Source organism: Sus scrofa, chromosome 12 (assembly GCF_054392235.1).
Source record: "Sus scrofa isolate SSC_HxYL_T2T_F1_AM1 chromosome 12, Sscrofa_HxYL_maternal_Yorkshire_Landrace_v2.0, whole genome shotgun sequence".
In the NCBI taxonomy this organism is placed as follows: Eukaryota; Metazoa; Chordata; class Mammalia; order Artiodactyla; family Suidae; genus Sus; species Sus scrofa.
Window position 1 is genome coordinate 48,924,057 of NC_139394.1, and position 1,130,026 is coordinate 50,054,082.

At 47.4% G+C, this 1,130,026-nt stretch overlaps 37 protein-coding genes, 10 long non-coding RNA genes, 9 other non-coding genes and 2 pseudogenes across 240 annotated transcripts; 27 read left to right on the top strand and 31 right to left on the bottom strand.

The window, feature by feature from the left end:
• The first annotated feature begins 12,122 nt into the window (after positions 1-12,122).
• LOC100737720 (heterogeneous nuclear ribonucleoprotein K pseudogene) lies at positions 12,123-13,634 on the top strand (annotated as a pseudogene).
• Positions 13,635-32,666: 19,032 nt separating this feature from the next.
• TMEM97 (transmembrane protein 97) lies at positions 32,667-38,114 on the top strand. The gene is made up of 3 exons (XM_021067476.2): positions 32,667-32,934; positions 35,972-36,116; positions 36,771-38,114. Exons 1-3 carry the CDS (start codon positions 32,806-32,808, stop codon positions 37,028-37,030), a joined length of 534 nt encoding a protein of 177 aa, XP_020923135.1. The 5' UTR covers positions 32,667-32,805; the 3' UTR covers positions 37,031-38,114.
• A 96-nt stretch (positions 38,115-38,210) lies between these two features.
• On the bottom strand, positions 38,211-45,355 carry IFT20 (intraflagellar transport 20). Of its 10 annotated transcripts, none has more exons than XM_084985735.1 (7): positions 45,219-45,355; positions 42,243-42,327; positions 41,604-41,639; positions 41,316-41,444; positions 40,236-40,321; positions 39,128-39,231; positions 38,211-38,482 (listed from the first exon to the last, which is right to left on the bottom strand). In XM_084985735.1, exons 4-7 carry the CDS (start codon positions 41,440-41,442, stop codon positions 38,440-38,442), a joined length of 360 nt encoding a protein of 119 aa, XP_084841861.1. In that variant the 5' UTR covers positions 41,443-41,444; positions 41,604-41,639; positions 42,243-42,327; positions 45,219-45,355; the 3' UTR covers positions 38,211-38,439. The 10 variants fall into 10 exon arrangements, with proteins under 10 accessions (XP_084841861.1, XP_005669147.1, XP_003358216.2 ...); XM_005669090.4 differs by having other exon boundaries at positions 38,211-38,669; XM_003358168.6 differs by having other exon boundaries at positions 38,211-38,669; positions 41,604-41,818.
• A 289-nt stretch (positions 45,356-45,644) lies between these two features.
• Positions 45,645-54,961, top strand: TNFAIP1 (TNF alpha induced protein 1). The gene is made up of 7 exons (XM_003483067.5): positions 45,645-45,714; positions 48,515-48,832; positions 49,396-49,565; positions 49,987-50,076; positions 50,162-50,214; positions 50,983-51,178; positions 52,281-54,961. The coding sequence occupies exons 2-7, from the start codon at positions 48,628-48,630 to the stop codon at positions 52,515-52,517; spliced, it is 951 nt and encodes a 316-aa protein (XP_003483115.1). The 5' UTR covers positions 45,645-45,714; positions 48,515-48,627; the 3' UTR covers positions 52,518-54,961.
• A 175-nt stretch (positions 54,962-55,136) lies between these two features.
• Positions 55,137-65,028, bottom strand: POLDIP2 (DNA polymerase delta interacting protein 2). Its single transcript, XM_003358174.6, has 11 exons — positions 64,789-65,028; positions 63,158-63,239; positions 61,468-61,565; positions 60,683-60,779; positions 60,463-60,538; positions 60,018-60,125; positions 59,211-59,347; positions 58,082-58,108; positions 57,755-57,880; positions 56,671-56,750; positions 55,137-56,182 (listed from the first exon to the last, which is right to left on the bottom strand). The coding sequence occupies exons 1-11, from the start codon at positions 64,947-64,949 to the stop codon at positions 56,068-56,070; spliced, it is 1,107 nt and encodes a 368-aa protein (XP_003358222.2). The 5' UTR covers positions 64,950-65,028; the 3' UTR covers positions 55,137-56,067.
• Positions 65,029-65,136: 108 nt separating this feature from the next.
• On the top strand, positions 65,137-70,272 carry TMEM199 (transmembrane protein 199). Its single transcript, XM_003358166.5, has 6 exons — positions 65,137-65,361; positions 67,163-67,236; positions 67,692-67,781; positions 68,276-68,318; positions 68,528-68,640; positions 68,927-70,272. The coding sequence occupies exons 1-6, from the start codon at positions 65,151-65,153 to the stop codon at positions 69,020-69,022; spliced, it is 627 nt and encodes a 208-aa protein (XP_003358214.2). The 5' UTR covers positions 65,137-65,150; the 3' UTR covers positions 69,023-70,272.
• A 5,011-nt stretch (positions 70,273-75,283) lies between these two features.
• Positions 75,284-77,120, bottom strand: SEBOX (SEBOX homeobox). Its single transcript, XM_005669098.4, has 3 exons — positions 76,939-77,120; positions 76,611-76,771; positions 75,284-76,439 (listed from the first exon to the last, which is right to left on the bottom strand). Exons 1-3 carry the CDS (start codon positions 76,967-76,969, stop codon positions 76,053-76,055), a joined length of 579 nt encoding a protein of 192 aa, XP_005669155.3. The 5' UTR covers positions 76,970-77,120; the 3' UTR covers positions 75,284-76,052.
• A 1,189-nt stretch (positions 77,121-78,309) lies between these two features.
• Positions 78,310-78,398, bottom strand: TRNAY-GUA (transfer RNA tyrosine (anticodon GUA)). Its single transcript is given in 2 exon segments — positions 78,310-78,345; positions 78,362-78,398. It is a non-coding gene; the product is annotated as a tRNA-Tyr (tRNA).
• An 877-nt stretch (positions 78,399-79,275) lies between these two features.
• On the bottom strand, positions 79,276-82,660 carry VTN (vitronectin). The gene is given in 8 exon segments (NM_214104.1): positions 79,276-79,478; positions 79,996-80,352; positions 81,061-81,213; positions 81,352-81,508; positions 81,763-81,902; positions 81,979-82,254; positions 82,331-82,450; positions 82,552-82,660. Coding segments are annotated over 8 exon segments (1,380 nt in total). The 5' UTR covers positions 82,616-82,660; the 3' UTR covers positions 79,276-79,365.
• A 1,510-nt stretch (positions 82,661-84,170) lies between these two features.
• On the top strand, positions 84,171-106,704 carry SARM1 (sterile alpha and TIR motif containing 1). The gene is given in 9 exon segments (NM_001444943.1): positions 84,171-85,029; positions 90,039-90,657; positions 94,747-94,959; positions 95,267-95,358; positions 95,456-95,691; positions 98,350-98,452; positions 98,530-98,719; positions 104,657-104,778; positions 104,869-106,704. Coding segments are annotated over 9 exon segments (2,175 nt in total). The 5' UTR covers positions 84,171-84,559; the 3' UTR covers positions 104,999-106,704.
• Positions 106,705-107,240: 536 nt separating this feature from the next.
• Positions 107,241-166,303, bottom strand: SLC46A1 (solute carrier family 46 member 1). Of its 11 annotated transcripts, none has more exons than XR_014820273.1 (8): positions 117,343-117,686; positions 116,898-117,162; positions 115,776-115,886; positions 113,443-114,295; positions 111,722-111,805; positions 109,391-109,547; positions 107,899-108,868; positions 107,245-107,817 (listed from the first exon to the last, which is right to left on the bottom strand). XR_014820273.1 is itself a non-coding variant. In XM_084982843.1 (8 exons), exons 5-8 carry the CDS (start codon positions 114,257-114,259, stop codon positions 108,811-108,813), a joined length of 1,116 nt encoding a protein of 371 aa, XP_084838969.1. In that variant the 5' UTR covers positions 114,260-114,295; positions 115,776-115,886; positions 116,898-117,162; positions 118,142-118,337; positions 166,195-166,280; the 3' UTR covers positions 107,245-108,810.
• Positions 160,664-184,382, top strand: SLC13A2 (solute carrier family 13 member 2). Of its 2 annotated transcripts, XM_084982683.1 has the most exons (14): positions 160,664-161,206; positions 162,307-162,392; positions 163,024-163,333; positions 175,041-175,169; positions 176,304-176,440; positions 176,565-176,779; positions 177,577-177,757; positions 177,863-177,985; positions 179,925-180,143; positions 180,355-180,443; positions 180,721-180,842; positions 182,209-182,370; positions 183,008-183,145; positions 183,631-184,382. In XM_084982683.1, the coding sequence occupies exons 3-14, from the start codon at positions 163,232-163,234 to the stop codon at positions 183,796-183,798; spliced, it is 1,785 nt and encodes a 594-aa protein (XP_084838809.1). In that variant the 5' UTR covers positions 160,664-161,206; positions 162,307-162,392; positions 163,024-163,231; the 3' UTR covers positions 183,799-184,382.
• A 622-nt stretch (positions 184,383-185,004) lies between these two features.
• LOC106505483 (uncharacterized) lies at positions 185,005-186,375 on the bottom strand. The gene is made up of 3 exons (XR_001299948.3): positions 186,242-186,375; positions 185,569-185,668; positions 185,005-185,157 (listed from the first exon to the last, which is right to left on the bottom strand). It is a non-coding gene; the product is annotated as an uncharacterized LOC106505483 (long non-coding RNA).
• An 8,863-nt stretch (positions 186,376-195,238) lies between these two features.
• On the top strand, positions 195,239-226,107 carry FOXN1 (forkhead box N1). 6 transcript variants are annotated; one of them, XM_084985519.1, is made up of 9 exons: positions 195,239-195,444; positions 209,915-210,066; positions 210,461-210,919; positions 213,649-213,762; positions 215,433-215,563; positions 217,718-217,814; positions 221,305-221,512; positions 221,661-222,152; positions 224,323-226,107. In XM_084985519.1, exons 2-9 carry the CDS (start codon positions 209,944-209,946, stop codon positions 224,640-224,642), a joined length of 1,944 nt encoding a protein of 647 aa, XP_084841645.1. In that variant the 5' UTR covers positions 195,239-195,444; positions 209,915-209,943; the 3' UTR covers positions 224,643-226,107. The 6 variants fall into 6 exon arrangements, with proteins under 6 accessions (XP_084841645.1, XP_020923136.2, XP_084841647.1 ...); XM_021067477.2 differs by having other exon boundaries at positions 213,652-213,762; XM_084985521.1 differs by having other exon boundaries at positions 210,464-210,919; positions 213,652-213,762.
• A 5,176-nt stretch (positions 226,108-231,283) lies between these two features.
• Positions 231,284-237,299, bottom strand: UNC119 (unc-119 lipid binding chaperone). The gene is made up of 5 exons (XM_003131761.6): positions 237,007-237,299; positions 233,161-233,274; positions 232,575-232,677; positions 232,234-232,406; positions 231,284-231,985 (listed from the first exon to the last, which is right to left on the bottom strand). The coding sequence occupies exons 1-5, from the start codon at positions 237,224-237,226 to the stop codon at positions 231,873-231,875; spliced, it is 723 nt and encodes a 240-aa protein (XP_003131809.2). The 5' UTR covers positions 237,227-237,299; the 3' UTR covers positions 231,284-231,872.
• Positions 237,300-238,318: 1,019 nt separating this feature from the next.
• Positions 238,319-251,053, bottom strand: PIGS (phosphatidylinositol glycan anchor biosynthesis class S). 5 transcript variants are annotated; one of them, XR_014820249.1, is made up of 12 exons: positions 250,994-251,053; positions 250,597-250,736; positions 250,400-250,511; positions 247,157-247,246; positions 246,796-246,887; positions 245,321-245,528; positions 244,887-245,029; positions 242,540-243,780; positions 242,303-242,448; positions 241,394-241,494; positions 240,000-240,210; positions 238,319-239,400 (listed from the first exon to the last, which is right to left on the bottom strand). XR_014820249.1 is itself a non-coding variant. In XM_013989970.3 (12 exons), exons 3-12 carry the CDS (start codon positions 250,500-250,502, stop codon positions 239,125-239,127), a joined length of 1,485 nt encoding a protein of 494 aa, XP_013845424.1. In that variant the 5' UTR covers positions 250,503-250,511; positions 250,597-250,852; positions 250,994-251,053; the 3' UTR covers positions 238,319-239,124.
• A 2,341-nt stretch (positions 251,054-253,394) lies between these two features.
• ALDOC (aldolase, fructose-bisphosphate C) lies at positions 253,395-257,291 on the bottom strand. Of its 2 annotated transcripts, none has more exon segments than NM_001243928.1 (9): positions 253,395-253,895; positions 254,031-254,230; positions 254,367-254,541; positions 254,745-254,828; positions 254,964-255,124; positions 255,218-255,272; positions 255,384-255,595; positions 255,682-255,803; positions 257,170-257,291. In NM_001243928.1, coding segments are annotated over 8 exon segments (1,095 nt in total). In that variant the 5' UTR covers positions 255,794-255,803; positions 257,170-257,291; the 3' UTR covers positions 253,395-253,799.
• Positions 257,292-257,969: 678 nt separating this feature from the next.
• On the bottom strand, positions 257,970-279,177 carry SPAG5 (sperm associated antigen 5). Of its 2 annotated transcripts, NM_001159311.1 has the most exon segments (24): positions 257,970-258,166; positions 258,405-258,485; positions 258,616-258,690; positions 258,771-258,926; positions 259,094-259,174; positions 259,563-259,674; positions 259,796-259,916; positions 260,176-260,262; positions 260,430-260,541; positions 263,218-263,356; positions 263,562-263,695; positions 263,885-263,987; positions 264,067-264,214; positions 264,556-264,649; positions 265,290-265,403; positions 265,503-265,595; positions 265,714-265,833; positions 266,038-266,172; positions 266,267-266,359; positions 266,606-266,680; positions 271,557-271,731; positions 271,836-272,926; positions 278,662-278,787; positions 279,049-279,177. In NM_001159311.1, coding segments are annotated over 24 exon segments (3,588 nt in total). In that variant the 5' UTR covers positions 279,100-279,177; the 3' UTR covers positions 257,970-258,094.
• A 150-nt stretch (positions 279,178-279,327) lies between these two features.
• LOC102158363 (uncharacterized) lies at positions 279,328-311,681 on the top strand. 5 transcript variants are annotated; one of them, XR_014821653.1, is made up of 5 exons: positions 279,328-279,575; positions 280,176-280,303; positions 281,415-281,462; positions 287,845-287,904; positions 288,377-289,333. It is a non-coding gene; the product is annotated as an uncharacterized LOC102158363 (long non-coding RNA). The 5 variants fall into 5 exon arrangements; XR_014821652.1 differs by lacking the exon at positions 281,415-281,462 and having other exon boundaries at positions 287,497-287,904; XR_299253.4 differs by lacking the exon at positions 281,415-281,462.
• KIAA0100 lies at positions 284,480-324,498 on the bottom strand. The gene is given in 50 exon segments (XM_084985758.1): positions 284,480-286,816; positions 287,264-287,374; positions 287,489-287,577; positions 287,663-287,752; positions 287,863-287,890; positions 288,148-288,188; positions 288,373-288,477; positions 288,713-288,782; positions 289,089-289,126; positions 289,129-289,204; positions 289,337-289,465; positions 289,467-289,763; positions 291,846-291,980; positions 292,256-292,357; positions 292,542-292,672; positions 292,777-292,912; positions 293,051-293,161; positions 293,612-293,698; positions 295,039-295,219; positions 296,332-296,453; positions 296,535-296,690; positions 297,176-297,297; positions 297,922-298,104; positions 298,343-298,442; positions 303,219-303,425; positions 303,710-303,867; positions 308,030-308,324; positions 309,195-309,397; positions 309,530-309,629; positions 309,749-309,939; positions 310,537-310,757; positions 310,880-310,998; positions 311,145-311,347; positions 311,489-311,680; positions 312,109-313,201; positions 315,655-315,860; positions 316,620-316,878; positions 317,021-317,184; positions 317,300-317,418; positions 318,524-318,669; positions 318,772-318,839; positions 319,090-319,214; positions 319,376-319,499; positions 320,953-321,142; positions 321,326-321,386; positions 321,852-321,970; positions 322,149-322,296; positions 322,595-322,644; positions 323,429-323,552; positions 324,394-324,498. Coding segments are annotated over 50 exon segments (7,818 nt in total). The 5' UTR covers positions 324,462-324,498; the 3' UTR covers positions 284,480-286,591.
• Positions 324,499-328,014: 3,516 nt separating this feature from the next.
• Positions 328,015-337,929, bottom strand: SDF2 (stromal cell derived factor 2). The gene is made up of 3 exons (XM_003358183.5): positions 337,750-337,929; positions 332,916-333,112; positions 328,015-328,933 (listed from the first exon to the last, which is right to left on the bottom strand). The coding sequence occupies exons 1-3, from the start codon at positions 337,898-337,900 to the stop codon at positions 328,646-328,648; spliced, it is 636 nt and encodes a 211-aa protein (XP_003358231.1). The 5' UTR covers positions 337,901-337,929; the 3' UTR covers positions 328,015-328,645.
• A 326-nt stretch (positions 337,930-338,255) lies between these two features.
• SUPT6H (SPT6 homolog, histone chaperone and transcription elongation factor) lies at positions 338,256-371,864 on the top strand. The gene is made up of 37 exons (XM_021067480.2): positions 338,256-338,378; positions 347,895-348,036; positions 348,817-348,975; positions 349,072-349,148; positions 349,468-349,660; positions 349,889-349,973; positions 350,891-351,164; positions 351,523-351,624; positions 352,094-352,210; positions 352,544-352,633; positions 352,826-352,968; positions 353,626-353,774; positions 353,924-354,022; positions 354,676-354,805; positions 354,891-355,041; positions 355,213-355,367; positions 355,569-355,764; positions 356,111-356,250; positions 356,371-356,488; positions 357,318-357,394; positions 357,650-357,785; positions 358,050-358,187; positions 358,263-358,430; positions 359,611-359,738; positions 360,856-361,063; positions 361,562-361,709; positions 362,152-362,294; positions 364,116-364,256; positions 365,762-365,957; positions 366,345-366,583; positions 367,145-367,258; positions 367,429-367,553; positions 369,190-369,302; positions 369,822-369,899; positions 369,994-370,160; positions 370,624-370,811; positions 371,079-371,864. The coding sequence occupies exons 2-37, from the start codon at positions 347,928-347,930 to the stop codon at positions 371,263-371,265; spliced, it is 5,181 nt and encodes a 1,726-aa protein (XP_020923139.2). The 5' UTR covers positions 338,256-338,378; positions 347,895-347,927; the 3' UTR covers positions 371,266-371,864.
• A 152-nt stretch (positions 371,865-372,016) lies between these two features.
• On the top strand, positions 372,017-383,554 carry LOC146398272 (uncharacterized). Of its 3 annotated transcripts, none has more exons than XR_014821664.1 (5): positions 372,582-372,697; positions 373,514-373,590; positions 375,381-375,571; positions 377,293-377,429; positions 381,290-381,712. It is a non-coding gene; the product is annotated as an uncharacterized LOC146398272 (long non-coding RNA). The 3 variants fall into 3 exon arrangements; XR_014821663.1 differs by lacking the exon at positions 373,514-373,590 and adding an exon at positions 373,916-374,807 and having other exon boundaries at positions 372,597-372,697; positions 375,351-375,571; positions 381,290-383,554; XR_014821662.1 differs by lacking the exon at positions 373,514-373,590 and having other exon boundaries at positions 372,017-372,697; positions 381,290-383,554.
• PROCA1 (protein interacting with cyclin A1) lies at positions 373,279-380,263 on the bottom strand. 5 transcript variants are annotated; one of them, XM_084985656.1, is made up of 6 exons: positions 379,842-380,263; positions 376,707-376,793; positions 375,325-375,398; positions 374,510-374,658; positions 374,080-374,235; positions 373,279-373,988 (listed from the first exon to the last, which is right to left on the bottom strand). In XM_084985656.1, exons 1-6 carry the CDS (start codon positions 379,927-379,929, stop codon positions 373,322-373,324), a joined length of 1,221 nt encoding a protein of 406 aa, XP_084841782.1. In that variant the 5' UTR covers positions 379,930-380,263; the 3' UTR covers positions 373,279-373,321. The 5 variants fall into 5 exon arrangements, with proteins under 5 accessions (XP_084841782.1, XP_003131819.4, XP_005657051.3 ...); XM_003131771.6 differs by lacking the exon at positions 375,325-375,398 and having other exon boundaries at positions 374,510-374,642; XM_005656994.4 differs by lacking the exons at positions 375,325-375,398; positions 376,707-376,793 and having other exon boundaries at positions 374,510-374,642.
• Positions 382,326-389,086, bottom strand: RAB34 (RAB34, member RAS oncogene family). 12 transcript variants are annotated; one of them, XR_014820170.1, is made up of 11 exons: positions 387,116-389,086; positions 386,007-386,219; positions 385,698-385,789; positions 384,835-384,900; positions 384,630-384,731; positions 384,450-384,514; positions 384,290-384,341; positions 384,019-384,100; positions 383,849-383,939; positions 383,605-383,773; positions 382,326-383,523 (listed from the first exon to the last, which is right to left on the bottom strand). XR_014820170.1 is itself a non-coding variant. In XM_013989967.3 (11 exons), exons 2-11 carry the CDS (start codon positions 386,058-386,060, stop codon positions 383,456-383,458), a joined length of 780 nt encoding a protein of 259 aa, XP_013845421.1. In that variant the 5' UTR covers positions 386,061-386,219; positions 387,116-387,290; the 3' UTR covers positions 382,326-383,455.
• On the top strand, positions 388,283-391,862 carry RPL23A (ribosomal protein L23a). Its single transcript, XM_003131772.4, has 5 exons — positions 388,283-388,319; positions 388,939-389,122; positions 390,821-390,997; positions 391,500-391,569; positions 391,799-391,862. The coding sequence occupies exons 1-5, from the start codon at positions 388,295-388,297 to the stop codon at positions 391,811-391,813; spliced, it is 471 nt and encodes a 156-aa protein (XP_003131820.1). The 5' UTR covers positions 388,283-388,294; the 3' UTR covers positions 391,814-391,862.
• LOC146398273 (small nucleolar RNA SNORD42) lies at positions 388,781-388,847 on the top strand. The gene has a single exon (XR_014822119.1). It is a non-coding gene; the product is annotated as a small nucleolar RNA SNORD42 (small nucleolar RNA).
• Positions 390,573-394,093, bottom strand: TLCD1 (TLC domain containing 1). 2 transcript variants are annotated; one of them, XM_003131768.5, is made up of 4 exons: positions 393,755-394,093; positions 393,363-393,445; positions 393,190-393,272; positions 390,573-392,816 (listed from the first exon to the last, which is right to left on the bottom strand). In XM_003131768.5, exons 1-4 carry the CDS (start codon positions 393,946-393,948, stop codon positions 392,433-392,435), a joined length of 744 nt encoding a protein of 247 aa, XP_003131816.1. In that variant the 5' UTR covers positions 393,949-394,093; the 3' UTR covers positions 390,573-392,432. The 2 variants fall into 2 exon arrangements, with proteins under 2 accessions (XP_003131816.1, XP_084841852.1); XM_084985726.1 differs by lacking the exon at positions 393,190-393,272.
• LOC146398274 (small nucleolar RNA Z17) lies at positions 390,677-390,748 on the top strand. The gene has a single exon (XR_014822127.1). It is a non-coding gene; the product is annotated as a small nucleolar RNA Z17 (small nucleolar RNA).
• LOC146398275 (small nucleolar RNA SNORD42) lies at positions 391,351-391,424 on the top strand. Its single transcript, XR_014822120.1, has one exon. It is a non-coding gene; the product is annotated as a small nucleolar RNA SNORD42 (small nucleolar RNA).
• LOC146398276 (small nucleolar RNA Z17) lies at positions 391,613-391,689 on the top strand. The gene has a single exon (XR_014822128.1). It is a non-coding gene; the product is annotated as a small nucleolar RNA Z17 (small nucleolar RNA).
• LOC146398277 (uncharacterized) lies at positions 393,397-394,971 on the top strand. Its single transcript, XM_084985742.1, has 3 exons — positions 393,397-393,480; positions 393,595-393,661; positions 394,566-394,971. The coding sequence occupies exons 1-3, from the start codon at positions 393,402-393,404 to the stop codon at positions 394,846-394,848; spliced, it is 429 nt and encodes a 142-aa protein (XP_084841868.1). The 5' UTR covers positions 393,397-393,401; the 3' UTR covers positions 394,849-394,971.
• Positions 394,972-396,278: 1,307 nt separating this feature from the next.
• On the top strand, positions 396,279-406,213 carry NEK8 (NIMA related kinase 8). Of its 8 annotated transcripts, none has more exons than XM_021067482.2 (15): positions 396,279-396,358; positions 399,679-399,884; positions 400,104-400,336; positions 400,573-400,704; positions 401,211-401,419; positions 401,577-401,656; positions 401,731-401,912; positions 402,017-402,167; positions 402,588-402,664; positions 403,002-403,119; positions 403,978-404,128; positions 404,361-404,524; positions 404,627-404,785; positions 404,935-405,093; positions 405,463-406,213. In XM_021067482.2, the coding sequence occupies exons 1-15, from the start codon at positions 396,312-396,314 to the stop codon at positions 405,489-405,491; spliced, it is 2,097 nt and encodes a 698-aa protein (XP_020923141.2). In that variant the 5' UTR covers positions 396,279-396,311; the 3' UTR covers positions 405,492-406,213. The 8 variants fall into 8 exon arrangements, 3 of the variants coding, with proteins under 3 accessions (XP_020923141.2, XP_084841642.1, XP_084841643.1); XM_084985516.1 differs by having other exon boundaries at positions 399,679-399,790; XR_014821565.1 differs by lacking the exon at positions 403,002-403,119.
• Positions 406,214-406,783: 570 nt separating this feature from the next.
• TRAF4 (TNF receptor associated factor 4) lies at positions 406,784-412,769 on the top strand. Of its 2 annotated transcripts, XM_084985578.1 has the most exons (8): positions 409,273-409,402; positions 409,775-409,841; positions 409,951-410,002; positions 410,559-410,663; positions 410,740-410,901; positions 410,994-411,155; positions 411,242-411,397; positions 411,652-412,769. In XM_084985578.1, the coding sequence occupies exons 1-8, from the start codon at positions 409,369-409,371 to the stop codon at positions 412,282-412,284; spliced, it is 1,371 nt and encodes a 456-aa protein (XP_084841704.1). In that variant the 5' UTR covers positions 409,273-409,368; the 3' UTR covers positions 412,285-412,769. The 2 variants fall into 2 exon arrangements, with proteins under 2 accessions (XP_020923144.1, XP_084841704.1); XM_021067485.2 differs by lacking the exons at positions 409,273-409,402; positions 409,775-409,841 and adding an exon at positions 406,784-407,028.
• A 4,486-nt stretch (positions 412,770-417,255) lies between these two features.
• Positions 417,256-506,473, bottom strand: FAM222B (family with sequence similarity 222 member B). 10 transcript variants are annotated; one of them, XM_084985551.1, is made up of 4 exons: positions 478,244-478,399; positions 476,544-476,665; positions 445,737-445,858; positions 417,256-421,085 (listed from the first exon to the last, which is right to left on the bottom strand). In XM_084985551.1, exon 4 carries the CDS (start codon positions 420,893-420,895, stop codon positions 419,582-419,584), a length of 1,314 nt encoding a protein of 437 aa, XP_084841677.1. In that variant the 5' UTR covers positions 420,896-421,085; positions 445,737-445,858; positions 476,544-476,665; positions 478,244-478,399; the 3' UTR covers positions 417,256-419,581. The 10 variants fall into 10 exon arrangements, with proteins under 10 accessions (XP_084841677.1, XP_013845440.3, XP_020923148.2 ...); XM_013989986.3 differs by lacking the exons at positions 476,544-476,665; positions 478,244-478,399 and adding an exon at positions 506,372-506,473; XM_021067489.2 differs by lacking the exons at positions 476,544-476,665; positions 478,244-478,399 and adding an exon at positions 506,372-506,473 and having other exon boundaries at positions 417,256-421,197.
• Positions 498,523-498,631, bottom strand: LOC146398278 (U6 spliceosomal RNA). Its single transcript, XR_014822163.1, has one exon. It is a non-coding gene; the product is annotated as a U6 spliceosomal RNA (small nuclear RNA).
• Positions 506,474-509,019: 2,546 nt separating the features above from the next.
• Positions 509,020-519,730, bottom strand: LOC146398279 (uncharacterized). Of its 3 annotated transcripts, none has more exons than XR_014821639.1 (3): positions 519,667-519,730; positions 510,886-513,839; positions 509,020-510,297 (listed from the first exon to the last, which is right to left on the bottom strand). It is a non-coding gene; the product is annotated as an uncharacterized LOC146398279 (long non-coding RNA). The 3 variants fall into 3 exon arrangements; XR_014821638.1 differs by having other exon boundaries at positions 509,020-510,290; positions 510,872-513,839; XR_014821637.1 differs by lacking the exon at positions 509,020-510,297 and having other exon boundaries at positions 510,702-513,839.
• On the top strand, positions 513,312-519,011 carry ERAL1 (Era like 12S mitochondrial rRNA chaperone 1). The gene is made up of 10 exons (XM_003131792.6): positions 513,312-513,620; positions 515,948-516,075; positions 516,190-516,267; positions 516,676-516,722; positions 517,154-517,215; positions 517,379-517,491; positions 517,577-517,825; positions 517,982-518,131; positions 518,252-518,332; positions 518,418-519,011. Exons 1-10 carry the CDS (start codon positions 513,338-513,340, stop codon positions 518,538-518,540), a joined length of 1,314 nt encoding a protein of 437 aa, XP_003131840.4. The 5' UTR covers positions 513,312-513,337; the 3' UTR covers positions 518,541-519,011.
• Positions 519,145-519,209, bottom strand: MIR451 (microRNA mir-451). Its single transcript, NR_038598.1, has one exon. It is a non-coding gene; the product is annotated as a microRNA mir-451 (primary transcript).
• MIR144 (microRNA mir-144) lies at positions 519,295-519,370 on the bottom strand. Its single transcript, NR_128419.1, has one exon. It is a non-coding gene; the product is annotated as a microRNA mir-144 (primary transcript).
• Positions 519,731-532,592: 12,862 nt separating the features above from the next.
• FLOT2 (flotillin 2) lies at positions 532,593-550,661 on the bottom strand. Of its 11 annotated transcripts, XM_084985628.1 has the most exons (13): positions 550,492-550,661; positions 542,700-542,781; positions 539,769-539,859; positions 537,686-537,776; positions 536,910-537,071; positions 536,522-536,645; positions 535,762-535,880; positions 535,550-535,663; positions 535,329-535,448; positions 535,025-535,239; positions 534,427-534,610; positions 533,988-534,137; positions 532,593-533,865 (listed from the first exon to the last, which is right to left on the bottom strand). In XM_084985628.1, exons 6-13 carry the CDS (start codon positions 536,634-536,636, stop codon positions 533,827-533,829), a joined length of 1,056 nt encoding a protein of 351 aa, XP_084841754.1. In that variant the 5' UTR covers positions 536,637-536,645; positions 536,910-537,071; positions 537,686-537,776; positions 539,769-539,859; positions 542,700-542,781; positions 550,492-550,661; the 3' UTR covers positions 532,593-533,826. The 11 variants fall into 11 exon arrangements, with proteins under 11 accessions (XP_084841754.1, XP_084841753.1, XP_020923157.1 ...); XM_084985627.1 differs by lacking the exon at positions 539,769-539,859; XM_021067498.2 differs by lacking the exon at positions 536,910-537,071.
• Positions 550,662-551,332: 671 nt separating this feature from the next.
• On the bottom strand, positions 551,333-557,402 carry DHRS13 (dehydrogenase/reductase 13). The gene is made up of 5 exons (XM_021067495.2): positions 557,030-557,402; positions 556,816-556,934; positions 555,304-555,427; positions 554,799-555,110; positions 551,333-551,982 (listed from the first exon to the last, which is right to left on the bottom strand). The coding sequence occupies exons 1-5, from the start codon at positions 557,385-557,387 to the stop codon at positions 551,531-551,533; spliced, it is 1,365 nt and encodes a 454-aa protein (XP_020923154.2). The 5' UTR covers positions 557,388-557,402; the 3' UTR covers positions 551,333-551,530.
• A 2,362-nt stretch (positions 557,403-559,764) lies between these two features.
• PHF12 (PHD finger protein 12) lies at positions 559,765-605,031 on the bottom strand. Of its 24 annotated transcripts, none has more exons than XR_014821506.1 (16): positions 603,640-604,288; positions 602,810-602,991; positions 580,558-580,630; positions 580,347-580,438; positions 577,445-577,838; positions 575,209-575,329; positions 573,572-573,704; positions 571,571-571,735; positions 568,113-568,271; positions 566,721-567,516; positions 565,363-565,488; positions 564,558-564,701; positions 563,480-563,578; positions 562,075-562,157; positions 561,379-561,569; positions 559,765-561,031 (listed from the first exon to the last, which is right to left on the bottom strand). XR_014821506.1 is itself a non-coding variant. In XM_084985459.1 (16 exons), exons 5-16 carry the CDS (start codon positions 577,506-577,508, stop codon positions 560,697-560,699), a joined length of 2,364 nt encoding a protein of 787 aa, XP_084841585.1. In that variant the 5' UTR covers positions 577,509-577,838; positions 580,347-580,438; positions 580,558-580,630; positions 602,810-602,991; positions 604,215-604,288; the 3' UTR covers positions 559,765-560,696. The 24 variants fall into 24 exon arrangements, 17 of the variants coding, with proteins under 17 accessions (XP_084841585.1, XP_005657054.3, XP_084841583.1 ...); XM_084985459.1 differs by having other exon boundaries at positions 561,379-561,517; positions 604,215-604,288; XM_005656997.4 differs by lacking the exon at positions 580,347-580,438 and having other exon boundaries at positions 561,379-561,517; positions 603,640-604,063; positions 604,215-604,288.
• On the top strand, positions 583,302-590,340 carry LOC146398280 (uncharacterized). Of its 2 annotated transcripts, none has more exons than XR_014821676.1 (2): positions 583,302-585,439; positions 586,367-590,340. It is a non-coding gene; the product is annotated as an uncharacterized LOC146398280 (long non-coding RNA). The 2 variants fall into 2 exon arrangements; XR_014821677.1 differs by having other exon boundaries at positions 583,549-585,439; positions 586,583-590,340.
• LOC146398281 (uncharacterized) lies at positions 604,244-612,052 on the top strand. The gene is made up of 3 exons (XR_014821675.1): positions 604,244-605,906; positions 607,284-611,389; positions 611,973-612,052. It is a non-coding gene; the product is annotated as an uncharacterized LOC146398281 (long non-coding RNA).
• Positions 607,837-709,600, bottom strand: SEZ6 (seizure related 6 homolog). 18 transcript variants are annotated; one of them, XR_014821513.1, is made up of 18 exons: positions 709,348-709,600; positions 707,112-707,249; positions 632,033-632,695; positions 631,440-631,573; positions 620,950-621,145; positions 616,517-616,702; positions 613,920-614,088; positions 613,621-613,787; positions 612,845-613,039; positions 612,452-612,590; positions 612,144-612,340; positions 610,817-611,011; positions 610,250-610,386; positions 609,966-610,163; positions 609,663-609,701; positions 609,298-609,415; positions 609,111-609,213; positions 607,837-608,930 (listed from the first exon to the last, which is right to left on the bottom strand). XR_014821513.1 is itself a non-coding variant. In XM_084985472.1 (18 exons), the coding sequence occupies exons 3-18, from the start codon at positions 632,637-632,639 to the stop codon at positions 608,901-608,903; spliced, it is 2,865 nt and encodes a 954-aa protein (XP_084841598.1). In that variant the 5' UTR covers positions 632,640-632,695; positions 707,112-707,249; positions 709,369-709,600; the 3' UTR covers positions 607,837-608,900. The 18 variants fall into 18 exon arrangements, 13 of the variants coding, with proteins under 13 accessions (XP_084841598.1, XP_084841596.1, XP_084841597.1 ...); XR_014821514.1 differs by having other exon boundaries at positions 607,837-608,946; XM_084985472.1 differs by having other exon boundaries at positions 610,250-610,441; positions 709,369-709,600.
• Positions 687,130-701,431, top strand: PIPOX (pipecolic acid and sarcosine oxidase). 10 transcript variants are annotated; one of them, XM_084985643.1, is made up of 8 exons: positions 687,130-687,253; positions 687,804-687,907; positions 689,031-689,179; positions 696,780-696,962; positions 697,975-698,127; positions 698,493-698,651; positions 699,226-699,301; positions 699,578-701,431. In XM_084985643.1, the coding sequence occupies exons 4-8, from the start codon at positions 696,828-696,830 to the stop codon at positions 699,706-699,708; spliced, it is 654 nt and encodes a 217-aa protein (XP_084841769.1). In that variant the 5' UTR covers positions 687,130-687,253; positions 687,804-687,907; positions 689,031-689,179; positions 696,780-696,827; the 3' UTR covers positions 699,709-701,431. The 10 variants fall into 10 exon arrangements, with proteins under 10 accessions (XP_084841769.1, XP_084841762.1, XP_020923165.2 ...); XM_084985636.1 differs by lacking the exon at positions 687,804-687,907 and adding an exon at positions 696,284-696,497 and having other exon boundaries at positions 698,487-698,651; XM_021067506.2 differs by lacking the exon at positions 687,804-687,907 and adding an exon at positions 696,284-696,497.
• Positions 709,601-713,287: 3,687 nt separating the features above from the next.
• MYO18A (myosin XVIIIA) lies at positions 713,288-810,564 on the bottom strand. 50 transcript variants are annotated; one of them, XM_084985312.1, is made up of 47 exons: positions 777,354-777,432; positions 771,071-771,197; positions 768,663-768,721; positions 765,713-766,318; positions 763,581-763,658; positions 762,218-762,361; positions 759,990-760,077; positions 759,677-759,783; positions 759,407-759,583; positions 758,879-759,092; positions 758,480-758,622; positions 757,830-757,930; positions 756,950-757,013; positions 756,623-756,767; positions 756,276-756,296; positions 754,229-754,405; positions 753,933-754,023; positions 753,500-753,692; positions 752,611-752,697; positions 749,634-749,775; positions 749,347-749,506; positions 748,929-749,115; positions 748,369-748,612; positions 745,191-745,300; positions 741,794-741,859; positions 738,761-738,889; positions 737,909-738,052; positions 737,440-737,529; positions 737,190-737,309; positions 736,946-737,057; positions 736,116-736,243; positions 735,647-735,801; positions 733,581-733,704; positions 733,287-733,487; positions 732,615-732,725; positions 732,047-732,151; positions 731,646-731,792; positions 731,174-731,287; positions 729,692-729,808; positions 729,427-729,510; positions 728,856-728,993; positions 726,610-726,795; positions 726,081-726,220; positions 725,312-725,356; positions 722,179-722,301; positions 719,576-720,855; positions 713,288-714,658 (listed from the first exon to the last, which is right to left on the bottom strand). In XM_084985312.1, exons 2-46 carry the CDS (start codon positions 771,108-771,110, stop codon positions 719,580-719,582), a joined length of 7,233 nt encoding a protein of 2,410 aa, XP_084841438.1. In that variant the 5' UTR covers positions 771,111-771,197; positions 777,354-777,432; the 3' UTR covers positions 713,288-714,658; positions 719,576-719,579. The 50 variants fall into 50 exon arrangements, 46 of the variants coding, with proteins under 46 accessions (XP_084841438.1, XP_084841428.1, XP_084841423.1 ...); XM_084985302.1 differs by having other exon boundaries at positions 765,713-766,393; XM_084985297.1 differs by lacking the exons at positions 763,581-763,658; positions 765,713-766,318; positions 768,663-768,721; positions 771,071-771,197; positions 777,354-777,432 and adding exons at positions 799,122-800,197; positions 810,457-810,564 and having other exon boundaries at positions 762,326-762,361.
• Positions 777,484-782,125, top strand: LOC146398282 (uncharacterized). Its single transcript, XR_014821656.1, has 2 exons — positions 777,484-777,550; positions 781,891-782,125. It is a non-coding gene; the product is annotated as an uncharacterized LOC146398282 (long non-coding RNA).
• Positions 810,565-816,549: 5,985 nt separating the features above from the next.
• LOC146398283 (small nucleolar RNA SNORA72) lies at positions 816,550-816,681 on the bottom strand. The gene has a single exon (XR_014822095.1). It is a non-coding gene; the product is annotated as a small nucleolar RNA SNORA72 (small nucleolar RNA).
• A 31,096-nt stretch (positions 816,682-847,777) lies between these two features.
• CRYBA1 (crystallin beta A1) lies at positions 847,778-854,372 on the top strand. The gene is made up of 6 exons (XM_084985731.1): positions 847,778-847,808; positions 849,179-849,243; positions 850,531-850,649; positions 851,919-852,060; positions 853,516-853,658; positions 854,087-854,372. The coding sequence occupies exons 1-6, from the start codon at positions 847,778-847,780 to the stop codon at positions 854,232-854,234; spliced, it is 648 nt and encodes a 215-aa protein (XP_084841857.1). The 3' UTR covers positions 854,235-854,372.
• A 547-nt stretch (positions 854,373-854,919) lies between these two features.
• On the bottom strand, positions 854,920-887,880 carry NUFIP2 (nuclear FMR1 interacting protein 2). The gene is made up of 4 exons (XM_021067508.2): positions 887,503-887,880; positions 880,344-882,074; positions 865,673-865,705; positions 854,920-863,352 (listed from the first exon to the last, which is right to left on the bottom strand). Exons 1-4 carry the CDS (start codon positions 887,789-887,791, stop codon positions 863,300-863,302), a joined length of 2,106 nt encoding a protein of 701 aa, XP_020923167.1. The 5' UTR covers positions 887,792-887,880; the 3' UTR covers positions 854,920-863,299.
• LOC102161554 (uncharacterized) lies at positions 883,837-974,990 on the top strand. Of its 4 annotated transcripts, XR_014821614.1 has the most exons (7): positions 883,837-886,996; positions 888,629-888,710; positions 915,593-915,706; positions 923,167-923,341; positions 930,633-930,711; positions 949,842-949,950; positions 973,474-974,990. XR_014821614.1 is itself a non-coding variant. In XM_084985727.1 (2 exons), the coding sequence occupies exons 1-2, from the start codon at positions 886,324-886,326 to the stop codon at positions 888,667-888,669; spliced, it is 714 nt and encodes a 237-aa protein (XP_084841853.1). In that variant the 5' UTR covers positions 883,837-886,323; the 3' UTR covers positions 888,670-889,237. The 4 variants fall into 4 exon arrangements, 2 of the variants coding, with proteins under 2 accessions (XP_084841853.1, XP_020923168.1); XR_002337284.2 differs by lacking the exons at positions 883,837-886,996; positions 888,629-888,710; positions 915,593-915,706 and adding exons at positions 916,712-916,823; positions 927,186-927,286; XM_084985727.1 differs by lacking the exons at positions 915,593-915,706; positions 923,167-923,341; positions 930,633-930,711; positions 949,842-949,950; positions 973,474-974,990 and having other exon boundaries at positions 888,629-889,237.
• Positions 894,278-895,112, top strand: LOC100519797 (small ribosomal subunit protein eS1 pseudogene; annotated as a pseudogene).
• Positions 912,271-916,411, bottom strand: LOC146398284 (uncharacterized). The gene is made up of 2 exons (XR_014821671.1): positions 916,221-916,411; positions 912,271-914,714 (listed from the first exon to the last, which is right to left on the bottom strand). It is a non-coding gene; the product is annotated as an uncharacterized LOC146398284 (long non-coding RNA).
• Positions 974,991-978,377: 3,387 nt separating the features above from the next.
• Positions 978,378-1,129,223, top strand: TAOK1 (TAO kinase 1). The gene is made up of 20 exons (XM_003483075.5): positions 978,378-979,053; positions 1,028,062-1,028,283; positions 1,061,052-1,061,123; positions 1,067,515-1,067,616; positions 1,069,594-1,069,639; positions 1,070,155-1,070,251; positions 1,072,661-1,072,774; positions 1,073,541-1,073,632; positions 1,081,890-1,081,983; positions 1,083,924-1,084,005; positions 1,087,149-1,087,316; positions 1,089,735-1,089,938; positions 1,091,626-1,091,760; positions 1,097,146-1,097,382; positions 1,098,952-1,099,080; positions 1,103,151-1,103,354; positions 1,107,208-1,107,447; positions 1,110,591-1,110,803; positions 1,112,804-1,112,986; positions 1,119,926-1,129,223. Exons 2-20 carry the CDS (start codon positions 1,028,152-1,028,154, stop codon positions 1,120,385-1,120,387), a joined length of 3,006 nt encoding a protein of 1,001 aa, XP_003483123.1. The 5' UTR covers positions 978,378-979,053; positions 1,028,062-1,028,151; the 3' UTR covers positions 1,120,388-1,129,223.
• On the bottom strand, positions 988,617-993,057 carry LOC146398285 (uncharacterized). The gene is made up of 2 exons (XR_014821698.1): positions 992,378-993,057; positions 988,617-991,847 (listed from the first exon to the last, which is right to left on the bottom strand). It is a non-coding gene; the product is annotated as an uncharacterized LOC146398285 (long non-coding RNA).
• On the bottom strand, positions 1,106,185-1,110,600 carry LOC146398286 (uncharacterized). The gene is made up of 2 exons (XR_014821697.1): positions 1,110,470-1,110,600; positions 1,106,185-1,106,384 (listed from the first exon to the last, which is right to left on the bottom strand). It is a non-coding gene; the product is annotated as an uncharacterized LOC146398286 (long non-coding RNA).
• Positions 1,129,224-1,130,026: the final 803 nt, after the last annotated feature.

Below are 1,130,026 nucleotides of genomic sequence, written 5' to 3' on the forward strand. Positions count from 1 at the left end.
GGCAAAACATTCTCTGACATAAATCATACCGATTTTTTTTTTTTTTGTCTTTTTGCTATTTCTTGGGCTGCTCCCACGGCATATGGAGGTTCCCAGGCTAGGGGTCGAATTAGAGCTATAGCCCCCGGCCTACGCAAGAGCCACAGCAACGCTGGATCCAAGCCTCGTCTGTAACCTACACCACAGCTCACAGCAACGCCGGATCCTTAACCCACTGAGCAAGGGCAGGGACCGAACCGGCAACCTCATGGTTCCTAGTCGGATTCGTTAACTACTGCGCCACGACGGGAACTCCCATACCTATGTTTTCTTAGGTCAGTCTCTCAAGCAATAGAAATAAAAGCAAAAATAAACAAATGGAACCTAATCCCACTTAGAAGCTTTTACTCAGCAAAGGAAACCATAAACAAAATGAAAAGACAACGTACAGACTGGGAGAAAATATTTACAAATGATGCAACTGACCAGGACTTAATTTCTAAAATACACAAACAGTTCATACAACCAACAACAACAAAACACCTCAATCAAAAAAATGCACAAGGAGGGAGTTCCTGCTATGGCACAACAGGATCAGCAGCATCGCTAGAGCACTGGAAAGCAAGTTTGATCCCCAGCCTGGCACAATGGGTTAGAGATCTGGTGTTGTCCCAGCTGTGATTTAGCTCATAACTGCAGCTCAGATCTGATCCCTGGCCAGGGAACTCCCTATGCCACTGGGCGGCCAAAAAGAAAAATAAAAATGCACAAGGAGTTCCCACTGTGGTACAGCAGGTTCAGAATCTGACTGCAGCAGCTTGGGTCACTGTGGAGACATGAGTTCAATCCCTGGCCTGGCACAGTGGGTTGAATGATAAGGTGTTGCCACAGCTGTGGTATAGGTTGCAGCTGTGGTTCAGATTCAGTCTCTGGCCCAAGAACTTCCATATGCCATGGGTGAAGCCATTCCAAAAAAAAAAAAAAAAAAGAGAAAGAGGAAAGAAAAATGGGTAGAAGCTCTAAATAACCATTTCTCCAAAGTAGACATACTGCTGGCCAATAGGCACATGAATAGATGTTCAACATTGCTAATTATTAGAGAAAGGCAAACTAAAACTACAGTGAGGTAGCACCTCACATCAGACAGAATGGCTGTCACTAGAAAGTCTATAAACATAAATGTTGGAGAGGATGTAGAGAAAAGGGAACTCTCCTACACTGTTGGTGGGAGTATAAGCTGATGCAGCCACTGCAGGAAACAGTATGGAAGTTCCTCAAAAAACTACAAATATAGTTGCCATATGATCCAGCAATCCCATTCCTAGGCATATACCCAGACAAAGCTATAATTCAAAAATATACATCCACACCAATATTCATTGCAGCACTATTCACAATAGCCAAGACGTGGAACTGAAATGTCCGTCAGCAAATGAATGGATAAAGATGTAGTGTGTACACACACACACGATGGAATATTATTCAGCCTTTTAAAAATATAACACCATTCACAGCTGCTTGGATGGGCCTAGAGATGATCATACTGAGTGAAGCCAGAAGGAGAAAGACACCCCGCAAGGGCAGATGCTGCTTTTGCGTGGAGTAGGCCAAGCCTGGAAGCCATCCCGCCCTTCCAACCCAAAGCCAAGCATCAGCATCTGAAGGGCCCGCAGGAGGACTTTGACCACTGAGCCAACCATCCCTCTTCGGAACAGATACTTAGCTCTGCGGACTTCAGTGGTATTTGTGACAAAATGGGAAGAAGAGAGATAGGGATTAAGGCCAAGTTGGTGGGTTAGCTAAAGCGAGAAAGAGAACTTTTCCCAGGGGAAGGCCTGGGGCTCGGTCAGAATCCGCAGTCCTCACACAGCTGTCCCTCACGGAGACCTCTTGCTGCAGACTTTGCTGGGCCTCTTGCTTAAAGCCAAGGCAGCTCTTTGGAGTTTCTGTAAAGCCACTCATGACCAATTCAGTGGTGGAAAGCACCACACAAATTAGGGGAACAAGGGGTAGACTTACGGCAGGGCTGTATTAGGGGTATGTTATGAAGAACCTCTCTCTGTGCAATCAACGTTTAAGTATATAATGTGAGAGAGATGGACACTGATCCTTGTAACACAATCTGTTACTCTCCCTCTAAATTATACACGTTGAGGAAGTTTTCTCTCATTTGCCATGTTGGGGATCAGGGCTCCAGGTTCAGAGACAACTCTGGCTTTGACATCAGCTGGAGCGGTTGCTTTTCCACAGGCCTGCTGGTTCCGCAACACAAGCGAGGCAAGGCAATTCTGAAAGCTTCTTAAAACACACGTGGACCCAAACCTAAGAACAGATCCTTAGGTGAAAGGTGCTATGTAATTGTCAAGTATTAAGCATATCAGATGTCAGTCACAACAAGAACAGAGTGTCTATATTCCCAGGAAAAGAAAATTTCCATGAGAGAAATACAAATAATAGGTGATGGGCAGATACTTTCCTTAAGAAAAAAGAAATCTAAAAACTCTTGTGGTACAGATGGTAATTGAGCTTGTCGGTTACCGCAGGAGAATTTCTATATACGACGGAGAAGTATATAGTGTGGTATTCCTGGTTAAGTAGGCATTGCTCTGGCCTGGCGCAGCTATTTTAAGCCATCTCAGATTCTGCCTGAAGGGTTTTTATTTTTATTTTTGGTGGAAGACATTGCCTTTACCAATCTGAGAAGATCTGCCCTAGGGAGAATCTGAGACATCTTGCCTTCTTTCCTTCTCCTAGCTCCCTCTGCATCTTATTTCTTATATATTTTCCTTTTGGGGAGTTGTTATGCCACACTTGCTGGTATTTATGTAAAAGGATTATTACTAAGTACATTTCTTTAGGTTCATTCTGGTGAAGGGGATGTTGAGGGTGGGCCACCAAATTTTCTGGGCTGAGGATAATGCAGTTGGCAAGCAAACACCATGGAATGATGAGCTTTTCAGTTATGACTGAATGGTCACATGAGTATAGAAAGCTGTTTCTGAGTGCTGAAACAGGCTTACATATCAGATAGATCCAAAAGAGATTCTAGCATTATGTTAAAAAGTCAAACTATGACTGGAGTGAACCATGTATTCCCCTTGTCTTTTACTTTGTTTCTGTGACATTTATGTTTCATGTAATTTGCATCACGTGGGTTCTTCTAGTACTGTATTTGGCTTCTTCTTTAATAGGTTGATATTTCATATACTATAATTGTAAATATTTTGATACAGATGTTTATAACTTTAGGCATATAAAAACAGATTCTGATTCAAAAAAAAAAAAGCAGAAGGAGAAAGACAAATACCATGTGATATCACTTATATGTGGAATCTAAAATATGACACAAAGGAACCTACCTACAAAAGAAAAATAGGAGTTCCCGTCGTGGTGCAGCAAAAACGAATCCAACTAGGAACCATGAGGTTGCAGGTTTGATCCCTGGCCTCATTCAGTGGGTTAAGAATCCAGAGTTGCCGTGAGCTGTGGTGTAGGTTGCAGCTGAAGCTTGGATCCCAAGTTGCCGTATGCTGTGGCATAGGCCAGCAGCCGAAGCTCCAATTGGACCCCTAGCCTGGGAACCTCTATATGCTGCAAGTGCAGCCCTAAAAAGCAAAAAAAAAAAAAAAAAAAAAGACAGAAAAAAGCAAAGAAAAAGAAAAATAGACTTACAGACATAGAAAACAGACTCGTGGTCACCAAGGGGGAGGGAAAGCAGGGGAGGGTTGGGATTCACATATGCAAGCACTGTATACAGGATGCGTAAACACAAAGGTCCTATTACATAGCACAGGAAACTATATTCAATATCCTGTAATAAAGGAAAAGAATATAAAAAGAATATACATATAACTGAATCACTTTCCTGTACACCAGAAACTAACACAGCACTGTAAATCAGCTACACATAAGTTGGAAGGGAGGAGGGAGGAAGAAAAAGGAATCCAGGATTTCCTTCTGTGGCATAGCACGTTGGGGATCTGGCATTGTCTCTATGGCGATGCAGGTTTGATCCCCAGCCACAGTTATAGCGGATCAGATCCCACTCCTGGCCCAGGAACTTCCATGTGCCATGGGTGTGGCCAAAAAATAAAAATAAATAAGAAGAATCCAATGGCAGAGGAAAAAGTAAAACTGTCACTGTTTGTAGATGACATGATTCTCTGTAGAGAAAATCCTGTGGACAACCTGCCCACAACCAAATAGAAACTATCTGAAAATTCAATTAAGTTGCAGGATTAAAAAAAGCTACAGGGGAGGACAAGATGGCAGAGGAGTAGGGAGACACACTCGCCCTCTCCCACAAACACAACAAAAAAAGCACATCTACAGAATAAATGACTCGCACAGAACAGCAACCAATCGCTGGCAGAGGAACCTAAACTCCAATAACGGCAAGAAGTTCGTGACATTATTGGGCAGAACGGGAGAAAAGAGGAGAGTGAGAGAAGGTGAATCCGAGCGGGACCGGCACTCCCAAAAGGGAACTGCGGAGGAGAAAGAGTTCTCGCACCCTGGAAAGTCACCTACCGGGGGAAAGATCAAACAAACTGGAGAAATCTCCAGATGCAAAGAAGAGTGTAGCAGTAAGTTGCAGTACGGAAAAGCCGATCAAGAACCCAACGGACCATCTGAACTACAGGCACAGTCACCAAAAATTGAGACGCCTGGGTGGGGGCTGGGCACCGAGACCTCGGCCCAAGAGATTAGTCCCCGGGCTGGGGGGGGGCGGGGCGGAGCCGAAACTGCTTGGGAGGTCTAGAAACTATTTGACGGGGCAGAGACTGCCTGGGAGACTAGAAAACAAAGCTGTCGCAGAGGAAGGGAGCAATACTCTAGGGGCAGGGAAGTGGAAAGCCGCATCAGAGGGAACCTGGGAGAAGAGCCTGGTCTGCGCCCATGCTGGGAAGGGGAGAGAAGAAGGGGTGGGTCCCCATAGAATACCCCCCACGCCACAGCAAGCTTACAGGCCCGCTAGCTAGCAGAAAGCTGTGCTTCCCAGTGCATTCCCTCCCCCCACCCCCGCCACCCCCTACGCTCTCACCAAACCTGGGGCTGCCTGCCACCCAGGAGGGCTGGCCTCAACAATTGCCTGAAGCCTACCACCGCAGGGGCTGTCCCTGTACAGGCCTGCTTGCCCTTTGGAGGGGCTACACTTCTGCAGAGCAGCACCAAACACCACCAGCCCCCGAGAAAAGGCCTGCAGCCCAGAAAAGCTAGAACAAGCCTAGCCAGGCCGTGAATAGATCGGCCTAATTCTTGGACAGTTTTTCTGAGTCGGGCTGCCCCGGGGAGGAGCCTCTTGGGTCTCCAACGGCCCTGCTACCTGCCCAAGCCCCCAGGGGGTGCTGAGACCTAGTGGACCAGCTGCATAGGACTGCCAGCTCCAGGCAGGACCCCCTGCAGTCCAGAAAAGCTGCAACAAGCCTGGCCGAGTCGGGAAAAGATCTCAGACGGTTTTTCTGAGTCGGGCTGCCCCGGGGAGGAGCCTCTTGGGTCTCCAACGGCCCTGCTACCCGCCCAAGCCCCCAGGGGGTGCCCCACTCCCGTGAAATAACTGCTCAGCACCACCAGCCCCCTGGAAGAGCCCCTGCAGCCCGGAAAAGCTGCAACAAGCTTGGCCGGACTGTGAAAAGATCCGCCTACATTCTCAGGCTGTCCTTCTGAGTTGGGCTGCCCTAGGGAAGAGCCTCTTAGGTTCTCAGTGACCCAGATAGCTGCTCCAGCCCCCAGGGGGTGCTGCACTCCTGAGGAACAGCTGCCCAACACCGCCAACCCCCTGCACGAACCCCACAGCCTAAAAACACCAGAGCAAGCTCTGCATGACCAAGTGAAATCTGCTACCATCGTGGTGTGGACCTCCCAGTCCTGTCTGCCCTCAGGAAGCCCTCCTTTGCTTCAAAGAAACACTGTTAGCCCCATCAACACTCCAGAAAAGCCACACTGCCTCAAAAAAGATTGACCAACAACACCAGCCCTCAGGAAATAATCCACGGCAGTGACAAGGCAAACACTGCCCGATAACGGAGAGTACAACTCCCTCAGGAGAAAGAAAACAACAAGCAAGATGAAGAAGCTGAGAAACCACCCCCAGTCAAACCAACAGGAGAACTCACCTAAAACAGTCAGCAATGAAACAGATCTCTGCAGTCAGACAGACCTGTAGTTCAAAAGAGAAATAGTGAAAATACTGAAGGAATTAAGAGAAGATATGGACAGTAATGCAGATACCCTCAGAAAGGAACTAGAAAATATAAGGAGGAGCCAAGAAAAACTAGAACATTCATTTGCAGAGATGCAAACTGAACTAGGGACAGTAAAAACCAGAATGAATAATGCAGAAGAACGAATCAGTGATATGGAAGATAGAATAATGGAAATCACTCAATCCAGTCAACAGAGAGAAAACCGAATCAAAAAACTGGAAAGCAATATAAGAGACCTATGGGATAATATAAAGCAGGCCAATCTACGCATAATAGGAATTCTGGAAGGAGTAGAAAAAGATAGGGAAATATATTTGAAGAAATTATCGATGGAAACTTCCCAAATCTAAAGGATACTGGGTTCAAGATACAAGAAGCACAGAGGGCCCCAAACAAACTGAACCCAAATAGACCCACACCAAGACACATCATAATAAAAATGGCAAAAGTTAGTGATAAAGAGAGGATCCTAAAGGCAGCAAGAGAAAAACAGAATGTTACCTACAAGGGAACCCCCATAAGAATATCAGCTGATTTCTCTACAGAAACACTACAGGCCAGGAGGGAATGGCAAGAGATATTTAAAGTGCTAAAAGGAAACAATATGCAACCTAGAATACTCTATCCAGCAAGAATATTATTTAAAATAGAAGGGGAAATAAAATTTTTTTCCAGCCAACAAAAACTTAAAGAATACAGCAACACAAAACCCAGGTTAAAGGAAATATTGAAAGGGCTTCTCTAAACCAAAAAGAAAGGAAGGAAAGGGAAGAAAAAAGAAAAGAAAAAAAAAAAGAAGAAGAAGAAGAAAAGGAAGAACTAGGACTGAGGAAACTGCAATCAGAGAGCAGTCACTCAAATAAGCCAGCATACAGATTTAATCATGAACATGCTTCAAACAAAATAAAATTAAAAAGAAAAAAATAAAAAAGAGTCATCAAAACCATAAAATGTGGGCAAGGGATATTAGGAAGTAAATAACCCTTTTTGTTTGTTTGTATGTTTCTCTTCTTAATTTTAATATAGTAATGAAGTGTTTGAACTTACAGGATCATCAGGCTAAAACACACAATTATGGGAAGGGGTTAGCATATTTAAAAAACAGGGCAACCACAAGCCAAAACCAAATATTGCATTTGCAAAAAATGAAAAAAAAAATACACTCAAGCAGATAATAACAGGAGACCATCCAACCAAAAAAAAAAAAAAAAAAAAAGAAAGGAAGAATGGAGAACCATAGAATCAACTGGAACACGAGGTTCAAATGGCAATAAATAATCATCTATCAATTATCACCTTAAATGTCAATGGACTGAATGCCCCAATCAAAAGACACAGAGTGGCTGAGTGGATAAAAAGGCAAAAACCTTCAATATGCTGCCTACAAGAAACTCACCTTAGGACAAAAGATACATATAGACTGAAAGTGAAAGGGTGGGGAAAAATATTTCACGCCAATAGACAAGACAGAAAAGCAGGAGTCGCAACACTCATATCAGACAAAATAGACTTTAAAACAAAAGACATAAAGAAAGACAAAGAAGGACACTATTTAATGATTAAGGGATCCATCCAAGGAGAGGATGTTACTATCATCAACATATATGCCCCAAATATAGGAGCACCCAGATACATACAACAAATATTAACAGACATAAAGGGAGATATTGATGAGAATACAATCATAGTAGGAGACCTTAATACCCCCTCACATCAATGGACAGATCCTCTAGACAGAAAACCAATAAAGCAACAGAGATCCTAAAGGAAACAATAGAAAAGTTAGACTTAATTGATATCTTCAGGACACTACATCCAAAAAAAGCAGAATACACATTCTTCTCAAATGCTCATGGAACATTCTCAAGAATCGACCACATATTGGGACACAAAGCGAATCTCAATAAATTTAGGAGCATAGAAATTATCTCAAGTATCTTCTCTGACCACAATGCCATGAAATTAGAAATCAACCATGGGAAAAGGAAAGAGAAAAAACCTACTACATGGAGACTAAACAACATGCTACTAAAAAACCAATGGGTCAATGAGGAAATCAAGAAGGAAATTAAAAACTACCTTGAAACAAATGATAATGAAGACACAACCTCTCAAAATCTATGGGATGCTGCGAAAGCAGTGCTCAGAGGGAAATTTATAGCAATACAGGCCTTTCTCAAAAAAGAAGAAAGATCCCAAATTGACAACTTAACCCTCCACCTAAACGAATTAGAAAAAGAAGAACAAAAAAGTCCTAAAGTCAGCAGAAGGAAGGAAATTATAAAGATCAAAGAAGAAATCAATAAAATAGAGACTCAAAAAACAATAGAGAAAATTAATAAAACCAAGAGCTGGTTCTTTGAAAAGGTGAACAAAATTGACAAACCCCTGGCCAGACTCACTAAAAAGAGGAGAGAAAGAACCCAAATAACCAAAATTATAAATGAAAAAGGAGAAATCACAACGGATACAGCAGAAATACAAAAAACCATAAGAGAATACTATGAACAACTGTATGGCAACAAGTTTGACAATCTGGAAGAAATGGACAATTTTCTAGAATCTTACAGCCTGCCAAAACTGAATCAAGCAGAAACAGACCAACTGAAGAGACCGATCACTAGAAATGAAATTGAAGAGGTCATAAAATCACTCCCTACAAATAAAAGTCCAGGACCAGATGGCTTCACAGGTGAATTTTATCAAACATATAAAGAGGAATTGGTGCCCATCCTCCTTAAACTCTTTCAAAAGGTTGAAGAAGGAATACTCCCAAAGACATTCTACGAGGCCACCATCACCCTCATTCCAAAACCAGACAGAGATACCACCAAAAAAGAAAACTATCGCCCAATATCATTGATGAATATAGATGCAAAAATTCTCAACAAAATCTTAGCCAACCAAATCCAACATACCAAAAAAATTATACACCATGACCAGGTTGGGTTCATCCCAGGTTCACAAGGATGGTTCAACATACGCAAATCAATCAGCATCACATACCACATTAACAAAAAAAAAGTCAAAAATCATATGATCATCTCAATAGACGCAGAAAAAGCATTTGACAAAGTTCAACATCCATTCATCATCAAAACCCTCGCCAAAGTGGGTATAGAGGGAACATTCCTGAATATAATCAAAGCCATTTATGATAAACCCACAGCAAATATAATACTCAATGGGGAAAAACTGAAAGCCTTCTCACTCAAATCTGCAACAAGACAGGGATGCCCACTCTCACCACTGCTCTTCAACATAGTTTTGGAAGTCTTAGCCACAGCAGTTAGACAAACAAAAGAAATAAAAGGCATCCATATAGGAAGAGAAGAGATAAAACTGTCACTGTATGCAGATGACATGATACTATACATAGAAAACCCTAAGGACTCAACCCCAAAACTACTTGAACTGATTAATAAATTCTGCAAAGTAGCAGGATATAAGATTAACATTCAGAAGTCAGTTGCATTTCTGTATACCAGCAATGAAACATTAGAAAAGGAATATAAAAATACGATACCTTTTAAAATTGTACCTCACAAAATCAAATACCTCAGAATACACCTGACCAAGGAGGTAAAGGACCTATATGCCGAGAGCTATAAAACTTTAATCAAAGAAATCAAAGAAGATGTAAAGAAATGGAAAGATATTCCATGTTCCTGGATTGGGAAAATCAATATTGTAAAAATGGCCATACTACCCAAAGCAATCTACAGATTCAATGCAATCCCTATCAAATTACCCATGACATTTTTCACAGAACTAGAACAAACAATCCAAACATTTATATGGAACAACAAAAGACCCAGAATCGCCAAAGCAATCCTGAGAAACAAAAACCAAGCAGGAGGCATCACTCTCCCAGACTTCAAGAAATACTACAAAGCCACAGTCATCAATACAGTGTGGTACTGGTACCAAAACAGACAGACAGACCAATGGAACAGAATAGAGAATCCGGAAATAAACCCTGACACCTATGGTCAATTAATCTTTGACAAGGGAGGCAAGAACATAAAATGGGAAAAAGAAAGTCTATTCAGCAAGCATTGCTGGGAAACCTGGACAGCAACATGCAAAGCAATGAAACTAGAACACACCCTCACACCATGCACAAAAATAAACTCAAAATGGCTGAAAGACTTACGACAGGACACCATCAAACTCCTAGAAGAAAACATAGGCAAAACACTCTCTGACATCAACATCATGAATATTTTCTCAGGTCAGTCTCCCAAAGCAATAGAAACTAGAGCAAAAATAAACCCATGGGACCTCATCAAACTGAAAAGCTTTTGCACAGCAAAGGAAACCCAAAAGAAAACAAAAAGACAACTTACAGAATGGGAGAAAATAGTTTCAAATGATGCAACCGACAAGGGCTTAATCTCTAGAATATATAAACAACGTATACAACCCAACAGCAAAAAAACCAATCAATCAATGGAAAAATGGGCAAAAGACCTGAATAGACATTTCTCCAAAGAAGATATACAGATGGCCAACAAACACATGAAAAAATGCTCAACATCGCTGATTATAAGAGAAATGCAAATCAAAACTACCATGAGATACCACCTCACATCAGTCAGAATGGCCATCATTAATAAATCGACAAATAACAAGTGCTGGAGGGGCTGTGGAGAAAAGGGAACCCTCCTGCACTGTTGGTGGGAATGTAAACTGGTACAGCCACTATGGAGAACAGTTTGGAGATACCTTAGAAATCTATACATAGAACTTCCATATGACCCCGCAATCCCACTCCTGGGCATCTATCCAGACAAAACTCTACTTAAAAGAGACACGTGCACCCGCATGTTCATTGCAGCACTATTCACAATAGCCAAGACATGGAAACAACCCAAATGTCCATCGACAGATGATTGGATTCGGAAGATGTGGTATATATACACAATGGAATACTACTCAGCCATAAAAAGGAACGACATAATGCCATTTGCAGCAACATGGATGGAACTAGAGACTCTCATACTGAGTGAAATGAGCCAGAAAGACAAAGACAAATACTATATGATATCACTTATAACTGGAATCTAATATCCAGCACAAATGAACATCTCCTCAGAAAAGAAAATCATGGACTTGGAGAAGAGACTTGTGGCTGCCTGATGGGAGGGGGAGGGGGAGGGAGTGGGAGGGATCGGGAGCTTGGGCTTATCAGACACAACTTAGAATAGATTTACAAGGAGATCCTGCTGAATAGCATTGAGAACTATGTCTAGATACTCATGTTGCAACAGAACAAAGGGTGGGGGAAAAATGTAATTGTAATGTATACATGTAAGGATAACCTGACCCCCTTGCTGTACAGTGGGAAAATAAAAAATAAATAAATAAATAAATCCAAAAAACTGAAGGAAAAAAAAAAAAGCTACAGAAATCAGCTGCATTTCCATACACCCACAACAAACTACCAAAATGAGACGTCAGGAAAACCCCATTGACAGTGACAGTAACAAAAATACAATACCTATGGACACGGCTAACCCAGGAGGTAAAAGATCTGTACCTGGAAAACTAGAAGACGCTGATCAAAGAAACTGAGAGGACACAAACAAATGGAAGGATGTGCCATACTCATGATTTGAAGAATCCGTAGTGTTCAAGGGATTCCATACTCCAAGGCCATCTAGAGATTTGACGCCATTCTTATCAAAATACCAGTGGGATTATTTGGAGAAAGAGCAGAGAATTCAAAAAGAGGTACAGGGGCCTTCCAGGGCGAAGGCGCTGCAGACGCCACCACCCTCTGCTGCTTCGCTGCCCCGACCTCCAAGTCTTGCCTACAATTTGTGACCTCGAGGCTACTGCAGCACCAGAGTGTCAGCTGGTCCCGCCCAGAACACCTCAGTTCTGCTCTGCAAGGATAAATAACTGACTGCTGTGTCCATTTAACATAAGAAAATGGAAACTGAACAACCAGAGGAAACCTTTCCCAACACTGAAACCCATGGTGAATTTGATAAACGCCCTGATGAAAATATGGAAGCGGAACAAGGTTTTGAAAGATCTAGAAACACTGATGAGATGGTTGAATTGCGCATCCTGCTTCAGAGCAGGCAAGCCGGCGCAGTGATATTAAGGCTCTCCGTACAGACCACAAGGCCAGTGTTTCAGTCCCAGGCAGCAGTGGCCCCGAGCGCATATGGAGTATCAGTGCTGATATTGAAACAATTGGAGAAATTCTGAAGAAAATCATCCCTGCCTTAGGAGAGGGCCTGCAGGTGCTGCCGCCCTCTGCTACCAGCCAGCCCCCGCCCGAATCGGGGCTGTGGAATGCTTCAATCACCAGCACAATAAAGGAAGCAATTCTGACTGCGAGTTGAGATTATTGACTCCTCAGAGTCTGGCAGGAGGAATTATTGGGGTCAAAGCTGCTAAAATCAAAGAACTTGGAGAGAACACTCAGACAACAATCCAGCTTTTCCAGGACTGTTGTCCTCAGTCCACTGACAGAGTTGTTCTCGTTGGAGGAAAACCTGATAGGTTGCAGAGCGTACAGAGATCATCCTTGATCTCATATCAGAGTCGCCCATCAAAGGACGTGCTCAGTCTTAGGATCCCAATTTTTACGATGAAACCTATGATTATGGTGGCTTTAGAATGATGTTTGATGGTCGCCGTGGATGTCCTGTGGGATTTCCCATGCGGGGAAGAGGTGGTTCTGACCGAATGCCTCCTAGTCAAGGAGGGCGTCCCATGCCTTAACCCTAACCCCCTAACCCTAACCCTAACCCGAAGAAATGATGATGTGAGCCCCCGTTGAGGACCTCCTCCCCCTCCTCCTGGACGAGGTGGCCGGGGTGGTAGCAGAGCTCGGAATCTTCCTCTTTCACCACCACCACCTCCTAGAGGAGGAGATCTAGTGGCTTATGACAAGAGGAAGACCTGGAGACCACGAGGATGGCATGGCTGGTTTCGGTGCTGAGGAAACCTGGGACTCTGCAGTAGATACATGGAGCCCGTCAGCGTGGCACATGGCTTATGAACCACCGGTGGCTCTGGATGGGATTATTCCTATGCAGGGGGCTGGGGCTCACATGGTGATTTTGGCGGACCTCTTATTACCACACAAGTAACTATTCCCAAAGATTTGGCTGGATCTAATATTCACAAAGGTGAAATTAAATTAAAGCGGATTACACAAATCTGTCATAAATCAGGAGCTTCGATCAAAATTGACTAGGCTTTAGAAGGGTCCAAAGATCGGATCATTACCATTCCAGGAACACAGGACCAGATACAGAATGCGCAGTATTTGCTGCAGGACAGTGTGAAGCAGTACTCTGGAAAGTTTTGCTAAGACTAGTGAGGAACTGAAGGAGTCCTGCATCTTTTTTGTCTTTTTATCTGCTTCTGTTTAAAAAGCCAACAGTCCTCTGCTTCATAGGTGTTCTGCACTTGAGGTGTAGTGAAATCTTTGCTCTTCACCGGATGTAATGTTTTAGTTCTTACAAACAGGGTTGGGGGTGGGGGAGGGCGTGCATAAACTAACACTGAAATTTTGAAACTGCAGCAGAATGAGTGAATTTTAATTTTTGTTCATTATTGGTGGTTTTTAAAAAATTCCCTGCATGTAATTATTGTGCACACTTTGCTTTGTGGTCACTATAACATTGGGCGTGGGCGGCAGGGTGGGGGTGGGGAAGAACAGGGAAAAAAAGTAGCAATAGTCCATATGTCCCTGGGTGGAGAATGTAATGCTCTCTTGTAAGAAACCTATTATGATTTTTAAAATAAATTTAGTGAACCTATTTTTGGTGGTCATTTCAGAGCAGGGTGCAGAATGTAATGTTCTTTTGTAAGAAACCTTTTATGATTTTTAAAATAAGTTTAGTGAACCTATTTTTGGTGGTCATTTTTCAGATGGTTGAATTCCCCCCAACTTGCCCCCAAACTAAACACTAAGTTTAATTTTAAGTCCTCTGTTGAATATAAATAAATACATCTCCTCTAGGACATATGCAAAATATCTTGACACATTTAGTTCTGGTCATCTCTTAATGGTTTGAATGTCCATTGCTTGGGAGAAAATTCCACCGTACATTCATCCTTACAGTAAGAGGGGATTTCTGTTTGTTTTTGCAAATGCTTGCCCCTACTTTGCAACAATTTTGTTAGTAATTATGAAGAAAAGCCAAAGTAGGGAGCAATACAGCAGATGGAGTAGTGGTTTAAGTATATACCAGAAGCCTAATGGCAACAATTTTATTAATCAGAATGTTTGGTTATGGAAGTGACTGATGCTAAATAACTTCTGATTATTTTTCAGTAGCTAATTTCTCACCTTTAAACTTAAACTGTCAGCTTGGTAGTGTCTATTAGTTAAATTTTGTAAATATACATATTCTTGTTTTTCCACTGTATGCAAATTGAAAGAAAAAGATGTACCATTTCTCTGTCATATGTTGGATTATGTAGGAAATGTTTGTGAACAATTCAAAAAACATGAAAAAAGTTCCTGTGGCTGTTTTGTGTAGTATCTTGGCATTTGTATTGATAGTTAAAAGTTGACTTCCAAAAAAGTAAAACTCCCGTAATGTTAGATTTGATGTGTGCCCAATCTGAACGAGGGTTGATTGACACCTGTAAAATTTGTTAAAACGTTCCTCTTGTTCTGACGTCAACCTCATGAATATTTTCTCAGGCCAGTCTCCCAAAGCAACAGAAATAAGAGCAAAAATAAACGAATGGGACCTAATCAAACTGACAATCTTTTGCACAGCAAAGGAAACCAAAAAGAAAACAAAAAGACAACTTACAGAATGGAAGAAAATTGTTTCAAATGATGCAACTGACAAGGGCTTAATCTCTAGAATATACAAGCAACTTATACAACTCAACAGCAAAAAAGCCAACAACCCAATGGAAAAATGCTCAAATGACCTAAAGAGACCTTTCTCCAAGGAAGATGTACCAATGGCCAACGAGCACATGAAAAAATGCTCAATATCACTGATTAGAGAAATGCAAATCAAAACTACCACGAGATGCCACCTCACACCAGTCAGAATGGCCATTATTAGTAAGTCCACGAATAACAAATGCTGGAGGGGGTGTGGAGAAAAGGGAACCCTCCTGCACTGTTGGTGGGAATGTAAGCTGGTACAACCACTACGGAGAACACTGTGGAGGTACCTAGAAATCTACATAGAACTACCATATGACCCAGCAATCCCACTCGTGGGCATATATCCGGACAAAACTCTGCTTAAAGACACATGCACCCACGTGTTCATTGCAGCTCTATTTACAGTAGCCAAGACAAGGAAACAACCCAAATGTCCATCGACAGACCATTGGATTGGGAAGATGTGGTATATATACACAATGGAATACTACTCAACTATAAAAAAGAATGAAATAGGAGTTCCTGTCGTGGCGCAGTGGTTAACAAATCTGACTAGGAACCATGAGGTTGCGGGTTCAGTCCCTGGCCTTGCTCAGTGGGTTAAGGATCCAGCGTTGCCATGAGCTGTGGTGTAGGTGGCAGACGCGGCTCGGATCCTATGTCGCTGCGGCTCTGGCGTAGGCCGGTGGCTACAGCTCCGATTCGACCCCTAGCCTGGGAAACTCCATATGCTATGGGAGTGGCCCTAGAAATGGCAAAAAGACAAAAAAAAAAATAAAACAATGAAATAATGCCATTTGCAGCAACATGGATGTAACTAGAGACTCTCATCCTGAGTGAAATAAGTCAGAAAGAGAAAGACAAATATTATATGATATCACTTATATCTAGAATCTAATATAAGGCACAATTGAACCTTTCCACAGAAAAGAAAATCATGGACTGGCAGAACAGACTTGTGGTTGCCAAGAGGGAGAGGGAGGGAGTGGGGTGGTTGAGGAGCTTGGGGTTAATAGATACAAACTATTGCCTTTGGAATGGATTAGCAATGAGATCCTGCTGCGTAGCACTGGGACTTCTGTCTAGTCACTTATGATGGAGCGTGATAATGTGTGCAAACAGAATGTGTACTGGGTCACCATGCTGTACAGTTGAAAAAAAGATTGTATTGGGGAAATAACCATTAAATTTTTTTTTGAAAAAAAATCCTCTTGTAAGGAAATAGAGTGATCTTAAATTATAAATAAATAAATGTGTATAGAAACACAAAAAACTGAATAGTCAATACGCTCTTAAGAAAGAAGCACAAAACTGGACATATCACACTCCCTGATTCCAAACTATATTATAAACCTAGAAGCCATATACTACAGAACCATCAAGATAGTCTGGTATTGGCACAAAAGTAATACATCTAGATCCATGGAACAGAACTGAGAGGCCAGAAATAAACCCATGTTTATATGGTCAACTTATCCATGGAAAAGGAGGTAAGAATATACAGTGGGGAAAAGATAACCTCTTCAATAAAGGATGTTGGGAAAACTGGACAGAAACATGTCCAAGAATCAATTTGGAATCCTTTCTCACACCATCTACAAAAATAACCTCAAAATGAATCAAATATTCCAAGTTATGATCTGAAGCTATAAACCCTTAGAAGAAGGCACAGGCAATATGCTCTTTGACATCAATCTGAGCAGTATTTTTTGCATCTGTCTCCTTAAGGGAAACAAGCAAAATGAATCAGTGGGACCCCATCCAAATGAAAAGCTTTAAAACGGCAAAGAAATCATCCACAAAGTGAAAAGGCAGCCTACCGAACACGAGGAAAAAACTGCAAACAATATATCTGAAAAGGGGTTTACATCCAAAATGGACAAAGAGCTCATGCAACTAAACCACCCAAAGACAACCCCCCCCAAAAAAATAATTGGCAGAAGACCAAACATTTTCCCAAAGAATATACACAGATGGCCAATGTCACTCGTCATCAGGGAAATGCACAGCAGAGCCACAGTGAAGTAACCACCTCACACCTGGACGAACGGGTTTCCTCCAAAAGAAGTATGGAAGTATTTTCAAGGATGTGGAGAAAGGGGCCCTCATGCATTTTTGAGAATGTTCTTTGGAACAGCCACTATGGAAAACAGTATGGAGGATCCTCGAGAAATTACACGTAGAACTACCATATGATGCACGAGTTACAGGTGGGGGTATCTTTCTGAAGGAAACAAAAACACAAATTCAAAAAGATATACACACACACCCATGTTCGTGGCAGCTTTGCTGACAATAGCCAAGATATGGAAGCCACCAAAGTGTCCATTCGAAAGGTGAACAGATAAGGAAGATTTCATACATGTTTACACACACCCAGTGGAATATGACTTAGCCATAAAAGAGAATGAAACATTGCAACATAAATGAACCTATAGGGTATTATGCCAAGTGAAATATCTCAGAGCAAGAGCTAACTCACACTGTCACATCTGTGTAGACTCTATCAAACGAAACAAACACACACAGCAAAACAGAAATGGACTCACAGATCCCAAGAACATGTTGGCGGTTGCCAGAGGAGAAGGGGGGGCAAGAGTGCAATATGTGAGAAAGGTGAAGAGGTATCAACTTCCAGTTATAAAACAAATGGGGATGTACTGGGCAGCATAGGAAAGAGAGTCCACAACAGTGTGATAACACTGTACAGTGACAAACGGTATCTAGACTCATCTTGACCATTTTGTAATGTATACAAATGTCAAATCACTACGCTAAACCAGTATAATTTTGCACGTCAATTGTATGTCAAGAAATTGTACAATTCTCTTCCAAAGAAAAAGGAACAAAACGCTATCTTCAAACAAGAAAAGGGTCTAGTGAGATAAAATATGGGTGTCAGATGAAACTTTAAAAGGATGTGGGTTCAGAATGGTAGAAAATATGTGCAAATAAATCGACTGAAAAGAGATTAATCTCCAAAGTTTATAAACACCTCCTACCGCTCAATACCAAAAAAACAACCCCCCCCCCAAAAAAAACGGAGTTCCCGTCGTGGCGCAGTGGTTAACGAATCCGACTAGGAACCATGAGGTTGCAGGTTCAGTCCCTGCCCTTGCTCAGTGGGTTAACGATCCGGTGTTGCTGTGAGCTGTGAGCTGTGCCGAGCAGACGCGGCTCAGATCCCAAGTTGCTGTGGCTCTGGCGTAGGCTGGTGGCTATGGCTCCGATTCGACCCCTAGCCTGGGAACCTCCATATGCCGCAGGAGTGGCCCAAGAAATAGCTAAAAGACAAAAAAAAAAACAAAAACAAAAACAAAAAACAACCCCATCAAAAAATAGGCAGGAGATCTAAACAGACGATTCGCCAAAGAAGACATACAGATGGCCAAAAGACACATGAAAAGATGTTCAACATCACTCATTATCAGAGAAATGCAAATCAAAACCACTCTGAGGTACCACCTTACACCAACCAGAATGGCCATCATCCAAAAGTCTACAAACAGTAAGTGCTGGAGAGGGTGTGGAGAAAAAGGAACCCTATTACACTGTTGGTGGGATTGTAAATTGGTGCAACCACTGTGGAAAGCAGTATGGAGATTCCTCAGAAAACTAAACCTAGAACTACCATTTGATCCAGCAATCCCACTCCTGGGCATCTACCAGAGAAAACCATGACTCGTAAAGACACATGTTCTCCAATGTTCATTGCAGCACTCTGTGCAATAGCCAAGACATGGAAACAACCTAAATGTCCATCAACAGAGGAGTGGATCCAGAAGATCTGGTACATCTACACAATGGAGTATTATTCAGCCACTGAAAGTAATGAAATTACCGGCATTTTTAGCAACATGGATGGACCTAGAAACTGTCATGCTAAGTGAAGTCAGCTGTACAATGAGACACCAACATCAAATGTTTTCACTGACATGTGGAATCTGAAAAAAGGACACAATGAACTTCTTTGCAGAACAGATACCAACTCACAGACTTTGAAAAACTTATGGTTTCCAAAGGAGACGGTTCGGGGGGTAGGGGGATGCGCTGGGGTTGTGGGGTGGAAATCCTATAAAACTGGATTGTGATGACAATTGTCTAACTATAAATGTAATAAATTCATTGAGTAATAAAAATAAATTAAAAATAAATAAATAATAAATAAAAATAAAAGGATGTGGGTTGAAAGGACAAAGTCTGCTGAAATTCTACTCTTCAGTGGCCCAAACTGAGGACTCGAAAAGGAGCGGCCATGGATGCTACTGGAATGTTTGCTTCTTTGTTTAAAAAGACTTTTTTTTTTTTAAGAAGTTGGGAGTTCATAGTAAAATTGGGCCGAGTATGGACAGGTCCCAGATGCCCCTTGCTCTGCTGTTGCAGCTCCCCCATCCCAGCCTCCAAACACCCGGACGCCTAGAGCCTCCGCCATCCTATCACCATTCTTTGTGTCACGATCGATGAACCGCCATGGACACATCACGATCACCAGAGCCCAGAGATGACGTTAGGGCTCTCACTCCCAGTGTCGCACACTCTATGGGTTCTGACAAAAGCACCTCACCAGGAATGTATCACACTGAATAATTCTACTGCCTTAAAAATCCTCTGTGCTCAACCCACCTATCAGCCCCCACCCCTCAATTCTGCCACAACCCCCTGGAAAAGCACTGGTCGTTCCCCCGTTCATGGTTTGCCTTTTCCTGAAGGGCATATGCAGTTGGTACCCTAAGGTATGCCACCTTCCCAGAGTGGCTTCTTTCAGTGAGTAATAAGCATTTATGCTGCCCCTGCCTGTCTCCTATGGCTCCATCTCTCTCTCTCGCTCATGTCTTTTTATCAGCGAAGAACATTCTGTTGCATGGATATAGGTCAGTCTGTGTCCATTCATTTCCTGAAGGACGTATTACTTTGCTTCCAAGTTCTGGCAGTTATGAATAAATCTTCCCTAAACTTCCTGGCGTGGGTTTCTGTGTAAATGTGAGCAATCAATTTATTTGGGCCCATTGAAACCAAAACTTTCAAGGGCTGGATCATAGGGTAAGAAGGTGTTTCATTTTCACAATTTCTGAAGAGGGTAGCTGAGAGCAGGTCGGCACAATGAAGAATCGAGCCAAGAGAGGAGGCAGAATTCAAAGATGCTGGCAAGGAAGGTGTCACTGAGATAAAATCATACTGCCCAGCAGTCTGCAGATTCAGTGCAATCCCTACCCAACTACCAATGGTGTTTTCACTGAATTTGATCAAAAAAGTTTTAAATTTGACACAAAAAAACAACCCACAGAATGGGAGAAAATCTTTGCAAATGAATTGACTGACAAGGGATTAATCTCCAAAATTTATAAACAACTTCTGCAGCTCCATACCAAAAAAACAAACAACCCCATCCAAAAATGGGCAGAAGATCTAAACAGACAATTCTCCAAAAAAGACATACAGATGGCCGAGAAACACATGAAAAGATGTTCAACATCACTCATTATCAGAGAAATGCAAATCAAAACCACGATGAGGTACCACCTTACACCAACCAGAATGGCCATCATCCAAAAGTCTACAAACAATAAGTGCTGGAGAGGGTGTGGAGAAAGAGGAACCCTAGTACATTGTTGGGATTATAAATTGGTACAACCACTATGGAAAGCAGTATGGTGATTCCTCAGAAAACTAAACATAGGAGCTCCCGTCGTGATGCAGTGGTTAACGAATCCGACTAGGAACCATGAGGTTGCAGGTTCGGTCCCTGGCCTCGCTCAGTGGGTTAAGGATCCGGCGTTGCCATGAGCTGTGGTGTAGGTGGCAGATGCAGCTCGGATCCTATGTTGCTGTGGCTCTGGCATAGGCCAGTGGCTACAGCTCCGATTAGACCCCTAGCCTGGGAACCTCCATATGCTGCGGGAGTGGCCCTAGAAATGGCAAAAAGACAAAAAAAAAAAAAAAAAAGAAAGAAAAGAAAAAGAAAGAAAACTAAACATAGAACTACCATTTGATCCAGCAATCCCACTCCTGGGCATCTATCCAGAGAAAACCATGACTCGCAAAGACATGTGTACTCCAATGTTCATTGCAGTACTATTTACAATAGCCAAAACATGAAAGCAGCTTAAATGTCCATTGACAGAGGAGTGGATCCAGAAGATGTGCTACATATACACAATGGAATATTACTCAGCCATCAAAAAGAACGAAATACCAGCATTTTTAGCAACATGGATGGACCTAGAAACTATCATGCTAAGTGAAGTCAGCCATACAATGAGACACCAACATCAAACGCTTTCACTGACATGTGGAATCTGAAAAAAGGACAGACGGAACTTCTTTGCAGAACAGGTGCTGACTCACAAACTGAAAAACTTATGGTCTCCGGAGGAGACAGTTTGGGGGGTGGGGGGATGTACTTGGTCTGTGGGATGGAAATCCTGTGAAATCAGATTGTTATGATCATTATACAACTACAGATGTGATAAATTCATTTGAGTAATAAAAAAAATGGAAAAAAAAGTTTTAAATTTGTATGGAAACACAAAAGACCCCAAATAGCCAAAGCAATCCTGAGAAAGAAAAGTGAAGTGGGAGGAGTTAGGCTCCCTAACTTCAGACTATACTACAAAAAAATCATCATCAAAACAGTGTGGTACTGGCACCAACACAGAAACAGAGACAGAAAGCCCAGAAAGAAATCCACGCACCTCCAGTATCTAATCTATGACAAAGGAGCATGAATATACAATGGAGAAAAGACAGTCTTTTCAATAAGAGGTGGTGGGAAAACTGGACAGCTACATGCACAAGAATGAAATTAGAACATAGAACATTCTCTAACACCATACACAAAAATAAACTCAAAATGGATTAAAGATCTAAATGAAAAACCAGATACTATAAAACTCTTAGAGGAAAACATAGGCCGAACACTCTCCGACATAAACAGCAGCAATATCTTCTCAGATCCATCTCCTAGAGTGATGACAATAAAAACAAAAGTAAACAAATGGGGCCTAATTAAACTTCAAAGTTTTTGCACAGCCAAGAAACCATTAACAAAATGAAAAGACTACTTACAGATGGGAGAAAATATTTGCAGATAAAGGAACTGACAAGGGATTAATCTCCAAAATACACAAACACCTCATGCAGCTCAATATCAAAAAAAACAAACAACCCAATAAATGGGCAGAAGGGGTTCCTACTGTGGCTCAGCGGAAATTAACCGGCTCGTATCCATGAGACTGAGGGTTCGATTCCTGGTCCTGCTCAGTGAGTCGAGGATCCAGCGTTGCCACGAGCTGCGGCGTGGGTCACAGGCACAGCTAGGATCTGCGTTGCTGTGACGTAGGCCGGCAGCTGCAGCTCCATTTGCACCCTCAGCCTGGGAACTTAAATATGCTGCACCTGAGCCCCCCGCCCCCGCCAAAAAAAAAAAGAAGGGCAGAAGATCTAAACAGAACTTTCTCCAAAGCAGACATGTGGATGGCCAAAATACACAAGAAAGGATCAGCTTTGCAAAACCTTCCAGTCAGCGGCACTCCTTTTACACAACTATCTTTTCACAGGGTTCATCTTAGAGGCCTGTTTTGGGGGGGCCCCTTCCAGGCTTGTCACCTTGGAGGGCGTTTGGCTCCTGTGGCCCGGACAGCTTTCTTGGGTCACAGTCACCCCTGCTCCTTCCCTCCCAGCTCAGAGCCAGAAAGGCCCCCTCGGGCCCAGAGCCCCGAGGCTCCACCTGGGCGCCCGCTCCCCTCCTGCCTGGTCCCTCCTTCCCGTGTCCCCTGCAGGGTCACCGGGAACTCTCACGGGCCTGGAGCAGGCTGTCCCCGCTGGCCTGGGGCGGGGGTGGGGTGGAGCTCCGAGGCGTCAGGTAGAAGAAACAAGAGGTACCCACGGGGCCTCCCTCACAGCCCAGCAGCCGGCACCCACCTACTGACCTCGTCCCTCCAGGGGGTCCCGAAGCATCTGCTGGTCCTCATCTCAGCCCAGCGCTGCCCACAGGGGAGCCGCTGAGGAATCCTGAGCGGACTGCAGAGCGGACGCTGGGCCACACGCCCCTCCCAGGGCCCGGGGCTCTAGGGCAGGCCCCTCCCAGGATATAGAGCTCACCTGGGCAGGTAGGTACCCAGCAGCCCCTGGGGCTCACGTGGGCAGGCACATTCAAAAGCACAGGACTCACCTGGCAGCCCATGGGGTGCTTCTGGGCAGGCTCCTCCCAGGGCACGGGGCCCACATGCCCACCCCCTCTCAGGAGCCCCGCACACAGCCCTCAGTGCAGGGCCCCCCAACCCAATGTGTTAGTCAGAGCTGATCTCAGCACCTCAGAGCAGGACCTGAGCAAACGAGCAGCAGCTCCCGGAGTGTCTGTGACCCTGGACTTCACTATGTGAGGTCTCCTTCTGCTGGCTCTTCCAGAAGCTTCCACTGCATCCAGGGCCCCAGGGCCTCCGTCTGGGCCCACCACCCCTCCCCTCCTCCTAGATTCCTCTCATGAGGGGAAGGCCTTCTTATAACTGCCTCCCACGGGTGGGCCAGTTAAAGTGATTACAAAACAAGCCAGAGCTGCAGCCCCTGGACGATCCCGGCCCTCAGACCCACACCTGATCCTTGGGCCTGGCTGGGGCATCGAGGCCCATCTTCTGCAACTACAAGCCCCCGACAGGCGAGGATCAGCCGACCTGGGCGGCCTGACTGGGCCGGGCAGCCCTTCCCAGGGGTGCCAGCAAGGATGGAGGTCTGGGAACACACCTTCCAGGTGGCAGCAGCCGCTGCAGGGGCACCTCAGGCCTTACTCCCCTCCCTGTCAGGGGCTGCGGGGTGGGGCTGGCGGCCGGGACTGGGGGCCATGGCTGTGCAGGCGGCCCAGGCTGAGTGGGCCTCTGCTGAACCTTTGGCAGAAGCTGCTGGGTTGCCACCTGCTGAGGGGGAGGATGTGTCACCCACACCTGCTGTCAGTTCTCCCCAAGCAGAGGTGAAGAGCAAGAAAAAAGGCTGTGGGGGAGTTCCCATAGTGGCTCAATGGGTTAAGAACCAGACTAGTATACCCAAGGATGCAGGTTCAATCCCTGGCCTCGCTCAGTGGGTTGAGGATCCAGCATTGCCATGACCTGTGGTGTAGGTCGAAGACACGGCTTGGATGCTGCGTGGCTGTGGCTGTGGCGTAGGCTGGCAGCTGCAGCTCCAGTTCAACTTCTAGCCTGGAAACTTCCATATGTCGCCGGTGCGGCCCTAAAATGAAAAAATATAAAGGCAGGGGGCGGGCGGGAGAGGAGGGGTAGCTCGGGTAGGCAATGGAACATTTTCAGAAAAGCACCCAGGCCAGGACCACCCCGTGTGGCCCACAACAGCAGCCGTCCTGTCATGAGTGTGGCTCCGAGCCCCTTCCTCCAGCCCGCAAGCTTCTTGCTCAGTGTCAGCTGAATAAACCTCCGGAGCCGCTACCCCGGGGGTCGGCTACGTTTGCTCAGAGATGCTCTGCACGCTCCCCTGACTTTGCAGTGGGGACCCTCCCTGCGGGGTCTGCAGGGAGCTTGTGAGAAAGTCCCCCGCCTCTGACCAACTTCAGAACCGAGCTCAGCGGCGTAGCAGGTGTCCCATTTGGGTTTTCGTCTCTGGGAGTGGCTTCATTAGTGATGTGAGTGGTGACGTGGAGGGTCTCCAGGACACCGAAGCGTTTCCAGGACTCCTCAAGCCCCGCTCCCCTGCACGCAGAGGAGTGAGAGCCCGGGGGGCCGTGTGCAGCCGGCACCCGAGGGGACGGGCTCCAGACCCGACCCCTCCAGACGCTCGTGTCTGGCCACTGCTTTAGGATTTCTGGTGTCTGAGGCTGACTCTAAAGGTTCCTTAACCCAGCCTCTGCCTGCCTTTGAAGACACCCACACTCCCAGAGGCCTAGAGCACAGTGTCTGCCTTGTGGCTTTGGGGACAAATGACGCGCTGTTTTGGGGGGGTTATTTACTCATTTATCTAACAACAGGAACGCATCCTTCCTGGAGGCCAGAAGTCAAGGTGCGGACAAGGCCATGCTCCCCCCTGAGGTGCCAGGGGAGGCTCCTTCTTGCCTCTGTCACCTTCTGAGGGCTCTGGGCATCCTTCAACTTGTGGCCACGTCCCTCCTGTCTTTGTCTCCATCGTCATGTGGCTTCTTTCTGTGTCTCTTCTCATATAAAGACACTGTCACTGAATTTAGGGACATCTGTGTGTGTGTGTGTGTGTTTTAATTACTTAATACATTTTATCGCAATTGTAGGTGTACAGCAATCATCACAACCAAATTTTTCAGCGTTTCCACTGAATTTAGGGACAGCTTGATAAAGGAAGACCTCATCTCAGATCTTTCACTGCTTCTGCAAAGACTCTTTTTTCAGATAAGGTGCCTTCGTACATTCAGAGGGACATATCTTTTGGGGCCACCATTCAACCCACCATGTTTGTATAAAATAACCCCCTCATTTTAGGAGATGACTAAGGGCCTTATACAGACTGGTGCTGGCAGCGCCATCTGAGTGGGGTCTGGGAACAAGAACCCTGGATACACGACGGGCTGGGTCAAGGCCTTTGTGGGGTGAGAGGCCAGGCTACCTCCCAGCTTGCCTTTTATATTTTCACCTAGATTGTGCAGCAGCACCAGCCTCGCCACTGGGTTTTGTTTGTTTTTAAGAGGTCAGATTATCAGTCTTTCTGTGCGGCTTCTCGAATTCTGACATATTTGGAAAGGTCTTCCCTACACTGATCATATAAAAGTTTTGGGGAAAAAAAAAAGATGGAGTTCCCTGGTAGCTCAGCAGGTTAAGGATCCTGTGTTGTCCCTTCTGTGGCTGCTGTGGCGCAGGTCCGATCCCTGGCCTGGGAAGCTCCTCATGCCACAGGCATGGCCAAAAAAAAAAAAAGGTTATCCTTCAAGTTCTTCTATAGCTGTTACTTTTATTGGGGTTGTAGTTTCACATTTTTAGTCCAGCTGGAGTGTGTGTATGTGTGTGACTGTGTATCAGGTATGACACAAGAGGCATACTTCCTAGACAACTATCTTATTTTCTCCATACTCGTCAATGAGAGAGCCCTCTTTCCCCACCTACCTGCAATATTACTCTTCCCACTCAGATCACATATGTTTTAGGGTCTATGTCCAGCGTTTTAATTGTTTCATTTGTCTGAGAATCCATGCACCAAGGCCGTTCCAGGGCACACAGCTTTTCACACTTGTAAGATTTCTGAATCAGGAGGCAGCAAACCAGTTATAGGCTAACAGGCCGTGTTTTTCTTAGTGGCACAGGAAACACGGATGCGCCTTAAAACACACAGTGTCCTAGAGTCAATAAAATGCTAATAATTGTGGCTTTAAAATAGGATTTACTGGCAGTTCCCTGGTGGCTCAGAGGGTTAAGAACCAGGCATTGTCACTGCACTGCTGTGGCACGGGTTCAACCATGGCCCAGTAACTTCTGCATGCCACACAGGGCATGGCCAAAAAAGAAAGTCACCGTGCTAAAAAAAAAAAAAAAAAAAAAAAAGTAATCTATGAAGAAGGAATGTGAGAACACATCTTATTCCTCAGTAAATTTCATCCTGTGCCGTCCACTGATGATCTTTGCCCCAATTATTTATTACATTAGTGGTTGGATAAAAGTGATTTCCTAATTCTAGCATTCTGTTGATACTTGGCTTTTTCTTTTAAACCCTAAATGGATGCAGACATATGGTGAAGGACCCACCAAAAGTTCTGAGTATGTGAACAGACCTTCCATAAAGGTTCTGAAACTGGGAGTTCCTGTCGTGGCACAGCGGAAACGAATCCGACGAGGACTCATGAGGTTGTAGGTTCGATCCCTGGCCTTGCTCAGGGGGTTAAGGATCCAGCATTGCCATGAGCCGTGGGGTAGGTCAAGGATGCGGCTCAGATCTGGCATTGCTGTGGCTCTGGGATAGGCTGGCAGCTGTAGCTTCGATTCGACCTCTGGCCTGGGAACCTCCCTGTGCCGTGGCTACAGCCCTAAAAAAAAAAAAAAAAAGGTTCTGAAACTGCCCCTAAAGGAACTTGTGGTAAAGTCTGCTCATGGACACTGGAATCCACTTCCTTCCCCGGCACAAGGCTGGTCTACACTCCCCGAGCCCTGGTGGTAAGACACGGCTGCATTCTCTCCGATGCAATGTGACCCGAAGAGACGTGCCCCGCGGCCAGGCTTAGGCCTTAGGGTGACTGATCACCCCTCTGTGCTTGTTTCCATGACTCACCACAACCCATGGCCACCCGGCCTTGACCACGAAGACAACGCCTTACGGCCGGAGTCAGTGAACCTCACCTGTCGCAGGTCAAATCAGGCCCCATGTCGGGTTTGGTAAATGAGGTTTTACTGGAACACAGCCACGCTCGCTCATGGACGTACTGTCTACAACTGTTGTCACCCTACAAACGGCAGAGTTGAGCAGCCGGGACAGAGATGAGCCCCTAAGGCTAAAATACTGTGGGTCCAGTTTACTGTTCAGAGCAACAGTCTGCCAACCCCAGGGCCTAGTGGGCAGTTGGTAAGTGAGAAACACTAACTCCCATCAAACGGACCCCTTTACTTCTGCCACCAAATGTACCCGAGACACATGTATGGTGAAAAGAACCCGATGCCACGACTTTCAGCTCTTTCCTTTGTTAACTGCCAGACTTCTAGAAGCACAGGGTCCAGTCTACAAACTCCAACATACTGCTTCCAGCCTCCCGGGCCACACCATCCAGCTTGCACACCGGGGTCAGATCAGTCTTCCAAGAACACACTGGCATCCCCAACCGCCTTGCTAAACATCTCCCGCCGTCCCGCAACTGCCCTGATACCGAATCCACTGGGGCTCAGCCTCCCACCCCAGGAACCTGCCTCCTCCTCCCAGATCTAAGCCAGCTCCACTCCTACCTTCCGGCTGGGGCTGAGACAAGGCAGGCACCAAACTCAGGAGAACAGCAAAAAGGTCAGTAATCAGAATAACGAATATTTTCACATAATAGTTTTAAAAATCAAAATCAATACAGAAAGAGAAAAAAAAAAAAAAGGAGTTCCCGCTGTGGCTCAGTGGTTAATGAATCCAACTAGGAACCACGAGATTTCGGGTTCGATCTCTGGCCTTGCTCAGTGGGTTAAGGATCTGGCGTTGTCGTGAGCTGTGGTGCAGGTCACAGATGCAGCTCGGATCCCGCGTTGCTGTGGCTCTGGCGCAGGCGGGTGGCTACAGCTCCTATTGGACCCCTAGCCTGGGAACCTCCATATGCTGCAGGAGTGGCCCAAGAAGTGGCAAAAAGACAAAAAAAAAAAAAAAAAAATCTCTAAACAAAGTCAAAATTTACCCCCCCCCGCCCCCCGCTTCTGCCCCAGTTCCCAGGTTCTTGGATGTGAAAAGGAGGTCAGCACTCAGACCAGGGGGCCGGCTGCCCTCTGCTCTGGTGAAACCCAAAGATCCCGCCCCACCACACAAGCCTCCTCGCTACACCTCCAGCACGACAGACTCTTAGCTCCTGTTAATGACTACACAAGGTTCTGGCTTTGAGGTGCGAGGCCATCTGCTGATTCTAGAGCCTCAGCAGCTTTCCAGGTCTTATCACTTTCCATGAGCAGCAGAACCTCTTGAAATGTGCTGTCTGCATCTCGCCATTGGGTGGCCCTTCTTACACCCAGTGCGCCCTTTACAACTACCCCGGATGAGGGTCTCTGTGGGCAGAGGAGCTGAGCTTTCCTATTTAGTTCCGGCCCAGCTTTGCGTTAGTAAAATAAAGATGTTGGAGTTCCCACTGTGACACAACAGGATCGGTGGGTCTCTGCAGCGCCAGGATGCAGGTTCAAGCCCCAAGCCCAGCACAGTGGGTTAAAGGATTTGGCGCTGCCACAGCCGCAGCATAGGTTGACACTGTGGCTCAGGTCTGATCTCTGGCCTGGAAACTTCCATATGCCATGGGGCAGCCAAAAGGAAAAAAAATAAAGATGCCAAAGGCACAGTCTTTGCAGTCAAGGAACCTACAGTCTAGCAGGAGAGGTGTGCAGACAGGTACCCGGTTCAGTGTCGTTCAGAGGGAATGGGAGGGCCCCTGTGACAGCAGTGATCCAGCAGACGGGGGCAGGGGCAGGAGGCCTTTGGGCCTTAAAACACAGGTGGATGGAGGAGGTGGGCAGGGGTGGGGTGGGTCATTTTAAGGAGAAAGAAAAGGGAGAAGAAAGAGCTTTGAACAGCTGCGACCAAAGAGGAAGGTGGTAGGTCTAGGGCGGGCCTTCTCCGAGCATCTTTCGCCTGGGGTTACAAGGCTGGAATTGTGTGTCCACCGCTCTGGGGTCCACTGTGGGGTTAGTGGTGTTTGCCTCATCACAGGACAAATAATTCACAAAAGGTGCTCATTGCCACTTCTTTTCACTCAAAAGGACAGAAGCTGCTCAGGCCTTTTTTTGTTTTTTTGTTTTTGTCTTTTGTCTTTTAGGGCCACACCCACAGCATATGGAGGTCTAACAGGAACTGTTGCTGCCAGCCTACACCACAGCCACAGCAACGCCAGATCCTTAACCTACGGAGCGAGGCCAGGGATCGAACCCGCAACCTCATGGTTCCTAGTTGGATTCATCTCCACTGCGCCACGACTGGAACTCATTTTATTTTTTTTTAAGTCATTCTTTCACTCAGCACTTGTCCCGGGTGAGCATCTGCTGAGAAGCCTCATTCTCCTCCCCAAAGCCATTTATCTTCTGTCACTTATCTGGCTTGTCAAGCTTCGGTTCCCCCACTCAAGGAATTTCAAACATAAGACAGCAGCTGGACGGAGATCTGGATGGATGGTGGGCCTTCCAAAGCGCTTGGCCTTGAAAATCTTTATCTACAGATAACAAACTTGGATGGGTGAGCTGCTTTGGGAGGCAAAGTCACTTCAACAGCTGTACACTTATCACTGTCCCTGGGCAAATCCCAGCAAACAGTTACAATCAGCACCAAGCACAGCTTAAAAGGTTCACTGAGTCCTGAGAGCCATTGCGGGGGTTGCGGGGGCTCCATTGCCAGGCCCCCTCCTGAGTAGCGCGGTGCAGGGGCGCTCCAGCCTGCCCCCTAGAGGTCCCGGGACGCCAGAACTTTGTGTTCTGACCATGTCCAGCCACCCTCCATGCCTTGTTTGTTCACCGCCCCAGAAGGAAGCTGCACCTCCCTCTCCTGCTAGGCCCTCCCTCCACCTTGTCTGACTCCCAAATCAACACCCCCCTCCTCACCCTCACCCACTGCAGTAAGGTCTCTGCTCCCCCACAGAGCCCTCCCGTGCAGGCTGTTCATTTTCTCACACTCCAGCAGCTCACAGGGTCAGGAGGTGGGGTCCCCAGCCTCCCTGCTCTCTGCTCCTCCAGCCATTTCCACACCCTGTCCCCTCCACGCTCCAAGGCTTACCCCAGACCTCAGCCCACGCCCACCTCCCTCCCGGTCACACCCCCATATACACTGAAGACTTTGTCTTTTTTTTTGCCTTCTCTAGGGCTGCTCCCTCGGCATATGGAGGTTCCCAGGCTAGGGGTCCAATCGGAGCTGCAGCTCCCGGCCTTTGCCACAGCCACAGAGGATCCAAGCCGAGTCTGCAACCTACACCGCAGCTCATGGCAACATCAGATCCTTAACCCGCTGAGTGAGGCCAGGGATCGAACCCAAAACCTCATGGTTCCTAGTCGGATTCATTTCCACTGCACCACGACGGGAACTCCTACACTGAAGACTCTGGCAATGGGCTCACAGCCTTCTCTCCACTGGATTGCCGCCACCACCTGCGGTGGCCTTTGGGGTTGATCCATCCCACGCCTTGGGATCTCTGTCCCTTCACTTCATCTCCAAATACCATTTCAGCCGTGGCTTCTCATGGGCAGAACCTCCTCCTGATGCCTGGAACCCAACACTGTACCCCCGGGCGAACTCTCCCAAGCTTCTGGCCCATTCATCCAGTTACTCCCATCACGTTAAGGCTTATTCCTCAGCAAGGCCTCAAATTTGCTCACTTTTCCCGTCTCCCAGCCTCTTCTGGCTTCATGTCACGCACCCCTATCCGGCTTGAACGGCACGCTCTTCAATCACTGTCTTTCGAAGCCCCAGCCTGGATGGGTCCTACAGCCTTTTTCTGTGCAGACCTCACAATGGAGAAAAGCACACGGCCAAGGAGAGGGGGGCCTCCAGGTCAACAGCCACGCGTCTCACCTGCATCCTCTACAGGGACAACTTCTCTGTCACAGCACCACTGAGCCCACCCTGGGGAGCTCAGCGCTCCTCCGACCTAACCCTAATCCATTCTCTCCGGCTCCTCTGCGGTCTTGAGTCACATCTCCTGCCCTCTGCCCCCTGGATGGACGGCCTCTCCCCCGACCCTGAAACTTTTAGGATCATCTAAATAAGTGAAAGTGCTTCAGTCTCTCTCCTCTAAATAAATAAGCTCTCTCCGGAGCACATCCCCCCTCAGCTGCTGCTTCCTCCCCTTCATAATCAGACACCTACACGCCCTACCTTCTCGAGTTCCCCACCTCCTTACTCTCTGCCCTGCTGCCATCTGGCTCCTGCCTCCACCAGCCGTATAGCTGCTCACACAAGGCCATGGGGTACCATTCAGTGTTGCTCTGACACAGGTGACGGTCCCTCCTCCCCTGTGTTTCTGAGACATCACACCCCTGTTGTCCACCTGTACCGCAGCCCCCTCCTTCCGTGACCCCTGAGGTTGGAGGTGGTCTAAGGCCTCTGATAGGCCTTCTGCTCTCAAGACTTCAACTCCCAGCGAACGCTGATTCCTCACAAATCTACATCTTCAGACATTTCATCGGACTGCCTACTAGACAGTCTTTTTTGCGTAGCTGTTACAGAGGCTGCTCAGGGACAACCTGGCCAGAACCATATTACACTCTCTTCAACTCATCTCTCCTCTACCTCCCTCTTCTGAGCGAATGGCAGCCCCCCTTCCCCATCCTGTTCCAGGGCAGACCTGGAATAATTTAAGATCAATATTTACAGAATGAATAAACGAACCCTTGAGCCTCCCTCCTTCTCCCCAGCCTACCACCAATACTTGTCAATTTTACCTCCTGCTATATCCCTGTGCTTCTTTCTTAATCGAGGCTAGCTGCCCCCTAGGCATCCTCCGAAAGGCTTCCAGGACCCTCAACTCCTGCCAGAGCAGTATTCGTGCCCTCTGTCCCCACGGCCTGTGACTGCCGCCAAGGCACGGACTCAGTGTTGGCCGGCCCTGATGGGTGACACCCCACTGCACTGGGAACTCCATCCCCATAAAGCGCCCACAGCAGGGCACACCGGAGGCGCTCAGCAAGCACTACACGGATGGAGCAAAGTAACAGAGGAGTAATAAGCGAAAGGGCCACGCAGGGGATCCTCCGCGGAGCGCAGCGGACACGCGGTCGCGGGAAGAAGGCCAGAGGTCCCAGCAGCGTTCAAGGCCGCGCAGGGTACACTCCACGTACCCCTCCCGGTTCCACGCTGCGGCCAAGAAGCCCTGCCCCCACCTCACGCGGCTCTCCCGGCGACCAATAGAAAAGGTCCCCGGGCCCCCTCTGGGGGCGCTGCGGGCCCGCGCACGGCTTCTCAGCCAATGGGAACGGCCGGCTTCGTTCTCGCGGCGGGGCGGGGCGGGGCGCTGTCCCCGGACCGCGGGGGCGCCGGCGTGTACCCACGGAGTGTTTCTGTACCCACGGAGTGTTTCTGTACCCACAGAGCTTTCCTGCGAGCGTAGCCTCGGCTCCCATCGGGCGCAGCCGACGGATGATGGGGCGTCTGGGTGTCCGGCGCGGCCTGGAGTGGTTGCTGGGCTTCTACTTCCTCTCCCACATCCCCCTCACCCTGCTCGTGGATATGCAGGCATTGCTGCCGCCCGATCTCTACCCCGTCGAGGTGAGGGCGCCGTCGGTCCTGGCCGCCAGTCGCTGAAATTGGGGCCTCTCGGCGCAGTGGTTGCTCCGGCGTCTCCGTGGCCTCCACTGCTGGGGCCTCGCTGTCAGGGTTCCCTCCCGCATTTCTTGGGTCCCGCAGGCACTGCGGCCCTTCCTTACCCTTCGACTCGACTTCTTCCTCGGGGTTTTCTTTGTCTTCCAGCCGCTCTCCCCGAGGCTCCTGGGGGCAGACACCTTGCTCCTTTTAACTACGGTCCCCCTGGGTTTGTTGAGGCTCTCACACCCTAGCTCTGGTCAGTTGTCAATATTTGAGGGAAGTGGCCGAATTAACCAGTGTCTGAATCACACGCTGGATTTGTGTGTGTGGTTTTTTTGGGGTTTTTTTTTTGCTTTTCAGGGCCGCACACCCGGCATATGGAGTTTCCCAGGCTAGGGGTCCGATCGGAGCTGTAGCCGCTGGCCTACAACCACAGCCACAGCAACGCCAGATCTGAGCTGTGTCTGCGACCCACACCACAGCTCATGGCAATGCCAGATCCTTAACCCACTGAGCGAGGCCAGGGATTGAACCTGCATCCTCATGGTTCCTAGTGGGATTCCTTTCTGATGAGCCACAACAGGAACTTCTGGATTTGTTTTAAAGTTGTGTTTCTTGGGAGAGCTGTAAAAATGCAGGCTAATCCCAAAGAAATAATACAAGTAGAATTAGACCCGTTTAAAGGACATTCGCAGACCGTCCTTAGCAACTTCAAAAGCTTACCCTTTCATATTGGTCTTTAATTGGGTTTGAGGAAGAATGATCACCTGAGTAGAAATAGGCGGAAGCCCCATTTCCTGGTTGTTGGAGAACATTCTCCATCCCAAACTTTGCTTGAATGCTTTTTATTTCTTCACTTTTATTTTCATGTCTGGACCCTGTAACCTTCTATCACAGAATTCCAGTCCTCGGTTCCCTGCTTTTCCAATCTGTAGAATTGTGAGCAAGGGTGACTTGTCTACCAAAAGACTTGGTTTTGCCACCGATTCTCCCTAAATGCTTTTTCTCTGCAGAGCAGCGGTTCTTAACCTGACAGCCACAAACCTCTAAAGGGGTATGCAAAATTGTGTGCAGCTGGTGTTTTCTGTAGCTTCCATCAACTTTTCCAGGGGTCTGACCCTCCCAAAAAGTTACAGACATAGTGTGGTGTGTCTGTAGCTCCAACCCTAAACTGGGAAGATCTCTGACCGACCTTTTCCTGGGAAAAGTGTGGGTTGTGTGTGGCAAGAGCACTGGAACGCAGTCTGGGAACTTGGACCAAGAACCAGTTGAGTGTCTTGGGCAAGTCAGAGCTGTGTAGCTTCAGCTGTCAAGTAAGAGTTGAGTTAAATAACAAGCTCAGGAGTTCCCATTGTGGCGCAGTGGTTAACGAATCTGACTAGGAACCATGAGGTTGCGGGTTTGATCCCTGGCCTTGCTCAGTGGGTTAAGGATCGGGCATTGCCATGAGCTGTGGTGTAGGTCACAGACGCAGCTCAGATCCCGTGTTGCTGGCATAGGCTGGTGGCTACAGCTCCGATTAGACCTCTAGCCTGGAAACCTCCATATGCCGCCAGAGCGGCCCTAGAAAAGGCAAAAAGACAAAAATCAAGCTCAAACATACACAATGTGCATTAGTTTCCTATTGCTCCTGTAACATTACAAAAACTAAAATGGCTTGAAACAACATGAGCAGTTCCTGTTGTGGCTCAGCAGGGTATGAACCTGACTAGTATCGTGAGGATGCGGGTTCGATCCCTGGCCTCTCTTAGTGGGTTAAGAATCAGGCGTTGCTGTGATCTGTAATGTAGATCGTAGAGGAGACTTGGATCCTGTGTTTCTTTGGCTGTGGTGTAGGCCAGCAGCTGCAGCTCCAATTTGACCCCTAGCCTGGGAACTTGAACATGTTGCAGGTGCAGCCCTAAAAAACAAACAAAAAAAGCAGGGAAAGTATCTTTGGATTTTCCATTGTAATAGGAAGTTGTCTTATTTGTCATATTTGGCTTTGAAGGCACCATCTCTGAGTTAAACTCAACTACGTAGTGTGGAGAGCCCTTAGGCTTTGGGCTCTTTATTGAGCACAAAAAGGGCAGCCTTAACTCCCCTGCCCCCCTCCCCCCGCCATGGCAATGTCACCATGGATCCGTGTCTTTTTTGTGTGTCTTTTTAGGGCTACACCCACAGCACATGGAGGTTCCCAGGCTAGGGGTCAAGTCAGAGCTGTAGCCGCTGGCCTACACCACAGCCACAGCCAGGCCAGATATGAGCCGCAACTGCGACCTACCTCACGGCAGATCTGCATCTTTTGATTTGATGTGTACAAAGGTGGGGCCCAAGCTAGAGATGAGACCACTCACTCTTGACAGCCTAGAAGCTATATAGTTTGTGGTTTGGGGCAGTTTTTTCTACAAATATCCTCTCGTCTCCTAAAACGGGGAAATAAATACTTTAGAATGGGTTGGGGGGGGTTAAGAATGATCAGGAGCTTGAGATTTGGAGATTACCTAATTATCTAAAATTGCATCCTCACAGACGTTAGGTTTATTTCCTCCCCCCACCCCACCCCCAAAAAAGGAAATTCATTTCTGTGTTTGAGGAAATCTGGCCCTCGGAGCTTGCTGTGCTGTTGCTGGTGAAAGAACCAATGTCAGAATGGCTTTTACACGTGATTTCTTTACAAAGGTTATTGCTGGCAGATGTCAAGTCTGTGTGTTCATTCAGCAAACCAGGAGCCTACTAAGTGCCAGGTACTGTTGCTCTTGACAGTAGGCAGCACAACTGCACATGTGTTATCGCTGAGTCACAGGCAAATGCTTGGTAGCACACAGGCTGGAAGAGCTGAGCAGAACGAACACCTGAGTGAGAGCTAGTGAGTTTGTATCTAGGCTGCATCTCAAAAGCCAGCGGGGAGTGTGCCTGAAGCCAAGGGGGCTGGATACTGAGGGGCTCTTCCAGTGGGTTGGAGCTGCCGAGCCTGACCTGCCAGGTGGCTGCATTCATCGCGATCCCCATCTTTCCCCAGCTGAGAAACCTGTGCAAGTGGTATACCCAGGAGTTCAAAGACACTCTGCTCCAGAGCCCCCCAGCGTGGTTTAAGGCCTTCCTGTTTTGCGAGCTTGTGTTTCAGCTGCCTTTCTTTCCCTTTGCAACATATGCCTTTTTCAAAGGTTAGTAAATGGTGGGGAAATCCCATTTTTGCTCTGAAACCAGGTCCCAGGGATCTTTTGGGAAAGTTTCACCAACAGAGAGGGAGGAGTCTCTGTGTCGTGTGTGAGGCGATACAGGACCTGGTGGGCCGGGCTGGGAGAGATCTTGCCAGGAAACATTGATGTGGCCGAGCCTGGTGTCTGTGGTCGGCTGGACGTCCCTCGTACACAAGAAATCTGAGGCTGCTTTAAAGATTGGACTTGCTCCTTTCGGTTTCCCCCACAGAATTTTTGTGGGTTGCCTTTTGTTTTTCTGCTTTGGGTCGTGTCATAGTGGCTTATAAGCGGCAGCATCAAGCTGATTCCTGAAGCTTAACTTTCAAGTGCATTTTAGACCAGCCGGTTTAATGGGTAATGGCCATTTTACTGCCCTCGAGTTTTCCTGGATTAAGTTCCGCCCCCCCACCCTGCTCTTCAGCAGCCCCTGCGCTGGGGCTCCAGCTGTCATGTGCATGTGCACACTGGACACTGTTAATCACACCAAGTTTTCCATTTGTTTCCACCTGGGAAAGGAGGCAGAATGACTGAGCCAGAGGGAGCCCGCAGAGGGGGTGGAGGCTCTTGGGGAGCTCGGAGCAGATCTAACCCTTGTCTCTTTTCCTCCCCTGACCTCAGGAGGCTGCAAGTGGATCCGCACCCCTGCAATCATCTACTCAGTTCACACCATGACTACTCTGATTCCAATCGTCTCTACATTTCTGTTCGAGGATTTCTCCAAAGCCAGTTGTTTCAAAGGACAAGGACCTACGACTTTCCACGAACGACTACTCCTTCTGTCCGTTTACATCCCCTACTTTCTCATCCCTCTCATGCTTCTGCTTTTCATGTTGCGGAACCCCTACTACAAGTCTGAGGAGAAAAGAAAGAAAAAATGAGAGAAATAACCATGGGCCCAGTGGAAAAGTGCCCAGAGGGCGGTTTCCTGTTGGACCCAGTACCAGAAAACCTGTTCAGAACCCATGTTTTCAGTAGTATTTGAAACACACCAGCAGCAACACACATGAGCAGGACACTGGCGGGGGGGCACATCAAACCTTCACCTTCCAAGGGCGCTGGCACAGACTCATCACCTGAGGATGGGCAGAGGGCTGTGGGCTAGGGTATAGGGAAGTGCCAAAGCCCTCACCGTGTCCCTGCGCTCCACTGCAGGAATACTAAAAGCAGGAGAGACCAGAAACTAGATAAACTTCCAAGAAACATATTTGGCATCTTTGGCGTGTTCATGAGTCATGCGACCCACAGTACACGTGTGACTAATCCTTTGACTCATAATTTGTCTCAGCACAGCACTGATCAGCAAAATGAATAGTGGGACACCGCGGGCCATTTGTAGGTTTGAAATTATGGCTCCGTAATATTCACTAAAAACTTCCTTGCCCCCAGCCCTAGGTGGGGGGAGATATCCTATAAGCGGTTGAAACTTAGCTTTCCTTAAAGTTCATACCTGGCATGACTTTCAGAAGTGGGTCAAGCTGGAAGCTGTATTGTTTCTCTCTTAAACAGGTCGTCCCAGAAGAAGTTCTTGTAGTCTCCTAGTTTCTTCTCTTTCCATACCTTATTCTATTAGTTTTTACAGACCACCGAACATTAAGTTCCTTTATTTCTGGTGTCTCAGACCTGAGCTGGAGTTGTGCCTCGTACGGGGTAACTTGAGCTCACCTCATAGTTGAGTAGTTCCTTCCCGTCTTGTTCTCGAAGGGGATGGGGACGACGGCTGGGCATGGCAGGTGCAGCGCGTCCACACAGGTTCTCCTCACATGCCAGGACTGGGCATTCTGGTAGCTTGCTTTATGCTCGAGGCCAACTTAAAAGACTTGTGAACACACATGGGTAATGGTACACACTGGTCCTGGTGAGCTCCCCCTTTTTGCCTGTTTTGCTGACAAACCCTAATGGTCTGATTGTTGGGAGTATTGTCTGATTTGTGTGTCTGGTCCAAATAAAAGTAGGTGCTGACCACTGCCTGGTTTGTTTTGTGACAAGAGGCTAGAGAGTCCAGAGTTTTCTTAAAGAAAGGTTAAATGTACACCTCAGGGGCACTAGGAGATACATCAAGCCATTTGAAAACATTAATTTATTGCTTTGCCTTCCAAAGCTTTGCAAATTTACAAAAAAAACAACCCCCAAAATTTACAGGCTGCCAGGCTGCTCAGTTCAGACTGAAAATGCAAGAGGTGAGAACCTGGACCGCAATGGCTGCTGGGTGTTCACCTGCAGATACACACTGACATCTGGAAGAGGCTCCCCCAGATCTGTGCTACTGCCTTCAGAGATGCTGCATTCCTCACACCATCTCCCATGACACACTTGGGTCTTTAGTCAAGTCACTGGAATGGTACAAATGGTACAGAGGTCTTTTTGGTTTGGGTTGTGGAGTTTTTTTCCTTTTTTTTTTTTTTTTTTTGGTCCTCTTAGAAAATGAAATTTTTAGTTCATTTCTGAAAAATAAATTGGTCAATAAATTCATTTTGTTCTGCTTCTACTTTACACAAAGCTTCATATTCAACCCGATACCTGAAAAACAAAATTGTTAGAAGCCCTAAAAATGGATGAAATAAACCATGGGCTTAATTCTTCCAGAGAATACAGGTGATTTAGATGATTCCAAGAAATGGTGTGAGTTCAAAATGAAGTTAGTGAGGGCAAGAAAGAGAAATAAGAGGCAAAGCCCTACCAGGGGCCACTCATGAGAAGTCTCCAGCCCAGAGAGCCTGCCTTGCAGAGAGCCAGCCACCTCTGGACACTCGCTACCTGAACTTTCATGCTCTTAAACCACTATGGGGTGTTTGCTATTAATACATTTTCATCCCATCAAATGTAATTTTATTTTTATTTTTAAAATCCTTAAGTCAGGGTGACAAGACACTATTCCCGAGGGAACAATGATGAATAAGGACAAGAGGTGACCATTTAAGAAGGAAAAATAGAATGGCAGTTGAGTAAAGAACTTGCTTCACATCAAAACTTCTTACCTTTCAAGCTGCATTTTCTTTTCTGCTATTAGTGCCTGGAGTTGCTGCTGTTGGGCTTCTCTCTGCTTTGCTATAGATTTGAGCAAGTTCCGAGCACCAATGGCCTAGAAAAACACATTGCCAAAGAAGGTCCTGGCTTCATTAAAACCATCTTCAGGAGTTGCCGTTGTGGCTCAGAAGTCAACAAACCCGACTAGGAGCCATGAGGTTGTGGGTTTGATCCCTGGCCTCGCTCAGTGGGTTAAGGATCCAGCGTTGCCATGAGCTGTGGTGTAGGTCACAGACCTGGCTCGGATCCTGTGTTGGAGCTACAGCTCTGATTCGACCCCTAGCCTGGGAACCTCCATATGCCATGGGTGCCGCCCTAAAAAAAGCAAAAAACAAAAACAAAACAAACAAACAAACAAAAAAACCGTCTTCAGCATTAAGCCCTCAACTGGGGAAGGCATACCTGGGGACTATCCCAGTGCCCAGCAGGGGAAAAGTTGAGCCCCAGAGCTCTCAGAATAAGTCAGAAGAGGATTAACCTGATTCCAAAGTGTCCATGGAGGAGTTCCCTGGAGGCAGGGGGGTTAAGGATCTAGCATTGTCACTGCTGTGGCTGCAGGGTTCGATCCCTGGCCCAGGAACTTCCATATGCCATGGGTGAGGCTAAAATAAATTTAAAAAGATAAGCAATGACTAAAAGTATACTGGCATATAAGGATTCAACAGCAGGTTAACTGGATCAGAAACTTTTCAAAAAAATTTTATTGGAGTATAGTGGATTAGCTATATATATATATATATATATATATATACCTCCACTGTTTTTTTCTATACAAGTTGTTATAAACTATTGAGTTGATTTCCCTGAGCTCTACAGTAGGTTCCCATTAATCATTTATACAGAAGTGTGTATATGCTACTCTCATCAAGAATTTTTTTGAGGTATAAATAACATATTAGTTTCAGGTGTACAACATAATGTGATGTTTGTATAGGAATTGTTATTTAAAATCTTGTTTTAATTATAGAACGCCCCCCCCAAAAGTCAAGCGTGCAGAAGGATGAGAGGCTAGTGAGCCAGGGTTCCAGGACAAGATTAGACAAAACATGCTGATCTTACCTTCATCTTCTCATTTTCTGCTTCTTTTGCAAGTTGATCAACAAGCTCAATTAAACCACCAACTATTTTCTGAAACTGGCCGATTTCTTTGAGAGAAAGAACAAAAAAGTGTTTTATCTTCTCAGCATCACCACTCTCCCTCAGCATTCCACTGGTGTAGGAAGGCAGGGCTAATTGTCCCTTCTAATTTGTCAAAAAAAGTTTGATATCTGCCACCCTTGGTCTGAACCTAGAGAAGGGTGGCTAGGTTCCCAGAGCTGGACTGGGACATACTTGGATCTTGAGTCCCCACTGGCTCAGGACATGAACGCTGCCTCTAGACAAACCACAGATCAGACACCAGATCTCAGTTAACAGTCGGGTGGGGGCTTTCCTTCTGTGACAAGAACTATTAAAAAACTCAAAGCATTTAAGGACATAATCACCCATTTGCCTTTTTTCAAAGTCCCTGGGTGTGGTGGAACCCCATGTTATTTTAAGAATAAACTAAGGCCCAGAGGGTAGAACAACATGAAGCTATGAAAAGACTGGCCAGAGAACCCAAGCTACCTTCACCAGTCAAGCTCTCTGTATAGCCTATGGAGCCCCTGGGAGGCTCAGAAATCCCTGCCTAGCTCTGCTCCATATTCACTGCTACTGCATGTGCCTGGCTGCTGGGACAGGAGCCATTCTGGCTATCTCAAGCTAAAAAAAAAAAAGACTTCATTGAGCCTGTTGAACTGCCTTTAGAAACTCAGTTAATCAACTTTTACTCCAAATAATGGCAAGTCTGCCACCAAGAACACTATTTCTCCCAAGAAATCAAATCATAACTCCATTTCCCACCCCTAAGACACAGTTCTGAAGTTTTAAGGTTCTTGAGCTGGCAGATCTAAACAAACACCCTCCTCTCCCCATGGCAGTGTTTATTTTGATTGGTGCTCTGAGATTGCAGGAGAGCAGAAGAGGGCAGGCAGCCAAGGTGGGTAGCATATGGGATTCATAAAGGCCAGGGCCAAGAGCTGCAGTCAGGGGTGGGGGTGGGGCACAGTTGGAAGAGCTCCAAGCTAAAGGCACCGTGTCTCCCCACACGACACTCACTGTCGACAAAGTCCTTGCACTCTTCTTTGAGCTCTATGGTCTGCTGGGTAACCTCTGGGTCCAACACCCGCAGCTTGTTCAGTTCATCAAAGTGCAGCCCTGCTTCACCCAGGATATCCTTGGCCATAGCTGTAAAGAAACCAGCCCCAATCCCGATCATTGCCCAGCCACCCAAGGAAATGCCTGCTTCCAGCCCAGCCCCCAGTCCTGGCCCCGGACACCAGAGCGAGAAACCCAGAGGCTCCAAAGGCTTCCCCTTCCCTCTGCCTCCGCCTCTCTGAGTCTCACCTGTTTCCCTTCCGGCTTCCCTAGAGAAGTTCTGCTCTGAAGGGGTGACAGTAGCAGCCAGGAGGAGGAATGTCATAGGAGCAAGGGTCAGGAAAGAATAAAGTCCGGTTGCTTGTCACAGGCATCGTTCACTGAACACACATTTCTTGAGTGCCTACTACATGCCAACACTGCTAGATGCTTGGGGCAAAGATGAGTGCAACATGGTGCCCGCCCTGGAGGAGCACAGAGTTTAGCTGGAGGAAGACAGACATATGCACTGAAAAATCATACCATGTTAAGTGCATTTACAGGTACATCACTAAAGTGCTGGAGGAGACCAGAACAGCTAACTTGGGGTAAGGAAGTGATACATGAACTGAGTTGTGAGCCATAAGTATACTCATGTATCTCCAGTTATGAACCCAAAAGGACATAAAAGAGCTTTTCGAATGCAGTACTGGAACAATACGAAAAGCAAGTAAAAGAGAAAATCTGAGTGAATTAAAAATTAGGGGTAAAAAAAATAAGAAGCCAGGTGTAAGAATTTTGCCCCCAATGTATGCCACAGGTACAATGGCCTGAACTGGGACCTAAAGTTGAGTCAGTCTTTTTCCAGCAGAAAACACAAAAAGGAATGACGTATCCACAAGAACATACCAAGTACGGAGGTCAAGGAAAGGCATTCCGAGCAGAGAAAACAGCCTGGACAAGAGCATGAAGCCACTGGAAGGGCCTATCGGGCCTAGAAGATGAAAGGACAGAGGATGAAGCTGGAAAGCTTGATGGAACCAGATCAGAAAGACCCTCTATGCTAAGTAAAAGAGTTTGGGTTTTTTTTCCCGGAAGCAAGGGAACCAACAGAGATATCTTCTACCTTTCCAGGGCACCCTGAATTCCTGGTCCAAAAGATGCCTCAACTTTCTGGGTAGGAAACACTGATTTCCTTCTAATTCAAAAAGTTTAAGTAAGGGAGGGAAAAACACATCCAACACCGTGTGGTCCAACTTATACGCGTCTGGCTGTACACAACTGTGGTCCAGAGCCTTTAGCCTCACTGGAGTCCACTCAAGTAAGTAAGCTAGCATCTTCCTTTTAAAACATTTTAGTCATCCAAAGCTTCCTTATAATTGGGCTTTTTAAAAAGCACTGTCACCTTTTTTTTTTTTTTTTTTTTGTCTTTTTGCCTTTTCTAGGGCCGCTCCCGCGGCATATGGAAGTTCCCAGGCTAGGGGTCCAATCGGAGCTGTAGCCGCCAGCCTACGCCAGAGCCATGGCAACGCAGGATCCGAGCCACGTCTGCAACCTACACCACAGCTCACGGCAATGCTGGATCCTTAACCCACTGAGCAAGGGCAGGGATCGAACCCGCAACCTCATGGTTCCTAGTCAGATTCGTTAACCACTGCGCCACGCAACCTCATGGTTCCTAGTCGGATTTGTTAACCACTGCGCCACGACAGGAACTCCATTAGGAACTGTAAACTTATCTTAAATATGTAACAAAAGATGTTAGAATAGGAGGCTCAGTTTTGCTTATACCACAACACAAGTCAAGGTCTGGTGAAAGGCGCTGAGAGAAGCACATTAAAAAAATAAATAAAAATAAAAAGAACTGTCTCCCCATTTGTCCTAGTTACACATATAGTCTGAACACTAACACCTAACAGGTGATTTACCAGAACAGCTGCTCTAGAAAGCTTCAAGTAATCTGCGCGCACAAAGGTACTTCCACTTCCACTCCCTTCTAAGAGCGTGGATTTATTCACAAACATCTACTGAGTCCCTGCTCTGGGATAAAGGAGTGAAGAAAATGCCTTAATTCTTTAGTTTCTGACCTCTGGACAGACGGTCCAATCACAAACTGTGATCATGGTATGAGGAAAAGCACATGTTGCTATGTGAAGCCATAGCAGGAGGACATAATTCATATGTAAACAAAATTACATAAAAACTTATACACAAAATTCTTCTAAAATGTGACATTTGGGAGTTCCTGTTGTGGCTCAGCGGGTTAAGAACCTGACGTTGTCTCTGTGAGGATGCAGGTTCGACCCCTGGCCTTGCTCAGTGAGTTAAGGATCCCCAGCAATGGGATCACAGATGCAGCCTGGATCCCATGTTGCCATGGCTGCAGGCATAGGCCTCAGCTGCAGCTCGGATTCCACCCCTAGCTCTGGGAACTTCCATATGTCACAGGTGCAGCCATAGAAAGAAAAGAAGTGACACTTAAAATGAGACCTAAAGGATGTTCAAAAGCTTGCCAAGTGAAGCAAGGAGGAGGTATTCCAGGCAGAAGGGAAAGCTTGTGTGAAGACTGGAAGACTCTGAGGCTGTAAAAAATTTAACGTGTTCCAAAAGCTGAAAGGCTAGTATGGTTGAAACACTGAGCAAGGGGGAGAGAATGAGATGGGGCAAGATGGGGAGGCTAGCACTGGATGATGAAGGGCTCTGAAAGCTGCGGTAATGAGCCTACATTTTCTCATAAAGGTAGCCAGAGGATTCTAAGCAGAGTGGCATCATCAAATGTGGCTTTTGGAGATCAATGACCCAGGATGGAGAACGAGCTGGGGGGGAAAAGAGATGGGGCTTCTCCTATTTGTTCATCACTGCTACCCTAGCATCTAGCATAGTGCCTGCATAGAACTTGCACTCAGCAAATGTTTGTGGTATGAATGACTGCTAAAACAGAGCAGGCTAGGAGTTCCCATTGTGGCGCAGCAGAAACCAATCTGACTAGGAACCATGAGGTTGAGGGTTAGATCCCTGGCCCCTCTCATTGGGTTAAGGATCCCACGTGTTGAGGTGAGCTGTGGTGTAGGTGGCAGATCCGATCTGGTGTGGCTATGGCTGTGGCTGTGGTGTAGGCGGGCAGCTGTAGCTTCGATTCAGCCCCTAGCCTGGGAATCTCCATATGCGGCGAGTGCGGCCCTAAAAAGAGTCAAGAAAAACAAAAACACCAGAGCAGGCTATTACAGTAACCAAGGCTTGGAGCTGAAGGAAAGTGTTCCGAATTGTTTGGTAAAGTCGAGTTGATAGGACTTAGTAAAGGATGAATGAAAGTAGGGGTTTGGAGAGGAGTGAAGGAGAGTCAGGTAAGATTCCCATGCATCTGGCTTGAGCCAGATGTATGGTTGGAAGGGATGGTTGAATGAGATGGATCGGGCCTGAAGAAGTGGAGGGAGAGGGTTCGCAGCCGACTACCGGATTCTCTCCCAATTCCCACCGCACGCTCATCTGAGGAACACTGGGTATAAAGGCCGAATTGAGTTCCCTGAAGATGAGGAGGACGTCGCGCTCTCGTCCCCCCACCATCCCCACCACCACCCTGGCTCTGGCTCTACGCTGGCCGCTACCTCCACCCGCGCGGTGTGGAGAAAGTTAGGAAAAGCTGGGTGATGGGGCTGGTTGTCTTCACTACGTAAACTCCTTGAACTTATCTGAGCCGCAGTTTCCTCCTAGGAGAGTTGCGAGCGTCAGAGCGAAAAGCTCGAGGCCCAAGCCCGGGTAAAACCGCTCCCAGAGTCGGGAGGAATTCCCACATTTCTTTCGCCCTGGGACTGCTTTTCCTCGGGGCGCGGGCCTGTCAGGCTCTTCCTGCCCCGGGCCCATCCCCGACCCGAAGTCACAGCCTACCTGTCCACCCCGCAGCGGCAGCGCCTGCGGCTCAGGCTGAGGTCCGTAGGCAACTCCCCTCTCGCGTCAGGGCAGCCGGTACCCAGTCAGCCAGCTTGCCTCAGCCGCTGCCACGGCTACAAGACCTGTTTACGCCTAACGTCACTTCCGGGCACAGGAAGCACTTACGCCCACCCAGCTGGCAGAGCATGCTGGGAGACAGAGGCCTGGGAAGAGGGATGGCTGCCTACAAGACCCAGAGGTCTTTGCGCCGGAAAGTCGGCCTGAAGTAGGTGTACGCTCGCTGCGGAATACTCTTGGGGGCTCCTCCCTCCGCCCTGATTGGGTGCTATGCCTGCCCGGCCTCACAGTCTCAGGCCCTGGCCGCCTGGGGGCGGAGTCCGGGGGTGGTGAATGTGAGTTTACCGCCCGAGATTGCTGGAGGGCAAGCGGTGGTCTAGGGGCGGCGCGGTGTCGACTTGCAACCCAGCTGAGAGGAGAAGCGCCACCAGGGAGGGTGAGAGCCGAGTCTGCCCATGCCCTAGGGGAAGGGATGGACGGGTCCTGGGCTGAGCCAAGAGAACCCTACCCGGTCCTGGGGAAAAGGCGTGGGACGGCGAAGGGAGGTGGAGACCTCAAATCCTTTGGGTGGGTGTTAGAGCCGGTCTCGGTTTCTCGGTGGTGAGGCGGGGTACGGGTTGAGGAAGACTCTACAGTGGCCACAGAGAGGTTGAGTCTCGCTAAATTTCCCCAAACCCTTTGGCTGAAGCATGAGATTTACACGCTTGGATTTACACCCTTGGATTTCTGCTAGATTCCCCCCTCTGTAGGGGATCGGCTCCTCCTCTCGCCATGCTCCGTGTGATGGGTTTCTCGGACCTTCTTTCCTTAGGACCCCACTTCTATCACCGCCTTGTTTGTTTGGCCTTTATTCGGCTTGGGTTCCCATTAGCTTCACCGAGCGTGACACGGATACGCCCCTAGCATCCCCAAATACCCACACACAAAGTCCGGAAGGAAGAGCACTGAGGCTCTCAGTGGAAACTTCATTCTCACTGGAATTACTTTCTGGGGCGTCACCTGCCACAGGATTCCAGGAACCCATTGGCCTGGGCGGAATCTGAGCGGGTGGAATCTGGGCTGATGTCATCCATGGGCTCAAAGCAATTGCTTTGTAGGAAAAAGAAGAGATTAGCTTGGATTTGTCTTCCTCTGTTGGCAGCCGCTGTTAAGGGGTGGATTTATTCCTTTGGGGTGGGCGGAGGAAGGTAAGGTGACCTCATACCATTCAGGTTTACTTACGGATTGGGCAATCCGCTGGTGGGGGCTCATCTCATCCCTACTGAACCAGCCACCAGAGGAATTCGGCATTTCATACAGCACCTGCTCTGGCGCTTCCTTGGACTCTCTTCACAGGGACCTACCTAAATCTTTTCAGGGACAATTTCAGTCTAACACACTGACATATTAAATACTTCAGAATGTGCATAGCATTCTGCTAAGCACATTTCTGGGTTAGACGTAGAGGAGATGATGATGAAATGAAGTCATTTCACTTTTTTTTTTCTGACTCCATCACCACCACTGTAGTCCAGGTCTTCATCCTCTCTTGCCAACTCTTCCTCCGTCTGCACCCTTACAATCCATTCTCCTCACAGCAGCAGAATGATCGCAGATTCTGTCACTCCCCGGCTCTAAACCCTACACTCAATGCCACTGCAATTAGTATAAAACCCAAACTCTCCAATATGATCCAGCCCATTTGCCCCTTCTTGCTGTGCACCAGCCATCTTGCCCTTATTTCTGTTACTAAAACTTGTGTCTGAGGAGCTTTGCACTTACTATTCTGTAAGAGCATCTCTCTGGAATGCTCTTTCAGACCTCAGCTGGAACGTCACCTACCCTAAGATGCTTTCCCTGATTCCCCATCTAAATTCGTGCCTCTCTGTAGTCACTCTCTTATCTCTGTTTTATTGTCTTTATTACATTTCTCACCTTCTGGAATTACCTGCTCATTTATTTATTTTCTTGTTTGTTGCCTGTTTCTTCCCACTAGAACGTAAACTCCCAGAGGCTGTGACTTGTTTGTTCACTTCTGTATCCCAGGCACCCAGCACAAAGCAGGAGCATAATAAATGCTAATTCTTATTAGTTTTATTCTTGGTAACATTATCATGCTTCTTTGAACTTCCTGAAGGCAAGGACAATATCTTTTCATCTCTCTCTCCCCACTACTTAACCTCGAAGGCACACGATATTGTTTTATTGCCAAATGAATTAAATGAGCTGATATATATTAAATGCTTAGAATAGTACCTGGAACATAGTAAACACGCAGAGAATGTTGGCTGTTTTTTTTTCTTTCAGTGAATGAATTTTAGTGTTACTTTAGAAAACCAGGACATATGATGTAGAATCCAGATCGCGAGGGGTGACCTGGGTTTGCCCTCCTCTGCTTTCCTCCCGCCTCCCTCCTATGAACTCCTCTTAACATTTCAGTTTTCAAATCACCTACTGTATTTCAAGTTATCGTCTGGCCTTTTCTAGCCCTTTCTCCCCATTCTTGTTGGGCAGGAAGAGAGAGGGCTGGGGCCCCCCCCCTTAGGAAAAAGAACCAAAAATAGCTATCCTGTCGTTGTTCTAGCCTGAAAAATGGTTTCAATTTCAGGAACTGGGGACAGGGCTGATGCCAAAAAAAAAGGGGGGAAGATCAGGAAACCCCGACTGGAGCTCAGGTGACCTCTGCCAGGAACACTGGCTGGCTCCCTCCAGCCTGGCTCCATCCATGCTCTCCTAAAGCTGCTTTTACTTGCCTGCCCGAAGCCAGACTCTGGGTGATGTCAAAGGAAGCACTGGTGCGGGCTGTGCTGCTCTGGAATCGCTAGAGAGGAAGTGCATCCTGTCCCTCAGACTCCTGGGAAACTCCTAGGCTGGCTGGATTCCAGTAGGTTTGGCTTCAAGTCTTAGGTCTTGGGAACCTTGAGAAGAAAACAGCTGAATCTGACTGGTGGGTCCTGCCCAGCCTGTTTCTGGAGCTGTCTCTGACTAGCTCCAAGGGTGTGCTTGTCCTCCCTGCTGCCCAGAGCTGGTGAGGCAACCAGCCCTGGGTTCTGGAAGGCTGTGCTCCCAGACCTGATTCCTGGTGCCATGAAGAACAGCAGGAATGTCCTCTGCCATTACCTAGGGCCTTAGCCTCTGCCAGGGAGTCCTGGGCTCTTAAGGAGAGAATGACTAATGGTCAGTGTTTCTCTTCCTGTCCCCTCCTGGCTGAGGGACCCTCTACTGACTCCTGTCTCCTCTCCCTTCTCTGCTCACAGCGCTGAGAGTATGAGGCTCTGGCCTCCACTGGCCACTCACTCGTGACCCTTCCACCACGGCGGAGCCTTCTAAGCCAACCTCCTGCCGTGTGGTGATCTACCTGCAGCGGGAGATGTCAGGGGATACCTGTCTGTGCCCAGCCTCAGGGGCCAAGCCCAAGCTCAGTGGCTTCAAGGGTGGTGGCCTGGGCAACAAATACGTCCAGCTCAATGTGGGTGGCTCCCTGTACTACACCACCGTGCGGGCACTAACCCGGCACGACACCATGCTCAAGGCCATGTTCAGTGGGCGCATGGAGGTGCTGACCGACAAAGAAGGTGAGGCGCTGGGGCTCGTTGGGCAGGTGGGGAGGGAAAGCGTTCCTGAGGAAGCGACTTGAGGGCAAGGCTTAAGCCTGGCAGATCGAGACTCTAGATTCTTTTCTCCTGTTCACCTAGTGCAGGACTCCTTCACCTGGAGCTCTTAGAAGAGCTTCAGAATTCTTTGAAATTGTACACAGAATGTTGTGTGTTTACACGTCTCCCAGAGAGACAACCCATACTTTTAAAATATTCACAGAGGACTAGATTCTCATTGGAACTGTGGCCATAGTGACTTGGCAACGGGCAGAAGGCAAGCAGGGCCGGGTGGTTTCTGTGTTGCCAGGAGGTGGGCCTGAGGGGTCTTGAGCTTATACCTTTGGGTCCTCTGCAGAGCCTGCAGGGCCGGCGTCTGCCCAGTACGTGTGGTTCTTGGTTTCGGGGAGGAGGGTGAAGAGCAGCCATGGACCTAAGAGCTAGAGGTTACCTGTGGCTTCTGTTACCCTGTGCTGTGGGCTCTGTGCACCCCATCAGCTGCTCCCTGCTCTGAGGTACCCTCTGGGGCCCATCTGAATCCCTAGGCTGGATCCTCATAGACCGATGTGGGAAGCACTTCGGCACCATTTTGAATTACCTCCGGGATGACACCATCATCCTCCCTCAAAACCGGCAAGAGATCAAGGAACTGATGGCGGAAGCGAAATATTACCTCATTCAGGGGCTGGTGAACATGTGCCAGACCGCCCTGCAGGTATGGAGGCCGCGACAGGCCAGGCCGACGAGGTCAGGATCCCCCCCACCTTAGGGACCTAGGGTCCAGTTCCTGGAAGGCCACGTGGTGGGTGTGATTCACGGGTCCAAACCGAGTTAGACACACCAGGTGTCGCCCAGGCCGAGTAAGCTGGCAGCCAGTTTGTAAGGTGACGGACTCAGGCGGTATGACGAGGCCTGGCCTCTAGTTCATGTCTAAGTATCTGGCTTTTAGATTTTCTAGAAACGGGGGTCCGCTTTGCCAGCTGGGGCCTCCTGATCTCTGTCTGATGCCTCCTCAACAAGCAGAGGGTGGCCATGGCAGAGGGGCTCTGACGGCTCCTGGGGAAAGCCTGGCTAAGCCTGGCAAACAGACGATCTTAAGAAAGACTCTTGGCTGTGTGTGTCACTCTGTCACCCAGGACAAGAAGGAGTCCTACCAGCCTGTGTGCAACATCCCCATCATCACATCCCTGAAGGAGGAGGAGAGGCTCATCGAGTCATCCACCAAGGTACTGGGCCCTCTGAGGGGTCTCCCAGGGCTGCGGGCCGCGGATGTCGGGCCCCTGCCTGCCCTCACACTCTCTTCCCTCACAGCCGGTGGTGAAGCTGCTCTATAACAGAAGCAACAACAAGTATTCCTACACCAGGTAGGGGGGAGCGTCCTGGCAGGCAGGGTAGGCGGCAGTGCCCGGGGAAAGGCTGAGTGGACAGAGATTGGGCAGCAGACCCAAGGGAAGCCACCTGCGCACCTGGCACAGGTGGCACAGGGCTGGGTCTCAGGAGGAGAACAGAGAGTAGAGGGAGATGAGAGCTGAGGCATTTGGACCTCGGTGCAGGGCCCTGGCAGGGATGTGGAGGAGACAGAACACGTAACACCCCTTAACATGCGTCATGTAGGGCAGCCGGCTAGGTGTTGTCCCAGCATTCTCATATGGGGTGGAGGAAGGCTGGGCGCCAGGGGGCTGGGACTCTCCTAAGCCTTTACTCTTCACAGCTGGGCCAGTGTCCCCCTTGTCCCCCAGTGTCCTCTCAACAGGCCACAGTTAAGTATAAGCAAGAGGCTGCGGGCGTGGAGACTCAAGCCCTCTCAGTGACTCCCATGGGCAGACATGTGCCCAGTGTCACCCCCACAGCAAGGGAAGAGGTCCTCCTGCTGTGATGGCACGGGCCTCCTTTGTCCTGGGCCTGATGAGAGACCTCCCTCCCTCCCTCCGTTCTCTCTGCTTTAACTTAAAACCAACTCACTCCTTTTCCTCCCAGGCCTCCAACCCCAGAGGGGGCCCCAAGACCCTTTCCCTCCTTGTCCCTCTAGCATCCTGACTCATCCTCATCTCAGGAGCATGACAGGGGAGGGGAGGGGAGGGGAGAGCCTGGCCAGCACCCACCCCTGTGCGGGGGCCTCACCGGTTTTTCAGCAACTCTGACGACCACCTGCTGAAGAACATCGAGCTGTTCGACAAGCTCTCCCTGCGCTTCAACGGCCGAGTGCTCTTCATCAAGGACGTCATCGGCGACGAGATCTGCTGCTGGTCCTTCTACGGGCAGGGGCGGAAGCTGGCAGAGGTGTGCTGCACCTCCATCGTGTACGCCACGGAGAAGAAGCAGACCAAGGTATGGGCTTCCGCCTGCACGGGCGGGGCAGCCCCAACTGGCCCGCTCCCCACAGGGCGTGTGGTCTGCTCTTTCCTAAACTGGCTCAGATGGTGCTGGGCAGGGACAAAAGCCAACACACGGGGCTCAGGGAATGGCTCGGAACTCTGCTCTGGTCAGCTGAGAGGCAGGGCCTTCGACCAGCAGGGAACAGTCTGGTGCCACAGGAGGACCAGATCTTTGGAGTTGGACCAGTTCAGATTTGAATTCTGGTCCCACCATTTATCAGTTTTCTGACTTTGGATGAGCCATTTAAACCGTCTGGGCCTCAGTTTCCTCATTTGAAAACCTAGGAATGACAGTATGAATTTAACAGGGCTCTTTTGAAAATAAGACAGCTCTTAGGAGAAGCAGTGCAGGGCAGTAGAAACAGCCGTTCAGATCTCGTCTCTGGCCTCTGCGGGCTGGGCTTTCCGGCTCAGAGGGCTTAGCCTCTGCAGTGGCAACACAGTGCCAGGCTCACCTGAGGCATTTGATAGGAGGTATTTAACACAAACTTGGCTAAGTCACTTTCTCCAGGCTGCGAGCAGAGGGTGCCTCCCTGGAGAACAGCTGCCGGAGCAGGGGCTGGGAACCCATAAGCATGTTTTGGAGGCAGCAGAGCTTTGCTGGGAAGGGCAGCTCCTGGGGGGGAGAGGTGTGTGCACATGACGGGCTCAGAGAAGCCAAGCTTTTAAAGGTGTCAGGCTCTCTGGTAAGCATTTTACATCTTTCATGTAATGTGCACAGCAAGTCTCTGAGGTAGATTTTAACATGTGAAAACTGAGGCACAGCAAGGTTAAGCCCAGGGCTGCATCCGTACCTAGGCCTGACCACAGAGCCAAGGCCATAACCTCTACACATCCTAGTCCATTGGTCCGGGATGGAAGGGGAAGGGGGAGGGACTAGTCTCCTGCCTCTTTAAGGCCCTGGGTATCCCCACCCTCCCACCAGAGACAGAAAGCCATGTCTCTTGAGAGAGTTCTGGAGGCCTTATGGAGTCAGCACAGGACCATGGGGCCCTGACCTGCTTCTCCCTCTTTGGGATGAAACCTGATTCGGTCCCTTGTCCCCCTCTCCCCAGGTGGAATTCCCAGAGGCTCGGATCTATGAGGAAACACTCAACGTCCTACTCTACGAGACCCCCCGAGTCCCCGACAACTCCTTGTTGGAGGCCACAAGCCGAAGCCGCAGCCAGGCCTCCCCCAGTGAAGACGAGGAGACCTTTGAACTGCGGGACCGCGTCCGCCGCATCCACGTCAAGCGCTACAGCACTTATGATGACCGGCAGCTGGGCCACCAGTCTGCCCATCGCGACTGACAAGACCCTCTGGGAGTCAGGGCACAGGACGCCCTGTCTCCCCTCCTATGGAACCCTGTCCCTCAGGCCACCCCACGCTGCTGCTGGCTGGGTCTCTGCTCCAGCACCGGGAGGCATGACAGGCCCTGCCTGGGAGATCAGAGGGCCTGAGCAGGGGAGGGACCATATTTCTTCACCCTGCTCCCCTGAGCACTTCGGGATGACCGAGTCCTGGCCCCTCTGCTCAGCATCTCCCTTCCTGCCCCCCCACCCCCGGAGCCGCCGCCAGCCCTGGGCTGAATGGACTGACCTGCTCACCTCCCGCCGACAGCATTCCCCTTGGCCCTTTGCTGAGCCCCTCTGCTCTACTCAAGGGCTACTTTAGGCCTCAGCGGAGGCCCATGGGGAATGGGTTTGCTCTCTGGGGAAGGTGGCTTCTGGTGCTGTGGAGGCCCATTTCTTACAGGTGGGGCTCCTTTTTTCCTAAGCTGTTTAAGCACAGGCTTGATGAGTTTGGTTTTTTAAAAATAATCTAGGGAATGATTAGTTTTAAATCTAATAATGAGAGGACTGGGTATTTCTGCTATCCTTCCAGGGTTAAGACTCTGGATAAAGCAGACCCTTGGTCCTTTCGATACCTTTGGGATCTGCTTCTTTAAGCACTTTGTACTTCTACTCAGATTTGGATTCTACCCTGACCCACATTTTCTTTTTCTGAACCTAATTCCCTCTTCCCTATAGAATCAATCTGAGGGAGGGAAAGAAAGCAATAAAAAAAAAGCCTGGCTCTGGCTTTATCAGCCTGGCCAAGCAACCAGCCCAGAGAGCACGGAGGTGGGAAGGGTGTGTGAATTAGGACCTTTGGTGCTAATAACACCCCTATAAGAAAGCATGTTTTACCCCCACATCTTATACTGACATACTGACTCCTAGGGTCTCACATGACTGCTGTCTTTGGTCCTCTTGCCTTTGGCTCCAAGGCATGATGTCCTTACTTACTGTAAAGCTGAAGAGCTGTCACAGGGGCCAGGAGCAGGAGCTGCAGCAGGACAGCTGTGGAGCCTGTGGGCACTGCACCTGCACACCCACCAGCCAAGATCAGCAAATGCAGAGCCCAGGATTCCCCATAGCCCTGTGCAGAGGCGGCTGTGCTTGGCCGTGAGTCCCCCGACCCCCATTCATGCTGTTGGTTTTGTGTCCTTGCTGGGGATGGTGGCTCTGCCCAGTGGTGAGTCCCTGAACACAGGATGATGTGAGGAGCCTAAGCTCCTTGAAAGGTTTCTTCATGTCCTTCTTGTTGGATAACTTGGCTGTGAAGATGCCAGGCACCAGGTCTTGGCCAAGGGTGCAGGTTCCTCTTCAGGGCTTTGGTTTTCATTTCTTTCTGTTTGGCTTGGCCCTTGGGAGGCTGCTTATTTGAATTCTTTTCGAGAGGAATGCCAGGGAAGGAGCCATTCAGCCAGCCTAACAAAGCAGCAGAGCCACCTACTTGGTCAGGAAGGGACAAAGGTTATCAAGTTTGTATCTCTTGACTACTCTTAACTACAGCTCAGCGGCTGCTCAAGGCTGACCCCATAGAGCCCATGGGCAAATGCCAGGCTGGGGTTGGCAGACACTCACAAGGACCTGAAATGACATGATGGAGGGGTCAGGGAAATATGACTCTAATCAGGCATTTTACACCTGTCACAATCTTGAATGTCTAAATACCTTCAGGTGAGGCACCGTGGTGATCAGCTACGAACAGTTCTTCCAGCTTTCACCGAGGAACAAGATGAAGACAAATCCGTTCCTTTGGCCAGATTCCAGCTTTAGCTTTATGGCTTTCCCACAGAGACTGGAATGCTTCTGCCTGAGGCCACTGGCCTCTTTCCTCAGCCCTTTAATACTCAAAAGTCCCAGCTCCCCGTTGAGGTATTTTAATGCTTGGCCTCTGGCCTCCCCAGCCCTGTAGCCTCTCTTTACTGCTCTGACATCCAGATCCCAGTGGTGAGAAGTCTCTGAGAAAGCACAGTAGTCTGGGACTCTGGGCACTTACTTCCTTGAACTAAAAATATCTCCTTCGTCTTAAAATACTAACATTGAACTCACTGAAGTAATCTTTGCTTTTAAAATCAGACTGTGGGGTAAGGGTTTGGGGAATTTTCTTTTGAGTTTCTCCGCCCCACTCAGAAAGCAGCTCTTGGCTGTGTGAAATTTTCAGCTCCGAGCAGCCCAGGGGAGTGTAAACAAAGTGTGGATGAAGGTCAGACCTTCCTGTAAGTTTCTGAGAAAACCAGAAGCCTGCTAACCACACAGACCAGTACTTGGTTCTAATCAATCTGTCACCTGACTGAGGTCTGCCTGAGGGATGGCACAGGTTCTGGCAGGAGAGAACCTCTTTGTCATATAACTACAATTCTCTGTTGCTCAGCACAGAGATGGAAACAAACACTACTTTCTAATAAAATTTGTGTTACACTGCCGTGGTACAGAGCCGTGCTTACAGTAAGTACAGCCGGTCAGCTCACTGCTGTGGCCATAACTCTTGCATTTCTGTTCACTACCTGACCCTACGTTCTTGCTGCGTCCTGTGTCCCACTGCACGCAGTTGCCCTGCAACCCAGGCTCCCCCTGGCGGAGGATTAAGGACAACACTAATAAGGCCTCAAACTGAGATTTAATATCAAGTCAAGAAAACAACCTCTGTAAGGATCACTACGGTGGCAGGGGAGCAGGAAACCTAAGAATCGGGGCAAAAATGCAGCACATTTTATCTCTGGCTCTTGGAGAGCTGCAAGCAGCTCAAAAAGTAGCTTGGCTTAGTCACCGTCCATACTTAATGCTCCCTGGCTGGGTTTCTGCATTTGGAATCTAGAGGCTTAACACCCGTGGCTGGCAAGCCCACTGCTCCAGGAAACCCACAGACTTGCCTCACTCCTCTCCCAGGCCCAGAGAGGCCAATAGTTGGCCAGTGCTTAATGCTGAGCCACTCTTTTGACCCTGATGCTGGCCTCCAGCTCTGCACCTGGCAGGGGGTAAAGAAGAGGACAGGAGTCCAGTCCAGCCCCCACCTCACTGGCTGAGTGACCTGGGAGACATCGGTCAATCCCCAGCCTCAGGAAGGAAATGGATACCCCAGTAGAAGGGGCAGCCTCCTAGAAATGCAGTAAGGAAAGCAACCAAGGGCCCTCACCAGGTCAAAAAGGGAGCCTGAGACCCTGGGGGCAGAAATGGCGAGGGTGGCCAAGCGTGCACTGGTTTATTGACCAAACCTCACATTCTAAACAACTTGTGTAACAGGCTAGGAAACTCCCCAAGGCCTGTGGCAGCTGAACACAGAGTTCCTGATGGAAAGGTTTACGGGAACACAACATAGGCAGGGCTTACAGGGGAGGCCAATCTTGGAGGAGTCCTACGTGGGGCTGCTGGAGAAAACAGGTATGCTCCACCCACCAAAATTAGAACCCCACAATCAAATGGTGCATGTGATTAAGAGATCCCCTGTGGCCCGTGATGGAGAGAGGTCTGCAGCAGTTGTGGGATGAGAGCTGTTCTTCAGGGTCTGAGTCTGGGTGCTCAGGGTCTCGGCCTACCAGTGAAGGCCTGAAGGTGGTGTCTTCTCATCTTTATTGCTTTCGAGGGAGAAAGGAGGGATCCGAACATCAAAGTGGGAACCGTCAGGCCTCTCAAAGCGGAACGTGCCCCTGTGGGTCAGAGAGAAACTGGTTTAGAGGGGGGGCGGTTTAGAAGGCACCTAAGGCAAGCTGGGCTCTCTTCTGCCTGGCTCATGCCAGGATGACAGTTCCAGAGCCCCAAGAGCCTACCCTGGCCGTACATGAAAAGAAGAAACAAATGTCCTGATCATGGCCCGCAGATGCATCCTCCGTAAGCTACGCAACTACATTTTCAAGATAAGGGGTAAAGCACCAGGAAAAAAGCCAACTACGTGGGCAGCTCAGGGCAGAATCAAAGTCACCAGGCCACGTGACCCAAGTCCTCAGTCCACAAAATCACAAGGAACTGGAAAACAACAGTCAAAATCAGACAAGGCCCACATAACAGAATAGCAGATAAGGCTCCACCTCAGAACTTCACTTGGCCCAGGGGTAAGGGCAAGCTCTGAGCTCTCACTTCTCTAATGTGCAGTGTCCATGGAGTTGGGCTGCCCCTGCCCCAGCACGTGCTCACTCACCACATGTGCCCGCTGGAAGCCTGCAGGGAGACGTGGCTGCTGTACTGGAATGCGGGCTGCTCCTTGGATAACACTGGTTCCTGTGAGGGTTCAGGCAAAACAGGTCAGGCCAGACATGACCCCTGAACCCCAAGGCCACATGCTGTCTGCCTATTAGTCAGCCTGGATGCCCCTCAGGCCTCCTACCATAACTGCTGACCAGCTCCTCCTGCAGCACAGCCGCTAACCTGGGCCTTTTATTCTGACCCTGGGAAAGATCATCTAGACGTGCCTGAGGTCACTAAGCAAAGATGCTAAACCCAGGACCTACTCTGTAAATACCCCTTCTGGCATCCATTCACTGAGCGCCTAACTGCCGGGTGCCATGTGCTGCTCTGAAAACGTGTTGACTTAACTTTCCTGGTAATCATAAAGTAATGGGTGTGACCCCCAATTTAGCAGTATGAAACTGAGATTTGGGTTAAATAACTTCCCCAGAGTTATGCAGCCGCGAGTATACAACACAGCTGGCATTTGAAACCAGACTAACTCCAAAGCTTCGTTCTTTCTACACCGCTTCCCAAGTCCCTGCTAACATGGATAAATGCTCTTGGATGTGGCCCCTTCTCCTGACTTTATTTTTCAGGAGACAGGGTGGGATAGCACAAGAATTGCAAAATCAGATCTCTTCAAGGACCAGCAGAGGACTCACGAAGGTAAAGAGGCAGAGGAAGGACAAGGAGTGGGGGCTGGGGGGGGGGTGCGTGCCCCACCTAAGGACACTGGAATTCAGATTTTGTAAAAGGCACTGTGCCGGCAACCACAAGCTTTAATGTCAGACTTACTTGGATTTAAATCTGGGCCCTACCACTACTGGCTACAGGACCATGGGCTAGTTAGGTAACAGTCTGTCACTTCATCTGTGAAATGGGTTGTAAGAAACCTCTCTCACAGGGTAGTTATGAGGTTTCACCTTCAACAACTCGATGCTTTCATACACGGAGCCTCTGTCCCTAACTCCAGAGGAAGAGGAACCCATGCACCAAGCCTCTGGGCCTGCTGGGCAGGACCAGAAACTGGGCATTATTGGCCCCAAGATGCTCACCCTGCCCACCACCCCTCGGCCTCGCACTGTCTCCAAGGTGCCAGATAGACTGAATATCCTCCAGTGTCGCTCCCGGAGCTGTACCACGTCACTGTCGAGGTTCTCCAGGCGGATGCAGTAGCGCCACTGTGGGGGTAGGGAGAGTTCACATCTGAGGAGGAGCAAACCTGGGGCTAGCCTCCTTGGAATTCTAGGAGAGCAAAGGGTAACAAAGGCCGACACTGGCATTGCGCAGGCCCCACCTCCCACCCCGGAGCTACACCCCCCCCCCACCCAACCTGTCCCTGCAGGTACAGTTCCTGAGCTCCCTCTGAGAGAGACACTCACCCAGTAGACATGGGAATTCTGGGCCTCCTGGGGAAAAAGCACAAAGAATTTCAGTCCCAGAGGGCAGGACCAAGCCTACTTCAACCATCTCCAGTGGAGTAGATGTTTTCCAGGAAGGTTGCCAAGACAGAACAAAGCCACAGATATCTGTGGGTTGATGATGTCTGAACTATGGCCAACAAGCCCAGAAGGAGGCAGCCACCCCTGGGTCCATCGCTTTATCCTATCCAGATCACCGACAGCGGGACGCCAATGGAAAGCAGCCACAGGGCTCTTCCCTTTCTCACCACCTTGTCAGCAGCGCCCCCGCCCCCACCGCCCAATGCCCCCACCACCACTACTGCCAGCCCAGGCTGCTGTCCTCCTTCTTGGTCCTCCCAAACCCTGACCTTATTTCAATACTCGAGATGCGATACATTGGCCTCCCCAACTACCATGAGCTCCTGGAAGGCAGGTACAGTGTTGCACTTTTATCTGTATTCCTGGGACTCAGCTCATAGCCAAGCAAGAAACAGCTCAATAAATATCTCACTAATGCATAAAAGTGAAAAGATAAGCCTACAGTGATTTAAGTATCTGTATATTCTTTTTTTTTTTTTTTTGGTCTTTTTGCCATTTCTTTGGGCCGCTCCCTCAGCATATGGAGGTTCCCAGGCTAGGGGTCGAATCGGAGCTGTAGCCACTGGCCTACGCCAGAGCCACAGCAACACGGGATCAGAGCCGCGTCTGCAACCTACACCACAGCTCACGGCAACGCCGGATCCTTAACCCACTGAGCAAGGGCAGGGACCGAACCCGCAACCTCATGGTTCCTAGTCGGATTCGTTAACCACTGCGCCACGACGGGAACTCCCGTATATTCTTCATAATCATGGCTCCCTTTGAGCTGGAGGAGGAGGAAGAGTTGGCCTGGAGGACTCTTTCCTGGCACTGAGACCCTCCTTGCTCTAGTTCTTGGTGTAGGCCGTTGCCAAGAGGCTGCTCAACTCCAACCAATACCTGCACCACTTGAAAGCAGAACCACAGGCTCATGGTTCAAATTTGGAACCCACGGCAGCAGTCACACTGAGGACACCACATAGAACCTGGGGACCTAACCCCGCGGGAAGGTACCAGGCTGGGCACATACCCTCATGCCCATGTAGAAGGGGATGACGGTGACACGGATGTTCTCAGTTGTTTCACGGTGGACATCGGAGAGCTCCAGCCAGGGATGATTCTTCTCTTGCCAGGCCCGTAGTGTCTCCCGAGCCACAAAAGGGGGTGCTGGGGCAAGAGACAATTGGTTAGTCCAGGGCATTGCACCCGCTTTCAAACTGCCTCTCCTAGAAAACCCTTCCCAGGAGTTCCTGCTGTGGCGCAGTGGGCTAAAAATCCGACTGCAGGAGCCTGGGTCACTCTGAGGTGCGGGTTTGATCCCCGGCCTGGCGCAAGTGGTTTGCTAAAGGATCCGGCACAGGTCACAGCTGTGGCTCGGATTCAATCCCTGGCCCGGGAACTTTCATGTGCCACGGGTGCAACTATAAGATTTAAAAAGAAAAAAAAAAAAAAAAAAAAAAGGACAATCCTTCCCAGGGGTGGGCCAGGTAAACAAGACACCCAAACGTGAGCAACCACATAGGCTGGAAGAAGGCAGAGCCACCTGCCAAGAATGAGCCCTGAGGAGGCATGTGACATTAGGGGAAGAGGAATGGACTGGAAGTGAGAGCCCTGGTTTCTGGACCTCACTGTGCCACTACCGAGCAACCTTGAGTCCCTTCTCCTCACCCCTGAGCCCGTTTCATATCTGTGAGGAGGAACTAATAGCCAAATACCTGACAGGTCTAAACAGGAGGCTAAATAAGGTTGTGGAAACACAGCTTTGAAACTGCTTCTGTGATATCCTCTTTCAAGGGAGGACCCTCCCATTCCAGCTTGCAGTTATGACAGAGGTTACCTTTTGTCTGGTCATACAGCAGAAATCTTTCGAAGAGCTCGTGCTGGATGGGAACCTGATCAGTGGAGCTGTAGGGGAGGATGTCTTCATGGCTGACATAGTCCAGACCTGAAAGAGAGAGAGAGAGAGAGAGAGAGAGAGAGGGGGAGGGAGGGAGGGAGGGAGAGAGAGAGGGAGGGAGGGAGGGAGGGAGGGAGGGAGGGAGAGAGAGAGAGACGCTCAATGTGTGTGTTGAGGTCGGGGGTTGAGGGGTTGAAAAGAAACACCATTCCTGGCCTGTCCCAGTGTCGGACGACCCTGCACCATCGCTCTCAGCATCTACACTCCCTCCCAGCAGATTAAAGGACATCAGAAAAGCATTAAAATCCTTTCCCTGAGACACACCAGGCCCCTCATTGGTGGGTGCCCCTCATCGGTGGGCGCCCCTCAGACGCTCCTTACTCACCCGGGATGGCATAGAGGGCCCGGCTGTCATCATGGTTAGCCAAGAAAGTCACAGCTTCTGTCTGAGATCTCTGAGACTAAGGCAAGAAGTGAGTCAGAGACTTTTTAGGTCACCATCCAGAAGGGGGCCCAGTCTGACCCAGCTCCTTCCCTTAGTCCCCGTCGGGATTCAGGCCTTTCCCATGAAAGGAACCTCAGGCGCAGCTGCCCTGCTTACTTACTATATGTGGACAGTCTCGGGCATCAATCAGCACCTGATAGTAAGTGTGAGTTTTGCCTTTCACCTCCTTGGAGCCGTGGCCGGCAGGATTCTCTGCTCTATGGGGCAGGAAGAGAAGCCCAAGGTCACCTCCTGGGAACCAGAAGCAGTGCCTGCCCCAGCTGCCTACCACCTCCTTATCTAAACAGACTGGGGCCTGAACTGAAGGGGCTCGCCCTGGCCAGCCACTCCCCAGTCAGGGCCAAGCAATGGAGTATGGCATAGCTTACTCTCTAGATGCATATGTCATTTGTCTTACTCTCTAGAAGCATCTTAGAAGAAAGGGGCCATGATGAAAAAAACCAAACTGCTGCCAAAGTCCCGGGACACTAAGCATCCCATTCTTCTCACGTCCCAGGGGCTGACTGTGATCATTTAGCGGAGCTGGGCCTTTTTTTTTTTTTATGTACTCTAGTGATGATAAAGAGATTACCAGAAAGAGTCTAACTGAACATCAAGAAATCAAGAAGCCTAGTCCCCCAAATGCCCTCTGGGGTGCTTACAATGCAAACTGAGACTGCCTTAGGAGAAAAACCTGGGAGGCCTAAAGGAACCCTCTGCCTTAAGACTGTCCCTGGCACGCAGCACTTTTGTCTCCATGGGTATTAGTGCCAACAGAGTGTTTGGCTCTGTTCCTGAGGCCCAGAAGGATGCTGTCTTCACTGCTGCGAGGTCAATTACATTTGACTGCCATGAGTCAGGCTTCCTTCTGAGGCTACTGTGAGGCACAGTGATAGGAAGACTTACTTTTCTGGAGCTGCAGAAGCCACATCCCGGTCATACAGTCTGGCCTGCCAGGGAAACAGGACGACACCTCGGTAGCCAAAAACACTGTGTAGGAAAAGCTGGGAGGAAAGAGAGGCCTCAGTGAGCCTGTGGTCCAGCAGGTCCATCCAGGTGGGGCCCAGACCGCTAAGTGGCACAGGTGGCGGCAAACCCAGCACAAGGTCTTGCTACACTTTCCCTGGAACTCGGTGATCCACCCAGACTGACTTTGTAACATGCTCACTGCCTCCTCACTTCATCCTTCAGGCCACAGCTGAGGCTTCTAGGAAGCCTTTCCTCCACTGAGCACAAAGTCAGAAAATTGACCGTTTGCAGAGCATAATCCCTTTCTAGACTGTCTACTCCATAAAGGCACTTTTTTTTTTTTTTTAGGGCCACACATGCAGCATGCAGAAGTTCTCAGACTAGGGATCGAATTGTAGCTGCAGCTGCAGGCCTATGCCACAGCCACGCAGGATCCAGGCTATGTCTGCAACCTACACCACAGCTTATGGCAATGCCGGATCCTTAACCCACTGATTGAGGCCAGGGATCAAACCCACATCCTCATGGAGACTAGTCAGATTCGTTACTGCTGAGCCACAAAGGAACTCTGTCCCTTTTTTTTTTCCTTTTTTGTTTTCTAATTTAAGACTAATGCATTACACTCAGTCCATTGCAAGCATACAGGGAAAAAAGACTGAATAAACGAAGAGTCCTTCTTGGACTTCCCATTGTGGCTCAGGAGGTTAAGAATCCGACATTGTCTCTGTGAGAATGAGGGTTTGATCCTGGCCTCACTCAGTGGGTTAAGGATCTGGTGTTACCACAGGCTGTGGTAAAGGCCTGCAGCTGCAGCTCTGACTCGACCACTGGCCCAGAAACTTTGATATGCCACAGGTGCAGCTGTAAAAAGAAAAAAGAAAGGTCCTCCTTACCTACAAAGGGCCTAAATCCATCTCAGTGGATCTGGCAAAAAGCTGACACAGAAAAAGAGCCTCACATCCACAGCTTACTTCACTGCAATCATTTCAACTATGACAAAGCAACAAAACGCCAGGTTTGCTTTTCCAAAAGCTCCCTCCACTGGCTTCCCACAATCCACTACATTAGATGATTCTTCAGCAACTGGACTCTCTCCTCAATATAGTCCAAACCATCTCTGTCCAGACTTGGAAACAAAACCCACTGACATATGAAATGCATTCAAATCCAAGAAAACAGAAACCCCACCTTTAAGAAAATTTGTGATTCTGGTCTGGCACCAAACATCAAGGTAGAAAACCGTAATATTCAGGCCTGTGACCAAATCTGACCCTTTCCAAAGCAGAGCACACTGTGAAAACAAAAGAGGACCCAGGAATTCCTGTTGTGGCTCAATGGTTAACAAACCCGACTAGTATCCATGAAGAATTAGGTGCAATCCCAGGCCCTGCTCAGTGGGTTAAGGATCTGGCGTCACCATGAGCTGTGGTGTGGGTCACAGACATGACTCGGATCTGGTGATGCTGTGGCTGTGGCGTAGGCCAGCAGCTGTAGCTCCGATTTGACCCCTAGCCTGGGAAACCTCTATATGCTGCGGGTGTGGCCCTAAAAAGACAAAAAAAAAAAAAAAAAAAAAAAAAAAGAAAGAAAGAAAGATTTAAGAAAGAGGACCTAGCTCAGCACTCACCTGCCCAGTCTCATATTTTCCATTCTGTTTTGGCACCTCAAACACACCAACGGTCTCCAAAACTTTGCCTTCTGGTCGGTTTCTGATTCGGAAGGAAAAGAACAAGCAACTAAAAAGCTAAGAAGAGGAGAGTACTAATCCATCAGAAAAAGCCACTAGATACTTGAGGGGTCAGGGCAATGACAGCAGAGAAGGGCTGGGGCAGTGGGGCCGACTCAAGGAGGTAAGGGTCCTTCCTTCCCACTTTCTCCCTTTCCTCCTTTGAGGTCCAGCTACAGATGCCTCTCTGGTTTCCCAGACAACTTTCTTCTCTCTTGACTCTCAGAGTTCCTCATATCATGCCCTCAGACTCTGCTTAATTGTATCCCTTGCCTCCCTTTCTTCCCTGACCCACCTTCCTGATCTCCGAAGGCATTTTAACTGCCATTCCCACCTTGCATTTCAGTTATCTGTGTTCCTGTTTTATCTCCATTAGAAACTGTAACTTCCCCAGGAGCAACGCCTGTGTGATTAGCCTGTGCTCCCTTGCAAAGCCTGGTATAAAATGGGGTGCTCAAAAAAATACTTGTTTTGGAGTTCCTGTCAGTGGCTCAGTGGTTAACAAACCAGAGGAGTATCCATGAGGACATGGGTTTGATTCCTGGCCTCATGCAGTGCATTAAGGATCCGGCATTGCTGTGAGCTGTGGTGTAGGCCGGCAGCTGAGGCTCCCATTCGACCCCTAGCCTGGGAACCTCCATATGCTGCAGGTGCAGCCTTAAAAAGACAAATTAGGAAAAGAAAAAAACAAAACAAAACAAAAAACCTTGTTTTGTGTTACAAGTCCATGTCCATCTCCCTCCCTCTAAACCTGCCCATGAAGGGCTTCATCATCTCTAGATTTGCAAGTGTACTACTCCCTGCATTCCACCTAGATTTACTTTCTCAATCTAATTTTTGTTTAGATTTACATCAATTTTCACAGGGGTCTTAAACTGCAAATAGCTATCATCTCTCCCCAATACCAGCGTATAATCTCAGCCACTCGGCTCTCACAATGACCTCTCTGGACATTGCTTTTTCTAGGGGCCCTTCAAAGCCCTCTTTTCTATCGTGGCAATGTGAACTTCATGCTTCCTCCCACTTGATCCACCTGCTCAAATGTGATCTGCCTGGCCCATCCTTAGAGACACTTGCTCACACAACCCCACGCCTGGAAACCCCCTTCCCCAAGTCACATAAAGAGGAAAATGTGTCCCTAAGGTTACACTGAGCGCAGACTCGGGTCCAGTTTCCCACTTCTAGCATCTTTCTGAGGCAGGCCTTGACCCAGTCACGGGCTGGAGGTTCAAGTCAAAAGCCCTAGGACTTAATTAAAAGGCTGCCCACTAACAGCATTCGGGAAGGTAGGGTTCGTTCTGGGGGGGTTGCTGCTTCCCCCTCAGAGTCAGCCCTGCACAACCCAGCGCTCGGGGCCGCACTCCCGTCTCTGCTCTTGGCACGCGTCCAAGGCAGCGCAGGTCGCCTCCCGGCCCGCGCCCTCCCCCGGGTCGAACTTTCGTCACCCTCAGCTGGCCGGGCCCCCTGGCCTCCTCTCTGACCCGAGACACGCTCCCTGGGCTCCGGAAGGGCCCCCGCGCTCCGTCCCTCACCGGGACGAGAGGTGCCTCCGCGTCGTCGTGGTCGCCGCTGGTGTTAAGGCCCCAGCTCCACCCGCTGCACACAGCGGCCTCGGCCCACGAGCCCCGGTCAGCGACCGGGACCACCAGCGACCGCCCACGGTCAAGGCCCGCCGGGCCACACAACCCGCCATGTCCCGCCCGAGTGCCCGCTGGGCTGCTGACACACAGCCCGACCCGCGGCCGGGCGGCGTTCCGCCCCCGCCCCACACTGCCCCGCGCCGCGTCCCCGCCCCCTTGGCCCTCCGCCCCGCCCAACGAGCTCAGAGCTGCTTCCGGCGCAGGCGGACGGAAGTCCCTGCTCGGGGGTCACCTGACCCTACAGTCGCTTAGACATGGCGTCTTGCTTGCTGGCCGGGGAGCGGCTGGTACGCGCTTTGAGCCCCGGCGGGGAACTGGAGCCAGAGCAGCTGCCCAAGAAACTGCGAGCAGATCTTGAGGCCGCGTTGGGAAAGAAGCACAAGGGCGGCGATGGCCCTCCTGGCCCTGAACGCCTGGTTTCTTTCCGCCTGATCCGGGATCTACACCAGTACCTGAGAGAAAGGGGTGAGCCCCAGTCTCCAGTTCAGAGTCGCTTCCTTTTTTTTCCAGAGTTTTGTCCCCTTTGAGGTCTATTTCCACACCTCTAGCATTTTTCTGAAGGATGTATACGGTTGCGGAGCCAAATTGGCGTCTGCCTGCCCAACTCCAAGCAAATCCATTCTACTGACAGAGGCTTGTGATGAAGAAAAGTGCAGTGTTTATTGCAGGGTGCCAAACAAGGGAGTGGGAGACAAGCCTCAGATCTGCTTCAAATTGGCCTTTGAGTTAAGGGGTTTGCTTTTAAAGGAGTAGAACAAAGAGGATGGGAACAGTCATTGTCTTGCGATATTTCAGTGGCATTTCCAATTGGGAGTAGGCAAGTCTCTGGTTTACAGTTTTCGGGCCAGGTGGCCCATGGCTCGGGAGTCTATTAGTTCACCTCTGGCTCTGGAGAAACGCCTGAGTTTGCAGGTTAATGATCTCTGTAACAGATTTTAGCACCTTAAGTTTGCTAATGACAATAGCAGTTTTAGCCATCTAACTGGTGATTAGTGTTCCATTAGCACAGGATTGAGTTAGAGGGAAGAAAGAAGGGAAGAAAGTTTTGGCTAGAGAGGTTAATCACAAACTCAGAGAATTCAGTTTTAGGGGGACCCAGTTTCAAATCTAATACTCTCTTTCACCCACAGAATGGTCATCTAGCCAATCACCTCAGTCACCTCATAAACTCTGGGGAACCCACTCCCTTCACAACTTCCATAGGCATTCTTTGTGGATGACAAAATTTTATCTGTGCGGTTTCTGCTCTCTTGAATCTCTTCTTCACTTCCAGGCCCGCTTAGGCTCACCTGACCCTTGAAGAAATACATGTTTTAACGCATTACCACTGCATAGGTTCAGTTTCTTCCTTTTAAGCCACATTAGAAAACAGAACAATTGGAGTTTCCATCGTGGCTCAGTGGGTAACGAACCTGACTAGCATCCATGAGGACTCGGGTTCGATCCCTGGCCTTGATCAGTGGGTTAAGGATCCAGTGTTGCCATGACCTGTGGTGTAGGTTGCAGACGCTGCTCAGATCTGGTGTTGCTGGAACATCCATATACCGCGGGTGTGGCCCTTAAAAAAAAAAAAAAAAGTCGAAAGAAAGAAAACAGCATATCGAGCTTGTCCTGTTTGGGAATCCACATTTCTTTTCATCTCAAAAGCAAAAGTGGTCAGATCTGATATGTTTTTTTCTTTTTATGAGATAGGATGATGAAAAACTGTTGAAAGATCTGAATTGGAAGTAGTGTCTAGATTCTAGCCCTAATTCCGCCACTAACTCTTTTTGGAGGAGTCATTTCTTTTCCTTAGTGCTCAGTTCTCTTAGCAGGTAAAGGGAGTGGGGGCAGTAGGACAAACTGGCATGTAAGGTCTTTTGCCAGAATTTAACATAGCCTACCCAGAAGTGCAAAGGGTAGACTCTTTAATCATTGGAACTAAAAAGAACCTTAGAGATCATCTAGTACAGTGTCCTCTGAGTGTTCACCATCACCATGCTTAAACCTATTTAGGGCAAGTTCTGTCGTGACCACAGAAATGACATAAGTTAAAGGCTTATGTTTTGTTAGCGGTGATATTGGCCGACAAAGTCAGCTAGGAGCTACTTATGTGGGATTGTCCTGGTTTCTTCCCAATTGGAAATAATCCTGGAGATGAACTATTATAGGAATGTCCATATTTTATTTTGGTAGAAAGAATTGAAGGGCTAGACCCTTCTCTGATTTTAATCCTTTGACCTCAGCTCTGTGCGTTATTATGTTTGTGGAAATCTTTTCTTCCCAGATTCCACACTCTACCTTCATGAGCTCCTAGAAGGCAGTGAAATCTATCTTCCAGAGGTGGTGAAGCCTCCTCGGGTATGTAAGGGGAGTATTTGTGAGACTGAGTGGTGGCTGAGTTGGGTCTATTTATGATATATCCAAATTTATGAATTGACCTTTGGGCTCAAAAATTTGTCTTTTAGGAGTTTCTCTGTGGCTAAGGACCCAGCATTGTCACTTCAGCGGTTTGGGTAGCTGCTGTGGCTTGGGTTTGATCCCTGGCCCAGGAATTTCTGCATGCCAAGGGTTCAGGGGGAAAAAAAATTGTCCTTTAAGTCCTTGAGAGCTGGAGTGGGGGAACCAGGTATTGTCCTCCCTGTCTGACAGCTTGGAAAACTGAGATTAAAAAAAAAAAAAAATGTTTCTAGAGCACTGAAGGCACACCTGATGTGTGGGTCTCCTTAGCAGTACTTTGCCGCCTGAAACCAATGATTGTGACATGCTTTCTAGCATGTTGGGAATGTCATTCTTACTTGATTTTTCTGTCTCAGAACCCAGAGCTAGTTGCCCGACTGGAGAAGATTAAGATACAGCTTGCCAATGAGGAGTATAAGCGGATCACCCGCAATGTCACCTGTCAGGTAAAGGCCGGGTCTTCAGTACATGGACAGTGTAGCCCCTGAAAGCAGGACCCTGCATTGGGAAGAGCTGCAGATGAAAGAAACAACATGGAAACTTGGTTTGTGTACTATTAAGGGACCAGAGAAGCTCTGTGCTGCTGCATGCAAGCCAAATACAATTCCCAGCTCATTTACTGAGGGTTCAGAGGGTGACTGATTTTTAAAAGTTGTAGAGGTGGAGATGAGCCTGGAGCTGTTCTAACAGGACTTCCTACGCTATTCTCTGGCAGCTCCTGCCCCGTAGCATGAGAGGGGTATATGGGTACTGGGAGCCTAGGCCTCTTCTCTAAAATGCTTTATCTGTGGACCAGAAAAAAACCAACCAGTCCAGACAAAATCCATGGAGAAGGCAGAGCTCATGTGTTGGGTAACAAAGAGGGCTGAGCCCATACTGACAAATCAATATTCTGTGAGCTGCTTCCATCCTGGAATTACTTGCTTTTCCTTTTTCTCAGGATTCAAGGCATGGCGGAACGCTTAGTGACCTGGGAAAGCAAGGTGAGGTTCTGGGAAATCGGCTGCTAAAGCATCCCCCTGAGACTAGTTCGGTCATGGCCCTCCTTCCTACAGTGCTCTGGGCTTAGGTCTGAGCTATTGAGGCTTGCTGCTGGAGGGAAACCCAGTTGATGGGGGAGGCAGCCATGAGCTAAAAGGGCCTCTTGGAGGATGCTCCCCTAAAGGTTTCTTCCCTGCACTCCTCCCCAAAGTGAGGTCTGTGAAGGCTCTGGTCATCACCATCTTCAACTTCATTGTCACGGTGGCAGCTGCCTTTGTCTGCACTTACCTTGGAAGCCAATATATCTTCACAGAAATGACCTCGGTGAGTGGGTCCTGGGTGGGGCAAGGTGCCTGGGGTGGGAGTGTTAGTGGGAAAGGAGGATGTATGTGAAAATGCCTTGAACAGGTTAGGTGTTTATGTGATTAGACAAGGGGTGCATGTGCCCTGTCCAAAGTCGTGGGGGTAGATGATAACCTCAGGAGAATCCAGATCCCCTCTTTCCTTCCCCCCAGCTTATGGGCTGGGTTGAAGTCCTGTCCATCCTTATTAGGTGCTAGAGGCTGGAAGCTGGCCTGCATTCCTTAAGTCTGGTTCTCTCCCTTCCCAGCGGATACTGGCTGCATTGATTGTGGCGTCTGTGGTGGGCCTGGCCGAGCTGTACGTCATGGTGCGGGTGATGGAAGGCGAACTGGGAGAACTGTAACTGTGCTTCATCATCAGAGTCTGGAGACTCCAGGCTCCCGGCTGCCAATCACTGCTTCTCAGTCAACCCATCAGGCTTTTTGTATTCAGCTCCTGTTAGAGGGCTGAGCCAAGGCCACCTGCTGCTCCCATCCTCTGTCAGTTCACAGAGGGGTAGGTAGAGGAGACTCAGACAGCAGTTGGAAAGAACTGGTCTACCAGTACTTTCTCCTGAACCCAGTGCCCATCTGCCTCGTCCATTCCATTCTGGGCACTCCTGGCACTGTTTTTTTTTTTTTTTTTTCCCACTGGGAGTAAAGAGAATCCAGACCTTTCCAGAAGTAGACCGCACTGCCCTGAATGTGCCCAAGTGCACAAATCCATGATCATCCTTGCTCCACACACCCTGATGTAGACCTAATGTAGGTCAGAAGACGCCAAGAAAACAGGATTCCCTTTCTGCAGTTTGTGCTGGAAGAGGAAGTGATGAGAGGACATCAAATAAGAGAAAGAAGGTTGATACAGGATAGTGGAATCAGAAGCAAGGCAGCTACCTTTTTGGAATCTTAGATCCTGGCTTCATCTTTTTCCTCTGCTTGCCTTGTTCAGATTTTCTACATACTTCTGTCTGTCTCTACCACCCTTCTTAAACTTTCCACCTTCCCATCACCTTTTGCTGTGCTTCCAAAAGAAAACAGTTCAGATGGTGAAACAGAATGTCTGCTTTTAATTACAAAATATTTTTTACTTGTTTGTATTTGTGGGGGCAGTATGTGTACTGTGGATTATCTCAACTGGTAAAGGAAGACATTCTTTGTAGACAGGAGACTATTTTCAGATTTAACTGTATGTGTAAGTATGTGAGTGAGTATACACATCACAATATATGTGGGTATGCACTGCTATACATAAGCCTAATGCAGTCATTGTACGTGGATTCCTAAACATGTTTAGGTAAGCGCAGGAAATAGTATGTAAAACTTCAGTTGACTAATTGTTTTACATGATTGCTTGCGGTCTTCACAACATTCCTGGAGGCTGGGAAAGGAAATGGTTTTAGTCTCCTTTTCCAGACAAAACTGAGGCTGAGAGAGATCAAAGGACCAGCCGTGGTTCTTCCTGTTAAAGGAAGCCAAAGACTCCTAGGTTGTCTTGAAGTCCCCGCATAACGTTAAACTTCTAAGAACTTAAGATTAGTGGTGTGCTGATAGGATCTGTATAGGGCATTTAGGAATGATAGCATTATTATTTATCCAATAAATATTTATTGTATCCAGTGTGTTCTTATTTCAAATCTTGCAACAGCACAAAAGCCCAAAGATTTCCCAAGTTGTGAGAATTGGTCAGAATCTGCTCCTAATGGTGGACTCTCTGTTCAGTGTATGAGCTTCTATGGTCTTTTTTTGTTTTTTCCCCCAGGACACTCTTCTGTTGTTAGAAATTATAAACAAATAGGACCTAATCAAACTTACGAGTTTTTGCACAGCAAAGGAAACCATGAACAAAACAAAGAGACAACCTAGGGAATGGGAGAAAATATTTGCCAATGATGCTACTGACAAGGGCTTAATTTCCAAAGTAAACAAACAGTTCATACAACTCAATAACAAAACAACCCAATCAAAAAGTCCTAAACAGACATTTTTCCAAAGAAGACATACATACGGAGAGACAAGAGGCACATGAAAATATACTCAACATCCCTAAACATTAGAGAAATGCAAATCAAAACTACAATGAAGTGTCACCTCACACCAGTCTGAATGGCCAACATTAAAAAGTCTGCAAAGGAGTTCCCACCTGGCACAGCATGTTAAGGATCCAGCATTATCTCTGAGGTGGCACGGATTCAATCCCCGGGCTAGCACAGTGGGTTAAGGATCTGTCATTGCCTCAGCTGTGGCATAAGTTGCAACTATGGCTTGGATTCCATCCCTGGCCCAGGAACTGCCGTATGCCGTGGGATAGACAAAAAAGGGAAGCAAAAAAAAAAAAAAGTCTACAGAATCACAAATGCTGGAGAGGGTGGGGAGAAAATCGAACTCTCTCACACTGTTGGTGCGAATGTAAGTTGGAGCAGCCACTGTAGGAAACAGTAGGGAAGTTCCTCAAAAAACTGAAAATAGAGGCGTTCACAGCAATGATGAACCAGACTAATACCCGTGAGGATGCAGGTTCAATTCCTGGCCCCACTCTGGGTTAAGGATCTGGCGTTGCCATGAGCTGTGGAGTAGGTTGCAGATGCAGCTTGGATATGGCCTTGCTGTGGCTGTGGCGTAGGCCGACAGCTACAGCTCCAATTTGACCCCTAGCTTGGGAACCTCCATGTGCCGCAGATACGGCCCTAAAAAGGAAAAATAAATGGAAGTACCATATGATCCAGCAATCCTATTTCTGGGCATATATCCAGACAAAACTATAATTCAAAGATACACAAGCACCGCTGTGTTCATAGCAACACTATTCATCATGGTCAAGACAAGGAAGCAACCTCGATGTCTATTGATCTATCGATAGATGAGTGATTAAGGCGATGTGGTACATGCATACAATGGAATACCATCCAGCCGTAAAAGCACAAAAAAAATAGTATCATTTGTAGCAACGTGGATGGACCTAGAGATTCTCATGCTAAGTAAAGTAAGTGAGACAGATAAACACCATATAATATCACTTACATGTGGAATCTAAAATATGACACAAATGACCTTATTTACAAAACAAAAACAGGAGTTCCCGTTATAGCTCAGTGGTAACAAACACAACTAGTATCTGTGAGGTTCGATCCCTGGCCTCGTTCAGTGTGTTGATGGCATGGCTGTGGCTGTGACATAGGCCAGCAGTTGCAGTTCTAGCCTAAGAACTTGCATATGCCACACATGCAGCCCTAAAACAAAAACAAAAACAGGACCTCTAGCCTGGGAACCTCCATATGCCACGGATACGGCCCTAGAAAAGACAAAAAACAAAAAACAGAAACAGACCATCAGATATGGAGAGCAGACTTGTAGCTGCCAAGGGGGAGGGATGGACTGGGAGTCTGGGGTTAGCAGATGCAAACTATTACATATAGAATGGATAAGCAACAAGGTCCTACTGTGTAGCACAGGGAACTCTGTTCAATATCCTTAGATAAAACATATTGAAAAAGAATATTAAAAAGAATGTATATATAGGAGTTCCTGTCGTGGCTCAGCAGGTTAAGAATCTGACTAGTATCCATGAAGATGCAGTCCGATCCCCGGCTTTTCTCAGTGGTTAAGGATCTGGCACTGCTGTGAGCTATGATGTAGGTTAAAGACACAGCTTGGATCTAGCATTACTATGGCTGTGGCATAGGCCGGCAGCAACAGCTCCAATTAGACCCCTAGCCTGGGAACTTCCATATGCCGCAGGTGTGGCCCTATCAAGACAGAAAAAGATTTTTAAAATGTATATATATATATATATATATATATATATAGAGAGAGAGAGAGAGAGAGAGAGAGAGAGAGAGAGAGATCTGTGTGTATAACCAATCACTTTGCTGTACAGCCAAAATTAACACAACATTGTAAGTCGACTATACTTCAATAAAAAAGAGAAAATATAATAAAAATACCATAAATACCAATAAATATAAAAGAATATGTTGTTAAAAAAATACTGCATGAGAGAGCAGTTAGGCTTAGGCTTTTCTGTTTCAGATCACTTTGTTGAGAAATCTTAGGATGCCTATTGTTGGTCGGGAGAAATGTCAACCGCGAGAAAAAAATGCAGGTGGAATTTTACAGTTCTTTCTAGCAACTCAGACTGTTTAAGATTGAGGTGGGGGTTTTTTTGTTTGGTTGGTTTTTGTTTTGCTTCTTAGAGTCACACCTGCAGCATATGGAAGTTCCCAGTGTGGAAAGTAACATACGTCTTTTCTATCAAAAAACCAGAAATCTTTGTGACTCCATTTTGCTCCAGTTTCAGCTGAGACGCCCTCCTACAACCCCTTCCTCTTTCCCGCTTCTCCCAGCTAATTTGTTTCAATTAGCCAACTGAGAGGCATGTGCGCCCCGACCTGACCAATGGGAAGGGGACAGAGATACCACCTGCATTAGGGATAAATAAGGTCTTGTCTTCTTCACAAGCACTTTTTGAGTTCCCTCGACCTTCTGCAGAAGTAAAGAGCCTTGTCGAGATCTCCCTGTGTTCATGTGTCTCACTTTCCGACACTGACGATCCGAGCCAGAGTTATTTATTTATTTATTTATTTTTGGTCTTTTTTGCTATTTCTTTGGGCCGCTCCCTCGGCATATGGAGGTTCCCAGGCTAGGGGTCCAATCGGAGCTGCAGCCACCGGCCTACGCCAGAGCCACAGCAACGCAGGATGTGAGCCGCGTCTGCAACCTACACCACAGCTCACGGCAACGCCGGATCGTTAACCCACTGAGCAAGGGCAGGGACCGAACCCGCAACCTCATGGTTCCTAGTCGGATTCGTTAACCACTGCGCCACGACGGGTACTCCCCAGAGTTATTTTAATTCTCCAACACCACGGGGTCCAATCAGATCTGCAGCTGCCAGCCTACATTGCAGCCACAGTCACAGCCACAGCCACGCCAGATCCGAGCCATGTCTGTGACCTACACCACAGCTCAGGGCAATGCCGGAACCCCAACCCACTGAGCAAGACTGGGGATTGAACCTGAGTCCTCATGGATACTAGTCGGGTTTGTAACCACTGAGCCACAATGGGAACTCCTAAGATTGAGTTTAAAAGCTACACTGGGAGTTTACATTATGGCTCAGTGGGTTAAGGACACATTTTCTCTGTGAGGCCTGGTTCAGTGGGTTAAGGACCCCACATTGCTGTAAGCTGCGTGAGTCACAGAATGCAGCTCTGATTCGACCTGGCCCCCGTAGGTGTGAATACATACATACCTACACACTACACTGAACCTTTATGGAGATTTATGACCGTACTTACCTGTGCTACATTCTGTGGGCCAGGGTGTCCACATATCCTTAAGATCTCACAGCCTCCAGGTTCCTGGGTTTGGGTTGGAAGACCTCACATCTTCTTTTCTTTTTTTTTTTTTTAAAGGGCCGCACCTGCAGCATATGGAACTTCCCAGGCTAGGGGTCAAATCAGAGCTGCAGCTGCCGGCCTACACCACAGCCACAGCAACGCCAGATCCAAGCCATGTCTGCGACCTACACCACAGCTTACGGCAACGTGGGACCCTTAACCCACTCAGCAAGGCCAGGGATGGACCCCACGTCCTCACAGATACTAGTTGGAATCTTTACCTGCTGAGCCACAGTGAGAACACCCAGGGCTTCGCATCTTAGATAAAGAGCAGGCCTTCTTAAACACCTTCTGACCCAGGCCGTCATTCCCCACACCCTGCCCTTTCTTGGGAGGAGGTCTTTCACTGGTCCCAGCCCGCTACTCACAAGCCAATAGGCTTCTGTGGTACTGAGTAATTTAGAGCTCCATGGGCCAATCACTGTGCTCGCTTCTGGGGCTGGTGCAGCCAAAGCCTTGGCATCTGCTGAGGAAATGGCCTCGGGACAGGTGGCTTCCATCTGCAAGGGCAGCATTAGAAATAGGAATCAGGTGGCCTGTCCTCCAGTTCTCATCCCAGAGAGGGGAACTCTCGGCTCTCAGCCACAGCCACTTCATCTGGCTCACCATACAATGCTTCTTCCAGTGCAATCTGGGGCCAGGGAGTCCCAGGGAGAAAGGGAGGTCCTTGGTAGGAGGCCAGAGGAACAAGTTTGGGACCCTTTCTGTTTCTCAGGATCTGCCATAGGGAGAGGGAGGGAAAACTTAGCATGAATTGCAAAATTTTACAACGCATCACACACCACGTGAACCCTTCACCTACGTTGTTGTTGCCCGTTCCCCAAACAGAGAGAGATGAGTGTTATCACGCCCATCTTGCAGACAGAGGCGGATGGAGAGTTCCCAGACCACATAGCAGCCAGGATGGGAATTCAGTGCAGACTCCGAGCATTTGTCTCTGAAGCAGAGCAGCTCAAGAAGCGGCTCCAGAGGCGGTTCGAGTGTCCTGGAACCAGTGGGACCAGGAGCAGAGAGTGTGACCAAGGCTCCCCTCTCTCCAGGGTCTGTCAGCCAGAGCCCTGTGCCCTTCGATTAACAGTCCTTCTAATCCCAGCAGAAGCCTGGGTAATAACCTCCCACCCAGAATCTGCGTGGAACCTGGCCCTATTTAGGGATTAGGCGGTGGAGATATATTTCAAAAGCAAACGGCCCCCATCCCAATTCATTTGCAGCACACAACAATCCAGATTAAGGTACAGAGTTTGGGTTTTATTTGGAGATTAGTTGGTATTACAGATGACAGTGATACTAAAACCCAGTGCTGCCGTGCACAGCCCCCACCCCATCCTGAATCTGTCAGGGCATCTCCGCAGCCCCAGGTCAGAGGGCAGCCAATCTGATATTTGTGAAAATTACATCAACATAAGCCCCAGGTTCCGATTCCTATTTTATTACTTTAATATCACTCCTGCTTCAGATCCATAGTTCTGGTTAATTTGTCCAGGGGGTAGGAGGGCAGGAGAGGGGGCCCTGAACTGTAAAAGGATTGGTCCCTGCCATCTAGAATTAGGATCAGCACTCTTCCGGCTCACTTAACAGTAAGGTAATGGCCAAAAGGACCCTTGGGTGAGGGGTGGCTGCCCGCTCCCCTTTAGAGGAAGGAGGCGTTGTCAGCTGGAGTGAGATGAATTGGGGACCAGGTCTGGTAGGAGAAAGGGGAATCATGGGCCCGTACCCCATCTATCTGTAGGCACCTCCTGCTGAGATGATGGGCACATATCCCTGGAGGGGTAGGGCCCTGGGTAACAGAGCCAGGCCCCTGTCACTCCACAGAACCCACATCTAGGCTGGCCTGGAGGACCGTGGACGGGAGGGATCCCTGAACTAAACTTTCTTCCATAAGAGACCTCTGGTGTGTAAAGGAGGGGCCAGGAATCCTCTCCTGATGTGTTCAGCCCGAAGGAGCAGGGTGGGTGACAGGAGCCAGAGGAGGGGTCTTGCAAGTTCTAGCCCTAGATTAGGAGTGGTCCAGGTTGGTGACAACGGCCGAGGCATAGATGAGGTCAGACAGGCTGCCCAGTGAGGTCTGGGGAGTAGCTCGCTCTGAAGAGAGGTGGACCCCTGAAGCCCCAGCTGGTCCCCATGGGGCTGCAGCTTTGGCGCCCCCCCAGCCCTGCCCCGGACCCAAGCCAGGAGCTGGACAGAAGGCAGAGGCGTGTTGACACGCAGAGGCCCACTGAGTTGCGCTGTTGGAGGGTGGAGGCTGGCCCGGGGTTCGGGGCTCCCAGGGCTGCTGGACGGTGTCTGGAAGAGAATGGGATCTCTGGGGAGGCTCGGGCCTGGGACTTGGGCCTCCCGGCTCTCTATTCTTGATTCTCTTGGCTCTGCGGTTCTGGAACCACACCTGGTAAGGAAAGACGTGGTCTCTTCCGGCCCCCGCATCCCCTCCCCCGCCTCCCAGTCCAGGGAGAACAGAACCTGGAGGCATGGTGCCCAGAGAGAAGGAACAGCGGGTCAAGCTTAGAAATCAGGCTGTTTGAGAGCAACCCCACCCTGGGGGGAGGTCACGGCTCACCTGTATCTTGGCCTCAGGAAGGCTGGTGACCCGGGCCAGGTGCTCACGGGTGCCAATGTCGGGATAGGGTCGTGCTGCAAACACCCGCTCCAACTCCAGCAGCTGCCCTCTGCTGAAGGTGGTCCTCTTTCTCCGATGCGGACCCAACCCACTGGCATGGCCTGCAGGCCGGGGTTGGGGTCAAGCCAGGACTCCCCGCAAGAGTTTCCACCCCAGCCTCAAAGTCCCCAACAAACCCTGAAGCCCCTACTCCCCCACCCCTCTTCAACCTTCCCCATTACACCTGCCCCACATCCTCCTCCTGCCCCCCTTCTCCACACCAGATCACCTGCAGGAGGTGTATCCACCGGGCCGGCCATGGAGCTGGCAGACTGAGGAGCCAGATGGCCATGCCAAGGCTGTGCCCACACCACTCCCCTTCGCTTGGATTTTATCCTGTTCCGAGGGTTGGCCCCGCCTCCAGGAGGGGGGAGGGTTAGCCTCCCCGCTCCAGGAGGGCTGAGAAGTCCCCAGGGGAGACAGGAGAGGCTGGGGGCCGTGTTGGGGCTTGAGAGGATGCTGGCGAGGCAACGCTGCTCCTCCAGAGCAGCACAAAAGAAGCTGGCCCCGCCCACCCCACCCCCTACCCTCAAACTTTGGCAATCTGTGCCTGAAAGCCTGTACTTTGTGAAAGATCCCCCCCAGGGCTCCGTCCAGGATGCCAAGGGGACCCCTCCCTCCAATGCTCTCAGCACTTCAGCCGCCCCTACGGGAGCCCTCGGTGCCCAGCTGCCGGCTGCCTTCAGAGGAGAGTGGGTGGGGTTCTAAACCACAGCTGAGGATGGACCTGGCTGGGGATGCTGGACAGGATGAGGAGGATGATGGGACAGCAGATGAGCTCGAGGCACCCTCTCTTCAGCAGGGCTGGGAGCAGATGTCACGACCAGATCACCCTCAGGTCGGCCTTAGAGCTCTGCCTGCACCTGGCCCTTTCTCCCTGGCCCCCTGAGGGCCCAAATGAGCTTCCTGGAGTCCAGGAAGCAGAGGAGCTTCCACAGGTTCATTCAAGGGGTTTTGAGAAAGATGTTTGTTTTTAAAGTTTTTTTTGTTTTTTTTTTTTTTTGCTTTTTAGGGCCATACCCACAGCATATGGAAGTTCCCAGGCTAGGGGTCACATCCGAGCTACAGCTGCTGGGCTATGCCACAGCCACAGCAATGCAGGATCCGACCCATGTCTGTGATCTATACCACAGCTCACCGAAATGCCAGGTCCCTACCCCACTGAGCGAGGCTGGAGATCGAACCCACAACCTCATGGTTACTAGTCGGATTCCTTTACACTGCACCACAAAGGGAACTCCAGATGTTTGTTTTTACAGTGTACTCACTTGTCCTTGGAAGTCTTCTGGGCCATTTGTCTTTTTTCTTTTCTTTTCTTTTTTTTCTTATTAGGGTCGCACCCTCGGTATATGGAAGTTCCCAGGATAGCGGTCAAATTGGAGCTGCACTTGCTTGCCTACACCACAGCCATAGCAGTGCGGGACATGAGCTGCATCTGTGACCTACACCACAGCTCATGGCAACACCGGATCCTTAACCCAAGCAAGGCCAGGGATTGAACTTGCAACCTCATGGATATTAGTTGGGTTACTAGTCGTAACCCACTGGGCCCACAGTGAAAACTCCTGGGCCACTTTTCTTTTTTGGAAAATGTGCACTCTCCTTTGAGCCGGAATCGAACCAGCGACCTAAGGATGGCCACGGACACGTGCCTACCGTCCTCTGCTCTACCAGCTGAGCTATCAAAGGGAGCCCGGGCCACTTTTCTAAGAGGAGTGGGTGCATTTGAATTTCCCCTCAATTCCTACCCTTCTCTGTCTCTCCTGCCTCGGGGGCCTGCACCCCACACCCAAGACAGAGACTTCCAAGGCCTGTCATCAGAGGGGTGGGTTTGAGGGAACACAGAGACCAGTTCCCCAGGAACACAAGTATCTGAGTGAACAGCATTTCAGGTCCATGATGGGCAGAAAAGCTGGGTCTGAACCCACCACCTTCTGCCCCCACCCCTCTCTTCCAAGACCCTAGTCAAAGACAAGAGGCCAAATAGGCCCAGGGCTGGGTAGGCTGGCTTGGTGACTCCTCTCATCCTTTGAGGTGTTCAAGCTCCTGCTTATTATTATTATTATTATTATTATCATTATTATTATTAGGGTCGCACCTGCAGCACGTGGAAGTTCCCAGGCTAGGGGTCGAATCGGAGCTACAGCTGCCGGCCTACACCAGAGCCAGAGCAACTCAGGATCTGAGCTGCATCTGTGACCTACACCACAGCTCACGGCAACGCCAGATCCTTAACCCGCTGAGGGAGGCCAGGGATCAAACATGCATCCTCATAGTTCCTAGCCGGGTTTGTTAACCAGTGAGCCATGAAGGGAGCTCCTCAAGCTTCTGCTTAGCTGCTGATGGCTTGTTGGGGGCTTCTCAGTACAGGGGGAAGGCTGGCACTCACAAGGACCCCTCAACCCATAGCTTTTATGGCTCACAGAGGGGGCCTGAGGCCATCATGGGCTGGACGCAAGGAGGCTCTTCTCTGCCCCCTCCGCTAAGCCGCTCTGACAGCCCAGCTTCCTCTGCTTTACCCGGGCAGGGATCTGCCTGTCCACCCAGTCAGACAGTAGCCTTACAGTCAGGGCCAAGGACTCTTTATTGGGCTGGGAGGGGGAGGCTAGAGAGGGCAGCAGCAGAGACTCAGCTGTGTGGATTCAGACTCGGACTCTTACTTCTGGTCTGGAACTGGGCAGCCCAGCCAGTACTGGGCGATGGAGCGTGGGTAGGGAGGGGTCACAGTGTCCACTCGCTGCGTGCGCAGGTTCACTCGGTAGTACTCCTCTGAAAGAGAGGTCAGGAGAGGGTGCGTGAGACCCAGCCTGGCACCACCCACACCTGCCCTAAGAAGAGCTGGGTGTTTTCTGGAAGGGCAGGTGGCAGGTGAACATCCACAATGCACTGAAGGGTGTGGCCTGGCTCTTTGGTTTTTTTTTTTTTTTTTCGTTTTTTTTTTTTTCAGGGCTACATCTGTGGCTTATGGAAGTTCCCAGGCTAGGATTTGAATCAGAGCTGCAGCTGCTGGCTTATGCCAGAGCCACAGCAATGCCAGATCTGAGCCATGTCTGCGACCTACACCACAGCTCACTGCAATGCCAGATCCTTAACCCACTGAGCAAGGCCAGTGATCAAACCTGCATCCTCATGGATACTAGTTGGGTTCATTATCACTGAGCCACAATGGGAACTCCTGGCTTGGCTTTCTGGAGTCACCACTCATGGGCTATGTTCAGACCCTGGGGACCAGGGACAGCAGGGAAGTCCTGGCAAGGCCAGCTACAGGGCTGGCAGGGGTTCCCACCTCCTGAGAAGAAGTAGACGCTCTGGATGGGCTCACAGGTGGCAGGCACGAGCCAGTCCATCTTATAGTCATCATAGTTGTAGCCTCCTGGGCCAGTCTCCTCACTGGAGAACCAGGGCAGCCAGGTTGAACGAGACTGCCGGTGGGACTTCTGGCTGCGGCTGTGGCCTCGGCCACGGCCACGGCCACGGCGTGAGCGGTAGCGTTTACCACTGCGACGTGCAGACTTAGTCATCTTGGGCTGGGAGGGCTTGAGGGCTGAGCCTGAGATGTAAATTTGGCCAGCCATGGCCGCATCCACTTGTTCAGGCAAACCAAGCCAGTCCTGGCTGATGACCCGGGGCTCTATGGCACCACCTGTGGAAAGGAAGGGGGTTAACGGGGAGCCTCGGAGGTCAAGGATGGGCTATTCCTCGTCCAAGAACACACAGCAAGTTAGTGGCAGAGCCTAGAATCCCAGCCTTCCAACTCCCTGTTCAGGGCTCTTTCCCAGCCTTCCTCTGCCACATCTGTCCCTCACGGTCTCAGCCATATCCCCTCCTTCTTTTTTTTTTTTTTTTTTTTTTAAGAATCTCTAAGTTTGTTTGTTTGTTTGCTTTTTAAGGCAGCACTTGTGGCACATGGTAATTCCCAGGCTAGGGGCCTAATTAGAGCTACAGCTGCCGGCCGGCGCCACAGCCACAGCAACTCAGGATCCAAGCTGCAGCTCTGACCTACACCGTAGCTTGGGGCAACACTGGATCCTTAACCCACTGAGCAGGGCCAGGGATCGAACTTGCATCCTCATGGGTACTAGTTGGGTTATTACTGCTGAGCCACAGCGAGAACTCCCACAGCCCCCTCCTTCGGCTGGCTGTGCCCTTGGCTGCACTAGGCAAAGTCCAAGGTGTGGGGTCCGGGTGGAGGCAAGCCTCCCCCAGAAAGATCAACAGAAGCAAAGTCTGGCCTGAGCAAACAGCTTTTGATCAATAGCTCCATAATCACAGTCCCTCGGGCTGGCCCTCCCCCTTCCCAGGGGATCTCAGCCCCCAGCAGGAAAAGCAAGAACTGGCCAGCCCTCCATACCAAAGGAATGGCTCCAGAAGAGAAGTCTGAAGATGTCCTCCCAGCTGTCCCGCTGCATCAGGGCAAAGTGTGCAAAGACGTCCGACGGGGAGCTGCCTTCGCACTCCTCTCGACTGGGCTGCTGCTGGAACACATACTCCCAGTACTGTTTCCCTGGGGAGGGGTGGCCATGAGCAAGACTGGAAAGCCCAGAGGCTGTGGAAGTTAGGAGCTCCTGGTCCGGGGTGGGGCATAATCCAAGGCCTGTCCCCAGGGGAAGCAAACCAACCCTCCCACCCACCCACTGAGTACCTTTGAAGAAGTAGACCCGCTCCCGGCCACTGTAGCTATGAGCCGGCAGGGCCAAGGCTGCATCCACATCGTCCGGAATACCCTTGAAGCCTTCAGAGATCTCGCGGGGGTAATTGGGGTCCAGGACACCATCATCAAAGCGCCAGTACTGACTACCCTAGGCGCAGGGAAGAAGAGAGTCAGGAGGCAGCTGGCTGTGGCGGAGGCAGAGTCCTCCACCCAAGGCAGCAGCCCTATTCCCAGGCTTGTTGCCCAAGACCTGGAGCCTTGGGCTTCTATGTCCCACAGAGCTCCAGCCAGGGACCACAGGCTGGGATCCAGCCTTCTGGCCCACTCAGGTCCTGGGCATAGTCGCCCTCAAGCCCCTGCTGAGATAGCCTTGACCCTGACCCACAGCCCCTGGGCTGGTACCTTGAAGAGGTAGGTCTTCCCCTGACAGTTGATGCGGGTGAAGGCGGCATCAATGGGGCCCTTGATGCCCCAGACATCTTGGATGAGCTTGGGGTACCCAGGCCTCACTGCCTTTTCATCCAGCTCATAGCAGTACAGCCCTAGAGGAAGGGAGGCCGTGTGAGGCAGGATGCTCCTGCGGCAGACCCTAGTCCCAAGGTCTGCCATTCCAGTCACCTCGGAAGGCAAAGACGGAACCGTTCTTGAGGTTGGTGAAGGCATCAAAGGGTTTCCCACTGCACAGCTCTTCCTCAGGGACCCCTAGATCATCAGTCTGAGGCCCAGGTGGTGGGGCCTCTTCCTCAGGTTTCAGAACCGGAGTCTCTTCAGTCTTGGCCAGCAGGACAGGGATCCTCTGCTCTTCTTGGACGCTGGTGTTGTGTCTGGTCTCCTCGTGGTAGTCATAGGCCCTGTACTCATCATCTGGCTGAAGGAATACATCCCCGCGAGTCACTGCAGACAAAGAGGGGGGTGGTGAGTCTCCAGCTGCAGAGGGGACCCCAGGCCCGCCCAGCCCCTCTGAACGCACCTTGGGGCTTGCACTCGGCCACGTAGTCAGTGCAGCAGCTCTGGTAGTAAGAGCACAGCTCGTCACACTGACACTTCCTTTCGGCAATGAAGCCGTCTGTGCAGCGGCCCTTGCACGACTCTGTGGAGAGGGAGTATGACAGCTGGCACCGCCCAGGCCAGGCCACACTTACCCACCCTACATTGACCCAAATGGTCACCAATATCCATATCCTCCCGCACCTTGGTCAGCCAGAGCAACCCATGCCAGCAGGGCCAGCATCAGAAGGGGCCTCAGGGGTGCCATGGCAGCACCTCCGGCCTCACGTCTGGTAAACTAGGTTCTGATGCCTGAGGAAGGGACAGAGAGATGAGAGGTCATGGATGAGGGAACCAGAGAAGAGGAGTTGCCTTTTCTACTGCTCTGTTTGCTCAAGCTCCAGTCCAGCCCCCAGAGCCCTGACTCCAGAGGCTGCTGCAGCAAAGGATCACGGTCCTGGAACTCCAGGCCTGGGAGAGCTGTAAATAGAATCCTTGCCAGGCTCAAGGTCATCTCGGAAGAGGACTAGCTCAGTGAGTCTGAGGGACAGAAAGAAGTCCCACTCTGGCACTCACTGGCTGTGCCACCTTGGGCACAAAGCTTTAGTTGCCTTAGTTCTCTTTTTGGTAAAATGAGATTAATCACATTTGCCTCATGGGGTGTCAGGACCTAAAGCAAACAATCTGCCCAGTGCCTGGAGGAGCCCCAACTTCATTCTCCATAAATGGGTATTGATTCATGATCTGTTTGATCAGGCACAGCCCTCACAGGATGGTTCACCCACCCCTTGTGTATTTAGGGCATTGAAGGGGGGTGGGGGTAGGAGCTATGCTGGTAAACACCCTGGTGAAAATTTATTTTTATCATGAAAAGAACAAAGTTTCATTTCTGGGTTCAGGTCTCTAGAGCATTGATTTCCAGAGGCTGGTCTTCACAGCACAGTTAGTTGGTGAATATTAACCCTTCGGACTGGCTGTGATTCCTGAGTCTTCCACTGATTTACTGCTCCTCAGCTGGCTATTCCCTGTCTCCATCCTCATCTTCCCCATCCATGAAGGGTGGCCCAGTTCCCCACATTTATTTTCTTTTCTGGGCACCCCATGGGCATAAGGAGTTTCCCCAGGCCGGGGATCAGATCCAAGCTGCAGTTGCAATCTATGCTGCAGCTGCAGCAATCCTGGATCCTTTAACCAATGTGCCAGGCTGGGGATCGAACCTGTGTCCTGGTGCTGCAGAGATGCGAGCTGCTTGTGCCACAGCAGGCACTCTTCCCCACACTTTTAGACTCCAGTGAGTAGGATCCCCCTACTCAGAAAATGCTCACTGGCACAAAATGCCTGATTTGGGGCCCACTTTTCGGAGTCCAAGGCCTCCTGCAGTCCTCCTCCTACCTGGAGCAAGTGATCTTTGGCGATTCCGCTGATTGCTTTCTTTTCTATAATGAGAGGGGAGAGTGACTTTGGACAATCGCTTCTATATGGACCTCAGTCTGTTAAAAGGCAGCACAAATTCCTACCTCATAGGCGCGCTGTAAGTCTTAATTGAGAAACAGGCATAAAGGGTTTCAAGAATTGCTGTTATGATAGCATTAGCAGGACAAGAGCACACCCAACCGTGCTGCCCTCACATTCCAGTGTCATTCCAGTGTCTCCAGTGTAAAACCGAGGCAGTCCTCTCGCCCTCCTCCCTCTTCCTCTGCATCCAGTGGAGGGGGCCCGGGGACCGGGCTCCGGGAGCCGGGTCAGGGTGTGGGCACGGCTGGGGAAGTTTTAGCGTGAGGCTACGCCGGCGGCAGGGGAGGAGCCCCGCGTGACCGAGAGGCGGGGCGTGGGCTCCGGGTCCCTGGCTTCTCAGGGGCGGGGCTGCTGCAGAGCATCTCCGCGAACCCGGCCGGAACTGGAGCCGCTCTTTGTTTGGCTTGCTGCCTCCTAGACCCTCCGGCGCCTAGGTCCATTCCTCCCGCCTCTCTGCTCTCTCCTCCTGCTTGCCTCCTTCATCCGGGCCTGCAATTCCCTTCCCTAACCTCTTCGTTCCAGATCCTGCCCTCACATTTCTGGAGCAGCGCCCTTGCCTGGCACCCCTCTCTCCACCCTCCCTCCTGCATCTTCTTCCCTCGGGTCCCCTCTCGGGTCTTCTTTTTCCCAAGGTCTGGGTCGCTCCGCCCTCCGCCCCCCGCCCCAGGCCGGGGATGTGCCCTGCAGCCCCGCGCCCATGGTCCTGACGATACTGTTCTCTGCCTACAAGTTGTGCCGCTTCTTCGCTATGTCCAGCCCAAGACCAGGCGCTGAGCGGCTAGCGGTGCCCGGACCGGCCGGGGGCGGCGGCGCCGGCCCGTGGTGGACCGCGGGCGGTCGTGGGCCCCGCGAGGTGTCGCCCGGGGTGGGTGCCGAGGTGCAGGGCGCCCTGGAGCGCGCGCTGCCTGAGCTGCAGCAGGCGCTGTCGGCTCTGAAGCAGGCGGGCGGCGGGCGGGCGGTGGGCGCCGGCCTGGCTGAGGTCTTCCAGCTGGTGGAGGAAGCCTGGCTGCTGCCAGCCATGGGCCGCGAGGTAGCCCAGGGTCTGTGCGACGCCATCCGCCTGGAGGGCGGCTTGGACCTGCTGCTGAGGCTGCTCCAGGCGCCGGAGCTGGAGACGCGTGTGCAGGCCGCTCGCCTGCTGGAGCAGATCCTGGTGGCTGAGAACCGGTGAGAGGACCGGGCTGGGGGCGGGGGTGTGTGTGCGCGCTGCGTGATGTGTGGCAGCAAGGGTGTGCCTGGGTCTCCTGCGTGCCTCGCACTATCCCCTGTTAGGGACCAGCGTATCATTTTACAGATGAGGAAGCTGAGGCTTGGGAAAGTTTAGTGACTTGCCCAAGTGTCACACAATGAACTAGTGGGGCAGCCAGGATTCTCCCCAGTGAGGCGAGGAATGAGACAGGGAGGGGAGGAACGGAGCAGTAGAACAGGAATCTGTCCCTGGTTCTGAGGATGGAGATGGGATCCAGTTGTCAATGTCCTCTCAACCCAGAGCCCTCCTCCCCACAGGCTCCGGTGTGGGTCTGTGCTCCCTTCTCTCTGCCATGCCATCTCCCTCCTACTGAGGGAGGCTGAGAACACACTGCTCAGGAAACGGGAGGAGGGGGAACCCTCTTCTGTCTCCCCGGACAGAAATGCGTGCTGACCTGAGGGTTACTCCACCTTCACGCTACCCCCGATGCACTTCCTGCTTCCTCCTTTTTCATTCTGGTTCATGCAACACTAACAGGGCAGACATGATCTCGTTCTGTGGTTGCTAATAGGGAACAGGAGGTTTTCTCTTGGGTTGAACCAGTGGAGGAAGAGGAAACAGGAGCAGAGCTTGGCAGGGGCCGGGGTTGTGTTCTCTATGGCTTCCCCACACGGTGTTAAGATTCAGTGGGTGGGGTCCAGTTGAAGCCTGTTGCCACTCTTTCCTGCCTCTTGGGGTCTCCCCTGGAATATGAGCACCTCTGCCCCACTTTCTCTCCCCTCTGATGCTAGAACATCCAGGCTGTCACACTCCAGTCTCATGTTGAATTCTTGGGCCTCTCAGGTTTAGAAGGGTTTTGGGAAGGGTCACTTTCAGTGTATGCAGCTCTCACAAGTGTGATGGGTATGGATTAGGGATGCTTTCTTTTTCTTTTCTTTCTTTCTTTCTTTTTTTTTTTCTGGCTGCACCCATGGCATATGGAAGTTCCCAGGCCAGGGATCAAATCTGAGCCACAGCTATGACCTATGCCACAGCTGAGGCAATTCTGGGTCCTTAACCCACTGCGCCACAGTAGGAACTCCTTCCTTGCCATTTCCAAAAAGTAAAAATAACTTTGTGGATAGCGTAAATGATACAGTTGTCAAACGTGCAGGAGCGAAGCAATTTGAGTTGGGAGACCAAGTGAGGGTCCTGCTTGTTCAGCAAGTCATGAATCTCCCATCTAACGTCAGGCGTATCGATGGGGATGGGCTGTGAATGTGGAGAGCTAGCAAATGGAGCAGGTGCTCACTGGATGTGGTGGGCCCAGGTTGCCAAGTGTACCCTGTGGACTTCCTATGTGGATGGGCCGCTTTAACCTAACTCCTGAAGAATGGGTGCAGCCAACACCCTAAGAAGAGGAGGGCTCCAAGATGCAAACAGCACTGATATTTTTCAGGGCTGAAAATAACAATCCTCACGTGGTTCAGAATTACTGAGAAAGGAGTCACACTAACCAGTGTCCCTGGGTCCAAGAAATAACTCATTGGGCTGGCATCACTTCAGGACCAAGGACAGAGCCGGGGGGGGTTGGTTACCAGGTCCTGATCAAATTCCAAAAGCCTCCCTGGAAAGGGAGACTCTCCCCACACCTCCACACGGCACAGGGAGGAGGCTGGAAGAGTGAGGGTGTGGGGACACACTGAGAATTTGTGTGTTTGGAATATTTTCCTTCCTCCACCAACTTAGCTCTTCTTAAAGAAGTTTCTTCCGTCAGTGCATCCACTCCTTTTGCCATTCCCTTTCCTGCAGTTCCCTTCTTCCCAGGGTGCTGTCACCAGGAGAAGCCCAGCAGGGGAGAGCCCTCTGAGCCTGGTCTCACAACACCCAGTGAAGTTCCCATCCTACACCTAGCTCTCTAAATTCACAGCCTGCTCCCCCATCCAGGAACCATAATGAGGTTAAACGGCTTTCCCAAGAATACTCAGTGAGTAGAGGGAGGATACAAGTTTAAAAAAACAAAAACAGGAGTTCCCGTTGTGGCCCAATGGTTAACGAATCCGACTAGGAACCATGAGGTTGCGGTTTGATCCCTGGCCTTGCTCAGTGGGTTAACAATCCGGCGTTGCCGTGAGCTGTGGTGTAGGTCGCTGATGCGGCTCGGATCCCACGTTGCTGTGGCTCTGGCATAGGCTGGCAGCTACACTCCGATTGGACCCCTAGCCTCAGAACCTCCATATGCCACAGGAAGCGGCCCTAGAAAAGGCAAAAAGACAAAAAGACAAAAAAAAAAAAAAAAAAAAAAAAAAAAAAAAAAAAAAAGCAGACACCTACTGCACATAAATGCAAGTGCAAAGGTACCAAAAAAGGTATATCCTTACACCTTCTTTCCCTCCAGCCTCCCTCCTTGGAGACAAACAGGTGAAATAAGTTTCTTGTGTGTTTTTCCAGAGAGCGTCTATGCATATACAAGCACTTGCACATATGGGTATATTATATATACAGGTGTGCACATGTGTGTATATGTACCATTTGCTCCTCCTCTGCAGTGGGGATTTGAACCCAGACCCACAGCCTCTGAGGCTACAGAAGAATTGGGGATTGTGTGAATAATTCTCACAACAAGCAGAGTTCAACTCTCTAAAGGTGCCAAGTGCACAGGGAAAGGCGAGGGCTGAGGCTCAAGAAATGCAGAATAAGGTCCTTTCTCTGAACCGATGTTCCTGAACATGCCCTTTGCCACTGCAGTGACCGGCCTTGTTCCCATGCTCCTGTGCTTCTCTGTGACAATCTCTTTGGGATATAAACCTAGGAGCCCAAATTTCTGGTTCATAGAGTGTGTGTCTCCTTAATTTCCCTCACATGCCCCAGCTGAGCCTCCACTTACAGAGCTTCAGGGTTTCCACGACCTCACACCCCACAACCTTTCATATCACCCAGCTTTGGCTTTTTGCCCATTTAATAGGTGTAAAGGGATAGCTGTCTTTTTATTTCTCTGATTACTAATGCACTGGAGCATCTCTTTACTTACATGTTTCCCATCTATGTCCTTCACCCCTTTTCTGTTGGACCTCCTGCCTTTTTCTTGATTTAAAATTTTTTTTTTTTTGGTCTTTTTAGGGCCGCACCTGCAGCATATGGAGGTTCCCAGGCTCGGGGTCTAAGCAGAGCTACAGCCACCGGCCTACATCACAGCCACAGCAACGCTGGATCCGAGCCATGTCTGCAATCTACACCACAGCTCACGGCAGGACTGGATCCTTAACCCACTAAATGAGGTCAGAGGTCAAACCAGCAACCTCATGGTTCCTAGTCAGATCCATTTCCACTGTGCCACTACGGAAACTCCTTTTTCTTGTTGATTTGAATATTTATTTATATATTCTATCTATAAATGCCTTATTGATTTTATATTTTTCCCTGTTGGGTTTTTTGTTTTGGGATTTTTTTTTTCTTTTTTGGCCATGCCCACAGGATGCAGAGGTTCTGGGGCCAGGGATCAAACTTGCACCACAGCAGTAACCCGAGCCACAGTAGTGACAAGGCGTGATCCTTAACCCACTGTGCCACCAGGGAACTCCTCCTTGTTGGTTTTAAACATTGTAAATATATCTGGCCTTCTTTCTCTTCTTTGAATATGCCAAGCTCATTAGCCGTTGGGGCTTTTGTCCTTGCTATTCTCTGCCTGCTGTGCTCTTTTTCCAGATACTTGCAAGCAGGGATATCTGGACATTTAACTCTCAGATGTCACATCCTCAGATCTGTCCCTCCACCCAAGCACTCACCATTACATCGCCTGTTTTGGTTTTTCCTTTCCTTTTTTTTTTTTTTTTTTTTTTTGTCTATTTGCCATTTCTCGGGCCGTTCCCTCGGCATATGGAGGTTCCCAGGCTAGGGGTCCAATTGGAGCTGTAGCCACCAACCTATGCCAGAGCCACAGCAATGTGGGATCTGAGCCGCGTCTGCAACCTACACCACAGCTCCCGGCAATGCCGGATCCTTAACCCACTGAGCAAGGCCAGGGATTGAACCCGCAACCTCATGGTTCCTAGTCGGATTCGTTAACCACTGAGCCACGACAGGAACTCCTCCTTTTTTTTTTTTTTTTTTTTTTTTTTAAGGGTTGCATCTGTGGCATATGGCTAGGGGTTTTTCCCAGGCTAGGGGTCGAATCAGAGCTGCAGCTGCTGGCCTGTGCCACAGCTTTCGGCAATGCTGGATCCTTATTGAACCCGAATTCTCATGGATACTAGTCGGGTTCCTAAGCTGCTGAGCCACAATAAGAACGCCTTCATCACCTGGTTTCGCTATCTTCATGGTCATATACAAATCATCCTTTTCATTCACGGTTTACTTGCTTATTATAAGTCTCTCATATTAGCTGTGTATAAGCTCCAGTGACTCTTAGTAACTGTTGAACTTCAGCCCCTAGTGCAGTGCCTAACACAGGGTAAGTTCTCAATAAACGGCCTGTTGAATGAATGAATAAGTATACCCCAGTCACACAATACAGCTGCACCCGCAGCATATGGAAGGTCCCAGGCTAGGGGTTGAATCGGAGCTACAGACGCTGGCCTACACCACAGCCACAGCAATGCCAGATCCCAGCTGCATCTGCGACCTACACCACAGCTCACGGCAACAGAGGATCTCTGACCCACTGAGTGAAGCCAGGGAGCCAACCCAAGTTCTCATGGATACTAGTCGGGATTCATTTCTTCTGAGCCACAAGGGGAACTCCCCTGAGCTAGATTTCTTACCCATTACACTACTGCTTCTCCAGGGAAGGGTGTCCAGGAGGAAAGGGGTGTGCCAGGATGGAGCACCCTTATAATCCGAGAAGTCTGGTTTCCCCAAGAAAGGAGGTGAGGGAAGACGGGACTCATATCTATATGACACTAGTGAGGCCCAAAGAGGATACGTGAGGAAGCCGTGGCTCCCAGGGGGTTAGGATAAGCATCCTAGGCCACAGCGACGCCAATGCCTCCCTCCCACTTTCTCTCGGCAGGGACCGCGTGGCGCGCATCGGGCTGGGCGTGATCCTGAACCTGGCAAAGGAGCGCGAGCCAGTGGAGCTGGCGCGGAGCGTGGCGGGCATCTTGGAGCACATGTTCAAGCACTCGGAGGAGACATGCCAGCGGCTGGTGGCGGCTGGCGGCCTGGACGCCGTGCTGTACTGGTGCCGACGCACGGACCCGGCGCTGCTCCGCCACTGCGCGCTAGCGCTGGCCAACTGCGCTATGCACGGGGGGCAGGCAGCGCAGCGGCGCATGGTGGAGAAGCGCGCCGCCGAGTGGCTCTTCCCGCTCGCCTTCTCCAAGGAGGACGAGCTGCTGCGACTGCACGCCTGCCTCGCCGTGGCGGTGCTAGCCACCAACAAGGAGGTGGAGCGCGAGGTAGAGCGCTCGGGCACGCTGGCCCTGGTGGAGCCTCTTGTGGCCTCGCTGGACCCCGGCCGCTTCGCGCGCTGCCTGGTGGATGCCAGTGACACCAGCCAGGGCCGGGGGCCTGACGACCTGCAGCGCCTCGTGCCACTGCTCGACTCATCGCGCATGGAGGCGCAGTGCATCGGGGCTTTCTACCTTTGTGCGGAGGCTGCCATCAAGAGTCTGCAGGGCAAGACTAAGGTGGGTGCCCGTGAAGGGTAGGGTCGGGCGGGGCTTAGAGAGCATCTGGGAAGGCTTCCCAGGGGAAAGGACATTCAGCTGAGGCTTGAAGTACACAGGAGAGTTAGGTGAAGCAAGGAGAAACATGCCCGACGAGTCATTATGGTTTTGAAGGCAAGATCAAGGTTTTTCGCCCAGGAGACCTATAGTTTACAGAGGTCACCCTGGCTGCTGCATGGAGTTGGGGTTGGCAAGGGCGAGGGGGCCAGATAAGAGGCCATGGCAGGGGGCAGTTAGGTTGGTGGAGGTCAGGACCTGGGTGTGACAGCAGAGGCAGAGAAGCAGACAGATTTCTCCAGAGGTACTGGAGAGATAGAATTAGGACTTAGCAGGCAGCTGGGTGAAGGAGAGGGAGGAGTTGAAGGTGATTCCTGGCTTTGGACAGAGGCTACCGGGGGATGGTGGCACCTGGTACTAAAATAAGGTGAACTGAGTGAGACAGGTTGAGGGAGGGAAGAGAGTGAGTTCACGGGACAGACGGAGTTTGAAGTGCCTGAGATGACCAGCTGGGGTGTTCCAGTGGGCCATTTTGTCAGTTGGGTCTGGAGTCAAGAAAGGAGATGGAGTAGTCAGAGGCAGGACATCTACCTGTCAGCCAGGTATCTCCTACCCAAGGGGGTCCCAAGGGGTCCCCACTCTCAGGGCCTGATCTGCAATCTTTGCCCTCTGCTTTAACTTGCTGTGTGACCTTGGGTACCTGGCATCCCCTCTCTGGGCCTTTACAAGCCTCATTTTTGTCCTCTGGAAAACTGAAGGGGTAGACCACAGCAGCATTCTTACCCTGGATGTGGAGCTAGTAATAGTTAAATTATCAAAAGTTTTCAGTTTTTTGTTGTAAATATTACAGAATTAAGATTATCCTATAATGTCATTCTCCCTCCTTTTCATTTCTCTGGAGGTTCGAGGGGCGGGGCGTTAGTGACAGTTGGTGCACAGGGAGTAGCGCACACTGCATGGACGACCCTGTCTGTATGACAGTGGTCATCTGGGGCTCGACAGGGGTCATCAGAGGAGTGTGTCTCACAGGTGACTGTCATCCATGAGTGTCCCCATAGATCAAAACATGTTAGGTGGCCTCTGAAGCCTCTTCCAATGTCCATTGTTCTAGGAGCTTCCGAGTCTCCTCTCTGCACCCCAGAGCTGGGCCATGGGAGGACTGGCTTTACAAAGCAGGCCATTCTGCTTTTTTTTTTTTTTTTTTTTTTTTGCTTTCTAGGGCCACACCTGTGACATATGGTAGTTCCCTGGCTAGGGGGCAAATCCAAGCTACAGCTGCTGGCCTCTACCAATGCCAGATCCTTAACCCACTGAGCGAGGCCAGGGATCGAACCCACATCCTCATGGATATTAGTCAGGCTGACTACCGCTGAGCCACAATGGGAACTTTACCATTCTTCTTTAAAAGAAGGGACTTAAAGGGATGTAGGGAGTGAGGACCCCAAGGAGTAGGTCTGGGCAGCAGCTATGACCACCGGCTCTGGCATCTCTTTCTGAGCAAGAGCAAGTGACTGCAGTTCAGTGAAGACATAGTGAGCCCCCAGTCCATGCCCTGCAGCATGCCAGTTATGGGACTCCAGGAGTGGCTAAGACATGAGCTCAGCATACAGTCCATGGGAGTCGAATTATCAGTTAATGACAGTGGCATTCAGAGTATGGTACAAGGCCTAATTGGAGGTATGGGCCAGGCTGTGGGAGAATCAAAGCAAGCTGCATGCATGAAAAGATGCTCCTCACTGCTAATTATTAGAGAAATGCAAATCAAAACTACAAATGAGGTACCATCTCACACCAGTCAAAGTAGCCATCATTAAAAAGTCTACAAATAATAAAGGTTGGAGAGGGTGTGGAGAAAAGGGAATCCTCTTATATTATTGGTGAGAATGTAAATTGGTGCAGCCATTATAGAAAACAGTATGGAGGTCCCTCAAAATACTAAAAATAGAGTTGCAGTATGATCCAGCAATCCCACTCCAGGCATATATCCAGACAAAACTATAAATCAAAAAGATACATGCACCCCTATGTCCATAGCAACACTATTTACAATACCGAAGACACATAAACAACCTAAATATCTATAAACAGATGGTGGATAAAAAGGATATCCAAATACACACACACACACACACACACACACACACACACAGGAATATTACTCAGCCATAAAAAAGAATGAAATAATTCCGTTTGAAGCAACATGGATGGACCTAGAGATTATCATACTAAGCAAAGTAAGTCAGAGAGAGAAAAACACATGTGATATCACTTATATGTGGAATCTAAAATATGACAGAGGGAGTTCCCCATTGTGGCTCAGCAGTTAAAAACCAGACAAATATCCATGAGGATGAGGGTTTGATCTCTGGACTCAATCAGTGGGTTAACTATCCGGCTTTGCCACAAGCTGTGGCATAGGTCACAGATGTGGCTCAGATCTGGCATTGCTGTAGCTACAGTGTAGGCTGGCAGCTGCAGCTCTGATTCCACCCCTAGCCTGGGAACTTCCTTATGCCACAGGTTCAGCTCTTTAAAAAAAAAAAAGAAAGAAAGAAAAAAAGAAACAGAAGCAGACTCACACAGACTTATGGTTGCCAAGGAGCAGGGGGGATGGGAGAGGGAAGGACTGGGAGTTTGGGATTAGCAGGTACAAACTAGTATATACAGGAAGGAGAAAGAAAAAGGTCCTACTGTATAACACGGGAGCTATAGTGAACATACTGATATAAACCATAATAGAAAATTAACTGAATCACCTTGCTGTACAGTGTAAATTAACACAACACTGTAAATCAACTATACTTCAATAAAACTTTTTAAAAAAGATTACATTGGAGTTCCCGTCGTGGCACAGTGGTTAACGAATCCGACTAGGAACCATGAGGTTGCGGGTTCGGTCCCTGCCCTTGCTCAGTGGGTTAACGATCCGGCGTTGCCGTGAGCTGTGGTGTAGGTTGCAGACGCGGCTCGGATCCCGCGTTGCTGTGGCTCTGGCATAGGCCAGTGGCTGCAGCTCCGATTGGACCCCTAGCCTGGGAACCTCCATGTGCCACAGGAGCAGCCCAAGAAATAGCAACAATAACAACAACAACAAAAAAAGACAAAAAGACAAAAAAAAAAAAAAAAAAAAGATTACATTGGAGTTCCTGCTGTAGCTCAGCAGGTTAATACCTGACATAGTGTTCCCTGATGATGCGTTTCTATTTCTGGCCTTGGTCGGGTGGGTTAAGGATCCTGTGTTTCCACAAGCTGCGGCATAGGCCAATGAGGCTCCGATCTAGCATTGCTGTGTCTGTGGCGTGGGCTCCAGGTGTAGCTCTCTAGCTCAGGAATTTCCATATGCCACAGGTGTGGCCCTAAAAGAAAAAAAAAAAAAGATTCATTATGCACATTAAAAATAGAAATAAAGAGAAAGAAAGAAGAGTTCCTGCTATGGCACAGGGGGTTAAGAATATGACTACAGCAGTTCAGGTCAAGGCAGAAGGGCGGGTTCAATCCACACCCCACGCAGTGGGTTAAAGGATCCCCCCTACCCTGGGGTAACTTCCATATGCAGTACATGTGGCCATAAAAAGAAAAAAACAAAAACAAAGCAGGCTGCATGGAGGAGGTGCCAATCAATTTGGATCCAATGGAGGAGAAGGATTTGCACAAGCAGTGTGGAAGAACTGAGTCTGCAAACACTGCAAGTTGAAGCCCAGAGGTTGGAGAGCCTCCGTGGGTGGGTATCAGAGGAGTGTGGCTTGGAGAAAGGGGAGAAGAGCCCCCCAGAGTGGTGGGCAGGGCTGCACGGTGCCAGACCTGGCGGCCTTATCGAGAACTAGACTTTATCCCTGGGCAGATGGAAGCTGTAATGGGGAGGCAGGAGAGGGACCTACCTGATGGAGCTTCAGGAGGGTGAATCCATAGGACTTGGTGATTTATTGCATGAAGGCAAGGTTGGCTAGATGGTGGGACTTTCAGCGATGAGAAGAGGCGAGGAGAGGGACCAGGCACATTCGGGGGCGGCTGGAGGGTTGGTGGATCCAAGTCCTCTCCCCGACGCTTTCCCAGGTATTCAGCGACATAGGCGCCATCCAGAGCCTGAAACGCCTCGTCTCCTACTCCACTAATGGCACCACGTCGGCGCTGGCCAAGCGCGCGCTGCGCCTGCTGGGCGAGGAGGTGCCGCGGCCCATCTTGCCCTGCGTGGCCAGCTGGAAGGAGGCCGAGGTTCAGACGTGGCTTCAGCAGATCGGCTTCTCCCAGTACTGCGAGAGCTTCCGGGTAGAGCCGCGCGGGGTCTCCGGCCCGCGGTCCGAGCGGGCGCATCTTCGAGAGCCGCACAGCCGCTAGGGGCGCCCTGCACACCGGCAACGGTGCCCCATCCTGGCCTGCACACCCGCAGCACCAGGGTGGCCTTTTGGGGGTGGGGAGCCTGTACTCAGCCACTTTCGGGGTCATTCGGTCTCATCTGCGTCCCATCCGCCTCCTCCACCGCCATCTTCAGGTCCCTCCCCTTGGTGTTGCGCAGGGTGGGGTCCAAATGCTGAAGAGGGGGCCTTTCCTTACGTTTATCTGACTTCTCCTCCAGGAGCAGCAGGTAGATGGAGACCTGCTTCTTCGGCTCACGGAGGAAGAACTCCAGACTGACCTGGGCATGAAGTCCGGCATTACCCGCAAGAGGTACCGAGCCTCCAGCCCGCACGTTCCCCACCCCCCGCCCCAGCCTCAAGCCAGTCCCCCATCAAGGGGTCAGCATCCTGTCCCCTTTCGGGTGCAGATTTTTTAGGGAGCTCACGGAGCTCAAGACCTTCGCGAACTATGCCACGTGCGACCGCAGTAACCTGGCTGACTGGCTGGGCAGCCTGGACCCGCGCTTCCGCCAGTACACGTACGGCCTGGTCAGCTGCGGCCTGGACCGCTCCCTGCTGCATCGGGTGTCAGAGCAGCAGCTCCTGGAGGACTGCGGCATCCGCCTGGGCGTGCACCGCGTCCGCATCCTCACTGCGGCCAGAGGTCAGCCTGCCCACCTGGGCCCCTACCTCTGTCCTAGTCCCGCCCCAGCCCTGGAGGGGTGAGGGGAGACCTCTGGCGGGGCCTCAGAGTCTCACTGCGGACTAATGGAACACCTGCCAGACTGGGCTCTGAGGATGCAAAGATGAGTATGTGGCATTTTGCCCTCAAGAAGCTCCCAGTCCGGATTTCCCTTCTGGTTCAGTGGGTGAAGAACCGGACATAGTGAGGGTGAGGGCTTGAACCCTGGCCTTGCTCGGTGGGTAAATGATTTCACTTTGCTGCAAGCTGCAGCATAAGTCATAGATAGGGCTCTGATTGGCTCTGATCTGGTGTTGCTGTAGCTGTGGCGTAGGCCTGCAGTTGCACCTCCTATTCGACCCCTAGCCTGGAGTAGGGGGGTAGGAGTAAGGCAGATGTATAAACAGACACATGACCCCAGCAAGTAGCACGTGACCCCAGACTCCCTGCCTGCCCTGCCCTCTCAGGCTCAGGCTTTGGAGAGGCAAGGATGCCTTCCCAGGTCTTGAAGGATGTACTGGGGGTGGGGGAGAGAGTGGTGGCAGCAAAAAGAGCAGCCCTGGAAGAGGGAGCAGCATAGCAAGTGTGTCAGTAAGACAGAGCATGGGAGCGGGGCGTATAGAGGTGATATGGGTAGGAAGATGGGGGGCTTATTTTCTTGTGAGCCAACAGCTTACAAAGTACGCGTGCTTTGTGGAGGTCATGAGAGCAGAGTGGATTCTAGGGTTCTAGCAGCCCTCTTTACTTATTAGTTTAATTTACTATTTAGCTAATATTTATCATTAAGTACTATAGGCCACATCCTGATTAAATTTTAATAGATACTATCTCAATTTCTACATCTATTCTGCGCAGTAAGCATTAATTTTTTTCAAGTCAACTTTTACATTTAAAGAATAAAAGAGGTTCCAGTTTGAAGTTTTGAATGTATACTTCTGTGTCACCACCATCATAATCAAAGATAAAGAAAGTCCCATCATGGGTATTAATTATACAGACAATGAAACTAAGATTTTTTTTTTTTTTTGTCTTTTGTCTTTTGAGGGCCACACCTTCAGCATATGGAGGTTCCCAGGCTAGGGGTCTGATCCGAGCTATACTGCTGGAGTGTGCCAGAGCCACAGCAACGCCAGATCTAAGCCACACCTTCAACCTATACCACAGCTCATGGCAATGCCAGATCCTTAACCCACTGAGCGAGGCCAAGGATTGAACCCGCAACCTCATGGTTCCTAGTCGGATTCGTTTCCGCTGCACCACAACAGGAACTCCTGAGTTCTTAAGACTCTTCTCAAGGCCTGCTCCCTCCAGGAGCAGCTGTGCCACAACAGGAACTCCTGAAACTAAGATTTAAATACATTTTCCAAGGTATGAGTCAGTAAATGACAGAAGTGGGATTTCAGCCTCTGCCCTTCTACCTCATAAACAGACAAACGTTCTGAGTGTTGTCTGAACATTATGAGAAGATGGGTTCTTTTCATTCATTCATTCATTCGCTAAGTATATACTGAGCTCCCACAAGGGACAAGGGACTGGGCTTTGGCTCCATTTTTTTGTTTTTTTTGTTTTTTTTGTTTTTTTTTTTTTTTTTGCTTCAACCAAAGCAGATCAGCTTCTATCATTTTTACATTGTAGCTCCCAACAAACCCCCAAGATTTCATTTTTTAAAAACAAGCAGGTACTGCAGCAAAAATAGCTTGCCAACACCTTCTGTAGGGAGTAGGGAGCTATGCAGAGAAGTTGCTGTTTTTTTCTTTTTGGCCACCTGGAGGCATATTGAGTTCCTGGGCCAGGGATCAGATCTGAGATGTAGTTGTAACCTAAGCCACAGCTGCAGCCATACCGGATCCTTAACCCACTGTGCCAGGCCAGGGATCAAACCTGTGTCCTAAAGCTTCCAAGACACTGCCAATCCTGTTGTGCCACAGCAGGAACTCCATGCATGCACAGTTTTTAAGTGGGGGCAATGACACACTCAGGTTTGGATTTTAGACAGAGCCCTCTGGTGGCTGGGGCAAACAGATGAGACAGGGCAAGTGTGGATTTGGGAACACCGTGGAGGAGCTGGACACAGGGAGGGCCCTGGGGCTGGAGTCCAGGATGTTAGTAGGTGGAATCCACAGAGCACGGTGCCTGGCCCTGAGCACTTGAATGTCAGCTCCAGGAGGGCAGGGTTTGTTGTGTTCATTGCTGTATCCCAAGTACTCAGCATAGCATCTGGTGCATGGAAAGCACTTAGTAAATGTTTGTTGAATGAATGAATGAGAGGTGAGAGGCGGGAGTTGAAGCTGATATCCAGGTTTCTGGCTTTGTTGGGAGACTAGGAAGAAGGGGGTCTGGGGGGACTGGGGATGTGTTGGATTTGTGGTGCCTGTGGGCAGCTGACTGATCTGGAGCTCTAGAGAGAGGGCAGTGCTGGCGGTGACCCTAAAACACCATGCCTGCCTCCTGAGCAGGCCTCAGCAATAGTTAGCAGTCTGCCTTCCTGGAGGCCCCATCTCTCTACCTCGGTGCCCCTTTTTGGGGCAAGCCGCCCTGCCTGGGCTGGGCTGAAAGGCTGGGGTGTGCAGGGGATGACATGCTTCGGGGTGGATGATGGGGAAGGCGCACCCTCACCAAGCCGCCTCTTGTCTGCTTCAGAAATGCTGCACTCCCCGCTGCCCTGCACCGGCAGCAAGCCCAGTGGGGACGTTCCAGACGTCTTCATCAGCTACCGCCGGAACTCAGGCTCCCAGCTGGCCAGGTGAGGAGGGGTGAGCAGGCAGGCCGCCTGGGGACTTGAGGGGGAGGCCAGGGCAGTGACACAGGACCTCCTGACAGCCTCCTGAAGGTGCACCTGCAGCTGCATGGCTTCAGTGTCTTCATTGATGTGGAGAAGCTGGAGGCAGGCAAGTTCGAGGACAAGCTCATCCAGAGTATCATGAGTGCCCGCAACTTTGTGCTGGTTCTGTCGGCTGGGGCTCTGGACAAGTGCATGCAGGACCATGACTGCAAGGACTGGGTGCACAAGGTGAGTGCTGGTCTCTGTGGCCCCAATATTGACCTGTGGCCCAGGCGACAAGGTCCTCCTCCCATTCTTTCTTTTGTCTTTGCCTTTTTTTTTTTTTTTTTTTTTTTGTCTTTTTTTGCCATTTCTTGGGCTGCTCCCATGGCATATGGAGGTTCCCAGGCTAGGGGTCTAATTGGAGCTACAGCTGCCGGCTATGCCACAGCCACAGCAACATGGGATCCGAGCTGTGTCTGCAACCTACACCACAGCTCATTGCAACGCCGGATCCTTAGCCCACTGAGCAAGGCCAGGGATCAAACCCGCAACCTCATGGTTCCTAGTCGGATTCGTGAACCACTGAGCTGCGACGGGAACTCCCATCCTCCCGTTCTTTCTTTTTTTTTTTTTTTTTTTTCTTGTTTTTGTTTTCGTTTTTTTGCTGTTGTTGTTGTTGTTGCTATTTCTTGGGCCACTCCCGCGGCATATGGAGGTTCCCAGGCTAGGGGGTTGAATCGGAGCTGTAGCCACCGGCCTACGCCAGAGCCACAGCAACGCAGGATCCGAGCCGCGTCTGCAACCTACACCACAGCTCACGGCAACGCCGGATCGTTAACCCACTGAGCAAGGGCAGGGACCGAACCCGCAACCTCATGGTTCCTAGTCGGATTCGTTAACCACTGCGCCACGACGGGAACTCCCTCCCGTTCTTTCTTGTCTGCATACTCCAGCAAGCTCCCTGACCCGGCCTGAAGTCAGGATCCATGGCTCTGACTGTACGAGGACTTTAGCAACTTACTTAGGCTCTCTAAACCTCAGTTTTCTCATTTTGAAAATGGGCATGACTTGGGAGTTGTCGCCATAGCTCAGAGGGTTAAGAATCTGACTGCAGCAGCTTGAGTTGGTGCAGAAGTGCAGGTTTGATACTTGGCCTGGTGCATTGGGTTTAAGGATCAAAGAAGAATTTATGGGGCAAGTTTCTTAACCCCAGTGAGCTTTACGTTTATCACTGGGAAGTGGGGTAATTATACTACCTAACTCCCTAGGGTCCTGTTCTAAGGATAAAAGAGCTAGAATCTTAGCAGAACGCCTGACACATAACTGCTCTATAATGGCAGCAATTACTCTTATTAATAGAATTATTAGGAGAACTACCACTGTTTAATTCCCCATTGTATCCTCAGGGCCTCATGCATCGTAGAAACACTGAGTACTTGTAGAATGGATGGATGGATGGATGGAGCCATGTCACGTCTACAGGTTACTAACCATTAATCAGCAGGAATTGGGGCAGAGGCTGGCCTCGCTCAGTGGGTTAAGGCTGCGGCGCTGCCGTGAGCTGTGGTGTAGGTCACAGACTCGGCTTGGATCTGGCATTGCTGTAGCTCTGGCATAGGCTGGTGGCTACAGCTCTGATCAGACCCCTAGCCTGGGAACCTCCACGTGCCATGGGTATGGCCCTAAAAAAACCAAAAAAAAAAAAAAAAAGAAAAAAAAAAGAAAGAAAGAAGAATTTAGGTCAGTGGAAGAAAGGCATCCTAAGTAGAGGAATTGTATGAGCACAGAACAAAAGTGGGATGAGAAAGGTGCCAAAAATCTACGTGATCACTGGTATTGTTGTCTCCACTTTACAAATGAAGACACTGAGGCTCAGAGAAGTAGCATAATTTTTCCCATGGCCACACTGTTGGTAGAGAAATCAGAACTGGACTTTGAACTCTTGTCTCTGACTCCAAAGCTCATATTGTTTCTTAGGATCCAAATTTGTCCCATGGCTCAGATCTGAGGGGTGGGAGGGGAGGTGGTGGGATAGGACTGGATTCAGCTGACCCTGGATCTGCATCTCTTCCCAACTCCAAGTTCATCAGTATCATGTCAGCAGCTTGAAATTAGCTATGGTGGGAGTAGTTACACTAAGGAAATTGGTAAAAACTACAAATCAGGGTTTTATTTGGTTGGCTGTCCCCCCATGGAGAGTTAGTTGTTAACCGTGTACCAGCACACCACTGGCTGGGTGAGAACCAAGGAACCAGGTTGTGGGGCTCCTAAAGTCAGGGGGAAGACCTGTACTTAAAACACTGGGGGGAGTGCCCGTTGTGGCTGAGAGGTTAACTAACCTGACTAGTACCTATGAGGATACAGGTTCGATCCTTGGCCTCGATCAATGGGGTAAGGGTCTGGCATTGCTGTGAGCTACAGTGTTGGTTGCAGATACAGCTCAGATCTGGCATTGCTGTGGCTGTGGTGTAGGTTGGGAGCGTAGCTTTGATTTGACCTCTAGCCTGGGAACTTCTATATACCATGGTTGGAGCCCTAAAAATAAAAAAAAAAAAAAAAGAAAGAAAGAAAGAAACAAAAACACTGGGGAAAAGGATCCCATGAGGGCAGAGATGCCAGGCCAGTGGGTTTTAGGGAGAAGGCTCTGACACGAAGGTGTAGCCCAGATTGACAGTGGACAAGAGGGTCAGGCCCCAGAGGTCATGGAGGAGGGGCTGAGTGCTAGGTTTGGTTTGGGGAGGGGGTACTGGGTCAGAAAGACACCTCAGCTCATGAGACAGAGGCTCATGGCTGATGGCCTAGAGCAGATGGCAGGCCTCCTTTTGAGGGAAAGAGAGGAGTGCCTATGAGTTCCACAAAAGCCGTATTCCTGCTGCATCCCTGAGCTTAAAACCATGCATGGTACAAAGTAGGCTCTTGAAGAGTTTATGGAACAATTGAATCAATGATTAAACAGATGAGTCACTTTGACGAAGCTGAGATGACTGGGAGAACCATACACATTTACTAGGCTTACTAGGTAGGAAGACTCGACTCTAATCGAATTTTCATTCTTACCTGGCTGCAGGATCTTGAACAAGCCGTTTTCCCTCTCCTGGCCACCCTCATGAATCTGTACAGCGAGTAGTATGCTGTCTTTGCTTCTGTGTAATTCTGGATGACACAAATGTCTGAAGTTCCCAAATAAATTGCTGCAGGGTCAGAATGCATCCAGATGCTTGGCAGAGAGGCAGAAGGCTTGGTTGAAACAGCCCTGAACTTAGAATCTGAAGGCTTGAATCAGAGGCTTGGCCCTTCCTAGGTTGGGCATGTATGTGGGTTGAGAGCAAGTCTCTTCCTTGAACTGAGCTTCCTTCTTCTCAACTGTAAAAAGAAGAGGTTCCCTAGAAGCAAATCCAGGTTGAAGGTATTCAGATTCCTTCCCCAGGAAGGCTGTGCTTAGCACAAGCCCAAGGGTGCTTAGCATCCATCACTGTCCCAGCAGACTGCAAGGAGGGAGGAACAGGCGGCGTGGTGGTGGGAACCTTTGCCTTGGACCAGCTCCAAAGCCTCCATCATCCCTCCTTGGCTGTTTTAAGTGCTTAATTGCTTCTGGTTTTAAAAGTCCTTTCCCTGAAGCCACATTTAGTGAGTAATCAATACGGAAAACCGCAAGTGAACTGCACTCAGAAAGTCCAATCCCTGTGGCTCCCCCTTGAAAGGAAAGAAACATTCAATAAGCATTTACCAGAGTAGCCATTAATAGTAATATCCTCAGAACAGCCTGATGAGGTAGGTTTTATTACCCTCACTTCACTGGGTAATAATAACACACTTGTTTTTTTTATTAAGCATACACTGCATGCTAGTCGCTGTTCTTTTTTTTTTTTTTTTTTTGTCTTTTTTTTGTCTTTTTGTTGTTGTTGTTGTTGTTGCTGTTTCTTGGGCCACTCCCGCGGCATATGGAGGTTCCCAGGCTAGGGGTTGAATCGGAGCTGTAGCCACCGGCCTACGCCAGAGCCACAGCAACGCGGGATCCGAGCTGCATCTGCAACCTACACCACAGCTCACGGCAACGATGGATCGTTAACCCACTGAGCAAGGGCAGGGACCGAACCCGCAACCTCATGGTTCCTAGTCGGATTCGTTAACCACTGCGCCACGACGGGAACTCCACTAGTCGCTGTTCTAACCACTTGCTGTGGGATCACAGTTATTCCTTCCAACAATCCTACAAGGTACGCACTATCATTAACCCTAGTTTAGAAATTAGAAAACGGAGGCTTTGAGAGCCTGTTGTTTTCGTCTCACATGACAGAGCCTTGATGTGAGAGATCAGAGATTTGATGTGAACCCAGATTGGTGATTCCACAGTGTGACCCCTAAAGGCTATGCTGTCTCTCCCGCGTTCATTCAGCCAGTCAGCTGCTGAGTATTTAGCAAAGGCTGACTACGACCAGGGCTTTAGGAAAGATCCTGAGCTACAAGGTGAGTGAAAACCAGATGTGGTCCCCACCCTTATGTCTGGCAGGGAAGACAGATGTTAAATAAATGACTCAGTTCATTTTTTTCTTTTTGGCCACACCCACAGCATGCAGAAATTCCTGGGCTAGGGCTCGAACCTGAGCCACAGCAGTGACAGTGCTGAATCCTTAACTGCTAGGCCACCAGGGAACTCTTCATTATTTAACTTGTGGGCCACTGTAGCATATGCTGTGGAGCCTATGCCAGCCTATAACAGGGGGATCTGGCCTGGACAGAGAAGTGAGGGAAGACTTCCCGGGAAAGTTGGTTGAGCTCAGATCAGAAAAATGAGTTGGCATTAGCTAGGTGAAAGGGCAGGGAGAGTGTCCTAGACAGAGGAAATAGCATGTGTAAAGGCCCTGTGCAGGGAGAGAGGATGGCACATCTTAGGAGCTGGAAGGACAGCGCAGGTATAGAATTTGAGACATGAGCTGTGGCCAACCAGGCAGCGCCTTGAACTTTTTCTGAGAACCACGTAAAGCTGTGAAGTGTGTTAAGCAGAGTGTGACACTATCCATTTCCATTTTGCAAAGAGTAGCTAGGTGAAGGGGCAACGTGGAGCATGACTTAGAAGGTGCAAGAATGAGTAAGAAGGGACCTGGTGGGGGCTAATGGTAATATGGTGTGGGAGCAGGGCTGCAGTAGGGTGGGGGGAGCAGAGAAAAATGAGTGGATTTGAGAACTAAGTAAAGACTACAACTGGCGGGGCTCATGATGGGTCGGTGTGGACGCAGGGGGTCTGATGTTTTTCTTCTGACACCAAATTTGTGTGGGGTTTTCCCCACTCCAACAACCAGTTCTCCATTAAACTGAGGCCATTGCACCAGGGCCCCGCAATTCAGCTCAGTTCTGACACTAACTACCCACCTGGAGTGCGTGTCGGACTCCATGGTTTAAGGGATCAGTCCCCCCAAGTCTGTCCTCACTTCAGACCCAGTCCCAAGCCCCAGGCCCTCTGCCTTTCTGTCTGACTTGGCCACAAATCCAGGAGTTCCCATGACCACTCACTCGCCTCGGGTTCAATAACTTGCTAGGACAAAGTGCAGAATTCAGGGAAGCACTTGACTGTTACTGATGTGTTATAAAGGATCCAGCTCAGGAACATCCAAACAGAAGAGAGGCACAGGGCAAGGCATGGGGGGTGGGAGCGAAGGCAGGGCAGGCCCAGAGCTTCCGCATTCTCCCCGGGCCACCGTCCCAACCCCCCATCCAGTCTTTAGCAGGTTTATGGAGGTTTCATCGCACAGGCGCGATGAAGTCATTGGCTATTGATGACTGAACCCAATCTCCAGCCCCTCTCCCCTCCGGGAGGTGGTGGAGGGGGGGCTCTGGGGGAGCTGAAAGTTCCAACCTTCTAATCAGAGTTGAGTACTTTCAGCCACCAGCCCCCCATTCTGAAGCTACCTAGACGCAACCTCTTACCCATCCCCCGCCCCGGGTCAGGTCATCTGAGATTCTGAGGGTTTCAGGAATTCTATGCCAAGAACCCGGGAACAAAGATCAAAAAAATATATAAAATGATTATCACACCGCAGGGGGTAAAGGGAGAGGTCAAGGTGACTTCAGGGCCAGCATCCCACCTCTGGCTCAGCCTTGGGCCACCGGCTCTCCCAGGGCCTGCCTGACCCCAGACCCCGGCTGGGAGCCGGGATCTCCTCCTCTTCTCTCTTCTTTCTCCAGGAGATCGTGACTGCTTTGAGCTGTGGCAAGAACATCGTGCCTGTCATTGATGGCTTTGAGTGGCCAGAGCCCCACACCCTGCCTGAGGACATGCAGGCCGTGCTCACCTTCAATGGCATCAAGTGAGGAGTGGGCGGGGTGGGCTACGCAGGCCCCTGGCCGGCAGCTCCCTCTGCCCAGCCCTCTGACCCCACCAGCCTCTGTGCCCACAGGTGGTCCCACGAGTACCAGGAGGCCACCATTGAGAAGATCATCCGTTTCCTGCAGGGCCGCTCCTCCCGCGACTCGTCGGCAGGCTCCGACACCAGTTTGGAGGGTGCTGCACCCATGGGCCCAACTTAAGCAGTTCCAAGTTCCCAAGCCCTGGCGTGACCCCTGTTTCTATCATTCCCCACAATGGAGCAGCTCCTCGAACTGGCCTCCCTGGGCTGAGACAGCCTGGGCTCTTCTCAGGAATTGGGCTCAAACCCAATTTCCTTAGCCCAAGAAAGTGAGGGTGCGACCAACACCCAGGCCCTACCACCAGGTCCTGTCTCAGGCACGGGAGTGTCACTGCTCAGCTCTGGAGACCCTGGAGACTGAGGGTTCGCTGCACACTCCCTTCCTGCCCTGGCAGCCTGTGCAGGGTGAAGGCAGGTACCCTCCGATACAGATTAGTGCAATGCCCAGCCCTTGATGCCAAGGCAGAGTCTGAGCCCAGGAGCCAGCCAGGGATGAGAGTCCAGCCGTGGCTCTCCACCCAGACTGTCCCTGGCCCCTGGGCTCACCACTCCCTGCCGCCCTGTGGCCTTGCCCTGTAACCACTCAGTGTCCTTAGCTGGCCTGGTCCCCTCCCAGCCTTCCAGATGTGCAGGCTCCTTTGCTACATCTATGTCTGGGTCAGGGTCAGGATGAGCCGGCCCACACTCTCTGGTGGATGGGAGACCCCTGCTTGGATCTGGGCAGGGGAGGCTGTGCCTTGAAGGGCAGCTGGCCACCCGACCTGTGCCTTGGTGCTGCGCCCCAGGCCTCTGCCCCAGCCTGGCCCCATGGCCTTCCCCACCCCCCTCACTCACCTGCTCAGGGGAGGGGAGGTGAAGCAGCAGCCTGAGCAGAACTGCAGCTGCAGGGGAAGAGGCAAGATCCTGAAGCAGGGCCAGGGGTGCATTCGAATCACCTGGGAATTCTGCAAAGCGTCCATTCAGGAGACCCAGGGCGGGGCCCGAGTTTCAGCATTTCTCACAAACTCCCAGCTGAGCTGACACTCGCAACCAAGAAGTGACATCTCAGGAGCAAGGGTCTGAGACGCCCATGTCACCACGTTTGCCATTTCCCTGACACTGTGCTCCAGGGTCTCTAATCATCAGAGCCCCCCTACCTGGTATTATCTCCATCTTACAGACAAGGAACTAAAAGACGTGCCCAGCTTCTCGCCATCGGTGGCAGCATCAGGATGCAGACCCAGCCTCCAGGAGCTCAGTCCACCGCCGCCAGGGGGTGGGACTGCTCTCCTGAGAACCATCCTGGAGGCTGAAGCCTGGGCAGGGCTGTTGCTCCACAGGCGGCTGGCTTTCCTTTTGTCCCAAAGAATCTAGCTGCGGGGGACAGGTTTTTATAACAGAAGGCTGCCCCAGGGCTATACAGAAAGAACCGAGTAGGAGTGTCGCCCAGCCCCTTCCTCCACCAGGGTAGAACAGCAAGAAAGTATCCTCCTTCCACGGAAGCCAGGTCCCAGCTCCTGGGCTCAGCTGGCACCTGCCCTGCCTCTCACCTTCCAAGTGCAGTGAGTTCACACTTGAAGGCTGGCTCAGCCCCGAGATGCCTCCTGCAGGTGCTGGCCAGGTCACCCTGAGCTCTTGGCAGCAGCTGCAGGCTTGGGAATTCCTCCGTCCCAGTCCCTTCCCTGTCTTTAGCCAGTCCTCTGACTGCACCCGACCTCCTTCCTTCATGCCACACAAACACCCACCAGTGCCAGGCCTTGGATGCCATGGTGACGGAGGTAGGCTGGATGTTGCCCTCCGAGAGCTGAGACAATAATAATAATAATAATGTGTGATGAGTCTCCTCCAGCAGAAGTCTTGTCTTTTTGTCCCCAGCCAGTCCCACTCCCTCATGAGGTCCCTCACCGGCAGGACTCAGAGCGGTTCCCCCGCATTGCGTCTTTTTCTGTTTGGCACACCCTCCATTTGGCCGCCTGCCTCCTTCCTCCCTCGGGAATCACAGCCCAGCCTCCAGAGCAGCTGACGTGATGACCCCCCCACCCCGGGCCAGGCCGTTGCCTTCAGGGGCTGGCCTCCCACATCGCAACAGACACCGTCCAGATGGCAGCCAGGCGGGCACCTGGGCCCTCGCCTTCCACCTAGGCCTGGCCCCACAGGGCTGGTCCTGAGAGTCTGAGAAATAGCCTTTTCCCCACAGCCTGCGCTGACATGGGTCCGAGGGGTCAGGGTTTTCTGCTTGGCTGGGCTGTAGCTGCGGCCCCCAGGCTGGGGCTGAGTCAGCCCCAGGACCATGAACTGCTCAGGGGCCCTCAGAGGTCCAAAGTCCACCTCCGACCCATTCATCCTTCCCCCAGGCCCAAGAAGAGAGGCGTCACCTTCTAGAATGTCTGAGATAGGAAGGATCTTAGAACATTATTTAATGTAGTGTTTCCTGACTTGTCCCTCCAAGATCAGACAATTAGGGGCAAGGCTGATCTAGCCCCTGGCACAGAGGGCCTTGCTCGAGGCCCCACCCGAGCCTGAAGCAGAGTACAGCCTGAGCCTGAGGCTCGCCCAGCGCCTCTCCCCTGCCATCCGCACCACCAGGACAGTCAGCAGAGGGCATTCTCCTTGCTTTGGTCTCTTTGTGACAGAGGGCAGTGAGATGGGAATCTGGAAACACACCCAGGCTCAGAGGGCCACAGCAGACCCTGGTCTGCCCCAGGCCTCCCCCTTTACCTGTGTGATTTCTAGGCGGGAGGCTGGCTGGCAGGGCAGGTGAGAGAGAACGAGGGGAGAAAGACGAGCAAGGGGCCATGCTTGTGGCCAACTGTTTCGAGGAGTCAAAGACCACCTAATTTGCTTGGGGGCTTCTGGCCCTCATCGAAGCCAGTGCCTTAATACCAAATCCAATCTTGCCTTTCAACTTTAGGTCCAGGCTTGCCTACTGCCCGAGAAATGGGCCCCTTGTTCTCTGGGGAGCTGGGCCCATCTCCAGGTTCCCGCTGACCTACAGGTGCCTGAGGGAGGGTCAGCACATGGCCCCGCTGAAAGGCCCAGCACGAGGAGCTGCTCGAGGGCTGACTGGTACCAAAATCTGACTCTACTTGGGCTGGTGTAGCTGGAAGACCGGTACATCAGGCAGTGGACCTCTGACCCTGAGGAACGAGTGGCCAGGGCTCTGCCCGGAGCCGCTCTGCTGGCCTGAGGCAAGCATGGCAGCCTTTGCCTCCGAGCAGCTCAGGAGATGATAAAGGGTGGGCAGGTGAGATCTGGGCTGGCCATGCCCAGTACCAGTCCCATGGCAACTCAGGGGCTCCTGCCCATCCCAGCAGCAGCTGCTGCTGCCTGACCTATGATGGGCAAACTGGGAACAGGAAGACAAAGGGACCCCCCCCCCAGCAACCCAGGCCCAATGCCTTGGGGGCCAGAAGGTTCATTTGCCGGGCAGTTATACTGACTTCTTATTATGATTGGCACTGCAAAGCCCAGGAGATAGATTCTCAGCCAGAGACAGCAGCACCCTCTCCCCAGGGGGCACCAAGCCCCTCCCTGCACTGCCGACACTGACCGGGTACCATTTTCATCACCAAGCAGTGACTGGTGGCTGCTCGCCATGAACTGTGCAGTTGGGGTTGGAAGGGGAGGTGCCAGTCCCTCCAGGCCCTCCAGCCCGACCTCTCCTCCCCTCTTGGAGAGGTCTCTGTGGTTGACGGCCTAAAGGGTAAACAGATCCCTGTTCCAAATGGCTCCCCCCCTGCCTGCCCTGGAGCGGGACTGTCTGGGTTACAATTTCGATCCTAGTGGCACGGCTGTGGATGAGGTGGGGGCCGTGGTCTAGCTTGACCACCTGGTCCAAGGCGAACCCTGCCCTGCGGGGGGAGCTGCTGCTGCTGCTGCTGGGGGCTGGGATCCTTCCAGTTGGTTAGTGCTCACGTTGCTGCCTCTTGCCCTCTGTCCTCTGGTCCAGGCCGATCAGGGGCTCTGGGAAAACTGTTGGAATTCACGGCAATGATTAGCCCTTTCCAGGATCCTGCGAGAGACCAGAGACAGGGTTCAGATTGAACATGGGTGGGGGGGACCCTCAACTCCTGGAGAAGTGACGCAGGCTTTATTGGGTGGGCTGGTCCAGGTAGTGTCTCCCTCCCCATGCTGAGAGGTGGAGACAATGTCCAGAGACAGAAGAAGCAAGGGGTCCAGTTAGCCTGTGGCCCAGCCACCACCAGCCGCGGAAGCTCTCCGGGCTTCCCCTTAGCACATGTCTGCCACTGTAGGTCCATCGGTACAGTGGGGATGGAAGGGGATGAGGGGACCTGGGGGCGAGACCCCAGCCTCACCAAGAAGCACGGGCGAGCCTGACCCTTCCCCTCCCGGCCCTCGGCCGGGCCCCGGGGGAACCGCTCCCGGAGGATTAGGTAAGTCAAGCCGGGTCAGAGGCAGCCAGAGCAGACGGAAGAGCTCCAGGACGGGAGGGAGGAGGTGGAGGAGGAAGAGGACCCTGAGGCGACAGGGATCCATCCCCCATTCCCAAGCACGGGTCAGAGCCCTGCCTTACCCAATCAGGAGGGCGGGGATGAGGAGGAGGCCAGCGCCCAGGAGGAAGGGGAACCCCTTCATGAAGTTCAGGGTGGCCGGGTAGAGCGCGTTGAAGATGCCGGAGGCCAGCAGCATGGCCAAGCTATTCACACAGGCCACGGCGGAAAAGAGAGCACCTGGGAAGAAAGAAACCGCACACTCCGGAATCTGCAGGACCTCCCCGCACATCCTGACACCACAGCCCGTGTGACCTGGGGCAAGTCCCTTAACCTCTCGGCCTCTCACCTTACCCGCCTCTAAATCCCCTATCAGGTGTTGTCAGGAGGCTACCAGGAGAGCCCCGGGCACACAAGAGCAAACAAACACCCCGGGCAAACAAATGGCTGTGATTGAATCTACGTATTATAAGTACATGCGGTATCTTTGAGCCAGAGCCTGATACAACTGTTTCAGTTCATCCCCTTTGGAATTAGCTCCTGTTTAGGAGAAATTTCTGGGCTAATTCTCAGTTTCAGTACTTATTAGCTATATGCTCAGTGACTAAGTCACTCATCCTTCCAGGTTTCTGGCCCCTTTTTGTCAACTAAGGATAATACCTTTCATAGATTGTTGGTGATGTTAAATTCACATGTAAAGTACCTATCACAGGGCCAGGCCCCCTGGCAGCCAATTAGTAAGGGCTGCCTAATTTTTCCTGTTCCCCTTGGCACCTCTGGGCACAGGGAAGGTGCTAGAAAAAAGTTTATTGGAGTTCCCATTGTGGCGCAGTGGAAACAAATCCAGCTAGGAACCATGAGGTGGCGGGGTTCGATCCCTAGCCTCCCTCAGGGGGTTAAGGGTCTGGTGTTACCATGAGCTGTGGTGTAGGTCGCAGACATGGCTCAGATCCTGCATTGCTGTGGCTGTGGTGTAGGCTGGCAGCTGTCGCTCCTATTCAACCCTTTGCCTGGGAACCTCCGTATGCTGTGGGTGCAGCCTTAAAAAACAAAAAATAAATTTAAAAAGCTTATTCAGTGAATGAATGAAGGTACGTGGGTTCCGGGGATAACAGAAGCCACAGAAGACTGTATATGGTACCAGAATCTCTGCTATCATCGGATCCTCCTTCCAGGGTAGCTGGGGAAAACTGGATAAGCCAGATGTTTGCAGACTAGGGTCTAAAGACCCAGAGGCCTGAAAAGCTACTCCTTATAGATATACCCGCAGAATGTGAATTTTGCAAAATGAGCAACACATCAACAGAAGTTGATTTTAAACCGTCAGTCTCAGAGCTGGAAGGGCCTGCAGATACCCTCAAGAGCAATCCGATCAACTATAATAAAAAAATAAACAAACAAAAAAAGAGCAATTCATACTTGTTACAGATGAGGAAACAGGTCCAGAGAGGGAAGAGGACCTGCCCAGGATGCCATAGCCAGTGGGTGACAAAGCCAGGACTAAAACCCAGATCTTAGGAGTTCCCTGGTGGCTCAGTGGGCTAAGAACCTGGTGGTGTCACTGTGGTGGTACAGGTTTGATCTCTGGCCTGGGAACTTCCACATGCCACAGGTGCAGCCAAAAAAATAAATAAAGTAAAAGCTAGATCCTAAGACCTGCTGCTCTTCAAAACAGACCTGGTTGTGCATTCTAGCTCCATTACTTCCTGAGTGACCTTGAGTGAGTCAATTTAACCCTGCGGGCCTCTGCTTCATCGCCACGTGGGAGACATTGAAACCTATACCACAAAGTAGTTTGCCTCCTCTGAGCTTGGACACGTTGATCCCGGGGAAGCAGGGAACTCTGGCATGTCACATCCATTTTACAGATGGAAAAGCTGAGGTCTGGAAAGAGTAAATCCTCCACTTGGCTTATCCAAAAGGACCCTGGATAATTGTGCACTGCTGACCACAAATTCCAAACCTGTGGTCTGAAAATCCAAAGCACGGTGGTCCTGCCAGCTCTGGGCACTTTTTTTCTTTTTTTGCTTTTTAGGGCTGCTCCTGCAGCATATGGATGTTTCCAGGCCAGGGGTCAAATCGGAGCTGCAGCTGCCAGCCTACACCACAGCCACAGCCACACCAGATCTGAGCCCCATCTGAGACCTACACCACAGCTCATGGCAAAGCCGGATTCCTAATCCACTGTGTGGGGCCAGGGATCAACTCGTGGATACAAGTCAGGTTCGTTACCGCTGAGCCATGACAGCAACTCCAGCTCTGGGTGCGCGGACAGCCATGCCGTTGTCTTGGCTCCTTACTTCTCCAGGGTGCGAGAGAGGAAGGTAAGCTGCTTCCTGGCCATGTGTGTCCTCTGCCCAGTTCAGGCAACACTGGGCTTGAGACACCAGACACAGGCTAACCCGGACACTCACCCTGCTCAGACACGCTCACCAGCTTGGACAGCTTGGCCCGGATGACAGGAGTGATGACCAGCGACAGAAAGAGGAGCCCGTACCCTGCGGAGGAAGAAACAATCATCAAGAAAATGGGGTGTGGAGAGGGGAGCAGTGCTCCTGGACTGATCCCTACTCCCCCGCCCCATGAAGGACTCGAGTTAGACCCAGGAAGAACTTCCCTAATGAGCTACTGCACAGTAAGCACAGGGGAAATGCAAGTTCCTTTTCCCTTGACGCTTAGTTACTCCCAGACTTACACTGACTGTTTCCTTTGTAACTATTTCCTCTCCCTTGTGCAAGGGCTGTCTCCTCAGCAAAACCACAAGAGGACAGGGGAGCCTCCAAAGTGGCTACATCATGAGGTCCCCCGGGGTCCCTTCAGGCGACAGGCCCCCAAATCCCACTGCACTAGGGCTCCCCAGAGCAATGACAGCGTCTTCATCCTCTCTGCACCCCTGAGGGCGTGGAGCCCAATAACACCGAGTGGCAGGGGTGCTGCCGAGGGCAGGCGAGAATGGTACCTGGTCCCTGTCAGCCACCCTGTCCAAGCGAGCAGTCACATTAAGAGACTGTGATTACTGGGTGGCTGACTCTACACAAAAATATTTTAGGACTCTCTCAAAATACATCTGTCCCTTCAATGGAGTTCCTGCCGTGGCTCAGTGGAAACAAATCTGACTAGCATCCATGAGGACAGAGGTTTGGTCCCCGGCTTCGCTCAGTGGGTTAAGGAACTGGCATTGCTGTGAGCTGCAGTGTAGGTTGCAGACGTGGCTTCGATCTGCCGTTGTTGTGGCTGTGGGCATAGGCCAGTGGCTACAGCTCCAACTCGACCCCTAGCCTGGGAACCTCCACATGCCGCAGGCATGGCCCTAAAAAGACAAAATAAATAAATAAATAAATAAAACAAACCTGTCCCTTCAAAAAAGTTAACTTCCTCATTCCCAGTCACCCCCCCCCACCGCCCCAACCAAAGAAAGAACTACCACAGGCAGGAAATTGACATCTGTAGTCTGAGAAGACTGGCTTTTTAAAAAAAATCCAAACAAGGCGTTCCCGTTGTGGCGCAGCAGAAACGAATCCGACTAGGAACCATGAGGTTGCAGGTTCAATCCCCGGCTTCACCCAGTGAGTTAAGGATCTGGCATTGCCATGAGCCGTGTGGATCGAAGATACGGCTCGGATCCAGCATTGCTGTGGCTGTGGTGTAGGCCGGCAGCTGTAGCTCTGATTAGACCCCTAGCCTGGGAACCTCCAGATGCTGCAGGATCGCCCCTAAAAAGCAAAACACAGGAACAAAACCCAAAAAACCCAAACAAGCTGACCAAGGACATTTGCAATAGGTCTCGTGATTCTTATCGGAGAAGTGGCATGGACTTTGCTTAAGAGCACCACAAATATAGATTGTCGGAGCAATCAGTGTATGAGCCATATTTTTGTCTTTGGCCCTATCTCACTCATTAAGTGATAGCGTGAATGGATTCCTTTGGCTACGGAAGGTCTATATTTTCTATTTCACAAAGATGGCATTTTTATCAGGTTTCTTGGTTGTCTGTCCTCCAGCACAGGCCAGGGGCACGGAAACATTTCCAAAGACCCGGGCACGAACTATATGTGGGGGCAGCACATGGCTGCCCCCCAGTTTTCACCCAGCGCTTCTAAGATAAACAAACTGTCCCTGAACCCACACGCTTTACCTGTGAACATGAGGGGGGTGATGGTAGCAAAGGCAAAGACCACCAACCCCAGGATGTTGAAGGTCAGGCCGACCTCAGCCACCCAGCTGTCGGCCAGGCAGTGCTGCAGAAGCCGCAGGCCCAGCAGGCTGGTGAGGTAGGGGAGTTGCTGAGCCGCAGAGCCATAGCCGATCAGCCTAGAGTCCCAGCAGAGGGGTGAGCTCAGCTCATAGATGGTCAGGATGTCCTGGGCCCCCAGATGCACAGTGACCACCACGAAGATGGCCAAGGAGTACAGGGCTAAATGCTTCCTGGACTTCTCCGGAGCCTGGGTCACATAGAGCTGGACAATGGATCGGTGGTGACGGAGTGTGAAGAGCCGGGCAGGTGTGGGCTCCTTCACCGTCTCACCAAAGCAGAACGCTGCATAGACAGTCATGGCTATCAGTAAGGCCAAGGCCAGCCAGAAGGGGTTAGCAAAACCATGCGCCTGAAGCCAGTGGCCTCCGATAAGGCTTGCCAGCATCCCCGCCACCCCGATGCATGCTTCCAGCAGGGCCATTCGGATGGTACGGGTGCGGCTGGAGCTGACATCTGCCACGGAGGCAAAGCCAGCGGCCAGGAGGCCATTGAAATCGCCGAGGAGGGCACAAAGGATGCGGCCCAGCACAAAGTAGCCAACATGGAGCTGCAGCTGTACCACAAAGATGGACACCAGGGTCTGGAGCAGCAAGCCGAGGGAGGTCAGCACCAGCAGCGGGCGGCGGCCCACACAGTCACTCCAGGCGCCCAGCAGGGTGGAGGAGAAGAGTCCCACCAGGAAGCCGCCGACATTCATGTAGAGCGTCCAGTGGGAGGTAAGAGTCTCCACTTCCTGTGCAGGCAAGAGTCTTATTACCCAGGTGTTGCTCCTCGCTCTGGGCTGCCCACCCCCCACACCATCACCATCCTGGGATGAAGATTTTCTCTGCAGCCCTAAACCTCACAGAATTTCAGTACAACTCTTAAAAACTGACACTGGGAGTTCCCGTCGTGGCGCAGTGGTTAACGAATCCGACTAGGAACTATGAGGTTGCGGGTTTGATCCCTGTCCTTGCTCAGTGGGTTAAGGATCCGGCATTGCCGTGAGCTGTGGTGTAGGTTGCAGACACGGCTTGGATCCCGCATTGCTGTGGCTCTGGTGTAGGCTGGCAGCTACAGCTCTGATTAGACCCCTAGCCTGGGAACCTCCACATGCCGAAGGAGCGGCCCAAGAAATGGCAAAAAGACAAAAAAAAAAAAAAAAACTGACACTGGAGCCGGTATGGGAAACGGGCATGTTACATTCTCTGACTTTTCCCACCGTGAATGAAAAACGCCGCCTGCCACACCAGCCAACAAAGGATGCTGCGGCCATCAAGCCATCAGCCACCCCTATTGCCCCTGATGGTAAGCTCTGAAGGACAGAAACAAAGAGGGTGCCACTGCAAAGCTCTCAGCTGCTGCAGCCACCCCCCAAAGGTGCACCCTAAGGGGACCCAGGAAGGGCAAGAACAGGATACTGGTCCTTAGCCAGCTAAAGTGCACATCAAAGGAATGATTTCGGAGTTCCCGTTGTGGCTCAGTGGTTAACGAATCTGACTGGGAACGATGAAGTTGTGGGTTCGATCCCTGGCCTTGCTCAGTGGGTTAAGGATCTGGCATTGCCATGAGCTGTAGTGTAGGTCACAGACTGGCTGGGATCCCATGTTGCTGTTGCTGTGGCGTAGGCCAGTGGCTACAGCGTGGATGAGACCCCTAGCCTGGGAACCTCCATATGCCAGGAGTGCAGCCCTTCAAAAAAAAAAAAAGAGGAATGATTTCAATAAGCCCAGGCTCTCATATCTTCCCTTATGTAGCAAAGTACTAAATTCATTAACTTGAGATGTCTTTCTTTAATTAACAGTAGTATTTTGATGTTCCGACTGTCTGGTTTTTGTTGCAAAACTCCTATATAATCCTGGCTCCTTCCTTATCTCATAGGAGTAGTCTGCTGCTTTATCTGCGAAACTGCCTCCAGGGCCTGAGTTTTAGGGAAGTCCACCAAATAAAACATAGTTCTCAACTTTTAGGTTATGGATTTTTTTTTTTTTTCAGTCAACACCCCCTTTTTGTTTACCCTCAAGGCTCAGTTTATCGAGATCAACTTTATGCAACCCTACACCGCAGTTCTCAGGCCCCAACTTTGCTCTGGCCCGCCCACCACCCAATATCCGTATAAGCCCCTGGATGGCCCCAAACCTTCACGCAGGCCCCGCCCCCGCCGCTGCCCCACGCTCCAGTCCAGGGCCCGCCCCTGCCACGCCGCTCGCCTCTTCCCCCGCGCCCGCTCCTACCTGCGCGGTGGGATCCACGCTGTGGTTGCTGCAGCTGACCCTGTCGCGGGTGCCATTGTAGCCAAGGTCGGCACTGAAGCGGTGCCACAGGTACTGCGTAGTGACCGGGCCCTGCAAGACCAAGGCAAAGTTGGCGAGAAAGACGAGCGGCTCCACGCAGCCGCGGCACAGCACAGACTCCGGGGGCCCCTCGCAGCGTTGGTCCCGGGAGTTCGCGGGCGCCTCCATGCTCCTGCAGTTCTGAACGGGCGCCAGGCGGTCGGCTTTCTGCGCCTGCGCCCAGCGTCTCTCTCGCTGTGTTTTTTTTTTTTCCCCTGCAGTCTGGTGGGGCGGGATCAGGGCCGGTGGGCCTTTTCGCTCTTGGCCCCGCCCTCCCTGGGCTGGAGAGGGCAATCGAGGGGCCCTTCACCCCCGGCTCACTGAGTGACCTCACCTGCAAACCGTGCAAGGATACCGCCCTACACGTCTCCTTCCCAGCCCCAGAAACACCCATGATGATAACGAGACTATCCATATACCAATAATTAACACTTGTGGATCTCTTATCATACGCATTAATTACCCACCAACGCCATAGCCATTATTAATGATCCCAATGTACCCATAAAGAAACCAGGAGACTGGACATTCAAGGCCAAGCCAGAACACATGACTTCTGACATCTGTGCCCATATTCTGCACTGTAACAAAGGCCACTCAGTGGACAGCAGTGCAGTCTCCTGCTCTATGGCCTCAGTTCAATTACCTGTACTCTGCTACTGTCTTGGGCATGTCACTTACCTCTCTGTATCTCACTTTCTTTTCTTTTCTTTTTTTCTTTCTTTTTTTTTTTTTTTTTTTTTTGGCTTTTTGCCGTTTCTAGGGCCGCTCCCGCGGCATAGATTCCCAGGTTAGGAGTCTAATGGGAGTCGTAGTCACCCGCCTACGCCAGAGCCACAGCAATGGGGAATCCAAGCCACATCTGAAACCTACCCACAGCTCATGGCAACGCCTGATGCATAACCCACTGAGCAAGACCAGGGACCGAACCCGCAACCTCCTGGTTCCTAGTGGGATTCATTAACCACTGCGCCACGAGACAGGAACTCCTCAATTTCTTAATCTTTAAAAGAGTGGTGCTACCTCAAAGAGGGGCTGTGGAAGAACAGTGTCGGGTCCATTGTAAATACTGCTTTTGTTGTTAATAGACTGTCACCGGTCCTAGGATCTTTTCCTGGGGAACCAGTCTTCTGGCTGGGGCCGGGGCCTGGCTCTGCAGTGCCCTTGGAGGAGAAGATGGTGGAAGGCCTGGGAGGCCCCTGGGTGTGACGCTGTGCTTCTCGGTGCTCCTACTGTAGAAATCCGGGCAGAAGGCAATCACGTCTCCTGTCTGGGCCCATTTTATTGCCTGTAAAAGGGAATAGTATTACTTACTTGCATTTTTCCCTTATCGGCCCAATTAATGAGTGCCCTTTGTGTGTCAGGGACCATGTGGAGGGGCGGTCTGGGAAACAGCAGTGTAAAGGGAAAAAAAAGTGACCCCAGATTCTTGTATCTTCCCATACATGGAAATGTACCCAATCATTACCTTAAGCTGCCTGCCATTCCAGTTTCCACGAGGATCAGAGGATCAAGCCATTGGCCCCTGCAGTCGCCCATCACCTTCCCACTGACAGTGTGCCTGGGGGAAAGTCTGTCCTTTGGTTATTGCCCCTAGATCTTTAAGAGACACGTCTAAGGAATAATTTCAGAGACCCCAGATTCTTGTATCTTCCCATACATGGAAACGTGCCCAATCATTACCTTAAGATGTCTGTTCTTTGTAGTTAGCCGCAATCGTTTTATGTTGGACCAAGTGGGTTTTTTTGTTTTTTTTTTTATTTCCAATGGGTGGGCGATTGTAGTGGCTAATGGCTTGAGCCTTGTAGAACTGGAATGGCAGGTAACCTTGTTTTTCTTTACATTGCTGTGCTTCCAGAGCCCCTCCCACCCACCCCCAGCATGGTCCGGGACAATTCCTTTGTGATCTCTTCGGAACAGCTTCTCAGAGTTGAGTAAGAAACTGAGTAAACTCAGCTCACAGCTCATGTGTTGTGTGTGTGTGTCGGGGGGCTGGGGAGGGGTGCGGTGCTGTTCAGGGGGGTAACAGAGAGAGAGAAGAGGCTTTTACCAGGACCTGTAGTTTCTAGAATGGTGGGGAGAGGCATCAAAGAATCCTAATCCAAGTAAGATTTCAACTGTGGAAAGCGATTTGAAGGAGACGGGCTGTGGGGCTCTGAGGAGTCCCGGGCTGGGTGGGAAGGAGCAGAGCCAGGAAAGGCTGCCTTCCTGACAACAGGGCAGCTGAGTGGATTTCTGGAGGCAAGCCTGTGCCATGACCCACCTACCTGATTCTTGGTGTGATGGGGGCTCCATTTCTGACCATCGTGACTGTGTGTGTATTTGTTGCTGGTTTATGGACTATCCCCCGTCTCCCCTGAGCCAGAAGGAATCCCAGGCTCAGACTAGGCAGATGCTGGCTGGCTACTGGTGGACTGAAAGAGGCCTGCACCCCTACACGACCATCACCACCCAGTGGTCTTCCTAGAGATAGGAAGTTACACATTAAATGCACAAGCCCCTGGCTTGGCTTTCTCCCTTCCCAGCTACCTATGCAAAAGCTTTGCCCAGTCAGGTCAGCTCCAGTGAAGAAGGGATACCCACCTGAAATCTAGAGTTATTTCCTAGATAAAGAACCAAGACTGAGGGAGTGCCCGTCATGGCTCAGTGGTTAACAAATCTGACTAGGAACCATGAGATTGCGGGTTCGATCCCTGGCCTCGCTCAGTGGGTTAAGGATCCAGCGTTGCCATGAGCTGTGGTGTAGGTCGCAGACATGGCTTCAACCCCATGTTGCTGTGGCTGTGGCGTAGGCCGGCAGCTATAGCTCCCATTAGATCCCTAGCCAGGGAACCTCCATGTGCCTCAGGAGCGGCCCTAGAAAAGGCAAAAAAAAAAAAAAAAAAAAAAAAAAAAAGAACTAAGACTGAGGAGTTCCCATCGTGGCTCAGCCGTAATAAATTCGATAGTATCCATGAGGATATGGGTTCGATCCCTGGTCCTGCACAGTGAGTTAAGGATCTCATGTTGCAGTACAGCTCCAATTCAGCCCCTAGCCTGGGAACTTCCATGTGTCCATGTGCAACAGGTGTGGCCCTAAAAAGACAAAAAAAAAAAAAAAAAAAACAATTAAGACTGAGGGCAAAGTTCATCTCTGGGAGTGGGACAGGGTGTGGCTGATCCCAGAGCTGAAGCCTTCAGTGCCCACTAGGGGAGAGGCCTCTTCTAACTGATGAAATCAGATTATTTTTAAGGCAGAACAAGGACTTTTTTTTCTCCCCTTTTTAGGGCCGCACTTGTGGCATATGGAAGTTCCTGGGCTAGGAGTCTGAATCAGAGTTGCAGCTCATGGCAACTCTGGATCCTTAACCCACTGAGCGAGGCCAGGGATCAAATCAACAACCTCGTGGAGACAAGTCGGGTTTATTTCCGCTGAGCCACAGTGGGACCTCCAGGACAAGAACATTTTTATTTCTTTATTTTGTCTTTTCAGAGCTACACCCATGGCATATGGAAGTTCCCAGGTTAGGGGTCTAATCTGAGCTGCAGCTACCAGCCTACACCACAGCCACAGCAATGCAGGATCTGAGCCAAGTCTGTGACCCACACCGCAGTTCATGGCGATGCTAGATCCTTAACCCGCTGAGTGGGGCCAGGGATCAAACCTGCATCCTCATGGATACTAGTCAGGTTCTTAACCTGCTGAGCCACAATGGGAACTCTCTAAAGCATTTTTAAGCATAAAATTTTCTCTCTGCCCATTTGAGCCACTACCCCGTCCCCTTTAGTGTGCATTGGGCATCTGCATTACACATTAACTACATCTCCTTAGAGGACACAGCAGGGAGTTCCCTGATGGCCTAATGGTTAAAGGATCCATCCAGCGTTGTCATTGCTGTGGCTCAGCCAGAGGGTTCGATTAAGGGTTATAATCCTTAGGGTGGTTTGCATAAAAATTTCCGTTTCTTTCTTAGATTGTCTATTTTTTTATTTTTTATTTTTTTGCTTTTTAGGGCCAGACTTGCAGCATATGGAGGTTCCTAGGCTAGGGGTCAAATCGGAGCTACAGTGCTGGCCTACACCACAGCCAGAGCAACACCAGATCCTTAACCCACTGATTGAGGCCAGGGATCGAACCTGCATCCTCATGGTTCCTAGTTGGATTCATTTCCTCTGCGCCGCCACGGAAGCTCCAGATTGACTATTGATTACTTTTTTTGTCGACATAACTCCTTTAAAACTTAGCTACACTCAGGTCACTGCTCTGCTCAGAACCATCCAGTGGCTTCTGTTTCATCCAGTGAAAACCAAGGGCCTAAGGCCACGTCGTGCCCTGTGTCAAAATGTTCTCTATAAGAAGTTCTCTATCATGGACAATAGGAAAAAAATTGTGGACAAACTGCTTGCCCATCGGTGGGAAAATGGTTGAGTGAATGGCAATAGGTCCACTCAGTGGATATTAGCCAATAAAATGGTATATCCAAAGAGATGGCAATAATATGAAAACTGCTTGTCCCATTTTTATGTGAAGAAAATGGAGGACTTTTTGTTTATATGGTTTGGTCACAGGTCTAGAGAAGAATTGTGCTGGAGTTCACTTGCGGAGCAGCGGGTTAAGGATCCAGGATTGTCACTGCAATGGCTCAGGTCACTGCTGTGGCATAGGTCCAGTCCCTGGCCTGGGGAACTTCCACATGCCTCAGGTGTGACCAAAAAAGAGAGAGAGAGAGAACTGCGTTGAGTGAAGTCTGGAAGACACTGCACCAAAATATTGACAGAGGCTGTCTCGAGGTTGGTGTGGGTCGAGGGGAGGTAAGATTTTCTTCTTTCTCTTTTAAAAATATATACTGGAGTTCCCGTTGTGGCTTAGGGGTTAATGAATCCGAGTAGGAACCATGCGGTTTCAGGTTCCATCCCTGGCCTCGCTCAGTGGGTTCAGGATCCAGCGTTGCCGTGAGCTGTGGTGTAGGTCGAAGACATGGCTCGGGTGCCGTGTTACTGTGGCTGTGGCACAGGCCAGCAGCTACAGCGCCAATAGGAGCTTAGCCCACTGAGCGAGGCCAAGGATCGAACCTGCAACCTCATGGTTCCTAGTCGGATTCATTAACCCCTGAGCCACGACAGGAACTCTGCCCTTAAAAATATTTTTAACTCTTCTAATATGTACATATTTTTTGTCCAGGCTTGTGGCATGCAGAAATTCCCAGGCCAGGGATCAAACTCATACTATAGCAACCACCCACGTGACACCAGAGGCAACGCTGGATCCTTAACCCACTGAGCCACCAGGGAACCTCTAAACATGAATTTTAGTTATGGAAAACAGAACATTAAAAACAAAAATCTGATTGAATTCCTATTGTAGCTCAGATCCCTGGCTTTATCTGGTGTTGCCCTGGGCTGCGGTGTGGGTCACAGATGTGGCTCGGATCTGGCATTGCTGTGGCATAGGCTGGCAGCTGTAGCTCCGATTCAACCCCTAGCCTGGGAATCTCCATATGCTTGCAGGTGCAGCCCTAAAAGGCAAAAAAAAAAAAAAAAAAAAAAAAAAAAATCTGATGACGCTCCTCTACTTTAAGCTGAAGATCAACTTCATGCCCTTTGATATTCGGGAGAGATCCATTGGAGCTGACTTTCCTTCAACCAGGCTCAGCGTGAAGGTGTTAAACTTACTCTGTTCTCATCACAACCTTATCAGGTATGTACGATTATTTTTGCAGATGGCATATCTACGGCTTCGAGAGATGCAGGAAAAAGTCCTTCCCGCTCTTGGTATGGGTTTTCTTCTCCTTACATCTATTCCAGTGTTTTCTGGATCCCAAGCTTTACTACGTGTTGGTCCTTTGCCAGGAACACCCTTCCCATCTTGCTTTGCCTATTCAACTCCTATGCATCCTTTAAGAAGCCACCTCTGGACCACACTTCCAGGCAGAATTCGTGTGTGCTTGGCATGTGCTCCCACAATACTGTATTCATACCTTTAATCCTGCTTTTATACTTCACTTGGTGCTAAATATGTGTTCACGAATTTCTCTCCTCCCCACCCGGACCCACATCCTGTCTCCAGACTTGAGAGCAGAGATGTTTTATTCACCTCTGCAGCTCCTAGCACTGGGCCTGGCATGCAATAAGGTGAAATGTTAAATAAATGTCACAGTCGGAGTTCCTTCTGTGGCAAACAGGACTGATGGCATCTCTGGTGTGCCGGGAGGAAGGTTCAATCTCCAGCCCGGCATAGTGGGTTAAGGAGCTGGTGTTGCTGCAGCTGCAGCATGGGTTGCAGTTGTGGCTCAGATCTGATCCCTAGCCTGGGCACTCCATATGCCATGGGGCAGCCAAAAAAAGAGAAAAAAAAAAGTTGATGGCATCCACCAACCTCAGTCCATTGATTGCAGCTGTTTGGATTGCTACATCAAATCAGGATGCTTCTCTGGGTTGGTGGGAAGGAGTCATGTGATCCATTAGTTGTGTCTGCTGTGGCCTCAGAAATGAAAGAACTGCACTCATGACAGTGTGTTGGAACTCTGGGTTATGTGCTCAGTAAGTTTTGTTGAGACACTTTGGAGAAGCCCCTGGAAACTCTGATGGTTTCTTGGCTCCCACTTGGGCAATGCCTGTAGAGCGCTGTGGGACGGATGATGGCAACAAGCGTTCCTCATCCAAATGACAGTTTTGTCCCAGGTTCCACCCAAAGCCTGGGCTTCCTTTTAACAAGTGGCCAACCACAGCTTCTTAGAGAACAGGTCTTTTTTGTTTTTTGGGCTTCGTTTTCATTTTTATTTTTTGGCCGCTTCTGCCGTATGTCGAAGTTCCTAGGCCAGGGATCCAACCTGTGCCAGCAGCGACCCGAGCTGCTGCAGTGCCAGTGCCAGATCCTTTGCCCACTAAGCCACAAGAGAATTCCTGTTTTTGTTTTTAGATGTTACAAGAAAGGGAAGAGAGTGAATGAGGGTAAAGACACTTCCTGTTTCGAGCTGTTGCTTCTCACATGCCAGCTGTAAACTTTGTGTGACTATGTCCAGGCACCATGGATGGTGGTTGCTTGAAGTTGGGGAGGGATTTGACCAGAAGGAAGTCAGGCTGTCCCAGGTGAGGGGACCAGCTGAGCCTCAGAGAGCAAAGCTGTGCAGAGCCAAAGCGGCGCAGGGCCAAAGGCTCAGCTCCCCAAACACTTAATCCCTTAACCCTCTGGGGAGCTTCCCCAGACCACTTGCTGCTTGGGGCTCCTGCCCTTGGTCTCATTTTAAACACTTACTTTTTCTTCTTCTTTTTCTTTTTTTTTTTCTTTGTCTTTTTAGGGCCACACTTGGGCATAGCCAGAAAAAAAAAAAAAGTTTGGGAGAAGGTCAGGTACATGGAATTATCCTGTGAATAGCACAGTTAAATAGCATTATGTTGTGTATGTTAAAACGGGTCAGCTTGTTAAATGTAAATATTTAAATACACTATACAAACCTCTCGCGGCACGTGTTCATTCTTCTTTTCCCTGGATTCTCAAATAAGGTAAGTGACCCAGGGTTCTTGACCTCTGGGAGGCCCTGCAGGGGTTCCTCATGACTGACACAGTTTGGGGGTGACCATAAAGATAGCATCTAGGGGTTCAAAGGAAGGACACCTTTTAGGCAGGCCCCCTCTCAGTTCCGGGTTCAGAACTCTGGCTGTGATGGTCTGGAGCGCCTGGCATTTCTGAGGGCATCAGAAAACGAACTCACACAAGACTGGGGTGCCAACCCGAAGGCGGCTCACAGGCTGTATTGGCCACATGGTTCAACCAGGGCTGCCCATTTCTGGTAGAGGAATGGCGGAGAGGTTATGTGATTTTCTCAAAGACACACAGAGTGGCAGAGTTGATATCTGAGTTGGTATTTGACTCCGGAGCCTCTGGCATTCCGCTCGCTCCAGCTCAGACACAGCTGCTGGGCTGGATATGGCCCACAAGTGTATTTTGTTTGAGTCAAACCGTGTTTTTCTTTTTCCTTTCCTTTTTTGCTTCTTCCTTTCTTTCTTTCTTTCCCTCCCTCTCTCCCTCCTTCCTTTTTTTTCTTTTTCTTTTGTCTTTTTAGGGCCACACACGTGGCATATGGAGGTTCCCAGGCTAGGGGTCGAATCAGAGCTGCAGCTGCCAGCCTACACCACAGCAATGCCAGATCTGACCCAAGTCTGTGACCTGCACCACAGATCACAGCCATGCTGGGTCCTTTAACCCACTGAGCGAGGCCAGGGATCAAACCTGCATCCTCATGGATACTAGTCAGATTCATTTCCACGGAGCCACGGCAGAAGCTCCTTCCTTCCTTCCTTCCTTCCTTCCTTTCTTCCTTCCTTCCTTTTCTTTCTCTCTTTCCTTTTCCTTTCCTTTTCTCTCTCCTTCCTCCCTCCCTCTCTCTCTGTCTCCTTTTTTTTCTTCTTTCTTTCCCATGGTGTGCAGCAGCTTCATGTGGGATCTCAGTTCCCAAACCAGAGCCGCAGCAGTGAAAGTGCTAAATCCTAACCACTAGACCACCAGGGAACTCCCAGCCATGCAGTCTTTTCAAAAAACTAGTTGGCTCACATTGTATATTGTAAATTTTGAATTTGTTGCCAACATTTAACAACTGGAAGATTCACCTGAAGATCCAGATTTCTGGATTCTCTTGAAAACTCAAAATTATGGCAACATTCACACAAGCCTATTACCTAGTTGAAGTTAGGAAGGGACTCTCCGTTGTTTTGAGGTAGGGCATGTGCTCTCCAGTTCACTCCCCCACCCCCGTCACCTTCATTGGCATAAAGAACATCTGGCCTTGTAGGCCAGCAAGCTGGCAGCCCATTTACCAGGCTCTGCCATTGTATGGGATCCCAACGTTTCTTTCTTTTTTTTTTTCTTTTTCCTTTTTTTTTAGGGCCACACTCATGGCATATGGAAGTTCCCAGGCTTGGGGTGGAATCAGAACTTTAGCTGCCGGCCTCCACTACAGCTACAGCGACATAGGTTGCAAACTACACCACAGCTCATGGCAATGCCAGATCCTTAACCCACTGAGTAAAGCCAGGGATCAAACCCGCAACCTCACGGTTCCTAGTCAGGTTCGTTTCTGCTGCACCACAACAGGAACTCCGGGACCCCAACGTTTCTATAGGGCCTGTACTGATGTTTTCTGCGCATAGAGCAGATGGAATCACTGTGACACTATGCTTAGCTGCTACTCCAAGGGTCTGAAAAACATTGTTTCTTCCCACACTGTGTTGATTCAATTAGCTGTAGGGCCACCTTAGCATCCATCCCACCACAGTCTGCTAATGCTACACCTCACAGCAACGGGGAGGGAGTGCAAAGCCAGAGAAGTCAGCAGGGGGCTTCTGATGCCCCTGGGCAGTTCAGTTTGGATCTTACTGAGTTCAAAGTGCCTGTGCGACATCTCTGGTAGAGGGCCCACGGGCAGCTGTACTCAGAGCTCGTGAGGAAGGGCAGGGTCGGGAGCCATCTGCCTATGATAGAGCCTGGGGTGGAAGGATCTTCCCGAGAGGACAGGACAAGGGGCAAGGAGCCTGGAAAGGAGGCAGTGAGGAGACAGAGGAAGAAGGAGTGAGCAGAGAGGGAGGAGGAGAAGCAGAAGGGAGGGTTGAGGAGCCCAGAGAGGGGAATTTGCAGGTGACACTGGTGACATGCTAGATTCTAAAGAGAGCTCGACGGAGTTCTCTTTGTGGCTCAATGGTTAACGAACCCAACTAGGATCCATGAGGATGTGGGTTCGATTCTTGGCCTCGCTCAGTGGGTGAAGGATCCGTGTTGCCATGAGCTATGGTGTAGATCGCAGTTGCGGCTTGGATCCCAGTTGCTGTGGCTGTAGCTGGCAGCTGTAACTCTGATTTAACCCCTAACCTGGGAATTTCCATGTGCCCAGGGTGCAGCCCTTAAAAAAAAAAAAAAAAGCAAACACCAAAAGAGAGAGAGGTCGAAGCAATTACGGGTCAGTGCTGGCACCCGAGATGGACAAACGAAGGACAGAAATCCATTCACAATGGGTTAAAGCCCGATCAGCTGGACACTTAATACCGAGGAGCGACGCAAAGGTGCCCCTTGACAAGCTCACCCTTAGAGAATGGGACAAGCAAGATGCAACACATTTGAGGCCGGGATTAGCTCCTCTCCCAAGGATGGGGCTGAAGCTTTAGGGATGAGCAGGCCTGGTGTCAGAGAGTGATGGAATCTCAGGGAAGCATATCTGAGACTGACACTCAGTCACGGGGAGAGTGAAAGCAAAAGGCGCCACCTCAGCCCATCCTGCCGGCTCAGCCACAGACGCGCCCTCCCATCCTCCCGCGTCACCTGTCAAGGCAGCCAGCTGCCCCGACGGTCCAAGCGCTGCCTCTTTCAAACGTACATTCCAACTGTCAGAGGCTAAGCTGGGATAACTTTGCAGCCCTGCCAAACCAACCCTTCAGGACCTCCCACTAGCTTTCCCCATTTTTAGCTTTTCTATGCGTTTATTTTGACATTTGATTGACATTTGCCCTGATGAGTGGGAAAGGGAAAAACGCAGAGTTGCTTCCCTCCACCCTGTGCGGTACACTTCAGGTAAAGCTGGAACGTCACCAGGCATCTGAAAGCAATTGCCTTGGGCCACAGGTGAGCGCTATTGCCCTAAGAGTGGGTGACAGCATTTCAGCAGTGGAAAAAAAAAGGGGGGGGGGATTCAAAGACTTGTGGAAGTTCTCGTGTGCTGCATTGGGTTAAGGATCCGGGGTTGCCATAGCTGTGCACAGGTTGAAACTGCGGCATAGGTTCAATCCCTGACCCGGGAACTTCCATATGCCATGGGTGCAGCCAAAAAAAAAAAAAAGAAAAAAAGAAAAAAAAAATAGACATGTGACTCATACAACTCAACATCAAAACAAAAACAAACGAAAACAACCTGAGGCGTTCCCATCATGGCATAGAAGAAATGAATCCAACTAGGAACTATGAGGTTGAGGGTTTGATCCCTGGCCTCGCTCAGTGGGTTAGGGATCTGGCATTGCTGTGGCTGTGGTGTAGGCCAGCAGCTATCGCTCGGATTTGACCCCTAGCCTGGGAACCTCCAAATGCCTCGGGTGTGGTCCTAAAAAAAAACAAAAGGAAAAGAAAAATAGGCAGAAGCTCTGAATATTCACTTTCCCAAAGTAGACATACAGACAGCCAACAGGCAAATGGAAAGAGGTTCAAGATCAAGAAACACCAGGAAGATGCAAATAAACCACACTGAGCTATCACCTTACACCTGTCAGAATGGCTATTGTCAAAAAGACAACAAGAATCACGTGTCTGTGAGGATGTGCGCTGATGATGGGAATGCAAATTGGCGCAGCCACGATGGAAAACCTTACAAGATTCCTCAAAGAATTAAAAAGAGAACTACCAGGAGTTTCCATTGTGGTTCAGCAGTAGCAAATCCGACGAGTATCCACGAGGATGCAGGTTTGATCCCTGACCCTGCTCAGTAGGTTAAAGATCTGGCATTACTGTGAGCTGTAGTGTAGGTTGAAGATGCTACTTGGATCTGGCATTGCTGTGGCTGTGCTAGGTGGAACTTCCATATGCCACAGTCTTAAAAAAAAACAAAAAACAAACTACCATACAATTCATCAGTTCCACTCCTGAGTATTTATCCGAAGAACAAAAACACGAGTCAGAAAAGATATATGCAATAGCCAATATCTGGAAGTGACCTAAGTGCCTCTCAATAGATGAATAGATAGAGACACGGGAGATTCATGTATCGCCCACAACAGAAGCTTAGTCAGCCCTAAAATAAGAATGAAATGTTGCCATTTGCGACCACATGATGACCCTAGAAAGCATTATGCCAAATGAAATAAGTCAGACAGAGAAAGACAAATACCGCACGATCTCAGGTATATGTGGAATCTAAAAAAATACAACTGAAAACCTAAAACAGAAGCAGAGTTACGGATACAGGAAACGGTGGTTGCCAGAGGGAAGGAGGGGGTCAAGGGAGGAGAGGAATAGGTGAGGAGACTAAGAGGTCCAAGTGTCCAGCTGCCAAATAAATGTGAAATGTATGAGGGGGAACAGAGGCAATAGCTATGTCCTATCTTTGTATGGTGACATGCGGTCTCTAGATTTAGGGTGGCAGTCATTTTGAAATGTATAGAAATATCGAATCCCTCCCTTGTATGACAGCAACTAACGTAGTGTCGTAGGTCCATTATTCCTCAAAACCAAACAAACTCATAGAAAAAGAGATGAGATTTGCAGTTACCAAAAGTGGGAGGCAGGGGCAAGGGGAACTGGAAGAAGGCAGTCAAACGATACAAACTTCCAGTTACACGATAAATATGTTCTTGGAGTTTCCATCACGGCTCAGCAGAAAGGCATCTGACTAGTATCCCTGAGGACACAGGTTCGATCCCTGGCCTCGCTCAGTGGGTTAAGGATCTGGCATTGCTGTGAGCTGTGGCGCAGGTCCCAGATGCGGCTCAGATCCGGTGTTGCTATGGCTGTGCTGAAGGCCTGTGGCTCCAGCTCCAATTTGACCCCTAGCCTGGGAACTTCCATGCGCTGTGGGTGCAGCACAAGAAATGTCAGGAAAAAGACAAAAAAAAAAGACACACACACACACACACACACAAACTACATGGAGCACAGGCTAAATCACCTTAGGATCACAGGTATGAACGGGACCATAAATGATAACCCCAGCGTAGGGTTCTTGCAAGAAGTCCTGATTCCTCAGAGTAAATACTCTGACCCCCTTCTTTCTTTTTGAATATTTATCTGAATCTCCTTTCAGACAATGCTTTACTTGTGCATATAATCCCTCCTGTTCTCAAATTGTACACTTGAATACCTTTTTTTTTCTTTTTTTTCCCCTTTTGGGCCAAACCTGCAGCCTATGGAAGTTCCTGGGCCAGGGAATGAATCTGAGCTGCATTCGTGGCCTACACCACAGTTGGGACAACGCTGGATCCTTAATCTACGGCTCCAGGCTGGGGATCAAAACTGGCAACACCACAGAGACTAGCCAAATCACTAACCTGCTGCACCACAGCGGGAACTCCTGAATCTTTCTTTCTTTCTTTTTTTGGTGTTTGGTCTTTTTAGGGCCACGCTTGCGGCTATGGAGGTTCCCAGGCTAGGGGTCTAATCGGAGCTGTACCTGCCGGCCTACACCACAGCCACAGCAACACAGGATCCAAGCCTCGTCTGCGACCTACACTACAGCTCACAGCGACGCCAGATCCTTAACCCACTGAGCACGGCCAGGGAACGAACTCGCAACCTCCTGGTTCCTAGTCGGATTCATTTCTGCTGTGCCACGACAGGAACTCCATGAATCCCTTTTTAAGTTTATGTTTTCTTTACTTTTTTCCCATTTCCTCTGTTTTCAAAAGGTGGACTTGAACCACTTTCCACATATACTCGAAGTCTGTTCATTGTTAGTGCGAGGACGTCCCTCTGCTACGGATCCTAAAACAATTTCCAGAAAGGTGGCAGTGGTACAGAGAGATCCTGGGTGTTCCCTGTGAATTAAAGAGAACTTATCAAAACTGATGTGAGCAGGCGCCCAGCTTCGGAATAGTGGGATCTCCCCCACTCTTTCCTACATGCATGTTTTTTAGGAAACTACAGAAGTTGTCCTACAAAAAAAATTTAATAGCATGACCCAAATGCACCACACATAATAATAGTAGCTAAAGAATAATGAGTATTTACCACGTGCCAAGCACAGAAATATCTCAGCTGATCCTAGTAAAACCTTACGAGGTGGTTATCGTCGTTCTCATTTATAGAGGCAGAGACTGAGGCTTTTAGGGATTAATTTATCAAAGGTCCTATGTGGGACTTCCTGTCGTGGCTCGGCAGAGACGAATCTGACTAGCATCCATGAGGCTGCAGGTTTGATCCCTGGCCTTGCTCAGCGGGTTATGCATCCAGCATTGCTGTGAGCTGTGGTGTAGGTCGCAGATGTCGCTCTGATCTGGTGGTGCTGAGGCTGTGGCGTAGGCCAGTGGCAACAGCTCTAATTCGACCCCTAGCCTGGGAACTTCCATGTGACGCAGGTGGGGCCCTAAAGAAACAACAACAAAAAGTCTTATGTGATTAAGCGTCTAAGACATTAGTTGAAGCTTATCTGTCTGCTTCCAAAGCTAGACTGCTCACTCCTGCCCTCTGCTGCCTCCTGGGTCTGCAGAACGGTTGGCGGATATCCAGCTCATTACGGAGTCCTTTCTCAAGCAAAAAGCGAGTATTCAAAAAAAGTCCCAACCACACCCCTATCTCTAACTCAATCTTCTACAAAATCTCTGTTGAAAAATCACGGAGTTCCCATTGCTGCTCAGCGGGTAGAGGACTGGATGTTGTCTCCGTGAGGGTGCAGGTTCGATCCCTAGCCTCACCCAGTGGGTTCAGGATCCAGCATTGCTGTAAGCTGCGGTATAGATTGCAGATGCTGCTCAAATCTGGCGTTACCTTGGCTGTCTGCAGATGAAGCTCCGATTCAGCCCCTGGCCTGGAAAATTCCATATGCCACAGCTGTGAAAAGGAAAAAACAAACAAACAAACAGCATTAGCAAGCCCTCATACCCAACCTTAAAATGAATTTTCCCAGGAGTTCCCTGGTGGCCTAGTGCTTAGAACATGGCACTTTCATCACTGTGGCCTGGGTTCAATGCCTAATCAGGGAACTGAGATCCCACATAAAACTGCTGCATGACACAGCAACCCCGCCACTCCAGCCCCCCAATTTTTTTTTTACCTGTCTCTTAAGATGAGAAAATGAGGGAGTTCCCACTGTGGCTCAGCAGTAATGAATCCGACTAGGAACCATGAGGACTCGGGTTTGATCTCTGGCCTTGCTCAGTGGGTTAAGGATTTGGCATTGCTGTGAGCTGTGGTGTAGGCCAACAGCTCCAGCTTCAATTCGACCCCTAGCCTGGGGGATAAGAAATTACCCTAGAAACTTAATTTTTTTTTTTTTTTTTGGTCTTTTTGCCTTTTCTAGGGCTGCTTCCAGTGGCATATGGAGGTTCCCAGGCTAGGGGTTGAATTGGAGCTGTAGCCTCCAGCCTACGCCAGAGCCACAGCAACGCGGGATCCGCACCGTGTCTGCAACCTACACCACAGCTCACGGCAACGCCAGATCCTTAACCCACTGAGCAAGGTCAGGGATCAAATCTGCAACTTCATGGTTCCTAGTCAGATTCGTTAACCACTGTGCCACGACGGGAACGCCTAGAAACTTAATTTTTATTGCTGCTACTATTTAATGCATCTTTACCTTTTTTATGATTATGAAAATGTTCAAGTGGAGAAGGACAATGAACCCCCAGGTACTCCTCACTTAGATTCAACAATTATCAAAATCTTGCCACAAGTTCAGCCATTTTTGTCCTTTGCAGAATTTTTTTATTTTTAATTTTATTTTTTGTCTTTTTTAGGGCTGCACCCACGACATATGGAAGTTCCCAGGCTAGGAGTAGAACTGGAGCTACAGCTGCCAACCTACACCACAGCCACAGCAACGCGGGATCCAAGCTGCATCTGCGACTTACACCACAGCTCATGGCAAGGCAGGATCCTTAACCCACTGAGCAAGGCCGGGGATACTAGCCAGGGTCATTACCACTGAGCCACAAAGGGAACTCCCTGCAGAATTATTTTAAAACAAATTCCAGGCATTACTTTGTTTTGTCTTTTCATCCCATAATTTACTCCTCTAAAATGTATAGACATTCTCCCACTTAAACACAATGCTATTATCGTACCTTAAAATATAACGAGAATTCTTTGATATGATTTAATACTGGGTGTTCAGTAACTGTTTCCAAAAATGTCTTTTTATGACTGATGCATTTGAATCAGACTTCAAACAAGCCCACACAACGGATTTTAAGGGCATGTTATGGCTCTCAAACCTCTTTTGTTCTGGAACAGTTTTTCCATTCCCCATCGTCCCCCGCGTCTGCTTTTTTGTTCATGCCATTGACTTGTTGCAAAAACAATGTTTAAAGAAATTTTTTAAAATTATGGGAGTTCCCTTTGTGGCTCAATGGTTAACGAACCCAACTAGGATCCGTGAGGATGCAGTTTTTTTTTTTTTTTTTTTTGTCTTTTTTGTTGTTGTTGTTGCTATTTCTTGGGCCGCTCCCGCAGCATATGAAGGTTCCCAGGCTAGGGGTTGAATCGGAGCTGTAGCCACCGGCCTACGCCAGAGCCACAGCAACACGGGATCCGAGCCGCATCTGCAACCTACACCACAGCTCACGGCAACGCCGGATCGTTAACCCACTGAGCAAGGGGCAGGGACCGAACCCGCAACCTCATGGTTCCTAGTCGGATTCGTTAACCACTGCGCCACGACGGGAACTCCAGGATGCAGTTTTGATCCCTGGTCAGGGGTTCAGGATCCGGCATTGCCATGAGCTGTGGTAGAGGTCACAGATGTGGCTTGGATCTGGTGTGGCTGTGGCTTGGCTTAGGCTGGCAGCTGTAGCTCCAATTCGACCTCTAGCCTGGAAAGTTGCATATTCTGTGGGTGCAGAAAAAAAAATCTTAAATAGTCCCTTTGGCCTGACATCTGAGGCTCCTTCTGATCTGAGCTCCCTCCCACGCAGCCCCCACTCCATGGAGACACCGCCCATTTCCCTCAGAGCCCTGGCACCTGCTCCTGCCCTTGCCTAGAAAGCCCCGTCCCACACCCACCATCCTCCCCCCACCCCCAACCATTATTACCTGGAGTAACTCCTTCCTACACATCCCTCTCGATACACCTTAGCCATCCCCTCCTCCAGGGAAGGGAATAGGAAGCCCCCTCCCCGTCTGGAGCAGGTACCACCTCAGAGCACTACACTTCACCCAGTCAGAGCTCTAAGTTGTAAGTTATGTGTCTTCTTCTTCTTCTTTTTTTTTTTTTTGGTCTTTTGTCCTTTTAGCACCACACTTGCAGCCTATGGAGCTTCCCAGGCTAGGGGTCAAATCAGAGCAATAGCCGCCGGCCTACACCACAGCCACAGCAATGCGGGATCCAAGCTGTGTCTGCAACCTACACCACAGCTCATGGCAAGGCCGGATCCTTAACCCACTGAGCAAGGCCAGGGATCAAACCCGCAACCTCTTGGTTCCTAGTCGGTTCGTTAACCACTGCTCCACAACGGGAACTCCTATGTGTCTTCTCTTACCAGTGGTGTCTGCCCTGCCAGGGATAACTGCTGGATGAGTGAATAAGTGATATTTGCAGATAGCATGACTTCTTCTGCTCCAGGATGAGCAACGCTGCTCCTTCAATTACCACCCCCTTTGGTGGGATTTCCAGATTCCTCTCCATAGTGACCTGTCTTGCAAGTAAAGGTCACTGTGCAGGATGACGCGTGAGCATCACCTGGCTTGTCCTCATTACCTGCCCCATTAATTAAGCCATAATTGGGGGTGGGGGAAGGGTACCCTCACTGCCTTGCTGGCTCCTACTGTGTCAGTCCTGGGAATCCCTAAGCTTTCACCTCCCACTCTGCTCCTGGATCCGCCATCTGGCCCACATGCAAGTGGTTTTGGACCCATTTTCAGGCCCATACAAGTATCCCTTACATGCGATGTCACCTTATTAGATTCATCCCATCTATGTCATTTAGCATTTTCTAGTTGCAAAGAAAAGAAACAAATTGTGGCTGTCTTTTAAATTATTATTATTAGGAGTTCCCGTGGTGGAGAAGCAGAAACAAATCTGACTAGGAACCATGAGGTTGCAGTTTCAATTCCTGGCCTTGCTCAGTAAGTAAAGGATCCGGCATTGCCATGAGCTATGGTGTGGGTTGCCGACACAGCTTGGATCTTGGCGTTGCAGTGGCTGTGGTGTAGGCCGGTGGCTCCGGCTCCGATTAGACCCCTAGCCTGGGAACCTCCATATGCTGTGGGTGTGGCCCTAAAAGGCAAAAAAAAAAAAAAAAAAAAAAAAAAGAGAGAGAAAATATTATTATTATTATATTTGGCTGTACCTGTGGCATGCTGAAGTTCCTGGGCCAGGGATGGAACCCACACCATAGCAGTGACACTGCCAGATCCTTAACCTGCTGAGCCACCAGGGAACTCCCTGGCTATCTCTCTCTCTCTCTTTTTTTTTTTTTTCTTTTTTTTTTGCCTTTAGGGCCATACCCACAGCATATGGAAGTTCCCAGGGTAGGAGTTTAATCGGAGCTACAGATGCTGGCCTACACCACCGCCATAGCAAAGCCAGATCTGAGCCACATCTGTGACCTACCTCACAGCTCATGGCAATACCGGATCTTTAGCCCACTGAGCGAGGCCAGGGATTGAACCCAAATCCTCATGATTACTAGTCGGATTCGTTTCTGCTGCACAGCAATGGGAACTCCCCTGGCTGTCTTTTTTAAAAGGATTTGTTTAAAGGCCCTGGAAGGTAACTCAGAAAACAAAGAAGGCTGCAATTAGAACAAGAAGCAGGACAGTTCTAGGAATCCAGGCAGCAGGAGCCATCAGATCTACTTTATTGCTGTTAGAAGAAAGCAGCTGTAACCCTATTCTAGCCCTCTCAAGATTCCAGTTCCCAGGAAACAGAGAGGCTGGTGGGACAGGCTGGATGGCATGCCTACCCCTTGGCCTGAGAGAGGCATCCTGATTCTCCTAAGGCTGCACAAAGTGGGGCACACAGACAACATGCACTTATCAAGGTGGGTTGGAAGTTCTCGTGTGGCACAGTAGGTTAAAGATCTAGGGTTGCCACAGGGTACAAATTCGGCTTGGGTTCGATCCCGGGCCTGGGAACTTCCACATGCTTCGGGTGCTGCCAAAAAATAAAAAGAAGCTGAGCTGATTGCTAATCAGGAGAAAACACTGATCTCCATGCAATTGCAACTTGGACAGACTCTAGAGATAAAGGGAAGCCAGAGAGAGAAGGTTATGTGCAGTTTGCAAAGAGTAACCTTGGGTCCAGGTCCAGCAGGGTCCACCCAGGCCCCTCTTCTGTACAGCACTGCAGTGGGGCAGGTGATCCTAAAAGCAGCCAGGCAGCCTGTGTGGCTCTAGGGCACCCATCTGTTCAGGGCAGACCCCACTACGGGACAGACTAGGACTTAAAGAGTGTGCAGGGGCTCAGTGACCACCGCCCCACAGGTAACATCAGGGGCCAGACTTCAGAAGCAAGACTAATTTCAAGGTCCATGGCCTGGGAGATTCCCTGCTTTCCAGGGCCTGGGAGCCTTGGCTACCTCCTTCCTCCTTTTCTCCTTGGGTCCTTCTCCTTTTTTTTTTGCCTTTTTGCCTTTTCTAGGGCAGCTCCTGCAGCATATGGAGGTTCCCAGGCTAGGGGTTGAATCGGAGCTGTGGCCGCCGGCCTACGCCAGAGCCACAGCAACAGGGGATCCGAGTTGCATCTGCAACCTACACCACAGCTCATGGCAATGCCAGATCCTTAACCCACTGAGCAAGGCCAGGGATCAAACCCACAACCTCATGGTTCCTAGTCGGATTTGTTAACCACTGAGCCACAATGGGAACTCCCTGGGTCTTGCTCCTAATGGGCTTTCTCTCTAGACCCAGTGCAGGCTCTCTTGCCTACTTCCTGGTGGCCATGCCTCGTATGACTGCTCTCCAGTCTCCGGAAAAAATTCCCAACCTTCAGATTAGGGACCTCACTCTACATCTTGAAAGTGAACCCAGCAGACTAAGGCAGCATATTTTCCCAAGAAAAGAATTTTTTCCAAAGAAAAGAAACCAAACAGAATGGTGAAGAGAGAAGATTCTTTTCAGTCGGTTGATTTATGTAATGACCTATGAGGGGATGAATATGAAAAGATATAGGACGTATGTAAGGCCCTATAAAGGTGTGGATAGGAACATGACATCCAGCAAGCCGGTTCTAAGTCATCTCCATTCAAGAGTAGATGTACATGACCCCAGGACTCTCCTAGAGTCTAGCAAATGTCAGATGGCAGCAGCCGTGACCCTCCAAGAGACCAGCACTCTTGGTTCCGTGGAGCTTCACATTGTGGAGGCCAGTGCACACCTGAAATATTAGCCTGTCAACACAACACACACCCATAAGGAACTTCCTTCTCAGCACACACGCCCCATTTCCCTGGCTTCCCTGATCACAAGACCTCTCTCCTTCCAGCCTTGACTCCTGCCGTTTCTTCTCCATCAGCTGTCCACCCACCACCAGCTATTTTCAACCTCCATGTGATTGGCGTTCCTGTTCTCAAAGAAAAGAAGCAAGAGGACGTGAGGGAGGAGGAGGAGGAGGGAGGTATTGAGAGGACCTGATGGCCAGTCCACCTGCGGAATACGACCAGGGCGATTGGAAGCTTCTCACACCCTCCCCTGGACCTGGAATGCGCTGTCAGCAAGCCCCTACCCCCACCTCCCCAACCCCATCTAGAAACTGCCCCAAGGACACAGCCTTAAGACAATTGGTTTGTTTGTTTTTTTGTTTCTAGGGCAGCACCTGAGGCATATAGAAGTTCCCAGGCTAGGGGAATCAGACCTACAGCTGTTGGCCTACACCAAAGCCACAGCCACAGCCACGGCAATTTGGGATCTGAGACACATCTGTGACCTACGCGGCAGCTCGCACAGCAACACTGGATCCCTAACCCACTGAGTGAGGCCAGGGATCGAACCTATCTATCCTCATAGATACTAGTTGGGTGCATTACCTGAGCCACAACAGGAACTCCAAAAAGAGTTATTTTGAGACCATCTGAATGGTATGACTGAGCCCAGATAAGGCCTTAATATAAATTTAAAATTCTGGGGGATCCTGCTGTGGTGTGGTGGGTTAAGACCCCAACCGCAGCAGCTTGGGTCATATGGAGGCGAGGCTTCCATCCCCAGCCCAGGGCAGTGGGTTAAAAAGGATCCAGCGTTGCCCGCAGCTTTGGCTCAGATTCAATCCCTGGTCTGGGAACTTCCACACACTGTGGGTACAGCCAGAAAAAGAAAAAGATAAAAAAAGGTCTTGGGACTAAAAGAATAATCACTGAATGCATTCTCAATTTCTGAGGCTTAATTATTGAAACCATAATTCTATCAGTGAGAAATAAGATCAAAATTTTAAACATAGGAGTTCCCATGGTGGTGCAGTAGTTAACGAATCCGACTAGGAACAATGAGGTTGCGGGTTCGGTCCCTGCCCTTGCTCAGTGGGTTAACGGTCTGGCGTTGCCGTGAGCTGTGGTGTAGGTTGCAGACGCGGCTCGGATCCCGTGTTGCTGTGGCTCTGGCGTAGGCCGGCAGCTACAGCTCCGATTAGACCCCTAGCCTGGGAACCTCCATATGCCGCAGGAGCGGCCCAAGAAATAGCAAAAAGGACAAAGAAAAAAAAAATTTAAACATATATATTTAGTATTCTACCTAGAAATAAAGAATTGAAAAAAAATATGCTTTGGGACTGGCTCCACCTCGCCTCCTTTTGCAGCTCTATGGCCTCAAAGAATAGTTCAGCAACTAAAAGTTTTTAAAGTAATTCTAATATCAACTCATATTTTTCAGAGATCTCCTTCATAAACTATATACAATCTCTTGAAAACTCCTTTCCCAAGATGGTCTTTTTTTTTTTTTTTTTTTTTTTTTTGTCTTTTTGCCATTTCTTGGGCCGCTCCCGCGGCATATGGAGGTTCCCAGGCTAGGGGTCTAATCAGAACTGTAGCTGCCGGTCTACACCAGAGCCAGAGCAACACAGGATCCGAGCCGCGTCTGCGACCTACACCACAGCTCATGGCAACGCCGGATTGTTAACCCACTGAGAAAGGGCAGGGACCGAACCCTCAACCTCATGGTTCCTAGTCGGATTCGTTAACCACTGCGCCACGACGGGAACTCCCCAAGGTGGTCTTTTTAATAAACAGTGCTGGGTAATTCAAACTCCATATGGAAGAAAATATTATCCCCTACATTATACCTTACACAGAAACTCTAGATGTGTTATTATTGTTATTATTATTATTGTCTTTTTAGGGCCATACCCACGGCATATGGAGATTCCCAAGCCAGGGGTCCAATTGGAGCTGCAGCCGCCGGCCTACACCACAGCCACAGCAATGCCAGATCTGAGTCTGCAATCTACACCACTTCTCATGGATCCTTACAGCATCGCTGGATCCTTAACCCACTGAGCAGGCCAGGGATGGAACCCGCAACCTCATGGTTCCTAGTTGGATTTGTTTCTGCTGTGCCACGACGGGAACGCCTGTTGTTTTTATTTTTATTTTTTATCTCATTTTTAAAATTAATTTTTTATGGCCACACTTCTGGCATATGGAAGTTCCTGGGCCAGGGACTGAATCTGAGCTGCAGCTGCAGCTGTAGCAACACCAGATCCTTTAACCTAATGTGCCAGGCTGAGGATCAAACCTACGCCCCTGGAGCAACCCAAGCTTCTGCAGTCAGATTCATAACCCACTGCACCACTGCAGGAACTCTGATGAGCTGTTTTTAGAAGAAAATATAGGAGAATGCCTTAACAGCCTCAGAGTATGCAAAGATTTTTTTTTCAACAGGACACAAAAAGCACTAACTATAAAGGAAAGAATAGATAAATTAGACTATATTAAAAAATTAAACTTCTGTTTATCAAAAGATACCCTTAACAGAGTGAAAATGCAAACCATAGAATACAAGATATGTGTAATACATTTATCTGGCAAAGGACTCATATCCAGGATATATATATTTTAAAAACTCCTAAAAATCAATAAAAGATAAATAACTCAATTTTTTCAGATGAGCAAAAAATTGTAAAGATAGATCACAAAAGCGTATATTCAAATGGGCTGAGAAACATGAGAAATCACACAACTTCATTTATCACCAGGAAGTGCAAACTGAAACCACAATATAACATTACTACCTTCCTGAATAGCTAAAAGAAAATATCAAGCGTTTTTTTTTTTTTTTCTTTTTTTTTTTTTTTCTTTTTTGGCCACACCTGCCACATGAGGAAGTTCCCAGCCAGGGATCGAACCCGCACCACAGATGTGACCCAAGCAATAGCATTGACAACACTAGGTCCTTAACCCATTGCACCACCAGGGAACTCCCCAAATACCAAGTCTTGACAAGGTAGGGACATACCTGGAAACAACTCAGTTGTCCATCAGGAGCAGAACAGAGAAATTGTAGATATTTGGAAAAGTGAGTATTAAACAAGAATGAATGAACTATAACTACAGGCAATAATATGGGCGAATCTCAGAACACTGAGTGAAAGAAATCAGAGACAGATAAATATATATGTGTGAGTCCACTTCTATAAATTTGCTTTTTTCCCCCCCAAAAAAAATCTATTTGGGGGAAAAAAAAAAGAATCAACTGGACTACTGATAGCCCTGCTAGAAGGGCTGGGACTGGGACCAGTAGATATTTTCTTCTCCTGGATAATCTGCATATTCTATATTTTCATCAATGAATAAGCATTACCTTTGTGGAAGAAAAAATAATTTTTTAAATGTATCTTTTTACAAGCAGAAAAAAATCTATTTTGTTAACTGCAGACAGATATTGTTATTGACGGAAATAATCAATAAAAATTCTTGAAAGGTAAAGGGTTTTATTTGAACCAAAGTGAGGACTTTAGCCTGGAATATGGTCTCTCAGATAACTCTGAGGAAGTGAGCAGTTTTATATCTTGTCAGAACAAAGAACATCAAAGGTGACAGGGATAGGACACATCCCTTTAAGGTTAAAAAAAAAAAAAAAAAGCAAACGATCAGCATATACAAGTGACTCAATATGACCTTGGTGCCGTGGAAGGGAGTCTTATCATTGAAGAAGTACAAGCACTGGCATCTGCTTTCAAGATGAACATTTCTTTTTTTTTTTTTTTTTTTTTTTGGTCTTTTTAGGGCTACACTTAGGCATATAGAAGTTCCCAGGCTAAGGGGTCGAATGAGAGCTACAGCTGCTGGTCTACACCACACAGTCACAGCAACACGGGATACAAGCCACTTCTGCGACCTACACCACAGATCACAGTAATGCCAGATCCTTAACCCACTGAGCGAGGCCAGGGATCGAACCCAAATCCATGGATACTAGTGAGGCTCCTTTCCCTTGCACCACAACGGGAACTCCGGGAATACACACTTTTTAAAATTTTTACTATAAACTGTGGTCGATTTACAATATTAAATTAGTTTCAGGTGTACAGTCTAGTAATTCAGTATTTTTATGGATTATACTCCATTTAAAGTTATTACAAAATAATGGCTGTGTTTCCCTGTGCTGTACAATATATCCTTGTTCCTTATCTATCCTATTTTTTTAAGATTTATTCAAGTATAGTTGATTTACAATGTGTGATCATTGCTCCTGAAGGTAAGTATATTTTTTCAGTTTTAGTTTGGTTTGTTTTGTTTTTATGAAAGCATAGTTGACACAGAGTTCCTGCCGTGGCTCAGCAGTTAATGGCTCAGCAGTTAATGAACCCAATTATTATCCATGAGGATTCAGGTTCCATCCTTGGCCTCGTTCAGTGGGTTAAGGATCCAGCATTGCCCTGAGCTGCGGTGTAGGTCACAGATGCAGCTTGGATCTAGTGTGGCTGTGGTGCTAGGTCAGCAGCTGTAGCTCTGATTCAACCCCTAGCCTGGGAAACTCCATATGCCACAAGTGGCCCTGAAAAAAAATTGTACTTGACTTATAATGCTGTGCTGGTCTGGGTATGTACTTTTTTTTTTTTTTTATGGTTTTTTAGGGCCACACCCGCAGCATATGGAAGTTCCCAGGCTAGGGGTCGAACTGGAGCTGCAGCTGCCAGCCTACACCACAGCCAGAGCAATGCAGGATCCAAGTCAAAACAGCTCATGGCAATGCCGGATCCTTAACCCACTAAGCAAGGCCAGGGATCTAACCTGTGTCCTCATGGATGCTTGTCAGATTTGTTTCCTCTGAGTTATGGTGGAAACTCCTAGGTATATACATTTTTTAGACATAATGCTATAGCACATTTTGTAGACTACAGTATAGTGTAAACATAATTTTTATATGCACTGGGAAACCAAAAAATTCATGTGAGGAAGTTCCCCTGAAGCACAGCAGGTTAAGGATCCAGTATTGTCACAGCTGTGGTGCAGGTGGCAACTGTGGTGCGGGTTTAACCCCTGGTAAATCGAGCATTAGCTGTAAAACCAATATTATAATGACAATGTTTAGTTTGGAAGGGAGACTGTAAAAATAAAGCAGAAACGCAATAACGGAACACAATTACATGTACGACAGGAGGGGTGATTTGTGTTAAGGCGAATAACAGATACTGAATAATTTTAAATTTTGTATAAGCATGCTGTTAAATGGCTAACATTCTGAAAGGAGAAATAGGCTTTATAACATCCAGATTAAAGGGGGAGGGAGGAGTTGAATTTGAAAAGTGAGTTACTGGGAGTTCCCATGTGATGTAGGAGATTAAGGATTCTGTGTCGTCACTGCAGCAGCTTGGGTTGCTGCTTTGGCACAGGTTCAGTCCCTGGCCTGGGAACTTCCATATGCCATGAAAACAGCCCAAATGAAAGCAGACTAACGAACAACTTAACTCTCAAAGAGAAAAGAAAGAAAGTAACCTGAATTACTCCCAGGTTAAAACGAAGATTCAACACATCAACTAACTTTACTTCCATCGAAGTCCCATTAAAAGAACAGTAAACAGATTTTAAAGGATATTCACTTTTTAAAAGTAAGGAAAGGGAGAAGACTTGGAGAGGGGGGATAACAGCAGCATTTTGGAAGACGTTGCCCATATAGACCATGTGACTTAACAGAACAAAGCAGCAGAATTCTGAGATAACAGGAACCAACCACATTTTCACTAGAGAATTCTCAAAATACTCAATAATTGGAAATTACAAGTATGTAGATCCAGAATTGGAGATGGAGTGTGAGTAAAATTTAAAATAAAGAGGATTGGGGAGTTCCCGTCGTGGCGCAGTGGTTAACGAATCCGACTAGGAACCATGAGGTTGCGGGTTCGGTCCCTGCCCCTTGCTCAGTGGGTTAACGATCCGGCGTTGCCGTGAGCTGTGGTGTAGGTTGCAGACACGGCTCGGATCCTGCGTTGCTGTGGCTCTGGCGTAGGCCGGTGGCTACAGCTCCGATTCAACCCCTAGCCTGGGAACCTCCATATGCCGCGGGAGCGGCCCAAGAAATAGCAACAACAACAACAACAACAAAAGACAAAAAAAGACAAAAGACAAAAAAAAAATAAAAATAAAAAATAAAGAGGATTGGGAGTTCCCGCTGTGGCTCCGCAGGTTACGAGCCCTACTAGTATCCACGAGGATGCAGGTGCGGTCCCTGGCCTCGCTCAGTGGGTTAAGGAACTGGCATTGCCGTGAGCTGTGGTGTAGCTCGCAGATGTGGCTTGGGTCTGGCGTTGCTGGGGCTGTGGTGTAGGCCGGCAGCTGCAGCTCTGATTCCACTCCTAGCCTGGGAACTTCCTTATGCCGCAGGTATGGCTCAAAAAAAGCAAAAATAAAATAAATAAAATAAAAGAGATTGGGTGAAACCTGAGAAATAGTTGGACACCAAATCCCCTCTGCTATTCTACACAATGGGAGGACCGCCTTCAGACACCCAGCAGATGAGGGGAGGTTTATTCTTAAAAGAAGGAATAACAGAAGGTCTTTGCATGGGGGGAGGTTGACTGGCAGCGTGGAGGCCTACACCAAAAGGTGGAATTATACATTATGTGTACTAATTATTTACACATGCTGACAGTTCAGACTTTCATCCCTTTCCTCTTATTGGGCTCCCGGAATGCTAGAAGTAAAACCTATACCCCCTAGTTGGAAGATTTTTTTTTTTTTTTTTTTCATTTTATGGCCACACCTGTGGCATACGGAGGTTCCTGGGCCAGGAACTGGATCCAAGCCACAGATGTGGCCAGGCCGGATCCTTAACCCATTGTGCCAGGCCAGGGATCTCCTAGTTGGAAGATGTGAAGACTCTTTTCTGAGTCACCTAAACACCTAAAGAGGAAAGATCTCAAGATTGAGACACTTGGGGTTTCCGAGGAAATGACCAATCCAAGTTGTCAGAGTGAAACTCGTGGTTGACTCAGAGCATTTAATTTGCTTTTGTTTCCCCACCATTAATCACAACCCAAAGCATAGATTGCTCTCTTCTGAGGAAAGCCTTTAACACTGATGACAGAGAATAAAGCAAACAAACGGGGAAAAGACTCAGAAGAAATAGAAACTATGCAAGGAAAAAGAAAATTTCAAGAAGATCCCTCACATCAATGTTATCAGAAAGATAAGCTATTCTGTCCATGAAGCAAGAACAGGATTCTATCAGAAAAAGAACATTGGAGTTCCCTTGTGGGGCAGTGGGTTAAGGATCTGGCATTGTCAAGGCAGCGGCTGGGGTTGTTGCTGTGGTATGATGGGTTCAGTCCCTGGCCTGGAAACATTTTTATGCTGTGGTCACAGAACCAAAAAAAAAAAAAAAAAAAAAGCAGTAAGAGAACAACAACAACAAAACCCATAATAATAGAAATGAAAAGCTCCAGATATTTATCTGAGAAAATCAAATTTCCTCAAAGATGATAGAGCAAAAAGAACAATATGAAAGAAACAATAATAAGTTTAGAGTCTGCCTAGTGACCTGAAAAAAAATAATCCTAAAAGAGAAAACAAAAAAATAGAAAACAACACTGAAATTTTTCAAGAAAATGGCTCAGAATGGAAGGATGTGTGTTTGACAGAGGCTGCTGAATGTCCAGCACAGTTGTTCAAAAGAGACCCACTCCTGGAGTTCCCTGATGGCACAGTGGGTTAAGGATCCAGCGTTGTGTGGCTGCTGCGGCTCTGGTTACCGCTGTGGTGTGGGTTTGGATCCCTGTCCTAGGAACTTCTGCATGCCTCAGGCACAGCCAAAAACAAAGTAAAACGAAACAAAACAAAGGGGCTAACAAGCCAGGTCTTTTTTTTTTTTTAATTTCCTAATGAATTTTATTACATTTATAAGTGTACAACAGTCATCACATCCAAATTTAGGGGGGGGGGGGGGAAACAATGAAAAAATCCAGAGAAAGGGAGAAATTCTTCCACCAGGGAATGCAAGAATGAATTGGAAGCCGAGACTGCCAAATGGACTTTTTGGGCTTTTCTGCCACTGAACAAGCAGGCAAAACTTGAGATTGCAATACTGGCTCAAACAATTGATTCTGCTTTCCAAGGAGAAATAGGATTGTTGCTATAAAATAGGAGCAAAAAAGAGAGAGAGAGAGAGCTGTTTATCATGCAGAGGGATGTCTGGGAATCTGGGAGATTCCTCCTGATACAGCCATGCCTAGGGCTAAAGTCAATGGCAGCCCATAGCAACTTCATAAAGCAGAACCACTATCAAGGACTCAGATCCTTTAGACATAAAAATCGGGACCGCACTATCAGTTAAAGATCCCTGACTTTCTGAGTTGCTGGCTGTGAACTAAGGGAGCGTGGAGCGAGCGGAAGAAGGACGTCGTTAAATTGTCAGCTCTAACCTAGGGACTGGTCACATAAATAAGGACCATAGTCTTGCCTTTATTTTCCTTTTTGCTGTGTTCATATTTTTAATTAGTTTTTCTTATCTCTTTTCCCTATTTATAAAAGGTATATTTTTTGTTGTTTAAATTTATAATCTATATGGTGGAATACCAGGTTTATGACAGAAATAGAGGAAGAAAACGGACATCGGAGCCGGATGTGCTAAGTCCCCGGGCTTTTAAATGCTCTGCTTTTGGGGATAGGCTCATTTTCATCTGTATGCAGGATAAATGAGTTGTTAGGTAAGAAGAATGTTATTGTTATTATTTTGGGGTTTTGTTGTTTTTTTGTTTGTTTGTCTTTTTAGGGCTGCACCCACAGCATATGGAGATTCCCAGGCTAGGGGTCAAATCAGAGCTGTAGCTGCTGGCCTATGCCACAGCCACAGCAACGCCAGATCCAAACCATGTCTGTAACCTACACCACAGCTCACAGCAATGCCAGATCCTTAACCCACTGAATAAGGCCAGGGATCGAACCTGCAACCTCATGGTTCCTAGTCGGATTCGCTAACCACTGAGCCATGACGGGAACTCCTTATTGTTATTATTTTGGAAATATAAGTCTGAAAGATGTTGGGTGGCCAAGGAGAGGAATACATGTGTTTGTGCATTTTTAAAAAATAGCTTTCCTGGAGTTCCTGTTGTGGCTCAGTGGGTTAAGAACCTGACACAGTGTCCGTGAGGATGCAAGTTTGATCCCTGGCCTCACTCAGTGGGTTAAGGGTCTGGTGTTGCCACAGGCTATGGTGTAAGTCGAAGATGGCGGCTCGGACCTGGTGTTGCTGTGGCTGCGACCATAGCATGAGCCACCAGCTGCAGCTCCAATTGGAACCCTGGCCCAGGAACTTCCATGTGCTGCAGTTGCAGCCATAAAAAGAAAAAAAAAAAAAAGTTTTCCTATTTAGTCAAAAGCCAGGATATTCTGAATAGCTTTCCTACGCGGTGAAGGGATGGATTTCTCACATTATGAGGCGCACCTGACAAAAGAGGAGCTGGAATTTGTCTTCCCAGCTTCCCCTGTTGCTCAAGCTCAAGCACATGATCTGTTCTACTAGAGACAGTTTTGTGTGTTAACTCTAAAAAGAGAGCGACATGAGGAAGCAAGAGCAGTGTATTACCTACCTTTTAGCAGCTGTGGCCTCAGGAACAGTCGGCTCCTCAGGGGTAGCCGTAAAGGAAGTCCTGGTCACTACTGCTCAGGGTTCTTAGTGCAAACTGTGATGTCTGTGCCCAGAAATTTTGGCAGCATGGTCGCTGCTAGAAGATCCTTGTGGCCTGGTTTGAATGTTAATAGCGGCAAAGCATCTAAGCCTGCCCTCTGGCCATCCCAAGGATTTGATAACAAAAGCCTTTAATGAATGATTTTCTGTTAAAACCAGCTAAAGTAAAACACTATGTTTGCAATTAAGAATCCTGTTTGAGGGAGTTCTTGTCATGGCACAGTGGTTAACAAATCCAACTAGGAACCATGAGGTTGCAGGGTTCGTTCCCTGGCCTTGGTCAGTGGGTTAAGGATCCAGTGTTGCTGTGAGCTGTGGTATAGGTCACAGATGCAGCTCGGATCCCACATTGCTGTGGCTCTGGCATAGGCCAGAGGCTATAGCTCCAATGGCAAAAAGACAAAAAAAAAAAAAAAAAAAAAGAATCCTATTTGAACCACATTTAGAGTTTTTGTTGTTGTTTTTAATTACAAAAATAGAATCACTTTGCTTGGTTCATTTGATAGTATATGGCGAACATTTTTCCATGTCCATTCATAGAAAGCATTCTTTTTAACAGTTGCATGGTATTCTAGTACATGGATACTTCATAGTTTACATATGAAATCATGAACTACTGAAAACCAGATTTCAATGGTTGTCCTGTACAAATATGTTTGGGCATTTTTGTAGGACAGATTTCACGGAAGAAAGAGTTCTGAGTCAAAAGGATTTGCATTGAAAACTGGAATGATTACTGCTAAATTGCTTCCAGAAAAGTTGTACAAACTTTTACTACTCCCACCTAAAATTTAGCCCATTTCCCCTGATTCTTACCAGTTCTTTAAAGTTTATTTTAATCTGTTGGGCGAATAATGTTTTATTTGACTATTTGTTTGACTGTTGCTGAAATTTAGTAGTTTTTCATGTTTATTAGTCATTTGCTTTCTTCTGCCAACTGCTTATACAAATCTTTTTTTCCTATTGAACATTTGGCCTTTCTCTTAATGGTGTGTAGGAGTTTTAAATACTTTATGTACAGCAGCTTGTATCTGTTATAGCCGTTCCATATGTTTTTCTCCTCAGCTATAGACTGTGCCAATTTTGTTTATAGGGTCTTTTTTAGCCTTAGAGAATTTTTTTAAAGATTTTTTTGACTGCACCCACAGCATATAGAAATTCCCAGACCAAGGACTGAACCCGTGCCTCTGCAGTGACAATGCCAGATCCTTAACCTGCTGCACTACAAGGTAACACCTTAGTCATAGCAAATTTTAAATGTGTGTTATTATGTAAAGTTTCAATATTCATTGTTCAGAAAGAACTTGGAGGGCTTACAAAAATATATGTCATAGGTTGAAAATTGAGAATAAGATCCTGCTCAAGTGAGTTGGTTGATTCTATCAACAGGGGGGTGGGCTATCAGGAGCCCCAGCACCAGAGCCACTTTAAAAACCTCTTATGTTCAGCTGCTTGATATTCACTAATAAATAAGATGTCCATCCCACAGCAAATAAACTTTACATGTTCAGTTGCCCTGACAGGTTACTTTTAGTGAAAACTGTTATTGGGAGTTCCCATTGTGGCTCAGCGGAAACGAATCCGACTAGCAACCGTGAGGTTGTGGGTTCGATCCGTGGCCTCGCTCAGTGGGTTAAGGATCCAGCATTGCCGTGAGCTGTGGTGTAGGTCGAAGACATGGCTCAGATCCCACGTTGCTATGGCTCTGGTGTAGGCCAGCAGCTGTAGTTCCAATTAGACCCCTAGCATGGGAACCTCCATATGCTGTGGGTATGGCCCTAAAAAGACAAAAAGACCAACAACAACAAAAAAAGAAAACTATTATTAAGTTGTTGAATTTTCTTGGCCATGCCCACAGCATACAGAATTTCCTGGGCAGTGATCTGAGCTGCAGCAGTAACAATGCTGGATCCTTAACCCGCTGAGCCACAGAACTCCCTAGGTGGTTAATTTTAACTTGCAGTTTGGTTTTGGTGTTTTAATGCCACTATAAGTTTATTTTCAAGTCGCAAATTCTTTCACAGACTGTTGAAAACTTCCTGGGTCCCAGGCACCCTGGATAAGCTCTCCCACCTAGCTCGGCTTCCTCCCTCTTCCAATTTGGCCTTACCTTATCAGAGGCCCAGCTCCCAATCTCCAGCTGCTACCAGGACCTCCTCCTCCAGTCTGGGACTTACTCCCTGGGGCTTCGATGGACTCATTTAAGGGGAAAATGGAGAAATAGAAAACTTCCAGCTCTTTGTGCTTCCAACCCCAAATAGATCTTGGGGTGCAGATAGAATCTTGACCACCCAAGATGCTCTTTGGAAGGCTGGTAAATCCTTTCAAAGGACTAGGGTATCCAGAAAAATGAACAGGTGCTTCTTGGACTTCTTGGTAGGGCCGGGTTAGGCACTGTTAAATATCCCCGACCCACTAGATGTGGATTCTGGCACTTAGCATGCTTTTTTTTTCTTCTTCTTTTTAGTGCCAAACCAGTGGTATATGGAACTGGAGGAGAGTAGGAGCTATAGCCATCAGCTTACGCCACAGCCATGGCAAAGCTAGATCCAAGCCACATCCACAATCTCTGCTTCACATTTTAGCAACTCTGGATCCTTAACCCACTGAGCAAGACCGTAGACAAACCAGCATCCTCATGGATATTAGTTGGGTTCTTAACCTGCTGAACCACAACAGGAATTCCCTAGCATGGTTTTTAATTGCATATTTATCTTTGTCATTGTTGAATAGTTTACCTCCCTCACCAAACTCTAAACTCCTTGGGGACAAGGTTTGTCCTCGTTGCCCAAGCCACAGTAAGTGCTCGGAAGATATTTGTTAGGCAGATGAAAGTTGAATTGATTCACGCAGTGAATCTCACATGAGATTTTGCTAGATGCTAATTTAGTGATTAAGCTCGGAGCCTAAACACTACCAAGACCCCATCTGTAACCGAACTTAGGTTTATTAACTTGGCAGAAAAGGAGCACTCACACAATGGGGGACGATGGGGCATCTTGGAAAGAGACAGTTAGGATGGGCCTGTTACAGGATTTGGGATTGTGTTGGGCAGTTCTGGAGAGTACTTAGGGAAGCAAAACTGGAGCTTCCCAGTGGCTCCATGGGTTAAGGATCCAGTGTTATTACTGCTGTGGCTTAGGTTCAGTCCCCTGGTCCAGGAACTTCCATGCAACAGGCGAGGTCAAAAAAAAAAAGAAAAGAAACAAAATTGCTCTGAGTTGGGGGCTGACAAGAAGCAAGGACAACTTGATGATGTGGCATCTTAACTTTTGTGTAGGAGGTGAGAAGGACAAAGCAGGGATGGTGTTCTCACTGGTGATGAAGCGGTAGCCCCTCATGTTAGCTAGCAAGGGATATTTGGTCATTTTTGAGTTGCATGGTGTCCTCCCTTTTGTCTTGTCCTATCATGGCCTATCATCTGATGGTGAAATTGGTTTTGCTCAGCAGGGAACACTACGGCCTGTTGGCTGCCAGGCCAGGAGGGTGACCAACATCCTAACCTGCCTGGGGCTGAGGACTTACCCAGGATGCAGGACCTTCGGTGCTACAACTGGGCCAGTCCCTGGCAAACTGGGACAACTGGTTACCCTGCTGGCTGGCGAACAGCTGTCGATTTTTTTTTTCTTTTTCACTGAGTGCAATGATACATACTGTCATATATGGAATATCTATATACATGTAGACACGTGCATTCTACCATGCATCCCGCCATACACTAACATTTATAAATGCATTCACATCAACACACACGTTACAAATACATATGCACTATACTCACTGTGTGTGTATATCTACACACGTACACGTATCACAAACTCTACATACATATAAAGAAATGTATCTAAGCCCTCCTACCAATACACATCCACACACCCGAACACAAACACAAGCAGGTACCTGTAGGCCATTGGAGAGATGGGGAAATCAGAGAGAGGACCAGGGAGAGGGCCTGTGTGGATGAAGCTGGGATTAGAAAGGGAAGAGGCAGCAGATTATGGAGGGAGGACTCTGAATAGTAAGTAACAAGAGTGTGTTGATGCCCTGGAAAGGCTCTGAATCTGGAATTGGATAATCCCGAGGTTTCATCACAGCTCTGCTGTTCACCAGCTGTGTGACCTCGAGCAGCCAACTTGACTTCCCTGTGCTTCGGGTTGCCAGTCTGTGAAATGAGATGTCGTAAAGACGGAACGAAGTTCCAGGCTATTGTAGGTGCTTCATACCAGTCACAGCTGTTGGTATCATGAGGTGTGTGGGGCCTAAAGGTATTTGAATGGAGCCCTGACCTCCACGAAGTGGTTTCTAGGAGAAAAAACTTCTATATAGACCCTTACTCTTGCACCCCCACTTGAGACCAGGAAATCAAGGCCCAAGAAGGTAAAAGTACTAACCCGAGGGCTGAGTGGGGAGGGTGCTTGCATCGTAGGAGGCATCTGGCAGGATGCATGAGCCAGGCCCGGGCGGTGGGTGTGGGAAGCCTTGCTTGGCGGGCCTCTGCCCGCTCTCGGGGCTCCTGAGCCAGGGAGTGGTCATGCTGCATTCCTGAGAACTGTGAGCTTGCAGGTTACATAAGGCAGGGCCATATACTCCAAAAGGCCACTGTTTTGGCCCCATGCCATCATCCGTGCCACCCAGCGTCTCCAAAGGACCTTAACCCTTGCCCTTTCCTCTCAGCTGGACATGGGTGCCCGCTCCCACTTCGACCTTTCAGGATTGCCGAGGAGTTGACCACAGGCTTGGTGGGAAAGTGCTGAGCTGGCCCTTGAGGTTCTGGGTTCAAGTCCTGACTTGGCCACTCATTAGCCATGAGCTCTTGGGCCGGTCATCTCCCTTTTGCGAGGCTTGAGTTTGCCCCTCTGTCAGTGATGATAATAATAGTGACCTCAAGCAGTACGGTGAGATTTAAAGGTTGCAGTGAATGTGGAAAAGGGCTGGCCAGGCCTGGCCCACAGTGGGGATGCACTCATGTTGCCTAAATCCTTGGAATAAAATTAATAGAGGAAGAGACTTGCGTTCTAGTCCAGGATGTGCCCAATGCGTGTGAAAGTCTCTTAACGTCTCTGGGCCTCCGTTTCCTGAGCATGAAGTGAGAAAATGGGCCTCCAATATCCAGCCTCCTTTCCGGCACTATTATTCCCGAACTCAGTGATCTGAAGTGTCAGGGTGTCTTCCTCTGATCCCTTAAGGGCACCCATCTGGAGGAAGAAGGGTGCCATGGTTGGGGACAGAGAGCAAGGCCTCCCTCCACCTTAGAGATCCATATGCTTGGCAGATGAAATGGCAGGGGCTCTGCTTTGACATCGCATTTAATGAGGTCAGCATGTGTATGCGTGTCGGTTAATAGGTGAGGGAGAGTTCTGGATGCCTGATAGGTCCACCTGTCAGTCACGTGTTTTCTGTCTGTTGGCCATCACTGCCTTTCACACCTCTGTTCCCAGAAGAGAACTAGGCAGCACAGTCGGTTAAACTCACAACCAAAGGCAGGCAAATCAGATCCCCACCCCACTCCCCAGGCTCTTATAGTCTAGCAAGGATACGGCTGGAACGATTGTGACCACAGAAGGCACCGCTGTGCTAGGAAACCAGAGCATCTGGTATGTCCTAAAAAGGGTTCTAGGGACAGTGTAGTTGAGATGGGCCGTGATATCCGGCAAGGGTGGCAGGTGTGACCTACTCTTAATATGGGCAGCGTATTGCAGACATCAAGGCTCTATTCAGGCTGCTGGGGGTGTGGGGGTGTGGTGCCCTGAGGATGCTGAGTCAGAAGGAATGTGGAGGTCTGATAGCTGAGTCCATTGACAGATGAATGGATAAAGAACATATATATGCACAATGGAATAGTACTCAGCCATAAAAAAGAAGGAAACAATGCCATCTGCAGCAACACGGATGGACCTAGAGACTCTCACACTAAGTAAGCCAGACAGAGAAAGACACATATCATATGGTATCACTTATATGTGAAATCTAAAAAAAAAGAAAAAAGAAAAAAAGAAAATGAACTTACCTACAAACCAGAAATAGAACCACAGACGTAGAAAACAAATTTTTGGTTATCAAAAGGAAAAGGGGAAGGAGGGATAAATTACGAGTTTGGTATTAACACAGACACACTACTATACATAAAATAGATAACAAAGACCTACTGGGAACTGTACTCAATATTTTATAATAACCTATAAGGGAAAAGAATCTGAAAAATAATATATATATATACACATATATGTGTAAATATATATAACTGAATCACTTTGCTGTATACTTGAAACAAACACACCATTGTAAATCAGCTATACTTCAATCAAAAAAATTTTTTTTTAATTTTTTTTTGTCTTTTCCAGGGCCGCAGCCACAGCGTATGGAGGTTCCCAGGCTAGGGGTAGAATCAGAGTTGTGGTGCCGACCTATCCCGCAGCTCACAGCAACCCACTGAGTGAGGCCAGGGATCGAACCCACAACCTCATGGTTCCCAGTTGGACTCATTAACCACTGAGCCACAACAGGAATGCCTCAAAAAATGTTTAAATAAAAAAAGAGGAAAGGGAAAAGGAAGAAACCAACTTTGCCTCCGGACTCCTGCGTATATGCCATATCCTCACAGAAAGCCCACCCCAAGCCTTCCAGGTAGGTTTTTCTCCTGCTCATTTTACAAATGAGGCAACAGAGACCCAGAAAGCTCAAGCGCTGGTCCCAGGGCCACTGAGGGTCAGAGATCTGACTGGAATCTGAGTCCAGCCCCTCCTCCCTCCATGTCCTCTTTGAAGAGCAGAGGATTCTTCTGCCCAAGGGGAAATACTTAGAAAGCCCTCGAAGCCCTCCCTCCTCTTGCAGGCAGCCTTCTAGGGCTCTCCTAGGCAGAAAGTTCCAGAATCCAAACAAACTCTGCCGGTTCCATTAATGGTCTTATCAGTACTCCCCCACCCAGGACAATCTGATTAAATCCTGCTGCCCTCAGTGAAAGCCCTTTTATAAAAGGCTCCGCTCTCCACAAACAAGGCCTTCCTTGCCAGGCAGGGCCCACTCCCGGCTTCCCAGTCTTCAAGGTCAGGACATGTGACGGAAGGGAAACTTTGTCACTGTCACAGTGGGGAGAGGAGTGGTCAGAGTCCTGCTCAGATGCGGTAACAACTGAAGATTTCTCGAGGCTGCACCTGCTTGGTCTGGACACCAGGAAATAGCTATGGGGAGGGGGAATGAACAGAGGAGACCAGGTGCAGGTGCAGCCACACAACCCAGATGGGGACTTGAACCCACTGTCTTTTTTTTTTTTTTTTTAATTGGCCATACCTGCAGCATATAGAAGTTCCCGGGCTAGGAGATGAATCAGAGCTGCAGCTGCTGGCTTTACACCTCAGCTCACAGCAATGCCGGACCCCCTTTTTTTTAAAATCTTTTTAGGGCCACACCTGCAGCATATGGAAGTTCCCAGGCTAGGGATGGAATCCGAGCTGTAGCTGCCGGCTATAGCCACAGCAACTCAGGATCCGAGCCACATCTGTGACCTACCTGACAGCTCATGGCAACGCCAGATCTTTAATCCACTGAGTGAGGCCAGAGATCAAACCTGCGTCCTCGTGGATACTAGTCAGATTGGTTACTGCTGAGCCAAGACGAGAACTCCAAACCCACTGTTTTTTAATAAAAATCACACACCTGGTCTTAGGACTTACTGCAGTTCAGGTTCTTTATGTCTCAGCACAGAAGGAATTCAACACAAGGCAAAGTGACAGGTAAGAAGTAGATTTATTGAGAGAGATGGACAGAGATAGGTGAAATCAGATTAAAATAAACATAGAGCAGGAGTTCCCATCGTGATGCAGTGGTTAACGAATCCGACTAGGAACCAAGAGGTTGTGGGTTCGATCCCCGGCCTTGCTCAGTGGGTTAAGGATCCGGCATTGCCGTGAGCTGTGGTGTAGGTCGAAGACGCAGCTCGGATCCCGTGTTGCTGTGGCTGTGGTGTAGGCTAGTGGCTACAGCTCCAATTAGACCCCAAGCCTGGGAACTTCCGTCTGCTGCGGGAAGCGGCCGTAGAAAAGGCAAAAAGACGACAACAACAACAACAACAACAAACATAGAACGACAATCACTGTGGGAAAACAGTATGGAAATACCTCAGAAAACAAAATATAGAACTACCATATGAGCCAGCAATCCCACTCTTGGGCATATTTCCAGGCAAAACTATGATTCAAAAATATACATGCACCCGTATGTTCATAGCAGTACTAGTCACAATAGCTAAGACATGGAAACAACCTAAATGTCCACTGACAAATGAATGGATTAAGAAGATGTGGTATATACATACAATGGAATACTACTCAGCCACAGAAAAGAACAAAATAATGCCATTTGCAGCAACATGGATGGAACTAGAGACTCTCATACTAAGCAAAGTAAGTCAGAAGGAGAAAGACATATACCATATGATATCACTTGTACCTGGAATCTAACACATGGCACAAATGAAACTTTTCTCAGAAAAGGAACTCACGGACTTGGAGAATAGACTCGTGGTTGCCAAGGCGGAGGGGAAGGGAGTGGGATGGACTGGGAGTTTGGGGTTAGTAGATGTAAACTATTGCATTTGGAGTAGAAAAGCAATGAGATCCTGCTGTATAGCAGAGGGAACTCTATCTAGTCACCTCCGACAGAACATGATGGAGGATAATGTGAAAAAGAGAATACGTATATATGTACAACTGGGTCACTCTGCTGTACAGTAGAAATTGACAGAACACTCTAAATCAACTATAATGGAAAAATAAAAATCGTGAAAATAAAATAAACATAGAAGGAAATTTAAATGAGAAAGCAGAGCACCATCACAAGAGCAGGGCGTCAATACGTAAGGACACAATCAACAGAATGAAAGATAACCTATGAAATGGGAGAGAAATATTTGGAAATCCGATAAAGAGGGTTTTTTTTCCATTTTTTGTCTTTTCTAGGGCCGCACCCACGGCATATGCAGCTTCCCAGGCTAGGGGTCCAATCAGAGCTGTAGCCACCGGCCTACACCAGAGCCACAGCAACGCAGGGTTCCAGCCGCATCTGTGACCTACACCACAGCTCACGGCAACACCGATCCTTAACCCACTGAGCGAGGCCAGGGATCAAACCCGAAACCTCATGGTTCCTAGTTGGATTCATTAACCACTGAGCCATGACGGGAACTCCTGTTAAAGGGTTAATATCCAGACTGTATAAAGGACTCCTGCAACTCAACAAAACAACAACAAATTTGATTTTAAAAATGGGCAAAAAACACCTGAGGGGGTATGCAAATGGCCAACAAACATCAACAGTTGCTTAAGTCGCTAAGCATTAGGGAAATGCAAATCAAAACCACAACGAGGCATCACTTCACACTCATTAGGACGGCTGCTGTAAAAAGGAAAATGAAAAGAAAAATAACAAGCATTGTTGAGGATGTGGGGAAACTGGAAGCTTTGTTGGTGAGAATGTAAAATGCTGCAGCCCCTGTGCAAAACGGGCTTCTCAAAACTGAAGAGAGAATTATCATATGATCCAGAAATCCCACTTCCGGGCATGGCAATGGAATCCTCAAGGGCCAGTCTATCACATGAACAGTCTATAATAAGAACAGAAGTTGGAGTTCCTGCTGTGGCTCAGCGGGATGGACAGTGTCTCTGCAGAGGAAGGGAATGAGGGTTCGATCCCTGACCCAGTGCAGTGGGTTAAGGATCCAGCATTGCACAGCTGTGGCCTAGGTCTGTAGGTTGCAACTCTGACTCAGATTCGATCCCTGGCCCGGGGAACCCCATGTGCCTCCGGGAGGCCAGAAAGAAAAAGAATAGAAGAGAGTTTCATTCAGGCCAGACTGAGGACTACAGCCCTGGAGACAGGCTCTCAAAGAGCTCTGAGAACTGTTCCAAGGAAGCATGGACAATTTGGTTTGTTTTTGATAACTTTATTTTTATTTTTATGGCCACACCCACAGTATATGGAAGTTCCCAGGCCAGGGATTGAATCCAACCGACAGCTGTGGCAATGCTGGATCTTTTCACCCACTGTGCCAGGCTGGGGATCGAATCCTCACCTTCACAGTGACCAGAGCTGTTGTAGTCAGATTCTCAACCCATCGCCCACAGTGGGAACTCCCAGCACTGTTTTATAACTTGTCAGAGGTAAGACCATCAAACATGACAGTGGTATATTCCTTCGAGTTTTCAGAAAAGACAGATCAGAGCATCATAGCAGGTATGGCTTTGATGCCTGGGAAGAGAGCCTTATCATCGAAGAAATACCACCAGCATTGGTGTCCTGGGAAGGGAGGCATTACCTCTATATTTAAAAATGGACGTTCTTTTTTTTTTTTCTTTCTTTTTAGGGCCGCACCCACAGCACATGGAAGTTCCTGGGGTAGCCATCAAAAGCAGAGCTGCAGCTGCCGGCCTACGCCACAGCCATAGCAATGCCAGATCTGAGCCGCTTCTGTGACCTACACCACAGCTCATGGCAGCGCTGGATTCTTAACCCACTGAGTGAGGCCAGGGATCGAACCCACATCCTCATGGATGCTAGTTGGGTTCTTAACCCACTGAGCCACAATGGGAACTCCAAAAATGGAATTCTTTACTTCTGGACAGTGCACCTTTTGTTGTTGTTGTTGCTAATGGTTAAAGGAGATGTCCAATGTCTCTATAATGGGCCACAAAACAGGCAAGAAGTTTTATGTTAAATCATGTATAAGCCAAAATGACTGCTCCATACTTCAATAGATGGAAATTTCCTCCGTCAGGTGTATCCAAAAGAGTGGAAATCAGGGTCTCAGAGAGATACTTGCACAGTCAGACTCAAGGCAGCATCATTCACAACCACCAAAAGGTAGAAGCAATCCACGTGTCTATCCGTGGATGAATGGATAAGCAAAATGTGGCGCACACACACACAATAGAACGTTATTCAGCCTTTAAAAGGAAGACAATTCTGACACATGCCGTAACATGGATGAGCCCTGAGGACATTATGCTAAGTGAAATACTCCAGTCACGAGAAGACAAATACCGTATGATTCTGCTTTTATGAGGCATTTAGAGCCCTCAAGTGTCACAGAAACAGAAAGTAGAACGGCTGTTGCCAGTGGCTAGGGGCGGGGAGAACAGGGAGTTACTGCTTCATGGATATAGAGTTTTAGTTTTGCAAGATGAAAAAGCTTCTGGAAGTCAGCTCCACAACCATGTGATTAGATTTGATACAAAACTATAAAGTTAAAATGGTTAAGATGGTAAATTTTATGTTTTTTTGTTTGTTTTTTAGGGCTGCACCCGTGGCACGTGGAAGTGCCCAGGCTAGGGGTCAAATTGGAGCTACAGCTGTAGGCCTACACCACAGCCACAGCAACTTGGGATCCGAGCCACGTCTGTGACCTACACCACGGCTCACAGCAACGCCAGATCCTTAACCCACTAGAGTAAAGCCAAGGATTGAACCAGCGTCCTCATGGATACTAGTCAGATTCGTTTTCACTGAGCCCATGATGGGAACTCCCCCCCACCCTTTTTTTTTAATCATAATTTTTAACAAGAACTGGGCATGAAGATTTGGAAGAAGAGGGACCAGCCCGCTGCTTGGTAGTGCAAGGAGGGTCTTGCTGATTGTCTCTAACTGGGTCTCAGGTCCCTTTTGGTATCAGACCACTCCCTGGATCCCTGCTCAGCCTCCAGCAGCTGGAGCACATGGGCAGGGTCAGTTCTGGAAGGGTGACTCCCTATCTCCTCTTTATTAACTTCTTTTAAATTGAAGTATATGTGACTTACAAAATTATATTAGTTTCAGCTGTACAACATAGAGATTCAATATTTTTATAGATTGTATATATAAGCAATGAGATCCTGCTGTATAGCCCTGGGAACTATATCTAGTCACTTATGATGGCGCAGGATGGAGGATAATGTGAGAAAAAGAATGTATATATGTAGGCGTGACTGGGTCACTTTGCTGTACAGTGGAAAATTGGCAGAACCCTGTAAACCAGCCATAATGGAAAAAATAAAAATCATTAAAAAAAAACCCAAATATTGGCTATTTTCCCTGTGCTGTACATAGCTTCCTTGTGTCTTATTTATTTTATACCTGGTGTTGGTACCTCTTAATCCCTGTCCCCTATCTTGCCCCTTCCCCCACCCCTCGCCCCCCGGCTAAAAACTAGTTTGTTCTCTGTTTCTCTCTGTTTCTGTTTTATTATATTTGTTCATTTGCTTTATTTTTTTTTTAGATTCCACTTATAAGTGGACACACGCAATATTTGTCTTTCTCTGTTTAACTTACTTCGCTAAGCACAATACCTTCCAGTCCGGTCTGTACACATTCTCGAAAATGGCAAATTTTTTTTTTTGTTTTTTTTAGGGCCTCACCTGCAGCATGTGGAAGTCCCCAGGCTAGGGGTGGGATTGGCACTGTAGCCTCTGGCCTACACCACAGCCACAGCAACTCAGGATCCAAGCCGCATCTGAAACCTACACCGCATCGCATGGCAGCAATGGATCCTTAACCCACTGAGCGAGGCCAGAGATTGAACCTGCAACCTCATGGATGCCAGTCGGGTTCGTTACCACTGAGCCATGATGGAAACTCATTCTTTTTTATAGCTGAGTAATATTCCTGTGTGTGCACGTGTGCGTGTGTACGTGCACATACATACACAAATGTATCTTCTTTATTAATGACACTTGCTATTTGTTGTCTTTTGGACAATGGCCATTCTGACAGGTATGAGATGATACCGCATTGTGTTTTAATCTGCATTTCCCTGATAACTAGCAATGTCGAGCATCTTTTCATGTTTTTTGGGGTATTAACTTTTTATCTAATATATCATTGGTAAGTAGCTTCTCCCATTCCATAGTTGCTTTTTCCTTTTATTTATAGTTTCCTCTTCACAATCTTTTTTTTTCCTCCTTTTTTGGTCACATTTACAGCATATAGAAGTTCCCAGGGCAGGGATCGAGTCTGAGCTACAGCTGTAACCCATGCTGTAGCTGGGCAATGTCAGATCCCCAACCCATTGTCAGAGTCCCAGCCCAAGGCCAGGGATTGCACCCACACTGCTGCAGAGACAATGCCAGATTCCCTAATCTGCTGTGCCACAGAGGAAACTCCCCTCTTTACAATCTTTTTTTTTTTTTTTTTTTTTTATTACAGCCTCTTCTGCAGCATATGGAAATTCCCAGGCTACGGGTCAAATCAGAGTTGCAACTGCCAGCCTACACCACCGCCACAGGAAGGCAGGATCTGAGCCACATCTACAACCTACACCACAGCACATGGCAACATGGGATCCTTCACCCTCTGAGCAAGGCCAGGGATCGAACTTGCATCCTCATGGATACTAGCCAGGTTTTGTTACCACTGAGCCATGATGAGAACTCTCCCTTCTTTACAATTTTCATGATAGTGAAAACCCATTCACTTCTTTGCCTTGTGGCCTGACCAATGACCTCCTATCTGTCCTGTTTGAAGATCCAGGGACCAGCTTCAGAACATGCCGGAAGGAGGGCTCGGCTCTCTGGTATGGCACCTTGTAAGTTATCCTGTGGGCATCACATCCACCCAGCCATTCATCCACCCACCCATCTATTCACCCACCTACCCATCCAACGTACTTGTTGAGCAGCAGCTCAAGAGCTGAAGAGGTACACATGGATGGTCATACGGACAGACCTCAGCTTCATGGAACTTGTGGTGGGGGAAGTAGACAGGTTATCGGGAGAATGAAATGCAGTGTGATCTGTGCTGAAATAGAGTGAGTCTTCTAGCACTTAGCAGGGGACTTGTTCCAGTCTGTGAGAAGATTTCACAAAGGAAGTTTAGTCTTGGGCTGAGACTTGGAAAGTTAACAAGATGTAACCAATAAAGTGGGGAGCGAGACGCAGGGAGAATATGCCTGAGAGAAGCCGGGGCCCAGAGGACAGCTCCTTGGAGGTCTTAGAACGTGCAGTTGAGGATCTGAAAACAGTTGCATTAAGGCGGGAGTGGTGAGTGCCACGCAAAGGGGGACAGCAAGGCATGGATTCTGTGCTGCAAGGTGCTGAGGAGGGTGGTGTGAACAAAGTGAATAAGCGGGGGTGAGACAAAGTGAGTGGACTCTGTGAGTGGACCCCCGTGGAAGACGGGGGAGATCAGGGGCCCTGGAGTCAGATTCTGGGTGAATGAGATCCTTGGCCCCCTACTCAGTGTGGGACCCCTTCCACACCACCCTACTGTCTCCGGGCGAGCCGGCCACCCAGGAGGGGCACTTCCGGTGCTGGGGGAATGCAGCACCTTCCACCCAGCTCTGTTCTTTCTCTCGGGGAAAGGATTTCTTAAAAACAGCACCAGGGAGTTCCTGCTATGGCTCAGCGGTAATGAACCTGACTGGTATCCATGAGCATGTGGGTTCGATCCCTGGCCTCGCTCAGTGGGTTAAGGATCTGGCGTTGCCTTGAGCTGTGGTATAGGTCAAAGATGCAACTCAGATCTGGTGTTGCTGTGGCTGCGGCAGCTGCAGCTCCAATGTGACCCCTAGCATGGGAAATTCCACATGCTGCAGGTGCAGCCCTAAAAAAAGAAAAAACAAAACAAAACAAACAACAACAACAACAAAAAACAGCACCAATGCACCTCCCTAGCCCTGCTACCTGGTGTCCTCTCTGCATACTTGAGAACATCCCTGCCGTCTTCTTCAATCAAGGCTTTGACTAGATCACCCCACACCGGTCTTCCTTCCTCCAGGCAGGGCAGCCTCAGGTCTTACCAGTCGTTCCTGGTGCTCCCAGCTGTGTCCAGCCAGCCCCATCTTTCCAGGACCACTCGGGCCCAACCTGCTCAGCCCAGCTGCCTTGGGAGCTTCTGTCTGAATGCCTGGCCCCGTGTCCAGGTGTGAACTTCCTAAAAATCCCCTTTGGGTCACAGCCTCAGCTCCCTCTCCAGCTTATCTGCCACCTGCTCCTGAACTTAAACAGGCTCTTGTGAGCCAGAAACCAGCTCCTCTCCCCCTAGGGCCTCCTCAGCTGTTCCCAGATGACCTTCTCAAGAATGATCAATGGCCACAGCGCACTCCTCCCTGAGACGGTGCTGACACCTGTCATTCTCAAGCGCCCTGACAAGGACTGAAGGACAGCCGCAGCACCTGCCATGAGATGTTTGTTCATAGTCCATTAGGAGCCATGGAAACAAGAACAGCTATTTGCAGCATTAACTGAAGGAAAAGGGGCGGGGCAAACGAGAATTGGACCAAGCCTGGTCGGGGAGGGTCCTGCCTGTGATTGCCGGGCAAAGGAAATTCCTCGTAACTCTCGTGATGGCGGGAGACCTCCCGCCTTTGAGGTGAATTAATCACCGATGGGGCCTGGCCGCTGGGGATGCGATAGCCACCCCCCCACCCGGGTCCTCAAAAGAGAGTCAGCGGAGTCCCAGGAGTCTGTGGCTTTGAAGGGGGCTATGGGTGCAAAGCAGGGGGTCTCTGTGGAAGCGTAGCCATCTAATTTGGAAATGGTGAGCTTCCCCCCTGCCCCATCACAGGGGCCCAGGGCATGGAGGGCCCAGCAAAGAGCTTGGATGGTCTGGGATGTGCAATGGGTTCTCTCTCAGTTCCTCACAAGCTGCGTGGCCCTAGGTAAGTAACTTGGTGGCTCTGGGCTTCTATCACAGGGTTGGTGTGGAGAGCTGGGTAAACTGGGCTGCAGGTTACACACGTAGTGGATGCCATTCCCCCTTGCAATGCCTGAGCTGCGGGCCAAGGAAGAGGCCGCCTCCAAGGCGAGACAGAATTGTCTTGAGTCTCAGAAACCCTTTGTCCTTCCCCGGGCTGGCCCTGAGCCAGTGACAGGTTGGCTGCGGGGGAGCGGAGAGCCCCATGCATGGCCTGGATGGGGGAGGGGGTGGCCAGTCTGTCCTGTCTCGTAGGAGCTTCCCACCTGGCCTGGCCCCAGGAGTCCTGCGACCTGGATCCCCCTATAGCTCTCTGCCCACCTTGCAGAGGGCACTGCGGGCCAGGGGCTCTCCCACAGACCTCACTGGCTCCAAGGGCATCTCGCTGGCAGAGCCGCCTGGGCCATGCTGGAAGCATGGGCTCCAGCTCTCAGTCCGGCTCCCACACACCCACCTTCTACCCACTTGGAATGTTCTTTCTTTCACATCTTTGCCCAGCGTGTTTACTTCCTGAAACAATCTCCCCAAGGCACCCTGCCTTCTTGTCCGGGCACACCGATCATCACGCTTGAATAGTCCACAGACATATGGATTAAGCTCCGACTGTGGGCAGTTTAGGGTGAGGAAGGGAGGAGGGGAGCGAGGCCCTGGGTAGACAGAGCCACACACTCCCTCCTCCAGACCTGGGCTCACTCTTGCCTCTGCTTGCGATCCTTCCTCTGGCACCTTCGGGCCAAAGTAGACTCAATCTTCAAGCCTTTGCTGAAGTGTCACCTGCTCTGGGAGCCTTAGCTCAATGCTCCTACTGTTTTTCCTTTCACCCGGAGCTGCCGTACTGCTTTGGACCTCTCCAGGGCACTCCTAAGGCATGTTTGAATTCAGGCTGCCTCTGGGTCCTGGGGCCTTGGTTGCCCCCCCACACCCCCACCCCCGAAAATGGAAGAGTACCACCTCAATCATGGTGTGATTGTACAGAGTAAAGGAAATGGTACACTGACCAGCTTGCCCTAAATGCTGAACACGTTGTAACGATTACCAGCAGCATCTTGATCTCTGCATCCTTAGCACCGAGCCCAGGGCTGAAGATGCAATCAGTGCTAAATGCTTGTTTGGTGGATGATGCATCGATAGACGGTGATGGATAAATGGAGGTATGAAATGTGTTTCTAAAATATGAGATGATTCTTGCTGGTTTTCCATGATAGTTTGGGGTGGGGTGGGGGGGCCAGGGAGAACCTGCAACAATGAAGCTTTTCTTGTAAGCCTGCCACACACCCATGCTCAACACACCATAGGTTGTCTCATGTGAGCCTCATTATAGGAAGACATCACAGAGAACAAGGAAGCGGCTGTTCCAAAATCAAGTCACGGCATCAATAGCACACAGTCAATACTAGACAGTCAGGTCCAGTGGCTCTGGCAGTTTCCTTGATACCTGGCAGAAGGGCTTGCTCCAGTCCTTCCTCAATGCTAGACTGGAAACCCCCAGAGGGCAAGGTGTCTCTGGAGGCAGGGCTGCCCCACCCAGGGCCCTGTATAAACTGCTCCGGGAACCCAGCTTTGGAGAAGCAAGAGAGGCTGGGGACTGGGCTGGGGAGGGCGCTCTGGGTCTCGCCCTGTGGATGCCGGCTGTGGGACTCCCAGGCACTCTTCCCTCTCCTGTTCCTGCAGCCACAGCCCTTAGCAGCCTCCACACACAGAAGGAGTTAACGCTGGGCTTAATTTCTTGAAAGATCCTGAAGCTTTGACTCCTTGGCCTCGCCCTCCTCCCTTTCTTTGCAGAGTCTTCCTGATCTTTACACTTCCTGCAGCTCCCTCCTCCTCACTCTCACCTCCTGGACTCCAAAAACACTCTGATTGCCAGGGTGGGTCAATGGTTAACACTCCAGCGGCTTTATATAAGCCTGCCTAGCCGCCTACCTGCTACACCGTTGGTCCTGCTGGTGCCTGGATCCGGAGGGTGACCAGGCAGCCCTCGTGGGTCCACACCATGGCCACCTGCTGGCAGGGCCTGTGGGCCTATCGCAGGTACCTGATTGTCTTCTTCCTACCCATTTTCCTGCTGCCTCTGCCCATCCTCGTCCCGACTAAGGTAAGGATTTGGGGTTCTGGGCACAGAGACGCTCCAAGGGAGCAGGGGAGGGACGGTCTGCCCCGGGGCCAGGCATCCCTAGGACCAGCATAACCCACTCATCCCTCCCAACCTGGAGGGGAGGCTTTCACCTCCTGGTCCTCCTGAGGGCTGAGGGCGACGGGGTCAAGGGGGCTTTGGCTTGGCACCCCGTAGCAGGTGCCTAAGGGAACGGCTTAAGTGCACTTGACACCTACTGCCTTCGGGAGGCAGGAAGCCAGTTCTGCAGGGGAAGTACCGGTGGAGGCAGATGGGGTTGATCTGATGCTGTGTGTCCACCCCGCCCTGGATGGAGCTCAGAGGGCCGGAGCCGGGCTTGCTGCTGGAGAGGGAAGGATGGAGATGGGGAGGAAGCTGCCTCAGGCAGTTTGTGCCTTAAAGACTACAGACCGAAAGAGAAGACCCTTGCCTGTGATCCCAAGGGCGAAGTCTCTTGAGGAGGAGGGGTCGAACTGAACACCCTGCCTGGGGGCAACACTGATGTGGACCCTGAATGGAAGGGGAAATGCCACTGCTTCCTCTCTGCCCCCACCCACCCAGCGGGAGTCGTACCTCCCGCTCCCATTTCTTGGAGCCCCCACTGCATGTCCTGTACTCCCAGCAACCCTCTCCTTTATCTCGCGAGGCAGGTCTCACTCCCATTTTACAGATGGGGAAAGTGAAGTCATTTAGCCTCAATCCCGGAGCAGATCCTATTTTCTGGACCTCAGCTATTAGATACTTTGGGGACCTCCTTGGAAGTAAAAAAAAAAAAAAACACAAAATTGTGAAGCTAAAATTAATATGGGGCTTTGGGAGGTGGCCTTGGCATCCAAGCCTCACAGCGAAAATCCCTCTGGCAAGTCGCCTAGTTAGGAAGTGGCAGAGCTGGGGGGTGCAGTCTGCCTACAAAGCCTGTGCTGCTGCCTTAGACACGGAGACAGAATCCTGGCTCTGGCCTCACCCCACACACGCCCCCCACAACTGCCCAATGAGCCCTTTTCTTCCTCTTGTCACAGACCGGGAAATCGAGGCAGGCTTTTTGGTTGGGGTGTCCCAAAGGGGTAAGGAACTGGGAGGTAGAGGTACAGCCCCTGGGCCCCCGACACCTGGTAAGTGACAAGGCCCGGCTGACTTTTGAGCTCACCCCCATCCCAGGTGCAAGCCAGTGGCATCTCTGGCCCCATCAGGTGGCTTTCCAGACAGGTCGAGCCTAGTGTGTGCACCCTGGGAGGGTGGACAGACAGGAGCTGGGATGCCCATTTTACTCTCCAGGAAAATATGGCCCAGGAAGATTTAGTAACTTGCCCAAGGTCAGTAGGAGAAGCCAGACCTCCTGGGGGGAGTGCGGTGGGTCCGGAGCCCCCATCTTCCCTGGGCTGTACCCTGCCCTGCCGCCTGCAGGCACAGGCTCCCTGGTCCTGATGCAGATGAGCTGCCCGGGTTCCTCTGTGTGGCGGCCAGCCCCTCCACTGGGGCCCTGGTGGCCAGTCCCTCTCAAGGACTTTGCTCCTCTAATTATCCCCTCCTCTCCTGCGTCATCAACTTTTCCCTCCCTGCCTGATCTCTCCCGTCAGCTTACAAACGTGTGTTCTCCTATTACAAGAACAAACTCTCCTTTGGTCCCACATTCCCGCCCCAGACGCCTCCTATCTCTGCTCTCTCCCAGCAGAAGGCCTCAAAGACTGTCTACACTGCCCGTCTCTCCTTAGACAGCTCCAGCCTCCAAGATTCCACCCAACAAGGGGGCGCTCGTCAAGTCCCCATCGGCATCCGTGTCACCAAACCCCTGGGCCGTGCTCGCCTTCCTCAACCCCTCAGCAGCAGGTGTCATGGCTGGTCACTTCCTTTCTGCTGTGCTGTCTTCTTTTGGCTCTGGTGACACCTTTGCTGGTTCTCCTCTCCCCTTGCCCGCTTTTCTGGCTCCTTCTCCCTCACCGCCCTCTCCCCCGGGGGATCTTCCATGGTCTCCCGCTTTAGAAAGCATCCCTAGGCTGATGATCCCCCATCTGTAACCCCCGCCCTATCCTCTGAACCTGTCTTTTCTAACTAACCCTGGACGCCTCCGCCCAGCCCCCAACGTTTCCTTTTACGCAGCAGACGCGTCCACACGTCCCAGACACAACTCTAATTCCTCATCTCTCCACCTGCCTCTCCTTGGGGTCTTATCAAGATGTGGCTCAACCATCCACCACAGGGCCACTCCTGACGCCTCTCTTTCCTTCACTTCTACAGACACCAGCACGTCCTGCTGACTCGATTTCCCCCCAACACTCTGAAAGCAATGGCTCTCCACGTCTCCGCTTTCGTCCAGGCCACGTTTCTCTTCCATCCTTACCCCTCCCTAGACCCCTCCCTACCCACCCCTTCCCCAAAAGCCGGAATGGTCTTTGCCAAACATAAGACTACCCTGCTCAAAACCCCACATGGGGGGGTGCTCTCACGGTGGCACAGCGGCAACGAACCCAAATAGTATCCATGAGGACGTGGGGTCCATCCCTGGCCTCGCTCAGTGGGTGAAGGATCCAGCGTTGCCGTGAGCTGTGGTGTAGGTCTCGGACAGCTTGGATCTGGCGTTGCTGTGGCTGTGGCTGTGGCATAGGCCGGCAGCTGTAGCTCCAATTCGTCCCCTAGCCTGAGAGCTTCCATATATCGCAAGTGAGGCCCTAAAAAAAAACGGGGGGGGGTAAAAAACCCCAAAACATTTCCTCTTATGCAGCAGACGTGTAATGTGAATGTGAGCATTGGCTTCCCTTCAAACTTGAAACCCAAATCTCTCAGGGTAGCCCGTGTCTCTGGGCTCCACCCCTGCAGACCCTCTGTCTCCAGGACCCACATCCTACCTTTTGTTGGCTCTTCTCCAGCCTCACCAGCTTTCCCTCTGCTCCACCATCTTCCTGCCTGGAAGGTTCTTTTCCCAGATGCCTCTGTCTCAGTCCTTAGGTTTCAGCTGAAATCTATCTCCTCAGAAAAGCCTTCTGTCGAGCAGCCCCAATCACTCTTTACGACAAAAACCTGCTATTTAAAGGGCTTTCACTCTCTGAAACGATGTATTCCTTTATTTTCTATTTATTCTCTGAACCCCCCCAACCCCCACATTAGATGGTAGGCTCCCTGAAGGCAGGGACTTGGTTTCTTCCCAGGACCTGGCACATAGTAGGTGCTCAACAAATACTCAAATGAATGAGTGAATGTGGGCAAAGAGGGTCCCATCCTGAATTCCCGCTGAGGGCCTGCTCTCTGCTGTGACTCCCTTAGCTTCTCTCCACGCCCCCGGCCCCTGAATTGGGAAGGAGGAAGCCCAGACGGGCTCAGATCTGTGTCCATATAATACTTTACTGACATCTGTCGAGTATTGTTTTATGTGCTAGTCATTGTGCCAAGCACTTCAAAGCCCTGGCCCATGTATTTCTCACCACCACCTCCGAGTTACTGTGAGGTTGCTGCTGTTGTCACCCTTTTACAAATGTGGAAACTGAGGCCCGGCACAGTAAAGGAATTTGCCTCAAGTCTCAGCTAGGAAAAGGCTACGTCTGGCCTGGAACCTGGCCTTGGCGGAGGTTGTCTAGAGCATGCAGGGTTGTCCCCTGCTTGGGAGTCACCTCTTGAGCCACCTACCCTCACGGCCACCCCGCCATCAGCCAGTGCTTCCACCGTCATTGTCTGGGACGTCTGTCGAGCTCTGGCTCTGTGCTGGGGGTGACCAAAAGGGAATAAAGATGCTCTGTCCTCAAGCTGCTTTCAGTCTAGAGGACCATGTGTTCATGCTACATGGAGTCTAGCCCGAAGCCGGCAGGAGCTCAGGGGAGGGAGAAAATTCTTCCACGTGGGTGAGGGAGGATCTGCATTGAGCCTTGAAGGCTGAGTGAGATTTCAGCAGTCAGAGGCCTCCGTAGAGGGCAGGCCCGGTGAAGGGATCATCAGGAGCAAAGGCATGGGGACCAGAAATAGTAAGGTGTGTTTGAGGAATAGCAACAGATCCTAGAAATTCCCATCACCCCCTGGTGGTCCCACTGGGTGGGAAACAGTGGGGCCTGAGGCCTTCTCAGTGCCCCCCAACCCTCCAACCAGATTCTAAAGAAGTGCCATCGCTGTGCCAGACACCTTACATCTATCCATTCACTCATCCCTTCATTCATTTTTAGGGACCCGGTATTGTGTGACAGGTCCTGTTCCAGTGCAGGGAGTTGGGGGGTAGGATTCAGGGAAGATTAGGCTCCTGGGGGTGGGGGTGGGGGTGGGGACGGAGAGACACACAAAAAGCATATACAGTGAAAACCATGGAGCAGGCTGTGACCAGGGGTTGGGGCGGGTCTGCTCTAGATGGTGTGATCAGAGAAGGCCCCCTGGGAGGGTGACTCTTCCTCTAGAACGAGTAAGAGCCAGCCAAGCACAGCTCTGGGCAAAGAGCTTTCTAGGCAGAACACACAGTGCAAAGGCCCAAGGCCAGGAGTGAGCTTGGCAAGGTGGATGGATAAATGAAGCCATCGGGGCAGGGGCCCTGGGCAGCAGATGACTCAGGTTGAGTTCAGAAAGGTGGGGGGAGGTCAATCAATGTCACCCCTACAAGGTCAGGGGAAGGCCTGAGGATTTTATGCTAAGGGCCGTGAAGGATAAATACTTGATCAGAGGTCTAAGAGCAAGTAAGTTAGGGAGTTCACGCCGTGGTGCAAGGGGTAAATGATCTGGCTTGTTTGTCTCTGTGGCAGCGCCAGTCTGATCCCCAGTCTGGCTCGGTGGTTTAAGGATCTGGTGTTGTCTCTGCAGCTGTGGTATAGGTCACAGCTCTGGCTCAGATTCAGTTCCTGGCCCAGGAACTTCCATATGCCATAGGTCAGCCAAAAAAAAAAAAAAAGTAAGTTAGATTCAAAAATACTATTAAAATACCTCCAGGATCCAACAGGACCATCTGTGAAAACTGTCTCCCCATGGAGCCGTGTTTGCCGGGATAGAGCTTAGCTGAAAACCAGGCTATATTTACAGCAAGAGCTCAGAAGGCAGAATCTCTTCCTCTGAATCACCTGCACTCCTAGGATATAAGGAGAGTGCTTATGCTTGTACATGCATTTTTTTTAAGCGCCACACCTGCGGCATATGGAGGTTCCCAGGCTAGGGGTCGAATCGGAGCTACAGCTGCTGGCCTACACCACAACTCACAGCAATGCCAGATCCTTAACCCACTGGGCAAGGCCAGGGATCGAACCCGCAACTTCATGGTTCTTAGTCAGATTCGTTTCCGCTATACCACGACAGGAACTCCCTGTACATACACTTTAAAATCTGTGCGACTGAGATACCCATTGGAGTTCCTGTTATGGTGCAATGAGATCGGCAGCATCTCTGGAGCCCTGGGTCGCTGGTTTGATCCCTGGCCTGGCACAGAGGGTTAAGAATCCAGCGTTGCACGATGTAGGCCGCAACTGTGACTCCGATCTGATCCCTGGCCTGGAAACTCCATACGCCACAGGGGAGCCCAAAAAGGAAAAAAACACGTAAAAGAAATGCCCATGCTGCCAACTATTCTGGAACCTAAAAATGGACCAGGATCGTGGGCATGAACACCGTGCAAAGAATCTAGACCTTAGTTCTAGAACCTGCTTTTATTTATTTATTTATTTATTTATTTTTGTCTTTTTGCCATTTCTTTGGGCCGCTCCCGCGGCATATGGAGGTTCCCAGGCTAGGGGGTCGAATCGGAGCTGTAGCCACTGGCCTACACCACAGCCACAGCAACGTGGGATCCAAGCCTTGTCTGTGACCTACACCACAGCTCACGGCAATGCCAGATCGTTAACCCACTGAGCAAGGGCAGAGACCGAACCCGCAACCTCATGGCTCCTAGTCGGATTCGTTAACCACTGCACCATGACGGGAACTCCTGCTTTTATTTTTTGAGACATCCTGGCTTGGTTGAGAAGGAAGAGTCCAAGGAACAAATCAGGGATTTTGAAGTCTTGTAGATATGGGTCCAAATCCATTCTAAAGCGTGTACAGCCATGTGACCTTATCAAACCTCCCCGAGCCTTTCACCTCTAAGAGGCAGCTGTCGAGAGGAAATGCGATGACAGGTACATAGCGTGCCTGCCACCCAAGGCTCAGTAAACAATGGTTCCCCGTGCCCTCTGCCCCCGGTCTGAATTCCAGGCCCCTAGAAAACACAACACAATGTTTCAGGCACTGTGTAGTTGCTTGATTTATTTCCACAGATGACTTCTTCTGCTCACCAGGGCCTTGGTGTTCTCATCTATGAAACAGTAAGGCGAGGTGTGTCTGGTCAGCCCCCTCAGGGCAGTGAGGTGTGGTCCCTAAGTGTGGCCACAATCAGCACTGGACCGCATGGAGCCAGGTTCTCTGGCTTCTGGAGGTCCAGGGAGTAGGATTAGAAGACGGAGCCAGCCTGGACAGACCCTGGAGTAGAGAGAGAAGGTTCCCCAGCTGGAACGTGGCCCCCAGATTATCAAATCATGTCCGTGTTTTTAGCACCTGCTAATTGAAGGTCAGAAAAGGGAAATCGAGGGAGATTCTTCAGCAGTACAGTTTCCTGGACACCATCCAGCTGCAAGGCACAGGGCTGTCGTGGGCATCAGACACACGGAGGAGTGTGGGAATGCCTCCCTCATCCCTGATTCCCTCCTGCTGCTTTGCTCTTGAGTGGACACAGGCAGCCCTGGCCCCGGCCCAACTGAGATGTCAGGACTCTTCCCGCCACTTTTGTTTTCTCTGACACTCAGACCCATTGGTCTCCCCTTTGGCCTCTGAAAGCAGAAGATGATGCAACAAATGCATTCCCATTAAGGTGCAGAAATAAACAAAGTCACCAAATGAGATCGCACAGAGGATAGGAAGGGAGTCGGGTTCCAACGCTTGCTTTTGGCAGAGCCTCAGAGGCAGGCAGGGGGCGGAGACGCTTTAGAACAGAAAGAGGGAAGGCTTCATTCAGGTGTGCCCAGAATGAGGTTGTTGGCAGAGGGAAGCTGGAAGTTGGAAGGGAGGGCTAATTAGAAATGGGGCGTCCTTGGCCCCCATTGGCTAGGGAAGCATATTTGGCTTTCGCTGATTGGTCCTGAGTTGGAAGTGGAGGTAGAGAATGACGGTCAAAAATTAAAGAACCTGGCAGTCATTGAGCAAATCCTGACTGCCTGGGCCGGTTGCTGGGGTGAAGGCTGTAGTTTGGCTCTAGGGTTTTTTGTTGCAGAGATTGGAGGACCTGGATTTGCATATGGACTGGCCACTGCCCCCTTTGTATGTTTCGTCTCGCAAAGGTGTGCCATAGGCATTTGGAGGGGCCTGTTATTCCTGGAATGAATATCTCACACACACACACTCCCAGCCCACTCTGCACCTCCTTCCCTAAGTTCTGCCACCTGGCTCCTTCCCTCATGGTCACCCTTAACCTAGACACCCAGGACAGGCACCTGGGGAGGTTTCCTCCTCCCACTCAACAGCCATCACCCAAATCCTCTGTCTTCTCTCTCCTAACATCTCAGGAGTCCATCCTCTCTCGCCATGTCCACTGCCATGACCTTCTCTGAGGCCCTGTCATCTCCCTACTGGACATCCCAGCATGGCCTCCTGCGACCTCCCAGCTTCCGTGTCTGCCAAGCTCCCAGAGGGCCAGGGCCGGACCTTGGCTGCCTCAGATAGAGTGCCAGCTGTGCCCTGCACAACTCCCTCTGCCAATGGCTTATGGAGTCGTACAGGGCAGAAGCCGTAGGGAATAAGCCATTTGGGTCCCATGCCACAGCTCGCCAGCTGAGCTTGGCCAGCCCAAGGTGCACAGAACTGGGCAGCAAGGCAGAAGGTATAGGGTGGCTTTGGAGGACGTCTGATTCCTGACTTCCCACTTCCAAAGCTGGGGATATAGGCCTTGGAGTCAGGCACATTGTGGGGCCAAGGAGAAAGGATCCCCAGGATTCGGTTCCCACTTCTGAGCCATGAATGCCGCTGGCTGTCTGCCGCTGGTGAAAACTGTGGGCCCTTCTCAGAATATTGCCTTGAAATGTGCAGAATAAAATGCATAGGATGACAAAGGAAACCAACCTTTTTGGGGGGCCGCCCCCGTGGCATATGGAAGTTCCCAGGCCAGGGACTGAATCTGAGCTGCAGCTGTCACCCGAGCTGCTGCAGCTGGATTCTTAACTCGCTGCACCACAGCAGGGTCTCCAAACCGACCCTTTTGAAATACCCTTATAAAAATATGAAAAAAATAAATTGCAATTCGGAAATATAGGCAATTCCTTATTAAAGCATTAATTAAGATCTAGTGTTAGTATCCTAATGACCATACGTTCCAAAGAGTGATGGATATAAACAGTGTTTGGAGATCCATTCAGAGATCATTGCGACCACTGATCTGTCACGTGTCTAAGAGCCAAGAGCCACAATCAAACATTTGTGACAAAATTGCCAATAGTTCCATTCACAGCTATGTGGTCCTCCTGCCTCTGTTCATAACCTTAGTTATATGTTAGCTAAAGATGGAATAGTGTTCCCGTCCAACCTCACGGGTCCCTGGCATTCCACGCCCCAGTTAAGAGTTCCATGAACCAGGAAGGGTCAGTGAGTCATGCCACAGCCCGGGTAGTAGGATGGGGCCATGGGGCCAGAACCACCAGGGCCAGGGAAGACTTCTGAATGGAACTTCTAAGGTTTGGGGGTGTTCCCGTTGTGGCTTGAGCAGGTTAAGAGCCTGACTGGTATCTATGTGGACAGGGGTTCCATTCCTAGCCCCACTCAGAGGATTAAGGGATCCGGCATGGCCACAAGCTGCGGTGTAGGTCGCAGATGCGGCTTGAATCTGGCATAGCTGCAGCTGTGGTGTAGGCCAGCAGCTGTAGCTCTGATTAGACCCCTCGCCTGGGAGCTTCCATATGTCTTAGGTGAGGGTCGAAAAAAGAAAAAAGGAAAAAAAAAAAAAAGAAAGAAACTGGTTTTGGCTTTTGTTCCAGAGACAGGCAGGCAGACATGGAGAGAGGATGCAGGGAAGTCGTAAGCGGGGAGGGGAGCCATAGATACCACCCGCTGGAGCTCACAGCTCCCTGTGGAGGGTGGAAACAGAGCCCCAGAAGTGAAGGACCTTGCCCAGAGCTGGGTGGCAGGAAGCGGCAGGCCCCCATGAAGACAGCTCCATTTGGATTCAGAGCCCTGGCTCAGCCCCGTCTGCGACTGGAGGACACCCCCCCACACACACTGCCAAGGATCGAGTCAGGGGAGAAGGCAAAAAGCTGGGGCTCAAGAACCAGACGGGCTGGATTCTTCACTTATTTGTGTGACTTGGAGATATTTGCTTTCTTTGCACCTTTGTTTCTTCATCCAGGAAACGGGAACCATAGTCCTTCCCTCACAGAGAAACTAAATGCCATTAAAACCCACCTGCAGTGCGCAGAGCTCCAAGCCTGGCGTGGAGCAGTCCTCTGGGGAATTCAGCTGTCCTTATTAGTAGAACGATCTTCCTGAGTCAGCAGAGCCATACACCCCCCCCTCCTAGCCCCCATCCTTGTCTCTGGCCTGAGAATTCTGAGGGGTGGGGGCGTGGGATCACCCCAGGGTCCAGAGCGGCTGGCCTGCCCTTCGCCCCCCCCGCCGGGGGGGGGTGGCTTTCTAGCCATGCAATCACTGCAGGTGAGAAAATGGTTGAGGAAACAGCAGTTTCAGCAGAATCCACCTCTTGCTGGAAGAGGAGAAGGAGGGGCGGGTTTCTGCTCAAGGGTCAACGTGGCCCCACCCCTGGGGCACAGGAGTTCACGTCCACGGTGAGGAGAAGTGGTGGAGGGTTCATGGAAAGACTGTGAGCCTGGCATCAGACTGACTTGGCCATGCGGTCCGTGCGCCGCCCTGCTCCAGGGATGCCATTGGTGTAGACCATGCAGGCGGTTATGCAATCCCAGACACCTCGCCTGGGTTCCAGCCTGGCTCTGCCACTCCCTTGTTCTGTGACCTTGAGCCAGCCACTCACCCAGCTTACCCTCTAGAGCGCACGTATAACAGGAGACCATCACACCCACCTGAGGCTGTAACTACCAGCATGAAAACACTCAGATCCTAAGAGTTTCTCAATAAAAGCAGCTTCGTCTTGAAACCCTCCTTCAAGCTTAGGGTACCAAGGGCAGGAGGTGTAAGAGGGGAGCCCAGCCTGTACCAGGTGGACAGAACCAGAGGGGCAGGGCAGTTGAGACAGGTGAGAGAGGAGCCCCACTGTCCCAGCATGCAGCCCCTTCCTTTGGCAAACACAGAGTGGGCAGGTTCCCCCAGGAGGCTTGGACACCAGCAACCCCTCCCCTGGAGGCTTCCTTTTGGCTAACAATTCCCCCGCCCTCCCTTCACGGGGCCTGCTCTGTCTAGGAGGGTGGGCCCCTTGGACTTCCTGTCGTGGCTCAGCGGAAACAAACCTGACTAGTATCCACGAGGATGCAGGTTCAATCCCTGGCCTCACTCAGTGGGTTAAGGATCTGGCATGGCTGTGAACTGTGGTGTAGGTCACAGATGCGGCTTGGATCCAGCACTGCTGTGGCTGTGGTGTGGGCCAGCAGCTGTAGCTCTGATTTGACCCCTAGCCTGGGAACCTCCATATGCCGCAGGCGTGAGCCTAAAAAGACAAAAAATTTAACAAAAAAAAAAAAAAAAAAGGTGGGTGGGCCCCTGACTCTGGAATCGTCTGACTTCATTCCTGCTCCAGGTTCCCTCCCAGGCCTGCGGTCTCTAGCTTTGGGGGCCTCATGAGGGAAAGGGGGGAGACTCCTAAGACTATGATCAGGGTTTACTCCACAATTCTCCGCACAACATAGGGATGGGAGGAAACTTTCACATATTCTGTAAATGAGAATGACGCCTCCTGGAGTTGTGCAAAGCAGTGGTCATGCCAGGATCATTAGAAAGAAGACCCTCACCATTCCCGAAACTTTTCAGTGATTCATTCATTCAGGAAAAATTTGCTCTGAAACCTCAAGGGTCCTGAGCTCCAAGGATCCAGATACTACAAAACGGTCTCTGTCCTCATGGAACTCACCTCTCAGCAGAAGGAACAAATACTACTTATGATGTCACAAAAATGAATATATTTTTATGTGCTCTGATAAAGCCAGGGAAGGCCAGGGTGCCCGGCAGGGATTCACATTTCCCAGGGCCAGGTTTCACCTGGACAAGCTCCCATCTCATCTAGGGATCCTCACCTGAGCCCCCTGCAGTCCACAAGGGGTCTGGATTATAACGTCTAGGCTCCCCGAGGTCAAAGACAAGATAGTGAGTGCTTTGCTTTGTTTTTTATTTCCCTTTTTTTTTTTTTTTTTTCCGGTCTTTTTAGGGCCGCACCTGTGGCATATGGAGGTTCCCAGGCTGGGGGTCTAGTTGGAGCTACAGCTGCCGGCCTACACCACAGCAACATGGGATCTGAGCCACATCTGCGACCTACGCCACAGCTCACGGCAACGCCGGATCCTTGACCCACTGAGCGAGGCCAGGGATCGAACCCGCAACCTCATGGTTCCTAGTCGGATTCGTTCCCACTGCACCACAACGGGAACTCTTTTATTTCCCTTTTTATAGAGGACCTTGGACTTGGGAATCAATGACTGAGTGTCATGGGCTCTCCCCACACTGCCGCAAATGGCCTGTTTTCTCTGGGGAAAGGAGGAGACGTGACTCTGGGACGCAGGCCCCTCCCGCAGCTTCACTCTTTCCCTCCCGCCCTCAGGAAGCCTACTGCGCCTACACCATCATCCTCATGGCGCTCCTCTGGTGCACGGAGGCTCTGCCCCTGGCCGTCACCGCCTTCCTCCCTGTCATCCTGTTCCCCATGATGGGCATCATGGATGCCTCCAAGGTAAGCCTCCCATCCGCGGGAGGAAGGGCTCCCAGGGACGGGGGAGGGGGTCTGCCCTAGGAGGCTGGTGATGGAGGAAGCCTCGTCGTAGGCAGGGGCCATGGAAGAGGGCTCCCTGCTTCTGCTGGGCAGGTCAGGGGGCACTGAAGGTGGAGGCAGCTAGAAGATCAGGGGGAAGGCATTCTAGAAAGGCCAGGTGCATACCTGGTGTCGAGTTAACTCCAAGTGGGAGCAGGAGCTCCCGTCATGGCTCAGCGGTTAACAAACCTAACTAGTATCCACGAGGAAGTGAGTTCAATCCCTGGCCTCGCTCAGTGGGTTCAGGATCTGCCGTGGCCGTGAGCTGCGGTGTAGGTCGCAGACATGGCTCAGATCCTGTGTTGCTGTGGCTGTGGTGTAGGTCGGCAGCTGTAGCTCCAATTAGACCCCTAGCCTGGGAATCTCCATATGCCGCGGGTGCAACCCTAAAAAGACAAAATACAAAAAGAAAAAAAAGGGGGGAGGGGAGCAATTGGGCCTGGACCAGGGAGGTGGAAAAGCCTTTATCCAGGAAAGGGGGACTTGAGAGCCAACTAAAGAGCCTGTAAGAATAGATAGATAGATAGATAGATAGATAGATAAAAATTAGTTAATAGTAAACACACACACACACATATAAGCTTGTATCCTTCTAGTTCAGTGGCTCTGAAACTTGACCATGCACTGGGATCACCTGCAAGGCGAAACCACAGACGGCTGGGCCCTACCCCCGAGTTTCCGATTCAGTAGATCTGGTCAAGGTCTAAGCCCTTTCATTGCTAGCAAGTTCTAGTTGGGGATGATGGTGACCCAAGAACACTCTGAGCACTGTTTTTCTAGAAACAGCATTCAGTGATCTATCTCCCAGCCAGTGGCTTGACACACGAGTGGAGTCTGGCTCCATGATCGCTCCGTCACTCCTGAAGGGAGAAAGGATGAGTTTGGCAGGAAGAGAGGACACCGGTTAATATTAAAGGGCGCATGATCCAAAGACCATTTCCATGTGGGTCCGAGAGCCCAGGGGACCAGCCTCTGTGGGAATAGGAGCGTCGGCGCCCTGTGAGGCCAGAGGCGTGCGGGGACCCCTTCTGCTTCTCAACCGTCCCCGTCTGCCAGGTCAGCGTTGAGTACCTCAAGGACTCCAACATCCTATTCATCGGGGGGATGCTGGTGGCCATCGCCGTGGAGCACTGGAATCTGCACAAACGCATCGCCCTCCGCGTGCTCCTCATCATCGGCGTGCGGCCCGCCCTGTGAGTTCCCACGAGCCAAGACCAGAGCCCCTGGGCCGGGGGCGGCGGGGGCGGGGGGGTGTTCTGGGGATCCAGTCCCTGAAGGGATGCTGGAACACCAGTGTGTCTGTCCGTCCGCGCCTAGGCTGATCCTAGGCTTCATGGTGGTCACGGCCTTCCTGTCCATGTGGATCAGCAACACGGCCACCACTGCCATGATGGTGCCCATCGCCCACGCCGTTCTGGAGCAGCTGCACAAGATACCGGTGGGCAAGGATGTGGAGGAGGGCAGGGGCAACCCCGCCTTTGAACTCCAGGAACCGAGTCCCCAGCAGGAAGAGACCAAGCTTGATGAGAAAGGTGAGGCCAGGCCTTGCTCCCAACCCTCGGTTCCTGGGGAGGCTCTGAAGCCATGTCCATGATGGGAGGGGTCATCTTGGCAGCTTGAGGGACAGAAGAGGGAGGTGAGCAGTGCAGCGACCAGTTTGTCCTGGTTTGCCGGGATTTTCCTGGTTTTGAGATGAAAAGTCCCACAGGCTAGGAATTCCCTCCGTCCTGAGCAGACCAAGCTGTGGTTCTCCTTGGCAAGCAGGGAGCAGGAGCCTGGGTGGGCCGTCAGGGCTCCAGGCTCCATTCTTCCCTGTGATTTGGATCATCTTCTTTCTCTGTGCCTCAGTTTCCCTCTCTCAAGAGAGAGGTGGTAGAGTTCCCATCGTGGCTCAGTGGTAACGAACCTGACTAGTATCCATGAGGACGTGGGTTCGATCCCTGACCTCGCTCAGTGGGTTAAAGATCTGGCATTGCTGCAAGCTGCAGTGCAGGTGGCACACGCAGCTCGGATCTGGCATTGCTGTGGCTGTGGTGCGGGCTGGCAGCTGCAGCTCTGATGCAACCCCTAGCCTGGGAACTTCCATATGCCTTTAGGTTGGTCCTAAAAAGACCAAAAAAAAAGAGAGAGAGATGTGTCTGAGGGTCACTGCCACCTGAGACTCCAGAGGGTGCTGGCCCTTGCAGGCCTGAGGCAGCCTCTACCCTCCCCCAAGCCCAGGTCTAGGCTGCTGGCTCACAAGGTGCCCCAGAGGCCATGGAACCCCCTACTGTGCTCCCCGGAGCTGGCCATGCGTCCACCAGAGACCTGAGCCCTCCTTTGTTTCCAGACAACAAGCAGGATCTCCCTGTCCCAGCTGCCCCTTCGGAGTCCAAGACACAACAGAATGAGGAGCAGCTCCGCTTTACCCAGGGCATGAGCCTGTGTGTGTGCTACTCGGCCAGCATCGGGGGCATCGCCACCCTGACGGGCACCACACCCAACCTGGTGCTGCAGGGCCAAGTCAACTCGTGAGTGACTGAGGGGCAGGGGGTCTGCATTCTGACTGGGAGGGCAAATGGAGCTGGCTTGCTGCTGGGCAATGCCACACATCATCAGCCTGTACCCCTCTGCAGGATCTTCCCCCGAAACCCCAATGTGGTGAACTTCGCCTCCTGGTTTGGCTTTGCCTTCCCCACCATGGTCATCTTGCTGCTACTTTCCTGGCTGTGGCTGCAGATCCTCTTCTTAGGGTTCAAGTAAGTGGCAGCGTGGGTAAGCGATGCCCTGGTGCCTGCTCTTACCCTCTGGAGGCTTCCAGTTGGGTACCCAGTTAGCCCTATGGAAAAGGACTTGACCCCCATCCCAGTGAGAAGACCTCTCCTCCCAAGGCCTTTTCATACACTTGTCCCCACTCCCTGCCAACTTCAGGGGATTACTGGTTGGACAGTATTACCCCATTTATCTGATGAGCAAACTGAGGCTCAAGGCATGGTACACAACTATATGGGTCAGTGCTGGAGCTGAAAACCAGTTCTCGATGCCCAGGCCAGGTCCCAGTCTATAATGATCCATAGTCCTTTGGCAGGTGCTGAAGGAGCACATGCTATGAGTGCCGTCAGTTATAAAAGTACTTGTGCTCCTACTGTGTGCTGACCCTGCACTTGTGAATACTAGAAGCATTAGGCACAGCCCCTGTCCTTGGAGCTCACCATCTAATGGGTAATGATAAGGCGGAGGAAGATCACGTGCTGTAGAAGCACAGCCCGGGATAGTGGAGATTCTGGAAGGTCCCTGGCAGAGATAATGCCTGAACTGAATCTTGTGGAGTTAGAGTCAGCCAGCTAAGGAATGGGGTAAAGGCATTCCAGCGGCAGGAAGAGCTTGTACAAAGACACAGAGACAAGAAGGATGGGTTTGAAGGAACTCTAGTTCTGTGTGGTTGAAACATAAAGAGCAAAAAGGACCATCAGGATATGAAGCCAGAGAGGTAGGCAGAGGAAGATTACAGGGGCTCCTGTGTGCCACATAGAGTGTGGACCTTGTTCTTGAGGCCAAGAGTAGTAAATAGGTTTTATTCCTCCTATTTCCAGCCCTTGATTACTAGTAGTCACTAGAGATCTGGGTTGAAAATCATGTGAGACCTTGCTGGGGCTCAAGTGGAATCAAGTCTGGGATTGATTAGTGATGTCTGCTATGAATACAGGAGAAGAGTGGTGGTATGAGTATCATTGTGGTTCTTATTTGTCCTTCCTGCCCAGGCAGTGCCGAGCCATTGAAAGTTTTTGGTTTTTTGTATGGCTGCACCCGCGGCATGTGGAATTTCCTGAGCCAGGAATTGAATTTGAGCTACAGCTGCAGGCCACACCCCAGCTACAGCAATGCCAGATCCTTTAAACTGCTGCACTGGGCTGGGGATCAAACACACACCTCTACAGCAAACCAAGCCACTGCAGTTGGATTCTTAACCCATGGTGCCACGGCAAGAACTCCCATTGGAAGTTTTTAAGTACTGTTGCTATACTTTGGAACAATCACTTGGGCAGGTACAAGGAGGCTAGCTTGAGGTTGGGGGCTACCAAGCAAGGTGGTAGTCAAAGAGATTGGCACAGCGCCAGGCACCATGAAGGAATTCAAAGATGTGTGAAGCATGGCATTTGCCCTTGAGGAACTCACAATCCAGCACGGAAGTTGAGCTTCGCCCAAATGAAAGTTAAAAGTCAACGTGAGTTAAGCCAGTGGCACTTGGATGTGGGCTGCAAACTCCTGTGGGTAGGGTTCAGGCTGGCAGAGGATGCCCAGAAGCAGTTGGAGAGGGAGGAGAGGATTTCCTGAAAGGCTATTGGAGGAGAGAAGTGATGAGTCCAGGCCAGAAGGAGGCACGGGGTCCAGGCCGCTAGGGCCTCCTCACGCTGGGCAAGGGAGGGCTCCGCACAAGAGAACCCCTGGAGGGCTGAGGGGTTCCATGGGGCAGACGGAGCAGGACTAAGCATAGGGAAACCAGGCCCCCAGCCCCAGCCATCCCTCTGTTCAGTAGGAGCCATGACACCCCAAGGGTCTTCTGTTCTTCTTCCAGAATCTTGGGTGCATCAAGAACCTTAGGGCAGCAGCCCTGAGGTGGCCTCTGAAGGCCTCAGAGCCCCTTACCCCACTGCCTGGTGTGGTGCCCTCACGAGCTGTCCCCACCCCCACCTGCAGCTTCCCGAAGAACTTCGGCTTCGGGGACCAGATGAAGGAGAAAGAGCGAGCGGCCTTCGAGGTCATCCGGAGGGAACACAAGCAGCTGGGCCCCCTGAGCTTTGCAGAAAAGGCTGTCACTGTCCTCTTTGTCTTATTGGTGGTGCTCTGGTTCACTCGGGAGCCAGGCTTTTTCCAGGGCTGGGGCAACCTGGCTTTTTCTGATGAGGATGGGAAAAGGTGAGTGTTCTGTTGGGGGGAGGAATATTTCTGGGAGGAGGGAAGAGAGGAGGGCCCCCAACACAGAACAGGAAGTGACACTGGGTTGGGGGGGTGGATTTGCCAGGAGGGGTTGGCACATCTGTGGGAGGGGCTCCTTTCCACCGCCCCTCCACGCTGCAACCTGCGCAGCTCTGAGCCACTAAGCCTGCCCTCCCTGCACCGCCCACAGCATGGCATCCGATGGGACAGTGGCCTTATTAATCGCTGTAATTATGTTCATCGTGCCCTCCAAGATCCCAGGGCTGACTCAGGAACCAGGTAAGCACCTGGCCTGGGGCAGGGAAGGGCCTCTGGGCAGACCCTGCCTTCTGGCAGGCAATGTACCTTCAACCACCCTCGGCAGGAGTAGGCAAAGCCCAGAGAAGGTGGAGTGACTGGCCAAGAGCCCGGGGACTCAGGGACAAAGTCAGAACTGAGAGTCCATCTCTCACATGCATTAAGTTCTGATAGGGACCCAGTCAGACAGAGGCCCCAGGTGGAGGGGACAGAAGCCTGTCCGCTCTTGATGACGTCTCCTCCTCTGCTTGGGGAGTAGGAAACCCGGGAAAGCTGAAGCCACCTCCTGCCCTCCTCAGCTGGAACACAGTAAAAGAGAAGCTGCCTTGGAACATCGTGATCCTTCTGGGTGGTGGCTTTGCCCTGGCCAAGGGCAGTGAGGTGAGAGACCCCGCCCCCTCCCCAGCCCTGAGTACCCCCCTAGAGGGCAGAGCCTTTGCAGCCCCTGGAGAAACAGCTTAGAGCCCTGAGGGAGGGGGAGGAAAGACAAGCCATAGAGACATCTCCCCAGTCTTGTTTTCAAAGCCAAAGAGAAGGCAGGCTTCTCTGAGCAGGGACTGTTCTCAGGGACCACCCACTCCACCCCCTCCACCCCCTCACCTCCTGCCAGTCAGGGAGTGCAGTAGCTTTAGCACCGGGGAGTGCATAGCTGGCTGGCAGTGGATTGATGCAGTTTTGCCAGCTGGAGCCACCAGGGGGCGCCATAGCCACATACCCAGGCCGGCTCCCTGGGACCAGGTCACAATTTCCCCACAGCCTCCGTCCAAGCGAGAAATCCCTGAACCTGCACCCCCAAGCCTCAGTGTACCGGCTAAGCTCCTTCACTGCACAGACAAGAGCTTCCCTGGGTCAGGGATTAGTTAGTTCATCCCTTGGTCATTCACTGACCATGCCAAGTGCTGTGCTGGGTGTTGGGTGGGAAGCATTATAGAAGATAAAAAGTCCCCAAGTTCCGGTCGTGGCTCAGTGGGTAACGAACCCGACTAGTATCCATGAGGATGCGGGTTTGATCCCTGGCCTTGCTCAGTGGATTAAGGATCCAGCGTTGCCGTGAGCTGTGGTGTAGGCGGCAGATGCAGCTTGGATCCCACATTGCTGTGGCTGTGGTGTAGGCCAGCAGCTAGAGCTCCAATTCGAGCCCTAGCCTGGGAACCTCCATATGCCATGGGTGTGGCCCTAAAAAGACAAAAGCCAAAAAAAAAAAAAAAAAAAAAAGATAAAGTCCCAGCTCCCTGGGGCTCACAGGCTGGCATTACGTGGGCAAGGCAAGAGCTTGGAGATCTTCTGACCCTGTGGACTTCCTCATCCCCCTGTTGGGCCTTCCCAGCCTCTACCAGTGCCTTCCCCCTCTCCCCCTTGCCAGGAGTAAGGTTCCTTCTGTCCCAACCTGCTGGGCTGGAGGGGGCAGGGAGAGGGCTAAGGCTGGCCAGAGACCTCCTGAAGAGAGGCAGGAGTAAATGCGGGCCAAGTCTTTACTCCCACCGAGCCCCAGGTTGCCCAAGAAAGCCCTTTGGCCCCCTCTCCTCACTTCCCACCTGACCCTTCTCCCCACACCCAACTGTTCTTCAAGAGCAAGAGAGGGGGCCCCTTGGGTCTAACTGGGTCTCATCGTCCCCTCCAAGCTTCCCTTGATTCGGAAGACTCTAGAGAAGTAGGGGCAGGAGCAGGACCCTCCCAAAGCTTCAGCAGGGGACTCCGGGGCCCCGGGCAGCCGAGCCGTTCAAAGACCACTCTCCTCTGCCTACAGGAATCGGGCCTGTCAAAGTGGCTGGGGGACAGGCTGACCCCCTTGGAGAGCGTGCCACCTCCTGCCATTGCCTTCATCCTCTGCCTCCTGACTGCCATCTTCACCGAGTGCACCAGCAACGTGGCCACCACCACCCTCTTCCTGCCCATCCTGGCCTCCATGGTGAGCCGGCCCCGAAGACACACCTCCTCCAGAGGGCCCTTCTGCCCACCCCACCCAGGGGCCCTGCCTGCAGGTCACAGTGACCTGTCTGCACCTGCTCTCATCTCTGAGAAAGGACCCCTGAGCTTCTACCCTTCCCCGGGCTCTTCAGCAACCATGGGCCCCAAGGCTCTCTGGTTCCTGACTCACTCCATCCCTGGTGACATCACCCCTGGAGTATCCTGATGGGGCTCGCTGGTGGCCTCACCCACCTCCCTTGGCCCAGCCCCTGTTCTGGTCATTCCTGGAGTGACCAGGTGAAATTGCTTCCCAGAGCGTCCCCAGCCCCTTCTTCCCCAGGTGCGTTCCCGCAGCCTTTGATGATGACACCCCGAGCCCCTTTGAGATCCATTTTATGGGCCCCTCCCCTTACCATGCCCCACAGGCCCGGGCCGCACCCTCATCCCCTCCAGAGAGGTCAAGGGGCCCTTCCCAGGTCACCCAGTCCCTTCCTGCAGAAGCAGCAGGTTCACAGCCAGAGTGTGGATTGGGGTGGGGGTGGGGAGTCCCTCAGAGAGGGAAGAAGGAGAATTGGGGACCACGCCGTCCCCTCTGGGATGGGGACTAAGATCAGCTCTGCCACTGTCCCCTCCTCCAGTCGCAGGCCATCTGCATCCATCCTCTCTACGTCATGCTGCCCTGCACGCTTTCCAGCTCCCTGGCCTTCATGCTGCCTGTGGCCACCCCACCCAACGCCATCGCCTTCTCATTCGGAAGCCTCAAAGTGACTGACATGGTGAGCGGCAGGGGTCGCAGGTGCCTCGACACTCCTTGGTTTCTCTTTCCCACTTGGTGCCCCACAAAGTAGCTTCAGGCGACTGAGTTTTCTCAGAGTTGAGAGTGGCCCCTCTGGGGTGGGTGAGTGACAGCGGGGGAAGTTGGGACATGAGCCCTAGTTGGAGTAGCTTCCGGCCCTACCAGCCCAAGCCACATGAGAGGGAGAGAGGGGTGAGGAGTTTAGGGAAGGTGCCAAGATGCCAGGTGCCCACACGCAGGGAGATGGACTCAGAATAAGACCCAGGGCCCCCGAAGCTCCCTTTTCCCTCATTAGCACTGAAAGTAATGCCAGTGGCAGGGGCATCGCCTAGTGCTGCAGGTTAGACCCGAGGGGGGACTTCCCAGGGGGAGTTTTGCTGGTGAGCGAGCACCTGTGAACACCTGAGACACGGGTGCTGGCCCCGCTCAGCACCCACGCACTCACACTGGCTGTCCTCACCCCAGGCCCGAGCGGGACTCATGCTCAACATCGTTGGGGTCCTGGTCATCACGCTGGCCATCAACAGCTGGAGCATCCCCATGTTCAACCTGCACCACTATCCCTCCTGGGCCCGTTCCAACACCACGACCTGCGGGGTCAGCCAGGCAAACACCACAACACCTAGTCCCTAGACCCCGGGATCACCTGCCCAAACCAGGGAGACCGACCACCCCTTTCCTAGAGATGGGAGGGGCTCCATAGGCTCCAAGCCAGACCTGGAGAGGGAGGCGTGGGTAACCTCGTGTGAGGCTGCAAGGAAGATGAGCTCGATCCGGAAGGTCTGAGGAAAGCATGTGTATGTGTATGTATGCGTGCGTGTGTGTGTGTGTGTGTGTGTGTGTGTGTGTGCATGCGGCACGTGTTTGTGCACGCGTGCGTGTGTCTGAAGACGGTGTGTCATGTGAGGACGTCTGACAGGGGTCTGCGGGGGCCCATGATCCTAGGTGTGTATCCTTGATGGTGTGCATGTGTGAGGTGACAGACGCGACAGACAGTGTGCTGTGTCCGGCACTCCAGGTCTTTGTCTGCCCCGCTTGGTGGGCGACCAAAGCCCCTTTGCCCTCTATTTATTGAAACTCATGTTGGTGCCGCAAAGCTGCCCTGCGGCTGCCATGGCAACAGTCTCTGGGCCCCGCCCAGCACACGGAGTGCTCCCCAGCCTGTCGGGTTTGTGGGGAGGGTTCAAAGATCAGCCACATTAAAGTCTTTCAGTAGAGTCTGCGGTGGTTTTTCACGGCCCTTTCCAGGGCTGGTCCACAACACGGTTTGGGCCCCAGGTGGGGGAATATGCTGGGAGGGGACCTGGCATCTGTCCTGCAGGGGGGCCCCCTTGGCACCCCTCCCACCCAAGGGAGAAGGTAATGGCCAGGAACCTCTGCCAAGGCCAGTCGGAGTGGGCGCAGCCACCCAGGAAAGCAGCAGTGACATCACCCAGCCTGGCTAATTGGGAGCTGCCAGTCCCTGCGTGTCTTTGAGAAAACCAGCCTCCCTGTTCCCAGAGCACTCCCTGGGCATTTACATAAAACCCTCTGCCCCTGCCAACTCCTCACCGACCCCTCCACCAGCTAGAAAAACCAGTCCCACCAGACCAGGGGAGGCAGGCTGACCCATGCTACCTGCCTGAAAGACAGACCCTCACCCCAAACGTCGGCCTGCAGCAAGAAGGATGCCCGCGAGACTCCCAAGAACCGGTTCAAAACCATGGCCTTCACAGTCCAGGACCAGACCACACTCCGGACCATTCTGCCCTCCCCCGCCCCTGCCTCTCTGCCTTTATCAATTCCAGAGTTTTCATGTATCTGGCAAGGTCGGGTGGGGGTGGGGAAGGATGTTACCACCTCCGTCATCCACTCTGGGAGCTCAGCATCCTCTCCTGGCTGGAAGTTCGTCTAGATGGACGTTTCCAAGCGTCTCCTCCAGGTCGCTTCTCCCGCGGGGGCGAGGCGGGGAGAGAGAGTCACCATCGGTCTCATGCCCGATAAAACAGGGGGCTGAGTCGTGAAGAAAAGAAACCAGAAAGGCTTTAACCCTGGATTCCCCCTGGGCTGGGCCTGCATGCAGTGATCCCCTAGCTGGGAGGTTGAGGTTTGGGGGGAGGCGCAGATGGGAGGGGGCTGCTGCATGGGGGAGAACATGGCGGTCCCCCCGGGAAGGGGGATCCTGACAGGACATGCCAGACAGCCAGCAGAATGAGGAGTGTCTTGCGAGTGGCCCCACTCCCACCCCAGCCCCCTAGGCTGGCATTCCTCACTCATGAAACACAACCGTAAATCACAGCTCCCACCCAGGCCCACATCAGAACCCCCCCGCCCCCGCCAAGGCCCCGGGCGACAACCCTCACGCCCCCCCCCCCAATTGGAGTGGGCCAGCCCCAGAATGGTGGGACTTCTCCAGGGCCTTACCCATAAGGCCCTGGGTTCCAAAGGCGTCGCCGCGGCAAGGAGGACCGGCTGCTGCTATTTTCTTCGGGACCCTGGTTGGGTACCCACAGTGCAGCCCTGGCTGGGGAAGAGGTGGGTGGGCTTCCTTGGGGCACAGGCCCCGCCCACTGCCCTCAGCTCCGCGTCACTCCTCTCCACTCCCACCCCAGAGGCATGCTGAGAGAGGGGCAGGGGCGGACTGAGATCGCACAGCAGCCCCAGGGGAGGGAGACGGGACTGGCTCCGTCTTTTCAGGGGAGGAGGTGGATAAAAATGGTCTGAGCGTTGAGGGGTCGGCTAGGATGGGTGACCTGGCGGGAGCTCGGAGCAGGCTTCTTCCCGGTGCTTAGAAACCACCCTCTTCGCAGGAGGGAGGGCGCCCAGGAGGCAGGCGGCACCTGTTGGCCTAATCACCATCATTAGCTGGGCAATAAAGTAGCACGGACGGGCCAGCCTTTGAAGGAAGGGCCTGTCAACCCAGGTCAGGTTTGTGCAGGCAGCCTAGCAGCTCAGCCCCTCCTGGACACACACACTCCAGGCTGCAGGTGGATGGGGCACGGCCGGGACGAGGGTTTATGCCCTCCTTGCCTAAGCACCCACGCCCCTTCCCCCATGGCTTCCAGGAAGGTAGCAAGGGGTTTATGGTGTCTCCTACCATCTGGAGGTGTCCAGCGCTGAGACTCAAGAACTTCTGTGGTAGGAGTTCCCCTCGTGGCGCAGTGGTTCACGAATCCGACTGGGAACCATGAGGTTGCAGGTTCCATCCCTGGCCTTGCTCAGTGGGTTAACAATCCGGCGTTGCCATGAGCTGTGGTGTGAGTCGCAGATGCGGTTCAGATCCCGTATCGCTGTGGCTCTGGTGTAGGCAGGTGGCTACAGCTCTGATTAGACCCCTAGCCTGGGAACCTCCACATGCTGTGACAGCGGCCCAAGAAATAGCAGAAAGACAATTAAAAACAAACAAACAAAAAACTTCTGTGGTAGTGAGCTCTCTGTTGCTAGAGAAGATCAAATGAGGCCAAAAACAAGTTGAGGACAGTCGGCCTGATACAGCTTGGTTCCCAGTTCCCAGCACACGGCCTGGTGACTATTGTATGATTGAATGAATATATCAGCAGCACAGAGGGCTTCTTGCTTCTGGAGGGAGGTTGGACCCTGCCCCCAAGGCGTCTTTCCAGACTGCTGGAGTGGAGTGCTGTGTGACCTTGAGCCGATGTCACCTCTAGGCTCATCAGATAAGCCCAGATTTATGAGCCAACGCCTAGTTTTCCCCTGTCTCTGTCCCCTTGGGCCCTGGGAATGTCCCTGGTTCCCTTCCCCCCTCTTCCTATTGGCCAGCCCCAGTCCCAGAGGCAACTGAAGCAGCCGAGGGCCTAGGAAGGAGCTATCAAGCCAAGTTTTTTAAGGGGAGCACTGGCGGGGGGGGAAAGGGGGTGCTTGTTAGGGGGATGGAGAAGGTGGGAGCAGGGATACTGATCTTCCTCTGGGGGTTTACCTTGACGTGGGCCTTAGGTCAAGGGAAGCTTCAGGGATTAGGGTCCTCAAGCCCAGAATAGGCCCCTTGGGACTCCAGCCCTGACCTCCCTGCCTCCCCAAAGTCTCAGAGAGGAGGCTGTTCCTGAAACGGGAGGCATGAGCTGTGTAGGGGGGTGCATGGTGCAGCCAGGGGTGCAGGGTGAGGGGTGGGGGAGGACTGGAATGGGTGAGGTTCTGGTGGGTGCCAGCCTGGAGAGGGTGCCCCCTTGCAGCCTCCACCCAGTCTGAGCCCCATTAGTCATGATCAGCAGAGCTGAGAGGTTTTACTAGGGGCAGGGAGTCTGAGAGCCTCAAAAGGGTGAGCCTCAACCTCAGGGAGAGGAGAAGGGAGGAGGGGACATGGTTGGGGTGGATAGAGCAGTCTGATTGGAAAGAGTGTGACAGAGATTCAAAAGAACTACTCTTGGAGTTCCTGTCGTGGCGCAGCGGAAACGGATCCAACTAGGAACCATGAGGTCGTGGGTTCGATCCCTGGCCTCGCTCAGTGGGTTAAGGATCCAGCATTGCCGTGAGCTGTGGTGTAGGTTGCAGACCCACAGCAACCTACACCAGTCATACAGATATATATATATATATATATATATATATATATATATGTACAGCAGAATTTGACAGAACATTGTAAATCAACTATAATAGAAAAAATAAAAATCTTAAAAAAAGAAAAATATCTATGTTATACCCAAATCCATTTTCTGTACAGCAGAAATTAACACAGCATTGTAAATCAACTATCCTTCAATGAATTTTTTTTAAAAAGAGCTGCTCAGAGTTCCCTGGTGGCTCAGCAAGTTAAGGATCCAGAATTGTCACCACCGTGGCTCAGGTCACGGCTGTGGCACAAGTTCAATCCCTTGGGAACTTCCGCATGCCGTGGGAGTGGCCAAAAAAAAAAAGAGCTGTTGGAGTTCCCATCGTGGTGCAGTGGTTAATGAATCCAACTAGGAACCATGAGGTTGTGGGTTTGGTCCCTGGCCTTGCTCAGTGGGTTAAGGACCCGGCGTTGCCGTGAGCTGTGGTGTAGGTTGCAGAGGCAGCTCAGATCCCACGTTGCTGTGGCGGCTACAGCTCTAGTTAGACCTCCAGCCTGGGAACCTCCATAGGGAGCAGCCCTAGAAAAGGCAAAAAAAAAAAAGACCAAAAAAAAAAAAAGGGTGGGGAGACCCACAGACACCCCTACACAGAGTCACAGATGCCTGGTCACACACAGAACAGTGCACAGACACATGCACTAATACTTGCATATCAGGAGTTCCCGTTGTGGCGCAGTGGTTAACGAATCCGACTAGGAACCATGAGGTTGCGGGTTCGGTCCCTGCCCTTGCTCAGTGGGTTAACGATCTGGCGTTGCCGTGAGCTGTGGTGTAGGTTGCAGACACGGCTCAGATCCTGCGTTGCTGTGGCTCTGGCGTAGGCCAGGGGCTACAGCTCTGATTCAACCCCTAGCCTGGGAACCTCCATATGCCGTGAGAGCGGCCCAAAGAAATAGCAAAAAGAAAAAAAAAATACTTGCATATCATAGTTACACACTCACAGGCACTCACAGCCCTTCAGACACTCGGAGTCATTCAGAGACACACACAGTGTCTTATGTCACAGACACTGACACAAATGTGGATGCCCATGCACACAGTGTCAGACCTGAGTGTTCCCAGACGTACAGAGAAGCTCACGCACACGGAGGCACTGATTCTGAAATGGTCACACCCAGCGTCACATTATAGCTCCACGGATCTAGTTCACACCCGTGGTGGCACATGTGAGTGTGAGAACAGAAGTATATATGCTTGCACACCCAGTCACATACAGGTACCCATGTATTACACAGACACTGATGCCAGTGAAAACACACACACACACACACACACACACACACACATGCACACCCCAATATTACTCCTCCCTGCCTCCACAAAACGGCCTCCTGCAGCAGGAGAGATTAAAGTGTGACAGGAGAAGCCTGTCCTCCCCACCCAGCAGGACTCTAGCTACAGCCCTCGCCACTGGTCACCCCCCTCCCCGCCACCCCCAACCAAGCTCTCAGCTTGGAAACTCCCTGAATTTCCCAGCCGGTCAGCCAACCGGAACCAGCTCAGACCTCCCAGCCCAGCGCGCCTGTCACACGCCCTCCACGGCCCTGGCCAGTGCACCTCTGATCATCCACAGCCGCCATAGAGAGGCCTGCTCTCCCCCCAGGAAGCCCATCCTGACCAACTCCAGGCCTCTCCAACCCTCTGATACAAGGTCCTTGGGCTTCCAGGGTTGGGACAGCCATGCTCGGGCCCTGCTCCTCAGCAGATGTTCTAAAGCGTCTTCCAGGCCAGTGGAGTGAGGCTTGGAAGGCCAGGAAGTGGCAGGCTCAGCCTTGGGAACTCACTCTGGGAAGACAAGTTGGGCTCAAGTGGACAAATGAGCACAAGTGGACAGAAGATAAGATGGCCAGTCCTGGAGTTCCCATTGTGGCTCAGCAGAAACGAACCCAATAGTATCCATGAGGATGCGGGTTCAATCCCTGGCCTCGCTCAGTGGGTTGGGGATCTGGTGTTGCTGTGAGCTGCAGTGTTAAGTCCCAGATGCTGCTCAGATCCCTCATTGCTGTGGCTGTGGCGTAGGCTGGCAGCTGCGGCTCTGATTCGACCCCTAGCCTGGGAATTTCCATATGCCACCGGTGCAGCCCTTTAAAAAAAAAAAAAAAAATGGCCAGTCCTAATGTGGAGTGCGGGGAGGGGACCCCCCTCTTCCATCACACCAGGACGCCCAAGAGTGGGAACCTACTCTTCCTTTTTCCTGGAGATACCAGACTGCCTCTTGGCCGACATCAGCCAGAGAGATTTCCATCCCCGGTCAGAGCAGCCCAGCAATGGACAGTGAACCGGTTCTGACCTCTGGTCTCCAGAAAGACGGGACCTCCCCTGGCCCCGTCTGTTTAAACGCCCAGCTACCGCCCATCCAGCTACGTCTGCAGGTCCTGCAGTCAGGGTGCTGGAGTGTGTGGGACCACACCCCCAGATGGAAGCAGCTTCCAAGGGGGCAGAATTGAGGACAGACACCAGGACAGAATGTCTGGGTCTAGAGAGAACTCTGAGGGGCTGGAATGATGAGAAAAAGGAGAGGGTGGTCCTGTCTGGTGGCCAAAGGGGAGGAGAATGACCTCACAAATTCCCTTTCAGTCCCAGTTCTCTGGAATTTCCAAGGCTCCTGCTTCAACTCCCAGACTGCATGCAATGAGGAAGCAGTGCTTCCCAAAGGAAAGAGGGAGCCAGAGCCCGCACCCATTCCTGGGGCACAGGCGGATCCTGTTTCAGAAGGGAAAGAAGTTCATCTCACCCACGAGTCTCACCGCAGGAAGGTGAAAAACTGCAGTCTTTCCTGCCCTCCCATCAGAGCCTCCATGGTACCCTTGGCCCCTAAATCCATTTGCCTTTCCTTGATTTTTAATGAAGTGGAAAGCCTTTTCATTTGTTTATTAGCCATTTTTATTTTAGCTGTGAATTGCTTATTCATGTCCTTTGCCCATTTTTCTGTGAGATTGTCTTTCTTATTTATTTAGAGGAGCTCTTTATATATTATGGATATTAACCCTTTGTCATATGTTGCAACACTTTCTTCCCAGCTGTTTTTTGTCTTTCAACTTTGTTTATGGTATATTTTGTTCTAAGGAAATATTTAATTTTTACTTAATCAAGCAACATATTCCTTTATGGCTTCTGGATTTATGTCATAGTTTAAAAATACCTTCTCCTTTCCATAATTATAAAAATGTTTCTGGGGTTCCCATGGTGGCGCAGTGGTGACAAACCAGACTAGTGACCATGAGGACGCAGGTTCAATCCCTGGCTTTGCTCAGTGGGTTAAGAATCCAGCATTGCCATGAGCTGTGGTGTAGGTCACAGATGCAGCTCCGATCCCACATTGCTGTGGCTGTGGTATAGGCCAGCAGTTGTAGCTCCAATTTGACCTGTAGCCTGGGAACTTCCATATGCCGAGGGTGTGGCACTAAAAACCAAAAAGCAAAATACATACATACATATATATATATATATATATATATATATATATATATTTCTTATACTTTTCAATTTATGTTAGATCTTTAATCCAGCTGGATTTTTTTTTTTTGCTTTTTTTTAGGATTGGATTTTTTTTTTATGCATAGCATGAATTAGGATTTAAGTTTATTTCTTTCAAGTGGAAAGCCCATTATCTCAAGTCCATTTATTGAATTTTTTACACTTTATTGCTGCTTTAAAACATGTTTATTTATTTGTCTTTTCTAGGGCCTCACCCACGGCACATGGAAGTTCCCAGGCTAGGGGTCCAATTGGAGCTGTAGCCACTGGCCTACACCAGAGCCACAGCAATGCAGGATCCGAGCCGCATCTGCAACCTACACCACAGCTCACGGCAACACCAGATCCTTAACCCACTGAGCAGGGCCAGGGATCGAATCCACAACCTCGTGGTTTCTAGTCGGATTCATTTCCGCTGCGCCACAACAGGAACTCCAAAAACCTCTAAACTATTATCATGTAGTTACTCTTTCTCAAACTTTAAAATCAACTCATCGGAGTTCCCATCGTGGCTCAGCAGGGTTTCATCCCTGGCCTTGATCCATGGATTAAAGATCTGGCGTTGTCGTGAGCTCTGGTGTAGGTCGAAGACACGCCTCAGATCCCTCGTTGCTGTGGCTCTGGCGTAGACCGGCAGCTATAGCTCCCATTAGACCTCTAGCCTGGGAACCTCCCTATGCCAAGGGGACAGCTCTAAAAAGACAACATAAATAAACAAACAAATAAATAAATAAAATCAACTCATCAAGTTCAGGGGCATGGGAGATTAGACATTTGATTGGAATTACATTCAGTTTACAGATTATTTAGGAAAAATGTACATCTTTACAATATGATTTGAGCTCATGAACATGATATACATTTATAGTTGTTCAGGGTTTATTTTATGTCCGTCAGTAAAATTCTCTTGTTTTCTTCATGTAGATTTTATGTTTTTTTTTTAATTAAGTTCATTCCTGGGTATTTTGTAATATAATTTTGTTGTTATTGTGAGTTGGATCTTTTGTCTCCTTATATTTTCATATTGGTTGTTTTAGAAATGGTTTTGATTTTTCTATACTTAATATATGTATATTTGGCTACTTACTGAAGTTTCTCATTGGTTCTCAATTTTTCAGTTGATTCTCTTAAGTTTCCTAAGTGAACAATCACATCATTTGTAATTCTTGAAGATTTTGCCTCTTTCTTGCTTGTGTTTATGCCCCCTCTTTTTTTGTGCCCACAGCATGTGGAATTTCCTGGGCCAGGGATCGAACTCATGCTACAGAAGCAATTCAAGCCACTGCAGTGACAAAGCCAGATCCTTAACCTGCTGTGTCACAAGAGAACTCTTGTCCCTTATTTCTTCTTTTTTTCTTTTCTTTTCTTTTTTTTTTTAGGGCCGTACCTGCACAAAAGTTCCCAGTCTAGGGGTCAAAACAAAGCCATAGCCACTATGCCACAGCCACAGCAACACCAAACCTGAGCTGCATCTGCAACCTTCACCACAGCTCATAACACTGCAGCTCATGGCAACGGTGGATCCTTAACCCACTGAGTAAGACCAGGGATTGAACCTGCATCCTCATGGATACTAATTAGGTTGGTAACCCTCTGAGCCACAAAAGGAACTCCTTGTGGCTTTTTTTTTTTTTAATCTTTTTAGGGCCACACCTGCACCATATGGAGGTTCCCTGGCTAGGGGTCCAATCCAAGCTGTAGCTGTCAGCCTACGCCACAGCAATGCAGGATCTGAGCTGAGTCTGCGACCTACACCACAGCTCACAGATCCTTAACCCACTGAGCAAGGCCAGGGATCGAACCTGCATCCTCAAGGATGCTAGTCAGATTCATTTCTTCTGAGCCACGATGGGAAATCCTTTTTTTTTTTCCTGTCCCTTTTTTCTTTTTCTTATCTTCTTGCACTGGCTAGGGCCTTCAGAATAATGTGGATGCGAGAGCAATGATAGCAGCCTCCAATCTACAACTTTTCATGGTTCTCTGTACCCAGATTATCAGTAAGGAAACACCTGTGAGTCTAGAATAACACTTAGCGCTGTATACATCAGATAGGAGCAATTAGCAAACACGCTAGGTCCTGGCAGTTGCCCTTTCACTGTGAAACTCCATTGATTGCCAGGTGAAGGGAGCAGGGCTTCGATTGCTAATGGGAGTCCCAAGAAAGGTAGATTGAGTCAGGGCTCCTGTTCTTGGCCCCAGAACCCAATTCCTATACCCAACTGGGCAAAGCCAGTACATCTTCATTTTCCACCCAGCATCACTGGGCTTGATAACTAGAAAGGGGGCACATATCTATGAGCATCTACTATGTACCAGGGATTGTGTTAGAAACTTTAAACATAATGCTATTGAATCCACAACAAGTCTATGGGTGAATAATATTATTCCTTCGTTAGCAAAAGAGGAAACAGGCTTGGAGTGGTGAGGATGGAAGATGACACAGCCAACCGCGCTCACAGATGACGTCATTGTTATCCGCCTCGGCATCCTCTTTTTGAAATAGATAGTCCCCGCTTCGACGAAGAAGTCTCCAAACGTTTTAGTCTACCCCACACAGGTTCCAGATGAACCCCGTCATCCCCCAGCCAAGGCTGACTCTACCTCCCTCCTTGGAATGAGATAAAGTTGGGAGGAGCGGACCTGTCCGAACCCTCAAACTGAAGCCAAATCCCAGGCTTTGCTGGGTAGCAGCTCTGCCATCGGAGCCTTTAGTTCCAGGAAGGACAAGTGGGCTTGAAGGCGAGGACAAGGGGGAGATAAGGATGCAAAAAAACGGCCAGAGAGAGAAAACAGGGATGGGGCAAAGAAGATGAAAAAGGAACAGTGTGTAGGAGGTAGGGACAGGGTCTGGGCAGAGAGCCGGGGACTGGCCCCAGGCCTGAGTCCAGGTGGGAGAAGTAGGGACCAGGTTCCAGGGCTCACCAGGCATGCCACTGTCAATGTGGATTCTGAGGGGCCAGAACCAGGGCCACAACCGCATAAATTTCTTCTTCTTTCTAGGGCTGCGCCAGAGGCATGTGGAGGTTGCCAAGCTAGGGGTCGAATGAGAGCTGCAGCTGCCAGCCTACACCACAGCCGCAGCAATGCAGGATCTGAGCTGTATCTGAACCTACACCATAGCTCACAGCAATGCCGGCTCCTTAACCCACTGAGCGAGGCCAGGGATCGAACCCGCATCCCCATGGATACTAGTTGTGTTAGTTAACACTGAACCACGATGGGAACTCCAACCACATAAGTTTCTGTTTCCATCATCCAGACCATAAAGAGTGGCCATGGATAAGAACCAGGGGGTCCCCATCTCGACCTGCGTGGACGCAGATACACACACAGGATTGACCCAGACCACAGATGTCTGCACAGACACGAGGGTGTAAACACACAGATGACACACAAAAGGATACAGGCACAGGCCTGGAGACAGGGACACAGATCCACATACAGACATGAGAAAAGACACAGACACAGATGCACACCAACCCAGAAGACAAACGTGCAAACACATGGAGACACTCATATGCCCGCAGACACACAGAGGAAGTCACAGATACTGCACACATGGGTGCACACACCCACACCCACGAGGAGACACCCTGAAGGTGTCAGAGGGACTGCAGAGAGGCAGGCAGGTGGCTAGACCTCATGGACAGATAGTTTCTTGCTTATGCCTGGCCTTTGAGGGGTCACAACTATTGCCTGTGCACGGCAGGCTTGAGGATCCAGGGCCGCCACACAGAACTGCTCCCCAGAACCCCCTCACCAGCTTCACGAACACACACGCGATGGCCCAGATCTCCTGACACACATGTGCGTGTCCTGGCAGGCCTATGCCCCACCCATGGGGGCTGACATCCCATTCTGGGGCGCGGAGAGGGGCCACAAGACAGCCCCCTCCTCCACAGGCCACAGGCTGTGCCCGCTGGCAGAGACAAGGGGCCCAGGCTGGTCCAGGAGGAGGGAGGGGTTGGGGGGGGCCGGGGCGCGGCTGGGGCGGGCACAGGAGCCCGTACCTGTCAAACAAGAGCCAAGGAGCAAACTAGCTTCTTAGTCACCTTGCTCTTCTCCCCGCTTTGGCAGCAGCCCCTCAGGGCAAGGGGAAGCTGATATCATAATTATTGGCTCACCCAGCAGCTGCCTCCCCTCACCTGATGTCAGCACAGACCCAGGACGGCCGAGCTGACGGACTGACAGACAGACGGAGCTCCTGGCCCCCCAGACCCCGGCCCCCACGCCGACCTGCTTCACTGAGCAGGTAAGAGGAGACCCGGCCCAAGTCAGCCGTGGAGGCCAGCGGGGCTGGGCCAGGGTATGGGGGGGGTGGCCTTTTTAACAGGCCCTGGGAGTAACTGGGAGCACCTGGGTGCTCCCCGTCTTCTCATTGCAGCTCAAGGGAGAATCAGGAAGTGGGGTGAGTGCCTGGAGGTCAAGGAGGACCCCCTCCTCCATGCTCCTACCTCTTCTTCCTGTTCCACATCGTCTAACTTCAATCTTTCCTGCTGTAGTGTGGTTTCTCCTTCTGGTGCCTGGTGGATTTGGTGTGTGGGTCTCCTTGTGTTGGGAGGGTGGGCTTAGCCACACGGTACCAGGAGAAAATAAGGACTCTGAAGGGCTAGAATTGGAAAACGAGAGCCGAAAGACCAGGAGGCAGATTCCCAGTTTGGTGGCTTCTCCAAGTGGAGCAGGGAGAGCCTGGCTCTGGGGGGCTGAGTGGTGCTAAGGCTGTGTGTCGATCAAGGAATCACTCAGCATCTCTGAGCGGAGTTGGCTGGGATCTAGATACCTGGGCCTGGTTGCGGGGGAGGCCTGGGCTGCAGGAAGGAGATGGTGCAGCTGGTGGAGAAGGAGACAGATGGCAAACAGGTGTTGTGGCCAGAACCTGATGCTGAGCTGAAGGCAGAATCCCCCAGAGGCCTAGGACCATCTCTCTCCCTCCAGACCCCTGAAATCAAGAGGCCTGGTGAGCAGACCTGGGATATGCAGGGAGGTCTCAGACGCCTGGAGTTGGGGGTCTGGGGAGCAAAGGCCGTTCAGGAACTGGCTGGAGCAGCAGGAAGACCCCTCTGACTCCTATGGCTTCCCCCCTCCCCAACACCCAATCTGGGCGAGTAAGGTTCTGGCATTCCCCGTGGAGTCCCCAGGCCTCCCTAAATGTCCAAAGAAACAAGTTAGATTAAGAATAGACTCGATTAAGTGGGTGTGTTTGCCTCTTCTCTCTGCACCTATAGGTGTGGGAAGAGAGGTTTGTGTGTGTGTGTCACGGTCACGGCTGGTCCGCAGGAAAGGACCTGGGCGGAGAGGGCACATCCTCTTGAGAAATCATCTCCTCTGTGCCCCCTGCTTCTAGGGGGGCATTCCCCACGCTGGACAGGTCGCTCCCCGCCCCCCACTTTCCTGAGGGAGGAAACGTGGTCATTCCCTGCCCAGCCTGATGTGCTTCCTGGAGGCTGAAGTCTCTGCAGCCCAAGGATCTGGCTCTGCTTTGCCCCCACAGGCTTCTCCATTGCCTGCTGTTAAACCCAGGTCCTCTGGGCTGGTTGGTGAGATGCAGAGGGTGGCACGGCACTCCCGTCCTGTCCCCGCGGGCCCTTTTACCACCTTGGTCATTCTCTGACCCCCAGGATGCAGGCCGTAGAAAGGCACCCCCAACCGCCCGGGCAGTGCCTCCGTCCCAGACCCCCTCTGCTGCGGTGAAGCCAGGCAGGGCCAGAGGGGAGCTGGGTCCTGGGGAGGCTCGGGTCCCCAGGAACGAAGGTACCGTGGGGAGAGGTGCATGTCCTCCCAGCTCCCCACCCGGCCCCGCCCGACCTGCCTCTGCCGAGCTCAGCTCCGGGCTCCAGGGCCTGCCGAGGCACGCTGCCCGCCCCCCAGGCCCGGCGCCTCACTCACCTCCCAGAGCCAGGAACCTGTTCTCCCAGGAATGCCAGGGAGTTCTCAGAGGACTTTATTTCCCAGGGGCTCGGAGCCCCAAAAACCCTCTCGGTTCTGCTCCTGGGAAGGCAAGAGAAAGATTAAGGGAGTTGGGAACGCTCCCTGTTCCCCATGTTTGTCTCACCCATACACTGACCTCATACGGCCCCCAATCAACAGCTGTGCCTTCATTCATTGTGAGACGGGAGAAGGCTTGGGACAGTTAAAGACAAGAGGGAAAGCCCACCAGTGACACTTGGCTTCTGGGAAGCTCACCTTGGTCTAAGAGAGAGCCTTTTTTAGCCCCCAAGGAGAGTTCCATCCACCCTCTAAGAAAGGACCACTTCCAGCATTTCCTGTTGTGGTTCAGCAGGTTAAGAACCCAACCAGTATCCATGAGGATGCAGGTTCAATCCCTGGCCTTGCTCAGTGGATTAAAGGATCTGTCATTGCTGCGAGCTGTGGTGTAGGTAGCAGTGGTGGCTCAGGTTCCATGTGGCTGTGGCTGTGGCATAGGCTGGTAGCGCCAATTCGATCCCTAGCCTGGGAACTTCCATAGGCTTCAGGTGCAGCCATAAAGAAATGAAAAGGAAGTACCACTTCCCAGGGTCTCTCCATCCTTCTCAGCCAGGAAGTCCTTCCCACCATCTGACCTTCCTCCTTTCAGCTTGAGTCTTCATAGACCAGCAGAACCCCCACTGCCTGCCTCCCCAGGGTTCCAGCACCCAGCTAGAGACTAAGTCACACTGACATTTTCTAGGAGCTTGTGTACAGGAAGAAAGAGAAATAAGGCCTTGTGTGCACCGCCCCTTCTATTAGTCTCTCTGGCTCCACGCTCTAAAGAGACGGAGACTGGTGGGAGGCATTTCTGCCTGCCTTCCCTTATTCCCCTACATCAGAGGGACCCCCAGAAACAGAGGTCCTACAGATGTGCCCTCCCCTCTTTCTTCCCCAGTCCCAGCCCACCCTCCCTGCTGAAGCCCGAAGCAGGGAGCTTAGCAAGCTGAGATTGGCTTCTGCAGCAGGAGAGATTGACATTTGACTGCAGAGAGCTGCTTCAGCATTTTAAATTGAGTTTAGCCGGACTATGTGACCACGGAGGTGGTTTCCAGAGTGGAGAGGCAACCATTGATCTGTGATGGGTGTGGCTGGGCTGGTGACATGCCCAGGAGCTGGGGAATGACAAGATGACCTCTGCAGGAGTACATCACAGAAGCATCAATCAAAGGTCCCTGAGCAATTTTGGTCTTTCCAGTGTCATCATTCCTATCCTTTGCCCCTTCCTCCAACTCTGCACCCATCGCAACCTCCACCCCGCCACCCTCCCATCTCCTCTCACAACCCAGGTCTATCCCCCTCCCCATCTCCAACCCCAACCCAGCCCTCTTCCTATCCAATCCCCATCCCCAATTTCACCTCCACCTCCACAACCCCATTCCTCTCTTCCCTCTCTCCTTCGCCTCCTTAGTCCCACCTCCGACTTCATCCCGCCTCCACCCTCCCATCTGCACACCATTTTCAGCCCCCCAGAATAGATCTACCCATACCTCGGAGATCCACTTTGGAGTTCAACACCCTTCATCCATGCCCCTGCCAGGTCCTGGTATGTCCTTCACATTCTCCCAGTGTTCAAAAAAAGCCCAGGGCTTTTTTTTTTTTTTTTTTTTCCCCTCTTGGCTTATATTGGCCAATAAGCCAAAATGGATTGGCTAGGAGAAGCCGTTCAGCTTCCTAATCCTATCTGGTCCTTAAGGGCTGGATGTTGGCTAAATAGTAAAAGTGAGTTCATGCACAACAAGACAAGTTGAGGTCTGATGTCCACATGGACCTCTTGACACTGCAGGTGTGTGACAGGGGAAGTGGGGTGATGAAGAGACAAGCTCAGAGGGCCCCAAAGGGAGGCGGGGGGGCAGGGGAGGTGCTGGGAGCATAATCGGTCCTATTAGGCATGGCCAGGCCCAAGGCAAGGAGATGGACAAAAGCTCAGGCAAGGAAGCCTGCCAGGTTGTTTAGGAATGACTGCAGCCGTGAGCATCCCTGGGTCTCTACCCCGCCTGTGGCTCTTGCTTAGTCAGCTCAGATTAATGGGGCTTGGAGAGAATTAGCTGAATCGTGATCTCTCAGGGAACTTGACTCGAGAGCCAGCTGTGAGTCACAGGCAAAAGGAAACCTAGGCTCTCATGGCTACTCTGGAAGCTCCAGAGGATGGGCACCCCTCAAGACCCCCCAGACTGCGCCAGAGAGCTTCCCAGAGGTCTGACCCTAACCCTCCACCCTGTGCTCCTCAAGCCCTGCTCCCTCAGCCTGAAGCTGCTGCTTCTGACAAGCTTTCGCCAACCTAGGCTCCACACACAAACACACACACACACACACACACACACACACACACACACACACACTCCCAGAACGGGGCGTGGCCCTGGAACCGGATCGCCCGGAGACTGTTGGATATCCCACCTACACTTGTAAATTCCACAGCCATGTCCCAGACTACACCAGCCCATCAGCCGGTCTTGGAAGGCATAGGATGTGCATGAGGACACACATACACACACATCGCCATGATCAGAAAACCCAATTATCAGACTCTCCTCTTAGCAGAGGCAGAATGCCAGCAGTGTTCACTGTCAGAGGGGTCCCCACCTTGGACCCCAAGGAGCAAGTGGCTTTGGAGAAGAGGCCCTGCTCTCTGAGGCTTCTCACGATCACATCCAGTCTGCCCAAGGAGGGAAGGATTTGGGAGAGAATGTTTTTTGGGATGACAATGCCAAGCCCAGGAGGATCTGGAGGTAGTCAAGGGAAAAGTGGAAAATATAAGGATGGATCATACAACCTAGCGAATATAGCTAGTATTTTGTCACTAAAATGGAGTATAACCTGTAAAATTGTGAATCACTGTATTGTACATATAATATTGTACATCGACTATACCTAATTAAAAATTTTTTTCATGAATAAAAACAAAAAAGCAAAGGAGAAAGGTGGGGGCTGGATCCTAGCAGCTGGATGGGCTCAAGGAAACACCTCAGAACCTGCCACTTCTCCACATCCTTCTCCTTGGATGGGCAAGGGGGTGACCCTGCCGTCAGAGCAGGCTTCACCCAGCCCAGGTGCCTGGCAGAAGGGCCAGCGCACACGCACCTGCACAGCAGAGAAGAATCCCTTCCACAGTGTGGCGGGGGCCTGGGGCGGCAGGGGCTCGGTTCCCCATCTGTCGAGTGAGTGAAGAAGAGGCTGGATGGGAGGGCCTCCCAGAGCTCGTCTCACCCCGAAGTTTAGTTAAATCCGGGCAATGAACTTCCTGCCTCGTGTGTGTGTGTGTGTGTGTGTGTGTGTGTGTGTGTGTGTGTGCGTGCGCGTGTGTGTGCGTGTGCGTGTGCGCGCGCATGTGCATTCGTGCTCTAGATGGCATGGGGGGAGGGGCTCCACCAGTATGCATTTGTCTTGTGCTCCATCTGTATTATTAGCAGTGGTGGCAGAATTAATACCCCTAATAATAGATTGGTAATAATGAGCAGTCCTTCTGATAATGATATGTACAGAGCAGGAGAGGCTCCTGGCTCAAGGGGTGGTAGGATCCCGAGCCATTTCATGCCCCCACTGAGGTGAGCAGGCAGAGAGACGCCTGGGTCATCCCAGGGGTAGTCCCTGGGGAAGGGCAAATGCTCTAAGGGGCAAAGGTCTCAGGCCACATCTCGCTCCTGAAACCCCATGGGCCCGAGGCCCCAGGGGAGACAAACTGGTATCCGTTTATCATCCTCAGAGCATTTTGATATCCTGGTTCTTGTTCAGTCCCCAGGCCAGCCAGGGCGGTGTACAGGGCAAAGAAGACGTTCCCATTTTATATAGGAGGAAATGCGGTTCATTTCTGTGACTAGCCCATGCCGAAGGCAGAGCTGGGAGAGGAGTTTCTGGGGTCGTTGGTCAGAAGGATGCCCTATGAGGGAACGGGGCGCAGGTGCGGGAGCTTTGTAAGGCAGCCCAGGGCTTCTGAGATAATAAACGCCAGGCTAGGGGATAAGGCGAAACAAGGCCCCCTCCTGCCTGTTGGTCTCACAGCTCATATTCTCAGCCGCCAATCACTACCACAGTCAATCAAGTCTGTAGCCAGTTACCAAAGCAGCCCACAGGAGGTGGGACTGCCAGGCTCAGCCCTGAGAAACCACAGATCTAATGGGTGCTCAGAGGCTAAGAACTTCAGTCCATCTCCCAGCTCCTTCCTCTACCCTCGCGTCAGCCAGTGTGGTGGGAGCAGCTTGTCCTAAGGAAGGATGGAGGCCACACGGTATCATTTGTGAAAAATCCTCTTGCTCCTTCAGTCACGTCCCACCTCACCATCCACCCTTTCAACCCCTTCACCACAGGCAGACTGAGGATTAGAAGGAACTTTCTTTGGAGTTCCCACTGTGGCTCTGTGGACTAAGAATCCGACTCTAGCGACTCACGCAGCTGTGAAGTGGAGGCTTTCATCCCTGTCTTGATGCAGTGGGTTAAAGGATCCAACATTGCCGCAGCTGCCGCCTGTGGCTCAGATTCAGTCCCTGGCTGGGAACGTCCATAGGCCACAGGTGCAGCCGTAAAATTTAAAAAAAAAAAAAAAAGCCAACAAACAAAACAAATAAAAACGAAAACAAAGAAGGAACTTTCTTTGGAAATCAGACCACTGCTCTCTGCACACGGCCCCCTGGGAGAACTCATCAGGTCCCCAGGGGTTCTAGGTCACCTGGTCCACATACGAGTCCCTTGCCAGGCCTGTTCTCACCGTCAGACCCAGTCATGCCTTTAAAAGTCTCTGGGTAAGGTAGGGGGTGGGGCGCACCTACTCCCTTAATTGCCCGTGTAAGGGTCTCATGCTCTTAGAATTGAGAATTTTTTCTCCCACTCCCAAACCACCTGCTAACCTTGGTGGGCAAGCTGACTTTGCTTCTGGGAACAGGATCTGGAGGTGGCTCACAGCCTCAGAGCTTGAACTCCAGAGTAGGCGGAAGAGAGAACAAGAGATCCCTGGGGGTTGGAGGTGTTTCGGCGGGGCGTCTCTTAGTGTCATCTGAGGGGTAGGGAGACCCTGGTAGAGCCAGCCTCTCAGGCTAGGTGGTCATAGCAGAGGAGAAAAGAGGACCAGGCAGCTATGCCTCAGAAAGTGAGAGACGGGCGTTTTTTGAAGGATGGCCTTTCTTATTTCCTTGAAACCAAGCATCTCTTCCCTCCCATCTACCGAATGAGCATCCATAGGCAGTTCAAGAACACCCATTAATCTGCAACTGTCCATTCATTCATCTGCCTGTCCATCTGTCCATGCATCTGTCTTCCAGCTTTCCATCCAGTCATTTATCCACTCGTCAATCTGTCGGTCCATTGATCTGTCCATTTCATCCATCCATCCATCCTCCATTCCTCCTTCCATTCATTCATCCATCCATCCATCCATCCATCATGCATCCATCCAAAGAGGTCACGCCCCAGTTGGTCTCCCCAGGGCTGCTGGGAAGAGTCTGTGGTCCTGTGGCATTTATAGGGCATGTGACCTGCCTGCCTGGCCTGGGGAGGCAGTCCCGCCCCAGCCCTCAGGCAGGGGGCCGGTCCAGGCATGTGGGAGTATTTATACCTCGATGGAGGCTCCCGCGGAGCTGCTGGGCTGAATGACTCCCCGAAGCTGTGATGGTGGCCACGACCCAGAGCCCACTGTGAGTGCCTGGATTCAGCTCTTTTGGGGGCCAGGGCTGGGTGGCAGGGGCTGGAGACGGATGGAAGAGAAGGGAAGCTGCCCACGGGTGGCCAGGGATGGAGGAAGGGAAGGAGAATGGGAGAACAGGAAGGTGTCGGAGTCAAACATCCGCAGCAAGGCTGGGACCCACCCCAGAGGAGGGATGAGTCCATCGCCATGTCCTTGCCCTTGGTGAATGGCAGGAAGGATAGGGCAAGAGGACCAAGGTTATGAGAGAGACTAAGGTTAGACATCTGGAAGAACTTCCATGTCAGCCCCAGGCATGGAAGGTGGTTCAAGTGCTTTTTTAGGACTGACGTCCCCAGTGATGCTCCAAGACCAGCCTCCTTCCAGAGGCAGGGGAATGACTCAAGTGACTTCAGGAGAGCCCTGGTTTGGGGGATGGGAATGCCTCAGCTGCAGGCGTCGGTGGCTCAGACTTGAGGAAAACACCACAAGGACAGCTCTTCATCCTGTGTTCTTCCCCCCTCCACCTGCTGCCCTTTCCATTGGTAGCTGCTGTTCAGAGCACCTTACTCAGATCTCAAGGCAGGGGTGGCTGACCCACCTCCTGACCCTGAGCCAGAGCCAGAGGGGCCAGAATTTTGGCCTCAGAACCCCCAACCCTTGAGGAGCGCAGAGGAGCTAGAAACCTCCTCTTTCTTTGCACCCCTAGACCCCAGTTCCCTGGGTGCCCAACATTAGGAGTGGCCTGCAGGCCCTTCCTGTCACCCCTGCTAGGTAACTACCCAGCTGCTCCAGGGGACCCCTCCCAGCAGCCGGGCGGGCGGAGCCCTGGGTGGGACCACAGGCAGCACTGGGCATGGTCCCCACCCCTTGTAAAACATGCTGCTGCAGCCAGCAACAGAAACCATTAAGGCGGAACTGCACCGTCTCCACCTCTCATAAAGGGCGGGGAGGAGCAGGCCGGTGGGAGGGATTGTGGAGAGAGCCCAGAGAGGGCCCTTCGTGGCCTCTGTGACTCAGCTGCCCACAGGGGGTACAGGGACAGACCCTCCCAAGGAACCCTCCAACCTTGCCCCTCACCTGACACGCTGGCTTCCAGATGTGAGCAAGGAAGCCCAGGTGTTCCTGAGGCGGGGCGGTGCAGCGTAGTGGTTAAGCACCTTGGCTTTGAAGCCTGTGTCTGAATCCTGGGGAGCAATATTTACTAGCTGAGTGACCTTGGACACGTCAGGTTAACCTCTCTGAGCCTCAGTTTCCTCATCTATAAAATGGGAGTGATAATACAGTGCCTCCCTGCTGGGGTGGAATAGCTCACCCCGCTGTTCCTCGCGCCCTGGAGGATCTCCTCAGGGAGGCGGCTCCCGAGGGAAGAGCAGAGGCAAGGGCCCAGCTGACAGCTCTGTGGACCATACACTCATCCATAGGACCAGCTGCAGCATCTTGAGTTATTTATTTTTAACGAAGGTATAGTTGATTTACAGTGTTGTATCAATTTCTGCTGCACAGTAAAGTGACTCGGTCATATATATGTGTGTGTGTGTGTGTGTGTGTGTGTGTGTATACACACATTCTTTTTTTTAGTATTATTTTCCATCATGTTCTATCCCAGGAGATTGCAGCATCTTTAGATGCACATGGTCCCAGCTCATCCTTTTTCTTATAAGGAAACTGAGTACAGAAAGGGGAAGTGACTTGTCCAAGGTCACGCAGCCAGCCAATGGGGTATCCCCTGGTCCCCACCCCCAAATGCCCCCTGTGCCTTAGTCCTGGGATACAAGAAAAAGAGTCGGAGGGAGGGAGCACAAGGCCTCTGTCTGTGTTGGTAAGAAGGCCAGAGAGCAGAGATTTGGTAATGATGGTGGTTGATCCCGTGGTCATACATTCTGGGGAATTTCTTCCTTGTCATGATCCCTACTCAGGCTAGAGGGCCATTTCTTTCTTCCTTCTGCCTCAGGGAAGATCAAGTCTACTTCTTCCAGCCCCCACCCCTCCTCAAGGGTCATGGCAGAAAGGGAAGTTCGGAGAGCAGAGGGTAGACAGAATACTCAGATGCTAAGATGGTCTGCAGCTAATGTCTTGCCAGGATTGTCCCTCTGGAGTGTGTTTGGCGGTGTAGAGGGGGCTCCTGAGGCCTGAGACTCCGGAGATGTGGTTTTCAGTTTTAACTAGGTGGCTCTGAGCATGTCATTTCTCCCCTGAAAAATGGGATTAATGACCTTTCTCCCCTACCAGTGGTGTGCTGGTTTGGAGGGCTACCAACCAGCTCTCCCAGAAAAAAAGTGTGGGAGTTCCTGCTGTGGCACAGCAGAAACAAATCTGCCTAGTAACCATGAGGACGCAGGTTCGATCCCTGGCCTTGCTCAGTGGGTTAAGGATGCGGTGTTGCCATGAGCTGGGGCGTAGGTTGCAGATGCGGCTTGGATCTGACATTTCTGTGGCTGTGGCATAGGGAAGTTTACCGTAGGCCAGTGGCTACAGCTCCAATTCGACCCCTAACCTGGGAACCTCCCCATACCACGGGTGCTGCCCTAAAAAGCAAAAAAAAAAAAGAGTCTGATTTGTAGCATTCACTAATGTCCTTGGGTAAACCCTCCCACCATGGCTGATTTGGGAATTAGAAAGAGATGGGCACAATTGCCCTAACAAGTTCATAGCACCTGGCTCCGGGGCACCACTGCCTGCTCTCTCTGGGGCAAAGGGAGGATGCCATCCGATAATAAATACAAAAGTGCCTTGTAAACTTCAAAATGCTTTATAGATGGAAAGTTGGGATTAGAAAACTTTACAATCAAAGGACCCCCCCAGGGCACAGTCCACCATGGAGAGCCCTGGCCCAGCTCAGCCCAAAAAGGGGTCAGGCTGTAGCTCGTGGGAACCCACCCCAAGTGAAAGGGTCATGGGTGCCATCGGGAGTAGCTCCTGGGATCTGAGAAAGGAGGAGAATGGACTGGACCCCCAGACTGGTTCACTGATGCTCTTTGCACACACACTTCCCAATGCGCCCCCTGAAACTGAAGCAGGTAGGATAAAAAGGCTTCAGCTGCAGCCATCAGAGAAGCCCCCTGGGGAATGGCTTCAGCTGCAGCCATCAGAGAAGCCCCCTGGGGAATGCAAAGCATAAGTGCTCCTTCCCTGGGAGTTTCTGCAGCCATTCTCCCTCAGGGGAATGGCTAAAATGACTTCTGAGGCCAGAGGGTCAAGAGAAGGGACTTTAGCTTCTGCGGGGGGCGGGAGGGGGGGGATGATGTCAGGGAGATGGAAGTGGGAGGCAGGAAAGAGGAGTTTCCTCTGCTCTCCCTGACCCTACCCCCAGAGCTCATGCTTTAAAATAACTCTGTCCCACTGGTAATTATTAATAATAGCTATCATTTGTGGAGCCCATACTATGCATTAAGCTATTTACAAGCAATATTTCATCTAACCCACCAGAGAGGTATGTATTATTAGCCCCTTTTTACCGATGAGGAAACTGAGGCCCCAGGAAGGAAGTAAAGCAAGTCGCCCAACCAAAGTCCCCCAGCTACTGGCATTCAAACCCAGTTCCGACTCTAGAGTTTCTGAACCAGATCATCTGACTCCAGGAGCTCCACCAGTTACTCCAGAAAGGGATCAGGGGCTGAGGCAGCCTCATCCTTCTCTCCTCAGTGAACCTGCCTGGTGCTGGGCAGAAGCCCCCCCAATGTATCCCAACTGAAACCCCTCTACCCAGCCCCTGAGGCACAAGGACCCTTTGCAATGCAGTTGGTGAAGGATCGCCTCTTTCAGGAGCTGTGCAGTCTTCGGCAAGTCACTCAACCTCCTCTCCAAGTCAGTTTTCCTCATTTGTAGAAAAGCGCGTCCACTGAGGAAGCCAAGGGGATTTGTCACCAAATCAGGAGTCATCCTTTGTAAAACCGACGCACTGAGGTCCACTCAGGGACTCCTGTACCCTCGATGCAATCAAGAGGCGGGCCTCTGAGCTCTGCACAGCCTCCTTGCTTCTCATCCTGTCCCTGGGGGCCTGGAGGAGGTGGAGTGGTGGTTTGGCCAAGCCAGGATATGAAAAGCGTCAGCCTTGGGTGAAGGCCTGTGACATGCGGGCACTCAGCCGGGGCTACAGGTTATGTCCCAGGCCCTAGGGGCTGCGGCCAGGATGGGGGTCCTCCGCAGGAGGGGCGGCCCACGCTGAGTCTCAGAGGCCCCCTCAGGCTCACATCGCAGAGGAGCAGAGCTGTGGGTCTGAACCCCCCGGGTCAGGCTGAGCGAAGGCCAGACAGACAGGGCAGGGCTGCAAAGGCAGCTGCCACCTGGGCGCTGGGTCATTAGCTAATCTCCCCAGGCCCGAAGCGGTGAGACCAGCAGGAAAACCAGTCTGGGGTCCGAAGGCACAGCCACACTTGGTCAATGAGGAAGGTAATACAATATGCGTCCTCAAGCATTTTCTATGTGCCTTTTACTCATCAGGCCACTTAATATTCATGATGACCCTGTGAGGTGGGTCCCAAGCCCCATTATCAGAGAAGCAAAGGGAGAGACAGAGAATTGCACAGTCTTTTTCAAATCCACACAGCCAGCAAGGGGCACAGCTGGGACTCAAGCTCCGGTGGGCCCCAATCCCAAACCTTTGCTCTTAACCACGTGCTCTTCTGCCTCCAGAGAAGAGAGGGACCACCGGCCCACGTGTTCCAAAGCCTGAGACCTGGGGGCAGGAAGGGCCCCGGCCTTGCCTCTGGAGGGGCTGGAGAATGCCTTGGCAAAGTAGGTCTGGCCCGGAGCCAGGCGAGGCAGGCAGGCCCTAGCCGTCCAGGGGCTGTCCAGGGAACAGGGGCCGGGGCCGGCGGTCATGCGGAGCCAGAGATGGGCTGCCCTGCCCCTTGGGCCCCAGTCCTGCTCCACCGCGGTGTCCAGTTACAGGCACCTCGGCGCTTCCCTGGTCACGCCACATTTAGCATTGCCGAGTGAGCAGCACCAGGACATGGAGAAAGGGCGGTGGAGACTCTTGAAGGGGCGGGAGAGCCTCCACCAGGCGCCCTCCCTCCCCCCAGCCCCCTGCTACCGGCCCCCTCCGTCCCAGAGCGACTTTGGGCAAATGCCCTCCCTTCCTTGTCCCCAGCATCCCCCTTATCAAATAAAGGAGGGAGCTATTTAGCAAAGATGTACCAACGCCAGGCTGGGCACATGGGGACAGGGAGGCCACCCCTCCCTCCCAGAGACCCTAAGAGAGCAGGGCTCGGGCAGTGCAGTCATCCCACTCTGCCTGGGGGCGTCTTGGGTAAGCATAAACCTCTGCTTTTCTTGTCGCTTGTCCCCCTGCCCCAGCTCAAGCACCCCCACTCTGGCCCCTGCCACAGGAAGAATCTGTAAGAGGAGTGTGGCCTCCAGAGTTGGACAGTTCTGGCTTGGACTCTTCCCTCTATCAAGGATTAGCTGCGTGACGTGGGCAAGTCACTCAACCCCTCTGAGCCTCAGTCTCTTCATCTGGAGGGTGGGGTTAATAATGTGCCCCCCTCACAGGATCATTCTGCCAATAAACCCATGAGAAAATTCTCCTAATCCTGTGCACAGTGACCAGCCCAGAGCAGGCCCTCAGCAAATGGGAGCTTTTCTCAGAGGCCGCTTGGGCAAAAAAGAGTAAATTCTGGAGAGACTGCCCTTTGCAGGTGCTGAGGGAAAGCAGAGAGCTGAAGAGAGTAAGAGCCATACTCCTAATGATAAAATGAGAAAAGCTGGCATTTATTGGTCACTTACTACATGCCAGGCACTGGGCTAAATTCTTCGTGTGCCTAATTTCATTTAATCTGGCATCCCCCTGAGGGCAGGCCCCTCTCTTCCCTTTTTTTTTTTTTTTTTTGTTGTTGTTGTTGTTGTTGTCTTTTTGCTATTTCTTTGGGCCGCTCCCACAGCATATGGAGGTTCCCAGGCTAGGGGTCGAATCAGAGCTGTAGCCACTGGCCTACGCCAGAGCCACAGCAACGCGGGATCCGAGCCGCGTCTGCAACCTACACCACAGCTCACGGCAACGCCGGATCCTTAACCCACAGAGCAAGGCCAGGGACCGAACCTGCAACCTCATGGTTCCTAGTCGGATTCGTTAACCACTGTGCCACGACGGGAACTCTTTTTTTTTTTTTTTGTCTTCCCCTGTTTTGTTTGCTTTGTTTTGTTTTGTTTTGTTGGCCACATTCTGCATGTGGAAGTTCCCAGGCCCGGGATCAAACGCACGCCACAGTGGTAACCCAAACCCCTGCTGTGACAATGCCAGATCCTTAACCCACTAAGACACACGGGAACTCCTCTCTTTCCGTGTTTTTCAGACAACTGATGCGGAAGCTCAGAGAGCTTCGCAGACGCAGCTAGCAAGGAGAGGCAAAGGCTGCCTTTGAGCTGGGCCCCCTTAGCCACCCAGCTGTACAGAGTTCTCTTATTCCAGAAGGTCTGAGCAGAAAGAGCCCTCACATGTCACAGGCTCAAGCCCCAAGTTTTTCAAATAGTGAGACTCAGAAAGGGTAGTGGCCCACACAAAGTCACAGGTACGGGATGGCGCGTGGAGGACAAAGGAAAAAAAACACACGTTGGGAGTTCTCGTCGTGGCTCAGTGGTTAATGAATCCGACTAAGAACCATGAGGTTGCAGGTTCGATCCCTGGCCTTGCTCAGTGGGTTAAGGATCCGGCGATGCCATGACCTGTGGTGTGGGTTGCAGACACGGCTCGGATCCTGCGTTGCTGTGGCTCTGGCGTAGGCCGGTGGCTACAGCTCCGACTAGACCCCTAGCCTGGGAACCTCCATATGCCGCGGGAGCGGCCCAAGAAATGGCAAAAAGACAAAAAACAAAACAAAACAAAACAAAAAAACATGTGCCAGACATTCCACAGTGGGCCAGTGTCGTGCCAGGCTAACAGGGCCACCGGCATCCAAGTCCCCTTGAGTCCACCAGCCTTCTCTCTCTGTGTGTCTTTCATACTCTCTCAGGCTATTTAACTGCTTCCTTCTGTTTCTGATGTTTCGCTCCGTTTGTCTGTTTATCTGTCTGTCTCTATCTGTTTTTCTCTCTCTCATCGGCTCTCTGACTGGAGTCTGGGTCCCAGCCCAGGGATGAGGTGGGAAGGGAAGCGGTGGACTTGGGCTTGGTCAGCCCTGGACACCAGTCCTCGCTCTCATCCCAGCCGGCTTTCTTCGAGGCCAGGACCGGGTGATGGTGTCACTACTCCCGCCACAGTCTGACGTCACGCTGCCGAGCCCCACCAGACTGGAGGGCGAGCCCCAAGGGGACCTCATGCAGGCTCCGGGCCTCCCAGGCTCACCAGCCCCACAGAACGTAAGTACCTGGCAGCTGGGCCTGGGCTGAGCCAAGACCTGAGGGCTGGGCCGACCACCCCCACCCCTGGGGACCTCCCTGCACCTGCCTCATCCCTTCTACCGGAAAACAAGTTCCCACAGACTCCCAGATCCAGAAGTGTTCAGGTCTGGACCTCTGCTTGTCCCTTCAGTCCACGGTTTTCCCAGGGTGGGGCTGTGCCTCCATCCAACTGGGAGCGACCCCCTTTTAGGGGCAGTGTGACCTCATCGGATGGGGACTTCCAAGGGCAGGCTGTGTCTCCTCCATCAGCTGGGGGCTCCCCAGAGCCCAGCCACAGACCCTTTGCCCTGGCACAGAGTTGGGTCCTGGTCCAGCCTCTGCTCACAAGCTCTCTACCCTCTGTCCATGCCAGAAGCACGCCGGCTTCAGCTGCTCGTCGTTTGTGCCCGATGACCCTCCAGAGAGGGCACCCTCACTGCCCCCACACAGCCCCAGCATCGCGTCACCAGGTCCCGAGCAAGTCCACTGCCCCGCCGGCCCTGGCCCGGGCCCCTTCCAGCTCTCACCCTTGGACAAGTACCCCGGCTTCGGCTTTAAAGAGGGCCCAGCAAACAGCCCTGGGCGCTTCCTCAAGGGCAGCCACGTGCCTTTCCACCCATATAAGCGGCATTTCCAGGAGGATGTCTTCCCGGAGGCCCAGACCGCCCTGGCCCTCGATGGACACACCTTTAAGACCCCAGGGGCGCTGGAAACTTTCGAGGAGATCCCTGCGGATGTGGGGGAGGCTGAGGCCTTCCTGCCCAGCTTCCCAGCCGAGGCCTGGTGCAACGGGCTCCCCTACCCAAGCCAGGAGCACAGCCCCCAAATCCTGGTGAGTACCAGGGGCCAGTGGGCATCCGACCCACCCCCGTCCCAGTTCCCAGCAGCCCGGAACGAGGCTTCTGGGCTCAAACCCCCTGCGATCCCTTTCTGGACCTTTCCTCTCACTGTCAGTGTGCACCAGGGAAACAGCAAGCTCAGAGAGTCGGGGTCTCTCAGCTTCATGCTGGGCCTCCAGGTCAGCTGGGCGCGGGGATGCCAACCTGTCCAGCATGGAAGGGGCAAGGTAGGGAAGGCAGCTCAGACCAAAGAAGCTGGAATCTTCCCAGAGGCCCCTGAGTCAGGGTCCCAGTGTGCAACTTCTGTTTAAGTGTCAAGAATCCCCAGCCAGACCTACACGCCCATATGCAAATGTGAGAAGAAAAACACATTCCACAGGCCAAGAGAAAGGGCTTAGGGAGGAGCCACAGAGCACAATATTCTCCTCCCCAGCATCAGCATCCTGAGTTGAGAGAGGACTGAAGTCTTCTCAGAGGACACTTCCAGGTCCCATTCTTTGCCCAGAGCGGGCCTGGGTGTCCTCAAAGAAATACCTTGGAATCTCAATGTATCCTTCCACAGCCAGACCCACAGGCTGTGTGACCTTAGGCAAGTCAGTTAACCTCTCTGAACCTCATCAGAAAAGTATGGTTAACAGTACCTATCTCATAGGCTTGTTGCCTTAAGAAGAGGAAAGCCCAAGGGAGCTTGCTCCCCACTCTCAGCCTGGGCTGTGCTGCTCCAGACACCCATCAGCAATGCTTACCTCTTGCTTTCAGACAGGCCCCCCCCAAGCCACACCCAACAAAAGCCTGTTTCCAGGCTTAGAAGATAGAGAGGGGCTGGGCACCTACCAGTTGTGGCCAAGAAGGGATCTGGTTCTGGTTCTGGGGCCCTTTGATGGCTTCTCCTCAGGCCCACTGAACATGACAGCAGTGCACAGTGAGGATACCGTCACATAAGCTACTGCCCCTTAAATGACCACCCTGGTCACTGTGCCAGGTCTTTCTTTCAAGGGCCCTTTTGTGGTGGGTTTTGGGTTTTTTGGCCCTACTCACGGCATGTGGAAGTTCCCAGGCCAAGGACTGAACCCAGGCCACAGCTGTAACCAGAGACATACAGTGACAATGCCAGACTCAACCCAGTGAGCCATGAGGAAACTCCTCAAGTGCCCCAATTAGTCCTCTAAAGAGTTCCCACTATCCCCTTCAGAGGTCCCATCGTGGCACAGTGGAAAAGAATCCAACTAGGAACCAGGAGGTTGTGGGTTCGATCCCTGGCCACACTCAGTGGGTTGCAGACGCAGCTTGGATCCTGTGTTGTTGCTGTGGCTGTGGTGCAGGCCGACAGCTGTAGCTCCGATTTGACCCCTAGCCTGGGAACCTCTGTATGCCATGAGTGCAGCCCTAGAAAGAAAAAAAAAACCACACAAATAAACAAACAAAAAAAACTGTTTCCACTGTCCCCATTTTGCATATGATGAAACTGAGGTTCAACAGAGGTCAAATGACTTGCCCAAACTGTCTTGGCCTATAAGAGATGAGGCTGAGATTTGAGCCCACTTTCTTACACACACACACACACACACACACACACACACAAACATACACACACGGTAGAGAAGAGCTCCAGCCCAGAGACCCATAGCAGGCTGGCCATCTCACTGAATGACCCTGGGCACATCACGTCCCCTCTGTGGGCTCAGCCCCATCATCTACCAAATGATAGGGTTGGACATGGTGTTTGTGGCCCTTCTAGGCCTGAGATTCTATGATTATGGTTATCTCGGCATCGGCAACCCCAGGGCACACCCAGAAAGAGCTCACAGCTGATTGGACCCTCTGGGCCCAAATGCTGGTTCCAGAAGCCCCTGGTAACCCCAGGAAGGACTGTCCATCTGCTTTCGGCCTTGTCCACCTTCGGGTACCTACCTGCATGCTCTTTCTGGCCCTACTCGGGGTAGAGCACTACGCAAATCCCTGCAGGCTCCATGTGGGGCTCACAACCCATGAGAAGCCAGGCTCTGCCCACCCCCATCGGCAGCAGCAGCAGGCTCCTGTGCCAGAATGAGAGAGGCCACGGGGCTCCAGCAGACCAGCAACTGGGTAGACTCCCCAGAGCAGAGCAAAGCAAAGTAGACTCTGAGTGAGAGATGCCCAGAGCAGAGAGAAACTCACTAACCCCCTTCAGAGAGCCCACTGGAGCTCCCTTGAGCTTTCCCAAAGCAGTCGGGCCTTGGGGCCCCCAGCTGGACCAACCTGTCTGGCAACTTTCTGTTCTCGCCTCATCATGGCTCTTTGGTGGGAATTCTAGAGCAGTGGTCCTTTGCAGACCTGCTCTGAGAGGCTGGCAGCTCTGAATCAGCAAGCAGGCCCCAAGCCAGGCTTGGCAAGCAGGGTCAGGCAGTGCAACTTTGTGCCATTCCAGGGAGACTCCCAGTCCTACCCAACCTCAGTGTGACCGCTGACAGTGTGTCCTACCCCCCACTTCTCTGGACAACCCAGCCTCAGCCTCTCACCCGCAGTGGGGTCGGGGGTAGGGAGCACTGGAACTTCCGGCCCAGCTCCACCGCTAACTTACTGGGTTTCCTCGGGAAAATCCTTCTCTGTTCTCTGTTTGTTCTCCAGGAATAAGTTTGAGGGAAGCAAAGCAGGGGATGCTTTTGTGTAAGGCTCAAGACACAGAAGAGATGAAGGAAGGAAAATAAGGCCCAGCCTGGTCATCTGTTTGTTTTCCTTCTAGCAGGGGTCGGAAGTCAAGGTCAAGCCCCCAGCTCTGGAGAGTGGTCCGGGGATGTACTGTTACCAGCCTCCCTTGCAGCCCATGTACTGTCCCTCCCAGCCCCCCTTCCACCAGGTGGGTCTGGGGCAGGTGGGCAATTTCCCCCCGGATCTCAGGATATTGTGTGTGGGTGTGGTGTGTGGGTGTGTATGTGAGTGTCTACACCTGGATGGGCAGGTAGGGGCAGCAGGGCCGGGAACCCGGAGTGGGGAAGACGGGCTCGTGGGGAGGGAAGCACCTGCCCTTCTCTAGGGTGGGGCTTGTCCGGGACCTCAGCAGGACCCGAGATGTCTCAGGGGAGACGGTGGGGTTGAGGGTGGGGCAGGGCTGGATGTGAACCAAAAAGGGAGAGAGGAGGAGAGCTGGACAAGGACTGAGCAAAGAGGAGAGGAAGGAGCGGGGTGACACATAAGGCTGAGCAGGGCAGGGGTCAGCCACCATCTTGTTAGGTGGCCTTGGCCTTAAACATCCCTTTAGCCTAGACGGGGTAGGACCAGGAGTGAAGTCAGGGGGCCTTTGCAGCTGGAGGCTCCAAGTCCCTAGCATCGTTGGCCCTACCCCTGTCCCCACCCCACTGCCCAGCCTCAGCTCCTCCCGGGTGCACAGGATGCCAAGTAATTGCCCCACACTGGCATAGATGGAGGTTTTTAAAAAAAGAAAGAAGAGAGCCCCAGAGCAGCCAGGCAGCTCCCAGGAGTCACTGGGCAAGACAGAGCAAGTGGCTGCCCAGCGCCCAGCTCCATCCACCTGCAGCCTGGCACTGAGACAGGCCCTGCCTGTGGAGCAGGTTCTACTCCCAGCTCTTTGGCATTGGCCCTGATCTTGGCCAAGCCAGGGAGGCAGGCACGTGGGCGGGTGTGTGTGGGGGAGGTCAGACTGCTTGCTTTGTGGGGGGAAAGAAGAGAGGGAGGGGGACAGGGGGAACACGTGAGGGGTCATCCTCACTCCGGGAGGAGCCTGGCTGCAGTGACTGAGCCATCCTGCAGCTCTCGGGCTGGCCCAGGGAAGGGGTGTCCCTGAGGCAGCCTGACCCATCAGGGACTGAGCCACTGCAGGATTAAGGGGCTACCAGATCTTGGACGGCCTCGCCATGCCCAGCCCTGTCTCCGTGCCCTCTGTTTTCTGCACCCCCCTCCTCGAACAAGATGGCCGCACCCAGGACTTTATGGAGCCTGCAGCGTGGGTGACTCAGGCACTAAGTGTCTCTCGGGTGACCTGGAAAGAGCACTTCAGCCTGGAGCAGATGGGGGAGTCAGAGTCTCCTACCCCCCTCACCCCCATAAAACACCATCCCTGGCACCGAAGCCACTCCCTTTGCTGTAAAACCACCTCCTATCCTCACCTGCCCACCACCATGACCGGCCCTTTCAAAGAGCCACTGAAACTCATAAAAGGTGGCAGTGCCCAGCAAACGCCCAGGCTGGACACCCCACTTCCGGCCCCGCTCCAGGAGACGCAAGAGAGGCCTGGAGCACCTGCCCAGAAGAATACAGAAGCCAGGGCCACCCTCCACCCTCTCTAGCCCAGCTCCTGTCCTATCACCGTGGCAACCAGAGGACCTAGAGGCCTGAGAGGGAGTCACAGACCCTCAGATAGCTTTGCCTTTGGAGCCCATGACCATGGGTGGTAGAGCACACGACAGAAGAATCTAGCCTCTCTGGATGTATATGAATGGGGAGAGGGGAACCCCTTCCTTGGGAAGACTGGTTACCATGGCAACCACTCTGCCCCTTTGACCTCTACAGTACTCACCAGGTGGCAGCAGTTACCCTGTACCCTACCTGGGCTCCTCACACTATCCGTACCAGCGGATTGCACCCCAGGCCAGCACCGACGGGCACCAGCCTCTCTTCCCAAAACCCATTTACTCCTACAGGTGAGTTTCCCATCTCCCTGGCATAGAAGGGAGAGGGGTGAGAGCATCCTGGGGAACTGGGGCATGGAATCCTTGAGGTATAAAGGTAATGGCAGGGGTGGAAGTCATGCTCAGCGCACTTTCAGAGGATGCTAGAGAGAAGATTCCAGTATGGGAGCAGCGAGATAGACTAGCTCACCTCTGACCTCTGGTCTAACCCTGGGGAGCCATGTCTGTGGCTCAGCTCAGCAGATCCTGGTACCCTGGGGTGAGTCTGCTAAGTTCTAGCTTCCTGGGGCCCAGGGCCTGGGTCTGAGATTTTAGGGGATGCTCCCCCCTTCTCCTCTCTCCCCAGATAGAGAGGCCCCACCCCAAAGCTCTGCTAGAAATAAGTGAGGGCCTGTGAGATCAGCTCAGTTATCCAGCATTTGTCAGATCTGGCGCAGCTTCTCTGGGGCTGGGGTTTTAAGTGCTAGGCCAGCAGCACCCAGCCCATCTGGAAGACCTTCCATTTGAACTTTCATTCATCCGGAGTTCCCGTCGTGGCGCAGTGGTTAACGAATCCGACTAGGAACCATGAGGTTGCGGGTTCGGTCCCTGCCCTTGCTCAGTGGGTTAAAGATCCGGCGTTGCCGTGAGCTGTGGTGTAGGTTGCAGACGCGGCTCGGATCCCGCGTTGCTGTGGCTCTGGCGTAGGCCGGTGGCTACAGCTCCGATTGGACCCCTAGCCTGGGAACCTCCATATGCCGCGGGAGTGGCCCAAGAAATAGCAAAAAAAAAAAAAAAAAAAAAAAAAAAAAAAAAAGAAAGAAAGAAAAAAATGAACTTTCATTCATCCAATCAACATTGATGCTCGATGTCCTGTGTGCCAGGCCCCATCAGCCAGGGGGAGCCCAGGAGAAGAAAAGGGACTTAAATATCATCCAGGAGCTCAGAGAAAGGGTTTGTGGGAGTTCCTGTTGTGGCTTAGCAGGTTGAGAACCTGACATAGCGTCGATGAGGATGCGAGTTCAATCCCTGACCTCTCTCAGTGGGTTAAGAATCCCACATTGCTGCAACCTATGGCATAGATCGCGGATGTAGCTCGGATCTGGCATTGCTATGGCTGTGGCGTGGGCCTGCGGCTGCAGCTCCCATTCAACCCCTAGCCTAGAAACTTAAGCAGGTGCAGCCGTTGTTTTTTTTTTTTTTTTTTTTTGTCTTTTTAGGGCCGCACCCGTGGCATATGGAGGTTCCCAGGCTAGGGGTCTAATCGGAGCTGTTGCCGCCCCCACCCCCGCCAACGCCAGTGCCACAGCAACACCAGATCCGAGCCGCGTCTGCAACCTACACCACAGCTCACGGCAACGCCAGATCTTTAACCCACTGAGCAAGGCCAGGGATCGAACCTGCAACCTCATGGTTCCTAGTCGGATTCGTTTCCGCTATGCCATGACAGGAACTCCAGGTGCAGCCTTTTTAAAAAAAGGGAAAAAAAAGAGAGAAGGGGTTTGTGGCAGGCAGGATGATACAGAAATTCAGTCCTTGTAGTCCAGTAGAACTGGATTCAAGAATTCAGAACTGGGTTCTGAATTTACTGGCTGTGAAACCTCAGACAAGTTACTTAATCTCTCTGAGCCTCTGTTTATTTGTTTTTTTGGTTTTTTTTTAAGAATAGTAATATTCAAGCCTTTGGATGGATTAAGTGAGGGGAGGAATATGCTTGGCACACTGTAGGGGCTGGAAAAACCTTAGTTCCGTCCCTTTCCAGCCAACATTCACACGACTGGCTGAGGGCTGACTGGTAATGACAGCTTCCATTTAATGAGTGTCTCGTATGTGCTGGGCATCATCCTTAATCCTCATGACTCTGAGGTAGCTATTACTTTCTTCACTTCAAAGCTGAAGAAACCGAGGCTCAGAGAGGTTAAGGCACTCACCCAAGGTCACACAGCTAGTGAGTGGCTAAAGCCAGGACTGTAACCCAAGTCTCTCAGACCCCATGAGACCCTCATATATCAGTAATCCCCAAACTTAGTGGATACTTTCTCATCTCTTCTCTAGACCTCATAGGGCCTCTCACCCATGAATTCTGCCACAGGCTATTCTTCTTTGACTACGCCAGCTGGGGCGGGGGTGGGGTGGGGGGCGGGCCCCATCAGAAGTTCAAACTCTCAGAGCTTTCTCTGTCTTCAGCATCCTCATCTTCATGGCCCTTAAGAACAGTAAAACCGGGAGCCTTCCTGTCAGCGAGATCTACAATTTTATGACGGAGCACTTTCCTTACTTCAAGGTGAGCCCCAAATCCACCCCACCCCACCACCCCCAACTCCTGGTCAAGCCAGACCTCTCTGGACCAGAGGAGTCCATTGGGAGGCAGGAGATGAGTTTGAATGAAGGCCGGAAGAGGCCATGCCCTCCCCCGATGCTTCCCTTTGTCCCCACTTCAGAAGGACCGGTCTGTGTGGGAAACAGAGAACTCAAGCCATTCACCCAAGGTCACACAGCAGGCCTGAGTCAGATCTCATGCTGGGAGAAGGTGGGCATGGCAATCCCCCTAGGCTTCCAGGAACATTCCTCTACCCCAAATGGGGAGAGAGAGCTTGGGAAGAAATGAGAGGTTCTTCCCGCCCCTGACCCCAGGATGCTGTAGGGCTGGAGGAATTTGGATAGGAGCTGGCCAGCCAAGATGACACAGGATGCTGGGACTGAAGGACCCATTGCCTTCCCGGGAGAGATTAGGATCTGCCTCTGTGGGTGGCAGGCTCAGCTGCAGTTCTGCCAGAAAGCGGGGTGTGGGTTTCATGGACTTAGAGTATCCCAGGGAACCGGCTGGTTCACCCGACCTTCCCACGGACAGGATCTAGTTTCCGTCACCCACAGAAGGGGCTCCTGGGGCTCTATCAGACTCCCTCCTGGAGGAAGCACCAGATGCCCTTCTCTGCAGATGAGCAAATCCATCAGAGAGGGTGATCCATTTACTCGAGGCCAAACAGCAGGTGGGATCACTCGCTGGCTCAAGCGCTCTGGCTTCACGCACCACCTACTTGCCTTATCTGCATGCTCCCCAGGGTCTCCAACAACAAGAACAAAAAACCCTTCTCCTGGGGTGGGCGCAGGGGAGCTCAGAGCCTGTGTGTGAGGAGTGCCTCCTCCAAGGCCCACGCCCTGCTGGATGCAGTCTCGTCTGCTACCCAGGCAGAGGGCAGGAGCTGAGGCCCAGATAATCCGGCACTCAGCTCCACCTGCCAGTGGCTGAGTCCTAGCCCCAGCATCTTCCTGATTGTGCTGCCTGGGGATAATGTGAGGCTGATAGTCAAACAAGTTCGTACTTGCTGAGCAGCCAACAGCTGAGGCGTGGGGCAAGCTGGCCAGAGTACTGACCAAGAATGAAAATGTGTGGTCACCCATCAGAGGTTGTGGAAGGGAGAGGAGGGGGGAGGGAGGCTGTCACTGGGATTCGAGAAGCATCACAGCCGGTATCCAGGGCTGCCGCTCTGTACCCCAGCAGGTCAGGGGACCAAAGTCTCCCTGACCCCTAAAGCTTGCGGAGGGTCCCTTAGGGCTTCAAAGATCCAGGCCAGAGAGAGAGAAGTGAGGGCCCTGCTCCCTTCCTCTTAGCCTTTCCTCTCTGCCAACTCCCAGCCCGGCCCCCAGCCCCTCCCTGCATCTCATCTTCCTGGCTTAATTATTTTTCCTGGGAGCCATGTAATCCCTGTTTTATGGGGCTGAGGAGTGAAGAGGTCTGACTGCTTTTTTTTTTTTGGTTCTAGTTGTTGCTCTTAGCCAGTTGCATCATTCCCTTACTCCCGAGTTTACATTTGACTTCAGAGAAAAAGCATCTGTGACGATGGGAAGGGCCCCGGATGGTGAAGGCAGTCCCATGGGGTGACCTGGGCGGGGCCCTTAATGAGGGAACAGAGTTGGAGTCTAGGCTCTGTCACCCTCTTTGTGTGATCTAGGGCTAGACCCTTTCTTCTCTGGACCTCAGTTTCCCAATCTGTAAAATGGTCCGGTTGGACCAGTTGGCACCTAAGTTCCTTCCAACTCTGACCATTCCCCCCTGACCCAACGAAGGGACAAGGTAAAGGATCCCCTGCCCCCACCCCATTGAAGGTCACTTTTCTGGGCAAGGCCAGAGTGGACCCTGGGGTGGGCAGCCCTCATGCCCAAGGCAGCTGAGATGGGCGTCCTGCAGCCCCGTGAGTCAGGGACATGGGACTGGGGGAAATCCCAGCCACTGGACATAATTGCTGGTGCCGACCAGCCCTCTTCCAAACAGGAAGTGGTTGGGGTGGGGGCTTGGCATCCCAAAGTCACAGATTTATGGGGCCGTAAAAGGGGCCGGTGCCCATTAACTCTGCCCACCAGGCGACAACACAGCCTTAGACTCCCAGTGTAGGGTCTGTCGTGGGAGTTGAAGATGAATCCCAAGCTGGTGGGTCTGGTGGCTCAAGAATCCTCTCTCATGACCCTGGAAGCCTGGAGGGTCAACTCAACCAGCCCCCTGCCCCAGGCCAGTGGTCCCTGAGAAAGGCTCCAGCTGCTCCTGCCCGCAACTTGCAGTGGCGCTGGCATCAGGGCCTGGTTCTGCTGGACGTGATTCAGCCTGGCTGCTCCCTGGGGCAAGAGAGCTGGCGAGGAGGGAGTGGCTGCCCCTCATTAGGCAGAACCTGAGAGCTGGTGGTGGGGGGAACCTCACCGGCCAGAGCGGGCACTCCGCCCGCAGTTGGCCCTGGCTGGGCCCAGGACGGTCACAGAGCCTGGGACACCGCCGAGGGTGGGGGAACGGGGCGGGGGGAGTACCCACGGGCACCCCCGCCACTGCCTCTCACTCAACTGAGTCAGCCTAATGGTTTTTACCACCCTCCCTGGGCGCAATTACGGCACTGGTGGCATGACCAGGCCTCCTAATGGGTGTTTATTCTGTTGGCACGAGCACCCCCCGCCTGAGGGCTGGCCTCCCCACCAGGGCACGCCCCCCAGGCACATTCAGATGAGCACTCACGCCCACACACGTACCCAGAGAGACTTTCTCACACACACGCTCACCCTCGGGAACACGCACGTCCTCACACTCAGAGGACTTCACGGACCCAGACCCCGGAGACGGGCTCATAGCAGGGGGACACAGCGCCAAAGGCCTCCGCATAGTGAGTCCTTCTCCAGACAGGGGTCCCAGCACAGGCCCGAAGACCCAGCGGGGAGTGTTCCCCCCTCCCCCCCGTGTGGGGGAGGGGAGGGGCCCCTGTGGCATCCACCAGCCCTCCCTTTGTGAATCACCTTAAGACAGTCCTCTGGAGGGGGTGGGGGTAGGATGAAGGCAGATTTTAGCTGATAATAACCTTGATCAAGGAGTTCCCATTGTGGCTCAGTGGGTGAAGACCTGGACTAGTATCCATGAGGTTGCTGGTTTGATCCCTGGCCTCACTCAGTGGGTTAAGGCTCTGGCTTTGCCATGAGCTGTGGTGTAGGTCGCAGACATGGCTCAGAGCCTGTGTTGCTGTGGCTGTGGTGTAGGCCGGCAGCTGCAGCTCCCACTCAACCCCTAGCCTGGGAACCTCTGTAGGCCGCGGGAACAGCCATAAAAAAACAAAATAAAACAACGGTGATTAAGGTTCCTGCCCACCCCTGTCCCAGCACTGAAGGGGACCAAGTGTGGGCTGGGTGCAGAGGAGCACGATAAGCCCCAGAGTGGGTGGCAGCTCTGTGCCCAGATGATAAAAGGAGTTTTCTGAAACCCTGACCAGAGCCTGAACTCTTGTCTTGCTCTGCTCCGGCAGACGGCACCTGATGGCTGGAAGAATTCTGTCCGCCATAACCTGTCTCTTAACAAGTGCTTTGAGAAGGTAGAGAACAAATCGGGAAGTTCCTCTCGCAAGGGCTGCCTGTGGGCCCTCAATCCGGCCAAGATCGACAAGATGCAGGAGGAGCTGCAGAAGTGGAAGAGGAAAGACCCCATTGCCGTGCGCAAGAGCATGGCCAAGCCAGGTGAGGCCCAGAAAAGAGAGAGAGAGAGAGAGAAGCTGAGCAAAGAGAACCGATGAGTGGGGGAAGAGCCTGGGTTCAGTTCCAAGGATGGGAGTGTTTGTGGGGAAAGAAAGGTCTCACCTTGTCCCTCTCTCTTGGGCCTTTTCAGAAGAGCTGGACAGCCTCATTGGAGACAAGAGGGAGAAGCTGGGCTCCCCACTGCTCGGCTGCCCCCCACCTGGGATGACAGGGTCGGGCCCCATCCAGCCCCTGGCACCTCCAGCTGGGCTCTCCCAGCCGCTGCACTCCATCCACCCAGCTCCAGGCCCTATTCCTGGCAAGAATCCCCTGCAGGACCTACTTGGGGGGCCCGCGCCCTCCTGCTACGGGCAGACATATTCGCATCTCTCACCGGGCCTGGCCCCTCTCGGACCTCCGCAACCATTGTTCCCGCAGCCAGATGGGCACCTTGAGGTGCGGGCCCAGCCGGGCACCCCCCAGGACTCGCCTCTGCCTGCCCACACGCCACCCAGCCACAGCGCCAAGCTGCTGGCTGAACCTTCCCCCGCCAGGACCATGCATGACACCCTGCTGCCCGACGGAGACCTTGGCACTGACCTTGATGCCATCAACCCCTCTCTCACCGACTTTGACTTCCAGGGTGAGCTGGGGTGGGGTAAGCGGAGGTAGGGCAGGACTGGAGAGGGGCAGCTGGCAGTGCAGCCCATCCCCTCTAAGTCTCTGGGCTTCAGCCTGCTCACTGCCCAGTTGCAGGTCAAACTGGAGCAGAGAAGGCCTGAGCTGGGGGCGACGAGGGGTGGGGGTGTTAAGGGGTGAAGAGATATGTCCCTGCTCCCATCTCCCTCCTCCTGGCACTCTTGAACGTGTTCCATCTGACCCCATCATCAAACCACTCTCGCTTCTGGGTAGGCTGGAAAGGGCCCGAAGTTCCGCTCCATACTTGGTGGTGAGCGACTGAGTATGAACATTGAACGGAAGCAATTGCATGTTCTCAGAATTCATCTTCTAACGCAGAAGGAAGAGAGAGATCTTCCCCCTGGAAGAATGAAGTCCTCAGAGCTAGGCAGGTCCCAGGAAGAGGTTCTATCTCTTCCGTTCCATCCTGACTGCTCCATCTCTGCACGTGGCTGACCCCACCCATTCCCAGCTAACTCTAGTGCACCTCCGGGCCCTGGTCCTGGCCATACAGGGCTTGAAGAAAGGTGCAGATCCAGGCCTTCAGACCCTTTGCATACACTGGGGTAGGGGACATCCACAAGCAGGTGGGGACAGCCAACCCTTAGAGATCTCCCAGTTTGCCCAAGAGAGAGCCCAAGTCTCAGGAGGCTATTGCTAGAAAAGGGCAATGAGGAGTCCCCGTTGTGGCTCAGCGGTTAATGAACCCAACTAGGATCCATGAGGACATAGGTTCGATCTCTGGCCTCGCTCAGTGGGTTAAGGATCCGGTATTGCCATGACCTGTGGTGTAGGTCACAGTTGTGGCTCGGATCCTGCGTTGCTGTGGCTGTGGTGTAGGCCAGCAGCTGAGGTCCAATTTGACACCTAGCCTGGGAATCTCCATATGCCACAGGTGTGGCCCTAAAAAGACTGAAAGAAAGAAAGAAACGAAAAGGGCAATGAGAGCCTCATCCCTCTCCCAAAGAGGGGAATAGGGCTCAACAACAGCCTCAGGAGAAACTATAGATACCGTAAACATTTACACACACACACACACACACACACACACACACACCCTCGAACTGCCAGGCATTGTGTGAGGTGCTTTACATGTGCTCTCATATGGGCCTGTAGGATAGGAGGGATTACTGAACCCATTTCACAGATGTGCTCCAAGGTTAAGTAACTTATCCAAGGTCACTTAGCTAGAAAGAAGGAGAGTTTAGGATTGGCAGCCAAGGTCAGTCTAGGGTTTAGTTCCACCCCTCCTCCTCCAGACACTGCAGCTCTGATACCCAGGGAAGGAGCTCCAGGCCCTGGCCCACCATGATGCAGATCACACGACACACAAAGGAGGATCAGGCGACAGAACCGAGTCAGTGCTTCCTGCCTTTGCTCCTGTCCCTTGGGCCCCACAGTGGAGGAGGTCCAGGGAGCCGAGCCCAGCCACCTCGTTGGAGCCTACAGTGCATTGTTGGAAGATCCTTGGCCTGGGCTGCAGATCCACCTGCCTTGAGAGCCAGGGCAAGAACCAGGGTGAAGAAGGTCCCTCCCCACAGTAGCCTTGGAATGCACTGCAGCGGCAGCAACCTTTCCAATAGGCAGCTCTCAAATCCTTGCCCCTCCCCAACCCCTCAAAAAACGAGCCATGGGAAAAAAAAAATTTTTTTTAAAGGAGTTCCCATTGTGGCTCAGTGGTAACAAACCCAACTAGTATCCATGAGGATGTGGGTTCGATCCCTGGCCTCGTTCAGTGGGTTAAAGGATCCAGAGTTGCCATGAGCTGTGGTGTAGGTCACAGACGTGAGTCGGATCTGGGGTGGCTGTGGCTGTGGCGTAGGCTGGCAGCTGCAGCTCTGATTTGACCCCTAGCCTGGGAACTTCCAAATGCCGCAGGTGCAGCCCTGGAAAGAAAAGGAAAAAAAAAGCCGCAGAGCTCTGGGCTCTGGGCTCTGACATTCAAACTGTCCTATGTGGGAGGAGGAATCAGAGAGGTTCAGCAGCTCCCTGGGGTCACACATCTAGCGCCAAATGTCGGTTCCCCATTCAGCGTTACCCCAGTCCTGCTCTCTTTCGCACATGAGAGCCGTGGAGTAGGGGACACACAGGGCTCCTTGGTGCCTCCAGTGAAACCTGTTTTCTCCTCCAACCAGGAAACCTGTGGGAACAGCTGAAGGATGACAGCCTGGCCCTTGACCCCTTGATACTGGTGACCTCATCCCCGACATCCTCTTCAATGCCACCCCCCCCACCCCCACCCCACTGCCTTCCTCCTGGGCCCTGCCTGGCAGAGACAGGTAGTGGGGCAGCTGACTTGGCACCACCAGGCAATGGGGGCTCCGGGGCGCTGGGTGACCTGCATCTCACCACCCTCTACTCGGCCTTCATGGAGCTGGAGCCCCCGCCCCCCACGGCCCCTGCTGGCCCCTCCGTGTACCTCAGCTCCAGCTCCAAGCCCATGGCCCTCGCTTGAGCTGTGCCCCGCAGCAACTCCAGCCTTTGCCTGGCCTGGAAGTCCCAGCTGGCCGCCCATGCTGGGCCCACCTTGAAGGTCAAGGAAGGAACACACTCCCTGTCCCCTGTGCCACTAGGCCAACTTGTCTGTTCGCTGGCAGCCGGGAGTGTAGAAGACGCCACCCAGGTTCTGCCTCTCACACATTTCTGCCTCCTGGGACGCCAGCTCCTCACTCAGGGCCTCTGAAGAGCAATGTCTGGGCAAGAAGACCACGCACTGTCCTCAGCTCACGCTCACCCACACTTACGCCCTCGCGCACGTGTGCCTGCACGTACGTACACACAGATACACGGTCAAACCTACACTCACCCACCAGGAAACATTATATTCAAAGAAATCAGGATGTTCCCTTTGTGGCTCAGCGGATTATGAACCCAACTCGTATCCATGAGGACGCAGGTTCGATCCCCGGCTCTGCTCAGTGGGTTAAGGATACGGCATTGCCATGAGCTGTGGTGCAGATCACAGATGCGGCTCAGATGTGTGGCTGTGGCTGTCGCATAGGCACTCAACCCCTAGCCTGGGAATTTCCATATACTGCAGGTGTGGCCCTGAAAAAGCAAAAAAAAAAAAAGAATCAAAACTACATCCCAGAGCCTGACTACATTGGGGCAGCTGAGAACTGAGGGCTTTGGTTACCAAAACCCCAGGGGTCCCATTCCAGGTCTCAGACCACTCTGGGGCCCTATGTAGATGTCCACATTCTCCGCAGGACTGGCCCCCTCCAGGCATGATCTTTTCCAGAAGGCCCTGTATTTATTCTCCCATCTTCATCCCAGCCGCCCATCAAGAAGGAAGAGATATGGAGTCTCTCTCCCCGAAGTGTGTGTGGTCCCCAGGGCACCATGCCAGGCTTTACCTGTCCCCCACGTAAGCTGTCTGGCTTCCCCTGGGATGACACACAGGAGGGGCAACATCCAGCCCAGGATCAAACTGAGCCCAATTCCAGCACAAAGTGTTTGGAAAAACCCTTGCCCTTGGAAACTTGAAAGTATCCTTTCCTCCTAGGCCTGGGTGCAGGAAAAGTCCCTCCAGGCCACCAGTATCTCACATCTAAGAAGTTCATGTAGTTTATGTCCCAGCTTAGGAAATTCTTGCAGTTGTCTCAAGCAGCCTGGGCATTCGCAGAAGGGAAGCCTCATGCGGGCTGATGGGGCAGGAGGGCACCCACGCCCCCTCTTTTTGAGTGCTTGGCCAGCCCAGGATGTCCCTGGAGCTAGGGTTGTGACCCAGATGCCTGCCATGCCCTACCTGAGAGCCCAGCTCCTGCCACTTGGGAGCCTCATCATATCCTCGGCCCTGAGGGTGACAAGTACCCCCAGAGGTGGGCCACAGGCTCAGATGAGACACAAGCAGAACCCATGATGGCCTGCCATTGTCCCCTGTCCTGGAAAAATAAAGCAAGAGCCTTGTGTTTCGGCTACCAAGCCTTCCTTTTTGGACCGCTCCTCCCTGGAGCAGAAAGGTCGGGACTTACTGACTATAAATTCTCTGCGCCTATGATTCTACCCCAACCCTCACCCACGACTCTCTCCAAATCCAGAGCGAGGCATCGAGGAGGACTTCCTGACCAGCACAGGGAGGATGGGGGTCAGGTGGTCAGGGCCTCTTTCCAGAACCTCCAGTGAGACAGGAGGCAGTGGCTGCCCGCCCAGAGAAAAGGGAAGGACGCCCTCCCCCCACACCTCTCACCTCCCTCTCCTTCCACAAGAAAGGGGCCGTGCCAACCCGTCCCCATCTTTCCCTGGCTGGGCCCTGGCTTCCACAGATGACATGAAGGGAACCTAGCCTGGTGCTGTGTGCACTGCCAGCCCTGGAAGGTCAGGGGCCCACTCAGTCCCACTTCCAATCCCATCACCAGGTAGGCTGTTGTCACCAAACAGCACCTGAGAGGCCGCCCCACACGCTGCCTGAGCAGGGATGGGGCAGGCATGGGAGCCAAAAGCACACACATGGATCTTGAGTCTCAGAGCAGCCGCATGTGGGGCTGTGGTTTGTGTAGCCCAGTGGAGTTCTTCTAGGAGTTCCCACTGCAGTACAGTGGGCTAAGAATCCAACTGCAGTGACTTGGGTCATTGCAGAAACATGGGTTCAATCCTGGCCAGCACAGTGGGTTAAAGGATTCAGCATTGCCACAGCTGCAGTGTAGATGGCAGTGTAGCTCTGATTTAATCCCTGGCCTAGGAATTTTCATATGCCACAGGTGTGGCGGAAAAAAATTCTTCCAGGGGTGAGGCCTGGGGTCCAGCCTATACCACCTACCTTCCCCTAAGGAAGCTCTGCAGAAGATCCCATTCTAGAACCCCATCCTACATCAGCACCTTACTTCCCAGGGGCTTTAGAGCCTGGCCACGGGCAGGGCTAGAGGGACAGGGTGAGGTAGGGAATGGGGGAAGGCATGGCCCGGCCAGTGCACCCAAGAGGAAGACCCCCCCCTGCCCCACCGCTGCTGCAGGACAAAGGTTTCAGGGGAGAATTTTACTGGGACCCACTTCCTTGCCTCAGACCCTCAGACCTGCGGACTCAATCTGCTCTACACCAGCAGCCTGGGCAGTGAGTAGGGACATCTCCCCCAGGAACCCTCAGCCACATGGGCCCATTCAGCACACCTACGAGTGAGCTTGTTCACAGCAAATGAGACAGGTAGCAAGCCGATGAGACTTTGAGTCTCCTGTTTGTCGGTTTGTAACCAGACCGGCCCTTGGCCTTAAAACTGGGCAGCAGTTTCTCTCTGAACTGAGCCCCGCACTTCTGCTCATATGCTGCCCCCTGCTGGCCAAACCTCACCACGTGTTCAACCACAACTGAGGGTGAGCCGCAGTCTGGATGGATGCAGGGTCTGGAAGTGCCAGATCAGTGGCGAATTAACCATTTGGTTCAGGGGCTCTGAACCTCAGGGTTCTAAAAACTGGTGAGAATTCATAAGTCCACGAACTCGTATAAAGAAATTACACTTTTGTTTTCACTCGTCTCTACCTCAAATTGAGCACTTCCTTCAATTAAGGAATATCAGCAACCATACACAAAAATAAACTCAAAATGGATTAAAGACCCAGATATAAGACTAAACACTATAAAACTCTTAGAGGAAAACGTAGGCCAAACACTATCCGACATAAACGACAGCAACATCTTCTCAGATCCACCTCTTAGAGTAATGAGAGTAAAAACAAAAATAAACAAATGGGACCTAATCAAACTTAAAAGTTTCTGCACAGCAAAAGAAACCCTAAGCAAAACAAGAAGACAACCCACAGAATGGGAGAAAATCTTTGCAAATGAATCAACTGACAAGGGATTAATCTCCAAAATTTATATACACCTTCTGCAGCTCTATACCAAAAGAACAAACAACCCCATCAAAAATGGGCAGAAGATCTAAACAGACAGTTCTCCAAAGAAGACATACAGATGGCCAAAAAACACATGAAAAGATGTTCAACGTCACTCATTATTAGAGAAATGCAAATCAAAACCACTATGAGGTGCCACCTTACACCAGCCAGAATGGCCATCATCCAAAAGTCTACAAACCATAAGTGCTGGAGAGGGTGTGGAGAAAAAGGAACCCTATTACACTGTTGGTGGGATTGTAAATTGGTACAACCACTGTGGAAAACAGGATAGAGATTCCTCAGAAAACTAAACATAGAACTCCCATTTGATCCAGCAATCCCACTCCTGGGCATCTATCCAGAGAAAACCATGACTTGCAAAGACACATGTATTCAGATGTTCATTGCAGCACTCTGTGCAATAGCCAAGACATGGAAACAACCTAAATGTCCATTGACAGAGGAGTGGATCAAGAAGATGTGGTACATATACACAAGGGAATATTACTCAGCCATTAAAAGGAACAAAACATCAGCATTTTTAGCAACATGGATGGACCTAGAAACTATCATGCTAAGTGAAGTCAGCTGTACAATGAGACACCAACATCAAATGCTTTCACTGACATGTGGAATCTGAAAAAAGGACAGACTGAACTTCTTTGCAGAACAGATGCTGACTCACAGACATTGAAAAACTTATGGTCTCCGGAGGAGACATTTTTTGGGGTGGGGGATGTGCTTGGGTTGTGGGATGGAAATCCTGTGAAACTGGGTTGTGATGATCATTATACAACTACAGATGTGATAAATTCATTGAGTAATATAAATAAATAAATAAAATAGAAGAAAAACATTAACTTTGGCATTAATGAAGTGTAGTGTTAAAATGAGAAAAGGTGCTGAGAGAGAATTTAAGACCAATGTAAAATATAAGCCAAGTTATCTATATCAGCTTTTATATTTACAGCTAATGTAGAAAAATAAGTTATTGAATATGACTGTTTTCATCCTGGTTAAAGATTTCAGGCATGTATATAATTACAGCTGTCTTTACCTAAGAGCTGAATATTTAGATACTTATCAAAACTCAAAATTTTGAGTTGATTCTGTCTTAAATTTAGTTTTTCTATTGATACTGAAAAAAAAATCTTTTACCAATATGCCAGGTTATTCTGAAGATAATATACTTTGAATTCACTAGGTAGCATTGAAATGGAGAACTGTAATTTGTCATACTTGGAGGGATATGGTACTTAAAGAAAGATAGAATTCTGTGGCACAAAAAATGTCTAAAAGCAGGATAAATAATAAAGTATTACATGAAAAAAATAGAGATAAAATGTTGATATTTTGTTTAAGATTCCCAAAAAAAGCATACATATGCACACATTGCTCTTCTATTTAAAATATAAGTTTGAGACCTAGTATATTGAAATGTATAATTTGTTTACAGAGACAGTTGTATGTTAGTGAAAGTTGATTTCACATATGATCAAATCCTGAATCTGCATTTCAGTGTTGGCAGAGATCCCAATATATTCAATTAAAATGTTGAACAAACAAACAAAAAGAATATCAGCAACTGGGAGTTTCCTGGTGGCACCGCAGGTTAAGGATCTGGCCCTAGAAAAGGCAAAAAGCCAAAAAACAAACAACAAAAAAAACTCAACTTCACCTGCTTTCCAGTTCCTTTATCTCTCACTTAAATTCTTACAATACCCTCGTCAGTATACCTCTGCCACTAGTGTGATAGTACATGGACTATGGAGCCAAACTCCCTGGATTTGAATCCTGACACTGCCACTTAAGAGCTGCGCGATGTTGGTGCAGCAAGTTAACTTCTCGGGGCCTGCATTTTCTGCAAAAGAGGCATAATCCTCAGAACTGATGGTAAACATTCTAAGTTAATATATAAGAAGCATGCAGGCCTGGACCTAACATTAAATATATACTGGCTTTTTTTTTTTTTTCTTTTTTAATGGCACACCTGCAGCTTATGGACGCTCCCAGGCCAAGGGCAAAATCAGAGCTACAGCTGCAGGCCTGTGCCACAGGCACGGCTACACTAGATCTGAGCCACATCTATGACCTACACTGCAGCTGGCAGCATGCTGGCTCCTTAACCCTCTGAGAGAGGCCGGAGATCAAAGCTGCATCCTCACAGATACTATGTCAGGTTCTTAACCCACTGAGCCACAACAGGAACTCCACAGGCTGTTATTATTTGTCTCACTCTCTTCAGTCCACCCTTCACTCAGCTGCCAGAGATAATCTGATCAGGTCATTCCTGCCGAATCCTCCTCAGTGGCCCACCGGCTTCCTCAGGAGAAGCCCCGACCCTTGAACCACAAGGCTCCATAGCTTTGTCTTTTACATTGTAAATATTCACCTTCTCAAATGCAACTGATAAATCTTGCCTCCAAATCTTCACCTTAGGCTATTCCCTGTTCCGAAACGCCCTCTCTCCCCGTCTCTTCCCATCAAAGTCATCCTAAGTTTTCAAGCCCCTGGTCCAAACACCGTCTCCTCCAAGAATCCTCCCCAGAACAAGACTCTTGCTCCCCTGGATGCCCAGTTCATCTTACTCTGGGGACAGGTACCTGTTTCGTGTCTCACTCCTTTTGGCACCCGAGTTCAGCCTGGGTACTGGCTGTCAGCAAGGACTCCATAGAACACGGCTGAATTCCAGCGCTTCTAGGCCAATTAGGGTTAGATGAACGAACTCCTCAGCCTGCAAACTGGCACCAGGTGTAACCAAGTTCGTGCCTGGAACAGCAGGCAAGTTCTCCACTGACCTCAGTTGCTGAATTTCCTCCGTGAAGGAATGAAGACCTCCTCTGGGGCCGGGGTGGGGCTGGGGGCCTCTCCAAGGCAGCTGAGGGCAAGACGAGGCTCCAGGCCTCAGCCTCAGCTCCTCTCTCATGAATGAGGGCTAAAAGGACAAATGAATGGTCCCACGGCCTCTCGGGATCAGGGAAGGTAGGATAGAGGGTCAGGCCCCCTCCCCAACACCTTCCCTCCTAGCTTGTCACAGCCTGTTCTTCAGGGTTGGCCAGGACCTTGGGCCAAAGCCTTCCCTCTCGGGGCCTGAGTCTCCATTTTATCAAAGGAAAAAGCCATTCCATCTACAATACAGCCTAAATGCTGACTCTAGAGGCTGAGCGTGGTGTCAGGGTGCAGAGGATCCAGAGACAGAACCACATTGTCCTCCCCGCCCCTCAAAACCACCACCACACACACACATGCTGGCCCACGACCAGAGAGCAGCAAAGGAGAAAGAGTTTATTGAAAACTATATACAGTTGGTCCAGTCCCTCCCACGGGTTGCCCTCTGGCGCATCCCTCCCACACCTCGGGCAGTGTCTCAGCCCCTGATGGTGGAGGCGGGGCTGGGGTCAAGGCCCCAACTCCCTTGGGAAGCTTGGCTGCCAGACCCCACATGGATCTTTGTCTGTGACCTTACAACTCTAAATGGCCTGTCGGTGGTGGGCAGGGGACAGGGCATGGGCTCCTGCCCGACCTAGTCAAAGCCTGGATAGGGGAACACTATTCTGAAACTTGGGCCCAAGAGGCCCAGCTAGGCTGACCGGAAGTCGTGGCTACTCCACTTCCCACGGGAGGCCTTGCTGGACACGGAGGCAAACAGCCCCCCTACACCCACCCCACGTGCCAGGCCCCCTGGGCTTCACGGACTTGAACTGGGGACATCAGGCACCCTCCCTCCCAACACTGACTCAGGGTCCAGGGCTCCTGAAACACTCCCCAGGCAGAAGACCTGGGGTGGAGAGGTGAGTATCGGGGTGGGCACAGCTGGGGCCCGGGACCCTCCTGGGGTAGGGGCGGTTTGGGGTCAGGGCGTCCCGCTGTAGGAATAGTCTGCTTTGTTGTGCATCACCAGCCGGTCATCCACGAAGTAGAAGCTGTCAGACTGTGTTTCATACGGGTGACGGATCATCTCGTTGACTGCAAGAGAGGCCCAGCCAGTTGGGGCAAAAATCAGCAGGGGCTTCAGGACTAGGGCACTAGGACAAGCTGAACAAAGAGTTCCCCCAGGCTCTGGGAGCCTCAGTTTCCCTCTAGGTGACATACGAATGGTGGCCAGACACAGGAGACCTCAGGTGGAAAGAAAGGGGCTCAGGCCCCAGCGTGGTGTCTCTGAGCTTCCCGCCAGCCTTGCTCCCCCCCTACCCCCCAGGGCCCTGCACACGCACTCAGCTCCTCAGAGAGCGGGGGGAAGTCGTAGATGTGCTCGCAGGTGTTCTTGCTGCTGGGGATGCAGAAACCAAAGTGGAAGTCAAAGCTTTTGAGCAGCTGGTTGCGGAAGTAGTGCCTCTCAATCATGCGGAAGTTGTTGACAGGCTTGTCTCCCACTGTGAACTCCACCCTGAGTGACAGAGGGGGGCAGGGCTGAGCTGGGCCGCCCCAACAGCCAGCCTGGCTCGGGAGAGACCACCCCAAGAGAGGCTCGGTAAGAACTCAGGAAGGGTTCACTCCCGCCCTCACCCCCACCCTCACCCCCGCCCCCACCCCTCACCCCAGCCCCGTGACTCACGTGGCTCCCACCTGCCTCAGACGGAGGAAGGCAGGCGTGAACTGGTAGCGGACAAAGCGCCCAGCATTGGGGTCCAGGTCCCGTGGGTTGATGGGCAACCTCTCTGTAATGTATCCCAGCTGGGGCTCAGTGGGCTTCAAGCTGGGGCCCCCATCTGTCTGAATTTATCTAAACTCCCCAGGAGATCCTAACGCACACTGAAGGTTCAGACCAGTGGCCGAATGCTTTCACCTAAGGGTTCTAGGTCAGCAGGTCACCAATTTCAACTGAGGTCCCCAGAGCCACAAGAAATAAAAAGACCTGGAACCTCTGGGACTGCAGTTCCCAGGGAGGCCTGCAGAGGGCAGGCTGGCAAAGACTGAAGAGGCAGGGCAGCCCTCCCAGGATGTCCAACCCCATCAACCCAAGAAAAGGAAAAGAAGAGGCCCAGCCTCAGGCAGAGCGCCCCCTGCCTGGTGACTCCTGGGAAGGCTGGGGCCCACGTCCCAGCTCTGCTCTGACTTGGTGGCCTGAGGAGTCCCTGGGCAAGCCCACTTCATGGCCCCTGTCCACCTCCCTCTGTTGATGGCCCAGCCAATCCACTCACCTGAGGCTGGGGGCTTCTTGATTTCAAAAAGGACAGTGCCTGAATCCATGTCCCGAATCTTGAACCTGACAAAGTCGATCTTGTAGATATTCTCCTCGGGGGAGCACAGGTAGTCTAGGGGAGATGGGCAACTGAGCAAGGAGAGGGCCTGCCCAGAAGCCCCTGCTGCCCGCTCAGTTTTCATAGGACCCTGAACTAGTCACCAATTTCTCTGATGCCTAAGGTCACTGTCTTCCAGAGAGAATTGAGCCCCTGCCCTGGGGGAGCCCAGTGTGGGGGAGTCATAGTTCTGCAATCAGGATCTAATGGGGACAAATGGTTCTATTTGAGTAGCCTCTGGGATCAGGGAGAAGCAGGGTGGAGGTCAAAGCCACCTCCCCCACACTTCCCCTCCCACCGGGGAGTTGAGAGCCCTTATTTCAGCCTCTGCTTTGCCAGCCCTGGCTTGATGACTTTCAGTCAAATGAGTCTCTAATCTGATGGGGCAACACCCCCCACCACCACCCAGCATGAGAGGGAAGATACAGCCCTGCTTTGGGGTACCTCACTCTATGGCGGGAGACACAGCTCTACCCCAGGATAGGATACCGCCGTCCCCACCCCACAGCCGCCCCTGGCGCCACCTCTAAGTGTGTCAGGCAAGGACTTTCTCTGACCTGGGTAGTGCTAGGGCAGACGAACACCCCTTTCTCTGTTCCTCCTCATCCCCCGCCCCCCACGGGCCCCTCCTCTGCCCATAAGAGGCTTACACAAACCCAGCTCCCTTAAGCAGCTTAGCCAAAGCTCTGCTGACTCAAGCCCAGAGCCCGGACTACGGGGGGCGGGGGTGGGAATTGCTCCTATCCCCTGTTGATCTTCCAGCGGGAGGAGGTCTTAGAGAACACAGGGAGCCATGCAGCTCTGACTCGAGCCACCCCCACAAGGCCAGGAAGAGGGTGTGGCAGGTGCAGCAGGGTTGTGCACGGGGTAAGGGGAGTCCTCGGGCCCAGAAGAGGAAGCAGGAACAGTGGTGGGTCCACTTGAGGAAGCTCAGGAACAGCAGGGCCTGATCCAACCCTCACTGCTCTTGCAGCAACAACTGCAAGCACTCAGGGAGGTCCTGGGAGCAAATAGGAAGGAGCAGAGAGGTGCAGCAGGGGCTCTGATGCTGTCACCCTGCCCAGCATCACATCCTCCCCATAGAGGCCCGGAAATCACCCTCTAGGCCCCTGGGCCACCTCCCATTCCTCTGGGGCAGGAAGAGGAAGTGAATGTAAAATTATTCTCTCTTCCCCAAGCCTGCGACAGCCCCCTCCAGGAAGCCCTCCAGGTAGCCACCTGGCACGATGGGGTCCAGCAAAGACTAGAAGGCTTATGGAGGGGCCTGAGCAACAGCTTGTCCACCACAGCCCATGGTGGGGAGAGGATAGGGGGCAGAATGGAAGTAGGCAGCTCCTACCTACCTCACCCTGTACACACTTTATTTTCACAGAAAGTAAGCATTAATCCAGAGCTGCAGAAGGAAGCTGTAGGGCATAGGAAGAGGATATGACAAAAGTGGGAACGGCATCCTAGTGGCCCAAGTCCCAGCTCCCCATGAAGCCCTCCTTCGTCCCCCGTTTTCTAACTTCTGGGACCTCTCCTCTCATTTGAGAACGCCTTGCAGTCTGGCCTCAGTCTCTCCTGCTGCAAACTCAACCTTTCAACCCCTCTGTCCTTAGAGGAAGTGAGAAACAAGGATGCCCATGGTTCAGGACACCACATCCACTCCCTCCCTCTACCAGAGAAGGATAAGGCCAGGGACCCGGGGTCAGCCCAGATAAGGGGCAGCGTAGCCAAGGGTTCAGAACACGACTGCTCCCTTCCTCTCGGCCACAAATAGCTTCCTAAGCTGGATTCAGCGCTGGGTAATCCGGGCAGAGCAAACCTCAGACCTGTGTGATTAGGGTCAGAAGAGGCCGTGGGGGGAGAGTCCTGGAGCCCTGTTCTCAACTTCTGCAAAGGAAAGGGCTCCTGTGAAACCCTCTCCTCTACTCATCCCCCACAGGTGTCGCATCTCAAAGAGCTATGAATTTCTTCCCGATTCCGAGACAAATGTACATGGGTTGGAAGCCCCCATAGCTGCAAAATAACCTCTAAAGTTACCTAGGACCTGGACAAGTTAGACCCTCAGTAAAGAACTTCTGCCCCAGGAGTTCCCATTGTGGCATATTGGAGATGAATCTGACTAATATCCATGAGGATGCGGGCTCGATCCCTGGCCTCGCTCCGTGGGTTAAGGATCCAGCATGGCCATGAGCTGTGGTGCGTAGGTCGAAGACACGGCTCGGATCCTGCATTGCTGTGGCTCCAGCTCCGATTCGACCCCTAGCCTGGGAACTTCCATATGCTGTGGATGTGGCCATGAAAAGCAAAAAAAAAAAAAAAAAAAAAAGAAGTTCTGCCCCAGACTAACCTGAACCCTAAATGCTGCTGTTGCCAATGACAGCCCAACTGGCACCAACATCAGACTAGTCCAGGTACCTTCCCTCTACCAGCGCCGGCTCAGGCAAGGCAGCTCAGCGGCTCTGGGGGCCCAGCCAAGAATGGCTGCCTGGCTTAGCGAGGAGGAAGAGGCTGGTCCCCCAGGGACCCAGATGCACAAGCCTAGACCTGCTGTCAGGTCCCCTTCACAGCTCTGACTGGAAGCCCCGGGCTCTGCCGTTCCTGCAGCTCCAGAGCTAAGGTCCACTCCAGCATTTGCCCCCCACCCCCACCGAGAGGCCCCAAGAGCTACTGTCACAGAGGGAGCCAGGGTAGGGTTACTGATCAATGAGGTCGAGGTAGAAAGCCACTGCCTCTCCAAATGCTGTGTTCTTTGACGCTCAACCACTGCCTCTGCCATGAGACTTCCTGGTCCTTGTTGCCTGCCTCTGGTGACCCCCTCCCCTGCCCTGAATGCCCAGTTGTCTGCCTCTCAGCAGCAGCTATGAGCAGTCCTGTGGGGCCCTCAGTACTATTGATAAAAGAGCCCTATTTACAGGGCATGCACAACGCCAGGCACGGTGCAAAATCAGAGGATTTATTTTCACAATAGCTCTGTAAGGTAGGAGTTATTATCCCCATTTTACAGGTGAATATGTGCAGAGAGGTGAAGTTATGAGCCCAAGATCATACAGCCAATTACACGACAAAGCTGGAAGTTCAGCTTAGGCAGGTCGAGCTCAGAAACTCAGCCACAGTGGAGACTTGGCCTCCCAGAAGAGGTCAGGCCCTAGTCCAGGCTGCGTGGGGTGGCGGGGGGGGGGGCGCATTAACCCACTCCCTTGAGAGAGCCCAGAGCCAACCCACTGAAGTTTCCTCTTCAGGTTCTTTCCGGGGTAGGAGGATGGCTTCAGACTTCCTGGGGTGTCCAGGGTGAGGGCATTAACGATCAGGGAGACAGGAGGGTTTTGATACCACCCAAGTAACTCTGCCTCCACCAAGCCTCCAGGGTGGAGACTGAGGACAGACTGCCCTCAGCCCCCCTCCTCGTTATTGCAGAGAAAATCTTCACAGGGTTCTGAGGACTGTGGGGAAGGGGTCATAGTAGCAGCTGCTGCCCACCTCCACCCTTGGAAAAGGGGGATAGACTCTTCAAAAAGGAAAGAGTCGGGTGGAAAGAAATCTCTACAGAAAGAAGGGGGCACAGAGAGATATCAAAGGAAGGAGGTACATGGAGATCTCAGGCCCAGAGGCAGAAGGATAGGGGACACCGGCCAGGGAGACCCGGGTGGGGGAGGGGAGGCAGGGGAGGGCGGGAAAGGGGGCGGGGGCCCGGGCTCCGCGCGCCTCGAGGGCCCTCTCTAGCTCCCGCCTGCCGGCGGCGTTCCCTCGCTTGGTGCTCACCGCCCGTGATCCGCTGCAGCCCCAGCACGTCCTCCGGCCCGATCGGCTGCTTCCTCTGCAGCGGCCCCGGCCTGGGCCCCGAGCCTGCCTCCGGCTCCGACTCGGACCCGGACCCGGATTCCGCCTGCGGCTCCAGCTTGGGCTCCACGCTTGGGCCCGAGGCCCCTGAAGCGGGCTCCGCCGCCGTCCCGGCCCCGCCGCCGCCCTTCTTCACCTTCATGGCCTCGCGGGGCCGCGGCTCGCCTGCTGCCGCCGCGGCTGCCTGCGCCGGCTGGAGCAAAGGGGGAGCGTCCGCAGCCCCGCCCCCCGCCGGGGCCCCAGGTACCGCCCCGCCCCCGGGGTGGGCCCGGAACTGGCCCCGCCCACCGCCCGCCCACCTGAGCTACTCACGCGGGGCAGGGTTGAGGCTCGCTCCCAGGTTCTCTCATTTTTGTTCCCACTTTTATCTGTAGGAATTTTAAGGCTACCTTCTCCTTACTCGCTGTACTCCAGCCGCTCCGCCCTTCTCTCCGCCCCTCAAAAGAGTTCCCGCCTCAGGGTCTTTGCCTGGGATGCTCTTCCCCCAGAAGGCCTCCTCTTGTCCTTCTAGTCTCAGCTCAAATACCTCTGCTCAGAGGCCCTCTCAGACTCACAATCTCAAGTACCAATACCAACCCCCAGTCACTATCTGATCAGCCTATTTTTTCTTTCTAAAGCATTATCTGAAATTAGTTTCGTTTGTTCACTCTTTCCCCCTTAAAGACCAATTACTTAAAAGCAGAGGTCCTATCCGTTCTCTAAAATACCACTCAGCACCTTGCATAATGCCCACTGCAGCCTGTGCTCAATACAGCTGGCCCTTGAACGACATGAGTTTGAAGTGTGTAGGGCCACTTATATGTGCACTTTTTTCCAATAAAAACTACTACACAATGGAAGGTTGGGTGAAACTGCAGATGCGAAACTGCTAATACCCAGGGCCAATGATAAATTATACTCTGATTTCTGAATGCACCGGAAGGTGGGTGTCCCAACCCCTGCATTCTTAAAGGGTCAATTTTATTTTATTTTTGAATTTATGAATTAGTTAGTATCTGAGGGCTTACACCAGTAAAAGCTATTCTCTCCCAAACCCCCTGCTAGACAAGCCAGGACACACTGAGGGACAATAGCCTACAAGATTCTAGCCACCACAGGGCCCTCCAAGACAGGGAGGCAGGAAGGGCACATAGCCAGTAGAAGCAAAGTGGACCAGTGAGCCCAGGAGGACAGGCATCAGGAAATCATTACTTAAAACACAAATGAATGAAAGTTACACTCATACTTCATATAATTCCAATTCACATTCAACCAACGTTTATTGAGAGCCTAGAATATGCCAGACACTTTCACATGCTCATCCATTTAATACTCACAACCACCTTGTAAGGGAGGTATCAGTGCTATTTTTAAATGAAAAACTGAGGCTCAGGGAGGATTAAGTGGCCTACTCAAAGCTCCCCAGATGATAAGGGCAGAAGCAAGGGTTTGAATTCAGATGTGTTTGATCCCAAGTCCGGAATTTTCCCCACCGCACCATACTGCCTCTAGGTAAAGATAAAGGCAACCTCTGCCACACACAGCAATAGGCTGCACCCAACAGGTGTAGCCAGCCTGGAGCAAGGGGAGTAAGGGAGAAGGCCCCAGAGGTGACAGGAGCCCAGCCCTTTCCATGGGAGCAGTGCTAGGGCTCTCCCTGAGGGCCTGGAGGGCAGAGCCCTAGAATCCAACCCAGGGCTTTCCCCCAGTGCTCCCTCTCAGTGCAAGAGGACTGTGGGGAACAGGGCAGAGGCACAAGCTGCCCCTGCCCAGAGGGAGAGAGAAAAGGGCCCTCAAGTTCAAGACCGGTAAGGAGACACCAATGATGTGTCTTTTGAGGAGGGGGTTGGAGGGCTTGAAGAGTGGGAGAGCCCTGAGCCAGATGAATGGGAGGGAAAGGAGAGATGAAACCCTCTTGGAGTGTTAGACTTCAACCATTGCAGGGGCGACAGAGCAGGCTGGAGACAAGTCATTCGTGGCAGGCCCCACTTATCTGCCTCTCAGCCTAACAGCTCCCATGCTGGCCAAAAAGGAAGGCTTCCTACTGAGATGCTGCCCTGCTCAGTCTATCTTCTCAGGCTTCTTCCAGGACTTGCGAGTCTCCAGGAAGATCTTGAACAGGGACAAAAGGATGGGCACAGCCATAGGCAGGAAGAGCGGGATGTAGATGGCAAACTTCTGGTCGTCAGGGAAATAGAGGAGGTGGAGCAGCGAGGGATCAAAAAAGGCACGCTCTGAGGACGTCACAGCCTCCTGGCTGGCAGCAAAGGCAGAGGCCAGGTGTCCAGAAGCCAACTCCTCCGCCGCCTTCTGGACTGCAGCCACGGCCCTGTACACCTAGGAAGGGAGTAGGGGGTTACCAAAAAGTCCTAGGCAGCAGTTGGTGGGGAGGGCAGGGGAGGGCCTCACTGGGTCTTCCGTCTGCCTAGAGTTTGCCCAGGATATGCAGAGGCCAGTATAAAAAGGGTAAGGTGCGAGTTCCCGTCGCGGATCATCAGAAACAATCTGACTCGCATCCATGAGGATGCCAGTTCGATCCCTGGCCCTGCTCAGTGGGTTAAGGATCCGGCACTGCCGTGAGCTATGGTGCAGGTCACGGACACGGCTCGGATATGATGTTGCTGTGGCTGTGGCATAGGCCGGCAGTTACAGCTGATTCCGCCCCTGGCCTGGGAACTTCCACATGCCGTGGGTGTGGCCCTAAAATTAAAAAAAAAAAAAAGGGCAGGGTGTATTTTCTTACAGCCTGTTTAACTCCTTACACCCCATCTGGATTCCTACCAGGGAGTTGGCACTGCCCTCTAGAGGAAACCCCGGGCACTCAAGGATGGCATGCCCATACACTTCCTGAACCTCGATGGCTCTCTGGTTTCACCACACCCTGGTCCTGGTGGCTACTCGTCCTAGGTCACAGAATCCATCCCCTGCCTGCTTACCTCAGATGCCACATCGTCCTTGATGACAATATTGCTGATCTTGCCTAGAAGCTGGGCCAGAGAAGTCAGAGTGGTGGTGGCTGTGGCCAGGTTCTCCACGGACCGAGCCCAGAGCAGCCGGTCTAGCTCCCAGGTCATTATCCCTTCACTCTTAGGCCCTGAAAACAGGCATTTTGGAGGCACCTGGGGCTGAGCAATCCCAAAGAGCAACCTGTAGGAACAGCGAGCAAAGAAGGTCAAAGGGTCTGAGACTAGAAGGTGGAAAAAGACGGTTAAGATTCTGAGGATAGGAGTTCCCTCTGTGGCCCGTCTAGTGTCCATGAGGATGTGCGTTCAATCCCTGGTCCTGCTCAGTGGGTTAAGGATCCGGCACTGCCATGAGATGTGATGTAGGTTGCAGATGCAGCTGAAATCCTACATTGCTGTGGCTGTGGGTATAGGCTGGCAGCTGCAGCACTGATTCAACCCCTGGGAACTTCCATATGTTCTGGGTGCAGCCCTAAAAAAAAAGACACACACAAAAAAAGGTACTAAGAATTTCAGTCTTACCCAGAGCCACAGGACAGGGGTTGCAGCACTGCCTTGGGGTCTTAGGGTCCATGGCTAAAATATTTAATTTCACCCCCTCCCGTCTATCTCTCTTTGGACAAATGAGGCCCCTGCACCTTAGTTAAGGGATGATCCAGGACCACCTGACAAGGCATACGTGCCACGCCTCTCTATTCCTACACCCATGGCAGACATTGCTAATCAATCAGAATCCTCTTTCCTGATGAGCCCAGGCACAGCCTTAGAATCCTCAATGTAGGGTGTCAGGAAACCACTATTAATGATCTGTTAGCCCAAGAATTAACAGCTATTTTTCTTTTCTTTTTTTTCTTGTTTCTTTTTTTTAGGGCTGCACCTGTAGCATATGGAAGTTCCTGGGCTAGGAGTCCAATCGGGAGCTACAGCTGCCCACCTACATCATAGCCACAGCAACAGAAACACTGGATTCAAGCTGCACCTGTGACCTACACTGCAGCTGGTGGCAATGCTGGATCCTTAACCCACTGAGCAAGGCCAGGGATCAAACCCGCATCCTCATGGACCCTAGTCGAGTTCGTTAACTGCTGAGCCACAACAGGAACTCCTTAGTCAGATTCTTGACCCGCTGAGCCACAACGGAAAATTCAACAGCTATTTTCTTAAACATCCCTAATCACAGCCCAGGGACAGCTTATGTCGGCAACAAGCCCTTCTTAGGAGAAGGATGAAGCCATCAATCCTTGGAAGCCTTTCTTGGTTTCCTTGGGGCTCTAGGCAGAGTCAAGGTGAAGGTTCGTTCCAGTCAGCCCAGCAGACTGTGATCAGACTCAGGGGCCGCACCCCTAGGTGAACCCCCAGGACCTCACCGCAGCTGAGCCAGGAACACCTCCATCACTCGCACCATGTCCACCTCAACTCTCACCGGCAGCTCCGAGGCATTGTAGGCTTTGGGGTCCACATTGTATATCTGCAGGGGGAAAGGAGGTGGCCTCAGCATCACGCCAGGACCATGCATGGCTCTGCCCTAGACACTCTGGACGCCGTGAGCGAAAGGGAAGACATGTTCTGTGCCCTTCAGAAATTACAAACTTAATACGTTTGGAATACCTGCCAATGGGAGCTTTATCCAAATTACCTCCACTACCCCCTCAAAAATCTTGTTAGAGAAATATTTCTTAGTCATTTTTTTTCTTTCTTCTTTGGCTGCCCTGCGCATATGGAGTTCCCAGGCCAGGGATCAGATTCCGAGCCACAGTTGTGACCTGAGCCACCGTTGTGACCTAAGCCATAGCTGTGGCAATGCCGGATCCTTAACCTGCTGGGCTGAGCAAGGGACCGACCCTGCATCCCAGCGCTCACAAGATGTCACCAATCCTATTGTGCCACAGCGGGAACTCCTAAAGAGATGGTTTTTACCCCATTTCAGAATTCCTACCCATGAGAAATTCCCAGTCTAACAGGGGAGACAAAGTTCCCAACCTGTAAGACCCTTACAAATAGGACCAAGATCTAAGGTATACACAGGGGTCAAAGTTGGTGCAAATTGCAGGTGCAAAAGGGTCCTGTTATCGAAACACTGAGGGAAATGAGAAGCGGCGGGGGCGGGGGGTTGGCAGAGGAGGGGCACGAGCTCACAGCACCGTCACTTCCTTGGTGCCTGCACCCCCTAGGCTGGGCCACATGGGACACCAGAGGAACAACAGAAGGAACCATCTCAGGGAACACCTGTCTGTCCCTGAAGCTTGGGCTCAGGGGTCTGCACGGTTGACCATTACCATAATGCCACCCCAGCGGGGACTGTGGAAGGCGTTGGTGGCCACTGGAGCCCCATCCTTGTCCTGAATGTACAGGGGGGAGTGGGCAAGTTCAGGTACATAGAGGAGAAAGTTGAGCACAGGGTAAAGGGAGGCGGTGCTGGATCCTGTGGTACAAAGAGAAGGGGAGTCAGAATATCCAACATGTTAGTCCTGGATCTTAGTTCCAGGTCAGCCCCGAACTTGCTGCTCACTCACCCTGGGCCTCACTGCCCCCGGCCGATAAGCACTAGGATATCCTCCAGACCTGGGTTTCTGTGGTACGCAACTTCGACACTCTCCCACGATGTGCCACAAAGGCGGCGGACGTGCAGTCCTCAGCCCCAAATCGCCCCTGCAACCGCCCCTCCTCCAACAGGCCCCCCGTGACTTGTCTAAAAGACCACAGCTTTCTTGGCCAGGACCATACTGCACCCACAACCATAGAACCTCTTTCATGCCCAAGTATACATCTGATCTCAGGTCAGTTCCTGCTTAATATCCTTCAGTGGCCAGCCACTCATACGAGGTTAAAGCTCACACTCCTGCACGTGGTGGTGCCCCCCTGCTCTGCCAGGCTCATCCTGGTCACTCTCTCACAATTCAGCCACACTAAACGTCTCTGAGCTTCCAGAATGTCTATGCACTCTTCACTCTTCTGCATCTAAGCGCCTAGTTGCCTAGCCTGAAATCCTCTTCTATCTCTGTTGTCAGCGGTACCATAAAGCAGTCCCTCCGACTTGTTTGCTGGAGGGAGGGAGAGAAGGAGCAAGGGAGGATGGGAGGATGGATGGATGGAAGGGAGGGAGGAGGGAGAAAGGAATTCACCAAGGCCTCAGTGCTGCCCCTCCCATACCCCGCGGTCCATACTGGGCTAACCCTGGGGTCTGAAATTCCACAACTAGTGATAGACTCACTCTGGTTTGCCCGTGTGACAGTGCTTAGTCGCCTCTACTCTTCCGAGGTACTAGCCCCCAAATGAAAACCTGGAGTCCCAGCTACAAGGGTCCTCAGCCTCAATCAGCAGAAATGTCAACAACTCTGGCTGCTGTCTTTCCTACTTGAGCGGCCATGTCTTTGCTGGCTGGCTTGCAGGGAGGAGACTCAGCCCAGCCATTCGTTTATACAAAGTGCTGGAAATGTTTAACAAATGCTTTTGGATGTGACAGCGTGGAGGTGGAGGTGTCAACAGACTCTCATGAAAAAGGAGCCTACATGCTGGGTACTTCCTCAGACAAAGCCAACCTGGGAACCACCGCTATAAAACAGCCTGCCTCTCACCCCAGGCTGAGTCCCCAGGGCTCCTCCCCAGCCTAACAGAAGGCCTGCATCCTCGGGAGCTCACCCAGCCGAGACTCCACTGGGTTGATGACATGGGGGAGGCTGTGCGTGGCCAAGTAGTAGCTGGAGGAAGCCGGGTCGAAGCGGGGGTTTACCCCCAACATGGCATAGTAAAGGATCTGTAGAGCCAAGAAGGAAGACATTATTTGGTTTACCGATTTAAATTCCACTTTGTCTGTATGTATATAGGTATGACCGGGGCACTCTGCTGTACAGCAGAAATTGACAGAACATTGTATATCAACTGTAATGGAAAAATCGTTTTAATAAAAATTTTAAAATAAATTCCCTTTTGTCCCAAGAAAAGATCTAAGGTGCCTTAGAAAGATAACCATGAGGACAGGGCAAAATATAAGCGAAAAATCAGGGCTGAGAGAAAAGAGGAATAGGGAAAAAATTAACAAAGCTAAGGGTAACATTAACACACTAAAAGCCCATGCTTGGAAAATGACTTATTTTACCAGGCTTTCTATCAGCCTCAACAAAGAGGAGCACCATTCCATGTCCACAGAACAAGTCAAGTTATTCAGAAGTAGTTACTCCCACTACCAAGACCTGATAAAAATTTCTCCCACATTTGCCCCAAAAGGACACAGTGTGATTCAGAAAGCTGCATTCTTCACATCTTTAGTGATTAACACATTTCAGGAAGTTTTTCCATTTTTTTCTTTTTTTTTTTTTTTTTTTTTGCTTTTTTTTTTTTTTTTTTTTTGCTTTTTAGGGCCACACCTGTGCATATGGAATTTCTTAGGCCAGGGGTTGAATCGGAGCTGCAGCTGCCGGCCTGCACCACAGCCGCAGCAACGCAGGATCCGAGCCGGGTCTGCGACCTGTACCACCACTTACGACAATGCCAGATCCCCAACCCACCAAGCAAGGCCAGGGATTGAATCCGCCTCCTCATGGATACTAGTCGGATTTGTTTCCGCTGCTCCTTGAAAGGTACTTCCTCCGTTTGTTTTGTAATAAATTCCCTATGGGTGACGCGGCTGGTGAATGCAGTTCTAGAGGGAGCCATAGGAAACTAGCTTTTTAGGACATATTGACAAAACCCCCAAACTGGACACCAGGGAGGAAAAGTAAACCCTGGAACCCTATGTATGCACAGAAATTTCCTAGCAAATCAGCAGTCTCTAAGAGACCACACCTGTAAATGCGAAACACGGAGGGACTTGCAAAAGGATGGCACAACCCGGAAAAGGGCTCAACGTGCTCCCAGGCTCACCTGAGAGTCCACTGAGAAGTTGCCTGCAGCACTGAGGGCATTCAGGAAGGGCTGCACAAAGCGCCGGACAGCCCCCTCAATGTCCCAGTGGACGTCATGGGACTTGGGGTCAGGGTTGAGTAAACTGAAGGTGATTTCGTAGCCTGTAGAAACAGGAGTCAGGGAAGCCAGAGGCTTCTGAGCATCAAAGGAGGCAGCCTGTACCCCTGGCGGAGCTGCACTTGCTTCTCCTCTGGAATGGGAGTGGGGCTGGTGGCCATCATGAAACCAAAGGGAGGATAAAACTGGGATGAGGGACACGGAGTGCTTTCAGAAAAAGATGAAGCCACGGAAGACAGGAGTGAAGCGTCTGCATGCAGATTCCCCTCCTGTCCCCATGTCTCCACATCACTCACTTCCCTCTCCCTTCCCATGGCAGAGCCCGGTCACCCTACCCAAGCTGGACTTGAGGGGCCGCCTCTTATCAGAGCTCCACTTGTCCTCTGGAAGGTGGTCGGCCAGAGCCGCAGCGAGCACGTCCTCCGTCAGAGACATGGCCTGGGCGACCTGGATGATGCGGCGGCCGATGATGTTGAAGGCCTCCCGGTGCGTGATCCCCCGCACGACCGCGGTCCTCTTGGGCCCGATGTAGCTCATCATGTCCTGCGAGGGGCAAGCAGGGGCCAGGATGCCCACGGCTCAGGGAAGAAAGCAGAAGAGCACCCAGGCTCCTGTCTGAGAATCTGGCCTTCTGCCGCTGCCCAATAGGCCTGCACCTCTTTCTAGAGTCATAGTAAACCACCATCACAGCTTTTCTGAGCTCTGGGTATATCTGAGTGTTTTCCTTGATTTCAGTTGCCTCTCTTTCCCATCAACCCAGGTCCAGGCAATATCTACATCTTCCCAGGCTGGAAACTAAGAGACAGCATGCTGAGCAAGAAGAAACAAGCAGCAAGGAAGTTTGACACGTGGCAAAGAGGCAAGTACAGGAATTTTCACAGCAGCATTATTTTAGTTTAACACCAGAGACAACCCAAATGCCTGTCAGCAAGTGAATGGATAAACTGGGATATGTTTATACAATGAAACAGTAGACAGAATTTAAAATGAACCCATCAGGGCTTCCCTGGTGGCTTGGCAGGTAAAGGACCTGGCGTTGTCATTGCTGTGATGTGGGTTCAGTCCGTGGCCTGGGAACTCGCGCATGCCACAGGCGTGGCCCAAAATAATATGAATGCATTAGATGCAACTGCATATATTATCGTGGATGATTCAAGCGTAAATGTCGAGCAAAATGAAAAACCAAAGAACGTGTGCTATATTTTACCATTTATATAAACTTTAAAAACATGTAAAATTAAATATATTATTGATAGAGATACAACATACATGATAAAACTTGAAAGAAAAGTAAGAAAATCGCACATACAAAATATGGCCACCATGGGCTGAAAGGGAACAGGGTATAACCATGGAGCTGCATGAGTCTATATTGTAGTTTGCAAATTTGGGAGCGGGTGCATGGACAGTCATTAAAGTTTTCTTTCGGGAGTTGCCCTTGAGGTTCAGCAGTTACGAACCTGACTAGTATGCGTGAGGTTGCGGGTCTGATCCCTGGCCCGCCCAATGGGTTAAGGATCTGGGGTTGCCTTGAGCTGTGGTGTAGGTGGCACACGGGACTCGGATCTTGTGTTGCTGTAGCTGTGGCAAAGGCCGGCAGCTGCAGCTTTGATGTGACCCCTAGCCTGGGAACTTCTATATGCCACGGGTGCAGCCCTAAAATAAATAAATAAACAAATAAACAAATAAATTAAAAAAAAAAAAAAAAACTTCTACAGCAAATGGAAGGCAGCAATACTGCAAGGAGGAGACTTAGGAGAGGACGAGCTGAAAGGATACGGCAGGACCGCAGCCTCTCTGCTCATCTCACCTTGGGGAGAAGTGGGGAGTGCTCTGAGATCACATACACTGTCAGGGAGCCCTCGGCTTGCTCCAGCGGCTCAGCTAACATGGTTTCAGCCTCTGTGGACAAGAGCAGGTAGTGTACCAGGAGCAAAACCATCATCCTCTGGCCCCCACACAGCACCTAACCCATCACTCTACCTCCCGCTCACACCCAGCTGACACTGTGGCCAGGCTTGGCCCTCAGGGGCCCAGGCTGAGCCACAAGGTGTCTCATTCCCAGCTCTCCCAGAGAGAGTTTGGAGTTAAGACAAGGTATGGAAACTACACACTTCGAGATCAGAAGGGAAAAGAGGGGTTCCTATTAAAATGATTAGTCCTTTGGGTACCTTGTACACTGCCCGATGAGAGGGCCTCCTCCTCATGGTCCAAAGCCCTCCGATAGGCCTTCTGGAAACGGCATTTGATTTTCAGTTTGTCTGAGAGAAAAGGAAGAAGCATGTTGAGAAGAGCAAGCATCAGACCTCTGCCTACCTTTCCAGCCCTAACACTGCACGGTATCTAAAGACAGTAAGATAATTGTTTGCAGAGAAACACCAAGAAGCTACAGCCCATTCTAATGATTTCTGCATGGATGATATAAACACAGGACACTCCACCTCTTCCACCTGCCCAGCTCTTGCCTCTGCCTGTGTACACACTACCTTCAACCTCAAGTACCCTCCCACTGGGAAATCTATTACAATATTCATGACCTGAATAGGTAATAGGAGAAAAACCATATGATCATTTCAATAGGTGCCTCAATATAATTAACCTCAGTGAACATTCTTGATAAAAACAAGACAAAACACTAAATATAATTTCATTAAAATTAACGGAATTTCCCCAGTGGCTCAGTGGGTTAAGGATACGGCATTATCACTGCTGTGGCTTGGGTTGTTGCTGTGGCATGGGTTTGATCCCTAGCCACTTCCACATGCCTCAGGCACAGCGAAAAAAATATCCATAATAAAACAAAGATGCCTGCTAACTCCTCTCTTACTCAGTACTGCTCTTTCTGAAGTTCTTCACCAATGGAGTAAATGAAAAGAGAGTAACGTGAACATTTGAAAGAAAGGCAAAATGGACACTTTTGCAAAAGCCTAATAATTTTCTATGAGGATCAGAAAGAACTGGAGTTCCCTGGTGGCTCAGCAGATCAAGGATCCAGCTTTGTCACTGCTGTGGCTCATATTGCTGATGTGGCACAGGTCCATTCCCTGGCCTGGGAACTTCCGCATGGCATGGGAGTGCCACAAAAATTAAAAAATAATTAAAAAATAAACAAGTGAAATCAAAGACAACCAACTAAAAAATAATTGCAAGAATATGCAAGAACAACAGCTTTTTGATAAATATCAGCAAGAGCCAATTTATAAAGTATTTTTAAAAATACCAGTCACAGGAGTTCCCGTTGTGGCACAGTGGTTAACAAATCTGACTAGGAACCATGAGGTTGCGGGTTTGATCCCTGGCCTTGCTCAGTGGGTTAAGGATCCAGCATTGCTCTGAGCTGTGGTGTAGGTTGCAGACTCAGCTCAGATCTGTCGTTGCTGTGGCTGTGGCGTAGGCCAGCGGCTACAGCTTGGATTAGATCCCTAGCCTGGGAACCTTCATATGCCCCGGGTACGGCCCTGGAAAAGACAAAAACAGGACTTTACTCAATGACATAGAAGATCTAAATAAAATAGAAAACACATACAAAGCTCCTTGATGGCAAGAGTAAATAGTCTAAGGATGTCAATTCTCTTCATTAATCTAAATGTGTAAAGCAATCTCAAAGGATTTTTTTTTTCTTTGCTGCCTGGAATTTGATAAGCTGAACCTAAAATTTATTGGGAAAGTTCTTCTTTATAAAAAAAAAATTCCAGGTCATATATGCAGAAAAAAATGGCAGAATTTAAAAGTTGTCCTTTTGCTACATAATGAAATGGATTCCAGTATCAACAGATGCTAAAACCATCAGGTAAAAGGTTGACAGGGAACTAAAATATAGGGAAAAAAAAAAAAAATCACCTTTTTTTTTTTTTTTTTTAACAGCCACACCTGTGGTATATGGAAGTTCCCAGGTCAGGGGTCGTATCAGAGCTGCAGCTGAGGCCCATGCCACAGCCATGGCAACACGGGATCCAAGCCGCATGTGTAACTGATGCTGCAATGTGCAGCAACACCAGATCCTTAACACCTCAAGCGAGGCAGGGATTGAACCGCATCCTCATGGAGACCACGATAGGTCCTTAACATGCTGAGCCACAATGGGAACTCCTAAATCATTTTCATATCACCCAAAGTGAAACAACCAGCCATTACCTGATAACACGATAGAAACTATACTACACCAACTATAAGTATGCTTGCCTAAAAAATAGAACCTAATTTTGATCAAACTCTCAATCTAACTACTAGTTTGTAAGAAATATGGATAATAGAGGAATAAATTAAATGAAACCAGGAGGAAGCAATATGCCAAATCCAGAATATGAGATGTTCTATGAAACAAATGACTGGTTTCTCAAAAAAAAAAAAATCAATGAAAAGAAGGGTGGGGGAAGGGAAAGTGATATATAATAAAGGAGACAAAAGAGACTTAAGACGGGGATCATAACACTAGGATTAAAGAGGCAACACATGTAAAGCGCTTCACCTAGTTTCTGGTATATAATGAACAACTGACATTAGCTATCACTATTCCTGGCTAATACTAATTCCCTCCCTCCCCATCTTCATTTAACCTGACTTCCTACACATCCTTTAAAAATTGAGCTTAAAAATTACAGTCCTTGAAACTTGCCCTTCCTTTCTTTCCTCCCAGATAGTTATAGCCTCTTTTTTAAGTACAATCTGTTTCCTATATACTTACATACTTCTGCTGTGATTTAAGTGTCTCTCTCCCCTACCTATGAACTTCTTGAAACCAACATCAATTTCTTATTCATCCCCAAATCCCCGATACCTAAGAAAAGTACATAACACTCAGAAAGTGTTCAATGTTAAAATGAATAAATCCTGTATAACAGTCCAAACTGATTCCAAACTCTGAGATCATTCCACTATATCTCACTTCCTCCCCTATCCCCAAATAAGCATCAACTGCTTCTGATCAGGTAGCATAGCTATTTTATAAATAGAAGTTAATGATGAACACAATTCAAAGATGCTTTTCTTCTAACCCCAAATACTGTTCATTCAGAGAGGCATTTCAATAAGTTTCAACGAGTTGGGGTTTTTTGCTTTTTTGGGGGGGCCGCACCCACAGCATATAGGGGTTCCCAAGCTAGGGGTCTACTTGAAGCTGCAGCTGGAGCCTATGACACAGCCACAGCAACGTGGGATCCAAGCCGGATCTGTGACCTACACCACAGCTCATGACAATGCCGGATCCTTAACCCACTAAGTGAGGCCAGGGATCTTACACTCACCTTCATAGATACTAGTTAGATTCGTTTCAGGTGAGCCACAATGGGAACTCCTCAGTAAGTTTTTAATTACCTTTACGGGATACATACTCTCCTCCTATCCAACTTATCTGTGGCCTGAGCTCACACCAGAAAAGCTACCCTGACTCCGCAGTCCCCTCCCTGGGAACTCACACTTCAGAGGGATCTCTCTTTCATGCACAACGGTGAAGGGCAGCTTCTCCTGGTCGTCCAATGGCACTGACTCCTGGGTAAACACGACAGTGACGGGCACCATGAGCCGGAGCTGCAAGAAGAAGCAGCAAGGTCATCAGCTGAGTCTCTACCTTGCCGGTGGGCTGTCGCCTGACCCACCACCACCGAGGTTTTACCTGCAAGGAATTCAGCCCACTGATCTCAGAGTAAGGCAACGAGGCCCGATAGGTCTCCGTGGTCTTCCACCAGAGCGGCAGCCCCAGCACGATGGCCACCGCAGCGAAGAAGAGTGCGGCGCGCTTGCCGCGGACCACCTCTGGGAGTACGAGGAGATCCACTGAGGCGCCAGAAGTGGGCTCAGGTGCCGGCCCACACCCGACGCGGAGGAGCCCCAGGTACTCCGAGCCTCTCCACCTGCTTTCCCAGGGATTCCTGTGCGAGGGGCCGGGGCCCGTAGCTGATGAGATCCTGTCTGAGGCGAACCCCGACCCCCAGTCCGAGGGATCTCTGGCACACCACATTCCCCACCCCCGCATCCGCGAGCCACAGCCCCCCACCCGAACGCTACCGCACCTAAGTCCGTAGCCGCAGCCCCGGCGGCCGCCATGCCTCCTTCCGATTGCTCCGGCAGCCGAGGGGCGGTGCTGTGTAGGCCTCCCCCAGTCGGGAACCCGAGAGGAGGAGGCGTGCCCACGGCAGGATCGCGGCCAATCACGAGCGGCACTCCTTACGCGCAAGCGGGAGAAAACCCAGCGAGGGGTAGGCGGGGCCTACGCAGAGCCTTTTGCAGAGTTTGAAAGGTTGCTCCCGCGCCTAGGGGTGGCCGAGGAATTGTAAAGGTTTCAGCGTTGCTGGAAGACGCTTGATTTGTACCCCTTTTCCTTGTGGAACTCACTCCTAGCCCCAGGGATTAAAAGCGTAAACGCTGCAGTCGTTAAATAATAGCTGGGCAACCACGGGAAGCTCTAAGCCTGGGTTTTCCCTTTTGGAAAGTGAGGAAATACCCCTCCCGTGGCTCAGCGGAAACGAACCTGACTAGCATCCTTGAGGACTCAAATTCAATCCCTGGCCTCTGTCAGTGGGTTAAAGACCCCGCGTTGCCGTGAGCTGTGGTGTAGATCACAGATGCGGCTGGGATCTGACGTTGTGGCTGTAGTGCAGGCCGGCGGCTACAGCTGGGATTTGACCCCTAGCCTGGGAACTTCCATATGGGGCGAGGATAGCCCTAAAAAGAAAAAAAAAGAAAAATGGAGATACTAAAATGTGATCATTCATGTAAAGTGCCTGGCACAAGAAAGCACTCAAAAGTCACCTATCACGATCATTATAATCCCTATCATGGAGCTCCTCTAGCAACTTTTTAGCACATTTGGCTCATTCAACATTTTAAAATTCATTTGAATTCATTTCCAACTTGTTAAAGTCTGAATACTTCACTTAAAACCTTTGAAAATTCATGAGCACAGACTCAGTACTGATCACTTGGGTTCAAATCCTAGATTTACTTTACCTGGGTGAACTTGAGAAGTTAACCTCTCTGTGCCCGTTTCCCCATATTACAAGAGAGGTAGTAGGAGTTCCCACTGTGGACCAACAGGATCCTGGGGCATCTCTGCAGCACCAGGATGAGGATTCCATCCCTAGCCAGGCACAGTGGGTTAAAGGATCTGGCATTGCTGCAGCTGCTGCCTGTGGCGAAACTGCACAGCTCAGATCTGATCCCTGGCCTGGGAACTCTATGTGCAGCCAGATGGCCAAAAGAGAAAAAAAAAAAAAAAAAAAAAAAAAAAAGAAGAAGGAGTTCCTGTCGTGGCTCAGTGGTTAACAAATCCGACTAAGAACCATGAGGTTGCGGGTTCGATCCCTGGCCTCGCTCAGTGGGTTAAGGTTCTGGCATTGCCCTGAGCTGTGGTGTAGGTCGCAGATGTGGCTTGGATCCCGCATTCCCGCATTGCTATGGCTCTGGCGTAGGTCTGTGGCTACAGCTCGGATTAGACCCCTAGCCTGGGAACCTCCATATGCCACGGGTGCGGCCCAAGAAAATACAAAAAAAAAAAAAAAAAAAAAAGGAGAAATAAAAGTAGGGGTAGAAATAATATCTACTTTATATAGAATTGTTATATAAATGAGTTAACAAATGTAAAGTGATTAGAATAGGGCCTGGCAGGAGAGTGCTATGTGTTAGCTATTTTTGTTAATGTAAGATCAGGCCATTACTGGGCCTACATTTCCTTATTGCAAATAATTATCTGGGTGAAGCATTGGTTGTGCACTTTACATAGAGCATGACCTCCCCAGTTCACACAGAACACACTCAACTCAAAGCTTCTCATCTTTTCATCTGCTCAGATAGAGCCAGGTGCCGAACCTACTACACCCAAGCCCCAGCCAAGTTCAGCCTGAGACCTCACCAGGTCTGCTCTTGCCCACTGGCTCTTAAACTGGCCCCCTCGGTGCCTCCATCTATCACAAATAAGAGTGGACAATAGCCCTTGGCAACCTCTTAGATATCCTGCTGGGTCTGGCAGTGCTGAGCCTTGGAGATTTTCCCTGTTGGGCCTAAGCCCGGGTACTCCTCCTCCAGCGGCTCCCCTAGCACCCTGTGTCAAGCCCCAGCAGGGCTCAACACAGCAAGTGGGAGACTCCCATCCCCTTAACCCCATTTTGGGCCTTGCGCAAAAGCTGCTTTCAGAAGTTGCTTGAGTCTTGCCTCACTCCATCCTCCTGCGGCTGCAGCCAAGTGCCTCTGAAGTGGCAGGTTCTAAAAGCCTTGCAGCCCTCCATCCTGCCCTGGTCCAGCCCTGGACATCAAGAGGCAAGAGTCTGAGCTGGGAAGAGTGACTGGGTGAGCCCAGTAAAACTCAAAACCCACCATCTCCACCTCCACGGTCAGAGGGGGCTCAGAGACAGAGTTGGTGGAGATCAGAAACTGGGAGGTTGGGAACTGGATGTGTAAAACAGACAGACAAAGTAGCATGTTTTGCTACCATTTATTTGCTATATGGTATGTAGCCAAAGCATGAGTAAGCTCTGGTGTCCTACCCTCTGATCCCAGGAGAGGGGGTGGGCAAGGAGAGCCCAAGGATAAGCAACCCCACGGTGGGGAAATTGTGGGGGCTGGCAGAGGTGGGGGGAGACCCAGGCATTCTGCTCTGACATCTAGCAAGTTCTCCTGCCCTCAGTCAAGGGGCTCCCTATCCTCCCATCCAATGGTCCCAGGTGCAGCAATGGGAGAGGGGAGAGGGGGAGAAAAAAAGGAAGATGACTCAGTGCTGGATGGAGGCATCTCTGCTCTGCATGGATACTTGGCCCTGGCCCTAACTACAGGCAAGACCGGGAGCAGGTGGCCAGGCCCAGGGCTGTGGCGTGGAGTGGGTCCTCAGTAGGCGTGGTTAGCAATGTAGAGGGACTGTGCTGCCGCTCCACCATCTTCTCCACCGCCTTCATACTTGCCCTGGGCCGCAAGCCCATTCACCTGCAAAAGGAGGGGGGCGGTTAAGCAGGCTGACCCAGTCCAGAGGGGCCAAACCCCGCCCAGGCTATAGCGTCCAGGTCCCGCCCCCAGCCCCACTACACCCCACCTCCCCAACCACCGCCTCTAGCTCCCAACCTCGGCCCGCTTGATGAACTCCTCCGTGGCGGCCCCAGCGTTGTCCTGTTGCCCTCGCCACGCATTGAGTGCAGAGGCCTGCAGGGCACGCCCATAGGAGAAGGTGAGGGCCCAGGGCCGGGGAAGGGGACAACGGTTGATTGCATTGAGGTTGAGAGATGCCTCCTCTTCACTCTGACCCCCAGATAGGAAGGTCACTCCTAAGGTGGAGAAAAGAAGACAAACTGATTGGTCGCTCCTTTTTTTTTTTTGTCAGCGTAAGGAGACCCTAAAGGCCACAAGAAGAACCTGGAATGAATCTTAGGGAAAGGAACAGGTTTGGAAGCAGGCTGGTACCTGGGACAGCTGGGGGCACAGTGCGACGCAGGGCAGTGACAGTTGCCATGGCAATCTCCTCTGGGCTATACTTAATGGGACAGGCATGTCCAGGAGTCACCATGTTGGGCTTGAGCAAGGTCCCCTCCAGGTACACGTGATGGTCATTCAGGGCCTTGTACACCGCAGCCAGGACCTGCAGATCAGAGGTTTACTGAAGTCCTGGGCCCCTGCCACTTACTGTCTAGGGGTGGCCATGACTGTGAGGGTGGATACAGGTCAGACTCACAGGTATGTGCTGGGACCAAGTGAAAGAGTGCTTGAGGAAAGTGCCTGCATCTGAGCCAGGGACTGTCAGGCTGTCCCTGCGGTATAGGTCTGTGCCCGGCGTGGACTCACCTTCTCTGTAACATACTGGCAACGTTTGAGGTCATGGTCTCCATCAGGCAGGATTTCAGGTTCCACAATAGGCACAATCCCATTCTGCAGGTAAGAGCAGAGTAGTTTGGGAGGGGTGGTAGGTGGGATGGAAGAAAGCCATGTAACTGTCTCACCACCAGGCACAGAGCACCTATCTGACCCCCCCCCCCACATACACATACACGCATGCACACACACCTGCTGGCAGATGCTGGCATAGCGGGCCAGCACGTTGGCATTCTCCAGAATGGCAAGTGCTGACGGTGTGCGCTCACTGATTTTCAGCACGCAGCGCCACTTGGCAAAGTCGGCACCATCCTTCTTGTACTGGGCACAGCGTTCTGAGAGCCCATCCAGTCCTGCAGGCAAAGTGTCAGCCTCACTACCCTGCTTCTCTGTGCCACCATCGACCACCCAGCAACCTGGTATCCTGAAGCCCACCCATCCCGTACCTTGAGTGGTTGTTTCTCCATCAGTCCCGGCCAGAGGCACTACACCCTTGTCCACCTGAAGGGGAAACAGAGGCACAGGGCTGAACGCAGGCAGGATTCCCCTTGCCGCCCCTCACACACACACCTCCTTCCATGCTCAGCCCCTATCCAGGGCCAGTGGCTGCACCTTGATGCCCACAACAATGCCTTTATCCTGGATGGTACGGACGAAGGGGACCCCATTATCATCTTTCTGGTAGAGGGTCTCATGGAAGAAGATGACACCTCCAATGCACTTCTTCACACGGTCATCGGCACTAAACAGGACCTGGCGGTATAACCGGCGGTTCTCCTCTGTGTTCTCCACCCCAATTTGGCTCAGCCGCTTGGCCATGCTGCCTGGGGGTAAACAAAGTAGGGTGACAAGGTCATCTGCAGGGCTCCCCAGCCACCTCTTCCCCACCTGACCATAGGCCTCCACCTACCTACAGATTCATCTGCGGCCAGAATGCCCTTGCCTGGGGCTACAATCCGGAGGGCAATGTCAGACAGCTCCTTCTTCTGCTCAGCAGAAAGGGCTGGGTAGGAGTGGGGCATGGTGACAGTTCTGCAGGATGGAGACAAGACATAAAAGCTACTACCTGGAGTTCCCATCATGGCGCAGTGGTTAATAAATCTGACTAGGAACCATGAGGTTGCAGGTTCGATCCCTGGCCTTGCACAGTGGGTTAAGGATCCAGCGTTGCTGTGAGCTGTGGTGTAGGTTGCAGACGCAGCTTGGATCTGGCATTGCTGTAGCTCTGGCATAGGCCGGTGGCTACAGCTCCAATTAGACCCCTAGCCTGGGAACCTCCACATGCAGCGGGAGCGGCCCTAGAAAAGGCAAAAAAAAAAAAAAAAAAAAAAAAAAAAGCTACTACCTACCACCACCTACTACCTCTTCTGCTTCCTCTCCTTTCCACATAGGCCAAATGGCCTTTTCCTTCCACGCCAGCAAGCAGGGGCTGGGAACAGAGCAGGAGTCCCTGGCATGGGTCCTGGGCATCAAAGTGGCACCGATCCCTCTGACAGCTAGGAGGCTCAGAGCCCCAGTTCCCACATCTCCTTTTGTCCCTGGTGGGCACCCTTCCCAGATGCACCCCCCCCAGGGGGATGGGGGAGGAGTAAGCAGCCCCAAAACTATAGGTCTTCTTATGAAACTACTGCCCAAATAAAGATGCCAATCCTTCCTTCACTGAATTTGGCTCCTTCTTCAGGTGGGCATAAACCCTGGCCTTTCCAACTTGCCTCTTCTCATCCTCAGAAGGGCCTCGGGAAAGTGCACTTACTTCCCAGCCTTCAGAACGAGGCTAAAGTACCCATCACCCCTCTTCCCTCAGCTTCTGGAGGAAAAGGGTGGGGGCAGGGAGTAAGAGTGGCACAAAACAAAGCCAAGGGCTTCCATAACCTCTTCTCCACAGCCTGAATCTGACTGCCTAGGCAGTCAGGAGATGGGAGCAGAGGGTAAGGGGTGAAAGGAATGAGGAGAGCCTGAGAAAAGGAGGGTGAGATGCAGGAGAAGCAGGGAGGAGACTTGTCAGGAGGTGATGGTGAGACAAGCTAACTAGTCAGGAGGAATGACCTAGGACCAGGCGAACAGAAAAGGCAGGAAAATTGGAGAAGGAACTCAGCCTAAGAGAGGGAGCAGGCTGAGATTAAAATGGTCTAGGAGGGAGAGGCTGACCCCAAGGAAAAATCCAGTAGGCAGAGGAAGACTAGGGATTGGAAAAGCTGCATAAGATTTAAGGGGAAGGGGTGCTGTTGGAGAGGCTGAGTCACGGGGCTTCGGGTGAACAGAAAGGAGAGAGGATGTAGGGAGAGAGCTGAGAAGGCATATCCAGGAGCCGCGGGGCGCAGGGCAAGGATGGCAGGGGGGAGAGTCGGGGAGAGGAAGCGAAGACGTTGAGCAGCTCTCGCTTCACCTCGGGCCTCACCTGTGCGCAGCGGCTTCGCTGCGGCAGCCACAGGAATAGCTCCCAGCAGGTCAGGTTCAGATCCGCAACAGCTGCGGCTCCAGCCCCGGCTCCTCTAAATGAGGCTGCGGATGCCGCAGAGCTACGTGACTCCCCCGGAGGGCGGGGCCGGCACCTCCCCGCCCTGGCCACGCCCCCTCCCAGGACTGGAGTCGGCGGCCAGGCCTCGCCCACAGAGGCGGGGCGACGAGGTGGAGTGACCGCGCTGCCAGGTTCTCCGAGCTTCTGGGGGACTGCCCCCCGCCCACTTGGCGGAGTCCTGCTGCCGGGCCCCCAGGTGCAGGAAATGGCCTTGCCCTCATTTCTGCCACAACCACGTTTACCGTGTTAAGGGCACTGCGCTGGATGTTGGGGACCAAGCCCGGTGTGGTGAAGGAGCGTCATGTAAACAATCACAACGGGTGGGATGGGTGGGTCAGAGGCACCAGCAGTGTGGGAAGTCAAGGCAGGAGTTAGAAACTGAGTTTCTCTGTCCTGTCCTCACCCTCTTACTCACTAGGGTCTACCCCGAAGGGGATGGAGAAGGTAAGAGAATGAAGTCTTGTCTCTTCCCCACCAGGCCCTGAGCCAGGGAACAAGCAGTTCAGTGCCCAGAGTATTTAGGGAAGCAAGAAAGGGGGTGGGAGGGCAGCTGGCTTTGGCTCTGGATGCAATAGGAGGGGCAGGTGGAGGTTGCCCAGGCAGGAGGGCCAAGCTGCCTCTCCCCTGACTTCATCCACCCCCTCCCCCCCAAGAAATAAGATTCAGTGAGCCTGAGGAAATACATTAAATATACTTCATTTAAATAGCATTAAACAGAGCTAGCTCCATGCCAGTTGGTCCTGGTCTTGGGGTAAAGGAGTGTTGCAAGTAAAAAGGGGTAAAACAGATTCCAGCTTTCAGTTTCTTAGCTCAGAAATTCCAGCAATCCCTGTAGCTCCTTGCAGCCCTTCACAACCTCTGGGATGGACAGCAGAGTCTGGGAAGAGATGCAGAAAAGGCAGTGCAGGGTCACCAGCTGAAGGCCCAAGGCTCCCAGCCCTAAGAAGCACCCACTGAGCTAGAGGCAGGGGAGGTGGACGCCACAGAGAAGCCTGCAACAGGGAGTCAGGGCCAGCTGTCAGCACAGGCTGGGACCAGAGCCATGCTCATCAGTACCCCCCGGGCCAGGCCTTATGCCAAATGTCTTAGTTCCATCAACTCCCTCCATCCTTTACCTGATAAATATGCTGAACGATGTCATCTAGTTTCTTTAACTCCTTGTCAGAGCGCCGCAGATTCTCTTCCAGGATGTTTCTCTAAAAAGCAAATAGGGAGCAAAAGTCCTGTGCTTAGAAGAACAACAGAGCTTGTGGGAAAAAGAAAATAAGGCAGGGCACTTGCTAGTGGTGACAGGAAATGGCCCTGGAATGGCATGGAAATTCTTACATGGCTCTGGAACTTGACCGTAAGTTTCGCCTTCTCATTTTTCATCTCCAGGAACATCACCCTCAGCTTGTCCACCTGTAGATACATGCAGATCAGGAGGGGCACAGCCCAGGGTTCCCATCAGCCACCCAGCTCTTCTGTTAACTCTGAGTCACCTCCTGGGAGAGCCACACTTTCTCCTGGATCCAGTTAGTGGCCATGGGCTGACAGTCGGGGTTCAGCTGGCCTGCCAGGGTCTCTCGAAGCACCGCAGTCTCTGTCTCCGCACGCCGAAGTGAGCGCGTGAGCTGGGCCACCTCTTCTCTAAGCCTCTGGGGATGAGAATGGAGAGCTTCCACTAGCCCTCCAAGCTCCTCTCTATCTTTCTTATCCCATGTGGTGAGCGGAGGGGGGACACCAGAGGAACCAATGCCCACATTCAGGATCCTTGGCTACCAGTGACATAGAAGGCAGAGGCTGGGCATCATGAGGAACGTACTATGAGCTCGCCACTCTTGTCTATCTGTTCTAGGATCTTCTTGTTCTGCTGCTGTATCACTTCCTGGAGCTCCTTTTCATTCTGTGATAGAAAGGGAGGTAAGAAGGCAGTGGGAGAGCTAGCTTCTTTGCAGCCCTTGCCAGGAGATAGTATTTAGTGCCTGACCCATGCTCAGCCCAGATGCTATCAAGTGACAACACCCTCACTCTTCCTGTAGTGCTACATCAGGCCAGGCACATTTTGGTGTCAAGAGTTCTGCTGGAGTTCCTGACTTCTAGGTCAGCCTGGGAGATGGGTCAGACTGTAGCTGACTCCCAAACATGTGAATTGTCTGACCCCAGGAAGGGCAAAACTAGGGCAATGGTTGGAAAATCCCCACCACCCAGATTCCTGGAGAGCCAGCGGCTCCCAGTGGGCCTGCACAGCTGCCCCAGTTCTTCATCGCTTCACTTCCAGGCCCTTCCTCCACCTTGTAGCGCAAGCACAAGGCCTGGTTCAGCTTCTCTATGTCCGCTTCCTTTGCTCTCTGGGCTTCCTGATGCTGTTCTTCCTGGGACTGCAGCTCAGCCTGCAGATCACATCTAGGGGAGGAAAGAAGTCAGCATTATTTCTGTCCCCCCGCCCCAGGGGTTTCCTGGGCCCTTGACATAATGGGCTGCTCCCCTGACCTGCCGCCTGTCACCCAGACTACACTGCACTCACATCTTTCGCTGCAGAGTCCTGACAGCCTCCTCTTTAGACTCCTGCAACAGGGAACACAGGCTCTGAAGCTCCAGAATCAGAGTACTCATTTCTGCCAGGCTCTTCTCGATGCCTGGGGGTTCTGAAAGAGAAGGTATTGGCCAGAGGTGGAGCCCTGTAGCTCTGGAAGGAAGGCGTGTGGAGCCATCACCCCCACAACTTAGCCATGATCCTCACTCATAGGAGATGAATGTCCCGAACGTTACAGATCCCAAAAGGCAGAAATGAAATGAGCCCAAGTAGAATTGAGGTTTTTAGAGCAAATTACTTCTCACTGCTTTAGTCTTTATCATTACTACCAGATCTAGAAATGAGGCAGGGTCCCTGGAGCCCATCCTAACCTGTAGGCTGAAGGGAAACTATTGATGCTACTCTGGTGAAAGCACTCTTGTCACTTCCAAGCAAGGGCACAGGAGCTGATTCTGGCTCTAAAACAAAAACCAACCATGGTCAAGGACCCCTCTGGTAACCCAGGCAAGGGTCTGCCATCACAGATGCCAGGGAGAGACAGGACTGTTGGTGGGCATCTTCAACAGTCGAAGACATCAGGAGCAGGGTCACAACTTTCCCACCCCTCAATTCCAGGGCCTTTAACCTTCATCTGCCACAGCTGTCAGGATGCTTCCCAAGAAGGCACTGTCGGCGGGTGGAGGGTGCTCCTGGGACAGAGCATAGGCTGTGCTTATTGGGAGGGTCTCTGGTTCAGCCTAAGGGCAAAGGAGAAAAAAATGGCAGCTGCTGTGCAGGATTAGTGAATTCCACCTCCCCAGGAAGACTGTCCTATCTGTTACCTCTCTTCTCTATCCTTTACTTCTCCATCGGCTCCTTTTCCAGAACTGAATTCTCTGTCACTAAAACTATTGATTTTGGCTGTATCTGCAGCATATGAAAATTCCCAGGTCAGGGATCAAACCTGCACTGCAGCAGCAACCTGGGCCACTGCAATGACAATGCCAGGTCCTTAACCGGCTGTGCCACAAGGGAACTCCCATAGGTCCTTCTTTAATTGTGGGCTCCTTTTGGTTCCTCCTTGGCCCTCTTTATACTCTCATCCATTCCCCAGGTCGCCTCACCTCAGGCGTTCCAAGAAAACATCCACTTCAATGTGGGTTATCCTTCAATCTGACTCTCTTAACTAGATTTTTTTCCCCCAATCTCCCCAACCCAAAGTCTCAACTCTGCCTGTGGAAAATCCACCAGATTGCTCCCCAGTTCACCTGAAACTTAGGAGGTATACAGTTGAGCTCACCATTTTCTCTGTCCTGCCCCACCAAAAATCTGTTCCTCCACCTGTTTTTTGTAACTTCAGTTTTACGGCAACACTGCCACTTCCATTCACTTACACACACTCGATGGCTGACAAAGGCAGAGTAGGTGAGGCAGAGACCACATGGCTCGCAAAGCCAAAAATAGTTATCATATTGCATGTCATAGGAAACGTTTGCCAACCCCAGTTCTAGAGACTGTCGCCATCTTTCCAGCAATCTAGAGATCACCATTCACTCATTCACCTGACTCCTATATCAAACTGGTCACCACTTTTTTACTTTCACTTCGTAAAATATGTATTGAATTCATCCAACCCATCCCCTCCTCCATATCTTTTCTAATTGCTATTAGTTTAAGCCTTCAAAAATCTGGCCTCCTGCCTACTTCTCCAGCCATTTCTCCTTGTCATCCTTGCCCTACATAGCTCCTACAATCCAGTTATAAGGAGCTACTTCCCAGTCCCCAGGCCTGCCACATTCCACTTAAGCAGGGCCTTGCCGTGTTCACTGGTAGGCCCAGCACCTAACCCACATCTTGCCACAAAGTAGACACTACAAAAAGTACCCAGAGTGTCTCTGTGACTTTCATATACCATCCCCTCTGCCTATATAGGGCCTTCCTACCCCTGCCCTACAAACTTTTAACCTCAAGACTCTGCCCAAGAGTCACCTGCTCTGAGAAAAACATTCTAACTCTCAAAGGTAAAACTGATACTCCTTTCTCTGTGCTCCCACAGTGGTCATCCAGGCAAACCTCTATCACAATGACAAGTCAAGAAGACAAGTTTACATCTGCCTGTCTTCCTTGCAAGACTGGATTCTTCTGCATTTCCTGAGCTAAGTACATAATGGGGAATAGGGTCAGATCACAGGCACTTCCAGATGTCAGGATCCTGACTGTGTCTTTAACTGTTGAATTAGCTAATTAACTCTACATTCTGGATTTTTTCTTTTTGCATACAAAAGTTCCCAGACCGAGGATGGAACCTGAGCCACAGCAGTGGCAATGCCAGATCCTTAACCACTAGGCTGTCAGGGAACTCCTAACTCTGCATTCTGAAAGATATTCACCATTTTTTGTTCCGTCTGCACTGTGGGGAGGCCAAAGGAGCAAAGCTAAATATCTGCTTTCTTTAAAGACAATCTAGTTAAGAGACCAAACATCCAACAAGATTAAGACAAGGGCAAAGGGAGAGTAAGTTCACAAGGAATATAGCAGGAGATCACTGAGTCCACTGATGTTGCAGAACAGTCAAAGTCGAAGGTGAACTAAGGAAGATTTTAATAGGAGGGAAAAGATATTTCTAGTTTGAAGATATTAGAGAACAGATATCTTAACAGCCTGGGTCTGGGTGCAAATGGAGATGGGACATGTGTGTGGCATGTAGGCAGACTAGTGGGAGTAAAGGGTTCATAACAGGAGAGAGATGAAGAAAAGTTTGAGGGGTAGGCTGAAGATCTGCTCTAGGCAACTGAAAGTCACTGAAGGTCACAGAGATGGAACAAGAGTAGTATTTAAGGAAGACCATTCTATACAGTAAAGATACAACTGGAAAAACTTAGTAAACTAAGATTAGAGGGGAACTTCCTCAACTTGATAAAGAATAGCTACAAAAAACCTTCAGCGGGAGTTGCCACTGTGGCTCAGCAGAAACGAATCTGACTAGCATCCATGAGGAGGCTGGTTTGATCCCTGGCCTTGCTCAGTGGGTTAAGGATCTGGCATTGCTGTGAGCTGTGGTATAGGTCGCAGATGCGGCTCAGATCCCGTATTGCTGTGGCTCTGGTGTAGGCCAGGAGCTACAGCTCCGATTCAACCCCTAGTCTGGGAACCTCCATATGCTACAGGGGCGGCCCTAAAGAGAAAAAAAAAAAAAAAAAATCCCTACAGCTAACCTACTTAAAGGTGAGAAACTCAAAACTTTCCTTCTAAGATCAGGTCCAAAGCAAGGATGTCCCTTCTCATCACTCCTTTTCAACACTGTAGGGAAAGTTCTAGCCAGCGAAGTAAGATAAGAAAAAGAAATAAAAGGTGTACATATTGGGAATAAAGAAATAAAACTGTCTTTATTCAAAGATACAACTGGAGGGGAAGACAGGAACCCCTGACCCTACCGTCTCCTTTAATTTTGTCTGTAGGAAGAGGGTCAGGCTCTGGAGTTGCTCAGTCAGCACCCCGAGCTCCTGGGAACACTGGCACGCCTTCTCCAGGTCTTGCTGCTGCTTCTCTGCTATGATGCTGGCCAGTTCAGCCCTGAAATAAGGAAAGAAGAGAGAAGGTGGCCAAAGACCAGTTGAGCTTCTCTGAACACCTCTCCTAATCCCCACACAGAGCTGGACTCAAAGAGGGAAATAAGAGGCTCTCGACCGGTCACAATTCTTCTGGGAGAGTTCAGCTTCTAGAAGTGGGCAGGGAAAGATAAGCACGAGGCGGAAGCACAGAAAGGCGGAGATCTTGCCTCAGGTTCTCCACGGTGTCCTTGAGGTCCTCGCACTGCAGGCTGCGCTCCCGGAGCACTTCCAGCGTGGTTTTCAACTGACACTCCACCTGGCCCAGCTCCAAGTGAGCAACCTGATTCTCTTGTTCTGCAAACTGGGGAGACAGGAGAAGGAAGGAAGGCAAGGAGGGAGAGAGGGAGGGGGGAAGAGGGGCCTCCATGGGAAATTGTAGAGTCCTGGGAACAGACGCTTTTTCTGGTCAATAGTCTCAAACCTCACCTCAGTACCATCAGGGAAGAGTCATACTCCTGCCAGCCCCACTGCCCCAAGCCACCTTCCTTACCTCCAGGGTCTCCTTCAGGTCCTGCACCTCCTTGGCCAGCACAGCCTGTTGTTGCTGCAGCTCTGCCTGCGTGTGTTTTAGTGCCATCTCCTCCCTTTGCCACCTGCCAGAGACCTGACGTTAGATCCCAGTGGCCCTACATCCTGGGCGCCTACGGCCAAAATAACCTGACAGGAACTCACTGCACAGCGCGCTCCTCACTGCTCTGGGACAGCTGGCAGAGCAATTCATCCTTCGTGGCCAGGTCCTGGATACAATGGGCATGCTGACTCTGTAGCTCTTTTAGCTGACTCTCCATGCTGGCCAGAATCTGCAGCTGAGCCCGGAGATCTAGATCAAAAGTATCCTAAAGATGCCATGTGGTCACCAGGCCCAAACTTCCCCATTCCTCAGACTCCTGCTCCCAAACAAGTGCTCTAGAGAACTTTCTTCCTTTCTTTTTTTTCTTTTTTTTTTTTTTTTTTTGGTGGCACCTGCAGCATGTGAAAGTTCCCAGGCTAGGGGCTAAACCTGTGCCACAAGCAGAGACATGAGCCACAGCAGTGACAGCAATGACAGATCCTTAACTCGCTAAGCCACATGGTAACACCTCTAGAGCACTCTCGTGCTCTACTGCCACACCCCAAGCCTCAGCAGTGTACAACGGCTTGCACACATGCACACGTGTGCACCTGTTGCTAGGCGACTGTTTTCCAACTCCAGTTGTTCTCTCTGGCTTTTGTAGTCCTCTAAATGGGAAGAGACTTGTTCCAGCTCCCTGGAAACCTAGGAAGAAAAGATAGTTTTCCTCTCACAGTTCCTCCTGAATCAAGAATCCCAAGAATGGGGGGTTCCCATTATGGCTCAACAGTAACAAACCTAACCAGTGTCCATGAGGATGCAGGTTCGATCCCTGGCCCTGCTCAGTGGGTTAAGGATCCGGCTTTGCCATGAGCTGTGGCGTAGGTCAAAGACACAGCTCAGATCTGGCATTGCTGCGGCTTTGGTGGAGGCCGGCAGCTGCAGCTCCGATTTGACCCCTAACTGGGAACTTCCATATGCTGCGGGTGCAGCCCTAAAAAAAAAAAAAAAAAAAGAGTCCCAAGACTTAGTCCAGTTTCTCTTTCTGGAGAGGACAGCAAACCACCTTGTTCCTAGACAACAACACTGCAGAAAATAAGGCTGATCCTCAGAAAAATGTAGAAACAGGAGAAAAATTGCTGAAAAAAGTTGCTGATGGACAAAAGAAATAACTGGGGCCATGGCCATGTTACAGCAAAGACACTGGCTGGTGTAAAACAAGCCCACAGGTGCAAAGAAGGCAGGTTCCCGGGAAGAGGTTGATGATACTACTCATCAGAAAGGCCCTCTGGAGAGAAGGAGGAGGACGCCAGGCCTAAGCAGTCCCCCCACTTCTGGTTCGTACCTGCTCCTTTTCCTCAATCGCAGCATCACGTTTCTGCAGGGTCTGCTGGCTCTTGGCTGTGAATTTCTCTGCGAGTTGCTGAAACCGGCTCAGCAAAGCTGTCCATGTTACATACTACCGGGGGAAGCAAGCAGGTCAGTAGAGCACACTTGAGACAAGGCCAACAGGGCTGGCTGTGAGCAAAGGAGCAGTATGAAGGCTGCAAGTACGCACATCCAGTTGCATGGATATCCAGTCCTGATGCAAAGCTGAAGTAAGACTTGCTGTCTGCTGAGCCAACTCTTCTTGCTCAATATGAAGCCCTGCCTACATGAGAAGGATTGTCAATGGAGGGGGCCCCTTCCCTCAGGATACATCAAAGTGGGGGTACATCCCCACCTCCCCTTCTGTCAGCATGGATTCCAGGAAATACGCCTTCAATTACCAGTTGGGTCTGGGTCTCCTTCAAAAGGCCTCTGAATTGCCCCATGGAAGCCAAGTCCTGTTTCAGCTGGCTGATGCGCTGGCCAGCGTGTGCACAGAAAGCTTCTAGCACTGTCTCTGCCTGTTTAGAGAAGAGGGTGTGAGGACACTGTGGGCAGAAGAAGGAAAGAGCACAAAAAGCCATAACTCTCCATCACACCAGTTCATCACTGCCCAGGGCAGACAGTTCTCAGGCCACCCGTCTGTGTCTCAAGTCAATTTGTGTTCCTGCAGGAATCTTGGGAAGTGATCTCCCATATCCAGTAGCAAAAGCATGACACCTTACCACGTCTTTGCCTCTGAGGGCCAGTTCCTCTCTCTGCTTTGCCTCCTCCCTTTCTGCTTTGAGGTGCTGGAGCCTTGCCCTCAATTTCTTCAATACATCAAAACAGCAGGACACCAAGGTTTCTGCGCGCCGAGACTACAAGATAAGAAGCAGATACGGTGTCTGGTTCCCTTATTTGGCTGAATTTCAGTCCCACCAGAGGCTCTGCTTTTATCTTCGTGCTGCTTACCTCCTGACTCAGTGTAGTTTTATCTTCATCTAAGTGCAGCAGAGACAGGTGAAGCAAGGATATCAGCTCTTTAGAGACCAGCACACATGATTGCTGTGGAAGGAAAGATGGTTAGGCCAGATCAAATAAAGTCATGAAGCAGGAAGGAAGCAGGGACAGTGGGGAGGAAAGCCAGTGACCCCGATAACCAGCTCCCAATAAGGAAGAGATGTCCTTAACAAAAGGAAACCTCCCTTCACTAACCACGGCTGAGTACCAGCAGCTACTAACCACTCAGAAGCCTCCATTCTCGATCTTCACAGGAGACCCAGCAATGGTATAAGGTCAGTCAACACCTACCATGACATTCCTGGCCTGCTGCAGAGCCTGTCCAATCTCCTGGCTGTGCGGAAGATGCTGAGGTTGCTTACTCATCTGGCCAGAGAAACAGAGTTGTTCCTTTTGCATAGGCAACATGCACCACTAGCAGCTCATTCCCACGCCCACCCACTGAGATACAGCAGCTTTTCCTATTAAAAACAGGAGCAAGGCTCATAGCTTGATAAGGCCAAGTCAGAAGAAGATGCAGAGGTAGGCAAAAAAAATCCTTTTTAAAATAATTTTTTTTTCTGATTAGGTGTTTACTTGTAAAATTTTGAAAATAGAAAGGTAAATAAAATGGGGAAAGAATCATTAATAATTTCACCAGCTAGAGCAGTGATTTTTTTTTTTTTTTCCTGCCCACTCCTGAGGCATGCAGAAGTTCCCAGGCCTGGGACTGAACCCACAGCAGCAACACGAGCCACAGCAGTGACAACTCCAGATCCTTAACTCACTCAGCCACATGGGAACACCTAGAGCAGTGATTCTTAACCAGCAGTACAGCACCCACCCCAAAAGATTTTCCACCATACCAGATTGCCTTGCTACAGGGCTTTGCTGTAACTGATGAGCATATTACTTCCCTCAGGTGTCAGGGGGGAGAAAAAGTTGTAGACTACTGAGTTAGAAAGAAATGACCGTATTTAATATTAAATTCTAAGATCATTATCTTTTTACCTCTTAACACCAGTGACATTAGTAAGCATCTTGAGTGTCTTAGATTTGATGAAAGATAATGCTTAAGAAAAACCATGACTGGAGTTGCCGTCGTGGCAGTGGTTAACGAATCCGACAGGGAACCAAGAGGTTTCGGGTTCGATCCCTGGCCTTGCTCAGTGGGTTAAGGTTCTGGCATTGCAGTGAGCTGTGGTGTAGGTTGCAGACTTGCCTCAGATCCCGTGTTGCTGTGTCTGTGGCGTAGGCTGGTGGCTACAGCTCCGATTTGACCCCTAGCCTGGGAACCTCCATATGCCGTGGGAGCGGCCCTAGAAAAGGCAAAAAGCCAAAAAAAAAAAAAAAAAAAAGAAAGAAAGAAAAACCATGACTGAGATTACAATACGTAAATAAATGCAGGGTCTGGCTTTTGTTACTTAATTGTATTATACTAATGTTATTTAGTCTTGAGTTTATATTCACTCTCTCTCATTGAGAGCCTGAGACTAGGATACGTGCTTGACAGACTCCTGTCAAAGTGGAGCATCACCCTATTTTTTGTTTTTTTTGAAATCTTTAGGGCTGGACCCAAGACATATGGAGGTTCCCAGGCTAGGGGTTAAATAGGAGCTGTAGCCACTGGTCTATACCACAGCCACAGCAACATGGGATCTGAGCTGCGTCTGCAACCTACACCACAGTTCATGGTAACACTGGATCCTTAACCCACTGAGCAAGGCCGGGGACTGAACCTGTGTCCTCATGGATACTATTAGGGTTCATTAACCAATGAGCCACGATGGGAACTCCTATTCTTTTTTCATTCTTTAAAACAAATTATTATCTTTATGAAGAACTTTTTTTCCCATATTATATGTCCCTGAAAGTGGACTTACTGGGTCAAAAAATGTGAACTGCTTTAAGGGTCTGAAATTGCCTTTGAAAAATGTTGAACCAATTTATACCCTACTGACAACAGTACAGTACTTACCACCATTGTCTATTTTATTCCTTGCTATTTTGTCAGAAGAAAATAGCATCTCATGTTCCAATTTCTATTCCTCTGATCACCAGTAATGATAACCTTTCCAAATATTCACTAGCCAAATTTTTTTTTTGTCTTTTTAGGGCCACACCCACAGCATATGGAGATTCCCAGGCTTAGGGGTCCAATTGGAGCTGTAGCCACCAGCCTACACCACAGCCACAGCAGTGCCAGATCCGAGCCGCATCTGCGACCTACATCACAGCTCACGGCAATGCCAGATCCTTAACCCACTGAGCAAGGCCAGGGATCGAACCCGCAAACTCATGACTCCTAGTAGGATTCATTTCTGCTGCGCCATGATGGGAACTCCTTCGCTAGTCATTTTAATTTTCTTAATATCTAGTGGTCTGTTCATTATCTTGGGCAGATGAAAATCTTAGTGTGTAATGTGGGTGGATACATATGATCTCAAAGGCAGCAGAGCCAGAGAGAAACTTTAAAGTTGTGAGAGAAAAGTGGGGAGTGTTTATTACTGCTGCACAGCAGCCTGGTGCTGGAGCGGCAGGGCTGAGTGACAGTGTTGTGCAGCCTGGATTTAACTTCTCTTGGAGTTCACACCCCCCTTCCCTGGCAAAGCAATCACGGCTCCCCCTTCTGTGTCATGCAGTAAGGCACGGCGCCCCCCTGAACCCTGGACAGGGCACATGCTGCTTAGAGCTGGGCAGCCAGGCAGGTGATGAGATGAGTGTGAATGAGGCAGCCAAGCGGCAAGGACATGGCACTGTGATGGGGAATGGCTGAGGGTACTGTCATTTCTTCTCCTTGGTTCTGCTTCAGTGATCTCCAAAAGGATTTGGCAGGCTTTAAGGAAAGAGGGTACAAGGCCAACGCAGGGATGGGGAACCAGGTCAAGGACGAGAGGAAAGGATACAAAAATAAAAAAGCATAGGAGGGAAGTGGGCAGCTAGAAGAATGACGGACCTATGGCTTTCAAGATGTTGGCAAAAGGGAAAGTCATTATTTAGAGGCTACTTTCAACCCAAAGGAGGTCTCTGGGGTTTTGGAGAACATCTCTTCTTAGCAGCAGCCACTTATTATCTCAACAGCCACAACAGTGAGGCTCTCAATTCCTTTCCCAACACATTCCCCCAAATACTTCCTTAGCCTGAATCCTCTAGAACAATGGTCTTTACACTGTCTTCCTCCCACATCTACAATAGTTTTGAAAGATGGAGTACCCTTAAGTTTAAATTGTTACAAAGGCTGTAATCTCTACAATCTTACATATATCGACACGTTGAAGTAAAACTTTAAGTCACTCTTTTTTTTCTTTTTTCTTTTTTTCTTTTTTAGGGCCACCCATATGGCATATGGAAGTTCCCAGGCTAAGGGTCAAATCAGAACTGCAGCTGCCAGCTTACACCACAGCTACAGCAACACCAGATCTGAGCTGCACCTGGGACCTACACCACAGCTCATGGCAATGCCAGATCCTTAACCCACTGAGCGAGGCCAGGAATTGAACCCACATCCTCGTGGATACTAGTTGGGTTCATTACTGCTAGACCACAATGGGAACTCCTAAAACTGTTAAATCACTCTTAAATATACCTAAAGGTATAGATACTACATACACTATATAATGATTTAATACCCTTTTTTTTTTTCTTTTTTGGCTGCCCAGTGGCATATGGAGTTCCCAGGGCTAGTGATCAGATCTGAGCCACAATTGCAACCTATGCTGCAATTGTAGCAATGCCAGATCCTTAACCCACTGAGCGAGGCCAGAGATCGAACCTTCGTCATCATGGATACTAATTGGGTTCTTAAACTGCTGAGCCACAATGGGAACTCTGTATTTTTAAACTTCAAAGTTTGTAATTAATCAATACCCCGCAACAATAACAAAAGTTCATCTAAATTTAAATAAGTTAAAATTTCTTGGAGTTCCCATTGTGACTGAGCAGTAGCAAAACTGACTAGTATTCATGAGGATGCGGGTTCGATCCCTGACCTCGCTCAGTGGGGTTAAGAATCTGGTATTGCCATGAGCTGTGGTGTAGGTCACAGACACGGCTCGGATCTGGCCTTGCTGTGGCTGTGGCATAGGCTGGCAGCTGCAGCTCCAATCTGACCTCTAGCCTGGGAACTTCCATATGCCATAACGTGTGGCTCTAAAAAGCAAAAAAAAAAAAAAATTTTTAATTAAAAAATGTTTTGCTCAAGTAAAAAAAAGATTTATGTGAGAAAATTTCTTCACATAAACAATGGGGATAAGTAGAAATAAAAGGAAGGAAGAAGGGCATGTCACCCAATCCTAGGAGCTCCTTTGGAGACATATGCAAAAAAATCTCACAGTGAACTTCCATCAAAAATTTTTAATAATCCACTGCCAAAAGTAATATCTTCCTTCAACTTTGTTGAAAGCATGCAAAAATGGGGTGTTACATAATCATTACAGTCATTTTCTTTCTCAGCATGTATACAAATACTCTCTCTTTTTTTTTTTTTTTTGCTGCACCCACAGCATGTGGAAGTTCCTGGGCCAAGGATCGAACCTGCAGCACAGCAGGGACAACACAAGATCCCTAACCTGCTGAACCACCAGGGAACTCCCACAAATATTTTCTATTGTCCTTTGAATGCTATCACTTGACAACGTAAGATTCAGGACAGGTAGTAAATATGCTTTTCTTTAGTAAAGTCAGTAAAGTAGGAACAGATAATTGAGAATGGGGAAGTAGGAAAGAAAAAAATTAGTAAAGTAACCAACATAATGAAAAAAATAAAAATCATTTAAAAATTAAAAAAAGTTTTTAAAAGAAAAAAAATTAGCATTTGGAAGACGAAGATCTAGAAACAGATTCCTTTAAAACTCCCTGCTTGCAATCCCTTGGAACATCTTTTTTTTCTTTCTTCTAGGGCTGCACATGTAGCATATGCAAGTTCCCAGGCTAAGGGTCGAATAGGAGTTGCAGCTACCGGCCTATGCCACAGCCACACGGGACCTGAGCTGCATCTGCCACCTGTGTTGTGGCTTGCAGCAACGTAGAATGTTTAACCCTCTGTGTGAGGCCAGGGATCGAACGTGTCTCCTCACAGACACTATGCTGGGTTCTTAACCCACTAAGGCGCAACAGAAACACCCCCCCTTGGAATATCCTGACATACCCCAGGGATACAGGGAGTACCACAGTTCTAAGGGATTTTCCAGATCCTCAGCTTTTATACATATTCTGAGGAAAAGGGCCTGCTGGGTCCTCCATACTCTGGGAGGAACCTTCTTACCCCACAGGGGAAAGTGTCAGTCTGTGTGCTGCTGTCCCGGACTTCCGCGTGAGGGCCAGTCAGCTGGCTCTTCCAGTCCCGCAGTTGGCGGGAGAGAACCTCCAGGATGACAAGAGAGTTCAGCAGGTTATCTTCCAGGTCATGTCGAGATAAGGCAGCCAGATCCGGAGGACGGCTGCAGTAGGAAGAGAAGAGCATGAGAAGAAGAAGGGGAAAGGGACGTGAGCAGCAAGTCCAGGTGAATGAGGCCCAGGAGCACAAAGACACAGGGTCACTTACCCCCAGAGGAGGTGCTCTGTCTCAGAAGTACTGTCCTTGGTGCCCACCGGGCCTGTCTGGGATGTGTTTGTACTCTTTTCCTGTTGTACTGGGGGAGTAAACCAAGTCCCCACCGAGCAAGCAGAGAAAGGGGTAGTGCCAATGGCAGCATCCCGAAATGAGGAGGGAAGGGATAAGCTCTGGCGGAGATTTTCCAGGATGGCTGAGGTATTTACACCTTTTTCCAGCCAGGCCAGGGGGGACATCCAAGGCCCCATATCAGACATGGCAATCCTACCAGCCTCTTCTGCTGCCGCCCCCGGAGCTGCTTGGGATTCCATTTCTCCTAGATTTGGGGTCAGGCATGTAGACGGAATATCTTCCATATTTGAAATAAGTGCTTGATCTCCCAATTCAGCCTCCTCAGGGAGTGTGGGAAAGCTCATTTCTCTCTCCTCTACCGCTTTGTGCTCGACAGTTTCCTCCCCTGGGTCCTCATGACTGACGGGGAAATCTGCCGCTAAGGCAGTTGAAGGGGAAAGCCAGAGCCTGGAGGGAGGCAAGAAGGCGCTGCCTTCAGAAGGGACTAAGTCCTCAGGCACAGCCTCAGGCCTCCCGTCCTCCAGGCTTTCCTTGGAGCAGTGGAGCTGTGGCTCAGAAGAGGAATTGGGTGGGTACTCCAAGAGATGGGAAGGAGGATCCTGAGATGCAGGTTTCTCAGACATAGAAGGAACAGTTTCTGAAAAGTTGTCTTCCAGACAGGGTGCCACCCCCTTTGTCTGCAGATCTCCTGGCCTCAAAGGCTCATCTAGAGAGAAGCTATTTGTCTCTGCCATGGTATCTAGATGGGCCTCAAGGGTAATGTCTTGCTGCTGCCCCCCGGGAGAGGGTACAAGGACCATGGTTTTAACCACATTGTCATCCAGCGGGTTCACTGCCGCCTCAGATGTTTTGGGAGTAGAGTTGGTTTGGGGAATCAGATGTAGGGGCTGCTCATCTGATTCATGTTGACAAACTTCTAGCCACTTTGAGGGATGGCTGAATGGTTCTGAAGACGAGTCTGTCTCCTTAGCATTGACAAAATTCAGTGGCGAAGAACTGTTGCTGCCTTCCTGTCAAAGGAAACAGAAGTAGTTGCCTAAGACAATCAATTTCAGTTCCCAATGTACAATCATGCGGGCAGGATACTGCTCGAACGCAAAAAAGGAAAGAGTTCTCATTACCTTTGCTTAGGTAAGAACTTGGGTAAGCCTTGCTACTTACTCCCAAGACTCAGTAGAAAAGCTGGGAAGCCATTCTGGGTCCAAGTGAACCAGATGACAGTATAACCAAGAGTGAGATAATCTATCCATATCATAGCAAGATGGTAGCTTGAAAGTTAATTCCACTCTTCTCCAATCCTAAGTCCAACCCATTTCTAGGGGAACAGGTAGAAAGGGTCCCTGCTCAAGATCTACAGTTGTTATAAGATTTTCTTCCTTTTGAAATAGGTGAGAAACTGGGGACTAGAGTTAGAGAGTACTTGGCCCCACGGATCCATGAACCCTAGGGACAAAGGGCAACATCAACTAGTGACCTGGTCTCCTTGGTTGCAAGAGCTGAGGGTATCCTGAATAGTTGGGTTGAAGCCATTCAAGCCTTGGGATCTGAAGAGCCCTAGCCTTTGTAACAGAGGAGAATGAAGAGCAGAAAGACTTCTTCCTGGTACCCTTTTATTTTATTTATTTATTTATTTATTTTTGTCTTTTTGCTATTTCTTTGGGCCGCTCCCACGGCATGTGGAGGTTCCCAGGCTAGGAGTCGAATTGGAGCTGTAGCCACTGGCCTACACCACAGCCACAGCAACGTGGGATCCGAGCCGCGTCTGCAACCTACACCACAGCTCACGGCAACGCCGGATCGTTAACCCACTGAGCAAGGGCAGGGACCGAACCCGCAACCTCATGGTTCCTAGTCGGATTCGTTAACCACTGCGCCACGACGGGAACTCCTTTCCTGGTACCCTTTTAAAGGGCTGTCTCCTACTGCCAGTTCACAGGGACAAAGACCACTGCACTTTCTACCACTTGCAGGGTTGTTGGTCCTGAGAGTCAATGAACAAGAAAAGGAAACTATGAATGTACTTAAGTGAATCTAGTGGCCAGAGAAAGGACAAACCCTAAGATGGTTAGGAAAGGTAAACCCTACCAAAATACAGCTGATGGAAGAAACAGATGACAGTTTGAACCAAAGAAATATATGAACATGTAAGAAGATTTGAGTACAACTCACACACACAAAGACTTTCTGGAAATAATATTACTGTTATTTTATTTATTTATTTATTTATTTTTTATTTTTTGTCTTTTTTGTCTTTTTTGTTGTTGTTGTTGTTGCTATTTCTTGGGCCGCTCCCACGGCATATGGAGGTTCCCAGGCTAGGGGTTGATTCGGAGCTGTAGCCACCGGCCTACGCCAGAGCCACAGCAACGCGGGATCCGAGCCGCGTCTGCAACCTACATCACAGCTCACGGCAACGCCGGATCATTAACCCACTGAGCAAGGGCAGGGATCAAACCCGCAACCTCATGGTTCCTAGTCGGATTCGTTAACCACTGCGCCACGACGGGAACTCCCTATTTATTTATTTATTTATTTTTGGTCCCTTTAGGGCCGCACCTTCGGCATATGGAGGTTCCCAGGCTAGGGGTCGAATCAAGAGCTACAGTTGCCAGACTACACCACAGCCATAGCAATGCCAGATGCGAGCTGCGTCTGTGACCTACACCACAGCTCACAACAAGGCCAGATCCTTAACCCACTGAGCGAGGCCAGGATTGAACCTGCAACCTCATGATTCCTAGTCGGATTCATTTCTGCTGTGCCACGAGGGAAACTCCAAAAGAAGGAAAACTTGACACATGCTACAACGTGCATGAATCTCAAAGGCATTACGCTAAGTGAAATAAGCCAGTCACAAAAGGACAAATACTAAAAGATTCCACTTATATGAGGTACCTAGAGTAGTCAGATTCATAGAGACAGACAGTAGAAAGCTGACTGCCAGGGGTTGGAGGAGGGGAGAATGGGAAGTTGTTTAATGGGTATAGTTTCAGTTTTGTAAGATGGGAAGAATTCTGGAGAATGGCTGGACAACAATGTGAATACACTTAACACTACTGAACCATGCATTTAAAAATGGTTAAGATGGAATTCCCTTGTGGCACAGTGGGTTAAGGATCCAGCATTGTCACTGCCATGGCTCAGGTCACTGCTGTGATACAGGTTCCATCCCTGGCCCAGAAATTTTCTCATCCCACAAGTGCAGCCAAAAAAAAAAAAATTGTTGATGGAGCTCCCATTGTGGCACAATGGGATTGATGGGTCTCTGCATTTGTTGCAGGGATGCGAGTTTGATCCTGGTCCAGCACAGTGGGTTAAGGACCTGGCGTTGCCATAACTGTGGCATAGGTGGCAGCTCTCACTTGCGTTTGATCCCTGGTCCAGGAACTCCACATGCCACAGGGCGGCCAAAAAAGAAAAAAAACGTCAAGATGGTAGATTTTATGTTACATGTACTTTTTTTTTTTTTTTTTTGGTCTTTTTCAGGGCCACGCCCACAGCATATGGAGGTTCCCAGGCTAGGGGTCTAATCAGAGCTGTAGCCGCCAGCCTACGCCACAGCCACAGCAACACAGATCCGAGCCAAGCCTGCGACCTACACCACAGCTCACGGCAACACCGGATCCTTAACCCACTGAGCGAGGCCAGGGATCAAACCCACAACCTCACAGTTCCTAGTCAAATTCCTTAACCACTGAGCCACAATGGGAACTGCTTCACATGTACTTTGCCATATTTTTTTAAATCTTTTTTGCCCACCCCACCAAATAGGTATGTGGAGTTCCTGGGCCAGGGATCAGATCTGAGCTGCAGTTGTTACCTAAACCATAGCTGCAGCAATGCCAGATCCCTAACCCACTGTGCTGGATGAGGGATTGAACCTGTGTCCCAGTGCTCCCAAGACTCATCCCACTGCGCCACAGTGGGAACTCCTTACCACAATTTTTAAAAATCACTTTTGGAGTTCCCGTCATGGCGCAGTGGTTAACGAATCCGACTAGGAACCATGAGGTTGCGGGTTCGGTCCCTGCCCTTGCTCAGTGGGTTAACGATCCGGCGTTGCCGTGAGCTGTGGTGTAGGTTGCAGACGCGGCTCGGATCCCGCGTTGCTGTGGCTCTGGCGTAGGCCGGTGGCTACAGCTTCGATTCAACCCCTAGCCTGGGAACCTCCATATGCCGCGGGAGCGGCCCAAGAAATAGCAACAACAACAACAACAAAAAAAAAGACAAAAAAAAAAAAATCACTTTTATATATCTCTTTCAAAATTCAACACTATGAATAGCCGTGTGACAACAAAGTGAACAACCTAGAAGAAATAGATAAATTCTTAGAATCATACACCCCTCTAAGGCTGAATCATGAATAGAAAATCTGACTAGACCAATCACTAATAAGGAGATTGAAAAAGCTTTCCAAAAAACAAAAGTCAAGGCCAAGATCATTTCACAGGTTGAATTTTACCAAACATTTAAAGGAGATTTAATATTTATTTATCTCAAGCTCTTCCAAAAAATTCAAGTGAACACTTCTTAACTCCATTTAAAAGGCCAACCAAAATTAAACAAGGACAACACAAAACAGATCTGGCAGACAAAAAAACGTGCAGCAAAGACAGAGTAATTCACTATCTGTTGATGTATATAATAGAATGTGACACCCTTTGAATAGTAAATATGCTTTTTTTTCCATATGTTTATGAACACTCAGAAAAAAATCATCCTATGCTTGGCTACAAAAACAATACATTACGTCTGATTATAATGCGAGAAATAAATTTTTAAAGGTGACAAAAAATGGTTTTTAAGCATTTGGAAATTAAGAACCCCTCCTAGATAACCTCTGATTAAAGGTAAAAATCAAAAGAAAATTACAGATGAGTAGGGAATTCCTCTATGGCTCAACAGGTTAAGGACCAGGCATTGTCACTGCTGCAGCTTGGGTTGCTGCTGTGGCGTGGGTTCAGGCCAAGTTTCCTGCCCTAGGAACTTCCAAATGCCATGGGCAAGGCCAAAAAAAAAAAAAAAGAGAGAGAGTTATAACCCAATAGAAAAATGAGCAAATAAGGTAAATAAGCATTTCACAAAAGAGAAAATCCAAATAACCAACACGCATATAAGAGATATACTCACTAGTAGAAAAATGCAAATTAATGAGATACTACATCAGACTGGCTAAAATTTTAAAGCTCTCTAACAACTTCTGTAAGAGGTGATGTGGGAAAATGGATATGTTCATGTAATGCTAGAGAAAATATAAATTATAATAGCTATGTGTGTATATACGTGTGTGTATACCTGTGTGTGTGTATATACAAAATATATATTATTTTTTTGCCTGTGCCAGTGGCATGCAGAAGTTCCCAAGTCAGGGACTGAACCCATGCCACAGCAGTGACCTGAACTACAGCAATGAGAATACCAGATACTTAACCCACAGAGCCACCAGCAAACTCCTGTACAAGCTCTTTTAGACAGCAATCTGAAAAAAATTATTAAAATTTAAAATATCTTTCCTTCGGAGTTCCCTGGTGACCTAGGGGTTAAGGATCCAGTGTTGCCACTGCTGTGGTGTGGGTTTGATCCCTGGCCTGGGAACTTCTGCATGCCCTGGGCTTGGCCAAAAAGTATATACATATATCTTTCCTTGAAGTCAATAATCCTACTCCTGAAATTGTATCTTATTGAAATAAAAAAATTCAATATGCAAGGAGATTCTGCTGTATAGCACAGGGAACTACATCTGATCACTTATGATGGAACATGATAGAGGATAATGTGAAAAAAACAATTATATGGATATATAGCTGGGTCACTTTGCTGTGCAGCAGAAATTGACAGAACATTGTAAATCAAGTTAAAAATTTATTTAAAAAAGGAAAACAAAACAACAAAAATAAACATATGAACACAAAGATAATTATGTTAGCATTGTTTGCAGAAGCAAAAAAAATTGGAAACATAAATGACTATTTATGAATAAATTATAATTCATGCATATCATAGTATCTTTTTTATTGAAGTACAGTTGATTTACAATGTTCCTTCAATTTCTGCTGTACAGCCAAGTGACCCTGCCACATATACACACATTCACTTTTTTCCATGCTATTTCTACATAGTATCTTACGAATTAGTTCTACATCAGTTGACATGGATTTAAACCACATTGTTAAATGAGAAATGCAACTTGCAGAAAAATGTATACAGTCAATCCTCATTATTTAAACTGAAAAGCATTTTCTACATGGCTATATCTCTCAAGACCTTTCATAAAAGTGCCACTCAGTGAGGGCAATTCTACAAGGGGCTAGTTTAAACTAGGACAGTCCAAGTACCCTGCCTTCCAGTGGTGAAACCTGATCCCAGGGGAGTTTTGACTACCTCTTAGAATGAATGGACACTGCCTCATCCTTGCAACCGACTGACTTCTCCATAAGTGAGTCCCTATAGGAGGGAGACCACTAATCAAAGTGATTGTATTTCTCATACAATCATTTTGGTAAAGACTGAACAGGGGGAGGAGGTGGTAAAAACGAACAGCTGAATAGAGGTGAGGGTTCTCAGTGGATTTCCTTTAATCACCCTAGGGCACCTCTCTGTTGGCCTGAATAGCTGTAAATGGATGTCACCGAGGTAGAAAACTTCATTATCATTGTTAATTACGTTCCAGCCCTGGTCCTCTGTTCCTCTGAGCACTCGGCCTCGGCAATGAGCCCAGTCGAGAAGCTGTCCAGGGGAATCTCACCTGCAGCCCCGGCTTGCACAGCGACGGGGTCGGCGAGTGGCCTATCGGGGGCCCTTTTTCAGAACTGGTGAGGGCACCCGGCTGCAACGTAAGTTCTCGGAGAGGCGTTCTCATAGCTGGTTTTCCCTAAGAAAGAAGAGAGAATGTGAGAAAGCCTGGGTGCTATCAGCCCGCCCTAAGAAGTTCTCTTCCCTCCCCAAGAAGCTCACCGGCAGTAAGAGTAGACTCCAACCTCAATCTTCAACATCAGGACCAGCAGAAGACTCACGCCCCCCTACCCCAGCCTCCAGGCTCGACCAGGTTTCCAAGACGCTTGGCACTGCCAGCGCCGCCGCCGCCCCGAAACCCCAGCCCAGCTCTCTCTGTCCATGATGCCCTCCTGCTTACCGGTTGGGGCGAAGGCGATAGGCTAAGGCTCAATTTTTTCACCCGCCACATCTTCAACACAAAACGCAGGGCAATTACCTCTAAGAGGCTAGAGGCGACGCCATGATCACCCGCCGTCTTTATTTGAACCTGCTCTGCGCTTCCCGATTGGCTGCGAGGCCTCAGTGCGTCAGGCGGACGCGCCCGCTCCAAGCTCTAGCCCAGTGTGCGGGGGCGGGGTCTGCATTGGCCCCGCCCCACCGGCTCTCCGAGCTCGCGCACTCTGTGGGCGGAGCCCCCAAGTCCAGACGCGGGCAGTAGGAGCGAGGCACGTCAGGCGCTGGGTAGATCTTTCGGCCTCGCTGGAAGGAGGGTACCGAGGTAGCTGGCCAGTCAAAGACTCCATCCCTCTTGCTTCCAGTGGGCCACCCTCACACCCTGTCCGAAAAGTTGTCTCCGTGGCCTGGCCTTGGGAAGTCTCTCCTCAGCTTTACCTCAGTTACCTCAGTCTCCACCGGCAGGGACCGGCCTGGGGTCTAGAAGGGAAGGTGAGTGGAGCCTTTTTCACTGAGGCAGTGGGGTCCGCACATAGGCCCTGAGTCCGTGATGGCCTGAGACGTGGTTCTCAGCCAACGCTGTCATTTAACCTCTTCAGAATTTCTGGTGTTTTCTTGGGACTTAACTCAGGGCCTGCAACAAGTTGACTGGAACAATGATAGCTCGCGGTATTGAACATTTATTAGACACCTGCTACTCTTCCAAACGCCTTTTATTTTTTGTTTGCTTTTTTTGGTTTTAGGGCCGCATATGCAAGTTCGGTGGCATATGGAGGTTCCCAAGCTAGGGGTCAAATCGGAGCTACAGCTGCCAGCCTATACACCACAGCCACAGCCATGCAGGATCCGAGTGGCGTCTGCAACCTACACCACAGCTATGACAATGCCAGATCCTGAACCCAGGGATAGAACCTGTGTCCTCATGGATACTGTTTGGGTTCGTTAAGGCTGAGCCAGGACTGGAGCTCTGGACAAATGCCTTTTATATCTTAACTCCCCATAAAGGCTTATGAAGTAGTTACCGTAAATATCTCCATTTAGCAGAGGTGGAAACTGACTCACAGATAATGTCATTTGCCCAATGCTCCACAGGTAGTAAATGGCAGAGTCAAAATTGGAACCCACACTACGGACTACTACATTCTACAGTCAGCTCGAATTCCCCCCATATGGGAAATAAGCTACTGGAGGTGAGGTAGATGTTTGGAAACAGCCTAAAAGTAAGTATTCAGTTATAGTTTGTGGTAAAGTATGTTCCTTTGAACACTCATGGCACCTTATTTACACTCTGAAGTCATGAATTTGGAAAAGGCAATAACCCAGAAAAGAAAAACTACAATGCTTTGGACTGCAGGGCTTTCAGGGGATGGGCTTCTCTAGAACTGTGTTGTCTAATACCTTAGCCACTAGCCACATGTGGCTAAGTGAGCACTTCAAATGTGGCTAGTCAAATTGGGATGTGTTATAGGTATAAGATACAAACTGGATTTTGAAGACTTTGTATGAAAAAAAAAGTAAAATATTTTAAAATACTGATTGCATGTTGAAATGATATTTTAAATATATTGGGGTAAATAAAATACATTAAAATTAATATGTTTCTTTTTACCTAATTTTTAATGTGACTACTAGCAGGTTTTACTTAGGATGCTTACATTATTTCTATTGGACAACACTGCTCCAGAAATATGATAGTCCAGCCCAAAGGCAGTAGATAGCAGTTATTTGAATGGAAAACTGAGAAAAAGACAACATAGGAACACAAACATGATGATGGAGTTCCCACTGTGGAGCAACGGGATTGGCAGCCTCTTTGGAGCACTGGGTCACAGGTTTGATCCCCAGCCCAGCACAGCGTAAAGATCCAGTGTTGCTGCAGCTGTGGCATAGGTCAAAACTGTGGCTCAATCTAATCCCTGGCCCAGGAACTCCATATGCCAGGGGTGGCCAAAACAAAAAACGAAGAAAGCAAAAAACACAAACTTGAGCCTGGGATTCTGAAAAACTCAGCAGAGGGAATCCCATGGTATGTGTACTTCTGGTCAATCAAAAGATCCAGCAGGCGTTCCCGTTGTGGCTCGGTGGTTAACGAACCCGACTAGTAACCATGAGGTTGCAGGTTCAGTGGCTGTGGTGTAGGCCGGCGGCTACAGTTCTGATTATACCCTTAGCCTGGGAACCTCCATATGCTGTGGATGCGGCCCTAAAAAAGTCAAAAAGATAAAAAAAAAAAAAAAATCCAGCAAATAAAACAAGGGTGAAAATGGCAGTAAAAACAAGATAGAAAACTCTCAAGTTCTGGTAGTAAATTAGTAAATGCTTGTATTATAGGAAGTGTGACTTGGAATGCTTAGTCCTTGCTGGTATGTCAGATGCCAGGTGAGTAGCCAAAGGGAGATGGTGCTTCCAGCAGCAAATCAGGAGGGATATGGAGGGGTAGGAAGAGAGGGAAAATACTATTGTAAATAGGCAACATAAGCAGAATTAATTTGAGGTTGTTCTGCATTTTTAATTTGGTGTTTTTCAAATTATAAAAAAAAAAAAGAGATTCCTGTTGTAGCAAGTGAAACAATACAATGCAAAGACATACTAAAGTATTAATTTGTAAAAATCTAATTATTAATTCAAAGTAGTACCTCTGAGAAGTATCCACAAGGTGGTTCTGAGTGAACTCAAGAGTAAAACTGGAATTTTTAGCTTTGCTACTGTGTATGAGAAAGCAGTAGACAAAGGAGACAGTATGACAGCTGCTAATCAGTGGGGCTCCATAAATCAGCAAAACCCATGGAGAGGCCAATGGAATATGAAATAATGATGTATCTCAGAATTTAAGGAAAGCCAACCTACAGGGGAAAAGGTGGCATGCTTTTTTGTAAATAAAATAATCATTCCTGATTAATCTATTAGAACTCTTCATAGGGGCTGTATGTTTGCTAGGACTGCCATAACAAAGTACCACAGACTGGATGGCTTAAACAACAGAAATTTATTTCCTCAAAATTTTGGAAGCTAGAAGTTTAAGATCAAGATGTCAACAGGGTTAGTTTCTTCTGAGGCTGCTTTCATTGGCTTGTAGATGTCTATCTTCTCCCTGTATATTCACATGGTCCTCCCTCTATATGTCACTTCAGGTTGTATATAAAAAATTCTTTTTGGAGTTCCTGTTGTGGCTTAGTGGGTTAAGGATCCATTGTTGTCTCTGTGACAATGCATAGCCTTGCTTAGTGGGTTAAGGACCTGGTGTTGCCACAGCTGTGGTGAGGGTTACAGATGTAGCTTGGAGCTGGTGTTGCCATGGTTGTGTCACAGGCCAGCAGCTGAAGCTCAGATAAACCCCTGGCTCAGGAACAATCATGTGCTGCAGGGGCAGCCATTACAAAAAAAAAAAAAAAATGTTGGGAGTTCCCGTTGTGGCTCAGCAGTAATGAACACAGGTAATATCCATGAGGATTTGGGTTCAATCCCTGGCCTCACTCTGGATTAAGGATCCACCATTGCCCTGAGCTGTGGCGTAGGTTGCAGACACGTCTCAGATCCCTCATTGCTGTGGCTGTGGTGTAGGCCGGCAGCTGCAGCTCAGATTTGACTCCTAGCCTGGGAACTTCCATATGCCACAACAGTGGCCCTAAAACAAAAAACAAAAAAAATTTTTTTTTTGTAAGTGAATTTCATGTGAATAAGTCAAAGGTATTTATTTATAGATGAGTGTTTCTGAATGGGGGTGGAGGGTGGTGAGAAAACTGCCTTTCAGGGATGAGTATATCAAAACTAAGGGTAGGCATGGAGGCACTGCTTTTCTTTTTCTTTTTTTTTAGTTTTATCGAAGTATAATTTGTTGTTGTTGTTGTTGTTGTTGTTATTGTTGCTATTTCTTGGGCCGCTCCCGCGGCATATGGAGGTTCCCAGGCTAGGGGTTGAATCGGAACTGTAGCCATCGGCCTACGCCAGAGCCACAGCAACGCGGGATCCGAGCCGCGTCTGCAACCTACACCACAGCTCACGGCAACGCCGGATCGTTAACCCACTGAGCAAGGGCAGGGACCGAACCCGCAACCTCATGGTTCCTAGTCGGATTCGTTAACCACTGCACCACGACTGGAACTCCCGAAGTATAATTTTTTAAAAAAATTTTATAGAAGAATAGTTGATACTTTTTCAAGTTATGTTTTGTGAAACTTTGATTTTCTGTCACCACCTCCACTGTACCCTGAGAGTCACTGCTGTTATGTACCACTGATTGAAGAGAGTATGTTTAAAATGTCATTTGAGGAGTTCCCGTCGTGGCGCAGTGGTTAACGAATCCGACTAGGAACCATGAGGTTGCGGGTTCGGTCCCTGCCCTTGCTCAGTGGGTTAACGATCCGGCGTTGCTGTGAGCTGTGGTGTAGGTTGCAGACGCGGCTCGGATCCTGCGTTGCTGTGCCTCTGGCATAGGCCGGTGGCTACAGCTCCGATTAAACCCCTAGCCTGGGAACCTCCATATGCCTCGGGAGCGGCCCAAGAAATAGCAACAACAACAAAAGACAAAAAGACAAAAGACCAAAAAAAAAAAAAAATGTCATTTGATAAGAAATGTTTCAAGCTACACTTACATGATCATGATTTCTAAGCTATCTAACATGACCTAGGAAAAGGAGGAACCCTAGTGACATTATGTTAACCATGTCCTCAAGACCTTAACCCAATATGCTGCTGTGACCAGAGAAGCTATATAATGTGGGTGACCTAAACAGTACTTAGCACTGGGCCAAATACACAGTATCATAAAATCATCTTCATCTACCCTCTAAAAAAACCATCACAGAAATCTGAAACCCATCCCTCAGAATGAAGAGAATCTATGGTTAGGAGTTCCCCTTGTGGCTCAGCAGTAACTCAGCTAGTATCCATGAAGACTTGTTTCAATCCCTGGCCTTGGTAAATGGGTTAAGGATCTGGCATTGCCATGAGCTGTGGTATAGGTCGCAGACGTGGCTCAGATCCTGAGTTGCTGTGCCTGTGGCATAATAGGCTGGCAGCTGTAGCTCCAATTCGACCCCTAGCCTGGGAACGTCCATATCCCAAGGGTGCATCCCTGAAAGAAAAAGAAAAGGAAAAAAAAAAAAAGAGCCTGTGGTTATAATCCCCTCACTTTATATATTAGGAAACTAAGATCCAGGGAGTTAAAATGATTTGTATGAAGACAGTAAGATATTAATTGGTGGGCCAAGGCATCAGCTCTCCTAAATTCCAATCTAACATTCTTTACTATGTTATAAGACATTAATTCCTATTTCTAGTATTCAGGGTTTTTCAATCCAATATGCAGTTCTAGTCATTACACTTTAGAAAATATGTAATAAAGCTAAAAAAAAAAAGTATCTAAAGAGAAACAATTGAAATATTCAAAAGGATTAAGAATGCATTCTTTTATTTTTTTATATCCCAACCTCATTCTAAAAGGCATACAAAGATGAAGATAATCTAATAAGATAAATAAAAAAGACTAAAACAGAAAAATGAGAATAAGTAAAGGTAGAAAAGGAAGATGGAACCAAGAATGTGGCTAGCATACAAAACATAACAGGAGGTCCTAAGCGTTTGCTGGAGGTGGAGGTGGGCCACAAACTGGGCTCTAAGTGGTCTTGGCATCAATATGAAAAGAAAAATAGAATCAGTTGAATATTTACTATCTTTAAGGAAAAAAAAACAATTAGCAATTCAGGAAAAGCATAACTGAGTTCAGAGAAAATTTCTCCCATGCATCCTTAAATAGAACATTATGAATTATGATAAACACCCTTTACAGTATCCACAGCAATTAAATTTCATAGGGATTTTCGTATGGATTGCCAAAGTGTTATCCAGAAAAATCAGTTCTACAGAGGCCAGTAAAATGCCAGCTATGTACAGGGAAAATCTGGCCTAATCCAAGGACAAACTGATAGTACTCAGAGTACTTCCCAGACTCTCTTTGAGAGATCAGATAGAACTGAAGAATAATGAAAATTAAGTAACTTTTTAAGAACCTAGTCTAAAAAAAAATGAAAAGATCATAAAGGTCAGAAATGTATACAAATTTTTTTTTTTTTTTTGGTCTTTTTGCCTTTTCTTGAGCCACTCCCACGGCATATGGAGATTCCCAGGCTAGGGGTCGAATCGGAGCTGCAGCCTCTGGCCTACAACACAGCCACAGCAACGTGAGATCCCAGCCGCGTCTGCGACCTACACCACAGCTCACTTAAGGAAACGCCAGATCCTTAACCCACTGAGCAAGGCCAGGGACCAAACCCGCAACCTCATGGTTCCTAGTCAGATTCGTTAACCACTGAGCCACGACGGGAACTCCAGGAATGTATACAAATTTAAGGTCCAGATGATTTTTCTTACTAAAGAAAATGTCATGCCTCTTAATCCCTTGGTTTGCCCATCACAAAGAATCCTGGGCAGTCTAGGGAAATGATCAGTTTAAAGGTCATTTCGTTTTTCAGAGGTTTTATTCTGGAAAAAACATGGATAGCTATTCCAATTACCCCTAGAAAAGACATTTAACCCACTCATGTTTCATTTCTTTTTCTCTTCCTCATAGTAGGTTATTAGATTCACTTTTAATATTTTTTAAAATTAGTCTGGAGAGGTCCCATTGTGGCTCAGCAGGTTGAGGATCCAGTATTGTCTCAGAGGATACAGGTTTGATCCCTAGCCTCACTCAATGGGTTACGATCTGACATTGCAGCAATCTGCAGAGTAGGTTGCAGATGCAGCTGGGATCTGGTGTGGCTGTGGCATAGGCCACAGCTGCAGCTCCAATGTGACCCCTGGCCTGGTAACTTCTATTTGCCTCAGGTGCAGCCATAAAAAGAAAAAAAAAAATTAAACTGGCTTTGAGTCTCCAGATCATATGTTTTACCTGTATATTTAGGGGATGAATTAAATGCCAGATTTTGAGACCTCTGAAAAACATTCATACTGCTTATGACAAGCCTATTAAATACATAAATAGCACCTTGGGAACCCATAAGTATTGTTATTGCTCACGAAAGGAAACATGGTACAGAAACAAGGGGAAGGAAAAGTGGAATAAACTTGTGGCTAAAAACTGCAAAGTATAAATGCTGGAGAAATGAAGCAAAGGAAAGGTCCACACTCTAAAATGTTGAATTGAGAGATGGGTTGTATGATACGGTAAGGACCAGGGCATTATGGCTGCCAGTAGCAGAATGCCCAGTCTGAACTCTGGTCCAGCAGCTACAGAACAGAAATGATAAGAGGCTACAAAGTAAAAACAAACATCAAGTTCCTGCTGCAGTGGGTTAAGGATCTGGCATTGCCACAGCTATGGCATAGGTCTCAGCTGCAGCTTAGATTCAATCCATGGCCCAGAAACTTCCATATGCCATGGATGCAGCAAAAAAAGAAAAAAAAAAAAAAAAAAAAGAAAAACTGGATCATCAAAGGTGGTCATACTGAGTTGGCAGTGGAGGATGTCCTCAGGTTTTCAGATAGACCCAAACCTATTGTAGAGGAGCTCAAGCAAGGTTGGGGTGGACCAGGTAGGACTCCAGGTTACATTCAAAGTCCTTGAAGAATATGGACTCTGATGATGGACTGGACTGGGTAGCTTGTGTCTCCAAGACCAAGTTCACTGGATGCTTCTGTAGGAGCTCTGGGTCAAAGGCCACACCCCGAAAGAAAGGGTGGACCTGAAAGTGATGCAAATAACGTAGACGGTGGAGGGGATTCTGGCATAAGAGCTGAAGGGAAATAGAGCATGATGAATGAGAGACTGGGATAGGAAAAAGACTGGGATTAGGAAAGGGACTGAACACAGAAGCTGGAAAAGGAGAAAGTTCATGGATCTGTGGAGGGCAGGGAGAAGACCCTGAAAGAGCAGAGGATATGCAAAAGTGGGAGAAACAGGCTAGTCTGGGGGCAAAGGTAAGACTAAAGGTTCTGTATTGGCAAGAGAGCAGCACTGGCCCACTCTCAGAACTAAGGGTGGGGAGGAGCTCTGGAGGACCCGGAATAAAATCTGAAGTGCTGGTTAGAAGGCAGGTAGTGAAGTGGTCCTTGATCAAGTTGGAACCCCCACCACCACCACCACCAATAATTAATAAGAGAAATGGGGAAATATCATTTCAGTGACAGCGTGAGAAGTGAATGGTTTTGTAGCCAAGAAGGGAAGTCATGCTCACCCTTACCTCATGAAGCAGGAGAGAGAGCCCCTGGTTAAGAGAAGCTGGGATCTCAGAGTCACAGTGGGTCACACTTGCCAACATGGCCACATGATCTCTCTCTGCGGGTACTGGGAACTGTGTTAAGGGGTGAGAGGGTGTCATCGCTTAGTAAGAGTAAGACACACCTTATTCTTCCCAGCACAAGGCAACTCTTCTCTTCTCTGCCCAACATCACTACTATTCTCTCACCTTTCCAGTTGCCAGAGAGAAAAGCAAGACACCCAGGGACCACCAATCAGCGGCATGGTTGTAAGGCCCTCCACTCAGGACCTCTGGGGCTACAAATTTGAAAGATACTTGTCACTGACATCTGTTGGCTATCCTCCTGCCCAATGCTTACCCATCAGCTTTAGCCTCTCTCACCCATGTACTGAAGACTGCCACAGATAGTATAGGCTCGGGCTCCCTGGGGCAGGTGGCGAGACAGACCAAAGTCTGTCAGTTTCAGATGGCCTGTGAAAAACAAAGCACTAGCACCACTCTGTTCCAACCCTCATCAGCCGAGACTTATTCCCATACTGAGGTACCGCTCATTCTGGGTCTAGGAAAAGAAAAGGACTTACCTCGTTCATCCAGAAGGATATTCTCCATCTGAAAAATCACAGGTGAGACGTTATTATTCATCCTCTTCCTTTCAATGCTTTTTCATCATGTGTACCCCTCCAGCTGAAGAAGATGCCCTACTTAGCATTCAGGTCTGTATTTGGAAGGTCCTTGCCCAAATCCTTAACAAGCATGAGGGCCCCAAGTTCAGCTGTTCCTCAGCAACTCCTCCCTGCCTTCTTGGACTTGTTGAAACTCCTTACTAAAGTCCCTCCTCAAACGAAAAACAAAAAGCATTTAACTACCTTCACATCTCGATGGATGATACCCAAGTCATGGAGATAGCCTGTGGATGACAGCAAGCATAGGATGTGCTGAAGCTCTCTTGTCCTTTTCGGTTTCCCTGTTAGTTCCTGTCCCATTCCTATCCCCGTTCTTTGACCTTCAGCGTTAATATAAATTCTTTTCTCTCTACCTCCATCCCCCCTTAATTCTCCCCTCATTTCCATTACCACTCCTGTTTCACTTACACAGCACCAGGATCAGCTCAGCAGCAAAGAGGCGGATGGAAGCCTCAGCAAAGCAGCCAACAGTGGACCACAGGGAGTACAGATCTGTGCTGCAGTAACTGCACACTGCAAAGCACCAGAAGTCTAGGCAATATTTGGGGGCTACTATGCCTGGGCTCAAGGCATCGTATACCTCCTGCCCAAACTGATGCCACCTGCTGTTGCCTTTCCCTCTGGGAGAGAGAAGTGCTATAAGAAGAGGAACATAGCAAAAGCAGAACAAACCAAAAGGAGGGGTGATCTCAGGTGAGGCGTATGGGAGAAGGACCCCTGGGAAAGAAGAGAGAAGCCAATCACTCACTAAGGAAGAGGTGCCGTTTCCCCTGCCAGCTGTCCCCGAAACTGTGTACAAAAGGGTGGTTGATCTGTCGCTATGGATTAAGAAAACAGGAAGTTAGTAACACGGTCATTGAGGATCAAGACAGCCAAATCAGGATTCATCTAGTTGTACAGAAAGGAAGCTGCTGTCTCATCTCTCAGTTCAGGTGAACTAAATAGTCAGGATTGCCTCTGATAATCCCATTACTAAAGAACACACTGGGACATGTTGAGAGATTTCCCTGGCAGGACCTAGGATTACTGATAGCTACTTTTCCTGAGATTTACTGGTTGAAGCAGAGGGACAGGTCAGAATCAGGAAGAGCAGGACAGTTGGATAAAAAAGGTGCTTTTTCCACCTGTGGTTTAGTTCTTCCTATGATCCTTTCCAGGGCTTTGCGCATACCTGGATGCTAACTTCCTCTTTGCACTGCCTCAGGATGTCCCTCTGCAGGACCTTTGCCTTGGCCACCACCTATAAAGGGAGAGGAGTGATGACTCCTAGAGGGGAACAGTGCTATTTATTATATATTCCTCCCAGACTTTCTGGAATCGAGATCGGAGGTAGTGACTAGAGAATAAAGTGGAAGAGTACCTAGGTCCCTACCTTCACTGCAAATACTGCTTTCTGATCACAATCTAGCACCTTGAGGACTGTTCCAAAGGAGCCTTTAGCCACAAGGCCTAAAATCTGTACAGAGAAATGGAAAACAGAGCAATTGAGACTCTGGTTTTTAAATTTCTCCCCCAAAATGAGACCCCTTCCAAGGATTCCATTGACCTACCTTCAGCTGCTGATGCCCCCTAAGAGGCCTCATAGGAAACTCTGGCAGAAAGAGGTTGATGAACTGAGGCACTGGCCACTCAGGCAGAGGCTTCTCTACTAGTAGCGGGGCTGGCCCCAGGGGCTCCTGGTGTAGGCACCGATGCCCTCGTAGTCCCCACAGCTCTTCCAGACCTGACCTGGTGGTCCCCACACCTGACCAGAGGCTCTTCCAGCCTCGGACCCAGGGGCCCTGGATGTTGCCACCCTGCTGAGAACCAAGGAAGCCACTAAACCTTCTGCCCCCTGAGGCATTCCAGGTTCTGCCCATCTTAGCAGACTCTCCCTCAAATCTCAACCCTAGAGATGTAATTTTGAGCCCCGGGCAAAATTGCCATTGCTCTTGCTTTGGACCAAGGCTTAGATTTCCTGGATACAGGAGAATTCTCTAGGAAAGCAGTATTTGGACATATTCCCCATCAGGCATCAGAGATTGAGCCTGTGCCTCTCCATATGGGGCTGGGATACTTTCATGGTATAACCTCTTTGCCCCACTCCCACAGCAGACATCACCAGTCAGTTCCCAGGCCTCAAGCCCATGCCTCCTCTAAACAGACTGCCACAGCCCCACAGCCTACCTTACGAGGAGCAGCCATCTGGGCATGTTGCCCCTGCCGACAGTTCACTGTTCCCATCCCCAGTCTGTGCCTCCTCTCTCTTTCCACTAAATCTGCTGTCTCAGTTATGTAAGCAATTCCTCCCCCAATGCTGTATTGCGCATGAGCCCCACCTCTCTTCCTTGTTGTACATGATTAGAGATGCAAGTCATACAGCCAAATCTCACCCTTATCACCCAAACGTATCCCCACTGGTTGAGAAAAGGCTTACAGCCAGGACTAAAATGTGCACAGACCTATCAACATGGGACCAGTGTCACATCAGATCAGGAAAGTATCTGTGATACAGCTTCAGGCAGGAGGGGAGAGGCCACCCTCACTAGAGTGGCAGCTAGTGTGTCTTGGAATGATGGGGAGGAAAGGATACAGGTTGAAGCCATACACTCAATACAATTAAAAAAAAAAAAAAAACAGCATCAAATTTAAAATATATTTTTTCTCTTTAAATTTTTTTTTTTTTTTTTAACCATTCTTCAGGGGATACCCCAGGGAGAGGGACCCATGGCCAGCCCTGTCCCCTATTGCCATTCTCCCAAGTGAGCTTGGCACAGACTGGGGAGAGGCTGATTCTCCCCAGAACACTAATACCCCTTTCATACAAGGCAGTGGGTGAGAGACAGATCAGCCCCTCCCCTCCACTTTCTGGCACAGAGGGAGAGAAGTTATACTTAGAAATATATATATGTGCGTATATATATATACTTTATATATATATATATATGTCTGTTTATAAAAATTTATCACACTTGATCAGAACTGTGCCCCCACACTTTCAGGTGACCCCAAGGGAACCATATTCTAGCCATGGGGCCATTTCCTGGGTCTTGCTCTCTTGATGCCTCTCTGCCCTGGGCCTGCTGATCAGTGTGAGGTAGAACTCAGCATTATTAGCCACCATGTTCTGCAGGGAACAAGGCAGCTGCTAAAAAGCAGGGCCTCTCTCCACAGGACCCTGTGGCCTCCTGACCCCCACAAATCCTGATGGATGAAGGGAAGCACCTCCCACCCCCCAAGTCCCTGGGGCCTGAGCCAAAGTCAGATCCTGTACTGCAGCCTCTCGGATTGCCGGATCACTTGCGCCTGCCAAAGATGGACTTCTTCCCAGGGTTCTTGTTGCCCACACTTAAACCGATGAGGAGCCGGGCTTTCTCCTCCTCTTCCTGCTGTTGCATGTTGAGGTCCGACTTAGTTTCTAGCTTTCCCCGGACCTCAGCCCCTGTTGCAGGCTTCAGCCTTAGCTTCTCTTTGATTACCTGATAGGTTAGAAAGGAGTAAAAGGGAAGGTAAATATTAATGGGACAGGCAGAATAAATCAAGTAGACCAAGTTAATAAAGATTTATTAAACTTACATAGAGGCTCAATGGGGCAATTCAAATTATAAAATCTCTGCTTTCAAGAAGCTTACAGTCTATTAGAACCCATTCTAAACATGAAGTTGTGCCAGCCCTCAGTTTACTAAAAGTCAACAGTAGTTAACATATATAACACTCAGTAAACATCCAATTTAACCATCTGAGCAAAGTCATGGAGAGGACAGGGATAAAAGTCACTCATTTCATTCACGTGTCCCTTCCCAAAGCTGCTTGTTAATACATCTTAGAATGAAATGCTCCTGAGCAAAGGATCTGCCTGCCAGCCCCTGCTAACCAAACAGCCATGAACTCTGCTGGGATACCTGGGCAACCAGGGCTTTGCGGCTATCCCTCTTGACAGCCATGGCAAAGTCTAGCCATGTCCATGTGTTGTTGTGGTACTCCAGACAGGGCAGCACCAGTTTAAGATCACCCCAGTCCACACTGTTCTTCTCACCCTGCAAGAAAAAGAGGGGGAAGGGAAAGAAGAGAGGAAAAAAATACATCAGCTGCCATTTTTAGTCCAAGCCAGTACCTGAGTCTTAGCACCTTCCTAGATTTTCCCTTATCAAAGGCTGGTAATGGTACTGATTTCTGAGGGCCACAAAGGGAACAGCAGATTTATCACCCACAGACCAGTCTTCACAAGCTGAACCACCTCCCTATCTTTAATCTCTGATCTTATCTGGTACCCTCCCTATACTGTTCTAGAAAGTGCTGGGGAATAGCAGACCTTGTAGCTGACGCACAGTGGAACCTGTGGGATCTTAATGTAGATGAAGGAGTTGTTCATGGCAGCTCGCTCTTTCATCTTGTCAATATCATCCACAGGGTGCTAGGAAAGACAGGAAAAAAGACTGGGCTCCTGAAACCATCACAAGAAACTCAGGACCCCAAACATGTCCATCTCCTTTCACCCCTGGAGTAGACTGAAAGGAAATAGAAGAAACCCTCAGCCAGGCCAAACAAAGTACCCCAGGACTTTCCCATTTTGCTGTCGTCAGGGGCATGTCTGGTACCTCAGGTGCTTTGCGAAATGACCTTCTGACCCCAGAACTCCGATTCAAGCCCTGTGCCACACCCTTCCCAGGGCCCAGTGGTGCTGCATCATCTGTTGCAATCAGCTGCCGAGGCTTCACCACTGGTATTCCTATGAAAAAGCAAGTACAAGAGCATTTGTCCTCTTTCTGAGGCTTTGGCTATCTCTGGGGCTGCTACCCCAGTCTTCTGGAGCTCCACCATTAAAGTTCTCACCAGTAGTCACCAGTTTGGACTTATCTTCTTCATCACCAACCTCATCATCTTCCACACTTCGGCCAGGAAAGAAAAAGCCCATTATTCTATGGAAGAACTGGTGTGTCAGCTGGATGGTGAGAGGCACCACATTTACCTAAAGAGGAAAAAGGCTGAAGAAGCAATTAAGCTCAGACATCATCCCTCAGTTTACCTAACTAACCTTAAAATAACAATACATAGATAGCTTTTGACTGCCTTCTGTTCCTGGGTCCCCAAAGGACTGTTTACTAACCTCAAAGTGCTCCTTAACAGAAATACCCCCAACAGGGGGCCGGACTTTGCTGAAGAGGCGAAGTGCTAACTGTCGCCCAGACTGGCAGGAGCTCTGGGGCCGCAGGACTACCTGTAGAATAAAGAGTGATAAATCAGGGAGTTCCTGTTGTGGTTCAGCAGGTTAAGAACCCGACTAGGATCCATGAGGACGTGGATTCAATCCCTGGCCTCGCTCAGTGGGTAAAGGATCCATCTTTGCTGTGAGCTGTGGTGTAGGTCACAGATATGGCTCGGATCCTGCATTGCTGTGGCTGTGGTGTAGGCCAGCAGCTATAAGCTCCAATTCGACCCCTAGCCTGGCAACTCCGTTATGCCACAGGTGCAGCCCTTTAAAAAAGAAAGGGATAAATCAACCTGCAAATCCTCTGCAGACTGAGAAAAGAAGCAATGATCTTGCTAAGTTTGGACCATCTCAGATCACCACATTGTTTCCCAAAGTGGGTTTATGAGGAAGGGTCACCACAAATACTCAGTGTTAGGAAGCATATGAAAGGGCTAGGATTAGAGAAATAAAACTTGCCTTATAGACAGCATTGGGGAGGAGGTTATTCATAGTGAACCAGCCCAACTCCAGAAGATGTTCTGCTGTGTCATCAGACTTATTCACCTACAAAGACAGAGTCCCCCCATCCCCAATCCACTATAGTAAGCCTTTCTCAGGAGCTTGCAAGAGAATTGCTACACATCTCATCGGTTTTTCAGGTTCTACATATAACTTTGCTATCTCTTTCAATTTCATAATTAATGCACCCTCTAATCCAGTATTTCTCATGGAAACTAATGGCCAGGGCACTAAGTGCCAGTGGTACTTTCCTGTCACTGTGACATTCAAAAATGGTTCCAGCAAGTTCCCGTTGTGGCTCAGCAGTAACAAGCCCAACTAGTATCCATGAGGATGCGAGTGTGATCCCTGGCCTCACTCAGTGGTTCGGGAATCTGGCATTGCCATGAGCTATGGTGTAGGCCGTAGACACAGCTCAAATCCTGCATTGCTGTGGCTGTGGTGCAGGCCGGCAGCTGCAGCTCCAATTCAATCCCTGGCCTGGGAACTTCCATATGCCATAAGTATAGCCCTAAAAAGTGGGGGCAAAAAAAAAGTCTCAAATCATTTCCAGATGTTTCTGGGGGGTTTGAAAATAGTGAATAATGTCCTCTCCTCCATGCCATGGGTAATTGCAAGAAAGCTTATAGCATGGCAAGTTTTTGGCACTGCCATAGCTGTGGCGGAGGCTACAACTGAGGTACAGGTTCAGTCTCTGGCCCGGGGACTTCCACATGCCTCATGTGCAGCCAAAAAAAAAAAAAAAGAAAGTTGGAAAAAAATGTTAAATGTCATTTTAGAAGTAATGATTCTATTCTAAGGTGGACTTGGAAAAAAATAAAAATAAAAACAAATAAAATGGAGTTCCCGTCGTGACGCAGTGGAAATGAATCCAACTTGGAACCAGGAAGTTGCAGGTTCAATCCCCAGCCTCACTCAGTGGATTAAAGATCCGGCGTTGCCATGAGCTGTGGTGTGGGTTGCAGACGAGGCTCGGATCTGGCCTTGCTGTGGCTATGGGGTAGGCCAGCAGCTGTAGCTCCAATTAGACCCCTAACCTGGGGGCTTCCATATGCCACGAATGTGGCCCTAAAAAAGCAAAAAAAATTAAAAAATAAGCTGGACCTGGAAGATTACTTTACTCTGGGCCTCATTTCTAGGGATAATCTTATTCAATGAGGGGGGCATCTGATCAAATTCATCTATATCTGTATTATTTAATATTACAAACAAATGTGTATAAGGGGCACTCTGCTCATGTTTCTATCATTATTAATAGTCCTTAATATTATTGTTAATAATGACATAATAATCAATCCCTTTTATCTCTTTTTGTGAGTTAGACTCCTGAGAAAGGTCATGCCTCTCAACACAGCTACCTTTGTGCGACTGTATATAACCAATACCTTGCTGTAGAGGAAGCGCTGCAGCTCCAGTTCAGCAATTCCTAGCTGTCCATCTTCCTCTGTCAAACGCCATCTTGCCTGAGCAAAGTAGAACTCAGTGCGGCGGACCACACTCACATCTTCCTGCTGCTTTCGCAGCTCCATCTTGTTGGCCTGCTGTAACTGGAAATCCTTAAAACACCTATAAGTGGACAGGAGGGCCAAAGCTAATTAGTAAGGGCAACAGTATTTGGTTTTAGGGTTGGGGTGGTATGTCCTAGAATGATGCAGGAGGTAAACTCAGAAATAGATCTATTTTATTTTAATTTTATTTTTTGTCCTTTTGTCTTTTTAGGGCCATACCCGCAGCATAGGGAGGTTCCCAGGCTAGGGGTCTAATCGGAGCTACAGCAACGCCAGATCCGAGCCGCGTCTGCAACCCACACCACAGCTCATGGCGATGCCGGATCCTTAACCCACTGAGCGAGGCCAGGGATCGAACCCGCAACCTCATGGTTCCTGGTCGGATTCATTTCCAATGTGCTACGATGGGAACTCTGAGATAGACTTATTTTAGAACAGCTATTCCCTAAATATCTTCATTGGATTTATTGCTCCTCACACCGAGCCATGGGAGCACAAATCGCATCTTTCAGTTCTACAGCTTCTAAAAGTCATCTGTCCCTACTAATGACCCCTATGATTGTATCTGCAATTGTGTTCCTTACTGATCAACCAAGACATTTTAAGTTCAGCTGCACAGAATCAAGGCCACAAAAATGATCTTTCCAAACTACCTATTTTTATCCTTTCCCTGGAAGTACTCTAATGACAATTCTAAGAAAGGGCTCTCCTCTTCTCAACCTATTGACCAAGTCCAGCAAGGCTCACCAAGGAAGAGGTGCCTGAATCTACTACATCAGCCTTTGATGATATACGTAGACCTAAAGACTATCAGAACACAGGCACAAGAAATTGACTCCAACTGGGGCATTAGAAAATGGCACAGGAGTTCCCGTCGTGGCGCAGTGGTTAACGAATCTGACTAGGAACCATGAGGTTGCGGGTTCGGTCCCTGTGCTTGCTCGGTGGGTTAAGGATCTGGCGTTGCCGTGAGCTGTGGTGTAGGTTGCAGACGCGGCTTGGATCCTGCGTTGCTGTGGCTCTGGCGTAGGCCGGGGGCTGCAGCTCCAATTCGACCCCTAGCCTGGGAACCTCCATATGCCTCAGGAGCGGCCCAAAGAAATAGCAAAAAAGACAAAAAAAAAAAAAAAAAAAAAGAAAGAAAATGGCACAGAAAGAATGCTGTGGCACCTGATGAGGATATTCAGCTCTTCACTTTCTAGCTGCAGGTTGGCCTTCTCCTGGTTTAGCTGCAACTGAAGCTTTTGGTTCAGGTCAAGCAGGTTCTCGTTCTTGCTGTCATCCTGCAAAGACTAGGGAGCCAGAAATGGAGAAACTGAGAGATTTCCTTTGTCCTATGAGACCCCCTGTCCTCAGATTGGCTGGGTGACTACCTTCATGATAGAATACATCTGCTTTTCCAGCTGCCGGATCTGGGCCACATGCTGCCTCACAGCTTCCTGTAGATGTAATATGCTGCTGCGCTGCTCCTCAGGATTGCTAGAAATCTCAAGCTGGAACCTGACTCGCTGCTTCTTCTCACTATGCTCCTAAAGGAATGGAAAAGAAAATGAAGAAGACTTTTTAATAGTCCAGTCTTGTAGTAAAGGAAATAGAGAAAGGAATAAGAAATGATGATCTCTTCTGGAAAGCTCATCTTTATCTATCACCACTGGTGACAAGAGTAAGGGGCAGGCCAATGCAGAAGATTTGGCAATGTGGAATTCATAATAAGCCAGTCCCACAGGGTAGGGATAGAGGTGGAAGTAGGAAGAAGTAGTCTATTGTTTTTAGAGGTATTTAAGTAACTGAATAAAGAACTGATCAAGAAAAACAAGTAAACAACTCTACAGTTTGAGGGACACTCAGACCTTTTGTAGACAACTGAAATGTCAACTGCTGCTGCCTGAAAGGATATACCAACCACAAGGCTTTTTCAGTTTGAAGCATGGCTTTTCTTACTGGACCCCAAATAAAGCACAAAGTCTAGGTGTTCCTGTGAGGCTAATGGGTCCCGATAAGGGCCGATACTCACCTTCCGCTTGGGTTCTACATGGAGCAGCAGATTGTTGACAATGTCCAGGATCATGGCATACTGCGCCGGGTTGGTGGAGATTTCCAGCTCATGATGGATGAGGGTGAAGGTATCCACAGCCCCTAGGTAATTTTTAGCAACTAAATAAGAGACTCAGTTTCTCCCTAAATATCTACCCCATCTCCTAACCTGTATTTGGAACCACTTCTGTTAATTAACCCCCTGAAAGGGCTTGCTGCGAGATGCTCATGGGTAAAAATGACTGCTTATTTTAGAGTAAAAAAATACTCATTCATTCCAGTTCTCTCATAGCAGAATTTACAAAATGTAAAGCAAAGTGAAATGTTAATGCCCTATGCAGGCTGAAACTCTTTAATAACACTACTGACTCAAAATTACTAAGAAAATAACTACTTTCGGAGTTCCCGTCGTGGCACAGTGGTTAACAAATCCGACTAGGAACCATGAGGTTTCGGGTTCGATCCCTGGCCTTGCTCAGTGGGTTAAGGATCTGGTGTTGCCGTGAGCTGTGGCGTAGGTTGCAGACGCGGCTCGGATCCCATGTTGCTGTGGCTCTGGCGTAGGCCAGTGGCTACGGCTCCGATTAGACCCCTAGCCTGGGAATCTCCATATGCCATGGAAGCAGCCCAAGAAAAGGCAAAAAAACCAAAAAAAAGAAAGAAAGAAAATAACTATTTTCACAAGTTCCCTAGTCACTTTCTAAAAACCTTTCAAGCCCTGAATACCTTCCTGTTTCTTTAGGAGATCTTCCTTTTCCTGGTTCTCATGAACCTCAGGTGGCTTAATCTGTGTTGCCAGCTCGGGATCAATGTCATGGCTGTAACTGATATAGTACATTCGGCAGTTGCAACGGGAAATGATCCGCTGGACTTGCTGGGCTTGTTGTGCCTCAGCTGGCTGGTTCCAATCTAGGAAGAGGTAGGAAAGAAGAGATAAGAGAAAGACATTCTTAAAAAAAATATTGTGAGAGCCTCCCGCTAATGCGTGATGTCTAGGGAACTTCAGACACTTGCTTTTAACATAGCCTAACACAAAGTGGTCCTACTCCACACATATTAATCTTAAGAGTAGGTAAGGAAATGAGGCCCCTTCAGGACACACATCTGCCGCTCCTAACCACATGATGAGGACGAGGTTAGAACTGACCTGTGGTGGTAGTAACCATGCCTCCCACTGCCTGCCCGCTCTCCATCAGCTCCTGCACAGAGTCCAGACTACGCTGCCGGTGCTCCTCGATATTCTTTACCTGAAGACAGAGATACAGGCACCTTTAACTTCTAGAGGACCAGCAGCTTGTCCTGCCCAACTGGGTCACAGATTTCCATAATGCGAATATAACATTTACTATCTAGGAATTCCCGTCATGGCTCAGTCATGGCTCAGTGGTTAACGACTCCGACTAGGAACCGTGAGGTTGCAGGTTCGATCCCTGGCCTTGTTCAGTGGGTTAAGGATCCGGCGTTGCCGTGAGCTATGGTGTGTGTAGGTTGCAGACGCAGCTCGGATCCCACGTTGCTGTGGCTCTGGCTTAAGCCAGCGGCTACAGTTCCGATTAGACCCCTAGCCTGGGAACCTCCATATGCCTTGGGTGCAGCTGTAGATAAAGACAAAAAAAAAAAAAAAGAAAAAATTTACTATCTACACAGTCACTGCCTGGACTAACTTGAGGAAGTTCCCAGGGTAGAGGACATATGTCTTCTCTCCTGGCACAAACCACCCAAATTCTCCAAACCCAACTAAGTTACATGCACATTTTGCAGGCCTCAGGCCAGAAAAATACAGGTTATATTAAAACCATATCATGTCCCAATTGGTACAACAGTGTAAAGCAACTATAATTTTTAAAAATTAAATAAAAATAAAACTCATATCATATCCCACCTTACAGCTATCAGGAAGGCTACTGTCAAAAACAAAAAGAAGGAGTTCCCATTGTGGCTCAGCGATTAACAAACCCAACTAGGGACTTCCCATCATGGCTGAGTGGTTGGCAAATCTGATTAGGAACCATGAGGTTGCGGGTTTGATCCTTGGCCTCACTCAGTGGGTTAAGGATCCGGCGATGCCGTGAGCTGTGGCGTAGGTCGCAGACGTGGTTCAGACCCCCAGTTGCTGTGGCTCTAGCGTAGGCTGGCAGCAACAGCTCCAATTAGACCCCTAGCCTGGGAACCTCCATATGCCGTGGGTGCGGCCCTAAAAAGACAGAAGACAAACAAAAAAAAACAAACCCAACTAGCATCCACGAGGACTCAGGTTTGACTCCTGGCCTCACTCAGTGGGTTAAGGATCCAGAGTTGTCATGAGCTATGGTGTAGGTTGCAGACGTGGCTCGGATCTGGCATTGCTGTGGCTGTGGCATAGGCTAACAGCTATAGCTCCACTGTTGCTGTGGCTGTCGTGTAGGCCGGCAGCTACAGCTCCGATTTGACCTCTAGCCTGGGAACCTCAATATGGCGTGGGTGCAGCCCTAAAAAGACCAAAAAAAAAAAAGAAAGGAAAATAACAAGTGTTGACAAGGATGTACAGAACTGGAACCCTGCGTACTGTTGACGGGAATGTGAAATGGTACTATGGAAAATAGTAGGCAATTTCTCAAAACATTAACAAAAGAATCAGTATTATGATCCAGCAATTCCACTTCTGGATACATACCGAAAAGAATTAAAGGCAGGCTCTCGAAGAGAAGTTTGTACTCCAATATTCATAACAGTATTATTCACAACAGCTAAAATATGGAAGCAACCCAAGTGTCCATCAGTGGATGAATGGCTAAGCAAAATGTGGTATATACATACAGTGGAATTCAGGTTTAAAAGGAAGGAAATTCTAACACAGGCTACAACACAGATAAACCTTGAAGACATTATACTAAGTGAAATAAGCCACAAAAAAGACAAATATATCTGAGACATGTGTGTGTGTGTGTGTGTGTGTGTGTGTGTGTGTGTGTGTGTGTGTGGTCAAAATCAGAGAGACAGAAAATAGAATGGTGGCTGCCGGGAACTGGGGGAAGGGGAAAGTGGGGAGTTATCGTCTAATGGATGTATCTGCAGTTCTGCAAGATGAAAAGAGTTATGGAGAAGGATGATGGTGATAACTGTACAACATTATGAATGTACTTAATACCACTGAACTATATACCTAAAATGATAGAATGATAAATTTTATATTATGTATATTTAATCACAATTTTTTTAAATGGAAAAAAAATCAGATCATGTCTTGAGCAAAAAAATTCATCAGAACCAATGACCTCTGGGGTTCCCTTGTGCTGCAGTAGGTTAAGGATCCAGTGTTGGCAGCGGCTCAGGTCACTGCTATAGTATGGGTTCGATCCCTGGCCCAGGAGCTTCCACATGCCATGGGTGCCACCAAAAAAAAACCCCCCAAAAAATCCCCCAAAAAACAACTTCCCACCCACTTTTGTATTCAGGTTTGGTATTCTTTTTTTTTGGTCTTTTTGTCTTTTGTTGTTGTTGTTGCTATTTCTTGGGCCGCTCCCACGGCATATGGAGATTCCCTGGCTAGGGGTGGAATCGGAGCTGTAGCCACCAGCCTACGCCAGAGCCACCGCAACGCGGGATCCCAGCCGCGTCTGCAACCTACACCACAGCTCACGGCAACGCCAGATCGTTAACCCACTGAGCAAGGGCAGGGACCGAACCCGCAACCTCATGGTTCCTAGTCGGATTCGTTAACCACTGCGCCACGACGGGAACTCCAGGTTTGGTATTCTTGCTGTTTTCTGTCTTCAGATCACTCTAACAATGTTGCCATAGGGGATGGGAATTAAATTCATTTGACTCTGCCAAGCAGAAGTCAAAGTGAACAGAATGAGTAATATGAGAACAACATAAACAATCTGCTAAGTCACAAAAAATTCACATAGGAAGGCAAGATCAAAGTCCTTCCCATGTAAGCCAAGGACTTTCCACTTTAATGCTAATATCACAGCCTGAGGGAAAAAAGTTCACTTGCAAAAGAAGGCAAGCCTAGAAGCAGCAGAGGCCCAGAAAAAGCCAGATAGGGAGCTCCTGCATAGCTCATCCTGCCCACCTCTACATGAGCAGTTAACATCGTCTATGCCTGTCTCCTGAGACTGCTGGTATAGAGTACTACCTGCCTGAACAATATATCAGCATGGCCTTTGTTTCTTTGTTTGTTTCTTTCTTTTCTTTTCTTTTCTTTTTTGTCTTTTTTGCCATTTCTTGGATCGCTCCCACAGTATATGGAGGTTCCCAGGCTAGGGGTCTAATTGGAGCTGTAGCCACCAGCCTATGCCAGAGCCACAGCAACGGAGGATCCGAGCCATGTCTGTGACCTACACCACAGCTCATGGCAACGCTGGTGCCTTAACCCACTGAGCAAGGCCAGGGATTGAACCCGCAACCTCATGGTTCCTAGTCGGATTCGCTAACCACTGAGCCACAACAGGAACTCCAACATGGCCTTTCATATTACCAATAACCTGACCCTTACTTGCCTTGACATCTGGTTATAATTTATACTTTATATAATTTATACTTGGGGTTGCCTGGATTGAGCCTTAAGGTCCCTGGAGTAAGAAGCATCAGCCAGGGAGGAGGGATAAGCTTTATCCCCACTGAGTAGAATGAATAATGACATTATCACACTGGTCCTTATCAGATGTAGTTGGCTCCAATAACTCATTTGGATGTACCACGCCCAGCACAATGTAGACACTTAACACCTATGAAATTAGTAACCACGGGAGTTCCCGTCGTGGCGCAGTGGTTAACGAATCCGACTAGGAACCATGAGGTTGCGGGTTCGGTCCCTGCCCTCGCTCAGTGGGTTAACGATCCGGCGTTGCCGTGAGCTGTGGTGTAGGTTGCAGACGCGGCTCGGATCCCGAGTTGCTGTGGCTCTGGCGTAGGCCGGTGGCTCTGATTGGACCCCTAGCCAGGGAATCTCCATATGCCGTGGGAGCGGCCCAAGAAACAGCAAAAAGACAAAAAAAAAAAAAAAAAAAAAGAAATAAGTAACCATGATGCAGAATATTGGGCAGGTACATCTCATAACCATCCACTTTCCCAATAATTCTGATGATATTACATCCTAGAAATTATAGTGCAAATTCAGTTTTACCAAATGATGAAAATTTGTAGCATAGTCCCTGCCAACTGCTCACAGCCTCACTTAACAAAAACATTACCTTCACATATACTAAGACCTCCCCAGACAGACTTAAAGAAATGATAAGGAGTTCCCGTCGTGGCGCAGTGGTTAACGAATCCGACTAGGAACCATGAGGTTGCGGGTTCGGTCCCTGCCCTCGCTCAGTGGGTTAACAATCCGGCGTTGCCGTGAGCTGTGGTGTAGGTTGCAGACGCGGCTCGGATCCTGCGTTGCTGTGGCTCTGGTGTAGGCCGGTGGCTACAGCTCCGATTGGACCCCTAGCCTGGGAACCTCCATATGCCGCGGGAGCGGCCCAAGAAATAGCAAAAAAGACAAAAAAAAAAAAGAAAAAAAAAGAAATGATAAAACGAGAGTTCCCGTTGTGGCGCAGTGGTTAACAAATCCGACCAGGAACCATGAGGTTGCGGGTTCAGTCCCTGCCCTTGCTCAGTGGGTCAAGGTTCCAGCGTTGCCGTGAGCTGTGGTGTAGGTTGCAGATGCGGCTTGGATCCCGCGTTGCTGTGGCTCTGGCGTAGGCTGGCAGCTACAGTTCCGATTAGACCCCTAGCCTGGGAACCTCCATATGCCGCGGGAGCAGCCCAAGAAATGGCAAAAAAAGACAAAAAAAAAATGTTCCTAATTTTCCTGCTGGGAAAAAAGAATTTTACCTTGCAATGACATAGTATAGCATGAGATTAAAAAAAAAAAAAAAAAAAAAAAGGCACTGTGGGTTTTCACTCACAGGCCTTGAGCCCTCCTGCAGTTTTGCTAACCTGGTAGCAACAGGTTCTGTCTTGCAAGGATCTTGCAAGGTAGTTTGTTGAAAGGGTCCAACTATGGAAAACCAGGGATATATTGGGCCTTCCCAGCCCTGCTGACTAACCTCTAGCCAGAGCTGTCGGCCATCCTGCTCAGTGGGGCTGCTTTCAGTGGTGGCAAAGTATTGCATGCCATCCAACAGGCAAGTCCAGGATGTCTTTTGCTTCAACGTGTCACCATACCAGGCTGGATGGTGTTGGCACTGCAGCAGCTGGGCTTTGGCAGCTGACACAATGACACAGCCTTCTGTCTCTGCTCCACGAAGAACCATCTATGCCAGAGACAGAAACAAAGTCACAGCACCAGGGCCACCAAGAAGATGGGAAAGTTAGTGAAAGGATTTTACCAATGACTGCAACTGGGTCTAATTCTGGCTTACTGAGTGAACTCCACTGGTTTTTAATAATAGAAATGATCATCCATGATACCTGTTAGAAGGAATAACGTTTCGGAGTTCTATCCACCTATTCTTATTTAGAGGTGGGGGAAGGTAAACGCATATGATTATGATCTAGCTCAATGATGGGCAGGGGTGCTCTGGTAAAGAGAAGGTACCTGGCAGTTGACCAACTCAATAAGGCAGTTTCGGTTATATATGTCATCCGTTTGGCAGGCAGCAATGCCACACAACTGGTCACTCACACCTGACTCCTCTTCTGTGAACACGACAAACCTATCTGTCTCTTCAATCAGCTTCTGCAACATGTAGGTGCCTGGCAGAGAAATAGGAAGTGGGGGAAAAGTCAGAGTCAAAAGAGAACAAATCCAAGACCAAACGGATTTCCTTCGATCTCTCTAGAATGTATTCTCAACCTGCAACTCCAGCCCAGCCCACTCCACCCCTTGACCCCTGATATGGATTGTCATTTCATTTTCCTTCAATTTTAGTAAAAGTAAGATTCCCAAGAGAAACTCAGAAATGCTATGTAGTAGCATTTCTATATCACCTCTGAATTACTCTAGGATCTTTTTACCTGCCATTTTACTCCTATTTTTCATTTCACATAGTTTTAAATGCTATTTGTTTGCTGACCACCTTTCCACGTAAACCACTCCCTTGCCGTCAGTGCTACTGCTTTCTCTGATTATGCCTTTAGATCCTCTACCTTCTCCCAGGTTTTAGAGAGAAGTATTTCCTAAGGTTTATCCTTGGTCTGTTCCCTTTTCTTTCTTCTGTTTCCTTTTGCTGTTGTTGTTTGGTTGGTTGGTTTTGGCCACACCCACATCATGTGGAAGTTCCTGAGGCAGGGAATTGGGCCTGTACCACAGCTGCAGCAATGCCAGATCCTTAACCCACTATGCCACAAGGGAACTTCCTCCCTTTTCTTTCTTGCTCTTTCATCTAAAGAGTTTGTCAAACCAGTGTTATAGTTAAGAGCACTCTCCAGAATTAGACTAGTTGACCCTATTTCTGTCAGTTACTTGATTATAACCTTTAGCAGCCTGTTTGAACCTCTCTGTCTCAGTTTGCTTGTGTGTAAAATAACAGTAACTATATAATAAGGTTATTGAGATAATTTAATGGAATAATATATAAAGTATTTCGCAGGGGACCTGCCACACAGTGAGCAACTACTATTATCTCCTTGGCATTAATTCTTACCTCTATGCTGAAACTCCCTAGTCCTAAGCTTTTGGATCCTCATTTCCACCTAGATGTATTACTTGCACCACAAACTCAGCATGTCCAAATATGAACTCAACAACTCTATTCCCGCCTAAGACCTGCTTAGCCTCTGACTCTCCTATTTCTGACAGTACTGTTACCATCATGCTGCCTCCAGGCTCAAAGCCTCAATCACTATTGCTTTCTTCCTATTTTAACTCCTTCCAACCAGCTGCCAAACCTCTTATATAAACAATAGCAAAATCCCCGTTGTGGCGCAGCAGAAGCGAATCAGACTAGGAATCATGAGGTTGCGGGTTCGATCCCTGGCCTTGCTCAGTGGGTTAAGGATCCAGCGTTGCCGTGAGCTGTGGTGTAGGTCACAGATGCAGCTCAGATCTGGCGTTGCTGTAGCTGCGGTGTAGGCCGGCAGCTGTAGCTCCGATTTGACCCCTAGCCTGGGAACCTCCATATGCTGCAGGTGTGGCCCTACAAAGGAAAAACAACAAAAAAAAACAAACCCAATAATACTTCTGTCCATGCCCTCATCTCCATTCCCACTGCCTCTACCTAGTTCAAAGGACCTCCTTGCTGCTTGTTGAGATGCCATAATAGTTTCCTAATTTGTCTCCCTACCTTTCTTCCTCTCCAGTCCTGCTCCACACCATGGCCAGATTTATTTTCCTAAAAGTAAAATTCTAATGATGACATACCCCCTAATTCAAAAACCTTCCATAGTTCACCACTGTTTACTAAGGAACAAAAACTCCTTAGCCTTGTATGAAAGACCTTTGATGGTCTACCTGCAGCTTTCCTTTCCAGCACCTTCACCTTTAGCCAACCAAAACAGACTATTCACTGTCCTTTGTTTTTTGTTTTGTTCTTCTTTTTAGGGCCACACCTGTGGCATGTGGAAGTTTCCAGGTGCCATCCTATGCCACAGCCACAGCAAAATTAGCTGCATCTGCAACCTGTGCCACAGCTTGCAGCTATACCAGATTCCTAACCCACTGAGCGAGGCCAGGGATCAAACCTGCATCCTCATGGATATGACTCAGGTTCTTAACCTGCTGAGCCACAATGGGAACCCCGGTCCTTTGAACATATTGAGCTTGACCAACTCCATTCCTATTCCAGATATGGCCTTTGCCTTTAATGCCCTTTCTTCTCATTTCTACATGTTCAAACTATACTAAGCCCTCAAGGTCCAGCTCAAATGCTACTTCCTCAACAAACCCTTCCCTGTTCACAGTCCCCTCTTTCACTACAGTCAAGAACAACTCACATATTCTTTAACTGCTCTCCAGTGGAATTTATCAACTTTCATCCTGTTCTTAAATTCACCATGGAGAAAAAAAAAAAAAAGAAAGAAAGAAAGAAAAGGAATTCCCATCATGGCACAGCGGAAGTGAATCCAACTGGGAACCATGAGGTTGCAGGTTCGATCCCTGGCTTCGCTCAGTGGGTTAAGGATCTGGCGTTGTCTTGAGCTGTGGTGTAGGTTGCAGACACAGCTCGGATCTGGTATTGCTGTGGCTGTGGTGTAGGCCGGTAGCTACAGCTCGGATTAGACCCCTAGCCTGGGAACCTCCATATGCCAAGGGTGCAGCCCTAAAAAGAACAAAAAGACAAAAAAAAAAATAATAATTAAAAAAAAATAAATTCACCATGAACCTGCATTCCTCTGTACCTGTTATTCCTTCTCTCTAAAATGCCCTCTTTTCTTTGCTTATCAAACTCTTATTCATCTTTTTTTTTTTTTTTTTTTGTCTTTTTGTCTTTTGTTGTTGTTGTTGTTGTTGCTATTTCTTGGGCCGCTCCCGGGGCATATGGAGGTTCCCAGGCTAGGGGTTGAATCGGAGCTGTAGCCACCGGCCTACGCCAGAGCCACAGCAACGCGGGATCCGAGCCGCATCTGCAACCTACATCACAGCTCACGGCAATGCCGGATCGTTAACCCACTGAGCAAGGGCAGGGACCGAACCCGCGACCTCATGGTTCCTAGTCGGATTCGTTAACCACTGCGCCACGACGGGAACTCCTTATTCATCTTTTGAGACCCATCTCAATTATATCATCTCTGTGAAGCCTTTCTAGACTTCCCTATGCTGATTTAGATACTTTCTTCTTAAACATCTTTACAAAGTATTCTCATAATGAAATAATAATTTACATGACTCCATTCGTTTCTGAGCATCCCTACATCTTTACATTCCTAATGTCTAGGGTCATGTCTGATACATCACAAACCCTCAATAAAGCTAAAAAGTGAACCTACAAATGAATAAGTGATTAAATGAATGAATGAACTAATCATAGCTCATCCGGAGATGATAAAACTTGTGAGACAACTAGAATATCATATATTCTTTATCTCTCACTAAACCGAGAACAGTGCTCTGTGCCTATTAAGAACTAAGTAATTTTTTGTTGTAGCTGTTTTCGTGGGGTATTTTGTCTTTTTAGACATATGCACCTTCAGCACATGGAGGCTCCCAGGCTAGGAATCGAATAGGAGCTATAGCCGCTGGCCTACACCACAGCCAGAGCAACGCCAGATCGAAGCCACGTCTGCGACCTACAACACAGCTCACGGCAACACCAGATCCTTAACCCACTGAGCAAGGCCAGGGATACTAGTCATGCCGTCCTCATGGATACTAGTCAAGTTCTTTAACCACTGAGCTACGACGGGAATTCCCTCAATAAATTTGTTGGCTGAATAAATACATAAGAACAGAAAACAACTCTCTCATCCTTTGTTTCTTTCCTTTAGTCATCCTGTCCAGCCTTTTCACTCCTTCCTGATCCAGTTCTCCTAGGCATATGACTAGACCCTTCAATGCCCCCATATCATTGCTATGTAAATCTTAGGTGGCCTAAAACAGAAAAACAATAGTTTCATCTTGGAGTTCCCATTGTGGCACAGAAGAAACAAATCTGACTAGGAACCATGAGGTTGTAGGTTCGATCCCTGGCCTCGGTCAGTAGGTTAAGGATCCAGCATTGCTGCAGGCCACAGACGTGGCTCGGATCTGGCATTGCTATGGCTGTGGCGTAGGCCGGCAGCTATAGCTCCGATTCTATCCCTAGCCTGGGAACCTCCATATGCCGCGAGTGTGGCCCTAAAAAGACAAGAGACAAAAAAACCCAACAGTTTCATCTATACATATAGATGGAACCAGCCCTAATTTAGTCCTCTAACTCCTGTCCAAGGCCACATACATATTTAAACCTAACTCTATAGAGTCCCATCTCCCCCAGCTTACCTCCTGAAGACCCCTTATCAGGCTGTCCACTAAAGCTGGGAGTACTGACAGGAGGTGGGGCTGGGGCACTGGTCCCGGCATTCTGCTTTGGCTTTTTGGCTGGCATTTGGGGATCAATCTTTAAACCCTTCAGAGCCTCAGTAGAGAGATTACGTTTAAGTACAGCTGCCTTTTTATAACCATCATATAAACCAAAGGCAATGTCTCGATTGGTGGTTGTCCAGGAAGCCCGTAAATCTACCAAATGCAGTTGATGTGTGTGAAAGGCAGGATCCCCAACTCGAGTAGAGAGCTCCTGGGAAACAGAAAAAGGACATCAGGGTAACACAGAAATTCTCCACATTCTTCCTAGACCACAAATGCAGAGATAAAAAACAAACTTGTTTAATATTAAACCTATTCTGAGGGAGGTAAGATGACCCTGGAGAAAGAAACACTAAGTGGTCTTAGTGTGTGCATTAGATTATCTAACACTCTGACTACCCCCACTGCATTTTAAATGACTCGGAATGTCAACTTAAAATCCTCCCTTAACTGGGGGGAGAAAACACCAAATAAGGTGCCAGGAAAAAATGTTCACTCTATTTCATGAAGAACAAGAGACTCTGTTTAGAATGAGAGGGAAACAAGGAATTCTCAAAAAGAGGGATGGTAATACTAGTGAATACATGATAGAGTAATGATAGACGTGATTAGAATATAGTTAGGAACATTACCAGGAGCTTAGCCTGAAACGTACTGCTATGGACTCAGTTGTGTGTGTGCCCCCTGCCCACCACCAAATTCATATGGGAGGCCATGATCCCCAGCGGGGCGGTATTTGGAGATAGAACCTTTAAGGAGATAATTAGGTTTAGATGAGATGGTGAAGGTGGGGCCCTCATGAAGAGGATTAGTCGTCAGAAGAAGAGACACCAGAGAGCTTCCCTCCTTTCCTGCCAGGGGAGGACACAGTGAGAAGGCAGCCATCTGCAAGTCAGGAAGAGAGCCCTCACCAGAACCTGACCATGCTAGCCCCCTGATCTTGGACTTCTCAGCCTCCAGAACCATGAGAAATAAATTTCTGTTGTTTAAGCCAGTTTATGGTATTTTGTTATGGCAGCCTAAGCAGACTAAGACACCTGCTGATACAAAAAGGCAGTACAGAAAATGGGTCAGGCAGTACCTCCTCAGCTGTGCGATTGCTGTGCCGTTGGTAGGTGAGGGAGGAAAGGCTCAGTAGGTGGGTCTTTGTTACCAATGGATCAAGGCAGTGGTCAGCATTCTCTTCAGTGGGCGAGGCCATCAGGTAAACAGTGACCTGACTTAAGTCACTAACCATCTGGGTCACACTCCAGTCAGAGATGAGGCGCCGCATCACTGTGCCCGCTGAGAAAAGGAGGCATACAGAGCCCATGCAGAACAGTACAGAACAGTGTGGGACAGAGAGAGGAAGGGAAGGGAGCTGAGAAAGAGGACAAAGAATTGGCAAGGAGAAATGATGGGCGCCTCTGACCTTACCTTGAGGTATAAGCCGCTGAGTTCCCCGAGTGAAGACGTGGCCCTGACTGCACTCAATCTGAATGCCACGCTGCTGGGCAAATGAGGCCCAGTAATGCACCTGGCAACAAGAGGGCACAGCATTCAATGAAGGATGGTATCAGAGATGATTCAGAGCCCAGTTAAGAGAAAACAAGAAAACTAGAGAAAAGGAACAGAACCAAAGAGGTCAGAGCTGACCTGCAGCTGAGGGAAGAGTGCAGTATAGGAAAGCTGCTTGTAGTGCTGGCCAAGTTTCTTCTTGCTGGGTTTCAGGTTATTGAAGAGCTTTCCCCTACAGATAGGCCTTGTCACACTAGTCCAAGTTGCCCAGAAGTTCTGCATCCAGCGCAGAGTGCTACTATATAGCAGAATGCGGGGCTGGGATATTGCTACAAAGGAAAGGACAAACATCCTAGCTGTGGTTAAAACACAGAGATGAAGCTAAATCCTTCCCTGGCTCCAGGTTTTAGAGGTTTAAAAACCCAAATAGGGGAGTTCCCCTTGTGGCGTAGTGGTTAACGAATCCGACTAGGAACCATGAGGTTGCGGGTTCGGTCCCTGCCCTTGCTCAGTGGGTTAACGATCTGGCATTGCCGTGAGCTGTGGTGTAGGTTGGAGACGCGGCTCGGATCCCGAGTTGCTGTGGCTCTGGTGTAGGCCAGTGGCTACAGCTCCGATTGGACCCCTAGCCTGGGAACCTCCATATGCCGTGGGAGCTGCCCAAGAAATAGCAAAAAGACACACACACACAAAAAAAAAGTAAAAAAAACCCAAATAGCACTCAAGTATCATACTCAATATCCCCTACACGCTCTCCTTTCAAAGACCCAAGCTATTTTCACCAACCCTCTTCAAAAAAAGATCCTAACCCAAGCCTTCTCTTGCTTTTTCCCTATCCCCTCCCCATAGGGTCAAGCTTAAGTCCTCTGTGTCTAAGTTCATTCTCCCAAGCCCTCCCTCCACGTTGCCCCAGACCCCAGCCTCACTTCCACTATGCCGAGTCAGATCCATCTTGATGGAGAGATTGAGGTTCTCAGAACGAAAGGCCCGGTAGGAGTCATGGAGCTGACCCAAGGGAACCTCAGGCAGGAACTCGGGGGCCCGCAGAGTGACACCATGGTGATCGTGGGGGTTCCCGTGGCATAGCCACTGTAGGTCCAGTGTCATGCAGAGGTCAGGCAGGTGAAGGAAGCAGCAGTCGTCATACCTGGCTCACAACAGAGCCCTGGCCCTTAGTGCCCTTTGTCATTTGCAGACCCTCAGCTCTTCCCCACTCCCTCCACCCTGAGTCCCACACCCTGTTGAGGTCCCATCCATCACCCCACTCACTTAGAGGCTGTTCTCACGTTGACATCCAAGTCACCCTTGAACACAAACTGACCAGGTTTCCAATGGAAAGACAGGTGGTTCCACTCCCAGTGCATATTTTCAGTTGTGTTGTACGGATCCTATAATCACCCCAAGGACTTGGTGAGATGTGAATAAGAGGATCATTTTCACCTTCCAAATCAGTACCTTTCTCTTTTCCCCCAAGTGCTATACCAGCCCCAACCATACCATCCTAATAAGAAAACAGCTCCTCTGGACCCCTCACCTCAGTAGCCAGCTGGTGCAGGTTCGCCTGTTCAATGTCCATGTGCCAGTCCCCGTGGAATAGAAGACGGCTCTTGTCCCACCAGGGCAAGGGTGGGCTGGGGTCAGCTGAGGGCTTGGTCAAGAGGTCCACAGATTGGCCAATCAGTGTCCAAGCTGGATCCCAACATGGGCCCCATACCACTGTGTACTGGAAGATTTCCGCTGGGGCAGAGGAGCAAAGGGCACAGCTTGTTACACAACTTCATCCCTTTCTTCTGCTGTTACTCCAGAAAGGCCTCAGCTCATCTCCCAGCCTAACCATCACCACCATCTCAGCCAAATCTATCACCCTCCTCTACTTACAGTGGAAGTCGTGATAGAACTTGAGCGGAGGCATGTTTCTCTCTACTGCCACATCACCCCACGGGAGCCCCAGGTGCAGGATCTGACGCCGACGAGAGCAAGGCTGGCCACTCTGCTCGGTGCCCACAAGTCGACCCATCAGCCGCCAGTCACGGATCTCAAACAAGTACCGGGGATAGTCTCTTATCCGAACTGTTATTATAAGGAGGATATTCAGGAAACTGTCTCAGCACTCTCAGGCACTTTTTACTCCTGTCATGACTTTTACCCATTGATTTAACAAAGTCAGCTAAGAGAGTAAGAGCTGGCAGGTGGCAGCAAAGCTAGAAAAGGGCATGGAGACCCTGATGAGGCAGTGAGGAGAATAACACTGAGATCCAAGAGCCACACTAACCCCGAAGATGACTGTGTTAGTCACTGGTACCCTCATGTTTAGCTAAGTAATTTCAGGATGAAATTCGGGAACAAAGAAAGGGAAGAGGAGTCCACCCATCCCACTCCACCCATCCAAAAACAGCCCCAGCTCCCAATATAGCTGAGCTCCTCTGTAATCACTCAGAGAGCTCCATGGAGCATCAAGGGCAAACACTAAGCTCTGCAAATAAGAAAGTGCTACTCACCCAAAAAAGTCTTGACACTGCACTTCAGCATACGACACCACTGAATGACAAGATCCATTCCCTCAGCAGGAAAAGGGCTGCCTGGATCAAGTTCTCGAACCTGCTCTACCACACGCTCAGGCCCATGGAAGGAGGCATCTGCCAGAGCAACCAGCTCAAGCCCTGCCAGACTCCAAGTGAGCAGTGCCCGGCGCATGGGTGTGTTGCCGTAGAGACGACGAGAGCGCTGGATGTAGATTTCGATGTTTTTATGTTCCAAAGAAGCATAGAGCTCCTCGATCTTGCGAGCAGGCAATAACTCCCCATGCTGCTTCCGAAGAGCAGCCACTTTGGCATCCAGCAACTGAAGCCTCTTGGCACTCTCCTTACTTTCATCCTTCATCAGTTCATAGTTATCACGAAGTTTCACCTCAAAAATGTCATCCAGGAAAACCCAGGAGAAGTGCTGAACCTTCAAGAGTAGATCCGGTGGGAGTGGAGCAGGGCTTGGAGAAGCCTGAGCATGAGTTCCTCGATGCAGTCCCTTCAGCCATTTCTGAACTCCCACGGCCTCATCCAGAGTTCGAGAGAAATCATACTGATAAGGAAACTCCACTGAGACTGAACCCAGGGAGAGGAACCAAACACGGTTCCGGAGGGTCTGCAGCACAGGGAAGGGGTTCCTGTGGAGGATCATCTCCTCCAGCTCAGGTAGCAGCTGCACCTCCACCTCCTTGAAGTTGAAGATGCTATTGCCATCGAAGCCAGCAGCCAGCTCTGGGCAGTAGGCCTGCAGTGAACCTCCGTGCCGGCTCAGAGACACACTCTCTGCAGCCAGGGTAATGAACTTGTTCTCAGCCACAAAAGCTGTCAGCTTGGCTGTGCTCACCTCAAGTGTCAGGTTTAGTAGCCGCTTTGGGGGAGAGGATTCAGGGGGACAGCCTTCTGGCTCAGAGGCAGTGCCTGGAGTCTCTAATGCAAGGAGTGGAACAGTCTCAGGAAACAGTGTGGCTCTTAGTAGGTCTCGGCACTGCAGGGTGGCCAGGACATGCTGGTATAGGTACATGTGATCTGGGGGGCTCCAGAGTAAGGTCAGCCCTGCCCCACACTGAACCTTTAGACAGCAAGAGAAAAGGACCCATCAGTTACAATGTCCCAGAACAGGAGAGTTGCAGGAACTATTATATATGCATTGCTGGCTCAAGAACTATGTCCACTCAGAGGTCTTTGCTGAATAACTACATTAATTACTCTCTTGCTTTGCTCATGGATTTTAATTCTGCTATCTACCACAGTACATCCATTATATACACATGCACTCAATAAATCACTTGGCTTTATGTTTCTACTCATGAGTTATCTTTCCATAACAACCACACTCTGTATAATAATTTCTGCAACAATCAATCAGAAAATATTTCATGGGAGTTCCCACTGTGGCTCAGCAGGTTAAGAACCAAACTAGTATCCATGAGGAAGTGGGTTCGATCCCTGGCTTTGCTCAGTGGGCTAAGGATCCCATCTTGCCACAAGCTAGGGAGTAAGTCCCAGATGTGGCTTTCATCTGACATGGCTGTGGCTGAGGTGTAGGCCAGCAGCTGCAGCTCCAATTTGACCCCTAGCCTGGGAACTTCCATGGGCCACCCATGAGGCACTAAAAGGGGGGGGGGGATGTTTCATGTGTTGATTGCACTTTGACTTAATTCTTGAAAAGTATAAAAAGCACTAGCCATACAAGTCAATACAGCAATTGACTTATATAAGGGAAAGTATGCCTCAAAAAAGGAGTAGGAAAAAAAGGGGTGGTAGAGTCCTTTCAGCTTGAAAAACAAAGTCAATTCTCAATAGTGAAGCAGAGAGAAAATTTAAATTCTACGACGGAAATGTTCAAGTTTCCAACCTCTGAAAAGGAAACTTTTCAGTTTCCAAAGGAGGTTGAATTCTAAAAAACAGGAAAACATCCCACTCTCCTCCCAAGAGGGTCCCATGTCCAACCAATTCCTCTGAGGAAAAAGATACTGGGAAGCTTCTCAAAACTTCCCAGTGGCCACCATCTTCAGATCCCTTCCAGTCTTCTGATGAGCTGAGTGCTTCAGTAAAATGACACCAGATCCTGACCTTTAAAAGTCCTTCATTTTTCAGAATTACACACTGAAATTTTTTTTTTTCTTTCTTTCTCGCTTTTTTTTCTTACCACCACACCTGTTGAATATGGAGATTCCTGGGCTAGGGGTCCAATCGGAGCTACAGCTGCTGGCCTACACCACAGCCACAGCAACAGTGGATCCCAGCCACATCTGCAACCTATTCCAAAGCTTGTGGCAATGCTGAATCCTTAACCCACTGAGCAATGCCAGGGATCAAACCCACAACCTCACGGACACTATGTTGGGTTCTTAACCCACTGAGCTACAATGGGAATTCCTTTTATTTTTTTAACACTGAAATCTTTACCATAGAAAGTATACGTTTGATAACTGCTTAAAAATAACCCCAGTGCAGAAGACAGGGAAAACTGCTCAGAATTTAGCTAAATGAAGTTGGTCATAAGTTGGTAATAATTGAGGTTGGGTATAGACTCACCAAAGTTCATATATTTCCTTTAGTATTATATATATGTGTGTGCATATATATTTTTTGGGGGGAGGGTCTTTTTCTATGGCCACACCCAAGGCATATGGAGGTTCCCAGGCTAGGGGTCTAATCGAAGCTGTAGCTGCTGACCTACGCCAGAGCCACAACTACGCAGGATCTGAGCCACGTCTGCAACCTATACCACAGCTCACGGCAACACCGGATCCTTAACACACTGAGCGAGGCCAGAGATCAAACCGGAGTCCTCCTGGATGCTAGTCAGGTTCATTAACCACTGAGCCATGATGGGAACTCCTAGTTTGTTGGTGGTTTTTTTTTGTTTTTGTTTTTGTTTGCTTTTTAGGGTCGTACCCACAACATATGGAAATTCCAATCAGAGCTACAGCTGCTGGCCTATACCATAGCCACAGCAACACCAGATCCAAGCCACATCTGTGACTTAAACCACAGCTCACGGCAACACCAGATCCTTAACCCACTAAGCAAGGCCAAGGATTGAACCCGCAACCTAATAGTTCCTAGTTGGATTTGTTTCCGCTGTGCCATGATGGGAACTCCCCAAACTCCTAGTTTTATATATATTTTAAGTTCTACCTTAAAATGTAAAAATGTATAGGAGTTCCCACTGTAGCACAGTGGGTTAAGGACCTGACTGCAGAAGCTCAGTTTGCTGTGGAGGCACAAGTTAGATCCCTGGCCCAGCACAGGGTGTTAAGGATCTGGCATTGCCACAGCTGTGACAGAGGTTGCAACTGTGGCTCGGATTTAATTCCTGGCCCAGGAATTTCCATATGCCATGAATGCAGCCATTAAAACAAACAAAAAAGATGTATGGAAAAAGCCAAAAAAAAAAAGAACCACCACAAGTATTATATTTCCCATAGGTGTGTTTCACAACATGACTCAAGGCTGGAAAATACTCTAGGCCTAGGGAAAAACCAACCTGACCCTGCCTTCTCATAGAAGCATTACCTCTAGAGCGCGGATGCTGCTGTGGTAGGTGATGGAGAGCATGGAGAGGCTGAGCACTGGAGTGGGGATGTCAGGAGCCTTGCAACAAGGCTGCATCTTCTCTGTGACCGACTTCACCAGCGCAAGCACAAGTCCTTGAATACCCACAGTTGAAGTTTCTGCACTTCCCAAGACAGTCAATGTGTCCAGTCGGATCTCTGAAGCACCTAACATCCAGAAACCAAGTCAGGCTTGGTTCTCAACTCTCAAATGGCAACTTTAATCTTCACTCTCCTTCCTTCTTTATTCCCTTCGCTCTAGCTATCTGTATTCACACCTCTCTAACCTCATTCCTCATATTTAGAGTTTTTCCTTTCCCATCTTAACCTAACTAGAACTGGCAGGGCCAGAGATGTCCCCAAACTCCTACCAATTCCCCAGAGGTATCAGTTTCCTCTCTAGAACTAAGTACACAAAGAAATAAAAAAAAAAATACCTGATATCAGATATCAAAGCTGTCTTCTTCTTCTATATCTTGCTACTTATAAGCTCTTAATATCCAGAAGCCAAACAGTTATGCAAGACCTTCTAATATTTCATGCCTCTAATTAAGAAAATTTTCAGAGTTGGAGTTCCCGTCGTGGCGCAGTGGTTAATGAATACGACTAGGAACCATGAGGTTGTGGGTTCGGTCCCTGCCCTTGCTCAGTGGATTAAGGATCCGGCGTTGCCGTGAGCTGTGGTGTAGGTTGCAGACCCGGCTCGGATCCCGAGTTGCTGTGGCTGTGGCATAGGCCGGTGGCTGCAGCTCCGATTCAACCCCTAGCCTGGGAACCTCCATATGCCGCGAGAGCGGCCCAAGAAATAGCAAAAAAAAAAAAAAGAAAGAAAATTTTCAGAGTTGGCTTTATTAAATGAGAAAAAGCAGCATAATCTGCTTAGATTGCTAACAACCCACTCTAGTATAGACTTCCTGTCCCACTTACCAACCAGAGAAGAAAGGGTGAACAAGTTCATGTCTTCCACCTTCAAGTCTACTTTCCACAGTAATGAGACCAAGTCTCCAAATGAAGATTCCCTAGGGACAGCTGACTGCCCAGACTGTGGGCCCATCAAGGACAAGATCCGAGAAAGACACTGAGCACAGGTATCTGATGTTTCTACCTGCAGTCCTCGGATGGTACAATCAAGGAAGAGGGTATCTGACTGAGTGCTGGACAGACCCAGAGGCTGGTTATAGCTACCCTAGAAAAGAAGCAGAAGGACTCCATCAGAAGCATGCTGACACAGTTCTGTAATGTCTGCCACCAAAAAGGTACTCAGTGCTCTAAAGCAAGGCAGGATGAGGAAACTATATGGGCTACTATCCACCAAAGTTCCCACCTACCTGGAGTGTAAAGGAGTCCAGGACAAGCGCCTCACCCCAAACATGCATATTGGGTGGGTGGGGTGCCCGTTGAATGTGGGAGTCACTGCCCACCCGCCAGCAGAGGTGGTCCACAGTTAGGACTCCCCGCTGATGGATACTCTGTGGTCTCAGGTGCTGGTAATCTGAACAAAGAAGGTAGGAGAGAGGAGTTCTATGAAACCACAGTGGCCATCAATTGGGCCCAGCTCCACTAAGGAACAGATTCTTGTTCTTTCCTTTCCCATTGCATGGCCTTACCCAGAGAGATGGAATTGAATCCCAAGGCAAAGGGCGGTGTATCTCCAAGCTGAATGGAAACATTGACATTGGAGATGGAGGTGCTAAAGATGATAGGAGCCAGGATTTGAGGGAAGGTTCTGCATAGGAACAAGACATCATTGTTTGATAAAGAAAAAATAATTTCCTATCATGGAACAGATAGGCAAAAGGCAGAGTGAGAAGTTCCCTGCTGGCTCAGCAGGTTAAGGATCCAGTGTTGTCACTGCTGTGGCTTGGGTTGCCGTTGTGGCACAGGTTCAATCCCTGGCCTCAGAACTTTCACTTGCTGTGGGTACAGCCAAAAAATAAAAAAAAAGGCAGGGTGAGATTTGTTGTGATTACTAGGATGGGATGCAACTAGAAAAAAAAGACTGAACTCAGTAATCCACTCCTACTCCCAATGACAATCCACAGAAACATATTAGGTTAAACCATGTGTGTGAAACTGCCCTTTTTATAGATCAAATATGATGAACGTCAGTATGATTCAACCTAATACAACCAAGGATCATCACTTCCAAACCACTGGCCTTAATTTCTCCATGTGACACAATGCAAGTACTATAGAGAGAGTAAAACAGCACTGCTGACATGACCTGTCACCTTATAGTCTAAGGCATTATAGATACTGTGTATCCTCATAAACAACGGAGGAGTTCCCATTGTGGTGCAGCAGAAATTAATCCAACTAGAAACCATGAGGTTGTGGGTTCTATCCTGGCCTCGCTCAGTGGGTTAAGAATCTGGCATTGCCATGAGCTGTGGTGTAGGTTGCAGACACAGCTCGGATCCGGTGTTGCTGTGGCTGTGGCATAGGCTGGCAGCTACAGCTCAGATTTGACCCCTAGCTTGGGAACCTCCATGTGCCGTGGGTGAGGCCCTAAAAAGACAAAAAAAAAAAACACCCAAAAAACAAACAAAACAAAACTGAGTTCAATTTAACAAATGTTTATTTTCTATAATAAGGAACTGTGCTGGGCACTGAGGACATAAAAACAGAACATCATCCTACCGCCAGTGTCTAGTCTAATTGGAAAGATATATAAAATAGACACAAAATAGGATCGCTATTGAGTCTGGGCTACTGAGATGGAAATTTTAAAAGATCAAGGAATCAAATACATATTTAATACAAGATGCTACTTTAGACCACAAAAATCTGAGACTCCACCTGATAAGATGGTAGCTGGAGATTATACTGACCTTTTCTTCCTTTGCTTAAGAACAGATGAACTAGACTCTTGGGCCTCCGGTGTTAGCATGTGCAGCCAGTGAGAGAATTCTTGATGCCGGTAATGAATAATACAGGTGTTCAGAACTAAGGAGGCTGAGAGGTCAATGGTGGTCACCTGGAAATGAGACAAACAGAAATGGCTTGGGTTGATTTCATTAGCTCATGATGCAATATGTAGGGAGAGAGCAAGGAAAGGAATGATTTTTGGTCAACATACCTGCACACTAGCCTTGAGGGAGTTGAGGCAGACAATGCGCTGGCGGCTCTGGGACAGCAACAACCCATCTGTAAGCACAAAGGGCAGATCAGAAGAGAACACCAGGAGGGCAAAAAGACGAGGAGGGTCAGAGACAGGCAAGGGGATGACCAGATAATCACCAACCCTCCTCAGTAGGGGCTATTTTCTTTTGGTATGCTCCCTACTCCCCCGCCCTGATCACACTGATGGTAAATTAAGAAGATCAAGTGGGGCACAGGGGCAGAGTGTGTCTAGTCCTTGCATTCTCTCTCAGTACCAGTATCCCCACCCATGAACCTTTCAGAAGGAGCTCAGTGCTCATCTGTGCCAAATCAGAGTTTGCTGTGAAACTTCGAAGGGGCAGCTGATCCTCATCACGGTGGTACAGGAAATGCAGCAGTTTCAGTGTCCAATTCAGGTGCCTGAACCAGAGACAGTCTCTGCCTCAGAAATATGTGGAATGCTATTCTTACTCCCTCTCTCCCCTCAGACAAGCTCAGTGCAGCTACTAAGCTGGTTATGGAGACCCCAGTATGTAGCTCCAACTACACTCTCCACACTTCTGTGTCAGGAGAGATCTCACCTCTTTTGACTATTCATGGACAGCACCACACTTGTGATCTCCATCTTCACCTTGACCTGGTCTGGCAGCTGCTGAAGGAGGTACAGGCCAGGCAGAGTTGGCTCAGCCAAATTCTCTGTCACCTCTGAAAACATGAACGAATAATAGAAGGGCCATCAATCCTTGATACTCCTAAGTCTCCCAACATGCCGTGCCCTCTTTGGCCAAATCTCCCAAATAACGTAGGCTAAAACAAATGCCCAATTTTAGGCCACAAGGCAAATATCGCAGAGGTCCAGGCACCTGCTGTACTTCCTTCCCCAGAGATTAAAAAAATAGCGTGGAGGAGTTCCCGTCGTGGCGCAGTGGTTAACGAATCCGACTAGGAACCATGAGGTTTCGAGTTCGGTCCCTGCCCTTGCTCAGTGGGTTAACGATCCGGCGTTGCCGTGAGCTGTGGTGTAGGTTGCAGATGCGGCTCGGATCCTGCGTTGCTGTGGCTCTGGTGTAGGCCGGTGGCTACAGCTCCAATTCAACCCCTAGCCTGGGAACCTCCATATGCTGTGGGAGCGGCCCAAGAAATAGCAACAACAACAACAACAACAACAACAAAAGACAAAAAGACAAAAGACAAAAAAAAAAAAAAATAGCGTGGAGAGCAGATTGTTATAATGAAAAAAATATGGACTTCAGGGCCATATTATTTATTTATTTATTTATTTATTTATTTATTTATTGGGCCGCGTTTCTGGCATATGGAAGTTTCCAGGCTAGGGGTCGAACTGGAGTTGGAGCTGCAGCTGCTGGCCTATGCCAGAGACACAGCTATGTCAGATCTGAGCCATGTCTGTGACCTACACCACAGCTCACAGCAACACCAGATCCTGAACCCAATGAGCGAGGCCAGGGATTGAACTCATACCCTCTTGGATACTAGTCGGGTCCTTAACCTGCTGAGCCACAAAAGGAACTACTAGGGCCAAATAACTTAAACCCCATTTTTACTTTTGACTAGCTGTGTGAGCTCAATCAAGTTATCTATCTAATCTTCGTAGGCTTCAGTTTTCTCATTTGTTAAAATAATAACATTTTAGGAGTTCCCGTCGTGGCGCAGTGGTTAACGAATCCGACTAGGAACCATGAGGTTGCGGGTTCGGTCCCTGCCCTTGCTCAGTGGGTTAACGATCTGGCGTTGCCGTGAGCTGTGATGTAGGTCGAAGACACGGCTCGGATCCCGCGTTGCTGTGGCTGTGGCATAGGCCGGCGGCTACATCTCCGATTCGACCCCTAGCCTGGGAACCTCCATATGCTGCGGGAGTAGCCCAAGAAATAGCAAAAAAAGACAACAACAAAAAAAAAAGAAAAAAGAAATAACGTTTTAGTACAGCTCTAATTCATAATAATTAGGTATTAAATGTTAGTTCTTTCACTCACCGCAAGCAAATGCCTATTTCCTCCTGCTATCCTCAAAGGCTAGGGTCAAAGGCAATGGGAACTAATAAATTACACCTAAATAAGTAGTGAGACCACTGTTTTTTTCTACTTCCAAAATAACCCAAGAACAGGGAAGCTAAGAGGCTCGCTGAGTGGGGCTTTACCTGAACCAGGAACAGGCTTAGGTGCCAGGCCTGGGCCCTGGCGCAGCAGCTGACTATGGAAGAGGCCCTCGTGCAGTTCAGCATGGAGTGTCCACACATCCACAGTGATCGCCTTCAGCTGCCAGCTGCTGATACCCACCTCTAGACACAGCTCTAGGGCAAGTGAGAGCTCTGCTAGGCAGGTGTCCTCCTACAGGAAAGATAAGCCTCTAAGGTATGAATGTGTAGGGAGTTTGGGGTCAAAATGCAGTGATCTGGAACAGGTTCTTGAGGGAATCCCATAGGACACAGAATCTAGAATGGAAGCCCTAAGCTCCTTCATTTCTTATGCCCATTAGAAAAGAAGACATCTGAATGACCATGGCATACTCACCAACTGGCCACTCTTTAGAACTTTGCTGTTGATCTGACTTAGGCTCACCCCACATTTCAGCCTGGGAAAGGAAAAAAATTAAGAGCACTTGGTCCCTCTTCTCACCCTTTACCTTCAATCAAGGTTTGTTGGCTGGAGGGCACAAGGCAAGCAGAAATGCCTAATCTTAATTTCTCCTCAAATTACACAAAATGAGAACTTGATGCCTTGGTAAGAAAGCCCTGGAGTTCCTGCTGTGGTACAGCAGGTTAAGGATCCAGCGTTGTCTCTGTAGCACGGTGGGTCTGATTCCTGGCCCCGCACACTCAGTTAAGGATCCAGTGTTGCTGCAGTTGCAGCATAAGTTGCAGCTGCAGTCTGCACTCAATTCCCTGGCTTGGGAGCTTCCATAAGCTACAGGTGTGGCCAAAAAAAATGAGGGGGGGCAAACAAAAAAACCCAAAAAATCTCGCTCTGACATCTACCCACCCTGAAACAACTATAAGGCAAATACCAAACTTTCTTCTACCCTTCTACCCATACTTACCTCTTCCCATCACTATCCAAAAGAAAGCTGCAATCTCTGATCTGAATGTGCCACAATGACTCAGAAGTGGCCACCTTGAGAACCATGATGTTTACAGAATCTACGTGAATGGAAAATAGCTGGAAGGAAGATGCAAACACAAAAAATAATTAACAGTCAAGGCAATGCTCTTCTTTTACAGTGGAAAAAGAGTTAGGAAGCAGCTCTCACAGTAGAAAATACAGGAGAAAAATCCACCTACGACTTCAAAGCCAACCACCTCTACTTCAGTCCAGGAAAGTGGGAAAGTAGTCTCACCTGGCAAAAGATCTTCAGTAAGGATGGGCTGAAGGACAGCTCCTTTTGGTGTACCCCAGCATTCTGGGAGAATGGGGCAAACAGGCCAGAAACCTTCTGGAGGTCCGTTCTGATACGCACTTCTCCAAAGCACAAGGCCACATAGTGTCTGCCCAGAAGAGATGCCTCACTGCCATCAGATCCATCCCTTCCACAGCAGTGTCTTCCCTCCCTCACATTCACTTTCCCATCCCCCCTAAAAATGCAGCTCAAATCATGGACAATAAATAGTCTTACAGTAGCTTTCAATATCTTTCCCATAAAACAATAGCTTCCAGGCTAACCCAGAGAATAACCAAGAACCCACTACCCTCCTTGGGCTGTAAGACCTCTCTGAAACAATCTCGTTCTGCAAACCTCAATCCCAAAATATTCTCCAAAGGAGCATGAGGTGATAGGCTACTCACGGCAGATCATGGCTAAGGAGTTTGCTGGAAATCCGTAGACTATCAATTTCCTAAAACAGCAAGGGAGAAAGCTTTGTACACTAACTGCTGGGTAAGCCAAGAGCAGCCAAATTTCCTACTTTTCAAGATAGGAATTTTTTTTTTCTTTTCTTTTTAGGGCTGCCCCGGCGGCATATGGAGGTTCCCAGGCTAGGGGGTCGAATTGGAGCTACAGCTGCCGGCCTACACCACAGCCACAGCCACGTCAGATCCGAGCTGCGTCTGCAAGCTACACCACGGCTCACGGCAATGCCAGATCCTTAACTCACTGAGCGAGGCCAGGGATCAAACCCACCACCTCATGGTTCCTAGTCAGATTCATTTCTGTTGAGCCACAGCGGGAACTCGAGGAAATGTTTTAAGAACAGGAGGAAGTGCAATAGCTCTCCACTAAATACTCTCCATTACTATTTCTACCAGCTTCTCTCCTCAGTGTGATAGCCTGTTCCTCACAATGACATGGACTGAACTTGCTTAGTATTTCTCTTTTACGAATATGCTGCCCTGTTTCCACTCTTAAATTAAGCTCTTCTACTTCCCATTATCTTTGTTCTGTGCTTCTGTTATCTTTCTTACATGCCCTCGACACTCTGCGCCTTATAAGCATTTTTAACAGAACCACTTGCATCAATTCCAGTATTCCCAAACTAGCTCTAAGATCATCTTGGCAAAGGGGTGCAAGGCTGCGTTAACTAGGAGAGAGAGCCACTACAATTCTTAAAAAAGGAAATCAAAAGTTGAAATTCATTTGGATCAACCCCACATACTACCCAGGGAGTTTCCCAGGACTCTCACCACTGTTTGCTGGTGCTGCTGAAATTTAAGACTAACATTCTGTATCCAAAAAAAGGAGCCAATCTTTAGTTCCGCCTTCAGCTTCCGCTGACACCAACTGGTGGCCAACCGGACCACAAGCCACCTGCAGAAAAATCCTTATGAGTTCATAGGACCCTCTCCCAATTATGGCCTCCCTCACCCCCTGCTGGCCCTAGAACACCTTCCAAAGGACCATGATTTGTAGCTGAATCTTCTGGGCAGCTCTCCTGTCTTCCAAAACACCATTCTGTCATATACATTCATCCGCGCAGATCAGGACCCCAGCCCTGGAGTGTCCCCTCCACCCAGATGAAATCAGACGAACTAAACTCCACCTTCTAAGTTGGAGACAAAGAAAGCAATCCCTCAAATCCTTAGGAACCCCAGAGATAGAGAGAAGACTCCCAAGAGAAGTCGAAGGACAAGCACCCCTGCCAGATGTGCCCATCACATCACCCCCAAAGGGTCTCCTTCGCCTTCCAGACAGGTGTCCGCGAGAAGGCACTGTGGGGTCACACCCAGCCGACTCAAATGCCGCTCTCCCTGGGCAGCCAGACCTGTTCCTGCTCCCCAGGGCAGGTTGCAGGTGCCCTTCGCGCTCGCGGAAGAGGACGTTCAGAGGCGAGTGAATGGAAAAAGAAAAGCCAAGCCCCGTCCTCACTCACACCTCCATCCTCCTCCCAATCGTAGCATCTCCTCAGGCCTCGTCCGCTTGCTTGGTCTCCCCCCCACTCCCGGTTCTTCCGAGACAGCTCCGGTCGTACGCCCCCGCTCGATCCCTTTCCTAGTCGCTAGCCCCCTCCTCGGCCCCTCCCCCTCTCCATCTCCCCACTTCTAGCCCCTTCCCCCTCCCGCCCGCTTCTTTCCTGCGCGCGCCCCCTCCTCAGCCTCTCTTCCTTCCCTTCCCACTGTCCCCTCCCCCGCTGTAGCTGGGATCCCCTCACCGGCCTAGGAAGAGGGCGATGAGCGCAACCAACAGCAAGGCCAAGAGCGCGGAGAAGAACAGGGGCATTCCGGCCCCGGCCCGGCCCGGCTCTGGCCCCCGCCCTGCCGGGGCAGCCCCCGCCGGCTCCAAGCTGGGCCGCCACGGGCCGACCAGCAACAAGCGCAGGGACAGCGCGGGGGGAGGAAGCGTTGGCGCGAGTGCGCCCCGCCCCCTCCCGCAGCCAGCCAGCCTGCCAGCTGTCTTTCGGCCCCGCCCGCCCGGCGCCCGCGATCCAGTGGGGCCAACCGGCTGCTAGCGCGAAGTGTAGGCGTGGCTCCGGAAGGAGCGCACTGGGAGCGGCCCTCAAGCCGATTGACACACAGGCCCCGCCTCAGGCGCACCCTTCTGGACCCGGAAAAGCGGAACCGGGTTTACTCGCCAGGGCCTAGGCTCGCCCGGGCCTAGGCTCGCTCCCAGGATGTCAGAGGACCCGGATGGATCGCTTCACTGCGGGGAGATCCTCTCTCAAAGCAGTTTCCCAGAGTAGTTGTATAGAGTCTGCGTGGCCACTTAGGGCCTGGACTGAGGCTAATGCCCCAGTTATACCCCTGGGTCATACGAAGTAGTTATCCTGTCTTATTCCAGAGCCTTATCCGAACATCATTGAGGAAACCAAGGGGTAATTAAAAGGCCTCAAAAGTCCCACCTCATTCCATTCACAACAGAATGAATTTTTAACTCATTTACTGTTCAAATGTTCTAGTTAATATGTATTGTGCTGCTGTGTGGGCAGCACCATTCTGGACCTTTCCTTGCAGTTTTCAGTTTTCTACTGTCAATAGCAGTCAAAGCACTGCGCTGGAGTGGTATTACAGAAGTAAAGAATAGGAGTTCCCGTCGTGGCGCAGTGGTTAACGAATCCGACTAGGAACCATGAGGTTGTGGGTTCGGTCCCTGCCCTTGCTCAGTGGGTTAACGATCACGGCGTTGCCGTGAGCTGTAGTGTAGGTCGCAGACGCGGCTCGGATCCCGTGTTGCTGTGGCTCTGGCGTAGGCTGGTGGCTACAGCTCCAATTCGACCCCTAGCCTGGGAACCTCCATATGCCGCGGAAGCGGCCCAAAGAAATAACAAAAACACAAAAAACAAAGTAAAGAATATTGTACTTGGAATTCCTCTGTGGCACGGTGGGTTAAGGATCTGGTATTGTCACTGTAGCTGCCCAGGTCATTGCTGTGGCGTGGGTTTGATCCCTGACCCAGGAATTTCCTCCTGCTGCAGGTAAGACCAAAAAAAAAAAAAAAAAAAAAAAGCTTGTGTGTGTGTGTGTGTGTACATACATCTTCCACAAGAACTATCTATATATGTTCTTGCCCTTTGGGAACAATTTATCTGGAAAGCAAACATCATTATGTGAAATAGAGAATTCAGTCAACTTTATTTTACCTGTTTCTCTGTGAAATGCAACAGGACAAATGTTCCTTCCAACTCTAGTGCAGTGATGCTAACACAGTACAAGCTAAAGAAATTCTAAGGATTTAAAAATAAATACTTCATATCCCTTTGCTCTGACATCCTCATCTCCATAAACTCCTTCAGGATTTCACTTGGGGACTTTCTTTCCCACTCCTTCAGATAAAGCCCCATTTCAACTTTCACCTAGGTTACCCAGAGTTGCTTTTACCCTCCCAACAGGTTTCCTTCCTTACCAAGTCCTCTCATTGGTCATTTCACATTTCCCCAAGGGCTCTGCCACTGTTTTTTTCAAGTTCATACTTAACTCTCAACTATAGTTCCACGATCATCCTTGTAATCTGCAGCCTCAAGATATACGCTGTCTGTGAACTTTCAGGGAAGACGTAATAACTTAGTGAAAACTCTGACCAAGCTAGGAGGGGTAACTACAACACATCTCCCTACTGTCATTCATGTTGTGCAAGTTGTTCTCTTTACTCAGATGTTTCTATCACTTGCCTTCTTTCTCCCTAGGCTATTACCACCCAACTCCCAACTATCTCATTAGCATGAAATGTTGCTTTCATTATGTTTACATTCTGGAGTGATCTCAAGGGATCGATGCAACCGAAGTAGAATAAGGGGGAAGCGGGCAGAATGAGCTCAACTAGTTTGAGACCTCAGCTTACTAAGACACGTTCTTGTAAATGAGAGCGGGTCTTAAGAGTTCTCTAGTGATTTAGCAGGTTAAGGATCCAGCATTGTCCCTGAAGCAGCTTGAGTTGCTGGTTTGTTTTGGGGGGAGGGTGGCTTTTTAGGGCTGCACCCATGGCACATTAAGTTCCCAGGCTAGGGGTCAAATTGGAGCTGCAGCTGCCAGCCTAACCACAGCCACAACACCAGATCCTTAACCCACTGAACAAGACCAGGGATCGAACCTGAGTCCTCTTGGATACTAGTCAGATTCGTTTTGCTGAGCCCCAGTGAGAACTCCCTGGGTTGCTGCTGTGGTACAGGTTTGATCCCTGGCCTGGGAACTTCCACGTGTCATGGGTGTGGCAAAAAGAAAAAAGAGAGAGCAAGTCCTTTAATGTTATGGGGCCATGTGTGACACCGATCCAGTATCTCCAAATGTTCAGCATTATCTCCCTAAAGCAAATAAGGATTAAAAAAAAAAAAAGTCCAGTAGTTCCCTTCGAGGCGTAGCAGTTAACGAACCTGACTAGTATACATGAGGACATGGGTTCAATCCCTGGCCTTGCTCAGTGGGCTAAGGATCCGGGAGTGCCATGAGCTGTGGTGTAGGTCACAGATACAGCTCAGATCCCGCATTCCTGTGGCTGTGGCGCAGACCAGGAACTGTAGCCCCAATTTGACCCCTAGCCTGGAAACTTCCATATGCCGCAGGTTTGGCTCAAAAAAAAGAAAAAAAATCCAGGAGTTCCCATCGTGGCACAGTGATTAATGAATCCGACTAGGAACCATGAGGTTGCGGGTTCGGTCCCTGCCCTTGCTCAGTGGGTTAACGATCACGGCGTTGCCGTGAGCTGTGGTGTAGGTTGCAGACACGGCTCGGATCCCGCGTAGGCCGGTGGCTACAGCTCCGATTGGACCCCTAGCCTGGGAACCTCCATATGCCGCGGGAGCGGCCCAAGAAATGGCAAAAAGACAAAAAAAATAAAATAAAATCCAGACGTTTCTACAAAATAAAAAGGCCTGCTAGTCACTGAAATTCCAGCAGATGGCAGACACTTCTGTTCACCACTACCATCCTTGAAGGACATGGGAAGAAAGTTCCTGGAACTGACAAAGGAAAGGAAGAAATGAGGTGAGCAAAGGACAAAAAGCTTTCTAACCACCTTTTCAGAAAAAGATACCCCTACGTTATTCCAAAAATAGTTATCTCCCAAGAGCCAAACACAGTTGTAGTGCAGGAAAAAGAACATGCGCCAGACACAGCTAGATTCCTATTCTTGGATTATTTACTAGCTTTAAGAATTCAGGCAGTTACTCAACTTTTCTGTTTCTGCAATGGTAAAACTATAGTATCTACCCAGTAATATACCTATTATGATTAAACGAAGTAAGATCTATAATATGGTGCCTGGTATATAGCAGCAAGTAAATGTTGGTTCCTCTTTCTACCTCTACCCTTTTTTCTCAAGAACATTAATAGATCCAAAGTAAAACATTTCATTGGCTATTTATTAAGGATCTTTACCCACAATTAGTCAAAAGTCTAATAAGGATGAGGTGCTGAGGGAGGAGTGAAAGTAGAAACAAAGTTAGGATGCAAGTAAGGCTCTCAAAAGAGCCCACACCAAAGGTCCCCAGCATCTCAAAAGGGTGACAGCAATGACTCTTAGGACTCAAAGATGAATTAGATTATGAAATAGCACACCTCATAAATGACAACACAGTGACTAACAATGCAATTCTTTTATAATTTTGGAGAAAGAAAGTAGGAGAAAAGTCACATACATTAAATAATTCATAATGCCAAGATTCTGAGGAATAATAATTTCCCAGGTAGGAGGGATGTATCCCCATTTCTGTTTTATTAATAGGAATAAAAAGCATCTGATCCTTTAGTGGCAAGTCCTGTGCTCAGGAAGAACTGACCCAAGTCTGGGAGAACAACCAATTCAAGTATGAAGGGATGAAGCTTCCAAACACAGCCACAATTTTCTGTCATGCATCTTCATCTCAGAGGTGACATGGCCACGGACCAGGGAACCTGTAGCAGGGATCCAAAGGGTGAGGGAGCAGCAGTCGTCTATGAACACTGTGCGGTAACAGTGGCTCAGAGCCTCCAGACTCAGAGCTCTGAGTGGTGGGCTTCTGCCTTCAACAACTCATTGGGCTTCATGAAGATGCCTTCCATGGCTTTCCAGTAGTTGTTTTGGCTTGGCTGGGCCATGCCATGTACCTCTTTTTGCCCACTGATGGGTCGACCATATTGTTCTCCTGTGACAGACAGCAGCACTTCGGTGGAAGAATGCTTGAACCGCACCTCGCCATCCCTCACCCAGTAGGGCCCATTACAGAGCACTGTCCAGTCATCCAGATAATCACCTTCACCTTCCTCACCAAAAGCACTCACCTCCTGGAAGACACAGATAGGCAAAAACATTAGTATGGCTGACACATGGACTTGAAAAAGGAAAGGAGGAGTTTCCATTGTGGCTCAGGGGTAATGAACCTGACTAGGATCCAGGAGGACTCAGGTTCCATCCTTGACCCCGATCAATGGGTTAAGGATCCGGTGTTGCTGTAGGTTGCAGGTGTGGCTCAGATCTGGAATTGCTGTGGCATAGGGTGGCAGCCACAACTCTGATTCGACCCCTAGCCTGGGAACTTCCACATGCCTCAGGTGCAACCCTAAAGAAAAAAAAAAAAAAAAGGAAGGAAAGAAAGAAAAGGGGAGGGAGGCGATGGGAATAAAAATAAATTTGAAAGGTAAAAAATAAGAGATTTTCCCTTGTTGTTTAAAAATAAATAAACTGTGGAAAAAAGACACAAAAGACATGACATCAGTTGCCATAATACTATGGTCCATTTACTTTACAAGTAATCCTTTATTTGCCCTATTTTTTTCTTTTTTTTTTTTTGTCATTTTAGGGCTGCACCGTGGCATATGGAGGTTCCCAGGCTAGGGGCTGAATCGGAGCTATAGCCACTGGCCTACACCACAGCCACAGAACGCCAGATCCTTAACCCACTGAGCGAGGCCAGGGATCGAACCTGCATCCTTATGGATGCTAGTCAGATTCATTTCTGCTGAGCCACGACGGGAACTCCAGCCCTATATTTTCTATTATAGTCTTTTAAAATATTTCGATCTTGGAGTTCCTGTCGTGGCACAGTGGTTAACGAATCCGACTAGGAACCATGAGGTTGCAGGTTCAATCCCTGGCCTTGCTCAGTGGGTTAAGGATCCGGCATTGCCGTGAGTTGTGGTGTAGGTTGCAGATGTGGCTCAGATTCCACATTGCTGTGGCTCTGGCATAGGCTGGTGGCTACAGCTCCGATTCGACCCCTAGCCTGGCAACTTCCATGTGCCACGGGAGCGGCCCTAGAAAAGACAAAAAAAAAAAATTTATGTGATTTTAAATACTCCTGCCTCATTCCCTTAACTAGGTACTAACTGATCTGGTAAGAAACATAAGTTGGTTGAGAACTATGTCTAGATACTCATGTTGCAACAGAAGAAAGAGTGGGGGAAAAAAACTGTAATTGCAATGTATACATGTAAGGATAACCTGACCCCCTTGCTGTACACTGGGAAAAAAAAAAAAAAAGAAACATAAGTTGGAAAGCGGATGGACTCTGGAGACAGGCAACCTTGAATATCAGCTTTGTCCCTTCCTGTGTCACTCCTTTGGGCTTTCATTTTCTCCTCTACAAAATGATGACAATAATACCTTATAAAATAATTGTGAGAATTAAATGAAATAATAAATATTAATTGAGCAAAGTATAGCAGATTCTATCTTCCACTCGTACTCTAATCCCAATGCCTCTAAGGCCCAAAATTCAGAATTTCTATCACAATTTAAAGAGTTACTAATTATTTCAGGCATACATAATTTTTTTGTGTGTCTTTTTAGGACCACACCTGCGGCATATGGAGGTTCCCAGGCTAGGGGTCTAATCGGAGTTGTAGCCACAGGCCTATGGCAGAGCCACAGCAACGCGGGATCTGAGCTGCATCTGCAACCTACACCACAGCTCACGGCAATGCCAGATCGTTAACCCACTGAGCAAGGGCAGGGATCGAACCTGCAACCTCATGGTTCCTAGTCAGATTCGTTAACCACTGCACCATGATGGGAACTTCCTACATAATTTTTAAAAACTGAAGTATAACTGACCTACAACACTGTGTTAGTTCCAGCTACACAACATAGTGAGTCAATATTTCTATACATTACAAAATGACCACTACCAGACATATGTAATTTAAATATAAATTAGGGGTGCAGCCCTAATAAAAAGACAAAAGAAGTTGTAGACAGAGTTCCTATCGTGGCTCAGTGGTTAACGAATCCGATTAGGAACCATAAGGTTGTGGGCTCGATCCCTGGCGTTGCCATGAGCTGTAGTGTAGGTCACAGACTCAGCTCAGACCTGGCGTTGCTGTGGCTGTAGCGTAGGCCAGCAGCTGTAGCTCTGATAAGACCCCTAGCCTGGGAACCTCCATATGCCATGGGTAGAACAGACCAAAAAAAGACAAAAATAAATAAATAAAAAATAAAAATAAAAAGTTGTAGATGATAAAAACAGTCAATTGGAAATAGAGTCTATAAACTAAAGCCAAAAGAAACCACCTATAATTAACAATCCTACTACTGTACTTGTACACTGGAACTAAACAAGTAAATAAACGGGTGACAGTACTGGCAGCCAGGTAGCTCACTGTTAGAGTGGCAATTTACAAAGAGAGGAGGCTAAAATGATCTATGTGGCCATGGATTAGAGTTGGAGACAGGTAAGCAATATCAACAATCACAGGTCATGTAGATACTATGTACCCTTGATAGATATGATAAAAATGGCACTTCAGGAGTTCCAGTTGTGGCTTGGCAGGTTAAGCGCCCAATGTTGTCTCTGTGAGAATGCGGGTTCAATCCCTGGCCTCCTTAGTGGGTTAAGGACCAGGTTACCCTGCAGCTCCAATGTGACCTCTGGCTCCAATCTGAACTTCCATATTGTCACAGGTGCAGCTGAAGAAAGGGGAAAAAAAGGAAAAAAAAAAATGGCACTTTACCTCTGTGATCTTTTTTTTGTTTGTTTTTTCCCTCTTTAGGGCCACACCCAAGACATATGGAGATTCCCAGGCTAGGGGTCTAATCAGAGCTACAGCTGCCAGCCTACACCACAGCCACAGCAATGCCAGATCCAAGCTGCGTCTGCAACCTACACCACAGTTCATGGCAACGCTGGATCCTTAATCCACTGAGCGAGGCCAGGGATCGAACCTGCAACCTCACGGTGCCTAGTTGGATTTGTTTCTGCTGGGCCATGATGGGAACTCCTACCTCTGTGATCTTCCTCTCCAGAGCCATTATACAAATCTGGTCTAATCATAAGAAAAACATCAGACAAATTCCAATAGAAAAGCAGCCTATAATGTCCTGACTACTGCTCCCCAAAACTATCAAGGTCAACAAAAAGATGACTCTGAAAAATTGTCACAGCCAAGAGAAGCCTAAGGAGACATGACAACTAAATGCAACGTGAATGGGATCTTACAACCGAAAAAGGACACTAGGTAAAAACTAGGGCAATGGGAATGAACTATAGACTGGTTGAAAACAATGTACCAAATATTGCTTTATTAACTATAGTACATTTACTATACTAATGTTAAGGTGTTAATAGGGAAAACTCTGTACAGAGTCAGGGTAGAAAGAAAAGAGTGATTAAGGGGTCCACATTCTCTGAAATTACAAGGTTTAAAAAAAAAAGACACAATAGTTCCCTAATGGCCTAGGGAGTTAAGGATCTGGCATTGTCACTGCTGTGGCATGGGTTTGATCCCTGGCCCAGGAACAACTGTATGCCACAGGCTCTGCCAAAAAAAAAAAAAAAAAAAAGCTTCCCAACATGGTTATTTGGCATCATTAAAAAACAGTAACTTTTATTTTAAGTTTGGAAAACATTGCAAGATTTATCAAGATTTACTGCAAGATTTATTTAACTTTTTTTTCCCTTTGGCAACACTTGTGACATGCAGAAGTTCCTAGGCCAGGGACTGAACCCATGATACAGCAGCAACACAAGCCACTTCAGTGACAATGCCAGATATTTAACCCACTGAGCCACAAGTGAACTCCAGGATAACTTATGACATGCTAACCCACACCTATTTTTTCCTACTTGTTTTTTGATTTGATCTACATGTAGTTTCTCCATTTTGACCAGAAACAATTTCCTTCACACTTATGAGACAGAGGCAATTCTCCAGGTCTGCACAAAAGGGAACACTGACACCTGGAAAAAAAAAGGCTTAAGAACCAGGATTTCAAACAACTCAACTGAGTGATGTTCTGTAGAGCAGCCATGGCCCACAGGATGCACCTCACCTGGTTTCCAGAAAGAGGTGAGGTGAAGTGATGACTATGGAGGTTTCGGCCAGTATTGACATGTGTCAGCCGAATGGGCTGACCACATCTGATGGGGGTTCCCCTCTCACACACTGTGGCGGTCTTCCCCCGTATCCTCCAGTAACTGTTGCTGTCATCCACAGAGGTTACACCTGTTACCGACTGCTGTCCACTACCTGCGATCAAAAAAAAAAGAGTGAGCTCAACCTCACCTCTCTCTTCTTAATAATATGCCCTGTGTCATAAAACAGGTTTGGGGGGGATGGAAAGGAAACTCTATGCCTTGTAATATTTTTTTCTTCTATAACATTAAAATGAGAAATAGTAAATGTATTTATACAGTATTAGTTACCATATAATAAACTATTTAAGAGTGTACCATATCAGAAAAGTCCAAGAATTTGCATCAAAAGGCACTACATAAATGAAGATATATGGCTTTTTGAAGCACAGGCAGTATTTACCTGTATATATTAGCCTGGATAGCCCCTAGTATATGTTAAATACCTAATCATATTTTTAAATTTTTGTACTGTTATTCAATGTTATTTTTGCTACAATCAAAAATTTTAAATCACATTTCACGATTGAGACCAGTTTTTCTTTTCAACTTTAATCCAACAACCTATTACAGCTCCCCAATTCCTGTTAGTGATCTACCAATACATTATGAAAAGTATTAAGTCATTGAAATTTGCTTAATATTGCTTACAAATGTTGCAGTTCTACAGGTTAAAAGGTACTGGGTTAAACATGTAGCTACAGGCTTAAAAAAAAAAAAAAAAAAAAAAAAAAAGGAAAAAAAAGAGTTCCCTCCATAGTGCAGTGGATTGAGAATCCAACTGCACTGGCTTGGATTGCTGCAGAGGTTCAAGTTCAATCCCCAGCCAGGTATGGTAGGTTAGAGGATCCAGCGTTGCCACAGCAGACCACAGCTGTGGCTAGGATTCAATCCTAGGCCCAAGAATTTCCACATGCCAAGGGCGAGGCCATAATATTGAAAAAAAAAGGGGGGGGAATATACAAATAATGCTAACTAGCGAACGTGTACTTGAGCACTTATTAAGTTTCGGAAACCAACTCAGGCCTCTTGCTTGAATATTCTTATTTGATACATTCATCTATTCTCTGAGTTAGGCACTACTACTATTATCCTCATTTTACACTAGAGGGTTAAAAAGGCTGAATAATATGCCCAAGACCATACAACCCCAAGGGACAGTGCTGGGGTTTGAACCTAGGTGGCTTGACATTCTTAACCACCTGGCCTCCCTCAAAGCTTTTATCTTCTATCAAATTCCCCTGAACAGGCCACTCATATAAACTCCAGGAATATTCTCCTCCCTGGGCCTCATTCATCATTCTTTTTTTTTTTTTTTTTTTTTGGTCATTTCTTGGGCCGCTCCCGCAGCATATGGAGGTTCTCAGGCTAGGGGGAGAATCGGAGCCATAGCCGCTGGCCTATGCCAGAGCCACAGCAACGCAGGATCCGAGCCGCGTCTGCAACCTACACCACAGCTCACGGCAACGCCGGAACCTTGACCCACTGAGCAAGGGCAGGGATCGAACCCGCAACTTCATGGTTCCTAGTCAGATTCGTCAACCACTGCGCCATGATGGGAACTCCCATTCATCATTCTTTGAAAGCACTCCACGCTTCCCAGACACGTTCCTCAGTCACTCACTCTTGCCTATCCCTCCTAGATTCGCCTTTAGTCCCCGGCCCTGTCTGACCACAACCTTTTGATGACACTTCCCTTTCACTACTTAACACATTTTGTGTTGTACCACATTTGTGAATGTTTATCACTCTCTTGCTTCTTCTACTCAACTCACAATGATTTTGCTACATCTTTAAAAAAAAAAAAAAAAAAAAAAGGGCAAAGCAATCCTCTTTCTGGTTATTGCCTTACAGTTCTCTTGGTCCTCACTGCCATGCTTCACTTAGTCCTGGCCTATACTTTCTGTCTTCTACTTTCCCTTTCTATTCAACTCTCCTCTTCCTTTCCCATCCTTAAACTTTGGGATTACCCAGGGTTTTAGTTTTACCCTTTGGCCCTTATCCATTCTCCCCCTTCTTTATTTTTTAACGGCCACACCTGCAGCATATGGAAGTTCCCAGGTCAGGGCTCAAATCAGAGCCGCAGCTGAGGCCTATACCACAGTCACCAGACATAAGTAGCATCTGCAACCTACACCACAGCTTGCAGCAACGCCAGATCCTTAACCCACTAATCAAGGCCAGGGATCAAACCCACATCCTCACAGAGACGTCAGGTACTTAACCTGCTGAGCCACAATAGGAATTCCAGCCCTTTTCAATTCTTAAATATGGCTTCGGATCAGGACAAAAGCATTTACAAGTGCTTAAACAAGTTTTTCAAGTAATTCAAATTGATGCCAGATTGAGAACCACAATTCATCCTGGCCAAGCTCATTTAATCTCTCCACATCTTCAACCACCAACTGGACACCGATGTCGTTCTTAACGCTGTGTCTTAGGCTCAGCACAGATCTCTTTTCTGGGCACCAGACTGAACCTGGTTCTCAAATCTGGCTGCCCATCAGGAGCACCTGAAGAGCTTTTTTTTAAAAAAAATTATATTCTTTTTTTAAATCCTATTTAAGGCTGCACCTGCAACATATGGAAGTTTCCAGGCTAAGGGTCTAGTCGGAGCTGCAGCTGCTGGCCTACACCACAACCACAGCCATAGCCACAGCAACAGTAATAGCGACACCAGATCCAAGCCACATCTGCCACCTATGCCACACCTGCGGCAATGCCGATCCTTAACCCACTGAACCCACGGACTGAACCCGAATCCTCATGGCTACTAGTTGGGTTCTTAACCTGCTCAGCCATGATGGGAACTCCCTAAAGAGCTTTTTAAACCTATAGATTCCTACTGGCAGGCCCCTCTCTACCCCCATTCTGATGTAGTAGATTCAAGAGAGGAATATATATCAAATTAAAATACATTAAGCCTGGGAGTTCCCGTTGTGGCACAGCGGAAACGAATCTGACAAGAACCATAAGGTTGAGGGTTTGATCCCTGGCCTCGCTCAGTGGGTTAAGGATCCGGCCTTGTGGTGAGCTGTAGTGTAGGTCGAAGATGCGGTTCAGATCTGGTGTGGCTGTGGCGCAGGCCGGCACTGTGGCTCCAATTAGACCCCTAGCCTGGCAACCTCCATATACCACGGGTGCAGCCCTCAAAGAGGCAAAAAGACAAAAAAAAAAATTATATGTATGTATATATATATATATATATATATATACATACATATACACACACATATATATAAGCCTGAAAAAAATATTAATAAGCCGGACACATAGTAGGTATTCACTGAATGGCTGCTAGGATTATTAAAACATCCCAACAATGACAATTCAGTTCCTTTCCTAGTCTAACTGGTCAGACAGGCGTTGGGGCCTCACAAACCATAGACCAGTTCCCATCTAAGAGAACTCCTTCCTCTCCTAACTAATGGCATCATCAGTTATCTAACATAGAAATCTTTCAGTCATTTTTGATACCTCTCACATCTCACTGGCTAAACATCTCCTTTGTCTGTTTTTGTTTTCTTGTTACTTGCTTACTAGTTTACTTTTATTTCATGTATCTAGGATATTAGACACATAGTAGGAGCTCATTAAATTTATATTCAGTGGGTTAAGGATCCAGCAGTTGCCGCAGGCTGTGATGTAAGTCACAGATGCGGCTGGGATCCCACCTATTTGTGGCTATGGCTCGGCCATCAGCTCCAACTCCAATTCGACCCCTGCCGTGGGAATCTCCATATAACCCAGGTGTGCCCCTAAAAGGCAAAAAAAGAAAAAAAATCTGTACTGAATGAATGAACCCACAAATGATTGCTGAATTACAAATAAACCCACAAGCTAAGCATTTTAATTTCATACATTAGAACGCCCTCTAAATAGTTTCCTCTCCAATAACAGTGAGTGCTTTAGTTTTTCTTTAAAAAAAGCGTAGGGTATGAGTGAAAAATGGCTGAAGGAAGAGCAAGTGTAAGATGAAAAGGAGGTAGAACAGATGATTGTGGTCAAAGAGTGAGGTCTTGGACGACTTCAGAAATAACAGCACTGGAGTTCCCGTCGTGGCACGGTGGTTAACAAATCCGACTAGGAACCATGAGGTTGCGGGTTCGATCCCTGCCCTTGCTCAGCGGGTTAAGGATCCGGCATTGCCGTGAGTTGTGGTGTAGGTCGCAGACGTGGCTCGGATCCTGCGTTGCTGTGGCTCTGGCATAGGCCAGCGGCTATGGCTCCGATTCTACCCCTAGCCTGAGAACTTCCATGTGCTGCGGGAGCGGCCCAAGAAATGACCAAAAAAAAAGAAATAACAGCACTTACTGTAATTTTCTACATGTCTGCCTCTCTCGCACTGAGTAGTGCCAGCCTGCAATAGCTGAAAGCGGGCTGTGAACCTGGATAGGTTTGGATCCAACCCCGTCACTGTCCTTCAACTAGCTGCGAAGGCTTTGAACATACGATTTATTTGAGTCTGTTTCCTCATCTGTAAAATGAGGATAATAATAGTCTACACCTTGCAGGAACGTTAAGTTCTAAAAAGTAAAGACGTAATGTGCTTAACACGAAGCTCATCATAACTAAGATTACCATTAAGATGCTTTAGGACCAGCCAATTCGACTCTCCGCCTCCTAACCTAAGGAACCACCCCACAGGCTCCCCTAACCTTCTCAGACCACACCCCTCAGATTGCCTATAGGCCCCGCCTATTCCGGAGCCTAGGAGGCCTTCCCAGCCCACCCGAACCCGGGTGGCAGTACCTGACCCGTAGCGCACGTCGTGTGAGTGCAGTCGCACGTTGTGGCGCGTATTGAGCAGTTTCACCACAGAACCGCATGTAACGACACCCAGATTAGACGATCCCACAGCACTCCACAAACCCCCGAACAACAGAAGCGACACCACCGCCATCCCGACGCTAGCTCCGAGCCCCTACTTTTGGAAGAAAATTCGGCCCCTCCCCGGAACCGGAAGTTGCGGGCGGAACCATAGAGAGGAAGGGAAAGGAAGAAGCTTTAGTCGGGCCGTTACGGTTCCTTTGGTTAGAGCGGCCTGAGGAACTGGCTAGGCCTGGTTGCTTCCGACACCCTCATTCTGTTCCCAGGGCCCTGTGACAGCCCTCTTCACGAACTGCTTCGGCCAATTTTTGCGCCCCGCGCCCCCACAAAGCCCCGACAGCCGGTTGGGAGAAGAGAGCAAGAAGCATCCCGCCCACTTCCAGTGACAGGGAGCCGGAAGTGACGTAGCACGTTGACGCAGCGGCGGCGGCGGCGGCGGCGGCGGCGGAGGGGCCGTGTGGTGGGTCCGTACTATCCCTTCCCAGTCTCGGTTCGAAGACTCCATTTTCCTCGGTGGGGGCTTAGCGCACCGGAGAAGCGGCGGGACTGAGGTAGGTAAAGTTTGGACTGGAAAGCTTGTTCCTTAAATGGGTGAGGTGGGGAGCCAGGATTCTAGGGCCTGCTCCCGTAAGGGAAGAGTCACTGGGGAGACGTATGCGGGAAGAAGGGGGGGGCCTTCTGCCTTTCCTACTCTATGGGGGAGGAGGAGGAGGAAAGCGGGGTAGTTGCTCAGAGTCTCAAGGCTTTTCCCAACTCTGTGTCAGCCAGAACCCATGAATTGGGCGGCCTGTTGTATCAACAGGCTTCCTAGGATGCCGTCCTTCTCTCGCAGCTTCTGAAAACTGGGCCACGCGATAGAGGTGGGAATGGAAGGGACCTGGGGCTTCTGAGTCAGGATCAGGTGATGGGTTTGTTTGTTCTGGGGATGTGAAACCTACCGAGCTTTCAGCAACTAGGCCATTAGGCTAGAGGGCGATGCCAAATTCCGTCTTTTCCCGTATCGTTCAATAATATAATTAGAACTTTTTCGTAGATGGCTACATCCATCAAACGCCTACCACACACATCCCAATGGGCTATTAAGTCAAACCCTTGTATTTTTTCTAGTTTTTGCCTTTCAGTTCGGGTGAACCAGTTGGAGTGGTTCATTTTCTTTGGTTGTTTCAAGTACTGATACTTATTTTTCTGTTGGAGAAGGTCTAAACTCTGCGAAAATACTTACGTGGAAATTTACTGTAATATGAGTAGCAAAGGAATGTTACCTTACACTGCTGCTATTACTGAATATGGAGAGTGTAAAGAATTTTGAATTTGGTTAATTTCTCGGAGGGGGGAGCTTAGTTCAACCATTTTGAGTTTGACCGTTTATCTGAAAGTTACTGGTTTTTAAGTAATCTGAGTATTGATTACAAAAGTGTGATTTCTCTCCCATCAGCTGTGAATTTAGAGCCCTTTTCTGTGAATTATGTCTCTCCAGCCAGTTAAGTCTGCAGTGTCTGAAAGCTCATTGAGCTCATTTGGGTAGCTACTAGATTAGATTAGGGTGTGCCCCCACTCCCTAAAATGTTTAAATCTCATCATGGGATTAATCACATCAGGAGGTGATGCAGTCACATTTAACAGTTTTCTCTCAGACCTTCACAAGAAAGGAAGGCTATCCAGTATGCTGGAAACATGGGGTGTTTGGAGGCAAATAAATTTGCCCCTGCACCTATGTTGCCTGTGTTCTTTATGTAGCTAAAGGCACCACAGTCAGATTATACCACAGGATAATCCTTAGACTCTTCATCTTCCTTATTCCTCAATAAAATCAATTACCAAGTCTTCCCTCTCATAAAAGTTAATTCCCATCAGCATACAAATTGTGTTCTGGTATTTCTCATCCCTCTCCAGCTATCATCCTATTTTTTTATTTCCCTTCATAGCCAGATTTCTGTGTTAACTTTCTCACCTTTTATTCATTCTTCAGTCTACACTAGTACAGCTTCTCTTCTGACTACCCTATTGAAATCGCTTGTTAAGGCCACCAGTGACTTCTGTATTGCTAAATCCTGTGCATACTCTGTTCTCTTTCACAGTCTTAGGAATACTCAACACAGTTTATTGTTTTCATTTCTTCCTTTTTTCTTTCTTTCTTTTTTTTTTTTTTTTTTTGTTGTTGTTGTTGTTGTTTTTTATGGCCTCACCCTCAGCATATGGAAGTTCCCAGGCCTAGAGGTTGAATAGGGTCAAATGAGAGAGCTGCACCTGCCAGCCTGTGCCACAGCCATAGGAACACCAGATCTGAGCAGCGTCTGCAGCCTACACCGAAGCTCATGGCAATGGCACTGCCGGATCTTTAACCCACTGAGCAGGGCCAGGGATCCGAATCCATGGCTTCGTGAATACTAGTCATGTTCATTACAGCTTTCTTGAACCTTTCTCTCCTGTTGGCTTCATTGACACTTCACTCCTGGATTTTCTCTATTTCTCTGGCTGCTCCTTTTCAGTCTCCTTAGCCTCGTTTCCTCTACTTAGTGTCTAAATTTTTAACTTCCTTCAGATTTTAATCCTGAGTTTTTCTGCATGCTTCCTTTAGATGATCCAGTCCTGTGGCTTTCATTACCGTCTAAAAGCTAGCAACTCCCAAGTTTAGATCTTTAGCTCAGGCTTCTCTCCTCTGTGTTTGAAAATTACACAAAACACCTGTTTAACAGCTCCATTTCGATGACTCTTATACTATCCCAAGCATGACATAACACAAATTTTTTATTTTTTCCATCATTCCAAACTTGGTCTTCCCTACCTCTTATTAAGTGGTGCTCTCATCCATATTGATAACAAAGCCAGACCTCTGAGAATCATCTTGGATTCTTTCATACTATCCCCTTCCCCAAGTCTTTCAATAAGTCCTGTCAACAAAATGTGTGTCACCCAATTTCTCTTCTCTTCTTCTCCATTGCTACCACCCTGTTCCAAACCACCATCATCTTTTGCCTGAGCTGCCAAAATAGTATCTTCAGTTTTCCCTGCTTCCACCCAGAACCCCTCCAGTCCATTTTCCACATTAGCAGGATCAGGTCTGGTCTGATCATGTCATTTCCCTGCTTAAAACACTCCAGTGGCTTTCCATGGCCTTCACATCCCTGCTTGAGTAAGTCCCTCCTCTCTCACATCCTGCTGCCTTCACCATTCTCTGGTCACAGTAGCCCGTAGGACATCACCTACTATATGCCAAGTGCTTGCTCATCTTTTCTGCCAAGAACCTCTTCCCCTGGTTCTGCATACCACATCCTACCCATTCTTGACATCTCAGCCTAAGCTAACTTTCTCAGAGGTGAGGGTGTTTACTTCCTTCCTAGCACTTATGGCAAGCTTTATTTTTGTTCATGGTTTGTCTCCTGCCCCAGAATACAGGTATCATAGGGGTGGGGATTTTGTCTTGTATATGCATGTAGTAGGCACTTATTATTTAATAAGTATTTATCAAGTTAACAAGTAAACCAGTAAGTCAGTTTTTGGTTTAAAACCCTACAGAGTCTTCCTAGCACCTTTCAGGTAGAATCCAAAAATCATAAGTTATCCTAACAAGATCCTTGTGATCTCAGAGTTCCCATCTTAGTTCAGCAGTAGCAAACCTGATCATGCAGGTTCCATCCTTGGCCTCATTCATTGGGTTAAGGATCCGGCATTGCCTTGAGCTATGGTGTAGGTAGAAGATGCAGCTCGGATCCCCGAGTTGCTGTGGCTGTGGTGTAGGCCAGCAGCTACAGCTCCAATTCACCTCCTAGCTTGGGAACCTCCACAAGCACCCTAAAAAGACACACACAAAAAAGATCCTTGTGACCTCATCACCAACCCATTATGAACCCTTCTCCCCCTCTCATTCAAACTGTTCCTACTACAGCACATCCGGGGTCTTGTGCTGGGGCCATTTTCTCCAACACCACTCCTTGAACCACCTCCAAAGAAGCCAGCTCCTCCACTTAGTTAATTCCACCTCACTCTTAAGGTGTTTTTAGTCACTTCCTCACAACATTGTAAGTCACCTATACTCTAATCTCATTTTTAAAAAAATAATCACTTCCTCAAAACCAGGTTAGAGTCCTTTAGTACAGGCTCCCATGGTACCTTTGCCATCAATTTTTTTAGAGATCTAGTCCTTCTAGATAAGGGGTTACCACACTAGGGCTCCTGCATGAAATTAGACCACCCCCATTCAATTAGGTATTGTTTTTGTCTGCTTTTGTGTACAGTGACAGATCTGGCCCCCTGTGCTAGAGCAGGAGCTGTATGCGCCCCAGTGTGTGTTTCACAAGGCTCAGTAGCTATTACTTCCTCTCTGTATTGCAGAGATTCTGAACCTAGTTACGTATCTTGTTTCTGCTCCTCTTTTGCCCTTTCCTTGTTCCCTAAGAAAACATGGAAAGAAATGGGATAACGAATGTTTTTACTTTTTATGTTAACTGTTATTAACAATAGTGCTTTTTATGCCCTGTTATTGAAAAGATTCTAAGACTGTTACTTCTTAGAGTGCATGTTAAAATGATTTTAGGTAGAATTAACATTTTCTGTAATCTACCATCTTGATGTGATTAGGATTTTTCATAACAGAGCTCTGAATCCCAGATTTAAAAGAATTGTCTTATGTGGACTCTGAATGCCTCTGCTTATTAAATTCTTAGGTTTTGAGATTCCAAATTGGGGAGCCACTTGTGAATAGTCTTAGGCTCTTGCTCAAAATGCAGAATGTCTCGTGGTTTATACTCCACACCAGCCTTCTAGGGCTATTCTCCAGACCACTAGGCCCTGTCAAACCTAAGCCTTTACTCATGTTGCCTTTTTTCCAACTTTCTTCTTGACTCCTCTGAACTCAGGCATCACCTTTTCTGAGGCATTCTCTGACCTTTCTTTTCTTACTGCTTTTATAGTTCTTGTGAATAACTGCCATAAAACATTTATCATGCTTTGTCATAGCTTTATTTTACAAGTTTTTTGATACGCTTATGAACACCAGGGTCAAAAGCATGTTTAACTCATTTTTATATACCCAGGTCCCAGCACAGGCCTTGACCCAAGGAGGGGGGAAATTGATAGTAAATGTTAATTGAAGCTGCCAGTGGAGGGAATTAACTAACATTTCTTTTTTGTTATGGTCTCCTTTTAATTGCCTGCTACATTGTCTTGTTCAAAGGAAGGGACTGCAGAGGGACTCCCCTGTGGCAATCTGATCCCAGCTCCATTCCTCTTCCAGAGAATGTCATGGTAACCACCAGCCTCTCCCTCTGCGCCACATCTTGTACTGCAGCTGTGCTTCCTCCTGGAGAAACTTTCTCCTTTCATCATCCCACTCCCCTTCTAGACCTATTTCAGTAGTAATTTTAATTTACAATCTGAACATGGGGGAAATTCAAGACAAACTACATCAGGCTCATCTCAGAAACCATACATTAATATTAATCATATACCAATAAATGTGGTTTTGTTCTGGAATAGTTGTTCCTTGCCAGCCTTAGCCTGCAGTGCTGCTGCAGCGCCCTCTGCACATCTAGCTCCTCCAAGGTGCAGTAAGTCAGAATTGCTTCTGGCACAGCCTCTTTTAACTGGAAGTCTTGACAATGAGCTAGATTGGAGCCATTCCCCAGCAATAGCACAGCATGTGCTTTATGGCTAACCTAGTGAACTGAACAGGAGGAAAGCTACATGCAGCAGAGTACCAGCTGCCCCCAGAACAGAAGAAAGCTGTTGTTTTCATCAGGTAGGCTGTCCGTTTTTCTCTGCTAAGAGGCTGTAGGGCATCTGGTCTGGAGGAGCTGGCATTTAGTTTAAAGATGTTGAGCCCTTACAAGACTGAGTTTGTGAGTCTGATAGCCTAATTAAAGCCAGCTATGTGTGGGGGCTGCTGTACTCAAATCTATTTTTAATGGCTCAGTTCAGGCCTGAACAGGAGCAGTATTAAAATTAGAGCACCACATTTAATTGGGAGAAGTTTTAGATATTCACTCTTGGCCATACTCAAGCTAGATGACCTTAAGGATACAGATTTGGGGGGAAAGAGGCATTAATCTAACCCAAAGATTCCTGTATCACCACCCTGTGGGACCTATGCAATGGTGTAGTTTAGTGGTTCTCAGGATCCCTTTATACTCATAAAAATAATTTAGGATTTTGAAGACTTTCTGTTTGTGTGGATTATATCTACTAATGTTTATGAGATTATATATACATATACATGAGATTTATATATACATATACGTTTAATTTTAGAAATTAAAATCAATAGGTTTTAATTGATTTTAACTTAGTAATGCCATTTTCAGTACACAAGTACATCAACAACAAGGTGAAGTTACATGCCTTAACCTTACACAATGCTGTATAACAATTACAGTTGAACCTTGAACAATGCAGGGTTTGGGGTGCTGGCCCCCCTCTCCTCCCACAACCTGGGTACTGCCGTCTCTGCCTCAAAAACAAGGGACTTGATAAGTGATAAATTCTTCACCCAAGAGCAGGAAGCTGAAACAATTGGTTCTTTTGATTCCACATACTGTGATCTCAAATTGAACACAAACCTTTTCCTACTTTTAATTTAAAAATCTGTAAAATGAAAATGCGGGTACTATATTTATTTACTGGGAGAAAATACACACACAAGTGGACTTACACAGTTCAAATTCATGTTGTTTGAGGGTCAGTTTTATGTCTTAGTTAAACTGAGAAACAAAAAATAGGCCCTCTACATTTTAACATAAATACCACATTTTATGAAAAATAAGTATAATCTTAAAAAAAAAAAAGTAACGAGAAGAGTAGCATTGTTTTGCTTTTTGGGGGGTTGTTGTTGCAAATCCTTTTAATGTCTGCCTTAGTAGAGTAATACTAGATTCTCATATCTGCTTCTGCATTCAGTCTGTTGTGATACTACATGTCATATAACCTCTGGAAAACTCCTCTGGAGGGTGATCCCTGGACCAGACTTTGAGAACTACTGGTATAATAGAAACAGCTGTTTCTTTGGAGTCAGACAGACCTTAACCCAGATCTTAGCTCTTGCAATTGACAATTTTAGTGCCTTGAAGAAGGTGACTTCATCTCTGAGTCTATTTCCTCGTTTGTTGAATGGAGAGAGAAGTATGCTGTCACTCATAGACAGTGTAGAGGTCAATAGGTTATCAGGTGTCTGGAATTTGGTAGGTGTGCAATTAATATTATTTCTTGGGGCACTTTTTTTTTTCTTTTTTCTTTTTAGGGCCGCACCCGCAGCATATGGAGGTTCCCAGGCTGGGGGTCGAATCAGAGCTACAGCTGCCAGCCACAGCCACAGCAATGCCACATCCGAGCTGTGTCTGCAACCTACACCACAACTCACAACGCCAGATCCTTAACCCGTTGACGAGGCCAGGGATCGAACTGCCAACCTCATGGTTCCTAGTCAGATTTGTTTCCGCTGCACCACAACTGGAACTCCCAAGTGCACTTTTTAAAAAATTGCTTAACATACCCAGGAAAAGCCTATATTAGTTTTGGTTGGGTTTTGTGACTTGTTTTCCAGTTCTCTTCCTGTGTCTGCTCTGCTCATGTATCATAATACATAAAGTTATTTTATGTTCCTTATTTGCCCTCTACTGGAGTCAACTCCTTGAGAACATGCAATCCTGTTTCTTTTCTAATCCCCAGCTCCTAGCAGAGTGTTTGTAGTTGGTAGGCATTCAGTACAGTTTGAAAAGAATGGCATCTGAAACCTCAGCCTAAAATTGAACATAAAACCATACCATTGACCCTCCCTTTCCGCCAGAACCTTCAGGTTTTTTTCCTTGAGCACAGTTAATCCTAATTTGTTTTGGTATCAGTTGTTATCAATCAGTAAGGATAATTTTCAGGAGAATGAGAGCCACAGATTTTAAGGCTCCTTCTAGAGCATAAGCCATTTGAGATAGCCGTTAGCCACCTTCTCTCCAGTCCCACTGCCGTCTTTGACTGGGAAGACGTGGAACAGTAAGTAACTTATTTAATAGATTCTTAGCAGTTTCTCTTTTGCATAGAACACCTAGTGGGATGATACAGCTTATCTGGTACAAAATCATAAAGGGCACTTCAACTGGATGTGGTCTCCACCTTCCAAAAGCTTATAGTCTAAGTGGAGAAAATGGACCATAATTCAGGACAGGGTGAGGAATGGTCCTGAGTTCATCAGTAGCTAGCTTCAGAATTCCAGAGTGGAATCCTGATGATATGATTTGTGTGATGTGTGCCGTGCTTTTTTTTTTTTTGCCATTTCTTGGGCCGCTTCCGCGGCATATGGAGGTTCCCAGGCTAGGGGTCGAATCGGAGCTGTAGCCACCAGCCTACGCCAGAGCCACAGCAACGCAGGATCCGAGCCGAGTCTGCAATCTACACCACAGCTCACGGCAACACCGGATCGTTAACCCACTGAGCAAGGGCAGGGATCGAACCCTCAACCTCATGGTTCCTAGTCAGATTCGTTAACCACTGCGCCACGACGGGAACTCCTGCCGTGCTTTTAAAAGCACAGGGAATTCCATGTCGTGGTTCTTTGGTTCTCCACTGCCATTTCTGGGCTTTGGATGCATCTGACAGCAGGGAAATAGAAGACAAAGTTGGAATTGGTTGGTACAAAATTACAGACTGCTAAGGAAAATTAGGCTCAGGCTTCAAATTCAAGCTCCGTTGACATTTATTGAAACAGTAAAACTAGTTTTTTTTCCCCTATGTCATGTAATATTCTCAATTACCTTGTGAGGTAGGTAGTGCTGTTACTATTTTCCAGATGAAGAGATTGATATTCAAGCACATTCAATAATTTGCTTATGTGGAGTTCCCATCGTGGCGCAGCAGAAACAAATCCAACTAGGAACCATGCGGTTGCGGGTTCAATCCCTGGCCTCGCTCAGTGGGTTAAGGATCCGGCGTTGCTGTGAGCTGTGGTGTAGGTCACAGATGCGGCTTGGATCTGGCGTTGCTGTGGCTGTGGTATAGGCCAGCAGCTATAGCTCCTATTAGACCTCTAGCCCAAGAACCTCCATATGCTGTGGGTGCGGCCCTAAAAATACAAAAAAATAATAATAACAATTTGCTTGTGTTTATACATATTCACTATATGGCAGGACCAGGATTTGATCTCTACTCTACAGTAGAGATCAAATCCATAGTCTACAGCCCAGCAACCTTTGCCTTTTACTGTATTACCTCTTTTGTGTGTGTGTGTGTCTTTTTGCCTTTTCTGAGGCCGCTCCCTCGGCATGTGGAGGTTCCCAGGCTAGGGGTCTAATCGGAGCCGTAGCCACCAGCCTACGCCAGAGCCACAGCAACACAGGATCTGAGCTGCGTCTGCAACCTACACCAACAGCTCATGGCAACGCCAGATCCTTAACCCACTGAGCAAGGGCAGGGATCGAACCCGCAACCTCATGGTTCCTAGGCAGAATCGTTAACCACTGTGCCACGACGGGAACTCCTATATTACTTTTAATTTGTAGGCCAGGAAAGTCTCTTTCAAAATGTTTGTCTTTTGGGGGGGTAATTGGCACAATGGAGTTATGGTTCTAATGTTTCTAAAGAGGCCCCTTCTCCACCTCGATCCTCCCAACCAGCACTCACACAAGTGGGCTCAAGTTCATGAAATGTTGCTTAAGCTATTGAAAAAGATTTTCCTTTTGAAGCTGCCAGTAGCCAAGTATAGTGTTTATGAAAGTTCCTGCCGTTAAGCTGGCACCTAATTATTGTTTCCCAAACTTAGGAATGAGTCATGTCATCTCATTCCTACCATATCCTCACTTATATAATTATTCCTTCACGAATTTCTTTCCTTGTCTGCCCATTTCTGCCCCCAAATGGTAAGTGAGATAAAGCTCATTGGATAAGCAAGATGGTATATACACAGAAGTCCAGTATAATTGCAATTTTTAAAGTACATATGAGAGGAGCAACTGTGGGAGGCATGGGTAATGGAAGAGCTGGAGCCGTCTGAGTCTTCTCCCCTCCCAGGTGGAAATGACTGGGCAGAGTAGTGGCACGTAGCTGAAGTGGAAATGTTTAAGAACCCTCTGTCTCCCTTTCTTCCCTAGTCATCTCCAGGCAGGCCGTGAGAAGCTGCAGAAATGTCTGATTTTGTGGAAAGCGAGGCTGAAGAATCAGAGGAAGAATACAATGATGAAGGCGAGGTGGTGCCCCGGGTCACCAAGAAATTTGTAGAAGAGGAGGATGATGGTGAGGAAGCCCCAGCCTCAAGCTTCTCCCCACTATTGCTAAGCTTTGGATAGTTGGATTCTTGCTGATGAGAGGCTCAGGCTGAGCACAGAAGTTGTCACACATGAGGTACCGGCTTGAGAATTTTCAGTCATTCATAGAAAAAATATTTACTGTGCAACTGCCTGCTGTGTGCCAAGCACTGTGCCTAGAACTAGAACTACAAAATAAAGACCCAGCTAGCTCAGAGTTTACATTAGTGAGAAGGAACAGACAGTGAGCCAGTAAATAAATACGTAGGTGGTGTTCTGCTCTCTTAGAGACCTGGGAGTGTTGGTGTTTGCGCACCCAGTTTCCTGTTTCTCTGCCCAGTCCCAATCTTTAGGATCATCATCAGAGTAGGAACCATGAAATGACTCTAGAGGTGGAAAGGAAATGTAAGCTTTGTCAGAAACGTTATGGCTAAAAGAAGAAACATAGCTACTGAGTTTATAATCTGAGAGGAAAACGAAAGTTATTGGTGGCTGTAAAGCCTCTGGTAATCATTTTGAAGAGCCAGGTTAATTAGGAAGTTCATTTTGCCTAAAGATGGAAGATGAATGTGGAAAAGAGAAACTTTTCCAGAAGGTGCTGTTCGAAGTCAGTGGTCCTGTTTGTGCATCTTTAGATGAGGCAGAGAGTTAACACAGCATCCAGGTCATTAGGTTCAGGGCAGATGAGAAATAACAGTGAAGCAGGTGGCCCTGCCCCAGCCCCAGCCTGTTTCCCAAACTGCGTGCCTCAAACATGCATGTTTTCCAGATGAGGAGGAAGAGGAGGAGAACCTAGATGATCAGGATGAGCAAGGAAACTTGAAAGGCTTTATCAATGACGACGATGATGAAGACGAAGGGGAGGAGGATGAGGGTAGTGACTCCGGTGATTCAGAAGATGATGTTGGCCACAAGAAGAGAAAACGCAGTGAGTAGCCTCTCCTCAGGTCACGTGAGGCTGGGGTGGAAGCCGCAGCGGGAAGGAACCTCCGCGTCACTGTGGGTACCACTTTGTCTTCTCTAGCATCTTTTGATGACCGCCTGGAGGATGATGATTTTGATCTCATTGAGGAGAATTTGGGTGTCAAAGTCAAAAGAGGAGTAAGTGTCTTTCTTTGTCTCTATCCTTGGGGCAGAAAGAAGCCCCTAAAATTCAGTGACTCCGGGTGGGGAGGCGCATTGAGAACAGCTGGGGAATGGCAGAGAGAACATGGTTCCGTGTCATCGTACTGTGGAGCCCAGCTCTGGATGCCTGTTAAAGACTTGTCGAAGTTTCCAGGGTAGCCTTGGGGCATCACTTGTGTTCTTTGCCACCTCCCTCGTCATCGTAATTGTGGAAGGAAAACAGGAATGTGACTGGAGAGAGGTGTTACTAAGCCAGTCCCCTCAGACCCTGATGAGGCGGGTTTTCCACCCCTAGCAAAAATACCGACGTGTCAAAAAAATGTCAGACGATGAGGACGACGACGAGGAGGAATATGGCAAGGAGGAACATGAAAAAGAAGCTATTGCAGAGGAGATCTTCCAGGATGGGGAGGGGGAAGAAGGCCAGGAGGCCATTGAGGCCCCCATGGCTCCTCCAGAAGAGGAGGAGGAAGATGATGAAGAGTCAGGTATGTGGCATCAGGCAGGGAAGCCAATTTTGGGGAGGACGTTGGGGTTTCCTACCCCAAGGAACAGAATGGGAACTGATCTTCAGCTATAGGTCCCAGCCACACAGAAGTTTCTTTCCAGGAGCCTCTGTCTTCTCTCCTCAGTGGCCACTCCTAGTGGGAACTAAAGCCTTTCAGTCCTGGCCCGTCCCCGGCCTCTGGGCCCTGACCTCTCCCTTCTCTACCCAGACATTGACGACTTCATTGTGGACGATGATGGACAACCACTGAAAAAACCCAAGTGGCGCAAAAAGCTTCCTGGATACACAGATGCGTGAGTAGGGTTTGGTGCAAGGTTGCGATAAGGGCATCTCAGCGGACCCAGTCAGAATAGCTCTGCATTGTAGAGCCACTGGGATGAGGGTGGAGTCACACATGGGCAAGGCTCCAGCCTCTCTCTACTTTGTATATTAGTCTTCTAAATATAATTTTGATGGAAGAAAGCTTTTGCTCTGAGGGAATACTATAGTGTCTTAGGAGAAGATGGATTCACTGAGCATGATATGGACCCATCTGCCCTATTGCTGTTTGATCCTTGTCACTGGCTCATGTCAGAGATGGGCTTTTTGCCTTTTTTTTTTTTTTTTTGCCACACTCATGGCATGTGGAAGTTCCCAGACTAGGGATAGAACCAGTGCCACAGCAGTGACAATGCCAGATCTTTAACCTACTGAGCCACTGGGGAACTCCAAGATGAGGTGTGTTTTTTTGTTTGTTTGTTTGTTTGTTTGTTTTCCAGAGTTCCCCGTCGTGGCTCAGTGGTTAACAAATCCGATTAGGAACCATGAGGTTGCGGGTACGATCCCTGGCCTTGCTCAGTGGGTTAAGGATCTGGTATTGCTGTGAGCTGTGGTGTAGGTTGCAGACGCGGCTCGGATCCCGTGTTGCTGTGGCTCTGGAGTAGGCCGGCGGCTACAGCTCTGATCCGACCCCTAGCCTGGGAACTTCCATATGCTGTGGGAGCGGCCCAAGAAATGGCCAAAAGACAAAAAATAAAAAATAAAATAAAAGTAATAGTTTCCCCAGAAATATCCCCCAGCTAAGCCATTAGTCCATAGTGAATATGCTTTTTTTGCTTACCTTTCCCTTAACTTTCTTAGCTCTCTAGGGGAGGTAAAGGATCTCTGAGGAGGCTGCATTTCTCTCCTCTCACTGGAACCCGGGCCAACTGCCTTTTGGTCTCGTTCACAGGGCCCTGCAAGAAGCCCAGGAGATTTTCGGCGTGGACTTTGACTACGATGAGTTTGAGAAATACAATGAGTATGATGAAGAACTGGAGGAAGAATACGAGTATGAGGACGATGAGGCTGAGGGTGAGATCCGGGTACGTCCCAAGAAGACCACCAAGAAACGTGTGAGCCGCAGGAGCATCTTCGAGATGTACGAGCCCAGCGAGCTGGAAAGCAGCCATCTCACAGATCAGGACAATGAAATCCGAGCCACTGACCTGCCTGAGAGGTTCCAGGTAAGGAAGCACCAGCCTCTGTCCTGCTCACCCATCATCACCTGCCCTGACCCTCCTTGGTATGAGGATTATAGCAGAGGAATAATCTAGCAACAGCTGATAGCAGATGGTACATAGGAAGTTGGCTTTGAACCCCATCTGACCTGGAGTTGAAGGAGTCCAGCTCAACATACTCTCATGTAGCTTACGGTTCCTGAAACGGCACTCTTTAGCAAGTGTATGACAAGCCTACTTCTTGCCAGACATGCTCTTCCGGGTACTGGAAATGTGCACCTGTAGAGCACACAGTTTGACCAGAAGTAGTGTTTTTCCTGTGAGATATAAAGTCCGTCTCATGCTGTTGTCTTGTCCCTTACAGCTCCGTTCCATCCCAGTAAAGGGGGCTGAAGATGATGAACTGGAAGAAGAGGCTGACTGGATCTACAGGAATGCCTTTGCCACACCAACCATTTCTCTGCAGGTACCAAAAAAAAAAAGATCTTTATGTACATGTACGTGTGTGTGTGTGTAATATTTATGTATATATTTCATATTCACATAGAAATATACATATGTATATTTTTGGTCATGCCCACATTGTGTGGAAGGTCCCAGGCCAGGGATCAGACCCCTGCCACAGCAGCGACCCAAGTCTCTGCAGTGAGCAGTGACACCAGGTCCTTAACCCACTGCTCCACAGGGAACCACCAAAAAAAGATCCTGTGTTTTCCCATGAACCAGAAGCCACTTCATCTGGATGAGGAGCTGCTCCTCTCCTGCCCCAAACCGCTGTGGGCCTAGTCCAGAACAGCATGTGTGCATGAGGGTGTATGAAGGAGATTTTTCTAGATTTCATCTAAGAAGGTCATCCTGTGACAAGAAGCAGTGTCCTGTGTCGTCGGACAAAACAAGTAATGGAGTCATTGCTGTTCTTTATTTTCCAACTGTAGGAAAGCTGTGATTACCTAGACCGAGGGCAGCCAACCAGCAGCTTCAGTCGAAAAGGGCCCAGCACAATTCAGAAGATTAAAGAAGCCCTGGGCTTCATGCGAAATCAGCATTTTGAGGTAGCACCTCAAGCTCTGTTGGCCCGTTGGTTAGCACTTCAACTAGGGGGTGAGGAAAGGGTGGCTTCTGAGTCAGGTGGGGAGCCCCCTTCTCCTGTCCTTGGCAGTAGTCCCTTGAGTCCAGAGGTGTGAGGATCATAGACTAATGATCAGGAGAACAGTGCTACCGGTTTGCAACATTATCTTCCCCTGTCAGGGGACAGCATGTGGCCTTGATGGCCCTGTGAGGGAGGCCAAGACTGTTGAATTTCTTGAAGCTGTTTATGCCTCTAGCAAAGGGGATCCTTGCAGATCTTTCCTCTCTGGCTGACTGCTGTGTCCTTGCTACCCTAGGTGCCTTTCATTGCCTTCTACCGGAAGGAGTATGTGGAGCCCGAATTGCATATCAATGACCTGTGGAGGGTGTGGCAGTGGGATGAAAAGGTAATAGGGATCCATGCCCCTCCAAGGGACTGAGGACTGGACTTGGGAGCCAAGCTCTCCTGTCCTTGTCAGGTGGCAGCCTGAAACCCCAGGCCTGTCAAGCTTCCTCCAGGGTCTCCTGGTAAGGAACAGCATGGCCTTGGGTTTCCAGGGCTGAACTCCAGCTCTTATTGCTGCTCTGTCCTGTCCTAGTGGACCCAGCTGAGGATTCGTAAGGAGAACCTGACACGGCTGTTTGAGAAGATGCAAGCTTATCAGTATGAGCAAATCTCTGCTGATCCTGATAAGCCCCTTGCTGATGGCATCCGGGCTCTGGACACCACTGACATGGAGAGGTAAAATCTGCAGGGTCTATTCCACTAAAGGGAGCCCTCAAATCAAAGGCAGAGGACCCCACCCCCACCCCTCATCCTATTCCAGAGCAGCATAACCTTACAAAATTCTCAGCGTGGGGCCCATCTCTTAGGGACCCAGCTTACTAACATATCAGAAGTGATCTTTCAGGTAAATTCCTGTTTATTCATATTGGTATAAAAGGTTAAGAGGATCAGATCAGAGATCATGTTTGCTTATTTATATGTTTCCTATATGGAAAGCTACATGGGAAACAAACTACAACCAGAAAATAGCTTGGTAAGCTTGTAATCAGAGAGGAATGTGGGAAGGGAGCAGTTAATTCTAGTGGCCAGTGGCATGAAGCTGGGGAGGAGGGACAAGGACTGTCTCCAGGACTTTGAACTTTGCTAGAGAAATGCTGCCTCGTTTGCTTCTCTGCCTTTTTGTTGCCATTTCCAACAGCCTCCAGCCACCACTCATTTAACATATTCCTTCTTTAAGATAACTTGATTGCGATTTAGGTCGTAGTCTGAGGCTATCATGTGTCTCTAATTGGAGAACACAGGCACCCATCCTAGTTGGGATTGCCTCGTGAGAACTGGCCCTCTTGTAGCAAAACTAGGTGACAGTTGAAGTCTTATGTCTCTTCCCTCCAGGCTCAAGGATGTACAGTCAATGGATGAACTGAAAGATGTCTACAATCATTTTCTGCTTTATTATGGTCGTGACATCCCCAAGATGCAGAATGCCGCCAAGGCCAGCCGCAAGAAGCTAAAGCGTGTTAGGGAAGAGGGAGATGAGGAAGGTGAGTGCTAGAAAAGAAAACCCAGAGGCTTGGTGGCCATGGCCTTCTCAAGGATGCCCTTGACTGATTACACTTTGGGGCTTCTCTACATGCGTCAGATCCTTGGGAGTGACTGGAAACTAGAGCACTAACTCAGATCTTTTTCCCAGGTGACGGTGAGGAGGCAGAAGATGAGGAGCAGAGGGGACCAGAGCTCAAGCAGGCTTCCCGCCGAGATATGTACACCATCTGCCAGAGCGCTGGGCTAGGTGATGCCTAAGTTCCCTGCTAGTCACTGGTAATATAGGAAGAGGGCTGCACCCACCCTGCAGGCATGGTCCAGCCTCTCCCATGATACCTGAACACAGGCAGAGAAAGTTCATTCTTTCTTTGGGAGTTCTTTTTTTTTTAATTTTAATTTTTTTGCTTTTGGGGGCCACACCCTCAGCACATGGAAGCTCCCAGGCTAGGGCTCACATCGGAGCTACAGCTGCCCCTTCTGTGCCACAGCCACAGCAATGCTGGATTCAAGACAAGTCTGGGACTACACCACAGCTCACGGCAGTGCCAGATCCCCAACCCACTGAACGAGGCCAGGGATTGAACCCTCAACCTCATGGCTCTTTGTTGGGTTCCTTAACTGCTGAGCCATGAAGGGAACTCCTCTCTGGGAGTTCTTTAAACCGTGACTTCCACATTAGTTCTGAGCCCAGTAGTCACATAGAAAATTTCTGTTTTTTCTGCATCATGACAGTCTGTGAGGTGTTTACGGTCAGTGTTTTCAATGTTCATTGTAAGACATTCTGCTCTTGCTCATTTGGGATCCCTTTAAGGTCTAATACCCAGAATTGCTGCTCTAGACTGAAAGCCAAGGGGTTATTTGACCCACTCTTGCCTTATGTTTCATCCTCCTTTGCTTTAGACGGCCTAGCCAAAAAGTTTGGGCTTACTCCTGAGCAGTTTGGGGAAAACCTCCGGGATAGCTACCAGCGGCATGAGACAGAACAGTTTCCTGCAGAGCCTTTGGAGCTGGCCAAGGATTATGTTTGTAGGTAGGCATGCAGCAGGCAGCTGGCAGGAGGAGGGACCTGAGGGCAAGGATGCCTTCATCGTGCAGCTCCTCCATTTTCCCCACAGTCAGTTCCCTACACCTGAAGCTGTGCTGGAAGGTGCCCGCTACATGGTAGCCCTGCAGATTGCCCGGGAGCCCCTTGTCCGGCAGGTGCTGAGGCAGACTTTCCAGGAGAGAGCCAAGCTCAATATAACCCCCACCAAGAAAGGTAGAAAGGTAAGCCAGTCGAAGGGCTTTGATCCAGCATGTGATTCAGTTGTGTTTGAACTGACTCCTCTGCCTTCGTGCTTGGCTGAGCCGTCTGCCTGAGAGCAGAGAGGCAGTCTTTTTGCCCAGGGTCAAGCCCAGCCTATCCCGAGGCTGATGATTCCCTCTCGATGTGTACAGGATGTGGATGAGGCCCACTATGCTTACTCCTTCAAGTACTTAAAGAACAAGCCTGTTAAGGAACTGAGAGATGACCAGTTCCTCAAGATATGCCTGGCTGAAGATGAAGGGCTGCTCACCATTGACATCAGCATAGATATGAAGGGGGTAGAAGGGTAAGCAGAGCCCTGGGCTGGGGCCTCTTTGGGGGGGGGCTTGGTGAGGAGTCTGCTGAAGGGAGAAGTTCTTCAGGAACGTGAGCCACGCCTTCAGAATTGAGCAAGTCCCTGTCCCTGGCTCACTCGGTCACAGTGTTTGCGGGCATTTGGGCATCCCCTTTTCTCTGTCCCTGATCCTACAGTGTTGTTTCTCCTCAGCTATGGCAATGACCAGACGTATTTTGAAGAAATCAAACAGTTTTACTACCGAGATGAGTTCAGCCATCAGGTGCAGGAGTGGAACCGGCAGCGCACCATGGCCATTGAGCGAGCTTTGCAGCAGTTCCTCTATGTGCAGATGGCCAAAGAGCTCAAGAACAAGCTGCTGGCCGAAGCCAAAGAATATGTCATAAAGGTGAGGACAGGAACTCATGATCTTAGTCATGTGATTTCCCTAAACTAGAGCTGAGAGTAAGGAACTCTTAATGCTGTAGTTAATGGGGAAACCCTAGGGGCAGGAGGAGCAGAACCCGAGAGGGAGCCTCTTCCCTCTCTTCCATGTGTTTATCCTTTGTTTGTATAACTGGCCTCTGTGTGCTCGTCTGTTTCTAAGAGCAAGATACACCTTCAAGTTGTAAGCCTGCCAAGGGCTGGGAATGTGTGCCCATGTAAATATGACCTTTGCAAACATATGCTTGCATCTGTTTCCTTAACCCTCTTGGTGAGCCTGGTGGCCAGTGTCTGATGTGTCTCCTCCCCAGGCCTGTAGTCGAAAGCTCTACAACTGGTTGAGGGTGGCACCTTATCGGCCTGATCAACAAGTTGAGGAAGATGATGACTTCATGGATGAGAACCAAGGGAAGGGCATCCGGGTCCTGGGCATTGCTTTCTCCTCCGCCAGGTAACTCCCTTTTTCTGCCTGTCTGGCATCTCCCCTTACCTGTCTTCCTAGTTTCGTTCTTCTCTTACTCATCCTCATGTTGCTGATTATTGCTCGGTTATGTTTTTGTCCGGCTGGCAGAGATCACCCTGTTTTTTGCGCCTTGGTCAATGGTGAAGGAGAAGTGACAGACTTCCTCCGGCTGCCTCATTTTACTAAACGGCGAACTGCGTGGAGAGAGGAAGAACGGGAGAAGAAGGCAAGTGGCTGGGACAGGTTACCAGGTGTACATCTTGAGCACATCTTATACTTCAGTGGGGATAAGCGTTTACAGTCTAAGCAACATCCCATGCAGGACCCTGATTATCTCTGCGGTGGTGCCTGCGCTCTCCAGTCCTGGGATGAATCTTACTTTCACCGGCAGTAGATGGCACTCAGGTTCTGGTACAGAATTTACTTCTGGCTTGAAGTCAATTCCTAGGCCTTGTGTACTTCTGGGAGCTGCCATAACTGCCTCTGTGCTTACCAGCATCTGGGTCAGCCTGTTCCAGGAGCTGAAAGCCACTAAGGCATTAAGCCAACCTTTTCCCTGCTTTGGCCTTTTGGTGTTTCTTCCAAGGAAAGAGGAATTTGAATTCATCTCATGTATATGCTTCCCTCATGGCTCAGTGGATCATAGATCCAGCTTTGTCACGGCAGTGGCTCTGGTTACAGCTGTGGCACAGGTTCAGTCCCTGGCCTGGGAACTTCTGCATGCCATGGGCATGGCCAAAAAAAAAAGAGAGAGAGAAATCGTAAAGTGGATATTAGAATAGTCCTGACTGCCAGATGGTGGTTTATGTTTTAAAAAAAGCCACAAGTATGTTTACTTAACCACAATTTGAGTATAAGCCAGAAGTATAATATGTATACTAACAGATGTGTAATATTCAAATTAGAGGTCTTAGTCTCCCTTGTTTTGTGTTGAAGACATGTGATGCATCCATTTTTTGCTAGTCTTTTCAGGTCTCATTCTACTTAGGGAGAGGGAAGTGCTTGAAATCCCCCTATTCTCAGTGCCATTCCGTTCCAATTCTTTTTCAATCTAGGCGCAAGACATTGAAACTCTAAAGAAATTTCTTCTGAACAAAAAGCCTCATGTGGTGACAGTTGCAGGAGAGAACAGGTAGGGGCAGCAGGGCATTGGGCCAGGCCTGGCTTAAAGTCACTCATCCTTCATTGGTGAATCTGCCGCATGCCTCTCACAAAGTAGGCATCTGTCTGTGTAGAGCCTTGCTAATATCCTCATCCCCAGGAGTATCTCTGAGGATATTGTACCTCTGTCTGCAAAGCCCTCTCCACCCCCATCCCAGCCGTGAGGTTGTTCATCTCTGAGAAACTATCCAGAAATAGCCCTGACTGGCACCCCTCATCCCTCCAGGGACGCCCAGATGTTGATTGAGGACGTGAAACGCATTGTGCATGAGCTGGACCAGGGCCAACAGCTGTCCTCTATTGGGGTGGAGCTGATTGACAACGAATTAGCCATTCTCTATATGAACAGCAAGAAATCGGAGGTAATGCTAGAGCCCCACCTTTAAGCCCTGCACAGGCAAGAGCTGTCAATCCCAGGGAGACAGGGAAACAGGATGTCAGGAGCACAGGGTTACACCTGATCATTTACCTGTGCAGAGGATTTCCATTGTTCAGATTGGGAGTCCCAGCAAAAATGGTCCCACAGAAGAGAAAATGACTTAAAACCGGATGGTTTGAGTTCCCTCTTGCTGTTGGAGCTGAGGGGACTTAATGGCCCTCATTTGCTGACCCTCGTTTGACTCTAGGCGGAGTTCCGGGATTACCCTCCAGTGCTGAGACAGGCTGTCTCCCTGGCCCGGCGCATCCAGGACCCTCTGATTGAATTTGCCCAGGTGTGCAGCTCTGATGAAGACATCCTGTGCCTCAAGTTTCACCCCTTGCAGGTGAGTAGATTTGATAGGTAGGCCTAGGTGGGCTGAGTGGCACAGTAACCTTATCCCTGCCTGCTCTGTGTCCAGGAGCATGTGGTGAAAGAAGAGCTGCTTAATGCCTTATACTGTGAATTTATCAACCGAGTCAATGAGGTGGGGGTCGATGTCAACCGTGCCATTGCCCACCCCTACAGCCAGGCCTTAATCCAGTATGTTTGTGGACTGGGACCTCGAAAAGGGACCCATCTCCTGAAGGTAGGATTGGGTTGACTCAGAAAAAAAAGTTCCTATTTCCTTGAGCCTTTATGCTTATGCCAGTATGCTTTGATAGGAAGACCACGGTCTGCTGAGAGGTAAAGTCACTTGCCCAGAGTCATCCAGTTAGAGTCAGCTAGACTGCAGTGGCCACAGCCATGCTCTTCACTACTGTTCTGTGGTGGCTCATGTAAAAGATAGCCTACGCCACGATTTAAAACAGATAGAGGAGCACAAGCATGTACTAGACACAGGCCTCAGGATAGTGGTTTTTTCCCAGTGGAAAGAAAAAGGATCTCGATATCGGTGTTGGGGGTGGGGTATGTAGGTAGGCACCTTCAAAAGTATTTATTTCTTTTTTTTTTTTTCTTTTTTGGTCTTTTTAGGGCCGCACCTGCGGCATATGGGGGTTCCCAGGCCAGGAGTCGAGTTGGATCTGTTGCTAGAAGCCTACGCCAGAGCCACAGCAACGCCAGATCAGAGCTGCATCTGCGACCTACACCACAGGTCACAGCAATGCCGGATCCTTAACCCACTGAGTGCGGCCAGGGATCGAACCCACAACCTCATGGTTCCTAGTCAGATTCGTTTCCATTGTGCCACGACGGGAACTCTGAGTATTTATTTCTTAATTTTTTTTTTCTTAATATGTGATGGGTCCTTGAGTTTATATTGTATCATAAACTTTGAAGACATACATTAGCTCTATATTGTCCTTGGTCAGCATAATATAGTTGGTTTTGGGTTTTTGGTTTTTTTTCTGTCTTTCAGGGCTGCACCCGCAGCATATGGAGGTTCCCAGGCTAGGGGTCCAATTGGAGCTGTAGGCACTGGCCTACACCACAGCCACAGCAACACCAGATCCAAGCCGTGTCTGCGAGCTGCACTACAACTCACAGCAACGCCTGATTCGTAACCCACTGAGTGAGGCCAGGGATCGAACCTGCGTCCTCATGGATGCTAGTCAGATTCGTTTCTGCTGAGCCACGACAGGAACTCCATAATGTAGTTCTTTAAAATGATCTTTTTTTAGGAGCAGTTAGTATGGTGCACAGTGCCCAGTTAGATAATGGAGAGTGGAGACAAAGTTCCCATCATGGAGGCTTTCCCAGGGACCTGAAAGTAGGCTGGGAGGTGGGGCCTGCCTACTTCTCTGGCTCACTCTAGGCCTCTCCCCTAGATCCTGAAACAGAACAACACGAGGCTTGAGAGCCGGACCCAGCTGGTCACCATGTGCCACATGGGTCCCAAAGTCTTCATGAATTGTGCCGGCTTCCTCAAGATCGACACGGCCTCCCTAGGGGACAGGTGATACCCTCTGCCTGGGTGGGCCAAGAGGCATTCTCTTGGGCTTTGCTTTGGGAAATCAGGGGTTAGGGCTGTCAAAGGGCCACAAGCTATTTAAATTAGGAAATTGTTTTTTAAAGCAAAGTGAGGAAGCTTTATTCAGTCAAGAGCCTTTGACCTATGGAAAAGATCAGTTCAATTATGTGAAGCTTTTTAATGAGGGAAACATAAAAAGAACCAACTTAGTTTATATGTTAAGAACAGAAAAGACTTGGTTCGGTAAACACAGACTTGTTCTGTTGTGGTTTATCTTGGCTAGGTAAGGGTGGGAATAGCAGGGGCAGTGGGAAAGGAGTGTGGGGGTCTGAGGCGATAAGGAAGGGGGAGAGATCTGGTATGTTTTGAGATGATGTTATTGAGAGAAAATCTATTCACTTGGACTTTGGACTTCACTATTGACCTCTTCCTCTCCAGAAGTTATCAACTCAGTCTTTGGAGGATCTTTTCCACGGGCACATAGCTCCTCATTCAGTAATGGAAATCAGTGGGGAAATAGGCTTCAAGTTCTAAAACTTCATTTTCCACCCAGCTTTGCTGTAACACTCCACGAATAACATAGGTCCATGTGAGTGCACGGGCAAGACCAGCCTGGGAAGGCTTTATGGGGGAAAGTAGCTGTCAGCAAATTCTCAAAGGTCTTCTTCCCCCTTCTTGTTTTATCTTGTTATAAGACTTATCTGAGTTCATTATGTGAAATTCAACATATAGAAATATTATGCAGAAAGTGGAAGTCCCCCATAATCCCACCCCCCAGAGATAACTACCATAACAAGTTGATGTATACTTCAACTTTTCTAAATTTTATTTTTGCTATGCATTTACTAACTACCCATTTACTACAAAAATGGGATCATACGGTTCATAGTGTTTTGCAGTGCATTTTTCACGTATCAATATATTGTGGCCATCTTTCCATGTCAGCACACATAGATCTACCTCATTCTTTTTAATGACTGTATAGTATTCCATCGTATGGAGGTACCCTAATTTATTTAACCAGTTCCCCATTGGTGGACATTTGGGTTGCTACTTGAAGCTTCTCGTTACATATCCTGCCCCTTTTCTACCTTTCCTTCAGCACTGACTCATACATTGAAGTCCTTGATGGTTCTCGAGTCCACCCTGAGACCTACGAGTGGGCCAGGAAGATGGCAGTGGATGCTCTGGAATATGATGAATCAGCCGAGGATGCCAACCCTGCAGGAGCCCTTGAAGAGATCTTGGAAAACCCGGAGCGACTCAAGGACCTGGACCTTGATGCCTTTGCAGAAGAGCTAGAGAGGCAGGTGGGTGACAGTGTGGAAGGCCTGGCACAGAAACCATCCCAAGTGGCCTCATTGGGAGGAGACTCAGGCAGCAGGTCCTCAGAGAAATCCTAGTTTTAGGATTGTAGGAGACTTGATCGTCTCTTCTCTCTCCCTGTGCTCCCTGGAGGTTTTCAGTATGCTTATTAAGGAGCTGAGGAAGTCTCAGAGGCTGTGTAGTCATTGTGAGGGAGCTGCGAGTAGGGGAGTAGTAGAGTTTCCTTGTAGGCCCTCTTTCCTCTTTTCCCACAGTACAGCTTTGCATTGGTATACATCGGGGTTCCATGAGGCATTTTTATTGTAGAGTGGTGTTCCATGACTAAGAAAAAGTTTGAAAATCTCCTTTAGTAAATGTCGGGAGGTGGGAAGAGAAGAGAAACCCTGACAGGAGCCAACCAGCCTCCTCCTGTTCATCGGAACCCCTTGTGGCTCGGGTTGGGAAGTCGTTACAAGGCTCTGCCTGATGGGCTTCCTCCCCAGGGCTATGGTGACAAACACATCACTCTGTACGACATCCGGGCAGAGCTGAGCTGTCGATATAAGGACCTCCGGACAGCTTACCGCTCTCCCAACACAGAGGAAATCTTCAATATGTTAACCAAAGAAACACCGGAGACCTTCTACATTGGTAAATTCTGGGTCTGTTTTTTAGTTGGAGGAGGATATGGGGGCGGGGGGTGCATTTGCTGTATACATTCAAACCAAGCAGTGATTCCAGCAGAATGAGGCAGGTTTGTACTGTAGGTAGGAAAGACCAGGGGAGCTTTTAAGAAGATTATAAAGCCCTGAACTGGAAGTCGTAGTTGAGTACAAGGTCAAATTACTTGTCAAATTATGCTTTTAAAAACCTACTGCTATGCAGATTTGATGGGGTCAGTCTTATGGCCTCATTTTCCCATCGTCAAATGAGGGAAAGAGCTTCCTTTTCAAGAATGTGAAGGAAACAGTAGAGATGCTTTAAAACAGATGTTCTGTCACTAAGCCGTTGGTGGGGGAGGTGTCATCTCTCCAGTTCTCTTAGCCTGCGCCCTGTTGTCTCCCCTCCCTCCCCTCCTCTTCCCTTCCTCCAGGAAAGCTCATCATCTGCAACGTCACTGGCATTGCCCACAGGCGCCCACAGGGTGAGAGCTATGACCAGGCAATCCGGAACGATGAGACAGGGCTATGGCAGTGCCCCTTCTGTCAACAGGACAATTTCCCTGAACTAAGTGAGGTACATGCTGCGGTGTTACTGCGGTCACTGAATTTCCTTGACTGAATGATCTCAGTGCCTGAGAATGGGGATATTTTAGATCATGTTTTACCAGATGAATACACAAAGGGAGAGGGCCGGAATGCATGCACATCTAACATGCTAGTCAGAAGTGAACTGTTTGCTTTTCTCTCTTTTTTTTAGGACTGCACCTGTGGCATATGGAAGTTCCCTGGGTACAGGTTGAGTCAGAGCTACAGCTGCCGGCCTACACCACAGCCACAGCAACACAGGATCTGAGCCACGTCTACAGCCTCCACCACAGCTTATGGCAATGCTGGGTCCTTAGCCCACTGAGCAAGGCCAGGGATTGAGCCCACATCCTTATGGATACTAGTCGGGTTTGTTTCCACTCAGCCACCACAGGAACTCTATGCTTTTCTCTATTGACACTCAACCCTTAATCCTCGTTTCCCATTTTCTGAGGATCCAGCTCAGCCAGATTAGAGACATGAGGACAAGCATTTCTTACGTACAGGCAGTGTTCCTATGCTAGTTATAAGTTATCTGTATGCTCCTTTCAATTGTTGTTCTTTTTTGGCTTTTTGCTATTTCTTTGGGCCGCTCCTGCGGCATATGGAGGTTCCCAGGCTAGGGGTCGAATCAGAGCTGCAGCCACCGGCCTATGCCAGAGCCACAGCAACGCAGGATCCGAGCCGCGTCTGCAACCTACACCACAGCTCACGGCAACACCAGTTCCTTAACCCACTGAGCAAGGGCAGGGACCGAACCCGCAACCTCATGGTTCCTAGTCGGATTCATTAACCACTGCGCCACGATGGGAACTCCCCTTTCAATTGTTTTTATTCTCTACACACATTTTAATTTTTCCCACATTCTTCTTGATATCATCTGCTTTTCTCACGGTCAGAACTCATAAAAGCCACCCTGAGTTCCCTGGTGGCTTAGCAGATTAAGGATCTGACGTTATCACTGCACCGGCTTGGGTCACTGCTGTGGCGTAGGTTTGATCCCAGCCTGGAAACTTCTTGCAACAGATGTGCCCCCCACCAACCCTCCCAAAAAAAGCCATCCTGGAAGCTTTCCTTAGATCTTCAAATGTTATTAGATTATAAAATAGTTTCTCAACTTTACCCAATAAAAGGAGCTGGTGAGGTTTGTCCAAGATATAAAAGAGCTAAGATGTGCCTTGTTCACCGAAATGACTTGTTCTGAGGAGGCCGGCATAGATATTTTTTATGCCCAGTCGGTCAGAATAAAATGAGGGGCCTCAGTTGTAGCAGGAGGGACAAATAAATGAGATTAACGTAAAAGACTGATCTGTTGGCCAGTGGTGCCAAACCTAAGTTCCAAGTCAGGAAACATTGGGGATGTTTGGTTTCTGGGTTCCAGGGTGACGCAGTCATGTTCTCATATTATGATGCCAGTGTCAGTGGTACAGTTAGTTACAACACTCCTGGCAGCTTTTTTCTGTGTGATCTTCAGAATCTTTTTTTTTTTTTTTTTTTTTTTTTTTTTTTTGTCTTTTTCTTTTGCTATTTCTTGGGCTGCTCCCACGGCACATGGAGGTTCCCAGGCTAGGGGTTGAATGGGAGCTGCTGCCACCAGCATACGCCAGAGCCACAGCAATGCAGGATCCGAGCCGCGTCTGCAACCTACACCACAGCTCACGGCAACGCCGGATCATTAACCCACTGAGCAACAGGGACCGAATCTGCAACCTCATGGTTCCTAGTCGAATTCGTTAACCACTGGGCCACGACGGGAACTCCGATCTTCAGAATCTTAATGATCAGCCTCCTCTCCTCTTGCTCCTTTTAGGTCTGGAACCACTTTGACAGCGGTTCATGCCCAGGCCAGGCCATTGGTGTCAAAACACGGCTAGACAACGGTGTCACCGGCTTCATCCCCACCAAATTCCTCAGTGACAAAGTGGTAAAGCGGCCAGAGGAGCGAGTCAAGGTAGATGAATGATGGCTAAGGCAGCTTCCAGCTGCCCAAATCAGGCTAGCTTGGGGCTCTCCCCACCAGGACTTAGGCTCTGTTCCCAGTGCTACTGATGGGCAGAGTTTCAGGAGGATTTATAACTAGCTGGGGGAGGCCAGGGCAAGAAGCATGTGAATGAGGAGCAGCTTTTGTTCACTGCCTTTGTGAAATTTCGTCAAGTTGCCAGCCCTTGGGGAGAGGGCTCTCTCTTCCTGTGTGGGAAGCTGTGGTTTAGTCCGCTGGCCAGGAAGCTGGCCCAGCATTACATGCTGTGAAACAGAAAGGCTCAAGTCCCTTTCTGTTCTAGTATTCCCTTGCTGGAGCTGCCGTTTATTCACACGAGCTACCAGCCCTTGAGGGTTACGTATGTTGTTTAATCTCACAGTCTGACCAAAAAAAAAACCCTTTTTTCAGAGAAATTTGAGTGCCTTTCCCAGGATCACCCAGTCATGACATGGCTGGTAGCAGATCTCAGATGTATTTGTCACATCATCTGGTTCTAAGGGTTATGTGAACCCCTGAGAACTGTGAGAATTGTGACCTTAGGAAGGCTGGGGAAAAGCATTCTTAAAACAGGCATCTTCATTTTATTGCATTTCGCAGATGCTTTATTCTTTACAGATTTAAGGTTGGTAGTAACCCTGCATCAAGCAAGACTATCAGTGCCATTTTTCCAACAGTATTTGATCACTTCATGTCTCCGTGTCACACTTAGGTGTGATCATCCTTGTAATATTTCAGACTTTTCCATTATTTGTTACGGTGGTCTCTGATCAGTGATCTTGTGTTACTATTACCAAAAGATGAGGACTTCCTGAAGGCTTAGGTGGTGGTTCCCATTTTTTTTTTTAACAATAAAGTAACTTAATTAAGGAATATACATTTTTTAAAAACATATTTCACACATAATAGACTAGAATATAGTATAAGCATAACTTTTGTATGTACTGGGAAACCAAAAAATTCTTGTTACTCAACTTGATTGTGACATTCAATTTATCGCGGTGGGCTGAACCCACAATGTCTCCAAAGTATGCCTGTAAATGAAGCCATGCAGATTTTCAGAAGGAGAGCTCTGCAGATTGATTGGCTTTTGTCAATCTTTAGACAGAAGGGCTCAAGTCACAGGTAAAGTAGAGAAAGCAGCTCTTACTCTGCTTTCCCTCCAAAAAGGGCAGCAGACTTGGATCACACCCTTGGAGCAGTAAGTAGGCAAATTTATGGAAAAAGGGAACACTGCCAGTGACAGGATAGTTCCATTAGGCTCCCTTTGGTTTTTCTGCCTAGAGTGGGAGGCATCAGTCCCAGGCACAGCCTGCCACCTAAACCAAGCAACCCTAAACTCCTAATCTGCCAGGAGCTGGCTGGCTTTGGGAAGCTACTCTGTCTTTCTGCCTGGACTTTGGTTTTCTCACGTGTAAAATAGGGCATTGGGCTAGACCATCTTTGTCCCTTCCAGCTCTAATGTTCTGTGGATCTAGGTGGGAATGACTGTTCACTGCCGAATCATGAAGATTGACATCGAGAAGTTTAGTGCAGACCTGACCTGCCGCACCTCAGACCTCATGGACAGGAACAACGAGTGGAAGCTGCCCAAGGACACCTACTATGACTTTGACGCTGAAGCAGCAGACCACAAGCAGGAGGAGGACATGAAGCGGAAGCAGCAGCGGACTAGTGAGTGTGCCCCCGACCATATCTGTGCACCCTGAGTCTCTCCCTCTGCAGGGTGCACATGCTGACTGCCTGGCTTCCTGATGGGAGTGAATGCCCAGCTCTGAGGTGCTGAGGCCCAGAGGCCTCATGAAAGGGAGTCACTGGCAGGGCTGGAAGCCAGGGTCTTCTTGGGTCACAGTTTCTTAGCTAATGCACTGTGACTCTTAAAGCTTCATCCTCTCAGCACCCTAGGAACCCAGGTTAAGATATATCAGAGAAGCCAAGCCCAGAGAGCGTGAGAGAATCTCAGAATTCAGTAGTGGGTCAGAAATTAAATCGTGGCTTGTCCCGTCGCTGTTGACTTCCAGTCTCATCACCTGATCTGTACTTCTTTCCTGCCGTCTTTAGCATATATCAAGCGAGTGATTGCACACCCGTCCTTCCATAATATAAACTTTAAGCAAGCGGAAAAGATGATGGAGACCATGGACCAGGGAGACGTGATCATCCGACCGAGCAGCAAGGGTGAAAATCACCTGACAGTGACCTGGAAAGTCAGTGACGGCATCTATCAGCACGTGGACGTGCGGGAAGAGGGCAAGGAAAACGCCTTCAGCCTGGGAGCCACCCTGTGGATCAACAGTGAGGTGAGAGCCAGCCCCTGCTTACGTTAGTATTCCTACTTCTCCTTCCAGAAACAAGCCATTTCTGGTCTCTTTCACATAGTAACTTGTATACATTATATGTATTGGTACACAGCATTAAGACAGGAAGCTGGTCATGAAATGAGTAATTCAGTATGAGTTTTGTATATTTTGCCCCTCTTTCCCTGTCCTCCAAATTTTAAGTGACTATCTAGAGAGCCACCAGGAGGAAGAGGAGAAAATAACATGCACACCCAAACCTGCACACCAAATTTCTCTGTCCTGTTTTCAGTGGAGAGAAATTTTATAAAGCCCCCTGTTGTTCCAAGCACCAAGGGAGAACTAAAGTTATGATTTAAAGGATGTTGTGCCTTGTAAGCTGATAAATCTGAGCCCGAATTGAACAGGTGGATAAATGAAAGGGCCTTTGCAGCACAGTGAGGCTAAAAAGGGCTGGGAAGTTCCTCCCCTCCCATAGTGTTCTCTTCCAAAGGGATTTGATGAAAGACTGAGTCTCGCTCAGCTTTGGACATGATATGTGGGGCCTTTGCCTTCTTCCCACAGGAATTTGAAGACTTGGATGAGATTGTTGCCCGCTATGTTCAGCCCATGGCCTCCTTTGCCCGGGACCTTCTGAACCACAAGTATTATCAGGACTGCAGTGGTGGGGACCGTAAGGTGAGCCCAGGGCCCTGTGAGGGATGACGCCTCCCAGTCACTTAAGGATGTATGGTTTCCCTTCAGTGTAGGGGACGCTCAGCTGGTGAAGGAGGTGTGCATCATGTGTGAGCCAGACATGTGTACCAAGCATGCTGCTATCCCAACCTCTCCCCTCATTCTACCCCCAGAAATTAGAGGAGCTGCTCATCAAAACTAAGAAGGAGAAGCCCACCTTCATTCCCTATTTCATCTGTGCCTGCAAGGAACTGCCCGGCAAGTTCCTACTGGGATACCAGCCCCGGGGTAAACCCAGGTGAGCACTGGTGCTGAGAAGGTGCTGCCGTGGGGTCCACAGATAGGCTAGCAGGGGAGTTAGAGGCCCCGGAGTAGTCCTCTCTGGTTCTGCTTGACTGCCTTTCTCCTCTTACCTGTTTAGAGTGGAGGTGGAGGTTGGAGGTGGGGAAAGAGGGTGATGACTTAGAGGCAAAAGGCAAAGATTGAATAAGAGAGGTACTTTGATTGACCTTGAGAAAAGAGTTCCCTTTGCCTCTTCTCCCTCCCAGGGAGTGATGGAAATCACCAGACACTCTCTCCACCTGACTAGCAGAGCTGGAGGCCAGCCAACACACTGGTCACTCCTTTCCGCTCTCTGCTTCACCTTCACCAGGGTTTCAGCACATGGTGGCTCACTGTTTCTGTGGTGAGCCGGGGCTGAGGTGGGTAGGTCAGGAGAGCGTCTCTTCCAGCTCGCTCTGCTCCCTTCTGTGTACGACTGACAGGCGGGCCTTCCTGGGTGCTCCTTTGTCTGAGTGCCTCCAGTGCTCACCCTGCCTCGGACAGTCGGGTCTCCTTAGACCTGCCTTCTTGGCGTCTGTTACCTGGACTGACAGCCAGACTCGCCTTCTCTACTCCCTTCTCCTCCCTTTGGTTCTGCTCTTAGTCCTGTCCCGCCTGCACGCGATGCACACTGTGGACTCTGGACCCTGCACCATCATGGGCACTTCTGGAATACTGTGGAATATTATTTCTGAGAAGCCTTATCTGACCTACCAACATGCTTCCAGAAGATGGCACCCAGGGGCCCTGTGGGGGTTGGAAACTCCCATGAGGAACAACAGTTGAACAAATGGGACCTTTAACCAGGAGCAGAAGCAACGCCATTGTTTCCCATGGAAAAGGGCACAAAATCCTTGTGTTGTAGAATGAACAGCACTTGGGTAGAAGATCTAGGAAGCAGGTTTCAGCTTAGTGTGAATGAGACCATTGACTTGTGGCTGTCGACAGCTATCCTTAAGTGAGCACAGCCTGTTTGAAGTGTTAGGATAAGTGCTTCATGTGTTGTCTCATTCCTCACACCCACTCGATCAGTTTAAGTGCTCTTATACTTATTTTACAAGTGAAGCCGAGATTCAGGTGTAATAACTTGGTACAAAGTCATACAGGTGGCCTGGCAGAGCCAAAACTGGAACTAGAGCTGGGTCTGAACCCAGAGCCGTCCCCTTACCCACCCTCTGCTCTGGCCAAGTGTTAGATAAGAACAGCCACCTTCAAAAGGCACTTCCAGATGCCGGCTAGTGGGGAGCTGGGCTCTGCTGCCCTGGGAGGCCCCTCCCAACCCTGACCCTGTGTGATCTCAGTATCACCCTCACCTGCAGTGTGCCGCCATCACGCTGCAGCCCAGGATGGTGGCCCAGGCCCTGGCAAACCTTCCTCTGGCAGCATGTGCATAGCACACCCTGGGCCGCTGTCTCCTGGCCTTGCCTCTACTCTGCTGTGCATTCCTCACCTCGCCAGAGTGCAGCCTGCTTTTACAGGGTCAGGGACTGGCTCTTTTATCTCCTTTCCCCAGCACCTAATGTGGCTGCTTCACATGGTGGAGATCTGCTCTGGCCGCTCGCTCACAGCTTTCACAGGTGGTATCTGATGCATGTTTCCTTCCACAATCCCAGGATTGAATATGTAACAGTGACTCCAGAAGGATTCCGGTACCGGGGCCAAATCTTCCCCACTGTGAACGGCCTTTTCAGATGGTTTAAGGATCACTATCAGGATCCTGTACCAGGTGAGTTCCACTCTCTCTCTGACTTCTGGAGTGTGCTTAAAAGGGGCACCCAAGGAGTTCTCATTGTGGCTCAGTGGGTTAAGAACCCGACTAGTATCCATGAGGAGGGGGCTTCAATCTGTGGCCTCACTCAGTGGGTTAAGGATCTGGCATTGCCACAAGCTGCAGCCTAGGTTGCAGATGCAGCTTGGATCTGGCGTTGCCTTGGCTATGGCCTAGGCCAGCAGCTGCAGCTCCAATTCAACCCCTGGCTTGGGAACTTCCATATGCCACAGGTGTGGCCCTAAAAAGTTGTGGGGGCACCGAAGTGCTGACAATCACCAGCCTTCTGTAGGAGGGAGTGAGGCCTAAGCTATCATTGTAGCTCTCAACTCCTACTCCATCCTCCTGGCGTCAGGAATGTCCTCCATCCACTTTACCTGTGTACTCTCCCAACTCAGTACCTCCTCCAGCCCTCTAAAATTGTAAAATGAAAAGTACATCTGGCAAGATGTAACTAACTCGGGCCATTTCTTACAGGCATCACCCCCAGTAGCAGCAGCAGGACCCGGACACCTGCTTCTATCAATGCTACCCCAGCCAACATCAACCTTGCAGGTGAGGGGCTTGTGCTGGCACTAGGAGTCAGAAGGATGGAGCTAGAAGGACTTTCTACCTCTAACATGCTTGTCTCCCACCTCTGTGTTTGCAGATCTGACACGGGCTGTGAACGCCTTGCCCCAGAACATGACTTCACAGATGTTCAGTGCCATTGCTGCCGTGACGGGCCAAGGCCAGAACCCTAATGCCACCCCAGCCCAGTGGGCCTCCAGCCAGTATGGCTATGGCGGCAGTGGAGGGGGCAGCAGCGCTTACCACGTACGTGGCTTGGGGTGGAAGCTCCCTGCAAAGGGTGGGGAAGGGTAAAAAGGAACAGTCACCCTTTACCAGCCCGTGTCCGTAGTCTGGCCTCTGCAGTGCCTACCATGAGGGCCTTCAAATGCAAACGGGGCTGCCACAGCACCAGGTACTGTCTCCAACAGATGTTCCTTTTTCTAAGGCCCACTTGAGGGGAAAGGGAACAAGAGAAGTTCAGACCTTTCCACGGAGTCTTTGGGGATCTTTGGAATCCTCGAGCCACTAGAAACCTTAGGTGGTGGGGCCTGTTGTTGTGCCAGGTCCCATCCTGCTGGCCTGCGTCTGCCCCTCAGAACCACACTCTGCTCAGGAGAGGGTCAGCTGGAAAGCTCTGCAGAGTCTAAATTTTCAGCTTGCCAGAAATTCACAGGAAGGTCAAATAAGTAGAAAACCCATCCCAATTCAATTGTTCATCCTTCTCTAGGTGTTCCCGACGCCAGCCCAGCAGCCAGTGGCCACACCGCTAATGACCCCCAGCTACTCCTACACGACCCCAAGCCAGCCCATCACCACGCCGCAGTACCACCAGCTACAGGCCAGCACCACCCCACAGTCTGCCCAGGCCCAGCCCCAGCCCTCATCCAGCTCCCGGCAACGGCAGCAGCAGCCAAAGTAAGTACAGATGGTGGCACAGAACAGGTTATTAGTAGAGGCAGGTGCCCTGGACCTTCTGAGAGCCATGACCTAGGTGATATGCTCAGGAGGGCCTGCTGTCTGGGAGAAGACAGAATTAGCAGTGCCGCAGCTGGCCATGACTGCTGGCCATAGCTGCGAGGTCCATTTCTGCAAGAGTGGACACTCACCCATGATTGGTGGGAAGGCTTCCTTCTAGTGAGCCCCAGGGGAACCCCAGTCTCAAAGTCCCCTTCCTTCTCCCAGGTCCAACAGCCATGCAGCCATTGACTGGGGGAAGATGGCGGAGCAGTGGCTGCAGGAAAAGGAGGCAGAACGGCGGAAACAGAAGCAGAGGCTGACGCCCCGGCCCTCCCCCAGCCCTATGATCGAAAGCACCCCCATGTCTATTGCTGGCGATGCCACCCCGCTCCTGGACGAGATGGATCGGTAGGGGGCCTGCTCCTAGGACTCTGGTTACCTCCGAGGCTGGGGGAGGCCTGGCTGCCCATTGCCTCACTCCCTGCCCCTCCTTTTCTGTCCATAAAGTGGCGTGAATTGACGTTCTCTTTGGTGGTCAGCCTGGATGGGTGACAGGCTGTATGGCCTTGTGAACTTGAACTCATTGTACGCTAGGTGACAAGTCTCCCACTCCAGGCCCTCACTAACCGACCACCTGTCCTGGGACCAGCTGTGAGGGGAGTGTGGCAGGGAGGAAGAAGAGAGTGAGAGTGGAACAGTTTTGTATTCTACTCCCTACAAGCCATTTTGAGCTTCTGCCCTCACTGTGACCAGGGCACCAAGCTCAGCACATGAGTCTCCCCCTGATCTTGTGGGGAGAGGGATGCTATTTATTCAGTCTGGGACAGGAGGGAGAGGAGGGAAAGTATTTCTGACCCCAATGCAAACAGCTTGGGTGGCTCTCGTAGCAGGATCACAGGGGACATAGGGGAGCCGTGCTAACCTGCCCAGCCCCCACCTGGCTGCCCTCACCCACCTGCTGCTGCTGCCGCTTCCTGCCTGTCATTTGAATAAACAGTGTTTCTAAGAGCACTTGGCAAAGCCTCTCTCTCCAGCTCTCCAGTCTTGAAGAGTAGCTTTCAGAGCAGTGTTTGGAGCTCTGAGGGCCCCACCCCCGCCCCGACTCCCTCTTCCAGGTCATCAGGGAGGCAGTGACTCATAGAGGAGCAGGTGGCTTCTGCACAGACTGCCTGGGGTCACATGCATCCCTGCTCCACTTCGCAGCCCTGTGACCTTGAGTTCCTGTCATCTCCAAGCCAGCTTTTTTTTTTTTTTTCTTTCCCCACCTACTCCTGTGGCACGTAGCCAGAAATCAAACCACGGCAGGGCTCTGAGGATGGAGAATGTGTGAAGTGCTAGGCCCAGTCAATGCTTGGGGCCTCACAAGGCCTCAGTAAATGTTAGCTGCTGTCACTGCCCTCACAGACGCACCCTCTGCTGTGCCTCCTAGTCTTCTCTGGCACATGGGAGAGGCCGCAGTCAATCTGGATTTCTCCACTTGAGCCCTTGCACCTCTCCCCGCCCCCGTTTCTGCCAGCTGGGCCTTGGTCTCAATCGATATCTCTGCCAGAGTCAAGTGTGTCTGGCCCAGGATGGGCCCCACACTCACCTGGCTCCCCCACCCCGACAGCCCTGGCAAATGGAGCTGAAATATTGCAGAGGAGACCAGTCCCCTGGCCCCAGGCCTTTCCCCCAGCCCCACTGCCTCTTTTGTTCTGGACTCCTGATCTCCCCGTGTTTCTTCACAAGGGCTTCATCCCACAGCTTTGCCTATCAGTGCTGGGAGAGTGAAGCTTTTCCTCCTCCCTCTCCTCTGCTTGGGGCTCAACAGAGGAGTCAGAAAAGGCCACTGCCGCCCAAACCAGGTGAGTTCCCCACCTTGCTTTTTTTCATTGACAATCTCTTCGGCTGTTTATTGGCAGAAGTTAGGGGAAGGAGATGGCCTTCTGCCAGGAATTCAGTTCTTATCCCTTCAGCAATGAAGGTCTAGAAGGGCCTAGCAGGAGCAGGGTCATACCACCTGGGACGGTCATATGCCCTTTGATGCCACCAGCACCTTCCCAGGGCCACTCAGAGAAGGGAAAAGCCAGGCACAGTGGCAGAGTGGGTTAAAAGGTTCAGTTTATTAGGGCTACCACTGCAGACAGTACTGCCTGTCGCCAAGTGGATTTCACATAGACCCATCTCCCTCTAGGCAGGGCCTCCTTCCCACCCCACCCACCTGTGCTCTTCTCCTGCCCTGGGCCTAGGGTGTTACAGAGGAACAGGCTGTGCCTCTCCCCTGCCCTCCCCCCTACCCTCCCACCTACAGACTTCCTCTTGCAGGATGGACTGCCCTTCAGAAACCCCTGCAGCCCCTTAGCACCTTGGTTCCAGCCACGCCCAGAGCCCACCTCCTCCCCACAGAAGTAGCCAGGTTGGAGGAAGAGAGAAGCAGGGGATCAGCTAAGGCTTGATCGCATTTATTCTTCACCCTCGTCTCCCTGGCCTCAACTGAGATTGGGGTTGGATGCTGGGGGAGATTTCCTCTTGTTGACCTTCTTGACCGGCGAGGTCTTCGTCCCCAGCTTCTTAGCCTGGACTATGTTCTTCTCTCTCTTCCTGGGCGATGAAGACTCCACAGTATCCTCACTGGAGGGTTCCTCCCGCCCAGGGTCCTTGTAACTGTCCTCACTCTCCAGGTCTTGCCGGCTGTCCGGGCTGGACTCTGACATCCTGGCCGACTCTCTTGGGCTTAATGATCGGCTCAAGTTTGGAGGTGATTCCGATTTAACGGGGCTTTTCTTCTTAGTCAACTTGCCTTTCTTGACTTTTTTCTTCAGCTTTGCTTTTTCATCCGTCTCCTCCTCCTTGTCTTTCTCTTTTTCCTTTTTCTTCTTGACCTTCTTGATCACCTTGTTGCCCTGGGACTTGCCTGTGGGGCTTTCAGAGCGCCAGATGGTGATGGGAGCTGCTGAGTCCGGGGTACCCGTGACCATGACCATACCTGTGTCGGTGGCTGTGGTGGTGGGCCCCACCTGGGTTGGGATGGGAGGCTTGCTTTCTTCCTCCTCCTCCTCCTCCTCTTCCTCTTCTTCGTTTAGGTCATCTGCCCCACACTCATGGTGGATGGGATGATGGATCACAGCCACGGAGACAGGCCTGTAGCTTTTGCACCTGGGAGGGAGGAAGGGGACAGGGAAAGACAGTTGACGGAGAGTGGGGGCCAGTGCCCCAGAGTGCCCCCCATCAGCCTGCCAGCACTCACCAGCCATACCAAAACCGTTCCACACACTCGTCCTCTGGGATGAGCTCAAAGCAAGGGGACTGGATGATGTTGAAACAGGCTGAGCCCACATCACGGGAGCAGGTTGGGCCCACATCATTGGAGCTGCTACTTGTCTTCTCTGAGCAGTCCTTCAGCCTGCCACACAGAAGACTCAGCCTGGCTCCCATGCCTCCATGACTCCCCAGGGGCCCAGAGCAGGAAGCCTGAGGGACAGCAGGCTTCCCCTGGGCTCAGCTTAGGCTCCCAGAAGACCTCCCCATAGCTCTTGGAGCTGAGCCACGTTTACAAAGCTGGGACTGGACTGGCAGCGCCAGGTCAAAGCTGAAGGGGGAACCACAGTGAAAAGTTGGGCCTGGCTCTGCCCAGGAGTCTCCTGAGCTGTGTGCCTCCCAAGGAGGAGGGCCCTTACCGGGAATCACAGTCGCAGTGGCTGGCAGAATGCAGGTGCAGGTCCTGGTGGCTGTAGTCAGAGGTGAAGGGATGGATGATGTGCCCGGTGCACCTGTGTTTCCAGCAGCACCTCTCAGTGTCCTTGAATTCACCTGAGGGGGTGGGAATCTGGGTCTCACAGGGACAGCAGCAGCAACACACCTGGGTCTTCTCCCTCCCCACCCAGCCTCACAGCTCCGTCTAAAGTTGTCACCAAGTTCACCTGCTGCCACCATCCTCCCTCCCCGACAGCTGATTCTGCTGCTGAGTAGAACTAGGTCTCGGCACGCTCTCTCCCTGTCACTGTATCAATCTGCCTGCCCCTCCCAGACTCCCAGGAGAATGTCTCACCACGTCTCCCTTGCTGTCCGTCCTCTGACACCTGCCTCTTCCCCTCCCCTGCCTCCTGCAGGAGCCTTTCCTGCGCCCTCCACTGTCTCCCAGCTGCTCTCTGACCCGGGGGAGGGCCCTCTTGCTGTGGAGAGGGGAGTCCCACTTCAGAGTCCCCAGTGGTCTAAGCCGGCAGCATCCTCGTTCCCAGTCTGCCCAGCAAACGTCCAGGAAGCCCTCACCCCCTCTGAAGCCACCCCACTCCAGGGCCTGCTATGGCATCATGGCTCCAGCCTGGGGGGAGATAGGCCTGAGCCCCAGTGTGTCATGCTCCTTGGCTTTTCCCTCCTTTATTCTCCTAGCCCTTTCTCACTCACTTTCTCAGGCTCTCTATGGAGTCTTTCCCTGCTCTTTGCTCATCAAGTTCCCATTTCACTATCCATTCTCCTCAGTCCTGAGGGCAACAGACTTGAACAGTCCTCCTCTTGTAGGCAGCACAGATACCATGCCCCCTTTCTCAGGGCTCAAGGGCGAAGTGGCTGGGGAGAGGATTGGGGACTAGAGAAGAGCCCTGCAGGAAGGCACCCACCTCCACTGCTCAATGGAATGCAAGCCCTGGACACAGCGTCTCCTGGCCTCCACCCCCACTGCCTCACCTTTGACCTTGCCTAAAGTCTGCCAGTGGTTCTCCCCTCAGGCCACCATCTACAAGGTAAGCCCATGAAGTGACTCCCTGTGCCCAAAGTGGCACACACTAGGGCAGAGAGGACAGGGCGCCTTCCTGCAGGTTCCCCCTGGTCTCCAGCTCCACACACTCCCGGAGGAGGAAGGGACAGCCTGGTTTGCAGTGCAGTGGCTAGCTAACTCCCTCCAGACAGGCCAGGAGGATTGTGCCTTTATCCAGCCCCTGCAAGGGGTGGGAATAAGACAAGACCTCGTCCTGGCCATCAGGCAGAAGTTAACCCAGGTTGGGGGTGTACTAGTCCGAGGGAACTTAAAGTACTTGAGAGAGGCGTTCCCGTTGTGGCTCAGGGAGTGAATTTGACTAACATCCATGAGGACACAGGTTCGATCCCTGGCTCACTTAGTGAGTTAAGGATCCGGCGTTGCCGTGAGCTGTGGTATAGGTCACAGACATGGCTCAGATCTGGTGTTGCTGTGGCTGTGGTGTAGGCCAGTGGCTATGGCTCTGATTCAACCCCTAGCCTGGAAACCTCCATATGCTGCAGGTGCAGCCCTAAAAAAAGACCAAAAAATAATAATAATAATAAGTACCTGCGAGATAAGCAGCAGCTTGGTCTGAGCCTTCCCCACATTCCTCCTCCCTTCCCAACCCCCTTCTCTGCTCTGAGGGGCCCAGGTCCTCTATACACCCCTGACCCACTCAGTGGCCTCCCTTTCTGCTTCCTTTCCCAAGGCGGGTTTCTGTGGGAAAATAGGAGGCAGGGGGAATAAGAGTCCTGCATGCAGGGACCACCACCACCTCGGGGTTTCTTCGGCACTAAATTGGGGCAAAGGGCACCAGAGCAGCAAGTGCCCTGAACTTGTAGCCAGACAGGCCCGAGTCCAAGTCTAGCTGGGCGATTTACTTCTCTAGGCCTTGACTCCCTTATTCACAACATTGGGATGCTGGTAATACCTATTTTGTGGGGTTGTTGGGAAAACTCAGTTCACGTATGTCAAAGATGTTTGTGCACCATAAAGTGCTGTACAAAGCAGAAGGGTGATTGGGGCCTCCCTCTGAATTGTGCAAGAAGGGATACAGGTAGGATAGCTGGGTAACTGCTTCAGGACCAAACACTTCCCTCCTTCCTCCTGCCACCAGACGACGGGCAGTGGGGACCCACCTTCAGAGGAGAAGGTAGACGCATCAGTGCTAGACGCCACGCTAGCCAGCAGATGTCCTCTCTCCCAGCCGGGTAACCTGCTTATATCTGAGAGAGCACAGAACGGTAGCAGCAAACCCCCTTTCCCTTGCCATTCACTCAAAAAGCATTTCCTGAGAAGCTCCAGGTGCCAGGCCTCGGGAATGCGGAGAATAAAGAGCAGCACAATAGTCCTTGCTCACAAGGGGCTGGGGGCCGGGGGAAGAGGGGGCGCAGGAGAGGTGTGTGGGACAGTGTGTGATGCAGACGCTGATGGGGAAGGAAATGGGGGAGGGAGGAAGGCCTTCGTGACCACAGACAGGGACACCTGCTGAGATTGGAGGGGTGGGCTGGGAAGGACTTCTTGGAAGAAGCGTAATAGGAGCTACATCCAGAGCAATGAATAGGAGTGAGCCAGAATCTGGGCAAGGAGGAACAGTTTCAAGGATTGTCCCAAGGTATGTGGAGCCTGGTCAGAGGGTGTCTTCAATCAAAACTCCAACAGGACAGCAGCTCCATCAGCACCCATGGGTAGAGATGGCCACTTTCCTTTTTTTCCTACAATTAGCTTTGTCCTTTGGGATATTGGAGCTGAGTCCTGCTTCAGGAAGATAGCTGATTGCTTGCGGGCTTCAGCTGGGCCTTCACCCTTCACTTGGTCATCCCTCTACAGGTCCCTGGTCAGATTCTGTTTTCCACAGCACAGTAAGTACTCAAAACTAATGCCATGAGTGAAATGTCAAGCACCTCCCGGAAAACTCCTCCCCTGCTGCTGTTCCTCTCAGCACGTCATTTTACCAGCATTATCTGTGGCCACTCCTACTCTTATCAACCCCCCTCCAGCCAGGGGAAGTGTCCTTCCTCCTGCCCAGCACCTGAACTCTAGGTCCCAGCCAGAATTCTCGCCTTTTCCCTCTTTAACGTGTTTGTCTTTAAGGTGTTTAATGTGTGTGACAAGCTATGAACATCTTTAAATACTCTATGAACCCCCTTTCTCCCTCTGCCACTGCACATCCGCTCCGCGCCCCCCCCCCCGCTTCCATTTCAAAGAGCAACTGACACCTCAGCTAGAAATCGAAGGATCTCCCTTTCTCTCACCTCTCACCATCTTGATGAGCAAGTCTTGCCTACCTGCCCGCATATCTGTGCCGTCTCGGTCAGACCCTCATCATCTCTGACCCGGACAGCTGGAGTAGCCTCCTACCTGGTCTCCCTGACTTCTGTCTCACTGCCCACACACAGTCCTCACAATGCAGCCAAACTGGTCCACCACATTCCTCCTCTTTAATAGCATTCCGCTGCCTTCAAGACAAGGTGCAAACTCCGTACTCTGATATAACTGGCCCCCAGTTTCTTCCACAGTTGTAAATTCCTCTCATCCATCTGTCCCTCTCTCACTCCTCCCTTCGCCATTCCTTCTCTCCTGCTACCCACTTCCCAGGAACACCTGCTCATCTTGAAAAGAATGCCATACCTGTCTTTTGCCCCTTTACCCGGCACCGCAGCACTTCATGTTTTTATTCTGTAACAGCTTGAGAGCAAAGCCTATATTTCATCTGCCTCTGTATCGACAGATCCTAGGACATGGAAAGTGCCCCGTAAATGTTGGTCGATTGAATGAAGACATGAGTAGAATAGAATAAAAAGCCCCTGTTGGAGCCATAAAGAAGCTAGAGATTCTGCCCAGGGTTCAAACTTAGGAATTTATCTAGGGAAAGAGAATTGACCCTGGATGAGCATCTTGCCAACGTCAGGCACTCTGCTGGTCTTTTAGAATATGCCTTTGATTCTAAATCCTCACCACAGCCTGTTCTATGGCTGGGGACACAAAGACTCAGCATAAGTAAATTCTCCAGAGACACAAGTCAACAGATGACAGAGGTAGGATTCAAAGCCAGTTTTCCTCGCTCCATAGTCTTTGTTCTTTCAGCCCTGTCACCTTGCAGTTCCTATCTAAAACCTGTCCTGCCAGGTATAACTTTCCACTACACCTGCTTTCAACTCTAACAGCCAATTCCTCACCCTCTGGCTTTGAGATACTCAGTCCTGACTTCACAGCCTCCCTCATCCAGCCTGGACCCTAAGGTCAGGTCAGAGAGGCCTGAGCCAGGGTCAGTTTTCAGACACTCCAGAGTTAGCATGGAAGAAGCTTATATGCAGGGTCCACTGACTAACTCCTGTCACACCTGCAAGAAGCCTTGACAGTCATAACTCTGGTTGCCAAGGGGAGGGATTTAGTAACTCCTCAGATCTGAGGAAGGGAACCTGCTCTAGTTTCCCTCTGAAGCAGCAGTGCAGAGCTCCTGCAGCAGAGTGACTCAGGTTGGACACGGTGGAGGTGGGGAGGCACTTCATAATGAATGAGAGTTATGGCTTAAAAGGAAGAGAGAGGTTTGTGGTCTCTTTCTCAGTAGGACATTAATCGGGGCGCAGGGGCCTAACTCAGAACTCACAGGTGATGCTCATTGGTACAGACGTCTCCCAGTCTTGCCGGCTGAGGAGCTCCCCCCGCCCTTGCAGCACAGGGGGTAGTGTTCCAGGTTGGGCACCCAAGAAGCTGGACGGGGAGGAAGGGAGGGAGGGAGAAAGGAAGGGAGGGAGTAACCGAGGAAGGGAAGGAGAGAGGAGGAGGAGGAAGCCAGGCAGGGCAGCTCCCGCCTCCGTGGAAAGGCCACCTGGGCCCCGCCCACATCTGGGGGCGATTGTGATGTCATGCGTGGAACTTCCAGACCTTTTTCAGCCCCCAGAGTCAATGGAACGGCCTGCTCCAACCCTGGTGACTAGTTGGGCGCTGGACCATAGGTTCCAGCCAAGGCCTGCACTGGGGCAATGGCTCAGGCCCCCGGCTGCGGCACCTGGTGGTGGGGCTGCAGCTCTGGCTCCCATCCGACCTTTCCAGCCAAGCCCGCAGGCGATTCTCCAGGTCCTCAGGACCCTAGTCCTCAATCATTGGTCCACGGCTCTCCGTGAGCTGGTACCCACCCCACCCCTGTCAGCCCTTGGCCCCGCCTCCTTTGTCGGTCTCAGGTTCCACACCCTCCCTGGGTCCTCAAATCAGCCCTCTTGCCACGCCCCCAACTGGCAGCCCTCCCCTAATCTGCAACGCCCTCTCTTTACCAGTGCTGCTCTCGTCCCACGAGCTGGCATCGTCCTCAGTCTTTTCCTTAGTCCACCTTTCAATCCTCACTGTTGTTCTGACCCACATCGCTCTCAGCCCACTTTGTCTCTACAAGACTCCCTCGCAGAAGTCCAACACTGAACTTCAGCTTGGCTGAGACCATCCGTAAAACCCAGTCTCAGCTTCGCCCCAGTCCAGCCCTTAACTCCGCCTCATGCTTGCCCAGTCGCCCCTCTCCCCCCGCCGCTCTAGGCTGAGATGTCTTAGCCCAGGTCTGAGCTTCAGCCGCGCTCTTCATCCGGGGCCTCCCAGCTCCTCGCGGGCCCCTCCCTCTTTGTCCCACTTTAACCTTAGCACCTCCACTTTAGCTCGGCCGCTCAGGTCCAGCCCTCAGTCCCATCCCTAGTTCCTCTCCAGATCTGCTCCCAGTTTAGCCCTACCCCCAGACTCTAGCCCCGCCCCTAACCCCGTTCTTAGCCCCGCCCCAGCCATTCTCTCAACCTCACGCCTCGGTCGGCTCTGGGCCCCTCCCAATACTTCGGAACCAAGCCAGTGGTCTTAGCCCCGCCCCCAAGCTACACGCCAGCCCCTGCCCGCGGGTCTGGAGAGTGACTGCCACCAAACTCCAGCCCGACAACCAGGCTCTTCCAATGTGCCTAATGCCTTGGCAAGAGGCCGAGCTCGCTCTCCCCGCCCACAGGCCCCTCCACTGAAACCCGTGCGATAAGGACGCGATGTCGACTCCCAGCCCCCTTACGGAGCCCACCCCCAGCGCCTCCTCCTAGCCCCCATGGGGCATCCTGTCCCAGAGACAGTACTCCTCAGTAAAGACCTCAACATAGAGCCATAGAGTCTTGGTCACTCTTCCCCAAAATAGTTATTATAGTTAAGGTTTCTGAGCTCTTTCTATGTGGGTTAGAGCTTTATTTCCATTGATGCAACCTCCTGTCCTATCTCTATAGGCTTGTCCCATGCAGGGAAGGAACAGAACCAGCTGCATGCATAGTAACCTACTACACACACCGCACATGCATGTATCACACTTTTGGCGTGCACACACACAAAAATTTCACCACACATGGACCAGTGCAACAAGCACACATGCACATGCCCCTCACAGACACCACCCAGAACACAGACCCATACCCCTGCTCCCTACATGACTGCTAGCATAAACACTCCACAGCAGTACTGTGGTTCAGGACACACAAACACGCATGTATTGAGTTACAGACTGTGTAAGGCAAGGGTTGTGGAGAGCAGTCCTGGGAGGGAACAGAGATGGAAAAACAATTACAAAAGAATGTGAAAAATGTGTTAAAGCCACATCACTGACTAATCACACCCCACAACTTCTCTTGCCACTAGACTCCAAAGCCAGGATATGCCTCAAAGGATGGAAAAGGATGCTGTTTAAACAGTTTTTTTTTTTTTTTTTCTTTCCCAGAGTTATCAAGGGCCTCTCCTGCTGCTGCTCTGCATAGCCCAACCTTCACCTTCCTCCAGACCCAGCAGCCTGAGTGGGTAAGACCTCACCCAGGTCCTCCTACCCAGTGTAGCTTTAGAGAGATCTAGGAACAGCAGGGGAGGGGAAGCAAGGAAAAGGGAAATTGTGCAGAAAAGCCAGCCAAAAGCCAGCCCTTCCAGGATAGAGCAGTAGGTAAGAATGGAACCAAAAATCACAACATTGTAAATCAACTATACTTTGATTTCAAAGGCGGGGAGGTTTTTGTGGTGCAACAGGTTAAGGATCTAGCATTGTCACTGCAATGGCTTGAGTTGCTGCTATGGCATGGTTTTGATCCCTGGCCCAGGAACTTCCACATGCTATGGGCGAGGCCAAAAGTAAATAAATAAAAATGGAACCAAAGGACAGAGCATTTGCTAATGGGGAACAATTACTCCATGGCCTCCCAGGATGACACCAAGCCAACATGTCCCTCCATTGTTGGCCCAGATGTCTGAGATAGTTCCAGCCAATCTCTGGCTCTGCGTCAGTGTCAACAGTGAGCCAGGTTCTTGGTCATCCTTCCCTCAAATAGTTATTGTAATAGTTAAGGTTTATTTCACACATGACACCACATTTTACACTTTACACATGTGCCTCTGAACCTGAGGCACAGAGGATAAGTGATTTGACTGAATGTCCAGGACGAATAGCAAGGATTCTGCCTCAGGGCACTTTTTTTTTTTTTTTTTTGCTTTTTAGGGCTGCACATGTGGCATATGGAGGTTCCCAGGCTGGGGGGCGAATCAGAGCTACAGCTGCTGGCCTACATCACAGCCACAGCAATGCCAGATCTGAGCCATGTCTGCAACCTACACCACAGCTTATGGCAACACCGGATCCTTAACCTACTAAGCGAGGCTAGAAATCAAACCCAAATCCTCATGGATCCTAGTTGGATTCATCACCACTAAGCCACAACAGGAACTCCCCACACTTTTTTTTTTTTTTTTTGAGAGTGAAAAAACATGTCTTATTTTTTTATCCAATTTAGTTTTTAATTGTTTTAAGATATAAGAAGACATTACTCATAACTGTATCTTGTTGTTGTCTTTTAGGGCCACACTGGCAGTATATGGAGGTTCCCCGGCTAGGGGTCCAGTCAGAACTGTAGCCGCCGGCCTACTCCACAGCCACATCAACACGGGATCTGAGCCTCATCTGCGACCTATATCACAGCTCACAGCAACACCATATCCTTAGCCCACTAAGCGAGGCCAGGGATTGAACCCGTGTCCTCGTGGATGCTTGTTGGGTTCGTTAACCGCTGAGCCACCATGGGAATTCCCCATAACTGTATGTTTATACCACTAATGTATGTTATCAGATAGCACATCTTAGTAAGAGGCCCTGCCCCTAACCTTCCTAGGCCTTTTGGTCAACCCCCAAAGTACCCAAAATTCACTCACTTCTGTGTTCCTTTCAGAGAAGTATTTTTTAAAGGGAAGGCAGGAAGAAGGTTTTATATATATATATATCCAGTGGTGGACATTTGGGTATAAGCACCAAGTAGGAGGAGATATTTGGAGAAAAGAGACCAAAGGAAAGGACTCCCAAAAATCTCAAAGATCATTCAGATGTCACCTATTAAGTGTGCAGTGCATCCACCCAAATGTCATTCCTGAGTTCCCAGGCTGCCTGAGATCTGCCCAGAGGCCAGGAATGGCCAGAATCCCAGCAGAAGGCTCCAGGCCCCAGATCACCCTACAGCTCTACCCATTCCACATGCCTGATCCCCCACAAAGGACTCCAGCTCCCAGCCTGCTAGTAACAGATATTTTAATGCATAAGGCACAGTGTGAGGCTGGAACTGTTAAGCATCCTCATACCCAGAGGGCCCAGCAGGCTGAGCAAGAGCAGCAGGGCCCACCTCCCCACCACAGCAGCCTGCAGGGCCCCTGGAGGTGGGGCAAGGGAGGTCTTTGGCACGGTGCCTGAGGACAGGACTCGCCTGGTCCCAGCTACCAATCTGGGGATACTGCCAAGGGGCAGTTCTTTGGTCTGGAAAAACAGTCAGTGCAAATGTCCTGGAGAGTTAAGCTCTGGGAGAGTCAAGGTGGCACGGCGCCCTGAAGCTGGGCAGTCTCTGGACAGTCCCCTCACCCGTCATGGGCAGCACGCGGGCTTCTTCTTGCTAGCAGTTAGGTAGAGGTTGCTGTCATCACTGTTGAGACCTTAAGAAGAGTAATAAATACATGAAGCAGACCTGGAGGGTCCCTGTGCTCTCTGCCACCCTCACCCAGGCAGGCACTCACGGACAACGTCCCCAATGCGCCGGGACCCTGATTTCTCCAGCTCAGCCAGCACGTTGGCCTCAAAGGTCAGTGCCGCCACACGGAAGAAGAATTCCCGGACATTTTCACCTGACACAGGGAGCAGATGGGTGCTCAGGAGCAGTTCCAGGCCTGGGGTCAATGGGCACAGCTGGAGGTGGAGGAGTGAGAGGTAAAGTAGGCAGGGATGCCAGAGCAGAAGGAAGGCCAGAAGTCTGTGACTCACCCGTAAGAGAGGAGACTGCCCAGTACTCGGCCTTCATCTCGTGGGCCACCTTGAGTGCATCCTTCTCCATCAGCACGTACTGAGCAGGAGTCTGAGCAAAAGTCCGAGTCAGATGCTGGGGGTGGGGTTTCCCTCGTCATGGCGGGAAGTCCCCCCACTGGCACACTCACACTCAGGTCCTTCTTGGAGCCCACGAGAAAGAGAAGCACACTGGAAGGGTCATTCTCCTTGAGCGCATCTGCTAGCCACTGCCTGCCATGGACAGTGGACAGCAAGGGATGAGGGGGATAGGAAGGCTCCCCCCACTGATGCTCTTATGCCCCATTAGCCTCCCTCTGGTCCTGGATGCATTCTTCTCCTTCCCTACTGTGCCCCTGACCCCCCTCTTTTTTGAATCTTCTCTTCCCAGAGCCCCCAATCCAGTTGAGCATCCCCACATACTTGGTATGTTCCAGGGAGGCCACATCATTCAGGTTGAAGACAATGATGATGGCTGTAAGAGTGGTAGCAACAGCTGCAGATTGTGGCAGAAGCCACTACTGGCTCATTTCCAGCCCTAGGTGCACCCACCTGCCCCTACTTCACTCACCCAGGCCCTTACCTTGAGCGCCACGGTAGTAAGTTGATGCAATGCATTTGAACCTCTCCTGTCCAGCGGTATCCCAGCTGGGAGGAAGGAGGCAGGAAACACAGGTATGTGTGGGGCGGGGGAAGGGGTGGGTGAGGTGGGGTATAGGTGACAGGGGAAGGAATGGCGGGAAGGAGTGGAGGAAGAACTCACAGCTGCAAACTGAAGGGGACGCCCAGCACCTCAAATCGTTCCATCTCAAAGTCCACTCCAATGGTGGCCTTATAGTTCTTATCAAACGTGTCTTTGCAGAACCTGAGGGGGCACCAGATGCTCTGGTCCTGAGCCCAGCCCATGTGGCTAGACCTGGGCCCACCCTGCCCAGCACAACCCAGCTCAGCTAACACCCCCCTCTTACCTATTAATGAGACAAGTCTTCCCCACCGACAGGTCCCCCACCACAATGACCTTGGAGATCTTAAATCTGCTGGACATAAGAGTGGGCAGGAAGAGTGAGCACTAGCTCTTTCACTCAGAGGAGCCCCAGGGTTCCCTAGTAGGTCCACAAAGGTAGCTGCACCCAGGCTGAAGTTACCACGGACACCAGGGCTGGACAGATGCGCTGGGGAGGAGTGTTCTGTGCTTCAGTATTGGAGATATGAATTTGAATTCCAGTTCTCACACTTACCAACTGTGTGACTTAGGACAAGTTTCTTAGCTTCTCTGAACCTCAGTGTCAACATTTGTTAAGTGGAGATTTAGCACACATTTTATTGGGTTGTTGTGAAGGTTAAAATGAGCTAAATGTCCTATATTCTGAGATATACCCCCCCACACACACACATACATTCTAACATCTCTGAAATAAGGATACATCTTAAAAGTGTGATGGTGTTTTCCATTTAATTAAAGACAATAATGGTACCCAACACACTGCCTGGTATAACACACAGTAAGTGCACAACTAATGGTGACAACTGTCACTAGTTTTTTTTTTTTTTTACCCACAATGGGACTTATCCCTCTAGGACGGCCCCCTGCCCTGAGGGAAGCTGAGCTGGTGACCACGCCCTCATCATGGACACCATCTCTGTGTCCGGAATTAAACTGCCACCCTCCTACCCCACCCCATCTCACTGGACTTGCCACAAGCTTGCTGGAAGAAAAGGGAGCACATGAGGACATGAAAAGGCATAATCATATAGCCGGCAGAGGCTGAAATAGAGCCTTATGTACAGGTTTCCTAGGACTTCCCTTTTTTAAGGGGTGTCTCTAACTCACCCCACGGTGCCTGTCCGGTGCTCCTGGCAGGCGCAGGTGACGCGGGGGTGGAAGTCTTTGCGCACGTGCAAAGCGGCCTCCTTCCTCAGGCACTGAGAGGGATGGAAGAGCATGGGACTCACCCATTCCTGGCCCTCTTCCCGCAACTAAGCAGCCCGGGCGGGTGGGGTGGAAGGGTGGGGAAGGGACCACCCAGAAGCAGGTCTAGCAGGGCGGCAAGGCTGGGCCCAAACCTCTAACGGATCTGGTGCCGCCTCTCCCCGCCCACACCCACCACAGCCTGGAGCCCGACGTGGCCTTAGCGCCTACCTGGGGCAGCTCCGCCAGGACGCGGTCCCTCCGCACTGGCGCCAGGATGTTCATCTTGCCTGCGGCTTTGCGGGGCGCCTGGAGAAGGCGCAGAGGCCTGATCCGCCCCAGCGACTCGCGCCCGCGGAGACCCGACAATCACCCTCGACCGAGGGGTCCCGACTATAACTCGGGGCCACGGGGAGCCTAGGGGAGCCCGTGGCCTCGGGGACGCTACGACCACCGCAGGCCACGGGGATGAGACAATCACCCGGGGCCGGGGCGAACCCACAATCACCCGGGCCCGGGGCGTCCCGAGGACGACTCGGGGACGGGGAGACTCCTGGGCCACCAAGTGGGGTCGAGGAGTCCCGTCTGGGGGGACCCGGGCCCGCGCAGATCCTACAATAACTCGGGGCCGAATAGTTCCTACAATAACTCGAGGCCGTGGGGACCCGACGACAACTCGGGGTTGAGGCGGCCCTACCATAACAGAACGGCCCGGGGGCCCGGAGCGGCCCCGCCACACGGGGTCAGTGTAGGCAGGGACGGCGCGGGCGGGGGTCGGCTGGAGGAGGGGGCGAGGGGCCCAGTCCGCTGCAGGGCCTCTGGTCCCACTCTGCTCTCCCTCAGAGAGCGCTGTAACTTGATCCCCGGAAATTCCTGAGAAAGGGCCGCCCCCCGCCCCTCTCCCGGCAGCTCTCAGCCTCGCAGCCCGCCCTGGCCTCCCCCTCCTCTTCTCCCCCGACCGCTGCCCCAGCAGAGGCTCCCCCCGCCAGACGCCTCACGTGGCACCAGGCCTGCCCCCACCCAGGTTGGAATCTGTCCAGTTCGGGATCCCCCGGGTCTCTCTCCTCTGCACCTCCGGTGCTGGTCGGAGCCTCCGTGGGGACCCTTACCCAGCCGAATTGGTGATGGGGAATCGGTGATTGCTGCGCAGCATCTGGTTGTGCCAGGAACCAGCGGGAGGGGAAAGGGGGAGAGAAGGGGCCCTAGGAGAGGCGGCGCTTCCCTCCTCAACTCCAGGCCCAGGGCATGACTCATATTGTCTGCCCCCGCTCGCCCTTCTGCCCTGGGAGGTGATGGTGGGGAGCGCAGAGGGGGTGTCAGGGTCGGAGTCAGGTGCCCACCGAGGAGAGAGATGTCCGAAGTCTGGTGCCTTTTCCTCCAAGGCTGATCTGTAGATTGGGGGGTGGGGGCGAAGACCAAGCTGCCTCCCTCGATGGAGGGTAAAGGAGGGCTAGGAGAACCCAGGATTCCGCACTTTGGAGCGGTCACGGCTCTGGGCCAAAGGTACTCCTCTCTGGCATGGGCGTTCTTTGCTCTGACCCTATTTGAATCTTCCCCGCCCCCCTTTCCTTTTTACAGTCTGCAGTCTAGAAGAGGGGATAGCACATATCAATCTCACCTTCAAAGGGGGAACTCTGATTCCAAGAGGGGACGGGAGGGCAGAAAGGCTGTGTGAAGTGGGGTAAACACAGTCCCTCAAAGAAGCAAACCTGAGCATAACTAAACTGCTCTGTGTCAAGAACTGAATTTGAGGATGCAAAGATGACTGGAGCAAAGAGACTACTTGGGAAGGTACTGTGGAACGAAGTTATTCCCCCCCCCCCAAATGAGTGAATCCTGGAGAAATCTGAGCGCTAGGTGTTTGGAATATTGACAGTCTCTTAAAAGAGTATTATTGTGAAGATGCATGAAATCTGTCACAGGTAAAGGGGAAGATGTGGCCGCCTCCTACCCTCTCTTGACACTTAGCTCCTCCCTTCTGCCCCTCTGCTCCTCCCCTCTGCCTGACTCGACTTTTTCTGCCAAGGAATCACCGCGTTATAAATAAGCCATGTCCCCTCTGTCGACCTCAACTTCCACAGACGTTGTCTAAGGGAGTTGGACTGGACAAATTCTGCTCGAATGTTATAGAATTTTGCTTCACTCTCCCTAAGTCAATTTAACTACAATATATTAATTCCGTTTGCAGTGTTACAGTTCTTGGAACTGTAATTCTCTCCTCTAAAGTTGCTCAAGACGGGAAGCGTTCAGACCCTTGCAGCCGCGGGCTACACCATCCACCCGCCGCAGCAAACACGTGTCTCCAAAAAACTACAACCCCCATGAAGCTTTAGTGTCTGACATTAAAGAGGGGTGGTGCTAGTTTAGTCCCTCTCGCGAGGAAGTTAAATCTACCATTCCCGGCGGGCGCCGCGCTGCATATTATCCAATCAGCCTTAAGCAAAAAGAATCGCGAGTCTTCAGTGAGACTTGGCCCTATAAGCCCGTGGGAACAGGTCTTAGAAACCCTTTTCACGAAGATGGCGCCGAAGGCAAAGAAGGAAGGTGTGTGCTGGGGCTTGGGGTTCCACAGCTGACTGTCCTGGGATCCCCGTAAGCAGAGTGAACCGACTGGGCCGACTGGGAGGACGGTGGCAGGGCCAAGCCTTTGGGTGTCTGCTCCGGAGCGGCTCCTCACGTTTCGGCAATGCTGAGGAGCGCGTGGGCCCAGCCGCATGGGCTGGGTTCGGTGAAGGGGTTAGGGGAGGCAAGCCTGGCCGGCACCACCTGCCCAGGACAGCCAGACAGTCGGCCCTGGGGAGCTCCATGTCTCCAGGCCTGTAGAGAGTCTGTACCCTGAACTTGTTTTTCCTTTTTAACCCCCATGTTAAATGGAGCTGTATACCTTCCCAAGATGGCTGTGCGGTGGTATATATAAAACTATTAGTTCAGGTTCTGGCAGTTAGCAAGCGTTCGATCATTGCTAGTAAATTTTTTTCATCGTAACCCAAGTTCGCCCTAGTGTCGTGCATATGATGGAAAAACTTGAACTTCCTGAGGCTTGTGATGTCTTCAAAGGAACCACTGATGCACGTGTAGCCTGGGGCGCCCACTACTGGTCTTGAGGCCGGAAGCGATCGATTTCTGTATCTCTTGCACTCTTCATTTTCTTTATTTCTCTCAGCCCCTGCCCCTCCCAAAGCCGAAGCCAAGGCAAAGGCTTTGAAGGCCAAGAAAGCAGTGTTGAAAGGCGTCCACAGTCACAAAAAAAAGAAGATCCGGACGTCACCCACCTTCCGACGGCCCAAAACACTGCGACTCAGAAGGCAGCCCAAATATCCTCGGAAGAGTGCCCCTAGGAGAAACAAGTCAGTACTCCCCGGTACTTATGAAAAGATGTATGGGTGTTCTCTGTTGGTAGTTTGGATATTTACCAAACCTAGAGCATGGCTTCTCAGAATCATGTTGGTAATTTAGTGGGTTTCTGTAATGGGTGTGGGAGGAGATGATTTAAGAACAAAAGGTGTTTTGGGAATATTGGCAGGAATTGTTGTTTTAAACCCAGAGTCAGTGTCAAGGTTAGGTAATTTTTAGGTTAATAATTGCTTCCTGCGTGGTCTACTTTCTTGTGAGTGTAAAAGTGGGGCTTAAATGTTCTTTGTTCTGGGGTTCCAGGTTTAGGTTGTTCTTCATTGCACCTACTGCTGTAGGGAATAGTCCTTGAAGTTGAGGGTGTGGGGTTCTTTTTTTTTTTTTTTTTTTTTTTTTGTCTTTTTTCTTGGACCGCTCCGGAGGCATATGGAGGTTCCCAGGCTAGGGGTCCAATCGGAGCTGTAGCCATCGGCCTACGCCAGAGCCACAGCAACGGGGGATCCGAGCTGCGTCTGCAACCTACATCACAGCTCACGGCAACGCCGGATCCTTAACCCGCTGAGCAAGGGCAGGGACCAAACCCGAAAACTCATGGTTCCTAGTCGGATTCGTTAACCACTGTGCCACGACGGGAACTCCTGGGTTATTCTAGATTGATGAGATTCATTTGTCTCCACTGTGAAGGCCTGTAGCAGCTTTTTTCACTCACTTCTTTACACTCAAGGAATGGTCTGGCAGAGTGGGCAAAAGGTTAGGGTGCTTGATAGTTTTGGTGTCACACTGCTAGTAATGACTGGCCTTAAGGAGCACAGTTTAGAGTAGAGCCATGGTAGTAGTTAACCACCAGTGAGGACCCACTGCTTTCAAAGAAAAATAGTATGTTCTTGGAGAAAAGGACTTGATAAGGCTTTTTACCTCCACTTGAACCTAGATTTAGCAAGATGAGATGTTGAGATCTTACCTTTAGCTTCAAAACAGGACGATGTATCCAGGCAAATAGAGCCTTGCTTCTCTTTAAGTTTCAGGTGGAAAGATGTGTTGGGTGCGTTCAAGCTGCTGAATCTTTAACGTGAGCTAGCTGTAAATAAAAAGCTTTTAGAATTGATGGCCTGGGATTTCCTGCTGAGGTGCAGTGGTTGGTTTAAGGACCCTAATGCAGCGGCTCAGGTCACTGCTGGGGTACAGGTTTGAACCCTGGCCTGGGAACCTCCATGTGCTGCGGGCGTGGCCATAAAAAGAAGGAATCCATGGCCTGCAAGCCCTCGGAAGGGGCAAAATAATTGATTCTGCATCATGGTGAAGCATTAACATTCTTTGGAATCCTAGCCTGGGTTTCAAGATTCTGTGATATGTGTATTTTGGGGTTATCTAACCTCTTAAGTCTTGGGTTTCTTCTAGAAATTTGCCCTTCAGAAATGTTGAGGTCAGATAAAGAATGAAGACGTCTGGAACTCAGATCAGTGTTTAATCACTTAAAGGATGAAAGCCCTTCATAGGAAAGAGCACCAGGGTTCTGCCCCATGCTGAGCCTTCAGGTCCCCAGGCTTTGGGGTGCACATGATGACACCGTTAAGCGACCAAAGTCTGACAGAAATGATTGCTGCCTCGTTGTCTGATGCACTTGGGCTCCAGAAGAGGGCCCACCTTTTCTTTTACTGGGCCCAAGCCAGGTGACCCCTTTTTGCCTCTCCCAGGCTTGACCACTATGCCATCATCAAGTTCCCCCTCACCACTGAGTCAGCCATGAAGAAAATAGAAGACAACAACACACTTGTGTTCATTGTGGATGTCAAGGCCAACAAGCACCAGATTAAACAGGCTGTGAAGAAGCTCTATGACATTGATGTGGCTAAGGTCAACACTTTGATCAGGTGAGGGAGGTCCCACGGGGTGGGGAGGAGGCCAGCACCTCTGTCGGAAACCAGAAAACCTGAATGGAATGAAATTCTTTGATGCTGCTTTTGGGGTCAGAAGTAGGCTTTCCAGTGTGTAAGCCTTGAGAAGTGGGCAGTCCCTGCTACATTTACAGTCCCTTGTATGGAGTATGGATTTCGAACTGTCCTGCCTCTAGGGCTTGGGGGGATGGTGCTCATTTTCTTGATCCCTGTCTTTAGACAGAAGCAGGCCCGAGAGTAACATACAGTTAACATCAGAACACCTGCGGTGTTTCCCATAAAATGAAACTGGCTCCTTTTGTGGCTTAGTGGGGTCACTGATCCCCTCTGTGCAAATGATGGAAAAACTGCTGTGTGTGTGGGGGGGGGGGGAATGACATGAACAAAGGAACCACTGATGTGCCAGAAGACTGGGGAGGAAGAGAGTGTATAGGGGCAGGGAGGGCAGCAAGGACTAAGGCTTCCTTCTCCACCCTAGGCCTGATGGAGAGAAGAAGGCATATGTTCGACTAGCTCCTGACTATGATGCTTTGGATGTTGCTAACAAAGTAAGCTTCCTTTACTACAAACTCCTTAACACCCCCCTTCCTGGGTGCAAATGATGTATCTCTAAGCGACCAAAGCCTGAATCAAACTTCGGTGATTAGTCTCAACTGACTGACTGCACCCCTGTCTTACCCCTTATCTTGTGCCCTCATTTTGCATTTTAACTATGACATTCCCACTTTAATCTTCACATTTCAGCTCCCAGTAACAAAGCTCCCTTTTGTTTTTCAGATTGGGATCATCTAAACTGAGTCCAGCTGGCTAATTCTAAATATAAAAGTCATCACTAAATGCATGCTTTTTTGTCTGTATGTTGATTTCTGGTTGGGAGGCCTTACTGTGGTATATACACACCTGAGTAAGAGGGCTTGGGCAAGACTCTTGGTCTCAGTTACCTAACCCTGTTGGGACACTTGGCACTGTCACCTCACCATACTTATGTCAGTGACCAGACTGGGGTTGGTGTTTTTAGGACAACTACAGCTTGCCTCCATCACAGAGGTAAGAGACCAAGCAAGAAGCTTTACAAGAACCTTTTCCTTTATCTCTGGAAGAGGCTTTGTATAAAACCAATACTCAGTTTTCATTAGCACCCATTTTAGGGCAGTGCGAGTTGGCTGCTGGCTTTCCCGTAGCACCTTGTCCCCACACCCATCTACTCTGTCCAACCGGTCTGTCTGCTTCCCTCATCCCTTGCCCAAGAAAGGACAAGGACTTCAGAAGAGTACTTTCATTAGGGTTTTCAATAGTAGGTGCAGATGTGAAAGGTGGAGAGCATGGCCCCAGAGGACGCCTCAGGTGAGGGCTGAAGTCTCAGTTTATATGTGAGGCTGTTTTTTGTCACAAGTCCCTGGGTCTGTGCTTTTCACTCGGTCAAGAACTTGTCCTTGTGTTTCTGCCTGGGTATCTGCTCAGGGCAGAAGTCAGAGCGGAGGAGGCGGGAAAAATAGATGAGGATCATGACATCCAGCATGAGCAGGATGCTCAGCAGGAAGGTTCCCAGGGTCCTTTGGCCAGCATAACCCAGGAAGAGATAGGTGAGGTAGGCCTGAGGGGCTAGGCGGAAGAGAAGATACATGACCAAGTTGATGTATTTGTTGACCCGATAGAGGAGGAGATCTTGGGCGTTACTGATTTTCATCATCATGCGTATCGTGAGGAAGATGTTGCTGACCTCCACCAGCAGGGTTAGGACACCGCCACCAACAAATCTGCTCCAAAAGATGCCTGAAAAGAAGGCACCCATGGCCTACAAGGCAAGGGAGAGAATGGGTTAGGGAACTCAGATGCCAAAGCTTTTCTGGAAGTTGGTGGGAATATGAAGGCTACAAGATTGGGGGCTAGGAAATCCTCCCGTTTGCATCTTTTGGAAACACAGTGTATTCAATACAATTACATTTTGAACCCTATCCACAAGTTCTTGCTATGGGTGGAGTTTTCAGGCAAAGAAAATGAGGCCACGATTGCTGGCCTCAAGTAGTGAAGCAAGGGTACAGAGACTACCAACCCTCAGCATTCTAGCATTAGACCATAGGCCCCTGGGTGGGGTTATCTCCCAGATTCAAAAAGGCTTAGATTAGGTTGCTAGCACCAGGCCTATTCCACATCCCCTGCTCACTTACCATGACGTGATGGACAAGGTATTCCCAAGAAGCCCGTGATTGATGACTAACCACGATATCCACCGTGTCGTGGATGAAATACCCTAGCCGAGGGATGGGGAAGAGGTCATAAACGGGACTGAGCAAGAAACATTCCTGTCCCTCCCAACTACTTAATACGAAGCAAGACCTACCTGCAGAGAAACAAACGAGCAGATAGCCAGAAAGCGACCATGCTGTTTCAATCTCTACCAGCATCTCCGGGGTCTGCCATATACTGGATGGGAGGGAAGAAGGCAGGCGCTTCACTCGGTATCCCCAAGGACCCACAACCATGCCAGTGCCCGGGGAGTCTGGGCTGGTGCTATTGGCTGACCGGGAGCGAGGAGGGGCTTGGCTGAAACCCAGGTGTTCGCCGTTTCCCAGGTGAGAACCCCCCTCCCCTGGGGCTGCAGCCGCTCCTGGTTGGACAGCATTCTAAACCGGGAATCAGGTGAGACTGCCTGGGCCTCAGCCCGCCAATGAGTGATGGGAAGAGTAATGCGGGATCCCCTAGCCGCCTTCACTCCCCCAGTCCTTCACTCACCACAGCAGCGCCCAGGTCCCTGACACAATGGAATGGGCGAAGGAGACGAGCAGGTTGTGCCAGCGCCAGGTGCGCAGGGGGTCGGCGCGCACGTGCGCCGGTAGGGCCAGGCGACAGAGCGCGTGCCGGAGCGCCCGGAAGGTCAGCGTGGCGCCCAGGAGCAGCGGCAGGGCGGGGAGCAGCATTGGGGGCATGCTGACCCTCCCTGCCTTCTGTCTGTTCGCCCTCTAGGCCGCCTCCTCCGGCAGTTCGGGAAAGGGACTTTCTTTTGGGCTGGTCCACCCCCGACGCCTTTCCTGGCGGCCGCCAGCCTCACACACACTGTCTCCGCGGAGCCCTGTAGGCCCCCTTCGCTCCTCCCGTCCCTTCCCGTCCGGCCTCTGCCCCCGCCCCCAACCACCCGCGCCCCCGCCCCGCCCCGCCCTCCTGTCCCCGCCCCTCCGGCGCCTCCGCAGCGCGGAGGGCGAGAGCCCCATTTCCCCTCAGGCCCCCCAGGCCCCGCCAGGCTCCCGCGGACTTTGGGCAAAAGAGGCTGTCCTGGGGCCGCCACCGCCAAGCCACCCCTCGCTGGCGCCTCCCGACTGCCGACGGAGTCCCGCTTCGCTCGCCTGGCCTGGTTAACCCAAATCCCCTGGGGTCCCAGCTCCCCTGCCTGGGCGGGCCCTGAGAGAACTCTCTCCTCCCTTACCTCCTTTACCCGCAAAGCTGGGCGGGACCCGTCACGCACCCACGTCTTTTAAATCCCTAAACCTGGGGACCAGCCGGTGCCCCGTATCCGACGATGATCTCTCAGACCGTATTTTTCCGCTAGCATCTTCAGGCCAGAGTCGAACACGTTTACCTGCCTCTACCTCACCCCGCCCAAGTCACTGCCTAGAATCTGTCGACTAACCTATCACCACCCCTCCTCCCAGCCGGCTCTTGGGCTCCTGGGGCCGCGCGGCAGTCACAGTCCTCCCTCAGACAGTCCCAGCTCTCTTCTCCCCGCTTCCTGGAGGCCGGAGCGGGGAAGACGGCCGATGTGCCCAGGCCACCAGGGTGACCCTCACTTTGCCGGCCAGTGGCCTGGAGCAGTTGCAACTCACGACCGCTAGGTGACAGCCTGTCCTCACGCGGCGTGGGATCCCCTCCCGGCGTACAAGGAAGGAGGTGGTGTTTTTGCCCAAGAGTTAACCAGACTCAGCGAACGAAAGGGCGGAGGTAAAAGAGAAGGGAGTAGTTGGAGCGGGGGTGGGGGGCTGCTCTGAGAGTGAGGGAAAACCAGAAGCCTGAGGCGCCAAGAGGTTTGGGTGTTTGCTCTGCCTCCCCTGATGGCTCCAAGGTTACACATTAACCTCTCTGGGGCTCCGGGTCAACCAAGGCCTGATCAGTTTCTAGGTGAGAACACGGAGTGTCCCAGCTGAGTGGCTTTCCCCCTTGCCCTCCTCTGCTCACAGGGCAGCTTTGTCCGCCGGACACCCTGGCCTGAGCCAGCTACCAACAGGCCCTCATGGGGCCTTTCCAGTGGTCATTCCATGTGGGTAGTTTTGGGTACCCTTTCAAGGGCCAGGGTGGGAACAGAAGATAAACACCCCTTTCCTCACGTTCCTCACCCACTCAGAAATAGGGACGCTATCCCTTAGCTAATCATCGTCCTTCCTGCTACCTTAACTGAGATTTTATAGAGGTCATGAAGGGCAGAAGGCGGTGGGTAGACACCTGGAATTAAACTCACTTCCGGCCAAGATCTTAGACTATTGTACTACTAACCAGCCCCCCACCTCTGGGCAGAAGATTTGAACCCATATCAGGCGAATGATTCTTTCCTCCTCTCCCGCCTGGATGCCTTCAGGTGGTAGTCCCGTTCCCTCCCATTTTCCCCCAAGGAAGTTCTCCCTAGTTGAGTATTGAAGGCAGATTTCCCTGCGGCAGCGGCAGCGCTGTGTGTGTGCGTTGGGGAGTTGGTGTTGACAAGCGCAGGGCTCAGTCTTGACAGCAGTGTCACCTTCTGCCTAGTCGAATCAACTTGCACAGCTCGGGATTTCCCCGGTTCCTCCCTAGGCAAACACGAAACTAACCCTGCACCCTGCCCCACAGACCGAGAGCGCTGACTCTCTCGGTTCAATTTTGGTAGTGTCTATCGTTTGCATGCCAGTGAGAATCTGCCCTATCCTTCGAAGCAGTCACTAGTTTGCAAAGAGGGATGCGGAGCGAGATCGGTCCTCGCCTCCAACCCTCATTCGGCGTGCGCAGGGAACCCCTCCAGTCTAAGAAAGCTTTGCGAGGGCGAGATGCGTGTGTGGGAGGTGGCTGGTGCTGTGTTGGCCTTTGCGGAGCGCGCCCCCCAAAACAGCGTATTACTCCATTCCTTGGACCCTGGAAGGGCGACTGCGGATCCCGGCCACAGGAACCCTGCAAAACAGCCAAAGCAGATGAGAGGCTGAACCAACACCCAACTCCCCCGGCTCCGCCCCGTAATTATCTTGCAGAGCAGGAGGCGTGGCTCTAGAGAAGGCGGGTTCGCGCAAGCGCCGCGCCTGGGCTTGAGGATTCCGGAAATGTGACTCTGAAAAATGAGATGGAGAAGTACGAGCGGATCCGAGTGGTGGGGAGAGGTGCCTTCGGGTGAGCCAGGGCTCTGGGGGAGGAAATTGCTACGGGAGAGGGAAAATAAGCCCCGCGAAATCGCTAAGCGCGAAATCGTTGCCTGCTCAGCCCCGCCCCGAAGCGTTAGCGCCCTCTACGAGAAGCCCCGCCCAGGCTTCCGGTCCCGGTCCTGGATGGGAAACTCCGCCTCCAAGGAGGTCACGCCCCTGGCTCTTCTCTGCGCCCCCGCAGAGTTCTGTTGCTCTATCCTGATTCATTCATTCAACAAATATTGAGCGGCAACTATACACGTCAGGATCTTGGTGCTGTGCACACAGCTAAGCCCAAAAGAGGCGTGGTCTTTTCCCTCTCCGAGCTTACAGACTAACGGAAAATTAGAAAATAAACAGGACATTGTTAAAGCAGTGATCAACAAACTGCCTGTGAGAATAGAGTACACCACCAGGGAGTATTCCTTTGGGGTGGTGAAAGAAAATTTCTCGGATAGTTGAGATTTAATGCCAAGACTTGAGGAATGAGGACCAGAAGTCGGAAGAAGGTAGAGTTTCTCAAGCAGAGGAACCAGTTTATGCGAAGGTCCTCACGTGGGAACGAATGCAGAGTATTCAAGGAACTGAGAAAAAGACTAATGTAGTTGGAATGTAGTGAGCAAGGTAAAGATGGAATAAAATGTTATTGTCACAGAGGGCGGAAACCAGATTATGGCTGCTGTAGGCTGAGATTAAGAAGTTGAATATATTTGCAGTGTAAAGGAAAGAGGTTTAAGCAAAGGAATGGTCTTTGCATTTTAAAAAATGTCACTCTGGAAGTTCCCGTCTTGGCTCAGCGGTTAGCAAACCCGACTTGCATCCATGAGGACATGGGTTCCATCCCTGGCCTCACTCACTGGGTTAAGGATCCTGTGTTACCATGAGCTATGGTGTAGTTGCAGATACAGCTCAGATCCCACTTTGCAGTGGTGGTGGTGTAGGCTGGGGGCTACAGCTCCGATTGGACCACTAGCCTGGGAATTGCCACATGCCTCGGGTGTGGCCCTAAAAAGAAATTTTTTTTTTTAATTTAAAATTAAAAAAAATCCAAAAAAAAAAAAAAAAGATAAAAAGACAAAAAAAAAAAAAAAAAAAAGGGAGTTCCCGTCGTGGCGCAGTGGTTAACGAATCCGACTAGGAACCATGAGGTTGCAGGTTCAGTCCCTGCCCTTGCTCAGTGGGTTAACGATCCGGCGTTGCCGTGAGCTGTGGTGTAGGTTGCAGATGCGGCTCAGATCCCGAGTTGCTGTGGCTCTGGCGTAGGCCGGTGGCTACAGCTCCGATTCAACCCCTGGCCTGGGAACCTCCATATGCCGCGGGAGCGGCCCAAGAAATAGCAACAACGACAAAAAAAAAAAAAAAAAAAAGACAAAAAGACAAAAAAAAAAAAGTCACTCCAGCTGCTGTGTGGAATTTGAATTTGAGGGTGAAAAGTGTGAAAAGGACCATTCAAAATTCTAGTGCAGTATTTTAGGCAAGAAATGATGATTTGGCCAAGAGTATATAGCAGAAGGTACAGAGAAAAATGAATGAGTACACAGTGTTTTGGAGGTAGAAAAGGATTTACTGATGTGTTAGTGTCAGATGGAGGAAAGATTCTGGTATGATTTTTAGGTGTTTGACTTTAATAACAAGGGATGATGGTGTCATTGACTGAGATGGAAGAAACTGATGAAAGAAAGGCTTTGAGGGCAGAAATCAAGAGTTTTGTTTCGGGAGTTCCCGTCGTGGCGCAGTGGTTAACGAATCTGACTAGGAACCATGAGGTTGCAGGTTCGGTCCCTGCCCTTGCTCAGTGGGTTAACGATCACGGCGTTGCCGTGAGCTGTGGTGTAGGTTGCAGATGCGGCTCGGATCCCGCGTTGCTGTGGCTCTGGCGTAGGCTGGTGGCTATGGCTTCGATTTGACCCCCTAGCCTGGGAATCTCCACATGCTGCGGAAGCGGCCCAAAAAATAGCAAAAAAAAAAAAGAGTTTTGTTTCGAGGAGTTCCTGTCATGGCTCAGTGGAAATTAATCTGACTAATATCCATGAGGATGCAGGTTCAATCCCTGGCATCGCTCAGTGGGTTAAGGATCCAGCATTTCGTTGAGTTGTGGTGTAGGTTACAGACACGGCGAGGCTCTGGCATTGCTGTGGCTGTGGGGTGGGCCGGCAGCGACAACTCCGATTTGACCCCTAGCCTGGGAACCTCCATATGCCACAGGTGCAGCCCTAAAAAGACAAAAAAAAAAGAGTTTTGTCTTGAATTAGTTAAAATTTAGGATGCTTGTTAGCCACTTAGGTAGAGATGCAAAGCAGGTAGTTGAATATGTAAGTCTGAGGCTCAGAGGAGAGGTCTGAGCTGAAGAGAATACATTTGATACTTAGATGATCATCATTCAGCAGACACTTAGAGCTCCTGCTCAGTGCTCAGGTATGCACTAGACTATGCACGGGAGTTGTAGTGGTGAAGGAGAAAGAACAAAACCCTGTTTTTATGGACAGTGACAACAGAGTGGGGAGAAGATAATAAATAGAAAGAATGATTCCTACTCGTTGAGGGTTTTTTGTGCTTGTTTTTTTGTTTTTTGTTTTTCCTTTTTCAGCCATACCCACAGCATATGGAAGGTCCCAGGCCACGGAACGCCTCTCATTGTGGTTTTTTTTTTTTTTTTGTCTTTTTGTCTTTTTGCCTTTTCTAGGGCTGCTGCTGTGGCATGTGGATGTTCCCAGGCTAGGGTTCTAATCGGAGCTATAGCCACCGGCCTACGCCAGAGCCACAGCAATGCGGGATCTGAGCTGCGTCTGTGACCTACACCACAGCTCACGGCAACGCCGGATCGTTAACCACTAAGCCATGACGGGAACTCCTCACTGTGTGTCTTTGATGTGTCAGGCACCGTGTTAAGTGCAGTACATGCATTTTGTCATTTGATCCTCTCAACAACCTTGTGAGATCAGTTTTATTTTCCAGATCCTGATGTCACAGAATTTAAGACCAGATAACTAGTTAAGAGGAGGAGTCAGGATTTGAACTCAGGCAATTAACTCCAGAGTCTGAGGAAACTTACAGAGACCAAGACTAATTTGTCTTATTGTGGCCTTGGTGAAACTGAGTCCCAGATAAGTTAAATGACTTGCCCAAGGTCTGGCATAGTTTGTGGTCAGTTCCCATTACTGCACTGCATATTCTCTGCACTTGCTCAAATGACCTCTTACTCTAGGCGCCCATTCCCCATCCTAAGGAACACCCAGTCACCAGGTCTGCCCTGCCTGATATGTGGCTGGAGGCTCAGCTGGTACCCACGCCTGTGCTCTGTGTCCCCAGGATTGTTCATCTGTGCCTGCGCAAGGCTGACCAGAAGCTGGTGATCATCAAGCAGATCCCGGTGGAGCAGATGACCAAGGAAGAGCGGCAGGCAGCCCAGAATGAGTGCCAGGTCCTCAAGCTGCTCAACCACCCCAATGTCATTGAGTACTATGAGAACTTCCTGGAGGACAAGGCCCTCATGATCGCCATGGAATATGCACCAGGTGGGCCAGCCTCCTTGCACTGGCTTGGCTCCAGAGGCCTCTTACCTCTGGGACAGGCAGGCACACAGATGGCTTCCCTCCTTGGAACGGGCTTGACTGAGGGTCAGAGGTATAGGGTTGTGACCCCAGTTGTGTGACACCGGCAGGTCCTTAGTTTCATAAAAGGACAGTCACAGGCAGGGAAAAGCCTGGACCTTGACTAGTCCCTTGCGGCTGCAGGCGGCACGCTGGCTGAGTTCATCCAGAAGCGCTGCAACTCCCTGCTGGAGGAGGAGACCATCCTGCACTTCTTTGTGCAGATCCTGCTGGCGCTGCATCATGTGCACACCCACCTCATCCTGCACCGGGACCTCAAGACCCAAAACATCCTTCTAGACAAACACCGCATGGTCGTCAAGATCGGTGACTTTGGCATCTCCAAGATCCTTAGCAGCAAGAGCAAGGCCTACACGGTGCCTGGGCACAGAGGGGACCTCGAGGGTGCTGGAGGTCTTGTGGGCCAAGGCCCACCCCGCATTCCTGCCCCCACCCCCACCCGCCCAAGACCTTGACCCCTCAGTCCCAGGCTGGGTGGTCCTACAGGTGGAAGAACTTCTGCCTGCTTTGAGGAGAAGCTGTCTCTCAGTGGACTTTTGCAGAACCTTGGTCCACCCACCCCAGGGCTGTAATATCAGCTTCCCTCCTGCAGGTGGTGGGTACTCCATGCTACATCTCCCCCGAACTGTGTGAGGGCAAGCCCTACAACCAGAAGAGTGACATCTGGGCCCTGGGCTGTGTCCTCTATGAGCTGGCCAGCCTCAAGAGGGCCTTTGAGGCTGCGGTGAGTAAGCCCCTGCCCGGCCAAGGGGCCAGCTGGGAAACCCCTGCTTCTGTCTCCTTTTTCCCGAGGTCCTTGGCTCCGACCACTTCTGTGTGTTTCTTCTCTTGTGCCTCAGTTTTATCTCTCTTATCAGGCTGGTGGAGTACCCTGGGCCAGGGCCGCAGCTTCCCTCAGATTACGGGCAGGGCTTGGGTGTCCCCATTAAACTGAGGGCTCCTGACCACAGGGCTTTCCCATCTGATTAGGGACCTTCCCATGGGGAAGACTTGAGTTTTCCCAATAACCTGGGGTTTCTGAAGACCTGGCTGCAGTTCCCCTATCAGAGGTTCTTGAAAGCAGGGCTTGGCTCCCCTGTCATCCTGGGAGTCCCCTCACCAAAAGGAAGACTTCTGAGAGCAGGCCTGTGACCCCCTCACCAGGCCAGGGGCTGCGGCTGGAGCTGGGCCGCTGCTGTTTAGGAGCCTCACCTGAGGTTCTGGCCAACCCCACACTTGGTACCTTCACAGAACCTGCCAGCGCTGGTGCTGAAGATCATGAGTGGCACCTTTGCGCCCATCTCCGACCGGTACAGCCCTGAGCTGCGCCAGCTGGTTCTCAGTCTGCTCAGCCTGGAGCCCGCGCAGCGGCCGCCGCTCAGCCACATCATGGCACAGCCCCTCTGCATCCGCGCGCTGCTCAACCTCCACACGGACCTGGGCAGCGTCCGCATGCGCAGGCCGGTGCAGGGAGAGGGGCGGGGGCCCTGGGTAGCAGTGGGGGGACCCAGTGGGAGCACAGGAGGCCTGGCGCGGAGGGGCGCTTGGGACAAATCCTCCCTTCCTGCGTGTGGCAAGGGTCCTGGTCCTGAGGCCCCCGCCCCGTCTACCCCCCAGGGCAGAGAAGTCCGCGGCCGCCGGGCCACCCCTGGTCCCGGGCAGCACCGGGAGCAGGACCAGTAGCGCCCGTTGCAGAGGTAAGTCGGAGGGACCGCCGGGGTCCGCGCAGCACTCGCACCAGCTTAATAGGCCTGATGAGCTGTCCCCTCAGGCGTCCCCCGGGGACCTGCGCGGCCAGCCATTCCTCCGCCGCTGTCATCTGTGTACACGTGGGGCGGCGGGCTCAGCACGCCACTTCGGCTGCCAATGCTCAACACCGAAGTGGTCCAGGTGGCAGCTGGGCGCACCCAGAAGGCCGGCGTCACGCGCTCCGGGCGCCTCATCCTATGGGAGGTGAGGGGACTGGGGTGGGCCTGAACTGAGTGGGGCACCAGGGTCTGCCCCGAGCGCTCAGGTCCCACCATGCCCCACCCGCTCCCTCCCCTGTCCCCTCGCAGGCTCCGCCCCTAGGCGCCGGAGGGGGCGCCCTCCTCCCAGGTGCGATAGAGCAGCCCCAGCCCCAGTTCGTCTCCCGTTTCCTGGAGGGCCAGTCAGGTGTGACTATCAAGCACGTGGCCTGTGGGGACCTCTTCACGGCCTGCCTGACTGGTGAGCTGGTCAGGAGACTACCCTCTGGGGACTGGGCTATAAGTAGGCCCCCTAGAGCCGCTTCCTTCATTGCCTGTCCTTTGCAAACTGCTCACTTAATAATGCCTCTATCTTCCAGGGGGTTTTACTTCCACAATCTCCTTTATCTTCACAGCAGGCCTAGCAAGGCATCCCCCCCACTTGGTGATAGTTGTATCACCCCCATTTGACAGACCTAAAAACTAAGGCTCAGAGGCTCTCACTTGCCCAAAGTCTCACACTTGGGAAAAAAGACCCCAGTTCTTTTTCTCCCTCAATTCCATTCTTCCAGCCCCAGCCTCCAGCTAACTTTTTCTTGCTCCTCCAGTCCAAGGAGAGCACTGGTCTGGAAAAGCCGCCTAACCTCCCTCCTTTCCATCTCTTCATTGCCCTCCTCCCCAGACCGAGGCATCATCATGACTTTTGGCAGCGGCAGCAATGGGTGCCTAGGCCATGGCAGCCTCAATGACATCAGCCAGGTGCGTTTTGGGTGTACCCTGAGAAGGAGGAAGTGGGGAGATGGCAAGGAGCCCACATTTGAGAGCTGACACCCACATTAGAGGCAGGGGAATCCCAGCAGCCACAGGTCCCTCCAGCTCACAAGGCTGCACCTGTTATGCACAGCATCTGGGGAAGTACAGAAAGACCAGCCTTCCCCAGTGGTTTCCCTGTGTGTGTTCCTTTGTGCAGGGGGGGAATTAAAGAGACAGCCACCTCAGGAGAATTTGTAGCCTCCAACTACAGGGGATGCCAAGGCCAGATGGCTGGTTCAGGGCCCTTGCCCACAGACTGCCTTTGCTTCTTTTCTGTCTCTAGCCTACCATTGTGGAGGCCCTGCTGGGCTACGAGATGGTGCAGGTGGCCTGTGGGGCCTCTCATGTTCTGGCCTTGTCCACTGAGCGAGAACTATTTGCTTGGGGCCGTGGGGATGGTGGTAAGCTTGCACTCTGTCCCAGCCTCTGGAACCCTTTGAAATGATTTGTTCCCCTTCATAGCCATCTTCTATCCCATGGCCTATTCTCTGCTCCTTTTTCTCTGATTTCTGTTGATTTATTCACTCAAAAAGCCTTTACTGCACACTCACTATGTGCCTACGTCGTGCTGAGTGCTGAGACAAGATAAACAAGGTGTTGAGGATGTAATGAGATTTCATTGATTCAGCAATATTTGTTGTATAGGGATGACTTAGATGGGGTTCCTGTCCTCTTGGAGGACTTTTTAGGTGGGGAAGTGGTGAGGGCCCCAGCATGATAAAGGACAGACAGTATCAGGGCTGCATTCAAGGTCCACAGGAGTAGGAGCCGAAGAAAATGCAAGGGACTCCACCTGGAGGAGACAGACCTGGGATCTGATTAGGGCCTTAAAGGAGGAGTAGGATTTTGACCCACAGAGGGGCCAAGGATGGGCATTTCTGTCTGAGGAACAACCTTCACTCATGCTGTTACCTCCTCTCCGTGGGTCCTCTTTATCCTGGCATCAGCAACCCTAAAGCGAAAACTCGGAGTTCTTGTTGTGGCTCAGTGAGTTAAGAACCCGATTAATATCCATGAGGATGGGGGTTCGATCCCTGGCCTCGCTCAGTTGGTTAAGGATCTGGTGTTGCCACAAGTTGTGGTGGAGGTCACAGATGTGGCTTGGATCTTGTGTTGCTGTGGCTGTGGTGTAGGCTGGCAGCTGAATCTTCCATTTGACCCCTAGCCTGGGGACTTGCATATGCCCAAGGTGCAACCCTAAAAAAAAAAAGAAAAAAAAGAAAAGTGCAATCTAGCCCTGTTCTGGTTTCTCCTTGTAGGCCGCCTGGGACTAGGCACCAGGGAGTCCCACTGTTGCCCCCAGCTGGTACCCATGCCCCCAGGACAGGAAGCCCAGCGGGTTGTGTGTGGCATTGATTCCTCCATGATCCTCACTGTGCCTGGCCAAGCCCTGGCCTGTGGGAGCAACAGGTAAATAGGTGCACTAGGACTAGCCTGTTCCCTGCCTTCCCTGGCTGCCCGTGCTCCACCTGTCATCGCCCGTCTCCCACCAGGGATGAGAACTGAGGGCGGCTTCCAGATGCTGTGGGTTCGACCCAGGGTGGGGTCTGTCTGCTGGTACACCAGTTCCCACCCAGAGAGGTGGGGGAGGATGTCTCTATAAACTGTGTCAGTTGGACTTGATGTCTGGCTCTGCCCTCAGGTTCAACAAGCTGGGTCTGGACCCCCTTTCTCTGGGGGAAGAGCCTGCCCCACACCAACAAGTGGAGGAGGCCGTGACCTTCACACCACTAGGTTCTGCACCCCTGGACCAGGAACCCCTGCTGAGCGTGGACCTGGGCACTGCTCATTCAGCTGCTGTAACTGGTGAGGAGGACCTGGGCACAGGAGGCCAAACGTGGACCCTCCTGGCCTCCTTGACCCCCAGTTGAAGCACCCTTTTCTTCCTCTCCTCTTCCTCCCTAACAGCCTCGGGCGACTGCTACACTTTTGGCAGCAATCAGCATGGGCAGTTGGGTACCAACGCTCGCAGGGTCAGCCGAGCACCTTGTCGAGTCCAAGGCCTCCAGGGCATCAAGATATCGACGGTGGCTTGTGGGGATGCCTTCACTGTAGCCATCGGGGCAGGTGATTCATGGGCACTGTGGGGGCAGATGGGGCGCGGGCAGCGCCACAGGCAATGCAGGGTTATGCTCAGCCTCACACTGGGGCCAGTATGGCATTCTAGGATGATAGCTGCTAAGCTATGTCCTTCTCCCACTTCTCTCCTTTTGCAGAAGGCGAAGTGTTCTCTTGGGGCAAAGGGGCCCGAGGTCGACTGGGAAGAAAGGATGAGGATGCTGGACTCCCTAGGCCAGTGCAGCTGGATGAGACACACCCCTATACAGTGACTTCTGTGTCCTGCTGCCATGGAAACACTCTGCTGGCTGTTCGTCGTGAGTTCAGACTTCACCCTCATGGGCATAAAGGTTAACCTAGCTGGCCCCTGCCCACACCCCCATCCCTACTGGTCATAGCCCAAATTACTGAAAGCATCTTCAGCCCTCAGATAAGTGAAAGCAGAAGCTGCAGGGCAAAAGCGAGCCTCTGGGGTGGACAAGGATAAGTGCTTCTTGGGCCTCACTGAAGGGTTGCCTCCACTGCTCCCCAGGGCCCAAAGGCAGTCTTTCTCCTCCAACCCTCAAGTCCAGTTTAGTCTGAACCTCTCTGGCAGGCCCAGAGTGGGTGGGAGTAGAGGTGGTTGAGGCTTGCTGGAGGCACTGCCCTCGGGGAGGCTGCAGCGATTTCTCTTTTCTTCTCTGCAGCGGTCACAGATGAGCCAGTCCCCCCTTAAGGCACCTGGATCCTCCTCTGGACACCCTGATATTGCTTCTCTTCTGAATGTTCTTGAAAAATGCAGGTGCCTCAGGCATGACCAGCCCCCTGGATCGTGTCATCAGTGGGGTATAAGAACAAGTTAAGTCCCTGCTCTGCTTCTGGCCCTGGATATGTAAAACTCAACCCACCCTAATCCCCCACCATCCCTCTTTCCCCTCCCCAGCCCTCCCTTCTCTTTAGTCAGTAACTGGAGGGTCCAGCCTGGCTAGAGTTGGAGACCAGACCTAACCTTTGGAAGCATGGTGGTCTCTAGACCCTCTGCAGAAAAAGGCTGGAGGTGGCTGTGGCTCCACCCAGAACCTGCCCCTTCCCCCAGCCCAGTTAGGAAGTAAGCCCCTGGTGTCTACTGGGACGGGCCAGCTCCGTGCTTTGGAGTAGGGCAGGCGGCTGAGGCCTGCCTGGACTGGTCATTCCAGGGGCCTGGCCCCCGCATTGCTTGGGGCAGGGAGTCCCAGGAGTGCTGCCACTGGCCCCCACTCCCCTATCCTGAGGCAGGGAATTGCACAATTTCTGAGTGCCTCCCTTCCCGGAGGGAGTGCATGGGCTGCAGTGTACTGCAGAGGGGGATCTCTCACCCATGCCATTCCCCCAAAGCAGGTTGGGAGAAAGGGTAACTGGCTGGACCAGACTAGCTTCCCAGATGTCTGAGAAGTAGTGCCAATAAAAAAATCAGCTGCCTGCCTAGAGTGTGGTCTCTTTAGGGGTGGGGGTGGCGGCCACCCCAGGGCTGGGCTGGGCCTGATCTGGGCTGCAGAGCCACAGTCGAGGGAGGAATGTGGGCGCAGCCTGAGGCTGGGGCGAAGGTTCTGGCCCAGCGCCCAACCTGGCCTCTCCGCCCAGCCAGGCTCCCCGGATCTGGTTGCCAGGCTTCGGCTGCCTAGCACCTGGAAGCTGGAGCCCTGGGCCCCTAGGCGACACGTGGCCCCCGAGACCAAGCTGTGGACTCCGGAGAAGAGAATCTTTGCGGCGCGGCCCGGACTCATCCCCCGGGGCCCTCCGCCCCATGCAGTGTCTGGGGAGAAGCGGCCCCAGCTCTGGGGAGAAGCGGCGCGTCGATCACTCTTCCCGAGGGGAAAGAGGAGCCCGGGCTTCGCGGAGGGGGCGAGCCTGGCAGAGAGCCGACCCCGAAACCGCCCGCCGGTCGGGGGGGTGGGAAGCCCGGCGGGGCGGGCGCTAGGACCGCGCGGCGGCGGCCCCGCCCCCTCTTCCGGCGGGCGGGCTCAAGGGCTGGGCGCAGGCCGCGGCCGCGGCCGCCAGTTCGCCCCGCTCGGAGCCGGGAGCGCGGCCGGAGCGAGGCGCGGGCTGTGGGGCTGCCGCGTGCCCGGCCCCGCTGGCCCGTGCCCGCCCGCCATGCCCGGCTTCGACTACAAGTTTCTGGAGAAGCCCAAGCGGCGGCTGCTGTGCCCGCTGTGCGGGAAGCCCATGCGCGAGCCTGTGCAGGTTTCTACCTGCGGCCACCGCTTCTGCGACACCTGCCTACAGGAGTTCCTCAGGTGCGGCCCGGGGGGAGCGCGGGGAGGCAGGGGGTGGGGTGGACGCCTCCGGGGGAGGGCCCAGGCCCGAGGCCCGCCAGGCCTTTGTCTGCGCCGCGGCCCCATGACCTCAGGGGTGCCCACCGTGACGTCATGGGGCTGCGGTGACGTCAGGCTCGAGGGAGGCCCCCCACGCACTAATCCGTAGGGCCTTGCGTGCCGCTGGAACCTGCGCCAGGTGGCAGGAATTCCGGGCCTGCCCACCAGGTGGAGGTGGGAAAGGACGCCCTTCCCGACCGTGGCCGGCCCTTCCCCCTCACCTGAGAGCCCGAGCGGCCTCAGCCTTGAACTTTGATTCCTTCTGGGAAGAGGACAAAACCCTCTGTCCCGCGCGGCACCTTAAGACCCCCGGAGTTTTCACCCGTGTAAACTCTTCAGGTTTTTCAGACGCCCCGAGATGGGCGGCTAGTCTCCCATTTCCCAGATGAGGAAACGAGATTCGAATTCAAAGAAAGGCTGCGCTTTGCCGGTGGTCACACGATTACCTCAAGGCTTAATTGGGGTTTCAGCCCGGCCTGCCTGTGGTCGCACGATGGAGGGAGATCTGCGACGCTCCCGATCTCCCCTGAAGCACGAACCCTTTGGGGGGCCCTCCCTGCCGCTGGGGGTCTTGAGTACCGCAGGTGGTCTAGAAATTGTTAGGGAGGGGGTCGCGCCCCCGGGGAATGACTGAACCCCGCCCCGCCCCGCCCTCTCCCGACCCAGGTCATCCCTCGGCCCCCGGGCATCCGTTGAGCTCCGGGCGCCCGGCGGTGTCTTGCCTCTCCTGCCCACGCTGGGACCCCTGCTCAGCCTTGGGTGCGGGGCGACAAGAAGAGGGAGCTCCGTGCGCCGAGAGCACGGGGGAGGCTGGGTCCGCCCCGAGCGTGTGTCGGGAGGCTGTTGGCTGAGGGTTCGCGGGGCGCAGACCGGAGAGCACCTCTGGGGCTCCTGCCCTCAGTGCTCCGTCCTCCGCAGCCCCTAGGCTGGCGGAAATCTCAGCAGGCCCTTTGTTTTCTGTTCCCCGCAGCCCGGGCCGGCCCTGCCCTCACATATGCTCCTGCACGAGCTGCCGTGCCGCCCCCTCCCCCTTTTCCCTCCCCTCCCCCTCCCGTGTACACACGCTCCCCCACCGACACACAGTCCCATTGTCTTCTCGCTGCCCTTCCCCGGCCCTCTGGTTTCCAGATGAGGCCAGCTGAGCCTCCCTCCGCTCCTCAGCTGACCCACCCTGGCTGCCTCGGGGAAGGCACGGGGGAGGGGGCTGTCAGGCCCGGTTCCCCCGTCGGCCCCTCCCGCCGCTCTGCCCCTCCCCCTCCCGGAAATCCCCTCTTCCTCTCCCCCCCGCCCCCGCCCCCCATCCTGTCTGCTCCCCTGGGCCGGGGCCTCCGCCGCCGCCCGGCCTGGAGTGGTCTCTGCCCCTGCCTTCCCCCCTCCGCTGAGGCCCCGGAGGGAGGAGAGGAGGTGGTGGGGAGAGGCGCAGCCCCTCCCCACCCCTTCCATCCAACCAGCTAGGGTGTCCCTAGCCCTGGGGGAACCTTTGTCCTGGCTGGGCCCCAAGCTGCCCAGGCTAATCTTCTGCCTGAAGCCTGGGGACTTGCCTCAGTCCTCTCCCTAACTCCAGAACCACCAACTCAGCACATTCCTGAAGCTGCTAAGCAGACCCCACTCCCCTATGGCCCATTCCTCTTTCCCCACTCCTGCCAGGGCTATTAGTCAGGTTGGTCCAAGACGGCTGGTTGTCCTGTGGGCACAGGCACACCTCCTCAGTGCCTGGGCATGTATTATTCTTGGCATTGCAGCATGGCCAGTAGTAGTCTCCGGGACGGGGGAGGGGGGGGTTGCTGGAAATCCTTTGACTATCTGGGGCATGGACTGCAAAGCACCACCGTGGACAGGGCTGCCATGTAGCCTCTGCTTCCGCCTTGGTCCTTGCCTCCCTCCCAGCTACCTGACTCAGACGTGTCAGAAATGCCATGCCTGAGGGCCTTCAGTCCTGCTGGGGGAGTGCTTGCCCTGTCTAGGCCATGCCAGGCATGTATGACTGGTCCCAGCCAGGGTCAGCAAGGCCATGATGGGCAGAAGGAGGCACACCTGAGTGCTGACAGCCTGCGGTGGGATTGGTGGAGGAGAGGGAAGGCAGTGGACAGAGTCAGCAGGCTTCAGATGCTTGCTCTGCGGTGCCCAGATTCTTGGCTGTGCTCACCTCACACTTTGCCTTGGACTAGCCTCTCTTCTAGATATAGAGTGGTAGAAACTCTCTGAGCTGTGGAATCAGACACATCCAGTTCACCTGTGAGCCTCAGTTCTTTCACCTGCAAAATGGGGGCATTGAGCCTCTCCTCCGACACAGGTGGTGAGAACTGGGTGGGAGTGTAAACACAGTGCCTTTACTCCTCTTTGCTTTAGGAGACACACCCTCTCAGAAAGAGGGAAGGGTTGGGTGAATGAGGCCCCAAGCTGACCTTTGCCCTGGGTTCTTGGCTGGGCACCCTTACGGGGGGCTGGGCAGCCCTGGCACTTTATTTATTTCTGCCCATCCCTGTTCAATCCCACACCCCCCCCAACAGCTTTCAGCCAAGCCAATGAAAATTAACCTGGGGGAGGGGGTGGCCAGGCAGCCTGTTGCTTCCCCGGTCCAGCTGCCATCCTGGGGGGAGGAGTGCCAGCTGCCACCTGTTGGCTAAATTCTGTCTGAGGCAGCTGAGCTCAGATCTCCCCTCCCCAGGACAAGAGCTGGGATCTTCTGGGGGTCCTGGAGAAGTGGGTACCCTCAGGCCTCTACTTGCTCTCAGGTGGGGCTGCCTGGGAACCTGTCTGGTGAGGGATGGAGGCTGCCCTGGTTGAGGGGGTGGGGCCTTCGCACATCATGGAGCCTTGACCCTGTTCCTTCCCCTTTCACAGTGAAGGAGTCTTCAAATGCCCTGAGGACCAACTTCCTCTGGACTATGCCAAGGTGAGTCCACAGTGCCAGGTACAGGCTCTTGCCCTTGCTGGAGGCTGGAGCTGCTGCAGCCAGTGGCTCAGGGCCAATGTCAACCCAGTGCTGCAGAATCGTGCGCCCTTACAGAGGTGGCCTGTTCCCTCCCACCAGGCCAGTTTGCAAATGAGGCCCATGTTTGCCCTGGAGGGCAGGCACAATGCCCAGCCTGTGGGGGTGCACAGAGCTGCTCTGTGCCCACAAGAAGTGTTCCCCTCCCCTTTGGGTGGCCAGCCAGACCTGTGGCTGAGGGCCAGGACCCCTCTACCAGGGAGAAAGAAGCAAAGGGTGTGGGGGATGCCAGGGACTAAGCAGGCTGATTGACTGCCACTCCAAAGGGAGTGTCATGTGCCAGCGTGTTGGGGACCCTGGAATCTAGTGTTGGAGCAGATACCACCACTGCATTTTATCCCTGAGCACCGAGGGGGGAGTTAGCTCAAGAGAGGCTCTTAGCGGCTCTAGCCTATCTGGGGGTGGAGGAGGTGGGAATTGGGCTCTGACCCTGATCAGTTCCCCCCATCCTTGCCCCCAGATCTACCCAGACCCAGAGCTAGAGGTACAGGTCCTGGGCCTGCCTATCCGCTGCATCCACAGTGAGGAGGGCTGCCGCTGGAGTGGGCCACTTCGGCACCTGCAGGTGAGACTCTGGTTGGGGTGGCGAGGTGGGGGGACCCCCCTCCTTTGGCCGGCGCTGACTCAGCCCCTTCCATCAGGGCCACCTGAATACCTGCAGCTTCAATGTGGTTCCCTGCCCCAACCGCTGTCCCACCAAGCTGAGCCGCCGGGATCTGCCCGCACACCTGCAACACGACTGCCCCAAGCGGCGCCTCAAGTGCGAGTTCTGTGGCTGTGACTTCAGCGGGGAGGCCTTTGAGGTGGGTGGGGCCTGGCTGAGGGTCGGTCGGGGGAGAATGGGTACCTGGTGGCTCAGGGATTCCTTAACTCAGCCCCGCTGCCATTTCCACAGAGCCACGAGGGTGTGTGCCCCCAAGAGAGTGTGTACTGTGAGAACAAGTGCGGGGCCCGCATGATGCGGCGGCTGCTGGCCCAGCATGCCACCTCTGAGTGCCCCAAGCGCACCCAGCCTTGCACCTACTGCACCAAGGAGTTCGTCTTTGACACCATCCAGGTGAGGCCCTTCCTGAGCGGGGACCATGGGGCAGGGAGCGGGGAGTCAGGCTACTGACCTCTGCCTCTCTGCCTCTGCGGCCCCAGAGCCACCAGTACCAGTGCCCCAGGCTGCCTGTGCCCTGCCCCAACCAGTGTGGCGTGGGCACTGTGGCCCGGGAGGACCTGCCCGGCCATCTGAAGGACAGCTGCAGCACTGCCCTGGTGCTGTGCCCATTCAAAGACTCTGGCTGCAAGCACAGGGTGAGTCGCCCCTCCTCCCGTCAGCTCCCTTCTTGGTCCTTGAAGCCTCAGACCTCAGCCCTTAGTGATCCCTGCTCTGCTGCTCTGAAGCCTCCAGTCCTCCCGCTGCTGGCCAGCTCCAGCCTCCTAGTGCCCTCTGTCTTTCTCCTTCAGAGCTAGGTGCCCGCCACCCTGTACCCACTCCTCCCCTCTCCCCTGGACTTGTTCCTACTAACTCTCCTCCCTTCCCCCATGGCCTGGGGCTCTGCCAACAGTGCCCTAAGCTGGCAATGGCACGGCACGTGGAGGAGAGCGTGAAGCCACATCTGGCCATGATGTGCGCCCTGGTGAGCCGGCAGCGGCAGGAGCTGCAGGAGCTGCGGAGAGAGCTGGAGGAGCTGTCGGTGGGCAGTGACGGCGTGCTCATCTGGAAGATTGGCAGTTACGGGCGCCGGCTACAGGAGGCCAAAGCCAAGCCCAACCTCGAGTGCTTCAGCCCCGCCTTCTACACGCATAAGTATGGCTACAAGCTGCAGGTCTCTGCTTTCCTCAACGGCAACGGCAGCGGGGAGGGCACACACCTCTCGCTCTACATTCGCGTGCTGCCAGGTGCCTTTGACAATCTCCTTGAGTGGCCCTTTGCCCGCCGCGTCACCTTCTCCCTGCTGGATCAGAGCGAACCTGGGCTGGCTAAGCCACAGCATGTCACTGAGACCTTTCACCCTGACCCAAACTGGAAGAATTTCCAAAAACCAGGCACTTGGCGGGGCTCCCTGGATGAGAGTTCGCTGGGCTTTGGCTACCCCAAGTTCATCTCCCACCAGGATATCCGCAAGCGAAACTATGTGCGGGATGATGCAGTCTTCATCCGTGCCTCTGTTGAATTGCCCCGAAAGATCCTCAGCTGAGTGCAGACCCAGCTGCAGGAGAAAGGGGGTGGGAAGTGACCATCAGGCACTGGCTGAGGCTGGAGAGGGGGCCGGACCCCCTTACAGCTGTCTCTGCTGCCTAGGTTCTGTTCCCCCTCCCTCCTTCCCCACCACCCTCAGGTGCCTCCTATTGGTGCTTCAGCCCTGGCCTCTGGGGAGAGCAGGTCTTTGGGTCATCAAGGGCTTGGAAACAAGTGATCCCAGGGCCTGTCTCCTGGGCAGGGCAGACATGCCTTGGTGCCGGCCACACTCTACCCAGGACTGAGGTGCCTGCTGGTGCTATGTCCCAAGAGCCATAGGGGGGAGGGGGATTTGGGAAACTGAGGGGTAGTTAAAGAATCTGTCTTGAGATCTGATTTCCCCTTCCCCCAGCTGTGTCCCCTCTGGTTATTTATTTACTTAGTGCCAGGAGGGCACAGCAGGGGAGCCCTGATTTTTAATAAATCCTGAATTGTATTTATTAACTTGGTTCCAGCCTGACTCATCTGGGTTACTTAGGGTCCTTGAAGGCTGGGCCCAATTGCGAAGTCAAAGCACTGGTCAGAAAGGGGCTGCAGCCCCTCTGGCCTCAAAAGCCATTAGATTGCTGCCCTGTTGGGCCGCCCTCTGCTGGAGGACAGAAGGACTGCACTTGGCTTTGTGTGGACGACATTTGCCTGCTGCTGCCCTCTGGCGGTTAGATGGGGGAGGTGCAGGCTCTGGACGTTTTATAAGGTGAGCGTCTCTGATTATATACCCCACCAAAGACTAGTGTGCCTCAGCTGTACTCAGGTCTTGGACTGATAGTAGCTACCATCTGTTGAGTACTTTTCATGCGATTAACAACTGTTAAGCACTTTATATGCATTATTTCATTTAATACAACAATCAAGTGAAGTAGCTTTTAATAAAAGGACCTACCTTAGTGGGCTGTAGTGAACACTTAATGAGACAGCACAAGGGAATTCCCATCAAGGCTCAGAGGTAATAATCCAACTATATCCATGAGGATGCGGGTTCGATCCCTGGCCTCGCTCGGTGGGTTAAGGATCTGACGTTGCCCTCAGCTGTGGTGTAGGGTGCAGATGTGGCTTGGATCCCGAGTTGCTGTGGCTGTGGCATAGACTGGCAGCTACAGCTCTAATTTGGCCCCTAGCCTGGCAACTTCCATATGCAAAGCGTACAGCCCTAAAAAGACCAAAAAAAAAACCAAAAAACAAAAAAGCGCATGTTCCTAGCACAAAATAGCCTCTTTTTTTTTTTTTTTTTTTCTTGTCTTTTTGCCTTTTCTGGGGCTGATCCTGCAGCATGTGGAGATTCCCAGGATAGGGGTCTAATCGGAGCTGTAGCCACCGGCCTATGCCACAGCCACAGATGCAGGATCCAAGCCTCGTTTGCAACCTACACCACAGCTCACAGCAACGCTGGATCCTTAACTCACTGAGCACGGCCAGGGATCGAACCCGCAACCTCATAGTTCCTAGTTGTATTCGTTAACCACTGCGCCACGACGGGAGCTCCAAGTCAGCCCTTCTTATCTGCAGGTTCCACATGCTCAATTTCAATCAAAAGTGGTTTGGTAATATGTGGGTAAAGTTGCAAAAAGTTTTAAAAAAGCAAAACTTACTGGCCACTCATGGGCAAATTTGTATACTATTACATTCTGTTGAGTATCATTATGATTTAAAGTATACCAGAGAATGCGTGTAGGTTACATGCAAATGCTTTTTTTTTTTTTTTTTTTTTTTTTTCTCTTTAGGACCGAACCCATGGCATATGATTTCCAGGCAAGGGGTCTAATCAGAGCTACAGCTGCCGGCCTACATCACAGCCACAGCAACACCAGATCTGAGCTGTTGCTCTGTGACCTACACCACAGCTCATAGCAATGCCGAATTGTTAAGAGCAGGACAAGGGATCGAACCTGCAACCTCATGCTTCCTGTTCGTTTCCACTGTGCCACAACGGGAACTCCAATGTTATGCTAATTTTTTATCAGGGACTTGAGCATCTGTGGATTTTTGTGTCGCCGGGGGATCCTTGAACCAATTTCCTGTGGATACTGAGGGATGACTGTGAGTGCTTGAAGAACATTAATTAACTCAAAAGCCCAGCACATACACACACCTAGGGACTCATCTGAGCAAAGAGGCCTTTGATTTTCTTATCCATAGTTACTTCTCATACAGGCTTCAGGGGAATGGCTGTGATTATCCACATTTGACGAAATAGGGACAGGGGAGTGAATGGACTTGAGTGATTTTTTTTTTTTTTTTTTTTTAGCTAGTTTGGGACAGGGCCTTGATTCTATTTTAAGTGCTAGCAGTCCCCAAAGTAGAGCTTCTTTTAATTTTGGTGATAGATTTGGGTTTGAATCCTTGCTGTGCATAATTTTTGGTGAGTTACTAAGCTTCATGTGGCATCTGTTCTCTCATTGGTAAAATGAGAATAATTGGTAAAAGGAGAAAAATCCTAGATTTTTAAAGATTAACTTTATCAGGATAAAGTACCTTACTCTTGCCTGGGTCTGAGAAGAGGCCCAGTGTATGGGAACTATTGTTTGGTAAGGGGAAGGTTCAAGGGGTGTAGCTTCCCTTCTCCACTTTTTCAGTCAGAAGAGCCCTGGGAGTTCCTCTTGTGACTCAGTAGAAATGAACCTAATATCCATGAGGATGTGGGTTCGATCCCTGGCCTCATACAGTGGGTTAAGCATCCGGTGTTGTGAGCTGTGGTGTAGGTCACAGAGGTGTCTCAGATACCAAGTGGCTGTGGCGTAGACTGGCAGCTGTAACTCTGATTCGACCCCTAGCCTGGGAACTTACATATGCCATGAGCACAGCCCTAAAAAAAAAAAAAAGCCGTCCAAATGAGTCAGGAAAGGTCTAAGCTCGAGACATCCAGTCCAAGGAACTAAGTACTAGCTTAATCTTCAAAAGGTTAAATTCACTGACCTAGAGGGGAGATGAAGAAGCCCTTGCAGTCTTTGTCTTGCTGAGGAAGTAAAAATGGCCCTTTCATCAGTTGCACTGATGCCTGGAAGCTGGTAGGGAACACTATGGGCTCCAGCAAAGGAAATGCCTTCATATACAAATGGGCTTCAGGCAACAACAGGTGGGGAGCTGCCCTTCCTGAGCTTTCCAGAAGCCAGACACTCTGGATCAAGCACGGGCTCCCTCTGCCGGCAGGACTGTGCCACTGCACCATCCCAGACGGTCCGTTCACATAGGTGGGTGCTCCTTCCGGTCACTTGGTACCCAGGCCTAGCACTCATTCCAGTGCTATTGCAGGCTGTTGTACCTGCTTGTAGAACTCAGACCGGGTTTTGCCTCACGATGTGACCTTAGGCTGGCTAGGTCTCATGGGACACAGAAGAGGGCTTTGTTTCATAGGGGTGAGACTAGGCGTCAAGGAGACAAAGCACCTTCACAAAAGGGCACCCTATACAAAAGGGCATGCTCAGGAGGGTGCTTTCAACTCCATCAGTACTGAGAGCCACCTGCTTATCAAATGATTCTACTCTCACTGAATCTTTCCTTCCCTCCATCACATCTTAGACCAGACCTAAACTCAGCAGAAAAGGGGAGGAGAGGGACCTAAACAGCTCTTGGATTTTTTTTCCCCCATGTAGACAAAAAAGATAAAGTTCTCCAATCAAAACCCTTAAGATTTAAATCACCAAGAGGGCCACTTTTCATGTTACAGATTACAGCACCTATTCCACCTGTCAGAGGTCCTCAGACATTCCAAAATATTCGAGGTGGGAGAAAGGATTTAGTCCTTTTTTTTTTTTTTTAGGGCTGCACCCAGGGCCTCTGGAAGTTCCCAGGCTAGGCGTCCCAATTGGAGCTACAGCTGCTGGGATCCGAGATGCGTCTGTGACCTACACCACAGCTCACGGCAACACCGGGGACCTAACCCACGGGAGCGAGGTCAGGGATCCTAACCTGCATACTCACAGATGCTACCCCGGTTCGTTAACTGCTGAGCCACGACGGGAACTCCCAAGGGTCGTTTAGTCTTAAATTGGCTTATTAGCAAACCTGAGCCCCAGTTTTGCTTCAATCGTTACCTTGGTTTATTGGTCATTGCAGATGACCCTAATTCTAACTGATGGGACTTTAAATTAGGTTCCACTGGTATCTGCATGTTCATGTAACAAGGCTGTGATGTTAACTTTAACTTTTTTTTTTGTCTTTTTGCCTTTTCTGGTGCTGCTACTTTTTTTTTTGTCTTTTTGCCTTTTCTGGTGCTGCTCCCCCAGCATATGGAGGTTCCCAGGCTAGGGGTCGAATCAGAGCTGTAGCTGCTGGCCGACACCACAGCCACAGCAATGCGGGATCCAAGCCACGTCTGCGACCTACACCACAGCTCATGGCAACGCCGGATCGTTAACCCACTGAGCAAGGCCAGGGACCAAACCTGCAACCTCATGGTTCCTAGTCGGATTGGTTAACCACTGAGCCACGATGGGAACTCCAATTTTAACATTTTTTAATATCTGACAATGCAGATGTCTTTTTAAACATTTTGTTAATTATTCAGAAATATGGAGAGCTTCACAAATTTGTGTTGTCATCCCTGCTCAAGGGCCATGCTGCAGAAGTGAGCACTGAGCCCCATTTTTCAATGACTAATGGTCATTAAGTGGCAGCATACTGAACTGGACCTCCAGGGGAGGGGAACACACCATATGTACCCCTCCAATCCCACCAAGCCCTCAGCAGCTTTGTCTAGGGCAGGAGCCAACAGCTGGGTACCCTCCAGGGCTGACTGAACTATGTCCTCCATGCTTCACAGTCAGCACCTGGCCTGGGATAATGGACTCGGAGGGCTTGTGACTAGGATGAGTATCACGGGGGTCCCCTTAAAAATGAGACATTTCCCTTCTAGTAAATAAGACATGTTAGAAACCGTTAAGAAAAATTGCCTCAAACATTGACAGCATTAAACGAATAGGACGAGATCAAAAGGTGAGTTTTTTCTTTTTACTGGTTTATAATAATCTTAAAAACCCCATCACACCCATAAACCACCACAGGTGAGAAGATGAGGGAGATGGAGAATGAATGCTACAGTGTGTGGACGGCGGGGGATCCAGGTATTTTCTAGGGGCAGTGTGGGATGGAGGCAGGGGTGTGGATAGGAGGCCCCGGCTTGGACCCTTATTGCTGGTTGGGGGTTGGCTGGCAGAGGGGAAGAGGAGCTCGGGGTAAACTATAGGAAACATCTCACACCAAAGGCAAGGGTAGTTAGGGGGTAAGGGGTGGAGGTCACAGTACATTTTCCATGCAGACTAGGGGTGGGAGTGAGAGCTTCAGAGGCCTGCACCCCTACACAGGAAGAGAAAGGTTTGAGGTTTGATTTGAAGCCCCCAAGTTGGTGTCTGGCCCATTTTCCTAAAATGGCAGCTCACCTTTTGGGGAGAGGCATTGAAAAAATTACAGCAAAAATATCTGGCTTGGAGATCAAGCAAAGGGATGATGAGGGGAGACAACGGTGTTCTTTCAATTTAACTCAGAAGCAAGAACTGGAAGGGGGCCCTGGGTGAGATGACGGCCAACACACTGGGAGAAGGCGTTGCACCAGATGCCACAGGTGCTTCTGGGGGCTTGGGGTCAGGGAGGTACCAGTGTCCACAGACGGCAGGAAAATAACTAGGAACAATAAATTAGGACTTCACGTTGCTATCATTTGGCATAACACAATCAGGTGTTTTTTTCCTTTTTTTTCTTTAAATATAAGGCAACTTGCCAACACATAATTTAAAAACTGGTCTTCAGTGACATTGCTTCAGATCACTAGAGAATTTCTGGCTAAAGAACAGTGGATAGTAAACAGAACCCAAAACCTTAAATAAGTACATGAGCTCACATTCCTCAGAGACAAGAGGAAAGGGTAGGGCTTATTTGGTTTATATTAAAAAAAAAAAAAAAAAAAAAAAGCCCAACTATGCATCTTTAACAGAAGGGTGCAAAACATTACCACAAAACATAATCTAAAGTTACAGAAAAGTTTTAAATTTCTAGCCAACTAATTGTCACCTGGGAACGAGACACGCTGAGCATGGAGCAGGTGAAGAACAGGCAAAGGCTGGAGGGGCTGTTTCCAATAGAGGCCCATCTCCGGCTGTTAGAACCATGCTCATTTGGTAAAGGAAGAATTCAAAGAGCTTAAGGCTTTGTGTTTTTTGTTTTTTCTTCATTAAACTGAGGGGCAGCGAAAGGTGACTAGAGGGTGAATGCACCTGTGGGGCTGCTCACACACAATGCTACTCAAACCCACACTACATTCATACAGAAACAGGACGTTTAAAACTTACAGTGTAGAGCAATATTCTTAGCCAGTGTAGAGAGAACCAAATGCATTTTAACTTTTATCTTTTCAGTGTTTTTAACTCCGAACTCCAATGTGATCATCCCTTACCTACTACCTAATTCCTCAAGTAAGACTGCTTTTTTGTTGTTTGCTTTGCTTGCTGTTGTCAAGGTGGGGGTGGGGGATAAGGGCAGCAGGTGACGTAGAAACAACAGTGAGAAAGATCTTGGCTGTGCTGGACAGTCTCAGCGTTTTTCTAGGGATTAAAAGGAGTCAGGAATCAAGATACCAATACAAAGACAGGTTCCCCCCCATGTCTCAAGGCTCTGGCCAAGTGCCTGCAGGATGCCCTTGAGGAGTGTGGCAAGGACATGTCCAGCGGCTCTGGATCAGTGCAGATGGAAAACAAAGCCTTGAGGAATGGAGAAGGGCTAGGAGGAGATGCAGACTGGGGCAGTTTAGATTTGAGGTCTTTGGGTAAATAAGGAATTGGCTTCCAGAGCACTTGGGAAGTCTGGCTTCTTAGTCCCAAAAAGAGACAGATAGGGAGAGGCCAAGCTTAGGCGGCTAGACACCTACAGCTACCTCACTGAGGGCCCGTCCCTTAGCCCACACCTCAGTCCTAAGGGAAACAGTCAGAGGTGCAGGAAAAGACAAAAGGAGGCCGGTGGGAGACGGCCAGGGGTGGGGGGGCGGGGGGGCGGGGGTGGGACTTCACTGACAGGCAGGCATTGGAGAGAAAAGTCTGGCGTTGGGATTAGGTCCCAACAAAAACCCAGAAGTTCCTGGGGCTGGTGGAGGGGAAGAGGAGGGCAGAGGGCATCCACCTCTGTCCTTAGAGCCACCAAATCCCCGTCCTTAGCCATCCAAGAATGATCACATTGGAGCAGTGATACTTTGAAACTATCCAATGACTCAAAAGTAAGACTAAACCTAGGAGGGTGACGTATGATGTGTAGCTTGTGGAGGACGCCAGGGCCACCTATCTATACCCGGGGTGCTGAATATGAAGACTTCGACTATCTGTGGGATCGGGGGCTCGGCTGCCCGGGGCTCGGTGGGCCTTGCTCAGCAGGGCCAGGCTCTGTTCTCGGAAGCAGGCCTGCTGGAAATCCCCACTTAGGTAATCCACTGTCTGCACCAAGCTGTTGTGGCTCGCCACTGGACCGCCCCCGGTCCCTGCCCGGTAGTGGGCCCCAGCGGCCGCCGCCGCCGCCGCACAGTCGAGGGGTGCGCCCGCAGGCTGCCCACCGTGGAACGGCACGGCGAGGTCCTGAGACCCCGAGCTGTCGCTATTGGGAGTGGGCAGAATGTTGTTCCACAGGGGCTGGAAGTAGTGGCCATTGGGGTATGCCAGTGGGGCTGCCAGGCCGTTGACTGGTGGGGATGGGGTTGGCTTCTCCAGGGGTGGCTTCAGATGGAAGGACTGTGCCAGGCAGAGTTCCTGCGGGTAGGCAGGGGCCTTGCCCACAAAGCCAGGCCCTGCCAACTCGCGTCCTGCCGCATGCTTGCCTGTCAGGCCAGGGGCCGGCGTCCCACCGGCCTCACTGCACATCTGTTGTAGGTGGGCCAGCTGGTGCTGGTTCCAGGTGACTGGCTTGAGGTCGCTAGGGTAGCCAGTAGGGGCTCGAGAGATGCCCGTGGGCAGGTTGACAGGGCCTGCAGCGGGCAACGCGGCTGTGGCCGCGTGGGTGTGCTCCATGGGATTGACCACACACGAAGGCATTGGTGTGGGGACGCTGTGGGTCGACACCCGAGTGCTTGCATTGATGAGCAGACTGCGACTAATGGGGCTGGGGTTGGCGATCTGGCCCTCACACACTGAGGTAGTGCTGATGCCTGCCCTCGTCTGGCAAAACTGGTTGATCTGGTGCACGATGCTGCTCAGGTCCGGGGGCTGGCTGTGCTGCAGGGTGGCCGCCATTGAAAGGGGGATAGTTGAGGTAGACACGGTCACATTCGGGGGGGCATCTGAGTCTGGCATCTTCCGGCCTCCATGCAGCAAGGGATTGGGGGGGTGCTGGAGACCCTGGTGAGACAGGGCCTGAGGGTGGACCAAGCCCTGGGTTTGGGCCATGGGCTGAGGATGGCCCAGGCCCTGAGGCTGCTGGAGGCTCTGAGGGTGGGACAGCGCCTGGGGTGGCGGGATACCCTGAGGGTGCTGCAGCGTCTGGGGAGGGGCATGGGCCAGGGTCTGTGCATGCTGCAGGGCCTGCTGGCGGGCCAGAGCCTGGGCCTGGGGGTGGGCTAAAGTGCTGGGTGCCACAGTAGCATAGGGTGCCACTGGGGGGTTCATGATGGCCTCAGGGAGCAACCGGGCTCGGGTGCCGTCAAAGTCCTTGAGTATGCTTTTGGCTGGCACTTTGACAATGGCAAGCAGGCCTGCCTTGGCGGCAGCCTGAGTCGGGTAGGGGCTGTAGCGCTGGGCTGATGTGTCGAGGCCGTTCACAGTACGACGAACGTGTTTCCGCTGGGGAACCTTCACACTGTTGGGGAAGATTTTTATAGTCAGTGGGTTGTTTGCGACCTTCTTAGCATACGCGTCCAATTCGGCTGGGGTAGGATAGTGAGCAGTTCTCATTTTCTGTGTAGTGTCCCCTAGAGAGAGAGAAGGGGAAGGAGAGCAAAGAAGGAGAGGGAGCTCATCAGTGCCAAGCCAACCAGCCCTTCTGGATTTCCCGTTAGAGGGCCTGGGGGGCGGGGCGAAGTTGTCATCCCTCATCTTCGGTTCCAATCCAGCCTCAGGCCCCACAAAGACGAGCACCGCCAACATTTAGTTAGTACGTACAACGGGCCAGGTCTTGTGCTAAGTGACAAGCTATCTCAGTGACTCCTTGCTACTGCTTTAGAAGGCAGGGACTGTCGTGATCCCCATTTTATAAATGAAGTCCCTAAAGATCAGAAGAACAGAACAACTTTCAAAAGTCTCATATCTTGGAGAGCCAGAACTTGGCCAATTCTCGCATGAAATTCTCTGCAAGTTCCTCCCAGCCCATGCTGGCCTGGGGGTTGGAGGTTCTAAGCAGAGCTCTTGATCAGGGCCACTCAGTCCCTACCCCATGACACCCTGGGGAAGAGGGCACCCAGAACGACTCCTCTTCAGTCTGCACTGGCCAGTGAGGCAGCAGCTTTCTCTCTGCCTTGGCAGCTGGGGCACCATGCCCACTGGGTGGGCATCCTGGCACAGTAGACAGGATGCTTTTTCAGGAGCAGAGGAATAAGCTGCCAACATCCCTCCCCCATCCCTATGTCACAAGTTCACTTTTGTTTACAGCTTATTCTCTGCCTGACTGGGTGAAGATCAAAAGGCTTTATTTATTTCCTTGTGGGGGGTGACAATAATGACAGGGCATCAGGGACGGGACTGAGAAGAAAGGATTCAGAGAATCTTTAAGTCCTGAGAGCCAAAAATAGACTGTATTCGGCCCCTGTCAGCTGTCACTTTCTAAAATGAAAGAGGAAAAACCTGCCCTCCTTTGGAGACTGCGGAAACGCCACTCAATGGGCCTCATTAATGCTAACAGTCTCTTTGTTCCCATCTCCAGTCGCCTCCCATCAGGGGGCTCCAGCGGATGTCATGCTTCCAATCAAAAAGGAAAAGGTTCTGAGAACAAGAGCTCTTTAAGGATGCCAGGTTCCAGCAAGGGGTCTCTGCTCTGTTCTCCTTCTCCCTGAGGGAGGATCTCCCCTGAGTATACACAGAAGGTGCCTAATAAAGGCTTGCTGAGTAAGTACACAGACTGCCCAAGGCAGAAAAAAGGGGGGGGGGGGCTTGGCTGGGAGCCTCTGCTCAGCTAGCTGGCTGCCCCCTACTTCCTCCTTTTGCAGAAGGCAGCCAGGGCAGACCAAGGACTAAGCTGACCGATGCCTGGCTTGTGGCCTCAGTGGGCTTGGCCCGAAGGAGACACCATTCAAAGTCATGTCACTGGGCATCAACTGGTCTAGTGAGCGTGCCAGAAGGGAAAAGGGCACAGCTGCCTTTGTTAGGGGACACTGCTGGTTGGCTGGCAGCAACTGCTGAGAAACTGCTGCTCTTGGAAGCAGGAAAAGAAAGCTCAAGTCCAGGAGGGGCAGAGATTCGGACTCATGCTCAAGAAGGTAGAACGTAGCAAAAAAGGTACAGGAAGGAAAGGCTTGTGTTTTCAAACACTGGCACAAGGCCTTGAACTTAGTAGGCACTCCAACATATTTAAAGCTCTGCTGTATTTACTGTGTATGGAATAGCTGCTCCACCCATAAATGAAATGTTTATAAGATTACTAATTTGAAGAAAGCTTAGAAGGAATAAATGTGACAATGACAGCTGAAGGCAAGGAGAGGGAGGGAGGCCTGGAAGTCTTCTCCCACCTACTAGGTAGCACTGGCTGGTGAGGAGGGTCAAAGCCTGGAGAAGAGAGTCTGAGTTCTGCTGCTTCTTAGAGTAGAGCCACTGACCCTTAATGGGCTTCAATGTCCACAAAGTGGGGCCATTTTCCAACCATTTTTTCATCCTCCTGGACAAGAAGACGCCAAAAAGTCTGGGATCACTGGAAGACAGTCCCTACTCAAGGCACCAAAATTCCATTAGACGCTGCCCTGGCCAGCCACTGTACTTTGCTGTCCCACTGATCAAAACCATGTGATGCTCCTAGCTCTGTGCCCTCCTTACCCAGCACAGAGGTATAGTAAATACTTGGTAAGTGCCATCAGTAATAGGTACTGCCTGACTGAACAACTGGGACTCAGCCGAATAATGGGAGTCTGAAGCTGCTGGGTTTCAGTTCAGACAGGAAATGAAGGTTCTGTCCCTGGCTTTTTTCCATTTGATGGGCTTTTCTCTTTGAAGGCCAAGTAAGAGACTGGTACAGTGGCTCGATGAATAAGAGAGCTCCTTTGCCCCAAGTCAATACCAACTCTCAGGCTGGTTTTTTCCCAGCAGAGGCAGAAAGTAGCTTGGATTCTATCAGGAACATGGAGTGGGACACTTACACTGATTAGTTCTTCTGCTTCCACTCATGGGTTTTTCAGGGTTTTTGGGTTTTTGTGGGTTTTTTTTTTTTTTTATGTTTTTTCCCCTCTCAATGATTGTATTAAATTTATAGTTGTACAACCATCACCACAACCCACTTGTACATTTCCATCCCAAACCCCAGCCCATCCCCCCACCAACTGTCTCCTTTGGTAATCATAAGTTTTTCAAAGTCTGTGAGTCAGATTCTGTTCTGCAAATAAGTTCATTGTATCCTTTTTTAAAAGATTCCACATATTAGTGATAGCATACGACGTTTGTGTCTCACTATCTAACTTCACTTAGCATGATAATTTCTAGGTCCAGCCATGTTGCTGCAAATGGCACTGTTTCATTCCTTGTTATGCTGAGTGATGTTCCACTGTGTGTGTGTACCACCTCTTCTTTACCCACTCCTCCTCTGTAGATAGACATTTAGGTTGCTTCCATGCCTTGGCTATTGTATATACTCTGTGATGAACACTGTGGTACATGCATTTTTCGAGTCATGGTGTTCTCTGCATAGATGCCCAGGAGTGGGATTGCTAGATCATACGGTAATTCTATTTTTAGTTTTTTGAGGAATCTCCATATTTTTTTCCACGTTATGCCAATTTACATTCCCACAAACAGTGTAAGAGGGTTCCCTTTCCTCAACACCTTCTCCAGCATTTACTGTTTATAAAGGTTTTTTTTTTTGTCTTTTTGCCTTTTCCTCCCACGGCATATGGAGGTTCCCAGGCTAGGGGTCTAATCAGAGCTGTAGCCACCGGCCTACGCCAGAGCCACAGCAACTCGGGATCCGAGCCACGTCTGCAACCTACACCACAGCTCACGGCAACACCAGATCCTTAACCCACTGAGCAAGGCCAGGGATCGAACCCGCAACCTCATGGTTCCTAGTCGGATTCGTTAACCACTGTGCCACGACTGGAACTCCTATAAAGTTTTTGATGAAGGCCATTCTAGCTGGTTTAAGGCGGTAGGTAACTCATAGTTTTGGTTTGCATTTCTCTAATAATTAGTGATGCTGAACATCTTTTCATCTGTTTTTTGGCCATGTATAGGTCTTCTTTGGAGAAATGTTTAGATCCTCTGCCCATTTTTTTGTTGTTGTTTTGTTACTTTTTTAGGGCCACCCCCACAGCATATGGAGGCTCCCAGGCTAGCGATCGAATCAGAGCTACAGCTGCCAGCCTACGCTGGAGCTATAGCAATGCCAGATCTGAGCAGTGTCTGCAACCTACACCACAGCTCAGAGCAATGCCAGATCCTTAACCCACTGAGCGAGGCCAAGAAACCAACCTGCAACCTCATGGTTCCCAGTCGGATTCATTTCCACTGTGCCACGATGGGATCTCCCTCCTGTGCATATTTTGATGGGGTTGATTAGTTTTTTTTTTTCTGGTATTGAGCTGCAGGCGGTATTATACATATTTTGAGGATTAACCCCTTGTTAGTCACTTCATTTGCAAATACTTTCTCCCATTCTGCGGTTTGTCTCGTTTTGTTTACGGTTTCCTTTGCTGTGCAAAACCCTTTAAGTTTAATTAGGTCCCATTATTTATTTATTTATTTATTTTTGTCTTTTTGTCTTTTCTAGGGCTGCTCCCGTGGCATATGGAAGTTCCCAGGCTAGGGGTTGAATCGGAGCTGTAGCCGCTGTAGCCGCCGGTCTACACCAGAGCCACAGCAATGTGGGATCCAAGCTGCGTCTGCAACCTACACCACAGCTCACTGCAACACCGGATGCATAACCCACTGAGGAAGGCCAGGGACCAAACCTGCAACCTCATGGTTCCTAGTCGGACTTGTTAACCACTGCGCCACTACAGGAACTCCTTATTTTTGTTTTTATTGTCATCACTCTAGGAGAGGGATCTGAGACGATATTGCTGAGGTTTATGTCAGAGAGTGTTTGGCCCATGTTTTCCTCTAAGAGTTTTATAGTATCCAGTCTTATATTAATATTAAGGTCTTTAATCTACTTTTAATTCATTTTTGTATATTGTGTTAGTGTTCTAATTTCATTCTTTTACATGTAGCTGTCCAGTTTTCCCAGCACCATTTATTGAAGGAACAGTCTTTTTTCAATTGTTTATTTTTGCCTACTTTGTCATAGATTGACTGTAGGTGCATGGGTTTACTTCTGGGCTTTCTATCCTGTTCCGCTGATCTGTATTTGTTTTTGTGCCAGTACCATACTGTTTTGATAACTGAGGCTTTGTAGTATACTCTGAAGCCATGGGCCTGATTCCTCCAGGTCCACTCTTCTTTCTCAGGATGGCTTTGGTTATTCTGGGTCTTTTGTGCTTCCAAACAAACTTTACAATACTTTGTTTTAGTTTCGTGAAAAATGCCAATAATTCGATAGGGACTGCATTAAATCTATAGCAGTATAATCATTTTGACAATATTCATTCTTCTAATCCAAGAGCATGGTAAATCTTTCCATCTGTTTGTGTCATCTTTGATTTCTTTCATCAGTGTCTTCTACTTTTCAGAGGACAGACCTTTTTTTTTGGGGGGGGGGTGGCTACACCTACGTCATATGGAGATTCCCAGGGTAGGGGTTGAAACATAGCTGCAGCTGCTGGCCATTGTCACAGCCACAGTAACACCAGACCCAAGCTGTATCTTCGACCTGCACCATAGCTTATGGCAACTCCAGATCCTTAACAAACTGAGTGAAGCCAGGGATCGAACCCACATCCTTATGGATACTACTCAGATTCCTTATTAGTGAGCCACAATGGGAACTCTGTGATGTCGGTAGTAAGTGCTCCTTTTTCATTTCTAGTTTTATTGAGTTCTCTCTTTTTTTCTTGATGAGTTTAAGGATTTATCAATTTTGCCAATCATTTCAAAGAACTAGCTTTTAGTTTAATCCATCTTTTCCATGGTTTTCTTCCTATTTCATTTATTTCTCTTTGATCTTTATGATTTCTCTCCTTCTGCTAACTTTGGTTTTGTCTTTCTCTAGCTGCTTTAGGGGTAGCGTTAGCTTGTTATTTGAGATTTTTCTTCTTTCCTGAGGTAGGTGTGTATTCCTATAAACTTTCCTCCTTAGAACTGCTTTTGCAACAATTCCATAGGTTTTGGATTGTTGTGTCTTTGTGGTCATTTGCTTCGAGGTATTTTTAAATTTTCTTTGATGTCTTCAGTGATCCATTGGAAGTTTAGTAGTATATTGTTTAGTCTCCACGTTTTTGTGTCTTTTCCAGTTTTCTTCTTGTTGATTTCCATTTGTATAGCATTGTGGTTGGAAAAAATGCTTGATATGATTTGTTTTCTTAAATTTACCAAGGCTTGACTTGTGGCCCCTAATGAGATCTATCCTAAGGAATGTTCTGTGTGCACTTGAGAAGAATGTGTATTCTGCTGCTTTTGGATGGAATGTTCTATAAATATCTATTAAGTCCATCTGGCCTAATGCATCATTTAAGGCCTCTGTTTCCTTGTTCATTTTCTGTCTGGATGATCTATCCATTGCTATAAGTGGGATATTAAGGTCCCCCACTATTATTGCATTATTATTGTCAATTTCTCCCTTTAAGGTTATTAGCAGTTGCCTTATGTATTGAGGTGACCCCTACGTTGCGTGCATATATATTTACAATTTTATATCTTCTTGGATTGATCCTTTGATCATTATGTAATGTCCTTCTTTGTCTAATATTTTTTATTTTAAGGTATATTTTGTCTGATGTATTGCTACTACAGCTTTCTTTTGATTCCCGTTTGCATGGAATATTTTCTTCCATCCTCTCACTTTAGATTAGTATGTGTCCCTAGAACTGAAGTGGGTCGGTCGCTTGAAGAAAGTATGTATGTATGTGTATGTATGTGTGGGTGTGCGTATATTTATGTCTTGTTTTTGTATCTCTTTATCCAGTCTATATCGTTTGGTTGGGGCATTTAGTCCATTTACATTTAAGATAATTATTGATATGTATGTTCTTACTGCCATTTTATTAGTTGTTTTGGATTTTTTAACCATATTTTATTATTATTAATTTAAAATGTTCAATTTCTGCTGTACAGCAAAGTGACCCAGTTATACGTGTATATACATTCCTTTTCTCACATTATCCTACATGTTCCACAAGTGACTATATATAGTTCCCTGTCCTATAAGTAGGATCTCACTGCTTATCCACTCCAAATGCAATAGTTTACATCTACTAACCCCAAACTCCCAGTCCATCCCACTCCCATTCCCCTCCCCCTTGGCAACCACAAGTCTTGTTCTCCATGTCCTGCAACCTCACGGTTCCTAGTCAGATTCATATCCACTGTGCCATGGCGGGGACTCCACACCACATCTTCTTAATCTATGCATTTGTTAATGGACATATAAGTTGTTTTCACGTCTTGGCTATTGTGAATAGTGCTGCAATGTACACAGGGGTGCATGTATCTTTTTCAGTGAAAGTTTTGCCTGGATATATGCCCAGGAGTGGGATTGCTGGGTCATATGGTAGTTCTATATTTAGTTTTCTGAGGTACCTCCATACTGTTTTCCATAGTGGTTGTACCAACTTACCTTCCCACCAACAGTAGAGGAGGGTACCCTTTTCTGCACACCCTCTCCAGAATTTGCTATCTGTTAATGACGGCCATCCTGACTGATGTGAGGTGGTCCTATTGTAGTTCTGATTTGCATTTCTCTAAAAATTAGTGATGTTGAGCACTTTTTCATGTCCCTGCTGGCCATCTGTATACATTCTTTGGAAAAACAGCTATTCAGGAATTCTGCCCATTTTTCAATTGGGTTGTTGGTTTTTTTGCTTTGGGTTATATGAGTTTGTTTGTATATTTTGGAGACTAAGCCCTTGTCAAGTGTAACATTTGAAACTATTTTCTCTCATTCTGTAGGTTGTATTTCTGTTTTTTTAATTGTTTCCCTTGCTGTGCAAAAGCTTGTAAGTTTGATTAGGTGCCATTGGCTTATTTTTGTTTTTATTTCTATTGCCTTGTGAGACTAACCTAAGAAAACATTTGTGCAGTTGATGTCAGAGAATAGCTTGACTATGTTCTCTTCTAGGAATTTTATGGTGTCTTATGTTTAGGTCTTTAAGCCATTTTGAGTTTATTTTTATCCAGGTATGACGGTGTGTTCTAGTTTCACTAATTTACATGTAGCTGTCCAGTTTTCTCAACACCACTTGCTGAAGAGACTGTCTTTCTCCCATTTTATATTCTTGCCTCCTTGTCGAAGATTAATTGACTGTAGGTATCTGGGCTTATTTCTGGGTTCTCTATTCTCTTCCATTGGTCTGTATGTCTTTTTTTTTTTTAAAGCTTGTGGCATGCGTAAGTTCTTAGGCATGAGGAAGTTCTCAGGCTAGAGGTCAAATTGGAGCTGGAACTTTCCTGACCCACTGACGGAGGCCAGGGATCAAACCCATGTCCTCATGGATACTAGTCTGATTTGTTTCTGCTGAGCCACAACAGGAACTCCCTCCATATAAATTTTTGAATTGTTTGTTCTAACTCTGTAAAAAATGTCATGGGTAATTTGATAGGGATTGCATTGCATCTGTTGATTGCTTTGGGTAGTGTGGCCATTTTAACAATATTAATTCTTCCAATCAAGGGACATTGAATATCTATTTCTTTGAATCTTCTTTAATTTCCTTGATTAACGTTTTACATTTCTCAGCATATAAGTCTTTCACCTCCTTAGTCAGGTTTATTCCCAGGTATTTAATTTTTTGGGGTGCTATTTTAAAAGGTGTTTTATTTTTATATTCCTTTTCTGATAGCTCATTGTTAGCATGCAGAAACGCAAGTGATTTCTGAATGTTAATCTTGTATCCTGCTATCTTGCTGAATTCATTGATCAGTTCAAGTATTTTTTAAGCATTTTTTTAAATTACTCAAATGAATTTATCACATCTGTAGTTGTATAATGATCATAACAATCTGATTCCACAGGATTTCCATCCCACAGCCCAAGCACATCCCCCCCCCCCCCAAAACTGTCTCCTCTGGAGACCATAAGTTTTTCAATGTCTGTGAGTCAGCATCTGTTCTGCAAAGAAGTTCAGTCTGTCCTTTTTTCAGATTCCACATGTCAGTGAAAGCATTTGATGTTGGTGTCTCATTGTATGGCTGACTTCAAGTAGTTTTTATGTGGAGTCCTTAGGGTTTTCTATATGTTAAGTACCATGTCATCTGCATAGTGACAATTTTACATCTTCTTTTTCAATTTAGATACCTTTTATTTCTTTTGTCTGATTGCTGTGGCTAGGACTTGGCGGTAGTATATTATATTGAATAAAAGTGGTGAGAGTGGGAATCCTTGTTTTATTCCACATTTTAGTGGGAAGGCTTTCAGCCTCTCTCCCTTGAGTATTATAGTGGCTGTGGGTTTGTCATAAATGGCTTTTATTATGTTAAAGTTTATTATGTTAAAGTATGTTTGGTACACTTCATCCATAAAGCCATCTGGTCCTGGACTTTTGTCGGTAGAGAGTGTTTTTATTACATACTCAATTTCATTGCTATAACATACCCACTTGGTAAGAGTTATCATGAATGAATGTTGGATTTTGTCTAAAGTTTTTTCCACATCTATTTAGATGATCATGTGATCATCTTTTGTTAATGTGGTATATGATGTTGATAGATTTGCATATGTTGAACCATCTTTGTGGACCTGGGATGAATCCCACTTGGTCATAGTGTATGATCTTTTTAATATGCTGTTGGATTCAGCTAAAATGTTGTTGAGAATTTTTGCATCTATAGTCATCAAAGATACTGGCCTATAATTTTCTTTTCTTTTTTTGTCTTTTTTTTTGTTGTTGTTGTTGCTATTTCTTGGGCCGCTCCCTCGGCATATGGAGGTTCCCAGGCTAGGGGTTGAATCGGAGCTGTAGCCACCGGCCTACGCCAGAGCCACAGCAACGCGGGATCCGAGCCACGTCTGCAACCTACACCACAGCTCACAGCAACGCTGGAACGTTAACCCACTGAACAAGGGCAGGGACCGAACCCGCAACCTCATGGTTCCTAGTTGTATTCGTTAACCACTGCACCACGACGGGAACTCCTTATTTTCTTTTTTCGTGGTATCTATCTGGTTTTGGTATTAGTGTTGATGGTGGATGTCTTTGGGAGTGTTCCTTCTACTTCACTGTCTTGGAGAAGTTTAAGAAGGATGGGTGTAAGTTCTTCCATGAAGCCATCTGGTCCTGGACTTTTGTACACTTCATCCATGAAGCCATCTGGTCCTGGACTTTTGTTGGTAGGGAGTGTTTTTATTACATACTCAATTTCACTGCTAGTAATCAGTCTGTTCAGTTGATCAATTTCTTCCTGATTCAGTTTTGGCAAGCTGTATGTCTCTAAGAAACTGTCCATTTCTTATAGGTTTTCAAATTGGTTGGCATATAATTGTTCATAGTATTCTTTCATGGTTTTTTGTATTTCTGCAGTACCTGTTGTGATTTCCCCTTTTTCTTTTCTTTTTTTTTTTTTTTTTTTTTGTCTTTTGTCTTTTTGTCTTTTGTTGTTGTTGTTGTTGCTATTTCTTGGGCCGCTCCCGCGGCATATGGAGGTTCCCAGGCTAGGGGTCCAATCGGAGCTGTAGCCACCGGCCTACGCCAGAGCCACAGCAACGCAGGATCCGAGCCGCGTCTGCAACCTACACCACAGCTCACGGCAACGCCGGATCGTTAACCCACTGAGCAAGGGCAGGGACCGAACCTGCAACCTCATGGTTCCTAGTCGGATTCGTTAACCACTGCGCCACGACGGGAACTCCAATTTCCCCTTTTTCATTTCACCTTCCTTCCTCCCTCCCTCGCTCTGTATTTTTTATTTATTTTTTATTTTTTTGTCTTTCTAGGGCTGCAGTCTTGGCATATGGAAGTTCCCAGGCTAGGGGTTGAATTGGAGCTGTGGCCTACACCACAGCCACAGCAATGCCAGATCTGAGCTGCACCTGCGACCTACACCACAGGTCATGGAAATGCCAGATCCTTTAACCTGATGAGTGAGGCTAGGGGTCAAACCTGTGTCCTCATGGATACTAGTCAGGTTTGTTTCTGCTGAGCCTCAACAGGAACTCCTCTTATTTTGAGTTTTCTCTCCTTTTCTTGGTGAGTCTGGCCAAAGGTTTGTCAATTTTGTTTACCCTTACCAAGAACCAGCTCTTGATTTTAATGATTTTTTAATATTGTTTTGAATCTCTATTTTATTTCCTCTCTGATCTTTATGATTTCCTTCCTTCTACTGACTTTAGTTTTTGTTTGTTCTGCTTTTTCTAATGCTTTTAGGTGGTACATTAAGTTGTTAATTTGAGATTTTTCTTCTTTTCTGAGGAAGGCCTGTATCACTATGCACTTCCCTTTAAGAACTGCCTTTGCAGCATCCATAGATTTTGAATGGCTGTGTCTTCACTATCATTTGTCTAAAAGATTTTTGCGTGTGTGTCTTTTGAGGGCTGCAGCCGCAGCATGTGGAGGTTCCCAGGCTAGGTAGGGGTCTAATTGAAGCTACAGCTGCTGGCCTACACCACAGCCAGAGCAATGCCAGATCCAAGCCTCGTCTGCAATCTATGCCACAGCTCATGGCAATGCCAGATCCTTAATCCACTGAATGAAGCCAGGGATCAACCTCACAACCTCACGGTTCCTAGTCAGACTTGTTTCCACTGCGCCACAATGAGAACTCCTGCTTGAGGTATTTTTTAATTTCTGTTTTGATTTTTCTTCTTTTTTTTTTTTTTTTTTTGGCTTTTTAAGGCTGCACCCAAGGGATATGGAGGTTCCCAAACCAGGGGTCTAATCAGACCTACAGCTGCTGGCCTACGCCACAGCCATAGCCATGCCAGATCCGAGCTGCGTCTGCAACCTACACCACAGCTCATGGCAACACCAGATCCTTAACCCACTGAACAAGGCCAGGGAGTGAACCTTCAACCTCATGGTTACTAGTCAGATTCATTTCTGCTGTGCCACAACAGGAACACCCATTATTATTTTAATAACATATTGTTTCGTCCCCATGTAGTCAGGTTTTTTCTTTTCCTGTAGTTGATTCCTAGTTTCATGCCATTGTGGTCAGAGAAGATATTTGAAATAATTTCCATACTCTTAAAAATTTGTTGACGTTAGTTTTGTGCCCCACTATGCGGCCAATCCTTGAGAGTGGTTCCATGTGCACTTGAAAAGAATGTATATTCTGATTTTTTTGGATGTAATCCCCTAAAAATGTCAATTAAGTCTAACTTTTCTATTGTGTCATTTAGGACCTCTGTTGCCTTATTGATTCTCCATCCAGAAGATCTGTCCTTTGATGTGAGTAGGGTGCTAAAGTCTCCTACTAGTTTTGTATTCCCATCAATTTCTCTTTTAATGTCCGTTACTATTTGTTCTATATATTTGGGTCCCATATTAGAGGCATATATATTGATGACTGTAATATCCTCTTCTTGAATGGATCCTTTTATCGTTAAATAGTTCTTTCTTTGTCTGTCTTTATGGCCTTCGTTTTAAAGTCTATTTTGTCTGATATGAGTATTGAAATTCCTCCTTTCCTGTATTTTCCATTCACATGAAATATCTTTTTTCAGAGCTCCCATTGTGGCTCAGTGGTTAACGAATCCGACTAGAGACCATGAAGTTGAGGGTTGGATCCCTGACCTCACCCAGTGGCTTAAGGATACGGTGTTGCCACGAGTTATGGTGTAGGTTGCAGACGAAGCTCAGATCTGGCGTAGGCCAGAGGCCACAGCTCTGATTTGACCCCTAGCCTGGGAACCTCCATATGCTGAGGGAGTGGCCCTAGAAAAGACAAAAAGACAAAAACAAACAAACGAACCCAGAAATATCTTTTTCCATCCCCTCACTTTCAATTTACATGTGTCCTTTACCCTAAAGTGAGTCTCTGTAGGCAGCATGTTGTAGGCTTTTTTTTTTTTGTCTTTTTGCCATTTTCTTGGGCCACTCCTGTGGCATATGGAGGTTCCCAGACTAGGGGTCAAATCGGAGCTGTAGCTGCCAGCCTACACCAGAGCCACAGCAGCAAGGGATCCGAGCAGCGTCTGCAACCTACACTACAGCTCGCGGCAACGCCGGATCCTTAACCCACTGAGCAAGGCCAGGGGTTGAACCTGCAACCTCCTGGTTCCTAGTTGGATTCATTAACCGGGAACTCCTGTAGGCTCTTTTTTTTCATCCAGTCAGCCACACTGTCTTTTGATTGGAGCATTTAGTCCACTGATTTTTGAGGTGATTATCAATAAATATGTATTTATTGCCATTTTAAACCTTGTTTTCCAGTTGATTCTATGATCCTCCTTTGTTCTTTTATTTTGGTTGGATGATTACCTTTTACGCTTGTGTCCTCTTTTCAGTTTTTGTGCATGTACTGTCTGGTTATGATTTGTGGTTGCCCTGTTTTTCAAGTCTGTTAACCCCTTCCTATAGCTCCTTGCCTGACAGTCATATAGGCTCAATCACATTCTTTAAAAAAAAAAAAAAAAAAAAAAGATTTTCTCACTTTCTTTCCCTACGTTTTATAATTTTGAAGTCCTTTTCTAACATCTTCATATTTGTCCTTTTGCTGTTCCTTGTTTGTTGCTTCTACAATAGGGTTTTTGTTTTTGTTTTTTTTCCTTTTAGATCTATACAATGGCTTATTTAAATGACTGCTTTCCTATTGTGATTTCCTCCATTCTATTTCTTTTTTTTTTTTTTTTATAAATTTTTTTATTTTCCCACTGTACAGCAAGGGGGTCAGGTTATCCTTACATGTATACATTACAATTACATTTTTTCCCCTACCCTTTCTTCTGCTGCAACATGAGTATCTAGACAAAGTTCTCAATGCTATTCAGCAGGATCTCCTTGTAAATCTATTCTAAGTTGTGTCTGATAAGCCCAAGCTCCCGATCCCTCCCACTCCCTCCCCCTCCCATCAGGCAGCCACAAGTCTCTTCTCCAAGTCCATGATTTTCTTTTCTGAGGAGATGTTCATTTGTGCTGGATATAAGCTTCCAGTTATAAGTGATATCATATGGTATTTGTCTTTGTCTTTCTGGCTCATTTCACTCAGGATGAGATTCTCTAGTTCCATCCATGTTGCTGCAAATGGCATTATGTCATCTTTTTTTATGGCTGAGTAGTATTCCATTGTGTATATATACCACCTCTTCCGAATCCAAACATCTGTCGATGGACATTTGGGTTGTTTCCATGTCCTGGCTATTGTGAATAGTGCTGCAATGAACATGCGGGTGCACGTGTCTCTTTTAGGTAGAGTTTTGTCCGGATAGATGCCCAAGAGTGGGATTGCAGGGTCATATGGAAGTTCTATGTATAGATTTCTAAGGTATCTCCAAACTGTTCTCCATAGTGGCTGTACCAGTTTACATTCCCACCAACAGTGCAGGAGGGTTCCCTTTTCTCCACAGCCCCTCCAGCACTTGTTATTTGTGGATTAATGATGGCCATTCTGACTGGTGTGAGGTGATATCTCATGGTAGTTTTGATTTGCATTTCTCTCATAATCAGCGATGTTGAGCATTTTTTCATGTGTTTGTTGGCCATCTGTATATCATCTTTGGAGAAATGTCTATTTAGGTCTTTTGCCCATTTTTCCAATGATTGATTGGTTTTTTTGCTGTTGGGTTGTATAAGTTGTTTATATATTCTAGAGATTAAGCCCTTGTCAGTTGCATCATTTGAAACTGTTTTCTCCCATTCGGTAAGTTGTCTTTTTGTTTTCTTTTGGGTTTCCTTTGCTGTGCAAAAGCTTTTCAGTTTGATGAGGTCCCATGGGTTTATTTTTGCTCTAATTTCTATTGCTTTGGGAGACTGACCTGCATTCTATTTCTTACTTCTTTTTTAAAGGAGCCCTTTCAGTATTTCTTCTAGAATGGGTTTAGTATTTTTTTTGTTTTTGTTTGCTGGATAAATTCTTTATTTATTTATTTATTTATTTTAGGACAACACCCTCAGCATATGGAGGTTACCAGGCCAGGGGCTGAATCAGAGCTGTGGCCGCTGGCCTACACCACAGTGACAGCAACTCAAGATCTGAGCCATGTCTGTGATCTACACCACAGCTCACAGCAATGCTGGATCCTTAACTCACTGAGTGAGGCCAGGGATAGAACCTACATCCTCATGGATGCTAGTCAGATTTGTTTCCGCTAGGCCATAACGGGAACTCTGAGAATTCTTTATTTCTCCTTCTATTTTAAAAGATATTCTTGCTGGGTAGAGTATTCTAGGCTGCAGATTTTTTCCTTTTAAGACTCTGAATAAATCTTGCCACTCTCTTCTGGCCTGTAGTGTTTCTGTAGAGCAATCAGCTGATAGCCTTATGGGGGTTCCCTTATAATTATTTGTTTTTTCTCTTGCTGCCTTGAGAATCCTCTGTTTTAACTGCCATTTTTATTATGTCTTGGTGTGGGCCTGTTTGGATTCAACTTGTTTGTGGCCCTCTATGCTTCCTCTATCTTGATATCTGTTTCCCTGAGATTTGAAAAGTTTTCAGCCATAATTGCTTCATATATATTTTTAATCCCCTTTGCTTTTTCTTCTCCTTCTGGAATCCCTATTATGTGTTGACTGGCCTGCTTTATATTATTCCATAGACCTCTTATATTTGCTTTCAGATTTTTTCATTTTGTTTTGTCTTCTGCCCTGTTTCGCTGATTTCCATGATTCTATCTTCAAAGTCACTAATTCATTCCTCTGCATTATTCATTCTGCTCTTCAGTGCCTTTAACTCAGCTTGTGTCCCTGCAAATGATTTTTCTAACTTTCTTGGCTCCTCCTTATGTTTTCTAGTTCCTTTCTAAAGTAATCTGCATTATTGTTCATATCTGCTCTTAATTCCTTCATATCTGCTCTTAATTGCTTCAGTATTTTCACTATCTCCTTTTTGAACTTGGTGTCTGTTAGATCGCAGAGATGTGTTTCATTATTTGCTCCTTCAGGTGAATTCTCCTGTTCTTTTAATTGGGAATGGTTCCTGAGCTTCTTCATTTTGCTTGTATTTTTCTATTCTGTGAGTTTAGGATAAACGACTACTGTAGACTTGGAGGGTTATTTATATGTGAGAGCACTCCTGGGTATTTTGCGAGGGCTTACTATTTGTTTTTGGTGTGAGGGCTGCTTTGGTGTCTCTTTCCTCAGTGTGTGCAGGCTGTTATCGCCTTGATAGGGTGCTGTGTGCACTTCCAGGGAGACAGAGGCAATGGGCAGGGCCAGTAGCCAGTGCCTGGTTGCTGGGTCCTTGATAGGGGCAAGTACCTGCAGGGAGGTGGAGCCAGGCTGCTCCTAGTTGCAGGGCCCTGGGAAGTGGCAGTGATCTTCAGGTGGGGTAAGTTGCACCCACAGTGTTTGGCAGTAGCAGCAGGGCGTGTGCATTCTCAGGGGAGTGACAGCAACAATGGGTGGTGCTTGGTTGCAGTGCCCTCCTCTGTAATGACCTCTGAGGTAACTGGGGCCACAGGTGGTGTCTGTTCATGGACCCCTAGTGGTGGTGGGCCAGGCCCACCTCTGGTATCTGAGGTGACTGCCATGGTTCACCCCCGTCTGTAGATCATGCAAGAGGCACTGCACTGCAATTAGCCTGTGCAGGAGGCTCCCTGCCCTCTGAGAGTCTGCATGTTTGCAGGGAAAGATATTCCTATGGTGGTCCACCCCACCTCTCACTGTCCCCAACAATGGTGCCTTGCTTCTCCTGAGGGCCCAGACCTCCTCCCAGGTTCTCTTGGCTGTGGCATTCTAATCCCCAGCCTGTGGCACCCTGCTCCTGGCCCCTCAGGCTGTCTCGTCCTTTCCCCAGAACTGACTTCTAGACCTGAGTTGCAGCACCTAGCCCCCACCTGAGCGTCTCAGGCTGTGGTGTCTGGGGGCAGTGCTATCAATGGTCTGTGCGGCTCTCACTCTACTTCGCCCTCCTCAGTCCAGTTGCTGTGCTTTTCTCCAAGACTTTAAGGTCCCTCCATCTCAGATGATCTCCCCATTAGTTAGGTGACTTCCCAGAGTGTGGGTTCCTTTCCTCTTTCCCAGCTCCCTTGTGGAAGTGTTTAGTCCTGTTCTGATTCCTTTTCTTTTTTTCCTTTTCTACCCAGTTATAGGGAGGATTTCTTGCCCTTTTTGGAGGTTTAAGGTTTTCTGCCAGTGTTCAGTAGATGTTCTGTGCAAATTGTTCTATATATGGATAGAGTTGGGTTTTTTTTGTTTTTTTTTTTGTTTTTTTGTCTTTTGTTGTTGTTGTTATTGTTGTTGTTGCTGTTGTTGCTATTTCTTGGGCCGCTCCCGCGGCATATGGAGGTTCCCAGGCTAGGGGTTGAATCGGAGCTGTAGCCACCGGCCTACGCCAGAGCCACAGCAACACGGGATCCGAGCCGCGTCTGCAACCTACACCACAGCTCACGGCAACGCCGGATCATTAACCCACTGAGCAAGGGCAGGGACCGAACCCGCAACCTCATGGTTCCTAGTCGGATTCGTTAACCACTGCGCCACGACAGGAACTCCTGGATAGAGTTTTTTAATGTGTTTGCAGGAGAGGGTGAGTACCATATCCTAACTCCGCTGCCATCTTGATCCCTCTGGATTTGTTTTCGTTGTTTTTTTCTTCCCTTCTTCTCGTCTCTTGTAGTTTGACGACTATCTTTAGTGTTGTATTTGTTCGTTTTTTGTCTTTTTGCCTTTTCTAGGGCCGCTCCTGTGGCATATGGAGGTTCCCAGGATAGGGGTCGAATTGGAGCTGTAGCCACCGGCCTACACCAGAGCCACAGCAACACGGGATCTGAGCCGCATCTGCGACCTACACCACAGCTCACGGCAATGCCAGATCCTTAACCCACTGAACAAGGCCAGGGATCGAACCCGCAACCTCATGGTTCCTAGTTGGATTCATTAACCAATGAGCCATGACGGGAACTCTTTAGTGTTGTATTTGGATTGCTGTTTCTTATCTTTGTGTGTATCTATTGTAGATTTTTGGTTTGTAGTTACCATGAAGTTTTTTGATATATGAGTCTATCTATCTAGATATATATATAGAGATATAGATTATCTAGATAGATATAGATTAGATAGCTAGATAGATAGACAGACAGATAGATAGGTACAAGATTGTTTAACGCTGTTGATTTGTTAATTGAAAGTGTATCTCCAGTATCCTGCATTTGTATCCTCCTGTCATGATTTCTGGCTTTCGTAGCATATTTGTGTTTGGATCATATCCTACCCTTACTATATGTATGCCTTTACTGGTGAGTCTTGCCATTTGTAATATTTTAGTTTCTAGTTGTGGCCTTTTCTTTTCCAACCTAGAGAAGTTCCTTTAGTATTTGTTGTAAACCTGGTTTAGTGGGACTGAATTCTCTTAGCTTTTGCTTATCTATAAAACTTTTGATTTCTCCTTCAAATCTTAATGAGAACCCTGCTGGGTATTCTTGGTTGGAGATTTTTTCCTTTCATCACTAAGTATATTGTACCACTTTTTTTAACTACTTAATGAATTTTATTACATTTATAGGTGTACAGCAATCATCACAACCAAATTTTACAGCATTTCCATCCCAAACCCTCAGTGCACCCCCCAACGCTGTGACCTGTCTCATTTGGAAACCGTAAGTTTTTCAAAGTCTGTGAGTCAATATCTGTTCTACAAAGAAGTTCACTGTGTCCATGAAACTCCCTTCTGGCCTTCAGAGTTTCTGCTGAAAATCAGACGATAATCTTAGCAGGGTTCCCTTGTAGCTGTTTCTTTTCCCTAGCTGCTTTCAATATTTTCTTTTATTCAGTTTGTCTTTAATTTATTCAGTTTGATTAATATGTGCCTTGGGGTGTTCCTCCTTGGGTGTATTTTATATGGTATTCGTTGTGCTTCCTTAATTTGAGTGAGTGATTCCCATGTTAGAGAAGTTTTCGGCTACTGTGTCTACAAATATTTTCTTTGGCCCTTTCTCCATCTCTTCTCCTCCTGACACCTCTATAATACAGACGTTGGTGTGTTTAATGTAGTCCCAGAATTAGACTGTCTTCATTTCTTTTCAATCTTTTTTCTCTTTTCCATTCCACATCAGTGATTTCCACTAGTTTGTCATCCACTTCACTTATTTGTTCTTCTGCTTCATGTATTCTACTGTTGGTTTCTTCTAGTGAATTTATTTGTTATTGTATTTTGCATATCTGCTTGCTTAATCCTTAAATCTATTTCTTTGTTCAGTGTTTCTTGTAATTTATCAATCTTTGGTTCCAGTTTATTTCCAAGATCTTGAATCATCTTTGCTATCATTAACCTAAAGTCTTTTTCATGCAGGTTGGTAATGGAGGTTGGTGATCTCCAGATCAATTGGCTGTTTTTCTGGGGTTTTTTTTCTTGCTCCCTTATCTGAGTCATAATTCTCTGCCTTATCATTTGCTATAGACTTTTTGTGTCTCCTTTTTACAGACAATAGGGTGTAGCCTCTCTTGCCTCTTATGTCTGCTTCCCTTGTGGCTGAAGTTAGTACAGGGCTTGCTGCTGGCTTCCTGATGGGAGGGACTGGTGCCTGCCCACTGGTAGGTGGAACTGATTCTTATACCTCTGGTGGGTAGGGCTTTGTCTCTGGGTGTGAGGAGAGGTGGCTGTAGGCCTAGGGGGTGTTTTAGGCAGCCTGTTGGCTGATGGGTGGGGCCAGATTTTTCCAAAATGGCCACCTCTAGAGGAGTTCCCAGTGATGACTATTCCTGAGACCTTTGCCTCCAATGTCCTTTCCCCACAATAAGCCAGAGTCCTGCCCCGTTTTCCATAAGGTCCTCCAAGAACCACAGGCAGGGGTTGACCCAGAGATTCCTATGGAGTCTGCTTTGCCCTGGGACCCAGTGCACATGCAAGCCTGTGTGCGCCTTTCAAGAGTGGTCTCCATTTCCCCCAGTCCTGTGGACCTCCTGCACACAAGCCCTCAAAGCCAAATGCTCTGAGGGTTCCTCTCCCCAATGCCAGATCCCCAAGCATGGGGACCGGATGTGGGGCTCAGAACTCTCACTCCCATGCGTGAGCCTCTGCAATATAGTTACTTTTCCAGTTTGTGAGCTGCCCACCAGATGGGTATGGGGTTGCTTATATTTCACAATTGCCCCTCCTACCGTCTTGATGTGGCCTCCTCTTTGTCTTCTGGAGTAGGATTTTTTTTTTTTTTTGATAGTTTGCAGTCTATTTTGTTGAAGGTTGTTCAGCAGTTGGTTGTAATTTTGTCGCTTTTATGAGAGAAGGTGAACTCCAGTCCTTCTACTCCACCATCTTAATCCCATCCCTGCCTCCACTCATGCTGACAGCAGAGAGAAATCAGAATCAAAGCAAGGTGCAAGTGTGGACACAGGCTACAGTATGGTAAGGAAGAATCTCAAGGATGAGATGAACATATTGGACAAGACAGAGGCCACATTCTAGGAATCCAACATCACCCACTTCATATACCAGACTTAAGCCTTACAAATGAGCCAAGTCTGAGTTCCCATCGTGGCTCAGCAGTAACAAACCCAACTAGGATGCATGAGGATGCAGGTTCAATTCCTGGCCTCGCTTAGTGGGTTAAAGGATCCGGTGTTGCTGTGAGCTTGTGAGCTGTGGTGTAAGTTGCAGCCACAGCTCAGATCCCACATTGCTGTGGCTCTGATATAGGCTGATGGCTACAACTCCAATCCTACCCTCTAGCCTGGGAACTTCCATATGCCGCAAGTGCGGCCTTTTTTTTTTTTTTTTTTGTCTTTTTGCCTTTTCCGGAGCCGCTCCCGTGGCATATGGAGGTTCTCAGGCTAGGGGTCGAATCGGAGCTGTAGCCACTGGCTTATGCCACAGCCACAGCAATGTGGGATCGGAGCCGTGTCTGCAACCTACACCACAGCTCACAGCAACGCCAGATCCTTAACCCACTGAGCAAGGCCAGGGATCAAACCTGCAACCTCATGTTTTCTAGTCGGATTTGTTAACCACTGTGCCACGACGGGAACTCCAATGTAGCTCTAAAAAGACCTTTAAAAAAAAAAAAAAAGCCAAGTTTTGGAGTTCTGCTGTGGCACAGGGGGTTAAGGACCTAGCCTTATTGCTATGGCACCACGGGTTCAATCCCTGGCCAGGGAACTCCCACATGCCATGGGAGTGGCCAAAAAAAAGGGAAAAAAAGAGTCAGGTTTTCCTCGGTACTTGGAAAACTCAGTCCCCACACTGGTACCTTGGAGAAGAAAAGTTTCTTTCCTCTGTATCAGGGTCCTCTAAGTGCACAGCTAACACAAGCTTTGCAAGCAACTTATTTAACTACCTGGTACGAATAGTGTCATTAATGGAGACATAAGGTAGTGTAGAGAACAGAGAATCTGTGGTTAGAAAAAAAGAGATCTGGATTCCAGCACTAGTTTTATTATCTGACTACTCAGTCTCTCACTTATCATTTACTAGCAGGGATGATACCTGCTGTCCTGACTCACAGAATTACTGTGATCAAGAGATCCAATGAACAGGAAAATGCTCTGTGAAGAGGAGCCATTTCTGTCTATAGTTATTATTCAAGGATAGCAGGTTGGCTGAGATCGCCCACAGACAAGACAAAATAGTGTAGGACCCCCTGGACTTGACTCTGCATTAAATGAATCAGAGAAAGCACTGTCGTCTCTTTGGGGAAGTGGGGGTGGGGTGGATCTCCCTGAATCCAGGCTTCCCTTTGGGGACTGTCCCATTTATCCTTCTATTTTTGAAGGTCAGAAGACATGGGTGGCACATGCAGAAAGAACCTTTATCTACAAGCAGGAAGACATAGGCAGTATGTTTCAAACACAGGCTCTGAAGTCTGACCCAAGTGCGAGTTCTAGCCCACTGAATGGTAATGTGACGATGACAACTGACAAAAACTGTGCGCCTCATTCTTACAACAAAGAGAGTTTTTCCACATGGAATTGTTGAGGAATGAACTGAATGAGAATATATATAAAAATACTCAAGACAGTACCTGGTGTATGGTAAGCACTCAACAAATGTTAGCTAATATTTCTGATATTTCTCTAGAGGTTATCCAGTCACTGGGCCAATTCACCATTTCCAGGCCTTTCCACTAGGGGGCAGAGATGTATACAACAAAGCAGTAAAGGAAAATTAATTTTGATATTGTCCTAGGCCCCAAGGCTCTACAATGAAAGAGGTCACAGTCATTGTCTAAAAGGTGATTTTAGGACCAATGACCTTAGGTTATTTCACTCATTCTACCCCAAAATACTGAGCCATCCTATATACCCACCATGAGCTGGAGAAATAGGAGCAGAGGCTTGGGATTAATAAAAAAAAAAAGTGACCAACAACATTGGGAGAAGATGGGTCAGAGGAAAACAAACTTGACAAGTACAAAGCCCCCAAATGGTTGGGGACTCAAAGCAAGTGACATCATGGAATAACAACCTAGAAAAGTTCTATGAGGACATTCACCTAACCTCGACTGTGGTCTTCCAACAAATGCAAGACCTAATCAACGCCAAGATATCCTTTAATCCAGCCTGTACTACAGCAAATCACGTATCTAGGTTGGGAAATGCATTACATCCTCCTATATGTCTAGAAAAGGAAGAGAAGAGAAAATGCTGGCGTTAGGCTGGACCAATCATGTGATTCTGTATACACAGCAACTCAAGCATGGGAAAAGTCATTAACCAAAGGGCTTACGGTGTTGGGTCAAGAATCCACCTATTTCCTCTCCTAACCCCAACCCATCTCTCCTGCCTTGAACTGACTCTTACAATATAAGGTATATTAAGCTACAAATATCTGTACCCTATGCCCACCCGAGCAGACACCAAGTTGTGTTTTGAGCAACTTTTAAGACCCTCTTGAGGATGGGAGCAGGGAAAGGCTGAAGAGCAGTCACAAGACTAGCTTTAGGTCTCTGTAGCTGACAGGCCTGGGCTCTGAGCAGCTTCGTGGCTGCTGGTTTCCAAAGGAGACAGCTTATGCTTCACCTCACCTTAACTGTAAATGCTTAATGCCAACAGCTATGAGTCACATGATAGGATTTTTTCAAAAATACATTTTGGGAGAGGAAAGAAGAAAGCAAGATTTAAGCAAGCTTAAAAACACCACTGGGTTTTCTCCTTTGGAGAAGTCTGAGTGTAGTTAAAGAGAGGAAAAAGAGAGTCGAAGAGATTCAAATACACTGTCCCCCAAATGGACAGGTAGGCCTGAAACCAGGGAGGAAGGATACCTTCATTCTTAAATAGAGATTCGGGGCAGTGGCTAGCAGAGACTACTTGGGGAGAAGGAGGAAAAGGTCCAAAGTCAGCCTCTAAGACCAAGCTGCCAATAACGTCTTTCCTTTCAACTGGCTCAGCCCTTGACAGCACATCTTTGGGTGAAGCTGTCAGAATGTGTTAAGGAATCAAGCAGAACAACAGTGAGCTGCTCACTGTCATCTTACCGTATGCCTCCAAGTACACTCCCTCCTCACTTGTGCCTCTAGAAGCCTGGAACCAGTCACAATGCAGTGAGCATGCAGATATGGGTGGCCAGGAAACACAGACAACTTTCTCATGCAATTATCACTTAGAAAGAGAAAGGCTGGGGAAGGGCTGAACAGCAGGTCTTGCTTACTATGTCAAGCAGCTGAGAAGGAAGACTGTCACCTCTGGCTGTGTCATTACACAAGGTGGATTCACTGGCCAAATTCTAGAACTAGCCAGGCTCTGAGTCTCAAAAAAAGGAAGTCAAGAGGCTAGACCATTTTTAACTTCTGAAGATGATCTCAAAAGGAGAACCGGGTGGCAAACTACAGCCTACAGGCCAACACAGCTGCTGTGCTTTTCTAGAAAGTTATACTGGAGCACAGCCACACTCACTTGTTTACATACTGTCCACAGGTGCCTATGCTCAGTGACAGTAGAGAAGTGAGTATGTGCAACAAAGACTCTAAGGTGTGATTCACAAACCCTAAAATATATACCATCTGACCCTTTATAGAAAAAGTTTGCCAATCTGTCACAAAGGATTCAGGTAAGGTGCTGAAACTCCTTTTCTACGAAAGGGGAAGCCTAGATGCCTCATTGATTTCTTCCCTTTTTGCTCTGAAATGAAGGTCTATTCCAAATTTAGGGCATTTTACACTTGATACTATACGTGGTACTGAGCCAGGAACAGAATCTTTTCCTTGCACATCACAAAGTACAAGGACAGAAGGTTGGACTCGGGGAAAACATGAAGTATAAACTAATTCCAGCCAATTTAAGATAGAAGTCTAACAGACAGTAATTAACAACTCAATCTTGTGGGAAGAATATTAACCGGAATATGCCCAGAGAGACAGAGAAAGCTAGTTTCCTATCTCTTTTGGAAGCAAAAGCTTCTTTACTTGCTATCAATTGAGGGCAAAGGATCATAAGGCAGACAGCAAAGCCAAAGGGAACTGTCTGTTTCCATGGTAGAGAGTGCTCAGAGAGTTCAAAACAACAGCACAGTGGAAACAGTTTGTTTCAGAGGTACAGTAAGTAATCTAGACTGTTGAGTTTTTGTTCAATTCCTCACGGGTGTTCAAATTGGAACACTTCTTTGAAGTGGGAGATATATATATATATATATATACACACACACTATAAAACTCCTTATAACCTTGTTGCTCAAGAGATAGCTATCAGCAACAATTAAAATTAAGATGATATAGGAGTTCCTGTCATGGTGCAGTGGAACCGAATCGGACTAGGAACAATGAGGTTGCGGGTTTGACCCCTGGCCTCACTCAGTGGGTTAAGGATCTGGCATTGCTTCGAGATGTGGTGTAGGTCACAGCTTGGCTCTGCCGTGGCTGTGGCTGTGGTGTAGGCCTGTAGCTGTAGCTCCTGATTTGACTCCTAGCCTGGGAACCTCCATAGGCCTTGGGTGTGGCCCTAAAAAGAAAAAAAACCCAAAACAAAAACAAGAACAAATTAAGATGATACACATTGGGAAATTCTAGTATTTAAGAGGACCTCTGATCAGAGCAGTGTCTCACATTGCTGACATTTTTACAGCTGCCTTCTTGCTGTTTGTGAAGAAGCAGTGTCTTGGAGATATCAAGGTCATGGTCAGTGTACCACAAACGTGCCTCCAGGACAGCCCAAACGTAGGGACAAAATAAAGGATCACATCCTTCCCTGGGATCCAGATTACTTACATTTCTGAAGTCCAGTGTTCATCTGCGTGTGAGAAAGAAGCTGAAAGGACAGGTCACCTGGCCCTGGTAGACAGGCTAGCATGGCAGACTGGCATCAACACAACATGAGGCAGTCACTCACACTGTAATGACAAAAAAACAAGGTCATGGAACACAAGGCAACTCACTCAAGGAATATACGGGGGATATCAGATATGAGCAGCAGAAGCCCAAGTTTAGATAGATAAGCAACTTAATCAGCAGCATGTCAGTTGAAAATATATCTATGTCTTTATCTGTAGCAACAATTTGATACCAACTATTACTATGACTGAAATATTTCAGTCAGCTCGGACACGTGGGTGGGGAAAATAAAAGCTAGAAAATACCTATCCCGGAGTTCCCATCATGGAACATCAGAAATGAATCTGGGAGTTCCCGTCGTGGCGCAGTGGTTAACGAATACAACTAGGAACCATGAGGTTGCGGTTTCGGTCCCTGCCCTTGCTCAGTGGGTTAACGATCCGGCGTTGCCGTGAGCTGTGGTGTAGGTTGCAGACGCGGCTCGGATCCCGTGTTGCTGTGGCTCTGGCGTAGGCCGGTGGCTACAGCTCCGATTCAACCCCTAGCCTGGGAACCTCCATATGCCGTGGGAGCGGCCCAAGAAATAGCAACAACAACAAAAGACAAAAAAAAAAAAAAAAAAAAAAGAAATGAATCTGACTAGGAACCGTGAAATTTCAGGTTCAATCCCTGGCCCCATTCAGTGGGTTAAGGATCCAGCGTTGCGGTGAGCTGTGGTGTAGGTCACAGATGCAGCTCAGATCTGGCGTTGCTGTGGCTGTGGTGTAGGCCAGTGGCTACAGCTCCAATTAGACCCCTAGCCTGGGAACCTCCATATGCCTCAGGTGCAGCCCTATAAAGACAAAAAGACCAAAAAGAAAAAAGAAAATACCCATCCCCACAAGCAACTGAATGCACTCACTCGGCATTCGCACGCACTTCTTGTAGATGGCCTCTCCTTACTGCATTTGGATAAGCCCATGCGGCTGCCAGATAAAAGGCATGCTGGCTTTCATCTGTGCCCCAACTAAGGCAGGAGCAGAAAGGCTACGGCACAGTCTAACTGAAGTGAAGGAAAAGAGGATTTTTCTCTGAAAGCAGAACAGGGTTCCTGAGGAAAGCCTGCCCTCATAGGGCTTGACTTAGTCTATTCACAGTCCCGGTTGAGGGCTGGGGTGGTGAGACATTTCCAGAGGCAGCACAGTATTTTAGCTGCAAAGGCACCGAAAGTCCAACTTTCGACCCCAGATATCTGAACTCACTTTTAAAAGGAAGAAGGAGCAAAGCGTCCTAGTGGACAAAATTAACTACTATTAAAGCAAATTCTTTTTTTAAGTTTCTGGGGATTCACCTTTCCTGCTGCCTTTCACACCACTGAACCTCCTGGGCCCAAAAAGAAAAAAACTGCTTTGCTCTCAGGGTAAATCAAGGCAGTGGTAGGCTGCCAGCAGCCCCCTTTGGTCAGGTGATCCTGACATTATATCAGGATGGCACTGTTTCATCAGTGAAGTCTTCCAACAAGACATACACAGTCCAAGCAAGCGGACGCTGACGTGGCCGGCCTGCAGGGAAGGAAGCCTTGTCAGCAACGCAAGCTCCCTGTGTACCAAGGACCAAGCTTTCCTCAAACAAGTATGATGTACTAAAACACTGAATTCTTCTCTCATACTGCAAAACTCAGACATCAAGGTGGCATATTAAGGCCACAAGAAAAGATCATATTAGATCTAATACGTGGCATATTAGATCGTAACAAAAGAGGAATGAGGGAAAAGCTCAAATGTTAAAGACCACAAGACTTCTTTCTTTCCCTTAGAGGGCCCTCTCAGGTATGTGAAACGACCTCCTTGTCAGGATGAGTATCAGAGGGCTGAAGCTTCCAAGGCCAGGTAGCTGAAAAGATACTTTGTAAAAGAGGCTGCTCTAACCGTGTCTAAGATAGCAACTGCAGAGAGAACTGAAGAGTGAATGCCTCAATAGAGCTGCCCCAGAGTTCTGGCAAAGATTCAGTCCTTTCAGGTCTCTGGTGGGTGGCATGACAGAATGAACACAATGTGCCAACCTTAATGCCTCAAGAAATAAAAAGTCTTCTGTTGGGATCAAATGACTGAGGTACTGCTTACAATTCCTTCCCATGTGAGTGCTGATCTCTATTTAATAATCTCTCCCCTCTGGTCCTAATATAGCTGAGGGCAAACTCTAAGGAAAGGAAGGGAATAAACAAATACTGGAGTCTAATATTGTGAAATGAGCTGTACGAAGGGCTTTACTGATGTTTTCTTAATTAGGTCTCCCGACCTCTCTTCGAGGTAGGCAATAATTTTGCTTGTCATCTCATCATCTCTAGCCTGGATTACTATCATAGCTTTCCAAATGGTCTCTCTGTTCCACCTTTGCCCCATCACCCAATCTATTCTCCACACAGCAGCCAGATAATTTTTTTTTATTTGAAATCATATCAGCTCAAAAATCTCCAATGACTTCTCATATCACTTAGAATAAAATACAAAAATCCTAATGTGGCCAACAAGGCCTTCCACGATCTGCTACTCTTATCTCTTTGACCTTATCTTCCAACCTCCCCTGCCCCTCTTGCTGACTCAACTTCCAGCCCCAGTTGTCTCCTTAGAGGTCTTCCAATGAGCCAGACACACTTCCACCTCCAGGCCTTATACTTTGCCTGGAAAGCTGAGATACTGTGATGATTACAATTGCTGGGCAGATGCACTCCCTCACTGTACTTTCTGGAAGGAAGCAATCTATGAATTATGAATGATCACTGTAGTCTCTGATATGCCTATAATACCTTGATGCCTGCAACCAAGAAGAGAGGAGTGGGGGTTGCAGATCCTAAGAGTTGACCATAACATACTGTCCCTTCAAGCCACAGCTCAATTTTGATGGGAAGAACAGGAGAGAATTAAGCCAGCTGAACTATGGCAAAAGGCTTTAATAGACTTACTGACAGGAAACAAAGGAGCAAAAATAAGCGGTGAATTCTGTAAAGACCCCAAAAAGTCAGTTTTTAGTCTGGGAAGGAGGAAGAAAGAAAGACACCAGAGCTTGGGACCCTCTATAATTATGTGTCCAACCAGAACCACCTAGCAAGTCTAGAATACTCTTGAACTACTCAAGGCATCATCTGAGCTGCTAAGAGTATAGCCCCTAATTTGTGACCCTTTCTTTAAGAGTTCAGGGATCTGCCATCCTTTCCAAAAGACTGCCTCTTGTACTAAGGAAGTCTTCAAGTCCCTTGAGCAGTTTTATCAAAGTCAAGAATCAGATTCTGCAAGGGCAGGTAAGGCAAAGATTGTGCCAAGGTCACTAGGGTTGTGATGAAACAGGAGGGAAGCAACTTCCTTCCATAACTCATTCTAGAAACCAGGGATATATAGTATAAAGCACTCCTCTGGAGGCTTGGCAGCTGAGTAAAAGCCTTTTATTTTAAAACTTCAAACCACCCACACATTTTGATTACCATCTGGCTTTTCCTTAAATGTAAACTGCAATATAATTTTGCAGCTGTTATTTCCAGAAGCACAATTAGACCCAGAAATCAACACTAGCTCTACCTTCTCTGAAAAGGCTTCAAAATTCAAATTCTGACTTCTGAACAGAATCAAGTAGTAACCTGGTGCTTAGGCCAAATGAGCTGCCAACATCACAAATTAAAAAGATCTCCTTGGCAAAGTCTCTCTGTGAGATTACAGAGCCAGCTTTCCTACCACCAGCTGGTCTGCTCCCTGAGCAGGGGGCAACAGTACCACAGTGAGCAGAGAACTAAGGTGTTCAGACTCTTCCTGGGGCATTCGCACAAGTGCTAGCTTTTCCCAGACTACCTCTAATTAAGGAACAAAATCCTTGTGCCCACAGGGAAAATTCAAAAGGACCTTCACCTGTAGCCCCCCACCTCCTCTGCCCTATTAAGACAGAGTTTTTATTAGACTTGTGATGTCACTCTCTGCTTTCCTGGGTGGCATCTGATAAAGAACCATCTCTGCCCTAGGACAGATTTATTCCTATAGGAAAACCTGTCCCTGTTTATGCTTAGACTACTGAAGGGAAAAAAGAAGGAAAAGAAAGACTCCTCTTCATACATTTTTTTTAGTGAGAAAAGAAGAAGGAAAGAAAATAAAATGCTGGCAAAGGACTTTTTACTTGGGGGTTGGAGGTGAAAGGATCTAGAGCAATAACTTCCCAGCATGGTCTCCCACCCACAATCCAGGGCGTTCTAGTGCCCTTCTTGGCCAGGTCTTGCATCTGCTTTCCTTATCTTTCCCTGCCTTCAACTCCAGCTTCAAAATGAACCACCTCCTATGGAGTTCGCCCCGTGGATCAGTGGTTAATGAACCCGACTAGCATCAATGAGGATGCAGGTTCGATTCCTGGCCTCGCTCAGTGGGTTAAGGATCCGGCATTGCCATGAACTGTGATATAGGTTGCAGACGCATATCGGATCTGGTGTTGCTGCGGCTGTGGTGTAGGCTGGCAACTACAGCTCTGATTTGACCCCTAGCCTGGGAACTTCCATATATCGCGGATGCAGCCCTAAAAAGACAAAAAACAAACAAACAAAAACACCTCCTAAAAATAATAATAACAATAATGTTGACTAGCCCAATTTCTGATTCATGCTGCGGCTCAAAAATGTAAATCTGCCATTTATGGGCTTTAATTTAAAAATAAAATTGAGAGCAGTGCCATCTTGGAAATCTCAGGAAAAAAAAAGAAAATGTTATGTCCCTTGTTATTTGACTCCACTTTATAAAATAAACCCAACAGTGAAAACCCCAAGTACATGCATCTTAGGAGAATATGATTAACACTAAGAAAGCACATTAATTAAAAGAGTCATCACTATCAATGATTCATAAGCTTTCTCAACTAGGAGGTAAAGGCTTATTGAAAAAGAATAACTCTTTTTTTTTTTTTTTTGGCCACAATATGCACCAGCTTGGTAGGGGATCTCAGTTCCCAGAGCAGGGATTGGACTAGGGCTGCAGAGGTGAAAGTGCCAAGTCCAAAACACTAGACCACCAGAGAACTCCTCTAAAAAAGACTACTTTTTTTTTTTTTTTTTTTTTTTTGTCTTTTTGCTATTTCTTGGGCCGCTCTTGCAGCATATGGAGGTTCCTGGGCTAGGGGTCGAATCGGAGCTGTAGCTGCCAGCCTACGCCAGAGCCACAGCAACGCGGGATCCGAGCCGCGTCTGCGACCTACACTACAGCTCACGGCAACACCGGAACCTTGACCCACTGAGCAAGGGCAGAGATCGAACCCGCAACCTCATGGTTCCTAGTCAGATTCGTTAACCACTGCGCCACGACGGGAACTCCAAGACTACGTTTTTGAGCTCCCTTGTGGTACAATGGGTTAAGGGCCTGGTGTGGGTTTGATCCCTGACCCAGGAACTCTGCATACTGCAAACACGGCAAAAAATAAATAAATAAAAAGACTACTTTTTGATAGTTCGGATTAGGAGTTTCATCCTACTATTGCCCATTCCTTTACTCCTGGGGTCCAAGAAATCAGGTTAAAACCTAAGGGAGGGAGTTCCCATCGTGGCACAGGGGTTAACAAATCCGACTAGGAACCATGAGGTTTCGGGTTCGATCCCTGCCCTTGCTCAGTGGGTCAAGGTTCCGGTGTTGCCGTGAGCTGTGGTGTAGGTCGCAGACGCGGCTCGGATCCCGCGTTGCTGTGGCTCTGGCGTAGGCTGGCAGCTACAGCTCCGATTAGACCCCTAGCCTGACAACCTCCATATGCCGCGGGAGCAGCCCTAGAAAAGGCAAAAAGACAAAAAAAAAAAAAAAAAAAAAAAAAAAAAAAAAAAAACTAAGGGAAATACTGCTTTGGGGAAAATGAACAAGGCCAAAGACGGCAAAAATTAAATGTTTTCCAAATCAGACTCAGCAAAATCAGTCATCTTTACGGTGTGTGTCAATGAAATAATCTATTCGACAGGTAATTTTGTCAGTCCAATTAACTGTGAACTTCCAAGCACCTTGTACTTTTTTTTTTTAGGGCCGCACCCAAGACATATAGAAGTTTCCAGGCTAACAATCAAATCAGAGCTACAGCTGCCAGCTTACACCGGAGCCATAGCAACATGGGATCCAAGCCGCAACCTACACCATAGCTCACAGCAACACCAGATCCTTAACCCACTGAGCAAGGCCAGAGATTGAACCTGCATCCTCAAAGATACTAGTTGGGTTCATAACCACAATGGGAATTCTTAACTTGTACTTTCACTATTTACCCAATCTGAATAAAGTTCAGTCATTGCTCAAAGGCATCTTTCTTCTTTATCTTTAACCCAACAGAGAACTTACAGTCACCTGCAACTGTGACTTCACAACTCCAGGCTGGGAGAAATCGGGAGAGAAAGATGGATGTTCAATCCGGACTAACTTTGTTGAAAGCCCAAAACTATCCCTGCTGCAAATCATCTCTACTGAACACACAAGGCTCAAGGGGTTTAGAAACACTACTTCTAACTACCCATTAGAACCCATCACAGCAGGTCCTTTCCATATCCTGTTTCCCAGCCACCTACACCTCAGTCTCTAAGGTGCTTTCTTTAGCGTGAATACTTTTTCCTTGATCCTCTTATTATGTATTTTATCTCTGACTCAGTGCTTTCTCCTGAATTTGTTATTCAAGTCCCAGGAAAGTATGTGCCCTGGACTTTTTTTTTTTTTGGACCAGGCCTGCAGCATGTGTAAGTTGACACAGCAGCTAGACCACCAGGGAACTCCTTTCTCTGGACATTCTAATCTATACTTGAGTGTGAGCTTCTGAAGATGAGAGACTGTCTTTTATCTATCCTTCCAAGTTACAGGTCAGGAGCAACATTATCCATAGAGTAGATGTTTAATAAGTATTACTGCTCACATTCCAGAAGAATATCATATACTTTAATTCCGGGCTCTAGAATTTATCTGCATTTAGGCCCTTGAAACACATGGATAATACAAGTGCCAACAAAGATCAGCGCAGGTGTGTGCACAGGTGCCTGTACTCTGGAAGTGACAGAGCAGAGGAGCCAAAAACTACGTAGGCACATTAAAAAAAAAAAAAAAGCCCAGGTACTGCTTTTGCATTATACTAAGAAGTATCCTTTGGCTTCTGTATTTTAACCCCCATTAGGCAGACATCAGTATTCCTAAAACTGTGAAATGCAGGCTGTGTTTGTTGCAGGCTAGTAAATTATAACTTGCAATTTTTCTTTTTTCTTTTTTTTTGTCTTTTCAGGGCCACACCCGCAGCATATGGAGGTTCCCAGGCTAGGGGTCTAATCGGAGCTGTAGCCGCCAGCCTATGCCACAGCAATGCAGGATCAGAGCCACGTCTGCAACCTACACCACAGCTCACACAACATCAGATCCTTAATCTACTGAGCAAGGCCAGGGATAGAACCCACAACCTCATGGTTCCTGGTCGGATTCATTTCTGCTGCACCATGACAGGAACTCCAGAACTTGCAATTTTTCATTACACTATGTAACAGGTGTCAGTTTCCTATCAGGCTAGATCACTATAACTTAAGCTAAACCATTTTATTTTTGTCTTTTTAGGGCTGCACCCGCAGTATATGGAGGTTCCCAGGCTAGGGGTCAAATCAGAGCTGTAGCTGCTGACTTACGCCACAGCAACACCAGATTCGAGCCTCATCTGCAGCCCACACCACAGCTCATGGCAAGGCCGGATCCTTAACCCACTGAGTGAGGCCAGGGATTGAACCTGCATCCTCATGGATACTAGTCAGATTCGCTTCCACTGAACCACGACGGGAACTCCAGCTAAACCATTTTAAAAAGGTAGACTGACCTTTGGGTTTAAGTACATTCAAAATCTCAAGCAGAGCAGTCAGGCTGGGGAGAATTTTACCCATAAGTACCTGGGACTGTGCTCAGCAAGACAATGAGAAAAGAAACTGCTTCCCTGAGCTAAGACATAAATATTGGACTTTATTTTTTACAATTTCCTGTAGAAACCTGTACTGAGTCAGACATTTCTGATTACTCAAATGATATATAATTTGGAGTTCCCTGAAGGCCTAGCAAACAAGGATTCACATAGGCTGTGGCTCAAGTTTGATTCCTGGCCTGGCAACTTCCACATGCCATGTGCACAGCCAAAAAAAAAAAAAAAAAGAAGGAAACAAAGAAAGAAAAATATAATTCAACAAATAATCTATAATCATGTGATGATTTTTTTGGTGCCTTTTTGGCCATACCTGTGGCACATGCAAGTTCCCAGGCCAAGGACTGAGTCTGAAACACATCTCTGACCTACACCGAAGCTGTGGCAATGCTGGATCCTTAACCCCCTGTGCCAGGGATCAAACCGGCAATGTCACAGAGATGAGCTGGTTCATTAACCCACAGCGCCACAGAGACAACTATGTGACAGTTTTTTTTTTTTTTTTTTTCTTTTTCTTTTTAGGGCTGTGGTATATGGAAGTTCCCAAGTTAGGGGTCGAATCGGAGCTACAACTGCCAGATCTGAGCTGCATCTGCGACCTACACCACAGCTCTCGGCATCACCGGATCCTTAACCCACTGAGCAAGGCCCGGGATTGAACCCGCATCCTCATGGATACTAGCCGGGTTCATTTCCATTGAGCCACAATGGGAACTCCCTATGTGACAACTGCTAATCTATGTCCCATATGAGTCTGTGAAAAAGCTGCCAGAGAAGCACTGATCTCACACCCAGATGGGGAAACTGAGGCAACAGAGCCAAACCATTAAAAAAAGAAAAACAGCAGTCTGCAAGAAAGATAGCAAACTTGAATGCAACTTTAAGTCTCAGGGTATCTAAGTAGTCCTTTAACATGTCTTGACTGAGTCCAAACTAGTCAGATCATAGGAAGGTATTCAAGTGATGAAAGTGGCAGTTCCCTAGTATAGCGTCTGTAATGTTACAGATCACAGCTACAAGATGGCAAAGAATTTTAAGAATTTAGCAAGCTGTTAAAAAATTTGGCAAGCATGTGTGTTTAAAGAACAGCTAAACAAGTTACTTACCCACCGCCTTTCTGCTCCCCTCAACTGCACGAGGTACAACAGAGGCCAGATTCTCCAGTGACTCCCTTGCCGCAGAATCATGTCACCGGAGAGGCTCCTAACTCAGTCTGGAGTCTTTCTTTCTTTCCTTCTTTCTTTTTTTTTTGGTCTTTTTAGGGCTGCATCCTCAGCATACACTACAGCCACAAGCAATTTCAGATCTGAGCCACATCTGCAACCTACACCACAGCTCACAGCAATGCTGGATCCTTAACCCACTGAGCAAAGCCAGCGATCGAACCCAAAACCTCATGGTTCCTAGTCAAATTCATTTCCACTGCACCATGACAGGAACTCTTAGAGTCTGACTTTCAAGTCTGACGAATGACAGACACTTAAGAGAGTTGAGGTCATTGAAAAAGCCTGCTTCATTTTGAGTACATAACTACAATTCTGAAACAAGTCTAGATGAGATCCTCACCCTGGTGCCAAGGTATATTCCCTTTCTGGGCCTAAAGTGCCTCATCTAAGTTCACTGCTGGGTTCAGACGTTTCAAGAGACATTTATAAACCTGTACGTTTCCTATGTAATGAATAACATTTATTTACACTACCTAAGAGGGTAGTCTGCTTCTCAGAGAATGGTTTAAATGAAATTTTGAACAGGTGTTGAAGAGTTATGAATGGAAGTAGTGAAGGAGACAGAATCCAAAATCTGAATGCATGAAACCCACCATGGTCCTTGGAGAAATAAAGACAACTACCAAACATATAAAGAAATGGTGTAACTACTTAGTAATTAAAGCAATGTAAATTAAATAGAGTATTTTATTTTTTGCTTTAAAACTTTAAAATACTTAAATTTAAATTAAAAAAAATTTTTTTTGCTTAAAAACATGTGGCGTTCCTGTTGTGGCTTAGCAGGTTAAGAACCTGACTAGTGGAGTACCCTTCATGGCTCAGTGGTTAACAAACCCGAATAGGATCCATGAGGATGCAGGTTCAATCCCTGGCCTTGCTCAGTGGGTTAAGGATCCAGTGTTGCCATGAGCTGCAGTGTTAAGGTGCAGACTTGGCTTGTATGTGGCCTTGCTGTGACTGTGGTATAGGCCAGCAGCTACAACTCTGATTCGACCCCTAGCCTGGGAATTTCCATATGCCATGGATGTGGCCCTAAAAAGCAAAAACAAAACAAACATAACTGCACCCGCATGTTCAATGCAGCACTATTCACAATAGCCAAGACATGGAATCAACCCAAATGTCCACTGATAGATGACTGGATTAGGAAGATGTGGTATATATACACAATGGAATACTACTTGGCCATAAAAACGAACAAAATATTGCCATTTGGAGCAACATGGATAGAACGAGAGACTCTCATCCTGAGTGAAGTAAGTCAGAAAGATAAATACCATATGATATCACTTTTATCTGGAATATAATATATGGCACAAAAGAACCTTTTCACAGAAAAGAAAATCATGGACTTGGAGAATAGACTTGCGGTTGCCAAGGGGGAAGGGGAGGGAGTGGGAGGGACTGGGAGCCTGTGGTAAACAGATGCAGAATGTTGCCTTCAGGATGGAATAGCAATGGGATCCTGCTGTGTAGCTCTGGGAACTCTGTCTAGTCACTTATGATGCAACATGTAATGTTAAAAGAATGTATACATGTAAGAATAACTGGGTCACCATGCTGTACAGTAGGAAAAAACATATATATATAAATAAATGATTAAAAAATTGACAAATATGTTTGAGAAAAATCTAAAACACACTAAGTCAAGGATATAGTGAAGAGTCACTCAAGTGAGATGCTAAATTGACGTTCTTTCTAGAAATAAATATTACCAGTTTTTTAAAATATTCACCCTTTGATATAGTAATTACACTTCTAAAATCTAACTTCAGGAAATAATCAGAAATGTAAACAAATATTTATCTACAACTCTCTTCATTGTGGTACAGTTCATAATTGTGTAAAAATTCCAACAATCTAAATGTCCAAAAGCAAGGAAATAGTTATATAAATCATAGGACATTCATCTAATAAAATTAGCATAGTGTCCCAAGTTTCAAAATTTACATATTGTTGGAGTTGTGGATCAGTAGTAACGAACCCAACTAATATCCAAGAGGATGTGATGGCCCTTCTCAGTGGGTTAAGGATCCGGCATTGCCATAAGCTGTGGTGAAGGTCATAGATGCAGCTGGGATCTGGTGTTGCTGTGGCTATGGTGTAGGATGGCAGCTGCAGCTCTAATTTAACCCTTAGCCTGAGAACCTCCATGTGCTGCAGGTACAGCTCTAAAAAAGCAAAAAAAAAAAAAAAAAAAAAAGTATATATATATATACACACACACACACATATATATAGTTAAAGAATATGGGAGTTTCCTTGTGGCTCAGCAGATTAAGGATCCAGTATTGTCACTGCTGTGGCACAGAACTGATCCCTAGCCCAGGAACTTCCTCATGTTGTAGGTGTAGCCAAAAAAAAAAAAAAAAAAAAAAGAAAAAATCTAAGGATAAAAAAAATGCTTATAACATAAATGCTGGGTTAAAATGTATACATAATACATAAACATGGTATAAAAATTTTATAAGATACAGTATAGAGACATAAAAATTATGAAGTCATTCATATTTGACCATTAAATGCATTCTAGTACTTTGTGGGTATAAATTCTCATTCCTGGACTATCTAGTTTAGTGTAACATTCTAATTAGCCTTCATTTCTTGAATTAAAAACCAACAGAGCCAAGGAAGTAACCTAGAAAAAAACTGGGTGGCAAGGGCAGTCATTTCCTGCCAAGTTTTCAAAAGGGGAAAGTTTCACCTATGGTTAAGTGTCAACTGCAGCTCAAATTACCTGAAGACACCTGGACTAACAAGAGGCACAATGCTGAAGTAGTTAAGAGACAAGACTGGGTTTGAATTCCAGGTCAGTTGCACACTAGCTATGTGACCTTGGAAAAGAAACTTAACTTCATCTGTAAAATGTGCCTACTTCAAGGGATCATTGTAAGGATTAAATGAGTTAAATATACTCAAGTGCTTAGGATACTGGTGCCTGAATTCGGGCTAATATCACTTTCCTAATCTATCAAAATCTAGGTCACTTTTTATTTTGCTAACAGAAACAAACCACTACCTTACATTTTACAATTCTTCATAATTTGAAATATGTTAACATACATTATTTCACTTGAAATTTATAACAATCTTCTACTCCAGCTAGATAAGCATCAATCCCTTTCCACAGATTAGGAATCTCCAGGTTCAGAAAGATTAGGTAACTTTTCCAATAATATGCAGCTGAGAAAGTGGACTTCACATTAGATTCCCTGTCTTAACTCCTAGATTTGTGACTCATTCCATTACATAAGTATTTTCTAATCTGTTGGCTGTAACCAGCCTTCAAAAAAAAAAAACAAAAAAAAACAACAACACAAAATAACAGTAAGATGCTGTTTCATGACTCTGTTTCAGCCATTTAAATTACTTGTGTGTATTTACTGAGATGCAATTTTTTTTTTTTTTTTTTTTTTTTTTTGGTCTTTTTGCTATTTCTTTGGGCCGCTCCCGCGGCATATGGAGGTTCCCAGGCTAGGGGTCAAATCAGAGCTGTAGCCAGTGGCCTATGCCAGAGCCACAGCAACGCAGGATCCAAGCCGCATCTGCAACCTACACCTCAGCTCACGGCAACGCTGGATCGTTAACCCACTGAGCAAGGGCAGGGACCGAACCCACAACCTCATGGTTCCTAGTCGGATTCGTTAACCACTGTGCCACGACGGGAACTCCGAGACGCAATCTTTTTTTCGTCTTTTGTCTTTTTAGGGCCGCACCCGTGACATATGGAAGTTCCCAGGTTAGGGGTCGAATTGGAGCTGTAGCCACCAGTCCACGCAACAGCCACAGCAACACCAGATCCGAGCTGCGTCTGTGGCCTACATCACAGCTCATGGCAATGTCAGATCCTTAACCCACTGAGTGAGGCCAGGGATCAAACCCGCATCCTCATGGATCCTAATCGGGCTCATAACCACTGGGCCATGACAGGAGCTCCTGGGATGAAATCTTTATTGTCGGCACAGATAAAGATGTTTGAAAAATACTGCACTATATACCACAGTCGCCTTTCAAGTCGATATTTATTGAGCACCTATCATATCCTCTTCTTATACTATTATATACAATAAAATCATACAATTCTAAGTCATGGCTTTATGTTTGTGTAAATGTAATTACTGACCTTCCTTTGCATTTGGGGAACTATCTGGCCCAGATAAGCACTTTGCACTATAACTCTATCATACTTTGGCTAGCCTAACACTTAGGAATAAGCTTTAATGAAGATTCCTGCTACCCCCCCAATTTATAACCAAGGTAAGAATGCTTTGGGAAAGTGACTACAAAAAGGTTAAGAATTGTAAATAAACTACACTTCAATAAAACTTTAAGAAATGGGAAAAAAAGGCAAAGAAAAGCTTTAGGTTCAAGTGGTCAGACTTTTTTTTAGGGTAAAGCTGTATGAGAGGAAACTGTATCAGAGACTACTACAAGAAATGATTGAACACAGTTCTCTCTCATTTTCAGATAATCTTCGTACAGAAAAGAGCCCTTTCCTATCCTCATGTTCTTCCCTGACTGCGAGAGGTAAACCCTAACTTGAACACAATCTTAACTCACACCTTTTCTAAGCCAGTTTCCATTTTGGACACTCATACTAGGACAGAAGCTGGGCATCAGAGAGTCCACCAAAGCCTCTAACAGGAAGCAACCTCTGCTCTTTGAGGTGCTCTAAATTTGGGGGTGAAAAGGAGCTCACACTTTTCTATGACCATGCATCTACTATATCCACCATATACACACGTGGACTGTTATCGTCTTAGAAATAGTTCTCTGTGAGTTCCCATCATGGCTCAGCAGGTTAAGAACCAGGCTAGTATCCATGAAGATTCAGGTTCAATCCCTGGCCTTGCTCAGTGGGTTAAGGATCCGGCATTGCCATGAGCTGCAATACAGGTCGAAGATGGGGCTTGGATATGGCATGGCTGAGGCTGTGGTGTAGGCCAGGAGCTGCAGCTCTGATTTGACCCCTAGCCTGGGAACTTCCATACGCCGCGCTGTGGCTCTAAAAAGACAAAACAAAATAAAGAAATAGTTCTCGGTACACAATGCCTTGAGTTTTTACGCCTTAGATTTCTAGTGAAGAGTTTTTCAGAAAGACTTGTAAATTCAGTGCAGATAGGGAATGAAGTTATGCTTGGTATAAACACATCACATTTCACTGTATCTTCTAGTCTGCAGCCATCCAGGGTTAGTTTAGCAATAGGCAGATTTTAAGGAGGACAAGGCATGACTGATCTACTAAATACATTCCATTCATTTACACCCTTCCTTCTCCCCCAGCGTGACTGAAGGACCATGAGGGATTTTGATGTGTAACAACTTTGGGAGAGGGTTTCCACAGCCTTAGCAAAAATCAGAAGATCTTACCTTGCCACTTCAGTGAGATTCACTTTATGGCTCACACTCCACAAGACCAAGGAATTACCAGGCTTCTGAAGCTAAAAGTGTCTTTGGAAGCAAGAGAGGCTGCTAAACCTCAAAAGGATCCAGGAAACAAAATGTTATTGAAAAAGAGAAGCAACCCTTCCTCTCACACCCTGTAAACCACCACAACTAGCTAATTAAATTCAGAATACTGGCTATATCCACAGGAAGAAAAAAAAGAGAAGAGTCCCTGTCTCTGCTGGAAGAATCCTTTTATAGCTAGAGTGAATACCAACAGAAATAAGATTCTGAACTTAGCTTTAGGAAGCTTCCTCATTTCAGGAACTGCCTTGGGAAACAAAACAAAAACTAACAAATTTGCTCTTTAAATTTCTCAAGGACTCAAAATACCACAACTCACCCACCAATTAACTGAGCAGCAGAATCATTATGCTCCCTTCCGTGGTCCTGACAAATTTCATACTCATTCAGCACTATTGTCTGCCAGTGTGACTGGTCCTAACTGGTCAAATATATATGTCTTCTACCAAATATTAAGTCCCATCCAAACAAAGCAATTTAACTTAAGATTACTTTGTCACTGAGTGAATCGGGAAAAATCATATAAATACATGTTTTATCTTATAGATGTCCAAATGATCTGTCTTCCTTTATCTTAAAGATACCTCAAGGAAATGGCTAACACTGCACAAATTCACATTTTATACAGTGGTAGAAAACAGAAGTTTGTCTCTCTTCTAATCCTAGCACCTCCCTCCTTTACTCAGAGTACCCCACTCAGTGTCCTAATTTCTACTCTGTCAAACTTCTCTCTCTGGGGTCTCCCTCACCAACTAAGTGTCCTTACCAACTTTCACCCACTTCCCTCTGTTATTTCAGCTGTCTTAGAAATAGAAGTTACCCAAACAGAGTAAGGAGGGTATCCACAAAGTTGATAGTGGGGGCCCTGATGGGGGGACCCCGAACCCACATGGCACGTGAGCATATCCAGAGGGAATGGATGCAGTGACTACTTCCCATTCAAGAGCAATGAGTGCCAACAGGGTCTCATATCTTGGCTTATAAATACTAAGTTCTCCACTAACAGGAACAAAAAAGCTTCTTGGGGAAATGGCTGAGGCAGAGAAAATAGATGAGTCTGGTACATCTTACTGTGTAGGAAAGGAAATCTCAAAATATAATGGTGACACGTCAAAGAACATAGAAGCTACAGGATGCTCAATTGGTGAGCGCAACTCCAGAAAGAGAAGTTTCCAGAGTAAACATTAGAGAGAACAGAGAGTGGATACACTGAGTGAAGGAGGCATATGCCAAGAATAGAAGAAATACAAACTTTGTTTTCTACTACTGTTTGTTAAGATGTTAGTTTGGGTAAATAACAGCCAATCCTTTAAAATAAAAGGACAGGAGTTCCCGTCGTGGCGCAGGGGTTAACAAATCCGACTAGGAACCATGAGGTTGCGGGTTCGGTCCCTGCCCTTGCTCAGTGGGTTAACGATCCGGCGTTGCCGTGAGCTGTGGTGTAGGTTGCAGATGCGGCTCGGATCCTGCGTTGCTGTGGCTCTGGCGTAGGCCGGTGGCTACAGCTCCGATTCAACCCCTAGCCTGGGAACCTCCATATGCCGCGGGAGCGGCCCAAGAAATAGCAACAACAACAACAACAACAAAAGACAAAAAGACAAAAGACAAAAAAATAAATAAATAAATAAATAAAATAAAATAAAAGGACAGAAAATCATTTGGGCATCTTTAAATTTAAATACATAGTTATATTTTAATTACAAAGAGAAAAAGAGTAATTTTACATGGAAATGCCTAGCAGGCATCACCTTAATCAAGCAATCAAACATTTCTACTAATGAAACAAAAATTCTGCATGCACTTCTTGAAATTATGCAATGAAGAATACGGCATCACTCCTGTGCTATTCCTATTGAAGATGTACAACCTAAATTAAACATGAGGAACCATTAGACAATCTTAAACTGAAAACTTTCTACAAAATAACTGTCAGATTGTCAAGGTCATGGACATCCAAGAAAGCCTGAAGAACTGTTCCATTGTGAAGGAGACCAAGAATACATAAGAAATAAATGCAATGTGATCATCAACTGGATCCTTTTTGCAATAAAGAACGAAATACTAGGAGTTCCCGTCGTGATGCAGTGGTTAACGAATCTGACTGGGAACCATGAGGCTACGCGTTCGATTCCTGGCCTTGCTCAGTGGGTTAAGGATCCGGCGTTGCCATGAGCTGTGGTGTAGGTCGCAGACGCGGCTTTGGTCTCGCATTGCTGTGGCTGTGGCGTGGGCCAGTGGCTGCAGCTCTGATTAGACCCCTAGCCTGGGAACCTCCATATGCCATGGAAAGCGGCCCTAGAAAAGGCAAAAAGACGAAGAAAAAAAAAAAAACAAAAAAAACCAAAATACTGGTACAACTAACATTTGAGGAGGTCTGAGCATTATATGATGGTAATGTGTCAATGCTAACTTGATGATTTTGATGGTTGTACTGTGACAATGTTGGAGAATATTCTTTTTTTTTCTTTTCCTAGAGTTGCACCTGTGGCATACAGAGGTTCCCAGGTAGGGGTCCAATCGGAGCTGGCTTATACCACACAGCCACAGCAACCCAGACCCAAGACGTTACTGCGACCTACACCACAGCTCACGGCAATGCCAGATACTTAACCCACTGAACAAGGCCAGGGATCGAATCTGCGTCCTCATGGATACTAGTCAGATTCGTTTCCTCTGAGCCATGACGAGAACTCCAAAAAATTTTATTAAAATTTTGGAGTTCCCGTCGTGGCTCAGTGGTTAACAAACCCAACTAGTATCCATGAGGACGTGGGTTCAATTCCTGGCCTCGCTCAGGTGAAGGATACGGCATTGCCATGAGCTGTGGTGTAGGTCAGACTCGGCTTGGATTTTTCTTTTTAGGGCCACACCCTCAGCATACCTTGTATCTTTCTGCCTCATCAACTCCTAATTTCCTTTCAACACTTAACTGAGTAACATTTTTCTCCAGTACTTATACTTCAAAAATTTTCTCCCAACCTCCACTCTGTTCTGGCAATGCTTCCACTAAGGAGCATTAATGCAACCCTCTTACCCTAGAGACGGGGAATTCTTTAGAAAGGTTCTAAAATAAATTATTTCCTAAAGGAGGTGCTATTAATGACCCTCCTTTCTTAGGGCCTGACATTCACTAACATCTCCATCGAGTTCATGTTCATATTTTAATAAGAGTTTTTCAAGATCCTTCCTTCTAAACACATATCCTGAACCTCAGCAAGTGCCACACAACTCCTCTATGCTCTAAGAGAAAGCCATGTTATATCTTCTAGAGTGTAACAGGGTTTTGACACTTTTTCCTCCCACTATACAAAAAGTTTCAAATGACATCATAAGCTTTATCTCCAGACTTCCTGAAATATATTGGCTATAACTAGCTTCTTCACTTTCACACCAACAGCAGCTCTCAGGCAGGGTCTTGGTTATTCTACAGCAGAAAGGTTTTCTTTTTTTTTGGTAATTTTTATTTATTTATTTATTTATTTGTCTTTTTGCTATTTCTTGGGCCGCTCCCACGGCATATGGAGGTTCCCAGGCTAGGGGTCGAATCGGAGCTGTAGCTGCCGGCCTACGCCAGAGCCACAGCAACGCGGGATCCGAGCCGCGTCTGCAACCTACACCACAGCTCACGGCAACGCCAGATCGTTAACCCACTGAGCAAGGCCAAGGACCTAACCCGCGACCTCATGGTTCCTAGTCGGATTCGTTAACCACTGCGCCACCATGGGTACTCCAGAAAGGTTTTCAGTAGCAATCAATGAAGAGCTCTGAAGCAGTACAAGGATGATGTTTCTCACTTATGTTTTCCTCTTTTTCCTATTTAGTGTGATCATGGAAGTTTTGGAGGAGGAACAACTGTCTCAAAGGAGCCATGAACTTTCTTCCCTACTTAAAGCAGACACTAACAAAAGTAGATTCTTAAAACATACTGCCGGAGATCCTGTCATGGCTCAGTGGTTAACAAATCCGACTAGGAACCATGAGGTTGCGGGTTTGATCCCTAGCCTTGCTCTGTGGGTTAAGGATCTGGCGTTGCCGTGAGCTGTGATGTAGGTTGCAGACACGGCTCGGATCCCGAGTTGCCGTGGCTGTGGTGTAGGCTGGCGGCTGCAGCCAAAGAAATGGCAAAAAGACAAAAAAAAAACCAAAACATATTGCCATGGAGTTGCCGTCATGGCTCAGTGATAAGGACTAGTATCCATGAGGACTCAGGTTCGATCATGGGCCCTGCTAACTAGGTTAAGGATCTGGTGTTGCCGTATGCTATGCTGTGGTGTAGGTTGCAGATATGGCTCAGATCTGGCGTTGCTGTGGCTGTCGCACAGGCTGGCAGCTGCAGCTCCAATTTGACCCCTGGCCTAGAAAATACATTATAATGTGGGTGCGGCCCTTAAAAAAACAAAAACAAAAAGTCACTGCCATACTCCTTGGCCATATATTCTCAACAAAATTTTTATGCTGCCACATCCATGAAGATATCTAAGGAGATTCACAGCCCTTGGGAAGAAAGCCTAGCAACAAAGAACACTAAGGTGAACAACAACATCCAAAAGGAAAGCAGCAGCAAGTGACCTGGAGATCTAGGAACAGCCCCAGCTGGAATCCACTTGAGTCTTTTTGTATTAAAGAGATAAAATTTTGCTTACAAGCCCATTTACCTTTCAGAGTAACCATCAAATAACAAAAGAGAAAGGGAAATAGCAAAGGGACTTCATCATATTTAGAGAAAATACAAACTATGTTCTTTTCCTTCTTCCCTCTTTCTCTACCTTAGCAAGGATTGTTCCTGGAGATATTACGCAACTTTCTATTAAAAAAATCACATACCGGAGTTCCCGATGTGGCGCAGTGGAAATGAATCCAACAAGGAACCACGAGGTTTGGGGCTCCATCCCTGGCCTCGCTCAGTGGGTTAAGGATCCAGTGTTGCAGTGAGCTGTGGTGTAGGTCGCAGACATGGCTCGGATCCCGCACTGCTGTGGCTGTGGTGTAGGCCAGGAGCTGTAGCTCTGATTCGACCCCTAGCCTGGGAACCTCCATATGCTGGGGGAGCAGCCCCAGAAAAGGCAAAAAGACAAAAAAAAAAAAAAAAAAAAAAATCCCATACCAAAATTTCTATATCAGCTAAAGAAACACATCCTCGGTGTCTTACTGATTTTAAAAGGACTCCAAACAAAAGTTTTCTTTTGGCAACATCGATGGACCTAGACATTATGATATTAAGTGAAGTCAGTCAGAAAGAGTAAGACAAATACCATATGATATCACTTATATGTGGAATCTAAAATATGACACAAATGGATGAAACAGAAACAGACTCACAAGCATAGAGAACACACTGATGGTTGCCAAGGGGGAGGGCGGATGGGGGAGGGATGGACTGGAAATTTGGGATTAACAGGTGCAAACTGTTATATACAGAATGGATAAAAAAAGGTCCTACTGTATAGCACAGGGAACTTATTCAATATCCTATGATAGGAGTTCCCATCGTGGCTCTGTGGTTAACGAATCCAACTAGGAACCATGAGGTTTCGGGTTCGATCCCTGGCCTTGCTCAGTGGGTTAAGGATCTGGCGTTGCCGTGAGCTGTGGTGCAGGTTGCAGACATGGCTCGGATCCTGCGTTGCTGTGGCTCTGGCGTAGGCTGGCAGCTACAGCTCCCCATTCGACCCCTAGCCTGGGAACCTCCATATGCCGCGGGAACGGCCCTAGAAATAGCAAAAAGACCAAAAAAAAAAAAAAAAAAAAAATCCCATGATAAACCATAATGGAAAAGAATACGAAAAAGAAAAAATATATGTGTGTGTAACTGAACCACTTTGCTGTACAGCAGAAATTAACACAACACTGTAAGTCAACTATACTCCAATTTTATTTTATGTATTTAATTTTGGCCACGCTTGCAGCATATGGAAGTTTCTGGGCTAGAGATCAAACCTGAGCCATACCAGCAACCTAAGCCATGGCAGTGACAACAATGGATCCTTAACCCACTGAGCTACCAGAGAACTCCAACTGTATATACTTCAATTAAAAAACAAAGTTTTCTTTTGTACTTTGAAGAGACTTTCCAAAGCAAGCAGAAGACTAAACTGAACCTTGCCAATTACTGTTATCTTATAATAGGCACATGTTGCTCTGAATGACATTTAGTTCCATTCAGTCTATTCTCCCATGATAAGGAGCAATGCACTCAAGGGTATAATCTCGAAATATAAAAAGCCATTAAGGCTACTCCTAATAGATTCTTTTAAAATATGATCCTATACAACTCTTCAAAAGAAGGACAGTATATTTTAATTGTGAGATGTATTTTTACAATGTTTTGACCTCCTATCTAAAAAAGGTGTGGAAAAAGAAGTAACTGCAGTGGAGGGAAGGAGTGGAATGTGTCACTCTGGTTATTAAAATCCATCAAGTCCATACTTCAGCCTTAGGGTAACTGCAGCCAAAAAAACTGACTTGCAAGTAATTATCGCCCCCTATCTGCAATAAAAGTTAATTGGACATAATTGAACTAACGCCCTAGTCAGAGGGAAGCTGCAACTGGCGAAGAGCCCACTCCTCCTGCTTCTTCAATCTGCACATGAAACAGCTAATGATAATTTGTGGACAAACAAGAAATTGCTCTCATGGCTTCCCCACTGCAAATCACTCAGCAATTTCAGCTAATGCCCAGGCATGTTGGGTCAGGAGAAAAATCATTAACCAAAGCTTCCTTTGATAAAAAAGATGAATTTTAACAATAACCAAGCCCATTTAGGCTGACAGTTGCTGAGAATTGTTAAATTTCTCCTGGATGCCCTAAGTAAAAAGCCTGATCTCCACACCCTAGTTCTATGCACAAGATGTGCCCTGTGCCACTAGCATGTGGTGGCAAGAAGAGGCATGATGTAAGGCCAGCTGTTACAGTTACACAAATAATTTATCTTCTTGTAAGAGAATCCGAGGTAATCTCATTTTTAGGCAGGCAAAAGCCATTGCTGATCTGCTTCAGTAGCAAAGATTAAATTAAAAGACTTTGGAGTTGATAGATTCCTGCTGCTTAACTCACTTGCCTTCAATTCTGGACAAAAACAGTGCCCTGGAATTAGTACAAATTCTGCTTTTCAACTCTGTCTACAGCTCAAGGGGACTAAGACTTCTAAGCATATTATAGAGGCTTACTCTGTTTTATATTGGGGGGAATTGTGGTTTTATATGTCTACAGTGACCTATAAAGTAGGCAATAACCTCCTAAGGTGACAGAAAGTAAAACAAAAGCTGGGACAAAGTGCTACCTCTGCTTATTTTTTCTTAGGTGGCCTGGGCTTTATCCTGGCAAGGAAGTGGCTAGATAAATTAATGCAATCAGAATCTTCCCCAAAGAAGCTGATGGACCACATGACCATTTGGTACACTTTTTTCTTTTTTTGGTCTTTTTGGATCCTTACCTGCAGCATTTGGAAGTTCTCAGGCTAGGGGTCGACTGGGAGCTGCAGCTGCCAGCCTATACCACAGCCACAGCAACATGGGATCCAAGTTGTGTCTGTGACCTATACCACAGCCCAAGGCAACAGTGGATCCTTAACCCACTGAGCAAGGCCAGGGATCAAACCCACGACCTCATGGGTGCTAGTCAGATTTGTTTCCACTGATCCACAACAGGAACTCCTACACTTTTCAATAAAAGTTATTTTGGAGGGTTGCAGTCTATTTCCTCTAGTCATTTGGAGTTCTCTGGTGGCTCAGGAGGTTAATGATCCAGTGTGTTCACTGCTGTGGCAACAGTTTGATCTCTGGCCTAGAAATTTTCACATGCCTCAGGTGTGCCCCCATCCCAAATACAACACTTTTTTTTTTTGGATTTTGTCTTTTTGGGGCCCCACCCACAGCATATGGAGATTTCCAGGTCAGGGGTCAAATCGGAGCTGTAGCTGCTGGCCACAGCCACAGCCACAACCACGCCAGATCCGAGCTGAGACTGCAACCTACACCACAGCTCACAGCAACACCAGATCCTTAACCCACTGAGCAAGGCCAGGGATCGAACCCGAAACCTCATGGTTCCTACTTGGATTCGCTTAAACTGCGCCACAACGGGAACTCCTACAACACATTCTGATGTGCTGTATGGAAAAGCCTAAGAATAACTCAGCTAGGATATAAAAAAGAGAGGGATCTAGAAACTGTAGTATGGATAGTAAAGTGAAACAAATGTTTAACATGAAAACACTTAGTAGGAACATCATTCTTTCACTCACTTAACACCTATGATGCACCAGGCACTATGGTTACAGTAGGACTATCTATGGATTAGGAATACCGGTATGACCAACAAAATTCCTGGTGAGATGTGTGATTATTGTGGTTATTTAACAATACATACAAATATCTAATCATTGTGTTGTACACATGAACCTAACATAATACTGTTTATCAATTATACCCCAGGAAAGGAAAAAAGAAAGGAACAGAGGGAGGGAGGAAAGAAAGGAGGAAAACAGGGTTGTTTGAAAATCCAAAAAATGAAAAAAAAACACATCAAGGAAACAATGAGAAAGAAGGAAGAAAACAATATGGGTCATTGAAGGCTGAGCAAGAATTTACCAGATTAGGAAGGGTAGGCCACTCTAGGCAGAGAAAAGGAACATAATGAAAGGCATGCAGTTATAAAACTAAACGGCATGTTTGGGGAACCACAAGCGGTCTAGTATGGAAAGCAGTGCATTGGGTGTATGTGCTAAACCTGGAGATGAGCTTGATGTATTAAATTATGATGAGGCTTATATTTTATCCTAGAAAGATAGAATAGCAAATTAAAAATAAATCAGAATAGGAGTTCCCACTGTGGCACAAAAGGATTGGAGACATCTCTGCAGCACCAGGATGCAGGTTCTATTCCCAGCTCAGCACAGTAGGTTAAAGGAGCTGGCGTTGTTGCAGCTGCAGCTTGGATCTGATCCCTGGCCTAGGAGCTTCATGTGTCAAGGGATGGCCGGGGGGGGGGGGGGGGGGACAGAAGGAGCCCCAACATCCCAATATCTTATAGACTAACTGTAGTTATTAAATGAAATTATAAAGTGCTCAGCCTATGCTCAATGACAGCAGTTTTGTTGTTGTTTTTCTTTTTTGGCCACCTGTGGCATATGGAGTTCCCCAGCTCCAAGCTGTGCCAGGCTGGGAACAGAACCTGCATCCTGGCAGTACAGAGACACTGCCAAACCTGTTGTGCCACAGCAGGACTCCGGTGTTTTAAACTATTATTAGCTAATGTCAGACTTTATCCTGAAGCCATGGGGCGATAGGAAAAGGTTTTAAGGAGAGTAACATGATCAGACATCTATTTTAAATAAATCTGCTGGAAGTGTGAAAGAGACGGAAGATGGCAGAAGTCAGTTTGAGTGGCTGTACAGTGATTTCAAGGTGAGAGATGATGAAGACCTCAAATAAAGCTGTCATAAGATGGCGGTCACACAAAGGCGAAAGTAGCTTTACCTCTGAGCTCCAGAGATCAAATATAGGTCACAGAGTCCCCACTGTGGTGCAGTGGGTTAAGGATCCAGTGCTGTCATTGCTGTGGCTCAGGCCACTGTTGTAGCCCAGGTTCAATCCCTGGCCCAAGAACTTCCACATACCACAGGTGCAGCCAAAACAAAACAAAACAAAAAGAAGTTTATTTTCAGTAGCTAAGAATTTGTACTAGACAACCACTAAAACCAACTTCCAGATGCTGAGATTCTAAATCACTTTAAAAGGTGGGTTCTTTTTTTTTTATTTGGTTTGGGATTTGGGGAGTTGTTTTTGGTTTTTTAATTTTATGGCCAAACCCACTGCACATGGAAGTTCCTGGGCCAGGGACTGAATCCAAGCCACAGCAGCAGCAACACTAGACCATTTAACCAATCTGCGCCTCTACAGTGACCCAACCCACTACAGTCATTCTTAACTCACTGCACCACAGCAGGAACTCCAAAGGTGGTTTTATAAAATCAGTCACAACTGTTTACATCTGTAGAGAGCTTTACAATTTTTTTTTGGTCTTTTCACCTTTTCTAGGGCCGCCTCCCGCAGCATATGGAGGTTCCCAGGCTAGGGGTCTAATGGGAGCTGTAGCCACCGGCCTACGCCACAGTCATATCAACGCAGGATCCGAGCCTTGTCTTCAACCTACACCACAGTTCAACATGGCAACGCCAGACCCTTATCCCGCTGAGCAAGGCCAGGGATTGAACCCGTGACCTCATGGTTCCTAGGTGGATTCGTTAACCACTGAGCCACGATGGGAACTCCGTGAGCTTTACAATTTTCAAAGTGCTTTCACAGTGATTCTCTCACTTATTTTCCCAAATGCTCTATGAAATAGTCCAGGCATGGAGTTCCCGTCATGGCTCAGTGGTTAACGAATCCGACTAGGAACCATGACGTTGCAGGTTCAATCCCTGGCCTCGCTCAGTGGGTTAAGGATCTGGCATTGCCGTGAGCTGTGGTGTAGTTCGCAGACATGGCTCGGACCCTGAGTTGCTATGGCTCTGGTGTAGACCAGCGGCTCTTGCTCTGATTAGACCCCTAGCCTGGGAACCTCCATATGCCGAGGGAGCGGCCCTAGAAAAGGCAAAAAAAAAAAAAAAAGACAGGCAGTTGTCAATGGTGCCATTTTCACAGATAAAGAAATTAGGAAAAGGTAGTAAGTGCCTAGATTACAACCAGATTTACTGACTCGTGGTCCTGGGTTCTTTCCATTCTCACCATTGCCTCCAACATGTTGCCAGTGTTGAAAACCCACTCTGAGAAACCCACTCTGAGAAACCATCCCTCTTTGGTCACTTGTTTCAGTGTTTATTCTCAAAATCAGCAAATCCTTCTGCATGTCTTATTTTTGTTGTTCAGAAGCTTCAGCCTATTCCTTTGCCCTCTTCAATGTGAATAAGGACCGAGTTCCCGTCGTGGCTCAGCGGAAACGAATCTGACCAGTATCCATGCGGACACAGGTTTGAACCATGGCCTTACTCTGTGGGTTAAGTATCCAGCGTTGCCATGAGCTGTGGTGTAGGTCGAAAAAGCAGCTCAGATTCTGTGGTGCTGTGGCTGTGGTGTAGGCCGGCAGCTGCAGCTCCAATTCAACTCCTAGCCTGGGAACCTTCATGTGCCAAGGGTAAGGCCCTAAAAAGACCAAAAAAAAAAAAAGGTAAGGGCCAGTCATCTATCTTTATATAATGTTCCTTCACATTCGTATACTATAAAATGCCTGTCATTTCTCTAGAGAATTATTTCATATAAATAATATTTATAGGAAAAAACTCAAGGAACTGGGTTCAACTGAGGTTTTCCTATAAATATTATTTCCATTAAACTAGTTAAATAATTTGATCCCTAATTTAGTATTATCTCCAGGAAGACAATATTCTCTTCCCATCACTCCAATTCTAATCCCCAGCTTTCTATTAAAGAGTACCTCCTCCAATTAATTCACATCAACATTGCTGTGGCTATGGTGTAGGCCAGCAGCTGCAGCTCCAATCTGACCGCTACCCTGGGAACTTCCACATGCCGTGCGTGCTGCCCTAAAAAGACAACAAGAACAAAACCAAACAGGGGTTCCCTGGTGCCTTAGCAGGTTAAGGATCCAGCACTGACACTGCTGTGGTTCTGGTTACAGCTATGGCTTGGGTTTAATCCCTGGCCTGAGAACTTCTGCATGCTGTGAGTGTGGCCAAAAAAAAAAAAAAAACCAAACCAAAACAAAGCAGTGTAAGGAGATGAGGAGGAAGAGATGGAGCAGGAATTTTATTATTTGGCATGCAGTGGCTTGATGTGGGATCTCAGATCCCAGACCAGGGACTGAACCCAGGCTGCAGCAGTGAAAGTGCCAAGTCCTAACCACTGGAACACCAGGCAACTCCCAGCAATTTTAAACAGCATAGTCATCGAGTGGTCCTCACTGAGAAACCATAGTTTCTCCATGGTTTATCTGCTAATTTCAGTGCAAGGCAGCAATACAGCTTTTAATTACATAACAGATCTTTTTTTAGCGATTAAACTATAACTAACAGTTTCCCCCCACCTCATTTCAAGTTTAACTCTTAGGCACTTGCACATTTAATAAAAACAATTTATCGGAGTTCCCGTCGTGGCGCAGTGGTTAACAAATCCAACTAGGAACCATGAGGGTGCAGGTTCGGTCCCTGCCCTTGCTCAGTGGGTTAACGATCCGGCATTGCCGTGAGCTGTGATGTAGGTTGCAGACGTGGCTCGGATCCCACGTTGCTGTGGCTCTGGCGTAGGCCGGTGGCTACAGCTCCGATTCGACCCCTAGCCTGGGAACCTCCATATGCTGCGGGAGCGGCCCAAGAAATAGCAACAACAACAACAACAACAAAAAAGACAAAAGACAAAAAAAAAAAAAAAAAAAAAAAAAAAAAACAATTTATCAACTTTTTTTTTCCTTTTTCATCTGCACCCACCGCATATGGAAGTTCCCAGGCTGGGGATTGAATTCGAGCCTCAACTGCAAGCTACAACTTACACCACAGCTGCTGCAACGCTGGCTGCCAGATCCTTAACCCACTGTGCCACAGCAGAAACTCCTTATTGCTTTGAAGAATGAATTTTTCTGTAATGCTGAAATACTCTTTAAGAAATAATGTGACAACAACAAAAAGAAAAGAAAAAACGCAACAAAGTAATACAAGCCTGCGAGCAGACAACCAAAAACTGGTGGATGCAACTTTGACTTTAATAAAGACCAGCATTCTGGGAGTTCCCTGGTGGTCTAGTGGTTAGGACGAGGCACAGTCCAGGTCTGATCCCTGGTCTGGGAACTGAGATCCCACATCAAGGTGCTGCATACTGTGTCAAAAAAAAAAAAAAAGGCTAGCATTTCCCTGCTTGAGCAATAGTTCTTTCTTAACTAGCTGTGGGGAGCTGAAAGATGAGCAGATGTGGATAGATAGGGGGATGGAGAGAGTTGGTAGAAATAGAATTTTAAAGAGTTACAAAATTGGTGTGTAGGCTGAAGTGGCATCAGCCTCTCACTTATAGGTGCACTAAGGAACAATCTCCCCAGAACATACTATGAATGATAAGAACATCACATTTCAGTTGGGACATTTGTTCAGCTTGGAAAAGAGGCAAAAATTAAAATATAGCTTGCTGAAAAAGCAACTTGTTCCAACATATTTTGCCACAGACTATGGAAACAGGCAAAGTACTTTTTTAAAAGGAAAGGTTCCTTTTGTCTTTCTGGGGAAACGTCCTAACACAGTATCACACTTCAATCACACCATACCTCACAGGGATTGAACGACACCTAAATACAAAAATCCTTGGTAAAGCACTTTAGATGAATGCAGAGTAACAACTGGCAGGACAGGTTAGAACCAAGATATGGATTCTTCATTAACCCACTCATTTCCACTTTCTGTTGAGTAAAAGAGGTTCTGGAAGAATAAGATAAGAAAAGCCAAACAGTACCTTCACAGCTCCAAATTTAATGTCTTCACAATAGAAAAACCACTTCCAGTAGATACAGAAGGCCTATTCAGGAACCCAGGAAACGTGACTTTTCCATTGACAGACTGTGCCTGGGATGAGGTACCTTTAACTTCCCATAGTTTTGATATCTCTTTCCTTTCAAAAAAGATTAAGTCGTATCCTTTACATAGATGGTGATAAGTAAAATACCAATGTAGAAGTACTTTAAGCTTTTGGAAGGAAAGAAAAAATTTAAGTTGTGACTAATAATGCTTATTATGATTCTCCTCTGAAGCCACAGGGATGCTGTATAAATCATTTCAACTCTCCAAGTGGCATAAAATCTGATTTTCACTCAGATCAGCAACTGATCCTCAAAACCACTTTGCTGAGTGCCAAGAATTAGTGATTGGTTATGAAACCTTGGGCCTTCTATTTATCTATTTTCTTTTCTGGCTGCTCTGTAGCATATGTAGTTCCTGAGCCAGGGATCAGCTCTGAACTGCAGTTGCAACCTACGCCACAGCTGCAGCAACACAGGACCCTTTAACCTACTGTTCGGGGCTGGGATTGAATCTGTGTCCTGGTGCTGTGATCCTCCTGCATGCAAGAGTGGGAACTACTATATACTACTTTTGAAGATTAAGACACTAAGTATAACCCAAGCTGGTAGCAATCTCATCTATATTTACCTCTTGAATGACTAAAGAAAACAAATTTTTAATCAGGTTGTTCAGCTGGAAAATCCCACTTAAAAAGCAGAGGAAGTTACTGCTTAAAAATGTGGCCTAGGAATATCTTTGTATTTTACCTGTATATACTTTGCCTGTTCACCTTTCTGCATGAATAATCAAAAACTGCTTTATTTCCGATCAGGAGAATAAGTATCTTAACTAGATAAAGAGTTCTGCCTGTTTCAGCCAGGCTTAAACATACCAAACTCAGTCCATGACTAAATCTGATCTAATCAGCCCAATGGCGCAGCCCACTAAACCCCCCGCCGCCGGGATCCATTAGCACTATATATAAAACTTCAACCTGGCCTTCCCCTTTACATCTTTTTTATTCCTTCAACACCTCATCTTGAAAATTCCTCCTGCTCTTGACTAATAATGGCATCTCATTCTCCGGATTCTCTTCACAACTAGTGAAATAAGAAAACAGCTTCTCGGAGTAGACGATAGGGATCCTGAGAGGAGTTCTTGGAGAAAAGAATTAAACATATTAGAAATTCAGAGAAGGGAAGAATTCAGAGACCTTGGCTCTGGGTCTGGCTTCACTACCAAATCACTTTCTAGGACATTTTGGGGCAGTAGTTTTTCCCACCTCAGGGAAATTCCGAGGCTGCTAAAGACTGCTTATTTAAATCACTGGATGAAACTAATCCAAAATTAGGAGTTCCCGTCGTGGCTCAGTGGTTAACGAATCTGACTAGGAACCATGAGGTTAAGGGTTCGATCCCTGGCATTGCTCAGTGGGTTAAGGATCTGGCATTGCCATGAGCTGTGGTGCAGGTCACAGACACAGCTCAGATCCAGTGTTGCTGTGGCTGTGACGTAGGCCGACAGCTACAGCTCCGATTAGACCCCTAGCCTGGGAACCTCCATATGCCCTAGAAATGGCAAAAAGGCAAAAAAAAAAAAAAAAAAAAAAAAAAAACTAATCCAAAATTAAAAATATTTATGTTACTACTGGAAATGATTCTTGGGCTAAAGGAACTCTTGCCTTAAACTTCTGTGAATTGTTACATAATTATACTCTACAGCTCCATATTTAATTTCAAGGTATAATGCGTACTCGAGGTACCAAATAATTCCTTTAAACCAGGCTCAGGTTCTCTCTTCCATTATTATATAAATACACACACACATATAAAGATAATGAAATCTCTAATTAAGCAAAATTCTAAGATCTGGCCAAACAAAAGGCCAGTCAGTATTCAGAGAATGCTAACACAGAGAACAAAGTTGGGGAGGGAGCAAAGGCCTGGATTCTAAAAAATAAATGACCTATCTGGGTGTTTGGCTTAAAAAACAAAACAAAAAGATGGATTAAAAGTTTGTATCTAAAAGGCAACTCTACTTTGAATGGCTCTAACAATCCCATAATAAGTGCAGTATCAAACAGTCAGGGTAATTAATTCAGTGGACTCTTTCCCTTTCACTGCCAGATTGAAGAGCTCTGAGGATAATCTCCCTCACTCTCCCAGGGCTCAGTTGGAAGATTCATTATTTATGCCCTCAATTGTTTACTCTGTCCTATTTTTCCAACCATCCAGGCCCAAGGGCAGTGTTAGCACTGGCCTGTTTCCAAAATGAACTGTGTTAGTTCACTGCCTTAGTAGTTACAAACCAAAGATAATCAAACAGTCATATCTTAATACTGGAGAACAACTCCATCCTACCACTTGATCCAAGAGAGAAGTTAATGACAATGCTGACCCAGGTGACCAAAAGCTAAGTTATTTTAGATGGATAAAATGAGACACGTAAGTCATTCTAGTCTTTTTTTTTTTTTTTTTGCCTCAGAGCAACACATATGCACACCCAACAGGATTCTTAAAGGGCAGTATCATTAGAAAGACAGCTCTGGCCCTCACCAAGAGCAGACCTGCAAACTATTAAGGATTAAACTGATTGAGATGCACTTTGCCTAGCAACCATTCATCAAGAAGAGTTCAGTAACTCACCAGCAATCAATTCCAAGTCCTTATCTGAGCCATAAACAGATAAGAGACTCCACCAAGTCCTCTATCCTCTGGATTCAGACAGCAAACAACTTCTTCAAAAGATTCAGCCTCCAAGTGTCAACCTTTGCGGGAGAGAGGTGTGCTTAAACACACATAAAATACGGTCTCAGACACCTGACTGACAAAGCTGAATAGCTAAAAACTATCACCAGCCACATCTCCATATGAATGCATTCATTGTCTCTAAATAAGTCTCTCGCATTGCAGCATTCCCCAGGTCTTTTTGCCTCTAATATTTTCTCACCTTGAGCAAGCTTTTCCCAATTCCAAACCTGACAACACTCAGGCTCATTATCATGAAAATTAAACAATGCCAAGGGTCCAATCTTTTCCTTCACCTTCTCAAGGGGACCATTTTAGACTTCTGATGCAAATGGGGGATTGGGCTAGAGTCTCCCTTTAGAGAGAACATAGGGCCCTTTTTCTTAACACATTCTAAACTATGACGCACAGAAATAAGCAGGATGGATAAAAACAGATTGCTAAAGAAAATTAAACCAGAGAATTTAACCTCAGCAGCACCATGTCCCCCAACCTGAGAGATTATGGAAAGTCATGGCTTCACATAATTGTTTTCTTGAAGAGGACCAAATCTGAATTTCCATTCTCCTTAAATGATATTTGGAGATCAGTATAGATGCACACCTATGATTAGTCCTATACATAGTCTTTTGTCTCCTGGGGAAAATTCTATGGGGAAATCACTGCACTGTGCAAAATACATATACACAAATCAGTCAAGAAAAGAGAAATATAAAAGCATTAAGTGACCAAAGTGTAATATAACTTTATAAAGCTGTATTAACTGCTCACTCATGAGCAGACAAAGAAAAAAACACCTAGATATCAAATAGGAAGACAACTTGTTTTTTGGTAAAAGCAAGTTGAAGCGGTATATGCTTTCACATGGCCTTCATGTGGATTCCGTCATTCCTGAGCTTACTATATTACATAGTTTAGATGTCAAAGTGCATTTCATTTTACACACTAGCTAGCTGTCAAGGCTTCAAAGTCATTTTTAACAGTTTATTCTCAGTAATGAGCTAGGTAAGACAATATCTAGGGAAGAGATCCTCTTTGCCTCTCAATTTGAACATGATTCGTGGAGTCTTAAGGGATAAATGGATAAAAAACTAAAAACCCAAAATCTAACAAAGGTTTTACTCTGACTCTACTTTTTGCACAATTCTCTAATAGGCTACTTGAGATTTTTTTTTTTCTTTTTAAAGTATGTTCCATGATTCCTAGTAAGTTTCCACAACTGAGAGGGTTACCTATCCCATCATTTCAATTCTCAGCATATGGAGTTCCCAGACCAGCCGAAACACACTGCAGCTGTGGCAATGGTGAATCCCTAATCCACTGTGCCAGGCTGGGAATGGAACCTATGGCCCAGCACTCCAAAGAAAATGCCACCCATCCTGTTGCACAGCAAGAACTCCCCTATTCTTTATAATACTTGCTTTTCCCCCAAACTACTCCTTATTGGTTAAGGATCCAATAAATCAATGCAAAGAAAAAACACAAATCCTGCTTAAACTGTAAAACAACTCCAGTGTATCAATTGTCTTCAAAACTGACCTCCAATTAAAACAATCTCTGGAACCTGAACCTGATTACAAGCATGAATTCTCAATCACCTCAATTAATATTCACCAATGTGCTGGAGGGAGGAAGAGAGATGGACTGGGAGTTTGGGGGTAGTAGACGCAAACTATTACATTTAGAATGAATGGACAATGAGGTCCTACTGTACAGCACAGGGAACTATATCCAATCTTCTGGGATAGACCATTCTAGAAAAGAATATTAAAAAAAAAAAGAATATATGATATAGTGACATATATAGATCACTTTGCAATACATTAGAAATGAACACAACACTGTAAATCAAATATAATTTAAAAAAATAAAGAGTTTACACTGAAATGAATGGATAAGTATTTTGTTTTTTACTACTACAAACTAAGGTAAGATGTGGTTAGTGGTAGAGGTGAACACTGAATATAAAAGTAGTAATTAAATTGCTTGCTCTTAAAAGATGCAGTGTATTATTTCCATCACAAAACTGCACCCTGAACTGTAAACGGCAATAGGAGAAAGTCAAAGTGAAACAGAAATTTTTCAGAGCAACAGATGAAAAAGACAAAATATTCTGTATTACTTGGAAATATACTGAAACACAATAGTTAACAGCTTGGACATAACATATACTTAAATGTAGTAGATGCATAAAGTAGATGATTGCAGTAAGTGACTTTCTGTACTCTAATTCTACTCACTGACATATATCCCCCATACATACACACACACACACACACACACACACACACACACACACACACACACACCCCAAAGCGCTTCCAAAAAATTGATATTCATCCTTTCTGGCACTTTAGCTCTTTACTAATCAACATTAGGATAAAGCTAGTCCAAACACTTTTGGTGAGCGTACCCAGTTAAAGCAGGTTTACCGTGAACACATCCCTTCAACATACACACAGATTACACACCCTTTCTATTGAAATTTTTGGATTTTCTATCTTCAATTGAAAACATTCCTCTCAATTAAAAACCTATAAAGAGGTTTCTGATTTTGGCTGAAGATGAGCTCTGTCCTTCAGAAAGAAGGGATCCATAAGTTGCAGAAGCAAGCAAACTCAAAAGATAAATATAAACGGTAATGATACAGCCACCCAAAGGGGGAGGCTTTAAAAACAATTTAAACAAAATGCATCTGGATTTGTTTCATTTCTGATGACAGAAACTTATCCCTCTGAGAACCTATGAATAAGAAATATACAGATGGAGAATATACATAGGAGTTTTAAGTTTCAGTAACAGCAAGGTAAGTTTGCTTGCTCTAGCTAGGTTTCTCCAACAGGGCAGAGTACTACACAAAGCCCGTGATACTGTACTTGGGGAGACTTGAGCAGAGTTAATCGCTAACAACTATCAGGATTTCCTTTAACCACCATTTGACGGGGGCTGATCCGTCTTTCTACTAGCACCTCCTTCCTGCTCAGACTGTTTTTGCTGATTAAGGCAGTCCCAAGTAGGAAAATGGTGAAAACAGCCTTAATGGACACAGATGCAGTACAGTTCCAAAACCTACTCCTATCTTATGCTTTTTTTTTTTTTTTTCCGGTTTACTGCATCATAGGCCACACAAGAAAGGGCTCTTCTTTTCTTCTCTGCTCATTTTACTACGCGACCAACATCGACACATTAGTAAAAAGATATGAGTCCTGAATCTGCTTACCCTGCTGCAGGGGTGAGATGAAGGGAGGGAAAGAAGAATGAAGGGTAGAATTAGAAAATCAAAATCAACTGATTAGATGTGGAGCTCTTACTTCTCATTCCATTTCCCCTTTTCTCACAAGGTTAAGTCCGCTGAAGTCGGGGTTGGTCAGAAAAAGCACACACACCTTGAGCCCTGGAAGGGAGGTGAGGATCGCTCTGCAGCGCTCGGTGGGGCTCTGGGCTCCGCCCCGCCCTCCTGGGGCAGCTCAGCCCTCCTCGCCCCAGCCCCAAGAGGATGGAGGAGAAGGGGTTTCTAGCGGTCTAGGCAGGGGGAGGGGGAGGCGGCTGCTCCGGGTGCCAGGCTCTCTGAGCGCTGCACTCCGCGGTGCGCCGACACCCCCCTCCCCCAGCCGGCGGCCGCTCGCTCCCCTTCGCCGCCGGAAGCCAGCCCCGCCCCCTCAACTCCATCCCGGCCCTCCAGGAGCCCCCTTCAGTCCGCACAGCCAATAGCGAGCCAGGGAGCCAGCAGAGCGACTCATCAAGCAGCCAACTGGGGAGGCCCACTGGGAGGTCAGCCGCCCGGGATAGGCCAGCTACCCGCGGCCCCGGCCCCAGCACGGCTCCTCTTTGTTAGAGCTGCCCCCCTCTCCCCAGGCCCCCACCCCAAAGCCGGGTGCCCAGCATCCAGCAGCTGGGTCAGGTGATGCCGCGCCCTTTCTCCCACTTCTCCGCCCTCGCTCTGCCTGGGTACTAGGAGTGACCCCCATTGAGGCGGTACCTCCCAGAGTGCCTAAGACTTCCACAGAATAGCCATTCGAGACACCTGACAGTAAAATGATGCTCCCAGGCCTCTCTGCCTCGCCCTTCTTTTCTCAGACTAATCAACTGCGCTCCCTCATACCATACATAGATTTAGGTGTGCATATTAGATCAGCTACACACATCAATCCGCCCCGTCTGAAACTCCTGCTTCCCATGAAAAGGGAAATTGGTGGACTGAACCAAATCTGCACACCCCCCCACACACACGGTTGGCTCCAACCCAGCTCAAATACAAGACATCTACACCCAATTAAACCCAAGCTAACCACTCCCTTAACAGGTTTCAGTACAATTATAGGAAGCAAACTTCTAGGTCTCCTTCAAGCCATAAGCCTAATGAGAAAACACTCAGCAACCGTCAGGCCGCCAGGAAACTGGCAGGTTGCATCAACACTTCAATCACTAATGCCAACGTTAGGGGCATAACACTGCTGGGATGGAATATACTAAAGATTATACAATATTTTCTTGGGATGGTGGTGCAGTATAAGAGGGTCATTAAAGAAAAACAAAGTGGATGGGTTCTCGCTGTAGATCAGCAGCTAAGAACCTGACTATTATCTATGAGGTTCCAGGTTCGATCCCTGGTCCCTCTCAGGGGGTTAAGGATCTGGCATGGCCATGAGCTGAGGTGTTAAGCAGCAGGCGCGGTTCAGATCTGGCATGGCTGTGGCTGTGATGTAGGCCAGCAGCTGTACCTCTGACTGGACCCCTAGCCTGGGAACCTCCGTATGCTGTGAAGTTCAGCCCTTTAAAAAAAAAAAAAAAAAAAAGTGTAGATGAGAAAGGCAAGTTACTACCAATATTGCCATTTGTGTCCAGAGTTCTCGCAACTAAAGTTAAATGCCTACATCACACTCTACAATCCCACTTAGTTCCCAAGCACAAATACAATTTTTTTTTTTTTTTTTTTTTTGTCTTTTTGCCTTTTCCAGGGCCGCTCCCACGGCATGTGGAGGTTCCCAGGCTAGGAGTCTAATCGGAGCTGTAGCCACTGGCCTGCGCCAGAGCCACAGCAATGAGGGATCCGAGCCACCTCTGCAAGCTACACCACAGCTCACAGCAACGCTGGATCCTTAACCCACTGAGCAAGGCCAGGGATCGAACCCGCAACCTCATAGTTCCTAGTCAGATTCATTAACTGCTGCACCATAACAGGAACTCCAAGCAACCACAAATACAAAATTTTTAAAAAATAAAACACTTTAAAATTAAGCAGACTTTTCTTATATGAAGCTCAAAGTATGTATGTATTTGTGTGTGTGTGTGTGTATCCTCAGTGTTCTGGCAAGTTCGAAAAGGAGCTGTGTGATATGCTCATTTATAAGCCATCTCTTTTTTCTAACCCAAATTAAAAAGTTTAGGCTTAAAGAGATTTATAAAGGAACTTCTTTGACATCTCATAGAAATCTTTTAGATTCCAGATTAAAAGAAACAAATGCGGAAAAAAATTTTTATTTTAAAATCTGCCCACAAAAGTCTCCCAGATCAGCTAATGGACAAGTCCAGTCCCTCCCCAAATTCACCTGACCAAAAACAAAAACCCCAAAAGCGCAAAAGCAATTAACAACTCTTCACATCATTTAGCAATTCTCTGGCATTTTCCATATTAAAATAACTAAACAATACTTCAAGAGATGATTACTTAAAATAGATAAACTAGAGTTCCCTGGAGGCTTAATATTTACGAATCTGACATTGTCACTGCTGTGGCCCAGGTTGCTGCTATGGTACGGGTTTGATCCCTGGCCTGGGAACTTCGGCACACCATAAGTGTGGCCGAAAAAATTTGTAATTTTCCTAAATAAATAAAAATAAAACGGCTGACCTAAAAGCTGGTCTTTTTTTTTTTTTTTTTTTTTTGCCACATCCACACCATGTATAAGTTTCCAGATCAAACCTGGGCCACAGCAGCAACAATGAGACAATGATGAATCCTCAACTCAGAGGCCATCAGGGAACTATTTTTTTTTTTAACAGCCGCACCTGCGGCACATGGATGTTCCCAGGCTAGGCTAGGGGTCGAATCAGAGCTGCAGCTGAAGCCGACACCACAGCCACAGCAACACCAGATCTAAGATGCATTTGGGACCTACGTCTCAGCTTGTGGCAATGCCAGATCCTTAACCCAGTGAGTGAGGCTAGGGATTGAACCCGCATCCTCATGGATACTAGCAAGGTTCATTAACCACTGAGCCACGACGGGAACTCCAGGCAACTCCTTTTACTTATTTTTTTAATTAAATTTTTAAAAAGATATGAAAACATAAACACATCATCTCTCAGAAAGAGAAAAGATCAATGGGTTGGACTGAAAACTAGGTAACATTTTTCTAGTCTGATCACTGCTTGCACTTCAATATTTCTTGAGTACTCTATTTTGCAAAATTCCCAGAACAAAGGCTTTGCTTTTGTTTGTTTTAAGGGCCCCACCCATAGCATACAGAAATTCTCAAGCTAGGGGTCGAATTGGAGCTACAGCTGCTAGCCTATGCTACAGCCACAGCAACATAGGTTCTGACCAGGTTCTGTGATCTATGCCACAGCTTGTGGCAACGGATCTTTAAGTCACTGAACAAGGCCAGGTATCGAACCCACATTCTCATGGATACCAGCCAGATTCATTTCCACTACACCACAATAGGAACTCCAAAACACAGGCTCTGATGAGAAACTTTATCCCTAGACTTAAAGAGAACAGATCTGGGGAGTTACCCAGTGGCTCAGTGGGTTAAGGATCTGGCATTGTCACTGTAGCAGCTCTAGTCACTGCTGTGGCACTGGTTCGATCCCTGTTCCAGGAACTTCCACATGCCATAGACATGGCCAAAAATAAAAACAATAACAGTTCTGAAAAAACAAGTGTGAAAACTAAGGGAAAAAAAAACAATACTTTGACTTTTTTTTTTTTTTGTCTTTTGTCTTTTCTTTTTTTAGGGCTGAACCCAGGGCATATGGAGGTTCCCAGGCTAGGGGTCCAATCAGAGCTACAACTGCCGGCCTATGCCACAGCCACAACAAGGCCAGATCCAAGCTGCGTTTGCAACCTACACCACAACTCATGGGAATGCTGGATCCTTAACCCACTAAGCAAGGCCAGGGATAAAACCCTCGTCCTCATGGATCTTAGTTGGGTTCATCAACCACTGAGCCACGACGGGAACTCCTATTATTTCAATGTAGAAAGATATTAACTTTTTTTAAGAAAAAAACTGGCTGCACTTTCTCTTTCAGACACTAGAGGGAAATGTAAAATCCATTCACAATTTCTTTGGGAATTCAATTTATTCATTCATTCACTCACATCACCACATATTTATTGTATTCCTACATACTAGGAACTCTATTAGACCCCAGAGACAAAAAGAGGAATAAGCTTCAGTTTCTGTTTTTAAGGTACTTAGTCTACTTAGGGGAGATACGCTAGTTTAAAGAAAAAGAGCAAAACTACAAAAAAGAAGGCACATGAGAATCAAACCTCAACTTGTGAAAGACTGGATTTGGGATAGGGCAGTTTGGCAGAGGGAGAATAAACATGCCCACCTAACAATTCATACTAGAAAAAGTAGCTTATCCAAACTGGCTTATTCTCTTATTACAATCTTCCCACCTTAATCTAAATGGAAATATCTATGCTTAGAAGGTATCTTTAAACTGTTATCTATAGGAAGTAGAGGAATGAGGCATTAATGTGTTCAGAGATTTGCTAAAATATCTAGTTGCTTACCTTTCAAAATCAATTATACACAATTTAAAAAGCATGAAGGCAACAGACAGAATTGGAGTAAAGGCTGCTTCCATGATAATAAAAATTCTCATTTGAAATCAGGACAGAAGTTCCCACTGTGGTGTAGTGGGATAAGGATCCAACTGCAGCAGCTCAGGTCACTGCAGTGGCACGGATTCAATCCTGAGCCCAGCACAGGGGGTTAAGGATCTAGTGTTGCTGCAGCTGCAGCTCGGATTCAATCCCTGGCCTGGGAACTTCCATATGGAGTGTATATGGCCAAAAACACCCCCCCAAAAATCAGGATAAACTACACTATACCCCCCTGAAAAGAGTATGTTAAAAATAAATAAATGTGCTCTGCCTTATACAAATTAAGTTTCCCAAGTTAGGAAGTATTCTGATAATTTGCTTCCACCAATTCATCTGAAAAGCCTCTGTAAAGAGACATCCTAGCTGGCAAATCATTTCCACATCTACGTAATTCAGCCTACATAGGACAGATTAAGACTTTAACTGACAAAGCAGAAATAAAGCTCTGTCACCAAAAGGGCAATGGAAACATTTATGTGGTGTATTTTCCCCCAATCCTCAAAATGACTGTCACATCTTTTGCTATGGTTCGAAATGTTTGCATTATGTGTGTTGGGGTAGAGAGTTGGAGAGAAGGGACAAGTTGTTAGTTTTTCATACTGATGGAGTAGCAGCACATGGTAGAAAAAGTAAAAGCCAACATCCTCAAAGTTTCACACACATATACAAAATGAGACAGCAAACTTGTGAATCAAGCATGATTTGGCATCTTTAAATGTAGAGCCAATTCTCTTCTAGTGCCAAAGCCAATGGTTTCTCCTGTAGATAAATGGCACAGTTCCTGAAAAAGCCCTGGACGCTGTTTCCCCACAATCCTATAATCTGTCAGAAGACAGAAAACAAAAAGAAGGCTCTGCCAGCCAGAAAAAGCAAATTATAACCAACACAGAGCCAACACTTTACTTCAGACAGAAGGAGCTTTTCTATGCATCTTTGGAAGGAGAAAGACAAAAGAAGCTTACTACTACTCAAAGAACCAAGGCAAACATTTTAACCAAATTCTATCTTGGATAAGCATTTGATATAATAACCTGCTTTCTCACTTCTTATACACAGCCTCAAAGAATATTTGCAACACTTATGATAAAGAATTGGCCACAAAACACAAAGAATTTTTACAAGTCAATAAGAAAAAGAAACAACTAAAAGGGAAAATCTCAAAGGGCACTGGAGTTCCCTTCTGGCACAGTGGGTTAAGGATCCAGCATTGTCACTGCAGTGGCTTCCGTTGCTACTGTGGTGTGGATTTGATCCCTGGCCCCAGAACTTCTCCCCCCCATCCCCACCGCCCAAAAAATCAGAGGGCATGAATTAGTAGTCACAGAAGTATACAAAGTCAAATATTACATATACTCCATATTGTTAGGAAGTGGTGGAAAGTGCCTTCTCCATATGGTCTCAAAGGTATTTTGACTTGATAGAATACAACCAACTGAAAGCTTCCAGAATAAAAAAAAGTTGGAGACAAGGTGCCTAAAATCATCACGTTGCACATTTTAAATATCTTACAATTTTATAAGTCAATTATACCTTTTTTTTGTCTTTTTCTTGGGCTGATCCCGTGGCATATGGTGGTTCCCAGGCTAGGGGTCGAATCGAAGCCATATCCGCCAGCCTACCCCAGAGCCACAGAAACTCAGGATCCGAGCCGCGTCAGCAACGCCGGATCCTTAACCCACTGAGCAAGGCCCAGGGATCGAATCTGCAACCTCATGGTTCCTAGTCGGATTCATTAACCACTGAGCCACGGGAACTCCCTAGTCAATTATACCTTAATAAAGCTGGAAAAAAGACACATTCCTAAAAACATACAAGATAAAAGCTTTGTGAAGTATCTACTCTGGGAAAGAAACTATTAAGTAGAATAGATACAGGTCAACTGCAAATCAAATCCAACTAAGAGAATTTAAGATGAACCTTTACCAATGAACATAAAACAACTGAGGTCAATCTCTGAATCTACAATGAGCAAGATAGATGACGGAAGAAAACGGAGAACCTAAATACAACCAGAAAAGGAAAACACCTCCAAGAAAAAAAGCTTATTCAACTGTCTTTGCTTTGGAAGCAGACCATTCAGCAACCCCTTTTCCAATCACCAAATGTGAAAATAAAGCAAATAATGCATGAGTGCAGCAAATACAAGTACAGTCTTCCCATCAAAGAGGAAAAGAAACCTAAGCCTTTTTACTTGCTCTTTATACAAAGAGGTAATGGATTGTGGAACTCAAATTCCAGAAGAGATTCAATTCCGACCTATGTAAAGCTAAGAACTTCATGTCACTTTGTTCTAAAATTAGCAATACACAGATCCCCACTGAAAAAACAAAACACAAGATTCTAACTCAGCTGTCAGCAGGGCAAAGTTCTGAGCATGTCAGCAGACTATTGCTTAATCATTTTAGTTTTCCCTTATTGGCTTTAAACACAAAAAGAACCAACATCCCAGTTTTCCTTTATTGCTAATACCACTTTAGAGGCTGAGAAAAATTCAGCTCATCAGATTCAAATTTCAGGCACTTCCTAAGACATTATAGGTAATGGTACCACTGATTCTATATTTAGACTCAGGTGTAGGAACAAGGACTGTTGGTTTTGCCTGAAATGGCACCATGTCCCTCTTTAAAGCCTAATTGCAACAATCACCTAAGCCTGCATTAAAACGTCTATATGGTGTCACCCAAAATAAACTTAAATGCTTTCTCAATGCTTTTTTTGAGTGGTTCTATTGATTGGCTCTGATGTTTTAAATGTACTTAATAAATCACTACCACCAACCCTTTAAACAATTAGCATTGTAACTGCTGTGGGGTAGCACTCATACCCTCACCTGAACCAAAACGCCAAGATATAACTGGATCACTCAGCTGTACAGCAGAAATTAACACAACATTCTAAATCAACTATGTTTCAATAAAAAGTAAAATAAATCTTTAAGAAGTATTCTCTTAAATAAAAAATTGTTTCATTATGGTTCCATAACTATTATATTCCAGAAACTAGGGGAGTTCCCATCAAGGCTCAGTGGTAACGAACCCAACTAGCATCCATGAGGACCTGGGTTCCATCCCTGGCCTTGCTCAGTGGGTTAAGGATCCAGTGTTGCCATGGCTGTGGTTTAGGCTAGCAGATATAGCTCCAATTCGACCTCTAGCCTGGTAACTTCCATATGCCGCAGGTTTGCCCCCCCCCCAAAAAAAAAAACAGAAGTTCCCATCATGGCTCAGTGGAAACAAAACCGACTCGGAAACATGAGGTTTTGGGTTGGATCCCTGGCCTCACTCAGTGGGTTAAGGGTCCTGTGTTGCTGTGAGCTGTGGTGTAGGTGGCAGATGTGGCTTACATCCGGCATTGCCAGTTCATTAGAGGTTCAGGCCTGTAGCTCCTATTCAACCCCTAGCCTGGGAACCTCCATATGCCTCAAGTGTGGGCCTAAAAGCCAAAAAAAAACACACAAAAAACCCAGAAATTAGGGTAGCAATCTTTTCCCAAATCTTGAGCTATTTTTTTCCTCAAATAGTATTTATAAAAATATATCACCTTTCTCAAAAGGAACTTAAGGCCCTTAACAGACGGCATGTTGCTAATTTTCACAACATCCCAATAAAGAACTATTATTTAGCATTTATATCACACTTTAACTTGCAAAAGTATTTTACAATTATTTTCATTAGTAGTCATGCCTCACAACCACCCACTGAGCTAAACTGGTCTTGTTATCCTCATTTGACAGCTGAGAAAACTCCTGTATCATAAGGCCAAGGTCAAGCCAGTCTGCTTTTCCAAGACCACAGGGACCTATTCCATAAAAAACAGTCTCACTTACTCACTGGTGTTCTGTATTGCTCATAACCTTAAACTAGGTTTTTAGAGAACAGGAGTCCCCCTAAAACAATGGTACAAAAGCAATAGGATTACAATGCTTTGATAAAAATGCATAATCACATTAAAATACAAATAGGGAGGGGTTTAGTAACAATGACACAGGAAGTTTTCAGATATAGGCTTCCCAGTATCTCGCTGTCATCAAAATGAACAAATAGTCAAATGCTTCTTCATCTCGTTTTCTCCCCTCAACCGACTACATCAGACAACTATCTGCACTACTCCATGAGAATTTCTGCCCAAGATCACCAATCATCTCTAGGTTGCCAAATCCCATGGGTACTCCACTGTTCTTATTTGAGACAGCATTCAGTAGTGGTCCATTCCCCTCTTCACATATTCTTTACTTGGCTTGCATAACATTATTTCCTGGTTTTCCTCCTACCTCACTGTCTGCTCTGTCTCTTTCAAATCTCTCTTCTCTAGACACAAACCATTCCTAGGTGACCTCCTGATTGAATTCCATGATTTCAACTTCAATCTACATGTTTATGATTTCCAAATCTACAATTACAGTCCAAACTTCTCCCAGAAATGCCAGGCTTTTCTACCCAACTATGTTATAGCTCCAGTTAGCTGTCTAACAGACATCTCAAACTAGACATGACCAAAAAAGAATTCTTTTTGTTGTTGTTGTTGTTGCACCCACAGCATGTGGAAGTTCCCAGGCCAGGGATCAAGCCCACACCATACCAGTTCCCAAGACGGCTCAGCAGAAACAAATCTGACTAGTATCCAAAGGACACAGATTCGATCCCTGGCCTAGCTCAGTGGGTTAAGGATCTGGCACTGCCATGAGCTGCGGTGTAGGGTGCAGACATGGCTCAGATCCCATGTTGCTGTGGCGGCTGTGGTGTAGACCTGCAGCTGCAGCTGGGAATTGACCCCTAGCTTGGGAACCTCCATATGCCCCAGGTGTTGCTCTTAAAAAAACAAACAGGAGTTCCCGTCGTGGCGCAGTGGTTAATGACTCCGACTAGGAACCATGAGGTTGCAGGTTCAGTCCCTGCCCTTGCTCAGTGGGTTAATGATCTGGCGTTGCCGTGAGCTGTGGTTAGGTTGCAGACGAGGCTCGGATCCCGCGTTGCTGTGGCTCTGGCATAGGCTGGTGGCTACAGCTCCGATTCGACCCCTAGCCCGGAAACCTCCATATGCCGTGGGAACGGCCTAAAGAAATAGCAAAAAGACCAAAAAAATAAAAAATAAAAATAAACAAAAACCCATACCATAACAGCAACCCAAACCACTGCAGTAACAATGCCAGATCCTTAACCCACTGCACCACAAGAGAACTTCTAAAACAGACTCTTTTTTTTTTGCTTCTTAGGGCTGCACGTGCAGCATGTGAAGTTCCCCAGCTAGGGGCTAAATTGGAACTACGGCTGCCAAACTACATCACAGGCACAGCAATGAGGGATATGAGCCACATCTGCAACCTACACCATAGCTCACAGCAACACAGGATCCTTAACCCACTGAGCAAGGCCAGGGATCGAACCTGCAACCTCATGGTTCCTAGTCAGATTCATTTCCACTGCACCACGACAAGAACTCCAGAAAAGATTTTTTTTTTCAATTTTTAACCTTTAAAATTTATTACAGAAGTTATACATACAAAATCCTAGTTATAAAAGGTACATCCAGAATAAGTTATAATAAACTTCACTAAAAATGAGTACGTGTGTGTGTGTGTGTGTGAATCCAGGAATGTACATGTATTTAAACATTTTCAGTGACTCGCACTGCATTATGCATTACATAAAACAGTATATACTAATTAAAGTATCTGAACTACTAGGTTTTAGAAGGCTTTAAATACAGTATCCAGATAAACTGACAACAAAAGGCAGTTCAACTCAGAAACTCTATTAGAGTCCAGAGCCTCTCATTTGAGATTATTTCCCCCATTCCCCTCAAAAGAAGTTTCCAACATAAGCCTTTTTACAAACTAATACTAGTACATCTCCTCAAAAAAAAAAAAAAAAATTTAAAAAAAGGGAGAGTTCTTGACAAAAGATTTCTGCCACAATCTTAACCATCTCAATAAATATAATCATCATGTACCTACCTAGTTGCTCCAGCCAATAATGTAGAAGTTAGCCATGATTTCTCTTTGCATCACTCCTCCTGGCTGCTGCCAATCCCTTAGCAAGCCTGGTCAACTTCATTTCCAAAAGATATCCCAAATCTTCCTACTTTTCTATAGCTCTTCTACAATCTCCTCAATCCAAGTCATCATCAACTCATCTGAATTAGTACAACAGCCTTGTAATGAGTTTCCTTGACTCTACTCTTGATCCCTATACAATCCATTTCGACACAGTAACCAGAATACTTTCTCCAGTTGTTTTTTTGTTGTTATTGTTTAGGTTTTTGCTTTTTGCTTTTTGGCTGCACCCACAGCCTGCAGAAGTTCCTGGGGTCAGGGACTGAACCTGACCCACAGCAGTGACAATGCCAGATCCTTAACTGCTAGGCCACCAGAGAACTCCTGATTTGTAATTAAAAAAAAGAAAAAAAAAGAAAATAGGAGTTCCCATTGTGGCGCAGTGGAAACGAATCTGACTAAGAACCATGAGGTTTCGGGTTCAATCCCTGCCCTCGCTCAGTGGATTAAGGATCCGGTGTTGCAGTGAGCTTTGGTGTAGGATGCAGATGCGTCTCATATCTGGCATTGCTGTGGCTCTGGCGTAGGCCAATGGCTACAGCTCCGACTGGACCCCTAGCCTGGGAACCTCAATATGCCGCAGGTACAGCCATAGAAGACAAAAAAGACCAAAAAAAAAAAATATATATATATAAGTATCTGGGAACCTAGCACTTAAGGATCCGGTGTTGTCATTGCTGTGACTCAAGTATGATCCCTGGCCTGAGAATTTCTGTGTGCTGTAGGCACAGCCAAAAAAATTAAAAAATAAAATTATCAATCAACGCATATCATATCCTTGCTTAAAAACGTCCAAAGTGGAGTTCCCTGGTGGATCAGCAGGTTAAAGATCCAGCATTGTCACTTCTATGGCTCAGGTCACTGCTGTGGCTCAAATCTGACCCCTGGTCTGGGAATTTCTGAATGCCATGGGTGCAGCCAAAAAATAAGTAAAAAATAACAATCTCCAAAGGAAGCTCACACACTACCTTAGCTTTCAAATCTCAATGTCATGTGGCTTCTGCTTTCTTGAACCACTCTCCCTCTCAGCCACCATATTCAAGCCACATTGGCCTTCTGTTCCTCCAACATACCAAGTTCATTCCTCCTTAACTTTGCACTGGAAGGCTTGATCTGTTAAGCTTTGTATCCTCCTGGATCTTAAATGCCAGACCCTCAGAAAGGTATTCCCTATTCTCCCAATCTGGAGTAGCTACCCATTCATTCTCTAATATATCACTCTATTTTAATGCTCTGCACATTATTTATCATTAACTGATTTTTTAAAAGTTCTGTTGTTCTGTTTACCCTTAGTTGAGTATCAGCTCCATAAAAGCAGAGACTCTGTTTATCAACATATTGTTAGTGCCCAACACACATCAGAAACTCAATAAATTTGGCAGGCTTAGTTGTCAGATGCTACTGAATTTAAAAAGGTAAAAGGTAGGGAGCTCCCTTCATGGCTCGACAGTTAATGAACATGACTAGGAACCATGAGGATGCAGGTTCAATCCCTGGCCTCACTCAGTGGGTTAAGGATCCAGTATTGCCGTGAGCTGTGGCATAGGTCACAGACGTGGCTCAGATGTGGCATTGCTGTGGCTGTTGCGTAGGCTGGCAGCTGTACCTCCAATTTGACCCCTAGCCTGGGAACTTTCATATGCCACAGGTGCAGGCCTAAAAAGCAAAAAAAAAAAAAAAAAAAAAGTAAAAAGTAAAAAGTAAAAAAGGAGTTCCCTCATGGCACAACAGGTTAAGGATCAAGTGTTATCACTGTAGCAGCCTGGGTCTCTGCTGTGGCAGGAATTTTTTTTTCTTTGCTTTGCATTTTTTCTGCTTTTTAGAGCTGCACCTGAAGCCTATGGAAGCTCTCAGGCTAGGGGTCAAACGATAGCTGCAGCTGCCAGCCTACACCACAGCCACAGCAATGTGGGATCCAAGCCGTGTCTGCGACCTACACCATAGCCCATGGCAACACAGGATCCTTAACGCACTGAGCGAGGCCAGGGATTGAACCTGCATCCTCAGGGATCCTAGTCAGGCTCATTAACCACTGAGCCACGAAGGGAACTCCACTAGTCAGGTTCTTGACCTGCTGAGCCATAATAGGAACTCCAGGAACTTCTATATGGTGTGAGCACAACCAGAAAATAAAAATATAAGTAAATAAAAAGGTAAAAAAGACATAACCCCTACCAACAAAGAGCTGACAATTCACTCGAGGAAACAAAACATTTAAATAGTAAATGTAATGCTAGCAGGATACTAAAATATCAGAGCAGCCCAGAAGCAGGGGTGATTAATTCTGCCTTAGAAACTGAGAAGACTTCACAGAAGAAATTAGCTAAGAGCTAAATCCTAAAGATTAATTAGGAGATTCACTGATTATTGGTTATATCTGTCTGCCTATTTTGGAAGTGTCCTTGGAGAGAAGAAAATAGCTTAAGCAAAAACATAATGAGAAAAGGAGGAAGGAAGACGGAATCGAGCATCTGCTATGTATCAGGCACTATGGTAATGAAGGGTCTTAAAGGGAAAGGGTATAAGTAGTCTTAGAACTTAGAAGATCACTCTTGCAGTTCCTGTCATGGCTCATCGGGAACGAACCTGACTGGTATCCATGAGGATGTGGGTTCGAACCGTGACCTCACTCAATGGGTTAAATGATTCGGTGTTGCCATAAGCTGCAGTGTAGGTTGCAGATTTGGCTCAGATATGACATTGCTGTGGCGTAGGCCGGCAGCTATAGCTCCAATTTGACCCCTATGCCATGGGTGTGGCCCTAAAAAGACAAGAAGGAAAAAAAGATCACTCTTGTGGCAGTGTGATAGATCAACTAAAGGTCACAAGACCTGAGGTATACAGAGGAGTCAGAAGGTTACTGCAACTGTCCACAGTGGAACTCCAGATTTAGAAAATCTTGAAGGTTAAAATCAGACCGAGGCAACAACCAGGCACAAGTGATGAAGGAGAAGGAAAAACCAAGGTCAAGTCCAAAGTTTTTGATTTAGGCAACTATATGGACATTAATACCATTCAACCTGGACATCTAGAATTTTAGATTTTGTGAGGACGATGTGAATTTTGTGGTGCCTATAGGATGTCTAGGTGGGTTTTGGAAATTATAGGCCTAGATCCTAGAAGGGAAAGGGAGGAGAAGGGGAGAAAGATTTGAGTTAAATCTAGAGATTTGAAGGATCTGTCTTGTGTGTAGTGAATTACATCACTGTGAAAAATGAAGACAGCAGCTAAGAACAGAATTCTCAGGAGTACCAACATTTAAGGACTGGAAAGAAAAAGAGACTACATATTATAAAGAAGACTAAGAAAGAATAGGCAGGGAGTTCCACTTGTGGCACAGTGGAAATGAATCCGACTAGGAACCATGAGGTTGCAGGTTCGATCCCTGGCCTCGCTCAGTGGGTTAAGGATCCGGCATGGCCATGAGCTGTGGTGTAGGTCACAAATGCGGCTCAGATTTGGCATTGCTGTGGCTGTGGCGTAAGCAGGTGGCTACAGCTACGATTAGACCCTCAGCAGGGGGATCTCCATATGCTGTGGGTGCCACCCTAAAAAAGGACAAAAGACAAAAAAAAAAAAAAAGAAAAAGAAAGAATAGACAGTAAGAGAAAAACCAAGAGTGGACAGTATCACAGTTTAAAGAAGAAGAAAGGCAAAATAAACTATGGACTAAAAAAGTATCATCCAGGTTTGACAATTAGGTCACAAAGCAGAGCAATTTCAGTGGAGTAGTGGGGACAAAATCAAATTACATGCTTGAGAAATAATAGGCTGTAAGAAAGTGAAGAAAGCAGGGGAAAGACAACTTTTATAAACGGGAGAAAAACTGAACAGTAACTGGGCAGAGGACGTGGACAGAGTTGGGAAAAGCAAAAATAAAGAGAGACTGAAGATTCAGATAAAAGAGAAATAATGATGCCACAAGGTCACTGAGAGATTAAGGTATAGTGAAGAAAGGAAAGACAAACATAAATATAAGTCAACTCTGTAGGTATGGAAGAAAAAACTAAAGATAATTTCTACTCGATAGCCTTTGAGAGAAAGGTGGTGCAGAGATTAACATTAAAGGACTAGAGAGGAGTTCCGGTCATGGCTCAGCGGAAATAAATCCGACTAGGAAACATGAGCTTGCGGGTTCGATTCCTGGCCTCGCTCGGTGAGTTAAGGATCTGGTGTTGCCATGAGCTGTGGTGTAGGTCACAGACACGGCTCGGATCCAGCGCTGCTGTGGCTACGGCATAGGCAGGCGGCTACAGCTACGATTAGACCCCTAGCCTGGGAACCTCCATGTGCCATGGGTGCAGCCCTAAAAAGACAAAAGCCAAAAAATAAAATAAATTAATAAAGGACTAGTGATAACTGAATTAATGATTTACCAACAACAGGCAAATATTTAGGTGAGACTTAGGAGCTTAATCAGATACCCAACAATCCCCTACTAAGAGGAAGGATCATACTTTATCTAATTAAAAGTCCCTACTTAGAAATTTGAGATCTGGTGGAAAACCAGAGTAGCTGTGGGGAAAAAAGAGAAGAGCAGAGGCATGATCCAGAAACACCAGCAAATACTTCAAACTGTCTCTCACAAAAAAAGCAGTAGCAGAGGGGACAATGCTATTAATCAATACTGGATGTGGTCCAGCTGCCTAAAATTAAAGCCAATTTCCTCAATGTCATCCCAAATCTGAAAACCCACATTCACCTGGAAGCTATAATACATAAATTTCAAGAATATTAAGGATGTCTCAATATTCTAAGTATCCAACTTCAGTCCATTAAGTAGTCCCCAGGAGAACAAACAGCTTGGCTAGATTTTGGATGAGATCCACATATCCCCCAATTAACTTGATAAATCTCACTGCTAAATACTTTTTCATGCACTAAAGTAGAGAATCTATCTTTAGGTGACACAGCAATGTCCTAGGAAAGGAAGAAGAGTACGGAAGGAAAGCTAGTAGCATCATGCTTGGCAATAAGCAAGTTAAAGTAGAAAATTACTTGGCAGTGTATTCCTGAAGTGGTAAAATCAGAGTAAGCAACTGCATTTCAAAGTAAAATAAATCTGAAAAGATCTAAAATTTCCACTCAGAGACTTTTCACTATGTATCTCAAATTATTTTAAATATTTTCAAGGAGTTCCCACTGTGGTACAGTGAGTGGGTTCAGAATCTAACTGCAGTGGCTCAGGTTGAAGCTGAAAGTTCGGATTCTATCCCTGGCCCGGGAACTTCCATACGCTGAGGGTTCAGAATAAAATAAAACATATCCAAGTTCCCTGGCAGCTCAGCAGGCTAAGGATCCAGCTTTGTCACTGCTGTGGCTTGGGTACAATCCCTGGCCCAGAAACTTCTGCATGCTGGCAAAAAATAATAATAATAATAAATTAAATTCAAAAAAGAAATAGAAGTTTAAAAATTCAAATATATTTCAGAAGTTACATTTTTTTTTTCCTTTTTTTAGGGCCGCACCTGCAGCATATGGAATTTCTCAGGCTAGGAGATGACTCAGAGCTGGAGCTACAGGCCTACACCACAGCCACGGCAAAGCCAGATCTGAGCCTTAACCCACTGAGTAAGGGAAGGCATCAAACCTGCATTCTCATGGATACTAGGTGGGTCCTTAACCCACTGAGCCACAATGGGAACTAGAAGTTACATTTATTGAATTCTTCTTTAAAGTTTTTGTTTTGTTTTGTTTTGTTTGTCTTTTAGGGCTGTACCCAGGGAGCGGCATATGGAGGTTCCCAGGCTAGGGGTCTTATCGGAGATATAGCTGCCAGCCTATGCCACAGCCACGCCAGATCAGAGCCACATCTGTGAACTAAACCACAGCTTACAGTAATGCCAGATCCTTAACCCACTGAGCAAGGCCAGGGATCAAACCCGCAACCTCATGGTTCCTAGTCGGATTCGTTTCTGCTGCACCATGATGGGAACCCCTTCTTTAAAGTTTAAAGATTTCTTTAGTCTTCCACTCTGAGGCTTTCTTTTTCTAAACTTTACATAATGAAATTCATTTTATAGTGTTCAGTTCTAAGAGTTCTCATAGGTGTATAAAGGTCTATAACTGCAACCACAATCAAGTTACAGAACAATAGGAGTTCCCACTGTGGGTCAGTGGGTTAAGAACCTGATGCTGTCTCTCTGAGGATGCGGGTTCAATCCCTGGCTTTGCTCAGTGGGTTAAGGATCTGGCATTACTGTAAGCTGTGGCAGAGGTCACAGATGTGGCTCAGATCCTGTACTGCTGTGGTGTAAGCCTGCAGCCACAGCTCCAATTCAACGCATAGCCTGGAACTTCCATATGCCTCAGATGCAGCCATAAAGAGGAAAAAAAAAATTACAGAGCAGTTCCATCTTGTCCTCATGCTACCCCTTTGTAGTCAAATACTTCATCTACCCTAACCCAAGGCAATCATTGACCTGTTCTCCATTGTCCCTATAGTTTTGAGTTTCCCAGAATGTCATATAAATTCAATTATACAGTGAGTAGACTTCCTTTTAAATTGAAGCATAGTTGATTTACAAAGCTGTGTTAGTTTTAAGTGTACAACAAAAAGATTCAGATATATATACATAAAATATATGTATTCTTTTTCAGATTCTTTTCCAGCATAGATGATTACAAGATATTGAATATAGTTCCCTATGCTATAGAGTAGGTCCCTGTTGTATGCATAAGAAACCATGTTATTTCATATATGAAATAGTTCCTTTTTATTGCTGAGTAGTTTTCCATTGAACAGACATATACCACAGTTTTTTCATTTCAAAGTTGAGAGACAGTCAGGTTGTTTCCAGTTCTGGGTAAGTACAAAAGAACTGGTATAAATATTCACATACATAGGTCCTAGGTCATCATTTCACTCAGGTAAATACTTGGGTCAGGAGTTCCCATCGTGGCGCAGTGGTTAACAAATCCATCTAGGAACCATGAGGCTGCGGGTTCAATCCCTGGCCTTGCACAAGGGGTTAGGATCCTGCGTAGCCGTGAGCTGTGGTGTAGGTTGCAGACTCGGCTCGGATCCCGCGTTGCTGTGGCTCTGGTGTGGTAGGCCAGCCGCTACAGCTCCGATTTGACCCCTATCCTGGGAATCTCCATATGCCGAGGGAGCAGCCCTAGAAAAGGCAAAAAGACAAAAAAAAAAAAAAAAAATTGGGTCAGATGTCAAGCATATTTTACTTCATAAGAGACTACCGGTGTTTTCCAAAGTCCAGTTGTTCCACATCCTCATCAGTCTACAACCTAGTCAATTTTCTTCTCTTGTTTTTCAGTCATTCTAATGGCATATCTGGTTATGTTTTGCTTTGTTTTTTGTATTTTTAGGGCCATACCCTTGGCATATGGCAGTTCCTGTGCTAGAGGTTGAAACAGAGCTGCAGCTGCTGGCCTATGCCACAGCAATATAGGATCTGAGCAACGTAGGATCCTTAACCCACTGAGCGAGGCCAGGGATCAAACCTGCGTCCTCATGGATACTAGTCAGATTCGTTACTGCTGAGCCATAACAGGAACTCCAAGACCTTCGGTATCTTTCAAGCAACCATCACACCAGTCTCATAACAAGCTTGTCTCCTTGCAATCAATTTCTCATGTTTTTTATTTTTATTACTTAGAACGTTGTTTACTGTAATATATATATATATATATATATTTTTTTTTTTTTGTCTTTTTAGGGCCACACCTATGGCATATGAAGGTTCCCAGGCTAGGGGCCTAATAGGAGCTGTTGCTGCCGGCCTACACCAGAGCCACAGCAACACCAGATCCAAGCTGAATCTGCAACCTACACCACAGCTCACCACAACGCTGGATCCTTAACCCACTGAGCGAGGCCAGGGATAGAACCCAAAACCTAGTCAGATTTGTTTACTGCTGTGCCACACAGGAACTCCTATTGCATTTTTTGAAGGTGGAAGAAACTGAAAATAACCAAGTGTCCATAAATTAGACTATGGTTAAATGCATTTTGCTACACTCCTAAAAATAGGGAACGCTTCACGAATTTGCGTGTCATCCTTGTGCAGGGGGGCCATGATAACCTTCTCTGTATCATTCCAATTTTAGTATATGTGCTGCCAAAGCGAGCACAATTTCTCCTTTTTAAATCTAACTTCCAAACAGTCAACAGTGTTATTTTTCTTAGTGATCTCAACTCTCCCATGACTCCCTAGCACCTACAAAATAAAACTCAAACCCCTAACCAAAGCCATCCACAATTAGGCTCCAACCCCTCTTTTACCTCATTTCCTTCCATTCTTATCTCATATCCCACGATCTAGACAAATTAAACCACGGACCTGCAGGTACATACTTTGTACCCTAGGGCAAGTTGTTCTCTGAACTTGAAATACTATCCTCTCCAATCCTTTTTTCTTTTTCCTTTTTTTTAGGGCCACATATGCTACATATGGATGTTCCCAGGCTAGGGGTGGAATGGGAGCTGCAGCAGCTGGCCTACACCACAACCACAGCAATGTGCGTATGAGTTACATCTGCAACTTACACAAAGATGACTGACAGCAACACTGGACGCTTTAACCACTGAACAGGGCCAGGGATTGAATCCACAACCTCATGGATACTAGTTGGGTTCCTACCACTGAGCCTCAACAGGAACTCCTCCAATCCCTTTCTGTAGAAGCAGCTAAACTGCATTCGTCCTTCAAGATCCAAATGATTCCTCCTCCGAGAAGCCTTCTCTAACCTTCCCTTCCCACCACTAGGCAGAACCAGTGCTCCCATAGCACTTAGTACAGATAGATCTCTATGACAGCATTTATTGTACTGATTCATGATTATGTATGTGTTAGTGCCAATTAAAATGTGAGATCCTGGGGTTCCTCCTGTGGCACAACAGGATCAGCAGCATCTCTAGAGCACTGGGACACAAGTTCAATGCTCAGGCAGTCAGAGTGGGTTAAGGATCTGGTATTGCCACAGCTGCAGTGTAGGTCGCAACTGTGGCTCGGATCTGACTTCTGGTGCTCGAACTCCATATGTCTTGGGGCGGCTAAAAAGGAAAAAAATAAAATGAATACATAAATAAAATAAAAGATTAGTAAAGATAATGAAAGTTGGATTATGAAACGTTCTAGCAAGGAGTTCCAGTCGTGGCTCAATGGTAACAAACCCAACTAGGATCCATGAATACATGAATTCCATCCCTGGCCTCACTTGGTGGGTTAAGGACATGGCATTCCCCTGAGCCACAGTGTAGGTCACAGATGCTGCTCAGATCCTGCGTGGCTGGGGCAGTGGTGCAGGCCAGCAGCTGAAGCTCTGATTTGACCCCTAGCCTGGGAACCTTCATATGCTTTGGTGCAGCCCTTTTTAGGGATTTAGACAAAAAAAAAAAAATTAAAAAATAAATAAATAAATGTTCTGGCAAAGCTCTTCATTTAAAACAACAGAAATAAAAATAAAAAGCTTAGAAGTTCCCGTCATGGTGCAGCAGAAATGAATCCGACTAGGAACCATGAGGTTGAGGGTTCGATCCCTGGTCTCGCTCAGTGAGTTAAGGGTCAGGCGTTGCCGTGAGCTGTGGTGCAGGTCTAGCTCTGATTGGACCCCTAGCCTGGGAACCTCCATAGGCCCTGGGTGTAGCCCTCGAAAAAACAAACAAAAAAAAAGACAAAAACAAAAAGCTTGAGAGTTAAGCCAAGTTTGGGCTTACTGGTATAATAATACACTGCACAAATTTATGCTTATGTTATTTCTAGTTTTTCATATTTTTCCATACTAGCTTCAGGGTTAGTTGTCAGAAAAACCAGTAAATAAGTCTTTTAAATTACTCCTTAAATGACCTATATTTTCCCATGAATTAGTACAATCCAGTCTGTACCAAACCACCATTTTATAATTAAGCTATCAAATCTGATAACTTACTACCAGCCTTCTTGTATTAAATGTATCTTTTTTTTTTTTTTTTCTTTTTCTTTTTGCCACACTCTCAAGCAAATGGAAGTTCCTGGGGCAGGGACGAATCCGAGCCACAGCTGTGACCTATATCGGGTCCTTAACCTAAACTGCACCACAGTGGCAACTCCCTAAATGCATCTTTATTTATTAATTTAATGATTTTTTTTCCATTATAGCTGGTTTAGAGTGTTCTGTCAATTTTCTACCGTACAGCAAGGTGACCTATTCACATATACATGTATACATTCTTTTTTCTCTCATTATCATGCTCCATCATAAGTAACTAGATATAGTTCCCAGTGCTATACAGCAGGATCTCATTGCTTATCCAATTCAAAGCAATAGTTTGCATCTATTAGTCCCAAATTCCCAGTCCATTACCCCTCCCTTCCTCTCAACAACCACAAGTCTGCTCTCCATGTTCATGATTTTCTTTTCTGTGGACAGGTTCATTTGCGCCATATATCAGATTCCAGATATAAGTGATACCGTATGGTATTTGACTTTCTCTTTCTGACTTACTTCACTTAGTATGAGAGTCTCTAGTTCCATCCATGTTGCTGCAAATAGCATTATTTTGCTTTTTTACGGCTGAGTAGTATTCCATTGTGTATATATACCACATCTTCTTAACCCATTCATCTGTTGATGGACACTTAAATGCATCTTTAACAAAGAAAATTTAGCATATTTCCTCTCAAGTTGCATTCCTTTTCACTCTAAGTTACAAAACCCTAAAAGGGACACAATCAAGACCCCGAAAGGCAGTGAAAAAGACAGAAATAGTATTAAACACTTCTCTGCTGAGACAGCATTCACCTCACACCAAGAATTCAGTGACTTCACACTTTATCCCCCTTCTGGTCAGCTGTAAAGCTTCAGCTCATCCCCTGGTCACTTTACTTCTCATATGTATTCTCACTTCCCAATTTACTGTATTAGAATCATCTTTTTAGAGTTGTGATAATATTTTAGGAGTTTAAACCCAAGAATTAGGCTCATGTCTCTCCTGAAAACGTTCCAAGCTTCCTGTCCTGCTCTGCTGCATTATACAATGTTACTCTGCCAAAGTCTTAGCTCATTTCCTTCTCCTGCTTGTCCTGATATGGTGGTACACATCAATAATGCCCTCTTCCTTCTCATTTTCAGACTGCATTGTCTGCTTGGAATGCCCTATCTTCTGTGTTCATCTGTGAGGGCCTATCATGCAGCTTCAATGCAGTAAAGGCCTTTACTGACAATACCTGAATCCAGCCATTCCATCAGCTCTCGAAACAAGTTGTACCTTTCCCCAGTACAGTATTTACTGTACTCCATCAATTCTAAGATAACTTTTATCTGACATATTTCTCCAAAAACTGGATACATCTCTTCTGATAGCCCTCCAGTCTCATTAACAGAATTTCTTCTTTCTTAGTGGTATGCAAAATAACTGCAAGCCTTACAAACATTGGTACCACAGATTTGATGAAAATAAGATACTATATTCTATTATACTTACTTTGCTTTAGGGTTTTTTTGGTCTTTTTTTTTTTTCTTTTTAGGGCCACATCTGAGGCATATGGAGGTTTCCAAGCTAGGGGTCAAATCAGAGCTGTAGCTTTCAGTCTATGCCACAACCACAACAACACTGAATCCAAGCCGAATCTGTGACCTACACCACAGCTCATGGCAACGCCTAATCCTAAACCCACTGAGCAAGGCCAGGGAACGAACACAAGTCCTCATGGAAACTAGTCGGGTTCGTTGACCACTGAGTCACAACTGGGAACTCCTATACTTACACTGTACACTTCTGTTTCCTTCACTAGATTATGAACTCCCAGAGGGCAGTTATGTTATAATCATCTTTGACCAGTAACTTGGGCACAAAAAGTGTTTATTCAAACATTAGTAATAATTAGCATTTATTTAGCGTTTATTAAGTATCAGGTCCCATTCAAAACACAAGCATTCCCTGGTGGCCTAACAGTTAAGGATTTGGCCTTGTCACTGCTGTGACTCGGGTTTGATCACTGGTCCAGGAACTTCCACACACTGTGAGCACAGCAAAAAAAAAAAAAAAAAATCCACTTTACATGTATTAACACATTTAACCCTCACAACAACTCCATGAAGTAGTATAATTATCTTTGTTTTATAAATGAGGAAAACAAGTAAAGAAACATGGGTAAGCGCATTCAAAGATACACAAAGCTGCAGAAGATTTGAGCTTATGCTTCCTTATTATGAATCACACTGTTATTATTTTTCTTTTTTTTTTTTTTTTTTTGTCTTTTGTCTTTTTTGTTGTTGTTGTTGCTATTTCTTGGGCCGCTCCCACAGCATATGGAGGTTCCCAGGCTAGGGGTTGAATCGGAGCTGGAGCCACCGGCCTACGCCAGAGCCACAGCAACGCGGGATCCGAGCCAAGTCTGCAACCTACACCACAGCTCACGGCAACGCCGGATCATTAACCCACTGAGCAACGGCAGGGACCGAACCCGCAACCTCATGGTTACTAGTCGGATTCGTTAACGACTGCGCCACGACGGGAACTCCTGTTATTATTTTTCCATTCAGCAAATATTTAATGAGCAATTACTCTAAGCCAACAATTGTGCTAAATAAATAAACACTGGAAAACAAAGCCTGGTCCTCAAGAGACTACTCTGAACCACAGGCCTATTCTTGAAAACTTCACCCTCCAAACAGCACATCCACCCTATAAATTCACGAAGTTAAATCCACTCTCCTATCTACTTTTCCTTTTTAACATCTTCTCATAAAGTATTCCTTTAAAGTTGTTAGCACTCTATCAAGAACAAAAACAAATGACAAAAATACAAACAACAACAAAAAAAAACCCCTTTGTGCTCTTAGTAATTAGTGGCTGTAAAAAATATCACAAAAGAGACTTCAGCTAAGGAATGGATGGCAAGATCAGAAAGGCTCTGAAGACACAAAAATTCTATCTGCAAACAAATATTCTCAGTAAGAAAAGAGAGGGAAATAAATAATTTTCTTTTAACATAGACTGTTAAAAAGGTTTCCCTGAGTCATGAGATGCTTTTTTTTTTTTTTTTTTTTTTTTGGTCTTTTTGCCTTTTCTTGAGCCACTCCCACGGCATATGGAGGTTCTAAGGCTAGGGGTCTAATCGGAGCAGAGCGGTAGCCACCGACCTACACCAGAGCCACAGCAACGCAGGATCCAAGCTGCATCTGCGACCTACACCTCAGCCCATGGCAATGCCGGATCCTTAACCCACTGAGCAAGGCCAGGAATCGAACCCGAAACCTCATGGTTCCAAGTCGGATTCGTTAACCACTGCGCCGCAACAGGAACTCCATGAGATGCTTTTTTTAAGAAAAAAAGATTCACTGTTATCAAAATAAAAATGAGCTGGTAAACCTTTTTTTTTTTTTTTTTTTGGTCTTTTTAGGGCCGCACCCTCAACATATGGAAGTTTCCAGGCTAGAGATCAAATCGGATCTGTAGCCACTGGCCTACGCCACAGCCACAGCCACAGCCACAGCCACAGCCAGATATGAATCTTCAACCTACACCAGAGCTCATGGCAACGCCGGATCCTTAACCCACTGATCAGGCCAGGGATCGAACCTGTGTCCTCATGGATACTAACCAAATTCATTTCCGCTGAGCCACAACGGGAAACCCAAAACCTCATTCCTTTTATTTTAACCTCCACTGTCTCAAGGATTCAGGGCAAGTCCTTACTCCCCATTTTAGACAGACTGCTCCAAATCAGGGAATCAAGGTTACTGACCATCCCCTTTCTCTCCCTCAGAGGAAGACTCCTCTACATCCACTACATAAAAGTAACCACAAATAGGAAAGAGAACAGAAAGAAAGGACAGGAAATTCTCATCACAGCTAAACAAACCTCTACCATTTTAACATAATAAGAATGGCATTTATGGACTTGTTTGAACTGATGGAAATTTCCAATAGAGGGGAAAATTCACCACCAATATTAAAAATAAACATCCAACTATTAAAAATAAAGCGTTCAGGCTAGTTTTAACATTTTATACCTCTACTTCAGTTTCATGTGGTAGTCAAAAACAGAATAAATTTGTATCCTGTAAATGACCCATGACGACAGTAACAAATGCTTTCTTTTTTAAACTATCCTCTGTGTTATGGACAGAGAATTTATTGGAAGAGGCGAGGAATTAGAGCAAAAAGTTAAAAATGATACATCACTGTGCATTTTCAGGAAAGAGAAGCCAAAACGTTTTACCAGATAAAGACATTAAAGACAACATGGGTTCATTTCCCCCATTCCTAAAAAATAATTTGTCCCCTTATCTGGGAATATTTAAGGATCTAGTACAGCCCCTCCCTATCTTTGCTCAGATGAGAGAGAAATCACTCACTAATTTCCAAAGAGCCTTGCCATTTCAAGCTCTCCGGCCTGGGAGTCAGCAGAGCTCAAGCTTCATCTTTTTCTGTCCTTTTGAAAAGAGTTTCATCTCTTTCAAAAGCTGTGACTAGAAAGCCATAGTCTCTCTCTTGAAGTACACAGTTTAACTCTGTCCTCTGCTTTGTCCACCCTAAACAAGAAGAATAACAAAGCCTCAGGAGTGCTCCTTCAGCTCCTCAGAAACCAACCAGCCTCCTCCTGGGCTCTTGCACAGCTGCTTCTGCCTTTCTCTGAGAGACACTCCACCCTGGGGGTCCCACCGACAGGCTAACAAAAAGTGAAGCTGAAAAGCTGCTATATGCTTTCTGACCTCCAAAACAGAGACAGGGCCTTGAGGCAACCAGGGACCCTTTTACAAAGAACTTTCTTACAATTAAAAAATAACAAATTGTATTCCTCAATGGTCATCCCTCCCAGTTTGTCTCAAGTCAGTTTTCTCAACTCATAATAAAAAAGCACATTAGTACCACCTGTGTTAAAAGAGAACGAACCTCAATGAGCTGTGTTCTTCAGAAAGGCATTTAAAAGATCGGCCCTTCATTCCCTCTTTCCTTCCTCTTGATTTAGGAGCTTATACACACCGTTTGTAAAAGTGCCTGAGAGTATGGTATTTTTCCTACACAAGTCTGATGGCTAATTTGTCACGTAACAGAACAAACTGCTATTTCTGCACGTGATCTGCTGTGCCGATGAAGAAAACATGTCTGTGACTATTGAGGTTTTACAGTACGCTTCGCCCTGACAAAGAAATCGGTCACTCCACTAATAACAGTAATATCTAAAAATCCAGTTATACTGTTAGTGATACAGTAACATCGGCATAGTACTCACAATTTACAGTTTTCATAAACGGTCTCAATCACGTACAAGATGCTTGCAATAGCTCGTTGAAACACGACATCTTCCAGCGGTTCAGAAGGTTAAGTGGGACCTGCCCAAGGTTACCTATCAGCTTTAATCAGCGGTGGACGTGGATTCGAACCTGTCGGACCCTAAGCCCCTAGCTCTTTTCCCTAGACCCCTCCCAGCTTTAAACGACCCCCATCCTCTACCCGGAGCAGCCTATTACTCCGAGCGCCCGGCTCTTCCCTGCCTGGGCCAGAGTTGTCGTCTTCGGCTCCAGCAGGGCTTTCATCCTCCACCATTCTCCCCCCGCGACCAACCTCTGAAAGAAGCGGAAAGGGAGAGGCGACCGAAAGCTCCTGGGGGAAGGGACGTTGACAAACGGGGGAGCGCGGGACGCTGTCCCTGCCGAGGGCTCCGTCATTCTGCAGCGCGTACCCACTCCCTGCCCAAGCTGTCCGGCCCTGGCGCTGGCGTTCTGACCACCCGTGCCCCAAATTCTCCGGTCATCACCTCAAACTGTCCCTCCCCCACGCCCCTTCGCCTCCAACAGGCAAAGCCCACCCCCCGAGTCGGAGTATCCCTGCACCGAGCCACCCCCTTCCCTCCCGTGGCCCACCCCACTTTCACCACCACTCACTGTCGGTGACTGGGCCCGGCCCTCATGGCTGCTCCGTCGCCGCCCGCCGCCGCCACCGCTGCTCCACGCCCCGGCCCCTCAGTTGCTGCCGCCGTCGGGACTGGCCGGGAGCCGCTCGTGCGCCTGCGCAGCCTAGAGTGCCGGGGCCCTCTTGGGCTGCCTGCGCCTGCGCAGCCCGCACCGGGGGCGTCTTCTTCAGTGCCTGATGCCCTGGATCCCTGGGTCTCAGGTGGACATGGCCGCTGGCTTAGAGGACTAGTTAAGCTTTGGGGCTTTGGGCGGCTGTCGCAGTGTCTGAGGCCTCTGGAAGGTAGTGTAGATTACTAAACGCGGTGCCAATAAAGGGCCGTAGACTTAATAGCCCTTCCAGGATTCTGGATACCACTTGCACTTAAAGGTCTGAATGCTCTGAGATGACCACTAATAATAAATTTAGGTTCCTTTCAAGAAGAGAATCACATCTCGAATACAGTGGGGGTGATTGTGTAAGAGGCAGCCTTGGCATTTCTAATATGCCACTGACCAGGGGGTGCTCAGAAGCCTTGGGGACCTTGTCAAGGAGGTGACTGCACCTAGAATGCATTGGGACAGTGCTAATTTCAGTCTCTTTATCAAGCACATACTTTTTGTGTTTGTTTGTGGCTGCACCCACGCTTTTGGAAGTTCCTGGGCCAAGAATTGAATCCCAGCCACAGATACAACCTACACCGCAGCTGCCACAACTCCAGATGGTTTAACCCACGGTGACAGAGGATCAAACCCACACCTCTGTACCACTGCAGTCGGATTCTTAACCTACTGCACCGTGGTAGGAACTCCACAAAAGTTACTCTTGATTCCAGGATCTAGTATGAATGTTTGAACTCTTAATCTAAGATTAAGGATATTTTCCTCATTTTGGAAAGAAGCAGAAACAGGCCCTAGGGTAAAGATTGAGACTGCTGTAAATGGATGCTAAAAGTAATAGCGACTGCTTGTCACTAATATTACTAATTCTTCTGTAAAAGGAGTCAGGAAGATATATACAAATGCATATAATAGAATTCTCAAGTCACTAAGAAACTAAAAGTTACTCCCTGCAGCACCTAGGAAACTGAGAATGTTTTTTTTATTAGATGCTTGTGACTTTTACATACGCAGATGTTAACATGCATACATATGCTGCTGTAGAGAAACAGTGTATAAACTGGCATAATCCCTTCCCTAGAAAGCAAACCTACACAAAGTTTCAGGCTTCCTGGGTGAATAGACTCCCACCTAACTAGGACATATATGTTACTCTTGACATACATAGAGTAAAATATAACAGGTGACAGAGTAGGGTTGTGGGCCATAAACAGGACATTCTATGGGACATCAATCCCAGAGTCTAGCTCCTGGCTTAGAAGGGTTGTCATTACTTGCAAAATATTATCCTTTGGAATGAGAGCAAATTTGACACCACAGGGGGGTTGCACAGGCAGAAAGGAGGAAGAATGAATATTGACATTATATTCTGATGAATGGATGACTAAAAAGAAGCCCACAGCTGACCCTGAAGCTTCTGGGAACTGTGCCTTTCTAACCCCACCACCACATGCAGCCCTTGGGAAAGCCTGCTGGAATCTATATGATGACAGCAGGCGCTCGCTTGAGGCCTAGCAGTTGAAGATCTGAAGTTGCCACTGTTGGGGCACAGGGTCCACCCCTGGCCTGAGAACCTCTGCATGCAGTGGGTGTGGCCAAATAATAATAATAATAGATGGGAGTTCCCCTTGTGGCTCAGCAGAAATGAACCCAACTAGTACCTATAAGGAGGCAAGTTCAATCCCTGGCCCCCTCTCAGTGGGTTAATGATCCAGTGTTGCCACAACCTGTGGCATAGATCACATATGTGGCTTGGATCTGGAGTTGCTGCGGGAGCGGCCCAAAGAAATAGCAAAAAAACAAAAAAAAAAAAAAAAAAAAAAAAGAAAGAAAGAAATGATAATAACATGTGATGACAGCCTGTCTTTTTTATTATTATTATTATTTTTTTATTTTTTTGCCATTTCTTGGGCCACTCCCGAGGTATATGGAGGTTCCCAGGCTAGGGGTCAAATCGGAGCTGTAGCCACTGCCCTACGCCAGAGCCACAGCAACGCGGGATCCGAGCAGCGTCTGCAACCTACACCACAGCTCACAGCAACGCCGGATCGTCAACCCACTGAGCAAGGGCAGGGATCAAACCCGCAACCTCATGGTTCCTAGTTGGATTCGTTAACCACTGCACCACGACAGGAACTCCAGCCTGTCTTCTTATATCTGAACCATAAGGGTCTCCTAAGCCATTTCCCTATTTGAACTTCTTACCAAGGGCAAAATTATGATTTTTTTTTTCTGCCAAGTATTCACTCACTATATCCAATGATAGGAATTCAGGAAATTACCCCTACTCCATTTTCAGACCATGTATATGAGCACATAACCTAGACCTCAAGTCAATCAGAACATAACATCCCTTAAGTTACAATGATTATTTCATGGATGGGCAGGTAACCCAGTCAGGGCCAAAAATGCACAAGGAGTTCCTGCTGGGAAAGTCTGTTGCTCTTTCCCACTAACACAGTATGTAAGAAGATACAGTATCTGGAACTGCTGCAACCATGTCAACACCAAGGGAGAGCCAGTCCAAAGAAAGATGTAATTTATTCACTCACTGAACAATTCATAGAACTTATAGTCTAGTAGAGGACATACAATAGCAACAGCCAGCACCTATCATTTACAATGTGCCCAGCTCTGTTCTAAACACTTTACACATATAAATTCTTTTAATCATAACAGTCCTATTTTATAACATAACAATCCTTATTCCTGTTTCATAGATGAGGAAACTGAAGTAAAGAGAAGTTACTTGCCCTGGGTCACAGTGTAAATAATGGGGCTGAGAACCATACCCAGGACATCTGGCTCAATATCCTTGTATGCTCAATCACTATATTGTACACTGCTTTGTTACAGGAGGAAAAGGGGTCCTAAGAGAAAACCAGTCATGGAAGGAAGAGCCTCTGGAAAGACCTGGAGGTGGGTGAGAATAGCAGGCAACCGGAGGACTGAAAAAAAAAATTCAATTGAGCTGAAAAAGATGAGTGACGAGAGGAGACTGGCAAAGTAAGCTGGAGCCACATTAATTAGTTTACACTTTATCCTGAGGGCAGTGAAGCAAGGGAGTTACTTGGTTAGGTTGAGGCCATCAGGAAGTTGGTAAGACCCTGAGGAATGTGCAGTCTCTTACAGCATTTCACGCACGGAAGTAGGATCACAGCTTGGTATATTCAAGAGATAGAAAGCTGGTGTGCTTGAAGCCTTGAGAGTAGAAATAAACAGGGCTCAATACATTCAAGGACTTAAGATTAATCTAGTTGTCTTTTTTTTCTTTTTTCGCCACACCCAGACATGTGGAAATTTCTGGGTCAGGGATCAAACCCAAGCCCCAGCAGTAACCAGAGCCACAGCAGTAACAATGCCAGATCCTTAACCCACTGAGCCACCAGGGGAACTCCAAGATTGATCTAATTGTCATAGGAAGCCATTGGAGGATTTTAAGTGGCATCTCCTTCAAATTCTATCTCCTTAAATCTCTGGAATCCATCTGCTTCTCTCCACCATCTTCACTGCACATTTTAGTGAGAAAGATAGGTGACATCTATTGGAAGAGGACTTGGGGTCGGGAAAGTTTTAGTTTTTGCTTTTTAGATGGAAGATAGAAAGCATCATAAAATTAAATGATGGGAGTTCCTGTCATGGCTAAGCAGTTAACCAACCCGACTAGTGTCCGTGAGGATGCAGGTTCAATCCCTGGCCTCACTCAGTGGGTTAAGGACCTGGAATTGCCGTGAGCTGTGATGTAGGTCACAGCCGCAGCTCAGATCCTGTGTTTCTATGGCTGTGGTGTAGGCTAGCAGCTACAGCTCTGATTCGACCCCTAGTCTGGGAACTTCCATATGCCACAGGTGCATCCCTAAAATAAAATAAGATAAAATAAAATAAAAATACATAATAAATAAAAATCAATTAAATTAAAAAATATATCAATTTTAAAAATAAAAGGAGTTCCCGCTGTGGCACAGTGGATTAAGAATCCAACTGCAGAGGCTCAGGTCGCTACAGAAGTGTGGGTTCGATCCGCACCAGGCAGTGTTAAAGGATCTGGTGTTGCCCCAGCTGCAGCATAGGTCAGCTGGGATTCAATCCCTGACCAGGGAACTTCCAAAGGCCATGGGAGTGACCATTTAAAAAAAAAAAAAATGATGGGAACATTTACTAAAAGCTTACACTATCCTAAACCCTAGATCCAAATGAACATATATTATATAGATATGTTTATTATCATCTTCATTTTACAGATGAGGAAACTGACACTTGGAGAATTTATTTCATTTTACATTATTTTTTTCCTTTTTTAAAAAGGCCACAGCTGCGGTATAGGGAAGTTCCTAGGCTAGGGGTCAAATTGTAGCTGCAGCTGCTGGCCTACACCTGGCAAGCTGAGCTATGGACCCAGTCACTCTGTTTCATTTCATTAGCCTCTCCTAATCTCATAAAATACAAAATTCCCCCACAATCTCCTTTGAGGGAAAATCCCTGGGAAAGAAGTGAATTAACAAAGCACTCTGACTCATTTCCCTTAAGTTTTTGTGTCATCCCTGAGATTCTTCTAGTGTTATCTGTTGCCAGCAGTGTTGTACTTAGTGTCTTTTTTGGGTGATTTTGCATTTATGTAATTAATCTCTTCAACTACTGTTTAATGTGAAATTCCCTTTCACTTTAACTGCAGGTGAAATGGCATTTAATGGTAGTTCCTGTTGTGGCTCATTGGGTTAAGAATCTGACTACTATCCATAAGCATGCAGGGTTCGATCCCTGGTCTTGCTCAGCGGGTTAAGGATCCAGTGTTGCATGTGAGCTGCGGCATAGGTTGAAGATGCAGCTCCGATTTGACTCCTAGCCTGGGAACTTCCATATGCCTGGGTGTTACCCTAATAAAAGAAAGAAATACATTTCACCTAACTGTTCATGAAAGAAGATTCATATTTTTCTCATCATTGGCTGTCCTGTATTTAGTAAAATCTTGTTTTGTGGACACCCATATGCCAGAAGAACATCCGGAATATCTTGTTCCAAAACAGTTGTTTCTTCTACTAACAGAGCAGGCAGCCTGAAAGCTGGCGCCTGACATCATTTGCAAACCATCAGTGCATTTGGCAGCCCAGGCTCTGTCAATCCTGTGTCACTCAGACCCTTTCTAGACATTCACCCTCCACTCTTTCAACAACAGCCCAGCCAGTTGGTTCCTGCCATTCTCCAACAATTCTCCCCTCTCTGTCCTATATCATCAATTTTTTCCTCTCCACTTGGTCACTGCCATGAGCAAACAAAAACTTCCCATTAGAAAAAAAGAGAGAGAAGTTCCTGTTGTGGCACAGTGGAAACAGATCCGACTAGGAACCATGAGGTTGCAGGTTCGATCGCTGGCCTCCCTCAGTGGGTTAAGTAACTCACATTGCCATGAGCTGTGGTGTAGATCACAGATGAGGCTCGGATCTGGTGTTGCTGTGGCTGTGGTGTAGGCCAGCAGCTGTAGCTCCGATTAGACCTCTAGCCTGGGAAACTACGTATGCTGCCCCAGTGCGGACATAAAAAGCAAAAAATGAGAAAAAAAAAAGAAAGAAAAGAAAATCCCACCCTCTTCCCTCTTGTATTACCACTCCTTTTTGCTCTGCTCCCCTAGTAAGAGTTGTATACATACTCTGGCTGCCTTCAGTTCCTGGCAGGATCCAAGCCACCTCTGTGACCTACACCATAGCTCACTGCAACACAGATCCTTAACCCACCGAGTGAGGCTAGGGATCGAACCAGCCTTCTCATGGATACTAGTCAGGATAGTTACCTCTTGAGCCACGAGGGGAACTCAATTACTCTTTCATTTTCTCTTAAATCCACTCCATTTAGGCTTTCACCCAGACCATTCTACCATTCTACTTAAACTGCTCCTTTTAGGTCACTAATGTAACTAATGTATGTCTCTGTTACATACACACACACACACACACAAACACCAGGATAAAAGTCCCGTGCTGGAAATTTTTGTCCATTTAGTTCACTGTTGTATCCTCAGCACCTCCAATCCCTGCAAGAGTTCTCTCTCAATTCCAAGAGTCTGATTGAGGTTTCAAAGTATGAAGAGAGGGCTCAAGGCGACAAAACGGCCAAGATGTAAGAGGTTCCTCAGGCCGCTAAGGCAGTCGGGGAGACGCTAGGTGACTAAGTAGCTTTTTCTCTCTTTGCAGACCCTTAGGTTTTTCTCCAGAAAGGAATGGTCTCAGAGAGGAGAGAGTAGCCGAGGTTTTCAGGAGGGAAATTCGGGTCTGCTGCCTATCAGAATACCTACCCACGGACAACTCCTTACATGGATTCTCCCATAAAGGAACTGTACAGATTGCCGGAGGCCGCTGCCGACGCTAAACTAAGCCAGAGGCGCACTAGGAGGGGATTCCGCAAACCCGGGGCTGGAGAGGACTAAAAAGACCTGACGCTCCCACGCCCCGGATCATCCCTCCTTCGACTTGCGAGTTTCTCCTGCTGAGTGAAGTCTGGCGCTAAGAAAGAACGATTTCGCCGCGTGGCCTCATGGGAGATGTAGGCTTTCACGAGTTAGGGTAAGAAGGACCTTTTACAAAACTTTGGCAGGAGGAGCAAAAAATACGATGTGCACTGGAATCCAAAACGATCGTCACGCTCACACAAACCCTAAATACACATTTTCCCCTTTCCTTAGCCTGGGAGAGGCTCCAGAGGGGCCCCTCCTCCAGCTCAGCCCCAACGTCCCATGTGCCTCCGCTCTGTTTGGGCCGGTCTAGCTCTCTCCTGCTCGCTCGCTTCTCCATCTCTCTGTCCAATTGGAAGTGCGTTCCCGGCCAGTTCCCGCAGTGCCTTGCGGCTGCCATGGCTGCCCCCGGCTGGCAAGGGATTGCGCTCCTTCGGACCGTCTTAGGGGTCTGGACGCGGGGCCCAGAGGCTGCGAGAGAGTGCGCGGCCCGGCTCCCCTCGCTCTTGGGCAGTCAGCGGAGGTGCATTTCCTGTGTCGCGAGCCAGGCTTTCTCTGGTCCCCGCCTAGCCTCGGCTTCTCGCCCTAATGGCCACAGCTCAGCCTTGGACTGCTTCCTCGGACTCTCTCAGCCCGATAGTTCGTTGACTTTTCACGTCCCCGCCGTGTCCATGCACAGAGGTAAAGGGCTCAGACAGATTTGTACGCGTCCGTGACGGTTTTAGCACCGAAAGTCCCACGTCCTGGCAACCCTTCAGCTCTGGGCATAGCATCTTTGGCCCTGTGTTGTAGGAAACGATCTTGGGAGTTCACTGGTGGTCTAGTGGTTAGGATTCGGCGCTTTCACACCGCTGCGTTCAGGTTCAGTCCCTAGTTTGGGAAGTGAGATCCCACATCAAGCTGCACGCCAAAACCGAAAAAAAAAGGAAGGAAGAGAAAATGATTTTGAGGGCCCGAGAGCGAAAGGTGAGAAGTGGAAGGTCTCACAGGAGAGAGGTACTAGGTTCTAGGAGTTTTCAAGCCAGAGGGAACTGATGTGGTCACAACCACAGAGGCTCACAAGAGCAGCAGATTAAAGAGCCACAGTGGAGCAGACGCGACCCAATAAATGCTCTCATCTACTTGTCAAGACCCTGAACAACAGGGAGTAGGGGGTATTAGGGGTGCTGAACGTGCGCTACGGAAGATCCTCCTATAACTTATAGTTGGCTTTCTATATATGTAGTTCCTCTGTTTCTAGGATTCCCAAGGATTCAACCAACCGTAGATCGTGTAGTACACATTTAGTCAAAAAAAAAAAAAAAAAAGCATATAAACGGACCAGCGCAGTTCAAATCCATATTGTTCAAGGGTCAACTGTGTACCTGGAAATTGCATCCTCTATTCAGGGTAGCATAGGCTAGCGTCTGGTAGGGAGGCTGGGCACCAAAACTGGTAATTGCATTGCGATGTCATAAGGAGTAAATACATGGAGTTTCCACTGTGGCACAACGGAAATGAATGTGTCTAGTATCCATGAGGATGTGGGTTTGATCCCTGGCCTCACTCAGTGGGTTAAGGAACCAGCATTGCCGTGAGCTGTGGTGTAGGTGGCAGACGTGGCTTGGATCCCTTGTTGCTGTGGCTGTGGTGTAGGCTGGCAGCTGTAGCTGTGATTTGTGATCCCTAGCCTGGGAACTTCCATATGCCTGAAGTTTGACTCTAAAAAGCAAAAATGGGGAGTTCCCGTCGTGGCGCAGTGGTTAACGAATCCGACTAGGAACCATGAGGTTGCGGGTTCGGTCCCTGCCCTTGCTCAGTGGGTTGACGATCCAGCGTTGCCGTGAGCTGTGGTGTAGGTTGCAGACGCAGCTCGGATCCCGCGTTGCTGTGGCTCTGGCGTAGGCCGGTGGCTACAGCTCCGATTCAACCCCTAGCCTGGGAACCTCCATATGCTGTGGGAGCGGCCCAAGAAACAGCAACAACAACAACAACAAAAGACAAAAAGACAAAAAAAAAAAAATAAAGCAAAAATGGCACAGCAGAAATGAATCTGACTAGGAACCATGAGGTGGCAGGTTCCGATCCCTGGCCTCGTTAAGTGGGTTAAGGATCTGGTGTTGCTTTGAGCTGTGGTATAGGTCACAGACACAGCTCGGATCCCATGTTGCTGTGATTGTGGCATAGGTTGGCAGCTACAGCTCCGATTCGACCCCTAGTATGGAAACTTCCATATGCCGTGGGTGAGGCCCTAAAAAGTGAAAAAAGAAAAAAAAGAGAAAATGAATGAGTACAGAAAGAGTGAGAAAGCTTGCAGAGCCTTCATAGCATCCTTAGTAGGTTGAGATAGAGCTGGAGGGATTTCTGGCTTCATCTGGTATAGCTGTACTGTCACACGTGCATACATTTACTGGGCATAGCTACACAATACAATTCCAAAAGGTTATTGAATATTAAGTGCCAGGCATTGTTTTGTGTAGTTTTACACAATTACCAGTTGTCAAAAGGTTGTACAGTAAGTGGGTACTGTTAATATCATTTCTGTTTCACATATGAGAAGATTAAGGGGCTTAGAGAGGGTAGATAACTTTTTTTTTTTTTTTTTTTTTTTTTAGGGCCGCACCTGCAGCATATGAAAGTTTCCAGGCCAGGGGTCAAATTGTAGCTACAGCTGCCAGCCTAAGCCACAGCCACAGCAGCTCAGGATCCGAACTGCATCTTCGACCTAAACCACAGCTCACAGCAATACCAGATTCCCCAATCCACTGAGCAAGGCGGGGGATCAAACCCACATCCTCATGGATGCTAGTCGGATTCGTTACCACAGAGCCACGACAGGACCTCCGAAGGCAGATAACTTCATAAAGGCAATAAACTAATGGACAATCTGAATCTCAAAGCCAGATCTTGGCTTCAACCTGGTTCACTAATCTTGTACCCATACTCTCTTTGTGGATAAGTAGGACTGGGTACCTGACAGGGGATCCAGATTGCACTACCTCTCACTCCCCTCCCATCCCCACCTACAGATGAGCAGGATCTCCTCTTGGTCCACCGCCCTGACATGCCTGAGAACCCCCGGGTCCTACGAGTAGTCATCCTGGGTGCCCCAAATGCAGGGAAGTCAACACTCTCCAACAAGCTGCTGGGCCGAAAAGTATGTTACGTCCTTGGCCCCCTTCCTTTTTTGTTTCCCCCTTCTTACTGTGCCTTCGTGGATTGTTCTAGAGGGATCTGGGAACCTCACTTGGGACTTCTTTGTTCCTGGCAGGTGTTCCCTGTCTCCAAGAAGGTGCACACCACTCGCAGCCAAGCTCTGGGGGTCATCACAGAGAAAGAGGCCCAGGTGGTGGGTACTTGCAATGGACGTCCAGCAAACAGGACAGAGAGCCAAGCTAAAAGGGTCTCCCTTCCTGTTAGACCTGAAGAAAATTATTATGTTTAGACTCACTTCTCTGGGGGAAGAGGGGGTCTCCTCTTCCTTTAAGCCTGATGTATTTCCCTCTGCCTTCCCTCTCTGGCATCTACTCAGAAAAGTCTCATTGCCTCTTTACCACTTCCTAATCTTCCAAGTATTCACAGTCATCCTCTTCCTCCTAAATCCCGTCTAGAGTTAAAACAAGCTGGAGGGTAAAAATCCAAAGTTAGCTTGGCCAAAAAGTGGGGGCAGGCTCCTGACATCAAAGGTGGGTGGCCTTTTGCTTCTCAGTCATAATCTTTCCTCTGGGGTGGGGGAATCTCTCTTTCCTGATTTTAGATTCTACTTGATACTCCTGGCCTCATCAGCCCTGCTAAACAGAAAAGGTAAATAGCTGTGGAAACGGGGTGGTAGGGGGAAGGTGTTGAGGAGGGGGTGGGGAAGAGTCCCTTCTAGAGGCTGGAAACCCCTCTTTTCACACCCCATCCATCCTTTGGAGAGCATCAGTCATAAGACCCTTGCTTGGGGTGGGGGGAAAGGAGTAAAATAGGAATTTGGGATTATACCGCTACTGCTGCATATAAAACGCACTTCTATCTATGAAATAGATGAACAACGAGGACCTATTCTTTAGCATAAGAAACTATATTCAATATCTTTTAATAACCTATAATTGGAAAAGAATCTGAAGAAACATATATATGTATAACTTAATCACTTTGTTGTACACCTGGTGCATTGTAAATCAACTGTACTTCAATAAAAAGAGAGAGAGAAGGAAAAAGACCCTCCTGACCGACACGCATCTGTCCCTTAGGCATCATTTGGAGCCCTCTTTGTTGGAAGATCCGTGGAAGAGCATGGAATCTGCTGATCTGGGTTAGGCTCGGGATGGGCATCTGAAGCCCAGTTTACATGGTCATGGTCTCTCATTCCTGGTAGTTTTGGGGGGTGGGGTTGGCCAGAGCCCATACCCTGGAAATTTGGGGGAATGGGGAAAGAGTGGGCATCTCTTTGCCTCCCCCTGCCACCCATCTTCCAGTTGTGGTTCTTGTGGATGTCTCGGACCAGTGGACTCGGAACCAGCTCAGCCCGCAGGTGCTCCAGTGCTTGACCCAGTTCTCCCAAGTGCCCAGCATCCTTGTCATGAACAAGGTGAGCACCACCTACCTGAGGAAGGGGTCTCCTTCAAGGCCCCCATCTTGCTGACCACAGTCCCCGGCCCACCCCCCACCCCCAGGTGGATCGCCTGAAGCAGAAGTCAGTTCTCCTGGAGCTCACGGCAGCCCTCACCGAAGGCGTGGTCAACGGCAAGAAGCTCACGGTGAGGCAGGCCTTGCGCTCACAGCGGGATGCTCGTCGCCCCGGCCCAGCTGCTAAGGGCCCAGACACAGAGTCTGTGGGAGACCCTCAGAGGACTGGCTGGCCCCACTTCCAGGAGATCTTCATGTTGTCCGCTCTAAGCCAGGAGGATGTGAAAATACTAAAGGTCAGTTAGCCTTGACCGTAGCCTGGCCCTTGGTCTCCACCATGTAAAGACAAGCCTCAGTGTTCCTCCTGGAAGTGAGGGACTGGGGAGTCCTGCTTGGGACTGAGGAGTCCTGCTTGGGACTGAGATGCCCACCTACTCCCTCTGTGCCCTTAGCAATACCTCCTGGCACAGGCCCGGCCCGGGCCCTGGGAGTTCCACAGTGGAGTTCTCACCAGCCAGACGCCTCAGGAGATCTGCGCCAACATTGTCCGAGAGAAGCTGCTAGAGTACCTGCCCCAGGAGGTGCCCTATGGAGTGCAGCAGGTGCAGGCCCAGTGAGGGGGCTGTGGGCTCGCCACCAGGCACACACCTAGAGCGGGACAGTGGGTCCCAAAGAGGTGCGATAGTGGCCTGCCTGACCAGTCCCACTGTCTCCCTGTGCAGAAGACGATGATGTGGGAGGAAGGGCCAAGCGGGCAGCTGGTGATTGAACAAAAGCTTCTGGTGCCCAAGGAATCTCATATGGTAAGCAGGGCCAAGCTAGGAGGAGGGGCCAAGCCTTCCTGCGAGCCCTGGGAGCAGGCTCACGTCCCTCTTTATCCATCCCCAGAGGCTCCTGATCGGTCCAAAGGGGCACTTGATCTCCCAGATTGCACAGGAGGTGGGCCAAGACCTCATGGACATCTTCCTCTGTGAGGTTCAGCTCCGCCTGTCTGTGAAACTCCTCAAGTGACCACCGTCTGCTGTCTTTCCTGAAGTGTCCCTGCCCAAGATGCTGGCGGGAGCCGCGGACCAGACCAGAACTGCCCCCGACCCGGGCCCACAGGGTCTGGGGAGGGTCTTGGTCGCTGGCTGACTGGCTAACTGCTGGCCTGGCCTGGCCGAGTCCGCACAGCACCTGCCCAGCTGTGCTGCCTGTTGGGGGAAGGAACCCACCTTAGCTCGGTTGCCAGGTGGTTCCACTCCCTGGGGCTAGAGCTGCTAAGGTCTTAGAAGCTGGCCCTTTGGTGTGGGGGCAGGAGCGCTGTGGCACCGCTCCTGCCTGGCACTGGGCTGGTTTCTCCCAGGGTGCCGGTTGTTAGCTGAGGAGATCCTTCCCCTCTCCCCTTAGTTCCTGCACCTCGCAGCTGTGTGAGGACCCATGTGTCCCAAGTGAGATCGTGCCGCCCACCCAGCCCTCTCTAATAAAGTTAAAAGACAAGCATCCTAGCCTTTATCTTTATTTCTTTAGAACAGGACAGAGAAACCCCCCGCCCCCCGCCAGTTGTCTGAGCTGGAGTCTCCCCCTTCAGCAGTCCGCTCTGCGGTCTCGAGCAGTCTTCTTGGCACGTTTTCTGGGTGCAGCAAGAGAACCGTTACCATTACTAAACTCAGTAATGGTAACGGTTTGCTCGCCACCCCCAAGTGCCCTGGCGGTCGGCAGGCGGGGATAGGGCTGTGTGGGCTCGCGGCGTCCCCTACTCTCGTCAGGCTCCAGAGCTGGGAGCACCCGGACTAGTACATCATCTATACTGTAGTGTCTCATCGCAAACTTACAGTATATGATGATATCCCAGCCAGGGCCCTGCAGGAGGTGCAGGGAGCATGGCTTGGCAAGCACTGTGGCAGAGAGCCAGGCACTGGGGGCAGGTCAGGGCTGGGCACACAGGGCTCCCCACTCCCCGCTCCACAATTCCCAGGCCAGGCCCTCCTGGGTTCCATGGTCAAGGGCAGCCTGAAGGGGCCTGACCCGAAGAGCCCTTCAGAGCCAAAGTCTGTTGATCTTAGGGACTCAGTGCCAGGAAGCAAAAGGCAAAATGAAGCAAAAGCTTCCCTCTGATCAGACCAACAAGCAGACAGACCCAGAAGGGGACACTTACCTGCAGCTGGAACTGCAGACCTGCAGACCGAGGAGGCCTCTGGATGCAGGGAGGCCCTGTCCCTGCCTCTCCACTCAACCAGCTCCCTTTTTAATCCACCAGCTGGCCAGCCCCTCCCCTTGGGTGGGGCACTTTCCCGGGTTCTGGAAGGTGCTGCCTATTAACCCTTTCCCTGCTAGACTCCTTGGACTGAAGATCTCTGGCCTTTCTCTCTCTTAGGCCCTTTGTCACAAACTCTTTTATGGACCTTGCTATGCCTTCCCTCCCATCCCCTTGAAGCTGGTCACCTAACCAACTGCTGGGCCCTGGTCTGGGAGGAGGGAAAACACCCTCCCCCCGTGCCTCCTTCAGGGCCTAATTGCTAGTCCCAGCCTTGGTGGAGGAGGTGGTGGCAGGAATGTCAGTTCCAATCTCCGTTAGGCAGGGAGGACAGCTGGATCTCGGGGCAAACTCTGACCTAAATGTCCGGCCCCAGGCCCCTGCCTGTGTTTAGGCTGAACCGAAGGGGGCCAGGTCCCGTGGCCACGTCTGCCATGGTGAGGTCTTCTAGGTGGCGTCAACTGCCAGAAGATTTGCAGGCAGCTGAATCGCAAGCTGCCATGGGAGCCAGCGTCAGAATGGGTAGGGCCAGCCCTTCAGAGCTGAAGGCACCTAGAGGGAGAGCCTAGCATACCGGGTCCTCTGCCTCCCGGGAAGGTGACACTCTTGGGGTAGAGACTCCTCAAGGCAGGGCCTCTGTTATGTGGACCCCATCCTGCAGGACGCATCTGCTTTTCTGCCTCTTCGCTCCTCCCTCCTTGACCATCTGGTCTGTGTGCTGGGAGGCAGCTGCCCGCTTCCTCCAAGGGCAGATGAGGCCAGGATGGGGAGAGGAGAGATCCAACCTTCTTTTGGGTCCTTGGAAGTGTTTTGCCTCCTGCCCTCACAGAACCTTGGCACATGTTCTGCCCTCTGTTTGACATCATCTTCCCTCCTTTCTTGCCTCGTTAACTCCTTTTTTTTTTTTTTTTTTTTTTTTTTTTTTTTTTTTTTGCTTTTTAGGGCCACACCTGCAGCATATGGAGATTCCCAGGCTAGGGGTCAAATTGGAGCTACAGCTGCCGGCCTACACCACAGCCACAGCAATGCAGGATCCAAGCTGAGTCAGCGACCTACACCACAGGTCACGGCAACACCGGATCCCCAACCCACTGGGCAAGGCTAGGGATCAAACCTGCAACCTCATGGTTCCTAGTCCGATTTGTTTCCGCTGCTCCATGATGGGAACTCCCTCGTTAACTCATTCCCTCTTCAGATCTCTGAGTGACACCTCTGCAGGGAAGTCTTCCCTGGCTGGTCAACCGCCCCCTGTTAAGGGCTCACTTATTTGTTTGGTTATTCACATTTAGAGGGCCTGGTTTATTCACCGACGTAGCTTTGCCACAGAGAAATGACTAAAGAAACGACTGTGTAGGATTACAGACCACGTGGAGCCGAACTGGGTGTGATGGCGGGGGGCGAGGCTTTGCCCTGGGGAGGCAGACAAAGCTGCAGCCCTTTCAGGCCAGTCCTGCTCGCGCCCCCTTGTCAACAAGAATCCTAACAGTCGGTTGGTAAAGCTGTGAGGCAGAGGTAATTAACTGCGGGGAAGCACTCAGGGCAGGGCTGGCGCTGGCCCACAGAAGGGGTTCAAGTAGCTCCATTCCTACCTCCCCTCCTCCCCACAGGCCCATACTCAAGGCCACAGATGAGGCCTGTTGACCATCTGAAAACTCATCAAAGACTCTTGAAAGCAGCTGGAGGCCATTGAGAGCACCCAGTTTCAGAGGTAACAGACCTTGAGTGACAGTCCCAACTCCACTGCATCCAGCTCTGACCCCAGACAAACTGCTTCCTTGGAGGTCAAATGGGCACCACGCACACCTACCTCACAAGATGCTTCCAAGTGTTAACTCAGGTCAAAGGCCCCGATCGGAGGCCAGCACATATGGAACCAGTTGTGTGACTGGGGGTGGGGGGGCAAAGTACCACTTTTCTGAGCTTTGGTGGTACTATGTATCTTGCCAAGTTTTAAGAATTAAGTGAGAAACGGGTGAGAAGCCTTTAGAGACCCAAGTGCTCTAACCCAGTAAGGAATTATCCCTGTCTATTCCTGCCTGCCTGGCACCCCCCTTTCCCGTCCTGCGACCTCAACCTGCAAGGCCCCTTCTACTCAGAGATCCCCCAGATAGTTCAGGCTCCTTGACCAGAATAAAGGCTTCAAATTTGTGCCATTCACTGGCTAGGTTTTTGCTTAGTCCCTGGGGGCCAAGTTCAAAGGTGAGCCTGGAAAGAACCCAGGGGTCCTGGAGCTGGAGAGAGATATCTCCACCAGCCAGAGATCTTGGGACCATGGCCCTGGCCTAGGGTGGAGGGAGCTATGATCAGGGTGTGGCTGGAGGAGAGTCTGAGCCTGGGTGTGGTGGTCTGGGGACCCTGATTAGCAGACTTGGGGCTATCAGGGTGGGGGCCCTCCTGTTTATCAGGAGCGTGCAGGGGCCACTGAGGACACTTTGTGCTGAGGGCTATCTCCTGGATGGCTGCTTTGCCATCCTTCCACCTCCTTAGAGCCCTGAGGGGAGCTAGGATTGGAGGCCTTCTCCCTTTCTGCACGTCAGAGGGAGACTCTGCCCCTTGCCCGGCCAGCATGGGGCTGGAGGACACATCCTGGTCCTTGGGCCAAGCCTTGTATGCTAACAGTTTTTGCTGCAGACTAGGAGTTTCTCAGCTCTCCTGAGACCAAGGTGGGCTGATCTGGGACCTTAACCTTCTAAAGTCTAATTCTAATCCCTGACATGGCAACTTTATTTTTATTTATTTATTTATTTTGTCTTTTTGCCATTTTCTTGGGCTGCTCCCATGGCATACGGAGGTTCCCAGGCTAGGGGTCGAATCGGAGCTATAGCTGCTGGCCTATTCCAGGGCCACAGCAACGCAGGATCCAAGCTATGTCTGCAACCTACACCATGGCTCACGGCAACGCCGGATCCTTAACCCACTGAGCAAGGGCAGGAACCGAACCCGCAACCTCATGGTTCCTAGTCGGATTCGTTAGCCACTGAGCCGTGACGGGAACTCTGACGGCAACTTTAAACTTAGACTCTTATTTAGGCCTTCTTTGGATGAAATCCTTAAATCACACAGCAAGTGATGAAATTAAGGATGGTCAGATCTGCCAAGAGTCCTTAAAAATTGTGGGATTCAAGGAGTTCCCTGGTGGCACAGAGGGTTAAGGATCTGGTATTGTCACTGCAGTGGCTCGGGTTCCATCCCGGGCCCAGGAACTTCCACATGGCACAGGTGTTGCCAAAAAAAAAAAATCATGGAATACAACTCCCTCCTTTTATAGGAAACTGAGGCCCAGCGAAGGGGAGGGTATCGTGCAAAGCTTCAGGCTTCCCTCCATCTTTCAGCACCTGGGAACCCATGACCCTGTGAGGAATAGTAAGGCAGCAGCTGATACCCACAGGTACAGAGGCACATACACAGCACACACGTATGATGCCCACATAGACACAATACCCAAAAAACTGGACTCAGCTGGTAAAATTACTCTTAATTTCCTCATGGTTGTTTTACTAAGTTTCATAAAGTGGGCAGTTTTGTGTCTTTTTTTGTTTTGTTTTTTCTTTCAGGGCCGCACCCACGGCATATGAAGGTTCCCAGGCTAGAGTTCAAATCGGAGCTGTAGCTGCTGGCCTACACCACAGCCACAGCAACGCCAGATTTGAGCCTCGTCTGTGACCTACACCGCAGCTCACGGCAGCACCAGATCCTTAACCCACCAAGCGACTCCAGGGAATGAACCTATGTCTTCATGGATACTAGTTGGGTTTGTTACCGATGAGCCATAACGGGAACTCCAAGCTGGCAATTTTGTATGAAGATAAAAGAAAGCCCCAGAGTTCTCATTGTGGCGCAGCGGAAACAAATCTGACTAGGAACCACGAGGTTGTGGGTTCAATCCCTGGCCTCATTCAGTGGGTTAAGGATCCGGTGTTGCTGTGAGCTGTGGTGTAGGTTGCAGACGTGGCTCGGATCTTGTGTTGCCAGCAGCTACAGCTCCGATTAGACCCCTAGCCTGGGAACCTCCATATGCCACGGGAGCGGCCCTAAAAAGACAAAAGACAAAAAAGACAAAAAAAAAAAAAGGAAGTCCCCAAAATTCAATGTCTCACTCATAGCACAGTCAGCAGCAAAACTCATCTTGTTTTTTATTTTATTTTAGTCTTTTGTCTTTTTAGGGCCGAACCCCTGTGGCACATGGAGGTTCCCAGGCTAGGGATTGAATCGGAGCTACAGCCGCCAGCTTACACCACAGCCACAGCAACACAAGATCCGAGCTGCTTCTGCGACCTACACCACAGCTCACAGCAACGCCGGATCCTTAACCCACTGAGCGAGGCCAGGGATCCAACATACAACCTCATGGTTCCTAGGCGGTTTCATTTCTGCTGTGCCACTATGGAAACTTTAAAAAAAAAACAAAAAACTCATCTTTGAGCCAACTACTTAAAAAAGTTCAGGGCGGTGGGGTTCCTGTTATGGCTTGGTGGGTTAGGAACCTGACATAGTGTCCCTGAGGATGCAGTTTTGAGCCCTGGACTCATTCTGTGGGTTAAGGATCCAGCGTTGTTGTGGCTGTGGACACAGGAACTTCCATAAGCCTCAGGTGCGTAAAAAAGGAAAAAAAAAAAAAAACAGAAGTAGTAGTTCTGGGGGAGTTCCCTGGTGGCTCAGGGAGTTAAAGGACCTGGTGTTGTCACTGCTGTGGCTCGGGTTCAGTCCCTTGCCTGGGAATTTCTGCGTGCTGCTGGCAAGGCCAAAAATAATAAAAAAGGAAAAAGAAGTTCTGGGAATTCTCACCTGTTTTTCTTTAGATACAGGGGACCCAAAGCAAGAGCCTAGCGTGGTTCTAGGAGCTTAACAGGTGTGAAAAAGAGAAGCTGGCAGACTGAGCTTGTCCTGACTCTCCATGTGATAGCGAGGGCTTTGTGAGAGGTGACTGCCTTCTCTCCTGACTTGGTTTCCTCTCGCCTGGCCTGTGAAGCTTCTCCAACCCTCCCTGGCACTTGCTCCCTGCATCCAGGCTTGGACCTGCTCTGTTCCTCAGCTCGTTGTGAGAAGTCATCTGATCCTTTATTTGTCCTCGACGACTCCACGAGCAGCATCTTGTCTGATTCTTCTCTGTGGCCCCAACGCCCTTCATGAGCCTCATCATAGGAGGTGCTCAGAGAAAGCTTTACGCTGAACAGAGGCCCCACAGACAGAGCCCAGCATGTGCCCAAGTTCTCAACACGCTCCCTTACGCTCTCCATGACTTTCCACCAAACGAGCAACTCGGACGCAGTAGGGGCCTAGCAGTGGATTTCCTGGCGACTTTGCCAATGTCCATCAGTCTCCAAAAGATACCTGTGTGCTAATTTTATTTTTTCATGGCTGTGCCCATGGCACATGGAAATTCCCAGGCCAGAGACTGAATCAGCGGTAGCTGCAACCTAAGCCAGATCCTTGAATCTACTGTGCCAGGCTGGGGATTGGACTCGCACCTCCAGAGACCCAAGCCTTGCAATTGGACTCTTTTTTTTTTTTTTTTTTTTTTTTTTGGTTTCTCAGGTCTGCACATGTGGCATAGGGAAGTTCCCAGGCTAGGACTCGAATTGGAGCTGCAGCTCCCGTCCTATACCACAGCCACAGCAATGTCAGATCTGAGCCTCATCTGCAATCTATACCACAGCTCTCAGCAATGCCAAATCCTTAACCCACTGAGTGAGGTCAGGGATTGAACCCACATCCTCATGGATACCAGTCAGGTTCCTTCCCACTGAGCCACAAGAGGAACTCCTGCAATCAGACTCTTAACCCACTGTGCCACAGCAGGCACTCCAGCATGCCAATTTTATAGTCGAGAAACTGAGACTCCAGGAGGAAACTCATGGCCCTGGGTCACAGAGTAATCGGGAAAAGAGGCAAAACTACAACTCTGCTCTCTAGACGCTAGGCCCCAGGCTCTGTTTGCAAAGCTGCTGTGAATGAGGTTGATTTGCCTGTCTCTGTGGGGCCTTTTAGAGTTTCAGAGGGGGTGGAATAAAACCCAAGCTTTCAGAGAGGATGGAATCAGACCCAAGCTTTGCCACTTACCAGTGACGTGATTCGGAGCACAGTGCAAGCTTCATCTCTCTGTGCTGCGGTCTCCTCGTCTCTAAAATGGGGCTGACTTTGGGAAGACTCAGTGAAAGAGTGTGTGGGAAGCCCCTGGCCAGAGCGAGCAGGATTCCCTCTTGGCTTCCGCTTCCTCAGATCCTCCCACCCGTCCCAGCCCTTTTTAAGCCTCTTCCACACCTGCTGTGGGCCAACCCCAACCCGACTGCAATCCTCTCTCCCTCCTTTGACCTCCTTGCACGGAGCTCACATGACCTGGAATCACAGGCCATCTGCGGCTTGAACCAGAGCCTCAGCCTGCTCGGTTCGGGAGTCATACCTTAGAGTTCTTGCTTTTCTTCCAGCCCAGGCCTGACTCAGAGCCGGAAGGAAAAAGCACAGCTGTGGATCTGTCAGAGGTTGGGCTCCACCACAACCTGCCCAGTGGGCCTGGGCCCTGCCCTGCTCTTAAAGCCTTGGCTTCCTTTTCATAAAATGGACTTAAAATGCCTTCTATTTCATGATCTTTTTTGTTTGAGGGCTGCACCTGCAGCATATGGAAGTTCTCAGGCTAGGGGGTCGAATCACAGCTGCAGCTGCCAGCCTACACCACAGCCACAGCAACACGGGATCCGAGCCGTGGATTGAACCTGCAACCTCATGGATACTAGTCAGGTTCTTAACCTGCTGAGCCACGATGGGAACTCCTCTATGTCATGATTGTTGAACAGATGAAGTGAGATGGAGGAGGTGAAAATTTCTAACCTGGCGCCTGGCTCATATATAACAGGAGGTCAGGAAATGGCTTTGCATCGGGCTTTGCTGCTCATCCTCCCTGGGGGAACGGCGGTGTGTGTGTGTGTGTGTGTGGAATGTGTGTGTGGAATGTGTGTGCGGGGCAGGTGTGCTCACTCACCTACCTGCAGCACACTGCCTAGGCTCATAGTGAGGCAGAACTAGAAACGTGGCAAACCACACCTCCCTAAGCCTGTTCATCAGCTCCTAGTCCCTGCTCTCTCCGTCAGCGGCAGCCCCCATGTCCAGACTCAGGCCATGCCCGCCCCAGCCTCCCGGCACAGTCCTGAAGGCAGCTGTGAGGTGGGAAAAGATCTCCAGGGAGCCTGGGTGTCCCTCCCTCCTCAAATCCTTCCCGCCATCAGCAAGGCCCTCACTTCTCTCCCTCCCAGCCAGGACCACCTGTGCGCTTCACAGCTGTTATGAAAGAGATAGGCAGCCGGGATTATCAGGCCAGACAAGGTTCCTGTGACAGTTCCCTGCCCCCACCCCGCCCCAGGCAAAGGTCCCAAGGCTCTTAACCCCCTCTGTGCTGGGCCCTCAGGCCCAGGGACTGGGCGTAGCAGGGAATGGGAGTAAGCCCTGGGCCCCCTACCCAGTTCCCAAACTGGAGTCAGAAGCACAAGGAGCCCAGTCTGCACCTGGGCCCTCGGCTGCCACATCCTGGATCCATGGCAGACCAGGTGAGGAGGGACAGCCTGGGCAGGCCTTTACAGGCATGGACAAAGGCCCTGTCCTCTCCACTCCCCTTCCTGAGCCTGGTTCCAGGCTCTGCGGAAGAGGTCAGGTGCTCCCCGCACTCCAAGTTCATGGGCTTTAGCATAAGGGCTGATGCCCCCCTCCCCAATCATCGCCCCTTTCCTTGCTTGCTTCGGCATCCTTCACGCCGCTTTCAGTAAGCCCGCTGCCTAAGGCCCCTCTGGTCCTCTCCTCTGGCCAGTCCGCTGCCCCTGCCACTAAGGTTAACCAGGGCCATCTCAGAGTTTGGTCCCAGTGCGGCCACCAGGGCCTCCCTTTTCTGAAAGTCAACAGGAAGTAGTGACAAGAGCAGGAGCCTCAGAGTCTGGAAGTCTGGCCGCCAGTCCTGGTTCTGGCTCAGACACTGTGTGACCTTGGGCAAGTTTCTCCACCTCCGTGCTCCTCACTTATTTCATGAGAGAGAGAGGGCAGTAGCTCTTTTCACAGGGTTGGCTCAGGGATTCAAGAAGTACCACATATATATCACTTTACTGATCCGTCGGCAAATAAAATTAAAATCTGAAAAAAAGGAAAGCCTGCACAAGGGCTTTATAAAGCCAGCTACCAAGCAAATAACACCAGCTCCTCCCACAGGCTAAGTGCTCACAGAGCGCCATGCTCGATGCTAACGTGAGCTGTGCCATCTGGTCCTTGTAACGACTCTCATTGTAGACGGCCCCAGACAGCCCGAGACTCCATCCTTGAGCTTCTTTACGCTCACACTCGTTCCTTCTTTGACCTCACTGTGTTGCATGACTTTAAATACTTCTACACAGTGATGACACACGAATCCCTGCGCCCAGGCCAAGCCTCTCCCCTAAACTAACTGGGAAATCTCCCACTTGCGAATTTCTCTAACAGGCAACTTAAACCTAACATCCATAACCGAGGTCCTGATCCCACCTCCAATCGGCTTCTCCAACTATTTTTCCCATTTCAGTAAATGGCAGCTTCATTTGTCCAGACCAACCAAAAAGACTTGGTGGCAGTTTATTCCTTTATTTTTTTCTTTTGACCACCTGGTGGCAAATGGAGTTCCATAGCCTGGGATCAGATCTGAGACATAGTGGCCACCTAAGTAAGCCACAGCTGTGGCAACGATGGATTCTTAACCCACTGCACCAGCCTGGGGATCAAACCTGCACCCCAGTGCTCCCCCCAGACATCACCAATCCCATTGCACCACAGCGGGAACTCCTATTTTTCAACTTTTAAAAACATTTTATTGAGGTGTAATTGACCATAAAATGTAAGTATTGAAAAATATATATAAAATTTGGCAAGTTTGGACATATGTATACAACCATTGAGACAATTTATTTATTTAGTTAGTTATTTTGTCTTTTGCCTTTTGAGGGCTGTACTCGCAGCATATGGAGGTTTCCAGGCTAGGGGTGACATTGGACCTGCAGGAGTTCCCGTCATGGCACAGCAGAAATGAATCCGACTAGAAACCATGAGGTTGCAGGTTGGATCCCTGGCCTCACTCAGTGGGTTAAGGATCCGGCCCTGCTGTGGCTGTGGCACAGACCGGCAGCTGTAGCTCTGATTCAACCCCTAGCCTGGGAACCTCCCTGTGCCACAGGGGTGCGGCCCTAAAAAGCACAAAAAAAAAAAAAAAAAAAAAAATTGAGCTGTAGCTGTTGGCCTAAACCACAGCCACAGCCACAGCCATGCAAGATCTGAACTGCGTCTGCAACCTACACCACAGCTCACAGCAATGCCAGATCCTTAACCTACTGAGCGAGGCCAGGGATTGAACCTTTGTCCTCACGGATACTAGTCGCATACATTAATCACTGAGACACAATGGGAACTTTAAGACAATTTATTCTTGAGTTAACTTTTTTTTTTGGCTGTCTTTTTAGGGCCTTGCACATAGCATATGGAGGTTCCCAGACTAGGGGTCAAATCAGAGCTACATCTGCCGGCCTACACCACAGCCACAGCAACATAGGATCTGAGCTGAGTCTTCGACCTACACCACAGCTCATGGCAATGCTGGATCCATCCCACTGAGCAAAGCCAGGGGTCCAACATGCAACATCATGGTTCCTAGTCGGAGTCGTTTCTGCTGTGCCACAACGGGAACTCCTGAATGTACTTATATACTTTTTTTTTTGGCCATTTCTAGGGCCACTCCTGTGGCATATGGAGGTTCCCAGGCTAGGGATCTAATTTGAGCTGTAGCTGCCAGCCTACAACAGGGCCACAACAACATGGGATCCAAGCCGAGTCTGCAACCTACACCACAGCTCACTGCAACGCCGGATCCTTAACCCACTGAGCAAGGCCAGGGATCGAACCCACAACTCCATGGTTCCTAGTCGGGTTTGTTAACCGCTGAACCACGACGGGAACTCCCCTGAATTTACTTTTTATTGACATGCAACATTTATTTAAAAAATGCACAACCCATAAATGAATTATTGAAACGTGAGCACACCCATGAAAAAACCACCCAGGTCAAGAAAGGGCACATCTCAGGAGCTTCCTACATCCTCCGTTTCTCCCTCCTTCCTCTCCTGACCTCTAATGCCATAGATTAGCTTTGCCTGCTTTTTTTCACTGTGATAAAATGGAATGATACACTATATACTACGTACTGTTTGACACCTGGCATCTTTAGCTAGATATTATGTTTGCATGACTCACTCAAGTTGTTGTATGTATCAGTAGTTGCTTTATTTTCATTCCTGCATAGTATTCAATTTCATAAAAACAGTAAGCTTTATTTAATTAGTTTATTTGGCCACACCAATGGCATGTGGCAGTTTCCAGGCCAGGGACAGAATCTATGGCACAACAGTGACCCAAGCCACAGCAGCGACAACACGAGATCCTTAATCCACTGAGCCACCAGGGAACCTCTATACATTCTTCTTTGTATTCTTTTCATTATGGTTTATCACAGGCTATTGAATATAGTTCCCTGTATTGTACAGTAGGACCTCGTTGTTTAGCCATTCTACATGGAATAGTTTGCCTCTGCTAATCCTAGACTCTCAGTCCTTTCTTCCCCTACTCCTGTCTTTTCCTTTTTTTTCTTTTTTGTTTTTGCTTTTTAGGGCCATACCCGTGGCATATGGAGGTTCCCAGGCTAGGGGTCGAATCGGAGCTACAGCTGCTGGTCTACGCCACAGCCACAGCAACGTCAGACCTGAGCTGCATCTGCGACCTACAGCACAGCTCACTGCAATGCCAGCTCCTTAATCCACTGTGCCAGGCCAGGGATCGAACCTGCATCCCAGTGCTCCAGAGACACTGCTGATCCTGTTGCTCCACAGTAGAAACTCCTGTATTAATGGCAATTTTTTTTTTTTTTGGTCTTTTTGTATTTTTCTAAGGCTGCTACACCACAGCTCACGGCAATGCCAGATCCTTAACCCACTGAGCAAGGCCAGGGATCAAACCCACAACCTCATGGTTCCTAGTCGGATTCGTTAACCACTGAGGCACGACAGGACCTCCTTAACTGCAATTTGTATTGAGACAATTGTAGATTCACATGGAATTGTAAGGAATAATATGGAACGATCCTTTTCATACTTTGCCCAGTTTCTCCACTGGTAACATTTTGCAAAACTGCAGAATAATATAACCACAGCCAAATATCACAGAATGGTGACATTGATACAATTTACCAGTTTTATTCAGATTTCCTGTTTTGCTTGTGCTCATTTATGTATGTGTATTGCTCTGCACAATTTTATCACCTATGTACCTGGATGTATCCATCACCATGGTAAAGTTACCAAACAGTTCCAGTGCCAGGAACCCTAATGTTTATAACCACATCTACCCTCTTCCCAACTGCTGGCAGCCACTCATCTGTTCTCTACTTCTAAAATGTTACATACACCTCACAACCATTAGGATGGCTATTGCAAAGAAAGAGAGAGAGAAAAAAAGAAAGGGAGAGAAAAAGAGAGAGATAGAGGAAGGAAAGAAAAAAATCTTTTCAGATCCACCACCTAGAGTAATGAAAAACAAAAATAAACAAATGTGACCTAATTAGACCTAAACGTTTTTGGAGTGCCCGTAGTGGCTCAACGGTTAATGAATCCAACTAGGAACCATGACATTGCGGGTTTGATCCCTGGCCTCACTCAGTGGGTTAACAGTCCGGCATTGCGGTAAGATGTGGTTTAGGTCGCAGACTCGGCTTGGATCTGGCTTTGCTGTGGCTGTGGTGTAGGTCGGTGGCTACAGCTCCGATTTGACCCCTGGGAACCTCCATATGTCGCAGGTGCGGCCCTAGAAAAAAGACAACCCCCCAAAAAAAAACAACTAAACGTTTTTGCACAGCAAAGGGAACCACAAACAAAACGAAAAGACAACCCAGAGAATGGGCGAAAATACTTGCACGTGAAGCAGCTGACAAGGGCTTAATCTCCAAAATATACAAACACCTCCTGCAGCTCAATATAAAAAAAACACAACCCAATAAAAAAATGGGCAGAAAATCCCAATAGACATTTCTCCAAAGAAGACATACAGCTGGCCAAAAGACACATGAAAAGATGCTCAACATAACTAATTTTTTTTTTTTTTAATCAGAGCTGCAGCTGCCAGCCTATGCCACGGCCAGAGCAATGCCAGATCCAAGCCACATCTGCAACCTACACCAAGCTCAGCAACACCAGATCCTTAACCCACTGAGCAGGGCCAGGGATCAAACCCGAGTCCTCGTGGATACTAGTTGGCTTCGTTAATGCTGAGTCACAACAGGAACTCTAGGGATTTGCTTCGTTCACTGCAATCTCCCTTGCATCTAGGACAACTCCTGGCACATAAGAAGCATTACATTTGTAAAATGAATACGAATACTGAAGCCCAGGAAGATGAAGATACTTGCCTAAGATTAGTCGGGTAATAAACAACAGACCTGAATTTAAACCCAAGCAGTCTGACTCTAGAGTTCATGGTCTTGAGAAACAGGCTCCTTTACTGACGGGGGCTCAGGATGGGCACAGAGAAGCAGTGAACCTGGCTGCCCCTCCCATCTTTTGTCTGCAGTGGAGCCAGGTCTTCCGGGGTGCTTTTCGACTCCTGGGCCACAGCTGCCCTGCTCTATGATGCTGAGGGCAAGGCCAGTGTGCTGATGCCCCCCAGTGGCCAGGGTGGGGAAGAACAGGCAACGTGTGGCCTTCAGGCTAAATGGGTGTATGGGAGGGGGACCTGGTCAGTTCTTGCTTCCCAGTCTCTCCCTTCACAAAAGACACCATACAGGGTGGGGGCATGACCAGATATTTATTTTACCAGAAGGGACAGGCAGCGGGGCAGTGCAGCATCCAAGCCCCAGACCAGACATGCAGCATCCACATGCACGAACAGCTACACAGGCTGGGGCAAGGGGTGGGGGGCTGGGACCCTGCCAGGATGCTTGGGCCCTGAGCTCTTCTGCCTCCACTGCAGCAAGGAGACAGAGGACGGGGCTGCTTCCCCATGGCTGGAACCCTATCACCCTGGCCAGGAAGAACGATGGCACAGGGGTATGGAGTCTGGCCAGTCTGCCGCACTCGATTCTGTACAGGGGTGGCGGAGCTTTGCCCTGGGAAGGACCCGGCCCAAAACCCAGGACAGCACAGCCCTAGCAGGAAGAGGGTCTACACGCTTTCCAGTCCCAGAAGGGCTAGATCCTGATCCCAGAAAAGGGGTAGCAGAGTTGGGACCAAGCCCCCCTCCACCTGGTAGGGACATGTCCAGGAAGGGGACTTCCCTGAGCACAAGCAGGGGCCTCCTAAGGCAGTAGTAAACTGAGGGAGCTGCTATACACAGGAGGCCTTGCCTCTGTGCCCCTGGGCGGGGGGAGAGAGCTAAGGTATGAGAGCAGGCCTGGGGCCGGGCAGGGGTTAGAGAAGGGCAATGGCCCTGGGCCTGCAGCCATAGCTGCCTGGGCTGAGAGGGGCCGGCGTGGGTGAGGCTGGGGGCTTCCTGGGGACAGGGTGAGGGCTGGGAAGACCAGGCCAGGAGGGGGGCAGGATGGTCGCCCTACCCAGACCCCCTGCACCCATGCTGAAGCTCTGGCCTGGGCCACAGGGGGAACGGACAGATGCACAGAAAACTTCAAGGCACCAGGATTCTGAGGGGCAGCAGGGCCACCCCTGACAGACAGACAGTGATTGTAATAGACATCTTCAGTTGAAACTACAGGACGTGTGTAGAAGGAGGGAGGAGAGAGGGAGAGAAAAAGACAGACAGACAAAGGAAGAGACGTGCAGGGAGGTGATGGTGGAAGAGACAAACCAGACGAATGTGGCAGTGAAAGTGGGGGTGTGGGTGGAGAAGAGGAAGGAGACAGAGACAGGGGAGAAGGGAAGACAGCCAGAGGCCTGAACACGCAGCACTTCTGGTCCCTACAAAATAAGGCACCAGAGTCAGTAACGTTCCCGTTGTCCCTGTGGTATTAAAACGGGTGCTGGAGGGGGGGGCGGTGGCTGCTGAAGGGCGTGAGCCTTCGGGACCTCACACCTGCGCCCCGGTGGCCTTCTTGACCAGTGGTATCTGCAAGAAGGGGAGAGGCCGTGAGCCCTTGGCTCTGGGCCCCCCACCCGACGGCTCCGCCTGGCCTGGGCCCGTCCCAGGGGCTGCCCAGGCACCGCCCCTGCAGGTGGCTGGACACCCACCTTAGAAAGGTCCACGCCAGTGAGGGCGTGCACAGAGGCAGGCAGCTCGGCCAGCAGTCGGTTCACTTCTGATGTCACCGTGCTGTTGTCCCCGCTGAGGACCACAATCTCATCGACTTTGGTCAGTGGGGCGGAGATTTTGGCAGCGATCTAGGAGGTAGGGTGGGAGGAGAGCTGGTTGGGGCTGGGCCTCCATCCACCCACCCTCCCTGTCCAGCACCCCTCCATGCCGTCTCCCCCTCACCCAACCCTTCCATTTGCAAGTCACAGTCAGACGGTCTAGCGGCCCGGGAGGAGCGGATGCCTGTTGTAGGGTCCCTTCCCCAGTGCTAAGCACTCCCTCATCTAGCCCCTCCAGCCGGCCCGTTGCTGTGTTACTGAAGGCCCAGGGAAGCCCGGCACTTGCCCAGCCAGCCCCAGCCTGGGGAGGGAGCCTCACCTGGGGCAGGGCCTCCAGCACCAAGGCCATCTTGGCCGCGTCCCCGTATTTCTGGTAGGCCTCAGCCTTGAGTTTCATCCGCTCAGCCTCTGCCTTGCCCATCGCTTCAATGACCGCTGCCTCCGCCTCTCCAATTTTGCGGATCTTCTCAGCCTCTGCCTGTGCTAAGAGGACCTGCTTCACCCTGGGGGAGTCCAGGCCGGGAGGGATCAGTGGGAAGTGTGGGGGGGGCCCCCCAGGCCTTGCCTGGGGGCCAGCAAATCCTTGAGCCCTCTGCTCTGGCAACTGTCAGGGTTGGGGGACCCATGAAGAGGGGTTCTTGCCAGGAAGAGGGCACGGGCTCCCTGATGCAAATGAGAGAGGGGACTAACCGGGGTGCCCTCTGTGCTAAGCACCATACCAGGACCTTAAACCTCCTCTAAGGAATTCAGTCTTCCTAACAACAGCCCCATGGGGGAGGCGGGTGTCCCCTCCCTCACAGTGAGGTAACAGGCGTTGGGAGAAGGGGCTTCCAGCTGGGTCAGGAGAGTGCAGGGGTGGCAGAGGAGCTGGACTAGGCCCCCAGCCCGGGGCCCCTGGCGGCGGCAGTGGCACCTACTTCTCGCCCTCGGCGATCTGCTGTATGCGGTGGGCCTCAGCCTCGGCGGGGCGGTGCACCGTGGCGATGAGCTCCTTGTCTGTGCGCAGGATCTCCTGCGCCTCCACCGCAATCTGCTTCTTGCGCTGCACGACCTCAATCTCGATCTCTTCCTGCCGGATCTTCTGCTGCTCGCGGGCCCCTTGGAGCTCATAGGCCAGCTGGGCCTCAGCCGTCTGTGGCAGGAGTGTGGTCAGCACGTCAGAGGCTGACCGCCAGGTCCTGGGTTCTGAGCCCCAGCCCGGGGCGCCCTACAGCGTCTCACCTTGATGTTGACCTCCTCACTGAAGGCCGACTTCTGCAGCTCGAAGGCCCGCTTGGAGTCGGCGATCTTCGTGTCTGCCATGAACTTCACGTCCAGCATCTCCTTCTTGCACTCGGCTTCCTGGGAGCAGCAGGGGCAGGTGCTGAGGGCTCCCTGAGCATCTGTGGTCCCGGCCCCCCTGAGCTCCCTGGCCCTGGGGGCCTCAAGGAAAGCCCACATACCCGGATGCCCGCGTCTCGCTCGGCCTCGGCCACCCCGATGTCAGCATCTCTCTGCACCACCGCAGTCTGCGTCTTGCCCAGGGAGCTCAGATAGTCCACTTTGTCATATACGTCCTGGGAGGGAAGGGGAGTCACGCCCGGGAAGAGGCATGGGCAGAAAGGCACCCCTCCTGCCAAGCTCCCCCCCACTGACTGCACCCCTCAGACCGCACCTTGATGGTAAAGCTGAGAATCTCGATGCCCATGCGGCCGACGTCAGGGGCTGCCACCTCCCGCACCAGCTTGGCAAACTGGTCCCGGTCCTGATAAATCTGCTCCACCGTCAGGGTTCCTGGGGGCAGAAGGATCATGGGCTGTTTCCCCAGAGGCCCAGCCAGCTGGGAAAGGGGAGGGTGCACAAAAAGAGGACTGAGTGTATGCGGGGGTCATGCAGTCTTAGCTGAGCCTTTCTGGGTTTCTTCTTTTTTTTCCAGGGCTGCACCTGTGGCATGTGGAGGGTCCCAGGCTAGGGGTCGAAAGAGCTGCAGCGCCAGCCAGATCCAAGCCACATCTGTGACCTACACCACAGCTCACAGAAACACCGGATCCTTAACCCACTGCGCGAGGCCAAGGATCAAACTTGCGTCCTCACGGATGCCAGTTGGGTTCATTACCACTAAGTCATGACGGGAATGCCTGGGTTTCTTCTGAACAGCATTTAACGCTGAGCCTCCTCCTGCAGGGTGCAGGCAGGATGAGGAAGTGGCCCAAGCAGCACTGGCTGCCTGACCAGAGCCGCAGCTGCTCACTCCCCCCTTGACGCCCTCCTCTTCGCTCTGGTCGCCTGACATTTTGAAAGGAAATACTTAAGAGAACATGTTCCATCTAGAAACTTCTGGGAGGGACTGGAAGAGCCCCCCCTTCCTGCCCTGTCCCCTCCCCGGAGGTGGCTTGGGGACCGTGTGAGGCTCCCGGGGCTGGGCAGGGCCTCACCGAGGATGGAGCGCAGGTGCCCCTCCAGGGTCTGCAGGACGACATTCTTGATGTCCTGCACGTTCTTGCCCAGGAACTGCTCGCAGGCCACGGCCAGGAGCTCCTTCTCTGTCATGATCTTCACCTGCCGGGGGTCACAGAGGTGCGAGTCAGGCTGGGGGGCGGCAGACGGAGGCCCCAGACCCAGAGGCATGGGGGATGGTGGCTGCGCCCTCCCCTCCTTTTCCAGACCGGAGGCCTAGGGGCTGGGAGATGGAGTCTGTCTGAGGCCTCCAGTGGGGAGAAAACCTCAGGGAGCTCTTATACGAAGGAATTGCGCCTGCCATGGCCGCACCCCTGGGCATCTGTGGCTCCCTCCACCCCTCCAGCCCACTCTCTCCCCTTTAACCTGCAGGTCTCTGCAAATAGGAGAGTGAGCAACAGGGGCACAGACAGAGTAGGAAAGAGCCGGGAAAGGGCAGGAGACAGGTCCGGGGTCCGCCACCGAGTGTGGGCATCCTCTTGTCTTTCTTTCCCAAGGTACTCAGCCAACAACCCCCTCGCCAGAGGCCTGCAAGATGGTTGAGACTGCCCTGTGCGGACCTCTCGAGAGCAGGAAGCCCCTCACCCAGGCACCAAACTGGGAATTTTTTTTTTTTTTAACTGCGCCTGCAGCATGAGGAAGTTCCCAGGCCGGGAACTGAACCTGAGCCACAGCACTGACAACTGCCGGATCCTTAACCTGCTGAGCCGCCAGAGAACTCCCCAAGCTGGGAATATAACGCAGCCTCTGACTCCAGAGCCCAGAGCTCCCCTGTCTCACATGGCCTTGCCCTCTGGCTCCCACCCTGCAGCCCCCTACCCAAGGGACAGGCAAGGCCTGGTTTCTAGGGCTCAGCATTGCCGACACCTGCAAAGAATGGGGTGGGGTTAGTGAGACAGGAGCCCTCAGCACTGGTTCTGTCCCCCACAGGCTCGCTGAGGAAAGAAGGGGTGTCTGTTAGTCCTGCTGGGTGGCCAAGGGGCCGAGCGCGTTCCAGTGGCGAGACCTCTCCTGGAAGGGGGGCAGGGGTGGGGGCGCTGCAGAGACTGCCCCTGGCTGCCATCCTCTCCTCCTCCCCCCACACCCCAGCCTGGGGACGAGGCAGCTCAACGGACATGCGCGGGGCTGCTGAGTTACTATACCTGGGCGACACCCGTCACAGTTAAAGCTACCCCCTCGGCCGTCTCTACGTCCTCGCAGCGGGGCTGCAACGTCATAATCTCTAGGGAAATCCTGCCAAGAAACGCAAAACAGGGGCATGGGTCCGGGGGCCCAGGGCCTGGAGCGTGGGGAAAGAGATCACTAGCTCACTGCTCCAGCTGGGATGGGCCAGGGGTCCTGACGCAGGGGAGGGTGGTGGAGGGCTCTTCCAAGGGGTCAGAGGTGGGAGCGTGTGAGGAGATGGGTGGGAGAGAGGGGCAGGTGGGTGCAGACGGCTCCGGGAAGGAGTGCGGTGTGCTTCCCACATGCACACGTGTCCTCTGCCCAGATCCGCCGGCTGGAGGAGCAGGAAAGGGAGTAGAGAGGTGGTTGCCAGTGGTCTGGACTGGGGGTGGGTGGGCGGAGTCTAGGTAAAGCTATGTGTGTCCTGGGACAGCACGTGAGTGCGGGTCCCCCAGGCTGTGCTGTGCAGGCCACCCATGGGTGCTATCTAAACATCCTCCCGTTCCCTGAATCTGCTCAGCACCCCGGGATGTGCCAGGAGGCTGCTGAGAAAGCTCTGCCTCATCGCCTGGCATGCTGGGATCTGCCTGCTGCTGGGCAAGTCAGAGGTGATTTTGTACCTGCCCCCTGGCCGGAGGCCCTGCTTGGTCCCTCCACCCAGACGCCCACTCTCTGGGGCGGGGGTCACACTTGAACTTCCTGGCCAAGGGGCCCTAACTCTACAAAGAGTTGTTCCACCCAGACCATCTGAGTCTTCAAGGGTCCACATCACTCAGGTGAGAAGACACCTGGGCACTTGCAGCTGTTTCAGGTAGAACAGGGGGTGTGCAGGGGGAGGAGGCTGCTTTAGATGGGGCGCTGAGGGAGGCCTGGACCCCTCCCGTTCCACACAAGGTGCTCTGAGCTTCTTCTCAGGCCTCTGCACCGAGGCCTGCCCTCCCGCAGGTACAAGGTGGGGGCGAGATGGGGACAGTCGGCCTCGGGATCAGCCAGGGCAGGACGGGCGAGGAAGAGTGGGGTGCGGGGCTTTTTGCCTGAGAAGCTGAAGGGCAAGTTCATGAGCGGGAAGGGGATGGGTGAGATGACGGACAAGTAGGTCTCTTCCTGCGGGGGACCCACCAGCAGGCAGGCTCTGAGGGGCAGGGACTGCCTGCTGTCTGCGGCTGCCTCCACCAGGCCTGGAACTGACGGGGTGCTCAGGAGGGAGCTGGTCTGTGAAGCAATGATGACGGGAACCCTCTGGCTATGAAGCAAGCACTTGGAGGTACCGAACGCCCTTCCTCTGGAAAGCGTTTCAACACTGTGGCCGCCTGGCCGGCACACGCGAGACGCAGGGCACTCGCTTTCCCAGGTGAGATCATGTTCGTGACAGAGACTGGGTTTCTGTCGCGCTTCTTTTCTGAAAATCCCAAAGGGCTCTCATATTGTTTACTCGCCTTTCCAACATTCCTACAAGGCACAGGGAGGGCATGACTGTCCCCCTTTCCCGGGTGGGGAAGCTGAAGCCTAGTGACCGGAAAACTGCTCCAAGGCCTCTTGACCCAGAATTAGGGGCCACGGCTTTTTCCGCTCAGGCTTGTCAAGGAGGTTAGACGGTGTCATGGGTGGGACGAACAGAACTGCCCCTGGGACCCATCTTCTGGCCTTGTAGGAAGGAGGGCTAGGTCTTGACATTGGGGTGTCGGCCTGGAGAAGGGCTGGCAGGGGCTCTGCGGTGACTGGAGGACAAGGACTTCTGCAGGAGTAATTACGCCCATCTGGACGGCCCAGCTCTGCCACATACGGGCCTGTCTTCTGCCTCAACTTACCCCCAATTTAGGCTTGGCATCCAAGGACACCCACTGGCAGGCTTCCAGAAGCCCTGGCTCTTTCCCCACTAGCAGCCCCAGTGACCGAGAGCAAGGGATCTGAGGACCTCTAGGGATCCATCCTGCCACCCGGAGCAGCAGGGAGAGGGAGGCACACTCTCGGAGGGGAGTCCATCCGGCTCCTGTCTGCCAGGCCCCTCAGGGCAGGAAGAGAGAAGGTTAGACACAGAGGAGGAAGCAGGCGGGTTATTACCTGTGCAACCCCTGTTACGAATAGCGGGACCCCCTCCGACGTCTCAATATTCTCACAGCGACACAGGATGGTCATAACCTCCAGAGACAGTCTGAGGAGCAGCCAGTGGGTAGGGAGAGGTAGGGACAGGAAGGGGTAGGAGGGGACACAGCAAACACACACAGTGGTTACCAGACAAGCACCTGATGCCTGATGCCTGGGGGGGTGGGGGGTTGCTCTCAATACTCAGCCCCCCACTGCCAGCTCAGCCTAGGGCTGTAGGGGTGACAGAGACACCCCCTTGCTGGCCTGAGGGCTCCAGGTCTCTTCTCTGGCCCCCAGGCCCTTCCAGTGAGGAGCTGCTGGGCTGGGGGAGAAGTCTGCTGACGCCCCGGCCTGTGACCTGAGGCCGGGAGGCCCGTGCATAGGGCACCTGCATTGCCACCGCCTCCCTTTCCCAGGAGACTCCTCGCAGAACTGGGGAGACGGTCTCAGATCCACCCTCCAGACACAGGGACTCCTGTGCTTCTAGAAATTGGGGTGGGGGGAGGCCACTCCGGGGCTTCATGAGCCACAGCAAATATCAAATCCTGCTCAGGGCACGAACCCTCAAGGCTTGTGCTACGTCACTAACAGGGCAACGGGCCAGAAAAGCTCAAAGAAATTTTTGGACTTTCTGATCTTGGGGCGGGGTGTGTCCAGGAAGGCTGGCTAGAAAGTGTGCCCCTGCCAGAATATTTATAGGGACACCTGGGAGATGACGAAGGAATTCATTCTGGAACTTCCAGAGTTGGGCCACAGGCAGAGTCATGACAAAGAAACCAGGTGCCTCAAAGCTTACCTGGCCCACGCTAGCCAGGCCTCCCCTGGGCAGCGTGTGAGCAAGTGCATGCAGCGTGCGGGGCCGGGCAGAGGCCAGGCTGTGGACAGTATGGAAGGGGTCGTCAAATCAAAGGAAGGGAGGACAGAGGCCAAGGGGGAAGGAGCAGAAGCGGATGGGCCAGGGGATGGTGAGCAGTAGGCAATGTGGTCTCCACCTCAACTCTTGCAGCGCCAGCTCTGGGGGCTCGGGCCTTACAGGGATGCAAAGGCTGCCTTCCTTCGAGCCCCTGACAACAGCACCCTCAGCCAGAGAGGATCCACCCAGCTCAGACAGGAACCCACCAAGCTCTCTTATGCCAAAGGAGAGAGAGAGGCAGGGAAGGAGGGAAGGAGGGAAGGAGGGAAGGAAGGAAGGAAGGAGGGAAGGAGGGAGGGAGGGAGGGAGGCTGCAGCTCAGATGCCAGAGGTGGAGGAATTGCTCAGGTATGGGGGAGACAGAGCAGCCCACACCAGGGCCTCAGGCTAGGACAGGACGTGGCAACAAAGTGCAGCAGGAGGGACTTCACTGAGCCTGGAGAAGAATGGCTGACACTGGGGGTGGGTGACATGGAGGCTGGCTTAGAAACCTCTACCCTGACTGGAGAGACTCCTGCTGGCCTGGGGAAATAAAGGCCCTGGTTGAGAGAGATGTCCCCTGGGCAAGTTAGGGGTCAGGGAAGGGCTGCCCCCTGAGCAGGGCCCAAGGAGGGGGCTCCAGGCTCAGAGTATCCCCCACATGGGATGGGACGGGAGGGGGACGCCGAGCCGAGGTGTGTGAGATCAATTTCCCAGGATGCGGCACCCAGTCCTCCACCCCTCCTTCCAGACCTGCTGCTGGGGAAGCCTGGCCCTGCTGGCTGGGGCTCTGCTAGGAGGGGGCGGGCCAGGATGTGGGGAAAGGGCAGCTGCTGCGCTGCCCTGGCAGCCGAGGCCATTCAGGGCGGGGCTCTGGGCGAGTGGCAAACTCTCGGGGCCGGGCTGTCCCTCCAGGTGTTTGGACAAGATGCTTTGTTGTCCCAGGAATGCGGGGCAGGAGGAGCAGGGTGACAGTGTCCCTGGAGAGGGCACCACATGGCTTCTGACAGGCCAACCGAGTGGCTCAAGATCCGCCCGAGAGGACGCTATCACCAGAACGGGTTCCTCTCTGACACATTTGACCTTGGGCCAGAAGAGTCCCTCAGGACCCCTCAGCTCAGGCAGGGCACAGTGAGGGGCGACGTGGGCCGGTGGAGGGGCTACTGACAAATCAGTGAAGTGAAAAAGCTGTGGCATGCTTCCCAGGCCCTGAGCCGAGCTCCGGCACTCGCCGCTCACTGCGGCCGCGGGGCTCTGCTGACTGGGGGGCTGGGTGGAGGGGATTTCCACTGGAATCTCCATCGCTTCCCGTTCAGATGACCCCTCGCCAACGTGCCCGCACTTTCGCGGCACTGCTGCCCTCGCTGCCTGGGTCCAGACCTGGAAGAATCTGGGCCCCTCCCCTGCTCGGCCACAGTCAGGAAGGGGGTGGGCCGAAGCGGCGCGGGAGGGGCTCCGGGGGAGCCATTGGTGGAGCCTGATGGTGGGCCCTCGGGGGAGCTGGTATCTGCCTTCCCCTGCTAGGTCTTTCCAGACTGATGCAGGAGGGCCAGGCCTGCCTTGCAGGGCCCCGGGGCCAGTTCCTTAGATCCCCACCCCGTCTCTTCTCTGCTGTTAGAGCCCCTTCATCCATTCCCTGCCTGCACTGTCCCAGGGCCGGCACAGGGGAGGGCATGAGGCAGGGGTCTCCAAGCCTTTCCTCCCTTCCTCCACTCATGGCAACGGGTGGGTAATTAAGGCTTCATGAATGACTCCGAGTTAGAATCTGGGCATGAGGAGTCTGCCTGCATTCCCTGGGACAGAAATCATGCCTTCGATGGAAAAAAGCACACCCAGCACCCAGGAGGTGCCCACAGACCCTGCATCCCCTCTTCACCTGATCTTTAGGAGGCCCCCACCCCTTGAAGGGAATGGGCAAGTGGTAGGTGCTCTAGCTGCCCTGGGCAGGGGAGAGGACGGAAACCCTTGTCTCCTTTGCCCACCAGGATGCCCGCTTCCAGAGCCCCCGGCCCTTACCTCTGAGTGTCGGAGATACACCACCAGGCCCAGGCCCAGCCGCCAAACACATACTGTTTATAGTCGGAACCACAACAGCCCCCTGGAGAGCAAAGCAAACCACTGCCGGTCAGTCAGGTCTTGGATCTGTCCACCCCACATGCCTCCAACAGCAACTCTGGGCCTTTACCTGCTCTGCCACCTGACAACTCCCACTGGTGGGTGCCAGGTGCTGAGGGTACAGAGAAATGGGAGTCATGCCCTTAAGGGCCTTGGGATCTACCGTGTTTTGGTAGACAGGCAACTTGGAGAGAAAGGAGGAGAGCCAACGAGCGGTTCAGAAGGTCTGTGCTTTCAGAGAACAGAAGAGAGGTCGGTGGGCAGGAGGGAAAGGGAAACGCTTCCATCTTTGATTCAACCATCCACTCAACAATCACGTCTTTTTCGGGGGATACGGATGCCCGTCGTGTCTCGAGAGAGGTCAGACTAGGAGGAGGGACATCTTCCTGAAGGGACGCTGAGACCGCGTGATTCGCCTGCGTCGGGGCGGGTGCTGGGTGCCGTCTAGAGGGCGCGCAGGGTGGGACGGAAGGGAGGCTCTGAGCCAAGGTGGGGGGTGGGATGGGGTGGGGTGGGGTGGCCATTGCTCACGCCCAGCCGACACCCCTCAGCGGGGCTGCCTCTCTATTCCCAGGGGTTCAGAGGGAATTTGTTCCTCTTGTGGGAACAGAGGCGGAAGCTGAGGTCTCAAAACGGAGGCCAACTCATGGTCCAAACAGGAAGAGTGAAGAGAAAGGGAAAAGGTCCCAAAAGGAAGTGATTCCTGGAAACTGTGTATCAACTAAACAGAAGGTTGAATCTGGCCACGGCCCAGCTCTGGGCCGCGGACGCGTCGGCGCGCTCTCTAGGCAAACATGAGAAAAATCAATTCTTGACATTCTTGTCGTGAACCTTGCTGCTGATGCCAAAATTACACAACAAGTTCAAGAAAACTTCGTAAACGCAAGAGGGGCAGCTCACCTGCAGTATAAAGACAAATTCAGGAAGAGATGATGCAAAGGAAATGTGACTGGGAAAATGCCAGCGGTGTCATTGATGGCTTCTGCATTCACGAAAGCTTTAGGGTGTGTGCCTCCTAAGGTCAAAGGTCAGGGGTAGTTTTGTATAGCTGGGTCGCAGGGTCTCTGAGGCCCATGGCAGTGGACAAAGCAGGGTGGAGGGGCAGGGGGCCAGATCACGGAATGTCAGGTGTCAGGCCAAGGAGGTGTGTGTGTGAGTGTGAGTGATGGGGGAATCATTTAGGCTAAGTTACATTTGCCTTTTAGAAATACCACTTTGGGAGTTCCCGTCAGGGCGCAGTGGTTAACGAATCCGACTAGGAACCATGAGGTTGCGGGTTCGATCCCTGCCCTTGCTCAGTGGGTTAACGATCCGGCGTTGCCGTGAGCTGTGGTGTAGGTTGCAGATGCGGCTCAGATCCCGAGTTGCTGTGGCTCTGGCGTAGGCTGGTGGCTACAGCTCCAATTCGACCCCTAGCCTGGGAACCTCCATATGCCGTGGGAGCGGCCCAAGAAATAGCAACAACAACAACAACAACAACAACAAAAAAAAAAAAAAAAAAAAAAAGATCCGGCGTTGCCATGAGCTGTGGTGTAGGTTGCAGATGCGGCTCAGATCCTGCGTTGCTGTGGCTCTGGTGTAGGCTGGTGGCTACGGCTCTGATTAGACCCCTAGCCTGGGAACCTCCATATGCCTTGGGAGCAGCCCAAGAAAAGGCAAAAAAAAGACAAAAAAAAAAAAAAAAAGACAAAAAAAAGAAAGAAAGAAATACCGCTTTGCACAGGGAGGAATATTCTTGGGTCAGGGAGGCTGGGTAGAAGCAGGCTCCTGCAGTGACCCAGGTCAGACACAGTGACTTCTAGAGAAGTCCTGTTAAGAGAATTCCCTTTGAGGGCAGAAATGCTCCACAGCTGTGCTGTGCAACACTGCAGCCCCTGCTGACATGGCTACTGAGCACTGACAAGGTGGCTGGTATACCTGAGGAACTGAATTTGAATTTTTTTTTTTTTTGTCTCTTTGTCTTTTTAGAGCCAAACCCACGGCATATGAAGGTTCCCAGGCTAGGGGTCTAATAGGAACTACAGCTTCCAGCCTACACCACAGCCACAGCAACACCAGATCCTTAACCCACTGAGCGAGGCCAGGGATCGAACCTGCAACCTCATGGTTCCTAGTCAGATTAGTTTCCACTGTGCCACGACAAGAACTCCAGGAACTCCTGAATTTTAATTTAATTAATTAAATTAATTAATTTAATTAAATTTGAGTGGCCACCTGTGGCTCATGGCTACCATACTGGACAGTGCAGCTCTGAGGCCTGGGTTTCAGTGAGTGATCAGGCTCACACTGGCACAGAGACAATAGAGAGAACCGCACACCAACTGGAAACAAGTTTGTGGGTTTTTCTGCTTTTTAGGGCCACACATGCAGCATATGGAAGTTCCCAGGCTAGAGGTCAAATCGAAACTGCATCTGCTGGCCTGAACCACAGCCACAGCAATGCTGGATCTAGGCCACATCTGTGATCTATGCCACAGCTCACGGCAATGCCGGATCCCCAACCCACTGAGGGAGGCCAGGGATTGAACTCGAATCCTCATGGATACTAGTCGGATTGCTTTTCACTGTGCCACAGCAGGAACTCCTGGAAACAGTTTTGACTAGGTGGAGGCTGGGGAATCGTGGCGCCCCACAAGTACGGGGGTGCTGCCAGGTTAGAGAGCTAGCCTCTGACACTGCTCACAGGGCGGCCAACTCTGTTTCCTTTGCACAGTGTGCAGGTGGCTGAGCCTGAGGCCCAGGGAACCAGGGGCAGCCCCACAGTGGGGTGGGAAGAGGTCTCGGAGGTCTCGGTCTGCTCCTGGGTAGTGGAAATACTTATTCACAGGGCTGCCGCTCAAGATAAGCCACTCCGGTAGGGAATGACTGGCCAATGCAGACCTGCTGTATGGCCCAGGGAACTCTACCCAACATTCCGTGATGCTCTACGTGGGAAAAGAATCTGAAAAAGAACGGATGTGTGTCCATGTATAACTGAATCACTCTGTTGTACAGCAGAAGTTATCACAACATTGTAAATCTACTCTACTTCAATAAAACTGAAAAAAAAAAAAGGTAAGCCACCGAAGGCTTCTCTCTCCAGGGGATGGAGTAGGGGAAGCCTCTAAGGACAAGCAGTCAACTTGAAATCCAAACCATCTCAGGATCCAGTGAAACTGGAAGAAGGTCAAAAAATCACAGCTTGTTCCACTTCCTCTGGCCTGGTGGGGGCTGGGCACAGCCTCCTCGGGCCAGCCCAGGGGACTTCTCAGTGTGCTGTGGGAGGGGCTGCTGCTGCTGGTGGGGAGGGGTGGGATAGGGGCAGGGGAACTAGGGTGGGCGGTCATACTTTAACGCATTCTTGACCTTGCAAGCAGGCTGCCACTGCTCCAACTGGGCCTCAGCCAAGGTAACATGGCCAGGTTCCCAGGGGGTGGCAACAACAGGAAGCTGCGACTGCCAGGCTGCCCCGCCCCCCGCAGTCTCCTCCTCTGGAAGGCATCTTCCTCCGGCTTCCCGGGCACACGCGCCTGAGCACCACCTCCAAAAGAGGACGCTTGGGTGGCCCTTCCTTGACCTCCCAAGGCCTCGGTGTCTCAAGATCTGGAAGTTCTTCCTAATTTTATCTCATTTTTTCTAATCCAACTTGGCTCTGCCCTCGACCAAGCTGAAAAATCACAAACTATCCCATGGTAACCTCTGCCCCTCTCTTAACCGGCCTCAGACCCAGGCGCCAGTCTGCCCTCTCAGGATCACTCCCGCCTTCCTCTCCCTCTTCCGCCCTTTTCTTCCTACTGGTCAAGGAGACCGTCTATATCCTCTCCTACAAGTGGGATTTTGCCTTTTTTTTCTTTAAGGCCACACCCATGGCATATGGAAGCTCTGGGCTAGGGGTTGAATCAGAACTGCAGCTGCCAGCCTACACCACAGCCACAGCAAAGCCAGATCCGAGCCGAGTCTGTGATCTCTGCCACACTTTGTGGCAACATCAGATCCTTAACCCACTGAGCAAGGCCGGGGATGGAACCTGAATTCTCATGGACATTAGTCAGGTTCTTAACACACTGAGCCACCATGGGAATTCCGGATCTTGCATTTTTTGAGCCAAAAACACCCTTAGTAGTCTGGCAATGCCTGACTGTTCATAAATGCATAAAATACATGAGATACAAATTATATTGAAACTTATCACAATGTTAAAACAACCAAATGTATGTGACATAGTAATATGTGCCGTATGTAGTACATAGTATTATGTGTGAGAGGGAAATACTTTTTTTTTTTTTTTTTTTTTTTTTTTGTCTTTTTGCCTTTTCTTGAGCCGCTCCCACAGCATATGGAGGTTCCCAGGCTAAGGGTCTAATAGGAGCTGTAGCCAACAGCCTATGCCAGAGCCACAGCAACGTGGGATCTGGGCTGCGTCTGCAACCTACACCACAGCTCATGGCAACGCCGCATCCTTAACCCACTGAGCAAGGGCAGGGATCGAACCCGCAACCTTATGGTTCCTAGTCGGATTCGTTAACCACTGTGCCACGACAGGAACTCCAGAGTAATACATTAAATAAGATCTAGTGGTAGATTTAATAACTGACTTGATTTCAAAGCAGTGATAAACATAAATAATTTCTTTTTTGGCCATGCCTGCAGCATGTGGCTGTTCCTGGGCCAGGGGTTGAGCCCATGCCACAGCAGTGACCAGTGACAATGTTGGATCCTTAAACCACTATGCTATAAGGGAACTCCTAACATAACTGATTTTTTTTTTTTTCTTATTAGGGCTTCACCTACAGCATATGGAAGTACCCAGGCTAGGAGCTGAACTTGAGTGGTAGCAGCTGCCAGCCTACACCACAACCACAGCAACACAAGATCTAAGCCGAATCTGTGACCTATGCCACAGCTTGTGGCAACACTAGATCCTTAACCCACTGAGTAAGGAGGTCAGGGATCGAACCTAAATACTCATGGATACTGGTCAGATTCTTAACTCGCTGAGCCACAACGGGAATTCTCATACTTTTTTTTTTTTTTTTTTTTTTTTTTTGCTTTTTAGGGCCACACCTGCAGCATATGGAGGTTCCCAGGCTAGGGGTCAAATTGGAGCTACAGCTGCTGGCCTACACCAGAGCCACAGCAACACAGGATCCTTAACCCACTGAGCAAGGTCAGGGATTGAACCTGCATCCTCATGATTACTAGTCAGACTCGTTTCCACTGCACCACAACAAGAACTCCTCGAAAATGATTTTTAAGGTAACTACAACAAAGCAACAAAGGCAGTACAGTAGGAAAATATTTGCTAATATTACCGAGGATTGTTGTTGACATTAATAATCATAAGAAACACTAAATTTCCGTTAAAGTTAGTGTCAATAAAAATGTACTCCCCCCCAATCCAAAGATCTCTAAATTCTTTCTACAAACCCCAGGTTAAGAACTTCTGATCTACTGTGGAGATGAGAGAAAGGTGTATGGTATTTAGATTCTCCTTTTAAATTCCCAAGAGTAGAAACAGAGGAAAAGGTTTTGTATTACATAATTAAGGAGGGAAGTTAGACAAGAAGAACCTTTTTTTTTTTTTTTTTTGCCTTTTTGCCATTTCTTGGGCTGTGCGCTTGGCATATGGAGGTTCCCAGGTTAGGGGTAGCCACCGGCCTACACCAGAGCCAGAGCAACACGGGATCCAAACTGCGCCTGTGACCTACGCCACAGCTCACGGCAACGCCGGACCCTTAACCCACTGAGTGAGGTCAGGGATCGAACCCACAACCTCATGGTTCCTAGTTGGATTCGTTAACCACTGCACCACGATGGGAACTCCCAAACCTCCAGACTTTTCAAGTGAAAAAGATAATGGTGAACTGTATCAGCATCCTCCTTCTGAAAGTGGGCTGTGTGAGATACCCCTGGACTTAGAGGCAGGCTCAGGTAACCAGGTGGGGGCAGGGCAGGGAGGCCACGAGTACAAGGGAGCTGCATCTTAACATGATTATCTCAAATCCCAAGGTTCTATTATGCCGGGCATTATCTCTCTCTCTTCTCTTCCACCCTCCCTTGACTCCAGCACTCTTAATTCTCAGCACGCCTCCTCTCCACACCATTAAAACAGCTTCTAAGCCAGCCCTGCTTTGGCCACTGGCCAGGGGACCAGGTTCCTGGCAACTGGAAGGCACAGTGCAGGGTTTCCTCCTGCCCCCAGTCTCAAGGGTCTCTACAAGGACGAGAGCGGAGATTTTGTCTCCTTGGCCCAGAGTCTGGGCTTCTAGAAAGAAACTCCACAAGCAAAACCAAGTGCAGTGTGGCTCAGATTGGGGTTTCTACAAGCTTCTCTAGGGGTGGGGGCTGGGAGACTGGCCCAGGTCTTTTGTTTTTGTTTTTATGGCTGTACCCAAGGCATATGGAAGTTCTCTGGCCAGGGATTGAATCCAAGTCACAGCTGCGACCTATGCCACAGCTGCAGCAATGCTGGATCCTTAAACCCACTGTGCCTGGATGGGGCTCTAACCTGTGCCTCCACAGCGACTTGGGTGGCATTCTTGACCCATTGCACCAAGGCAGGCGGGAACCCCTGGCCCAGGTCTTACAGAGGTGTAGGTTTGGCCTCAGTGCTCTCTGGGGGTCTCCCTAGTGACCTTACGGCTAGCTCTGGTTTTCAGGGAGGTAAAGAATCTTAAATTCCCCCACAGGGGTAAGGTCTTAGTGAGGGAGAGTGGGGATTTCCTGTCCCAGGGAAATCAATTTTGAGATCCACACTGAGCCAGAGGCCATGTTCTGGGGTGAAAGTTTCCAATGGATTCATCACACCTCTCAAAGGTGGACAGCTTCCTGCCCTGGCCCAACACACCCTCTTCTGCTCAATTCTAGAGCCAGCCCTAACGACTCTGCACAGGTGGAGAATCCACACTGACAGTGGGAAGTAAAGACAGGAGGGATTCCTGCAGCTACAGGCCTCCAAGCTGTCAGGAAACAGGCCCTCTCCCCAGCACCTGTGAGCTTGGGGCTGCACAAATTGATGGCTTGAAAGGCTCCAGCCTCTTCCTCAAATTCCCAAATATACAACATACACAGCAGCCTTAGGACAAGATCCCTCTCATCTCCCCAATACTGCAGTCCCCCGGCCCCACCTAAGCTCACAGAAATTCTGGAGCCTGCAGCATTTTGCAACCTGAGCGACACAGCCCAGAGCCCGGTTTCGCAACCTGTAGAGGCCGCACCCGCGTCTCCCAGGCGGGCAGTGCCAATAAACCAGCACGCCTCAGCCTGCTGGGAATTAACGGGTCTGTGCCCAGATGGGCACCTGCCTTCCAGGGCTGCGTGACCCACCCTAGTCCCGGGCGCTGGCATCCAGCCAAACTGTGTTCCCGGAACCCCAAGGCTTCAGTTCGAGACCCCCTAGGCCACAGGGGCGACCCTGCTAGGGGAGGAGACGAAGGAAGGAGGGAAAAAACACCGGCAAACACGCAGCGGGGGAAGGCGGGGGGAGAGCCCGGCGAGTGCCCGAGAACGCGGGGCAGGAAGGTGGAAGCACAGGGGTCCCTCCTGAAAGGGTCTCAGGTGCGGCCCGGGAAGCCGCGGACTCAGGCTCCACCTCCCGCGCTGCCCCCCACCCGCGGAGCCCCTCCCCGTCCGCTGCCCAGCCCGGTCCCCGCCCTCCCGGGCACGGCCCCCCGCCCCAAACGTCTCCGGCCCCCCTCCCCCGCCGCCCCCTCACCTGAAACCACCAGCGCCTCGTTGGGCCCCACCGTGTGGCAATTGCCCATGGCGCCGGAGGGACGGAGGGCCCTCGGGGGGCCGCCGAGACCTGGACAGCAGCAGCGGGCCCGCACCGCCGGCCGCGCCCAGCCTATCCCGCCACCCCCAGCGGCCGCCCGCCGGCGCCCCTCCGCGGCCGCAGCCTCGCCGGAAGTGTGGCGGCGGAGGGCGGGGCCGGCGTGTGGAGGGAGGCGGACCGAGCCAGGCTGTCAACACGCTCGATTTTAATTTTCAAAGTATTTGGCCCAGCCTGCCCGGCCTGTGGAAGTTCCCAGGCCAGGGATCGAACCCGGGTCGCAGCAGTGACAACGCAGGATCCTTAACCTGCTGTGCCATCAGGGAGCTCTTCAAGTGGTTGTATTACACAGAGCTGGCATCGTGGGAGCTCGGCCCTCAAGCAGTCCTGAAGGCGTTCCTTGGGGAGCCTGGATAACAACTGCCACGCCCCGCCTCGCCTCCCAGCACCCACCTTACAGGGGTGGGCCCTGGAGTCAGCCCGCCTGGGCCTGGGCTCTGATCTCAGCCCCTGCTCTTTCTAGCGGAGATCCGGAACGAGTTCCCTCTCTGGCTGCCTAGTCCCGCCTCTGGAAAGTGGGAATAATGTAACTAGGTGATCGCAAAGGGCACAACTGAACAATTCTCCATACTGATGGTGCATCAGATTAAAAATGCCCAGGCCTCCTTCATCCAGGGCTGAGTGTTCCTCAGGGTAGAGCCTGGAGATAGGAAATTCAAATTCCTGAGGAGCAGCATCTGGCACAACCCCCCCCTCCCCCCCTCCCCCGGGCTTACTGTCACTCTCAGGAAGAAATCATCACCCTTTATTTCCTTCAACCAGGAAAAGAGCTCTCCAGGACATATACCTTGAAGCCCCCACAAAGTGACCATGGAGGTAAAAATCTCAACCACCTCAGTGTCCAGTGCATGACCATAGCCTGGTACATGGCTAAGGCTTTCAAGGACCACCCAGAGCCTTAGAAAGCTTCCCAGCCCGGAGGTTAGGAGGCTTGGGGCTCTGGTTCAGCTTTAACTGGAATTCGGCGTGTGACCTTGGACAAGTCTGGTGAACTCTGAGGGCTGGTGTAGGGTTCAGAAGCTGCGGGCTCCTCAGGGTGGGGGCTGCTCAGAGAAGATGGGACTCCTGGGTCCACAGGCTGGGGCTCTTCATCAGATTCAGCATCTTCCCCTGGCTCAAGCCCTGCCAGCCTTTTGCTGGCCTCCCACAGCCGATGGGCTGCCCGGTCGTCTCTGGCGGCTGGGTGCACCTCTTCCACATGGCAGTTGGCAAAGTATCTCCCACTGAGGGGCTCAATGCCCTCCTGCAGAGCGCAGTACAGAGGTGTCTGGGCACCCCCTCGTGGTGCCCGCAGCACCAGCCAAGCCAGTGGGCACAAAAGTGGGCGTAGCCATCTGGGAACGTGGCGTAGGAACAACTCTGAGTTGACGGGACCTGGGAACAGGAAGAAAGGAAGGAGAGGGAGAAGAGTGGGTAAGGGCTCATGGTAAAAGCAGCAAGAACGGGGTTAGAAGGGAGGAGGGAACAGAGTCCAATTCCAGGGGAACCAGGGTAAGATTTACCAGGCATTCAGGGCCCCACAAGCCAAGCTAACTCATTTCTTTTTCTTTTTTTTTTTTTTTTTTTTTTTTTTTTTTGTCTTTTTAGGGCCACACCTGTGGCATAAGGAAGTTCCCAGACTAGGGGTCAAATTGGAGCCACAGCAACTGCCAGATCCACGCCTCAACTGCAACCTACACCACAGCTCATGGCAACGCAGGATCCCTAACCCACTGAGCAAGGCCAGGAATCGAACCTGCATCCTCATGGATTCTAGTTGAGTTCCTTAACTGCTAAGCCACAATAGGAACTCCCAACATAACTCATTTCTAACAGCAAGCTGCCTCTTCTCCGTCCAAACTCCTTATAAATCCTCATCTTCCAGATTTTGCTTATGCTGTGTCTCTAGCCTGGAACAATTCTGTCTCTCTCCACCTTTTCTACTAGCTCAAGTCCTGTTCTTCTGTTTAAACATCAAACATTTATTCACACCTATTGTAGACCAGCCCCTGTTTTGGATATTAGAGCTATGGAGTATAGTAAAGGTTAGCTGTAATTACTATTGTCTCATTATAATTATTAATATGTCTTATGCAATGACTGTCTGAAATGCAATACGGGAGAGAGGAGTTCTCGTTGTGGCACAGTGGAAATGAATCCTACTAGGAACCAAGAGGTTGCGGGTTCGATCCCTAGCCTTGCTCAATGGGTTAAAGATCTGGTGTTGCCATGAGCTGTGGTGTAGGTCGCAGACGCGGCTCGGATGTGATGTTGCTGTGGCTGTGGTGCAGGCTGGCAGCTGTAGCTCTGATTCGACCCCTAGCCTGAGAACCTCCATATGCTGTGGGTGTGGCCCTAAAAAGCAAAAAAAAAAAAAAAAAAAGGGTGGGGGAAGAGTTCCCTGGTGGCCTAGTGGTTAAGGATTTGGCGTTGTCACTGCTATGGCTTGGTTCCATCCCTAGCCTAAGGAAATTCTGCATGCTGTGGGCATGGCCAAAACCAAAATTTAAAAATAAATTCATGGGAGTTCCCGTCGTGGCGCAGTGGTTAACGAATCTGACTAGGAACCATGAGATTGCGGGTTCGGTCCCTGCCCTTGCTCAGTGGGTTAACGATCCGGCATTGCCGTGAGCTGTGGTGTAGGTTGCAGACGTGGCTCGGATCCCGCGTTGCTGTGGCTCTGGCATAGGCCGGTGGCTACAGCTCCGATTCGACCCCTAGCCTGAGAACCTTCATATGCCGTGGGAGCGGCCCAAGAAATAGCTATAAAAAAGACAAAAAAAATAAATAAATAAATTCATGATGGTAATATGTGTAGGGCAGATCTTGTTATCCTGTAACCTGTTCCCTAAAGGCAAGGATGAGGTTATTCATCAGTGAAATGATTCAGATTATAAGACAAAATGCTTACAGTGGCCGCTCAGACCCTAGGTGACCCAGCCCATGTCTATATGTCATGTCTTGCCACTCTCTCCCTCTTACTCTGTTCCAGACACACCAGGCTCCCTGTTCTTTCTCAAACACTTCTGCCTCAGGACCTTTGCACTGGCTGTTCTTTTACTCTTCTCCCCAGAAAGCCTCATGGCTTATTTTCTCATTTCCTTGAGTCTCTTCTCAAATGTCACCTTTTCAGATGTCTTCCTTGACTGCCACAGATAAGATAGCTTCCCCTCTCCTATCATTTCTTATTTCCTTTTATTTTTTCTTCTTTTTACAGCCACACTTGTGGTATATGGAAGTTCTCAGGGCTACGGGTCAAATAGAAGCTGTGCTGCCAGCCGACACCACAGCCACAGCCATGCCAGCTATGAGTTGCATCTGCAACCTACACCACAGCTCACAGCAATGCCGGATCCGTAACTGATTGAGTGAGGCCAGGGATGGAACATGCATCCTCACAGACACTATGTTGGCTTCCTAGCCTGCTGAGCCACAACAGGAGCTCCTTATTCCCCCGTTTTATCCTTCCCCATAGCACTTTATCACCACCTGTCATTGTGTATATTTATTTATTAGCTGTCTTCTTCTCTAAAGTACAATGTAAGCTCTACAAGGATAAGGTCTTTTTTTTTTTTTTTTTTTTTTTTTTTTTTGGTCTTTTTGCCTTTTCTAGGGCTGCTCCCATGGCATATGGAGGTTCCCAGGCTAGGGGTCGAATCGGAGCTGTAGCCACCTGCCTACACCAGAGCCACAGCAACGCGGGATCCGAGCCACGTCTGCAACCTACACCATAGCTCACAGCAACGCCAGATCGTTAACCCACTGAGCAAGGGCAGGAACCGAACCCGCAACCTCATGGTTCCTAGTCAGATTCGTTAACCACTGCGCCACCACGGGAACTCCTCTTTGTTTTTTTCATTGCTACATCCCCTGCACTGAGATTAATGCCAGAAACATAGGTCCTCAATAAATGTTTCCTGAATGCATGAACCAACACCATCATTATCATGTTATAGTCCGTTCAGTCATATAGATGGCTCCTGGGGTGAGAACCTGGCCTTATTCATGGCCATACCCTACTCCGTAGTCAGCATCCAAGCCTGTGGTGTGAGAGGAAGAACTCAGCAATGAACAGGTCCCTCCTTGGACCAGGCTTCCTTCCTGCTCTGAGATTCTGTTGCTCAGTGAGAAGCTGGGGGAGTACCGGGTGGGGCAAGGATGAAAGAGGGGGAATCAAAACAAAGCAGAGCAGTTTGAGAGCCAGGTCTCACCTGGGTGGGCTGCATAGCAGGTGACGCCAGTGCCCTCAAGCTGAGTGGCAAGCTCCCTGGTAAACAGTACATTGGCCAGCTTACTATCTGCATATGCCCGCAGCTCCTGCCGCCAGCCTACCACTGGGCGGTCCAGGCGTGTGAAGTCGAGGCGGCCTCGCCGGTGAGCAGCCGAGGACACCACCACCACGCGGCTGGGGGCGCATGTCTTCAGCCGGGGCAGCAGCAGGTGTGTCAGCAGAAAGGGGCCGACGTGGTTCACTCGCAACAGCAGGTTAAAGGGCTCGCGGGTCCGGCCACAGGAACTGATCCCTGGGACAGTGGAACACGGCTAGGTGTGAGTAACTGCTCCAGAGGGACTCCCAGAGGCCTTGGTGTCTCCCATGTGAGATGGCGGTAGGGGGTATCCTTCCCACATGTCCATTGGGCCCCGGAAAACCCTGGCTGGAGGGGTCAGCTGCCCCTGGCCACCCACTGCCCCCCTGCACGGCCTGCTGCCCCTCACCGGCATTGTGGATGAGGATGTCCAGCCGTGGCTCAGAGCTCAGGAAGGCAGTGGCAAAGGCCCTCACGGAGGCCAGACTGGCCAAGTCCAAGGCCATGAAGATGACCTCATTGTTCCCACTTTCCTGTGGAGTGGCAAGGGCTGGGCTGTCATATGCATCCCTCTCCCCAAGCGGCAAATTCTGAGAGTCCAACCGCTCCTACAACTAAGATCTGCCCCATGCATTAGAATGTAGTGGATATGTGCGTGGACACTGGATGCGAATCTTTTTTTTTTACGGCTGCACCTGCAGCATATGGAAGTTCCCAGGCTAGGGGTCAAATTAGAGCTGCAGCTGCCGGCCTACGTTACAGCCACCGCAACATGGGGATCCCAGCCGTGTCTGCAACCTATGCCACAGCTCGCAGCAACGCTGGATCCCTGACCAACTGAGAGAGGCCAGGGATCGAAACTGCGTTTTCATGGATACTAGTCAGATTTGTTTCTGCCATGCCTCAACAGGAACTCCTTTCTTTTTTCTTTTTTTTTTAATGGCCGCACTGGTGTCATATGGAAGTTCCCAAGCCAGGGATCGAATCCGAGCTGCAGCTGTTGCAACGCTGGATCTTTAAACCCGCTGCACCTCCCAGGGATCAAACCCACACCTCTGCAGCAACCTGAGCTGTTGCAGTAGGATACATAATCCACTGTGCCATAGCGGGAACTCCTGGATGCAAATCTTGACTTTTCCTCCTACTAGAGTGTGTCCTTGAGCAAGATACTTAATCTTTCTGAGCCTTAGTTTTCTGTAAAATGGAAATAATAATATAGTATTTACAGTTATTGTGAGGATTAAATGAGTTACTGTATTTAAAATCTTTAGAACAGTGCTTGGCACGCAGTCAGCACCGTATAGGCACGTGCTATTATTATTATCATACCCTCTGCCCATTATTGTTTACCCTAAAATCTACAACAGACTCCCTGCTGGCCTCCAGCCCACTCTTGTCTCCTCTAAACCAGGTACCACACAGCCACCAAGGGCTTCATTCCAATAGGCTATTCTGACCGTCCAGACCCCGCTGGGGACCCTCATTGGATCTTCACTGCCCATTCTAAAAAAATACGATTCCAGTAAGGTCTATAAGGGCCCTCAGAACCTGGACCTGGCTTATAGGGTTTAGCCCCTTCATTCTGCCCCTTTTCCTCATATTCTGTGCTCCGGCTTCCCTTTTAATCAGTTGCTTAAATCTGATCAATTACTTGCCTCAGGGCCTTTGCATATGCTGTTCCCTTTCTGACTGTCTTTCATTAATGTAACTCCTACCAATCCTTAAATGTCTTAGAACAGCAATTACAGGTGCCGCTTCGCTGTGTGACCAGAGCACTTCTGCAGCCCCACTTCGGCACTTGGTGGACTGAGCCGCATTCTCTTCTCAGAGGCTGGATTTCCGGGCGCTGCTCTATGCACCCCTGCGTTCTCCGTGTGCCTGTCCTCTCTTCACCGTCCCGCCCAGCGCTAACCTCCCTTACCTGGCGGAGGTCGAAGGCGGCCGCCTCGCCGCGCTCCCGGCTCCGGCAGGCCAGCACCACGCGCGCTCCCCGGCGCGCCAGCTCCAGCGCCGTCATCTTCCCGATGCCGCTATTGGCGCCTGCGGAGGGCGGAGGAGAGCCGAGCTGAGCCCGCGGGCCTCCGCCCGCGCCGTCCCGGCCTCCCCGCTCCCTTTCCCCGCCCGCTGGCGCTCACCCGTGACCACGGCCGTGCGGCCCCGCAGGCTGGCGATGCCGCGGCACGGCGGGGCCTTCACCAGGTTGTAGTAGACAAGCACGTAGGCGCCCAGCAGCAGCCCCACGCCCAGCAGCAGCGCCTCCATGCTGGCCGCGCCTCCGGGTTCCCGGCCAGGCCCGGAGCCGCCCTGGATCGCCGCCCGGGGGATGCCGGTTCGCCCCCCCTCGGGCCTGGAAGGCGCGAGGCACTCCTCCACCTCGCGGAGGCGGAGGCGGGTAGGAGGTAGGGCAGGGGTGTGTGTGCGTGCCCCGGGAGCGCCTCCTTGGCGTGCGTCTGCGTCCTCTTGGTGCGTGCTTGTACGAAAACCTAGGTGCATGCGTGTATTTGGGGCTGGGAGCGCCCTCTAGGTACGTACCTGCATCCCAAGTGAGGGTGTGAATGACTTTTTGGTGTGTAATGTGCCCCTGGGTCCTGGGATCGCCCTTTAAGTTGTGTGTGTGCCTCTCGATCCTCTGTGTGCCCAAGGGAGCACCTTGTAGGTGTGTATAGTTGTGGGTCTTGGGAGTGCCCTCTAGGTGTGTGTCTGTGTGAGCTCCTTTTATGTGACTGTGCCCATGTGAGCCTTGAGCCTCTCCAGGTATGTGCGTGTATAGGTAGTCTGTTGACCGTGTGCTTGAACGAACATCTCTTTCACATGCTGCCGTACTTTGGGTTGGGCTTTGCAGCTGAAGGCTCCTAAGAGGACTAACTGGGTGTGCGAGCCCTCTGGGTGTCAGTATGTAGCAGTAGCCCTTCCCATCTAGAGGGGAGTGGGTACATGAATGCTGTTTCTGAGGCGTCCAGTCCTGGATGCTTTGCCCTCTGTAAAAAGGTCTGTCAATTCCTTATCCTCAAATTCAGCCCTCAGCTTCTAGGATTCCTCTCAGAGACCAGAGAGATGATACAATGTGTTCAGGGTGGCATCACCAATTAAGGGCTGTCAGGATCCACTCATTCATTTGCTGTCTGTCTCCCTGCCTCTGCCCCCACCACCTCCCATTTCTGAAGGGAAGTGGGAAGAGAGTGTTAATAACATCTGTTATCTGACCTTCAGGAGGAAATTTGCCTCCAGAATGCTACTCAGAGGTGGTACAAATAGGTCAAGAAGCTCCATCACTGAATGGAAGAAGTGCATATGATGGCAAGGTGGGCGGGGAGAGCTAGGGAGCCCTGGGTAAGGATATCGCAGGCAAAGTGACTTGCCAGGAGAAAGGAGAAATCCAGTACGACTTAGCACGCGTTGTGTGGCCCATACAGCGTGCCCAGTGGTGCAGTTAGCCTTGGAAATATCAAGCAGATCAATGTGTTTCTGCCCAAAGGGAGTTCATTAGGGCAGGGGGAAGAGTCATGGAGACAAAGCTAGACAGACCTTGGATTCCAGGGGAAGTTTCCTATTTAGCTGCACTGTGGATTCAGGGTTCAAGTGTTGGTGCTGTGGGATGAAGGTAGGGTTGGAGTATTAATGAGGTAAATGGATGGACTGTCCACCCCCCAGGCAAAATCCTAATATACAAACAAGTACCAAGTACTCTTAACAGTGCATACACACTGAGGTGTTCCCTAAGGAGTAGGAGATGGTCCTCAGGAAAAATTTTTTCAGGGAGTTCCAGTGGGTGGCCCAGTGGGTTGAGGATCCAGAGTTGTCATTTCTGTGGTTTGGGTTTGATCTCTCCGGCCTGGGAACTTCTGCATGCTGCAGGCATGGCCAAAAGAAAAAAAAAAAAAAATTAAGGGTATACATCTTCTGATGCGGAACTGCCATTGTAAAGTTGTGATTGCATCACACTACTTATGGCACGGCTGGATCTAGAGACTGAATTTCTTTCTTTTTTTTTGGTTTTTTGGGCCACACTCACAGCATGTTGGAGGTTCCCGGGCTAGGGGTCGAATCAGAGCTACAGCTGCCAGCCTACACCAGAGCCACAGCAACGTCAGATTCGAGCCAAGTCTGCGAGCTATGCCACAGCTCATGGCAACGCCGGATCCTTAACCCACTGAGCGAGGCCAGGGATCAAACCTGCGTCCTCATGGATGCTAATCAGATTCGTTTCTGCTGAACCATGACAGGAACTCCAAGAGACTGAATTTCTTTTACTTCATGCTCTTCAAAGACATGTGAATCAACAAACTGCTCCACACTAGACTCTAAGCTTCAAGAGGCAGGGTCACATCTGCTCTATTGACTGCTCACCCCAAGTGACCCAGACCAAGACTCAAGTCCTGGAGGAGGATGAACTCGAGCGCCACTTGAATAAATTAATGAATTGCTCCACTCCCAGCCAGAGCTGAGGGGAAAAGGACAAAACAAGGTAGGACTTCTCCCAGAACAGATGGATGAAATCTGATAGCAAACTGGGACCAAAGGCAGCCCCAACTCCTTTGGTTAAAGCTTCTGGACCAGAATGCCAGGGTCCTGTGGCAGCTTCTGTCCTAATGTCTTGGTTTGGGAGCAGGGATCTGCACTCTTGGACTCTTGCAGAACCTGATGTCAAAAGACCGGAGCCCTCTGAACTCCCTCAAGTCGCCCACAAAGCCCCTTTGCGGATGCCCCCCAGCCTCCTCTCCCTCCCTCCCACTTCACTTTTCTCCAGCACCTCCCTCTCCTAACTTCCCATGGGGACAGAGTATCTGGGAATGAGACTTCCTCAATGAGGCCTCAGAGAAGGGCCCCTCTAAGGGTGATGACAGGTAGGACAGACAGGCAGAAAACATAATTTGAAGTATTTTTGTTTTTTTATATACAGAATACAGGAAAGTTTCTGTAAAGTCTAAAACATTACAATTACTATGTACATCAGTACTAGTTGTGGGGGGAGGGAGGAGAGGAGGGAGCCAGGGATGGGAGGAGCAGGAGAGAAGTGGCAAGAGAACAAAAAAAGGAGACAAAACAGGTTTACGACAAAAACGTTTTTGCTACAATAGACAATTTGAAGAAAACGCTCTACCACATGTAGTACTGTACACAGTTTTTAAAAACATTGAAAAAATGTCATCACTAGATGTATTTACACAAAATCCAAATACACTTTTCCTTATTTGAAATAAAATAGATGGACAGCCAGAAAAAGAATTCATTTCTCATTTGTCCATAATACACAGTAGCTACCTGTAGTGCAACTGCTGCAGAAAGGGAAAAGAACCCGGAGGGTGGGAACCATAGGAGGAGGGTGGGTAGCGATCTTTATTAAATAAAACAATGATATTGTATAGATTTTGCTGTATGAAAACTGTATTTTTTTCTTTTAATATAAAACTATTGTCACTGCCACAAAATAGAACAAGTTTCTGATTATTTTACAACGGCGGGCGAGGGGGAGGGAGCAGAAGGTGGGTGGGGAGCGGTTCTGTGTTGGAGGAAGTGTCCAGACCATCGGCCTTCCCCTCCCTGCCCACGCTGTTCCTCAGCTCGGTCAGCCGCTTTCCCATGAAATGTTGAGTACAAATATATGTGCAAATGCCCCCTAGAACTTGAGAAAAGAAAAAGGATTTTTAAAAAACAGTCAAAAGGTTTTCTTCATTTCATGCAAAGATTGTAGTTGAAGGGTTTCTGGTGGAGTATAGAAAAAACCCAGGCTTGGTTTGTGTACATTTTTGCATTGCAGGAGTCTTGGGTTGGGTGGACAGGCAGGTGACGTGGCCGCCAGTCCTAGGGAACGGAGTTGGAGCGCAGCACAGGGCCCTGGTGGGGCTTGAGAGAGAGCTTCTCGGCCAAGACCCCATCCTGCAGCAGGCTGGCATCTCCTTTGGGCTGTTTGGTCGCAAACTCAGTGATGCTGAAGACAAACTGCAGGCACCCCAGCTTGATGTAGCTGCCGTGGTGCAGTAAGGCCGTGCCTTCCCAGCCAGCCCCACTGCCCCCAATCAAGCTCGAGCTGCTGGCTTTGCAGTTGCAGGGTCTCCGCTGTGGGCCCTGGGCCTGGGAGCTCATCATGGCTGCCTCCTCACTTGGCTCTTCGTCTTGTTTCTGGTGCCGGCGGCGCCCTGCGGAAAAGGGAGAGGTCACAAGAGAGGAACAGGGAGCAGCCAACCAGTCTGGGCCGCCTGCCAGGGGTGGGACCCCGTACCTCCCCATGTCAGATGCTGTGGGACTCAGGGGTGAGGGACACTCTGAAGTCCCCTGGTAGGTGGGTGCACCCATGCGGGCGCACAGCACATGCTCCTCTGCGGCCTTTCCTGGGCCCAGGAGCAAGGAGAAGCTGGACAATGGGGCCAGGAAAGCAAGAGACAGCAGGTCGCTGGCAGCAAGCCAGAGCCACCCTGACTGAGGCATGAGAGGATGTGTCCCAAAACGGCAGGCCCTGTGGCCACAGGCCTCTGTTCCCACTTACTGATGACACTCTGCACTTTGGCAACAATACTGCTTGGGGGGGTTGGCGGGGTCTTCTCAGAGAAGTCACATGAATACAGCACGTTGTCCACCGTCGTCCCGTGCTCACTGTAGTTTAACAGCTCATAATGTTTGGTATTCTGAGGAGGAGGAGGGAAGATAAGATGTGTGGTCTGCTGCGTGGGGCCCGGGCTAAGGGGAGAGAGGACACATGGAGAAGGCTGTGCTGCTCTACCTGGGGAGCGCCCTCTTTCGTCCCCAGGCCCCCTTCCCTGTCCCCTTCAAATGGGCCTCAAGACTTACCTCCTCGGGGAAGCTGTCCGTCCTAGACAAGCCCTCCCCGCCCCCCAGCACTGGCTCCTGGTGAAATAACTTTCACTGACGCAGAACGATGATGCCCATGAAACTCACAGGGACCCGCCCGGAGGGCTTGGCTCCTTCCATGCTGCCCCCACCCCCTGCCAACTGAGCCTGCTGACCAACCTCAGCAGAAATGGGAGCCCTGATCCTGAGGAGCAGGCGGCCATGTACGATGCCCATTCACATCAAGACTCTTCTCCAGGAAGGACAGGGAGGGAAGGAAAGGACTGGAGCTTGGCCCCTGCCCCTCACTCCCAGGCACTGAACAAAAAACCCCAGCGCCTAGGATAGGCCTCAGGTTGGAAGAGCTCTCTCCCACTCCATCTCCACCCCTCACCTCATCGTAGAATATGCAGGCGTGTTTCCCGGACACGTAGTTACAGTGACCATAGTTTGTAAGGCACACGTCCATGTCAGCTCCTGCAAGGTGGCAGGAGAAAAGGAAGGCAGAGAACAGACTGTAAGGTGTATGGGTGGGGGAGCTAAGCGGGGAGGGCGTTAGCTTCTAGACAGGCATTTAAGGGACAACAGGTAGCTCAGGGCCCATAAATCACATCGTCTGAAAGAAAGCGGGGTTTCCAGGCTGAGGGTTCCTCTGTCCCTCTGCACAAGATGTAGGGCTTAGTGCAGATTAAATATGTGCAAGCCCCATTGCTTTGTCAAAGATCTCCAGGGACCAACACATTTGCCCTCTCCTCAGGCATTCCCTGCAGTGTTTTTTTTTTGTCTTTTTAGGGCTGCACCTGAGGCATATGGAAATTACCAGGCTAAGGGGCAAACCTGAGCTATAGCTGCCAGCCTACGTGACAGCCACGGCAAGGCCAGATCTGAGCTGTGTCTGTGACCTACACCGCAGCTCATGGCAATGACAGATACTCTAACCCACTGAGCAAGGCCAGGGATTGAACCCACTTCCTCAGGGATACTAGTCGGGTTCATTACCCCTGAGCCACAACGGGAACTCCATCCTGTGGTGTTTAAAATGCCTCAATGAGGAGTTCCCGTCGTGGCGCAGTGGTTAACGAATCCAACTAGGAACCATGAGGTTGTGGGTTCGGTCCCTGCCCTTGCTCAGTGGGTTAACGATCCGGCGTTGCCGTGAGCTGTGGTGTAGGTTGTAGACGCGGCTCGGATCCCGCGTTGCTGTGGCTCTGGCGTAGGCCGGTGGCTACAGCTCCGTTCAACTCCTAGCCTGGCAACCTCCATATGCCGCGGGAGCGGCCCAAGAAATAGCAACAACAAAAGACAAAAAGACAAAAAAAAAAAAAAAAAAGCCTCAATGAGGAGTTCCCATGGTGGCTCAGCGGGTTAAGAACCCAAATAGTATCCACGAGAATATGGGTTTGATCCCTGGCCTTGCTCAGTGGGTAAAAGTATCTGTCATTGCCATGAACTGTAGCACAGGCTGGGGATGCAGCTTGGATCTGGTGTTGCTGTGGCTGTGGTGTAAGCCAGAGGCTATGGCTCCAATTCAATCCCATATTCCGTGGGTGTGGCCCTTAAAAAAAAAAAAAAAAAAAGATAGAATGCCTCACTGAGCAGCAGTCAGAACTGACTTTCAGCTCTCCAGATGCCATACTGGGCACAAGGCAAAAGGACCTGAGGCAGGGAAGACAAACAGCTGAGAGTTACCTTTCTTGGTCCCTGTCCAGACACCTGCTGGTTAAACCAGTGAGCCCTGAAGGGTGCCTCCCTCCTCCCTTCTAGCCTCTATGGGTGAAGGTATCCATCTTTAAGCTCACCTGTCCCGATGTAGAGGGTTCGATAGCACATGTTCACAGCTCCTCCCAACCCTAAGAGGGGGTAGAACACAGCTCGGGCCTGTACCTCCCTTCTCTGCACTACAAGGCAAACACAGGGATGTGATCATTCAGAAACAGAACCTGGGACCCAAACACGCATCAACAGAACCTGTGCTCAAACACAAACCAAAAGGACCTGGACCTCTGGCTCATGGTCTGGAGAAGATAATCCCATTGCATGAATCATCTCTCCAAACACACATCTGACACTGTGCTGTTTCAGGGGGAGGCTTTCTCTCCCCACTTACAGCATTTCCCACATGGGGTAATAAGAAGGACCATTTTTGAAGATGGCCATATAATTCAAGGACGATAATACTGGGAGCTCTTGGGCTGTTGGGTGGTTTATCAGAGATATTACAACAGATACTATAGGAAGGTTGTGCAAAAAAACCCAGAAAGCACAGACCAATGTTTCTCTCAGTTTAAATATGAATCACCTAGGGACCCTGCGTAGATTCTGATTCCATAGGCGTGAGGTGCAGCCTGAGCTCTGCAATTCTAACAAGCTCTTAGGTGATGCTGATGCTACTGGTCCGAGGACCACACTTCTAAACAGCAAGGCTTTTAATGGCTAATCCTCAAGAAGATACCCTAAGCAGAGTTAACCTTTTGGGAAGAATTTCCAGGAGGCTAGCCCAACTGTTATTGTTTCTAACCTTAAACTTGAAAAAGTACCTTTTGGGAAACCCTTCTAATTCAAATACTTGAAAGGAATTGAGCAGAAAACACACCACATATACCCAAAGGCACTCATAGCTGCTTTCTGTGTCCCCAAGTGGATGTGTATGAAAGAGTCACAGCAGACTTTCCCGAGTCTGATCTGAAAGCTGTGGCTGCCATCTTTTTTCTGCTTTCTGAGAAAAGAAACCATGGTGCTTCATTAAGCCCAGTAAAGGCAGACAGGGAGGACGGGAAGACTGAAAGCTGAGATTCCCCACGGAGGGGAGACGGCTGTTCACACATGCAGAGGGGAGCTCTAACGGTGGGCTGTGGTGGCAGATGTGGGCACACGCACCTTCTGTGTGGTGGCCTCCAGAAGCCAGCGGATGTGCCCCGACACTGCCCGGTGAAGCTTGGACCCGGGAGGGGAAAAGCTGATGTATTCTCTGCAAGGCCAGAAACTTGATCAGCTTCTCATCCAGCATATTTATCTCGATTTCTATTAACCAAAGAAAAAGATTAAAAAAAAGCAGCTGAGGAGGAAATGGAAGGTGGAAGGAGGTGAGGGTCAGACAGCAAATATTTCAGCAATCCTAAAATTAAGCCAAATGATGTTTCCCAAACCAGAGTACAAAGCGGTACAAAGATCTGGAGCCGAGCATCTCACTAGGCATGTGCAATGCGAGGCCCTAACACGGCCTGTGCAGACACCTCCCCAGTGAGGTAAAGTGGCCCTAGAAAGGTGAAGACAGAGCACTTGCCTGCCCGTGGGGAGGGCCCAGATGTCTGATACAGAGGCGTGGAGTTTCCACCCTCCCACTGTTCATAGTGATCCTGGCCTGCCCGGTTCTCCCTGATTTCGCGGGTTTCTCACAGATGAGGTCCCTATTTTGGGGGTGAGGCTCCTCCTGGTCTTATTCTTCAAGCCCAAGTGATCTGCCTAAAATGCCTTTCTTCTCTTCTCACTGGTTCCACTTGGCTCTGATTATGTGTGTATGCATGTGCACAAGGCAGAAACTCAAGGGGCTTTCTTTCCTATCCCACCGCCCAGCCCTCTGAGACCCCACAGCCCTCTGGCCCTTTTCAATGAGCTGAATGCTGCACAGGGGCAGCACCTTCACCATGGCAGCTGGTGGTGGAGCAGCAGCTCGCTCACTCACCTCCATTGACATCCATAAATGCTCGAAGTGAGTTGGTGAGGTCCACCATGGCAGTAGAGTTGGCTGGGAAAGAGGGTACGGTTAAAGCGCTTCCTATGGATAACGTGCCGGGGCTGACCTTGCCATCTGGGGACGGAGCAGGAAGACTGTTACTTACGTCGCCTCAGGGAAACCCACCGGTCCAATCCCCCACTGCCGAGATAGGTCTGGATTTCGGACCCAAGGTGATGTTCCCTTCTTGATTCTCACCCCATAGGCTCTGGAACTCCTAGAGCTAAAAACGTGTGGTGAGGAAGGGCAGGTGGAACGACAATGCACCCGGGCACGCAGGAGTCTCCAGAGCACCAAGAACCAGTGAAACCTACTGCTCTGGGGAACATGGTGGGACAGCTTCATTCTCTGGGCCATGACTACCTCCCTGCTGCCTCTACTCACTCAAATAAGTGATGCCTGCCTCCGCAATTCCTGGGTACTGAAGCAGAACTCACGGGGTGCAAAATCTACCTAGGTTGGTGTTGACAGAGAAACAGGAAAAGAGCCTGAGAGTAGGGGCCATCCTGGGACCAGGGGCCCCCATGCAGAGAAGTCACAGTCACCTGGTTACCGAGACTCCCAGCTGACTAGGAGGCCAGCTTCAGTTCAGTCGGGAGAGACCACAGGGGGTTCCAGCAGCATCTGAAACCTGGTTCAGATGCTGGCATCAGCAACCTTGAGGTCCTGAATGCTGACTGGGGACAGCTGAAAGAGCGGGTCCATACCAGGCCAGTTATGGATAAAGGGACTGCCTTTTGGCATGTGGCCTGAGGGCAAACATTTGGGCCAGACCAATCTCTGTGGGCATCCCACTCTGCGTACCCTCAAAGGCAGTGTTATTTTATATCCCTAATTTCCCTGACATGGAAATTCCTTCAAAATGAGCCAGTGCAGAGGATCTGGATCAGGTGTGGGTCAAGAAGCACTGAGGCCATAGCCCAGAACCACAGGCTGAGCGCAGGGCTCCAGAGAGCATGCTGCTTTCCTCTAAGGTGATGGAACCAAACAGGCAGGAGACTAAGTCTGGAAGGGGTGGAAAGGTGGAGTCAGGAGACCCAGGCTGTCTTTATAATCCTGCTCTGACTTGGCAGGCCACCTTACGCAATTACCACTTTAGCTTTCAGAGCCTACGCAGTCCTGCCTATAAAACAGGGACAAGTTAACATGTACTTTCTCTTCTATCACAGAATTGGGGCGGGGGGGGCGGTGTGGAGGACAAATAATAGAGATCAGAGTCCTCCGAAATATTCACAGGGATATGAGTGTTTTTTTGAATCTTAAGTCTTACTTGCCAGGAAGAACATGAAATGGTGAGCAGCACTCACCTGATGATGGCGCTGGTGAGCAGAATCGTTGGTTGGCGCCAGTGGCCAAGATACCATCTCCTGCTGCTTGGGGGGGAGTGAGCACCCGGGTGGCATTTGGGGGTGAGCCCAGTGGCCTTGAATCTGTCAACGGAGGTCCTATCTGTGATTGGACAGTCTTTCTTTGCAAAGTGCTGGTGTTCTCGATGCTGGCACAAGAGCTGGGAATGGAAGGGGGTAGGCTTGGGACAGGAACCAAACTCCTCTGGGGGCAAGAGCTGGGGCCAGTGGCATTCTCTGTCTTCACAATGATGCCGACGGTGTGGTTCTGAAGCCCCCCAGCTGCTGGTGGCGTGAGGGGCCGGGGCCAGCCTTGCCGGTGTGAGAGGCCAGGTAGGGGGGTGTTGGCGCCTGGAAGTCGCCGGGGGTCCGTGGAATCAGTGGGGCTGCTGTAGAGGTGTGGGCCATTGGCTTTCACCTCTGTGTTCACTGGCCCGTTGGCAGTCCCACAGGGGGCTTTCTTGGATTTTTCCGCACAAGAACTGCAGCTGATGTCCTCTAGGGTTGGGGGTTGGTGGGGTGGAGAGCAGCTCAGGGAATTCTGGGTGCTAAGCCCTGAGGGGCAGGAGAGGGGGTAGTGGGAAGGTGTAGGTGCCTTGTCAGCTGTTTGCAGGGAGTTGGTGATTGAGCTGTCAGTCACAATAACAGGCTTAATATCAGCCTTCTCTGTCTGTTCAGAGTCCCAATGCGAAGGCATCTGCTTAGCAGATAAATGTTTCAATATGCTGCACTGGAGCGCAACAACACTACAGAGCCACTGCAACGGAAGGAGAGGAGAGGAGAGGAGGGTGAGAGGCCTGGGAGGCGCTGGTCCTTCCTGCCACAGCGGCCAGGGCTACAGCAGAGCTGACAAGCACTGTTTCCGAGGTCCCATCGCGAATGCCCAGGAAGGGTGTGCTTGATTCCTGAGAGATTCCATTTCCATTCCCAAGCAAGGCTTGTTGGTATACTCGGCAGGCAACACCCTGGTCTGCAGAGCTTGGAATTCCCATTCTGACTCTGCCCCTAAGGCTCACCTTGTCACCAATACAGGGCAAGTACCCAAGCACCTGCTGTGTCCAGCACTGTCACCTAACCTCTCTATAGGTCTACTCATCTCCTTCTACAGGACAGATGTGCCCGTCTCATAGCACACAGGGGGACTGATGGAGAGAAGACCAGTTGACTCTGTCGTTTTTACTTGCCTCAGGATCTGGGCCAGAGGTTCTGTCTGGAATATTCAACTGGGGGTGGGGAACACTGGGGTCGCGGAGGGTGGGGTTGCAGAAGATGGGGGTGGGGATGACTTCCAGTACAGCTGCGGCAAGGTGGAAAGAAGAGTGGATTTGGAATCCCAGCCCTGACTTCACTCACCTCTTGCTGCTCTGCCTGGGTGGCTAAGTGCTCAGAGTTCAAAAGGTGCGTCTGTGATTCCTCAGGGATCCCATTGCAGATCAGCTCCCCATCCCGAATGGCCGCAGGTGCAATGAGAGGGGGTGGAAACTGGTACTGAGACTTTATAGCGTCGGGAACCTGTTTAGGATAGACAGGAGGAAGGAGAGGGAGATGGTGCCAACATGTCCAGCTGCTTCTGCCCTGACCATGCCCTTCTGCTGTTTGTAGCGCTGATGCCCAAAGAAAAACCATCCTCTCTGGTGTCCACTGAGGACAAGGAGGCTCATCAGGCTGCTACTGCTTTGTACCCTCATCTCTTTGACTGTGACACACACACACACACACACACACACACAGCTTGAGAAGGCGCAGAACTGGGAACAGCAGCCACGCCTACTGCTTTTCTTCATCAAGTTCTAAGGCCTGTGGAAATCAGGCCTTCTGGCATGCTGCCTTCTGCTTTGGCCTAAAAAGGCTAAGAGTGACACTGGACAGGGCTTCAGAGTGGTATTCTAGGCTCTTAGTGTTTGGCATCAAGTTTGGGAGGTGAGTGAGCTTATCTGAGAGATAAAAAGTTAAATGAGGTCACAGTCACGACGGAAATGCTCAGCATGACACCTGGCTCATGACGGGCATTCAATCAATGTCCGTTTTCTTCATTCATTCACTCATGACTCATGAAACAACTGAAGACCTCTTTGTTCCACAAAGACAGAAGACACACTCTGAATCATACCACGTAAGAAAGAGAGCCACACAAACAAAGAGTCATTCATCCATTCAACCAACATTTATTGAGCACCTCCTGAGTCTGGGCACTGGCCAAGTGCTAGAGATCCAGAGATGAACAAAACTTCAGCCTTGCCCTCAAGGAGCTCACAGTCTACTGGGGAGATAAACACAGAAACATCACGATACAACGTAATGGGTCCTAGAATATAGGCATGTCTAGGAAGCTATAAAAACCATTCAGGAGAGTGCTTATTTCTGTCTTGGGAGCAGGAGTTTGCGATTAGGGAAGAGTTCATAGGAAGGCAGGATCTGAACTGAGACTTGGAAGTTGGAGGAAGTTTTAGGCAGACAAAGGAAACTAAAGGTAGGGGAGCAGCATATAAGGCACAGAGATGTGAAAGCACTTGGTGGACTTGGAAAACATCTGAGAATCAACAGATTTGGTGACCAAGTCCTTATGGAGGATAAGGGAAGAAGAGCTGCAAATGGTTCACACGATTTTGGTTTGAGGGACTGTGTAGAGATTGCTGTCCTTCACTGAAACAAGAAATACAAGAGGAAGAGAGCAAATTTAGAGACAGAAGACTTTTGGTTTCGGTCAGCTGAGACTGAGGTGTCTGTGGGATGGGCAGGCAGATGAGAATCTGCTTCGTATGCCAGCTATGAGGATAAAGGCCAGGAATGTGGAATTGAGAGTCATTACCAGTAACAGTGGGGCTGATGCCCTGGGCTCGTCTGGGAAGGGGGAGGAACGGAGTAGTAGGCTAGTCTAAGGCTGCCCGTGGGGATGAGGAACCCTCAGCAAAGACACAAAGGTCTCAAGCTGATTTTGCCTGCATTGCTATACATCAAGGATGAAGGCCAACGTTCTAGGACAGAGCTGGAATAGTTCTCTACCTGTTCTCTGGTGCCACAGTCCTCATTTCACTCTCAGTAAGAACAAAATGCTTTTCAGGTAACTTGTCCCCAAGAAGAGGAAAACATTTAAAAAAGCGGAGGAGGAGTTCCCGTCGTGGCGCAGTGGTTAACGAATCCGACTAGGAACCATGAGGTTGCGGGTTCGATCCCTGCCCTTGCTCAGTGGGTTAACGATCCGGCGTTGCCGTGAGCTGTGGTGTAGGTTGTAGACGCGGCTCGGATCCCGCGTTGCTGTGGCCCTGGCGTAGGCCGGTGGCTACAGCTCCGATTCAACCCCTAGCCTGGGAACCTCCATATGCCGCGGGAGCGGCCCAAGAAATAGCAACAATAACAACAACAACAACAACAAAAAAGACAATAGACAAAAGACAAAAAAAAAAAAAAAAAAAAAGCGGAGGAGCCATCATAAAACAACAGGATTTTGTCAAGTTCCCCTGGCCTGTTCACTTCAGTAGCCAAGCTTTCCACCAGATCTACATGGTGAGGCACACAGTCTAGATTGCTTGCAGATGTTTAACTAAGGTACGAGGCAGGCCACCTCCGTTACACTCTACCCTCAAGCGAACACCTTCATCTAATTTTGGAAAACTGGTGTTTCCACTGAAGTATAAATATTTACACAGTTAAGCGTCTGTTATACAATTTTCAACAGTTAACATCTTGCCAGTGCTGACACCCAATGGAAGTGATAGCAGTGGTGTGAGTGATTTTAAAGTATGATTGCCACCAAGTGGCCGTATTTGAGAACTGCTGGTTTTCACTGGCACATAGCACATGACTGCCTGCAGGATTACTTCAAAAGAGAAAAATTAAGTTCACAAATGGGTATACAGTGTTGCACTCTCTAGGTTTAATGAATGAGATCGAACAGTTTATGAGACAGCCTCAATACTACCAAATGCTTTTTTGGGGGGCCATGTCCATAGCACGTTGAACCTGGTAAGGGGCTGAACCTGTGCCACAGCAGAGACCCAAGAAATAGCAGTGACAATGTCGGACCCTTAACTGCTAAGGCACCAGGGAACTTGCCCAAATGCTTTTCTTTTCTTTTCTTTTTTTCTTGGGGCTGCACCTGCAGCATGGGGAAGTTCCCAGGCTAGGGGTCAAATTGGAGCTGTAGCTGCCAGCCTACACCACAAAGCAACACCATATCCAAGCCATGTGTGTGACCTACACCACAGTTCACAGATCCTTAACCCGCCCAGTGAGGCCAGGAATCAAACCTGTATCCTCACAGATACTAGTTGGGTTCGTTACTGGTGAGCCACAACAGGAACTCCTCCAAATGGTTTTCAGTGAAGGAACTACCCCTGTCAACCATTGTGGACACACTTTAGTAACTGTGGAATGCATATAAATGTTAGGTGACACCAGTGTCACAACTTTTGGGTACTGGTGATGTATTAATAGCAGCGCAGAAAAATGGACAGCTCCTCACTGTCACTCACCAGACAGCTTGGGGAAAGAGGCCACCTAACAGAAACAGATGGAGTGAGTGCCAGGCGAGGGGCAGGAGCAGCAGAGCACATCTAAGTTTGGTAGGAGGGGCTACCGGGCACTCACTTACCCTTAGAGAGCTAGAAACCTGGCCGTGTTTGAAGGCCTACTTCACAATCCTGACCTCCATCCTCGAGTATTACAGTGAGGTCACACACACTATTGCTAAGACACCACGGACAAATCTCAGGGGCTTCAGGCTCCCCATCTAAAACCAGGACAAAATCCTCTGTCTACCTCATGAAGGCAATCAGAGACCACCACCCTGCCTGCACCAGGCGGTGACTCACCTTCAAGCTTCTTCTTTTGACTGACTGGAGCACGCGGCGATTAGGAGGGTGCTTCTTGTGGATTCGGTTGAGGAAGTCCACTTTGACGACGTGCTGTGAAATGGTGTCCTGGAAACGGTCAAACACCTGGCACCGATTGCTCAGCGTCATGTTCTTCTGGTTCAGCTAGGGACAGAGCAGACATACTCCCGCGGTGAAGCTCAAAAGCCATCTCCCTCCCAACTAACTCTATTCTCTATGTTTAAAAAACAGAAGCCTTAGCCAAATGGGCTCCTTCCATGAGGCGCTGGCATGTCAACACGCCTGTCAGAGGCCAGGGAACATGGATGAGATGTTCTCCCTCAGCCCTGCCCCGTCCATCAAGGGAAAACTGGTTATGTTCCTACTCCTTAGAGGCGCTTGAGGGGGACAGAAATAGGGAATGAGCCAAGAAGTGCCCCTCCAAACTCAGCCTCCAACAGTCTTCTACCCAGCTCACAGGTTTCAGAGGGGATGGAGGCCTTGGCCCTAGAGAGCTCCAGACTCCCTTCCTAGCAAGGGACCCTCTCCCACCAGAATCCTGTATCTCCTGCCCCATTCCTCCTCTGTGGTACCGGGGAGCATTACTGAACCCATCTGGGTATCACAGCCTTGCTCCAAAGCAGGCAGAAAACCTTGGACTGCTCTCAGAAGCCAAAGGGAGGGAAGAAAAGTTCCTGCAGCAGCGTACAGAAGGCATAAAGAAACGATGCCTCTTCTTCTCCTCCACATCTGGTCCCCTACACTTTAAAAGATCTGTGCAGCAGCTTCCTAATTAGGAAATTAGGAAAAACTCCTAAGTGGCTAATAAAAAAAATCACCAAATTAGTAATTTCTCATCTGCTGGAAAGCCGCTCTTACAGATTCATATTTGGGTAGACTGCTCATGGTTGTTTTTTTTCCAGAAGGAGGCAAAACAACATGCACACTGAGTCTTGAGAGAGAGGCTGCCTCCTACATAAACCTTTCTGAGCAGTATTCACCAAAAGAAGAGGGCCAAGCAAACATTTTCTTCCTTATGTGCAAGTCTATAACTCAAGATCCTCTTGGTGCAAAGTGGGGAGCACACTGTCACGCTGAAGGGCAGCAGTCATTCCATGGTTATCACCATTTGATAGACAACGTCTTAAGCAATGACCTTTTTTATTTGGAAAGATCGCTCTTTAAGTGGGAGCTGCTCCGCCTGAAGCCCTCTCCCATTCAACCTTCTGAGTGACCCTGCTTATCAGGAAATGTCCTAAACCTATTTTAGAGATAGCAAATTACAGTTCTATTGTAGTCCCAGGAAGGAATCTGGAAAATGTAACCAAGCCTCCCGGGAGATAAGGTAATAACAGCACCCTCATACCATTCACTCACTCACTCATTCATTCAACAACTTACTGAACACATATTATGTGCCATGACAAGGTCTTTGTAAACAAAGTAAGAGAAAGGCAAGAGCCTCAATTGGTGCCTAGGACACATAAGGTGTTCAATAAATGGTTGACTGTCTAGAATCTGCCTCAATTCTTCAATTCTCCAGTGCTCTGAAGTTACTGGGCAGTTAACTGCCAGTGCTATGAGAATAAACATTTTAGAACTTTCTTAGTTTGTTCCCTCTAAAAATAAGAAGCAGGAAAAGAAGGAAGCAACTACTGTGTGAGCATTTATTTCTATAAGATTGGATCTAATACATTCCCCCTTTTAGGGCTATAATATCAACCGCTCCATTCATTACAGAGGAAAGTATTCATGGACAACCAAGTGCGAGTGGGTTAAGTCTGCCCGTGCAGCTGAAACAAAGCACTGTGGGAAAAAGCAAAATGCACAGCTGAGGCATGTCAAAGCAATCAGAGCTGAGGAGGATGGTCTGCAGAAGCCAGCATATCTGAGAGATTTAAAGTGAACTCTGGTACAAAACTGACGGTACTCTGCTTTCTACTCTACCAGTCCACGCCCCAGCTGTGCCCACAGAGGACTGAAGGACGCTGCTGCACTTACCACCACATGTTCGATGTGATTCGGACACATCCATCTGCCGAGGGGCATGGCAGTGAGCGGTGGCTCGAGGCAGTCCATGTGGAACAGGAGGGGGCAATAGTCACACTGGATAAGAGGGGCCACACGACAACTCCTGCAAAAAAGACATGTCGGCCATTTCTATGGTAAGGTGGGAGAATTCCACCAGACTCTACCCTGTGGAACAGCTTCCCTCTCTCAATGCTAGCAATGTTCTCCCATATTCTCCTTCGCAATGATCGTTACAGTCACTATTAGGAAGACGGATGAAGCTGGGGGCTTCCACCAGGCTCCTCGTTATTCTCTCTTCTAAGAGGAATGTGTCTTACAGAGAAGAGAATGTTTGTTTGGAGTTTGGCTAAAGCGGCTGTCAGAGCAGGAGCGATCAAGGCTCAGTACCCACTGGGGGAAGACAGTCAACCCTGCTCTGTTCTTTCTACGCCTTTAAAGAAAGCAAAGACTTCATTAAAAAAAAAAGAAAATCATTAGCAACCTTTCTCGAGTCTAGTACTACAACAAGTAAAGATTTCTCTTCTGCAATGAAGGACTCAGCAAAACTGATAACCAAAAAGGTTGATTTTGAAAATGATTTTGTAACGCATTTATGTAATCACAGTTCAAGGGAGGGGGTGTAAGCCAATGCCAATTATGGTTTGTAACTACCACACCTGAGCTGTGCAGGTGCAATGGAGGCACAGTCTGGGCCCAGCTTAGAGTCCTGCTGCTCTGCGGTCTAATTCCCAACAGCTTTGGCTGTGGAACATTTCTTTTGATAGCTTTTTTCTCCTGCTATCCTTCCCTTCTAATACACCCAAGCCAACAAGTTCAGCTCCCGTAACTGAAGCAGCTGGTTCCTGTCACTGAGGAGAACCTATTTGAAGGAAACCAGTATCCCAGGGAAGCTACAACTGGGGCAGCCTAGAGGCTGTTGGAAGTCATCCAGTCTGATACATACTAGCCACTATGATACCTGTACTTCGTTCATTCATTTGTTTATTTATTGGCCATGCCCATGGCATACGAAGTTCCCAGGCTAGGGAGCAAACCCACGCCACAGCAGTGGCCCAAGCTGCTGTAGTACAACGCCAGATCCTGAACCCGCTGCATCACAAGGGAACTCCTACACTACTTTTAAACTTACTTTCAGTGCTTTAAAAATTATTTGCCTTTTCCAGGGATGTATGTCTCTGCTGGCCAGAGTTCTTCCTGTCGGCTAGTCTAAATATCTCATGCTTCAATTTAAGTTCAACTCCTCTCATTCTAGCCTCTATAAACACAATTTACAGGAATTCCTTTTCGGCACAGCGGGTTAAAGGATCTGGTGTAGTCAATGCAGTGGCTTCGGTCACTGCTGTGGAGGGGATTCAATCCCTGGCCTGGAAACCTCCACATGCTGTGGCCAAAACAGAACAAATATCACAGTTTACAGTACTTGTGCATCATGATTCTTCACCTAAGTTGTAAAACATTCAAGACTGGTCAATTAGTCACAGTCTCTGTCCTTATACCATCAGAATATAGATGATGTACATTTAACATACATGATTTAGAAGAGGTAATAGGAGAACACACATTTGCTGAATACGAGGAAAAGTGCCTCGAGTATGGAAGAAAAATACCTGTTACACGTGAAGCAGACTTTGACTGGTAAGGGAACAAGACCATTGTGATCTAACTCATGCTGTGTCTTCTTAACATTTTTCCCTGTGGTTTCCTCCTTTCTTCTCCTTTTACTAGAACCTAGAAGAGAAATTGGTGGTGCTGAACTTTCCTTGGATGCAGAGTTCCTAATCTGGGATATGGAAATGACACTAAGTCAGAGGAACAGATCTTAGTAAAAGCACATGTCATGGGCTAGACTTGGATCTCTTTCTGAGGCCTCCTGGGCTGCTTTCAAAAAGGAAAAAAAAAGAATGAGGGGAGTTCCCGTCGTGGCTCAGTGGTTAACCATCTGACTAGGAACCATGAGGTTGTGGGTTCGATCCCGGGCCTTGCTCAGTGAGTTAAGGAGCCGGTGTTGCCGTGAGCTGTGGCGTACGTTGCAGACGCAGCTCGGATCTGGTGTTGCTGTGGCTCTGGTGTAGTCTGGTGGCTACAGCTCCAATTTGACCCCTAGCCTGGGAACCTCCATATGCCATAGGAGCGGCCCAAGAAATGGCAAAAAAAACCCCCAAAAACCAAAAAGGAAAAAAAAAAGAATGAGAAAGGAGGAAAAGAAGACGTAAGTCAGAACCACGATTGCAAGTCACTTGCTCTGTGGCAGAAACACATCTAAATGTTTTGAAAACATGAAGTGGTCAGAAGCCTTGGTTAGATATTGGCAACCTAAGAAATATAAATGCTCAAGTCAAATGGTCAACAAAAGACTATTCTATGGAGGCAGTTGAGGAAAAGACTATAATTTTACTACATTTTTATAGAAAGCAGAAAAGCTGTGATACTATATGCACCAGTAGGTTTCTTAAACCTGCCAATTTCACTTCCTCTGGGAAGAAGAAAATAAGATCTAAATGCTTCATGATATCAAGTAGAAGCCATGACTTGATTTAAAAACAAAAAAACAAAAACAAAAACAAAAAAACAACAAAAAAAGGAGTTCCTGTCATGGTGCAGCAGAAACAAATCTGACTAGGAACCATGAGGTTACAGGTTCGATTTCTGGCCTCACTCAGTGGGTTATGGGTCTGGCATTGCCATGAGCTGTGGTGTAGGTCACAGATGCAGATGCAGCTTGGATCTGGTGTTGCTGTGGCTCTGGTGTAGGCCAGCAGCAACAGCTCCAATTCTACCCCTAGCTTGGGAACCTCCATATGCCGAGGGTGTGGCCATAACAGGACAAAAGACAAAAGACAGAAGACTTAAAAAAAAAAAGGAGGAGTTCCCTTTGTGGCTCAGGGGAAATGAACCTGACTATTATCCACAACGACGCTGGTTCGATCCCTGGCCTTGCTCAGTGGGTTAAAGATCCAGCGTTGCCATGAGCTGTGGTGTAGATCACAGATGTGGCCTGGGTTTGGCATTGCTGTAGCTAGGCTGGCAGCTGTAGCTCTGAATCAACACCTAGCCTGGGAACCTCCACATACTGGGGGTGCAGCCCTAAAAAGACAAAACAAAACAAAACAAAAAGGAGGGCAATTTCATAATATCCATTAAAACTATAAATGCATACTTTAAAAAAATATAAATGCAGAGTTTTGATCCAGCAATTCTAATGCTGGTAATATATCCTACAGATACACTCACATGTACACAATGATGCATTTACAAAACTATTTGTTGAAACACTAGCTACAGTAACAAAAGATTAAGAACAACCTGAATGTCCACTAATAGGAAATTAGTTAAATAAATTATGGGATATCTATACAATGGGCTACTATGCAATCATTAAGAAAAACTGAGGGATGTCAACATTAATATGGAAAGACCTCTCTAGCAAGTATGCTATCTAAGTGGAAAATAATGAACATATATCTGTATTTGCTAATATATGCACAAAGATATTCTAGGAGATACAAGAACCAAACAGTGGTCATCTATGAGGGGTAGGAAGGTAGAAATTAGGCAAACAGTAGAGAGGGATGGGTGGGAAACTTTTCACTGTAACCTTTTCTGTATTTTTAGATTTTTAAACTATTTGCATGTATTACCTTTTTTTTTTTTTTTTTTAAAGTGATACTGGGAAGGGTGGAAAATAGAAAATTGAGTAAGTATTGTAAACATTCAAGGATCTCTCCACAAACCAAGAACAGGAACTTGAAACTGGCTACATGGACAGTGACCTCACAGGCAGCACTGCCCTTCAGTCCTTTGGGGAAGCTGGGACTGGGGAGAGGACATGACGGTTTGGCTAACCTGGTAGTGCAGTGGTACAAGTCAGTTCATTGGGCAACTGAAACTGGGTGGGGTTCCGCTCCATGGCGGCAGCAATCAGCAGCTCAAAGGGCCGCCTTAGCTGGGGCTGCACACAGTCCGGCTCTGCTGCCACGGGCTCCTCATCCACGTCGATGATGTCCTCGTCGACGTCATTCTGCTCAGAGGTGGGGGTCTCTGTGCTGGCATTGGATGTGGGCGTGCCAGGCCGGCTGGCTCTCCTCTCCAGGATTCGGGCATGGGCAATAGCCTTGAGTTCAGTTTTGCTAGCTGATCTGTCCAACAAGTCAGTGTCACTGCTGGGGGATGTAGTCCGTTTGCCAGATTTGTCCACCAGTCCATTGACATGGCCCAGCTCCTTTTTCTGCTCTCGTTTCTGTGCAAATGAACAGGTGGGGCCATCACATAAAGTACCACAAAATAGAAAGAGATGGGTGCTACAAAGTCCTGCTAGACCACTAACCAAAATTATGAAAGTCTCTAGTATCACAGCGTTATCCACCTGGGAACTTGGAACACTGGTCTGTTAAAGTTGACAAAACTAGCTGAACTAAACTAAAGCTGGCAAAACCACTGCCGTAGAGAATCACAAGAAGTATAGAACGTTAGAAACAATTATCCAAACCATACATCAGTTATTGTAAGTCATCACGTTACATGATATCTCTATACAAGGTACAGTGGGGTAAAGGGATAAAAAGTTAATGCAGTAGGAATAAATTTAGGGAGTTCCTGTCGTGGCATGGCGGAAATGAATCTGACTAGGAAACATGAGGTTAGATCCCTGGCCTTGCTCAGTGGGTTAAGAGTCTGGCACTGCCATGAGCTGTGGTGTAGACTGCAGATGCGGCTTGGATCTGGCCTTGCCGTGGCGTAGGCCAGCAGCTACAGCTTTGATTGGACCCCTAGCCTGGGAACCTCCATGTGTCACAGGTGTGGCCCTAAAACTACAAAAATAATAAATAAATAAATAAATAAGTCTGCAAAAGCAAAAGTAAAAGGTAAAACAGACAAGCAGGGCTCCCCGCCCAGGAGGTTGAGTGCTCGCATGCAAGGCAACCAATCGCACCACAAGGTAGAAGGGTGGGGTGTGGAGGGTAGCAACCCAACAATCATGGCATCCAAGAATGGTGGCTTTCAGTGTTTCAAGTTTAACTGGAATTCTGAAAGTGACACTCCTTTGAATGGGAAGTGGGGAAATGAAGACCAAGTATACTGAGTAGGATTGAATGACTGATAATAAATTTTTTCTAGGGCTCCAAATAGAGTGGTCAAATGAAGGTCTAGCAGTGGCCTCCAGTCAGGAGACCTGGGATCTTGTCACAGTTCTGCCACTGATTCCCTGTGACCTTGGGTGACCCAAGTTGGTGAGAGGAATTTCTCTATGTGTGAGACTAGTAAAATCTTTCTTTTCCTCTCAGGGATATGGTAGAGATAAAAAGTGTCACATATATGAAAGGGATGGCTCTGAGTTGGGAGAGGATCTAGCCTCCACTTGGAATAAGACCTGAACAGCAAGGGTTGGTGAGGTCCACAAGTTATATCATTTCAATCCACTTCAGTGTAACTACAGAAGGCCAGAGAGCTGTAGAGGTGGTGGTGGTGGTGCAAAAAGCAAATTTGGCACTGGTAGGCCAGGAGGTCCATCTGAGAGCAGGTCAGAGTGGCATTTCAGGAAAAGTGTGCTATGTTAGAAAAAGCCATACTATAAATATAATCCCCAGCAAGTACCTCTGTTTCTAGACAGTTGATGAAGAAATAATAGAGCTTTGGAATGAGACAGAATTTGGTTCAAACCTTGGCTCTGAAATTCCTTTGAGTACTTGATACTTGAGTAAGTCTGACATTTGTGAAGCTGTTTCTTTGAAATGGAGACAGTACCACTAGCACCCATAGTTGGATATAGATTAAGTGAGATAACACATGTAAAATACCCAGCTATGACAAATACTAAAATTATGTTAGTTTCTCTTCTTTACCCCCCTCTTTTCCTGGCTTCACTTCTTCCCCCTCAGTTGTTCCTAACCCTTTCAGGTTCGGTTTTTTTGAGTGGCAAGTTTCTGAAAGGCCTCTTGACTGGCAGGTGCCACTACTCTAATCAAAGGTAAAGATCTTGCAGGGGTGGACAAGCTGGAGAATACCTTGGTTTGTGGAAGGCAGGAGAAATCAAACTATAGCTGTGGTTAGGCAGTTGACTTGGCCTTGGCTTGCCTTTTTTTTTTTTTTTTTAATAGGAACCCTTATGCACACATTGAAAATAGCGTCTGCCTGTTTACCCTCTTCTTAGAGGCAGAAAACTGTTACACATATAAACCACAATCTCTGAATCATCTCATCCTGTTTCTGCAACCAAGGAAGTCATCATTCATTGTGACATCATGTTCAGGGGCCAAGAAAAGAGAGGTGATGTCACAACAAAGGAAAGTTGTTTGGTGTATAAGGAATAGTTTACAATTCACAGACAAATTTTAATCCACATCCTACATCTGAGGATTTGGTCTCTCATAATCTGGGTTGAAGCATACCTACTTCCTTTTTTGATAAGGGAACATTTAGCTTTTGTACTCTAAAAAAGTTCTCAAGAAAATAATGTTCTCAAAGCCAGTACTGAATTCTCAAAGCTGAGGGAAGGGGAACTAAAGAGTGGTTAGGCAATCTGGGGCTTAAGTGGGTCAAAATCTTCTCCACCCCATACACCTGGCCAAGCCTCTAGATATCAGGGACTTATTTGCCTTGGGGTGAGGGAAATCCTTTTTTTCATCAAGCTGGAGAAGCAGCTGCCTTCTTCTTCGGCCACTTTCAGGCCACTTATCAGGAGGTCTATAAGGAGGTCAGACCACTCCTGTCACTAAGTGAATGAACATGGCTCAGTAAATTAACACACCTCTTCTGCCCATTTCAGCAGCCCATGTTTGGATTTTAGGCCCTACTGGATTCCAAACAGTCACCATGGGGAGTGTGAGGGTGATTCCAGGGCTGGAAGAGACAAGAAGAAGGAACGAAAATGCCTTCAGGGCCAGACCATCTTAGCTCTAGAATATCAGCGCTCTAGATCTGGCATTCTGAGCAAAGCCTTTAGAAAGCAGTATTGTTACCTTTCGGCGAACAGTGCACCGGTGACACATCCACTCCCCAGGAGGCAACATCTCTTCACTCAGTGGAGGGTTACTGCAGGGAAAAGACAAGGCCAAGACTAAGTAACAGCAGGGCTGCAGCAAGGAAAAGCTTAGCTAGGTCTGACTCGAAGCCGTGTGTCCGCCAACTACTCCTGCCAGTCCTACAGCTTGGGTTCTCTCATTCGTCAAAATGCTTACTTGGTATCATTTACAATAACCTAAATGGTGAGCATCCCTTCCCATATCTTAGAAAAAGAAGCTAAATCCAGAGCCATTAATACTAGGCTAACTGGGAAAGATAACATTCTTCCCCCTTAAAGCTGTGCCTGTGAAAACCCTATTCATAATGTAAGGCCTGCCTCAATCAGCCTATGGTGGATTAAAGATGGCTGCAAACTCTTTGCTACTCCTTCCACCCAGAAATAGTCCATTTCTTTCCTCTTGAATTGGGCTTGTCTTGTGACTTGCTTACTTGCTTTTTGACCAATAGAATGAAGCAGAGGAAACAATGCCATAAGTTCCATGGCTGAGTCTGAAAAGACTTGAAGATTCCATTTTTACATGCTTAGAATGTTCCACTTCTGAGCCCTGCTCTCATGCTGGGACAAGGAGACTTAAGGCACTCCAATTAACTCCAAGCCAACAGCCAGCACCAGCTACTGCTATGTGACTGAGTTATCTTGGATCATGTCAACTCAGTTGAGCCTCCAAATAACTGTAGTCCCGGGTAACAACACTGTTGCCTGAAAACCACCCCACTGAGCCTAATCAACATGCAGATTTGTGAGAAATAATAACTAGTGTCCATTTTTGTTGGTTGGTTTGTTTTGTTTTTTAGGGCCATCCCGACAGAGGTTCCCAGAATATGGGTAGAAATGGAGCTGTAGCTACCAGCCTACACCACAGCCACAACAACGCCAGATCCGAGCCATGTCTGTGACTTACACCACAGCTCACGGCAATGCTGGAATCCTTTTACCCGCTGAATGAGGCCAGGGATTGAACCTGCATCTTCACGAGTACTAGTCAGATTCTTAATGTGCTGACTCACAACAGGAACTCCATCTCAATGTATTTCTGCATAGGCCACATCCAATGAATGAAATGCATGCATGTAATCTTCAAAGGTCTATAGACTCTGCTATACTTCAGCAGCTGTCATATTAAATTTCATCCTGAAAAAGCTGTGATTTCTTTTTTAAAAATTTATTTTAATTTTATTTTAAGGCTGTCATTTCTGATTCTGTTTTTCATCATTTCTTTTCGTCTGCCTGTTGGCTTTGTATTTGTACCAAGACACCCTACACCAAACATGTAAAGCAGAGAAGGGTGAGGCAAGGTGGTAGTGGCTTAGCTCTTTTACCAAGACACAAATGGCCCCCTGGCACCCTTCCTATTTCCCTCAATCTATTCCTGGTCCTGCTAGTAGAATAGTTCTGCCACAATTCTAATCACATTAGTCTCTTTTTTTTTTTTGCTATTTCTTTGGGCCGCTCCCGCGGCATGTGGAGGTTCCCAGGCTAGGGGTCGAATCGGAGCTGTAGCCACTGGCCTACGCCAGAGCCACTGCAACACGGAATCCGAGCCACGTCTGCAACCTACCCCACAGCTCACGGCAACGCCGGATCATTAACCCACTGAGCCAGGGCAGGGATAGAACCCGCAACCTCATGGTTCCTAGTCGGATTCGTTAACCACTGCGCTACGACAGGAACTCCCACATTAGTCTCTTAATCAAAAAGCCCTTCAATATCACCCTTACCCCATCCATCATAGGACAAAGTCCAAACTTCTCAGTTCTGCAGGTAAGACCTCTATGGCTAGAGCCCTGCCTCTCCAGCGCCATTAGTCTGTGGCTCCCTACATAGAGCACACTGTTTCTCAACCCCGTTTTCCTGCTCATTCCAGAGCTGCTCCCCACAATGACAAAAGCTGAGCCTCCCCTCACTCTTTCGCTTGGTGAACTTCTCTTTTGGAGCACAAGTCAGGTGTGATCTCCAGGAAGTCTCCTCTGACAGCCCCTGATTCCCTAAAATGCTTCTGTGCCACACTATCCATACTGTACTGAACTATTACGCACCTGAATCCTCTTCTCTACTTCATTTACCTACATAATATCTGGCACATGGTAGGTACTCAATAAAGCTTTAAAGAACTGAGAACATTAAAAGAATGTGCTGGGAGTTCCCGTCGTGGCGCAGTGGTTAACGAATCCGACTAGGAACCATGAGGTTGCGGGTTTGATCCCTGCCCTTGCTCAGTGGGTTAACGATCCGGCGTTGCCGTGAGCTGTGGGGTAGGTTGCAGACGCGGCTCGGATCCCGCGTTGCTGTGGCTCTGGTGTAGGCCGGTGGCTACAGCTCCGATTCAACCCCTAGCCTGGGAACCTCCATATGCCACGGGAGCGGCCCAAGAAATAGCAACAACAACAACAAAGACAAAAGACAAAAAAAAAAAAAAAAAAAAAAAAAAAAAGAATGTGCTAAGATGTGAATATAAACTACCCCATCCCCAATCATGAGGCAAGACAATAGGGCTGGGCAGACACTTGTTTAGGGGTTAAACCACACATAAGATTACTTATGTTTTCTGTCACACAACAGTAAGAAGACATCAGAGTTAAAGTCCATACCTGCAAACTGAACTTCATACTGTATCACCTTACTTATATTTAAACCTGTTTAAACAATCTGATCTCTCATTTCTCTTCTTTCCTTTTTTTTGGTCTTTTTAGGGCCACACCCGTGGCATATGGAAGTTCACAGGCTAGGGGTTGAATCTGAGCTGCAGCTGCCAGCCTACACCACAGCCATAGCAACACAGAATCTGAGCCGCATCTACAACCTACACTATAGCTCACGGTAACTCCAGATCCTTAACCCACTGAGCAAGGCCAGGGATTGAACCTGCGTCCTCATAGATACTAGTCAGGTTTGTTAACCACTGAGCCACGATGTGAACTCATTTCTCTTTATTTTTTTAAAATTTTATAATGATTTTTATTTTTCCATTATAGCTGGTTTATAGTGTCTCATTTCTTTCTTTCTTTTTTTTTTTGCTTTTTTGGGCCACACACGTGGCATATGGAGGTTCCCAGACTAGGGGCTGAATTGGAGCTACAGCTGCTTTACTACACTAGAGCCATAGCAACGCAGGATCCGAGCCTCATCTGAAACCTACACCACAGCTCACAGCAATGCCAGATTCCCAACCCACTGAGCGAGGCAGGGATCGAACCAGCAACCTCATGGTTCCTAGTTGGATTCATTTCCGCTGCGCCATGACAGGAACTCATTTCTCTTTCATAACACAGGGGCAAAATGCTTAAAATACGTATTAAGAGTCTATGAAAAGTAATTCCTGGTTGGTTTCTAAAGGATCACTTTTAGAGATACCACGTTTAAGAACAGACATTTCTCAGAATTCTAGATTACAGTCGTAGGCTCCTTCTATCTGCCCTCAAGTATGGAATGAGGGCTCTGAGTTTAGGGAAAGTCAGAGTGCGGTGTCCAGGATGAATAGAGAACATTTAAAAGTGTGAAGCCTTGCTGTGGGTGCAGCCCTAAAAAGACAAAAAGTGTGAAGCCCTGTGATTTTGCTGCTTTCTTAGAGACAGAACATGCATCTTGAAATAAATTTGAAAGTGGTATCCTGAGAGAAGGCAGTAATACCTAAGATGGGATGGATGTAGGGACGGAAGGTCTATGATTTCAAAAATGATCATCAATCATCAAAGGCATGGCTGGAACATAGGAATCACCCATTACAAAGCTTTCTCACGATGATGTTTCTTTCCTCTTCCCTCTGAGCAATTCGTTTCAAGCTGTTTTGAAGGCAGCACTTCAACTCAAACAACTAGAGGAAAAGGATTCACGAAAAGGTTCAAAGAAATGCAAGTTTCCATTGGGTTACTAAACTCAGGAACTGGTTCTCAAAGAGGCTATTCTGCAGACTAGTTTTGTTTCATATCAGAAATACTGCCAACAGAGAAAGGATTCCAGGGAGAAAGGAGATTCTGCAGCCTCAGGGTACTCACTTACACACCCTGAGGACTTCCCCACCTCAGCCACCCATCTTAAAACTCCTTCCCCCTTAAGAAGGATGTTCTCATAAGTTAAGTATGCAACTTCGAAACATTACATGCATGCCAGAGTCTTTAAATCATGATACGCCTGTCAAGAAAAACAAGGCTGTCCCACCTCCTTCTCATCCCCGTATATCAATGAGGACAGGGTGATGAGCCATCCTCTACAAAACAAAATTACTAAAAGTTTAAAGCCAGGCAATGCTGCAATTACTCTATCAGAGTTTCCGTTGCTCAGCAGTAAAAATTATAAAAACACTATAATGAGCCAGTGTTGCTTGTAAAGACATCAATATGCTTCCTATTCACTAAGGCTTAGAAAAAGAGTAATAATCTCATCTTACATCGAGACAGTGTATTACAGGTCACAAAGCGTTTTCACAGATGCTCTTATTTGCTCTTCTTTGTGAAAGTTTTTACTCTGTGAAAATTTTTACTCCCATTGTACAGGTATCGCTAAACTGACTTATTTAAAGCCACAGATGGAGTTCCTGCTGTGGTGCAATGGATTAGTGGCATTGCTGCAGCACTGGGACTAGGGTTCGATCCCCGGCCTGGCACAGTGGATTAAGGATCCAACATTGCCACAGCTGTGGTGTAGACTGGAACTGTGCCTTGGAAACGCTATATGTCACGGGTGGCCAAAAAAAAAAAGCCACGGAGTCATAAAGCAGCAGAATTAGAACCAAAATCAGTTTCCTTGTTCTTCCAAACCTTGAGTCCAATCTGTTCTTTTGTTTGTTTGTTTGTTTAGGGGTGCACCCGCAGCATATGGAGGTTCCCAGGCTAGGGGTCGAATTGAAGCTGCAGCTGCTGGCCTACACCACAACCACAGCAACGTGGGATCTGAGTCACGTCTGAGACCTATACCATGGCTCATGGCAATGCCAGTTCCCCGACCCACTGAGTAAGGACAGGGATCGAATCTGAATCCTTATGGATGGTAGTCAGATTCGTTTCTGCTGTGCCACATAGGGAACTCCTAAGCCCAATCTGTTTTAAAAGAACCTTTGGTAGTTCCTTATTTCTGGGGAACACAATGGAATAACCATCAGGGTGTCTTTCGCAACCCTGAGGCAGAGCATTTCCCTCTCCATCAGTTAATATTTATCAATTCCCACTGCTTACTAACCAATGCCACACTGGAGGTACCATATCAGAGGAAGGACACAAAGCAAACAAGGATTTGGTGCTGTCACTGCAGTAGCTCAGGTTGCTGCTACGGCACAAGTTGGAGCCCTGGCTTGGGAATTTTCACACGCCACGGGGGTGGGGTGGGGTGGGTGGGAACACAGCCCTTAGGGAGAGAGAACCAAAGTCCTCATCCACTTGGATATCCACGTATTTATTGGACACTTATGTTATGCTAGGCGATGTGCTAATGATAAGATTTCAGACATGGTTCTTGCTCTCAGGGATCACAGGCTAGAGATAATGTGAAAAGGACAGTTGGCAATGAGATGTGAAAATGATTCTTGCCATAAAGATTTATATAAGACTAACTGCTGGAATTCCTGTCATGGCTCAGTGGGTAACAAACCCAACTAGTATCCATGAGGACGTGCTCAGTGAGTTAAGGATCTGGTGTTGCCATGAGCTGTGGTGTAGGTTGCAGATGAGGCTCAGCTCTGGTGTGGCTGTGGTGTAGGCCGGCAGCTGCAGCTCCAATTCGACCCCTAGCCTGGGAACCTCCATATGCTGCAGGTATGGCCCCAAAAAGAGAACAACAACAAAAAACTAATTGCTCATGGATACTAGACTCAAAATAGAGACTCAGAGGTTTGGTCTTTTGGTGACAGTGGCCTTTTCCCTACTCTTTCCACAGTTGAGCAATTGCTATTCAGCAAATGTTAATTCAGCCAGTGATCCTTTAAACTTTAAAGATGGTGAAGTGAAGGATCTTGAGGGGCTCACAAGGAGACTATATACAGTTTTAGAAGCAGGTGTATTTCTGTATTTTGAAAATGTACTTGATAAAAGGCAGGAGTAGAGACATTTCCCTGGAAACAGAGGCTGAAGTCCACATAGAGTGCAATAGTATTTGAACCTTTAGATTCCTTCTGAGAACTATTTAAGTCCTGGGAAGGAAGGTGAGCCCCAGAAGAGCTGTCTTCTGCATGTGAGCTGGCTTAGCTTGGACAACTAGCAGTTCTTTAGTCAACAGGACAAGTACCTCTATTTAATTTCTGGCTTCAAAAGAATATGGCTTGCAGTGCAGTAAGACAGGCTAGGCATCCTTGCAGAATATTTTCTCTTCAGGACTATGAATGTTTCCTTACAGATCCTTTGTTAATAAAGCTCCCGCTCTGGCGCAACAGGATTGGCAGCATCTTGGGAACACTGGGACTTGGGTATGATCCCTGGCCCGGGCACGGTGGGTTGGGGATCTAGCATTGCTGCAGCTGCGGCTTGGGTTAAGATTGTGGCTCGGACCTGATCCTTGGCTTTATATGCTGTGGGACAGCCAAAAATGGAGGGGAAAAAAAAAAAAAAAAAAAAGCCTGGCCTGCAGTTTCCTTTTTTTTCTTTTTATGGCCACACATGGGGGTCAGGGGTCGAATGGGAGCTGCAGCTGAGGCCTACGCCACAGCAACAGCAGATCGAGCGATATCTGCAACCTAAGCTGCATCTCGTGACAATGCCGGATCCTCAATCCGCTGATCGAGTCCAGGGATCGAATCTGCATCCTCACGGACACTATGTCCTGTTCTTTACCCACTGAGTCACAACAAGAACTCCAGGCCCAGAAAGTGACCATTCACTGCTCTCCAATTTGTTATTTATTTTAACCTCTACCTGATCTTAAAGACATTGTTAGCTATAAAATATTTCCTAACAATAGAGCTCTAAATCTTCGGAGATTGTACAATTGAAGGATACGCATCTCAGAGTTTGATGCGGCTCTCTGTGAGGCCTGAGAGGGACCATAAACTATTAACAGTAACAGCTGCACACAAACCAATTAAAAAGCTGGTCAAAGACATTAATTTTTTCAAAATGAAAACTCCTAAAGCCAACCTTTGGAGCAGTACTCTAGCATCTAGACTTCCATAAACAAATGCAAATGACGCATCTCTGCTGCTGAAGAGGGTGTCTAGATCAGTCTATTGCTGAAGTCATCGAAGAAAAAACCACAAATACACACCCTCAGCTAACTGTAATGCCTACACTGACAGACCTCTCCACGTCGAAGATTCAAAGCCCAGAGCGAGATGCTCCCAACACACAGCCAAAGGACAGAGTCCAGTTTTAATTTAGAGCGCTTCTTTCATTCCCTAATGAGGCTGCAGCTCACCACTGCAGGTGGAAGATGTTGGTAGTTGTCATGGTTCTTGGCTCTCTAATTAAGAGGATCTATTTCAAGTCATACACCCGTGCAGTTGATCCGAGTCTAACCTCACTCATCTCCCTCACCTATTAATACACGTGAACCTGCACAACATTAACATTTAGTTCAAATTTAGTCGCACCAGTGGGACCTGTTGCTCCATAGCTCTGCGTTAATTATCCATCCCGCACAAGCAGTTTTTCAATATGGAACTGGAAGGGAGGGGGGGAGGGGAACAAGAGAACAAAGGGAGGAGGGAGAGGTGGAGGGAGAGAGGGAGACCGGGAAGCAGAAAGACTGCCTTTTATTTCAGAGACCTATTTTTGCATTGTAACATGGTGATAAAATGGTGTGGGGCTCTGGATCTGCTTGTTTTTAAATATGTTAAGTTACTAATGCATGGCTTGCAACTGTCCAGCTAGCTAAAGGACACTGACATTTTAAAACTTGAGCCAAAGGCAGCCAGAGAGGCATGAAAATATCACTTAACCAAATTAAAACCTTTGGCGTATGTCTTAGGACAAAAGCAAGCAAGTAGATGAAAAATACTTGAGAAAGAACACACTCCATTTTCCCTTCCTTTTAGTCCTTATATTCCATTTAATAAAATACTTAATAGGAATTACTGCAAACAGCCTATCTGAACACAACATACCACCAGCCTTCCCACTCAGAAGGCTTCAGTTCTCTTCTAAAAGAGGTCAGCTGAATGAACCGGTTAGGACCCCTCCTGTCAGAACCCATCATTCTCCAAGAATCAAAAGCTCTTTAGCCCCATATATGGTCATTTCAAATGGAATAAAATATTAAGACTATGAAAGAAAGATTTCACTAACCACCCCCCCATCATCTGTATGTCCCCCCCGCCTTTTTGGTGGTGGTAGTGTGTTCGGCAAGCAAACAATAGCACTGAGCAGTTTTGATTTTTAATTTCACAGTTCACGGGTCTCATCCATCCATGTGAGGTCCACTACCAGATAAAAATCCTGCATTTCTATTTAACGGCATTGTGTAAGACCAACTGCAGAAAACAATACATGCTCAGAATAGGCCTCCTCTCTCTCAGACTGGCCCTGCTGCCCTCGACAGCTCAGGAAATGTGCTGGTAGTAAGTGTGGGGGCGAAGGTGATCACTGATAGGACGACAATCATGTCTCAGCCCCCAGCAGCCATTTTGATCTACAAAGGCACCTATCAGCACAGAAAACAAGCCTTTTATAAATTGAAATCAGCTTCTGCCCTGGAAAAGCTAAGAGGTACCAGGTAAAGTTTAATTTAAAAAATCTTTTTAGATTTAAATTAAAAGCTACATTAATAATTCCCTATGTTTGGAAGGAACAAAATTTAATGAAATTTAAATGCCAGTAGAAATCATAGGCTTCCTCTGGACCCTTGTATGGGCATTAGCTTTTACCTTCATGAATGGCCTACCTTTCAAAGGCAGAGAAGATGGTCATATTGAAGCATATTGGAAAGATGAAAGCAGATAAAGTTCATGGGGTCCCTTAACCTTAATCTCTTACCCTCCTTTATCCCAGCTACTTAAATACAGCTAATGCCACAAAGTACATAAAGAGTACAAGGACTGCTGATTTTTTCATGCAAAGCCTCAGTAGCTGTGTTAACAAGGAGGCCAATGAAGTGCCAGGCCATTACAAATGCCCCATTGAGAAACTTTGCTAGTTGCGTCACTTCCACAGGCATACAATCCTTTCAAACTAGCTGACTGTGTGCTCCCAAATTTTATTGCCTTCTAAGTAGAGTTGGCTTGGGGCAGACTCCTAGTGAAGGACACCTGGAGAAGAGGGTTAAGAGTTAGTACAGGGTAAGGAGGGAGGATAGAATACCAATGGTTATACCAGATGTTTGCCTCTGCTAACTTTTCTACAAGCTGAGCCTGGGTGCCACAGGACCTGATCCATCACTGGTTTGGCTATCTTGCAATCCTGGCTTCTCTACAATGGAAAATGTTTGAGCTGGCTGCAAATATTTAAAAAATGGGCTTCGATCATTCACCTTATGATGGATGCTGGAGCCCATCTGTTAAAAGAGTCAACATTCTAGCCTAAACAGTCACATTTTAACACTCCCAGGGAACATTCTATTGGAAAGAACCACCAACAATTTTAATTGTGTATTCCATAGAGTCTCAGAGGCATGGAAAATTGGGTACTGTTCTGTGGCCAAATTTTAATGTACTATCAAGAATAAGGATTAGTCAGGCCACACTCTTCTTGTAGACAAAGCTCAGGGAATCTGGACCAGTTCACATCTTATAGATAACTGGACCTAAAATTCTATTTAGGCTAGGAAAACTAAAAAAAAAAAAAACAAAAAAAAAAAAACAAAACACCTTAAATGTACGGAGAATATCTATTTGAAATCTAACTAAATGTAGAGGTTTGTACCTAAGGCCCAGCTGCTTTTCCCCTAGGAGGATTTCTGCTTCATTTATTCTCCTCTGACAGCGTCTTCTAAAAAAAAAAGGAAAGAGGAAGAATAATGCTACTATTTGGGCCAAAACAGCGTAGGGTTTATTCCCTTTTTCTTTTACCCTTACTCTCCCCCTGCCCCCATTTTACTCAGAAACCTCAAAGTTCCCCTCCCTGCATGACTGAAGTAATCTCCTGGGCATGCCCGTCAAACTGTGCTGTCGTGGTTTGATGCCACAGCTAAGTGCTGACTTGGGCTTCTGAAGCCTTCCAGTTATACCCCCCGTGACCTATTTAGAAGTTGAACATACTTCTCAGAGACAGAGTCTCGATTTTTCCCTTTGGCCCACTTTTCTCTCAGGTGGTCCCTAACCAAAGAACAATTTCTCTAAAGCCCTGAGTGTGTGCACACAAACGGTTAAGATCTGCAGAAATCTCCTCCCATAACTTAAATAACCTGCACTTTTCATACTATACAGCTTCCTTCCACATCAAGAAACTGCAGCCTAAAGTCAAAGATGTCTGATATCATCAAATCAGGTGTCAGAATTATGTTGAGTTAGGATAGCCGTCATCCATGCCAGGCAAAACCAAGAGGACTACCAAGGAGGGATAAAACAACCCAATGTTTATCAATAAAGGCCAAAACTAGTGACAGAATTCTTCTTACATGAAAATGCTCTTTCAAAAAAATGGCAAGCAGGATTAAGGAAAAGTTAAATATAGCCCATTTTGCGTACAGAAAAGTTACAGGTTTAGACATATTTAATGAGATTAAAGTAGTATAATTTTCGTAGTGTATTTTGACCAATAATCGATCTTTTTTTTTTTTTTTTTTTTTTTTTTTTTGTCTTTTTAGGGCCGTACCTGCGGCATACGGAAGTTCCCAGGCTCTGGGTCGAATTCGAGCTGCAGCTGCCAGCCTATGCCACAGACACAGCAACACCAGATCCAAGCCATGGCTGTGATCTTCAGTGCAGCCCATGGTGATGCTGGATCCTTAACCCACTGAGTGAAGCCAGGGATTGAACCCATGTCCTTGGGTTTGATACCACTGAGTCACAATGGGAACTCCCAATAACTGATAATTGTTAACAGAAAAAGTTCACCACAGAATTTTTCTCTAATGTTTCCAGAGCTTTGTTAAAACCAAGAATCAGTAGAACTCTGACAGTTCAGTGAAGGTGGGAATTAAAAAGCTTCCAGTTCATCACAAGAGCCCCATAACTGGTGGATAAATCAGGAATAGATTCACACTGCCCAGTTTTGTAATGTAGACACTTAACTCACTCAAAGTTCTGTGGATTTCATTAGCTGCTCTGTTCTTTGCACAAATGAAGACAAGTAGAAAAAATATTCAACATCCCTCTGAGGATCACAGCTGGATAAAAGCTGGTTTATGTGCTTGTGCTGCCACAAACAGGGTTCTACCCTAGAACTCAAACTTGCTGGTAATTCTGAGAGGTTTCCTCACCCCTGCCTGGCTTGGAGGTAAAGTGGTGTCTTTAGGCTATGGTTAAATTCAAACCCTGTGGAGAGTCCTCTCCTGCTCACTTGAGCTTATTTCAAAAAGAGCCTCATGCAGAGCCCAGATCAGTGGGAAAGACCAAAGCAAGTTCAGGCATGGAGTTTTTCTCCTGCCCTGTTGTTACTGTCTTTTGTCCTCTCAAGACTGGGAAACATCTTCTGGGAAATAACCTGTACAATTTGTCAGAAAACAGGGCAAGGGTAAAGATTAAACACCAATGCTACTAACACACAGGAAAGCAAATGTAATTAGGGAGAAAGGAATGGTCACTATGTGTTTGTGTTAACAACGGTACCATCCACTTTGAAGTACCCAGATATCATTTCTGTTCCCCAACCGGTGCTTATCTTTGCATGTCTCTCATTTGTAACACCAGTTAAGTATTACGCAGCCGTGAGCAGAGGAAATGGCTCAGTCTCTGGCTTTTAAGTAGTTTAGTGAGCATTTAGTACAGGATTGCAAAGGGAAAGGAGTAGCTCTTTGAATAAGTGAGTCAAGTTTTTCATTACTTAAAGAATTTAATCAATCTCCAAGGTGTACTTGGAATTCAATTATTGTGAATTCAACAACAGATGTAGGTAGTAGCCAGGTTCCTTTTTGCTGATGGGTCAAATCAATTACTTTTCCTTTTCTCAGTGCCTACTGTAACCCTTCAGTGTCTTCTGCCTCCCATTCAAAATTTCGACTTTTTTTTTTTTTTTTGCTTTTTAGGGCCGCACCCAAAGCATGTGGAAGTTCCCAGGCTAGGGGTCAAATCAAAGCTGCAGCTGCTGGCCTATGCCACAGTCATAGCAACGCCCGATCCCTGATCCACTGAGCGAGGCCAAGGATTGAACCCATCTCCTCATGGTTACTAGTTGGATTCGTTTCCACTGTGCCATGATGGGAACTCCCCAACTTTCTTTTCCTTGTCTTTTTAGGGCCACACCTGTGGCATATGGAGGTTCCCAGGCTAGGGATCAAATCAGAGCTGCAGCTGCTGGACTACACCACAGCCACAGCAACAACAGATCCTTAACCCAGGGATCGAACCTGTGTCCTCATGGATACCAGTCAGGTTTGTAACCAGCTGAGCCACAAGGGGAACTCCTCCCTATCCTTCTTTATTCTTTTTTGCTGAGACCAGATTTATAAATAATTTAAGGCTTAAAGGATGAGGATTTTGACATCTGTAAATGGTAGGCAAAAAAAAAAAAAAAAAAAAAGTCACCTCATTCTTCTTAACTGTTCTCAAGCCATGGGGAAAGCAGCCAGCTAGTGACCTATGCACGCGTCCTAGGCATGGTGACAAATCTGCAACACCAAAGTGCCTTTCTGAAATTTGGTCTAGGACTTGCACAGAATACAATGTCCTCCTCTTTCAGGAAACTGGCAGGGGGACAGCTACACTCCTGTCCTGTCTCTTGGAAGGTGAGCATTATATGCAGGGGTGCTTTTATAAGTGTCATTCACTGAATGGCAATACAGCTGGCCACACTGCACTCCTTGTGTACTTTATTTTTTATTTTTATTTATTTATTTATTTTGTCTTTTTTGCCATTTCTTGGGCTGCTCCTGTGGCATATGGAGGTTCCCAGGCTAGGGGTCTAACCAGAGCTGTAGCAGCCAGCCCACACCAGAGCCACAGCCATGCGGGATCCCAGGAGTGTCTGCAACCTACACCACAGCTCGAGGCAACGCCAGATCCTTAAGCCACTAAGCAAGGCCAGGGATCGAACCGCAACCTCATGGTTTCTAGTTGGATTCATTAACCACTGAACCACGACAGGAACTCCACTCCTTGCATACTTTAAGTCAAAGGAAGAGCACGGTACAGGTGGGAAAGCAAATTTTTTCTTTTTTTTCCTGTTGTAGTGGCCTAAAACAAGAATGCATTTTCAGGAGGAGTTTCTTCATGGCCTAAGGGTCAAGAATTTGGTGGTGTCACTTCTGTGGCTCGGGTCTGATCCCTGGCCCCTGGCCTGGGAACTTCCAAATGCTGTGGATGTGACTGGGAAAAAAAAAAAAAAGAAAGAAAGAAGAACGTATTGCTAGGAGCCTGTGCTGCATTATCATAGTAAGTGCCGTCATAACATCAACCAGAACTTTCTGTCAGGGTGGCCTGCTTAACTACACACCCAGGGAACTGTTGTATATGCTGGCAGTGGGACAAGAAAGTTCAGAGATGGATTTCAATACGCTTACCCATAACCAAAAGCAAACAATATTTGACTTCATCTATCCTCTATTACTCTATCACTTGTAGGAGAAAAAATATATCCATTTCTTTTAAGAAGCAGGATTTCTGCATTTCTAGGGAGCAAAAGCCCTCCTGGGAGCATCAAAGCAGTTTCTTTTTATAAACTATGTAAAACCTTCAAGCAAACATTCTCTGCACGCTACCTCCCTATTTATCGCTGTCTGAGCTTACACAAAGAAACATATACATAGGTGAGTTCACTGCCATGTACAACTTTTTGTTCTTATTAACTCTGTTCAAAAGACAGCTCATTAACCGATCTGTAGTTATTTCCACCTCAAGCTGTTAACAATCGAACTGAGATGATTAAAGTCTTCCTCTTTAAACTAGGGACCTCCAAGTATGAGAAGTATCTACACACAGAAATTTTCTACAGTAGCTGGTGGGTGCCTGGTGGGCATCCTGTTTTAAGGTAGGTAGTGGTTTTACACTTTTTCTAGGGTAGCTACCAGCCTTATACTTCTTTGCTAAGAGAGGTCACCCAGAAAAGCTGAAATGGCAACACAGACAAACTCACGTTGCAGGGTTCCCTCTACTGAGACACATCATCCTGACTGAGTTCACAGAAGAAACCCTTTACTGTCATTACATATTCAATATAGGCACAGATATTAAAGTATGCTTAAATCAACCATCTTCTTCTAAGTAAGACTAAAAATTAAAAAATAAAAAGATAAGGGAAGTAAAAAGACAACACACAGAATGGGATAAAACACTTGCAAATCATGTATCTGACAAAGGGCTTGTATCTAGAATATATAAAAAACTCTTATAGCTCAATAAAAAACCCAAGTAACACAATTAAAATTGGACAAAGGATCTGGATAGACAGTTCTCCAAGAAAATATACAAATGGCCAAGAACCACATGAAAAGATGTTCAACATCACTGCCATATGACAAATGCAAATCAAAACCACAATGAGGTGGCACTTCATATCCCTAGGATGGCTTAACAAAGATGAACAGGTAATAACAAGTATTGGAAATAATGTAGAGAAATTGAACGCTCATACAATGCTGTGGGAATGTAAAATGATGCAGTTACTTTGGAAAACAGTTTCGTAGTTCTTCATAGGTTAAACCTATCACTTGACCCAGTGATTCCACTCTTGGGTATATACCTAAGAAATGATATCCACACACAAAAAACTTGGCACACAAGTGTTCACAGCATGACTATCACAACAGCAAAAAGTAGAAACAACTCAAAATAACTGATGAATGGATTTTTATTTATTTTTTTATGGCCACACCTGCAGTATATGCAAGGTCCCCGGCCAAAGACTGAATCCAAGCCAGAGCTGTGACCTACACAGCAGCTGTGGCAACATGGGATATTAACTCACTGTGCCACAGAGGGAACTCCTGAATGGATTTCTCCCCCCTTTTATGGCCACCAGTGGCATACGGAGTTCCCAGGTCAGAAACAGATCCGAGCCACAGTTATGACCCACGCCATCGCTGTGGCAATGCTGGATAACCCACTTTGCCTGGATGAGGATTGAACCTGTGTCCTGGTGCTCCAGAGACAATGCTGATCCTGTTGTCACAGCAGGAATTCCCTGAATGGATTTTTTTTTCTTTTTTGGTGGCCCAAGCCCACATGGAGTTTCTGGGCTCACAATCAGATCCCAGCTGCAGTTGCCACCAAAGCCACAGCTGAGGCCATGCAAGATCCTTAACCCACTGTGCTGGGCTGGGGATGGAGCCTGCATCCCAATGCTCCCAAGACACTGCTAATGCTGTTGTGCCACAGAGGGAACTCCCTAAATGGATTTTTTCTTTTTTGCTTTTTAGGGTCGTACCTATGGCATATGGAAGTTCCCAAGCTAGGGGTCTAATTGGAGCTACAACTGCTGGCCTATGCCACAGCAACAAGGGATCCAAGCTGAGTCTGCGACCTACACCACAGCTCACGACAACTCGAAATCCTTCACCCAGTGAGCGAGGCCAGGGATCAAACCCGCAACCTCATAGTTCCTAGTCGGATTCGTTTCCACTGCGCTACAACAGGAACTCCCTGAATGGATTTTTAAAACGTGGTACATACACACCAACATCAAATGCTATTACTTACATGTGGAATCTAAAAAAAGGATACAATGAACTTCTTCGCATAATAGATACTGACTCACAGACTTTGAAAAACTTATGGTTTCCAAAGGAGAAAGGTTGGGGGGTGCAGGGATGCGCTGGGGGTTTGGGATGGAAATGCTATAAAAGTGATGATCACTGCACAACTATAAATTAATAAATTCATTGAGTAATACAAAAAAATGCTTTACAATTTCGAAAAAAAAAAAATGTGGTACATCCATGGGCGTTCCTGTTGCAGCTCAATGGGTTAAGAACCAACTAGTACACATGAGGATGCAAGTTTGATCCCTGGCCTCCCTCAGTCATTTGGGTTAAAGATCCAGTGGCGCTTCAATTTGTGGCTGACTACAGCTCTGGTTCGAACCCTAGCCATGGAACTTCCATATGTCTCAGGTCTAAAAAGACAGAAAGAAAAAAAAAGTAAATAACTAAATAAAATGTGTTATATCTAGGAGTACCCTGGTGGCCTAGCAGTTTAAGTATCCTGCATTGTCATTGCTGTGGCTTGGGAACTTCCATATGCAGCCAAAAGAAAAAAAAAGTGGTATATCCGTACAAAAAATGCTATTCAGCCATAAAAAGGAATAAAGTATCAATAAATCCTACAAGGATGAACCCTGAAAACTCGACTTATCCTTTTTGATTATCTCTTGTATTTTCAGAGAATAAAAAAAAAAAAACAAAAACCTGTCATTCAATACACAGTAGTAACTATTTCGAGTTCCTTTTCAGTTCAAATTAGATAATTTATTTGTCTTAATGATTTGTCTTAATGATTTGTCTTAATGACTTGGCTTTAAAAAAAAAAAAAAAAAACTCTTGAAAACACACTTGATTAAGAATTTTAAGGAGTTCCGAGGTGGCTCAGCAGTTAATGAATCTCACCAGCATCCATGAGGACACAGGTTCCATCCCTAGCCTCACTCAGTGGGTTAAGGATTTGGCGTTGCTGTGAGCTGTGGTGTAGGCTGGCAGCTATAGCTCCGATTAGACCCCTAGCCTGGGAACCTCCATGTGCTGCACTGCTGCCCTTAAAAGACAAAAAACAAACAAACAAAAAAGGAAGACCAACAGGAATCCCAACTCCAGAAAACCAAGGCAGTATCTAAACAAGACTTTTCCACATTTATGCATGTAAAAAACATACAAGTCATTTACAAAGACCTCAAATAGTCTTAATATATTAGTGGCCCATCCATGAAGTACTTGGAGAGCCTTAAGGAACAGCAGGAGATTGATGAGATTATAACTGCATCCTACCTTTCACTGAGTATGGTAATTAATTTTAGAACAGCCCTGAAATGAAAAATTTCCTAAAAGAGTACCACTAAGTTCTTGCCTCAAGTTACACAAAACTGTTATCTTCGAGGAGTATGACCTCTCTTTCCAGTTTTGAAATTTCTGATGCTTCCTTTCTCAACCAAAGCCACGAGTCACAAACATTTTGTGAGTAAACAACTCACCCCGGAATATTATTTAAACAGTGATTACCCTTTATCTTTGAACTAAAGCATACATTACGTAAGAACAAGCACACATTAAGTTTATAAAGCAGGAGTTCCGGTTGTGGCTCAGTGGTTAAAGATTCCGACTAGGAACCATGAGGTTGCGGGTTCGTTCCCTGGCCTCAATCAGTGGGTTAAGGATCCGGCGTTGCTGTGAGCTGTGGTGTAGGTTGCAGGTGCGGCTCATATTCCACACGGCTGTGGCTGTGGCGCAGGCCGGTGGCTACAGCTCCAATGAGACCCCTAGCCTGGGAACCTCCATGTGCCTTGGGTGCGGCCCTAGAAAATACAAAAAGTTTATAAAGCATGCATGTTGAACATTACTGGACCTTCTCTGTTTGAGTGGACCATTTAAAAACAACACTACATGCCCAGATTCCAACAAAACATTGCAAACTCAAAAATAAAGAAATAAAATACACGTAAAACCAAATTAGGTTTGTTGAGGGGGCAGGGTGAAAGAAGTGAGTCCAGATGCTGTCACCTCCAGTTCTTCTGTGCCAGGCTTCTAAGCACTTAGAATATCAGAGACAACAGATTTGTAAGATGTTAAAATAAATGCAATTTAACTTCACCACTTGTCTGACACTATTCTAAAGAGGAACTAAACACAACAAAATCAGAAAAATCACCTCCTTAAAAGCTCAAACAGCGAAGATTTTCTGCAAGGCAGTTTTCTACTGTGTGTGAAACCTTTCTTGTTCTGACTCACTGAAAATTAAATATGCAAAACTCCAAGCTGAGCTTAGTTTTGCCTGTGCACAGAGACCTTTTTACTCTCATTCTTCGAAAACCTCATTTTGGATCTTGCTGCCAACACCAGAAAGAGGAAAGCCGGCCAACAATTCCAAATATAACATGCGGAGGCAAATGCTACAGAAATCTGTCTGACGGGAAGCGCCCATGCTGAGGTCTGCTGAGGTAGATGCACTTCTCAATCGGACTGTCCTGGTCCCTCAGACTGTTTGAGCAACAGGCAATCAGAGGAAACTGCTCAGGTTCCAGTCAGTCTCATTACCAATGCCCTATGGTATTCACTTTATCAGTAAGAACAATCCTATCCATCTCAAACAGAAAGATGGTTGGCAACTAGAGCTCCACCAGTGATTCTAATTTTTAAAATACATTTATTCTATTCTTTAGCTTTGTTTTGGGGGTATGCTTAAGTTCCCGCACCAGGGAGTGAACCTGTGTCATGGCAGGAACCTGAGCCACAGCAGTGAGAACAACGAGTCCTTAACCTCTAGGCCAGGAAACTACTCTACTTTTTAAAAAGCCGATTATTAGGGGCCAGTACATGGATACCGCTATTTTCAGGAAGTTCAACTTACCGCATACAACTATAAGAAAGGTCAGGTTCACCAAGGAACACTTAAAACATAGCTCTTTCTAATTCTCCAGGGGCAGGTTTAGCAACCCCCTACCACAACTATGAATGATTGATAAACCAGTTAAACTTTTTAAAAAAAACGTATCTAAGTTTTAGGGGTCTTTTGTCTTTTTTTAAGGGCCGCACCTGCAGCATATGGAGGTTCCCAGGATAGGGGTCCAATTGGAGCTGCAGCTGCTGGCCTACACCACAGCTACAGCAACGCTGAATCCGTAACCCACTGAGCGAGGCCAGGGATCGAACCCGCATCCTCATGGATCCTAGTAGCATTGGTTAAACACTGAGCCACGACAGGAACTCCGATAAATCAGTTAAACTTGGATAAAATGATTACACTTTCACTCAAACAAATACAAAGGCATCAATCAGCTCCTCAGGTTTAATTCTTCAGAGTTCATGGTACTGAGCACAGGACAATTCATTCCTTCACCCAGAAGATCACAGAAAACCCAGAAAGAGGGCTCCCACTCTTATTGGGAAGAAAAGACTTTTCCTCATACAGAGCATTAGCCCCTGAGAAAAGAGAAGACAATTAAAAACAGCTCAGTTGACCAGTGGCTTCCTCCAGTAGCTTATCTTAGAAAAATCCCCTGTGGTTATGATTATGTCACAAGCGCAGGAGGTAAAGTCTGCCTAGAATCACTTCTGGAGCATTTTTACCAGATCCTATTCACTGTGAGGCAAGCTGGCAAGGCACACTGGAGACTGAAAAAGGACCTGCTGCACAGAGTTTTGAATGGAGACCCACAGCAACACTGCAATTATGACCTACATGGTTTGTAAAACCCCATCTTCACTTTTGTACATTCTCTACATGAGGAAAATTATTACTATGCTTTTCTAAATAATCCAGTTTTAGCCAGTTAAAAAGGAAAGCAAGAGAAAATATAGTCACACCTCTTAACTTCACTCCCATGTGACACAAGTAAGCAATAATGGGACAAATTAATGTGAGCACACTCAGGAATCAATTTTTTCTTACACCATCAACAGCCTCACCTAATACTGCAGATGAGATGGTTAATGAAGTTCTTCACTTGGGCTGAAAAGTGTGGGGTAGGAGGAGGGAAAGTGGAATTAGCCTCACCTGAAAAAAGAATTCCTGCCTTTGTACCAATATCTAGAACGTTTTATGATTTATATAACTACCCAGATAAGTCAAGGCATCTTCAAAGAGGGCACTAGAGATGTGAAATAAACCCTACCTCATATACTAGCATTCTCAAATCTCTGTTTACCAGTTCCCATTCATGCTCTTAAAAAAAAAAAAAAAAAAAAAAAAAAAAAAATTCAATGAAATGCAGCCTGGGCAAGCCCAATCTCACCAACAGCTAAAAGCCCCTCCTTCTCCCCTACCAGCTAAAATAGAAACTATAAATTGTTACAACTTGAGGAGACTTGGACTCACCCAATTCAAAAATTCAGAGACTAAGTTTCAGAGTTTAAAAAGCCCAGTCTCAGGCAAAGCAGCACATTTTCCCTATGCCTGAGGTTTCTGGTAAACAATTTTGGCTTTATTAAACAAATGATAATAAAGAGCTTACAAAATTCTCACTCACTAGAGGAACCACCTTTCTTAGTTAACACTAACTTCACTATAGAGGTAAAACATTAACCCACATTTTATTTATTTTTCTTCCTTTTTTTGGCCACGCCCACAGCATTCAGAGGTTCTGGGACCAGGGACTGAACCTAGGCCACAGCAGTGACCTGAACCATAGCAGTGACAACACCCGATCCTTAACCCACTACATCACCAGGAACTGTTTAACTCAAATTTTAAACCAAGAAGTCTACTATTCAGTCTTAGTATCTATCAAATGAGCACAATAAAAAATGTAAACAACAGGGACTAACTGGGTACGCAAATACAACCCGTTCGAATACAAATCTCTTCTGTGCTCAAGAACAACACAGGAAACTTGACAGATTTTTTCTTTCCAGGTGGATTACACCTATTAGGCTGCAAAGGCTAAAAACCACAGACCCTTCCTGCTAGTATTAGTCACTTCATAACAAAAATTTTAAGCCAAAGCTTCCTTCCGGATAATCGTTTTTGTCCCTGCAACACTGCAAGCCAAGATGGGGTGCCCTCCTGGGCAAAAGAACCCTGTGAATGGTAATGAGAGTTTCATACATAACTTCTGACCACAGACTTAATTTGCCCAGTATCACTTATCTGTCTAATAAGTGTTCCAAAACCAGCAATTAGTACAAATATAAAGCAGGCACTATTCCACCAACCGAGAGAGAGAATGTAAGTGGAACTGTGCAGAGTGCTTATGGAAAACCTCTTTTTTAAAACAACAACAACAACAACAACAAACCCAGAGAGCTAAAAAAGGCAACGCAAAAACGGGTGGGAACAAATACAACAGCCCCTCTCCTTCCCGCTCTCTCTCCAGCCATCTCCTCTCACCAAGGTCTGCTTTAGTATACTGCTGCTGAACAACAGAACAAGACTCATTAGAACAAGATGCAATCGGGGTACCGGCGCAAAGGTGGGATTATTTTTTTGTGGAGGGCGGTGGAGATTTCTCCAGGCAGAAGCTGGAGTGTAAACTCTGCTTGGCCGGATTGTTCTGGGCTGAACTGCAGAGGAGGATCAAGCAACGGGCGACCAACCCTAGTCCTTCCCTCCCTCTTCAGTCTCTCCCCTCCCCTCGCTTTCAGTCGGGGAGGGGGTGGGAAGCGCACAGCTTTCCAGCTCTCCGCTCCTTAAAACGCTCTCGCGGAGCCACCGCACATAATCCTGCCCCGGCAGCAGAGAATTTTGCAGCGAAGGGTTCGCCGATCCGGAGCGGAGAAGTGAAATCCGCGCCCAAGGGCAATTTTAATTGTCTAACCCGGCCCGATTTCCTAAGAGGCGGCAGCGCGGGGAGGGGAGGGAAGAGGGAGGCAGCTCCGAGAGGCAACAGGGGGCAAGCGGCGGCAGAGAAAGGGGACCAAAGCGGCAAGATCTCAGCCCCGGCCCCGGAGAAGCTTCTGCAGAAAGGACTCCGAGGCTACCACCACCGTTCCCCGGGAGACGTTTGAAAATCATATATGCAGCCAAAATGGCGCTGAGAATAAAAATATAATTTAAAGGCAGGTCGCCATATTGTAAACAGAGAGGCACAGAAGAGGCGGACTCGAGAGACACCCTCCATGATTTCTTCCACGGCCCAGAGCGCCCGGGCGCCGGGTCCGGCGGGCCTGGACCAGGGCGGCCAAGGGCTCCTGCGCACCCACCCCGAGGACAGCCCAGCCCGGCAGCAGCCCGAGGGCGGCGGGCGCGCGGGCAGGAGAGCGGCGCAGGGCCCGGAGCTCCTCCCCTTCCTCCCCCGCCACCGCCGGCCGAGCCCTGCCGGCTCGGTCCCGGCTCCCCAGCGACTTCCAATCCCAGATGGGGCTCTCCTCACTCCTCCCAACCCCCACCTCGGGGTCCGGACCCACCGCTGCTCCTCCCCCTCGAACGGCCGGATCCGGGCAGCACCTGGGGGCGGGGAGGCGCTCGCCCCAGCGGCTGCAGAAAGTCAGCTAGCGGCTGCAAACGCCCGTTATTTCGGCAGGCTGGGGTAGGCCGGGTGAAGGAATGTGCCGAGAAGGGTCCTTCAAGGGGCTACAGAGGGGTCCCCAGACCTTACCAGCACTGGAGGTGGAAGGCGGCCGGGCAGTGATCACAGCACAGGAGATCCCCCCCTTCTTTGCAGCTATCGCAGCTGTCGTGGTTGGTGGCCCTGCCGCTTCTCCGGGGCTCCTTCTCTGGCTTCCGACTCCGCTTTTCTGCCTCGTCCGCCTTGGGGGGAGCCAGCAGAGCCTGGATTTGCTGCACACACATACAAATGGCGTGTGTGCACACTCGGAGCTCCCGGGCGGTCCGTCGCCCCCCCGGCGCAGCTTCTCTGTCACCCACCCTTCTCCCCCCTTTTGTCCTTCTTCCTCCCATCCAGGCTGCTCCCAGAACCTCTCAGCCCCCGGAACAGGGGGAGCCCACCCTAACCGCGTTCCTGCAGCACAACAACGAGAACGGCTTCTTCCAAATGGGGAGGATCAGGGTAGGGGGGATGGGGAGAGGGTGTGCGGTTCCCTTCTCGCCACTTCCTTGTATGGACAGTGGGGGACTCCAAAGCCAGGCTCGGGAGAGGCCTGAAGCTCGGTACCCGGACGTGCTGGGGGAAGCACAAAGGGGCCGACAAGAAGGGGGTGGGGAGGCCCGCCGGTGCAACGCGATGGAGTGGGTTGGCGCTTCGGGAGAGCGAATCGAGGGCGGCGGGTAGGTGAAACTGCTGCAAACGTCCTCGGCGGCTGAGCTCAGCCCCCCGAGTTGCAAAGATGGGAGGGAGCGTCTGGGTGAGAAGAGCCCCCCCCCTTCCCCGGCCCTCTTGCGCTGCGAGCTCAGGACCGGCTTTGTGGGGCGGAGGGCGGAGGTTCTCTACTGGCGCTAGGGAAAAGAAATGAGGAGGGCCACTCTTACCTCCATCAGCCCCCCCGACGTGTCCAAGTCGTACACGATCGTCTTGGTCTCCATTTTCTCCCACATTCATCCACCTCCCGGGCTGGGCGCTCTCTGCTCCGGCCCCCCCAACCCCGGGGGGAGGGGGGTAGCGGGGGGAGGGGGCGCTCCTGACCCCGGCCCCCCTTCTTTTTTACCAACACGGGTCCCGACTTCTTCGCCCTGGCTCCCCCCCACCCCCCGGCCCCCAGTCCCCGGGACGACAGCGTCCTCCCCACGGGCCGTGAGGGGGGAGCGGCCCCTCAGCCCCGGCCCGGCGGCTGGCTGCACGGTGGGTCCCGGCTCCGGGGGTCAGGCCTCGGCGGGGCCTAGTCCCACAGGCTAAAGCCGGCGCTGGCGACCGCTGGTCCGGCCGGGAAGGCTGGCGGGCGCTGCCATCCCGGGGCTGGGGGGATCGGAGGGGGGGTGAGAGGTTAGGTGAGGTTGTGGTACGTGAGGTGACTGCGGGGAGGGTGATGGGGGGTGGTCCCCGGGCTCCGCCTCTCGCCGCTGCCGCCGTCTGCGTCCCGGCTGCCGCGCACTTGGCGCAAACTTACCGCGAGCGCCCGCAAAGCCACCCGCGCAGGCGCCCCGGGATCGCCGCTCGCCGCGCGCAACCGCAGTGACAGCCGGCGGCCGGGCTCCCGCGCAGCCGCAGTGAGGGGGTACCCCCCAGCGCGCAGCCGCGCTGGCATTCGTCTGGAGCACCGAAGCCCCGCCTTTCTGCCCTGCGCCAGCGTACTGAGGTAAAAGGGCGGGACCTGGGCGAGCTGGTAAGGGTCATAGCGCAGCCGCAGGAACAGGAGGACCCTTCATCCATTGGAGTTTGTGAATAGCCCAAGAGCACCCGGTTCCCGCGCAGGCGTGTTAAGGATGCTCCCCTCTCGCCCCACAACAACGCAGCCGGCTCCCGCGCAGGCGTGTTGTTACCTGTAGGCCCTCACAAGAGTGCTTATACTTTCGCCATTTTGGTAATGATATATAGGCTATCGTGTCCTTGGAGTCCTTAGGCATGAACAGAAAGGAGCAAAGTGTAGTGCTGGCTGGACTGATAGGCCGTACTCCTAAGGATGTCGTACTGGACTGTCAGGTTCCAGCGTCAGGTGTGGCTGGACCAGGCGCCATATTGGTAAAGATAAAAGAAAAGCCATTGCAACGGAAAACGATGTTTTCGGTGTCGGGTTGGATGGCTACTGTTCCCAATTCCCTCCCGATCCCGACAGTAAATTTTAGCTTGAGCATGCTTGCCTTTGCTAGTGATGGCACCATGGAGAGCTCCGCGTACCCGTTACGACTTGACCACTATCTCTGAGAACCACTCTCCGAAAGGAAGCCAAAAGCGAAGTTTGTAATGCTGACAACGCCCAGCTACCTGCCTACTGTGGACTTCAATTCCCAGTTTGCAACGCGCAAAGGGGCCAAAGGGCGAACGGGAGCGCATTGCACCCTGGAAGCAAGAATCGCGATGGGTCTGGTGGATTGTGGGAGCCGTAGTTCCATGTGCGTGCGATGCAGTGTGCAGTAGGATGAACTGGGGGAAGAGTGATTTGCCTGCCCGGAAGAGATACTTTTTATAGCTTCAGTGTGGTATGCTGGGATTTGTAGTCTGAAGGCCTCACTGAAATTCTGGGCAGGACTTCAGCTCCCTCCTCTGTGATCGCCCCTCCCCTTGGTCTCATCTTCGGAGATGGCCTGTTGTCTCTGCCTGACTGTTGATGGAGCGAAGGAGAAGGGAGTGGCATCATTGTGCCTGACACTAGGCATTTAGTTGGCGTTTTTACCAGATATCCTGGGCAGGTAGCCTGGTTCACTTTTGATGTTAAGGTATCCTTAGCATTCTCAGAAACCTAAAACTGGAAAGGGTTTAAAGAGCATCTGTATTAATCCCCTCATTTCCAGAGGCACAGAGAAGAGTAGTGATTTGCATATTTCACATAATGCATTTATGGCAGACCTAGGAATGAAAAAGATTTGATTCCCAAGTTAGGACACTATCTATCTGCCTGTGAGGAGATGCTGCTTCTTTTGGGATGGTAAAGTGGATAGGGTAAGGATGTCCATATGTGGTCTTAGGTTTCTGTTTCTCTGACTTTCCTAATGATCCTGTTGGTGCCTGGAAAGAACACTAAGGTCCTGGGCCTTATTGATCAAAGGATATGTAGATCGGCCCTTTCTGTCCTCTACCAGCCTCAGCAAACAAGAATTTTTTTGTCTTTTAGGGCGGCACTCCCAGCATGTGGAAGTTCCCAGTCTAGGGGTAAAATTGGAGCTGTTGCCACTGGCCTACACCACAGCTACAGCAATGTGGGATCTGAATCCTACACTGCAGCTCCCAGCAAGACTGGATCCTTAACCCAGTGAGCAGGGCCAGGGATCAAACTTGCATCCTCATGGATGCTAGTCGGGTTCGTTACCACTGAGCCACAATGAGAGCTCCCAAACAAGACTCAATGATTGTGGGCCAGAGATGTGGCCCTCAGAGAGAGAGGAGGGGAGAGCTAGAAGTATGAAAGTGGCTGAACCTCATCCCTTCTGAGGCTGTATTTCACACCCTCACAAATGGATACATCATGTGCCCTCACCGCCCTGGCTTCCTTCCTATTGCTCAGGGCCCAGCTGTGCTGCTGTGTCAGCCTGAAGGTATTGTGGGGCAGATAAGTAAGCCAGTGGCACATGCCCAATGAGCAAGGCCTTGCTTTGATCAATACCATCATTGCAGTTAAGAACAGAAATAGGCATTAGTGGGCTAATGAGGAAAGTAACACTTGATCTGTTGACAAGTGCCAGAGAAACTAATCACATCACACACCTTCCTCTTAGAACTTGGAGGGTAAGGTCCCATTGGGGCCAGTAGTTGTGCCACCTTGGAGAGCTCCAGCCCTGGCTATTCAAGGAGGATAAAGGGAGAACAAGCAGATGGGATACAGATGCCTTAGGAAGTGACCTCTTGTGGCTAATTTAGGCACTGCATTCTGATGGACTGGAGCCTCACCTCTTCAAGATGGCTTGTGGTAGAACCAGGAGGTGGGCGGCCATGAGTGGTCAAGCCATGAGTGGTCAAAACTTCCCTGTTGGAAGACTGTAGAAGTCCTGGTAGCTGATACTATTTCCTTCAGGGTTTTTGTCTTCTGGCTTCTTAGTGTCCATAACTCCTTGTTGCCTGCCTCTTGCTCTTATTCTGAAGAGCAACCATGCAGAGCACACCTCTTAGCATGGATGTGCTGGGGACCAAGACTGGGCAAACACATCTAAAAAGGTGCTGGGGGCCATAAGGAAGAGGCATAGAGGCTGAGAAGGACCAAACATGGCAAAATTAGGTAGATCCTCTTCAGCCACCTCCACGTCTTTCTGGAGCCCATGGATACTCCTTTTACTAAAATAGGAGCCAAGCCCTTACAGTGCATTGCTTCTGTGCCTAACATCCTGGATGTTCCCTGCGGCCAAGACGAACTAGGGCCTCATATTCAGAGGTTCAGTCTCTGATTTCTCTTCCAATTTCCTAAGCCTTGTTAGCTGGGAAGGAAGTAAAAGGAGAGAGGCATCAGCTTCCTGGGCTTTTTTTTTTTTTTTTTTTTGTCTTTTTAGCTATTTCTTGGGCCGCTCCCACGGCATATGGAAGTTCCCAGGCTAGGGGTCCAATCGGAGCTGTAGCCACCGGCCTATGCCAGAGCCACAGCAACGCGGGATCCGAGCCACGTCTGCAACCTACACCACAGCTCACAGCAACGCCAGATCGTTAACCCACTGAGCAAGGGCAGGGACCGAACCCGCAACCTCATGGTTCCTAGTCGGATTCGTTAACCACTGCGCCACGACGGGAACTCCTTCCTGGGCTTTTTTAGCAATACAGTGGCTTTGAGGAGGGCCTGGGGGATGTGTGCCAGTCTGTAGTTCTAGACCTAGAAAAGAGGAGGAAATGAAGCATTTGGATGGATGAGCATTGTGGTCCTAGGTTCCCACACCCCTGTGGCACCAGCCGTGGAGGCCTCTCATTTCGCATGCCATCCATTGCACTGACCTTTTTGGGAGAGTAGTCTCTGAAGCATTGGTGTGTAACTTTTTTTGATAAAATCTAGTGATAATCAGTTGGTAGGTCCAGCATGCCTTCTGGTTCTAAAATCCACATCCTATTTATCTTCCACTGCCTTTCCCTCCAAGAAAGCATCATCTACCAGGCCATTGCTTTTTTTTTTTTTTTTTTTTTTTCAAAAACACCATTTTAATAAGGAAACAACAGAAATAGAAGATTGTTCTCTGGCTGGAGCCCAGACCCCATATAATACATTCCATGTACAAAGTGGCCTGCAGCCAGCTCCTGGGCCTCTCCCTGGGACTCTCTGATCCCCTGTTCCATGTCAAACTTCTGGGCCCTTGAACTTCTGCTCCTCTCCAGAATATGCCCACCCACTCCCCTTATCCCAAAATACAGTGGCCAGGAGGAAAGCCTGACAAGTGGCTGGGGTTGGAGGAGCAGCCGGTGGGAAAGAGGGTGTTTTTAACAACCCCACTGACATCAGGAGAAGGTCTCCCTCTCTTCAGGGTGTAGGGCTGCCAGGGAAGCAGTGGGGTATCCTGCTTTGGTGTGGAGCATGAATGATGAGGCCTAGGGAAGCCCAACCTGAGCTCGGGTAACGTCCCTAAACCCCTTAGGATCACTTAGAATTATCGTTTCCACCAGGAAGGGACAGAGGGCAGAACTGTCCATTACTGGGGACTTAGAGAAAGACTAAAGCCCTCCTCAAGGGGCTGATGTCAGCATGCCAGGACTACCCAGAAGTCACTGTTAAGAACAGTTTGGGTCACTGGTGATGGCCCTGTGAGGAGCACCCTGGCACAATTTCCACCACTGTCAAGTTAACCCTGCTGCAGGATGCTACGTGCCAGGGCTGGATGGTGGTCAGATGGAGAGAGGTGTTCTGGCTCTGCCTGTAAATTCCAGGCTAGAGATCCAGGGCATGAAAAGGGCTCAGGAGAATGCTGGTTCTTGATGCATGTGCTCCTGCTGTGTTCTGCCTCGAGGCAGATGCCCCTGACTTGGACCCAAGGAAAGGCCCTAAGTGGGCAGTGGTGCCAAGAAAATAGGCCCTGGTGGGCATTGCAGGCGGGAAGGGCACAACTTCTGGAGGGATTGGTGGCATCTCTTCCCAGTGGTATGTACAGGAGGTGGAGGGGCAGCAGGAAGCTGGGAGCTCTGCTGCTGGGCTGTGATGCAGGGCTGAGCTGGCTTCCCCAGGCTGCCCCACCTAGATGGAGACTTCATATTCTTTCGTCTCCTGCAAAGGAAAGAGACTGCTGGGAGTTGGAAACTTGTATAAGGTTTGCCAGCCCATAATCCACCTTCCCAAGGGAAAGGGGAAGAGAGAGAGGTCTTGGCATGACCCTCAGGGGGACCTGCCCAAGGGAGCATAGAATTGGGTCCTGATGAGGGTGTTAAGCCTGGCACAGATACTTACTCCAGTTTCATAAGTCGGATTGTCAAATGCTGACTCCACGGTGATGCGGTCATAAGGGCGGGGTCGTGTTCGGGGCAGCTGCAGGGGGCTTTTCCCCTGGAGCCTGTGGGTCAGAGAAGCCTGTGAGTCAGGAGTGCTGGGCAGGAGTGATTCAGGTATGTAGGGCAAGATGGGAAGCCAGACCTACCTGGAGAAGTAGAGGTACACTCCTCCGGCCAAGAGCGCCATTGCCACCAGCGGCAAGAAGATGGCAGCTGCAATGTGAGCAGCATCTAGGGTGCTGGAGGCAGCAGGCGCCTTGGCAACTGAAAACAGAGGACGGGATTGGGGCAGAGGTCCCTGTTGCCTGGACCCCACTTCCCATCTCTGCCTAGGGGCATCCAGCCACCAGCTCCCTCTAGCTGGCTGGGGGCAGGGAAGGAGCTTTTTGCCCTGCTAGCCCCAGACCTCTCTCCTTCTCTGCCCTCCCTCCTTAGGGAACCCATGGCCTGGGAGCTGTGAAAACAAAGGGCAGGGAGATTATTTCCCTGGCCCTCAAGGTTGGGGGCTCACCATCCAGGCTGCGGCCGCTGTAGAACCCATCCAGAGAGGCTGGAACAAGAGGGGAGGGCCAAGGGCAGTGGGTGAGCCCAAGGAGCCAAACCACTAAGGCAGGGAGCAGGCTGATCATGGGAAGGATTTGTCCAAGGAGCGCCCACCCCAGAATTCGTCTTAGTGTCACCAGGTCAGAAGGGCCTGGCAGAGACTGGGGAGACCAAGGGTAACGTAAAGGGGGTTCTGGTTCTCAACATTTGACATCTATGCCAGAGCAGCCCTGTGGGCCCTGCAGGGACTCAGGGGTGGCAGAGCACTCACCAGCCCTGCAGATGGGTGGGGGGTCACTCCAATGTGAGGGGTGTCCGGGCACACACTTGATGCTGGCCTGTCCTTTCAGTACGTAGCCAGGGGCACATGAGAAGTGAACAGTAGCCCCTGCTGGGTGCAACTGCTTCTCAGGACTGCGGGCACCATTCTCAGGAGCGCTGAGGCCATGGCATGGCTTGAGCTGTTCCACTGCAAAGCAGGCAGAGTCGAGTGAAGGGGCCAGGCCCCTAGCCTTCAGAGGCAGCATCTTCCCCTCCTACCCACTGGACACTTACGGAGACATTTGGGGGCCCGGTCGCTCCACTTGGGGCTGCTGGCTTGGCGGTCATGGCAGGTGAGGATGGCACTACCCGTCAGCACAAAACCCTGGTCGCAGATGTACTGCACGGTGGCCCCCACGGGAAACTTGGGGCTAGATATGAGACGTCGGCTATGCTCTACGTCCCCAGGGTCATGGCAGGAGGTCACTATGGGTGGGGGTTGATGGGGGGGAAGTAGCCCAAGTAGAACTCAACAGAAGCCAGTCCACACTGGCTTTGTTCCAACCCTTTTGTGGCATATGGCTTCACCCCCTGTTTATCTGCCCCCTACTCTGCTGGTATATCCCCTCATTAGTCCCCTTCCCATCTGTCAGAGTCAGCAAACTGATTGGCTGTATACCAGGAACAAAATACTTGGAGTACTTGGTGGATAACCCCTATGAGAAAGTATGATACCGTTTCACAGGTGAGGAAACTGATGCTATGGATACCAGCTAATAACATCTTGAGTTTGGGTCAGAATCCAGGAGAGAGGCTTCTAGGTTGCATTGGGAGGAGAATATGGGGAACAGGTACACTCACCCCTCTGGCAGGAGGGCAAGTCCTCGCTCCAGGTTAGGTCCCACTGGCACATAAGGACACTGGATCCCACCACCTGGTAGCCAGGGTAGCACTGGTAAGTGACGACAGTGCCATGTACCAGCTCAGGCTGCGACGGGCTCTTCCAGCCATTGGGGATCTCAGGCAGCTCTGGACACGTGTCATTACGGGGCACCTCTGGGGGCACAATAGCAGTAAGATGCAGGCCCTCGGCCAGCACCAAAGCGACTGTGATAGCTCCCCTCACCCTGAGTGCACTCTGGCTCCTGCCAGTTTGTCTGAGGCCTAACCTGGCCTGGGCAGGCTCACGTGCTTTCCCACTCAAGGGCCCTTCCTTGACTGTCCTTGACATCATCTGTCCCCGAGATTCCAGGGTTGTCACCTAAGCTTTGGCCTTACTTCCAAAACCATGTTGGCCATTTCCTCAGTCCTGAGAGAGGGGCCCGGTAGATTGGGAAAATCGTCATTTCTATTAAAAGGTTACCAGAAAGTTAGAAATGAACACCTTTCCTCAGTTCCCTATTTCTTTTTCTTTTTTTAGAGCTGCACCCATGGGCATATGGAGGTTCCCAGGCTAGGGGTCAAATCAGAGCTACAGCTGCTGGCCTACGCCAGAGCCACAGCAGCACCAGATCCGAGCTGTGTCTGCGACCTACACCACAGCTCACGGCAACGCCGGATCCTTAACCCACTGAACGAGGCCAGAGATCGAACCCACATCCTCATGGATCCAAGTCGGATTCATTTCCGCTGTGCCACAACGGGAACGCCTCATGTCCCTATTTCTGTTTTGCAATTCTTCCTACCCAAATCTCTCTTGCTGCAACAGAGGCTCCTTTCTTCTCACTGAGCCCTCAGGGAAGATGGAGAACAAGATTAGCGTCCTGCAGGTGACACCTGGAATTCCCCACTTTCCCTCATCAGATAAGAGAGCGCTCAGGGAGTTCCTGTCGTGGCTCAGTGGTTGGCGAATCCGACTAGGAACCATGAGGTTGCGGGTTCAATCCCTGGCCTCGCTCAGTGGGTTAAGGATCTGGCATTGCCGTGAGCTGTGGTGTAGGTCGCAGATGCGGCTCGGATCCTGCGTTGCTGTGGCTCTGGTGTAGGCCAGCAGCTACAGCTCTGATTAGACCCCTAGCCTGGGAACCTCCATGTGCCGTGAGAGCAGCCTAAGAAATGGCAAAAAGACAAAAAGACAAAAAAAAAAAAAAAAAAAAGAGCGCTCAGGCTCCTCACTGCTCTGACCTCTCTGACTTGCCATGGTTCAGGGTCTGCATCTGGCATTAGGGCAGGACAGGGGCAAGCTCACCAAAGAAGTGGATGACGAAGCCCTGCTGGTAGCCCAACACCGAGGCCCCGGGGTCTGACTGGAACTGTATGGTGACGTCGGCCATGGATGTAAAGAGCTTGAAGTGGTCTCGGGGCCCAGAGTACTGGCCCAGGACCCGGGCTGTCAGGTCATCTCCATCATAGAAGGTAAGCACATCACCAGGGCCTATGCGCAGCCTGTAGAGGAGGAGTGTCAGGGAGGGCAGGCCTGGGGACCCCAGGATGGACCGGGCAAGAGATGTCCCCAGAGCTCAGGAGCTGGCTTGGCTGAGCCCTGAGGGCACTTACACTCGGACGTCCAGCATGATGCGCTTGTCCTCCTCCACGTGCACGCCCCAGATGCAGTCCTGCCCACGGCCATAGGGCTCCGGCCAGTTGGGGGAGAGCACCACGCCGGCCGAGTCTGTGATCTCCCCACTGCACACGGCTGGAAGGCAGGGGAGGCCCAGGAGGCACGTCCCCTCCGCACCCCCCCACCCCCGGCCAGTGCCATGTCCTGGAGCTGCCGCCTGCCCGCAGGAGTGCCTCCCCACCGCTAAGAGCCCCTGCCTCCTCCTGGGGGGTGGGGGAAGCTTGAACCACATGTCACAGGGCCCCCGTGGTCCCAGGCCCTGTGGCTGGCTCCCTGGAACCCACCCTGCTCCCTGTCCCTGCCCAGCCCACCCACCAGTGCCTACTGACCTCGGCAGGCGGGCTCTGTCTCATTCCACTGGGGGTCGTGGGGGTCAACGCACTCAATGATGATGGAGCCCTGCTCCAGGGTGTAGCCAGGGTCGCAGCTGAACTCCACGGTGGTACCCACAGGGTAAGAGGGTGCGCTGCTGCTGAAGTTGCCGTATTTGACAAAGGGCTCATAGCAATGGCCTTGCTGGAAGGCTGTAAACCACAGGGCCCAGCCCAGCTCAGCCTCCACTGGGGCAAATACAGAGGGCAGTTGTCCTCCTACTTCCTCCCCAGGCCTTTGTCTGCCTGCCTGCCGATGTACGTCCAAAGCTTGAAGCGGGAGTCAGGGACAGCCAAGAGCATCCATCCTTGATTATGCTCAGAAGGCCATCTTGATCACCATTATATTCCCAGTGCCTGGTTTGTGCTTAGTACACAGGGGGCGCTCAATAAATGTTTTTTGAATAAATTAATGCATGCGTGCATGAGGTGCTAGAATGAATCTTGCAGCAATTCTCCTTCCTTAAGGGTTGGGCCCATTTTTGTTCTTCAAGGTCTAGAGAATGCATTCTTTTGGACTAGACGGCCTGGGTTCAGCCAGGGATCTCTGTGAAGATGGGGTAGGAATCCTGCACTTGAGGGGAGGGGTAGGCAGAGGAGACCTGGGTGCCAGGCGAGCAAGGGTTAAGGTGGAAGGAGTGAGGATGGAATGGAGGCAGGGGGCAGGGTGTGAGAACAGACCCTAGGGCTCAAGACCCCGCCCCAGCCCCTGGCTTAGGCCCCGGCAGGCTCACCCTCATAGCGCAGGGCCATGCCTGCAGCTGCCCCACTGCTGTCAGTACTGAGTTCCACAAAGAAGTGTCGGCCCGAGCTGAGCAGGCCCTCAATGGGCAGGTACTCCACCTCGTAGGAATCATACACAGGCGGGGCCTCCACGTTGTCCCCGTTGCGGATGATGAGCCTGGGCCGGGAGAGCAGCAGCTGCGTGGCTGGTCGCTGAGTTGGGTGGGGTGTGGGCCCAGGCTTGGGTACCATCCCTTCGGCAGCATGTTACCAGGTCAGGCTCTCCTGTCCCACCAGGATATCCCCTCACCTGTCATCATCCTCTGCCAGGGAAACCTTCTCAAAGTGCAAGTGTAGCCGCTGGCTTTCAGGAGCCTCAAGCAGCCAGTGGCAGGTGAGGTTGTTGCTGTAGTTGCCCGGGAAGCCGGGAGAGACGATGCGGCCAGTGGTGGCGTTGCGGATCACTCCACCGCAGGCAGCTGCGAGACAGGGGCAGGACTGTGGGCTGAGCCCGGCCGCAGCCTAGACAGCCCTGCAAGCCTCCCTGCCCATCCCAGCTCCGTGCCTTCTGCACAGGGTAGCAGGGATCTTGCCTTCACGGCCCAAAGGTCAGTCCTTTGCCCCTGTGACCCTGCAGTTCCAGGCAGTCTGCCTCCTTCCTAACCCTTCCCACTGTTCGTGTGCAACTCCCTTGACTGTGGTAGATCCGCCACTGCCTGGCTGGGTGGCCCTGGGTAAGTCACTTTCCCTCTCTGCTGACTCCTCTGGGAAGCCGTCCCTGACTCCCTCCCCGGTGGACTTGATTAACGCCCCTTACCCAGGGCTCCAACCTCCTTGGGTGTATCTGCTTCCTCCACTTCATGCCGCTTTTCTTAAGCCAGTCATTACTGGATATGTCCCTGACCTGGGACCCTCTGGGGCAGGGGCCAGGTCTTTTCAGGCCAGGCACACAGTTGGTGTTGAATAAAATGAGTAAATGAATGTAACAAAGAGGATAGGACTAGATCAGGGATGACAAACACATGGTGTGCATGCCATCCACCTCCAGATCCTGTGCCCTTAGCAGACATCGCCAGCCAGGAGGCGGTCTTGAATGCTTCCTGAAACAGCAATACTACCACTGTCATTCCTGGCCGACCCCGAGGGCCTTTCCAGCACCCATGCCTGTGACCCTCGTCTTCTCTTTCCAAGCAGAGGCTGAGCAGTTTGCCATCCCCATCACTGACAGCTGCTGAGTTACTTGGCCACAAGCTCCTGGCAGTTAAATGGGGCCAGAGAAGGGGTCTCGCAATAGGACCGTGGCTGGTTCCAGGCAGTGCATTTCTCTCCTGGATACACAACTGCCAGCTCTCAGAAACCAGGCTGCCATGGCCAAAGCCCAGTGCGTTTGGCTCCAAGTGTTCAAGACTGCAGAATATTTTAACTTAATAAGCCTCCCGGGGAGGGGGTGGTGGTTTCTTTTCTGCTTCTCTGCAGAGAGGGCAGGCTCAGCTTTCTGCTTGGTCTCAGAATGGGACTGCCCTTCAAATCTGACTGTGCCGCACCCTTCACTTAAATTCCTCAGTGGCTCCCTATTACCCTCAGGATAAAGTCCAAGCTCAAGATGATGCTCAAGCCCTTTATAAACCCTGTTCTCTCTTGACTCAGCTTCAGCCCTTCCCCATACACCACCCTCCTCTTCAGGCACCCCTCACCGCGTCCTCACTACGGCATATGGCTTCATGCCTCCACATCTTCGTAGGCGCTCTTCCAGGAATCCACTCCACTTCCCTAAGCTCTAAACATGCATGTAATGGGAAGCTTTCCTTTCGTCCTTCCTCTTTTTGGAGCAGCTCTCTCTCCCTTGGATCCCCACTGTGCCCTGAGTTCTCCCCATCACAGCACCATCTGCACTGAACTTCCTGAGCTGCTTTCCAGTCCTCCCACCAGACGTAGCTCCTTGTCTAGCTTATTCACCTCTGCTTATGGCTGGCACCGAAGAAGTTTATAGAATGAAACAAGTAGCAAAAACCCAAGCTGCCTTTCACACTGCAAACCAAACACTCCATCTCTCTTCTGCCAACAGCCCCTCTCCACCAGCAGCAATCTCAGACCTCCCCCCTGCCCCCGCCCCGATCACCCCGGACCAGAACCTGGGAGTCTTCTACTTTCCCTCTTTCCCTCATCAGTGTTCCTGGAACCTCATGCCTCTTCTTCATTCCTAAAGTCACTGTCTAAGTTCAAACCCGCTTGCCTGCCTGGCTGGCTGCGTAGCCTCCAGACACAGCCTGGCTGTCTCTCCTGAGGAATAGTTCTGAGCCCCCCCCCACTCCCTCTCCCAAAACTTCAACAGCTCCCCACCCAATATCCTGGCCTGACTTTCAAGGTCTTCCCACTGCCCCCTCCACATATCTCAGGCCTCAGCCAAGCCTGGCTATCTTCTGTGTCCCCCAAAACTCCCTCACTTTCTCACCTCTGCTCTGTGTCACTGCCCATGTTGTTCCCGCCATTGAAATGTCAGACCTTCATTGCCACTTCCCCCAGGAAGCCTCCCAAGTACTCAACTAAGAATGATTCCCCCCGCCCCCTGCCACCCCAACCGCCCAGGTCACTCTGCTTCAACACTGGTACCTTTTACTTCTGGCTCTGGAAGTTGGTGACCCATGTGCTTTCTTCCTCTCCCATTTGCTGGAACTATGGGCTCTTTGAGGGTCAGTCCCTATTTAAAAATTCAGTTCTATAGACCTGCAGTACCTCCATACAGTAAGGGCTCAATAAGTGCAGGTTGGGTGAATATTACTGAGGTGTGTGGCCATTTTCTGGCTTCCTTACGGAGAGCAAATGAAGGTGCCAGACAGTGACAGAGAGCAGGCATGAGCACCCCCACCCCCGCACTCTGTTTAGCACTGGCTGCCCCAGGCCACTCACCGATGCAGACAGGCTCCTGAGAATCCCAGAAGGGCCGGGTGGCATTGAGACAGGTAAGGAGCCTGGCACCCTTCAGCTGGTAGCCAGTGGCACAGTGGAAGCGGGCACTACCTCCTGGGTGGAGGCTAGTGACAGTCACAGCTCCATAAGCTGGATGTCGGGGAAAGTGACAGCTCAGGAGATAGGCTGCAGAGAGAGAATGGGTGATGTCCGTGTGTGAGTGTGGGGGCTGAGTCGTAGCCAGAGCAAAAGGGGCTCACCCCTGCCTGCCTAGAGGTGTCTCTTGGGGCCAGAGGAAGCATAAGAATTCCAGAAGAGACTCTGACCCCACTCCCTGGAAGGTGCCAGTGATATTTCCAGCAGCCTGGGCTGGTTAGAGAGATGGAAATTGGAGATTTGGGTTCTGCTCCAAGCTTTCTGACACTTTAGGCAAGTTACTTGGCCTGTCTGTGTCATGGTTTCATTTGTTAAATGAGTTTCAAAATGCCAGACCGCCTACAGGGCTGTTGAGAGAATAAATGAGATAGTATTTTATTCAGCTTGGTATCCTTGGAACCCAGCTGACAGTACATCTTCAAGAAATATTTATGGAATGACCTATAGATATGAAAGCACTTGAAATAGTGAAAAGCCTATACTGATGTAAAGTATTGATATTATTTTTCCTATGAGGGACAAATATGAATTACTGCAGGAAAGATTGAAGTCAGACAGTAAAAGCTTTCCAAGTATTCACTGAGAAATGCTAAAAAGCTTGATGGTAAGTGTGTGTATTTCTTTTTAAAACAGGATTGGGTGAGGGTGGGGAGACAGTGCACACCTTTTTGGAATTTACCCTGGAAAATCAGGTAACTCTTGGAGTTGTCATACCAAGTATGACCAAATGGTGGCAGCAAATCCTATAAAACAACCTGGCAAACCCCAATCCAAGGCCAGGCTGGGGCCTTAGCTAAAAATGGGGGTCAGGGCTTGGGTCTGAGAGGAGAAAGCCCTGGAGGGGTCAAGAAGAGAAGTTGAGTGAAGAATCTGGGTTACAGAGTCTGAAAACTCTTGAGGACTGTCTGGACTGAGGAACTACTCCTGGGTCTTGGAGTAGAGAGGGCCCCACATTTACAGGTGGCACTAGGTGGTTGGGAAGAGAGGTCCAGGCAGGGACTCTGTTAGCCTCTGTGTGCCTCTGTATGAAGAGAGAAGGGCTGCTTTTGGGCAGACCAGGGTCCGGACACAAGTTTTGTTATTTTTACCTGTCCTGGCCTTAGTTACTAGGTCTGTGAAAGCAGGAGATAATTCCTATCCAGCCCTCTCTCACAGAGTTCTTACCAGAATGACCAATGAGTGAGTGCTTGTAATTGACAGACAGTATGCAGCAGCGCTTAGGGGGTGCGCTTTGAGGTTAGACTGCCTGGGTTTGAATATAGTCTTCCTTACTTGCTGTGCCACCTTAGGCAAGTTACCTAACTTCTCTGTGCGTCAGTTTCCTTGGTTACCCACCCATTTAGAGGACTGCATCCAATGTTGTTACATCAGGGGTTAAGTAAGAGGATATATGTGCAATATCTGGCACAGAACAAACACTGAACACACCAGCCTGCTGTTATTGTCTGTAATCTTGATTAAGAGAAGCACCTCACATCAGCTTCTAAAATGCCTTCACACTCTTCTTATTTGATGTCTATAACATGCTTAGGTGGAAGGAAGGCAAGGTAGGGGTTATTAACACATTTTCAGATGAGGAAAATAAGGTTCAGAGAGGCCAAGGGACTTGCCCTGATCACACAGCCAGTAAGCGGTAGAGTGGGCACTTGGAGCTCCCGGCTCTAAAGCCCACTTGCTTTCCACCTCCCCTTTCCCACCTGCTTCCCAGGTGAAGTAGAAACCTGGGCTTGGGAGTCAGAGAAACTGAGAGCAATAGTCCAGGCTGTCCTGGGTGGTTGTGGAGGGCAGCCGCTCACAATGATCTGGGGAAACCCCAGGCTGGGGTGGGATGGGGAAAAGGGTACGGGGCACTCTATCTGGAATGGAGGGGGCGACACCCAGGGAGGTCTAGGCCATGAGCCAGACGTCATGCCCAGCATTGGTACTTCCATCCTCCTTATGAGTTCTTATCACAACTCTGGGAAGGGAGGTCCCCCATTTCACAGGTTAGGAAATTGGGCAGAGATGAGGTGAGAGCAGGAGGCTGAGGGCAGACTAAGCCCCCAGACTCCATGGTGGGTAAAGTGCGACTTCCCAGATGAGCTTCCTCCCGTTGCCATGACGACTGTTCCCGGGGAGCCTGCATCATGCAATCTGTTGAGCTATTTTCTCCCTGGCATCTGTTTCTGGGGCCAAGTCCAGTGCCAGGAATATTCAGAAGGGAGGAGGGGGATGGCTGGCACGGCCCTCTGCTTCCTCACCCTGCCCGAGGCTGTGGGAGGGGAACTGGAACTTGGTTCTGCAGATGAGGCCCTTGTGGGGGCCTATCATTGTGATCGCCAACATTATCTTGGACAGCTCTGGCAGGAGAGTGGGTACAGGGCCCCTCACCCCCTCTTCTGGCACCCTCTTTCTGCAGCCCAGGGAGAAGCGCGTATGAGCACACGCTCCTCCTGTTCCCATCTCTGGGATCAGGGCTAATTACAGCCTATAATTAGGGGAATTACACTCATTAAGGAAAGAGCTGATCATTGACAAAAAACTGGGCCGAGGAGGGAGGGCTTCTGGGAACTGAGAAGGAGGCAGGAGTGGGCCGGCTCTCCCATCCCAGCCCCTCCTTGGAGTGTGCACCCTTCAGCAGGCCTCCAATTCACTCTTTCAGTTACCTTTCTTGGACCTAACAGAGGAAGTCTGGGGTTATGTGCAAAGGAATTCGAAGCAAGAGAGAAAGTTACCATGGCGTGAAATTATGCCTGCTGCTAGGGAGAACTGATGAGCCATTAGGGAGGCTGGCTGGGCTGCCTGGATGTTCACCCTTGCCTCAGCTGGCCTTTGGCCTCTCACAAGCCCCTGGCAGCCACTGCTGACCATCAAGCTCCCTGCTGCCATGCCAGCCTGCTCCCCCAGTGGAGAGGCCAGGAAGGGGCAAGTGCTTATGAGGGGGTTCCAAGCCTGCCCATCTTCAGAGGAGTGGTTGTGGCCCCCTGGGGGGTTGTGGAAGTAGTCTCTGACAATGCACGGCAATCCTGTAATTGTTCACACCAAGTATTTCCCCATCAGCACTCCCCAATCTGAACTCCTTACCCTGTAGCAGATACATAAGAAATCAAGAAGACTTTGCCTGGGGAAGGTGGATCCAGGAGAGATGCTGATGGGAGAGGGATAGAGTCCCAAGCCCCTTTTCCTCCCTTTCCCATCCTGCCAGCTCATTAATACTGGTTTCCAGTTTCTTCATGGAGCACATGCTGAGCACTTGACATGCACCGTTTTGTTTAATCCTCATCATCATCGTGGAGTAGGTGTTTTGGTCTTTATTTTATAGCAGAAGAAAAGGAGGGTTAGAGGTCAAATGACTGGTCCAAGTCAACAGCCAATGGGAAAGAGATTCAGACACAGAGCTGCCCATCTCCTGAGCCTATGATTTTCCCATTACATCATGCCACCCTCCTATTTCCAGAGGTATGCTGAGCTGACTGGGACATGGGCCAGAACCAGGGTGGATGAGGCAGTTCAGGAAGGTGTGGTTGATAGCTCAGGACCTTTAGATGGTCAAGTTCTTTTGACTTTGATCCGCCTGCATTTGGGGAGAGGGCTTCTATTGTTACTATCTGTTAAGCATCTGCCTCCCATAGAGATCCGAACTCCTTGAGGGCAAGGACTTAGCTGGATCTTAATACTGCCCAGTCTCCAGCACAGGCTTGGCAAGGAGCAGATGCCTAGGAAAAGCTTACTGGATGGATGAGTGCAATGTGCACACCTAAGGCTACCCGATTCTGTGTCGGTCCCCTTTTAAGACCAGTTCTCTGGGAGTTCCCTTTGTGGCTCAGTGGGTTAAGAACCTGACATAGTGTCCATGAGGATATAGGTTCAATCCCTGGCCTCACTCAGTGGGTTAAGGATCCGGCGTTAAGGATCTGGCATTGCCGCAAGCTGTGGTGTAGGTTGCAGATGCGGCTTGGATCACGCGTTGCTGTGGCTGTGGGGTAGGCTGGCAGCTGCAGCTCCAATTCGACCCCTAGCCTGGCAACCTCCATATGCCACAGGTGCAGCTGTAAAAAGAAAACAACCCCCCCCCAAAAAAAAAAACAAAACCAAAAAATCCTCTGCAGGGTGGTAGGTGGAGGAGGGAAGGTCCTGGGGGTGTCAGATGGGCAATACTCACCTCCAGCTGTACAGAGCTTCACCAGGCACCTGAACTGTGTGTTACTAGCCTCTCTGTGTTCCCCCCAGGCTGTAACAGCACCAGAGTTCCCCAGGAGGACAGCCAGTCTGGACTGGTTCTTCCCTCAGCTGCCTACCTTGGTAGTGGAAATGGAAGGTGCCAGGCCCAGCAGGTGGTGGGAGGCTCTGAAACCTCAGGGCTGCCTGGTGGGTGGGGCTGCGGATGACTTGGCCCTTCAGCAGGAAAGACTGGTTGGCCAGGGGCAGCGGGTCAGGCCCCCCAAGGCCCTCCACAGTCACTGTCTCCCCTTCATGGAGGCTGATGTTCTGGACCTGCCGGTGGAAATAGAGCAAGGCAGGAATCAGGCTTCTTCTTGCTGATTGAGCCCTGCTGCCCTCAGGCTCCTGGGGGCTTGGCCAATCCCCAGTGTTCCTTGAGCACTGGAGCCCCCAGGCCTTGAGCCAGACACCTCAGTGCAGGAGGAGCTTCCTAGTAACCCTGTGAAATGGGACCTGAAGTTCAGAATTTCTAACTGTCCAAGGTCACACAGAGATGAGCAGGAGTGGGATTTGTAAACATGTCTGTTTCCAAAGATTTTCAGCTACACCAAATGCTTCCTGTCCCTTCACTGCTCCAGGCTCAGTTTTCTTACTTGTAAAGTAGGGGTGTGGCGGGTGTATTGAACTAAGTAGCCTTTGAGGCCCCAGCCAGCAAGGTGGGGTCTTAAGCATCAGATCCACGTGGCTAGCTTCCCCTGACCATCCCCTGATAGATGCCTCACAGGCATCTCATGCCTAGCGTGCCCCAAACTGAGCCACCTCCTTCTCCCAACCAGCAGCTCCCTTGGTTTCCCATCTCAGGGAATGACCTCACCATCCATCTGCATGCCCAAGTTAGAAGCTGGCATCTTGCCTCCTCCCCCATACCCCACATCCAATCAGTCATGCAGTCCTGTCAGGTTGGCCCCCAAATCTGTTCCCTACCCTTCATCCCCACTGCCACCTCCTCAGCTCCCCACTGGCACTGCTCACCTAGCTTATCACCATGGCCTCCCTCCTGCAGGGCTGAATGCACTCCTCCCTCCACATCACTATTTTCTGAACTGCGGCCTGGGAATCGCCCTAGTCTGTTGCTGCTCATGGTGCTTCCTTATTTAAATTCTCCATGGTTCTCCAGCAAGCCCACGCAGTGTATCTAGTGCAGACTCTTCGCTGTGGCCCTGGAGGCCCTGCCCAACCTGGCTCCTGCTGAATGCTCAGCCTGGCCTTACACCATGCCCCTCCATGTGCCAGCCACCCTTCCATCCTCTTTTCTCTGGGCTTCTTTTTCCAACCCTTCCCTCCGGCTGTCACAGGCCCCTCTGTTACCACCCCAGTCCTTAGGCCTTCAACTCCTGGAACATCCTTTTGGACTCCATGTCTCCATTCAGTCAGAGAAGGACTCAACAGCAGCGGACTCTGCCCAGAGAGGAAGTGGCAGTGTGGCTTGGTACAAGGAGCATTGGATTGGGAGCCCAGAGGTTTGGGACCTAATCCTAACCATGTGATCTTGGAAAAGTATTCTGTTTGAGCTTTAGATTAGTTTCCTCGTCATATTAAATGGTCTAGTGTGGATCTTTGTTATTCAACATGTGGTCCCTGGGCTGGGAGCATCGGCATCACCTGGGAGCTTATAAGAAATGCAGAATCTCAGATCCCACCTAAGGATCGACTAAAGCATTCTCTGCATTTTAACAAGATCTCTAGGTCATTCCAAAGCACTGATCTACAGGGTTTCCAAGGTCCGGCTGTGTTGCTCTGAGGCAGGACCTTCAGGGATTATCCACCAGGGCTAGTTAAGTGGCATCCATAGAGTCACCAAAGCCCTCCCAGTCTTACCTCCTAAATATTCCAGTTGATTCTTCCTCTCCATCTCTTTGTCTCTATCTTGATTCTGATTAGCCCCCTGCCCATTGTTTTTCACCCGGCCTTCATCCCTCCCATCCCCAGCTCATCTCCCGTGCCCTAGCTGTCTCAGATCACATCATCTCTCTCTCCTACCCAAACCCTGTTGGTGACTTCAGACTGTCCACAGGACAAGGTTGGACCGTCCCAGCTCACAATTGGCCTCGGCAGCTGTGTCAGCCTCTCTCACCTTCACTGCGGCCTCACTCCCCTCCTCTGGGCATCTGCATAGGCAGGACCCTGACCAGGGAGTGCCCTTCCTTCTTCCTGCTGAAGCTGCTCATTCTTTCAGCTCTCAGGGCTACCATCCTCTTAAGCCAGGCCAATCAGTTCCTTTACTTGAGGCCCTCTCCACCTGTTCTCTAGCTTCTCTCTGTTAAAGCCTAAGGTAGCATTTTGGGTCACAACACCCTCTTCTGTTGCAACAAAGATATGTGTGGAAAGACTGAACATGGGGGCCGCTGGAGAGACATTCCTTGCCAGATTCCCATGAGCTGAGAAGCACAGAGGATGCTGAGCCCAGCCAGGTCCAAGGACAGAGCTGTGCTAGGCTCTGGGCCCCTCAGACTGTGGGTGATGAAAATGGACTCACCTGCAGACTCCCCTGCCTGGGAGGAAAGACTTGGGGGTTTGGGGGGCCAAGAGAAAGCTCGAGGCAGGGTGCTAGGGCAGAATTTCCACCTCTCTGTGAGGAGATCCTCACCAGGGCATGTTTGGGTGGAGGCTGCTGGACCATCTGCTGGAGACATGCCTCAGGGAATTCCTGCAGCAGCCAGAGGCTGGATGAGGTCCCCTCAAACTTGGAGATTCTGTGATTTCAGAGTTGGGCAAACAAGACTCACACACGTGGAATCCGTAATTATCGAGGGATGCCAGGCAGCATATAATTCTGCCTTAAGTGGGACTGAATGCTCGCAGCAGGAATCCTCTAGGGGGGAGAGGAGGGGTTGCAGGCTCAGGGAGAGCCCGGAGCAGGTGGGTCTGAGAGCGCCTTGAGGGGGTGGGGCAGGACCGGGAGGAGGAGGAAGGGAGGACATCACTGCAGGGAAATTACTAAGGAAGTGAAGGCAGAGAAGTAGAAATGGATTTAGCGTTTTTCCTAGTTTCCATAAACACCCTTTTGACCCCTAGCTTCTAGCTCCCAACCCTGCTGTTTCGCCAGCAACAGCGGCAGCGGCAGCAGTAACAACAATTACCATTCACAGAGCACCTACCATGTGTCAAGCCTGGTACTATTTACAGATATTATTTCATCCTCACCACAATTCTATAAGGTAGGTGGTAAAACCCCCTTAGGTAAACAGAGGCTGGGAGAGGCTAAGGAGCTTGCAAAAGGTCACACAGGTGTTAAGTAGTAGAGCCTTGCCTTATTAAAGGCAAAGGCAGCTCCCTCCCTCCCAACCTCATGGGGGGTGTCACCTGCAGACAGATTTCTAGACATCTTTATTCCCAGGCCCCAGGTCTGCCAGGTTTTAGCAGGGAGGTGGTTTTTGGCCAGACCCGGCTTTTTTTCAAGAGGTTCAGCCATTATTTCCCCCAGAAGCCTGTAAAGTTGGGAAAACTGGGAGCTGAGACCTCTGGCCCCCTCTGACCTGGAGAAGGCATGGCCCCCTCAAGCTGGCCTGGTGGTGGGGGTTCCATGAGAGAATGGAATGGAGGGGGCCTGACTGCTCAGGGCTTGTATCCAGAAGGCACCTTATTCTCAGGTAGAGGCTGTCTATGCCGTGCTGGTCCCTGGGGTTTCAAGCACCCACTTGCAGGCCTGCCGCAGTGGCTGGATGTAATTTGTCACTTGTTTGAGGGCCAGGCCTGACAGGGGCCAGACAGGGCTGGGTGTTGGACAAGGGGGGTGATGAAGCCTTGATGTAATTTGCAGGCCTCTGAAGAGCTTGAGAGACAGATTGAAATGTCAGCTCTGCTCACGAGGTCTGTCTTCTCATACCCCTAGCCAGTGACACGAGGGGAGCTGGGGACCTGGCCAGGAAAGGCAGAAGCAGAGGGAGCTGAGGACAATTCCTCAGCACAGGATCCTGGGCTAACACAGCCTGGCTTCCAGCAGACCAGGGGTTAGTTCAAGGAAGGAAATATGACCGCTTTGAGAGGGCTGACTCCTTCCTGGATGGGAAGAGGATTCAGATTGCCCTCTGCCAACCTCCAGACCATCAGCCTGGACTGTCCCCAGTCGGCCTCCAGAAACAAGCTCTAATGGTGTGATTCACAGGTGGGATGATGCCACAAGTCTTTGCACACAATCGCCTGAGTACAGCCTTACACAGGCAATGAGCTCAAGGATGTCCCTTGTGTGTGAGCCCCACCCCCAGTCTCTGAGCCCCCAGAAGCTGACCATAGCCCCTGCTCCATTGCACTCTCCTGATCACCAACACCCATGCGTGCACTGACATAAGCCCACTGTGTGCACACAGTTCCCTCAAACACACGACCTGGCCCACTGCCCACACATGCATGTGCTCCCTCATTCCAACACAACTCCTCCCATGAGATCCTTTATAGTTTTCAAGCTCTTGCACACCCATTATCCTCTCCTATCTCACAAAACCTCAATAAGGGAGGCAGGGCAGGCTGTGTTTACCTCCTCTCTACAGAGAAGGAACCTTGTAATCAGAGAGGTTGAGAACTGCTCTCTGGGTCACACAGTAAATCCAAGGCAAAGGAAGGACTCCAGGCCAGGACTCTGGATTCCTGGTCCAGTGCTTTGTCTCCATGCACAGCATTTCAAGCCTCTTCCCCCCAGACTGGGAGACTTCCAGGTGGGGATCCTACAGGAGCAGGTAGGGCTGGGCTGAGAAAAGGGGTTGGGGTGGGGGTGGAGTTCCCCAGCCGAACTCCCTCTTTGGATCTGCCACACCCAGGTGGGTCTTGGCCGGGAGAAGAACGGGGAGCTCTGGAGCCCTGGGATCAAATCCCAGCTCCATCATTGACTAGTAGAAAGGTTCTTGAACAAGTCACATGACCTCTCTGAACCCCAATTTCTTTCTTTCTTTTTTTTTTTTTTGTCTTTTTAGGGCCACACCCATGGCACATGAAGGTTCCCAGGCTAGGGGGTCCAATCGGAGCTACAGCTGTTGGCCTACACCACAGCTACAGCAACGTGGGATCCAAGCCTCATCTGTGACCTACACCATAGCTCATGGCAACGCTGGATCCTTAACCCAGCGAGTAAGGCCAGGGATCGAACCTGCAACCTCATGGCTACTAGTCGGGTTTGTTAACCACTGAGTCACTACAGGAACTCCTGAACCCCAATTTCATCTGTAAAACAGGATAATGGTACCTACCTCAGGGGGTTGTAAGGATTGAGTTAGATCCTGCCTATAAGGGGCTCAGCACAGAGTAGGCTCAGCATCAGTAGTCCTCTTTCCCTTTTTTGGAGAGATCTGGGCCCTACCCACAGTGACAGCCACCTCACTTCAGGTCCTCCAGGGCTTTGCCTCAGAGGCACTGTACCTGGGAGCCACCCTCTCCTTGGCCTCAGGTTCTGTAGCTGCTAGGAAGCAAGAAACAAAATCAAGGGCCTGAGGCGCCACTGCCCAGTATGACCAATGAGAGAACTTCCTGAACCCAGAAAAGGCCATACTCAGAAGAATGGGCTGGGAGAGGACTTTTGCAACATCTGGCTCAATCTGCTTTAACAGAAAGAGATAAAAGTTCCCTTGTGCACAGAGGGTTAAGGATCTGGTGTTGTCACTGCAGCGGCTCTGGTTGCTGCTGTGGTGTGGGTTCAGTTCTTGGCCTGGGAACTTCCACATGCCATGAGCACAGCCAGAAGAAGAAAAACAAAAATGAAACCAAAACCTAGAAAGGGAGACAGGCCCAGAGAAGGCCAGGGGGTTTAGACCAGTGACCGAGAGATAGGCTCCAGAGCCAGGACTGGAACCCCAGTCCCATGTGACAGTTTCTATGTTCTCGTCTTAACTGATGCTTAACAGATAAAAAATCCTTATGGGGTAGGGTCATGGGAAGATGAGCCTAAATCCATGGAGCTACTCCCGCCTTCTTCCCTGTGACCCCCCCCCCCCCCACTTCAGACGGGCCGTCTAGGAGCCAGGGAAAAGGAGGTTTCCAGAAATCTCACCCCACTGACCTACCACCCTACTCCGGTGTCCACATCGGACCTAGTCCTGACCTGGCCTAGAAGAGTAGGGAGTTCTTCTTATTAAACTGACAGCTGGCCTGGCATGGAAGAACAGTGTTCCACTGGGGCCACCTGGGGCACTAGGGCAGGCACTGTGGGCAGCTGTGCCCAGGCTCCAGATGGTACAGAGAACAACCAAGCCAAGATGGGGGCTGGCAGGGGGAAGGCTCTTGGAGTGCCACACAGTGAGACATGAGCCAGGCCCAGAAAAGCCTGGAGCCCTGGGAGAGACTGGCTGCCTGGAGAGGAAGTGGGACCCTCACGAGCCATAGAGCTCATGACCACCCCTCCTGAAGGTGCTTCTCTGGATCCCTCCAAAGAGAGTCCATGGCCCCACCTCTTCCAGTCATAGAGGGCTTGACCTGGCCTCCTTCCTGCTGGCAATCTGACCCTCAGCCTCGGAGGGCACAGATAGCTGCAGCATCCTGAAGGGAGGCAGGGGGCAGGGGATGAAGCAGCTTAGGAAGGGCTGTGGTCCAAGCCATGGAGAGCTGGCCTATTAGGGATTCTGGAACCTCTGAGGCTGTTATTCATGAAGAAAGAATTGAGAGTGTCTTGCCCAGGCCCCGGACTTTAGCCAGGGCTGTGGTCTCATGTCAGGGGCTCAGCATGGTGTTAGGCTGACCTGCACGGGGGTGTAATTTGTGAGTTCTGAAGATGTTCCCCCCTCCCATGGTTCCTTCCATCCTCCCTGCCTGAACTCCAGCCCTTCCACATACCCTGAGCCATTTCTGTGAATTCATGGAGGGGCAGGCAGGGGCTTACTCATGGTGGGGAGAAGGCACAAGCCTTCTGCAAGCCTGAAGGAGCAATGGGCAGCCTCCTAGGATTTCCAGCTGCCTCACCCTCAGTGCCCAGTAGGGTATGGCCCAAATGCCAGCCCTGGGCAGGAGGGCACTGCACTCAGGCCTAGCTTCCAGCAGGAGTGCAATTCAGAAGCTGGTGAGTCCACCTCCTGCTCCTATGCAGTAAGGTCATCTGTCCAAAATTGCCTGGGCAGCCTTTAAGGGCCAGTCTGCCTTACCTGCTGCTTCCCAGTCAAGGCTCGGCTGCTGGCCTCTCATCTTCAGGCTTCAAAGCAGGTATCATCACCTCCAGGGAGCCTTTCTGATGCCCTGAGCCCCCGGCTGGTGGAGTGTGCCCCATCCTGGAATTCCTATGGTCTTCTGTGCTTCTACCCCCAGCCCCAATAGCACTGCACTTTCTGTGGTCATCATTCATAATTTCTGTCTCCCTCACTAACTTGGAAGGTCTGTGTCCCCAGTGCCCAGCACAGAGCCCGGCATGTGGGAACTGCTCCATCTATATTTGCAGAACAGATTCATTCATCAAAAAACATTTTAATGAATGATTAACAGAGTGATCTTGGGCAATTCCCTTTCCATGATGGCCTCAGTTTTTTCCAACTATCCATTGGGTGGGTATTAGTCTACAGTGTCAGTAGTTTTTTTTTTTTCCTTTTTATGGCCATACCAGTGGTGGCATATGGAAGTTCCTGGGCCAGGGGTTGAATAGGAGCTGTAGCTGGGGCCTGAGCCATAGCCACAGCAGCACCGTATCCGAGCTCCATCTGTGACCATGCTATAATTTATAGTAACACCAGATCTTTAACCCACTCAACCAGGCCAGGGATCAAACCTGTATCCTCACAGAGACAATGTTAGGTCTTTATCTGGCTGAGCCACAACAGAAATTCCCAGTAAATTTTTTTTGTTTGTTTGTTTGTTTGTTTTTTGGTTTTTAGGCCTGCACAGTGGCATATGAAAGTTCCCAGGCTAGGGGTCAAAACAGAGCTACAGCTGCTGGCCTGCACCACAGCCACAGCGACACGGGATCCGAGCTGCCTCTGAGACCTACACCACAGCTTACAGCAACGCTGGATCCCAAAACCACTGAGCAAAGCCAGGAATCAAACCTGCATCCTCAGGGATACTAGTTGGGTTCGTTACCTCTGAGCCACAACGGGAACTCCACCAGTAATTGTTCAGGTCCCCAGGTGGCCTGTGTGGTGAGGCCAGAAGGCCCAGATAGGAGCACAGGTTGCCAGAAGTGGCCATGGAAGGAGAAGGACCTGAATTCGGCTTCAAGCCTGGCTAACTCTTTCCCTCCCCCGGGGCCCTCCCTGCCATGGCCTTAGACTCCACCTCAGGCCATCAGGGCTGACAGGGTCCCCAAGGACTCTGCCCCATGGTGGTGAGGTAGAGGGTAGGGCCAGCATCTGCCTACTGCATTTCCTAACAGCAATCCAGGGCTGTGGCAGGTCTTCATCTCAAGGTTGCCTGGTAACGGCTTTTGCGTTTGATGAAAAAAATGTAGCAGGACCAGACAACAGACACTGGGGCTTATGGGGGATTACATGACAGGGTGAGCACCCAGGGTTCTGCTTGTGCCTGGGCCAGGACGAGGGCAGGCAGAGCCCGCATCTCGCCTCATTGTGGAGAGCACCAGGACTGGGCCCAGCCTGGCCCAGTGGGAGTCAGTGGGGGCAGGTGGAGCCAGCCCAGGCCTGCAGGGGGGGCAGCCAGCCTGGCATCTGCCCCCTCCAGCCCCTTTCCCCACACCTGCAGCTGGCGCCTTCTACCCGGTGAGCCACAGCTGGTGCCACCACTCATTAGGTGATGATTTTATATTAATTACCTTAATTAAGCGGCACTGAGTACTAATGGCTTGGGGGGGTGGTGATGGCTGCTCCTAATTACCCTCTCAGGCAGCCCAGAGTGAGGGGCGCAGGGCTTGGCAGAAAGGAGCAAACAGTTATAGCAATAAGGGGAGGGGCCCACCGGTGGTGGGAGAGGTTTCCTGACTTGGAGACCTGGACCTGACATTCCCAAAGGGGAGGGCTGGGGGTGTGCTCCAGGACAGGTGAGCTGGCTCCGGGCTCAGATCCAGGGGCTCTGGGATGGGTGGGGAGCAGGCCAGGAAGCGGGGAATAGGCAGAGCTGTCCTGTTCCTTGGACTCTTCCTCTGGCCTCTTCCCCGTGCTCCTCAGCCGCCTGCCTGATTCCCTGGACTGGACCGAATGCGTCTGGTCTCCAACTTCCATTCAGTCTCCAGATTCACATTAAATGTCACTTCCTTACTTCCTCCTTTCAGTTGTCCATTCGTTCAGTTAACCCATGGAGAACCCAGTCTGGGCCCTGTACTCCAAGGCACCCCTCAAGGGGCTCACAGTCTAGCTGGGATGGTGGACAGCTACAAACAGACCCACGTGAGACAGTGATGAGCTAGGATGGTGGGTGCCCCATGCTTTGGGGATCAGGAGAGAATTCCCAGAAAAAGCCATGCCAGGTTTGAATCCAAAGGGAGGGGATAGGAGGATGACCCTTCCTGGCAAAGGGACAAGCAGGTGCAATTTGGGCTGGTGGGGAAAGTGGGCTTGGTCCATTCCCTTAGCTGCAAGCTGTTCAGTACGAAGCAGGAGCAGAGAACAAGGGAGGAAGTGGCTAGACATGGCCCCAGAGGGACTGCCATTGATTTAGAGGGCCTTGGGGGAGGTGTGGGAGGTAAGATTGATTTCATTCTAGAAAAATGACTGTGGTGTGAGTGGTGGATGGTAGTGGGGGGCAAGCATGAGTGGGGTGACAAGTGAGGCAGCCACTGCATCATCAGGGGAGGGATGACAGAGGCTGGACCATGTGGTGGCTGGGATAAAGGAGGAGCAGCAGGCAGATCTGAGTTTGGGGGAGTGTCATGGTGATAGAACTTGGGCATGAGTTGGTGGACTTGGGGAGGAGGGAGAGGGAAGGGCCAAGGTGCCCCTAGCCTCTCAGCTCCAGGGACGCCAATGCATTGTGGTGGCCCTGCCCCAACTTTCTGACTGGTTGGGGTCAATCTCTGAGGACAAGAGTGGGGTGGCAAGCAGGTTTGGGGGAACAAGAAGGAAGAGTTGGTTTGAGGCGTGTGGAGGTGGAGGACCCTGTGGGACATTCATGGGGATCTGCAGGCTCAGGTGTGGCGGTTGAGAGAGAGCCTTAATACCAAGGAGGGGTGAGGTGGCCGAGGCAGGCAGGAGGCAGGAGGCTGGGTTCTAGGGTGTGGCCATGTCTGTTTGCCCCACCTCTCCATCCCAGGAGCCAGCACAGGGCCTGGCCCAGAGGCCTGTTTGCTGAAGGGAAAGAGCAAGCAAGGCACCATAGCTCTCACAGGCCCAACCAGGCCGCCCTGAGTTTTCTCCACCCAGACACATGGATTCAGACACTTATCCAATCTCCTGCCCATCCAAGGCTAGAGCCCCCTCCTCAGGCCCTCCTGAGCTCCTGATTAAACCCCTGGGGGAAGAGGTTGGGCACACCTGCTCCTCCTGCAGCCCTTCGCAGCCTAGGCATTGCTGAGTGGGAGCAATAGCCTCTTCATTCCCTGGTGCGCGGGACAGAATCTGAACATGTTTTATGCCCACGACCCAGCCCTGGCCCTAGGCACCCCCCCCAACTGGTGACTTTGCACATCCCCACCTCCCTCCACAGCTGGCACCTTTCTGGAAAGATAACATGCTAGCCCCAGCGTTGCCCCTGCCAGATCCAGGTCACTCACCTTGATTTCCACACCATAGCCAGGGTAGACGGAGATGTAGTAGAAACAGTCCAGGCCAACATCAGAGAGCAAGCTGGGGGCCGAGGGGGAGTCCAGAGAGCCCTCTGGGCCTGAGAAATTCCAGCTGCAAGGGCCTGGGAGGCAGGAAGAGACATAAGGCTAAAGCCAGCTCAGGTCCAGCTATGGTGAACCCATCTCTGTGTGCGTGTGTGTGTGTGTGTGTGTGTGTGTGTGTGTGTGCCCCTCGGGAGATGTATTACCCTGTTGAAAGCAGGGGACTACCTTCTCTTGAGCACCCACTGTGTGCAATCTTATCTCCATTCTTGCAGTGTCTCAGTGAGGTAGGTCTTCTTACTGCCATTTTACAGATGAGGCTCAGGGAGGTTAGATAAAATTCCTAATGTCTGGTGTAGTTGTTTCCAATCAGGATTTGAACCTGGGTCTATCTGGTTCCAATCCACATGCTTCCTGCAGGCTAGGCCTTGGCGCCAAAGGGCAAGACAGGCCAGCACAGTGACAGGGAGAGGAATACCGGGGCCCCACAGTGCACCCCTCTCCCCATTTCTAGATCTGTAAGCCAGCAAGTAGCTGACCTGGTGGCTGGACTGTGGTGATGGTGGTGGTGATGGTGGTGGTGGTGGTCTCCTCGTCGTCCCCAGAAGCTGTGGAGGTGGCGATGGTCCCCTCAATCCCGAGCCCTGTGGTCTGCGCCATGACCTCTGGAGCCCATGGCCTGCCTATGTCTCCAGGACCCTCTTGGGTTGGGGTCCACGCTCTGCTAGGGGGTGTAGTACTGGGCTTCTCCCCTGGGCCGGGGGTGGGCACTGCTCTGCTGGGCCCTGGAGGTAGGGGAGCTGCGATACGAAGTTCAGGAGGCTCTGACTCCAGGCTCCAGGGTCCTTCCCTGGACTGGGGCTGAGTAGGTATTGCAGCCATGGCTGGTGTGGGGCTGGTGAAGACGGGGCGGTTGTCCTGGTTGGCCAGGCGGGGAAGGGGACTTGAGGTGTATGATGTAGGTGGGTCAGGCTGGAACGGCACTGCTGGTCTCAGCGCCGCCTCGCCCTTCTCCAGCCCCTCTTGTAGGAATTCCTCGAGCAGGGGGTGGTGGTTAAGCAGCTTCAGGGTAGGGGCCGTTGTGACGAAGTGGACACCTCGTTCTGGCTGTTCAGGTGTGGGGGCCACTGTCAGCTCCTCATCCATCTCCTCCAGGCCTGGGGCCTTCTCTTTCCCGACTGTTGGGGCCTCTGAGGAAAGTCCTGAAATAATAACAGATGATCAGAGGTTCTCCCCCTGCCCCACAGTGAGGAGCATCACATTCAGCTGAGGCAGCAGGAGATCCACCTCTCTTTCGACAGAGAACCTTGGGGAGTGTCCTCACTGTTGAGAGTCACGGCGCTGTAGAGTTTTAGAGCTGGGCTGAGGTGGTATCACATACTGCAAGGATGGCACATGAGATCCTTTCCCCTCCAACACCAAAGGTGGACATTACTAATCTATCACTGCACTATTTTCTGGCTGTTCTCAGATTTGGCCTCAGAATCCTTCTTAACACAGCACTCTAGGTAGCCATGCCTGATACCTCAGACCTACAAGACAAATAAATATTTGCCATCCCTAATGTAGCTCAAAGGCCTTATTTTACTAAATGAGAAACAAAGCCAAAGAAAGGAGATGATTTGCTCAAAGTCAATGACCAGTCAACTGAAGACCGGAGATGACATCCTTAGCAAGAGCACATCCCCTGCCACGGTGACTTTTCTACCTGAGATTATAAGGCATTCAATTCACTTTCTGTTCTCAATGCATCTGCTGGGGTTTTTGTTTGTTTGTTTGTTTGTTGTTGTTGTTGTTGTCTTTTTGCGTTTTCTTGAGCTGCTCCCATGGAATATGGAGGTACCCAGGCTAGGGGTCGAATCAGAGCTGTAGCCACCAGCCTACACCAGAGCCACAGCAACGCAGGATCTGAGCTGCGTCTTCGACCCACACCACAGCTCACAGCAACGCCGGATCCTTAACCCACTGAGCAAGGCCAGGGATCAAACCTGCAACCTCATGGTTCCTAGTCGGATTTGTTAACCACTGCGCCACGACGGAAACTCCCATCTGCTGGTTGTTAGTCAGGAAATGCTTCATTTATTTGGGATTTTATTTTCAATTGCCTCATGGACATATGACATTTTTGTTAGGGTCCCCTTATTCCCTATTTCTCTCACTTCTCAGAAAATATTTCTTTTCTCTCTCTCTCTGTCTTTCTAGAACAGTAATGTGAGTGGGGTAGGAAAAGCTAAACTATAGAGTAAGGCAGATGTAGCTTCATATCCATCACTGTGGGACTGTGTAACTTTGGGCAAATAACTTAAATTCCTTGAACTTTATTTTTCTCATATGTAAAATGGAATTTCTTTTTTTTTTTTTTTTTGGCCACCATGTGGCATATGGAGTTCCCGGGCCAGGGATCAGATCCGAACTGCATTGCAACCTACAGTGCAGCTGCAGCAACAGCCACTGTGCCAGGCTGGGGAGCCAACCTGTGTCCCACCACTCTAGGACGCTGCGGATTCCATTGTGCCATAGTGGGAACTAAAATGGAGTTTCTTTTACAGGATTAACTGATATAATGTTACTTCCAATTCCCATTTGCTGTGTCTCTCTGAAATCCCCTTATCTTTCTTTTGACACAAGCCAGGGTCCATCGAAGGCAGGGTCCAAAGCAGTGATAGAATGATCACCTGGCATGCTACCCACCCACGCCCGCAATCCATGGTAGACACTGTTAACCAATTTTGGTTATTTCTTGCTGAGACCACATGAGACTTCAGAATCCTTCTCAACACAGTTATCTAGGCAGTCACTACCAATTGATTAGATAGGCTACGGAAGAAGAAACGTATAGCGGTTGCTCTGCTATTGATTGTATTGACTTATTTAACCACATAGCTGGAGAGATGATGCACATTCTGCCTGTGGCCCACTAGGCTCCCCAGATCTTTTACTGCCAGAAAAAGGTCAATGGATGCTGGCTCCAGATTTACTTCTCATAGAATTTTGCCAGTTTTGAGAAGACTGGGAGGATATTCTGAGACTAACAGCTCTCAAAATGGCTGCATGAGGACTTGAAGCGAAACACAGCCAGGGCGAAATAACAGAGTTTGCAAGGAAAACGTCGGTTCCTCCGCACGTCTGATGGCGGGGCTGTCATTCTACAGGCTCACACCCACCCCATGGATTGGCAGGCGCGAGGAAGCGGCAGATGGCCTACATTCTGTTCAGGAGACCATGGCAGCTCTGATGTGTTAGACAATTGGGAGGAGGGAGGAAACTGAGGTGGGGGAGGTGTATGCAGGTCAGAGGGGCTTTGATGCCCCAAAACCCTGAGAAACCAGGACCAACCCCTATCTCCTGAGAGGCTCACTAAAGCTGCCCATCTGTGTCTTGGCATTCTGTACCAGACACTGACAACACTGCCCAAACTAGATGCCCAGCCAGGCCCATACCCCCTGGAGCAGATGGTCTGCCAGTGTCCTCTGTCTTTCATCTGAGTCAGTGACAGAGGGCCCAGGGAGTGCCTGTGACATGTCAGGACAAGGCTACTCTCTTTGTCCAGCCCCCAGATGTCAGTCACATGGTCTTTTCCAGGTTACCTGAGACTGATCTTAACATGCTGCAAGGAAGAAGAGCCTTTCTCATCACATAAGCTGGAGCCTTAGGGTTCCAGTGTCCCCTTCCGGGATTGCCCGAGAAGAGACATAGCCTTGGCCCCTGTGGGAGACTTCATTGGGAGAGGAGTGCCTGTCTCAGGAAGGGACCATAGTGGGCACAGCTCCTCCCACTGACTGCCAGGTAGGTGCTGGGTAATGGAGCAGAGCTAATGGGCACCTCCCGTCACTGTCGATTGCACTGATTGTGTTATCTGGGGGGACCGAGCACTCGGTTAAATGGGATCAAGATAGCATATCAAACGAGCAAATTGATTCCACAATCAGCTGCCACTTGGTCCCGGAGGGTGATACCCACTGTCAGAGAGGGTAAGAATCTCTGGGAGACAAGCCATTTCTAGGGAGAGGGCATCTTCAGACACCCTGGTTGATTCTGATGGAAGCCTGGGGCCCTGTGACTCCCTCACCCAGGTTCCTGAGGTTTTCTCTGCTTGGCCTGACTGACTACAAAGGTGTAAAGACTGACAAAGGGGACAGCAGCAGGCGGTGGCAAGGACCCAGATGCCCAGCCTCATCAGGCACCTTAATGTGTGCCAGACACTGAATCAGGCCATTCCCAGATCCTGGATTATTTAATCAGCACTCTAGTCTGTGAGGTGGGACTCTTACTCCCACATTACAGAAAACCTGAAACCTGGAGAGGTAAGGTGAGGACCTGCCCAGTCGCTCAGTGGTGGAGCTGGGATTTGAACTCATTGACCTGGTTTACAAAGCCTTAGTCTTTTCAGGACACTAGCCTGCTTCACAGGAAGAGGACGCTGGTGCTACCCGGCAGAGAGCACTCTCGAAGGCTCAGAGGGAGGAATGGACTTGTCCAAGGTCTGGTGCAGGTTAGAAGTGGAGCTGGGACCAGAGTTTCTGGCATTTGAGACCTGAGCCGAGTCCAAGCTGGGCCAAGCTGGGCCGTCAGGCAGCCTTCTGGCTGGGACGCAGGGAGCCCCCATTCCATGCCCAAAGTGCACCTGAGCCTGGGACTCAAACCAGAGGCCAATGACATTGATCAGCAGGGTAGGGGCACCGAGTAACACATACACTAAAGTTCAGATGTCAGCTCTGCCACTTAAATGTCAAGTGAGCCTGGGCAAATCACCTGTGTCCTTTGTGTCGTCAGCTGTAAAAACGGCATTTTGGAGGGGTTTTATGAGGATCTTAATGTTCCAAACAGTAGGGATTTTTTGAGGGAGGTGGGACTACGGAGGGAGAGACCACGCTCTGAGCAGGTGGCCCCTGCTGGGGCAAAACAGGTCTCTAGGGTTGGGGGAGGCTGGTCCTGGTGAGACCTTTTCTTTCTGGGGAACAGTGTTCCCTGTTGTGTAGCAGTGTGTATGTGTAAGCGACCCCATCTGTAAAACAAGGACGACACGGCACCACACCGCACAAAGGCCGGCATACATGTAGGGGACATAGCAAGACACTGCCCCGTGATCCCTACCTGTCCAGTCCACCTGGTGCCTGAACCCAGGAATGCACTCCCTGGACGGCCTCTCCCTCCTCCCCTCCCGCGGGGCTGGGGCTGGGAAACACCCCTCAGGCGCCCGCCCCGTTCCCACCGCGGAGGAGGCGCGGAGCTTCCCCGGCAGCCCCCAGCCCTGGTGTGGCCCGCCCGCCGCCTGGGCCCTCCCCCCGCATTAGCTCTTAAGCTATGCAAATAGACATCGGAGGGAGCCCTGTTTAAAGTATTTAGACGAAATGAAAAAAGGCTTTCATCGGCACTAATGAGCCATTCAGGATGCCTCCCCGGTGGATTCTCTCCCGCTCCCGCCTCCCGGCCCGCGCCGCCTCCCTGTGGCCCCTCTTGGGATTGGAGGCCCCCTCTCCTCAGCCTCTGCCAGGGCCTCCCCGAGAGAGGCGCTTGCCCCGCCCGCGTCCTCCCCAGGGCCCAGCTGGGGAAGGGTAGAGACGGGGCCCCACGTGCTCCCCCCTGCAGATCTGGATCTGGACCGGGGGCGTGGGTGTCCAGCCTCTGTTTAGGGAAAGCGGAAGGACTGGGGACTCTTCTTCCCAGCATCCAGCTGGGTAGGTGTTATGACCCTGGCCGACAGGTGGGGAAACAGGCTCTGTGAGGCCCAGGAGGTTGCCCAGGTCACAGTGCTGTGGGCTGTGGAGCTGGAATTGCTGTGTGGAGGCAGTGGTGGAGGGTGGTGGTCTTTACCCAGGGTCCCTGCCTGGGGGAACTGCTGTACCAGACAAAGATTCCGGATGCCCCTCAGGGCCAGCTGGGCTGCATGCTTAGTGCTGTTGTTTCTACAGATCTTTTTGCTCCAAATAGAAAAACCTCAGGTTCCAATGCCCCATCTATGTCTCACTACCTGTGTGAGTTGGCCCACTCCAGCCTTTGTTTCTTCCTCCATGGAGCAGAGATACCCTGGTTTTGGTGAAGGCCTTCTAGAGACAGGCCTGCGCTCCCATCTACCAGCCCCACCCCATCTTCTGCAAGGGCAGAAGCAGGCACTGGCAAGGGGCCCCAGAGTGTTCAGACAGGTCAGGCTTTCAGCTGAGGGGAGCATGACTTCAGGTGGGTGCGGGGGAGCCTGGGGGATACAGTGGGCAGGGAGCCTACCCCTAGGTTCAGCTGGCCCAGCACAGGGAGAATGAGAATTTAATGGGATCCATTTATAATTCCATAAAAACTAATGAGTTTATTCTGGAGGTTCTCTGGCCTCTTTCAAGTTTTAATAGAGGATTAGTGAGGGCCTGGCCCCTGGAGACCCCCATTATCCCAGAGCCCTAGGGAAGGAAGAGAGGTCCCTGGAGTAAGAGCACCCGGGCCACCCAGAGCCAGAGCTTGGTCTCCACAATGACAGTTCCACTGGACCCAGGCCTGTTTCCTGAACTGAGAGTCCCCAACTAGAGGCTGGCAGGGCCACATAGGGCCACTGAGGCCCGATTCCATGTACTACTGAAATAATTACCCCACAGTGTCCCTCTAACGAGTAGGTCTGACTACTTGTATTAACAGAAAGGCATAAGCCCTAAACAACAGATGGGGAAAGTGAGGCCCAGAGCTGGGGTGTGGCTTCTCTAAGATTATGGATGTGTTCTGCCTCTTATGGTTTGGGGCCAGGCAGCTGCCATTACTCAGTGCTCATATGCTGACCATGCACTCAGCACCTTCACATGTAATCTCTTTTCCTCCCCAGAGATAAAGACACATGCCCAGAATGGTTAAGTAAGTTGCCCAAGGTCCCACAGCCACTGTGTGGCAAGCCTGGGACTAGAACTGAGAGCTCAGTAGCTCCACAGCTCAGCTTTGTCTACTGTTCCCACTGGCCCTCAGCCATACCTCCTATCTCCCCACCAGCTTGGCTACCACTATCCTAGGGCCCTCATGCTGGGAGCCCTGAAGCTCGGGATGATGGGGAAGGAAGTTCTGGTGGTGTCCTGGAGGGGCAGTGGTTGGAGTGGGCACAGAGATACACTCAAATGGGAACTGTTCTGCCAGAACCTCATTTGCCCACTTCTTTGTCTCTTCAAACCTTCTACTTCCTACCAGGCCCAGCTCCAATGCTCCGTCTGAGGAGACATCCCTGCCTGGCCCAGTGGGTGACAATAGCTCTCTCCTCCTAGGGTCACTTGTTGATGGGCCCTCAGCACATGTACAGGTAGCAAAGGCATCTTTCTTTCCACATCTCTGCCCTCAAATTCTGACCCCTGGTGTGCCAGACGCAGTGAAGAGTGGGCTCAGGTAACAGTTTCCAAACCAGGATTCTGCCCGTCTGTACACTCAGGAGGCTCCCTGCTCCCCAAAGTGCTTGGCCCTTGGCCAGCAGGGGTGGGCAGGGTTGTGTCCTGAAGAGAGAAGATGGGCAGCCAGCCCTTGGCAGTGCCCCAGAACAGCCCCTACTGGCAGCTGATGAAGAGTGTCTGCCAGAAAAAGCTGATGACCCCCAACCCAGACTCCCTCTCTTCCCCTGCCACTGACCACCCCCACCACACCCTCTTACCGCCCTCTCTTGGCCAGTCCCTGGCAGTTCAGTCAAATCTGGCATGCAGATACAGATTGGGGTGGGTGCCTTCTCTTGGCTGGGCCCCAGGTGAGGAATTGGCTAGACCCCACTATCTGAGCCCTTATAAACTGTGGATGTCACCTCCCTCCCTCATTTACACAGGAGGAAATGGAATCCAGAGGGGCTTCCCAGAGGGGCTTCCCAGACTTGGAGCAGGGCTGGTACTCAAGATGTTGGGGTTTGAAGAGTATCCGACCCAACTGCTCTGAAGATTGAACCCTCCAAAACTTTGAGGCTGTTGGCCATCTGTGGACATACCTCCAGGGACAGAAAGCACACCGCTTCCTGAGCTGCCAGCAGTGGCTACCTCCTCCACTATGCTAAGCTGGGGGTGGATGGGTAGCCCTGGGCTTTGGCATCTCCAGGGGCTGGGTCTTCTTGCCAAATGGAGGGAGTATGGGTGGGTGTAGCAGGCATAAGCCTGAAGTCAGCCCGCCAGTCCTGGTCCTGCCGCTAACAGACTAGATCCCTCTGCACAGATCGCTGCCCAACCTGAGCCCCCATTTCCCTATCAGTAACATGGAAAAAGTATCTAAGGACTCTGCCAGCTCTCACAGCCCAGGATCAGATAAACCACAAAGGGCCCTGAGGATAAAAACACTGAACACTACTGTTTACTGAGAATTTGCTACACGCCTAGCACCATTCTAAATGCTTTACTAGAATTCACTCACTAAACCCCTCACAATAATTCTGACATGTGAACTTTTATAGATAAAGAAACTGGGACCTAGGAGAGGGCAGTTCCCAAGTTACCAGTTTGGATGTGTCAGATCCAAACACAAAGGCCATGCAGCCCTCGAGCAGTGCTATCTAATAGAACTTTCTGTGACGATGGAAATGTTTTGTATCTACATGTCCAACACGGTAGTCTATAGCCACACATGGCTAGTGAGCCTGAGACACTGAATTTTGAATTTGACTTCATGTTCACGAATTTACATTTAGCCACATGTGGTTAGTGGCTACCATGATGGAAAGTATGGCTCCTTAAACTGACCTCTTCAACCCCAGCAGTATTCACTGCTCAGAAGGGAAGATCCTAGAGTGGGGGGGTCCTGAAAAAGATTAACATGGGGTGACAGTGTCTCTTTCCCTCCTTTGGGCCTGGGAAAACAGGGGCCTGGGGTTGGGTCAGGAGAGATGACAAGGAGCCCTGGACTTCTTTAGGCTTTTTCCTAAGGGCCTCAGGAGAGTTGAGCCTGTCAGCCACTCACTCCCTAGGGAGGACTGGTGCCACCACCCATGATGTTTGTCTCCCAGTGATGGCTGAGCACTTGTGTTCTGAGGGGTGGGTGTTCAATAGGCAATTTTAGGAGCTCAGGCAGAGCCGGTAGATGGAGGGTAGCCAGGTATGCTTGGTCCCCAGTGATCTGGACCACAATGGGGCCAGGGTCTGTGAATGCTTCGTGTCTGCGGTGCTCAGCTGACCTGCCCCTACCTTCCTGCCCAGTCAGGTGCACAGGGGCAGGGAGCCTGGCCTGGCAACTACCCTAAGGTTTCTGGGGCAGCGCTAGAATAGTTGCTTGGCCTTGGGGCTAGGGGAGGGCCTCACATTTACCTAGCACCGTCCATGGGTCAGGCGTGGATTCCCTAGGGGGCTGTCTTCCACGCAAGAGAACTGCCTTTTATGCCTGAAATCAATATTTTATACTTTATATATGAAGGAACTGAGGCTGAGAGGCAAAGTGAATCATCCTAGTTCAGACAGGAGGAAAATAAGGGGTCTGAACTGGGTCTGCCTATTCCACAGCCTGGGCTCAAGTTTGTCCCACAGAGTTGCTTCATATGAACATGTGCAGGCAGGTCCGTATGTGGGCCTGTGCGTACACATGATTGTGTGCATGTGTCTGCGCATGGGTGTATGTAGTTACCCAAACACACACATGCACACGCACACGAGCCATAAGTCATTACCATTTGTCTTTGCCCACAGACACACCCTGGAACCTGGTTTCACAGTCCTCAAGCCTGGAAAGGCCCCACCTTCTAGAAGGGATGCTCTTCTCCCCAAGGTGGCTACTGTGCTCCCTCCTTTTTACTCTGTCCCCTTTTTGGACCCCGACTTGACCCTTCCCAGAGCCAGTGGCCTGGGTGTGTCGGGGAAGAGGGGACAGGGCTCTGGTCTGCTGCCCTCTCCTCCCCACTGCCTCCCCCCCGCCCACGAGGCTGTGACCAGGGACCCAGGGTAGAGGGAGCTCCCAGCTAACCGCCACATTCTCTGCTTTCCAATTTAAAATCTAATATGGTCTCACCACTGCAGAGCTGGGGGCTGGAGAGGTGATTAATGAGGCCTCTGCTACAGCGTCACCTGCTGTGCTCTACGCCTTCCCCTGCAGCCCTGCATTCCCCCCTGCAGCCTGCTGGCCCTGGGGATCCAGGGGCTCTAGCCCTGCCTGCCCACAGTTCCTGGGGCTGGGGCAGGTGGCACAGGAGCTGAGGCCTGGAGTCGGGGTTGGGAGAGAGAAAGGGGCTGGCCTTGGAGGTGGGGTCAGTAGAACAAGTGCTCACCCCTGGAGCAGGCTGGAAGGAAAGGGAGGGGCAGGAGTTCCTGTTGCGGCTCAGCAGTAGCGAACCTGACTAGTATCCATGAGGACGTGGGTTTGATCCCTGGCCTCGCTCAGTGAGTAGGGCGCAGATGCAGCTTAGACCCCACGTTGCTGTGGCTGTGATGTAGGCCGGCAGCTACTAAGATTCTAAGTAGGCTGGTAGCCCTAAGATTCTACAGTCTTTGGTCAGAGGAAGACGTGCTCTATGTAACAGGGCCAAAGTGACCTCCCTGACCTTGTGACCTTTGCCCTATGGCTACTTTTGTTAACTACATGTGAGAGGAGATGGACTGGGGGAGCTGGTACCTAGACCCCCGGGCTGCCCTGATCCTTAATGCTGAGGTGGGGTCACTCTCCCCTGGAGGTCACTAGAGTGTTCTTAGCTGAGAAAGCCGAGGAGCCTGGTGAGGGCTTCTTAGAGCCCTGACTCCAACATGGAGGCAGATTTGCCATGGACAGGCTGTGTGACCTTAGGCTTCTCTTGCCTTCTCTGGGCCTGTCTGGTTTTTTCATATAGTACTTGGTTCCTGGCTATTTACATTCTTTGGGTGGGTGGGCTGGAGAGTCTCAGCCCCCCTCTGGGGGGGCTGATGGAACCTCCTGCTGGGCGGTGTCAAAGGTGGAGGAGACCTGGCAGATCAGGGACTGTGCTCCGTTGTCTTGCCTCTTTCTGGAATGACACTGGACCCCAGGCTCCTCAGCTCTGATACCAGAAGTCCCTGAGGGGAGTTACCTCATCCAGGTGTACCTCCCTCCCCTGACTCCCTGAGACTCTGAACCTCATTATGTCTCCCCAGCTTCTATGGGGGAAATTGGGGGGGTGTCCTGACTCACTTCTAAATGCTTGTGGAAGAGTCAGTGGAGGCCCTGGACCTCCCTGTAGAGACTTGGAGAGGGCAGGGGCTGGATAGCCTGGGATTCTAGCCTCAGGCAGGTGGCATGGGCCCTGCACCTGTGGACAGTCCCAGACTCCCCTTGTTTCTTCGGCCTTGCAGGACCGGGAGAAAGAGCCTTACTGGCCTAACACCCTAGGCTGTTAGGCTCCCCAGGCTCAGCCTGTCCTCCCCACTTCCCCAGCAAGCCTGAGTGGGGGAAGGGAGGGGTACAGAGTAGCTAAAAATAGCAGCAGCAGCTCAAGTCTCCTTGAGGGGTCAGTGGAGCCCAAGACTGGGGAGGAAGAAAATGGATCAGACTTTGGGGAGGGCAGAGACCAGCCTGAGCTCAGGTCTGCTGTGCCTATATACCCAGGGCTATAGCCCCAGGGTAAAGGGACAGAAGAGCTACAGATATGCTGAGACATATGGACAGAGACACCCAGGGATAGATGGACAAGCCAGGCAGAAATGCACATAGACACGACTACCTGCATATCGGGGGCTACTTCTTCCCCAGACCCCCAGGGACACCAGATGGACCCAGGGGTGCAGCCCCCAATCCCTCAGTCTTCTCTCTTGCTCCAACCTTGCTCTGACCTCCAAGGACCCTGCCAAGCTGGGTGGGTGTACACCTTGAGTTGAGAAGGCTGAGTGCTCCTCCCCTGTCCTCACCAGTCTCTTCCGCTTGAGGCCCAGGGCAGAGATGGACCAGGGAGCACCAGAGGTAGCATCAGGGATACAGGTGCAGCAGAGATGAGGCTCAGGGCACCATCCTGACCTGAGCAATAGGCCTCTTCCTAGCCTGGACTGGCAGGCAGGGTGAGGGGGTGGGAGGGAGATGGCTGGACCCATTGGGCCAAGGCTAGGGATCTGCCAGGAGGTGGAAAGAATGGAGTGGGTGGTGAGGGAAGGCAACGAGGAGAAGCTATTTAAGCAAATGGACAAATGACCTCTCTCGGGCATGCCTTGTTTGGTTCTACCTTTACACCTTGCCTGGAGATGCCAGGGGCTCTTCTGTCCTCAAAAGAAAGTGACTACATCTCCCCCACTTTTTCCCTTTTTTTTTTTTTTCTTTTTAGGGCAATACCCACAGCATATGGAAGTTTCCAGGCTAGGGGTCGAATTGGAGCTATAGCCGCCGGCCTAAGCCACAGCTATAGCAACACCAGATCCAAGCCGCATCTATGACCTATACCACAGCTCACGCCAGATCCTTAACCCACTGATCGAGGCCAGATTTCGAACCCGCATCCTTATGGATACTAGTCATTTTCACTGAGCCACGACGGGAACTCCCTCCCCCATTTCTTCTAACCAGCCAGAAAATAGGACCTCTCAACAGCAGGGAGCCTGCCAGCTGCCAGACCAGATGTTTCAAATCACCAGCACATCCTGTTGCTGGATATAAATGATATCTAAGACAATGTCCACCAGAGCAGCAAGCCAGGGCGAAGGCCCTTAGGAGCACCTGAACCCAGCCTTCATTGCTCTGCATTGCTAGTCTCACTTTCCTAGTCAGACCTGGGCCAGCTGGCATGCACCATGCACCCTGCCTTGAGAGTCCAGTCCTAGGCTCCTTCAGCTTCTGATCCAGCCCTTCCAGTGACTATCTGAAAATCAGCCCCTCCTGGTGCTGGACAGCTCTGGCTATAGAAGATCCTCCCCTTAAGAGGCGTTTCCAGTTTCTTTCTTGTCACCACCCCCTCTGATTTCCTTTGATCTGGATGCTGTTCTAGGAAAGAGGTGGGAGAGGCGCCATGAATTCCCAATGAAACGGAGGCACAGGAAGATGACACGATTTGTCCAAGGTCACCCAACCAGTAAGAACAAGTATCAGGTTTAAACTCTGGGAGTCCTGACCCCCGACCAGCATTCTTCTAATCATATTCTTCCTTTGGGGCTGTCCCCACCTCCCTGAGGCACAGCTTGGCTCTCCACATTGCCTTGCAGGCTCTGGGACTCCCTAGGCACCTGCTGGCTGGTGGGACCCAGGCCAGACACTCAGCAGGTGGCTGCTTCGGGGACAAAGGAGCTGGTGCTCAGCTGCTAGGCTGGGAGGGAGGGAGAGGGAAGCTATGGGGGACGAGGGAGGGGTGGGGAAGTGATCTGGGCTGGGAGTGGGAGGGCGGGGTCTGCTTCTGTGCCTTTAATAAGGAGCCAGCATGCAAAAGGGGTAAAAAGCATGCAAATGAGCATCTGTTGGGGAGTGCTCTGTGGTGCAGGCACTTTTCACAGGACCCTGCCATTCAGCCCTCCCAGCCCTGGACCAGCTGGAAGGAGAGTCCTGAAGGTAGAGAGAGGGGCTCATAAGTAGGGAGGGGAGGAGCAGGGAAGTGAGGGAGAGGCTGAGGTTGGTGCGTGGGTGTAGGATTCTGGCTGAACCTCTGGGGGTTGCACTGGGGGAGAGGAGAGACCCACAGCTTGGATTCTGCAACACATGTGGTTTGGTGGCAGGAAGGGCCCTGTACCTGCTCTGCCTTCTTGGGGGATTAGGGGGACAGTCAGACCCAGAAGAGATGGGAAGAAGTGTGATGGGGGGCACTGAGTGTGGCCTGGCCCAGGGATCCCAGAGGCTTGCTGGGCCACACCCATGGCATATGAAGGTTCCCAGGCTAAGGGTCAAATCGGAGCTGCCGCTGTTGGCCTGCAGCAATGCAGAATCTGAGCTGTGTCTGTGACCTACACCACAGCTCAGCACAACTCCAGATCCTTAACCCACTGAGTGAGGCCAGAGATCAAACCTGCATCCTTATGGATGCTAGTCGGGTTTGTTAACCACTGAGCCACAATGGAACTCCAAGGCTGAGCCCTCTTGCTACAGATGAGAAACTGAGGCTCAGAGCAGTCGTTGGCCAGGAACCTCCTGTCCTTTTGAAGGTGAATGGCTGGATGTTTTTGGGCATCTTGTTTGTATTGCATTTAATTAAAATCAGAGGGTCCATGGTCTAGCTTGGGAGGTAGTCACAGCTAGTTTATTAAGAGCTTATTAAGCTTATTAAGAAAGCAACTCCCCTCCAAACTGAGCTCCTTACAGGCAGGAATTATGTCGTATTCCTGCCTATTAAAGCACCCGATAGGTGCTGACTAGAAGGTACTGAATGGAAAACAGATAGGTGGATGAAGGATGGATAGGCTGAGTTCCTGATGGGTAATAGGATTTAGAGAACAGAGAGAGCCGTCTGGGCTGGTCCATTAGGAAAATAGGGGTTGGCTGAACTGAAATAAGCAGAAGGACTCAGGATGACATTCCAGGTATGGAAAAATGACTGAGCAAATGTAGAGATTGTACTGAACAAGGCATGCACAGGGTCTCAGGTTCATCTCAGCACCCTCACCTGGTCTCTCTGTTGCCCACTTCCCACACATTCAGTTCCTTCTCAACTCCCGGCAGAGCCCCTTGTCCCTGCTGGGCCCAGCCCCTACATCTTTCCATCAGCCTGCCTGCCAGCAAGGTTGCAGACTCTGCAGCCTGAGACCTGGATTGTTGTTGGAAAAGCGGCAGGTTTGTTTACTCCAGAGCCCGCCGAGAAATCTCAACAATCAATGGCCAACAACACTGCCGGCGCTGCGGCATCGATCCTCCCCTCCCAGGGCTGGCAGCTGGGTGGCAGGTGGAGGGAAGCTGGGGCAGTCTTGGTGCCTGGTCCTGTCCAGAGGCTGAGCTTCACGCAAGCTTGGGCCTTCCCACCTGGGGGCTGGGCCTCAACAGGGGCGGGGGCAGGGGGTAAGTGGGCAGCACAGATGCCAGGACAGGAGTAACCGGTCTTCTCATTCACCAAGGCTCCCAAAGGGTAGGAAAAGTAGAATTATCCAAGGTCACTGGCCTCTGGACCAAAACTTGAGGGTTCACTTGACTCCTAGCCTCGTGCACCATCCTGGCCTCCAACTGTCAGAAAAAGACATTTTATTCCTTTGCCACTAAAGACTGAGCAAAATAAAATGTCTCTAATCTACAGCAGCAAGGATGGAGAGTAGACTCAGGAAGCCATTGTCATCACTAGAAATGTGCTAGAGGAAAGTTAGGGGCCATTTATGCCTTGGGTCTGTCTGACAACATGGGCTTGAATTTGGCTTACAAAATGCAGATATAGCTTCTATCTCACAGAGATGATATTAGGACTAAATGAACTAATGTATATAAAATACTTAATACAGTACCTGGCACACAGTGTCTAATAACTGTTTGCTATTTTTGTTGCTGCTATTATTATTATTATTAGGATCATGATACTTTCCTGGCTTCCCATCTGCCCATACTGAAGCTTTGCCTTAGTGCGGAGGAGTAGACATAGTGCTGGCTGCAGTCAGATTTTGCAAAATGGGCATGTACTTTGGAGTATTCTTATTACTTGTTGGCTATAAAGGCCAGGGTTAGTGACTTAATCAATCTCTCTGAAACTCAGTTTTCCCATCTATAAAGTGGGGATAACTGGTTTCTTGTTGCCTTGACTGGTTAAACAGAAAAAGGCTTAAAAGGAGTTCCCCTCGTGGCTCAGTCGTTAATGAACCCAACTAGCATCCATGAGGATGTGGGTTTGATCCCTGGCCTCGCTCAGTGGGTTAAGGATCTGGTGTTGCCATGAGCTGTGGTGTAGGTCACAGACGTGGCTCAGATCCAGCGTTGCTGTGGCTGTGGCATAGGCCAGCAGCTACGGCTCTGATTCGACCCCTAGCCTGGGAATCTCCATATGCCGTGGGTGCAGCCCTAAAAAGACATGGAAAAAAAAAAAAAAAAAGAAAAGACTTAAAAGTGAAAGACTTGGCCCAGAGAGTTCTGAGCCAGGCCTCCCACCTCTATACACGTTTGTGAAATAAATGAATGAATGTATCCCAGGGGACAGAAGTACCCCCAGGGACTGCTCTTTTTGTTTTTTGGGGTTTTTTTCGGTTTTTGTATTTTTTTGGTCTTTTGTCTTTTGTCTTTTTTTTTTTTTAAGGGCCACACCCGCGGCATATGGAGGTTCCCAGGTTAGGGATCAAATCAGAGCTGCTGCTTCCAGCCTACACCACAGCCACAGCAAGTCAGGATCTGAGCCACATCTGTGACCTACACCACAGCTCATGGCAACTCTGGATTCTTTTTTTTTTTTTTTTTTTGTCTTTGCTATTTCTTTGGGCTGCGCACGCAGCGTATGGAGGTTCCCAGGCTAGGGGTCGAATCAGAGCTGTAGCCACTGGCCTACGCCAGAGCCACAGCAACGCAGGATCCAAGCCGCGTCTGCGAGCTACACCACAGCTCACAGCAACGCCGGATCCTTAACCCACTGAGCAAGGGCAGGGACCAAACCCGCAACCTCATGGTTCCTAGTCGGATTCGTTAACCACTGCGCCACGAAGGGAACTCCCAACTCTGGATTCTTAACCCACTGAGTGAGGGCAGGGATGGAACTGGCGTCCTCATGGATACTGGTCAGTTTGTTAACCACTGAGCCACGATGGGAACTCTAGGACTGCTCTTTTTGGAGCTCTAGACATGAACTGTTATGGTCCTGGATAACTCCTTGGCCCCTACCTACCTTTAACTTCAAGGGCATAATATGCTCAGAGCTGTTTCCAAGGTTTCATTTTGGTCCTTCCAAGCTCTCTGAGGGTGATAAAGCCAGATGACATGGGGTTGCCCCCTCCTTATTTCAGTCTTTAAGTTCATGCAGGGCACCCCTCCCAGCCAGCAGAATTAATGAGTACATGCTGTTGGAGGGAGTCAAGCAGCCTAGGCTCTGGGCTTAATTCTGCCACTGCCTACCTGCACTTCTCATGAATTTATTCAACATATATTTAATGTTTGCCATGTGCTAGGCTCTGTGCCACCAGGGACCCAAGCAGTCGTGTCACCAGGGTGTCTAGAAAGAGGCTTTAGCCCTCTCAGAATGGCCATCAACACCCCACCCCCAAGCCACCTCAGGCTGACGCTGTGACGGCTTAATTTGTGGAAGGAAAAAACTAAGGAAAGGCTATAATTTACAGTTGGGATAATTGGCCAACTGTTAGGAAAGGGAAAAAATCTTAACATACAATCTATGTAAAAATAGTGTGCTTGCTACAAAACTCAGCTTCAAGACACATCTGCATGCGCCCACCTCGCCTGTCTAAACCTGCAGCTGACCCTAAAGTCTTCCAAACAGGAACTCTAGAATTGGCCTGAAATGGAGGGGCTGAGCAAAACAGATTTGGTGCCTTCCTTTCTGAGTTCAGTCTTGCTCCTGGAGAGAAGCATTAAGCCATCAGGTGCTCATGATCCAACAAGATGGGTACCTTGGTAGGGGAAGCCTGCACATGGGGGGAGCACGGAAATATCCCTTAATCTAAGCTGGAGGTTGACTGAGGCTCCCCCGAGAAACCATATTAGTAGATGCCCATAAATATGTGCTGAAGAATAGCATGAAGTGGCAGCTAAGCTGGGACCTGAAGCATGAGGTAAAGTGAGCCAGGGTGGCGCAGGAGGAGAAAAGAATTTTAGGCAGAAGGAGCAGCAAGAGCCCAGAAGCTCTTGAGAATACGGCTAGTCTAGAGAACTGATTGGCATGGCTGGGTAAGTAGCCTTCCTGCAGGAATTAGTCTAGAAGGGGCCCTGGAGACCTCCTAGGGCCTCCTAATGTTGCTGCTGAACAGGGCGGGTAGCATTGTCTCCAAGACAGCCCCTCCCTCAGCCTCTTACATATAGAACCTGGCTTTTCCTCCTTAAGAGAAGGCCAGTAAACTGGGGACCCAGAAATCTACATGATTTGACAGCCTTTGGAGGCCCTGATGTGCATCCAGGCTTGGCAGGCACCAGCTTGTGCACCCTTACATTGAACATTCCAGAAAGTGGAGACCCAGAGAGAACAGAGGCAGACCTGAGGCCCTTAACCATCTGAGGGGAGAGGTTCCCTCACTAAAGCAACTATAAGCAGAGCCTCCTTGCCTGCCTACTTAAGTCTCTCACAAGCATCCTATCTTAATAAATCTATTTCTTGCCTATCAAACAACAACAACAACAACAACAACAACAACAACAACAACAACAACTATAGGCCCTTTTCCACACCCTCTTTCTTATTTGGAGGTTGGGGTACTCAGCTCTGATACCTCTGCCCAGGCGGGGGCGCAGCATCCCTGAGTTGAGCCTGGCCCTGCAAATGGCTTGGGCTTAGGCTTGGGCACCTAGGGTTGGGTGAAGGGAGGGGCAAAGAAGGTAGGTTTTTTGACAGCCCCCCCCCCCCCATTCAGGCAGCCATGGTAGGAGGGGCACAGAAGTTCTCATTAAGCCCAGTTTCTAATTAAACCCAGCCCCTGTGTCTCCTTGATCCCCATTAGCGCCCCATGGTGTCCCCAAGGCATTTTAAGCTGCCACCCTGCTGAGGAGGCTGGGACTGCTGCCAGAGCCTGCCAAGCCTGATGAGCTTAGGCTCGTGAGGGGACAAAAGCCAGCCCAGTCTTCCCCTCCAGTCCATGGCAATCTCTGGGTCTTCCAGTCTCCTTAGAAGCCCAGGGAAGCCTTCTGCCCACCGTGTTAACCTCTGGGGCTCTGAATGGAATTTAGACTGTCTCCTTTGGCGCCTTATCCCCAGAACCTGATTCCTTATCCCTAAAGTACAAGTCTGGACAACAGGGAGATGAGCCTGGTGCTGGCTTTGGCTGCAGCCCCCAGACTCAGGAATGTACAGTGGGACTCCTGCACCTGCCACAGAGTCTGCAGAAAGCAGCGATTACCATTTTAGGTTAAGGCAGCCCTGGTTTGTTAACCCTTTCAGCACTAGGTCTCCTGGAGTCCAAGGCCTCCTTCTCATATTCCTCCTCTAGGCCTTGCCTCCCAGACACTGTCCTCCAGTTCTTGGCAAGGAGAACAATGCTTACTTGCTGTCCCCTCCCTCCCTCTTCCCACCACACACTTCCTCAGAGTTCAGAGAAGGGGAGCATCAGGCCCAAGGTCACACAGCCAGTGGAGGCCGACTCTGCCTCTGGAGACCCAAACCCCACCCTAGTTTTTGCTGCCTACACCTTCACAATCTCCCCAGGCCACTTTCACACATGCAGAGTTTAATTAACTTTATTGATATTCAGAAATTAAGAGAATGACTAAAGGTAATTGCTCATTAAAAATCATTAAACTGACACAGCAGGCTCAGGCACATGCTGCCCCTCCCGTACTGCTTTCCTCCTCCCCCTTGTGGCAGGTTGGCTGGTACAGCCTATGGGTTGGGAGGGCCAGTGGTGGCTCCTCAAGCCTAAGGCCAGTTGCATGCCCCCAGCTCCAGCTGGGGGGCTGATAGAGGACTGGGACCCAGGGGGTAGAGCCTGGGCCGGCTGATCTGTGCTCTCTCTCTGCCCCCAAGGCCTCTGCCCCTCCCATCTCCTACCACTTCTGGGCCTCTTCCAGGTGCATCCAGGCCTTCGTCCCTCTGCCTTAGTGTGTGCAAAGCTCTGAGGCTCCCCTCTCGAGGCCAAGAGGCTGAGGGAGGGATGTACTGACTTAAAAGGTGACCAGGCCACAAAGGCTCATAGCCTGAGGCCTTTACTGCTCCAGGCCCTCCTTCTCAGGGCTGAAGCACCCAGGAGTCCTGAGATGACCAAATGCATTGCCTTCCAATAAGATCACTCAGCACCACAATGACTGGGACCTCACAGCTCCACTGGGAGGGAGGGGTGTGCCAGGGCTGGCCCAGGTCAGGCCCTCTCCTCAGGCCTGGCATTGCTGGGCTGCTTCCTCTTCTCCTTTGGGGGGGTGAAAATAAAGGTCTTTCCCAGCAGACAGACCCACATCCCACATACCCCTTGGAGGAGAGGTCTCATGGCCTTTGGAGAGGTCCAGGTGGTCAGGAAGGGGCACTGGCTGAGGACACACAGACTCACAGACACGGAGTGAACAGATTATTCTCAACCATACCCTCACAACCCCAGCGAGGCTCCCTGTACTACCAGCCACACCAGCCAGCCTCCTGGAGACCCACAATCTCACTCCAGCCCTGCAGGGAGCTCTCTGGCAGAGGCTGTACCACACACAAGTGGCCTTACACACTCCTCACTGCTGAGCCCTCATCCAACATCCAGACCTTCTGAAGTGCAGACACACTTGGATCCACTACTCCAGACACGCTGGGCCCTGATTACATTCACACTCAGACTCACACAACCACACAAGAGGCTTCAGACTATAGGCCAGGAGCCACATACAGGCCCTCCACCCAATGGTGTTATCCAGCACAAGGACATGGCCCAACTGCAAGACAGGTCCTGAACTCCCAGGGACATTTTGGGACTGCTGAGATGCCTGGCTGGTTAGGGGTTTCACACTCCTCCCTTCTTCCCCAAAGGGAAAACAGGTTCTGAGTTCCTGGTGTCACAGAAGAACCTGGTGTGGGCAGCCAGGGAGCAGAGAGAGCACATCTGGCTGGGTATGACTACAGCCAGAGGTTCAGAGAGGGGCTTCTGCATCTCTGGGGATGCAGAGAGGAAAAAAAAAGCCTGTGGGCCCAACATGGCCCCAGCCTTACTACCCTGAGCTCTGATGCCACCAGGAAAGAGGCCGGTGATGAGGTTAGAAGCTCCCACCTTCTCCCTGCTCCACTTCAGGCATTATGAACCATAGTCCTAAGGATGGCAGTACCCAACTCCAAGCAAGGTTTTGGTGATTCCGACTGTCTGCATTGGAAGAAAGACCTGGGCATCTATAGTTTCGATGAGTGTTTGAGCCAGGGTAAGTCCTGTGGAGACTCAGAAATCCTCATTCACTGAGGCACAGAACCTCCATGCTCTCCCTAACATTCCTTTGCTGCCCATTCCATGACCAAGCTTCCCCTGAGCCAGGACCAATGAAGTTGGAAACCAGACCGCAAGCGGGGGATGGGGGACCGCAGGGTGGGGTGCCAGTCCTCCCGTGACAAGTCTGCTGCCATTGGGTGGACTGGGATCTAGCAGGGATGCAGGCCGGGAGAAAGGAAGAGCTCTGGGCGTGTGCGAGGGTGGAGGGTGCAAGGAAAGGACTCTGGGGAGAACCGTCTCTATCCCAGGATCTCAGCTGCTGTAGCCCAGGGCGCAGTGAGGAACCGGATAGGGGTCTCCAGCCCCCCGAGTTTCTCCTTGGAGTTCTAGGTTCCGCCTCCCGTGTGGCAGCACCAAGGCGGATAGAGGAGAGTTTAAGTCCCAACTCCAGGTCCGGCAGCCATCCGGCCCCGTCCCTCCGCAGTAAGGATGCGAGAAGCCCCGGAATGGGCGGCAAAGTCGAACGAAGTTTGGCGGGCGACAAGGGAGGCGGGACCGTGGGCCGCCAGCGGGACGGTCCGGACTCATCGCCCTGTGCCCTCCCCCACCGGCACGCGCCGGGGCGCTCCTAGACGCCTGGAGTGTGGAGAGGCAGCGCGCGGGTGAGCGCGTGAGTGTGTGCGGGGAGGCGGGTGGCGTGATGAATTGCAGCAGAGAAATCCCATTAGATCCGGAGAGATGATTAAAGGCGAGGTCTCGGCCGGGTGCGAATGGCGGGAGCAGCGGCAGCTTCCCGCTCGCGGAGCCCGCGCCCCGCCCGGCTCGGCCGGCGCAGCGGGCAGAACAGCCGGCGGAGCACGGTGCCTGGGCTGGGCAGCCAGATGCGCGGAACTGAGCGCGGGAACAGTCCTCTCTTCCCACCCGCCAGGACCCTGCCCCCGCCCCTGCCCCAGTCCTGCCGCCGGACGCCGGGTGTCCCTTACCGTGAGCCAGGAGCGCCAGCAGCGAAGGTAGAAGCAGAAGGGCTACGGGGCACATGGTGCGGGTTGCCGCCGCGCCCCAGGTCGGGGCCGCAATGGGTGGGCTAGGGGCTCAGCTAGGCTTGGGCGCCGGGGAGAGGGAGCGGGGCCGCCGCCGCCGCCGCCACCGCCGCCACCGCCGCCGCCAGCGCCTGACAGAATCAGCACCACGGCCAGCGCCTGGCGTCGGCGCCGGGGATCGCCGCGCGGGGCTGGGGGCGGAGGCGCGGGAGGAGCGGTTTACCGTAAAGTCTCAAGCAAAGGCGCAAGCGACCCAGCGGAGGGAGCCCAGGCCCCCGCGCCGCCGCCGCCAGCTCAGAGGAAGGACTGCCCTGCTACTGTGGCCCTCGCCCTTCTGAGCTGCCCGCGCCCAGCCAAGCCTGCCGCCCTCTCCCCCATTAGCAGCCTGCCAAAGAGATGGGGTGCTAACCTGATTCTCCAAGAGAGAGCAACCCTCTCCCCATCTCTCCCCACCCTATCCTGGTACCCGAGGGCCTCAAGGGTGACCTGGGAAGACGTTTGGGAGTGAGGCAGCTGGGGAGGCCTGCGTGCCCTTGTGGCAGCTCCATCCTGGGCCTATAATGAAGATGGCTTTTGAGCTTACAAAGGACAATAAATTATTACTTTGCGCTCAATAAATGCCAGGGCTCCAGGCAGCTGCATCAGCAGCAAACTGTGCCTCACAGAAAAGCTTAATTATCCTGATATTATAGTTAAAAGCCAGTGGTACTTGTGTCCTGGGAAGACATTCTTTATGTGGCAGGAGCCAACCTGGGCCAAACTGGGGGCAGCTGAAGGTAGTATCCTGGGTCCCCATGCAGCCCTGGATCTCCGGTACTCGGCCTTCGACCCCCTCTAGACCAGAGAAGCTACAACACTAGCCAGGGAGAGCAGACCCTTCATACCTATCCCTCTCCAGGTTCCTGGAACAGGTGGAGAAAATGGGACAGGTGTGGAGTGGGAGTGGTGATGAGGGCATTCCCCTAGGACTGTTTTAGACAGGTTTGAAGGAGGACCAGGGGAGTAGCCAGGGAGGCTGTACCACTCAAGAGCATGGAAGAACAAGCTTCTAGGACTCTGGTGGAGAAGCCCCAGTGAGTCATGGGGAAAGCAAAAAGGGCAGTGACATCCCTGAGGCAGAGGTTTAAATCCAGGGGTTTTTTGGCTCCAAGGATGAGGACACTTGAAGGGCCTCAGTGGACAAATGAGACATGACCCTGTGACTGATGTTATTATTCCCTGTAAATAAAGAGGAGTGCTGAATTTTCTGTGGCCCCCAGGGAGAAGGACAGCTTTCTGTTTCGTTCATTTCACATGAACTTCGCTCTTCTCCAAAGCTTTCAGATTCTAGTCATTGTCCAGAGCCCTTCCTGATCTCATCCTGGAAGAAGGTGGCAAGACTTCTGCTCCTAAGTCTCATTCTTCAGAGAGTCTTTTGGCCTTACCACCTCCACAATCTTCCAGCTCTGCTTATCAGATACTCTCTCGATCCTCTTGCTGTGAGCTCTTTCTGGGGAGCTATGTTGATTGCTATAAAGAGCCCTAGGCAGTGGGCAAGTGGCATGTGGAATTATCTGAAGGAGTCACTGGGAGAGGATTTCTGGACAGTCACTTCAAGAAGCTGAGAAAAAAAGAGGGCAGTAGCAGAAGAATGGCAGAAAGGAGGAGACTTGGCAAAAGGATCAGAGGTAGGGAGAGGGAACCAGGGAAGGAGATGCAGAGGGGAGGGAGGAACAGAGGAAGGTAGAAGGTTCTGTGGCTCAGGGGAGTTTGAAGAAATACTGGCAAATGGCATGAGATTCTTTTCCTCCTTGAAGGTATTCCTGAGTTTCTCCTTGATTCTTGGGCTTCTCTGAACTAAGCAGCTTGGGCAGAGGAGGATGAATCATGACCCAGGGATGAACCTTGCATGCCAGGATGATTCATGGGGATTTGGAGGCTGGTGGCAGCTGGACTCCTTGAAGATCTGGGCGCTACTCACAAGTAGGAGGATCTCAGGAACTTGCCACATCATGATCCCTACTTCGTGAACTAACCTAGGCATTCTGGAGGGGGTCCAATAAAGATAAGTCCAAGAATGCATCATTCTGCCTTGTGCTCAGAATTATTTTGTACTTTATCATGAGAAGACTATGAACCTGGGCTCTCCCTTCCTTCTAAAGATGGTCAATGTGGCCTCTGTCAATGGGTTTCCAATTAGGGTGAGGCAGATCCTAGATCAAACTGGAAAGCAGTAGCGTTTCTGTCATCACCTTGTCTCATGCCCTTCAAGGGGCCTATTCTGCCCAGACCTCAGCATCACCCACAAATGAAGGACAATAAGATGTCTTAGGGGACATTCAGCTCCATGCTACAGGCTTATAGTGCACTCAAGTCATATACACATTTGAAAGTGGCAGCCTGGGGAGACTTGAAAATGTCCCTTCACTGGTTTTATTTTTCCTCTTTTCTTTGTGTCCCTCATCTGGCTCTTTACACCCAGAGAATCCAGCTTCATGGTCTATGTAATTACTTGCTTGATTGTATTCTCTACTAGTTGTCAACTCTCTGAAGGCATAGGACATATCTGTCTCTTCCACTCCTAACCTAGTCCAATGCCCCATGCATAGTAGATGCTTAATAAGTATTTGTGAATAAATGATGGTGTCCCCAAGGCAGATCATCTGTGCCAAATTAATGCTATGAGATAATGGAGAAGGGGACAATTGTTTTGGGGCCGAGGGGAGGTCATCGAAAACTTCACACACAGATGGGATGACTGAAATCAGGTCTTAATTACATTTTAGGTTTCAGTTAGGGGAGAGAAAAAGGGAGGATGTCCAAAGTGATAGGAGTGACTAATGCAAATGCCAAGTAGTGGAAAATGCAAGATGGTCTGGGGTCAGAAGACTTGTTCTGATGGAGCAAGGAGTCTCTGCAGGGATGTAGGAGGAAAGGTTGGAGAGGCTGGGGCCAGGCTTTGTGGTCATCTGAGCCATAGGACATTCTTAGTGACTACACTGAAGGGGGTGCCCCATCACAAAGATACTTTCATCAAAACAAGGGAGTCTGGAATTATTAAGGTCGGTTTTCAAGCACCATGACCAGTGGTAGGAACTGAGGGGTTCTTACTGACTCGGAAGGTGGGGGAAGGGATCTGAGTTACAATGACTGCATAGGACTGAGGGCCAGAGAGGGGAAGAAGGGGCTCTCCAACCTCAGGGACTCTCATAGCCTCTGCCCAGACAGTGCAAGACATCCAGCCCATGTCCCTGAAGAAGCCAGCCTCGCTTCCTTACTTCCAAACAGCCCATCAATTTGCCAGATCCCAGGCGCATTGGTGACTTATTTTGAAGTCTCTGCCTGGATGACACTTGCTTTCTGAGTGAGAGAAGAAGAAAATTAGTCTCTTCCTCGACAGCTTTCAAATCAGAGCTACATCTGTGGAGCTAAGAAGGTTTGGGGTTTCAGGAAAGCAGTGGCAGGGGCTACCATCTCACTCCAGAGACTTCCAGGGACACAGAGCTACTTGCTCACCTCCACCCACTCCTCAGAGGGGGCTCTGAGACCCTGTAGCACCTGGAACAGTCTGGGATGCCACGGCTCCAGCCAGGCTTCCTGGAGTACCCAAAGTCAACACTTTGAATTTAGGCGCAGGACGAGGGTCCTGCTCTCATAAATGGGAGTCCTGACTCCTGAGCATTTTCTCCCGCTCCAGGAGCAGAACCAAACCAGGTATAGCAAGAGTGCAAGGTGGGTGGAGATAGCAGCAGAAAGGGGTTTGATGTGAGCTGCTTTCCAGCTCCAGACTGAGGCCTCTAGCTTGCCCACCACCCCCAGCCAAGGCCTTTGATCCTCCACAGCTCCATAAATGTTTAATGCCACTGGCTGGGCAGAAATGAGGCAGGTGCTGGAACAGAGAGATAGGATAGGACTTAAGATCCATGATGCTTGCTAGATTATTTCCACGCAGAAGCCCTGAGATGGGTGGGAGAAGACCCTCCCCCTCCATGTGACTGAGGTCCCAGGATTCAAGTTTGTGGCACTAATAAAGGAAACTCTAAAAACCCACCAAGGGGTTGAAAATAAAATGAATAATCAATTGCAGAAGCCCAATCCCTGGTTTGATTGAAGGAGAAAGACGGAAAGTTAAATGACAATCAAATGCAAATACAGCTCAACAAACACCACAGCAATTACCAGGCGCAGGAACCACATGGCGCTTGCAGGCAGCAGGGGTTGGCAATTTGGAAGCCTGGGCCTGTGCAGAGGTGATGGGCGTGGGGCCATTTTAATGGACAGTTAAATAGATGCAACCACCACCCCCGCATCTACTTTGCATACACTGCTAATGAGTGAGGAACAGGAATTCTGGCATCCAGAGGGAGGTTATGCCACCTTCTGTGGCTGCCTCTGCATCATTTCAGAACAGAAGAGGAGACGAGTGCCTAGGAGGTGAGGCCAGAATTGGCACCTGGATGAGAGGACCTTGGCATGGTCATGCCGGTCTCATTGGATTCTTTGCACCAGCTGGTACTGAAGGGATAGGGCTGAAATTAAAGGGAGTCTGTGAGGTCTTCCAGAAAAGGGTTCAAGGTGCTAACCTTCCAACAGCTGAAAGGCCTCGAGTGAGAGTGGCCTTCTCCTCTAGATTTGCATAATGCTTTGCATCTCATTTGAATGCTATTAATTTGGTGTCAGGCTAGGTTGGCACCGTGTGGAAAAGAGAACAGCTGGCCTTCTCCCTCCTCTCAGTACCCTGAGGCTCACCCCAAGGATATCGCTCCCTAACTTGGGGAATGAGGCTTTCACTTCCACCACCCCCTCAATGTTTCCTGGCACTTAGAGAGTCTCTTGGTGAAGCCAACTCCTAAAAGTCAAGGCTGCCTGGGCAGGATGGCCACCTGAAGAATTATACAGAAGGAAGAAAAAAGGGTCCTCCAAGGTCACTCTCACTAGACCCAGGGAAACCATGGGAGGATGCTGGCTGTCTTCTCCCCCAGCAATCAAGGTGGCTTGGCTTGGAACGTATCCAAAGATAATAACCCAGAAAGGGAGGAAACAAAGACAGGTGATAATCCCAGAGAAATATAGAGGGCTCTAGAAATAAAATGCTCTGAACTCAATATTTCTAGTGCTTGAACTTACATAAAATACATCTATCAAGAGGCACTGGGTTTATGGTGGTGTGGCTCAGCCTGGACACCTAGTACCAAGAGGATGACCATGTGATGAAGGAGTGGGTCACAGGGGGTGGGGGGGGTAGCAAACTCCTGAGAAAGGGGAGAGGATGCCTCAGGTGCATCATATGGGCTACTCCAGTGGGCAACTGTGAGCTAGGGGTAGTGGTGGGAAGAACAAAGCTTCCCAGGCTCTCTGGGATGCCCCTCAAAGGCATCTTAGTTCTTTCCTTTGTGGAGCCAGCTAGGATGTCCCATTTGTTTCTTGTCTGGGTTGTTCTGACCTGGAATGTTGGTCAGTAGTAGATGTATTTATGCATAGGACAAGTGAGGAGGAGGTGCTGGTGACCAAAAGCTGGTCTTCTTCTGTCAGGGAGAGCCCCTCTACCTACAGAATTCCAAAGCCAGTTCCACCTACCTCTAGGGATTAGGACAGGATAGGGGAGGCATGAATCAATATCCCAGGTAGATTTTTTTTTTTTTTTTAGGGCCGCTCCTGTGGCATATGGTAGTTCCCAGGCTAGAGGTCAAATTAGAGCTATAGCTGCTGGCCTACACCATAGCCACAGCAATGCCAGATCCAAGCCACGGCTACAACCTACACCACAGCTCACAGCAACACTGGATCCCCAACTCACGGAATGAGGCCAGGGACTGAACCCACATCCTCATGGATACTAGCTGGGTTTGTTGCCACTGCATTACCATGGGAACTCCAATATTCCAGCCAGACTGACTGACCTCATGCCCTTGTCTCTGAAAGTACTCACCCTGGGTCAAGCCATGGCTGGGGGCAGAATAATGCCCCTCCTTCTATGTCTAAGATGAGATTAGGGGATTGAGGTTGCTTTGAATAATGGGAAAGGATAATTGAGTTTTCCTCTTTGAGCAAACCCAAGGATGAAAACTTTGGAATTACATAAAGTACAGACTCATAGCTGATTCATATTTTACAGAAGGGCTTTAAGTATTTCCTCTTCAAAAAGAATGCCACAGGAGTTCCCGTCATGGCTCAGTGGTTAACGAATCCGACTAGGAACCATGAGGTTGCAGGTTCAGTCCCTGCCCTTGCTCAGTGGGTTAACGATCTGGCGTTGCCTTGAGCTGAGGTGTAGGTCGCAGACGCGGCTCAGGTCCCACGTTGCTGTGGCTCTGGTGTAGGCTGGCGGCTACAGCTCCAATTCGACCCCTAGCCTGGGAAACTCCATATGCCGCAGGAGCGGCCCGAGAAAATGGCAAAAAGGCAAAAAAAAAAAAAAAAAAAAAAAAGATTGCCACATGCATTTAAAGCAGATTCATATATATTTGGTATATTACCCATTTTATTTTAGAAGTTGGCTCTGAATCCAGTGGGCTGTACTTGACCTCTTAACAGAATAACAGCACCATTTATAGTTTCCTATTACTGAGTATTGAACTGGGGGATTTAACTACATCCTCAAAGTTATCCTATGAGGTAGGTACTGTTACTGTCCCCATTGTATAGATGAGGAAACTGAGGCTCTGCGAGGCTAAGTTATTTGTAATTAGTAGGTCAAACCAAGATATACATATTACTAAGGCAGAGAAGAAAGGCATAGATGCCAGTGGGCCTTTGCGGGAGCAGGTGTGGGAGGGATCTCAGGTTCCCTGAACCTCTGCCCTCTGCCCTGGGTTCACCTCTGGAGGCCTATGCCCAGATGCTCTCCCGTGGTGCAGTCCATGGAGGGTGGGCTGCTTAGAACAGGTAGGGCAGGGCTGGTTAGTTATCAATTTATTCATTAGATAAATATTAAGTATCCACAGTGCTAAGTGCTGGGAATACAAAGGTGATTGAAGACAGACATTGCATTGGCCTGCTCAGAGCTCACTGTCTAGGAGACCTTGCAAAGAACCACTTGACTAAATACAAAACCATGTAGCACAATGTAGCAAAGTGCCTAGGAGAAGTTCACAGGGCTGTAGAGGCCTGCACTGGGGACTTGACCTAGTTAGGGAAGGCTTCCTTGACGAGGTCAAGTTTGAGTAGAAAAATCACAGGATGAGTATGAGTCATCTGATTGAACAGGGTTGGGAATTATTTCCATGTAGAGGGAACAGCATATGCAAAGTTCTGTGGTAGGCAGGCCTAAGAGATGGTTAGTGTGGCTGCATCACAGGGAACAAGAAGGGTAGAGTGGGATGCAGCTAGAGAGGCAGGCAGGTGTAGAACTCCAAAGTTCTGGGGGCTGCACATAACCTGTAGGCTCCCCATCTGCCCACCTGTCTATCCATTCATCTGTCCATGCTTTCACTCATCCTTCATCCAACCACCTACCCAGTTCATTCATCACCCTCTCACTCATTTGTTTACCAAGTGAGGAAATACATTGTGCCAGGACCTCAGTGGGCTGCTGGAAAGGCAGAGACCTCAAGGAGCTCCCAGTCTGGGGAGAGGACATAGAGTCTTGACACACTATAACACAGCATGTCCAGCTGAACAAGGTGGTTCAACAGGGCAATGGAAGCCCTAGAAGCTAAGTGTTTCCCATGGTTCAAACTTCCTAAGGTAAAGCAACATCATTCCCTCCAGGCAGATCTTCCAGCCACACAGTTCCTCCTGGCAGCTATCTCTATCCCTTCAGCTACAAAAGTAGCCCACTTCTCACAGCCCCAAGGTGGGGAGTGCTTCTGATGTCCCTTTTCATTGACCCTTCTCGGGTTCAGAGGCATCTCAGTCCCAGGAGAACACAGGGAAAACTGGTCAGGTCTCCTTCAGATATCAGAACCCAGTTCCAGACACTATCTTTTCTGAGCATGAAAATAGGACAGAAATCCCGAATGTCCCTCATTTCTAGCCAAGCTCCTGCTTGAACTTCTTGTCCTCTGCTTGTGACATCACAATGGTCTCTATAGCAACCAACTGTGAGGTCACCAATCCTTAAAGCAACAGACTCTAGAAGGCCAGACAATGGCCTGGAGGAGAGAGGAAGAAGGCAAAATCGGGGCCTGAGAGGGAAACCATCTTAGAAGGGAAAAGCACAAATCCACCCAAGACCTCTAAGAGGGAGAGGGATTCTACTTCTAGCCCTTCTGAAAGGGGGTAAAAATAGCTTCTTGGCTTTGTCTCACTGAAAAGCTCCTACACTGACATGCAGCCCTTCTGAAATTGCCCATGAAGGGAAAACTTCATCGAATCCCACTCAATGGGCTGCAGAGATGGATGGAACATGATGGGCAGCATCCTGGGATCACTGACATGGCCCCATGCACCACTGGGAAGTGGAGGGAGGAGCATGGTTCTGGTCTCAGCCCCACTGGCCCAGAGGAGCTGGCCAAGACCTGGCCCATGGCTGAGGCTTGATTTCCTTATCAGGGAAGGAGTGAGGATGTGAAGATGCTAAGGAGCCCCATTTCCTGACTTCTACAATAAGTAACTGATTCACTTAAAGCGGTTGGACCTGCCCTCCATCTTCTATGAGTGAGTGGGGGGAAGTTGCTGGCATCAGCAGAGTGTTCTCAGCCTGCTGGCTCCTCTGAGGCTTGTCAGTGGTTTGCAGAAGCAAGGCCTGCTGGAAAGGGAGACTGCTCATCAAGAGACTGAGGGGCAACCTGAACAGTGCCCAGACTTCAAAGTCAGGTCTGGGTTCAAATCATCCCAGCTTTTTGCTTGCCTTGGGCAAGTCCTTCAGCCTCTCTGGGCTTCTGCTTCGTTACATAGATAAATGATGCCACCTGCCCTTCAAAGTAATACTCAGTGAGATAACTTGTAGGAGAGCTTGGCACACAGTAGGTACTCAATAAATGCTTACTATATTTATTTTTCTATCCCCTTTGCCTATGGTTTTGCAGTTTATAGTGCTTTATTAATGTTTGTGACTATAAGGGCAGTGTAAGGAATAGGGGGCTGGGTTTAGAGCAGGGGAAGTCACTGGGTCTGGGTTCAAATCCTGGCCCTTACCAGCTCTAAGCCTTTAACCAAATCACCTTAACTTTTTGTGCCTCAGTTTCCTTAAATGGGAACTAGTGATAGTACTGCCCTCATAGGGTTGGTTAGGACTGAATGAGGCAAGGAAAAAGCAAGGCTGGCACAGTGCACCGTGGATGGTGGTGCTTGTGCTCAGTCTTGAGCAGAGCTGTTTCTGCACATGCTGCACAGTTTCTGTTCACTGTCAGCTTTAAGGGAATAATAGTAAATCTGTGATTTCTAGAACTACAGAGTGGGTGAGCCTCAAGACAGGGGTATAGGATGGTAGCCTCCCCAGGAAGGGGTCACCACGCCCTGTTTGGATTCCCTCAGTGTGGACACCCAGGACTGCTGCCCAGCTCATGCCGGTCACAGGCTGGGTCCCCAGCTGTGCTGGTGCTTCATGAAGTGAGGGCTGGGCTGTGTCCTACCCAGCTATGAAGCTCAGGCCAAGCCTGACACATGGCAGAGGCTCAGCAGCAGTTCAGGGGAGCTGAGTTGGATGATGTCTTGATAATCATGCACTGGCTGGCATAGTTTGTGCATACCCCATGCCAGGCTCTGCTCTAAGCACTTTGCATGTTGTTGATCCTCATAACAATTTTTGAGGTAGAAGTTATCAACCATTTTTAATATGAGGAATCAGAGAGGCTAAGTAACCTGCTTAAGGTCACACAGCAAGTAAGCGATGATAGGGCTGGTTTTTAAGCCCTGGCCACTTGGCTCTAGAACCCTCACTCTTACTCCCCCACTACCCCAGGCCCATGGTCCCTGTCCAGCCATTTTGCCACATTTGTCACCATGAATTTCCTTCCCCAGCTCTCCCTCCCATCCCTCTCTTCTCCCAGCTGAGCCTGGGCCTAATGCAGCCCAAAGAATGCAAATTCTCCCCTCACCTACCTTGGCCATCTCCCTCCCCCTCTGCTGAAATAAAGCTGGACTGCCACTGCCATAGCCGAAGCCACCACCGGATCCTTTGCTTATTTCAAGTCCTCCTAAAGCTTGTTGAGTTCTTAACTTATTAAAGATAAGCACATGGAAATAGGGAGCAAATCTCTTTATTTATGACATAATCTCCAACCCAGAAAAGCGGCAGGAACAGTGTCGCCTATATTAGGGAACCAATAGGAAAAAAATCAATTAGATCCGCCAGAGCGTTTCACTATTAACTTTCTTCTGATGTTTCTCTTATGGCTGGCTATGAGGGTCTCCACCAGCCGCTGAGCTGGAGGTGAGAGGAGAGCTTTGTAAGAAGAGAGACAGGAATGTCTCAAGAAAGGCAGCAGACCAGGCTCCTAGACAGACAGGGGCGGCAGACCAGGCTCCTAGACAGACAGGGGCGGCAGACCAGGCTCTTAGACAGACAGGGGAATCTCCCCATTCAGGATTTCCCTTGCTGCTTTCCAAACCTCAGCCGGGAAGTCCTTATGTTGATTTGACCTCCATGTTTCTGGCTGCAATTTCCTCTGGTATCTTCAGGGGAGATGGGAGCCAGCTGGTTATTCTTTGCTTCTTGCAGACCAGAGCCACAAAGTCTAATCATATTTCTGCTAGAACCTTTGAGGGCAGGATCTTCTTCTTCCTGGAAGAACGTTATTCTGGAGGGGCTCTTGTAGACCAATTTTTAGCAGAGTTGTCTTCTGCTGGGTAAAACTGCCTGGGACATACACCCACCCCATGAGGTCCTCACGTCCATCTGCTTGCTTTCCAACCTGTCTCCCAGAGAGCAAGCTCTCCCTTATTCCTGAGAGTCTTCAGCAAGCGGATATCCTGGCTTCCATAGTAACCCAGATGTCATCTCTTCAAAGGATCATGGCTTGTTTACTAGTTCTTCCTCAGAGCCAGGTATGTAGCAGGTGCTCAATAAATATGACAGCCTCAATAATTATTATAATAATAGCTCCATTGATCGAATGCTCACTCTGTGTCAAGGCTTAGAAGGGCAGGTGCTTTGTGACCCAAAGTAGGACCCTCTGCTTTTCCCTGAACCAAAAGACAGCTCAGAAGAGGGCTTGAGTTTTATTTTGTTTTGTTTTGTCTTATTTTTTTGGCCAAGAATAGCAGTAGCAACAGCTCTGAGAAGTACTTTTTTTTTTTTTTTTTTGTCTTTTGTCTTTTTGTTGTTGTTGTTGTTGCTATTTCTTAGGCCGCTCCCACGGCATATGGAGGTTCCCAGGCTAGGGGTTGAATCAGAGCTGTAGCCACCGGCCTACACCAGAGCCACAGCAACGTGGGATCCGAGCCGCGTCTGCAACCTACACCACAGCTCATGGCAACGCCAGACCGTTAACCCACTGAGCAAGGGCAGGGACCGAACCAGCAACCTCATGGTTCCTAGTCAGATTCGTTAACCACTGCGCCACGACGGGAACTCCCAGCTCTGAGAAGTATTATAATCTCCACTTTACAGAGGAGGGGACAGACTGAGAAATAACTTGTCCAGGCTAATCAGTGAATAAGATACTCTACATATCATTTTCATTCATTAGTAAGTTCTTCTTGAGGTCTAACCTAAATCTTGCCTGTTTGAGCCGCACCAGTTCTTTCTTTGTCCCGTGGAAGCAGAGAACAGGATTACCACCCCTGCAAACTTCCCTTAGTTTAGGAGTGTCCACCAGCTTTTTGTGCAGGTTGACCCACAATGAATATTAAACACCAAACCTCAGAGAGGCCAGCCCTGCAGGGCAGCCAATGAACCAACCCTCCTCATGCCTCTTCATTATTATAATTAATATTGAGCCGGGGTTTGTGGTGACCTCACCTTCACCAGGTATTTGGGCTATTTTAGAAGCTTATTCAGATCAATGACAGACAGCTCCCAATAGATAAACTCCCCGCCATCTAGACGAATCAATTGCAACACTGCCGTCACAACAAGCCCAAGAAATCAATCTGATTTTAAGCGACATGGTAACTCAGCGCTGGGCAAGCTGGTTTTAATTTCCCCATGGCCGAGACCCAGCTTCCTCTGCTCACTGGAGCACTCCTCTTTTCCCAGCTGCTGTTCCATGCACACAGGTGCCCGGGTCCCTTGGAGAGCTCAGGCCAAGGGGACAGTTGTATGGAGGACAGGGTGACTGGGAGGCTGTGTGACCTTGAGGAAGGCTCTTGAACCCTTGGACCCAGGAGGAGCTGACTCAGACCTGCTGCTGGGAACCTCATTTTGCTGGCTTCAGCTCCTGTTTTCCGCTGCCCTCTGCAAAAACCAAGCCTGGAGGCCTTTCTGGGCTGCCTCCCAAGTCAGGAGCTACAGAGGTAGTCTGCCTACCCCAGGCACCAGGACAACTGCCCTTCTTGGTCTTGGAGATGGAGTTTGTCTAGAAGGGCAGCAAAAAAGCGCACTAGAACAGACACAGCCACTTACTGAGAGCTTACTTTATGTCCAAAGAGTAAGCTTAGACCTATACAGGCCTCATCTTCTTAACCCCCACAACAACCCAAAGAGAGGGAGCAATTATCCACATTTTGCAGAAGAAGAAATCAACGCCCAAAGAGGTTAAGTAACTTGCTCTGGGTCAGACATCTTATAGGTGACGGAGACTGGATTTGAATCCAGGTCTATTAGACTCCCAGCCCTAAGCCTTAGCCACCACTCTGACCTAAAGATAACATCATAGATCTGCTTATTCCCCTGCCTGGGTCCTTTTAGGTTGAATGAAGCCATGTCTTTTCCTCCAGGCTGCCAGGGAAGGCAGCCTCTCAGGAATTAAGACAGTCAGCAGTTATTCCCTAAACTTTCACCTGATGCTTCAGGTACTGCATTGAGGGTTTTGAGGAGATAAGAAAGTCAGGAGAACAGCTGGCCACCTTCCTGCACCCCAGCTTTTACTCCCCTCCCTCATCCTGTTCATCTATTTAGGTGGTGAGGAGTGGGTCCTGGGACAGACAGCAAAGTGTTGAGAGATGTGACTTTGGAATCAGTTGATCTGGGTCCAAATCTGATCCCAATTAACTAATTACTTAAAGTAGTGTTGATTTACAACGTTGTGCCAATTTCTGCTATACATCCAATCACTTATTAGTTGAATACCCTGGGCAAGTCTCACGTAACTTCCCTTATCTGGTCTCCACAGTGGAGATGCTAGTAACTATTATACAAACCACAGCTTGTGAGGATTAACATAAACCACTGCATGTGGGACACTAGGAGTGCGCGGCATTCATGTGTGGAGTCCCTTTCCCCTTTTCTTGACCCTGCTCTTTCTGGAACCCCATGCCCTGGGTGCCCAGTTCTGAATGGCTAAGGTCAGGGCTTTTCACATATATTTTCGCTATGAAACTCTTTAATCAGGAGACAGTTTATGAGGAAGGCAAAGGATACAGATATAAAGGGAGTTGGTCAGATGGCGAAGGGGGCTAGGAGCCCTCCTGCTCCAGCCCTTCCCTCACCCCAGCCCTGTAGCAGCCCCCCAGGTCCTGTGACTGAGCTCTGGACCTGGCTAATTTTCTGGCTCCAATACTATCTCTCAGCCACAGCTCCCTTGAGCCCGTTTGGATTTAGAGCATGACAATTTAGGTATTAAGTGGGAAAAGCTGCCCCTGGCCACAAGGAGGTCATATATCCATCTCCTTTGGGGGCCAAGGTTGGGCCTTGTGGCTGGGGAATCATGGGTCTGGGGGCCAAATGGCCCTGGATTGTGGCGGTGGTCTTCTGTCTGCCTTGGGGAACATGGGCCTGGGCTGGCTCTGTGGGGGTAGATGCCTGTTCATCAGGCTCAGTATCTTATGTCTTCCCTGAGGGCGGGAGGGAAGCCTGGACTCTGAAGCTGGAGCAATGGAGAGTGACACACAACACCACACAGCCAGGGAGTGACAGGAGCAGATTCAAACCCAGGCCTGCGTGGCTCCAGAGGGCTGGGATAGCCTGCACTCCCTCTTCTCTGTACAGGGGCTGCCCCCACCCCTCATTTTGCATCTATTAGCTCTTTCATTCACCAAGTACAGAACATGAAGAGAGAAACTCAAAAGAAAGCAGGAAGGAATGGGGTTAGATTTTGGAAGGACTTTCGGACTCATGAATTTGTCTCTAGAAGAGGTTGTTAGAGGCAGCACTGTCTCTGGAAGGGTTTCAGGTGGGGGTCCCAGTTCAGCTGCCCCCTGTGGTTCCCACCTCCTGAAACCTACTGAGAGACAAGATGACCTCTGATGTGTGTAACTCTGTTCTTTGAATAGGCAGTACCTGCACATGGTTCAAAAAATAAAGGTACAAAAAATTCAGCGAAAAGCCTCCCTCCCACCCCAGTCTCCTAGTTCCCTTCCCCAGGGGCAAGCAATATTCTGTTTCCTAACCACACATATACAAGCAAAGAGGGACACATATTCTTTCTTTAGTCCCATTTTAATACACAAGATGTAGCATACCCCTGCACACTGTTCTGTGCCTTGCTTTTGTCACCTGACAATATATCTTGGAGATTACTCCGAATCAGTACATAAAGAGCTGCCTTACTCTTAGGTGTCTTTTTACGGTCACAGGCTTCTCAGGAGCTCAGAAGTAATCACATCTGGTTTGATTAGCTTCACATTTCCATTTATGACTTCCCCGCCCAGAGAGGGCAGGAAAGCTTTCCAAGGTCACGCAGCAAGGACTAAGGATGTTCGCCCTGCTTCTCCCCCTGCTCGGTCCTGGGCTCCTGCCCCCGCCACTGAGGCTGAAGCTACCCAGGCAGGGGAAGGGGAGGAAGGGGGTGCATCTCTAATTGAAATGCTCTCCACGCTGCTTGTTTGCAGCCGGCACCTGGCGGGTGCGGAGGCCTGGGGCTCCGGGTGTGCAGGGGTGGACGGCGGCGAGCGCCCACGTGGGAGTCAGTGAGGCCAGCTGATTCCCCGGGAAACCCGCACCGCCTGCTTCCTGGTAATGAGCTCCCGGGGCCCCCGAGGTGAGCTTCCCTTGCTGCTCACACAGCAGCCGCGTGGCACCAAAGAAAACGGGGACTTTTCTTCTTCCGTGCCTGACAGCTCATTAGAAGAATTAATTTACTCCAGCGTTTGCAGTTTAAAGGACATTATTTACTGGTTAATTGTTGTTATTACAAAATGTTAAATATCATTATTTATTTCCCAGGCCCTGACAGCTTCTTTGACAGGAATTTATTAGGTGAGATGGGATCACCGGTGGATGCCCCTGTGCGGAGCAGCGTGAAGGTGGGGGGCTCACACCCGGGGCCTAGGTCTCTGGGCAGGGCAGGCTCTTTGAGGGGCAGGAGTGAGGGGCTGTCTAGCTCCTCCCTGCCCCTCAGGGGGCTGTCTGGAAGCCGCTTCCACTTTGAGGACCCTCTGGTCTGACTGAGCAGCACCCTTGCCCTAGAGTGTATCCACCATAAGGAAGGTTGCACCCACTCTAAGGGGCAAGGCTGATTACCCTCATTTTACAAGTTAGGAACCTAAGGTTCTTACACAGGTCACAGGCTGGGTGCTGACACACTAGATGATCTGGGAAGGAGAGAGACCCAGCCCTGGGAAGTGTGCATCTTTAGGGCAGACTTCAAACAATGGGCCTTTAGACAAGGTCTTCAGCCCCATCCTTTCCTGCCCAGGAACCTGACAGCAGCAGGTCGCCTCAAGGAAAATTTGGAGAACCAAAGGGAGATGAAAAGTACTTTGAAAAAGTATGAAAACGGGTTCAGCCAAGCCATTATTGTTGCTATGCTGTAAATTATTACAAAGTTATTTCTGGCTGGCAGCCTGGTTTATTTTAGACCCTACCTCATTTCTTCCAGGTTATAGGCCCTAATTCCTCACCTGGTGAGACAGAAAGAGACGAACACTATTGGAGAGAATCCTCAACAGACTCGGAAACAGTGACGACGGCTTGAGAATTTTATAGAGTCCCAGACCATCAGGGCTCGCCATCCTTCGGAGGTCTTCTCCACAGCTCCTCATTTTATTTTACTGCCATATTAAATTTTTAAAAATTTTATTCATTTTATGGGTAGGTAATTTGTGCCCAAGGTGCAAAATTCAAAAGGCATAAAACAGTATACGGTGAACAGTCTCTCTCATTCCTCACCGGTAGCCAATATCATCAATTCCTTGTGTTTTAACTATATTTAAAAATAGCACTGTTCCCTTCTTCTGTTCATGTAGAAAATATGATTATTCCCGCAGAAGGAAATAAAAATCATATACAATCCCATTATTCAGAGCTGAATACTGTTAATGTTTTGGTGTATAATCAGTGAGGCTTTTCTCATTGCTCTGACACACATATCTCTAGTTACCAACTTGCACAACCTGAATTTATTGCTTGTTTACATTAAATATTGATTCTTTAAAAACAAAGGTCTGAGAGGATACATGCTAAACTGATAATGAGTATCTTGAAGAGAGGAGCTGGACTGGGTTAGGACAAGAAGAATTTTCTTTCTATTTATTATACAAAATTTAAAAAATGCAAATATCCTTATATATTACTTCCACCCAGTATTCCAGAATCTGATTTTAAATGACTGCATCAGAAGGCTACTATTTAATCAGCCCTTCCTTACTTGGTTTGAAGATGTTTGCTGGTTTTGCTGTTATCAACAAAGCTGGGGTGGGCATTTATGTACGTCTTTGCACACTCATCTAATGTTTCCTTGGGGCAGTTTCTAAGAAACGGAATTGCTAAAGGGGTTTTTGATCCATCACGTCAAAGTTCCTTCCTTCTGGACTGTTTCAATCTCCCATTCCACCAGCAGTGCTTGTTCCCCACTCCCACTGCAGATTTGTTCAGCATAGCACAAGCATAAGGTTTGTGCGATAGAGGGGCAAAGCCAGGGCGGGAGGCTGACACGGTTTCTTCTCTGGGTGACATTCAAGAAGGGGGCTGTGTATAGTTTGAGAAGGCTGCACTGGTGCCTCAGACCCCTAGGATGCTGGAAGGAGCCCAGAGGGGACCTCAGTGGCCAAAGGGAAAAGGAATGAATGCCAAACCCTCAGGCCAGTAGGGCAGGGGACTTAGCTAGTCCAAATCACAAGGTCTAAAGGTTGTGCAGCAAGCATCTGCATCTGGAGCCAGATCCTTCCTCTAGGCCTCCAAGCATAGGGTGAGTGTAGCCCTATTATCTGGAGTGATTCTGCAGAGCTAAAGGCATAGCTGAGATGGCTCCTCTTAGAGCTCTTCCAGCCCATGAGAGTTACATCCCTCAAATTCATGTGGCACAGGGAGGATCTTCCATCTCCTGCCTCCTCTAAATGTCACAGGTGCTTGTTCCTGCTCAATTCTTTGCTCCCTTAGATCCTCTAGCAAGTTGACCCATCCCACTTGGAAGGAGGAATGAGAGGAAGGAGGAGATGGACTTGTTGATTTAATACTGAAAAGATGGCACTCCGGAAGTGCCCTTCCTCTCTGGAGCCCAGATTCTGTACGGTAGCTGAGGTTTCCTCTTGATGGGGCGAAAAAAGAAGGCCCAAGATTGCATCTCACTGAAGAGATGAATAATACATTTGAAGCATCTCACAAACTGTGTTTGATCCGCCTAAAGCTTCAACCGTTAACATACTTCTCTTTATCCCCAGCAAGGGAGGGCTGGGAACTGTCAACATTTTCCTTTCTGCCTAATTTGTGCTTTCTCAATCAAGAGCAAAGCAGGGGCTGGGGGAGAGAATCAGACAGGGAAAGAGGCGGCAACACACATTCCGTGGAACAATTCAATAAGCCACAGGACTGGGAGGAGGGGTGCTCCCTTGGCCTCGGAATCCCTGGGGTCACTGGGTCAGAGTGGGGGCAAGGAAGTTCTGGGGAGAGGGGCTGTGCTGTGGCTGTTGAGGCTGTTTGCAGGAATGTGTGACCCTAAGAAGTTGATCCCTGGAAGGGTCCATTTCCAGTGTTGCTGGAAATGCTTCCCCAAGGTGAGAGGTGAGGCTTGCCAGCTGCCAAGCAGGGAGGATGCTCCCTTCCTCTCATGGGAGGTACAGAGTAATGCTGTTAAAAATTGCCACTGACTGAGCTCAGGGGCCAGGTGCTGTGCTGGTGTTTAAACCTACAAGCCTTCATTCAATTCTTATGTTGCTCTGAGGGGTGACCTTAAGTTCTAAGGATCTTATCCTAGGTCACACTGCGAGTCAGTGTCAGGCTATCTGGCCCAGAAGTTCATGTTCTTAATCACAGCGCTGTTTCCCCATCAACTACCCTCTGATACTTTGCTAAACCTGAATCCTCTGGAGGGGGAGTAGAGAGAAGTAGTTAAGAGCACAGACTCTGGAGACTGGAGTCCTGGCTCCTCCTCTTCACCTCTTGCTCTGCCTCAGTTTCCTCATGTGTAAATGGAGACGTTAACAACAGCACCAACCTCGTAGGATTGTGGTAAGGATTAAACAAGTAAATATTCTCAGGTTCGCAGAGTTTGGAGTGTAGGAAACACCGGGTATATTTGCCCTTACTCCCAGCTTATTTTATTCCACAAATTGCACCTCTCCCAACCAATCTTGAACTTATTCCATTTTCCCTCTTAGTAATGCCTGTCTCTGTCCCAATCCACCTTATTTCCCAGTCCTCTTCCTCTGGCTTGGGGCCCCACTGTCAGACTCCGCAGGTTCTTGGGGGAGGGGGTTCCCTGTGATTCATGTCAGTTCTGTAGACAAAAATTTCAGCAGGTCTTTCGCTTGATTCCTAATAAGTCCTCTCATTCCCATGGACTCTGCCAAAGGTTCACAGCTCTTTCATCTTCTGCGGTGGCCAGTATAGGCAACGCCCATCCCCTAGGTAACTTTGGCAGGAGGTGGAACACAGAGAGAGAGGACTTCCCTGCGAGGGAAACAGAGAAGATAGTTTCCACTGGGGGAGGAACAAGGGATGGAAGATCAAGAGCGATTTTCCTAATAACCAACAATGTGTCCTCCATTTTTTTTTTTTTTAATCTTTTTAGAGCCGCACCCACAGCATATGGAGGCTCTCAGGCTAGGGGTCCAATAGAGCTACAGCTGCCGGCCTTGCCACAGCCATAGCAAGGCGGGATCCAAGCCATGTCTGTGACCTACACACAGCTCATGGCAACACCGGACCCTCAACCCACTGAGCAAGGCCAGGGATCAAATCTGAGTCCTCATGGATACTAGTTGGGTTCATTACTGCTGAACCACGATGGGAACTTCTGTGTCCTCCATTCTGAGCTATTCATGCCTGTACTTTCACAGGCACCCCCCTCTCTGTGTGGAAGCTATTCACTGTGTCCCACCCTCAATCCCTCCAATTGTAGCCATGAACTGGGACTTATGCAGAGGAGCCAAGAAACACCTCAGAATCCCTAAAGTGGAACAGAAGGAAGACATCTGCCAAAGCCAGCACTGAAACTAGATTTTGGAGAGGATGTCCTTACAGCCTTATAGGTGGTGAGAGGGTGGACCTGGTGAAGCAGGACCTCTCCTTGCAGGGCCAGGCAAGCCCAGTGGTCCCCAGCAGCCTGCCCAGTGTACCTGCCCAGTGCCCCAGAGCCCTTCTGTTCAGGCCTGGCATCCCTGGAGGTGGCATTCTGCTCAGCAGCTCGGAGCACAGACGGGAGGGCGGGCATTGCCGAGAATCGATTTGCGGGAGCAGCAGGGGCTTTCTCTTCCTCCCTACTTCCCTGGTCTTTGATCTCCTGTCCTTCCTCTATAGTCCCATTTCCTCCCTCCTTCTTCCCTTGATGTCTTCTTCTTTCTCTCCCTTCAGCAGAATCACAGCAGCTCCCTAGAAGGCAGGGGTGGTGGTGGGTTGGGGGGGGGTTGGGGGCAATCTTTTGTTTTCTTGCTCTTTCTGACCAGGTGGGGCCTTGCTGCCCAAGGTATCAACCTCCAACTTCTGTAAGGCAGGATCTGGCCACAGTGGAAACACACACACACACACACAAACACAGCAAGAGCTGAAACAGAGGGAGAGAAACCAAGGAAAGGAGAAAGGGAGAGGCAAAGAGAGAAAGAGACAAGATTCAGAGCTTTCAAACAGTGAAAGAAGAGATGGGGAGAGTCAGAGACAATGAAAAAAGAGAATTCAGCAAATTAAAAATTTTACAACCATCCAGCAAGTCTGCAAAAATGATCTTCCCTGCGGTCTTTCATTTATCTCATTATCTGACTCCTAATGTGCTTTTTCCCCCCCTTTCTTTTCTCGCCACACTTGGTGCAGAATCTTATTAGCTTTCTTTCTTTTTTTTTTTTTTTTTTCTGGCAGGGGCTTCATATAGTCTTTTTCATTACATTTCCTAATAAAAGCAATCACTAGGACGGCACGGCTGGAGGATTAAAAAGCCACCTCAGCAGCCTCCTGGCCAGCAGAGCCACGACTTGCTGTAGGCTTGTTTGTGCGGGCCAGCCCCAGTGAGACCGGGTCAGGGAGGCCCAGGCTGTGCTGTGGAATGTTCCAGGGCAGGGAGAAGTGTTACAGTAGCTACGGTGGGGGGACAATGTCATGGGAGATGTAAGGAGAGAAGACCTGGTAGAGGTGGCCCCTTCCCGGGGCTGTTTCAGAGCAGGAGCCTGGCCCCAGCACCAGCCTGGCCCCAGTGCTTTGACTTTGTTCCAGAGCAAAGAATACTTTGGGCCTTTCTCTTTGGACCTTGGCTCACCCTGTGGCAAATTCTTTTGAACACCAGTAATATCAAATCTTCGTCTTTTGAAAGTAGATTTGATTTTTATCCATACTTTCTTTGTATGATAAAATTCACATAAAATTTACCACTTTATTTACTTTTATCTTTAAATTTACCGTCTTGACCATTTCACTGGCATTAAGCACACTGACATAGTTGAGCAACCATTACCACTGTCCATCTCTAGAACGTTTTCATCTTCTCAAACAGAACTCTACCATCAAAGAGTAAGTCCCTATAAATCAACTATACTTTAATAAAAAAAACGAACTCACTAACTCAACAGTAAGTCCCATTTCTCCCCTCCCTTGCCTCCTGGCACTTACCACTTTGCTTTCTGTCTCTATGAACCTGACTGCTCTAGGCACCTCATATAAGTGGAGTCATACGGTATTGGTTCTTTTGTGTCTGGCTTATTTCATTGAGCTTAATGTCTTTAAGGTTCATCCATGTTGCAGCAGGTGTTAGTATTTCATTCCTTTTTAAGGCTGAATAATATTCCATAGTATGAATACACCACATTTTGTTTAACCCACACTTTTTAAAAAAACAAAAACCATTTTTGTCCACAGAGGAAAGTAAAAAAAGAAAACCCACCCAGAGTCCCGTCCCATTAACATAACAATTCTTCTTTTTGTGTGTTTCTCTCTTTTGCTAATAATTGAACAATCCTGTCCTCCAAGGACCATTCCAGACCACTCTGAGAAAGCAGCTTGGCAGATGATTTGGTACTTGGAAAGGGCCAAAAATTACCAGGAAATAGGTCTAATAAGTCAAGTAAAGAGTAAGGAAGGAACCCCCTATAAAGTAATGTGACAGTTTATTGCCTGGGTTGTAAACTGGCCCTGAAGGTATTTCACACATCACCCTCCAAGATGATTTGGGCAACACACTGAGTGCCACTGGATTAACAATATAACCTCTCAAGGGGGCAATTTGAAGAGAACAATGGTCATTTGGAAATGTTTGATTTAGTATGTTTAAAAATAAGAGTACAGGAGTTCCCGTTGTGGCTCAGTGGAAATGAACCTGACTAGTACCCATGAGGATGTGGATTCGATCCTTGGCCTCGCTCAGTGGACTAAGGATCTGGCATTGCTGTGAGTTAGCTGTGGTGTAGGTCGAAGATGTGGCTCCAATCTAGCATTGCTGTGGCTATGGTGTAGGTCAGCAGCTGTAGCTCCAACTTGGCCCCTAGCCTGGGGACGTCTATATGCCGCACCTGCACCTGTGGCCCTAAAAAAAAAAAAAAGAAGAAGAAGACAGGAGTTCCCGTTTTGGTACAATGGAATCCACAGCATCTCTGCAGTGCCAGGACGCAGGTTCAATCCCCAGCCTACCTGCACAGTGGGTTAAAAGATCTGGAGTTGCTGCAGTTGCAGCTTGGATCCGATCTGTTGCCTGGGAACTCCATATGTGACAGGGCAACCAAAAACAAATTAAATAAATAAATAAATAAAAATAAGACTCAAAATAATCAAATTAAGAGCAACTTTGAAATGGCTTGTTGATTTGAAGCCATCCCTGGTTAACTCAGGTGCTCAGTCAGGGCTGTCAGAGCTGGTCCCAACCAGCATTTCTCAAAGACCAGAGGGCATCCGAGATTTAGGACACCAAAAATGGGAAGGTATTATTGCAGAGTGTGTGTGTCAGTACCCATGAGACCCCAAGCTGCTCCCAGCAGGGGGTCTCCAATCTCTGCAGCTGGTTCAGTTAATAATGACAATGCTTTGTATCTGTGTGGTCCTTTGGGAGCCTTTACCTTTCATTTCTTGCCGCTTTCCTCCAGGACCCCTTTGCTCTAAGTCTCTGCTAGCCTCTGTCCCTGTCCCAGACCCTAGAAGACAGCAGATTCTGCTTAGGGAGAGTCGAAGCCTAGAGGTTACAAAGATAACCTCACAGATGCTTTTTCCTTCCCACGTCTTGTGTCAGAACTCTGAACAAACCATGGTTTTCACTGTTTTTCCTCTCTCTACATAAGTAGAATGTATTTATTTTCCATGTGGCCCTAAAAACTGGCTCTTTTCTCTATCACTCACACACACACACACACACACACACACACACATCCTCTCCATTCCACCAATACCAGCCTTTTCTAGATCACTCCCTTCATCTTCCTGAGAAGCTTCCTCCTCTCTTCCATCAATGCTCCAGGGGGGCTTTTATTTTTCTTTTGTTCTCAGCTCTCTATCAATCAAGGGGAGGGGGAAACACTTTATCTGAACCCTTGGTGAGCAACAGCAGCAACTAGCAGCTGCCAGGGCAGTGGGAACTTCATTTCCAGCGCTGACGTTTATAAATGTAGCACAGAATACCAGTAGGGACTAGAATAAATCAAACAGCTTCTCTAAAGGTCCCCAGGGGCTGCTTTAGAATTTCTTCCCATTGGGGGTCATGTTCCTTCTCTTTTTTTGCAGGGGTAGGGGTGGGGAATGCTCTGGTTCGTAACACAGAATGAACCACATTTTTGCCCATTCCCTGTATGGACACTGAACCCAGCACCCAGGATGCTCTGAAGGAAGAATGTTGGGCCTGTCTTGGGATGTGGAGCAAGGCTTGGGGCTTGAAATCCAAGCTGAGGGTTGGAATGTTGGCTCTGCAACTTACTAGCTATCAGTTTCCTCATCTGCAAAATGGGTGTAAATATGCTGCCTTGGCCACCTTGCAGGGCAGTTGTGAAGATTCAGTGAGATGTCTACAAAGTAAGGGCCCTGAAGCCTTTGATAAGCATATGCAATATGGCAGAGTGTTATTGAGGAGCAATGATAAGAACCATGGTCGTCCAGACTCCCCGGGTGTCCAGAGAGCTTTCTGGATGGGCTCCAGGCAGACCTTTCCCAAGCCATTCCAAGAACCTCGCCTTTCCCTTTTCCTTTAAGAATTCTGGGCAAAGAGCACCGATAGTCTGTTCCAAATACAGCTGGACTCTTCCCAATGTCTTTTCTAAGCCTTTCCTTTTTCTGTCTCTCCAAATATCAAGAAAATAAAGGTGGACAAATAGGACAGGTGGAGGGAGGGAGGGGTGCAGGGACAGAGAAAGAAAGAGTGATGCACTGAGAGGCGGGGGTCGGGGGGGTGGTCCAAGGATGAGGCAGGAAGTAGGGAGCAGTTGCTTAATACTTTAATACTCGCCATGTTACTGGGAACTCGGTGTGGATCCTTTCAAGGTTCTGTAGGAGACCCTGCTTGGTGAGAGGAGACCTAGTGTGGGCCCCGCACTCCCATTCCCTTTATATTCCCTACATTTCCAGGTGCTTCATACTACCTTTCACCTGCTTGCTGGCCCTTCTGTGGATTTGGATCCTACCAAGGCCCAACCCTGCCTGTGGTTGTGAGCTTAGATGCAGGCAGGACGCTGATGATGCCCAGAGTCTGTCCCCGAGCCCCCTCAGGATAGCAATTATCTGTACAGTGTTTTCTTCTAAGCCTTTTCCTATATAACAAGATTCCACCCAGCTTCATTCCCCAGAGGCAACTAGTGTTGCCAGTTTCTTGGTATCCTTATAGAAAGAAAACTGATTTTCTTTAAATATTTGTTCAACACTTTATTTAAAGGGATTAGGCGCTGCAAAGAGGAAGGTTGAACAGAGGACTGTGTTTCTTCATTGTTGTGAGCCGTTTGGCTCTGGTGGGAAAATGCATGCCCCACTGTTTGAAACAAAAGTAAGTAGGACCCTCTCAGCTGAAGGCAATTAACCCGGATAATGGAGGCGATCCCACTATATTCTTGAATCTTATCAAAATAGCTTTCTTTTTATACAAATACAGTGATTCCTAAAAGGCATCTGGTCAGCAAAATTCTCTCCTATCTTATTCCAGTCATAAGGCTAGGGTCCCATATATACTGGCCCTTCAGCCTGGCTGGTTCATCTCTGAGTCTCGTGGTGGCTATGATGAATTTCTCACTCTTGTTGTCCTTTGGGAGATGATCATTCTTGACAATTGCCTTTTTTTTTTTTTTTTCTCACTCTTGGTATCTGAGGGGGAAGGGGACAGGGGAATGTAAATGGAGGGCATACTGGAGAGGTGATGTCTTTGGGGTTCTAGTAATCTGTTTGCAACTGAGGTTGGAAGCCTGGACTCTTCCCAATGTCTTTGCTAAGCCTTTCCTTTTTCTGTCTCTCCAAATATCAAGAAAATAAAGGTGAACAAATAGGACAGGTGGAGGGAGGGGTGGAGAGACAGAGAAAAAGAGAGAGTGAGGCACTTGGGGGGGGGGTTCCAAGAATGAGGAACCTTTATTTGTCCACCTTTATTTTCTTGATATTTGGAGAGACAGAAAAAAGGAAAAGCTTAGAAAAGACATTGGGAAGAGTCCAGCTGTAAGTACTAGATAAAATATCAAAAACACCCTAGAAGCCTCAGAGAGTTGATAAAAATAATAAAGAATTAATAGGCCAACATGGAAGAGAAAACCAGAGCATAGAAGCCACATTTCCCTGAAAAAGCCCTAGCAAATCTGAACTTTCGTTTTGATCACCTGGAAGAGAGAGAGGGTTAGAAATCCAAGCTCAGGAGTTCCCATTGTGCCGCAGTGGTGAACTACTCTAACTAGGAACCATGAGGTTGCGGGTTCGATCCCTGGCCTCGCCCAGTGGGTTAAATGATCCAGCGTTGCCGTGAGCTGTGGTGTAGCTTGCAGACGTGGCTCGGATCCTGCGTTGCTGTGGCCCGGTGGCTACAACTCCGATTAGACCCCTAGCCTGGGAACCTCCATATGCTGCGGGCGCGGCCCTAGAAAAGGCAAAAAGACCCAAAAAAAAAAAAAAAAAAAAAAAAAAAAAGAAATCCAAGCTCAGCGCCTGCACATGGCAGAGAATCTAATAGAAGATCCTTTCCTCAGTACGCCGAGACCTCAAAGAGCTGCCTCATCAGGGTAAAGGCGGACTGAAGTACTCCAGCCCAGGTTCACATTGCCTGGGTAATCCAGGGAATCTCAGACCAGGAACTTGCTTAGATAGGACTGGTGGTGCTCCTGATACCTAGCAGGAGTAAGCACAATCTTCTCTAGAGGAAGGTTCCTTCATACTTAAATTATTCCTTTATATTTGGAATAATAGAGAATAAATAATAACTTGTTCAAGTGCCATTACCAGAACTTGATTAAAGAGAGCCAAGCCTATAAGAAAAATAAGGCTCCAAGAGTGAGAATCACAGAAATAAGAGAGCAAAACAACGAAGACCTCACATATTAGAACAAGGAGATGTAGATTATAAATCACATTTTTTGTGGTCAAGGAAATAAATGACAAGCCTGAAAATATTTACAGGGAACAGGATGTTGTGTAAAGTAACAAAATGAACTTTAAAAAAGGGAAAGTCTAAAAAAAAAAAAACAAAACCCAAAACCCCAAAGGAACTGCAATTAAAACTCAACTCATTAATTAATTAATTAACTAAAAAAAATTTTTAGGGCCACACCCAGGCACATGGAGGTTCCCAGGCTAGGGGCTGAATCAGAGCTACAGCTGCTGGCCTATATCATAGCCCCGGCAATGCCAGATCTGAGCTGCCTCTGCAACCTACACCACAGTTCCTTAACCCACTAAGTGAGGCCAGGGATCAAACCTGCAATGTCATGGTTCCTAGTCGGATTCATTTCTGCTGCACCACAACGGGAATTCCAACTCATTCATTTAAAAGCACCTTAGATGCAGTGGAACAGAGAATTAGTGAAGTAAAAGGTAATAGTGAGAAATTATCCAGAATGCAGCACAGAGAGGAAAAAAAAAAGAGGAGAATAAGAAAGATAAGAGATATAGTGGGTAGAGGCCTGATACATGTTTAATTAACATCCCAGATAGAGAGGAAAGAACAAATAAGGCAGCTGAAAAGAGGTAATGGCTAGGTAGTTTCCAGAACTGATTAAAGAAAAACTTAGTCCAGGAGTTCTCTTATGGCACAGTAGGTTAAGGATCCAGTGTTGTCACTGAAGCAGCCTGGGTCGGTGCTATGGCAATGGGTTTGATCCCTGACCCAGAAACTTCCACATGCCATAGGTGTGGCCAAAAAAACCAAACCAAACCAAAAAACAAACTAGTCCACAGATTCAAGAGGCCAGTAAATCCCAAGCCAAAAGTCCTGTCTAAATCAGCAGCCAGATGAGAGAGGAGGGAGTGGTACAGCTGAGGGTTTTCTCCCAGCCCCAGCAGGCTAAACTCCATAAAGCCTCCCATGAAGGAGCAGAGCCACGTGGCTCTGGTGCCTCAAGTTCCCTGGCTCTCTTAGGCTTTTCTCTTCCACTGCCTTGAGGTCTTTCCTCCAGTCAGGACTTGGTATTGTACCATTCTTTCCCAAAGGCCTTCCCTCAAATCTCTCTTTCTTTTCTGATCTCAAAGGAAGAAAGAGAGCCCAAGGCAGAAACAGAAAAAAGAACAGAAGAACCAATGAGAAAGCAGAGTAAGAGATGAATCTTGCAGCCATTACTGCTCAGGAGATGGGCTAGACTAGTTTTGAGGGGCAGCCTGGAGGCAACAAGCAAAAAACAGGGATTAAAGATAACTTCAAAGTTTTTATCCAGAATTCTGCTTCCCTTCTCTCCTTTTCCTCGGGCTTCCTTCTGATACTCTGTCTCTATGACCCCAAGTCTGGCAGTATAGTGTGGGGAGGACTTGAACTCTTGTATCCATCTACATTTTATAACAAACAGCAACATCGGCAAAGTTGGGAGAGGGGAAGACAATATCTACTTGAAAACTGGAGAATACGGGAGAGCTGAATCCTTGGAGTAAATCTTCCTGCACGCCACTGAATTTTAGTTGCTATTTGTCACCTGTCAAGCCAGCCCAATCCATGCAAAAGCTACTCTTTTTTCTTTTCCTGCTCCCAATCCTTACTCACTCCCTGCAATTCCCCAGCACAGAGTTTCCTAATATCAGGCTATGAAGCATGGGGAAGACATGGGAGAGAGGGAGGGGAGCCGCCTGACGGAAGATTCAAATGTAGTCTCCACTCCAGACACACTCTTACCTCTAAGGAACAGAAATGGGACACCAATTCTCATCACTCTTTGATTTGTCACTTCCCCCAACATCTGCTGAATTTTAGTGGGACCTTCTCCTAAAGTCTAGGGGTGGAGAAGTTCCCATGATGGCTCAGCAGTTAACGAACCCGACTAGGATCCATGAGGATGTGGGTTCAATCCCTGGCCTTGCTCAGTGGGTTAAAGATCCGGTGCTGCCGTGAGCTGTGTGTAGGTTGTAGACATGGCTCTGATCTCGAGTTGCTGTGGCTGTGGTGTAGGCCGGCAGCTGCAGGTCCAATTTGACCCCTAGCCTCCTGGGAACTTCCATATGCCATGGGTACAGCCCTAAAAAGACAAAAAAGAAAAAAAAAAAAAAAAAAGCCTAGTGATGGAAATACACCCACTCAGATATACATACGTGTAAGTCAGCTACTTAATGAACACCTAGGTAAGTCTTAGAGCACCACAGTCAGATGATTGTGCAAATATGCACACGCATTTGTATAGAGCTGGGTTAGAAAGACCTCGAGACAAGATTAAGAAGATTCCATTGTTCATCTTCAGGGAAGTTTTCCCTAAAGACAATGAAAACCCTGCTCCCTCCTTTTTACTTGCATTTCCTCTTGTCCCAGTGAGGTCTAAGAGCATCCTTTCAAGGTGGATCCTGAGTGCTCAGGCTAAATGATGATGTAACATTTTCTCAGAGGTTTCAGCCCCAATTTCCAGGACTCTCCTTATTTCCTCCTTCCTCTGTGACTACCTAGCAATCAATATCTTGAGAAAGCAGAGTTGACTTGAACATGTGCTGCTTAACAAACACAAAACGAAGGCACAGCAGGAAGACGCAGCAGCAGGAGTCCACCCTCTAACCTTCTGGCCTGAAGGAGGGTAGTGTCCTCAGCAGCTCACAGAAGACACTGTCAGCCTTTGATAAACCTTGCTGGGCCAATCCAGAACCGACCTCTCACCTCCCTGAACACCTAATACCAGCTGGCTGGAGAGCCATGTGTTTAAAGTGTCTGTGACAGCCAGAGAAGGCCACTGACCACTCAGCAAACACATCCTCTGTCCCAGATGCCTCCTCCACACCATGGGATATTATGCAGGCATCAGGAAGAATGTGCCAGCCCCAGATAAATCACGTGGAAGCCAAGATATATGAAATGGAAACAGGAAGGTGCTGTATAGTATACACATACTTCTGAGTGCATCTTCTTCTTTTTTTGGGGGGGGGGTGCTGCTCCTACAGAGTATGGAAGTTCCCAAGCTAGGCATCAAATCAGAGCCGCAGCTGCTGGCCTACACCACAGCCACAGCAATGCGGGATCCAAAATGTGTCTGCAAGCTACACTGCAGCTTGTGGCAATGCCACATCCTTAACCCACTGAATGAGGCCAGGGATCAAACCCGCATCCTCAAGGATACTAGTCAGGTTCTAAACCTGCTCAGCCACAATGGGAACCCCCTGAGTGCATCTTCTGAGATTAAAAAAAAAAAAAAATGTAACATGTATTTGTATACCCATAGAACAAAAGAAGATAGCAACAGCATTGCATGCGATGAGGGGCAGGAAGTATCTGAGGATGGGGTGGCAAGAAGACTTCCTTTTCACAGTGTTGTTTCTGAACCTTTTCACTACTGTTTCATGTGTCTGTGTTACCTATAAAAAATGACAATCAAAAGAAGACCCCTTCTCCTTAAGAAGCTTAGGCAGAAGGCAGACATGCAGAAAATCACTATATTCTCTGCTCATTGTTATCATGGAGACATAGACAGGGTGGAAAGGAACTATAGGAGAGAGGCCATCAGAGTAGGCTTGCGGGTGTGGGGGACTTGGAATCATCATAGGGAATGGTGGACCTAAGCTCTCTCAGATCAGCCTTGCCAAGACCTAAAGAGAACAGTGAGAAGGCACCCATGGTAGAACTCCAGGAGCAGGCAGAGGCCAGAATGCCTACTGCCTTGTATGTCAAGCTAAGAAGTTGCAATTTTATCCTAATAGAAAATGGGCAGCTATTAAAGAATTTTCAGCAGGGGAGTGACCTGCTCAGATTTGCTGTTTAGAGAGGACTCTGGCAGGTATGTGCACGGGTAGATTATGAGGGGCAAGGATGCAGAGGGGAGACTGGTTAGGAGGTTAATGCAGGAATCTAGAAGAGGCAAGGCAGATGCACAACCCGGGGCAAAGGGAAAGGGATGGAGGAGAGCAGGTGGAAGAGAGGGATGGAGGAGAGGGATGAAAGCTGAGACATGCAATGAGTCTGAAACGTGTATGGAGACCACATACAGATCCAGCTTTGCTGCTCTTGGTGTTCTTACGCTGGGATCCTCTGCACATTCAGGGCCCCAAACACCCTCAGCAGCTGGCGAGATGGGTCTGGAGGGGCTGCTTCCAGGTCAGCCTGCCTGTCTCCTTGCCCCAGGCTTTGGCTCCTTGGCAAAGAGGTACAGATGAAAGAGAACAGAAGCCTCTCCCTCGCCATTCAACTCCTAGATTTCTCTTATTTCTCTCTCTCTCTCTCACACACACACACACAATTCGGGTCGTCTCATTATTTCTGAGCCGCACAGCTTGCTGCTTCCCTGGCTCGGCTCTCCCACCCCAGTCTGCGAAGTGTCAATCAAACCATCAGATGAACAGTTCAGCCTCACATCCTCAGCAGCTCTGCCCCAGGACACAGCAGCAATTGCTGACACACAGCAGCGCGGTGTAGGGCTGCTGGCTCTCCGTTTAATGGTCTTCCGATCCAGAATGGGTGTTAAAATGGCATTTGAGGGGATCACTTCTTTCTGCCTGCCCCTATCAGGACAGCCACAAGGACCAGCAACCTAAGAGAGAGAGAGAAAAAGAGAGAGAGAGAGGGAGGGAGGAAGCCTTCAGAAGCCAGTTAGCTTTTCATTTGAAGGTTGGGCCATGGCTAGTGTCTGCTTTCGGAGGAGTCGTTTGAAATTCTTAAAAGGAGCAGAATGCTTGAGTCCAGGAATCCAGGGCAGGCTTATGAAGTAGGGATGGGGAAATGGAATTGTTATTTTATTTCTGAAGTTATATTAAACAAAGGAGAGGTGGGATACAGAGCTGCTTTGTCGATTCCCTGAGGACAAACAATAAGAAATGTCTGTGGGGCAGCCGGGAAAACTGAGATTAGAACAAAGAAAGAACTTCCCCAGGCCCTGGAACCGGTGACCAGGAAGATCTGAAACATCTGCTTCCTCAGGGGATTTCTCCTTATCCTTTTACAAATTGTGAATGGAAGTGCAAGTTTTATAGAATATGGAAATTAATGAGCATTAAGCTCAATTACCTCTCTGAATTCTCTTTAGACCTTTGATAACACACGCACATAACACAGGGTTGTGATCCGTGCGTTTCTATTTGTGTTCTGCTTTCCTCCTCTCGGTGGCTTCATGTACACATTTCCGCGGAGCCCTCCATCCTCACACTTGTCATTTTGAATCCTACCTAGTACTCTATTGTGTCGACGTGCTGGTTTGTTCAGCCATCCCCTGCGGCTGGGTTGTTTCCATTTTTTTTCATATTATAAAAGCACAGCTAGGAACTTCTTCATACAAATGTCTTTTTCTCCCCCTGGATATGTCCTTGGGGTACAGCTCCCCAAGTCAAATTTCCAGGTCAGAAGGTTTGAGCCACCTTACGGCTCTCGCACACCACCCCGGCGCTGAATGCCCAGACAACCTGAGTGGCGATCCTACTCTCTCTCTGGCCCCACGGCACTGACATCAGATTTTATCATTTTTATTTATTTTTGCTGATTTAATAGGCACATAATCGTACCTTGAAGTTATTTAATCCCCATTTCTTTCATTGCTAGTGAGACTGGGCACACTTCCACGTGAGAATTTATTGTCTGCTTTTCCTTGTGTGTAAACTGTTCATCTCCTCTGACATCTTATCAAGAGAAATCTGGGGGCTGACCCTATGTATTTATATCAAGACTTTACATACAAAAGTAGTCCATTTTTCTCAGTTACGTCTGCTATTTTTTACAGTAAGGGAGCTGTCCCATTGTGAAGTGGATGCTATTTCACCCCAAGTATGGGTCAGGGGTGGGGTGAATTGAGGTGACCTCTGGATCTTAGAGAAGTTTTTTTTTTTTTTCCTCAGAAGAAAATGAAAAAGCCAGTCACATGGCATCCTCTCCCGGTCCCTATTTTCCTAAGAAAGGATGGGCTGGGCTGAAAGGACAGCTAGTTGCCAAGGCCACTCTGAAGGATTCTTCACTGGAGGTGGGCCACTGAACTGAGGCTGGGCATCTTTGCGTGGTCACATGGATCTCCTGGTCCATTCTTTTCTCCCACTTACAGTATGGGCATGAGAGAAACAGCAAAATATTCAAATCAGAATCATCATTACAAGTCTTACTACTCAGTATCGCACGGTGGTTAAGTGAACAGGCTCTGGAGCAGACAAGCTGAGGTTCACATCTCAGTGTCAGCGTTGACCAGGTGCATGGCTTTGGGCAGGTTATAACCTCTGTAAGCCTTAATGTCTCTGGCTGTACAGTGGGGGTTCAGTTATGGCTGCATGAAGAACTACCCCAAATCTTATCAGCTAAAAACAACTGTTTTATTCTATCTCATGATTTTGTAGGTCAGGAATTCAGATGGGTCTTAGCTGGATAAGTCTTCTGCTCCATGTGGCATTAACTGGGTCACTCAGTGGTATTTAGCTGGTGGTTGGGCTGGATAGGAGGGTCCAAGATGGCTTCACTCTTATGTCTGGCTCTCCATGTAGTCTCAGGACCTCCCCATGTGGTCTCACCAACAGCCTGGTTGGACTCCAGAAGTACATGCTCCACGATAAGAAGAGGAAGCTGCTCTTTTTTCTTCCCCCTCCTGCTTTTTGTCTTTTTAGGGAGGCACTCGTGGCATATGGAGGTTCCCAGGCTAGGGGTCCAATCAGAGCTGTAGCCGCTGGCCTATACCACAGCCATAGCAACTCGGGATCCAAGCCATGTCTGCGCCCTATATACCATAGCTCACGGCAACGCTGGATCCTTAACCCATGGAGCGAGGCCAGGGATTGAACCCTTGTCCTCATGGATGCCAGTCAGGTTCATTAACTGTTGAGCCACAATGGGAACTCCCAGGAAGCTGCTTTTTAAGGCCTGGGCTAGAAAGTGTCCCAGTATCATTTCCACCATATTCTATTGGTCAAGAAGCCACAGAACCTATGACAGGAAGGGTGACCAAGAATTTGGGGCCATCTTTAATGTGCCAAAAGTGGAGATAAAAATATTTACTCCTGGGGCTGTGAGGATTAAACTAGATATAATGCATTCAGAGACTGATTAACTGTGAAGCTAAAGAAACTTCAACCACAGCCTTCTTAATTGCACAATCTCTTCCGAGTCCTAGCACCTAATTTTGTATTCACAATTTTTCTTTTCCTTTTCTTAGAGAGGACCCCCAAATTGTGTAAGAATTAGGCCCGACAAACTCTGCCTCTGTCCCAAATGCATGTAAAAGTGCTCATTTAGCACACTGCCTGCTACAGATGCAGCACTCACTCCAGGGGCCCCTCCTCACCCCCATGCTGGGGCCTGATCTCTGCCTCAGGAGAAGCCTTCTCCACTCATTCTGTCCTTTCCGTTTGTTCAGGATCATTTCTTCTTCTTTTTTTCAAAGATGAAAGTAAAACATGCTGAGAATAATTTCATAATCACAAACCTGCCCTCCCAATTGGCCCCTGCAACTACCCCCCTGACCTCACCACCCACTGGGGAGGTGGACCTTACCCTGGGCATAGTGCCAAGTTCTTAGCTCGGCCCTTTTGAATCCCCAAAGGAAATCAGGCTGGAGAGAGGGAAGCCAGCAGGGGGAGGCAGCATTCCTGGTGCCCAGCTTGGTCTAGGAGGCATTGAAATTCTAGGGCCGAAGTCCTGAGACAAAGATCATAATGAGACAGGAAGGTGGCATAGGAAGGAGCCCATTTGCATGACAATAATTGAGCCAAGAATAGAAAGCTAGAGGGATGCAAGGGTGAGGCTGGCAGCTGAGCTGGGCTAAACCTCACAAATCAGACTACCCAGCTCTGCTCTGCAGGAGAGGCAGGGGCTGAGCCCTGTGCCAGGCTTCGGGGGTTGGGAAGAGTAGGGAGGACTTGGCCCCAGGGGACTGTGGAAATGCTGGCCAAGATGGACTTTGCTTTACTCCTCCTCCCTCAGGTTGGAGCCCGCCTTCAATTGCCTTCTCCTTTGTGTGTGGACTCTGAGGCTGCAGGACTAACTCAGAGGGCATGATGGCTGCTCAGAAGGAGCTCTATGACGCCATTGTGATCGGGGCAGGCATCCAGGGCTGCTTCACTGCGTACCACCTGGCCAAACACAGCAGGAGGGTCCTCCTGCTGGAGCAGGTACTGTGTCCCTTCTGTACTTCTGACCTCAGGGAGTGTCCCTTTCTCCTCCCCCAAGAGAGTTTTCTGGAGTCAGCAGGCTGTGGATTGAAGACCAAAGGTCCTGATTATCACAATTTCTGTGCAATTTGTAGCTTAGCTGCCTGGGTGTTTCATGACAATGCTAAGAAAGTTCCACCCTCCCTAAGACCCACTTTGGTTTTCTATGCACATTTTCTCCTTTTGATGCCTTCTAGCTCCTGTTCCTGACTAAGTGTCCCAGGCTCCATTCTCTTCCTTCTTCTCACAGTCTCTTCTGTGCCCAAATGGTTGATTTGGCCTAGAAAAATAATCAGTTCTGCTTTGCTTAACCTTAAGGAAAGATAACTGTGCCTAGAGACGAAGGTTGATTTGTGGGCCTGAGAGGAAGGATTCTTTCCTGCATATTCCTGGTCCTCACCCTGCAACCCAGCAAAGGCTTCTGTTTTTCCTGCTACCTCCAGATAATAGCAGCTTCTTTGTTTGAGACACAGAAATAAGACTTAGTTCTCTTTTTTTTTTTCTCTTACAGAAAAAGTGACCCCATGCAGTACAGTCTACAGTGGCCACTGTACATATGGGTGGGCCCCGTATGTCCACAAGGTCCTTTCCAGGGCAGCTCTACTCAGCCCAAAGGTTCTACCTTCCCATTCTCCCTGCATCTATCCATGTTGGTTTTGGTTTACTCTTCTTTTTTTTTTCTGTCTTTTTCAGGCTGCACCCATGGCATATGGAGTTTCCCAGGCTAGGTATTGAATCCAAGCTGTAGCCGCTGGCCTACGCCACAGCCACAGCAACAAAGGATCCTAGCCGTATTTGCAACCTACACCACAGCTCACAGCAATGCTGGATCCTTAACCCACTGATCAAGGCCAGGGATCGAACCTGAGTCCTCATGGATACTAGTCAGATTTGTTTCCAGTGAGCCACGATGGGAATTCCTAGTTAACTCTTCTTGATAATGAACTGGATTGGTTAGAAATCTTTTTCACTTCTCTATCAGTTTTCTCAAAGCCTGAGGGATTCCTGGTCCAACTTTGCAGGAAACACTCTATCTTTTGCTAAATCCCAATTTGGTTCCCTTGTCCTGAGTGATCTGAAGCCACAGAGAAAAAGTCAGCATAAGTTTTCTCCATTTATTTCTTCCACATAAAATGAAGAGCCTAGACTAGAGTGATCTGGAAGCTTCTTTCTTTTTTTTTTTTTTTGTCTTTTGTCTTTTGTTGTTGTTGTTGTTGTTGCTATTTCTTGGGCCGCTTCCGCGGCATATGGAGGTTCCCAGGCTAGGAGTTGAATCGGAGCTGTAGACACCGGCCTACGCCAGAGCCACAGCAACGCAGGATCCGAGCCGCGTCTGCAACCTACACCACAGCTCACGGCAATGCCGGATCGTTAACCCACTGAGCAAGGGCAGGGACCGAACCCGCAACCTCATGGTTCCTAGTCGGATTCGTTAACCACTGCGCCACAACGGGAACTCCTGGAAGCTTCTTTCTAATTTTGCTTCTTCATGAGTCTAAAAGGGGCAAGGTTGCAGCAGGATGACTGAAGACTAATGATGGGACTTTGGGATGTGAATGATGTTAGCAAAAAGGAAGCCTGTGTTAGAACTACTGAAGCCACGTCAGTAACGTGCCCATAAAGGGAGACTATATGGAAATATCTGAAGAATTAGTGCCTCTGGTTGACAGCGCATGACCACCTGGCTTCAAAACGCCAGAAGTGACAGCTGTAGCTATCTCTTGTTTTGCATTTCCAGTTCTTCCTCCCACATTCCCGAGGAAGCTCCCATGGGCAGAGCAGGATAATCCGAAGGGCATACCCTGAAGACTTCTACACTGAGATGATGGCGGAGTGCTACCGGATATGGGCCCAGCTGCAGCATGAGGCAGGAACCCAATTATACAGGTTGGGTTGTGGCAGAAGAATTCCTTGAATCATGGGGCTCAGCACCTGGGGGGTAATTTTACTATGTGAGGGGACAGTGCCACAAATATTTGACACGCAATAGAGACACGAGACCTTGGGAAGTGCCAGACACCTTGATGCATTCTGATCGCTGTGTTAGGATTGCCCCACAGGTCCAGCTGGCTCTCCTGTCAAACTCTGAGTTCCAGGGCTGGGTTTAGACCATGTGTCCAATGCCTGCAGAGACTGTTTGGGGAAAACTGCTGGAAAGACATGGAGGGCAGATGTCCAGAGCTGGAGTTTATATCTATATCTCCATGAAGCCACCGGAGACTCTCTCGGGGCAGGGTTGAAAGAGAGGAGGAGGCCTCTGTCTTGATTCTTTATATTCCTACTAGTATCACAATCTTTCATGCTGGGTCCTCATCCCCAGAACAACCTTTATAAATCCATTTCAGGAGTTCCCATCCTGGTGCAATGGAAACGAATCCAACTAGGAACCATGAGGTTGCGGGTTCAATCCCTGGCCTCGCTCAGTGGATCCAGCATTGCTGTGAGCTATGGTGTAGGTCACAGACATGGCTCAGATCTGACATTGCTGTGCTCCAGTGTAGGCTGGTGGCTACAGCTTGGATTAGACCCCTAGCCTGGGAACCTCCATATGCTGCGGGTGCAGCCCTAAAAGGACAAAAGACAAAAAGTAAATAAATAAATAAATCCATTTCATTCTCTCTGAATACCTCCTCCCATAGGAACAAGTGGGGATGCTTCTCAGGCCACACTTCATGCCAGGGAGTGAGCCTGCAGCTATTTCCCTGTTGCCCAGACATCCCTCTCTGACCCTTAAGACCTGCCCCCCTCACTCACCTTTCAAATACTCAAGGTGAAGAAGACAGAAAACCCAGGAGGCAAAGAGAACTTTAACCACCCATCCCACCATCCCTCTACCTTCTCTGTGGCTCTTCACTCAACTTCCTATAAAACCATGGCTCTACCCGGTAGGATGGCAGTTATTTTAATGGCCAGGAACCAAGAGGTTACTGTTCTGTTGCAAAAACACCATTAACTTAAGAACAAAGTGAAACCCATTATGCAAATACAGCTAGGGCAGCTAATTACAGATTTATTCCAGAGGCAGCTAATGCACCCAGCACCCAAATAAGGGAGCATGTCTTGCTGAGGGGTGGCCTGGCAAAGGGACCCCTCTCTGTCAGCCATCTGTGAATACTGCTGAGTATTTTGTGCTATAAGAACTGCCAAGGCCTTGGAGGGCAAACTTCATCCCAGCAGACAAGGAGACAACTAAGAGATGTTTGGAAAGTGTCTGGAATCTTTCAGATGGAAGAAAATTCTGCAGTCAGATGGGCTTGAATTTAACTTTGTGTTGTGTGACCTTGTAGAAGTTTCTATACCTCTCTGTGCCTCATTTTTATCAAAGTGCTCTGTGAGGATTAAATGAGACTCTTCAATACTTTATGAAATACTTGGCTGTGCCTAGCACCTTTGAATAAATGGCAGTTCCTTCCATCTATTCTGGGTCAGCTATGTCCTATCTCCATTCAGCAAGGGGAGGTGGGTCGAAGGACAGGAGGAGAGAGAAGGGATGCAGCAACCATGGACAATCAAGGGGAAGGGCTAGTGGAGAAAAGAAAAGGAACTCTTGAGTAGGAGAATCTCATAACCCTTCTCTTTAGCAGAGCGACAGGAATTTGGTAAGGCTTTGGAAACAGGTAGGCCTGGCTCTAGATACCAGCTCTGACATATTTAGCTGTGTTGTGTGGAGCAAGCTGTGTAACCTCTGTGAGACTCAGTTTTCTCCTCTGTGAAGTAGGGGTAATAACATCTATTTCTTGGGTCTGTTGTGAGGAAAAGTATGTAAGGGACTTAGACTAGCACTTGACAAATCGTCATCATTGCTGCATATTCTAGTGTTTATAATAAGAAACTGAGGCTGTTCTAAAAGTACTTAATCCATGTTAACTCCCTGAACTCTCCCATGACCTTATGAGAGTGTCGCTACTGAGTAGTCAGGGTCTTAACCCATTAGTGCAAGTCACAGAATTATTCAACTTTTACTCTAGAACATGGTTTGGCAAACTGTTTCTGTCAATGGGTCATAGTAGGTATCACAGCCTTTGCAGGCCATATGGTCTCTGGTACAACTATTGGGCTCTGCCAATGACTCAACTCTGCCATTGTGAAAGCATCCACAGATAATATGTAAACAAATGGGCATGGCTGGGTTCCCAATTAAACTTTATTTATGAACACTGAAATTTCAGATAATTTTCATGTCATGAAATACTCTTCTTTTGCTTTTTATCAACCATTAAAAAATATAAGAACCATCTTGACTTGGGACAGACAAAAACAGGTGGCAGACCTGATTTGGCCCCTGGGTCATAGTTTGTTGGCTCTTGGTTTAGGAGATACCACAAACTGGTTACTTTGTCCATCCCCTGCCTCTAAACAAGTTCAGGCCTAAATCATCCCAGGTCAGAAGACTGCTAACATACATTGAAAGACAGGGACATATTACAGCCCCTCTTAAAAAACTGTTTCTATGCCTCAAAGCCCAAGCTATGGAAAATGAAGGGTGAATGCTTTTTTTTTTTTGGTCTTTTTTTTTTGCCTTTTCTTGAGCCGCTCCCGTGGCATATGGAGGTTACCAGGCTAGGGGTCCAATCGGAGCTGTAGTCACCGGCCTACACCACAGCCACAGCAACACGGGATCTGAGCTGCGGCTGCGACCTACACCACAGCTCACGGCAACGCCGGATCCTTAACCCACTGAGCAAGGCCGACTCGTTAACCACTGCACCTCGACGGGAACTCCCGTGAATGTTTTTTGAAAACCTTTAAAGTTCTATCTAGTGCTAAGTATTATTGTCATTGTTGTTGTTGTTAACAAGTCCTTTCTTATGGTCAATCTAATCTACTCAGGCACACTAAATGGTCAATCTAATCTACTCAGGCACACTAATTTATTTGGTTCTTTTACTTAGTAGAGACACAGAACAGATACTGATTCCTTTAGCTTTTGTTCTTAATTCTCTTTTTTTTTTTTTTTTGGTCTTTTTTAGGGCCGCACCTGAGGCATATGGAAGTCCCCAGGCTAGGGGTTGAGTCGGAGCTGCAGCTGCCAGCCTACACCACAATGCCAGATCTGAGCCACATCTTCGACCTACGCCACAGCTCATAGCAATGCCGGATCCTTAACCTACTGAGTGAGGCCAGGGATTGAACCTGCATCATCATGGATACTAGTCTGGTTCATTACCGCTGAGCCGCAACGGGAATTCCCTGTTCCTAATTCTGATTCTCTAAAAGATGCCTAGCTTCTTCCAGAAGAACCAGCACAATATCATAATCAAACTGATAGGTTTGAACGTATTTGCCTAATGCTATTTGATGATGATCTAAAAAAACCTTTCAGGCGTTGATAGCTGAGGTGGTTGTCCAATTCTTTTTATTCTTTTCTGCCACTTCCTGTGACAGTGGCATACTAAATATGAGTGGGCTCAGGATATCTGCATATATTCTGGGAACAGACAATGACACATGTGTCAGATCACAAGGTCTGACTCTTTTGTGATGTGTACAGCCAGGATGCTGATACCAAGAGCAAATCCCAGCTCTGCGGCCCATCTCTTTCCTGCCCCGCCTTCTCCCTTTGAGTCCTACTATCTAGCTCCTGACCCCGGCTGCCCCTGCTTAGCTGACAATATCAGACAAGATCACAGCCGTAGGCAGTACAGCTGCTGGCAGAACCTGGTGGCCCCCTCCGCAGCTGCTGCTTCCTGTGTCTGCGAAGTGTCTGGCTTGTCAGCCACATCCCCTCCCTGGAGCAGTCTCTGTTAACCAATTCCACCTCGGCCCACTGAGCGGAAGATGAAACGCCAAGAGCTCCTCCACAACCAGCAAAGGCAGCAGCCATTACTAAGTCCTTTTTGGAGTCCCTTCCCCAAGGTGATTCTGAGAGCTGCCTTGCTTGGCATTTTTAACCCAGAGAGGGGAAAGCCGGAGCTTGGGATGGGAAGATGGCAGATGCTGGGAGAGCAGTCTGCCCCTCCCTCCTGTCCTGCTACAGTAACTGGTGGAACTCCCTTACTGAAAACTCCCTACATCACAATGGAGGCTTTAGTCCAGTCACAGAGAAGCCAACAAGGCCCTGGGGAGGAACTTTCCATTATCTCTTCCTGCTGCTGGATCTTGCTAAGGTTGGAGGAAGGCAGTCAGTACCAAATGCTCAGCACTCAGCTGACAACATTCTGGGACTTTGGAGCTTCACTTTTTCCAGGGTTCACTGGCAACCCAGCCTCACTTCAAGGTGCCCTCTTTCTACTTTTTTTTTAATTTTAATTTTTTGCTTTTTAGGGCCGCATCTGTGGCATATGGAAGTTCTCAGGCTAGGGGTCGAATCAGAGCTGTAGCCACCGGCCTACACTACAGCCACAGCAACGTGGGATCCAAGCCGCGTCTGCAACCTATACCACAGCTCACAGCAATGCCAAATCCCAGACCCACTGAGAGAGGCCAGGGATCGAACCCACGTCCCCATGGATACTAGTCAGATTGGTTTCTGTTGCACCACAATGGGAACTCCAAGGTGCCCTCTTTCTAAACCAGCCCTTGACCACTCATTTCTTGGTCATCCTGCAATACTATTGTCCCTTCTCACCCTCCTCCTCCCCAAACCTGGGAGCCTGGCTCTGAGCAGAAAAAGAGGAGAGGGAGGCCCAGAGCATGGGGGTGAGAAATTGATGCAGAATGAGCAGACTGTTTATTGGGATCTAGGAAAAGCCATTAAGAAAATAAGCACTTAAATGATTTTCAATCTGCCCATGGAAGTCATCTATCTTCATACTGGGGGGAAAAGGCCCGTTATCCGATCCTGGTTTTGATTGACTGATTTCCAATTCTCTATGCATTTCCCACAGGAGCCTCTCACCTATCTCCCATAATGACAGGCCTTTGCATTTCCAGGCAGTGTTTTACATTTATTTCCGATTTGCTCATAATGGTCAAAAATCTCTCTCCAATCCAAGGCATTTCTCCAGCAGTGCATGGTTTCCCTCAGGCCAAATAGCTCAGCTGTGATCCACGGAAAATGAGAATTTCCCAAACGCATCTTCGGACTAGGGGAGGGTCCAGCACCACAAATTCAGATGGAAAATTTCCCACTGTTAGATCAATATCTGGGCTAAGAAATAAATGCCACAGGGGCAGAGAACTGGAGCAAAATGATTACAATCGGCACAATTACATTCACCGGCAGAATCAGCTCACTGATTACTCCTAGGGATGGGGAGCTCCCGCCTCATCCACCACAGGACAGCTTGGGAATTAGAACATCACTCAGCATTTCATAATTCGACAGATTTGCCCATTGTCTTGGCATGAGTTCATTTTCCCCTTATAGTACTTTCCTGTAAGCGGAGTTCTTATTTCAAGGAAAGAAGGAAGGAAGGATGGGAGGAAGGAAGGAAAAGGAAAGAAACTAAATCTCAGAAACCGAGGCTGGCATGTTGCAGGCAGCGGCTAGAACATACTGCTCTTGAATTTCCGGGCCAGGAATCCGACGTTATGACTGCTAAAATGAGGATTAAGCCAGGTCTTTCCCAGAATTCTACCCAGTCACAACCCCACTGGGTACACAGGGTTCAAGAACATACATTATTACAGGTGACTTAATCATTCACTCTTTCGACCAAGGAGTTTACTAGGCAAGTTTTCATTACCTGAGAGCCAATGTGAAGTCCTTTTGGGGCCGCAGGAAAAGTCTGTCTGCTGGCTGATGGGGATTTCTACAGTATCTTTCCTCTGCTGAGCTTTGAAGAGGCAGAGGCGCTCACTGCTTTCTCACCAGTGGTGAATGCTGGGTAGGCGGGGGCCATGGCAAATGGATTGGGCACGCTGCGCAGCTCTGTGTACTGACACCGGCCCCAGGGCCCACTATGTCCCTACCCCCTCTCAATCTTCTCTTTAATCCCCCCAACCAGATAATGTGGGATTTGGAAGCATGTAATATCCATGAGACTCCATTATAGGCTATTACGAGCTTTATATATAGTACCTGGGGGATGTGTCGGGCTGGTGTTGGTCACTGTGGCTGCTGAAACTGAGAGGGACTACAAGAATGTTCCCGGGGCCAAAGTGACCCTTCTACTGTTTAGATCAGATCCCATAAAAAGATAGCTCTGATCTCTTGTGACAGAGAAATGGAACGCATTAAAGAGAAACGACTTTCATTCTCTTTGGAGTAAGAAGCAAAAAGGGATATATAGGAAGAAAAAGAATCAATGAATCACTGAATTCATTGCTGGAGCCCTAAGAGATCATGTAATGGGGTTTCTGCGTGAGGGCACGACTGGCATTTGGGTGGGACCTTCTTGAGCACTGCAGGTTTAGCATCTCTGGCCCCCACCCCTACATGTGAGTGGTAACCCGCAGGTATTGTGACAAGCAATAAATGATCCATGCCATTTCCACACCCCCTCTGGTGTGGAACCACCGATAGCCCAATAGGCATGTGTTACTGAGGAGGAATGTGGGGTCAGAACAGTGAGCAACCAGAGCAAGGTCACAGAGGGCATGCCAGGACTGGACCTAGAGACAGAGCTCCCAACTGAGGACCCTTCCCACAAAACAGGCAACCTCTGAGAAGGAACTGAGAGACAGACAGACACACAGGAAGGGACAAAACACTATATAAGAAAAAAGGACAGGAAAAAGAAACAGCAGGGGGTGAGAGGGGGGAAGCGGATAAAGAATAGAGATCAAAGCAATGAGTGGAGTCAGGGGACTGGAGAAAGGGGAAGAAATCTTATCAAGCTCCTTGAACATTTACCACTTTCTAGGTATGATGATAAAAGAGGACTTAGGATCTCTGCCCTCAAGGGCAGAATGGATCCTGATAAAGGGACAAGCAAACCAACAGTGAGAGCCAAGGGCAGACTTCACCAGTTTTTGGAATGTGAGGCCAGAACTCCCCTTGACGCCTTACCTGGGCCCTTTGCTAAAGAATGAGAGAGAATGGCTCAAGGCTCAGGTACAGACATTCACGCAAATGCTTTTTTTTTTTTTTTTTTTTTTTTAAAACAGGCAGACTGGACTACTGCTGCTGGGAATGAAGGAGAATCCAGAATTAAAGACAATCCAGGCTACTTTGTCTAGGCATGGGGTGGAACACCAGTATCTTCCATTTGAGGAACTGAAGCAACGCTTCCCCAATATTCAGTTGGCCAGGGGAGAAGTAGGCCTCTTGGACAAGTCTGGAGGAGTTCTCTATGCTGACAAGGCACTCAGGGTCCTCCAGGTGATACAGTGCAGCCTTAGGGGTAATGCAGCTCCTACTCTGGGCCTCTGGGCCCCCATCAGCCATCCTCCAATCCCTAGCTGGATGAGCCCCTTTGCCCTGCTGGCTTTAGCCCTGACTTTTGGGGCAGGGCAGTTTTATATATCCTGGTCAGCCTGGACAATATGGGAGAGGAAGTCTAGATTCTGCTCTCTCTTTCCTGCCCTCAATGAAGGGCTCTTTGTCCACCAGGGTGAACCACATATATAACTGATTTGCCTTTCTCTGCTGCTGCCCCTTCAGGATGCAATTCGACAGCTAGGAGGCATAGTGCATGATGGAGAGAAGGTGATGGAGATAAAACCAGGGCTACCGGTTGTGGTGAAAACCACCTCCAGCAGTTACCAAGCCAGGAGCTTGATCATCACAGCAGGTCCCTGGACCAACCGGCTCCTCCGTCCCCTGGGACTTGAGCTGCCTCTTCAGGTAAGGGGAGCTGGAAACCTGAGAGCTGGTGCTTGAGAAAAGAAACCTTGGATCCAGATGACTTGTGGATGACTCCGGGCAAATTGACTCACCTCACTGAGCCTCAATTTTTTTATTATTATTATTTTCATCTGAGCCTCAATTTTATAACCTAGTAAAATAGGGACCAGAGCTTTAGCGAATTAAATTAAATGATATATAGAAAGGCCTTCGAGGAGTTCCCGCTGGGGTGCAGTAGGTTAAGGACCTGGCATTGTCTTTGTGGTGGCTCAGGGAGCAGCTGTGACTCACATTTGATCCCTGTCCTAGGAACTTCCTTTTGCTGTGAGTGCGGCCGGGGGGGGGGGGGGGGGGACACTTTAGGAGGTGGCCTGGCCTTATACTAAGTGCTCAATAAACATGAGACATTTAACTCCTGGAGAGAAAGAGAAGTAGGGCTGGATACATTTACGGGCTACAGCTCCGACTGGACCCCTAGCCTGGGAACCTCCATATGCCACGGAAGCAGCCCAAGAAATGGCAAAAAGACAAAAAAAAAAAAAAAAGAATGCGGGAAGAGACCGAGAGTCAGAGATTTTTTTACACATCATAACAATGTAACATGTAAATGATGTGAGAATTGGTTGAAACAAAGATAGGTGAATGGGAGTTCCTGTCATGGCTCAGTGGTTAACGAACCCGACTAGCATCCATGAGGATGCAGTTTCGATCCCTGGCCTCGCTCAGTGGGTTAAGGATCTAACATTGCTGTGAGCTGTGGTATAGGTCGCAGACACGGTTCGGATCTGGCGTTGCTGTGGCTGTGGTGTAGGCTGGTGGCAAAAGCTCTGATTAGACTCCCTAGCCTGGGAACCTCCATATGCCTCGGGTGCAGCCCTAAAAAGACAAAAAGATTAAAAAAAAAAAAAAAAAAAGGTGAGTGAAGTGGGGCATCTATCTAGGCTTATATTAAAGGACTCCAGGACTCCAGAAAGGCTTCCCTCCTTCACCTTCCACTTCCTCTTGCTCCAAGACCCTGCGGATCAATGTGTGTTACTGGAAAGAGAAGGCTCCCGGAAGCTACAGTGTGTCCCAGGCTTTTCCATGCTTCCTGGGCCTGGGCCTCAGCCTGGCTCCTCACCACATCTACGGGCTGCCCTCCAGAGAGTACCCAGGGCTGGTGAAGGTGAGCAGAGAAGACAAGGGACGGCTAATAGGGGCTCCCGCAGATTTGGGGCCACTGTTCTAACTTCCCTCTCAACAGATTCCCTCAGACCTCAGTGGGCAGCAGCAGGAACCTACTTCATTATTCACTATCTGCAACGAAAGACCCCGAAGCTGTTCCAGGGGTCAAAGGGAGCCCTTCCCTTGCAAACATGGGGTTGGTGGAGGAATGGACAGCTAGGCAAACTTGTGTGGCAACAAATAGCGTCTGTCAGGACTGGGATGATGGATGGGGAGGGCATTCTGTCTACAAGCTGCCCCCTGGGCTGGGGGTGGGTGTGTGGGAGGCCAGCCCTCCCAGCTCACGCTGCTCTGGTTGAGAGCCAGGTCTGCTATCACCACGGCAACAATGCAGATCCCGAGGAGCGGGACTGTCCCACAGCTTTCGCAGACATCCAAGATGTCCACATCCTGAGCCGCTTTGTCAGAGATCTCTTGCCTGACCTAGAGCCCGAGCCTGCCATTATGGAGCACTGCATGTACACGGTAAGGGTGTGGGCAGCCGGGCCAGGCCCTGCTGCAGCCCTGGAAAGTAGGGGGACGAGACAGATGGGCAGACCGGACTCCACCCGACCCCTGACAGGATGTGACTTGAAACAAAAGAGCTCATTTCTGCAGGTCGGTTCACCTCCACCAGAGAGGGCTCATTAGAGGTTATTCATATTCCTTTTCATTAGGAAACTAGGCTTATGTCTGGCAGTCCTTCACTATGTTTCCCAGAAGAGCTCTAAAAGAGTTTTTGGCAAGATGTTCTAGTTGAGCAGGCCTTAGGGACAAAGAGAAGAGACAGATGTCAACAGGGCCTGAGGCATCTTGGCTAAAGTTAGTTTACACGCATTAACTGAGCACCTACTGTGCTCATAGCTCTGTATGAGAAGAGACAGATGGACAAATGAGAAAGACTGGAATACCCCAGGGCACTGGTATGCAGAAAGCGTCCCTGTGCCCCATTCCTGTTCTTTCTGGAAAGAAATCCAGCCAAGTCTCCTCCCTTCCGAGCCCGCAGTTCTTCCTCCTCTCTCTGTTCTCAAAGGACTCAGGTGTCATTGTTTTTTTCCAGAACACACCTGATGAGCACTTCATTCTTGATCGACACCCAAAATACGACAACATCGTCATTGGTGCTGGATTCTCTGGTGAGCTGAGCAGGGGAAGATGGGGTGCCTTAAAGTTGACCTGCCGCAGTACCAGACATAATGGTGTTTTCCATGCCTTTAGCTGAACAGAGAGGAGCCAAAGCCTAGACCCTGAATGTATAAGAGGGCTGGGCGGGGCTGTCAGTGGGAAGCAACTTCTATCCTTGGGATGCAGCCAATGGAAAGTTTAGCCCACGCTGAGGACCATGGAGGGGACTTCCAGGGAGCACAGCTCCTGCTCTGAGGATGCTTGACAACCTTCTCTCCCTTCCCTAGGGCATGGGTTCAAGCTGTCCCCCATTGTGGGGAAGATCCTGTATGAATTAAGCATGAAATTAACACCATCCTACGACTTGACACCTTTTCGCATCAGCCGCTTCCCCAGCTTGGGCAAAGCCCACCTGTGACCACCCCCCCCTCTCCCCCGGCCAGCAGCCTCTCTTCTGTGCCCGGGAGTTGGGAATACATCCCTTTGCTGGGAAAGACTTCTCAGAGGAAGGAAGTTGCCGTGAGATGTCATCCTTTTCTCCTGCCTCTCTTCAACTTCCCATAAACACCAGCTGATTGAATTTACCTTCTTTCCCCAGCCAGCTCCCCAACCCCACACTTTTTGCTTCAGAAGTTCAATCAGATATTCTATAATCACAGCGTTGCAAGGACCTTGGAGATGGATGTCTCAATAAGGAGGCTCAGAAGTCCAAAGCAGTTGTTAAAATTCTTTTCACTGGTACATGTGATGAATTTGGGATAAATTTGACTAAAGCTGCCCAGGGGAGGGTAAACAAGATGATCTGTAGACCGCTAATGCCCTTGAAGTTCCTTTTCATAAAATTAGAGCCACCATCTATTACAAACTTCCATAAAATTGGGCTCATCTTGGGTGCACAGTAAATGTTTGTTGAGAAAAATGTGTTAAACAAATAGAAAAGTAAATGACTGCATTGCATGAAAGCCTGTGCTGGGCTTTATTTTCCATGTGACCTTATTTTTACAGACTTTAATCGTCTAAATTAACACCACAGAATCCATTACCCCAGGACCCCTTGGGGTCTTTATCCCCTCAATGCACCACACCCTCTTTCTCTGGATTCTTTGTCTGGTTCTCATCCCCTCTCTGGTTCTGTAAAGACGCTATGCTCCCCAGTCTCTCATTAAGGTGTATTGTCAGGTCCTTATGAAGATGGAGCTGTTATTCAAGAAAGGAAGAGAGAGACACACTCGCTTAGAAACCCTGTTCAATGTTTGAATGTTAAATGTGCCATTTTATTATCATTAGGATTGCTCCCACTTAATGAAACAGCATTAACACCGAGTCGGCTGGCCTCCTTGCACTAAATGCTTTGGAAGGAAACAGGCTCATAACTGCCCCAGGGTGGGTGGAGGGGTGAGGGGTGTAAACAGTCTCAAGCAAGGCTGAGTACACTCAGATGAAACCCAAGCAGGAAGATCTCCAGACCAGGCCATGTGACTCAAGAGAAAAGGAGTTAAAGTGCTCTGGAGAGAAAAAAAACTGGAACTGTTGCGGGGTGGAAATGTTCAGAGGAATTGCTGAGGGGGGAAGAGTAGGAAACGGGAATAGGAGTAAAAATATTCCCAAAGGAAATACAATACAGAGGAAATTACTCTTCAATTGCCTTAAAGGCCTAGGCACATGGATTAGTATTGATTTCTCCTGGGAATGATAAAAACCAGCCAATTCTGTCAACTCCATGCCAAGTCTGTTTTTTGGGTGCTTTCAGCTGCACCCAGCTGAAGCGCCGCCTATGTAAAGTGGGAATAATTATATCTGTAAAATGGGAATAATACTACATTATGGATTAACCCTGAAGACATGATGCTAAATGAAACAAGCCAGACACAAAAGGACAAGTGCTGTATGATTCCACTTGTGTGAGCTACGCAGAGTAGTCAAATTCATAGAAACTAGAATGGTGGTTGCCAGCGGCTGGAGAGTTGCTATTTAATGGGCACAGAGTTTCAGTTTGGGAGGATAAAAAAGTTCTGGAGATGGATGGTGGTGATGGCTGCGCAACACCTATGAATGTACTTAATGCCTCAGAACTGTACGCTTGAAATGGTTAAGAAGGTACATTGTATATATGACCACAATAAAATGAAAAGGAATAATAATACCGCCCAACTCTACAGGAGTATATGAAGAGCCAATAAGATCATTCATTCATTCATTCAATAAACAAGTATTTATTGAGCTACTGCTGTGTGCGGGGCACTGTGCTAGGTATGGTGGAGGTGTCTGTGAACAAAACAGATGAAAATCTCTACTCTTGTGGCATATACAGTCCAGTGAGAAGACATGTAATACATATAAATAACTTATATTGTACATTCGAAGGTGACAAGTGCATTGGGGGAAAAAACAGAGCAGAGGGGGTAAGATAGCGAGTGCTGGGAGAGGGGCTGCCCTTTTTATTTTATTTTATTTTGTTTGCTTTTGATAGGGCCACCCCCGCAGCATATGGAAGTGCCCAGGCTAGGGGTCAAATTGGAGCTACAGCTGCCAGCCTAGGCCATGGCCACAGCAATGCCAGATCTGAGCCGAGTCTGTGACCTATACCACAGCTCATGGCAGTGCTGGATCCTTAGCTCACTGAAAAAGGCCGGGGATTGAATCCAGATCCTCATGGATCCTAGTCGGGTTTGTTCCCATTGAGCCACAACGGGAACTCTGGGGCTTCCCTTTTCAAACGGTGGTCAGGGTAGGACTCGTGAGGACGGGGCATCTGAACAGACTTGGAGGAGAGGGAGTGAGCCATGCGGATATCTGGATATATGTAAGAGAATGTGGTAAATTGTAAAGCAAGGTATTGTGTTATTACTGAGAGAGAGAAGAATGAGGTACAGAGAGGGATCAGTGTAAGATCCTGCCAGTTCCCAAGCTGATAAAGTTAGAGAGAAAGGATGTTGGGAACCTCTCTTTCCCTCTCATTCCATGGCAGCTCCCTTTGCCTTTGCTTCTCTCAATGCCACCCTCCTCCCCCAGCCAGCTGCAGTTCCCCTTCCAAAATATCCAGTCTTATTCAGCTTGCTGGTGACAGCTAAAGGAGGGGACCAGTGTCTAGAGGAGGCTGAGAAAGGACAAGTGGGGGATGCTGACAAGCCCTGCCTGAGCTGGCAAAGCCCCTTTACAAATGAGCTGGTGTGTCCTAGAAACAGAGTGCAAGCAGGGGAAGGGGCAGGGCCATGTGGGGTTTGATGGGTGTGCGTGGGAGGGATGAGGTCAGGGAAGTGTGGAGAGAAACCAGAATCAGATAAGAAGAGACTGGCAGTGTGCAGGCCAAGAAGGCAGGCAGAGACCTGCAGGGATGCTGCATGCAGCCCAAGTGGGTGGAACCGAGCATTTCTTATCGGGGTGTGGGGGGGGGCTATAGAGGGAAGAGGGGATGTAGGGAATTGAGTCTATGGATATGGAGGAGGGGACTAGTCATCGTAGATGTGCTCAGAGGACGACCTGAGGGTTTCAGTAACACTGAAGGATTTGCCAAACAGACCCACCAGGATTATCTTCCTGCCTCCCTTCTGCTTGAGCGTGCCCAGGCAACCACTTTCAGGCAGACCCTACCTATCTTCAGGATGGAAGAAAATCAAAATAATCCGGGCAGGCAAAAAGAGACCTCTGGAAGGGCAGCTAGGGTCCACACAGGCTGCAGGGGAGAGATAAGGGCAGAGAAGAGAAAGAGGGCCGGCATGGTTGCCAACCCCACTAAGGAAAACAGAGGCAGGCTAAAAATAGATTGGGGGTGGGGAGGGAGGAGAGCCAGTCCAGAAAAGAAGGGAAAGCAGAGGCAATCGATGCCACTGCGACTCTGACCCAATTCTTCATCTCTCAACCTCACCAAACTGAAAAAGTAGGGGGTGATGGGGAAGAAGGGAAAGACTGGTACAGAGAGAGGAGAGTCATGGGAAAGTAATTTGAGTTCCAAGACCCAGGCAATTGTGAGGTACAAATAAGTAATCCCAATGTGGAAAAGAGGAGGTATTCAGTATAGTTAGTATGAGTTAAACTCTCACTGCAGTGTGCTACCCCAGGACAGGTTTAGGAGCATAAGGATTGTGAGTCTAACTTGGAATGAGGTTCAACTGTCTAGAAAGGTATGAGGCAACGAGAATGAATTAATCTGGGACAGTAGGCTGGAGCCACTTGGTTCTTGCATTTTACTTCTTAAAGAAGTAATTAGAGAGAATTTGGATATTCTATTTCAATGGTGGGCTTCCTGTGCAGCAAGACGGATTTAGGTTAGACCTCACTAACCTAAATCTATCCCACTAAGTAGGTGTGTGAGATATTAAAACATGTATATAAGCACTCTCACGGTATTCTTTCCTTGGAAATCTTTAAAAATGAGAAGCCCATCTATTTGGCCCTATATAGTCTTACTAGAAGGCCAGGACCTCCCAACAAACCTCTGGAAGACTTCTGGCTAGAGAGGAGATCTAGGATTTGTATTTCCCTAGAGGTAGGGTCTGAAACAGGTATCTGGGCAGGGCGAATGAAGAATGTAAACACCTGGGGTTTGGGGGAAGGGGAGGCACAAGGCAGCCTGGATCTGTCAAGCAGGAAGAAGCAGCAGGGACAAGGGGCAGGATTCTAACACGCAGGACCCAGTGGCATTTACATAACTTTGAATAATGAATAAGCCCAGCTCTGGGGCTCCTAGTCTGCATGCTCATCTGCATCTTTATTAGGCTTTATAAACGATGCAGCTCCCTACCCCTTCCCCCCAGCTCCTGCCCAGCCTGCCCCAAGCATCAGGGTAGTTGATTGCTCATTATTTTAGACTAGATTTGTTTCACCAACATTCAGTGAGGCATGGAGTGGGGACACAGGAGGGAGGAACAAATCCAAAAGGCAAGCAAGAGTGGAGGGGTAGGGGAGCCGCAGAAGCAGCAGCCTCAAGAAGGCAGGCAGACGCCTGCGAGCTAGGGATGTGGGCATAATTCTCTGTAATGCTCCTGGGGCTAACATCTTCAGGAGAGAAAGGTTTCTTAGATTCCCTGAAATGTGCTGGGTTCAAATCCCACTCAATCCCCAGTTTCCCTTACATCTGCTGCCAAGCCCCAGCAGGCTTCTCTCTCAGCACCAGCATAGTGCTGAGCCACTTGAGCAGCCAAATGAGAACTGCCCCCAGGGAAGTTCTCACTTTTTCCTGAGGCAGGAATTTTGCTATTAAAAAAAAAAAAAAAAAAAAAAAAAAACTGCTACATTTGCAAGGCAAGAACAGGCATCAGGCTATTAGGGTAGAAAGCGACAGGAACAGGCCCACATGGTGTATGGATTTGTAAAGAAAAGGAATGCTTGTGTCCACAGAGAGTCTGAGCCCACCTGGAAGGAGGAGCCTGAAAAGATGGACAGCCCTCAACTCCTCCCACAGGCATGTTAGTGCCAACTGCTCTGGTCTACTGGCTGGAGGCGGGAGAAGTATTTAACAACCTGGACAAGGAGGAGCTGGCAGGAAACGGAGGGGGAAAGGTAGAGCATTTCTCAACCCTGGCTGCACATTAAAACCACCAAGAGAGATCTAAAAAATTTGATGCTTGGGCCCTGCCCAAGGCCAATTAAATCAGAATCCCTGAGTGAGAAGGCCCTGGGCACAGCAGTATTTCTTAAAAAGCTCCTCAATGTTGTTTGGATCCTGATTTGAACAAATTAATAATATACACACAATTTATTAAATTAGTAATATATAAAAATCAGGAAAGGTTAAATATTGACTAGATATTTGATATTAAGGAATTACAGATATTTTTTAGATGTGATAAGAGTATTGTGCTCACATTTTTAAAGAGTCATTTTCTTTCCTTTTTTTTTTTTTTTTCTTTTCTTTTTTGTCTTTTTAGGTCCACACCCATATGGAGGTTCCCAGGCTAGGGTTCTTTTTTTTTTTTTTTTTTTTTTGCCATTTCTTGGGCCACTCCCGAGGCATATGGAGGTTCCCAGGCTAGGGGTCTAATCAGAGCTGTAGCTACTGGCCTACTCCAGAGCCACAGCAACGCAGGATCCGAGCCACGTCTGCGACCTACACCACAGCTCACGGCAACGCCGGATCCTTAACCCACTGAGCAACGGCAGGGATCGAACCCACAACCTAGTCAGATTCGTTAACCACTGCACCACGATGGGAACTCCCCAGGCTAGGGTTCTAATCAGAGCTGTTGCTGCCGGCCTACGCCACAGCCACAGCAACGCCAGATCTGAACCGCGTCTGCGACCTATACCACAGCTCACAGCAATGTTAGATCCTTAACCCACTGAGCGAGGCCAGGGATCGAACCCGCAACCTCACGGATTCGTTAACCACTGCGCCACAACGGGAACTCCACAAATATCTTTACTGTAACAAAGTGATACCATATCTGGGGTCTGCTTCAAGGGAATGGGGAAGTAGGCAGGGTTTAGATGAAGCAAGCTTTACTGTGTTGATAATTTTGAAGCTGTTTGGAGGATAAAGTTCATTATACCATACTTTTCACCATTTGTGTGTGTGTGTGTATATATATATATTAAAAAAAACAGTTTCTTGAGTGTTTCTAATATATAGCAAAGCGAGAACCACAGAGCCAGGCACTCAGCAGGACAGGGGCCACCATGGCACTTCTGAGAGCACAATCAACTTTAAGGAGACCAAGTCTGTGGGACTTTAAAAGACAGGTGAGAGCCCTGTCTTCCAAAGCCCTAGGCCTCAGGCAGAGCCACAGGGACCACAAAGAGATGCATTGGGGGTGGGGGTCGGGGGGTCCCAGAGCTTTCTAGGCTCATCCCAGCCAGCACAGCCTCTGGGGACTCAAAGCCCCCTAGCTCTGTGCATCAGGCCAGGTGGCTGCACCAAGGGGAGCCGCCTGCTTCAGGGCACCCAGAGCAAGCAATCAGCCTCACTCTTCTCTCTCAATCGCTGCCCTCTGCTGACTGACTCCATAGGAGCCCGACCCCCATCTCAGCCAGCAACCCCCACCCTGCCAGTGCCGTCACCACTGCTTCCCAGCCCTGTCACTCATCTGCCTCTGCCAGTGAACACTAGCCCAGCCGACTTTATCAAGGACGTGAAGGGAAGCTGCACACCAGTCCACAGAAGTACCGGCACCCAGGCAGCCACCCCCAGCGGCTGCCGGCAGAAGAGTCTGAGCTGCTGAGAGATTTGCGGGTAGCTTGATCTCATTTGCATATCACTTCTTTAACAAACACATTCAGAATTCTGTTTTCTACTGTCCCCAGCAAGCTGGATCTCCTCACACTTGTCCCTAACACGGACCAACCATTCGCACGTTCTCCTGAGAAATACCTTGGCCCTGCGGAGGTGCAAGGTACACCCCGACCCCAGCCCCAGCCCCGCCCCCACCCCACCTCCACCGCCGGCACCAGCAGCGCCGCTATCGCGCTCAGTTTGGGGCTCTATCTCTCTTCTCCGCTCCATTACCTTCCCCTGATGGCCTCTAGGGGCTGGGGAGGGGAGAGAGTTGGAGGGGGTCTATTTAAGAGATTTTTGGAATCTGTGCCTGCGCATCACCCGCTGCCATGAGTTATTTCAGCGCCGATGTTTGTCTCGAGCTGATTATTCCAGCCCGAGAACAGGTGGAACAGCCTGCGGTGGCTTATTCGTCAGCCAAGGCCATCTGTTCCCAACAAGCTGAGATTTGTAGCTGATTTCTACTGGGGAGCGAGGAGTGGGGGCGGGGCGGGAGATGAAGATCACCTCCAGGTCCCAGGGGACTGACTCCTCCCAGACCCTGTGCGAGTCTGAACCCCTAGTACTCCCCTTTTAATACCAATGCTTTCTCATTCTCTCAGAGAACTCACCGGTCACTTGACTCTCTGAAACAGCGAAAATACTTTCCTCAAGGGGCTAAGCCTTCTTAGATGGGGCCGGTTATGAGAAGCACGAATCCATTTTGCCAGGCACAGTCTGGCCATTGAGTCATGTCCACCCTTACAGAGCTTTAAAAAAAAAAAAAAAAAAAAAGTGTATAACCATGACACAAATATCCTAAATGACCTTCTGGACTCTCAGCTTCTCTCCTCACCCCACTTCATTGCCAGTCCCTTCATCAACACAAGTCTACCTGCCTAAACCTGTCACCTGCGGGGCTCCAGGCTGCATGGGAGGCCAGAGTCTAGATGCTCGTCTCTTCCCCCTCCCCCACTGCTCATCTCCCCTAAATACCCTGTTCAAGTTCCACCCTCCAATCTGTTCCTCTTCCCACTTCCACTCTCAGCCATGCCAAGGGACGCCTGCTGCTTTAAGAATGGCTTTGCCTGAGCAAGGGATCTAAGCAGTTTCTAAGCAGCTTTGCCACATGGTTTACTCCCCATGGCTACTATTTCTATATACGCAATGCAAGAAGCTTCTCTTTACAGTCACACTAATACGACAATTTGGGGCCTTTTCGGTGTTTGACAGAGATACACATCTGTACCGACTTAAAAGAAAAATTATATGAAAACTTTATTCTAAGCACAGATACTTCATCTATAACCCCACATCCCCAAATAAAACTATTTCTAATTTTCAGAAGTCCCTTCTAATGTTTATCTCTTTATCTGTGTTTTCACATGTACTTCTGTCATGTGTACATGTTTCCTTAGGAATCCACAGAGCTTAAGACTGCCTCATTTTCTATGGTTCTCTGGCTTATTTTGCCAGTTTCTGGGAGCAGAAGCTCCTTTTCTACTATTAAATCCTGTCCAGTGGCTCAGTATGTGGTCTACTGGAAAGACCAGCCCCTAGAGATGAGCTCCAGGGCCCTCAAAGGCAGGACATGGAGCTGTGTTTCTTATGCAGAACCTTCCAGAGCAGAGCCACTCCCTAGGGTCAATCTCCCTCACTCTCCTGAGGACGGTATTCCCATAGGGGCCAGAAGCAGCCCTCAAGCAAGGGTGCCAAATGGCAACTGATGCTAGTCCCCAGGACTAAATATGAGACATGAGGCTTATTTCACCACCTACAGTTTTATATTTGTCTGGTTATCAGTTGTTGACCTGTCTTTCAAAGACCTAATATTTCTGCAGCTATTGGCTGTGTTCCCACACCAGAATTTTTTTTTTTTTTTAATTCTCTACTTCAAATTCCCTAGTGTCCTCTCTTCCCCAAATCCATTTGCTTCTTTTCCTAATCTAGTCAGATCATAGATGTGGCACAAAACATATAAAAATTTATTAAAATGTGGAAACTCTTTGACTCTTAAACCACCTCAAATATAATTTGCCTGGATGGTGTCAAAACTTAATATTCTTTTTGAGGTTTTTTTTTTGTTTTTTTTTTTTTGTTTTTTTGTAAAACTGTCATAGCTGACTTTTGATATCTAAAGCAAATTCTATCCGCAGATTTAAGTATTCCACTGGGAGATTTATGTCGCTGACTTCAATCGCAAAGCACACATCCTTTTTGGAATCTCCCTTATGTATATGACCCATCACTGGGGCTTATACTACAGAAGACTCAATTTCTCTGTAAAATTCCTTCTAAGTAAATCTAGCATCCTTGTTAACTCTAAAGTGGCTTGCTCTCTGGAAATCACTCCTCCCAGATCAAATCCCAGGGAATGGTCCGGATTGTTCCATTGCACTATAATGAAATTAGACCGAGGTGAACAGCGCTTAAAATATGCATTCCAGGCCATGTGGAACTGTTATTCATATTGTTGGCACAGTGTTCTTGAAGCACAAATGTGATAATGTATGGGGGATGCTCTGAGAATAGGAGCAACACAAACGTGAGGTTGACTCCCCCCACCCCCACCCCCACCCCAAGCTGCAAAGAAGTCTTCCTTCCTAGGGGCAGGCCTTGGTGAACACCAGGCACACGGTGATTTCAGACGAAGACCATGACAGCGGTTCTTGGCCTTCTCGCCTCTCCCTTCACCCCCTGACAAAACCAGAGTAGCCTGGAAATGCCTGGCCAGTTGCTGGAACCACGCTGAGGAGCCTGCTGGGACCAAAGCCACATCTCCGAGCCAGTTCCCTCACGGGGACAACGATACTTCAAACAGTTGTGATAAAGGTTAAATGGGAGTATGTAGACCAAGTGCATACGCACCGGGGCTTGGTCAGGGCTCACCAAATGGCTTTATCCTCCTCATCTTCGGGCCACTACTGACAGGCCCGGCAGGCTCCCTCGGCCCCAGGCGCTTCGTCAGCCTCAGCTCCAGCCGAGGACTTTCAGGAGCCCTTAAAAGGGCGAAAAACAGTATTGTCGAGTGGCTGAAAAAGGAGACTGGTCTTCATGCTTCCAGAATCTTTAAAAGGCGAAACCCGCCGGCTCTGTCGCGTTGGCGGCTCAGGAACCGTCTAAGGGGCGTGGCTTCCGGGGCGGGGGAAACCTCCAGACGGGGGTGGAGCCAGAGACCCCGCGCTCCCGAGGCGGAGGTCATGCAAATGTAATATGAATATGCTAATTTCCCGCTCCAAGCTCGGGAGGGCGCCATGATTTCCCAGTAAACACGAGGGCGCCTGCCCCGACGTACAGAACCCGCCGGAAAAAAGGGGAGAGGAAATGGACGCGGAGGCGCACCCAGGCTCCTGGCCAGAACCAAGCTCAGAAGTCTGGCGTTGGGAGATGCCTGCTCCCCAGCACGCGGGTCTCTCGCGGTCCCTTGACTCCTCAGAGAGGGTGATAAGGAGGTGCAGTGAGAGGTTCTGTTGGCAGCACCGAGGGGTTCTGTCTGAACTTCGGAGCCAAAAGGTTCTTGCCGGCAATATAAATGGGGAAACTAAGGCCCCAGATAATCGAGGCTTTTCTCCAAGGTTACGATACCAGCATGACTTTGTTTTATTCAGATTTTGTTTTGTTTCCACTGAGGTCCGAAGACACAACTCTGTAGGTGAAAAAGCAGGAGCCGGCAAAACTTGGTACATTACCGCTCATGTCTGAAGCTGCCCACCAGACTGGAGGATTTAGGAAAGACTTCCTGGGAAAAGATGAAAGGCGTTGGGGTAGCGGCTAGTAGCAGTAGCAGGCAAGGACAAATGATGGTACACTGGGTCGGGAATACGTTGCTATGCAAACGGTGATGAAATGTTGCAGCTTCCCTGAGAACCAGCTCAGAGGAAATGAAAGGGGAACAGAAAGGATTAGGATTAGATTTAAGGCAGCACTTTCTCCCAGGGATGATAATGGGGCCCTTTATTCAATGACCAAGGAAGGATGTGGATTCACTCTGTCCCTCACTTGTGAGGCCTTTGGGACTCCATCTCCTTCTAGTTCCACACAGGCCTGCTTGGAGGACAGGAGTGAGTGACTGACTGAAAAGTCCTCATCATTCAGGTAGGAGATCCTTTCCCTAGATGGGCCTCTTGAGCTCTTTGCTGAGGGTGAGGACAGCAGACGCGCTGGCTCTGGGGCCCTAGGGGGAGAAGCAGCAGTCACGGCATCTCTTGCAACACGCTCCCTGCCAAATTGATTCAAATTGGCTTGGATATGAACATATGATTAAAGGAGCGGCGCGATTCATTTATCAGGAGAGATTAAAGAGCGGCATCTGCGCAGCCTAGCTGGGGGACAATTAAGGAGCAAATCGCTAAGTGTCTGTGCCACCAGGCATGGGGGCGGGGGCATAGGGGAGGGACAACTGGGATCATCTGCCGAGAAGACACTGGACGAAAGGAGGAAGTTCAGGAGTCACTGCATGCTGCTGTTATCTCTGGGCACAGACTGGGCACCATGGGTGACTCACAGGGCTTTGGTCTCCCTCATGCCTCTCATCCAAGAGTCAGAGATTAAAGAGGAGGATCTAGTGAGACTTTGAGTCTGACACAGGGACAGACTTGCTGCCTATTTTGTCGGGATCACTTACATCTTAGGGACCAGAGGGACCACAAGTGTACAGGTGAGGGCAGAACTTAACAGAGCTCTGAAGGTTTACCCCAAATGAAGCTGGGCTTTGATGGCCTTGCAGGTCCCTGGACTCCCCTGGGGACTTAGTGCAGAGGGAATTGCCACTTTCCCAGCCTGGAGCCTAGCATGCTGGCCAAGGGATTTTGCTGCAACTGGCGAAGTGTTGGTCTTAGGAGGTGATGCCCAGTTTCCCCAGGCAGCCCGTGAAATTCTCTCCCACCATCTATGTTTCCCTGCCTCAGAGTCTTGCTTAAGTTCTTCTTTCTTCCTAGCACATCTGTCCCAGCAATAGCGACCCATGGAAGTGCTATCCTTCCTTCAACCCCCAGCTCAAAATACCAGCTCCTTTTAGAAGCCTTCCCAGTCCCTCTCCGCTCACTCAGTGGCAGTGTCTCGCTGCCGCCCCGTAACATGCCCAAAGCAACTTCTTTGTCTTTCTATGTCTCATGTAATTATTTCCTTTCATATCCTAATCCATGAACCCCTGGAGGACAGACACTGTGATTATTCTTCTTTACTTACCCAAGGCTTGTACATATTAGGAGGTACAGTACCTATAGTGTACATCTCATTCCTCCACGAGAATATCTGCTTCATGGGGAAAGGGATCGCTTCCATCCCCAGCACTTAGAACAGTGCCTAGACCATAGAAGGCAGTTAAGAAATATCTGACTGTTGAGTGAATGAGCAGATGAGTAATACACATTTTCTGACATGAACAGCCCCTCCGCCCCAGGCCAGGCTATTAGAGATTGACGCAGGATTTTCCAGTTAACCAGAGGCCTGAGTCAGTGTGGGTGAAGAGAGTTGGGATCGTGTCTGTCACTGGCAGGGGCTTTGTCACACTAGTTCCTGGGAGCAAAAACAAAAAAAAAAACCACCAAGCTGTTTGAAAGCAGGAGCAAAAAGATATGAGTGACAGAACTGAACATGGAGAGCCAGGAGTCTAAAAAAAGAAAAAGTCACTCCACTTTTACTACCACCTCTATTCAGCCTTGGGGAGGGGCAGTGGAGAAGGACATTTCTTTCCTTCAAGATGGATCCACTTCACACTCTCCCATTCGTCTTGGGAGTGGCTTTTCTCTCTCCTTCCCTTTCTTGCCCCTTTCTGGGTGGCTGACATCACCAGAGCATCAGCATTAGGCCTGTCTGATACCCTTTCCTGCCTCCCTGTCCGAAGCGGGGGAGCCTGATGAACCAGCTGTAAACACTTCATGGGAGCAGGGATAACTGGTCACATTACAGAAGGTAGAGGAGGAGTCATCATTTGTTTCTTGCCCTTCTGCATGAGCTACCTCTTAGCTGTCAGTGAGGGGATCAGGTGTGGACTGAAGCACAAAGGCAAAGACTGAGCAGAGCAGAGAAGCCAACACACCCAGCCTATTCAAGCGACCCTGTGGCCAATGCGGTTGAGGCCCAGAGAGAGTTCTGCAAGGTTTTGATCAGAAAGTCATTTTTTTTTTTTGGTCTTGTTTGTTTTTTAGGGCCGCACATGCGGCATATGGAGGTTCCCAGGCTAGGGGTCGAATCGGAGCGACAGCTGCCGGCCTACGCCACAGCCACAGCCACGTCAGATCCGAGCTGCGTTTGAGACCTACACCATAGCTCACGGCAACGCCGAATCCTTAACTCACTGAGCGAGGCCAGGGATCAATCCGCAACCTCATGGTCACTAGTTGGATTTGTTTCCACTGTGCCACAATGGGAACTCCAGAAAGTCATCTTTGGAATGACTGAAGTTAAACTTAAAAAAATTCTAATACAAAAGGCTTGTGTCTCTAAACAAAACAAAATAACCTAGAGAAGATAGGATCTCTGTAACTGGTGATATTTAACAATCAGAGGGATCTTAACATTCCCCAGTAGAGGCCAGGGTGGGATGAGGTCTGGATGGCTCTAATGATGTGAATTACAAGCCACAGGTGGGGCTTGAGTCTTCCTGGACCAGTTCTCAAAGCCCCTTCCTTCCTCTGCTCCAGCTGGCCTGCCAGAACTCTCCGTGTGGCATTGGTATGAAGTGGGAGCAGGCCAGAGGACCCGGATGATTTCCCCCAGGTCCCTGTGAGAATCTTCACTCTGTTCCCCTGTGACTACCCTGGATTTTATCTGATCCTGAAGGAACAGGCAGGAAAACTGGCAGAGCGAGGAGGAAAAGGACATTTATTTCTATACATCAGGTAAACAGGGGAGAGAGCACAGCCCAATGAGTACAAACTAATTGCAGGAGGGGAGCAGGGACAGCAGAAGAGAGCGGCACCAGGCAGCACTGCCCTTGGGCCCCCAAGGCTGGTGGGGTTGGTGGGATGACCTTGAGGGTGGGGGCTGGGACTGTCAGTCCGCATGTTGTCGTGTCTAGGATAAGTGTGTGGGGCAGGACGACTGGAAGAAGAAAAATAACTCAGTCTCAGAACATAGGGTGAGGACTCGTGTGTCTAATACACATTGTTACTGACCAAAACTTCCATCCTCAGGCTTTCTGATCATAAGCCCTCAACCCAAGGCCTTCGCTCTCAAGTTGAGCTTGTGATCCAGGCAACTTGGACAGAGGCGGAGGGGAGGCAGTGCTTGGATAAGCCCCGAATTGGCGTGGGTGGGATGGGTTTACTCTTAAATAGGTCATTGCACTTAACACACTGATGAGGCAAAGGGGTGGGGGCTGGAAGTTCTGGCTGGTACATGTGCAGCCCTGTCTGTGGAGGTTTGCTCAACCCAAACCCAGAAGCACCTGAGAGCCCCTCCCCGCGCGGACTCTTAAGAACCTGGACCCAGCTCTGCTCACCGGTCTCTCCAGCTGCACAGAGAAAGGACTGTTCTCTGAAGAGTGAAGATGTGGTTGAGATTCCCCTAGTCACTCCCATGCGGGGAGGCAGGGCCGGCTGCCGCCGCAGCCCCCTCCCACTCTCAGGGGTGCAGCTTTGATGATGGAGAGGTTGGGTATTTAAATTAAAGTAAAAAGACAGCAGGCACTGAGAAGAAAAAGCCCTCACCCCAAGCCAGGGGGAAGGAATTGCTGTTCCCACCCTAAACGCCTCCCCGTGGACCCAGCAACCCGAGAATGTCCCAGTAGGCAATCTGTCCACCGTCCCTGAGCAGGGGGCTGAGATGCAGGTCAACATGCTGGCTCCACGCAGTGCCAAGCCACCTGCCACCCATGGTGGCCCAAGGCAGGAGCAGAAAGTTCTCTTTTCTGCTCTTCCCTCCACCTCTTCCATGTGGAGACGTCAGATACCCACAGCCTGGGAAGAGTCCTGACCGAAGAGGGTCAGGTGTTTCCCATGCAGATCCGCAGTCCGGTGGGGGAGACCCGTGCCCCGTGTGCCATGGCAGCAGTGGGCCCTGGGTAGGAGGGGCATAACATCACTCCCTGGGCTAGGCGTTGGTCTCTGTCTGCTTGGCCTCTGTGTCGCTGTCACTCAGATAGTTGTGGGTGTATCGGGGTCTGGAGGTGCTGTCGAGAGGGTCGTGCTCATCATCTGACCGGTCAGGGGCAAGGGACTTCCAGTAGCTGGTGGGGCTGTGGGGAGAGAGGAATGAGTCACAGTGGAAGGATGCTCTTTACCTTCAGCGCCAAGGCCTTTGGTCCTGGGGAGGCGCCCCCAAACCCCGTCATAGCATTCCCTCAAGGCCACAAATTGAGACGTAAAAACCTGCCCTGACTCCCCCAGAAGATACACAGAGTAGGAAGAGAAAAGAACACATTTTGACGCTGAAAACGGTGGGTCTCAGGCTGAGTATAAGAACTGCCTGCTGATCCTTGGGTCCTTTTCCTGAGAAATTCTTTTTTTTTTTTTTTTTTGCTTTTTTAGGGCCTCGACCCATGGCACATGGAGGTTCCCAGGCGAGGGGTCGAATCGGAGTTGCAGCTGCCAGCCAACACCACAGCCACAGCAATGCCAGATCTGAGCCACGTCTGCGATCTACACCACAGCTCACAGCAACACCGGATCCTAAACCCACTGAGCGAGGCCAGGGATCGAACCTGCGTCCTCATGGATGCTAGTCATATTCTTTAGCTGCTAAGCCACGACAGGAACTCCTTCCTGAGAAACTTGGATGTGCTAGCTCCTGGGTGGAACCCAGGAATTCTGCATTTCCAACCCCCTCCCCAGAAGATTCTGAAACACGAAGTCCATGGACTGCACTGCCTTTGAGACTGGAGGTCTGGTGCTTATGCAACCTGTCTCAGTGAAGTTATTCTCCAAAAGATTCCTTCTAAAGAGGGGCTTTCTGCATTGACTACTCCCAGATCATCAGGTTTTCCTAAGGCCTGTGAGAATTTCTGTCCTTGACCGTGATATCATCTACTCACAAGGAAGGGAGACTCAGGATGTAGGAGCTGGGGAGAGCTCTGTTGCAGGGTGGCAAAGTCATCCCTTTCTTGTCACCGTAACCCAAACCCAAAGAGTTTTCATTAGGCCTCTAAGAGCCTTGAGCTCTCCCCCAACCAAGATGTGAAGAAGCACTATCCCCTGGATGCAGCAGACTCATGGTGTCCAGCACGGATTGGATCTCATTTCCACCTCCCGTCACCTTCTCTTTTCTTTCTTTCCCAAAGCCTCAGAGCAGCCTTCCTCTGCCCCTCCCACCTCCTCTGCCTCTGCAAGTCCAAGCGCACTGTCATTTCATCTCTGCTGGAGAAAACACAGCCTTGGGTGGCTCCACCCCGACCAGTGCCCTACACTCAGTGGGCTCCTGCTTAGTGCTCTAGGGACACAGCCCCGCTTCCAGATCCTAGAGAGCTTCCGCTGGGATAAACAGGAATCCTGTGATCCCACTGTCTATGATTCTGATTTAAGAATCAGAAGAGCCAGAGTTCCCGTTGTGGCGCAGCAGAAAGGAATTCGACTAGGAACCATGAGGTTTCGGGTTCAATCCCTGGCCTCACTCAGTGGGTTAAGGATCCAGCATTGCTGTGAGCTGTGGTGTAGGCCAGCTGCTACAGCTCTGATTCGACCCCTAGCCTGGGTGCCTCCATGTGCTGTGGGTGTGACCCTAAAAAAAAGACAGGGAAAAAAAAAAAAAAGAATCTGAGGAGGGCCCTTGTTTATAAGCCCTTTCAAAGTTCTTCTATCTCTAAAGGAAAAGAGGAGGAAACCACGCTCTGCAAGAAAGAACCACATTCTCAGCCTTTCCAACTGTGGTGGGGAAGGATTTGCTCACCGAGCATTTCCCGTATGTGAGACACAGTCCCAGGCACTCTGGACGTGCTGTCTTGCTCGTCACCACATAAAATTCATGAGGAAGCTGGTTCAAGGGGATGAAGCATCTTGCCTAAGGTCACCCAGCCAGCATACAAATCTGAAGCTGGGACCTGAGACCGCAAAGCCTTTTGATGACTTCAACTTGCCATGAGACTAGTGGTGACCCGAGAAGAAAACGACAAGACCTGCATCTCCCGCACTGGCCCGGGTGAGAGCCCGGGGAGTGTAAAGATAGGTCTCCTCTCTCCCTGGGGAGAGGGAAGAGCCTGATAGAATACGTGTTCAATTATGCAAAATGGCTCAGGAATGGGGCAGCCTGGTTAATAGTTATCGTATTTCTCATGAATGAATTACCATTTTTAAAGGAATCAGAATAGCACAAAACACATTTACTAGAAACTAGACTGAACATAAATGAGTCTTACTTTGATGGGCCAAAGGCACTTAAGGATTCTGGGGTGTCTCAGGGACGAAATTATAAAGCTCAACGATGACTGTGCAACATAGAAAAAATTGGGGTTATTTTAGCTTTTGGCTTGTTTGAATTCTGAAATAGTGGGAGCCTTATTTTATTTTCATTTTTTCGACAGACTTCTGGGTACCCAGGGCTCAGGTCTGCAGTTGGGCAAAGGAAGGACCGGCTTTGTGGGAAGACAGTGGGCAGAGGGGGTGAGGGAGATGCCAGGACTGGGACCCAGATGCAAATGGTGTGCTCCTTTCCCCCTCACGCCTCTCCTCAGAGCGGGGCCGCAGCCCCCACTTCCACATTCCAGTGCCTGCCAGGCAGACCTGGATAAATGATGGGGTTTCAACACTGTTCCATCCGAACGCTGGGCGCAGTGGCAGAGGCAGCTGGGAGGGATGAACACCGGGCCTCTCCCCCCTGCTCTGAGCAGCCATCAGATCTTCCTGCTCTCTCCTTGGGTGCTCTGTAGCCAGTATCCTTTGTGGCTTCTACTGCCACAGCTGTCAGAGAGCCAATGGTAGGCAGCTACCCCCTTTCCCAGGGCAAGAGACAGGGCTGCAACTTGGAACATTTTAACCAAATTGTTTAAAAAGCTTTCCTCCCCACAAGCCAGTGTCTCCTGCTCAATGCTGTCGCAAATGATTTGGTGCAGAAGCTAATTCCCGCTTGGCAAGCCCAGGGTGGCGGCCCCCTCTCCTTGCCTTTGCTATGGACGTGTTTGTGTTCTGAATTCTTGCCGGTCCCCGACACCAGGTGGGAGGCTAAGCCACCACTCCACCCGCCCCCACTCTTGGCAGTTTATTCACCCAAAGCGAGTCCAGCCAGGTCCACCCTCCCCTGCCCCTTCTCTGCCAGCTCCGTATGGGTTGGCCAGCTTCTGGCTTGGCGCCCACTCTCCCCGCAGTGAATCCAGTCCTCGTTAGAGGTGGCGGTGGGTAGGGTGTCAGGACTACTCCTGTTTCCTGGTGAACAAGAAAAACTGTGCTGGTGGCTGAGGGAAGAAATCAGTTTTACGTGTTTTTGTTCTTGCTAGGTCAAGGGTGATGATGGGCTGAGTTGCTGGGGTCTGCAATCCACCAGCTGCTGGTCAGTGGGGGAGGGCCTGGCGAGGCCCATGTCTCCCTCTTCAGGTATCAGCGCAGTGCTCAGAGGGCCTGCTCCTCTCTGCTTTCCAAAGCTTTCCCACAGCCCGTCAGCTGACTTCCTGCCCTGGGGGAAGAGGGAACTTAGCAGGGGTGCTGAGGAAAGGCTGATGACGCCATGATGCCAAGCCTGCCTTTTCTCACTGGGGCAGTGATAACAGCTCCCTAGTGAGTGTTTCTTGCTCTTCCCAGAGCATCCTGCAACCCATCTGCCCCATGGGGGAAGTGACAGAGCAATGCTAAGCCCAAGGGCTTGGGCTCGGAGAAGCTCAGGGCCGACAGAATCTGAATTGGCCGTGAGCCTGGTCTGGGCTCAAGTTCTCTCTGCTCCATACCATCCATCCCCACAATCCCATCCCAACACCATCTCCAAATCGCCGCAGGTGACATTCCCTTTCCACCTGCTCCAATTCTTAAAACAAAATTGCTCCCTTTTCGCGAACCCAGCCCCAGTCAGTTCAGCTGCTCTGCTGCACAAGAAGCCCACAAGCGTGCGACAAGTGTGTGTTAGTTCATGCACCGAGGAAACATCGCCCTTGCCCCCGGGGGTTGTGCTCTGGGGTCATACCTCCTGGGAAGCAGCAAGCTTGCCTTGGGAGGGTACCCTGCCGAAAACAGCTTCACATAACCAGGGTGATCCAAATGTCACCGCCCACCAGGGAAAGTGGCAACAATGGGATTCCAATGAGTCAGTCTTTGCCTTTCCTCCGAGGTGGGGGTGTGGGCATAAAGGCCTAACAGCTAGCTCTCTCCCCCTACTGGGAGAAGACTGGGGGAGGCAGGAGAGCCAGGAGGGGGCTGTCACTCAGCAGCTGCTAATTTCTATTCATTAAAACTTTACAAGATGAGCTAAGATGAGGCGACGCCCATGCGTGGGCTTCAGGTGGGAGCGGTGGGGAGAGAATCAGGCATCTCCAGGTCTGCTGCAGGGTGCGGTGCTGTGGGGCTGCAGCCCTGTAAGCCTTGCACGCTTCAGCTTGAGATCCATGTCAGAGAGGAAAGTGACATTGCAGGGCCAGGGGAGAGCCAAGCAAATGGCCCCTTAATAGCTGACAGCCACAGTGCACTAACACATCCGGGGGTCAGCTAGAGCCCCTTTCTGGGCCCAGCCTGTCAGGGACAGAGATAGAAGCTCCACGTGGGTGCTGCCAGGCACATACAAGAAACATTTTGCCCACGTGCTCAGCCTTGGAGCGTACAGAGGAGTGGTTAAGGGCAGTTGAATAGACTCCATTCGGATCCTGGCAACATCGCTTACCAGCTATGCAGCCCTTGGTAAATGACTTAACCTTCCCTTCTTTTTCTATAAAATCAGACCTTTGTTATGGGTCTAGTGTGAAGATTAAGTGAATAAAATATGGCAAGTATTTGGGTGGGGGGTGTCCCTGGCCCAGAGTAAGGAGTGACATCACTAGCAAGTTCAGCTGATTGGGTTCAGGGCTCAGAATGCTTAACCAGCTTAGCTGGGCCCCTTTCTCGGTGTAGCCAGGAGGCTCTCCGAGGCCAGGTCTGCCCAAGAGGAACGCAGGAGGGCCTGGGTGGTGGCGGGTGAGATGGAAACGGGTTAGTTCACACTGAGTGGCACACGCCATGCTCTGCACTCCACGCCAGGTGCCACCTACTGCACTAGTCGCTCTCCGGCCGGTACAGGTACCGCATCATCAGGCTGTCCACCTCCTTCTTGCGCTTCTTCTCCTCCTTCCGAGATTGCCGGCGCCCCTGCCCAGCCTCCTCCTCTTCTGGAGCCGGGCCCTTCTTCACACTTGAGCGGCTGTGGCCTGAGACAGTAGAGCCACCGGATGTAGACGAGGAAGATTCAGACTCTGTTCTCTTTCTTCTGGATTTGGATTTCTTCTTGCTCTTTCGAGAGCGCCCCTTCTTCCGCCGCCTGCGCTCCGAGGAATCTTCAGAGCTGGAGCTGGAGCTGGAGCTGGAGCTGGAGCTGGAGCTGCTCCTTCTCTTGCTCCGGCTCTTCCGGCTGCTGCGGGACCGAGAGACGTCCGCTGCAGAGGCTGAGCGGCGGATGCTGGTGGCTCGCTCCGGGGGACCCAGCTGGGCGCTCCGGGTGCTCTGGATGCTCTTCCGGTCCTCGTCGTCGGAGTCAGGCTCCAGGCTGCTCCGGTGGAACGGGACGGGCTTGTAGCTCAAGACCTCATTGATGGCCGCCTCCAGGTCTGGGTCCAGGTAGGAGCGCCGGCTGACGGGGCGGATGCTGGAGCTGGGAGGCTCGTCCGTGGCCGAGGGGGAGACTCGGGGTTGGGGTGGCACCGACAGACTGCGGGCCAGCGACGGGTGGCTATACTGTGAGTGGGCCTCACTCAGGGCCACACTGGCCCCATCGTCCCAATCATCCAGGCAGCTGCGGCCCAGGGACAGGCGGGAATCGGGGCTCTCCCGGCCGAGGGCCGAGGCCCGGCTCAAGGAAGGGCTGAGGGTCCTCGACAAGCTGTCGAGCCGGGAGGTGCTGCGGCGGGAGCTGGGCGAGCCCGACAGCGAGAAGCTCATGGACGAGCGGGCGCCGTCCTCACTGGAGCCGCGCCGGGTGGCCGAGGAGGCCCGGCTGACGGGCGCCGAGACGGCCGAGGCCCGGTCAAAGTCCGAGCCCCACCGCTTCTCCAGCCCCCGGCTGGCCCGGCCCCCGGCCCCGGAGAGGACAGAGCCACAGGCGTCGGGCTCCTCCGACTTCTCGGACCTCGGGCCCGGGCCCCCGCGGGCCCTCCGGGGGGGCCTCTCCGGGGAGGCTGGCCGCTCGCTCAGGGTGGTGAAGAGCGAATCCTCGTCCCCAGTGCCCCCGATGGAGTCCTTCAGGGCCAGCCGCTTCCGATAGCTCAGGGAGCTCAGCGCGGAGGCCGGCCGCTCGTCCGCCCCCTTGCCCTCCTTCCCCAGGGAGTGGAGGGCGCTTCTGCCGCGCGGAGGTGAGGAGACCACGAGTGCATCGGGGGCAACAGAGAGAGCATGAGGGGGAGAGACAGAGGGGAACAGCATTAGACCGAGAGAAGAGAGACACGGGGAGGGAGGAAGGAGGAGGAGGAATCGGCAGCAGGCCTGGCAAAGTGGCGGTGAGAGCGGGGAGGAAATGAAGCAAAATAATTTGCGTCAGTGAAAATAGCTTCATGGAGAATGTCATGTAAATTAGACTATTGTTCTATTTCATCACTTTTTCCCCTCTAAAACGTTTAGTTCAATTTATTTCATTGTCAACTACCTGGAGCCTCCTGCCATGCCGTGGTGAGCGGCAGTGGGCGGGGAAGGCGGCATTATCTGCAATAACAAAATGCTGTTTGGCCGAATAAATTAAACCAATTAGAGGGGGCCCCTGGGTGCTTGTGGTGAGGGGCTGGACTTGGGAAGGGACCTCGAGGGAGCTGGAGAAGGAGAGGGATGGGAATTAGAGTCCTAGCTTTCAGGGGTAGCTGCCTGTGGGATCAGAAGACTGTGGACTGGGCTGGAAAATCGGGGAGCAAGTACCCCCAGCGGGTGGGTGTTAGCAGAAAGCATGGTGGAGGGCAAGGCAAAGATTAGAGGAAGAAGAGAATGGGTAGAGAAAGACAGAAATGTGTCTGTAGCTGTGTCAAGAGAGTCAGGGGAACTGGGACCTTTTCTGCTGCTATTCCTACTAAGACCTCGGAGGTCCACAGCTGGCCCGAACTGACCCTGTCCAGGGTTGGAGATCAAGAGTCCCCCTCTGTCCCATTTCAGCTTGATTCCAAGGGCCCAAACCATCAGGTAGTTTGATCAGCATTTGTTGAATGAATAAGTGGGGATGAAGTTAAACCTACACCAAACCCAAGCCCTGAGCCTAGAAAAAATAAGGGTGCTGCAGACCCTGACTAAGAAACCAGCTTCTGGAGTTCCCATTGTGGCTTAAGGATCCGGCATTGCCGTGACCTGTGGCTGCAGATGCAACTCGGATCCCATGCTGTTGTTGCTATGGTGCAGGCCAGCGGCTATAGCTCCGACTGGACCCCTAGCCTGGGAACCTTCATATCCCGTGAGTGCGGCCCTAAAAAAACAAAAAGACCAAGAAGAAGAAGAAACCAACCTCTTGTGCTCATCCCATGTGCCAGGGGTGGGTCTGTCCTCCCAGCACCCCCAGCCCCAACACACACACACACACACACACACGGTACCAGAGCGACACAGGGGGCACAAGGCCCAGCCTCTTTGGGATCAGAGCGCTGCCATCCATTCTTGGGGCACAAGGCGCCCCTTCCTCCCAGCTTACCTGGAACTCTTCAAGCTGCCATCGTCAGAAGCCGCCTTGGAAGGCCCCTTGTTTTTTGATAACCATGACTTGACCCCGTCGACCCGGTCCTCCAGCTCCGAGTCCACGTCTGAGTCCCCCTCACTGTGGGACGAGGAGCAGAAAGGTAGGCAAGGCTGGGAAGAGGGGCTCACCCGCAGCCCAGGAGGGATCGCCGAAGTGGCGGCAGGTGTGTCTTGGGCGGGGGTGGGATGCAGGGGGCATGCGCATCAGTGAGTCAGAGAGAAGAAGAGTGGTTAAACAGAGCACACCGTTCACAAGGACCCTGTACCACGCAGCAGGCCACATTGTGTGACGGCCACCAAGAAGACTCTGAGGAGCACGGAGGCGCCTCCATCCCATTTTCTGTGACAGGCTGCCGTTCGGCCAACCAATTCGATGAGAATGACAGGGAGGCCATCCATCCATCAATTACAGCTAAATGGCACTTGGTTAAAAAGGAGTCCTGGGTCCTTCAGCTCCTCCCTGAGGCCTATTCTACAGCTTCTTGTCTGCCCAGTCCCAAAAATGAGGCTATAGCTATGGCTACTTTCCATGCCTTCATGGCAAGAGTCGGGCTGCTGGCCATGGGGCAGGGAAGGGCTTCATTATGACTTCAAGTGAGCTTGAACCTGGGAGTCTCCTGAGCTGATGGCAACACCAACCTGGGCACTAGAGGCCATATCCCAGAACCATCCTGTGAATCCCCTTGGCCCTTAAGAAAGAGAGAAAGGACAAGGAAGGAGCAGCAGCATTTCCTGAGGGGATTCATGCTGCACCTGGAGATCCAGTGCAGACAAGGGCACTGTCTCTCCCAGTCGCCTCTTCCCTCCCTCAGGCAGCTTCCAGCTCCTGTTCTCCAGGGTTTTTTCTGGTCAAGCTGGCTAGAGCCCTCTTGCCTTGCAGGAAAGCCCAGAGGAGTCAAATTCTGATGCTGGAATCATGGGGACCTATTCACAAAGCAGCAGGGACTTGGAGACAGCTTCTGAGTGAGAATGCTTCTAGAATTCTGCAAAATGTCTGCTTACCGCGTCCCTGCTACGAATATATGCTAGGATTTCTCCCTGATATAAATTTCCTTTCATCTATGTGAACAGGAGCAGCTCCTTTCCTGAATTATGTTCTTGAATAAACAGCCACATGGGCGTGTGTGTGCACACACAGAAGAAACCACTAGACTCTGTTCTGAGGACTGTGATACAGCATGACTCGTGGGGAGGGGAATAAAGAGGCGTATTTTATGGGCTTCCGTCAAATACAGAATTATAACAAAGACGAGGCTGGCTGATGCCCCGGGTAAACAGGGGTTTAGCAGACAGCCCTGGAACCGCTAATGCAAGCCCTGTGCCCGTCCGAGCCTGGCAGATTTACTGTGGTGCACAGGCCCCATGGAACGCCAGCACCACCTGATTTATACACCCGTGCAAAAAACCTCCTTCTCTAGCTTCAGAGCCTGTAATTTATCACCGCCGTTCATAACCATATTGATTGCCTTTAGAAAGGAGGTGCTGTATGCATCGCAAAATCTATGTCTACATGTTAAAAGCGTTTCTGTATAAATCTCCCTTAATACTGTGCTGTTTACTGCTTTCATTAAGGTTATGGCAATAACAACTGTATCTCTAAGTAAATCGAAACATTATTTTTCTGCCCGCCTTAGCACGCTCGCTCAATAACTTGGAGCTGCGGCCCAGAGGGAATGGCAGACCTCCCCTCTGCCAAAGGCAAGAACCTGGCTAGGACCGCAAGCCCCTGTGTGCCTGTGTGAGTGCATGCTGGTGAGCGGGTGCGTGTGCATGCAATAGTTTAGGATATGATCTGAGATGCGCATTTCATCAGCTCCTACAGCCCAAGGATGGCAGGGCTGAATACACAGGGGACAGACTGTTGTGGGCCCAGAATACAAATTTTCCTCCTTCCATTCAGAGCAGCCAGTGGGTTGAGAAGCTGGCCTGCCTGCCCTTGCCTTCCCTTTAGTTTCAAGACAATAGAGGATGTTTGGATTCTTTTCCTTAAATAATCAGGCCCGTAAACAAACTCCAGGGGCAGGCAGGCTCAGGGGGCAGTTGAAATTTTAAATGGTTGGAATTAAACCTCGCGTCAAATACAATTTATGTCCGGGCTCATGTGCTATTAGTTAACTGGGAGCCGAATCGCGGGGGAACAAACAAACGGAGACAGAACGGCGGGGGATATTAATTGTGTGTGACAACCGGGCTCCAGCGGCCCTCTATCACTGTTACACACTATTACATTTATCATTAGCTCTCACGGAGTCCTTTGCACTGCCGCCAGCCCATCCTGGCCGGTGGGGGGGAGGCCTGCCAGGCAAGAGAGAGTGGGGGAGGCAACCGACGCCACGCTAGAATAACACCCTCTGAAGACCAGCCCTGTCCAACCTGACGGAGGATCAGCCCCACCCGCCTGAAGGCCAGCACATCTGCACCCAGAGCCTGGCTCCCACCCAGGAAGGACATGGAGACGGGGTGGATTTACTGGGCTTCCCGCCACCTGCCTGACAAGCACTGGCACAAGCGCCCGAGGCCTCCCTCTGCCCAAGGTGCCCCCAGGGAGTAAAGGGCACACATCTGGCCGTGTTGCCCTCGCCTGCCACTACAAAGCAGCCCGTGACTGGCCGCCTGGATGCCCCTTCCCTCCTCCCGTGTCTGCCAAAAGAAGGTGGTGGACCTTTCACCACGAGACGTACCCGACTCTTTCAGGCAGCTCAGGCTCCAAAGGAGCCCAAGGATGTGCAGAAATCCAGCCCCAAAAGACTTCTCCCCAGAGAAAGAGGCTGGCAAGCAGCTACACTTGGGTTCTGAGGGAGGAGAGGGCTGAAGCCCAGGAAGGAGAACTGTGGACACCACCCAGGGCGGCTGAGCTCTCCTTTCTGATGGGGCCCCCATCCTGCCCACCAAGGAGGGGCACCCTCCTTGCCCGCCCACCGCCCTGCCTCCCTCAGGACTGAGTCAGCTGGGTTAGCATGACAGACTGGCTCGGAGGATCAGCGGAGGCTGTGTCCACATGCGGCATGCAGCGGGGTGGGAGCCTGGGGTTAGGGGTGGTTAGAAACCACGCCAGGAGAGGCAGAGAGCGCGTGCGCTCCAGTCCTCACGGTTTATTCTTTCTTTTCTGATACTTTGTCACCATGTCCTGCAAACTGGAAACAGAAAGAAATCGGTGGGCAATGGGGTCGGAAGTAGACGGAAGAGTCAACGGACAAAACAAGGTGGACGCCTCAGCCGAGGCCCTTCCTTCCTCAGCAAGACACCGGCTGGCCGAGACCAGGAGACAGGACAGTGCTGTCCTCGGAGGGAGGTCCGGGCCACCTCGGGCACCATCCTCCTGCCCCAGGAGAGCAGGCTGCCTGGGCGGCCAGGGGGCAGGAGGGCGGCAAGTCTGGAGTGTTCTACCCAGGGCAGCCTTGGGAGCTCCTCCCAGGGCCTGACCCCACCCCCACTGCTGGTCTGCCTGCCTCGTGACTTCCTCCTCAGCCTAAGACCACAAATCTCTCTCCTAAACCATTCCCTGGGTGGGTTTTATGAGAGAAAATCTCTGGCACGGTAACAAGGCACCACAGCTCTTAAATCTCTGCTCTCCCCAGAGCAGGGCAGGCGCCATGGGAAATGCAGCTAAATGGGGGAATAACTCATCCTGAACAGGCAGAGCTGGAGAGCCAGGTCGCCGGGAGGCCTGGGGCGGGGGATGGGGCGTGGGGGGGTGGGGGACGTGTCTCGCCCCGGCAGCACCTGTCCTGTCCTCGGCCGCTGCAGGGCAGGGTCCATGCTGAGGTCTGATGATCGGGAGAGGGGAGACCAAGGTCGAAGCTGGGGGTGGTCAAGAGGGCCTCCAACCTGGCCGTAGCTGCCATAGAAGCCGCTCACCTGTTGATAAGGTCCTCGTTCTCATCGCTCTCCATTTCGTCCTCAATGGCAGCCTGCAGGTCCCCGATGCGCTTGAACGCCAGTTTCAGATCAGCCTGCAGGCTCTGGTTTGCAGCTTCCAGACTCTCCAGATCCATCTCCTGGAAGGGAGAGGAGGCAGTCCAGTCCACAGGAGGGCCAGTCTCTCATCCAGCTGCTTCAGAAAAAGCCACTTCAAGCCTCTCCTGGCTGGGAAGCAGCTACGTGGATGCCACCAAGAGCCTACAGAGCCTTCTCTGCTCTGGGGTTGCTGGGCTGTTGGGGCCTGGCCTTGTCTGATGGGGGTTCTGGTATCACCCTGGCCCCTGGCCTGACTGCAGGGCTCCTTGGACTGTCCTCTTGACATGTCCTCTTCCTTCGATTCTCTAAACCATGTTATTGTGCAGTCCTCCCCCACTAGCCCAGTGGTGAGGTGTGTGCTTAGCAGCTTCTCAGAGGGCTGCTGGCCTGGGGCCTTGTGGCCAGTGGGGCGGGGGGCGGGGGGTATTACCAGTTCATGCTTCTTGCGGCTTGCCTCGGCCTCCTTCCTGGCAAGCTCGCCCATCTCCTCCTTGGTGTCTCGGAGCTGCCGCTGCAGCCTCTTGTTTTGCTCCTTCTCCCGGTTCTCAGCGGCCGTGCGCTGGTCTCGTTCCTCCGTCAGCTTCTCCATGTTCTCCTTGAGCCGGCTGGCCAGGCTCTGGACAGGTCGGTGGGAAGAGCTACCCATCAGCCAGAGAATGAGGTTGGCAGAACTCTGGAGTCAGCAGGCCTGGGTCCAGCTCCGGCTGCCCCACTCGCTGGCTAGGCAGGCAAGCAACTAAAGCCCTCGGAGCTTCCTTTGCCTTTCTTTAAAAGGAGAACAACACCTATTCCCCCCAGGAGTCTTTTAAGGACCCAATAAGGTAACGTGCGTGAAGGCACGCTGGAAGATGAAAGGGGCTATTATCATCATTCTCACCACCTAGGCTGGAGGAGGGCTCTGGCTAGAGTTTGGGCCTGTCCATGTTGATGCCATGTGTGGGGCCTCCACGAGGAACAGGATTTCCTCAGAGACCCTAAACCCAGAAGCTCCAAAAGTTAGATCCTGTGCTCAGAGGTAAATGACTTTACTGTGAATTCTCCATTAGGAGGAGACTAAACAGTCATCACATGCCAAACACAAAGCTACCCCCTCAGCCTGATGAATCTCTCTTTCCCCAGAAACTTGAATACATGGTCCCCTTCCAGGTCATAGGATGCTGAACAAAAAAATGACCTAGTGATCTGGGCGGAGCGTGAGGGAAGAAGCCCGCTTCCGGTCCTAATCCTGGACCTCCCCCTGACTGGCCCCGGGGTCGCCACTCTAGGCCGCCAGCCTCTGTGTCTCTAAAATAACAGCACTAGGCCACGTCTCTAAGGACCATATGTGTTTAACATTCTGTGCATCTAAACCATATACTGCCATTCTGAGCAGAAGGGAAAATGAGAGAGAGCGAGCTGAGGAAAGGGACTGGAGCCCACCCGAAAGGAGGCAAATGCAGCGGGTCTGTCCTGCATCCACCAGACCAGTGGCATCCTCTGTCCCTTGATAGCTTTGGGGTCTTTGGCAAGCTACTGAACCCTTCCAATGTGTAAAATGTGGATCACAATATTACCAAGGCAGAACACGCTCTCTCACTAAGCCTCCTGGCACTCTCTTCAGCTCTCCTCGGGACTGTGACCCCGTCTTGGGAGGTTCCGCCATAGTCTCTTTCTAGGTCAAGAGTATTAATGCCCTCCCGATGCCCACTGCCAGCCCCAAGGTCACCTGTTTCCATCCCCATCCTGCTCCACTGAGTGAGGGGCTGATGGGAAGGGGGCAGTCATGCCCCTCGGCACCTGTCCCATGATCACGCTCGGCAGGGAGGCCTGCCAGGGCGCAGACGGACGTCTACACGCTTGAGACGGAGGAGAAGAACTTACAAGAGGGGTGCAAAGCGGAGGGATCATTTTGCTGGTCTCTTTCCTCCCACCTGCTCTGCTGGAGGGGGCGGGGCTGGAGCCTGCGGGCTCCAGGAGAGTGGACCCCAAAGGATTAAATGTGGGGGTTACCGTCGGGAGGAAGGAGGGGTGAAAAGAGAAGGAGGAGGTGAAGAGAAAAAGGAGAAGGGCTGGAGGCAGGAGGACGAAAGGCCGAGGGCGAGGAGGAGGAATGGGTTGGGGAGGGTTGAGGAAAAAGAAATAGGTCAGGGTGAGAAAGGGAAGGAGAGTGGGGAGAAAATAAACACAGAGGGAGAAGGAAGCATGGGGCAAAAATAGAGGAAGATGAAGGAGGAAGGGGAAAAGGCCGAGGTGGGAAGAACTGAGGGAAAAAGCGAATAAAAAATGGAAGGGAGAGAAAGAGCGAGCGGTGAGATGAGAGGACGGAGGCCGGGCCCTCGGAGGGGCGCCATCCGCTGCATATTTATGACCCTGCCGCGGAGGGAGGGGACCTGCGGGGGGAGCGCGCGGTGGAGGAAAATATGAAGACGAAAAGCTAAGCTGCTCGGGTCCCTTGGCAGAAAGCGAGCACGGAAACAGAATGTAAAGCAGGCAGGCTCGGCGGGGCCCGGAGAGCAGGCCGGGCGGGCGGGGGGGACAAGGCACCTGCCCCGTCCGCTGGCCTGGCAGCTTGGCAGAGGCCTCGGAGGAGCCCGGCGGCCTCGTGCCTGCCCAGCCCCGCTGCGCATGCGTGGCTCCAGCCAGGGGGGCCGTTCTGCCCTGCTGGGGCCGACTGGACCGGGAGAAGAGGTCACCCACCTCCAGCCGCTTCACTTGGGTCCTTTCGAACTCCAGGCGCGTCTCCAGCTCCCGGATCTTAGCTTCCTGCCGGCTCACCAGGGACTTGTCCACCATGGACTGCTCTAGGAACTCCACTTGGCTCTGGAGGGCTTGTAGCTGGGGGATCAAGGGCACGAAGGGAAGAAAGAACTGAGCCTGGAGAGGGAGGGGGCAGGGTCTCTCTCCCCTCCCCCACGGCAAGATCACCATGGTGACCAGAAGGAGGGAGGGATGCACAAGGGAGGTGGAAGGACAGGGCCCTGAGCCAGAGGCATTCCCCACCTGGCCCAGCGCTGGCACAGATTCTGCCCTTTGGAGAGAAAGGAGAAAGCTAAAGACCAGAGAGGGAATAGAAATGCGAAATGAGGCAGCTGAAGCCAAAGCGTCTGCTATGGTGACATGGCTCCAAGCCTAGGCCTTTGCACTCACTGCCGCTGCTCTGTGGCTGACTGATGGCAGAGAGAAGCATGTGCTAGCCTGTGAGCTCAGGTCTGTCCCCGCACACAGACCCTGGCACCCTCTCTCTACCAAGGGAGCCCCTGGTCCCCACCTTCTCCTGTAGCTCTTGCTTCTCTTTGTTGGCTTCTTCTAGTTGAGCTTGGAGATCATTCATCTGTGCCAGGTCCCGGGAGGCCTGGGAAAGCAGAGAATGCTGAAGCAGGATTGCCCATACGCCCCAAATCCAGCCCACTCCACGCCGCACAGAGGGCCAGGACACACGGGCACCCTGACCCCCCAAAAGAAGTGGCTGTGCTGGGGACCCGGCAGGAGGACAGGGCCTGGGCAGTGCAGTGGGGTACTTCCAGGCAGGGTACCTGAGCCACAGCTGCCTTGTGCTTCTTCATCAGCTCATTCATGTCCTCCTGATCCTCCTCCAGCCGGTTCTGAATCTCATTCTTCTCACGCTGAAGGCGGCTCAGCTGCTCCTCCAGCTGGACAGAGGCAAAGACAGATCAGAGAACACAAGGCCTGGCATGCCTGATGGCTCTCGATGGGAAGACTGAACCTCCCCACACCATCTCCAACTGGATGGGGTGAGGATGTGGCCAGCCCACCTGCTGGAGCGGGTTCCAGGACCAGTGATGCTCAGGGACCTGCCTGTCCTGCTTTGGGCCAGGAAGCTGAGGCAAAGGGCTGTTCTTGACTCTCAGGCAGACTCTGGGCTAAAGGACATCTGCTTTCTAGCAACTCCTTGGGGACTAATGAGAGGCCAGAAAAGGTCTGCCCAGAACCAACGACCCATTGTCCTAGCACCTGCATCTAGGCCTTAACCTGCACACACTCTGCCCCCTTCAGGCCCCAGGCAAGGACCTCTCAAATCTGGGAAGCTCTCCTGCTGTGGACTCTTGCTTCCCCTGGGACTGCCTGCTCCCTGGCCATGCAGCCCCCACAGCCAGTCCACTCCGGGCGGGGGGAGGAGACGAGACAGCCAACAGCAGCTTCAGGAAATGAATGAATCTATTAGCCTGTAATTCCAGACCAAAATGACTGCGTTGGCTCCTTCTCTGCCCCATCCATCTTGTTACCAGGCTGTGGGGAGCAGGGGAAGCCTCCGCCAAGAAATTTATTAACTCGGATTTAAATAAAATGGTAATTTTATAACAGCCTTTTTTAACACAATTAAGGAATTTGAATTACTCACCTGAAAACTGCTGAGGAGCACAAATGTCATGGGGATAAATCAAGCCCGGGAGATTGGCATCTCCCAGCAGCTGGGTGATGGGCTGGGGGGCCAGGGAGGCCAGAGCCAAGCCCAACCTCCTCCCCTGCCCCACTCCCTGCCTGAGGAGGTACCAGCGGCCGCATCCCAGTAATGAGTTCTCGGGCCGATGGATGGGCCACGGGAGAGGTGGGGAATTAAAAGGGAGGCATTAAATAAGCGCTCTAATTAGTTGCCACTTGGGCTTGTCAGTGGGCTGGCCAGGGGCAGGGGAGGGAAAGGGAGCCATCCTGTCCTCTTATCGGTGCTTCTGCGAATCTCCAGGCACCTGTTTACATCGCTCAGCCACATTAGCTACCTTTATTTATGGTGTTGGGGCCTGTGGCCAAGCTCCCACAGGCTGGTGGTTAAACGGGAAGATGGGCCTTTGCTGGCTCCCTCCTCCACCTCGCCCCCTCCCAGGTCTCTGCTTTGAGGGTGGGGGGGAAAGGAGGGGAGGCCTGCTCTCCCTGCAGAAAGCCCTGGCGTGAAAGGACCAGGCTGGAAAGGTGCCCTATTTGGGGTGAAGGGAGCCACTGTCACAGCTCCCTTCTCCCTCAGCCCCCTGAGTCTGGCCCTGCACACCCTGCAGCCTCACCGCTGTCTTGGCTTTGGCGATGTCATCAATCTGCAGGTGCAGGTCTTCGATCTCCACCTCCATTGCTTTTCGTGCTTTCACAGCTGCTGCACAGGTGAATTCTGACTCCTCCAGCTGGACACAGAGCCACCCCCGCCCCAGGGAGAGAGGTCAGCCATTCCCTGGGGGCAGGAGGGCTGGCAGGGGGCTCACAGGGGAGTGGGGGAACCCAGGAGCTCTCCTTCTCCTCCTCTGTTCACTTCAGACCCCGGGGCTGTGATGTGTCCTGTGTGCCCTGAGCCCGTCCGTGCTGTCCTGGGCCTGGTGGTCATGCGCACAGCATGCGTGGACCCTGAGGGGTCTGGGTGCTACAGTTGCTTCTCCCCACTTCCCTGTCACCTTCCTTCCTAAGGACTCAAGAACCACTGACGGGGCAAGAGGGAGAGAGAGAGAACTGAAAAAGCAAGCTGGCTTGCCCCAGAGCGGGTGATACCTGGTTCTTCAGCTGCGCGATCTCCCTCTTGCTGGGGGCGTTGTTCTTCAGGTGGTCCAGCATGATCTGGGCATCTGCCAGCAGGGCCTTGGTGCGCTTCAGGTCTTTCCGGAGCCGCTTCTCTGACTCAAAGTCCCGCTGGTTCACCTGGGCAGACATCAGGAGCTGGGGCTCCGGGCTCTGCCACGGGGCCTCCTCCTGTCTTCCCTAAGCCCACTCCTCACGCTGCCCTCACTCTCAGAGACCCTTCATGAGCAACGACAGGGGAAGTGCCAGGATCATGCTGGCCGGTGCCATGGATGGCAGTCACCCCAACCCACAGGTGACGACAGCGGGCCCTACCGAGCCAGCACCCCTCCTGTTCCCAGCTCTCTCCGCAGCAGCCGGCAGGCTCCACTCACCTGGTCGCTGAGGGTGGCCAGCTTGCTCTCCAGCTCCCGCTTCTCTCGCAGCACCTTCTGCTTGTCCTCATACTCCTCCTCGAGCTGTACTTCCATTTGCTTTAACTGGGGACAGGGGCCCACCCATCACTTCGGTGTCTGCTGCCAGCCAGCCCCTTCCCTGCTGGATCCCCTCACCATGGCGGGGCTGAGCATGGATGACCCCAGAGGTGCAGATCCTGAATTCAAAATTTGTAGGGTTCCCAAGGTCCTGGGAGGCAGAGGAGGGATGGCAGGCCATGCAAAGGGGCCCGGGTTTGAGTGGGAGCACTTGTTGCAGTGTGGGCAGGCCCTGTAGGGCCAGCCTAGCTCTCTGCCGCTTGGCACTGAAAGCAGGTGCCCTGAGCTTCTCTACAGACCCCAAGAACACTCAGCCCAGCCAGTGCCAGGATGCTGAGTGGAGATTCCCGGTCCTGGATGGCAATGGAGGATAGTGTGGCTAAGGGAGGGAAGCAGAGGAGCCCTTTCTTAAAAGCAGTGACGGGGGACTCGGCATTTATTCCGGACACGTAAGTGCCCGTCATTGTACCTTCTTCTGACACGACTGCCGGGCCTCCTCCACCTCCTCATCTCGACTCTCCATCTCCTTGGAATGGGTCTGCCTCATCCGCTCCATCTCCATCTCGAGTCGCAGCTTGGCCTGGAGGTGGGTGGGAATAGGGACTGGGTTTCTTTCCCAGCAGCAGCCGACCCCTCCCACGGCACCTGAGGGGCTGCTCTCCTCAGGCTCAGGAGCAGGGGCCACCTCTGCCAGCAGTTCCCTTTGCTCTCCCCTGCTCCTGTGGCAGCTGGCTTCTCCAGAGAAGCTGAGCTCCTTTACTAAATACTAAATGTCTGGCGCAGGCCCAGAAAAGGCTGCTGGGTTGGGGGCAACCCTGCAGCTTTTCCACTTGGCCTCTGGGCTCTAGCTCCCCGAACTGACACGGCGGCTCAGCGGCAGGCTGGATGGGCTCATGGCTTCCAGCTGCCGTGCATCCTGAGCCCCTCACCAATGGAGCTCAATTAAGATCTGTTCTTGCAGAAAGTACCATGAAAGCTTAATTATCTTCACACCGTAGCTGGCACCGATCAGGTGTTCCCTCAATATTTTATGAATAAGGGAATGAATGAATGACCGAATTTGGGATCCTGCCCGCCTCTGGCCCACACCCCGGGGCAGCTGTGGGGAGAGCAGTACCTCCCTTGGCCAAGCCCTCACTACCTGCTCCAGCATCTGGATGGTCCCCGCCTGTTCGTCCAGCTCCTCTTCCTGATCCTTGACCTTGGCCTCCAGGTCTCGGAGCTGTTTCTTGACTTTGGCCAGAGAGGCCTCATCCTTGGACTCTTGGGAAGAAATGTCCTGGAGCTCAGCCTCTAATGACACAACCTTCTGGGTGAATCCTGCAATGTCCATGTCTTTTTCCTGGAGCAAAAGAGAAAATAAGACTGGCCCTGCCTGGGCTGGCCCAGGTCTGTGAGGGGGCCGAGGTGTGGATGGTGGGCAGCCCCCACGCACCTCTAGTTGCTGCTTCAGGCTGAAAGCCTCGGCGAGGAGCGTGTCCTTTTCCCGCTGCAGCTTCTCCCGCTGCAGCTTCTCCCGCTGGGCCTCCTCATGCGCCTGCGAGAGCTCGCTGTCAAACCTGTGAGACAGTGTGGCCGTGGCAGCTCCATCACATGAGAGAAGCGTCCGGGTCACCAGAACCCAGAAGCTGCCAGGAAATGGTGCCACAGACACGGACGAGATGCACGTCAGGGGCACTTGGGCAGCCTGAACTTGGGGCCAGTGGTGCGGTGACATTCAGCAGTTATAGGTCAGGCCACCAAGGTGGTCTGGGATGGGTTGGGGGGAGCACACCTCATCAAGCGGGTCCAAGGAGCCCTTTCACCAGGAGGGCCTGAGAGGGACCCACAGACTGCGTCCAGGGAAGAGGTGGATGGACCCTCCTCTGGCACTGGCTCGACCTTTTCCCTTTCAACAGATCAAAGAGTGGAAAGAGGGACAGGGCGAGGGCAGAGCAGGCATCAGAAAGGGTCAAAGTGAAGTTTCCTTCGTGGCTCAGTGGTTAACGAACCCAACTAGGATCCATGAGGATGAGGGTTTGATCCCTGGCTTCACTCAGTGGGTTCAGGATCCGGCGTTGCTGTGGCGTAGGCTGGCAGCTGTAGCTCCGATTTGACCCCTAGCCTGGGAATTTCCATATGCCACGAATGCGACCCTAAAAAGTACAAAAGAAGGGTCAAAGTGGACTTTCTGCTTCCTCACTTTCTACAGTTCAGTTTGGCAACTCTGGATAGAGCACCTGGCTGCTGCCCCATCTCTGGGCACCAGGCTCTGGCCAGGCCCACCTGCCCCAGCAGCACCTACGTCACCCCCAGGACCCCCACACCAAGCCGGAGGCCCCAGTCCCACTGTTCCCAGCTGGCAGTGGGCTTCAACGGGGCATGTGTCCACGGTCAGGGGGCCTCTCTTCACTTCCCTACTTCCCAGCCTTCCATTTCTTGCCCAGTGACTCAAGAAGCAAATTGCTGAAATTCCTGTTAACACCTTCCCTGAATAGCTAATCATGTTCCTTCTGAAAACTGAAAACTGAATCGCTCACCCCATCCCAACGCCACATCAAAAAAAAAAAAAAAGAGTAAGAAAACTCCAGGCGGCTGAAACCTAGTAAGTTGCCCAGTGGGGAGTACAGCAAGGTGGTAACTAGGCCAAGCTGGCACTGTCATCGGGGTGCTCGGAGGTGGGGGTCCCACTAAGGGTGTTGGCCTCTGGGAAAAAGGGGGGGTGGGGGTAACGATAAGAACTCGAGAAGCAGAGAGTCAGGTCGTGGGCAGGGAGGCACCTAAGGCTTTCCTATTTCCCGTTGCTCTCTGCCAAGCGGCACCTGCAGGCCTCAGGGAGCCCGGGAGGCTGAGGGTAACCTGGGGTCACCGGAAGGACACAGCCCTGCCATGCTCACCCCCCAGGGGCGTGGGTGGGGGGCTGCCCCTGCACAAAGGCAACCGGTGCCTCTGCTGAGAACCCGCCCCCTGCAGAGGGGAACTGGGTGCTGCTCCCACTCCCTGGGGCACCCTGCTGCTCCCAGGGAGTGTGGGTTCCTCGGTGTTACTAATAAAGGCGTCCCATTCCCATCCTAGCCCGAGAAATTAATTTAGATTGGATTTTCTCCTGTGAGGGCTGCCCCCCTCTTTGTATCATTACCATAATGAGATGGAAGTGGCACGGTAGTTTAACAACATTAGTCAGGAGAGTGTGTTTGTGTAGCTGAGGCGAGGGAGAGAGGGGGAGCTGGGCGGGGGCAAGAGCCAGGGCCACCGGGAAGTGGTTCCTGTGCGGGGTCCTGCTGATGCTCATCCTTTCGGCCCCAGGCGTGGTGACAGGTGGGGGCAGCACGTCCCAGAGCAGTGGCCCGAGCCAGCCATCTGTGGGGACGTGGTCCATGTGCTCCTCAGGGGTCAGAAGCGTGAGCCTGAATCGCATTCCAGGGCGAGTGACGGTGCTGGCAAAGCCCCTGGTCAAGTTCAAGTCCCCCTCCTGTCTTCCCTGGAGGGAGGCAGGGGGCCCCGGCTGGCGGGAGCACCCACCTCCTCTGCTTCTTCTCCAGCTCATGGTTGCGGACCTGCTGGCCCTCCAGGTGCAGCTTGGTGTCCTGCAGCTCGGCCGTCAGCCGCTGGCACTTCTTCTTGAGCTGCTGCAGGGCCCGCTGGCTCTCATCACTATCAGCCTGCAGGTCCCCGAGCTAGGGGACAGGACGAGGTGCAGGGTTAGCAGGCACTGAGAGGCCCGGAAATATTGGTGGAGGAGGTGAGGAGAGGAAGGGGGTGAATGGGGGGAGATCAGGGGTGAGGGATGAAGTCAGGCTCTTCCATGGAGCCTAAGACACTCTAACAACAGGTTGTCCTTAGCTGTCTCCTGCATCAAGAGGCAAATACGTCAACCCTTCCCTACCGCTCCCAGCCTGCCTGGCTCTGGCCATTCGCGGGCCAACATGTGGCAGCAAGCCCCTCCCAGTCCCTCCCAGGCACAGGCCTCCACTCTTTCCACCAGACTCACCCGCCTCTCCAGCTGCCTCTTGTTCTGCTGCTCCACCTCCAGCTTGTCCTCAAACTCCTGCTGGAGCCGCTTCTTGGTGAAGTCCACCTCCCGCACTGCTCGCTCATACTTCAGACGCCACTCACCGCCTACGGGGTTGGGGGGCAGACAACGGAGGACTGAGCTGCTGAGAGTCCCTAAGGAGGGGCAGAGGGGACGAAGGATGCGGACAGCAGGTAGAGTCAGCCAGAGGGACTCAGAAAGGTCCCTGGAATGGTGGCTTCTTCCCAAGGCAGAAGGAGCCACTAGCAGGGCGAAGCCTTAGAGCAGGTGATGCCGCCACGTGTGCTGCTTCTCCCCGGGCCCGCCAGACCACGGTCCCCGGATATCACCATCATGGCCGTCAGAGCCGGCCACGAGAATCCCCTGCATCATTTATTGGCACCTTTACTTTCTCATCAATATATTTCATGTTAGCTTTTTTTTTTTTTTTTTTTGCTTTTTAGGGCTGCACCCAAGGCATATGGAAGTTCCCAGGTGAGGGGTCAAATTGGAGCTCTGTAGCTGCCAGCCTATGCCATAGCCATAGCCACAAGGGATCTGAGCCGAGTCGGCCACCTACCCACAGCTCATGGCAATGCCAGATCCTTAACCCACTGAGCAAGACCAGGGATCAAACCCACGTCCTCTTGGTTACTGTCGGGTTCATTACCACTGAGCCACAACTGCAACTCCCTCGTGTTAGCCTTATAACAGCCCTATTGGTAGGTGACAAGGCGTGTGGTCACCCAGGGGTAGGGATCAGAGCCTGCCACGCAGGCCGCTCCTGAGTCCTCCGGCCTTCGACCCACCTGTGTCCTCATCATCCACTTCCCCGTTGACCTCAGCTGCCCGGATGAGACGGGCCTCCATCACCTCCATTTCCATCACCTCCATTTTCTTCTTCAGTGCATCGTACTGGGTCTGCAGAAGACAAGGTACCCCCTCACTCAGCACCACCCACACCCCTGGACTACACAGCCCGTGGTCACCAGCTTACCCAGGGCAGACAGGGGCTCTAGAGTGTGGCAGCCACTAGGACGGCCCTGTCCTCACCTGCAGCTCCTTCATCTCCTTCTCGGCCCGGAGCCTCTCTGCGGTCTCCGCGTCCAGCAGCTGGGAGGCGGACTCTCCCGTGTTACGTTCATCCGTCAGCTCCGATGTCAGCTCCGAGATCTGGGGTTGGGGGAGGGGAGCCACCACCAGGTGAACCGCCTGCCCCACTCAGCCGGAGCAGCAGGGGCGCCTCCTGGGCCGGCCGCCCTGCGGAGGGGGGCAGGTCTGCCTGGTGCTGGGACTCACTCACCCGGGTCTCCAGCCGGTCGCTGCTAAGCCGCAGCTCGTTCCGCTCCTTCTCCACCTTCTCAAGCTTGCTCCTCAGCTGCTGGATCTCCTCCTAGGGTGCAGCAAGGAGGGCAGAGTGAACCAGAGGCACTGGGAGAGGTCGGGGCCCGGGAACTGCACCTTGTGGTGAAAGAAGCTGGTGCAGCTCGAGCCAGGACACGAGGAAACAAGAGACCACTGCCTCCCTGAGGCTCTATCCCTAGACGCTTCCCCACATGCTGAGGAGGCCTGAGGTCTTATCCTGAGAGGGTACTCAGGGGCTCAGCCAGCACCCCAGAGGCCCGCCTTCTGTTTGCCGGGCAGGGGTCAAGGACACCAGCTAAACAAAGGAGCGCTTGGGAGCTCAACACCAGCCTGCAAAACTCCTGCCCACGTGGACCAACTACAGCCCTTCCCCATGGCAGCGCGGCCCGCCCCAGGCTGCTCCTTACGTCTCTGTTCCGGATCTGCTCCTCGGAGAGCTGCACCTCAATGAGGGGCCGCACGGTGGTGAAGAGCTTCCACCAGGGCCAGTCCTTTACCCCTTTGTTCTTCTTGATGTTCTTCTGCACACAGCGAATGGCCAGGTCTTGGATCTGGGTTGGGGTGGGGGTGGCGCACAGCAGGTGTCAGTTCCAAGCCCAGCCAGGACCCTCCCCACCACCAGCCCAGCTGCTGGGCTGCTCCTCTGGACACCAGTCCAACAATCCCCAAGCCACCCCCTGCCCCCAGCCTCCCTCCATCCCTCAGAGAGTGGGCGGCAGAGAGCCCGGCCCTGGGAGCACTGCACTGGGCACTAACTGCTCTACCGTCATTAGGAATAATTTCATCTGCTTTATTTGCTGCCTGATTATTTCCAGCGCCCTGGCCTAGATGTGCCATAAAACCTAATCTTGCTGAAACACAAGAGGCGGCGGTGCTGGCTGTTTTATGGACTTGCTAATAAGAAAAGGAGTCGCTGACACAGCTCCTTAATCTTCATGGAGTAGCCTGTGATCCAGAGCCCACCTTTGCCTGGGCCCTGCTCCCCACCACAGTAACCTTTGGACCAGGCCCCATCGCCAGGCATGCCAGCACTCTCCCTGGTACCAGGGAGCTGCCCAACCCCTGTCCTGGTCCAGGCCATGGTGCCCCGGTGAGGTCCTTCCTCTTCTGCCCCAGATAATAATTCTCACCCACAGCCCCAGGATTAGCCTCCTGCGCCCCACACACATTCCTTTGAGGGTCCCTTCCGCTCCCACCCTAGGGGCTCGGCTCTGCCCAGCTGGGCTGGGGGGAGGATGGGGACGGCCCCGGAGCAGCACCTTTTTCTTCTTGAAGAGCTGGCGGGCCAGGTAGCCCCTGCAGGCCGCTTGGAACAGGGTTAAGTTCCTGCTGGTCTGTTCATCCCGCTGCTCTTCCAGCCTTGCCAACGTGCCCGCCCGGAAGAACACCTGTGGGGAAGCGGGCCGGGTGAGGCAGGAGCCCCGGCTGGGGGCAACCCGGCAGAGGAACAGGAAGCTAGCACAGAAAACCAGCAGGCCTGGGAGTGTAGCCCTTGGCCGAGGCAGAGCCTGAAAACCCCAGTGTCCAAGAGAGGAGGGAGAGAGGAAGAAGACTGAGGGAGGGGGGCCAGGCTGGGGGCTGGAGATGCTGTGGAACAGAAGTAAGGTGGGAAATCCAACTTCAAAGAGAGATGAAAGGAGAGGAGGCCAGAGGGAAGGTATCTGGGACAAGAAGGACGTGAAGCAGCCACCGCCGGGCAAGTGGGGAGAGGCCGCCCCCAGCAACACCTATGGTGGTTTCCACCCCCAGGGCTGCCAGCAGCACTGGCCACCCCCCTGTGCCCATAGCTCACTGCAGGCCCAACCACAGGCTCCAGGCTCCTCTGGCCTCCAGCTGCCTGGGATCAGGTGGTGTATGTGTGTAAGAAAAAGGCCCAAGAAGCCGTGTGCGGAGACGAGGGAGGGCAGGGAGGCGGCGCCTTCTCTGCACCCTCCCCGCTCGGCTGCATCTCAGACTGTCTCCTCTTTCATGTGCCCACACCCCACCCCCACACCCAGGTTTCATCTCATGGAAAAGCCGGTGCGGTGGGTGGGGGTTGGCCCAGGCGAGGGACCTGTCATACAGGTTTGGGGGCTGGAGGGCAGATGTGAGAAGAACCAGCTGGGCGCCCCCACACCCGGCCTCTCCTCTCACTCTTTGGTGTCCTGAGCTGGGACTGGGTAAAATTTTCTGTGCTAAGAGAAGAAGCAGAGGGAGGAAATGATCAGATGGAAAAAAAAAGACTCTAGTACCCCTAGAGAGGGCAAAGGGCTGTCCAGGTCGATGCCACCTGTACCTTGCCCAGAAGACAGGAAATTCCCTTTTGTGGGGCCAAGAGAGGACGTGAACTCCAGGGGGAGCCTTCAGAACCAAGAGGCTCCCCAGGCCTCCCTCCAGGAAAGAAGTGGGGAGAGGGCCAGCACTTTCTGCTGAGAAAGCTTTGCCTCTGGCCGAAACCAAGTCTCCTGAGGCTGGCCTGGGACAAAGCCAACTCAGTCCCCAGCAGCAGACGAGGGTAGTAGTGAGCCTCAAACCTCTCCTAACAGCTGTACACTTGTGGGGTTGAGTCTTTTGAGTATTAGGTGAACTCACAGGGCCATCTCCCCTCCACCAACATACCCATCCAGACATATGTACAGACACCAGGAGGTTCTTAGACATTCAAACTCCTTGCCTGAACCCTCAGGATCTCCTGGGCTCAGACTGAGACCCCCTTTTCTCCGAAGCAATGTGACAAGCACACAGGGAATCCTCACTCACCAGCCAGTACTAACCACAGTCCAGAAGCCCTGGAGTTTCTCGCCCAAACCAGATGTTGGCAAACATCTGACTTTGCCCCTAATTCTGCTCTTAACATGAGTGGGCCCTGGGGCGCGCCTGCTTCAATCAGGCACTGGGATGATGCCCAGGGTCTCAGATGGCAACTGGGAAGAGGACCAGCCCGTCCAAGGCCCTCTTCCACCCCAGACATGCCTGGGAGGAGGCGCCATCCCCAATGGCAGCCAGCAGCGGCTTAGTCTGCCCAAGGGGCAGGAGCCCACCCGGGAAAAGACCAAGAGGCCAAAGGGAAATCTTTGATTGCAGCTTCCCAGGAAGGAAGCTCAGCTGGCAGCTCCTGAGCTTGGAGACAGGTGGGGAGGAGGAGGAGGAGAAGGAGGTAAGCCAGACACAGCACAGACCCAAACTAGAAAGATGACACGGAAAGAGGGTGGGACCAGAGAAGACACAGAGAACAAGGAAAGAAGCAGAAACTACAGGATAAGGAATAGAGACCAGCAGGGACAGCCAGGGCCCAGAGGAAAAGGGACAACCAGGGAAGCAGAGACGAAGATAGATGGAGGGGATGAGAAAGGGATTCCCAGTGTGTGTGTCTGTGAGGGTGTGTGTGGGTGTGTGGGTGAGTGTGTCTGTGAGTGTGTGTGGGTGTGGGGCAGGGGCGGGGGCAGGGCCGGGGAAGCAGGAGGAACCAAGACTGTGACTCAACACAGAGCAGGGAGAACAGAGCCGACAGGCAGCGTGCAGGCCTTTTTGCACGCACCCCCTCTCACCTCATCTCCCCACAAGCTCCTTCCCTCTTTGCTGACAGACAGACAGTCCAGAACCCTCCCGGTGGCTCCCACTGCAGCCCTGGAGCACATATGTGGATGCCGCTGGGGAGCCTCCCAGTCTTGCGGAACGGGGTGCACGGCTCCCGGCCCCACGGGAGGGCCGCTCGGCCGGCCTTTGGTGTGGAGCGGTGTGGCAGACGGGCACCCAGGGCCGGGCGTGCCTGTCTCTTATGCACCACGTTCCATTCAGATGAGGAACTGGGCCTGTGGGCAGGTGGTGGTGGCCCAGCCTTGCCAAGTCCTGCTTGCTCTCTGGGACCCAGGCAGCCCTCGAGGACTCACCAAAGTGGGCTCTGCCCTCTGGAGGTCCTGGCCACGGCTTCCCTGCTTCTCCCAGAGCTCCCTCCTCTCTCCCCAACTCCCCCTGCCGGGACTCAAGTCAGTTCAAGGCCACCTTCCAACCCACTCCCTCCTGACCTCACAGAGGTGTTCCTGGCACTGAGCAAGCCAGTTGTTCAGACGGAAGGAAAGTCAAGTTTGCTGCAGCTGGAATGTCTAACTTCCTGGCCCCCAGGCCTGGAGGGCGCAGCTTGGGAGGAAGGGAGGCTGCGGGGGGGGGAGGGAGCTGAGGGACAGGACTCAGCTGGGGTCCCAGCGGACTCTTAAAGTCGGGCTGAGCAGGGAGAGCAGGGAGGGAGGGCCAGCCATCGGGACAAGGGTGACCAGAGGGTGAGGGCCCTGCGCCCTCCTGTAGGGACAACTCACCCGACTCAGGCCCATGCAGCAGCTACTCTTCTCCAGGTCCAAGGATTCCAGCAGCTCCTCCACTGCCTGCAAAGAGATGCTTCTGTCAGGCAGCCCACACAGGGACCCCACGCAGGGCTCAACCTGGTCACTCGGCCCTTCCCAACCTCTGTTCAGTCTCCACTATTTATTCAACAAGCACTTTTGGTGGCTCCCGCAGCATCCGGCTGTGAGCTGGGATCCAGGGATATAAAGACGCCTGCAAGAGAAACAAGCTCTCTTGCTGAGGAGTGAGATGAGAACACTGGTGAAGTACGCGGAGGAGGAGGCGTCTAAGGCAGACAAGGGGGCTGTGGAAGGCACCCGGAGGAGGTGTTGCTTGTGCTGTCTTTAGATACAAGTAGGAATTAGCCAAAGGAGGGGCGAGGGCACTGCAGGCAGAGGGACTAGCACGCGCAAAGGCCTGGAAGCATGAAAGTTGAGTATTACCTGAGTAGAGAGTGGGCAGCAGTTAAGGGGCAAACCGAGAGATGGGCAGGGGCCAAAGGCTGTGCGGCGGTGCGACGAGAGCCCGTGGAGGGTTCTCTCAGGGAGGGGCACCATCAGATTTTCCTGCCACTGAGTGGAAGCTGCATGGAGCCCTTCGGCAGCTCTGCAGGCATCCACAGGAGGAAGGGCTACAGCCCGACCCAAAGGGAGGGGAGGAGGGGGAAATGCAAGAGACGTTGGGAAGTTGGAGCCTTGGAGTTCCCACTGTGGCTCCGTGCGTTAGGAACCCAACTGGTATCCACGAGGAGGCAGTTTCAATCCCTGGCCTTGCTCAGTGGGTTAAGGATCCGGCGTTGCCACAAGCCGAGGTGTAGGTCGCAGACACAGCTTGGATCCTGCGTTGCTGTGGCTGTGGCATAGGGCTCAGCTGCAGCTCCGCTTTAAGCCCTAGCCTGGAAACTTCCATATCCGCAGGTGCGACCCTAAAAAGAGGAAAAAAGAGAAAAAAAAAAAAAGAAGAAGAAGACAGAGCCTTGCCCACTGTGGGGGAGGGCTGGGGGAGCGGGCGGAATCCAGGGACACCTGGGGTTTCTGACTGTGGTACACAGATAAGAGCGCCACTCTCCTAGGGAGGGAACACGAGAGAAAGAGTAGCTTTGGGAGGAGATATAACCAGTTTGGTTTGAACGTGCTGAGTTTGAGGTGCTCTCTGGGATACATGCAGAATAGCCCAGAAAGCAGCTAGATGGAAATGCATGTTGGAGTGTGAGAGAGGCCTGGGCTGGAGGTATTGATCTGGAGTCATCGATACATATGCGGTAATTGAAGTGACAGGAGTGAATGAGGCTGCCCGGGAAGAAGGTGTAGAATAGAAAGCAGATGCAGCCGAGGAAAGAGTCCCCTTTGCTTGAGGGGTAAGTGGGAAAAAGAGAAGCTCAGAGGGACTGAGAGAGAAAGAACAGAGAGACGAGGCGAAAACGAGGAGCGGCTCAGAGAAGCTGAGCAGGGGATGTTTCAACAAAGAACAGAGTTGTCAACAGTCACATGTTGCCAAAAAGCACAAGAAAGTGCCCATTAGCTCTGGCGACATGGAGGGCAACGGGCGGACAAGACCAGGCCCGGGTGCCAGGGGTGGGCACCGGGCGGCTACAGCGGAGGAGTGCACGGCAGTGGGGCAGGGGCAGCAGGAGAGAGGTCAGTACCGCTGGATGGCACAGGGCACCAGGGAGGGTGGACGCAAGGCTCCTTTCTGAGAGCAATGTCCGTGGAATGTTCCTCCCCAGGGAGAAACGAGCCAGCGAGGAGAGGCTGAAGGAACAGGAGGGACACGCGCCGCTGCTGGAGCAGCTTTCCAGAGGGACCAAAGGGACAGGGTCCGGAGCACAGGAGGAGGGGACTGGACGGGGCACCCCTCCCACCGGCCCAGAGGGCAGGGAAGCAGGCGCCTGAAGAGGAGCGCACAGAAGGCAAGGCGGGAGCAAGCTGGCGCCTCGATTTGGATTGGCATTTGGAGGCAAGGTCAACGGCAGGAAGGCACAGTGGCGAGGGCCTGAGCAAGATGGAGACTGGAATGGCAGAGGAGCAGCGCAGAATTGGGGCCAGGTAAGCACGGCCCAAGCGCCCAGGGAGGCTGGAGACCATGAACCTCTAGGAATTCAAGTCCCCAAAGCGGTATAATTTTCTCCCACAGCCCTTGGCAGCCCCAAGCCGAGGAGGGCGGACACCCAAAGGTGGCCCTTTGGGGTGGGGGCTGGGCAGGCGCCAGGAGAGGCTTGACAGCCGAGGGTGATGAAGGCTGGGTGACTGGAGGGCTGGACATGGTGTCGGGGCTGAGAGGAGAAGGACGTGAAGTCAGCACGGAGCGGACGGAGTAGAGAACATGGAGCGGGGCCCAGAAATAAGAGGTTTCAATGGAGTCAAAGAGCAGCGGTCCTGAGAGGAAGAGAGGCGGGAGATGCACAGGCAGGAGGCTGTGGTCTGGTATTTCAGAAGCGGAGCGTTTCTAGGGATGATGCGGTGCTGGGTGTGGCCATGAGGGGGAGGCCGGACTGGAGGTCGGGGTTCAGAGAGCAGGGGCTGTGGGTCGGGTCATCTACACCCACACCAAGGTCGCCCCGGACGCTGGCAGGTGCCGCATGGAGAGGGTGGAGGAAGGTCTTCGAGGCCTCCGGCCATGTGGGTCTGTGACTCGGGCAGCGGGAGCCGTGGGGGTCTGTGACTCCGGTTCTGGAGGGGAAGCTCCCTTTTAGGGAAGCCGTCCTAAGGCCTGAGACGCCGTCAGAGGCAGGCCGCGTGCCTGAGGCCTGAGCACAGGGAAGCCAGTCTCCTCTGCTCAAGGAGCCCTTTGGCTTTCGGAGGAGCTGCCTCTGGGGGTCAAGGTGACTGCCGGGAGGGAGACATCCCTCTGTGCTGCCAGGAATCCAGCAGCCTGGCTGACCAGGGACCCACCCTGGGAACCTTAGGCTCATCCTGATGCCAGGGAGGTGATGCCACATCAGTCTTCCTGGAAGGATGCCTGCCCCACCCTCAGACAGCTTCCTGCTGCAGGAACTAGTCCGACATGGTGGTCAAGGCTGAGGGGCCCAGGTACTACAGTGAGGCACCCAAAACACTAGTTCTAATCCACCACCTGGGAGGCTCTTGGGTGAATGGCTCACCAGAGAGCAGACATGCTCACCTCAGATCTTCAAAATGGGTGGCTCTTCCGTGAATCCCACGGTCCACGCCCCAGGCTGCCTGCCCCCCGGCCCCGCTGCCACAGCCCGGATGCCCTGGGCCCCTGTCCTGGTCCTGGTCGCCAAAACCAGGCACCTGAGCGCAGGCCAGCCCGGCTCTCTCTAGGGGAGGAAGGGCAGCTGCCCCTCTCTCCAGGGGAGGGGTCTGAGCAGAGGAAGGAGGGGCTGCTGGGGCCACAGGGGCCCGGACTTACCCGCCTCTCATCCACCACGATGTAGTTGCGCCCATGTTTCTTGGTCAGGTGTGGGGCCAGGACGTCGAAGCGGCGGCGGAACTCGGCAAACACCATGTGGTCAGGATAACCTAGGGAGAGAGCAGCCCAGAGCTGGGCGCATCAGCCTAGGCTGCTCCTGGCGCACCCCAAGAGCCCCGGTGGAGTCAGCTGAAGGGGCAGAGACTGCTGGGGGAGGGGGGCCTGTGGTTGAGGCCAGTTCAGGAAAGGAAAGAGGAGAGGAAGGCGACGGACAAGAGGCGGGAGGACGACTAGGCTGCCCCACGGTGAGACTGCAGGGTCTGAAAAGGGAACAGGTCCTTTTCAAAGGAAGCAACTTCCTTGTCAGTGAGGGTGCAGAGGGGGTGGGCTGACCGCCTGGAAGGAATGCTATGGAGATAAAACCCTGGATGACCCCTAAGAGGCTTTCTAGCCTCCACGTCTATGACACTGGGACAACCTGGAGAAAGATGGCTTGAGGACTTAATGAGGAAAAAAAAAAAGGGCAGCAGAGAGTAGCTGAGAGGAAAAGCACATGGGCTTCAGGTTAGAATCCTGCCCTGGCTCTTGGTATCACATGACCTTGGACCAGTCACTCAACCTCCATGAGCCTTGGTTTCCTCATCTTTATTTCTTTTTTGTTGTTTTTTAGGGCCGCATCCACGGCATATGGAAATTCCCAGGCTAGAGGTTGAATCAGAGCTGCAGCTGCCAGCCTACGCCACAGCCACAGCAATGCCAGATCTGAGCCGAGTCTGCAACCTACACCACAGCTCATGAAAACACCGGATCCTTAACCCACTGAGACCTCATGGATACTAGCTGGGTTCATTACTACTGAGCCACAATGGGAACTCCAGTTTCCTCATCTTTAAATGGGGGCCCTGGAGTTCCCTTTGCGGCTCATTGGTTAACGAACCTGACTGGATCCATGAGGATGCGGGTTTGATCCCTGGCCTCGCTCAGTGGGTTAAGGATCCGGCATTGCTGTGGGCTGTGGTGTAGGTCACAGATGCGGCTCAGATCCCACATTGTTGTGGCTGTGGTGTAGGCCAGCGGTTGTAGCTCCAAATGGACTCCTAGCCTGGGAACTTCCATATGCTGCAGGTGGAGCCCTAAAATAGCAATCAATCAATCAATCAATCAATGGAGGCCCCACCACTTACCCTGCAGGGTAGTCAGGTAGTCAGGTGGCTTACATGGGCAAGTATGCAGAAAACAGAGCTTGGCTCACTGGCTGGGTGTCAGGAAAATGCTCCCTTCCTTTCCTCAGTCCGATGAGGCAGGGTAATCAGTAAGGGCTCCCCTCCTGCCCCGTCCTGACCCTGGGCCCTAGGCCAGGTGACCAAAAAGCCTTGTAGATCCTCTTTCCCTAGAATGTTACTTCCTTTTTTTTTTTTTTGGCGGTCTTTTTTGTCTTTTTAGGGCAGCACCCGCAGCATATGGAGGTTCCCAGGCTAGGGGTCTAATTGGAGCTGTTGTGAGCGGCCTGCACCACAGCCACAGCAATGTGAGATCTGAGCTGCATCTGCGACCTACACCACAGCTCACGGCAATGCCGGATCCTTAGCCCACTGAGCGAGGCCAAGGATCAAACCCGAGTCCTCGTGGATCCCAGTCAGATTCATTTCCACTGAGCCACGACAGGAACTTCTAGAGTGTTACGTCTAACAGAGATCCCCAACTATCTGGGCTTGAGGTTGGGGCAAGGGCGAGACCGCTTCTGACTCGGAGCAGGGTCAGGATGGTGGCCAGCAAGAGGTCACCCTAGGACGCTGGAGCCCACGGCAGAGGATCAAGCGACCTACTCCTACAGAATCACAGAATTTCAAACCAAAAAAGGTCTCAGATTAGATATAACTCATCTTCCAGACACGGAAACTGAGGTCTGGGAGGTGGAATGACTGGCTTGCTCAAGGTCACAAAGCCTGCAGCTGGAGGCAGACCTGGACTCCAAACCCGGGCTCCTGCCAGCCAGTTGGGGACTCGCTCCACTACAGCAGCCTAGCAGCTCTGGGAAACCCTCCAACTGGGAGATGAGGCTGATGTATGTGCCTGATAATTGAAACAGGAGGCGGGGGCCGCTGAGGGGCCAAGACAAAGTGAGCTATTGATTGTATCTGAATTGCAATTAAATTGATGGGCCGGGATAGCAGGTCCGGACGCCTGGCATCTTAATTAATCATCAGCGCCATCGATGGTGGCTGGGGGCTGGGTGAGGGGAGGGGGGCCTGCCACTGCTGGCCTCATCGATCCGCTTGTTTGAGTAAAGCACATTGATTTTGGTTCAGAGCGGTAACAATCTGGTTTTGAAATAATAAACACCAACTCCATATCAAGACGTGGGGACAGATCAATGATTTATTTAGAGTAGGGCAGGGAGCCCATCTCCTGGCTTTGGCTGCTAAGGAAAAGTGACAGTGACCCTGCGAATGCCTCAGGGGGACCTGGCTGTGGGTGGGTGGGACCCTGCCTGCTCTTCAAGCTAAGGGGAAAAGGGCAGAATGCTGGCAACACATAAATTCTCAGGCGAATGAAATCCCACTTGGAAGCTGGTCTGCTTGGGTCAAATCCTGCTCTGCCGCTCATGAGCTGTGTGACCTTGGGCAAGCTACTTAACCTCTCTGAGCCTCAGTCATCTCATCTGGGGATGATACTAGTACCTACTAGTATCTCATGAGGTTGTTGTGAAGATTAAGTGAGTTACCCTGTGTGACGGGTTCAGAAGAGACCCTGCTATACCGTAAACGCTCTAAGGATGTTAATTACTCTCATTATTACCCTCCTTCAAATGGGGCCATGACAAGGGTCTGTCTGACCATTCTTGGGAATTTTAAGTACTTCAGAAAGATTTAGTGCCTCCTTCCTCACGGGAGCGGTGGGGGGAGTAGGGGGAGGGGGGCTGAGGGAACAGGCTTGTGGGAGGGGAGGAAGAGGACTGGAATGCAGAAGGAAAAAGACGGTCAGCAGGCAAAAGAAAAAGAGAACAGAGCAGACTGGGCAGGAGATGCAAGGAGAGTCCCCCGGAGGAGGCAGCAGTGGAGAAGAGCGATCAGGGCCAGTTGGAGACAGGAGGGGAGCTGCACCCCTCTGGCCCTAGGGCCCTGTTGGGGGGGGGTGTCTGGGAGGGAGGGGCAGGGTTGAGAGGGAAGGGCCCCACCTTGGCGGTACATGCGCATGGCATCAAGCAGGCGGGAGCCTCGAAGCTGGGTGCGGAGCAGGGGCACGTCCAGTGGCAGGAGCCCGGCATCGCAGTGCTCGCCCGGGGGCAGGTCCAGCTCGCTGCTGCTGCTGACTCTGCGGGAGGAGGCGGAACGGGGCTCCCCGGCCCAGCCTTCCGCCACAGGCAGGAAACAGTGCACAAAGTGCAGCTTGGACTTCTTGATGGTGTCGATGAGGGCGTCCTGCCAAAGGAGAAGGGATGGCCCTGAGTGGGCTCTGACAGCCCAAGCCAGGAGACCAGGGATTGGCACCAGCATCTCTACTCTGGGCAGGGTGGCAGGTGTGTCCCATCCCTGACCGGGATATGCTAGGCCTGGACACCTCAGCCCATCTAAGACCTGGGTGCCCCTCACCAGCAGCAGCAGCACTGGAAAGGGACCCCACCAGCAGCAATCAAGGCGAGTGGCATGCTGAGTGGGCACCTGTGACGCAGGTGTGCCCAGAAAGCCCCAGCCACCTGGCAGCGGTCGGGAAGTACCTTGGGACTGGCACACTCACCACTTGCAGCTTAATCTGGATGCACAGGGACTTCTTCTTGACAGCTGCCACGCCCGTGGTGAAGGTCTTCCGCATGCTGGTGGCCCGGCGCAGCGCCAGCTGCGAGCCGCCCTCCAGGCCCGCGATGGAGCCCGAGAGCACTGTGGCGCTGCCCGCTCGGCCCAGAAACAGGTTGCTGATGATTTTTCTGCCAGAGGAGGGGAGGCAAAGGAGGGAAAGAAGTCACATTCATGGAGCAGAAGAGATGGTTCCTTCTCCCAGCTCCTAGGGCCCCCCCCTGACCCCCGCCAGCACCATGGCCAGAGGCCTGGGATCCCCGGGCTGAGGCTGCACGGCCCACACCCGGCAGAGACACTGTAGAGGAATCGTCAAACTAAGAAGTGGAAACGGGGGTGGATAGAGTGAGTGGTATTCTTACTTCTGGGAGTCCTGCAGGAGCCGGGGGGCGTTCTGGGTGGCCGGGTTCTGCTTGGTGTAGCTCAGCCAGCCAGCTGCGTTGTACTCCACCCAGTTGGTGCCGTGGCTGTGGCCCAGGAGAAAATGGTGTGGTTTGCTGCTGCGCAGGAGGGGGCTCTGGCCTGAGGGTGGGGGAAGCCAGGTTCGGATCATCAGGGCACGGCCCCCCCAAACCCATGGATTCAGTGAGCCCCGCCCCTGGGGCACAGCCAACTGGACCCATATAGGTGGCCCAGAGGTGGCACCTACCTTTTTTGTCACCTTCCCGGGGGCCGTAGTAGGAGAAAAGGCGTTCCAGGAGGGCATCCTCAGTGGCCCCAGGCACCAGCGCCTCTTCTTCCAATAACCACAGCAGGCCCCTCGCCTCGTCCGTGCGGGCCAGGGAGCGGACCTGGGAGGAGGACAGAAAGCCCACATTGTCACATGGAGCTGTGGCAAGGGGGCCAAGACCCCAGCCCCAGCCACACACTCTAAACTTGCTACACAGACACATAGACACACACACACACACACACACACACACACACACACACACACACCCCTGCAGCTCCTACCTCTCGGGCTGACTGCCGTGGAGCAGGTAGGTGGCAAGGAGAAAGGGGGCCAGAAAGAAGGCAGAGAGCCATGGCACAGTGTGATTCCTAGGGCCTGTGACCCAAGTCCCCAAAGACGGAAGCTTTCTTTTTTTTGTTGTTTTACCTTTTTTTTTTAGGGCCATACCCATAGCATGTGGAAGTTCCCAGGCTAGGGATTGAATCGGAGCTGCAGCTGCCAGCCTACATCACAGCCACAGCAACACCAGATGTGAGCCCTGTCTGCAACCTATACCACAGCTCACGGCAACGCCGGATCCTTAACCCACTGAGCGAGGCCAAGGATTGAACCCGGTTGACGGTCAGGTTCATCACTGCTGAGCCACAATGGGGACTCCCCACCTTTTTTTAAAAAAAAATTATTTATTTATTTTTATGGCTGCACTGGAAGTATATGGAGTTCCTTGGCTAGGGACTGAATCCAAACCACAGCTGTCACTTAACACCCATAACTGCAGCAATGCTGGATCCTTTAACCCATCACACTGGGCCAGAAGTTGAATCCATGCCTCTGAAGGGACCTAAGCTGTTATAGTTGGATTCTTCTTTTTTTTTTTTTTTTTTTTTTTGGTCTTTTTTTTAGGGCCACATCCATGGCATACGGAAATTCCTGGGCTAGGGGTTACATCGGAGCTGCAGCTGCCAGCCTACACCACAGCCACAGCAATGCCAGATCTGAGCCACATCTGCGACCTATACCACAGCTCATGGCAACGCCAGATCCTTAACCTACTGAGCAAAGCCAGGGATCAAATCCACATTATCCTGGATACGAGTCAGGTTCTTAACCTGCTGATCTACAATGGGAACTCCTGCAGTCAGGTTCTTAACCCATTGCACAACAGCGGGAACTCCCAGAAGGCTTTTTCTTAACCCATGCCCATGTGCAGAGGCTCTCCTCCACCCTCGTCCCCTCAGAGATCAGGGTACTTGGGTGAGCCCTGTGTTGCCCTCACTCTCTGGGCATCACCTCCCAGACGGATTGAATAAGATCTGCAAGGTCCTGAGCACAGGGCACTGCTCAGGAGAAGCTGTCAATGAGTGACAGCCGTGGAGTTAACCCTGGTCCCCCAGAGCGGGCACTGCAGGTAGGGTCACTGCAAGGTCATAAACTCAAGTGCCAAAAGCCTAAGACAGGTGACTTGATGGATGTGGCAGCCAAAATGGGTGAAGCTGGGGTGACTGGAGGGCAGGTATCCCCATCCAAAGGGAACAGTCACCACTCAGCAGCAGCCAACAGGTGTCCAGGAAGACACTGGCCTAGTGTTAGGAAGTCCTCCAATTTTTGGAAAGAAGGTGAAAATACTGAATTGTGATTTCTAATTCCTCACACAGACCAAACAACCTAGGCCCGTGCTCCCCTCTGGTCTGAAGACGCCTTTTCCACGGAATTCCAAGTTCTTCCCTGGACAAGTAGGATGAGATGTTCCCCGCCCCCCACGGCGGCCTGGCCGTTAGGGACTGGGGACAAGAGGAGTGAAAGAAGTGCCCTCTTCCCTCTTTGACCCCAGCTGCCCGAAGGATTCTCTGTGCCGGCCGGGAGGGAGCAGAATGCGGCCAAGGACCGCTAGGCAATCAAGGCCCCAGAGCAGCTGGAGCTGCGTGGCACGAATGAGCAAGAAGCCACTGGACAGGGAGCAGCAGGTGGGTGCAGAGGGGCCCATCCTCAAGCTGAAGCCAAGGCCCACTAGCCAGGGGAGAGCAAAGGAGGGAAGGGATGGCCTGGCCCCCATCCAAATGCACGCTGGCCCCACTGCTGCTCCTAAGCCACTGGGCTGACCTGCCCACGCTCCTGGGAAGGGCAAAGGTTCTCGAGGGAGCCCACAGTGGGTGCCCAGGTGACAGGAAGAAAAGCCAGCTTCCCTGGGGAGATGGGGAACTTTGGCACTTTAAGCACTTGTCCCAGGGGACACTCGCTCTCCCCAGGGCCCCGCCCCTGTGCCAGGCCTGGGTGGAGGGAGAGAGGGAGATCAGCAACCTGGCAAAAACGCCAGTCCTCCAGTAAAGCACATTAGGCAACTTCCCTAATTGCAAACAATCGCCAAATGCCAAATGCTCATCAGGCCAGCCAGTCCCCAGGCAGCAAGGTGCCCAAAACACTTGCCCAAAGGGCGACAACGCCTGTCCCCAGGTTGAGGGGAGAGGGCTCACGCCCACAAAGCCCCTCAGTGGGCATCTCACATCCACATCCTGTTTCCCTGCTTGGGTGGAAGCCACCTCCTCGCCTGCTCTGCTAGGCTGTGACAGTCCTCTATCTGGGGACAATGGGAGGGGACGACTGCGTCCTCGGGGTCCAGCCAGGCCCTCGCCACTGAGGAAGCAGTACCAGGCCTCCTGGCAGACACACTTGAGCTGGGACAGGACCTGGGCCAGGTGGTAAGAAAGGCTCAGACACCTGGGGGCGGGGGTCCCCCTGGCACCAGGGCAGAAGGAAGCACCACCTTCCTGGTCACAGCGGCTGAGAGGCTGGGGCAGGGCGCATGGCTCTAAAGCGCTTGGTGCCTAGGCCTGACGGCTGGGCCCCCAGTTCACAGCAGCACCCCCTGCAGTAGCTCACACGCAGAGGGCTCTGATGAGGGAGAGGAATGAGAAGGGCGAGAAAAGGCCAGCTAGGCCCTCCCTGGCACTCTTACCAGGGACTGATGGCAGGCTTGGTCCACTGTGGCCACAGAGTCGTCCGTGGCTGGCTCCAAATCATCAAATGCCACCTCGATGTTCTCCTAGGAAGGAAGGGGGCAGTAGTGAGCATGGGGCTGGGCGTGGAGCACAGGCCTAGGAGCAGGCCAGGAGGGGACACTGGGGTTAGCAAGTCGAGTCCCATCTGAACAGGAGCTTTGCTCTGGCAGCCTGACTGACACATGCTCACCACCTCCCAAGGCGTCGGCCGCACTGCGGCTCCAGACAGCAGGAATTCTCCTAACTGCCCTCCAGTGAGCCAGGGCCACGGGCCTATTCTGTTCCTCACATCCGCTGATTAGGCTTCGCGGGTAAAGCCCACTCGCGATTCCACGTGCTCATCCTTGAAACACTTGAAGACAACTAACATTTTCTTCCTGAATCTTCCCTCAACCAAGCTAAATATCCTCCCCAGCTCATTCAGCTCATGTCTACCCAAGGTACGGTTTCCAGGTTTCATCTGGGACACCCTTTTATGGGGCCGGGAGCTAAATAATCAGTCACCATCCCAACAGATCAGGAGACAGGGAAGGCCAGGCCCGATACACGTGGAGGCAGGAACTGCACAGTGGCAGTTCCTGGAGCCAAGGTGGGTGCCTTGAAGGTGGGCAAAGGGGCTCCCAGGGACCCTGGGTGCATCTTCGGCTTCTTGGGGAACAAACTTTCCATAAAGAAAAAATGTAGCCTGCGCAGGAAAAGCTTCCTGCTCCAGAGAGCACAGGGGGACAGGAATGTTGGAGAGTGACGAGCTGGGAAGGGAGCAGCCAGTGGGGAAGGGGGTGCTCTCCCTAAGGCCAGAAGGTGAGCCTGGGGGTATCAGGTGGCAAGGTCAAGGTCAAGTGCTACCTCTTTGTATCTTTCCAACTCCTGCACAAAGGTGCGCTCATGGAAGAGCCTCTGCAGCCGGTCCTGGGCATAGTTGTGGCACAGCTCCTCAAAGGAGGCCCCGCGGGCTGACCCACCCTGCTCAGGGTTCTGGAAGCCGGGAGTGTCCACGATCATCATAGAGCAGAGCGAGTGCTGGCTAGACTTGAGAGCCCTTCACAGGGAGAGCCAGGGTCAGAGCTGCCCAGGGCAGTGCCCCCGGCGCCCAGACAGCCCTCCCGCCCGAAGCCGGATCCCCATCCCTGCAGGGGTACCCAGGACCCCCCGGGAGGTTGGGTCTCTCCTGCCTGCAGGGACAGTGAGCCCTCTGCTGGTGGGGGACGGCTGTGCCTCGGCAAGCACACAAGCACAGAGGCAGGAGGACATGAGCTCTCGGGCTCTGCCTGGCACCCACCTGTTCACCAGGGAAATGAGAAGCGTGAAGAGCTCGCTGTAGAGGCCAGACGCCATGCCCTCCAAGCACTCCAGTGCGCTTAGTTTGGGGCCTGTGGGGCAACAGGGGCAGCTCTATCTCCTGGTCCCTGGGACTCCCCACCTAGGAGTGCTCTCAACCACCCAGGCCCAGGTGGTACAGGGCCCTGTGGCTGGGCCTCTCCCTCTAACAAGCATCTATCCAGCCACAAGTCTGCCCACCCAGAGATGGCAACAAGCCCTGGAAGAGGCCTCCAATCAGCCCAGGGGCCTGGGTACCTGTGCTGTCCCCCAGGCTGCTCTCCTCAGGGCCCTGGCGGAAGGAGGTGGAGCGCTGCAGGGTGCTGGCCTGGAGCTGGTGCTTGAAGATGGCCGAGGAGAGCTCTTCCAGGCTGCAGCCCAGCAGGTACGCAGCCTTCTGGGCCCACTCATGACGGGCAAACTGCCTACGCCCAGCTAGGGGGTAGAAAGAGAGATCTGGCATCTTGGGGCTGGCTCCTTAGGCCGTTTGATGACCACTGTGCCCCCTGGGGCCCTCGCTCCCACAGGACTAGGGAGCAGGCATCTTCCAGAGGGAAAAACGAGCCCTAATGACACCAGCAGGGCTTCAGGCAAAACAGGGACAGCCAGCAGCTGCCCGCACTTGGAGAGTGGGAAGGGAGCAGCCAGTGGGGAAGGGGGTGTGTCCCCTTCCTGTGTTCCTTTGGGGGTAGAGAGAACAAGCAGCTCCTAAAAGAGGCGGTAACTCCACTCTGCTGCCACCAGAGGGCTCCCACTTAGCTGTGAAAACCCCTTTAGAGGACCCGGCTCCAGGTGCCAAGGTGGAAGGACAGTCAGAGGATGAGCCAGTCCACCTATGAGGAGCGTGAGAACCACCTGTGCCGGGGAGGGGGTTATCTGGAGAGTACAAGTGCCTCCTTCTTCCAGGAAGGCGTCGGGACCCTCCCCTGTGCCCGCAGGCGTCTGTGGGGACACCGCAAACATCCACCGTGGCCTGACAGTGGGGAGGGAAAAAGCCGCAGGGGAGAGGGAACGGCCCACGCGGGCGGCCGCGCCTCAGCCGACTCGTGTCTAATCTGCGCGATTAGGGAAAGCTAACAAGAAACGAGGTTTTACCTTCGGCGGCTTCTGTAAGGCAAAGGACCAGCATGCAGCATGCAAAGAAAAACAGCGTGTTAGCAAACAGTCATCAGCTGAGCCCGCCGGGCCCAGGGGAAGGGACTGTGGGGGGCAGGGGTTTGTGAAGAGGAGAGAAAACACAACTCCATTCAGACTCAGCAATACAAACACACACACACACTGTGGCCTCAAAGGAGCATGTTTATGGATGTAATCACACTGACACACACAGAGAGACCCGCTAAGACGTCCTAACACACACACACACACACACACACACACACACCCCTAGAAAATACTGGTCACTCTGAGGGGGTAACAAGACTCAACAAGATCCATGTGCCGACACACCCAGAGCGCTCTCTCCACCTGCAGTTGGCGCTGAGTAGGGTTATAGGAAACCTGGACCGTCACCTTCTCAGAGTAAAAGAACTTCCTCAGACACAGCTACCTGGCCCCCCTCCTACACAGCCTGGAGACAACGCCTTTAACTCAGAGCCTTCTTCCTCTTTGGTAGGGATGCCACCTGCTGGGATGGTAAGGAGGCTAACACCCCCCATGCACCCCCTCTCTCGCGTTTCCTCACTCCCGCTGCACAGCCTGGGGCCCTTCGCATCCCAAAGGAAGATGAAGCCAGCGCCCGAGGAGCTGTTGGGAGGTAGTCCCCCTTTCCTTTAACTGGAGGAGAAAGGGGTGAAGAGGCCCTCAGAGGACTGGCCCATCAATGTAATAATCCCAGAGGAAGGCAAAGGAGCTCTTCCAAGCCAGCCCGAGCTCTAGCCATTCACAAGACCCCGAGCACACATGCTGAAGCCGCAGCCCATTCGAAACCATGGTGCCTGCTGCCCCCTAGTGGCCTCCACCCTGACATGCAAGAGGAAGACACACCTACTACCAAGCCAAGGGAAGATTCCAAGGAAAACTGGCCCTGGGAAGCCCCAGGAAGCAACGTGCCTCCACCCTACCTATGCCCATGGAGGGCATCCTGAGAGGTTCCAGGATCTGGTTGCAAAACAGGTAGAAGCAACTATTCCTGGGACTCTGAAAAGCCCCACTGCCCGCAGGCACCCTCTCCACCCTCAGCCTCGGGGCTTCTCCCAGGCCAGTGTCCTCTGTGACGACAGAACAAGCCCAGCCCCCAGAGAGACAAGCGCCAAGATGGAGCAAGGTGGCCCCTACACCCTAGGACAGGGTCAAGGTCAGTTACCCGCTTGCTCCTCGGGGGCCTCTGTCAGGAAGGGAACAAGAAGGAGAGTTATTCCGGGGGGACCGCTCTGAGTCAGGGCCCTTCTCTTTCCCCTCAGCCTCCAAGCCCCTGAGCCCCCTGCTCTTCACAGTGCTCTGGGTCACCACCACCTCAGTCCACGCCTCTGTCCAGCACTGGTCGTGACAGGAGCCTCCTGCTGTGATGAGGGGGACTGGGAAGAGGCAGGAGCAAAAGAGGGGTGTCTGAGAACATGAGTCTGTGCTGGGCAAGGATAAGCTGGGAGTGGCAGGGCCCCCACAAGCGCTCCCAGACGACCAGCCAGGCTGTTGGGACCTGTTGCAGGTTACCTTTGGTGGCGCCTGCAGCTCCCAGGTGGTAGATGGCAGCCAGGATGAGCCAGCAGGCTTTCTGTTCATCGGGGGAGATGCCCAGCACCCTCATGGCCGTCTGCAGCTTACTAAACTGCTGAGCCGCCTTCTGCTTCTCCTCAGGCTGCAGGGACAGATGGGTCTGAGGAGCTGTCCCTCCGCAGCGCCCATGCTGCTGGACCCGCAGCGAGGCCAAGCCCAGGTACAGCCAGGCTCCTGCTCTTCCCATGGGGCACTCCAGGCCATGTGAAGCTTCTCCTGCCCCCAGGCCCATGGCTGCCAACGCCATCCCCACGAGCCCCTCACCTTGGCCAGTGGCACGATCCCAAACACATTGTTCTCTGCCAAGTGGTTCAAGTGGAGCTCTGTCCTAGGGGTACAAACGAGGCATCAGCAAGGCCATCTCTCGACCAGGCAGAGACTCAGCTTCCAGACTCGGTTCTGTCTGCCCATCATCCCCTCCTGTCAGGCCAGCTGCCGCCGCCTGTCCTAGCCAACCTGGACACATGGTCAGAGCACTGGCCTCCCTAGGACAGGTCACTAGAGATGCCCTGGTGAGAGTGTCCAGCCAGACGCCTGGAAGGGAGCGGGGAATCTGCCTCAAGGTGAGTCCAGCCGGGACAGAGACCGTGCCCTGGGGTACAAGAAAAACTAGAGAAGATGACAGTGCCCTGGGCTGCTTTCCCAGCCTCATCATTTATCCTTTCTTCAGTGAAAGAAGGTCTAAAGGGAAGAGCCCGGCAGAGGAGCCAACATGGAGACGGGGAGGCCAGCGTGGAGGGACCGGAAAGGCTTGGGCTTTGGGCTCCCCTGTGGGCTCCAGCGCCAGCTCAGCCCCACACTAGCTGTGTGGCTGCGGGCAAGACCCTGCCCTCCTGTATCTCAGTGTGCTTTCCGTCCAGATCTGGCTTCACGGGGAGCAGAGGTCCTCGTTAGGCCCTGGAAACACTGAAGGTTCAGCGGAGCCCCTCAGACAGCCAGACCCCCACACCTGGAGCCAGGGAACTCCTGCCAGGCGGGGCCTACAGCTCAGTCGCCACGCCACCCCAGGGCCTAGCTCGGAGCCTAAAATACAGCAGGCATGCAATAAGCAACTGGAAAGGGACGCAATCAAGCAGCAAGACCCAGGAGCCATTGGTGGGTTGGAGTCCAAAGACCCTCCCCTGTTCCCTCTGTCCCATCTCACCTGAGGGTGCCGTCCCCACAGGCCAGCAGGTAGTAGAAGATGTTGAATGTGGCCTCACCCGCTGGGCGCCGAGCCACACGCAGCTTCTCCAGAAGCATTGTCTGTGGCACAGTATGGAGGGGACGTGGGCAAGGAGGGCTGTGCCAGGTGGGCTTCTCCCGCCCACACCAGAGAGCCCCAAGCCCCCGGGAACGAGCGGCTGCATCTTATTCTCAAGGTGCTCAACCAGAGGCCAGATCACCTCACAGTCAAACCTGGGGCAGAAACCAGAGCCAGGGGAAGAACACAGGCCCTGCACCCATCCAGCCCCCAGGCATAGACTTCTTGGACAGCCGGATGCTTCTCAGTGAGATATTTCATTAGCATGGAAGGGAATCGGCAGCAGTCCTCCTGGCTGAGCCAGCCTGAGAGAAGCCCTGAGCAGGGGCCAGGGCCCCACCTAGAGTGCAGGCAACCCCAGGATGGGCAGGAAGCTGAGCACCCAGGGCAGGAGGCATGGGGAAGGGGCGCAGAACGTGGAGGTTCTGGACAGAGCGGGCCAGCCTGCTTTTGGTTGGGCACAAACCCAGGAGAATGAGACCAGGGGAGAGTCTGATTCCAGGGCATGAAATGAGGCAGCCAGTCTCTTACGACCCCGAGTGTCCCTTCACCTGAATGGAGGCGGAGGCCACCTGGCCGGCCTGGTCAAAGTCCAGAGAGAGGATCTGGGAGAAGCGGGTGGCGTTGCCGTTCATGATGGTGGGGCTGTTCCCAAAGGCTTCCAGGAGGGTGTACAGAGCCTGCCACTTGTCCACTGCAGAAGACAGGCCCAGGGACCATCAGGAAAGCCAGGGGCAGCTCATTCCAGAAGCCCAGGCAGAATGGGAGGCCCAGCCCACAGCTGCTCCCCCAGCACCCAAAGGCTCAGTTACTCAGACCAGAGCTGCTGGGGACACAGGGGTTCTGAAGACGTGGAGAGGCCAGGGAGAAAAACAGTTGGCACCTAGGTGGGGCCCCCAGCCCCACTCCCCTCTCCAGCATACTCTGTTCCAGGGGGGCCCCTGCCTCACCAGAAAACACCTTGTTCCCGCTGGTGCCCGCGATGGTGGCCAAATACTGCACCAGATGCTGGCAGCTGGTGGTCTTGCCACTGCCACTACTGCCCAGGAGGATGATGGACTGGTCCTGACGGCTCATCAGCATCGCCCTGTACGCAGTCTGGGCCACGGCGTAGATGTGGGGGGCCATGTCCTCCCGCCGACACCCCTTGAACATGTGCATCACCTTGGGCCGAAAGGGGGAGGTGCTCTCAGCTGGCCCCACTCGGACAGCCCTCGCCCCCAGGCCCACATCTTTCTGGGCTTTCTGCTCCAGGAGAGCCAGAGGCTTCTGAGGCTAAGGTCATGCATGGAAATGTAGATACCGGCCACCGCCTGGCCTCTGTGAGAGGTCGGAGGAGGGCCTTCTGTCCCTGCCCCCTTGAAATGACTCCTCTTCCCAAGGCTCCTGTGAGCGGGCACAGGAGCCCCGTGGGATGCCAAGGGGGAGGGGCGGGGTTGGGGTGGGCGGTGCTGTGAGGCAGTCGAGGGGGGCCGCACCTTCTCGGAGTACACAGCCGGGGCCCCCCGGGGGCTAAGGACGAGCAGGCTGGGGCCGGCGTAGGTGTGCAGCAGGCTGGCGCCATAGCGCTGGCGCAGCGTGTGCAGGACGCTGGACTCATTGAGGTACACCAGCGAGGCCAGATCTTCTAGACGGTCGCAGGGGGGAGCATTAGCCTGTGTGACGGGACAGGGGCGGGCAGTGAGGAAGCAGATCCGGTCTGCTCTGCTGGGGGACAGCCTGCCCAGCCCGGCCCCGCTCCTGCGAACCTTCTCCACGTCATCCTCGTCCACGTCCAGGATGGTTCCATCGTGGTCTAGCTTCACGCGTACCTTCCCCTCGGGCAAGCTGAGCTCCTCAGATTTGAGCTGACTGGCTGCAGAGCAGGGGCAGAGACAGACATGGGCCTGGGAAGCCCGGGTGGCCCTCTTTGGGCCCGTTATGGTCCTGCCTTCTCCCCACTGTTATCAATAGCCTCTCGTCGCTCACCACCCGGCCCGCACCAGCCCCAGAGGCCCAGCCACCGCCCAGCCCGGAAACCAGAGGCCCAGGCATCTGCCCCCTGGGCCCCCCCAGACTCACCCAGCGAGAAGCCGTCCTTATGGACCAGCCACACCTTCTCCGTCTCACACCAGGCCTCCTCCGCGGCGATCTGCTCTTCTGTCTTCACCTATCAGGGGGAGGGGAGGAATAAAGAGTCAGACTGCTCTGGGGAAAGCAGACAAGGACAGCAGGAGAGAGGAAACACGTGAAGGGAAGGGCGTCTAGATGAGCCACTGGGCGAGGGGGACAGGTGGGTGGCAGATACAGAACAGGAGACACCAGAGTGGTCAGAGGAAGAAGGTGGGGAAGCCAGGAGGTGGTGCTGCTGCTGAGGAGCCCTGAAGACAAGGACACTAGAGTCCATGCCAGCCCTGAGGGTGTGGAGAGACAGGGGCACATGGACTATGTGCCAAGGAGAGAGCAGATCCCAGGAGCACAAATTGGCAGCTGCCCTCTTGCCCTCTCCCTGTGATGTCTGTAAGCCCTGGGCCACAGCTGCTGCGACCTTACACGCTCAGCTTCTCCCATCGTCCCCCTGATAGGCCTCCTTCTCAGACCCGGGAAAGGGCATTTTCTCAAGATCTAAGTGTCTACCGAGTGCAAAATGATGGGTAGGTCCTGAGTCTTAGCCTCGGCCTTGGCCTTCCCGTCCAGAGGGTGCTCTACTGGCAGGGGCAGTGCCCAGAGGCATGTGCCAGCCTCTCTGCTCCTCCTCAGAAGGTGCACATGTGGACATGCTAAGGCCACATGAGGGCATGAAGCAGCATGGCCAGGGACATGGGGGGGGGGGCAGCACTGCTCTGTCAAATACAGGAAGAGACTTATATGCCACACGGATGGGCATGGGAATGGGTATAAAGGGGCTGAGAGCCCCTGGAGGCCCAGGGGGTCACCAATCAGAAAGAAGCATCCACAGGAACCGTCAAGGCGGGAGCTGCCAGGCCTGGCACCCCCTAAGAAGACTGAGCTGGGTAGAAACAGTGCCTGGGGGAGCTGGGCAAATAGGAGAGGGGCCCATAGCCCATCAGGCTCCTTTTGTCACATGGACAAAAGGGGAGCAGGGTCATCCAGTGGCCTCTGGAGGGGGATGGTCACCCCCTATGGTATGAGCAGCCCTCAAGTTAGCCCTAACCCCCAACTCTCTGGGGGTCCCCAACTGTGACGTATAACTAGTCTCCTAGAGTCCCCCACCCTCATGAGACCTGGGCCAAGGTGTAGACACTGCTCTGCAATACAGACCCCCCTGGATGAGGGATGAGCGAGGACAAGAAAAATAACAGCAAGCGTGTTCTTTGCTACATTTCTTGGAGCTGAAAGAAAAAGATCTGGTTTCCACTCCCAGGTTGGATTCCAGTTTCAGATAACTCCCTCTCCCCTGCTGACGGCCCTTCTCAGCTATAGAATCAGAAGACTGGGTTACACAGCGGTCTCCAGACTCTCCATGTCGTCACGGTCCAGTGAAATTCTCCTTCAAACAGAAGGCTCACTATGGGGCTGTCAATATTTTAATTTAAATGAAGACAACCACCTAAAGGCTAATTCTTTATTTTTAAAAATGTAACTTTATAAAACGAAAAAAAATTTTTTTTCAAATTTTGAGACAGGTTAAAACCTTTGTCTCGAAAGGGTGTGTTCTACAGGTCAGGTGTTTGGAGACTGATGAACAAGGTGACATCAAAAGATCGTGCCCCGGAGTTCCTGTCGTGGCGCAGTGGTTAACGAATCTGACTAGGAACCATGAGGTTGTGGGTTCGGTCCCTGCCCTTGCTCAGTGGGTTAATGATCTGGCGTTGCCGTGAGCTGTGGTGTAGGTTGCAGACGCGGCTCGGATCCCGAGTTGCTGTGGCTCTGGCGTAGGCCGGTGGCTACAGCTCCGATTGGACCCCTAGCCTGGGAACCTCCATATGCCGCGGGAGCAGCCCAAAGAAATAGCAAAAAGACAAAAAAAAAAAAAAAAAAAAAAAAGATTGTGCCCTGTAACGAACTCCTTTAGAGCCACCTGAAGACAGGTCCCCACACTGGCCAGCAGGTGGAGACAGAAGACAGGCATCTTCAGGTTTGAGTGGGGAGGGGTGGCGATGGGGGTTGGTAGGGATTCAGCCTTTTCTCTACCCAGAGAGGGCAGAATTGAAACCTCTGGTCAGGCCCGTGGGCTTCACTCCTCCAGGGCCTGACACAGAGCAGCCCCACGTCAAGTTCCAGGCGTTGCCTCCCCCAGGGGGGCCCCCAGACACCGGGTATGAGCCAGAAGGAGAATGGGGCCTTACACTCCAGCATGAGGCCCGAGCACAGACGCCAGCCCAGGTACAAGCCAGGGGTGGTGGGTGGTCACTGGAGGAAGCGGAGGGCTCCTGAGAGGGGCAGGAGTACCCTACCTGGCTGTGGGCGGGAGAGGCGGCCTCAGGGTCCAGCTACCAGCAGCAAGCAAAGAGAGAGAGAGAGAAGAAGAGGGATGAGGACAAGCAGACCGTGGGCATGTCCCCTTCAGCAAGCCCCGGCCAAGTGGAGGTGAGAGGGGCGCAGCGCCAGGAGGGGGCGGGGGCGGGGGTGGGGGGCTGGCCTGGGCAGGCACGGTGCACCCAGTCAAGGGGAGGCCAGAGCCGAAAGGAGGGGCCCTGCTTGGTGGAGGGACACTCGTAACCATCAGACTCTCGGAGGAGATGTTCGGTTAAATCACTGCTTGGGGCAGGGGTGTGTCTCCGCCTCTGGCCAGTCTCCCCTGGCTGGCCAGCCAGTCCCTTCTGAATCAGCCTCCTCTTCTGTGCTGCCAGGCCAGGCCACCTCCCCACACCCAGGACCTGGGACTCCTGTGAGCCTCTGGCCTTATGTCCAGGGCATTTCCCAGCCTAGCTCTCCTGTAGCCACCAGACCCCAGCCCAGGCTGTCCCTGACCTCCTAACCCACATCCAAGGGTACCACTCCCCATGCCCAGGGCGGCCCTTCAGAGATCTCACCCTTGCATACCTCGTCAAACCAGACCCCCACCAGCTCCAAGTCTAAGACCCCTTCCTCAGACTCCCGCTGCCCCCGCCCGCTGCCCCACTTGCTCCCGGCAGCACCCCACCCCAAGGCAAGCAGAGGCATCCCCTCCTCCAGGTCCACCCGCCAAATGCCCGAGAACCAAGGAACTGTGGGCAAACCCTGTGGCCAGCCTTGACCTCCCCGTCTTTGGTTACTTAAAGGCATTGCTGGAGAGGAAGGGGAGTCAGCCGGGCCTTGGACCTTGCCTGTTAGAAATGGGCAAGGACTTAACAGGCCTTACCAGGGTCTGGAGAACCAGGGTATCAAAAACAGGGAGTGTCTGCTCCCTGCTTCGCACCCGCCAGACCCTGGCACCAAGATGTGTCCTCCAGGGTGAGAGACTGGGGCTAGATAATGGGGCTGGATCTCCAGCCAAGAGGGGTCCCTCCCACGGGTCCCCTGGAGGAACAGGCCTCACTGCGCTCAGACTCTCTGCTGTGCTGTCTCTCATTTCTTCAAGTAGGAAGCCCCTGTGAAGGTCCCCAGACCCCCAGGGAGCCACCCTTCCATTGTCAGGTGCTCCTACACACACAGACACACAGTCCGGCCGACAGCCCCAGCCAAGCGGAGAGCAGGGCTTGGGGAACCACACGTGAGAGGTGGCATTACAGGAGCTGTGAAGATCCTCTCAAGCCGCTGGTGGGCCTCCTCTGCGGGGGTCAGCCGGACCTCTGGGGCAGCTCCTGCCTAAGGGTCAAACCACTATTAGTCCCAGCCTAGGGAATGGTGGAGGGAGAGCACGCAAAGCTTCTAGCTCAGGAAGCCGCTGGGACCTGGGGGTAAGCGGAATAGGTCAGGGAGGCAAGCAGGGCACCAATTTGGGTTCTTAAGCTACCAGATGTGGTACCCAGGAGTTCTAGGGTTACTTCTTCCCACCCTCTTAGCCATTTCAGCACCAGCATGGCCAGTTCTCCCACATATCCTCTGGCCCTGCCCTGAGCCCAGGTGACAGGTGGCTGAACTCCAGAACAGGGTTCATCTCAGCCCCAACTCCACCCTAGTGAGAGGTAAAGGGACAGGGAGCCAGGGGGAGGACAGAAGCCCAGGAACAGGTACGTGGATGCTCACTGGCTTCTGCGAGATTCTTCTTAGGGGCCAGTGGGTTGCCTTACGCCCTACCTGTTGGGCCGAAATGCCCCTGCCAACTCCTGTGTGCCAGGAGATCACTTCCCTGACTCAGAGTGGGCCAGGAGGGGTGGGGGAAGCTGCCGCCTGCTCCTTTCTAAGTTCTGCAAAGCCTGGGAAGAATGGGATGGGGGGCAAGGCGGAATCCTAGAGGGCAGCAGTCAGGACCTCTAGGGCCTGGGAGACAGGACGGGCCTTTGGGCGGCACTCTACCCCCACTTCCCCCTGACTAGCTGGGAGCATGCAAGAGCACAGAGAAGTAGTGGTGAAACCCAATCCATCCTCCCAACCCCAGGAGGCTCCGGAAGGGACCACAAAATGGGAATGTTTGAAGAGAAATGTCCCCCAACCCAAGGACCAGCCAAGCAGGCATCACCCTCCAAGGGAAGGGGCTGGTCGCATCACCCTCAGCCTTCCTCTGTTCCTTTCAGCCTCCTGTCCCACCCAGAGGGCACTTTGGGTGGGCCCCAGGTCCCAAGGGGGGCCACTGTGCCTGTTGGCCACCCAGGCCTAGAGCTCCTCAGGAGTCCTGCTGCTGGAGGGGACATCTGGCCAGGCAAGAGGAAGCAGTGATGGCAGTGACGGTACCGGCATCACTATCAATGCTACCATGCTGACGGAGCACCCCCTATGCCAGGGCCTGGGCTGGGAGCATTCGATCCTGGTGTTCATCTTCACAGCCACCCTTCACAGCTGGCATTATCCCTTACCTGCAATTCCAAAATCCAAAAAGCCCTCCAAAACAAGAGATTTTTCTTAACTAGGTTGCTGGCAAAACCTGATTGTTTGTACTCTCCCTCCTGCGGTGTGAACATTCATCATTTTCTTGTGGAAATATTTGTGTTTGGTCACAGGTTGCTGCTCATTATGTATACTGTATACAGTCTTAAATACACAAATTACTAATCTCTAAAATACTTCTGGGCCCAAGGACTTCAGAGGAGAGACTGTAGACCTATGTGACTCCCACTCGACACACAGAGGCGCTGAGAGGCTGAGGTCCCATCAGAGTGAGGGGCTGGGGATGGGACGTGAACAGGGGCACCCTGACCTCAGAAATTCTTTCTTTCTTTTCTTTTTTTTTTTTTTTTTTTTTGTCTTTTAGGGGCCACACCCATGGCATATGGAGGATCCCAGGCTAGGGGCTGAATTGAAGCTGTAGCCGTCGGCCTACACCACAGCCACAGCAACGTGGGATCAGGTCACTACTGTTACCTACACCACAGCTCATGGCAATGCTAGATTTTTAACCCACTGAGCGAGGCTAGGGATCGAACCCACGTCCTCATGGGTGCTAGTCAGGTTTGTTAACCACCGAGCCATGACAGGAACTCCCAGAAATTCTCTCTATCCTCGAACTAATCTGCTAAGACTCTGATCCTCAATTTGGGAGTCAGGGCCTCAAGCTCACCCCGTGTAGCTGGGGACCAGGCCCCGACCCCCACGCAAGAGAGTGGAAGAACCACACGCAGCAGCTGGCAGGTCCCCAGGGACCTGGCGGTCGGTGGAGGAAAGCCATGCAGCCCTGCCCTCGGCACACGCCGGCCCAGTTTCGCAGGCATGCGGGGCTTGCTGGGAGCCCTGGGGAGCGGGAGCTTAGTGACACACTCAGGTACCTCCTGCTCCACACCAGGGGCCGGTGACTTGCTGGGCTGCAATCCAGTGAGTCCCGCCAGCTCTTCTGGCGGGGCCGGGGAACACGGTTTCCCTGGGGCTCCAGGCTTGGCTGGGGAGCCTGGCTTCTCTGAGGAGTCCACCAGCTCTGGGGAGACTGCTTTCCCTGGGGAGCCTGGCTCCTGGCTGGAGGGCTTCTCTCCCTTCCCGGGAGACTGCCTGCCACGCGGCTTGTGGTCCTTGCTGCGGCCGCGGGACATCAGGCTCCGCAGGCCCACGGAGAGCTCATCCTTGGCTGCCTCCTTCTTCGCTTCGGGCTTAGGCGGAGCAGGGGGAGCAGGAGGGGGAGGCGGCCTAGGACCAGAGGCTGCCTTTTCTCCCCTCTTGCCTCGAGCCGGCTGCTCGGGGGACCGGAGCCCTCTGCCCGGAGGCTCCTTGGCGATCCCAGGCTCCTCGCCAGGCAGCACCTTGCTCACCACCTTCCTCACGGCATTGGCCACCCTCTTCCGGGACAGGCCCTGGGCCTCCTCGCCCGGGCCCTCCGCTGAGGCAGCCCCCGGGCCGTTCATGGTGAGTGCGGATGCAGGGCTCTTGGCTCTCTGGGGAGTCTGTGAGGGGACAGGGCTGGTGGGAGGCTGAGGACTCCTAGGGGGGCCCCCGCTGTCCTTTGAGCTGCCCTCTAGCTACAGTCACACAAATACAGAGAGACATTAGCATCAGCCCGTGTCCCTCCCGCCCCCGCCCCACACAGAGGAAGTCAGAGGTGTGACCCCACACCTAGCTGGGGAACAGACCTTCCAGCCATCCGTCCAACAACACACAGCTCCAAGAGGCCTCCCCCGGAAGCACAGAGCTATGGGAGGCCAGCGCAGGGTGCCCAGAGGCCCATGAGGTGCCCCAGAGTCCCTGACTTATATCAGGAAAGCAACCAAGCCCAGATCCAGGGACGCCCACTCCCTCACAGCCCAAACACAGCAGAGACGGAGCGTGGAGAGGTCCAACTCCAATTCCTACCGTCAGTCCCGGGCCTGACTCTGGGCCTTCCCGCCTTTGGGGTCCCTGGTCCTTCTCCCACCCGGTTTTCTGAGCAGTCAGACCCAGAGCCTGCCCATCCCAATGCCAACAATAGTTGGGATGAAATCCTTGGCCCCCAGGCGTGCCAAGCCCCTCCCTCCCCACTCCTTTGGTCCTGACCACTGACTGCCCCTCACCCACACTCTCAAGAGCTGCAGAAACCCAGTGCTGGTCCAGAAAGCTTCCATCTCAGCCTGCTTTCTGCCAGTCTTCCTGCAGTTTCCCTGTGCAAACCTCTCGAAGCTGGAGGCCTCGCTCCTCCCAGCGTGTGCATGTGGAGTAACGGGAGGAAGAGGTGGCTGCTGCAGCACTCAAAGGGTTAAGCTCTCGAGCGACCATAGCTCCACTCTGCCTAGAGCTGGGGCCCTGGTTCAGCCAGCCTCTGGGCACCCAGGCGCCCACTAGAGAGGTTGGCACACTGCTTGGTGGGAAATATCTGTAGTCCCCAGGGGCTGCCACCAGGCAGGCCAGCCTGGCTAATGGCAGGACAGTTTCCTACAAAGCCAGCCACACTATCTGGGGGAGCAAGGTCAACTGGGGGCCACTAAAGAGCTGTGCTTGAATCCTTGTTCCCCTAAACAGTGACCTTGGTTCTAGGATGTACCTGGGTACTGAGCTGCATGAGGGGCTGGCTGCCATCTCTACTGAAATGCAGGAAGACGCTCAGAGACTAGACAGACTTCTCCAGCTGCCAGGTGGAGAGGTTGCCCCACGTCCTGAGCAGAATGGAGCCCAACACCTCCGCCCAGGCCTCGGCTGCAGGACGGCCCTGCTGCAGGGCTGGGGAGGGGAGGGCTTGAAGGGGCCTCTTCCTCAGCCTCCTGGGCCACGAGTGTTCAGTGGCGTGTCTGGGTCCCACTCCCCGCCCCGCCCTCTCTGGCTTCCCTGCCCCACCCTCGACCCGAGGCGATGATGCCCACGACCCTGACGCGGATCACCGTCACTGCCGGCCCTGGCATGGAGCTTACTGTGTGCCGGGCAGTCTTATAAGCAATTCACACATAATTTCCCCCCAAACCTGGCATGCTCCAAGGCCCCTCCCTCACAAATCTCAAACAACATAACCCTCTGAAACCACCCTGGCCTTGCAGGACTATTTACGCATGTAGATCCACAACCCCTGGCTAATGAAATCTCCCCCGAAGGAGGCAGGGGGATGGGCACCATCTGGGGTGAGGAAGCCTGGGTCTGTTTTGTGATCTAGCTTTGTTCCAGAACCCTGGGCACTCCTGTCCCCTGTGCCAACAGTAGCCCCCCCGACCTACACCTCTCCGGGCCTGACTATTCTGGAGTTCTCTCCCCTCTCTTGCCCTAAAAGTGTCTGACATAATTCAGGGTCTCTGTCCCAAGGTGGAGTGACTCGGTGTGGGCTGGTGGCACTGTGTGGCTGGAGCCTGCCTCCAGGTCACCCGCACCGAGCAGCTGACGGGGTCTTGAGAAGAGACAGCAGCAGCTGCAGTGAAATCCCTCCCTACCCTTGTCTTATGCCACCGAGAGCAGGCCGAGGAGCCCCAACAGCTGAGCTCTTGTCTGGGGCTCCCTGTCTTCAGAGTCGGCCACCAAAGCCTCTCCAGCTCCAAAGAGTTCAGGAAACCAGAGCTACACATAGGAACTAAACAGGGGGGTTAGGGAAGGGTCCCCTACACGCCTTGGCATTGCCATCTCCTTCACACACCTGGGTGGGCATCACACACGCTGCCCTTTCTGTCACTCTATGGCATTCCTCTTGCCACCCCCCATGGGATGGGGCGCCCTGCTGGGCCTGCCTGCTCTGTGGAACTGCAGATGCTTGGGCTCATGAATACAACCCACCTAGACACACACACACACACACACACACACGCACACACACGCACACAGTGTCGAAGAAGCACTTACAGCCCCTTCCTCCTTGGCAGGAGGGCCAGGCTTCGGCAGGGCTTTGTCCTCCTCTTTAACCTGAGGGAGCAGACAAAGAAGTCACTGGCACGTCTGAGGTCAGGCTGGGGAGACCCAGCATGAAAAGCACAGAGAAAAACATCCAGGCAGAGAAGAGAGCTCCTGAGTGCTCAGGGCTGGGGCTACGGACGTGGGCAACGGATCGCTATCCTGGAGTCAAAGTTGTCCAGTGACAACTTCAAGGATGAAGAGTCTCTGTATGGGGCTAAAGCCTGGCACCCTTTGCCCCCAGTGACAAGCCATGTCGCCCACTGGGCTGTCTAAAGAGGTTCAACGTCATGACCTTGGTTACAGAGTGGACAGAAACGTCCAGCGAATTCAACTCAGGCTAAACTACAAGAGCATTCCCCGATCAGGCTAGGAGTGGGCTGAACAAGAGCCCCTGTCGTAGGGACTGAGGAGGGAATGACCCAGTGTGGGGGGCCTGCTGGGCCAGCAGAGCTCAGTGTCGGCTGAATGCGTGGCCCCCACAAGCTGGCTCAGGCTTGCGTCTAGGTCCAGATGGGTTCCCTCCGCACAGAGCCTGCCCGGCCAGGCTACTGAGCTCTGGCTGGAGGCAGGAAGTGGGGAAGAGGCAGGGATTCAGGAAGCCAGATATGTTCCCAACCTCAGACCCACAAAACTCTACCAACCACACAGCTGAGGGAGGCAAGCCCACAGTTCGGGGCGGGGAGTAGAGGAAGGAAAGATGCCTGGACTCTGCGGTCTGAGCCCAGCCCGGGAGCTGGCTGGCCCGGGTCAGAGGCGGGGAGCAAGGTCAGGGGCAAGTGGCAGATACCATAATGCCTCTGGAAAAAGGACAGACAATGCAGCTGCTCAGATGGGTTTTTCAGTTCAGAGCCTGGCTCAGAACAGACCCAGAGAGCCAGGCCTCAAGTCTGGGACAGCCTTCTCCCTGCACACCCTCCCCAGCATCTTTCCCTCCAAAAGCCGAGGCGGCACCAACGGATTTCATTTCTCCTCTTTCCCAGTCACCCTGGGCTACAGGAAAAGGACAGGTCTGCTGCCAGCCCTGCCCCATCCTCGGCATGACTCCTTCCCAGCCCAGTGTGGGTAGGAGCCTAGGATGGAGTCCTTGATTCCTAATGGAAAAGACCCTTAGAAACTCGTCCAGAATCATTTTAATTATCCACCTGGGGGGACGCTCCATTTGTAATCAGGGTCCGGGCTAAGTCTGAGCTCTAATTAGTGGTGCCTGGGGCACGGACCAGCATGACGGCTACTGCAGTTCTAAAGCTAATAGCCCAGAGAGCTATTTTCAATGGGCTCAAGCTTCAAAGTTAGTTCACACTGGCATGAACAGAGGGGAAATGGCCATTATTCATCAGAGTGGACTCCACTACTTTAGAAACTGGGATTGGAGCAGAGAAAAGGCAGGGAGGGGCTGGTAGAGAGGAAAGGAAAAGGAGTGGGAGAGGCCAGGTCTGAGCCTCCTGCCCCCACAAAAGCCCACCCCTCCCGTCGCTCATCACACCGTGCATCAGCCCCCGGCACACAGGTTAGAGGGAGGGCAAGTGTTCACGCAGCACCCAGACACACGCATTACTGCACGCGGTGCTGTTAGCTCAGGCGCAGGGATGGCCCAGACTCCAAGTCCACTCCGTGTCCTTCACCCGCTCCAAATCTGTCCTCCTTCCAGTGGCTTGAGCGTGGGACTCCAAGGGTCTTACCCCTGTGGCGAGGCATTGGGGGAAGCACTGGCTGCCCCCTGAATTGGCTGGGACACCAGGCCCAGCTCTGAGCTCAGCTCTGGATTTAGCCTGAGGCTGACTCCCCGAGCCCTCCCCCGCCCGAAGGGTTCTTTCTGCTGTAGGTCACTGCCCAGCTGGGGACTGTTCACAAGACAGAGGCACGTCCAGGTCTACAGCCTGAATCACCCTCCGGACCCAGGCAGCCAACTGGCCTGGCTCCCCACTCTTGGCTTCTCTCCTCCTACCCATCACAGCCCCCCCCAGACTCAGGCTGGCGGGGGGGACCCAGTTCCAAGGCCTCAGAGCCAAAGCCATTCCCGGTGGCCCCTTCATAGCAGCTCACATTCCCAGGGGTGAGTCAGAGCAGCAGTGGGGCGGGAAGGGTGTGGAGGGGTTAACGTGGAGGGGCACTGGGGGACAAAAGGCAGCTCAGCTTACCAGAGGTGGAGCCCAGGGGAGGAGCGTGACTCAGCGCGGGAGCCCATCCAGGCAGAAGAGTCTGTTCAGGGACCCCGGCCACTCTCCCCAGCCCCCAAACGCACACATGCCCAACCCGCCGCTGCCTTCCAAAGCTCGTGTGCACACAAGCCCGTCTCCTGCCTGCACACACCATGCCAAGCACATAGGAAGGGCATAAAAATTCTGAAATACAACTTTCCTTTTGCTCCCAGAAGGCGAACTTCGATGAAAAGGCCATGATGCCGAAAGTAGCCAACACCCTGGATCAGAGAAGGAATGGGGGGCGGGTCTCTCAGGGACTCGGAGTCGTCCTAAAGGCCACGACCTGCCGGGACAAACACTGTAGGCAACGGGGGAGAGGTGGGATGGAGTGGAGGGGAGGGATGACAGAGCTCAAAAGGTCAGAGAAGGAGTAAGGAATAAAATACTGCGGGAAAGAGAAGGCAAGGTGGGTACAGAACAGAGACCTTCCCGCCCTTGGAAGCCGTGTGCTCATGAGTAAGTCCCTTCACCTCTTGGGCCTTCCTCTGCAGCATCAGGGGATGGGCCACTCCAGATAAGGGCTAAAGTCCTTTCCAGGTCTGGCACCCGAGGGGTCTGTGTGGGGAGAAGCACTCAAACCCTTAATTCAGTGAACCAAAGCGGTGGGCCTGACACCTGGCAGGGGATTAAGGAAGCTGCTCTAGGACTCCAGTAACTGCCTCTTACCTGCAACTCACCACCACCTGCCAAGGGCAAGCGGCCCAGATAACTGCACAGTGGCCCTGCCTGGGTGGGGGTGCGGTTTGAGCCTAGGGCTGGTCCTCTTGGAATTCAATGAGCAGAATCTGCCTCAGCCCAGGGAGAGGCTTCCATCTCAAGAATCTGTTCAAGTCAGTGGACTTTAAGAACCGGTTTGTAATTATTATTATTTATCATGAATTCACAGCAGAAAAAAACAGAGAATGCTTTGTTTTCACTGAATTATTTTTAATTTGCTCTGTTGCCTTTTCTAGCCTATTATCCAGTTCACATGCTAGACTTCAAGTGTGTTTGCTTGTAAAATCCATTTGTTCTTTGATGTCCTGCCCCAGCTTCCCTGAGTGTCCAGGGGGGAGCCCCCGGGCCCCAGGCTATGAGGACACCAGGCCAGTCACGCCGGGGCCTGTGCACCCACATCAGCTGTTCCTCGTGAGCATCGCTCTGGACACAAACGTAGGTTTTTCCCTGGAGCTTCTGTGCAGAATTGCCTGGATCTTTTTCCTCGCTTCCTTAACTAAGATTTGCTTAGGATTCAAGAATAACCTATCTTTGTCCAGGACGGAACAGGTAAGGAAGGCAGCCCCAAAGAAGGAGATGATGCCTCCACTCCAATCACCTCAGAGCGGAGAACTATGGGCCTGAGAAGCAAGGGGCCTTGGGAGCCAAAGTTTCTCTTCCCTGACCTGTTTCTTCTTTGGAGAGTTCAGACATTTCCGAAAACAGCATTAATCTGGAACACGTGCAATGAGAGGCCCTGTAGAACATTTATGTGTAAGTACAACCACTATGGAAAACAGTATGCAGGTACCTCAGAAAACTATACACAGAACTACCATATGACTCAGCAATCCCACTCCTGGGCACATACCCAGACAAAACTTACACTGAAAAAGATACATGCACCCCTATGTTCATTGCAAGACTATTCACAATAGCCAAGGCATGGAAACAACCTAAATGTCCATCAACAGATGCATGGATTAAGAAGACATGGTATATATACACAATGGAATACGAATCAGCCATAAAAAAGAACAAAATAATTCCATTTGTAGCAACATGGATGGAACTAGAGACTCTCATACTAAATGAAGTCAGTCAGAAAGAGAAAGACAAATATCATATGATATCACTTATATGTGGGATCTAATATACAGCACAAACACACCTCTCTACAGAAAAGAAACAAACTCACGGACATGAACAACAGACTTGTGGTTGCCAAGGGGGAGGGGGAGGGAGTGGGAAAGACTGGGAGTGTGGCATGAATAGATAGAAACTATTGCCTTTGGAGTGGATAAGCAATGAGATCCTGCTGTATAGCACAGGGAACTATATATCTAGTCACTTGCGATGGAACATGATGGAAGGTAATGTAAGAAAAAGAATGCATTTCTGTGTGCGTGTGTGACTGAGTCACTTTGCTGTACAGCAGGAATTGACAGAACATTGTAAATCAATGATAATAGAAAAAAAAATAAAAATCCTACAAAAAATATATGTACATGTGTAGTCTTTTTTAGGGCCACACCCACGGCATATGGAAGTTCCCACACTAGGGGTTGAATTGGAGCCACAACAACAGCAGATCTGAACCATGTCTGTGACCTATACCACAGCTCACAGCAACGCCAGATCCTTTTAACTCACTGAGCATGGCCAGGGATCAAACTTCATGGATCCATGGTGTCCTCACGGATACCAGTCAGGTTCATTACCGCTGTGCCATGACAGGAACTCCTAACGTATATTTTTGAATATAAACCTTACAACAGCCTCATGACATGGGAATTCTTCTTCCCATTTTACCAATGAGGAAAAAGACTCAGAAAGAAGCTAGGTCACAAAGTTGGTAAGTGATGGACTAGGATTTGAACCCAAGGGGCTCTGACTGCCAGCCTTGCTGCTCCCCGGAAGGCCACCTTTTCTGCCGTGTTAGGCAGGGTCAGAGAGGTGAGTCACCCTTAGTAGCCCACCCTGGTTAAGATCTGTGTTGGTGTCGGTTCAGGAGGTCTGGCCCAACCAAAGCATGGATGGACAGTGTGGGGCTTACTCTTACTCAATGTACTCAAATCAAGTCTCTGGACTTGCAAATGGACCATGACCCCGCCACTCTCTGAGGCGCTGACCACCTCCTCCCTCTGGCACTTCTGGCCTCTTCTCTTTGGGGAAGGGACGAGAAACCAATCCTCATCAAATATTCACTGGGACCCACACACAGTGGTAGGCGCTTCACACTGTCTCATCATCTAATCCCCACTTTCTAAACAACCCACTTTCTAGCCAAGGAAAACGAGAGGCGAGTGCCTTGCTAAGCCCCCAGCAACCACACCCCCCAAGCTGGTAAGTGGCAGCCCTGGGATTCACAACCAGGATGGCTCTTGGGGAGCTGTTTGTGTGTCTATAACCCTCCCCAGCCTGTGATTCCTCCAGGGCAGGCTCTGTGTTACTCATCGTTCTGTGGGACTTGCAACGTGTTTGCTGCCTGACAGTCCTGCAGTGGTGGTTCACTGCGTAAACCTCTTATTCCCCACTGGTCTCTTCTGCCAGCTGTAAACGGTCCATCCTGATTCCCAGGGATCCGTGGAAAACAAGGGAGGTATCATCTTTAAACTTAGTAACAATAAGCACAATTGCCATGGGGATGAGGGGAGGGCAGGACACTCCAAAATTGCTTAGTAGCTCTTTGTGGAGCCAACAGCAGCCACAAAATGCATCATCCTCTGGCTTGGCCGTCCCATCGTCAGGAATGTATAAGCAATGAGCTAACTAACTTAAAGAAAGGACTTGGGGAGTTCCTTTCGTGGTGCAGCAGAATCCTTATGGATCCGACAAGAATCCATGAGGATTCGGGTTGGATCCCTGGCCTCCTTCAGTGGGCCGGGGACCTGGTGTTGCTTTGCACTGTGGTGTAGGTCACAGACAAGGCTCAGATCCTGAGTTTTTGTGATATAGACAGGCAGCTGTAGCTCCAATTCGACTTCTAGCCTGGGAACTTCCATAGGCCACGGGTGGGACCCTAAAAAGCAAAAAGCAAAAAGCAAAAAAAAAAAAAAAAAAGACTTAAGAAGAAACCCCCACAAACCCATCAAAAATGTACTTTCTACAACAGCCCCCAGTTGGAAACAATTAACTCCCTGGAGTTAAAGAGGAGCTGGGTAAACTCTGCTACTTCAGTACCATCCACTGTTATGTTGCCATTTAAACTAACAAGTGTGTGGACCACGTAACCATATGGCAAACTCCTCCTAAAATAACATCAATCAAAAAAAACTAGAACCTAAATAGTAAGCAAACAGTGATCACAATAATGTTGTAAATTGTGCAAATGAGACACAATAGAGACACTTGGTGTTTATTCTGTTATGTATTTGCTACTTACTATTTACTTCTATTATAAAGATGGCTAAACAGTCAATAAACAAGGAAAATCAGAGGAGATAATAGCGAAAAGCAGTTGCTCTCAAAGAGGAAAAATCTAAGAAATGTGCTCAGGGCCCATCTACACTCAGCCCGGGAGGCCTCCAACGCTCAGAGGCGGGACCAGGCTGGGTTTTACCCTCTGTATCACCAGCAGGGACCATCCACCCTTCTCGTGCCCCTCACAGGAGGGAACGGGGGCACAAATGCCCCCAGAAGAATCATTCCCCCAGGCCTGGAATGTTCGGCCTGGACACTTGCAACCAAGCCCATGTCCATACCAGAGCCCCACCTGCTGCGAGCCCCCAAGGGCGGAGGGTACCCTGAGAGGGAGCACCTAGAGGAAGAGAAAATCCCACAGCCCTCCATCAATTCACACACACACACACACACACACACACACACACACACACACACACCCCGGGGCTTCTCCTGTGGAAAAGAAAGAGGCACAGCATCCTCCCCTCTCCTTTCCCACTTGAACACAGGGGTAGCACCCAGGTGACCCTCTCCCTGCCAGGCCTAACCTGACATCTGAGGAAGGGGGGTGGAGGGATGACGGGGCAGGGAGGAAATAAAAGAAAGAACAGTTAGCCTGTACCCCACATGTGCTAAGCGCCAGGTACCATGCTGACCACTCGACATGTCCCATCTCATTTAATCCTCACAACATCCCTCTGATGTAGATACCAGTATGATTCCTACTTTACAGATGAGCAAAAGGAGGCTCAGAAATGACCTGCACAAGCTCCCAGAGCAGCAAGTGGCAAATGAGGACTCATACCCAGGTCTGTCCTCCAGCAAGAACTTCGGAGGCTTCCTGGAGGGGACAGGAAGCCCTGCCCCACCTCCCTTGGTTCACCTGCACCACTGTCCTTCTCAACATCACCTGCCAGAGCAACAGTTTGGGTAGAAAGCAGGAGTTTCCAGAGGTGGCCCACCCCTCCGCCCCGACCCAACCCTCTACCCATCCACGGCCGGAATAAGCTCTATACAGAGATGCGAGGAATGGCAGCTCTGCAGGGACTTCCCTTAAAGGCCAGGCTGCCAGAGGAGAAAGGGGAGAAGGGCTTGGCAGAGACACCCTGGCCCCTTTGGTCCAGCCTCCAGGGAGAGCCCTCCCCCGCCCAGAGCGGAACAGAAAGCAGCCAAGCGGCAGGGCCACTGCCGGCCAGGCCAGCCTGGAGGAAGCAGGTGCACGGGGATGGCCTCCTGCTGCCACTGAAGTTGCAGAAGGTGTGGGCTTCCTCCTCCAACGGCCAGACCTGCCAGAGGGCCTCTTCCAACTGCCTGGCCATCAGCGCGTGTGGCCCCAAGTCTGTGACCTGGTGCTGGGGCCGGGAGGCCTAGGGTGGGATGGAGGTGGGTGTAAGCTCGACCAGGAAGCACCCACTCTCAGGGCGAGGAGCCTCTCCGCCCCACCCCCAGCCCACCCACACACATCGGCACCGGTGGCAGTTTAGTGGCGGGGCGGGGCAGTCCTTGGGCACAGGGAGATACAAATGCTCCTGGGCACATCTCGAGCTTTGATACACCTCCGCGCCAGGCCAGCCCAAACACTGCCAACTGCTGACACAACTGAAAACCTTACCCTTGTGGCCGGGAAGGGTGGCGTGGGAGGAACGGAACGGACCCGGAGGAGGCTATGTCTCTCCTCACTTGCTTTTTTAAGGAACTTACTCCTCTGAAGTAACCTCTGCTAAAAAAGAGGGCTACGACAGTCAGGGCATCCCTGAGATGCCATCTGTGCCCCTTCTGAGTGTCCCATCCACAGAAATGGAGGCGATCATGCTGAGTCCACTCTCGGGGACGGTGAAAGGAGGATCCCTGACAACTTCAACAGCCACCCCCTTACACCCCTCAAGGAAGAGGGGGTGGGGGGCTCTCCTGGCTCACAAAGCAGGGCTTCCAAAGGCCTGGGAAACACCGGGGTTCCAGGCTTTGGAAGAAAATAGCATTTCAAGGAGGCAGGCCTCAGGCACTCACGGTGTATGGGAAGGCGTGTCCCCGCAGGTGGGGGGCTGATGCGGTCCCAGGACTCTGAGGTTTAGAAGCCGGTGCCCCCTCCCAAACTTCCAAAGTCATGAGTCAGGCCCCGGAGACCCTGCCCCTCGCCTCTGACGGATAGAGGCTTCAGGCCATGGATTATCGGCTCCCTACCAGAAGGCGCAGAGGGGAGCCCCAAGGCAGCCTCCCCCCACCCCCCACAGACTTCAGCCACGTCTAGGGAAATAACCAAAAGGCCCCTCCTTTCCTAAACGAGGAAACAGCACGAGGCGCCTGGGACATTTCCGGGGCAGGGGATCAGAAGGACACTCACCCGCATGGCCTGGCCCGGAGCAGCCCAGAGCGAGGAGTCTCCTCTTGATGCTGCTCCGTTAGCAGCTCAAAATAGCACTGGCAGCAGCCCCGCCCCTGTTCCCCTCCCTCTCCCCCGGCCCCTCCCGTCCAGAGCTGCCCAGCCCTGGCCAGAGCCAGTCGGAGAGAAGCAGAGGCCTGGAGGACTGCGGGTACCAGGTATGCTGGGAGGCAGAGGGGGATACAGCATGCGTGGGAGAGGAGGCGGCTCTGGAGTAAGGACACGGGTGGGGGGCAGGCAGTGCTGGAGGGTGAGGGGCAAAGGACAAGGGAGGGTGAGACTCCGACTGACACACAGCCGGGCTCCCAGCAGCTGAGCTGATATGGCCCCTAAAAATAGCAGAGGAATTTGAGACCTGCAGCCCCCCGGCCCCACAGGCCAGGATCAAGACAAGCACATGCGCATTCATGTACACACACACACACACACCCGGCACACATGACCATTCGATCACCGCACAGTGTTCTCAAGAACACACAAATCATAGGCTCAGCCCAGCCATCTAATTACTGCAGCAGAGGCCAAGACAACCACTAACGTCACATCCAATACAACACACAGGGCCCACTGCACACTGTGCCCCAGCAGCGGCCACACAGCCGTCCTGTGAAGCCCAGAGACCCACACGGTCAGTCTGAGGCCCACTGAGGCTGCCTCGCTGGAATAAATACACCAGGGACACGCAAGGAGTCTGCACTCTCTCTGTGTAATCTCTCCCCAACACGGCCAGGGACGGCGCAGGCACAGAGGAGGGTGGGGTGGGTGGGGCGTGCTGGGGGGGCCTTGGCCCTGCAGACGGAGGAAACCGTGGGTGTCTGGCCAATGAGCAAGGGCTTGCCAGGGCAAGGCCAGTGCTCTTCATGCAGACGGACCCTGGCCTGGCTCTTCAGTTAGCACCACAGGATGCCCAGACCAGGGCCGGGGACACCTGGGAGGCTGAAAGGGAAGCTGCGAGTAGGTGGAAAGGAGCCAAAAGACAGGTCTTTCGAAGCTGTCTCAGAAACTGTCAGCTCTGCAGAAAAAAGGAAGCGGTGGTTGCCTCACTCTTCCTCTCCAGGAAGAAAAGCGTGGCGGGGGGGAGGTGCTAGGAAGCCAGAGCAGAGCTGTCTCCTAACCACCGCCCAACCAGGGAGTCTGGAGACCTCAGTCCTGTCACCCTGGCCGGTCCTGTGAGCCCAGTAGGTCCTGCAAACAGTATTACTTTCTCAGTGGAGAGGCTGGTAAGCACTGCCCAAGAGGTGCAAAGCCCAGCTCTGCCTCCCACCTGCCCACTCTCTGTGCAAGACCCACCACATAGGGCCATTAGGATGCTGGGCTTGGCCCTCTGCTTGCTTGTGAGTGGTCTCTTCCTGGGGAGATTGTCTGGTCCTTCTGGGGCACGTGCTGTGTCACAGGTCTTTGCATCTCCAATGCTTTCTTTCCACAATGGTGCCAACCTCAGTGGGACTTTAAAAATACTGATGCCGGGACCCCGCCTCTTCCCCCCAGGGTCTGATTTAATTGGCCTGGGAAGGCGGCCTGGGCACTGGGATTTTTAAAAGCTCCCCAGGTGATTCTTACCAACAGCCCCAGCTGAGAGCTGCTCAACTCAAAGGGCAACAAAAGGCCTAGAGCAAAGGTGTCCATCTGTTAAATCAGTGAGGCAGTGAATGAAGGAATGAATGATTTAGCTGTGTGACCATGGGCAGGTGGCTTAAATTTCCCCCAGCTGTAAAATGAGGATTATGCTGCACTGACTCTCAATATGAGGTTGACAAGATCTCAGTTAGTGAAAGGGCTTTGGTTCTCAAAATGTGATCCTCAGAGCAGCAGCATCACCTAGGAACTTGTGAGAAACATACATAAATTCCAGGGCCCCACCCCAGATGTACCTGAATCAGAAGTTCTGGCTGTGGGACCCAGCATCTGCGTCTTTACCAGCCCTCTAGGTGATTCTGAGAACCACTGCTTTAAAAGAATTGTTCACAGTGTACTGTAGTCAGGTTATTAGGTTATGAGACCTCAGGAGCTAGACTGCCTGGTTCAATCTTAGCTCTTCCTTGCAGAAAACTACATAACTTAACTAACTCTATGCCTTGACTTCTTCACTTGTAAAATGGGAAAAAATAACACTACCCCACAGGGTTATTGTCGGGGTTCAAAGAATTAGTACTCGCAAAGCTCTAAGAACAACATCCAGCCCATATATTTTCAATGAGTATTAACAATTACTATCTGTCTATGATGATGGGGGGCATTAGAAGCAAAATTTCCAAGTAACTAAAGCCTACCCTCTTTGTAAAGGACAGAATATTTTCTATTTTAAATAGTTTTCTAAATTCTATTATGCTGTACAATCATAAAAATAACAAACATTTTATAGGCTACGTTTCTTAAGCAAAAGACTCAAATATCTTACACTCTGAGCTTTTCCTTTTTTTTTTTTCCATTTCTTGGGCTGCTCCCAAGGCATATGGAGGTTCCCAGGCCAGGGGTCCAATCGGAGCTGTAGCTGCCAGCCTACTCCAGAGCCACAGCAACGCAGGATCCGAGCCGCATCTGCAACCTACACCACAGCTCACCGCAACACCGGATCGTTAACCCACTGAGCAAGGGTAGGGATCGAACCCGCAACCTCATGGTTCCCAGTCGGATTCGTTAACCACTGCACCACGACGGGAACTCCTGAGCTTTTTCTCTTGAACCCGGCTGTTCCCTCTCCATCCAGGACTGAAGGGCACATTGTGCCCACGGCAATGACTTCTGACTTCCAGCCTGGCTTCTGCCCCACCAATGCCCCAAACCACCTCAAAGGCACCAGCCCTGCCTTGGCACCACAGGCAACCTGAAGCCCTGCTCCACCCCCACGTTAGGAGGGCCGCACACCCTTTGTGTCCCTATATCTGCTTTTCAGTTCCTTTGTTCTCTAGCCCTGTGTCAGGCCATCAGCTGTCACTGTGCCTGTCACCATGCCTGTCTCCAGCAGTCTCACCTCCTTCTAATATGCCGTTTCTGCCAAAGGCTGGAAAACCAGATAACCAAGCCTGAGAGTCCAGAGTCCAGAGCAGAACACGTGGGATGTCAGGGAACACGCCAGCTCTCTTGTGAGTGAAGGGCCTGGGTTTTCCCACACAGACTTGGTGTCCTCTACTAGGCACTAGGCTGCCTGAAGGCCTTCTGGGCCCACCTGCCATTCAGCAGGGCCCTGGAAGATGACTTATGTGTGACTGAGTGTCACTTTATCGGCACAGTCTCGTTCTGACTTATAAGCAATCACATGCCCATCCACCCACTCTTCTACTGACTATTCCGTCTCTGAGATGCTTGCTGTTACTGACGGAGACCATCTCAGAGCAATTTCACTTCCTTTAGTGAAAAGCGCAACCTCTTCACTCCGGGGAGAAAGCTGGGGCCCTGGCAACACTCTCAGCTTCACACGTCACCACAGTTAGTCCCTCTGCTGCTCAAAGCTCTGTGCTGACTCAGGGCCTGGTCCATAAGCCTGCCCTATGGCTCTGGGGGGCCGTGCGGTTACCCCCACAGCCAGCCAGGCCACCCCCAGGGGCCTCAGCCTGCCTCCAAGGACAGTCACGACCGGCCCTCCTCAGCACCGCACCCAGCCCTCTCCCCAGCACACCCGGCTCTCCCCTCCCCATGGCTCCCTGCCCTCATCCCCACCAGAGCCTTAACTTATGAAAGCCTCTCCACCAGCCTCTCTGCCTTCTCCAGCCTCCCTGTTTCTCAAAGTCCGTCTCAAGTCCCACATCCTTCATGAAGCCTTTCCCGAAACCTAAGACCTATGTGCTAACAGAGTAACAAAATCTGAACCCCAGCTCAGTCTCTGTCTTGCAGTCTGACCTAAGGAAAAGTTATTTGACTTCTTAGACTTTCCATTTTTTTTGCCTTATAATAAGTATACCTACCTTATGGGGCTGTTGTGTGAGAATTTAAAAAAACAAAACCAACAAACAGTACATGTAAAGCACCTAGCATTAGGCCTGGAGAATTGCAGGCAGTGATTAAATTATTAAAAACCACAGCGTTCACTGTCTATATCACATAGGCATGGTGGTTCTTGAGTACACTCAACACGGTGTTCCATTAGACACGGTGGGGTCACACCCCACAGGGTTAGATTCCAAAGTCAACATGTAAGACAAAAATAGAATAAAGCCAAAATTACTCTTAAAAATCCCCTAAATTCCTCACAAAGTACAGTACACATGGTTTTATATACACGATTCTATATATCTGAAAGCCAAATGTATAGTCACTGAAGAGCAGAGAATGAAAATATACAAAATACAGTGTTTATAATTTCAGACTATAGTAATGCACTTTCTTACACGACCACATACAGGTATCTTCCACTTTTTGAAAGTTTGCTTTATGCCACTTGGCTTTTACAAAAGACCTACATTAGTATCTGTTTCCAAAAAGAAAAAAAAAATCTGAACAAGATTTTCACTTTTATGAAAACATGCTAAAAGCAGAAATTGTGTTGTTTGTTTTGCTGCAGGCATTACAGAGGCAGCACACACTGTGAGCAGCCCTGCCAAGCTCTTTCGCCAGGAACTACACTCAGCATCTCAGCCTAGTCACCATAACTTGAACTGAATCTGTAGCTGCACTTATCGTGATTTACTTCATGCATCCATTAGCAAAATGTGCCCTAAGGTAACTGCTGCTTCACGTTCCACCATTTTGGCTTCATAGGAAGCCTCTACTCTCAGATTAGAGGTGCCGGAAGTGGGGGCTGTAGTTGAATTTATTGACGCTTAATGCATATATGCCATGACTAAATTGATGTTTTCATGGTAATCTATCTGTATCATATATTTAAGCCTTCTCTCCCTGGAGAACAGGGACCATTTCCTACTTCTTTTAGATACATCCCACTCCCCAGCACCAGGCACCCAGTAGGTGCTCAATAAATATCAATAAGACTTAACTACTGATCCGAAAGGTACATGTGCAATTAGCCAGATAGAAGAGAGCGGGGAACAAAGGAATATCCAGATAGAGTAGCAACTTGAACTACTTTGCTCTCCCACATCCGTAGCGCTGGGTGAGTGAAAGCTCCTTGGCTCTGTTTCTGGCAGTAGGCAGGCAAAGCAGCTAAGCAGAGCTAGGGGCAGGCTAGGCAGGAGGCTTGGAGTTACTAGGCAACTAGGGATGGCCTGTAATACCTCAAGGTGAACACTGTGGGGAAGCACAATGCCTGTTTTGGGGTTTTGTGTGTTTGTTTCATCCTCTTACCACTAGACTGTGAGCTTCTTGAGGCTGGTTTAGAGGTAGATGGTTGGTAAAACAATGAGAATGAGGTTCTAATTTTACATTTTAACTAAAGAATACTCCTCTGACTCCATTTGCTTTTCTAGTTCCCTTTTAAATCAAAACAAAACAAACAAACAAAAAGTCTGTAAGCACTAACTCCTTAAATGGAAACTGATTGTATAGTGCTTGTTTTATTATTAATTTGCAATCTATAAAATGTCACGAAGAGAACTCCTTATTCAGGGTAGCTGGGGGGAGTCCTGCTTAAAGCACTCAGCTCTCAGGCTGGGGAGGGCCTAAGCACTTATGCGTCCTGCGGTAGGGGATTCCCCCCAACACCAGACACATGCATTCTCTGGGATGGCCACTTAAAGGTTTCTCAGCACCAGTGCCTGCCCTCTGTTGGGAAGGATTATCTTTCTCCCCACCGCCTTTGTCTTCTCTCCTATGAAATAACAGCGTAGGAGTGTTAGTGGACAGTGACTGGTACCCTCCGAAAGACCAAAAATTTTTGACATTTTACTGAGTACCAATAACCAGTGGATCCCAAAATGGAAGGGGACAGACTCCCTTAAAGAAGCCTAGGGATGACCACAGGGGAAGGAGGACTGAGAGCAAAACCTGCCGAGACCAAAGGTTTATGCCCAAGGCTGGGTCCAGACAATCCTGTGCAGACGGCGAGTCGCTTTGGGCCCCGGCCCCCGCAACCCCCCCGCGGGGCAGCCCCCGCCCCCCCCGAGTCAGCCCCCGCCCCCCCCCGAGTCAGCCCCCGCCCCCGCCCCGAGTCAGCCCCCGCGCCGCCCCCCCCACCCCGAGTCAGCCCCCGCCCGCCTCCTCCGGGGTGGGCCTACACTTCCTGGTCCCGCCCACCACCAGCGCAGGGGCAGGGCTGGGGCGGGGCCAAACCGGCGCATGCGCCCGGAGCCCTGGGATACACCCGCCCTGTAGAGCCGCTGGAGCCCAGCAGAGGGCAGCCGCCCCCTTCTTAAGGACCCGCCGGTGCCCAAGTGGCGAAATATAACCTCTTTGGGGTCGCCATCCCGGCCCCGCCCCCGAGAGGCGTCCCCTGGGAGCTGGAGACAAGGGGGCTGAAGCGGCAAGATGGCCTCGCCCGTTACCCTGGAGGGATAAGTCAAGAAGAAGCAAGGATGACGTCGGCACAGACAGACTTGGCTTTCATCACTGCTCCATCCCCACGGCCCTAAACGCCCCTCTATATAGTAGTCACTCAACACATGCTTATAAATGGAATACAATGGATGAATGACTTCATGAATAAACAGAAGAATCCAGGGATGTTTTGAGCCTGTGTAGTGGGGAGAGATCTGGGACAAACAATCCAGGAGGGTCAGTGGGCTTCGGGTAGCCAGCCCCTATCATCACTGCCCCAGCGGTGGTCGCTGAGGCTTAGCACTCTCCCAGCCCCTGCCTCGCACACCTGAAGGTTTGCTCAGAGCCTGTTGACACCATACCACCTCATGGGCACAGAGCCTAGGCAGGGAAGTCCAGGCTTGTCCTCTAATAAGACCAGGAATCCATCCCTTGGGAGTCAGGTCCCGGCTGCCTGCAGGGACCACCTGACTGGTGGTGCGAGTGGGCCTGCTGCTCCATGAGGACTCTCAGCTGCTGGGGATTTCCTCAGGGCCCCTGGGGATTTCCAAACTGCCTCTACTTGCCAAGCTCCCACAAGGCCCAAAGCCAAGGGCCAACCCTGAGGATGGTTTCCCAACATCCTCCACACTCCTGCCCCAAATCCCACCGAGACTGGGGGCTTCTGAATCTATAAATGCACCACACATGATCTTCCCAGCCCCACCCCCTCGGGCAGACCGGAGAGAATAGGCATAAAGAAGAATTGTTCTCTTTTTCACATAAATGACAACTCCTCTCTACTTCCATAGGAGAAAAAAAGGAAACCCAGTTTAAGGGTCAGCCACACCAATTTAAATAAAAATATCAGTTTTGTCTCCTGGGGTGTGAGTTGGAGGCCTGTGCTATTTATTCCTAAGGTCAGAGAAGCTCCTTTAGACAACCCTCAGTGTCCCCCAAACACTGGACATTCAAAAAAATTTAAGGATCTGTGTGTTCGCCTCTGGAGGCCCCGACTGGGCCTGTTTCTAGAACCCCTTTGAAGCCAAAATAAAGCACAGATCCAATCCTCATAGAAGCAGAAAGGAAGGAGCAAAAACTACTTTTCCTACCAACCCACCACCTCCTCATGAACAGCCCTGGCCAAATCCACTGGGGCATGTGAGCACCTGAGCATTACAAGGCTGGGCAGAAAACATGCTTGGCGAGGTGGGGAACCAATGCCCCGGTCAGGGTGGCACACAGCCAGGGACCTGTTGGCCCTGGGGCATCAGGATTCCAGAGTTGGTGAAGTGTAGAAATTGCCCAAGAGGACAAGCCTCCTTCCGGAGAGGACAGGAAAACACCACCCTCCCCCAGGCTCGGGGGGGGGGGGGTGGCGGCGGGCGGGAGGGGGGGAGACTGCAAGAGGTGACAAGCTTCCAGAGTACTCCACTGTTTCTTTCTGAATGAGCTGTGGAGAGCTGCACTGTTAATACGGTAGCCACTTAAGTGTAGCTATTTAAATTGACACAAGGAATACCTCTGATTAAATTAAAAGCAAATAAAATGTTAAATTCAGTTCATCAGTCACTGGCCACATTTCAAGTGCTCAATAGCCACGTGTGGCTAATGGCTACTAAGTGGGAGAGCACTTAGAACATTTATCTCTTTGCAGAACTTTCTATTGGACAGTCTGGTCCAGAGGATCCCCCTTTTAACTTGTCCTTGTCATCCTTGCCAAAGGCTCCTTCAGGTGTTGTCCCAAACCACCTGCTATTCTTTCCCACCTTGTCCCAGAGTCTGCTTAGGCTCCTGTCCCCACATGCCTTTCCTTGACTCACTGTGCCTCAGAAAGATGTGGGGGAGGGACCTGTAGCCACCATTTAACCCACAGCCTGGGAGCAGAAACCAGATGCAGAGGGGCTGAAATGGCAAGGCTGAATGGGAGCCAGTCTCCACCCCAAGGCATCCCAGGCCTGGGAGAAAGCCCCTCAGTGCCACACAATCGCTCCTTGTTTCTGCAAAGTCTCTGCACCATGCATGGGTAAGACATCTGGAATGTAGTGGCCTGAGGGCTTCCCCACACCACCCGCTGCAGGACTCATCTGCTGTTAGTGCTCCCAGGAAGAGAAGTGCCAGCAGACCCCTGAACTTGCAAGGGCAAATAAGGCAATGGACGTCTTGTGCTGAGCAGACTGCCAGGAGTTCTGCCAGGGGGTAGTGGGGACCATAACTGGACACCTCCCTGCAAAGCCAGCTGGATGAACCAAATGAAGAAGAGGGGGACGAGGACACAGCGGAGAGAGGATTTTGGGCACGCTCAGCACGCTAGAGGCTCAAGCCCCCGGCCCCACCCCACCCCTGCCAGGGGAGCAAGGGAACGGGGCATGGATCCAACCGCTATTATATTCTATCCCGGGCACTTAATTTGAAAGGTTTTGCTACAGTAGCTAGACGATCCGAGGTGGGAGTGTCTGGGCAAGCTCTTACGGGTGATGGAGGAGCAGAGAACAGACCCGGAACTGGCGGGCCAGGGCGGCCTCTCTGTTCTGTGCCTTAATTCCATCCTCAACTCCTGCCGAGCCTAATCCAGATGGGCTGCCAGAGGCAAGACAAGTGTGAAGAAGCACAATAAGTTGTAAAGAGACCACAGAAAAAGTAGAGTTTGTTTGTTCAACTGGAAAACAAAAAGAAAGCAGCCTGGTCTTTGAAGGGTACTGGTATCAGCCAAGGATTTGACTAGAGGGAGTCACGGAAAAGCAGAACAGTTTTGAGGTAGCACAGTCTGGCGTCAAACTACAGGTTAGACTGGATGCTCAGGGCAAAGCCTCTCACTCTGAGGCTACCATGTGGCCCTGGGTAAGCTTGGGGACCAAGCCAGGCCTTATTTCCCTACCTCCACCTGGAAGGCCCTTTGGGCTAAAGCACCATCCTGAGGAGAAGAGTAACCCCCCACCCTAGCTGGTCCTGAGCGGAGCCGAGGGGTTAACAGCCTGCGGCATCCCCGTGGGCAGATGGCCATCACGCTCCCCAGCAGCATGCACTTCTCAGCCAGTAGAGACAGATTCATGAAGTGGACAGTAACGCTATTCTAATGACTTATGTGTATTGATTCATTAACCTTCAAAACAGCCTTACAAGGTACTATTATTCTTTTTTTTTTTTTTTTGTCTTTTGTCTCTTTAGGGCCGGACCCACAGCATATGGAGGTTCCCAGGTTAGGGGCTGAATTGGAGCTACACCACAGCCACAGCAACTCGGGATCCAAGCCGCGTCTGCGACCTACACCAGAGCTCATGGCAATGCCGGATCCTTAACCCACTGACTGAGGCCAGGGACTGAACCCACATCCTCATGGTTACTAGTTGGGTTCATGAACAACTGAGCCACAACGGGAACTCCAAGTACTATTATTCTTATTTTACAGATGAGGAAAATGAGCCATAGAGAAACTAATTTGCCCATGGTCATCCAGCTAGTAAGGCATCAGAGCCAGGATTCGAACCCAGGGAGCCCAGCTCCAGAGTCCATGCCGTGCCCAGTTCATACCAACACATACACAATTGTATGCAACTTCCAATTTTCAGGCCCTTCTGCCTATGCTGCCTTCCTCTTCTTTCTCCTCCCTAAAATGAGCCGAAAGTAGTTCCTACAGTCAAAACCAGCCCTCCCACCCAACTTCATATATGCCAAGCATCTGTTTCTACAGCAAGAATAAGAGCTTTCGTTCGGGGATTTTGAAGAAAATGGGTAGGGAGGGAGGGTAGGGAACCCTTTACAGTAGGGGCTCCCCTTTCAGAGGCATGGAGACAGCCTCTAAAACCAGTGGTGGAAGGAAGACACAGGGGCTGGGTGGGGACCCCAAGGCCCTGATAAAAACAGGAAAACTGTGCCTTCATCTGTCCCAGAAACCAAGTTGTCTGGTTTGAGGCCAGCCTTCCCCTGCACAGAGAAGGTGCAGAGGCTGTTAGAGGGACTGGACGCTGACAGCAGAAATGTTTTAGAAGGTTCTGGGTGAGATAGACAACCCAGACTAAATTCTGCTCTGGGGGGGTGGGGGGCACGTGCCTCTTGTGACATTTCCAAGCTGGGTGTCCCGTCCCAGAAGCTGGTTCTGCTCCCCAGGTCAGGGCCAAGAAATGATGGGTGGAGGCAGGAAACAATAAAGGAACCTGGGAGAGGAATGAGACAGGCATCCAAGCGCCTGGGCGGGGAGGGTCCCCTCCCACCAGGAAGGGCGAGGGCATTCTTACCAAGCAAGGTGTTTGGGCTGGTACCCTCACCTTCTCCAAGCCTAGGCCTCGTTCCTGCCTGCCGCCCTCAACCTCGGCTAGACAAGAAACTGTGTCATTGTCCAGAAATCCCAACACCAGAAACAGGATCACTGCAGGCTGCCTGAGAAATGTGGGCTCTGCCAGGCAAAGCCAAGTGCTAAGGGGAATAAGGATGTTGGCTGGCCACTTGATTCCAGGAAGACGGCCCACAGCAGTCCCCCCAGGCTTCCCAGGCAGCGCGCCCAGTTTCTCTCCGGCCTCTATTGATCTTGTCGCACGGCCAAGTCAGTGGGGACTCGACCTCACCCTGTGCCTGGGTCCTTCAGGTAACCCAGCCCACGGAGGAGGATACAAGGCTGAGTCCCTCGTGCCTGCGGTGCAAGGCACACAGGCTCCCATAGCCTGAATGGCTCCAGGGAGGGCGAGAGAGAAGATGCCAGCCCACCCGGGGAAGAAACTTCCTCTACTCTGAGCCGGTGCTTCTGCACTTGGCCCCACAACCAAACAAGTCTGCAGATGGTGGGGTGGGGGGGGGCGGATGCGGGCAGAACGAACAAGGACATTGTATCAGACCCCTCTCCTCCCTGCATCCCGGGAGGGCTCCACGAAACCCTCCGGACACTTTCTCCTTGATGCGATGGGTCTGGGCATGAAACCGGGTGTCACAGAGTCATGACTGTCTCATGCTGCCTGACAGCGCTGTCACAGCTTGGCTGCTGGCCCACGCCACTCTGGGCTGAGAGCTATCTTTTTGCAGATGTCTTCTAGAGAAAGCACAGGCTCCTCCATCACATCTTGAGGGGACGTCTTCAGCCTTCCTCCTCCACAGGATCAAGCCCTCAGGATGACATGGAGCAGGTGCTCCTCAAGACCTTCCTACATCCCACCCTGATGGTGCCAAAGCGTGGGGGCCAAGCCCCCCGGTCCCGCCTACAGCCCAGAGCCAGGCCCCTCCCCACCACACCCCTCCTCCAGCCCTCTTCTGCCCAGAGGCAGGGGCAGCCTCGCAGTCCTGCTGCCTGAGAAGAGAGCCCAGGAGGTGTCCTGTGAGAACTCTCTCTCCCTGCAGGTACTCGCCTGCCACAGGGCCTGGCAGTGAGAGAAGCTGGGGAGGGAGGGAGGAAGTGAGTCAGCTCCTTGCAGAAAGGGGAATGGGAGGGAGGAGGCAGCAGAACTGAGATCAGAGGGCAGAGGGCACCGGGGCTCGAAAGGTCACTAAGAGAGGGAAGGAACCAGGCCCTAGAGGTGTTGTGGGGCCCACAGAGTGGAGGACAGATACAGATGACAAACTCAGCAGTGCTACCTCCTGCCAAGGTTGGGTGGCCCCTATAAGCCAGAGAACCTGGGTCTGGCAGGCACAGCCCCACCTGGGGATGGAATCCAAGGCGGCTCCCCTTCCTGGCTCATGAACCGGCTGGAGGAAGTGAAGCCCGGTGGGGTACAGCCAGCCATGCTTCCTCCTCACTGAGGTGCAGTCTCTGGTCCCCAAGGCCTCCCACTGCCTCTCCTGAGCCCTGCAGCCCCAGAAGCCCAGGTTCCCCCTGGCCGGGCCCAGTGGGGTCACAAGATGCTGGCATCTCCCAGAGAGGATGGGAACTGAGCTCGGCCCCAAGGGCAGAGCAGCTGGGGCTGCCCCAGCATCTGCCCTGACCTCTCGGGTAGCCCCTGCCCAGGCGGGAGCTATCCCCAGGCTCCAGCTGGAATCTGTCGCTCTGACTGGGAAAAATCTTTGCTGTGAAAATTCCCAGCCTGCCGACATTCCAGAACACAGGCAGCCCAGGGAAAGCAGGAGGGACAAGGGCGCCCTGAGCCCTGCCAGGCCACATTCCACCTCCTCAGAGACCTGCAGCCAGGAAGATGGGCACATTCCTCCAAGGTCCCCTGGGCCAGACATTGTGACCCCACATGACCCTGAATCTGCTTCTTACCCATGCCTGATGCCTTCCTTGGGGCTCCCTCCTCCCAGAGCCCCTTCCCCAGGCTCCTGCTCCAGGCTGCCTGGAGCCCACCTCCCCTCCACTCCTGGGAGAGATGCTGAGTGAGTGCCCAGGTGCATAAGAAACAGAGTCACCAAGCACCAAGGACAGGAAGCAGGGAGGGTTCTGGGAACCAAAACTGAGCGAAATACGAGAACCCGGGCAGAGAGAATGGGAAACCAGTTCCTGCCTAGAGAACCATCTTCTTTCCTTCGACAGATAGCCACTGTTCTCAAGTGCTCCAGCATGGCCGAAATAAAGAAGGTGATGATTGACTCAAAATCTTTTTTTTTTTTTTTTTTTTTTTGTCTTTTCTAGGTCTGCTCCCACAGCATATGGAGGTTCCCAGGCTAGGGGTCCAATCGGAGCTGTAGCCGCCAGCCTACACCACAGCCACAGCAACGCAGGATCTGAGCCATGTCTGCAACCTACACCACAGATCACAGCAACGCCAGATCCTTAACCCACTGAGCAAGGCCAGGGATCGAACCCGCAACTTCATGGTTCCTAGTCGGATTCGTTAACCATTAAGCCATGACTCCCTCAAAATCTTGATAAAAGCTATGAAAGAAAAGGATGAGGTGTAGACATGACACGGCCTAAGAGGACCAGGGACGGCTTCCCCCAGGAAACGATATGCAAAACCAGGCCAGGGTGTATGAGGACAGGAGGGTGGAAGAGGAAAAGCTTTAAAGGCAAAAGGAACAGCAGGGACTCTATGGCAGCCACCACCTGTGAGGCCGTCTGACAGGCTGGGCTCCTCACCTTTGTCCCACGGTGCACACTCGGCGACCATGTGTTCAGCCCCAGTGCAACAGAACAGGACCTGCTCTTGGTCAGAGGTGACATTCCAAGGATCCTGCGACCCCAAGTGCTACAGAGGTTAGTACCAGCATGTCAGCAAGAGCTAAAAAGGTGAGGGGGCAACGTGCCTGGCCTCCAGGACCTCTCAGGGGAGATGCGTAAAGTACAAAAGACACCCCCCCCCAACCCGGGGGACCACACCCAAACTCGGCCAAACAGATGCCACTTCTCCTCCTAAAGGCTTCCCTCAGCCACCTTGTCTGACCTCGCCCTGCTCTCACAAGACCGAATTCCGCCTGCTGCCGCCGGGGCTCACTTCCTCTGGCTCATCCTCGGGAGAGACAGAGAGCAGCTGTCATGCCCTCTGCAGCATATGCCCTCCACGAGTAGCCAGTCACTCCTGGCTTCCCCCTTCCTTCCGGAGAGGCGGCGTCTAGTGACAGGGCAGCAGGAATCAGAAGGCCGAGGCCTGGGCGGGACAGTGGGTGTATAAGGATCGCCAACACTGCCTCCCTACCCTGTAAGCATGGAGAGACAGCTCTCCCACACAGAGGAAGGGCAAGGAGCTGATGCCTAAAAGTTCAAATCCTGCCCAGTCACTTGAGAGGCATGAAACTTTAGGCAACTTACTTAACCTGAACCTCTTGGTAATCCAATTTCCTCACGTGTGAAACAATGACTATACAACCTACTTCAAAGGTGCTGAGAAAATGAAATGAATGTTTTAATACATGTAAAGCATCTAGAAGAGTGTCTGTGGAAAGCAGAGTGGACTCCGGCCACTGTTCTCGGCCTCGCCACTATGTTCATGCCCTTCCCTCAAGGCATTGCTGTTTGGCTGAAGCTTTCCCAGATCAATGAGATACCACTTGGAGGCTGGTCCAAGCTACGCTCCGAACCAGGCGCCTTCCCGGCAGACAAACACCCTCAGCTCTTCCCAGCCCCCGAGTCTGCGCAGAGCGGCGGGGCCGAGCCAGGCCGGGGCAGAAGGCCATGCCCTGATTCTGAGGAACATATGGCCGGAGATTAAGGGCGCCAGAGTGGTGACCCAGGTCTAAGGAAATAGTTTCCCAACCAAACTAGAGCCAACAACTGAAAAAATAAGCGTAGCTGACACTACCCCCTGTATTTAACAGAACGGAAGCTGCTGCCAAACACCATGCAGAACTCTAGGGCTGGTGGGGGGCGGGGGGGGGGTTGAAAGCTCCACTCCTTGGCAGTACCTGTCTGGCACAGTGGGCACCCACAGTGCTGCGGATGCCTGGGGTACATCCATACCGGCTGCCTGGACTGACAAAGGAGGCGCCAGGCAGCCTGCCCAGGCAGCGGGGGTGCCCCCACCCCAACTGGTCACCGGTCCCCACCCCCACGATGCTGCTCTCCAACAGGCTCCAGTGAGCAGGATTCAGCAGCTTAGCGTAGTGGGGTGGCGGGAGCCCTGCTGGCAGGCAGCACGCGTGCTTGTGGTTTCTGGAAAATGCTGTAGAGATTTGCAGCATTTTTAAAATACTTGTGTTCCCACCCACCACACACCCCCCTTCACCCCACTCCTCACTCACCCCGAGTCCAAGTCCGGGTGTTTGCATGTCTGGTGTCTTCCAGAACCATTTCAATGTAAATAAGAGGTATTAGAAAGAAGAAGAGGACAAGGTGGCCAGGGGTATCAGGGTGGGCTGGAGGGGTTCTGGCCAGGGCCCACCTCAGTTGAGGCCCTGCCCACACACCAGGGCTGCAAGGCATGCCTGCAAAAACAACCAACGACCATGACATGCACCCACACCCGGTCCAATGTGGCCTGGGCACCGTGCCCACCACCCACGGGATGGCTGGCCAGGGCACTCTGGGGCTGTAGTTCGTCTAGCATCTCATTGAGGAAAAAGCAGAATGGTCCTCTGAAGACAGAAAGGAGACCTAGCAGAAAAAAAGTAACCTAGTCCCCCACTCTTTCCTGCTGGTCCCATGTACCCCACTAATCCAGGATCGATAACCCCCCAAAATGTTCCCAAAGACCTCTCACCCACCCGTTCTCACACTCCTGACTGGCCCACTCACTTCTCATCACCAAAATGACATGGTTTGGGTTCCCAAATCAGGGCTCTCACTTGGTGAGACTCTGGTGCCAGAGATGCCAGAAGCTTTGGCACAAAATGAAGTAAAAATTGCCTGGAATAACATCAGGAAGAGAAGCATTCTAGAAACGCTGAGTTCAGGCAGCACCCAGCTGCTCCACCACCACCTGAAGGCCCTGGGAAAGCCAACTGCCCGGGAACTGGCCTGACAGACCCAGAAGCAGCACAATTTTGACTCAAAGTCTTCCCTTGGAATCTGGCAGGCCCCACTCCTGACAGCACCCAGGGGTCCTGGAGAGAAGGGTGATGAGACTCATATCGTTTCCGCCCGGGGGTCTAGGGTTTCCGGTACAGCAAGGAGGCCCCTGCCTCCTCCCTGGACTGGCCAGTCTCCTGTGAGGCCATGGATGATCATGCCTGCAGAGCTGAGAAGCCAGACTCCAAAAAGCTGGAAAGAACAAGAGAACACCCAGCATCCCATCGCTCCCTCCAGCTGACTGTCTGTCAAGACAGAGCTACAGTGAGTGTGGACAAGAGCGTTAGGAGTTCCACTGGAAAGAAAACCTGACAGGAGCAAGAATGAGAGGGCACGAGGATAGACTAAGAAGGCTGCAAAATTACCCTGAGAGAGACGGGGCAGAAGGAAGATACTCACGTTCCTAAGCATTTACTACCTGCCAAAGTCCGCATAAATGTCGTCATCCAGTACACAGACCCACTTATCTTAGACAAAGATCCGCTAAGTGTGGTGCACAGAATGAAAAACAAGTCTCCTCTTAGCTTCAATCTCATTCTCCTCAGAGAAAACCGCAGTTAGATGGATGTGCATGCTCCCGAGATTTAGCCTTATCAAACTCTGGGAGGACAGAATAGCGTTTATAGAGCTCAAGGGGCACTGTCCCTCGGGGGCCTCTCCTGATTGCCACCCCTTCCCCTTGGGCAGAGCTGGCACTTCCTCCTTCCCATCCCACTGCACAGCTGTGATAACAGATATGGGTGCGGAGTGGCATTTCTTTACTCAGGTCTATGCTTCCCCAAGGAAAGATTATATTTATTTAATCTCACTGTGCCCAGTACAGTACGGGTCCTTAAGCAGATGTCATTAAATGTTTAAGGGAATGAGCAAACTGAGGCTCAGAAAAGCTGGGTAACTTCAGTAAAACTCAAACACAGGTCTTTCTGGCTCCAAAGTGCACGCTCTTTACACTGTAACATGCTCTCTTGCAGATTCTCTGGAGTGTGGAGGTGGCTTGGATGCCTAGGACAACCCCGTGAGGAACCCTACAGCCCTGAAGCCTTTGAGTTCAAACCACAAGGTCTCGGGCACATGTCTGACAGCTCCAGAGGGCTCAGGAAGCTAGGCTTGACTGGGAGGGAGTGATAGGCCTTCCTTTAAACCCCCATCTCTCCCCCTCCACCACATCCTCAAAAGCTCAGGGAAACAGTGCTTTCTAGGTAGGGCTGGCTCCTCTGGCTCTTGGTGGCAGGGGGACAACCACATCAGCCAGGTGGGCTTGTGCGAGCTCCACAGAAGCATCCTACATTCCCAGACAACACATCTGTCCCACGTGAAGGGCCCACTGAGGATACAAACAGAAGGGACCAGCTCTCTCCTCTGCCAGGTCCTCGTTCCCACCAGGCTTCCACTTCTTATTTTTTAATGGCCGCACCCATGATATATGGAAGTTCCCAAGCCAGGGACTGAATCCAAGCTGCAGCTGCGAACTACGCCACAGCTGCACCAACACTGGATCCTTTAACCCACTGTACTGGGCCAGGGATTCGACCTATGCCTCCGCAGCGACCAGAGCCGCTGCAATAGGATTCTTAACCCACTGGGCCACAGCAGACACTCTGCTTCCACCGCTTCTTAATGGGCATCATCTTCCCCACTCAGACCCATGGAACTGGAGGAAGGAATTTTGACCCAACTGGAGTTTTAAGATTCTCATCTTTACTAATACCTCCCCTAGTCTCACCAGCTCTAGTAACTCTGCCTTTAGAAAACTTAAGAGTAACTGATCCAAAAACAGATGTCCCTAAAACATTTTCCCTAAGGAGCCAAGGAAAGAACTTAGCATCTTCCCTTAAGCCTCGCAGTCACACTTGACTCCTCCTCTCTTCCTTCCCTGACACCAACAAGACTACACTGCACCCCAATGATCACAGCAACACGACGGACAGGGCCAAGACACGGAAGCAACCTAAATGTCCATCAACAGGCGAATAGATAAAGAAGATGTGGTACATATATGTAATATATGGAACATTAGCCACAAAAAGGATGAAATAAAGCCATTTGCAGCAACATGAATACAACTAGAGATTATCTTTTTTTTTTTTTTTTTTGTCTTTTTTTGCCATTTCTCGGGCCACTGCTGTGGCGTATGGAGGTTCCCAGGCTAGGCGTCTAATTGGAGCTGTAGCCACCGGCCTATACCACAGCCACAGCAACACAGGATCTAAGCCACGTCTGCGATCCACAACACAGCTCACGGCCACGCCAGATCCTTAACCCACTGAGCAAGGCCAGTGATCGAACCCGCAACCTCATGGTTCCTAGTCGGATTCATTAACCACTGCGCCACGACAGGAACTCCTAGAGATTATCATATTAAGTGAAGTCAGACAAAGACAAACATCATATGATATCACTTCTAAGTGGACTCTAAAAAAAAATGATACAAATGAACTTGTTTACAAAACAGAAACAGACTCACAGACATAGAAAACAAACTTATGGTTACCAAAGGGGAAATGGGTGGGGAAGGATAAATTCAGAGTTTGGCTTTAGCAGATCCAAACTGCTATATATAAAACAGACAAACCACTAGGTCCTACAGGATCACACAGGGAACTATATGTAATATCTTGTAACGAACTATCGTGGAAAAGAGTCAAAAAGAACACAGAGACACACATTTTGCCGTATACCAGAAACACAAAATCTACTATACTTTAATTTTCAAAATTTTAAAAATTTAAAAGAAACACAAAATCTACTATACTTTAATTTTCAAAAATTAGAAAGACAACAGAGCCTACCTCAGCTACTGCTGTCTGAACCGTCTCTCCATCTCTGCTGCTTCCACCCATGTTCAGGCCTCCATCCAGTCTACTGAGATCACACGGCTGCTCCCGCACTACTCTGCCCACAGTGATCCCTGCTACGCCGGAAAGCATTCTCCAGAAGCGGCCAGAGGGATTTTTGAAAACCTGTTCCTATCACTCCCTAATTAAACTGCTTCAATGCCTCGGGCTGAAGTTCACATTCCCTAGCACGACTTATAAGGGCCTTGGCCACCGGGCCCCTGCTTGCTGGGCCCCTGCTTGCCGCTCCTGCCACTTCTCTCAAAACTGTCCCCACGCTCTCCCTCAGTCCTTTTCCCCAAATGCGTCATTCTCTCCAACCTCCAGCCATTGACATGTGTCTTACAGCCGTCCTCGTCCTCCTCTTGCCTCCCCAGCACTCATCTTCTACCCCGAGGCCAGCTTTCCCTGACTCACTCCCGAGGCTGTGCTGGACGTCCCCCTTCTGCGCTCCCTAGGACCGCATCCTGGCCCCTGCCATGGAGCATCTCAAATGGCCCTGTTCTTGTCTGCTCCTTGACCATCTCTCCCACTAGGCCATGGGGCTGGGATTATGGGCTGCTCCCTGCTGGACCCCAGCACCTAGCACACAGGCAGTGCTTGACAAATGTTTAACAGATGGGTGAGTGGAAGAACTGACAGCAGAAGGCGGCTTCTCTCAGGCCAGCGGAGTGATTCCTGTCAGGCCCCAAGCCTATCTCACTACTGCAGCTCACCCCTACTCCCAGTGGAACCCTGTCTAGCAGCTCCAGGGATATACGAAGAAGGTGTGAGCCAAGCGTTCTGGACACACACCATGTGAGAAGGAAACCCAAGGGGCTGTCTCTCCCGGGAGCCTTCTGGAGAGGCCATGGAGGAAAGCCATGGGGCCTGGCCCCCATCTGTGAGCAGGAAGAGAGCAGATGGCTAACCAGTTCCCTCAGAGCTCCCTGGGGACAGGCAACGTGTGGACACAGTTGATGGATGGCCTGATGGGCAGGGCGGCCGCCAGGAGCTGTCCCCGTGGGACTGGAGTTGTCAGGGTACCCCACCCAGGAGCCTGGGGGAGGCAGGAAGACTCTTTTCTTGGCCTGGAACTGGGATGAGAACTGCTGCCAAGAGAGGAGCAGGAGTAGGAGTGGGAGAGAGAGGAGATAGAGGACAAGAGCTGCAGAAGAGGCTGCAGGAGGCCCACACCAGCCCCGGGGCTGCCCCAGGAGGCTGGAATGCAGGCTCCGTCTGCTCCTCTCTGCCGTGGCATGAGTCCCCACCACCTACCCAGGTAGAGCCAGATACAGGCCTTCTCTGAATCCTGTTGTTCTGCCAGATGGCTCTAGGAGACTCACGAGGATGGGGCTTTCTAGTGTGTCCCCTGCCCGGTCCCCAGGTGGAGGAAGAAGTCCTCTGGGCACCAGTTGGGTTTGCCTCACAGGGGTGAGAACAAGCCAGCAGTTCAGGGATACCTGCTGCAACGTGGAATCCACAAGGGCCTCCAAAGCTAAGCCATCCACCTCCCCAGGGATGGGGTAACAGCAGCTAGCGGGGAAGGGAGAGTGGCTGGGAAACATGAGATGCCAGAGTGATCCCTGTGCTACAAAGACAAAGCTAAACAGCATCTGGGATGCCAGGCCCAAGGCCCCACAGAGGCCTGTGTTGTGGTTCAGCAGGGAGCTGGCAACAATCCCTGGGGGGATTCATTCTTTAAGAAGAAAATTCCACCTGTTAAAAGCCATGTTAGCCGGGTTGAAAGCACTGACACGGCAACATGCTATGATGTGTGCTTCTGAGATAAAGACCACTAAGCTGTGGTTCCCCGAGTTCAGTCTAGCCTGGTGGCTAGCACACAGTAGGTGCTTCATGTGGGTTTCTGGAATGAATGAGTCCACGTCCTTCCCTGGATTCCACGGCAGGCTCCCTCCCACTCACTACACTTTCCTGACCAGCAAAGCTACCTGACTCCATCAGCCCTGGGCTCAAGGAAGGTCAGGAACCCAACTCCCATGCTTCCTGCCAGAGCCTAAGCCTGACGCTCCCAGGCCCTCCAGGGCAGAGATGCTGCCAGGCTGGAGAGCCATCTGAGCATCCACTTCCCCTCCCCGGAGAAAGCTAGGACCGGACTCTGCCTGCTTCCGCAGCATTTCCTCCCACTTCTGGCTTTGACACATCTGGCCAGTCACTTAGTGCTGAAAGGTCCTGGCCAGGCTATTGCAGTGGTCAGGCTGCAAGGACCAGATCTAGACAGTCCCAAAAGGCACAGCCGGGAGAAAGGAATGGCCAGAGGCCAACTTGTCCCTCATGCTACCGTCTCTACGCGGAACATTCCAAACCGACATGTAGCCACCCTGCCCAAAGTCCCCTGGGGACAGAGATCTCCATCCCCCTAGAGACCTGCTCGGAATCTAATCTCAATCTCTTCTGCTCCTCTGTGCCCTCTTCCACTGCTGCCTTGTGTGGGCAGGATAAGAGGAGGGATCTCAGGGACAGTCAGGTCCGATTATCTCTGTAGGCTTCCAGGGCCTCTCCAGGGCCATGTTTTTTCTCCTTCCAGGAGGAAATAAAGATTCTTGGAGCCCAAGTAATCTTTATAAACAGATCCGGTCACTCCCTCGCTGAAAAACCTACGAGGGTCCCATTTCACTGGGATAAAATCTAAACTCCCACAATTATTTACAAGGTCCCCCATGATCTGGCCCCTGCTTATCTCCGCAAACTTACCTGGTATTCAACTCCTCACTCACTTGGGGGTAAAAGGAGGCCTGAGCTCACCGCTCTAGGAACTACCAAAGCAGCTGCACATCACGGATGTTCCATGTGAGCCCTGATTTAAAATACTTTTTCACCTCTGATGTCTAAATAATGAAAATTCTACATTTGGTCCAGATACCAAACTGGACTAATAATAGTCCAGATGGTCTCTTATCTGGAAGTGGCACATGTTAGCCTCTACGCCCTAACTTAGGGCTCAGAGAAAGGAACACACCCTTGGATCATGATGCATATATCACCATGTATCACACCCGCTGGGGTCACTCGTCCCCAGGGGCTAGGTAAGTTGTCCTGGAGCTCAGGGAGTGGCACGGCTCCAGCATTCACTCGTTACGCTCTAATGACAGCTCTTGAGTACCCCAACCACCCACCCAAAGTAGAATCGCAGGAGATGCCAACATGCCCAACCCCTGCTCACCCCCAGCTGCCCCGACACACACTCACATGGGCTGGCTCCCTGCGGGGTCCCTCGCCACTCCGCAACCAGCTCCGGCTCAGCTCGCTGAGCTCCGGGATGGGCTGCACCTTGAGCCGCACGCTGTCCCCGGACTGCCGGATCATCTCCACGATCTCATCCCTGGACTTGCTCTCCACGTTGTGCCCATTGATCTCCACCAGGCGATCACCGGGCACCAGTCCCAGGGCCAGGTCCTTGGTGCCTGCACCAGGCTCAGCAAAGTGAACCACCCTCCGATAGGCCTGGCCCTCGGGGCCCCGATCCAGCATGGTTGTGCGCCGCAGGGAGAAGCCAAAGTCCCCGGTGGGTCGCCGCTGCAGTTCCAGCTCCCGGAGGGCAGGGGGTGGCGGGGGCATCACAGGGGGCAAGCGCAGGTCGGCCGGGAACCTCTTAGTTACCAGCTCAGGGACTCGAGACCGAGGTCCCGGCCGAGGGATGCCTGGGCCAGGATGCTGCGTCAGCTGGCCCTCTAGAGTCCGCACCTCCACCTGCGGAGACGGGGCGGCAGAGTGCTCGGAGGGCGTGGAGGTTTCTGATGCGCTCTCATCCCGGCTACGCTGGGAGAAGGAGAAGCGCTTGACAATCATCTGTGAGTTCTGCTTGGCCAGGGAGCCGAACTTGGCTGCCCGCTGCAGCACCGAGCCACGTAAGCTGCCTTCCTCACCCTTGAGGTCATCGCTGGAGCTGGCTGTGCTCAAGTGGCCTGAGTCCAGGATGACGCTGCCCCTGTTGCTGTCCGAGTCGATGTCCGTCAGGTGCAGGTCCGAACCGCTGGCCACCTTGATGGGGATGGGGTTAGAGATTTCCAGGCGCGTCTTAGAGTCCCGCTTGGAGGAGCGGTTCAGGTTGAAGAAGCCGCGTCGCAGGCCCATCTCTTCCAGGCTCCGCAGCTCTGCCGCTGACATCCGCTCCTTCTTCTCCTTCTTCTCCTTCTTCTCCTTCCGCCCGCCATCTCTGTCCTTGTCTTTCTTCATCAGGTTAAACATGGTGGGGGTGCTGTGTTTAGGGGCACACTCCCCAAGGATTATGAGTGCTTAGCACAGGGCCTTGGTGCCCCACCTTGCTGCTGCAAACAGAAACAGGAGAGAAAGGTTACTCCAGCAGAGCCTCCTTCTGTGTCTCCAGTCCAGACATGGCTGACTCATGAGTGGCCACCCTTCACTGAGTGCCAGCTATGTGCCAGGTGCCCTGCTTTACATGATACTGTCTCAATTAAGTTAATCTTCACCACATTGCTATGGGTTGGTCTATCACTATCCCCATCTTACAAATAAGGAAACTTGAGGTTTAGATAAGGTTATAAAAGCCCAGACTCCAGCAGTTCCCGTGGTGGCTCAGTGGGTTAAGAACCTGACATAGTGTCTGCGAGGATGTGGGTTCAATCCCTGGCTTCACTCAGTGGGTTAAGGATCCTGCATTGCCACAAGCTGCGGTGTAGTTTGCAGATGCAGCTTGGATCCGGTGTTGCTGTGGCTGTGGCGTAGACCAGCAGCTGCAGCACTGTCCAATTCGACCCCGAGCTGGGGAACTTCCACATGCCGCAGGTGCAGCTCTAAAAAGAAAACCAAACAAAACAAGCCCAGACTCCAAAGTCTATCATTTCCTGTAATCCCTGATAGACCCAGGCTTAGGTGTGCATGGCAGTGGCCTCTGGGAGATCTATCCTCCTGGCAAGAAGCCTCCATCAAGCCAACTTGGGACCCAACTTAAGATTCAAACACAAAGTTAAAAGGGACCATCACAGCCAATGTCCACTGAGGCAACACACATCCCACGCTACTGGGCTCTTTCTTAAGCCTGTTATCCCTAGAGCAGCAGCCTGACCCACTGCCTGACAGAAGACCTTGGAGAACCAACACTTATTTAATGCCAGGCACTTTGCACACACTATCTCACTTGAACCTCACAGCAGCCCTGCAAGGTAGGTATCATTATCTCTATAAATGAGAAACCAGGGCTCAGAAAATTAAGTCTATGTTGTCCTACAGCTGAGTGGCAACCGCAGAATTCAATGGCACATGTTTTCTTTCTAGGGCCTGGGCGCCCAAAGTGAAGCAGGGAGGGCAGTAAGGGGAAGCTCCAGACGGAACAGAGGGCAAACAGCTGCAAGGTGGGGGTGGAGGTGGGCTCTGCTGCATAAACAGGATCCTGAAAAACTCACATCCTTTTCCCCAGACCAATACCTAAATATAGCCTCGGGAAGAAAGTTGTGGCAGCCTGAGAGAAAAACCCAGCTCCGGGCTTGTGCGCCTATGGCGCCGACCTACTCCCAGCCCCAGGCACACCCGACTGGGACTGACTGGGACGGGACCGCCAAGAGTCTGGTGGGGGTGGAGTGGAGAGAGCCTTCCTTGTTCTAACCAGCAGGGAACAAGAAGTAGGCCATACCACCTAATTAGAAATTAAACATGATTTTTTTTCTCTCTCCATGAAGGCCTCCTTAAAAAAAAAAAAAAAAGATAAAAAGAAACAGGCAAAATTAATGGGGTTTGTTTGTTTTGGTCTTTTTAGGGCCACACCCACAGCATATGAAGGTTCCCAGGCTAGGGGTCTAATTGGAGCTACAGCTGCCAGCCACAGCCACAGCAACTCAGTATCCAAGCCGTGTCTGACCTACACCACAGCTCACGGCAATGCAGGATCTTTAACCTAATGATCGAGGCCAGGGATCAAACCCGCATCCTCACAGATCCTAGTCAGGTTCGTTAACTGGTGAGCCACAAAGGGAACTTCCAGGTGAAATTAACTTTAACAGTATACTTTTTAAAAAAGTTATAGTAAAGTTGGTTTACAATGTTGTATTAGTGACAATGTACTTTATTTTATGTAAACATGACCAAAATATTGTCATCTCAACACGTAATCTATATAAAAAATACTTGGATAGTTTACATTCTCTTTTCCACATTTTCTTTGCAATCCAGTGTGTGTTTTACAATTAGAGCGCATCTCAGTTCAGACAAACAACATTTCAAGTATTCAACAGCCCAGTGAAGCTTGTGGCTATTGGACGGGGCAGTGCAATTCTAGAGAAATCTTGAGTTGCAGAGCATAAGCAAAGGGTGGGGAATCTGGCCTAGTCGCTGGCTCCCCGTGGTGCTAGCAGGCACCCTTCTCCAGCTCTGACCTCAGTTTCTACCTGGTAAAACAAAGTTCCCTCTGAACTTTTTGGTTTTTGCTGCACCCAGGGCATGTGGAAGTTCCCAGGGCAGGGATCAAACCTGCACCACAGCAGTGACCCAAGCCACCACGGTGACATCACCAGACATCAACCCCGCTGAGCCACATGGGAACTCCACTTTTTGGTTCTTAATGACCTCTGTACAGTATGCGGGAGTAGAAAGACAGGAAATCTATGGCCCAAGAATACAAAGCCAGGGATAGCTGTGGCCAGCTGAGCCTGGACTGATTTGGGGTTGGGGAATGCCTGGCAGCAGGAAATCTCTCTTCAAGGCTCTACTTTAACATCGGGGGTCTCTCCTACTGCTCCTGAACATGGATGGGGGTGTGGGCAGACCTACCATATACCAGGAGGTGGGCTCTTTGGCTGGCACTGCCCACTTTACCTCTCATTCCTCACTACATGCACTCTCTTAAAAGGCTGGCTTAGAAAATGACTCCGGGGTCCCTGTGGGGGAAATGAAGAAAGAAACCTACCTTGAAGACTTGGGGGAACCAACCAGTATCTCAGCCTCATTCCAACCATAGAGAACCCAAGTGCCTCCAATGCTGTCCCACCAAGTCACCTTTGATGGTCTCCAATTCTCACTCTGCAATCCTTACCCAATCCGGGCTCTTTGCTGGGGGCTAGATATTTGAGCAGTATCAACAGAAAACAGCCCTCAGAAGTCTAGAATCTTTGGGATGTCTCAGCAAAAGCTTGCCCCTCGCTGTCACTGCGGCAGGCAGAAACAACAGTCGCAGCAGCACAGGAGGACAGTGCCGGCAGGAAATGTTAGATCTGGTATTTGGCCTGGATCTGCCAATAAATCGCTAGGGGACCTTGAGCCTGTCACTTTGCTCAAGGTTGGACTAGATGATCTCAGTCCCTTCTGGTTCTAACATTCCAAATATCTAAGTCTCTTGTGGACACAGGTTACTTATTAACTTTCTGCCAAAGTCACCCTTCTCATCCTGACCCTGGGGCCTCTGGAGCCTGGGTCCCCTTCAGCCCTTCCCTCAACATCCCTGTCCTGCCACTGTTATCTGCACAATCACAAGGGACCCCTCCAATTGCCAGGCCTGTTTGTGGCCTGGGTTCTCTCCTGTACCTACCACAAGTCTAGAGCTACCTGCAACCTCCCCCTCTGGGGTCAGACCTACAGTGTAGCTATAGCTATGCTTCTCAGCACCAAATTCGTCAGAGGCCTGGGCTCTGTCAACTTATAGACCTCGGACTTGCCAGCATTGGCCATCCTCAGGTCCAAAGTCTCCAGCAGTGATGAATCACTACCTCCTCACTCTCCATTCTAGGATGCAATTTCTACCCACCTTCCTCTCATCTTTTATCCCCTTCAGTGAAGGGAACCTTGTAGTTTTTCTGATCTCCTTCTCTGCCTTTCATTCCTCACCCTAATTTTAAGTGGAGGGAAGGTATATATATATATACCTAAGTCATCTTGACCCTGCTATCCCCCAAATCAGAGCAAAGTACCATTGACTCAGGCAACCCAGTTGCTTTATTACTTTAAGATAGAAAGCATTTTGAGGGCAAGGACCATTCAATTCAAATACACATCTATCAATTCATCAACAGGAGAAACAATTTACATATTCACATGATGAACTACTACTCAGCAATACAAAGCAACTACTGATACACACAACAGGGATGAATCTCAAAACACCAGTTCAGTACCTGAAAAGGAAGCCTTTGGCATACTGGTATGGTATTAGCTATATGAATCTCTGGTATAGGCAAAAGTAACCTATGGTGAGAAAAAAACCCTCACCTCTGGGTGGTTATCTCTAGAAAGTGGAGGCAGGGTTGGGTAGGAGTGGGGACTGCCTGAGAAAGACCTGAGGGAACTTTCTGGGGGTGATTTTCATGTTACATAAGGGACAGATGTAGACATTTGTCAATAGTCATCAAACAGCGCACATAAGACTAGTGCATTTCATTGTGTGAAATATTCATGCAAAAGAAAAAAAGAACTACAAATATTGACCTCTAGTTAATGATATGTATGCTAAAGTACTGGGGCAAAGCATATTGATATCTGCAATTTACTTTGAGATGCATCCAAAATGTAAGATGGCTTGATGGCTGGATCAAGGGATAAAGATGTGATAAATAAGGATAGTAAAATGTTCATAGCAGAATCTAGGAAGGGGGTATTCACTGAAAAACTCTAACTTTTCTAAATGTTTGCAGAGCTTTGTAATAAAATGTTGAGGAAAAATATGTATTTGTCAAGCACCTTTTAAATGCAAGGAATCAATAAAATTCATGAAAGAGTTTAGGCTTCAAATGTCAGGTAACAAAAGGTGAGAACAAATTTGAGTTAATAGCAATGCAATCTTGGGCGAGTCACCTGAGATCTCTGTGCCTCCATTCTATTTTTTTTAATAGAGATAATACTACAATCACATAAGACATGGGAATCAAATGAAATATGTATTTAAGCCCTTCATATAATACCTAACCCAGAGTAAGTAAGCCCTCAAGAATGGTACCCAATAGTAGAAGGGCACATCTAAACAGGGTGGCAGAGGGGATACTAAAGCATACAAACCACTATCAGCACCAGTATGACTAAAATAAGTGTAGACATACAATCATAATGCTGGACAGGACCGGTGGGGTTTTGTTGTTGCTGTTTTTTTTTGGTTTTTTTTTTTTTTTTTTTTTGTCTTTTTAGGGCCACGTCCACAGCATATGGAAGTTCCCAGGCTAGAGGTCAAATCAGAGCTGTAGCTGCTGGTCTACGCCGCAGCCACAGCAACACTGGATCCTTAACCCACCAAGTAAGGCCAGGGATCAAACCTATGTCCTCATGGATACTAGTCAGATTTGTTTCCACTGAGCCACAATGGGAACTCTCAGGACTGGTGTATATAGAAAGTAAAGCCCAAAGTGAGGACAATCCACTGAGCATGTGACCAAGTTGGACCACACTGGCTCAAGTCCAGAGGCCCCATACAACTACTGCCAAGATAAGGACAGGCAACTCATAGATGCTGAAATACCAATGGCCAAGAAACACGAACCAGGATTCAGCCTCGGTAATAGTCACAGACATGTCAAATAAAACAGAGCTATCCTATGGTCACTTAGCAGTTTAGTAAATACTACTAAGATCAACAGCATCAATCAGTTAGAAGTAGAGCAGGGTGTCGCGTATGTGTTGTCGGGATATAAACTGATGTAAGGAAGGCAAGTTTGTGGTACCTATGAAATATTTAAAGGTACATATCTTTGACAGGGCAATTCCATTTATAGGAGGACATCTACAGATAGATTCACACAATAAACATGGCTAATCTTGGCATTATTTGTAATAGCAAAATTCTATCAATAGAAATGTCCATCACTAGAGGAATAGCTACATTATAGAACTAGACAGTTATTTAAATGAATGAGGTAGATCTGTATATACTGACTTGGAAAGATACTATACTATTATACTATACTACTAAGTATACTATACTATACTGTTAAGTGAAAAAAAAAAGTTGCCAGAGAGCATATAAATTTGACGAAAAAAATGTGTGTGTATATACACAGATACACACATGCACATTATGTACAATATTTGCATATGCATAGAAAAATGTGTGCTCTAAGGACAAGATAAGGACGGTTGAAGGGTCAAAGCAAACTTGTGTTTTGTATATTTGTTTTAATTATTTATAGTGAGAATATTTAGCTGGTAGGGGTGTGTGTGTGTACACTTAAGTCTAGGGGCTTTTGATAGTGACATTACGTATAATTTTTCTTCTACTTTTCTTCATGTTCTTTATTTCCCATTGGAAAAAACTTTTATGAAATCCTATTTGTGTAAGTTATAAGTAGTAAACTCTAAATACATAACATATAAAATATTTACAAAAGCTTTTACAAAGTAGTCTGGAAAGATCCATTATTCAAACATAATGGGTGATTTTCTCTGTGGAGTAGTAGCAAAGGGGTGTTAACACTTCAGCTTTCTACCTAGTAGACTTGCTACAAATTGAACTTTTTTTCTTAGCACGTGTTACTTTTGTGATTTTAAAGATCAAAAAAAAAAAAAAAAAAAAAAGAACTAGCAAAGGTTTGATAAAGTAGTAGTAAGCCATCCATTGAGCATTAAAGCTGTAAACAGCTTTGCAGTGGCAAGTTCAAAGCTTGCCATCTCAGGCTTTGAAAAGTTTCAGTGACTTGGGGGACTTGGTTAAAATAGATCTCACTGATGTCTTGTGGCTTTAAGTGGGGACAGATTTAATTGGGTCACCCTGCAGCTGGCAAAGTAGAAACCCCAGGAAATGGAAACTATAACGTTAGAATCCCAAGACACGGGCGCCCAGACTTGGCTGCTGTGGGTGGATTCTTAAAACCGTCAGGGCCCCCACCCCCACCCCCGACCACACTCATAAATAAATACAAAGGAAATACTTTCCCAAGAGGGCCGGCCTCTCTCCCTTGGCCTCTGACCTCCCTGAGCGGCCGTTTCCTAGGGCCCCGAGGCCTCCGTGGGGCGCTGGCCGGCAGGCAGAGAGGATGCTCGAGCGGGCGGCCCAGTGAGGCTCGCCCGGCACCTGACCCGGCCCGGCGCGGCCCACGCGCGGTGACGCCCGTGGGGGCCGCCGCGGAGCTTCTTCCCGGCGGTCCTGCTGAGCTCCGGTGACTCAGCGCCAGGTCACCCGGAGCTTATCTGACTCCAGGTGCGCTCACTCACTCGTCTGCACGCTTCTCACATGACATCAGCCGGCCCGCCCGCCGCAGCGCCGGGAGGCCAGCGGCCCTCCGCACCTCGGGGCAGCCGGGCCGCGCAGCCGCAGCCCCGCGGCGCCTCGGCGGCGATAGCGTCTCCCCTGGAACGCGGCAATCCCGCGGGCCCCGGGAGAAACGAGGGCGGGCAAGGGGCCAGCAGCCCGGCCGGGTCCCCGCGGCTCTTCCAGGCGCACCTCCCCGGCCGCCCTCGGGGCGCCTGCCGAGCGAGGCTCGAAGATCGCAGGCGAAGACCCCGACACCCCACCGTCGGTGTGACCTGGGGCAAGTCCCGTCCTCTCTCAAGGCTTCAGCTATTTCAGCTCCAAAACCCCATGGGCCTTTGCTGAAGAGGTATTCTGCTCAACCACAAACCGCAGGTTCTAATCCCGCTCTCCCTCTGATGTGCTGTGTGACCTAGAGCCCATCATCCAACATCTCTAAATACCAGATAATAATAAAAATAATTCCCTGTACGTGACGATAAAGTACCTGGCTGAGAGAAAGGGCCCCGGGCCGAGTAAAATGTCAGTCCACAATTTAAGCCACTGCCTGACTGTAATTTGAAATGTCAAGGGAATGTGGATAATTTACAAGCCACACAATTCCTACCTCAAGAGAAAGGGCAGGAAGGGGTGGGGAGCGGCACTTTCCAGGTCTGCTCCCCACATTTCCCAATCCAGTTCCCACCACGACACCACTCCACCCTCTAATTCAGGCTGCCTCAGAAAATGATGGGGGGTAAGGTGCAGCGAGCAGATCTTAAAGAATCCTGGGGCTTGACCTAAAGCACAACTTAAAAGCTCCTTCAAGCCCCCCAAACCAAGTCCTGGGGAAACCTGTGAATCCTATCCCCTCAAACCTTTAAACTAATCAGGTCAGAGCCCCCTCAGCTTTACCCGCCACACCCAAGAGAGACCTAGGATAAGGCCTGGGGCCCTGGGCCATGAACAGGACCCTGCTCACATGGATGTTCCGGCTCCATCTGTGGCGTCCTCTCCAGGTAAGAGAGATCTGGCTGGGGACAGACTTCTGGCTGAGAAGGAGTAAGAACAGCCCTGCTGCCCTAGAGACCTGTGACACAGCAAGTCCAGAACAAGGCTTCCAGCTTCCAGCAACTCCCAGCTCCACCCGAGCAGGGTGGATTCTCCCTTTCTCACAAGCCCCAGTTCTGCCCCTCCCAGGCTACCTTCAGGTACCTGCTCCTGGGAGACCCTGGATTTTCAGGCCCAGTTTCTGAAGACACATGCATCCCTTAGTGAGCAGCCTGAAGCTAGGCCAGTGAAGGGGGCTTCTGGAAACAGGTTGACTGCCCTCACTGCCCAGGCAGTGAGGTTGAGGAACCAGGCGGGAGTCAGGAAAGGTGCAATCCACCTGAAGGTTTCTGAGGACAGCCTGGGGCACACACCCTGGCACCTGAGCCAGACCAGGAGAGAGTAAACAAATGAGATACTCAGAGCTGCCAAGTCATCAACTGTTCAAAGCTCAAAGCTCCCACAGGAAGTGACCATCAACATTCTAGCCCTCCCTCGCCCCGTTCCACTCCCACCTGTGACCCTTCCCGTTCCCCTAGCCCCCTAACACAATAGCTTCCCCAAGCATCTTCCTGGAATTGAGGCCCCAACTCCAATGTTTCCAACTCCAAGTGGATGAGTACGCCTCCACCCGAGGCTATATATAACCAGTCATGTCCAGCCACCAGGAGGAGGTTTCCTGGAAAGTCCTCATCACAAAAGGACAGAGGGGAAGCTGAGGAGGTTGCAGGCCATTGACAAAGAGCCTGTGAGGTCTGTCCGGAAGCCAGAGACCTCAGGAGAGCAACTTTCAATATCCCTAAATAGAAAGTAGCCCCTGAGCAAAGAGGGTGGGGAATGTAAGGTTCTGCCTGCCCATTGCCATGACAACAGGATACCAACCAACCCAAGAAAAGGGCTCCAGACCTGGCAAGCATATGGAAAGGCAGCTTGAGCCTCTAGATTCAATGTCTCGCTAAGGTGATCTTCCTCTCAATCGCCTGGACGCCCTTCTGTCCCTTCCAGCATGGCCCCAATGTATACACACTGGGCAGTTCGCTCTCTGCGGGGGGATTTACTAGGCCTACTCAGCCAGAGACATGGCGAGCACTCCAAAAAACAAAAGGAACCCACGTAAATCATGGGCAAGGCGAAGGAGGGAGGGAATCCAATTCCATAATTTGGGGGGAACCATCTGAGGCAAGGAAGGCCCTAGGCAGGAAATCTCCTCAGGAAGCATCATTCCAGGCTTCCCTACACAAACACAAATCATGAGGACACTGCCAAGCACATGCCCTATTAGCCAAGTGACCAGGCAAAAGGCGTACCGTTTACAAAACCAACCGGCAGCCTCCGCCATCCTCACCCTCCCCGCCAGCTCATTCTGGCCGGCAGCCTTTCCAACTAATCAGCAGGACACATGTGCCTTGCAACAGGGTGACACCCCCATCCCCCACCCCACCCCCAAACAAAGCCCCAATGTGTGGTGTGTCCCTGCAGGCCTTATCTCAGCCAGGAACAGGACCCACTCCTCACCAGGCTTGGTACCAGCAGCACCCCCAACAGGGGGTGGGGGACAGCGTACCTTACCACCTCCCCTTCCCATTGGCGAAGCGACTGGCATGACAGGTTCGCAGGGCGGGGCGTCGGGGCCGTCTCTCCCAGAGGCCTGGGGCGGGCGGTCCGACCTTCCCACACGCACCCCACCCCTGGGCAGGGAAAGGAGAGGTGAGCAGCCAGTCACAGGGGACAGCCTGCACGCCCCAATCCCCAAAGCCTATCGTTCACCCACCCACCCCCACCTTCTGTCCCACGGGGAGGGGGCCAGGGAAGCAGGGTCTCCATTGTTTTGCCAGCTGTCTGGCAGCTGCTCCTTTGAGAGGAGCCCAGTGTCGGCCTGGCAGTGAAAGGGTGAAGGCCGCTGGGAGGGATAAAGGACTCGGTGGAGGTGCTCGCCTTCCCCGCTGCCTTCCTCGGAGCCTCGGTCAGTCGGTCCGTCCGGGGGGCCTGGGCCTGGCCCCCAGAACCCCCTTACCCGCCAGACTGCAGCCGCCACCCCGCAGCTCGGGGCCAGCTGGGCTCCCCCGAGCCCCAACTCCCTCAAACCGAAGGCCACCCTGACTAGCCTCCCCGCGCCCCGCGAGCCGGCAAAGGGGGCCGGAGCCCATCCTCCCGCCCCCCTCCCGGGCGGCCCCGCGCCCCCGGAGCCGAGCCGCGCGGCGCGGCCACGGACCGGAGCCGGGAGTCCGGGCCGCCGCTTCCAGGGGACAGGGGAGGAGGAGGAGCCGGCGGGCCGCGCCGCCCGCCCGCCTTCCCGGCCCGAGCCCGCCCCGCCGCCCCCACCCCCGTCCCCGGGCCCGGCCAGCCACCGAGCGGCCGCCCCCGCTGCCCCACACTCACCGGCCGCCGGAGCCCGCCGGGCAGGCAGCAAGAGCGGAGAAGCGGCATTCAGCGGCCCCGGCCCTGTCCCGGCAGGAGCGCAGCGCGGCGCAGCGCAGCACCGCCCCCCGCGGCCGCGCGAGCCGAGCCGAAAGGGAGCCCCCTGCTGCCGGCTCCGGGGAAAAACGGCCGGCCTTCCTGGCAGTGCCTGGGCTCGCCTCCAGACAGGGCCAGGAGGGCACCGGGCGCTGCCCTGGAGACCTCTGTCCAGGTCCGAGAGGCCCTGCCTGGAGGTCCTGTCTGCACCGGGCCCTGGAGGCTGCTGAGCGCACCCAGGGCATGCGCCAGAGCCATTCTGAATGCCTGGAACAGGCTCCGTCCGGGGCGGGCACTGATGGGCTATGTCCAGAGGGCGCTGCCCAGGGCAGTGCTGTCCAGGGAGAGCAATTGAGTCTTGCGGGCCACATCTTCCCAGGGTGGTTCTGCCGAGGCAGACACAGGGCGCTGCTGGAGGGTGCCAGATGGCCTAGTCCAAAGCAGTCCCTGCCTGGTGTGTCCAAGGTAGCCCTGGCAGAATGTACTCCCGGAGGTGGGCACAGGCTCCTGGTGGCCTGGTCTGAGAGAGCCCTGCCTCAGGTGAAGCTACCTAAGGGGTGAACCAGGGCCCAGTGGACAAAGCCATAAGTGGCACACACTGCCCCAAGAGTCCAGCAATGCCAAGATTAACAGCTTTCAGAAGCTCTTTGGAATGAGGTTTGTCCCGGGGTCCCTTATGTCCTATAAATATAGGGGGGAGCTGCTCTACCCACTAAAAAGGAATTTTAGACTCTCCAGAAAAGGCCAGAGGGAGAGGCATTTAGGGATCAGACCTCTAAGATAAATGCTACGTCCTGCGCTTGGAGAGCAGAGAGGGGTGAGCACTTCTACAAGCCATGTCCATACTGAAGGGAGGATGGACATTTCTTCCAGAATGTGGAAGAAACTGAGTGGAGTGGTGCAGTAGCGGACAAGAGCAGCTACCTCCGTGAACAGTCAAACCAGGAACTTTTCCAGGCAGGGGCGGCCCAACCTGACCCGGAAAAGTCCAAGTGAGGGGGCTCAGGAGCCAAGAGCTAAGTCAAAGCTGGGAAATCCTGCGGATTAGACCACACCCAGAATGCGCATTCTGGATAAAGGAGGAGCATGCAACCCAAACTCAATTCAGCACATTTTTACCGAGATCCTGCTAAGTGCCAAGTGCAGCACCAGGCAGGCGTCCTGAGGGAAATGGAGATATCAGACTTGGAGCCTCTCTCCAGGGAACTCACATGGAGGGAGTCTGCAAGGAACTTTGCAGTAAGATTACCTCGCTGTGAAGGGAGTTTGGATGATGAGATAAGGCTATGAGAGATGGCTTGTTTGGCTGGAGGAGTCAAAGAAAGCTGCTCTGAGGACGTAATATTTGAGTGGAAACTTGGAAGCTAAGTTGGACAATGACTATCATTATTGCTTTCTGAGCAATTAGTATGTGTTAGACACTCTCTCTGTTCCTCAGAACAAGCCTGTGAGGGCGACATTATTTTCATAGCTGGGGTAGAGTGCATGGACTCTGAAGCCAGGTTGCCTGGGTTCAAATCCATCTCTGTCAAGTCTAGCTATGTTATCCTGAGTGACTCACGAAAACCTCTCTGTGCCTCAGTTTCTTTATCTGAAAAAGTGGGATAATAATGTCTGCCTCAAAGTTGATTTTGAAAATTAAATGAGTTTAGTCTTTTCAACAAATGGTGCTAGAACAACTGAACATCCACAGGCAAAAAAAAAAACAAACAAAAAAAACCCCACAAAGTCTAGACACAGACTTACACTCTTCAAAAAAATTGAAATGAATCATAGACCCAAATGTAAAACACAAATCCACAAAACTAACAGAAGATAACATAGAAGGAACCCCAGTGACCTTGGGCATGGCAATGACTTTTTACATACAACATCAAAGGCACAATTTATGAAAGAAAAAATTTGTAATTTGGATTTCATTAAAATTAAAAACTTCTGCTCTGTGAAAGACGACATCAAAAGAATGAGAAGGCAAGCCAAAGACTGGGAGAAAACATTTGCTAAAGACACATCTGATAAAGAACAGTTATGTATTTGCTGCACATCAGACATTAACAGCGAACATCAACTGCACTTCAATTTAAAAAAATTATTACACAAAGAACTCTTAAAACTCGACAACGAGAAAATAAACAACCCAATTTAAAAATAGGCCAAAGAGGAATTCCTATTGTGGCTCGGCAGTAACAAACCCGAACAGTATCCATGAGGTTGCAGGTTTGACTCCTGGCCTCGATCAGTGGGTTAAGGATTTTGTGTCGCACACACAGCTCAGATCCCATACTCCCAAACTGCTGTGGCTATGGCATAGGCCAGCAGCTGCAGCTCCAATTCAACACTTGGGAACTTCCATATGCCTCGGGTGAGGCCCTAAAAAGCAAAAAAAAAAAAAAAAAAAAAAAAAAAAAAAAAGATACACAAATTGCAAATTAAAACAAGATGCCTCTACACACCTATTAGAATGGCCAAAACCTGGAACACGGACAACACCAAGTGTTGGTGGGGCTGTGGGGCAATAGGAACTCTCATTCATCGCTGACAGGAATGCAGAATGGTATAGCCACTTTGGAAGACAGTTTGGTAGTTTCTTATAAAACTAAACATATTCTTCCCATATGACCCAGCAATTGCCCTCCTTGTTACTTACCCAAAGGAGCTGAAACCCTATAAACCCAAACATAAACACCTTTATTTATTTATTTTTGACAAAAACGTATAAGCAAACAAGATGTCCTTCGGTAGCTGAATGGTTAAGATAAAGTAAATCCAAACAATGGATTGTTATTCAGAAATAAGCTATCAAGCCATGAAAAGACATAGAGGAAACAAAGGCATATTATTAAGGGAAAGAAATTAATCTGACAACACTACATGATTCCAACTCTGTGACTTTCTGGAAAAGGTAAAACTATAGAGACAATAAAAAGATCAGGAGATCCTGCTGTGGCTCAGTGGAAATGAATCTGACTAGCATCCATGAGGATGCAGGTTTGAGCCCTTGCCTTGCTCAGTGGGTTAAGGATCCAGTATTGCTGTGAGCTGTGGTGTAGGTCGCAGAAGCGCCTCAGACTTGGATCTGTGGCTACAGCTGTAGGCCAGCAGCTACAGCTCCAATTCGACCCCTAGCCTGGGAACCTCCATATGCCACCTATGCGGCCCTAAAAAAGACAAAAATCAGTCAATCAGTCAATCAGTGGTTGTCAGCAGTTGGAAGAAGGGAGGGATAAATAGGCAGAGCACAGATTTTTAGAGCAGTGAACTATGATACTACAGTGATGGATGCATGTCATGGAAACTTTGTACTTTCAGCTCAATTTTGCTATGAACCTAAAATTGCCTTTAAAAAAAAAAAGTTCGGAGTTCCCGTCGTGGCGCAGTGGTTAACGAATCCAACTAGGAACCATGAGGTTGCGGGTTCAATCCCTGCCCTTGCTCAGTGGGTTAACGGTCCGGTGTTGCAGTGAGCTGTGGTGTAGTTGCAGATGCGGCTCGGATCCTGCGTTGCTGTGGCTCCGGGGTAGGCTGGCAGTTACAGCTCCGATTGGACCCCTGGCCTGGGAACCTCCATATGCCGAGGGAGTGGCCCAAAGAAATAGCAAAAAGACGAAAAAAAAAAAAGTTTATTGAAGTTCCCCAGTGGCTTAGCGGGTTGTGGATCCAGTATTGTCACTGCTGTGGTGCAGGTTTGATCCCTGGCCCCAGAACTTCTGCATGCTGAAGGCATGGGAATTTTATTAACTTTTTAACAATTAACAAATGAGTTAATATGTAAAAAGAGCAGTGCCCAGCACATAGTAAGCATTCTATAACAGGTAACTTTATTGTCATAATTTTCCCCACTTAACAGCTGTGGAAATACAGCCCACAAGTGGCGGAGTCAGGATTCAAGCTGAGATCCCCAAAGCACAAAGCCCATGTTTTTTTCCCTGTACCATGGCGGAGAGAGAACAGGTGTGTGAACATCTGTTTCATTTAGGTACGTCTATATCTAAGGCATTCAGGGTAGCACACAGGGTCCTAAGAGCTCCTCTAGTCTGAACCAGGAACCAATTTCAGAGACCCAACAAGATTGAAACCCACAATGACTCTGGCTCATGGTCCTTTGTTTTTCAGTCTTTTACTTCTTGAAGGTCAGAATAATCCCTGCCCTGGCTCTAAGGAAAAGTAAAGCCCTCTGTCTACCTCATAGAAAAATGTCATAGCAGTGTCCCCATTAAATAGCCCAGATGACCATAAAAGGCCAGTTTTTCCAGAAAATTCCTAAGCTCCTAAAGCTGACTTTACTTGAGAAGTCCCCTAAGAGAGAAACCTGGTAGTAATAAAAGTCCTTTACATCAATTGAGCCCTCACTGTGGGGCAGCGCTATGCTAACCCCTTGGCCATCACTGTCTCAGTTAGTCTGCCTTCACTCTGTTAGGGAGGTGAGGTTATTATTCCCATTTTGCAGATTAGAAACCAGGTTGAGGAAGATGAAATAATTTGCCCAAGGCCACATGTCTAATAAATAGCAGAGCCTGGAATGCTTGCTCTGAATCACGCTGCAGGGCTTCATCCTGGGCAGAGTGGAAAATGGGCTTTGGGGCCACATGGTTTGAGAGGACACTTGGTCTAGCAGCTGCTGGCAAGGTCCTTAACCTCTCTAAGCCTCAAGTTTCTTATCTATAAAAATGGGGATCATAAGAGTGCCTATACCTCATAGGGTGTGAGAGGATAAAACAAGCAGATTCCCTTAAAGCAATTAGCTCAGGACTTGATTTAGAGTAAGTTGTTAACAGATGTTAGTCCTTATTAATCGCTCTGAACCTCTTCGTCTATCAAATGGAGGCTGAAAAGTCAGGAAGTCCTAGAGTTACTGGGAGACTTAGAAGAAACGGAAAATGTCAAGCCTGTAAGATGACACTTGTCACATGGTGAGCTACCACAATATGACCCTCCAGAAAGAATCACAAACAGGCAAGCCAGTTTTCCACAAAGCCAACAGAATGGCATACCTACCTGATAGCAAGTGATGTTCAGATGACAAAAGCATATGTTGAATATTGGTCCTCAAAATGCCCTTAGCAGCGTAAGATCATTCTTTAGCATAGACGATTGGGGAGTGGGTGGAGGAAATTTGAAGCTAAATTCTTAGAGGAGAGTACCTGCCAAAGATCAGCCCAAAACAAAAGAAGCATGTCTCTGAAATGACATAAAAAAGTTTTATTTGGAGAAATTTCAAACAAGGTCAAAAGTAAACAAAATAATTTAACAAACCCCCAAGTACCCATCACACAGCTTCAATGGTTTTCAACCCATGGAAATCTTGTTTTGACAATACTCCTTCCTACTAGTATAACTTTAAAACAAATCCCAGATATCATATCATTTCATCGGAAAACATTCTAGGGAGTATGTCTAAAAGATAAGGATTATTATTATTTTTTTTTTTATGGATCAAACTGTTTTTATTTTTTAGGATTATTTTTTAAACAAAACCATATACAGAGTTCCTGTCATGGCTCAGCAGTTAATGAACCCGACTAGCATCCATGAGGATGAAGGTTCTATCCCTGGCCTCACTCAGTGGGTTAAGGATCTGGCATTGCCGTGAACTGGTGTAGGTTGCAGATGCGGCTCAGATCCCAAGTTGCCATGGCTCTGGCGTAGGCTGGTGGCTACAGCTCCTACTGGACCCCTAGCCTGGAAACCTCTGTATGCCTCAGGTGCGGCCCTAAAAAAAAAAAAAAAAACCATTGTCATATCTAAAATAATTCTGTAATATCATCAAATAGTCAATGTCAAATTTCCAGTTATGTCCATAAAGTTTTTTTAAAAAAAAACAGTGTGTTCGTTTGAATCAACATGACTTTTTTTTTTTTTTTTTTTTTAAATTTATGTAATGGCACCTGGTAATCATCAAATTAGCAATGGTTATCTTCAAAAGTTATTACACTAGTTGTGCTGTAATTTCTCGAGGTTAATCAGATATGTAGAGTCACAGACATTTCCCCCGTAACATGCACATATGAATCAGGCATGGTTTATCACAATCATTTCTAAAACCAGACCTAGGGGAAAAACTAGGGCCAGGAATATAGGCATGGTCTCAGTATAACAAAGGTTAAGCTTGCCCTGATTATAACAAAATCAGAATATCAAGAATATTTGCAGGACATGATTTTAAGTATCTTTTAATCTACAGGTTTCTCTTCAATTTCTTTCTTTCTTTCTTTTTTTTTTTTTTCTTTTTTTTTTTTTTTTTTGTCTTTTTGCCTTTTCTAGGGCTGTTCCTGCAGCATATGGAGGTTCCCAGGCTACGGGTCTAATCGGAGCTGTAGCCACCAGCCTACGCCAGAGCCACAGCAACGTGGGATCCAAGCCACGTCTGCGACCCACACCAAAGCTCATGGCAACGCCGGATCCTTAACCCACGGAGCAAGGCCAGGGATCGAACCAGAAATCTTGCGGTTCCTAGTTGAATTCGTTAACCACTGAGCCACTATGGGAACTCCTTCAATTTCTTTCTTTCTGCCCTCAACAGCTTATTTGTAGAAGAAACTAGGTCATTTTTCCTGCAGATTGTCCACAGCCTGGCCTTTGTTGATTGCATCCCCATGGGGCAGTTTAATATGATATCTGGCCTCTGTTTTTCCTGTAAATTGGTAAATAGATCTAGAGGCTTGAGTAAATTCGAGTATCATTTTGGGGGGAAGAATACTTCATGAGTGGCATGGTCTTCTTTCTTCAGGAGGCATATAGTATCTTGTTGTCTCTAAAATGACACCTAAAGACCTCAAGAAATATGTGATTGTTGCTTTTTTTTTTTTTTTTTTTGGTCTAACTCATGACACACAGAAGTTCCCAAGCCAGGAATGGAACCCTCACCACAGCAGTGACCACAGCCACAGTAGTGACAACACCAGACCCTTAACCCACTGAGCCACCAGGGAACTCCAATAAATGATTGTCTTTATTAGAAGTGTAAGAATATGGAGTTCCTGTCGTGGCACAGTGGTTAACGAATCCGACTAGGAACCATGAGGTTGCGGGTTCGGTCCCTGCCCTTGCTCAGTGGGTTAACCATCTGGCGTTGCCATGAGCTGCGGTGTAGGTTGCAGACGAAGCTCGGATCCCGGAGTTGCTGTGGCTCTGGCATAGGCCGGTGGCTACAGCTCTGATTGGACCCCTAGCCTGGGCACCTCCGTATGCCGCAGGAGCGGCCCAAAAAATAGCACAAAAAAGACAAAAAAACAAAAAGAAGTGTAAGAATATGGGAGTTCCCGTCAGGGCTCTCCGGTAATGAACCCAATTAGTATCCATGAGGACGTGGGTTTGATCCCTGACTTTGCTCAGTGGGTTAAGGATCCAGCATTGCTGTGAGCTGTGGTGTAGCTCAAAGACTCAGCTCAGATCCCACATTGCTGTGGCTGTGGTAGGCTGGCAGCTGCAGCTCCAATTCGACCCCTAGCCTGAGAACCTCCATATGCCATGGCTGTGGCCCTAAAAAGACAAAAAAAAAAAAAGAGAGAGAGAGAGAGAAAGAAGTGTAAGAATATGAAAAGAACCCATTCATCAACAGATGAATGGACAAACAAATGCTGCAGTTATACAATGGAGTATTATTCAGCCATAAAAAGGAAGGAAATTCTGACATCTACTGCAACATGATTGAACCTTGAGGACATTATTCTAAGGTAAAGAAGCCAGATACAGAAGAACAAATACTATATAATTCCACTTATATGAGGTACTAGAATATGCAAATTCATAAAGACAGAAAGTAGAATAGAGGTTAGTAGGGTCTAGGGGGAGGAGGAAATGGGGAGTTATTGTTTAATGGGTACATAGTTTCTACTGGGGATGATGCAAAAGTGATGGAAATGGGTAGCAGTGACGGTTGTGCAATATTGTGAATATACCTAATACCACTGGACTATACATTTAAAAATATTTAAAGTGGTAAATGCTGTTTTCATATTTTACTACAATTTTTTTTTTTGTCTTTTTAGGGCCACACACATAGCAGATGGAAGATCCTAGACTAGGGGTCGAATTGGAGCTGTAGCTGCCAGCCTACACCACAGCCACAGTAACACCAGATCTGAGCCATGTCTGCGACCTACACCACAGCTCAAGGCAACCCCGGATCCTTAACCCACTGTGTGAGGCCAGGGATGGAACCCACATCCTCATGGATACGAGTCAGGTTTGTTACCACTGAGCCACAATGGGAACTCCTACCTACAATAAAAAAATTTTAAGATCCCAGCTATTGCATGGAATATGGCCCCTTGTACAAATCTTTGATGGCCTCAGGTTACATGTTGGCCTTTGTCCAAACCTTCATCCCTACTCCTTCTGTATTGATCTGCACATAGTTGTGGGGCTCCCTCCATGCTTCCAAGAATTTCATGGCCTCTGCCTGAATCTGCAGTGGGCAGGGGATCCACACCCCACCAGCCTCGAGCGCAGCCTAGACTATTGACAATGACGAGCAGAGCTATGGAGGCAGGCAGGGCATGTGCTTCTGGAGTCATAAGGCTTGAAGTTGAACCTACCTTTGTCATTTACTTGTCATGAGGGCTTAGTCAAATCACTTAACCTGTCAGTTTCCATTCCTATAAAACCAGAGCTATGAACTCCTGCCGCACAGCATCATAAGGACGGAATGAGCCGTGTAATGGTCAAGTGCTGTACACAGAGAGGGCTTCATTTTGTCATTGTGTTTGGAGTGATTCAAAGAGGATCCAACTAGGACATAGCTTCATCAGCTCATTGGGAAAACGGTATCTCCAGAAGTCCATTACTTTGCCAACTAAACCTTTTTTGACATCATTCTTGGTGAGGTAAGCATTAAGAGTGACCAACACTGAGGACATACACCACACTCACAGCAACGCCGGATCCTTAACCCACTGAGCAAGGCCAGGGATCGAACCCTCATCCTTATAGATGCTAGTCGGCTTCCTTACTGCTGAGCCACGATGGGAACTCCTGTCTTTTCTTTACAACTCGGTCCCCAGAACCTCTTCTCCTGAATATCCTTGATGGATCTACTACCTCTGTTTGACCTTCAGTGTTGGTGCTTCTAGGATTTCTTCCTCTGCCTTCTGCTCTTATGATCCTACGCCTCCTCCTTGAGAGAGCTCGCTCATTCCCTGGAATCTCAGCCACCTCCCACACCACAAATAACACACAAATCCCCATGGCAGACATCACACTGGAGGCTGGCCTGGTACTTCCACTATCTCTTGCAAATACCCCAAGTAAACTGTGTTCAAAGCCAAGTACAACTGTCCTCACTGACTTCTCCCTTTTGGTTGATAACCCTCACCCTGAGTCAGTGAAGCCAGCCATCCACTCTCCCTGCCTCCCCCACCTCCCACTGCCCCGTCCACTCAGGCATCAAGTCCTACTGGTTCGACTCTGTAAACATCTCTCCAGTCAGCATCATTTGTTTATCCTCACTGCCATCACCTCAGTTCAGGCCTCCTTAGCTCTTGGCCAGACAATTGCAACAGCCTCCTTAGAGTCCCCTGCTCCCACCTCATCCCCTCTAACCCATCATCCACATGGTTGCTAGAGTGACCTTTCTAAAACACAAATGCCAGGAGTTCCCATCATGAGTCGGTGGAAACCAATCCAACTAGTAACCATGAGGTTGTGAGTTTGATCCCTGGCCTCACTCAGGGGGTTAAGGATCCGGCATTGCCATGAGCTGTGGTGTAGGTTGAAGACACGTCGTTGTGGCTGTGGTGTAGGCTGGCAGCTGTAGCTCCGATTAGATGCCTAGCCTGGGAATCTTCATATGCCATGGGTGCCGCCCTAAAAAATAAAATACAAATGTAATCGTGTCACTCCCTGGCTTGTAATACTTCAAAGGCTTTCAATGGCCTAGCACAGGGGTCAGGAAACTTTTGGGTAAGGGGCATGATAGTAAATATTTTAGGCTTTGCACGTCTCAATTACTCATTTCTAGTACTATAGCACAAAAGCTGCCAAAGACAATACACAGACAAATGAGCATGGCTGTGTTCCAATTAAAAAAAAAAATGTATTTATAAAAACAGGTGGTGGGAGGACTTCCCATTGTGGCTCAGTGGGTTAAGAACCTGACTAGTATCCATAAGGATTCACTTTTAATCCCTAGCCTCGCTCAGTGGATTAAGGATGTGGTGTTGTAGCAGGCTGTGGCATAGGCTGCAGATGCAGCTCAGATCCCAGCAGTGCTGTGGCTGTGGTGTAGGCTGGCAGCTGCAGTTCCAACCCCCTAGCCCAGGAACTTCCACATGCCACAGGTGAGGCATTAAAAAGAAAAAGAAGGAGCTCTTGTTGTGGCACATTGGGAACAGCAGCATCCTGGGAGCACTAGGATGCAGGTTCGATCCCCAGCCTGGCACAGTGAGTTAAGAATCCGGTGTAGGAGTTCCCATCGTGGGGCACTGGTTAACGAATCCGATGGGGAACCATGAGGTTTCAGGTTCGATCCCTGGCCTCAATCAGTGGGTTAAGGATCCGGCGTTGCTGTGAGCTGTGGTGTAGGCCGGTGGCTACAGCTCCGATTAGACCCCTAGCCTGGGAACCTCCATATGCCGTGGGAGCGGCCCTAGAAAAGGAGAAAAAAAAAAAAAAATCCTGTGTTGCCACAGCTGTGGCTTAGTTCATGGCTGCGGCTTAGATCTGATCCCTGGCCCTGGAGCTCCATATGCTGCAGGGCCGCCAAATGAAGAAAGAGAAAAAGAAAAACAAACAAACAAAAACAGGTGGTGGGAGTTCCCTGGTGACTCAGTGGATCAAGGATCCAGCATTGTCACTGCTATGGCTCTGGTAACTACCATGGCACAGGTTCGATCCCTGGCCCAGGAATTTCTGCATGCAGCAGGTGTGGCCAAAACAAACAACAATAGATGGTGGGCTGGATTTGGCCCAAGGAGTATAGTTTGCTGAACCCTGGCCTAGGGAAGAGAATCCAAGCTTATTAGCATAACCCAAAAGGCAAATGTCCCCCGGCTTCTCAGGACATAGACACTAATGGCCTGAGGCCCAAGGAGAACAGCTTGCACTGCAGCAAGTGGGACTCTAATTAGACCTTGGAAAGAACTTTCTTAGCTGTTAAAGGATGGTTGAAAGTGTCTCAAGTTGTGGAAGGAGATGTAGGAATGTCCATCTCCTCTGGTTTTCTGACATGTCTCAGGCGAACGAAGCCCCTTCGGCCACTCCCAGTTCTCATCTAATTACATCAAAAATTAAATCATCACAGAGGAGTTGAGCCCCTATTCCATGCAAAGCACTGAGTTAAAAGCTGGACTGTGTGGGAGCTCCCGTCGTGGCGCAGCAGAAATGAATCCAACTAGCATCCATGAGGATGCGGGGTTGATCCCTGGCCTTGCTCAGTGGGTCAGGGATCCGGCATTGCCCTGAGCTGTGGTGTAGGTCACAGACTCGACTCGGATCCCACATTGCTGTGGCTGTGGGGTAAGCTGGCAGCTGTAGCTCTGATTTGGCCCCTAGCCTGGGAACCTAAAGCAAAAAAAAAAAAAAAAAAAAAAAAAAGCAGGACTGTGTGTCCTCTTCCTGCGAAACTCAGCATCACTGCCCAGCCTGTGACTGCAGTGCAAAGTCCAAGTCAGAGACGAGCACACAGTTACACAGCAGGATGGATTTAAATAACCGCTGAAGGTCACGGTCAAGGGGAGCCACAACAGCGTGGGACTCATTATCGAGTGGAATCGTCCTGGAGGCTCAGAGGAGGAACAAACCAGAGGAAGCGTCAAGGAGGGCTTCACAGAAAGAAGCCAGGATTTGAGCCTAGAATGGTAGAATTTAGGGGGTAATAGCGCTGTTTCCTGAGGAACATTGTGCACCTGGCACTTTATTTACATTATCTTGTTTAATCCTCACAACAGCCTTGCGAGGTGGGCATTGTTAGTCTCTTTTTATACAGAAGGAAACTGAGCCTTGAAACACCAAGCAGCTTGCCCGAGGTCACACAGCCAGTGAGTGGCAGAGCAGGATGTGAGCCCAGTTAGTCTGGCTCTGAAGCCCACCAGGCAGCGGTGCCCAGGAGGGACTGGAGCAAAGGGTGAGAGGAAGCCCACCTGGCACAGCTCCCAGGGTGGCTGGAAGGGGAGGTCTCTGCTGGGTTGTGGAACATGCTGGATGCCAGGCTGAAGAGCTTCAAGTGGTTAATTCAAGTGGAGAGCTGACCGCAAGTCAAGTGCAGGTTGGACCAGAGGGAGGGGACAGTGCAGGCAAGAAGGTGCTGGGCAGGCTCAGCAGGGGACAGTCCAGGCCAGTCAGAGCCAGGGAGGTGATGTGGGGACCGGAAGGAGAGGACTGAGTAGGAGAGACTTGGAAGGAAGATTCGTGTGGGGACTTGGATACCAATGGCCATGGGCACAAGTGAGGGAGGAGGTAGCAATGGGCTCCACAGCTCTGGGTGGGCCAGGCAGCAAGATGAAGGCAGCTAAGCTTAGAACGGCTAATGTGTACTGTGACCAACTACTCTTGGTAAGTACTTTACACATATAAACTCATATCATCCTCGCAGCATCCTCAGGAGGTAGGGCATATTCCCATAGTTTTCCCGGGTAAAGGCACAGCAGAGAGAGGTTAAGCAACCTCTCCGAGGTTACACAGCTGGTAAATGGCAGAGCTGAGATTTGAACTCAGGAACTGTCTCTGGTTCCAGAAGCCTTGCTCTTCATCGCTTTGCTGTCCCATGTCTCTTGAGGGAATGCTTTCAGGAGGAAGCAGGGTTCCCCATTCCTGCTCCACATTCCTCAACCTCAAGGATCAGGTAGGAGAGTGATGGTGATGGCAGGATCTTCTTGCTGGGTGGCACTGCCCAGTGTGACCTCAGGTCTCTGCTGCTACCTTGAGGCTCTGCCTCTCACTATCAGGCAGGGAGGCTGAGGCACACAGTTCTGGGGCCTGCCCTTGCCCTGGCTACACCTCCAGAAGCCCGTGCTGTCTCATCAGAAGAGGGAAGGGGGAGATGGGCAGGCCACTCTAGAGGTGGCAGCAGGTGGCACAGGCTGCAAAGAGGGCCTGGCAGGGGAAGCGCCTGCCTCACAAGGCAGCCCCGCCAGCTTCAGGAAGAAGCAGTCCACTCCCGTCCCGGAACACGACTTGCTCTGTGACCCCGGACGCGCAAAGTGGTCATTAAGAGAAGTGGCAGTGAAACAAGCCTGGGACATCAAACCCAAACAGAGTGTGTCACCCCACCGGGAAGGCCAGCTCTGTCAAGGCCCACAGCACCATGTGGGCAAGGCAGATGGCCAAGACCCTGAGTGACCACTGGCTGGTGGCCTGGGCTGCCACCTCAAGGCATCTGGGGAGAATCCTCTTTCCCACCAGAAGCTGTCCCTCTAGGAGGTGAGAAGACCCCAGGAACCTCAGCCCAGGTCCCTGTGGACACAGAAATCACAAGCTTGAAGGAAGGAATTGAGGTGAGAGGAAAAGAAGAGGGAGGGACGGGGGCGGGGAATATAAAGCCCCAGCAGCCAAATATTTGCATAACTATTTCTGGTCCACAGCACGGGCTCCAGTTCCATCTGCGCCTGACGCCCAGGCGTGCCACTTGCTGCCTGACAAGGACAAGAACAAACGGGCAGAGAAAATGACATTGAGGAAGAAAGGAGGGAGGCAGCAACTCTGAGAGTTTCTCCCCAACACAGCCCCAAATTAACCAAGTCTTCATGCTTGTGTTGCAATTAGGCTTCCTCTGAAACGTTCCTGACTAATGAGCTTCTGAACCTTCCAACTGTCCTGGGAATCTTTTTTTCAGACCTACTTAGCACCAGACATGTTTTTCCCAAGATGCCACAGCAGACTATTCATAACTTAGATTATCTCTCCTGCAGGTTTCAGGATAACATATGACTTGGCCACCGCACCAGGATGTGGAAGAGACAGGTCTTCCAGCCCCCGTGCTTGCCAGGTGGATGCTCTTTAAGGTCTCCCCTTGCAAAAATCTCATCTTACTTTACATGTCTGTAGCTTCTGACCTGGGAATTGTTGAAAACATTTCCAAGGCATAGTTTGTGGGGGCGGGGTATTGACACTCCTTATCTCCATCAGCCCCTTCTTTCTGCCTCCCAAATACACAATCTAAATATAGTGGTAACAGCATGCTGCTTACTCATCATCATTCATTTATCACCAAGCACAGAACCTCAATAAATATGTTCGCAAGTTCATGTTTTACAAACAGACAGCAGGTGATGCTCCAGACTGCTGGGGACTGGGGATTGAGTGGATAGTGGTAAGAGAGGTCAGGAGTCTGCAAGGAAATAGCTGAGTCCTTGGACTGGAGCCTGAGCAGCTTCAGGGGGATGAAATGGAGAGAGAGCTGGAGGTAGGACTAATAGGTAATGGTGATGATGGGTGAGGGAGAAGCAGTTTCTAACCTAAGTAATAGAATAATAAACAGAGGCATCCTAGAGTTCCCACTGTGGCTCAGAGAGTTAAGACCCAGACTAGTGCCCTTGAGGTTATGCGTTCGATACCTGGCCTCACTCAGTGAGTTAAGGATCTGGCGTTGCCGTGAGCTGTGGTGTAGGTCGCAGACGCAGCTCTGATCCTGAGTTGCTGTGCCTGTGGCTGGCAGCTGCAGCTCCGATCTGACCCCTAGCCTGGGATCTTTCATATGTCACAGGTGTGGCCCTAAAAAACAAACAAAAAACAATGGCATCCTTTGCTGAGAGAGAAAACACAAAAGAGCAGCACAAAACTTGGGAAGAAGGTAATCTTTTTTTTTTTTTTTTTTTTTTTTTTTTTAGGGCCATACCTGCAGCATATGGAAGTTCCCAGGCTAGAGGTCAAACTGGAGCTACAGCTGCCAGCCTAAGTCACAACAACACGTGATCCTTAACCCACTGAGCAAGGCCAGAGATCAAACCTGGGTCCTCATGGTTACTAGTCAGATTCATTTCCACTGAGCCACGATGGGAACTTGGGAAAAAGGTAATGAACTCAGTAGTTTGGGCTGTCTGCATTTCATATGCCTAGGGGACATCCAGGTGGAGTCATACAGGAGGCAGCTGGACACACAGAGGTGGACAGACCCAGAGACCAGTGAAGACATGAGCACACACTGAGGAAAGTTCCCTTTGGTGAGTGTTCATTGTTCACTTAAAAGTGTCAGAGGAAGCAGGGTCCAGGGTAGGGCCATGGGATGGAAGCTGGCAGACCCATGCACCTGTCACCACTATGACCTGATGTGTCATCTTGAGCAAGGGGCTCAGCCTCCCTGGCTAATGGTTTTCTGCTTTGTTGTAAAAATGAGAAGATCACCTCTAACGTCTGCTGCCTGCGGGCTCTCTCATGCCAGGATTCTTAATTATTACTTGCAATATTTGAAGGGCTACCCCTTACGGGTTATCACACTCGATAGATATTGACTTCATTCCTGCTTCTCACAAAAAACCAAACCAACAACAACCAAACAACAAAAAGAAGGCCAACTTCAGGAGGAGGCTGGTAAGTGACCCCAGCGTAAACTCCTCCATGCCTGCCTGCTCTTGCTGTTATCCAATCCCTGCACCCAGTTCTCTGTCCGCTCAATACCCACACCTGAACCCTACCTTAGCCTCCAGGCTCCTCCAGCCGCTTCCCTACCCTAACAGCTGTTCTCTTAAAGACCAGTTAGTAATAAAAATTATCCTAATTCCTCACATTTGTGTCACAACTTATATCTCTACTTTCTTAGTATAAATGATATTTATTGCACAGGAGCCATGTGGCAGGCAATGTGCCAGGCTCTGAGGCCCCAGGATGAAGAAGACATGGGCCCTGCCCCCTTCACAAAAAGCAGGGAAGAGAATCAGCAATGTAATCTGATGTGATACAATCACTCAGGGGGCTGTAGAGGTGGTGTGTGTGTGTGTGTGTGTGTGTGTGTGTGTGTGTTCAGGAGGATCCTCAAGCCCTATGACGTTTTCACAAAACATCAACACTGGAAGGGAACTCCCAGACCAGTTAGTCCCACCCTCTCATTTTATTTGCAGACACTGAGGCCCAGGGAAGTTAAGTGATTTTCCTGAGCACACACAGCAGGTGAGAGTAGCAAAGCCTACACTGGAAGCGTATGTCCCAGACTCCTTCCACCTCTGTCCCAGGTCTCATCCACTGTGCTCCAGCCCCCTTACCCCGTGCCAGCCTAAGATTATTCAGTAATGATAATATCTTAAGTTTTCTAAGTGCTAAGATACTGCCAGGCACTATGCTAAGCTTTCTACATAGACTGTGTCATTTATTACTCACAGAAACTCTAAGGTTTAACTGTGTTATTACGATCCCCTTTTATGATAATATTGAGTCTTAGGTTAAACGACTTGCTCAAGGTCACCCAGTTAACATGTGAAAAAGTCAACATTTGCACAAACGTAGTCTGAATACGGAACCATGCGCATGAAAAGTAATCATCTGGTGACCTTGCTGAAGATACAATTCCTAGGCCCTAGCCCTGAAAGCCTGATTCCCCAGGCTTAGGGTGAACAAGCTGGAGCCTGCATTTAGCCATGCACGCAAGGCGATTATGATTTGGTGGTCCTCGGACCACACCCTGAAAAACCTAATTCTCTTGTATCTTTTTTCTAAATCCAGAGTTTTCTGACAGGCCCCTGGCTTCCCCAGGGAAACTGGCTTTGGGAGAATGAGGGTGCTCTATGGACAGATGTGTGCCCCCTGGTGGTCAGAGGTAAGAGGCCAGGAGCTGCTGCCAAGAGGGCCCCTGGTCAATACCACAAATGTGGATTTTTCTACAATTCTGCTCAGCCAGTGTTCCTGAGGTGCCACTATGTGCCAGCACTGAGCCACGGTAACTCGTGGCAGCTCTCAATAGGAGCAAGACTTTGGGGAGCAGAATTCTTCAAGGCAACTGCCCACTTGTTTTTACCCGCTGGTACAAAGGCATAAATTTCAAGCCTGCAGATTAGCAAATTTCATCTAGTCCAGGTAGTCATATCTGACAACATACGTGGATTTTAGGGCTTTAGGAAGGTGCAAAAGAGGTTTTTGAAAAAGGCTGAGACCACACGCTGGCAGGAGTGCAAGAATGTATTTCCAGGCAGCACGAAAAGCCCAGGCTTGGGAGCCAGGCAGCTGCAGCACAGCACCGTTGCTGCTGTGGCTTGAGTTACTGCTGTGGCTCAGGTTCAGTCCCTGGCCCTAGAACTTCCGTACGCCGCAGGTGGAGCCAAAAAAAATTTTTTTTTTTGTTTTCAGCTATACTTACATAAAAAATAAAGGTGAAATAAATTGTTTTCAGATACACAAAGATTTAAGAAAGTTTAATACTTATAGAAATTTGCTGAAAAAACTATTAAAGAATTACTTTAGGGAGTTCCCTTGCAGTTCAGTGGGGGAAGGATTTGGCCTTGTCATTCTGTGGCTTGAGTCACTGCTGTGGTACGGGCTTGATTCCTGGCCAGGGAACTTTCACATGCTGCAGGTGCAGCCAAAAAAAGAGAATTATTTTAGTAACAAGGAAGACAAATCCAGAAGAAAGGAGCGAAATGCAAGAAGGAATGATAAAAAAAATAAATTAAGTCTAAGTAAGTGCTGATTACCAAAAAAGTGAAATAAAATGACGACTCGAACAGTAACACACAAGATGGGAACAGAAAGTTCAGAGTCAAGATCTTTATCTGATTTAGATGTTAGAGACACTGGATACATTTAAGTTTGCCTAATTATTAAAATACAAGATAGAGAATCTACATTTTTCAAACCAGTGGAGGGGAAAAAAGATAATTTAAAAACTCAGTCAGGGAGTTCCCTTCGTGGCACAGCGGAAACGAATCCGACTAGGAACCATGAGGTTGAGGGTTTGATCCTTGGCCTCACTCAGTGGGTTAAAGATCCGGCGTTGCCGTGAGCTGTGGTGTATATCGCAGACTCAGCTCAGATCTTGTGTTGCTGTGGCCATGGTGTAGGCCGGCAGCTGCAGCTCCGATTAGACCCCTAGCCTGGGAACCTCCATATGCCACGGGTGCGGCCCTAAAAAGACAAGAAGACCAAAAAAAAAGATTAAAAAAAAAAAAAAAAAAAGGAGTTCCCGTTGTGCCGCAGTGGTTAACGAATCTGACTAGGAACCCTGAGGTTGCGGGTTCGGTCCTGCCCTTGCACAGTGGGCTGACGATCTGGCGTTGCCGTGAGCTGTGGTGTAGGTTGCAGACACGGCTCAGATCCCGCGTTGCTGTGGCTCTGGTGTAGGCCGGCGGCTACAACTCCGATTCGACCCCTAGCCTGGGAACCTCCATATGCCCCGGGAGCGGCCCAAGAAATAGCAAAAAAAAAAAAACCTCAGTCAGAAGGCAGGAGGGGCAGAGAAAAAGCACAGAAAAATCATGATCAATAAAAGACACAAAGTAAGATTGTAAATTGTAGTATATTCATACTGTGGGCTATGATACAGTCCATGGCATGAGTGAACATGGTCTACACGTATCGACATGGAACAATTGTAGAATCTATGTGTTATGTACATCCGCATGGATACAATTTACATGTACTGTGTGTGCTTTTTTAATGAAACACAAAAAATTACACATGTATTTCTATATATCATAGAAACAGGAGTTCCCTGGTGGCTTGGCAAGTTAAAGATCTGGCATTGTCACTGCTGTGGCTGGGGTTGCTGCTGTGGCACGGGTTCGATCCCTGGCCGGGGAACTTCCACATGCCCTAGGTGCAGCCGACAACAACAAAAAATGTATGTAGGAGAAATATACAAACATGGATGGGAAGGATCCATACTAACTGCAGGATGGTGGTTACTTCTGAGAAGGGAGAGAGGGGAACAAGGCTGGGCGAAGTCCAAAGGAATCTTCAATTTCATCTGTAAGGTTTTATTCTTTTAAAAAAGATTTGAAGTAAATATGACAAAATAGTAACTGTTGTTAATTGTGGCCACTAAGGCACAAGATTTGGTTATTGAAGGCTAACGGGAAAGCTCTTTACTCTTTAGAAAGTCACAGGAAGCCACTCTCTCTCTCCTGATAGATGTGAACAATGAAATACACAGCCCCAATTGCTGCTGGAAAACATCCAGCAATCATTAAAGCGGCCAGGCGTCGAATGAAGCCAACACTGAAAGCAGTAGAACAGAGATGGAAAAAACCTGGGTCATTGAAACGTCACTGGATCAACCAAGCCTGAAGCTTACCTTCCTGCATTATTGTCTGTTAAATGAACTAAGTAATCATTGTCTGGGCCAGTTTGCATTCAGTTTTCCTGTTACTTGCAGCCAAACTTAGAATAACTGACACAATGCGGATGGAGAAGTGGGAACATATGGAATTGCTGAGGAGGTAGAATTAGCGAGATTCAGCCCCAGTTTGGATATGATGGTGAGAAAGAGAGGAGGGTCAAGACTGGTCCCGGGCTCCGGCTTGGATAATTGGGTGGATGGCGATGCTATCTCTGAGACAGTGAAAATCAAAGGAGATTGGGTTGAGGGTAGGAGTGACAGTGCAGAGCATCTGAATAGCGTGGCTATGTTGGGTTTGAGGAACCTGTTGGAAACCATCCAACTGGAGATGCCTGGGAGGTAGCTGAGTACTCCACATGGGAGCTGAATACTGAATGGTGTCTCCCCAGTATTCATGTCCACCTAGAACCTCAGAATGTGCACTTATTTGGGAATAGGGTCCCTGGAGGTGAAATTAGATGAATTTAGAGGAGGCCATCCTGGATTAGAGTGGGCCCTAAATCCAATGGCTGGTGTCCTTATCAGAAGTCCACGTGAAAAAGACAAAAAAAAAAAAGCAAAAAAAGGAGTTCCCGTCGTGGCACAGTGGTTAACGAATCCGACTAGGAACCATGAGGTTGCGGGTTCGGTCCCTGGCCTTGCTCAGTGGGTTAACGATCCGGCGTTGCAGTGAGCTGTGGTGTAGGTTGCAGACGCGGCTCGGATCCCGCGTTGCTGTGGCTCTGGCGTAGGCCGGTGGCTACAGCTCCAATTCGACCCCTAGCCTGGGAACCTCCATATGCCACGGGAGCGGCCCAAGATATAGCAAAAAGAAAAAAAAAAAAAAAGAAATCCACGTGAAGACCCAGACTGAGAGCGGAGAACTGCATGTGAAGACGAAGGCGGAGGCTGCAGTGATGCATCTACGAGCCAAGGAGGGCTAAGAATTGTTGGCAACTACCAGAAGCTATGAGAGAGGCACGGGACAGTTTCTGCCCTAAAGTCTCAGAAGGAACCCACCCTGCTGACACTATGATGAACACTTCTGGCCTCCAGAACTGTGAGAGAATAAATTTCTGTTGTTTTAAGTCAAGTTTGTGGTAATTTGTACAGTAGCCCTAGGAAATTCATACAAAGATGTCTGAATTTGAAATACAGCTTGGAGAGTGATCAGTATAACGTAGTTGTTGAAATCTAGAGAGTAGGTGAGATGACCCAAGAAGGGTCTAGAATGAGACAGAAAAGAGGCCAAGAACAGACTCAGGAAGATGGACATGGAAGGAGCGGGAAGCAGAAGAGGAACAGACCGAGAAGACTGAGGAGGAGCAGCAGAGCGTGGCCGCTCAGACGGAGCTCAAGGGAAGGCAGTGTTTCTAAAGAAGGACACGTTCAGTGAGTCAAATATCATAGGCGACAAAAAAGGGTCCGCTGGGTGTGGCAACATGGAAATCACTGGTCTCCTTTGCCAAAGCAGTTTTGGGAGAAAGGCAAGGACAGAAATAAGACTGCCATTTTCGAAGAGCTGGAAGGGAGGGGAGGATGTTGAAATAGTTATGATTTTTTTAAGGCCTGTGGTTATGAAGACAGAGGGAGAGTGGGTGATGTCCAGAAAGGGAAGCAGGGTCTTGGGGGTGGGGGCGGGGATGCCATGGTTTGGGGTTTTCTTTTGAGATGAGGGGGCCTTAAGAATGTGCAGAGGCTGAGGAAAACGAGTCAGTAGGAGAAAAGTTTAAAACTTCAGGAACATAACATGGAAACCATAAAACAGAAACTCCACCACTGAGGAAACCGGCAGATATATGTAAACTCCAATCAGATCTTTAAAACAAAACATGAGGAGTTCCCGTCGTGGCGCAGTGGTTAACAAATCTGACTAGGAACCATGAGGTTGCGGGTTCGGTCCCTGCCCTTGCTCAGTGGGTTAATGATCTGGCGTTGCCGTGAGCTGTGGTGTAGGTTGCAGACGCGGCTCGGATCCCGCGTTGCTGTGGCTCTGGCGTAGGCCGGTGGCTACAGCTCCGATTCAACCCCTAGCTTGGGAACCTCCATATGCCGCGGGAGCGGCCCAAGAAATAGCAACAACAACAACAACAACAACAAAACAAAAAAAAAGACAAAAAAAAAAAAAAAAAAAAAAAAAAACACGAATGAGAGGAAGTTCCCATGTGCAGAGGGTTAAGGATCCAGTGTGGCTGGAGCTGTGGTGCAGGTCGCAACTGCAGGTATGACCCCAGGCCTGGGAACTTCCACCTGCCAAAGGTGTGGAAAAAAACAAAGCAAAAGAAAACAAAGCAATGAATGAGAGCCTTTGAGGAGGTGGAGTATAACTCACCAATCCCTAAATGTGGGTGGTGCACAATGACCTGAAGAGTATAGTATGGGGGGGGAGGAAGTTTGCAGGTGGAGGAACCTACCAAACACGGCCTCAAGCCAGCCCATCAAGGTTAACATCAACCGTGAGGAGTCACTGGAGAGTATGTACCCTCGATGTGATAGGATGAGAATGTCCAATTGCCTCAGTGGGTCTTCCTCTCCCAGACACATGACCCCAGTTTAATCTTGAGAAAAAGCATCAGACAAATACGAATTGAGGGATCTTCTATACAAATACCGGACAGGTACTCTTCAAAACTCGCAGGGTCATCGAAAGTAAGGAACATCTGGGGAGTTGTCACAAGCAAAAGGATGCTAGGAAGACGTGACAATTGGATGTAATGTGGTATCCTTGCTGCTATGCTGGCACAGAGAAAGGACATGAGGGGAAAACATATGTAGCTATAAAGTATAGACTTTAGTTAATAGTAATGTACTGATACCAGTTCATCAGCGGTGACAAAGCTACCATACAAATATAAGATGTGAACAGGAGGAAAAACTAGGTGTGGGGCATGTGAGACCTCTCTGTACTAACTTCACAATAATTCTGTCAATCTAAAACTGCTCTAAAAGCTTAAAAGTTTCTTTTGAACAAGGTGAATGGGGAGGAGTTCCCATGATGTCTCAGGAGGTGAAGAACCTGACGACAGTGTCCATGAAGATGTGCGTTCAATCCCTGGCCTCACTCGGTGGGTTTAGGATCCGGCATTGCCACAAGCTATGGCATGGGTCACAGATGTGGCTTGGAACTGGTGTTGCTGTGGCTGTGGTGTAGGCCAGCAGCTGTGGCTCTGATTAGACCCCTAGACTGAGAGCTTCCATATGCAGTGGGTGCGGCTGTAAGACGAAAAAGAGAATGGGGAATGGTAAATATCTCAACCAAAAGGGCAGTCCAATTTAAGAGGAACACTCAATGGAACTTTGAAAAGGGCTGGAATTGGAGGCACCAGATACCCATGGGAGCCTGGGATTGCTCCAGGAGGCTCCAAACAGGAAGACCTTGTGAAGACCTGTATAAGGAGTAGCTGGCTTTCAGCTCCCCCAACCTTTGCACCCATTGTGTAGTCAAAACCCTCCAGGATAAAAGACTCTGTACAGGGTGAGGTGCTGAGCCGAGACCAGGAGGAATAAGTGGAAGTCCAGTTACACCTACCCCCTTCCACCCAGCTCCAGAAAATGAACATCCAGAGAGATCACAGAGAATCATTCTCAGGAGAAACTGAACCAACTCAAGCAAAACATTTACAGCCCCTGATTTTTAATAATTTCCAACAAAAAAGCTGGTTGACCCCCTGTTGTCAACATATAATGAAACCTCCTCGGTGACAATCGTCACCGAGGCATCCAGAATTTCCAATCAGTCTTTCCCAGTTAGCCTTTTCTTCAATAAGAAAGGACATTGAGAGGTCATGACACATTTAGGAAAAGTCTCCAACATAAAATAATAACAATAATAACAACAACAACAACAGAAGTAAAGGAACCTGAAGAGAATAGAGATAATGTAGGGTGATGAAGCAAAAATATCCTCAGAGAGATAAAAGCAAATATGAGAGTTCTCATCGTGGCTCAGTGGTTAACGAATCTGACTAACATCCATGAGGACACAGGTTCAATGCCTGGCCTTCTCAGTGGGTTAAGGATCTGGCATTGCCATGAGCTGTGGTGTAGGTCGCAGACACGGCTCAGATCCTGTGTTGCTTGGCTGTGTTGCAGGCCAGCAGCTACAGCTTCAATGTGACCCCTAGCCTAGGAACCTCCATATGCTGCAGGTACGGCCCTAAAAAAAAAAAAAAAGAAAGAAAGAAAGCAAATATGGCATCTATAAAATAAGAATGGGATGCTTTTGAAACAATCAGAGAAAACAAAAATGATCCCTTGGACCTTAAAAATGTGATAGTTAAAACAAAAAATTTGGAGTTCCCATCGTGCCGCAGTGGTTAACGAATCCGACGAGGAACCATGAGGTTGCGGGTTCAGTCCCTGCCCTTGCTCAGTGGGTTAATGATCTGGCGTTGCCATGAGCTGTGGTGTAGGTCGCAGACGCGGCTCAGATCATGCGTTGCTGTGGCTCTGGCCTAGGCTGGGGGCTACAGCTCCGATTCGACCCCCAGCCTGGGAACCTCCATATGCCATGGGAGTGGCCCAAAGAAATAGCAAAAAGACACACAAAAAAAATTTGATCCAAAGTTTGGGGTAGACAGAGAAATGGCCCTCCAAAGAGGTCCACCCCCTAATCTCCAGAGCTTGTGAAAATGATCTTCAATGGCAAAGGGACTGTGCAGATATGATTAAGAAACTTGAGATGGGGGAGGTGAAGATGGATTATCTGGGTATATAATCACAAGGGTCCTTCTAAGGGAAACAGGCGGGAGGACAAGAGTCAGACAGAGAGAGAGATTCGAAGATGCTATGCTGCTGGCTCTGAAGTTGGAGAAGGACCCAAGAGCCAAGAAATGCAGGCAGCCAGCCTCTAGAAGCTGGAAAAGGCAAAGAAACAGATTCTGCCCTAGAGCCTCCAGAACCGTAAGTTCACACGTTTGTGTTGTTTAAGTCACTATGTTTGTGTAGTAATTAGCTGTAGCAAAAAGAGTACACTAACATAGAATTAAAAGCTAAAATCGAGGAAAATCCTGTAGATGTCAGAACAAAAAAGACAAAGAGACATAAAAATGGAATAGAAATATAAGAAAACTAGAGTATCAGAGTTCCTGTTGTGGTGCAGCAGAAACGAATCTGACTAGCAGCCATGAGGTTGCGGGTTCAAGCCCTGGCCTCACTCATTGGGTTAAGGATCTGGCGTTGCCATGAGCTGAAGTGTAGGTCACAGAAGCAGCTCGGATTCTGGGTTGCTATAGCTGTGGCATAGGCCGGCAGCTGCAGCTCCAATTGGACCCCTAGCCTGGGAACCTCCAAATGCCTCAGGTGCAGCCCTAAAAAGCAAAAAAGAAAAGAAAAAGAAAACTAGAGTATCAGTCAATTCAGGAGGTCCAATATCCAAAGAATAAAAGTTGCAGGGAAAAAAAAAAACATATCAAACAGAAATGGAAAAAGGATCAAAGAAATAATACAGGAACATTTCAGAGTATTTAAGGACATAACTTTCCTGAAGTTTGAAAGGGTCTACTGAAAGCGCAGAGAAATAAAGGAAAAAAGATTTTCACCAAGGCACAGCCTCAGGAAATTCAGATCACTGGGAATTTAAAAAAAAAAATAGCTTTTAGAAAGGAAAAAAGTCTCAAACAAAGGATCAGAAATCAAAATGGCACTGTACTTTCAAAGCAGCATCACCCATGGAAGGCGAAGGGGAAATAGGTACTAGTGCTTTATACCCAGGGAAACCTTCAATCAAATGTGCCCATAATACAAAAACACATTTTTAGATAATTTGACCTGAAAAAAATGTATGTCATTTCTCAGGACACTATTAGAGAATGTGTTTTACCAACATAAGAGGGTAAACTATGAAAAGAGAAGGACATAAATTCATCCCTGGAGCACTGCAGAGGAAGATCCCAAGATGTCAGTCAAGAGAGGCCTCTGGACAATATCTCTGCAGGAGCATCAAGGGAACTATCTTGGCGTTCCCGTCGCAGCACAGTGGAAACAAATCTGACTAGGAACCGTGAGGTTGAGGGTTCGATCCCTGGCTTTCTTCAGTGAGTTAAGGATCCAGCGTGGCCGTGAGCTGTGGTGTAGGTCACAGACACGGCTTAGATCTGGCATTGCTGTGGCTGTGGTGTAGGCCAGCAGCTGTAGCTCCGATTAGACCCCTAGCCTGGGAACCTCCATATGCCATGGGTGTGGCCCTAAAAAAAGAGAGAGAACCTTCTTCAGTCTGGAGAAGGAGAACAGAGGCTTCCAGGTGCAGGTTTCCAAGGGGAAAAGATCGAGACGATAGATGCTCTGATAGGTTTGAGCATGTAGAATATTGCAGGAAGAGGTATTTCATGAAGATGTGGGAAAAATGAACTTATGAAAAAAACCAGGGAATGTTTAACTCCAGGAAAAGCAAAATATGGATCAAGAAAGGAACTGTTATCCTGCATTACTTGGTCCAGTAGTAAATAATATTTACAAAGTCACAGAACCAAATTCACTGAATATGGATTTAAACAAAATCTGTAATAGATGTAGAGAAGGGTGGGGAGGGGAAGAGAGTTAAATCCTATCTGCTGAGATAAGAAATCAGTACACAGTCTCAGATCAATGAATATCAAAAGAAAAGCCAGAGGTTGAATATGGTAACCTATGAGAAGCAGGGCTGCTGGGTTTGTAAAACATATTTCTTGTACATATTAATACATGACTTCTTAAGTTACATATACTCTTGTAATAAAATATAGGCATTAACTTAAAAAAAAATGCTACTAGACAAGAGAGGCTGAAATTTCTAAGATGAGAGAAGGGTGTGTTATCCAGGACAGAACGTGGTGAACCTGTGGGACTGGGGGTGAAGAGGTGAGGGTGGGTGTGGAAATAGACAATGTTGCAGGTACTGTAGGTTCCAGGGGCAGGAAGTTGAGGAAATCCATGCCTGATGAAACAGGAAGTACGGTCTCTGCTGGGAGTAAAGAGGGAGCGGCATGAAAGGCGCAGTGAAGTGACACATGCATGTTCCAGGATGTGAACATGGACATTTTGGCAGCGACATTAAAGTGGTAGATAATTAGAAACCAAAGTGAGATAAGTGACAGAACATTACACAGAAATTTCAAAGGAGGTGTGTGAGAATAAATTTGATGGCTCTTAATCCTTCTTTCTGACACAAAGGTTAGAGATTTGGAGGGACTAGAGACAAACTGTGAAGAGAATTTTTTGAGAAGCTGTGCTGTGAGCCCCACCACCCTTCAGGGAAGGAGTGAAAGAAAATGCTTTACTATTCTCAGGTGAAGACTCCCAGGGCTCCACCTGGAAGGCTTGCTATGTGTCCCTGTGGTGAGACATCTAAGGGTCAGAAGTTGAGCTGGGTAGTTGCTGAGGGATGAGGCAAAGCAGAGGAGGCTGAGTAAGACTGAGCCTACACTCCAGAATTTGCTAAGGCAAAGGACATGTCAGTGTTTCCATGGACCAGAGGTGGGTGATGCCTCAGAAGGAACTGGAATGGGAGTAGGTTTAGTCCAGCAGAACTCCTGGAGGATTGATGGGTCCTCAGCAGAGGAGAGCTAGAAGTAGGCCACCAGGTGCCTGCGGGCTGTGGAAGGGACAAAGAGCCAGAGGAGAGATGCGAAGACCTCAGTTACTACGGGTGGGAGTTCTCCCAAAAGAAGCAAGTGCCCAAAAGGCAGGCAGCTTTGAAGTGTTGCTGGGCTTTGAGTGTGAAGCCATCTTATTACAGAACCATCAAGTCAGAAATGTTCTGCTCTCATACTGTTGGTGGGAATGTCAGCTGGTGAAGCCACTATGGAAAACAGCACAGAGGTTCCTCAAAAAACAAAAATAGAGGAGTTCCCTTAGTGGCTCAGCAGTTAACAAACCCGAGGAGGAACCATGAGGATGTGGGCTCAATCCCTGGCCTTGCGCAGTGGGTTAAGGATCCAGCGTTGCCGTGAGCTGTGGTGTAGGTCACAGACGTGGCTCGAATTTGATGTTGCTGCGGCTGTGGCTGTGGCATAGCAGGCAGCTGTAGCTTCAATTAGACCCCTAGCCTGGGAATCTCCATATGCCTCAGGTTCAGCTGTGAAAAAGCAAAAAAACAGGAGTTCCCGTCGTGGCGCAGTGGTTAACGAATCCGACTAGGAACCATGAGGTTGCGGGTTCGGTCCCTGCCCTTGCTCAGTGGGTTAACGATCCGGCGTTGCCGTGAGCTGTGGTGTAGGTCGCAGACGCGGCTCGGATCCTGCGTTGCTGCAGCTCTGGTGTAGGCCGGCAGCTACAGCTCCGATTCGACCCCTAGCCTGGGAACCTCCATATGCCGCGGGAGCGGCCCAAGAAATAGCAACAACAACAAAAGACAAAAAGACAAAAGACAAAAAAAAAAAAAAAAAAGCAAAAAAACAAAACAATTAAATAAAAGAAACATTCTGTTCTCTTTCCCTTCCCATTCCCTCCAATCCTAGAAGGATCAGAAATCAGTGAGTAAGCAGGAGAAACAAAAAAAAAAAAAGAGTGCACTTGGAGTTCCCGTTGTGGCGCAGTGGTTAACGAATCCGACTAGGAACCAGTGGGTTAAGGATCTGGCGTTGCCGTGAGCTGTGGTGTAGGTTGCAGATGCGGCTCGGGTCCCGAGTTGCTGTGGCTCTAGCGTAGGCCGGTGGCTACAGCTCCGATTCGACCCCTAGCCTGGGAACCTCCATATGCCGCAGGAGCGGCCCAAGAAATAGCAAAAAGACAAAAAAAAAAAAAAAAGAGTGCCCTTAACCTGGGTTCAGGCTCTCTGCCTAATGCAAGTCCTATATAGGGTGGTAAGGAGAAGACTTATCTTTGAATGGAGATAACATTTGGTTACTACAGTGGACTGAACATTCTCATTTTATTTTATTTTTTATGGCTGCACCTGTGCCACACGGAAGTTCCTGGGCCAGAGATTGAATTTGAGCCACAGCTGCAACCTATGCTGTAGCTATGGCAAAGCCACATTCTTTAACCCACACCTCCGAAGAGACCTGAACAGCTGCAGTCAGAATCTTTTTTTTTTTTTTTTTTTTTTTTGGATTTTTAGGGCTGTACCCGCAGCATATGGAGGTTTCCAGTCTAGAAGTCCAATTGGCGCTGCAGCTGCCAGTCTACACCACAGCCACAGCAATGCAGGATCCAAGCCTCGTCTTCGTCTTTGCCCTAGAAAAGGCAAAAAGACAAAAATAAACAAATACGTAAAATAAAATAAGAATGTTCAGGAATTCTTGCTATGGTGCAGTGGGTTAAGGATCTGACTGCAGGAGTTCCCATCTTGGCACAGTGGAAACGAAACCGACTAGGAACCATGAAGTTGCGGGTTTGATCCCTGGCCTCACTCAGTAGGTTAAGGATCTGGCGTTGCCAGATTCGTTAACCACCGAGGCACAACGGGAACGCCTTAACATTCCTTTTTTTTTTTTTTTTTTTTTTTTGTCTTTTTGCTATTTCTTTGGCCGCTCCTGTGGCATATGGAGGTTCCCAGGCTAGGGGTCGAATCGGAGCTGTAGCCGCCGGCCTACACCAGAGCCGCAGCAACGTGGGATCCGAGCCGCATCTGCAACCTACACCACAGCTCACGGCAACGCCAGATCCTTAACCCACTGAGCAAGGGCAGGGACTGAACCCACAACCTCATGGTTCCTAGCCGGATTCGTTAACCACTGCGCCACGACGGGAACTCCAACATTCTTATTTTAAATTGAGACTGTCTTTTATGATTTAAAGTATTCATCCAACATTTTATTCCCTAAAAGTGGCCACAAAAAGTCATGGGACTCGGAGTTCCCTTTGCGGCAGAGCATAAACGAATCCAACTAGGAACCATGAGGTTGTGGGTTTGATCCCAGGCCTTGCTCAGTGGGTTAAGGATCTGGCGTTGCCATGAGCTGTGGTGTAGGTTGCGGACGAGGCTCAGATCCCAAGTTGCTGTGGCTCTGGCGTAGGCCGGCGGCTACAGCTCCAATTCGACCCCTAGCCTGGGAACCTCCACATGCCACAGGTATAGCCCTAAAAAGATACACACACACACACAAAGTCATGAGACTGCCCAAGTCTGCATCCAGGGCAAGGGAGAGAAATTAGCCCCACTGAAAAAACTTAATGGGGCAGAGGAGAGGAAGATAAATTTGCTTTTATGGCTACTCCCCATGAGTCATGTTTGTTCAAACAAATGAAGGGTGAGGGATTCCTAAGCAACACAGTGAAGAAAATAGATTTTAGAACCATAAAGAATTGAGTTTGAAATCTGGCTCCACCATTCCCAACCTTGTGACCTTGGGTACGAAACATAAGCTCTCTGAGTCTGATTCTCCTATTGTAAAATGGGGTTAATTCAGCCTCTTAAGGTTACTTGGGAGGATGAAATAAGATAACATTTGTGAAAACATCTAAAACATACAGATTTTCTCCCATTCTCCACTTCGTCATAAGGTGTTGTAGGGTGGCTGGTGGGACCGGGTACCCCAGAGAACTCATCACGAAAATGGTGACTTTTGACACCATCTTTTCCAAAGGACAAAAGAGAAGCAGACTGGCAGACTGGTATCCTGGGGACTTGAGACAAAGGGGACCGTGTGGGCAGAAAAAATACAGGACACTCCATTCAATTTGAATTTCAGATAAACAACAAATAATTTTTTAGTATAAAAATGTTTGGGGGAGTTCCCACTGTGGCACAGTGGGTTAATGATCTGGCTTGTCTCTCCAGAGGTGCAGGTTCGATCCCTGGCCCAGTGCAGTGGATGAAGGATCCAGCATTGCTGCAGCTGTGGCATAAGGTGCAGCTTCAGCTTGGATTCAATCACTGGCCTGGGAATGTCTGTATGCATGGGGACAGCTGAAAAGGAAAAAAAAAAAAGGTTTGGGACCTTTTTTTTTTTTTTTTTTTTTTTTTGTCTTTTTGTCTTTTGTTGTTGTTGTTGTTGCTATTTCTTGGGCCGCTCCCGCGGCATATGGAGGTTCCCAGGCTAGGGGTCCAATCGGAGCTGCAGCCACCGGCCTACGCCAGAGCCATAGCAACGCGGGATCCAAGCCGCGTCTGCAACTTACACCACAGCTCATGGCAACGCCGGATCGTTAACCCACTGAGCAAGGGGCAGGGACCGAACCCGCAACCTCATGGTTCCTAGTCGGATTCGTTAACCACTGCGCCACGACGGGAACTCCCTGGGACCTATTTTTAATATTAATTGTTCATCTGGAATTCAAATTTTCCTGGGTGTTCTATACTTTTTACTTGCTAACTCTGACAGCCCTAAATGATACATAGAGTTGAAGGACTTGGCTATAGTGGAGAGAGTGGGCTGAGCGCCACCCAATAGGATAAGTCCCATCTTCATACGTATTTTTTTTGTCTTTTTTTTTTTTTTTTTTTTTTTTTAGGGCCGCACCTGTGGCATATGGAAGTTCCCAGGCTAGGGCTCAAACTGCAGCAGCAGGCCTACACCACAGCCAAAGCAACGTGGGGTCTGAGCTGCACCTGCGACCTACACCACAGCTCACAGCAACGCCAGATCTTTAACCCATTGTGCAATGCCAGAGGGATCCAACCCGCATCCTCATGGATACTAGTTGTGTTCGATACCACTGTGCCAACACAGGAACTCCTTCATACCTATTTTTTTTTTTTTTTTTTTGTCTTTTTGCCTTTTCTAGGGCCGCTCCCACAGCATATGGAGGTTCCCAGGCTAGGGGTCCAATCAGAGCTGTAGCTGCCGGCCTACGCCAGAGCCACAGCAACGCGAGATCCAAGCCGTGTCTGTGACCTACACCACAGCTCACGGCAACGCCAGATCCTTAATCCACTGAGCGAGGCCAGGGATTGAACCCGCAACCTCATGGTTCCTAGTTGGATTCGTTAACCACCTGAGCTATGATGGGAACTCCATACCTAATTTTCTAATAATTTCATAGGGTTCTAGTTGAGAGGTGATGATGTAAACTGCAGGATTGATAAATTCAGCAGGAGTGAATGGAATTGAAATGCCCTCCAGCCAGTTACACACAGAAGAAGCAGGCCAGGAGGCCGGGCCCTTAGGACAAAAGCAGCTTTCCCCAACAGGCATGCAGGAGCCCTGGCTCTCCTACTTGTTTAAAGGTACAGCAAGGACGAGGGCAAAAAAGGTCCCCCAGAAGCAGCCCCTCATGGGGGAGGTAGGTGCTGGCTGAATGCTGACTGGGCCCTTTGCTTTGTCCCCAGCCTGCTTATTCCCAAACAACAGAAGTGCTGCTCAGCCGCCTGGTCAGCCTCATTATGCTCTTGCCAAAAAGTGCTGAGTCCAGGGGCCGCCCTGGCCCCATGACCTCACCCCTCCTGCCCCAGGCCTCATCCTGTGAGGCTCCCTGGGTGCACAGGCAAGGCCAGGGGTCCAAGCCATCCATAAAGTTATCTTGAGCATCTACCATGCTTGGCATGTAGCCCTAGTGCCAAGGAGTCCAGGGGGCAGATCAACCAGGTTATATTTGGGGGTTGTCTTATCCTCCTTAACGTCTATCATCACCTTCAAATCTAAAAGACCATCTCACCAGACAGTTGATCCACCTGCTCTTGCAATGAGTGCAGGGGCTGAGAGCAGAGGTCATAATCCATGTGCCCAATAGATGAATGCCCTGCAGAAAATGAGACACAGAATTTGCCGCTAAAATGGAGTAAGGAAAAATATTGGGGGAAAACCTTGAATAAATGTGGTCTTTTCCAAATTCAAGGAAAACATTTTTTATCGGGTATATTTTTCTAAAATCCTTGCTGTTTGTTCCCACAAATCTCTAGGAGAATCTGGCACAAGATGGTATCTGATTTGGAACCATTAATAATATAGTTATTATTTACTGATTCCTTTGGGTCCCAAATGCTACCCTAGACACCTTCGTCTCCCTTCATCTGACAGCAGTGGGTGAGGTAGGTTAATTATCTGACTTCATGCCAGAAAGGCAGAGTTGCCTGGAGGAAAGGACATAGGCTTTGGGAGTTCCCGTCGTGGCGCAGTGGTTAACGAATCCGACTAGGAACCATGAGGTTGTGGGTTCGGTCCCTGCCCTTGCTCAGTGGGTTAACGATCCAGCGTTGCCGTGAGCTGTGGTGTATGTAGGTTGCAGACGCAGCTCGGATCCTGCGTTGCTGTGGCTCTGGCGTAGGCCAGTGGCTACAGCTCCGATTGGACCCCTAGCCTGGGAACCTCCATATGCCTCGGGAGCGGCCCAAGAAATAGCAAAAAGACAAAAAAAAAAAAAAAAAAAAAAAAAAAAAAGAAAGAAAGAAAGAAAGAAAAAGGATATAGGCTTTGGAGTCAGACAGACATGCATTCTGCTGGGTTCCTTGGCCCATAACTTGGCTGCTCAGGACCTCATTTAACTCGTCTGTAAAATGGGTGCTACAATGATCTGTTTCATGGGGTTGTGGTGAGGATGAAGAAGGTAGTGTCTGCTTCACAGTATTTTCTCTGGAAGCTGTAGTTATTGCTATTAAGGATGAAGAGGAGAGACTCCAACCCAGCTTGGGAGATGAGAATACGAGCTGGTTGCTCTCTTCATCCCCATTCCTGGAGTGCTCCACTCTGACTTTCCCGGAAAGAGACAGTGGACGGAGTTGGAGCTCCAAAGCCATAACCATCATGAGGCAGGTGAGGCAACAGTTCCAAACAGTGTCAGAGAGGGAGTGCTCTAGGATTTGATCAAAAACCACCTTGAGGTGCTACTTGGAAGGTATGATGGTAGCATTGGTGACCAGGTAATCCTTCTCCAGTTTTCTCTGTCTTAAGTTAATTGAGGAAAGTCCTCCATGTCGGATTCATTAACCACTGCGCCACAATGGGAACTCCATAGAAACCCCATTTTCTATAAAAACTAAAAATTGGCTCCGTCTTCATGGTATTAACACTTCAGTAGGGTGTAAAGCTCCCAGATTGAAATGTTGAGAGTGTATTAAGCACAAACACTCTGAGCAGGTCAGTTGTGGCTAGGGTGGTAAGGACTATATTTCAGTTTTATCTCTGCCTTCAGAGTCACACAACTTCATCATTGGATGTCATTCATTCATTTAAAACATATTTATTGAGCTCAGGAGTTATGCCCAGAGCTGAAGATGGAATGATGAACTAGATGAAGCCCTTGCTTTCATAAAGGATGGCATCTAATGGGAGAAGCAGATAAATTAAGCAGTTTCTTTATTTTCAAAAATAACTTTGTTTTGTTTTTGGAATTCCCGTTGTGGTGCAGTGGTTAACGAATCTGACTAGGAACCATGAGGTTGTGGGTTTGGTTCCTGGCCTTGCTCAGTGGGTTAATGATCTGGCGTTGCCACGAGCTGTGGTGTAGGTCGCAGATGCGGCTCGGATCCTGCGTTGCTGTGGCTCTGGTGCAGTCTGGTGGCTATGGCTCCGATGAGACCCCTAGCCTGGGCCCATATGCCACGGGAGCAGCTCAAGAAAAGGCAAAAAGACCAAAAAAAAAAAAAAAAAAAAAGAAAGAAAGAAAGAAAGAAAGAAAGAAAAGGCAAAAAGACAAAACAACAACAAACTTTGTTTTGATGAAAAAGATGTTCACATGGTTCAAAACTCAAAAGTACAGAAAAGTAAATGATGAAAAGTTTTGTCCTATACCTTAGTCCCAAATGCCTTGATTTCCCTCTGTGGAGCCCAGTATTTCTAATTCCTAAGTCATTTCTAAGCATGATCCATGCAGTAATCATTAAGTATAGGGTGCTAAGAGAGCACTTTGTGGGGGTACCTAAGCCAGTCCAGGGGTTAGAGAATGAATTAATGAACAAATAAGTGTTTCCCTAAGATCCCGATTCTGGTTTGGAAGAAAAGGAAAGGTGAGGAAGAACCACTAGCCATGGATAGCTGGTGACTTAAGCCCTTGCACAGCCACCTGTCGGCCAGAGCAAGTATGATCCCCAAGGCAGTTCTGTTCCTTGCCAGCCATTGATCCAAATGCCACCAATTAATAAAGCAGCAGAAACACCCTGGGGTGGCTCATCATACTTAGTGTCTGACTTGCACATTTGACGTCCATCAACAGATGACTGGATAAAGAAGATGTAATACACACACACACACACACACACACACACACACACACAATGGAATACTACTCAGCCATGAAAAACTGTGAAATAATGCCATTTGCATCAACAAAGACAGAACTAGAGATTATCAGACTAAGTGAAGTGAGTCAGACAGAGAAAAACAAATACCATATGATATCGCTTATATGTGGAATCTAAAATATGGTGCAGGAGTTCCCATTGTGGCTCAGTAAGAACCTGACTAGTATCCATGAGGATGCAGGTTTGATCCCTGGCCTTGGTCAGTGGGTTAAGGATACAGTGTTGCCTCAAGCTGCAGTGTAGGTCACAGATATGGCTCGGATCTGGTGCTGCTATGGCTATGGTGTAGGCTGGCAACTGAAGCTCTGATTTGACCCCTAGCCTGGGAACTTTCACATGCCACAGGTGCAGCCCTAAAAATAAACATAAAATATAATAAAATACAGCATGAATGAACACAACAGAAACAGACTCACAGACGTAGAGAACAGACTTGTATTTGCCAAGGGGGAGGGGAGGAGAGTGGGAGAGGGATGGAGTGGGAGTTTGGGGTTAGTGATGCAAATGATTACATATAGAATGGATAAACAAAAAGGTCCTACTGTATAGCACAGGGAACTGTAATCAATATCCTGTGATAAACCATAATGGAAAAGAATATAAAAAAGAATGTATAGGAGTTCCCTGGTGGCTCAAGAGGTTAAGGATCTGGCATTGCCATTGCTGTGGCTTGGGTTCAATCCCTACCCTGGTAATTTCTGCATGCTGGGGGTATGGCCAAAAAGAAGAATGTATGTATGTATGTGTGAGTGTAGGTGTATATATATATATATTTTATGTATAATTGAATCACTTTGCTGTGCAGCAGAAATTAACACAATGAAAATAAACTATACTTCAATTTTTTAAAAAATCAAAAAAAAGTATTATATATTTGGAATGCTCTGCCAAATCTGCGAATACTTGTATATATATCAGAACTTGCCCCCTGATTTTTGTTTCTGGGGAAAGGGGACTCTGACAAACCTTGAGTCACAGGCTGGAGAGCTTGGCAGAGGGATTGAGAGAACTTTACTGGGAAAAATTTCTTCCTCTCTCCAAACTGCAATGAGATTTTCTCCAGTATCTGTCACCAGAAAGAGAGTATGTGAATAAGTAAGGGTTGGACAAGGTTGAGTGACTTGCCAGGTCACCTAGCCAGGGGAGTTGATATTTGAACTCACATCTGCCAGGCTCAGATCCCTCCTCACCCATGACATCCTCCGGCTTCTCACAGTAGCTATGATGCTTGAACTCCCCCCTTCAGGGTTCCTGGGGAGGTCCACAATTTCCCACACTACTCTCACCAAGTGCCATGAACTTCCAGAGAGAAATCATTATACCTGTTAGGGTACTACAGGTATAGAACCTTGGGCCTGCAAGACTGCTAAGGGCCTAAAGCAATATATATAAAAAAATCTCAGGAGTTCCCTAGTGGCCTAGTGGTTAAGGATCTGGCATTGTCACTGCTGTGGCTTGGGTCACTGCTGTGGTGTGGGTTTGATCTTTGGCCTCAGAACTTCTGCATGCCATGGGCACAGCCAAAAAAAAAAACCCCAAACTCAGAAGATTTATTGGCTCCAAATTTTTAAAAAATTTTTTTAGATTTTTATTGTTTTTAAATTTTATGGCCACACTCATGTCATGTGGAAGTTTCCAGGCCAGGGATTGAATCCAAGCCACATCTATGGCAACGCTGGATCCTTTTAACCCACTGCAACAGGCTGGGGATCAATCTTGAACCTCTGTAGCAACCAGAACCACTTCAGTCAGATTCCTAACCCAGTGTGCCATGGCAGGAACACCAACTCCAAATTTTTGAAAGACAACTGCAACATTAAAGAGTCAATATTTAATAATATAGCTACAGAGAGAGATTCATGTCTACCAGCTGACCATAACTGAGTTCAACTCTTAAACAGTTATACATAAAAATATGGAAATTATAAAGATTACCAAAAATAGTGAATGAATTTTTTTTCTTTCTTTCTTTTTTTTTTTTTTTTTTTTTTTTTTTTTTTGGCTTTTTAGGGCTGCACCCACTGCACATGGAAGGTCTCAGGCTAGAGGTCCAATCAGAGCTGGATTGCCGGCCTACACCACAGCCATAGCATTGAGGAATCTGAGCTGCATCTTCAACCTACACCACAGCTCACGGCAACACCAGATCCTTAACCCACTGAGCGAGGCCAGTGATTGAACCCGCATCCTCATCGATACTAGTCGGATTCTTTTCCACTGCACCACGACAGCAACTCCCGATTTATTTTTCTTAACAGAGCTCGGAATTGTAATAACCCTTCATATTTTCAGTTTTATTTATTTATTTATATTTGCTTTTTAGGGCCGCACTCATGGCAAATGGAGGTTCCCAGGCTAGGGGTCGAATCAGAGCTACAGCTGCCAGCCTACGCCACAACCACAGCAACACCAGATCCAACCTGCATCCGCAACCTACACCACAGCTCACGGCAACGCCAGATCCTTAACCCACTGAGGGAGGCCAGGGATCGAACCCCCAACCTCATGGTTCCTAGTTGGATTCGTTTCTGCGGCACCACGACCGGAATTCTGAATCTTTCATATTTTTAAACAACAGCAACACATGTATATCCTGTATGAGAAGTGACGTGCATTTTGCTGTGTTGGATATGACATGGAATCTTAGGAAGGTCCTGGGGTGGTGTGAGGAATCTGGAAAGGCCAGGGGGCAAGTACTCTTGCAGAGACCTGTCCTCACCTCCCAGCTCCTCTGAGAGCAAGTCTGCAGCAGGCAAGGCCTGCATGGCCAGCCTCGCCCACAGCAGTGGGGCCTCTCTGGATTTCTGTATCCCACATTTAAACAAAGCCCTGAGGGATGCCTGTCCAGCAGGCTGAGCCACCAAAGCTCTGGGATCAGGTGAAACAAAAGCAGAGGGAAAGCAGAGTGCTGACAGAGCCAGAGGCCATCAGCCACAGAGCTATAAAAAGCAGAGCCGTAGAGGAAGTGGCACCAGATGGAGACCCAGACTTTGCAGCAGGAGCTGGGTGAGTAAGGCCCTGAGGGGTGCTCTGGTCCTTCCTTTCCTTCCCTTGCAGAGGCATGCCCAGAAGGGGGCCCCGTTTTCCTGCCCTGTAGTCACGGCTTCTTAGGATAGCTGGAGAAGACTGGGGAACTCTGGGGGAGGCAGGCTTCTCTTGCCACCCCAAGAGGAGTTACTTACAGGACAATGACCACTGCCCTAGCAATCATAGCTGGGAGGGGACATGGAGCCCCAAGAAATGACCAGCTCCTGGGGCATAGGGAGAAGTGGGGGTGAGCAAGAGCTAGGAAACGCTTATTTGGAGGTTCAGGATGGAAAGATCTGTCAGAGTTTACATGCATCAGTCTCTGGGCCAATACCAGCCAGAGCCAAAGGCCATGAATGGCTGTTCTGAGTTGAGAAAACTGATGTACACCTGCCTGTCTTCTTTCTGCCCTGCCTCCCGCCCCCCGTTCCCCCTGTTCTTCCTTCCTTTACCTTTCCTATCATCTTTTCTGTCTACCTCACCCCTCTGAGCCTCAGTACCCTCATCTGTAAAATGAAGGTAATGACAGTACTTACCTAATAGGCTCATTGGGAAGATTAAATGTATGAATGCATATAAAGCATATAGAACAGGGCCTGGAAGAGAGTGAGCCATCGTTCAGTGGTAGCTATTGCTGTCATCCTCTTTTCTTCCTCACTTTCCATCAATAGGTCTTTTTCAGTGCCACCCATTCCCCTTCTCAAGCCCTCACCACTGCGACATGTGCTCAGCAACCACTCAGGAGATCCCCGCCCTGCCTTTGAGATGTTCACCCAGGACATATTCAATAGGAACACAGATCAGTACTGTGATGAGTGCTGAAAGTAGGAAAGAAAGCAAGCCGCCATAGGCGGGGAAGGCAGCAAAGGTTCAGGAGGCAAGACCAAGGCTGGTTAGGTCTAGAAGAGAAGTAGGGTGGGAATGTAGCATGACCACGCACAGCCGGTCAATTTGAGGGCTTTGAGGAGCCAGGTGAGAGTGAGACCATGCACTGGCAATATGAGGGGTCAGATGGTCACCAAGGAGTTTCTATTGGGGTACGTGAGACTGAGGCAATGCTGCCACCTGTAGTGGGTGCCTGGAGGCAGGCAAGAGGCTGAGAACTGCATTTATCAAGTGGTCATCATGCCTGTGCAATGCCTTCGCTGCGTTATTGCTACTAATCCTTGTAATAACTCTGCGGGTAGAAGCTTTAACAATGGAAAACAACTGAGGCTCAGCTAGTGACAGGCAGGGCCAGGATCCCAACCAAAGTCTATTTATTGGACTTCAAGCCTCTTTTACTTTCTCCTGTGCTCCTCATCCCCCACCCCAGAGGCCATGTCATTGGTGTGTTTTCTGTCTTCCAGAATCCCTTCCAACCACCAAGATGGCTCAAACTAACCCCATGCCGGGGTCTGTGGGGCCATGGAAGGTAAGCCCATCCCCATCACATGGAAAATCAAGGAATCCATCAGGGCAGGGGGTGTGAGTACTATCAGAGGGTAGGCTCCAGAGCTGTGCTTTTCCATGGAACAGTGGCTGACCAATACAACACCAGTTTTTGTAGGGTAAGGTTCCAAGAAAGTCCAGAGGCTGTCTCAGGAAGGATCTCTCAGGATGCCCCATTTGGATGGAAGAAGGATGATCCTGGAAGCCCATGATGGGTGGGAGATGATATCTAGTTTTCTAGGTCAGCTCTCCTCCACACTGCTAAAATCATTTTAAAATAAAATAAAGCAGCCCAAATGGCTTATGACAAGGAGAACCTGAGGGCCTCCAAATGAGGAGAGATTGGCCACCAGTTCCCAAATAAATGACTGGACCCTGGTCTCCTGACTCCCAAATGAGGTTGGTTGTAACCATTGCCTGAAGTGGCTGAGCCTCAGCCACTGTTTCCTCCAACACCCTTACCCTCTTCACTGGATCAACTCTGAGTCCAGTTCACAGCTTTGGGAGATGTCCTCTAGCCAGGTTGAAGAGTCAAGTTCTAGTTCAAGGTATGAAAGGAGTTTATCGCAACTCTCCTTTTACACTTTAGGTTTCTGTAGGGAGTATGGCTGGAGAAGCTAATAAATACTCCACAGGGAGCTGCTGGGTCTCCCAGAATCCTCGCCTCTGGGCCACACTTAGGCAGGAAGCATAGTGGAGCAGTTCACAAGTCCTTGGTATGCCCACTGCGCAAGCTAACATTCCTGAGGGACCACTCCTATCATAAACCAATCCCCGCACCTCATCCCTAGACTGGGCACCTGAGTACCACTGAACAGTGGTATTAGTTCAAAATCCTTCTTTTTTTTTTTTTTAACTTTTTTTTGTCTTTTTGCTATTTCTTGGGCCACTCCCGCAGCATATGGAGGTTCCCAGGCTGGGGGTCAAACCGGAGCTGTAGCCACTGGCCTACGCCAGAGCCACAGCAACTTGAGATCCGAGCCGCGTCTGCAACCTACACCACAGCTCACGGCAACGCCAGATCGTCAACCCACTGAGCAAGGGCAGGGACCGAACCCACAACCTCATGGTTCCTAGTCGGATTCGTTAACCACTGCGCCACGATGGGAACTCCCCCAAAGTCCTTCTTACCCTGTCTACACTGAGAGAGATCTCATCAGGCAACCTGGACTACAGCTAGTGCTGGAAAACAGGGTCCAACATGGGTTAAGATGTTGGTTTTTCTTGATGTACCACATTCTGGCTGTTTCCCTGCTTGATCTTATTTCAGATAACCATCTATGACCAGGAGAACTTCCAGGGCAAGAGGATGGAGTTCACCAGCTCCTGCCCAAATGTCTCTGAGCGCAGTTTTGATAATGTTCGGTCACTCAAGGTGGAGTGTGGCGCGTGAGTATGGACTTCAGCAGAACCTTATTTCTGGTCCTTTCAGACATGTGACCATAAAGGTGGGGATCACGGAAGAAAGATGTTCCCCTGGACTCCAATCATTTCTGGGAGAGAAGCCTCTACACTGAAGTAATCTTAAAAAAAAAAAAAATCACTACATGTGTAATTCAGAAACGCAAACCCAGAAGGAACATGAGGTTCTCAGAGGCTTGGTGGTAGATTTGGGGCAGGGGATTAAGGAAATAATTCCTTATGGTATCATATAATTTATATCAGGGGGTGGGGTACTAACGGTGATCAGTTCTGTGCTTCTGGAGCCCATGAGCTGCTGCCTGGGATTCCCTCAGTAAGCTTTTCTTGCCTACAAAAAACAGTGGGGAAACTATCAAGCAGCAGCCTCTTTATAGCTAACTCACCTTCTGCATGTCCTAGAGCCCGCACTAGTAGCTAGTTTCTCTATGTAGAAAGGAACTCAACTCTAGGATTTGAGAGCCATATTAGTTCCTGGCCAGTCTTCCAGAAGATTCTTGGTGGTGGTTAACCTTCTCAGTGAGGGAGATTCCCTCTTGTCTTCTTATTCTTGGCAGGATAGTTGAGGTCTTTATCATCAGCCTGAAAATACAAAGGCAAGGACTTTTCCTTTGGCCTCAAAAGAACTGGCTGTGCATGTAGATAAGGCTTCCACAAGTTGCTCACCCCCCAAATCAAACTCTTTAACCCCTAAAGTAAAATGGAGTGTCATCAGCAACTGAGACCTGGCTATGAAACACCAATCCAAGGTGTTTTAATTAAATGAGGTACAAGTATATATATAGGTATCCAGGAGAAAGAACCCACAAAATGACAAGGAAATGAGACTAGTCATCCATCAGCTGTCTATTCATCCCTCTGCTTCCTTAGGAAGAAACCAACAGGTTTGGCTGGAGCCAAAGCAATAGTCAGTCACTAGATCCTGAACCTGGAGCTCCAAGTAGAGAGTAAGGTATCTTTGAGAGAAAGGAAATATAACTTTAGACTGACTTTACCAGTGCACATCACTCAGGCCAGTGAAGTACTCTTTCAGTGGATAATCGCCAAATATCCTACTTACAAGCCCGCATAGTGTAGCTGTCAGTTCATTCTCCACTTCTTATGATGTTATCACTTTGTACAGCTTTATTGGAATTGGCTTGATATTTTACCCTATTAACATCTAAAACAAAAGACGCCTTCTCCCTGAGGCCACATAAGCTCTGAATACCATGAACAAACATTGCTTATCTTTGGCAGCTGGGTTGGTTATGAACATACCAGCTTCTGTGGGCAACAATTTGTCCTGGAGAGAGGAGAGTACCCTCGCTGGGATGCTTGGAGCGGGAGTAATGCCTACCACATTGAGCGACTCATGTCCTTCCGCCCCATCTGTTCTGCTGTGAGTCCTTAAAATTTTCATTTCTGCGCATGTATGGGATGGGGCAAGAGAGGGTGCATATGGACTGACACTCATGTTATCTCCCAAAAGTTATGCAGGAATGTGGCAGGAAGAAGGATAAAAGTTTAAAAGAGAAAAGAAAAACCCTACTCCTTCTAAGTCAGCAGTTTGATTTTTCTCCACCATATGGTATTTCCATTAAGCTAAAAGTAGGAGACTTCATGGAGTTCTCTGATGGCACTGTCATTGCTGCGGCTTGGCTTCAATCCCTGCCCAGGGAACTTCTGCATGCCTCAGGTGCTGCCCACCCCCATCCCACCCCCCAAAAAACAAAAATGATCCTGGTATTGAGTAAGCCTTTTCAAATATTCATCTATGTGGGTTTTTTTTTTCTTGATTTTAATTGTTAATGATCTTAATGATGTATTTTTTTACATCTCACCAAAATCCAAGTAGTAGAGAAAGTAACCTCAACAGCTCTAGAACTAAAAAGCATTTCCCTATCTAGATGTGTTGTCACATTTTAACTCCGAATTTTTTTCCCTCTATTGTTTACAGTCAAATGCACGAATCCTAGGTGTATATTCTCATGAGTTTTGAGAAATAAGTATATCCACATAACCAATACTTAATCAATCAAATTCAAAGCAATTCCATTGCCCCGAAAAGTTCCCTGCTCCCTTCCACTTTCTATCACTTTATGTTTTTAATCTTCATAAAAGTTATTCTCCTCCTTCTTAATGCTTGTATAGTCTTCATATCCCCTGGATATTAACTGTGTCCAACACCATACACGCACACACGCACGCGCACGCACACACACACACACACACAGACTTACTTTTCCTACCAATTTGTGGGATCTTTTTCCACATTAGTATTAATCCTTTGGTTGTTTGTGTTTCAAATATTTTTTCTTGCAGTCATATTTTCTCTCATAGGTCTTTTTTTGTTTCAAATGTATCAGTTATCTGCACATTTTAAATGCTATGGTATTGGAGTTCCTGTCATGGCTCAGTGGTAAAGAATTCGACTAGTATCCATGAAGATGCGGGTTTGATCCCTGGCCTCGCTCAGTGGGTTAAGGATCCGGTGTTGCCATGAGCTGTGGTGCAGGTCACAGACGTGTCTTGGATCCCGAGTTGCTGTGGCTGTGGTGTAGGCTGGCAGCTGCAGCTCCAATTTGACCCCTAGCCTGGAAATTTCCAAATGCCACGAGTGCGACCCAAAAAGACCCTGCCCCCCCCAAAGCTATGGTATTAAATTGGATTAAACAAGATTATGGGTAATTTAAAAAAAATCTCTGTATTGCCTAAAATACTTTCACAATTAATGATCATGTACTTCCTTTTGCAGACCAAGAGTTCTGAATTTGAAAAATGTAAAGAATTAGGATGATAGCCTTAACACTGGTACCAAATTAAAAACAATAACAAAAACTTTTCTGCATTATAGAATCATAAGGAGTCTAAGATTACCATCTTTGAGAAAGAAAACTTTATTGGACGCCAGTGGGAAATCTGTGACGACTACCCCTCCTTGCAAGCCATGGGTTGGTTCAACAACGAAGTTGGTTCCATGAAGATACAATGTGGAGCGTAAGTGCAAAAACAGGGTTAGCGAACACTTCAAAAACTCTTGCAGGTGTCAATCTTGTGAATATTATTCCATCAATGGTCATGTCTTATCTCATACATTAATGTGATATTGGTATGACTATTCAAGCTATTAGTAATTTTGAATCGCAAGTTCTTGGTACCAACTGCCACTTAGTATTTCGGCTCCCAGACATTCCTCTGTGGAAGCTCTTATGCTGAACTAATTCTATACATTTTTTCATGTTTAAGTTAATTTTCAACTTGTTGCAGCCTCCTGCTCACAAACGGTGCTTGGCAAATTTAGGATGGTAATTGCTTTCTAAGCCTCAAAGCATTCCATACTATTGTGTTGAGGAGAGGCTCAGGTTTGGGGTGTTGACCAAGTTCCTAACTAGTTTCAATAATCCAATATGTTTTGGATTTTCTAGCTGGGTTTGCTACCAGTATCCTGGATATCGTGGCTATCAGTATATCTTGGAATGTGACCATCATGGAGGAGACTATAAACACTGGAGAGAGTGGGGTTCTCATGCCCAGACTTCCCAGATTCAATCGATTCGCCGTATCCAACAGTAGTGGATTAAAAGCTCCAAGTAAGAATTCCTCAGGCATGAGACCTTGCTAAGTAATCTAGAATGAGTTTTATGTTCTGCTCAGACATTGCTTCCAAATGTTAGCTGCCGATATCCACAATAAATGTCATTAAAAAAAAAATTTTGTAGACTGAACTAACTACCATGATTTATACAAATCACATTTATATGGCTGAGATAAGCATCGATAAAACTCCACAAGTTCCCTTCTATGTCCTTGTAAGTCACTTACAAAGAACACTACAGCATAAAACCCAAGTATATTAGTCTATAGTGACAGACATACTTTTGGCATATGTGTTTGAATCTTTTCTCATCTCTTACTCTAATGCTGCTTTTTTTCACTTTGTGACATATCAATGCTAAGCAAACTTAGGAAGTTTTTCAAATATGTACTGCCATATTCCTTAACTGCTGAGCTCAATGTCATGCCAAAAGCAAGGATAGCTGCTCTCACAGCTGATTTTTCCATACACACGCCAATTCTAAGAACCTTAATAACCTCAGGATTTTAAAAAATCATGACATGTGATCATGCTCTATTTAAGACAAATTTGTATATTTGACCCTGTGAAAACATATCATTATCAACTTCACAATCTTAACTTAGTTTTCAGTAAACTCTGCAAAAATTAAGGCACACAAAAGATGATTACACAAACACCTCGGAAACTTTAAAATTTTTTATTCAACAATGTACACTTATTGTCTCTTAATTTGATCTACAAATTTCTCAAGTTTTTTCTGATAAAATAAGTAAATCTGGGTATGGATGTAGAGTGTAATTTATATTTTTAAAACACTGAACATGAAGTAAGACATCAATAAAGGAAGATCATTGTGTAACTGACACTTCCTCAGAATCCATGACATTAGAAACGGCTATGGCAAATACCTAAGCATTTAGCAAAAAGCAAAATTTCTGGCCACTGTTCTTTTATCTAGAAAAGGCCTATCTTTTTGAATGGGCAAAACAACACTAAAAAGACCTTAAGTGGGAGAGGGAGGGAAAAACATCCTATAATGTAACTGTAGCCCAGTATTCTTTCCCCAGATTAAGATGTAACTCAGCTCCTAAGTGCTGATGCACCCAAGACACAGAAATTACTCTGCTTTTTAAACATGTGAACTACTGACAGATGCTGAGGAGTAGTCAGTCATCAAGGATGCTACACTCCTGCATTCATGCCTTTTAAGGCCATGCATCATGGGCCACCTTTCACATCTTGACTAGCAGACTTAGTTTTTAACTGTCACTTTCAGTGGAGATACAGAAGGGTTTTTGCTGTATTTTCAGTCAACCACATACATCCAGACACACCTGATGATAGTGAAGTAATTTTCTTCTACATATAGGAGAAAGCTATAAAATGGAAATGTTTCTTTTATATATAAGAGCAAGGGGAAAATACCATTAGCATTATCTCTACTTAAATGTATTAGCCTCTTCTACAAAGGTCCTGAAGAGAATACAAAACAATCTTTTAATAGATGATTTGACAAAACCTGCCCAGTACATCTACACAATCTTTTAAGTACACAAACATGTGAAGTAAAGCTATTTAATACATGCAGACTGCAGCAATTAAACCAAATCAGACCAATTCCTAAACCTGTTCTAATCAGCTTGGACAGTTTTTAAAAAGATACATATTATCTTTAAAATAACCTGTGCTTTGATCTTCAAACAACTGAATACTTCTAATCTCAAGTCATTCATTCAGTAAGCCAAATTTATGCTAAAGCAAAGGTTAAAAAATGTTATCCTACCTTTAAACCAGGTTTAAGACATAAAACTATCACAGAACTCCATGTAGCAAAGGTCCTTCCTTCATTTCAGTTTCAATTACTTCCCATTTCTATTTGATCAAATAACCCAAAATTTCACTGAAGAATATCCAAGTTTGTAAAGCTGATAAAACTGCCCTGTTTCAAAAAAAAAAAAAAGCCCTTTAGTAGATACAAGTCAATGTCTCATTAAAATCTGTATTATTAAAATAGGTGCCAATTTTCCTCTTCTAGTTCCATTGATGAACTAGCCCAGAACTATAACTTTGAGCCATGTTTCTTAAGATGGTAAAACTAAGAGCAGCAAAGTAATAATAGGTCACTTTTGGTAATGACACACAAATTAAACTTTCAAAACATGTGCATAGCTTTATTCATCTACTTAGATCTAACCTTTTCATGGAGCTTCAGCAAAATTCGAGTGTGCAAAATGCATTTCTAAAACGTAATGCAAGCAAAGCTTTTCACATTTACACTGGCAGGAAATACAGAGAAACTAACAAGTCACAGTAGGGAGAGTTCAGATTTTTTTTTTTAATGACAAGAATTGCACAGTTCATTATTTTGAGACAATTGTTGCAGACATAAATATTTAAAAATTTCTAAGCAAGGTGCTTTAACAATAAATTTTTTTTCAAGTTGGAAAGAGCCAATAACTTGGATCATAGCTCATACAGAATTCCAAATTAAAGTGGACTCCATTATCTCCCTAGATTTTGCAAACAATGCTTTTTATAACACTTTATAACACTAAAGGAAACAGCAAGCCAAAACTTTTTTCAAAGCACACAAGAAATGGTGTCATCACATTACTTGAAGGTGCTGAAAGGGGAGGAAAGGAAGTGAAGAATCCTTTTACTATTTCCCACTACAGAACAGCCACTAACAGACTAAGAACAACAACAACAAAAAAAATTAAAAAAACCAAAAAAGTAAATCAAATCACTTCCCCAGTTTATAAAATAGTTCCAGTTTGTGACAAGATCTATAACTTTTAACAGAGAGCACCAGTTGGGCGATAGAATGAGCATTTCATACTGCATAAAAATTAGTGAGGTGGTAAGAACCATCAACTATCTCAGGCATTATTACATGGCCTTTCCAAATTTTTTTTAATATACATGCAAGGCACATTGATACAAAAATAGATCTCTGGCCAACAAATATATTAAGTAAGCAAATTAAAATTTTGGCTTTGCAATATTGGCAACATCAAAATATAATCAGATAGCTTTGGACCACATCTTTCTCATACTCCTCCACCCCATTTGGTGTTTCCTCCATCATATTGGGTTCAATCTCCTTCAAGTTTTGAGTATGTGCTTGAGAAACGACTTTTCCTCTTGTCAAGTAGCATTCCTACTAAGGTTTATCTTTGCTAAGTAAAAATACACTACAGAAGCAGAATAGCTGATTTTGATTGATTTGATTAAACTGAGTTGGATTGGCTTGGAGCAGCATTTCTCCTCTGCATACAAACAAAAAGTCCCCAGTTTAACATTGTAGACAAATATTTTTTTTCTAAAAGATCAGTAACAAACCAATCAATGATACTACTTCCTGCCATTCTTCCCAACTCCTCTTAATGAGGCAGAGAGGGAATAACAGAAGCAAAATTAGGATTTAAAAGATTTTCAGCAGAAGACATTTTTTAAGGCCAAAAAGTATATTATTAACAGAATTTGTATTTTTCTAAGTTAATGTCCTTCATAGGCCAATACCATAAATAATTATTTGTACTGATTCTCTCCCAATAATTTTTAAATTCATTCACTTTTGTTAGTGGCTGTGCTACAGGAAAGGTATCAAAGCAACCTATAAAGGTATGGTATATAGTTACATAAAAAGTGCATCACATTCTTGATTTTTCAGTTTCTCATAGCAGCAGCAGGATTAATCCAAGACAGAAAATAGTTGTATTTTCATCCTAAAAATGCAACAATAGCTAATGAAATGTATTTAATATCATGAAAAGATCCTCCTCTATAGAGGATAAATGAAACATAAGAGACAAACAGGGGCATACTAAAGGCATTCATTCATATTTACATATTAAAACCACTTTTGTTAACACCAAATCTTTACACCTAGTGAATAATTATTTAATAAAGCAGACATTACTGAAGCAGTATCCACTTTTGGAGCCTTTGTTTAGCACCTGAGGAAAAAAAACAGTATATGGAAAGCTATACAATTCACCTCAAGTTGGTTTGTTGGTCTATAGAGTAAAATTCTGATATGCAATCAAAGTGAAACTGAACTTGGAAAATGTTTGTAGCTATTTTAATAAGGCTGTAGAAAAGGGATACTGCAATATTATAAAATGGCTTTAGAACTCTGGACATAAAACAAAATTTTATGGATAAACAGGGAAGTCTGAATCAGCAATCCCACAAGTGAGGATGACTTTTGTAGGTTTCTAGCTGATAATTACTATTTGACACTCCCAGTAATGCAAAAGCAACATACCATTCATGCTTCACTGGGAATTCTCATTGTGCAGACAAATTAAAACTATTCATAAGATCCTTCTCAAGTAGCAATATGGCGTGAAATTTAAAACAGTAAAGCAGTGCTTTTGAGTGAAGCCAATGATTGATTCATCATTCTTTAAACCAGCTCAGGGTGGTCCTGGTTCTCACACATGTATATTTGAAAAGTAACACTTTAAGACACTTAAAGCAGAAGCTCATCTTTCTCACTATAAAAGAATCCTGGTGCTCTGTCAGTTAATTACATTAATGGAAATAACATCAATATTAAGAACTAATTGATAACCTAATGAATTTCTGCAAACAGAGCAGCTATTACTCTTCTAGTCTTGTCCTCTGCCTCTCCCATTTACACGAATACCAACACTTGGCCAGGGTGGCGGCAGGGGGTGGGGGAAGAGATGAGCAAATTCTACCCTTCCTTTTAAAATCCAACAGAAAATTAAAAGATACTGCCTGATCAGAATCTACAAGGAACAACAGACTTCAGCATAACATCTGTCCCACTATAGCATCTGTTCACATAGTGAGTACAGGGATCATGTGTTATTTGAGGACAGGACAGTGGCAAAACTACACTTGTAATTCTTGGAAATTGGACTTCTTAATCTATTTCTCTTGAGAAAGAAAGCCTTGAAGGAAATGACTTCCTCTCTATTTAGCACAATTTAAAAACAAGTAAAATCTTCCAAATTTCCTTGCCATTTGGTACATGACATGTAACTTCACACTAAATGGCTTTTGTGTATTTAAAAAGTGTACAGCAATAAAATAAACCACTAGATGCTTCAAACTGGGTTAGCAACAAGCCTAACAACCAAGCAAAAAATACTGCTGCTATGTGATGTTTTGTAAAGAAACACATTTCGTATTGTGGACAACACTCAAAACTGAGGTTTGTCATATTTTCCCTAGAAATCCTTATTTAAAAAAACAATGCAGCACTTTTTTTCCTTTATAAAGTTTTTGCAGATTCTGTGATGATTAGGTAAGCACATGATTAAGGAGAACAGTAAAATCTAAACCTCTCCAGCCATTTATTTCAAGGAAAAACAAACTGGCATTAACAAATTCCTACTTATTGTCTATCCCTTCCTAAAAAGTAAAGAAGGGCTAACTACAGATGCTGTAAATACACTGTATTTGAAAGCTCAATACTAAGGTCAGAGGAAAGGCTATGGAATTAATTTCAGTTCAGCAAGTGGGGTGAATGAAGAGAAAGATAAATACACCCTGTCTTCTGTGGGGAATTATTCAAGACATCTATGAGAGTGGTATGTGACACAGAAGCCTACAATCAAGACAGATTTAAAAAGGAATCTTCACCCATAATTAGTATCTTCATAGCTATTAAAAAAATAGGTCATGATTTCATTCTTAGTGCCATTTTTCAAATACTACCCTTTTAAGGATTAAAACCACCTGACTTTATTCCATGTAATGAAAACAAATGGCACAAAATAAATACAAGTTCATTCTCTGAATACTAATATAATGTCTTACACACATTCATTTACTAACTTTTAATATCTCCTCGCACATACAAGCACACAACACACACATACAACACACACACACACCTTTTCAGTCTTTATAATGGAGGGATGTTAAAAATCCCCTCTAGACTGTATTTGGTTTATGCTACAGTACTAATACTCTGAGTCGAAGAAAAATTCTTTATACCAAACAATAACACATCAATGTTATTTAAATATGCTAAATTAATCACAGCTGGAGTTTAGAAGTTTACACAAAATAATCAGAAAACAGATCAACTCTTAAGTTTTTTTTTTTTTTTTTTTTTTTTAATAAGTGCTCTGTAAGGAATTGTGTGAGGACCTAAGAAGATTGCGACAAGTAGAGTTAAGTGTTACCAAACAGCACAAAGGAAATAACGTCCCAAAGTCCTGCTTGTACCTAGGCAAGTAAGTCCATTAACCCAATGCCCCCAAAATACTGATAGTTAATATAATGGGGCACCAGGCTTCCCAGAAGGTTAAGAGACATCCCTAACTCTATACCTCTAATGATATAATCAGGGAAATTCCAGTGGGGAAATCAAAGTGAAATGTTGCATTGTTTCATTTAGAAGTGAGACTCAAAGACCTTTGGACAAACAGAGAAGGGATACATTCTCTTTTTGGCTTCTCTAAACATGGAGGCCTGAGGGATATATGGAAGGGAAGTAGGAAAGCAACAACTGCTTTTGAAAGGTATTTTAAAGTAAGTGTTGCTTCTAGATTAAAATGTCAGATGGAGGTTGTTTCTTTTTCTTTTAAAATATATATTCATTCAACCTCTGTATGTCACTAACCCAGAAAGTTTCTTGTGAGTCGTGAGACAGAAGAGCTTTCAAATTCTAGGCAAGCAAAACAGATGTTTAAAAAAAAGAGGGGGACGGGGGAGGGAGAGAATCTGGCCCTAAGGCGACAAGTGGTTACACAAGGCAATTGAACACACAGAACTTTAAAACCTATAAAACAAACTGGAGCCTTTTTTTTTTCCTTTAATCAACCTTGTATCTTTTTTTTTTTAACCTTTTGAAAATTTTTATTTAAAAAAAAAAAAACACAAAAACACAGACTTCTTTCACTTCAGTATGTGGTATGATGCATTTTCCAGTTTGTTCAATGCTTTAAAGCTCAAGGATGCCTCTGCTTTCAATTGTACATGGGCCTGAAGCATCCTAGCTTTTGGCAAGCAGGCAGGAGACTCAACAAAAATCAAAATAAGAACAAGGCAGACTAAATGCAGGGCACATCTGTAAACATATTATACATTTGAAAATTACAATATTCGTAAAAGTGATACAGTTTACAGGTGAAATGAAACTATCTGGAACTGGCCTACCACAAGTTTCTGAACCTGGACTGATACAATAAGTTATTACTATATATATATATATATTATGTATAAAAGTTTTGTTTACATCAAGTGGAATTGGCAATCCATGCTTATACTTTTAAAATCTAAGCAGGGCAGAAATCCAGACTATAAAGATATTTTCTCTACTCTATGCTGAGTCCAACAGCTTCTTTTACAATCTACTTGTTAAAAGCCTCAAATAATCAACAAAATAAGAAAACTCATCCATACTACAGTCACTCAAAACTGGACATTTCTTAAGCGATAGGGTTGAGCAAAAGTAGTTACTTTTCCCCAAATACCCCTGGGGATCCAGTCTACTTTTATTAGAAGACTACACCTCTCTCTATAAATGCCCTGCTATTTTAACCTGTACTTGACATACATGGATATACTAATTTCTGTGTGTGTGTGTGTGTGTGTGTGTGTGTGTGTGTGTGTGTGTGTGTGTGTGTGAGAGAGAGAGAGAGAGAGAGAGAGAGACGCGGTGCTAGGTCAGGCCAGAGAACTTGTTTTTATGCCACTAACATCACCCAATCTTAAATTGGACCCTCAGTTTCTGCACACACAAAAAAATTTATTTTAGCATGCTATATACAAGCTGCAGTGCAACAGGATGGTAATGTGATGATAAGACAGGGCTAATGCTCTTCTCTGCCCAAAAGAAAATTTCCAGAATTTCACATTATTTTCCTTAAAAAACCCATTTGCTCTAGTAATAAAATATATTTATTAAGATATAATTAGAAGCTAATAAGCTCAGAAGTATAGTTTGCATGAAAACACACCTTCTATAAGTAGGGTTTATTTACCTCCTCACTGGCTAAAAACAAGAAGTTTTATAGTTTTCATGGACTTTTTTTCTTCCCCTTTTAGATATTTCTAAAAAACTAAAAGAGAATTTACAGAAAGGTACAGAGGTTTCTCTTCAGATGTTTGATGAAAACAAGAAAATAGCACATTTAGTGTTAGTGACAGAGAGCAAGTCTGGAGCACCTACAGTTGAAAAGCAGAATATATTTTTGCTCCCACTTATACAATTACATTAATATGGGCATAGGAGTATTTTTCCATATTAAACATCTAAAGCCAATTGTTTGTTCTGTAACTTTTCTTTAAATTGCGCTCATGGATTCTTTACTTATTAAAGTCCAATATGTAATCAAAGCCAAGTGAACTAAGTACCACCAACTATTCCAGAATTATAGAACTTCAATGCCCTCCCCTACCCCCACCCCACAAAAAATAAAAGGAAAGAAAGAAAATATTTCCCCAACATCCCAAAGAGGCTGCTTAACTCCTGGCAAGACATGCAAACCATATTCGCTAAAAAAAATTACACCCCTGCAAATTTCAAGGCATTTATCCAGCATTCTCGCAGGGTTCAAAGTATAACCAAAAGATCAAGGGAGGAGTGGGGGAAAATGTTGAATCATTCTGGGTTCCCCGTGATTAGTGTATCACTTTAGTCACAGAACAAGATACAGGGATCTTTTAAGTGGATTTGCCTTTCCGGTGGGTCATTTGTTGCCCAAGTTGATGACAGCAGGAACTTTAGAACCACGCTTGTTAATAAGTCCATATTCATTAATCACTTGCATTCACACTTAAAAAACAAAAACAAAAGAAAAAAGAACAAAACTACTCAGTACCGGAGATTAAATAACCATGTGTAGTCTCTTGAAATAAATTTGATTCCTTAAGAAGTCTAATTACTTTCAGTTGCCTTTTTTAAATAACTATATATATATATATGTATATATATATATTTGTATATATTATCCTGTGATTCTACTTATGGTTCCTCTGCTGCGTTGAAGATCTAGGAGCATAAAAGCCTTGTGTCCCCCATGAACGGTGGCTCTAATGCTGCAGAAAGGTTACAAATAGGCAGTCTGGTCCTTCATTGATCTGGACTATCCATGGCTTCATTGTAAGTGATTATCCTTTTGGGATCTGGAGGGAAGGTTAAAAAATAGATACATAAATAAAAACAAGGTCTGCAATCCCCAAATACCCACGTTCAAAAAACAAATCCCAAATAACATCATCATTGAAATGGCCCTTTTCACTACAAAACACAATTTATTTATTTATTTATTTATTTTTTGTCTTTTTGCCATTTCTTGGGCCGCTCCCACAGCATATGGAGTTTCCTAGGCTAGGGGTCGAATCAGAGCTGTAGCTGCCAGCCTACGCCAGAGCCACAGCAACGCGGGATCCGAGCCGCGTCTGCAACCTACACCACAGCTCCCGGCAACGCCGGATCGTTAACCCACTGAGCAAGGCCAGGGACCGAACCCGCAACCTCATGGTTCCTAGTCGGATTCGTTAACCACTGTGCCATGACAGGAACTCCCTGCCCCTTAGTTTTTAATACTAAATAAACTTAGATTTATTTTCTTCTGTTTTTCTCAGCAAAATGAAGTCAAAATTTATTTTAACCAGTGTGGACTGTCTAGTAAGGAATTGTTCAAATAACACCTATCACCAAAAACTTCAGATTAAATTAAGTTTGGCAAAACTACCAGTTCAGTCCTAATTATGACTTTCTAATTTCCCATAGCATCACCAGACTTTATTCTCAGCAATAGCAAAAACCTGTGGATATCCTAGGTTCAGGTAAAAAGAGTCAAAATGCGTATGGGCAAAAGACTCCGTTATTTTAAATTCCTACTATTTACCTGTATATGCCCCCCTCTACTGAAGAGCAATGATTTTATTATGTCTACCTACCCCAAGAACTTTTTTTTGGTTGCACCCTTGGCATGCAGAACTTCTTGGGCCAGGAATCAAATCTCCTGGGGACCAAAGGAGTGACAAAGCCAGGCCCTTATCCTGCTGAGCCACCAGGGAACTCCTTCCTTCCCCCAAGAACTTTTTTAAGGTACACATGCTTTAATAAAAAATAGGAAAGCAATAAAACTTGTCATCTAAAAGTAAAGTATAGCCTAAAAATAATACTGAAGAACTCAAGCTCACCTCAGGCTAACAGTTAATCTTAGTACAGAAACAGTATCATCTACTAGCAACTTGTCATGAAGATAATGCCCATTAACAGTTAATAGCCATCTTAGGGTAAAAAAAAAAAGGTAAACAGGTAGGTTTACTTTTGCAGGGTACATATTCTAGTCCACACACACACACACACACACACACACACACACACACACACACACACACGTTTCTGTGTGTTGTTTTTTTTTTCCCCTCTTTTGGCTGCACCTGCAGCATGTGGAAGTTTCCCAGTCAGTGACTGAACCCATGCCACAGCAGTGATGTGAGCTGCTGCAGTGACAACACAGGATCCTTAACCTGCTGTGCCACAAGGACCTCCCTAGTCTACAATTTTTAAAATTTGCGTTTGAATAAGAAAGTATACAGAAAGGCACTCAAAATGGCTTGCTAGTTATCTTCAGGCCACAGCTGTAATAGACAAAAAAGACCTGGCCTAAGAATAAGAGAGAGGGTAGAAGAAGCAATGTTGGAAAGTCAGAGAGACTTACTTTCTAGTCTGGACACTTCTAGCTTATAGAGTAATCTCTCCCTGCCTCGGTTTCACTTAAGTTTGAACTAGCAAAATGGATGGGAAGAGGGATCCAATTAGTTATGGGGTTCTGAAAGCCCAAATCTATTAGTGACTTAACTCTCCAAACTAAAACTCACTTTATTTTTGGTATCGCACAACCACATTTTACTGTATTTGAAAAGGCACACAATAATTAGAATAACCAACAGCAGATTAGGCTCATCCAATCCCTCTGCCCTCCTACTACTTGCAGCATTTATGGGAGTGAAGAAAGCTAATTTGCTATTCTTTAGATTTCTAACATCTTCAGAGAATATACAGCCCAAATAAGGTTTCTAAAACAGTTAATGTTTTTCTCAACTATGAATTCCAGTTCTTAGGCTACCCCTTGTCTATCACACAAATACAGATAAAGACAGGCTAGAAGTGGAAACACTTATTCATGTTGGTTTCCTAGATTAAAAATATTTATAGTCTGTCTTCCTTTCATAATCAGGGGAGAAAATATTCATGTTCTTTGCAAGCAGGTAAAGAGTACTTCAATATACATTCTTTTCACTTATAGTATTACCCTGTCCTTAGCAGTCCCAGTATGTCAGCTAGTGCCTTTTAATTGCAGTTATTAAATAACTCAAAATACAAAGTCTATTTATTTGGTAAGCCACTACTCATATTATTCCCACCCAAAAACACTGTATGGTAATTAGTGATTAGTACTAACATTTCAGGTAACCTAACCATTCTTACCTTGCTTCTGCAAATTCCAAACAGACTCCATTTCTGCAAAGAAACAAAAAGGATTACTTTACAAATCAAATTTTGCAGAGCAAAGTTTAACGCTATGCTTTTTACTGTAAACGTAAAAAACCAACTGCTTAGATTATTGCTGGGCTGGAGGTAGGGTTGAAATAGCACCATCCTATGAAACCTTGTCAAAACACTGATATTCTCCTATAATTCTTTTTTTTTTAATTTTTAAATTATAGTTAAAAAAAAATATAGTTGATTTACAATGTTGTGCCAGTTTCTGCTGTATTTCCCAAAATTCTTTAGCATATCATTGAGATGGCCTAGAATGTTGATTACAGAAATTCAATTACTAACTGACATCAAACTGCTAAGAGAACAATTCTCTCTACACAAATAGTAAAGATATATAAGATGATATAGATAAAATGATTTTTTTGGGTAATAGCTCATTGTTATTAAAAAAAAAAACACATTTTTTGGCAACCCATCATCCTTCAACAAGGTGTCCAGTCTTTTGAAAGAAACATTTATCAAATTTAATTAAGCCTGCGGCTTAAAATGTTACTTAACTCCCTGCTGTGGTTAAGTAGTTCTTTCCTCCAAATCAAACCTACTCTCATTTTAACTCATAAGGTCAAAATGCCAATACATATCTATTTATTTTTACTGTACCTGTGGTATGGGGAAGTCCTCAGGGCGAAGGATAAAACCCATGCCACAGCAGAGACATTGGATCCTTAACCCACTGAGCCACCAGGGAACTCCCCCATACCTATTTATTAATAGCATAAAACCCATACTCCAATTCCACTCAAATGTGATCATCTACAATGTGCCTACTTGATTATCTTAGAATAAGAGAAGTATGTACATGACCAAACTATAACGACATAGAAATCAAGAAAAACTACCTGGAAGCTTAAGAAAAAGCTTCACAGAAGGGATATTTGAAGTCTTGAACTTTTCATTTTAGCCCACCTATGCTGTAACATTTCCCCCTCTCTTCCCGCCACAAAAGGGTGCCTCTGCACCCTTTTTTGGGGGGGGGGGGAACTACACTCAAGAGTCACAGTAGTAGCCATACTACTTTAAAAGCAAAGTAAACATACACTTTTTTTTTTTTTTGGTCTTTTGTCTTTTTAGGGCCATACCCGAGGGATATGGAGATTCCCAGGCTAGGGGTCTAATCAGAGCTGTAGCCTCTGGCCTATGCGAGAGCCACGGCAACTCGGGATACGAGCCTTGTCTGCAACCTACACCACAGCTCACAGCAAGGCCGGATCCTTAACCCACTGAGCACGGCCAGGGATCAAACCCGCAACCTCATGGTTCCTAAATTCGTTTCTGCTGCACCACGACGGGAACTCCAACATCCACATTTTAGAATACAGACAAAAATAACTACTTGCCAACACCCTATTTCTTTAACAGACTGAAACATTTCCTTAGCTTCAACTACAACTGTAAACTTTATACATTCTACCCTAATACTACAGATTTTAAATTATTTCTGTCAAGAGAATGTTAGTTATTATTCTCAAGTATGGGCTCTGGATTAGTGAATCTGACTGACTCTTAAGGTGGTAAAAAGGATTTGTTACCTAGCTAAAAATCTAGTCAGGAAATCAGAAATATCCCAAGTGCTATACTGAGAAATGAATGAATGCCTCTTCCTTTTATTTAATACTACTTCTATAGCTAGTAGCAATTTGATCTCCCTCATGAGAATTTTAATGTTTCTATGAAATTCAAAGTTAAGATAAAAAGAAAGTGAAATAAATCAAATACTGTTTGCATGCTTATATGCCATGCTTAAACCAACCTAAGAAGACCATCAAGCTGGTGACAGAGGACACATGGGAAATGAGTGAATGACATTTCCTCTTTTAGGTTACAGAATCTGCATTTCAGATGTTAAATATGTTTTAACTATCACACGAGAAGCTGAGCAGTATAAAGAAGCCTACAGAAGGCACATTCAACTATACATAATCGTAGCAGAGAAATCAATCTTTTATCTATCTCTTTTTAAGGCTATACATGTGGCATATGGAAGTTCCCAGGCTAGGGGTCAATTGGAGCTGTAGCTGCTGGCCTACGCCATAGCCACAGCAACATGGGATCCAAGCCAAGTCTGTGACTGACCTACACCATAGCTCACAGCAGCACCAGATCCTTAATCCACTGAGTAAGGCCAGGGATTGAACCCAAGTCCTCATGGATGTTAATGGGGTTCATTACCACTGAGCCACAATAGGAACTCCAATCTTTTTATTTTTAATACTGCCCTCTTCCACATACACAAGTCTTTTAATTTTTAACTTCCCAGTTCTTTTGAAAGAGAGACCACAGTATCCATTTATGCAGTTTTTGAGAAGTGGCCACAGGGCCAAACTTGGTAGACAATTTTGTTAAAATCCTGTCATTTCGACCACCACAATCCAAATCTGAAATTTTACTGTATCAAAATTTAAAAATTCAAATACTTAGTAATGGCATTCAACAAATGAAGAAAACTTAATATTCAATTTTCTAAAGCAGTTTACTTCCTACACAGTTCTTTACCACAATGCTTACTGTAGCAAATGTCCAATTACCTTTAAGTTTTTAATTCCAGGTGAATTAAAAAGCACTATTTAGGGGCTAGGGATGTAGATAAAAAAACCAAGAAATGCTCTAGGTAGCTTTTCTACGTAGCAGCATTAGTACAAAGTTTGATGGTATTACAAAACAAGGTGTGCTAAATAAAGCAGAGACAGCAAACTGGATTCTACATATTTGCTTTTGCAAATAAAAAAAAAATTTATTGGAACAAAGCCACACTCACTATATATGTATCATCTATGGTTGGTTTTTTTTGTTTGTTTGTTTTTTGACCCATTGAATCGAATCCGCAACCTCATGGTTACTAGTCGGATTCATTTCCGCTGTGGCACACAACGGCAATTCCTCTATGGTTGTTTGCTGTGTACAAGGCAGAACCAAACAATCACAAAAGAGATCCTATGACTTACACCATCTAAAATATTTACTCTGATCCTTTATAAGTTTCCCGACCCATGCTTTAGCAGTCACACGTAATTTGTTAAGTCACTAAGAGGAAAAGATATAGACAAAGAACACTATTCAAGGAAGAGAGCTGAAAGTCACCAAAAAGGGGAGATTTAGACAAAAAAAAAAAAAAAAAAGCTACTCTGCTGCTGCGGGAATACAGAACAAGGCATTCATGAAAGTTAGTTTATTACTTAATCATATATGTTAGGGGAAGCTACTGAAGAACTCTGAGGTTACTACATTAAATATTAGGAATGAGGAGTTCCTACTGCAGCTCAGCAGGTTACAAACCCAACTAGTATCCATGAGCCTGCAGGTTCGATCCCTGGCCTCGCTCAGTGGGTTAAAGATCTGGCGTTGCCATGAGCTGTGGTGTAGGTCACAGATGCAGCCTGGATCCAGTGTTGCTGTGGCTGCGGCACAGGCTGACAAATGCAGCTCTGATTCCACCCCTAACCTGGTAATTTCCCTATGCCACAAGTGCTGCCTAAAAAGCACTTTAAAAAAAAAAAAAAAATCAGGAATGATTCTTCAGGGCAGCAGAAGAGAATGGATGAAATGAATGGATGAATTGACAATATAAAAAAAGAGCCCAGGAAATATTACTGCAAAAGTGAAAAATTTATAGAGTTCCCTGGTAGCCTAATAGTTAAGGACCCAGTGTTGTCACTGCTGTGGTTGGGGTTTGATCCCCAGCCATGGGCACAGCTCCTCCCCACCCCACCCCCAAAACGGGTCACTTGTGTTAAAGATGAAAAAGAATGGAGAGATCTTAAGAGAGAGGATCCATAAAACCTTAATGACAGGTTTGTATGTTAATTCATTGAGAGGGAAGGCAAGAAAGAGCAGATGTGGAGGAAAAAATGAATAGTTTTATAAACAGAATTGGAGTGATGTTGAATTGAATATTCATGGCCTGAACTCAGCGTAAAAGCAGTTGAATAAGTCTTAAGCTTACTACACAGCAATAGAATTTGATTAAGATTACCCAGAGGAGTTTGACAATTGTGAAAAGGGGACTGACGGAACATCTACATTTGAGAAAAAGAGAATGATAACCCAGAACATTATATCAAATACTTAAAAGGTAGAAGAGTGGGTAGTTAAGGAAATGCAAACTAGAGAATTTAGAGAGGGAGTGTTCAACTAGTGCAATTCTTATTCAAAGTTAGGACATCTGTTACCTTTCTAGTTACCTATCCCTTTTTCTCTAGCCCAGTGCCAGGGCCCTGGTTCAGGCAGCGCTATCTCATGCACATTTCTCTAATTGTCTTTTAACTGGCCTCTTTTGCCATTAACCAAACCTCACCTTCTATCTTCTAAACTATAGTTATATTCTCTTCCTTTAAAAATACATATCGGGGGAGTTCCCGTTGTAGTGCAGTGGAAACGAATCCCACTAGGAAACATGAGGTTGCGGGTTTGATCCCTGGCCTTGCTCAGTGGCTTAAGGATCCGGTGTTGCCGTGAGCTGTGCTGTAGGTCGAAGACTTGGCTCAAATCTGGCGTTGCTGTGGCTCTGACGTAGGCCAGCAGCAACAGCTGATTAGAACCCTAGCCTGGGAACCTCCATAGGCCATGGGTGCAGCCCTAAAAGGACAAAAGACCAAGAGATATATATATATATATATATATCTGGAGTTCCCTTCATGGCTCAGTGGTTAATGAGCCTGACTAGGATCCATGAAGATGTGGGTTTTATCCCTGGCCTTGCTCAGTGGGTCTGGGATCTGGCGCTGTCCTGAGCTATGGTGTAGGTTGAAGATGTAGCTCAGATTCCGGGTTGCTGTGGCTGTGATGTAGGCCGGCAGCTGTAGCTCCAACTCAACCATTAGCCTGGGAACCTCCATATGCCGCAGGAGTGGCCCTAAAAAGACAAAAAATGGAGTTCCCGTCGTGGCTCAGTGGTTATCGAATCCGACTAGGAACCATGAGGTTTTGGGTTTGATCCCTGGCCTTGCTCAGTGGGTTAAAGATCTGGCGTTGCCGTGAGCTATGGTGTAGATCATAGACGCGGCTGAGATCCCGAGTTGCTGTGGCTCTGGCATAGGCTGGCGGTTACAACACCGATTCAACCGCTAGCCTGGGAACTCCCACATGCCTCGGCAGCGGCCCAAGAAATGGTCAAAAAATAAATAAAGACAAAAAAATTAAAATAAAAATATTTATCTGTAAGTGACCACACTGCTCAAAATATTTCCATGGATTCTCACTCACTAAATGGAGACTGTATGTCTCATATAATTTCTAGCATTTGATGCAATGGCTGATACAAATTAGACAACTAAATTAAAGATTTAACCTGCACCTTTTACCGTCCTTGAAACAAACTATTTGAATAACTGGCAATTTACAAACACCATTTCACTTCCACCTAAAATAATCTAACACTCCTTGTACATAAATAAGCCCAACTTCCACCTCTTTTTTGAATTCTGCCTACCCTCGCCCTCTGACCCTACCCACCCACCTTAAGGGGTTTTTTCTTATGTTACAAATCACACCAGTAATAGATTTAGATTTATTTCTATTTATGTTTCCCCATTAGAATGAGTTCTTTTTTGTCTTTTTAGGGCTACACCCATGGCATATGGATGACTACAGGTTGTATCTGATCTACAGCTGCTGGCCTATGCCACAGCACAGCAATGCAATACCCAAGCCACATCTGCGACCTACACCACAGCTCACGGCAATGCTGGATCCTTATTAACCCACTGATCGAGGCCAGGGAACGAATCCTTGTCCTCATGGGTACTAGTCAGGTTCGTTAACCACTGAGCCACGATGGGAACTCCAGAATGAGTTCTTTTATGATAACATCCACCCTCTCTTTTCATCCATTTATCATCACTGCTTCACAGTGCTCGGCACAATAAACAAATAAATATTGATTAAACAGAATATTATTCATAAATCAGGGAGGAAATAATAATATAGAAAAATAGTTTCAGTTAGATACATTTGAAACTGCTATCATTCAACCTCTTTTGACCTAGAAAAACATCAATTTCACATGGTTGAACCAAATGCACGTTTCTTTCTTGCTTTTTTTTTTTAGGGTTGCACCTATGGCATATGGAGGTTCCCAGGTAAGGGATCAAATCAAGAGACACAGCTGCTGGCCTACACCACAGCCATGCCAGATCTAAGCTGCATCTGTGATCACACCGCAGCTCACAGGGGTCAGGAATCAAACACGCATCTTGACAGACACTATGTCAGGTTCTTAACCCACAGAGCCACAATGGGAACTTCCAATGTATCTTTTAATTCTAAAATCCTTAAAAGACTGATGCTAACTAGAAGCTTAACTTTTTTTCTTTTAAAATTGAAAGACACTACTGTCCCAGTTTAATAGAACATAGAAGCCTATAATGGCTCTCCTGCCAAAAGAAAATAAATCAAACATAAGGCAAAACAAGGTAACTCCCACAATTGAAAAGTCAACTGATCAGTAACCATGCCTTCCAATTAAGCCATTTTAGATCAAATTCCGTAAAATTCTGCAGGGGTAGTGACATAAATTTAAATTCTGCTTTTTCTCTAATTCAGATTTACCCATCTTTTGATGATATGGCTATTCTAACTTTCTCAGTCACTGTACCTACTTGCCTATTCTTCTGCAAAGAAGCCTATCAGAAACCTCTCCCCACCCTTTTTCATTTTGAGTATACCCATAAAGATATACAGCCCATTTTCAAGTAAAATTAAGGTAGTTAAGTCACCACCTTTTAAACAGATGATTGATGAACTCTCCAGTGTATCCATTTCAATCCTATATTTCCAGTTTGGAGCTACACCAACTGAACTGTCTTGACCACCTCTAAATACACACAAAGGAAATGTGGACTCATGTGTTTGTTTTTGGTTTGTTTCTCATTTCTACTGCTATACTTACTCTATTTCAGTTTACCTTTGAAGGCAAAATATAAAATGCAATTTGCTTAGAATGAAACTGCCACTACTATGATAGTAACAATTTCTGCTTTTATAGAATGGGTGATTGATTACTTCCCTCTCCCTCAGGACTTAAGCTAATGAAATCTAGCAATTAAACTTTTAGCTTCTATTAAATTCCTTACAAGTTACTTTCCAGATTAGTAGCAAAGTACATTAATTATTATTGTACTCATAAAGCAGAATTAATGAGAAATAAAGCCCCCAGTAGGGATGTTAAAATGAAAAGTCACTGGGAAAAAAGGTTCTTACACCATATTAAGAATTACTTTAACATACATTCCTCTATGTCCTGTATTAAACAGGGGTGGGGGAACGGGGCAGGGGGAGGACTCTTCCCAAAATCAGGCTATCCAATTAGAACTGAAACCAAAGTCAAATCTATAGGAACCTATTAATAGTATTATTAGAAAGACAGCAGTGATGGCACAACAGTGAAAATAGTTAAGCATTGTATTAACAAGAGAAAATTTAATATTAGGATCCTTCTGTGAACAATTGTCTAAACTATATGCATAGTCCTCCTCAGTTTTTATGGATCAATTAACCACAACTGGCCTCCAACATTCCATTTCCATATCCTTTAGAGGAGGAAATGTTTATCAGTTCCCTCTTGCCCTTACCCAATCTAAAAACTCCCCCCCCCCCCCTTTTTAGGGCCGTACCCATGGCATATGAAAGTTCCCAGGATAGGAGCCAAATCAGAGTTGCAGCTGCTGGCCTAAACCATAGCCACAATGACGGATTCTTAACCCACTGAGTGGGGCCAGAGATCAAAACTGTATTCTCATGGATACTAGTCGGGTTTGTTACCACTGAGCCATGATGGGAACTCCCCTACCTAACAACTTTTTAAAAATAAATGTTATTCGTGGATAAATAATACATTACATAACTACAATGGGGAAAATCTTTGTTGTTCTCTGCCTGGACAATTCTAAGAGTCTGATCTTTTAGGTCATCAGAAAAATGGCTTCCAATCTATCTTACAAATTGGTGCCACATTTATCTACTTGGACACAGACTTACAAGTCAATTGCTGGGAGTTCCCGTCGTGGCGCAGTGGTTAACGAATCTGACTAGGAACCATGAGGTTGCGGGTTCGGTCCCTGCCCTTGCTCAGTGGGTTAACGATCCGGCGTTGCCGTGAGCTGTGGTGTAGGTTGCAGACGCGGCTTGGATCCTGCGTTGCTGTGGCTCTGGTGTAGGCCGGTGGCTACAGCTCCGATTCGACCCCTAGCCTGGGAACCTCCATATGCCGTGGAAGCGGCCCAAGAAATAGCAACAACAACAACAAAAAGACAAAAGACAAAAAAAAAAAAAAAAAAAAAAAGTCAATTGCTTAACATCAACTCAGGTTTTTTTGGGTGGGGCCGTGCTGTCAGCCTATAAAAATTCCCAGGCCAAGGATCTAACCCAAGCCACAGCAGTAACGCCAGATCCTTAACCCACCAAGCCACGAGGGAACTCCACCAACTCAAGTTTTTTAGCACTTGAGTACAATCTGTTAAGACTAAACAAAGGTTGATATACTAATTTTATAAAATTAGGAAACCCAGGCTTAAAAATAACAATTAATTTGCTCAAGTATACAGGAATTGGAATAGCAGCATTAAAACCTGACTTTTGTCAGTTTGAGATACTTCCATTCCCCAGCCTATCTCCCTGATATTCAGTAGCTTCCCCTGCCTCCAGATGGAAATTAATAAAAACCTCCATGATCTAGCAGCAATTTATCTTCCTTCTCATTTATATCCCCTTACTACATCCAAAGTGGATCCCTTCCAATATTTACATTTTCTAACTTTTCTGTTCTTTATCTATTAAGTAAAAAAATCTCCCCCATCAAAATCCAGTGTAAATGCTGTTGCCTCCTGGAAAACATCCCCTGCATTTACTCTTCCTCCCTTTTCTCCATTAGAAATTCTCTACCTCCCCACTAAAATCTTATTGGTATCCTTCTTTCAACATTTAAAATCCTTGCCTTAAAACTTGTGTATTGTTTTCTCCTCTACTTGATTAAGTTCTTCAAAGGCAAAGACTTACTCTGTGAAAATCTTCTATTACTAGGCAAAGTATTTTGGCTATGGTAGGTACAGCATAAAGAAAAACATACACACACATTACTGCACATCTCCTTAGTAGTAGAAAACTGAGACAGAGAAGAGAATTAAAGAAGGATTGGGAGTTCCTATTGTGGCTCAGCGGAAACAAATCTGACTAGTATCCCTGAGGATGCAGGTTCAATCCCTGGCCTTGCTCAGCAGGGTTAAGGATCAGCATTGCTGTGAGCTGTGGTGTAGGTTGCGGACTTGGCTTAGATCCCACATTGCTATGGCTATGGGGTAGGCTGGCAGCTGCAGCTCTGATTCAACCCTAACCTGGGAACTTGCATAAGCTATGGGTACAGCCCTAAAAAGTAAAAGCCCCCCCCCCCACTCAAAAAAAACCTCCCAAAATAAAAAAAAAAGGAGTGCCAGTCGTGGCTCAGCGAAAACAAATCTGACTAGGAACCATGAGGTTTCAGGTTTGATTTCTGGCCTCACTCAGTGGGTTAAGGATCTGGCGTTGCCGTAGGCTGTGGTGTGGACAGAAGATTCAGCTCAGATCTGGCGTTGCTGGGGCATAAGTCAGCAGCTGTAAATCCAATTAGACCCCTAGCCTGGGAACCTCCATATTGCTGAGGGTGAAACCCTGAAAAGCTCACACACACAGAAAAAGCAGTAAGCTGAGGAAAACTCTTAAGAGTTCCAATCCTAGCTGGCAAAGATGATCACCTAGTGAGTTAATCTTTTAAAAAATTCAGGCGTTCCCGTCGTGGCGCAGTGGTTAACGAATCCGACTAGGAACCATGAGGTTGCGGGTTCGGTCCCTGCCCTTGCTCAGTGGGTGAACGATCCGGCGTTGCTGTGAGCTGTGCTGTAGGTTGCAGACGCGGCTCAGATCCCGCGTTGCTGTGGCTCTGGCGTAGGCCGGTGGCTACAGCTCCGATTCAACCCCTAGCCTGGGAACCTCCATGGGAACCTCCATATGCCGCAGGAGCGGCCCAAGAAATAGCAACAATAACAACAACAACAACAGCAACAACAAAAAAGACAAAAGACAAAAAAAAAAAATTCAGAGCCTTGGAGAGTTCCCGTCGTGGCTCAGTGGTTAACGAATCTGACTAGGAACCATGAGGTTGTGGGTTCTCGATCCCTGGCCTTGCGCAGTGGGTTAAGGATCTGGCATTGCCATGAGCTATGGTGTAGGTCACAGACTCGGCTTGGATTCCGAGTTGCTGTGGCTGTGGCTGGCATAGGCCAGCAGCTACAGCTCATTAGACCCCTAGCCTGGGAACCTCCACAAGTCACAGGAGTGGCCCTAGAAAAGTCAAAAAACAAACAAACAAACAAAAAATTCAGAGCCCAACCCCAATCTGGTGGATCAAAGCACTTATGCCAATAACCTGACACTTATGGAGCCAACAGAGAAGCAAATTGTAAAAAATTCAGGAATTCTCTGGTGGCTCAGTGGGTTAAGGATTGGGAGTTGTCAGTGCTGTGGCATGGGTCGCTGCTGTGGCGTGGGTTGATTCCTGGCCCAGGAACTTCCCACATGCCACAGGCAAGTAAAACATAGACTTAAAAATGAACTAACATTTAAAAAACAAAATAAACAGGCAAACAAAACAAAAAAAACCTTAAAAAAATTTTTTTTCATGCAATAGTCTGGAGTTACCTCAGGAATATTTTCTATACTACACAGCTTTCATTTTGACTCATCCCAACCATCAACAATTAAATCTTACACTAGTTCTCTCCCCTGTGTAGCTATGTGCTGGGTAAAACTCACCATATCAAATGATTTAATGAATACTTCAAAATGTCAGCATTTTGAATGCCCTATATTCTTTAGTGCAATATTAGCCAGGCAAGATAAATTAACTGGCTTAAATTAATACTTTAACCAAACACACAACTCACACCAATTTTACTTCAAAAGATGTGGCTTCAAATGACTTTGGACCACTTCAAAATCAAAAACATCACCTTAGAAAATTATGATCTAGTGTTCTAAGACTAAGACAACAAATCGAAGTTCTACTAACTATGCATTGTGAATAATTACTCTGAAAGTGACAAGGGTTACGTCCTGGGTATGTACATTAAAAGCCATCACTGTAACGTAACCCAAAGTATCAGCCAGTAAAATGTTATGATACCTAGAATCTGCTTTTTAAAACTCCAAAGTGTATGAAAGTGGATAAATCAAAAAAATGACAATTTTGTTGTTGTGGGGTTTTTTTGGTCACACTCTCTGCTTGCAGAAGTTTCCCATGACTGGGATCACACCGGAGCCAGAGCTGTAATCAGTGCCACAGCAGTGACAATACCACCTTAAACCACTGAGCCAAAAGGGAACTCTCATGAAGATATGTTTTTTTTAAAATGTTCAAGCCAGATGATGGGTCCATTATGTTATTTGGCTCCATTTTTATATATACATATATTTATACTCCTACATACTTAAGTTTTCCATAATTAATTTTGAAAGATTACTTTAAAAGTTTTTACCTCAGTGTCAAGAGGTAAATAGGAAAAGAGGACCTCTTACCTTAAATACTGATACAGTTATGTAATGGTACAATATTCCCCCAGAAAACACAAAATTAGAGCTCCTGTTGTGGCTCAGTGGTTAACGAATCCGACTAAAAACCATGAGGTTGCAGGTTTGATCCCTGGCCTGCTCAGTGGGTTAAGGATCCCGAGTTGCTGTGGATCTGGTGTAGGCCGGCAGCTACAGCTCCTATTAGACCCCTAGCCTGGGAACCTTCATATGCCTCAGGAATAGCCCTATAAAAGGCAAAAAGACAAAAAAAAAAAAAAAAGAAAGAAAGAAAAAGAAAAAAGAAAACACAAAAATTAGGTCTTACTTCTTTTTTTGTGTGTGCTTTTTAGGGCCACACTTGTGGCATAGAGAAGTCCCAGGCCACGGGTTGAATTGGAACTGTAGCTGCCAGCCTGTGCCACAGCAACACTAGATGTGAGCCGTGCCTGCAACCTACACCACAGATCACGGCAACACAAGATCCTTAACCCACTGAGCAAGGCAAGGGATCAAACCCACATACATCCTCATGGATACCAGTCAGATTCGTTACTGGTGAGCCACAACTGCACTTACTTCTTAATAAAAGTTAGTGGCATATTTATATCAAAAGTTGTAAAAGAAAATCCCCAAAACAAGAATTCCCATCAGTTTTTTTTTAATGCCTCACTGTATCTTCATTTCTTATCAAGTAAACTGAATTCAAATTTTTTTAAATCTGCAGTAATGTTTAAGGCTGCAAGTAATTAATGTTTCATCTAAAAAATGTACCATTACTATTAAACTGACATAATGCATAAATAAAGTTGCTAAACAGCTCATTTTCGAAGTCAGCAAGTATGCACAGAACTTTCCATTCTAAGCCTAACTTCATTCAACTTACTAAGAAATTACTTTTAAACATTTAAAGACCACACTAAGCCACCAACAAAAAAATACGAGGTGTTCTTTTAAAGGATATTCCAATAATTCCTATTGGTTATTACCTTTTAGCACCTAAGAAAACTTAAAAAAAAAAAAGAGGCAAGCCTTCGTTGAAGAAAAAGATCTTTCTATCCTCAAAAGACTATGACTCAAAGCAAATTTAAATAAAGGAAAAATTAGTGACCTAATGGACCAATCTACATTCAGCAGGAATTCAAAGAACTGCCACTCTGGGACCTAACTGAACTATTATTTGTTTTTGTTCTAGGGAGGAAAAAACAAACAATACCAATTTCATCCCAGTAATGTTCAACTACACAACTCAACGTGATAAGACTTTACTAAAGCAAATCTTTCAGTAACATCAGCAAAACTAAACACAACTGCATCTAGGTAGGGGCATTTGGTTTAACTAAATACCACTGATTTATTTTATATTTAGTTAGCTTACCAACAGGGCAAATGCATACAGAATACTTGAAGATAAATAGGAATGTCCCATTTAAAAAGACCTGCATTTCTCCATAATAATCACACATTAAACCACCAACCAAGAACCTAGTAACAACTTGCCCCAGGATTTTTCCAGGTTGTGGGACAACCAGATATCCTCAGGCTCAGGCAACCATCACCAGTATAACATACTTTAATAAAGTATAATGATCTCTGGAGGGAAGATGGCACAGAAAGTAACATCAAAAACACTATAAACTTCCCCTGACAGAACTTAACTTTTAATTAAGCAATGTCTTAAGAAACTTAAGTATTTTTTTACTCTAACTCTCCTAAAAGTATCTGGCTCCTGGTTAACTCACATTTACTTCCAAAGAGCAGTGCTGGAGAAAAGTAAAAACAAACCCGAGCCACAGCAGTGACCATGCTAGATCCTTAACCTGCTGCACCACCAGGGAACTCCTTTACTCCCATTTTTTAAAGCAAAAAAATTTAAAGGGTTATCTATTTTACTAAACATCTTAGTCTGCAGATAAACAAAGGTATGGAGACCAGGTAATTTGCTTAAATCACAGGAATTGCTTTGTTATTCATCTATGAGACAGTGATTCTTCCAGGGAAAACATAATTACCTCATCTCTACTATCTGATAACATGCTGCCTCTTCCCTGCAGTTGCGTATCACTGCCTGAGCTGTTGCTAAAAAAGCGATATATACGTGCACTATATGTTAGGTGTGCATGCATGCACACATATGGAGCTGTTAGGGGAGGTTGGGGAGACTGAGAAGGAAAACTGATAACCACTGTTCTTGAAAGTGAAGAGGTGCTTGTAAAATCATGTCAACATTCATGACACAAAAAAACATTGTTTTAAAGGATTTAAACTAGTTATGCCATACAGCAAGTTTTTAAGACTTGAATAAATCGTATCCTAAGAAAGCTATTAACATGGAATTTTAAAGACATCAAATTCCTTTTTTTTTTTTTTTTTGCTTTTTAGGACCACACTCACAGCGTATGAAGGTTCCCAGGCTAGGGGTCTAATCAGAGCTATGGCTGCAGGCCTACACCACAGCAATGCCAGATCTGAGCCACGTCTGCAACCTACACCACAGCTCATGGCAATGCCTAATCCTTAACCCACTGAGCAAGGCCAGGGATCGAACCTGCAACCTCATGGTTCCTAGTCAGATTATTTCCACTGTGCCAGGATAGGAACTCCTATCCAATTCCTTTTTAATGCTGGCTTTGAGGCTATGAAAAAAAGTGCAGACTCCAAAAGCCTGGTCCCTACAATGCTAATTGTACTTGCCATTGTAGTTTGATTAAATAAGAGAAAAAAAATCGACCCGCCATCTCTTTGGACTCCTCTAAAATACTGCTCTTGCTCGTTTTAAGGAAATGAGAACTATCAAAGTGAGCTCTCTAATAAAGAAGTATATAGTATAAAAAGCAAAGGAGAGGGAACATCTGTTTCAAGAAAAAATTTATACTTTTACCATAGTATTTACAAAGACCCGGAGCTTAGAGTTTGGTATCAGCTGCTAATCCACATTGTTATTCTCAACTAAACTATGGAATTCTTAAGCTCATCATAACTTCAAAAATTCACCCTTAATAGAACAGCCAATAAATGTATGTTAAAATAATCAGTAAGAATCTTCGTATAGAAACAGATGAGTTACCTTTAGTGTGATATACAATAGCAGCCCTCAGGTCAAAAGAACCCCAGCTATCATTCCTTTCTAGGCCTCTCTGGTATCTCTGTTCTTTGGCGGAGCCTAACAAAGTGTTCGTAGGAGACGCCAGAGGATTTTGATTTTCTATCTCATAGTCCTTTGAGAGAAACACTAAAGCACCTTGACTACTGGTGTCTGCTTTTTGCAGGTCACCTATATGACTGGGTTCCAAGGATAAGGCTCCACTCTCACTAGTAGTCCCAGATTTTAGAATGCTACCCAGAACTTGAGGACTAGTCCGTTTTTCCAGCTCATAAGCCTTGGGAAACACAGGATGCTCAGTTCCTGAGGGGATTATTTCAGCACCCTGTGAAACCAAAGTGGCAGGATATTCCCCTTGAAATGTCACCTCCATCACTTTATGATCTGATGATTTCCCAATAACAGTCTCAGGGCCAGCACTGGGCTCATTGATAAATGATAAACCCCATTGATTCTGGAAGATATCCCCCAGGTTTTGCTGATCTGTCTGAGAGGGTAGATCCACTTGTGCTGTGCTCAACAGCACAGTTTGCATATTTGAAGGGTAGATAAAAAGGCTGGACTTAATTTGTTCAACAGCTGCTGAAGTCAGACTCATGTCTTGGAGAACTGAATCAGCCCCAGAGGAGATGGGTGCTAGAGTATTAGCAGCAGTAGTTAGCAGTGGCTGACCCCCTGGAGAATATACACTTGCATCAGTCCCTGCTAAAACTGGCCCATTAGAAAAGTTGGCCGAAGTAACAGATTTCAGCGCTGACATAGGGACCTGGGATAATCGACTTGAAGGTTGGGTCTGAGTTTCCCCAGCTGATGACGAAGAAGATGAAGATGAAGATGAAGATGGTGACACGGAAGAGTTCTGTACAGTTTTGTTGAGGTTTTCCTTAACTTTGCTTGCATAACTTATTTTAGGAACTATTTTAGCACTGCTATTGTCCACTGGAAAAACTGGGGGTGGTTTAAATAGGGTCCACGAGTCCTCTTTGGAGGCAACAGCAGAAGTATGCTTTCCTTTGGGCCGATCATCAAACTTTTTGCTGCTCACACCAGGTTTAGTATCAGAGCTTTTCCTCAGCATATCACCCATAGCAGGTTTTCCTCGACTTGTTCCTCCAGGCCCAGTTTCATACTTCCAAATGGGCTTTGAACCATCTACTCGATTTCCCTTTTGTTCACTGTAGTCAGGCTTGAAAGTTTCAAGTCCCTGTTTTAAGGTTGGGACATTGGTCTCTTGTTGCATTATTTTGTCCTGCACTAAATTAAGGTTTTCACAACCCTTGGCACTATTGCGCCTAGCTTTCCTTTTTTTAGGAGTGGTATATCCGCTCTCAGATCCACTACCATCATTATCTGCTCCTTTGCCCATATAACCATTAGTAATATAGCCAGAATTATTTGTTACAACACCATTTGGAATTGCTACAGCATCAGTCTTGTCTACAGATTGGTTCTCTCCAGATTTATTTTCATAAGACTTTCCATTCTTTTTGTCCATACTGTTTTTCTGAATGAAATTCCTGGTTTTAATTCCTGCTTTCCCAAAGGTGCTGGACCTTACAGTCTGCTTCAGGTTAGTGTCTACAACTTGTTGGTTGCCATTGAGTACCCTGGAAATAGGGTTGGTAGCTTCATCAGAACCCAGGCTCTTTAAAGAAATTTCTCTTTCTCCAGCATTACCATTTAGTTCACCATAGCCTAGAGAGGGGGGGAAAAAAAGGTTTTTAAAGAATTATAATATGTAAATTACAATAGTACCTAACATTTAGTATGTGCTAGACACTATGCTTTGAGCTTCAGCTTTATATGTCATTATTTCATAATTCTATGAGAAGACACTTGTCAGCTCCATTTCACAGATGAGGACGTTTACTAATAAGCAAGAGACAAAACACAGGTGGGAATCAAACCCGAGTCCCAGATCAGAAAGAACATGACCGCTTAAGCATAATACCTCTCGCCGAACAGGATCAACCTTCTCATTCTTATAAGGCTGCTATAAAATTTCCTTTACAGGAGTTCCCGTCGTGGCGCAGTGGTTAACGAATCCGACTAGGAACCATGAGGTTGCGGGTTCGGTCCCTGCCCTTGCTCAGTGGGTTAACGATCCGGCGTTGCCGTGAGCTGTGGTGTAGGTTGCAGACGCAGCTCGGATCCCGCGTTGCTGTGGCCCTGGCGTAGGCCGGTGGCTACAGCTCCGATTCGACCCCTAGCCTGGGAACCTCCATATGCCGCGGGAGCGGCCCAAGAAATAGCAACAACGACAAAAAGACAAAAAATAAATAAATAAATAAAAAATTAAAAAAAAAAATTTTCCTTTACAATTAAGAGCAAAGTCAGATCATATTGATAAAATCTAAGTACTAGAAGTTTCCATTTCTACCGAACCATAAATGGCTGATGGTTACCATAGGCAGTTCCTATTGCATTCTGTCAAACAAAAATCTAACACTTATGAATTTTTTCAAAAGTGGTCTTAAATTCCTCAACACTTCCCAGACGTTAGATTATACTGTTACTGTATGAAACCAAAACACCTAGGGCACTAACTCTTACAAGATATATTTTCATTTTACATTTGGGTGAACACTCTCACAGAAATTAAGTAACTTGCCCAAGACACAAAGTAGACCTAGAAAGCTGAACTCCAGTCTATCTGGAACATGGTTTCCTATCACCATGTGGTATTTCCTATCACAGTGCTTAACCAAGTAATATAGTAAGGAAATACTAACAAAACTACAATGAAAGTTATCTAATTTTAAAAAGTGTTACGGTATTCAAGTTTAAGAACTTCTATCATCATAAACTGTGATTATTACTATATGTGATTCAACTAGGTAATCTGCCTTTGTCACTTTCATTCATTCTCTTGGGCCTTTAGCTTGTGAAGGCTAAAAGGCACATGAACTTCTAATGTATTCTTGTTTTGAAATTTTGTTGTTTTAATTTCCAATACGGTAAAAATATCAATACACATAAAGCTGTATACTTCAAGAGTACAAGGACACTAAGATTTTTTTAAGATTGAGAACAATTGTTTTTAAAGGAACTTGATGTGAAATAGAACACTCTGAGAACATTCACAAGTGTTTATTCACCATAGTTTTAAGCCATTCTGCATCAGAGAAATGAGCAAATTATATTAACTTTGAGGCAATAACACAACAAAACATACTTAAGGTATAATCATTCCTGAAACAGAGTGGCACAGAACTTGTTCCATGAAGGAATATATTTCATAAAAGTTAACTTCAGTAGAGTTACATTTTATTTTTTTGACTGGCTAAAAAAGCTATGATAGCCAATCATATCAAACATTTTTTTTTGTCTTTTTAGGGCCAAACCCACAGCATATGGGAGTTCCCAGGCTAGGGGTGGAATTGGAGCTGTAGCTGCCAGCCTAAGCCACAGCCATACCAGATCTGAGTTAGTTCGAGGTATTGCCAGATTCTTTTTTTTTTTTTTTTTTTTTTGTCTTTTTGCTATTTCTTGGGCCGCTCCCTCGGCATATGGAGGTTCCCAGGCTAGGGGTTGAATCGGAGCTGGAGTCACCGGCCTACGCCAGAGCCACAGCAACGCGGGGTCCGAGCCGCGTCTGCAACCTACAGCACAGCTCACAGCAACGCCGGATCGTTCACCCACCGAGCAAGGGCAGGGACCGAACCCGCAACCTCATGGTTACTAGTCGGATTCGTTAACCATGCGCCACGATGGGAACTCCTATTGCCAGATTCTTAACCCAATAAGCAAGGCCAGGGATGGAACCCGCCTCTTCATGGATACCAGTTGTGTTCATTACCCCCGAACCATGATGGGCACTCTTTTTTTTTTTTTTGTTATATCAAACTTTCGGTGAAATAATTTTAACTATGAAACAGAGATCACTGGGATATTTTCTAAAAGGTTCTTTCTTCTTTTTAGATAAGCAGAAATTTCAGAGATACACAACTTTTTTTAAAAATTTTTTTTAGAACTGCACCCATGGCATATGGAAGTTCCCAGGCTAGGAGTCAAATCGGAGTTGCCAGCTTACACCACAGTTCACAGCAAGGCCGGATCCTTAACCCACTGAGCAAGGCCAGGGATCGAACCTGTGTCCTCATGGATACTAGTCAGGTTCTTTTCCGCTGAGCCAGGGACAGGAACTCGAAGATACTCAACATTTTTAACAGATATATATTACTCATGTACAGCTTTAAGCCAAAAAGAACAACTATATATACCTCTTAACATGCTGACAGGCTAAACAAACGTTTGGACCTGTAGGCCAATTTAGTCATAACTTTTCAGGCTTCAACGATAAGCAGTCTTAAACACCAAAATAAAGAACTAATCCAAGGTCCAAACCAAACTGGACCAAAGCCAGGCCTTTTAAATTAACTAGAATAATTTTTCCTATTTGGTGGGAAACCAGAAATTTATAAAACCACCCAGAAGCCACTATATTTTCACCACAAAGTTTTAATTACAAAAAGCATTTCTAATTTAACTATATAAAAATTTTCCATGGCAACCTTGTTGGTAGGCAGAAAGTCTGCCAGAGTCACTTTCTTTTTAAAACTCGGGTATTTTTTAAAATGTAATCACTATAGGATTATTGAGAGAAATTAAAGGGCTCCCTGTGCTTTTATTATTTAGGGTTGCCATGCTAAATCATCTAACCCTACTTGGAATAGACTCAGCAAACCCTGAGTCCTAATAAACCCAGCTTTTGGATTAGAATCTGAAATTACCAAATCCATTTGGCCCTCTCTTGCGCCCTCTTCTGGATAAAGAAAAACTTCCTCTTTATGGGTATGGGTCATAAAAGCCCGCCTCAACACATTACAAACACATTTCAAAAATCCTCAAAATCCTAAGTCTCCTTAGCACTATGCATGTTGAAGCAACAGTAATGTGACCAGGCCATACAAGAAAAGCTGCTTAACCCAAATTGTTTACGTCCTCTCAGAACTGCTAAACCCAATTTTCCCTATTTATCCCCTTTCAAGATATAACTAATTTGATGGATGCCACTTTGAATGGTTCAGGGGTTGTTTCTTTAGGTAGAGGAGTCCTGCATGAGTATATTGATACCTGGGACAAAGCTGAATTTTCCAATCTGAACTCTAACACTGCCTTACAGTTCAAGTAACCATAAGATTTTTCTCATCTTTAAGTTGAAAAAGACCCAACATTAAAAGCATCTAATGTTGTGTAATTTCTGTAAGTTTAAAAACTGTTCCAAATATTTAGAATTAAACACTCAACAAATATGCTGATTTCTACTGTACACCATCAGTTCCCACCACCCCGCCAAAATGGAGAATCTGACATTCCAGTTTCAGTGTTCAAGCTACATTAAGTCTGCAATAGAAAAGCAGTTTTTCTCCAGCTCTCAGTAACTGCTTACACCAAATTTGACACGCTGGATTTAACATTCATTTTCTTAACATTTCAATTTATAAAGAACCTTTTTTTAAAAAATCTGAGTGGTCATAAACTTTTTGGGGGTCCAAATCGGTTTTAAAATGGGAAAACACCCTGCCTTTTAACGTGATAAAAAGCTTCATCCCAGGCAAGATGGTAGTGCACCAACCTCATGGATGAGCCACCTCGGTTCACCCTTAAGGGCAAGAAAGCAGGGTGAAAAAAAAAACAAAAACCCTCGCCCTTTCCCCCATCCAAACATTTTTTCTAATCTCGCCTTTCAATAACACTGCCCAACCCCAGATGGTAAATGTTGCGGCTAGGAGGGAGATAGAACAAGCTTTTTTTTTTTTTTTTTTTTTTTTTTGTAAAAATGAGCTGCTAGAAGGAAAAGGGCCCAAGAGAAAGCCTGAGAGGCGGAGTCGTGAGCGAACCTGGCAGGAGACGAGGTTCCTGTGGCAGAGAAACTCGTGACCGGGGAGCCTGGTTCCCGCTGGGTACCCCACCCGGCCTTCAGGCACCGCCTCTACCCAAAATGTATCCCCCCCGCCCCCCCCAGCCCTCCTGCCCGGAGAAGCACCCGCGGCCGCCGCCCGCGGCCTCCTTCTCTCTCAGCTCAGCTTCTAGGCCGGCTCCCAGCCCCGAACGCCCGCGCCTCCCGCCGCACCCGGGAGCGGGAAACGCGGCCGCCGGCGCGCGGGGCCCGGCGCAGGCCGCTCCCCTCGTGGCCGAGTCCCTCCCCCACCCCAACCGCCCCCGCCCCTCACCCCAGGGACCCGCCCGGGGCCGCGCGGCCGCCACCGGGTTACACAACCCGGCCGGCGACTGGGGGAGGGGCGGCCGCGGGCCGGGGGCGGCGGCGCCCCCGCAGTGTGGGGGGCGACGCGACGCCAGGGGGGTTCCCGAGCCACCCGGCTTCGCCGCGCTGTGCGCCCCTCGACACCCTTCCCCCTCTGTTCTTCAGTGGGCCGGAGTCAGTGACAGGAATCGGCTTCCAACATGGCGGACAGGAAGCGGCCTCGCGAGGAGGAGAGAACATTCCAGCCGCGCCGGCTCTGGGGGGAGCGGGCCTGGGGCGCCGGCCTCGGGAGGAGCCGTGAGGACAGACTACGAGGTCCGGTGCCCAAATGGGGCGTCTAGTGGTGGAAATGACCCGAGAGATAAAGGGTCCCAACCGCCCCCCCAGACGGGGAACCCCAAGGCCACAGGTGGGCTTGGGGTGACGGGTGAGGAAGGACACTTCAAGTCTGCCCCCCTACCCTTTCCTCGCCGCCTGCAAAAGGGTCTCGCGACGCCACCCAAGTCGGAATTCGCTAGGCCTTCCCGAGTTACACCCCAAAGGATTTGGGAGGGGGCTAAGTTCGCCCCCAAATTAGGCTCCCTCCAGGGCCCCAGGAAGGCAAATGAGAAAGGAATATAGGGTTAGACTTCCAAGGCCGACCCTCCGAGTCTCCCTCCAGCCCGGGCGGGGGCCGGGAAGGTCACACAGGCCCGATTGGGCCTCTCCCATGCTGAGGGGAAGAAGAGGGCGCTGCAAACTCCGAGGCCCAACCCGAGCTTTTGGAGAATGAAAGGGGGCTTCCCCAGACCCGCAGGATGGGGACACACACACACACCTCGACCCGGTCCGCGCTCTCCCGATCCAGCCCCACCCCCATCTCCCCTACCCCCCCCCACCCCATCCCCCTTCCCCCATTCGTTCTCCCTCCCGGACCTGTTTTCTTCTTCGGCGTTTCCTGGTGCTGCTGGAGGGCGTGTTTCTGCTCATGTTTCAGCGGCTTTGGCTGGGCCTTGGGACTGCCCTCGGCTCCATGCTGCAGGTATTGGTGAGGCTGCTGGTGATGGTGGTGGTGATGGTGGTTGTGGCTATGGTTGTAGAAATAATAATGGTGGTGGTGGTGCGGCGGCTGCTGCTGCTGCTGCTGCTGCTGCTGAGGGTGATGGTGCGGATGGTGGTGGCTGTGATGGTGCTGAGACTGTGGCTGGCCGGGCTTCTCCTCCATTGAAAGCGGCTGGGACTCTCTGGCTGAGGCTGCGCGCTGCTGCACCGTCAGGATCTGAGACTGCTTCTCCGGGCTCACTCAGTATATCTGAGCGCGTCTCGCCAGCGCACTGGTTAACAGAGCGATTCTGCGAGATTGGCAGCCGCACCCCAGCAATCAGAAGGCACGCTGAGCCTCAGGCCCCGCCCCTCGCCCAAATCCTCTTTCCTTCCCCTTGGCCGCTGCCTCCTGGCCAACGCCACTTACCCTATGCAACCTCACAGGGCCGGGCCTTCAACGTCAGCACTATGGCTCGCTCTTCTGTCGCTTTCTCTCCTTCACCGCGCAGTATGCGAACAGCACTTTCTACACTCCTCGCTCGAAAGCTAGCTTATGTCGAGGGTAGCAGATTCCACTGGTGATTTCACTGGCTCTGGGAGCCATCTGTTGGTTTTGCACCTCCTTAGAATCTGTTGGCTTTATTTATTTATTTATTTTTTTGTAAATCCTTTTCCGGGTAACCAGAGGGGAAGCTCAATTCCCTTAACCCTGAGACCACTAAAGGGACAATATAAAAAGAGGAAATAAATACATTTTTTTTTCAAAATAGAAGAACTTCACAACCCAGTAGATCATTTTGTATTCTGGTTTCATTTTGCTTTGTATTCATATGCTAATCTCTTCCTTTCCACGAAGGGATTATAGGATTCCACAATGGGGTATCTGTGTAATTTTCTAAAAGGGCACAAAGGGTTTAAATCATTGTTTCTTTGTAGATGGAGGCAAGGGAGAGCGGGAGGAATGAAAATCTAAAATCTACACTGAAGTTTTATTGTTTTTTTTTTTTTAACTCTGCAGGTGAGGTCAACTGTGGAACCAAGATAGGTTTTAGAATGTGAAGAGTTTCCAGAGAGAAAGAGGAGGAAAGAGCACTTTGAAAGTTAAGTTTTAAAAAATTTTTTTGGAAAATATAGGAATTTAAAGAAATAGTCTGTTGCATTTTGTAATACTGACTTAACTTATCCTGCATTACCACATCACAGCCTGATTTTTAAAAGCAAATGTTTAGTCAGGAGACTCACTACGCAGGAAGAAAGAGATTGTGATGGGGATGCACGGGTGTACTCTGATAATATTTTATTTCTTGACCTAGATGGTGATTACATATATATTTGCTTTATAATTATTTCGTAAACTGAATATGTATGTATGTGTAATTTTTCTCAGTGTATGTTATATTGGTTTTTTTAATTTACCATTTTAATCAGTTTTAAGTATGCTGTTTAGTGTTAAGTACAATCACATTGTTATAAAACCATCACTGTCCATCTCCAGAACTTTTCATCATCAGAAACTGAAACTCTGTACCCGTTAAACAGTAACTCTCCATTCCCTCTTTCCCCCATGCCCTAGTAACCTTTTTTTTTCTACTTTTATGACACCTTATATAATTGAACTCATACAATATTTGTCCTTTTGTGTCTAGCTTATTTCACTTAACATAATGTCGTCAAGGTTCATCCATGTTGTGGTATGTATCAGCCCTTCCTCTTTTAAGAGTTCCCATTGTGGCACAGCAGAAACAAATCCGACTAGGAACCAGGAGGTTGCAGGTTCGATCCCTGGCCTTGCTCAGTGGGTTAAGGATCTGGTGTTGCCATGAGCTGTGGTGTAGGTCACAGATTGTACCTCAGCTCTGTGGTTAGACCCCTAGCCTGGGGACCTCCGTATGCCTCTGGTGCAGCCCTAAAAAGGAAAAGAAAAAAAAAAATTCTTTCACTTTTAAGGCTGAATAATATTCCACTGTATGCATATGCCACATATTATTTTTCCATTCATTCAGCAATGGCTATATGAATTTCTTCCTCAGTGTATGTTATACTTTACAATTTTTAAAATGTGGCTTGAGTTCCTATAGCAGGACAATGTTAAAGGAACACAGAAGCTTACAAGGAAGTTTGTGCTTTGAAGTTAATGAGTATCAGCACAGAAATATAATTAAAAGGTAAAAACCTTTTTCCAAGAGCAAATGTCACCGAATCCAGACAACCATGTCCAGACCTTGACTTATCCTTTATAGAGAGGATTTGCATTGCCTTGCTAAATTTTAAAGAAAGACCCTTTTGATGGAGGGGGAGTACATTCACCCAATTTTGAGACCTAAATCCCTAATAATGACATGTCATGACAAATAAGTCTTTGCCATTGAATAGTATTGCACCACTTTCCCATTTATTAAAGAAATTAAAGTGTTTGTAGAATTTAGGATTATGTTGATAGGGCTTTATAGTCTTTTGCTGACTTGAGCATTTGGTTGGAAATCAAAAATCCCTGAGTCATAACTTCCCTTTCTACATTTTCTAAATTGTAGTTGCAAGCACACCAAAAGCACTCGCTCTGAGTTTCTGACTTTTCACACCCTAGCCTGCCTTAGTTTCTCTACACACAGTCATATGAAGTTTAGGAAGCTAAGCCTTGCTCTCAGATGCTCTAGTTTCAATGGATGTTGGTGTTGTAGTACATAGTAATATGGAGAAAGTTTGTGATGTAACAGAAGGAAAAAGTGCAAAATACTAAAATTTACATACAATAGGAACATAAGCTTGTAAAAATATGAATTTTTAAAAATAAGTATGGAAATACAACAGTAGGAGGTATATCTTTTCTTCCACCTGATTTTTCTAAAATAATTTTATGTGAAATATATTTTGATATTTGCCACATATTTGTGTTTTTTTGTTTTTGGGTTTTTTTTTTTTTTTTTGCTTTTTGGGACCATACCTGCGGCACATGGAGGTTCCCAGGCCAGGGGTCTAATCAGAGCTGTTGCTGCCAGCCTATGCCACAGCAAGTCCAGATCCAAGCCACATCTGAGACCTACACCACAGCTCACAGCAACGCTGGAGCTTAACCCACTGAGGAAGGCCAGGGATCAAACCCGAAACCTCATGGTTCCCAGTCAGATTTGTTTCCACTGTGTCACGACGGGAACTCCTATAATGTTTTAATAATTAAAATAATGAAAAGTTGAACCTGGAGTTCCCATTGTGGCGTGGCGGAAATGAATCCGACTAGGAACCATGAGGTTTCGGGTTCCATCCCTGGCCTCGCTCAGTGTGTTAAGGATCCTGTGTTGCTGTGAGCTGTGGTGTAGGTCGCAGATGCGGCTCGGATCCCACGTTGCTGTGGCTATGATGTAGGCCGGCAGCTATAGTTCCAATTCGATCCCTAGCCTGGGAACCTCCATGTGCCTTGGGTATGGCCCTAAAAACCAAAAAAAAAAAAACCACAAAAACTGAATCTGCACAATTCTTGAAACTCATTTTACACTGCATTTTACCTATAGTCAATGTGGGAAGTTGTATGGAGAGACAGGATATTCCTATGTAAGTTCGGCTAATGTTTTAACTATCACTGTAATCATAATAATCTCTAATAATGTGTGAGGAGCTGTACCAGTATTTCATTTTTCTTTTCTTTTTTTTTCCTTTTTGCTTTTTAGGGCCATACCCATGGCATATGGAGGTTCCCAGGATAGTCTTCACCTGGGAGCTGCAGCTGCCAGCCTACACCACAACCACAGCAACTAGAGATCCAAGTCATGTCTGCAACCTACACCACAGCTCACGGCAACGCCAGATCCCCTGACTCACTGAGAGAGGCCAGGGATCAAACCTGCATCCTCTTGGATACTAGTCAGATTCGTTTCTGCTACACCACAATGGGAACTCCTTATCTTTGTTTTCCTTTGTAATTCGTTGAGATAGATATTAAGCCCATACAGTAGATGAGGAATTTAAGACCTGAAGAAGAGCCTTGCTTACAATTTAGGAGTTCCCGTCATGGCTCAGTGGTTAACGAAACTGACTAGGAACCATGAGGTTGTGGGTTTGATCCCTGACTTTGCTCAATGGGTTGGGGATCCAGCATTGCCGTGAGCTCTGGTGTGGGTTGCAGACGTGGCTCGGATCCCAAGTTGCTCTGGCTCTGGCGTAGACTGGCGGCTACAGCTCCGATTCCACCCCTAGCCTGGGAACCTCCATATGCCTCGGAAGCAGCCCAAGAAGTGGCAAAAAGACAAAAAAAAAAAAAAAAAAAAAAAGAGCCTTGCTTATAATTTAAAAGCCACGAAGTTTATGGTGGGGCCTGAAGTAGGCTCCTGGTAGGCTTGATAGAAAGAATTTCCAACATTATCATAGCATGATGTACATTTCTAAAATTTTAGTAAACCTCTAAAAAACATTCACACTATGTCAAAACTACCACGAAGGTGGTATCTGGTTAAATGGTTCTCTATAGAGGCAGATGTACTGTGAAGCAATACAGAGCCCCTCTATGCACAGGCCCCTCCAGGGCCCTGGAGGGGCCCTAGAAATGGTCTCTTGAAAGAACTAGATATTTTTCCATTATTTTGTAAAATTTTAAAAGGTAATATATGTATTTTTTCCTTAATTAGGGCCCCCAAAACCTGGACTTACACCTATTAATAATCTTTTTTTTTTTATTTTATTTTTTTTAGAGCCACACCTGTGGCATATGGAAGGTCCCTGGCTAGGGGTCGAATTGGAGCTCTAGCCGCCAGCCTACACCACAGCCACAGCAACACCAGATCCAAGCCACATCTGCGACCTACCCCACAGCTTACAGCAACAGTGGGATCATTAACCCTCTGAGCGAGGTCACTGAGCAAGGCCAGCGATCGAACCCGCATTCTCATGGATACTAGTCGGGCTCGCTACTGCTGAACCCCAATGGGAACTTCCAAAAGTCATTTTTAACAGTCATTTGGGAATGACTCAGAAGTGTTGTAACTTCAATGGGTACTTTAAAAGGTTATATTTTATAACAACACAGAAAGATGTTACACTATAACAAGTGCAAAAAGCAAAATAATAAATTATATGTATACGTTATTATTGCATTTAAAATATGAATTCAAGGACTGTGAGGGAACTTGAAAATGAAAACATTAAAATCTTTTTATTCACTGTTAATTTGCAAATATTTATTAAGCACTTTTTATATACCAGTTCTTATGCTTTTTGTTATATGGGGCTTTTTAAAATCTTTTTCTCTTATTGATGGAGTTTTGGAACTGGTTAAATATATTTGAAAGACTCTCTTAATTATCAAATGAAAATCACTTTTCACACACCTTTATTCTTACACTTTGTCTACTATGACAACTCAAGAAATGCAGAGATAGTATCCAGGAGGTTCTCCAGACCTCAGTTTCCTCTTCTCTAAAATATGGAGAATGGGTTTCTTCTGACTCTAATATTCCATAATCAATATCACTGCTCTTTCTTTCCAGATTACTCCTTTATTTCATTATAATAAAACTATACAACAGCAGAAAATGTAGCTGATAAAAATCTAGTTTTTCAACTGTAACAATTGGATGTAACTTTACAGAAATTATAATCAGAAACAGAATTATGTAGTTTTATATAAATGGAAATTGGCTCTCTGATGATAGTTCTAGTTTAAAATGAGGCAAATCACTGGTAACATCCACTGTTTTATTTCAGCAGGGAAAGAATTTTATTCATGTATATTTCCTTTAGATCTTAATATTTTTGCCTAGAGACACTAACTTCAAAAAACTTTCAAAGGAATTGAACAGAGGTATGGGTAAATTAGGTTAGTCTTTTAATAACTGGAATATGACGACTTTTCTAAACATGAAGGTTTTTTAGGTGACATTTTTCTTTTATGAAAAGTGTTATGGGAAGAAGTTTGAGAGAGAAACTATAGCAGAGTATAAATTTTGTAGTCAGACAGGTCTGGAATGGAATCTTTATTCTGAAACTTCTTAGTTTTGTGGCCTTATGTGGTCATATTTTTTAACCTCTCTAAGCCTTATTGTACTTATCTGAAAAGTGGAACTAGGAGTTCCCATCATGGCTCAGCAGAAATGAATTTTACTAGCATCCATGAGGACGAAGTTTCGATCCCTGACCTTGCTCAGTGGGTTAAGGATAGGGAGTTGCCATGAGCTGTGGTGTGGGTGACAGATGCAATTCAGATCCGAGTTGCTGTGGTTGTAGAGTAGGCCAGCAGCTGTAGCTCTGCCTGGAAACCTCCATAGGTGCAACTCTAAAAAGACAAAAAAAAAAAAAAAAAAAATAGAACTAATATCACTGCCTAACTCACAGGGTGTAGTGAGAGTCAAATAAGATAATACAAATAAAATTGTAGAGTATGTGCTTGTAACATTAGTAAGTCATATTTAATATTAGCAATACTAAATTATTAAATATTAGATATATAAATCTAAACTTTCAGATATGATATTTCATTAAGGAAACTGAGTTTTAGAGAAATCAGTTAGCAAGTTAACCAAGAATAGATTGTTTTCCCAATTTTTAAAGGATAAGCAAATAGCCCTTCTGGCTCTCTGAGCAGCACTGTGGCAGTGGGCAAAAGCAAATACCTGATGAAAAGTGGCAAAAGGTTACCAAGAAGAAAGTGGTTAATCCATTTTCTATGAAAGATTGGTATGATGTGAAAGCACCAGTTATGTTCAGTGTGTGAAATATTGGAAAAACCATAGTCAGAAAAACTCAAGGAGTCAAAATTATATCTGATAGCCTCAAGGGTCATGTTTTTGAAGTGAGCTTTGCTGACCAGCAAAATGATGAAGTTGCATTTAGAAAATTCAATTTAATTACTAAGGATGTTCAGGGCAAAAACTGCCTGACCAAATTCCATGGTATTGCATGGATCTTACCTGTGACGAATTGTGCTCCAAAACGGTCAAAAAATGGCAGATGTGATTGAAGCTCATCCTGATTTCGAGGCTACCAATGGCTATTTGCTCTGTCTATTCTGTGTTTGTTTTACTAAAGAAAAAAAAATGCAATAGTCAGATTTGGAAGAACTTTTATGCTAAGTAAGCACCAATAAGTTCACCAAATCCGGAAGAAGGTCATGGGAATAGTGACAGGAGAGATGCAGACAAATGATTTGAAAGAAATGGTTAATAAATTGATCCCAGACAGCATTGGAAAAGACATAGAAAAGGCTTTGCCAATCTTTTTATCCTCTCTATGTAAAAAAGTAAAAGTCCTGAGTAAGAAAAATTTGAATTGGGCAAACTAATAGTATTTCATCGTGAAGGTAGTAGTTCTGGAAAATCAGCTGGGGCTGAGTTGCATGCTAAAGTTGAATGAGCTGATGGGTATGAGCAGCCAGTCCAAGAATCTGTTTAAAATTCAGACTGTCAAGGGTGACAAAAAGTCTTATTTGTGATATTAAAAAAAAAAATAGACAACTGCTGTCAATTAAAATCAATAGTGCATTCAGTCTCAATAGCAGTCCTCTCTGAGTAGATGGCTCAAAGCTGATTTTCATTTTCTTCTTCTTCTTCTTTTTTTTTTGGTCTTTTGTCTTTATAGGGCCTCGCCCATGGCATATGGAAGTTCCCAGGCTAGGGGTCTAATTGGAGCTGTTGCTGCCGGCCTGCACCACAGCCACAGCAACGCCAGATCTGAGCTGTGTCTGTGGCCTACATCACAGCTCACAGCAACGCCGGATCCTTAATCCACTGAGCAAGGCCAGGGATTGAACCCACAACCTCATGGTTCCTAGTCACATTCGTTTCTGCTGTGCCACGTTGGAAACTCCCATTTTTTCTTTTTTTGCTTCTCTATTTTTTCTAAATGTTGTACATTGAACACTTATTCCTTTTGTAAAAAAAATAATAATAATAAAAGTATTTTTAAAAAAAATGGATTGAGTTCCTGACGTGGCGCAGTGGTTAACGAATCCAACTAGGAACCATGAGGTTGCAGGTTCAGTCCCTGGCCTTGCTCAGTGGGTTAAGGATCCGGCATTGCCGTGAGCTGTGGTGTAGGTCGCAGACGTGACTCGGAACCCGAGTTGCTGTGACTGTGGCATAGGCCGGCGGCTACAGCTCCGATTAGACCCCTAGCCCGGGAACTCCATATGCCATGGGAGTGACCCTAGAAAGGGCAAAAAGACACACACACACACAAAAATGGATTGATTCAACATCAGACTGTCCTATGAACATGAATCCAAAAAAAAAAAAGAGAGAGAGAGAAAAAACCCCAAGGGAATTAGAATACTGTTTTGGATTCCTTATGGGGTCTCCAGTAGGCAAAATGAATTTTTTTTTCTTTTTTTTTTTTTTTTTGGTCTTTTTGCCATTTCTTGGGCCGCTCCCGTGGCATATGGAGGTTCCCAGGCCAGGGGTCAAATCAGAGCTGTAGCCCCCGACCTACGCCAGAGCCACAGCAACGCGGGATCCCAGCCGAGTCTGCAACCTATACCACAGTTCACGGCAACACCGGATCCCCAACCCACTGGCAAGGGCAGGGACTGAACCTGCAACCTCATGGTTCCCAGTCGGATTCGTTAACCACTGCGCCACAACGGGAACTCCAGCAAAATGAATTTTTGTATGAATGAATCAATAAATCTTAGTTGTCAGTATGTATATTCAGTTTGTGGGAGTCCATAGTTAGATGCTTCCAGAAGTTGGATAAAATATGACTCCCTGTAAGTTCCCATCGTGGCTCAGTGGTAATGGACCTGACTAGTGTTCAGGAGGATGCGGATTCAATCCCTGGCCTCTCTCAGTAGGTTACAGGTCTGGCATTGCTGTGAGCTGCGGTGTACGTCACAGATTCAGCTCGGTTCTGGTGTTGCTGTGCTTTGATGAGGCCGGCAGCTACAGCTCCGATTGCACCCCTAGCCTGGGAACTTCCATATGCTGCAGTTTGGCCCTAAAATGACCAAAAAAAAACAAAAAAACAGAAAAAAAACCCTCATAGTTATATGACTCCTTGAGAATAAAACTACTAAGACTGAACATAAATTGGATGAAATTAGCCACTAAAAGGGAATCTAGTCAATTGATTACAATGCCTCAGAAGCTATTAAAATAAATAGGGTAACCTTGGAAAGTACTATTGTAATTTGTTAATCAATCTTAATTCCCTCCCTATTATCGTTTAGTGTTTTTAAATTAGTATTTCAAAAGTTATATGATTGGTATTGTTAGTTATTTATTGCCATGTAACAATTTACCCTGAAACTCAGTACCTTAAAACAACAAACATTTATTATCTCACAGCTTCTGAGGGTCGGGAATCTGGGTGCTGTTTAGCCAGGTGCCTCAGGCTCAGGGTCTCATGAGATTACTGGGAGCATCTGCTTCTAAACTCACTCATGTGGCAGTTGGTTGGATTCAGTTCCTCATGAGGTATGGGACTGAGAACCTCAGCTGAGCCAGATGCTTCTCCATTAGGCAGGCCACAACATAAATTGTCTTCCCTCAGAATGAGCAATAGAACAAGAGGAAGCACTCAAGATGAAGCCGCAGTCTTTTTGTAATCTAATCTCAGAAGTGACATCCCATCACCTCTGTTACATTCTGTTCATTAGAAGTGAATATGCACTTACACCCAAGGGGAGGGCATCACCGGAGGGAATGAATACTGTACTTTCAGTGAGGGGATCATCGAAGGTCACCTCAGAGCCTTCCTCCTGCAGATATAATACTATTCATTAAACTTTCTGCTTGCTCTCATGTCACCACTGAGCTGTATACCGAATATAGTCTCACATTATATGGGACTTGTCTGTAAGGAGAGGAAATACATTAACAGACATAAGTTCCTTTTTGTTTATTAAATTAGTAAATATTTTTAAACACTTGAGTTTTATCATTTGCCAGCCTTGTGAGTTTGGCTAATGTGATTCAGTCTTCCTAATGCTGGTAATGCCTGAATCTAAACTTGCCAGGCTCAGGACTGCAATCCTGCCTTGAGAGGGCCCACCTGAACTACCAGGAAACTACCTATCGTTGTGCAGTAGAAACGTCAATATAAAATGCCTACATGGGCCAGGCTTGGTTAAGTTACTTGGATGTAAACAAACTTGGATATAAAAAACATGTCTCCCAACACAGCATAAAATTCTACTGTGATAGCTCTTTCAAAATGTATACCTGTTAAATACAAAGGATCATAAGAGACTACTATATACAACTATATGCCAATAAAATGGAAAACCTAGAAGAAATGGACAAATTCTTAGGAAAGTACAACCTTCCAAGACTAAACCAAGATGAAATACAAAAGATGAATGGACCCATCACAAGAACTGAAATTGAAACTGTGATTAAAAAACTTCTAACAAACAAAAGTCCAGGACCAGATGGCTTCACAGGCGAATTCTCTCAAACATTTAGAGAAGAGCTAACACCTCTCCTTCTGAAACTATTTCAAAAAATTGCAGAGGAAGGGATACCCCCAAACTCATTCTATGAGGCCACCATCACCCTGGTACCAAAACCAGACAAAGATTCCACAAAAAGAGAAAACTACAGGACAGTTTCACTGATGAACATCGATGCAAAAGTCCTCAACAAAATGCTAGCAAACCGCATCCAACAATACATTAAAAGGACTGGACATCATGATCAAGTGGGATTTATCCCAGAGATGCAAGTGTTCTTCAATATCCGCAAATCCATCAGTGTGATACACCACATTAACAAACTGAAGAATAAAAACCATATGATCCTCTCAATAGATGTGGAAAAAGCCTTTGACAAAATCCAACACCCATTTCTGATAAAAATCCTTCAGAAAGTGTGCATAATGGGAACCTACCTCAACATGATAAAGGCCATATACGACAAACCCACAGCGAACATCATTCTCAATGGTGAAAAGCTGAAAGAAGTCCCGCCGAGATCAGGAACAAGACAAGAATGTCTACTCTCGCCACTACTCTTCAACATAGTTCTGGAAGCCCTAGCCACAGCAATCAGAGAAGTAAAAGAAATAAAAGGAATCCAAATTGGAAAGGAAGAAGTAAAACTATCCCTATTTGCAGATGACATGATACTATACCTAGAGAATCCTAAAGACGCTACCAGAAAACTGTTAGAGCTCATCCACGAATTTGGCAAAGTCGCAGGATACAAAATCAATACACAGAAATCGACGGCATTTCTATACACTAACACTGAAAGAGCAGAAAAGGAAATTAGGGAGGCAATCCCGTTTACCATCGCATCCAAAAGAATAAAACACCTAGGAGTAAACCTACCTAAAGGGACAAAAGACCTGTACTCTGAAAACTATAAGCCACTGATGAAAGAAATCAAAGATGACACAAATAGATGGAAAGATATAACATGCTCGTGGATTGGAAGAGTTAATATTATCAAAATGACTATATTACCTAAGGCAGATTCAATGCAATCCCTATCAAATTACCAAGGACATTTTTCATAGAACTCGAACGAAATATTTTAAAGTTTGTTTGGAAGCACAAAAGACCCAGAATAGCCAAACACATCCTGAAAAAGAAAAATGGAGCTGGAGGCATCAGGCTCCCGGACTTCAGACTATACTACAAAGCAACAATCATCAAAACCGCATGGTATTGGCACAAAGACAGAAATATAGATCAGTGGAACAGGATAGAAAGCCCAGAATTAAACCCACGCACCTACAGCCAACTCATCTATGACAAAGGAGGCAAGAATATACAATGGAGAAAGGACAGCTTGTTCAATAAGTGGTGCTGGGAAAACTGGACAGACACATGGAAAAGAATTAAATTAGAACACTCCCTAACACCATACACAAAAATAAACTCCAAATGGATTAAAGACCTAGATATAAGACCAGACACTATAAAACTCCTAGAGGAAAACATAGCCAAACACTCTCTGACATAAACGACAGCAACATCTTCTCAGATCCACCTATCAGAGTATTGACAACAAAAACAAAAATAAACAAATGGGACCTAATTAAACTTCAAAGTTTCTGCACAGCAAAGGAAACCCTAAACAACACAAAAAGACAACCCACAGAATGGGAGAAAATCTTTGCAATTGAATTGACTGACAAGGGATTCATCTCCAAAATTTATAAACAACTTCTGCAGCTCCATGCCAAAAAAGCAAACAAGCCTATCAAAAAATGGGCAGAAGATCTAAACAGACAGTTCTCCAAAGAAGACATACGGATGGCCAAAAAACACATGAAAAGATGTTCAACATCACTCATTATTAGAGAGATGCAAATCAAAACCACTCTGAGGTACCACCTTACACCAGCCAGAATGGCCATCATCCAAAAGTCTACAAACAATAAGTGCTGGAGAGGGGGTGGAGAAAAAGGAACCCTATTACACTGTTGGTGGGATTGTAAATTGGTGCAACCACTGTGGAAAGCAGTATGGAGATTCCTCAGAAAACTAAACAGAGAACTACCATTTGATCCAGCAATCCCACTCCTGGGCATCTACCCAGAGAAAACCACGACTTACAAAGACACATGTACTCCGATGTTCATTGCAGCGCTATTTACAATAGCCAAGACATGAAAACAACCTAAATGTCCATCGACAGAGGAGTGGATCCAGAAGATGTGGTACATATACACAATGGAATATTATTCAGCCATTAAAAAGAACAAAATACCAGCATTTTTTGCAACATGGATGCACCTAGAAACTATCATGCTAAGTGAAGTCAGCCATACGATGAGACACCAACATCAAATGCTTTCACTGACATGTGGAATCTGAAAAAAGGACAGACTGAACTTCTTTGCAGAACAGATGCTGACTCACAGACATTGAAAAACTTATGGTCTCCGGAGGAGACAGTTTGGGGGTGGGGGGATGTGCTTGGGCTGTGGGATGGAAATCCTATGAAATCAGATTGTGATGATCATTATACAGCTACAGATGTGATAAATTCATCTGAGTAATAAAACAAACAAACAAACAAAAAAAAAAACAAAAAAATGTATACCTGTTTACTTTAAGAACTGGATAACCTGGAGTTCCCATTGTGGCACAGCAGAAGCAAATCCAACTAATGTCCCTGAGGATGCAGGTTCAATCCTTGACCTCGCTCAGTAGGTCAGGGATCTGGTGATGCCATCAGCTGTGGTGTAGATCGCAAACGCAGCTTGGATCCCGAGTTGCTGTGACTGTGGTTTAGGCCCGAAGCTGCAGCTCAGTTTGGACCCCTAGCCTGGGAACTTCCATATGCCTCCATGGATGTAGCCCTAAAAAGCAAAAAAACAAAAAAAAAAAAAACAAAAAAAAAACTAGGTAACTTAATTTCTCAGTTTAATATCTGTATTCAGCTTACAAAAAGATAATATGATACATACTCTCAAAATCTTTAATCACATCTCTTCACATAAGGTACTATTTACTCTTTTACTGCTAAGGTAATATTTATAGGTTCTAATGATTAGGAATGCGGATATGTCTTTTTGAGGGCCATCATTTGGCCTACAACAGGGCCATTGAATGTAAATTTTTTTTGGTCTTTTTAGCCTGCATCCACAGCATATGGAGGTTTCCAGGCTAGGGGTTGAATTGGAGCTGTAACTGCTGGCCTACACCACAGCCACAGCAACAGCAGTGCTGGATCTGAGCCATGTCTATGACCTACACCACAGCTCACGGAAACACTGGATCCTTAACCCACTGAGCAAGGCCAGGGATTGAACCTGTATCCTCGTGGATACTACTCAGATTCATTTCTGCCGAGCCATGATGGGAATGCCTGTCTATAAATATTTTTAATTTATTTTTATTTATTTATATGTTTACTTGGCCATGCCCATGACATGCAGAAGTTCCTAGTCCAGGGATCAAACCTGTGTCACAGCAGTGACCACACCAGATCCTTAATTGCTAGGCCCCCAAGGAATTCCAAGAATTTAAAAATAATGAATGGTAAGGAGTTCCCGTTGTGGTGCAGTGGTTAACGAATCCGACTGGGAACCATGGGGTTGTGGGTTCCGTCCCTGCCCTTGCTCAATGGGTTAACGATCCAGCGTTGCCGTGAGCTGTGGTGTAGGTTGCAGACGCGGCTCGGATCCCGCGTTGCTGTGGCTCTGGCATAGGCCGGTGGCTGCAGCTCCGATTGGACCCCTAGCCTGGGAACCTCCATATGCCGCAGGAGCGGCCCAGGAAATGGCAAAAAGACCAAAAAAAAAAAAAGGTAAAATTGACTAAATATCAGTCTACTTTTTTTTAGGACATTCCAAAATTTTTGTTTATTTAATTTTTTTGTTTTATTTTTTACTTTTTCATTTTTTTAAAGTTCTGTTGAAGTATAGTTAATTTACAATGTGATAATTTCTGCTATACAACAAAGGGATTCAATTACACATATATCTACTTTTTACTATCACCCTGTGCAGACAATTTCAAACAATGTTGACGATAAAATACCATGGTGGGCAGATCCCTCCCAATACACCTGCCCTTACCCAATACACCTTCCCTTACCCTCAGTGTGCCACTAGTGAATATTCCTATAGAGCTATCCAGCCTGCCTTAACTTTTCCGGGCCCAATTCTGCAAAAAAATTAAAAAAAAAAAATGTAGTGGCTCATCACTGGCCAGCCATGCCCCCTCGTCATGGTATATCTGACTCCCCATCCTTCAGGAATCAACATAATACCACCTGCTCAAGGAAGATTTCCCTAAAGACCTTTTATAGACTCAAATTGCCACACCACCCCTCCCACTTATTTCCTTTAACTCTTTGTTTATTTCACAGCACTTGCCACACTTTGCAACTATTTTATTTGTAGGCTAATTTTTTCCTATCTCCCTTACTCGATTGTAAGTGCCAAGTGTGGCCTGCCTTGTTCTCTGAGTTATCCCCAGAACTTAGTACAAGTCCTGGCACATGGTAGATGCTCAGTGTATGGGTATTAGCATTGCATTCTCAGCTTATGTGCTACCAGTAAAGCACGCTGGCTCAACGTTAGACAAACTTTTCTTTCTTCATCTCATGTCCATTCCCTAAAAAGAGATAGCCACTGTTGTTTAGGACTGATGACATAGAGAACCATTTATCTCCACAATTCAGAAACAGCTGCAACATCATGGATCTTAGAGTTGTTTTCACCTATTCCAGACTCCAACTTGGACATGATTAGGAATGTTGTATTCTGAAAATTCACAGAGATCTCATAAGACCAAATCGCAAAATAAAATATAGATATGGCATTAACATTCTGAAGGGGGACCTATTCATTTTGCCCAGGCTTCACACTAGAAATGACAAGAATCTAGTCAGTACTCTACTCTTAGCAAGACAAATCATCAATTTCCTCTCCAGGCTATATACTCCTCTTAATGTCCTTCAGTATTTCTTTTTTTGTCTTTTTAGGGCCGCACCTGTGGTATATGGAGGTTCCCAGGCTAGGGGATTGGAGCTACAGCTGCTGACCTATGCCACAGCCACAGCAATGCAGGATCCAAACTGAGTCTGTGACCTACACCACAGTTCACAGCAATGCCAGATCCTTAACCCACTGAGCGAGGCCAGGGATTGAACCCGAAAGCTCGTAGTTACTAGTCGGATGCATTTCTGCTGCGCCACAACGGAAACTCTGCCTTCAGTATTTCTTTTAGTGGCACAACTATTCACCTGGCTAGTTCTCCAGGCTTAATCTTTAGCTCTCCTTTCTTCTCTTTTCACTTTGTCTTCCTAGGAGAGCTCACTCATCTCCAAGTCTAAAATCTTATCCCTACAGTGTTATTCCTAATACACTTCCCCCATCCTCTCCTTTGAGCTCCAGACTCCCAACTGCCTACTTGTCCTATCTTAGATACTTCCCAGGCATTTCAAATTTATCATAACCAAAAGCAAACCTGGTTTTTTCTCCAAACCCCTTTCTGTCTGATTTTCTCTGTCTGAAATGGCACTGCTATTTACCAGTGGCTTAATCCAGAAACCTAGAGGTCTTCTTTGACTTTTCTTATCCCCCACAAGTAGTTCATTCACAAGTCCTATCAACTCTACCTATAAGCAAATGCAGGTTGGGATTACTTCTTTCTTCTTTCTTAAATCCTGGTCTAAGTTACTGGTCTCTATTTTCATGGCTTCTTCTACACACTCATTTTATGTCACCTTCTCTTCAACCATTGTATTACAGCAATTTGCTGTATCTTTCAGTTCTTTGCACAAGAACCTTAGCACACTCCGTTTCTTCTGCTGTAATGTTTCTCCCTCACTCTTCCCATAGTAGGTTCCTTCTCATTTTGAAACTTAATTTAGGAGTTCCCTGATGGCTCAGCAGTTGGGGATTTGACATTGTCACTGCTGTAGCTCAGGTTGCTGCTGTGGTGCAGGTTAGATCCCTGACCCAGGAACTTCCACATGCCAAGGGCACCACCAAACCAAACCAAACAAACACAGACTGTCTCTTCAAAGACTCGTTTCCTTGCTGCCCTATATAGTAAGTCAATCTCCTACTCTTATTTGCATTTATCATATCCTACACATTTCCTTCCTTATCCCAATTAATGCACTGGATTAGTCTTCTCCACTAGATTTGAAGAAGCCACATAAAGGCAGGAACTGTGTCTTGTTCACTAATATACATCTAGCCCCTTGGTTCAGCACCTGGCACACAGCAGGGGATTAATCAGTTGTTGACTAAATTAAAGCAGCCTATTCTATTTTGGCCTATGTGTTACAAGTATGATGCATTTGCCCAACATTGCTCAGAAGGGAAAAATTCTTATCCCTCCATTTCATGTCCATTACTTTTTAAAAAAAAGTCACTTGTCAGAGACTAATGACATAGCCATTTATGTCCATAGTGCCAAAACAGCTGCAGTGTCATGGATCTTAATAAACACAAATTTTCCCCCCACAATTAGGGAAATTTAATACTGAATCTTATAGTAATTTCATAAAGAAACTGAATCATAAAACACAGGAAGGACTGATGGTGGGAAGGGGTGGAACCTGGAAAGTTTGTCCTGGGGTAGCAAGATACTTTCTTTAAGCTTCCAAAATAACCATACAGTTGTTTCTTTTTGCACACTTCCAAGTCATCTCACAAAGATAGACAACATCTGCTGCCTAGGCTGGCCAGAAGTACAAAAGTTGTTTATTAAGGCAGGATTCACCCACCCAAAAGCCTCCATTTCCATGTAGAGGAGAAGCAAACTAAATTCAGAGCAGCCTGGTGTAGTAATTTGACTTAACAGAAAAGTGGATCCACATCTACCGCTCTTGGATCTTACACTACTTGACAGTGACCAAAACAATGTCCCTTCCTGGCTATTCTTCAGAACTACTTTGCATACCTGGGCTTCCCAGCAATCAGCCCTCATTTGTTATCCCCCAAGCACTCTTTAGGCTAACTTGAAAGTGCTCAAAGCCATAATAGCATTCAAACAATAACAAAAAGTCCTCAGATTCCCTTAGTTTCTATCTTTGAACAGTTCAAAGAGCTTCCACATTTATTTTTTTCTGGTGCTTTCCCTGTCATGCTATGACGTAAGAAGAAGATCTGAGATTAGAGAACCTGAAGTTCAAATAGCTTGTTCAAAGCCACAGTGAAATTACAAATCACAATCAGATTTCATTCTCCCAACTCCCTAGACCATGTAACTTCCCAAAAGGTTTCAGACCCTTTATGAAAAATTTTAAAATGTTACCGGAATCAAGGTTCTTGTTCATGAAGCCGAAGAATGAACTTCGGGAATGCACAGGCAGCAAGCAAACAAAAGTCTTTATTACAGGAAAGCAGACAGCTCCCAGCACAGGCACTGAGAGGGGGAGGAAAAGTTCCCATCTTCTAATTTTCTAAGGAGGTGTTATCTCTTAAAGACGGGGAGGGGTACCAGCATGGGGTCTGGATTATCAGTCCTTCTCCCTATTGGCCTTGCCCAGCACCTACATTGGGCCTTTAGGGGCTTAGAGTTAGAGTATGCGCCATATGTTTTTTGGTCCTTTTGTTCTTCTTCTTCTTCTTTTTTTTTTTTTTTTTTTTTTTTTTTTTTTTGCTTTAGGGCCACACCTGTGGCACATGGAAGTTCCTAGGCTAGGGGTTGAATCAGAGCTGTACCTGCCAGCCTACACTACAGCCACAGCAATGCAGGATCCAAGCTCCTGTCAGTGCCAGATCCCCAACCCACTGAGCCAGGCCAGGGATCGAACCTGTGTCCTTGTGGATAGTAGTCTGCTTCATTAACCACTGAGCCACGATAGGAACTCCAGAGTCGCCGTTCTTTACATTCTTTTGCTAGCAGTCAAATGTATAGGTCAGAGGTTAATGCCCATCTTGATGTAAGAGTTAATCTTCCAACAAGCAAGGCCTGTTTGTCTAGGTTTGTTTTTACAAATCTTAAACCACGGACATTAATCAGGGAATATATCGAAGCCCACGTTCCTATGCTAACTACCTGAATTATTATTCTGCCTCAATTCTCCCCTCTGGAGCTGGAGACTCTGTGAAGACCGCGCTGACTGCTTCCAGGTGACAAGGGGCATCGTTAGGGAAAAGCAGTTAGGTCTCCACTCTTGGGATGGTCAAGTGCACTTCGATATGTTACACTGGGTTCCCCTTCTATCACCATCTGAAGTTTAATAGCTTCTAATCGGGATGCGATGAAACAAGAAATACAATTAATTATACAGGATCCGAATAAAAGAATCAAGATTACAATGATGATTATTGTAAGCAAATACTTCCACCAAAAAGAGGATGTTAACCAGTCCCAGAGGGCAGCGCTGAAAGCTGGAGTTGGATAGGACAGGTTATGGATCTGCTGCCGGAGATCTTGCAGAGAATCAGACACATTCTGCGAATAATCAGGAGTGCAGACAGGACATTCAGAGTTTATAATAGCGCAGGTACCTCCTTGAGCTGCAGTAAGTATATCTAAGACCATTCGGTTTTATATATCTACCTTTCTTGTCTGTTGTTGTTCCATATTTAGAGCAAAATAGCTTCTGCGCTATCGTTAAGGGCTTGTCGAATAAAATTAGTTAATGCTTCCACCCACAGCATTATGTCAGTAGTTCCTAATGAGGGCACAGATATGGCTGCTAGGTAATCATACCAGTGGAACACTGATGAAACCCACCTAGCATGCAAATAGGGAAGGCTGGCTGGTGCTCAGCTCAGAGTTTTCATAATATTGCCATGAGCGGAAGCCAATCCCAGAGTACACCCCCCCATCCGGTGGGCAACCAGGCCACAGATTAATTCCACGTACCTAGTAGGTTCTATTTGGAGCCAGCCAGCTCCCTCCATGGTTAAGTTTCCAGTCTGTTCTGGGCCATATGGGGGTTTTATTTGGGGTGTACGTGACTTTAATGATTTGTAAACGACAGTCGGTTGCTAAATATCCTAAAGGTTTTAGCTCATTAGAGGATAGGGGTCGCCCCCCCATACCTGATATTATGCTTATTTTGCTCCCAGCGAATTGACGCTGGTTGGGTTAAGTAACCCTTTGCAGGAGTGATCCACATATATTGATTCCATATTTGCTAAAATTGATTAAAATATCTATATTCCCATATGATTACTTGGACTCCTTTTGTTAGTTATGCAATATTTATATGCTGCCTCCCTGGTCAGCATGTAATTGAAAGCTACATTGGAGTTCCCGTCATGGCGCAGCAGAAACAAATCCAACCAGGAACTATGAGGTTGTGGGTTCATTCCCTGGCCTCGCTCAGTGGGTTAAGGATCTGGCATTGTGGTGAGCTGTGGCGTAGGTCGCAGATGCGGCTCGGATGGAGCCCACGTTGCTGTGGCTGTGGCATAGGCTGGCTGCTACAGCTCCAATTTGACTCCTAGCCTGGGAAACTCCATATGCCTCAGGTGTGGCCCTAAAAAAAAAAAAAAGAAAGTTGCCTTATGTCCTTGTGAGGAATTGATTTATGAGTCAAGAGTAGTGAGGTTTTCGTCTAGCACAGGACCCAAGGAAAAATAGCCTTATGCACCTGAGGTGGGAATTCATATACTTGCAAGTAGTTGTTTCCCTGTATGGGAGACACCCACCAAGGGAATCCTTCTACGGAGGACATAGGTAATGCTCCACAGACCCAGCAGTCTAACTGATTTTGGAAAAAGGCGTAGGAGTGAACCCAGGAGACAAAAACATTACCCTGTTCCCACTGTAAGGAGGTGGGGGAATCCTCCACGGCAAAGGAGAGAAAAGCAATTGTACTGACCATTCATTTCATTCTGATTGTTCCCTTGTTTGTTGGAAAAATCCCTTGAGTCCCTCCAGAGGGGTGTGTTGGTATTCAGGGGAGTCTTCCTCGATAGTTGGAAGCTGGGTGTCTTCTTTCTCCGGGTTCCAGGCTTTGATTCGTGTGTGGTGAATCCAAGCACCAGTTCCTGCAACTTTACCAGCGGTAGGAAGGAAAGGATGGTAGTGCAGGGTCCTTCCCAGATAGGCTCCAGTGAAGGACTATTGCTGGGGAGGGACTTAACTAATATTATATCCCCTTGGTGATAAAGAGAGTTTTCATTTTCTTTCTCCCGATCTGGACTGTTTTTCAAGTTTGAAAGCTGTTGTTGAAAAACAGTCAGATTGCTCACATACTTCATAAGTTCAGCCATCTCCCGATCAAGCAGATCATTTCTGAGGAAGGGCCGTCCATGTAACTTTTCAAATGAACCAAGCCCCTGACTCCTAGCAGTGTTCCTGATCCTTACTAAGGCGAAGGGAAGGAGTGATAACCAGGGAAGACAAGTTTCCTGTGATAATTTTTGTAGGTGACTTTTAATCATATCATTAGTTTTCTACACTTTTCCTGATGCTTCTGGTCTCCAGGCACAATGCAAATGATATTTTATTCCTAAAGCTTGGGAGACTCCCTGGGTTATGGCTGATTGTCACTCTGAATTCCCTGTGGCAAGCTGAAACGGGGAATAACGTCATGAATTAGTGTTTTAATGACCTCCTTGGCTTGCTCAGTCTGACAGGGGAAGGCCTCTGTCCATCCAGTAAAGTTATCTACCCACACTAACAGATACTGATGTCCTTTTGACAGGCCTATGAGTCAAGTCTGTTTGCCACTCCTCCCCTGGATATTTTCCAGTATGCTGTAAACCTGGGGGGCGCTGACTGGTTGTTCTTTGGGATGTTCTTTTGACATATCTCACATCCCTTAATAATTGGCTCACAGTCTTTAATAGCCCTTTTCCGTTAAACAGGTTTCTGGCTAACTGGTAAGCATTCTCAATTCCCAAATGGAAAGTTTGGTGTAAAGTCTTAAAGACCTTTTGGACACTAGAGGGCAACACCAGTTTATAATCTGTAGTCTGTAGCCAGCCTGAGGGGAGTAAAGTGTCTGAGAGAGAGGGAGGGAGAGAGAGAGAGAGTGAATATTGGAGTTCCTCAGGGGAGTAAATGGGCTTAATTTCATTCAGGATCCCTTCCCAGAGGAGAGGGGCTTGGACATTATAAGGCTGGGTAGCAGCCTTTTTATTTATTATTTTTATTATTATTACTTTTTAATTACTCAATGAATTTTATTACATTTATAGTTGTACAACAATCAAAACAACCCATTTTTGTAGCATTTCCATCCCAAACCCCCAGCGTATCCCCCTACTCCCCATTCTGTCTCATTTGGAAACTGTGAGTTTTCCGAAGTCTGTGAATCAGTATCTATTCTGCAAAGAAGTTCTTTGTGTCCTTTTTTTAGCTTCCACATGTAAGTGATAACATTTGATGTTGGTGTCTCATTGTCTGACTGACTTCACTTAGCATGATAATTTCTAGGTCCATCCATGTTGCTAAAAATGCCGGTATTTCATTCCTTTTAATGGCTGAGTAATATTCCACACCACATCTTCTTGATCCACTCCTCTGTCGATGGACATTTTCCATGTTTTGGCTATTGTATATAGTACTGCAATGAACCTTGGAGTACATGTATCTTTTCTTTTCTTTTTTTCTTTCTTTCTTTTTTTTTGTCTTTTTAGGGCCATACCCAAGGCATATGGAAGTTCCTAGGCTAGGGGTCCAATCGGAGCTGTAGCCACCAGCCTACACCACAGCCACAGCAATGCCAGATCTGAGCCATGTCTGCAACCTACACCACAGCTCACGGCAACACCAGATCCTTAACCCACTGATCGAGGCCAGGGATCGAATCTGCAACCTCATGGTTCCTAGTCAGATTCATTCCCACTGCACCACTACGGGAACTCCCTGTTTGTAGACTTTTTGATGATGGCCATTCTAGCCGGCCTAGGGTGGTAACTCATAGTGGTTTTGATTTGCCTTTCTCTAATAATTAGTAATGTTGTACATCTTTTCATGTGTTTTTTGGCCATCTGTATGTCTTCTTTGGAGAATTGCCTGTTTAGATCTTCTGCCCATTTTTTGATGGGGTTGTTTATTTTCCATAAAGGTGTTTATAAATTTTGGAGATTAATCCCTTGTCAGTTGCTTCATTTGCAGCCTTTTTAACTTGTTGATATGCTCTTCGATTTCCCTCAGATGTCTCAGATGTATCTTTTTGGTGTGCTTGACAATGAATTATGGCCTCCTCTTGAGGCAGTCTGATAGCATCTAGGAGGTGCATAATTTCTTGAAAATATTTAATCTGAGGCTCAAAATTCCCGTTCCTTCCAAATGACTGCATGGGCATGGAGGACCAGATATGCATATTTGTTTTGTGTGTGTGTGTGTTTTACACATACTTTTTATTTGTTGAATGAGTATTTGTCAATATGTACATAAACACAGAGAGCAAGCACTAGATTGAGAGCAAGAATATCTGGATTTTTTGTGTGTGTGTGTGTGTGTCTTTTTGCTATTTCTTTGGGCCGCTCTTGCGGCATATGGAGGTTCCCAGGCTAGGGGTCAAATCGGAGCTGTAGCCGCTGGCCTACGCCAGAGCCACAGCAACGCGGGATCCGAGCCGCGTCTGCAACCTACACCACAGCTCACCACAACGCCGGATCGTTAACCCACTGAGCAAGGGCAGGGACCGAACCCGCAACCTCATGGTTCCAAGTCGGATTCATTAACCACTGCGCCACGATGGGAACTCCGAATATCTGGATTCTAATACACAAAGCCACTTACCAGCTATGAGGGCTTAGGCCAAGAACTTAATCTGAGTTCAGCTTCCTCATCTGTAAAACTAGGCTATTAGGATCTGTGTGGCCCACCACACAGGTTTATTGCAAGGTTCAAATATGCAAAACAAAGATATGCATATTCGTAATGAGTATAAACATTCATCCTTTTTCCTAACCCCAGTTCCAATGCTCTAGTTAACCCTATTAGTTCTGCTAATTGAGCACTTGTTCCTGGCTTCAAAGGTCCACTCTCCAGGGTCTCATATAGAGTTACAAGTGCATACCCCACCTTGAGTTCTCCCTTTTCAATAAAGGAGCTGCCATCTGTAAACATAGTGAGGTCAGGATTAGGTAAGGGCTCATCTTTTAAATCCTCCCTTGCTGCATAATTGGCTGCTAAGATTTGGTGACAGTCATGCTCCACTTTCTGATCTAGTGAATCAGGAAGAAAAGTCATGAGGTTCAAAGTTGAACAGGTCCTCAATTGCCTTATAGGTCCTTCTAATAGCATGGTTTGATATTTGAGGAGCCGGTTATCTGAGAGCCAAAGTCCACCCTTAGAGTTTAGAATACCTGCTAGATCATGTGAGGCCTGCAGTTAATATAATAGCCCCGGGAGTTAGTAAGGCCACTGAGGCTACTACTTGTAGGCAGTGTGGCCAACCTTGGGCTACTGAGTCCAACTCTTTGCTTAAATATTCTCCAAGTTGTTGAGATTCTGCCTTTGGTTGGGTTAACACCCCTAGAGCTACTCCAGATCTCTCTGTTACAGAGATTAAAAAGATGTCCTGTTGGTAAACTAAGACCTGGGGCCTGGAGAAAAGCCCATTGAAGTGCCCTTAAGGCTTTCTTGTCTTTGGGTACCCATTGTAGGGTATGGGTACCAGACTGCTGTTCTTCCTTTAGCATTTTGTACATGGGGCATGCTAACTCTCCATAGCCAGGAATCCATATCCTGCAGTATCCAGTAATGACCAGGAATCCCCGAAGTTGTCTAACAGTACTGGGAAGTGGGTACTGCAGGATAGGTCCGATCCTTTCCTCACTTAGAGCTCTAATCCGTGTGATAGCTTTAAACCCAATATTTTACTTTAGGTTGACAAATCTGAGCTTTTGATTTTGATACCTTATAGCGGCATCATGCTAAGAAGTTAAGGAGATCACGCAAAGTCACCTTACATTGTTCTTCAGTATCAGCGCAAAGAAGAATATCGTCCATGTATTGAATAACTTTAACAGGCTCAGAAGCCCTAAAGTTTGCTAAGTCTCTGGCTAATGCTTGTCCCAATAAATGAGGGCTGTCTCTAAATCCTTGAGGCAAGACAGTCCAAGTTAATTGTGTGGATGAGTTGGAGGAATCCTCAAAGGCAACTAAAAATTGTGAAGCCTTAACCAAGGGAATGCAGAAGAAGTATTAGGTCTAATACAGTAAACCAGGTTGCCGTTTCTGGAGTCTGTGAGAGGAGAATGTAGGGGCTGGGCACCACTGGATGCAATGGGACCACTGCCTCATTCACTAGATGAAGGTCTTGTGCTAGGCACCAATCCCCCTTAGACTTCTGCACTCCCAATACAGGGGTGTTACAAAGGCTGTTGGACTCAATTAATAGTCCCTTTTTCTTTGGATTTTTATTATTATTTATTTATTTAGTCTTTTTTTTTTTTTTTTTTTTTTTTGGACTGTACTCATGGCATATGGAGCCTCCCAGGCTAGGGTTCTAATTGGAGCTTATAGCTGCCAGCCTACACCACAGCTCACAGCAATGCCAGATCCTTAACCCACTGAGCAAGATCAGGAATCAAACCCACATCCTCATGGATACTAGTTGGGTTCGTACACCACTGAGCCACAACAGGAACTCCTCCTTTAGGTTTTTTATAATTGGAATAAGTCTCTATTGTGCTTCAGGCCTCAGAGGGTACTGCTTTTGGCAAGGAAATAGGTTTTGATTTTTAAGAGTTATTTATTTCCACCGGTTGAGAATTCTTTGCTCTTCCTTTCTTTCCTCCAACAGCCCAGACTTCTGGGTCAATATCTGCTTCCACCAGAGGCAGGCGTAAAACCTTGATCAGGTTCCATTGTCATGTGGATTGAGGCTTTAATTTTTTTTTTTTTTTTTTTTCTTTTTGCCATTTCTTGGGCCGCTCCCACAGCATATGGAGGTTCCCAGGCTAGGGGTCGAATCGGAGCTGTAGCTGCCGGCCTATGCCAGAGCCACAGCAACGCGGGATCCGAGCCGCGTCTGGGACCTACGCCACAGCTCACGGCAACGCCGGATCGTTAATCCACTGAGCAAGGCCAGTGGAACCTGCGTCCGATGGATACTAGTCAGGTTCGTTTCCGCTGAGCCACGACAGGAACTCCCGAGGCTTTAATTTTTGACAAGGTATCTCTTCCTAAAAGTGGAATTGGACCCTCCAGAATAATCAGAAAGGCATGAGAGAAGAAAATTTCTCCCAGTTACAATTCAAAGGTTGTGTAAAGAGCTTTGTGACTGACTTGCCAGAAATACCACAAATAGTGACAGTTCTTCTTGAAGGGGGCCCATAGTTGGAGAGGAGGACCGAAAAGGTGGCTCCTGTATCCAGGAGGAAGTCGATAGGCTGTCCTCCTGATTCAGAGTCACCCAGGGCTCCTGGGTAGTGATAAGGACCTGAGCCATTATGGAAAGTCCTGGGTCCCCGTCAGTCTTGATCCTGGGCCTGAGGGGTCCACCCCAGGGACCTTCATCTTTGGGGGCAGTCCCTCTTCCAGTGACCTCCCTGACATATGGGACATGGCTTAGGTGGCGGAGTCTGAGCCTTGGAGCATTCCCCTTTAAAGTGTCCCTCTTTTCCGCAGAGGAATCAGGCTTCAGGCTTGGGTCTTTGTCCTAGTCCTTTTGCCTTGGAAGCTCCCAGGTTGACTCCTTGTAGCACCATTATTAGACCTCAGCCTTTTCTTTGTCTCTCCTCTTTCCTTTCGCTTTTCCTGGTCCTGATTATAATACACCTGAGTTGCTCTTCTAAGGAGGTGCTCCTGGTCCTGATCAGGGCTGAAATCCAATTTCTGGAGCTTCCTCCATGTATTTGATGCCAATTGAGTTATGATTTTATCCTTAAGAATTTTTTGGCCCTCCACTGATTCTGGGTCCCTTGGTGCATGCTTCCTCAATGCCTCTCTGAGCCTTTCTGAGAAGGCTGATGGACTCTCTTGTTCCCCTTGACAGAACTCCAATAGTTTAGAGTAGTTAACAGGCTTCCCTGGTGTTGCTTGTAGCCCCTCAACTATACAAGTGATAAAATGGTTCCTATGCCAGTTGTCTTTGTCTCTCTCATCCTCTTCTGATCTGCTCCTGGCATTTTTAATATACCACTCATCTCCCCAGCCTGGAGCATGTTCTAAGACCTTATTCTGTTCATTTGTAGTTGAAGTCTGGTTCAGCAATAATATGATATCCCTCCAGGTCAACTTGAAGGACTGAGTGAGGCCCTGAAAGACTTCTGTATAGCTATCTGGATCATCAGTAAATTTTCCCAAATCTGCTTTAATCTGCCTTAGGTCCTGAAGTGAGAAAGGCATGTGGACCCATACTGGTCCCCACTCTCTGTTTGCCACCTCTTGTAAAGGGAGTAAGGAGAGCTATGCCTTTGGCAATGGAGAATGGAGAGGAGACTTGAGGAGTGCTGGGGGAGGCCAGTCAACTCAGGGAGGGTGTGACCTAACTGAGCCAGGATTCGGTGGGCACCTAGGTTCTGAGGGAGTTGGTGTAACACACTAGGGAAGTGCACAAGCCTTCCTCAGTTTAGTGTCTTCCCTCATTGCAAAAAAGATCTGGAAATAAGGCACCTCTGACCATTTCCCTTCTTGCCTACAAAATAGGTCCAATTGGAGAATGGTATTGTAATTCAGAGAGTCCTCGGGTGGCCATCGCTCTCCGTCCGACAGATTATACTGTGGCCAAGCTTAGGTGCAGAAGAAAACTAAACATTTTTTCCTTCAAATCTGAGGATCGAATTGTTCCCAGTTCTTCAAGGCACAGTGAACCATGTGCCGGGCTCAGAGATGTTGCTCCCATCTGAAAAAGAGAAAAGACCAATGTCCAGTGCCTATTTCCTTTCTCTATTCCACTCTATGAGGATGTCCCCTCTCTTGTTGGTTGTAAGGAGCAAATAGGCATTAGCGGCAAACTGTCCCATCCAGCTTTTGGCTGACTGGAATTAACCGCTTCCTTACCAGCATCGCCTCTTCTTCCCTGCCCATTACCTGCCTCTGGACAGAGGCGAAGAAACCCAGACATGCAGGTGTTGTCCTGGATTTCAAAAATTCAAAGATAATTTGGCATGCCCCTTTTCTTGCACTGAAAAAAATCTCTAAGCCACAGTTAATGAGTAAATTGGTTGACCCAGTTGTCAGTTTCTCCAACCAGGATGAAAGTAAATAGAAAAAGAGCAAGGCTGACTGTGCCGGGGCTCCAAGACTGGGTACTTGGCCCAAGTCAAATGAATACCAGGTGTGAGGTTTTTTTTCTCTTCACAGGCATGGTAAAAACTCAGGGTGGTCTTAACATCTAAATGTCTGTTTTCTCCATCCCCGTGGTTCCATGCAATATAATAGCAAAGGAAATGATAAAGGAGCAGATTAGTTGAGTCCTTTTGAGAATCCTATGAAGGTTGGGTATTGCTTGACAAGGAGGATATAATGACCAGTCCAGCATAGGGGACAGGGCTGAATTCATATGAGAGACGGAATCAATTTGTCTAAAGCCCAAGGGGTGCTAAACTGGCTAAAAATCGTGAGGGGTAAAAGGCCAGAAGTGTGATACAATGGGATGGACCTGTAATTTAAGGGGTATTCTCTCAGTTTATAGAACTGGATTATGAGGACCTTTGTCCACATAGTCCTTAGAGTTGCTTCCCACAGTGTAAGGGGCCTCCCTGTGTCTTGTCCCCTTAGGGACGCCACTAAAAGATGGATTTCCATTAAAAACTGGACTCTGGCCACTCGGCTAACATTGTTCACTGTGAAATGCTGGTTCCTGACATGCTGTAAAACACAAGGAAGATGGAGGTGAGAGTCTCATAATTGGTTAGGGATGGCTACTTTAAACCCTTGATCACCCTTTAAGAATTCACAAAAAACAGCAATTTGTTGATTACAAGTCTTTTGAAAATTGCTAATCTTCAGAAATAAAGTAACTTGTGATTTCCCAAATGCTTTACGAAGACTAGAATATATAGAGGGAGGAGCACCCCGGATGGGGCGGGGCGGGGGGGGGGGGCGTTGGAAAGTTTGCCTTGTGACTCGCTCTGTCCCTCTCAGGACACCCCACTGGGTGCCTGTAAGCTTATGTCAGGCAGGTCAGTATAAACCCCCAACCCAGATTCCTGGCCCGACTGGGCTTGGGAGGGCTGCCTTATAGCCCTGAGGTCACTCAGGGGCTTAAAAGGGAACCACAGATCAGGACTCCGCACTCGCTTCATGCCCAGGACACATCTCAGGCACACACATTCACTCTTCTTTCAAGAGACAAACAGAAACTGAAAAAAGTAGAAAGCAAAAGCACAAGATTGCCGCCACTTACCTTATGAGTGCCAGTGTATCAGATCCCCGACAAGCCCCCAAAAGATGTTACCGGAGTCCGGGTAATTGTTCATGAAACTGAAGAATGAACTTTGCGAACACCCAGGCGGCAACTGAACAAGTCTGTATTACAGGAAGGCAGACAGCTCCCAGCACAGGCACTGAGAGGGAGAGGAAGAGTTCCCGCCTTCTAATTTTCTAAGGAGGTGTTATCTCTTAAAGACAGGGAGGGGTACCAGCATGGGGTCTGGATATCAGTCCTTCTCCCTATTGGCCTTGCCCAGCACCTACATCGGACCTTGTCCAATAGGGGCTTAGAGTTAGGGTTTGCTCCATGAGTTTTATGGTCCTTTTGTTCTTCTTTCCCCTAGACTTGGAGTCACCATTCTTTGCATTCTTTTGCTAACAGCCAAATGTATAGGTCAGAGGTTAATGTCCGTCTTGACATAATAGTTAATCTTCCAACGAGCAAGGTCTGTTTGTCTAGATTTGTTTTTACAAATCTTAAACCGTGGACATTAACCAGGGAATATATCGAAGCCCATGTTCCTACACTACCTACCTGAATTATTATTCTGCCTCAAAAACTACATATAATTTGTAAGTCTTGAGCATTTTTTCTAACCCTCTTAACATAGAGTAAAAAAATTACTTTGTGGTTTTTAAATAAAATAGCTTTGTGAGGATGGACTTCTAAATTGCCTCCTTCTATATTCAGGTAGAAAAGATCAAAGGAATAAAAACAGAGGAAAAGCCTTCTGTGTGCCAGAAACTTGGAGGAATGTCTTCTAGTTATAATGTAAAAGGGCTCAATTAGGAGGAAGGGTCAGTTCAAGATTCCACTTCTGTAAAAGGTGTTATCACCCCGATAGAATTCCATGAGCATCCACTTACTCAGCATTGAAGGCTGGGTAAACGTAGCTGGAGAGCTAGCTAGGGAATACACTCAAACCCACTTCAATCCCTGACGGAACCCACTGCCATTTCTACTTAAATATTAACCAAAGCTGGACACACATAGACCTCTCTATGTTAAGATGAGCAAATGGGGAGAAAAAAAAAAAAAAAAAAAAAAAGATGTTGCAGTTTAAAGGAGGAGGTCTCCTTGAAAAATCATAGCAAAAGTAAGTTGTAGAGCCAGCCGCAAGTGAGTGGCAGAGCCAGAAGATCCAATCAACAAAAACGTAAGCATTTATGTTCCCTAGTGATGTATCCCCAGTGCCTAAATTAGTGCCTCACATAGAATAGTTGTTGAATAAATTGACTGAATACATCAGAAATCTCAGAAGGGGAAAACAGAATAGGAATAGAAGCAATAATCAAATAATTTTCCTAAGACTTAAGCCTGCTGTCAAAATGAATGAAAAGAAACCAACACCTAGACTAGCCAGGTGACGTTTTTTAATATTTCTGGGATAAAGAAAAAAGCCTTCAAGAATCTAGGCGGGGGAAAACAGATTATCTCCAAAGGAACTAAACTCAAACTGGCCTCAGAATTCTGCACTCTAAGACGAGTCAATAAAGCATGTCCTGTAGAATTCTGAGGGTAAATGTTTATAATTTAGGAATTCTGTACTCAGTAAAGTTGTCACACAGTTTGAAGGCCTCATAAATAAATGCTAAGATATAAAGTGCTCAAAAATGACACCATCCCATTTATCTGCTCTGAAAGAAAAAACTGCTCAAATAGATACTGCTGAATGAGAACTCAAGAATAAAGAAAGTCAGGGCATTTAAAAAAAAAAAAAAAAAGACATGCATAAAAGGACTTTATGTAAGTGTCTAAAATAACTCTCATAAGAGAAAATACATAATGTAGAAAAAGAAATTTCTTTTTTCCAAGAGGAATAATCAAGGGCAAAAAGGTCAAACTGTATGAACAAAACCAAGATGGGAGGATGTGGGGAGTGGGAAGGAAAGAATTAAGGGAAATAAAAGTGTGCTGGAGCTCCCATCGTGGCGTAGTGGTTAATGAATCCGACTAGGAACCATGAGGTTGCAGGTTCGGTCCCTGCCCTTGCTCAGTGGGTTAAGGATACGGCATTGCCGTGACCTGTGGTGTAGGTCGCAGACGCGGCTCGGATCCTGAGTTGCTGTGGCTCTGGCGTAGGCCAGTGGCTACAGCTCCGATTGGACCCCTAGCCTGGGAACCTCCATATGGTGAGGGAGCGGCCCAAAGAAATAGCAAAAAGACAAAAAAAAAAAAAAAAAAAAAAGTGTGCTAAACACATCATCTTGCACAGGAGAATCAAGAACTATTTCACTGTGATATTGGAAATAAGGTGTTTTTCTTTAATTTGAAGGTAAGCACTTTAAGAATAAAAACAATATGTGTAACTTCCAAAGCATGACATAGGATTTTAAAAGCAAAGAATATATATAATTCATATAGTAAGAGATAAGAAAAGAGAAAATTGTGCAGAATCTGAAAAAAAAGTAAGAAAATAAGATGACAGAAAGAGTGAAATATTGAGCATCTATGCAGTCTCTCCTTTTACCAAAGTTGTGTGTGACAAGCAATATTTCATTCACTCATCTATTACTTTAATAATCTTATGGAATATCATAAGGCCATTACAATTAGGTTAGTAGAGGATATGAAATGTTATATAGAAAATATAATAAAAAGTCAAAACGCAGAATTTTTTGTTGTTGTTGTTTTTTGTATTTTTAGGGCCGCACCCCCAGCATGTGGAGGTTCCCAGGCTAGGGGTCTAATTGGAGCTGTTGCTACCAGCCTACACCATAGCCACAGCAATGCCAGATCCAAGCCGCGGCTACAACTTACACCACAGCTCGTGGCAACGCTGGATTCTTAACACAGTGATCTAGGCCAGGGATTGAACGCTCAACCTCATGGTTCCTAGTCAGATTCGTTTCTGCTTTGTCATGGCAGGAACTCCCCAAATTACTTCTATGGCAATTCAGATTTGATTTAAGACATGGAAACGTACAGACAGTCATGCAGCATAATGGTTTAGAATTGGATCTAGATTTGTATCTCAGATCTACTAATGACCTCAAACAAATTAATACTCTCAGCCTCAATTTACTCATCTGTAAATAAGAATGACAGTATCTTCTCATAGAATTCTTTTTTTTTTTTTTTTTTTTTTTTTTTTGTCTTTTGTCTTTTGTTGTTGTTGTTGTTGCTATTTCTTGGGCCGCTCCCGCGGCATATGGAGGTTCCCAGGCTAGGGGTCTAGTCGGAGCTGTAGCCACCGGCCTACGCCAGAGCCACAGCAACGCGGGATCCGAGCCGCGTCTGCAACCTACACCACAGCTCACGGCAACGCCGGATCCTTTAACCTACTGAGCAAGGGCAGGGACCGAACCCGCAACCTCATGGTTCCTAGTCGGATTCGTTAACCACTGCGCCACGACGGGAACTCCTCTCATAGAATTCTTGAAAGGATTACAAGAAATAAAAAAGTGGGAGTTCTTGTCGTGGCTCAGTGGTTAACGAATCTGATTAGGAACCATGAGGTTTCGGGGTTCGGTCCCTGGCCTTACTCAGTGGGTTAAGGATCTGGCATTGCCAGTGAGCTGTGGTGTAGGTCGCTGATGCGACTTTGATTCTGCGTTGCTGTGGCTCTGGTGTAGGCTGGCAGATGTAGCTCCAATTAGACCCCTAGCCTGGGAACCTCCATATGCTGCGGGAGCAGCCCTAGAAAAGGCAAAAAGCCAAAAAAAAAAAAAAAAAAGAAAGAAAGAAAGAAAGAAAAATGTATAAGGAGTTCCCGTAGTGGCACAGCGGAAACAAATCTGACCAGGAACCATGAAGTTGTGGGTTTGATCCCTGGCCTTGCTCAGTGGGTTAAGGATCCAGCGTGGCTGTGGCTGTGGCGTAGGCCAGCTGCTGTAGTGCAGATTTGACCCCTAGCCTGGGAACTGCCATATGCCTCGGGTGTGGCCCTAAAAAGAAAAAAAAGGAAAAGTATAAAAAGGAAATCAAGACATCTGGCATACCCAGTAAATGATAACTATTATATTTGTGTATGTATTATCTATATATAATATAGATATGTATATACACACATAGGTCATATATGTACATATATAGACATATACATATATTTATGTACATTAATTTTATATATGCACAAATGTACATGTTATATAAAATGTATGTATGTGTTATATATAATATATACAGTGTGTGCCTATGCAAACATACACATAGATATAGGGCTGAGAGAAACTATATCAAAGGGTTAACAATGGTTATCTCTAAAACTAACACAACTTGTAAATCAATTGTACATCAATTTAAAAAAAATAACAATGGTTATCTTTAGGTGGTGCTTTTTTTTTTTTTTTTTGGCTGCAGCAGGCAGTAACTTGATGTGTGTTCTCAGTTCCTGGGATCGAACCTGGGCTGCAGCAGTGAAAGCACCAAATCCTAACCACTAGACCACCAAGGGACTCCTAGGTGGTGAAATTTTGAGTGATTTTTTTTTTCAATACTTTTTGTTTCTCCCTCTTGCTTTTCTGCATTTTCCAAAATTTCTGCAAAGAATATGTTTGCTTTTACAATGATAAAAAAGTCAAGTAAAATTAAATACATAGTGAAAAGTTTGTAGGATATCATACAAACAGAAAAATATAACCACCCAAAAGCAATATTCATTTCTTAGATACCTAAAATGCACAAAATTATCTGTAAATACAGCAGTGTCTTTCATGTAGCTTGGTTTCAGTTTTAGTAAAACAAAACAAATGTCTTTTCCTCTGAATGGTAAATGCCTTGGAGTTACTCCAGAATAATATGAAATGAAACTTTATTTCAGTAAGAACTTTAAGCCTAACATCTTACAAATCGTATCAGTCTTGGTACATGTATTTGTTCCAAAAACCAGTCTCCAAATTTAGAGAGACTAGGTCTGGCACTAGGAGACTGGATGTTCTAGACAAATGCCACTTGAGGGTGAAGGTAGAAGGCTGATGGAATACGGAATGATGAAACCAAACGCCAATCATTAAAACATTATTAGTAACATCTGTCTCCACCCCAGCGATCTTTTACTAGAGTGGTATGTAACAACACTTCATTGATTCATCTATTCTTTCAGTTAATAACAACAACAAAACTTAGGTGCCTATTATGCATGCAGCACTCTGCTAGGCACTGGATTTACCGTGGAGAACAAAACAGGTGGGTTTCCTGCTTGATAAGGCTGAGAGCCTAGGGGAGAAGACAGACAAATTCATAGACTGATAGATGTAATTTGAAATTGTGATGGGTGCTGTGGAGGAGCATTCAGAATGTTTTGAAAGAGGATCGGGCGAGGGGATGGTTTAGGAGAAAGGAGCGGTCAGACAGGTTCTCTCCGAGTAAGTAACATTTTAACCAAAAGATGAGTAAGAGTTAAGGGAAGAGTGGAGAAGAGTATTCTAGGAAAGGAAAGTGGTATATGCGAATCCCATAAGGTAGAAAAAATCTTGAAGCCTTAGGAGTTAATTGCAAGACCAGTGGAAAGGCATGTCTAGGGTCCCTGTTTCCTAATCCCAGTAAGAACAGGGCATAATGCAGTAAGATAATACATGGATGGAAGCTGCACAGGTCTTACTTACTCAGGTCTGTCACTTAGCTGTTTAACTGTACGGCTGGACCTTGTTTCAACATCTTTGAAATGAGAATTATGGATTTCCTTCTTGAACCTCTTACGAAATTTCATTATATTTCTTCTGTAATATATGTGTCCTTGTTATGATGTTACATAAGCATATGTGTAATCTAATAATGGACAAAATGTGGCTCTTTTACTATTAAAATGAGCAGTCTGGAGTTTCCTTGTGGCTCAGTAGGTTAAGGATCTGGCATTGTCACTGCTGTGGCTCTGGTTACAGCTGTGGCACAGGTTTGCTCCCTGGCCTGGGAACATCTGCATGCTACAGGCACAGCCAAAAGCAAAACAAAACAAAACAAAAACTCACATTCTAAGGAAAAGGAGTAGGAACTCCCCACCGGCTTAGGAAATAAAAAGAGACAACTATATTCACTCATTTGCAATTGTCATTCAGTTCCAGAAGGCAAATTATGAGCATGAGCTGGGTCATCTATTTTTGTGAAGTAAACTATTATTTGCAAGAAAATGGTCTATTTGAAGCTTTCTCAAGGGGAATCCAGTGGCTTTGCCCCAGAGTTTCATTGTGAAATTTCTAGATTTTCATGTCTCTCACTCAAATATACTCTTGCTTTGAACTGTGTTGTACTTAGATGACTGTCAGAATCAAACTGATAATAACACATCCAGAGTCTCACCCCCATCTCAACACTGCACTGACCATAACTCCCATGTGCTGGGTATAATGCCGAACACTTGCATACAATGGTTTTCAGTTATGCCCTGCTATAATGACCCTATGAGATACAGTCAATTCTCATTATTTGTGGCAGTTCTATAAAGTGGCCACAAACTCTGAATAATGAATATCCAACCGTTGTTCCTAATGGAAATACAGGGTTACGCTCCTGAAAACCTCTGGTCTTAATATTTTCATCGACTGATTAATACATAACCTTGTTTTTTTGTGTGTTTCTGTAAAGATACCATATTTATTTATTTATTATTTTTTTGTCTTTTTGCCATTTCTTGGGCCACTCCCATGGCATATGAAGGTTTCCAGGCTAGGGGTCCAATCGGAGCTGTAGCCACTGGCCTATGCCACAGCCACAGCAACATGGGGATCCGAGCCGCGTCTGCGACCTGCACCACAGCTCATGGCAATGCCGGATCCCTAACCCACTGAGAAAGGCCAAGGATCGAACCCCCAACCTCATGGTTCCTAGTCAGATTCGTTAACCACTGAGCCACGATGGGAATTCCAAGATACCATATTTATCACATATTGTTGATTCCTTAACATTGAACTCATGGCCAACTGCCTCATGCCTGAATGAAGCTTATCTAATGTGTATTTTCTCCATTTCTTCTCTATGGCAGCCTTATTTGAACCTAGGATCAGTAGACAGCACTTCAATGATATGCCTGGAAGACAAATAGTGAAATCACCAACATAAAGTAAAAAATGTGGCACTAAATGGACCTCTTAATGTGCTTATATCTATCTACATGTGGTACCCTGGAACTGCGGCATCCGTCTTACAACCGTGAGGAGGTAAGCCCAAGGACAAAAGCCAGCATAGTGAAGAGCAGAAAGTTGGGGGGAAAAAACACCTACATCTTTACTCACGTTATTCACTGCTAAATTAACCAACCTACTAACTACCGTATCTCATGCCTATTATGTGAAATAATACATTTTCCTTATTTAAATAATTCGAACTGGAGTTTTCTGTTACCTGCAATCAAAAGCAGCCTAATTGAGAAAGAGAGCCAAGAGAAAATCCCAGCTCACCAATTTTCTAAGATAGATCTACTTCCCCTAAGAGAAATAGCCCTCTGCCTAGACAAACTAACATGTACCCTATTTCCACAAATTTGGGTGGAATTTAAGTTCATGGAAGAAGACAGCTGATTACTTGCTTAGCTCCCACATGGAACTTAACATGATGTTTCTAGAAATGTAATGTTTTTTCTTTGTTAATAATGAAGCACTCATGTGAAAAATCTTTCCCTGAAGGCCCCTCCCTCACTCAGAAGTTCCGCTTTCATGTATCATTAGCTAGAATTGCGTTATATGCCCATGCCTAAGATATGATTGGCTTAAACCAATAAAAATTCACCTCCTGGATATCGGAAGGACCCAGATAGCCGTATCTTAATAAAACTGGGGTTCTGTTCACAAGAAAGAATAGGAAAAGGGGACAACAGTTGGGTAAACAACAAGTTCTACCACACTGCTAAATAGCAGTTATTTAATGTCATCATGCTCATAGGCTAGAGTCAGAAAATACACTGCATGGATACTAATACACTCTATACATGATAGATACATAATAGATGTTGTTGATAATGGAGCTCTATCTTTTTTTTTAATCAGTTCTTCAACATTCCTTTTTTTGTTTTTTATTTTGGCAAAAATAATAAAATAACTCCTTCCCAGCCCTGAGCCATTTGGGTGAAAGTTGCCAACATTATGCCCCATTATCCACAAATACATCAGATTATAGTTCCTATAAATGCAATTATCTTCCTACACAACCGCAGTACAACCATCAGAGCTGGGAAGGACCTCCCCATACATGGGGGAGTTCCTGCTGTGGTGCAAGGGGATGGGTGGTGTCTCTGCAGTGCTAGGATGCAGGTTCAATCCCCAGCCCTGCAGTCAGTTAAAGGATGCAGCATTGCCGCAGCTGTCATGTAGGCTGCAACTGTGGCTCAGATCTAATCCCTGGCCCAGGAGCTCCATGTGCCATGGGGTAACCAAAAAAGAAAAAAAACCCACAAAACATACCTGGGGAAGTTCCTGGTGGTCTAGTGGTTAGGGCTTGATGCTTTTACCACTGTGGCCCAGGTTTAGTCCCTTGTATGGGAACTGAGATCCCACATTAAGGCGCAGCATGCTGAAGCCAAAACCAACCAACCAACCAACCAAATACATGACTACCACCCAGTACTCAGAATTGATTCCATTTTCAGTAATTGTCCCAGTAATGTCCTTTGTAGGTATATGATTCAATCTCAGACCATATGTTGTTTAGTTGTGACCTTCAATCTGGAACAGTATTCCCCAGTCTTTACTTGACTTTCAGTACTTTACAGACCAATTACTTTGTAGAATATCCCTCTTTTTTATTTTTTATTTTTTGTCTTTATGTTTTTTCTATGGCCGCACCTGCAGCACATGGAGATTCCCAGGCTAGAGGTCCAATTGGAGCTGTAGCCGCTGGCCTACGCCAGAGCCACAGCAACGTGGGATCCGAACCCCGTCTGCGACCCACACCACAGCTCATGGCAATACCAGATCCTTAGCCCACTGAGCAAGGCTAGGGATCAAACCCGTAACTTCATGGTTCCTAGTCAGATTCATTAACCACTGAGCCACGACAGGAACTCCGAATATCCCTCATTTTTTATTAGTCTCTCTCTCCCTCTTTTTTTTTTTTTTTTTTTTTTTTTTAAGCTTTTTAGGGCTGAATTTGCAGCATATGGAAATTCCCAGGCTAGGAGCTATAGCTGCCAGCCTATGCCACAGCCACAGCAATGCAGGATCCTTAATCCCCTGGGCGAGGCCAGGGATTGAACCTCGTCCTCATGGATACTAGTCTGATTTTAACCCGCTGAGCTACATCAGCAACTCCTTCATAATTTTTAAGTTAAAATAAATCACATCTCTTAAGCTAAAACTTTGATGTTCAAAGTGTGACTCACAGCCAGTCGCGTCAGCATCTTTTGGGATCCTATTAGAAATACAGAATCTCAATCCCCACCCTGTATGTACTGCACCCATCTACCCTAGAATCTACATTTCACAAGATCCTCTAGGTGATTCATTTGCACACTAAAGTTTAAAAAGCACTGAGTTTGAACATTCACCAGTTAATAGCAAAATCTAGTCTGGTCTCACCTACAAAATACAGGTAGTAAAGGTCCATCTTCACTAGCTCCAGAAGTTAAAGATAAAAGTAAATATTCCAGGAGTTCCCGCTGTGGCTCAATGGCATGGGCAGCGTCTCTGGAGCCCCAGGACGACACAGGTTTGATCCTGGGCCTGCACAGTGGCTTAAAGGATGCAGTGATGCCGTAAGCGGCAGCAGAGGTCTCAACTCATCCTGGATCCGATCCCTGGCCCAGGAATTCCATATGCCCTGGGGCAGCCAAAAAAAGGAAAAAAAAAAAAAAAGTAAATACTCCATCTATCTCACTTCATATGCTACTATTTTTATTCCCTCATTTCCTTCTTCCCTTCCTACCTGCCTCCCTTCCCTTCTTTTTTAATGTCTGGTTCCCTTAGAATAGAAACAATTTACCCCATAAGTTTACAGTTGAGTAGTCAAATGCCAAAAATTCTGGCTAGTGATTTACAAACTAACTTGTAAAGGAACTGTATTCAGAGGGTACAATGCAATAAAACCCAGTCACATTGCTCTGTTTTCAGAATTAGCTTCAAATCGGAGAACTAAATTATTTTTCCATTATTTTTCTTAGTACAAAATGTTAGCATTTCAATTCTTGAATCAGACAAACCTGGATCCAGATATCAGTGTGTGACTTGCTGGCTGTGTAGCTCGGGCAAGTCTCTTAAACTCTCTGAACTTTCATTTCTATTTTTAGGGTGCTTAAGCTCATGAGCTTTGGAATAAGAAAGCCTAACTTTGAATCTTGCTTCTTCCTCTTCTTTGATATGTAGACTTGGGCAAGCTATTAACCTTCTTTATCCTCAGTAAAATGGAGACCCATTTCAGAGGATTGTCATGGGAAAATGCATGTTAAGTTCTTAGCACAGTGCCTTGGCACATAGTAAGATGACCATTGAACGATGAAGAAATTAGGGGCACCGACACTTCACAGTGGAAAATTCATGGATAATTTATACTTGGTCCTCCCCATTTGCGGTTCTGTATCCGGGAATTCAATCAACCTCAAATTATATCATGTAGTGTTAGTAAATAGTATTTATTATTGAAAAAAAATCCACGTCTAGGTAGACAGTTCAAATGTGTTGTTCAAGAGTCAAGTGTATGTGTTCAATAATTTCTAGATATATGTTCTTTTCTTAGTTTTGAAATAAGGATAATTAACTGCAACTAAGGTTGTAGTGAGAGCTTAGATAACACAGGGTCTGAAGAATCTCTGGGACAAAGCACTCAGTAAATATCAGCTATGATTGGCTCAGAGGGTTGTTGTGAGGATCCGGTGTGATAATCATTATTGTTCCTTCCCAATAAGGGTAATTCTGACCTTGGTTTTTAGGGAATGTTTACTATACTCTCTGTGACCTGCAAGGTGTTGAGGGGTTTGGGTTGTTTTTGTTTTGTTATTTAAAAGCCATTCTACATCTTACTTAATCCCTTAAGTATCCCGTACTTATCACTTATGTATATGCTGGGATGCTACAGAAAGAAGCAGATGGGCATTTCTGCTTGGATCTGGCTTGGTCACACTTCTCTGATCCTGAGATCCTGCTCCTGAAATGGTCAGCACATCTGGTTCTTCCCAGGTGAGTGGCTGAATTGAGACTGCAAAAAAAGGGGAAAGGAAAAGCAGGTGGAAAGAAATGTTCCAAAATCTTCTTTAAGATAAATGGCAAGGAATACATCTGCTTAGGAAACAACTTCTTTAAAGGCCATGCAAAGGATAAAAGGAGGAACAGTGGAAAGAGCAGCATCCAATTGCTATGGCAACTGGAACTTTGCAAATAAATAACTTCAGCATAGTTTGTTTCTCAAACAAACTGACCTATTCTTTCCATTATTTGGTTCCCCTCTGGTTTCCTTATCCTCCCTTCCTTAGTGTCCGCTTACTCCGATCATACCTTGGAATGAAAATGAAAAATACTCTTTTCTGAGTCTTTTTACTCCCCCCCCCACACACACTAAATAAAATCTGTTAACACGTCATTCATTCACTGAGATTGGAAGTGTTTTGTATTGTGTATCAGAAAAGTCTGTCCCTCCACGAGTGTCATCATGGAGACTGGTAGGTCAGGAACCTCCCCCAAACCCTGACAGTCAAAACAATAAAGGTCTACTAGTGACTTATGAGTCACCAGATTTCTCTAAGCGTCCCCTTTCCAGGGTGCATGGGAGAAACGCTGCTCTAAATTATAGGAAATGTGGGCAAGATTTGGGTCATGTGTATTCATATTCAACTGACCCAGTTTGGACCCAGTCTCTCTTTCCAGTCTTAGCTCTCACTGGTCTCCTGTGCTTTAGCCAAACACGTCTACTTGTTCCTGGCACACAGGCTTCTGTGCCTTGGCTCTTGCATTTCTCTGCCTGGAATGCCCTTGCCTCTTCATTTCCTCCTCCTATTTTATCAGACTTTCATCTTTTTTTATATGTCTCAAATCAGATAACACCTCTTCCACAAAGCCTTCTCTGATTTCCATAGCTAGTGCATTTCTTGCTTTTCTTATTTATGTTCTTTCCTGGTATTCACAGTTATTTGTGTGCATCTTTCATCCACCTCTCCTTTCCCCCAGAAGAGATTAAGCCCCTTGAGAGCAGAGAATATACATTCTCCTTGATTCCCTATAGCATCTTAAACTTTAAATGGCCTTTTTGCTTAACATGTATCCCTCTTCAACAAACCCTTGACTTATAAGCTCTTTAAGATGAAGGGCCATGTCTTATTCCCTTTTACATACCCAGTACATAGCTCATTGCTTGATATCTAGTTGGTGCCTCCAAAAAATAATGGTTCAAGAGTTCCCTGGTGGCCTAGTGATTAAGGATTCAGTGTTATCACTGCTGTGGCTCAGCTTTGATTCCTGGCCCAGGAACTTCCACATGCCTTGGGCACAGCCAAAAAAAAAGGTTGCAGGAATAGAAGTAGATGCTTTTTGGAAATGAATTAGATTAATTTGTCAAATAAAACTTGAGTTGGGGTGTTCCTTTGTGGTGCAGTGGGTTAAGGATCTAATGTTGTCACTGCAGCCACTTGGCTCTGCTATGGGGAGGGTTCAATCCCCAGCCCAGGAACTTCCAAATGGTGGGGTGCAGCAAAAACAACAATAACAACAAAACTTTAGTGAGGAAAATATATTGAGTAGTCACAGGTGCGTGAAATTCCTTCATTCAGACGGTTGGCAGTGATCAAGGCAAATGAGGATCTTGACTAGGCGCTTGTGTTTTAATGGTACGTGCAGAGAAGTAACAAACAAAAAAGATACATTCAGATTGTGATAAGTGCTGTGAAGGAAATAAACAGGACAACAAAATTGAGGTTTTTTTTTTTTTTTTTTGGTCTCTTCTAGGGCCTCACCCATGGCATATGGAGCTTCCCAGGCTAGGGGTCCAATTGGAGGTGTAGCCTCCAGCCTATGCCACAGCCACAGCAACTCGAGATCCGAGCTATGTCTGCAACCTATACCACAGCTCACGGCAAAGCCAGATCCTTAACCCACTGAGCGAGGCCAGGGATTGAACCCTCAACCTCATGGTTCCTAGTTGGATTCGTTAACCACTGAGCCACAATGGGAACTCCAAAATTGAGTTATTTTAAATGGATGTTATTTAAAGTGTTATTTGTAAATTTTCTTAACCTCTGCACTATTGTCATTTTATAATGGATAATTCTTTCTTGCAGGGGGCTATCCAGTGCATACTAGGATGCTTAGTAATATGTCTGGCATCTATCCACTAGGTGCCAGTAACATACAACCCCTCTAGTTGTGACAATGAAAACTGTCTCTAAACATTGCCAAATCTCTGACAGTGGGGGAGCGGGTGCAAAATCACCCCCATTTGAGAACCATTGTGTAGAGTAATGCCTATGTAAGCTTGTGACATGAGCTGAAACCTGAAAGACAAAAATAAATAAATAAATAAAACTTCAAAACTAGTGTAGTGGGGAGCTCCTGATGTGGCTCAGGGGTAACAAACCCGACTAGTAACTTGGGTTCGATCCCTGGCCTTGCTCAGTGGGTTAAGGATCTGGCGTTGCAGTGAGCTGTGGTGTAGTTAATGGATGTGGCTCGGATACCAAGTTGCTGTGGCTGTGGTGTAGGCTGGCGGCTGTAGCTCTGACTTGACCCCTAGTCTGGGAACTTCTGTATGCCTCAGGTGCGGCCCTGAGAAAAGACAAAAAAAAAAAAAAAAAAAAAAAAAAAAAAAAACAACAGTAAAGTGTATTCTGATAGGAAAGTAGACCACAGTGCACACCTGCATACACACACACACACACACACACACACACACACACACACACAGCAAGAGTGGTTGAACGTAATGAATGTGGAGTGACGTGTGATGTGATTGGAAGAAGGAAGCAAGGGCCCAGTCACAGTTGCTTTAAGTCATATAGGGAAGCTTAGATTTCATTTTAAAGCAATAGAAGCCATTAAGGATTTTAATCTCAGATGTAACATGATCTAATACACATTTCTAAAGCTCACACTGCCTGTAATGTGGCAAATGGATACAGCAAGAGTTGAAGCAAGGAGACCAATGAGCAGACTATTGGAACAATCCAGGTGAAAGATGATGGGGCTTTAGTCTAGGGTAATAGCAGTGGTCATGAAGGTACTGAACGGATTCATGATATCAAAGAAGTATATGGCAAATACTCTCACATAAAATTAAACTACCAGCTCAGATCAAGACAACCTCTGGAGTGGGAAACTAGGCTCCTTACTGCACCTCTCATTGGAGCTTGGTCTATTATCTCCCTTTTCTCTGCAGATGAGTTTCTGTGCATCTACCAAACTTTAGCCTACATGTGCTTTTGATTTAAGCACCCAGAACCTACTAATTAATTGTTTTGGTCTCTCAGCTTCTCAGTTCCAAATTCCTGGGAGAAGGCATCTCATTGGTCTAGTTTGCTCAGGCTGCCCTCTTTTCTAGGGGACATGAGAAGGACAGTTCTCTAAAAATGGGATCTGAGGGAGAAGACAACGATTGGCACACCTACTAAAGATAGCAGGTTTGTGTTTTTAACTCTGTGCTCATTTTTAAAAATACTTTCAAATACACATGACATAAAATTTGCCATTTGAACAATTTTAGATGTGAAATTCCGTGGACTTTAAGCACATTCACAGGGTTGTAGAACCATCACCAATATCCAGTTCCAGAATTTTTTCATCATCCCAAAATGAAACTCCATACCCCTTAAATAGTAATTCCTTTCTCCCCACCCCCCCCACACCTAGGACTCTCTGTTATACCTTCTGTCTCTATGAATTTGCCTACCCTAGGTACCTTATGTAAGTGGAATCATACAGTATTTGTCTTTTTTTTTTTTTTTTTGTCTTTTTAGGGCCACACCCTTGGCATAGGGAGGTTCCCAGGCTAGGGGTCTAATTGGAGCTGTTGCTACAAGCCTACACCACAGTCACAGCAACGCCGAATCCTTAACCCACTGAGTGAGGCCAGGGATCAAACCTGCAACCTCATGGTTCCTAGTTGGATTCGTTTCTGCTGTGCCATCATGGGAACTCCCTGTCTTTTGTCTTTTTAGGGCCACACATGAAGCATATGGAGGTTCCCAGTCTAGGGGTCAAATCGGAGCTATAGCTGCTGGCCTATGCCACAGCTCACAGCAACACCAGACCCTTAACCCACTGAGCAAGGACAAGGATTGAACCCGCATCCTCATGGATACCAGTTGGGTACGTTAATCACTGGGCCACGACGGGAACTCCAGTATTTGTCCTTTTGAAACTGACTTAATTTCATTCAGCATAGTATTTTCAAGTTTATCTATGTTGCAGCATGTACTAGAATTTCATTCTTTTTTAAGGTTGAACAATATTCCATTGTATGTATATACCACATTTTGTCTATCCATTCATCTGCTAATGGAAATTTGGGTGGTTTCTACTTTTTTTTGTTTGTTTGCTCCTTAGGGCTTCACCTGCAGCTTATGGAAGTTCCCAGGCTAGGCATCGAATCAGAGCTGCACCTGCTGGCCTAACCACAGGCACAGCAATGTGGGATTATTAACCCACCGAGCAAGGCCAGGGATTGAGCCTGCATCCTCATGGATTCTAGATGGATTCGTTTTTGCTGTGCCACAGTGGGAACTCCTGTTTCTTCTTTTTGGCTATTGTGAATAATGTTGCTATGAACATGGGTGTACAAATATCTGTTAGAGTGTTTTGCTTTCAGTACTTTAGGGTATATACCTAAAAGTGGAATTACTAGATCATATAATGATTAAGTTTAACTTTTTGAGGAACTGTCAAACTGTTTTCCACAATGGCTATCCATTTTAAATTCTCACCATCATTCAGCACCTCAAACCACCACAAATTCCAGGAGTCAACTCAGTCTATCAGGTCACCAATGCAACCACCAGATCACAGCTATTCATCTTCAAACTTCTGCCTCAGGACTATGTCCAAATCAGAGTTTCCAAAAAGGTGCAGTATTACAGGTGTTTACAGCCCCTTAAAAGTTAAAGCAGAAAGACAAGTATCCACCCGGAAGGCTGTCCTTGTTAACATGCAAGGTCATGATAGGCTAAATGTATCTGTGTTGGTATCAGTTACTATAAGATCTTGGTTGAAAAGCTGGCTCCTCTGGTTCAATCCATTCACCCAGTTCGGGCTAGAGGGATCACTGGCATACAATTGGAGATGGATGACAATAAAATTCTTTACATGTTCAAATATCCTGAGTCTCTCCATGCCAAGGCTAAAAAGTCATCCTTACTCTACAATCCAACAAGGCTCAAGATACTGTACTAATCTACTAACAGCACTCTCAGTATTCAATTTGTATAAGATGAAATCCTTGCTTGCGGAAATGGAGGTTCCAGACAATGAAAAACATAAATGGATAAAATGACAAGATTTTTTTTTTTTTTTTTGCTTTTCTAGGGCTACACCCGCAGCAGATGGAGGTTCCCAGTCTATGGGTCCAATTGGAGCTGTAGCCGAGAGCCTACACCAGAGCCACGGCAACATGGGATCTGAGCTGCGTCTGCAACCTCCACCACAGCTCACGGCAATGCCAGAACCTTAACCCACTGAGCACAGCCAGGGATCAAACCTGCAACCTCATGGTTCCTAGTTGGATTTGTTAACCACTGAGCCACGTCAGGAACTCCAAAATGACTAGAATTTTAAGAGAAATAAATTTTTACTTTACCAAGAAATATCAAGACAATATTGATTGCCTTTTTTGTCCCATAATAAATTTCTCATAGCAAGCAAGCAGAGACTATCAAAATCAGTCTGATGACCTTCGAGCTGTTTCTAAAATTAGGAGCTTCACAAATATTGTGGTTGATGATTATGGCATTTCTCCTATGGAGAAAATAATGGCTGATACAATACTTCTCCCTTTCACTTTCTCTTTCCCTCTTCTCTGCATGTGTAACACTTGAATAACAACTAAAACCAGTTACCATACCTCTTATCGCTTTAACCAGCCAAATCTCCAGATTAATCCAGGAGTGGACATATGACCCAAGATAAGATATTCCAGAATAATAAGACTAAGTTTTAGGACCTTTGTTCCAGCTATCAGGGAATTTTTTTCTACTGCATGGAAGTGTATAACCCCAGGATCTGTGAGCAGCCACCTTGGCATCAAGAAAGGAGAGCCTGGAGTTCCCGTCGTGGCGCAGTGGTTAACGAATCCAACTAGGAACCATGAGGTTGCAGGTTCAGTCCCTGCCCTTGCTCAGTGGGTTAACGATCCGGCGTTGCCGTGAGCTGTGGTGTAGGTTGCAGACGAGGCTCGGATCCCAAGTTGCTGTGGCTCTGGTGTAGGCCGGTGGCTACAGCTCCGATTAGACCCCTAGCCTGGGAACCTCCATATGCCGCGGAAGCGGCCCAAAGAAATAGCAAAAAAGACAAAAACAAAAAAAAAAAACAAAAAACAAAAAGAAAGGAGAGCCTGCCTGAGAATGGAGTCATCACAAGGAAGTAGACATCGCTTGACTCCTGGATCAAGCTCCATCAGAAGCAAGAAAGTGAATGGTATGTGAGGCAATAAGCTTTTTTGCTTATTTTTTGTTTGGGTTGGATATTCTACCATTTGCAACATAAAATGTTCTATCTTATATAGATAAGTTCTAGCATACAAAATTACAATAAGCATGTTTCTTAATACCAAAACCTATATTGCATCTAGGTATAAAGAGATACAATTTTATTTTTATTTACTTATTTTTTGGCCACACCCATAGCATGTGGAAATTCCCAGGCCAGGGATTGAACCTGTGCCACAGCTGAAGTAACACTGAATCCTTAAACCACTGGGCCACATGGGAACTTCCTAGAAAGATACTTTTTTTTTTTTTTTTTTTTTTTTTTGCAACTTTTGTCTTTTTAGGGCCGCACCTGAGGCATATGAAGGTTCCCAGGCTAGGGGTCTAATCAGAGCTGTTGCTGCCGGCCTACTTGAGCCTACTCGAGCCACAGCAACGCCAGATCCAAGCCGCATCTAGGAACTACACCACAGCTCATGGCATCGCCGTATCCTTAAGTCGGTGAGCAAGGCGAGGGATCCAACCGGCAACCTCATGGTTCCTAGTCAGATTTGCTTCTGCTGAGCCATGACAGGAATTCCGATACAATTTTAAACTGTAACTCACAGAATGTTTGATAGTCTTTTGACATACCATCACTCCACCCTTTATTGGAAAGCCGTCAAAAGAGTTCCATGTCATAAATATATATTTTTAAAATATGATCAAAAATAATTTTTAAATTTATTTTTTATTTTTGGCCACACTCATGGCACATGGAAGTTCCTGGGCTAGGGGTTGAACCTGTGCCACAGCAGTGACCCAAACCACTGCAGTGACAACTCCAGATCCTTAATCCACTGCACCAAAAGAGAGCCCCCAAAATAATTTTTTGTCCCTTTTAGGGCCGCACCTGTGGCATATGGAAGTTCCTGGTCTAAGGGTCCAGTCAGAGCTTCAGCCGCTGACCTACACCACAGCCACAGCAACGCAGGCTCCAAGCCACTTTGCTAAAAAGCAAAAAATAAAATAAAATAAAATAAAAAAGTGAGATACAGATAAGGTTTTTTTAGGGCCACATCCACAGTATATGGATGTTCCCAGGCTAGGGGTCAAATCAGAGCTGCAGCTGCCGGCCTATGCACAACCACAGCAACACCAGATCCCTTACCCACTGAGTGAACCCGAGTCCTCCTGGACACTGCTAGTCGGGTTTGTTAACCGAAGAGCCACGACAGGAGCTCCCGAGATAGAGATAAGTTTTAACTAAGTATTGTTAAGCTGGGTAGTCTAACATAATGTGTCATCAAAGAGGTATATGCAAAGTGCTTTTGGAAGCACAGAGGATAGAGTAATGCTGGCAGAGCCAGAGAGGAAGTGACATTTGTGCTGTGTTAAAAGATGAAATGGAATGTGCCAGGCAGAGAAGTAAAAAACAGTTATACCATGCCGAGGTAAAGGCATGGCATTTTCAGAATCTGTTACATAAACTTTCCCCAGTAGGTCTTAGAAGCAGACAGCAGAAACATTACCTGTTATTATTCAAGTCCTGTGTTAGCTATGATGGTCATGTGGAAGATGGGTTGGATGAGGAAAATTCTTTTTGCTTTTTTAAAAATAGCTTTTATTTTCATTTATTTATTTTTGCTTTTTAGGGCTTACCCTGTGGCATATAGATGTTCCCAGGCTAGGGGGTAGAATCGGAGCTGCAGCTGTCAGCCTACACCACAGCTCAAGGCAACACTGGATCCTCAACCCACTGAGCAAGGCCAGGGATCACACCCACATCCTCATGGATACTGGTCGGATTCATTTCCCATGCGCCACAACTGGAACTCCAAGGGAGATTTTTAAATCCTTAGATCCACAATGATATTGTGGTTGTCTGGGCAAGAGGCACAAAAACACCTTTTGGGAAAGGGAAGAAAACAGAGAGCTATGGAAGAAGTTGCCTATTGGCTGCAGTAGTGAGAGATGGGAAGTACTTGAAGATAGCTTTCAAGTTTTTGGCTTCAGCAGCTGGATGGATTATACTGTCATTCTTCAAGCTAAAGAAAGTAAGAGAAGCAAGTCTGTGAACATGAAGAGAATGTACCCATCTATTTTATTTTTCTGTCTACATCTATGGAAAAGAGGATTTCCTACAAGATTTCCTGCAAGTAACACCAGTAGTTTAAAAAGCAAAAATTTTTGGCTGCGCTGGTGGCATTCAGAAGTTCCCAGGCTAGGGGAGTTCCCGTCATGGCTCAGTGGTTAACGAATCTGACTAGGAACCATGAGGTCGTGGGTTTGATCCTTGGCCTTGCTCAGTGGTTTAAGGATCCGGCATAGCCGTGAGCTGTGGTGTAGGTTGCAGATGTGGCTCGGATCCCTCGTTGCTGTGGCTCTGGTGAAGGCCAGCAGCTACAGCTCCGATTAGACCCCTAGCCTGGGAACCTCTGTATGCCCTGGAAGTGGCCCTAGAAAAGGCAAAAAGACAAAACAAAACAAAACAAAACAAAACAAAAAAACAGTAGTCCCCAGGCTAGGGACTGAATCTGCACCACAGCAGCAACCTGAGACACAGAAGTGACAACGCAGGATCCTTAACCCACTGATCCATCAGGTGACTCCCCCAAAAGCTGACTTTCATAGGTAAACAAGAAGACCTATAGCTCAGGGAACTATATTCTATATTTTGTAATAACCTATAACATATATATAAATAGATAGATAGATATACACACACATACATATATCTATCTGAATACATTGCTGTACACCTGAAACTAACATACACTGTAAATCAACTATAATTCAGTGTTTTAAAACGCTGACTTTGGGGAGTTCCCATTGTGGTGCAGTGGTGGTGCAGTGGAAACGAATCCAACTAGGAACCGTGAGATTGTGGGTTCAATCCCTGGCCTGACTCAGTGGGTTAGAGATCTGGCGTTGCCATGAGCTGTGGTGTAGGTCACAGACATGGCTCAGATTCATTGATGCTGTGGCTGTGGTGTAGGCCAGCAGCTGTGGCTCCGATTAGACCCCTAGCCTGGGAACCTCCATATGCCACTGGAGCAAAAAAAGAAAAAAAAGGGGGGGGAGTAAAAGGGAGGAAAAAAAAAAGGAAAAGAAAAAGGGAAGTCAGAAGGATGAACTTTTGCTTGGGACAGGCTTGGAGATGCTGGATGAACAGCCAGTGTTTCCAGTTTGCAACAGGTTAAGATCTCAGGAAAATCAAGACTTAAGACTAGAATTCAGGAGAGATAAATGAAATATAAAGATTTGGTGTCACCCACAGAGGGAAAGTTGAAGTGGCACAAAGAAGAGAATGTAGAGGGCAAGAAGAGAGGGTGAAGGAAAAGAAACAGAAAAGACACACACACCACAGAACACAGGAGGTTTGTTGCTAGATTGAGTTCAAATAATAGTTGCATAAATTAGCATCTTTTCCGAACATTAGTAGCTAAGAGTCTTCCGGGCAAATCACTTAATATTTTTGAACCTCAGTTCTTTCTTTAGTAAAATGGGTATAAATAATACCACTTACCTGGAGTGCTGTAAAAATAGAAGAAAATGTAGGAAATGTATTCTATTAATTATGTTTTGTTGTACAACAAATTATCCCTAAATCTAATGGTTGAAAACAACAATCTTTTTTTTTTTCTTTTTTCTTTTTAGGGCCACACCCGAGGCATATGGAGGTTCCCAGGCTAGGGGTCCAATTAGAGCTATAGCTGCCAGCCTGTGCCTCAGCCATAGCAACGCCAGATCTGAGCTACATCGGTGACCTACAGCACAACTCACAGCAACTCACGATCCTTAACCCACTGAGAGAGGCCAGGGATCGAACCGGCAACCTCATAGTTCCTAGTCGGATTTGTTTCTGCTGCGCCATGACAGAAACCCTAACAATCATTTCTTATTTCACAGTTTCTAAGGGTCAGGAATATAGAAGTGAGTTGTAGCTGGCTCAGGGTCTTTCATGAAGATAAAGCTATCAGTAAGGGCTGTAGTCCTCTGAAGGCTTGAGCATCTCCTTCCAAGAGACTCATTCACATGGCTGATAGCAGAGGGCCTCCGTTCCTAGACATGTGCACTTCTCCACAGGGCCGTTGTGAGTGTGTGCCACTTCACGACGTGGCAGCTGCTTCCTCCAGGGTGAGTGAAAGGAGAAAACTGTAATGTCTTGTATGACCTATCTCCGAAGTCTGACACCTCCACTTCTGCTATATGCTATTCATCAGAAATGAGTCACTATGAATCTAGCCTTCACTCAAGGGAATGGGATTCAACTCAACCTCTTGAAAAGGGGAGTATCAAAGATTTTTGTGGATATAGTTTAAAACCACAACATTAATAAAATAAGGGGAAAAAAGGTATTCTAACAAAAAAAACAAAAGCAAAAACGAAAAACCTCAACAAATGTCTAGCACATTGTCACTTCTTGAGATTTGATCTGGAACCTTTTTTCTTCTCTGTCAGTCTTCCATCCAAGCACTACCCAGGCTCGACCCTGCTTAGCTTTTGAGATCAGACGAGATTGGGCCTGTTCAGGGTGGTGTGGCTGTGGGCTCTCAGTCTTGATTTTCTTCCAAAACTGATCTTCCCTTAGATTTCCCCTTCCTCATAAATGACACTATCATTCACTCAGTTACGAAAAGTCATTCTTGATTCTTTTCTTTCTCTGATCTTCTATCTCCTAAGAAATTCATCAGCAAGTATTGTTGGTTCTACTTCTAAAATAATGAATATCTGAAATTTGGGAAAATCGAGGTGGTAGTAGGGATCTACTTGAGTGATGGGGAAGCAGAGGTTGGGGATGGTTCTCCTGCCTTCCTAAGCAGCCCTTTTTTTTTTTTTTTTTTTTGCTTTTTTAGATGTAAACATGTAAATGAGATAATACAGTATTTGTCTTTCTCTGTCTGACTTATTTCACTTAGCCTAATGCCCTCAAGGTCTATCCTACACTATTGCCTATCTAACACCCTTGCTTAAAAATGTATTCTTGGAGGTCCCGTCGTGGCTCAGTGGTTAACAAATCTGACTAGGAACTGTGAGGTTGTGAGTTCGATCCCTGGCCTTGCTCAGTGGGTTAAGGATCGGGAGTTGCCGTGAGCTGTGGTGTAGGTCGAAGACGCGGTTCAGATCTGACGTCGCTATGGCTGTGGTGCAGGCCGGCAGCTGTAGCTCAGATTAGACACCTAGCCTGGGAACCTCCATATGCCGAGGGAGTGGCCCTAGAAAAGGCAAAAAGACCAAAAAAAAAAGTATTCTTATAGTTCCCTTGTGGTGCAGTGCGTTAAGGATCTAGCATTGTCACTGCAGCAGCTCAGGCATGGATTTGATCCCTGGCCAGAGAACTTCTACATGCCACAGGTGTGGCCAAAAAAAGAAAGAAAGAAAGAAAAAAACCGTTGGTGTCTTCTGAGAGTAGAAAAAAAAGTCATTTAAAAAATGTATTTTTAAAAAAGAAAAACAAAAAAAATTATTTTACAGAACATTGTAAATCAACTATTATAAAAAATTTTTTAAACTTATTTTTAAAGTTCCCACTATGATGAAACAGGATCCACAGCATGTCTGCAGTGCCAGGACTTAGGTTTGATCTCCCGCCCAGCACAGCGGGTTTAGCGGATGAACCTATCTACAGAAAAGAAACAAAAAAGCATTCAGAGTTGCGATCTGAGCTATTTGCTATCTTTTCACATTGACTACTGTTTTTACTGGAAAGAATGACTAACAGATAAACTAAAATTTAGCTAAATTTTCTCAAAAATGAACAAAGTGAGCCTGCATTTTAAGGAAAATAATGGACAGAATTTCTTGCCATTGATAAAATTTGAGTTTTCAAACAAAAAGTAGGATTTGGGAAACTTGTTTTTAACATCATGAGCTTGACAGTTTCCCAATACTTAAAAGACTTTTTTTTTTTTTTTTTTTGGTCTTTTTGCCAATTCTTGGTCCACTCCCATGGCATATGGAGGTTCCCAGGCTAGGGGTTGAATCGGAGCTGTAGCCACCGGCCTACGCCAGAGCCACAGCAACTCGGGATCCGAGCCACATCTGCAACCTACACCACAGCTCACAGCAATGCTGGATCATTAACCCACTGAGCAAGGCCAGGGATCGAACCCGCAACCTCATGGTTCCTAGTTGGATTCGTTAACCACTGCGCCACAACGGGAACTCCTTAAAAGACTTTTCTGATGATGATAAATCTGTGTTTTTTTAAACATTTTATAATTTGAGTTCCCGCTGTGGCGAAATGAGATCATCAGCCTCTTAGGAGCGCTAGGATGCAAGTTCAATACCCTGCTGGCATAGTGGGTTAAGGATTCAGCAATGCCACAACTGCCACTTAAATCTCAAGAAGGCTGGGATCTGATCCTTGGCCTAGGAACTCCATGTGCCGCACGACAGCCGAAAAAGAAAAAAAAAAAAAATATATATATATATATATATGTATATTGTATAATAACGTGTCAAAATTTGGAAGATCAGTGAACCAGTATTTTCAAATGACCAATGCATGTATGAATTAATAATCATGCATAGGTAAAAGATCCATTCAAAGAGCAAGAAAAATCAGTAGACTTTAATGAAACAGAGAACAAAAAGTTCATTGATGTGTTTTCAGATTCTGCACTGCAACTAACGTTTAAGAAATTACTACTTGTTGAGTTTCCATGTAGGTCAAAGAATAACCACAATTATCTGAAGAGGCTATTAAAGTACATCTCTGGAGTTCCTGTTGTGGCGCAGTGGTTAACGAATCCGACTAGGAACCATGAGGTTGCGGGTTCGGTCCCTGCCCTTGCTCAGTGGATTAACGATCTGGCGTTGCCATGAGCTGTGGTGTAGGTCGCAGACGCGGCTCGGATCCTGAGTTGCTGTGGCTCTGGTGTAGGCCGATGGCTACAGCTCCGATTCGACCCCTAGCCTGGGAACCTCCATATGCCACAGGAGTGGCCCAAGAAATAGCAAAAAGACAAATAAGAAAAAAAAAAGTACATCTCCTTTTTCCTGCTACATAGCTGTGTTAGGTCCAAGGTACTTCAACTAAAATAATATATTGTGTACATATATGGGACTCCAGCTAAAAAAAAATTAATGAAATTTGTAAAAATGTAAAACACTGACACTCTTCTTATTACATTTTTTTGAAAATATAGCTACTTGTCATAAAAATACATTATTTATGTTAAGATGTACTAATGAGTTCACTGCTATTTTATTTATTTATTTATTTATTTATTTTTATTTATTTATTTTTGTCTTTTTGCCATTTCTTGGGCCGCTCCTGCGGCATATGGAGGTTTCCAGGCTAGGGGTCTAATCGGAGCTGTAGCTGCTGGCCTACGCCAGAGCCACAGCAACGCAGGATCCGAGCCTCGTCTGCAACCTACACCACAGCTCACGGCAACGCCGGATCGTTAACCCACTGAGCAAGGGCAGGGACTGAACCTGCAACCTCATGGTTCCTAGTCAGATTCGTTAACCACTGCGCCACGACGGGAACTCCCACTGCTATTTTAAAATGATGTCATTTTCTTATTTTATTTTATTTTTATTATTTTTGCTTTTTTTAAGGCCATACTCCCAGCATATGGAGGTTCCCAGGCTGGAGATCCAATCTGGTCCAACACCAGATCCGAGCCACATCTGTGACTTATACCACAGCTCATGGCAACATCGGATTCTTAACTCACTGAGCGAGGCCAGGGATCGAACCCGCAACCTCATGGTTCCTAGTCTGATTCGTTTCCACTGCTCCACGACAGGAACTCCTATTTTAATTTCTAATACAATAATTACTTATAGATATAACCCACATAAAAACTCATTAATTTTTTTTGGCCGCATCCGTGGCATGTGGAGGTTCCTTGGCCAGGGACTGAACCAGCAATAGAGCAGTGACCCAAGCCACTGCAGTGACAACACTGGATCCTTAACCTGCTGCGCCACAGGGGAGTCCCAAAGCTCATTAATTTTTAAGACTTTTTGGTTTGAGAACTGCCGCTCTAGAACTTTCATTAACCTATAGAGAGATCCAAGACCTCAAAATGGTTAAAACCTCAGACTTTTAAAAAGAAATAGATGAACTGATTGCATATTCTCCACAAGGATTATTTTTCTCAGTTAAGCTTTTGAAAATAATGGCATGGCAGTGAGTTCTAGAATACATTTCTGATAAGAACTTGGATTACCACAGTTCTGAGTCACCAGTTATCTACTCAGCCTAACTATTAATGGGTTGAAAACGACTCTAGGAACCTCAAATCCAATTCCATTTCCTAATATGATATACAAAGCGCCTTTATGAACTGGGCTTTACAAGATTTAACCACTTTAATTCTTTTTTTTTTTTTTTTTTTTTTGTCTTTTGTCTTTTTGCTGTTGTTGTTGTTGTTGCTATTTCTTGGGCCGCTTGCGTGGCATATGGAGGTTCCCAGGCTAGGGGTCGAATCGGAGCTGTAGCCACCGGCCTACGCCAGAGCCACAGCAATGCGGGATCTGAACCGCGTCTGCAACCTACACCACAGCTCACGGCAACGCCGGATCGTTAACCCACTGAGCAAGGGCAGGGACCGAACCCGCAACCTCATGGTTCCTAGTCGGATTTGCTAACCACTGTGCCACGATGGGAACTCCTTAACCACTTTAATTCTTGACAGCTCTGTTTAGTAGGTACTCTTATTATCTCTGATTTGTACATTTTGTTGAATGAGAGAAATAAATACAATTTAGTAAAGGGAAGGGTTCTCAGTATAGCACTACTCATCCAATTAGTGATCATTTCCTATCTTTCCCCCTCATTATTTGCCTGTCCGCTTTTTCCTTTTGTATTTTAATTTCCTCCTGTCTCTTTGTTTTATCTCCTCAAAAGCCGCACTGTTAATTCCTTTCCTTCTTGGGACTTGAGATCTCTTCCCTCTAAACCTCCTTGCATCTTTTGAAAAGAAATTCAAATAACCATGGTCTCTACCAACTAGTCCCACCTGACTTATTGCACCCTAGTGTTCGTGTTCCCTATATGGGCCATGTGTTCATCCTGTCAGGCTGATCTCCTCACCATTTCCTGATTGCACTAGTAATAACAAGAACTAACATTAACTGAGTAATTACTATGTGCTACGAGTTTTATTGGGTCTTCATTGGGCAGCTACAGAACTATTTTCATCATCTCTATTTTACAGAGGTTTGCAGAGCTAAAATAACTTGTCCAAGTCTCATAGCTAAATGAGACTTGGATTTGTTTTAGACCTGTGTCGTTTTTGCCCCACAGCTCTATTGAAGTATAATTTACATATTATAGAATTAACTTGTAAGTATGTAATTCAGTGATTCTTTAGTAAATTGCTTGAGTTGTACACCCATCCCCACAATCTAATTTTAGAATATTTCCCTCATTGTGGTCATTTGGAGTCAATTCCTGCTCTCACTCCTAGCTCCAGACAACTACTCATCAGCTTTCTGTCTCTATGGAGTTGCCTTTTATGGAACACATGTAAATGGAATCCTGCATTGCATAAATGGAATCTTATGTGTCTGGCCTTTTTCACTTAGCATGATGTTTGAAGTTCATCCGTGTCATATAGCATATTAGGAGTTCATTCCTTCTTATTGCTGGATAGTACCATGTTTTGTTTTGTACTTATCCACCAGCTGATGTACATTTAGATGATTTCTGCTTTGGGGCTGTTATGAATAATGCTGTTATGAACATTCATGTACCTAATCTCTGAGCAGACATATATATTGTCATTTCTTTTGGGTGGTTCTTTGGAGTGAAATTTCTGACTCATCCAGTAAGTTTATGTTCAATATTGTTTATTATAAAATTTTTATTTTTTCCATTATAGTTGATTTACAATGTTCTGTCCGTTCCTGCTGTACAGCAAAGTGACCCAGTCATACATATATTTATATCTTCTTTTTCCCACATTATCCTCCATCATGTTCCATCACAAGTGACTAGGTGTAGTTCCCCGTGCTATACAGCAGGATCTCATTGCTTTATCCACTCCAAATGCAACAGTTTGCATCTACTAACCCCAAACTCTCAGTCCATCCCACTCCCTCCCCCTCCCCCTTGGCAACCACAAGGCTGTTCTCCAAGTCATGAATTTGTTTCTTTTCTGTAGAGAGGTTCATTTGTGTATATATTAGATTCCACATATATGTGATATCATACGGTATTTGTCTCTTTCTGACTTAACTTCAGTTAGTATGAGAGCCTCTAATTCCATTCATGTTGCTGCAAATGGCATTATTTTGTTTTTTGTTTTTTGTTTTCTTTTGTCTTTTTTTTTGTCTTTTTTTTAGGGCTGCACCCATGGCATATGGAGGTTCCCAGGCTAGGGGTCCAATCTGGCCTACACCAGAGCCACAGCAATGCTGTATCCGAGCCGCATCTTCGACCCACACCACAGCTCATCGCAACGCCGGATCTTTAACCCCCTGAGTGAGGGCAGGGATCAAACCCACATCCACATGGATGTTAATCGGGTTCGCTCACTGCTGAGCCACGATGGAAACTTCTATTTTGTTCTTTTTTATGGCTGAGTAGTATTCCATTGTGTATATATACCACCTCTTCTTAATCTATTCATCTGTCAATGGACATTTAGGTTGTTTCCATGTCTTGGCTATTGTGAATAGCGCTGTGATGAACACAGAGGTGCATGCATATTTTTCAGTGAAAGTTTTGTCTAGATATATGCCCAAAAGTGGGATTGCTGGGTCATAGGGTAGTTCTGTATTTAGTTTTCTGAGGTACCTCCGTACTGTTTTCCATAGTGGTTGTATATGTTAAACATTTTAAGAAACTCTCGCATTATTTCTAAAGTGGCTGTATGATTTTATATTCCCACAAATGGTGTATGAATGTTCCAATTTTTCCACATCCTCCTCAACACTTGGCATTGTCCACCTTCTTGATTATAATCATCCTAGTGGGTACAAAGTGGTATCTCATTGTGGTTTTAATTGGCATATCCTTAATGACTAATAATGTTGAGTATCTTTTCTTGCACTCGTTAACCATTCATATATCTTTGGTGAGAATCCATGGCTACAAAGTTAATGTCTCCCAGATATGCCATGTTCATTCTTGTCTCTCTGCTTTAGGTAGTCTTCCTTTAACCTAAAATGCCCTGTTATTTTATAATCCCAAATTATAATTTTTAAAAATCTGGTTCCAGATTTGCATTCCCATAAGACTAATCCAGAGTTCCGGTTGTGGCACAGTAGAAACGAATCTGACTAGTAACCATGAGGTTTTGGGTTTGATCCCTGGCCTCGCTCAGTGGGTTAAGGATCCCATGTTGCCCTGAGCTGTGGTGGGTAGGTTGCAGACATGGCTCGGATCCCACATTGCTGTGGCTGTGGTGTGGGCCGGCAACTGCATCTCCGAGTCAACCCCTAACCTGGGAACGTCCATATGCCACGGGTTCGGGCCTAAAAAGCAAAAAAAAAAAAAAGGCTAATCCTGGCCCAACTTTTTTTTTTTTTTTTTTTTGGCTTTTTGGCTTTTTGGCTTTTCTGGGGCCGCTCCTGTGGCATATGGAGGTTCCCAGGCCAGGGGTCTAATCGGAGCTGTAGCCACTGGCCTACGCCAGAGCCACAGCAACACGGGATCCGAGCCGCATCTGCAACCTACACCACAGCTCATGGCAACGCCGGATCCTTAACCCACTGAGCAAGGGCAGGGACCGAACCAGCAACCTCATGGTTCCTAGTCGGATTCGTTAACCACTGCACCACAACGGGAGCTCCAGGCCCAACTTTTTATACACTCTATTTCCCATCATATTTTGCATATAGCAAGAATTCAGTAAATGTTCATTAAATTTATGGATGGACTTTTTCCCAATTAAAACAATTCAATTTTTGAGTGGAATAAATCAACATATATTTCTTCTTCCTCCTCTTTTTTTGCCACTCTCACAGCATGTGGAAATACCCGGGCCAGGGATTGAATTTGAGCCACAATAGCAACCAGGGCTGCTACAGTCACAACACCAGATCCTTAATCTACTTGTGCCACCAGGGAACCTCCAGGCCAGGTTTTGTTTTGTTTTGTTTTTAATTTCTTGAAAATTGATGTTGTGAAAGATACCAAGATGACTAGAGCAAAATAAAATTTATCATCTAGTTAATCATCTAGCATGACGCACAGATAATAATGCAAATAGACCCAAATAATGCAAAAGTACATCTTCTGCAATTGTGTCATCACTTCAGGCTTAAATGAGACCCAAAGGCCTACTATCCAGTTATGCATCAATTTGTTTAACCGTTATTTACATAGCATCTCCAATGCCTCAGCTACTGTGTAATTGCTATTTTAGACAGATTAATAGAGATAAATAAGATATAATCCTTCTATTTGTTCATAGCAAGATGAAGGGAAGAGACAGGCAATCAAATAATTCTAATGCAATGATAAGAGCTACAATAATGGTAGATCCAATGTGGGACCACAGAGGAAAATATGATCATGATTTCACAAAAGTGATGATTTTGGTCCTTTAAGAAGGAATATTAGGAGTTCCTGTCGTGGCTCAGTGGTTAACGAATCCGACTAGGAACCATGAGGTTGCGGGTTCGGTCCCTGCCCTTGCTCAGTGGGTTAAGGATCTGGCATTGCTGTGGCTCTGGCGTAGGCCGGCGGCTACAGCTCCGATTCGACCCCTAGCCTGGGAACCTCCATATGCCGCGGGAGCGGCCCTAGGAAAGGCCAAAAAAAAAAAAAAAAAAAAAAAGGAATATTAGCCCAGTGAAATGTGGAGCTTCCTCATAGGAATCTGGCCCCTCTCTGGGTTTTTGTCTCATATCAAGGAAGTCAGACTGTCAAAAATCTGATCCTATTTTGGACTCAGTCGAATAAACAAGGCATAAAATTGTCCTGGACTGACCTGACCCCTGAGTGCCTAGGGATGTTGAGATAATGGCAACAGTCGCACTTCGCGCCACCTTTCCCCTCTGTGGAACCATTTCCAGGCAGTATCCATGGGGTTTTGAGGAAATGAACAGTTGGAGAAATCAGCAAGGTTAGAAGGGCATGAATACTAGATAAGAAATGAATCTCAAGGAAAAGGCCGTCTTTTCCAAACTGACCTCTTCAAGTCTTAAGCCTGGAGGACAGCCTAAAAGCTGGAGGCTTGGTATTGTAGATAAAGTGAATTGTTCCAAAGTGAAGCCATTAGGGTTTTAGGTCCAAAAATTCTGCTCACTCGTATTTGGTTCTAGACCGTACTGACTTTTATTTAAGCCTTTCTTGGAGGACTTCATCTGGAAAACAAAAGTGGATGACGGCCAAGGAAACAAAGTAAGCACCAACAGTAATATTAATGTTGGGAATTGTTATTCTGAGTGACTCTAAACAGGAAGCTGTTTCTCTTGCCCTTAACCTGGCGTGACAAAGGACAGAATTTCAGTCCCGACTCTGAAACCTTGGTCAAACCACTTAAATCTCCTACATCATAATCTCTTTATCAGAAAAATTATCCACCTTTAATTTTTTAATTGAAAGTTAAGGAAGTAAAGTAAGCAACAACCCCTGGTTATCTGTTTGGTGATGGTGATGATAAAGCTACCGCTGCTGCTGCTCCTGCTACCACTACGAGCTAACATTTATGGAGCATTTTCCATGTGCCCAGTGTTATGCCAAAGTGCTCTATATGATAATGATTATTGTTGAATCACTGCTCTGCATTACATCCATCTGAAAAACCAATGGATTGTCAATGTCTTAGCCTGCTTGGGCTGTTATAACAAAATACGGAGACTGGATGGCTTAAACAACAAACTTTGATTTCTCACAATTCTGGAGGTTGGGACATCTAAGATCAGGCTGTCAGCGTGGCTGGGTTCTTGGCAAGGGCTCTTTTCCTGGCTTATGGATGGCTGTCTTCCTACTGTATCCTTACATGGGGTTCAAGAGAAAACTCTGGTTTCTTCCTATTTTTTTTTTTTTAATTAAAAAAGATTTTTTGGAGTTCCCGTCATGGCACAGTGGTTAACGAATCCGACTAGGAACCATGAGGTTGTGGGTTCGATCCCTGCCCTTGCTCAGTGGGTTAATGATCTGGCGTTGCCATAAGCTGTGGTGTAGGTCGCAGACGCGGCTTGGATCCTGAGTTGCTGTGGCTCTGGTGTAGGCTGGCAGCTACAGCTCTGATTTGACCCCTAGCCTGGGAACCTCCACGTGCCATGGGAGCGGCCCAAGAAATGGCAAAAAGACAAAAAAAAAAAAAAAAAAATTTTTTTTTTGGCGTTCCCATCATGGTGCAGTGGTTAGCGAACCCGACTAGGAACCGTGAGGTTTCAGGTTCGATCCCTGGCCTCGCTCAGTGGGTTAAGGAACCTGCATTGCTGTGAGCTGTGGTGTAGGTCACAGACTCAGCTTGGATTCAGAGTTGCTGTGGCTGGGGTGTAGGCCTGCAGCTACAGCTCCAATTAGACCCCTAGCCTGGGAACCTCCATATGCCGTGGGTGCAGCCCTAGGAAAAAAAAAAAATTTATGGCCATACCTGCAGTATATGGAGGTTCGGGGCCAGGGATCGAACCCGTGCCTCTGAAGCAGTCAGATTCTTTTTTTTTTTTTTTTTTTTTTTTTTGGTCTTTTTAGGGCTGCATCCACAGCATATGGAAGTTCCTAGCCTAGGGGTCGAATTGGAGCTGTAGCTGATGGCCTGTGCCACAGCTACGCAGGATCCAAGTCCTGTCTTTGACCTATATACCGAAGATCAGGGCAACACCAATTCCTTAACCCACTGAGCAAGACCGTGGATCAAACCTGCATTCTCATGGATACTAGTCAAGTTTGTTACTGATGAGCCAGAACAGAAACTCCCTGCAGTCAGATTCTTAACCCACTGCACCAGGACAGGAACTCCTCTTCCTCTTCTTATAAGGATACGAATCCCACCAATGGGGCTCCACCCTCATGACTTAACCTAAATTTAATTACCTCCCCAAAACCCCACTTCCAAATACCATCCTTTGGAGGTTAGAGCATATGAATTTTGAATTCACATATGAATTTTGAGAAGGACACCAACATTCAGACTATAACACCATTCTAGGAATTGGTTTTCCATCTTGGCTGCACATTGAATCATCGAGGGAGCCTGTTAAAATTATCAGTGTTTGGAGTTCCCATCGTGGCTCAGTGTTTAACAAATCTGACTAGGAACCATGAGGTTTCGGGTTCGATCCCTGGACTTGCTCAGTGGGTTCAGGATCCAGCGTTGCCGTGAGCTGTGGTGTAGGTCGAAGATGCAGCTCGGATCCTGTGTTGCTGTGGCTGTGGCGTAGGTCGGTGCTACAGCTCCGATTAGACCCCTGGCCTGGGAACCTCCATATGGCGCAGGTGCAGCCCTAGAAAAGATAAAAAGACAAAAAAAAAAAATTAATGTTCGAAGTTCCCTTGTGGCACAGTGGGTTAAGGATTTGCATTGCTGCAGCTGTGGCCCAGGTTGAAACCATGGTGCAGGTTCGATCCCTGGCCCAGGAACTTCCACATGCCATAGGCATGGCCAAAAAAGAAAAAAGAAAAAGAAAAAAAAATCAGGAGTTCCCGTCGTGGCGCAGTGGTTAACGAATCCGACTAGGAACCATGAGGTTGCGGGTTCGGTCCCTGCCCTTGCTCAGTGGGTTAATGATCCGGCGTTGCCGTGAGCTGTGGTGTAGGTTGCAGACGCGGCTCGGATCCCGCGTTGCTGTGCCTCTGGCGTAGGCCGGTGGCTACAGTTCCGATTCAACCCCTAGCCTGGGAACCTCCATATGCCTCGGGCGCGGCCCAAGAAATAGCAACAACAACAACAACGACAAAAGACAAAAAGACAAAGGCAAAAATAAATAAATAAATAAATAAATATTAAAAAAAAAAAAAAAAAAAAAAAAAAAAAAAAAAGAAAAAAAAATCAATGTATGTATCTATATGCTAGACCAATTAAATCAGAATATCTGGGGGTAGGCCCAGTTCTTCATTAGAGAGTAAAGGAGAGTTAGAAAGAAACAGCATTCACATTTTTCCTAAGGAATGAGTACCCAACTTCTTAAAGACCTAATGGCCAGCCCAAGCAGCCCTGATTTCACCCAACATTCACTTCATTCCTGAATTTCTTTGTTTTTCCATATAGGAAGAAAATCCAAAGAGAAACTTCTTTGAGGATTTCTGTGGCTTCTGAAGAAGAGATATATCTGAGCCATGGTTGACACAGCACTTGCCTTTTCTCAGAGTCCTATCAGGTATCTTACTACTAGTTTTTAGCACATGATTTGCATTTCTCTTAGAGGTGTTCTGCTCTGGATTTATTAATTTGATTATTATGTGTTGACTATATGCCAGGCATCAGAGCTGTGCTGGGTAGTAGAGATTTAAAGAAGGAAACAAATACTTAACCCCTAAAGAAATGACCCTCTAGGATAAGAGACCTACACAAATAACACAGATAAAAAAGTGGAACGTTTTTTATTTGGCCATGCCCATGGCATGTGAAAGTTCCCGGGTCAGAGAGCGAACCCACACCACAGCAGTGACCCAAGCCACTGCAGTGACAACACTGGATTCATAACCCAGTGAGCCACAAGAAAACTCAAAAAAAAGTGGAAACTTTTACATAAAATTATTGTGAATGGTTTTAAGAATGCTTATAAGGGAGCAGTTCATTATAGGTTATTAGGAAAAATTGGAGAGCGAACATTCCATCTGCACCAAGCTTTAAGAACAAGATGATAACAAGGGATGGGAGTGGGTAGAGAGGGTATTTCTGCAGAGAAAGAATGTGAACCATGGGCTGCAGTGTGATGGAACATTGAATGGTCTAGTGGCACTCGAATGTGAGGCATTTAAGGATGTTATGGAAAATGAGAATAGGATGATAATTTCTGGTCATATTTTTGAGTATATGGAGATTGGAAAACGTAGTTTTTTGGTTTTGTTTTTGTTTTTTTTTAATTTTTTTAATTTGCTTTATAGGGCCACACCCACAGCATATGGAGGTTCCCAGGCTAGGGGCTGAATCGGAGCTACACCTGCCGGCCTACACCACAGCCACAGCCACGCCAGATCCGAGCCATGTCTGCGATCTACACCACAGCTCACAGCAACACCGAATCCTTAACCCACTAAGCGAGGCCAGGGATGGAACCCGCAACCTCATGGTTCCTAGTTGGGTTCTTTAACCACTGAGCCATGAACTGAACAAAAACCTGTTTGTTTGTTTTTTAATTTATTTGGGGGGGGGGGACACACACCTGTGGCATGTGGAAGTTCCCAGGCTAGGGAGTGAACCTGAGCCACAGCTGTAACTATAGCCATAGCAGTGACAATGCTGGATCCTTAACCTGCTCAGCCATAAGGGAACTCCTGGAAGATGTAGTTTTGAGAGAGTGGTAAACCTTTGCAACAGCCATTTTACAGAGTCAAAAAGGAAGTTCACTAGGAATAAAGACAGATGCTGCAGGAGTTCCCATTGTGGCTAGGTGGGTTAAGAACCAACTAGTATCCATGAGTATGCAGGTTCAATCCCTAGCCTTGCACAGTGGTTTAAGTATCCGACACTGCCATGAGTTAAGTGTAGGTTGCCGATACAGCTCCGATCCTGAGTTGTGTGGCTGTGGTGTAGGCTAGCAGCTGCAGCTCTGATTCAACCTCTAGCCTGGTAATTTCCATATGATGCTGCTGTGACCCTAAAAAGAAAAAAAAAAAAAAAAGACAGAAGCTACCATTTACAAGCACTTACTGTGTGCCAGGCAATGTGTTAAATGCAGGATATACATTGATGAACTGAGTGGACATGGTCCCTGCCCTCATGTAGCCTCCAATTTACTGGGGGAGGCAGACAACAAATAGGAATATTCTTAAAATATATAACATTGTTGAGATAAATGTTATGAAGGAACAAATGGTATCAACAAGGTATGGTTATGGATGATGGCCAGGTTGAAGAAAGGACATAACCTCAGACCAAGACTCAAAAGGATAAGAAATAGATCAAGACAAGAGCAGAGGGGAGTTCCCGCTGTGGTGCAGCAGTTAAGGACCCGGCATTTTCTCTGTGGCAGTGTGGCGATGGTGCAGGTTTGATCCCTGGCCCGGCACAGTGGGTTAAGGATCCAGTGTTGCCACAGCTGTGGTGTAGATTGCAGCTGTAGCTCAGATTTGGCCTGGGAACTTCCATATGCCATGGGTGTAGCCAAAAAAAAAAAAAAAAAAAAAAAAAAAAAAAAAAAAAAGCAGAGGGAAGAGAGCTTTCGCTAAAGCCTATGGCAAGAGAGAGTTTTGCATGTTCCAGAAATTGAAAGGAGCCCCTTGTGGCTGCAGCACAGCAGGAGAGAGTGGCATGAAGTGAGAGGAGATATGTAGGCAGAGGCCAGGGTGGTCAGGGTTTCTTCCAGGCCCCAGTAATGACTTTCAATTATATTCTTAGAGCACTGGGAATTCATAGACTAGTTTTAAGCAAGGGAATAACTTAACTGGACATGGACTAAACAGGGAATGGACTGTGTCAGAGCAATCAGGAGGCCTAGGGAAATTTTTAGAGGAATACTGCTTCTATCAAATGAAACACTGAAAGACATCAAGAGCACAGAGTGGTTTGGTGAAGAAGGTGATGATGTAGATGTAGGTTTTCTTGACCTTGGGGTGATATATATTCGTTATTTCTAGCACAGTTCTAAGTGGGACTGAGATAAGGAGATTTGTAGAATCAGTATAGAGATTTCCACAGACTGTGGACAGCTAACGCAAGGATAAGGCAGCTCTGAGAGGTGGTGCCAAGACTGGAGAGCAGAGAAACCAAGGCGTTTTCTTGCCCAGAGCTACTTTTACAGAGCTGTCAAAAATCTCAAGTAATCCTGTTGAAGATATTCCACAAACAACTGGGCTGGACCAGTGAGATCCAGGTTGCAGCACACAGCAGGAGTTAACGAATATTGGGAGTTTCCACTGTGGCTCAGCAGTAGCGAATGTGGCTGGTATCCATGAGGACATGAGTTTGATCCTTGGCCCCGCTCGGTGGGTTAAGAATCAGGTGTTGCCATGTAAGTCGCAGACGCAACTCACTCAGATCTGGTGTTTCTGTGGCTGTGATAGGCAGTAGTGTAGGCCAGCAGCCTATGGCTTAGGCTTCCATGCGCTGAGGGTGAGGCCCTAAAAAGACCAAAAAAAAAGTTAACAAATATTTATTGAATGAATAAGATTGATGTGGTAGTTCTCTAACTAGCAGGGGTAGTTGAAACTGTAGGAGTGAATGAAACCACTGGTGGAGAAAAGAAAGAGCAGAAAAGGGGAAGAGCCAAGAACAACTAGATTCTGACTGGAATTGATCTGATAGAAGCTGAATGGTGCGACCACAAGGGAAGTTTGGGTTAGACTCTGGAAAATCCTAAAACTTTTTTGTTTTGTTTTGTTTTTTGTCTTTTGTCTTTTTAGAGCCGTACCCGTGGCATATGGAGGTTCCCAGGTTAGGGGGCTCATCAGAGCTATTGCTGCCAGCCTACAATGGAGCTGCAGCAAAGCCAGATCCAAGCCAGGTCTGTGACCTACACCACAGCTCATGGCAACACCAGATCCTTAACCCACTGATCAAGGCCAGGGATCAAACCTGAAACCTCATGGTTCCTAGTCGGATTCGCTTCTGCCATGCCACGACGGGAACTTCAAAAACTGGTATTTTTAATAAGAATGGGAGACTATCTATTAAAGAAAGATATTTAAATTCTGTCTCTTACACCCAAAGAGACTTTTAAGACTAGACGGCCTACTAAATAAGCAGATCTCAAACATTTGGGAACATGATTTTAATTAGATTGGCATTTTTTATATAGGTCTCACCAGGACCAACTAGGAGTTTTGAAACAATAGGATATTGAATAAAATGGCGTTCAGTCATTGGGAAATTGTCTCGTACAAAATTGCTAAATAGGGTCTCTATAAAGAACTATAATTAAAGGGGAGTGAAAACAAATTCTTTGCTTACAGTTTCAGTGGGGTTTAATTAAAATGTATTTATATGGATGAGCCAGCCCATTCCACTTGGAATATGCATCTAATGTATCTGGATTTAGAGTTTTAGGAAACAAACTCAGAAACACTAGAAGAGATCAGTTGATCTTCCGCTTTCCTATAGGAGAGACAGTATAACCTAATTATTAAGATTGAGGGCATTAATATTAGACAGACCTGGTTTTGGTTCTTTCTCAGCCACTTCCTAGCCCTGTGACGTTATGCAAGTTACTCAACCTCTCTAGGCCTAGTTTTTTCATCAGCGCTACGTAGAAAATGAAAGAGCCTACTTCAAAGGATTATTGTGAAAATTAAATGAAAAAAATTGAAGCATTTAACTCAGTGCCTTAAAAGAAATCCCTGACACGGTCCATTGTTGAAAGACATAATGGGAATAGAATAATATCCAACACTTATTATATGCCAGCTACTGTGTGTAAGTGCTTTAAAGACCTTATCTCATTTAATCCTTTGAGGTAAGGTACTATTTCTTATCTGAATTTCATGTGTGAGGAAACTGAGGTTTAAGGAATTCCAGGACTCAGAGAGCTATACAAATACCTAGCTAGCTCAGTCACCCACTGGTGTGCACATGTAATTCGATGCAAACATATGCAAAGATATTTACATGCCCATTGTTGCCAGTTCTGCATTTCCTGGCATTTCTATCTGGAACTGGCGGTGCTGTTCTAGCACCGTGACATTAGTGGAAATGGGTGGAGGAGCACCTACTCAACCAGCATGAGTGCTCTAATGTAAAGGGTGAGGTGTTATTGCAAAGAGCACAACGCTGTCTCTAACTTGCCCTAGGACCCTGGATAAGTCATTGAACTGAGTCTTTGGGCCTCAATTTCCTCATCTGTAAAATGAGAGTGCTGGCTCAGTTCTAGAATCTTCTGAATCGAAGCAGCCCCCAAGCTGACTACCTTGTATAGCAGCTCTATACAAACACTCTTGCCCCCATGGCAACGGCCACTCAGCTCTCAGCAGCACTGGTATGCTGCTCCACTCTAGCCAGCAGTAGTATTTCCATCGAAAATTCCTGGGTGAATAGAGGGCTTGAACGGGGGAGGGTTCTGTCGGTCAGAAATCTTAAAGGCTCTGCTTTAAAAGAAATTCTGGAATACTTGTGGGTGCTCCATCAGAAAAACAGCACCAGTGTTTAGTTCACAAAATCACCCTTTTAGTAGGTAAAGGAGTGTCTTAGCTGAGATGAGATTTAAAAGGTCTCTTTGCCCTTAAGTGCTGAGTCAGTGATTGGAGGAGAGTGTGGCCCAAGTTCATTAGCATTGGCGAGAACGTCAAAGGAACATTGCCAGAGGATGTTGAATCAATCTGGATTTTTGAGAAGCGATTCCAGTATTTAATTCCAAGATCCATAGACTTGGATATGACTTTCATTAAGACAGACATTATCAGAACTCCATCTTAGAAGCACAGGGAACCTGGGGCAGAGGGACAAGAATTAAGTTTTGAGAGAAAGGTAACAACTCTTTTCAAGGAAAACAGGATATGTCTTTGAGGAGACTAGCCTATTTCTACTCTACTCTCTATTTTCGAGCCTTTGAAAAGTTGTTCTCCTGAGTCAGTTAACTGGTAATTGTGATGATGACAATGCTGAATTCACGGAGCGTTTTCCTCCTCCACATTGCTTCCTTTAATTTGAGTCCTAGAGTAGAAGGGGGCACTATCTCTTTACAACTCGGTTGTAAATGAAGCAGAAACTCAGTAAGATACCAAGTTTAAAGAATTGACTGCCCGAGAGGGAGTAGTTCCAGGAAAAATGCAATGCGCACTTCACTAGGTCTCCACCTGAGGGCAGCAGTGTTCGCTTTTGCTGCCTCCTTAGGGCTGCCTCCTTAGGGCTGCCTCCTGAGAGATCTGCCATTGCAAGGGCATTGAAGAGAGGAAGAGTGTGGAGGTGGGGGTGGGAGGTTGGAAACCAGGCTGGTGAGTGTGCTCAGCATAAGGCTTTCTATAATTTGAGCCAGAGCTGTGTCCATTGAGCCGGGGGAATCCTGGAATAAATGGATGGTCTCTGCTGAAAACTGTCTCAACAACAGGACAAGAGCGGTGACATCCCGGGCAAATCAAAGTAGGCTGCTCCTTGTAGCTGACGAGTTGGAACCTGCTATTTTTACTCTTGCCACTAGAGGGCAGAATATGAAAAGAAAATTTGAGCTTTATCACTCACTGGCTGTACAATCTGCAGGAACTGTAAATTTCAGAAAGGATAAATCTTGATCTTGCTAACATGCTTATCTGGTCAAGCCATTTCCCTGCTTACACATTTTCAATGGCTCCCTAAAGTCTCCAGAATAAAGTCTGAGCTGATGAGAATGGCATACAAAACCCTTTCTTAAATGTCTTTGGTCTTTCTTAACTGTTAGCCCCTTGCTCTGGACCTGAGCATGCACAACCTTAGGGGAAGTAGTGAAGTGGAAAGGTTGAGGGTGATAAAGCCACTACAAGACAATAGGTCATCCCAGACTTCCTCTTTTCCATCCCTCTCACATTCAATTCTACTACTTCTCTCTCTATTCTCTTAAACTTTGTGAGGGCAGGACCCCATCTACCTTGTTCATCTTTACATCCCTGGTGCCTGGTACTCTTAGTGGGAGCTTATTAAATGTGTATTGACCAGAGTAATAAAAGAATGGATACATTCTTTTCACCGTTACCACCTTGGTCCAGCTCTCTACCTCTCACTTGGTCTGCAATAGGAACCCAAAGGGCCTCCCTGCGTCCCCCTTTATTCCCTAGAATCTGTTCTATACTCTGCAACCAGAGTGATCTTTCTGAAGGACAAATTTGTTTAAAATCCTTCAAGGGTGGGAGTTCCCACTATGGCACCGCGGGTTAAGGATCTAGGGTTGTCTCCGGGAAGGTGTGGATTTGATCCTGTGGTGCAGATCACAGATGCAGCTCAGATTCAGTCCCTGGCCAAGGAACTTCCATATGCTGCAGGTGTGGCCAAAAAAGAAAAAAAATCCTTCAAGGGCTTCCTATTGCTTTTTGTTTTGTTTTTTTGCCTTTTTTTAAATTTATTACTCAGATGAATTTATCACATCTGTAGTTGTATAATGATCACAACAATCCAATTTCACAGGATTTCCATCCCACAACCCAAGCACATCCCCCCACCCCCAAAACTGTCTCCTCCAGAGACCATAAGTTTTTCAATGTCTGTGAGTCAGCATCTGTTCTACAAAGAAATTCAGTCTGTCCTTTTTTCAGATTCCACATGTCAGTGAAAGCATTAATGTTGGTGTCTCATTGTATGGCTGACTTCACTTAGCATGATAATTTCTAGGTCCATCCATGTTGCTAAAAATGCCAGTATTTCATTCCTTTTAATGGTTGATTAATATTCCATTGTGCATGTGTATTTTTTTTTTTTTTTTTTTTTTTTTTGTCTTCTTGCCATTTCTTGGGCCGCTCCCATGGCATATGGAGGTTCCCAGGCTAGGGGTCGAATCGGAGCTGTAGCCACCCGCCTACACCGGAGCCACAGGAACGCGGGATCTGAACCGCGTCTGCAACCTACACCACAGCTCACGGCAATGCCGGATCGTTAACCCACTGAGCAAGGCCAGGGACCGAACCCGCAACCTCATGGTTCCTAGTCGGATTCGTTAACCACTGCACCACGACGGGAACTCCATATGTACTCTTTTTTGTTTTGTTTTGTTTTTTGTCTTTCTGTCTTTTGTAGGGCTGCATCCATGGCACATGAAGGTTCCCAGGCCAGGGGTCTAATCGGAGCTGTAGCCGCCAGCCTACGCCAGAGCCACAGCAACACCAGATCTGAGCCGTGTCTTCGACCTACACCACAGCTTACGGCAATGCTGAATCCTTAACCCACTGAGCAAGGCCAGGGATTGAACCTGCAACCTCATGGTTCCTAGTTGGATTCGTTAACCACTGAGCCATGACAGGAAGTCCTTCCTATTGCTCTTAAAATAAAAAATGGTAATCCTTAATACAGCCACAAAGTATAATTTAGCAGTCTGGGCAGTTGCTAGTTAAGTGATCATAAGAAAGTTACTAAATCTCACCAAGTCCTGGTTTCCTCCTCTAAAAAATGTAAACAATAATTATTCCTAATTATTCCTAATAATAATTCATAGGGTTGTTGGGAGGACTAAATAAGCCAATATGTAAATATTAAATGCCCAGCACAGTGTCAGTTCTGTGTTGATAAATGGTAAGTACAGTTATTAGGTCCTGAATAATGTAGTTGCTGCTTGTACCTTACTATCCCCTCTCATTTTCTGGCAGCCTCATTAAGCTGCTTTCAGATCCTAGAATGTGCTATGCTCTTTTTATTCCCCTTCCTCTATCTGGTCCCAATGTAGAGTTTACTTTCTCTAAGAAAGCTTTCTTTTCTTTTCTTCTCCTTTCTTTCTTTTTTGCTTTTTAGGGCCGCACCTGGGGTATATGGAAGTTCCCAGGCTAGGGGTTGAATCAGAGTTACAGCTGGTGGCCTACACCACAGCAATAGCAACTCAGGATCTGTGACTGCCAAATACATCACAGTCTGAGGCAGCGCTGGATCCCAGACCCACTGAGCGAGGCCAGGGATCGAACCTGCATCTTCATGGATACTAGCCGGATTCATTTCCTCTCCGCCACAATGGGAACTCCCTCTTTTCTTTTCTTCTTTTTTTCCTTTTTTGGCCATGCCCACCGCCTGTGGAAGTTCCTGGCCAGGGACTAACCCAAGCAACAGTACTGCAGTGATGACACTGGATCCTTAACCCACGGTGCCTCAAGATAACTCCTAAGAAGACTTTCTTGGCATCCCCCATCTGGTTCAGGTGACCCTGTAATGAGTTCCCATAGCACCTGGTATACCACTTATCATGGCATTTGTTATCCACTCCTGGCACAGTGACATTTAGCAATGCCTCAATAACTAAACGTGTTGAATCAGCTCTCGCCCCACTGCAATTTCTCTTTTCTATACTCTTTGTGTATGTCATTTCTCTTTTCTATTCTAAACAGAACGTCATGATGGCTACATCCATATTTCCTTTCCAAGGGAATCTTCCCCACCTTCAGCCTCTGTTGAAGAGGCAGCCCTAGGTGGCCATAGTTCGTGTACAGTTCATAGAGGTACTTTGGCCTTAACTGACTAGACCAGAATTGGCATCTGATCCAATAGTGGACAACAGAACCTGGCCAGCAACTTACCACTTACCTGGCACAAAAGAGGACTAGGTCAAGGAATTCCTGTTGTGGCTCAGTGGATTAAGAACCCAATGTAGTGTCCGTGAGGATGCAGGTTCGATCCCTAACCTCTCTCAGTGGATTAAGGATCCAATGTTGTCGCCAGCTGCAGCACAGGTTGCAGATGCAGCTCCGATCTAGTGTTGCTGTGGTTGTGGCATAGGCCTGCAGCTGCAGCTCTGATTTGACCGCTAGCCTGGAAACTTCCATATGCCACAGGTGTGGCCCTAAAAAGCAGAAAATAAAAATAAGTTCTGAAAAGGAGAGACTGTGGCTATTAATGACAGGAACAAGAGCAAAAATAATGTATGAAGAAAAGCCATGAGATAAACTCAGAGTTATGAAGGGCCAAGGCAAACTATAGCTATGACAATAGAGAAACTATGGGGTAGGAGTTTCCACTGTGGCACAATGGATTGGCAGTGTCTTGAAAGCGCTGGGACGCAGGTTTGATCCCTGGCTTGACACAGGTTAAGGATCTGGCATTGCCACAACTGCTGGGTAGGTCGCAACTGCAGCTCAGATCTGATCACTGGTGTGGGAATGTCATATACAGTGGGGCAGTGGACAAAAAAAAGAAAAAGATAGAAAGAAAGAAAAAAAGAAACTATAGGGTAGAGAACAGAAATACAAAGCAGAAGTTAAGGAACCATTTGGTAAAAACGGCCCTGCCGGAAGAACAGCTAAGTCATGTTAATGATTGAGCATCAGGATGAAAAAACCTAAAATGCTGTTTCTTGCCCTTCTGAGTTATTAGTTTTCCTGGGTTTCTTGTGACATATCTTTAAATAAAATAACATTTTTGAGCTAAAAGGAGTGAGTTATTCTTTGTAACCCAGAGTACCAGAGAAGCCATTTCCGTTTTAGGAAAACCCAGGCACCCTTCAAGCCTGAATTTCTGGCCCTTTTCTCTGTTCTCTCTCTCCATTTAGAGAAGTACTTGTTACATTATCTGTAATTATTGGTTTTTCTGTCTCTACTATGTGGATATCAGCCTTTGAATTCTTTGAAGACAGGGTACCTTGTCTGTGTTTCTCAGCACCATACTCTGTCCAGAGGCATACTTGATATATAAAACCAAATGCTGCAGTTCCGCTGTGGTGCAATGGGATCAGTGGTGTTTTGGGAGCGCTGGGATGCAGGTCCATCACCAGCCCTGCACAGTGGGTTAAGGATCTGGTGTTGCTGCAGCTGTGGCTTAGGTTGAAACTAGCTTGGATCTGATCCCTGGCCCAGGAACTCCACATGCCACAGGGCAGCCAAAAAAGGAAAAAAAAAAAAAAGGAGTTCCTGTTGTGGTGCTGTGGAAACTAACTGACCAGTATCCATGAGGACGTGGGTTCTATCCCTGGCCTCGCTCAGTGGGTTAAGGATCTGGCATTGCTGTGAGCTGTAGTGTAGGTCACAGATGCTGCTCGGATCTGTCATTGCTGTGGCTGCGGTGTAGGCCGGCAGGTGTAGCTCTGATTTGACCCCTAGCCTGGGAACTTCCATATGCTGCACCTTCGGCTCTAAAAAAAAGCAAAAAGAAAAAAAAATCAATAAAATAAAACCAAATATTTATCAAAGTACTCTACATATTTTAATTTATTTAATCCTCATGAAAGTCCTCTGAAGGGAGTACTATTTTTCTCCATTTCTCAGATGGGGAAAGTGAAGGACAAAGAAAGCCTTGCCAGAAGTAAAGGGTAGAGAGGTAATTCAAAACAGGAAGTTTGGCACCAGAATCCTATGTAATATGGCCATAAACTAAAGAGGAATGTGGACAGGGAATAGTAATTAAAACGAATATTGGAACACTCTTCTTCAGGGTACAAAGCACTTTCACGTGTATTATACGAGCATATCAGGAGTCCCCTCGTCCTTTGTGGGAAACTAGCCAGTAGTTAGTTTTAGCGCTGAAATACCAGATACCCAGATTCTTCCTAAAGGCACAGAAAAATGAAGTGTAAATAAAGGGCAATAGAGATTTTTTTTCCCTTTTTTGGCTGTACCTGTGGATCAAACCCTCGATCCCGAGCCACAGCAGTGATAACTCAGGATCCTTAACCTGCTGAGCCACTAGGGAAGTCCCAGATGTATTTTTTAAACTCCATGAACCCTTAGAGATGTAAACACTTGGTAGGTTGGTCAGATTTTAGGCTAGTGTCTAAAGAAAGAATTGTTTTAGAATATAGAAACCATGGAGTTCCCGTCGTGGCGCAGTGGTTAATGAATCCGACTAGGAACCATGAGGTTGCGGGTTCGATCCCTGCCCTTGCTCACTGGGTTAATGATCCGACGTTGCCGTGAGCTGTGGTGTAGGTTGCAGACGAGGCTTGGATCCCGAGTTCCTGTGGCTCCGGTGTAGGCCGGTGGCTACAGCTCCGATTGGACCCCTAGCCTGGGAACCTCCATATGCCGTGAGTGCAGCCCTAAAAAGCAAAAAAAAAAAAAGCAAAAAAAAAAAATATATATATATATACACACACACTAAAAAAAAAAAAAAAAAGTAATATAGAAACCTAGGAGTTCCTATTGTGGCACAGTTGAAATGAATCCAACTAGGAACCATGAGGTTGTGGGTTCGATCCCTGGCCTCGCTCAGTGGGTTAAGGATCTGGCGTTGCCATGAGCTGTGGTGTAGGTCGCAGACATGGCTCAGATACCCAGTTGCTGTGGCTGTGATGTAGGCCAGCAGCTATAGCTCTGATTCGACCCCTAGCCTGGGAACCTCCATATGCCGTGAGTGCAGCCCTAAAAAGCAAAAAAAAAATATATATATATATGTATACACACACACACACTAAAAAAAAAAAAAAAAGAACATGGAAACCTTTCATCTGGGGCAAAACAGCCACTTTTTCAGCTATTGCTATTCTGAGAACTGAGTCTCCATAAAACCTACAATTGAGGATGTGTATTGTGGGGTGGGGAGGGTAGATAGAGTGGTGATTCCACATTATGCTATTGTTTTTAAAGGAGTCTGAGTATAGGGAGCTCTTGCAGATGCCTATATTGGCAGCTTCAACTGGTTCCTTTGCGTTACCATGACAACAGGAAGCCAAACTTCGGGGGCTATTTACTGGTGAGTGGTAAGGAGCCAATGGAAAGGAAAACTCTTTGAGGAAGTCTGTCGTTGTTTGGGGTGGTAGTGGAGCAGGATGTGTATGTACTGGTATAGGGTAAATCCAGATGCCTCCTGGCAAGATACGCAAGTAACTTCCTCCTAAATGCCTGTATCTCAGACATCTGAGTGAGTAACCAGGGGAGAGGTCTGACAGTAGCAACTATTCAGCATGAGAATGTTCTAAATTAATATTTAGTGCTGGTGCTGTCTAAGAACAGGGAGAGTCTTTGGGTTCCATCAGAAAGTGAGGGAACCGCAGGAGATGCCTATACCTGAGTAAAATTTACTCTGGAAGTGAGTACGATTTGCATTTGGGGTGAATTCCTGGTGACACAGCCATATGGCTTTTGCTGACTGCCATCCTCCAGACAGTATATTCCTTTGACAGAGCAGCTTAAATGTACAAAGGATTGTGCTTTCCTCACTGTCACCTTTAATCCCCCCCCCCATATGTTACTCTTAAATGAAGGTGCTCCTACCTATCCTTCCAGACTGAACTTCTACCCAAAATGAAGGATCTGGACCCTTTCCCCAAACCGCTTTCCCACATCTCTGATTTTCTCCTGAGAGTAGGAGGCTCCAGGGGACCACAGCTGACTCTGCCAGGCACCGATGGTTGAGTCATCCTGCAGGCGTCAGAGCTGTTAGCAACAGCTCTGCTGATCTGTATGCAGCTCCAACTCCCTCTCCAGTTCAGAGTTTTGGAGCCGTCTTGTTCAAAAGTAAAGAACAGAACACAGATGGCTGGTAACAGGATCCCACAGGGGCCTCCTTTCCCACTGAGCCCATCCTGCTAATCCTTTTATAGGAAATAAATGGTGAATGAAACAAAAAAGGAATATCAGCTTTTGCTCTGTTCTTTGGATCTTGGTGGAAGGCCTCAGTTTTCTGCTACCCGTTATGTTTTCAGGCATTTTCCCTTCCTGGTCTTTCTTTCTTCTCATCCACTGCTTTTCCTTCCCTGTTCTCTATTCTCTCTAGCATCTTTGTTTTTTTGTTTTTGTTTTTGTTTGTTTTTTGATGTTGTCTTAGTCTCACAGTTCATTTTATTTTTTTATTTTTTAATTACTTAATGAATTTTATTACATTTATAGGTGTACAACAATCATCACAACCAAATTTTACAGCATTTCCATCCCAAACCCTCAGTGCCTCCCCCCACCCCCCAACCTGTCTCATTTGGAAACCATAAGTTTTCCGAAGTCTGTGAATCAGTATCTATTCTGCAAAGAAGTTCTTTGTGTCCTTTTTTTAGCTTCCACATGTAAGTGATAGCATTTGATGTTGGTGTCTCACTGTCTGACTGACTTCACTTAGCATGATAATTTCTAGGTCCATCCATGTTGCTAAAAATGCCAGTATTTCATTCCTTTTAATGGCTGAGTAATATTCCATACCACATCTTCTTGATCCACTCCTCTGTCGATGGACATTTAGGTTGTTTCCATGTTTTGGCTATTGTATATAGTACTGCAATGGACCTTGGAGTACATGTATCTTTTCTTTTTTTTTCTTTTTTGTCTTTTTAGGGCCATACCCGAGGCATATGGAAGTTCCCAGGCTAGGGGTCCAATCAGAGCTGTAGCTGCCAGCCTACACCACAGCCACAGCAATGCCAGATCTGAGCCATGTCTGCAACCTACACCACAGCTCATGGCAACGCCAGATCCTTAACCCACTGATCGAGGCCAGGGATCGAATCTGCAACCTCATGGTTCCTAGTCAGATTCATTCCCACTGCACCACTACGGGAACTCCCTGTTTGTAGACCTTTTGATGATGGCCATTCCAGCCGGCCTAGGGTGGTAACTCATAGTAGTTTTGATTTGCATTTCTCTAATAATTAGTAATGTTGAACATCTTTTCATGTGTTTTCTTTCCTTTTAATGGCTGAGTAATATTCCATTGTGTATATGTACCACATCTTCTGGATCCACTCCTCTGTCGATGGACATTTAAGTTGTTTCCATGTCTTGAAAATAGTGCTGCAATGAACATTGAAGTACATGTGTCTTTGTGAGTCTTGTTTTTCACTGGGTAGATGCCCAGGAGTGGGATTGCTGGGTCAAATGGTAGTTCTCTGTTTAGTTTTCTGAGGGATCTCTGTACTGGTTTCCACAGTGGTTGCACCAATTTACAATCCCACCAACAGTGTAATAGGGTTCCTTTTTCTCCACCCCCTCTCCAGCACTTATTGTTTGTAGACTTTTGGATGATGGCCATTCTGGCTGGTGTAAGGTGGTACCTCAGAGTGGTTTTGATTTGCATTTCTCTAATAATGAGTGATGTTGAACATCTTTTCATGTGTTTTTTGACCATCCATATGCCTTCTTTGGAGAACTGTCTGTTTAGATCTTCTGCCCATTTTTTGATGGGGTTGTTTGTTTTTTTGGTATTGAGCTGCAGAAAGTGTTTATAAATTTTGGAGATTAATCCCTTGCCCGTTGATTCATTTGCAAATATTTTCTCCCATTCTGTGGGTTGTCTTTCTCTAGCATCTTTGTATCTGATGGAGTATTTTGTTGAATGTCTTCTATTTAGCCAGAGAATTGTAATCGATACATGTATAAGAAAATTAAATGTGGATTTCCTGTCATAGCTCAGCAAAAACGAATCTGACTAGTATCCATGAGGATGCAGGTTCAATCCCTGGCCTCTCTCAGTAGGTTAAGGATCCTGTGTTGCTGTGAGCTGTGGTGTAGGTTGCAGACATGGCTTGGATTCCGAGTTGCTGTGGCTGTGGCGTAGGCTGGTAGCTACAATTCCTATTCAACCCCTAGCCTGGGAACCTACATATGCCTTGGTTGGGGCCCTAAAAAGACCAAAAAAAATTAAATTGAATACACTATAAGTGCATTTATCAGCTTTATCTCTTGGGTGTCCCTTTAATTTCTTCTCTTCTACTGGAGGAGCATAATGTATTACAATAAGCATAGACTTTGGAGCCAGAAAGAAGTGGGTTCTAAGCCCTGTCCTAGGAAATAAATAAACAAGTACATTTTAAAAATCTGCTCCTCCATTTACTAGCTGTGTCATCTTGAGCAATTTACCTAACCAGCCTGAGCTCCAGATATGGCATCTCAGGATGTGTATAACAGCATCTACTTTACCAGTTCATTTATAGGTTAGACAGAGGTAAAACATAGTATCTAGAACACAATAGGCATGCCCAGTAAATGTTAACTCACTTTCCTCCTATCTCCTGCTGCTATAAATATCAGGTCCCTGATTTTCAAGGATCTGAAAAAAAAAAAATTCCCATTGAGAAAGTTAGCATCCATGCTCAGGTGCTGCTGCTGCAACTGAAGAAAGAAAGGCAAGTGGGAAGTATATGTAAATGGTTTTTTTTTTGGCTTTTTCTATTTCTTTGGGCCACTCCCGCGGCATATGGAGGTTCCCAGGCTAGGGGTCCAATCGGAGCTGGAGCCACCGGCCTACACCAGAGCCACAGCAATGCGGGATCTGAGCCGCGTCTGCAACCTACACCACAGCTCTCGGCAACACCAGATCGTTAACCCACTGAGCAAGGGCAGGGACCAAGCCCGCAACCTCATGGTTCCTAGTTGGATTCATTAACCACTGCGCCACGACAGGAACTCCACATGTAAGTGTTTCAGCAAGACTAGAGGACCAAGACTTTGTAGAAAGTACAAAGTCTTTGTAGAAAGTAGCATGTGAATATGCTAATATTGCTTTCCTCCAATGTAGAGATTCTTGCTGGAGGTTGCTGGTTTCCTCACGTTGCTGTTGCAGCAGGGTTGATAAACTGGGTTGCTAATAGGTAAGTTATTATCCCTCTCTGGGCTTCACCAGAACAAAGGATCACTGCTCCTCTTCACTTCAGAAAAGGAGGATTGGTTGAAGTTTGTGTAAATTCCAGGAGAAACCTTAAGTGAGGTTTGGTATTTTCCTTAGCACTGAGAATACCGGAAGTATTTGTACAATCAGGTCAAATGCCACTGTTCAATTTATGTGATTAGCAAAGACTCAGCTGACACAGGCCTGTGGTTTGACATGGCTCCTTTGTTCCAGATAATAAACATGTGTAATGTCAATTATACTAATGTGCTTTGCTCTGGTTGAAACAAGAAGGAGGCTGATGACGAGGCCAAGACACTGTACCTCATTCTTTCTGACCAAGGCGCTCTCTGACAACACGTTTTTCCTGTCTCTCTTTGCAACTGATAATTACGTACTCAGCTGAGCTGTCAGGAATCTTGACAGGTTTCACAGGCAGTCACCATCTAACAATTTACAACTGTGGGCTTTTCACAGCTGGCATGTTCCTGCCCCAGGAACCAAAGTTTCTCAATCCTAAGCTCCTCCTATCATTCAAAGGAGGAATGATGTGAGTGGAGGGCTAGCTTTCTCAGTGCATTATCCAATTCCAAAGCAGACTGTTGGGTCCAGTGGTGGTGATGGGGGAAACCTCTGTTTTCATGTATGTCCTCAGCAGTAAGGGTATGTGGTTGGGCAATACGGTAGGAGTTGTCAAAGCCGGGTTTGGGAGTTTGGGGACTTAACATAGCCTATTGAAAAGAGAGAAAAAAATAGTTAATAACGCCATTCTTAAAAAGCTCAACCTGGCCTCTGCAGTGACCCAAGCTGCTGCAGTCAGATTCTTAACCCACCATGCCACAGTGGGGACTCCGACCACAGTCCCCTTCAGATTAGGGAACCTGGTAGTTGATTAAAAGAAATCAGTTCTTCCCAGAACGTCCTCAGATGGACTCGCATTCTTACCTTGATCATAGCACTGGCCACATTGTACTCTCAAGCCTGTTGTGCCACTCATCTCTTGTTTTTTGCTGATTAGTCTCTATCCCCTCTCTTTCTGGTAGATGTTCTTGCTGGGAACAAGTCTGTTCTCTATTCAGATTCCGTGGTTCTTGTGATGCTGACTCCACTCTGCATTGCGGAGATGGAGCACTTGTCTCAGGCCTAAGCCCTCAGTGTGTGCAATGCAAGGCATTCTCCAGGGGCTGGCTCAGGGATGGGCGCATAACCCAGTTAGAGCCAACGAGAGGCAATAAGACTTTCTTTGGCATCTTTGGGAAAGAAATTCTCTTATTTTTCTCTGAAACTTGATGACAATAATGGTAACAAGAATAATGAGATATTTAACATTTATTGAGTGCTTATTCTTCAACAAGGAGAGTCCTGAACACAATTTACTTTCTTTAGCCCTCACAATAACTATACTGGGTCAGTACAATTATTATTATTATTTTTTTTTTTTTTTTTAGGGCCCCACCCACGGCCAATGGAGGTTCCCAGGCTAGGGGTCTAATCGGACCTTTTGCTGCTGGCCTACACCACAGCTCACAGCAACGCAGAATCCTTAACCCACTGAGCAAGGCCAGGGATCGAACCCAAAACCTCATGGTTCCTAGTCGGATTTGTTTCCGCTGAGCCACGACGGGAACTCCCCCAGTACAATTATTATTCCCTTTTTACAATTGGTGGAACTGAGGCACAGAGCATTTGTTTCAGTTAATTTTTTTTTTTTTTTTTTGTCATTTTGTCTTTTGTTGTTGTTGTTGCTATTTCTTGGGCCGCTCCTGCGGCATGTGGGGGTTCCCAGGCTAGGGGTCTAATCGGAGCTGTAGCCACCGGCCTACCCCAGAGCCACAGCAATGCGGGAATCCGAGCCGCGTCTGCAACCTACACCACAGTTCACGGCAACGCCAGATCGTTAACCCACTGAGCAAGGGCAGGGACTGAACCTGCAACCTCATGGTTCCTAGTCGGATTCGTTAACCACTGCACCACGACAGGAACTCCCTGTTTCAGTTAATTTGTTAAAGGTCTCATAGCCAGTACGTGGTGAGGCCAGGTGTCACACCAGCTTTCACTCTGAACCACTACACTCTGTTGCCTTGATATTGCTGATGCCTCTTGCTATGAATCCCCAGACCAAAGGCAACATGGTGGAAGTCCTAGAGATGAAACCAGAGCATTTACACCCTGAACTAACCTGCATGAAGCCAGCCGTAACTGTGGACTTTTTTAGCTTGGGTGAATCAAAACATCCCCCCCACCCTGTTTTTCTTAAACTACTTTGGGTCTGTTTCTCTGTCACTTACAGCCAAAGAATCCTAAGTGACTTAGGATTGTTTATTTTTTTTTTGGTCTTTCCATTGGGCTGTGATCTCAAGAATAGGAACTGTATCTTATTCATCTTTATATCCATAGAGTTTAGCATAATGTACATACCTGATATTCAGTCATGTTTGCTATCTTTCAATCTATTATTCAATAATTTTTTTTTTTTTTTTTGCTTTTTAGAGCCACACTTACAGCATATGGAAGTTTCCAGGCTAAGGGTCAAATGGGAGCTGCAGCTGCCAGTCACAGCCACAGCCACAGCCACAGCAATGCCAGATTCTTAATCCACTGAGAGAGAGGTCAGGGATCAAACCCACATCTTCATGGAGACTAGTCGGGTGTGTAACCTGCAGAGCCACAAGGGGAACTTCTCCATAAACATTTTGTGTAGGTTGTCTATATGTCAGAATTGGGTTGGTGTGGGAGATGAAGGTTGTTATTCTGGAAAATATAGAAGAATAGCAAGTACAAAGGTTAATATGATAGAGAACTCTAGGAAAAGATTTATACATATTCTAGAGTTCCCAGGAAGTTGAGCAGTCACCGTGGTACTATGTACCTGGATGATGGGCATTTTCTGGATGCCTACACAGGCCAGATATTTTCAGGATTGTCTAAGGTTTTAAGAATGTCTGGAAGGCACCTGCCTCCAAACTAATGTACATACCAGGTTTACACCTGGCCCTGTTATATGAACATGTGTTTCCAGCTGTGTTTCTCTGGGTTGCTAGATTCTCAAAAGTGCATTCTGTAAAATGACTATGCCATGCCCATTTCTCAGAGTTATAGAGGAGAGCAAAAGAGGTGATAGATATGAAAATTCTATTATATCAAGTGAGCGTTGTTTTCTTTTACCTGGACATGGCAAGTGATAATATATTGTACTCTAGCTAGCGTCCCCACAAAACTATATCATTTGGCCTCACCAGCAGTTCTGTTCTTCTTATAGTGAACATCTGTTGTTTTTGTCTGTCCAGAATTTCTCCCTCTTCTGGCAAAAAGTACCCCACATCCCTTTAAGGGATTTCTTTTCCACCATTCTATGCAGTTCTGTGGAGCTGTTCACGGAGCCTCTTGGCACAGCCTCTAGACACACAATCCCAGCTAGGGCAATCAAAATGTCTCACTGTCTGGGGAAGTGACTAGCCCACAGAAGGGCAAATGATACAGGGTCCAAACGGGGCCACTCAGAGATGTTCCTTTGGATTTTACATACTGTAAAGAGAGAGCATAAAGCTTTCCTTTACCTTTGAGGTTGCAAAACTGGGATACTGTAAATCTCTGGACTTCTGTGGCCATTCCTCACTGTGCTCTGCCCCCTGCCCCAGGCCAGCATTCCTTTGCTACGTGATTAAATGACTAAAATGGAAGTACATCTAATACGATCCATGGAAAACCTGTCTACACTTATCATGGAAACATTGTCTATGGTCCAAATGCCCCAAATTCTGATCTGGTCATCCTCACAAAGTCCCATGACTGTGATTTCTACATTTACAATATTGTAACAATTTTGCGTTTAGAATATTTATGAAGGGAAATAAAGGATGAGTTTCATGATAACCATTTATATGGCACCATTTGTTCACTAGATTAGACCTCCGTCCTCTGCTCAGGGGTTTTGGGCAACAGGTGAGAGAGAGCAGGTTATGCGGGAAAAGCCACATAGCAGGAAAGCTTAAGTGGTTGTATAAATTTTGGGACAGGGGCGCCTGTCTCTAATGATCATACTGTAATGTCATATCAGCAAAGGAAGCATCTGGTTAAAACCAGCGTTAGAAATCTCCTTGATTTCTTTTCGGTATATAGACTGTATTGATGGCAAAATTCAGTGTTTGGGGTATATTAAACTAGATGATAGCAGTGGGAAGCACTCCCCAGTTGTGCTCCCCCCAATGCAAACACAGACAACCTTATAACAAAATCCAACCTATAGAGAAAAACAGCCAAGGAATTAGGAGCTGGGTATGGTGTAAGGAGAGACAGAAAGGCAGAGACAAAAAAAGGCAAACACCTAACAAAATTCCTTTGATTCTTGAGGCACTGGGCTTTTCAGTTCCAGGGTCTAATGAATTTCCCATTTTTTCCCCTTAAGTTGATTTGAATTGTCACTTTCAACCAAAGACTACTTACTTGTATCGTGTTACTACCTAATGAATAGAAGGCTAAAGAGGCGGCCCAAAGACAATCCTAGGCCAATAAAATATCAAGATATTTTATGTGTTGATTGTCAGTTGTTTGTTTCATATCCTATGTTGGCACAACTCTAGTAGGAATTTGTGTTTTTTTATTTTTATGTATTTATTTATTTTCATTTCAAATATATGTTTGTTTTAATTTTTTACTTTTATTTTTTATTTTTTTAAATTTTTACTTATTTATTTTTTTTGCCTTTTTGCATTTTCTAGGACCACTCCTGTGGCATATGGAGGTTCCCAGGCTAGGGGTCTAATTTTTGTTTTTGCTGCTGGCCTACGCCACAGCCACGGCAATGCAGGATCTGAGCCACATCTGCAACCTACACCACAGCTCACGGCAACTCCGGATCCTTAACCTGCTGAGAAAGGCCAGGGATCAAACCCAAAACCTCATGGTTCCTAGTTGGATTCGTTAACCACTGTGCCACGATGGGAACTCCTCCTGTTTTTATTTTTAATCCTAAAATATGTCAGCCAAAGACAAGGGCATGACAGAATCACCAACTAATACAGAAGATACATTCCAAAAGCCTCTCAGTCCACAAACATGCTGCCCAACCCTTCCCACAGTCACAGATGTCCCAGACAATGGTGATGCACTGATCACGGGTGCTGGCCAGAGGGTAGTATCAGAGCAGTGTGATGAATTATTTACCTCCTGACACACATACAATAAGAACTAACTATTTATTTTAATTTTTATTTATTTATTTATTTTTAGGGCCGCACCCATGGCATATGGAAGTTGCCAGGCTAGGGGTCAAAATGGAGCTGTAGCCACCAGCCTACGCCACAGCCACAGCAATGCCAGATCCAAGCCATGTCTGTGACCTACACCACAGCTCACAGCAATGCCGGATCCTTTACCCACTGATCAAGGCCAGGAATTGAACCTGTGCCCTCATGGATACTAGTCAGGTTCACTTCTGCTGAGCCACAATGGAAACTCCAGAACTAACACTGTAAAATGTTTTCCAGAAGTTCCCATTGTGCCTCAGTTGTTAGGAAATCCAGCTAGGAACTATGAGGTTGTAGGTTCGCTCCTTGGCCTTGCTCAGTGGGCTAAGGATCAAGTGTTGCTGTGAGCTGTGGTCGTGAGCTGTGGTGTAGGTCTCAGATGTGGCTTGGATCCCGTGTTGCTGTGGCTCTGGCGTAGGCCGGTGGCTACAGCTCCGATTGGACCCCTGGCCTGGGAACCTCCATGTACTGTGGCTGGGGCCCTAGAAAAGACAAAAAGACTAAATGAATAAATAAATAATAAAACGTTTCCCAAGAGTTGAGCACTTTACCTGTTATTTAAATCCTAACACAGCCCTGTGAGGAGGGTATCGTTAACCCTATTTTACAGATAAGGAAAGGAACATCCAACCTGGTCATGAAACTGGCACAAAGTAACATATTTACTGACACACAGGAAGTGATGGAAGTGGGACTCCATAGTCAGTTTTTTTGTTTTTTGTTTTTTGTTTTTTTTTTTAATGGCCTCACCCATGTCATATTGAAGTTCCTGGGCCAGAATCTGAGCCACAGCTTGGACCTATGCTGCAGCCGTGGCAACTCCAGATCCTTCAACCCACTGCGCCAAGGTGGGGATCAAATCCATGCTTCCACAGTCACTGGAGCTGCTGCAGTTGGATTCTTAACCCACTGCACCACAGCAGGAACTCCTCACAGTCAATGTTTTTACTACCTTCACATCCACTGATATCTTCAGGGCTGGTTTTCTTTTAGAGTGGGATGCAGCTGCTTTAATTTATTCATGGCTTGCTGCAGGTGCTTATCTGATAGATACCTGAGATGGAAAAGTTTCTAGGGCAGAACTTTCTTGAATTAAATTGTATTCTACCATCCTTATGGGATTTTGGCCCAGTGTTTATCTATTTCTGTGAGTTAAAATGGAATAATCTGCTGCCTACACATGCAGGGCATTTAAAAAAGATTGGTATTTGTAAAAAGATGTTCACAAAATGAACCCGATTATATGGGGATGTAGAGGTCAAGAAACAACTCTGTATCTAATGATTGTTACTTTCTAGCCTGTGATACAACGCTCCTATCAGGCAGCAAACTTTCGTAGATACATTTGAGTGAGGTATGACAACCAGACTTCAACCTGTCTTAGCTGGTTGGTCCTAGGAACTTGAGACAAAACCTACAGATGCAGTGATCATTCAAGATGTACTGGCTGCGCTTCCAGTAAAGTATTTATTTACTTGATGATTATCAGTTCCATGGAGCGCCTTACTCCCGGCTTCTAAACTGGAAATTCTAAGACACATCCTTCTCACCAACTACCCTCTCACACACTCAGCTTTACTGGTTTTTGCCTTTGCCTTTGAGTAAATAAGGATTGCTACATGCAATCACAATGTCATTGCGATAAATTTATACACCAGGAGTTCCCTTCGTGGCTCAGTGGCTAACGAACCCAACTAGGATCCATGAGGACACGGATTTGATCCCTGGCCTCACTCAGTGGGTTAAGGAGCCGGCGTTGCTGCGGCTGGGGCGTAGGCCAGCAGCTGTAGCTCTGATTCGACCCTTAGCCCGGGAACTTTGTATATCCACACACACAAGTCAATGCTGAGTGGAGATGTGACCACTGAAGTTCCTTCAGATTTTAATAGGAGCCTGGTAGAATGCCCAAAGAAGAGTTTTTTCTCTCTTTCTAAATATGTCCTCTCTCCTATACACACACACACACACACACACACACACACTTTGGAATTCAAGTTATCTGAACATATTATTTGCATCATTCCTGTAATTATATATTTTTGAACTAAAAGGACTTTAGAGATCATTTTAGTCTACTGTAGTTAGATAGAAAACTGAGGCCCAGAAAAATTAAAATTAAGGTCTGGTTCAGTACATCATTTACTCATAGCTTGTTTTGGTTGTTATTTAAATGTTTTCTGCATGCAGATCTTATCTCTAGTAAGATTTAGAATTCCTAGCATGGGGAAGAGTTTGAGGTAGGAGACTGTGAGGCAGTGGGAAAAAAAGGCTCAAAAATTCAGGTTGAACCAGTACTCTTAATTTTAACTCCCCACTTACCAACTGAATAATGTTGCACAGAATCGCTTAACTTTTCTGAGCTTTCTTTCTCTCTACAGGGACTCATCATCATCATCATTATCATCTTTCAAGAGTGTTGGGAAGATCAAGGAAATAATGAATGTAAAGCACCTGTTTCATGCAGTTCTCAGCACAGAGTAGCTCTATAAGTGTTAGTTCCATTTGCCCCTTCTGTATTTTACTTAAGCCTGACTGTGAGTAGGAATTCAACAAGTATTTGTTAAATCGAGATGACCATGATTTGGTCTTATAATGAGTGAAAGTACTGAAAAGAGAGTTTCATTGAAATAGATACCATGTCTGTCAGTGCATCCACCCACACATTGACAAGCTATCTTTTCCCGTGCAAATTCACATGCAACAACAAATACACTGACATTGCACATGGTCAGGCATCTCTTACGCACTAGAAATAGGTACATGGCATTAAGCTGTCCTCAGTTGGTGGTGCCAGGAGTATGATATGGTGGAAAGAGACAGTGCTGGGATTCATTCACAACTGGGTTCAGATTCTAGCTCACCACTTACTAGTCATGCGATTTTGGGCGAGTGACATAGCTCTCCGAACCCTGGTTTCCTTACCTAAATGACAGTATATCACAAATTTGTTGTGGGGACTAAATAAGACAGTATATGGAAAGAGCTTATTCTTGGTTTTGTCACTGCTTAAGTAACTTTTCTATCAAGTTCAAATCGTGGTTGGTACCCATTTATCTCCCACAGCTTTCTGGCTCCAATTTATTGGCTCAAAAAAATAACTAGTTGAGATAAGAGAAAGCCTCCCAGGAGGTGACACTTGAGCAAAATCTTGAAGGGTATTAGCTAACTAGAAAAGGCATTTCAGGGATTCCTCTTGTGGCTCAGTGAGTTAAGAACTGGACCTTGTCTCTGTGAGGATATGGGTTCCATCCCTGGCCTGGCTCAGTGAGTTAAGGATCTGGTGTTGCTGTGGCTGTGGCATAGGCTGCAGCTGCAGCTCCAATTTGACCCCTGGCCTGGGAGTTTCCATATGCCACAGGTGCAGTGGTAAAAAGGAGAAAGAAAAAGAAAGAAAGAAAGAAAGGCATTTCAGGAAGAGGAATGCAGTGTTAAATCCTGAAGACAGCGTATTAGCAATCAGCAGAAGACTGAATAATAATAGTTAATGATGGTGGGAATATCCTAAATAGGGCTAGAGGGGTATGCAGGGGTTTTGTTTGGAAGGCTTTGTGGAGCCATGGAAGACCTTTAAGCAGAGAAATGATACATTCAGCTTTTAGAAATTGCATTTTAGGAAGAATAAAATCATTTGCCTCAGTAAGAGAATGGGGCATCCTTGAGGAGAGTGGCAAGGAGAGTAGTTGGAAGGCAATTACAGCACCTCAGGTGAGAAATGAACTACCACAGTAGAGGTAGTGGGGATGAAGAATGGGACAACTCCAAGAAGCGATCAGGAGTTTAATTCACAGAAAGCACACTGTACACAGCCATCCTAAGCACTGACTTATTATTTTCCTACCATCAATACGTGTAATTTTCTCTTAATTGGGATAAATTTTATAAATTAAATAACCAATATGTTTTGCAGTATCTGCTAACACTTTAGTGTTGAACAAATCTGACATTGGGATAAGCTCCTGTGTAGGTGTGTGTGCGTGTGTGTGTGAAGAATTAGAGGAAGGAGACCTTGTAGCACCAGATCACAGGCAGAGATCTGGAATAATAATCATAATAATAGTAGTAATAAATAATGAGACAGCCAGGGTCTTTTAAGATGGTCTATGTGCTAAAGAAACAGAGAGGGGGGGAAACTACAATTTGTGGTAGAGTTAGAGATAAGTATGAGGATGAGGTAGTGGCAGATACAAATATTATAAAAAACACCATATATACAACATCAAATCTTTGATTTAACTACCAGTTTAAAAGAAATATAGGAGTTCCCGTCGTGGCGTAGTGGTTAACGAATCCGACTAGGAACCATGAGGTTGCGGGTTCGGTCCCTGCCCTTGCTCAGTGGGTTAACGATCCGGCGTTGCCGTGAGCTGTGGTGTAGGTTGCAGACGCGGCTTGGATCCCGAGTTGCTGTGGCTCTGGCGTAGGCCGGTGGCTACAGCTCCGATTCAACCCCTAGCCTGGGAATCTCCATATGCCGCGGGAGCGGCCCAAGAAATAGCAACAACAACAACAACAACAACAACAAAAAGACAAAAGACAAAATAAATAAATAAATAAGTAAATAAAAGAAATATAGGCATTGAAGCAAATGTGAGATGACCCTGTGAGGATGAAAGTGGCCAAGTCTAGCATATGGAAAAGTCTTGGTTTATAAAACCTGATTTCTTCAACAAATCAAATGCATTCAAAAAAGAAAAAAAGAAGGAAAGAAGAAAAAACGCAAAGTGGAGAATTTGTTCAGATCCTGATTCAGATAAATGGGCTATGAAAAGATGTTTTGGAAACTGTTGGGAAAAACTGAACATGTGTTGGGTATTAAATGATATTAAGGAAGTATTATAAAGGTGTGAGAATGAAATCATGGTTATGTTACAACAAAAGTGTTAGAGATACATAGTCAAGTACATATTTATAGGTGAAACGTTATGATGGTTTATTAGATATTTACTTACATGGGGGGGTTAAAAGGTAGTGGGAGAATAGGTGAAACAAAACTGCAGAAGTGTGATAACAATTGAAGCTGGGTGGTGTATACATGAAGGTTTATTATTCTATCCAACTTTTTTTTTTTTTTTTTTTTAAGGGCCACAGGTGCGGCATATGAAAGTTCTCAGGCTAGGGGTGGAATCAGAGCTGCTGGCCGACACCACAGCCACAGCAATGCCAGATTGAGCCGCATCTGCAACCTACACCACAGCTCATGGCAATGTGGGATCCTTAACCCACTGAGCAAGGCCAGGGACCGAACCTGCAACCTCATGGTTCCTAGTGGATTCGTCAACCACTGAGCCACAACGGGAACTCTGCCCAAATCCTTTTTTGTATGTTTGAAATTTTCTATAAAATATTAATAACATTCACAACATTGTAAATCAACTACACTTTAATAAAACTCTGTAAAATTGAGAACAAAAACTATGGGGAGTTCCCATAGTGGCTCAGTGGAAACGAATCTGACTGGCATCCATGAGGACGCAGGTTTTTGTTTTTTTTTTTTTTTTTTTTTTTTTTGTCTTTTTGCTATTTCTTGGGCCACTCCCTTGGCATATGGAGGTTCCCAGGCTAGGGGTCCAATTGGAGCTGTAGCCACCAGCCTACACCAGAGCCACAGCAACATGGGATCCGAGCCGCCGCGTCTGCAACCTACACCACAGCTCAAAGCAACGCCGGATTGTTAACCCACTGAGCAAGGGCAGGAACCTCATGGTTCCTAGTCGGATTCGTTAACCACTGCGCCATGTCGGGAACTCCAGGACGCAGGTTTGATCCCTGGCCTCACTCAGCGGGTTAAGGATTTGGTGTTGCCTTGAGTTGTGGTGTAGTTCACAGACACGGCTTGTATCTGACGTTGTCTGGTGTTGCCTTGGCTGTTGCATAGACAGCAGCTGCAGTTCTGATTCGACCCTTAGCCCAGGAACGTCCATGTGCTGCACCTGCTGTAAAAGAGGTGAAAAAAGGAGCAGGTGGAGGAAGAGGGGCTCCAGATGCAGGAAAGGAGAAATAACTGGTCTTGAGTGGTGCTGCGAAGAGGTACACACGTTTCAAGATGGAAGGAGTAACAACTATGTCAAATATTGTAGCTATCGAGAAGGAAGGCATTAAAATGACTCCATTAGACATAGCAACTAGGAGGTCACTCTTGACCTTGGCAAATCAAATTCTTAATTTTTGATAGAGGTGGGAAGATAGACAACTTTTTCAAGAACTTGTCTGTGGAGGAGAGGTGAAGATTGTAATCTTTCTTTTTCCCTCAAAGAAGGAGAAAGCAGGGCATTTTTTTATGCTCAGGAGAAGTCGCCATTTGAGAATTGTTGACAATGTAGGTGAAAAGAGGAATGACTGACAAAACAAGGACCCTTACTAGGAGAGGGAACATTTAAAACAAATTAAATATATATCCTACTGAAGCAGAGAGCTTGCTTTTTCTCACCACTGCCAGGGTACTTTCCTAGTTTACTGTAACTTTCAATAACTGTTCTGGAGTACATTTTCACTCATAAGCCCCACACGACATGTATTTATCTCAGTTGTTTTACTGATTGATGAACCAAATTTTTTTTTTTTTTATGACTGCTCCTTAGGTATTCCTTTTGGTTCCTGAATAAAATTGCTCTGTTTGCAATCCACTGAAGGGGTTTTCCCCTTAAAAAAAAAAAAAGTTTTTTACTACAAGAATGAGAAGCACTACCTCTTCCCTTAGGACTCTAGCTTGTTTACTGCTCTTGTCACTCAACCTACTCAAGCAATTCACAAAAACTTTTCAAGAATTTGTCCCTTTCCTACCATCCCTAACATATAGGATGGTTTACATCTGTATTTACAACTCTTATTACCATTCCAGAAATTATTATAAACTTATAGAATCTGAAATACTCAATTATATATTGATTACGCTGACCAGTCAACCCCTGAATTCCACAGAGGACAAGAACTAAGGTGTGTAAAAATGGGATATTCAACGTGTCAGGGCAAATTTCTCAAGCGCGGGGTTAGTGGGGAGGGCGGGGGGCGGGTATTTTGGAAGTGGGAAAAGCAAAGGAGGAGAGCAGATAAGCTCTTCTTTCTTAGATTTCAGGGTGAAATGAATACACCTGATGCCCGCGTGAGAGAAGAACTCTGCCAGCTGAGTGAAATTGGGCTGGACAGAGGCTGGAAGTCGGAGCTACTCGTGAGACTCCGCCCAGTGTAAGCACTCGCGCGCTCCCGTCTTGTCTCGCGCAGGGTCGGGTCTGTCAGGCGGGAAATCTCGCGAGATCGGAGACTGGGATGACTGTCGGGAGGAGGGGAGTGGTGTTGGGGAAGGGGGGGAATCTGGGCAGCGGCCGGGCTCTGTGGCTTCAGGGCTCGGAGAGAGAGAGGGAGGGTGGCTAAGAGAGTGAGTCTGTGCTGCCAACCGCCTAAGAAGAGAGGAGGGGTCCCGCCTGCCTGCGCCCTTCGCGGGCCGAGAGCGCGAGGCACCCGCGAACCTTTGAGGCCTCAGGCCCCTGGGGACCCCGCCCCGCCGCCGGCCGGCCGGCCCGTGGCCTCTCTTCCCTTTGTGAGCGCCCCCTTCCCAGGGGTGGTGGTGGTAGTGGAGGGTTGTGCCTCGGCCCGCCCGCCGAGGGGCCGCGGCGGGGAACCGAGAGGGCCTCGGCTGTGTGAGGACAGGAGGCGGCCGAGGCCCGAGCCGGTTCCCCGGAGGCGGCGGCGGCGGCTCCCGGCACTTCCCCGCGCCATCTTAGCTGAGCCTAAGCGCTGAGGGCGCCTCCTCGACCCCGGTCGTCCCCTCGCCCCCCCCCCCCCCGCCCCTCGTCGCAGAGCTAGGGCTGGGCGGCTTGCTGGGGCTCCGGGGGGGGGGGGCGGCAGTCTGTCGCCTGGCCCCCTCCTCCTCCTCCTCACTCCTCGAGCTCCAGCGCAGCGGCTACCCAAGCGCTGCAGGGGGCTACGCCTGCCTACTCCGCCCCAGACCTGTCGGCTAAAGGGTAAGGGCACCTCTGCTCTGGGAAAGGGAGACATGGAGGGGGCGGGGAAATTCGGCCCACTCTGGCCGCGGCGCGGAAGAGGGGATGTGGGGGTGGGGTGGGGGAGGGAGACAAGGAGGGTCTGTGATTCTGTGGGTGGGGTGAAGAAGCTGGTGAGCTGGGCGCCCTCCCGTTTGGAGGGGCTAGAGCAATTACTTTCCTCTTTCCTGAGGGTCACCGGAAGGGGGTGGTGGAAGGAGCCGTCTCGAGGAAGGTGTGGCCCTCCTAGGGAGACTGGGTTGATGTGCACCCCGATTTAAAGGCGCGAGGTCCTTTTCCCTTCTGATCCCTCTGCTCCTCCCTCTCCTCCTTTGTAGTGTCTGTGTATTCCTGGGAAGGGAGACTGCTCAAGGTAGCCTACTGGGTGGATTCCCACACATCCACCCCCACAGGAAATCTGTACCCGTCTTCTGTAGGGGTGATGGAAGCATTTCTTTCCCTGTACCTTTCCCCATCCTTTAGTGTACTGCAATGCTGCAGAAGTCCAAGGCAGTTTCTTCATACACAGGCCCATGTATATACTGAAGGGAGAGGGAGCAGGAGAGGGAAGTAATGGCGCTTCCCTTGCAAAGGTTATCCCTCTTCCTTTGGTTTTAAATCCTTAATAGTACCGGTATAATTCTGAGATCTGTCCCTGGGAAATATATCTGTTACTGTTGGGGGATATGGCCTCTCAGAGAGGCGCTGCCGGTTTAGAGTTTTGATGTCTCTCTCGCTCTCTTTTTTAAACACTGTGTTGACTTTTTTGTGTGAGCATACCGAGTTTTTGTTAGGAGTCAAATAAAATAATTTTGTACTCTCTCATTTCCCTTTTTTTCTTCCTATGATTTTTGTAGTTCTTGAAAAATTATTAAAGATTATATATGGACAGGCCATCTGATAGACATTCCTTCTCCCTGAACTTTGAATTTTTAGGGTTAATACTATTTTGTATAACATTGAAATTGAAATTTTCTGAAAATGATTAAGTTACAAACCTTTCTGTAGCAACTGCTTTATTAATGTAATGAAAAAATAATAAACATTAGTTTGTCTAATTATGCTGCAGTGGGATCTATATTCTGTAGTCAGTAAGTTATTTTTCCACTTCTTTTGCTTCATATCATGTTTGTTTAAAACAAATCATCTTATCTGGTTTACAGTAATACTTGTTGGTTTTGTTTGGTAGAGTAGAAATAAATTAAAAAAATATATCATTCTGGAAGTGTGTTACAAGTTCTTGTGACCAAAGAGTAGTCGAAGTCTACAGTCTTTAAGTGTTTAGATTTACTGATGAAGTGATTTCAAAATATTCTATATATGAATATTCATATAATTAACTCACAAAGTGATGAAGATGACTAAACTAAGTACAGAGATCATGTCTTGACATTTTACTAACAAGTTGTATTTGGTGTTTAAGCTGTACTTAGTGACTTATTTTTAAATACTTCCAAATGCCGTCTACATTTTACATTGTCCTTCAGAGCTTTTTTGGTGTATTTGTTGCATTTTGAAACCTGTTTTAAGACAGGAATTTAAAGATGTTAGTAGTGTTAAGCCTTAATTTAGTTTCTGTAATCTTATTTCATGATTTTGATATGGGGACACATTAACGATACATTAAGTCAATCTTTATTTTTCTTCAGCAAATGGAATTCTTGCTTTACTCTTTCTTTGACTTTATCTGAATTCATTTTAACTTAGTCTTGAGTGTTTATTTCGTGGCACAAAGCTGCATGTTGTGTGTAGTTTTCCCCATATGGCAAATTATGACATAGAGTCTAGTTCTGTATGTTATGGCTTGTTGTTGATTATTAGTTCATAATACCAGCACTGTTTTTGTCTTGGAGAGCTGCAAGCAGCAAGGATTTATCAATAAGGGCTATAAAACTTAAGGATGTACACAGGATATCAATAACTACTTGCTGTATTTCAGCATGCTAGGACTAAGAGGTACTCTTTAGAATAACTATACAGAAACCTTATTCAGTAGTTGGCTGGAATTCTGCTGAAAGTGGTAAAACTATGTTCATGATCAATTAGATAAATTTATTATTAAGGAAAAACTATCTGAGGGTTTTTTCAGACGACTTCTAATGCTACTGTGAGAAAGAATACTAAGAGCTGTTAGTCTGAGTTGGTTGGTTCCAGATTAGTATGGTACCTTTTTTGTTTCTAAATAGTTCATCTACAAAATGGCAGGGTACATCACTTCCTGTTCTTTCACAACTGACTCTTTCTCTGAATTCCCTTTTAATGACTTAATTTTTGGCATTCTGATATCGGATTTGTTAATTTGGTACTAATTCTCATGTTTTATAGATGGAAGAATTTCTGAGAATCAGTTGAGTTTAAAGGCTTTGTGTATATAGTCTAAGATTATCTTGACATTAAACTTCTTTGCAACTTTAAAGGATAGTTTCTCAAACGGATTTTAACTCAGAGAAGTTTCAAAGAAATACAGCAATGTACAGGACCAAAAGTATGAGTGAACTGAATAGAATGAACTGAATAGAAAATAATTATTTTCTGTAATATAGATTATGGGGGAACTGTGAATATAACAATTAATTGTGTTAATATAAAACAAGCCTTCTTTATATGAAAGTATATACCTGATGTTTGGTTCCACATTATGATACCATTCCAGTAATAACAAAGAAATCGATTACCTACAGAATACCAGAAAGACTGAATACTCTTAACTAACCATAAAAAGCATATTTTAAGGATTTGCTAGTACTTAGTAGGTATAAATACTTAGTAAGTCCAGAAGTTATTTAGGGGGCCAGTTGTTGGCATTGAAATTAGAATTGAGATTTACTCAAATTATCTGGATATCAATTCTTTTTCATTTGAACCCTTTATGTATTAAAATCAGTTAATCTGTCTTGTGTATCTCTTTTTGGTTATCAGTAGTCAGAATAATTGCACTCATACTAAGTTAATCTTTTAGAAATTAGGAGCTTTTTTGGTATGTGTTCAGTTCAGGATCATATATGAATTAATTTCTTCTAAAAAGTGTCAATTCTGTAGTCAATTCTTACATAAAATTGAGATTGTCCCATTAAACAGTGCCAGTGTATGTTCAATGTATGCCTTTAGGTTTCTGTACTTATTCATGGCTGGATTAATTTTTTATACCCTTCAAGATTTTCAAATTCTAAAATTAAATGAAAAAAGAGGTCTGTTGTGGCTCAGCTGGTAAAGAACCCTACTGGTATCCATGAGGATGTAGGTTCTATCCCTGGCCTTGCTCAGCGGGTTAAGGATCTGGTGTTGCTGCAAGCTGTGGTGTAGGTTGCAGATGCTGCTTAAATCTGGTGTGGCTGTGTCTTAGATCAGCTCAGATTTGACCCCTAGCCTGGGAACTTCCATATGCGGGGGTGAGGTGTGGGGGGTGCAGCCCTAAAAAGACCCCAAAAAAGTGAAGAAGATCCAAACCTCTGTTATTTCCTTCAATTACATTGGATTAAAATGGTTTAATTTTTAATGATAAAAATTGATATTTAATATCATTAAAGATGTCTCATGCCTTCTCCCTGCCCCTTTTTTGGCCATGCCTATGGCATGCACAAATTCCTGGTCCAGGGATTGAGCCTGTGCCACAGCAGCAGGAACTCGAGCTGCTGCAGTGACAATCCCAGATCCTTAACCCACTGTGCCACAAGGGAAGTCTGTCTCATACCTTCTTTAAAAAATCCACATGAATTTAAAAGTTGTATGGAGGGACTAGAGACAGTTCTTTTCTTTTCTTTTGTCTTTTTGCCTTTTCTAGGGCCGCTCCTGTGGCATTTAGAGGTTCCCAGGCTAGGGGTTTAATCGGAGCCATAGCCACCGGCCTACGCCAGAGCCACAGCAACTTGGGATCCAGGCCACGTCTGCAGCCTACACCACAGCTCACGGCCATGTGGGATCCTTAACCCACTGAGCAAGGCCAGGGATTGAACCCGCAACCTCATGGTTCCTAAATTGGATTCGTTAACTACTGCGCCACGACGGGAACTCCTAGATACAATTATTTTCAATTGAGATCTATCTGTCAACATTTGGTGACAATTATTTCTATAACAGTCTCTTCTGTCTGTGCTAGAAGCAGACTTTTTGTTCTGAAATACAGTCTAAGACTACATCTTCTTAACTAGTGACAACATTAAGTAGCCCATAAAAGGTGGAAAGGTTTTTCACAATATAAAGTACCTGCCATATAAATTAAGCTAATGAAAGTATAGGTTACTAAGTACTAAGCATAATAAATATATAGCCTGTTAAAAATACTAATGGCAGTGACACTGTTATATAAACATAACTATATTTATTTGGCCTCTAACTTATCTTTAAAGCTGAGAAAGGGCTGATTTTTCTTTTTGATAAAATCACTCAATGTGATAGTATTGGTGCAGATTTAGAAGTCGATGAATTTCTTCATTTAGAAAGATATGCAAAGTTTAGTTTCTAAGAAAAGCATCAACAAATAATGGAATGGATGGAGTTCCCGTCCTGGTGCAGCGGAAACGAATCCGATCAGGAACCATGAGGTTGCGGGTTCGATCCCTGGTCTTGCTCAGTGGGTTAAGGATCTGGCATTGCGGTGAGCTGTGGTGTAGGTTGAAGACGCGGCTTGGATCTGGCATTGCTGTGGCATAAGCTGGCAGCTGTAGCTCCAATTAGACCCCTAGCCTAGCCTCGGGAACCTTCATATGCTGCAGGTGCGGCCCTAAAAAGACAAAAGACAAATAATGGAATGGAACAAAATATTCGGATCTGTAGCCACGGGTTTAAAAAAAAAAAAAAAAAAAAAAGCAAAAAACTGGCACTTGATATATGCCCTTTTTTTTTTTTTTTTTGTCTTTTCTAGGGCCGCACCCTCGGCATATGCAGGTTCCCAGGCTAGGGATCTAATCAGAGCTGTAGCCGCCGGCCTACACCAGAGCCATAGCCATGCGGGATCCCAGACGTGTCTGCAACCTACACACCACAGCTCGAAGCAACACCAGATCCTTAACCCAATGAGCAAGGCCAGGGATCAAACCCAAAACCTCATGGTTCCTAGTCGGATTCCTTAACCACTGAGCCATGACAAGAACTTCAACACTTAATATATCTTAATTTCACCATTTATTAGTTGTATAACTTCTTTGTGTAACTTTTTTTTTTTTTTTTTGTCTTTTTGCCATTTCTTGGGCCGCTCCCACGGCATATGGAGGTTCCCAGGCTAGGGGTTGAATCGGAGCTGTAGCTGCCAGCCTACGCCGGAGCCACAGCAACGCAGGATCCAAGCTGCGTCTGCAACCTACACCACAGCTCACAGCAACGCTGGATCGTTAACTCACTGACAAAGGGCAGGGATCGAACCTGCAACCTCATGGTTCCTAGTCAGATTCGTTAACTACTGCCCCACGACGGGAACTCCCTTTGTGTAACTTTTTAAGTCTCCCTTTCCTGGTCTCCAAAATGAAAATGCCTACTTTATAAATAGATTTTTAGGTTTAAATGGGATAACCCTTGTTAAGTGCTTAACATATTGCCTGATACATAGTAAGCACTGAATTAAGTTGTTGGGTATCTCAATTAGCTGCCTAACAAATATTTACAAGTGAGGTTAGGGAATCTAATATTTAAGAATTAATTACATAATTTTGATTTAAAGTTGGATTTATACATTTGGAGCTCAACATATATTTTTGAAAGAAATGGTTAGAGTAGCTTACAGACTTCATATACTTGTAATGGACTGCTTTGTAGTTTTGTAAGAGATTTTTCTTTTTCCTTTGCTGTATATAAAACCTGTCCTAAAGAACAGAATTTCTTTCCCCTTGGGTACTGCGTTTGTTTTTCAGTCTTTTCGGCATCACAGTTCCACCTTCTGGAGCTCTTTTCATCATCCCTGGCTTTGAGGGAGAATCCAAAGTACTCATACTCTCCTAAGCCTTTTTTTTTTTTTTTTTTTTAAGGTGTACTTTGTAGGTATGTCGTCACCTTGAAAGTGCTTTATATTCCACAATATATTAATTCAGGAAATGTGATAATTTTGTGCCAGCCTTGGGGGAATTCTGTCTTCTCATTTTTTCCAACTCCTAAATAGTTTTCTCAAACTAGATACTCAGAGGAAAACAAGGACCTCCCTGTGGTTTTTAGTTCCTCTAAGCCAGTGCTTTTCAAACTTTAGGTTGTGACCCGTTAGTGGTTTGTGAATTCAGTTACGTGGGTCACAGCATCTTTTTTTTTTTTTTTTTTTTTTGGCCACACCCATGGCACATGAAAGATCCTGGACCAGGGATTGAACTTGCGCCACACCAGTGACCCAAGCAGCTGCAGTAGCAGTGCCGGATCCTTAACCTGCTGAACCACAAGGAAGTCCACAATAAATTAAAAATAATGGGAAATGTCAGAGTGTGTTGTGTAAGTAGCGTGAGCACTGTAATGGGAAACTTTTTTTTTAGAGTTTATTTTTATGTGTTTGAGGTACACAGTTAAATTCTTTTGAAATTTCTTTTTGAACTCGTCCTTTTTACTTCTAAATTCATGTCTCCTGAAGTATGAATGTGTTTGTTTTTAATTTTTCTTTCAACAACTCTTTCAGTTTCTCCTGATTTTGTCTCTAGTCTATTTGGTGGTTATGTTGCAACATCTCTCCTAGGTCTCAAAGCTTGTAGGGTACTGAGGACTCTGTCTAATAGATCTTGGGCAGGATACCATCAGTTTTGGGTATGATGATAATTTTTGGGTTTTTATATTGGGGAACATGTTATATATCTAATGTCACATCCTATGTGTGTGAGGGCAGTTTCTCATGAATTGCAGAATTTATTTAAAAAAGAGAAAACTTTGGAGCATAATAAGAAAATATCTTTTATTATTTGGGGCATATGTAGATTTAATTTTAAAGTACTAATTGCATTATGTATTTTAATAAGATGTGTTAGGTAGCTATTTAAACTATTAAATAAGTATATTAAGTATATTTAAAAATTTTCAGTGAGCTTCATTGTATTACATCTAATCTCCTTATGTTTTGTTTGATGTTTTTAGTTCACTCATGATATTTTTAGTTCACTCATGATAGTAGTTATGAGTCTCTAGTTTGTAATGTGGATTGATTTTTTTCAGTTTATTCCCTCTGAGGCTGAGAAAGTTTTTCAGAAAAAGTTGATGAACAGCATTATCGAACAAGGTCAAGGTTTTTCCTTTTTTAACACTTTGGAATTTAGTGTCACTCAGCATTGGAAAAGCTTTATCTCTTCCCCAAAAGCATCCATATCCTTGACTGTATAGACTAAAATTGCTTATTAACCTGTAATTGTGGGGAGTTCCCATTGTGGCGCAGCAGAAAAGAATCTGACTAGGAACTTTGAGGTTGTGGGTTCGATCCTTGGCCTCTTTCAGTGGGTTAAGGATCCATTGTTACCATGAGCTGTGGTGTAGGTCGAAGACACGGCTCAGATCCCGCATTGCTGTGGCTATGGCGTAGGCTGGCACCTGTAGCTCCAGTTTGACCCCTAGCCTGGAAACCTCCATATGCCTTGAGTGCGGTCCTAAAAAAAAAAAAGCAAAAAAACCCAAAAAACCCAGCAACCCTATAATTGTGCTTGCTAAGGAAACTTTATTCTTCATTGTTGCACAGAAACTCTGAATATGTTATGGTTTGGGTTTTTTTTTTTTTTTTTTTTTTAGGGCTGCACCCACGGCATACAGAGGTTCCCAGGCTAGGGGTCCAATCAGAGCTATAGCTGCCAGCCTATGCCAGAGCCGCAGCAACACAGGATCCGAGCCGTGTCTTCGACTACATCACAGCTTACGGCAGATGCCAGATCCGTAACCCACAACCTCATGGTTCCTAGTCGGATTCGTTAACCACTGAGCCATGATGGGAACTCCCTATGTGTTATAGTTTTTAATAGAGAGCATGTTAAGTAATCTCATGCTATGTAAATGGTGGTAGATGACGATTGTGATGTTTTATAGGAACCATCACATTATAGGAGTACAGTATTTCATTTGGTTTTGTTTCTTAAAAGTTTAAGGGTTCTGAGACCTGGGGATGCAGCATAATGTGCTCACTTTTAAATTCTTTACCTCGAGGAGTCCCTTTCGTGGCTCAGTGGTTAACGAATCTGACTAGGAACCATGAGATTGCGGGTTCAACCCCTGGCCTTGCTCAGTGGGTTAAGGATCAGTTGTTGCTGTGAGATGTGGTGTAGGTTGCAGACGCGACTTGGATCCTGAGTTGCTGCGGCTCTCGCGTAGGCCGGTGGCTACCCCTAGCCTGGGAACCTCCATATGCTGCAGGAGCAGCCCAAGAAATGGCAAAAAGACAAAAAATAAATAAATAATTTACCTTCACATATATGCTTGTTAGTGATGGTAATTTTTCTGTAACCTCAAAAAGCACAAATAATTTGAAAATGGAGTAAAGAAATGATTCTTTTATCTTTAGTGTAGATACTGACAAAATATTTTTGTGTATTATGTATGAAAGTTAAATTCTATGAAATAATGCCTTAAAACTTAAATCAAGAGTAATAGATTTTAAGAGGGAAAAGCTGTGAAAAATTTCTGTTTAGGAAAGTAACATTCTATAGTAAAGAAACTTGGGAGTTCCCGTTGTGGCGTAGTGGTTAATGACTAGGTTCCGACTAGGAACCATGAGGTTGCTGGTTTGATCCTTGGCCTCGCTCAGTGGGTTAAGGGTCCGGCGTTGCCGTGAGCTGTGGTGTTGGTCGCAGACGTGGCTCAGATCTGGCATTGCTGTGGCTGTGGTGTAGGACAGTGGCTGCAGCTCCAACTAGACCCCTAGCCTGGGTACCTCCATATGCTGTGGGAGTGGCCCTAGAAAAGGCAAAAAGACAAAAAAAAAAAAGGAGAGAGAAACTTGAATGCTGGCAATAGAAAGTATAGAATTTGTTTGTATTTATTTATTTATTTATTTGGTCTTTTTATGGCCTTACCTGTGGCATATGGAAGTTCCTGGGCCGGCAGTTGAATCAGAGCTGCAGCTACCGGCCTACACCACAGCCACAGCAATGTCAGATCCAAGCCACAGTCTGCCACCTATGCTGTACCTTGTGGCAATGCAGGATCGTTAACCCAGGTTCTTATCCCTGGCCTCATTCAGTGGGTTAGGGATCTGGCATTGCCTCAAACTGTGACAAAGGTTGTGGATGGGGTTGGATCTCGTGTTGCTGTGGCTGTGGCTTAAGATCCAGCTGCAGCTCTGATTCGACCCCTAGCCCGGGGACTTCCATGTGCTGCAGATGTAGCCTTAACAAGAAAAAAAAGATAATAATGTGGTTTTAGAGAAAGATGAAAATATTGTTACATGAATTTTTTTTAATTTGTATTAGATACTTTCATAAGTTAGAAGAATAAATTTTACAAAGAGTTTATTCCTGTAGTGAAAGATGTACTAAATCCTAAATAACAGATTGTTACCAAGTTATTTATTTTTTTGATTTCTTTGTCTTTTCTAAGGCTGCACCCGAGGCTAATGGCGGTTCCCAGGCTAGGGGTCTATTCGGAGCTATAGCTGCCGGCCTACGCCACAGCCACAGTAATGAGAGATCCGAGCCGCATCTGCAGCCTACACCACAGCTCATGGCAATGCCGGATTCTTAACCCAATGAGCAAAGCCAGGGATTGAACCTGCAACCTCATGGTTCCTATTTGTATTCGTTAAGCACTGAGCCACAACAGGAACTCCCAAATTTTTTTTCTCTAGTTGAATACACATGAAGTAGATTTTTTCCCCCTTTTCTTTTATGGCCCTGCCTGTGGTGCATGGAATTTCCTGGGCCAGGGATAGAATTGGAGCTGCAGCTGGGACCTGGGCCACGGCTATAGCAACACTGGATCCGAGCTCTGTTTGCTACCTTTACTGCAGCTTGCAACAATGCCAGATCCATAACCCTACTGAGCAAGGCCAGGGATCAAACCAGTGTCCTCATAGAGGCAGTGTGAGTCCTTAACCTACTGAGCTACAATGGGAACTCCTCTTTATTCTTTGATAAACAAATAAGGGTGGTAGGTTTTTTAAATTTCTTTTTTGTCTTGTTTTTGCATTTAGTAGTTTTGGTATCAGAAGTGAATTGAATTTTGAGCCATTAAGGGGGACCAAATGTGATTTCTTTGAAGTTTTTTTTCAGTCACTGAGAATGGATGGACCTATGTTAAAAGTTTGATGTTTTGAGAACTTTAAATAGGAATCAAATAAAGGATTTTTATTTGTCAGATTTGGAGTGTAGTGTTTTATTTCTTTTTTGGCCACCTTGCAGCATATGGAGTTCCAGACCAGGGATCAGATCCAAGCTGCAGTTGTGGCCTATGCGGTTAACCCACTGTTCTGGGCTGGGAATTGAACCTGCGTCCCAGCTTTCCAGAGATGCTGCCCGTCTCATTGTGCCACTAGATAGTTTTATTTATTTAGCTGCACCCATGACATGCGAAAGTTCCCTGGCCAGGGATTGAATCTTTGCCATAGCAGTGATGATGCTGGGTCCTTAACCTGCTGAGCCACCAGGGAACTCTGTAGATATTTTAATAATGTATCATTCTCTCAAAAATTTACCCTTTAAGCTGGAGAATTAGTCTCCTAATGCTTTATAATCTGTCTGCTCTAAACAGCTAAATTTAACAAGGCATCTGGTTAACTTAAGAGCCTTGTAAATACACATTTTCTTTCAACTGTCTAGGAGATGGCATGGAATATTATTAAGGGAGGAATGGTGAACTAAATACAGTAAATGTTTTATGGTTATTTTTGAGACGGTAAATCCAGTCATTAACAATAAAATGGTTCTATTGTTGAGATATGAAATGCTTATTAAATTGCATGAAAATTGTCTAATTGTTTTTGACAGTTAATATATTAAGATACACCACCATTCTTTTTTTTTTTAACATAAATTATATTGGATTAATTTACATGAAATAGTATTCCAAATTTTAGTGTCTGTTATTTTCCTTTATCTTATTCAGGTGGTATTGTGATAGGAGATTAAAACTTTTTTTGAAATAGTGTTCTTTTTTTAATCCTTTAGAAGCATAGTCATTAAGCTATTTGGTTTACACTTAATCTAGAAAACAATTTCAATTTAACACTTTTCGACATATATAAGTTATAATTTATCTTTTGGTATGTACTTTGAAAACACTAAATCAAAATAGTAGTTGATGAGAGTTCTCACTGTGGCTCAGTGGGTTAAGAACCCATCATAGTCTCTGTGAAGATGCATGTTCAGTCCGTGGCCTTGCTTAGTGGCTTAAGGATCTGGTGTTGTTGCAGGCTGCAGCTCAGATCTTGTGTTGCTATGACTGGCATAGGCCTGCAGCTGCAGCTCTGATTTGACCCCTAGTTTGGGAACTTCCATATGCTGCAGGTGTGGCCATTAAAAAAAAAAAAAAGTAATTGATGGATGTGATGACAGCAAACATTATACATTTTTGACTGCTATTTGCTAGGTATTGTGCTGGGATACAGAAATGAATAATATTTAATCCTTCCCACTTTTCACTTTAGCAGGGATACTCAAATATATGGTACAGTATGTAGTGTAGGGGTTTTCAGTCATGGCAGTATTGATATTTTAGGTAGGGTAGTTCATTGTTATGGGGATCTGTGCTGTGTACTATAGGATATTTTGCAGCATCCTTGGCCTTTACCTATTAGATGCCAAAAGCATTCCCTCTCCCCAGTTGTGACAATTGCCAGATGTCCCTTGGGGAATAAAATCATCTCCTATTGAGACTCACTGTTGTAATGAATGCTAAAGTACAAAGAGCTGTTACCATACAAGTGAAGTAAAGTTAAGGGATGTTTAGGTCGAATGACTCCTAAGGGAGTGAAATTTTATATGGATCTTGAAGAAAAGTAGAAGTGGAAAGGGTATTATGTATACCTGAGAGCATGAAGGACCAATATCTAAGAAGGTGATTACTAATGGTTTGTGGCTATAGGTTATTTAGGTGGTTTGGAAAAGACATTTTTATTTATTTTTTAAATTTTTTAACAATTTTTTTGTTTTTTTGCCATTTCTTGGGCTGCTCCCGCAGCATATGAGGGTTCCCAAGGCTAGGGGTTGAATGAATCGGAGCTGTAGCCACTGGCCTACGCCAGAGCCACAACAATGCAGGATCCGAGCCGAGTCTGTGACCTACACCACAGCTTACGGGGCAACGCCAGATCCTTAACCCAATAAGCAAGGCCAGGGATCGAACCTGCAATCTCATTGTTCCCAGTCGGATTCATTAACACCTGAGCCATGAGGGGAACTCCTAGACATTTTTAAATTGAAGCTGAAAAATTACTTTGGGACCATATCTTTTAATTGAAGCGTAATTAATGCAGCAAAGTGCATAAATATTAAGTGTATGCTTGTTCAGTTTTGGCGGATGTATATACTCACGTAACCACTATGTAGAATGACATATGGGACATTTCTAGCATCCTTTACAGTTATTAATATTTTTCTTTTTAAGGCTGTACCTGTGGCATATGGAAGTTCCCAGGGCTGTGGGTTGAGTCAGAGCTGCAGCCACAGCAGTGCTGGATTTGAGCCACATCTGTAACCTATGTTGCAGCTTGTGGCAATGCTGGATCCTTAACCCACTAAGTGAGACCAGCGATTGAACCTGCATCCTCTCGGACACTATGTCGGGTTCCTAACCCGCAGAGCCACAGTAGGAACTCCATCTTACAGCTGTTTTTCTTCCTTCCTTCCTTCCTTCCTTCCTTCCTTTCTTTCTTTCTTCACCTTTTTGTCTTTTTAGGGCCGCAACTGTGGCATATGGAGGTTCCCAGGCTGGGGGTTTAATCGGAGTTGTAGCTGCCAGCCTACCGCCACAGTAATGCCAGATCCAAGCCGGGTCTGCGACCTACAGCACAGCTCACAGCAATGCCGGATCCTTGACCCGATGAGTGAGGCCAAGGATCGAACCTGCAACCTCATGGTTCCTAGTCAGATTCATTTCCGCTGTGCCACTATGGGAACTCCTTACAGTTATTTCCTGAAGGGCCATTTTTGCTGTGCTCTTAATTGATGTGAAAATCGTGTAAAAGCAGGCATGTGGTATGATCAGATTTGTGTTTTAAAAAGACTACTCTGTTCCCGTCGTGGCGCAGTGGTTAACGAATCCGACTAGGAACCATGAGGTTGCGGGTTCGGTCCCTGCCCTTGCTCAGTGGGTTAACGATCCAGCGTTGCCGTGAGCTGTGGTGTAGGTTGCAGACGCGGCTCGGATCCCGCGTTGCTGTGGCTCTGGCGTAGGCCAGTGGCTACAGCTCCGATTCAACCCCTAGCCTGGGAACCTCCATATGCCGCGGGAGCGACCCAAGAAATAGCAACAACAACAACAAAAAAAGACAAAAGACAAAAAATAAATAAATAAATAAATAAAATAAAAAGACTACTCTGGAGTTATTGCAGAGAATAGGTGGGCAAAAATTATACTTCGATTGGGTAGGAGGTTACTACAGAAGTCTAAGGAGTAGAGCTAACAATGATGGATTTGAGAGAGATTAAGGCAGAAAAATTGATGTAATTGAGGGTTTACTAGATGTGGGGGACAGGATATATTGAGTATGACTATATTTTAAGAGAACAAGGAAAAGATAATGATTTTGGCTTTTGGTTGGTAACATACATTTCAAAAATTTCAGTGTCTTAACGGAACGAACATCTTTTGCTTGATAGATGTATGTGTGTAGTGTGGCTTACTGGGGGATTCTGTTTGTTCTCACTATGTAGAGTCTCTGATGGAGGCTCCATCAATGGTTCTGTCATCTTCATGGCAATGCTAAGGAGACCGTTGCTAGTAACTCACTGGTTCTTGGAGTTCTCGTTATGGCTCAGTGATTAACGAATCTGACTAGTATCCATGAGGATTTGGGTTCAAATTCAGCTCTGATTCAGCCCCTAACCTGGGTTCTTCCGTATACTGTGAGTGCAGCCCTAAGAAAAAAAAAAGACAAAAAAAAAAAAAAAAAAGCTCATAGTAATTTAATGTGTACAAAAAAAATGTAAAAAATTTCTAAGAGTTGAGTCTGTGACCTACACCACAGCCACCGCAACGTGAGATCCCTGACCCACTGAGTGAGGCCAGGGATAGAACCCACATCCCTGTGGATACTACTTGGATTCGTTTCTGCTGCACCATAACAGGTACTCCCAGAACTCCCAGTTTTTTTAAAGTCAGCTTTTCAGGGTATGATTTTTTTTTTTTTTTTTTTAAGGAGTTGAATCAGAGCTGTAGCCGTCGGCCTATGCCAGAGCCACAGCAACGCCAGATCTGAGCTGCGTCTGCAACCTACACCACAGCTTACGGCAACGGCAATGCCAGATCCTTAACCCACTGAGCAAGGCCAGGGATCGAACCCGCAACCTCATAGTTCCTAGTCGGATTCGTTAAGCACTGAGCCACCATGGGAACTCCCAGGGTATGATTTACTTGCAATAAAATTCACACGTTTTTGGAGTTCCTGTTGTGGTGCAGTGGAAACGAATTCACCTAGTATCTGTGAAGATGTAGGCTCGATCTCTGGCCTTGCTCAGTGGATTGTGGATCCGGCATTGCCGTGCTGTGTTGTAGGTGGCAGATGTTGTTCGGATCTTGCGTTGCTGTGATATAGGCCAATTAGACCCCTAGCCTGGGAACCTCCATATGCCCAGATATGGCCCTAAAACAAACAAACAAACAAAAACCACGTTTTTTTTAATGTACAAATCAATGGCTGTATCCAACACTCTAGTGAAGATACAGAACATTTTTATTTCATCTGAAAATTCCCTAAGATACTCTTATCCCACTCTTACTCCTAGGCAGCTGCTGAAGTGATTTGTTACTATGCATTAGGTTTGTCTTTTCTAGAGTTTCATAGAAATGGTATCACACAGTGTGTTTTTGTGTTTGCTTCTTTCTCTGGGCATACTGTCTGTGATATTTATCTCTGTTGTCTCATGTATCAGCAGTTCACTTCTCGTATTCCTTAGTATATTTTAGGAGTAGAGGATGTAAGAGTGATTTTGCAAGTGGTGTCCATGCTGAGTGAGTTTTTAGTCAGGTAGGAATGATGACTGAAATTGGTGACTGGTTATGGTACTGACATTGAAGTTACAGGATGGGGAAAAGTGATGTTATTGCTGAATACACTCCATTCCTGTAAAACACCATTTTAGTCCCTGTTTTTGTCGATAGGTTGAGATTACCACTTTTAGTTTGTTTTGACTTTTATATATATTCATGGGTACGTATGTACTGTGAGTGTTGAAAGTTTATTTTCATAGATAATCTCATTGCTAATTGATCTAGATAGAGCCCATTATTACTTAATCTGGGCCTTGGCTTCATCATCTGTAAAGTGGGGATAATAATAATAATAATATAATAATAATAATAATACCTGTTACATAGCGTTGTTAAGATTAAATGCCTTATTATATGTGAAGCTCTTAGAACAGTACCTGGAATATTGTGTTCTGTAAGTGTTAGCTAGTATGGCTATCTTAAATCTAAATTACTTAAAAAAGCTATGTTTTCCTCTCCCATTTCAGTCCTCTTACATGTTACTGTAAGATTTATCTCCTAACATACTACTCTACTATTACCTGTTCAAACCCACAAAGCTACTGTATTATTTGGCAACTATTTGGTGTTTCCTTTTTTCAATTGTGTTAAGATAAACAAACAGTAAAGTACACAAATTTTACAAATGCATCTGAGCCTATTAAGACCAAGCTATAGAAGTTTCTAACATTCTAGAAGCTTCCCTCTTATCCCTTTCCCTTCAATAACCCCTCTCCCCACATCTGTTGGGACTTCTTTACCATAGAGTATTTTTACAAGTACATTTTTAAAAATTGAAATATAATCGACATACTTGTTTCAGGTGCACAACATGATTTGATAACTGTATTTTGTGAAATGATTATTGAAATAAGTCTAGTTAACATTTGTCACCATCCATAGTTACAGGTTGTTTTTCTTGTGATGTTAACTTTCAATTCTACTCAGCAACTTTCAGTTATGCAATACATTATTATTATTATTATATTATTATTATTTTTGTCTTTTTGCCTTTTCTAGGACCGCTTCCCACAGCATATGGAGGTTCCCAGGCTAGGGGTCGAATAGGAGCTGTAGTATCCAGCCTACACCAGAGCCACAGTAATGTGGGATCCGAGCCGCGTCTGCAACCTACACCACAGCTCATGGCAACGCCGGATCCTTAACCCGCTGAGCAAGGCCAGGGGTGGAACCTGCAACCTCATGGTTCCTAGTCGGATTCGTTAACCACTGCGCCACTACAGCCAGCCTGCTATACATCATGTCCCTGTGACAGTGATAACTGGAAGTTGTACCTTTTGACCCACTTCACTCATTTTGCCCATTTCCAACCCCTCCCTCTGGCAGCCACCGATCTGTTCTCTGTAGCTCAAGCTTTTTTTTTTTTTTTTTTTGTCTATTTTAGGGCAACACCCTTGGCACATGAAGGTTCCCAGGCTAGGGGTTGAATCAGAGCTATAGCTGCTGGCCTACTCCACAGTCAGAGCAACTCAGGATCCAAGCCTCATCTGGGACCTACACCACAGCTCATGGCAATGCTGGATCCTTAACCCACCAGAGCAAGGCCAGGGATGGAACATGTGTCCTCATAGATGCTAGTCAGATTTGTTTCCACTGAGCCACAACGGAAACTCCAAGCTTTTTTTTTTTGCTTTTTGTCTCCCCACCACCCCCAGTTCCACATATAGGGTAGATCACACAATATTTGTCTTTCTCTGTCTGACTCATTTCACTTAGGGTCCATCCTTGTTGTTGCAAATGACAGGATTTTCTTCTCTTTTTATGGCCAAATGATACGCTATTCTGTATATTTGTGTGTGTGTGTGTGTGTGTGTATTTATGTATATATCTCACATCTTCTTGATCCATCCATTCATTGATGGACACTTAGGTTGTTTTCATATCTTGGTTATTGTAAATAGTTGCAACGAACATGGGGATGCATGTATGTTAGTGTTTTCATTTTCTTCAGATGAATAACCAGAAGTGAAATTGCGTGATCATGTGGTAGTTCTATTTTTAATTTTTTGAGGAACCTCTGTACTGTTTTCCATAGTGGCTGCCTCAATTTACATTCTTTTTTTTTTTTTTTTTTTTTTTTTGGTCTTTTGAGGGCCTCACCCCTGGCATGTAGAGGTTCCCAGGCTACGGGTCTAATCGGAGCTGTTGCTGCCAGCCTACACCACAGCCACAGCCATGCCAGATCCAAGCTGCATCTGCGACCTACACCACAGCTCATGGCAACGCTGGATCCTTAACGCACTGAGCAAGGCCAGGGATCGAACCTTCAGCCTCATAGTTCCTAGTCAGACTCGTTTCTGCTGTGCCACGATGGGAACTTCTCAATTTACATTCTTAATTTAACAGTGTACAAGGGTTCCCTTTTCTCTAGATCTTTGCTAAGACTTATTTCTTTTCTTTTTGATAATAGTCATCCTAACAAATGTGAGGTGTTATTGTGGTTTTGATTTACATTTCCCTGATACTGTTCAGTGATATTGAACAGCTTTTTATGTACCTGTTGGCCATCTGTATGTCTTCTTTGGAAAAATAGCTATTTATATTATATACGCTGCCCATTGTAAAATTGGATTGTATGGTTTTTTTTGCTCTTGAGTTATATGAGTTTTTAAAAGTATATCTTGGTTATTAACCCCTTAGCAGATATAAGATCTGCAAATATTTTTTCTTGTTCTGTAGTTGTCTTTTTATTTTGTCGTTGGTACAAATAATTATTTAATTTAAGTATTGTCTGTGATCTCTTTCTGTGCAGTTGTCCCCAGTTGTTCCAAATATACTGTCCTTGTTCTTCTTTACCATCTTTTTGGCTCATTATCAGTATCCTAGTTTAGTACTTAATGAGATACTTAGTGAAATATTTTCCCTTTTTTTGGCTGCACTTGGCGGCATGCAGAAGTTCCCAGGCCAGGGATTGAACCCACGCTACAGCAGTGACTTGTGCCATGCAGTGACAATGCCAGGTCCTTAACTGCTTAGCTGCCAGTGAACTGCTTTCCTTTTTTGTAATTACTTAATTGTCTTAACTTTAGTGAGTCTGTGGTTATTTTCTATTCCTCCCTTATGTTACCTAGCATAGGGTCTAATGTTGAATAGAATCTAATTGAATTTTTAAAGTTTAAGTTCTCTTCAGTGTTTGATAGCAACTAGCAGTCCTAGTAGAGTGCTTGACTGTGAACTCGGACAACTATTTATAAAACCACACAACATAAAAAGCACATCTTCATGAACCTGTATAGATCTTGAAGCTATTCCAGTGTATTAGACTGCAGTAGCATGTGAAATTTAGAATTTAAAGGATCATAGAGATAATCTAATTAGGTATCCTTACCCCCTGCTTAATGCTGAATCCTTGGGAATTGTTTGTGTGAGTTACAGTAGGTCTGTGAACTTCCTGAGATTGGATGTAATTTGCCATGTGTGTATGTGCACGTGTACATATATATTTTTTTTCCTGGGGTGATAATCTGTAGCTTAATTGGATTTTCAGAGGTACCTGTGGCTCCGAAACTGTTAAATATCCTGTGATCTAGCCAAAATATGACATTTCACAGATGAGACAATGATATTTAAGACATAAGAGGGGTGACCTACTCACACACTCCTTGTTATTTACAATGATGTTCCTGAGTCAATAGGAAAATATTTATGTTGTGTGCTTTTCTCTATAAAAAGGAAGACATGTACTTCTTTGAGTATCTGTTTTCAGTTCTCCTGAATATATACCCAGGAGTGAAATTGGTGGGTCATATGGTAATTCTGTGTTTAACTTTGAGGAACTGCCAACTATTTTCCATAGTGGCCGAATGCCAAGGTTCCAGTTTCTCCACATCCATTCCAATTTTTGTTATTTTCCATTAAAGAAATTTTTTTTTTTTTTAATGATAAGTCATCCTTGTGGGTATGAAGTGATACCTCTTTTTTTTTTTTTTTCTTTTTACAGCCGCACCTGCAACATAAGGATGCTCCTAGGCCAGGGGCCTAATTAGAGCTGTAGCCGCAGGCCTACATCAGAGCCACTCCAGATCCAAGCCACATCTGTGACCTATGCCACAGCTTGCAGCAATGCTGGATCCTTTAACCCACAGAACGAGGCCAGGGATTAAACTCCCATCCTCATGGGTAATAGTTGGGTTCTTAACCTACTGAGCCACAATGGGAACTCCCTCTTTTGGTTTTGATTTGCATTTCCCTGGTGACTAATGAAGTTGAACATCTTTTCATTTGCTTATTGGCCTTTTGCATATCTTCTTTAGACAAATGTAAAATAAACTTTGCAGAGTTCTCTGGTAGCCGAGGTTGAGTATCTGGCATTGTCACTGCTGTTGTCTGGGTCACTGCTGTGGTGTGGGTTCAGTCCCTAGCCAGGGAACTTCCATTTGCTGCAGGTGCGGCCAAATACGAAAGTAAAAACAAAACAAAACCATTTTGATTCTTAAAGAGGAATATTTCAGTTACCAGGAAAAATCTTTGAGGATGTAAAATATTTGGTGATATTATATAATTAAGTACCTATTTTGTACAAAGTACTCAAGGTAATTACGAGGAGATATGGTGAGACCAGTTTAAACTTCGAGAGTTAAATACCCCTTCTAACACTATGTACAATTATAAATTTTAATACAGGAGTTCCCGTCGTGGCGCTGTGGTTAACAAATCCGACTAGGAACCATGAGGTTGCGGGTTCGGTCCCTGCCCTTGCTCAGTGGGTTAATGATCTGGTGTTGCCGTGAGCTGTGGTGTAGGTTGCAGATGCGGCTCGGATCCCACATTGCTGTGGCTCTGGTGTAGGCCAGTGGCCACAGCTCTGATTCAACCCCTAGCCTGGGAACCTCCATATGCCGAGGGAGCGGCCCTAGAAAAAGCAAAAAAACAAAGAAAAAAATAAATAAAAAAATAAATTTTAATAAAAATGAAGTAACTTTTGAGGCTCTTCTCACTTCAGATATTTGAATATTATGTTGTCCTCTGACTTGGCATTGAAAAATGCCCACTTGATTTTTTTTTTTTTTTTTTTTTTTGCTGCATTCACAGCATGCAGAAGTTCCTGGGCCAGGGATCATAGCAGTGACAACACCGAATCTGTAACTGCTAGGCCTCCAGGAACTCTGATGCCTATTTGATTTCCTGCATTAAAAAAGTGCAAAATTTGAAGTTATACATATTAAATTACTTGATTTCAAGTGACTAACATAAAAGCATATAATACATTAAATGGACAAGAAATAAAAACATAAAAATAAAGGTAGGTTAATATTGACTGGTATAGTAAAATACTGTGAAACTATTCATGATATTCACTATTTTTAAAGCTTTATTGAGGTATAGTTGATATACAAATAATTGTTCACATTTTAGTGTATACATTTTGAGGAATTTGGACATAAGCATGCATCTGTGATATTACCATGGTCAAAGTTCTATCACCTCCAAAAATTTCCTTCTTTTGTGGTGTTTTTTGTTTGTTTTCTGATAGGACATTTCACATGAGAACTATCCCCCCCCCCCCTTTTTTTTGTCTTTTGTCCTTTTAGGGCTGCATTCACAGCATATGGAGGTTCCCAGCCTAGGGGGTCTCATGGAAGATGTTGCTGCCAGCTTACGCCAGAGCACAGCAACGCCAGATCCGAGCCGTGTCTGTGACCTACACTACAGCTCATGGCAACGCCGGATCCCTAAGCCACTGAGCAAGGCCAGGGATCGAACCCACAACCTCATGGTTCCTAGTCAGATTCGTTTCTGCTGCACCACGATGGGAACTCCAAGAACTATCCTCTTAACATAAAGAAGTGGATTGAGACTTTGTTCTTTTTTTTTTTTTTTTTTTTCCTTCAAAGTAAGGAAAGAGTCACATGTAAGATTCACAGCGCCCATTAGATCTAAGGGGAAAAAAGCCAGTCATTCTGTAAGAAGTCTTTGAGAAAATAATTAGATCATCAAAAAGGGGTGGTAATATATTAGAAATGATTATAATAAGTCATAGAACATAATGAGTAGCTTCTTCCATTAATGGAAGCTGAAGGTATATATTTGTCATCTTTTAGCCTCATGTGTTTTTATTTATTTATTTTTTTGTCTTTTTAGATCCACACCCATGGCACGTGGAGGTTCCCAGGCTAGGGGTCTAATTGGAGCTGTTGCTGCCAGCCTACATCACAGCCACAGCAACTCGGGATCTGAGCTGCGTCTGTGACCTACACCATAGCTCACGGCAATGCTGGATCCTTAACCCAACTGAGCGAGGCCAGGGATCGAACCTGTAACCTCATGGTTCCTAGTTGGATTCGTTAACCACTGAGCCACGACGGGAACTCCTTAGCCTCATTTAATTATTCATCTTCTGTTTGTAGATAAATACTGGTTAAATGAAATTTCAATTATTCCTGCATTTGTCTTCCCACTTAATCACTTATAGATCCCAGGCATCTAGGATGGTGCCTGGGACTTGGTAAAGGCCTAGTAAATATTGAATGAGTTATGCTTATTTTGGTTTACTGGTTGGTTTTGATATTGTCTGGTTATGTCAGATGAAAGCAAGTGGTTCAAGTTCAATAGAAATAAAAGTGCTCAATTTTTTTCGTAGTTCCTCTTGTCTCATGAGTTACTGTATATATTTGGCTATTGGATCATGGAGCATTATCTTACCTCTGTATTAAGTGTTTGCTGAGATAGTTCTGTCTTTTGATGTATGGTCAAAAATGATTATTTTTCCCCCTAAATTTTTACATACTTTCAAGGATATTTTATCCCACTCTTTTGGTAGTTGTCCTTTTACTTAACTGTCAACAATAATTGCTTAGATTAGAATACATCTCAACTTGCCAATATTCTGGCATACCATACAAAGTCATTAACTGTGAAGGAATAAGTATTGTGAAAATTTAATATTTCTTCTGTAGGGTTAATTATAGAAATCAGAGCAAATGCTGGAATGCCATTTTAATACATGGCTATCAAGGCTTATAAGTTTGGCAAATTCACTAAAGAGGAATTCTTTTTTGTATTTTTTCAGTTTTATTGAGATATAATTGATATGTATATTTTTTAATTTTGTAATAATTTTAGGCTTATAAGAAAGTTACCAAGCTAGTAGAGTGTGCGGGTATGCCCTTCCTCCAACTTCCCTTAATCTTACTTATATAACTATAAAATAATTACCAAGTCAAGGAAGTCAACATTGGTGTAATACCATGAACTTGCCCTCCTCCTTGATTTGAATTTTTCCTTTTTTTTCCAGTAATAACCCATTTCTTTCTTTCTTTTTTTTTTTTTTTGGTCTTTTTTGCCTTTTCTAGTGCTGTTCCCACTAGACATATGGAGGTTCCCAGGCTAGGGGTCAAATCAGAGCTGTAGCCGCCGGCCTATGCCAGAGCCACAGCAACGCCAGATCTGAGCCGCGTCTGCAACCTACACCACAGCTCACGGCAACGGCAACGCCGGATCCTTAACCCACTGAGCAAGGCCAGGGACTGAACCCACCTCATGGTTCCTAGTTGGATTGTTAACCACTGTGCAATGATGGGAACTCCTAATAACCCATTTCTGTTCTAGGTCTTCATACTACAGTTTGTTGTATGCCTTTGTACTCCTTCAGTCTGTGGTTGTACCTCAGTCTTTCCTTTTCATTCATGACCTTGACACTTTTTTTTAACCTTGACATGTTTAATGAGTACTGGTCGGTTATTTTCATTTTCATTTTTATATTTATTTATTTTTGCTTTTTAGGGCCTCATGTGTAGCATATGTAAGTTCCCAGGCTAGGGGTTGATTTGAACCTGCAGCTGCTGGCCTACATCACAGCCACAGCAACACAGGATTCAAGCCACTTCTGCAACCTAAACCACAGCTCATGGCAACACCAGATAATTAACCTACTCATCGGGGCCAGGGATCAAACCCATGTTCTCATGGGTACTAGTTCTCATGGGTACTATTTGTTACTGCTGAGCCACAGCAGGAACTCCTTTTTTTTTTTTTTTTTTTTTTTTAAATATTATTTTCCATCATGGTCTCTCCCTGGAGATTGGATATAGTTCCCTGTGGTATGCAGTAGGACCTTATTGTCTATCCATTCTTTTTTTTTTTTTTTTTTTTTTTTGTCTTTTGTTGTTGCTATTTCTTGGGCCGCTCCCGAGGCATATGGAGGTTCCCAGGCTAGGGGTTGAATCGGAGCTGTAGCCACCGGCCTACGCCAGAGCCACAGCAACGCAGGATCCGAGCCACGTCTGCAACCTACACCACAGCTCACGGCAATGCCAGATCGTTAACCCACTGAGCAAGGGCAGGGACCGAACCCGCAACCTCATGGTTCCTAGTCGGATTCGTCAACCACTGCGCCACGACGGGAACTCCTGTCTATCCATTCTAAATGTACTATTTTCCATCTATTAATCTCAGACTCCCAGTCCATCCCACTCCCTCCTTCCTCCTCCTCCCTGGCAACGACACTCTGTTCCCCATGTCTCACAGACTTTATTTAAATTTCCCCGGTATTATATTAATGTTCTCTTTCTGTCACAGTCTCCTCTGGAATATGCCAGTTTCTTAGTTCTTTATGCCCTTCTTGTTTTTCATGACCTTAATAGTATTGATTAGGTAGTCTGAATAATGTACCCCAACCTAGATTTGTCTGGTGTTTTTCTCATGATTAGCCTGAAATGATGGGTTTTGGGGAAGAATACCAAAGAGATATAGTGCCTGTCTTTTCATATCATGTGTCAGGAGGTACAAGATAGTCATCATTTGACGACATTGAGGATGTTAGCTTTCCTTGCTTGGTTGATGTAGTATTTCCCAGGTTTTAGCACTGTAAAGTTACTGTTTTCCCCTTTCCCTACTCTATCTTTTGGAAGTGAGTCACTAAGTCTAGCCCATACCCAAAATGGGGAGGAAATTCATGTGATTCTTGTTGGCATTTCCTTGATTTTTTTTTTTTTTTTTTTTGTCTTTTTAGGACTGTAGCCACAGCTTAAGGAGGTTCCCAGGCTAGGGGTTGAATTGGAGCTGTAGCTGCCAGCCTGTGCCACAGCCACAGTAACATGGGATCCGAGCCATGTCTGTGACCTACACCACAGCTCACAGCAGTGCCAGATCCTCAACCCACTAAGCAAGACCAGGGCTTGAACTTGGGTCCGCATGGATGCTAGTCATATTCGTTTCCACTGATCCATGACCGGAACTCCTCGATGTTTCTTCATGTGCATATTTGCCATCTATTGTCTTCTTTAGCTAAGTATTCAGATTATCTGCCCATCTTCTTCATTTTATTTTTTTAAATTTGTTTTTGTTTTTTGTTTTTTGTTTTTTTTAGTTTTTTTTTGTTGTTGTTTTTTGTCTTTTTGACTTTTTTAGGGCCGCACCTGTGGCATATAGAGGTTCCCAGCCTAGGGATTGACTCAGAGCTATAGCTTCCAGCTGCCAAACCTGAGTCAAGTTTGTGACCTACACCACAGCTCATGGCAGTGCTGGATCATTAACCCACTGAATGAGGCCAGAAATTGAACCCACAACCTCATGGTTCCTAGTTGGATTCATTTCTGCTGCGCCATGGCGGGAACTCCTATTTTTATTTTTTTAAATGATTTTTATTTTTTTCCATTATAGTTGGTTTACAATGTTCTATCAGTTTTCTCCTGTACAACAAAATGACCAAGTCATGCATATAAATACATTCTTTTTCTCACATTATCCTCCATCATGTTCCATCACAGTGCCTAGATACAGTTCCTTGTGCTGTACAGCAGAATCTCATTGCTTATCCACTCCAAATGCAATAGTTTGCATCTGTTAACCCTAAGTTCCCAGTCCATCTCAGTTCTTCCCCCTCAGCAACCACCAGTCTGTTCTCCAAGTCCATGAGTTTCTTTTCTGTGGAAAGGTTCATTTGTGCCATATGTTAAGTTTCCACATACAAGTGACATCATACGGTATTTGTCTTTCTCTTTGTGACTTCACTTAGAATGAGAGTCTCTAGTTCCATCCATGTTGTTGCAAATGGCATTTTGTTCTTTTTTATGGTTGAATAGTATTCCATAGTGTATATATACCACATCTTCTTAATCCATTCATCTGTTGATGGACATTTAAGTCGTTTCCATGTCTTGGCTATTGTGAATAGTGCTGCCATGAACATACAGGTGCATGTGTCTTTTTCAAGGAAAGTTTTGTCCAGATGTATGCCTAACAGTGGGGTTTCTGGGTCATGTGGTAGTTGTATATTTAATTTTCTGAAGTACCTACGTACTGTTTTCCATAGTTATACCAATTTACATTATACCCTCCTAACAGTGTAGGAGGGTACTCTTTTTCTCCACACCCTTTCCAGCATTTGTTATTTGTTGACTTGTTAATAATGGCCATTCTGACAGGTGTGACAGGTCTGACAGGTACCTTATAGTAGTTTTGATTTACCTTTCTCTAATGATTAGTGATGTTGAGCATTTTTTCATATGCCTGTTGGCCATCTGTATATCTTCTTTGGAGAAATGTCTATTCAGGTCTTTTGCCCATTTTTCAATTGGGACTTTTTTTTTTTTTTTTTTTTTTTTTTTTGCTGTTGAGTTGTATAAGTTGTTTGTATATTTTAGAGATTAAGCCCTTGTTAGTTGCATCATTTGAAACTATTTTCTTCCATTCCGTAGGTTGTGTGTGTTTTTTGTTTGTTTGTTTGTTTTTTGTTTTTGTCTTTTTGCCTTTTCTTGGGCCGTTCCTGCGGCATATGGAGGTTCCCAGGCTAGGGGTCTAAGCAGAGCTGTAGCCACCGGCCTACACCAGAGCCACAGCAATGCGGGATCTGAGCCGAGTCTGCTACCCACACCACAGCTCAGGGCATGCCAGATCCTTAACCCACTGAGCAAGGCCAGGGATCAAACCCACAAACTCATGGTTCCTAGTCGGATTCATTGACCACTGAGCCACGACAGGAACTCCTATGGTTTCCTTTGCTGTGCGAAAGCTTGTCACTTTGGGTCCCATTGGTTTATTTTTGCTTTTATTTCTCTTGCCTTGGGAGACCGACCTAAGAAAACATTTCTAAGGTTGATGTCTGAGAATGTTTTGCCTGTGTTCTCTTCTAGGAGTTTGATGGTGTCTTGTCCTATGTTTAAGTCTTTAAGCCATTTTGAGTATTTTTGTGCATGATGTGAGGGTGTGTTCCAGTTTCATTGATTTAGATGTGGCTGTCCAGTTTTCCCAGCACCATTTGCTAAAAAGACTGTCTTTTTCCCATTTTATATTCTTGAGTCTTTTATCAAAGATTAATTAACTGTAGGTGTCTGAGTTCATTTCTGGGTTCTCTATTCTGTTTCATTGTTCTGTATGTCTGTTTTGGTACTAGTATCACAGTGGCTTTGATTACTGTAGCTTTGTAATATTGTCTGAAGTCTGGGAGAGTTATGCCACCTGCTTGGTTTTTGTTCCTCAGGATTGCTTTGGCAATTCTGTGTCTTTTATGGTTCCATATACATTTTTGGATTGATTGTTCAAGTTCTGTAGAAAATGCCAAGGGTAATTTGATAGGAATTGAATTGCATCTGTAGATTGCTTTGGGTAGTATGGCCATTTTTATGATATTAATTTTTTCAACCCAGGAGCATGGAGTTATCTTTCCATTTCTTTGAATCCTCTTTAATTTCCTTGATTAATGTTTTATAGTTGTCAGCATGTAAGTCTTTTCACCTCCTTGGTCAGGTTTATTCCTAGGTATGTAATTTTTTGGGTGCAGTTTTAAAAGTTTCCTCCATTTTATCTTACCTATTTTATTTTTTGGCTACACCCATGGCAAATGGAAGTTTCTGGGCCAGGGGTTGAAGAGCTGCAGCTGTGACCTTGCAGCAGTATTGGATCCTTCAACCCACTCTGCCAGGCCAGGGATCAAACCCATATCCTCACGGATACTGTGTTGGGTTTTTAACCTTTTGAGCCACAATGGGAACTCCAGTCACACTATCTTGACTAGTGATAGTTTTTTGTAAGTCTTTGGTTAGAATGAGATGTCCAACTTTATTTTATTGAAAATTGTTTTGGCTATCCTAGGTGTTCTGCTTTTTAACATAAGTTTTAGAATCAGTTTCTACAAGAAAGGCCTTTTGAAATTGTTTTGAATCTTTTTTTACTTGGAGCGTTGACATCTTAATAGTAATAAATCTCCCAGTCTACAAATAGGGTATATCTCTTCATTTATTTGGGTCAATTTTGATTTTTGTCAACATTTTGATACAAATCTTGCAAATATTTGTTAGATTTATCTCTAAGTATTTAATGATTTTTAAAAACGTTTTATTTTAGGGCCACATCCATGGCATGTGGAAGTGCCAGGGCAAGGGATTGAAACCCGGCCATAGCTTCTGACGTATGCCACAGCTGTGGCAAAGTGTATCCTTTTAACTCACTCTGCTGGCCAGGGATTGAAACCCACACCTCTGCAGCAACTGAACTGCTGCATTCGGATTCTTAACCCATTGAGCCACAATGGAAACCCCTTTAATGATTTTTTTATGTTACTGTAAATGTTACTTTTCCCCTCCAAATTTTAATTTCACTGCTAGTATGTAAAAACAATTGATTTTTGCGTATTGACTTTGTATTTTACAACTTTGGTAAATTCACTTATTTTAGAAGCTGTTTTGTAGATTATTTGAGATTTTTTCTGTGTAACAGTCATGTTTATGAATAAAGACAGTATTATTTCTTCTTTTCCAATCTTAATGCCTTTTATTTCTTTTCATTTTTTTGACCTTATTACAGTGTCTAGATCTTTCAATACAGTCTAGAATAGATCTGTTGAGAGTTGATATTCTTGCCCTTTTTTCTCCATCTTTTAGGAAGGTATTTAGTTTTTCATCATTATGTATTATTCTAATTGTAGGGTTTTTGCAGATACTCTATCAGGTGAAGGAAATTCCTTCTCTTTTCAGTTTACTGAAAGTTTTTGTCATGAATGTTGAACCTTGTCAAAATTTAAAAAAATTTGTTTTTTGCATACACTAAGATCATATGTTTATGCTTTTTTAGTCTAATATAGTGAATTACATTGATTTTCACTCTTGGGATGAACTCCACTTGGTCATGGTATATTATTTTCATAAACTGCAGTGTTCTATGTGCTTATTTTTTTTTCAGAATTTTTGCATTTATATCCATATGGGATATTGGTCTGTGGTTTTCTTGTTCCATTTCTGATTTTGGTATCATGGTATTATGGTATTGTTTGTTTCTTAAGCTGGAAAGTTTCTGTGTCCTTAAATGCTGGAAGAACTTAGGTAGAATGGTGTTATTTCCTGTATTTGGTAGAATTTGCCCATGAAACTGTCTGAGCCTGGAATGTTCTTTGTTGCAAAGCTTTTAACTGTAAGGTCAGTTTATTTAATAGGAACAGCTGTTGAGGTTATCTGTTTATTCTTGAGTTAACATTGATAGTTTGTGGTTTTTAAGCATTTTGCCTGTTTCATTTAAGTTATCAAATTAACCAGTAAAAATTATTTATAATATTCTCTTATTATTCTTTTAGTGTCTATAGGGTCTATAGTGATATCCTCCCTTTAAATAGTGGTGATTTGCATCATTTATCCCTTTTTCCTGGATCAGTCTGGCTAGAGATTTATTTCTCTGTTTTATCTTTTCAAAGAACTAGATGTTGGCGAAATTGATTTTTCTCTTTTGGTGTTTTTTTGTTTTTGTTTTTGTCTGCAACTGTGGCATGTGGAAGTCCCCAGCCAGAGACTGAACCTGTGCTGCAGTTGTGACCTGTGTCACAGCTGTTCCAATGCTGGATCCTTAACCTGCTGTACCACAAGGGAACCTCCTGGTGTCTTTTGTTTTTAATTTCATTGATTTTTACTCTTCCATTACTTTCCTTCTGCTTATATTGTGCTTAATGTGTTCTTGTTTGTTTCTTAAGCTGGAAGCTTTTGTTACTGATTTCAAATCTTCTAATAGAAGGATTTAATGTTATAAAATTTCCCTTTAAGAACTTCTTTAGCTGTGAACCAGAGTTTGAAGTATCATATTTTCACTTTTACTCAGTTCAGAATATTTTCTAATTCCCTTTGTGTCTTCTCCTTTGAACAACTATGTGTAATTCAGAAATGTGTTAATTTCCAAATACTTAGGAATGTTCCTAATTTAATTTTTTATTTAATTCTGTGAGATCAAAGAACACACTTTGTATGAATTTAATTCTTTTGTATTTGTTGAGACTTGTTTTATGGCCCAGTATATAATTTAGATTGGTTCATGTTTCATACAGCTTAAGAAGAATGAGTATTCTGTGTTCAGTGGAGTGCTTTTTTTTTTTTTTTTTTTTTTCTTTTCTTTTCTTTGGTCTTTCTGTCTTTTCTAGTGCTGCACCGTGGCATGTGGAGGTTCCCAGGCTAGGGGTCTAATCGGAGCTGTAGCCACTGGCCTATGCCACAGCCACAGCAACTCAGGATCTGAGCCACATCTGCGACCTACACCACAGCTCAAGGCAATGCCGGATCCTTAACCCACTGAGCGAGGCCAGGGATCGAACCTGCAACTTCATGGTTTCTAGTAGGATTCGTTAACCATTGACCCACAATGGGAATTCTTTGGTTGTTTGATAGTTTTTTATACTGTTTCTATTCTACTAATAGTTATCCATGGAGGGGGAGGGGAAGTCCTTTAGGTTAATAAGTTTCTTTTCACTATTCTCATTCTATTTTGTAGATTTACATGAAATGATCCATTAAAATGAGCATTAAATCTAGTATTTTAAAATATCTTGTATTTATGCTATTAATGTGAGGAAATAAAGTTACTTTAACTTGAGTTAATTCAGTACATTTTTTATTAGGTAATCTGATTTGTTATCTTAAAATTTAAAAATAGCTGAACAGTCATACCTCTCACCCCACCAAAAGAAAGCAAGCAAGCTCACAAGCATGATATATGAATAGCACACTTCTTACTCTTCGTACGGTAAGGATTTGAACTTTAGTTCAAAAAGTGATCATTTATCTCTTGGTATTTTTTTTTTTTTTTTTTAATGGACTGCGCCCATGGCATATGGAGGTTCCCAGGCTAGGGTTTGAACTGGAGCTGCAGCCGCTGGCCTGTGCCACAGCAATGTCAGATCTGAGCCTTGTCTGCTACCTACACCACAGCTCATGGTAACCCCAGATCCTTAACCCACTGAGTGAGGCCAGGGACCGAACCTGCGTCATGGACACTAGTCAGATTCATTTCCGCTGAGCCATGACAGGAACTCCTCTTGGTGTTTTTCTTGTAATGAAGATAAACTGTTTCTAGTTTGCAGTGATTTTCTAGTCCATAGTCAAGTTGTATAAATGGTAAAATTCATTTTTTGTTATTTTTAATCTGCTCTTAAAACTCCTGTAGGATAGGTTTTTTTAATGCAAATATGGCATAAACACCAAAGTACAGTTTGGTATTTTGTATTAAATATTAGATGATGCTAACATTTCTGTATCTAATCTTAATTATATAGATTTTAAGTGCTTGTTACATATAAGATGTGAAAAGTACGCAAAAGTTTCACATGGTTAGTCTAATTGGAGCATAGTAACTAACAAGGTTGTATATAAAGCCTTTCTTGAAAACAACATTACCTATATCCCTTTAAAATTAAAAGAAAAATCACGCTTTTGGGGAACAAAAACTTGAAAGGCAGAAAGGATTCATGGGAAAAAATTCTTTTAACACTCTGTTTATCTGATGACTCCCTCCATAGATAACCTGTATGTGTGTGCGCGCGCGCGCGCGTGCGTGTGTGTGTGTGTGTGTATATATATATATTTTTTTGTCTTTTGTCTTTTGAAGGCTGCTTCCCTCAGCATATGGAGGTTCCCAGGTTAGGGGTCTAATCAGAGCTGTTGCCACCAGCTTATGCCACAGACACAGCAACGCCAGATTGGAGTCAAGTCTGCGACCTACACCATTGCTGGTGGCAACGCTGGATCCTTAACCCACTGAGCGAGGCTAGGGTTCGAACCTGCAACCTCCTGGTTCCTAGTCAGATTTGTTTCCACTCTGCCATGATGGGAACTCCTAGATATATTTTCTTATTTTTATATGAATGGTTATTTATTAATTGTACATCTGTATCTTATTTTATAAAAACACTGAATCTTCATATCTTTATCAGTGCCTAATATTGAACATTATTCATAAGACTTCCCTATTCATGCTTTCCTACCCAAGAATCCACTGACATCTTTAACAGTACTGTTTTTGTTTTTCATCTTTCTCCTTCATTTTAGTTTGAGGTACTAAACAGTGGTTCAGGGAGTTGGTTCTGTATTTCCCACTATTAATTGGCCATGTGATTTTGTTTGTTTGCTTGTTTGTTTGTTTTTGCCATTTCTTGGGCTGCTCCTGTGGCACATGGGAGGTTCCCAGGCTAGGGGTCGAATCGGAGCTGTAGCTGCCAGCCTATGTCAGAGCCACAGCAATGCGGGATCCGAGCCGTGTCTGCGACCTACACCACAGCTCATGGCAACGCTGGATCCTTAACCCACTGAGCAAGGGCAGGGACCAAACCCGCAACCTCATGGTTCCTAGTCGGATTTGTTTTTTTTTGTTTTTTTGGTTTTTTTTTGTCTCTTTGCGGCACATGGAGGTTCCCAGGCTAGGGGTTGAATCGGAGCTGTAGCCACCGGCCTACGCCAGAGCCACAGCAACTCGGGATCCAAGCCGTGTCTGCAACCTACACCACAGCTCATGGCAACGCCGGATCATTAATCCAGTGAGCAAGGGCAGGGCTGGAACCCGCAACCTCATGGTTCCTAGTCGGATTCGTTAACCACTGCGCCACGATGGGAACTCCCCCTAGTCGGATTTGTTAACCACTGCACCACGATGGGAACTCCCGGCCCTGTGATTTTTGAGAAAAGACATGTGACCTTTGAAACCAAATGTTAATTTCTTTCAACCCTAAAGCTTTTTAATTTTATATATTTATAAGTAGATGGAAGCACCAGGCATCAAATCAGTGCTGTGTAGATTACGCCTAATGAGAGTTCCTATGATGTCAAATTTATTTTACTGATGACATTTTCCTGTTGTATTTATCATTCTGATTATTAGTATAATGATGTGTATGTGTGTGTGTGTGTGTGTGTGTGTGTGTGTGTCTGTTCAGGGTATAGAGTAGACACTGTAATCTGTCTCTGCTGATTCTGTGTAAAGAGACAATCTTTCTTTCTCTAATGCGATTGAATATTTGACTAAGTTGGCTGTTCTCTAAGCCTGAGCCCTCTGAGTAACAGATGTAGGGGAAAGGGAATTATAGTATTGAAGCAGTTGCTTAAGACCAACAATGTCCTTTTTGTGAAAATCTGAAGGTTCTTAAAAGATAGAATACCATGACATCATCACCATTCACCCAAGGAGCATTCCTCAAGTAATACTGAATATGCTGTAATTGTCAGTACCCTTCCCCCATCTTCTTTCTGTTGCTTGACTGATGTTATTGTCAATTATTTGACTTTGTTTTGCCGTGTAGAACAGTTACTTAATTCTGAAAATCCTATTTTGGTCTGAGATTTTTAAGTGTATGAGTTTTTAAATTCTATTTTCATCAGCTTTCTTAAGAGATCTATGTTTTAGGATTGAATAAAGTGGTATCACCCATAAAAATTGTGTATGTCTTTTACATTAAGCCCTCAATAGCTTAGTAAATAATAGGCTTCTCTTGTCTATTTTTGTGGAACCAAAACTCATTTGCTGTTCATAGGATTGTTAATGTCTTTTTTACTTTTTTCTTTTACTAGGAAGGATATGGTGAAATACAATAATAGATTAGATATCTTTAAAATGTGTCCTAATGCGGGGGTTCCCGTTGTGGCACAGCAGAAACTAATCCAACTACGAACCATGACGTTGCGGGTTCGATTCCTGGCCTCACTCAGTGGGTTAAGGATCCGGCGTTGGCTTGAGCTGTGGTGTAGGTCACAGACGAGGCCCGGATCTGGCGTTTTGCTGAGGCTCTGGTGTAGGCTGGCAGCTGTAGTTCTGATTAGACCCCTCACCTGGGAATCTCCATGTAGCACGGGTGCAGCCCTAAAAAAAAAAAAAAAAAAAAAGTAACCTAGTGCCTTTTTTTCTTTTTTTTTCCCTTTTTAAAAGAAAATTGTATGTGCAGTCACAAAGTACCTTTAAAAAGTTTTTACAAATTTAAAATATTTCCAGTCTGACTTGTAGTTTTATCAGGCTGTATTATTAGTCTGGTACTTTGGGTATTCATGTATCTAATATTCATGTTCAGCAGAAATTAGGGAGTTTACACTAGGGGTGCTGTGAAAGTTCTTCTGTGTTGTTTCTTTTCCTGTAATTTTCCTGACAGCTTTTAAAAATGAACAAGATTCAAATCAAGTGCCTTTGTCAGTTTTACATTGATGATTCTGTAGTAGCAATATCCTGAATGAATGCCGGGCAACCAGGATAATCCCAATTTTTATAATAAAGTACTTTACTTTGAGGAGCTTGAGGATGTATAGAAAAGAATCAGGAGTTTCTGTCGTGGCGCAGTGGTTAACAAATCCGACTAGGAACCATGAGGTTGCGGGTTCGGTCCCTGGCCTTGCTCAGTGGGTTAAGGATCTGGCGTTGTCATGAGCTGTGGTGTAGGTCACAGACGCGGCTCGGATCCCGAGTTGCTGTGGCTCTGGCATAGGCTGGCGGCTACAGCTCTGATTAGATCCATAGCCTGGGAACCTCCACATGCCGCAGGAAGTGGCCCTAGAAAAAGACAAAAAAAAAAAAAAAAAAAAAGAAAAGAATCAGTTATGGAGTTCCGCTGTGACACAGTGGGTTAAGAATCTGGCTGCAGCGGCTCGGCTGGGCTTACTGCAGAGGCACAGTTTGGATCCACAGCCTGAGAACTTCTATATATTGCAGGTGCAACAATAAAATTAAAAAAAAATAAAAAAAAAAAGGAAAAGAAGCAGTTATGCAATGGATGTTGTTAACTATAGCCTAACATTTTAATGGAGGTCTCATATTCTTATGCATTTTATTTTCGTCTTTTCTGTCTTCTAATGGTCCAAAGAATGTGCACAAATGTTGTATTTTTTTCCTTTATCTTTTTTCCTGGTGGTAGAAATTGAACATAATGATTATTATTGCATGTGGAACATATGCAAACTATAGACTTGTGAATGTTTTTCAAAGTAGCAGCCATAACTACCTAAAAATAATTTATATGACTTTGTTCTATTGCCCTCTTTGCACAAACTGCAGTTGAACCTCAGACAGGTGTGAACTACTTGGATCCACTTACATGCAGATTTTTTCCAGTTAATGGGTGTATATATTGTCAATGTATTTTCTCTCCCTTGTGATTTTCTTAATAACACTCCCTTTCCTCTAGCTTATTTTAAGAATACAGTATATAATATAACATACAGAATAGAATGCTAAGGCTTCTATTCAGAAGTAGGCTATTGGTAGCAAAGTTTTTTGGAAATTAAAACTCAGGAGTTCCTGTCGTGGCTCAGTGAAGACGAATCTGACTGTTATCCATGAGAACACAGGTTTGGTCCCTGGCCTCGCTCAGTAGATTAAGGATCCATGTAGCTGCAAGCTGTGGTGGTATAAGTTGCAGACGTGGCTTGGATCCAGCATTGCCAAGGCTGTGGCGTAGGCTGGCAGCTACAGCTCTGATTCGACCCCTAGCGTGGGAACCTCTATATGCTGTGGGTGTGGCCCTGAAAAGAGAAAAACAAACAAAAAGTCAAACAAACTCAAGTTTTTGAATATACTGGCACTGAAACCCTTAACCCCTGCTTTGTGCAAGGGTCGTATATAAACTATGTATTTTTTTGTTTTTATTATAAAATCAAACGCAGATACAGAAAATTCACTAAGCAAATTAATTTGTTTAGTGAATTTGCTTAATGAATTGTTATAAAATTCCCTGTAACCACTACACCTAAGGCAAGAAATAGAACTTAGCCAGCCATTCCAGAAGTTCCTCTGTATGTCTCATCCCAATCACAACTCCTTTTCCCTGAAGTAACCATTATCCTGACATTTATAGTGACAGCATCTGGGAGTTAATAGTTTTATCATCCAGGTGTGCATCTTAGTACTCCATTATTGAGTTTGAGAGTTCTTTATGTATTTTATATGTTTTGAGATTGTTATTTGAAATGATTTTTCTGTCTTTGGTTTGACTTTATTTTTTTTGTCTTTTAAGGGCCCCACCTGCGGCATATGGAAGTTCCCAGGCTAGGGGTCCATTAGGAGCTGTAGCCACTGGCCTATGCCGCAGCTCATGGCAACACTGGATCCTCAACCCACTGAGTGAGGCCAGGGATCAAACCTGCAACCTCATGATTCCTAGTTGGATTTGTTTCCACTGCACCACAGCGGGAATTCCTGACTTTATTTTATTTTTTTTAAAGTGTCCTTTGCAAGCTTAAACATTTTTAATATTGATGAAATCCAAATGGTCAATTTTGCCTTTTATGGATTATGCATTTGGTGTTAAATCTAAGAACTCTGACTAACCTAAGGTTACAAAGATTTTCTCCTGTTTTCTTCTAAATAGTTTCGATTTAGCATTGAGATAAATGAATCATTTTTGGGGTTAATTTTTCTGTAAAGTGTGAAGTTTGAGTTGAAGTTCTTTTTTATGCATGTGGATGTCTGGTTGTTGTGGCACCATCTTTCAGAAAAGGTTATCTTTTTCTCTACCTTTGTCAAAAATTAATCATATTTGTATGGGTGTATTTCTCAACTTTTGTTTCATTGGATTGTGTATCTATCTTTTCATCATTACCACATCATCTTGATTATTGTAAGTTTATATTAAATCTTGAAATACAGTAGTGCGAGGTCCCCAACTTTACTCTGCTTTTTAAAAATTGTTTTGACTAGTTTGTATTCTTTGCCTTTTCATGTACAGTTTAGAATCAGCTTATTGATACCTACCCCAAAAAATGTTGAATTTTGACTGAGATTGTGTTGAATCTGTGAATCATCATATTTTTGAATCAGTTTGGGGAGGATTGACGTCATAACAGTATTGAATCATTCTGTTCATGAACATGGTACATCTATTTAGTCAACTTTGGTTTCTTTGATCAGGATTTTATTGTTCTTACTATATAAATTCTTAAATATTTTCAACTTATATCTAAATAGTCCATTTGCAGAATTCCCTAGTGGCCTAGCAGTTAAGGATCCAGTGATATCACTGCTGTGACTCAAGTCACTGCACAGGTTCCATCTGTGGCCTGGGAACTTCTGCATGCCATGGGCATGGCCAAAAAATATTCCATTTGCTTCCCTTGCTGTTTTATACATTCCTTGGTATTTTTTGTGTACACTATAATGTTAGCAACTAACATTATTTCTGTTTAATTTTTTTCTTTCTGTTGTATATTCCTTTTCTTTCTTTCATTATAAAATTTCTAGCATGGGAGTTCCTTTGTAAAATTTCTAATATGGGAGTTCCTGTACTGTAGTGGTAATGATCCCGACTAGTATCCATGAGGACACGGATTCAGTCCCTCATCTTGCTCAGTGGGTTAAAGATCTGGTGTTGCCATGAGCTGTTGTGTAGGTTGCAGACAAGGCTCGGATCTGGCCTTGCTTTGGCTTTGGTGTAGGCCGGCAGCTATAGCTCTGATTCAGCCCCTAGCCTGGAAACTTCATATGCCATGGGTGTGGCCCTTAAAAGACCAAAAAAAAATTTTTTTTTCTTGTATGACATTGAGTAGGAATGAGAGTGAATGTTCTTACCTTGCTTCTAGTCTTAAGAAGAAAGCTTTCAGTCTTTTTTTGGTCTTTTTGCGTTTTCTAGGGCTGCTCCCACGGCATGTGGAGGTTTCCAGGCTAGGAGTTGAATCAGAGCTGCAGCTGCCAGCCTACGCCAGGGCCACAGCAGCTTGGGATCCATCCGCATCTGTGACGTACACCACAGCTCACGGCAACGCCAGATCCTTAACCCACTGAGCAAGGCCAGGGATCGAACCTGCAACCTCATGGTTCCTAGTCGGATTCGTTAACCACTGTGCCATGATGGGAACTCCAGCTTTCAGTCTTTAATCATTAAGTATGATGTTAGTTGTAGGGCCTTGATACTCTCTAATATTCCTAGGTTTTGGGGAGTATTTATCCTAAATGGATGTTATGAGAAATCCTTTTTCTGTCTCTGTTGATATCCTGTGTGTTTTCTTCTTTAGTCTATTTCAAATGGAGAATTAATATTCGACTCTTGAATTAGCCTTGCATTTCTGGGATAAATCCTAATTGGTTGTGATGTAGTACCATTATTATATATTGCTGGATTAGATTGCTAATATTTTGTTGAGGATTTTTGCTGTAATGTTCATGAGGGATATTAGAAATTTTTTTTCCTTTTGCTTCTAATGTTCTTACCTAGTTTTGTTAGGATAATGACAACCTCATAAGATTAATTGGGAGGTTTTCTTTTATAAGTTTGAAGAGGTTGTGTAGAATTAATCTTATTCCTTTAATATTTGATAGAATTTAATAGTGAAACTGTCTGGTTTCACTGGACTGTAGTTTTCCATATGTAAATACTTTAAACTATGAATTTGGAGTTCCCGTTGTGGCGCAGTGGTTAACGAATCCGACTAGAAACCTTGAGGTTGCGGGTTCGGTCCCTGCCCTTGCTCAGTGGGTTAACGATCCGGCGTTGCCGTGAGCTGTGGTGTAGGTTGCAGACGCTGCTCAGATCCCGAGTTGCTGTGGCTTTGGCGTAGGCCGGTGGCTACAGCTCCGATTCAATCCCTAGCCTGGGAACCTCCATATGCCACGGCAGCGGCTCAAGAAATAGCAAAAAAAAAAAAAAAAAAAAAAAAAAAAACCAGCTATGAATTTAACTTCTTTAGTATACATATGACTATTCTGATTATCTGTTTCTTCTTGATTGAGTTTTGGTAGTTTATATCTGTCAAGTGATTTATTTCATCTTTATTATCACATTTATCAGCTTAGAGAATTATATTTTCTCATCTTTTTTTTTTTTTTTTTTTTTTTTTCCCTTTTTAGGGCTACTCCTGTGGCCTATGGATGGAAGTTCCCAGGCTAGGGGTCTAATCAGAGCTGCAACTGCCGGCCTGTGCCACAGCCACGGCAATGCCACGTCTGGGTAGCATCTGCTATGTACACCATAGCTCACGGCAGTACCAGATCCTTAACCCTCCATGGGAGGCCAGGGATTTAACCTGCATCCTCATGTATGGATCCTAGTCATGTTCATTAATGGCTGAGCCACAAAGGGATCTCCTCTCATCCTTTTAATGTTTTGGGGTTTATAGTAATATCCCTTCTTTAATTTTTTCTTTAAAAAGTTTGTTTTATTGTTTACAGTGTTCTGTCGATTTCTGCTGTACAGCAAAATGACCCAGTTTTCCATCACGCTCCCTTCCCTCCCCCCGCAACCACAAGTCTGTTCTCCATGTCCCTGAATTTTGTTTCTTTTCTGTAGATAGGTTCATCTGTGCCGTATATTAGATTCCAGATAAAAGTGATATCATATGGTATTTGTCTTTCTCTTTCTTACTTCACTTAGTTCCATCCATGGTTCCATCCATGTTTCTGCAAATGGCATTATTTTGTTCTTTTTAATGGCTGAGTAGTAGTACCTCATCTTCTTAATCCATTCATCTGTTGATGGACATTTAGGTTGTTTCCATGTTTTGGCTATTATGAATATTGTTGCAGTGAACGTAGGGGTTCATGTATCTTTTTCAATGAAAGTTTTGTCTGGGTATATGCCCAGGAGTGGGATTGCTGGATCATAAGGTAGTAATCTATTTAGTTTTCTGAGGTACCCCTATGCAGTTTTCTTTAGTGACTGTACCAATTACCCCTCTTTAATTTGTGTGTGTGTGTGTGTGTGTGTCTTTTGTCTTTTTTTGTCTTTTTGTTGTTGTTGTTGTTGTTGCTATTTCTTGGGCCGCTCCCGCGGCATTTGGAGGTTCCCAGGCTAGGGGTTGAATCGGAGCTGTAGCCGCCGGCCTACGCCAGAGCCACAGCAACGCGGGATCTGAGCCGCGTCTGCAACCTACACCACAGCTCACGGCAACGCCGGATCGTTAACCCACTGAGCAAGGGCAGGGACCGAACCCGCGACCTCATGGTTCCTAGTCAGATTCGTTAACCACTGCGCCACGACGGGAACTCCCCCTCTTTAATTTCTGTTAGGGATAATTTGCGTCTCTTCTTATTTTGCTTGGTTAGTTTTGCAGAGGTTTTTCAGTGTTTTGTGTATCCCTTCTTTTTGCCGAGGTTTTTCAGTGTTTTGTATATCGCCACTAGCTTTTGGTTTTAATGATTTTTTTCTATTAGTCTTTTGTTTCTTTGGTGTTTTTTTGGCTGCACCTGTGGCATGTCGAAGTTCCTGGGCCGGGGATCAAACCTGAGCCACAGTAGCAACCCAAGCTGCTATAGTGACACCGCTGGATCCTTAAACCACTGTGCCACAAGCAAATTCCATTATTTTCTAATTTTATTGATTTCTACTCATTTCTTTAGTATTTCTTTCCTTAGTTTATTTTTGGTTTTATTTTCTCTTAAGATCCTTTAAGGAAGCTTAGGTTATTGATTTGAAATTTTTCATCTTTTTCTAATACAGATTTAGTGTTTTAAACTTTTATGTAAGCACTGTATTAGCTGTATCCTAGAAATTTTATGTTGTATTTTTTATTTTCACTTACGTAATTTTATTTCTTCTGATTTTCCTGGAAATGTCTTTATTAACCAGTGGGTTTCTTGGAAATGTGTTGTTTAATTTCCTTTTTTTTTTTTTTTTTTTTTTTTGTCTTTTGTCTTTTTTGTTGTTGTTTTGTTGTTGTTGTTGTTGCTATTTCTTGGGCCGCTCCCGCGGCATATGGAGGTTCCCAGGCTAGGGGTTGAATCGGAGCTGTAGCCACTGGCCTACGCCACAGCCTCAGCAACGCGGGATCCGAGCCGTGTCTGCGACCTACACCACAGCTCACGGCAACGCCGGATCGTTAACCCACTGAGCAAGGGCAGGGATCGAACCCGCAACCTCATGGTTCCTAGTCGGATTCGTTAATCACTGCGCCACGACGGGAACTCCCTTTTTTTTTTTTTTAAGTTATCTTTCTGTTATTGATTTTAAGTTTAATTACGCTATTGTCAGATTTTTATATGAATTGAAGATTTTCGCACTTGTTAAGATTTGTTTTGTGGCTCAGAATTTGTCTGTCTTGGTGTGACTATGATAAATGCACCTTAAAAGAATGTATATTCTGTCACGTTGAGTACTCTGGAAATGCCATTAGGTCACGTTGGTTGATGGTGGTGTTTTATAGTGTTGTTCTGTGTATTTTTAGACTGCTTTTTCTTTGAATTTCTGAGAGGGGTATTGGGAGTCTCCCAGTATAATTATAGACTTGTCTTATTTCTCTTTTCAATTGTATCAATTTTTGCTTCATTTTATTTCAAGCTCTTTTGTCAGGTGAATACACATTTAGGATTTGATAATGGAATCATATCATTAGGTAATATTCCTCCTTATCCCTGATGATTTTCCTAGCTCTGAAGTCTATTTTGTCTGATATTAATATAGCCACTCCAGATTTCCTTTTTTCTTTTGTTTAATATTTTGCATTTCTTTTGGAGCAGATCAGCTCTGAACAGATTCTTTTATTTTTCCCTCATCTAAGAATCTCCCTCCCACCTCTTTTTCTTTGACTTTCATTCCTGAAGAAGATAGACAATAAAGGATTCTGTTCTAGGTTGGCAGGCTTTCCTTTTATCACTTTTAAAAGCTATTTCACTTTCTGTGGACTCCATTTTTTTAAATGAAAATCTGTGGTCATTCACATTTTTGTGTGTTTTTTTTTTAGCATTTTTTGTTTGATTTTTGGCCACACCTATGGCATGTGAAAATACGTGGACCAGCAATTGAACCCAAGCCCCATCAGTGACCTGGTCTGTTATAGTGACAACATCAGATCCTTAACCCACTGAACATACCATGAAACTCCTGTTTTTTAGCATTTTGTTAAAAATGTGTCTAGGCCTGATTTTCTTTGAATATTTTCTGTTTGGGCTTTACGGAGCTTCTTGAATCTCCAAGTTTATATTTTTTGTCAAATATGGGAAGTTTTCTGTCATTGCCAAAAATATTTTTTTCTTCATCCATTTATTTTTCTTTTCCTTATACAAATGCCAGTTATGTGAAATTTAACACAATTTGATACTGTCTTGTGAGTCACTAAGCTCCATTTATTTCTTTCAATCATTTCTTCTCAATTCATTTTAGATAATTTCATTTGCCCTCTCTTCATGTTTACTAACTCTTTCCTCTGTCATCTCTCTTCTGTGGTTGAGCCCAATGAAATTTTTTTCAAATTTCTAATACTTTGTTATTCAGTTCTGAATTTCCCATGTGCTGGTTCTTCTTCTTCTTTTTTTTTTTTTTTTTTTTTTTTTAAGTTTCTCTCTGCTAAGAACTTGTCTTTTCAATTGTTTCAAGAGTGTTAACTATTACCTTATTTATTATGATTATAATAGCTGTTTTAAAATCTTTATGTGAAAATTCCAATGTGAGTCATCTGTTGGGTTGTCTTTTCCCCTGATAATTTGCCACATTTTCCGGCTGTGTGTGTGTGCATGTTTTATTTGTTTATTTGTTTTTGCATATAGAGTTAATTTTGGATTTTATCCTGGACATTTTGAATATTGTCATTTCTGATCCTGTTAATGTCCTCTGGAGAATGTTGATTTGTTTGTTTTAGCAGAATCCAACTAGTTTAGATGGCAAGTTCTGTCTCCCTTTGTGTATGTAGTTGGTGGTTCTAATATGAGGGTTTTCAAAACCTTTACTGCAGTCTTTGGATTTGCCTTGCACTATGCCTCTTCTCAGTGGTAGTCTGGGACTTAGACAGTGGTTTATATCATAGATTAGTTCTCTCTAGTATAGTCTTTGGGCACTTCTTTGGGTCTATTTTACAAAAACATAAGACATTGTTCATGTTGGTTTATACACAGAATTAGGAAATCTCTTTTCTAGCTCTCTGCTCTCCATGATTTTCCCCCTTACTCTTCAGTTTCTAGTGGTCTTATTTTTAGTTCCAGAAAGACAGGTTTCTCTCAGAGCTTTTAGACATATGCATTGTACAGTTCCCCATAATTGGGGTTGCCATTAAGTGAAGTGGGCAAAGAAGGGATAGGAGGAAAAAAAATAATGGGAATTCCCGTCATACTTTTTGGATGACAGAGACCTTGTTTTCCTAGTTTCTCTGGTCAGAGAGATTGGTTTTCTCATGGGGTTTTTCTGTTGCTGTGGCAGTGCAATTCTATGGCTGAGAAGAGAAAAAAGCAAAGACCAGAAAACAGCATTTCCCCCACCATCTTCAGATGACTCTTTTCCTGGTCCTTTGAACAAGGGGATAATTTCTTTTAAGGTTTTTCTTGTCAGCATCCTGAACACAGTTTTGTAACTCAGGACACACTCTTAGGTCAAAGCTGGAAGATAAAGGGGGAAAATTAAATCAGAAAACTTATGGCCATACTCATTATTCTTCAAGTTTTGACTTCAGTCCCCAATCACTTATATTACCTATTTATATTATAGAATGTTGATATTAATGTACATATCCTTTGGCCATTTACATTTCGGTGGATTAAGTATTCCTTACTGATTTTAAATACCTCTCTCTATAAGGAATAATAACCCTTAATTTTGTGTGCTTTGGATTTTTCAGTTTTTGTGTTCAAATTTTTTTTTTTTTTTTTGGTCTTTTCAGGGCTACACCCACAGCATATGGAGGTTCCCAGGCTAGGGGTCTAATTGGAGCTGTAGCTGCTGGCCTACACCACAGCCACAGCAACATCAGATTCAAGCCAAATCAGCGACCTACACCACTGCTCGTGGCAACGCCGGATCCTTAACCCACTGAGGGATTGAACCTGCAACCTCATGGTTCCTAGTTGGATTCGTTTCTGCTGCACTATGATGGGAACTCCTCTTGTTTTTAACTTTTTGACGCATTTTTTAAAATGTACTAGTCTTATAAGTTGAAGTAGTTGGAGAATGTATTCTTCTAGTCTAAAAAATATTTTTATTTTTCTCAAACTTAAAGTAAAATTTCTTGAAATTATAGAAGTTGTTGCTATAAAAATGCTAATATAGATGTTTAGGCAAACAAGTAATGCTCTTCATAGCGCTACTTTATCAGAGGAAATATTAACATTTAAATACATATCCTTCCATATCGTGTTCATAAATTTGCTATATGTTTATGTAGAGCTCTTAGATTTTAGGCATTTAAATATTTTTTTTTTTTTGGTCTTTTTGCCATTTCTTGGGCCACTCCCATGGCATATGGAGGTTTCTGGGCTAGGGGTTGAATCGGAGCTGTAGCCGCCGGCCTATCCCAGAGCCACAGCAACGCGGGATCTGAGCTACGTCTGCGACCTTCACCACAGCTCACGGCAATGCCAGATCCTTAACCCACTGAGCAAGGCCAGGGATCGAACCTGCAACCTCTTGGTTCTCAGTCGGATTCGTTAACCACTGCGCCACAACGGGAACTCCTTAAGCATTTAATTTTTAAGAGTTGTTACTTTGAGATATAATAGACATACATTAAAATGTATCCATTTTAATATAATTGGAGCTTTGACAAGAGTAATTCACTACTGCAGTCAAGATGTAGAACATTCTATCCCCCCAGAAATTTCTTGTGAGTCCTTTTGTAGTCAATTCCCTTTTTTTTTCCCCAACTGGCCCCAATCAACCATGAATCTGTTACTGTTAACCAGTTTTGCCTATTAGAGAATTTATCAGGGAAATCGTACAGTATTTTTTGTTTTTTTTTCTAGCCTAAGCAATGATGCTTTAGATACTCTTATGGGTTGCTGCATGGATCTGTAGAAGATTCTTTTTCATTGATGTGAAAAGAATATCATTGTGTGGGAGTTCCCATCACGGCTCAGTGGTTAACGAATCCAACTGGAAACCATGAGGTTGAGGGTGTGATCCCTGGCCTTGCTCAGTGGGTTAAGGATCCGGCGTTGTTGTGAGCTGTGGTGTAGGTTGCAGACGCGGCTCGGATCCCACGTTGCTGTGGCTCTGGCTTAGGCCAGCGGCTGCAGCTCTGATGGAACCCCTAGCCTGGGAACCTCCATATGCCTGTGGTGTGCGGCCCTAGCAAAAGACCAAAAAAAAAAAGTCTTTGTGTGAATATTTTATTATACATATTTTTGTTGATAGACATTTGTGCTATTTAGATTTTGGGGCTGGTATGAATAAAGCTACTGTGTACAAGTTTTTTGGTGTACCTATGTTTTCATTTCTTTTGAGTAAGTGATAATTTGTTAAGGAAATGCTTCTTCATATAGTAAATGGTTAACTTGATAAGCACCTGTTAACCAGTTTTCCAGAATGGGTGTACCATTTCACACTACCATCAACAGTGTTAATGAGTTCAAGTTCTTCACTTTGTGCTTTTATCATTTCTTATATTTTGTATAAGAATTTTTATATGGATTTATGTTGATTTTGCTAGATTTTTTTCCATAGGCATTGTACTGTTTTTGCATTACCACTGCTACTGTATGTGAGTGTATACTTCTCTTCTACCCTGTCATCAGCATATAGTGAAGTTTTGCCTTTCTGATAGGAACAAAATGAAATCTTAGGATAGTTTTAATTTGCATATCTTATCTCTGAGTGATGTTAAACATATTTTCATATGTTTAATGATTGTTTCTTTTTTTTTGTATTTCTTAGGGCCGCACTCATGGCATATGGAGATTCCCAGGCTAGGGGTCCAGTTGGAGCTGTAGCCACCGGCCTATACCACAGCAACTTGGGACCCGAGCCACATCTGTGACCTACACCACAACTCATGGCAATGCCGGATCCTTAACCCACTGAGCAAGGCCAGGGATCTAACCCTCAACCTCATGGTTCCTAGTCGGATTCACTAACCACTGAGCCATGACAGGAACTCCTAATGGTTGTTTCTTTCTTTCTTTTTTTCCTTCTTTGCCAGATTGTTGCGTGCTGGTATTTTTGTGTGTGTGTGCACACACCTGTTTTTGGAAACTGTAGATTAAGAATGTAGGAGTATTAGGTTATTGCCTTTTTTTTTATTCTTTACATATTAGGAATGCTAACGCTTTGTAAACATAAGTTTCAAACATTTTTTTCAAGTTTATTATTTGTCCTTTTTGTTTGAAATGTCCTTTTCCATGGCCCTTTCTCCCAAGTTTTCTTTTTATATTGTTAAATATATCAGTCTTTTTCCTTATTGTTTTGGATTTAGATCATAGTTAGGAAGGTTTTTTCATTCTTTGATTTCAGAGGAACATGTATTTCCTACCAGTATTTGTATAATTTCATTTTTTTAATGTTGGCATTTTTGACCCATATGTATTTCTGATGTTTGGTTTGAGGAACAGGTGCTTTTTTTTTTTTTTTTTCCAAATAGTTGTTGGAGTCTCCCAACACACTTATTTTTATCAAATGATTTTTTTCCTCATTGATTTGAGAGGCATGTTAAGCCGTTTATCAGTAATGTTTATGTAAGATATGCAATAGGTGGAGTTCCCGTGGTGGCGCAGCGGTTAACGAATCCGACTAGGAACCATGAGGTTGCGGGTTCGGTCCCTGCCCTTGCTCAGTGGGTTAAGGATCCGGCGTTGCCGTGAGCTGTGGTGTAGGTTGCAGACGCGGCTCGGATCCCGCGTTGCTGTGGCTCTGGCGTAGGCCAGTGGCTACAGCTCCGATTCAACCCCTAGCCTGGGAACCTCCATATGCCGTGGAAGCGGCCCAAGAGATAGCAACAACAACAACAGACAAAAGACAAAAAAAAAAAAAAAAAAAAAGATATGCAATAGGTATATAATTTTCTAATTTTTGTGTTTTTTTCCCAAGTTCTCAGTTTTCTCAACAATTTATAAATGTTCCAATTACTTTATCTCTTATTTCTCAGATTTTCTGGAGGGTATTGTCCTTATGAATTTACTCTGTTTCTCTCCTATCAATTTTAATATTTTGCATATCATACTCATGTGCTATTCGATAAATATTTGTGAAGATGAAGTTGTTTTTAGGGGTGTTAGAGAAGAATTAAGTTTATTCTTTTAGTTCAACAAATATTTATGTAATATTAACATAGAGTGGGGTGTAGGATGTAGGCAGGTAGTATCAAGATTTTTTTTTTTTTTTTATTTTATTTTATTTTTTTATTTTTTTTTTTATTTTTTTTTTTTGTCTTTTGTCTTTTTTGTTGTTGTTGTTATTGTTGCTATTTCTTGGGCCGCTCCCGCGGCATATGGAGGTTCCCAGGCTAGGGGTTGAATCGGAGCTGTAGCCACCGGCCTACGCCAGAGCCACAGCAACGTGGGATCCGAGCCGCGTCTGCAACCTACACCACAGCTCATGGCAACGCCGGATCGTTAACCCACTGAGCAAGGGCAGGGACCGAACCCGCAACCTCATGGTTCCTAGTCGGATTCGTTAACCACTGCGCCACGACGGGAACTCCAGTATCAAGATTAATGAGACACATTGAGCATACCTGTCTAGGAGAAAGATAAATAATTGCCGTAAATGCTATAAAATGTTTTAGAGCATGAAGAGAGAGTGACCACCTCTTCCTAATTTAAAATTTTACAAACATTATTACATTTAATCAAATCTTGAAAGATTTTGAGTGGAAATTTGTTAGATAAGATACAAATTTTGGAACTGGTTAGAAATTTTTAATGTAAAATCTTGTAATAAGGATATTATAATTTTGATCATTCAGAGTTCTTAAATAAGGTCTTAAGTAACACTGCAGGGTTTTGGTTTTTTTTTTTTAAACAGATAGATTAATAATTTTTATGGAATTTAGTTTGATCACCTCATTTTAGGAATGATAAGTTAAATAACTTGCCCGTGGTTACATATTCTTAGAAGAACTATGTTTCCTTTTTTTTTTTTTTTTTCCTGTAGCTTTTTTTTTTTTAAGGCCATACCCACGGTATATGGAAGTTACCAGGTCTGGGCTCTAATGGGAGCTACAGTTGCTGACCTACAACACAGCTACAGCAACATGGGATCTGAGCCACATCTGCAACCTACACCACAGCTCATGACAATGCTAAATACTTACTTAACCCACTGAGCAAGGTCAGGGATTGAACCTGCATCCCTGTGAATAATAATTGGGTTCCTTACTGCTGAGCCACAACAGGAACTCCTTATTCTCAGAAGAACTATAATTGAAGCACCTTGTAGGGAACTTGCTGAGCAGGAAAATTGGTAAAAATATATGGGACAACCTTGAAAGTATGTTAGAATACAAATTAACAATTTAAATGTATTTTGAGGGAGTTCCTTGGTGGCTCAGTGGGTTAAAGATCTGGCATTGCACTGCTGTGTTGCTGGTTTGATTCCTAGCTTGGGAACTTGTGCATGCTGTGGTTGTAGACAAAAAAAAAAAAAAAAAAAGTATTTTGCCGTGGACTGTAAATTTGAGGAGGTGCAAAAGACATGTAAATATGTTTTATGTAGTTTGAAAGAACTTTTCTAGCAAGAATTAAGATTGGTTCAGTGGACTTCACTAAAAATGCCATAAGTGGTTACCTGCTTAGAAGTTGTATGACATGGAGGAGGATTGACTATAGAGTCTAGTAAAATCAATTAGGAGACAAATTTAAAAAAAAATCAATTTTGGAGGCTTTTTAATTGGTGAATTTAGGTTATAAATAGGTAACATTTAATGTAGTGCTCACTATGCCTGAATACTAATCTATGCTTATTTGTTACCTCATTTAACTTTCACAACCAATTATATGAGGTAGGACATTATTTTCATTTTACAGATTAGGAAAATAAGGGTATTCAAGTTCACAGCTTCTAAATAGTGTTGCCAGGTTTCATACCCAGGTAGTTTCATTCCAGAACTGAGGTTCTGAAGCTTCTCAATTATGACAGAAATTTGTTTTTTTTTTAAACTGGGCAAGCTGATATAAAGGAACTGATAGTAAAACCACCAGGTAATTTATTGGTTATCTGTAATGTTTTATTTAATCAAGTAGATTTGATAAAGGCCATATTTTAACGTGAATCAGATTTACAGGGAAAGCTGTTGTCTGTGTTAAATTCATTACTTTATCCCATTGCATTTTTCTTTGGAATGTCTGTGTTAAGAGTTGTTTAAACACTGACATATGATATCTGAAAGGAAAAGGAAGGCGATTTACTGAGTTACATCCTTTGTGTATTTTCTTTTTTTTTTTTTGCCATTTCTTGGGCCGCTCCTGTGGCATATGGAGGTTCCCAGGCTAGGGGTCGAATCGGAGCTGTAACCACCTGTGGCCAGAGCCACAGCAACAGCGGGATCCCGGATCCGAGCCGCGTCTGCAACCTACACCACAGCTCATGGCAACGCCGGATCGTTAACCCACTGAGCAAGGGCAGGGATCGAACCCACAACCTCATGGTTCCTAGTCAGATTTGTTAACCACTGCGCCACGACGGGAACTCCCTTTGTGTATTTTCTTATATTTGAATATCATTAATAGATGGGAATCTTCCTGTTGTTAGAAACCTGCTATAAGTACGTCTTAAGTTGTCATGCATGTTTTTAATAGTCTGTATGTTCTGTTATCTCTTCTGCCAGTCACCTCACTATATCAGAGTTAGATAAGGACCAGATAACCTTTCAAGATAGATTTATTTAATTTGTATATGTATGGTAAGTATGTATATGCAAATCTTGTATTTTTAAAGCACTACAGGTGATTGTGATGATGAGCCAGATTTAGGAACTACTGCAGTAGTAGATCACAATTTTCCCTTTTCAGTGAAATTTTTAAGTCTGAGATAATTTTATATATGCTATCAGAAAATGATCTTATACTAATTATTCTTAGCAGTCTTTGCTTTTCCTGATTTTTTTTTCTTTTCTTATTTCTCTGCAATAGTTTATGCCAGCGTGGCTTCATTCATACAGATGAACCAAGGATTGGGATAGCAGTATAAAATTAGAGTCAGATAGCTGATTGCCCAGCAGGATGCCATCAACTAACCGTGCGGGCAGCCTGAAGGACCCTGAAATTGCAGAGCTCTTCTTCAAAGAAGATCCAGAGAAGCTCTTCACAGATCTCAGAGAAATTGGCCATGGAAGCTTTGGAGCAGTGTATTTTGTAAGTGCTAAGGGCTTAATGTCTTAATTGGCCAGCATTTACTTAAAATTTAGTCCTGGCAAAATTAAAAACAATAATATAAAGAGATATATGCCTTAGTCCCCTTTTATAGTCACTTGCATAAGTTGTGTGTATAATATCAAGATAGTTTTATTTATTGAATTTCTTGGATTATGGGAAAAGTGGGGAAGAATATTTTACTTTGACTTAATGTTAAGAATTTTTGGTACATTGTTTCTAGAAGTCATATGACTTACATTGCTATAGAATTAAGTTTTGCAGAACATTGTCTTTGTAAAGTTTCATACAGAGTGAATTTTAGTGTTGTGGAAATCTAGGATTATTATTATTTGGCTGAAAGATACGTATCAAAGTCTTTTTTTTCTTGTGTGTGTATATATTTTATTCTAAAAAAACCCATGAGATTTGCCATTTTAACCACCTTTAAGTGTATAATTTGTGGCACTAATTATACTCAACAATGTCGTACATTGTGACATTACCACTATCGATTTTCAGAACTTTTTTATCATCCCAAACTGGAAGAAATTCTGTATCTCTTAGCAGTAACTTCTTCGTTTATCCCTCCACCCAGACCCTGGTAACCTCGAATCTGATTGTCTCTATGAATTAGCCTAGTCTAGCTATTTCATGTAAGTGGAATCATTCAGTATTAGTATTTTCATATATGGCTTATTTCAATTAGCATACTGTATAGCATAATGACTTGGTGGGTCTTTCAAGTTGTAGCATGTATCTGTACTTCATTCCTTTTTATAGCTAAATAATATTCCATTGCTTGTATATACCATGGTTTATTTATCCATTTATCTGTTGATAGACACTAGATTATGTCCACCTTTTGGCTGTTGAGAATAAATGCTATAGTGAATATTGGTGTACAAGTTTCTGTTTGAGTCCCTGTTTTCAAATTTGAGTATGTACCTAGAAGTGAAAATACTGGATCACACAGTAATTCTGTGTTTAACTTATCAAGGAACTGCCAAACTGTGCCATAGTAGATGCAACATTTCCGTTTCCATCAGCAGTGTACCATTGTTCAAATTACTCTTGTGTTCAACTGCCTCTTAGCCATCCTACAGGATCTGAAGTAATATCTTGTGGTTTTGATTTGCATTTCTCTGATGACTTACGTTGAACCGCTTTCATGTGCTTATTGGCCATTTGTGTATCTTATTTGGTGAAATGTATTCAAGTCCTTTGCCCTTTTTAATATTTGGGTTGTTTGTCTCTTTGAGTTATAATGGTTCTTTAAATATTCTGAATATTAAATTATTGTATACATGATTTGCACGTATTTACTCCCATTCTGTGGGGTTAATCTTTTCACTTTCTTGATAATGTCATTTGATAAACAGAAGGATTAACTTTGAATGAAATCCAATTTATCTATATTTTTCTTCTGATACTCAAGCTTTTGGTGTGTTGTCTAAGAATTCATTAAAACCCAAAGATTTATCCCTATGTTTTCTTCTAAGAATTTCATGGTCTTAACTCTTCTGTTTAGATAATTGATCCATTTTGAGTTAATATGTTGTGTGGTAGAGGTCCAACTACATTCTCTTGCATATGGAAATCCAATTGTCTATCTGTTGAAGAGGCTCTTCTTTCTGCTTTGGTTTATCTTAATGTCCTTTTCAAATCATTTGGCTATACTGTATAAATTTATTTGTGAACTCTCAGTTCTATTCCATTTGTCTTTATGCTAGTACCACACTATTTTGATTATTATAGCTTTGTAGTGGGTTTTAGATCAGGAATAACTTTGTTACTCTTTTTAAGAACAGTTTTGGCTATTTGGGGCCCCTTGCAATTCCATATGAATTTAAAGACTAACTTCTATTTCTGTGAAAAAAAACCTGTCGGAATTTTGACAGGCGTTATTTAAATCTCTAGAATATGTGTGGTAGTATTGGTATCCTAACAAGTAGTCTTACCGTCCATGAACATGAGATGGCTTTCTAAACATTTATTTAGGTCTTTTAAAATTACATTCAGTAATGATTTATATTGTTCAATGTACAATGTTCTAATGAACCTACATTGACATATCCTACTCACCATAGTTTATATCAGGGTTTACTCTTGGTGTTGTACATTCTTTGGGTTTGGACAAATGTTATAATGACATTATGCTGTCATATGGAGTATTTTCACTGCCCTTAATAAAACTCTGTATACAGGTTTTTGTATGGATATATTTTCACTCCTTTAAGCAAATAATATCAAGTGCTCTTGCTTAGTAAGTAAGAATATGGTAATTTTGTAGGAAGCTGCCAGACTATTTTGCATCCCCTCCAGCAGTGAATGAGAGTTCCTATTGTTCCATATCCTCACTAGCCTTTGGTGCTATCAGTGTTCCAGATTTTGGCCATTCTAACTGATGTGTAGCATTATCTCATTGTTATTTTAGTTTCCATTTCCCTGATAATATATGATGTGGACCATCTTTACATATGCCTATTTGCTTATTTATCTTTTTTGGTAAGGTTTCTGTTAAGTTCTTTGGCCCATTTAAGAGCCCAGTGGATCTACAGTTTTTCTTTGTTGGGCAGTTTTTGATTATTCAGTCTCTTTGCTTGTTACAGTAAGTAATACCATTCTGTTTTTTATCTTCAAATGTTGGTAGGTTTTGGGGGTTTTGGCATTTGCCCATTTTGTCTAATTTGCTAGCATTCAGTTATTTATAGTCCTGTTTATTTCTGTAGATCAGTAGTAGTATTGCCACTTTCATTTCAGTTTTAGTAGTTTGAGAGTCTTCTCTCTTTTTTTCTTAGTCCATGTAGCTAAATTAATCCTTTTGAAGAACCAACTTTAGGTCTCATTGATTTTTCTGTTTTTCAGTTCTTTCGTTTATCTCTGCTCTAATCTTTATTTTCTCTCTTCTGCTAGAGAGTTTAGTTTGGGTTTAGTTTGTTTTTCTCGTTTCCTTCCTCCCTCCCTCCCTTCCTTCCTTCCTTCCTTTTTAGGGCCACACCTTGGCATATGGAAATTCCCAGGCCAGGGGTTGAATCAAATCAGAGTTACAGCTGCCAACCTACACCATAGCCCCAGCAACGTGGGATCCGAGCCATGTCTGCAACCTACACCACAGCTCACAGCAATGCCAGATCCTTAACCCACTGAGCGAGGCCAGGGATTTAACCTGAATCCTCATGAATACTAGTCAGGTTTGTTTCCACTGCACCACAACAGGAACTCCCTTTTCTGGTTTCTTAAGTTGTAAGGTTTGGGTTGTTAGAGAGCTCTCTTATTTTTTAATGTTTTTATAGCTATAAATTTCCTCCAGAGCAACCTCTTTCATTTGTTTCCTAAGTTTGGGCATGTCGTATTTTTTTTAGTGATTTTTTATTTTTTCCATTACAATTGGTTTACCTTTGTTCTCTCAATTTCTACTATACAGCACAATGAGCCAGTCATACAACAAAGTGAGCCAGTTATTCTTTTTTTAAATTATCCTCCATCATGTTCCATCACAAGTGACTAGATATAGTTCCTTGTGCTATACAGCAGGAGTATTTTCGTTGTCTTTCAACTCTCAATATTTCTAATAGCCCTTGTGACTTCTTCAATACATTGTTTAAAGTGTGCTGTTTAATTTTTACAATTTTGTAAATTTTTGTTATTGATTTCTGACTTTATCCCATTGAAGTTAGAGAATATTCTTTGTATGATATCTATCTTCTTTAATCTATTGAGACTTGATTTTTGGCATAACATACGGTTTGTCCAGGAAAATGACCCATATGCACTTAAGAAGAATGTGTTCTACTATTGTGTATAGAATATGTATTCTATTAGATCTGGTTGGTTTATTGTGTTAAGTCCTCTATTTTCTTTTCTTTTTTTCTTTTTTTGCTTTTTAGGGCCACACCTGCGGCATACGTAAGTACCCAGGCTAGGGGTCGAATCAGAGTTATTATAGTTGTCGGCCACAGCCACAGCAACATGGAATCTGAGCTGTGCCTACAACCTATACCACAACTTATGGCAATGCTGGATCTTTAACCCACTGAACAAGGCCAGGGATTGAATTTGCATCTTGATGGATGCTAGTTGGGTTTGTAACCTGCTGAGCCACAATAGGAACCCCTAAGTTCTCTATTTTTTTTTACCTTCTGTCGAGTTATTCTCTCCATTATTATGAATGGGGTATTGACATTTCCAGCCGTTACTGTAGAACTGTCTATATTTAATGATCTGTCCGTAGGTGGGTAATTTTTGTTGTTGTTGTTGTTTTGTTTTGTTTTTGGGGTTTTTGTTTTTGTCTTTTTTTTTTTTAGAGTCAAACTGCCCTATGGAGGTTCCCAGGCTAGGGTCTAATCAGAGCCACAGCAATGCCAGATCTGAGCCACGTCTGTGACCACAGCTCATGACCAGGGATCGAACCCGCAGCTTCATGGTTCCTAGTTGGATTCGATGGGAACTCCTGTAATGTTTATAATTGTTATATCTTCTTGCTGTGTTGAATCTTTATTAACCTTTTTTTTAATGACTTTTTTTTTATTTAAAATCTTTCGACTTACTATTCTTTTTGTGAACTCAGTTTTTAATTTCTTTTAAGTAAATACCTAAATGGAGTTGTTGGATCATAGGGGCAGGTGTATGCTTAGTTTTCTGGCCAGTTGCCAGACTTTTTCACTGAGAAGTAGAAATTTTACACTCCCATCTACAGTGTTTGAGAAATCTGTTTGTTCTGTATCTTTACCAGCAATAGGTATTGACAGTCATTTTAATTTGAGTTTCTTCTAATGGGTATGTAATGGTATTTCAGTTAAGTTTTAATATACATTTCCCCAGTGATTGGTGATATTGAGTTCTTTTTCATAGATTTATTGGCCATTCACTTATCTTTGTTCAGATATTTTGCCCATTTTTTGAAAGTTGGGATTTCTTTTAGTGAGTTTGTAGGATTAATAGAATAACATTCTGTTGTTTGTGTGGACACACACCACATCTTCGTAATCTCTTCATCCTTTGATGGACAGTTCAAGATTTGGTTGTTTCCATATCTTGACTATTGTGAATAATGCTATAATGCACATGGAGGTGCATATATCTCTTCCAGTTCCTGATTCCAGTTCTTTTGGGTATATATTCAGAAGTAGGACTGCTGGATCATATGGTAGTTCTATTTTTCATTTTTTGAGGAGCCTCCATACTGTTTCCCATAGTGGCTGTACCAGTTTATATTCCCACCAACAGTGCACAGGGATTCTCTGCACACTCTTGCCAACACTTGTTACCACTTGTTTCTTCCTTCCTTCCTCCCTCCCTTCCTCTTTCTTGCTCTCTCCATCTCTTCCTCCTTCTTTCCCTTTTTCCCTCCTTTCCTCTTTCTTTTTTTTGCTGAACCCATGGCACATGGAAGTTCCCAGGCCAGAGATTGAATCTGAGCCACAGCTGTGACCTATGTGGCAATGCTGGATCCTTAACTCGCTGGACCAGGCTGGATATCAAGCCCATTCTGCTTCAGATCCTTACAAGGATTCTTAACACCACTACGCCACAGTGGGAACTCCCCACTTGTCTTTTTCATATTAGCCTATCTGACAGGTGTGAGGTAATACCTCATTGTGGTTTTGATTTGCATTTCCCTGATGATTAGTGATATATATGAAAGACCTTTTCACATGCCTGTTGACAGTTTGTATGCCTTCTTCTTCTTCTTTTTTTTTTTTTTTTTCTTTTTAGGGCCTCACCTGTGGCATATGGAGATTCCCAGGCTTGGGGTCTAATCAGAGCTGTAGCCGCCATCCTACACAGCAATAACAGCAGCAATGCCAGATCCAAGCCGTGTTTTCGACCTACCCCATAGCTCACGGCAACACTGAATCCTTAACCCACTGAGCAAGGCCAGGGATCGAACCTGTAACCTCATGGTTCGAGGTTTCTGTTGCACCATGAGGGGAACTCCTGTACTGTATGCCTTCTTTGAAAGAATGTCTGTTCAGGTCTTTGGCATATTTTTTTTTTAATTAAGTTTTTGTTTTATGAGTTCTTTATATATTTTGGATATTAACCTCTTATCAGACATATGATTTACAGATATTTTCTTCTGTTCCATAAATTGTCTTTTCATTTTGTTGATTGTTTCTTTTGCTGTGGAGAAGTTTTTTTAACATGCAGTTCCACCTATTTATTTTTGCTTTTGTTACTTGTGCTTTGAGTATCATATCCAGAAAATTGCTGCCAAGACCAGTGTCAAGGAGCTTTTCCTCTACCTCATCTTTGTTTTTTGGGGTTTTTTTTTTTTTGTCTGTTTTGCCATTTCTTGGGGCTACTCCTGTGGCATATGGAGATTCCCAGGCTAGGGGTCGAATTGGAGCTATAGCCGCCGGCCTACGCCAGAGCCACAGCAACGCGGGATCCGAGCTGTGTCTGAGACCTACACCACAGCTCACAGCAATGCCAGGTCCTTAACTCACTGAGTAAGGGCAGGGATCGAACCCGCAACCTCATGGTTCCTAGTCGGATTCTTTAACCACTGAGCCACGACGGGACCTCCTCATCTTTGTTTTAAATGGAGTGTTTTGCCCATTTATATTTGATGCTATTACTAATATAGTTGGGCATAAGTCTGTTGTTTTCCTATTTGATTTCTATTTTATCCTCTATGTTCTTCCTTTAGTCCTTATTCTTGCAATCTTTTGGAATTAATCAAGTGTTTGTTGGGTTTTTTTTGTTTTGTGTTTTGGCTGCATCCATGGCATGCGGAAGTTCCCAGGCCAGGGATTGAACCTGAGCCACAATAGTGACAGTGCCAAATCCTGAACCACTAGACCACCAGGGAACTCTGGTTTTTTGTTTTAAAATAAGTTATAAGTCAGGTATGGAAAGGCCAACAGATCAGGTAATAGCTGCCATTGAAAAGATAGTTTATTATACTCACATATCCCAGGAGAAGAGGGCATGCCATTCCTAAGTAGCCTGTTTGGGAGAGTATTGGTGTCAGTGAGGAAGCAAGAGAAAAAACATGGGTGAGAGCCTTATTATGGTTTCTGGGAAGAAACAAGTGAAACGGATAAGCAAGTTTAAGATGAACTACTTTAAATAATTTCAGCAGGCTCTGGGGGATAGGAGCTGTCCCTAGCTGTTGGCTCTTGGCCCTGTGGTGATTAGAATTGAGTATAGGGGCCCAGAGTGGGAGGTCCTTGGATATATGTGCTCCTGATTGGTGGTTTATATATGAAAGACATGTTTGCTTTCTCTCAGAATTAACTAGCTCTGGGAGGACAGTCTTTTCCTGTTAGTGAGACCACAGATGTCAGAACATCAAATGACAACAAATAAAGATATGATTGATATATTTTTTTCCCATATTAACCTTTTGGTTATGCATTCTTTTATTATTATTTTAATCATTACCCTAGAGATTATAGTACATATTCTTGACTTACTATAGTTAACTTAAATGAGCATTTTTACCACCTCTAAGTGTAAAAACCTTATAGCATTTAAACTTTATCATGTTTTTTTGTGATATTTTTCTCATACATTTTACTTTTTTTTTTTTTTATCTTTTTGCCATTTCTTGGGCCGCTCACGCGGCATATGGGAGGTTCCCAGGCTAGGGGTCTAATAGGAGCTGTAGCCGCCAGCCTACGGCAGAGCCACAGCAACGGGGGATCCGAGCCGCATCTGCGACCTACACCACAGCTCACGGCAATGCCGGATCACTAACCCACTGAGCAAGGTCAGGAACCGAACCGCAACCTCATGGTTCCAAGTCAGATTCGTTAACCACTGCGCCATGACAGGAACTCCCCATTTTACTTCTAAAATGTCCATTTGATTCCCCCTTTTTTCTTTTTTAAGACTGTTAGGTAACCCCAATACTTAAGTCCCATTGAGTCTATTTATTGTGCTGGTTTGTTTTTTTTTTTTTTTTTTTTCCCATGACTGTACCCAAAGCATCTGGAATTCCCAGGCTAGGGGTCAGATCAGAGCTGCAGTTACTGTGCTGCATTTTTGACCTCATCACAGCTTGTGGCAACATCAGATCCTTAACCCAATGAGTGAGGCCAGGGATCCAACCTGCATCCTCATGGGTTGGGTTCTTAACCTACTGAGCCACAGTGGGAACTCCTGAGTCTGTTTATGTTTACAGGGTTTTTTTTTTCTTTTTCAATATTTGGTTCATTTTTTAGCATGCCTTAAATTTTTGATTGGTTGCTCTTGATTATAGAAGAGGATTTGTAGATGTTTTGGATAGTATTATTTTTCTTCAAAGATAGTTGTGTTTTCTTTTGTCAAGCTGATAATATACTAGTGAGTCACCTTGAGCCTAAGGCTTTGTTAGAGGTAGTTGATGTTAGTTTTGTCCTTATTGCTAGGCCTTGGCTGTTATTCTTAAACCATGGCTCTTCTAGAATCCCAACTGACTGTTTTGAATGTTTATCAAAGATCCAACATTTTGATTGGGTTTGAATTCCAACCTCCATCTCTCCAGCACTTTTTGTCTTCTGAAAGCTCTGCTTATCACTAGTCTTCTAACTGCCATTTTCTTTTGGGTTTCTGGGAGTCTTAGGCAGTACATACTTGTAGTTGACTCTTTTTTTTATTTGTTTGTTGTTGTTGTTGTTGTTGTTGCTATTTCTTGGGCCGCTCCCGCGGCATATGGAGGTTCCCAGGCTAGGGGTTGAATCGGAGCTGTAGCCACCAGCCTACGCCAGAGCCATAGCAACGCGGGATCTGAGCCGCGTCTGCAACCTACACCACAGCTCACGGCAACGCCAGATCGTTAACCCACTGAGCAAGGGCAGGGATCGAACCCTCAACCTCATGGTTCCTAGTCGGATTCGTTAACCACTGAGCCATGACGGGAACTGCTGTAGATGACTCTTTACTTTGAGGAGAATTCACAGATTCTTGAGCCTCTTTTCAGCACCTTCTGTGATTGTGCCCTTTTTTTCCCCAATATAGTAACCTTTTAAAAATTGTGGTATAATTGATTTACAATATTGTTTTAGTTTCAGGTGTACAAGCAGAGTGATTCAATTATATATTTTTTCGGATCATTTTCCATGATGCACTATTATAAGATACTTGATATAGTTCCCTGTACTATGTAGTAAATTCTTATCTGTTTTATCTATAGTAGTTTATATATATTAATCCCATACTCCTAATTTATTCCTCCCTGCCTCCCTTTCGCCTTTGGTAACCATAAATTTGTTTTATATGTCCATGAATCTGTTTCTGTTTTGGATGTAGATTCATCTGTATTATTTCTTAGATTCCACATTTAAGTGATATCATATAATATTTGTCTTTGTCTGACTCACTTCACCTAGTAGGATATCTAGGTCCATCCTTGTTGCTGCAAATGGCATTCTTTATTTTTTATGGCTGAGTAATATTCCTGTGTGTGTGTGTGTGTACACACACCTGTGTACACACCACATCTTCTTAAGCCATGATTGTGCCTTTTAACTTCCAGACATCTTGGACGCTCCTGTCTCTGGTGTCTGTCTCCTCAGCCCATCTTCCTCCTTGGACTCTCTTTTCCTATATACCACAAGTTAAGGGATGAAGCTGGAGTAAATATACAGCTCCCTTTGGATAATGTTCTTCTCTTAAAGCTTCTAGTCTCTAAAGCCTTGCCTACATTTGTTGTTCTCAATAGTTTCATACAGTTGTTTTACTATATTGACTGCTTCGTTGTTTGGGCTTCTGGGATAGAAAATTAGTGATGAAATTTCCCTTGATTGAGGTTTGATATTATTTGTACTTACATTGACTTTTCATATATCCTTTTTTAAAGGTATGTGGTTTTGAAGCAGTTGGTCTTGCTTTGTTTTTTGTTTTTTGTTTTTTTTTGCCATTTCTTGGGCTGCTGAAAAATTGTCTTATACTTAGGAAAGATGGCTCACTTATGTCATTTGCAATATTGATGCTTTTTTTTTTTGTCTTTTTTGTGTTTTTGTTGTTGTTATTGTTGTTGCTATTTCTTGGGCCGCTCCTGCGGCATTTGGAGTTTCCCAGGCTAGGGGTCTAATCGGAGCTGTAGCTGCCAGCCTACGCCAGAGCCACAGCACAGCAACACGGGATCCGAGCCGCGTCTGCAACCTACACCAGAGCTCACGGCAACGCCGGATCGTTAACCCACTGAGCAAGGGCAGGGACCGAACCTGCAACCTCATGGTTCCTAGTCGGATTCGTTAACCACTGCACCGCGATGGGAACTCCGGTCTTGCATTGTTGATATTGAAAAGCATATTTCAGTAGAAAGTATGTTTTCTCTCTTCTTTAGACCTGTTCATTAGATCTATCCAGTGGAGAAAATATTATTGTCCTTTTTCTTTGATTAAATCGCAAAAATTAGTCACATATTGGCAAAAATCAATGATATAAAAATTTTAAATAAAACTTATAAAATTGCATTATCAGAGTTCACATTGTGGCTCAGCAGCAACGAACCTGACTAGTATCCATGAGGACACAGGTTTGATCCCTGGCCTTACTCAGTGTGTTAAGGATCTGGTGTTACCGTGAGCTGCAATGTAGGTCACAGATGCAGCTCAGATCCCAAGTTGCTGTGGCTGTGGTATAGGCTGGCAGCTGCCAATTCGACTCCTAGCCTGGGAACTCCCATGTGCTGCAGGTATGGCCCTAAAAAGACAATAAAATAAAGTAAAATAAAATAAAATAGCATTATCCAAAATCTAGAACTTGTTAGTTGTCTTTGTTGAAATGTGACTGAAGTAGGTATGTTTGAGTTAAGGTTGTAGTGAGAACTGAGGATGTGATCAGAGAAAGATAAAAAGAAAAGACAAGGAGTTCCTGTTGTGGCTCAGTGATAATGAACCTGACTAGTAACCATGAGGATGTGGGTTTGATCCTTGCCTCACTCTGTGGGTTAAGTATCCGGTGTTGCTCTGAGCAGCAGTATAGGTCACAGACGCGTCTTGGATCCAGTATTGATGTGGCTGTGGCATAGGCTGGCAGCTACAGCTCTGATTGGACCCCTTGCCTGGGAATCTCCATATGCTGTGGGTGCGGTGCTTAAAAAAAAAAGACAAAAAGATGGAGTTCCCGTCGTGGCGCAGTGATTAACGAATCCGACTAGGAACCATGAGGTTGCAGGTTCGGTCCCTGCCCTTGCTCAGTGGGTTAAGGATCCGGCATTGCCGTGAGCTGTGGTGTAGGTCGCAGACGAGGCTCGGATCCTGCGTTGCTGTGGCTCTGGCGTAGGCCGGTGGCTACAGCTCCGATTCAACCCCTAACCTGGGAACCGCCATATGCCGCGGGAGCGGCCCAAGAAATAGCAAAAAACAACAACAACAAAAGATAAAAAGACAAAAAGAAAGGAAAGTTAAGCAAGGGCTCCTGAAGCCCTTGGAAAATACTGCGAAGTGTAAGCTCTAGTCTGAAGTCTTTAAGGAACCACTGAAGTGCAACAGAAAAATTATATTTCCATTTGTGATATGGAAAGTTTATTTTTGTAGCAGTGAGGAAGAAAGATTGGCATGTGCCAAAAAAATTTTAAAAAGGGTAATTATGAAGATTTTGTAATTGGAAATAAATGCTGAGAGCTCAGACTAGACTGTGGCAGTGAAGGTGGAAAGATTACTATGCATTTCAGATTTAAAGTTTAAATTGATAGAATCAGGAGTTCTTAAATTTAAAAATACTTCAGCATTGCTGATTGTCTTCAGACAAGCTAATCAGGGACTGGTATCATAATAAGTATTTGAAACCAAACCAAAGAGTCAGATGTCCAAAAGGACTCCTATCTCTAGATTGCCAGAAGATAAGCCTTCTTTTAGTTTCCAATACCCTAAATAGAACCAACATGATGTTAGTAGATGGCCAATGAACACTGGCTTTATAACCAAGCTTTCTAACAGTTTGACAGTTTTCTTCCTCATGCAAAAGCTTTTTAGTTTGACGTAGCCCCATTTGCTTATTTTTTTCTTTTGTTTCTCTTGCCCAAGGAGACATATTTGAAAAATTGCTAAGATTGGTATCAGAGTGTACTACCTATGTTTTCTTGTAGTAGTTTAAAGTTTCAGGTCTTACATATAAGTCTCTAATCCATTTTGAGTTTATTTTTGTATGTGGTGTAAGAAGGTAGTCCAACTTGATTCTTCTGTCTGTAGCTATCCAGTTTTCTCAATGTCATTAATTAAAGAGGCTGTCTTTTCCCCATTGTATATTCTTGCTTCTTTTGTCATGGATTACTTAAGCAAATAAATGTCAGTTATTTCTGGGGTTTCTATTCTTTTCTCTTGATCTTTGTGGTATTTTGTGCCAGTATACTCTTTTCAGATTTCGAAATCAGGGAGTGTGATACCTTTAGCGTTGTTCTTCTTAATATTGTTTTGGCTATTTGGAGTCTTACGTGTCCTTACTAGTTTTAGAATAATTTGGTCTAGTTATGTGAAAAATGCTATAGGTATTTTGATAGGGATTGCATTGACTCTGTAGATTGCCATGAGTAGTATCGACATTTTAACAGTATTAATTCTTCTAGTCTATGAGTAAATACATCTTTTTGTTTACTTGTCTCATCTTCAGTTTCTTTTACCAATATCTTATAGTCTTCAGAGAACAGGTCTTTTATTTCCTTAGTTAGATTTATTCCTAGGTATTTTTTTTTATGTAATTATAGATACAATTGTTTTTTTTAATTTCTTTTTTTTTGATAGTTTATTGTATATTTGTATAGAAACTCAAGTGACTCTACATTAATTATCCTATAACTTTACTGAATTCACTGATGAATTTCTAATAGTTTTTTTGGTGGCATCTTTGGGATTTCTTTATAGGTATAGTATCATGCCATCTGGAAACAGTGACAGTTTTGCTTCTTCCTTTCCACTTGAGATGCTTTTCATTTGTTTTTCTTGCCTAATTGCTCTGGCTAAGGACTTTTGGTACTGTGTTGAATAAAAGTGGCAAGAGTAAACATCCTTGTTTTGTTCCTGATCTTAGAAGGAGGGCTTTAAGATTTTCATCATTGTATATAATGTTGGCTGCAGGTTTTTTATATATACCTTTTAATGTGGTAAGGTGTGGACCCTCTATACCCAGTTTGTTGAGAGTTTTATCGTAAATGGAGGTTGCTTTTTGGCAAAAGCTTACTACTGGCTTTGAAGAATGAGTTTGGGAGCATTTCTTCCTCTTCAACTTTTTGGAGTAGTTTGAGAAGGATAGGTGTTATTAACTCTTTAAAAATTTGGTAGCATTCTCCTATGAAGCTATCTGGTCACTGATTTTATTTCTTAGGACTTTTTTGATTACTAATTCAGTTCATTACCTGGTAATCAGTCTCTTCCTATTTTTCATTTCTCCTTGATTCAGTCTTAGGAGATTTTACATTTCTAGGAATCTGTTTCTTCTAGATTGTCCATTTTATTGTAGTATAATTACCTTTGTATTTCTGCGATGTCATCTCTAACTTCGCTTCTTTCATTTCTGATCTTATTTATATGGGTCCTCTCTTAGTCTGGCTAAAGGTTTTTCAGTTTTGTTTATTTTTTTGAAGAACTACCTCTCATTTTCATTGATCTTTTATATTGTATTTTTAGTCTGTCTTTATTTTTTCCCTGATCTTTTATCTTTTTTTTTTTTTTTTTCATTTTACTGACTTTGGTTTTGTTTGTTCTTCATTTTCTAGTTCCTTTAGATGTAAGGGTAGGTTGTTTATTTTAGATTTTTCTGGAGTTCCCATTGTGGCTCAGCGCAAACAAATCTGACTAGGATCCATGAGGATGCAGGTTTGACCCCTGGCCTTGCTCAGTGGGTTGGGGATCCAGTGTTGCCATGGGCTGTGGTGTAGGTCACAGACATGGCTCAGATCTCTTGTTGTTGGGGCATAGTTCGGTGGCTTCAGCTCTGATATGGCTCCTAGCCTGAGAACCTCCATATGCCATGGGTGTGGCCCTAAAAACATTAAAAAAAAAAATACATATTTTTCCTGTTTCCTGTGGTGGGCTTTTATTGCTATAAATTTAGCTCTTATAAACTGCTTTTGTTATGTCCCATAAATTTCAGTTCATTTTATTTCTGGTGTCTCCAGGTATTTTTTTTCCTATTTCTTGAGTTATTCATTGATTGCTTAGTATTTATTTAGTATCATATTATTTAGCCCTCATGTGTTTGTGGTTTTTGTAATTTTTTTCTTGTAATTGGTTTCTAATCTCACACTGATGTGGTTGGAAAAGATGCTTGATATGATTTCAGTCTTATTAAATTTATTGAGATTTGTTTTGTGGCCTAACATGTGATGTATCTTGGAGAACATTCCATGTGCACTTGAAAAGAATATCTTCTACTTTTAGATGGATGTTCTTTGTATATCTATTAAGTTCATCTGATCTAATGTGTCATTTAAGGCCACCAGATTTTCTGTTTGATTGATCTGTGCATTGATGTTATTGTGTTACTGTCATTTCTTTGTTAATGTTTTATGTATTTACATGGACCTATGTTGGATGGGTGCATCTATGTCCTCTTGTCAGATTGATCTCTATATCATTATGTAAGGTCCTTTTTTGACTCTTTTTGTAGTCTTTATTTTTTAAAGTTATATGTATATTAAAGAGTCTAGTTTTTTTTGTTTTTTTTTTTGGAGTTCCTGTCATGGCTCAGTGTTTAATGAATCTGACTAGGAACCATGAGGTTGAGGGTTTGATCCCTGGCCTTGCTCAGTGGGTTAAGGATCCGGCATTGCTGTGAGCTGTGGTGTAGGTCACAGACGTGGCTCGGATCCCATGTTGCTGTGGCTGTGGTTGTGGTGCAGGCCGGCGGCTGCAGCTCTGGTTGGACCCTTAGCCTGGTAACCTCCATATGCTGTGGGAGCAGCCCTAGAAAAGGCAAAAAGACAAAAAAAGAAAAAAAAGAGTCTAGTTTTTTTTTTTATATATATGTAAGAGTTATTTTTTAAGTTTGTACACATATATACCATATTACACACAACATGACTGGTTACTTTGGAAAATCCCAATCTACAATTGGATTTCCAAAATCTGTAGGTGAGTTTAGCATGGTTGCAAGATTCATACCCAAAAATTAGTTACATTGCTTTTTGTCGACAATGAACATCTGGAATTTGTTCTATTCTAAAAGTTTTACTTGTTCTACCCCCAAAATGAATACTTGAGTATAAATCCAACAAAAAATGTGTAAGAACTGTATCCTGAAAACCCTAAAATATTGATGAAAAAAATTAAAGAAGATCTAAATAAGTGAAGATCTTGATGGATTGAAGACTGAATATTGTTATGCTGTCAGTTATGTCCAAATAGATACATAGATTCAGTGCAATCCCAATCAGAATCACAGTAATCTTTTTTGATTGACAAGCATGTTCTAAAATTTTTATGGAAAGGCAGGGAAACTAGAATAGCTAAAACAATTTTGAAAAATGATTAATTCACACCATCTGACTTCAAAAACTTACTATAAACTTGCAGTAATCAGGGTAGTATGATATTTTTAAAAGGATAAATACAGAAATCAAACAGAAGAGGATCCAGACATGGACGCACACGGATGTAATCAACTGCTTTTTTTTGGTGGGGGTTGTCTTTTTAGGGCTGTACCCACGGCATATGGAGGTTCCCGGGCTAGGGGTTGAATCAGAGCTGCAACTGATGGCCTACACCACAACCACAGCAACGTCAGATCTGAGCCATGTCTGCGACCTACACCACAGCTTATGGCAACACCGGATCCTTAACCCACTGAGCAAGGCCAGGGATTGAACCTGCATCCTTATGCATCCTAATCAGATTCTTTTCTGCTGAGCCATGATGGGACCTCTGAGTCAACTGATTTTTGAGAAAGGTGCAAAGACCATTCAATGGAGAAAGGATAATCTTTTTAATAAGTGGTGCTGGAGCAACTGGATATCTGTGTACATAAGAAGAAACTTTGACTCACACCTTACAGAAAAATTTATGCAAGATGGATCATAGTGCTAAATGTAAAGCATAATGCTATAAAGCTTCTAGGATGAAAATATAGGAGAAAAACTTTGTTTCCTTGAATTATGCAAAGATATTCAAAGATATAACAAAAAGCATTTTCCATAAAAGACAAATTTTATAAATTTCACTTATTAAATTAAAAATTTTTGTTCTCTGAAAGATACTGTTAAGAGAACGAAAAGGAAAGCCACAGTCTGGCAGAAAATATTTGCAAGTCACATATCTGGCAGAATTTATATCTAGAACATATAAGAAATTCTCAAACAAGTAGAAACCAACAAAAATAAAAATTGAACATAATGTCTAAACAGACACCTCACCAGAAAATTACAGATGGTTGATGAGTTCCTATTGTGGCTCAGCAATAACGCCCAACCAGTATCCATAAGGATGCCTGTTTGATCCCTGGCCATGCTCTGTGGGTTAAGGATCTGGTATTGCCGTGAGCTGTGGTGTAGGTCACAGACGTGGCTTGGGTCCCACATTGCTGTGACTGGTGTAGGCTGGCAGCTACAGCTCCAATTGAACCCCTAGCCTGGGAACTTCCATATGCCATGGGTATGGCCCTAAAAAGACCAAAAAAAAAAAAAAAAAAATGTAGCTGGTCAATTAAAATGTTCAACATCATTAGTCCTTAGGAAACCACAAATTAAGTTCACAATTTGTTCAACATCATTAGTCCTTAGGAAACCACAAATTAAGTTCACAATTTGATACCACTCGACAATTAGAATAGCTTAAAAATAAAGATTAGAAGAAATACAGTTAACACCAAGTGATAGTGGGTATATGGTATATTTATTGCTGGTAGGAATGTAGGAATGGTCTTGCCAACATGGAAAACAGCTTGGAGTTTTTCAATAAAGTTGAACATATAATTATATGACCCAGTATTCCCACTCCTAGATATTAATCCTAGAGAAATGAAAACTCAAGTTCACACAAAAATCTGTATATGAATATTTAAGGGTAGTTTTATTCATAATTGCCAAAAATTGTAATCTGTGTGTGCCACAGCAGGTGAATTTTGCTGAAGTTTGTTAAATATCATTTATCTTCATTTAAACAAAACAAAACAGTATGATATGAGGAAAACCCAAATGGATTAGAGACTTTAACAAATGAACCTAACTGTAGTATAAATGAATAGCATAAACACAGAAGAAAAGAACTTAAATTATTTTGGAAACAGTGTTTTGGCTGAATAAGGCTAAAGACAAAAAAAAAAAAAAAAAAAAAAAAAAAAAACTCTAGTTATTTACTTTCTTTCTCCAGGGCTATAGTTTGGCAATTCTGAAACTAATGTATGTGTAGAGTAGGTTTGAATTAGTAAATGTACATAATGAGAAACATTTCTTTTTGGTAAACAATTAGTATTTTATTGAGTTATAGTTGATCTGAAGTGTTGTTAATTTCTGCTGTACAGCAAAGTGACTCAGTTTTTTTTATATATATTCTTTTTCATATTCTTTTGCATTGTAGTTCATTATAAGATATGAATATAGTTCCCTGTGATACACAGTAGGACCTTGTTGTTTATCTATTTTATATGTAGTAGTTGTATCTGCTAATCCTAGACGCCTAATTTACTCCTTCTTCACCCCTTCCCACTTTGGTTAACATAAGTTTGTTTCCTTTGTCTCTTTCTGTTGTGTAAATAAGTTCCTGTGTATCATATTTTGATTCCATGTATAAGTGATATCCTGATATTTGTCTTTTTCTGTCTGACTTATTTCACTTAGTATGATGATCTCTAAGTCCATCCAAGTTGCTGCAAATGGCATTATTTCATTCTTTTTAATATATCACATCTTTTTTATCCATTCATCTGTTAATGGACATTCAGGTTGTTTCTATGTCTTGGCTATTGTAAATAATGCTGCTGTAAACATAGGGGTGTATATATCTTTTCGAATTATAGTTTTGTCTGGGTTTATGCCCTGGAGTGATTGCTGGATCATATGGCAACTCTGTTTTTGGTTTTGTTTTGTTTTGTTTTGTTTTTGCTATTTCTTGGGCCTCTCTCACGGCATATGGAGGTTCCCAGGCTAGGGGTCGAATCAGAGCTATAGCTGCCAGCCTACGCCAGAGCCACAGCAACGCAGGATCCGAGCTGCGTCTGCGACCTACACCACAGCTCACAGCAACGCCAGATCCTTAACCCACTGAGCAAGGGCAGGGATTGAACCCGCAACCTCATGGTTCCTAGTCGGATTCGTTAACCACTGCGCCACGATGGGAACTCCTGTTTTTGGTTTTTTGAGGAACCTACCTCCACATTGTTTTCCATAGTGACTGCACCAATTTACATTCCTTCCAACAGTGTTCCCTTTTCTCCACACCCCTTCCAGAATTTGTTATTTGTAGATTTTTAATAATGGCCATTTTGACCCATGTGAGGTGGTACCTAATTGTCATTTTGATTTGCATTTCTCTGAAAATTAGTGACAGTGAGCATCTTTTCATGTGCTCATTGGCCGTCTGTTTTCTTTGGAAAAATGTCTGTTTAGATTTTCTGCCTATTTTTCAATTGGGTTGTTCATTTATTTATTTATTTTGTTACTGAGTTGTTTGAGCTGTTTGTATATTTTGGAAATTAAGCCCTTGTTGGTTGTATCATGTACAAACATTTTCTCCCAGTCCACAGGTAGTCTTTTTTCATTTATGATTTCCTTTGCTGCGCAAAAGTGTCTAAGTTTGGTTAGGTTCCTTTGGTTTGTTTGTTTGTTTTTCTTTTCAGGGCTGTACCCATGGCATAGGAAGTTCCCAGGCTAGGGGTTAAATTGGAGCTGCTACTGCTGGCCTACACCACAGCCACAGCAACTCCAGATCAGAGCCTTGTCTACAACCTACACCTTAGCTCACGGCAACGCCAAATCTTTAACCCATTGAGCAGGGCCAAGGATCGAACCTATGTCCTCATAGATACTAGTTGGGTTTATAACCACCAATCCACAACAAGAACTCCTCTGTTGGTTTATTTTTGCTTTTATTTCTGTTGCCTTGGGAGATGACCTTAAAAACATTGATAAAATTTATTTCAGAGAATGTTTTGCCTATGATCTTTTATGGGAGTTTTTTGGTATCATGTCTTATTTTTAAGTCTTTAACCCATTTTCAGTTTATTTTTGTGCATGTTGTGGGGAAGTGTTCTTACTTAATTGATTTACATGCAGCTGTCCTTTTTCCAACACAACTTATTGAAAGACTCTCTTCTCCATTGTATATTCTTGCCTCCTTTATTGAAGATTAATTGATTGTAGGTGTATAGGTTTATTTCTGGCCTCTCTATCCTGTTCTCTTGATTTATATGGCAGTTTTTTGCCAGTACCATGCTGTTTTGACTATTCTTAGTTTTGTAGTAATGCCTGAAGTCTGGGAGGTTATTCCTCCAAGTTTTGTTCTTTTTCCTCTAGATTGCTTTGGCAATGCTTGATCTTTTATGGTTCCATATACATTTTAATATTATTCTAGTTCTGTTAAAAGTATCATGGGTAATTTGATAGAGATCACATTAAATCTGTAGATTGCTTTGAGCAGTATGGCCATTTTTACAATATTATTTCTTCTAATTCAGGAGCATGGGATATCTTTTCATTTCTATAAATCATTTTTAGTTTCCTTTGTCATTATTTTTAGTTATCAGTGTATAAGTATTTTACTTCCTTGGCTAGGTTTATTCCTAAGTTTTTGTGGAGTTTTTGATGAGATTTTAAAAAAGATTAAAAAATAAAACTTTTCTGATATTTCATTGTTAGTGTAAAGAAATTCAACTGCTTTCTGTATATTAAACTTGCATTCTGTTCCCTTACTAAATTCATTTATCAATTCTAGTAGTTTTTGTGTAGAGTCTTTAGGGTTTTTTATATACATTATCATGTCATCTGCAAATAATGACAATTTAACCTCTTCCCTTTCAGTTCAGATACATTTATTTCTTTTTCTTTGTTTCTTTTTTGCTTTTTATGGCTGCACCCACAGCATATGGAGGTTCCCAGGCTAGGGGTCCATTCAGAGCTATAGCTGCTGGCCTACACCACAGCCATGGTATCAGATCCGAGCCACATCTGCGACTTAAACCACAGCTCATGGCAAGGCCAGATCCTTAACCCACTGAGCAAGGCCAGGTATCGAACCCGCAACCTCATGGTTCCTACTCAGATTCATTTCCACAGCACCATGACCGGAACTCCTATTTCTTGTCTGATTGCTCTAGTTAGGAATTCCAATATTAACTGTTGAATAGAAGTGGTGAGGGGGCATTCTTGTCTTGTTCCAGATTTTATTGGGAAGGGTTTCAGCTTTTCAACATTGAATATTTTGTTGACTGTGGATTTGTCATAAATAGCTTTTATTATGTTGAGATATGTTCCCTCTCTACCCATTTAAGTGAGAGTTTTTATCATGAATAAATGTTGAATTTCATCAGATGCTTTTTTTCCTGCATCTGTTAGCATGATCGTTTGGCTTTTGTCTCTGCTTTTGTTGATGTGGTGTATCACCTTGATTTGCATATGTTAAACCATCCTTGTGATCCTGGGATGAATCCAACATCATCATGGTGTATTACCTTTTTATGTGTTGTTGGATTCAGTTTGGTAATATTGTTTTAACACAATCCTATATCGTAGGCAATCTGTGATTACACCCTTTCACTCCAGTACCTTAAAATTACCACTAACATTACAACTCATGCAGAACACAGATAAATGTAAAAATGTCACAATTCTTCCAGATGGGGCTTTTAGTTCCACTAGATCACCACTTACTTTTTTATTTGTCTAATATTTCATTACAACCTTCCATAAGTTTTTCTTTCCATGCATTCACTATATGTATCATAAATCAGTTTTCGTTTAAAGTACCTAACTAGAGATTGCTCCTGAAAGCTCAGATCACATGCTTCAGTGAACTTCTCCCACATTCTTAATGTGCATTAGTTATGATTTAAAAATTCTTTTTTGTTTTCTTAGGGCCACACCCATGGCAAATGGAAGTTCCTAGGCTTGGGGTCAAATTGGCTTGTGCCACAGCCAAGCAACGCCAGATCCAATCAGCGTCTGCAACCTAATGTTTGTTTTTAAAAAATCTTTTATAAAGGAGTTAATTTTACATTAAAATCTGTCATGAGACCAGTTTGCTAATATTTTGCTGAGAATTTTTGCTTCTATCTTCATCAAAGATACTGGCCTGTAATTTTCTTATTGGTAGTATCTTTGTCTTGTTTTGGTATTAAGGTGATGGTGTCTTCACACATTATCTTTGGAAGTGTTGCCTCTTTTTCAGTTTTTTGGAAGGGTTTGAGAAGGATTGGTATAGGTTCTTCTTTGTATGCTTGGGAATGTAAGAATTCCCCAGTGAAGCTCCCTCATCCCAGACTTTTATTTGCGGGGAATTTGTTATTATTATTATAAATTGTATTTCGCTTCTGGTGATCAGGCAGTTCAAATTATCTACTTCTTCTTGATTATTTCCTCTCTAGTCTTTATTATTTCCTGCCTTCTGCTGACTTTAACTTTTGTTTGTTCTTCTTTTTCTAATTATTTTAGGTGGTAGTTTTGGTTATTTGAGATTTCTCTCTCTCTCTCTCTTTTTTTTTTTTTTTTTTTTGTGGAAGGCCTGTATTGCTTTGAACTGCCCTCTTAGGACTGCATTTACTACATTCTGTAGATTGGTATGGTTGTGTTTTTACTGTCAGTTGTCACAAGGCTTTTTTTTTTTTTTTTTTTTTTTTTTTTTTTTGGTCTTTTTGCCTTTTCTAGGGCCACTCCTGCAGCATATGGAGGTTCCCAGGCTAGGGGTCAAATCGGAGCTGTAGCCACTGGCCTACACCATAGCCGCAGCAATCCCAGATCCGAGCTGCGTCTGCGACCTACACCACAGCTCACAGCAATGCTGGATCCTTAACCCACTGAGCAAGGCCAGAGATTGAACCCGAAACCTCATGGTTCCTAGTTGGATTCATTAACCACTGAGCCATGACGGGAACTCCACAAGGCATTTTTTAAATTTCCTCTTTGATTTTGTTGTTGACATTTATTTATTTATTTATTTATTTTTGGTAGCATGTTATTTAGTCTCCATGTAATCTTTTTTTTTCTTGTTTGCTTTCCATGGTTGATTTCTCATTCCATGTTGTTGTGGGCAGGCAGAATTCTTGAAATAATTTCTATCTTCTTATGATTTCTTAAGACTTGTTTTATGTCCTAGTATGTGATCTGTCATAGAGCATGTTCCATGTGCATGAATGTGTATTCTGGGTTTTGCTGGATGTAATGTCCTAAAATATCTATTAAATATTAAATCTTACTATTCTGGAGTACCATTGTGGCTCAGTTGGTTAAGAACCTGACATAGTGTCCATGAGGATGCAAGTTTGACCCCTGGCCTTGCTCAGTGGGTTAAGTTTCCATCATTGCCACAAGCTGTGGTATAGGTCACAGACTCAGCTTGAATCCAGTGTTGCTGTGGCTGTGGTGTACACCTGTAGCTGCATCTCTGATTTGACCCCTAGCCTGGAAATTTCCATGTGCTGAAGGTGTGACCCCCAAATAAATAAATAAATAAATCTGAATATTCTATTGTGTCATTTAGGATTTCTGTTGCCTTACTGATTTTCTCTCTGGAAGATGTGTCCACTGATGTCAGTGGGATGTTAAAAGTCTCCTGCTATTACTGTATGCCCATTGATTTCTCCTTTTATGTCTGTTAGTATTTGTTTTATGTATTTAAGTGCTGCTATATTGGGTGCATATCTTTTTTTTTTTTTTTTGTCTTTTGTCTTTTTGTCTTTTGTTGTTGTTGTTGTTGTTGTTGTTGCTATTTCTTGGGCCGCTCCCACGGCATATGGAGGTTCCCAGGCTAAGGGTTGAATCGGAGCTGTAGCCACCGGCCTACGCCAGAGCCACAGCAACGCGGGATCCGAGCCGCGTCTGCAACCTACACCAGAGCTCACGGCAACGCTGGATCGTTAACCCACTGAGCAAGGGCAGGGACTGAACCCGCAACCTCATGGTTCCTAGTCGGATTCGTTAACCACTGCGCCACGACGGGAACTCCTGGGTGCATATCTTTTAATGAGTATAATATCCTCTTCTTGTATTGATTCTTTTATCATTGTATAGCATCCTTCTTTTATCTTTATGACCTTTGTTTTAAAGTCTCTTTCTTTGATATGAGCATTGCTACCCCTTCTTTCCTGTCACTTCCATTTGCATGAAATGTCCTTTTCCATCCCTTCACTTTCAGTAGGTACATACTTAGCTATAAAGTAGGTCTCTTGTAGGCAGCATATTATAGGCTTTTTTAAAAATTATTATCCAATTTGCCACTCCATGTCTTTTGATTGTAGCATTGATATTTAAGGTAATTATTGGTAGAGATATATGTGTTTTTCTTTTTATGGCTGCATTTGTGGCATATGGAAGTTCCCAGGCTAAGGGTCGAATCAGAGCTGCAGGTGCAGGCCTCCACCACAGCTACAGCAACACCAGATCTGAGCTGCATCTGCCACCTACACCACAGCTTGCAGCAACACTGGAACCTTAACCCACTGAGTGAGACCAGAGATCAAAGCCACATCCTCACAGAGACAATGTCAAGTCCTTAACCTGCTGAGCCACAATGAGAACTCCTGGTCCTTTTCTATTCTGATAGCAAGTCCATTGTCATTGTTTTTCCTCAGTGTGTGCTTGATTTTGGGGCGTGATTGTGTGGTGTGACCAGAGCCTGTACTGGATGTTGAGGGTGGGGTCTTCTCTTTGCTCTGTGATTATTACACAGCCCTACAGGGGACAGAGTATGGAACTCAGTTGTTGGAATAGAAACCACCAAATTCGTTTCTGAGCTGTGGTGTGAGGTTTGTGGGACTAGGGCACTTCTGCTGGAAGAAGAGCCACTGAGGATTCCTCTGCAGGAGCCGTTATCTGGGGAGTGTGCTCGGTGGTGTTACCTGTCCTCTCTTGTGGGCATTCACAAAGTGCACTCTGATTGGCACTGCTGCTGGCCTCACCTGAGTTGTGAGAATGTAGGCAGTCAGCCCAGATGTCCCTCATTCGCTGTGTTTCCAAAGCCACCAGTGCAGATCTACCAAAGTCAGGCACCTGGGCCTGCCATGGAAGTTATAGAATCACCTCAGGCCCTGGCCCAACCACTGCATGTCTGCGCTGCCCCAAACCTGCAGACCCACCCCAGTCACAGGAGCACCAGTAATTTTCTGCAATGTCCTGTAGGCACTGAGCTTGCAAAGCACCCACAGCATCATAAATCTGCATAGCCCCTGGGGATAGGCTCAGATTTCAGCCCCACCTCCACGTGTGTGCTTCCAGAACTCGTAGAGGTGGAGTCACATCTGCTCTATGTGGAGAATAAAGTTGTTATGATGAGCCGATCCTCTCCCTTCACAAGTATGTTAACAATGTGGCTTCTGTTGATACCTGGGGCTGTCTTGCTCACACCCCCATTTGCGGTCTGGACTACACTCCATTCTTTTGGGCTGTCTCTGCATAGCCAACCCTAGTCTTCTCTCCAGGTCTGACCATTGAAGTATAAGTTTCAGTATTCAGACCCCATATGCACCAGGAGACACACATCTGGGGAATGGCTGGGGAATGCAGCCAGGTAGGTGGCAAGGACCATCTGTGCTGGTTTCTCTTTTCTGCCTCCCACAAGCTGGTTGCTATACTCTCTGAGCCTCTGGAGCTTACTATCTGTCCCAGCTGTTCTTAAGGCAAATGAAAGGGGTCCCTAGGCTGAAGGAACCTTTCTTCTTGTATAGTTTCTTCCCAGGTGTGCAGGTCCCATCACGCTTTCATCCAACCCGGTTATGTGGTGATTTTTCTTGTAGCTTTGGTTGTATGAGGTCTTCTGCCAGCTTTCAATAGATATTCTGTGAGAACTGTTCTACATGTAGATGTATTTTTGATGTATTTGTGGGAGGAAGTGAGCTCCACCTCCTTCTATCCTGCCATCATGATCTTGAGAAGCAGATTTCTTAATGTTCAGGAAAGAAGTTAGTAAAGAAATGGGTTCGCCCAGTGGAGTTCCATCATGGCACGGTGGAAATGAATCCAACTAGGAACCATAAGGTTGCGGGTTCAATCCCTGACCTTGCTCATTGGTTAAGGATCCAGCGTTGCCTTGAGCTGTGGTGTAGGTTGCAGATGCGGCTCAGATCTGGTGTTGCTGTGGCGTAGGCTGGCAGCTGTAGCTCTGATTAGACCCCTGGCCTGGGAATCTCCATATGCCACGGATGCGGCCCTAAAAAGCAAAAAAATAAAATAAGAAAGAAATGGGGATGGCCAGAAATAACCCTTTTGTGCATTGGATTGGAATTGGGGGTATCTGTGGGAACTCCTTTGTCTCTTTCATGCACACACACAGATAAACACACATATACATAAAATAAAAATTCCTTTTATTAAGTGAAGAAGGACTAAGGGAAATAATTGTTGCAGTCAAGATCTAATAAATACTAAAATTGGTGGGTAAAAGTTTGAGAAGAAACAGGATTATATGCATAATCTCAGATACAGTCCCAAAGATATTCATTAATTAAAATGGAAAAATTAGTGTAGAAACCTGGCAGAAACTACCTTAACCAAGTGATCAAGGTTAATATCACTAAAAATATTGACATCATATACCCCATCTCTGATATGACAGTGAGACAGTCACATCATTTCATTGGCATTCTTATTTAAAAATGCATGAACTTAATTATGAAGAAATAGCATACAAACTAGGGAACTTTATACAAAATAATCTTTACTCTCCAGAGGTGTCAAGATTAAACAGAGATTTAGGAACTGTCACAGATTGGAGGAGGGAAAGGCAACGTGAGAATCAAATGCAGTGTAGGGTCCCGGAACAGAAAAGGGTTATTAGTATAAAAATTGGTGAAATTCAAATAAAGCCTATAGTTTAGTTTGTAGTTAATAATTTTACCATTGTTAATTTCTTATTTTTGATGATTTTATCATACAAGATGTTAACAATAGGTGAAGCTGGGCAAAGGGTATGCAGCAACTTTCTGTAATATTTTTGAAACATATCCGTAAGTCTAAAACTATTTCAAAGTAAGAGCAGATTGGGGGGGGGCACATCATGGCATACGGAAATTTCCAGGGCAGGGGCTGAATTTGAGCCACAGCTGTGACCTATAGCACATGTAGGACAACACTGGATCCATAACCCACTGTCCTGGGCTGGAGATTGAATCCATGCTGCCAAAGATACAATGCCAGGGGTATAAATAAGTTTTCGTTGATTTTTTTTTTTCCTTCAGAAAAATAATGTAAGCTTTAGAAATAAAATTTTCCAGGAAATAAAATTAGCAGTTAAAGGAATATGTTTTATTTTTAAGACTATAACTTTAAGTTGAGCCAGTGATGTACTATTCTAAAGCCTTAAAATGTCTTTAAGTAGTACTTTCTTAATTTGTAGGGAAAAACTCCACTCATTGATTTCTTCTTTGTATTAAAGTCCCCCCCCAAGCAACGAGTATTACACATGTGTTTAATATTTCAGCAGTATTATGAATTTAGTCTTGTTGTTATGGGCACCTTAGAATTGAAACTACAATTTAAAATATTATTTCCCTGGAGAAGATGTTCAGATTCTTAACAATTTTAACTTTTGGTTTATAACCCCATTTATAGATTGGAGACAAAAAAAATAATTTAAAAAAATTAGCTAATTTCACTACTCAAAAATAACTACTGTTAACTCTTAGGTATCTAACTTACAGAATTTTCTTCTGTACACCTGCTGTATGTATGTTTCATGTTACATTTAATTTCTGAACCAGACACAAAATACAGAAGAGGGGACACAGAAAACATATTTCAAAAACAACCCTTTTTCTGTATTTCAGTTTTGTTTTGAGTTTATGCTTTTACCTTTCTTCTCCAAACACACTAATGTGGAGAAATAGAGACTAAAGAAAAAATATATGTGGAATCTTAGAAGTGAGCCCAGTAAAAGAACCCTATTGAGAAAAATCCTTGACAAATAGCCATTTAATATGTGCTGGTAGCATTTTTTTTAGTTTACTGATTTTATTTTGTTTTGTTTATATATTATAAATATACAGATACTAAATACATTGTTTGAGATTAGATTAATTATACCCTCATACAACCAACAGTTTAAGATATAGAATGGTGATAATTTTAGGAATGGAATGGAACAGCTAGAGATGGAATGACAGTTGCTGAGGTATACCTCTTTGAACAAGTGTTTTATGTATTTTAAAATTAAAACTAAATCATTATGTATGAGGGATTGTCACTGAAATGAAAGGTAGCAGGAACAGTGAACCCTACTATAGTTTAGACACAACCACATTGATGGGAAAATTAGAACTGATATGGGTAACTTTCATACACAGTATTTTAAGTGCATATCCTCCATCTGGTTGGGAGAAGGAAACTAGGCAAATCTTGAACTCTTCTTAATAGATTTATTTCATATTGGTATGGGTGTGTGACAGATCTGAAACTGTATGTTAAAGGATTGAGCAATGAGTAATGTTGATATTATTTGGAGTCAGGATCCTATCTATGAAAATATGGAAAGTTATGTAAGTGTGAAAGGTAAGAAAGAACCCTGTGTGGTCGGAAAGGAATTATTGATACTAATATGAAATAATTGTATGTTGTATGTGTGTCCCCTAGCTCCATCTGCTACAGGTTTCTAATTGTAATAAAACACCAGTAGTAATGAGCACGATTTAGCACCCAGACCTTGAATTCCTCAATAAAAGGAATAAGAGGAGGAGTGTCTCATTCTGATGTGGGACAGGGAACATAAAAGATAAGCCTTAGAAGACCTTGTACTTTCTGGTACAAAAGTGCTTTCGAAAAAGAGAAAAATATGAGCCTTGTCAAAAGGACATTGGAGCAAGCTTGGAGAAGCTCTCACTGGCCAAATCTGAAAGAATTTGTACATCAGTATAAAGGAAGTAGTGGATTATAATCCAATTAATAAAGTAGGAATTCATAATTTCCATAATAGATGAGGGATGGATGAAAAGGGAGAACTTTTCCTTACAATAGAATACCTGACCGATTAATGTGAAGGGAATGGTAGAGGTGGGGGAAAAAAATCAGCATTTTGTAATTGTCATAGTGAAGATTGTTTTGAGCTATTATCTTCAGTGTTTGCTAGATCTAAGGGAAAAATTTGGTGAGCAGGATGTTTACATGGTTTTAAAGTATCTCTCCACAGATTGCTTGTTAGATTCAAGGTAGGAAACAGTAACTGTAACTATGCATGTTGGGTGGGGGGGAGACAACACCATTTTGGGTGATGAGAATTGGTAACACCAGTGAGGAAAGGATACCTTGTGTATCTCCAGATATGATGGCCTGGGAAGGACACAATGTCATTCTTGTGGTATTCTGGCCACAGAATCTAATCTTGAAGAAATGACAGGCAAGCACAAATGCAGTTACATTCTCTAAAATACCACTGTATGTTCTTCAAAAATGCCAGTATCATGAAAGACAAGGGTTGTGGGATTGTTCTAGATTAGAGGAGACTAATAGGACATGATAAGTCAGCATGATATGTGATTCTGAAGGGAGGGGGAAAACGTGTTTGTGAACATTATCTGTTTTTATTTTTTGCTTTTTTAAGATATGAACAGGCAGAAGTCATATCTCATTTTAACTTTATCATTTAATTTTAATTTAATTGCCTTACTAATAAGGTTGGATTTTAATGGTCATTTTTAGTTAGACTTATTATTTTAAAATAATTTTAGATTTGCAGATAATTTCACAATTAGTATTTTCCCCTATAATCTTCACCCAGTTCCGTTAGTATGTTACATAATACATTATCAAAACTAAAAAAATCAGGATTTCCTGTCATGGCTCAGTGGTTAATGAATCCGACTAGGAGCCGTGAGGTTGCAGGTTTGATCCCTGGTCTCGCTCAGTGGGTTAAGGATCCAGCGTTGCCATGAACTGTGGTGTTGTGGCTCTGGCGTAGGCCAGCGGCTACAGCTCCAATTAGACCCCTAGCCTGGGAACCTCCATATGCCATGGATGTGGCCCTGGAAAAGACAAAAAAAAAAACAAAAAAAAAAAACAAAAAAACTAAGAAATCAACATTGATTCAATACTATTAACTAAACTATGTACTTTATTCAGATTTTCCCAGTTTTTCCAGTATATCTTCTCTATTCTGGAATCTAATCCAGGATACTGCACTGTATTTAGTATACCCACTTTTATATTAAGCTTTATCTTGGGCTAATTAAAAGCGTAGCTGTTTGGGAGTTCCCGTCGGAGTTCAGCAGAAACGAACCCAGCTAGTATCCCTGAAGACGCAGCTTTGATCCCTGGCATTGCTCAGTGGGTTAAGGATCCAGCATTGCCATGGTATAGGTCACAGATATGGCTTGGATCTGCTGTGGCTGTGGCTTAGGCTGGAAGCTGTACCTCCTATTATACCCCTAGCTTGGGAACTTCATATGCTGTGGGTAAAAAGAAAAAAAAAACCTTAAAAAATTGTAGCTATTTAGGGAGTTCCCGTCGTGGCCCAGTGGTTAACAAATCCGACTAGGAACTGTGAAGTTGCGGGTTCGATCCCTGCCCTTGCAGATGCGGCTCAGACCCTGCGTTGCTGTGGCTCTGGCATAGGCTGGCAGCTACAGCTCCGATTCGACCCCTAGCCCGGGAACCTCCATGTGCCGCGAGAGCGGCCCAAGAAATGGCAAAAAGACAAAAAAATAAATAAATAAATAAAAAATAAAAATAGGCAAAGGAGTTCCCATCATGGTTCAGTGGTTAACAAACTGTCTAGCATCCATGAGGACTCGGGTTCGATCCCTGGCCTTGCTCAGTGGGTTAAGGATCCAGCATTGCTGTGAACTGTGGTGTGAGTGGCAGATGTGGCTTGGATTCTGAGTTGCTGTGGCTGTGGTGTAGGCTGGCAGCTACACCTCCAATTCAACCCCTAGCTTGGGAAGCTTCATATGCCGCAGGTGCGGCCCTAAAAAGACAAAAGACAAAATAAATGCCTCAAAATAGGCAAAGGATCTGAAGTGACATTCTCCAGGAAAGATGTACAAATGCTAAGAAGCTCTTGAAAAGATGCTCAATATCATTAGTCACGATGTTAGTCATGATATATGATATCATTACATATGTGCTCAGTATCATTAGTCATGATATGTGCTATGTAACCACATGTTACATGGTTCTACTTACATATAATGTTTCTAGAGACTGGGCCAATCTCTAGAAACACAGAAAAGTGGATTAGTTGTTGCTTAGGGCTGAATGGTGGAGAAAAGGGATAAGAGGGTGATAACTTAAGGATATAAGGTTTCTTTAATTTTTAAGTTTTTTTTTTCTTTTTTTTTTTTTAGGGCCACACCTGCCGTATATGGAGGTTCCCAGGTTACGGGTCGAATTGGAGCTGTAGCTGCTGGCCTTCGCCACAGCCACAACAATGCCAGATCCAATCCACTTCTGCGACTTAGACCTCACCTCACAGTAACACTGGATCCGTAACCCACTGAGTGAGGCCAGGGATCAAACCTGCGTCCTCATGGATACTAGTCAGATTCGTTTCCTCTGAGCCACGATGGGAACTCTGGGGTTTCTTCTTTTTAATGGAGAAAAAATTTTTTTGTGGTAAAATACACATGAAGTTTCCTACTTTAACCGTTTCTAAGTGAACAATTTGGAGTTTGTTTTTGAGGTGCAGAAAGTTCTGAATTTGACTCTAATGGTGGTTGCATATATCTGTGTTCTAAAATGTCACTGAATTATTATATACATTAAAATTGGTGAATTGTATGGCATGTAAATTTATCTTACTTTAAAAAGAAAGGAATATAGCTGGCTAGACATGTTGATTCAAATAAAAGGTCTCAAAGATAGACAAGCAGATAGCATTTGGTAAAAAACAAATTTATATTCACAAGCAGGACTTATGTGGATAGGTCCACTACACACGTTACAATAAGTGGTACAAGTTTCCTATCCAATCCATTGGTAATGGAAATTGGAATGTACTTAGTTATTCCCAGGACCCATTTCTTTTTTGTAAGCCACTCTATTGAGATGTAATTTACATGTGTGCTGTCTTTTTTAACAAGTTTTTTGAAGTACAAATTACCATAAGTTCAGTTTTAAGTCCACATTTCAATGATTTTCAGTAAATACGAGTTTTACAGCCATCAACATAATCTCATTTGGAATATTTTATCTTTAGGAACTCATGAAAATCTGAATTGAAGATGAGTTCTTCCAACAGATGATTTGAGTTGGTTCTGATCCTTTTAGTGAACTCATTTTAGATATTTTGCGTCTTTTCTCATGTACTTTCTTGATGCATATATTATATGTTTGTTTTTTTGTGTGTGTTCTTGTTTTTTTGGTCTTTTTGCCTTTTCTAGGGCCGCTTTCGCGGCACATGGAGGTTCCCAGGCTAGGAGTCCAATCAGAGCCGTAGCCACCAGCCTACGCCAGAGCCACAGCAACGCGGGTCTGCAACCTACATCACAGCTCACGGCATTGCCGGATCGTCAAGGCCAGGGATCAAACCCTCGTCCTCACCACACCACACCACAAAAACTCCCAACTTTTTAAAAATTGGTAAATTATGAAATGTTTTTCTAGTATCAAAATCTTTTACATTTCTGTAACTATAGTATACTTTAAGTGAAAGATTCTTTTAATGCCCTGTAATATTTTTAAATTTTCATTTAGAATTCTCTTGTCTGTATTTGCAAGTGAAAGTGTTACCTGACTTTCTATTTTGTGTTGTGAGGCTTTAGTTATCATGTTATACTGCCTTCGTAAAATCAGTAGGATAGCTTTACTTTTTTTCTCCCCTTATATCTGGAAAAGTTCATACTGTAAAACTATTTTCCACTCAAAAGTTTCTTGTATTGCAGTTCCCATTGTGGCTCAGTGGTTAATGAATCCAACTAGGAACCATGAGGTTTTGGGTTCAATCCCTGGCCTTGCTCAGTGTGTTAAAGATCCGGTGTTGTTGTGAGGTGTGGCTGTGAGCTGTGGTGCAGGTCGCAGGTGTGGCTCAGATCCCACGTTGCTGTGGCTTTGGCGTAAGCTGGTGGCCACAGCTCTGATTGGATCCTTAGCCTGGGAACCTCCATATGCTTCGGGTGCAGCCCTAGAAAAGACCAAAAAAAAAAAAAAAAAAAAAAAGCATTTTGTTTTGTTCCTCAGTGTATGGAAGTTCCCAGGCTAAGGGTCAAATCCAAGCTGCATTTGTGACCTATGCCATACCTTGTGGCAGCGCCACCAATTCCTTAACCCACTGAGTGAGGCCAGGAATCGAACCAGCATTCTCACAGATGCTCTGTTGGGTTTTTAGCGCACTGAACCACAACGGGAACTCTTCAAAAGTATTTTTAAATTATTCATTGGTATTCATTTTCTTCCATAGATCAATTTTAGTAATTTATTCCTTACTAGAAAATTGTCCATTTCATTGTAATTTCAGAAATGATTAGCATAGTTTGTACATACTAAGGCTCGTTTTTGTCTCTTTGCTATAGTGCTCTTCAAATTTGTTTTTTCCCCTTAACTAGATTCTCAAAGTAAACCTGCTTTGTATTTTTTTCCAAAGTAGCAGCTCCTGGATAACTTGATAAGTTTTACTATATGGTTATTGGGTTTTATTTTTGATTTTAAGTATTCTTTAAAGGCAGTTTCAATGTCCTTTTTTGACATAGTAGTCTATAAATGCTTTTATTCTCAGAGAAATTATTATATAGATTTAATCTGTTAATTTTTACAAAAGTCCTTTCTTTGTTTTTTCTAGGCACGAGATGTGCGCACCAATGAAGTGGTGGCTATCAAGAAAATGTCTTATAGTGGAAAGCAGTCCACTGAGGTAGGTGAAATACATACATTCTTATTGACAAGTTAGAAAAAGACATACTTTTTTTTTATTTTATTAAAGTATAGTTGATTTATAGTGTTGTCAGTTTCTGCTGTACTCAGAATGACCCAGTAATACATATGTGTGTAGGTACATATATGTCATACATATGTTATGATACACACGTCCTTTTTCTCATATTATCTTCCATCATGTTCTATCCCAAGAGATTGGATATAGTTCCCTGTACCATACAGTTGGAGACATACTATTTTTAATTGAGGATACCTGGGAATTTTTTCAAAAAAGTGTAATATACATAAAAGTTTACAAATATTGGAGTTCTCTTATGGTGCAGAAGGTTGGGGATCTGGCATTGTCATTGCAGCAGCTTCAGTTTTTACTGTGGCATTGGTTCAATCCCTGCTCCAGGAACTTCAGCATGCTTCAGGCACAGCCAAAAAAAAAAAAAAAAGTACACATATATGAAGTATGTATCTCAGTGTATTTTCTTTCACAAACCGAGTGTACCTTGTACCTGGAGTGTACCTTGTACCTGGAGCTATAAAGAGCACATTATTAGCATCCTAAATCCTCCCAACTTGTCTCCCCAGGCTTTGATTTTTTTACCTGGGATACATTTTTAAACTGATAGATATATTACTCTATCATAGAAGGATTTATCACTTTCTAAGAAAGTAAACTGGAATAAGATGGATTTAACATTAAAGTATATTGGATATAATTATTTTAATGATTTGGAAATTGTTTAAGAAATGTTTTAAATAATCAACAGACAATAGATACCTAGTCTGAAAAATCATAAAATTAATGGTACTACACTAGGTCTGCTTAGTTTGATGTCAGAGAATGTTTTGCCTATATTCTCTTCTAGGAGTTGTAAGGTGCCATCTCTTATGTTTGTTTTTAGCTATGTTGAGTTTATTTGCATGCATGCTATGAAGATGTGTTCTAGTTTCATTGATTTACTTGCAGCTTCCAGTTTCGCCAGCACCACTTACTGAAGAGACTATTTCCCATTTTATATTGTTGTCTCTTTTGTTGAAGATTAATTGACCATAGGTGTTTGGGATTATTTCTGGGCTCTCTGTTCTGTTCCATTGGTCCATATATTTGTTTTTGTACCAGAACCACACTGTCTTGGTTATTGTAGCTTTGTAGTATTATCTCAAGTCTGGGAGAGTTATACCTCCTGCTTTGTTTTGTTTTTTGTTTTCCTAAGGATTGCTTTGGCAATTCTGGGTCTTTGATGGTTACATATAAATTTTTGGATTATTTGTTTTAGTTCTGTGAAAAATGTTATGAGTGATTTGATAGGGATTGCATTAAATCTATTGATTGCTTTGGGTAGTATGGCCATTTTACAATATTAATTCTTCCAATCATGAGATATCTTTCCATTTCTTTTTTTTTAATTAATTAATTTTTTTCTAACTTTCCATTTCTTTGAATCCACTTTAATTTCCTTTATCAATGTTTTATAATTCTCAGCATATGAGTCTTTCACTTCTGTGGTCAGGTTTATTCCTAGGTATTTTATTTTGGGGGGTACGATTTTAAAAAGCATTGTTTTCTTATATTCCTTTTCTTTTTTTTTTTTTGTCTTTTTGCTATTTCTTGGGCCGCTCCTGCGGCATATGGAGGTTCCCAGGCTAGGGGTCCAATCAGAGCTGTAGCCACTGGCCTACGCCAGAGCCACAGCAACGTGGGATCCGAGCCGCGTCTGCAACCTACACCACAGCTTGCGGCAATGCCGGATCGTTAACCCACTGAGAAAGGGCAGGGACCGAACCTGCAACCTCATGGTTCCTAGTCGGATTCGTTAACCACTGCGCCACGACGGGAACTCCATATTCCTTTTCTGATATTTCATGGCAAGTATATAGTAATGCCACTGATTTCTTGTATCCTGCGACTTTGCTGAATTCGTTCATCAGTTTGTGTAGTTTTTGTGTAGAGTCCTTATGGTTTTCTCTACATATATAGATAATATGTCATCTGAATATAACAACAGTTTTAACTCTTCCTTTCCAATTCAGATATTATTTATGTATTTATTTATTTAGTCTTTTTTTTTTAGGGCTGCACCCGTGGCATATGGAGATTCCCAGGCTAGGGGTTAAATTGGAGCTGTAGCTGATGGTCTATGCCGTGTCCACAGCAATGCCAGATACAAGCTGCATTTGCAACCTATGCTACAGCTCATTTTAAAGCCAGATCCTTAACCCACTAGTCAGGTTCATTACTGCTGAGCCATAATGGGAACTCATGGATACCTTTTTTTTCTTTCTTCTCTCAGATTGCTGTGGACTGGACAGTATATTTTATTTAGTTGAATTAATTTATTTTATGAAACATAGTCTACTAGGTTTTTTTTTTTCTTTTATGGCTGCATTTGCAGCATATGAAAGTTCCCAGGCCAGGGATAGAATTTAGTTTATGAAACATAGTCTACTAGGTTTTTTTTTCTTTTATGGCTGCATTTGCAGCATATGAAAGTTCCCAGGCCAAGGATAGAATCCCAGCTGCTGTTGTGACCTACGCCATAGCTGCAGCAATGCTGAATCCTTTAAACCACTGTGATAGGCCAGGGATCGAACCTGAGCTGCTGCAGTCAGATTCTTAACCTGCAGTGGCACAGCAAGGAACTCCTGGTATCTTTTTTTTTTTAGGGCCGCACCCCCAGCACATGGAGGTTTCCAGGTTAGGGAGCTTCCAGTCGATTTGGAGCTGCAGCTGCCAGCCTGCACCACAGCCATAGCAGCACGAGATCCTTAACCCTCTGAGCAAGGCCACATCCTCATGCATCCTAGTCAGGATCATTACCACTGAGCCACAATGGGAACTCGTCCTAGCCTACTTATTAAAACTAGTATTTGGAGTTCTCTGGTGGCTCAGTGGGTTAAGGATTCAGTGTTGTCACTGTTGTGGCTCAGGTTACGGCTGTGGTATGAGTTCAGTCCCTAGCCTGGCAACTTACTTATACCACAGGAATGGCCAATAAATAAATAAATAATAAATAAATAAGTAAAACTAGTATCTAGCCATCTTTTTTTTTTGGGGGGGGTGCTATTTAGGGCTGTACATGCAGCATATGGAATTTCCCAGGCTAGGAGTTGAATCTTAGATACAGCTGCCAGCCTGTGCCACAGCCACGCTGGATCTGAGCCGAATCTGCGACCTACACCACAGCTCATGGCAATGCTGGACCCCCCGACCCACTGAGCAAAGCCAGAAATCAAACTTTCGTCTTTGTGGATACTGGTTGGATTTGTTTCCGCTGCACCGCAGTGGGAACGCCCATCTTTAATTTTTTAATGTAGTTATTTTTAATTGTGGTAAAATACACACATAACAAAATTTACACATAACATCTTAAGTATTTTTAATTCTACAGTTCATTGGAATTAAGAACATTCACATTGTTTTGCAACCATCACCATCATTCATCTCCAGAACTCTTCATCTTGAAAAACTGAAATTCTTTATCCATTACAATAACTCCCCATTCCCACTTCTCCTCAGCCCCTGGAAATCACGGTCGTGCTCTTTGTCTCTATAAATTTGACTACTTTCAGTATCTCATATAAGTGAAATTATGCAGTATTTGTCCTTTCATTACTGGTTTATTTCACCTAACATAATGTCTTCAGAGTTCACCCATGTTGCAGGATATGTCATAATTGTCATCATTTTTTAGGCTGAGTTTTGTGTGTGTGTGTGTGTGTGTGTGTGTAAATTACCACATTTTGTTCATCCATCCAGTGATCTGTCAGTGGATGTTTAGGTTTCTTCTGCCTCTTGGTTATTGTGAATTACGCTGCTATGAACAAGTGCTAAAAACTTTTTTGAGTCTCTAGTTTCAGTTCTTGAGGTATATATGCCCAGAGTTAGAATTGCTGGCTCAGTCTTAATTTTTAAAGATTTTGATTTTTTTTTTTTCTTTTCTTTTTTTTTTTTTTTTTTTGTCTTTTCCAGGGCTGCACCCACGACATATGGAGGTTCCCAGGGTAGGGGTCTAGTCGGAGCTGTAGCCACCACCCTGCACCACAGCCACAGCAACGCCGGATCCAAGCTGTGTCTGCAACCTACACAGCTCACGGCAACACCGGATCCTTAACCCACTGATCGAGGCCAGGGATCGAACCTGCAACCTCTGGTTCCTGGTCAGATTTGTTAACCACTGAGCCACAACAGGAACTCCAATTTTTTCTTTTTTCTAGAACTTTTTATAAGGTAAATCTCGTTTTTGTGATGATGATACTATAGGTTAACACTATTATATTTATATCCCTCTTCCATTATTTTGTTATCTAAAAAACTCAGTTTCTTACAGGGATATTCTCATTTTATTTTCCTTCTAGAATGAGCTGTAGAACTGGCTTTCATACTTGTATTATGTTGGAGCCTAGAACAAAAAGTTTCATTTAGGGGATCGTCTCTTCACATCTAATATTAATGTCCTCAGTGAAAGTTTTTTACATTGAAAAATGTGGAATTTTAGTTTATTTTGAAAGTTTGCCTTCTATGTCATTGAAATTTGAAATTTTAACACAATGAAACATTTTCAGATTTTGGGATCTTATCTCTTACACATTTTATATAAAACATTGTGAATATATTTTGCTGTATTTTGTTGAGGGCTTGTGAAATAATGTAGGAGACATATCACTTGTATTCTAATACAAACCATTTTCTAAAACTTTTCTACTATGCTAGTTCCCTTGCTTTTAGAAATATAGCCTAAGGCAGTGGTAAAGCTTGAAATAACTAAAACAAGGACAAAAAAATAGATTCCTGGTTCCTATCCCATACATACTAGGCCTCCAGAATCTCTGGGTATGGATCCAAGGACCTGGGTCCTCTGGGTTCTTAAGAGAAGCTATTTTTGGGGGGGAGGGTTGTTGTGGCTCAGCAGGTTAAGGACCAGATGTTGTCTGTGTGAGAATTCAAGTTTGATCCCTGACTTTGCTCAGTGGTTTAAGGATCTAGCATTGCTGCAAGCTGTGGTGTAGGTCAGAGATGTGACTTGGATACAGTGTTGCTGTGGCTATGGCATAGACCCCAGCTGCAGCTCCAATTCAACCCTGGCCCAGGAACTTCCATGTGCTGCAGGTGCAGCTGTAAAAAGGAAAAAAGAAAGAGAGTAACTATGTTTAGGACATGACCTAAGTGTCTAAGGTTGTGTGGAGTAGCTTATGGCTGAAGGTTTATCTGTATTTCCTGAGGAAGGCAGTTAGTAAAATATTTTCATACTTTTATTTTTTGTGAACTTTCCCATGTGATAACTAATTACTTTCTAGCATTTTATTTTAGAAAGTGTGCTTTTATGGGTTTAGATCTTTGAGTTTAAAAAGCAAACAAAGGAGTTCCCATCGTGGCGCAGTGGTTAACGAATCCGACTAGGAACCATGAGGTTGCGGGTTCGGTCCCTGCCCTTGCTCAGTGGGTTAAGGACCCGGCGTTGCCGTGAGCTGTGGTGTAGGTTGCAGACATGGCTCGGATCGCGGGAGCGGCCCAAAGAAATAGCAAAAAGACAAAAAAAAAAAAAAAAAGCAAACAAAGCCTAAAATTCCTGCTGTGGTATAGTGGGTTAAGAATGTGACTGTAGCGGCTCAGATCTCTGTGGAGGTGGAGGTTCAATCCCAGGCTTGGTGCAGTGGGTTAAAGGATTTATGCAGCGTTGCTGTGAGCTGTGGTGTACGTAACAGACCCGGCTCGGATCTGGTGTTTCTGTGGCTGTGGCCTAGGCTGGCAGCTTGTGGGTTCGATTCAGTCCCTAGCCTGGGAACATCCATATGCCATGGGTGCAGCCCTAAAAAGCCAAAAAAAAAAAAAAAAAGGATCTGGTGTCATGCAGCAGTGGTACAGGTCACAGGTATAGCTCAGATTCAGTCTCTGGCATGGGAAAAATGGATGTCGCCATTTTTTTTTTTTTTTTTTTTTAATGGCAAACAAAGCCTTAACATTTGGTCAAAAACATAAACCAAAGCACAATAAATAGGTGGGCATGTAAATTATACATCAAAAAGCAGCAAATAAGAAAGGGAAGTTGCATGAGCTTCTGAAGAAAAATAACTAAATATGTTATATAGTTTTCATCAGCATGTTTGGTATGTGGTTGTAAAATTTAACAAGACTTATTGATAAGTTTTACTAAACTAAAATTTGTCCTACCTTGAATGAAAAATTTTATAACGTATGTATTGGAGTTATAAACTGTATGAACCTAATTTTTAAATGTATCATTTTGATACTTAAATATTATAAAGTTCTATGTTCTCAATAACCCTTCTTAATCTAGTACTTTTTTTCTTATATAATTTTCTAAGGGAAAGCAATTGTTCCTAATTTTTTCCTATATTTTTTCTTCTCCCCACAGAAATGGCAGGATATTATTAAGGAAGTCAAGTTTCTGCAAAGAATAAAACATCCCAACAGTATAGAATATAAAGGTTGCTATTTACGCGAGCACACAGCATGGGTAGGTACATGCTTTTCCCTTGCTGTAATTTTAGTTTTCATTTAGAATTAAAGATTTCAAGAATATCTCAATATGGTTGTGTAAGGGCATGCAAAAACACCTTGAAATGTTAATTCATACTGAGAGCAAGAGCAACTTTTAAAAAACTCCTCTGCAATAAGAGATAATAGGACTTTTGCAAGTTACTCTAGAGATTTAGCTGATCTTTATGTACATGGTACAGTGTTCTCTGACAGTTTTTGGCAGTATCATTCTTCAAATGATTTATCAAACATTGTGAAGGAGTTCCCTTGTGGCACAACAGGCTAAGGTTGTCAGTGCAGCAGCTTGTGTCACTGCTATGGTTTGAGTTTGATCCTTGTCCTGGGAACTTACACATGCTGTGTGCATGTCCCCCCCGCCCAAAACCCACCAGTGCAAATAACACACAAAACATGTGAAAACAGTATTACTTAGGGGTGAAACTTAGCATGTCTTTTTGACATAAATGTATTGTAATCTGTTTAACCAGGAAGATCTTGGTGAAGTCCTGATGAGTCCTGGTGAAATTTGAACTGGCTGTGATTCCTTGACTGAATAATACTAATGGTAGAGAATTGAGAAATGTTACTATTAGAAGTGGGGGTTAATTGGAGTTTCTCTTGTTGCTCTGCAGTAACAAACCCAGCTAGTATCCATGAGGATGTGGATTCAATCCCTGGCCCTGCTTAGTGGGTTAGGGACTCGACCTTGCCGTGAGCTGTGGTATAGGTTGCAGAAACGGCTCAGGTCTCATGTGGCTGTGGCTGTGGCTGTGGCATAGGTCAGCTGCTGCAGCTCCAGTTCAACCCCTGGCCTGAGAATTTCCATGTGCCATGGGTGTGACCCTAAAAAAAAAAACAAAAAAAAAAATGGGAATTAATTTTGTCCCATTGAGGTAACAATTTAGTAAACTCCTTGCAATAGGAGATAATACTTGCAATAAGATAATACTGTAGTGTTGTGGGCTTAATATCTGTATCCTTTAGAGAAAGACTAAATTTTCTTTAAAGCAGAATGATCCCATAAGTAATTTAATAAATCACAGCTGATTTTCATTTTAGTATACAGAACTTAGATTTAGATTTGTAATGTTTGGCGCATTTTTATCCAGTTTTATTTTGGTAGTGGCAGTGGTACTCCTAAATACAAGACTGTGGTTAAAGAAAACGCAGTAACATCCGGGAGATTACCTCTCTGTCTCCCAAGCATCTCCATTTGTAAAATAAGGATAATAGTAGGACCTACTTTATAAGTTAGTTGTGAGTATTAAATTAGTTAATGTATAGAAAATACCTGGCACATAGCCGGTGCCCTTTGTTTGCTTTAACTGTAACCTGCAGATAGTTCCAGAAGACAGTTTTCTAATTCCTAGAAATTATCAGTGTTGCTACTACAGACGAATAGTAACAGAATATGTATATTCCTGTGTAATTTTAGTAGTAGTTATATATGAAAAATATGTATCTTATACAAATGATTATATGTTGGTATTATAAAATTAATGTTATCATTTGGTTAACTTTATGTGTTTAAATTTCCAAATACTTAAAAATTCATTTCTTAAGGTAAATGGTGACTGGGGTTTGTTTTACTTCAAACCATCTTTTTTTTTTTTGCTTTGCTTTTTTTTAGGGCTGCACCCACGGCATGTGGAGGTTTCCAGGCTAGGGGTCCAATAGAGCTACAGCCGCTGGCCACAGCCACAGCAACATCAGATCCGAGCCATGTCTGCGACCTACACCACAGCTCATGGCAACACTGGATCCTTAACCCACTGAGCAAGGCTAGGGATCGAACCTGCAACCTCATGGTTCCTAGTTGAATTTGTCTCTGCTGTGCCACGACGGGAACTCTCCAAACCATCTTCGTAATCTCCTTGGTGAATTTAATCCTATCTCAAATACAATCTTTTTAATAATGTATTTTAATGCTTTTATTATTTTTCTTCCCATGTAGCTTGTAATGGAATATTGTTTAGGATCAGCTTCAGATTTACTAGAAGGTAGGTTTCCTTTAATTATCAAGAGAAAAAGTATTATCAAAAAGGCTTCAGTAAGAGATTTCTTAATGTACAAATTTTCTAGAAAGACTAAAAACCTAAACTTGGCTATGTTCTTAATGCAGTATGCTCTGGTTTCATTAAATATTATGTAATAACATTAAAAAGATGATTTTTTTTCTCATGACTTAAGCATTTTTCTTCATTCTTCAGCATTTAGTTTGAACTGTTCCTTCTCTTCAGGATGAGGAAAGGGAGAAGTTTTCTTTTATTACTTTTGTTTTTATAATCACCAAATAATTGTTTGATGTTAGCTTAGAGGAAAATTAGTTGTACACTATACTTTAACAGCTAGATACAACTGTCATCTAGTAAAATTCAATAATTTTATTATCTTGAGAAGCAAATCTCTTCTTGCTAAATGTTTTTAAAAATTGCCCCACATATATGATAAGTATATTTTTATCTTTAAACAAAAATGTTCTATATAATGATTTCCAAATAACTTTTATTTCAAGTTCACAAAAAGCCATTACAAGAAGTGGAAATAGCAGCAATTACACATGGTGCTCTCCAGGGATTAGCCTACTTACATTCTCATACCATGATCCATAGGTAAGCACTGGAAAATTATTATATATTAATAAGCAAGTGACTTGTTGCATTTATCAACCGTGGAACTTATTAATCTTTACATTTTTGTTGGTTATAGCCAAATAAAAACATTTCAGAGTCTTAACTCATATTTTTTAGATTGTCCATGTTAAAAAGAACATACTAGTACATTTGATCTCTTTGTTTAGGATAAATTTTATCTTTGTCTGCACATGCTGCTGGACTTTTCTGAAATATGGGCATACCTCATTTTGTTGTGCTCTGCTTTATTTTTATTGCACTTCACAGAGAACTTGTTTTTTACAAATTGAATGTTTGTGGCAGTACAGTGTCAGGCAAATCTCTTGGTGCCACTTTGTGTTTCACATTTTAGCAGTCTTGCAATATTTCAAATTTTTTCATCATTCTGTTTGTTATGGTGAGCTGCTGTCAGTGATCTTTGATGTTACCATTGTGATTGTTTTGACATTTTTAAGCAATAAAATATTTTAAAATTAAGGTATGTACATTGTTTTTTTAGAGTTAATGCTATTGGGCACTTAATAGCCTACAGTATAGTGTAAACATAAGTTTTGTACTGAGAAACCAAAAAACTCTACTACTTGCTTTATTGCCGTATTCCCTTTATCGGGGGTGGAATCAAACCTATAATATTTCTAAGGTGTGCCTGTATGTTCACTTTATAGATTTGTGGTAGGGATTTAAGTGTAGAATCTTTTAATTTGGGGAATGGAAAGGACATTAGGGATTGTGTAGCCTTACTTTTTTCATTTTAGCAATGAAGAAGCTAATGCCCTAATTTGTGTGTCTAATGTCTCAAAGTTTACAAAGCAGCGTAAATTTAGACTAGAACTTAAACCTAAATCTTTTGTCTCCCTGATAACTGAGAATGTCAGATTTATTCCTTTGATTCCATGATGCAGATAAATAAGATACTCTTTATGCTTTTGAGTATTAATCCTTGATGATCCTTGACAGTGAATAATAACTTTAAAGTTAAGCCATTTTATAATGCATTCTTTTTTTTTTAGGGCCACACATGCAACATACGGAAATTCCCAGGCTAGGGGTCGAATCAGTATTGCAGCTGCTTGCCTACAAAAGCTCACAGCAATGCCAGATCCTTAATTCACTGAGCAAAGCCAGGGTTCGAACCCACATCCTTATAGTTGCTGATCAGATTTGTTACCTCTGAGCCACAACGGGAATGCCAGCATTTTTTGATTATACATATGTATCAGGCAATACATATTAAACTATATATAGTAGTCAATTTTGAGTTAAATGTTTTTGGGTTTTTTTTGATGATTGTAAGGTCCAAGAAAAATTCACATTCTAGTAAATAAGTGAATATAAGATTTGGAATTAGAACCTAAAATCTTCTGACTTTCGAAGTACCTCTTCATTTTTAAAAAGTAAATGCAGGAAAATAGATTAACTTATTGTTTTACCCATTATAATACTATAGTAAGAATTGATAAGTGCTTGGGAACGTAGTTTTTCTATTTTAGAAAAGCTAATTATATGTTATGGTGCCCAGTGGATATAAAATTCCATTATATAAATGGATAAAAAATATAAAAATTCCATTATATAAATGGATAAAAAAGTTCCATAATTTTGTGGGACCATTGATACTACATTATCCATATGTTTCAGTTTTCATTTCATTTTTAGTTAGGAAAATTATGCTAAGGTTTGCACATGATATGAATGATCCTTTTTAAAAATTGGAAGGCACGAAATTTTTTTCTCTTTTTTTTTTACATTAAATAAGGTATTCAGAAATCTTAGAATTATGAAGTAGTCAGCTATTTAAATTTAATTTTTAAAGCCATTATTTATACCAATAAACAAGACCTCTGCTGTAGACTGTACACTCCAATCACCTGATTTTCTTTCTCTTCTTTTCTTTTACTTTTTTTTTTTTTTTTTTTTTTTTTTTCCGCTTTTTAGGGCCGTACCTGTGGCATATGGAGGCTCCCAGGCTAGGGGTCTAATCAGAGCTATAGCTGCCAGCCTACGCCACAGCAACAGCAACGCCAGATCTGAGCTGCGTCTGTGACCTACACCACAATTCACAGCAACACCGGATCCTTAACCCACTGAGGGAGGCCAGGGATTGAACCTGTGTCCTCATGGGTGCTAGTTAGATTCGTTTTCACTGAGCCACGATGGGAACTCCTATTTTGTCTTTTCTTTTACAAAATTGTTACTATATATGAATTCTTTATTTTTTGTTTTCTAATTTGGATCTTATTTCTCGTCCCAATTGAGAGATTACCCTAGGACTTAATTTTTTTTTTTAATTTTTTTCCCTGTTTTACAAATTTTTACTTGATTTTTATCATTTTTCTACACAATCAAATGAAGGAAAAAGAAATAATTTTCTGTGTTCCTTAAACCCAGAGATATCAAAGCAGGAAATATCCTTCTCACAGAGCCAGGCCAGGTGAAACTTGCTGACTTTGGATCTGCTTCCATGGCATCTCCTGCCAATTCTTTTGTGGGAACGCCATATTGGTAAGAACAATCTTGACTAGATTTTATTCTCATTATTGAAATAGGCACTGTGTGGTTGTGCATTTTTAAGATTTCTTATCCTTTGCCTGAAAATATAGTGTTTATTTTGTACACTAACTTTTAAGCATTATAGTTAAGTTCAAATAGGAGATTTGGAGTGCTCCCCTTATATCCCCCTTTATAAAAAATTTGTCCCCCCCCCACATATTTTCTTTTGTTTTATTATCTGCATCATACATTGGGTGTGGGAGTGAAAAACATTCAATAAAAATTCGGGTGGGTAGAAGATAGAAATGCTAAATGGAAATTTGTGTATTTTCTTTAGATTTACGTTTACTATATATCATTTATCTTTAGACTAATAGTACCTGAAAACTGGTAGTGTTAGTGCCACTATGGGCATTCCAGATCTCCTGTGTGTGTGTGTGTGTGCATGTGTGTGTGTATAATTTTTTTTTGTTGTTTTAGGGCCGCAGGTGCAGCAGTATGGGAGTTCCCAGGCTAGGGGTTGTATAGGAGCTGCAGCTGCCGACCTTCACCTTAGCCACAGCAACACCAGATCCTTAAGCCAGGGATTAAGCCGCATGCTCATGGATACTAATTGGGTTCGTTACCACTGAGCCACGATGGGAACTCCTATAAAAATTCTTATGTCCAGATATATTGTCTAGGATTCACACAGATATTCTCCATGTAGATGGTCACTACATTTTTTAAAAATAGCATATTTTTTTAAACTTAATGTAAATGACACTTTATTTTTTAGGATGGCCCCAGAAGTAATTTTAGCCATGGATGAAGGACAGTACGATGGCAAAGTAGATGTATGGTCTCTTGGTATAACATGTATTGAACTAGGTAAGCATGTTCTTTATTAGAATATAGTTAAGTTTTGACCAATGTTTTACCTCAATTTCTATATCAAATTATAGCTTTTTATTTTTTATGTTGGTTACTAAGGGGAACAACATATCTAAGTTTTCGCTTTTGTTATCTGGTAATTTTATATGTGTATTAGATTAGGTATATTTGTTCTGCTAAATTAGGTCTAAAATAATTTTCCACTATAATATTAATTAAGTTTGAGGTATCTGTGTCTTAATGAGTATTTGTTAAACACTTGGAATGTGTGTTTAATTACTAGATTTACCATCTATAGAAGAGTCTTTGAAACATTCATGAATTACTAACCTTTACCTAGGATATTTACTGCTTTGAGTTAGATATGAGAATTAGATGTCAGGGTGCATATTTTTATTTTATGTACACATTTGATTTTGTTGCCTGTTAATGAAACCATGCCTAAGGCAGTGTACCATCACGACTTTACTAACATTCCCAGTGTAAATGAGCCAGGTGGGTAATTGTCACTGTACGTGGAGATGATGTCCATCTTCCTGCTCTTGGTTCCATTCCCCAAGCTTCCTCTCACCAGCTCCAATATACTTTACTTTTATCCTTCTTCTGAGAACATGCCATTAAACTTCATTTAAAAATAAGAATATTTAATTGAACCATTCTAGAAGTGACCAAGGAAAAGTAAAATCCATGTGTAATTTTTATGAATCATATTTATTTTAAAGTTTGATAGCAGCAGTAAACAGAGACTTGGAGATTACCGTATGTCATTCTTCTCTGATCTCTTGATCTCAGTTTGAAGTTTGCAAAATGTTTCTTCCATTTGAAAGTATCTTTGTCTTAAATTCTTTTCTTTTTCACTTGATACTTCTTCCAACCAATAGATCTTAATTAATTTCTTAAGAAACCTGAATATAAATATAAAAAAAAAAAAATGATCGATATATTCTGCCCATGGAGTATTTTTACATTTTTTTTTCCTTTGGGCCATGCACACGGCATGCATAAGTTTCTGGGCCAGGAATGGAACCTGTGCAACACAGCAACCCAAGCCGCAACAGTGACAACACTGGATCCTTAACCCACTATTCCACCAGGGAACTCCTATTTTTACATTCCTATGCTGGCTGATACATACATGTACCCTTTTATGAAAGCAAAATTGTGTTAATGGCCTTGTTAGATATTATTGATATATTTTAATAGTTACTTGATTAGAAAATATTCATTGGCTAATTATACTGCTCAGAAAGAAATCTATCTAAACCCTACAGTTCCTGTGAAATGGACTCTTATTTTTGCACTTTTCTAGCTTCTTTTTATTATAGTTCATAAGATAGAATTCCTTCACAGTGAGAGTTTTTATACTTATAATAAAAATCTTCAGAAGACGTGACTGCATTTGGACAATATCAAATGAGTGAGACATTTTAAAGAAATTCTTAGAGTTTCAGGCATACATTTGGTATCTCACAACTTTTGTATCTTTTTTTTGGCCACACCACGGCACGTGGAGTTCCCAGGCCAGGGATCAGATTTGAGATGCAGTTGCAGTGTTCGACACAGATGTGGCAACCCTGGATCCTTAACCCACTGTGCCCTGCTGGTGATTGAACTTGCGTCCCAGCACTCCAGAGATGCCCCAGATCCCTTGCACCACAGCAGGAACTCCAGCATCTTCCAAATTTTATTTTTATTATCTATTTATTTACTTATTTATTTTGTCTTTTCAGGGCCGCACCCATGGCATGTGGAGGTTCCCAGGCTAGGGGTTGAATTGGAGCCATAGCTGGTGGCCTACACCACAGCCATAGCAACACAGCATCTGAGCCGTGTCGGCGACCTACACCACAGCTCACGGCAATGTCAGATCCTTAACCCACTGAGCGAGGCCAGAGATCAAACCCACAACGTCATGGTTCCTAATTGGATTCATTTCCACTGCGCCACGACGAGAACTCCATTTTCCAACTTTTATAAGTAGTCTTTCATAATTACTTTTTCAAGTTTTACTTACAAATGTTTTAAATTATGAAGTTCTAAATTTAGGAACTGTATTTGTTTTATTTATTTGTTTGTTCATTGGCTGTGCCCTCAGCATGAGGATGTTCACAGGCCAAGGATCACCCTGGCGCCACAGCAGTGACAACCCTGGCTCCTTAGCCCACTGAGCCACAATGGAACTCACAGGAACTGTATTTTAAGCCTGCTTTGTATTGCAAGGGAAATTTCTGTAGGAGGACAGGCAAATTAAACTGTCTGCAGTGATAGAAGTGTTCCTTGTCTACATGCCTTTTCAACACTTAAAATGTGGCTAGTGCAACTGAGGAACTGAATTTAACATTTTATTTCATTTAAATGAGTTTATGTGTAAATAGTCATATGTGGCTAGTGGATACCCTGTTAGTACAGATCTAGAGTCATGATTTTCACTGCAAATTAGATTTGCAGTCTTGGGAAGTGAATCTGTTATATGCTTTTCTACTTTAAAATAGTTAAGGATAGGAGTTCCCCACTGGCCTAGTGGTTTACGATCTGGCATTGTCATTGCTGTGGCTTGAGTTCATTCCCTGGCCTGGGAATTTCCACATGCCATGGGCATGGGCAAATAAATAAATAAAATAGGTATTTTGAATTAAAGCAAACTATTTTCTCATAGCTTGGTTATATCCTATGACCAAGAAATTTTAAAATGCAAGATTTTTCATAGGGGAGCTTATGTGTTTGATTACAATTAATCTGATGAAAAAGATCTCTAATTTGTTGTTTTAAATAATGACTGTACAGTCATGTTTATAAAAATTAATTTACCACTTTTTTCTAGTTATAAAAGTATATACTGAGGGTATAAAATTTCAGAAGTTTAAAGGGAATAAAAATCAGAATAACTATAGTTACAGTAATGTAACGCAAGATAGATGTAAACTATGACATCAAAAACATAAAACGGGAGTTCCTCTCGTGGCACAGTGGAACCAAATCCAACTAGGAACTATGAGGTTGCGGGTTTGATCCCTGGCCTTGATCAGTGGATTAAGGATCCGCCATTGCCGTGAGCTGTGGTGTAGGTTGCAGACGCGGCTCGGATCCCGCGTTGCTGTGGCTCTGGCATAGGCCAGTGACTACAGTTCCGATTCGGCCCCTAGCCTGGGAACCTCCATATGCTGCAGGAGCGGCCCAAGAAATGGCAAAAAGACCAAAAAAAAAAAAAAAGAATCCAGCTTCAGTGGCTCAGGTCACTGTGGAGGTGTGGGTTTGATCCCTGGCCCAGCACAGTGGGTTAGAAGGGTCTGGCATTGCTGTAGCTACAGTGTAGGTTGCAGCTTTGGCTGGGATTCAGTCCCTGGTTCTAGAACTTCCATATGCCATGGGTGCAGCCATTAAAAACATAAAAACATAGTCATCAAATCACAAAGGAATAGAGAAAGAGAAGAAGAAAGGAACAAAGGAATTATAGAACAGTCAGAAACCAATGTACAAAATGGCAATACGTATGTATACTTATCAATAATCCTAAGTAAACTAAGTTCTCCAATCAAGAAGGTTGAATGGATAAAGAAAACAAAACCCGAGAGTTTGTGCTGTGGTGCAGTGGGTTAAGGATCCAGCATCGCAGCAGCTGCATTGTAGGTCACAGGTGCAGCTTAGATTCATTCTCCGGCACTGGGAACTTCCATGTGCCCTGGGTGCGGCCATCAGGAGATGCCTACATGATGCCTACAGGGGATTCATTGTAAGCACACAAAGAGACTGAAAGAGAAGAATGGAAAAAATATTCTATGTAAATGGAAAGAAAGCTGGAGTAGCTATACTTTTATCAGACAAAATAGACTTTAAAACAAAGACTCCAAGAGACAGAATGGCATTGCATAATGATAAAAAAGTCAGTTCAGCGAGAGTCTAAGACATTTGTAAATATTTATGCACCCAACATAGGTAATCTAAATATATAAAACAATGTTAACAGACCCAAAGGGAGAAGTTTAAAGCAATACAATAATAATAGGGGACTTTGATACCCCATGTTTAGCAATGGGTAGAGCATCCAGAAAGAAGGTCAATATGCAAAACTGACCTTAAATGGCACAGATAGACTTAACAGACACGCACAGAACTTTCCACCTCAAAGCAATGGAATACACATTTTTCTTAAGTACACACACAGCATCCTCCAGGATAGATCTTAGGTTAGGTGACAAAACAAGTCTTTGTAAATTTAGGAAGATTAAAACCATATCGAGCTTCTTTTCCAACCACAGTCATAAGAAATTTACAGTCAGTTATAGGATTGAGATCAGGAACAAGACGAAGATGCCCATTTTTACCATTTTTATTTAGCATAGTATCGGAAGTCCAGTTAGGCAAGAAAAATAAATAAAAGACATTCAAATCAGATAGGAAAAGTAAAAACTGTCACTATTTGCAGATGACATAGTATACAGATGACGTGACAGAAAACCCCGAAGATTCTACCAGCAAATGGTTAGAGCTAATAAGCAAGTTCAGTAAAGTTGCAGAATGCAAAATCAACGTACAGAAATTAGTTGTATTTCTGTACACTAGTTACAAACTGTAGGGAAGAAAAAATACAAGTTCCCATTGTGGCTCAGTGGAAATGAATCTGATTAGTATCCATGAGGATGCAGGTTTGATCCCTGCCCTTGCTCAGTGGGTTAAGGTTCTGGCATTGCTGAGAGCTGTAGTTTAGGTCGCAGACACGTCTCAGATCCGCGAGTTGCTCTTGCTAAAGGCCGGCAGCTGTAGCTCCTATTCAGTCCCTAGCCTGGGAACCTCTATTTGCAAGATCTGTACACTGAACTTTTAAGAAAGAAATTTAAAAAGGACACAAATGGAAAGACAGCTCATGCTCATATATTGGCAGAATGAATATTGTTTAAATGTTTATACTGCCAAAAGCACTCTAAAGATTCAGTGCCATCCCCATCAAAATTCCAGGGGCATTTTTCACAGAAATAGATGAACAATCCCAAAATTTGTATGGAACCACAAAAGACCCTGAATAGCAAATGCAATCTTGAGAAAAAATAATAAAGCTGAAGGCATCACTCTTCTATTCTCAAACTGTATTCGAAAACCGCAGTAATCAAAACAGTATTGTATTAACATAAAACAGATATAGATCAATGGAACAGAATAGAGAGCCCAGAATTAACCATACATATATGGTTAATTAACTTACAACAAAGGGACCAAGAATATACTCTGGAAAATGGGTAGTCTCTTTAATGAATGGTGTTGGGGAAACTGAACAACCACATGCAAAAGAATGAAAACGGACCGGTATCTTACGTCATGCACAGAAATCAACTGGTTGCGAAGTTCCCGCTGTGGCACAATGGGTTAAGAATCCAACTGCAGTGCCTTGGGTCACCACAGAGGTGCAGGTTCGATCGCCAGCCCAGCACAGTGGTTTGAAGGATCCTGTATTGCCACAGCTGAGGCATAGGTCACAGCTGTGGCTCAGATTCAGTCCCTGGGCTGAGAACTTCCATATGCCATAGGTGGAGCCATCAAAAAAAAGCAGCTGTTGCATACAAGGGGAATTTATCAAATAAGAAAATACATTAATGATAATGAGAGTGAGGTTTTTCATTGTCAGAGAAGGGTGTCACAAATAATGGAAAGAAGATAAACTAGAATGAATACTATGGTATTGGATTGGATTTGTGATGTGATAGTGAACTCAGTTTTCAAAAACAAAATAATTGAAATAAATTGTTTCAATAAGCAAATATAGTTGAATGTGCATGTATGTATATAAATTTATTGTGTACCTGTTATGTGTTCCATAACTATACCCACCGAGAGTATTTAAAAATAGAACCTCAGAAGCCAAGAACACATCTTTTGCCATAGCTCCTTGGATTAAGGAAAGTGTAAGACAACCTAGAACATGTTGCTGTGTCAGAAAGCAAGGAAAGATAAAAAAAAATCCCTCTCATGCAGTCATGTCAAAAATGTAGAGCCATCAGAGTTTCTGCTTGGCACAGTGGATTAAGAACCTGACTGCAGCGGCTTAGGTCGCTGCAGAGGCACAGGTTTGATCTCTGTCCTAGGGCAGTGAGTTATAGGATCCAGCGTTGCTATAGCTAAGGCATAGGTCGCAGCTGTGGCTTGAATTCAGTACCTGGCCTGGGAACTTCCAAATGCTGTAGGTACAGCCATTAAAAAAAAAAAAAAAAAGTTCCTGTTGTGTCTCAGTGGTTAACGAATCTGATTAAGAACCATGAGGTTGCGGGTTCAATCCCTGGCCTTCCTCAGTGGGTTAAGGATCTGGCGTTGCTGTGAGCTGTGGTGTAGGTTGAAGATGCAGCTCGGATCCCGAGCTGCTGTGGCTCTGGCGTAGGCTGGAGGCTACAGCTCCGATTAGACCCCTAGCCTGGGAACCTCGACATGCTGCGAGTGCGGCCCTAGAAAATTCAAAAAGACACACACACACAAAAATAGTGCCATCATAAAAAGGTTCTTAATGCTCAAAACATGAGGCAGTTTGAACATCAGACTAAATGATAGTAATAGATTACAATCTATTAAATAAAACAAATCTATCTGCAAATGCATACAATAAATTAAAAAATGAAAGTTTTATGAAAACGCAATATTTATATAGACTTAAATCACCTTCTCACAAAATACTTATTAATTACAAAGGAAAAAAGAGAAACTACTGTCAAGAAGCCTGGCAAACTCTGCTTTAAGTGATCAAAGTGAACACATGAATAATGGAACACTTTGAAATCAAACATCGTCTCATAGAATAAACTAAAAGAATATAACGCTTATGTCTCTAATATTCCTGCCAAAATTGTATAACCCAAATTTAATCATTAGGATAAACCCAAATTAAGGGACATTCAAGAGTTTTGTATTCTTCAAAGTCATGACTTCAACTGTCACCTTAAGAGACTGGAAAAAGAAGAGGAAATTCAGAATTCCCATTGTGGCTCAGTGGGTTATGAATGCGACTGGTATCCATGGGAATGTGGGTTCCATCCCTGGCCTCACTCAGAGGTTAAGGATCCGGCATTGCCATGAGCTGTGGTGTAGGTCGCAGATGTGGCTCGAATCCCACATTGCTGTGGCTGTGGTGTAGCCCTGCAGCTGGAGCTCCAGTTCGACCCCTAGCCTAGGAACTTCTGTATGCCAAAGGAGGCAGTCCTTAAAAAAAAAAAAAAAAAGAAAAGAAAAGAAATTCAACCCAAAATAAGCAGAAAAAAGTATGAAAATATCAAAGCTCAAATCATTTCAATACAGGAGTTCCCGTTGTGGCTCAGTGGTTAACGAATCCGACTAGGAACCATGGGGTTGCAGGGTCTATCCCTGGCCTTGCTCAGTGGGTTAAGGATCCTGTGTTGCTGTGGCTTTGGAGTAGGCCGGCGGGTACAGCTCCAATTAGACCCCTAGCCTGGGAATCTCCATATGCCACAGGAGGGGCCCTAGAAAAGGCAAAAAGACCAACAACAACAACAACAAATAAGAGATCAGTTCAATAGAAAATAGAAGCAATAGAGAAAACCCATGAAACCAAAAACTAGTTCTTTGAGAAAATTAATAAAATTGATGAACATCTCTCCAAATTTGTTGCAAAAGAAAGGACACAAATCAACTTCAAGAATCAGAGGGAATGTCACTGTAGATTCTACAGTTTTTAGAAGGATTATAGGGGAGTTCCCTGGTGATTTAGTGGATTAAGGATCCAGCATTGCCCCTGCTATGGCTTTGGTTAAATTCCTGGCCCCAGAACTTCCACATGCTGTGGCCATGGCCAAAAAAAAGGTATTAAAGGGAAATATTATGAACAACTTTGTGTTAATAAATTTAGCAAGTTAGATAAAATGGACAGTTTTCTTGAAGGATTCAAATGATGAAAGGACATTTTTGCTCCAGAGGACATTGTTGGGAGATTTGATTGAAAGTTAAATGGGGTTTGAGGATTATATGATAGTGATGAATCAGTATTAGTGACTTAATTTAATGGATGTGTTTTGGTTCTTTAGCAAAATATGAAAATATGTCTTAGGAAATACACACTAAAGTGTTTAGGAATGGTGGGGCATCAGGTCAGCAATTTGTTCCACATGGGTTCACTTGAAAAAGTTCTTTGAGCTCTACTTGGAGGGTTTTTTTGCTAAGTTTGAAATTATTTCAAAATTAAAAAAAAAAAACTTTAGCAATACTGGTGTGTCCCTGTATAACACACCTGTATTTTAACAGGAGAGTTTTCTTTATTTTACAGCCGAAAGGAAGCCTCCCTTATTTAATATGAATGCAATGAGTGCCTTATATCATATAGCCCAAAATGAATCCCCTACACTACAGTCTAATGAATGGTGAGTATTGCTAAGAGAGATATTATTTAACATTATATAAATTGTTTTTCATAATGGTGTAAAATGATTTTATTTCAATTACACAAAATATATCACCTGAAAACATATTAAAATGTTTTCATATTAAGGTAGGTTCTATCAGGTTTATCCTTTATTATGCCTGCTTCTTCTTGGTGTATCTATAACCTAAGTCAGAAATAAAGGATAGGTAATGCCACACGGAAGCAAAAAACTATTTGCTTTTTACAAAAAAATAGTATTTTTTGAACTTTATATATACATATAACCCTGATTGTATGATAAAAAGCATGATTTAAACATAATATTTTATAACTAAAATATATATTGCCACAAGCAATATATATTGCCATTCAATTGTGGAATGGTTTATATTTTATATAGTACAAAACATAGATAAAATGGTTTAATTTATCAGAATTACCAGATAATTCACAACTTTGGAATCATTCTAATTATTATATATATTATTCAAAATGCTTAATATCTTTTCTTCTAGTGCTTCCTTGATGTAAAATTAAATTCATTCATGTAAAAAACCTTATGAGAACAGATTGACAATTTTAGAAAACCAGGATTTTATCTATGATAGAAAATTTTAGTGGGAAATTAATTCCTCAGGTGTATCTATAATTTGAAAAATTCTAGGGGAATATCTAGTGTATTTAATAAATATTTAAAAATTCATAAGTATATAAATATATTGGCAATACTTTACATGTAAATAATAAATATATTGAGCACACACTGTCGTTCCACTGTGTTTGACACTTTGGGGATTCAAAAAAGAATTCCTTTCTTGCATATAAGGAATTTAAAATATTTTTTGAATATTGAAGACATTGAGTAATTATTACTGTCTTACTGAATTTAATCAAAAAATATTGTATAATGATAAAGTGTTACAGATGTCCAGTGTTTCTTAAAAAATATCTTAATTGGTTTTCTCAGTTAATGGAAGTTTTAGCTGTTTGCTCAGGGACACCAAATACTTAGGTATACAAAATGCTCCCTCCAAAGCAAATGGAGTGATCTTCTGAATCATGCTATACAGAAGATAATCCAAGGGGCAAGGAAAAAAGAGAAGTGGCTTATATAGAAAAGGAAAAAAAAAAAAAACTCGATAAGACAATTATCTTGGGAGTTCCTGTCGTGGCTCAGTGGTTAATGAATCCGACTAAGAACCATGAGGTTGCGGGTTCGATCCCTGACCTGTTCAGTGGGTTAAGGATCTGGCGTTGCCATGAGCTGTGGTGTAGGGTGCAGACGTGGCTCAGATCCCATGTTGTTGTGGCTGTGGTGTAGGCCGGCAGCTACAGCTCCGATTAGACCCCTAGCCTGGGAACCTCCATATGGTGCGGGAGCGGCCCTAGAAAAGGCAAAAAGATGAAAAAAAAAAAGTTTATCTTAAATTTGAATGCATAAAAGAAAAGATCAGGTTCTCTAATTTTTACTTCAATATAGAATGAGTCGTGATAATTAAACATGTGGGGGAGCAGGGCAGGGTTTTAAAAATAATCTGTCCAGGAGTTCCTGCTGTGGCATAGTGGGTTAAGGATCCGACTGCAGTGTCTTGGGGTTTTGCAGAGGTGTGGGTTTGATCTCCAGCCCAGAACAGTGGGTTAAGAATCTGTCGTTGCCACAGCTGTGGCACAGGTTGCGGATATGGCTTGGATTCAGTCCTTGGCTTGGGGAATTCCATATGCCACAATGTGCCCCCCCCAAAAAAAATCTGTGCAAATTTTTCTTTGGAAAATGGTAAAGAAATAGTTGTGTTAGATAAGTTTTCACAGATGTATATGAAATGTATGTATATCTTACCTGCTCTTTTAAAATCTTCCTCTCTCCCACATGCCTTGTTTTGTGGATATGTTTTTAAAGGAAATAGCAATATGTTCACTTGATACTTTCCTTTACAATAGGTCTGATTATTTTCGCAACTTTGTAGATTCTTGCCTCCAGAAAATCCCTCAAGATCGCCCTACATCAGAGGAACTTTTAAAGGTCAGTTCAATTATACTTTGTTTTTCTTTTCTTTGTTTTTTTGCTTTTTAGGGCTGTATCAGCCCTAGGAGGTTCCCAGGCTAGGGGTCTCATCTGAGCTACAGCTGCTGGCCTACACCACAGTCACAGCAACGCCAGATCTGAGCCCCGTCTCTGACCTACATCACAGCCCATGGCAACGCCAGATCTTCAACCCACTGAGCAAGGCCAGGGATCAAACCTGCCGCCTCATGGTTCCTAGTTGATTCATTTCCACTTTGCCATGACGGGAACTCCATACTTTGTTTTTCTACCCTTGAGAAATGATTTTAAAGAACGTGTTTCATTCCTGTTTGATTCTGAATCAGTGTTAAGTATGCTGTACTGGTTTTTACTCAGATACTAATTTTGCATAGAAGTCTTGGAACTCTTCTTAGATTCTAAATTTTTTCATTTATGTTTTCAAAACTGACCAATTCCTTTACCATGTCCGAATAGAATATATAGTTAAATATTCAAAATAGTACCAAATGGCTAAATATTTATAGGTGCAAGAATATATTCATGAGTTATAATTACAGATTTTAATTCATGTGGAACAGTATTATAAAGCTGATAAAACATAGTTTAAATTTGGGAATTCCCGTCGTGGCACAGTGGTTAACGAATCCAACTAGGAACCCTGAGGTTGTGGGTTCGATCCCTGGCCTTGCTCAATGGGTTAAGGATCCCGTGTTGCTGTGGCTGTGGTGTAGGCCAGTGGCTACAGCTCCAATTAGACCCTAGCCTGGGACTCTCCATATGCCACAGGAGGGGCCCTAGAAAAGGCAAAAAGACAAAAAACAAACAAGCAAACAAAGACAGTTTAAATTTGAATCTAATTTTTATATCTACCATACTTTATGTGTTTCTATTCCGCATTAAAATAATAGCAAGAAATGACGTAATATGTTTACATAGGTATTGTGGAAAAAGGATTTTAAAGGAAACTTAAAATGGATGTCATTTTTGTTTCCTTTTTAGAAATACATTTTTCTAACATAATGAAAAATGTTTTTAAATCATGTAAATTCTATTCAGTTTTCACTAGGTTTGGTTGCCTAATTTAAGTGCATGACTAGTATATACTTCCTTTTCTCAAAGTTGTATTATTTCTTTGGCAGTTGACTATTTTATTAATTGTAATTATAGTATTGCTGAACTTAATATAATTCTTAAAACATCTAGATGAAGCAGTAGTATGATTTGATTCTTTCTCTTTATGACCCTAGGAAATCTAATTGATTTTTCACCATAAAATTGAAGGAGAGTATTTTTACATGAATGTTTTAGAATTTCAAAGAGATTCACTTTTTCACCAACACACATCAGTTAAAGACACAGAAAAAGTGAAAGGTTCTTATGTATATTTGATAGTAGTATTTGCAGTTTCATTATGTACTATAGTTTCAGTAATGCTTTGAGAATTTTATTTTTCCATTTTTTTTTTAACTTTTAAGATATATTATTTTGGGATAAGAAGATTGAATAATGTAAATAGTGGTACATACCAAGCTAAAGGCTCAAGAAAACGGAATAATGTGACTGGCTTCTTACACTTGCTTAATTAATGTAAGTGAAAGAAGCTCTTTTGGTATAACCCAACATACCATGCCCAGCTATTTGGTATTTGTGATTAGGTACCAAGTCTGTATATACTATTTGTTTATCTGGTCCATAGCATGTATTGGCACAGACTTATTGGAAATCATAAGAAATATCAAGTGCTTCTTTGCCTTTGACCTAATGACATTTCTGTCACAGTCCATTGTAAGGAAAAATTAATAGAGAAAAAGATTTGTGGTTTGTTTGTTTTTTTAATATGTAAAGCTATTTATCTCAATGTAAAAATTGGAATTAGGGTGATGGTTAAATAATTTTGACATAAACATTTGTTGAAATATTCTGTAGGTATTTATGTTTATGAGTTTAAAATAATAATGCTTATGACAGTGAAAGTAAACTCAAATATCTTGTAATTAGAACTCTGCATTCAAAATAAATAAATTCGGCTAACAAGGTAAAACTATTAAAAAAAATTTCAAGGGCAGAAGGTATCTTTCTGTAATCTATACACTAACTGTATCTGCAAAACAAAAATAGACTTAAAATTTCTGAAAATATATCAAAATATAGCACTAATAGTCTAAAAGTAGAATTGTTTTTTCTGGCATTCCCATTGTGGTGCAGCAGAAACTAACCTGACTAGTATCCATGATGATGTGGGTTTGATCCCTGGCCTCCCTCAGTGGGTTAAGGATCTGGTTTTGCTGTGGCTGTGGTGTTGGCCGGCAGCTGCAACTTCCATTTGACCCCTAACCTGGGAATGTCCATATGCTGCATGTGCAGCCCTAAGAAGCAACAAAAAAAGAATTGTTCTTTCTACTTTACTTGATAAGGTTAAGCTTTATTGAATGTTAGTGGTAAAAATGACTAATAATATAATGGCTTTTATCAACTGCTGGTATTTTATAAAGAGTATTATTTATACAACATATAAAGGAACTCATATTTTATAGGTTTATATTATATAATTTACCATCAGTAAATGCATTCCTGTTGAAACCTTATAAAACTCAGAACTGACATGCCTTTTCTATAAAATCGACAGTTCTAAGAATATGTAAACCTTTATTTAGCCTTTGTTTAGGGCCCTAAGTGGACTTAATTACTGGTATTTAATTAAACCATTTTATCATTTCACCTCTGCATTTTCAGTTGGCCAAAAGTGTATGCTGTCCACCGTTTTTATAAAATGAATGTATGGGGTACTTAGTAGGCACAGAATGAATTTATGTAAATGACAGTTTTGTACTAAGAAGAAGTCAGAGGTGTAGTAGAATTAGCAGCTGATTATATGCATTATCTGTCATGATTATTTAGGATAATAACTCTAGGGTCTGAGAAGCAGGGTATATTTGTACTAATATTCTCATGTGGCTCTATGGGTTAAGGATCCGGCATTGTCACTGCAGAGGCGTGTGTTGCTTCCCGGCTCAGGTTCAGTCACTGGCCTAGGAACCTCCACATGCTATGGATGCAGCCCCCCCCCAAAAAAAAAGAAAGAAAAGAAAGAAAGAAAAAATATATAGGTTTCAGCCTGACTTTGACTTTCTCTTGTCCAGCACATGTTTGTTCTTCGGGAGCGCCCTGAAACAGTGTTAATAGATCTTATTCAGAGGACAAAGGATGCAGTAAGAGAGCTGGACAATCTGCAGTATCGAAAGATGAAGAAACTCCTTTTCCAGGAGGCACATAATGGACCAGCAGTAGAAGCACAGGAAGAAGAAGAGGTAATAATTTAGAAACAACTCAAATATTTGAGCTCTTTTCATCAGCTTCTTTGTTTATGCAGCTCCTTTGCTTATGCAGCTCGTCTTTTACATCACAAATCTGTTAAGTCATTGCTTCCCAGGCTGTGTTTTCTTAGCAATGGTCCTGTAATATCCCAGGTAGAAAAAAAAGGTTTTAGATCCTTAAAACCCAATCCCTTCATAGTGCACATGGGCATATAAAAAGATCTACAAAGTCTTGTATTAAAGAAACCTGTTCAGGAGTTCCCGTCGTGGCGCAGTGGTTAACGAATCCAACTAGGAACCATGAGGTTGCGGGTTCGGTCCCTGCCCTTGCTCAGTGGGTTGACTATCCGGCGTTGCCGTGGGCTGTGGTGTAGGTTGCAGACGTGGCTCGGATCCCGCATTGCTGTGGCTCTGGCGTAGGCCGGTGGCTACAGCTCCGATTGGACCCCTAGCCTGGGAACCTCCATATGCCGCGGGAGCGGCCCAAGAAATAGCAACAACAACAATAAGAACAACAACAACAACAACAAAGATAAAAAAAAAAAAAAAGAAAGAAACCTGTTCAACTTTATTTAATCTAGTCCCTCTCAGATTTCCTGGCCACTGAACCCTTTTTTGATATTTGTCTAATTCCATGGTACATGCCTTTGAAAGTGCCTGAAATGATAGATTCTGGAAGTTGACAGTACTCACTCCAAATCATTAGAAAGTTACCAAGCATGCTGTTCTGTCACTAGGGACACCTGATTCTTCACAGTTCTTTATAGTTGCATTCTATCTACTCAGTTCTAAAACACTCAGTGGTTAACTCACTGTAGGTAGTGGCATTTGGGTTCAGATTTGAATATCTTTCACTCTCAAGGTCAAATTCTTTCCAAGGTCAAGTTGCCTTTTAGGGAAAATGGAAATACAAATTTACCATAGAAATGTTACAGAAATTTATCACATGGAAATAAGTATATAAAACTTCTTTTTTACTGTAAATATTTTCAGTTTTCTTCTTTGCTCCTGTCAGAATTCCAGAGCTTTGGGGTTTTATTTTTTTTTAATACTCTTTTACAGTAAGAGAAATCATTTTACATTCTAAAACTAAGAGCAGCAGTTACTTACTTTTCTTTTTAACAGCACTATATAATTAACAAACTATAAAATGCAAGATTTTCTTAATCTGTACTTTAGGGGTTTTTGTTTTGCTTTTTAGTTCTTATGGTAGTTATTTGAAAATTGTTTGGGGCTGTTTTAGATATATGAAATAAAATTGTGAAATTAATAAAATTTTCATTTAGTTAAATCTGTAACATCTCTATTAGGCTAAGGATATAAGAAAAGTTCCTACAGGAGTTGCCGTTGTGGTTCAGCAATAACAAATCTTACTAGTATCCGTGAGGATGTGAGTTTGATCCCTGGCCTCGCTCAGTGGATTAAGGATCTGGCATTGCCAAGAGCTGTGGTGTACATCGCAGACATGGCTCTGATCCTGTGTTGCTGTGGCTGTGATATAGGCCAGTAGCTATAGCTTCCATTCTGTTCCTAGCCTGGGAACTTCCATATGCCAAGGGTGTGGCCCAAAGAAAGAAAGGAAGAAAGGAAAAGAAAGAAAAGTTCCTACACACTCACACACCCCATATGTCTGTATTTATTAAATTTTTCATATCTTACAGAATTTTGGTATGGTAAGACGACTATAATGTTGGTACCCAGGTACCATGGCTTGCCTGGTATTTTCAGAAAAACTTTTTTGTGATTGAGATTAAATATATATGTAATATGTAATTTTTAATTTATAGAAAAATAGAAATTAGTATTACATTATTTGGTAGTAGAAAGATAGGCTAGAGAATCTATTTTAAGGAAGAAAGAAAAATACACTTACAAAAGGCTTCAAAAAATAACAACTAAAAGGAGCGTAATAAAAAAAATGATAGCTAAAGGAGTATTTTTTCTTAAGGTTGGGGCTTGTTTTAACCATGGAAATCATTGAGAAAGGAGCAGAATCTCTATAAAACCCCATGAGATGTATGGTAAAAATGGGTTTCAAAAAATGTCAAACAATTTAGAGAAAATGCTATACTTTGGAAATAACCCAAAATTGATGGACTGATGACTCACATGATTGCTTGGGGTTTTGATATTTACCTATTGGTCATTTTTATTTGTTTTTCTATTAACAGTTTGTTGACTTTCTGGTCTCAGCAAATAAGGAAATTTCTCATAATAGACCTCTAGCTTATTTTCTGAAAACTGCGCAAAGCAGTGTGCTTTGTGTTTATATTCTAGAAATCAAGGAGTTTTCTTGTAGCACCGTGGGTTAAGGATCTGGTGTTGTCACTGCAGCGGCTTAGGTCGTTGCTTTGGTGTGGGTTCAATCCAAAAGAGATGTGGATGTTTGAATCTAATGTTCTTTCTCCTTAGGAACAAGATCATGGTGTTGGACGGACAGGAACAGTGAATAGTGTTGGAAGTAATCAATCTATTCCCAGTATGTCCATCAGTGCCAGTAGCCAAAGCAGTAGTGTTAACAGTCTTCCCGATGCCTCAGATGACAAGAGTGAGCTAGACATGATGGAGGGTGACCACACAGTGATGTCTAATAGTTCTGTCATCCATTTAAAACCTGTAAGTATTTGGGTTTCAGTGAAAAAAATTTCAACTTCAGGAGTTCCCGCCATGGCACAGCAGAAACAAATCCAACTGGAAACCATGATGTTGCGGATTCAATCCCTGGCCTCGCTCAGTGGGTTGAGGATCCGGTGTTGCCATGAGCTGTGGTATAGATCACAGATGCAGCTTGGATCTGGCATTGTTATAGCTCTGGCGTAGGCCGACAGCAACAGCTCCAATTAAACCCCTAGCCTGGGAACCTCCACATACCATGGGTTTGATCCTCAAAAGACCCCCCCCCAAAAAAATTTTTTTTTTGTATTAAAGAATGCTTCTTCTTTAATGTCACAGATTTCAGTATCACCTAAAAAGTTGTTAGGCACAATAGCTAAAATGTACAACAAACCAGGTGTTCTCAATAGATGGATGAATGGATAAACAAACCCATGGTATATACATATAATGAATTTTATTCATCTATAAAAATGAAAGAATTTCTGGTACTGCTACAGCAACATGAGTGACCTTGAAAATATTATGCTAAGTGATATGTAAAAAGAAAATATTGTACAATTCCAGTGCATGAAGTGTCTAGAATAGGCATTCACAGAGACAGAAAATAGGTAAGAGGTTACCAGAGACCAAGTGGAGGATGAAAAAGGGAGTTTTTGCTAATGGGTGTAGAGTTTCCATTTGGGGTGATGGCAGAGTTTTGGAAATAGTAGTAATGGTTTCACAGCATTGAAAATATAATTAACACCACTGAATTGTGCATGTAAAAATGATTAAAATGGTAAATTTTATATTACAAATAATTTTAACACACACAAAGCTTTTAAGAATGACTTAGTTAAGTAGTTGTATTATTTAGGGGAAAATCCATGTTTAATTGTTACATTCTTAGGCAAGAGGATCAGCCATAAGAAAGTTTATTTCCACAATTAGTTGTTTGCTAATTGACTTCAGTTAATGAACTAAGGTATACATAAGGAAAAACAACAGTTCTTAAAATTTTTATAACTATTTTTTGTTTGCTTATCTTGGGCAAATGGCAAAAGTATTATAAAGATTTTTTAAGCTATATTACTACTTCTAAAACCCAAAAGGCAGGATTTCCCACTGTGGCTTAGGGGGTTGAGAATCTGACATAGTTCCATCCCTGGCCTCGCTTAGTGGGTTAAGGATCCTGTGCTGCTGCAGGCTGCCATGTAGGTGGCAGATGCAGCTCAGATCCAGTGTTGCTATGGCTGTGCATAGGCTGGCAGCAGCAGCTTGAGTTTGACCACTAGCCTGCTGATTTCCATATGCCGCAGGTGCGGCCCTAAAAAGAAAAAATGAAATAAAACCCAATAGGCCTAGAGTAATTAATTTTATTACTTCTATTTAAAATTTTGGCTGCATGTTTTATTATCTTTAAGTTATAGTAAAGCTTTTAAATTTTGCTTTTAATGAGTACTATATAAATCTAGCCTTAAACGTTTCTTTATCCTGAATCTGTGTGCTGTTTCATACAGAGGAAATAATGTCTCCTGATTCAAATTATATTGAAAGTAAAATGTCAGCATCTGCAATTTTTGTTTTTGCTGTTTAAATTATGTCTTAAATTTATTGATCAAGTTGTCTTTAAACTTCAGTTTTCCTGAAAGTTCACATGAACTGTATTTGTTCACCTCAGACACTATTGTCTCTTTTCTTGGCTTAGGAGGAAGAAAATTACAGAGAAGAGGGAGATCCTAGAACAAGGGCATCAGATCCACAGTCTCCGCCCCAAGTATCTCGTCATAAATCACACTACCGTAATCGAGAACACTTTGCTACTATTCGGACAGCATCACTGGTATGTACTACCCTGAATTAGGAGTATATTTTTCATTTTGGGCTTTGGCATCTATGCTGTAGTATAATTGTATCTTCTTTTCTTTTTTTTTTTTTTCCCCCTGTATTTGGTTTATTTTGCAAGATATTTATTCAACATTTAACTACCTTTTATGAGAAAGATATTATACAAAGCACTCTGTGAGACATTAAGCCAATAATGTCTTCAAGAATTGTACACAGATGTATACACAGAAGAGTTCCTTGGTGGCCTCCTGGGGTGAGGATCTATGTTGTCACTGTTGTGGCTAAGGTGGCTTGGGTCATTGCTGTGACATGGGTTCATTCCCTAGCCCAGGAATTTTTGTATGCTGTGGGTGCTGCCAAAAAAAAAAAAAAAAAAAGAGGTTGTACACACAGATAACTAATATATTAGAATATATTAAATGCTTAAGAGGGCTGCACGGTACTAAATAGGAATTCATATAACCTTTGATTCGGGGCATAAAGGAAGTATTTATAAAACAAATCATTTGAGCTTTTAATAATGACTAGTTTTAGGCACAGGAGAGAGGAAAAATGTTATTTCCACCTAGGATTAGACAGGCTAACCAAAATGAGGGAGGGTGTTTAGGAAATACCTAGTAATCCAATTTGATAAACTCAAAATGTTGTTCTTCTGATTTCCCAAGTAATAAAAGTGGATTATTTATCCATTATAAGGATGTTGTTATACTGGGGTATTTTTAACCCCGATCACTCAGGTATATAGGATGAAAACATAACAAAGAATAGGAGGGTTAGAAAGAAATTACATTGAGATATCAAAGGAAAAATAGGTTATTAGAAAATATGACAAAGAAAAAAAATCTATGGGAGTTATCTGAGTTATCAACTAGCAGATTTTATGAATCCTTTGTTGTGACCCATGAATCTGAATGACATTTGGGGTCAAGAACACCATCTTCGGAGTTCCCCTTGTGGCACAGTGGTTAATGAATCTGACTAGGAACCATGAGGTTGCGGGTTCGATCCCTGGCCTTGCTCAGTGGGTTAAGGATCCGGTGTTGCCGTGAGCTGTGGTGTAAGTCACAGGCGCGGCTCAGATCTCGAGTTGCTGTGGCTCTGGTGTAGGCCAGCGGCTACAGCTCCGATTCGACCCCTAGCCTGGGAACCTCCATATGCTGCAGGAGCGGCCCTAGAAAAGGCAAAAAGACAAAAAAAAAGAACACCATCTTCCACCAAAAGTCAAGTCATTCCACTATTCTATAACATGTAAATAACTCTTTGAAGATAGCAAGTAGCAAAGATTGCCTAATTTTTTCATGACTTTTAAAATAAATACCTGGATAGGGGCCCAGCTCCTGGGAAGACGTATTACTTGGCATATATTAAATGTTTCCCAAGCAAGTCTTCTATCTCAAATTTTGGCTCTCAGAATAATTAAAGGTACTCTTATGTTATAGATTTAGAAGACTTTAAGATCCATATCCTTAAGTCTAATAATTCCATTTATTTCAAATAAAACATTAAGAGAATAGGTAGATTTGTGTACAAAGATAAACATAGCTGTATTATTCAGTATTATTACCATATCTCAGTGTAATTTCTTCTGCCTTGAATTTTTTTCATACAGTAAAATGCATAGATCTTTGGTATTCAATTTGAAGTTTTTAGTGGTACATACTATGTTAACCATCAATTTAAAAAAAAAAAAGATTTGGAGTTCCCATTATGGCTCAGTGAATTAAGGACCTGATGCTCTCTCTGTGAGTATGCAGTTTCAATCCCTGGCCTTGCTCAGTGAGTTAAGGATCCAGCGTTGCCACAAGCTCTGGCATAGGTTGCAGATGCTGCTCAGATCTGGTGTTGCCAGGCTGTGGTGTACATAGACCTCAGCTGCAACTCCAATTAGACCCCTAGCCTGAGAACTTCCATATGCCTCAGGTGCGGCCATAAAAAGAAAAGGGAAAAAAAAAAGATTAAAATTTCTTGTTATCCCAGAAAGTTCCCTCATACTGTCCTCTAGTCAGTTCTCTACTCTCATGACCACCATTTTCTGTCTCTTCACTACTGTTAGTTTTAACTATTTTTGGATTTCATATAAATGCAATCACACAGAATGTGCCTTTTTTTTTTTTTTTATAGTATGGAAATTCCTGGGCCAGGAATTGAACCCTTGCCACAGCAGCAACCCAAGCCACTACAGTGATAAAGCCAGATGCTTAACCTTTTATGCCACAAAAGAACCCCACAAAGAATATACTCAGTGTTTTTGAAATCCATCTATATTATGTTCGTCAAAGTTCATTCTTTTTTATTACTGTAAATAGTTTTCCATTGTGTGTCTATACCCAAATTTTAAAATCCATTCTTCTGTTGATAAACACTTGGCTTGATTCTCATTTGGGGCTTTGCATATAGGTTGCTGTAAACATTCTTATACAAATCTTTGAGTAGAATTGCTGGAGTTCCCAAGTGACACAACTGGATCTCAGAGGCGTCTCTGGAGCTCTGGGGCACAGGTTCAGATCTCTAGCCTAGCCCAGTGGGCTGGGCATCCTGTGTTGCCACAGCTGCTGTGTAGGTCTGGATCTGATCCCTGTCCTGGGTACTCCATATGCCGCAGGACAGCCAAAAAAGGGGGGATAAAAAAGAGTAGAATTGGAGTTCCCATCATGGCACAGCGGAAACAAATCCCACTAGGAACCATGAGGTTGTGGATTCAATCCCTGGCCTTACTTAGTGGGTTCAGGTTCTGGTGTTGCCGTGAGCTATGGTATAGGTCACAGATGAGGCTCGGATCTGGCGTTGCTGTGGCTCTGGTGTAGGCTGGTGGCTGTAGCTCTGATTAGACCCCAACCTGGGAACCTCCATATGCTGTGGGTGTGACTCTAAAAGACCAAAAAAAGGAAAGAAAAAAGTAGAATTGCTGGGCCATGGGTGTGTGTGTGTGTTTAACTTTCTAAGAAACTGTCAAGCAGTTTTCCAGAATGGGTATACCATTTCATGTGCCCATCAGCAGTGTATAAGAGTTCCAACTGTTCCATATCCTCTCCAGTATTTGGTGTTGTCAGTCTTTTTTATTTTAGCCATTATAGTGGGTGTGAAATGGAATCCCATAGTGGGTTTTTGGGGTATTTTTGCATTTCCCTATGATTAAAGATGTCATAATAAGCACCTTTTCATGTGCTTATTGTCTGTTCATATATCTTCTTTAATAGAGTATCTCTTCAGGTCTTTTGCCTGGTTTCTTATTTAGATGTTCATATTTTTAATATTGATTTGTAGGAGTTCTTTTTGTTTTGTTTTGTTTTGTTTCAGTCATGCCCATGGCATGCAGAAGTTCCTGGGCCGGGAATTGAATCCAGGCCTATAGCAGAGACAACACTAGATCATTTAACTCTTAGGCCACTGGGAAACTCCTCGGAGTTCTTTATATAGAGAAACAAGTATTATATCTCATATATCTTGCAATTATTTTTTCTTCATCTGTGATTTACCTAGTCTTTTTCTTATCTTGATAAGAGGTTACAATTTTTTAGTTTTAAATTCCAATTTAAACAACCCAATTAAAATATAGGTAAAAGGAAGTTCCTGTTGTGGCTCAGTGGTAACGAACCCAGATAGTATCCATGAGGATGTGGGTTTGGCCCTGGCTTCACTTGGTGCATTAAAGGATCCATTGTTGCCGTGAGCTGTGGTGTAGGTCACAGATGAGGCTCGGATCCTGCATTGCTATGGTTATGGTGTAGGCTGGTGGCTGCAGCTCCAATTTGACCCCTAGCCTGAAAACTTCCCCAGCTTGGCACAGGGGGTAAAAGATCCAGCAGCTGCAGCTTTGATTTAATCCCTGGCCTGGGAACTTCCGTATGCCACGGGTGCAGCCATAAAATTTTAAAAAAAGAAAGAAAACAAAGAACAGGTACTCAAATAAGTATAAGTTCACAGCAGCACTGTTCACAATGCCAAAAAGGTGGAAGTAGCATGGATGTTTACCAGTGGATGAATGGATAAATTATGGTGCACACAAATAATAGAGTATCATTTAGCTATAAAAAGAATTGAAGTACTGATACATGCCATACAACAATGGATGAATCTTGAAAACATGCTAAATGAAAGAAGCCAGACACAAAAGGTCATGTATTACATGACTCTATTTATATGAACTATCCAGAAAAGATAAATCCATAAAGATAGAAAATAGATTGGTGGTTACCAGAAAGGGAAAAGGAAGAGCAGCTGCATTAACAGGTGCAAGGTTTTCTTCTGAGGTGATAAAAGTGTTTCACAACTAGATAGAGGTTGTGGTTGCCTGACATTGTGAATGTACTAAATGCTACTGAGTTGTTCATATAGTTTTAAATTAGTTTTGGAGTTCCCGTCATGGCTGAGCAGAAACGAATCTGACTAGTATCCGTGAGGACGCAGGTTCAACCCCTGGCCTCGCTCAGTGGGTTAAGGATCTGATGTTGCCATGAGCTGTGGTGTAGGCCAGTGGCTACAGCTCTGATTCAGCCCCTAGCCTGGGAACCTCTATATGCCACGGATGTGGCCCTAAAAGGACAAAAAAAATTTTTAAATAAATACATGAATTTGGCCTCAAAAAATCCAACTTGTACCTTTTTTCTTTTTTATTCTCCTTTTTTTTTCTTTTTTCCATTTTTCTTCTTTATTGTCAGTGCTTTTTGTGTCCAGCCCAAGAAATACTTGCCTACCCTGGGGTCATGAAGATGTTTTCTTCTGTTTTATGACTCTGGGTTTTGTGTTTATGTCAAATGATTCTTTTCAAAGTAATTTTTGTATATAGAGTGATATAGGAGTCAAGATTTTTGTTTTTATATACAGAGAACCAGTTGTTTAAAGAGAATTTGATGATAATACATTATTTCCTCTTTGAATTAACTTGACTTTTTGTTGGAAAATCAATTGACTAAATATGTGCTGGTCTACTTCCATCTTTTATTCTGTTGCTTTGATCTATGCAACCTATCCTTTCACCAGTAGCACACTGATTACTGAAATGTGTATCTTCCAACTGTTTTTCCCCTCAAGATTGACCATTTTAGGTCCTTTACGTTCTCATAAAAATTTTAGAACCAGCCTATTTCTTTAAAAGACCTGTTGGAGGGAGTTCCTGTTGTGGCTCAGTAGATACCAAAATGACTAGTATCCAGGTTCAATGCAATTCGACCCCTAGCCTGGGAACCTCCATGTGCCACAGGTGCAGCCCGAAAAAGAAAAGAAAAAAAAATAACTTGCTGGAAATTTAATTGGAAACTGCTTGCTGGAATCTCTTACAGTAATTGCCTACGTAATTAATAGTAGAGTGGTCTAAAATGCTTCTAAAAGAAAAATGTTTTGCTGTATTTTATTCTTTTCTCTCCACTGTTTTTGTGCCTAGGTTACAAGGCAAATGCAAGAACATGAGCAGGACTCTGAACTTAGAGAACAGATGTCTGGCTATAAGAGAATGAGGCGACAACATCAAAAGCAGCTAATGACTCTGGAAAATAAGCTAAAGGCTGAGATGGATGAACATCGCCTTAGATTAGACAAAGATCTTGAAACACAGCGTAATAATTTTGCTGCAGAAATGGAGAAACTTATCAAGAAACATCAGGCTGCTATGGAAAAAGAGGTGGCTGATTCAGTATTAATAATTTATTTATTCTACCTCGTTAACTATCTCAGAATTAACCAAGATGGCATTTTGGTGGTAGGATATCTTTTCTCCAAAACCAAGCACATCAGTTGGGGACAAGAAGAAAAATTTATGTATGACATGTATAATATCAAGTACTGAGTCTGGGAACTAACAGATGTGAGATTATTTCCTGAGAGTGATACTTTTGTAGTATCACTGTGGGTAAGTCATGCAACCATTCTAGGCCCTCGGTACCCTGAGTATCTGAGGAGTTTGTTAATCATCTATCAGCAGGTGATATGGGTCTCAAAAAATCATTCATGATTTTCTTCTCTGCTTGTTTTTTTAAATTTATAGCAGCATTTTAATATGAAACCTTCTAATGTTTTTGATATCCCATCAGTTAAATTTTACTTTGATAGTCAATCTGTCAAGTAAAATGTAAGCTTCTCAGTAAATTCACACAATAACTAGAAATACATCTGAGGCATTATTTATCATGGTTACCCTGTTCATCAATGCCCCAAAAAAAGAACTGCTCTTTCATAATAGTACAGAATTTGACAGAATAATTTATGGAGTAAATAAATATTTGACTTTGAAGTACTTTGGTAAAAGAGTGTATAGATATTTAGAGTTCTATTGGGCATTGGATAGTATTTATAATAACTTGGGAAGGGTCAGCTATTAATATATTTAGAAAAACAATTCATGAAATAGGATGTACAATATGATTGCACATATTTATTTAAAATGTAGGTATGTGGGAGTTCCCGACGTGGCTCATTGCTAACAAACCTGACTAGTATCCAAGAGGAGGATGCAGGTTCGATCCCTGGCCTTGCTCACTGGGTTGAGGATCCCAAGTTGCTGTGGCTGTGGTGTAAGCCGGCAGCTGCAGCTCTGATTTGACCCCCAGCCTGGGAACTTCCATATGCCTCAGGCGCAGCCCTAAAAAGCAAAGAAATAAAAAGAGAAAAAATTAGGAAGGGTGTGCACCAATGTATTTATGTTGGTTGTCTCTTGTTGCTAAAATCCTGTAAGTTTTTTCCCTTGGTGTTTTTCTATATTTCTTAAATGATCTACAATAAATATACCTTACATATATAATCAGAAATAAAACAGTATGATACATATATCTAACATTGTCATATAGTTTAATATATAAAAGGTCAGAGTTTAAGTTGAAGATGAATGTATTATATTACTTAATATATAAGTCAATCCAGATGAAAAATCATGATCTAATATATTTGTGAATAAATATGTATTTTTCTTACTGAGAAAGGGCTATTCTTGTTAAATGTTTTTAGAAAGGTGAGAACATTTTGATTCTGTAAAAGATCACCATTTTAAAGATGAATTCCATTTTATTGGTTCTCTGAAATTCAAATGATAAGGATGCTGAATAATACTTAATAATTTGGATATTCTTATTTTAGTAGTGCTTATACTGATTTTATGTTTTTAGGGGGAAAAAATATCCTTAGTGGTATGTATTAAACTGCTGCTTTGAATCAGTCTATTTATTTAATTTGATCCATTTGTTTAAATTTTGTATAGGCTAAAGTGATGGCCAATGAAGAGAAAAAATTTCAGCAACATATTCAGGCCCAACAGAAGAAAGAATTGAACAGCTTTTTGGAGTCCCAGAAAAGAGAATATAAACTTCGAAAAGAACAGCTTAAAGAGGTACTTTTTTTTTTTTTAAACAAGTTCCTGAGCTAGGGGTCAAGCCACAGCCACTGTAGAAGCAATGCTGAGTAGTTACATTGTGAGCCACATGGGAAGTCCATGAGGTACTTACAAAAATTTTCAAGCCAGTTATCTCTTTACCGATTTTATCTAGTGATAGTGATCAACTCATAGAATCATTAGGCTAAATCAAATATGTATTTATGTTTATCAATTCAGAGAACTATTAGGATAAATTTTTCTTTTGTTGCTTGTGATGTATACCAATTTGAATGAAGGCATTGATTGTTATCAGTTACTCTTCAATAGACTGCAATCCTCAGTTGAGTAGGATCTAAAAAGTATCACTCCTAAAAATTATATTTTATTTATAATAACTTTCCTATGTACTTACTAAATAACTGACTCAAAAGAAATAAAATACTTGAGCTGTGAGAAGCCACACATTCCCTTTTTTAAAAGTAGACTCAGAAGATAACTATAATTTGTTCTTATTCCAGTTTTAACATAGAGTAATGATAAGAGGCATATTTGCTCATTGCATTTCCTTAAATAGCAAAACACAGTGATACTTCTTTCATAACACCATGATTTCATATTTATTTGCCCTCTGTGTGCTGCATTTTTTAACTTTTTTCTTTTTTCGTTTTAGAGCCGAACCTGTGGCATATGTAAGTTCACAGGCTAGGGGTCAAATAGGAGCTGTAGCCAGTGGCCCACACCACAGCCACAGCAACACCAGATCTGAGCCTTGTCTATGACCTACACCACAGTTCATGGCCCCACTGGATCCTTAACCCACTGAGTGAGGCCAGGGATCGAACCTTCATCCTCATGGATGGTAGTCAGATTTGTTTCCGCTGAGCAACAACAGGAACTCCTGAACTTCTTTTAAAAGCAGATGTAATCTGGAATTCCTGTCGTGGCGCAGTGGAAACGAATCTGACTAGGAACCGTGAGGTTGTGGGTTCAATCCCTGGCCTCGCTCAGTGGGTTAAGGATCCAGCATTGCCATGAACCTGTGGTGTAGGTCCTAGATGCAGCTTGGATCTAGAGTGGGCTGGCAGCAACAGCTCCCATTAGACCCCTAGTGTGGGAACCTCCATATGCTGCAGGTGCGTCCCTAAAAAGACAAAAAAAAAAAAAGCAGATGTAATCTTAACTTTGAAGAAAGGCTTGATTGTTCCAAGCAGTTTCTTAAAGGGGTTATTTATTTTAGATAGTAGTTAGGACAGAAAAATGATATGTCTCAATTTAGACCCCCTTTTACAGCCAAATTGAAATTTTTAGTCCTTGTAACTAATTATTAGGGTACTGATAAATTGATCTTGATAAAATAATAGGAATCTCTTTGCTAGCAATGCTTTTGTGTAGGAACATGGTTTATAATCAGATATGTATATGTCTTTTTACAGACATGTTGGTTCTAAAATTGCTGCCAACTGAGCTTCACTGAAAAGATTTTTTTAACTCTAAAAGGTGTAACCTGCAGTACGCTTCCATGACTATAATAAAAAAGATGTGAAATCTATACTAGCAAATTGGGTTTGAAAATATTGTAAATAGGATTGCCAGTTGTAAGTAAATATTCAACAAAATGCAGTTTTACAGATCCATTTCCCAGTGAAATGAAATTTTAGTTTTATGGTTGCATTGCTTTAGATAATCCTTTAAGCATATAACATGTAGCCCAACTAATTCTTTTTCTTTTAGAAGCTACATTTCATTTAAAATAATGATTTTTAGCGTAGAGGAATGTACATAGTAGAATCTTTGTGGGTAAGTTCCCTAGCAAAAGATTTTGAAAAAGATACTCAGGTGATTCTTCATGTATGTGCCTTGTCTCTTCCCATGTACACATATGCCCTTAAGTTGAGAACTGCTAATTTCTGTGATTTTTAAAAATGTGTTTGAAGGAGTTCCCATTGTGGTGCAGCAGAAGTGAACCCAGCTGGTAACCACGAGGTTGCGGGGTTCGATCCCTGGCCTCACTCAGTGGGTTAAGAATCCAGCATTGCCATGAGCTATGTTCGGATCCTGAATTGTTGCAGCTGCGGCTTAGGCCGGCAGCTGTCACTCTGATTCGACCCCCTAGCTGGGAACCTCCATATGCTGTGGGTGTGGCCCTAAAAAGCAAAAAAGAAAAGGTGTTTGAATATCTGATGAACTAAAGTTATAAAGAATGGATCTCACATAGACCAGCGGCTGAAGCTCCAATTCAACCCCTAGCCAGGGGATTTACATATGCTGCAGATGCAGCCCTGAAAAAAAAATAATTGATCTCTTTCTTAAAAAACAGGGAAAGGACCATAAAGTTAATAGTCTCTGAAAAATTATCTTATACTTAGGAAAGATGGCTCACTTATGTCATTTGCAATATTGATGTTTTTTTTTTTTTGTCTTTTTTGTGTTTTTGTTGTTGTTATTGTTGTTGCTATTTCTTGGGCCGCTCCTGCGGCATATGGAGGTTCCCAGGCTAGGGGTCGAATCGGAGCTGTAGCCACCGGCCTAAGCCAGAGCCACAGCAACACGGGATCTGAGCCGCGTCTGCAACCTACACCACAGCTCACGGCAACGCCGGATCGTTAACCCACTGAGCAAGGGCAGGGGCCGAACCCGCAACCTCATGGTTCCTAGTCGGATTCGTTAACCACTGCGCCATCACGGGAACTCCCATATTGATGCTTTTTAGGTTGAAAATATATTAGTATTATCTTTCTAGAATTTGCTTCATTTAGTGCATTGCCAGTGTTCTCATCTTGCCTAATATAAATACGTTTTCATTTAGGTTGTTTGTAAGATAATGTTTTATTTACTTATTTAATCTTTTTAGGGCTGAACCCATGGCGTATGGACGTTTCTAGGCTACACGTTGAATCAGAGCTATGGCTGCTGGCCTACACCACAGCCACAGCAACTCCAGACCTGCAGCCTACACCACAGCTCATGGCAATACCAGATCTTTAACCTACTGAGTGAGACCACGATTGAACCCACATCCTTGTGGTTACTAGTGGCATTCACTACCATTGAGCCACAATGGGAACTCCAAATAATATTTTAAATGCTATACAAAAGCACTGGTTTTGATTTATTTAGTGGTTATTAATGCCTGGTATTAAATACCTTTCACAAAGATCTCTGTTTTCCCATGTTTTTGTTGATTTTCCATTTAATTCTTAATTCTTTTATATTGAGTCCATCCATAATATTGCCAAAAGCTTAATATTTAGAATGTCAGAAACCAAGAAGTGACACATAGTTGTATTTTAGCCCTAATTTTAATTCATAGAAGTCTTTTTTATCTGAAAGCCTTTTGTCTCTTCTTGGGAAGGATTTAAAGAAAAATATGTTTTATTTCGTTTACCAATATTGTACGCTTTTAAAGCTAGGAACAATTTGGAGTTCCTGTGTAGCTCTGCGGGTTAAGTATCCATCGTCACTACAGTGGGTTGGGTTGCTGCTGTGGTACAGGTTTGATCCCTGGCCCAGGAACTTCCACATGCTCTGAGTGTGGCCAAAACAAAACTAGGAACCATCATAGGTGTGGCTGTGTAAAACTGAAAGATATGCATGTGTTCTAGTATACATTTCTGTTTTTCTGTCCTACTTCATGCGTAACTCAAGAATAGGAAAATACTAGCCACCTCCTTAAGGTCATTGTCCTGCCTTGAGCATTAGAAAGGACACAATTGGAGTTCCCATCGTGGCGCAGTGGTTAACGAATCCGACTAGGAACCATGAGGTTGCGGGTTCGGTCTCTGCCCTTGCTCAGTGGGTTAATGATCTGGCGTTGCCGTGAGCTGTGGTGTAAGTCGCAGATGTGGCTCGGATCCTGCGTTGCTGTGGCTCTGGCTTAGGCCGGCGGCTACAGCTCCGATTCGACCCCTAGCCTGGGAACCTCCATATGCCGCAGGAGCGGCCCAAGAAATAGCAAAAAGACAAAAAAAAAAAAGAAAGAAAGAAAGGACGCAAGTACTTTTATTTAAATGTATCAGATATCAAATGGTATATTCACGTAGTTAATTTTTGTACATTTTGAGCTGAGTTGTCTTTTGTGTTGCCAGGAGCTGAATGAAAATCAGAGCACCCCCAAAAAAGAAAAACAGGAGTGGCTTTCAAAGCAGAAGGAAAACATACAACATTTCCAAGCAGAAGAAGAGGCTAATCTTCTACGGCGTCAGAGACAATACCTAGAGCTGGAATGCCGTCGCTTCAAGAGAAGAATGTTGCTTGGGCGACATAACTTAGAGCAGGACCTTGTCAGGGAGGTAAGTTTGAAACCAGAATCTCTCCTGAAAGTACGTCACTCACTTCCCAGCCTCAGAGTCTTTGCACTTGTACTTCCCTTAGCCTGAATTATTCTTCCCTGGGTTATCTTCCTCCCTTCGGGTATCTTAGATATCACCTCCTCAGAAATGCCTTCCCTGATCACCAGTCCTCCTCTTCCTTTTTTGAATGTTCTTTGTACTTCTCTCTCTTGCACGCATATGCTTTTTTTAGGAGGGAAGACTCTCTTCATGCCTAGAATAGAAGTTTTATGAAATTACTGGTTTTGTTTAGGTCTTTATATCCCTAGTATTTGTCCCATAGTGGTATTCGATATGGATTTATTAAATAAATATTAAGTCTGTGGATGAGGGAAGTATTCATTTTTAAATATGTTAAAATTAACTGGATAATTTATGCCTTTTGATTTGCAATGAGTGCCATGAAATATGTGTTACCACTTAGCATATTTTTATAATCACATAATTTTTTTTGTTTTATTGGAGTTAATTTACAAGGTTATGATAATTTCTGCTGTACAACAAAGTGACCCAGTCATACATATATACATATCCATTGTCTCTGAGATTCTTTTCCCATATAGATTATCACACAATACTGAGTAGAGTTCTAAGTCCGTGAGTCTGTTTCTATTTTGCAAATGAGTTCAATTGTGTCCTTATTTTTAGATTCCACATATAGATGACATCATATGATGTTTTTCTTCCACTATCTAACTTCACTTAGTATGATAGTCTCTAGGTCCATCCATGTTTCTGCAGATAGCATTGTTTCATTCTTTTTTAATGGCTGAGTAATATTCCATAGTGTATATGTACCACATCTTCTTTCCATTCTTCTGTTGATAGACATTTAGATTGCTTCCATGTCTTGGCTCTTGTAAGTACTGCAGTGAACATTGGGGTGCATGTATCTTTTCGAATTATAGTTTTCTCTGGATAGATGCTCAGGAGTGGGATTGCTGGATCATTTGGTAGTTCTGTTTTTAATTTTTTGAGGAACCGCCATATTGTTTTCCATACTGGTTGCATGAGTATACATTCCCACCAACAGTGTAAGAGGGTCCCCTTCTCTCCACACCCTCTCCAGAATTTTTTATTTGTAGACTTTTTGGTGATGGCCATTCTGGTTGGTGGTAATCATAGTAGTTTTGACTTGCATTTCTCTAATAATTAGTGACATAGAACATCTTTTCATATTTTTTTGGCCATCTCTATGTCATCATTGGAGAAATGTCTATTTTAGATCTTCTGCCCATTTTTTGATTGGATTCTTTGGGGGTTTTTTTGATATTGAGCAGAGGAGATGTTTGTATATTTTAGAGATTGATCTCGTCAGTTCCTTCATTTGCAAATATTTTCTCCCATTTGTGGATTGTCTTTTTGTTTTGTTTATAGTTTCCTTCGCTGTGAAAAACCTTTTAAGTTTAATTAGGTCCCATTTGTTTATTTTAGTTTTTATTGTCATTAGGAGGTGAATCTGAGAAGATACTGCTATAGTTTATGTCAGGGTATTCTGCCTGTGTTTTCCTCTGAGAGTTTTACAGTATCCGGTCTTACATTTAAGTCTTTAATCCATTTTGAGTTTATTTTTGTATATGGTGTTAGAGAACATTCTATTTTCATTCTTTTGCATGTAGCTGTCCAGTTTTCCCAACACTCCTTATTGAAGAGACTTTTTTCCATTCTATATTCTTGACTCCTTTGTCATAGATTATTGGCCATAGGTGCTTGGGTTTACTTTGTAATTGCATAATTTTTTTTCTTTTTATCTTTTTATGGCCACACCCACAGCATATGGAGAGCCACAGGCTAGGGAGTTGAATCGGAGATGTAGGCGCTGGCCTGCACCCCAGCCACAGCAACGCCAGATCTGAGCCACATCTGTGACCTACACCATAGCTCATAGCAACATGGGATCCTTAACCCACTGAGCGAGGCCAGGGGTCGAACCTGTGTCCTCATGGATGCCAGTCAGACTTGTTTCTGCTGAGCCATGACGGAAACTCCTATAATCATGTAATTATTAATTGGGCAAGTGTAGAAACTCTTGTGCCAGTGAAAACAAATATTCTCATTATCAGGAATACCTGTGAGTACAAATAAATTTATTTCTGATAGTGCTTTAAAATAAGCTTCAAGGAGTTCCCGTCATGGTGCAATGGAAACAAATCCGACTAAGAACCATGAGATTGCGTGTTCAATCCCTGGCTTTGCTCAGTGGATTAAGGATCTAGCATTTCCATGAGCTGTGGTGTAGGTTGCAGACATGGCTTGGATCTGATGTTGCTGTGGCTATGGTGTAGGCCAGCAGCTATAGCTCCGATTGGACCCCCTAGCCTGGGAATTTCCATATGCTGCTGATGCGGCCCTAAAAAGCAAAAAAATAATAATAATAAGCTTCAAATATAGCATAATTGTTCAAATTCACTAATAATTCCAGATAATTCAGGAAATTCAGATTAAAACAGTTGCAGCAATTAAATAAGAACAGTTTAGGAGTTCCCATTGTAACTCAGCAGAAATGAGTCTGACTAACATCCATGAGAATGCAGGTTTGATCCCTGGCCTCACTCAGTGGGTTAAGGATCCAGTGTTGCCATGAGCTGTGGTGTAGGTTATAGACACAGCTCAAATCTGGCATTGCTGTGGCTGTGGTGTAGGCCAGCGGCTACAACTCTGATTCAACCCCTAGCCTGGAAATTTCCATATGCGATGAGTGCAGCCCTAAAAAGACAAAAAAAGAGAGAGAACAGTTTAAAAGACTGGCAACACTGAGTCCTAGTCCATTATATTGTTAGGTGAAGAAAGCACATTACATCCCTAAAATGTATATTGTTACTCAGTTTTAAAACTACATGTTTTTGTATAATAGATGTTTCATGATAAGCATGGGGAAGTTTGGGGAGCATTTGCTCCACATGTTGGCTTCTGGAGAGAGGGTTTGCAGAGGCAGAGGGGGCAGGTTTGACTTCTACGTTGTTTGAGTGTTGTGCACTTGTTCTTTTTCATCTGAAAAAAAGAAATAGAACATTTATTGAGCATCATGTTCTAGGTATTGTACTGAGAACTTTCCATTTATGAGCTCAGTTCATCCTCGCATTAAATCTGTGAAATAACAAAATATTTTTATCTCCATTTGAAAAGTGGTGAAACTGAACCACAGATAGTTTAAATAACTAAGGCAAGGACGTAGTGCTTGTAAGTATTAGAGCCAGGATTTAGAACACAGGCAGTCTCGCTCCAGAATCCTTGTTCTTATCCACTACACTGTCCTGGGTATTGTATGTAATAGAATTGAATAGGATACTCTGAAGAAATTCAAAGGGAGTTTCTGCTGTGTTGCAGTGGGTGAATGGTCTGGCTTGTCTCTGTGGAGGCACCGGTTCGATCCCCAGCGTGGCCCAGTGTTGCTGTAGCAATAGTGTAGGTGCTGCTTTAGCTCAAATTCAGTCTCTGGCCCAGGACCTTCCATGTGCGGCTGAAAAAGTAAAAAAAGAAATTCAAAGTTCTCTTCAAATGTAAAATCAGAAGACAGATAAAGAAGGAAAGGAAGAAGGAAGGGCATTAAGCCTTTTCAAACATATTTGATATGTCTTACATTTATTGTATAAAATAGTATTAATGGACTAGTAAATGAAAATAATTAGATTAGCGCTGCTAATTGCCCATTTACTACACTAAAGATCATAAAATCTAATATTTACTAGGCAGTCATTATTGAATCTGAGGATTGCGTCTATTTCCTGGTTAGTCTGTTTCTTGGGATTTTTTTTTTTTTTTCGGGCATTGCACAGCAATGAATTATACCTTTGTCTTTTGTGTTACGGATTAGGAGTTAAATAAAAGGCAGACTCAAAAGGACTTAGAGCATGCCATGCTGCTGCGACAGCATGAATCTATGCAAGAACTGGAGTTCCGCCACCTCAACACAATTCAGAAGATGCGCTGTGAGTTGATCAGATTGCAGCATCAAACTGAGCTCACTAACCAGCTGGAATATAATAAGCGAAGAGAACGAGAACTGAGGCGAAAGCATGTCATGGAGGTTCGACAACAGCCTAAGAGTCTGAAGGTACTTTTAGCCTAAGCTTCTTGACAGAGGGAAAAGAGATAAAAGGTATCCATATAAGCAGTAAAAGTCTAAGATAAAATTGAATAAACTTTTTTCTTTTCATTTTAAGCATGTTTAGTTAGTTTTAATATGGATGTCTGTAGCTACCAACTTTTGCACGTGTATTTCTCAGTAGAGTACAAAAAATTTTAACTATGGGAAATGCCATAACTAAGAACCAAAATTCTTATTTTAACGTACCCACATGTCCAGTGCTGATATTATAGTCTACTTGTTAACATACCAACATATTGGCTTCTTTTTTGTTCTAAGAAATCCAGTTTTGGAATCTTACTCGCTCTGAATGTAATTTGTATCCCCCTCACGAAAGAGTAAATTTCTAATCAGTACAGTACAGCAGCTAGTGAATGAAAAATGCCTTTTTACCTCCTCTCCTTTCATTGTCTGTACTCATCTTAAGAGGACTAGTGGAGTTATCACAGTATTACTCTAATTCTGCTTAATTTTTTTTTATGTACATGAATAGTTGGATTATGTATATTTTTTAATTAGCACATCAGAATGGAGCTAGTTGGTATATGCCCTCCCCCAAACAAATAAGGAAAGACAAGCATTAGTGATATATAATACCAAAGGACTTTAAATTTTGTATTTGCTTTGTATAGAGGAATTCATTCACATGGTATGAAATTCAAAAGACACCAAAGTATATTATAAAGGTAAAGGTTTCCGTCTTTTTCCTTGTCCCTCTAGCCACCTCATACAGTCCCCACCACCAAATTTAACCAGCGTTAACAATTCCAATAAATTTTCCAAGTTTATGATTTGTGATATATATTTAAAAGAGCATATTCACATGAATCATAATAAACAAAACTCATCACTCTGTGTAGGCTCACCTCCATAGCAGCATGTCAGTTAATATGCACATGTCTACATAGTTTAAACTTACTTAAATCCAGGAAGCCCAGGTCCCACAGTATTTACTTTTACACCTACCCCCTTTTTAAAACTAATTGAACTCTAAAAATGGTTCTTGATCTTACTTGAATTACTGTCCTGGAGTAAAATGAAATTCATTCACAGGAGTAATCTGTGTCAAAATCTAGAAGCTACACCACACCCAATGGTACCTCTGATTCCCACTCAACTTCACTCAAATAAGCTGTCCTAAACAAAGTATAGAAGCAAAGTTAAGATGTTTTTACCTTTTCCTTACAAACCTGAGTAAAATTTCACTTTGCTGTGTTTTCAGAAGACCTAATTAACATCATTTCGCAGTAGTTTATGTTGACTACTCACATAACTTTCTTTAGTCATTGCTTTAGAAAACCAGATTGATAACAATTTTTCAAATTTATTTTGTCTTTGTAATGGAGGGGTATATTCTCTTGGCTACAGAACAGACAATTTCCCACCAAAATATTATTTAAATAACATATCTCTATTATTAATTAATTATAGTATTAAAGTCAGCAGCACCCAGCAGTAAACCAAACCAAAAGCTTGTTAGTTTTTTGTAGTCATACCATAAAGCTGATATAACCATTTCTGTAGGACTTAGCATAGAGTTGTTTGGTGTCTAACCATTCCTTTCTGTTTCTTCTTATTACCTTTTCAGTTTGAAAGCTTGTCAACTTAGTGTTATCTTCACAGATACTATACAAAAAGTGAGGAGAAAAATGTTTTACAATCACAGTCAGACATTGAATAAATGCCTCCTTCTGATGACAAATGACCTCAAGATTTTCCATTAAGGAGAATGTTCTGTTACTTTAGTAGGGAAGAAAATCACCATGTTCATTTTAGTTATGTATTTCTATCTGCTTACTCAATTTGAGCAAAAGACTTGATTTTAATACCAGGTTATCCCATTTTTATTTACCTAATTAATAGGTGTCTGTTCCAACTTTCTTCAGGACTTTAAAGGAGGGTAGGGGGACTTCAGTTTGGGCACTTATGTAAGTTGATAGGATTTGGGGGGTTGGGGTACCATGTCTAGGGAATGGATTGGATACATACCTATTGCCTACCCTGTTGTTTCTTTATCTACTGTCTCTTAACTCAAATTGTTTTATCTCGGAAATATTTATGTAGTTCATGTCTGTTATCATTACCCCAAGAAGGGTTGTCGTCCCCCCCCTTGCCCTATAACTTTTATTTGACCTTTGAAAGATTGGTTAGCTTGACTGATTTTTAGGCTTTTGCTTGTGGTTTCAAAGAATAAGCCTTTACTAAGTATGTCTTCACATAGTTTGTCCCCTTAAGGAAAAGACAGTTATAATAGCAGTATTAGTCAGTTACTAATACCTTACTTATTTGGGATCTGTCATAGACTATTGTAGTTGGAGTTGAGATTGTCATTAAAAGAAATCGGAGGAGCTCCTGCTGTGTGGCTCATGGGGGGTCGGCAATGTCTTGGGAGTGCTGGGACATAGGTTTGATCCCTGGCCCAGCACAGTAGATTAAGGATCTGGCTGCTTAGTTCACTGCTGCAGCTTGGATGTTATCCCTGGCCCAGGAGCTCCATGTACTGCAGGGCGGTCAAAAAAAAAAAAGGAAAGAAATTGGAGCAAGATGTCTCAGATAAGGAACAGCAAATATGCTTATTTTCTGCTTCAGAGATCTGATAAAGTTTTGCCTGGCCAATAAACTACTTTTACATCTACTGTACTTTAATGCATGAGAATACATTTTAATTTTCTATAATCAATATATACAGTAATCAAAGTTAATTTTAATATTTACCTATAACTGAATTTACTAGCATAATAGTATTACTTGAAATCTTATGAAAAATGAAGTTCTTGGAATTCTTGTGGTGCAGAGGATTTAGGATCTGGCATTGTAACTGCATTGGCGTGGGTTCGCTCCCTGGCCCAGAAACTTCCATATGCTGCAGGTACAACCAAAAAATAAGAATGAGGTTCTTAATATTCTAATGTTTAAATTAGAGTTTTTGTTATAAAAATGCATAGAATCTAATGGTCTGGCCTAATAGCAAAGTGGAAAAGTACTGTACCTGAAACCTTATGATTTGACCTTTTGTCTTCCTCTCTCTTTCTCCTAGTAGCTTTATTTTTATATCAGCCATGTGCCGTATATTAAAGATTATATACATCTTTTTTTTTTTTCCTTCCCAGTCTAAAGAACTCCAAATAAAAAAGCAGTTTCAGGACACCTGCAAAATACAAACCAGACAGTACAAAGCATTAAGAAATCACCTACTGGAAACTACACCAAAGAGTGAGCACAAAGCTGTTCTGAAACGGCTCAAGGAAGAGCAAACCCGGAAGTTAGCCATCTTGGCTGAACAGTATGACCATAGCATTAATGAAATGCTCTCCACACAAGCTGTGAGTTTGCTTTTATTAGACAAGATGAATATAGTGCCCCTTTCTTTGCACCACTCGAATGAAATCCTAGCAATTAAAGTACTAGTTAGAGATGATAGCTCTCCTGCAGCCTGGAAAATAGTGGCACTGGTCTGTATTTTCTTGTTTTCAGTATTGCTTAGAAGTAAGCATGGTTTATATAGAATTCTCATTGATACATTTAGATGTAAGGTTCTGAATAGACTGACTCTGTCAGTGCCTCTCAGGTGTTTAGCACACATCACAATGGTATAGCAAGATTAGAGCAGCAGCTTTGATAAGCAGTGGGCAGGAGTAATACTACATTGGGAATCTAAATGGTCACATTTTAGTGTATGCAAATACAAATATTTTCTATGTAAGTTTTACAAACTTTTTCTTTCTTTTTTTTTTTTTTTTTGCTATTTCTTTGGGCCGCTCCCACAGCATATGGAGGTTCCCAGGTTAGGGGTCATATCGGAGCTGTAGCCACCAGCCTATGCCAGAGACACAGCAACGCCGGATCGTTAACCCACTGAGCAAGGGCAGGGACTGAACCTGCAACCTCATGATTCCTAGTCGGATTCATTAACCATTGCGCCACGACGGGAACTCCACAAACTTTTTCTTAAGAGACCAGATGGTAAATACTTTAAGTTTTGTGGGCCAGGATATAAAATTGAGTATATTACATGGGTACTTATAGAGCCATTTAAAATATAGGAGTTCCAGGGAGTTCCTATCATGGCTCAGTATAACGAACCCTAGTAGTTTCCCTGAGGATGTGGATTCAATCCCTGGCCTTGCTCAGTGGGTTAAGGATCCAGTGTCGCCGTGAGCTCTGGTGTAGGTCACAGATACAGCTTGGATCCCAAGTTGCTGTGGCTATGGCATAGCCCAGCAGCTGCAGCTCCGATTTGACCCCTAGCCTGGGAACTTCCATATGCTGCATGTATGGCCCTAAAAAGACAAAACAGTATACACACCTTAGACAGGAGTTCTGGAGTGCCTGTTGTGGCTCAGCATTAATGAACCCTACTAGTATGTATGAGGATTCAGGTTCAATACCTGGCCCCACTCAGTGGCTTAAGGATCCGACATTGCCATGAACTGTAGTGTTGGTTACAGTTGTGGCTGGGATCTGGCATTGCTATGGCTGTGGCATAGGCCAGCAACTGCAGCTCTGATTCGACCCCTAGCCTAGGAAGTTCCATATGCTTCAAGTGCAGCCCTAAATTATACATATATTTATGAGTTCTCACATGGCTCAGCAGGTTAAGGATCCAGCATTGTCAATACAGTGGCTCAGGTTGCTGCTGTGGTATGGGTTCGATCCCTGGCCTGTGAACTTCTGCATGCCATAGGCATGGCCAAAAAGAATAAATAAAATGTAAAAGCCATTCCTGGAGTTCCTGTTGTGGCACAGCAGAAACAAATCCAACTAGGAACCATGAGGTTGCGGGTTCGATCCCTGGCCTCACTCAGTGGGTTAAGGGTCTGGCATTGCCGTGCGCCATGGTATAGGCCAGCAGCTGTAACTTCAATTCAGCCCCTAGCCTGGGAACCTCCATATGCCACGGGTGTAGCCCTAAAAAAGCAATAAAATAAAGTAAAATAAAATGAAAATCAAAGCCATTCTTAACTAGTGGATTATAAAATTAATTAACTAAACAGGCAACTGCCCTGATTTGGTCTGGAGGCTGTAGTTCTATAGTTATTTCTATTGCAGAGATTCACTCTTATAACACCTTATCAGATTGTAGATTTTTCTTAAGGAAAATATGGTTATTCAGGCATCCTCCAAATAGCTTATGATAGCTTTTATCTTCATAATATTATCAGTGGTTACTGTGCCTTCCTTTTTTCAGAGATGTTCACCCCAAGATACGAGAGAACAATTGTGTTTTCTACAAAATAGTAATATCTTTTCTCACACTTCCTTTCCATAGGTCATGAATAGATATCTCACAGTAGGATATGTCTTTTTCTTTCCTCTCTTTCAGCTACGTTTGGATGAAGCACAGGAAGCAGAGTGCCAGGTTTTGAAGATGCAGCTGCAGCAGGAACTGGAGCTGTTAAATGCATATCAGAGCAAAATCAAGATGCAAGCTGAGGCACAACATGATCGAGAGCTTCGGGAACTTGAACAGAGGGTCTCTCTCCGCAGGGCACTCTTAGAACAAAAGGTATAAGTTATAGAAGGAATTTGATTGTGCTACTATTTGCTTTCATCAGAAACAGTTTATATATACATTTTCATATTGACGGAGGTAGCTTTAAATTATTCTCACAATACCATATTTTCTTAATTCTAATTTTGGTAATGTTTTTCTTTAAAGTTAGTGATTCAGTAATGAACCTTATAATTAATAAATTCTAAACATCAGGGGAATATAGTTAAGTAGTAATTGCTAGAGGAAAGATGTAGGGTTATGTGAAGATGGTAGACTTGTGAGAGAGTAGCTCTAGTTCCATGTTCCTCACTCCTCACCCCCCTTTTTTTTGTGGCTGCTTCATGGGCCAAATCCTGATTCCTGGACCAGCAATCACATCCAAGCCACAGCTGTGGCAATACTGGATCCTTTAAACCACTGTGCCAAGCCAGTGGTCGAACCTCATCCTGCTGCTGTGGGGAAACGCTGATCTTGTTGCACCATAACAGGAACTCCTTTCTTCACTTCTTTTGTGCATCTACCTCTACCTAAAGAGGATGGAGAAAAACTTGGATAGAGAACGAAGAGAATTAGTGATTGTCTAAGAGAGGCAAAAGATCTGGAATATGTACTTTACTCTTGTATCCCCATCCTGGAACTGTACAGATTGGTGGAATAGTAGGGGACAGAAGATAAAAGCAGTTCCACACAAGTGAAGTCCGGCTGAAAATGTTAATTCTAGACGTAAGGTTTTATTGGTTTTTATTTATTTTTTATTTTACTTTTTTTTCTCAGATACATTAGAGAATATAACTAGAATCCCTGAATTTAATTCCACTCATTAAGATAGCTCTGTGTGTGTGTGTGTGTATGTGTGTTGGGGGAAAGCTGATGGGAAAAGATTTTTAGATTTTGAGAGAAAGAGAGGAAGGGCATTTATGATGACGAGTAGAAATCAGTTGTATCCAGAATTCAGAGCTATGTTCCAGAATTCCTGAGCCATTTACTTCCCAAGAGCTGATAGTCTTAGGTCCATTGGTCCTTTGTAAGTTAGCACTTGCCTAAGTTATTAAAAGCTGTCATGGTTTCTGGGCTATAAGTTTTCCTCTGTTTTCTACAGTTCTTGTGATAAAAACAGAATGCCTTATTAAATTTAAAAAGTAGATTTTTAAAAAACCAACCTAGGGAGTTCCCGTCGTGGCTCAGTGGTTAACGAATCCAACTAGGAACCATGAGATTGCGGGTTCGATCCCTGACCTTGCTCAGTGGGTTAAGGATCCAGCATTGCTGCTGTTGTGAAGCAGGTTTGATCCCTGGCCTGGGGAAGTAACTTCCACATGCTGTGGGTGTTGCCAAAAGAAAAAAAAAAAAAAAAAACCCACCTAAATAAAATGTTACTCTTTTTCTGACACTCTCTTTACGGGCTTCTTTGAGAAGTACTTGCTTCTAAAAATTATCTCACTTGTGTTTCTCATTCAAGATGGGTAAACACATGTAAATGTTGAGAAAAATGTAGTTTGTACCATGTATAGATTTAATAAATCTGTATCTAAAGTTCTGTCTCTTATGCTTCAAAAAATTACCTGAAATGAAAACTTCCTGAAATATTTCAGGAATAGTGTTAGGAGAGAAATATTGGTACTATTACAGTCAGCCCCATAACTGTGGGTTCTGCATCCCCAGATTCAACTAGCCTGACTGAAAATATTTAGGGGGAAAAAATTCCAGAAAGTTCCAAAAAGCAAAACATGCAATTTGCTGCATGCCTCGGCAACTATTTGCATAGCATTTACATTGTATAGGGTATTATAAGTAATCTAGAGATGACTTAAAGTATGGTGGTATGTGTGTAGCTTACATGCACATACTATACTATTTTATATTAGGGACTTAAGCATCCTCTGATTTTGGTATCTGAGGGAGGGTTCTGGGACTGTTCCACTAAGGATACTAGGGTGGGACTGTGTGTTTGTATTTTTAGCTCCACCTAGTGGTTACTAATTAATATCTTAGATACAATCTTACTTCAATATATGAACCAAAACCTACATCTTCTACAAAGCCTAGTAAAATGTGGGTGTAAAACTGATACACAATGATGAAGATGCAGCAGCACTCTCATATATTGATAATGCGTTTTGGAAAGCAATTTGGAAGTATATGTAGAGCTTTGGAAATGTTAAATATTTAAGATTTTGAGAGTTTATTCTAAGGAAATCTAAATATAGGAAGAACAAAATATTTAAATATGGTAATTATAGCATGTTCTATAATGGTTTAAAATACACAACCAGGAGTTCTCTTGTGGCTCAGTGGGTTAAAGATCTGTCATTGTCACTGCAGTGTCACAGGTTTGATCCCTGACCTGGGAACTTCCATTTGCTGCAGGTGTGGCCAAAAAAAAAAAAGAAAGAAAGAAAGAAAAAAAACTATCTAAAATAGGAGTTCCCGTTGTGTCTCAATGGTTAACGAAGCCGACTAGGAACCATTAGGTAGTGGGTTCGATCCCTGGCCTCGCTCAGTGGGTTAAGGATACAGCATTGCTGTAAGCTTTGGTGTAGGTCGCAGACTCAGCTCGGATCCTGCGTTGCTGTGGCTCTGGAGAAGGCTGGCAGCTACAGCTCCAATTAGACCCCTAGCCTGGGAACCTCCATATGCCGCAGGTGCGGCCCTAGAAAATACAAAAAAAAACCAAAAAACTATCTAAAATAGAGATATAAATGAGTAATTATGGCCAAGTTCACTTAAAAAATTTTATTCAACCATTTAAATGATGACTACAAAGACAGTATTTATGTGAGAAAATGCTTATGATATGTTTAATAAAATTAAAAAGACAAATCACATTTAAAGTGAATTGAAGTAATGCTAGTAGTAGCTCTATTAATATATTAGAATGGTTTATTTTTCTGTTTTACTTTTTATTTTGTTTTTTTAAAAACACCTTTATTGTTTATTTTTTTAATTTTTTAATTTATTTTTTTGGTCTTTTTGTCTTTTTAGGGCATCTGCAGTATATGGAGGTTCCCAGGCTAGGGGTCTAATCAGAGCTACAGCTGCTGGCCTACACCACAGCCACAGCAACGCAGGGTCCAAGCCATGTCTGCAGCCTGCACCCACAGCTCATGGCAATGCCAAATCCTTAACCCACTGAGCAAGGCCAGGGATCGAACCCGCAATTTCATGGTTCCTAGTCAGATTCGTTTCCACTGTGCCATGACAGGAACTCCCGTTTTACGTTTTTACTGTGATTTATATTACGTTGATGGGGAAGATGCATGAGATTGTTTAGTATTATATGTAATAAAGGAACAGTAGGGTGATAAATCTATAGTGCTTTGAATTGCTACATGATTTTTAGGGCTGACATTCACATTTCAAGTGGAGGTGCATAACTGTAAAGCAGTTTGGAGTCAGTTGGCAGCTACCAAGCCTATGTACCCTCTCTACAGAAATATTGAAAATCATAATAGCTGTGTTTTCTGCACTTTGTGCTTAGTGGTTGTACAGATAAGAAACAGTCATCTGAAAAGAAATAGAGATGGAACCAGAGTGAATATTAGTTGTTTCAAGATGGATAATAATTCTTTTTGAAAATTGCTTTAATCTCCGCATGAACTAGAATTGTTCCTTGAGGTTGAGGCCCCAACAAAGTAAAAGCGCTCACTTGAACTCACATGAGATCTTTTTATGACTTTTCTCATAATTCATTTACATTAAAATTTCATCAGTATGACAACATAACTATAAATTAAATTCTCTGAAATTTATACATGCATGAAAAGTTACAGCATTTCTAAAATTTGTATGTTTCTGTATTTTAGTTTTGTCTTCTCTCAATTTTTCACTTAGTATCATCAAAATTGTTGGTAGTTTTATCATGTCCAACATTACAATTGAAATGTCTTACAGGATCTTTCTTTGTGGGTTTTTTGTTTGTTTTTTTCCTGTCTGTGGTGGAAATTCCTGGGCCAGGGATTGAACTGATGCCACAGCAGTGACCCAGTCCATAGCAGTGACAACACCAGATCCTTAACCCACTGTGCTGCAGGAGAACTCTCACATCTGGCAAATATAGAGAAACATAAATAAAAATTAAAATGTCCTTAATCCTTCTCAGAAATCACCACAGTTCAAAATTTGATGTCTTTCTCTCACAAGAATCATTCATGTTTAATCTAAATAATTTTCAAACTCTTCTTACTAGGGTCCATCTGGCATATTTGTAATTCTTCAAACACTTACTGTTTTCCCATGTCTTTGCATATGTTCTGTCTACTGAAAGTATTCTCCCTTCTTCTTGCCTTCCTGGTAAACTTTTATTCTTCCTTCAGAATCCATTCTGCCCCCTCCTCTAAAAAGACTTCTTTACCCTACTCTCCTTCCCCTGTGGAATGAATCACTCTGTCCTTTAATATTTCTGATATACTTCATAAACCTATTATTATAATCTTATCACATTCTGTATAAAATTTTATTTGCATGTGTTGCCCATACTAAACTGTGGGGTTTTTTTAAGGGTACTTTAAAAAATTGATAAATAGAAAGTAAACATCTATTGAGCTAAATGACCGTTGGCTTAAGTCTTCAAATATTTTGAAACCTGATTATTTAATGCTCCTTTACAAATTCTCTATTTCTTATCTTTTTAAAACGTTTTTTTTCATGGAAATTTTCAAACATACACAAAAGTAGGAAGAATTAGTGCAATGAAATTTCAAGTACTTATCACATAGCTTCAATAATTGTCAATATTATGCTGATTTTTTCTTACCTGTTCTACTACACACACATACAGCTTTTTGGGAGGCAGAAGGATTAGGGGGGAAATGGGGTACTTCAAAGCAAATTCTAGGATAGCGTTATTTCACTCCTAAATATAGATAAGGATTTCTTTACTATAACCATATTTCCATCATGACTTTTAACCAAATGAATACAATTTAAGTATTACCTAATACTCAGTCCATGCCTAAATTTCCCCATTTTATCTCAGAAATGTCTTATTTAAGTTGGCTTATTTGAATTGGAACCTAAACAAGGTCCAGACTTTGCTAGGATTAATTGTCTTTTAAGTCAATTTGTCTAGAATAGGCCCCTCTCTCCCCACTTTTTTTCTTTTTTCCATTGTGGATTGGATCATTTGCTCTGTAGGAAATCTCACCTTCTGGATTTGGCTGACTGCGTCCTCATGGTGTCATTTAATGTATATGCTTTCTCTTTTATTTCATATTTCTTGTAAACTGGTAATTAGACCCAGAGGCGTGACTATGTTTAGATTCAATTTTCTTCTCTTTTTTTCTTTTTAGGACTGCACCTGAGGCATGTGGAAATTCCCAGGCTAAGGGTCAAATTGGAGCTGCAGCTATGGGCCTACACCACAACCACAGCAACGCAGGATCCAAGCCGTGTCTCTGACCTACACCACAGCTTAGAGCAACGCTAGATCCTTAACCCACTGAGCAAGGCCAGGGATCAAACCTGCATCCTCATGGATACTAGTTAGGTTCGTTACCACTGAGCCATGACAGGAACTCCTCAATTTTCTTTTGAAAATATTTTTGAAAATAAAAAAAGCATTGCCATCATGGCTCAGCAGAAACCAATCTCACTAGTATCCATGAGGATGCAGGTTCAATCCCTGGCCTTGCTCAGTGGGTTAAGAATCTGGCCTTGCCATGAGCTGTGGTGGTTGCAGACGTGATTTGGATCTGGCATTGCTGTGGCATAGGCCAGTGGCTACAACTCCGATTTGACCCCTAGCCTGGAAACCCCCATATGCCGTGGATGCAGCCCTAAAAAGACCAAAAAAATATATTTTTTTTGGAAGGAATTTTTATGAAGGTTACTGTATACTTCCATTTGCATCACATCAAAATATATATATTGTCTACCTGTTCCCCTTTTAAGTGGTACTAATATTGATCAGTATTTAGGCAATTATCAGTTTGATCATTCATAAAAGTTCTTTCATCAGCCTTTTTTCATTATCTCTTATTTATTACGAATTTATATTTTTAAATTTATGTGCAGTCAACTACACTTAATTGTACTACCTTCCAGTTTTCCGTAACGGATTAGGATGGCTACCCAACCACTAATTTGTAGGTATATAGATCCATCTACCTTTTTTTTTTTTTTTTTTTTTTTGCTTTTCAAGGCCGCACCTGAAACATGTGGTTCCCAGACTAGGGGTTGAATCAGACCTGCAGCTGCTGGCCTCTGCCACAGCCACAGCAACACAGGATCCAAGCTCATGGCAACGACAGATCCTCAACCCACTGAGCAAGGCCAGGGATTGAACCTGCGCCTTCATGGATACTAGTCGAATTTGTTACCACTGAGCCACAATGGGAACTAACTTTTTAATGAAATCTTTATTAGTTTTTGTTTGCTTGCTTTTCACCTAAAGCTTTGCTCTGTCTTAACCGGAATGTGGTATAAGATGGGGTTCCATTTTTATTTCATTCCAAATGATTGGCCAGTTGTGCCGGTGTTACCTGTTTAAAATTCATTTTTTTTCCCATTGAATTAATTAATGCTTTGTTCTGCTTGTATAACCTACAAACAGAGAGAGCTTCATGCTGTTGCACACCAATTACCGTATTTATTGTATTAGAGTGACATTTCAGTACGTCTGATAAGGCTAGTTTTCCCTTATCCATTTTATTTTTTATTCACTGTTTTACCTAATGGATTTAGTAGCCATTGATAATAACTGCCTTGATTTATTAATTCATTAGCGGTTACTGCCTTTGCTTTTAAGAACTTGATTTTACATATTTTGGAAATATAAATTATGTACGACTTCTACAGTATATCTCTTTGATTTTTAAATGTACTTCCATAAAATAGCCAGAGTGAACTTCTTTATGATTCCCTTCAAAGCTGAGTAATTATCACTCCCTTAGTTTATAGATTGTAAAAAACAAATCAGCTTTCTTTTTCTTCTCTTCCCCTAACCCCCAACAGATTGAAGAAGAAATGTTGGCTTTGCAGAATGAACGCACAGAACGAATACGAAGCCTGCTAGAACGTCAAGCCAGAGAAATTGAAGCTTTTGACTCTGAAAGCATGAGACTAGGTTTTAGTAACATGGTCCTTTCTAATCTCTCCCCTGAGGCATTCAGCCACAGCTACCCGGGAGCTTCTGGTTGGTCTCACAATCCTACTGGGGGTCCAGGACCTCACTGGGGTCATCCCATGGGTGGCCCACCGCAGGCTTGGGGCCATCCAATGCAAGGTGGACCCCAGCCATGGGGTCACCCCTCAGGGCCAATGCAAGGGGTACCTCGAGGTAGCAGTATGGGAGTCCGCAATAGCCCTCAGGCTCTAAGGCGGACAGCTTCTGGGGGACGGACGGAACAGGGCATGAGCAGAAGCACGAGTGTCACTTCACAAATATCCAATGGGTCACATATGTCTTATACATAACTTAATAATCGAGAGTGGCAATTCCGCTGGAGCTGTCTGCCAAAAGAAACTGCCTACAGACATCGTCATAGCAGCCTCCTCACTTGGGTACTACAGTGTGGAAGCTGAGTGCATATGGTATATTTTATTCATTTTTGTAAAGCATTCTGTTTTGTGTTTACTAATTGGGGTGTCATAGTATCTGGCTGCCGGGTTTTGTTGTTGTGTGTTTTGTTTTTTTAAACTTTTGGAGAAATTTTGAAAAGGAGAATTAATATGTACGTGTGTATACACACATACACACATATATATTATGCATGTGGTTACAAGAAATTGGCTAGATAAGGGGGTATTTTCTGAACACTGCAAAAATGGAATGCAGTAATGTGGCTTGAGTCATCACTTTTGGGCAATTATATCCTAAGAAGTTTGTGAAAACATCTAAAACTTTTCTCCATACCCCAAATGCTTATAAGCCACTCACAGCAGGCAGCATATGCTGAAACAAGTTATTATGGAAACATATCTGTATCCCCTCACCAATGTATTTTCTTTATTAAATTGGTCTGACTTCTCAGCCTCATTTGGAGTAAAAAAGAATTCAGAAATCCATGAACACTAAAGGGTTGCATTGACTTTTTCAGAGAGTAGAAAACAACTTAGTTCTTTTTCCAAATGCTGCCTAAAAGTTTTTGTCAGTGATTTTTTTTTTTTTTTTGGTCCATTCAATTGTGCCTTCTTTGTGGCATGGTGAGATGGAGGTGCTTAAGGAGATCACAAGTTGTATGGGAATTGCTTCAACGAACCTATGAGCCTTTAAAGGGGAAGACCAGAAGGGTGAGAGAGATCCCTGAAAGTTCATATGGTGGGTAGGTTCAGCAGCAGAATGAGGAGATGAAGCCTATATATCCTGACATTTTGTTGCTCATACTGTGATAGCTCATCCTAGCTAAGCTCTGTAACTCCCAAGACCCCAAACAGTACTTTTACTTTGTTTGTGCAAAAACAAAGACGTATAGCCAATACAAATCAAATGCCAGAGGTATTTGAATGATGCCATATTTGCAAACTGCCATCTCTTGGAATTCTCACCACACTACATAGACATAATTTGATTACCCCTTTTTGGCTTATGGGATTTCCTGTTTACAAGTAGAATAGCCAATTATTTAAATATTTAGTTGCCATAGTGAACCAGGAGTCACTGAGCCAATGACTTTACCAGCTGCTGACTAATCCTCATCACCACTGTAGATTTTGCTGCATGTGCAGGTCCTCTTTTTTTTTTTTTTTTTTTAATTGCTGTTTTTGTTGCTGCAATACTTTACAAACTTCTAGTTCCTTGAGACTTAGTGACCATTTGGCATCGTATTAACATCATACAGTAAGAAACACCACTTGCAGAAGTCTCTAGCCTCCGTGCTAAAGTACTACTGAAAAGGAACTAGCAAGTTTGGCAAATATAAAAAGAAAAAAAATAAGTGAGTTATAGTGGTCAGGGAATCTCTTGACAAAAGCTAACTTTTTTTTTTCCCACAGAGGAATGTTATGTTTTGTTTTGTAATGAAGGATCGACCCAATGCTGAAAGTTAGGTGTTACTTGGTATTCCACCACTCGTGTGGAAATTGAGTTGAAGGTGGGTAGGAAGCTGTGAGTATGACCTGAAGGAAAAAAATGTTATTTTCAGTGATAGATCAGAGTTTCTTACAAGTTATCGTCTTGCCCCCTCCCTTGTCTTCAAGAACCCTTGCTGCTAACTCTGATCCTGCTTTTCATATAGTCAGAGGACTCCAAGGTACAATTCTCTAAGTCCTTCTCAGTGATACTGTTCACATAGACCAGACTAATGACCAAACAGTAATCTATAACTGTTGAAATCTTGGTTTTCAAAATCAAATTTAAGTCTTCCCCCAGGTACATCACTCTAATCTCCATGAATCCTCCCTCCACCTTAGGAGTTTCTGGCATTCACATAAAGGTAACTGGAAGAAAAATTGATATTTTAATGTAATTTTTTAAAAACCAAGATTACGGTAAGAATTCATACACACTTTTAGGCAGTATTTCAGGTAACGCTCTGGTATATTGTCCTCTTGGCCACGCTTGAGACAGCAGTTTTTAGGTGAACATGTCATGTACTTACTTGTCAGTCTAATGAATGGGGCATTTAATTTTCTCAGTATCTTTTTTGCATTCACCTATTCAAGCAAATTGAGTTATCTACCTATTTGGATAAAAATGATAGGAGAGAGCTTTAGAATTAATTTAAAAATATAATGAATTTGATGCCTTTAAAAAAATTCTTATTAGATCTGGCCCCTCTATACTACTGGAGGGGTGGAATAAGGGTGCAGATCAGTTTTACATACAAAACCTTAAAAATACTACCAGTGATACATGTTAAAGTCCAGTCCACTTGTGGACTTCATGTAGTCAAAGTGAGTTACTGAGTTCATGCAGATCATATGTACTTGTAAAATTGTGATTGAATACTGGCTCCAAATGTCTATACAATAGGTCTCTGTATCTGATTTAATTGTGGGCAACCAGTTTTGCATGAGGGTCATGACTATACCTGGATTATTCCATTAAGTTAATTTTAATTAAAAAATATATATAGTTTGCAAAAAATGGTTCAGATTAATTGATTTGTGTGTGTTTGCAAGATCTGACCTCTGAGGAATCTCACACATGGTAGGAGTCATCAAAGAGTAAAGCTTGTGGCAGGAAAATTTGAAAGGTTTTGAGAGATCCTAAAGAAAGAAGTAGGCACTTTCTGAATCAGACGTCAACATTTGATCAGATTACTACTACCTCCTCCCCAGTGTTGGTGTTCACTTGGTATATATGTGTTTAAGAAAATAAAAAGTATGGGAAATTTGTCCTTCATATCAGAAAGTTGTAAATGCTATCTATGTCTGGTATCCAGAGCTTGGCAGTAAAAAGTTTTTTGTGTTCGCTGTATCTCCCTTTTTTAAGTTAGTATTTAAAAAATGCAAAACCTCATACTTTGAAATATATTGTTCCATTGTTCCTAATTGGGTTCCCTTCCTTTTGCCCATATTTTTTCCCCTTATTAAAGTCAGCTCTAACCCCAAATTAAAGTATCTGAAAGTATTTTCATTATATAGGTAATGTTAGCTGGAAAATGTGTTTATATTATTTTTATTCAGAACTGCCATTCTTTTTTAGTCGTTTCTGTGCCTAGAGATGAATAGTCCTGCCTTTGAAGCCACAACCACAGACCCACAGATATAGTATGCTTGGTACTCTAGGCCCAGGATTTATTGGTAAGTTGAAGTTTTTTAGCATAGTTATGATTTTCAGCTGCCCAGACATCAGGTAAATACCATTCATTACACTAAAGAAACTGTCCTTGACTCTCTCCCCACTCCCACCTATTTTTCTCACCCCCTTTTCCAAAATTGAAAACTCTATGAGTGTCTTTTTCAGACCATAAGGCAGACTTTAGTAACTTTCTACTTCTTTAAGTACTAAATGTCTGGCATTTTAACTTTTATAGAATACATTGTGTTGGACACTGGAATAATACTGTTTATTTTCACCTGTGAAAAATGACTATTGTACTTGAAACACCTCCTTTGCATTTCTCTATTTGTGCCATTCACTAGTGGAAATAAATTGTATTATACCATAATCTACTGGCTTTTTAAAACTGTGTTAAATATGCACATTTTGGTATAGTTATTATCATTTGTATGTATATATTGTATATACATATGAGTGTCTATATGTGTGTATAGATAGATGGTTATAACTCATACTGTACATTTCCATCAGGGCACTTAAGGTTCTGTTACTTTGTTTTGTCATTTCAGTCCTCAGTTAAGGCAGGAATGCATGTGTTTCTTAAGAATGAGTACTCTGGGTTGATATTTATGAGAAGGTGGTCCTGAGATGCAGTCTTTTCTTTTTTAATCCCCTCCTAGCACTTCTGTGGGTGGAAAGAAAGTAAAGTAAAATGTGGAATCATAAGTTGCAACGCAGTAAAATAGTGCTGGGGAAGGAGCCAGTTAGTGTTTCTGTGAGTTCGTGTTGTAGATACAATGAAAGATAAGTAATGCAGAGAGAAATGAACCATGGAAATTAAAAACACTGGTGGTGATTCCTCTGCGAAGATAAAGAGAGCCAATAAATCACATAATCTTGTGCACTCCGTACATATTTCTTAGTAGCAGTGCCATCAATCCTCTTACTCTTTTTACTCCATCAGTACTAATGATTGTAAATTTTGCTAAGGACCAAAACAGCCAAGGGAGGAATTACTGCTAAAGCACCTAAGGTTCTCCTAAACTATAAAATCAGTAGGAAATGGCCACTGGGAGAGAAGGATTTGGTATTAGCATAGGGCTTTCTCCCTTTTGCTGCCTCTTCTTGCTTTCTAATAGTAAGTTATTCATGCACCTTCCACTCTTTCAGAGGCACTACTATTCAAGCATAGATTTGGCCCAACACAGCAACCCTTTCCTAGGAAGTTTATATGGTCCTGCGTTTTGTCCATGCTCACAATGTGAAGTGTCTATCATGTATTCAAATCAGAAAATAATATATTTAAGTTATGTAAGTGTGAATCTCCCATAATTTTGGAAGCAGAGGCTCTTGTTCCTTAGAAAACTGCCTTTTCTGAGGAACAGATCCAAAACTTGGGCTGTCATCTTGGAGCTGCTTACTAAACACAGATCATTAATTATTAAAGAGAAAAAATTCTGTTTTCCCTCAACTAACATGATAGTGCCCCTAACCAGGTTATAGCATTGCCTTTGAAAAGGCACTTCCTCACTTTTAGTTAAGAACTGGAAATTTTCCATCCTCAGATTCCTTAAAGGATGAAGAGTGTGCTGTACACTTAGCAGACTTGCCTGTTGTATGAAAGGACTACTGATTGAAGTCTATTTTGCTGTGTGTCTGGTTATGTTGTCTGCACTTTTATGAAATCACTATAAGTCTACATTGGAAATGACTATTAATTTGTAAAGTTTTATTACACACTGTCTAGAAAAAGTAAAGTCGAGAACTCTTCCTTTATTGTGCGTTTATATTTTCTACTGAATTCTGGTAGCCCCCTTTAAAGTCACATATAAAATCACATTTATATTCAGAATTCCAAAATTTCACTTGTGCAAGGGAAGAGCATCCATTTGGCCTACTGGGAGTCTTCATTTAGATCATAAGAAATATGAAAATTAGTATGCACCTTATCTGCTTGTTATGGGTTTCTTAAATTTGCACTTCCCTCTTTAAATAAAGGCAGAGAATTAAATCTGGGGAGCCATTTGCTGTGTCACCATCACTGTTAACCATTACCCAGCAATCATAACTTTTTGAAGTTTCAGAGGTTGTGTGTGTGTGTCTGTTGTGTTGGGTTTGTTTTGTTTTTCAGTACACGAGATTCTTCTTTAAATAGGTTAATCCTCCCTGAAACAGGATGCTCACTGGATATACTAATCTGGATATCTGTAGGTAGTTTGCCACGAAAAAATGTAGAGAAGTTGAGACTTGTGAATGAATGAAAAGGGTATCTCAATACCCAAGAATCCCCCCCAAAGTACGGGTAATTCAACCTGCACAGTTTCCTTTTCACTCATAGTTTTTAGCAATTGTGAGTGAAGAAATCATGTAATTATCTGTAAATATGTAGCTAACAAATTGACCTAGTTTCTGTATTTTTTTGTTTGTTTTTGTACTAAAGTTTCTAAGTCTGTGCCAGCTAGAGAGGAGTTGCTGTCATTGCCAGTTGTGGTCCTAGCATCTAACCCTGAAACCATCCTAGGTGACATTTTTAGAATTAAGGCTTAAATGTTGTTAAACAGGGGGAAATTAAGCTTAATCATTGGTCAGTTTAAAATCTTTTTTGAGCAAAGTCATTTTATTTAATATACTGATTACACATTCTCAATCATAAATGAGGTAGGGAGCCTCCCTCCCCCAGTGGCCATGTTTACAGAAGTGTGTTTTGTCTATAAAGTACAAGAGTTTTAATGTTTATGTAAATTATGCAGGTGATAACCTATGGCTTGGAACTGTTTATCGGGCTTTCTAGCTGAATTTTCAAATGAAATGAACTATGCTTATTGCTGGCACATTGATCCTATTTTCTGGAGCATTTTTCCTGTTTCTAGAATTACATATGTTCCTTTGTCATTATCCCTTGATATGCCTTGTAACCTAAGGTATTAAAAGCTGGTTAACATAGATGAGGGAAATGCGTTTTTTTAAATCCATGAACCTTCATTGTATGCTTTCATTATTCATGTTATATGTTTCTACGGCAACTCTGAGGTCAGTGAAGTTTAGAAATAAGATACCAATGTTAATGAAAAGTGTGTACTCCTCTTGCTTTTGCACGGCTTGGCTTAGCATCAGAGGTATATTAGGGCCACTTGAAAGCATGAAGACAAGTTGTATGGGAACAGGTTTCTCTCAGTAGCACATTTGCTTTTTCTGAGCCCTCAAATACATTGCTTCAGCATGAACATTATTGTTTATAAACTGCACATGGTCATGGAATGAATTACGTGATTTAAAAGGATGTAACTGCTTAATGTTCACAGATTCTAGCTGGCCATGTGACTATTTGGCACATATCAAACCTGGCAGGAAATATTGGAACCCTTCTAACCCCTTTTTTATCATGGACAAGTATATTTAGTTTATTAAGTTGTTGGCTGCCCCTAGCATGTTGCCAGAATGCTCTTTTTTGGTGCCCATTCCAAGTGTGCATTCTTGCATTTCATAATTTCAAAGAAACCACCACTCCTTCTCCCCAATAGCATTTTATGTGTCATACCTTTTATTCCATATTAAATGGGAATTGTGCCTACTTAGAGTGCCCCTCCAATTAATCATATACACACGTCCTAAAATAATCCAAGCCAGAGACACAGGTGGGAAAATTTTTTTTAAAAAGTCCACGAGGCCAGTAACTTATCTGACAAGGTATTTTATCACATTATCTTGACACTTGGTATGTGAGCCTATTACAAGTTGCAGGGGGGTTCATAGGGCAAAATCCAAGTGGAGAGGGATATGTGGGGTTTCTAGTAAGAGATATTTTGTTGTTGTTTTACCTTTCCTTTTATGATCCTTCTCTGCTGGGTTAGAATGGGTTAATTCTTCAAATTTATTTTGTTTTTTATCTTTTAGGGAAATTTTTACAAAAGCAAAGGTGTGATGTAAATAACATTTTGAAAGTATAGTGCACATAACTTCCCCAGACTCTTCCAACTTGATAATTTGTAAATGCTTTAGACTTTTTTTAATTAACACTTGTGTTGCTAAATCCTATTTATGTTTATGTAAGTCTGTTAAATTTTTTAACCCATTTAAAACTTAAACATTTAAATAATGGATGGGTTATTCTGAGCAATTGAGCTTTCAGAACCCCCTTGTTTTAGTATATGGAAAAGATAGCCTAATGCGAATTAATGAGGTTGGAGAGACTATGAGAAATATGTATAGTGTATATTTTAAAACAGCTTTGCTTGTATTGTGAAGATTTAAAAACAAACTTGAGATTTTTAACATAACATAACTATTAACACAGTTTTAACATAAGTTATCCCACTGGGTTTAAGAGCATCTTGAATGTATAATCCTTTTTGTAACCCAGGTTGCTTTCTGCTTTTACCAGTCATCCAAACGTATTATTTATGATTTTAGTTTTATATACTCATTTACTTTTATTTTCCTCAACCAGCATGATTTTTTTGCACATGTATTGTAGAAATTTTTAAAAAGAAAAAGTAATACATCATTTTCTCTGGATTTTCTTTACTTCTCTCTTCCTTTCTACTAACCCCTTACCTTAAAGGCCATATCGCTCCATTTGCATCATTTGTGCAAATGCCAGGGTTGGTTTTTATTTTTATTTTTGCTATTTACCTAAAAGAAGAAAAATGCTTCAGTCAGTTGCTTTTTTATTTAAAAAAAGAAAAAAGAAAAGAAAAAAAGCTGTAACCTTATCATTTCTGAGTAGACCATTGAGAGATGAATGCACACCTGTAATAGCCTAGGACCAGTTTTGGTGGCTAAAGGGAATATTTTAACTAAGCAAGAAGTTCTGTTCTAAAAGTAGTATATATTGTTCGCAGTTTTTCAGTTATTCCCACAAGTCAGGGGTCCAGATAAAATGAGGGTTATCAGCTAATTGCTATGTTATCATTGAGGTTCATCAATGAATTTGTACATTTCTAGTTCCCTTTGGTGAAGGGAAAAAGTGATGATTTTGCAAGACCTAGATTTTTGGCTTGGTTTCTTGCCTCCTTTTTGGCAGCCTTCATCTCATCTCCAAAGCCCTTGAGCCTGTAGGGTTTTCGTGGTGGACGAAGGACCTGTGGTCTTTTAAAACTAGGACTGATTTTTTTTTTTTTTTTTTTGCAAGAGATTATCATGTTCAAAGTGATATTCTGCCACTTTACTGAAGACTAATTTTAAATTTAGACAGTCCTCTCAATTTTCGGACCAAACAGATACCCACAGTGGAGGCTTATCAAGGGTTGCAATGGGGAAGAAGCCTCTCTCCCTCACTGTCAGTACCAGCTGGTAAAGGTGACTGTACAGATGTGCATTTTCCTTTTGGTAGAAGTGGTCCGCAGCACTAACTGGTAAGGCTTATTGTACAGTATATTGTCAGTATTCTTCTGGTTCAACATACCTTATAGTTCATATATAACCTGTATTAATTGTATAGATTGTGCATTTAAAGCTGTTACCAAGTTGTCAGAACATAAGAGCGAAAACAAGGTCATATGTAATATTTTGTTTGTAAGTATCCTTTGTATCATAGCAAAGGAAATGTTTAAAAAATCAACTGTAATAAAGTAATTTTAGTACACAGAGTGTCTGCTCAGTTTTTTTTTAAAGTAACTGTATTCCCATAAAGATAAAGTATATTTCAGTCCATTGACTATCCTTTGGATCATTACTGAACCTCGGGCCCTATGCTGGATGTTGGGGTTACAACAGTGAGTAAGATCCAGGTAAGAATGGGCTCCCTGATATAGGCTAAAACCTAGTCTAATCGCCTCAAATTCTGTTTGCCCAGACAGTGAAGTGGTCTATTTTGTTGTGGTTGTGTAATGATTCTATGTTAGGTTCTAACAGTTGGATGCAGGTTCTTAAGTTTTATATAATATGTTGTGGTTTGTATAACTACAACTCCTCCCATAGCCGTGGACACACAGATGAATGCAGTTCTTGGACCCTGTACAAAGCTTCAGAGAGTAGTTTCATCTGAGTTTATCTTCTCAGATTTGAAAATCATCTCTTTTTAGGCCTATAGGGTAGAATGTCTAAACCAATCTTGTTTAAAACGCTATTAAAATGACTTTTTTTCTTTTTTCTTTTTTTTGTCAGAAGGCTTATTTGGAAGGAGGAGAGTCTCATGGGCTGGAGCTTACATGTTTTTAAATTAGAAAATAGTTTTAGGTGTTATTTTAAAAAGTTTAATTGAGATTATCTACTTTATTGAATAGAAGACTATCAGGAAAATGGCACTTTTAACTTTTTAACATAGCTCTTAAACTCCTAGAATGTTAAACTGTTTTGAGATTAATTAACATTTACATGGTGTTTAATTTGCCTAGGTCAAATAACCACGTGGCCGAGCCAGGATTAGATTACAAGTGTTCTGTCTCCAG

What these genes read in the sequence shown, in the direction of transcription:
- TMEM97 (XM_021067476.2), top strand. Translation starts at nt 32,806, where the DNA reads ATGATGGGGCGTCTGGGTGTCCGGCGCGGCCTGGAGTGGTTGCTGGGC. An exon ending in CCGATCTCTACCCCGTCGAG is followed by an intron (nt 32,935 to 35,971) that starts GTGAGGGCGCCG and finishes ATCTTTCCCCAG; the next exon opens with CTGAGAAACCTGTGCAAGTG. An exon ending in AACATATGCCTTTTTCAAAG is followed by an intron (nt 36,117 to 36,770) that starts GTTAGTAAATGG and finishes CCCTGACCTCAG; the next exon opens with GAGGCTGCAAGTGGATCCGC.
- IFT20 (XM_003483066.5), bottom strand. Translation starts at nt 41,679, where the DNA reads ATGACATTCCTCCTCCTGGCTGCTACTGTCACCCCTTCAGAGCAGAAC. An exon ending in GTGCAAGGACTTTGTCGACA is followed by an intron (nt 40,322 to 41,315) that starts GTGAGTGTCGTG and finishes TTTCTCTCAAAG; the next exon opens with AAATCGGCCAGTTTCAGAAA. An exon ending in CAGAAAATGAGAAGATGAAG is followed by an intron (nt 39,232 to 40,235) that starts GTAAGATCAGCA and finishes GTGTTTTTCTAG; the next exon opens with GCCATTGGTGCTCGGAACTT.
- TNFAIP1 (XM_003483067.5), top strand. Translation starts at nt 48,628, where the DNA reads ATGTCAGGGGATACCTGTCTGTGCCCAGCCTCAGGGGCCAAGCCCAAG. An exon ending in GGTGCTGACCGACAAAGAAG is followed by an intron (nt 48,833 to 49,395) that starts GTGAGGCGCTGG and finishes CTGAATCCCTAG; the next exon opens with GCTGGATCCTCATAGACCGA. An exon ending in AACAAGTATTCCTACACCAG is followed by an intron (nt 50,215 to 50,982) that starts GTAGGGGGGAGC and finishes CCGGTTTTTCAG; the next exon opens with CAACTCTGACGACCACCTGC.
- POLDIP2 (XM_003358174.6), bottom strand. Translation starts at nt 64,949, where the DNA reads ATGGCGGGTTGTGTGGCCCGGCGGGCCTTGACCGTGGGCGGTCGCTGG. An exon ending in CGGAGGCACCTCTCGTCCCG is followed by an intron (nt 63,240 to 64,788) that starts GTGAGGGACGGA and finishes CTTCCGAATCAG; the next exon opens with AAACCGACCAGAAGGCAAAG. An exon ending in CCCGAGACTGTCCACATATA is followed by an intron (nt 60,539 to 60,682) that starts GTAAGTAAGCAG and finishes TTCTTGCCTTAG; the next exon opens with TCTCAGAGATCTCAGACAGA.
- TMEM199 (XM_003358166.5), top strand. Translation starts at nt 65,151, where the DNA reads ATGGCGTCTTGCTTGCTGGCCGGGGAGCGGCTGGTACGCGCTTTGAGC. An exon ending in CCCGCAATGTCACCTGTCAG is followed by an intron (nt 67,782 to 68,275) that starts GTAAAGGCCGGG and finishes CCTTTTTCTCAG; the next exon opens with GATTCAAGGCATGGCGGAAC. An exon ending in TCTTCACAGAAATGACCTCG is followed by an intron (nt 68,641 to 68,926) that starts GTGAGTGGGTCC and finishes CTCCCTTCCCAG; the next exon opens with CGGATACTGGCTGCATTGAT.
- SEBOX (XM_005669098.4), bottom strand. Translation starts at nt 76,969, where the DNA reads ATGGCCGGCCCGGTGGATACACCTCCTGCAG. An exon ending in GGTGGATACACCTCCTGCAG is followed by an intron (nt 76,772 to 76,938) that starts GTGATCTGGTGT and finishes CCCGGCCTGCAG; the next exon opens with GCCATGCCAGTGGGTTGGGT. An exon ending in TTCCTGAGGCCAAGATACAG is followed by an intron (nt 76,440 to 76,610) that starts GTGAGCCGTGAC and finishes TTTCCTTACCAG; the next exon opens with GTGTGGTTCCAGAACCGCAG.
- SLC46A1 (XM_084982840.1), bottom strand. Translation starts at nt 116,289, where the DNA reads ATGGATAGTCTCGTTATCATCATGGGTGTTTCTGGGGCTGGGAAGGAG. An exon ending in GCGTGGATCCCACCGCGCAG is followed by an intron (nt 114,296 to 115,775) that starts GTAGGAGCGGGC and finishes TTGCCTGCACAG; the next exon opens with GAAGTGGAGACTCTTACCTC. An exon ending in ATCCCCGCCCTCCTGATTGG is followed by an intron (nt 108,869 to 109,390) that starts GTAAGGCAGGGC and finishes GGTCTCTCGCAG; the next exon opens with GATCCTGGAAAGGGCTAATC.
- SLC13A2 (XM_084982683.1), top strand. Translation starts at nt 163,232, where the DNA reads ATGGCCACCTGCTGGCAGGGCCTGTGGGCCTATCGCAGGTACCTGATT. An exon ending in CCCTGGCCAAGGGCAGTGAG is followed by an intron (nt 180,843 to 182,208) that starts GTGAGAGACCCC and finishes CTCTGCCTACAG; the next exon opens with GAATCGGGCCTGTCAAAGTG. An exon ending in TGCCCATCCTGGCCTCCATG is followed by an intron (nt 182,371 to 183,007) that starts GTGAGCCGGCCC and finishes CCCCTCCTCCAG; the next exon opens with TCGCAGGCCATCTGCATCCA.
- FOXN1 (XM_084985518.1), top strand. An exon ending in GCTCACCAGCCCCACAGAAC is followed by an intron (nt 210,067 to 210,460) that starts GTAAGTACCTGG and finishes TGTCCATGCCAG; the next exon opens with AAGCACGCCGGCTTCAGCTG. An exon ending in AGCACTTTCCTTACTTCAAG is followed by an intron (nt 217,815 to 221,304) that starts GTGAGCCCCAAA and finishes CTGCTCCGGCAG; the next exon opens with ACGGCACCTGATGGCTGGAA.
- UNC119 (XM_003131761.6), bottom strand. Translation starts at nt 237,226, where the DNA reads ATGAAGGTGAAGAAGGGCGGCGGCGGGGCCGGGACGGCGGCGGAGCCC. An exon ending in CAAGAAGCCCCCAGCCTCAG is followed by an intron (nt 232,678 to 233,160) that starts GTGAGTGGATTG and finishes GATACATTACAG; the next exon opens with AGAGGTTGCCCATCAACCCA. An exon ending in CCCGCTCTCTGAGGAGCTGA is followed by an intron (nt 231,986 to 232,233) that starts GTGCGTGTGCAG and finishes CCTCTCTTGCAG; the next exon opens with TCAACGAGATGATCCGTCAC.
- PIGS (XM_013989970.3), bottom strand. Translation starts at nt 250,502, where the DNA reads ATGGTGCCCGTCACTGTCGTGTTTACCCAGGAGTCAGTGCCATTGGAC. An exon ending in ACTTCTCAGTGGACTCTCAG is followed by an intron (nt 243,781 to 244,886) that starts GTGAGCCTGGGA and finishes TTGGCTCTACAG; the next exon opens with ATCCTTTACTATGCCATGTT. An exon ending in CCCGCTGGGGTGGCATTATG is followed by an intron (nt 241,495 to 242,302) that starts GTAATGGTCAAC and finishes TTCCCCCTGCAG; the next exon opens with ATATACAATGTGGACCCCAA.
- ALDOC (XM_005656989.4), bottom strand. Translation starts at nt 255,793, where the DNA reads ATGCCCCACTCCTACCCAGCCCTTTCTGCTGAGCAGAAGAAGGAGCTG. An exon ending in ATGCCAGCATCTGCCAGCAG is followed by an intron (nt 254,829 to 254,963) that starts GTGTGTGTGCAT and finishes TCTTACCTGCAG; the next exon opens with AATGGGATTGTGCCTATTGT. An exon ending in GCCAGTATGTTACAGAGAAG is followed by an intron (nt 254,542 to 254,744) that starts GTGAGTCCACGC and finishes TCTGATCTGCAG; the next exon opens with GTCCTGGCTGCGGTGTACAA.
- SDF2 (XM_003358183.5), bottom strand. Translation starts at nt 337,900, where the DNA reads ATGGCGGTGGTGTCGCTTCTGTTGTTCGGGGGTTTGTGGAGTGCTGTG. An exon ending in CGACGTGCGCTACGGGTCAG is followed by an intron (nt 333,113 to 337,749) that starts GTACTGCCACCC and finishes TTTTGATCGCAG; the next exon opens with GTAGTGGACAGCAGTCGGTA. An exon ending in CACCTCTTTCTGGAAACCAG is followed by an intron (nt 328,934 to 332,915) that starts GTGAGGTGCATC and finishes TGTGTCTTCCAG; the next exon opens with GAGGTGAGTGCTTTTGGTGA.
- SUPT6H (XM_021067480.2), top strand. Translation starts at nt 347,928, where the DNA reads ATGTCTGATTTTGTGGAAAGCGAGGCTGAAGAATCAGAGGAAGAATAC. An exon ending in CCAAAGAATATGTCATAAAG is followed by an intron (nt 355,765 to 356,110) that starts GTGAGGACAGGA and finishes TCTCCTCCCCAG; the next exon opens with GCCTGTAGTCGAAAGCTCTA. An exon ending in AGGAAGAACGGGAGAAGAAG is followed by an intron (nt 356,489 to 357,317) that starts GCAAGTGGCTGG and finishes TTTTCAATCTAG; the next exon opens with GCGCAAGACATTGAAACTCT.
- PROCA1 (XM_084985656.1), bottom strand. Translation starts at nt 379,929, where the DNA reads ATGTGGGTCAGAACAACAGTGAGGATTGAAAGGTGGACTAAGGAAAAG. An exon ending in GTGGGACGAGAGCAGCACTG is followed by an intron (nt 376,794 to 379,841) that starts GTAAAGAGAGGG and finishes GTGCTCTCTCAG; the next exon opens with ATATAAGCAGGTTACCCGGC. An exon ending in GAACGGTTTTGGTATGGCTG is followed by an intron (nt 373,989 to 374,079) that starts GTGAGTGCTGGC and finishes CCTCCCTCCCAG; the next exon opens with GTGCAAAAGCTACAGGCCTG.
- RAB34 (XM_013989962.3), bottom strand. Translation starts at nt 386,060, where the DNA reads ATGAACATCCTGGCGCCAGTGCGGAGGGACCGCGTCCTGGCGGAGCTG. An exon ending in TCCTGGCGGAGCTGCCCCAG is followed by an intron (nt 385,790 to 386,006) that starts GTAGGCGCTAAG and finishes CATCCCTCTCAG; the next exon opens with TGCCTGAGGAAGGAGGCCGC. An exon ending in CACCGGACAGGCACCGTGGG is followed by an intron (nt 384,904 to 385,697) that starts GTGAGTTAGAGA and finishes TCTTATGTCCAG; the next exon opens with CAGATTTAAGATCTCCAAGG.
- RPL23A (XM_003131772.4), top strand. Translation starts at nt 388,295, where the DNA reads ATGGCGCCGAAGGCAAAGAAGGAAG. An exon ending in AGTGCCCCTAGGAGAAACAA is followed by an intron (nt 389,123 to 390,820) that starts GTCAGTACTCCC and finishes TGCCTCTCCCAG; the next exon opens with GCTTGACCACTATGCCATCA. An exon ending in AAGGTCAACACTTTGATCAG is followed by an intron (nt 390,998 to 391,499) that starts GTGAGGGAGGTC and finishes TCTCCACCCTAG; the next exon opens with GCCTGATGGAGAGAAGAAGG.
- LOC146398277 (XM_084985742.1), top strand. Translation starts at nt 393,402, where the DNA reads ATGCTGTTTCAATCTCTACCAGCATCTCCGGGGTCTGCCATATACTGG. An exon ending in GAAGGCAGGCGCTTCACTCG is followed by an intron (nt 393,481 to 393,594) that starts GTATCCCCAAGG and finishes GCCGTTTCCCAG; the next exon opens with GTGAGAACCCCCCTCCCCTG. An exon ending in CATTCTAAACCGGGAATCAG is followed by an intron (nt 393,662 to 394,565) that starts GTGAGACTGCCT and finishes TTTTTCCGCTAG; the next exon opens with CATCTTCAGGCCAGAGTCGA.
- TLCD1 (XM_003131768.5), bottom strand. Translation starts at nt 393,948, where the DNA reads ATGCCCCCAATGCTGCTCCCCGCCCTGCCGCTGCTCCTGGGCGCCACG. An exon ending in GGGACCTGGGCGCTGCTGTG is followed by an intron (nt 393,446 to 393,754) that starts GTGAGTGAAGGA and finishes CCTCCCATCCAG; the next exon opens with TATATGGCAGACCCCGGAGA. An exon ending in ACCTTGTCCATCACGTCATG is followed by an intron (nt 392,817 to 393,189) that starts GTAAGTGAGCAG and finishes CTTGCCTTGTAG; the next exon opens with GCCATGGGTGCCTTCTTTTC.
- NEK8 (XM_021067482.2), top strand. Translation starts at nt 396,312, where the DNA reads ATGGAGAAGTACGAGCGGATCCGAGTGGTGGGGAGAGGTGCCTTCGG. An exon ending in GGCAGCGTCCGCATGCGCAG is followed by an intron (nt 401,420 to 401,576) that starts GCCGGTGCAGGG and finishes TCTACCCCCCAG; the next exon opens with GGCAGAGAAGTCCGCGGCCG. An exon ending in GCCTCAATGACATCAGCCAG is followed by an intron (nt 402,665 to 403,001) that starts GTGCGTTTTGGG and finishes TTCTGTCTCTAG; the next exon opens with CCTACCATTGTGGAGGCCCT.
- TRAF4 (XM_021067485.2), top strand. Translation starts at nt 406,886, where the DNA reads ATGCCCGGCTTCGACTACAAGTTTCTGGAGAAGCCCAAGCGGCGGCTG. An exon ending in TCAGCGGGGAGGCCTTTGAG is followed by an intron (nt 410,902 to 410,993) that starts GTGGGTGGGGCC and finishes CCATTTCCACAG; the next exon opens with AGCCACGAGGGTGTGTGCCC. An exon ending in ACTCTGGCTGCAAGCACAGG is followed by an intron (nt 411,398 to 411,651) that starts GTGAGTCGCCCC and finishes CTCTGCCAACAG; the next exon opens with TGCCCTAAGCTGGCAATGGC.
- FAM222B (XM_021067489.2), bottom strand. Translation starts at nt 445,818, where the DNA reads ATGCTAGCCTGTCTACCAGGGCCAGGTGACCTGTCCTTTCAGCTTCTT. An exon ending in GAACACTGGACTTCAGAAAT is followed by an intron (nt 421,198 to 445,736) that starts GTAAGTAATCTG and finishes CTCTCTCTCTAG; the next exon opens with GGGACACTACACAGAAAATG.
- ERAL1 (XM_003131792.6), top strand. Translation starts at nt 513,338, where the DNA reads ATGGCTGCCCCCGGCTGGCAAGGGATTGCGCTCCTTCGGACCGTCTTA. An exon ending in AGGATGTGAAAATACTAAAG is followed by an intron (nt 517,826 to 517,981) that starts GTCAGTTAGCCT and finishes CTGTGCCCTTAG; the next exon opens with CAATACCTCCTGGCACAGGC. An exon ending in TGCCCTATGGAGTGCAGCAG is followed by an intron (nt 518,132 to 518,251) that starts GTGCAGGCCCAG and finishes CTCCCTGTGCAG; the next exon opens with AAGACGATGATGTGGGAGGA.
- FLOT2 (XM_021067496.2), bottom strand. Translation starts at nt 550,540, where the DNA reads ATGGGCAATTGCCACACGGTGGGGCCCAACGAGGCGCTGGTGGTTTCA. An exon ending in TTCTCAGCTTTACCATCAAG is followed by an intron (nt 535,664 to 535,761) that starts GTGCGGTCTGAG and finishes CTTCCCTCCCAG; the next exon opens with GACGTATATGACAAAGTGGA. An exon ending in AGCGAGACGCGGGCATCCGG is followed by an intron (nt 535,449 to 535,549) that starts GTATGTGGGCTT and finishes TGCTGCTCCCAG; the next exon opens with GAAGCCGAGTGCAAGAAGGA.
- DHRS13 (XM_021067495.2), bottom strand. Translation starts at nt 557,387, where the DNA reads ATGCACCTAGGTTTTCGTACAAGCACGCACCAAGAGGACGCAGACGCA. An exon ending in CCGCACGGCCGTGGTCACGG is followed by an intron (nt 556,935 to 557,029) that starts GTGAGCGCCAGC and finishes CGCCCTCCGCAG; the next exon opens with GCGCCAATAGCGGCATCGGG. An exon ending in CATCCTCATCCACAATGCCG is followed by an intron (nt 555,111 to 555,303) that starts GTGAGGGGCAGC and finishes CCACTGTCCCAG; the next exon opens with GGATCAGTTCCTGTGGCCGG.
- PHF12 (XM_084985447.1), bottom strand. Translation starts at nt 604,352, where the DNA reads ATGCCAGCGCGGCTGCGCGCTGGGGGGTACCCCCTCACTGCGGCTGCG. An exon ending in TGGCTTTGCGGGCGCTCGCG is followed by an intron (nt 602,992 to 604,214) that starts GTAAGTTTGCGC and finishes ATGTGTGTGCAG; the next exon opens with CAAATCCAGGCTCTGCTGGC. An exon ending in TCAAAAGAAGAAGCTTGAAG is followed by an intron (nt 568,272 to 571,570) that starts GTGAGTCACCGC and finishes TATCCTAAACAG; the next exon opens with GTTCCCGACGCTATAAAGTC.
- SEZ6 (XM_084985464.1), bottom strand. Translation starts at nt 653,302, where the DNA reads ATGTGCCCCGTAGCCCTTCTGCTTCTACCTTCGCTGCTGGCGCTCCTG. An exon ending in CTGGCAGAGGATGATGACAG is followed by an intron (nt 613,788 to 613,919) that starts GTGAGGGGATAT and finishes CTCCCGGCCCAG; the next exon opens with GCTCATCATCCGCAACGGGG. An exon ending in CCCACCCATCTGCAGGGCTG is followed by an intron (nt 609,702 to 609,965) that starts GTGAGTGCTCTG and finishes CTCTTGTTCCAG; the next exon opens with CCTCTCTGGATGGGTTCTAC.
- PIPOX (XM_084985636.1), top strand. Translation starts at nt 687,137, where the DNA reads ATGATGGCTGCTCAGAAGGAGCTCTATGACGCCATTGTGATCGGGGCA. An exon ending in GGGTCCTCCTGCTGGAGCAG is followed by an intron (nt 687,254 to 689,030) that starts GTACTGTGTCCC and finishes TTGCATTTCCAG; the next exon opens with TTCTTCCTCCCACATTCCCG. An exon ending in AGTACCCAGGGCTGGTGAAG is followed by an intron (nt 698,128 to 698,486) that starts GTGAGCAGAGAA and finishes GCTCTGGTTGAG; the next exon opens with AGCCAGGTCTGCTATCACCA.
- MYO18A (XM_084985294.1), bottom strand. Translation starts at nt 800,120, where the DNA reads ATGTTTAACCTGATGAAGAAAGACAAGGACAGAGATGGCGGGCGGAAG. An exon ending in TGTGGGGACGGCACCCTCAG is followed by an intron (nt 757,014 to 757,829) that starts GTGAGATGGGAC and finishes TTGTACCCCTAG; the next exon opens with GACAGAGCTCCACTTGAACC. An exon ending in TGGCCACCCTCAGCGACCAG is followed by an intron (nt 731,793 to 732,046) that starts GTGAGTGGAGCC and finishes ATGTCTGCCCAG; the next exon opens with GTGAACCAGCGGGACTTTGA.
- CRYBA1 (XM_084985731.1), top strand. Translation starts at nt 847,778, where the DNA reads ATGGAGACCCAGACTTTGCAGCAGGAGCTGG. An exon ending in GGTCTGTGGGGCCATGGAAG is followed by an intron (nt 849,244 to 850,530) that starts GTAAGCCCATCC and finishes ATCTTATTTCAG; the next exon opens with ATAACCATCTATGACCAGGA. An exon ending in TCCGCCCCATCTGTTCTGCT is followed by an intron (nt 852,061 to 853,515) that starts GTGAGTCCTTAA and finishes TCTGCATTATAG; the next exon opens with AATCATAAGGAGTCTAAGAT.
- LOC102161554 (XM_084985727.1), top strand. Translation starts at nt 886,324, where the DNA reads ATGTATCCCCCCCGCCCCCCCCAGCCCTCCTGCCCGGAGAAGCACCCG. An exon ending in GGGGAACCCCAAGGCCACAG is followed by an intron (nt 886,997 to 888,628) that starts GTGGGCTTGGGG and finishes TTAACTCTGCAG; the next exon opens with GTGAGGTCAACTGTGGAACC.
- NUFIP2 (XM_021067508.2), bottom strand. Translation starts at nt 887,791, where the DNA reads ATGGAGGAGAAGCCCGGCCAGCCACAGTCTCAGCACCATCACAGCCAC. An exon ending in AACGCCGAAGAAGAAAACAG is followed by an intron (nt 882,075 to 887,502) that starts GTCCGGGAGGGA and finishes CCCCCTCTCTAG; the next exon opens with GCTATGGTGAACTAAATGGT. An exon ending in TTGGAATTTGCAGAAGCAAG is followed by an intron (nt 863,353 to 865,672) that starts GTAAGAATGGTT and finishes CCTTCCCTCCAG; the next exon opens with ATCCCAAAAGGATAATCACT.
- TAOK1 (XM_003483075.5), top strand. Translation starts at nt 1,028,152, where the DNA reads ATGCCATCAACTAACCGTGCGGGCAGCCTGAAGGACCCTGAAATTGCA. An exon ending in CATCAGAGGAACTTTTAAAG is followed by an intron (nt 1,084,006 to 1,087,148) that starts GTCAGTTCAATT and finishes TCTCTTGTCCAG; the next exon opens with CACATGTTTGTTCTTCGGGA. An exon ending in GAAAAGAACAGCTTAAAGAG is followed by an intron (nt 1,099,081 to 1,103,150) that starts GTACTTTTTTTT and finishes TTGTGTTGCCAG; the next exon opens with GAGCTGAATGAAAATCAGAG.